Genomic DNA, 1153433 nt, shown 5'->3' on the forward strand with positions numbered 1-1153433 from the left:
GTAGTTCCTTCTCAATGTAACGAATCACTTGCTAACTTAGTGTTAGCAAGTACTATTAATGCCAGCTGGATAACACAACAACTAGCTAGGTAGCTAGCTAGCTAGGCCTAGCTACCACAGATTCCCACGAGGTCTCAGACTCCAGGATGGGAAAGTGCTTACAAGAAAGAAACATATGAACAAAGTCAGAGTTGTCAATTTCCCTTGTTACTTGTATTGTTAAAAGGGGAAGAAATAGACAATCCCATTTTTCTAAATTAGCTATCTAGGCTACTCTTACTATAGGCTACAGATTTGAGTCACCACTAGAATAGTTATTTTTATGTTATTGAGTAGGTCTTGTTAATGTTGCGATAGTTCGTTTCTGGTAACAGAACAAAATAGTCAGCACATAGTAACTTCTGATTTAGCTGTACTTTAATTAATGCAAACACGTGCGTGGTATATGTGTGGTTCGTATATATATTCTATTGCTCTCTCTTTTATACTGAGAGATATTTCCCGCTCAATGCTGGCCTGTCCGAGGGAGGAGGAGCGTGGTTTAAACTTGCTCCTCCTGTCGTCGGAGTGTAGGCTGATCCCAGCGTCGTGACGCACTTCCTGTTGCCGGTTGTAGTTCTTGTCTCCAACAGTTGATTTACTCGTAGTTTATATACTTAATATTGTAGCATAGCTTCCCCGGTATATTATATAAGTTATGCATACAAATAGCCAGTTCAACCCTAACACTCTATATCTTTATTTAATAACATTAATTAATCTTAACAATATAAATCTTTATTATTTTGTAAGAAATGTACTGTATTTTTACATGTTGCATCTTTTGTTTGTAGGTATAATATTTTCACTTGGTAATGAGTGATAAGTAATTATAGAGAAATTGCTCATAGGTAACTATAAAGTTATACACTTCACTTTAAATAGCTAAATCCTGTGTAACAACTTGTGACAACCTTATGCAGATATTACAGATATGTACTCTGGTGTATTAGTCTGTTAATTTTCTCACTTGGATGGCGCTTTCAGAAGCTGACAATATCTCCCACATTCTTCCACAAAGCACAGCTAGCTAGCTAGCTAAGTAAAGTTCATAGTCAACACCAAACTTTGGAAAACTGCCACGCTGCTAATGTATAATACATGCAATGGGCATTGTTTATCTTACATTACTCCATACACTAGTCAACCTGGCTTGCTTAGCAATGTAGCTACCTAACGTTACACCCCATTGATTCCTGTATAATAATAATACATTTCATTTGTCACATTTGCCAAATACAACTGGTGTAGACTTTATTGTGAAATGCTAAAATTGTAACACGAGGAATCAAATGAAATACACAAGAATGGAGCTATATACAGGGAGTACCATTACCAGATCAATGTGCAGAGGTATGAGGTATTTGAGGTAGATATGTACATGAAGACAGAGTAAAGTGCCTAGGCATCAGCATAGATAATAATAACAATAATAATAAGAGTAGCAGCAGCAAATTATGAGTGTGAAAGTGAATGTGGTTATGTGTGTGTGTGTAATGTGTATGTACAGTGTGTGTTTTGTTGATATGCACGTGTGAGTTATGTGTGTGTGTGCGTATGTAGTGTTTGTGTGTGGGTTTTGTGTGGGAGTGTCAATGTAGTGTGTGTGAGTGAGTGTGCATTGGGTCAGTGCAATATTTTTTATGTACATATTCTTATTCATTCCTTTACACTTGTGTGTATAAGGTAGTTGTTGTGAAATTGTTAGGTTAGATTACTTGTTAGATATTACTGCATGGTCGGAACTAGAAGCACAAGCATTTCGCTACACTCGCATTAACATCTGCTAACCATGTGTATGTGACAAATAAAATTTGATTTTGATTTGATTTAGATAGAATAGGTGCAGATAGTTTGGGTACCATTAATTAACTATTTAGCAATTTTATGGCTTGGGGGTATTAGCTGTCTCGGAGCCTGTTGGTCCAAGAGCCTATGCTCCGGTACCATTTGCCAGATGGCAGCAGAGTGAACAATATTTTGGGGCCTTCCTCTGATACCACCTGATATAGAGGTATTGGATGGCAGAGAGCTCAGCCCCGTCCGCACCACCCTCTCTAGCGCCAAGTGGTGATGCAGCCAGTCAAGATGGTCTCGATGGTGCAGTTGTATAACGTTTTGAGGGGCCCATGGCAAATCTTTTCAGCCTCCTGAGAGGGTAGAGGCGCTGCCGTGACCTCTTCACGACTGTGCGGGTGTGTGTGGACCATGCTAAGTCCTTAGTGATGTGGACGTTAAGGAACTTGAAGCTTTCGACCCGCTCCACAACAGCCCTGTTGATGTGGATGGGGACGTGCTCTCCCCTCTTTCTTCTATAGTCCACGATCAGCTCCTTGGTCCTCCCTGTAGGCTGACTCATCGCCGTCGGTGATTAGGCCTACCACCGTCGTGACGTCAACAAACTTGATGATGGTGTTGGAGTTGTGCGTGGCTACCTATCCCACCCGGTGTCCTTCGCTAACGCCTCCAGAACACCTGCCCTCGCTGTAGTTAACAGAACTGTGTGAAAACAGTGCCCGACAGGCGGGAGAGAAGGACACTGTCTACTGTTGTCCTAGCTATCTACCTGTCAGCCCCGCCTCTTCTTCTGTGGGGTTTATCGACCATGTGGCGTACAGCAGGTCAGCCACCAGGGGGAGACTCGTCGGGGCCTGGTGACAGACGGAGTACACATCACGAGGCGATGGCTCCATCTGCTGGACGTGCCAGGTCTTGACGGGCTCTCCAGCCAGGACTAATTGGGGCTGATTGGGAGTTGGTGAGTAATCAAGGGCTGATTGCTCACCGGCTGTGCAAGGCCCATAAAGCTGCGAGAAGGGCAGCACACAAGGGAGAGTGGGGGGGGGGGGAGAGAGAAGAGAAGAGAAGAGAAGAGAAGAGAAGAGAAGAGAAGAGAAGAGAAGAGAGAGAGAGAGACCTATCCTTTTCTATTTATTATTTAAATAAACACCCTTGAAACCTACTCTGTCCATGTCTGATCTGTGTAAACTTCTTGCCCAAACCCCCTGGTCTGCCACAACCATTAGCAACGTCATGGTGCATTACTGCCCCCTACTGTACTGGAGCGCTCCCGCCTGTGTACCAGAATCCTAGATGAAAAAATGTACTAATAGAAGTATAAAGAGGGGTTCCTGCTGATGTTGGGCATGCCCATATGCAGGAACGCCCCGAATTGCGGGCTGCAATTGAACCCTTCTTAGTCTTGCTACTATGGAGGAGAGAACAGTGGAGACTGGAGAGATCAACTCTCAAGGAACGTCATTGCCCTCATCAGTCAGATGCACTCCACCCCTACAGTACATCCCAGGGACACACTGCTTAATGGCAGGGTGGCGGATTGTGTTCCCTAAAATGCATACACCAGGTGATTGACGCAACACCAGGCCCTCTATATGTTATCTTCTGGTACCACTGGAACATCCAGCTTCTCCGCTGCACAATATCAGAGAAGACCACCGTTGTGGATGACCACCTCTAAATCCACACTTGTGCAGCACCAGTGCCATCCCCTTGGTGTATCCTAAGTCGTTTTCACTGAGAAGATGACTAGGATGGCAAGGGGAAAAGTAGCACAGGCCCTCTGTTGTCGCAGAACACAGAGCAGTTTGTGCCACTTCATGCCTTGCTCTCCGAGCCACCTAATTGAACAATCAATAATGTATGTAAATAGTTAATGGGTAGGCTACATGTTGATTATTTGTGTATCTTCCAGGAGCTTGCTCGATTGTCTTGTTAAAAGAGATCAGGGATCCCCCCCCCCCCCAGTTTACTCCATATTGGCTTAAAAGGGTTTCTGGTTTTTCGCTTCTCTCTGGAAAATCAGCTGTTAATATTAAATAAATACTAACTACATTATTTATGTTGCCATTTGTCATTATTGTGTATTTTTACTTTACTTGTATTGCACAGTTATGCTGTATTATGCTGTATAATAATGTTGCATAATCCCCATAATGATGTTTCCATGATATGTTGGCTGATGTGGTACACTATTGTTATGTTACCGTGTTGCTATTGACATGGTGATTTTGCTTCTGTTTGTAAATAACTTTGTAACAACGGGCTGTAAAATCAGAACAAGCTTCACCAAGAACATTTACATGTACCAGAAATTTGACCTGGTGACATGGTGCTGATATACAGTAGATGGGTTATACGAATATTATAATAATATTACAATAATATTACAAGGGCTCATGTATTCAAGTATGTTGTGCTGGAATATGGTGATGTTCAGCTTGTCAGTTGCACCAAAGAGCTAGAGAAGGAGCTTGAGCCAGTACAATGCAGATTGCTATATTTTGCCACCCTGCTCCCCAGCTCTACCCTCACGTTTTTGGCCATGGATGGTGACTTTAACGGAATGTAGATTGGAAGCCATAATTTCACTCCTCAAAGACAGAGATCCATCGCACCCCCTTCACGACCTCCCTCAACTCAGAGAGCACTGACCGTTCACAGCTTCTCAATTCTACATGCTAAGACAAAGACATTCCGACTATTTCCTACATTATGCTATCAGACTCTATACTGTAAAGATACATTTAACGTCTACATAATTCTATGATATATTCAAATCAAATTGTATTGGTTGCATTCACATATTTAGCAGATGTTATTGCAAGTGTAGCGAAACGCTTGTGTTCCTTGCTCCAAACAGTGCAGTAGTATCTAACAATTCCCAACAATACACACAAATCTAAAAGTAAAAGAATGGAATTAAGAAATATATAAATATTAGGATGAGCAATGTCAGAGTGGCATTGACTAGAATACAGTATATGTATATGAAATGAGTAAAACAGTATGTAAACATTATTAAAGTGACTAGTGTTCCATTATGAAAGTGACCAGTGATTCCATGTCTATGTATATAGGGCAGCAGCCTCTAAGGTGCAGGGTTGTGTAACTGGGTGGTAGCTGACTAGTGAAAGTGACTAAGTTCAGGGCAGGGTGCTGGCTAGTGACGGCTATTTAAAAATCTGATGGCCTTGAGATAGAAGCTGTTTTCCAGTCTCTCGGTTCCTGCTTTGATGCACCTGTACTGACCTCGCCTTCTGGATGATAGTGGATGAACAGGCCGTGGCTCGGGTGGTTGATGTCCTTGATGATCTTTTTGGCCTTCCTGTGACTTTGAGTGCTATAGGTGGCCTGGAGGGCAGGCATTGTGCCCCCTGTGATGCATTTGGCAGACCGTACCACCCTCTAGAGAGCCCTGCAGTTGCGGGCGGTGCAGTTGCCGTGCCAGGCGGTGATACAGCCCGACAGGATGCATCTGTAAAAGTTTGTGAGGGTCTTAGGGTCCAAGACAAATTTCTTCAGTCTCCTGAGGTTGAAGAGGAGCTGTTGCGCATCAACACACTGTCTATGAGGGTGGACCATCAGATTGTCAGTGATGTGTATGGCGAGGAACTTGAAGCTTTTCACCTTCTCCACTGCGCTCCCGTCGATGTGGATGAGAGCGTGTTCCCTCTGCTGTCTCCTGATGTCCACGATCAGCTCTTTTGTTTTGTTGACGTTGAGGTTATTTTCCTGGCACTGCTGTATAATGTCTGGGTTTTTTTCATGTATTTTTTGCTGTTTTATATTATTTTGTCTCTTGCCATTTAAGAGTCAATGCAATTCACACTGTGCCTTAAAATGTTCTACTTGTCGACTAATACATTCAAACTAAAACCTTGTGAGAATTTTTGCCTATCATGCTGTACCAAAAGCAATTACCACCAACTCTGATTGTGTGGCAATAAAGAGTTTTGCTGCGACCAGTGTAACAGACCAATCTAATGTCACTACACACAGATGAAATGTGAGACCACGCCCAGTCCGTCACATCATTCCTTTTTATCTTTCCCATGAGCAGTGGCAGTCTTTCTGAATTCATAAAGTAGAATCTGTGTCAGCCATCGGTCACCGACCAATGCGTGAGACTCCTCTCTACACAAAAACAAAACTATAGAAGAGCAAATGAGCCGTCGTGGGGCAGTGTGCCCATAAAAGCCTGGGACTTGATTGGAGGCTGCAGTACAGGGTCGTATTCAATAGGCACCAAACAGAATGAAAATGGACTGAATCTGCCTACCTGAACTTGTCCTATAAGAAACACTTATTTTGTTTTCCATTGAAAAAGGGAATTCTGCTACAGTCCGCACCAATAAACATGACCTAGTACTTACATAGGTTACAACAGATCTACCGAACTCTCTTCCTGGAGATCTACCATCATGTGGGTATTCAGTCCAACCCTAACCTAACATACCTGATTCAGCTAGTTGAGGGTCATGTTCCAGGCCCTGACCAAATTGCAGATAATGCATTGCATCAACCAATAATTAAATAGCACGTAATTTGCATGCCACGTCATCGACTGCGCAGTCGGGCATTAGATTGTTATACCGCTCCGCTATATCATATGGGTGGCCTTCCTGCCTGACTACATTGCAGATGCCTGCCAGATCTCGCAAAGCTTGGAGAGGTGTTTAACATATCAGCTAACTAACATCATATGATATAGGAATGTAATTCACGACACTTGACGATGTGGCGCACAACCATTGGTTTATGCAATGCAACGTCTTCAACATAATCAGGCAGGAACACCAACAGTATGTGGTTAGGTGATATGTTCAACACGAGCCTCGTGTGGCCATCCTTCCAAATCTTGTCTTGGAAGTCTATAGAAATCCAGTAAAGAATTCTGGGTTTGAATGGGAGTGTAGGTTTTTGTTCAGATCCTTATCTAGCGCACCTAACTAACTGGTTGATAAGTTGAATCACGTTAGTTACTGCTGGGTTTGGAGCAAAAACCTACAGGATGGTCACTCTCCAGGAACAGAGTTGGTCATCCCTGCAATAGTGATTTGGGATTTGTAAAAAATAAATAAAAGTAGAGGCCAATAAATCATCAAATAATCTGAACCAATTATGCTAATCTGTTATGTTAAATATCCGTTATAATACACCCAGAAATGTTGAAGCAAAAAGACCACCTGGAACGCACCCATGTAGACCTGCGACGCGGCTGCGGGCTAACAACGTAACCACAGCCTAGCAATGAACGCACCCTTGTCGACCTGCAACCTGGAACGCGCCCGAGGGCTAGCAACGCGACCAAGGGCTAGCAATGTCAGTAAAGCTAGTCAGCTGGGCCACGAGTTGCCGAAGCTCGTTCAGAGTTTCAGAGTTTAAAACTAGGTTTTAAATAATTTAGGAACTGCAAATGCAATGCTCACTTATAATTTAAAAATTACTATTGTGCTTCCTATGGCGGGCAAGGGAGGTCTGGTTGTCGGCCATGCTGGAAATGTGATCTCGCGTTATTGTCATTGTCAATATAGTACATCTACACCACGACATGAAACGTTGATTTGAACCTTCTGACCCACTTGTGAATCAGGCGGGCCCCACTGTCTGATTTAAATCGCATGATTTCTGATGATAGTTGTCGAGTATATCGACTGATTGCACTACCTCATCCCCATACTGTATGTATTTATTTATCTTGCTCCTTTGCACCCTAGTATCTCTACTTGCACATTCATCTTCTGCACATCTACCATTTCAGTGTTTAATTGCTATATTGTAATTACTTCGCCACCATGGCCTATTTATTGCCTTAACTCCTTTATCTTACCTCATTTGCACTCACTGTATGTAGACTTTGTTTTCTTTTTTTCTACTGTATTATTGACTGTATGTTTTGTTTATTCCATGTGTAACTCTGTGTTGTTGTATGTGTCGAACTGCTATGCTTTATCTTGGCCAGGTTGCAGTTGCAAATGAGAACTTGTTCTCAACTAGCCTACCTGGTTAAATAAAGGTGAAATAAAACATTTAAATTGTATCCGGTGCGAACGCAACCCGACGTCTTCATGGGCAGTGGGAGGGAGCAACAGCCTGTGTTTTTATTGGTATTTTGGAATGTCAAGTTGAATCCTGAGCTATGATTGGTTGGCTTGCCGTTTATATAGTAATGGTAGACTTATCCTTCCTTCTTTCTCTCACAACACACAAGGCGAAGAAAGGGAGGCTTCGCCATTGTTCAACTCCGATCAACATCAGCATCACCTTCGGTCAAATAATTAATTCGGTAAGTACAAAATAGTTTAATTTAATAATAATGTAATAATCATTTTTTTTTAGTTCACAGCAGTAATTTATTTTGCTGGCAACAAGCAGATACATTTTATATCCGGAAGACAAGGCTGGCTAACGTAAATTAACCAGTTGGCGTTGTAGCTTTAACAAATATCACATAGTCGACAAATTAAACCTTATAAAACCTACCTAACTGATCAAGCTATAACTGGAATTACAGCAACATATTTACATTATCTGATTTGATATCATTTAACTGTTAACGTTGGGTAACTAGTTAGCTTTTATCTGACCTTTGCTTGCTAACCAGTCGGTCAACCTTTGTAATATCGTGGTTAATGCGTAACGGCTAATAATTAGTTGACTGACATTCGATCGACAGTTTCAAACTGTTTTTGTCACTGCGCTAGATAACTGAAGGTTTGTATGCGGTATACCAGGATATGGCGCGCGACCACCCTCGTGGTCGGCCTAGTTCTAGAACGTTCTAGAAACTCAGCACCTCGCGTGATGTGACGCACATATGGACGTCGATAGTTTTTACTGAAGTGTAATACCGGTACATACCGGTATCTGTTCCTTATCTTGATGTAGACATGAGCACGAGCACTATCTTGAATTTAACAGCTTTATTGGTTAGTCGTTATTTTAGTTTTTGTTTAAACTTATTCTCATAGGCTGTTCGGGGGGCAAATATTTAACTTTGGTTCTTGTTATACTTTATGATCTCTTTATAGCGATCACTATTTTGAGCGTAGGACTTAAAATGGAGGAAGGTCGCTGTGTCTCTAGTCAATGGTATCAAACCACCTGAATGAACTTTTTGGGCGACCTGACCGTAATTCACATGCGAGTTATAGAGCTCTCATTGAAAGTCTTAAGAAGCGGTAGATCTGATCTAGGTGCGCCATTTCTGTGCTTCCGGGTCTGAAATTTCCTTTCTTTTACTTTCTTTTTTGTACACTAACTGATAATATAATATTTCTGGCTTTGGACAAGAATTCAGTGGTTTCGATGGTACGACCATTCTCGCATAAACTGAAGTAAGGCGAACTATTAGTTTTAGCAACCAGGAAATGGCTGCGGATTATGCTTAGTGGCTCTTACCATGTGGTGTCCAATATCTTAAGATGTGGTCATATTGTTAGTTTTTCGAACCACTAATTGACTTGAGTCAGTAATCCCCCCCCTGAGCTCAGTGCACTCATTGCAGCTTATCGAGTTTGATCAGATTCAGCCTGAACTGTGCCATGTAGTAGGTAGTTCGTCATTTCCAACGGGTCAATTTTCTACACTTGAGAGCATTATGTGGTAATTAACTACAGTGACTATAATTGCTCATCTACTTTTATGCCTGCTCCTGAAGAGGCAAACGGTGCTAGGGAGTGCCTGAGGTGGCAAAATATACATTTGGATCTATCCCTGACAACCATGTCAATGTAGCTACAAGGCTCTACTTTGTAAAATAATTTTCTTTCCTGTCTCACACATCAATGACAGAAGTTGGTATGTTTCGCCTTGTACATCAGTCAAGACGTCCAGTGACCATGAAACACAACCAGGACTCAACCATACACTTGACACATCAATCTTACTCTACTTAGAGTAGGTTGAGGAATACCCATTGAAAATATGAACACTAATTTAAGTTTTCAAAGGCCTGTCCCACATTTGAACATTCCTAGGAAAGTACTTGGGGCTCATATTGTGTAAATATCACAATGTACAGTCTGGGGATTCTTAGAGGGGTAACTAATGTTTACAAATGACCGATGTATTTTGATGACCATTGGCTTCTAGTGAACACTGATTTGTTTACTGCGTTTGTTGTATTCTCCCATAGTGTCCATTTGTTACCTAACACCCAGCTGTTCTTCATTGTCTAGGTAACATGTCTAAGGGACCAGCAGTCGGCATCGATCTCGGGACCACCTACTCCTGCGTGGGTGTGTTCCAGCATGGCAAGGTTGAAATCATTGCCAACGACCAGGGCAACAGGACCACTCCAAGCTACGTTGCCTTCACTGACTCTGAGAGGCTCATCGGGGATGCTGCTAAGAATCAGGTTGCCATGAACCCCTGCAACACAGTATTCGGTATGTTTTTACATTCTGGTAATGTCTCCTAAAATTAGTAGATATGAATGGTGAAATTAAATTTTTGGCTTGTTCACTGTGATGAAGTTTATTCCTGCCATTCGTAGTTTCCACCAGAGGTTGAAAGACCAGAGATGGCCCAAAACCTTCCTTGGATGTCTGAGTGACAAGCCATTTAACTCACTTGACTCCATGTTGCCGTAGAAAATGTTAAATCTAACTGGTTGTCTTGTTGCAGATGCTAAGAGACTGATTGGCCGCAGGTTTGATGATGGAGTTGTTCAATCGGACATGAAGCATTGGCCCTTTGAAGTAATCAATGATTCTACTCGGCCTAAGCTCCAAGTTGAATACAAAGGCGAGACTAAGTCATTCTACCCAGAAGAAATTTCATCCATGGTTCTGGTCAAGATGAAGGAGATTGCTGAGGCCTACCTTGGAAAAGTAAGTGTTTAAATTGGACTCAAATTGTGTTGTGTGGCTATTTTGTTCTGTCCAGGAAGGTGATGTTTTAGTTTACCATGAATGGTCTGTTGGATTATTCAAATGCATCATTGACATTCTCTCCCTAGACTGTCAACAATGCTGTTGTTACTGTACCTGCCTACTTCAACGACTCCCAGCGCCAGGCAACCAAAGATGCTGGTACCATCTCGGGGCTGAATGTGCTGCGTATCATCAATGAGCCAACTGCTGCTGCCATTGCCTACGGCTTAGACAAGAAGGTGAACTCCTTTTATGATCGCTTTCTGTTGAAAAGGACTGCAATGCTTATTTGCTGTGATGAAGTTTACTCCTGCCATTCGTAGTTTCCACCAGAGGTTGAAAGACCAAAGATGGCCCAATACCTTCCTTGGATGTCTGAGCGAATATTTAGCCATGTCATAGATCAGGGATGGCTTGTACTCCCTCATTGCAAATACTGAATGTTCTCCTCTGCTTCAGGTCGGTGCTGAAAGGAATGTCCTTATCTTTGATCTGGGTGGTGGCACCTTCGACGTGTCCATCCTGACCATCGAGGATGGCATCTTTGAGGTCAAGTCCACTGCCGGAGACACCCATCTGGGTGGAGAAGACTTTGACAACCGCATGGTCAACCACTTCATCGCCGAGTTCAAGCGCAAGTACAAGAAAGACATCAGCGACAACAAGAGGGCTGTTCGCCGTCTCCGCACCGCATGTGAGAGGGCAAAGCGCACCCTGTCCTCCAGCACCCAGGCCAGCATCGAGATCGACTCTTTGTACGAGGGAATTGACTTCTACACCTCCATCACCAGGGCTCGCTTTGAGGAGCTCAATGCAGACCTTTTCCGTGGCACCCTTGACCCAGTGGAGAAATCCCTCCGCGATGCCAAGATGGACAAAGCCCAGGTGCACGACATCGTCCTGGTCGGAGGCTCCACTCGTATCCCCAAGATCCAGAAACTGCTCCAAGATTTCTTCAACGGCAAAGAGCTCAACAAGAGCATCAACCCCGACGAAGCTGTGGCGTATGGCGCAGGTGGGTCACTGATCATCTTGTGTTCGCTCTGTGGCCAATGGGCTTCTATAATGAGCCTTAACTCAATAGTTTCGCTGTGATGAAGTTTGATCCTGCCATTCGTAGTTTCCACCAGAGGTTGAAAGACCAAAGATGGCCCAATACCTTCCTTGGATGTCTGAGCGACAATGGCACAGTGAGTCTACAGTAATGTTTTTCCATGCGTCTAACCTCCCAGTCTCATTTTCAGCTGTCCAGGCAGCCATACTTTCAGGTGACAAGTCTGAGAATGTCCAGGACCTGCTTTTGCTGGATGTCACACCCCTGTCCCTGGGTATTGAGACCGCTGGAGGTGTCATGACCGTCCTGATCAAACGTAACACCACCATCCCAACCAAGCAGACCCAGACCTTCACCACCTACTCAGACAACCAGCCTGGTGTGCTCATTCAGGTGAGGGGGGGCCTGCATGAAATGTCCATTTCAGGGCAATGATTCCTCATTCCTTTGGCCACAAGATGGCCCAAAACATTCCTTGGATGTCTTGAGTGACTATTTTAGTGAAATGTACTTCTCATTTGAAGACATGCATGTTTTGCTAATATTGACTGTATCCTCCAGGTGTATGAGGGTGAGAGGGCCATGACCAAGGACAACAACCTGTTGGGCAAGTTTGAGCTGACTGGAATCCCCCCTGCACCTCGCGGTGTTCCTCAGATTGAGGTCACATTTGACATCGATGCTAACGGCATCATGAACGTGTCTGCTGCTGACAAGAGCACTGGGAAGGAGAACAAGATCACCATCACCAATGATAAGGGTAATATGTTTTACATTGTAATGTAACACTGGAAAATGGGCTATGGTTACTAGCTCTAACCCCAATAGTTTTGCTGTGATGAAGTTTACTCCTGCCATTCGTAGTTTCCACCAGAGGTTGAAAGACCAAAGATGGCCCAATACCTTCCTTGGATGTCTGAGCGACAAATATAGTGCAGTTGATTGTAGTTTTGGTCAAACATAGGTTGATTTGATTATTTTTCCTTAAGGTCGCCTGAGCAAGGAGGACATTGAGCGTATGGTCCAGGAGGCTGAGAAGTACAAGTGTGAGGATGATGTGCAGCGTGACAAGGTCTCTTCTAAGAACTCACTAGAGTCCTATGCTTTCAACATGAAGTCTACTGTGGAGGATGAGAAACTGCAGGGAAAGATCAGTGATGAGGACAAGACAAAGATTCTGGAGAAGTGCAACGAGGTCATCGGGTGGCTGGACAAGAACCAGGTAAGAATTTATTTAGGGTGACTTGTACTGTCTTGGACCACTTGCTGTGATGAAGTTTACTCCTGCCATTCGTAGTTTCCACCAGAGGTCGAAAGACCAAAGATGGCCCAATACCTTCCTTGGATGTCTGAGCGACTTAAGTGAAATATATTGATCTCTTCAAGTCATGCATGTTTTGCTAATGTTATCTGTTTGCGTTTCTCAGACTGCTGAGAAGGAAGAGTACGAGCACCACCAGAAGGAGCTGGAGAAGGTGTGCAACCCCATCATCACCAAGCTATACCAGGGTGCTGGTGGGATGCCCGGCGGTATGCCTGAGGGCATGGCTGGCGGATTCCCTGGAGCTGGTGGTGCTGCTCCTGGAGGTGGTGGATCATCTGGACCAACCATTGAGGAAGTCGACTAAACATTCCATTGTTTCTGCAACTACCTCCCCCTAACAAGCAAAGTTTGAAATATGTTCTACCCTCTTGTGTCTGAGTCTCTAGTGACTCTTGTCAAGGAGTGAAATTTGAATAAAGGTTGAGGGATCACATATTTTGCAACTTCGTTTGCTACACAACAGAACAGTAATTTTCTGTTTGCACAACTAAGCTGTCAAATGTATTTTCTCAGTTGTCATCTGCCTTTGTCACAATGCCTTTAGGACAAAATAAAATACAGTGACCTTCCACCTTTACTTCTAAATGTTTGAGTGCTTTACACTACTTTGGATAAGGGAAGATGTTAGGAAGGACCATATTTTGGTAGACTTCGTCATGCCAATATTCAATCTCGCTTGTTGATTTCCCCAAACTTCCAGCTGCTAGACCAGTGTAGGAATGGTTGTCTTTAGGTATGAATGGAGGCAGGACCTCAACACAATTTTTCCAAATATCTACCAAAGTAAACAATCTCAGGAATATTACACATCTAAAATGTGATCTTTGGTAAATTATCCTTGTGTGCCTAACAAAAGCCAGAAGGCCCATGGAAATATAAAATTGGTGAGATGAATACAAGGACTGACACGGCATGAGATCAAATTTTAATAAACATGCATTCAAACAATGAACATCACTGCTAATGACAAGCTCCAAGTTGTCTCCTTAGTAAGCAAAATGCAGTTTATGGTGTGGTTGCCAATTATATCTTAAATGTCTCCATTTCTGTGTTTTGACGATTCCCCTGCCGGGTCAGAGGGAGCTCATCATCAGGGTGACAAAGGACAGCCAAGCGCTAGTAAAGAAATATGGGATGGTTAACTACTTTTGCATATTCAGCCTTGTTTCACACTTTCACCATACAATTTTGTAAACATGTTTCATTCACATCTGTAGTGTTGGGGCTCGGCCCCTGATGAATTTTCACGGGCCAACGCTAACTAGCATTAGGGCAACGTTACCAAAAAGCACAATGGCATCTGACTGGGTAAGTAGAACAAGGGTTTAAATGCCAGAATCGGTGTCCCTTTAAGGGTATAGTTCTCAGCATCCCATTCTCTATTAAATATAGAATTTTACAAGGTATCCGAAAAATTGCTTGTTTGAATCCCGGAGCCGACTTGGTAAATCTGTTGTGACCTTGGATAAGGCACTTAGTCAAATACACATGCTCTTATCTAGAGTGAGGGCCATGGCCAATTAGGCCTAAGTACTAACCTGTCTGAGGCTGCCTGTGCCAACGCAGATCTTGCCAATCCCCCACAGTGGCACCAGGAGGATGGAGGAGAGGGCCATGGCCCAGCCCAGTGCATAGGCCCAGTCTGGGTACATGTACCAGCGGTTAAACTTGAGGGGCTTATAGTCCACCATGTGTAAAATGAAGGAACTCTGGGATGATATGGAGGAAAAGCAAAGCACCCAATGAGTAAGACCTAGACTCAAGCCATAGCATGGAAGATCTGCGCGATTTAAATTTAAAGGCAAATGTTCCAGTGTGGGTGGAGGCTGTATACTGTAATGTTGGTTCAATTAGAAATTAACTTTAAATGTCAATCTTCCGCGTTACGGATTGAGTCTAGCCATACCTCTACTTTTATAAGATGTACAGCTTTAAATATTTACCACAAGCACCAATCTAACTCACCAGAGACACAAGTGGGGTGAAGTAACGCCAGCACAGTCTGAAGAGGACACATGGTCTCTGTGCAGTCATGTCCTTAATGGCATCCTCCATGTGATCTGCCCCTGGGGATTTTAAAACCGATTTACTGACAACTCACGCATAGCCACGGGAAGTAGTTTAGGGGTGGGGGTGCTGCAGTCCTTTTTAGTAGCCGCTCGTATCCAGAGCAACTCACAGTAGTGAGTGCATACATTTTCATTCTGGTCCCCTGTGGGAATCGAACACACAACCCTAGCCACATCATATCATCACAAACCACTTGATTTTTCAATGTCCTCAATTGCTGTATTATGGACCATAGTAGATGGACCATCTACTACAGGTACAAACCTGGATGACCAGCCTATGTACAGACATATCGGTCCGCTAATAAAGGCCCAGTGCTAGAGGGACACATTTTTTATTCTGATTTTATTTCCCACGGCTATAAAACGCAAGTCCAGGAGACGAGAGAAAGACAGTTTACAAACCAAATGATTACAAAAACAGAGTGGTTGTGTATAGTATAATGCGGCTTTTTCACCACTACAACTCCAGTGCTTGAGATGAAGGCTAAGACTCATGTTTTTCCACCATCGTGACCGGGGTGAAAAAAAAGTCTGCGGTCACAGTGGATTTACACTTACCAAAGATCCATCCCACTGCCAGTGACTCAAACACAGCCACAAAGAGAACACACGCTCCGCTGCAGCCGTAGTAATCAATGAGCTGGAACACGAAGATCCCACCCTGTAGATTAGAAGAACCAAAACATGTCCTTTAGAACTCAAAACTGGATGGTGTTCAGAGATAGATGGGAAGGGTTGAGGGAAGCTGAAGGATTGGACTAAAAACAAACAAAAGATAACTATTGTAAAAATGTACTGTTTCCATAAAATGTATATATATATGTATAAACTGGAAGTAGACGCCTAACTTAACATGTATGAACATTACAAGATTCAACAACTGAGACATAAACTGAACAAGTTCCACAGACATGTGACAAACAGAAATTGAATAATGTGTCCCTGAACAAAGGGGGGGGGGTTAAAATCAAAAGTAACAGTCAGTATCTGGTGTGGCCACCAGCTGCATTAAGTACTGCAGTGCATCTCCGCCTCATGGACTGCACCAGATTTGCCCGTTTTTGCTGTGAGATGTTACCCCACTCTTTCACCAAGGCACCTGCAAGTTCCCAGACATTTCTGCGGGGAATGGCCCTAGCCCTCACCCTCCGATCCAACAGGTCCCAGACGTGCGCAACGGGATTGAGATCCGGGCTCTTCGCTGGCCATAGAAGAACACTGACATTCCTGTCTTGCAGGAAATCACGCACAGAACGAGCAGTATGGCTGGTGGCATTGTCATGCTGGATGGTCATGTCAGGATGAGCCTGCAGGAAGGGTACCACATGAGGGAGAAGGATATCTTCCCTGTAACGCACAGCATTGAGATTGCCTGCAATGACAACAAGCTCATTCCGGTGATGCTGTGACACACAGCCCCAGACCATGACGGACTCTCCACCTCCAAATCGATCCCGCTCCAGAGTACAGGCCTCGGTGTAACGCTCATTCCTTCGACGATAAACGTGAATCCGACCATCACCCCTGAGAAAAAAACGAGACTCGTCAGTGAAGAGCACTTTTTGCCAGTCCTGTCTGGTCCAGCGACGGTGGGTTTGTGCTCATAGGCGACGTTGTTGCCGGTGATGTCTGGTGAGGACCTGCCTTACAACAGGCCTACAAGCCCTCAGTCCAGCCTCTCTCAGCCTATTGCGGACAGTCTGAGCACTGATGGAGGGATTGTGTGTTCCTGGTGTAACTCAGGCAGTTGTTGTTGCCATCCTGTACCTGTCCCGCAGGTGTGATGTTCGGATGTACCGATCCTGTGCAGGTGTTGTTACACGTGGTCTGCCACTGCGAGGACAATCAGCTGTCTGTCCTGTCTCCCTGTAGTGCTGTCTTAGGAGTCTGACAGTACGGATATTGCAATTTATTTCCCTGGCCACATCTGCAGTCCTCATGCCTACTTGCAGCATGCCTAAGGCATGTTCACGCAAATGAGCAGGGACCCTGGGCATCTTTCTTTTGTTGTTTTTCAGAGTCAGTAGAAAGGCCTCTTTAGTGTCCTAAGTGTCTAGGAAATTTCTCGCATGGAATAGCCTTCGTTTCTCAGAACAAGAATAGACGAGTTTTAATAGAAAGTACTTTGTTTCTGGCCATTTTGAGCCTGTAATCGAACCCACAAATGATAACGCTCCAGATACTCAACTAGTCTAAAGAAGGCCGGTTTTATTGCTTCTTTAATAAGAACAACCGTTTTCAGCTGTGCTAACATAATTCCAAAAGGGTTCTCCAATGATCAATTAGCCTTTTAAAATGATAAACTTGGATTAGCTAACACAACGTGCCATTGGTACACAGGAGTGATGGTTGCTGATAATGGGCCTTTGTACACCTATGTAGATATTCCATACAAAAATCTGCCGTTTCTAGCTACAATAGTCATTTACAACATTAACAATGTCTACACTGTATTTCTGATCAATTTGATGTTATTTTAATTGACAAAAAATGTGCTTTTCTTTCAAAAACAAGGATATTTCTCAGTTACCCCAAAATTTTGAACGGTAGTGTATATATACCCCAAAAATATATGAGCGATTGGAAATGTTGCAGACAATTACATTGATGGAAGCCACAATCTATCTGCAATATTAAAGCTGATCCTATTGATATTCAGATGTGAAGTGTAGAATCAGAGATCGAGCACATGGAAGCAATCATACACAATATCACTGAAGATAGCTAGATTAATGAAGTCAGTAAATCAACACTGTGGTCATTACAAGACTGCCAGATTTTTTTATTTCTTATATAACCTTTATTGAACTAGGCAAGTCAGTTAAGAACAAATTCTTATTTACAATGACGACCTGCTGTTATGGAACATTCTTTACCCTGCAGTCTGGGCCTAGACACGCCAGTGTGCGGAGGGCACGACTTTATTTTACCTCACCTGCACAGAAGTTCTATTTTTTCTTTGACCTTTTCCTTACACTCTATTCTGTACAGTTAAACTAAACTCATTATCATTCTGGGCAGTGTCTAAAACAGTTGATTAGGAGCTAATTCAATGTCTCACCTCTGTGATCAGAGTCAGCTGTATAAGGAAGCAGGAGAGACAGAAGAGGAGCACAAAGCCCTCTCGATATCTCGGCCTTCGCAGTGTAACAGGAAATAAGTCTATGAAAGATGTTATCACTCCCTCCATTATGACAAACTAAAATAGAAAAGGAAGATACAGTACATTGTGGGATCAACACAACCCATTTTTGATTAACTTTTGCATGTAGACCACATCCAGCTAACAAAGTTTGGTTCCCAGGACGTTGTGGGAATGTTATTTGTCAAATAACCAACAGAGAACCTTAAGGGAATGTTACAAGAACATTCTGTGTTAGCTGGGCATGGTCTTTAGGTATGGTAAATAACCTGTGTGTCAATTCCCAGCAGAAGAAGCATGAAGAAGAAGCAGACCGTCCAGAGCTGTGGAAAGGGCATCATGGCTGCTGCCTGGGGGAAGGCGATGAATGCCAAACCAGGACCTAGGAGCAACAGTAAACAAGAATTGGAGGAAAATAACTTAATAACTATGCTCTTAGTATGTGATACAGATGCAGTTTTTTTGTGTGCATGTCATGGCACAGTATGCTACAACATTATGGATCGTTATCAGTGCCAATTCTAAAATGCAATAATGAATTGGAATGTGAAAATTCGAAATGTAAATGTTTTAAATGCTCAATTGGAATGTGAAAAATTAAAATGCATTTATCATTTTCGCATTCATATTGAGCATTTAAGCATTGCATTTAAAACACTAATTATAACCCTAAATAATGCTGTGACATGCTGAAATGACTGCATCCGTAAAACATTTTGACACGTTTTTAACAAGCACAGAGCTGTAACAGAAGGCCACTGTGACGGCCACACCATACCTGACTCTGCCACCATCGCGACAGAAACACCCTGTTTCTGTGCCATGAATCCCAGCACCGAGAAGACTGCAAATCCGGCCACAAAACTGGTACAACCATTCAGCAGACACAGCCAAAAGCTGTCCCTGAATGGACATAAAATATGCTAATTATAACTGCGGTCAAACTAATACAATTGGAATAAGTTGTTCTGTATTAAATTCTACACATCCATTGAAGTATAGATGCTTTAATTAAGAAAAAAAAGTATCCTTTCAAAATGTTGGGGTAACTGAGAAATATACTTGTTTTTGAAAGAAAAGCACATTTTTTGTCCATTAAAATAACATCAAATTGATCAGAAATACAGTCTTACATGTAGCAGTTATTGTTGTATTTGTTGAAGCTTCCCAAAACAGTTTGACTTCCCCGTCCAACACAGTAGGAGAAGAACACCTGAGTTCCTGCTTCCATCCAGACCTGGTTGGTGAGAGATTCATTAGTGCATGTAGAAATTCAACAGCACAAAATTGAGAAGTGGAATGCAAAGACTTGATCATGTTTAGCTTGGAACTTGTTCTTCAATGATGTGCAAATAAAAAGGTGCAAATGTTTACTTGGGGGTCTGCAAGGCGGACTGGGTCTGGATACAGGTAAAACTGAACCCCCTCCCAAGCTCCAGGTAAAGTCAACCCTCTCACCAACAACACCAAGAGCATCAGATAGGGAAATGTGGCAGTGAAATACACCACCTAATGAAATGGGGACAGTGTGGACAAAAACAAAACTTACCACCATAGCACAATTACCACCTGCACCTAAACAATCAGATTTATGGTAGTTCCATGGATGTGTGAAGTAATTTAACATTTACTGGTGTAATCATGTATACATAAACTCTTATACAGACCTTTCCTGAGTACCTGATTCCTTTCCAGATACAGAAGTAGCAGACAGCCCAACAGGCAAGGAGACAGAGCATCAGCTCCCATCTTACGCTGCCCACCTCGTCAATGCCTCCAGAGATAGCCAACACACGACGCCTGGGGGAGGGCAACAGAAGCCCCGTTTATACCTGTCAAGCCCGTGCTCTCACTTTTGTTAGTGTTACATGGAACAATGTTGCAAATGTTTGTTTCCTAGATACTTTTGTGGACACAATCTATCTGCCATTTTGGAAACAGTGAGTAGCCTAGCCACAGTTTATATTTTGAAGCCTTTGCCAGTGACACACAGTTAGGTTGGAGATTCGTAATTGCGTCGAGAGGTCGCCTACACATGATAGTCAGCAATGCAATTCATAGAAGCCATGCAAGTAAGAGATGTTTTCTATTGGGGACTTTATGTTGAGTCAATATGGTAGACTGCTAGCATTGTGATGTCTGGTCTAATGTATGAATGAAGCCAGAGAGTTAATGTTTGTTTGATACAGCTATTCGCACCTGCTTATTTTGTGTTTTTGCATTACTGCAGCATATAAATTGTTATTACTTGTCCGAGTTCTCATATTATAATTTTTTCTTGGGAATTGTGAAATATCGGGATTCTGGTTACCGGCGAACATGCGTCCTTTGCTCTGATCTTATCCACATTCTGATTGTGCCCACATTTTTAGACATGCGTCTACACATGGTATAGTGTGCTGTCCACTGTGTCCAAATTGTGAACAGATTTCCTGGTCCCTCCCTGTATGCAAATTATTTGCCAGGAATTACTTCAAATTGTTTCTTTTATTTTAGGACATAGGTCTATATTGATTCCATAAATGGTGCCACCTGTCAATGATTTTACAGGTCGGGATAATGATGATTTAAACGGTTTCACTGTCCATATCCATCTACACTTGTAAGAAATCCAGAAACAATGCCTGACTACCTCCGGAGGTGGTCAGAAAGATCAATGCGTCTTTTAATCATGTACATCTGTCTAAAAATGTGGGCACAATCAGAATATGGACAAGATGAGGACAAAGGACGCATGTTAGCACCAGGTGTAAACAGGACTAGAGGGAGACTTTCAGTTCAAGCTACATTAAGTTGCATCTGAAATGTTACCCTATTCCCTATATGGTGCAATACATTTGACATGCAGGCACTGGACAAAAGTTGTGCCCAATTTTATATTCTAGGGAATAGGTGCCATTTCAGATACTGCACATCATTTTAGTGTAAGATAATTATTAAAGGGAGGTCTTGCAGAGTTTTCATATACAGTATTATCTTATGCTGCTTTGTGTTGTGTGGGGCAGGCTACTTACTCCCAGAACTCAGTGGCAGCAGAGGTAGTGGTGATTTTGGAGGTCCAGTTGGCAGTATGGTTTAGTGAAGTGAAATCTACACATTGATCTAATAAAAAAGTAATTCAAGTCAAATGGAATTCTCTCCCAAAAACATATATACAGTAACTTTGTGTGTCATTGTTTTCTGGTAAAATGTAACCTATGTTTTACCCCCATGCAGAGAATGTAGGCCTACCTACCTGTGTTCCAGGTGTTGCCACAGCTGGCCCAGGGTAGCTGAGAACTGAAAGAGAACACCAAGTAGAAGAGAGTCCAGGCCAGGATAACGAGGTAAATGATAGAGTCATAGATCAGGATGAGAAGCTCTGCCCTGCCAACACCTGTGGAGAATTAACAGGTAATATGAGGCGGGACATTAAAGGGATAGTTCACTCAAATTACAAAATTAAATATTGTTTCTTTTCTCTGCATAAGTCTTTGGACCAGGAAAAAGTATGGATTGCTTACAGGGTATTGATAACAATGTGTAATTTGGTAATTTGGGTGAATTATCCCTTTAACCTTTTGCCTGTAGTAGAATGAAGGAGTATGGCAACATCTCACCTTCAGCAAGCGGACATAAGCTCCTCCAGCATGTGACAATGCCCTGTTGGGTGTACTGACCGATTGATGTCTCGAGAAGGAACAGAGGAAGACCACATAGCCCAACGTACAGCAGGTAGGGCACAAGGAAGGCACCTAAGAACAGGCATATATATGTATGTATGTTGTGAACTCGCAATATAGGCAGGCTACTAGTGATTTTGTGCCCTAGAGACCCTAACCAAGCTCCCTTTTAACTTATAGTCATACTGGTAACTGGTATCTTCCCTTAACCCACTTTTTAAAGCAATATAGATCTTCATATTTATAAAGGTGCCAATGTGTGATATGGGATAAACATTTCAAAATGGTTTAAATAAAAATAAAAACACTTGTCATGTAGTTTCAAGTGTGTGCTTACAGGAATAAAATGAAAAATATGGCAAATTGGTCAATAACTCCTAACGACATAGGCCTAGGACTCTACAGTGCCTTCAAAAGCTATTCACACCCCTTGACCTTTTCCACATTTTGTTGTGATACAGCCTGAATTAGAAAAGTATTACATTTTGATTTTGTGTCACTGGCCTACACACAATATGTCATAATGTCAAAGTGGAATCATGTTTCTATACATTTTTACAAAGTAATTAAAAAGGAAAAGCTAAAATGTCTTGAGTCAATAAGTATTCAACCTCTTTGTTATGGCAAGCCTACATAAGTTCAGGAGTAGACATTTGCTTAACAAGTCACATAAGTTGCGTGGCCTCTGTGTGCAATAATAGTGTTTAACATGCTTTGTGAATGACTGCCTCATCTCTGTGTGCCACACATACAAATATCTGTCAGGTCCCTTAATCGAGTAGTGAATTTCAAACACAGATTCAACCACAAAGACCAGGGAGGTTTTCTAATGCCTCGCAAAGAAGGGCACCTATTGGTAGTTGGGTAAAACAATTATCTGCGATTTCACCATGAGGCCAATGGTGACTTTAAAACAGTTACAATTTTCAATGGCTGTGACAGAAAACTGAGGATGAATCAACAACATTGTAGTTACTCCACAATACTAACCTAAATGACAGAGTGAAAAGAAGGAAGCCTGTACAGAATAAAAAATATTCCCAAACATGCATCCTGTTTGCAATAAGGCACTAAAGTAAAACTGCAACAACAAAAAATCTTTATGAACTTTATGTCGAGAATACAAAGCCTTATGTTTGGGGCAAATCCAGCACAACACATCACTGAGTACCACTATTCATATTTTCAAGCATGGTGGTGGCTGAATCATGTAATGGGTATGCTTGTGATAAGCAAGGACTAGGGAGTTTTTTTAGGATAAAAAGAAACAGAACTGTGCTAAGTACAGGCAAAGTCCTAGAGGAAAACCTGGTTCAGTCTGCTTTCCAACAGACGCTGGCAGACAAATTCACCTTTCAGCAGGCCAATAAGCTAAAACACTTGGCGAAATATACACTGGAGTTGCTTACCAAGACAACATTGAATGTTCCTGAGTGGCCTAGTTATAGTTTTGACTTAAATCGGCTTGAAAATCTATGGCAAGACTTGAACATGGCTGTCTAGCAATGATCAACAACCAACATGACAGAGCTTGAATAATTCTTTCAAGAATAATGTGCAAAGACTGTACAATCCAGGTGTGCAAAGCTCTTAGACTTACCCAGAAAGACTCACAGCTGTAACTGAGTGTGAATACTATATTTATTTTTCAATTCACTTGCAAAAATGTTGAAAAACATGTTTCCACTTTGTCTATATGGGGTATTATGTGTAGATGGGGGAGAAAAAAAATCTACTGTGACAAAACAAAATGTGGAATAAGTCAAGTTGTATGAATACTTTCTGAAGGCATTGTGTCCTTTAATATTCCAGGTGTAACATGGACACAAATGTATTTGTCCTGTCATTTCATTGCCTGATCACAAGATAATTTTGTGAATAATCACAGGCTACTGTGTCATGGGGTTGTCATTCTAAATATTCTGAATAATGGAAGCAAAAAGCGTTGGGTATGCTGCACACAGGTTAGCGTTTCTCATCATGAATCTTGATCTTGAGGAAGCTTGGTAACTAGCTGCCACAGTCATACAATCTGATTTTAAACCTAACCGTTACCTTAACCTAGGGGCGGAAATCCCGGGGGGGACGGGGGGACACGACCCCCCCCATCCTGGGAAAAATATGATTTGTCCCCCCCAATATATCACTGAAACATAACTATGTAATTTAAATAATATTAATAATATGCAATGAAAGCAATTGTGCTGATTATAGACACTTAATAGCGCGTTTTTAAGTTTCAAAAGATTGCGACCCCCCCACCCTTTGCCTCACAATGGTTTGATCCACTGCCAGTTCCTTAGCTTGCTAGGTAACAGAGAGGTTGTATCTACTGTCTGAAAGGCACTCAATGCACGTAACTGACGTGAGGTTAATCCAGTCAATCGTGCACAAACACTAGCTGAATATGCAGAGCTAGCGCGCAAATATTAACTATTAAGCTAGCTAGTACCTATTCCATTTATGTGGCGTCATATGTTGTGTAAATGGTGAACTCATACACCTGCCAACTCTTGTCATTTTAATCCGTTTCACATTTGCTAGCTACCTTTTAGATCGAAGCCCAAATAGAATGATTGAAGATGATAGAAGCCCATCTCCTACTGTAAATAACCTACACATTGTGTGTGTAGCCAGCCAGCCAGGTAGAAAAATGGCAGAAAAATAAAAGATGGACATCAGAGTATTTTTCAATACACCAAAACGCATAGTAAGAACCCTAGTAGCCTAATATCTCAAAGACTAGTTGATAAAATGTTCATAAGAAAGAAATGAAATTCTAATGGAAATGTTTCACAATGATGTCATTAGGCAGAGCAGGCAACAGATGGCACACAGACAGCAGAGTTGGGGACAGACTGGCAGAGACAGGGAGTGTCAGGTAAGTTTGTTGAGTCTTTGTTTGGCAACATTATGAAAGGTTCTCCATTTTTTTGACTTGTAAAATAGGAACATAATTGGAAAATGCCATGGATACCCCCACTCTCAACTTAAACTGGTGACTGAACTAAGATTTGTTAAAGGCAATGGTATTGCTGTTGTGATTAGTTGTGTAGTTTTGGGTACCGGTAGTTAGGAGTACGGCAAACACCTTATTTCTTTGGTTCCTCAATATACATTTACCATATTACAATGTAGGCTATGTGTTACAGCACTACTTTTGGTGTCCCCCTCAGGAATTGCTCTTGAGAAAATTTCATGTAATTGTCCTCTCCAAAGTTGATATCAGATTTTCGCCCCTGCCTTAACCACACTGCTAACTCCAATGCCTAAACTTAAATTAAGACCAATAAGCTGATTTTGGTTTTCATACATTTTTACGATATAGACAATTTTGACTTTGCAGCTGGCCGCTTAGTTCTGCCTCCAGGACAAGACTCATGACAATAGACGTCAACCTGCGACCTACACAATTGCACACAGCTAGACTCTGTGTCCAAGCCGACTCATAGAAACATGAAAACATTACCTCATTACCTTTATGCTTTCTCTGTAAAAATCTATCTAGACCCTGCTATAAATCAAGCAGACAATAGCAGATGATCAACTTCAATGAACAAAATTACGTTGAAAATACGTATTTTACGGACGTTAAACTCGCGTTCATTTTCGGTTGTAAGTGAAAGTTGAAAAGTACAGTACCAGTCAAAAGTTTGGACACACCTACTCATTCAAGGGTTTTTCTTTATTTTTACTATTTTCTACATTGTAGAATAATAGTGAAGACATCTAAACTATGGACTCATGTAGTAACCCAAAAGTGTTACACAAATCAACAAATATTTGATATTTGAGATTCTTCAAAGTAGCCACCCTTTGCCTTGATGACAGCTTTGCACACTCTTGACATTCTCTCAACCAGCTTCATGAGGTAGTCACCTTGAATGCATTTCAATTAACAGGTGTGCCTTGTTAAAAATTCATTTGTGGATTTTTTCTTCTTCTTAATGCGTTTGAGCCAATCAGTTGTGTTGTGACAAGGTAGGGGTGGTATACAGAAGATAGCCCTATTTGGTAAAATACCAAGTTCATATTATGGCAAGAACAGCTCAAATAAACAAAGAGAAACGGACAGTTCATCATTACTTTAACTCATAAAGGTCAGTCAATCCAGAAAATGTAAAAAACTTTGAAAGTTTCTTCAAGTGCAGTTGCAAAAACCATCAAGCGCTATGATGAAACTGGCTCTCATGAGGACCACAACAGGAAAGGAAGACCCAGAGTTACCTCTGCTGCAGAGGATAAGTTTATTAGAGTTACCAGCCTCAGAAATTGCAGCTCAAATAAATGTTTCACATAGTTCAAGTAACAGACACATCTGAACATCAACTGCATGAATCAGGCTTTCAAGGTCAAATTGCTGCAAAGAAAGCACTACTAAAGGACACCAATAAGAAGAAGAGACTTGCTTGGGCCAAGAAACATGAGCTATGGACATTAGACCAATGTAAATCTGTCCTTTGGTCTGATGAGTCCAAATTTGAGATTTTTGTTTCCAACCACCGTGTCTTTGTGAGACGCAGAGTAGGTGAACAGATGATCCCCACATGTGAGATTCCCACCGTGAAGCATGGAGGAGGAGGTGCGATGGTGTGGGGGTGCTTTGCTGGTGACACAGTCAGTGATTTATTTAGAATTCAAGGCACACTTAACCAGCATGGCTACCACAGCACTCTGCAGTGATACGCCATCCCATCTGGTTTGCTCTTAGTGGGACTATCATTTGTTTTTCAACAGGACAATGACTCAACACACCTCCAGACTGTGTAAGGGCTGTTTGACCAAGAAGGAGAGTGATGGAGTGCTGCATCAGATGACCTGGCCTCCATAATCACCCGACCTCAACCCAACTGAGATGGTTTGGGATGAGTTGGACCGCAGAGTGAAGGAAAAGCAGCCAACAAGTGCTCAGCATATGTGGGAACTCCTTCAAGAGTGTTGGAAAAGCATTCCAGGTGAAGCTGGTTGAGAGAATGCCAAGAGTGTGCAAAGCTGTCATCAAGGCAAAGGGTGGCTACTTTGAAGAATCTAAAATATTAAATATATTTTGATTTGGTTAACACTTTTTTGGTTACTACATGTTTTCTTATGTGTTATTTCATAGTTTTGTTATCTTCACTATTATTTTACAATGTAGAAAATAGTAAAAATAAAGAGGTGTGTCCAAACTTTTGAATGGTACTGTATTTTACGTATATATATATATTTATAAGACGTCTGTTTTTGATCATGGTTTCAATGGCCACATTTCTAACTTTAAATATTTTCAGACCCGTTGACTTTTTCCACATTTTGTTATGTTATAGCCTTATTCTAAAATTGATTAAATAGCCCCCCCCATCAATCTACACACAATACCCCAAATGACAAAGCAAAAACATGTTTTTAGACATTTTTGCAAATCTATAAAAAAACAACAACTGATATATCATATTTACATAAGTATTCAGACCCTTTACTCAGTACTTTGTTGAAGCACCTTTGGCAGCGATTACAGCCTCAAGTCTTTTTGGGTATGACACTAAAGCTTAGCACACCTGTATTTGGGGTTGTTTCTCCCATTCCTCTTTGTAGATCCTCTCAAGCTCTGTCAGGTTGGATGGGGAGCGACACTGCACAGCTATTTTCAGTACTGCAGATATGTTCGATCGGGTTCAAGTCTGGGCTCTGGCTGGTCCACTCAAGGGCATTCAGAGACTTGTCCCGAAGCCACTCTTGTGTTGTCTTGGCTGTGTGCTTAGGGTCATTGTCCTGTTGGAAGGTGAACCTTCACCCAAGTGTGAGGTCCTGAACTCTCTGGAGCAGGTTTTGATCAAGGATATCTTTGTACTTTGCTCCGTTTATCTTTCCCTCAATCCTGACTAGTCACCCAGTCCCTGCCACTGAAAATCATCCCCACAGCATGATGTTGCCACCACCATGCTTCACCGTAGGGGTGGTGCCAGGTTTCTTCCAGACATGATGCTTGGCATTCAGGTCAAAGAGTTCAATCTTGGTTTTATCAGACCAGAGAATATTGTCTCATGGTCTGAGAGTCTTTAGGTGCCGTTTGGCAAATTCCAAGTGGGCTGTCATGTGCCTTTTACTGAGGAGTGGCTTCCGTCTGGCCACTCTACCATAAAGGCCTGATTGGTGGAGTGCTGCAGAGATGGTTGTCCTTCTGGAAGGTCCTCCCATCTCCACAGAGGAACTCTGAAGCTCTGTCAGAGTGACCATCGGGTTCTTGGTCACCTCCATGACCAAGCAAGGCTCTTCTCCCCCGATTGCTCAGTTTTGCTGGGCTGCATGCTCTAGGAAGAGTCTTGGTGGTTCCAAACTTCCTCCATATAAGAATGATGGAGGCCACTGTGTTCTTGGGGACCTTCAATACTGCAGAAATGTTTTGGTGTCCTTTCCCAGATCTGTGTTTCGACACAATCCAGTCTCAGATCTCTATGGACAATTCCTTCAACCTCATGACTTGGTTTTTGCTCTGACATGCACTGTTCACTGTGGGACCTTATATAGACAGGTATGTGTCTTTCCAAATCATGTCCAATCTATTGAATTTACCACAGTTGGACTACCTGTTACCGTTGCCTCATTTTGTATCACATTCCAATGATAAAACTTGTCCCCCCCATCCCCAGTGAAAGTGTGCCTCTGGCCTATGTTATGGAGCATAGCCAGATAACATAGGTCATAGGCCTACAGTAGGCCAACTCATATTCTGTTCTTCTAAAATACATTTTTTTGTCATATCATAATGTTTTTTAGACCTGATTAAAATAATTGATGGATGTATTGTGACGGTGTATATTAAATTGATTTATTAGACTTTTTTAAATGTAGATGTTCCAAAGGTTCGCATCAGCGGCTTGTATGCATTGAGGCCTGGAGATGTTAAACATGTTTATGTTAATTAACTGTCAAATGCCGTGAGACCAGCAGTCTTTTGCATGACAATGACCGGCTGACAAAATGTCCTAGACTGGACCAAATCTGAACCAATGTTTCACAAGTTTGGACAGCACAGTACAGTACAGCACAGTACAGTACATTTGAGTAGAGTACAGTACAGTAAAGTAGAGTACAGTACAGTAGAGTATAGTTCAGTACAGTACAGTACAGCACAGTACATTGTAGACGTCTACGTTTGGGCCAAATCAAGGCCGGACCGGACCAAATCTGAACCAATCATAGAAGTCTATTTTTGGGCCGGACCAGACTTAAAATCAACATATGTGAAAGTTGAAATCAAAAATCCACTTTTGAACGTCCATGGATGTCCTGTGACGGTCGGAGCTTACTGGATTATTTGGATTTGTGTGCCCATGAAAACCGTTTTCACGGTGTAACATAAGGAGACACTAAATGTTAAGTAGTTACAGTGCATTTCTGAGATCTCCATATAATATGCACAACTCTGCCAGGACCTAGGATCAAGGGAGACACTCAAGTTTTTTAGTACTATATCTCTTGACACATTGATGAAAATAATCATGGCCTCTAAACCTTCAAGCTGCATACTGGACCATATTCCAACTAAACTACTGAAAGAGCTGCTTCCTGTGCTTGGCCCTCCTATGATGAACATAATAAACGGCTCTCTATCCACCGGATATGTACCAAACTCACTAAAAGTGGCAGTAATAAAGCCTCTCTTGAAAAAGACAAACCTTGACCCAGAAAATATAAAAAACTATCGGCCTATATCGAATCTCCCATTCCTTTCCAAAATGTTAGAAAAAGCTGTTGCGCAGCAACTCACTGCCTTCCCGAACACAAACAATATATACGAAATGCTTCAGTCTCGTTTTAGACCCCATCATAGCACTGAGACTGCACTTGTGAAGGTGGTAAATTACCTTTTAATGGCGTCAGACCGAGGCTCTGCATCTGTCCTCGTGCTCCTAGACCTTAGTGCTGCTTTTGATACCATCAATCACCACATTCTTTTGGAGAGAAACCCAAATTGGTCTACACGGCCTGGTTTAGATCTTATCTGTCGGAAAGATATCAGTTTCTCTCTGTGGATGGTTTGTCCTCTGACAAATCAACTGTAAATTTCAGTGTTCCTCAAGGTTTCATTTTAGGACCACTATTGTTTTCACTATATATTCTACCTCTTGGTGATGTCATTCGGAAACATAATGTTAACTTTCACTGCTATGCAGATGACACACAGCTGTACATTTCGATGAAACATGGTGAACCCCCAAAATTGCCCTCCCTGGAAGCCTGTGTTTCAGACATAAGGAAGTGGATAGCTGCAAATGTTCTACCTTTAATCTTGGACAAAACAGAGATGCTTGTTCTAGGTCCCAAGAAACAAAGAGATCTTCTGTTGAATCTGACAATTAATCTTGATGGTTGTACAGTCGTCTCAAATAAAACTGTGAAGGACCTCAGCGTTACTCTGGACCCTGATCTCTCTTTTGACGAACATATCAAGACTGTTTCAAGGACAGCTTTTTTCCAACATTGAAAAAAATCAGACATTTTCTGTCCAAAAATGATGCAGAAACATTTATCCATGCTTTTGTCACTTCTAGGTTAGACTACTGCAATGCTCTACTTTCCGGCTACCCGGATAAAGCACTAAATTAACTTCAGTTAGTGTTAAACACGGCTGCTAGAATCTTTTATTTTTATTTATTTCACCTTTATTTAACCAGGTAGGCAAGTTGAGAACAAGTTCTCATTTACAATTGCGACCTGGCCAAGATAAAGCAAAGCAGTTCGACAACATACAACAACACAGAGTTACACATGGAGTAAAACAAATATACAGTCAATAATACAGTAGAAAAAGAAGTCTATGTACGATGTGAGCAAATGAGGTGAGATAAGGGAGGTAAAGGAAATAAATAGGCCATGGTGGTGAAGTAAATACAATATAGCAAGTAAAACACTGGAATGGTAGATTTGTAGTAGAAGAAAGTGCAAAGTAGAAATAGAGATAATGGGGTGCAAAGGAGCAAAATAAAATAAATAAAATAAATAAATACAGTAGGGGAAGAGGTAGTTGTTTGGGCTAAATTATAGATGGGCTATGTACAGGTGCAGTGATCTGTGAGCTGCTCTGACAGCTGGTCCTTAAAGCTAGTGAGGGAGATAAGTGTTTCCAGTTTCAGAGATTTTTGTAGTTCGTTCCAGTCATTGGCAGCAGAGAACTGGAAAGAGAGATGGCCAAACGAGGAATTGGCTTTGGGGGTGACCAGAGAGATATACCTGCTGGAGCGCGTGCTACAGGTGGGTGCTGCTATGGTGACCAGTGAGCGGAGATAAGGGGGGACTTTACCTAGCAGGGTCTTGTAGATGACCTGGAGCCAGTGGGTTTGGCGAAGATTATGAAGTGAAGGCCAGCCAACGAGAGCGTACAGGTCGTAAATGACATCGCTGAAGTCGAGGATCGGTAGGATGGTCAGTTTTACTAGGGTATATTTGGCAGCATGAGTGAAGGATGCTTTGTTGCGAAATAGGATTGGAGATGTTTGATGTGAGTCTGGAAGTAGAGTTTACAGTCTAACCAGACACCTAGGTATTTGTAGTTGTCCACATATTCTAAGTCAGAACCGTCCAGAGTAGTGATGCAGGACAGGCGGGCAAGTGCAGGCAGCGATCGGTTGAAGAGCATGCATTTAGTTTTACTTGTATTTAGGAGCAGTTGGAGGCCACGGAAGGAGAGTTGTATGGCATTGAAGCTCGCCTGGAGGGTTGTTAACACAGTGTCCAAAGAAGGGCCAGAAGTATAGAGAATGGTGTCGTCTGCGTAGAGGTGGATCAGAGACTCACCAGCAGCAAGAGCGACATCATTGATGTATACAGAGAAAAGAGTTGGCCAAAGAATCTTGACTAGAACCCAAAAATGTGATAATATTACTCCAGTGCTAGCCTCTCTACACTGGCTTCCTGTTAAGGCAAGGGCTGATTAAGGTTTTACTGCTAACTTACAAAGCATTACATAGGCTTGCTCCTACCTATCTTCCCGATTTGGTCCTGCCGTACATACCTACACGTACGCTACGGTCACAAGACATAGGCCTCTTTACTGTCCCTAGAATTTCTAAGCAAACAGCTGGAGGCAGGGCTTTCTTCTATAGATCTCCATTTTTATGAAATGGTCTGCCTATCCATGTGAGAGGCGCAAACTCGGTCTCAACCTTTAAGTCTTTATTGAAGACTCATCTCTTCAGTAGGTCCTATGATTGAGTGTAGTCTGGCCCAGGAGTGTGAAGGTGAACGGAAAGGCACTGGAGCAACGAACCGTCTTTGCTGTCTCTGCCTGGCCGGTTCCCCTCTCTCCATTGGGATTCTCTGCCTCTAACCCTATTACAGGGGCTGAGTCACTGGCTTACTGGTGCTCTTCCATGCCGTCCCTAGGAAGGGTGCGTCACTTGAGTGGGTTGAGTCACTGACGTGATCTTCCTGTCCGGGTTGGCGCCCCCCCTTGGGTTGTGCCGTGGCGGAGATCTTTGTGGGCTATACTCGGTCTTGTCTCAGGATGGTAAGTTGGTGGTTGTAGGTATCCCTCTAGTGGTGTGGGGGCTGTGCTTTGGCAAAGTGGGTAGGGTTATATCCTGCCTGTTTGGCCCTGTCCGGGGGTATCGTCGGATGGGGCCAGTGTCTCCCGACCCCTCCTGTCTCAGCCTCCAGTAATTATGCTGCAGTAGTTTATGTGTCAGGGGGCTAGGGTCAGTCTGTTATATCTGGAGTATTTCTCCTGTCTTATCCGGTGTCCTGTGTGAATTTAAGTATGCTCTCTAATTCTCTCTCTCTCTTTCTTTCTCTCTCTCGGAGGACCTGAGCCCTAGGACCATGCTTCAAGACTACCTGTCCTGATGACTCCTTGCTGTTCCCAGTCCACCTGGCTGTGCTGCTGCTCCAGTTTCAAATGTTCTGCCTGCAGCTATGGAGCCCTGACCTGTTCACCGGACGTGCTACCTGTTCCAGACCTACTGTTTTCAACTCTCTAGAGACAGCAGGAGCGGTAGAGACACTCTGAATGATCGGCTATGAAAAGCCAACTGACATTTACTCCTGAAGTGCTGACCTGTTGCACCCTCTACAACTACTGTGATTATTATTATTTGACCCTGCTGGTCATCTATGAACATTTGAACATCTTGGCCATGTTCTGTTATACTCTCCACCCGGCACAGCCAGAAGAGGACTGGCCACCCCTCATAGCCTGGTTCCTCTCTAGGTTTCTTCCTAGGTTCTGGACTTTCTAGGGAGTTTTTCCTAGCCACCGTGCTTCTACACCTGTATTGCTTGCTGTTTGGGGTTTTATGCTGGGTTTCTGTACAGCACTTTTGACATCAGCTGATGTAAGAAGGGCTTTATAAATTTGATTTGAATTTGAATTGAACTAACTGTCAGACAGCAAGGTCCATGATTCATTCAGGGTTGAAGTTAAATGTCTAAGTCAATTGTTAAATGCTCAACATTTCCCTAATATCTGTGCATTAGAGATTTGTCGACGATGAGTGTCTCCTCTCTAACGCCCACAAAGCTCCAATTCAAACTCCCATTAAACAGCTCTGCAAGCGTTATAATGTCAAGATACGTTTGTTACTCACAAAATATTACTGTTACTCATTATCTTCATTTACTCCAGTTATGGCTGGTATGTACCTCCAAAAAAGGTCTTAATAAAAAGCCTGAAAATATTCCTAATTGCTCAGTGAAGCTCCATATTTGGTGAGTAAGGAACGTATTTTGACATTATAACCCTTGCAGAGCTGTCTAATAGGAGTTTGAATCTGAGCTTCCTAGCAATTAGAGGAGACACGCCATAGTCATTGTCGACATCTCTAACACAGATGTTGGGGCAACTTAATGTATAAAAACGACAAATAACACTGTTAAAAATGTAAGGAAAGAAAGGTAGTATTTTATGTCACATGAATTTTGTCAAATCTGTGAAATCTCCAACCTCGAGAAAGGGTCTAAACATAGGTTTTGATTCAACTATGTTCCTTCTTTAAATCTTAATGTTGTAACATTAAACAAGTTAGATTTTTATCAATGAATTTGTAACAGCCCTAAAAATATGTCCACTACAATAAATCCTCATTGCCACCCTAATTTATAGAATGACCCATATGGGGGATTCCCCAAATATAACTCACCTCCACCGTTCTTATAGCAGAGATAGGGGAACCTCCATACATTTCCCAGGCCGACCACATTACCACAAACTGTGAGGAGGAACTCTGTTTTAGAGCTCCACTGTTCCCTCTTCCCTTCTTGAGTCTCCACGTTCATTCTCTTCTTTTGTCCTGTAGTATCCACTGATCTCTAACTTGGTGTTTGCTATTCAGAATATACTGGAACTCGTTGTGTCACCACCCTACCACTGGATCTGTAGTAAGGAGGAGGATATGCTACTCCTGGGTTCTCTTCCAGTGGACTCGGTTCAACATCTCACTATGGGACATACCCTCGTGCAGGTCATTCGCTGAAGCCTTATTCAATCACGCCTAACAGGCCAATTAGGGCTTTGTGAGTGTAAGCCCCACCGGCCTATATAACACCATGCAATGCCCTGGTTCCCCTCATTTTTCGACTCTGTTGAATCTGAGCCTGTTTAAGAGCTTTTTTTAAGAAAACCTAGCACTCAGCTTAACTGTTCCATTTGGTGTGGGTTACCACTTCACCTACACAGAGTGAAGTTACCCAAGGTAGCTTGTTAGCAGTATTGTTTGTTGTCAGCTAGCTACTGTACCTCTGTAGCCTAGCCTTCTAGCAATTATTGCTGTTAGCTTGCTAGCTCCACTGCAAGTATCCTGCTAATAGCAGTTTTCCACTAGTTTTAGCAACTTCTACTAGTGGGCTCTAGCTCTCTGTCAGTTCCCACCTTTCAGGGTTGGCTAGCTGAACTGGCGAGTGTCCTAGTTAGCTGACGTCACCACACATGGTTATAGATAGCAACCTTTGGTCTAACCCCCCCATTCGGTTTGTTTGGCTAACACGAGAGGTGCTGTTTCTTTTACACTAGAAGTGCAGATAGAATATATTAATTTAAAATTGTAATATCTTTGCCATTTTAAGAGCCATGTACCTGACTTTTCTTAAAGTCAATTTAACACACTGATGTTAACATTTTTGTTTGATAAACAGTTTTAGCAGGACATGTCATCCCCCTGTCCATCTGATAATGGCCAATTGAAACTACAATTAACTACACTGAGTGTACAAAACATTAGGAACACCTGCTCTTTCCATGACATAGACTGACCAGGTGAAAGATATGATCCCTTATTGATGTCACCTGTTAAATCCACAACAATCAGTGTAGATGAACGGGAGGAGATGGGTTAAAGAAAGATTGTTAAGCCTTGAGACATGGATTGTGTGCATTCAGAGGGTGAATTGGCAAGAAAAGATTTGAACGGGGTATGGTAGTAGGTACCAGGGGCACCGGTTTGAGTGTGTCAAAAACTGCAACGCTGCTGGGTCTTTCACGCTCAACAGTTTGTGTGTATCAAGAATGGTGCACCACCCAAACTATGTAAAGCATTGGAGTCAACATTGGCCAAGCATCCCCGTGAAACACGGCTTCTGACTAGCGGGCGGCTCTGGCGGCTCCTGACTGGCGGGCGGCTCTGGCGACTCCTGACTGGCGGGCGGCTCTGGCGACTCCTGACTGGCGGGCGGCTCTGGCGACTCCTGACTGGCGGGCGGCTCTGGCGACTCCTGACTGGCGGGCGGCTCTGGCGAGTCCTGACTGGCGGGCGGCTCTGGCGAGTCCTGACTGGCGGGCGGCTTTGGCGAGTCCTGACTGGCGGGCGGCTCTGGTGACTGTTGACTGGCGGGCGGCTCTGGTGACTGACTGGCGGGCGGCTCTGGTGACTGTTGACTGGCGGGCGGCTCTGGTAACTGTTGACAGGCACTCCAGTCTTGCCCCGTCAAACAGCCCTTGTGCCCCCCCCTAAAAAAATCTTGGGGGTGCCTCTCGGTCTCCCTTACCCGTCGTGTTCCCCAGTCCTCGCCAGACTTCTTCCGCTGCTTGGTCCTGTGTTGGTGGGTAATTCTGTAACGGCTGTCTGAGGAAGAAGTGGACCAAAATGCGGCGGAGTTAGGGTTCGTCATATTTAATTCCACGAACACTATGCAATTTACAACAAAACTGACAGCCAACACAGTCCTGTCAGGTGCAACCACAATGACAAGAACAATTACCCACGAAACACAAAGGAAACGTAGGCAACTTATGTGTGACTCCCAATCAACCACAACCCTCTACAGCTGTGCCTGATTGGAAGTCACACGGCCAAAATCAATGAAACAATAAAAAACACACACTCCCTCTGCCACGTCTTGACCCAACTACACCCTCTACTGGTCAGGACGTGACAGAGGGAAAGAAATCAAAGCCTACCATCCCTTCATGGGTCTCCCGGTCGTGGCCGGCACAGGCATTGAACCAGCATCTGTGCACTCAGGTGCTGTACAATGTGAACGGTCGGGAGTAGGCTACAGTACTACAGTCAGAGCAAAATAATCCTAACATTTCCACACCCTAATTGTAGTCTTAGTTTCTCTTAGAATAAAAACCTTAGTGTAACATCAGTTTTAGTAAGTAATACTGACGAGTAGTAACAAAAAATAAGTGTATTTTTAGAGACACAGTAGCGCCTTGAGACCCAAAAGCATAATCAGTGCTCCAACTCCCCCTCCAACTCCCCTCCCCCACTTTTAGTTGAGCAACCACTGTAGGTGTGTGGGATATGGAGCTGCTTCAGATCCTGTAGTGAGGCCTTCCATGTTTCCCATTCTTTCAGATTTTCTTCAGTTCCCGCAGTATGACTCTGTACTGTATGGTTACTGACTGATACTCCAAAGGTGAAGGTGTCTGTTAATATTTCCCAGCATAAACCAAGACTGCGTTGCATGAGTGTGGTTTCTCCCCTAGAGGCCTAAATATTTTATGCCCTTGGTATGGTCTTCTGGGGGAAATGCCTCCATCACAGTCGCAATGTCTGATGCAATCTTGTGCAGTCATAGGTTTGACTCTGCGAGTGATGCTTGTGTTCTTCGTAGCAGGTCGATGGCCTCTGTGTCTGTGGGCAGAGACTTGAGCCCATCATCCACATAGAAATGTCTCTTCATGAACTGTCAAGGGTCTGCTCTGTGGTCTTGCTCACCTTCTTGAGTGGCTCGCCTGAGCCCGTAGACGGCGACGGAAGGAGATGGGCTCTTGCCGAAGACCTTCATCCTAAATTCGATGATGCCTTTTGTGATGTCATTGTCTTTGTACCATAAGAATCTCAGGTAGATTCTGTGATCTCCTCTCACAACTAAACATTTGTTGGATATCTGCCGTTATTGCTACAGGTTCTTTCCTGAAGCAGATGAGAACTCCCAGAAGACTGTTGTTTAGGTCTGGACCTGTGAGCAGCATGTTGTTGAGGGAGAGACCATACTGCTGCGCACTGGAGTCGAAAACCACCCTGAAAACCTCCCGGCTTTTGTGGATGGTAGACCTAGAAGGTCGGTAGGTACCAACACTCTTCCCCGTCCTTCAGTGGGGGTGCTGGCTCTGCATGGTTGTTTACGAATATCTTCTCCATGAAGGTAACAAACTGCTCTTTCATCTCAGGCTTCTTGTCCAGGCCACGGCGTAGAGAGTTGAGATGGGTGGAGCGCCTGCGTGCGGTTGTTCGGGAGAGTTAGCCTGGGTACACTGAAGGAGATAGGAGCTACACAGCTGTTTCTCTTGTCCTGTTGCTCCCCACCGTAGATCACCTTTTCTTTCAGATTAATGTAGTTCTGACACGGAGTGAGGAAGGAGGGCCGTCCGTTCACCAACACATTCGTTTTGAAGCTGTTCACGATTGGCTTGTGTGCGTTTCCCCGGCATACTTTGCCTACTAGGACCCAGCGTAAGTCGAGTCTCTGAGCAAAGGGACATCGTGTGGTTCCTTGGTTTGTTGTCTCACTTTATGCACTCTGACGATGTCTCTCCCAAGCAACAGAAGGATCTGGGCATTTTGACTGAGCTCTGGAATGGGGGTGGCCACAGACTTGAGGTAGGCCTGGTGAAGTGTTACCTCTGGGGTTGGTATTTCTCATTTGTTATTGAGGATCTCATTGCACTCGATGAGGGAAGGAAGGGCTTACCCCTCTATTCACTCCCTCGATCTGGAAGCTGTCCTCATTTCTTCCTGACATTTCCATGACTCCAGCTCAGGTCCTCAGAGAGTAGGGAGATGGGTTGCCTTGAATACTGAACAGATTGAAGAAGTCTGATCTTGCCAATGAGTTGTTGCTATGACGTCTACTATAGCGTACAGCTTGACAGCGCTTTACGGTGCACCTTGGGATATACTCACACTAGGCAAATCTTTGAGCATGAACAGGCTGTAAGACCCTTACCACATACCTTAGTACATTGGGAGCTGATTGTGGGTGGACTAAGAGAGCTTCCTACTGCCTGAGCTATGTTGTTGATGTAAATTGAGAAGAGCGTGGGGCCTAGGATCGAGCCTTGGGATACTCCCTTGGTGACAGGCAGTGGCTGAGCCAACAGATGCTCTGACTTTACACACTGCACTCTTTGAGAAAGGTAGTTATCAAACCTGGCCAAAAAACCCTCAGAGATACAAATACTCCTTAGCTAACTGACAAGAATGGAATGGTCTACTGTATCAAAAGCTTTGACCAAGTCGATAAAATAGCAGCACCACATTGCTTAGAATCAAGGGCAATGGTGACATCATTTAGGATGACAGCCAATCAGCCTGAGTGTTTGTGTGCCAAGCTTTCACCAAATGGTGTTCTTAAGGTGGAATAACTCTGCCAGATCACGATCAAACCAGGGGCTGAACCTGTTTTTAATTATCATTTTCTTTATGGGGCATGCTTGTTAACAATACCACTGAAAAGACAAAAAAAAGAAGATCCAAGCATCTTCGACAGAGGGGATCAAGCTGATTCTATATTAATTTACAGAGGCCATCACGGTTGACAACTCCATTGTGTCCTCCTCCCAGAGTGCTAAGAAACTTGGCGTGACCCTGGACAACACCCTGTCGTTCTCCACTAACATCAAGGCGGTGACCCGATCCTGTAGGTTCATGCTCTACAACATTCGCAGAGTACGACCCTGCCTCACACAGGAAGCGGCGCAGGTCCTAATCCAGGCACTTGTCATCTCCCGTCTGAATTACTGCAACTCGCTGTTGGCTGGGCTCCCTGCCTGTGCCATTAAACCCCTACAACTCATCCAGAACGCCGCAGCCCGTCTGGTGTTCAACCTTCCCAAGTTCTCTCACGTCACCCCGCTCCTCCGCTCTCTCCACTGGCTTCCAGTTGAAGCTCGCAACTGCTACAAGACCATGGTGCTTGCCTACGGAGCTGTGAGGGGAACGGCACCTCCGTACCTTCAGGCTCTGATCAGGCCTACACCCAAACACGGGCACTGCGTTCATCCACCTCTGGCCTGCTCGCCTCCCTACCTCTGAGGAAGCACAGTTCCCGCTCAGCCCAGTCAAAACTGTTCGCTGCTCTGGCACCCCAATGGTGGAACAAGCTCCCTCACGATGCCAGGACAGCGGAGTCAATCACCACCTTCCGGAGACACCTGAAACCCCACCTCTTCAAGGAATACCTAGGATAGCATAAAGTAATCATTCTAACCCCCCCCCCCTTAAAGGATTTAGATGCACTATTGTAAAGTGGTTGTTCCACTGGATATCATAAGGTGAATGTACCAATTTGTAAGTCGCTCTGGATAAGAGCGTCTGCTAAATGACTTAAATGTAAATGTCATGAAGGCTTGCACATTAAAGTTTTTCAGCAAGCGTAGCCTTTTCTGGAGGTTTGGAGTAATATCTTGAGGAATTGGTAATAATCTGAGAGAGATTTAGGGAGTCCCATTGTTTTAAGACTTGGTTAAATGGTTTAAGCATGTCCCAGTTTAGATTACCTAGCAGGACAAATTCAGACTTAGTGTAAGTGGCCAGGAGAGAGCTTAGGGCAAGGACGGTACAGGCCGGTGCTGATGGTAGACGGTAATACCCAGCAACAGTCAACAAAGAGCAACTATCATACAGTAGGAGTTAGCAAGACAGCATAAACAGATTTGGGACCAGGCTAGAGCATTTCTAAGACCTACACCACTAGCTTGGTATGTACAACAGCCACCTCCACCAGCTTCAACCTAGGAGGGTTAGGGGGGAACCAGATCAGCTGCTTCTCTGCCAGTCGATGTTCACCTGTCTGTCCTGTGTGTGTGTGTGTCTCATCCTCATTTTCACCAAAAGCATATTCCTCTAAGAAGTGTATGATCTCATGGCCCTTCTCATCCTGCAGACCTTCCTCAGCGATGACCCTTAAGCACATAATAAAGGGGATCATGAACGGAAAGGAATTATGTAGCTACAAGTTATCAATCTGTTCGCAAAGTTACATTTTATAATCCTATTTTATAATCCTAATCTCTAACATTTGAGAAAGCATGTAACATATATACTTAAATATTATGATAATGATAATGAAAAATAGGTAAAAGTTAAAACATGTATTCATTCATTGCCTGTTGACTGGTTCAACTGCACTAAAAATCACCAGCTAATTACCAGCATGCTAATTTTAGCTAGCACCTCGGTGAACATGCAAACAATGACCTAAAGCGAATTGTGTAATGGTAATCCAATTTCGTTAATAGCCAGTTTGTACCACTGACTCATCATGGGCTTCGATTAACATGTTAACCGATTAGAATTTGAATCACAGTGAATATTTTCGGCAGTGAACATGACAAACTGACAATAATGACAAAGGTGATCATCTTAGCTAGCTAACACATGAGCAATCAACATTAATCCAGTTAGTTAGTACATGGAGCTGCCGGTCAGCTAGTCGTTACCTTCTTGATTGGCCGCCCCCAGGTGGTAAGGGTAGGTAACAACACATCCGCAACGCTGATCCTCAACACAGGGGCCCCTCAGGGGTGCCTTCTCAGTCCCCTCCAGTACTTCCTGTTCATTCATGACTGCACGGCCAGGCACGACTCCAACACCATCATTAAATTTGCCGATGACACAACAGTGGTAGGCCTGATCACCGACAACAACAGTCAGAAACCTGGCCGTGTGGTGCCAGGACAACAATCTCTCCCTCAAAGTGATCAAGACAAAGGAGATGATTGTGGACTACAGGAAAAAGAGGACCGAGCACACCCCCATTCTCATCGACAGGGCTGCAGTGGAGCAGGTTGAGAGCTTCAAGTTCCTTGGTGTCCACATCACCAACAAACTAACATGGTCCAAGCACACCAAGACAGTTGTGAAGAGGGCACGACAAAACCTATTTCCCCTCAGGAGACTGAAAAGATTTGGCATGGGTCCTCAGGTCCTCAAAAGGTTGGGTCCTCAGATCCTCATCGAGAGCATCCTGACTGGTTGCATCACTGCCTGGTATGACAACTGCTCGGCCTCCGACCGCAAGGCACTACAGAGGGTAGTGCGAACGGCCCAGTACATCACTGAGGCCAAGCTTCTTGCCATCCAGGACCTCTATACCAGGCGGTGTCAGAGGAAGGCCCTAAAAATTATCCAAGACTCCAGCGACTCCAGCCACCCTGGTCATATTGTTATTTTACTGCTGTTCTTTAATACTTGTTACTTTTATCTCTTATTCTTATCCATATTGTTTTGAAACGGTATTGTTGGTTAGAGGCTCGTAAGTAAGCGCATAAGTATTCGGCGCATGTGACTAATAAAATGTGATTTGATTTGATTACCTAGCCCTTATTCTTGCCTCCAATTCCATATAAAACACAGGACAATCTGTTTTTTGACTGCACTGCCATTTTAAAATAAATGAAGTGTACCCTTTTTAATGTTAGATTTTGTTTCACGCTGGCACCGTCATATACAAAAAACCTTTAAATATCACTGGCAGAAGGAACACTGCTGGAGTAAAATTCTCACCATATTCTCTATAAATGTGACTTGGTGTGTATTTGACTGGTTACTAACCTGCCTGAGGTGGCCTGTGCCAAAACAGATCTAGCCAATCCGCCACAGTGACACCAGGAGGATCAAATCAAATCTTATTGGTCACATACACATCGTTAGCAGATGTTAATGCAAGTCTAGCGAAATGCTTGTGCTTCTAGTTCCGACTGTGCAGTAATATCTAACAAGTAATCTAACAATTTCACAACAACTACCTTATACACACAAGTGTAAAGGAATGAATAAGAATATGTACATATAAATATATGGATGACCGATGGCCGAATGGCATAGGCAAGATGCAGTAGATGGTAGAGTACAGTATATACATATGAGATGAGTAATGTTGGGTATGTAAACATTATATAAAGTGGCATTGTTTAATGTGACTAGTGATACATTTATTACATCCAATTTGTAATTATTAAAGAGGCTAGAGATTTGAGTCAGTATGTTGGCAGCAGCCACTCAATGGTCTTGAGATAGAAGCTGTTTTTCAGTCTCTCGGTCCCAGCTTTGATGCACCTGTACTGACCTCGCCTTCTGGATGATAGCGGGGTGAACAGGCAGTGGCTCGGGTGGTTGTTGTCCTTGATGATCTTTTTGGCCTTCCTTTGACATCAGGTGGTGTAGGTGTCCTGGAGGGCAGGTAGTTTCCCCCGGTGATGCGTTGTGCAGACCTCACTACCCTCTGGAGAGCCTTACGGTTATGGGCGGAGCAGTTGCCGTACCAAGTGGTGATACAGCCCGATAGGATGCTCTCAATTGTGCTTCTGTAAAAGTTTGTGAGTGTTTTTGGTGACAATCCAAATTTCTTCAGCCTCCTGAGGTTGAAGAAGCGCTGTTGCGCCTTCTTCACCACGCTGTCTGTGTGGGTGGACCATTCCACCTTCTCCACTACTGTCCCGTCAATGTGGATAGGGGGGTGCTCCCTCTGCTGTTTCCTGAAGTCCACGATCATCTCCTTTGTTTTGTTGACGTTGAGTGTGAGGTTATTTTCCTGACACCACACTCCGAGGGCCCTCACCTCCTCCCTGTAGGCCGTCTCGTTGTTGTTGGTAATCAAGCCTACCACTGCAGTGTCGTCTGCAAACTTGATGGTTGAGTTGGAGGCGTGCATGGCCACATAGTCATGGGTGAACAGGGAGTACAGGAGAGGGCTGAGAACGCACCCTTGTGGGGCCCCAGATCCTTGATCCTTGACTAGTCTCTCAAAGCACTCTCAAAGCACTTGATGATGACGGAAGTGAGTGCTACGGGGTGATGGAGGAGAGGGCCATGGCCCAGACCAGTGCAAAGGCCCAGTCTGGCTACACGTACCACAGATTAAACCTGAAGGGCTTGTAGTCCACCAAGTAGAAGATGAAGCAACTCTGGGAAGATATGGAGCAGAAGTAAACAGTATTGATAAAGGGGAAGTTATATATTGTATAGATCAATAAGCTATTAAAACACCTTATTTTTTTAACATATATTATGTGTCCCTAAGTTTTATGAACAACCTGTAAATTTGCACTGTGTTTGTACTGTGGAAGGAACTTTGCCCAATAAGTTAGTGAGTTGCAATTTAAGTTTTAAACCAAAATTTTGAACAGTGACAGTGTTACTAATTTGGCTTGAGACTCGGGGTCGGCATGCCCATTGAAACTGCACATCATGTTCATGATCATGATGTATCATTCGCCTATTCAAGACCAAACAACTAGTGTAGATTTCTCTGATTTACCTTGTCACCCCACTGTCCTGAAGATGACTGAAAGGATTCAACGCTGTTGAAATTGCGTTATAAATTTAATGCATTCATTGAACAAAAAAATAGACTTTTCAGAACCTTTATTATACTGAAGTCCGCTTAAACATTTGCATATTACTCTGTTAGCCTGGTTACTATGCCATTAATGTTTAATCTCGGCTTCCTGGTGTTTGCAGGGTGGAGTTCATCAGGATGACAGAGGATTGCCAAACGCAGGTAAAGTAAAGAAAGTAATCATATTTAGATTGACATGAATCAGACATGAACTAGTTAAAGCCCCCATTAAGTATTTTTAATTACATTTTTAAATCATCACTATATGGCTAATAAATCACTGTGTGTTTATTTCATGAAAATAACTAAAAATATATATTTTTATCATTGATTTCCCTGAGCCTCCTTTTGCCATTGAAATGCCCAGTCTGCCAGTGTTTTTGTGACTGATGGTACTTTTCAAAAATTCAATGGAATTATTTGTGATGACGCAATAATTACATCATTCTGGTGACTCTACAAACTTGTTGGATGCATTTACTGTTTGTTGTGGTTGTGTTTCAGATCATTTTGTGACCAATATAAGTGAATCGTAAATAATGTATAGCGTAATTTTGTAAATAAGAATGGAATATGTTTCTAAAGACTTCAGGGAGACTTTTGCAGTGTTGATTTTTCATGACATTTGACTGTGCATCAGATGCCAAAAACATCATATTGTTCAGCAATTTCATCAGGTAACTGTGAATACACGGAGAGACAGTTTGTATCACTGACTCAACATGGACTTCGATTAGCATGCTAATCGATTAGCATTTGAATCACAGTGAATATTTTCGGCAGCGAACATGACAAACTGACAATAATGACAAAGATGATCATCTTAGGCAGCTAATGCATGAGCAATCAACATTAACCCAGCTAGCTAGTACATGCAGCTAGTTAGTCATTACCTAGCCCTTATTCTTGACTCCAATTCCATTGCATTACATTGGGCCATTGGACATCCCCTTTAGCCTTGTGAGGGAAATGCCCTGAAGCTGCCCAAATGCTCTGTCTAAACACAAATACAAAAGATACACTTACTGTACGCAGTTTAGCAAAGTTGCACCTGGCTGTGTTTTGAGTAACAACTGTTTACGATCGAAAATGTTTACTGGAAAGGTCCAATGGATATGCAAGCGCAAGGTGAGAGGATGTGTCATAATTTGGGAGGAGGCAGTGTTACAGCCAGAAGCAACTTTGCTAAACTACATACAGTACGTGTATCTTTTGGATTTGGAAGATCATTTCGCGCTGATATGAAAGTTAATTTCCAAAGGTTTACAAAATGGTATTCTCAAGCAAGGATTTTCTACACGTTAAAACAGAGCATCGTGATTGTAGTTCACATGGAGCCAGCTGTGGTCCATACCTTCAGTTGAGAACCCAAAAGGGGGGCCGGCTGTAAGCCTCCTTCTCAAGAGCTAGTAGTTACATAGCTAGCTAGCTACCAATATGCAGCTGGCTATCTAGCTAACAATATAGCTAGCAAATCAAACGACTTGATACAGTTGAACTAAAAATGTATGCACACGTAGCTAGCTAGCCAATTTAACTAACAGTCTCTTACCTGTGTATGGATGAATGATTCATGGCAGAAGACTGAAAGTGAAACACATTATTCTCACTTGCATGAACTTGGCATTTTTTCTGACATTCTTGACTGAGTTGCATTGATGGCACTAGCTGAATTCAGGGCAACACATTGTTGAAAACTGTAGCTTTACTTTACATGTTGTCCATGATGAAAAATATGAGTAATCCAAAGATCTGTCATTAATTAAGTATCTATGGTAATGTTAGTAGGCTAGGGCAGGACGTGTACTTTGAGAGGCCTCTATCTTGTTCTAAGAGGATACCTATGCAAATAAAAGATGAACTGTCATTGGTCTATTATAATCAGATTGCGGGTGAAGTTACGTGGCGGGCCAAAACATGACATGCCCAAAACAAGATTAAATTCCAAGCGTTATTAAAACAACATCTCTTACTCTAAAAGGGCATTATCATAATTTTCACAATTTCATAGTATTTCCACTCTATGAGGTTGAAATAGTACTATGTAAAACACAGGAACATCTGTTTTTTGACTGTGCTGCCATTTTAAGATAAATTAAGTGGACCCTTTTTAATGTACAACTTTGTTTCACACTGGCACCATCATTTACAAAAAACCTTTAAATGTCACTGGCAGAAGGAACACTGTTAAGAGTAAAATTCTCACCATTTTCATCTCTATAAATTTGACTTGGTGTGTATTTGACTGGTTACTAACCTGCCTGAGGCGGCCTGTGCCAACCTAGATCCTGCCAATCCATCACAGTGGCACCAGGAGGTTGGAGGAGAGGGCCATGGCCCAGCCCAGTGCAAAGGCCCAGTCTGGCTACACGTACCACCATTTAAACCTGAGGGGCTTGTGGTCCACCAAGTAGAAGATGAAGCAACTCTGGGAACATATGGAGCAGAAGTAAACGGTATTGTTTAAAGGGGAAGTTATATATTGTATAGATTAATAAGCTATTAAAACACCTTTTTTTAGCATATATTATGTGTCCCTAAGTTTTATGAACAACCTGTGAATTTGCACTGTGTTGGTACTGTGGAAGGAACTTTGCCCAATAAGTGAGTGATTTGCAATCCAAGTTTCAAACCAAAATATTGAAGTGTGACAGTGTTACTAATTTGGGTTGACACTCAGGGTCGGCATGCCCATTGAAACTGCACATCAAGACCATGACACTAGTGTAGATTTCTCTGACTTATCTTGTCTCCTCACTGTCCCTAAGATGACTGAAAGGGTTCAACGCTGTTGTAATTCCGCTATAAATTAAATGCATTCATTGAACAAAAAAATTGACTTTTCAGAACCTTTATTATACTGAAGTCCATGTAAGTCCGCTTACAAATGTTCATATTACTCTGTTAGCCTGGTTACTATGTCATGATAGTTTCCATCTCTGCTTTCTGGCCAGTGGGGAGTTTATCATCAGGATGACAGAGGATTGCCAAATGCATGTAAAGTAAAGAAAGTAATCATATTTTGATTGACATGAATCAGACATGAACTAGTTAAAGCCCCCATTCAGTCTTTTTAATAACATTTTTAAAACATCACTATATGGCTAATAAATCACAGTGTGTGTTTATTTCATGAAAATAACTCCAAAATATATATTTTTTATCATTGATTTCCCCAGTGGCGGTTCTAGCTTGTATGCACTCCACATTCTGAAGGACTGAGTTTTGAAATCAGTGGAACTCAATTATGATAGCTAAGGAGATGGAGAAAACACCTGTCTCTTGATTACATCTTCAAACTAAGGGCAACCATGGCATTCGTGACAGGGAGACGCGTCCATCCATGAATGATGTATACAGGTAAGATAGTCTAGTGTTACGTGTATGATCTTATTATTCATATTGCAGAGCCATTTGCATTGCTAGTTATAGCCTAGCTAACATTAAACCTAGTTGGTTAGCTACCTGCAGATTCATGCAGGGTAGTAACATCATGAGTTGGGATTATGGTTAATTGTTTAGCTAGCAAGCTAGCTACATGTCTTAACAAAAGACTCCACTATGCATGTATCCATTTCAATAGAATGTCACTGCAACAACTGTTGATATACATAGCTGGTAAATTCGCTCTGGCTATCCACTCCGATTTCAGACCACTGGTAAGATAGACTAGCTAGCTACATTTTTAGATACATTAACGTTTATAATTTTGACATCAAGTCTTTTCATTTCAAGATAAAGTGTACTGTTAGCTAGCTAATGTTAGCTGGCTCGCTAGCTAACATTACGTGTATGAACTTATTATTTGTATCTCAGAGCCATTTGCTTGGCTAGTTATAGCCTAATTTTAGCTAGCTAACATTGAACCTGGTTGGTTAGCTACTTCAACCAAATTTATTTATAAAGCCCTTCTTACATCAGCTGATGTCACAAAGTGCTGTACAGAAACCCAGCCTAAAACCCCAAACAGCAAGCAATGCAGGTGTAGAAGCACGGTGGCTATGAAAAACTCCCATGAAAGGCCAGAACCTTCCTAGCGAGAAACCTAGAGAGAAACCAGGCTATGAGGGGTGGACAGTCCTCTTCTGGCCGTGCCGAGTGGAGATTATAACAAAACATGGCCAAGATGTTCAAATGTTCATAGATGACCAGAAGGGTCAAATAATAATAATCACAGTGGTTGTCGATGGTGCAACAGGTCAGCACCTCAGGAGTAAATGTCAGTTGGCTTTTCATAGTCGATCATTCAGAGTATCTCTACCGCTCCTGCTGTCTCTAGAGAGTTGAAAACAGCAGGTCTGGGACAGGTAGCACATCTGGTGAACAGGTCAGTGTTCCATAGCCGCAGGCAGAACAGTTGAAACTGGAGCAGCAGCACGGCCAAGTGGACTGGGGACAGCAAGGAGTCATCAGGCCAGGTAGTCCTGAAGCATGGTCGAATCGCATGCAGAGATGCGATTCGCCACCTGGTTATCAGAAGGGGGAAAGGAGCTTAATTGTGTGTCATCTGCGTGGCAATGATAGGAGAGACCATGTGAGGATATGACAGAGCCAAGTGACTTGGTGTATAGCGAGAATAGGAGAGGGCCTAGAACTGAGCCCTGGGGGACACCAGTGGTGAGAGCACGTGGTGCGGAGATGGATTCACACCACGCCACCTGGTAGGAGCGACCTGTCAGGTAGGACGCAATCCAAGAGTGAGCCGCGCCGGAGATACCCAACTCGGAGAGGGTGGAGAGGAGGATCTGATGGTTCACAGTATCAAAGGCAGCAGATAGGTCTAGAAGGATGAGAGCAGAGGAGAGAGAGTTAGCTTTAGCAGTGCGGAGAGCCTCCGTGACACAGAGAAGATAAGTCTCAGTTGAATGACCAGCCTTGAAACCTGACTGATTTGGATCGAGAAGGTCATTCTGAGAGAGATAGCAGGAGATCTGGCCAAGGACGGCACGTTCAAGAGTTTTTGAGAGAAAAGAAAGAAGGGATACTGGTCTGTAGTTGTTGACATCGGAGGGATCGAGTGTAGGTTTTTTGAGAAGGGGTGCAACTCTCGCTCTCTTGAAGACGGAAGGGACGTAGCCAGTGGTCAAGGATGAGTTGATGAGCGAGGTGAGGTTAGGGAGAAGGTCTCCGGAAATGGCCTGGAGAAGAGAGGAGGGGATAGGGTCAAGCGGGCAGGTTGTTGGGCGGCCGGCCGTCACAAGACGCAAGATTTCATCTGGAGAGAGAGGGGAGAAAGAGGTCAAAGCATCGGGTAGGGCAATGTGAGCAGGACCAGCGGTGTCGTTTGACTTAACAAACGAGGATCGGATGTCGTCGACCTTCTTTTCAAAATGGTTGACGAAGTCATCCGCAGAGAGGGAGGAGGGGAGGGAGGGGGAGGAGGATTCAGGAGGGAGGAGAAGGTGGCAAAGAGCTTCCTAGGGTTAGAGGCAGATGCTTGGAAGTTAGAGTGGTAGAAAGTGGCTTTAGCAGCAGAAACAGAGGAGGAAAATGTAGAGAGGAGGGAGTGAAAAGATGCCAGGTCCGCAGGGAAGCTAGTTTTCCTCCATTTCCGCTCGGCTGCCCGGAGCCCTGTTCTGTGAGCTCGCAATGAGTCGTCAAGCCACGGAGCAGGAGGGGAGGACTGAGCCGGTCGGGAGGATAGGGGACATAGAGAGTCAAAGGATGCAGAAAGGGAGGAGAGGAGGGTTGAGGAGGCAGAATCAGGAGATTGGTTGGAGAAGGGTTGAGCAGAGTGAAGAGATGATAGGATGGAAGAGGAGAGAGTAGCAGGAGAGAGAGAGCGAAGGTTGCGACATCGCAATACCATCTGAGTAAGGGCAGAGTGAGTAGTGTTGGAGGAGAGCGAGAGGGAAAAGGATACAAGGTAGTGATCGGAGACTTGGAGGGGAGTTGCAGTGAGATTAGTAGAAGAACAGCATCTAGTGAAGATGAGGTCAAGCGTGTTGCCTGCCTTGTGAGTTGGGGGGGACGGTGAGAGGGTGAGGTCAAAAGAGGAGAGGAGTAGAAAGAAGGAGGCAGAGAGAAATGAGTCAACGGTAGACGTAGGGAGGTTAAAGTCACCCAGAACTGTGAGGGGTGAGCCATCCTCAGGAAAGGAACTTATCAAGGCGTCAAGCTCATTGATGAACTCTCCAAGGGAACCTGGAGGGCGATAAATGGTAAGGATGTTAAGCTTGAATGGGCTAGTGATTGTGACAGCATGGAATTCAAATTAGGAGATGGACAGATGGGTCAGGGGAGAAAGAGATAATGTCCACTTGGGAGAGATGAGGATTCCAGTGCCACCACCCCGCTGACCAGATGCTCTTGGGGTGTGCGAGAACACGTGGTCGGACGAGGAGAGAGCAGTAGGAGTAGCAGTGTTTTCTGTGGTATGAATGTTTGTTCTATGTCAAATCCCATTATTTTTCCAATATTAGATCTTATTTCTCCCCAGTAGGTTTCGATTGCGGGGCAAGTCCAAAAGATATGAGAGTGATCCACACTCGATAGGCCACATTATCTCCAACAAGGATGTAGGGAGCCAGTCTGTTTTGATTTCAGTTTAGGTGTTATGAAGAAATTTACAACATTCTTCCAACATAATTCTCTCCATGACCTTGAGTTGGTGGTGCTTTGTTGAGTCTCTAATATGTTCAACCATGTTTCATCAGTTATTTCAATGTTAAGTTCCTCCTCCCATTTCTTTTTAATATAGTTTGTAAAATGTTTCTTTGAGCTTGGAATTCCCAAGTAGAGATTTGAGATAGTTTTTTTGTTACTCCCCAAGTTGTATGCGTTAGTGAATACTTGGATTAATTTTGGAGGTCTTCGAGGGTCAGTCACTTTTATCTCCCTTAATAAGAAATAGTGTCGAACTTGTAGGTATCTGTAAAAATCTTGTTTATCCAAGCTATGTTTTTTACTTAGGTCCTGGAAGTTATCTAGGTCTCCATTCCTTATAATTGTACTGAATGATGTTATGCCTTTCTGCGTCCATTGTTTAAATCTGCTGTCCTGATTTGCAGGGATGATGCTGGGGTCGTATGCGGGTCAACTCAGCAGTTTGATCTCTCTGTCTAAATTATTTTGTTTAATAACTACCCTAAACCATGTCTTCAGAGAGAAATTAATCCACTGATTTTGTCTACTGTATATTTCTATTACCATGTCCTTATTTCCCAAAACTGACTGTATGTACTCTCAATGCCTTTCCATTTGGATTCGTATTCTGAATTACACACCACAGGTCTCAATTGGGCTGACGCATAATAATCTTTTAGGTTTGGTAAGGTCATACCCCCACAGTTGTTTGGTAATTGTAATGTTGTATATCTAATTGTTGGTCTCTTACTGTTCCAGATAAACCTTGATATCCATTTATCCCATTCTCTAAACTGTTTAGGCGGGATGTTTAAGGGAAGTGAATACCACCTGTCTAGGTGATTATTTATTTTCTTGTTGATGTGATCGTAATTCATGCAATAAAGTTTGGGTGTATCTTTTGGTAGATACACTCCAAGATATTTAATGGATGAAGAAGTCCAGTGGAAGTTATACCTACTCTTCAGCTCTTCCTGTGGGGTATAATTATATACTAGGGCTTGGGTCTTGTGTACGTTAAGCACATACCCTGAATATGTTCCAAATGTTTCTAAAACATCCATCAATCTAGGTACACTTGAGTCTGGGTCTTTAAAGGAATAACAGAACGTCATCAGCATACATGCATATCTTATGTTCACTGACTCTTATTGTTATTCCCTCTAAGGTTGGGTCCAGTCTTATTGTTATTCCCTCTAAGGTTGGGTCCTGTCTTATTGCCTGTGCTAATGGTTCGAGGTACAAGGAGAAGAGCGTGGGTGAAAAATTACAGCCTTGTCTTGCCCCTCGATCTAATTTTATCGTTCGTGACAAATGTCCATTTATCTTTATTCTAGAGGTCGGACACGAATACACGTGTTTTGATGCACTGTATCATTTCTTTGTTGAAACCAAATCTTTCCATAACTTGGAATAGGTAATCCCATCCCACTGAATCAAATGCTTTTTCTGCATCTAGACTGATTAATATTGCACTTGTCTTATTCTGAGTAATGTGGTCCATGACATGTAGTGTTCTCCTTATATTGTCCTGTGTCTGCCTATTTTGTATGAAATCAGTTTGATCTCCATCAATCAATTCTGGGATTATGTTCTCCATTCTTTTGGCTATTATTGATGCATATAGTTTATAATGCGTGTTAAGAATTGCGATAGGTCTATATGAACTGCATTCCTTCTTATCTTTACCCTCTTTTGGGATTACAGATATGATGGCCTCTCTCCATGACGGTGGGAGACCCCCCTCCCGCAGAGTCCAGTTAAAACAGGCCTTAAGTAGAGGTGTTAGTTGTTCTCTGAAGGTCTTGAACCATTCTGAAGGGAAGCCATCAGTGCCTGGAGACTTGTTTACTTTTGGTTGAGATATTGCTTTATTAATTTCTTCAGTGGATATTTCTAAAGTTAGTCTATCATTTTGCTCTGTCCCAATTGAGGGGAGATCAAGTGAGTTTAAAAAATGCTCTATTGTCTGTGCATCTGCCTTCTCTGGTTGCTTGTACAGATTTGTGTAATATGATTCAAATGCATTATGTATTTCATCTAATTTGCATGTGATTTTCTTTGTTTTGGGGTCTTTTATTTTGAAAATGGTATTCTGTGCTTGTTGTTTCCTGAGTCTCCAGGCTAGTAATTTGGTTGCCTTTGAGCCTGCTTCATAATATCGTTGTTTCAGGAACCTGAGCTTTTTCTCTACTTCTCTATACATCTGGTCAATTTCCTGTTTTACCTTTTGAATCTCTCGTAATATAAGAGGATCTTTGTATTGACTATGAGATCGTTCTAAGTTTCTTAGTGTTTCCTGTAATTTCAGCAGTTTCTGTGCTTTAATTTTTCTCTTGAGAGATGATGTGGCTATGATCTTTCCTCTAATAACCGCCTTAGCTGCATCCCACAATGTAGCAGGGGATACTTCCCCGTTATCGTTATTCTCCAGATAGATGTTCAATTCTGTCTTTATTGATTCCTTGAATGCAGGATCATTCAGCATGCTTGTATTAAGTCTCCATAGAGTATTTCTTGGTTTGCTATCAAGGTGTAGATTAAGGTAAACTCCATTATGATCTGATAAGTCACTGCCCGATACTACAATCCTTAAGCCTGTGTCTATCTGCACTGTACATGAAAAAATAATCTAACCTGGAGTATTCAGTGTGGCAGGCTGAGTAAAAAATATATTCCTTATCGGTCTTGTGGGTGTCACGCCATACATCGAGCAGTCCTAGATCCTGCAATATCCTATTGATCTCTTTAGCAACTAGACTCATTTTCCTATTTTGATTTGTGCTGTCCAATTTTGAGTTTAAAATTGTGTTAAAATCCCTTCCACAGATAAGAGTGCCAGAGGATTCTGTGGCAATTAAATCAAACACCATCCCGTAGAAGACCATGTTACTCCCTGGGGGTGCTTATACATTAAATAATGTAACTTCCTTGTTATCCAGTTTACATTTAACAAGTATAAATCTACCCTCCTTGTCTTTTATTTCTGACATAAACTCCAAATTAACTGAATTTGGGATCAAGATTGCAACTCCCGTTCTACCCATTTTGTAAGATGAAAAAAAAGAATTAATATATCCCATTTTCTTGAGTTTCTCGTGTTCAGGTGTGGATAAGTGAGTTTCCTGCCAGAATAGTATGTCAACTCTCTCCCATTTAATCTTTGCTATTACCTTACTTCTCTTGATGGCACTCCCCAGTCCATTTACATTGAGACTTATGACGTTAAGTTCCCGATGATGCATCGATATAAAAAAAAAAACTGTGCGCCATATCTGCCTGCTTATCTTGAGCCTAAAAATTAACAAAAAATCAAGAACGATAAAGTAAACCAAAGTGGGAAAATACTTAGGTATTTGGACTCCCATGTCAGAGGACTGTCTCTTGCCTCTGGGGTTTGATGGGATGAGCCTGTCCGCAGGAGGGGCCCCTCGCTTAGATATGAAAATGCGTGACGTAGTCAAACAAGACCCGTTGGAACCGAAAATAATAAGGGCGCCTATTTCGTCGCTTATACACATCGGTTAATTACAAGTGAAAACTATATCGGTCATGCATGCATATCATGAATCCTCCCCTTGATATGCCCTTCTGTCACCCCGTTGTCAATGTGTCATTAATACTTAGTTAATATATGTTATTAACGTGACGCTACTTAGTGTGTTCATAAAGAACACATACTTTTGGCTACTCACCCTTGTTCAGCATTGGGGGAAAATAGGGGAGATATTTTACCTATTGCAATGTCAACCGTAACAACCCAACGTCTTAACAGCTCGTGGTAACTATTAATTCTGTTAAATCCGATTCAGTGTCTTCCGATTCAGTGTCTTCCATCTTCCCGTTGGAAATGCCTGAGTCTCTCTCGGATGTGAACGTCCTCTCGCCGATGTGGTTTCCCTCTTTCTCCATGGCTCTGCTTGTCGATAACGATCCATGGGAGAGCCTGCTCGAGTATTGCCGCCGGTGATGTCGCCTTTCTCCTGGCGGTATACTCCACTGGGATGCCCTTCGACTTCAGATCCTCAGCCGCCTCGTCTTCATGCTCGTATGTAACCAGGCCATTTTCCAGAAATACCCGCATTTTTGCAGGGAATGGTGTTTGGAAACGTATACCCTTCTCTTTAAGTGCTTTCTTAATGGGGTGTATTCTTTCCTTCTTTTCAGTATCTCTCCCGCGTAGTCATGATTAAAGAACACTCGTTGGCCTTGGAAGCTAACAGGCTTTTTCCAGGTTGCATGTAAGACTTTCTCTTTGACTGAGAATTTTGTGTTTATGTATTTCTGTGTGATTATTTAGTTAGTTAGTAAATAAATTAAGCCAATTTGTGTATCGCTGAATCATCATTTAGAATTGTGCGATGTTCAGAATGAGACTGATATGAGGTAATAATGATTCATGGATGACTGGTATGATAATGGTATATTCTGATATATTCTTGAGTTAATTTGGGAAGGTAACTCATTAAACAAACTTTTTCTAAGTTACTAATGAGTTACTTGTTACATGATTCATTTAATCACATAATAATTAAACATAGTTAATTGATTTGATAAAATAGCCATCATCACAATAATGGTAATCACGTCACGACAGTACTTCAAAAAAATTCTATGGAATTATTTGTGATGACGCAATAATTACATCAATCTTGTGACTCTACAAACTTGTTGGAAGCATTTACTGTTTGTTTTGGTTGTGTTTCAGATTATTTTGTGACCATAATAAATTCATGGTAAATAATGTAGTGTCATTTTGGAGTCACTTTTATTGTAAATAAGAATAGAATATTTTTCTAAAGACTACATTAATGTGGATGCGACCATGATTATGGATTAATTATGAATGAATCGTGAATAATGATGAGTAAGAAAGTTACTAACGCACAAATATCATACCCTCACATCTTGATTTGTGCGTCTGTACAGCAGCCAGCTCCACCAGCATTTACCTTGGAGGATTAGGGGGGAACCAGGTGTCATGACGTGGGCCTGATGTGGGGGGTGAGGTTTATGACCCCCATAAATACCTTTCCCCTTTTTCCTCTCTACTCTATCGATGTGACTATTGAAAATCCCTTTGTTAACATGGAGAGTCTGGTGACATCAAAAGATGGGAAACGGAACCATATTTCGGTAATCCAACCAGTTGAAAATATGCGTTGGTACTAAATGAATATGATGCCAGATCAGTTGGCGTCTAAGACATTATTACTGATGATAGGACAACATAAACTGTATCTTGGAAAGTCTACACATTCTAGTTATCAGATTCACATGGAATTGTTGTGCAATTTAAATGTTTAAATATGAAACTATTTGTGAAAAGATTAAATATAATTTCAGCTTCTAAATGAGAGAATTGGGTTTTCATGAGGGAACTATGCTCAACTCAGTGGCCCTGCCCATGTGAACAGACATTGGTTATAAACTATGAAACACACCCTTCTCTCCCCTCCTATATAAGCCCTTGACGAAAATGTAACTTTCGGTTCCGAGGACATAGGGCGACGGTCCTACGTTAAAAGGGCTCAGATAACCTAACGAAATCAGCATCAAATTTCAACGTGAAGCTGACGGTCAACATGCCGAAAGGATGAATTTCGACTATACCAGTGTCGTGTCTTTGGCATCATTATAACTGAAGACGTATTTATGAAATAACTCTCTGTAATTATTATTATGCGATTAACCTGATTAATCATGTAACTGTAATTAACTAGGAAGTCGGGGCACCAAGGAAAATATTCAGATTACAAAGTTATAATTTTCCTAATATAACTTTCAGATATTATAATATCTGATCAATTAGTCTTCGAATTAATGAATTATTATTTACCTCGCGTTAGTCTCATTCCAAACGTCGTAAATTGGTGGTTATCTGCACGAACCCAGTCTTCACTATGAGTCATCCATACATCAATTGTCTTAAAATCATTTATTTACTAACTAGGTAATTCACAGAAATGCATAACAAACAGTAGATATGTTTACAAGGAAATGATAGAATGTGCCCTAGTGGGCTAAACCGGCATGGCGGCTTGTTAGACAAAAGGGGAGTGTGGGTCAGCTGAGAAGGCACTACAGCGTTGATAATTATAACAATTGAAATGCTAATCCTTTGCACATGAACGCTTACTCATTCGGGAACAATTGCAATTAATCAATATATTTACGCTCAGTGTGTCGTTGGGATCTCTGTTGAAAAGTTTGTTTCTGTTGGAGAGTCTGTCCGCTCTCTCTCTCTCTCTCTCTCTCTCTCTCTCTCTCTCTCGTGGTTAGAATGGATAGTTCAGAGTGACATTCATTCATGTCGTTATAGAATAGCTGTTTTCGGCGGTTGTCGGTCTTCGCGTTCAATGATACCGAATTCCTAGCTGCAGACTAGTAATTCATATCAAAGACTTGTTCTTATTCTGTCGGCATCGATAGTCTAAGAGTTTAACCATGTGGTATGGTTAAAAGTTCAGCAAGAGAAAAGCTTGGGCTCCTCTCAAACCTTGGCCCTCTCGTTATCGAGGTAAGCTGGTCTCCTGACAGAAAACCTAGGTGGGGGTTTTATTCGGAAGAGCAGAAAAGGGCCTGTCCCATGATGCCAGGCCATAACTGTGCTCATGGGCGGTCCTCTGATTTAGTTGAACTCCAAAGGGAATTGGAGTTTCCTTCATTAAACAGTCCAAAATCACATTACACAATTTCACAAACAGTTCCATCCTTACTCATTCATTTTATACAACCATTAGATGTAAGTCTCATACCTGAGACTCTTCTATAAACATGGTTATGGTAATGTGGCGGTATTGTCTCTCATGAGTTTAATAAAATTGTACCAAACGGACCAGTTCGTAGCTGGATTCTTCACCGATCTTTTATACCTTCTCCAGAACATAAATGTCGTTCGGTTCTCCAGGTCTGTGAGGTGGAAGAAATTCCTTTGTCTTCCCTATGAAAACTCACTCTCTCTCTATACTGTGGCCATGAGGAGAGGATCTCCTCATAGGAATTTACGACCTCTTCTGACAGAGTCTGGTGTCAGGAGTATAGAGGTAGGGGGATGGTGCATAGAAAAGGGCTGGTGCAGAGGGAGGGGGAGGTATAGTGCTCGATGTACCCAAAGAGGGCAATGTCATGACACCAGCCAGAATATAGCATGAGCTTAACAGTATGGCAACTTGGTATGAATTTTGAACTCCTATGCACTCCAGAAGTGATACCTCCTAGCCGTTGAGTTAGCAGCAGTCGCTAAACATGGGCTAGGAGAGGACGGACAGAGTATCCATTCTACCATGCTCCAGTTCACCACTAGACGGTCTTCAGAGGACCAGAGATCCATGCTGGACCACCCGGGCTCCCATCTACCGAAGCGCAGCTCAGAGTAAATATTTATTGCATTCTCCTTTTCCAAATGGGCAGTTATTTGGAATGCATAAGATACTGTATTTACGATAGCATAGCTTCTCCCTTTGTTTCTCGGTCTTCCCACTCTTTCACTCAACCCCCCCCCCCATTTTCTTTGTGTAACCAGCCGCTATATCGGCTCCGCTCACCAGGTCCATCAATGTATGATTCATTCTGTGTATATGTAATTCTGTGTGATTAGTTAGGTATTTAGTAACTAAATAATTAAACCAAATGTTGTATTGCTGATTCAACTTGTTAGCCAGGGTTCGTGAAGATACCCAAGAATTTACAACTTAACTTCTATGGGCTACGTGGGACGCTAGCGTCCCACCTGCGGGACACAGCCAGTGAAATATCAGGGCGGCAAATTTAAAAACAACAAAATGTCATAATTCAACATTCTCAAACATACAACTATTTTACACAATTTTAAAGATACACTTCTCCTTGATGTAACCACATTGTCCGATTTCAAAAAGGCTTTAGAGCGAAAGCAAAACATTAGATTATGTTAGGAGAGTACATAGACAAAAATAATCACACAGCCATTTTCCAAGCAAGGACATGTGTCAATAAAACCCAAAACACAGCTAAATGAAGCACTAACCTTTGACGATCTTCATCAGATGACACTCCTAGGACATTACGTTACACAATACATGTATGTTTTGTTCAAAAAAGTTCATATTTATATACAAAAACAACATTTTACATTGACGCGTGATGTTCAGAAAATATATTCCCACCAAAACTTCCGGTGAATGCGCACATCAATTTACAAAAATACTCATCATAAACGTTGACAAAATATATAACAATTATTTAAAGAATTATAGATAGACTACTCCTGGATGCCACCGCTTTGTCAGATTTTAAAATAGCTTTACGGAGAAAGCACATTTTTCAATATTCTGAGTACATAGCTCAGCCATCACAGAGAGCTATACAGACACCCGCCAAGTTCGGGGCAACCTAAACTCAGAATTAGTATTAGAAATATTCTCTTACATTTTTTGATCTTCATCAGAATGAACTCCCAGGACTGCTACTTCCACAAGAAATGTTGTTTTTGTTAGAAATAATCCATATTTATGTACAAATACCTCCGTTTTGTTCGTGCGTACAGATCACTTATCCAAAGGCATAACGCGCGAGCGCGGAACCAGAGACAAAAAGCCAAAATGTTCCATTACCGTACTTAGAAGCATGTCAAACGCTGTTTAAAATCAATCTTTATGGTATTTTTAACGAAAATTGTGATAATATTCCAACCGGACAATAGCATATTCATTCAAGAAGAAAAAGAAGGAACGGCGCGCTCGCGTGACCACGCATATCCAATCCCTTTGTTGCCAGGCAGACCACTCAATAACTGAGCTCCTATTATCTGCCCAGTGACAGGAGAATGCTCAAACCACTTTCTGAAGGCTGTTGACAGCCAATGGAAGCCTTAGGAAGTGCAACGTCACCTCACAGACACTGTAGTTTTGATAGAGAGTCAAAAGAAGAACTACAATTCTCAGATTTTCTCTTCCTGCTTGGATTTTTCTCAGGTTTTTGCCTGCCATATGAGTTCTAGAATATGCATATTCTAGTTTCTGGGCCAGAGTAGTAACCTGTTTAAATTGGGTAAGTTTTTCATCCGGCCGTGAAAATACTGCCCCCTAGCCCAGACAGGTTAAAGATGAGACTAAATAAGATGAGGATTAAATATTGACTGCTACTGACATAAAAGATTACCAGGTCTTTAAGAGTTTATTCCAAAGATAACAGCTCTATAAACATTATTTCGTTGTGCCCCGACTTTCTAGTTAATTATTTACTGGATTAGCTTAATCAGGTAATATTAATTACAGAGAAATTATTTTATAGAATAGCATGTCATATCACTTAGCCAAAGACACGACACAGGTCAGCTGCTTCTCTGCCAGTAAATGTTCACCTGTCAGTCCTGAGTGTGTGTGTGTGTGTGTGTGTGTGTCATCCTCCTTGTTAAAGATTGTCACTCCACCACTTTTGGAAGATCTAATTTTCCCCAAAAAAAGTTATGATCAGATAGAGTGTTCTGAACACTGATGTTAACCTTTCTACGTAATGACCAACACATCTGGATTGGAGCTGTGAACCCAGATTTTCAATTGATACATTTTAGGTAATAAGCTTCTAGTGTTAACGTGCAGAAAACCCAGGCTTTTACGAGAGCAGACATCAGTGAAGCAGATAGAGCACAAGTCAGAATTGGGGCTAGCAACGTTTGATGGGCCAGGGTGTACATGCACATTTCCAGATATCATCAGCAGTAATACAATCAGTGCACGGCAGAGTACAAGGATAGCTCTGAAGTGTTAATTTATGACATTTGAATGTGCATTAGATGGCAACAAGATCATATTGTACAGCAATTTCATCTGGTAACATGACTACAAAGCCGGCGAGAGGTGGTCAGAATAGGATGGGAGGCCAAGAGTCTGTGTAACCAATAGAGTCCCAAGTGTGGGAACAAACATAGTCTGTCCCACTGTTGGGGTAACAAGCAAGTTCATAGTCAACAAAGCACGCAGGAGTCATGAGGCAAATAGCATAAAGCACAAGAAAAATATACAACAACTTAGGGCTAGCCATTGTCAGTTCAGAGTCATTCGCACTTGACAGTGCCTCTGGCAAAAGCTTGGGAGAGAGGGGGGAGTGTAGCAGGGGTACCAGTACCAGACAGGGGGAGACAGGCCAGGGCAGATGGCGAACAGATCACTAGGTGGAATTCAAGCAGCAGTGCAGCAGGCAAAGGGAGTAGGTGTCACACCCACTTGGGAGAAGCTTTTTTTCAGGAGGCAGATTCATTGTGGAAAATCCCAGCTAGCAAGTCTCTGTCCACCGTTTTTTTCCACGTGGTTGTTATCTAGCTATATCTCTTCAGTTTCAGCCAATGGTCCTTTACGACGTCCAAACAAAGTTGTTCTGTGGCTGTTGTATTTTGGAGATTGCGATGAGGATATCTTCTGATGTGATCAAAGCAACAATATTATTTCTTACTGAGGTAATTTACAATTTAAGTGTCCTGGCTGCATATCAGTTCAAAATAGAGATGAATCCAGGGGGTACTGTATTCTAATGACCTCTGCACAGCTGGAGGGGGCTTCAAAGGCCTCTGCTTTGGGTGGGGGAGGCTGTGAAACTCTCCTGCCATTGTTGGGCTCAAGGGTGTTGACACCTCTCACTTCACAACTCAGTGCTTATTGATCTAATCTGTTCTGTCCTAGCAAGCTTGGTAGCCTTAACTTAGCATTCAGTCCTTATAAAGTAAAATATATAATTTGAATGTATTTTTTTCTTGGCTTTAAAAGTAGCTTCAGACTAAACATTACTCACTCAGTTCCAGGTTGGACGATGTTTTCAGGTTTCTTGTACTTATTTTGCTGGTCATTGGTTTTCCACAGCATTTGCTGTATAGACCTTGGAAATTAGTATCTTTGGTAGTAGTAATCCTTCCAGGTAATTTTGTCCAAAATCAGGTTGTAGGTTTGGAGTTTTGATTTGGAGTGAAGGTTATCTTGTGGAGGGTAGAATCCTGTATATATCCTTGCAGAAAAATCCAAGTTCACCACGGTCTGCTGCATTTTACCAGCAGGTCTGCCAATATCTGGTTTGCATTTCTGGCAGACTTCACACTGCTGTACAAACCTCCGGGTATCAACCCACATGCCTGGCCTTTAAACCACCTCTTGTAATCTTCGGTAAGTCTTAACTCAAAGATGGCCACTCTTGGGGTTGGCATGATAAGCTTGGATTATCTGGTCACTCAATGTAGAGGGAATGAAAACACGGTAATGGGTGCTGTTTATGCCATCTCCTCTTGGAGTTTTTCAATACACTTTATCCTGAATTATGCTGAACTTATCATTGAAGCGACTCCTCAAGTCTTCTTCAGACAGAGTCTTGTGGATCGCCATGATGGCAGCATCCTTCTGCTGTGTTCTCCACACACTCATCATCCAGAGGGAAGGAATCATCCAGACACTTAGTGGTAGTGTAAATGTTGCACAAGGGAGGACAAACATTGGCAGTGTCTGTAATCCGAGAAAGGGCATCTGGTACAACGTTCAGTTTTCCTTTGCGATACTCGATGAAGTCAAACTTCTGCAGTCTGATAGACCAGCGAATAAGACAGCTGTTGGTCTTGCCTGATGCCAGAACCCACTGCAGAGCAGCGTGGTCTGTGACAATGGTGAAGACTTTCGCCTCCAAGTAGTAGCTCCATTTCTCCAAAGCCCAGACCACAGCGAGGCACTCCCTTTGTCGTTGAATAATTCCTCTCTGCTGAATTAAGGGTGCGACTTGCATAGGCAAGAACTTCTTCTGTTCCAAGTCCTGTTTGTTGAGCCAAGACTGCTCCAAGTCTTGTTTGACTTGCATCCGTGTACACAATGAAATGAGCATTCAGGTTAGGATGGCCAAGCACTGAAGGAGTAATGAGACTGTTTGAGTGCTTCAAATGCACTTTGGCATGCAGGGTCCATTTGAATTTCACACCCTTCTTCTTAAGGTGGTTGAGGGGTTCGGTGACCTTTGAAAAGTCAGGCACAAACCTGTGGTACCATCCAGCCATACCCAGAAAGTGCTGAACAGCCTTGAGGGATGTGGGAATTGGGAATTCCTGCACGGCTGCAACTTTGGCTGGATCTGCATGGATACCTTCAGCATTAACCACATGACCAAGGAACTTGAGTTCTGGCAAACAGAAATGACACTTCTTCAAGTTCAAGGTCAAACCTGCAGCCTTTAGTCTGTTGAAGACAGACTGTATGTCTTGCAGATGATTCGCAACAGAGGAGGAGTAGATTATGATATCATCAAGATACACAAGACAATTTCTACCCCTCAGATCTCCCAGGACAGTCTCCATCAACCTTTGGAAGGTTGCTGGAGCATTCTTCAAACCAAAAGGCATGACTTTGAAGGAGTACAAACCAGCAGGTGTGACAAAGGCAGTCTTGTCCTGACTGGCGGGATCCATTGCCACCTGCCAATAGCCGCTGTTCAGATCCAGATTACTGAAGATGGATGCTCCTGCCAGAGATTCCAGTATGTCATTTATGTTTGGTAGAGAGTAGGCATCACTTTCTGTTATGGCATTCGGCTTCCTGTAGTCCACACAGAATCCAATATCCACCATCTGTATTTGGAATCAGGACAACTGGAGAAGCCCATCCGGAAAAAGAAGGTTTCACAACTCCATTCTCCAACATGCTTTTGAGCTGTTCATTGAGAATTTCCAGTTTGGCGTAAGACAGCCTGTAGGGACACTGCTTAATGGGGACTTCATGCCGGGTATAGATTTTGTGTTTGAAGACGGTTGTACGGCCGGGTGTAAGAGTACAGACCTCACTGTTCATCTCCAACATCTGGGATAGCTGCCACCTCTCATCATCCGACAGACATGCCAGTTCCAATGCTTGTTTGATGTAGAAATCAGCATAAGGTTTGCTTTTTCTCTTGGATAGAAGGGGGGGGGGGGGGGTACGGCGGTAATCAGGGTGATAGTTGGGTTCTCTGACTTCACTGGTGGAACGTGTTTTTGTCTTTGTCTCTTTGTATTTTCTCTGTCTTTGTCTCCAACTTGACCTAGTCCGGACTCTGTATAAGTAGCTTCCCTGTGGCTCAGTTGGTAGAGCATGATGTTTGCAATGCCAGCATGGTGTGTGCAACGCCAGGGTTGTGGGTTCGATTCCCATGGGGGACCAGTACAAATAAATAAAAAAAATGCATGAAATTAAATGTATGCATTCACTACTGTAAGTTGCTCTGGATAAGAGCTACTGCTAAATGACTAAAATGTATAATGTTGCAGGCTCCAGCCTGAAATCAGTGCATTTCCAGGTTGAAATTGGTGAGGCTCTTAATAGTCAGAGTGCAGCCACTAGGATGGTTCAGACATTGAGATGGTCAGTCCACTGAAGAACAGGAAGCCAAGGACTACAGCAAATGCAAGGCTCAAATCTGCAAGAATAGCCACAGGAAGGTTAATAGTCTCATCATGTAGTTTTATTGTTATACCAATCCAGCCCAGGGGGGTGGTAGGTTCTCCATTGGCCAAGTAATGGTCCCTCCTCCCATGTTCGTAGCTCCTCATGAGGTAATGCCATGTTTCGCCACAGGGCCTCTTGCATCAGGGTGTAAGTTGCTCCTGTGTCGATTATGGCCTTCCCTTTCCAGTTCCTAACAGTCAGAGGAACCAGTAGTTGTAGCGGAATACGAATAAGACCGCTAGTTGTGCTGTCTAAAGGCTTCATGGTGGGCATTAAGGCTGACCCAATTGTATGCAAGCCACCACGCCTGTCTAGACTGTTGGTCTTCTGTCCTTTCTGACCTTTTCCTGACTCCTGACACTGGCCATAGAGGGGGCATGAACCTGGAGGATGTTGGACTTTACACCTCCAGCACATCACTGGACTTTTGTCTTGGATCTTGGGCACAAATAGCTGAGACGGTTTAGCTCCAGGAGAGTTATGGGTATACTGGGATGAGGGAACAGGGTTTTTAGATTGGAGGTGGTGCTTCCAGTCCTTCTCAAACTGAGTCCCCAGACGCACCAAATCATCCACATTCTGCACACGTTCTCGAAGTTGACTAGCAAGGCGGGAACCATGTTCTTAAGAATGAGTTTGACCATCTCTTGCTCAGAAATGTCAGCCTTCCATCTCCTACATAGAACTCGATAGGAGAAGGCAAAGTCCCGTTTTGTGTCTGCTTCACCCTGGACTCTGTTACGAACATGTTCCGCCAGTTCATCCCCATAGTCCTCTGAGAGGAAGCCTGAGAGGACTTGTTTTTGAAACTCCTCCCAGGTTGACACATGTTCATGGGCTATCTCTCACCAGTCTCTTGCTGTACCATGGAGAACACTGCGGAGGGTGGCAAGAACCTCCAAGTCAGTAAGGGGCCGGATAGAAAGAAAATCATTACACTTAGATAAGAAAAACAGTGGATCAACATCATCTTCTGGGCTGCCAAAAGTGGGGAAAAGTAGTTTGATAGGGAGGGAGCGCACTAGAGGAGGCATGACAGTGGCCTTGGGGAAATTGGAGTTCTGTTGTTTAACAGTATCTTCAGAGGGGTTTTTGTAGTGCTACCTGTTCCTATTCCATTAATGGCAGAGTCTGTGGCAGAGGTAAATCCTGAGGGAGGTGCAGAAGATTTGTCCAGAAGGGAAAAGCACTGCATTACCTCCTGGTGCAGCTCCTCCAGTTGAAGGTCTGTGGCCTTCTGTGCTTTTTCCATCTCATTAACGGTGTCCTTTTGAGTCTGTTCAATCAAAAATCATAGTTCCCCTGTGAGAGAGTTCTTCATGTCCTCCATAACTTCTTTCAGATAAGAACACACTCCCTTCACAACAGAGGCTGACTCCTCTGCTCTCTGTTTCGTTCTTCCTCAAGATACATTATGACTTGATGATGATTAGTTTCCATTTGTGTTTTGAACCTGTGCAGTTTTCCTTGAATATCCTGCTTCAGAGAATCTTGTAAATACTTCTGTCTCTGAACAACTTGTTGTTGGTTTTCCTCTATTTGACAGGGAAGGTAAGCCAACCTCCGCTGCACATCTGTCTGATAAGCCTCCACACTTGCACAGGAGTTTGCGAATGGCATTCTCCTGCATTGTCAAACTATGATTGGTGTGTGTCCATTGATGTTCCATTTGTCCAGTGATCACAGAGACACCTCTCCCAGTTTCTCTGGGCAGGGTAACAGGAAGAGGTTGAGGGGAGGGTAAGGGTGGAGATGTTATAGGTGAGCAGGAAGCCTGGGGATTAGGGTTAGTGCTATCCAACTCCATTAGTCCATCGAGTCCTTCCACAATGAAAGAATCCCGAACATGATTACCATTAGGTGTGTCCACATTGACACAGTATAGGGTTCCACCAAAATACATGATTCAACTTTGTGTGGATGGTGTCATGGGTGTTTCTCTTCAAGTCCCTATTCAGGTGCCAATTCTGTAGCGTATTTATTAGAGAGGGAAAAAGATAAAGATTTTGTTTGGGCGCCAGGCAGGTATTAACCATGCCGAAAGGAAAAGAGTAGAATAGAGGGAGTACCACTACCAGACCCACACACATCAGCAGAAGACACTGCTGGAGTGTAGCCTGTTACCAGATAGCCAGTGGAGAGAAAAGAGAATACACACCATATATAACCCACGTCACAGCACTGGGGTAACCCCACCAATAATACCTCATACAACAATAATGGCAGAGCAATTGAACGGCAACTTCATAGAAACAATTTACAAGAAAGAACCCAGTCATCAACAGAGGATTTGCAATAATCTGTATTACCTTCCAGTGGAGGAGTGCAGAGGGTATGAATGTGGGGGGTGTTCATAGACAAAACAAAGGCCTTAAAATGTCCACAATCTTCCCGGCCACACGTCATTAGTACACACCACCTCAATACAGTTCAACTAACAACACACAACTTGCAAGCAACCTCCCTTTTAACTAAAATGTCAACCCAAATAGTTCTGGCAGGGCAATAATAGTCCAGCGCTAATGAACATCAACAGGAAATGCATTTGAAAAATAGAAAGTCTGCTGCAGTGTAAAGCAATGGAACGATAGAGGGAAGAGAGAGAGAGAGAAAGAGATCTTAGCTGTTGACTTCAGGCTTGCACTTGTACTATTTGACTGTCTGATGGTTTGTTGGCTTGTATGTCAAAGCTTCGCAACAATGTTGCTACTAATCCATGCGATCCATATCCGGTGCAGTCCCAAACGATAACAACCACGACCTAGAGCGGTCACACGATGATTGAGTTAAACACTTTATAAACTAAACACGCTGAAAATAAACAAGGACTTCTACAGCATAGCACACACAATCAAACTGTCGCGCCAACCAATAGCTCCTTCCCAGAGAGCTGAAAGAGCTGTCTTTATCTCGTCCTTCCTTACTGCTGATGCGCTCTTAATGTGGCAGCGCATGGTGAAGGCTCCGTACAGGATTTCGCCACAACTGAATTAAATGACTATCGCCCCGTAGCACTCACTTCTGTCATCATGAAGATCTTTGAGAGGCTAGTTATGGATCATATCACCTCTACCTTACCTGACACCCTAAACCCACTTCAATTTGCTTACCGCCTCAATAGATCCAGAGACGATGCAATCGCCATCGCATTGCACACTGCCCTATTCTATCTTGTCAAAAGGAATACCTACGTATGTCACAAAAAATGTCGTACTGGAGGGAAGACCAAGGCGCAGCGGGTATGTGGATACTCATGGTTTTAATTTCAAAAGAGTAAAGTATTCACTGACAAAACAATAAAGATGACAACAGCAACAGTTTTACAGGCTATATAAACGCAGTGCAAAAACAACTACCCACAACCCCAAAGAAAAACACACACCACTATATAGAACTCCCAATCAAAGGCAACTCAACACACCTGCCTTCAATTGGGAGTCTAATCACCAACACAAACCCCTTAACTTGTTGGGGCTAGGGGGCAGTATTTACACGGCCGGATAAAAAACGTACCCGATTTAATCTGGTTACTAATCCTACCCAGTAACGACAATATGCATATACTTATTATATATGGATAGAAAACACCCTAAAGTTTCTAAAACTGTTTGAATGGTGTCTGTGAGTATAACAGAACTCCTATGGCAGGCAAAAACCTGAGAAGGTTTCATGCAGGAAGTACCCTGTCTGACAAGGTGTTGTTGTTCTTGCTTCTGTTTATTGAAGAGTCAGGATCTTAGCTGTAACGTGACAATTCCTACGGCTCCAATAGGCTCTCAGAGCCCGGGAAAAACATGAACGATGACGAGGCAGCCTCAGGCTGAAACACAGAATCCCCTTTTCCAAGTGGCCCATCAGAGGACAATGGAATTAGGCGCGTGCCCGATTCGACCCTGTGCAGAATTTTCCTTCGGCTGTTTAGCTAATTGCAGATTCCCGGTCGGAATATTATCGCTTTTTTACGAGAATAATGGCATAAAAATAGATTTTAAACAGCGGTTGACATGCTTCGAAGTACGGTAATGGAATATTTAGAATTTTTTTGTCACGTTCTGCGCCATGCGCACGACCGTGATTTACCATTCTGATAGTGTCTAGAACGCACAAACAAAACGTCGCTGATGGAACATAACGATGGATTATTTGGGACCAAACCTACATTTGTTATTGAAGTAGAAGTCCTGGGAGTGCATTCTGACGAAGAACAGGAAAGGTAAGACCATTTTTCTTATAGGAAATGTGATTTGGTGAAGGCTAAACTGGGTGGGTGTCTAAATAGCTAGCCCGTGATGGCTGGGCTATGTACTTAGAATATTGCAAAATGTGCTTCATCCGAAAAGCTATTTTAAAATCGGACATATCGAGTGCATAGAGGAGTAATGTATCTATAATTCTTAAAATAATTGTTATGCTTTTTGTGAACGTTTATCGTGAGTAATTTAGTAAATTGTTAGTAAATTCCCGGGAAGTTTGCGGGGGGTATGCTTTTTCTGAACGTCACATGCTCACAACAGCAACAGTTTTACAGGCTATGTAAACGCAGTGCAAAAACAACTACCCACAACCCCAAAGAAAAACACACACCACTATATAGAACTCCCAATCAAAGGCAACTCAACACACCTGCCTTCAATTAGGAGTCTAATCACCAACACAAACCCCTTAACATACAAAAAACCTGCCACATCCTGACCCAAAACTGATACCATACCTCCCTCTGCTGGTCAGGACGTGACAATGTAAGAATGCTGTTCATTGACTTTAGCTCAGCCTTCAACACCATAGTACTCTCCAAGCTCATCATTAAGCTCGGGCCCTGGGTCTGAACCCCGCCCTGTGCAACTGGGTCCTGGACTTCCTGTCGGACTGCCCCCAGGTGGTGAAGGTAGGAAACAACACCTCCACTTCACTGATCCTCAACACAGGTGCCCCACAAGGGTGCATGCTCCGCCCCTTCCTGTACCCGCTGTTCACCCATGACTGCCTCCAACTCAATCATCAAGTTTGCAGACGAAACAACAGTTGTAGGCCTGATTACCAACAATGATGAGACAGCCTACGGGGAAGAGGTGAGGACCCTGGTGGAGTGGTGGCAGGAAAATAACCTCTCCCTCAACGTCAACAAAATAAAGGAGCTGATCGTGGACTTCAGGAAACAGCAGAGAGAGCACGCCCCTATCCACATCGACGGGACCGCAGTGGAAAATGTGAAAAGCTTCAAGTTCCTCGGCGTACACATCACCGATGATCTGAAATGGTCCACACAGACAGTGCGGTGAAGAAGGTGCAACAGTGTCTCTTCAACCTCAGGAGGCTGAAGAAATTCGGCTTGGCCCCTAAGACCTTCACAAACTTTTACAGATGCACAATTGAGAGCATCCTGTCGGCTGTATCACCGCCTAGTACGGCAACTGCACTGCCCGCAACCGCAGAGCTCTCCAGAGGGTGGTGCGGTCTACCCAACGCATCACCAGGGGCACACTGCCTGCCCTCCAGGACACGTACAACATCTGATGTCACCGAGAGCTGGGACCGAGAGACTGAAAAACAGTTTCTATCTCAAGGCCATCAGACTGTTAAATAGCCCTCACTAGCTGGCTTCCACCTAGTTACTCAACCCTGCACCTTAGAGGCTGCTGCCCTATATACATAGACATGGAATCACTGATCACTTTCATAATATTTACATACTGCTTTACTCATTTCATATGCATATACTTCTACTGTATTTAAGTCAATGACACTCCAACATTGCTCATCCTTATATTTATATATTTCTTACTTTAGATTTGTGTGTATTTTGTGAATTGTTAGATATTAATTCACAGTTGGAGCTAGGAACACAAACATTTCGCTACAACCGCAACAACATCTGCTAAATATGTGTATGTGACCAATAACATTTGATTTGATGCATGTAGCCTACATGAAACAGTCAGCATAAATGTGATATTGACACTAGAAGGCTGCTGGTCTCTTATCCCATGTAAGCCTACTATCTCCTGCCGTTGTGCCCTTGATCAAGGCACTTAACCCCCCCACAAAGTAGAATAACTGCATTGTTAGGCTACTGTATAAAACAACCCTCTATCTGGAGAGCTACTGGGTGTGCAGGTTTTTGATCCAGCCCTGAAACACACCCAAGTCTGCATTATCAAGGTCCTGTTGAGTAGCTGATGTTTAGGCTACAATTCTACTGGGCACAGACGTCAGTTTAACTTCTATTCCACGTCTGTTCAACATCATTTCATTGAAATGACGTGGAAACAATGTTAATTCAAGTGTGTGCCAAGTGGGAATGTAGTGTGTTAGAGCAGGGCTCAAATACAAGACTGCACACCCAGTAGCTCTCCAGGAGTATGGTTGGCCACCCTTGATATAAAATATTGCAAAATTACAACCAAATACTTGAATGTCTTTATACAATTATTCCCTCATTCAATGAATCAGGGATACAATAGATAAGGTAGGCTGCTCCAAAGCAAGGTAGCTAAGACATGTTTATCTATAACCTTACAAGGTCAAAATATTCATGTTTCAGTGGAGATCTATGCACGCATGGAAGTTATTCGTCAATGAGGCTATTCAATATTTGTTTACGTTGTCGGAATTACATAGCTAGCCTACTGTTTAATAGAGGGGAATCCCAGCTTTCCAAAAACAGTGTCAGATGTATTTATCAACAGTGCCGGTGCAAAGGTGACAATTACATTAATGCTTGTAACTAAATAGTGAACTAGTGAGATAGCTTGTAGAATGGCTAGTTATGTTTTGAATTGGCAATATAGTCTATCATTATTTTATAGGTTACCTGTTGCTGAAATGTCTCTCTCTTCGGGCAACGGCCTACTCTCGCACTGGCAAAAATGCAGATGATGCACAGAACACAGAGACGCGCTAAAGGTTATAGGCCTAATTCTGATCATTGCAGATATGTTGATTTTTAAAGCGGCAATCAGCAGAAGAAACAATAACAAACCGGCATGGAGCTGGATAAATGTAATCAATCTCAAATTCATAAACAGAGCAATGGATGCATGGATTGACCATCAATGATATCCAAATGATAGATTTAACCATGTTTTGAGGCTATATTGTGTTTGTTTACATTGGAGTAAAACAAGCTTAGCCTTGCAAAAGTAATAATCCCCCTTAGCATTTTTCCTATTTTGTTGCATTACAACCTGTAATGTAATTTGATTTTTATTTGGATTTTATGTAATGGACATACACAAAATAGTAAAAATTGGTGAAGTGAAATGAAAATAATTACTTGTTTAAATTTATTTTATTAAAAATAAAATACTTAAAAGTGGTGCGTGCATATGTATTCACCCCCTGTCACGTCCTGACCAGTATAAGGGTTATTTGTTATTGTAGTTTGGTCAGGACGTGACAGAGGGTATTTGTTTTATGTGGTTCGGGGTGGTGTTTTTGTAGAAGGGTATTTGATTTATGTATTCCGGGGTTTTTGAGCACTGTTCTTTGTTTATGTATTTCTATGTTTAGTCTAGTTGGTTGTATTTCTATGTTTAGGTTAATGGGGGGTTGGACTCTCAATTGGAGGCAGGTGCTTTCTCGTTGCCTCTGATTGAGAGTCCTATATATGGGTATGTGTTTGGTTTAGTGTTTGTGGGAGATTGTTTCTTGTTTTGCTGAGTGTGGCTGACAAGACTGTTTCGTTGTTCGTGAGTTCGTTTTGTTTTGTTGTTTTTTGGTGTTATTGTTATTTAAATAAATATACAAGATGAGCATCCACATTCCGAGTGCGTTTTGGTCCTCCATTCCAGACGACAACCGTGACACCCCCTTTGATTTGAAGCCCCTACATAAAATCTGGTGCAACCAATTACCTTCATAAGTTACATAATTAGTTAAATAAAGTCCATCTGTGTGCAATCTAAATGTCACATGATCTGTCACATGATCTCAGGAAATATACACCTGTTCTGAAAGGCCCCAGAGTCTGTAACACCACTAAGCAAGGGGCACCACCAAGCAAGAGACACCATGAAGACCAAGGAGTTCTCCAAACAGGTCAGGGACAAAGTTGTAGAGAAGTACAGATCAGGGTTGGGTTATAAAAAAATATCCAAAACATTGAACATCCCACGGAGCACCATTAAATCCATTAATAAAAAATGTAAAGAATATGGCACTACAACAAACCTGCCATGAGAGGGCTGCCCACCAAAACTTACGTACCAGGCAAGGAGGGCATTAATCAGAGACGCAACAAAGGGACCAAAGATAACCCTGAAGGAGCTGCAAAGATCCACAACGGAGATTGGAGTATCTGCCCATAGGACCACTTTAAGCCGTACACTCCACAGAGCTGGGCTTTACGGAAGAGTGGCCAGAAAAAAGCCATTGCTTAAAGAAAAAAATAAGCAAACACCAAAAGGATTGTGGGAGACTCCCCAAACATATGAAAGAAGGTACTCTGGTCAGATGAGCCAAAAATTTAGCTTTTTGGCCATCAAGGAAAACGCTATGTCTGGAGCAACCCTAACACCTCCCATCACCCCGTGAACACCATCCCCACAGTGAAGCATGGTGGTGGCAGCATCATGCTGTGGGGATGTTTTTCATCGGCAGGGACTGGGAAACTGGTCAGAATTGAAGGAATGATGGATGTCGCTAAATACAGGGAAACTCTTGACAGAAACCTGTTTTAGCAGGCAGCTGAGGTCATGAGGATTTTAGAAACTGCTGATTGCCCCTTTAAGTGATTGCAAATATATTTAAAAAGGAAAACACAATATAAAAATGTTCTATGATGTTCATGACCATAAGAAACCTCATTTGACAACTTGGAACAGCATCCTGGGCATTCAGTTTGGCGCGTTCTTAATTTGAGCGCTATCAAACTCGAACAGTCTAGCTGGCATGCATAGGCTACACCTGATTCACAGACAAGCAGCAAATAAACTTGAACAAAGCGGAATCAGAATATGAATGCCAAATCTCCATTGCTATTCAATACCGATCCCGTGCAGCCTTCATTCCACTTTGAACATCCTTTTTTTTATCAAACTAATTTTGACGGTGTGTGTGAATCCGAGTCAGTGATAGGTACACATTTCCCAGAACATTTGAGGTGCAGGTTTGGTGCTCCGGACTGCTCCGGCCCAAGTCAAGCACTGTCCAAGACACAAATCTTGTCTTTTCAGTCACATTTCTTGAGGTGGAGGAAAACTGAGGCGAAAGCAGCCAGCAACAGTGCATTTGGAAAGTATTTAGACGCCTTGATTTTTTCCCACATTTTGTTACATTACAGCCTTATTTTAAAATTTATTAAATTGTTTTATATCCCTCATCAATTAAAACACAAAATATTACATCTACATCAGATGCTTTACTTAGCACTTTTTGAAGCACCTTTGGCAGTGATTACAGCTTTGAGTCTTCTTACAGGCACACCTGTATTTGGGGAGTTTCTCCCATTCTTCTCTGCAGATCCTCTCAAGCTCTGTCAGGTTGGATGGGGAGCGTCGCTGCACAGCTATTTTAAGGTCTCTCCAAAGATGTTCTATTCCAGGCTCTGGCTGGGCCACTCAAGAACATTCTGAGACTTGTCCCGAAGCAACTCCTGCATTGACTTGGCTCTGTGCTTAGGGTCATTGTCCTGTTGGAAGGGGAGAGCTCTGGTGCAAGTTTTCATCAATGATCTCTCCTTACTTTGCTCCATTCATCTTTCCTCGATCCTGACTAGTCTCCCAGTCCATGACGCTGAAAAACATCCCCACAGCATGATGCTGCCACCACCATGCTTCACCGTAGGGACGGTGCCAGGTTTGGCATTCAGGCCAAAGAGTTCAATCTTGGTTTCACCAGACCAGAAAATCTGATCTGAGAGTCCTTTAGGTTCCTTGCGTTAAACTCCAAACAGGCTGTCATGTGCCTCTTACTGAGGAGTGGCTTCCGTCTGGCCACTCTACCATGAAGGCCTGATAGGTGGAGTGCTGCAGAGATGGTTGTCCTTCTGGAATGTTCTCCCATCTTCACAGAGGAACTCTGGAGCTCTGTCAGAGTGACCATCGGGTTCTTGGTCACCTTCTCCCCCGATTGCTCAGTTTGGCAAGGGGCAAGCTCTAGGAAGAGTCTTTGTTGTTCCAAACTTCTTCCATTTAAGAATGATGGATGCCACTGTGTTCTTGGGGACCTTCTATGCTGCATCATTTTTTTTGCTACCCTTTCCCAGATATGTGCCTCAACCAATCCTGCCTAGGAGCTCTAAGGATAATTCCTTCGATCTCAGGGCTTGGTTTTTGCTCTGACATGCACTGTCAACTGTGGGGCCTTATACAGACATTTAGTTCTGTTTTTTAAATTTTATCAATTAAAAAACAAATTCTGAACCTGTTTGATGAGGTAGGTAGTTTGTTGAGGGAAAAAATGTATTTCATCAATTTTAGAATAAGGCTGTAACATAGCAAAATGTAGAAAAAGGGAAGGGGTCTGAATACTTTCTGAATGCACTGTAGACCCTCTTTAAGTCTATGCACTGTACTCACTGCAATCTAGCTCTCTGCGTAACATCAGTAAACTAGCCTAAACTAAACAGAACAAAAAAATATATATAGTGGGTAAGATTTGGAATTGGTCCACTCATTTTAATACAAACATAATTTACGCAGCTCAACTAAAAAAAAGACGACCTGGAACGCCCCCGGCCCCAGCATGCCTGATCAGGCCAAGGTTGCCATGTTCACAGTTTTCTAGACAAATTGGACTATGAAAACAATGTCACAGGTGAAAATATATTGGTCGCGGGTAGCAGGTTTTTGGCTGCTTCTAAATTGCAACTTCATGATATTTCTCTTAATTTATTTATTTTTTATATTTCAATGTGACCTGCTGCTAACTATCAGGCAGTGAAGATGCTGTTACTAAGTGAGTGAGTGGGGAGGGCCGGAGGGATGTGTGTGTGTTTGTGTGTTCAGAGCAGTGGTTGAAAGAGCTCTGCAGCAGGCAGCTGAGTCATGGAGACAGAGCAGCACATGTACCCCTTGTGACAACTCTGCTATCGGACCACCATTTTATTCTGTTTGCAATCGCAACAAATAATCTGCTCAGACACCAACAAAGAATTATCAAAAGCTGCGCTATAAATTCTCAGACAACCCAAAGATTCCTAGATGGCCTTCTAGACTCCCTCCACCTATCCAAGGACGCCGGAGTACAAAAATCAGTTAACCAACGAGGATCTAAATGTAACCTTGCATAATACCCTAAATGCAGTTGCACCTCTAAAAACATTTGTCACAAAAAATGTGCTCCCTGTTATACAGTAAATACCCGAGCCTTGAAGCAAGCTTCCAGAAAATTGGAAAGGAAATGGCGCTCCACCAAACTGGAAGTCTTCTGACTAGCTTGGAAAGACAGTATCGTGCAATATCGAAGAGCCTTCACTTCAGCCTACTTTTCCAACTAAATTGAGAAAATAAAAACAATCCTAAATGTATTTTTGATACTGTCCTAAAGCTAACTAAAAAGCAGCATTCCCCAAGAGAGAATGGCTTTCACTTCAGCAGTGATGAATTCATGGACTTCTTCGATGAAAAGATAATGATTATTAGAAGGCAAATTACGGACTACTCTTTAAATCTGCGTATTTCTCCAAAACTCAGTTATCCTGTGTATGCACAGAACTGCCAGGACCTAAGATCAATGGAGACACTCAAAAAATGTAATCCTATATCTCTTAACACATTCATGAAAATAGTCATGGCTACTAATCCTTCCAGTTGCCTACTGGACCCTATTCCAACTAAACTCCTGAAAGAGCTACTTCCTGTGCTTGGCCCTCCTATGTTGAACATAAGAAATGGCTCCCTATCCTCTGGATGTGTACCAAACTCACTAAAAGTGGCAGTAATAAGGCCTCTCCTGATAAAGCCAAAGTTTGACTGGGAAAATTAAAACAAATGATCGGACTATAACGAAGCACCCATTCCTCTCAAAAAATGTTGAAACAGCTGTTGGGAAGCAACTCACTGCCTTCCTGGAGACAAATAATGTATACGAAACACTCCAGTCTGGTTTTAGACCCCATCATAGTACTGAGACAGCACTCGTAAAGGTGGTCAATTACCTTTTAATGAAATCAGAACAAGGCTCTGCATCTGTCCTCGTGCTCCTAGACGCTTTTGACACCATCAATTGCCACATTCTTTTGGAGAGATTGGAAACCCTAATTGGTCTACATGGACAAGTTCCTCCCTGGTTTAAATCTTATATGTCCGAAAGATGTCAGTTTGTCTCTGTGGATGGTTTGTCCTCTGACAAATCAATTGTACGTTTCGGTGTTCCTCAAGGTTCTGTTTTAGAACCACTATTGTTTTCACTATATATTCTACCTCTTGGTGTCATTTGGAAAAACAATGTAAACCTTCACTGCTATGCGGACAACACACAGTTGTACATTTCGATGAAACATGGTAAAGCCCCAAAATTGCCTACCCTGAAAGCCTGTCTTTCAGACATAAGGAAGTGGATGGTGGCAAATGTTTTACTTTTAAACTCGGACAAAACAGATATGCTAGTTTTAGATCCCAAGAAACAAAGAGATCTTCTGTTTGATCTGACAATGAATCTTGTTTTTGTGAGAAATCTTTGAAAAAGAACAGGAATTCCCCATTAATATTAAAAGCATATACTGTAGGGCCAATTAAAATATTAAAATACTACATGTCATGTCTCAAAATCAATATCTATCTTACCTCTATATTGTTTTATATCCTCCGGTTTCCATCAGAAAGATGACGAGTTCAACGGTGAACCTGTCAGTTAGCCTTAATTCTCGCACAGAATCAAGGCTAGTTGACGCAATGCTATTTTCCAGATTTTTGACCACTTTTTTTGATAGAGACATGAGGTTTGGAGCATTGTTTTTTTCTTAGATGAGTATCCACACAATTAAAATATTATTTTACCCACTGGTCAAAAGATGTGTTTTTGATCGGACACCCTACTATGAGTGACTGTTGAGCTTCACAATAAATTGTAGATATTTTTGGATGATTTGGACATGATTCGTGAAAAATGCTAATATTGGTTCCATGACTTGAATGGGATTTGTGCCACAAATCTTAAAACTTTAACATGTGGAAACAGTGCCAGGGAAATTAAACCAAAGCACGTATTGCTGTCATACCTTGTCCATAGATTGCTTACAGGGTAAGGAAACCAATGTGTCATTTTGTAATTTGGGTGAATTTAATCAATTATAGTCCATGAGCTATACCCCCAAATTTGAGTCGTCGGGCTCAGTTGGGGTGATAATGTCTCATAGTGATTTTTTAAAAAAGATTCTAGAGTCCTAGAGATGACCCTAGAGTTACAAAGATTGAAGTAAATACGTTTTTTTGCTTTGTCATTATGGGGTATTGTGTGTAGATTGACGAGGGGAAAAAAAACATTTAATCCATTTTAGAATAAGGCTGTAACGTAACAAAATGTGGAAAAAGTCAAGGGGTCTGAATACCTTCCGAAATGCACTGTTTGCTCTACGAGCATATCAAAGTTCCAGAGTGGAATCTCTGTTTTAAAGTTTTGGCCCATTTTATACAGAGAAATTGTCATAGGGGAGAGTGGGGTAAGTTGAGCCACCCTTATTTTCTGGATACCATACACAAAATGTGTAATTTGACAACATTTTTAGGAAGAGCTCATCATTTCAAAGAGTCTGTGAAGAAGAAACCACATGGAAAAACAGGTAAGCAAGTCAAATTAATGTATAGTGTTAGAGGTTTCATGATGCTTGTATCTAAACCAAAGTAAATACTTTTAAGATTGTTCTATACATCAGTTGGGGTCTCTAAAATCTTCAATATGAGGTGCTAAACCTAGCATGCATCCTTGTAACTATGTGGGCTAATATAGTCAGACTGTTTGCCTTGGGGTAAGTTGAGCCAATGGCCATGTAGTAAGTTGAGCAAATGTAAGTATTTTCTTCCCAGGTGAAATGCAAGGCATTATCGCTGGGATATGAGGTAGCAACAGGGCCTGGACAATGTTAAAACAGTAAAAAGTGTTTGTTAGCTGTAAGCCTGTGCTAAAAGATGCTTAAAATGATTAAAACACAAAAAAGTGATTATGATTGTGTCGAATTGTGTTTGTGAAATAAAGATAGGCCTAGACATGGTTTTAAAAAGGTAGTGGTGATATTTCATTCAGTACAACATTTGTAGGTGGCTTAACTTACCCTGTCTCGTAAGTTGTGCCAGGAGACCACTTTTTTTGGACAAGCTATGTTTTCATAACTGTAATGTTTACATTAATGATTGAATTATTATTATTAATTACATGAATACACAACATCCTGAAATATAGTGTAGATATCTTTGTTAGAAAGAATACTATATTTGCCTTGACGGAGTGATGCTGAATGTAAAAGAATTGCTCAATTTACCCCACTCTCCCCTAGTATGCAATGTAACCAATCACAGCCCTCTTTTTACTTGTATCATTGCCCTTCCTGCAAATCACCAGAAGAGGGCGACCTTTTGAATCCATTTTCACGTTCACTTTGTTGGTTATGCTTACAAATTGGATCATAACTCTAAAAGTAGCAGAGATCCCACTCTATGACTTTGCTATGCCCATAGAGTATATTATGTTCAACAATATATAAAAAAAATTGCCAAATCAAAAAAGTTATATTTTCAAAATTCATGTTTATATTTTTTTATATTCACAAATGAATGTAAAAAATATGTTTTTCAAATCCAAATACTACTCATATTACAGAGGAAGCCGTAAAGCTTCATATGACACCAATGTGCGCTTTGTAGCACCTTAAAGGAGGCCTGGGTAAGGCCAACAATTCATAAATATGCCAACTTTGATCAATTATTTCTCAATTATACTTTTAGATTCAAATGGCAAATATATGTCAACAATCTTTCCTCCAAATGACTTTTCTATGGATTGCATGTCGTGAAAACCTCTAAAATAGGATGAGGAATCACTCTTCTTTCATCCCTCCCTATTATCGTGGTTGGCAAAACTTAAAAAGTTACATGTGCAACAAATTACCTACAGAGTCAGATAGTAGTCCTCTGTTCTTTGCAAGGTTTTAAACAAAGTGCATTGAATTAACATTAGCTGGCAAGCTTATTCTCCACAATTAAAGTTGAAGGCCATGTCAGCTGTTGACAGCTAACATTAGCAGCTAAGCCTAATATTCTATTCTACCCTGAATATGTCATTTCTCTTTTTGATACAGAGGTTTTGCAAGGGGACAAGTAGCCATCAGTTCAGAAAACATCTGTTCACACCTATTGTAATGAAAGCAGCACACTGACAGTGACAGTTCAACTACAACAAAGCTTTCAACTTTGTCCTCAGCACAAAATGGAAGGTAAGAAGAGACCTGAGAATGGAAAGACTTATGTCAGGTTGAAGGATGAACACAGGAAACCCTCCCCAACAAATCCAGATGTTGGTTTAAGCCTGTGGGACTCGACTGAATCAGACACAGAGAGCCTGGTCCAGGAGAGGGCCTACCACCTTGAGCTTCAGAGGCGAATTGGTGGCGAGTCTGGCGACAAAAACATAACACAACCCCAAGAGGAAGACACAGACAGATCATGTCTGAAAGAGGAGGATGAGGAAGAAGAGGAGGAGCAGGATGAGGGGGAACATTCATGTCTATGATAGTGTCGAGGTATCAGCACTCAGGCAGGACAAAAAGAACGCCAGTCCGAGGCCCATTGAAATCCAGCAGCAGAGCAGAAACAAAGAGTTGTCCAGGTAGGCCCTAAAACTTTGCTTTATTAGCACTGCTCTATGGTGATGGTTAGGCTATACCAGGGGTATTCAAATCTTACTCTACAAGGTCTGGAGCACTGCAGGTTTTGTCTCCTTGTCTTATGTGTATGTGACCAATAAAACATTTGATTTGATTACCTGATATTCATTGCCAATTGCCTTGTGTCCCAGGTCTAAATCAGTCCCTGATAAGAGGGGAACAACACTATAATCATAACCTAAAGAAACTGAACAAATTGTGCCCTGTAGTGTTGCATGGAAGCAGGCTTACACAAAGCTTTATCTCTCATGGACAGACTCTTGTAATATAAATGGTATCGCAGTGTCTGTCAACAGACTATGGAATGCGACGACTAAAAAGGACATTTGTTCCGGTGGCTTCATCACTGATCTCTCTCTCTCTCTCTCTCTCTCTCTCTCTCTCTCTCTCTCTCTCAGACCATGTCTCAGGACTACCTGGCCTGATGACTCCTTGCTGTCCCCAGTCGACCTGGTCGTGCTGCTACTCCAGTTTCAACTGTTCTGCCTGCGGCTATGGAACCCTGACCTGTTCACCGGAATTTCTACCTTGTCCCAGACCTGCTGTTTTCAACTCTCTAGGGACAGCAGGAGCAGTAGAGATACTCTGAATGATCGGCTATGAAAAGCCAACTGACATTTACTCCTGAGGTGCTGACCTGTTGCACCCTCTACATCTATGAACATTTGAACATCTTGGCCCATGTTCTGTTATAATCTCCACCCAGCACAGCCAGAAGAGGACTGGCCAACCCTCATAGCCTGGTTCCTCTCTAGGTTTCTTCCTAGGTTCCGGCCTTTCTAGGGAGTTTTTCCTAGCCACCGTGCTTCTACACCTGCATTGCTTGTTGTTTGGGGTTTTAGGCTGGGTTTCTGTACAGCACTTTGTGACAGCTGATGTAAGAAGGGCTTTATAAATACATTTGATTGATTGATTGATAATTTGGAGAAATAACGATTTCTCAGGTGCACACATCTTTCGAATTTCGGAAAGGTTGAGGACATTTGACTCATAGCCTTGTCACAAATTTGCAGAGAGAGGAGGGTGGAGCTCCTGCCCTATACCACTTCTCATTCTAGTAGCTTTTCTAACACATCTCCCTCGAGAACTTAATCGAGCATCACACAATCGCGCAACATTTCTGTTCTGGGTTTCAGAGATTAGTCTACACATAACAACAACCATAGTAGGCCTAGACAATACACATGCAACTACAATGTAATAGCGTTGTCAGGACCAGTTTCATTTTCCATATCAAACATTAGTGTAGAGATCATATCTTGAACCATGTTGTTAAAATTTGCATGACTCTGCCTATACTTAATAACCACATGTGTAAGTGCATGGAAAGTAATGAGGTTTGAGATCCAGAAGGGGGGAAATAATAGATTTCCCTTAGGACATTTTGCTGAATATCAATGTGACTCTTCAACAAATCTGTTTGCCATGGTCTAAAGAGCTACATTCGACTATTAGTCTAATGTTCAAAATGTATTTGCAAAGCAGCACATACACAATTTAATTGTAAAATATTTTATTAGTCTCGTGATGCAGATACAATGAGGCAAAGACCATTCAGAAATGGTCTGACTAAGAGATTTAGTCAATCTGCCAAGTTCATACAAATTCTATGATGTATTCTGACAGATTCTCAGCCACTGGAAATAGGCCAACAGTTAATGTGACCTGTCTAGATGCATGATATCACTGGCATTATGCCTAAACATTGTTATCATATCTTTTCCCAAACTAAACTTCAGGACATATTCAGTTTGGTCAGTAGGTGGCAGTAGTAGATCATGCTAAGTGGCACCTCAAATGTATTTCTTCTTCACTGTGGTTGTGCATCTCAAAGGGTAGTGTAGCCTATAAAATTAGTGTATGAGTGTATCCTTTTGCCTTTTGTAATGTATGAAGAAGCTGATCAGATTTGGGTTTAGCTTAGCTAGATATGCAAAGTATTTATTAACATTTTGCCTGGAACATGTTATGCTGTACACTAAATCAGTGTTTCCCAAACCAGGCCCTTTGTGTCCCCAACAGTTCACATTTTTATTGTAACCCTGGACAACCACACCTGATTCAACTTGTCAACTAATCATCAAGCCCTCAATGAGGTGCGTTTGTCCAGGGCTACAACAAAAATGTGTACTGTAGGGGGTACTCGAAGACCAGGGTTGGGAAACACTGCACTAAATCATAACCAGAAGTGTCCAAAATACAAAAAGACTACAGGGGAAGTACATTACATAATTTATTGATAATTATGTTACAACCAACTGTGATTGTTTTAAAATGAGCCAAGGAATTCCCTTGAATTTAATTTTTTTTTTTTAAAACATTACAACATTTTAATCAGGCCTAATCTGATTATTGCATTGGAAACCGACGTTTTTTCAATTACAGAAATTAATCAAAATTAAGAAGATAATACAGTGCTTATGTAAATTTAGACAAGGAGAACTCCTTTTCCTCACTAACAAGCACAAAAAAACTAATCTGTGTTCATTCTTCACTCAACAATGGTACAAGGCAGGTAATTGAGCCTTATTCACACATTGGAAAATTAATTGTGCTGTCAGCAGACGACTAGGCTAATTTTGGTGCTTTCCGAGTAACTGCCATCGTAAGGCAAATTTAATTTCATTATGTTGGGAGGTTATCACAATAAGCTGTCACTCTCCTGTCCATTAACTGGCTGGCGCTTAATTGTCAACACGATAGAGACCTCCCTGATGTAGGAATCTGAAGAGAGGACCCCCACATCTGTGTTTCACTCTCCCCATCTACTCAAATTGTTTCCTCACTGGCCTCACAATAATAATTTCACCCTAAACAGAGACAGGCTATCTTCTCATTGTTGTTTCGGGGTAGATTGATGCCTGCCAAGTGATTCACTTCACCATGTATGCCCACATTGTTTCAGTGAAAATTACCATGGCAGATCCTCACAAAAGGGTCCATTTCAGATTGTCTGGCCTGAGAATAGTCCCTATTTCCCAGCGTCATAGTCTCATAGCCTCACAATTGACCGGCTCTGTCCTCAAAGCCGGGCTTCCCCTTTCACAACAGTGGGCATTTTACACCCATGTATAGCCTACTTGTCATTCAATCAAAGGCCTCCCCAATGTCCCCATTCAAACACCTCTATTAATTAAGTGCAATATGTTTCTATGTTTACCTTGCAATTTCTTTAGAATTCTGATGAAGAAACACATCATCTCTTTTTACTTCCCACACAGTTCAGTTTTTAGTCTAAACTGTTTCATGAAAGCAACCGAGTACCTATTGTGCATGGTGGTAGTGGTTTTGTGGTTGGTCTGTATCTCGGCTGCCATATAATAGCCAATGGGTGTTGTTTTATGCACGGTAAAGAAGGTGTCGCCCAGCTGTATTGCATCCATAAAACATTCTCCAGCTTGTTGCAGTTGAGTCATTACTGAGCCATCCCTTACCCTTTTGGCCTCATTGAGTGAAGTGCCCTACACCTAGGAAGCCCCACGCAGGGGCATCATGAGATGAGGAGTATGATTCCCCTCATCTGCAAAGCAGCACAACAAAGAGGCACTCTGCTAATTATTTTAATGAGATCTTTTCATCACCGTTAGAAGGGGCACATTAGGTAGCAATTCCAGTCCATTTTATCGGCTGAAAATGTCCATTTGTGAACCATTCGCCAGTAGTAGTCTTCAGACACTCCCTCATTAGTGGATAAGGAGGTGAAAATACGGAGATTAGGTAGACATACAGGCAGATAATGTGCTGATGTCAAATTCAATTTGAAACAGCGGCTTGTCTGTTCAAAGTAGGACTCACTCGCATTGTTTAAGGACACCATCAGTATCATTGCGGTGTACAGTAACACCTCTTGTACTTCTGACCTTTCAAAGCTTGTTGTGTTCTAGTTTTCCCCAAATCTTTATTTCAGGGATGGTGGCCTACTTGGTCCTAATACTTTTGAATTCAATGACAATAATAGGATCTTCCATTTCTATTTTATTTTAACAAAGGCCAGCCTATTGTACCTTTGATGTTTTAATCAGTCACATTGAGCTTTGACATTATAGTGTTCTGATTGAGGTTGGTAACTAAAGAAAATTCAAATTCCACTAGTTACACTATGTATACAAAGTATGTGGACACCGCTTCAAATTAGTGGAATCAGCTATTTCAGCCACACCCATTGCTGACTGGTGTATAAAATTGATTATACAGCCATGCAATCTCCATAGACAAACATTGGCAGTAGAATGGCCTTACTGAAGAGCTCAGTGACTTTCAACATGGCACTGTCACAGGATGCCACCTTTCCAACAAGTCAGTTCATCATATGTCTGCCCTGCTTCCCCAGTCAACTGTAAGTGCTGTTATTGTGAAGTAGAAACGTCTTGGGGCAACAACGGCTCAGCCTCAAAGTGGTAGGCCACACAAGCTCACAGAATGGGACCTGTGGGTGCTGAAGGGCGTAGCACGTAAAAATCCCCTGTCCCTGGTTGCAACTAGGGCTGTGGCAGTCACTCAATTTTGTCAGCCGGTGATTGTCAAGCAAATAACTGTCAGTCTCATGGTAATTGACCGTTAACTAACATAAACACATTTGGCATCTCCTGGTTTCCACACATAGCCTACAAGCTACAATACCTTTGGAACATCTACATTTTAAAAAGTCCAATAAATCTATGTACTATAGCTTACACCTTCACAATAAATCCATTATTTATTTTAGACAGTTCTAAAGAAGCATGATATGAAGAAATTGTAGTCTATTTCAGAAGAAAAGAATAGCATACTCTGAGTTGTTCTTACGTTAGGTCCTGATGTGGCTATGCCAAATGGCTGTGGGCTACACTAGTTCATTTACCAGACAAGATTTGCTTAGAATTCGGTGGCATTATTTTATATTATTTTATAGTATGAAGAATACAATTGAACAAAGCTGAATATAATATAAATATTTTCTCTAAACGATTTGAGGGAGTGCGCACATGTGGCTATTCTGTGTTGAGCAGTTAACAAAGAAATAGCTACTCCTATATGCTTAATTTAGAGATATTAATGTAACTTTAATTGTTCTACAAACGTTGGTCTATATGTTTTGATTTTAAATACATTGTAAGGCTGCATGATGAGACTAGTGATGATTTGAAAAACGTTGCTTGAAGGGCATGAGTCTGCTTTATTTTTTGCGCAGGCTGTACACACTTAAATAGTCTCTCATTCACAATTTCACAGCACTTGATAATGCCTCGAATTTCCCGGTGGCATCCCCTTTCTGGCCGTAATGCAAACTAAAAAAATCCATGTCTTTTGAGGCTCGGAGTGCTGGGTTGTGCCCTTCTCTCTGAGTGCTGCGCAATCCGAAGCGCCTCTCACTCACATGGCCCTCCATCAGGTGACCTGGTCTTTCTACTAGGCTACAAGTGAAGACAGACACATCAGGGACGCAACTGCGCGTGTCCTTATCCAATTCCGAGGTGCATATTGAAGATACTGTACATATTTACTTTTCGTCAGCCAACAAAATGAGTAGGCCTAACGAACAGCAAAAGTACTAGCCTTTATCAATCTACTATCTCCCATAGTACAAAAGTCGACCTATTCTATTCTGTGCAAGAAATAAATATTACAAACACAGTCTGGGACAGTTGTGGTGTGCAATAGATCCCAAATTAATACAAAAAAAATGTTTTATGCAATGTGGCTGACGCAACAGATCAGAACGTTTAGCTTAAAATGTTGATAAACTATTAGGCTATTTCTTCACATTATAAGAGCAGCAATATACACATGGCAGTAGGCTATAAGCGTGAATGTTCCATTAGAGGAAAACACCATAATCGATCACCGCTGCTTATGTATACCAGTTAGGCTCTAAAACCCTTGTAAAGTGGATTAATGTGCTTAAATTTAAGAAGTTATTTGGCCACTTTAGTTGTGATACAAACCTTGTCAAAACATATAAGCCTATGGGCTAGGCTACATGAGGTGTGTGACTATGATTAGAAAAAGTCGCAAAACAAGGCAGTTCCTTATGCTGGGCATCATTCACAAATTATAATATAGAATTCACAAGTGATGGGCTAATATTGTCACCCAACAGACTGTTCTTGATTTAATCTTGTCTTTACATATACTAAATAATATGTGTGAAATTTGTTTTGATTCAGAATGGACCATAATCATGCACCTGTCTCGAAACCTGGGCAGCGGGAAAAAATACATGTCATCTATGCACTTAAATAGCAAATGGAGGATGCTTTTCCTGTGGTTCATTATCATGCCAGCCAGGTAGGCTATACTCCTGTTGTAAAGAGAAGCAATGTGCTTAAATATTAGGAAAGTTGAGAAATAAATCTGATGGGATCCTCCTCTTTTTAGTTGAGGTCATCACTCTGTTTTCTCGCAATTGCATAGCTTATAGAAATGTTGCGCAACATGAGCTCGTGGGCCCTCATGAAGTGTTTGATTAGATTTTCGATTACATTTGCATTGATGTCAGAGTGATTAGAGGGACAATAGAGTGCAGAGTACCAGGCAGTTAGCAAGTTTGGTAGGCTACTAATGACCATGAGCAGCATCAGAGCTTGGAGAAGCCTAATTACCATGACTAAACGGTCACGTGGAATTTGACTGCCTTCATGAAATCAAATCAAATCAAATTTATTTATATAGCCCTTCGTACATCAGCTGATATCTCAAAGTGCTGTACAGAAACCCAGCCTAAAACCCCAAATAGCAAGCAATGCATGTGAAAGAAGCACGGTGGCTAGGAAAAACTCCCTAGGAAAAACTCCCTAGAAAGGCAAAAACCTAGGAAGAAACCTAGAGAGGAACCAGGCTATGAGGGGTGGCCAGTCCTCTTCTGGCTGTGCCGGGTGGATATTATAACAGAACATGGTCAAGATGTTCAAATGTTCATAAATGACCAGCATGGTCAAATAATAATAATCATAGTAGTTGTCGAGGGTGCAACAAGCACGTCCGGTGAACAGGTCAGGGTTCCATAGCCGCAGGCAGAACAGTTGAAACTGGAGCAGCAGCATGGCCAGGTAGACTGGGGACAGCAAGGAGTCATCATGCCAGGTAGTCCTGAGGCATGGTCCTAGGGCTCAGGTCCTCCGAGAGAAAGACAGAAAGAGAGAAAGAGAGAATTAGAGAGCATATTTAAATTCACACAGGACACCGGATAAGACAAGAGAAATACTCCAGATGTAACAGACTGACCCTAGCCCCCCGACACATAAACTACTGCAGCATAAATACTGGAGGCTGAGACAGGAGGGATCAGAAGACACTGTGGCCCCATCCGATGATACCCCCGGACAGGGCCAAACAGGCAGGATATAACCCCACCCACTTTGCCAAAGCACAGCCCCCACAACACTAGAGGGATGTCTACAACCACCAACTTACCGTCCTAAGACAAGGCCGAGTATAGCCCACAAAGATCTCCGCCATGGCACAACCCAAGGGGGGCGCCAACCCAGACAGGAAGACCACGTCAGTGACTCAACCCACTCAAGTGACGCACCCCTCCCATGGACGGCATGGAAGAACACCAGTGTAGCTCTCTTCACGACAACAGACACAGGTTGGTTCCTTGAAACGGGCGTTTATTGCATTGCAGGTCTTTTTCTCCGATGCATCCACGTCACGCCGTGAGAACTATATGTTTGAATGAACACAGTAACGTTGATAAATTATACAGTACTGAAACAAAGAAATACAAATGGCGCTCGGCGCAACAATACAAATGACGCTTGGCGCGACAATACAAATAGAACTTGGCACGACTATAAACAAAGTTCTATAGATTGAACAAAATACCTCGTTGGCTGCTTGTCCTGAAAAGAGGTTCTTGAATCCTTAAAGTCCCTTGAAAGTCCATTTACTGTCTTTCTTAGCCTCTGCCATCAACAATTATGACTCAGACTAAGATCTGCTTAAGTTAGATTGCACACAGTCAATTAACAAATTCCGTAGCAGTAACACAACAGAGAACGTTAGTTCCGGGATGGAACATAAAAACACAGACAATGGCCTAACGTTAATTTACATGTTACATCACATTTAAATTCTTATCTATACATCAATAAATCATTTATTTATTTACTACATCAAATAAACCTTGAATTATGTATTAATCATGCATCGTGAACACAGCATCTATGTAACAACACTTACAACCAGTAAGCCAGTGACTGAGCCTGTGACTCGTGACCTCTGGTGTACCGGTAATACGGTCACCGCAACAGCCCTAGTTGCAACACTCACTAACCTAGTTCCAAACTGCCACTGGACGCAACGTCAGCAGAATAACTGTTCATTGGGAGCTTCATGAAATGGGTTTCCATGGCCCAGCAGCCACACACAAGTCTAAGATCACCATGTGCAATGCCAAGCGTGGACTCTGGGGCAGTGGAAATGCGTTCCTCTGGAGTGATGAATCACGCTTTACCATCTGGCAGTCCAACGGAAGAATCTGGGTTTGGCGGATGCCTGCCCCAATGCATAGTGCCAACTGTAAAGTTTGGTGGAGGAGGAATAAAGGTCTGGGTCTGTTTTTCATGGTTCGGGCTAGGCCCCTTAGTTCCAGTGAAGGGATATCTTAACGCTACAGCATACAATGACATTCTAGATGATTCTGTGCTTCCAACTTTGTGGCAACAGTTTGCAAAAGGCCCTTTCCTGTTTCAGCATGACTATGCCCCCGTGCACAAAGTGAGGTCCATATACAAATGGTTTGTCGAAATCGTTGACATCATTGAATGCAACAGAGTGACACTGGGGATCAACTCAGCCAGAAGGAGGTGAAATCAGATAGCTCAAATCAGTTAGATTTATTTGGTGAGATAAGCTGTGTTTTTTCATTACAAGGTTTATGAATTCGTGGTTTTGTATGCAGTTATTCTAGGTTGAAGAGAAATAAGACCACATGTGGGCTCTCCTGCTGTTCACTCACACCCTTGCAACATTATTTTTGCCTCTCTCTCCTTGAATAGGTTGCAGTTTTAAAATCTGTCACTAGGAGCTGCACAAACATAGTGATAAATTCATGTCCTTTCACCCAATCTCTACTAAACCCACTCACTACCTGATGTGAGTGCAGTGTAAATCAACAGGATGTTTAATGGTTTGTTCTGTACTCCAATTTAAACGAGCTGAGAGGGATTAACCAACAGACATTTACATGTGAAATGTACTTTTTTCCCCCTCAGGAAGGTGTGAAGATATACACACGGCGAATGGAAGGAGAATGTCTCCCATGTCTCTCATTTTACAAGCTTCAAGTTCCTTTAGATGTAGCAGCAGAAAATGGTGTTGTCCTCAAAGGGAGTTTTTGTTTTTGCACAAGACATGATTATATACAAAATAAACACCACTTACACAAGAATAGACAATTATTTAAATTTCTTTAATAAAATGACAGTTTCAATAAGTCACACAATCTCACCGGTATAGTGAAAAACAAGTCATATTCTACTCATAGGCCTACAGAATGAAGACATTTTACTGTTGAAAATGAGAGAGAAATTGTTTGTTATAAAACCCCACTGTTCACTGTAACCTATTACATGCCCTTACGGACTTAGGCTATTGGATAATGATCATTTCAAATGGTTAGGATAGTTCACACTCTCACTGGATTAGTGAAGGCCATGTCCCATACCACTCATACACTAAGGCATTTTTTATTGTGGAAATTAACATTTGGGCTAGTCGTTTTGAAATTCTTGTGGTAAGGTGCTGTGTCTCTGTATAGGGCAATGGCGAAAGTGTGTTGTAGATATTGGGGTGGACAAACAATAGACGTTGAGAAAAATGTGCAGTTTTATAGCTCATCTCGTGCTATTCTTCACATTTTGCTATAAGGATGAAATTAAATGTAGCAGTTTTAAAGCAAATTTCTTGCTACTTCACACATTTTGCCATGAGGCTGAGAGAAAATGTTGCACTTTTAAAATGACATATTCTGTTAACTCATTCCCAAATAATGTTGCTGACTCATCCTATACTCACATTTGTGGCCAAAGCATAAATTGGATAAAAAAACTGTTAAAATACACTGAGGAGAATGAGCTGGCCAAACAGCGGTCTACAAGCATGAATATTTTTAATGACCGGTATACACCCACACCATTCTGTTGTTGGGGTACGCCCATTCCAACATAGGAAGCTGCTTTTTAACATACTTAATTAAAAACTTTTGTAAGGAAAAAATATTTCACTCATATTGTAATATTGTAATAAGTTATATTTAATAGAAATCTGGAAACACTGGACAGTTAGTTTAAAGGTTGACTTTGGGCAAAAATTCAAAAATAACGGCTTTAAACTGTATAACTGATCGATGCACCATAATAGCAGGTCATTTTAATGCTTAGAAACAAAATAAAATATGAATACGATATTTGGGTACACAAGTGCCATTTCTTATCAATCTCTACAGCTTCCTTCCAAAAACAAATCCTGTGAAATTACATATTTGTATTTATTAAGGATCCCCATTAGCTGCTGGCAAGGTAGTTACATCCAATAAAAAATATTACATGACATTACATTTCAGAACACTTTTCACAACACATTAAGTGTGTACCCTCAAGCCACTAATCTACTACCACACTACTCATATTTTTGTATTTATTGTAAAACATTAAAAAAATACTTTTTAGATAAAACTAAACTAAATATAATCACATCACCAAATAACTGATTAAAACACACTGTTTTGCAATGAAGGTCGACAGTAGCCTCAACAGTACTCTGTAGGGTAGCACCATGGTGCAGCCGGAGGACAGCTAGCTTCCATCCTCTGGGTACATTGACTTCAATACAAAACCTAGGAGGCTCATAGTTCTCATCCCTTTCCATAAACCTACACAGTAATTATGACAACTTGACAACTTCCGGAGGACGTCCTCCAGCCTATCAGAGTTCTTGCAGCATGAACTGACATGTTGTCCATCCTATCAAAGGATCAGAGAATTAATCTAGTACTGAAAGCACTAGCGGTTCTGGGGGGGGGGGGGCAGTGCCCATGTGACAACAATTTTGGACCCCCTTGTGGCCCCCCTAAATGTGGAGTATGAAATAATTTTTGCATAACAAATTTTTGCTATCGTTCTTTTTTTACATCCGTTATTAGACAGTGGCAACGCGGAACATGGTCTTTTGCCTGCTAATGCCTGCAATGCAGTGAAGAAAACGATATGACAACAATAACGTCTAATGTAACTGGCCCCTCTAACAGTACAACTGGCCCCAGCTTGGCCCCCCCAGTTGAAATGGTCTAGAACCGCCACTGACTGAAAGCATAAGCAACAGCTAGCTAGCACTGCAGTGCATGACATGTGGTGAGAAGTTGACTCAAAAAGAGAGAAAGACAATAGTTGCACAGTTTTGAACCAATACATTTCTTCCAAAATGAAGGAGAAGCAAGAAAGAAATAGAGAGAGCAAGAGATTGTCATTTTTTTCAGTTTCACTTACTTATCTAGCAAATGCAGTTGGCTAGTTTAGCCTACAGAAACATGCTATGTTAGCTAGGGATGCTATGTTAGCTAGCTGGCTATGACTTTCCAACACAACACAGGAACTCTTCCAAGTCAAGGTAAGCTTCTGGTATTATTAATTATTGCCAGCGGGGCCCGCCGGTGTAACTGCTTACTGACTGTACACTAACGTTACTGCATGATTGTAGCAGATTTACTAATGCGTTAGTTCGATTATCTATGCTGACTACGACGTTTGATGTGTTGTGCATTGAAATCCTGTTATGAGAGTGAACGTGGCTGTTATGAGAGTGAACTCTGTTTACGTGTGATCAGGGGTGTATTCATTCCCGCCGATTCTGTTGAAAAACTTTTCTTAAACGGAAGCAAACAGAACAAAATGGGGATAAACATACCTGCATGTGTACAAATAGCAACTCTTGATTGCAACTGTTGGACTAATGATTACACCCTACATCAGCTAGATGCAGGCAAGAGTGTAGTGTGCAAGGCGGTATTGAATGTCACTGTCTGCCACCTCAAATTTGTTTCTCGACACCTACTTTGTAAACTTTCATTCATAGACTAGGTTGTAGCAACCTCATGATGAGTATTGGGAAAATTTGAGTATTATGTAGTAGCCTAAACCTAGTAGCCTAAATCGCTGTTACATTTGTCGTGTCTTTGGCATCATTAAAACGGAAGACATGTTTATCAAATAACTCTCTGTAATTATTATTACGCGATTAAACTGATTAATTGTGTAACTGTAATTAACTAGAAGGTCGGGGCACCAAGGAAAATATTCAGATTACAAAGTTATAATTTTCCTAATATAACTTTCAGATATTATAATATCTGATCGATTAGTCTCCTTTAATGATGTGTTATTTACCTCACGTCAATCTCATTCCAAACGTCGTAAATTGTTGGTTATCTGCACGAACCCAGTCTTCACTATGAGTCATCCATACATCAATTGTCTTAAACTCATTTATTTGCTAACTAAATAATTCACAGTAATGCACAACAAACAGATATGGTTACAAGGAAATGATAGGAGAATGTGCCCTAGTGGGCTAAACAGGCATGGCGGCTTGTTACACAAAGAAAGGGGGTTGGGCTTGAATGAAAGAGCGGGAAGACTGAGGAACAGAGAAAGCAGCTATGCCATCGTAAATACATTATCGTATGCATTCTAAATTACCGCCCATTTGGAAAAGGAAAATGCAATAAATATTTACTCTGAGCTGCGCTTCGGTAGGTTGGTCGTAGATGCTGGCCGTGTTGGCCAACAGAGATCTTCCTGTCCTCGGAAGAATGTCACTGGTGGTAAAATGGGTACGTTGTAGTATCTTCGTTGTGTGTTAGACTGGATACGTCGTCCGTCCTTTCCTAGCCCACGTCTAGAGCGGCCGCTGCTAACTCAACGGCTAGGAAGTATCACTTCTGTAGCGAATCAGAGTTCAAAGTTCATACCATTCGCATCCAAAGCTCACGCTGAGGTTGGCTTAGTTCTGTACTTGACATGTGTGTCCTTTTAACGCAGAGGCTGCAGACCTCACGTACCCGGAACAGACTGGTTACATTTTGTCACTGACTTATATAGTGGCGAGGGAAGAAGGGTGTGTTTCATCGTTTATAACCCCTGTCTCTTCACAGGGGCGGGCCACTGATTGATTGGTCAGGGCTCTTTCCTTATGAAAACCCAACTCTCTCATTTGGAAGCTAAAATTACATTTAATCTCCTAACAAACAGTTTCAATATCAAACATTTAAATTGCACAACAATTCCATGTGAATCTGATAACTAGAATGTGTAGACTTTCCCAGGTACAGTTTATGTCATCCTGTCATCAGTCATAATGTCTCAGATGACAACCGAACTGACATCCATACGCATTAAGTACCTGGTATATTTCCAACTGGTTCTATTACCAAAATATGGTTCCTTTCCCCCCACTTGTTTGATGTTCCCAGACTCTCTATATTTCACAAAGGCTATTCAAAAGTCCTTCAGTAGCGTCAGAGAGAGAGGGGAAGGGAGAAAGGTATTTATGGGGGGGTCATAAACCTTACTCACAGGCCAACGTCATGACTGGAGGTCGACCGATTATGATTTTTCAACGCGGATACCGGTACCGATTATTGGAGGGCCAAAAAAGGCCGATAACGATTAATCGTCCGATTATTATTATGATTTTTTTTATATGTATACACACACACACACACACACACACACACACACACACACACACACACCGCTCTGAAGTGACAACGATACTGAAGATTCTGCTTAGGAGACAAATACTCTCAACTGTTTGAATAATAAAAATAGAGTTTAAGTTACCTGTGATGAATGCTGAAAACAAAAACTGTAATTTCTATATGCAGGAAATCCTATTTTAATAATGGGCATGGTAAGAATTGACTACCAAAGTGCGAGTCATAATTCCCATGACACCTTCTAGCAAAATCTGAAAAGCGGTTCCTTCATTTATTCCATAGAATATTTTTAGATTAACTTAAAATAAGGTCTGTGTTTGGTTTAGGCTTACACCACCTTGCCAATTTTATAACTGTGTAGATATCCATAGGATATAACTCTGATCAATGTAAGTGAAGATAATTTTTTTGGTAGAGTGGATTTATGAAAATATGTTGACAAACGTTACCTAGTGAGATTTACACGGGTATCAAAACGCCGAGGCGGTTTAAGCACAAAACACAGACCTTATTTGAAGTAAATCAAGACATTCTCTATGGAAGACATGAACGGTAAAATAACGAAGGAACCCCTTTCAAGTTCAGCCGCAAGTTATTACAAGAATTATGACGCGTCGACTATTTCTCTCTAAACCATATATCTTTGACTATTACGAGCCTGCTGCTGCCTACCACCACTCAGTCAGACTGCTCTATCAAATATCAAATCATAGACTTAACTATAATATAATAAACCTTAGGTCATTAATATGGTCAAATCCGGAAACTATCATCTCAAAAACATTATTCTTTCAGTGACATACGGAACCGTTCCGTATTTTATCTAACGGGTAGCATCCATAAGTCTAAATATTCCTGTTACATCGCACAACCTACAATGTTATTTCATAGTTCCGTAAAATTCTGGCAAATTAGTTTGCAACGAGCCAGATTCTGTATACCCTGATTCTGCATGCAACGAACGCAAGAGAACTGACACAATTTCACCTGGTTAATATTGCCTGCTAACCTGGATTTCTTTTAGCTAAATATGCAGGTTTAAAAATATATACTTCTGTGTATTGATTTTAAGAAAGGCATTGATGTTTATGGTTAGGTACAGTCGTGCAACGATTGTGCTTTTTTTCGCAAATGCGCTTTTGTTAAATCATCCCCGTTTGGCGAAGTCTGCTGTCTTTGTTAGGAAGAAATAGTCTTCACAGTTCGCAACAAGCCAGGCGGCCCAAACTGCTGCATATACCCTGACTCTGTTTGCAAGAGAAGTGACACATTTTCCCTAGTTAAAAGAAATTCATGTTAGCAGGCAATATTAACTAAATATGCAGGTTTAAAAATATATACTTGTGTATTGATTTTAAGAAAGACATTGATGTTTATGGTTAGGTACACGTCGGAGCAAAGACAGTCCTTTTTCGCGAATGCGCACCACATCGATTATATGCAAAGCAGGACAGGCTAGATAAACTAGTAATATCATCAACCATGTGTAGTTAACTAGTGTTTATGATTGATTGATATTTTTTTTATAAGATAAGTTTAATGCTAGCTAGCAACTTACCTTGGCAACGTAAAGCAGGTGGTTAGAGCGTTGGGCTAGTTAACGTAAGGTTGCATCCCCAAGCTGACAAGGTAAAAATCTGTCGTTCTGCCCCTGAACAAGGCAGTTAACCCACCGTTCCTAGGCCGTCATTGAAAATAAGAATGTGTTCTTAACTGACTTGCCTTGTTAAATAAAGGTTTAAAAAAAAATAAAAAACATGGCAAATCGGTGGCCAAAAATACCGATTACCGATTGTTATGAAACCTTGAAATCGGCCCTAATTAATTGGCCATTCTGATTAATCGGTCGACCTCTAGTCATGACACATTGAACTGGGTGAATGGAATATGAATGAGAGTCATCCAATATGCTGTAATAGAAACCACTGACCGCCTCTGGTGTACATGTGTGTAGAGTGCATGTGTCATCATGTTTATGTGTATACATGTGTCTGTGCCTGTGTGTGTGTGTCTCTTCACAGTCCCCGCTGTTCAATAAGGTGTATTTTTATCTGTTTTTTTAAATCTGATTCTACTGCTTGCATCAGTTACTTGATGTGGAATAGAGTTCCATGTAGCCATGGCTCTATGTAACACCATGTGCCTCCCTTAGCCTGCTCTGGACTTGGGGACTGTGAAGAGTCCTCTGGTGGCATGTCTTGTGGGGTATGCATGGGTGTCCGAGCTGTGTGCTAGTAGTTTATACAGACAACTCCTTCTTACATAAACAAGTAGTGATGAAGTCACTCTCCTCTATTTTGAACCATGAGAGATTGATATGAATATCATTCAAGTTAGCTCTCCGTGTACATTTAAGGGCCATCCCTGCACATACTGGAGGAGTTACTTGATAGCTACAAGTGGCTATTTTAGCTAACAAACTAGATACAGATGGTCACAACACGCATGACCAGAATGACACATCGATGAAACACCAAAGGCACACCCCATTTCTGTTTGAAAATTGAGAAAGAGAAGGAGTTGGACTGTTTTTCAAACCCAAAGTCAACCGTTAAAGCTAATATCCTGCAATTTTACACATTTTGCCATTGCTTATGACGTGTTCATATGCAATCTGAAGGAAATGGGACCCACAACCCCCCACCCAAATACTGTATATAAAAATTATATTATTTTAAAGAAATTATTGGGAGGACGAATCGACCTGTTCTGAATATTGGGGGGACATGTCCCCCGATACCCTGTGGCAATTTCGCCTATGGTATAGGGGATGGGAGGGGGTTGTCTTGGTCTTGGGTCAATGCCTATTTTATTTACATTTTATTGCACCGTAGTATACTGGTGTTTGATACCTATGATGATACCTGTTATGTGTTTTGTAATTCCATAATACTGACTTTAAATGCTGCCCGGCGTCTCTGGAGAGAAGTAATTTACACGTGCTAGGTCAATATTCAGTCTTGTTAACGTCTGTAAACTTATACTTTGCCGTTTAAAAAAATATAGATATTACGCTGAGTTTGGCATTTATGACGCAGACGGAGGCTTTGCCATTGACCACTGATATTCCATTAGAAGGATTGCAGAGTAGACTGCACCTCACTGAAATATATAATATATGAAATTATTTATTTGTCACTGGTTTTTAATTTCTTATTTGAATAATAGACACTCGTTCAGGCAACAACAACTATTGGCTGTTGAAGATAAAGGGTAAACAGTGTCTTAACATTACATGATCCAACGCCGTAGTACTCACACTCTCCTGATGTGAAGATGGCCAGATTCTTTGGAAATAGCCTTCTCTAAACGTATCCATTGTGTTCCTGAATATTAAACGTTGCCATTATCAATAGTCAGCTTCAAATTTCGGTTATCTTTTGAATCCTCTCAATGGCAAATATGAGCAAAATGATAGACTGCCTTTCCTTAACCATAATATTTGAACACATCTTCCTAGTTTATCCTAATATCTTTTTAAATAAAAGAAAGCACAAAGCAAAAACTTTTATCTAACCAGACTGATGCCCGTCCATTTCTATCATCCAAAACATGAATATGTAATTTTGGCTCACATGGAAACAAGAATATGCAGCAGCGGTCTCTGACCCAGTCTGGAAAATTAATTTGGCAGGAGCAATGCTGTTTTCAATTGCCATCCACTCTGAGAAGGGAAAGGGAGCCATGTCTGGCTATGTAGTGCCTATTATGAGTTGATCTGTACAACAGTAGCTATTAAGAACATCAGAGAAACATGGTTACCAATAGCCTCTTAGATATCCCCCTGCACCTGGCACAGGGGCATAATTGGCTGAGGACGGTAACCTGCTCCCTCTGTGCTGGGGTATATGCTTCTCTGGTAGCTATATCTCCAAACCCTTTTTCCCCATCTACCATCTATCCATCTGAGCCCCTAGGCCTGTCACAATGTCTTGTATCATCCAGATTAGCATAGTCAAGAGCCGTTAGCATTGTACAGCAAAAAGAGCCAGGCCTTCTCCCTCCCCAAAACTGTCTGTTTTTCCAGTCTCCTCTGACTTAGCTTGTTAGTTTCAAATTGCTACTACTGACTACACAACATATTTTACTCAAGGGCTGACATTGTGGATAAAAGTTTTGGTCAACCATTTGCATGTAGTGTAGGCAAAATCCTATTTTAGTGCATTCGCTTGAGAATGAGCCAGCTTGTGGCTGTTACCGCATCCTTGATGAAACCCAGCACCATGAAATGAAGCAGTCCAACATTCTTAGAACATTTGTAGAAGGATTTGTTGTTGTATAACTTGTATAAGGATAGCCATTCAGCGAAGATGGAGTTGCACTCTTCAAACAGCCAAAACAGCAGAACAAACACAAGTCACAATTACCAGGCCTACTCATTCTGTTCTGATATCATTTTAGGTTTGGATACTTCTGCTGCACATTTTGCGCTTCCTTCTCTTTGTCCACAATGTCCTTCAAAAGAAGCCAATTCCCTAGCCAAATCGCATCAGTTTCACCACCATCATTATCCGAGCCCAGCTAAGCATGCTCCTTGGGCTCTTTAAAAGGCCCAATTTGGTATTTGACCGACGAGACCGTTGGAAACCAACTTGCGATAATTAGCAGTGTTATTAAATGTACACAATCTTGTAATGCGCCAACTTTGTAGCCGGCGAGTGGCAGGAGCAACGATGGGCTCCAGCAGTGGCCCCCTTTGATAAAGACAGAAGTAGCAGCAGCAATCTTCAGCTATTGCACTCAGCCCGCCGAGTCCCTCGCCTGTCTCTCAGGCCCTCACTTCAAAGCCATGGGACATAATGTACAATCTCTTAATAGCTTTAGACCAAAGCCTCCCGGGGGCTCTCTGCCACTATATACCCTACCTCAGTGTAAACACCTAATCAAGATTGCCTGGGCCTGGCCACAATAGCAAGCAAATAGCAATCCAAGATCCGCGGCCCTTTGAAGTCTTCATTGCAAAAGCTGATATTTCCTGGGCGGCTCGAGATAAAATGGCATGCCGCGATTGCCTGGACTTTGTTGTGGCCCATCTCGCCGAGAGGAGGACAATTACGACCCCAATTTAGCAGAATAGATATTACACAGCTTACGATGCTCAAAATGCAATTTGGCTTAGATCATTTGGCTCCAATTGATTGGGACTTTTATAATGGGTGACAAAAGGTAGTGGCAGGGGGCACGGGCAGAGGTTGTGACCTGTCTTGCCATAGGAGAGCTGGGGAGAGAGAGGTGGGTGGGTGGGTGGGTGGGTGGGTGGATGGATGGTGTATGTGGTGGAATCATTGACACCTGTTACTGATCTATACACAAAACAGCTGCTGCTCCAACAGTGTCACATCTGGACACTGTTAGGATCACCTTGAGTTTGATGTGCCAAATGACCAACAGCAAACTTTGTTACATAACCAATCTTTAAATATCATCATTTAAAGTGACCTGTTTTTCAAATATTTGCCATTGAAATGGAAATGATACAATATAGGCCTAGTTTTCCCTGGTTTCTCATTGAGAAGTTAGGCTAATACTCATAACATGTATTTCTATGGATTTTTTTGGTCCACCTAGATTATTAGCTGGCAGCCATTTTAGCACCGGTTTCTGTTAGAGGACAGGCCATAACGTCACATGTATCCTGCACTAAATCCCACCATGACAGTAATCCAAAAATGTCCCTCTTCAGACCAAAATAGAATATCCTTCAGTTACTTCTTTCATTTGCTTGTTATTGCAACACTGGCTCTGCTTTTTTCGCCGCTTAGCTATCATCTGTGTGCCTTCTTGCCCAGATATGGAGGACACTGCATCGTGTTATCAGCCCAGCTCCCCGCATACCTGGCCTTTCAGCAGATAGACAGAACAGTTTGACGCCACACTTATTGATGGATATATTACAACTCCATCCACTCACTCTCTCTGACCTTCGCCTATTCACTCTCCCAGAATTAGTGGCATTCAACAAGGAACTCCTCAGTCTGTCAATACCATCGATCCTCTCAGATTGTCCTTCGGATGCCAAGGGAGGCCTCCAAGTTAACTAAATGATTTTCATTACGGCATTAGCGGAAGACATTCTCTCTCAAAAACGGTGCATTATAGGACAACATGAAGGAGAATGGATATAATGTGAGGGTTTGTGGAAGCTTAGGCCGAAACGTGAGGTAATTGATTGTTGTGCAGGTTACTAAATTTTTATATATATATATATATATATATATATATATATATATATATATATATAGGTTAGGCCTATGCTACAGATTTGACCGAGTAGAGTGGGTTTGGTGGCTAGCGAAGCATCAATACAATGTTTTTGCCCAGTATTCTTGTAACACATTTTAAGCATGCAGTTTAGTGCCTCAAAATGCATTCTCTCAAAATAGTATTTTTCTTTTGAGTGTTTTTGTCATTATTTGGGGAAAATAAGGGATATATTGGGCGGTTTTGAGTATTGTGCACCTGACTGGACTGTCATTGATTAACTCGCAGTTTATCGTGCCTTGAAATGTTTACCTCCAATATGCTTTGCTCTTACGCAAACCATGTATTCATACAGTGTTACACAGCACAGACAAAAATGTTCCCATCTAGATACCTGATGTCTTTCAAGCTGTCCCATGAGGGGCTCTTTAATTTTGAATGACACTTTTTGCCCCACTCTCCTTAATCTTTTCTCCATTTCTATCCAAAGATTTCGGATACTACTGAGGAGATTACCATTGGTGGGAGCCAGGAGAAGGAAAGCCAAGAGGACAATTCAGACCCAGAGCTGAGGTGGCTCCAAAAAACCCAGCAACTCAAGGTGGGACCCTCTCCACTCCTTTTCACATTATGATCCCATTGATTTTCTCTCCTGTGTGTGTTTTTGGTGGGGGTTGCTTACGAAAACATCCCCATTGCCTTATAACGCATACATTCCAGCGCGGAGCTTTCTGTTCAAGATGAATATGTCTGCACAGTAGGTGCACTACTGTCACCTGGGATTTTCATTTTACCCCCACGACAGACCCAATCTCCGTCTGATAGAGTTGTCGAGGCACAATAGGGCCTTCGCCTGAAAACACTCCTGAAACGGAGCCTCTACAGGCGGGAAAAAGCGAGGGGGATGGAGAAGCATCATTATTTTGAGCACTTGAGCGGTCACCCTAATGCTGCCTTGGCAGAGGAGAGGAGTGTAAATATTTTCCCATTAGAATGAGGGAAAGCTGGTGTTTGCTAAATCAGAGGCATTAGATGCTGAGGCACACAGCCTCGGAGCCCAACAGAATAATTTGTGAGGGCCATGCTCAGAGGAGCTCCGACATTACATGAAAGGCCCTCTCTGGCCATGGCCACGACAATAGCCACAAAGCATCAGTTACATAAGGAAAGAGGGGTATTTTTCTGCATTTTGGGTGGAATCTTCCATCCATTGTCCCACTGATATATTGAGTTAAGGAACAGATGATACCCCTCTTATGTTGTTCACAAATTGAAAATGTGATGGTTTAAAATAATAATTTTAAGTGTATTTTTGGTTTTTCTCAATCATGGGAAGTACATTTAGAGGTTGTATTTTTCAAAATAATTTAAAGTACTTTTTGGTTTTTCTCCATCACGTGAAGTACATTGAGGTTGCATATCAATTAAAGAAAATGTCCAGTACATTGGCATCCTCCTGGTTATTGAAATATTTGGTTATTATTACCAAATTCTCCTTGGTCAGATAGGGTCCTTCTTAGATGCATTACAGACTGCAAGACTCATCGATCAAGCGTTATTTTAACCAATGCAGGAAGTCCTGATTTTCGCAACTCGTTTGACCTCCATTTCCTACATCATTGATATTGACCTAACCCTGAACTAGTATTTTGTTTTTTCATTATTGTCGTTGTTGAGCTGATTATATCGGTGTTAGCCTATTGGTTACTGTGATGTCATTCCACATGTGTGTTCTGTTTTTTACAACCCCTACTCACAGGTTACTCAGATCTCCAAAGACAATAAAGCTCAGTGGACAGTCAATCCCAAACTCAGGGGGGCAAAGCCAGACAGAGAGACTGCTACCTGAGCCCCCCCCCCCCACTGACATCCCTAGACCCGCAGCCAGGATCCAGGCTCACTCCCACTCCTACTGCCACCCCCACTCTTACCCTCACCACCAACCACAGCATCTACAGATGGATACAGGCCTAATGCTAACGTACCGCTTAAGAACACCATCCGCGTCAAACCTGACTCCCACCCAAGCACTCACTCGTTCCACCAAGACGGTTCGGTACAGCTCGCTTTGGTTCCACAGGCTGCTGTGTCTCTACCAAGCCCAGGTTGGGGCTCTCGCTGCAGGCAGGGCTTCCAAGGGATGCCCCTCTCTCCCAAGGCAGCAGAGAACCACTGCACCTCTGGCACCAGGAGAACGCCCCATGGCACAGTGAAAACCGCATTGTCCTGCAGTATGATGATGAGGATGGTCACACGTCTACTTACACCTCCTAGACACAATACTCCTCCGGCTCCTACACAGTGCTGCCCTCTATAGGTAAAACAATGACGGGAGCTGGGCAGTGACAGAACCACACAGAGATTTACCTCCATGCAGAGATTTACCTCCATGCAGAGAAGCAGCTCTGAGGGCAACCTGGCACAGATGAGGAGAGAGAAACAATTGAAATGAGAGAGTCACTTACAACGTGTGTGTGTGTTAATCTTTAATTGCCACACTAACTAGCCAGGCTATTGTTACATTTCTCAATAAGGTTACTGGACTAATTACAGTACATGCCAGCCATTTGCCTAATCTCAAAGGGCATAATCAGTCACACAAGTCGCACAAACAATGTGCTTTGACAACAGATGATATCCTCACATTCTCCTTTACAAACAGAACAACTAAAGGAGGGGCCCTTTAGTGGCAACGAATGCAAAACAGCAGGTTAATTGTCCAATTCCTGTAAGATGCACTTAAACCTTTTACTGCAGTGGAATAAATCAGGGACACGTAGAGTGTTTCTTGGTAGTCTTAAACAAATCTACTTTGAAACAAAAGTATACACCTCTCACACATGGTTATGGGCTTAAAAAAAGAAGACACCTGTACCATGTCAGATATAGAGTTGAAATGTGTTCAATTTGGAGTTTGCATCCCAATATTACACTTTATATACATCACAGAGAAGACTGAAATATAACAAAACTGTTTGACATAGAAAGACCGGATTTTCTGCTGTAAAAAATAAATAATGTTTATATTAAAATAATGTGCTACTAGCACTGAGATGATAAGGTAAGAAAAACATTTTGAGACGTGTTAGAGCAGGGGTGTCAAACTAATTTTGCCCCGGGGGGCACATTCGGTCGCATTCGGTCTCACACGGGGGTGGGGGGGCACACTGAAAATGAGTTATATTTCTTTGCGTCATAAAGATTGCCACTAGCCTCTCCCCCTGCCCCTTTCCTCTCCATGTATCCCCACTTTGCCATGTTCACCATCATCTGACAAGATTACAGGGTAGATTTGTAAAACACCCCAATGTGGAGGGTATCACAAAAGTGAAAGCGGATGAGGGTGGGGAGGGGGTTGAAAAGAAAGAAAGATAAAAACAAAACAAGAAGCCGTCCCACAGTGTCCATGACCAATGGCTAATTCCAAAGTGGCCTGAGCCCCTAAAAGGAGCCAGTCCGATCTGGAATGATTAGTCCCCTATTGTCTGGGGCAGCTTGTGGATTGCTTCTCGAGTGCACCTCAGACGTACATAGTGGATTAAGGCGCTTACCCTCTCTCTGCCTAGGAGAGAGAGTATCTCTCTGTCAACCTGTCCCTGGGACTCCACTCCCCAGGGTGCAATACACACTCCCTCTTTATACTAAAAGACCCAAACATACAGGCACTTAGGAATGACCAGTGTAAAGGAAATTTTTTATATTTTTGTACTTAGACAGGTATCATTTCCGGAACCAAGTCTAATGTATGTGTGTGTTTCTCATCACCTGCCTGCATAATAACTATTCTCTAGTAATATTTAGCAGTTACCTGTGTGTGTGTGTGTGTGTGTGTGTGTGTGTGTACGTGCGTGCGTGAATGCGTGTGTGTGTGTGTGTACGTGCGTGAGTGCGTGCGTGCGTGCGTGAGTGCGTGCGTGCGCGTGTGCGTGCATGCATGCGTGTGTGTGTGTGTGTGTGTGTACGTGTATTGTCTTAGGCCTCCTCCCTGAAGGACTACAAGCAGCTGTTTCAGGACGTGAATCTTGGATGCCTTGGGCCTGATTACACCACCACAGAAATTACATTGTTCCTCTTCCCACCTTATAACCAGTATCAAATAAAATGTATTTGTCACATACACATGGTTAGCAGGTGTTAATGCAAGTGTAGCGAAATGCTTGTGCTTATAGTTCCGACCATGCAGTAATATCTAACAAGTAATCTAACAATTTCACAACAACTACCTTATACACACAAGTGTAAAGGAATGAATACGAATATGTACATAAAAATATATAAATGAGTGATGGCCGAACGGCATAGGCAAGATGTAATAGATGGTATGGAGTACAGTATATACATATGAGATGAGTATTGTAGGGTATGAAAACATATAAAGCATCATTGTTTAAGGTGGCTAGTGATACATTACATCAGGATGGCAAGATGCAATAGATGGTATAGAGTACAGTATATACATATGAGATGAGTAATGTAGGTTATGAAAACATTATATAAAGTGGCATTGTTTAAAGTGGCTAGTGATACATCTAATTACATCAAGATGGCAAGATGCAGTAGATGGTATGGCGTACAGTATATACATATGAGATGAATAATGTAGGTTATGTAAACATTATCTAATATAAATAATATAAAGTGGCAAGTGATAAATTGATGACATCAATTTTCCCATTATTAAAGTGGCTTGAGTTGAGTCAGTATGTTGGCAGCAGCCACTCAATGTTAGTGATGGCTGTTTAACAGTCTGATGGCCTTGAGATAGAAGCTGTTTTTCAGTCTCTCGGTTCCAGCTTTGATGCACCTGTACTGAACTCGCCTTCTGGATGGTAGCGGGGTGAACAGGCAGTGGCTCGGGTGGTTGCTGTCCTTGATGATCTTTTTGGCCTTCCTGTGACATCGGGTGGTGTAGGTGTCCTGGAGGGCAGGTAGTTTGCCACCGGTGATGCGTTGTGCAGACCGCCCCACCCTCTGGAGAGCCTTCCGGTTATGGGCGGAGCAGCTGCCGTACCAGGCGGTGATACAGCCCGACAGGATGCTTTCGATTGTGCATCTGTAAAAGTTTGTGAGTGTTTTTGGTGACAAGCCGAATTTCTTCAGCCTCCTGAGGTTGAAGAGGCGCTGCTGCGCCTTCTTCACCACGCTGTCTGTGTGGGTGGACCATTTCAGTTTGTCCGTGATGTGTACGCCGAGGAACTTAAAACTCTCCAGCCTCCACTAGCCATACCATCATAATAATATGGTCGTATGGCTTCCAGCAATCCTGTACTCTATGGTTTACTTCATTTAGCAATCTTAAATTGAACATTTGAAGAAATTATTACTTGTAACACGTATAACTTGAAAGACTTATTTAACTTTAACACTTAAAAAATAACTGTTTGTTTTAATAAAACAACAATGAATGTAGTTCTAAAACAGACAACAGCAATGACTTGATGGCCCATAAAACCATTTACCCAGTTCATTTTATTCGGCTGATGATCTTCAATAGTCTCTTTGTGCTTCCATTATCCCCCGCCCCTCTGTCCCTGTTTCTCATTAAAGACTTGCCTCATTCTGAACAGATTAAATTGGATTTACAAAGCAAATGAGAGTAGCCCTGGAAGGTTGAGTGGTATTTGGGGTCTGATGCATCTTTTGTTAATCCCTGAGAGTAAAAAGTGAGCATGTATGGCCAATTTGCACTAGATTGAGGCTGCCTCTGTCTCTAGGGCCGGCCCTATTAGTGAATGATATGTGTAAATGTTGATAGGCCCGCTGAATGGTTTGTTGTATTTGGTTTTGTCAGGCGGTGTGGAGAGGCTCCGCCAAGGTATACACAAAGAGAATAGGGCCTTAAGGGAGAAATGGCTCAGTTAATTAAACCCACTCTTTTGTAATCTCCCCCTCTGCTCTCTCTCTCTGTTCTTTCACAACATGGCCCAGGACAAGAAAATGAGACGACAGAAGCTGTATTCAAATGTGATCCGTGAGCAGAACAAGAAGATAAGTAGGATTACCTTTCTGCCGGACGCCAAGAACCCATTGGGCAGTGACAACAAGGACAACATGGTTCCCAGAAGGGATTCTCTCTCTGATTCTCTCTCTGTCTCTCTCTCTGATTCTGTCTCTCTGTCTCTGTCTCTCTCTGATTCTGTCTGTCTGTCTGTCTGTCTGTCTGTCTGTCTGTCTGTCTGTCTGTCTGTCTGTCTGTCTGTCTGTCTGTCTGTCTGTCTGTCTGTCTGTCTGTCTGTCTGTCTGTCTGTCTGTCCCTCTCTCTCTCTGATTCTCTCTCGGTCTCTCTCTGTTACCTTCCTTCTGGCAGATAGACAGAGACAGAGAGAGAATTAGAGCGACTCAGAGAGAGAGAGAGTGGGGGTGAGAGAGAAAATGACTTAGAGGTGAAGAGACAGAGACAAAAAGAGAGAGAGAGAGAAAGAAAGAAAAAACAAACAGAAAGAGAGAGAGAGTACATTGCTTCATAACAAGTGCATCCATCTCATCCCGGTTTCCTGAGTCAATTTGTCCATCATCGTCATCTGTCAGCTTGAGTGTATTGCAACTCCAGTCCCCACTTTTAGTTATTTACAGGACCAGTCAAAAGTTTGGTTTTTCTTTATTTTTATTATTTTCTACATTATAGAATAATAGTGAAGACATCAAAACTATGAAATAACACATATGGAATCATGTAGTAACCCCCAAAAAATGTACTCTCAATGATCGGCCCCTTTTTTAAAATGTTCACCTAGAATGATATACCCAAATCTAACTGCCTGTAGCTCAGGACCTGAAGCAAGGATATACATATTCTTGATACTATTTGAAAGGAAACACATTGAAGTTTGTGAAATGTGAAATTAATGTAGTAGAATAAAACACATTAGATATCGTAAAAGAGAATACAAACAAAAAAACATGCCTTTTCAACAACAAAAATCATCTTTGAAATGCAAGAGAAAGCCATACATTCAGATAGGATTTTAGGTGTAATTTAGGTGTTGGCCACAAGATGGCAGTGTGTGTGCAAAGTTTCATACAAATCCAGTGAAGAATTACAACGCTACACAACATTTTGTATCAAGTCTGCCAGGAGTTTGCCCAAATGTGCCAAATTGGTGAATTTATACATTTTCAAGTACAACAAAATGTAAACAATGTAACTAGGCATGTCAGTTAAGAACTAATTATTATTTACAATGACGGCCTACCCCGGCCAAACCCTAACCAGGATGATGCTGGGCCAATTGTGTACCGCCCTATGGGACTCCCAATCAGGACTAGTTGTGATACAGCCTGGAATCAAACCAGAGTCTGTAGTGACGCCTCTAGCACTGAGATGCATTACCTTAGACCGCTGTGCCACTTGGGAGCCCAATTATAGAGAACATACAAAAATGCTATGGTAATATAAAATGTACGTTTACACCTCCAGAAATGTCATACATGATGGATCATTAGCTTTCCTACAGAAAAGACAGTAACCTACACACATCTAGATGGCGGGGGCAGGTGGAGCCAGCAGTGGGGTCAAACTGTAGAGCCCAGTTCCAACATTTGAATATAAAAATAGATTTTTTTCAAACAAAACTATGCTACATTTTATCTCAGGGACCTCAGGATGACAAATCAGAGCAAGATTACTGAATGTAAGTACATTATTTACCTTCATAGGTAAATGTAGCAAACAAGTTGCTGTGATAAAAGTGTTTTGTTGTTGTGCACTCAAACAATAGCATGGTATTTTTTGGTTGTAATAGCTATTGTAAATTGGACACTGCAGGTAGATTAACAAGAATTTAAGCATTTATTTTTTATTTTATTAGGCAAGTTAGTTAAGAACAAATTCTTATTTATAATGACAACCTACCCCGGTCAAACCCTAACCCGGACGATGCTGGGCCAATTGTGATTCCAGTTGTGGTACAGCCTGGAATTTAACCAGGGTCTGTAGTGACGCCTCTAGCACTGAGATGCAGTGCCTTAGACCGCTGCGCCCCTCGGGAGATTTCTGCCCATATAAGTTATGTCTATGTCCTGGAATTGGCTGTTGGTTACAATGTCATTCTAGTGACATTATCGCATATTGAGCAACAACCATCCCATATTAGGGACACCGATCCCTTAGAGGTTAAACAAATCAAAATATATTTAATATTTGAGATTCTTCAAAGTAGCCACCCTTTGCCTTGATGAGAGCTTTGCACGCTCTTGGCATTCTCTCAACCAGCTTCATGAGGAATGCTTTTCCAACAGTCTTGAAGGAGTTCCCACATATGCTGAGCACTTGTTAGCTGCTTTTTCCTTCATTCTGCGGTCCAACTCAACCCAAACCATCTCAATTGGGTTGAGGTCGGGTGATTGTGGAGGCCAGGTGATCTGATGCAGCACTTCATCACTCTCCTTGGTCAAATAGCCCTTACACAGCCTGGCGGTGTTTTTGGGTCAGTGTCCTGTTGAAAAACAAAATGTAGTCCCACTAAGCGCAAACCAGATGGGATGGCGTATCGCTGCAGAATGCTGTGGTAGCTATGCTAATTAAGTGTGCCTTGAAATCTAAATAAATCACTGACAGTGTCACCAGCAAAGCACCCCCACATCATAACACCTCCTCCTCCATGCTTCAAGGTGGGAACCACTCATGTGGAGATCATCCATTCACAAATAGTCTCACAAAGACGCAGCGGTTGGAACCAAAAGTCTCAAATTTGGACTCATCAGACCAAGGGATAGATTTCCACCAGTCTAATGCCAATTGTTTGTGTTTCTTGGCCCAAGCAAGTCACTTCTTGGGGCAGCAGGTAGCCTAGTGTTTAGAGTGTTGGGTCAGTAACCAACAGGTTGCTGGATCAAATCCCTGAGATGACAAGGTAAAAGTCTGAACAAGGCAGTTAACCCACTGTTCTCCCGTAGGCTGTCATTGTAAATAAGAATTTGTTTTTAACTGACTTGCCTAGTTAAACCAAAAATATATATTCTTATTGGTCCTTTAGTAGTGATTTCTTTGCAGCAATTCGACCATGAAGGCCTGATTCATTCAGTATCCTCTGAACAGTTGATGTTGTGATGTGTATGTTACTTGAACTCTGTGAAGCATTTATTTGGGCTGCAATCTGAGGTGAAGTTAACTCTAACTGTCACGTCCTGACCAGTAAAGGGGCTGTTTGTTATTGTAGTTTGGTCAGGGCGTGGCAGGGGGTGTTTGTTTAGGGTGTTTCGGGGTTGTTTGGGTTATGTTCTATGTTAGTGTATTTCTATGTTATTTCTAGTTGGTCTATTTCTATGTGGTGTTTATTGGGTTGACCTTCAATTGGAGGCAGCTGCTTCTCGTTGCCTCTGATTGAAGGTCCTATTTATAGGGGTGTTTGTTCTATGAGGTTGTGGGTAGTTATTTCCTGGTTTAGTGTTTGCTGCACCTGACGGGACTGTTTGGAGTCGTTTGTTTTGTATACGTGTTTATTTTGTTTTTCCTTCAAATAAAAAGATGAGTATACATTTTCCCGCTGCGTTTTGGTCCACTCCTTACGACGGCCGTAACACTAACGAACTTATCGTTTGCAGCAGAGGTAACTCTGGGTCTTCCTTTCCTGTGGCAGTCCTCATGAAAGCCAGTTTCATCATAGCGCTTGATGGTTTTTGCGACTGCACTTGAAGAACTTTCAAAGTTCTTGAAATGTAATGATGGACTGTCGTTTCTCTTTGCTTATTTGAAGTGTTCTTGCCATAATATGGACTTAGTATTTTACCAAATAGGGCTATCTTCTGTTTACCATCTGTACCTTGTCACAACACAACTGATTGGCTCAAACGCATTAATTATGAAGGAAATAAATCCCACAAATTAACAAAGCACACCTGTTTATTGGAATGCATTCCAGGGGACTACCACATGAAGCTGGTTGAGAGAATGCCAAGAGTGTGCAAAACTGTCAAGGCAACGGGTGGCTACTTTTTTGAATAATCTCAAATACAAAATATATTTTGATTTGTTTAACATGATTCCATATGTGTTATTTCATAGTTTTGATGTCTTCACTATTATTCTACAATGTAAAAAATTATTACAGATAAACAAACCCTGGAATGAGTAGATGTGTCCAAACTTTTGACTGGTACCTATAACAAATGAATCCCCATGCACTGAGATTGCGAGTCTGAGAACGATTAAGGACACGTCAACATTCTGTCACAAAGTTGAATCGCCAAGTTCACTCAGCTATATGAAAGCCTAGTTGTTTTTCAGCTCTTGCAGGTGTATCTTTCCCTCCCCCTCCATCTCCAAACTATTCTTCTGTAAAACTTTACCTGAAGCCTACAGGTATAATGCTTTATTACATGTTATAAGCATGAGCTTTTATGTCATCTAAAGTCTTTATAGCAAATGTTCAATTGACTCAAGGTGGCTGTTATTTAGTTAAGAGGCATGATATAGGAAATTATAAGAGCATCATACAGTCTTACAAATAATTATAATGGTATTGTACTGCATCGTCATTATACCTATCAGTGATAAATAAAATGTTACCTTTATTTCCATTATGTTTCAGGCCCTGGAGTATGCCAGGTGCATCCTGCGGCCCAAGGAGGCGCCACCGCCTCAGCAGACCAAGACCAGAGAGCCAGAGTGGGCCCACGAGGGCCCAGGGGCCACACTCGCCTCCTGGAGGGCTTCGACATATCCCAGCTGGCCACACTGGAGGCCCTGAGGAAACGGCGAGAGCAGGAGAAACAGACCGTGGCCCACTTCAAGGTGGTGCACACCATCTGACACTACACCGGCCCAGTTACTTTATAATACACAGGAGTCACGCAACAACAGGTTTCCCCTTACAGCTGACACGGCCATTCAACTTTTGGGGAAAGGCAGTATATGGACTATATAGACAATATGGAGGAATAAGCAGGGAAATATTGCAGCAATCGTTCATTCATGCTTGTGTCAACTGCAATTTGGCGTGTTACAGAGTAGCCTTTCTATGTGGTTGTTGACATAAGCATTTACTGTATGAATGCATTTTTACGACTAATGAAGTTGTAGCTTGCGCGTTTGTTCATATGATTTGATGTACCTAAACCATAGGTAAACATGGTACTTATACCATACCGTAATTTATACTATAGGCAAACATGGTACTGTAATCCCAAACCAAGTGCTGTTGTTTTTTGCTCAAAGTTGATAAGGTATTGTTTGAGTAATATGCAAACGTTTGTACACATTTCAGATAAATAATGCTCTGGCTATTGATAATGATTCCACAATTCCTTGAATATCTCTCTGCTAATATTCCTTACAATTGCTCATGAGTCATGACTTGAGTGCACATGACCTGAAAATGTTTAATACAGCTGCTCAAGTCAATTCAGGCATAACACATATGGTTTGTGGTTATACAATATTACACATACAGTGTTAATAGTACAATACTATATACAATCTGAGAGAACATGTACACCTTCTAAAGCTTTGTGTAGGTGGTTTGATGACAAGGAATCGGCAACTGAGTACAAAGACCATGGCTAGACCATTGGTAGAGATCTAATGGTCAACTTGTTGTCATAATGACAAAGGACACTTATGGAAACACTAAAAACAGTGCGCTCCGCCTTTTCTCTTTTTTTAGTTTTGATAGCACTCGACATTGAAACATCCTTTGTAAATTCAACAATACATCATTAAATCGGAAAGCTTTTGGTACTGCGGGCTATATTGTCTCATTTTTGGGGGGTACTAGTCGGTAATTCACACGTTGGCATTTTATCCACATTTCCAATTTGCCCCCTTTTCACCCTCTCACGCACCTGGTTGCTGCTGTTAATCTGAAATAATCTGCTCTTTTTGTTCCGTGCCTGATTATTTTCTCCCTGTATCCCCCCCGTCTCTACTTCCAGATACAAATGAGTCAAACAAAGATGACCCTTTGAAGCCCACCTGATTAGGGCTCCGTAAACTAGTGATAATTTTCCCACCAATAAAACAAATCTCAAGCACCCCCCATTTCTTTAATAGAACCGTCAGATCATTATAAAAGAGCTATTTACTCCTATGTAATATTTTAATTTGATTATAGTCTCTATTTAACCCATCATGGCGTCTTTGATGCACTGTGTTTTTAGTGTTTAAGCCTCAGATGCGTGGGGGTAATAATAAATACCGGACCTTTTGAATTAATGAGAAACACTGCCTATCCAGACCAACTCTCTTTGCATCTTTCCCCCCACCCCTCTTTTGCCATAGAAATCCAGTTAATTGAAGGAGTCTCTCACCACCACACATGAAGGGGGCTAAATTAGCATCCCTTTCTGCCGATTGGAATAGCCGGGGCAGACGCGCACGCTTTGATGTGAGGACAGCGCCTAAGTAGGCGGCAGGCCCCTGAAAATGAGCTGATGGCCCCACTATTAGGCCCAAATGCAGATGCATCCATGTGTTGCAAAACGCTTAATCTTTTAATTGATCACCTTCCGCACAGCCTATTCTCTTCAACGCTTTTTATTTTCTCAGTAAATCTGCATCACGTTTTGAAAACGACATGATTTGCTTTTCAAAGGGCGGGAGAGTGCTACATATCCTGTTTGGATGAGCCTGTTAATGTAAACCTTCTAAATTGATGGGGAGCTGCCTCCTGGTGCACATTTAAATGACTGAATAAATTAAATAATAGCTGGTATTGATGATTTTGGCCTGTGCGCGTGTGCGTACGTGTGTGTGGGTATGGTGTGAATGCATGTGTGTGTGAGTACACATGTGCATGCTTTTAAAGGCTAAGGCCCAGAAGGCTAAGGCCGGCTCTGACTGCAAGTGTGGGTATAGAGGTGGGTACACAGACCCGCTAGACACTGCGGCCCCTCATGATAAGTTCAGATTTTTGTGGCCATCAAAGTTGCCCATGCCTGCTATAGATGATCACAGTTCACTAATTGAGCTATGAACGATGACAATTGAAGTTCCATTACGTTCTGATCAAACCAATGTGTTCCCAGTGGTACCCTGAGCAGTGCTCTGGCCAGGTTCTCCATGGATAAGAGCGTCTGCTAAATGACTTAAATGTAAATGTAAATTAGGTTTTTGGTCTCAGGGATAACCTCTATGGATTGGAATCCACCCACTCACTCTTGTTACACTACTACTTTGGGTGTGCCAGGTCATCTAGAGGTTAGAGAGGCGGTCCAGCAACCGGAGGGTTGCCAGTTCGAATCCCAAGTCTGATAGGAAAATCTTGTGGCAAGTGGCATGGCATCTCCTGCCATTGCACCCTTGAGCAAAGCACTTAACCCATAATCTGCCCCAGGGGCAGACCCTGGCATGCAACTCCTTGGTGTGTGTGTGTAGGTGTTTGTGCTTCTCTGGGGTTTGGTTTAAAAGGCAAATTGTCTGAAAATGAAATGGATAAGAAAGTATGTTTCTACTAGAGATGATACCTAAAGAAAAATGTAGCACTCATTGCCATAGCAGAAGAAATTAGCGTAGTTACTCAAATGGAAATCATAATATTTATATGTTTACTCACCTGTAGGCCTAAAGGGTAGCGTTTGCATGCTACTGGTGAGTGTTATCTAAGGTGAGTATCTTCTAAGAATGTGTACAAACAACAAACCAATTCAATGGGCCAAAGGCCCTACTGATCCTTATCATATTCAGAGAAAATGAAAAATGGGTGTGTTACGAAGGAGTTACTTTCACCAAGACATGGACATTATTTTCAATATTGTGATTTAAACTCCCATCAATTACTCTTGTGATTTGATTAAAACATGCTATGCGTTATTACTGTAACATCTTTGTGTATCATTCATTATACAATGAAGAGCTATCAAATCCCTTAGCCTACTTTGTCCCAATTCTTTTCTGTTAAAGGTCCAATGCAGCCATTTTTATCTCAATATCAAATCCTTTCTGGGCAACAGTTAAGTACTTTACTGCAAAAAAAGGAAGCATGACAGAATATGATGCATTTGAACAACAGCATAAATACAATTAATTCACTTGTGCATGTCAAAAACAGAATGAACCCTGCTGCACATGCTGCCACTGTTTGGAACAGATTGATTATAACATTTAGAATGAGCAGCCAGCTCACAAAGGAAAGAGTGCACCAGGGAGAACGCAACAAGCATGCAGATGCAATAAGTGAAAACACATTATCGTACTGGGGATATGTCGCTAATATAATGTCACAAAGCATGATGTGCTAGCCAGTGAACGTTCATTCTGAAATAGCTTCATCTTTATGAATTAGTCAGATATTAGTTTAGATAGACTTGAAATTGGCATGGGAGCTAACATCAGCTAGTTGTAGCTTTCTAGCTGTTTATCAAAGTTAGATAACTGGTTAATTTGACCCAAAAAATCTACCAAACTATTTCTCAATGTTTCTCAAAATTACTGTAAACTGGCTGATTAATTTGACCGTGCTTTGTGATACACCCTGTTTTATGCTGTTTTAGTCCACACAAAACGTCACTCTGCCACCTACAGTACAATTTAATCTAATGAACACCATGGGAGAAACAATAAAATTGACCAGACACATTCATGCTTTTTTTGTCATACCAGATCCGCGATGAGAAGGTTCTGCTTAGTGTATCCCTCTGTCCTTTGACTCTTGTTGGATGTGGATGAATGTTATGACAGGCTTCAATGACTGTTATAATCGTTTATTTACAAGTTAATTACAACTTGCTTTTTGCTTTAGCGCCAACGGTACCGGATAGAGCAGATCCAGCCTCGCGTGCAGAAAGAAGTAAGCCATCTGGCTCTAGAGACTCATTGGGAGGGAGACTAGAGCAGACCCAAAAGTTATGACTGAGGGACAGTCCATTTACTTTAACTGTTACATTTTATGCTATGAAATCCTGCAAAACAATCCAAGCAATATTCGCACAGCCTATGTGCTCATGGAGCTGCTGTTGCTGGCAGAGTCACTGAGGGGCAGAGTAGTTAGTAACTTAACAGCTTGTTGTGAACAATATATTTTGCAAACAGAAAAATGTACACATTTACTGCACTCTTGAGCATTTAAAACATAAGCCATGAATTATATATAGGAGTTTTAATAATACAAAAATATCAAATCGACCTAATGGGCCACACTAAGATTTCATTAATCAATGCATATTGTTTTCAAGTGTGGCAGTGGTGTGGAAGACCTGACAACATTCCAGGACTGTAGGCTACTGATTTACTTGCTTTTATCCTGAAATATTTCCTTACTTCCAGAAAATAATTATGTTTTACAACATTCCTTAAATGTTCATAAAATTCTCTGAACAAATCAGCTGACTTGGGTGTCAAATGTTGTTTGTTTGGAGCTGGTGGCCTCGATTCATATTCTACCATAGAGAGGCAAAGACCAATGTATGGTTTACTTGTAATTTCACCAACATTGTGCACACATTATTTGAGTTAAATATCTGTCCAAATGTCTCCATTAAACTTAGCATTCCAATTTTCCAAATGTCCCAAATTAGCTTACTTTGAACGCAATGTTGTTGTGCCAAACCCATGTTTTCTTGAGCCGGCTGCTTGAGTCAGTGGGCGGATTCTATTATGCTGAGCCGCTGGGCATCGGTCTATGGCCCTTGACGTGAACGGGCAAAAGCGGTGAGGGAGGAGCACATTTCCCAAATCGAAAAGTAATCTGCACAGCTTGATCATGTTGTCAACAAGGCAGCATTGTGTATCGTCCAGAAACATACATTTCTTTTCCATAAAACGATTGTTTTCCTTTTCTGACTAGTTTTCGTTGGGAAGACAGATAGAGCGTTTTTATCAAAATCAATCACTTTCGCATTGTGAAAACACAGAATCCTACTCATGAATCATTGTGCTTAATTACGTCACTTTTGTTTTGAGCCGATTTCGCCGTGGGCTTTGAAGGGGGCACTTTGTTCACGCCAGAGATGAAGCCCGTTCCGAAACGAAAGCAATCAACTTTCACCCGGTGCAAAACACGCCTACCCGGGAGCCCGGGACAGATTATTCGAATCCCCTCACTGGTGCCCGTGTGCCTCATCAGCCTTTTGTGCGCGTCTTCTCTTACGGCTCCTTTCAAGACATTTGGTGATCCAGTAGGCCTAGCAGTAACCAATAATAGCCTAACTCAAGTTCAATAAAAGTCATGACAATGTTTACGAATAGCTACCGCTCTACGTTACATGCAACAACTATTTGTTATTGTATGATGAAGTATTTCTTTTATTCCACAGCGGGGTCCCAGCTACCAAGGCGTCTACCACAGCATGAGCACATTTAACAGATAGCCTCCGATTAATATCTCCTCCACTGCTAAGTGACTCCTGTAGTAGTGGTTCTGGTCCATGGCCTCGTTTCCCAGAGCCTTCGTAGTGTTAAGATCTTAAGATGTATCTTTAGTAGCCGAGCTGTTTAACATAGCCTTTGTTAGTAACGTGATTCTTAATTAAAAACCTTCACACATCTATGAGTGATCCAGACTATTCGTAGAGCAGCCGAAGTGCCTCGTTAGATGCTGTTTTGCCCTTCTGCATCACTTTATTCACATAAGATCTCCGCTAAACATTGAATCAAGATTCTTAAATCTGTCTGACTGACCGCAATAACCTCAGAACGAAGTTGACTACAATTACAAAGCTCACAAAGTACTTGCAGTTGTTGCAAACAAGTGAAAGATAAAACGATGCTTCAAATAAAAACCGACATGACTTCGTTAAACGACAAATAGGCTACATGTGCCTATTTCAATCATATTGAGTTATATTTTGCCAATAGGCTACTGTCTGTAATTTTAGCTTCAATACGGTTCATGATGTGTGACAAGATATGCCAATCTGTTAGTTAGTGCATTAGTATTGGGTAAGCATGATACGCCGCCTCAATATTTGCAGCAATAGGTGGTAATATTTCTCTAGGAGCTGATCCTTCGTCAGTAATGTGGAATAATTATAATGTTAAGGTAGATTTGAATGGAGAAAGCTGATCTGAGAGCAGCGCTACTTTTCTTTCGATCCTATCAATATCGACACTTGGTCTAATGACGCACTTAGCGAACGGCTTCTCTACGTGCATGTTTGGGAAACAGTAGTTGGCTCGTAAATAACAATGCATTGGGTAGCCAACGATCATCGCAATTCTTAAGTTACATCGCAACTGGGAAACGAGGCCCTGGTTCTTCAAGCAGGTGGGGTTATTTTAGTAAAACGCTATTACAACTGACCTCTCAAGATACGGCCGGGGAATTTTCTGTAAGCCTAAGGTAGGCTATGTGAATGTCGAAAGGCCTATGCAAAATAATAGGCTACTTAAAAATATTATTATAACCATAATTCGTAGCTATTATTAATTAACTATCATTATTCGTAATATTATTAAAGTACAAAGAGGTCGTAGAATTGGACTGCCAGGAAATAATCATTGGCTATAATTGCTTTTCAAAAGTAGGGTTAGGCATACTTCCGAAATATAATTATGAGTTATGAGTAGCTATTCCAAGAAACTATTTCAATTAAATACAAACATATCTATTCAAATAATTAAATCTCTAGTGTCCTATGAAGATTGATTTATTGACTAATAACTAACTAATAAAGTATTAATGCCATTAAATTGAAACATTGGTCAGTTCATCCAAGTTTATAGGAAAATGCAACTGCAATCCCTTAGCCTAATAATAAACCGACAAATGTACATGATAAATGGTACAGGCTAAACAATTAGTTATGTTTATCATGCACGTTTTAATAGTAAAGCAATAACACTTCAAAAGGCATATGCTGCAACATATTTCGATTACCAGAACGAAAGTGCAAAAAGAAAGGGTAAAAAATGTGACATGCTGAAATTAAGAGCTAAGTTGTTTTTGTTTATCAAAGTAGGAACATACAAATGTATTTTCTCACAGATTGTCTCCAAAAAGAATCAACTGGTTCTGCATGGGTCAACGTAAGTCGTCTGCATAACTGGTGGCTTCAAACATTCACCAAAAACTATCTTAAGATAAAAATGACTGTTTTTTGTTTGATTCGAAGATGATGATAATAATAATAATAATAATAATGATAATAATATCCTAATAATGAACATGGCTTCAGATTATATTTTGTAGGCCTATGTACAATTGTTTGACATGATGCATTTTACACAGCCACGGAAAATATAAATATAGACAGCCTAAAGGGAATGTGTAGTGAGTGACATATTAGGCATATACGCTTGAATAAATAATACTTTGCATTATTGTCATTGATTTGTTTAAAAAAAGCAATATATCATTTCATATGTAGCCTAAAATACACGATTCAATATTGACATTTACACTGGGTTATGGCTATTTGTTTTTAAAACAACTTGCCACTTGCACTATAGTGAACGTTCTGGCGAGCAAATATCATCCTCGATATCAACATCGTCCTCATTTTCCTCTAACATGTATGAGTCTGGGTCGATTCCACTGTTAAGATCATCTGTGTTTTTTTCGTTGAGTTCACTCTCACTTGAGTTCTCCATGGATCTATCTAAGTCATTCGGATTTTTCTGGTCGTCTTGTGTTTTCCTCAGTTGCTTTTTATGCTTCATCCTTCTGTTTTGAAACCATGTTTTCACCTGCGTGACAAAGGTGGAATATTTCATAAACTTGCTTTGCAGCACAATGCGACCATCCCGAAAGGTATGATTAGTGTGATGTAGTTTAGGTTTCTTACCTGGGTTTCCGAGAGACTTAACGCTGTTGCCAACTCCACTCGTTCTGGTGTGGATAGGTACCGTTGTATCTCAAATCTCTTTTCCAGACCAGATAGTTGCGAATCCGAGAAGACCGTTCTCGCCTTCCTTCGTCTGCAATGCTTGCCGGGTAACTCCGGATGATGCTGAAATAACCCCGGCATTTGCATCCCTGTGAAATATATAAGGCATTCAGAATTGAAATTTCAACACAACTTTTGCAATTATATTAACAGTTTAATTGTTGTAAGTTAAATTCAATGTACTCCATGCAATTTCTTCACACTGTAGGATATTACTTTAGGCCTCGTTATATTTAGCACACCATTTTATAATGGAGTATGATTTTTTTTCTTCTGATTGAGTTGGATTTATTCGAAAACGTTTTGCACCAACTTTTACGCACGAAAAGGCCAATGTACCTGTTGCAAAACGCCCAAGACCACTCCATCGTTTTGTCAGGCTGTTAGGATTGGTAGACTACTAAAATGGAAATTATACATGCACCAACATTATGAAATAACATCCCTTTGGAATTAAATCATTATAGTCCTAATGAAATGTCGACGTTGTCTTAAACTGTTCTTGCACTCTGTAACTGCCTTCGCTTCACTGAATGCATGAACCAATCCAGTGCCTTCCAACTTACCAGACGTGAAGAAATACTGGTGATGGTCCGGCTTGTGTAGATGATGGTGCGGGTGAGGCGCTAGTATCGGAGTGGGCATCAGTGGGTATCCATATTCTAGGAGAGGCATCCGGGAAGCCAGAGAACTTGAGAACGGCAAGTGGAATACCTCTCTCAGGGGCTTTGGTTTGTGTAATAAAATATCTTCGATGAAGAACGACGTTGACCTCTGGGCTGGCATCTGAGGCACCGGGGACGTGTAGTTCAGATTCATTTTATATCTCTGAAAACACCTTCACAATTGAGTCCGTGTGGTGTTGATTATATGTGCACCCTAACAAACCAGGGAAGGGAAGCACTAAACTTCTTGCCTCCGTCTCCTCAGTCTCAAACGCAAGAATGGTCGTCTGTGTGGCAGCCAGTGAGTGGTGCCAGGTAGATTAGCCTACTATTTATTCAGAGGGAGGTAGATTACTATTTATCCAAGTGGAGCGACTGTGGCAAATTATAAAACTGATATGTAATCAGCCAATAGCACGCCGGTGGGGCGGAGAATGGAATTAGTTGTGTATGGATTAATGACGGTGACGACGGAGAGGGAGGGTCGCTCGCCATGGTGCTGAAACAGCCTTTCCACCGGAGCCCTGCAGTCTTTTCCCTCCTGCGCCTCAGTCAAACTTGCTTTCATTCGTCCCTTTTCCGGTGAATATAAACTATAGACATATGTCCTACTGTTTTAGGCCGTTAGACTATTATTTATATTGTCATATTACCAGTGTGTGTTTTTGATAAACAACATCAACGTTTATAACAAGGCATATGCTACACAATTAGGCAACACTAATGATTAACAACTGGAGGTGATTTGTATCGTGTTTCACTTTCTACATGTAGCATATCTTATCATGTTTAAATGACCTCAATAGGTGGGATTGCAGTTGGCATCCCCAAATATACGACAGAAAACTAACATTTACTGATCTGAATAGCATTTTATTTTTGTGCAACAGTTCCTACCTGTTGTTTCCCTAATACCTGTGTCTGTCTCCTACTATCTTTTCATAGTCATCCCCCGGATCACTGATGCGGGGGATGACAGGTGTATTTGCTAATTCCGCCATAAATTGGCTGTAATTGTTGGTATTAAAATCTGGGAGAGTACAAGTGGTGCTCCTGCGCCATTTAAGCGACGGAAGCCTTAATTTGTTGATATCGTGTTGTCATCACATTTCCAATCACGCTAGCTAATGTGAAAGTGTCTTAATGCAGGCAGTATTCTCGCTGCAATGCTATTAGGCAATTAGGGGAGATGTTAGAGCGGAAGTAGTAATCCTTGGGCGCGAGGACAGGATTTCCATTTGATCAGGTAGGCATAACAAATTAATTACTGAATTCAATTACTCATGAAAGTGCATTACTGCGCCAAATCTAAAACATGTCCTCCATATGCATGAGCTTATATAAGGAAAATGGGTGTAGACCTTGCAATTGACTCAAAATGTCAGTTTAAAGAATATGGAAATGTGGCAGATTTAGACACTGTTTTAGTTTGTTTCTTTCCCCGAGCACAGAGTCCATTCATCATAGAGTACACTTTTATGTCAACCACACAATTAGACAGTTGAATGAGTGAAATGGAAGAGTGAACAGAGAAATTAAGTGATGTAAATATGACTTGAAGGGCTTAGCTCACTTTGGAAATTTCTTGAAGCCTATTTTATTTAATTTTTACATATGGCCTATCTGTAGAAGGCTATTTGTATAAACATTTGTTGAAGATAATTGGCCAACAGGACAAATTATCTGTCTGAAAATAACTTGCAAAGCATATTAGGCCTATTATTTTAAATGTCAAAGTCTTTCCAGATAAATTGTGGACTAATGCGAGAAGGCCTCAGATGCACGTGCATCTCCTCTATCCTTAAAGGAACATCAGAGTAACTAGTTGCTTTTAGATGAAAATTAGAAAGTAATTGAACAAATGGCAATTACATCGTCTTTGCACGGATAGTCAATAGGATCCGTTCCGTTCTTAAGGTGGGGTTAAGCTGCTTTTAACAGCCAACTTCATCAAGTAAAATGTGGTGCCTGGGAGCCATTGCGTCACTCTAAAGTAAGTGGCGTATTATTTTCGTTCGATAAGAGGCTTGCAGCATTGCATTTTGTAATACGTCGGTTAGCTTCAAAGACGACGGGTCATTGTTAGCAGTTACAATATTTATTGATCTGGTAACAAGAGAAATCAAATTCAATCTAGTGGAAATAAGTAGTTTTTGTTGTTGTTGCAATTCATCTTTGTTTCATGTCAAGGTTAACATCACGCACCAGTGGCTCGGCCACATGGATAGGTTCTATTAGATCATTACGTTTCAGTGACTTTTTGGCATCAATAAGATGATTGATTGTGAAACATTATTATGTCATATTAATTTAAATATGTGTAAATTTTTCCAACACCTTTCTCTCAAAACATGGTCCTATAGGCCTAAACCAGCATTTCCCAAACTCGGTCTGGGGACCCCAAAGGGTGCACATCATGCTTTTTTTTTGCCGTAGCACTACACAGCTGATTTAAATATTCAACTCATCCTCAAGCTTGAATATTTGAATACACAGCTGATTTAAATATTCAACTCATCCTTAAGCTTGAATATTTGAATCAGCTGTGTAGTGCTAGGACCAATCGAAGTGACATCTTCACACAAATTCCACACATAATATGACTGTTTACACAGGCAACCCAATTCTGATATTTTGCCTTAATTATTGGCAAAAGAGCTGATCTGGTTGGTCAATAGATCAATTAGTGGAAAAATAATCTGAATTTGTCTGCCTGTGTAAATGCAGCCTACAGTATGTGTTTTGCGAATATGTATACCTGGCACCAGTGCATCATCTTGCATGCAATATATTTGGTTTCCTTGTAAGCCTATATGACATCTGGGTCTTCCACTTAACCAATCCTGTTAGTCTGGACAAAATATAATTCATCATGTTGTACAAGAATGCCTGCCACAAGAACACAACATTGGTGTATGATCCAAACACATACATAGTTTTTTTTTTACATAGTTCAACATAGCAACTTGTTGTGCATCCCCTACATACTATACTAAAATAATCTGAACGATATACACATGAAAAATACTATGTTTTTCTGCTGTAGGCTGGCCCTGGACAGTAATGTTGTATAATTTATTGATGGCTCATTAACTCTGCTAAAGCGCTAACTAGGTTGTTATAGCTATTCCACAATATGGATTGTCATACCTGGAGACAGTGTCAAAAATGTTGTATTTTTTTTAACCAGATCTGGGATAGTTTGTCTGTATATAGCATATCAGACCTGTAAGAGTCAAAATGGGCAATATGTCTGACGTGTAAAAATGGGCCCGTACAAATATAAAAGAACAAGCATTTAATCATTAAAAAGGTGACATGTTTACCCCCAACGTCCTTTATTCATATCATTTCAATTCTATAATCCATGTTCCAAAAGTAAATAGTGGGTTGATCCATCTTGACTCTCAAATTCAGGGAACAGCCATAAGTCAGTGGCTCTCAAAATCATAAGATATTGACGATCATTTCTGAAGTCTTCTAGTGAGAGTTTGAGTTTCTGGGGCATTCGTGCATCCGATAGGCACACATATAGAATATACCTTTATAAAAAAAAGACAAAGACATCATGTTGTACTTTTGCTCACACACACATACATTGAAGGACCTAGACCAAAATGATATAAAACACAATTCAGCTGCCATTAAAGATTCTATATTCCAAAAAAGCAGATAGTCTGTAAGGAGATTAAAGCATGTTGAAGTAAATAGGAGCTGTACATATTGAGTCTGGAATCGATGTAGCACACATTTGTTCTCAATGAATTACCTGTCTGAATAAAGGTTAAATAAATATAACAAAAATATATTGTTCCTTTGTAATACTCTTGGGTCCGTATTCACAAAGCGTCTCAGAGTAGGAATGCTGATTTGGGATCAGCCCCCACTTTTATTCATTATGATTGAAAGGCAAACCTGTTCCTAGATCAGCAGTCATTTGCTCTGAGACACTTTGTGAATACGGGCCCTGGATTGACCATTGACTATAATACATTTTCTTAAATAAAACATTTGTTCACAACTTAATGTTATGTGGGGAGTGTGACCAGTGATGTATTGGTTTTACCTGAAAAGAAGGTTAGCACCACTGACACCCAGCCGATGATGTAGGACCAGGAGAACCTCCAGTTGCCATAGCGTTTACCATAGTAATTAATCGTCACACCAGTGTATACTGCCATTGCTAGCAACACGAAAAAGCCTGGAGAGAAAGAGGAGAGCAAACTACTTAATGTAACATTACATCATTTAATGATGGTATCCACAGGCATCCATGTTTTTGCATTCTTTGATTCTTAAAAGACTTTCATGCATCAGGTTTTAACATGGAAATTATTATGCACAATCATTTAGTGAACAGTTTGCATTGGGGGAGGCCTTGTGTTAAACTCACCTCCCTGTAATTCTCACAGAAACCACTTTATGTCACCTCATAATTCATCATTTTCTGTGATAGATTCTATAAATGTCCACATTTTGGAATCAAAGTTTGTTTGTTCACAACAATATTATTGTAGTCCTCCATGGTTTTGCTTTAATACACATGTATACTTAGCGCTACCATTAGGGGGAGACATTCAAACTGTTAGCTGCAGGCACGCACCTCATATGTTGGAAGAAGAGAAACAGGATGAGAAGCCCAGTGGAAAATGTTTAATTGTCCATGTCTCCTTCATCCTGTTTTCAAGTTTATAACATTTATAGCGATAACATGTTTATTAAAATTGTGATGAGTTTTCTCATCATTTTGATGGAAAATTTAATAAGTGTTTTGACAGTGAAAATGGAGTGAGATTTTCCACTTCATGTGAATGTAGCCAAGTAAGCTAGCTAACTTTGTATGTAAGTCAATGAGACAAGATGACGTCTCGGATTAAATGTGTTTTCGTTAAAACATTTTGGCTCTTAAATGGTTTTATTTTTTGACAAACGATGGCTTGTATTAACTGTATTTACATGAGTACATATGAACCACGCTAATGATATTTATTTAAGAAGGTTACTTTTTATGAAATGTGTATCTAACGGGGGTGCTGTGAGAGTTATTTAAGAAGTAGGATTCTAGAAGTTTTGGAAGATGGGCAGGGACTCAGCTGTCCTGACTTTAAGGGGAAGGTTATTCCATCATTGGGATGCCAGGACACAGAAGAGCTTTGACTGGGCTGAACGGGAGTTGCCCTCCCGTAGTGGTGGGAGCGCAAAGAGACCAGAGGTGACAAAACGCGCTCGGGTTGGGATGTGGGGTTTGAGCATAGCCTTAAGGTAAGGTGGGGCAGTTCCCTTTGCTGCTCCGTAGGCAAGCACCAGGGTCTTGAAGATGATGGAAGCCAGTGGAGGAACAGGTGACATGGGAGAACTTAGGCAGGTTGAACTCCAGGCGGGCTGAGGCATTCTGGATAAGTTGCAGGGGTTTGATGGCACAAGCGCGGAGCTCAGCCAACAGAGAGTTGCAGTAGTATAGATGGGAGATGACAAGTGCCTAGATTAGGACCGGCGCCGCTTCCTGTCTGAGGAAAGGTCGTACTCTATGGATGTTGTAGAGCATGAACCCACAGGAGCGAGACACCGCTTTGATGTTTGCAGAGAATGACAGGGTGTTGTCCAGGGTCACACCAAGGTTCTTTGCACTCTGTGAGGGGGACACCGTGGAGTTGTCAACTGTGATGGAGAGATCTTGGAGCGAGCAAGCCTTCCCCAGGAGGAAGAGCAGCTCCGTTTTGTCGAGGTTGAGCTTAATGTGGTGAGCTGACATCCAAGCTGAGATGTCTACCAGGCACACAGAGATGCGTGTTGCTGTTGTTGTTGTTTTTTTGTCATCGTATTTATTATAAATTGTATGACACTGTCACTTTACCATCCTGTGTCACTTTACTTGGACTAAGAAAATACACTTTATGACACTGTCATGAAGCATTATGACCAGGGTTGGTGAGTAACAGATTACATGTAAACTAACTGTAATCTGTTACTTTACCTGAAAAAATATTGTAATCAGATTAGATACTTTTGAAAAACGAGTTGATTACCTCGAGGATGACTTTTGAATCCCTATAGGATGTTTGCGTAAAAAAATCTTTGACATTTCTCTGTTTTCTCAATGACATTCAAATCAGCATTGAAAAAATTTGCAAGTTTAAATTTGTTCAATGTGAGCGAGTCTGACCATAAGTCAGAGACCACTATGATGACACACCAAATGTGTTTGATGGATCGCGGGAAAAGAGCAGGAATATGCTTTTGTAGGCTACAGTCAAAGCTATGTCTTCCAATGGTGCGACTGCTGTTGGCATCCAAAGATTATCCAACTTAAATAAACTGACAGCTTCATTAAATAGTACCCGCAAAACACCAGTCTCAATGTCAACAGTGAAGAGGCGACTCCGGGATGCTGGCCTTCTAGGCAGAGTTGCAAAGAAAAAGCCAAATCTCAGACTGGCCAATAAAAAGAAAAGATTAAGATGGGCAAAAGAACACAGACACTGGACAGAGGAACTCTGCCTAGAAGGCCAGCATCTGTTTCTCATCTGTTTCTCAAACTAGACACTCTAATGTACTTGTCCTCTTGCTTAGTTGTGCACCGGGGCCTCCCACTCCTCTTTCTATTCTGGTTAGAGACAGTTTGCGCTGTTCTGTGAAAGGAGTAGTACACAGCGTTGTACGAGATCTTCAATTTCTTGGCAATTTCTCGCATTGAATAGCCTTCATTTCTCAAAACAATAGACTTGACGAGTTTCAGAAGAAAGTTCTTTGTTTCTGGTCATTTTGAGCCTGTAATCGAACCCACAAATGCTGATGCTCCAGATATTCAACTAGTCTAAAGAAGGCCGGTTTTATTGCTTCGTTAATTAGCACAACAGTTTTCAGCTGTGCTAACATAATTGCAAAGGGATTTTCTAATGATCAATCCGCCTTTTAAAATGATACATTTGGATTAGCTAACACAACGTGCCATTGGAACACAGGAGTGATGGTTGCTGATAATGGGCCTCTGTACGCCTATGTTGATATTCCATTAAAAAATAATCTGTTTCCAGCGACAATAGTCCTTTACAACATCAACAATGTCTACACTGCATTTCTGATCAATTTGATGTTATTTTAATGGACAAAAAATGTGCTTTTCTTTCAAAAACAAGGACATTTGTACGTGACCCCAAACTTTTGAACGGTAGTGTATATCCATTGATTCTTGAAGAATATAACTTAAAAATGCTTAATGAGCTTAGTTCAACTGTCACATTCCATGAGAACCCAAAATATAAGCTTGTTTTTCTCCAATGTTTGTAAACATTGTAAATGTAAACAAACATTGTATAGTCTCATAACATGGTTAAAACAATAATTTGATGTCATGGAAGGTCTATTAATCTGAACAGAGTCAGGGGCGGCCATTTTGCCGTTGTTTCATCTGTGGATTTACCCTTTAAACAGCTAGCTGCATATTATCAAGATGTCAAAGTGTCACCAACAAAAAGCTAAACAATAGGTCTATAGCAAATGCAGCATATGGCATAAATTTTTCACATGTAAATAGCATGTTTCAGTAGTGCTCAAAGCATGCCATTCCATGAGCGCAGCATTTATTTTCCAACTCCAATCAATGAGCCCAATCAGTCCTCCATGACAACAAAATCATAAACAACAGAGTAGGGCTGGCTAATAAGTCCTCAGTTTTGGGGTTATGCTCAGGCAAAACAATTTGGCTAATCTATACTTCCATATTTCCAAGTCCTATTCTTGAAGATCAAGGGGTCATTTATCAGAATGACTGGAATTCTGATAGACTTTGGTTTTTAATGTAAATATATAATTTCATTATTATATCAAGTAAAAAGAGATGAGTTAGAAGAAGCCTACATAACCAAACCATAAAGTAAAATGTAACATCCATATATGGCCAGCTATGTAAACTTAAACATTGATTTATCCTGCAATAGATGTCGATCAATTGGTAACATACATTTTTGTCTTCTTCTAATGGCTATTTAAGGGAAAGTAATCTGTAACTGAATGTAATCAGATTATGTTACTGAGTTTGGGAAATCCAAAAGTTACATTACTGATTACAATTTTGGACAGGTAACTAGTAACTGTAATGAATTACATTTAGAAAGTAACCTACCCAACCCTGATTATGACCATCTTGTATCACTTTACTTGGACTAAGAAAATACACTTTATGACACTGTCAAGAAGCATTATGACCATCCTGTGTCACTTTACTTGGACTAAGAAAATACATTTTATGACACTGTCAAGAAGCATTATGACCATCATAATCCTATAAGCCAGATAGGTCTATCATGTACATGCCCAGTCACAAAGAGGGTGTCTTTTCCGGCTCCTAAAATCTGCCCCTGCATTCATCCCAGTCATCAGAAACAGAGCATTGGGGTAGGTGCATGTCTGACATCAATGTGTGCGCAATTACAATGCTAATTTAATATGGTACATTTCAGAAAATGTTATATAACAATCATACTGTTTACAAGTAGGCTATGGTGTAATGGAAAGGTTTGCCTTGTGTGGTAGGTTTTGTGGGTTTTGACAGTCTTATGTACAGTGGATATAAAAAGTCTACCCACCCCTGTTAAAATGCCAGGTTTTTGTGATGTAAAAGAATGAGACAAAGATAAATCATGTCAGAACTTTTTCTACTGTTAATGTGACCTATAATGTAAACAATTCAATTGAAAAACAAACTGAAATCTTCGAGGGGGAAAAATGAAAAATAAAAACCTTACAATAACCTGGTTGCATAAGTGTGCACACCCTCTTATAACTGGGGATGTGGCTGTGTTCAGAATTAACCAATCACATTCAAACTCATGTTGAATAGAAGTCATTACACACCTGTCATCATTTAAAGTGACTCTGATTAATCACAAATAAAGTTCAGCTGTTCTAGCAGGATTTTCCTGACATTTTCTTAGTTGCATCTCAGTGCAAAAGCCATGGTCCGCAGAGAGCTTCCAAAGCATCAGAGGGATCTAATTGTTGAAACATATCAGTCAGGAGAAGGGTACAAAAGAATTTCCAAAGCATTACATATACCATGGAACACAGTGAAGACAGTCATCATCAAGTGGAGAAAATATGGCACCACAGAGACATTACCAAGAACTGCATGTCCCTCCAAGATGTATGAAAAGACGAGAAGAAAACTGGTCAGGGAGGCTTCCAAGAGGCCTACAGCAACATTAAAGGAACTGCAGGAATATCTGTCAAGTACTGGCTGTGTGCTACATGTGACAACAATCTCCTGTATTCTTCATATGAATGGGCTATGGGGTAGGGTGGAAGCCTTTTCTTACAATGAAAAACATCTAAGCCCGGCTGAAGTTTGCAAAAACAAACATCAAGTCCCCCAAAAGCACGTGGGAAAATGTGTTATGGTCTGATGAAACCAAGGTTGAACTTTTTGGCCATAATTCCAAAAGGTATGTTTGGCGCAAAAACAACACTGCACATCACCCAAAGAACACCATACCCACAGTGAAGCATGGTGGTGGCAGCATCATGCTTTGGGGCTGTTTTTCTTCAGCTGGAACCGGGGCCTTAGTCAGGGTGGAGGGAATTATGAACAGTTCCAAATACCAGGCAATTTTGGCACAAAACCTTCAGGCGTCCGTTAGAAAGCTGAAGATGAAGAGGAAGTTCACTTTTCAGCACGACAACAACCCAAAGCACACATCCAAATCCACGAAAGCATGGCTTCACCAGAAGAAGATTAACGTTTTGGAATGGCCCAGCCAGAGCCCAGACCTGAATCCAATTGAACATCTCTGGGGTGATCTGAAGAGGGCTGTGCACAGGAGATGTCCTCGCCATCTGATAGATTTGGAGCGCTTTTGCAAAGAAGAGTGGGCAAATATTGCCACATCAAGATGTTCCATGCTAATAGACTCCTACCCAAAAAGACTGAGTGCTGTAATAAAATCAAAAGGTGCTTCAACAAAGTATTAGTTTAAGGGTGTGCACACTTATGCAACCAGGTTATTGTGAGCTTTTTATTTTTTATTTTTCCCCCTCAAAGATTTCAGTTTGTTTTTCAATTGAATTGTTCACGTTAAAGGTCACATTAAAGGTGGAAAAAGTTCTGACATGATTTATCTTTGTCTCATTATTTTACATCACAAAAACCTGGCATTTTAACAGGGGTGTGTAGACTTTTTAACTCCACTGTAGGTGTCATAACCAACCATAAAATAATGCAATATATGTCACAACAGGTCTAAATATATGTGTCATGACAGTGTTATCACAATATTGTGACAGGTTATGTTAAGTTTTGTCAGCTGTTATGGCATATTATGACATGGTTATGACCATGCCATAACGTGTTGTAACGCTAGGAGCGAAATAAAGTGTTACCAAAATCTGCTTAACAAGTCACATAAGTTGCATGGACTCACTGTGTGCAACAATAGTGTTTCACTACCTCATCTCTGTACCCCACACATACAATTATCTGTAAGGTCCCTCAGTCGGGCAGTGAATTTCAAACACAGATTCAACCACAAAGACCAGGGCACCTAAAAAAAAGAAGGACACCTATTGGTAGATGGGTAAAAAAATAAAATAAATGGAATATCCCATTGAGCATGGTTAAGGTATTAATTACACTTTGGATGGTGTATCAACACACCCAGTCACTACAAAGATGCAGGCGTCCTTCTTAACTCAATTGCCGGAGAGGAAGGAAACCGCTCAGGGATTTCACAATAAGGCCAATGGTGACATTAAAACAGTTACAGAGTTTAATGGCTGTGATAGGAGAAAACGGAGGATGGATCTACAACATTGTAGTTACTCCACTGTACTAACCTATTTGACAGAGTGAGAATAAGGAAGCTTGTACAGAATAAAAATATTTCAAAACATGACTCCTGTTTGCAACAAGGCACTAAAGTAATATTGCAAAAAAATGTGGCAAAGCAATTCACTTTTTGTCCCGAATACAAAGTGTTGTGTTTTATTGGATTTTGCCCAAACATATTACGGAGTACCACTCTCCATATTTTCAAACATAGTGGTGACTGCATCATGTTATCAGTATGCTTGTAATCGTTAAGGACTGAGGTGTTTTTCAGGACACAAAAAGATAGAATGGAATGCAGCTAAGCTCAGGCAAAATCCTAGAGGAAAATCTGGTTCAGTCTGCTTTCCACCAGACACTGGGAGATGAACTCACCTTTCAGGACAATAACCTAAAACACAAGGTCAAATCTACACTGGAGTTTCTCACCAAGAAGACAGTGAATGTTCCTGAGTTACATTTTTGACTTAAATCTACTTGAAAATATTGCTAAACCTGAAAATGGTTGTCTATCAATGATCAACAACCAATTTGACAGAGCTTGAAGAATTTTGAAAAGAATAATGGACAAATGTTGCACAATCCAGATGTGGAAAGTGCAACATTGCCAAAGGTGCTTCTACAAAGTATTGGCTCAGGGGTGTGAATACTTACATAAATTAGATGTGTGCATTTCATTTAAAAACCTGTTTTCATTTTGTCATTATGGGGTATTGTGTGTAGATGGGTGATAAATAAAATTAATTGAATCCATTTTTAATTCAGACTGTAACACAATAAAAGTTAAGAGGTTTGAATACTTTCTGAAGGCACTCTGTATGTGTATTAAAGTAGTCAAAAGTTTAGTATTTGGTCCCATATTCGTAATGTGCAATGACTACATCAAACGTGTGACTACAAACTTGCTGGATGCATTTGCAGTTGGTTTTAGTTGTGTTTCAGATGACTTTATGCCCAATAGAAATTAATGGTAAATAATGTATTGTGTCATTTTGGAGTCACTTTTATTGTAAATAACAATATAATATATTTCGGAACACTTCTACATTAATGTGGCTGCTACCATAATTATTAATAATCCTGAATGAATCATGAATAATTATGAGTGACAAAGTTACAGAGGCATAAATATCATACCCCCCCCCAAATTGCTAAGCTCCCCTGTTATTGGTAATGGTGAGAGGTTAGCATGTCTTGGATGCATGTCCCTGCAAATACATCACAATGTAATGGTCTGCTATGATGTCATGGTCAGGTAGTATACTGATTGAAAAAAAGGTTATTTTTACGTATCATTTAGGTGACCATAATAAAAATACAAATAAATTACACAAAATATATGACATTTTGCATAGTGGACAAAAATACCCAGATAACAACCAAAATATTGGCTTTTTATAGTCCTGACATTGCTTCAACCAGAAACATATTTAAACCAAATAACATCATTATGAATTTTGTCTTTTGAGTTTAAGTGGTTCATAAAAACAATTTGATACCATTCCATTGACAAAATCTTTGAAAAGAGAGATAATTTGAACTAAAAGTTGTGTTCATCATCCAACAAAGTACTGCATAGATCATCAAATAAGGACAACAACATTACATCACTTCTCATAAAGTTACAACAGTTGACATGGAAAGAAAATCAAGCAATAAAATCTGTAAAATAAGTGAAAATAAGTAAATTAACCAAACTTACATGAGATGAAGAACAATATGCCTGCAGCAAAGGTTTTGTCAAACCTATCGAAGGACGAGTAGTGGATGAAGGCCATGATGCCGATGATGATGCCCATGAAACACGCCAAGAGGGAGAGGATCATGAGTGCTCGGGTGGCATCCATGTGGGCTGCAGTGGTCAAAGGTTAACAGGGGTCGTCAGGGTACAAGAGTGGCTGACCCTGGCCTGTTCTGACCTGACAAACTACCCATATTGGTAAAACATTTGGATTGTGCTTGGCAAATGATACTCTTATTATGGAAAGCATGCCTTGATGCTTATGCTGTGCCTAGGATAACGACTCTTTTGTGCCAACATCACCAATTCAAATGCAATTGTTCACTGATGGATAAGGCGTAAATGCCGTTTATATACAAAGCGTGATATAAAAATCGTTTTAGTCAATGGAAGTTCAAATCAATCCTTTCTGGGGGTTTTCGGGTCACACTTTGCTTCCTGGACTTTGCCTTTTTATAAACAGATGTGGTGTGATTGACATAGCTTCAATCACAACATATGGTGATTCTTATGTGACAAGCCGTACCAATGACATGGCACAAAAAATTGAAATAACACCTCTCATTTGTTATGGCTTGTTATGAAATGTGTTGGGTGTTATCACAGTGTTATGACATCATTGTGTGCACTGGCTGTAGTCCTCACCAATGCTGTCATTGTGTGTGAAGCATTTCCCCGGCATGCAGTACCGCCACAGGCCCTGATGCATGTAGTTGTTGGAGTGCCGGTACTGAATCCAATAATCGGTTGCCGTGGAAACAATCAGGAGGATGTTCCCCACGCCGGCACAGAACAGCCCTCCGCCCATGAAGCTGTACATCCTGCACCTGCAGACTGGCAGAAACACACACACACACACACACACACACACACACACACACACACACACACACACACACACACACACACACACACTGATGAGAATGAGGTCACTTAGCATACGGGGGTCAGCTGTGGCCCCCTCTCAACATACACACACACTTCAGGGAGAGAGGGCCAAAGTGTCTGTAATTGCATTGTAATGAACACATCATTTCCACTGGATTGAATCGAGGGGTCGCAGGCATGAGTCTACTCTGAGGTCCACTTTGTTCTCTGGGAGATCAGTGGGAAAGGATGGGCCCTCACAGGCACCTTTTATATTATCGAGCTTCACTCAGGGCATCTGCCCAGGATAACTTTGATATTTGATACATGGATTGTCTACTTGTTCCACCTGAAAACAATATTGTCTACCAAACCCTAGTCGTTCTCATTTAAATTTCCCCATTTATTTCAAATTCAATAGATTTACATGGCAGGTTATATCTGGTAAAATAGTTTTTATAAACGTTGCAAATATAGTATATCCACATTTTAATGCAGATTTTTTTGTGGCTCTATGTATTGTTGTTCTAATAGCAGAATTTGGAAAATTCATTAACATTAAATCTGTCATCCCTCTCAAATTCAGCTCCACTTTTCCTCTTACTGTGAGAACAGACACTAATTTGCCACAGATACTCCTATCAATCAGCTATCGGTTTTACACTAGCCAGAAGAGGGCAACCTAGTTGTTTTTGGTGTCACCCATGTGGATTAAATCCATATTACCCTAATATTCCATCCATACCCTATTTACACCAACAAAATGGCTGTTTATGATTTGGTGGGGATTTTACAAAGGTCTATAACTGATTCTACAGGCAAAATATTTGGTAAATATTTCTCACCGTGGTTCAATAACCAGAGTATTCCCAAACGCAAATAATTGTAGTGCTCTTTTTCCAATACAGCAGATAGCATGTGCCGATGTTATCAATGCAAGTTGGTGATATCAACATGTACATCTATATTCTCATGAATTTATGTAGTATAGTCATTCAATTGAATATTTAGAATATAAATCTACATTTATACTGGAAAGAATCAGAGCTTGGCTGTCACACACAAACACACAAAATAATTATTTCCAAGATGTCATTATTGCATAAATTCAACCACACGCTGACGAGCTTACCTTTATTGACCCCTTTTATGAAGACTAAGTGACTCTGTATTGAAGTCGAGTTGCCTGACAAAATACAACAAGGCCCCTATAATGCCAAGACAGGCAGATTTCCAGCAGGCTAATAGCGCTAACGTTTGAGTCGGTGAATAGGGAAACGGCGGATAGAACAAACGGAGAGGTCAGACAAAGGGACCGGCGGAGAGCTAGCCAATCAGCGCGAACTAGATTTGTCGTTTGGGAATCTGCTGAAAAAACAGAAATGTCTAAAGCTGGCAGGTTGAAGTTAATACTGATGACTGGATGGTTTCTATTGAAAGTGGAGGGCTGAAGCAGCTATAGTGAAGAGCAGGCCAGGCGTTAAATCAGAGACTCTGCCTCAACCAGTAGTGCTTATTTTCATTTCCAAAACAAACAAAAGTCACAGAAAATTCTGCAAATATTCTCCCAATTAGTCTTTCCTTGTCCCATTTTTGATTCAAAGGTATTTGTTTATAGATGCAAGCTGTAAGAGGTACTCATATCATTTTGTGAGGCATACTCACAATTTCCAGAGATTCTCTATGAGAGTTTACTATGATGGGTTCTATATACAGTCAGGACCATCATTATTTGCATCCTTGATTAAGATGAGCCAAAAAGACTGTATAAAATAAATAATACAAACAAATACTGAGCAATATTTAATGCAATTTTTTTGGTTTAAATTATATTATTTTATACAAATACAATTGCTTAGAGAAAGAGATTTTGTTTAACAAGTAATACAAACATATTAAAGGGGGGTAAAATGATTGTCATCCCTGTTTTCAATACTCTAGCACCTTTCCCATGCGAGGTAACGACGCTGAACCTTTTTCTAAAATGTTTTACGAGATTGGATAACATACTGGGAGGGATCTTAGACCATTCCTCTATACAGAATCTTTCCAGATCCTTGATATCCTTCGTCTGTGCTTATGGACTGCCCTCTTCAATTCAAACCCATTTTGATTAGTGTTTGGGGTTATTGCCTTGCTGGAAGATCCACTCGTGGCCAAGTGTCAGCCTCCTGGCAGAGGTAACCAGGTTTTTGGCAAAACATTTCCTGGTGCATGGTAAAGTTCATGATGCCATTGACCCTAACAAGGGCCCCAGGTTCAGTGGAAGCAAAATAGCTCCATAACATCAAAGATCCACCACCATATTTTACAGTAGGTATGAGGTACTTTTCTGCATATGCTTTTGTTTTTCAACACCAAACCCACCACTGGTGTGCATGGCCTATGAGCTCTATTTTCATGTCATCTGACCATAGCACCATTTTCAATCCAAGTGCCAATGTCGTTTATAAAACTCGAGGAAGTGCTATGGTCAGATGACATAAAGATAGAACTATTTTATCCTCTCAAGGGGAGGGTGCTAGAGTATTGAAAACATGGGTGCCACTCATGTTGACCACGATCAATTTTTTTAAATATAATAATAGTACATTCTCTGAGCAATTGTATTAGTATAAAATATAAAATAATATAATTTCCCTTTTTTTAGCATACAATATAGCTATTTATAATATAGCCATTCATTGTATATAGTCTTTTTTGCTCATATTTATCAACGGTGCCAATAATAATTAATGTTCGATAAAGTTGCACCACAAATAGGTTTGACAACCAGATATAGCACTAAAATGTCAAGCTATGTTGAACTAAAATGGTGCAGAATATGTCCAAAGTGAACCAATATGTCAGAGAACCATGGTCCCCTAACCCCCTTTTCTGGAAATTCACCAATAATTTGGCACCCAACATCCTTTTATCATCTATAGAGGGCCCTGGGGCACCCTCAACACAAAAGGGTATTTCCTGAAAGAAAGAATGTAACCCATGGCAATAAAAATGTATGTTTTAATTTGCACACTCAAATGTTATGAATATCTGTGGCTGTAATAAAAACAGGATTCAAAACTTTGGTTTGATTTTAATTGGCTTTACTCTGAAGTTGTAATGCAACCTTTTTTTCTCTCAATATCAAATCATTTCTGGGTAACAATGAAGTACCTTACTGTGATTGTTTTCTTAGCAAAGAGCAGTTTCTAAAGCAAGAATCTTGCTAAGACTGTCTGGGAGTGGTCTGCGTGGGGAGGAGAAAACAGATAACTAGCTGTTATTGGCAGAGAGGTTTGGAACTCTTTCTTATTGATCTATTAATTAAGTAATTTAATGCTTGATGATGGCAACATGGAAGGCCAAAACTCCACATCACCAAAACAGGCTGATATTTCAGGCGGTCTTTTCAAGTAGCTCTTACACTAAAAGAGCATGATCATAATTTTCACAATTTCACAGTATTATTCCAACCTCGTATTGTGGAAATATATATCAAACACAGAAAAATCTTATTTTTGACTGCACTGTGCCTTTAATGCACATTTCTTTAAATTGTACTCTTAAAAACAAGAGAAAAAGCATCAGACTGCTATATCGCTCTCCTCAACCACTGAAGCTCTCCCCAAGTGAGAGAATCAATCATTCGGTAACTCTGCATCGAAAAGATACAAACTGCCCCCAGCATCAAAACATTTCCTCTGTATCATTCACCATCATGAGAGATTACAAACAAACACAAACTAGCTAGGCTAGTTGATTGCTCTTTTTAGAATAAGGGTTTGTTTTTCCCTCATATATCCATGCATGTCCGTTACGACTGATCTGCCTCTCCTGTTGGGCCTTCCCTCGCCTCAGCACACACTCACCCTGAAGATGAAAGGAGAAGAGTAGCTCCATTACCTGCATTACAGCAAGTTGCACGGACCAATTGACGACTACAAAATGTCCTGGGAAAAGGATTTCTCCTCCTCATAGATGTGAGTGGCGTACTTACTTCCAACTTCATTTTTATAGACCCCCGCCTATTTTTCTTTCATTTCAACTCAGCAGCCAGGATGGTATTTGATATCATCCTGCACCATCAAAGTGGACAATATGCCTCTGTGCTGGAAGAGAAAATCCATCTTCTTCAAATCCATCTAGCTTTTGACAGATGAATGTTGTTATGGAAAGCACACATTTATGCAAGCTGGGGAATGATCACACAAAATGTTTTAGGAGAGGTTCATAACATTAATGGTTTCATGAGAAATTAGAAATTATAATTTTGGCAAGCTTTGACTGAGAGTTACAGGCATGTGTCCATTACGATGCCATTGGCTTGTATCTCTGCTTGTTGCGTAGTCTTTTGGCTTGCCTCCCTCCGCCTAACATCACCAGCCATATACTTACCTGGTCTGACCAGTCTGTCTGTAAATCACCAGTGGCCATTCTACTGGTACTTGACATAGAGCCTCCTGGCCACTGTGTCCATACAGGACTGGGCCCAGATTCACAAAACACTTTTTAAGAAAAAAAAGGTTAATAAGATAGTTTGTAAGTGCAATTCCTCAACAATAATGTTCATGTTTTTCTTATTAACTTCTCAAATAGCTTCTTACCAATCTTCTTAGATGATTGTCGCTAGGCAACCAATCTAGTTAGCTATCTAGCTAGTAATGGCAATCAAGCTTGCATATATATTACTGAGATTACTGATCTAAAAAATGTTCTTGGGTTTAAAACAACCAGTACTGAAACTTTCAGATTAAGTTTGTTAGTGAATTAAACATGTTCAGTGTATTCCATTGTCTTTCACTGCCCTGAGTTTAAGACCGGCTATCTTTGTCACATCCTGACCAGTAATAGGGGTTATTTGTTATTGTAGTTTGATCAGGACGTGGCAGGGGGTATTTGTTTTATGTGGTTCGGGGTGGTTGTGTGTTTAGTGGGGTGTTTGATTTATTATTCCGGGTTTTGGGCAATGTTCTATCTTTATGTATTTCTATGTTTAGTCTAGTCATTTGTATTTCTATGTTTAGGTAATTGGGGGTTGGACTCTCAATTGGAGGCAGGTGTTTTCTTGTTGCCTCTGATTGAGGGTCCTATAAATAGGTATGTGTTTGTGTTGGTATTTTGTGGGAGATTGTGCTTGGTATAGCTTTGTTGCCTTACCGGCCTGTTATTAGTCGTTGTGTTTTTGTTGTGTACGTGTTTGTTTTGGTTCACCTTCTTGTCCGTTTAAATAAAAAGAAGATGAGTGCACATTTCCCCGCTGCGTCTTGGTCCACTAAACCCTACGACAACCGTGACAATCTTGGAATTACGAACATTTCCAAGAAGAAATCCAAGAACATTATCAATGATCAAATTTCTATGTAACTTTTAAGGAATAGTAATTTTTCGTAAGTCTCTTCTTAAGTATAAACTAAAGGTTTTGTGAATCCGGGCCTAGGGTCAACATCACTCCCATCTTTCGAGCTCCTTTTTTATACCGACAAAACGTTAAGCTGCCCTGACTATCTTTAATAAGTCAATATAGATTTAGTGTAAATTGGGATAATTTAACATTTTAAGTTGACTAAACTGATGCAGCAAAAAACATGAACTAGTAATTTGAGACTACAAATCATTTTGCACAGTGTACTTAGCATATATCAGATTTTCTTGGCCTTTTTTCCCCTTCTCGATCATGACAACTATGGGTAAACATGTTGCAGCCTTTATCACAACAATATTATGCACTGCTTATTGACGAGAAAACGTAGGAAGTGACACACAGGCACTTCCTACGTTCCTACGTGCAGTCAAAAATGTTGATTACAAAATTGGATGATGTTACATTATTGTAAACCGAAAATGTATTCAGTGTAGGCCTATACAATTACCAGGGAATAAAGCCTAATATTCTATTGTTATCAAATAGATTTGAAAGGCTATGATGATATTATATTTAACTTATTATACAGAGCTGGGAATACATATTAAATAATTTGACCTCACTCTATGTTCACTGTCCTCACTTTGCATTGCACAATAACAAACCACCAAACCTCTATGCTAGCCATGACATGTAAAAGTTGTTGAATGCAGCCGGGAAAATGTTTTTGAATCCTTTAAGTTGCCAGCCGTATTCTGCTTAAATGCTTAAATCAACTCTTTCTAATTGGATTTTGAAGCCTTCGGATGGCTAATTTGGATGGCAAGTGCTTTCAGCGTTTTCCTCAGCATTTAAGTGGTGGCTTTAATCAAAAGAGCATGCAGACGATGCTCCCCCCATCCTGCTAGACAGCGCCGTGGATGGGGAGATAAACCCTTCCACTTAACCACTTAAATGAATATATCAAGAAACTAATTTGCCATTTTAATTGCGTGATTTAAGGAGACGCTGCTTCACTCTCCCTCTTCCATTTTGGTTGATTTCCAATGTGAGCGCACATTAGATTAATCTAGGAAAGACTGCAGAAATCACAACACTTAAGTCTTTTCATTTCCCCCCTAATGAAATAATTGAAATTCCTGTCACTGTCTGCACTTTAGCGACACACATACACACATACACACACCGGAGGCAAATGGATCGTGAAAGGTTTTTGTTTTTCCTTTTTTCCCCGTTGCTTGTTTCCTTTTCTTTCCTCTGTCTCTATCTATTTTCACCCTTGCAAGAGCCAAAGATTCATTCCCTCTGTCAAACCCCAAAATAGCTCAGTGCATGTCCATTTTGTCAACATTTGCTGGTCCCATTAAGTGATTGCTTGCAGAAATTACAGGGGACATTTCTCCTGATACGTTCCCTGAAACACCGCTGTGAACATTAAGGAGACATTATTGGGTCCCATTTTCTCCCGACTACAAGGTTATCCATTAGGGTGGCACACAGCCCTACATTTTTCAATTTTCTCTCTCACAAAACTTGACTTCGCACATTATTACTGCCTCAAATTATATCCGAAAAAAGCTATCTCGCTCCATGTTGCTCCTCTTCCTAGGGCTATTTGCCCACAGTGATTCTGGAGTGTCAAAATGGGGACATCATTAGGCCTAATAATGATTGATAGGTGGATGCTTTAAAGGGTAGGAAGCATGCGTTTTTACTCACCAATGTAGCAACACAGTGTGGTCAAACACTTAGTTGTAGTCACAATCTGGTTACCTATACTACAAACATAGTTATGTTTTTGGGTTATTATATATTTATTAACGGATATCTTCTAAACTACCCACAATGCACTATTTCTCAACGTCATATGGAGGATCTACTCTGTACAACCGAGTTTGTATGCTAGCTTGGTAGCTAGCTCAAGCTGGCTAACGTTATCCACTAGCCATGCTAGCATGTAATTACATTCCAGACCAAGCATACTCTTCACATACTTTGTGACTGTGTTATCTAGTGGGAACCTGTTAGCACAACAGGCTCTGGTGACTTCTTCCCTTGGGCTCAAAACAAAAGAGAAAATCCTACCTGCTTGCTCTAAGTTGGTACTATCTCATCTCATCTCGGCTTTGTGCTAGTGCGCTAGCTGATGGACATCTGGACTCTATTTGGGATTTCCCTGACCCTCCATCGGCCGGTGAAGCAACCGCCTCCCCCTGGGTTTGGTAGCTAACTCAGCCTGCATGCTTTTACAAGTTTTAGTTGTGTTGGGTTAGTTATGTTCAAACTGTTCTCCTTTAGTTGAGCACTAGTTTGCTGACCATAACTGTGGTTGTTGGCTAGGCTGGCTAGGCTAATAGCTAGTTGGCTAAATAGCTAACGTTAGATAGCTGGCTAGCTTGCTGGCTAAGATAATTGCATATAGCTAACATTATTTAATAACTGGTTAGATGGCATTATGCATTTCCAAATCTTTGGTTTACTTTAACCCCCTAAGGTCAATGTCCGCACCCCTGTGGAAATCTAATTAGCATTAAAAAAAATCCCCATAAAAATCTGCCAGTTTAAGATAGAGATATCTGTTTTTTTGCATTGGAGGTGTCTCAATCCACCGCATCCGCCTTTCGCACTTCCGTATCTGCAGTGAAAGATGACAGAGCTAGAGCGGTGTTTGTCAGACCATGAGACATCCCGAATATTGGTCTTCTCACAAAATCGTCTGTGGCCTCTGAACGGTTTGTCCTACAAACTATTATGGAATGGCAAGAAATAAATAATTTGGCTGAACTAACCCTTTAATTAAATGTGTGTAAACTTTTGGGCTGTGAATAAGGAACCTTGAATATAGGAGTGAGCAGAGTTCAAGTGATGGCTTGATGGTTTTATTGTAGAATAAAGTAGTTTCCGCTTACCTTATGCTGCTCCCACATGTGATCTTTTCATAAAGCTTTTAGTGAGACAATTTTGACCGACAGTCTGGATTTCTATCTCACTAAAAGCTCTATTTTAAGATCACCTTGTGAGAATGTCAAACAGTAAATGAACATTACTTTATTCTACAGTTCTTTTATGTTCAGCTCCTGTGCTAAGATGGCTGTACGTAAAACACTCTCCTTTCATTTATAGTTTATTACCTATGAGTCGTTTCAAAAACATATTACCATAAGAATGTACTTTGTTTGGTACAAGTGTTTTTGTCGTCTTCATACATCATATGACACCCTTTTTCTTAAATTGTTTTACTCCCTTCTACCTTCTGAATGCATAATGGCCTTCCAACATGCATCTATATGCATACGTGGTACCCTTTTTTACTGCACAATCCCACAGAGTGAGCAAATGGCATACTACAGTAGTAAACATCTTGATACACTGTGGGTGTGTTCCTTGGACAGACTGAATAAAGATAAATAATAAATAGAGATACATTTAAACGGCTTAATCTTGGATTCTGGAACTAAACCAATGAGAATTAAACCAATGAGGAACAAGGTTTATGTTATGTACATATTCTTATAGACCTGGAGTTATTTTTAATAATAATACAAAAATCAATTTTCAAAGACTGGGAATGTGTTCATGCAACCACTTTCAGTAGTTTGGTTTCGATCAGTTTAGGCCAGGAGGCTGTGTAATCTACCTAGAAATTATGTACAATTTGGAAGATCACTTGGTCAGATAAACATTTGAATAATGTATTCTTTTTTTTTTACGATCAGAAAACACATAGTTTCAATATGATGTTCTTATTATAGCAAGCCAAATCAATGATATGCCGAATATTTAACTACATTTGATAAAATACTCTGCACTAATATTTTGTTATTCAAAAGATGACCTTGATGTGCGGGTCACTGGGTAAGCGACCAAATAACCCAAACTGAGAGAAATTGTCAACCCAATACAGCAACTTACGCATTCAAAACAAACAAGTAAACACACAAACAAACAGGCCAAGCCTCGTCAAAGCGCTTTGGGAGAGCGCCATCGTATTGGCGGTGGAGGCAGGCTCAAAGGCCACACACGCCCCCTGTGGCGCTGACATTCTCATCGTGCCTTGCCCATTAATTCTGCCATTGTTGATGCCCCGGTCTCATGGGGTCCTATCAAGGACTCAATAACTACTGCTTATCCAAAGTCCACTGGCAATTCCCCTCTCTCTGTGTGTCTGTCACTGGCTAACCCGGGCCAGCTGACAACACATGGGAGTACATTGCAACTGCCCGGGTTGCAAGCCTTTCACTGGCACTATTCAAAAGGCATTATTACCCTTTAATTGTAAGAGTCAAACTCAATTAAGCAAATCTGTTTTGGGGCAGATGCCACTCTCTGTATTTCCCTGTTGCTCTGCATGACCAAGCTGATCGCCGAGGCCTCCTGAAACAAGCCTCTGCATCGACCCCCGGCCGGGGGGGAGACATGTTGCTAATTGAGTTATCGCTGGTCATTTGCTCCCCTTAAGTGAGCAAGAAGAAAAAGGAGTTCGCTGCCTCCTCTGGGGAAGTGAGGAGTTTCCCAGCCCTGGAAAGGGAGGGAGCGAGCACCACTTAATCCACATGGATGGGACGAAGGAGAGAGGGGTGAGGGGGTTTAGGGCAGCTCACCGGCAGCCCCGTTTCAGCAGGGCGCCAGACAGCCATGGATCACCTTTCTTTCTGCTCACACGACGGGACCCGCCGGCCCACTGCTCCTCAAGCACTCTCTAACTGTGTGAAAAAAAGAGTCAACCGCTCCCATCTACTGTAAATGTATTGTATACGTGAAACAAAAACTCTTGTGGTTTGAGATTATAGTCATGTGATTGTTAATGCTATAACGCACAACTCAATGCCAATGTTCATTAGGCTTGTGTCCAAATTGTATATGGTAGCCTAAGTATTATGATTGCCTTCAATGAAAACAACCACAGAAATCGATGACATACGACTAGCAACACGTATCTTAATCCCTTGTTATATAGCCGTCACTATATCCTTCCCATCACTTTATAATAGTGGCAGGCACACAACTGGCATATTGTCAGTATTCACCCCGGTGGGGATTGAGTGAATGAGAGCACCCACCCAGTTGATTTAAATGTGTGTGATATCATGCTTCTTTCACTCCCACCTTTGTTGCCGTCAGAATGGCGAGGTCGTCACGGGTCAGCAGAGACACATCCATTGACGGGGGCTGTTTTGTGTGCGACTCTGCCCCTACTGAGGGGATGGATGGAGTTTGATCTTCCCCAGAATGTACAATTGTTTAAGCAGCCACGCAAACATGCCCCCCTCCCGACCCCTTCCACATTCACAACCAGAACAACCAGGATGACCAAGACCCAGGGAAGTACAAGGGCTCATGTTGGGAGGATTACCCCTGAATTGGTGAGAGAATCTGGGGGGAAAAGCCTGACTACGCCACTCCTTCCTGCCTCCTGCCAGCACCTTTAGCTTAGCCTAAAGCCCCCTCACTCTATCCAGTCTGGCCGTTAAGCAGATGAGCAAACATGCTAGACAAATGGTGGTGGAGGAGGGGTTAAGTGAAACAAGTGTTTTGTCACCTTCAACATGTGTGCTGAGGCTGCTCCATTTGGGGCCCACCACATGGTACATCTACAGGTAACTTCCAAAATAAAGGAAACCCCAACATAAAGTGTGTTAATAGGGTGTTGGGCCACCACGAGCCAGAACAGTTTCAATGCACCTTGGCATAGATTCGACAAATGTCTGGAACTCAAATCGGAGGGATGCGGCACCATTCTTCCATGAGAAACTATATAATTTGGTGTTTTGTTGATGGTGGTGGAAAGCGCTGTCTCAGGCATCACTCCAGAATCTCCCATAAGTGTTCAATTGGGTTGAGATCTGGCAACTGAGACGGCCAAGGCATATAGTTTACATCGGTTTCATTCTCATCAAACCATTCAGTGACTACGTGTGGATGGGGACATTGTCATCCTATGGGGCATAGCAATGATAGCCAAAATAATGGCCTACCCAGCATTTTTATACATGACTCTAAACAATGGAGATGGGATGTTAATTGTTTAATTACCACACCTGTGTGGAACCACCTGCTTTCAATATAGCCTACTTTGTATCCCTCATTTTCTCAAGTGTTTACATTATTTTAGTAGTTACCTGTGTATTGCCATTGAAATGTTGCATATGGCTTCAGAAAAAAAAAAAACACTTTCAAAATGTGAAAAGTTACCTTTATGTCTGAAAGTATTATGCAAAAATAATTTCAAATAATTACAAATGTAGTGTGATGAAGCAATACTGTAAGTTACCATGTACTAATGTTTAACACTTTCGACATGATTAAAAACATTTCCCAAGAAAGAAAATTGAATTTAACCTTTATTCCGTGCCAAATACATAGCATTTAATTTCAAAACTACTATCAATGCTTTATGAAGCGGTTACAGAAGTAGCTTTTAGAGGCTCACTTTTTGTCAAGAACTGAAATGACGACTAATTCAGAGAGACCTCCATGTTGTTTTCGCAGTCCTCGATATAAGAGGCTTGTTAGTGCCACTGCACTCTGACTTTCCCTTGTAAAACGGCTTAATCATCACCCACATTAATTAACAACTTGTTTTGCGTTAGTAAATGAAACCCACAGTTAGTGCATAATTGAGTGTGCATTTACGTTTTTTTTCTTCCCCAGCCCCCCTCTCCCAGTTCCTCCTCCGTCAATCACGAAATGATGGCGACTAAAGAACAAATGTGCCACTTTAGGGAGAATCGAGGCCAACAGTCAGCAAAGTAATTAACTAGATCATAAGGCAATCTTTTTAATTATCCCCTTCAGTGGCGATGGCAAACTCTGGACTTCCTGATTACATGCCTATTGACTCTGAATCCTATAACGAAATGTTCAGCTCGTCGCTCAACTTCCTAATGGAGTCTAAAAGAGGAGTCATTTACAAATGTTGGGCGGCTATATTAAAGCAGAGTGCCTGCATAGGACCTTTAAAAAGTTACCGCCAATCCAATTTAGCCTGTCAAGTAGGCTTTCATGTACTTAAGCTGGGGTTACCCAAGCATCAATGCAATTAGCGAATCTACATTTTTTGCCCAAGTACAGTTGATGGTTGATTTTAAACATGTCACACACCTGTTCTGCCTACTCCTTTAAATCATTAGGCAATTATTTTTCTGAGGTGGGATTTATGGCTATGAAAGACATGTTATTCAGGCTGGTGTTGTATTGTGGACACTGCATGGGGCTCTTTCTTTGAGTGGTTTTGTTTGCCGTGGACATCATGGCAGGGACATAGGAAGTAGTGTGGCTAGTCTAAAACCCAGATGGTTTAGTTCAGATTGATTGGCAGCCTTCACTAGACAGCATGCCAATGATCATTCCAACTCACCTATTTTGTTTTATAGTGGGGTTTCTCTGTAGCCCAGCCTTCCCAGGTTCACAATGTGTGGCTTGATATGAGCAAAAAGCTCATCGCTTCCTTCATGTGTTGCTTTTCCACATGAAATATGTTTAGCAGTGGAACAAAGGGGAATCAGTTGGCATAATTATAAGCACAGAACCAGGTAGCATTTCTACATTAATTTGGACACCATAGTACAAGTATAGATGTGGTTATTTAAGACAAAATATTGGTTGAATCCACAGCCACAATATCCACATTCTCAGTTTCCCCTCTTACAACATTGCCAAAAATCGCTCAATATTACCACATTAAGTATTGTAATTTATCAGTAATGGGCATATAGTATTCCAATAACTAGTTGTAATACTAGTAAGTATAAGTACATATCCTCCTGTAAATATCAAAAATATCTAAGCAAACTCTAAACACAGAAAGCCATTGAATGAGCTTCCATTGGTTTTTAAACAATAAGTGCCTTCGGGCACAGTAGCAACCTGCATGAACCTCCCCTATCGTCTATTGCACTATCAAAAGCAATTAAAAACAACTTACTAGTCCATTGTGAAGCAGCTAGATGAAATGGTAAATGCAGGCAGGGCTGAAGTTTCTTGAAACCCCATCGAGACACTCAGTGTGACTCTAAATGCAGATAATGAAGAAATGGAAAATTGAGGCCAAATTGACCCTTTCACAGCATGTTAAGTCTGTTTGTATGGGTACCTGTGGAGGCCATCCCCTTTCCCATCAATAAAATAATTTAAGAACACATTATACTTCTTTGAAAGGCCCCATTTGTCTGACCAGGTGACTCCTAAAAGACCTGTTGGATTAGAGACACCCTGCATCAGGTACTTTTAAAATCAACACACAAGCAATGACTTAGCAAACCATTGTGTTCGAGTGAATATTAAAAGAAAAAAAAATAGAATATGCTGGTTGAAATGTTTTTAATTTGGATAAGAACTAGGTCAATGGACGGATAGGGACTTGTTAATGCTGTGTGCAACAAACACTCAGACTAACTGAGTACATGGTCAGGAAACAGATGCCATAATTACAAAAATATAACTTAAGGTTATTAAATGAAGCACAAAAGGCTGATGTGGTTCACACATTTCTTACTGTTACACAGAAGCTAGATCAATTACACCAAATGTTCAAAATAAAGATAGTCAGGTCTAAAATAGACACCCTTGATAAAGATCAGCAAAAATTCCTAAAATAATGTAAATACTGAGCTATGTAGGGGTCAAAATGATTGACATCCGTGTTTACAATACCTCACCCTGTGAGGATAAGGGCACTGAGTCTCTAAAACGTTTGAGTTGGAGAACACATTGGGAGTGATCTTAGACCCTTCCTCCATACGTGGCCAAAGAACTCTACTTTCAATTTATCTTACAAATGTAAACACCTGTAGTTTGTCTAAATGGCATTGGCATCGATGCTTTAATCATATGACATTAAAATAACGCTCTTTGGTCACGCACACTAGTTGTGGTTTTGGAGATGAAATTAGAATGCATAAGCAGATAACCCATACCAAGTGTAAAATATAGTGGTGGATCTTTGATGTTATGGGGGCCTTGTTAAAAAAGTCAGTGTCATGAACTTCACCCATACCAGGACATTTTAGCCAAAAAACCTGGTTGCCTCTGCCAGAAGGCTTAAACTTGGCCACAAGTGGATCTTCTAGGAAGACAACCAAAGTGCACATCAAAATGTTTAATTGGCCACAAAAATTTACATTTTGTAATGGCCATCTCAGTCACCAGACTTGAAGCCCATGGTTTAAATGGAAGAGGGCAGTCCATAAGCGCAGATGAAGGACACATGGATCTGGAAGGATTATGTATGGAAGAATGGTCTAAGATCCCTCCCAATGTGTTCAATTCATAAAACATTTTAGAAAAAGGCTCAGTGCCGTTACCCTCTGAAGGTGAGGCATCTTTCTCTTAGCAAATGTATTAGTGTAAAATAGATTTACATTTTTTTTTGCATACAACATAGCGCAGTATATGAATTATTTAAGAACCCCTGGTTTAGAGAGTCATTTTTGCTCATCTTTATCAAGGATTTCAATCATTTCAGACCCTACTATATAACACAGTACTCAGGTCGGGCTTAATGAATACACAGCAAACTAGCACAGCACACGTGAGGATGACACAAACTACAATACATTTAACACTAAGAAAAGCTACCAATGAATCAGACTGAAGTCAAAAACAAAATGGCAGCCTTGCCCTTTAAAAGGTAAAACTACAATACAAACATTGAAAATAGAATCTTGTTGGGCTCCAAGCTGCAATACCTAGTTACAAACAATACCCTTTACTTCACCAAAATGGTCCAACAACAATTCACTAACGCTCAACCATCATTGGGGCAACTACCTCTCCCTGGTCTGGCTTGCGCCTAGAATACACCATGTGCTCCTCATCTATAGGAAGGGGCACAGGTGTGCTCAATCACCTCTTTACCTGGAAGCAAGCGCACACAAATAATCAATCCCAGACCACATTCAATACAATAGCAACAATGCAAATGATGTAGACGTTCCAAAGTCATATTGTTTGTGCCGAGGCCTATCTATCTATCTATCTATCTGACAAAATGTGCATATTTATTTCTTACCCTGTAAGGACAATTTCAGACAGCTTTGTTTTTGTTTACCTGCCTGCTGCCACCCTTTAAATTACCTACACAAATCATCTTAAAGCAGGGCTGCCCAACCCTCTTCCTGGAGATCTACCGTCCTGTGGGTTTTCAGTCCAACCCTAATTTAACACACCTGATTCTACTAATTAGTTGCTCAACAAGACCTTAACTAGCTGAATCAGATACGCTAAATTAGGGTTGGACTGAAAACCTACAGGATAGTAGATCTCCAGGAAGAGGGTTGGGCAGCCCTGTCTTAAAGTAATCCTTGAGCTAAAGAATACATTTTCCAAAAATGTGGGATATGTGTGCTGCTCAATATGCTTTATGGGGGTTATTGACTTGCCCTTTTTTGTTTCATTTGCAAATTTTGGAGAAGCATAGTATTTTAGGATTGGACGTGTTATTTGCACATATCACAAGTTAGCTCATTTTGGCTATTTCCAAGCAAATACTTATCAACGACATGCGGCATTTGTCATGGCACATCTCCATGTCTCCACCTGTCTGGCGTCAAGTAGAACCCTGTGTTACCTCGCCTGTCTCCCCCAATTGGAGCTCTCCGTGGCCAAACAAAGCAGTGATTTGGCATGTTAGCGTGCGTGTTGAGGCTAATAAGACAGAGGAGCCGCCGTAATGGACAGAATCTGGGCGGAATCACAGCTAGACCTGTCGCAGCAGGGAACCAGTAATACAACTAATTTCTCCTCTGTCTCAGTAACCGCACAGACTGAAACGGGGTCAGCAAAGGTGCAGGCAGCCTCAAATGAACAGCTGTTGCCTTCACGGAGCAGAAGAAGCGACACATACCAAAGCATAGAGACAAGACAATACCCCTCCCTTTCCCTCTCCCCCTTTTTCTATAAATGCAGAAGTTTGTATGTTCAAATTAAGGTCAGGACCTGTGCATATTTCTTTCATACTTCGGTAATCATTTTACAAAGCCTTCCCTATCACCCACACTCTGTTTTTGAAACACTCAATATGGGGATGTGCAATGAAATGTAGGCAGGGGTCATGGTAGATTGCTTGGCCAAGGTTCGGATTGTTTGTTGGGATGTGGAAGCAATTGGTTATTACATAGATGGCTCTCGTAGGGAAATAAGGGACAAGAGTCTACATTGGAAATCCTTAAGGTGGCTACATGGAGCAAAAGCCATGGTGGTAAGAAGCCATACATACACTAATGAAACAATATACAGGTAAATTTGTAGGGTTCTGAGTGAATACAGTGTTCATCTTGCTGTTTGATTGGAATGTATTACACAGAACATGAAGATATGAATTTCAATTTTACATGGTGATTGCTACAGTATATCATTGGAATACTGGCAGCTGTATACTTGAATGTGTTGTATATACAATTGTAGTGCTGTATAACTAGAGCAGGGGTTGCCAAACTTTTTCACTCAGCCCCCCCCCCCCCCCCCCCCTGCACGCACCACATTTATTTATATTGGCACAACCAATGTTCATGACACAGACTGTTCACACCCCTCTTGTGGGTGAAGAGAAGATGTTGCAGGTTTAAAGCTTATTTCCTGCAATTATACACATTTTGTCATGGATGCATACATTTTTTTTCTTCAGTTTTACAGCTAATTTTGTTGCTATTCTATACTTTTCCCGATGTCTGATGTGTATTCATGTGATATTTGAGTGACTCAAGCATTACAACAAAATCTATGGGCTAAAAAAACCCAAGCTAAAAACATGTTATAAATAGCTGTCTAAGGAATGCAATGACTGACATGATAAGAGAAAAACTGGTGATGCACTACCCAATTTCGAAATTGCACCTTGTGCATCGTACCATTACAACTTTCAAGAGTAAGTTTAAAGCCGGACCGCACCCCCACCCCCCTGCCGACCCCACATTTTGGGAACCACCGTACTAGAGTATTTGTGCTTTAAAAACAAATTCAACACTGTAACTAAAGGTATTGATCAGAATCACACTGCCAAGCTTGGTGGTGCGTATCATTCAACACTGGCTACATCATCATACATACAATGCCTTGCAAAAGTATTCATCCCCCTTGGCGTTTGTCCTATTTGTTGCATTACAACCTGTAATTTAAATGGATTTGTATTTGTATTTCATGTAATAGACATACACAAAATAGTCCAAATTGGTGAAGGGAAATGAAAAAAATAACTTATTTAAAAAAAATGAATATTTAAAAGAAACAGAAAAGTGGTGCGTACATATGTATTCACCCCTTTTGCCATGAAGCCCCCAAAGTCAATACTTTGTAGACCCACCTTTGCAGAAATTACAGCTGCAAGTATCTTGGGGTGTGTCTCTATAAGCTTGGCACAACTAGCCACAGGGATTTTTTCCCATGTTGTGTAAATCAAATGATACAAACCCCCCAAAAAGCTATGTTAATTCCAGGTTGTAAGGCAACAAAATAGGAAAAATGCCAAGGTGGGTGAATACTTTCGCAAGCCACTATAAATCCTTATAAATCCTTACAAATTATGGTAACATACCAGCATCATAACAGGACATAATAAATGTTATAAGATGGCATGACATCTTGTGCCTACGTGGGTAAGTGACAAACTGTTATGTCATCATATAATATGTCACCTGTCATATCTGTTTCCGATGCATGCACCATGACATGATCTTGTCACTTCAGACATTCAGTGAAATAAGTTTTCTTGTTCCTTGACATTTGGGGACATTTACAACATTATTTTAACTGACATAAACAAACAAGACATAAACAAAGTGTTACCAAACTATTTATGTCATACATTTCCTGCAGCTTAACAAATGTATCCACTTAGGGCTGGAAACCCATGTGAACATGACAGGAATCAATTAAAGCCTGTTCGTTCAGTCAGGATACAGCACTTAATGCTGATGCAGCGCTCTCATAGCAACCAACCACCAGTTCAGCCCGAGAGCAAGGGGGATGAAGGAGGTAGAGAGGGACTGAAATGCAAATACAATCTACGCTGGTGACGCATTAGGCCCTCCCCGTTAGGAGCTGTAATGGATTAAAGGCCGCAGTCGCTCCACAGTTTGCCAGTCAATGTTCTTTATTTTCTTTATTTTCCGTATCGTCCCCAATCTCATCCCCTTCCCCATTCGTTCGGATGCCGTTGGAAAGAGTCGATTTGCCGTCAATCGCCATCTCGGCCAGCGGCATTAATGCGCGCCCACAAAAGGATGACACGCCGCATTATCACCTCACTTGCTTTCAAATTAGAGGGGCGAGCAGCGCTCCAGCGCAGCTTGTGACTGGTTAACACTATCAGCTATTTGTTGGGGATTGGCCCTAATACAGCACCGTCTAAAGATTTCATCAGGCATTTGATGACGGAAATAAACCACTGCCCAGAGGGAAATTGCTCTGATTAATGGAATTAGGAGTTGGAGGGGAATCAATAAGGACAGGGCCCACTCACATGGGGGACGAGCCTAGCAGCAAATCATGGCAGAGGGAGACGAGTGTGGCTGCTCCAGTCCAAGGAGCTCTGTCCAAGGCCCATGGCAGCACACGGTGGCCCACCGGCACACGGCCCCCTCGGCTCTAATAGGGTCGGGGCACCACCGTGTGCGCCTCGAAAAGCCAGGGATTAGCGCCGGGCCCCGCGCCATGGTGGCCACTAGCAGCCGGTTCCCTTCAAATGGCCGACCATATGGGTCCTTCTAGATGCGGAGCATTTCAATACAATGCAATCCATCTCCCGAGGAAAAAATATACTGTAAAGCTTTTAAAGCAGGAGACAAACAAGCATAAAAAACATGTGCCTATTACCCAGGCATTGTACTCGCGGGGTACCGGGGCCCATCTCCACCCCTCTCTCGTCCCAGCATTCTTAGCCAGTTAAGTGCTCTCATGGTGGAGCCTTCCCCTTAATGCACCTCTGCCCCTCACCCCGACTCCCCACCAACCCCCTCACCCCGACCGGCTTTGTGTCCAATTCCGGTCCTTTGCATGAACTGCTGCTGGCGGGTGACTAGGGGCAGATAGGGGTGGAGGGGGGGTGAGACTCTCTTTCTTCCCTGCCCCCCTGTTTGTCCATGTGATTCTCCCATTACTGAGTGACAATCAGATGAGAGAGTCATCATGCCCATTGAAGGCCATACACTTGTAGCTAGACATTAGAATATTAGAATAGTTTGTGTTATGTCAGTCACAAAGAGGGTTGTTTTTGAAAGTACTACTGCTGCAGTAAATTTACCACCACACCGGTCTTTTGAAAACTGTTCTGGAAATTCACACAGATTGGGTTGATGCATGGGCTGTTCTCAGAAAACCACTGTTCACATACCATAGATTATTCTATAGTTGCTATCTAAATAAATAGTATAGTAAATAGTTGCTATTTAAATAAATAGGCTACATATTCTGTAGTTCAAGTCTGATGAATAACTGAAAAACAAGGGAGTGTTTGCACCCCTAGAAATTAGGAAGATCCTGCGTGTGTGTGCATGTGCGTGTGTGTGTGTGTGTGTGTGTGTGTGTGTGCGATCACGGATCATTGAAATCAGTCAATTGGCTTGCTTCTTTCTCTTTCAAAATGATTCAGAGAGACCTCTTACCGTTCCCACCCCTTACCACTCAAACGCTGAGTTTTTGTTCGAGGTCACTTTCCTATTCCAGGTAGCTAACCATGTTTGACAGGTGTTCTAAGACCTGTGTGAATGTCTGTAGAGATCTTTCACCATAAACTATGCATATTTCCTAAAAAGTTGTAGAAGTAACAAATAACTTTGGATGACTGACATGTTATTCGCTGTCTACTGGGTTCACATAATACTAGTTTGGTTACAAGACTACAAGATTAAAAGACTACAACTACAGACAGCGACTCTCGGCTGTACCTGACTGACACCATGTAAGCTTTCTTGAGAGACTTTTCCACGATAGTGAATGCAGTTATAGCCTTGTCATTGTCTGCCAGGCAATTCCTGCTCTTGTAAACTTACAAAGGCCATTTGAGCCAGTGGTGTATATATATACTTATTGAATGAGGTTTATTGGTGTTAATGATGTTTGATGAACTAATAACTACTGTGACTTTTCTATGTTGGTGAACTGAACACCTCAGTTCAGGAGACCCACAGAGTGTGCAGACCTTTGTTCAATCTCAGTACTTACGCACTAACACAACTGATCAACAAATCACCAAGCCCTTGGTTTGTTAAGTCTGGTGTGTTAGTACCCACAAAGCCTACACTCCATGTCTCTCCAGGCCCAGGTTGAAAAACACTAGTTAAATGGTTTGTTTAATCATTCTCAAATCTGCAGCAGTAGTGACCCCTGCTGTCTACTGTTTGTTTTCACACTGTTTTATCAATGTCTTTTATTACAGTGGCTCAAAAATGTCGACATAGGATTACATACTGTACAACAAGGTATGTAAAATAGAAACAGAATGGACCCCAGAGGTTACAAATCAGCACCCATAGGCCAGGGTATTTGGTAAGAGCATGGGCTGGATCATTTAGAGTCATTCGTGGTTGATGCTGCTGAATGTTGGTGATACAATAACCTAGTGGAATACTGTCAGTACCAAGAACACCCCTCATATACTACAAAACAATTTAGTGGAAAACTTTAGGAAATCTTGATTGATAAAATTAGTATGGTTACAACATACAAATGTCTTTAAAAGAATTGTAGCTAATAGCCTACTTACCTAACTGTACATTATCCAATACAGTAACTAGCCTAATAGATGCAAAACATCTTAGGACCCTAGAGATCTGCAGCTGATCACACTACATGGAAAAAAATGCTTTGCTTATTAAAATGGTTTAACGAACAACCAATTGTAGCAGAAGGATAAGATATATCTATCTCTAAATCCCTTTAGTCAAGGTTACTCCAGAGTGATCTGCTTTGCTGCAGGATCCGGCTGAGCCTGAGGTCCAGCATCTCCTGTTTGCAGTCAACAGGACCTTTCACCCATGTAAACCCCAACTGCCCTGCTCTTTTTCAACAGGGGTGTATTTACTAGGAACCAAACGGAAGCAAATGGGCAGAAACGAGGAGGGACTAACCTGAACTTGGCGTGTACTAATGAATACACCCCAGCATACTGTACCCAAGCTTTCCAGAAGCCTCAGAGAGAAGAGATGGGGCTGAGGGTATCCACCAATGCTTGCTAATCTGGAATTAATGGTGAAAACCTGCAGGGAACAGAGGACTGCATTGTGGGAGTTTCTGGCAGGTGCTTTGAAATGGCTGAAGGGGAAGAAAGGGACTACGAGGTAATCACTGCAGATTTGTTCCTCCTGGTTTCATCCCTCCCTATGAAGATTAGACCCGTACGCTCAAATGAGTCCTACCAGCAACATGACACACAGACATATTGCACATGGACTTGACAAGAAGAATAAAAGAGAGTCTTAGCTTTTGGCCTGTAGTGGTTAAAGTGAGACAATGTGAGAAATAATATCACTAACTGGGATAGCCCCATGGCATTGTGTCTAAGCCCCTCATGGTGTATTCATCAAATGCATTAAAGTAATCCCATTGCCAATAGCGTCTCCACAATGAGCTTACACAGAGGCTCTTTGGAGATTGAAACGAGCAAAACAACACCACAATTTGTCATGCTCAAAAATATAAATGATGTCAAAGAGAAGTAGAAGACCCGGGTTTGATCATGTTTCAACATCAAAGAAAACTAAAGCATGTCACCAACAAAGGACCAAATGAATGCAATCATATGAATACACAAACATCTTGAAACTGTAAATGTAAACTCTTGGACTAACGAATGTTGTTGAATATGATATGTCGACAAACTATCCACTCAATTGCAACAAAAAGAAATCTGACCCGAGAGGATTTTTACTAAGTATAGCTACAGATGTAGAAATAACCGGCCAATATCTCCTGAAATGTAACTGATAGATGAAGGCTCTCTAAGATCTTACTCTCCTGGGAAATTAGTGTCATATCTGAGCATAGCGATAGTCTGCTGTCACAAAAGATCTTTCGCTTTTTGCCTTGAAAAGGCCTTCCCATGACTCCCCTCAGGAACAGAGACGACACCCCGCTGTTTAAGAGAGACGACGCAAGCAGGATATCACACTAACCCACAGAGACCTCCTCAAAAGCACTTGTTTGATTCAATTCTCCCAATTCTCCAAAAATGGCTTGACAGGATTTCTAAATCGCTAACCACTGTTGAGCAGCTTGCGAGTCAACTCCACTTTATTTATCTTCCATAGCTTGTAGTTTAAAGAGGCAATCTGGGATTTGTACATCCATTCATGAAGAATCCTTTAAGGAAGAGGAACAGGCCGAATAAGAGTTGGTGAGGGACATTTTTTTTTAAATTTTTTATTTTTTTACTTCATGTGAAATAATACACTGCCTGCTAATTGAACCTTAGAATTGAGAGGGCCATAAGTTTAAGGCGAGGAATATACAGGGCTGAATCACAATGACGTGCTCTCCAACGGAAGGGGATTTTGTACTAGTGACGTTAACCCAACATCTAGCAATCTGAAGAGGTTTTGGTCATTTGACATAACGGCTAAGTTGGTTGACATTCGCAAGGTCCTGGGTTCAAGCCCCACTTCGGACTACCTCCTGACTTCTCTACAATATTGACAAATACAGTAGGCAATATATAAACTCTATTTCCCATAGGTCATCTCCTTCAGTAAATTCTTATAGCATCCCATTGAAGAACATTGCTGCCACCTACTGTACAAATGTGTAATATTCTCCATGTTCTAAAACACTAAATATTGGTAAATCCAGCACCTGTTTGTATGCTTACCATTCTCCATGTTATGTCAGGGACTCCCTATCTCTTCCAGAAACAACCCCTAGCCTCTTAAACCCTAGCCTATCCACTTGACTAGTAGATCTGAAAGGATTGGATAGGTATGGCCATATGGCTCTAGGTATGGCAAACATTTAAACTGGTTTAGGCCTATCAGAGGAGTAAAATAGAGCTATTACCTATCCAAATCTAATTCTTTCAGATCTGCACAAGGGGCTAGTGTTTGCTTCTGGACATGGTCCTCACGAATAGTCCCTTGATCTTGCATCATACACCACCTTGATTCAAATACAATAACAACTTATCACCAGCAAACAAATGATTGAGAACATTGTGCTTCATGGAATTAGACTATTGAGACACACAAAATAAGTATAGGCTACTCAACAATATATTAAAATACCATATTTTAACCTACTTATGGATAGACATTTTAATGTACTGTATATTCATATCACAGCAGGTTGATGGAACCTTAATTGAGGAGAACGGGCTTGTGGTAATGACTGGAGCGGAATCTTTCCGGCCATTATTATGAGCCATTTTCCCCTAAGCAGCCTCCACTGATTCATCATTTTAAAAATATTAATAATTAAATTATTTGATATAAATAATTGTTTGATATAAAAAAGGAAATATCTATATAAAACATTTTAATGTGTCTATATAAAACGTTTTACAGCTCTTAGAGCAACATATCCATTGTTTTTGTCAAAATTACACAAGCTCAGTAAATTTGGTTGTGAATCATTGATGGACAACAATATTCTATGCTTGTCACTGATTTTCAAGCAGATTTAGCAGACTATGGCAGGTTTTCCTCTAACTTTATACCTCTCCTTTGCTCCTTTAATATTTATTTTGACCGTATTATACTCCCAAGCCCCTGCCGGTAACAAGCATACCCATAACATGGTGCTGCCACCACAATACTCATCTTATTCAAAATTATTCACACCTGTAATGACTGCCAATGGTTCTTCCACCAAGTTCCCCTATTCTATTCACACTGTATACAAACGACTGCGTCTCCAGGTACCCCAACAACTACGTGGTTAAGTTCTTGAACGACACCGCTGTCCTCAGGCTCTTTAACAAGAGCTCTGACACCAATGGCTACAGTGCAGAGATTGAAGGATTTATCAGATGGTGTAATGAACATCACCTATAACTGAATGTGGGAAAGAAACAGAGGTTATGGGGAAAAAAACTGAGGAGATGATCCTTGACCCTAAGTCCATTGGGGACCACAGCCCCATAGTAGTACACGGAGAGAACGTTGAGCAACACCATAGTTCCCTCCAAGCTCATCATCAAGCTGGAGGCCCTGGGTTTCAACTCCTCCCTGTGTAACTGGGTCCTGGACTTTCTGACAGGCCGCCCCAGATGGTGAAGGTAGGAAACAACATCTCCACTTCACTGACCCTCGACACTGGGGCCCCACAAGGGTGTGTGCTCAGCCATCTCCTGTACTCTCTGTTCACCCACGACTACATGGCCATGCACACCTCCAACTCAATCATCGAGTTTGCAGACGACACAACAGTAGTGGGCTTGATCACAGCAATGGAGAAGGTGGAAAGTTTTAAGTTCCTGGGCGTACACATCACAGACAAACAAATGGTCCACCCACACAGACAGTGTGGTGAAGAAGCCGCAACAGCGCCTCTTCAACCTCAGGAGGCTGAAGAAATCTGAAGAAAACCCAAAACTCTGACAAACTTTTACAGATTCACAATCGAGAGCATCCTGTCGGGTTGTATCACATCCTGGTACGGCAACTGCACAGCCCTCAACCGCAAGGCTCTCCAGAGGGTGGTGCAGTATGCACAACGCATCACCGGGGGCAAACTACATGCCCTCCATGACACCTACAGCACCCGATGTCACAGGAAGGCCAAAAAGATCATCAAGGACAACAACCACCCGAGCCACTGCCTGTTCACATCACTATCATCCAGAAGGCAAGGTCAGTACAGGTGCATCAAAGCTGGGACCGAGAGATTGAGAAACAGCTTCTATCTCAAGGCCATCAGACTGCTAAACAGCAATCACTAACTCAGAGAGGCTGCTGCCCACATTGAGACCCAATCACTGGCCACTTTAATAAATGGATCACTAGTCACTTTAAACAATGTCACTTTAAATAATGCCACTTTAGTAATGTTTACATATCTTACATTACTCATATCACATGTATATACTGTATTCTATACCATCTATTGCACCTTGCCTATGCCGCTCAGCCATTGCTCATCCATATACTTATATGCACATATTCTCATTCACCCCTTTAGATTTGTGTGTATTAGTTAGTTGTTGGGAATTGTTAGATTTGTGTGTATTAGGTAGTTGTTTGGAATTGTTCGATTATTTGTTAGATATTATTGCACTGCTGGAACTAGAAGCACAAGCATTTCGACTACACTCACATTAACATCTGCTAACCATGTGTATGTGACCAATAAAATATGATTTGACTTGATTTGATTTGAAGTGAACTCATATAAGTACCTGGGGGTCCACATTGACAGTGGGCTGTGCTGGCACACCCATGTGGAGAGCATGCGCCACAGGAGGTTGGTGGCACCTTAATTGGGCAGAGCGGGCTCGTGGTAATGACTGGAGGGGATTCAGCGGAATGGTATCAAATACATCAAACACATGTTTTCTAGGTGTTTGATACCATTCCATTTACTCCGTTCTGGCCATTATTATGATACATTCTCCCCTCAGCAGCCTCCACTGGCGTGTGCTCATGCATCCAACAGCGCTTGCACTTCTTGCATTGACTCAGGGTCTATGGAGTCAACCAGAAGATCATGCTCCTCTTGTATAGATCCACCATTGAGTCAATCTTACACTACGGCATTGTTACATGGTTTGGTAACCTGACAGTGCAGCTCAAAGCCCAAATCTTGAGACTGACGAAGACATCAGGGAAGATTACAGGCATGACACTTTTCAGACCGGCCAGAAAGGTAATATCGGACCCCACACATGCATTGAACACAGAGTTCCAGCTGATGCCATCGATGAGGCATTACAGGGTGCCTATATGCGGCTGAACAGATATAAACATTAGTTTGCACCACTTTCAATAAAACTGCTAAACAGTAGGGGGATCCTTAATAAAAAATAAATACATACTGTACAGTCACCGGACAGTTTATAAGGTACACGACCCCATTCACGAAAATGTATCGCTATATAAAGCAGGCAGACAGGCATCGAGGCATTCAGTTACTGTTCGATTGAAAGCTAGAATGGATCCAGTATCTCAGAGACGGCAACCCTCCTGGGCTTTTCACGCACGACTGTCTAGGGTTTACCGAGAATGGTGAGACAAACAAAAAACATCCAGTCAGCCGCAGTCCTGTGGGTGAAAAACATATTGTTGATGAGAGCAGTTGAAGGAGAATGTCAAGAATCGTGGAAGCTAACAGGCAAATAATGGCAAAGTTTAACAACATCGCGGAACACATAACTCATCATCAATCCTTGTCACGGATGGGCTTTTGCAGCAGACGACCACACCGGCTCCACTCCTAAAAGTTGAAAACAAGAAGAAGCGGCTCCAGTGGGTATGCGGTCACCAACACTCAACAATTAAGAAATGGAAAAACATCGCCTGGAACATGACAGCGAGTTCAGTTTACTTGAGTGGCCTACGCAGTCCCCAGACCTCAACCCAATAGAGGATCTTTGGGATGAGATGAAACGGGCTGTTCGCAACGTGAATGTAACGCCGTCCAATCTGCAGCAACTGCGTGATGCCATCGCTTTAGCATGGACCAACATCCCTGTGGAACATTTCCGACACCTTGTAGAATGCCACAAATAATTCAGGTTGTTCTGGTGGCAAGACCCAGTACTAGATTGGTGTACTTAATTAATAAACTGGCTGGTTTTTCACCTAGTCGGCTCAGGGATTCAAACCAGCAACCTTTCTGTTACTGGCCCAACGCTCTTTACCTCTAGGCTACCTGCCGACAGACATGTACTTAACCTTTTGTGTGGGGAGGCGGGTGTATGATGGGGTGTTATTCTCAGTTGATTCTATAATTGTATGTATTTATGTGGAAGCAGCAGCACTTTCTATTGTCCAAGCCAAATATCATATTAGCTATGGGGTGAGAAGACAGTACTTAATCAAGACACCTATGTATTTATTTTTTTTATGAATTTTGAAAATGTTTTAGAATTTTTCTTTCACTTTAGAAATTTGCAGTAGGTTGTATACAGCTATATATATTGTTGCGTACAGCAGGTCAGTCACCGGGGGAGACTCATCGAGGCCTGGTGACAGACAGACTATACATCACGAGGCGATGGCTCCATCTGCTGGACATGCCAGGTCTCGATGGGATCTCCGGCCAGGACTAATTGGGGCTGATTGGGGATTGGTGAGTAATCAAGGGCTGATTGCTCACCAGCTGTACAAGTCCCATAAAGCTGCCAGAAGGGCAGCACACTTGGGAGAGACTGGGGGAGGAAAGGACTCCCGTATAGTTGGGGACGGTACCAGATGTAACAGGAGGGAGTTCAGTTTTGATCCCCACAGGATACAGTACGACCCGGAGCCCAGAAGATGGTTTCCCGGAGAGGGTCTCTTGGGGAGACCTATTCTTTTCTTTTGGACTATTATTTTAATAAACACCTTTGAAACTGAGCTAATCCTACTCTGTCCATGTCTGATCTGTGTAAATGTTTTGACCCAACCCCCTGGTCTGCCACTATATATATATATATATATATATATATATATACACAGTTGGAGTCATTAAAACTCGTTTTTCAACCACTCTACAAATTTCTTGTTAACAAATATAGTTTTGGCAAGTTGGTTAGGACATTCACTTTGTGCCTGACACAAGTAATTTTTCCAACAATTGTTTACAGACAGATTATTTCACTTATAATTCACTGTATCACAATTCCAGTGGGTCAGAAGTTTACATACACTAAGTTGATTGTGCTTTCAACAGCTTGGAAAATTCCAGGAAATTATGTCATGGCTTTAGAAGCTTCTGATAGGATAATTGACATAATTTGAGTCAATTGGAAGTGTACCTGTGGATGTATTTCAAGGCCTACCTTCAAACTCAGTGCCTCTTTGCTTGACATCATGGGAAAATCAAAAGATATCAGCCAAGACCTCAGAAAAAAATGTGTAGGCCTCCACAAGTCTGGTTCATCCTTGGGAGCGATTTCGAAACGTCTGAAGGTACCACATTCATCTGTACAAACAATAGTACGCAAGTATAAACACCATGGGACCACGCAGCCGTTATACCGCTCAGGAAGGAGACACGTTCTGTCTCCTAGAGATGAACATACTTTGGTGCGACAAGTGCAAATCAATCCCAGCACAACAGCAAAGGACCTTGTGAAGATGCTGGAGGAAACAGGTACAAAAGTGTCAATATTGTCACGTCCTGACCATAGAAAGCTGTTATTTTCTATGGTACAGTAGGTCAGGGCGTGACAGTTTTTTTTCTAGTTTAGATTTTCTATGTTATGTTCTAGTTTTTGTATTTCTATGTTTGTTTTTTTGGGATGATCTCCAATTAGAGACAGCTGGTCATCGTTGTCTCTAATTGGAGATCATACTTAAGTTGTTGTTTTTCCCATGTGGGTTTGTGGGAGATTGTTTTTGAGTTAGTGTATGTTTCACCTCTTCGTCACGGTTTGTTGTTTTTGTTCATTAGTTTGTGTGTATGTATTGCATAGTTTCACAGTTTAATAAAGAAAATGTGGAAAGATGCACACGCTGCGCTTTGGTCTGCTCCTTCATCATACGACAACCGTGACAGAATCTCCCACGACTAAAGGACAAAGCAGCGTGCCCAGGAGGAGCAGGGATCCTGGGCTCGGTAGAGAAGAGAGTGGAGGACATCCTGGACCTGGGAGGTAGTCCGGCTGATTTGTTGGGGTCCAGATTTTGCAGCTCTTTCAGAACATCAGCTATCTGGATTTGGGTGAAGGAGAAATGGGGGAGGCTTGGGCGAGTTGCTGTGGGGGGTGCAGGGCAGTTGACTGGGGTACGGGTAGCCAGGTGGAAAGCATGGCCAGCCGTAGAAAAATGCTTATTGAAATTCTCAATTATAGTGGATTTTTTAAACGATATCATAACCACCATCGATAAGAGACATTACTGTGCAGCTGTATTCATCGACCTGGCCAAGGCTTTCGACTGTGTCAATCACCACATTCTTATCGGCAGACTCAACAGCCTTGGTTTCTCAAATGACTGCCTCGCCTGGTTCACCAACTACTTCTCTGATAGAGTTCAGTGTGTCAAATCGGAGGGCCTGTTGTCCGGACCTCTGGCAGTCTCTATGGGGGTGCCACAGGATTCAATTCCCGGGCCGACTCTCTTCTCTGTATACATCAATGATGTCGCTCTTGTTGCTGGTGATTCTCTGATCCAGCTCTACGCAGATGACACCATTCTATATACTTCTGGCCCTTCTTTGGACACTGTGTTAACTAACCTCCAGACGAGCTTCAATGCCATACAACTCTCCTTCTGTGGCCTCCAACAGCTCTTAAATGCAAGTAAAACTAAATGCATGCTCTTCAACCGATCGCTGCCCGCACCTGCATGCCCGTCCAGCATCACTACTCTGGACGGTTCTGACTTAGGTATTTGGAGTTGTCCATATATTCTAGGTGTCTGGCTAGACCGTAAACTCTCCTTCCAGACTCACATTAAGCATCTCCAATCCAAGGTTAAATCTGGAATCGGCTTCCCATTTCTCAACAAAGCATCCTTCACTCATGCTGCCAAACATAACCTCGTAAAACTGACCATCCTACTGATCCTCGACTTCGGCGATGTCATTTACAAAATAGCCTCCAACACTCTACTCAACAAATTGGATGTGGTCTATCACAGTGCCATCCGTTTTGTCACCAAAGCCCCATATACTACCCACCATTGCGACCTGTACACTCTCGTTGGCTGGCCCTTGCTTCATACTCGTCGCCAAACCCACTGGCTCCAGGTCATCTACAAGTCTTTGCTAGTTAAAGCCTTGCCTTATCTCAGTTCACTGGTCACCATAGCAGCACACACCAATAGTACACATTCCAGCAGGTATATCTCACTGGTCAGCCCCAAAGCCAATTCCTCCTTTGGCCGCCTTTACTTCCAGTTTTCTGCTGCCAATGACTGGAACGAACTGCAAAAATCACTGAAGCTAGAGACTCATATCTCCCTCACTAGCTTTAAGCTCCAGCTGTCAGAGCAGCTCACAGATCACTGCACCTGTACATAGCCCATCTGTAAATAGCCCATCCAACTACCCATACTGTATTTATTTATTTATCTATCTTGCTCCTTTGCACCCCAGTATCTCTACTTGCACATTCATCTTCTGCACATCTATCACTCCAGTGTTTAATTGGTATATTGTAATTACTTTGCCACCATGCCCTATTTATTGCCTTACCTCCCTTATCTCATTTGCACACACTGTATCTAGACTTTTTCTACTGTATTATTGACTGAATGTTTGTTTATTCCATGTGTAACTCTGTTGTTGTATGTGTCAAACTGCTTTACTTTATCTTGGCCAGGTCGCAGTTGTAAATGAGAACTTGTTCTCAACTAGCCTACCTGGTGAAATAAAAGGTGAAATGAAATAAAATAAAGTATGACGGTACAAGCTTGGCACACCTGTATTTGGGGAGTTTCTCCCATTCTTCTCTGCAGATCCTCTCAAGCTCTGTCAGGTTGAATGGGGAGCGTTGCTGCACAGCTATTTTCAGGTCTCTCCAGAGATGTTCGATTGGGTTCAAGTCCGGGCTCTGGCTGGGCCACTCAAGGACATTCAGAGACTTGTCCCGAAGCCACACCTGCATTGTCTTGGCTGTGTGCTTGGAGTCATTGTCCTGTTGGAAGTTGAACCTTTGCCCCAAGTCTGAGGTCCTGAGCGCTCTGGACCAGGTTTTCATAAAGGATAACTCTGTACTTTGCTCCGTTCATCTTTGCCTTGATCCTGACTAGTCTTCCAGTCCCGGGTGCTGAAAAACATCCCCACAGCATGATGCTGCCACCACCATGCTTCATGGTAGGGATGGTGCCAGCTTTCCTCCAGACGTGACACTTGGCATTCAGGCCAAAGAGTTCAATGTTGGTTTCATCAGACCAGAGAATCTTGTTTCTCATGGTCTGAGAGTCCTTTAGGTACATTTTGGCAAACTCCAAGCGGGCTGTCATGTGCCTTTTACTGAGGAGTGGCTTTAGTCTGGCCACTCTACATAAAGGCCTGATTGGTGGAGTGTTGCAGAGATGGCTGTCCTTCTGGAAGGTTCTCCCATATCCAAAGATATGCAGTTGTTTCAGAGTGACCATTGGATTCTTGGTCACCTCCCTGACTAAGGCCCTTCTCCCCCGATTGCTCAGTTTGGCCGGGCGGCCATCTCTAGGAGGAGTCTTGGTGGTTCCAAACTTCTTCCATTTAAGAATGATGGAGGCCACTGTGTTCTTGGGGACTTTCAATACTGCAGAATTGTTTTTGTACCCTTCCCCAGATCTGTGCCTCAACACAATCCTGTCTCGGAGCTCTACGGACATTTCCTTCGACCTCATGGCTTAGTTTTTGCTCTGACATGCACTGTCATCTGTGGGACCTTATATAGACAGGTGTGTGCCTTTCCAAATTATGTCTAATCAATGGAAACAGGTTGCACCTGAGCTAAATTTCGAGTGTCATAGCAAAGGGTCTGAATACTTATGTAAATAAGGTATTTCTGTTTAAAAAAAATGTATACAATTGCAAAAGTTTCAAATAAATCTTTTTTCGCTTTGTCATTATGGGGTATTGTGTGTAGATTGCTAATTTTTTGTTTGACTCAATCATTTTAAGAATAAGGCTGTAACGTAACAAAATATGGAAAAAGTCAATGGGTCTGAGTTTTTTCCGAAGGCACTGTATATGATCAAATTAGGCCTATTTGTGATTTCAGGTTATATACTGGAAATTGAAATACTGCTACCTGTATCATCCCATTGTCTCTCCAGTAAGACAACAGAAATCAAGCAAAGCAGAACATTTTGAACACACAACATTCTCTGCTCTCATAAGCCCATGCAAAATATTCTGTGATCTATTGGCACATGCAGTCAACGTCCAGCAGAGGGCACCATGCAGCTGCATAAAATAATTTTGTTCAAAGTAGAAGTCTCTTATATTGACCTAAAGTATGACCCTCCATAATGTGACAGAGATGTTGTTGGCAATATATTGTTCATGGATAAGTTCTTAGTTGCTCTGCTTAAATATCTGGTTGATAGGCCTACTGTAGGTCAGTTCAGGGGTGCACAACTCTGGTCCTGTTGTATCACTGCCTTCCTGTTAGATTTCATCCTTGCTTTTTGACTAGACTTCATCCTTGCTTTTTGACTCAATTGATTTCTATTACCCATATTTCCATTTTTATCCCAGTCAGCAAAGGCTATTGTAATGCAGTTCTCATCTTTTGTTTCATGAATGTAGATGAATGTCCTCGCATTAGGATTCAGCAGTACTACTATTATGCACACTGCAATATTCTGTTCCAACCAAAGCCTTTGTCGAGATCTCTATTGAGTAGTACCGTGTTCAACTGGGAGAGGTAAGTTAATTATTGATGAGAACGGAATATGGTATAAGTGGGGCCACAGTTTAATGGTTATATGAATAGTGTAGTGCAACCCACAGATCTGCTATGGCATAGTTATTCCACATCAGTGGAAAAGAGTCACAGTCTTTGTGTGTCTCACTCTTAGCTTGCATGAACCTCCGTCTTAAGCCTTTTTTCTCATATTCTCTCTGTATTTATGTGGTTATTTTCATACTATATGGCGTCTATTAGATTGCCCAAGCTGATTATCATGCCAAAGTCCAAAGAAAATAAATGTCAGAAATGTCAGGCCATTCATCCATCTCTCTGGGACCGAAACGCTGTGTCATTTACCATAAAAATGATTAATTATGACTGGGACCGCCAGAGCGGGGCACCCATCAACAGCCCGAACGGTAGCACACCTCGGCGACGCAATTCAAACTCACTGTGTGATCAGCTTCTCAATTCCTTGTCCAATTCCATAACCCTCTCTTTCCTAGTACAGTAACACATTCCCCGCCCTCTCATCTTCAACTCTCGTCCTAGAGTCACTCCAACACATACAGTACCAGTCAAAAGTTTGGACACACCTACTCATTCAAGTGTTTTTCTTTATTTTTACTATTTTCTACATTGTAGAATAATAGTGAAGACATCAAAACTATGAGAACGTGTGTAACAGTGTAGGTTCCGTCCCTCTCTTCACCCCAACCTGGGCTCGAACCAGGGACCCTTGCACACATCAACAACTGACACCCACGAAGCATCGTTACCCATCGCGCCACAAAAGCCGCGGCCCTTGCAACGCAAGGGGAACAACCACTTCAGGTCTCAGAGCGAGTGACGTCACCGATTGAAACGCTATTAGCGCGCACCACCGCTAACTAACAAGCCATTTCACATCGGTTACACATGGAATCATGTAATAACGAAAAAAGTGTTAAACAAATCAAAATATATTTTATATTTGAGATTCTTCAAAGTAGCCACCCTTTGCCTTGACAACTTTGCACACTCTTGGCACACTCTTCAATGTAGAAAATAGTAAAAATAAAGAAAAACCCTGGATGAGTAGGTGTGTCCAAACTTTTGACTGGTACTGTACATATCTACCTACATTTTCCTCGTACCTGGTAACACCATGTATATAGCCAAGCTATCATTGTGTATTTAGTCCCTGTGTTACATTTTTTTTCCTATTACTATTATTATTTATTTGTAAAATGTGTATTGTATTCTGCATTGTTGCGAAGGGCCAATAAATAAGCATTTCACTGTTAGTCTCCACTTGTTGTTTACAATAAAAGTTTGATTTGATTTAAATATGCCGTTTTTCTCCCCGCAGGTCCCCACAGTGCCGGCCCCTTGCCCAATATATCTGCTTTTTTGAGGGGGATGCCCGCACTCATAACTCAGTAGGGAGAGTGGATGTCTACTTTTCCTTCTTTGCTTCAGCACACAAGATCATTTATCAACAACTGACTGTCTCATTGCAGATGGGGGCAAGATGAGGTATAAAATGCAAACTGGTGGAAGACAACTTGAAATATGCATGAGGGACTGCGTGGTGTAGCCTAGTTGCCTGCCTGCCAAGTTCCTCATATTTCCCTCTTCATAAAGTATATGGGCAAGTGGTGGGGCTCAAACCAGTGAATGCAAAAATTAAATGAAGGGATCACTGAGCCAAGCGGGCGGCTCAGTGATCCCTTCATTTAATCGGTACATGCACATTCATGCTGAGTTGCCATCTTAGAGCAACAGCAACAAGGAAACAGTCGGTTATTGTATTTGATTAACGTTTTATAAAAAAGTATGGATTTCAGCAAACAACGAAAGGCATGCAACAAGAGGACAAACATAGGTACACGGTAAGGGTATAAGTAATTGAAAGGTGTACATTTTGAAGTATCGACTGCACAGCAACCTGAAGGAGTCGGAGGTTCACTCCAAAAACTTTTGTCTGCACTCACCTCCGAGGACGTGGTGTCGTGAAGTTGAAATATACTTGGCTAGCCGCAGCATGATCCCGGCACCATCCTATTTAACCTCCAAATCTATCTCCATCACATTACACCTGTAGTAGTAGAGACTGGAGCCCTATCCTTATCTCCTTTTACTCTGAGTCCTTTCACTATTTCTTTTACATGGCGCAGGGCCTTCTCGGTTCTATCGCGATTGCCATAGACATTCCTGCCTGTTACCAAGCCCATCCGGCTGGCAGAGTATTTGTGTCAACGGATACAATAATAATCCTTATGGCTTGCTTTGACGTGTGGTGCTAAACAGGATTGTCAAATAATACATTTTTTCCGCATGCCTTATTTTCCGCTGCAGCAGCAGCATTCCTATTGGGATGTGACTTCAGATTTCGACAATTGATCTTGTGGACTTCATTGACACTTGGACTTGACTGCAGTTGCATTTTGCTGAACCTGACTGGAGTTGCACTTGCCCGAGCTGGTTAATATTTTTTTTTACATTTGCATTAAAAACATATTTACCCTTACAAAAATGAATTTGTTGCTGCAAAAAGTTCTGCAAGTTCGTGGCAAATTTGCTGCAAACTAAATAGTGTGGCACAAAATGTTGTCAGAAGTTCGCAAATGTTTTCCACTAGTGGTGAATCTGCGGCAAACCTTTGGCAACAATAATATTTATTGCCACTAGTGGCAAACAATTTACCAGAAGTTGTTTCAGGTGAACACATGGGTTACAAAACCAGTAACCATAGATTGCCAATCAACCAGATTATTTCACTTATAATTCACCGTATCACAATTCCAGTGGGTCAGAAGTTTACATACACTAAGTTGACTGTGCCTTTAAACGGCTTGGAAAAATCCAGAAAACGATGTCATGGCTTTAGAAGCTTTTGATAGGCTAATTGACATCATTTGAGTCAATTGGAGGTGTACCAGTGGATGTATTTCAAGGCATACCTTCAAACTCAGTGCCTCTTTGCTTGACATCATGGGAAAATCTAAAGAAATCAGCCAAGACCTCAGGAAAAAGTGTGGTTCATCCTTGGGAGCGATTTCCAAATGCCTGAAGGTACCACGTTCATCTGTACAAACAATGGTACGCAAGTATAAACACCATGGGACCACGCAGCCGCCATACCTCTCAGAAAGGAGACGCGTTCTGTCTCCTAGAGATGAACGTACTTTGGTGCGAAAAGTGCAAATCAATACCAGAACAACAGCAAAGGACCTTGTGAAGATGCTGGAGGAAACAGGTACAAAAGTATCTATATCCACAGTAAAACGAGTCCTATATCGACATAACCTGAAAGGCCGCTCAGCAAGGAAGAAGCCACTGCTCAAAAACCGCCATAAAAAAAGCCAGACTACGGTTATCAACTGCACATGGAGACAAAGATTGTACTTTTTGGAGAAATGTCCTCTGTTCTGATGAAACAAAAATAGAACTGATCTCAAGAGATCAGTCAGGAAGTTAAAGCTTGGTCACAAATGTGTCTTCCAAATGGACAATGACGCCAAGCATACTTCCAAAGTTGTGGCAAAATGTCTTAAGGACAACATAGTCAAGGTATTGGAGTGGCCATCACAAAGCCCTGACCTAAGTCCTATAGAAAATTTGTGGTCAGAAATGAAAAAGCGTGTATGAGCAAGGAGGCCTACAAACCTGACTCAGTTACACCAGCTCTGTCAGGAGGAATGGGCCAAAATTCACCCAACTTATTGTGGGAAGCTTGTGGAAGGCTACCCAAAACGTTTGACCCAAGTTAAACAATTTAAAAGCAATCCTACCAAATATTAATTGAGCATATGTAAACTTCTGACCCACTGGGAATGTGATGAAAGAAACAAAAGCTGAAATAAATCATTCTCTCTACTATTATTCTGACATTTCACATTCTAAAAAATAAAAGTGGTGATCCTAAATGACCTAAGACAAATAATTTTTACTTGGATTAAATTGTGAAAAACTGAGTTTAAATGTAATTGGCTAAGGTGTATGTAAACGTCCGACTTAAACTGTAAGTAAATGCATGTATTATTCTCATAAATGTAGCCCATACATTGATTCTTTGTAACAATTAGATATTTAACCTGTTTTGGAGACTGGTTTTTCTTCGGAATTTCGGATGACTGACGTGCCCAAAGTAAACTGGATAGAAGACACTGAAGTTTTTAAAAAACTGTGAAAATGTCTGTGGCTCAGTTGGTAGAGCATGGTGTTTGCAACGCCAGGGTTGTGGGTTCGATTCCCACGGGGGGCCAGTATAAAAAATACAATTTTATTTATAATATATATATGAAATGTATGCATTCACTACTGTAAGTCGCTCTGGATAAGAGCGTCTGCTAAATGACAAATGTAACAGAATTGATATGGCAGGCGAAAACCTGAGCAAAATCCATCCGGGATTTTTTGTTGTTGAGGTCACAGGCAATTTCAGTGCTAGCCTATGGGAAACACAAATAGATAGGAACTGCAATCTGGGTCCTATGGCTTCCACTAGATGTCAACAGTCTTTAGAAAGGGTTTCAGGCTTGTTTTTTGATAATGAGCAAGTAGTTGGAAAAACAGTCTTGTTGGTGCGTGAATGAGGTGCACGCTCTTCATTATTTAACTTCCCTATTCAACATACTATTCTCCTTCTTAAATATTATTGTTTATTTAGATATTAGAGTACCTGAGGATTAATTAGAAACATCGTTTGACTTGTTTGGACAAATTTACTGGTACATTTTGGATTCGTTTGTATGCATGTTGAACGAGTGGATTACTGAGATCATTGGCGCCAACTAAACTGACCTTTTGGATATCAGGAAGGACTTTATCGAACAAAACAACCATTCATTGTGTAGCTGGGACCCTTGGGATTGCAAACAGAGGAAGATCTTCAAAGGTAAGTGATTTATTTAATCGCCATTTGTGATTTTGTGACGCCTGTGCTGGTTGAAAAAGTATTTTGATTTGCGGCGCTGTCCTTAGATAATCACATGGTATGCTTTCACCGTAAAGCCTTTTTGAAATCTGACAATGAGGTTGGATTAACAAGAAGTTAAGCTTTTAAATGATGTATGACACTTGTATTTTCATGAATGTTTAATATGATGATTTTTTGTATTTTGCATTTCATGCTCTGCAATTTCACCGGATGTTGTCGCAGGTTTTAATTGCTTTAAACTAGTAGATAGCTCATCTTGATCATGTGTTGTTCCTTCTCTCTTTCTAGAAGCAATCAGTTACAAGGCAAACATACAGATTGAGGCCCTCAATCAAACTGAGGACAGAGAAATGTGTGCACCAGACATGTCAAGACTTCTTACATGCATGGCTTTGTGATGTAAGTTATACAAAAATGTGAGTTGTTTGGATGACCCAGTTGCTGGGTTGCAGGCATTGGGTCAATAGTTGGGTTGTTTTCTGTAAATACAGCAAGGTTAGGTTGTTGGTGCTGGGTTAACTTCACTAGGGCAGCATTCGGAATTTTGGATGGAAAGCGTGCCCAAATTAAACTGCCTGCTACTCAGGCCCAGAAGCTAGGATGTGCATATAGATTTGGATAGAAAACACTCTAAAGTTTCCAAAACTGTTAAAATAATGTCTGTGAGTATAACAGAATTGATATGGCAGGCGAAAACCTGAGGAAAATCCATCCAGGAAGTACTATTATTTTGAAAGGCTGTTTTTCCATTGAAAGCCTATCCACCATAAAAAGACTTAGGACCCAGTTCAAGATCTCTCTATGGCTTCTTCCACATGTGGCCAGTCTTTAGGCATTGTTTCAGGCTTTTACTCTGAAAAATGAGGGAGATACAGCACTTTCAATGAGTGGACAGTAGAAATTTCCAGACATGAGTCCAGCATGTGATCGAGAGCGCGCCTTTCTTGTTTCTCCTTTTCAATTAACGAAGTTTTTGTCCGGTTGAAATATTATTTACATTTACATTTAAGTCATTTAGCAGACGCTCTTATCCAGAGCGACTTACAAATTGGTGCATTCACCTTATCCAGTGGAACAACCACTTTACAATAGTGCATCTAAATCTTTTAGGGGGGGGGGATTAGAAGGATTACTTTATCCTATCCTAGGTATTCCTTAAAGAGGTGGGGTTTCAGGTGTCTCCGGAAGGTGGTGATTGACTCGGCTGTCCTGGCGTCGGGAGGGAGCTTGTTCCACCATAGGGGTGCCAGAGCAGCGAACAGCTTTGACTGGGCTGAGCGGGAATTGTGCTTCCTCAGAGGTAGGGGGGCCAGCAGGCCAGCGGTGGATAAGCGCAGTGCCCTCGTTTGGGTGTAGGGACTGATCAGAGCCTGCAGGTACGGAGGTGCCATTCGCCTCACGGCTCCGTAGGCAAGCACCAGGGTCTTGTAGCGGATGCGAGCTTCAACTGGAAGCCAGTGGAGAGAGCGGAGGAGCGGGGTGACGTGAGAGAACTTGGGAAGGTTGAACACCAGACGGGCTGCGGCGTTCTGGATGAGTTGTAGGGGTTTAATGGCACAGGCAGGGAGACCAGCCAACAGCGAGTTGCAGTAATCCAGACGGGAGATGACAAGTGCCTGGATTAGGACCTGCGCCACTTCCTGTGTGAGGTAGGGTCGTACTCTGCGAATGTTGTAGAGCATGAACCTACAGGATCGGGTCACCGCCTTGATGTTAGTGGAGAACGACAGGGTGTTGTCCAGGGTCACGCCAAGGTTCTTGGCACACTGGGAGGAGGACACAATGGTGTTGTCAACTGTGATGGCGAGATCATGGAACGGGCAGTCCTTCCCCGGGAGGAAAAGCAGCTCCGTCTTGCCGAGGTTCAGCTTGAGGTGGTGATCCGTCATCCACACTGATATGTCTGCCAGACATGCAGAGACGCGATTCGCCACCTGGTTATCAGAAGGGGGAAAGGAGAAGATTAATTGTGTGTCGTCTGCATAGCAATGATAGGAGAGACCATGTGAAGATGACAGAGCCAAGTGACTTGGTGTATAGCGAGAATAGGAGAGGGCCTAGAACAGAGTCCTGGGGGACACCAGTGGTGAGAGCACGTGGTGCAGAGACAGATTCTCGCTACGCCACCTGGTAGGAGCGACCTGTCAGGTAGGACGCAATCCAAGCGTGGGCTTCGCCGGAGATGCCCAACTCGGAGAGGGTGGAGAGGAAGATCTGGTGGTTCACAGTATCAAAGGCAGCAGATAGGTCTAGAAGGATGAGAGCAGAGGAGAGAGAGTTAGCTTTAGCAGTGCGGAGAGCCTCCGTGACACAGAGAAGAGCAGTCTCAGTTGAGTGACCAGTCTTGAAACCTGACTGATTTGGATCAAGAAGGTCATTCTGAGAGAGATGGCAAGAGAGCTGGCCAAGGACGGCACGTTCAAGAGTTTGAGAGAAAAGAAAGAAGGGATACTGGTCTGTAGTTGTTGACATCGGAGGGATCGAGGGTAGGTTTTTTCAGAAGGGGTGCAACTCTCGCTCTCTTGAAGACGGAAGGGACGTAGCCAGCGGTCAAGGATGAGTTGATGAGCGAGGTGAGGTAAGGGAGAAGGTCTCCGGAAATGGTCTGGAGAAGAGAGGAGGGGATAGGGTCAAGCGGGCAGGTTGTTGGGCGGCCGGCCGTCACAAGACGCGAGATTTCGTCTGGAGAGAGAGGGGAGAAAGAGGTCAAAGCACAGGGTAGGGCAGTGTGAGCAGGACCAGCGGTGTCGTTTGACTTAACAAACGAGGATCGGATGTCGTCGACCTTCTTTTCAAAATGGTTGACGAAGTCATCCGCAGAGAGGGAGGAGGAGGGGGGGGAGGGGGAGGAGGATTCAGGAGGGAGGAGAAGGTGGCAAAGAGCTTCCTAGGGTTAGAGGCAGATGCTTGGAATTTAGAATGGTAGAAAGTGGCTTTAGCAGCAGAAACAGAAGAGGAAAATGTAGAGAGGAGGGAGTGAAAGGATGCCAGGTCCGCAGGGAGGCGAGTTTTCCTCCATTTCCGCTCGGCTGCCCGGAGCCCTGTTCTGTGAGCTCGCAATGAGTCGTCGAGCCACAGAGCAGGAGGGGAGGCCCGAGCCGGCCTGGAGGATAGGGGACATAGTGTCAAAGGATGCAGAAAGGGAGGAGAGGAGGCAGAATCAGGAGACAGGTTGGAGAAGGTTTGAGCAGAGGGAAGAGATGATAGGATGGAAGAGGAGAGAGTAGCTGGAGAGCGAAGGTTGCGACGGCGCAATACCATCCGAGTAGGGGCAGAGTGAGAAGTGTTGGAGGAGAGCAAGAGGGAAAAGGATACAAGGTAGTGGTCGGAGACTTGGAGGGGAGTTGCAATGAGATTAGTGGAAGAACAGCATCTAGTAAAGATGAGGTCAAGCGTATTGCCTGCCTTGTGAGTAGGGGGGGAAGGTGAGAGGGTGAGGTCAAAAGAGGAGAGGAGTGGAAAGTAGGAGGCAGAGAGGAATGAGTCAAAGGTAGATGTTGGGAGGTTAAAGTCACCCAGAACTGTGAGAGGTGAGCCATCCTCAGGAAAGGAACTTATCAAGGCGTCAAGCTCATTGATGAACTCTCCAAGGGAACCTGGAGGGCGATAAATGATAAGGATGTTAAGCTTGAAAGGGCTGGTAACTGTGACAGCATGGAATTCAAAGGAGGCGGGTCAGGGGAGATGGGTGACAGATGGGTCAGGGGAGAAAGAGAGAAAGTCCACTTGGGAGAGATGAGGATTCCAGTGCCACCACCCCGCTGGCCAGATGCTCTCGGGGTATGCGAGAACACGTGGGCAGACGAGGAAAGAGCAGTAGGAGTAGCAGTGTTATGTGGTAATCCATGTTTCTGTCAGCGCCAAGAAGTCGAGGGACTGGAGGGTAGCATAGGCTGAGATGAACTCTGCCTTGTTGGCCGCAGACTGGCAGTTACAGAGGCTGCCGGAGACCTGGAACTCCACGTGGGTCGTGCGCGCTGGGACCACCAGGTTAGAGTGGCAGCGACCACGTGGTGTGAAGCGTTTGTATGGCCTGTGCAGAGGAGAGAGGACAGGGATAGGCAGACACATAGTTGACAGGCTACAGAAGAGGCTACGCTAATGCAAAGGAGATTGGAATGACAAGTGGACTACACGTCTCGAATGTTCAGAAAGTTAAGCTTACGTTGCAAAAACCTTAGACTAAAATGACTAAAATGATACAGTACTGCTGGCTGGTGAAGTAGGTTAGCTAGCAGTGGCTGCGTTGTTGACTTTGAAAGTGTAGCTGACTAGGTAACCTCGATAATTTCAGTACTATTGGTAATTTGCACAGATTATTTATGACAAAAACAACCTGAGGATTGATTTTAAACATCGTTTGACATGTTTCTACAAACTTTTATTGTACTTTTTTGACTTTTTGTCTGGATGTTGAGAGCGCACTTTGTGCTTTTTGGATTACTGAACTAAACACGCCAACAAAACTGAGGTTTTTGGACATTATCGAACAAAACAAACATTTTATGTGTAACATGGAGTCCTGGGAGTGCCACCAGATGAAGATCATCAAAGGTTAGTGATTAATTTAATTGCTATTTCTGACTTTTGTGAGTCCTCTCCTTGGCTGGAAAATGTCTGTATGGTTTCTTGTGCTTAGGCGCTGTCCTAACATAATCGCATGGTGTGCTTTCGCCGTAAAGCCTTTTTGAAATCTGACACTGTGGTTGGATTAACAAGAAGTGTATCTTTAAAATGTTGTATAATACTTGTATGTTTGAGGAATTTTAATTATGGGATTTCTGTTGTTTGAATTTGGCGCCCTGCAATTTCACTGGCTGTTGTCGAGGTGGGACGCTAGCGTCCCAATGATACCAGAGAGGTTAATAAGGTAGGGCTATGGATATTCTCCTACAACCAGCGTGTGAAGTCCAACAGAATACTTGCAGGTATTGTAGTTCTAGTACGACGAGTGGAAAACAGCTAACGTTATTTTGACAGACTAAGCCTTCATTTCACCATACTTGCTTTATTGGTAATTTTCACAGATATTCTGTCATGGTGACCAACCTGACACACAACACACACACACACACACACACACACATCACAGGCTGGGAGCAGGTCATGGGCACTTTGGGGTAAAGTACCGTGCTCAAGGGTACAACAGAAGTAGGTATTATACCCTTTTATTATACATTTGAGTTCAGCCATAATATTTGTTGTATCTTTTCAGGGGGATGCAATTGAAATTGTAGCCAGTCTGCAATGCTTGTTTGAAAAAGAGGGATACTTTGAAAATGTTAAAAAGGCCATTTTTAAACAATGGATGAGCTTTTCTTAGTAATCTAATTGAGAACCATTTAGGGTTCCAGTAAATCTTTTGAATAAGTTAAGCTTTTAGAGAGCGGTTTAGTGCTTTTATATTTAACAATCTCAACCCCCCCCCCCAATTCATATTATGTAATTATTATATTGAAACTTTATTTAACTAGAAGAACAAATTCGTATTTATAATGACGGCCTACCCCAGCCAAACCCGGACAATGCTGGGCCAATTGTGTGCCGCCCTATGGGACGCCCAATCACAGCCAGATGTGATGTAGCATGGATTTGAACCAGGGACTGCAGTGATACCTCTTGCACTGAGATGCAGTGCCTTAGACCGCTGCACCACTCGGGAGCCCTATCATATAGATAGGCACGCTTTATCTTGTCTGGTTTAGCGTCCTCCCAGGTAAAGCAAAATATTTTTTGCTCGTATGTTTTGAAAAACAAATCATCAGGAGTACAGTAGGCAGCACCATAAGTAAGTGATTAAACTGAGATATGACTAAGAATATAATAATTTTTCCATAAATAGGCAGGTATTTACCTCTCCATGGTTGCAGGATCTTGTCTATTTTCACAAGTTTTCTTTTGAAATTCGTTGTGGAGAGCTCATTTATTTATTCTATGATATGAATACCAAGTATGTCTACTTCACCGTCAACCCATTTTATAGGTATACTGCAGGGTAATGTAAAAGTAGTATTTTTTAAAGATCCAATACTTAATATTGTACACTTATCATAATTAGGTTTTAGTCCAGAGAGTACAGAAAAGTTATCTAGATCTTCTATGAGACATTGCAGGGATCTAGCTTGCGGGCTTAATATAAAACTTGAGTCACCGGCATGCATGGACACATTTTTTTTAAGCCTTTCTAATCCTCTAATGTTATTTGATCTGATTTTATTAGCTAGCATTTCAATCGCCATAACGAATAGATATGCAGACACCCTTGTTTAACTCCTCTTGACAATTCAAAACTCTCTGAGAAGTATCTGCCATTTACTATTTTACACCTGGGGTTGCTATACATTACTTTTATCCATTTTATAAGAGAGTCACCGAAATTGAAAAAATACAGGCATTTCAAAATAAAATCCAGTCTACTTTATCAAAAGTATTTTCAAAGTCTGCTATAAATATCAGGCCTGGTTTCATGATGTTCTATTATTTCTAGTAGTTGTCGTATATTATCTCCAATGTATCATCCATGTAAAAAACCTGGTAAAACCTTTTTCATTCTGAGTGCTATGTATTTCGCTAGTATTTTTGCATCACAACATTGAAGTGTAAGCGGCCTCCAATTTTTAAGATATAAAGATCCAGTCTATTTGCCATCTGGGTCTTGTTTTAATAATAGTGAAATCAGACCTTCCTGCTGAGTACCTGACAGACTACCATTTCTATAGGAATAGTTAAAACACGCTAACAATGGAGCTTTGAGTATATAAGAAAAGGCTTGATATACATCTACTGGTATGCCATCAAGCCCTGTGGTTTTTCCAGACTGAAAGGATTTAATAGCCTCAAAGTTATTTCTGTACATTTCTTAATTAAATTTTTTTTTTATTAGTTGGAAAGAATTCCTTACAGTAATCGTCATTCAGTGGGTGAGGATGAGACGGAAAAGAGAACATCTGCTTAAAATATTTAACTTCCTCTTATAAAAATATCAATTGGATAATCATAGATGTCTCCCTCTTCAGTAACGAGTTTCTGCAAATTATTTTTGTTAGCGTTCCTGTGTTGAAGAATTTGGTTCATTTTGTTTTCATATTCCATCCAGTTTGCTTTATTTTTGTAATAGATTACATTAGATCGTTCTTGAATAAGTACCTCCAACTTATTGTGTCTCTGTAGTATCATTTTTATTGATATCTAACTGTACTATTAGTTCATGTATTTCCCTTGTTAGTCTTGTCTCTTTAGCCAGAAACTGCTTTTTTATTACTGATGAATATTGAATGACCTCTGAAGGTACATTTCAAGATATCCCAAACAATAAGGGGATTTGCTGAACCTATATTGTACTGGAAAAATTCAGTTAAATGATTTTGTCTTAGTTAAAAATAAATTGTCCTCCAGTAAACTTCCAGTATATTTCCAATATCCCTGTCCACGTGGAAATTGTATACCATTTATGTGAAGGCCAATTAGATGCTGATACGGTCGCATTCTGTCTCCTATTAAAACTATTTTTTTTTTAAATAGAAACGTATTTTGACTTGTTTTAACAAAGTTTAGCAGTAGCTTCTTGGATTACTTTCTCTGCATGTTGAACGAGTGGATTACTCAAATCCATGGCGCCAACTAAACTGACTTTTGGGGATATTTTTATTTTACTTTTTTTTTTATTTCACCTTTATTTAACCAGGTAGGCTAGTTGAGAACAAGTTCTCATTTACAATTTCGACCTGGCCAAGATAAAGCAAAGCAGTGGCACACAAACAACAACACAGAGTTGCACATGGAATAAACAAGCGTACAGTCAATAATACAATAGAAAAAGTATATATACACAGTGTGTGCAAATGAGGTCATAGTGGCAAAATAATGACAATATAGCAATTAAACACTGGAGTGAACGATATGCAGAAGATGAATGTGCAAGTAGAGATACTGGGGTGCAAAGGAGCAAAATAATAAAATAAATAACAGTATGGGGATGAGGTAGTTGGATGGGCTATTTACAGATGGGCTAGGTACAGGTGCAGTGATCTCTGAACTGCTCTGACAGCTGGTGCTTAAAGCTAGTGAGGGAGATATGAGTCTCCAGCTTCAGTGATTTTTGCAGTTCGTTCCAGTCATTGGCACCAGAGAACTGGAAGGAAAGGCGGCCAAAGTAGGAATTGGCTTTGGGGGTGACCAGTGATATATATACCTGCTGGAGCGCGTGCTATGGTTGGGTGCTGCTATGGTGACCAGTGAGCTGAGATAAGGCGGGACCAGCCAACGAGAGCATACAGGTCGCAGTTGTGGGTAATATATGGGGCTTTGGTGACAAAACGGATGGCACTGTGATAGACTGCATCCAATTTGCTGAGTAGAGTGTTGGATGCCATTTTGTAAATGACATTGCCAAAGTCAAGGATCGGTAGGATAGTCAGTTTTACGAGGGTATTATTGGCAGCATGACTGAAGGATGCTTTGTTGCGAAATAGGAAGCCCCCATAGAGACTGCCAGAGGTCTGGACAACAGGCCCTCCGATTTGACACACTGAACTCTGTCAGAGAAGTAGTTGGTCAACCAGGCAAGGCAGTCATTTGAGAAACCAAGGCTGTTGAGTATGCTGATAAGAATGTGGTGATTGACAGAGTCAAAAACCTTGGCCAGGTCAATGAATACAGCTGCACAGTATTGTCTCTTATCGATGGTGGTTATGATATTGTTTAGGATCTTGAGCGTGGCTGAGGTGCCCCTATGACCAGCTCAGAAACCAGATTGCATAGCGGGGACGGTACAGTGGGATTTGAAATGGTCGGTAATCTGTTCGTGAACTTGGCTTTCGAAGACCTTAGAAAGGCAGGGTAGGATAGATATAGGTCTATAGCAGTTTGGGTCGAGAGTGTCTCCCCTTTGAAGAGGGGGATGACCGCGGCAGCTTTCCATTCCTTGGGGATCTCAGACGATACGAAAGAGGTTGAACAGGCTAGTAATTGGGGTTGCAACAATTTCAGTGGATAATTTCAGAGAGGGTCCAGATTGTCTAGCCCGGCTGATATGTTGGGGTCCAGATTTTGCAGCTCTTTCAGAACATCAGCTATCTGGATTTGGGTGAAGGAGAAATGGGGAGGCTTGGGCAAGTTGCTGTGGGGGGTGCAGGGCTGTTGACCGGTTGTTGGAGTAGCCAGATGGAAAGCATGGCCAGCCGTAGAAAAATGCTAATTGAAATTCTCAATTATAGTGGATTTATCTATGGTGAGTGTTTCCTAGCCTCAGTGCAGTGGGCAGCTGGGAGGAGGTGCTCTTATTCTCCATGGACTTTACAGTGTCAAAGAACATTTGAGTTTGTGCAACAGGATGCAATTTCTGTTTGAAAAAGCTAGCCTTAGCTTTCCTAACTGCCTGTGTGTATTGGTTCCTAACTTCCATGAAAAGTTGCAAATCGCGGGGGCTATTCGATGCTAATGCAGTATGCCACAGGATGTTTTTGTGCTGGTCAAGGGTAGTCAGGTCTGGAGTGAACCAAGGGCTATATCTGTTCCTGGTTCTACATGTTTTGAATGGGGCATGCTTATTTAAGATGGTGAGGAAAGCACCTGTAAAGAATAACCATGCATCCTCTACTGACGGAATGAGGTCAATATCCTTCCAGGATATCTGAGCCAGGTCGATTAGAAAGTCCTGCTTGCTGAAGTGTTTTAAGGAGTGTTTGATAGTGATGAGTGGTGGTCGTTTGACCGCAGACCCATTACGGACGCAGGCAATGAGGCAGTGATCACTGAGATACTCGTTGAAGACAGCAGGGTGTATTTGGAGGGCAGGTTGGTTAGGATGATATCTATGAGGGTGCCCATGTTTACGGATTTGGGGTTGTACCTGGTAGGTTCATTGATAATTTGTGTGAGATTGAGAGCATCAAGCTTAGATTGTAGGATGGCCAGAGTGTTAAGCATGTCCCAGTTTAGGTCACCTAACAGCACAAGCTCTGAAGATAGATGGGGGGGAAATCAGTTCACATATGGTGTCCAGGGCACAGCTAGGGACAGAAGGTGGCCTATAGCAAGCGGCAACAGTGAGAGACTTGTTTCTGGAAAGGTGGATTTTTAAAAGTAGAAGCTCAAATTGTTTGGGCACAGACCTGGATAGTAAGACAGAACTCTGCAGGCTATCTCTGCAGTAGATTGCAACTCCGCCCCCTTTGGCAGTTCTATCTTGTCGGAAAATGTTATAGTTAGGGATGGACATTTTAAGGGTTTTTGGTGGTCTTCCTAAGCCAGGATTCAGACACGGCTAGGACATCCGGGTTGGCAAAGTGTGCTAAGGCAGTGAGTAAAACAAACTTAAGGAGGAGGCTTCTAATGTTAACATGAATGAAACCAAGGCTTTTACGGTTACAGAAGTCAACAAATGAGAGCAACTGGGGAATGGGAGTGGAGCTAGGCACTGCAGGGCCTGGATTAATCTCTACATCATAAGAGGAACAAAGGAAGAGTAGGATAAGGTTACGGCTAAAGGCTATAAGAACTGGTCGTCTAGTACATTCGGAACTGAGAGAGTAAAAGGAGCAGATTTCTGGGCCTGAAAAAATAGATTCAAGGCATAATGTACTGACAAAGTTATGGTAGGATGTGAATACAGTGGAGGTAACCATATGCACTGAGTGACGATGAGAGAGATATTGTCTCTAGAAACATCATTTAAAACAGGTGAGGTCACTGCATGTGTGGGAGGTGAAACTAAAGGGTTAACTATGGAGTATTGAGCAGGGCTAGAGGCTCTACAGTGAGATAAGGCAATAATCACTAACCAAAACAGCAATGGACAAGGCATATTGACATTAGGGAGAGGCATGCGTAGCCGAGTGATCATAGGGGTCCAGTGAGTGGCTCGGGCCGGAGACACGGCGATTCAGGCAGCTGGCGGGCCGGGGCTAGCAGAATGGCCTTAGAGGGACGTCGTGACGGAAGAAATCTGTTGTAGCCCCCTCATGCTGTTATGTCGGCAGACTAGTCGTCGTGGATCAGCAGGGCTCCGTGTGGTAAAAGTGTCCAGACCAATTGGCAAAATAGGTATAGTGGCCAAAGAATTTGTCCGATGGGCCTCTTAAGCTAACAGTCCAATATGCTCTAGACAACTAGCGGGCCGGCTAGCAGATGGGCATTCAGGGGACATTGCGATGGAGGAGCCAGTTGATAAACCCCCTCGGGCGAATTACGTCAGTAGTCCAGTCGTGATGGGTCGGCAAGGGGGTCCAGGCCAATTGGCAAAATGGGTATTGTAGCCCAAGGAGTGGCTGATGGACCTCTTTGGCTAGCCGGGAGATGGGCCTAGCAAAGGCTAGCTCCAGGCTATTTGGTTCTTGCTTCGGGACAGAGACTTTAGCCAGGAGTGGCCACTCGGATAGCTGCGATGGTCCAGGTGAAAAGGTTCAGAGCTTGCGGTAGGAATCCGGAGATATGGAGAAAAATAAGTCTGATTTGCTCTGGTTTGAGTCGCACTGTGCAGACTGGCTAAAGTTGTCTGGGCTAATGGTAGCTGATGACCGCTAGCTGACTACTTGCTAGTTATCTGGCTAGCTTCTGTTGGGGGTTCTGGTTCAAAAGTAAAGAAAATAGCAGATCCATTCCACATTGGGTGAGGCGGATTGCAGGAGAGTATGTTGAAGTTGAGGTTAAGAATTATTTTTTTTTTTTATTATAAAAAAGAAAATCGCCATCTTGGTTTTGATGGCCATATAAAGAAGGATTTTATCTAACAAAACGACACTGCATGTTGTAGCTGGGACCGTTTGGATTGCAAATCAGAGGAAGATTTTCAAAAAGTGAATATTTAATCGATATTTGTGATTTTATGAAGCCTGTGCCGGTGGAAAAATATGTTGATGTGGGGCGCCGTCCTCAAACAATCGCATGGCATGCTTTCGCTGTAAAGCCTATTGTAAATCGGACAGTGCAGTTAGATTAACTAGAATTTCAGCTTTTAACCGATATAAGACACTTGTATGTACCTAAATGTTTAATATCCATCGTTTTTATGATTATTTATTTGAATTGCGCACCCTCCAATTTCTCCGGAAGTTGTGTCCCGCTGCCTAGCCCTAAGAAGCCTTTGATGCAAGAGAGAAAGAAACGAAAGTAGTCAAGACGACTAGCTTGATTAAGTCTCCTCCATGTATATCGCACTAGGTCGTTTTTTTAAGTCTCAAAATATGCACTATTTCTAATGTTTCCATAATATTTGTGATTTCCTTAAGGGCACGGTAATAGTTTGATTGATGTTCTTTACAGTCCATTGAGGTACTAAACACAGTTATAGTCCCCCACCATAATGATTTGATCATTTTTAGCCTGTAAATTTAATAAATTGGTATAAATATTTTTGAAAAAAGGACTGATCATCCTGATTTGGACCATATAGATTAATGAGCCAAATCTGTTTTTCATCCACTATCATATTCAAAAAGATCCACCTTCCTCGCGAATCAATCCTGACTATTTGCACATTCAGATCAACATTTATGTTAGTTAATGTCATCACACCTTTTCAGTTCCTTTGTCCATGACAGAAAATTATTTTACCACCCAATTTCTTTTTCCACACAACTTCATCTAAGGATGTAGTGAGTTTCCTGTAAACAGTATATGTTCTATTCCTTTTAGCCACGTAAAGTCTGATCTTTTTTATAATCTGCTAAACCATTACAACTAGCTATATTTATTTCACCCCTTACCTAGCAATATTTCTAGCAATATTTGTTTTATTCCCTTGCCTGTTTGCGTTTAAGCCAATGCCATAGATGTTCGAAAATTGAGTCAAGATATTATGTGTGTAGTAAATCTGAGTTGGTTGATCTGTATGATACGCTCACAGGTGTGTATACTCATTAGTGGACCGGCATTGGAGCAAGGTACACTGCTTGGGGCACTGAATGTGTGCTTCACGTCCTATTATGTGTATGATATTAACTTTCCCACTGTGCCCCAGCATGTGAATTCCTACTGACCACAGTGTATCAACTGCTAGAAACAGAATCCCCTGCAGTAATACTGTTGCGAGCATTTTTTCTTCCACTGAACAATAGTGGATAAGTATCTGCTCTTGTATGTAGTTTGAGAAGTGACAGGAGGAAGCACAGCCCTTCGGCAGATGTGTTCCTATGAATTAATAGATCAATGAATGGATGAGCCATGAGTGTCTCATTCCAATGCTAATATTCAATTCCAATGCTGTTAAATGGACATTGTTTTTTTTATGCATTTGTGCCTGCTTTTTGCCTACAGTACAATATGTGGCTTGTTTGCCTTTAGTTCAACTCCTGAAGCACGGTCTGGTATGTTTTCATTCTATAACAACAATTTATTTTAAATACAAATGTTACATTTTGGGGATTGTGAAAAGTGCTTTGAGTGAAATACAGTTATCAAGTAATGACTCATTAGTCCATGTTCTTAGTAGAGTCACCTTGACATATTTTACAGTTGTTCTGTGTAACAATGTTTTAACTAGACCCAAATGTAGACCATTATTATATGGCAAAACAGCATGATGTGTATGTGTGTGTCAGTGGTGGTCGGTGCCGTTTAAGATGAGGGAGGCCGATCAATGTTTATGAGCATGGTATTGCGGATGACAATGTTATGTTTGTGCTTTTCTAATAACCAATTCGACTGGGTTCATGCAAGTGACCAATTGATCGTGCCTGGGAGGAATCCTCACTATCAGTATCTGCAATTTGGCAGTATGCCCAGAAAATTGTTCTGAGAACTGAAAGTGTCCGTTTCAAGATCTCAACTTGGAGAGAAGAGGCCTTGTGAGATATTGGCCATTTGATAAATATTAAAACATTGTATGACTGTCTAAAGGGTCTGGGAAATAGTCTCCGACAAAGATTGGCGCATATACACTTCTGGTAAAAGTACGGGACCTGACTTACCCCTAATCAATAAAACTAAAACGGTTATGGGATTTATTCCACCCTGGTAATACATTAAGAAATAAAACCCATGTCCTGTTAAATAGAATAAGAGCCTTGGGACTGATATTAAATTAGAGGCCGCCATCTGGTGTTTGGGTTAGAGAAAAGCTTCCTGTGGACAAATAGATAAGCCTCCATTAGATCCGAGTGGTACTCACTGAACTTAGGCTGTAAGCAACACGGGGACATTTGGGACAGAGGTATGAATAATTGAATAAGAGACGTTTGACAATTTGGAATTATTATTACTAAATTCTATAGTTCGGGTAACACCAGTGATTAAAGTAAGAAGGTAATGTCATTAAAACATTCTGTTACCATTACGTGGAATGGTGTCCATTTTTATCATCGAATACTGAGCTGATAAGCCAGCACCAACTTTCAGGAACCTAGCAGATTTGTTAAACAACAAGTTTCATATTTTGACTAGTTAATGTCACAAGGACAGTCAGTACAGGACATATGTCAATGCAACAGGTCAAAATGATACAATTATAAGAAAGGGGCTTTGGGAATGTTTACTTTAGAAGGTGCCTATTCAGCTTAACGGGACACTATCATCTGATATATGATTCTGGATAAAGTATGTGAACCCTTTGGAATGATCTGGATTTCTGCATAAATTGGTCATAAATCTAAGTCACAACAACAGACAAGCACAATCTGCTTAAACTAATAACACACATTGTATTTGTCTATATTGAATACATCAGTTAAATATTCACAGTGTAGGTTAGAAAAAGTATGTGAACCACTAGGCTAATGACTTCTCCAAAAGCTAATTCTAGTCAGGAGTGTCAATGATTCTAGGAGTGGTGGTTGGAGTCAGGCGCAGAGAGCAGAGGTAAAGTATATCGTCTTTATTTTCTCCGGCACAAAACGGTCACGCCAAAACAGAAGGGCGCGTAATAATAATGACCAACCCAAAACACAGGGCAAAACGGTCCGGAGAGAGAAATAAGACGTCAGCCAGCACAAAATACAAAAGCATCCAAAATACAACCAGCGAAGTAAATATATTCACACGGCCCACCGTCCTGAGTGGACAATAAACAATCCCGCACAAAATCCCAACTGAAAACACACATTAAATAAGTCCCCACTAATGACATACACAAAACAGGTGCGGAACAGACAGACAAAACTAAACGACACAGAAACAACGATCGGTGGCAGCTAATAGGCCGGCGACGACGACCGCCGAGCGCCGCCCGACCGAGGAGGGGCGCCACTTTCGTTGGATCCTGTGACAAGGAGTCAGCTAATCTGGAGTACAATCATTGAGACAAGATTGGAGATGTTGGTTAAAGCTGCCCTCTAAAAAACCCTCACAAAATGTGAATTTGCTATTCACAAGAAGCATTGCCTGATGTGAACCATGCCTCGAACAAAAGAGATCTCAGAAGACCCAAGATTAAGAATGGTTGACATGCATAAAGCTGAAAAGGGTTACAAAATAATCTCTAAAAGCCTTGATGTTCATCGGTCCACGGGTAAGACAAATTGTCTAAACTCTCCCTAGGAGTGGCTGTCCTGCAAAGATGACTGCAAAAGCAAAGCACAGAATGCTCAATGAGGTTAAGAATCCTAGAGTGTCATCTAAAGACTTACAGAAATTTTACATTTACGTCATTTAGCAGACACTCTTATCCAGAGCGACTTACAAAATCTTTGGAACATGCTAACATCTCTGTTGACGAGTCTACAATGCGTAAAACACTACCGTAATTTCCGGACTATAAGCCGCAACTTTTTTCCCAGGCTTTGAACGTCGAAAACTGAGCACGTCACAGAATGTGTTTTTTTATTTTTTTTTATTTGAAAGCGGGAAAAATCCATATATTAGCCACGTCATTGTTTACAATGACGCGGCTAATATATGGATTTTTCCCGCTTTCAATTGTTTTTCCAAAAAAAAAAAAACACATTCTGTGACGTGCTCAGTTTTTTGGCGGCATGAAGCCTTCATTAGACCAATGAAATTGCCGAACGGGTTAAGGTCAAACAACTTTTTTGTTTACTGTTTAGATTAAATCGAGCGCTCTCTAACTTCCCATCATTCTGATTACGGTAGTCATTTTGTCATCCTGATTCCTGGGGGTACAACAGAGTATTTGCAGCCACTCGACCTCAGTGTAAATCGTGCATTTAAGGTGGCGCTCCGTGTTCAGCGGGAGGCTTGGATGACAAGTGGGGAGAAATCCTTCACTAAAACGGGCCGCATGCGAAGAGCAACTTATGGTCAAGTCTGCCAGTGGGTCCTGACAATGTGGAGCATTGTCAAAAAATCCACTATCATCAACGGGTTTCGACTGCTGCATGTTGTAGAGGGCTCAGCGGGGGATTTGCCTCCGGATGAAAGTGACGAGAGCGACAATGAAAACGATCCAATATCGGATGAAGCAATTCTGAGGCTATTCAACTCCGACACCGAAGGAGAGGACTTCAGTGGTTTCAATGCACAGGAGGAAGATAGTGACCAATGACTTTCTTGGTAGGCTACTGTTTACTGCAAATTTTTTGTTACAAGTCGTGTTTTGTTAAAGCCTGTGTAAAGTTAATTTGTTTCAATGTACCGGTAGGCACCTGCGGCTTATAGACATGTGCAGCTTATGTTCAAAATAATAATTTTTTTAAAATTCAGTGGGTGCGGCTTATATTCAGGTGCGGTTAATAGTCCGGAAATTACGGTAAACAAGAATGGCGTTCATGGGAGGACACCACGGAAGAAGCCACTACTGTCCAAAAAAAACATTGCTGCACGTCTGAAGTTCGCAAAAAAAGCATCTGGATGTTCCACAGTGCTACTGGCAAAATATTCTGTGGACAGATGAAACTAAAGTTGAGTTGTTTGGAAGGAACACACAACACTATGTGTGGAGAAAACAATGGCACAGCAGATCAACATCAAAACCTCATCCCAACTGTAAAGTATGGTGAAGGGAGCATCATGGTTTTGACTTGCTTTGCTGCCTCAGGGCCTGGACAGCTTGCTATTGTCGGCGGAAAAATGAATTCCCAAGATCTTGCAGGAGAATGTAAAGCTATCTGTCCTCCAATTGAAGCTCAGCAGAAGTTGGGTGATGCAACAGGACAACGACCCAAAACACAGAAGTAAATCAACAACAGAATGACTTCAACAGCAGAAAATACACCTTCTGGAGTCCTGACCTCAACCCTATTGAGATGCTGTGGCATGACCGAGTGGTTCACACCAGACATCCCAAGAATATTGCTGAACTGAAACAGTTTTGTAAAGAGGAATGGTCCAAAATTCCTCCTGACCGTTGTGCAGGTCTGATCCGCAACTACAGAACACTTTGGGTTGAGGTTATTGCTGTCAGAGGGTCAACCAGTTATTAAATCCAAGGGTTCATACTTTTCCCATCCTGCACTGTGAATGTTTACACGGTGTGTTCAAAAAAGACATGAAAACTTATAATTGTTTGTGTTATTAGTTTGAGCAGACTGTTTGTCTAATTTTGTGACTTAGATGATCAGATCAAATTTGATGACCAATTTATGCAGAAATCCAGGTAATTCCAAAGGGTTAACATACCTTTTCTTGCCACTGTAGATGCATGGATAATTCGACCGAGAAGTAATGGCAACAATGGCATTCCCTATGGTCCTTCACCACTTCTACCCGGAGACCTGTGTCCGAGCCAGCAACCGGTGCACAGCATCCAGTCCAAGCTGATGTACTGGTAGGAAAATGGACAAGACATAATGGACCGTAAAGTACAGTGGCAGCTCAGGTGAGATATTCGTCTGCTTTGGAAAATCTGATTATTCCCCAGATTGTAACGATCATCTGAAAGGGGACCAAGATGCAGCGTGGTGAGTGTTCATATTGAAGTTTTAATAATACAAAACACTTGAACATAAGAAACAAACGAACGCCAACAGTTCTGTCAGGTGCGAACCACATAACAGAAACAACTACCCACAAAACCCCAAAGGAAAACAGGCTGCCTAAGTATGGCTCCCAATCAGCGACAACGATGTACAGCTGTCCCTGATTGAGAGCCATACCAGGCCAAAACAAAGAAATACAAAAAACATAGAAAAAAGGACATAGAATGCCCACCCAAATCACACCCTGACCAAACCTAAGTAGAGACATAAAGACTCTCAGGTCAGGGCGTGACACAGATATTGAAATTGGGACATTATCAAGGGCCATCGACTTTGAACATGTGCCATTGGAAGGACGAACTGAAACTATCGGAAGAAGAAAATTAAGAAATGCCAGACGAATGAGTGACGGGAGGGAAGGGGGTGGTCAACCGTGCCCGTAATTGATTTAGAATTGTCCAAAATGGTTTATTTGGCATATCAGGTTGATTGTGGAGGTCTGTACATTGAGTAATTTAGAAACAAAATGCATTGACATACCGATCTGCCATTAACATGCCACTCGGGACAAAAGGTTCAGCTAAAATGTCATTGCCAGAATCCATAAACGAAGTTGTGTAATGAAGCATATGTGTAACTGTATGAAGCGAAGTCTTAAGCTAAAACATTCTACTGCAATGGTTTTATAGGTAAGAGCTATGGAAACAATCTGAGTCTACAGATCCTTTGTGTGTATTTTAGATTGTACAACCCAGAGTGAAGGGTTTGAAAGGATGAAGTGTCTGGTTTTATGTGTTGATTTCACTTACTTTAATAAAAGTATAGAACCTCCTTTTGATAGAAGCTGTAATCGAATTCTTACCTTAACATTTAACGATAATTATCACAGCGTGATAAGAGGGAATGTGAAGGAAAATATTTTGAGCTTTGCTAATAACCAATTCAACTGGGTTCATGCAAGTGACTGATTGATGGTGCCTGGGAGGAATCCTCAGTATCTGCAATTTGGCATTATGCCCAGAACATTGTTTTGAGTTTCAAGGTCTCAGCTTGAAGAGAAGAGGCCTCGTGACATATTGGTCGGTTACATGGATGAACCAAATGGTAATGATGAATAATGTAAATCATGCAAATATAACTTGTCTGTGTTGACCACCCCCCTAACGGGACTGCCCTGACGGAGCTCCTGACAGACGTGTACTACTTGGTGCATTAAGCTTGTTGGAACCTCAGCTTGCTGATAATAAATAATTATTCATTTAAGATTGACTTCAGCTGTCCCTGGTGGTAATTTCCACGACAGCCTTATTTCTATTACAACATATTGGATGGCTGTCATTCATATTCCATTCACCCAGCTCAATGTAACATCGATAGGTTTAGGCAACCACATGATACGTTCATTTTCCCTAAACCCATTATGAGGTTGCTACAACCTAGCTATGAATGAAAGTTTACAACATAGGTGGACAGGTCGAAAAAATAAAATTAAAATTAAACTCATGCGCATTCTGACTGCATGACAGCAAACTTGGCTGCCCCCTGCAAGTTGAGGACACACAGACACAGCCACACACACATAGCCAGGTTGCCAGGTCTAGCCCAATGACCTCTGAAAACTTGCCCACAAGGCCTGAAAACTAGCCCAAGAGAGGAGTTGCAACATTTATCCATGAAACCCCTTTTTCATAACGTTATAGAGTGAATAAAGAAGGAATATCAACTGCATTTTTAATGACGAGGCTAAGAAGCAAAATTTGGTTTTCCATCAAAATAATAATTATTGCAAGTTTAAGAATATGTCACAAGGGAAGAGATAAATTGTCCTTATTAAACTCTCCAGATCATATTCCATTAATGGATGTCGATTTAACTTGTTTTGACTGTTATGATTAAACAATAAGGCCAGAGGTGTGGTGTATATGGCCAAAATACCACGGCTAAGGGCTGTTCTTTGGACATAACCCTTAGCCGTGGTATATGGGCCATATACCACAACCCCCTGAGGTGCCTTATTGCTGTTATGAACTGGTTAACAATATAATTAGAATAGTACAAAATATTTTTTTGTCATTCCCATGGTACACCGTCTGAGCCACCACATTTAACCATGGAAACTTGACTGGGAATATGGCCTAATATAGTAGTCATTCCCTCCGCAAGGCAATCAAACAAGCGTAATGTCGGTATAGGGACAAAGTGGAGTCGCAATTCAACGGCTCAGACACGAGACGTACAGTATGTGGCAGGGTCTACAGGCAATTTCGGACTACAAAAAGAAAACCAGCCGCGACGTCTTGCTTCCAGACAAACTCAACACCTTCTTTGCCCGCTTTCAGGATAATACAGTGCCACCGACATGACCCACTACCAAGGACTGCGGGCCCCCCCTCTCCTTATCCATGGCCGACGTGAGTAAAACATTTAAACGTGTTAATTCTTGCAAGGCTGCTGGCCCAGGCGACATCCCTAACCGAGTCCTCAGAGCATGCGCAGACCAGCTTGCTGGTGTGTTTACGGACATATTCCATCGCTCCCCATCCCGGTCTGCTATCCCCACATGCTTCAAGATGGCCACCATTGTTCCTGTACCCAAGAAGGCAAAGATAACTTAACTAAATTACTATCGCTCCGTAGCACTCATTTCTGAAGTGCTTTGAGAGACTAGTCAAGGATCATATCACCTCCACCTTACCTGCCACCCTAGACCCACTTCAGTTTGCATACCGCCCCAACAAGTCCATAGACAACGCCATCACACTGCACACTGCCCTATCCCATCTGGACAAGAGGAATACCTATGTAAGAAGGCTGTTCATTGACTACAGCTCAGCATTTAACACATCATTAAGCTTGAGGCCTTGGGTCTCAACCCTGCCCTGTGCAATTGGGTCCAGGACTTTGACGGGCCGCCCTCAGGTGGTGAAGGTAGGAAACAACATCTCCACTTCACTGATCCTCAACACTGGGGCCCCACAAGGGTGTGTGCTCAGCCCCCTCCTGCACTCCCTGTTCATCCATGACTGTGTGGCCATGCATGCCTCCAACTCAATCATCAAGTTTGCAGATGACAACAGAAGTGGGCTTGATTACCAACAATGACGAGACAGCCTACAGGGAGGAGGTGAGGGCCCTCGGAGTGTGGTGTCAGGAAAACAACCTCTCACTCAACGTCAACAAAACAAAGGAGATGATCGTGGAGTTCAGGAAATAGCAGAGGGAGCACCCCCCCTATCCACATCGACGGGACAGCAGTGGAGAAGGTGGAAAGTTTAAAGTTCCTCGGCGTACACATCAGGGACAAACTGAAATGGTCCACACACACAGACAGTGTGAAGAAGGCTCAACAGCGCCTCTTCAACCTCAGGAGGCTGAAGAAATTTGCCTTGTCACCAAAAACCCTCACAATCTTTTACAGGTGCACAATTGAGAGCATCCTGTCGGGCTGTATCACCACCTGGTACGGCAACTGCACCGCCCTCAACCGCAAAGCTCTCCAGAGGGTGGTCTGCACAACGCATCACCGGGGGCAAAATACCTGCCCTCCAGGACACCTACAGCACCCAATGTCACAGGAAGGCCAAAAAGATCATCAAGAACAACAACCACCTGAGCCACTGCCTGTTCACCCTGCTACCACCCAGAAGGCGAGGTCTGTACAACTGCATCAAAGCTGGCACCGAGAGAATGAAAAACTGCTTCTATCTCAAGGCCATCAGACTGTTAAACAGCCGTCACTGACACAGAGAGGCTGCTGCCTACATACAGACTTGAATCATTGGCCACTTTAGAAATGGATCACTAGTCACTTTAATAATGTTTACATATTACATTACTCATCTCATATGTATATACTGTATTTTATACCATCTATTGCCTATGCCGCTCAGTCATCGCTCATCCATATATTTAGATGTACTTATTCTTATTCCATCCCTTTAGATTTGTGTGTATTAGGTAGTTGTGGAATTGTTAGATATTACTGCACTGTCAGAACTAGAAGCACAAGCATTTCGCTACACTCGCATTAACATCTAACCATGTGCATGTGACCAATAAAATTTGATTGGTTGAAAGCCATGGTATATCAAATCAGCATTCGGGGCTCAAACCACCCAGTTTATAATTGTAAATAAATCCTGTTTGCGCTTGTGCGTAACTATAGATAAATCCGACAGGAGAGTTTGAGTGATAAAAGTTGGTCAGAGGATCTCAATATCTGTGCAAGAAACACTTGGACGAACTTCAAAAAACGAATGTTGGGTTATTTTCTGGCAACTGTGCTGTTATTATGTGCCAGATGTTAAGACTACAAACCCTTGTAAATAGCTTATTTTACAAGATTGACTTGTTATTCAATAGGCATTGGCTACTGATGAAAATCTGGGTTTATAATTGCAATTCAACTTTGCCATGGTTTGCTGAGCTAGATGCAGGTAGCGTATAGCCCATGATAGGGCAGCATCTCATTTAAGGGAAAGGTCTACAATGAAACTGACATTTAAATGTGGAGAGTGATACATTCGCGATAGAGCAGTGACTACGATCACAATTGATACTGTGGCAGACCAGGGGGTTTGGTCAAGACGTGTACCCATATCAGACACGGATTAGCTCAGTTTCAAGGGTGTTTATTTAAATAATAGGTCTCCCCTATGAGACCCTCTCCAGGATGCCATCTTCTGGGTCTGGCTGTATCCCGTCAGGCACAAAACTGAACTTCCTCTTCTTACCTCTGCAACCGTCAACAATACCACGGGAGTCCTTTCTTCACAGGTTCCTCCTGTGTGCTGCCCTTCTGGCAGCTTTATGGGCCTTGCACAGCTGGTGAGCAATCCGCCCTTGATTACTCACCAGCTCTCAATCAGCCCCAATTAGTCCTGGCTGGAGAGCCTGTCGAGACCTGGCACGTCCAGCAGATGGAGCCATCGCCTTGATGTATACTCCATTTGTTACCAGGCCTCAACGAGTCTCCCCCTGGTGGCTGACCTGCTGTACGCCACAATACCTTCCAATCTAATTAACTAAACATGGCCATTAACAATTGCATAATAATATAAGGCTACAACAACAAACTGAAGTTATAGGCTATTTATTAAATCCATTTGCCAGCTCCAGGTAGGGTAGGCTACACAAGTGGACCAAATTGATTTACAATGACTCCAGTGATATCGTAATTTCAACATATTTATTGTACTGTATGAAATGGTAGGCTACAATGTCAGTCGCCTACAATGGCATAGAAATGAATAGCCTACTTGATGGCCAACAAATGCAAATGTAGCCCATCACTCTCCAAAGTTAATGTCATTTTCATTGTGGAAGCATGTGAAGGAGTTCCATAACTTCCATTTCAAATTTCCACTCGCACAGCACTCCAGACCCTAGAACTGAGCATGAGTAAAACCTTTCGCTTGATACAGATATCCATAAGAAAAGTTGACATTAGAATGCAGTTTATTTTACACCACCTCTGAGCAAATGTATCTAAACAGTTCTAGAGCGCCTTAAGTCTTTTTACATTGCTTTGTCACCGTTATTTAATTTCCAATGTGTTAATATGTTTTATGGAAAAGGGGTGTCTCCACAATGACCAATCTAAATAGACTACCTACAACTAGTTAAATGGTGTCACAATGTGTGTGCCTGCTGCTCTGTCTCCATGACTCAGCTGCTTTTTCTGCAGCACTCTCTCAACCAGTGCTCTCAACCCACACATAACCCTCTGTCCCTCCTCACTCACTAGCCCAATTTTCTGGAAAACCGAGAAGATGGCAACCTTGCACATAGCTTACACACCCACCCCTCTACTGCTCCTGCAGCTTTTTTGCTGTGAGAACATGCAGGGAGGTATTTTGCCAACATCTATTTAGGCATATTAAAAGAATTCCGTTTTTTCAGATGACGAGTTGTATCCGATCCAACAATCAACTGTCAGTCATGTGCGGTCTAAATAACTCAACTGGCTAGTTTGCCTGTCTGTAAAGAGAAGGGCGGGCTGTATGTTGATCCTACTGCTCTGATTGGATAGAGTGAAGCTGTATTTCTCGTCCACTAGCTTCAAAATTTCACCCATCACTTTTCAGTTTTCGGTCTGATCATTTACATTGCTGCTGCCTGCTAGTATGATAAATCACATGGTGAGGGCGTTTGCATCAAGCTATCAATGTGCATAATATCTAATAAGTGGGACAAGGGTAGGGAAAAATATGAAACAAACCCAGGTAGCCCAAACATCTGGCCCACATCTGGCCTTATTCCGGCATACCAGATCTAAAACTGCTGGGCCGGGTCTGGCAGCCAGATTAGGACTGAGTCCGAAATGAATGACGGTACAGACTAGGCCCGAGTCATTCAGCCCAGATCTGGCAGCCTGAACTAAGCCAAAACTGCCATTTTAGGGCCAGAATCAGCCCAGCAATGGCCCAAATCCACTCGATTCCCTCCCACCACTCCAAATGTTATATTAAATGTAAGGTAGTAATATTGCAGCTATCAACAGAACTAATGACAACATAAACATAAGTTCTCATTTTAAAACAAAAATATAAACGCAACATGCAACACTTTCATAGATTTTGCTGAGTTACAGTTCATATGAAGAAATCAGTCAAGTGAAATCCATAGATTAGGGCCTAATGAATGTATTTCAAATGACTGGAATACAGATATGCATCTGTTGGTCACAGATACCTTAAAAACATGGGCCTCGCAATGGGCCTCAGGATCTCATCACAGTATTTTTTTGCATTCACATTGCCATCGCTAAAATGCAAATGAGTTCGTTGTCCGTAGCTTATGACTGCCCATACCATAACCCCACCGCCACCATGGGGCACTCTTCACAACATTGCCATCAGCAAACCGCTCGTCCACACAACGCCATACACGTGGTCTGCGGTTGTGAGGCTGGTTGGACATACTGCCAAATTCTCTAGAACTACATTGGAGGGAGCTTATGGTAGCGAAATTAACATTCAATTCTCTGGCAACAGCTCTGGTGGTTATTCCTACAGTCAGCATGCTAACTGCACGCTCCCTCAAAACTTGAGACATCTGTGGCATTATGTTGTATGACAAAACTGCACAATTAAGAGTGGCCTTTTATTGTCCCCAGCACAAGGTGCACCTGTGTAATGTTCATGCTGTTTAATCAGCTTCTTGGTATGCTACACCTGTCAGGTGGATGGATAATCTTGACAAAGGAGAAATGCTCACTAACAGGAATGTAAACAAATTATCTGGAAGTAATAAACTTGGGTAGTACCAAGTCGTCCATAATTTCCAGACAATGTACAAAGCATCAGTGTTTATCCCTTACATGTTGGTATGTATGTAAATGTATCTATGTTTCTCTGGGTCTGTCAGCCCTTTCCTTGCAGTGTTCGGTCCTCTCCTTTCTGCCTCCCTCTCTTTCTGGTGCAAGCTGCAGCCACCGTATGACTAACTTCTCCTTCTCTTCATCTGTAGGCTTAAATGTGAAAGTGTTTCTTTTGACAGCACCTTTTGAGTAACAGAAAAAAAGCAAAAGAAGTACTTACAACAATTAGTCCGATTTTGACACCACACAAAATCCTAGGAATCACAATCCAAACCTCAAATGGGAAGCACATCAACACAATAACTACAGAGGTTTTCAATTTCAACACTGAGTCAAGCAGATCAAGAGATATAAATATGTTATTGTTGTAGCGCCACCGTGTGGTCAATCTAAATATGCTTGCATATGTTGAATCTGGACAGGGTTTGGAACATGTGTACCAAGTTTGGTTACAATACAAATATATGTGTCTGATTTATATGCATTTATGTGCCAGACCACGCCCACATGAATGCTTATTGGTCAGTTGTTTGACATAGTAGTCTGGAAAATATTGTGTTGAAAGACATTGGTCCATAACATATATCAAGTTCTGGAGGAGGTGTCATTTAAATGTTTTTCAAAATCTATGCACAGAATTTCAGGAATTTAGGTCAGGGATGGGCATCTGGCGGCCAGCAGGCCTCAAAGGCCTCGGATCAATTTCCCTCAGAAAATAACTATTTTCTGTGATCTATTGTCAGGCTATGCCATAATAGTATTCTAATTCCTATTTCTATGGTCAGGCCACTGTCTGTCTCTCACACCAGTCTCTCTTATATTGCGTCTCCTGCCCCGCATTCACAGATACAGCTCTCAGATGATAAACATATGGTCCGTGCTATTCAGGAACCTTTGGACGTCCCTACCCAATTGAAGTTTACATTTTAAATGGTAAAAGGTTAAGTAAGGGATTTGGTTATGGTTTAGGGTAGGGATGTCCCAAGGATCCCAGTTAGCACTGACCCAGGGGCGGAAATCCCGGGGGGGACGGGGGGGACACGACCCCCCCCCCCGTCCTGGGAAAAATATGATTTGTCCCCCCCAATATATCACTGAAACATAACTATGTAATTTAAATAATATTAATAATACGCAATGAAAGCAATTGTGCTGATTATAGACACTTAATAGCGCGCTTTTAAGTTTCAAAAGATTGCGACACCCCCACCCTTTGCCTCACAATGGTTTGATCCACTGCCAGTTCCTTAGTTGGCAAGGTAACAGAGGGGTCGTATCTACTGTCTGAAAGGCACTCAATGAATGTAACTGACGTGAGGTTAATCTAGTCAATCGCGCACACACACTAGCTGAATATGCAGAGCTAGCGCGCAAATATTAACTATTAAGCTAGCTAGTACCTATTCCATTTATGTGGCGTCGTCAAAGATGGAATCTCTGCTATCGTCAATTTATTCCAAGATCAGCATGCAGATGATGTAAGTTAGTGCTTCAAAGTCCCTGTGATAAGGTTAGCCTCTTACCTCTAGATGTTCCGCTAGCGGAACACCTGCTCCAATATCCAATGATAGGCGTGGCGTGAAATACAAACTCCTCGAAAATCCGAAAACTTTCATTTTTCAAACATATGACTATTTTACACCATTTTAAAGACAAGACTCTCCTTTATCTAACCACACTGTCCGATTTCAAAAAGGCTTTACAGCGAAAGCAAAACATTAGATTATGTCAGCAGAGTACCCAGCCAGAAATAATCAGACACCCATTTTTCAAGCTAGCATATAATGTCACAAAAAACAAAACCACAGCTAAATGCAGCACTAACCTTTGATCTTCATCAGATGACACTCCTAGGACATTATGTTATACAATACATGCATGCATGTTTTGTTCAATCAAGTTCATATTTATATCAAAAACCAGCTTTTTACATTAGCATGTGACGTTCAGAACTAGCATTCCCACCGAACACTTCCGGTGAATTTACTAAATTACTCACGATAAACGTTCACAAAAAACATAACAATTATTTTAAGAATTATAGATACAAAACTCCTTTATGCAATTCCGGTGTCCGATTTTAAAATAGCTTTTCGGTGAAAGCACATTTTGCAATATTCTGAGTAGATAGCCTGGCCATCATGGCTAGCTATTTTGACACCCACCAAGTTTGGTACTCACCAAACTCAGATTTACTATAAGAAAAATTTGATTACCTTTGCAGTTCTTCGTCAGAATGCACTCCCAGGACTTCTACTTCAATAACAAATGTTGGTTTGGTTCCAAATAATCCATAGTTATATCCAAATAGCGGCGTTTTGTTGTGCGTTCAAGACACTATCCGAAGGGTAAAGAAGGGTGACGCGCCCGGCGTGTTTCGTGACAAAAACTTTCAAAATATTCCATTACCGTACTTCGAAGCATGTCAAACGCTGTTTAAAATCAATTTTTATGCAATTTTTCTCGTAAAAAAGCGATACTATTCCAACCGGGAGTCGTTGTTTTCGTTCAAAGACTGAAAATAAAAACATGGAGTCGTCTCGTGCAAGCGCGCACCAGTCTCATTGTTCTCTGATCGACCACTTACCAAATGCGCTACTGTTTTTGAGCCATGGCCTGCAAAGTCATCATTCAATGTTCTGGCGCCTTCTGAGAGCCTATGGGAGCGTTAGAAAATGTCACGTTACAGCAGAGATCCCCTGTTTTGGATAGAGATGATCAAGAAGGCCAAGAAATGGTCAGAGAGGGCGCTTCCTGTTTGGAATCTTCTCAAGTTTTTGCCTGCCAAATGAGTTCTGCTATACTCACAGACACCATTCAAACAGTTTTAGAAACTTTGGAGTGTTCTCTATCCAAGGCTAATAATTATACGCAGATTCTAGTTTCTGGGCAGGAGTAATAATCAGATTAAATCGGGTACGTTTTTTATCCGGCCGTGAAAATACTGCCCCTATCCATAACAAGTTAGCGATAAACTGAAGTCCAAACTGAACAGAACTACACTCTCTTCTACCATTGTCTTAAATATATTTAATGGTCTCGTTGCAAAAGCTAAATTGTCGCAAGGGAACTTTTATTTATTTATTTTATTTCACCTTTATTTAACCCGGGTAGCAAAGATTATAGCAAACACCACTGAAACTGAATTGGTGCTCGCTAGCTTTGCAAATTCAGCTATTGTTGGAAGCCAGCCAATATGAAACAAACTATTAAAATTACAAAAGGTTGCAGCATATGTTGTGTAAATGGTGAACTCATACAGCTGTCAACTCTTGTCATTTTAATCCGTTTCACATTTGCTAGCTACCTTTTAGATCGAAGCCCAAATAGAATGATTGAAGATGATAGAAGCCCATCTCCTACTGTAAATAACCTACACACTGTGTGTGTAGCCAGCCAGCCAGCCAGCCAGGTAGAAAAATGGCAGAAAAATAAAAGACGGACATCAGAGTATTTTTCAATACACCAAAACGCATAGTAAGAACCCTAGTAGCCTAATATCTCAAAGACTAGTTGATAAAATGCTCATAAGAAAGAAATGAAATTCTAATGGAAATGTTTCACGATGATGTCATTAGGCAGAGCAGGCAACAGATGGCACACAGACAGCAGAGTTGGGGACAGATATGCAGGGACAGACTGGCAGAGACAGGGAGTCTCAGGTAAGTTTGTTGAGTCTTTGTTTGGCAACATTATGAAAGGTTCTCAATTTTTTTGACTTGTAAAATAGGAACATAATTGGAAAATGCCATGGATACCCCCACTCTCAACTTAAACTGGTGACTGAACTAAGATTTTTTAAAGACAATGGTATTACTGTTGTGATTAGTTGTGTAGTTTTGGGTACCGGTAGTTAGGAGTACGGCAAACACCTTATTTCTTTGGTTCCTCAATATACATTTACCATATTACAATGTAGGCTATGTGTTACAGCACTACTTTTGGTGTCCCCCTCAGGAATTGCTCTTGAGAAAATTTCATATAATTGTCCCCTCCAAAGTTGATATCAGATTTTCGCCCCTGCACTGACCATAAACATGTAGGAGCTATGGATGCTAGGACTAGCTATCCATTATATACAAATTATAGTTTTAACCATGCTTCGAGGCGTTTGTTTTCAGTTAAACATGCCTATGTTTGGTTCTGATGGGGAAGAACAGTTAAACTCAGTTCAACAAACATTTCTAACTTATTTTCTTCAAGAATCAATGGGTATACAGTGCCTAGTGAACGTCTACATACCCTTGAACAGTTTTCACATCTGAGATTGACTCCTTTAATTGTCCAGCCACACCATCTCAGGCTCAAGGTGCCAGCCTTCAGATTCACAGTTTGAGTATTTTGAGCACAGTGGTGGAAGGTGGAGACAGTCCATCAGAGAGGCTGAGGGTGGAGAGACAGAGTCTGCTGTTAGGGAGACAAACAAGAAGACATGTATTGTAGAGCACATCACTTTGCATGGGGTTCAAATAAGGAATGGGGTCAGCTGGAAACATTCATCTTTCAACCTATAGAATGTTGTTTTACATTATACTTATAGTTATTATTAGCGGAAAGTTTACATTTACATTTACATTTAAGTCATTTAGCAGACGCTCTTATCCAGAGCGACTTAAAATGTATTGTTAACCAGAATGGATGGACTTTAATTGTTGTTCAACAAACAATACGTTATTATGAGTGATAACTGTTGTGTCACATACGTTTCTGGCTGTAAACTGTCTGAGTATTTGGAGCATGGTGGTCTAAGGTGGAGACAGTTCGTCAGAGAGGCTGAGGGTGGAGAGAGTGTCTGCTGGCAGGAAGACAAACAAGCAGAGGTGTGGACTCGAGTCACATGACTTGGACTCGAGTCAGACTCGAGTCACAAATATGATGACTTGCAACTCGACTTTGACTTTAACACCAATGACTCGTGACTTGACTTGGACTTGAGCCTTATGACTCGACCTGACTTGATACCCTACCCAAGCCCAAATATAAAAAATTATGCTATTAAAAAAAGTGTGCAGCGCATCAACTCTTCATTTAACGGACTAAAGTTTGAATAGGACAGCAGCCAATCAAATTGTACCATCGGAGAAAAAGTTGTGCGTGGCAATGCAGAGGAACGTCGGCGGGTGAATTCAGATTGAGCCATTGGAAAGATGATACCCAAAATGATTTTCAGATATACAGACTGTGCTGTAGTCAACAAAAAACAGATTGCAACTTGCCAAACATGCGGGAAGAAAATTACAGATGGAGGCACAACAACTTCCAACTTTGTTCGACATTTGAAGCTGTGCAAAGAACGGTAAGTCGTGGCTAATATAGCTATATATAACTTTGCTAGTATAGCATGTAGGCTAACATAACGCTATATCAATGAGCCTCCACACAGTCAGTCAGTGCGGGAAAGTGATCATTGCACCCAAGATTGAGACCAGGCAAGATTGTGCTACTGCCCCACAATTTTTTTTTTATATGCTTACAGATTTGAACAATACCAGATGAACCAAAGTCTTACAAGTGAACCACGACAGTCTCCAATCTCGCAGTTCATGGAGACCCGTGTAGGGCAGTACAGCATGAATAATCCACAGCAGAAAGCCATCAACAATGCAATACTGTCCGACCCGGTTATCGATTGCAACTTGCCTCTGTCTATTGTGGAAAACAAGAGTTTTTGTCACTTTCTGTCAGTGGTTGACAGTAAGTACAGCCCAGTGTGTCGTAGAACATTGACATCAAAAGTAGAGAACCTCGCAACAGAGAGACGTTGAAAACTGAAAACTCAGTTGAGCAACACTGACCATGTTTCAGTCACAGTGGACATTTGGTCCGACCGAAAGATGAGGAGGTTCCTTGGTGTCACTGTGCACTGTATGGAGAAAGATGGAGAGAGGATACAGCTCAAGTCCAATTTCTTGGCTTGTGACCGCTTCAAAGGCCAACACACAGCCAAAAGAATATGTGAGCAATTTGAGGCCATATGTGGTGAGTACAGCATTAAAGATAAATTGGACTATATCATTAGTGACAATGCTGCCAACATGAGAAAAGTATTCACGGTGTGCTTCCCCATTGAACAAGAAGAAGTACATGACGAAGATCACCATGATGACCCAGAGCTCTGGAATGACCTAACCCTGGAAGACCAGCAAACAGTGGATGCTGCTATTGCAAAAAAACAGCGCTTGCAATGTTTTGCCCACACTCTCCAGCTGATGGTGGGAGATGGCTTGAAAGAAGCAAAAGTGATGACTCCTTCTCTTTCAAAGTTATCAAAAATCAGCTCACGGCTACATACAAGCACAACATTCAAAGAGGTGTTTGAGGCTGAATTTGGGGAAAGAGGCATCCCTGCTGCTGTCAACACAAGATGGAACTCAACACTGAGACAAGTGAAGGCAATTATCCAATGTGACCATCTAAAGCTCAGTCATGTTCTAGAAAAGGCTGGACACAAGGAGTTGTTGTTCACAGTACGGGAGTGGAATAAGTTGAAGGCGTTGGTGGACATCCTGAAGCCATTTGGAGAAGCAACAGATATGACACAGGGGGAGAAGATAGTCACAATCAGTTCTGTTGTTCCCTCGATTCTTTCCCTGAATCACCACCTGGAGCAGCGGAAGCCTGAGCGGCCGGGTCAGAAGTCTCCAGGCATCCCTGAACAAAAGATTTCTTGGAATCTTCATCAATGTAAAAATGGCCAGGACACAAGATGGAATCACTGCCCCCTTTTCAGATCCAGTCTACCTCAAAGCACCTGCCTTGGATCCGGCTTTTTCTCTGATGTGGGTGAAGCACCATGTGCTGGTCAAGGAGGAGGTGGCACAAAGAGTGAAAGGTAAATATTATTGAGTTTAATGTAACTTTTTCTCATAATTTAATCAAATTGACTGCAACAATAATACTTTTTTAGTTTAACCCACTGCGTCACCAATACTCTTAATACCGGTATTTTTGTTTCTGCTATGCTTTTACATGTTTTGCCAGAACTGATTCTGCAAGATGCTACAGGGACTGAGCAAGCTGTGCCTCTTGTTGATGAGGAAGAGCGAGAGGACCATAGTATTCGACAAGTAGAAGCTCTGTTTGCAGCATACTGTAAGAGGCAGAAGAAAGCTGTTGGGACCACTCCAGCACTACAGCTAAGTCACTACCTTGACATATGCGAAGGACAGAATGCTCTCTTGTTCTGGGCAATGAACAGGAAGGCTCTTCCTTCACTGTCCCGAGTGGCCATCAGGGTCTTGGCAGTGCTTGCCTCCAGTGCTCCGGTGGAGCGTGTCTTCAGCCATGGTGGCATCATACTGCGGCCTCATCGTGCACAACTGACTGACAGACTTTTATTGAACACTAATCATTCAACCTATAGAATGTTGTTTTACATTTTCCTTATAGTTTATTTTCTTTTTGTTTTATATATTTTCTTTTCAATGAAGAAGACAGCAGCTGATTCACCATTGACTGTGTAGGGTCAACCATGAACAGTTTCGCAAAACTATTTATTGTTTTGTGGTCGACCACTAACTATATGCAAATAATTTAGGTAGCTAATGTTACACAGAACCACCAGGACCATAAATATAAAAACATATATATTTTCTGTGTTACTGTAATTTAGCGTTTAGCTTCCATAGAACACATGAAACGAAATAAACCATTGTCATCATTATTGAATCTTGAAGCGCTCTTTGCCATATCAGCTCGTGACCAGTAAGGGTCGCACGATTCCTTTGTGACTCACTGGACATAGCTAGCTAGCATAGCTAACTGTGACTGTTAGCTAGCTAGTTATGTTAACAGGGTGCTTTCTTGCCTAGTCTTAGCTAGACTACCGATGTTTTACAAACTAAAACACAAGCTAGCTAAATTAGCTACCTAATATCACATAGCCTAGACCCTAAACGCCTTGACTTAGCTAGCTACCTTTGCTCTAACAGTTAGCTAAGATAGCTAGCTAACATTAACGTTAGCTGATGTTAATTTAGAAACTTTGACAACAACCATGACCAGTCCCGAAATGAAGCTAGCTACAGTGTCACAAACTAATTAGCAATAATATAATAGTTACAATTACCTATTTTGAACTTTTTGGTATCTTCTAAGGCTGTCCTCGACTGTTAACCAACTGACTGACTCTCACAACGACTATTGGAAAGTCAGGCGCCGAGTTCGTGTGTTTTTGGTTCCTTTAGAGGTAATGTTAGGTACCTATTAAGGATACTTCAGAAAGTATTGATGTTGGCAATTGACGATACATGTATGCTGCTATTTGCTATGTTGAAAATTACAATCACAGATTTGTAAAAGACAAGAAATAGTAGCCTATTTTTGACCTGGTGTCAGATCTCAATCCCAAATTAAACTTCATCTATGTTTAGTTTCAGCAAAAATTTGGCATGCAACCTTGGGTTATGACAAAGAAACACTATAACAAAGTTACACAGTTTGGGATACAATTCCTGACTTATCCGGTTTACATACGTTGTTTTATTTTCTTTAGTCTTCTCAGAATGTGCAGGCAGCCCATAGCTACTGTCAAATGTTCTACGCAGAAAAATTGTCGATGTTTCACAAATATGAGGTGTTCAAAAATAATACATGTGACATTAAGCAGATGCTTTTTTCCAAAGTGACAGTATGCATGCATTATTTTTCCGTTCGTGGCCAAGGGAATTGAACCCACAATCATGACGTTTCGAGCTCCATGATTTTTTTCATTGACTGTCATGGTTGTTATTTATTTAGCTATTATAATAGGCTATAGACTAAATTTGTAACAGTTTAATAGGCTATTGAAATAATTCAACATGCATGGTGTTGCGTCACTCCTTCAGCCTAGGTAGCAGATGATCAAATGGAAGATATAGGCCTATGTGTTCCTCCAGGCTGCGCTCTGCGTTCTCCGGGCACGCTCCACTATTGATATCATTAAGCCTATGTTTTTCGAAAATACAATTATACCACAACTGTCAGGTGGATGAATTACCTTGGCAAAGGAGAAATGCTCACTAACAGGGATGTATACAAATGTGTGTGTAACAGTGTAGGTTCCGTCCCTACACTCACCCCCCTTTTGACCTCCTCCTTTTCCGCAGCAACCAATGATCCGGGTCCCGGCACCAATGTAACAGTGTAGGTTCCGTCCCTCTCTTTGCCCCAACCTGGGCTCGAACCAGGGACCCTTGCACACATCAACAACTGACACCCACGAAGCATCGTTACCCATCGCGCCACAAAAGCTGCGGCCCTTGCAATGCCAGGGGAAACCCTACTTCAAGTTTCAGAGCGAGTGACGTCACTGATTGAAACGCTATTAGCGTGCACCACCGCTAACTAACTAGCCATTTCACATCGGTTACATGTGCACAAAATTAGAGAGAAATAAGCTTGTTGTGCATATGTACAATTTTGGGGATCTTTTATTTCAGCTCATGAAACATGAGACCCAGACTTTACATGTTGTGTTTATATTTTTTTCAGTGTAGATACATTTCAATGTTTTTTAACACACAGTAACCAAAAACCTGATATAATTTGCAAACAAAATGTTCGCCACAAGTTTCCCAGAAATTATTTTTCTCCAGAACTTCACAAGTTGCTGCAAATTAACCGCAACAGTTTGTCACAAAACTCATTAGGCATGTGAAAATATGAGCTTGCTGCAAATTGGCTGAAGGTTTGCCACAACTGTTTGCCAGAAGCCTGTTTTTCCGGTTAGGGTACTTCTGTGGCTCCCCTTTTGTTGAGGCTTACATGCTGACCAAACCGCGCGTGCGACCACGTGCGCTATTGTGTGCAAGTTGATTTTGTTCACCCACACCAGAAGTGATCAGGACATACAGGTTGAAATATAAAAACAACTCTGAACAAATTCTATTAATTTGGAAACATGTCAAAAAGCATTACACATGTATGGCAATTTAGCTAGCTAGCTTGCTGTTGCTAGCAAATTTGTCCTGGTATATAAACATTGGGTTGTTATTTTACCTGAAATGCACAAGGTCCTCTACTCCGACAATTAATCCACAGATAAAACGGTAAACCAATTTTTTTTCTCGTCATCTCTCCTCCTTCCTTCAGACTTCTTTTTCTTCTTTGGACTTCATATGGTAGTTGGCAACCAACTTTACAGCATTACTACAACTGACCGGAGTGTGGACCTAAGTTCATCTTTCAATCACCCACGTGGGTATATGCTCCTAAAAACCAATGAGGAGATGGCATGTGGGTATATACTCCTAAAAACCAATACGGAGATGGGAGAGGTGCTTTGCAGTGCATTGAGCGTCACAAATAGAACCAATTTCTATTTTAGCGCATGGCCACGCAGACAATGATTGAATAACATGTATGTGTACATTTATTTTGCAACGGCGCAGTGTGGTCAGCATGTTAGATGAACAGGCGAGAAAAGAGAATGTATACAAGAAATGTCTGACACACAATTCTGTTTTCTTTGCCAGGCCAAAAAAGGCAAGTTTCCCTTTATGTTCTTTTACCTGTCCCTTCGTCCCTCTTCTGCTTTTTCTATTACCAGAAAACTGCCCTGCAAACGATGGTGAAAGAAATTATAATCAAAGTGAATATTTTGGACAGTAACCATAGTGTAGTGAAATGGCACAGTTTTTCAAAGCAAAAACATATAATTAGAGTGCATTAGCAATGCAGTTGATGGCCTCTCGAGTGAACTGTTTGGTCGTCAAAGTGTTGGACCGGGCAGGTTTGTCAATATGGAATTATTTTAATGGATTTTCACAGGAAAGGGGCTCATTTAGGACAATTGTGTGTTCTGAGTGGGATCTGCTGAGTAGGTGCTGATTTAATGCTTTACGTAATGTTGTGTTATTTTACAGTCTGACACACACAGTCCACCCACAAGGATATTGATGGGATTGCACAACATCTTCATTGGGCACACGTTTAACCCATTGCAAAGGAACTATACTTAAAGTAACTTTTCAGTGAAAATCTACTTTTAAAAGTTAATATTCTGATAATACATACCCAAATAATGTTGCTGGCTCATCCTACAGTGTATACTCGTATTTGTGGCAAAAGCATACATTGGAGAAAAAAACATTTTTAGATCCCCTACTTGTCTCTCAAACAGACCGTTTCAAAAATGCTTGCTATTTCCTTATAGAGGATGAACTGGCCAATCAGCGTTCTACTTACATTCATATTTTTTATGACCGGTATACGCCCACGCCATTCTGTTGTTTGGGTACACCCACACCATTCCAACACAGAAAAGTTGCTTTTCAACATACTTAATTTCCATTTTTGGAAGGAAAACTATTTCACTCATATTCCAATTAATTATAGGTCATATTTCATAGTAATCTAGAAATACTGGACAGTTACTTTAATGCTTTTGTCCCAACACTTGGTGCACAGAAAAGTGTACAGTAAGCATGGATATGTTAACACTATAAGGGTCATTCTTGGGCTTGGATAATATTTCAGTCCCCTGACTTTTTATATTATATTATATACATTGGGTCACCAAAATGAAAATATTTTCTATATAAATTGAAATGTCCTGTATAATGAATTGAAATAAATATAGCATTCATTTAAACTTTATTAAAAAATCTTATTTTTTTTATCTGACACAAAAAATTGTGTCATGTTCCCCAGGCGTTTTACAAAATGTTTACTTGGGAAATTAATATTGAAATTTGAACATAATTAATAACTTTTGCCATTAATGCAAACATATATTTGTGTTCTTTTGTTGAGAAATAATTTTGATCAAATAAATGCATGATTTTTGATTAAAATCACACAATTTAGCTCTGTCGCTCAGTCTACACTCAACCCCGTCACGCCAACCAAACTCTGACAATAAAAATGGTCAGTCCACCCTTATGTGCCATCATTAACAGGAAGTGACATCATTCAACCATTTTCAACTGCATGGTACAGAAACAGGCAAGTAATCACATTCTTTTATATCTGTATTTTGACGTTTTTTACAGTCAGGTGGTGATCGTCGAGCTGACCAACTCAACCCTGTTACATGAAAACATTGTTACTTCAACACAGTCTGCACTTGGGCCTTACCTGAATCATGATAGTACGAACTGGCCATGACTGACCCAGCAGACTTGGACCAGCTCCGCAACGCCATCTCCTCTCATTGGTAGACGTAAGGAGTTGCTTTGTGGTCTGATGGAAGGGTTCCAGGACGTGGCCGAATGTCACAACCTAGCATTGGACGCTTTGTGGGAGCATTTCCGTGGGTTGCCTACTTGGCAGCCTACCACGGCGGTAACCTCCCAGCCCCTCAGTAACCCGGCTGGGCATCCCCATTCAACCCCTCTCGATTCCCATACCACCCCCCATACCACCGCCACCAACCTTCGAGTGTCGGGTAACCACAATGAGACGATCCACTTCCTGCTAATTGAGTCTCTGCAGGTTCCTGTGGTATTGGGATTATCAAATCAAATTCAAATCAAATCAAATGTATTTATAAAGCCCTTCTTACATCAGCTGATATCTCAAAGTGGTGTACAGAAACCCAGCCTAAAACCCCAAATGGCAAGCAATGCAGATATAGAAGCACGGTGGCTAGGAAAAATTCCCTAGAAAGGCCAGAACCTAAGAAGAAATCTAGAGAGGAACCAGGCTATGAGGGGTGGCCAGTCCTCTTCTGGCTGTGCCGGGTGGAGATTATAACAGAACATGGGCCAAGATGTTCAAATGTTCATAGGTGACCAGCAGGGTAAAATAATAATAATCACAGTGGATGTCGAGGGTGCAACAGGTCAGCACCTCAGGAGTAAATTTCAGTTGGTTTTCATAGCCGATCATTCAGAGTATCTCTAACGCTCCTGCTGTCTCTAGAGAGTTGAAAACAGCAGGACTGGGACAGGTAGCACGTCCGGTGAACAGGTCAGGATTCAATAGCCGCAGGCAGAACAGTTGAAACTGGAGCAGCAGCACGGCCAGGTGGACTGGGGACAGCAAGGAGTCATCAAGCCAGGTAGTCCTGAGGCATGGTCTTAGGGCTCAGGTTCTCTGAGAGAGAGAAAGAAAGAGAGAAAGAGAGAGAGAGAGAGTTAGAGAGAGCATACTTAAACTCACACAAGACACTGGATAAGACAAGCGAAATACTTCAGATATAACAGACTGGCCCTAGCCCCCCGACACATAAACTACTGCAGCATAAATACTGGAGGCTGAGACAGGAGTGGTCGGGAGACACTGTGGCCCCATCCGATGATACCCCCGGACAAGGCCGAACAGGCAGGATATAACCCCACCCACTTTGCCAAAGCACAGCCCCCACACCACTAGAGGGATAACTTCAACCACCAACTTACCATCCTGAGACAAGGCCGAGTATAGCCCACAAAGATCTCCGCCACAGCACAACCCAAGGGGGGGCACCAACCCAGACAGGAAGATCACGTCAATGACTCAACCCACTCAAGTGACGCACCCCTCCCAGGGACGGCATGGAAGAGCACCAGTAAGCCAGTGACTCAGCCCCTGTAATAGGGTTAGAGGCAGAGAATCCCAGTGGAGAGAGGGGAACCAGCCAGGCAGAGACAGCAAGGGCGGTTCGTTGCTCCAGTGCCTTTCCGTTCACCTTCACACTCCTGGGCCAGACTACACTCAATCATAGGACCTACTGAAAAGATGAGTCTTCAATAAAGACTTAAAGGTTGAGACCGAGTCTGCGTCTCTCACATGGGTTGGCAGACCATTCCATAAAAATGGAGCTCTATAGGAGAAAGCCCTGCCTCCATTTTGTAGGGACAGTAAGGAGGCCTGCGTCTTGTGACCGTAGCGTACGTGTAGGTATGTACGGCAGGACCAAATCGGAAAGATAGGTAGGAGCAAGCCCACGTAATGCTTTGTAGGTTACCAGTAAAACCTTGAAATCAGTCCTTGCCTTCACAGGCAAGGAAGCCAGTGTAGAGTGGCTAGCACTGGAGTAATATGATCACATTTTTTGGTTCTAGTCAAGATTCTAGCAGCTGTGTTTAGCACTAACTAAAGTGTATTTAGTGCTATATCCGGGTAGCCCGAAAGTAGAGCATTGCAGTAGTCTAACCTAGAAGTGACAAAAGCATGGATACATTTTTCTGCATAATTTTTGGACAGAAAGTTTCTGATTTTTGCAATGTTACATAGATGGAAAAAAGCTGTCCTTGAAACAGTCTTGATATGTTCGTCAAAAGAGAGATCAGGGTCCAGAGTAACGCTGAGGTACTTCACAGTTTTATTTGAGACGACTGTACAACCATCAAGATTAATTGTCAGATTCAACAGAAGATCTCTTTGTTTCTTGGGACCTAGAACAAGCATCTCTTGGCTCCAGCGACACAATCCCTCAATTGACTGGTCTACTGGTGCCATCGTGGGCTGGAGTCCATTCTGCCATGCTCATTGCCTGAAATCAGCTCTGCCTGCCCCTGGACGTCCTCCTGGGGGCTTGGAAATTGCTCCAAACCTCTCCGCCATTCCAGCGTAGTACCAGGACCTCCAGGAGGGGTTCAGTAAGGCCCAGGCCACTTCGCTTCCACAATACCAACCGGTACCCAAGGAGGTTAAGCCGGATGCGCTGGCACACCGCTATAGTCCCGCAGCTACATCCCCGGAACCCAAGACCTTTCCACCCTGCTCCAAAATCAATAGCCCCTCTGCTGTTCATCCTCTGTTGCCCTGTAGCCTCCATATACTTCCTACTTTTCATGTGTCTTGATCTAAACCCATGTCTCACAGCCCTTTGTCTTCTGTCTCCACCCCCCTCCAGGTGACGCCCATCTTCCCCACATATTTATACCTGTGTTTTCTGTCTGTCTGTGCCAGTTTGTCTTGTTTGTTCAAGTCAACCAGCCTTTTTTTTCTCAGCTCCTGCTTTTCTCCAGTCTTTCTTTTTCTCATCATCCTGGTTTTGACCCTTGCCTGTCCTGACTTTGAGCCTGTCTGCCATCCTGTGCCTTTGCCCCTACTCTGGATTACCGACTTCTGCCTGACCTGACCCTGGCCTGCCTGCCTGCCGTCCTGTACCTTGGCCCCACTACTCTGGATTATCAACCCTTGCCTGCCTTGACCTGTCGTTTGCCTGCCCTTGTTGTTGCAATAAGCATTGTTACTTCAACACAGTCTGCACTTGGGTCTTACCTGAAACCTGATGAAGGCAGTGTTGAGCATGTCAAAATACTGACCCAGAAAAAAGGGAACAATACCTTGAGAGAGAGCATTAGAGATGGAAAAGGCAGGGAAAAAGAAAAAGATCAGTGATTTAAGTGAGAGACCAGAGTCAGAAGCGTAAACAGTGGAGTGGAACAGCATACAAAACAAGCAAGGAGAGGAAAGAAGTACTGAGGAACTTGACCACTCCTCCACAAAGTCCAGATCATGTTCCAGAGCAGTCAGGAATGTTGAAGAGTGTGGCGGACAGGTTGGTGGCTAAGGGCCGTGACATCAGTGATGCACAGGAACTTTACAAAGCCCTCAGAGACACGAACACATCAGTGAAGCTGTTCTTTGTGAAGAGTGCCAATGTTGAACGTGTGATGGAGATGATGCCAAGCCCAATAATAGCAGTGCCCTCCAGCATGAGAATACACCAGGTCATCACCCTTGTTCCTGGTGATCTGTTGTCTCGTGATGTCAGCTGCCTTTGTTCAACAAAGAAGGACCTAAACTGTACATGCTTTAAAACACAGCACTTCAGTTTCAGGCAGAAGGTCCTGGCTGCTCCAGAACAGCCAGCCAATGAGGAAAATCAACAACCTAGGGACAAAATCCAGTGGGGAAATCCAGGTCTACTTGGGCAGTGGTGTGTAGTGGAATATGATGATGACCTTTATCTAGGCATTATCCTCAGCACAGATGAAATGAGTCTACAAGTGAAATGTATGCATCGTGTAGGACCAAACCGTCTTGAGACGACATCCACTGGTTTCAGTTTGATGAAGTCCTTGAGATGATTCCACCCCCACAGCGTGTGACATCCCACCACGTAGAGGTTGAGAGAGATGTGTGGGCCAGACTCTCAGGAAGAAAACCATGAATTAATGAATATGGTGCTCCTGAGAAGAAGGATAGCCATGCTGACACTAGTGCTGTAGTTACAGCTGTTCTAGCATTCTAAATGCCCTTGGAAAATTGTCCTACAGTTTGATGACACGTTGAACCTTTCTGAAGTTAATGCCTTGTCATTGCTGAATTGTAATTTAGCTATAAAAATTTGAATTAGGAATTAGAATACTAGAATGGACATTATCCTTCTGATAATGGTCTAAAGGTCAGCCATTTTGGTCAGGGAGTTGGTCAACCATGTGCTATTATAAGATAGTGTAAAATTAGATGGTAACTTTACATGAATTAAAGTTGTGGGGCTTGCTTTAACTCTTTAAAAATATGTTTGTGGTTGTGGAAGAAGTTCAAAAAGTTTTACTTTACTATTTAAAGCAAAGCAGTTACATATAGTCAAAGTTCAATTTAGTAAAATAATTGGTCTGATCACTTCAAGACTACTTTATCAACCTTATTACTTTGGACTGTGGGGCAGCTAAATGACAATGTCTAAACTAATGTCATGACTGTCATGTGAGGATCAAATGGCTCAGATCAGCTTGGCAATGGTTGACATAGACTTTTGCCCGCCCAAAACTCTAACGTCCAAAAAGTTAATACCTGAACAATATTTCTAACATAACCATTTGGGGAATGGTCAGTGGGGAACTATGGAAAACAAATGTAATATTGGTTTTCATTTTGTGCTAAAAAATTTTTTTGATGGACGAAATACTGTAACTTGGAAAGTACATCCCCTTTATCTGTTAAGTTTCCATCCAATACGTTGTGCATATAATATTAACAATTATGAAAGTATTTTTGTTAAGATATTAATCTGATTTTAGGAGGTATGATATAATCTATCTCCTATAAACTGTGCATAAGTAAGTAGCCACATCCCGAGTGAGGTCGGAGAGAGTGTCAGACGGACAGAGCCGTCCCCTTTGGCCAGAGTGTATAAAAAGCCTTGGTAACAAAATTAATGTTAGACCAGAAAAGCGTGGTGTGATCGCTACATGTCTGAAATGGTTGGAACTTTGAACCCCAACACGAGGTGAAGAAAATGAACTCACCTACCAGACCAGGACATCACCAGTCTGCAGCTGTGCGTGTAAAGTGGTTCAAACTCTGGTTATCCACAGGAGGTGGAGAAAGGAGAAAGAAACTGAATGTTATCTAACCTGTTGGGAAAGTGGCCAGAAGTTTGAAAGAAAAGAAAAGCAGAAAGGCATGACATTTTAGCATGAGCCCTGCCCATTCTGGCGATGTTCAGGCCTTACCCTTCCCAGGCCCAATTGCTCAACATGAAATTAGAAATACAGTAACTTCCTCTGTTAGTGTCCATAGCTGATTGTCTCTGTCTGTTCCTCACTCCCTGCGCTGCCCCATACGGTCCTCTGAGTATCCATAGCAATGGCTCCGTTTGGGCTGCTCAATGACGAGACATGATAGCACTGTTAGCTGATGTTAGCTATATACTTTCGTCACTCATCTCCGAAAAACAGATAAAACTTTTGATTGGTATGTGAATTTATGTAAATGTTTATAGTTATATTAGACAAAAGTGTTAAAGAACTTGAAGTTAGGATAGCCTGAACATGTAAAAGTTGGTTTGGTGTATCTAGCTTGAACATTTCAATAGTTACTGTTTTTGAGTTATTTCATACACATTTATGCACATTTATGTAGTTATAGAATATACAATTTTTTTATATTTTCAAGTTAAGATAGCCTGATTGTTTTAAAGTTGGTCTTGTAACTTAATTGTCCGAGGAGCAGGACCATTTTGAATAGCTACCGCTGTATTCCTATGGTTCTCATTCAAACCCATGTTATTTGATGCACATTGGAAATGGTTATAGTTCATAAAATATATATAGTATCAAAAATCTTTTGACAAGCAATCTAAGTAGGGTCAGTCTGAACAGCTCAACATTGGTTTGGAGGGGATAGCTTAAATTGTGAAAGAGGAGATAGGTATAGAAATGTTGATGATTTTAGCATTGTAGTCTATGGCCCTCTTTTGCCATTGAAATGCATTGCTCTCCATATCAACAGCTCTGATTGGGCTGCTCAATGATGAGACACAAGAGAGCTGTTATTTGGCATTAGCTAGCTACTTTTCGTTACTCTAAACTCTGACAAACAGCTGTAACTTTGATTGGTAGAAAACAATTATGTTCTGATTCCAGATTGTAAAAGCAGAGTAGACCAAGATGTCACGCCCTCTTAGTGTTTGTTTAAAGTGAACCTCTCTAGGGTAGGTAAGACGCTATCGTCCCACCCGTGCACACTATTCAACAGCCAGAGTGCCAAATTCAAAACCACAAAATGTCATAATTCAAAGTTCTCAAACATAGGACTATTTTACACCATTTTATAGATACACTTCTCCTGAATCAAACCACGTTGTCCGATTTCAAAAAGACTTGACAGCGAAAGCAAAACATTAGATTATGTTAGGTACATAGACACAAATAACCACACAGTCATTTTCCAAGCAACTAGATGCATCACAAATACCCAAAACACAGCTAAATGACGCACTAACCTTTGACGATCTTCATCAGATAACACTCCTAGGACATCATGTTACACAATACATGCATTTTTTGTTCGATAAAGTTCATATTTATATCCATAAACCCCATTTTACATTGGCGCGTGACGTTCAGAAAATATTTTGCCTCCAATACTGCCGGTGAATCAGCACAACAATTTACAAAAATACTCATCATAAACGTTCATAAAATATTAAACTGTCATTCAAAGAATTATAGATGAACATCTCCTTTATGCTAACGCTGTGACAGATTTTAAAAAAGCTTCAAGAGGAAAGCACACTTTGCAATAATCTGAGTACTGCGCTCAGAAAAATACACTAGGCAATACAGATACCCGCCATTTTGTAGTCATCTAAAATATTAAATAGCATTAGAAATATTCACTTACCTTTGATGATCTTCATCAGAAGGCACTTCCAGGAATCCCAGGTCCACAATAAATGTTGCTTTGTTCGATAAAGTCCATAATTTATGTCCAAATAGCTCCTTGTTGTTAGCGCGTTCAGTTAGCTACTCCAAGTGTAGGAAGCGCGCGGAAAATGTCACGACGAAAAGTAAAAAATAAAATCTATTTACGTTCGTTCAAACATGTCAAACGTTGTAAAGCATCAATCTTTAGGGCCTTTATAACTTGAAACTTCAGTAATATACCAACCGGACGATTCCATTGTCTTGAAAAACGTTTTTGAACACAGCTACGTCCTCACGTGAATGCGCGCCAATGAACTGATGTCCTTCCCTGGGTTACCAACTTCCCCACCTTCTTGTTCGCTCTCTGTTCATCATAGACGCCTCAAACAACATTCTAAAGACTGTTGACATCTAGTGGAAGCCTTAGGAAGTGCAAAATGAACCATCACTCACTGTGTGTTCGATTGGAAATGACTTGAAAGGACTACAAGCACCAGAATTCTCACTTCCTGGTTAGATGTTTCTCAGGTTTTTGCCTGCCATATGAGTTCTGTTATACTCACAGACATCATTCAAACAGTTTTAGAAACTTCGGAGTGTTTTCTATCCAAATATACTAATAATATGCATATTGTAGTTCCTGGGCCCGAGTAGTAGGCCGATTAATTTGAGTATGTTTTTCATCCGGCCGTGAAAATACTGCCCCCTACCCTAGAGAGGTTAAAGTGCTGCAAAAGTTGTAAAAACGTCTGTTGTTTTGGAAAAGTAGAAAAAAACACATGTTAATGTTCTTACTAAACAGCTGTATTGTTAGAATGGTAGCAGATATGTTTGTTCTGATTTGAATAGCAGAGAAGTAGAGGAAGATTTCATACACTTACTTTTTGTCTAACTTTTGGGAAAGTGTTCAACATTTTGTTGAATGCGATTAGTTAAACAGCTGTATCGTTTGATCGGTAGAAAATATTTTTGTTCTGATTTCAGAATTGAATAGCAGAGAAGTAATTTAAATAATTGAGTAAAACACTTTCTGTGATAAAAATAATTGAGTAAAACTTTTTCTAAAAGTCTAAAGTAGTTTCTGCGAGCTGCCATGTTTGTTTTTTCGCATCAGCCAAAGATAAGAGGTGACAAGATGAATTGCGTCTGTTTGCAGTATGTTGAAGGCGTTTGTTGTCTGCCATCATTCACTTCCCATTATTCTCTTCCAAAAGTTTACTCTAAAGATGAGTGAACCATCCCTTTACCTAGATTTGTTATAACATCTTTGGTTTGACAGATGTTTACGTGACACCCAGAATGCATTGTATGATATCAACAAACATGGCTCCACAAATAGTTGGCAGTCAGTACAACCTTCAAAGAATATTTTTTCACACATTATACGTGTCCATTACAATCTATGCAAGAATTGGAATGCATGATTTGTCACCAGTACTTGAAAACGTGAATAAAAGTAAATAAATAATGAATTACTACACAAACCATTTTCTGATAATGATTTATTGATACAAGTGGTGCGTGCCAGCAGTCAATCACGTAACCTCTGACGCTCACTTGGAGCCATTCAGTGTTGTTATTTATTTATGTAGCTAGTGGGCTAAGCTGTAGCGTTCACGTCACAAATGCAGAAATTCTGGAGATTAAAAAAAAATTCTGACAATGAGTCTGAATATGAAAGTGAGGAATTAGATTCTGACAGTGACTGTGAGGAGCTGCCCCCCAACTTTGTGGCCATTGAGAACACTGAATCTGAGGACCCCTTGCACACTGACGAATTCCCAGGTTCCTCGAAAGATGGTGGAGGTGATGGAGGAAGACCAACAGTAGGTGAAGTACGAGAGGTCTGTGGTAGCTTGAAGGCAGCCAGCCATTTTACCCCTCCTGGCCCCGTTGTTGCTTTGAGTCCCAGTCTGGAGTGCAAAGCACCTTGCCATCTCCCTCTGAGGCAGAGTGCTTCAAGCTGTTTCTGACAGAGGAGCTGGTGGGAGACATAGTGGATGAGACCAATCGCTATGACTTGGAGCTACTAGGCTGGCGTTCCGCCAATATATTCCCTCCAAAAGGCACATTTTTGGGGTCAAGTTATTTGTTATGTGTTACTTATTGTCTATTTATTCTTCGTTTTATTAGCTTTCTGTTATTTTTCATTTTTTCTCTCTGCATTGTTGGGAAGGGCCCGTAAGTAAGCATTTCACTTTTAGTCCACACCTGTTGTTTACATTGCATGTGACAAATAACATATGTTTGATTTGTGAAGACAGGATTTGTCCAGGCCATTATAGTCTACAGAGGGTCCACCCCTGACATCCAACATTATGAGGGGCTTGGGGTGTCCAGGTCCATGGTGATGACCATGCTGGCTCCTCATCTCGGGAAGGGCCACACTTTGTATATGGACAATTGGTACTGTAGTCCCAGACTCTTCCAGCATCTGCTCTCCAACAGCACAGGGGCTTGTGGCACAGTCCAGTTGAAAAGGAAGGGGATGTCGGCATTCTGAAGATGCAGACGGGGAGTTAAAGTTCATGGAAAGTGTCATGATAAATGAGATGTCCTTGTCCTCTCCACTGTCCATACAGCAACCTTGTTGGCCACAAAAAAAGTGGGCCACCTGATGGTAGAGAGAAAGATCAAACCAGACTGTGTGCTTGACTATAACCTCAAAATGGGGGCAGTGTCATTTTTCCTACACTTTGAAGGTGGGTGAGATTGTTGGCTTCTACTTGGCAGGTCAGAAGGACATTTTTCCCCTCGAAGGCTTTGACAAGGTTGTACATCTGATGTGCCAAAAGGTCCTTCCCTTGTAGTTTGGAATTCAGTTCATTCATGAGGGCCATGACGTCCATGGTGAAGGCAAAACCAGCCAACCAACCATTCTTTATCTTGCAGTTGAGGGAAATATAGATATTTTCCTTTCATTTGCAAAAACTCAGCCATCTCCTACTTCAGGTACCACACCCTTTTAAGCACCTTCTTCCCCAAATTCAGCCATCTCACGTTTGTGTGGTAGGGGCAATGACGGACTGGCCATCTGGAGCACTGGGAGTTATCCCGGTGGGCCGCTTGACAATTGGGGCCAATGCAATGCAAAATATAAATAACCCCAGCCCCCGCTTAAATAAAAATAACCAAGTGCTGTGTGTCTGACTGGCCCAGGCGAGAGTGCTGCCGGCCCACTGCCACTGCGGTTGGGTATTATATCTGTCAGCCTCTCTCTCCCAGCCAATTACTTTTGGTCCAGTCCATTCTAACTTACCTGGGCCCCACCCCTTTCCCAACTCTCTTAAGTGGTGACATGTGGATAAATAGTGGAGTGGAGCATGATGGACAACAAAAAGAGAAAAAACAAAGGTGGTGCTGAAAAGCAGAGAGAGAAGAGGTTAAAGTCCCTTGAGGCTGATGCAGCCAAATGTTTTATAATAACAAATAATTAATTTGTTGCCGTTACCAGTCAATCATCTCAGCCTAGTGAGCCTGAAGGCACTGGCAACAGAGAGGAGAGAGAGCAGAGAGAACAGCCCATTGAGCTCACCTATACCAGTTCAACTGTTAGTCAAGGTTTTGCAGCTGAAGCGTTAAGACAGAAGACAATAGGGATAAGATAAGCAATGTTTGGGTTTGGCTAGCTGGCTATTTAGCTACAGTATATCAGGTGCCTTTTGTGGAAACAAGTACTCGTCAATGTCACTTTTTGTGAACCAACCAATCACAGCCTGGATGGGGCGGGACATTAAAAAAAGGTTGACATGAACAGCAACCTTTTGAAAAGTTTAACTCATTGTTATGCACGAATGGTTATGATTATTGAAAAGTTAGTACTTAGCATTAACAAATTAGAGACTAACCAGCAATGTAGACCATCTATCTTGGAGGATTTAATGATGGACCAAAATCTGTAAAAATTCTAAATGTTGGTTGTGTATTTCTTAAACTGCTGCATTGTCCAATTGGAATTATTATTATACTAATGGTATATAGTATACTATTATATGAAATGATATGAATATACTAACATTATATCATTAATATCATACTAACATTATACTATTATATTAACATTATACTTTTTATTTAATGTAATACTATTATACTAATATACTCATTTATACTAAATACTCATCCAGGTTGAGGATAGTGCATCTGCAGTGGACAGATGTAGATTGACCCAGAGTCAGGATGCCATTGCCACCCCAATATTTTATTATTTTAAGAGGCCGAAGTCTGGGGACCTAGATATGTTTTTTAATTTCCACCCCCAACAAAAGTGTGAAAGGTCTGTGGTGCAGAAGATGGGACCAACAGGAAGTGGCTGTCATACAGTGAAGAGAACCATGCTTTATTCTGCTTCAATGGCAGACTGGAAGCATATCCATCAGAGAGTGGAAGAGCATGAGAAGAGCATTATGCATAGAGATTATGCTGAGGCCTACTTTCTAAGGTCCTCCAAAAGGTAACATTGAGAGCCTGTTCATCGGCAGTCAGATGTCTGCTCATAGCACTCACTTCTGTCATCATGAAGTGCTTTGAGAGGGTAGTCAAGGATCATATCACCTCCACCTTACCGGCCACCCTAGACCCACTTCAATTTGCATACCGTCTCAACAGATCCACATACGACGCAATCGCCATCACAATGCACACAGCCCTATCCCATTTGGACAAAAAGAATACCTATGTAAGAATGCTGTTCATTGACTACAGCTCAGCATTCAACACCATAGTACCCTCCAAGCTCATCATTAAGCTTGAGGCCATGGGTCTCAACCCCGCCCTGTGCAATTGGGTCCTGGACTTTCTGACGGGCCGCCCCCAGGTGGTGAAGGTAGGAAACAACATCTCCACTTCACTGACCCTCAACACTGGGGCCCCACAAGGGTGTGTGCTCAGCCCTCTGCTGTACTCCCTGTTCACCCAGGACTGCGTGGCCATGCATGCCTCCAACTCATTCATCAAGTTTGCAGCCGACACAACAGTAGTGGGCTTGATTACCAACAACGACGAGAAAGCCTACAGGGAGGAGGTTTGGGCACTCGAAGTGTTGTGTCAGGAAAACAACCTCTTACTCAACATCAACAAAACATGATTGTGGACTTCAGGAAACAGCAGAGAGAGCATCTCCCCATCCACATCGAAGGGACAGCAGTGGAGAAGGTGGAAAGTTTTAATTACCTCGGCGTACACATCACAGACAAACTGAAATGGTCTACCCACACAGACAGTGTGGTGAAGAAGCCGCAACACCGCCTCTTCAACCTCAGGAGGCTGAAGAAATTTGGCTTGTCACCCAAACCCCTGACAAAAGTTTACAGATACACAATTGAGACCATCCTGTTGGGCTGTATTACAGTCTTGCATGGCAACTGCAGCACCCTCAACCGCAAAGCTCTCCAGAGGGTGGTGCGGTCTGCACAACACATCAACGGCGGCAAACTACATGCCCTCCATGACACCTACAGCACCCGATGTCACAGGAAGGCCAAAAAGATCATCAAGGACAACAACCACCCGAGCCACTGCCTGTTCAACCCGCTATCATCCAGAAGGCAAGGTCAGTACAGGTGCATCAAAGCTGGGACTGAGAGATTGAAAAACAGCTTCGATCTCAAGGCCATCAGACTGCTAAACAGCAATCACTAACTCAGAGAGGCTGCTGCCTACATTGTGACCCAATCACTGGTCACTTTAATAAATGGATCACTAGTCACTATAAACAATGCCACTTTAAATAATGCCACTTTAGTAATGTTTACATATCTTACATTACTCATATCACATGTATATACTGTATTTTATACCATCTATTGCACCTTGCCTATGCCGCTCAGCCATTGCTCATCCATATACTTATATGCACATATTCTCATTCACCCCTTTAGATTTGTGTGTATTAGTTAGTTGTTGGGAATTGTTTGATTAGTTGTTAGATAATACTGCACTGTCGGAACTAGAAGCACAAGCATTTCGCTACATTGCATTAACATCTGCTAACCATGGTGACCATGGTGACCTATAAAATTTGATTTGATTTAGAGATCAAGTGTGCAGAAGAAGGCAAGTGCTAGAGTGCATTATAGATGTTGTTAAAGTCATAGGCAAGAGGGGTCTTAACATGACACAAGGCGAGACCCAGATGCAGACACAGGAGGTAGATGGTTTGAGCTCTGGTATTTGTTATAATCCAAGGGATAGACAAAAGGCAGGTCGGGGACAGGCAAGCGTTCATAGCCAGGGCAGAGTCCAAAACGGTACAGGGCGGCAGGCAGGCTCGAGGTCAGGGGCAGGCAGAGTGGTCAGGCAGGCGGGCTCAGTGTCAGGACAGGTAAGGGACAAAACCAAGAGGACCAGAAAAAGAGAGACTGGGAAAAACAGGAGATGAGAGAAAAATGCTGGTTTACTTGGCAAACATGACAAACTGGCACAGACAGACAGACAGACAGACAACTCAGGTATAAAAACCCAGGGTAAGAGTGGGGAAGATGGGCGACACCTGTAGGGAGGTGGAGACATGCACTAGGACAGGTGAAACAGATCAGGGTTTGACAGGTCTGAGCTACAGAGGCATGCTGTCTGAAGCAGTTTATATGCTAGATGACAGCAACATTGACCATGGCAACTTTTTAGAGCTCATTCTGCTGGGAAAGTACGACCTGTGTATGAAAGAGCATCTCATTGCCTGCATTGAGAAAAGCAAAAACCTACATGGGTCTGGGGGGGCAGAGGCTCTTTAATCCCTATTATCAAAGACCACCATCGATAACATCATTACCACCATCCAATACACAATGCAGGCCACCATAGCAAGTGAAATCCAGGAAGCTGGTATGTTTTCAGTCCAGATTGACACTACGCAGGACATTACAACACAAGATCAATGCTCTGTCATAGTCAGATATGTGACAAACGTCATCCATGAGAGGCTTGTGGCTGTGGTGAAATGCGAGGCATCCACTGGACAATACTTTGTCCAGGTACTGAGTGAAGTACTGGAAAACATGGAGGTTGACATCAGCAAGTACATTGGCAATTCCACTGATGGAGCCTCCAGTATGGAAGGCCAGTATAAAGGCTTCTCTGCCCTGCTCTCTGCAAAGTCCACCAATCAAGTGCATGTGTGGTGCTATGCACACATTTTTAACCTTGTTTTGACAGACACAACGGAGAGTGTCTTGACAAGTGGGTCAATTTTTTCTCCCATGAACAACATAGCTGTGTTTTTCTGTGAATCCTACCAGAGGATGAACATTTAGGAGAAGGAGAGCAAGGACCCAAGACACAGACATCTTGCTCCAATTGGAGAGACACGCTAGTGGGCTAAAGACAATGGCTTAAAGAAGGTCTTCGGAGCTTTTGGAAATCCAGATGAGGGTCTGTATGTTGATGTCCTTCTCACGTATCTTTCAACCATATAAGATCAGAAAAACATCAACACTACTGCACGGGTCAAGGCACGAGGATACATTGAGGAGTTGCTGAAGTATGAAACAATACTTACAGCTCAGATATTCCTTACAATCTTTCAGGTCACCTCACCAGTCTCAAATTATCTTCAAACAACTGGAATGGACATTCTGTCTGCACATCGTATGGCTGTGTCTACAGAGGAGCAGCTGGAAGGAATTGCAAGAGATTTTGAAAAAGTCAAGGCAGCTGCAGACACATTTGTTTAGTAGGCCAACTGGAAGTTGCAGCAACGGGATGAGGAAACAGTGCTGGAGTTAGAGACCACTCTGCCAACGAAAAGGGCACGAAAGAAGAAAACCATGCCTGGAGAGATGGCACAAGTTGAGGCTTTTACTGGGGCAGATAATTATGGTGTCCATAATCAAATTCTGGATACAGTTATAGATGGCATCAATCTGCGATATCTGAGTAATGGCACTTTGTATGCCGACATGGCTCTTCTGGACCCTTAAAACTTTAGTCAGCTAACATCCAGTGCCAGTGGCCTTCCACAGACAGCCCTTAAAGAACTAAGCAAATGTTTGATCAAATTTGACAGCAGAGCAATAGTGGCCAATTTATAGAGTGAGCTCATAAGTCTGGCAGAGCAGTGGACTAGGTTAACCTGTTGGGGTGTAGGGAGCAGTATTTTCACGGCCGGATGAAAAAACGTACCCAAATTAAACTGGTTACTACTCTTGCCCGGAAACTAGAATATGCATAATATTAGTAGATTTGGATAGAAAACACTCTGACGTTTCTAAAACTGTTTGAATGGTGTCTGTGAGTATAACAGAACTCATATGGCAGGCAAAAACCTGAGAAAAATCCAACCAGGAAGTGGAAAGTCTGAGAATTGTAGTTCTTCTTTTGATTCTCTATCAAAACTACAGTTTCTGTGGGGTCACGTTGCACTTCCTAAGGCTTCCATTGGCTGTCAACAGCCTTCAGAAAGTGGTTTGAGCATTCTCCTGTCACTGGGCAGAGTATAGGAGCTCAGTTACTGAGTGGACTGCCTGGCAACAAAGGGATTGGATATGCTCGATCCCGCAAGCGTGCCGTTCCTTCTTTTTCTTCTTGAATGAATATGCTATTGTCCGGTTGGAATATTATCGCAATTTTTCGTTAAAAATACCATAAAGATTGATTTTAAACAGCGTTTGACATGCTTCTAAGTACGGTAATGGAACATTTTGACTTTTCGTTTCTGGTTCAGCCCTCGCGCGTTATGCCTTTGGATAAGTGATCTGTACGCACAAACAAAACGGAGGTATTTGGACATAAATATGGATTATTTCGAACAAAAACAACATTTCTTGTGGAAGTAGCAGTCCTGGGAGTGCAATCTGATGAAGATCAGCAAAGGTAAGAGAATATTTCTAATACTAATTCTGAGTTTAGGTTGCCCCGAACTTGGCGGGTGTCTGTATAGCTCGCTGTGATGGCTGAGCTATGTACTCAGAATATTGAAAAATGTGCTTTCTCCGTAAAGCTATTTTAAAATCTGACACAGCGATTGCATCCAGGAGTAGTCTATTGATAATTCTTTAAATAATTGTTATGTATTTTGTCAACATTTATGATGAGTATTTTTGTAAATTGATGTGCACATTCACCGGGAGTTTTGGTGGGAATATATTTTCTGAACATCACGCGCCAATGTAAAATGCTGTTTTTGGATATAAATATGAACTTTATCGAACAAAACATACATGTATTGTGTAACATAATGTCCTAGGAGTGTCATCTGATGAAGATCGTCAAAGGTTAGTGCTTCATTTAGCTGTGTTTGTGTTTTATTGACACATGTCCTTGCTTGGAAAATGGCTGTGTGATTATTTTTGTCTATGTACTCTCCTAACATAATCTAATGTTTTGCTTTCGCTCTAAAGCCTTTTTGAAATCGGACAATGTGGTTACATCAAGGAGAAGTGTATCTTTAAAATGGTGTAAAATAGTTGTATGTTTGAGAAAGTTGAATTATGACATTTTGTTGTTTTGAATTTGCCGCCCTGATATTTCACTGGCTGTGTCCCGCAGGTGGGACGCTAGCGTCCCACGTAGCCGATAGAAGTTAAAACAATCAGGATTTGAAGAATACACAACCAGGACTATGGAGGATCATGGACCTGAAGGAAATGAAGACGAGGTGGAGATGGTGAACAAGAGCTGTTCATCTTGCAAGGACTGTCCAGTTTGTTGCTACTGTATTCTTAGTGTCGTGACGTTGTATTAGTTAATGTGACGACTGTTGCTCATCGAATGATTAACGGTTTATAATTACGTGATTAAATGAATTAAGCAATGAATCAAGCAATTATTAACTCATTAACCTGGGGCACCATGGGAACATTGTTTTGATTGAGTTTCTATTTCCCAAATTAACTCAAAGGATATCAGAATATCGATTACAACAGTCGCTAAATTAATCAATTTCCTCTACAGTCTCATAACCTGAAAGTCGTATAATCCGGGAATCTGCACGGACCCGGGCTTTACCACTGAATTTACCACACCAATCTTAGTTGATTATTTATTTACTAGCAAGCTAAAATGATGATAAAAATGCACATACACAAAACACAGTCTAGCTATTGATTAGGACTTAGTATAACGGGCCAACACACTATGGCGCTTGTTACCCAAAATGGGGATTTTAAAGAGAGAGAAATAAAGGAAGTACACGAGAGAAATATACATTTGGGTTCATTTGTCAGCCATGCTTATTTAAAATTAGCCTTGCCCCGAACTGCCGCTCTTATGGGTCAGAATATAATGGTGTAATTACGTGTTGGAGTTCTCAGGTGGGAAGCTCCGCGTGGGTCGTTTAGGCTTCTAAATGACGCAGTTCTCCGGCGCAACTCTCGGGTTGTCCTCACGATGTCAGTGTCCTTCTTGGCTAAGTGGTCTGATCCTCACCCTTGATCGGAAAGGGGTCTTCTGAGGACAGACAGCTCTGTAGCTCAGAGCTCACAGCTTCGGCTCGAATGGTGTCGATACCACGATTCAATGGAGAGTGGAGGCTGGGTGGTTCGGCTTGAATTCACCCGCTTAGACACAGCTACTCGTCCGTAGCTCGTGTAGAAAAATATTTCTTTGTCTTCAACCTTGTGTTTCGTTTTGGGGTTCGTCGACTTTGTTAGACCTTGGCTGCAGCTTGGGGTCAATAGTCTTCTATGTTAATTCTTCACTCTCCTGTCTTATACCCTCGGGTCAGAAGTGGGTGTAACAGCCTTTAGGGCGATTCTCTGGGCGGACCAAGTAAAGGGGGGCAAGGCTTAGATTTGGCTAAAAATCCGATTTTAGACACTAACTTCACATTTCATCTTTATCAAAACATTCTGTTTGATTTGGATATTTTCCAAACAGCGTACAATGTATAAACATCAGGCATATACTGGGAAAACTCTTAAAGGTACAATGTTTTCATAATAACGTCATCTCTTAACCTTTAAAAACAAATACAAAAGTTACATACATTTTAATATTCCACTTTTTGTCATAACCACCATTGTGGCTGACGGAAACCATTGTTCCAAAGTCCCTTTATTGCATGTTTAAGGTTCTGAGGCCAGTTCTCCATTGTTAGGACAAAGGAATTTCTCTGTATTATGGGCATGAGGTGTCATAAAACCCCCACATCTTCAGACCCCTAGATCTCTCCTCCTCTGTTGGGGGTTTGGGAGATAATCTGTAGGGTGGTGGTCTCCTGTACCCTGACCTGATCAGGACAGTCATCACAGTCCCCCTCTGGTAGGTTCAACTTGGAATGATTCTGCATGTTGCAACCCACCATAAGAATGACCATCGGATGTCCTGGTCTGTGGATCATCAGAGCAGCCCCCCCCCCCTTTAGTGGTTCCCCCTGGTAGGCTTTCCGCAAGCTGTGGATCACCACCAGAATGGATCAAGGAGGTCTGGCAGTGGCTCTGTGTTCCGGCCCGTCGTCCGGTTATCCCGGTTAGTGAACCTAGGCAGTAACTTGGCAGACGTTAATAACGCACAACACTCAGGCAATACATCATTACATTTCCTCCCCAAAGGAGCGGTGTCTTGGCTCTAAGGCTTCCTAAGTGTCAAAGGTAATGAAACGAAAAATTGGAATAAAAACATAAAAGTATACAAAATATGTCTACCACACCTTAATCATCTAATATGGACTATGTTCTATATATGTCCAAGGCCTTGGCTAAATAGCTCTATCATGGCATTGTCTCTAATGTCATGTCTAGGTTGATCCTACTTGCAGGTGGGTAGTTAAGGCACTTGGAAAAACTTGGCTCCTGAAGGCCAAGCTTACATTAGGGACATTACTGGGCTGACCTAGCGAGTTCGGGAGAGGAGGCTGGGACTGGGCCCTGTAAGAGGGTTTCCGGATCCATTGCCACCTTTCCAAAAATCGGGATCGCTTCCGTCCCACGGGTGATCCTAGTATAAGACCTCATTAGGTCTTCCATTGCACGTGTGCGCCTGTGTACGTAGTAGGTGCACACGCCAAGGGAAATGAGACCAAGGATCATGGTAACAGTCAGGATACTGTCCGGCACCGTCCAAGAGCGGGCGACAGACCAATCTTTTGGTCTGTAGTCAGTCGGGTCGACTAACAGTGCCTCATCCAGTACGCTAAGATCGACAGTCACGGGTCCCTCGTACTGGATTTGGTATTGAATGGCTTGTGGTAACTCAAGGGAACGTTTAGCAAAAGCGTCCGGCATTTCAATCTCTGTGTCTATCCGGTCGTCGGGAAGGTGGTATAGAGCGAGGTCGTCTACGTGAATAATCGCCCCCTCTGGTACCGTAACAAAAACAGTCTGGTTGGGGAGGTTTAATTGGGTGATGGAGTCATGGCGTTCGTAAGTCATAGTGGCGGACGCGAACGGTGTGTTGACCAACCATCGGTTCCCTACCACCTCCACTTGTGTGGTGGTGGCCCCATCCCTGGCTGTTAGTTTGGCTCTACAGCGTTCTTCGCTGGTGATAGCTTTAATACCACAAAGACGCTCAGTGTTATCCCTGACAAATGGTTTGCTAGGACAAAGGTAGTGGACATCTTTGGTTAGAGTACACATTAGCAGGTTAGGGGTGAGATAGAAATCTGGGTTGTTTTCCTGGTAAGCTACAACTGGGGGCGTGGCAATCTTTACGTGGGTACTGTCGCGCCAAAATCCTACATTGAGAACCGTTTTCAATCTATAGATATTCTCCAGTTCAACAACCGGCAGCGTCAGTAGAAAACCCACTTCATTACGATCAACATCAACGTGTATTGGGATGGCCGACCCCAGACTATAGGCCAAATGTGATTGTAACGGCCTTAGTGTGGTTGAAGTAGCTGAGGTCAATATGTCGTGCACCATTGAGAGGGGCACTAGATATGAGGGGATTCTATTCATGGCCAAGTGGTCCATAGAAGAGCTAACTTCACGGAGAAAATCCTCCAGTAACAATCGAACCAATTGGACATGGGCATAGTCATGTTTCATGACCTCTGCTAGCTTTCCTACAGACAGGATAGTTTTGTTCAGGAGAGTAGCGTGTGTGTTGACCACCAGAATAGTGTCCTGGAGAGACTTTCCCACATGTTGCAACCTAAGGGCCGGTGCCTTCATCTGCTGCTGGATAAGTGGCATCTCTTCAGTAATCTCCCTAACATTCCTCTTGACTGTGGCTAGACTGACTGCGTTGACGGCAGTGGTACCTAGGGCAAATAGTGACCCTACGGCTGCCCCTATCGATAGTAGCGCCCCAACGAATCGTTTTTCTCGCCTGGGCTCAGCTAGTTCTGACTGGGTTACTGTGAACTTTTGGAGTTGGGCCAACATATGGGCAGTGTCTAGCTGGGCGTGCTTAATTGCCTGGCTGGTCCAGTCAGCCCCGGCCCAACTCAAATGCGCCGCAGGTGGAATGTGTTGGCGGTACACATTCTCTGCATCTAGGCGGACATATACCCTCTGCGTGTGTACTCTGCAGTTAGTTATGAGGAGTCCTGGATCGTCGCGGAGAACGATTCCCGTAGGGGGTTCGTTCGTGATTACGTCTGCTGGGTTGGTTTTGACCAGGGCGCAGAGTGTCAGGATCATCCAAAGGAACTCCATCCTACAGAAACGCATAATCAGAGATTGTTGGATTATTTCAGTTATTTGTATTCGTAAACAAAAATTGTTTTGACAACTATTTTTCTGTTTTTCTTATTTTTAATCAGTACAGCGCAGGACGATATCACTAGTGACAACAGATGTATATCTGGTAGCTGGGAAGAGAATAAAAGATATTAGGTGCAACGTACTGGTATCCTGGAAGGGATCAGCTGAGGGTACTTAAGAATTTTCTTAGTACCTCTGGTTTTTTTCTAGGGTTTTTTATCTATTCGGTGCTGGCTAGCACCCCTTCTATTCCCATGGCTGTAGTGTACAACTTGATTTGGTTCCGGTGGACCCACTTTAATGTGGCGTTTTGTCGACCTTTGCTGATTTTGATCTGGTAAGCTACAGGTGATAGCTTCACCACAATCTCGTGTGGCCCCGTCCAGTGGGGCAGGAACTTTGTTGCGACGCCCGCGGGTTTGGTGTATATGTAGTACCACACCTTATCTCCGACCTCGAACACCTGGTGTGAGGCTTTTTTGTCGTAATAGGTCTTGTCACCTTCTGCACTTCTTTCCAATTGTCCCTGAGCGTACGCAAAGGTAGTCTGGAGATGGTTCCGCAAGTCGGTCACGTATTGATGAGCCGTGTAGGCGGTGGCTGCGGCGACATCTCCCGGTTGGTACAGGAGATGCAGTGGAAGGGTCATTTGCCGGCCCGTCATCATCTCAAAGGGTGTCATTCCCGTAGACCTGTTGCGTGTGGCTCTGATTGCCATCAGTACCAATGGGAGTTTGAGGTCCCAATCTTTGTGGTTGGCTGCCACATATTTCCTCAAGATTCTGACAATTGATTGGTTGCTCCTTTCTACCCCCCCCGAGCTCCTAGGGTGGTACGCGATGTGGAGTTTAGCTTTGACTCCCAGGAGCTTCCACAGTTCGGTCATTACAGCTGCCGAAAAGTGGGTTCCTCTGTCGCTGTCCACGGTTTCTCCTGGCAGGCCGAAACGACTGAAAACGTGGTTTAGCAAAAGAACGGCAGTGGTTTCCGCTGTGTCATTGGTCGCCGGCAGGCACTCCACCCACTTTGTGAATGCGCAAGTCACTGTGAGGAGGTACTTGTTGCCTCTGGCAGACCTGGCAACTGGGCCGACCCAGTCGATCTGGATCGAGCTCCAGGGGTAAGACACACCCTTGCGTTGCAGGGGTGCTCTGTGAAGTGGCTTGGTGGGTTGAAACTGGCAGCAAACTAGACACCCCCTCACGTATCGTGCCACGTCTTGTTCCATGTGAGGCCAGTGGGCCACCTGTCGCAATGTTTCACATGTAGCCTTGACCCCCCTATGGCCTCCACATGGCTCGTCGTGGGCATGAGCTATCATTATCCCCCTCTGTGTTTTAGGAACCACCCACCTTCGAGCGGTGTCGGTTTCTGAAACATACACCAATAGGTCATCTACAAGTGTGAGGTGCTGTTTAGTTGCGTACAGCGAACGCAAGTCGTGTGAACCTGCCAAAGCCAGTTCGGACACTGGGTGTTTGACAGGATCCGACAGGAATGCCATCAAAGTGGCGAGGGACTCATCTTGGTGTTGCATTGCTACCAGGTCGCCATTCATGAATGAATGCGTTAGCAACACATTATGTTTGTGCGACGACGTTTTCCGTGGTGCTACATGGCTACGCGTTACCGCAGACACCATAGCTTCCTCAGTGGGTTTTTCGTCTCGAGCAGCAAACACCCAAGGGGTGCCGTGAATTGCACCAGATTTCGCCATGCTGTCAGCATGGTCGTTGCCAAGTTTGTCACGACCAGGTGATTTGGAGTGTCCCTTGACTTTCTTCCAATACACCTGTATGTCGTGTTTGGTGATGAGATCATCACAAGCTAGAATGAGCTCTTTGTTTTTCACCTCTTTACCACTTGAAGTAGTCATGTGCTTTTGTTTCCAAAACGGCAAGTGGCATAAGAAGGTGAGTCTCGCGTAGTTAGAGTCGGTGCAGATCGCCAGTTCTGCCAATCCGTGTTTCACCGCTGTTTGCAGGGTGATCAGCACGCCAGCCACTTCTGCAAACTGGCTGGTCTTGTTGCCAAGCTGAAATTGAAGTGGTTTGCACGGAATGTCGTTGTGCCATACCAATCCCACCCCAGCTTGCAAGTGGTCTAGATGGCGGTAAGAACAGCCATCTACAAATGCCATCGGCATGTCGAGACACACGTTCTCTTCGAAATAGTGATGGTTCGAAGGCAATGGCGGAGCGATGTCACGCGGGGGTGGTCCGGAGTCGGTTTCATCGTCACCACAGTGTTGACACACCGCCAAAGCACTGCCCAAAGGCAGGTTCTTTGCTTTTGCGTAGTTGATTACTACATCATGGCTCTGCAGCGTCATGAGCCAAGCCGCTATCCTGCTGTTGTGTACAGCACCCTCACGGATTCGTTGGCTTTTCAGAAAAGTCACAGGCTGGTAACATGTTTCTATGATCACCTTTTGTCCGCCGACATAACTGGTGAAGTGTTTGATAGCCCAGACTGTCGACAGCAGCGCTTTTTCGCAGTCTGAGTATTTGTGTTCGGCGGGGTTGAGTGTTTTGCTCGCGTAAGCAACCACACGTTTGTCTTGGTCGTATTTTTGGTACAACCCAGCGCTAAGGCAGTGCTCTGAGAAACCGACTTCCAAAAAGAATGTCTTGTCTTTGTTGGGGTATACCAGGCAGGGTGCCTCGCAAAGCATGTTTTTCAAGGAAGCCACCGCTTCGTTGTGAGTGACATCCCAAACGAATGGGGTGTCTTTCTGAAGAAGGTGAGTCAACGGTTTTGACAAGTCGGCGTAGTTTTCGATGAATTGACGGGAGTAATTACATACTCCCAAGAAGCTGCGCACCTCGTGAAGGTTTGTAGGTGTTTTGATGTTGCGGACTGCTTGGATTCAGTTAGACTGTGGCAGGATGCCCTCGGCACCCACCAGAAGCCCAACGTAGTTTACCTTGGTCCTGCACCATTGTCCTTTCATGATGGCCAACTTAGCCCCTGCAGTCCCGAGTTGGGTGAGAACGTGGTCCATTTCATTGAGGTGATGTGACCAAGTCTCACTTCTCATGAGAACGTCGTCCACGTAAATTATCGTCCCCCTAGAGGCTGCGTCTGGCATCGCCTTGTGCAGGAAGATGTTGAACTCTGAGGGGGAGTTCGCATACCCGAATGGGCAACGATTGAACGTGAAGAGCTTGTTCGAGAAAGAGAAAGCCAACTTGTGTTGGTCACGCGGGTCGACTGTCATGGTCCAGAAACCATTTGCCACGTCGACGGTGGAGAAGTACTTGGCGTTTGCCACCTTTGGCAACTCTTGGTCGAGCTGTGTCATTGGCCAACGAGACAACGGAACCAGTTTGTTGAGTTGTCTATAGTCAATGGTAAGACGCCATTTACCCGTTGGTTTCAGAACGGGCCACACGGGAGCGCTGTACGTACTGTTACATTCCCTGATTATCCGTTTAGCTAATAAGGAATCGATAATCTCTTGTACTGCTGCGTATGCTGCGAGCGGGATTTTGTATTGTCTAACGAACGTAGGAGTTGCTCCGGGTGGCGTAGGAATACGCACCACATGGATACTCGTAACCCCGCAATCCAGCGAGTCTGTCGACCAGATCTCACTGTGTTTGTTAAACAATTCTCTCAACTGATGGCGTTCAGTGTCATTGACAAGAGCATCAGCCTCCGATAGTAGTTGTATTACCTGTGCATGGAAACCAGGATATGGTTCGGCGACATTGTACAGGTCTTCATCGGGTGGTGACGGCATGTCACCTTTGGAAGAGTCATCGGTTGTTTTCTCACAAGAGTGTACTTCGCATGCAGGAGGAGACGCAATATCATCCTCCGTGACGATGGAGTATATTAACAAGTTGCTGTCAGGATCGGCATCCAGCCGGAATGCAATACGGGAGTTAGTGCTATTGCTTTTGACTGACAAGTAAACAGCGTACCTCCCTCGCCATCTAGGTCTAGGGAGGACGGAAGAGGCCCAATCACAGGAACAACTAGTTCAAAATCATGGAAGGCGTAATCGATCAATGTTCCTAGCTGAGTGTGCCGAGGAATGGAAATATCCGCTTGAGTCAGATTTTGTACCAGGAGGTAAGTGGATCTAGCGGTTAGTTCCAACAGTGGGTTGCCATTGATAGTTAGCCCCAAGTCGAATAGTTTTGGAGAGGGTTGGAAGAACGCAGTGGTGCCTTCCATCCGGTATCCGGGCGCCAGGTTCAGTCTTACAGAAACCTCTGTGGTTCTTGCCGGTATCAACATGGCGGACTCAGTTATCGTCTTGCAAGCATCAGGAATAGTCTGCCCGGAAGCCATTCGCACCGGGTCGAAAGACAAGGCATGTTGGTTTGGCTGCGCCAAAGACCAAAGAACTTGGTGTATGGTATCAAGTTTAACACCCAATCTTACCAAAATGTCCGCTCCCACATAGACTGTATGTGGGAGGTCCGCGACAACCAGTAGGTAGTGGGATAATTCCTTGGTTCCAATGCGGATCGATAGCGCACACACCCCTATTGCGGTGAGTGTTGTCTGGGGAGTCGTTCCCAGTGGAAATCTAAACGTTTTCGGCACAAGGGGATGGCAGTTAGCCGTTTTCGAAATTTCGTTGAACATTTCCAAACTGATTGCGGATTTTTCTGACCAGGACGCCAGCCTGGTATCCTCAGCCCTAGTGCCGTTTAGGCACACGCCCCCTATCAGAGGAGGGCGGTAAGTGTCGGCTGGTGAATCACCCAAGCCGCACAAGAAAACCACATGTTCGGTTAAGTTCCGAGTCGAACTCACATTGTCCTTTGCCACAAATGGCGGGCTCATGGCCAAGTTCACAGGGTTTGCGTCAGATGCTGACGTCGGACCCACGTCGTTGCACAATGTATGGCAGGTAGCCTTGGGAGAATGCGGCGAAGTCCACAGAGTTGGCATAGGTATTTGTGACCAGATTTGATTTGTTTTCCAATCCATTAGTGGTACCAAACGGTCAATTAAATCACTCCCAATCAGCATTCGTTCGATTTCGATGCTAGTCACATACACGGGGTGTATCAGTGACACGCTTTCGAAGTTGAGTTTCAGTAGGAGACGTTTGGTTAGGGGCGAGGTAGCTTGAGTGAAACCTCGAAGATTCGTATCGCAATGTTCCGTTTTCAACCAACGTTTTGTTGGGTCCACTGCCCTTTTTAGTTCATCCAGCAAGGTTTCGGATATGAGGGAAATTGTTGAACCCGAATCTATCAGAGCGTGACAGGTCACACAGTCCTCCAGGACTGTTCTAAGGTATGGCCTGTTCGAGTTGGTTTTTCTCGTCATATCCCCAACAAAATGGAGTGGGTTGGGAGAACGGAGCGGTTTGTAATCTGCGTCGATTTCCAAGACAGATAAGTTACCTACGTGACCCAGTGGGTCCTCTATCGGAATGGTAGAGGAATCATCTGTTACAAAGCTGCTTATCTCGTGCATCTCCACCTCCGTGTCCAAGTCTGTAGACAAAACCTGCGGGCTTGTGTCTAGAACGGGCGGTACCTGGACAGGGATTCGAGTGGGGGCGGGGGTAATGGAAATGTTTGCGTCCTCTTGAATTGCATGAATTTCGGCGGACTCGGTTTCCAACGATTTTACGCTTAGTCCTGAGGATTTATCCTTGTCCTCTTTCTCAAATTTCTTACGATGCAGTACATCTTTTATCAGAGCTTCTATATCATTTCGGTTAGCGTTTAAATCATTGTTGAACACTTTGTTGCCCTTGTTACGCTTGTTACCCTTGTGTCCTGACCCTTTGTGAGAGTTAGGCGGAGGGGCATGTCGGCTAGGTTGATCTCTACGGGACCTGTTAGATTGGGGACGTTCATCGTAGCTATTGTTACGGCGGTGGTTGTCGGGGTGGTGGTTACTTGGTAGCCACCCCCTTTGATCGTCCTCTTTTACAGCATATGTCCCTGATGCAGCCCCTTCTAATTCGAGTGATGGTTCCCGCCTAAGCTCGAAAGTCGAGGTGTCCGGGCTCTTAGCCCGGCTTGCTTTTGATGCTTCAAAAGCGGTGCTTGCCAGGTCTCGGAGCGTCGAGATTGGCAACCCGACGTGGGCAGTAGGGCCCAAGTAGTTAATGAAGTTGGGAGACATGTTTGACAGAAAAAGTTGTTTGAACGGTAATAGGTCTTCCATTCCTGTTTCAGTGAGCATGCCAAAGTAAGCTGAACGAAGCCGGTGATAGTAGGCTTGTGGGTGTTCATTTCGAGCTTGTCTGATATTGTTAGCCAACGAACTATCGTGTTTGCGAGTCGCAGAACCACTGAATTCTATTTTCAAAACTGTGGCAAGTTTAGCATAGTCGTTTTGCACGTGTTGCTCTTGTAGACGGATGAACCTCGTCACGTGTCTGTTGGACGTTCGCTTCAAAAGATAGAGCCTGTCTGCATTCGTAGCGTTTGGGTAGCCATCCAAGGCGTCCTCTATGTCTGCTAAGAATGTCTCAGTGTCGTTTGGCTTTCCCGGAACGGGGTCGAAGAGGCGGAAGTTTTTGACGATTTTGTCAAGGCGATCCCCGCCAAGTGCGCGGGGAGCATCTGCACTCTCCCGTGGAGAATTGTCGGCCGAGAGGCCAAGAGGAAAAGTCAAGCTGTGGTTGTGTTGGCGAGGAGGCCCCAATTCACTGTGGGCCGAATGGCCAAGAGAAAGAGGCTGAAATCTCCTGTCATCTACATTCCCTCGTTCTCTTAGCTCCGGATGTGAGCTAGGTTGCTTGGTTTGGTTGTCCCGCGATAGCGCGTGACTGTTCTGGAGTTCCTCCAGATGATACCTAAGGGTGGTGTTATGCTGCATCGCAGAGTCCACCTGGGAGTTGAGGGTGTTTATTTTCGACACGTAGGTGTCGCCCTTGCTTCGCTCGGCCTCATACTTATCTGTCATGGTTTGCAGGGAGAGGTCGCGAGTGTGGAGTGAGAGATCCAGTGATGCGATGTCCTCCTTTTGTTTAGAGGTCACATTTTCCAACTTTCTCACCTGGTCTTTCTCATCCTTCATTAAATCAGCGACTTCAATGAGTTCTGCTGTTTTGTCCTCCAACTTGGTCATTGTGTTCATTAACTGATCGTCTTTGGTCTGCAGCTTTTGGAATAGAGCAATATTGCTTTGAGTGGTTTCATTCACAACCGTTTGTAGGGCATCAATTTGCTCGCCCCGTTTTCTAACTAGCTCTTCCGATTCATCTAGTTTCGCGTGGACTTCATCGTATTTAGTTTTGGCTAAACCGAGTTGTTCTTTTAGAATACGGACTTGGTCAAGAGTTTGTTCACGTTCTTTGTTATAAGTGTTAGACAGATCTTCCAATTTATCGGTTCTCACACACAGTTCCTCAGCTAGCAGTAGCTTATCTTTTTCGGCTTTCGATGCCAGCTCCCTGGTTCTCTCCACCTGTACCTTGAACTCCCCAGCTTCCTGCTCGTGCCTCTGCTGGGCACTGAGGTACTGGTGCACTGTCCATCTCTGCTGGTGGGCATAGTTGAGGGCTAAACTGGAGAGAACCTTCACAAGGCCTCCGCCTGATGGTCTATTTTGAAGAGCGTCTGTCGCAATGTCTGCATTTTTCTCGCTTATGGCATTGAAATCTAACATTTTCAGCCCCTCGGCATAGTTAGGATTTGCATCGTTGCTGAGGTCCGCGATCAATCTTTCCGTGGGTGAAGGTCCACTGATTAGAGGGGAAATGGGTGGAAACCCATCTGATGGATTGCTCATTATTATGATTGTCAGTTATTTCAATTTACGTAATGTTTGGGGTTTTTAGTTGGAGGCTGCAAACACGATTTAACCCAGTTTGTAAACGTCAATGAATCATCAAGACTGGGTCAGTAATGTGAGTTGGTTATTACTGAACTTGCCAAAACAGGTTTAATTGATTAAATCGATTTTAATGATAAATCTAACCTGTATCGGCTATTTGGGAATTTTAATTTTAATTCACCTGAAAGAGTTGCTATCTCTAAGTTAACGTTGAAAAGTTTAACTATGTCTCATTGGTTAGTACACATTAGTTTGCGTATTATTCCAATAACCAACCTGGGCGGTAGTGTAGCAATTTAATGTATATTAAATTGAACGAGACAATGATATCCAATCAGTTGCGACTGGTTAGATATCGTACAGCATAACCTGAATTATTTAAAAAAAATAATTACTGGTGATTCTTCACCACCGGAGGTCACTGTTAACACAAGCTAAAATCGACAGGGTACCAGTGAAAATAGAATTTTACAATACTGTTAAAAAGTCTACCTAAACACCATTAAGCTGGTAAAACAGCTTTAATCTATTAATCAATTTGAATGATTAGTCAACCCCGTATAGGCTAAAGGAATTAGCTTTAATTAACCTGAAGTAATTGCTATATCTAAGTTAACATTGAAAAGTTTAACTATGTCTCATTGGTTAGAACACATTAGTTTGCGTATTATACCAATAACCAACCTGAACGGTAGTGTAGCAATTTAATGTATATTAAATTGAACGAGACAATGATATCCAATCAGTTGAGACTGGTTAGATATCGTACAGCATACCCTGAATTATTTAAAAATAATTACTGGTGATTCTTCACCACCGGAGGTCACTGTTAACACAAGCTAAAATCGACAGGGTACCAGTGAAAATAGAATTTTACAAAACTGTTAAAAAGTCTACCTAAACACCATTAAGCTGGTAAAACAACTTTAATCTATTAATCAATTTGAATGATTAGTCAACCCTGTATAGGCTAAAGGAATTAGCTTTAATTAACCTGAAATAGTTGCTATATCTAAGTTAACGTGGAACAGTTTAACAATGTCTCATTGGTTATGGCACATTCGTGTGTGTATTATTCCCCTAACCAACCTGCACAGGTAGTGTAGCAATTTAATGTATATTAAATTGAATGAGACAGTGATATCCAATCCGTTGAGACTGGTTAGATATCGTACAGCGTAACCTGACTTATTTCACGAAAAATGACTGGCGTTTCTTCGCCAGAGGTTACGGATAGCCCAAGCTGAGGTCACACAGGATTCCCGTCTAACGCGGGAATTCACTATGAACAAAGAGGAAAACAAAAATGGCGGCTCCCCTTTGTTAGCTTAGCATCTGGCGCAAGGCTCAGCTTTCCTTGCGCGGGGTTTCCCCCTCGCCGCACAAGGGATGTTCCCTCCAACAAGGGAACGGGTTTACTTGGTGACGTCTCACGTTCAACCCTTAACCTCTCCCCGTTACCCAACGCGAGAGGTAGAGAGATAATAACTTCGCTTCGGTCAAACGAATATATCTACTCTAATTTCCGTAATGGCTGGCTCATATGTCCTCTGCTCTAGGAATTACTTATGACCGAGTCAGATCACTCCTGAAAGCGATCGACAGAAATAACACTACGTTAGGCCCAACTAGTATTATTTCTCAGAATGCCTGCATCGGCTGGTACATATGCCCTAGCTCGTAGCATTCAGTAGACCCCCTTCACACTGGCTTTGGTCAGATATACAACAGGGGTCGTTCTCTCCCGACCAGTATCTGGGTCAAATGGAACGACACACACACACTTCTCTCCCGCACTAGTCCTGCCTATAGCTATTAATGGAATGTATATATATTGCTACACAATTGATATGGAATAACACAACAGTGCGGCCTAGTCCTATCTTAGATTCCTCACAGGGGGCGCCATATGTCGTGACGTTGTATTAGTTAATGTGACGACTGTTGCTCATCGAATGATTAACGGTTTATAATTACGTGATTAAATGAATTAAGCAATGAATCAAGCAATTATTAACTCATTAACCTGGGGCACCATGGGAACATTGTTTTGATTGAGTTTCTATTTCCCAAATTAACTCAAAGGATATCAGAATATCGATTACAACAGTCGCTAAATTAATCAATTTCCTCTACAGTCTCATAATCTGAAAGTCGTATAATCCGGGAATCTGCACGGACCCGGGCTTTACCACTGAATTTACCACACCAATCTTAGTTGATTATTTATTTACTAGCAAGCTAAAATGATGATAAAAATGCACATACACAAAACACAGTCTAGCTATTGATTAGGACTTAGTATAACGGGCCAACACACTATGGCGCTTGTTACCCAAAATGGGGATTTTAAAGAGAGAGAAATAAAGGAAGTACACGAGAGAAATATACATTTGGGTTCATTTGTCAGCCATGCTTATTTAAAATTAGCCTTGCCCCGAACTGCCGCTCTTATGGGTCAGAATATAATGGTGTAATTACGTGTTGGAGTTCTCAGGTGGGAAGCTCCGCGTGGGTCGTTTAGGCTTCTAAATGACGCAGTTCTCCGGCGCAACTCTCGGGTTGTCCTCACGATGTCAGTGTCCTTCTTGGCTAAGTGGTCTGATCCTCACCCTTGATCGGAAAGGGGTCTTCTGAGGACAGACAGCTCTGTAGCTCAGAGCTCACAGCTTCGGCTCGAATGGTGTCGATACCACGATTCAATGGAGAGTGGAGGCTGGGTGGTTCGGCTTGAATTCACCCGCTTAGACACAGCTACTCGTCCGTAGCTCGTGTAGAAAAATATTTCTTTGTCTTCAACCTTGTGTTTCGTTTTGGGGTTCGTCGACTTTGTTAGACCTTGGCTGCAGCTTGGGGTCAATAGTCTTCTATGTTAATTCTTCACTCTCCTGTCTTATACCCTCGGGTCAGAAGTGGGTGTAACAGCCTTTAGGGCGATTCTCTGGGCGGACCAAGTAAAGGGGGGCAAGGCTTAGATTTGGCTAAAAATCCGATTTTAGACACTAACTTCACATTTCATCTTTATCAAAACATTCTGTTTGATTTGGATATTTTCCAAACAGCGTACAATGTATAAACATCAGGCATATACTGGGAAAACTCTTAAAGGTACAATGTTTTCAAAATAACGTCATCTCTTAACCTTTAAAAACAAATACAAAAGTTACATACATTTTAATATTCCACTTTTCGTCATAACCACCATTGTGGCTGACGGAAACCATTGTTCCAAAGTCCCTTTATTGCATGTTTCAGGTTCTGAGGCCAGTTCTCCATTGTTAGGACAAAGGAATTTCTCTGTATTATGGGCATGAGGTGTCATAAAACCCCCACATCTTCAGACCCCTAGATCTCTCCTCCTCTGTTGGGGGTTTGGGAGATAATCTGTAGGGTGGTGGTCTCCTGTACCCTGACCTGATCAGGACAGTCATGACATTAGTCAGTACAACCTACTGACCGGGCATCCTGGGCCTTGCTTACAAGTTCTTACTTACCCTGTCAGTAACCCAGGTAGCTTGCGAGTAGAGCTTTTCTACTCTGAAGTTCATCAAGAGTAGGCTCAGGAGCATTCTATCTCAACAGCACCTGGAGGCTTTTATGCTCATGGCTACTGAGCGAGATGTTTTAATGGCCCTGGACAGTTACCTGGTTATAGATTGCATTGCGGAGATAATTGAGCTGCTGCAGAAATCACAATTTAAAGATGTAGGAAATATGTTTTATTTTATTCTATGACTTGCCTACTCACCAGTCTTTTCACTACCAAATTTATTCCGGTATTAAACGGTATTAAAAAAGAAACGTCCCTTTTTCAGGGCCCTGTCTTTCAAAGATAATTCATAAAAATCCAAATAGGTTCACAGATCTTCATTGTGAAGGGTTTAAACATTGTTTCCCATGCTTGTTCAATGAACAATAAACAATTAATGAACATGCACCTGTGGAAAGGTCGTTAAGACACTAACAGCTTACAGATGGTAAGCAATTAAGGTGAGAGTTCTGAAAACTTAGGACACCAAAGAGGCCTTTCTACTGACTCTGAAAAACACCAAAAGAAAGATGCCCAAAGTCCCAGCTCATCTGCGTGAACATGCCTTAGGCATGCTGCAAGGATGCATGAGGACTGCAGGTGTGGCCAGGGCAATAAATTGCAATGTCCATACTGTGAGACGCTTAAGACAGCGCTACAGGGAGACAGGACGGACAGCTGATTGTCCTCACAGTGGCAGACCACGTGTAACAACACCTGCACAGGATTGGTACATCCAAACATTACACCTGCAGGACAGGTACAGGATGGCAACAACAACTGCCCGAGTTACACCTGGAACACACAATCCATCCATCAGTGCTCAGACTGTCGGCAATAGGCTGAGAGAGGCTGGATTGAGGGCTTGTAGGTCGGTTGTAAGGCTCTTCACTAATGAGTCGCAGTTTTGTCTCACCAGGGGTGATGGTCGGATTCGCGTTTATTGTCGAAGGAATGAGCGTTACACCAAGGCCTGTACTGTGGAGCAGGATCGATTTCGAGGTGGAGGGTCTATCATGGTCTGGGGCGGTGTGTCACAGCATCATCGGACTGAGCTCTTGTCATTGCAGGCAATCTCAACACTGTGCGTTACAGGGAAGACATCCTCCTCCCTCATGTGGTACCCTTCCTGCAGGTTCATCCTGACATGACCCTCCAGCATGACAATACCACCAGCCATAATGCTCGTTCTGTGCGTGATTTCCTGCAAGACAGGAATGTCAGTGTTCTGCCATGGCCAGCGAAGAGCCCGGATCTGAATCCCATTGAGCACGTCTGGGACCTGTTGGATTGGAGGGTGAGGGCTAGGGCCATTCCCCCCAGAAATGTCTGGGAACTTGCAGGTGCCTTGGTGGAAGAGTGGGTTAACATCTCACAGCAAGAACTGGCAAATCTGGTGCAGTCCATGAAGATACTTAATGCAGCTGGTGGCCACAACAGATACTGACTGTTACTTCTGTTCAGGGACACAATATTCCATTTCGGGTAAATCACATGTCTGTGGAACTTGTTCAGTTTATGTCTCAGTTGTTGAATCTTGTTATGTTCATACAAATATTTACACATGTTAAGTTTGCTGAAAATAAACGCAGTTGACAGTGAGACGACGGTTCTTTTTTTGCTAAGTTTATTTATTTTACTGGTCAAATGGTTCCAGAGATTCTTGCCACCTTGCTGCCAGTGCCATTGTGCCAATATCTGCAGATTCTAGCCAGCCTCATCCTAAGAGCAACACGTTCCCCTTGTTCTATTTTACATCTATTTTACTCAAGTTATTGTTAGAAATATTGGTCAGTAATCTTGTTCACATAAAGTGTGGCGTGGGTTGTGTGGGTGGTGGTGGTGTATCGCTGAGGGGGATTTGGTGGGTCGGTCTGAGTCAAAAAGTCCAGGGCCATTTTTCATTCCCAGTCAGTTCCAGGGTAGGGGAGATCTACATGACCCGACTCTGTCTCTTCCAACAGTGAGACAAACTGCCTGTGATTTAAAGATTTTGCTCTTATGAAGTTAGTGACTGTAGTGACTTTAGTGACATTAGTGACTGTATCCACAACATGACTCATTTTCAGAACACATTTACAGAGCACCTCCTGATGAATAATGCAATGCAGGAAAATAATTTTCTGATCTGTGTTCAGCTCAGCTACTTGATCTTGTATTCCTTTCAAAAGGCCAATGTTTTTTCCTGTCAAGTTTGGGCACCCATCAGTGGTCCCACTGGATAACTTTTCAAAACTCAGTCCCAGCTTTGCCACACACTTATTAACCTCCTCCAATAAATCTTTCCCTGTGGTTGTGCTCTTCATTGACTGCACTGAAGCAAGCTCCTCTGTAATTTCAAAGTCTGGGGTTATGCCTAGTAAGAATATCAACAACTGCGCTGTGCATCACTGCTCTCATCCAGGGCCAAGGAAAAAAAGGTGAAATCCTTTACCTTGTTCATCCAAGTATTCTAGCTACATTTTTAGATATTATAATTTTATAATTTTGTCATAAACTAGTTTTCATTGCAAGTTAAAGCATACTATTAGCTAGCTAGCTGGCTAGTTATGGTTAGCTGGCTGGCTCGCTCGCTCGCTAGCTAACACTAAGTGTATGATCTGTGTATGAGCTCTAGAAAGATGCCAGAGTTTTTTCAGTCTTGAGTTTTAATTTTTTCCAGAGTTCCCAGTTGGTGGTCTAAACAAAAGACTCCACTAAGCAAGTAACCATTTCATTGTACAGTTTACACCTTCTGTATCCTGTACATGAGACAAATAAACTGACATTTTATTTGATATAGTGGGTGTTACCCAGATACATTAATGTGAAGAACAACATGACCTGCACCAAAGTCAGATTAGGATATAAGCCAAGGACCTGATTAAGTTTATTTTTAGTACTACTTTTTGCTACTACTTTCACCACTTTTAGGCTTGAAATCTGTGCTTGTTTACTACACTGTGAATTCTTAAAGAGATGGGTGGGGCTAAGGCTTAAGAGGGTGTGAACGATGCTAAATGTGTGTAGAAAAAGTAATTAATGGACCATTTTCTCAAAAGTGGGGTTACAAGTTTATCAACTTTGAAAGCAGAATTACTTTCTCATTGTTCCTCAACTGCAGTGTATGTTATATTTTATTTTCTAGCTCGGAGTGTCTAGCTTTATCCAATGTAAAAAACACAATTTCAAATTTCGCTACATAGGACCGAATCCAGGTGGTGGTTCACAAATTAATACACAGGCCATGGTCATGATAAGGCCACGGCAGCTTCAAAGGATACAGCACAAGCTAATACTTCTCTGATGCCATTCACATTGTTTTACAGAGCTAATAGAATAATGTAGCTTGCTACATAAGCACAATTGAGTATAACACCATAAAGGTTATGAAATTAGTACCTTTCGTGTCCGCGGTTATAAAGGAAAACACACAGAATACATTATGCTCCATACATAGCTACATACGGTGTGCTACAGTAGAAACGACAACACAATATACAGAAACTATAAGGCATTTACTTTAAGGCATTTACTTTAATAGGAACACACACATGCCCAAAGTAATTATTAAAAAAGAAAACAACAATGAAGGCAATGTGGGTACCAACCGAAAAATGTGCCGTGGGGAAAGATTACAGGCAGGTGGTGTTCTGACTGGAGATTCGCAAATGTCTGAAAACTTGGGCTCTCATCGAAGAGAGAAGTTTGTCTGGCCCATCTAGCTAATTCTCACCTTACATTAGAGTAGCATTCCTTAAGTGTAACTTGTCCGCAACTGTGAAATGGGCTACTTCTATGTGAATTAATAAGGAGGTGGAACAGTTTATTTCAAAATGTTGTTTGAAAATAAAACAGTTTTATGAAAATAATTTGAAATTGACCAGTTGAAACGTAGCCTATAGATAATTAGCATGCCTTGATTTAAGGACAGCGCTATGGAACGCCGTTTGGGTCTTTGCGTGTCAAAAAAGATACACGCCAGATAACACTATTTCAGAAATATGGCACGTCACATAATAATTCATAAATGAATGTTCATCATTTTTTACGTAATTATTACACATTGATTACACTATCACTTGTATTTCATATGTCACAGCGATTCAGCTATAAGTATACTATGAGTAATAGATTTTGTTGTTAACTGTTCTTCTGAGGTAAAAAAAAAAATCTAGCTAGTTAACAATGGCTGCCCAGTTTCTCAAAAAAATTGTATTTACCATCTCTGATTGAACCAGACTGCTGCTCACGGACAGAAGAGAAGGACTTTAACCATCAATAGCCAGGTAACGTTAACTTAATGTGTTGAGTGAGAGTGGTGTAACAGCTGTAAAGAAAGTAGCTAGATAATATAATGTTACCTAGCTACCAACGTTAGCTAGCTAGATCTGCCTGCCTTTGACATTAAACTAGTCGTCTATAAATCGTTAGCCAGCTATTGTAGCTAGCTAGCTATAGTGATGTTTGTATGAAGAATCTTCTGGGTTTTGTTGCTAGTTTGTTACAACTGCATCGCCTGTCAATGGACGATTGTCATCATACAGTAGGGCGGAGGCTCTGAGAGTTGGAACAGATTAAACAATTGAATTATTTAGGGGTTGTTAGCTACATAAAAATAAAATGTCACTGGAACAATCGGATTGGAAGCTATATCTTCAGCGCCACTCTTTCCTACTCTCCAACCTGACTTACTACACCCCTGATACTCCCCTACTGGGACGACGGATTGGACGCTATATCTTCAGCGCCACTCGTTCCTTTGAATCAGTTCATTTTTATAATACTGTTTGAAATGTTGACTCATGTTTTTTCAGTCCTTGAATCAGTTCATTTTTATATCACCAATAATAACACCACCAATTAGGACGCCACCATCAGTGAACTTTTCTTCAACCAGAGCTTTGGAAACCCCCTCCTCCTTGCACAGAAACTGTACCCGAGGTAACACTCCCCCTCTTTCACACACTGTATGATTTGGTCTCTAGAAAGGTACTACAGACATCTTCAATCCTTAAAAAAGAGTCTCAAGGTTTATGGCCCCTCAGTGCGTTCAGAGACATATCTATGTGTTTAGGTACTACTGGAGTTGGCAGTGCGAGGTAACTAGACAAATCGTACTGTAGCTGAACTGGAGCGGACCTTGACCAGAGTTGAAGCGATGAGAGGAGACCTTCCCAAAAGCTAAGTACTTCTCCATTCAACATATACCCCGCCTCTCCATTTACCTTTGCTTTTGAATTACATTATCACGCTTTGTTGATTTCCCTATTGGGTTGTGGATTTATCTACTATTATTCATCATTGTTTTTTGCTTTGCCATTACTGTATTCCCTGCTTTTGGAAACACCTTCCACCCTCCCCCTATACACACTGTATGATTTGGGTGTCTAGAAAGGTACGACAGACATCTTCAACTCTTAACGGACTGGGACCAAAGATTAGAAAGAGATGGCCATAACAAAAGTTAAGTACTTCTCTATTCCATCACGACTTATAAAATAAAATTTGGAGAGAGCCCGGTGCGTTTAAGATATACGACCTTTGGTTAAGGTCTATTGTATTTTGCTCTATGGCACTTTAGCACAACAGTACCATCTGCTAACATAATATTTGTCTTCCACTTAGTACAACACGACCCAGGAGAGGCATACTGCAAACACTGGATTGGAGCCTTCAGAGCGTGCCTGGCGTGGGACGGCAACAGAACATTCTGAATGGAAATGAAAACAGAACCTTACCTTTTGGAATGCCCAATGGGGACTTTTATAAGTTATTAAAATTAATAATTGTGTGGAACACCCTACAGTCCTCATTTAAAAAAAAAAATCTAAATAGGGATTCTAATGGACCGGTGTTTTGGCTCCCGTACAGCAGCCTATTACAGTTACCAACATAACTTGTTGACACATTGTGACAGCTTGAATAATGTGGTTGAAGCTGGACTGGTGCCGAGCTCTCCAACCCTGTTCCTGGAGAGCTACTGTCCTGTAGGTTTTCACTCCAACCCTAATTTAGCGCACCTGATTTTAATAAATACCTGGTTAATAAGTTAATCAGGTTAGTTACAAGTGAGGTTGGATCAAAATCCTACAGGAGGGTAGCTCTCCAGGAACAGGGTTGGAGAGCCATGGACTAGTGGATCTAGTTCTAATATCAATGCATTTGGAATTTGATAAGTCACTACAAAGGTGCAATTCCCAGAAGTGGAGCTGCCACTTAATGCAATGGATGGGAAGCTTTATCATTGCATATTAAACACTGCTCAAAAAAATAAAGGGAACACTTAAACAACACAATGTAACTCCAAGTCAATCACACTTCTGTGAAATCAAAATGTCCACTTAGGAAGCCACACTGATTGACAATAAATGTCACATGCTGTTGTGCAAATGGAATAGACAACAGGTGGAAATTATAGGCAATTAGCAAGACACCCCCAATAAAGGAGTGGTTCTGCAGGTGGTGACCACAGACCACTTCTCAGTTCCTATGCTTCCTGGATGATGTTTTGGTCACTTTTGAATGCTGGCGGTGCTTTCACTCTAGTGGTAGCATGAGACGGAGTCTACAACCCACACAAGTGGCTCGGGTAGTGCAGCTCATCCAGGATGGCACATCAATGCGAGCTGTGGCAAGAAGGTTTGCTGTGTCTGTCAGCGTAGTGTCCAGAGCATGGAAGCGCTACCAGGAGACAGGCCAGTACATCAGGAGACGTGGAGGAGGCCGTAGGAGGGCAACAACCCAGCAGCAGGACCGCTACCTCCGCCTTTGTGCAAGGAGGAGCAGGAGGAGCACTGCCAGAGCCCTGCAAAATGACCTCCAGCAGGCCACAAATGTGCATGTGTCTGCTCAAACGGTCAGAAACAGACTCCATGAGGGTGGTATGAGGGCCCGACGTCCACGGGTGGGGGTTGTTATTTCTATGTGTTGGTTTTCATGTTCGGCCGGGTATGGTTTCCAATCAGAGGCAGGTGTCTTTCGTTGTCTCTGACTGGAAGCCATACTTAGGCAGCCTGTTTTTCCTTTGAGGTTGTGGGTAGTTGTTTTCCGTTTTAGTCTTGTACCTGACGGGACTGTGTTGGTCGTTTTTGTTATTTTGTCAAATGTCATCATTAAAAGTTTGAAAATGAGCACTATCCACGCTGCGTCTTGGTCTCCATTTCACGACCCCTATGACAGAACTACCCACCATAAAAGGACCAAGCAGCGTGAGAGGAGGTACCTGGATTCATGGACGTGGGAGGAGATCCTTGATGGAAAGGGACCATGGAGCCAGGCAGGGGAGTACCAGCGCCCGAAGGAGGAACTGGAAGAAGCTAAGAGGGAACGACGGTATTACGAGGCGTTGTATCCTCCAATTGAGGAGGTGAAGAGGCAGCCCCAAACATTCTTTTGGGGGGGGGGCATAAGGGGAGGTTGGCGAGGTCAGGGGGGAACCCTGACCTAACTTCCCGGGCATTTCGGAGGGAACCATGGAGGAAACCAGAGCCAGTGGGGGAATCAAGAGCGGATTACGATGCTAGATTCCGGAGAGAGGGACTGGCGGAAAGGGCACGACGGAGCAGACGCACAGAGGGAAGATCTTTGCGGTATGGAGTAATGCGCACTAGGTCGCCCATACGTACTCACAGCCCAGTGCGGTCGAATACAGGCTCCTCAACGTAGTCGTGCGACAGTTAGCCGGCAGCCAGGTAAAAGTGCGCCGGCTCAACGTATCTGGCCACCGTCAATGACGGCTCCTGCGCAACACCCAGACCTTCCGCCAATCCTCCAGCTCCGGAGGTGGCTCCGCTCCGGGCGTAGCCCCCGTTCTGCCCGCAGATCCCTCTGCTTCTGGAACCCTGACCTGTGGATCATTACCAGAGGTTCTGCGCTGCCGACCCCCGCTGAAGGCTCTGAGTTGTAGACCACCGCTGCAGGCTCTGGGCTGCAGATCACCGCCGAAGGCTCCGGACTGAGAGGCGTCGCCGGAGGCTCCGGACTGGGAGGCGTCGCCGGAGGCTCCGGACTGGGAGGCGTCGCCGGAGGCTCCGGACTGGGAGGCTTCGCCGGAGGCTCCGGACTGGGAGGCGTCGCCGGAGGCTCCGGACTGGGGGGCGTCGCCGGAGGCTCCGGACTGGGGGGCGTCGCCAAAGGCTCCGGATGTACTGGGCCATGGAGGCTTACTGGATGTCGGTGTTACAGAAGCGGTGGGATCTGCGAGCGGAACGGGGGTTAAGCCCGGAGCCGGAGCCACCTCCGCTGCTGGAGGATCGGAGGGATAGGAGGGTTCTGTGTTGAGCACCAGAGCCGCCATAGACTTTTGTCGCCCTCCCTACCCTCCCCTTGTGCTTTGGATGTTGTGTTGGGTTTTTTGTTTTGTTTTGTGTGCAGTCGGGGTCTGCACCTTTGGGGGGGGGGGTACTGTCACGTCCTGACCAGTGTAAGAGGTCATTTTCTATAGTAGATGGGTCAGGGCATGACAGGGGGGTGTTTGTTTGACAGTCTGTGTTGTTTGACAGTCTATGTTGTGGGTTCTAGGTTTTCTGTTTCTATGTCGGGTGTTGTTTGGGGTTGATCTCCAATTGGAGGCAGCTGTTTCTTGTTGTCTCTGATTGGAGATCGTATTCAGGTAGGGAGTTTTCTTATTGTATGCTGTGGGTTGTTAATTGTGAGTAGTGTGTTTTCCTGCTCTGCGTCACGGCTTTATTGTTTTGTATTTTCAAGTTTATTGTATATGGCATTCGGTTTCACGATTCAATAAAAGATGTGGAACTATGATCACGCTGCGTATTGGTCCGATCCTTCAGAAAGCCCTGACAGGGACTGACCTCGGCGGAAGTTGTGACAACTGGGCTGTAGTCAATGAACAAGATCAGTTTAGTCCTGAACCCTTATGTGAAAAAGTAAGTCCCTGTGATAAACTCTGCAGATTCTATTGACATAAATCTGATTTTGAAGTAAGATATATTTTGACCAAATGTGTCTTTGTGATGGCATGAACTGCTTCATAGTTCCATTCATAAAACTTCTATCAAGTTTATAACTAGTCTGTGTAGAGATATTTCATGCAAGTTAGTAGTGCTAACGTTTTTTTGGTTGTAAGGGTCAGGGTTAGTTGTAATAACTTGCACAGTTGTATGGCATATGTCATGTGACTCTGTACAGATTCTGTAAAGAGAGAAAGAAGCTACTGGAGAAGGGGTCGAGAGAGCTTCCTCGTGTATTATTTATGCCCACTGTGCCCACTGCTCTCCAGCTGCCTCTCAGCCCACCTCTCCAGCTGCCTCCCAGCCCACCTCTCCAGCTGCCTCCCAGCCCACCTCTCCAGCTGCCTCCCAGCCCACCTCTCCAGCTGCCTCCCAGCCCACCTCTCCAGCTGCCTCCCAGCCCACCTCTCCAGCTGCCTTCCAGGTCACCTCTCCAACTGCCTCCCAGCCCATCTCTCCAGCTGCCTTCCAGGTCACCTCTCCAACTGCCTCCCAGCCCACCTCTCCAGCTGCCTCCCAGCCCACCTCTCCAGCTGCCTTCCAGGTGACCTCTCCAGCTGCCTCCCAGCCCACCTCTCCAGCTGCCTTCCAGGTCACCTCTCCAACTGCCTTCCAGGTCACCTCTCCAGCTGCCTCCCAGCCCACCTCTCCAGCTGCCATCCAGCCCACCTCTCCAGCTGCCTTCCAGGTCACCTCTCCAGCTGCCTCCCAGCCCACCTCTCCAGCTGCCTTCCAGGTCACCTCTCCAACTGCCTTCCAGGCCACCTCTCCAGCCACTTCACAGGGCACCTCCCCGAATGTACAGTATCAGGCTGTGGCTGGGAAACACCTGATTACTCTTCTGATTTTAACCCAGTTGATGTACGCCCCTTCCAAAAAGCAGGGCCTTGGAAAATTACAACAAGGGGTAGGAAGAGGAGAACAACTGTGATTTTGGCGGATTAACCTGTCAAGCAGGCATTGGAAGAAGTGCATCAAAAGTTAAGCACTCAACAACAACACAAATTGCCCTGCCTTAAAAAACAGCTGGAAAGAAGCAAGCCAAGACAAACCACACTGAACAACAACAAAAAAACTGTCCTGCTCAAGAAAAAAGCCAAAACAAAGCAGATTGGACCATAAGATTCCGATTCCTCCAACGAGGAAAACTTCTGCATTGTGTGCATGGAGCACTTTAACAATTCCAAGTCCAAGGAAGTCTGGTTGCAGTGCTGGTTGCAGTGCATAATGCATATTATGGGCCCACCAAGCCTGTACCCCAGGACAGCCATACAGTACCAATGTCACAACTGTGGTACTGAATGAAAACATGTCCAACATTCAGTCACACACACAGACACACACGCACACACAGACACACACGGACGCACACACACACACAGACGCACACACACACACACACACACCAGAAACGTCCAGGTGTTTAGTTTAGCCTAGTTGTTGTTTGGTTGAGAAAGACCATTTAGTGGAGGGTAAAAAAATAAACATTTTATTATTTATATATATATATTTTTTTGCCAAACAAAATGTTAAACATGGCAATGTTGCTCTCTTGGTCTCAATAAAGGCTTCTAATAATTTGTTGAATGTCATGATTTATGCACTTTTTCATTATTTTACAATTCACCCCACTGTTACAACTAACCCAGACCATGGGGTAAATTGTAACACTTCACTCCTTGTGTTTAAGACAACACTATGCATTTACAGTTTGATTTACATATATAATAACCACACCAATTTGTAAAGGACATATGTAGATTGTTTGTATAACGTTTTGAATACACTACAATAAATGATCTCTGAGAAACTGACGAAAAGGTGAAAAGTGTTACCATCCCAAGTCTCCACTAGTGGTGCAAGGGTCAGCTGCGCCTGCAATTGCTAATAACCCATCTGCAACCGCCCAAATATATATGATGAAGTGAAAATCTGAGGCCATCACCCGACCCTAACCGACAAATATAGAAAATGCGCTGTACTGTAGGCTACAGTTAGAGACAGCAGAACGTTTTTTTGACAAGGGGTGCAGCATATTCTTTTGCCTAATTTCGATATGTTTCTGTTAATAATTTCAGAAATTTTGGCAGGCTATTTGTTAGTCAACTTGTCTATAATTAAATACATGCAGCTTATTTTCTGTCATATTATATGTTGCCACAGAAGACTAAATAAACATTTGCCCAGCAGAATAATATTATAGAATGAATGCTTCAAATTAGTTGACATCAGTAATGTTTTCGCTGTCATCTCTGTTTATTTCTTAGAGCAAATACGTGACAGTCGAATTTGTATAGCACCTCACAACCATCACACATATAGGCACTGCAATCATCATCCTCTTTTACCACTTCACCAAATCATTCTCAAACATTACTTTTCTGGGCCTCTCTTCTCTTTGTTTTCAGCTCTCCTTATCGCAGCTTTCCTCTTATTAAATGAAACTCCGACATTGTCCTTTTTGCCTCAGTGTAACTACGTTAACTTTTTCTGCCTGTTTCCAAAAGCGTTTGGATTGTAGGCTATTTGGGGCGCGTAAAGTTAGGCCCCAAAGCTTAGGTTTACGCACTAATGCCAGATAGCCTAAAAATAATGAAAGAAAAACCTCAATGTAGCTTATAGATATATAGATTTTTATGTATTGTTTTTTCTTTATTCAACCCCGACGGATATATATTACCGTGGGGAAAGCCAATAGCAAATGTGTGTGGTGTGGGAAGAATGGGGCAGTGACTTTTCCCAACAAATAATGCATGCCGCCTTATTGTGCCAAACACTGGCCGCACATTCTGCTAGATTGATTGTCCTTTAGAACAATAAGTAAACGCTACACTCTACACTTCTAAGCAAAATACGAATTGTTGTTCAATATTTTGTTTATCAATACATGATTGTGTTTCTATCTCCTGCCTTGGTAAGTATACTTTAGGCTCTGAAATGAAATAGGCTAGGCTATGATGTCGCGCTCCTAATATCGCACAGCAATTCTGTAGCCTACCCATATTGTCACATAGGCTACTGTCTAGGCTAACGTTACCCGTCTATTTACTTCAATTCTGTAGCCTACCCATATTGTCATATAGGCTACTGTCTAGGCTAACGTTACCCATCTATTTACTTTAGAGCATGCTTGGGTATTGAATGACCAATTAATCAATTTGTTGTGTATCCGGAATAATTTAAACCAATTTTGTCAGCAAAGGAGAGACATGTCCTGCAATATGTTTAGGATTTAGACATATAGGCTGTAATAAAAGTAAAATAGATATTAGACGACATCCTGCTATGCGATTTACCAATGTCGTCGAATGCATCTGTTTAATCATTACGCCTACGTTTTAATGTTTTTGCCTAAAATTATTATAATTCCCTGTCCATCAAACACCTCTCATTTTCCCCAAACGAACAATAAGCATATTTGCTTGCAATACAGCTGATAACCTTCTAGAAGTTGTGCGCACGAATGGTGTGAGATTGGCGTGGAGATATGCACACTTCCCGTCAAGTTCAAAACTGATAAATACCAACCTTTGCGGGAAAACTGGCGCACACAAGATTTAGAGTATTTTTGTGCGCACGCACCTTTGATAAATGAGGCTCCTGGACAGCAGCGTCTTTGTAAGCCACTGGAAGCCTATCCAAGCAGTCTCTTACAAATCACGACCAATACATTAGTGAAGGAGGGACTTGGTACTGCTTGTGTTGGTGGCTGCTTTACAGTCAGAGGGACCCGGGACTTAGTCTGGTACACTTCACTTTTCCCAGGATTTGCGTTTGTAGTAGCCTATATCTGAGCGACAACACCATCTTCTACTACTACACAGATAAACGACCCGTCAAATCACCATGAAGAATCCAATGTTCTGGGTTTTGCTGACCGGAATGACCATTCTTCTGATTCAACAAGGTAGGCTATTTTAATTTTGCTGGAGAAATGGCAGGTGCCATTAGTTTTATAGCTATTGCATTATCATGTAGCATATATTAGGTGAGCGCGCACCTATTCTAGAGATGCGCGCGCTTTTTATATAGGCTTAATGTAGACCCCTTACATATTCCGTGGATCCGAGATTTGACATCACATGCCAAAAAAAGTGGCAGCGTAGACCAAGCGATTAGTGTGAGACTTGACTGTCATGATGTTGGTGGCCTTAGTTATCAAGGGATTTCGAGGTTTGTCTTACTAGTGTATAGCTCCAAGTGCTTGTAAACCCAATTAAGGCTACATTATGAATACGTCCCCTATCATTGCTTCTCTGATGCAGCAATTCGTCTGTGTCTCTTGATGCACCTTGTGACTCTTCCCGCCGAGCTTATTGACGCATTGTAAATCTCACTCTGACAGGAGGACTTTGCGTGAAGTTGATTAAGTATTAGTGGTTAATCCGCATCAACAACGTGTTCAGGCCATCGAAGTTAAGCCAGCCCCCGTGATTGGAAATGCGACATTTGCTATTGAGGGAGTATCCTAGCCCACTTCAATAGTGACATGTGGCATGTTTCTAATGTTTTCTCTGTAGGCCTAAGTGTTGTGGGCAGCTTCACTGAATGTTTTTCTATTAGCCAACAAGTTGCTTCTTCACATAGTCCATATGTTTTAATAATTTAGTAAATACAGTAGAATCTTTTTACCTGGGGCGGTAGGTAGCCTAGAGAGTGTTTGGCCAGTAACCGAAAGAACGCTGGTTCGAATCCCCGAGCCGACTAGGTGAAAAATCTGTCGATGTTACCGTGACTAAAATGGAAACGTTATAGACTCCATCAATCTAATTTAATCACCTGTCTTCTTATGCGCCATCATGAGAATGCCAAGGCAAGTGAGAATGGGATACATTAGCAATGTAGCCTAGTAGATGAGCAGTTTGGTAATCAGTTTTTTTTGTTGTGTAAGTGACATACGGTATGCCACTTACAAAAAAAAGCAGATTACCAAACTGCTCATCCACTAGCCTACATTGCCTAATGTATCCCATTCTCACTTGCCTTGGCATTCTCATGATGGCACATTAGAGAGCCACAACAATGTGTAGAGGACAGGGATGTCCTTTGTGGAAAACAGCCCTATGACAATTTCCCCCTCCAACCACTCGGCTCTGTGTGTTGAGAATTGAGTGCATTAGATGAGCACAAGTGGCAAGGCTGTGCCTCGTTGTCTAGGAGGCTGAGCAGGCTTGTGTTTTCCTCCCCTCTACCCCCTCCCTCTTCCCCCTCCTCTCCCTTGAGCCTCTCTGTGTGGCTCCGAGGCAGATCTGGCCGAGCGTTGCCAGGATGCAGCACATATTCCTGTGGCGCTCCGGCCAAGATCCTCGCAGGTCCTGTCTATTGTGTCCCCCAGTCCTTCCACCAGCCTGCCTCAGCCAAAGGCGAGAATTATTGGTGGTTAAATCGAAATTTGGAGCAACAGCTGTTGTTCGATTTCCAACCGAGAGTGCGGGGGGTGGGGGGGGTGATAAGCATTGTGAGGGTGTTAAGCTTCCCATGTGAAAAGACATGAAGATCATTGCTGATGAGTAGAGTGTCCTTTTCTTTTAACAAGGCTACTTAATAGAGATACCCTCCCCTGGCAAAATATGCTGTTTTAGTGCGCCCTCCCTGTGGAAAGTTTACATTTGTAAATTTTAGCAGACGCTTTTATCCAGAGCGACTTAGGGTTAAGTGCCTTGCTCAAGGGCACATCTACCAATTTTTCACATAGTTGGCTAAGGGTTTTGAACCAGCGGCCTTTCAGTCACTGTTGCAACGCTCTTTCAGTCACTGTTCCAACACTCTTATCCACTATAGGCTACCTGCCGCCCTGTCAGTCTATGCCCACTGTGCCCATCTCTTTGTACACAATGCACATAATACCTTATAATCAAATCAAATCAAATTTATTTATAGAGCCCTTCGTATATCAGCTGAAATCTCAAAGTGCTGTACAGAAACCCAGCCTAAAACCCCAAACATCAAGCAATGCATGTGAAAGAAGCACGGTGGCTAGGAAAAACTCCCTAGGAAAAACTCCCTAGAAAGGCCAAAAACCTAGGAAGAAACCTAGAGAGGAACCAGGCTATGAGGGGTGGCCAGTCCTCTTCTGGCTGTGCCGGGTCGATATTATAACAGAACCTGGTCAAGATGTTAAAATGTTCATAAATGACCAGCATGGTCAAATAATAATAATCATTGTAGTTGTCGAGAGTGCAACAAGCACGTCCGGTGAACAGGTCAGGGTTCCGTAGCCGCAGGCAGAACAGTTGAAACTGGAGCAGCAGCATGGCCAGGTGGACTGGGGACAGCAAGGAGTCATCATGCCAGGTAGTCCCGAGGCATGGTCCTAGGGCTCAGGTCCTCCGAGAGAAAGAAAGAAAGAGAGAAAGAGAGAATTAGAGAGAGCATATTTAAATTCACACAGGACACCGGATGAGACAAGAGAATACTCCAGATGTAACAGACTGACCCTAGCCCCCCGGCACATAAACTACTGCAGCATAAATACTGGAGGCTGAGACAGGAGGGATCAGAAGACACTGTGGCCCCATCCGATGATACCCCCGGACAGCGCCAAACAGGCAGGATATAGTGCTTATAGTGCTTTTGAAAAATGAATCAATGAGCATAACACACAGATGGAACACTATTACTAGCCAAATCTGACCAATCTGCATAGAAAAGTGATGTTTAAAATTTGACGAGAAAGAGGAACATGACCAATTCACATTGAAAAGTGAGGACATAATACTGTAGAACCCCAGAAATGACCTATTATTTTCCTTTGCTTTAAGTTGTGCAAATTTGTTGCAAGAAAGTGCCATCTTATTGGGTTCGCCCTCATTTTTCCAAAGTGACACTTCCCCTGTGCTTCCCAGCACAATATGTTATTAAGCAAATTAGGTGCATTAGGTGCAGATGAGGATCGTGAATAATTTACACCGGTTACTACCCAGATGTGAAATTGCCACTTTGCCCGTTTCATCAAAATAACAACAGGGCTTGCTCATTTCCTGAAGGCGCAAATTATAAGTGAGAGGTTTTTAGAGGTCATAGTTATATTAGTGGCACATTTGTCACTGTTGTTTGGGACAATTTATTGTCGCAGCATTACAGTATTATAGCACAATATTTCAACACTCATACATGTTTGTAACTTGTTGATGTGCTTGTGCTCTGAAGACACTTCTTTGTCATTTCAATCCAATCATATATAAAACTGTCTATTGAAACACCATCAGGTGTGCATCAGAGGTGGTCTGTAAACCCGATTGCATGATGAGCAACCTTGTCTGAGACCTGACTTGTGTTAGCTCCCCGAGTGAATGTCTAAGCTTTAGCTCAGGGGACTAACACAGTCTTGTGGCACGCAGGAGACAAACCTTGGTTGGTCACATATAGAATCTGATAATTATCAGGAAAAATATTCACAATGCTTAAGCCTACCCTTTGGCATGACATTGACAATGCTATTGACTGCCATAAAAGTATACTCACTATTCAAATGGGATGTCGATATTTTATCAGTAAATAGCTAAGAAATATGATGCGAAAAGATTCCAAAGATTTGCTTCTTGCAGCTTTTCCAAACCAAAGACATTTAATGAATTAACATAAACTCTTCACCTCAAATCCATATTAATTTAACGTGTGCACAAATTGCATTCTAAAGCCATTAAATGTGTCTTCGCGGGAATATCAATGTGCTGAATTAGCCCCGTCCTCGTTGCAATTGGCTCTCTGCTTCCTTGAAAGAAAAAAACGCTGCACTGTCATTATGCCACATTATTATTATTATTATTATTAGTGTTATTGTTATTATTTTTTTGACAATTTGTTTTTTATTGTTTTTCCACAGTGCCCCACAAACAACACAAAACAAAGACAAAACTACCACTGCACAACACATTCCCCAAGGTGATCAACATATGGTTTCCAAATTTTGGGGTTTTTGTTTAACTTTATAATATACACTGAACAGAGACTTAAACGCAACATGTAAAGTGTTGGTCCCATGTTTCATGTGCTGAAATAATAGATCCCAGAAATGTTCCATATGCACAAAAAGCTTATTTCGATCACATTTTGTGCACAAATGTACAGTATATACATCCCTGTTAATGAGCATTTCTCCTTTGCCAAGATTCTCCATCCATTCTATTTATTTATCTAGGCAAGTCAGTTAAGAACAAATTCTTATTTTCAATGACGGCCTAGAAACAGTGGGTTAACTGCCTTATTCAGGGGCAGAACAACAGATATTAGCTTGTCAGCTCGGGGATTTGATTTTGCAACCTTTCGGTTACAAGTCTAATGCTCTAACCACTAGGCTACCTGCTGCCCCATTTGGCAGGTGTGGCATATCAAGAAGCTGATTAAACAGCATGATCATTACACAGGCGCACCTTGTGCTGGCCATGATAAAAGGCCACTCTAAAATGTGCAGTTTTGTCACACAACACAATGCCACAGCTGTCTCAAGTTTTGAGGGTGTGTGCAATTGGCATGCTGACTGCAAGAATGTCTACCAGAGCTATTGCCAGAGAATTTAATGTTCATTTCTCTACAATAAGCCACCTCCAGCGTCATTTTAAAGAATTTGGCAGTACTTCCAACCGGCTTCACAACCGTGCATGGCGTCTGGCGAGTGGTTTGCTGATGTCAACATGCCCCATGATGGCGGTGGGGTTATGGTATGGGCCGCAGCGAAGAAGGTGGAAAGCTCCTCAGCGTACACATCACTGACGGCAAACTGAAAAACAGCTTCTATCTTAAGGCCGTCAGACTGTTAAATAGCCATCACTAGCCGGCTTCCAGCCGATTATGCGATTATGTTAGGACAGCGCCTAGCCACAAGAAACCATACAGACATTTTCCAGCCAAGGAGAGGACTCACAAAAGTCAGAAACAGCGATTAAATGTGGCTCAGTTGGTAGAGCATGGTGTTTGCAATGCCAGGGTTGTGGGTTCGATTCCCACGGGGGACCAGTACGGAGAAAAAATGTAAAAAATGTAATTAATCACTTACCTTTGATGATCTTCGTCTAATGGCACTCCCAGGACTCCATGTTACACAATAAATGTTTGTGTTGTTCGATAATGTCCCTTTTTATGTCCAAAAACCTCCATTTTGTTGGTGCGTTTAGTTCAGTAATCCAAAGGCACAAAGCGCGCTCTCAACATCCAGACGAAAAGTCAAAAAAGTACAATAAAAGTTCGTAGAAAAATGTCAAACGATGTTTAAAATCAAGCCTCAGGTTGTTTTTGTCATAAATAATCAATAATGTTTCAACCGGACAAAAGCTTCATCAATAGAAAAGGAGAAACAAGAAAGGCGCACTCCCGATCACGCGTTGGACTCATGTCTGGAAATTTCCACTGTCGACTCATTGAAAGTGCTGTATCTCCCTCATTTTTCGGAGTAAAAGCCTGAAACAATGCCTAAAGAGTGGCCGCATATAGAAGAAGCCATAGAGATCATGAATTGGGTCCTAAGTCTTTGTATGGTGGATATGCTTTCAATGGAAAAACAGCCTTTCAAAATAATAGTACTTCCTGGATGGATTTTCCTCAGGTTTTCGCCTGTGATATCAGTTCTGTTATACTCACAGACATTATTTCAACAGTTTTGGAAACCTTAGAGTGTTTTCTATCCAAATATACTAATTATTTGCATATCCTAGCTTCTGGGCCTGAGTAGCAGGAAGTTTAATTTGGGCACGCTTTTCATCCAAAATTCCGAATGCTGCCCCCACCCTAGTATTCCACTCCAACATTGCTCAATCTAATATTTATATTTCTTAATTCCATTCTTTAATTTTTAGATTTGTGTGTATTGTTGTGAATCATTTTTATATACTACCCCACTGTTAGATACTACGGCACTTTTGGAGCTAGGAACACAAGCATGTCACTACACCCGCAATAACATCTACTAAATATGTGTATGTGACCAATACAATTTTATTTTATTTTAAGGACTTAAACGTACCTTGGTTAATCCAAATCTTTTTTGTAATTGATTGAATAACAGTAGAGATCCTTCATAGTACACATGTTCAAAATTCATGATGGCACTTTGGAACCAAGACTTAAAGGTGTTGTCAACACTGCTGGTAAGGCAGGGTTATTCCAAATAGGGGTATCTGGCGATATCGATTCTCTCCACCTCATAGATTTATGTAAATTTTCCCAAATACGGATGGAATTGAGAATCATTGGATGGTCTGTTTTTTTCTTCAACACGTTGGACCCAAAGTAGTGAAAATATTTGCGATCATAAGGTAAAACATGTATGGCTTCGATATTCCTCCATGCACAAGGATAGTCTGCTGTCCATTGTTTAAGTGAACGCAGTTGTGCAGCCCAGTAATACATCTTTACATGAGGTAGTTCAAGACTTTCAGCTTTATAGGGTAAGTCTAAAACTGTCCATTTGACTCTTTAGATCTTTCCATTCCAAATAAAGTTGGAGAGCAGGCCGTTTATTTATTCAAACAGTTGGTTGGAATTTAAACAGGCAGGGCCTGGAATAAATACATCAACCTTGGTAGTATATTAATTTTGATTATTTTGACCCTACTTAACATAGAAATAGGAAAAGGTCTCCATCTCTGAACATCAGATGCAATTTGATCTAAAAGGAAAATGATAGATTTTATATGCCTCTTCCAGAATGCATGGTATCAGTGCACCCAGATATTTCACATGTCTTTGTCCATTTCCACTTAATTAAATTGACTTTCTAAACTTGAGAAGTCATAATTAGAAATGGGAATTATTTTAGTTCTCCCAATTCACTTTGAATCCTGATACCGAACCATATTTGTCCAACAGTAGTCAAATAAATGACAGAGAATGTTCTTGTTCAGATAAATAAAGTAAAATGACATCTGCATACAATGATATCACATGTTGATCACCAATCTCTATGCCCCAGATTGAGACATGAGTTATAATGATTGACGCTAGGGATTCTGGCATAGGAAATAAATAACTAGGCATAGAGCATCCCTGTTTTGTCCCTCTTGATAATTTAAATGATTCAGAGATCTGTCCAGTTGTTCGTATAGATGTTTCAGGGATTTATACAATAGCTCAATCCAGGAAAGAAATACAACACCAAAACCAAACTTTTTTTAAGGCAGCCACCAAATATGCCCATTCCACCCTATCAAATGTTTTTTTAGCATCTATTGATACTGCCACTTTTGGAAAGTTTGAGTTCTTAGCATGATGAATTATTTGGAAAAACGGCTGAAGTTGATTGAAGACATCCTCTTCCGTATAAACCCTGTTTGATCTGAGTAAATTTACTTTTGTATTACTGTTTCTATACAAAAAGCCAATACCATAGCAATGAATTTGTAATCCACATTCAAGAGGAATAATGGTTGGAAGGATACTGGTTGGAATGGATCCTTATCTTTCTTTTAAAGTAGGGTGATTGTAGCCAAACATAGTGACTGGGGAAGTACATTTTTCTGTCAAGCTGCTATGAGCATAAGTAATATAGGCTTTAGCAATTTGGGATGAAAGTGTCTATACAATTCCACTGGGAATCCATCAGTACCAGGAGATTTCCCATTTTGTAAATTATTGATGGCCTCCAACAATTCACCTGGGGTTTCTATCAATATACATTTTCTCTTGTTCACTTATTGGTATTATTATTAAGGAAATTGTCTATATCCTCCTTTGAACTTCTGTTTTTTGGATTGATACAGTTTGTGATAAAATGTTTTATTAAAGACTGAGTTGATTTCAGAAGGATCCATTGTTATGCTACCATCTTGGATTTGAATGCTATGGATGGTACGTTCCTCTTCCTCTTTTTTAATTTGCTAATAAATTAAAGGTGAACTTACACCTTGTTAAACGTATTGTTGCTTTGATTCCATGGCAGCAATCTCTGCAGATCAGGTGTTTATTTTGTTATATTCAAGCTTCAAAGTATCAACTGTTGAAGTGTGCTAGCATTTCTATCTAACTGTGTTTTCTTTCTAAGTTGTGAATTTTCTGTTGTAGTATTTTTAATTCGTTATGGGTCTTCTTTTTCTTTTGTGAAGAGCAAGTCATCATACAACCTCTCATATGTGCTTTGAGACCTTCGCAGACAACAGTTGGGCATACTAAATGATCAACATTTATTTCCAAAAGCATCCCGGAGTCGCCTCTAAACTGTTGACATTGGGACTGGTGTTTTGCAGGTACTATTTAATGAAGCTGCCAGTTGAGGACTTGTGAGGCGTCTGTTTCTCAAACTAGACACTCTAATGTACTTGTCCTCTGGCTCAGTTGTGCACCGGGGCCTCCCACTCCTCTTTCTATTCTAGTTAGAGCCAGTTTGCGCTGTTCTGTGAAGGGAGTAGTGCACAGCGTTGTATGAAATCTTCAGTTTCTTGGCAATTTCTTGCATGGAATAGCCTTCATTTCTCAGAACAGGAATAGACTGACGAGTTTCAGAAGAAAGTTATTTTTGAGCCTATAATCGAACCCACAAATGCTGATGCTCCAGATACTCAACCAGTCTAAGAAGATCAGTTTTATTGCTTAGGGAATCATCACAACAGTTTTCAGCTGTGCTAACATATTTGCAAAAGGGTTTTCTAATGATCAATTAGCCTTTTAAAATGATAAACTTGGATTAGCTAGCACAACATGCCATTGGAACACAGGAGTGATGGTTGCTGATAAGGGGCTCTGTACGGCTTTGTAGATATTCCATAAAAAATCTGCCGTTTTCAGCTAGAATAGTTATTTACAACACTAACAATGTCTACACTGTATTTCTAATCAATTTGATGTTATTTTAATGGACAAAAATGTGCTTTGATTTCAAAAACAAGGAAATGTCTAAATGACCCCAAACTTTTGAATGGTAGTGTAAGTATTCAGATCCTTTACTCAGTACTTTGTTGAAGCGCCGATTACAGCCTCGAGTTTTCTTGGGTATGACGCTACAACCTTGGCACACCTGTATTTGGGGAGTTTCTCCCGTTTTTCTCTGCAGATCCTCTCAAGCTCTTTCAGATTGAATGGCGAGAGTCACTGCACAGCTATTTTCAGGTCTCTCCAGGGATGTTCGATCGGGTTCAAGTCCGGGCTCTCGCTGGTTCACTCAAGGACATTCAGAGACTTGTCCTGAAGCCACTCCTGCGTTGTCTTGGCTGTGTGCTTAGGGTTGTTGTCCTGTTGGAAGGTGAACCTTCGCCCCAGTCTGAGGTCCTGAGCACTGGAGCAGGTTTTCATCAAGGAGCACTCTGTACTTTGCTCCGTTCATCTTTACCTCGATCCTGACAGGTCTCCCAGTCCCTGCCGCTGTAAAACATCTCCACACTATGATGAAACTATCATCATGCTTCACGGTAGGGATGGTGCCTGATTTCCTCCAGACGTGACACTTGGCATTCAGGCCAAAGAGTTCAATCTTGGTTTCATCAGATCAGATAATCTTGTTTCTCATGGTCTGAGAGTCCTTTAGGTGCCTTTTGGCAAACTCCAAGCAGGCTGTCATGTGCCTTTTACTGAGGAGTCGCTTCCGTCTGGCCACTCTACCATAAAGGCCTGATTGGTGGAGTGCTACAGAAATGGTTGTCCTTCAATTGTAATTTACCACAGGTGGACTCCGATCAAGTTATAGCTCAGAGTCATATCTCCAAGTTATAGCTCCAATCAAGTTATAGTCTGGCTCAGAGCCTGGGGAACATGAGCCGTGTGTGTGTGTGTGTGTGTGTGTGTGTGTGTGTGTGTGTGCCTGAGTCACCAGCACTCTCTACCCCGTCGACTCCAACACCCTGCAGATTGCTGAGGTGGACAGGGGCAAATACTGGCGCAACCCCTTCAACAGCCTCGTTAGCCCACGGCAACTGGAGGAGTTTATTGTCATGGGTACTGACGTCATCAGGAACCAGAAGCTGGGGGCGGGAGCAGGCATAAGGTCCAGTAAGCACAGCCTGGCTGAGGTGTGAGTGCCGAAGATCTCAGAGATGGACACGGCTCAGCAGTACCACTGTCGCAACCACCTGGGCCACCTGCTCAACATGACTTTTCCAATTCCGATGTTACTGACAAGTTTCTGAAGATATTACTGACGTGGTGCTGATCAAGGAGAGCTACAACTGCAGCAAGAGGGTGAATGGCAACTATATTGTAGTAGCTACTATATTGTAATCACTACATCCTATGGATTTGGATACTGCTTTAAAACCTGTTGGGGCTAGGGGGCAGTATTTGCACGGCCGGATAAAAAACGTACCCGATTTAATCTGGTTACTACTCCGGTCCAGTAACTAAAATATGCATATAATTAGTATATTTGGATAGAAAACACTCTAAAGTTTCTAAAACTGTTTGAATGGTGTCTGTGAGTATAACAGAACTCATATGGCAGGCAAAAACCTGAGAAGATTCCATGCAGGAAGTGGAAATCTGATTTGTGGAATCACCTTCAACAATTTGCCTATGAAACACCCCGTGAGTTAGGATTCATTTAGCACTTCCTAAGGCTTCCACTAGATGTCAACAGTCTTTACAAAGTGGTTTGAGTCTTCTCCGGTAAAAACTGACCGAACGAGAGGCCTGGAAAGTTGTTCATAGGGGGAGGGCCATTACTATTATGACGCGGGCGCCCGTGGGTACCCTTTCATTCCGAAACGTTTAGTAAGACAATGCAATCGTCCGCCTTGAATATTATTGAAGCTCTGATTGAAAAAGGCCCTAAAGATTTATGTTATACAACATTTGACATGTTTGAACGAACGTAAATATATATTTTTTGCACATTCGTGACGACAAGTCCCGCGCGCCTCGTACATTATGAGTAGCCTTCGGAACGCGCTAACAAGAAGGAGCTATTGGGACATAAATTATTAACTTTTTCGAACAAAACTACATTTGTTGTGGACCTGGGATGCCTGGAAGTGCCTTCTGATGAAGATAATCAAAGGTAAGGGAATATTTACAATACTATATTTGATTTTAGATGGTTCCAAGATGGCGCTAACCTGTATCGCCTAGCCTATTTTTCTGAGCATAGCACCTCGTTTATTGCAAAGTGTGATTTCCCAGTAAAGTTATTTTTAAATCTGGCAATGCGGTTGCATTCACGAGATGTTAATCTATAATTCTTTGAATGACAATATTAAATTTTAACAATGTTTTCGAATAGTAATTTTGTAAATTGTAGCGCTGCTTCACCGGAAGCATTTGAGGGACAATATTTTCTGAACGTCACGCGCCGATGTAAAATGCTGTTTATGCTGTTTATATATAAATATGAACTTTATCGAACAAAAAATGCATGTATTGTGTAACATGATGTCCTAGGAGTGTCATCTGATGAAGATTGTCAAAGGTTAGTGCTGCATTTAGCTGTGTTTTGGGTATTTGTGATGCATGCTAGTTGCTTTGAAAATGGCAGTGTGATTATTTTTGGCAGGGTACTCTCCTAACATAATCTAATGTTTTGCTTTTGCTGTAAAGCCTTTTTGAAATCGGACAACATGGTTCAATTCAGGAGAGGTGTATCTATAAAATGGTGTAAAATAGTCATATGTTTGAGAAATTGAAGTTATAGCATTTATGAGGTATTTGTATTTCGCGCGACGCGATTCCACTGGCTGTTGACTAGGCCAGGTTCTCAGACAGGTTAAAGCAACTTTCTGCAGCTTTAGTAAAGATGCGATCAATACATGTTGATGATTTCATTCCTGTGCTGTTTGTAACTAAACCCTAGTACAGTGGCTTGTGAAAGTATTCACCCCCTTGGAATTTTACTATTTTGTTGCCTTACAAACTGGAATTAAAATTCATTTTTGGGGGGTTTGTATCATTTGATTTACACAACATGCCTACCACTTTGAAGATGCAAAATATTTTTTATTGTGAAACAAAGAAGAAATAAGACCAAAAAACTGAAAACTTGAGCGTGCATAACTATTCACCCCCCAAAGTCAATACTTTGTAGAGCCACCTTTTGCAGCAATTACAGCTGAAAGTCTCTCGGGGTTTGTCTCTATAAGCTTGGCACATCTAGCCACTGGAATTTTTGCCCATTCTTCAAAGAAAAACTGATCCAGCTCCTTCAAGTTGGATGGGTTCCGCTGGTATACATCAATCTTTAAGTCATACCACAGATTCTCAATTGGATTGAGGTCTGGGCTTTGATTAGGCCATTCCAAGACATTTCATTGTTTCCCTTTAAACCACTCAAGTGTTGCTTTAGCAGTATGCTTAGGGTCATTGTCTTGCTGGAAGGTGAACCTCTGTCCCAGTCTCAAAGCTCTGGAAGCAAAAATGAAAGTAGAAACCACCAGTGACTCGATCAATAATAAAGTGGTCAGATGAATCAGATGCTAAGCTACAGCACGGTATGACGACCGTGGGGACGCGGTATGACGACCGTGTCTCCAAGCCATAAGACTGCTAAATAAGCCTGCTGAATAACTAATCAAATGGACAGGTACAGTAAGCTACCTGCATTGACCCTTTTTTGCACTAACTCTCTTGCACTGACTCTATGCACACACACTGGACTCTACCCACACATACTTACACTGACACCCCAACACACACACATGAACATGCACACACTACATATGCCCACACACACATAACATGCATACTGTCGACACACACTCACACACATGCTTTCACACTCACCACATACTGTCTCTTATCTATCCTGTTGCCTAGTCACTTTACCGCTACCTATATATACTGTACATACAGTGGTTCTTCTTGTAAAAGTTGCGTCATACTGCAGCAAATGAAAAACGAAACCCTCAGGGTTTCCATTAGGAAAATGTGGTGCTGTACAACCTGACGGTCGGGAGTAGGCTACAGTACTAAGAGCATAACATTTCCACACCCTAATTGTAGTCTAACCAATACCCAAACGGACCTTTATTTAGCAAAGCAAGTCAGTTAAGAACAAATTCTATGTACAATGATGGTCTACACCAGCCAAACCTGGATGACGCTGGGCCAATTGTGCGCTGCCCTAAGGGACTTACAATCACGGCCAACCTAACTAAGGATTACATTTGACAATACAATTCTCCCCCTACCCCCCTTCTCGGAAAGAGTCTATTGTCCTGCTAATATCCTGTAATGGCGCTTGTTCCTCGCCCTCTTCAATTCATCATTCTCCGCCTGACTCTCTGCCAATGACGAGTGACTCTACGCCAATACCGCCTGGCTCTGGACCAATGCATCAGCTGTCGCCCGTATCTCTGCCCACAGATAATGTTTCTCTTTCGGATGTTAAGGGTGGAGTTTGGGGCGGGGTGAGGAGTACTGGAAAAGTGGGACTTTCAGGTTACAATAGGCCATATGTATACAGCAGATCGCCGATTGTCCTCACTTTAATTATGCTGTAACAACATACTATAGCACCATGACCAGGATCCTCATTTCATTTAAGTGAGCAGACTAGGGCTTTCAGGATGAATGGGGAAATCTACTGGAGACATTTCAAAAATACTGGTAGACTTGGGGATTTTGGTCACGGACAGTGCTATTCACAAACACTATCATCAGATGCCTGTGTTACGCCAAACGCAAAAGCCTGGGAAAATGAACAGGTACAGTAAGCTACAATACTGTAAAGTAAGCCTAATAATGCAAAACAATAATGCTTACATAAATCGACTGTTGGTATTTACTGTATGCTGCACATTTTTACGTTGTATTCCATTTCCAGCAAGACTATTCAAGCGATCGACTCACTAATGGATGAAGATGCGCTCTGCGAAGGCCATCAAAATTGCTACAGAAAAAAGGAAGAAGATCAAGCATACTGAGTCCCAAGCATCCCCTCAAACTCCATGTATGGGGGGAACATTTTCGCCAGGGACCAGGCCCATATTTGATTTTTTTATAGTAAGTTTAGCTATTTACAAAGAAAAATGTACATAAAATATTGAAATTTTTTATTTATGTAACTAGGCAAGTCAGTTAACCTGTTATGTTACCAGAAACTAGAATATGCATATAATTATTAGCTTTGGATAGAAAACACTCCAAAGTTTCTAAAACTGTTTGAATGGTGTCTGTGAGTATAACAGAACTCATTTGGCAGGCCAAAACCTGAGAAGATTCTGTACAGGAAGTACCCCGTCTGACCATTTCTTGGCCTTCTTGATCATCTCTATCCAAAACAAGGGATCTCTGCTGTTACGTGACACTTCCTACGGCTCCCATGGGCTCTCAGAAGGCGGCAAATTTTTTACGGTAAATTTTTTGTCACGAAACGCGTCGGGCGCGTAACCCTTCGTCACCCTTGGATAGTGTCTTGAACGCACGAACAAAACGCCGCTATTTGGATATAACTATGGATTATTTTGAACCAAACCAACATTTGTTATTGAAGTAGCAGTCCTGGGAGTGCATTCTGACGAAGAACAGGAAAGGTAATCAAACTTTTCTAATAGTAAATCGGAGTTTGGTGAGGGTCAAACTTGGTGGGTGTCAAAATAGCTAGCCTGTGATGGCGTGCTATCTACTCAGAATATTGCAAAATGTGTTTTCACCGAAAAGCTATTTTAAAATCAGACATAGCGAGTGCATAAAGGAGTTCTGTATCTAGAATTCTTAAAATAATTGTTATGTTTTTTGTGAACGTTTATCGTGAGTAATTTAGTAAATTCACCGGAAGTGTTCGGTGGGAATGCTAGTTCTGAACGTCACATGCTAATGTAAAAAGCTGGTTTTTGATATAAATATGAACTTGATTGAACAAAACATGCATGTATTGTATAACATAATGTCCTAGGCGTGTCATCTGATGAAGATCATCAAAGGTTAGTGCTGCATTTAGCTGTGGTTTTGTTTTTTGTGACATTATATGCTAGCTTGAAAAATGGGTGTCTGATTATTTCTGGCTGGGTACTCTGCTGACATAATCTAATGTTTTGCTTTCGCTGTAAAGCCTTTTTGAAATCGGACAGTGTGGTTAGATAAAGGAGAGTCTTGTCTTTAAAATGGTGTAAAATAGTCATATGTTTGAAAAATGGAAGTTTTTGTATTTTTGAGGAATTTGTAATTCGCGCCAAGCCTATCATTGGATATTGGAGTAGGTGTTCTGCTAGCGGAACGTCTAGATGTAAGAGGTTAAGAACAAATTCTTATTTACAATGCCGGCCTATCCCGGCAAAACCCAGATGACAGTGGGCCAATTGTGTGCCGCCCTATGTATGTGATACAGCCTGGATTCAAACCAGGGACTATAGAGATGCCTCTTGCACTGAGATGCAGTGCCTTAGACCACTGCGCCACTCAGGAGCCATAACCAACATGACCAATATATATATATATTTTTTTTTTCAGGACATTAACCTTGTGTGTTCTCTTGTTTTCTACTGTTCTGTAGTTTCGACCCAATGATTCGTCTGACAAACAAAGACATTTGCGTCCTGCAGGCCCAGGCATGGATCAAAGCTGGCGAGAGTATTTGTTTCATTATTTTATTTAAGAAAGCATAAAGATGTTGATGAAGAAGCCACATTTTCCTTGGGATCCATCCTCGTTGGTATTCTGTAGAACCATGCATTTTTTCAGTGCGGCCCGTTGTCCAGCCCTTTGTCCACTGATGGTTGTCGGCATGGTTGTACGCTCTTCAAAAACGCATTTACGTTTTTAGTACACAATTATCGATTGTGTTACACAGTATGCCTACACATTGATAGGCAATATACATTTTTTTTAAAGAAAATGCACTGAAAACAAAATACCTTTAATTTTGGTGATCCTCTCAGCTTCGGCTCATAATGGGTGGATGGTTGGCTTATTTTGTATTCCAATGTATTGAATGAATGTATTAATTACAGTCATTTATCATTCTCATTCTCGGACTGGAAACGTTGATTGCAGAGTTCACGATCTCATTTTCAAGTCCTTGTTAAAAAATAATGATATTTTTTAGATGATTTTCTTTTCAAATAATCGAAAGTGAGTGATTGTAATCTGAATAAAGGCCTAAATAATATTTATTAAGGCCAAAATATTTATTTCTGTTTCTAGAGGGAGAGAAACTAAAAGCTCACCATGCCTATTTTTTGGACAAGGACTTCCTGGCCGGCCAAACTCTCCCCTAACCCAGATGATGCTGGGACAATTGTGCATCGCCTCATGGGTCTCCCAGTTGCGGCCGGCTCGGGTATCGAACCAGCATCTGAAGCAATGCAGTTTCCACTGTAACGCAGTGTCTTACACCGCTGCGCCACTCGGGAGGTCCCATCCACAAAGTTTTTAATGCTGATCAATTGCCTTGCACAAAGTATCAAAATACAGAGAGGTGTTTGCAAAAGTCTATTGTCCTGCTAATAGCCATAATGTCGCTGTACAACAAGACCGGTCAGGAGTAGGCTACAATACGAGCAAAATAATCCTAACATTTCCACACCCTAATTGTAGTCTTACCAATACACAAATGGAGATTCAGTGAAAATTTTAAAAATCTTGTTGATTTATCAAGACCAGTCCCCTTGTCTCAAAGCACCTCTGTCTTGACCTCTGAATTCTGTCTTTTCCCACTTCCATTAATTTTGAAAGAGTACTTTCCAGTAATCAACAATTTGTTTACCTTCATTAGCCTACTTTGTTCCAATATTTCTGTCATTCAGTGATATTTATTCCCATCGTAATTCGGTATGGATCCATATGTAAAATGAAATGCGCAAGAGATGGTGGTAATATTTTTCCTTTTAGAGACTATAATACATGTTGTCCAGGTCAGGATAACCAAAACATTTCTTTATTAAAGACTATCAGAAAGAATGTTGGTACTTATTTATTTTGATCCAAAGCCATGAATACATGAATTACTCAGCTTTATGTAGGTGCCGAGGCTATATGACTGCGCCATAAACTTGATTATTTAGCAGACATCACTTGCATATATTCAGTCAACACATATTACACTGCCGTTCAAAAGTTTGGGGTCACTTAGAAATGTCCTTGTTTTTTCAAAGAAAAGCACATTCTTTGTCCATTAAAATAACATCAAATTGATCAGAAATACTGTGTAGACATTGTTAATGTTGTAAATGACTATTGTAGCTGGAAACGGATGATTTTTAATGGAGTATCTACACAGGCATACAGAGGCCTGTTATCAGCAACCATCACAGAGAATAGGTCAAAGCAAAATGGTGGATGCCTATATTGAGCAATTGTTATAATCTGTCCAGGTGTTTCAGTATAGATGAAAGGGAGGAGATGAGGGGAGGAAGCCACTTTCGAGATGGCCCCATATGTCTCCTCAGTCCTCATCCACCCTGATAGTTGGGCGTCTTCACTCAATACTTTTCTCTGTCAGCCGAACATCCCAACCAGTGGGAAAAGTGCCTTTTTTGCATTTGGATCTGTCCTAGTGAAGCGGAACTGTAGCGGTGGCCGTTATCGTGGACCAGATGGCAGAGTTAGCCATTTGCTAGCACATGGTCAGTGCAGTTAATCCCTATATGTCTGTGATTGCTGGGAGCCTGCCCGGGGCTGGTCCGTTTGGGTGCAGGGAATGGGATAGGGCCAATATTTCAATTAGTGCTATCACTGATTGTGCTGGAAATCTCTTGGCAAAGGCTTTGGCATTGGCAGTCTGCGAGAGTGTCATTAGGAGGCTTTTGAGTAGTGTTTGGATGTTGTGAGATGATGACACAAACCACGTTTCCATCTAGCCATTTCATGCGGATGAATTATCTGAAGCATGAAAAAAGTCACGACTGGGCTGATGGAAACATGAAATTCCGATACAAGATTATAAAGGCCGACAGACAATTAGTTTGTATGACATGGTGGGACCTTTTTCTGTCGGTAAAATTATTTATGCGAGAAAGGGAAGGTCTTATTCTGGTGACATGATGATTGATGCTTGGAATCGTTTGACAAATACAAATAATATTTCTCTTATCCATAATAATCTCATAATGTAGGTAGCCTACCTGCCTGTATCTACGAACTGTTGGCTAGAGCGCATATGCCCAGACCTGAGTGGGCACATTTGCTTTATAATGCAACAGTTTCTATGACAAAACAATAAATAGAGTTGAAAATGCGATGGAAACCCATTTAATTTAACATTCGGTACAATGTGAATGTAAATACATTTTACGGCAAAGGTAATTTTTTTTGTGCACTACGTCATCACGCACAGCCTTTTATCCGCAAAAATGTATATTGTTTGATGCAGATTTAAAAATATTAGCATTAAACTCTGTTGAAATTTGGATGGAAACCTACAGTTGAAGTTGGAAGTTTACATACACCTTAGCCAAAAACATTTAAACTCAGTTTTTCACAATTTCTGACATTTAATCCTAGTAAAAATTTCGTTTTAGGCCAGTTAGGATCACCAGTTTATTTTAAGAATGTGAAATGTCAGAATAATAGTAGAGAGAATGATTTATTTCAGCTTTTATTTCTTTCATCACATTCCCAGTGGGTCAGAAGTTTACATACACTCAATTAGCATTTGGTAGCATTGCCTTTAAATTGTTTAACTTGGGTCAAATGTTTCGGGAAGCTTCCCACAATAAGTTGGGTGAATTTTGGCCCATTCCTCCTGACAGAGCTGGTGTAACTGAGTCAGGTTTGTAGGCCTCCTTGCTCGCACGCGCTTTTTCAGTTCTGCCCACAAATTTTCTGTAGGATTGAGGTCAGGGCTTTGTGATGGCCACGCCAATACCTTGACTTTGTTGTCCTTAAGCCATTTACCGCAACTTTGGAAGTATGCTTGGGGTCATTGTCCATTTGGAAGACCCATTTGCGACCAAGCTTTAACTTCCTGACTGATGTCTTGAGATGTTGCTTCAATATATGCACATAATTTTCCTGCCTCATGATGCCATCTATTTTGTGAAGTGCACCAGTCCCTCCTGCAGCAAAGCACCCCCACAACATGATGCTGCCACACCTGTGCCTCACGGTTGGGATGGTGTTCTTCCACTTGCAAGCCTCTCCCTTTTTCCTCCAAACATAATGATGGTCATTATGGCCAAACAGTTCTATTTTTGATTCATCAGACCAGAGGACATTTCTCCAAAAAGTATGATTTTTGTCCCCATGTGCAGTTGCAAACCATAGTCTGGCTTTTTTTATGGCGGTTTTGGAGCAGTGGCTTCTTCCTCGCTGAGGGGCCTTTCAGGTAATGTCGATATAGGACTCGTTTTACTGTGGATATAGATACTTTTGTACCTGTTTCCTCCAGCATCTTCACAAGGTCCTTTGCTGTTGTTCTGGGATTGATTTTCACTTTTCGCACCAAAGTACGTTTATCTCTAGGAGACAGACAGCTGCGTGGTCCCATGGTGTTTATACTTGCGTACTATTGTTTGTACAGATGAACATGGTACATTAAGGCGTTTGGAAATTGCACCCAAACATGAACCAGACTTGTGGAGGTCTACATTTGGAGGTCTACAGGTACACCTCCAATTGACTCAAATTATGTCAATTAGCCTGTCAGAAGCTTCTAAAGCCATGACATCATTTTCTGGAATTTTCCAAGCTGTTTAAAGGCACAGTCAACTTAGTGTATGTAAACTTCTGACCCACTGGAACAGTGAATTATAAGTGAAATAATCTGTCTGTAAACAGCTGTTGGAACAATTACTTGTCATGCACAAAGTAGATGTCCTAACCGACTTGCCAAAACTATAATTTGTTAACAATACATTTGTGGAGTGGTTGAAAATCGAGTTTTAATGACTCCAACCTATGTGTATGTAAACTTTTGACTTCAACTGTAGCTACTGTGATGCAAAACTTTGGAGTGTGTCCTTTTTAGAGGATCATCATTGCCCTCTATGGCAGTTTTATTTTCACATTGATAATACAATTAATTTGACATCGTCCAAACACGCCTGAAGCTGACAGAGCAATTTTTGGAAATGTACAGAACCAGTCAAAAGTTCGGACACACCTACTCATTCAAAGGTTTTCTTTATTTTTACTATTTTCTACATTGTAGTATAATAGTTAAGACATAAAACCTATGAAATAACACATGGAATCATGTAGGAACCAAAAAATGCTAAACAAATCAAAATTATTGTTGAGATTCTTCCAAGTACCCACACTTTGCCTTGAAGACAGCTTTGCACACTCTTGGCATTCTCTCAACCAGCTTCATGAGGTAGTCACCTGGAATGCATTTCAATTAACAGGTATGCCTTGTAAAAAGTTAATTTGTGGAATCTATTCCCTTCTTAATGCGTTTGAGCCAATCAGTTGTGTTGTGACATGGTAGAGGTTATATACAGAAGATAGCCCTATTTGGTAAAAGAAGAAGTCCATATTATGGCAAGAACAGCTCAAGTAAGTAAAGAGAAACGAGAGTCCATCATTACATTAAGACATGAAGGTCAGTCAATTTCAAGAACTTTGAAAGTTTCTTCAAGTGCAGTCACAAAAACCATCAGGTGTTATGATGGAACTGGATCTCATGAGGACCGCCACAGGAAAGGAAGACCCAGATTGCATCCCAAATAAATGCTTCACGGAGTTCAAGTAACAGACACATCTCAACAACAACTGTTCAGAGGAGACTACATGAATCAGGCCTTTGTGGTCAAATTACTGCAAAGAAACCACTACTAAAGGAGACAAATAATAAGAAGAGACGTGCTTAAGCCAAGAAACACGAGCAATGGACATTAGACCGGTGGAAATCTGTCCTTTGGTCTGATGAGTCCAAATGTTTGATTTTTGTTTCCAACCACCATGTTTTTGAGAGACGCAGAGTAAGTGAACGGATGATCTCTGCATGTGTGGTTCCCACCGTGAAGCAATGGAGGAGGAGGTGTGATGGTGCTTTGCTGGTGACACTGTCGGTAATTTATTTAGAATTCAAGGCTCACTTAATGAGCATGGCTACCACAGCATTCTGCAGCAATACGCCATCCCATGGCATTAATGGGACTATCATTTGATTTTCAAGAGGACAATGACCCAAAACACACCTCCAGGCTGTGAAGGGCTATTTGACCAAGAAGAGTGATGGAGTGCTGCATCAGATGACCTGGCCTCCACAATCAACCGACCTCAACCCAATTGAGATGGTTCGGGATGAGTCGGACTGCAGAGTGAAGGAAAAGCAGCCAACTAGTGCTCAGTATATGTGGAAACTCCTTCAAGACTGTTGGAAAAGCATTCCAGGTGAAGCTGGTTGAGAGAATGCCAAGAGTGTGCAACGCTGTCATCCAGGTTGGCTACTTTGAATAATTTCAAATCTAAAATATACACTACCGTTCAAAAGTTTGGGGTCACTTAGAAGGGTCCTTGTTTATGAAAGAAACACATTTTTTTGTCTGTTAAAATAACATCAAATTGATCAGAAATACAGTGTAAACATTTGTTAATGTTGTAAATGACTTCTGTAGCTGGAAACGGCTGATTTTTTATGGAATATCTACATAGGCGTACGAGGCCCATTATCAGCAACCATCCCTCCTGTGTTCCAATGGCACTTTGTGTTAACTAATCCAAGTTTATAATTTTAAAAGGCTAATTGATCATTAGAAAACCCTTTTGCAATTATGTTAGCACAGCTGAAAACTGTTGTCCTGATTAAAGAAGCAATAAATTGGCCTTCTTTAGACTAGTTAAGTATCTGGAGCATCAGCATTTGTGGGTTCGATTACAGGCTCAAAATGGCCAGAAACAAAGACCTTTCTTCTGAAACTCTTCAGTCTATTCTTGTTCTGAGAAATTAAGGCTATTCCAAGCGAGAAATTGCCAAGAAACTGAAGCTCTCATACAACGATGTGTACTACTCCCTTCAGAGAACAGCGTAAACTGTCTCTAACCAGAAGAGAAAGAGGAGTGGGAAACCCCGGTGCAAAAAGAAATCGGCCGTTTAATGCTACAATAGTCATCTACAACATTAACAATGTCTACACTGTATTTCTGATCAATTTGATGTTATTTTAATGGACAAAAAATTTGCTTTTCTTTTAAAAACAAGGACATTTCTAAGTGACCCCAACCTTTTGAACGGTAGTGTATTTTAATTTTGGTTACACCATGATTCCATAGGTGTTATTTCATAGTTTTGGTGTCTTCACTTATTCTACAATATAGAAATTAGTAAAAATAAAGATAATTCCTGAAATGAGTAGGTGTGTCCAAACTTTTGACTGGTACTATATGTGTCCAGATTTATATATTTAAAAAAATATATATTTCACCTTTATTTAACCATGTAGGCAAGTTGAGAACAAGTTCTCATTTACAATTGCGACCTGGCCAAGATAAAGCAAAGCAGTTCGACACATACAACAACACAGAAATACACATGGAGTAAAACAAACATACAGTCAATAATACAGTAGAAAAATAAGTCTATATACAATGTGAGCAAATGAGGTGAGATAATGGAGGTAAAGGCAAAAAAGGCCATGGTGGCAAAGTAAATACGATATAGCAAGGAAAACACTGGAATGGTAGATTTGTAGTGGAAGAAAGTGCAAAGTAGAAATAGAAATAATGGGGTGCAAAGGAGCAAAATAAATAAATAAATACAGTAGGGGAAGGGGTAGTTGTTTGGGCTAAATTATAGATGGGCTATGTACAGGTGCAGTGATCTGTGAGCTGCTCTGACAGCTGGTGCTTAAAGCTAGTGAGGGAGATAAGTGTTTCCAGTTTCAGAGATTTTTGTAGTATTTTGGTCTTGGTAATGTATTTCTGACCTGTCAGGAAAATCAACATATTGTTTTGTAACATTGAGACTTAATTTTGTTTATGTGATGTTGACATATATGGATCTTCTGCATAATGCAAAATGTGAGTGTATTGCTGAACAGAAATTAGTTAGGCTCGGAAGTTTACAGATTGTGTGTGTGTGTGTATTCGTATGTAAATTTGTCTCTGTACTCCAGCACTTTGGATTTAAATGACATAAAGACTATGAGGTTAAAGTGCAGACTTTCAACTTTCGGGTGAACCATTTAGAAATTACTGCACTTTTTGTAAATAGTCCTCCCATTTTATTGGGACAAATTCACTTATATGTGTATTAAAGTAGTCAAAAGCTTAGTATTTGGTCCCATATTCCTAGCACGCAATCATTACATCAAGCTTGTGACTCTACAAACTTGTTGGATGCATTTGCTGTTTGTTTTGGTTGTGTTTCAGATTATTTTGTGCCCAATAGAAATGAATGGTAAATAATGTATTGTGTCATTTTGGGGTCACTGTTTTTGTTAATAAGAATAGAATATGTTTCTAAACACTTCTACATTAATGTGGATGCTACTATGATTCCTGATAGTGAATTGTGAATAATGATGAGTGAGAAAGTTACAGATACACTAATATCACACCCCCAAGATATGCTAACCTCTCACCATTACAATAACAGGGGAGGTATGATATTCATCCCTCAGTAACTTTCTCCCTCATTATTGTTTTAACCTCAGTCATTGTATAATTTCAAAGTGCTGGAGTACAGAACCAAAACAACCAAAAATGTGTTACTTTTGGAGCTCACTGTATGTGTGTGTGGTGGAATCATGCAATGCAATGCTAGTGATTTGTGTCACACCCCCAAGAGTGGAGCGCCAGCATTTCTCAGGCAAATCATGTTAATTATATTTTTTATCACTATATCATATCATCATATCAACAGCTGTCATAGATGAGCCCCAATGGCATTTACAAACATAATTAGGCTGTATGTGGGGATGCTTATATGGATGTGCTGTCAATCTGTATTGGTTGCCTCAGCAGGCATCCCTGAGCCCTTAGTGTGTAGGAAGATCTCCTTAAGCTAACACTGTGATATTATGTTGTCAACTGATGGGTTTTACATTCACTGGAAGAGGGACATTGTCCCAATATTGTCCCAATATTGTTATAGCGTGTACTGTGTATGGATGACAGATTTAATGCTGTGGATGCGTGATATCTTGATATGAATAGGCCATTGTCAAAGGTGACCACACATAATAATCAGCTCTAGTTAATGGTGATCCTTCTGTGGTAAAAGGGTCATTGGCGGCATGCTCAATCAATACAGAGATTGGCTCATCGAGTTGTTGTCGAGTTGTCTATGGTTTCACATTAGTGAGATTCAACTAATCTGTATTAATTCCTTGGAAATCTTTTTCAAGCTTCTCTGTCTGTTTTGTTAGTAAAATTGCAATGTCTCTAGACAAATATCAGACCTAATACTGAAAAATATATAATTAGTAGGTGTGTATATTGAAAACACACTAACAATGAAAGTTGAATGTGGATGTTGATTCAGCACCTCATTTGCATCGGAACTTCTCCACAGATCTCTATGCGTGACTTCAGACTGCAATGTCAAGTCAAATCAAATGTTATTGGTCACATGCAGATGTTAATGCAAGTGTAACGAAATGCTTGTGCTTCTAGTTCCAACAATGCAGTAATATCTAACAAGTAATCTAACAAATTCACAACAACTACCTTATACACACAAATGTAAAGGGATGAATAAGAATATGTACATATAAATATATGAATGAGCGATGGCCGTGCGGCATAGGCAAGATGCAGTAGATGGTATAGAATACAGTATATACATATGAGATGAGTAATGTAGGTTATGTAAACATTATTAAAGTGGTGTTATTTAAAGTGACTAGTGATACCTTTATTACGTCCATTTATTAATGTGGCTAGAGATTTGAGTCTGTATGTTGGCAGCAGCCTCTCGATGTTAGTGATGGCTGTTTAACAGTCTGATGGCCTTGAGATAGAAGCTGTTTTTCAGTCTCTCGGTCCCAGCTTTGATGCACCTGTACTGACCTCGCCTTCTGGATGATAGCGGGGTGAACAGGCAGTGGTTATCGTCCTTGATGATCTTTTTGGCCTTCCTGTGACATCGGGTGCTGTAGGTGTCCTGGAGGGCAGGTTGTGTGCCCCCGGGGATGCGTTGTGCAGACCGCACTACCCTCTGGAGAGCCTTGCGGTTGAGGGCGGTGATACAGCCCTACAGGATGCTCTCGATTGTGCATCTGTAAAAGTTTGAGTGTTTTAGGTGGCAAGCCAAATTTCTTTAGCCCCCTGAGGTTGAAGAGGCGCTGTTCCCGAAGTCCATGATCATCTCCTTTGTTTTGTTGACGTTGAGTGAGAGGTAATTTTCCTGACACCACACTCCAAGGGCCCTCACCTCCTCCCTGTAGGCCATCCCGTCGTTGTTGGTAATCAAGCCTACCACTGTAGTGTCGTCTGCAAACTTGATGATTTGAGTTGGAAGCGTGTATGGGCACACAGTCATGGGTGAACAGGGAGTACAGGAGAGGGCTGAGAATGCACCCTTGTGGGGCCCCAGTGTTGAGGATCAGCAGGGTGGAGATGTTGTTTCCTACCTTCACCAGATGGGGGTGGTCCAACAGAAAGTCCAGGACCCAGTTGCACAGGGTGGGGTCGAGACCTAGGGTCTCGAGCTTAATGACGAGTTTGGAGGGTATTATGGTGTTAAATGCTGAGCGGTAGTCAATGAACAGCATTCTTACATAGGTATTCCTCTTGTCCAGATGGGATAGGGCAGTGTGCAGTGTGATGGCGATTGCATCGTCTGTTGACCTATTGGGGCGGTAAGCAAATTGAAGTGGGTCTATGGTGACAGGTAGGGTGGAGGTGATATGATCCTTGACTAGTCTCTCAAAGCACTTAATGATGACAGAAGTGAGTGCAACGGGGCGATAGTCATTTAGTACAGTTACCTTAGCTTTCTTGGGTACAGTAACAATGGTGGCCATCTTGAAGCATGTGGGGACAGCAGACTGGGATAGGGATCAATTGAATATGTCCGTAAACACACCAGCCAGCTGGTCTGCACATGCTCTGAGGACATGGCTAGGGATGCCGTCTGGGCTGGCAGCCTTGCAAGGGTTAACACGTTTGAATGTTTTACTCATGTTGGCCACGGAGAAGGAGAGCCCATAGGCTTTGGTAGCGGGCCATGTCAGTGGCACTGTATTGTCCTCAAAGCGAGAAAATAAGTTGTTTAATTTGTCTGGGAGCAAGACATTGATGTCCGCAACGGGGCTGGTTTTCTTTTTGTAATCCGTGATTGACTGTAGACCCTGCCACATACGTCTCGTTTGAGCCGTTGAATTGCGACTCTACTTTGTCTTTATACGGACGCTTTGCTTGTTTGATTGCCTTGCGGAGGGAATAGCTGCACTGTTTGTATTCGGTCAAGTTTCCAGTCGCCTTGCCATGATTAAAAGCGGTGGTTCGCACTTTCAGTTTTGCTTGAATGCTGCCATCAATCTACGGTTTCTGGTTAGGAAAGGTTTTAATAGTCACAGTGTGTACGACATCTCCGATGCACTTGCTAATAAACTCGCTCACCGAATCAGCGTATACATCAATATTATTGTCTGAGGCTATCCAGAACATATCCCAGTCCACGTGATCGAAGCAATCTTGAAGCGTGGAATCCGATTGGTCAGACCAGCATTGGATAGACCTGAGCACGGCGTTTCCTGTTTTAGTTTCTGTATATAGGCTGGGAGCAACAAAATGGAGTCATGGTCAGATTTGCCAAAGGCAGGGCGGGGGAGGGCTTAATATGCATTGCGGAAGTTAGAGTAGCAATGATCCAGAATCTACCAGTTCGTGTCGCGCATTTGATATGCTGATAGAATTTAGGAAGTCTTGTTCTCAGGTTAGCTTTGTTAAAATCCCCAGCTACAATAAATGAAGCCTCAGGATGTATGGTTTCCAGTTTACATAGAGTCCAGTGAAGTTCTTTCAGGGCTGATGAGGTATCTGCTTGGGGGGGGGGTAAACGGCTGCGACTATAATGAAAGAGAATACTCTTGGAAGATAATACGGTCGGCATTTGATTGTAAGGAATTCTAGGTCAGGTGAACAAAAGGACTTGAGTTCCTGTATGTTGTTGTGATTACACCATGAGTCATTAATTTTAAGGCATTTTAAGGCCCTTCTTCTTACCAGAGAGATGTTTGTTTTTGTCAGCGCGATGCATGAAGAAACCAGGTGGCTGTACTGACTCTGACAACATATCCCGAGTGAGCCATGTTTCTGTGAAACAGAATGTTACAATCTCTGATGTCTCTCTGGAAGGCAACTCGTGCCCTAATTTCGTCCACCTTGTTATCTAGCGATTGGACATTGGCGAGTAATATGCTCAGAAGCGGTGGATGGTGTGCTCGCCTTCTGAGTCTGACCAGTAGGCCGCTCCGTCTGCCTCTCCTGCGGCGACTGCATTGTTTTGGGTCGGCCTCTTGGATAAGATCCCATGTTCAGGATGGAGGTCCGAACAAAGGATCCGCTTTGGGAAAGTCATATTCCTGGTCGTAATGTAGGAAGGTTGACATCGCTTTTATATCCAATAGTTCTCCCTGGCTGTATGTAAAAACACTTGAGATTTTCTGGGCTAACAATGTAACAAATAATACATTAAGGCGAGGCGACTATCTCTGTCGGCGCCATCTTAAACTTTGTTCATTGAGTTTCATGGAAGCTTATGGGGGACCTCGTAATTAATGTTCAACGCTTGAGTGGCAATCTTAATGGTCTTTTGAGGTCAATATAAAAATATATGTTTCTCATTAATCACAATCCCATTGTTGTGGTTTCTCCAAAATCGTTTTCTTATGTAAGTAAAACACATCATTCAATTAGGCCACAAAGAAATTGCTACGCATTGTGCAATCTGAAATGTAGTTTCGTTTTTTTTGAAACAGGTCAAATTTTGTGTTTAGAAAAATCATTGTTTTCATCAAAAGCCTTAGACTGATTTTCATATGCAAATGTGTTTTAATGATCAACACTCACCAAAAGGGCTGGCAGCATGTTCCAGTTTTGCAGACTGAAGCTGCTGGGATGTTAGCCATCCCAAATGAGGGGGCAATTAAAGCCGTTACACATGTGTGGCTCACTGCCATTATAGTGATGGTACTACAGTAGTCCTGACACTAATTCTGAAGATTCTATTAGCAAAATGCTCATTCTTCCACGACAACAGACATGTCTTTGAAAAACATACGTGAATGACAGCCCAAATTGAAGATGAGGGCTGTTTTAAAGTCCCTCTCTGTGGTTTTACTCCTGATTATCCAAGATAATTGGACAAAATTAGCCAGTCAGTCAATCAGTTCACACTACAAAGGTTGGATTTGAATAGACTTGACACCTTTCTCTAGCCATTAAATACAGTCGGTGGTAAGTAGTTATCCATCAAGTGAAGCAATTACACTTGGTCATTCTGTAGGCTACTCATCCACCAAGGTGCTTCCATTTGAGTCAGGAGGCAACATTGAAAGATTCCCATTCTTGATTGACCATTAAACAAATGTAAGCTCATGGTTAAGCACCAAATTGTATTTTTTTTATATAATATATATTTTATTTTTGTGAAAAACCCCCTTAGACTACAGTTATACACAGCTTTATGTAATGAAAACCAAGTGTTGAATGGATGGGGTCTGAGTTGAAAATGGGGGGTGAAAATGCTGAAAATGGTAATGCTTTTAGAGTGTATTGGGAAGTAAGAGCTTAGAGCTTGTTTGGGGAAAAATACATTCATTTCATACCACGGTCAAGTTCCTTTTGTTTGAACAAATAGATTAACTCAGAAAAACCATTGACTTCTCTTCACCGTACTGTTCATTTTTTCTGACTCATTCTTATTAAACCAACACAGATTTGACTCAGGACTTTTGTCGATTGGAAAGAAAAAAATGCAAGTCATCATCAATTTAAAAAAGTGAAATGTACTGCATATCATCACTCCTGAAAGTTGGATTTATATTATAATTTGATGATATCAGTCTACAATTGGGGGCCAGTCTGTAATTCATATGTATAACGTTTCCCTGAGACCCTCGGTATGCTAAATATGTAATATATTCGTCCATTCTTCTTAATCATAGCAGATTGCACTTGGCCTCATACTAACTCATCTCATTAAAAGTTGACACGTAAGTGACAAACGTTTGAAACACACTCATTTTCATGTCCCCAATGGATTTTGCAGTGGTGGTTGAACATTTAATTTGATTGAAAATGTAATGTCAGCTTTTCAGTGTCCAGGAGAGAGGATGGCAATACATTAAACGTTTGTATTTTTTCTTTTCCTCTGAACTGGTGTTGCTATGTTGTTTTTTTTTAATACATGGATGTAAAAATTGTATTTAAAGGTTTGAGACCACTAAGACAGTAAGGGGAAATATGGTCTGTTTTTACCACAATCATCAGAAAATGAATCCTTTTCCATGCAGGTATTTCTAGAAAGGCTAGTTATGTTCTGTGATGGTATCTATTTTTAGTGACCAGGGTATAAGTGAGTTGAATGTCTCTTTCATCCGAGAGACATCAAACATACAGTTTATAGATAAGACTTGAATACAATGATAGCCGTAACAATGTACATTTGTCTTGAGTTGGTTTGTCAGTTTAAACATCAGATTATATTGAACTTCCAACCTCACATATCAGCATCCAACTTCAAAACTTCAAACCTGTCGGCATACATGTTTAGCTTACCCATAAACCATCTTGAGTTCTAGATGACACTTAAGAGTAGTGTTTGTCGCTAGTCTTATCTTTCATCTCAACTGTACTGTAAGTTATGCGCAGAAACGGAATAGTATAAACCTACTTTGGTGTTATGAAGCAAACAGTGGCAATAAGATAATATGACATGGGCACTCTGCTGCCAAACGTGTCAAAGCACTTTTTATTTTAAATCTCACTTCTCATCTACTAGATTTGAATATCTCATTACCGGGGCACAATGAGATTTGTGTAGATCAAGATTAATTGTGATATAATAAAGACTCCAGCATTAGGCTTATTGTACAATTTCAATGAGCTAACGCCACGCTAATGAAAGTGTCATGTGATGAACCTGTGTGCTGAGATTTGCTGGGGTTTTAAAAAGAGCTAGGGTTGGAAACATGAAGCACTGTCAAAACTGACTTTCACACATTGGTGACTGCTGATTGGCTGAATAAACGGGTCGCGAAGTGGTTGGAGTTGTCAATAAAGCAGCATAACAGAAATATGATGCCAACTTTTCTAACTACTGGTAGTTTCTTTGAGAAGATATACAAAGAGATCTGTGTATTTGAACAACAGCATAAATACACCTCTTTCACTTTAGCATGTCAAAAACCGAATGACCACTTCGGCACATGCTGACACCGTTTTGAACAGATTTAATTATACTATTAAGAACGAGCAGCCAGCTCACAAACGAGCGAGTGCACCGGAGAGAACGGTCGTCACTCGTTATAATACATTACCGCCTATTTGTACAATTTATCTTCTTAAAGTTGGATTTAAACCTAACCCTAACCTTAACCACACTGCTTACCTTATGCCTTACCCTAACCTTAAATAAATGTTTGTTTTCATACATTTTTACAATATATCCAATTTTTACTTTGTGGCTGTGGTAACTAATGGAAAGCAAGGAGAACGCAAAAAGCATGCATGCAATAAGTGAAAACACATTATCTAACTGAGGATAGCTATTGTAGCAAACAAAATGTCACAATGATGTGCTAGCCAGGTAACTTTCGTTCTGAAATAACTTCTTATTGCTGAGATTAGAATGACTATAGAGCCAACTAGCAAGCTACCATATATGTGTAGCTCGCTAGCTAGCTGCTTATTTGACAAGCCCTTAACCAACAATGCAGTTCGAGATAGAGTTGAGAAAATATTGACTAAATAAACGAAAGTAAAAAATGTAATAAAAAAAGTAACACAATAAAATAACAATAACGAGGCTATATACAGGGTGTACCGGTACTGAGTCAATGTGCGGGGGTACAGGTTAGTCGAGGTAATTTGTACATGTAGGTAGGGGTAAAGTGACTATGCATCGATGATAAACAGCGAGTAGCAGCAGTATAAAAACATTTGTAAATAGTCCGTCTGGGTGGCCATTTGATGAATTGTTCAGCGGTCTTATGACTTGGGGATAGAAGCTGTAAAGGGGTCATTTGGACCTAGACTTGGCACTCCGGTACCACTTGCCTAGCGGTAGCAAAGAGAACAGTCTATGACTTGGGTGACTGGAGTCTGACAATTTTTGGGGCCTTCCTCTGACACCGCCTAGTATATAGGTCCTGGATGGCAGGAAGCTTGGCCCCAGTGATGTACTGCTCTGTACGCACTGCCCTCTGTAGCGCCTTAAGGTCGGATGCTGAGCAGTTGCCATACCAGGCGGTCAGGATGCTCTCGATGGTGCAGCTGTAGAACTTTGATCTGGCGACCCATGCCAAATCTTTTCAATCTCCTGAGGGGGGAAAAGGCGTTATTGTGCCCTCTTCACGGCTGGTGTGTGTTTGGAACATGATAGTTTGTTGGTGATGTTGACACCAAGGAACTTGAAACTCTCGACCCGCTCCACTACAGCCGTCGATGTGAATGGGGACGTGTTTGGCTCTCCTTTTCCTGTAGTCCACGATCTGCTCCTTTGTCTTGCTCATGTTGAGGGAAAGGTTATTGTCATGGCACCACACTGCCAGGTCTCTGACCTCCCTATAGGCTGTCTCATTGTTGTCGGTGATCAGGCCTACCACTGTTGTGTCGTCAGCAGACTTAATGATGGTGTTGGAGTCATGCTTGGCCACGCAGTCGTGAGTGAACAGGGAGTACAGGAGGGGATTAAGCAGGTCGTCTGCTTGAAACATGTAGGTATTACAGACTCGGTCAGGGAGCGGTTGAAAATGTCAGTGAAGACACTTGCCAGTTGGTCCGAGCATGCTCTGAGTACACGTCCTGGTAATCTCTCTGGCCACGCGGCCTTGTGAATATTGACGTGTTTAAAGGTCTTACTCACATCGGCTATGGAGAGTGTGATCACACAGTCATCCGGAACAGCTGGTGCTCTCGTGCATGCTTCAGCAATTCATTGTACTCATCTGGACTCAATCAACTGCTCTCATTACCTCCCCTATATCTGTCTGTTCCCCAGCTCTGTTCCCCGCTTCAGCATTATTGTCATCATGTCGTTTTGTTCCCCCTGTTCTGATGCTGTTCCTGTCCTGTTCCATGTCCGTTCATTAAATGTTTAACTCCCCGTACCGGCTTCTCATCTCCAGTGTCGGTTCTTACACAAATAGACACACACCACAACCCCTCGTCTTACCTGATGTAGCTATTCTGTCCTGCTGATGCACGGAAAACCCAGCCAACAGTATATTATCCGTGTCGTCGTTCAGCTACAACGCAGTGAAACATAAGCTATTACAGTTTTTAATGTCCCGTTTGTAGGATATTCTCGAGCAGAACTCATCCAGTTTATTCTCCAGTTATTGCACATTGGCCAATAGAACAGATGGTAGAGCCTGGTTACCCACTCACTAACAAATTCTCACAAGGCACCCCGATCTCCTCCCCCTGTACCTCCATCTTCTCTTCAAGCAAATTACAGGGATTTGGGCCTGGTCTCGCAGAAACAGTATATCCTTCGCGTCGTACACATTAAATAAAACATCTTTGTCAAGTTTGAGGTGTGTAATCGCTGTTTTGATATTGTCACGCTGGTATGTACAGTTCAAGTCGGAAGTTTACATACACCTTAATCAAATACATTTAAACTCCCTGTCTTAGGTCAGTTAGGGTCACCACTTTATTTTAAGAATGTGAAATGTCAGAATAATAGTAGAGAAGTCCCTTAGGGCAGCGCACAATTGGCCCAGCGTCATCCAGGTTTGGCTGGTGTAGGCCGTCATTGTACATTGAATTTGTTCTTAACTGACTTGCCTAGTTAAATAAAGGTCAGTTTGGGTATTGGTTAGACTACAATTAGGATGTGGAAATGTTATACTCTTAGTACTGTAGCCTACTCCCGTCCGTCAGGTTGTACAGTGCCACATTTTCCTAACAGAAACCCTGAGGGTTTTGCTGTTTTTTTTTTAATAGAAACACCATAATATTAATCAAATGAATTAAGCTACATTTCTTAAAATCAATCCCATATACTATGTTCTTACAAAAAAGGTTTTAAAATCTCTAGTACAGCCAATATTGGACTATCAAATGCTTCCCAAAGATGCCCTCTGGTAGTCAAACTAGCACTAACTAGCATGGCAACAATGGCAACAATGGCTGACAATTAAATAACATGCCATAGAATTCTGCGGCAGCCTGCAAGGTGTGCTGCAATATGACACAACTTTTACAGGAAGAATCACTGTATGTACAGTTGAAGACAGAAGTTTACATACACCTTAGCCAAATACATTTAAACTCAGTTTTTCACAATTCCTAACATTTAATCCTAGTACAAATTCCCTGTTTTAGGTCAGTTAGGATCACCAGTTTATTTTAAGAATGTGAAATGTCAGAATAATTGTTGAGAGAATGATATATTTCAGCTTGTATTTCTTTCATCACATTCCCAGTGGGTCAGATGTTTACATACACTCAATTAGTATTTGGTAGCATTGCCTTAAAATTGTTTAACTTGGGTCAAACATTTTGTGTAGCCTTCCACAAGCTTCCCACAATAAGTTGGCTGAATTTTGGCCCATTCCTCCTGGCAGAGCTGGTGTAACTGAGTCAGGTTTGTAGGCCTCCTTGCTCGCACGCGCTTTTTCAGTTCTGCCCACATATTTTCTGTAGGCTGGAGGTCAGGGCTTTGTGATGGCCACGCCAATACCTTGACTTTGTTGTCCTTAAGCCATTTTGCCACAATTTTGGAAGTATGCTTGGGGTCATTGTCCATTTGGAAGACCCATTTGGGACCAAGCTTTAACTTCCTGACTGATGTTGCTTCAATATATGCACATCATTTTCCTACCTCATGATGCCATCTATTTTGTGAAGTGCACCAGTCCCTCCTGCAGCAAAGCACCCCCACAACATGATGCTGCCACCCCCGTGCTTCACAGTTGGGATGGTGTTCTTCGGATTGCAAGCCTCCCCCTTTTTCCTCCAAACATAACGATGGTCATTATGGCCAAACAGTTTTATTTATTTCATCAGACCAGAGGACATTTCTCCAAACAGTACGATCTTTGTCCCCATGTGCAGTTGCAAACCATTGTCTGGCTTTTAAATGGCGGTTTTGGAGCAGTGGCTTCTTCCTTGCTGAGCGGCCTTTCAGGTTATGTCGATAAAGGACTCGTTTTACTGTTGATATAGATACTTTTGTACCTGTTTCCTCCAGCATCTTCACAAGGTAATTTGCTTTTGTTCTGGGATTGATTTGCACTTTTCGCACCAAAGTACGTTCATCTCTAGGAGACAGAACGTATCTTCTTCCTGAGCGGTATGATGGCTGCGTGGTCCCATGGTGTTTATACTTGCGTACTATTGTTAGTACAGATGAATGTGGTACCTTCAGGTGTTTGGAAATTGCTCCCAAGGATGAACCAGACTTGTGGAGGTCTACAGTTTTTTTCTGAGGTCTTGGCTAATTTCTATTGATTTTCCCATGATGTCAAGCAAAGAGGCACTGAGTTTGAATGTAGACCTTGAAATACATCCACAGGTACACCTCCAATTGACTCAAATTATATCAATTAGCCTGTCAGAAGCTTCTAAAGCCATGACATCATTTTCGGGAATTTTCCAAGCTGTTTAAAGGCACAGTCAACTTAGTGTATGTAAACTTCTGACCCACTGGAATTGTTATGCAGTGAATTATAAGTGAAATAATCTGCCTGTAAAGAATTGTTGGAAAAATTACTTTTGTCATGCACAAGGTAGATGTCCTAACTGACTTGCCAAAACTATAGTTTGTTAACAAGAAATTTGTGGAGTGGTTGAAAAACGAGTTTTAAGTGTAAGTAAACTTCCGACTTCAACTGTATGATTCGGGAGACAGGCGCAGGAATGCGTAATCGTTTTTTTTATTTATCCCCAAATTATGGTGTGCTGTGTAAAGGCACGGGGACAAAGACCAAACATACACATAACAAAAAGACAGTGTTGAAACCCATACAAAAGAGCGAGGAGTACCTCTAATAAATAACACTAGCGCACAATGATTATCACACGGGACGAGAAACGTAATCATCTGTGCAAACCACAAGGGCACGAAAGCCCAAAACACACAGCACAGGTACTCACACGCTAATCGACAGCCCAATGGAAACCGAAGGGGACACTTATACAAGTACTAATCAGTGGGAATAGGGGCCAGGTGTGCGCAATGAAAGTTCCAGAGGGATCCGTGACCAATATCCAGAAGCTCTTTTCAGTCGTAAGTAGGGCTGTGGCGGTCACAACATTTCATCAGCTGGTAATTGTCAAGCAAATAACTGTTGGTCTCACGGTAATTGACCGTTAATTACCATAAACACATTTGCATCACCTGGCTTCCACACATAGCCTACAAGCCACTGATGCAGACCTTTGGAAAATCTACATTTTAGAAAGTTTAATAAACCCATGTAATTTAGCCTACACCTTCACAATAAATCCATTATTAATTTTAGACTGGTCTAAAAAGCATGATATGAAGAAATTGTAGTCTATTTCAGAAGAAAAGAATAGCATACTCTGAGTTGTCCTGATGTGGCTATGCCAAATGGCTGTGGGCTACACTAGTTCATTTAGCAGACAAGATTTGGCATTATTTTATAGTATGAAGAATACAATTGAACATTGCTGAATGAAATATAAATATTTTCTCCAAATGATTTGAGGGAGTGCGCACTATTCTGTGTTGAGCGGTTAACAAAGAAATAGGTGCTCCTATATGCTTAATTTAGTTGATGTAACTTTAGTTGTTCTACAAACGTTGGCCTATATGTTTTGATTTTTAATACATTGTAAGGCTGGATGATGCGACTCTAATGATGCAAAGTCGCTTGAAAGGCATGAGCTCTGCTTTGTTTTTTTGCGCAGGCTGTACACACTCCAATAGTCTCTCATTCACAATTTGACAAGCACTTGATAATGCATCGAATTTCACGGAGGCAACCCCTTTGTGGCCGTAATGCACCCTAAACAAATCCATGCCTTTGTTATGCCCTTCTCCCTGTGTGCTGCAGAGCGAGATTAACGTGCTTAATTTTAAGAAGTTTTTTAGCCACTTTAGTTGTGTTACCTTATCAAAACATATAGGCTACATGAGGTTTGCGACTATGATTTGAAAAAGTAAACACGCAGAGCATCATTCACAAGCAATAATATATCATTCACAAGTGATAGGCTAATATTTTGACCCATCAGACTATTCTTGATTTAATCTTGTCTTTACATATACTGAACAATATATGTGTGACATTTGTTCTGATTTAGAATGGACCATTATCATGCACCTCTCTCAAAACATGTCGTCTATGCACTTAAATAGTGGATGGAGGATGCTTTTCCCATGATTCATTTTCATGCCTGCCAGGTAGGCTATACTCCTGTTGTAAATATAAGCAATGTGCTTAATATTAGGATAGTTGATAAATAAATACAGTAGGCCTAGCCTATAGATAGCTCATGGGAGCCTCCTCTATTTAGTAGAGGCCATCATTCTGTTTTCTCACGCAATTGCATAGCCTATAGAAATGTTGCACAACATGAGCTCATGGGCTCTTATGAAGTGTTTGATTTGATTTTCGATGACATTTGCATTGATGTCAGAGTGATTAGAGGGACAATAGGGTGCTGAGTACCAGGCAGTTAGCAAGTTTGGTAGGCTACTAATGGCCATGAGCAGCATCAGAGCTTGGAGAAGCCTAATTACCATGACTAAACGGTCACGTGGAATTTGACTGCATTCATGACTTGTGACCGCTGGTGTGGCGGTAATATGCTCACCGCAACAGCCCTGGTCATAAGAGACTGTAGCACTAACATTATGTACAAAATAAGTTACAAACAATGTGAAAAAACGCACAAACTAGCACAGTTTGTTTGGAGCCTGTAAAACGGCAGCCATCCCCTCCGGCGCCATTCTCACCATCCACCATTTTTGTCCTACCAGATCCGCAATAAAATGGTTCTAGCTAGTGTATACCTCTGTCCTTCGACTTTTGTTGGATGTAGTTATGATTATTTGTTTAGAAGTTAATTACAATTAGCTTTTAACTTTAGCTCCATATGTAGCTGATGGAGTAGTTCTAGTCTCACATGCGAAAGTAAGCTGTCTGGCGCGAGAGACTCATTGGGAAGAGACTAGTGCAGACCCAGAAGTTCTGCTATAATTTATACTATGAAATCCTGCGATTACATTGGGGCAGTTCCCTCTCATAGCAAATTACCAGCAAGACATATCCAAGCAATGTTCGCTCGGCCTGTGCGCCCACGGAGGCACAGCTAACGCTGCTGGAAGTCACTGAGGGGCAGAGTACTAACTGACCAGCTTGTTTTGAACAATATATATTTTTTAAACAATTAGATGTGCACATTTACCACGTAAAGGGATAACAGGTGTGGAGATACATACACTTACTAATGATGCTGCTAAGGGGAGTTTATTTAGCTTGATTGGCTTGTAGTGTCTGCCACTTTCCTTCAATAAACTGTCCCATGTCTCCATATCACCACTGTTAGCCGAAACCCCGTTCAGACCAGACACACAGTCTTAATTATGTGAAATGATTTCTCACGACGGTAGGTTTTGTGTATCCACTCCCACGTGGAGCCGATACGCCGGGTACAAGGAACACGCCGTTTCACTAAAAACAAGCCCACACTGGATCATCAATAGTCTGAAACCCTGTTGTGGAGGGGAGGGGGGTTAAAATAATATCTAAATCAGGAAATCCGGGGAGCCAAGACAGAAATGAATCACTCCTGTCTCTTAGCATATTTTCCTGTGCTCTTCTTTGAAAACCCAACACACTGTATCTCTCTCTCCAGATGGAGCGCCTTTTAGAAGTTTTTTGCTTTGCCGCTAGGTACTGTGTGTGAGAATGAAAGAAATAATATGGCTATTAATTTGCAAAAGGGTGGTTAGCCATTCCCCCCCCTATAACTTGGGCCCATTTACTTTGTAACTCACTGTTGGAATTTGCCCGAACAAAATAATTCAAACGAGATCTTTTTATTTCTCCGTGGGCCGCAGGTAGCCTAGTGGTTAGAGCATTGAGCCAGTAATCATAAGGTTGCTGGTTCAAATCCCAGTGCTGACAAATCCCTGAACTACCCACTGTTCCCCCCCGCGTCCCATTCTACACTAACAATTATGAGCCGTTGTGTAAAGCAATTTGTGCAATCACTTTGAGAGGTGCAGCATTTCTTTGCATAAAATCTGATTAGATTTTTACAGTCTGCTCCTGGCACAGGCGTGATTATCACTGAGAGAGGTATTCTCCGTCAATCTCCTAGATTTATTTGCCACTGTGGATGATTCATGGTCTGATAGCCCCGATTTAATTAAGAAATGCATCAGAGTTTCCAGATTTAGGAAGAGCTTAACAGGGGACGGCAGGTAAGGGCACAGCTAGGCCCTCTAGGCTTAACAACAAACAATGTGCTCTAATGTTGCTTATACTCTAGCCTTTTTTCCTTCCTAATCTCTCCGAGCATTCAGCGAGATATCAAAGCAAGACTAATGGGTGCAACGAGAAAAGGAGTCCCCCCTTTCGGGGAACCTAGAATTACACTCATGTTATATACATTGCTTGTGTAGATTGAAAGTAAACATGTTATTTTCCAATCCAGGCTGTATATCTTTCCAGCTTTAGGAATGTAGGCCCATGTGCCACTGTATTTCTTTGTCAATGTTGTATTTAGTTCCCATAATGTTGCTTTCGGTCAAAAACGTAAGTTCCAGTGTGTGAGAACAGTGTAATTGTGTCCCGGCTCTGTCTCAGAAAATAAATGGAAAAACATTAGGGTGAAAGTAGCCATTTCTAGAATAATGGAGGAAGAAATATTTAATGGGAGCTTTAAATGGCTTCCGGTATCCTTGTCACGTTGTGTTTTCTTTGAAACAAAAGTTTTCTTTGTCGTAACTTGTTTTCGTCATAATTGACAGAGATCTGGACTAAACTTACATAACCAGCATTTTTCCTACATCAAATTCAATGGCTTTCAATGAAATGTTTGGGTAATGTTAAAATGTGAAGGTCCTTTGTCACTTAATACAGCCCAGCAGTACTTGGACTGTAATTTAAAAAGAATGATAATGTCCAATAGTTTTCCTTCAAAATTAAATGTAAATGGATCTTCTGTTTTGTGATTTCTTGGCATCCAAGACCGCCATCACCTTTTTCTCCCTCAATTCCTGTAGAATAAATAAGTCAACAAGGCATCAAGGTCAATACATTGAGTTGGGCAACAAACACAATCGCAGAGCAGGATGAGGAATGCGTGTGGAGCAAGCAATGTGCAAATAGAATTGGTTTTACAGACATTCTGGATGTTTGTCAAAAATAGTTTTATTTATTTGAAACGGATTCATGTCCCACTTCCTCCAATTTATCTCATATCCATTTGCAAAACAAATGGGCACAGCCAACCTAATGTATTAATAGTCAAAGGAAGTGCATTGCTATCTGTATTATTTTATTGGCTCATACTGTTCAATGGTATAGGGCAAAAAAACTAAAAGTATTAACCAAGCAATGCCACATACATATAGAATTTTAATATAATGCAGTGGCACATAGAAGAAAACTAGTTTTGACGTTAACTGTAATCAATGATGGCAACGACCTTTCTGTTTGAATTAGTTGTGTCGTCCTCCCACACGTTTCCACTGTGAGTGGTGATGCTCCAACCAACACCAGACAACTCTGAGGGCGAGACACTTTGAGCTGACAGGTAATTTTGTCTTTGTCCACGGGGCTGCAGAGTACCACCTGCTTCCCTGAAACATGGTCTGTTCTCTTGTAATGTAGGGCTTTTGAAACGCAGTGCAATAAGACCTTAGTCTAGGAGGGACAATGAGTCCAGACTGTCACTGAGAAAATGGACTCAACTCCAGAATTCTGTCTTTTCCATCTCCTTATAATGCTGGAGGGTCCTGGAGAACTGCAGTTTGTGCAGCAAAAGCTTAAAGAGTGAATTCTTCCATTAAGTTTTCTCAACACTCCGTCCGACGAGCTGCTGCTAAACATACATAAGGCATGTTATAGGACAAGCCAGGGCCTTCTTGTAGCGAATTTGTAAAGTGATGTCCGGCCTCCACCAAGGGGATAAAACCTGGGACCCTTCCAAGTGCGTTGGCAGTCAGTCTGGCACTTGTTTCTTTCCAGCCAAAGTCACAGGTAGCAGTCAGTTGGGCCGTCGATATTCAATTAGTTTACCCAGGAATTCTTTGCATGGGCGCCCGCGGGGGGTGGGCATTCCTCCTTATACTCCACCACTCTCTTTCTTTCTACACTCGCTTATTTCAGCCTCGGCTGGACGACTGGACTGTCTTTATTGGATAAACATCGGAGGATGAGTGAGTGACAAAGGGCCCTCCTGGATCTTATCTCTGTGGCAGGGGAAGAGTACCCAGTGTGCAAAACCTGGTTGATATGATATCATTACAACCAGTTTACAACCCAAACTGGTTGAGAGAGTGGGGAGGGAGAGTGAGAGAAAGCAAGGTTGTTTTATTTTATAATTACAATCTCATCATCAGATCGACCTGGGTACCCTCAATGTTCTGTTGAAATGGGGTTTGAAATAGCTTTCATACTCCTGCTGCAAAGCTTGTTAGAAGATGCAGGCACTACAGAAAGTTTGTGTTTTGTTATGTGATTTGATTACAGTACTAATTTAGAACATTCACAAGGGGTGTTTCTCAATATGCATTCCAACGTGCTCCAAGCACGCAAATTGGAGCACGGGGAACAGTCAGATTAAATCCAAATCAAAGTATGTGATACGGAGCACAAAGGGCAGTTCTCAGATGCTTACTTCGTTTGTACATATTTCGATTTCCATATACACAAAAATCGTATTTCTCTCAAATTTTGTGAACAAATTTGTTTACAGTACATCCCTCTTTGTGAGAATTTCTCCTTTGCCAATATAATTCATCCACCTAACAGGTGTGGCATATCAAAATATATCAACATTATAATGCCACACTAAAATGTACAGTTATGTCACACAACATAATGCCAAAGATGTATCAAGTTTTGAGGGAGTGTGCAACTGGCATGCTGACTGCAAGAATGTCCACTAAAGCTGTTGCCAGATAATTGAATGTTCATTTCTCTACCATAAGCCACCTCCAATGTAATTTTAGAGAATTTGCCAGTATGTCCAACCGGCCTCACAACCGCAGACCACGTGTAACCACGCCAGCCTAGGACCTCCACATCCGGCTTTTTCACCTGCAGGATTGTCTGAGACCAGCCACCAGGACAGCTGATGAAACTGTGGGTTTGCAGAAATGAATAATTTCTGCACAATCTGTGCAGAAACCGTCTCAGGGAAGCTCATCTGCGTGCTCGTCATACTCACCAGGGTCTTGACCTGACTGCAGTTTGGTGTCATAACCGACTTCAGTGCTCACCTATGATGGCCAATGGCAAGCTGGAGAAGTGTGCTGTTCATGGATTAATCCTGGTTTCAATTGTACCGAGCAGATGGCAGACAGCGTGTATGGCGTTGTGTGGGCGAGCGATTTGCTGATGTCAACGTTGTAAACAGAGTGCTCCATGGTGGCAGTGGGGTTATGGAAGGGCAGGCATAAGCTACGGACAATGAACACAATTCCGTTTTATCGATGGCAATTTGAATGTAAAGAGATACCGTGATGAGATCCTTGGGCCATCACCTCATGTTTCAGCATGATAGCTCCCGAGTGGCGCAGCTTTCTAAGGCACTGTATCTCAGTGATAGAGGTGTCACTACAGACCCTGGTTTTATCCCAGGCTGTATCGCAACGGGATGTGATTGGGAGTCCCATAGGGTGGTGCACAATTGGCCCTGCCTCGTCCAGGTTAGGGGAGGGTTTTGCCAGGGTAGGCTGTCATTGTAAAATAAGAATTTGTTCTTAACTGACTTGCCTTGGTTAAATAAAAAATGATCATGCATGGCCCCATGTCACATATGTCCTGGAAGCTGGAAATGTCCCAGTTCTGCATACTCACCCAGACATGTCACCAATTGAGCACGTTTGGGATGCTCTGGATCTACTTGTATGACAACATGTTCCAGTTCCAGCCAATATCCAGAAACTTCACACAGCCATTGAAGAGGAGTGGTACAACATTCCATAGGCCACAATCAACAGCCTGATCAACTCTATGTGAAGGAGATGTGTCGCAATGCATGGGGCAAATGGTGGTAACCTATTTTTAAAGGTTTTGTGACCAACAGATACATATCTGTATTCTCAGTCATTTGAAATTCATAGATTATGGCCTAATTAATTAATTTAAATTGACTGATTTCCTTATATGAACTGTACTCAGTAAAATCTTAGAAATTGTTGCATGTTGCGTAATTTTTTTTGTTCAGTGTATATATATTTATATAAACATTCAAATACAAAACGTTATGGGAAGCACAAATAAAGCATCACAAATCACCCAGAAAAACAGGTACATTCCTCCACAAGTAAGTCCCCAATCAATACTTTAAATTGTCTGAACGGCACCAGAACATCAAGATTTGTTTTGTTTTGTTCCAGCAATAAGGTGCATTTAAACTAAAAACAGATTTACCAAGCTCTGTGGAAACCCTAGCAACCTCAAGAGGTAACCAATCCTATGAATGGGTTAGTCAACTCAGGTGTCCGTACTTCAACAGCAAAGTTGGATAAGACGTAAGTTTAGGAAGTACGGCCTTGTAAATAAAAAGGAGAAATGTAGAGATCTACGGGCCTTTAGCGAAGTCCAGCCAACCTTTTTGTCACGGGCGTCGTAAGGATTGGACCAAAACGCAGCGGGTAAATTGCTCATCTTCTTTCTTTATCAAAGAAAACACTTAAACTGACAACGAAAACAGTCCAGTAAGGTGCACAGACTATACTGGAAACAACCACCCACAAAACACAAGTGAAAACAAACCCAACTAAATATGGCCTCCAATTAGAGACAACGACAACCAGCTTCCTCTAATTGGAGGTCATTGCCAAAAACCCAACATAGAAATAGAAGACTAGATATACACACAGAAATAGACAATATAGAACATAAACCAAAAAACACAGAAAACAAACACCCCCTGCCACGCCCTGACCAAACTACAATGACAAATAACCCCTTTTACTGGTCAGGACGTGACACTACCCCCCCCCCCCAAAGGCGCAGACCCCGAATGCACCTCAAAAACAAAACCCCCACAAAAACAACCACAAACTTAAAGGGAGGGAAGGGAGGGTGGCCACCGTCAACAACGGTCCCTGTGCTACACCCCCCTTCCCATTCCTCCCACTACAGAGGTGGCTCTGGGCGTAGCTCCCGTTCAGAAGACCCTAGGCTGGGGAGCGTCGCTGGAGACTCCGGGCTGAGGAGCTTCGCTGGAGACTCCGGCCTGAGAAGCTTCGCTGGAGACTCTGGCCTGAGGAGCTTCGCTGGAGACTCCTGCCTGAGGAGCTTCGCTGGAGACTCCGGCCTGAGGAGCTTCGCTGGAGACTCCTGGCTGAGGAGCGTCGCTGGAGGCTCAGGGCTGAGGAGCGTCGCTGGAGGCTCAGGGCTGAGGAGCGTCGCTGGAGGCCGAGTGCTCACAGCAGGCACTGGCTGTACCGGGTTATGGAAGCGCACTGGAGGATGAGTGCGGGGAACAGGAACAGGACGTACTAATGGCAGAGTGCTCACAGCAGGCACTGGCTGTACCGGGTTATGGAGGCGCACTGGAGGGTGAGTGTGCGGAGCAGGAACAGGACGTACTGGACTGGGCAGGCGCACTGGAAGCCTGGTGCGTGGGGCTGGCTTAGGAGGCGCCAGACTAGTAACACGCACCTCAGGGCGAGTGCGGGGAGCAGGAACAGGACATACTGGACTGGACAGGCGCACTAGAGGCCTGATGCGTGGGGCTGGCTTTGGGGCTGCCAGACTAGTGACACACACCTCAGGGCTAGTGCGAGGAGCAGGAACAGGACGTACTGGACTGGGCAGGCGCACTAGAGGCCTGATGCGTGACACTTACTGGTCAGGACGTGACACTTTTGATTCAGGATGCTTAAAACCTGTTAGGGACAGATGTTCCGCTAGCGGAACGCCTCACCAATATCCAATGGTAGAGCATGGCGCGAAATACAAATACCTCAAAAATGCTACAACTTCAATTTCTCAAACATATGACTATTTTTCACCATTTTAAAGACAAGACTCTCCTTAATCTAACCACATTGTCCGATTTCAAAAAGGCTTTACAGCGAAAGCAAAACATTAGATTATGTCAGGAGAGTACCCTGCCAAAAATAATCACACAGCCATTTTCAAAGCAAGCATATATGTCACAAAAACCAAAACCACAGCTAAATGCAGCACTAACCTTTGATGATCTTCATCAGATGACACTCCTAGGACATTATGTTATACAATACATGCATGTTTTGTTCAATCAAGTTCATATTTATATAAAAAAACAGCTTTTTACATTAGCATGTGGTGTTCAGAACTAGCATTCCCACCGCAAACTTCCGGTGAATTTACTAAATTACTCACAATAAACGTTCACAAAAAAACATAACAATTATTTTAAGAATTATAGATACAGAACTCCTTTATGCAATCGCGGTGTCCGATTTTAAAATAGCTTTTCGGTGAAAGCACATTTTGCAATATTCTGAGTACAAAGCCCGGCCATCATGGCTAGCTAATTTGACACCCACCAAGTTTGGCCCTCACCAAACTCAGATTTACTGTAAGAAAAATTGGATTACCTTTGCTGTTCTTCGTCAGAATGCACTCCCAGGACTTCTACTTCAACAACAAATGTTGTTTTGGTTCCAAATAATCCATAGTTATATTCAAATACCTCCGTTTTGTTCGTGCGTTCAAGTCACTATCCGAAAGGTGACGCGCGAGAGCATTTCGTGACAAAAATTTTAAAATATTCCATTACCGTACTGCGAAGCGTGTCAAAAGCTGTTTAAAATCAATTTTTATGCTATTTTTCTCATAAAATAGCGAAAATATTCCAACCGGGCGACGTTGTATTCATTCAAAGACATGGAAAAACATGGAGTCGTCTCGTGGACGCGCATCTCCATTGTCATTGTTCCCTGCCTGACCACTCACAAAAACTCCTGCTGTTTTTCGCCCAGAGACTGCAGAGACGTCATTCCACTTTCTGGCGCCTTCTGAGAGTCAATGGAAGCCTTAGAAAGTGTCACGTTACAGCAGAGATGCTGTATTTTCGATAGAGAGGCCACAGAAGGAAAACAAATTGTCAGACAGGGCACTTCCTGTATGGAATCTTTTCAGGTTTTGGCCTGCCATATGAGTTCTGTTATACTCACAGACACCATTCAAACAGTTTTAGAAACTTTAGAGTGTTTTCTATCCAAATCTACTAATTATATGCATATTCTAGTTTCTGGGCAGGAGTAGTTACCAGATTAAATCGGGTACGTTTTTTATCCGGCCGTGAAAATACTGCCCCTTATCCCAAACAGGTTAACTACCTTAGACCGCAGGCTAACTGACAAAGAATGGGTAGTTAGCTAGCTACCCACAATGGATTTGTAACTAATGTTGCCATCTACCTTTCATAACAACATTAGTTTTAGCTCGTTTTTTACATGTAAAACTAGCTGGCTAGCAAGGTTAATATAATTCATATACAACTGGCTGTTAATTATGAAGTTACAAGCTTGCGTTTGCTTTATGTAGTTATCTTGTTTTGTCTGTATTGGCTAACAGTAATGCAGTAGCACGGTAGTTAGTGCGCAGTGCTTCTCAAATGTACATTTCTATGCATTCTCCACACTCTTGTCCTCACAAGAACGTACTCCAGAGAACGTCCTCGCAGAACGAGCATGAGAGTGTGGAGCACAGTAGCATGCATATTGCGAAACAACCAAGGTCACGTTATAACGTCAAACAGTTAGATCATAAGACAAAAATATACAAAAATGACCGCAAGGCTACCATTTCTTGAGAAAACGAATGCACCTGAATGACATTCTTTTAAACTATAGATAACTCTTCAACCTCTCTCTGTATCTCCCAAAAAAGGAGAGAGAGGTGATAAAATAAGCCACAGAAACAGCATATTCTGTTTGAACCGCTGCAGATAACAGTTCATTGTGGAGAAACAGGGAGATGGGAAAGTGAGAGAAGGCAAAGATGACTCTTAAAGGTAGACTCAGCGAGATGACTTTTCCTGCACAAAGTAAACACAAGAGTGGGTCAATTTTCGCAAACAAATAAGAGCGTTAAAGCGTGAGGCTAAACTTCTCCTCTGTTTTGGTCCCATAGCTACCATGGTAAAGTGCACATGTGCAGATACTCTGTGAGACTGTGTGAGAGCGAAGACTTGCATCCCGCTCATCTCAATATCTGCGTTGCTGCTTGTTGCAATGTCCTCTCGCTGAGTCTACATATCAACATCCACACCATGCCCTTTGATGGAAGAGAGCGATCAGATTCATTTCTCTATGTCCTCCGTAGCATGCATATAGAGCAGCAGCAGGCATTGCCCTCCCTTTTGTTTCTTTGAAGAGCTGGAGTGGCCACTGTAGTGTGTTTGGGGCACCTTTAAAACGCTGAGTGTTAACTTTGCCCCCTCCCCCCACACACACACACCCACCGCCCTTTCCTTGAGGTCAGACGACAGCTTAAGAGCATGTAATACATGGTTAAGTCACTCCCTCTGTGTGTCATGAAGGTTGGCAAATGAGATTGCGGTTGCCATATATAGGCTACCCACAAAGCATATTTTTTTCTAGCCACCCAAACAAACACTTGATTTTTAATATCTCCTATTGGATTTGCGTGACACTGATTCATAAACATAAACACATACTTCAAAGTGAACATACATCTTAGAAGAGCATCTGTCAGTATTAACTTGTGCATGTTGATGCTTTGTCTGGTGCACTCAAACTAGACAGCTTATGTGAAGGTGATCAGGTTTTGGATGTATTATGCAACACGGTGGTTTACTGCCCATTAAAGATACATGAGAGTTTAGCTATGCCCCATCAACTTGTGACCGGTAGAACCATAGCAGAGGCTGGAAGCAATGATTTATTTAATGCTCAGTCCCCGCAATGGACATGTCGAGCCAACACACACGCAGACAGCAAAGAAACAGCCTGACTTCGTTGGGACACATCCCTCACCGCCGACACATTGGAAAAACTGTTGAAACGCCTCCCTCTTCCCCCGTTCTGAAAACAGTGCAAAAACAAATACCCATTCCCTCTCCATTCCCTTGTGTTAGCATTGAAATTAGCTTTGCATACCACTAGAGCGTCTGTCCGTGGCGGGAGGTAGCAGCCTAATCCTATTACAGGACGCATAGATGAGCAGACTTCTGCCTGCACAATTCCAATCTGGCCCAGCTCCCAGCGTAAGCACTTTTTTCCCTGAGCAAACTTTAGCTCAAAGGAGAGTTTAGGTGCTTGTCGACTGCATTTTCTTTCTCTCCTTCGTAGAGAAAGATCATACAAATGAGTTCAATCATTTTTTTACTCTGCTGTTTTTCCTGTGTGCTGGTGGTTTTTTTAAGAGACCCGCCATGCCAAAAGCAGGGCCAGAGGCCCTCCCTGAAAAGCTTTGTCTGCTGTATAAACTCTGTCAACAGCACTTTGACTATCAGATAGCCCCCTGAATTATTTCCTTCAGTAGGAGAGACTGATTAGACTAGGGTGAGATACCTGAAGCCTGATGCATAGTCCCACTGGACACGGAGGATGTCAAATGGATTACACACACATATTTGACTCGTTTCAGGAAACTAGGCAAACTAGGCATATGTCGCACTTCACAGGAGAGGTATTTGAACGTAAACATAATTTTTTTTAATCAAAATGCATTTTTGGGCAGAAATGCTTTATGAAAAATGTGAACTTTCATGTGCCTTAATAACAAACTTGTATTCCATCCGTAAATACAAATAAAATTGTTAAATTATGAAACCTAGTTGGTTTAGCCATGGAAAAAGTTAGGAACCTTCCTGCTAGCCATGATTGGTTGAGATAATGAATGGGCTGGACATGCCTGGAGATGAGTTTAGATTGATCTGCCATATAGCATGATTCTGTTTATAACGTGAGCTGATCAGTATGTGTTGATACTGCTTTCTACCACGCCGTTTTTGAAATATGTAACGTTAGCCATCAAGAACTACAAAAGTTTTGAACTTTTCTCAACAACATTGATGCCTTGTATTTAGCAGTTGATATCGACAGATCAGTTGGAAAAAGTGATTTGCTATTTTCTGCACACGCCACGGTGATCCGGAGTGTGATCCGGAGTGTGATCCGGAGTGTGATCCGGAGTGTGATCCGGAGTGTGATCCGGAGTGTGATCCGGAGTGACTTGACACAACGCTGGCAAAACAAGATGTAGCTACAAACAAAACAGACTTACTGTAAATGGTCCAGTCAGCTGTGAAGCGTTCATCCAAGTATACTGGTAAGAGTCTAGCTACATTTTCAGATATTATACATTTCTAATTTTATCAGAAAGTCATTTTCATTGCAAGTTAAAGTATAACTGTTAGCTAGCTAGTAAACATTAGCTTGCTGGCTCGCTAGCTAACATTACATGTAAGATCTGTGTAGTAATATTATTCTAATCAGAAAGCCATTTTGCATTCTTAGTTATAGCCTAATGTTAGCTAGCTAACATTGAACCTTGTTGGTTAGCTTTAGCTACCTGCAGATTCATACTACAGCTATGACAATGTTTCTACTGGTTGCTAGTAGTATGAGTTGGGATTATGCCGGTTCATTGTTTAGTTAGCTAGCTAGCTACATGTCTAAACAAATGCCAAAAGTCTATATGTCTAAACAAAACACTTTGCCAGATGATTACATGACTCATCAAGTTAGCCAGGTATGTCTGGGGGTGATTACGGCCATCTATTGTATTTACTGAACATGTGTACATGTCTAAACAATTGTGACCCATCCACTTAGCTAGATGTGTCTGGGGGTTGGTTATAGCATTTCCTTCACATGACCCATTAATTTAGACAATTGTGTCAGGTAAGCGTCATCTAATACACTTTCTGTTTTTGATATTGCTACCATGCAAGTAACCATTTTACTGTACTGTTTACACTTTCTGTATCCTGTGCATGTGACAAATTAACTTTTTAGTTTATTTGATATAGTGTGTGTTTACCAGAGACAGTAATGTCAAGAACAACATGACCTGCACCAAAGTCAGATTAGGATATAGGGCAATGACTAGATAAAGTGAACTTCTACCTGGAGTTTTTCATTATTGTAGGCTATCACTTTCACCACTTTCAGTCTTGAAATCTTTGGTTGTTTACTAAACTAATCACTTTGTTTAGCAAATTGCCTCACGTGAATTCTTAAAGAGATGGGTGGGGCTAAGGCTTAAGAGGGTGTGAACAAAGAGTGTGTAGACAAAGAGGAGTGCTCCAGTAGATGTACCAAAATATTTAAGGGACATTTTCTCAAAAGTGAGGTCACAAGATTATCAACTTTCCCATTGTTCTTCAACTGCAGTGTTTGATATACCATTTTCTAGCTTTGAGTCTTTACTTTATCCTATGTAAAAAAAAAACACAATTTCAAATGTTGCTACTGAATCGAGGTGGTCGGTCACAAATTAGCTTTAAAATAAAACATGGTATAAAGTGGTGACCTATGCCTGCGGCTTGCACATTGCTTTGGCAATATTGGGAGCTCAAGGCAGCCAGGTCACCCATGATGCAAGTCAGTATTCGACGTCCATCCATGTCTGATGACGTCAGGAGATGACACGGAAACCGGTGACTAGGGGCAACAGTGAGCTCTGTTAGCTTCAAGTAGGTTTCGGTTTTGCTAGGGAGTTGTGCACGGGGATGGCGGATGCGTTTGTGTCTGATTCCAAAGGTTGCAACTTCGAATCCAGCTATAGACATGTGTTTTTGAGAAATATGTCTTAAGCCTATCCTAAACATTAACCCTTACCTTAACCATTCGGGGTGAATGCCTAATCTTAAGATTTTGGAGTTTATCCCTGAATTTAACCTTCAACACTTCGAAATTTGATGTTTGCAACAACTTCTAAATGTCACGTTTGAGAAACATGGATGAACGTCTAATTCTTATGTGAGAGCTAGTTGCGCCAAGGACTACCAGTGCCCCAGGTCTGGCGACGTGATTTGTGTGCTGCGTATTTTTTTATGCTATTGCAATCCTTCTTCGACTTGGATTTGCACAGTTAAGTGTTGAAAATGTATGCCTGCATCAGTCATCACTGTGTATCTTTCTGTAATAGTCAATGTCTATGTAACAATAAATCTTTCCTGAAAAGAAATCAGTACAGACGTCAAACATAGCACCTGAAATCCCCTTTTATCCAAATGTGGATCTCTTGTCATTATCTGGAAAAATATCTTAATAAATGACATGTCTGCACTCTGACTGTCGGCTCACCAATCGGACAAAAGCATAATTACGGCGGATTAGTTGTACAAATGTAGAGGGGAAGTTTGCTGTCTCCTACCTGCAAGAGAAGGGGAGAGAAAAGGGAGTACAGAAAACGTTACTCATCAAATGGTCACGTTTGACCTTTTGGATGTTGACGTCAGTACGTTTTAGAGAGCATAGAATCCTAATGAATAGAACATGCCATCTCTCTCCTCTTTCTCTTTCCCTCTGATTTGAAGATAATGTGTCACCGGTGTTAGTCTGAGACAACAGATTCCTGCCAAAAGGGCAAACACTTTCGCAGCCTTGCATCGCTATGCAGGGTTTATCAACCTGTTCTTAAACCATCCAACCACCTCCCACCCCTCCTAAATCCACCGGAAGTCACAGTTACAGGAAAACGTGCTCTGAGTGCCTGTCAGCCAATGGAAAATTAAAACCTTTCCGGGGACACTTCGGAGCCGTGATGACTGCATTACGGCGATAACGTGACGCCGGGCTGATGGGTGAGGCAGATTTCCCCACCTCCCAACGTTAACGATATTTTAGGATTGCTTCTGGGGGTGGGGAGATTCTCCCCTCTCTTTCTCTTTCTCTTTCTCTCTCTCTCTTTCTCCCTCCCTCTCTCTCTCTCTCTCTCTCTCAGCAATGACACATTCAAGACACATTTAGAGGGAGTGCAGGGGGGAGGTGGGTGAGAGGGGCAATGGTACATTGTGATTAAGTTGGGTTTTAGGCAAGTGGAAGCTGAATTGTGTGGCCCGTGAAGGGTGGCAGAGCTCAGTGCTTATGACATTTTCTGGGACCTGCGTTCTCCTGGAGAGGCCTGGAAAACATGACCATGGAGCACTCTCTGTGGAATGATAAGTGAAGGGACGGGATTTCGCCGGCATATTCAGTAGCTGTGCTCAACCTTACAGAACGCTCAAGATGGAAGCGGACAACCTAGAACAGACACGGTTCTCTTATCTGGACAAGTAAACCACATTTCCTGCCAAGTTCAGTGGCATTATAGTTTGTTCGTAAAATTTTGTCAACTGTATTTGCCCTCCGGGGGCAGTCCATGTGACCTTGGCTACATTCATTTGAATTAACTTGGTCTTTCATCTGATTCTAATTCACCCGACCTATCTGATTCTCTTAATTCTCAGAAGCATATTCTCACTTCTTTGGACTATTTTGCCTGCACTCTGAAAACAAGACCAAATTAAAACGGAATGGATTAGCCTTAATAAGAACCACAACTCATGCTAAATGAGTCATATCATGATTCAAGTGTATACTCAGAAAGCACCTGGTTGTATTTTTTTATAACTGTGAATATATAACAAAAGGAGATGTCCTCGCTGGAATTGGACCTTCTTTTCTATGATGAATAAACAACAATAACACAATGCTATACATTTGATGAGAGCCCTATTGAATGATAGTTTCTATGATTTCAGGGTAATTGAATGTGGGCTCATGAGCCTTTATGCAAGTCTAAAATAAAATAAATACACTTTATTGTATTGTGCTTATAAATCATATTTCCAAAAATACAACACTGAAGAATCAGAAGGAGGATTTTTGTTCTCATACTAGACCAGTCAATCCAGTTAACATAAAGATTTATCAAATCTTTAGTGCCAAAGTCTCGAATAAGGGGTGCAAATAAAGTGGTGTGTGTGTGTGTGTCTGTCTGTGTGTGTGTGCGCACAGTGCATATGTGTGGGGGAAAATGGCTTCCTGTAGACAGTTTTCCATCTGCGGAGACCTGCACGCACCAAGCTAATTCACTTTGAGTGTGCAGATGGATCGGAGCACCCGCTAAATCCTCAATAGACTGATAAATAGCATTCGCAGTGCTCTTGGCACACTATCATGGCTGCAAGAGCTCTGCCGTGGTCAGAAAGTGGTAGTCTCTGGTTGCCTCTTCTACTGAAGCCTAATGCTTTGCTATATAAGCCCCAAACTAAAGTAATCTCTCTGCTTTGATAGAGATATGACCCCATGAAATAAAGAGTAATGACTAAAAGGTTAAAAGCAATATCCTTTCAGAGCTGCCATTTGTTTCTTAATACCTCTGAAACTCTGAACATTATTGATCTCTTGTGCTGCATGACTTTGCAAAGTAATTACTAGGTTATATGATGGGATTTTGTTCTTCAAAGGATACCTTTATTACTACAATATAACCTTCTCCCCAAAGAAATACATATTGTATTCCATACAGCATGTTATTATTTTTTTTTGCAAGAGAGATTAAGTTAAGAGATTAAGTAATGTCCAATTTATATTTGCAATTTATAATATAGAGGTTTGGAAAATAAAATAATTTCCCCCGTCAAAATCCTTCCTGTAATATTTCTTCACATTAAATTTGGTCCCTCCGTATCTGACGTGCGGCATCTCATACGCAGGAAACAAACCTCTATATACATAAAGATAATAAAGCCTCTTTTTATTTCACTGTTTTTGACTTGAAAGTGAGGGGAGAGAAGGAGAGAGAGGCATATACATGGCTGGTCTTGGGGGGAAGAGAGTGTTCTGATTATTGTGCTCCATGCTGTTGCGCATGGCTCCTCTTCCCAATAGCCCGGAGCGGCCTGCTTCGACTCGGGCTGCCAACCAACCAAAGGTGGAAATCAGTATTCCTCTGAGGCTTTCCCGCCTTTCTTCCCCTCCAACTGTGATGTCGTCCACACAGGAAACTTATTTGGTTATGTGAATTATTTTTCTTCAAGTATAGGAGTAAGATGATGCTCTATCCAATGCTCAAACCAATTGAATCCAAATACATATTCATTATCCTATAGTATCAGTGTTGCAAGTTTATAGTTACCATAGCAACCCCTGTCAAAAAGGGGATGCAGGTGAAATGGGAGCTAAAGAAAATATGGTGTTATAGTGAACTGTTTTGGTCGCACTTGAGCCTAGCTGCTGATAGCGAGATAATATGGGCAGCAAGCTTGACCAGACCCATGCAGATGCCCAAAGCACAGCCACTAATTACTCTACTGCATATTCTCAGGAAACATACATTTTGTATAGGGGAAGGTTCCATTGTTGGGAGGCTTGAACTCACAATTCACAATTATGCATGAGGCTCCCCCGAATAGCATTCAACAGCATGGAGGAGGGTAGGATGGCTGAAAACAGCATAAAACAGTCCTAAAATAACCAGTATCAGGTTGATAATTGTAATAGTTGTTAGCACAAAGACAAAATATATACAGGTCAACATTTCCAGGCCTAATAAACTTCACAGGCCTCCTGATACCTCAGGTATAAGTTCTAGCCCATATTCATCATTCTCTGTACAGGTTACATAAACACCTGTGATATTAAAATCTCTGTTGTATAGCCCAGTCAAGGCACATACAGTCAGGTCCAAAATGATTGGCACCCTTGATAAAGATGAGCAAACAATACTGTATAAAATAAATACAACAAATACTGAGCTATATTGTATGCAAAGAAAAGGGGGAAATTATTTTATGATATACTAATATAATTGCTAAAGAGAAATAGTTCAGTTCAGTTGGTAGAGCATGGTGTTTGCAACGCCAGGGTTGTGGGTTCGATTCCCACGGGGGGCCAGTACGGAGGAAAAAAATGTATGAAATGAAATGTAATGGATGAAATGTATGCATTCACTACTGTAAGTCGCTCTGGATAAGAGTGTCTGCTAAATGAATAAAATGTAAAATGATAGGCAACCATGTTTTTAATACTCTAGCACCCTCCCCTTACGAGGATAATGACACAGCTTTTTTCTAAAATGTTTTATGAGATTGGAGAACACATTGGGAGGGATCTTAGACCATTTTACCATACATAATCTGTCCAGATCCTTGATATCCTTTGTCTGCTCTTATCGACTGCCCTCTTCAAGTCAAACCACAGGTTTTCAATGGGGTCCAAGTCCAGAGACTGACCACTGACCATTGCAAAATGTCTTTGTTGATTTTGATTAGTGCTTGGGGTTATTATCTTGATGGAAGATCCACTTGTGGCCAAGTGTCAGCCTCCTTGCAGAGGCAACCAGGTTTGTGGATAAAATGTCCTGGTACTTGGTAAAGTTCATGATTCCGTTGACCTTAACAAATAATATCAAAAATCAAATCAAATTTATTTGTCACATGCGCCGAATACAACAGTGAAATGCTTACTTACAAGGCCTTAACCAACAATGCAGTTTTAAGAAAAAATAAGTGACAAGAAAGTATTTACTATAAACTATATAAACTGAAGTAAACAATAAAGAAATAAAAATGAAAAAATAAGAAAATAGAAAAATAACAAATAATTACAGAGCAACAACAAAATAACAGTAACAAGGCTATATATAGGGGGCACAGGTTAGTCAAGATAATTGAGGCAAATATGCACATGTAGGTAAAGTGACTATAAACAGAGAGTAGCAGCAGTTTAAAAATAAATGGGGGGGGGGGGGGGGGGGGGTTCAATGCAAATTGTCTGGGTAGCCATTTGGTTAGCTTTTCCGGAGTGTTATGGCTTGGGGGTAAAACAAGGGCCCCAGGACCAGGACCAGTGGAAGAAAAATAGATGCATAACTATCAAACTACAGATGGTGCTATGGTCAGATAGAGCTCTTTGGCCCCACACACTAGTGGTGGGGTTAGCGTTGAAAAACGGAAGCATCTAAAATATGGTGGTGTATATTTGATATAAAATATTTTGGAAAAAGGCTCAGTGTCATTATCCTCACAATGGTAGAGCACTGAAAACAGGGTTTCCAATATATTTTTAAATGTATTACTTGTTAAAGGTCCAATGCAGCCCTTTTTTTTTATCTAAACGTCAAATCATTTCTGGGTAACAATTAAGTACCTTACTGTGATTGTTTTAAATTAAAATGGTCAAAAAGAAACAAAAATAGCTTTTTAGCAAAGGGCAATTGATCTGAGTGGGGGGGGGGACTGAAAATTAGCTGTTATTGACAGAGAGGTTTTGAACTCTTTCTTATTGGTTTATTAACTTTACCGCATGGTGATGTAACCATGGAAAGCCAAAACGCCATCGCATCAAAACAGGCAGAAATTTCAAACTGCTCTTACACTAAAAGGGCCTTATCATAATTTTCCAAATTTCACAGTACTTATTATTACAACCTCATACTGGGAAATATATATATAAAACCTAGAAAAAAAAATCGCATTTTTACTGCCTTTAAAAAAAAATCTGAGCTTGCAATATAGGTCAGTATTTGTATTATTTATTTTATACAGTCGTTTTTGCTCATCTTTATCAAGGGTGCCAATAATTATGGACCTGACAGTATACACTGAGTATACTAAACATTATGAACACCTTCCCGCCGTTTTGCCCTCAGAACAGCCTCAATTCGTCGTGGTATGGACTCTACAAGGTGTAAAAAGCATTTCACATGGATGCTGGCCCATGTTGACTCCATTGCTTCCCACAGTTGTGTCAAGTTGGCTGGATTTCCTTTGGGTGGTGGACCATTCTTGGTACACACAGGAAACTGTTGAGCGTGAAAACCCCAGCAGCGTTGCAGTTCTTGACACAAACCAGTGCACCTGGCACCTACAGTACTATGTCTCAATTGTCTCAAGGCTTAAAAATCTTTCTTTTAGCTGTTTCCTCCCCTTCATCTAAACTGATTGAAGTGGATTTAGCAAGTGACATCAATAAGGGATCACAGCTTTTACCTAGATTTACCTGGTCAGTCTATGTCATGGAAAGAGCAGGTTTTCTTAATGTTTTGTATATCACGCCAACAGTTCACATTCACACTGTAACACACGCCTATGAAGATTAGGCTGCATCTTTTCAGAGGATTCCCATTTTCTGCCTAAAAACTTTGTTCTCTGCTGGCTAATCATCATAGGCCAATGTTTTCTCTCCATATAATTAGAATGGAGAACACAATTATAAATCCTCCAGTCAACATGATTACCTCCTGTCACTCCCGGCACCTCGTTCCCTAATTTAATGTATTGCTCAATGATCACTCCACAGTCATAAAGGCAAGAGGCTCACTGTCCCCACTTGAAGTCCATTTCATAGCCATCAGCCATCGGCTTGTGCTGTGTGATAAATGCCAGCTCTGGGAGGGCACTCTGTGTTTTGAAGCTATTACTTCACCCCCTGACCCACTCTCAGACACTAGTGATTAATGCCCAGGCCATTCCCTCTGGGCACACTGGTAGAATCAATGTTGTTTCCACATTTCATTGAAATTACATTGAACCAATGTGGAATAGATATTGAATTGACGTCGGTGACCAGTGGGTTTGCTGTTCACCCCCATGTAACGTACGATACAGCATTAACAAGCCCCTGTCATCGCCAATGAGAGCAATAAATGGCTGCCTGAACTACAGTTTGGATACTGACGAGTTCTGTATATGCAATATTATGTAAGTACTGGTGTTTAATTACGCTGATGGTTTCTCGCCGTCATGTACTAGCTGATTTGGCTTTCCTCTTAAACCTACACCTGCTCTATTGGATTCTCAGGAGATGAATTTGACATTCAGTTGTAGGTGTTTGTTCACATCCAATATTAATCAAGGTTTGAAGAAAAGTAGGCTACTTTTTTTCAAACGTTAAAGATGGGCTGCTATAAAGTGAATCGATTCTATCAACCGTGTAGCTAAACTAAAATATCCAGATGCTGATGCGAAATGGAATAACAATAATGAAAGATAACAGTTCATAACAAGTGTGAATATCATGATAAAAAATCATGTATTATTTTTAAACCTATACCATACCACCTGCATAATTACCTACACAATTCTACAGATCGCAGTGGCTTGTATAATTGAAAAGGTGTATGAATAATCTCTTGTATTATGTAAATGGAACACCAGGGGAACACCTTGCGGTCAGTTAGACTGTAAAAAGCAGAAGCCAGAGCCTAATGTAATGAAGAGATATAGGCTTGTATGGAATGACTTTCATACAGCAGTGTTCAGAACAAAAGCGACACGCCTCGTCAGCAAGTACAAGGGTTGGTAATATGTGGAGGTTAATTTCATGCGAGGAAAGTGGAGAGGAAATCAAAATTTCATCCACAAATGGACACCCTTTGAAAGACTCCCGGCAGGAACAGTGTTTTTACATGCTGTGACATTTGTGCTGTCTATTCTGATAATTTCTTTGCGGGACTGGCTGCTCATTGTCAGTTCTGTCAGGATATTGGTGACGTGGCAGGTGTTGAATGTCATGTCAGCGAGAAAAGTGGATTATATTTGGTCAACAGAAGTAGGTTAGATATTGGAATGCAGCTGCCCAAGCATAGTCCCCAAAAGATCAACAAACACTATTATTTGTATTTTGCTGCCTTGGTGCATAGCATAGTTCAACTGGTGTTTTGCATCATGACCTTCATGTTGCTTTTTGGGGTTTTAGGCTGGGTTTCTGTACAGCACTTTGAGATATCAGCTGATGTAAGAAGGGCTATATAAATACATTTGATTTGATTTGATGTTCAGTGCATGCAGTTAATGTATTCAGGCTATTGTACAGTGAAAAACAGTCTACAATAATACATTAACTGGTTTTAAAATGGTGCAAGTAACTTGTTATATTTTCCTTTAATGGCCAATCTGCCTTTAGAACATACATTTATGGACTTTTAGATTAATGATATTGATGCTGTAAGAATATAACTTATAAATGCCTCATAAGTTTAGTTCTACTGTCATACCCCATCATAACCCCAAAAATAAGCTTGTTTTAATCCATTGTTTGTAATGGAATTGAATACAAACACTGTATACCCTCAAAACATGGTCAAAACCCTCACTGTCCCTCACTGTCTATGAACTTCAGAGTGGTTACATTTCTCCTTCCCCAAACCTCAGCTGTTTACCAAAACAGTGGTGGGGTAGATATTTTGTTTGAATTGCAGATTGGCCCTTTAAGTGGCCTATGAAAACTAAAAAAGTGTTTTTTCTACTACTACAAGATGCTGCCTGCAGGTTACCCAACTACTCACACAATTCATCAATGCTTACTTTGCTGAATTAGATGAGACATCTGATACATTTGTCTCAGAATATCATCCATCAGTGAACATGCCAACAGTAAAACCCCTATCCTCACCACCTCCACCTATTCTTCATCCCGCTGTCTTTCTCTCTTTAGTAGCACTCTTTGGTCATATCCTTCATGTGTCTGGCAAGGATTACTGGGCTTGCGGGAGATCTTTGGGGAATGGCTAATTTTCTGACTCAAACCTCTCACTAGATAAACGGCTCAAGCTGCTGTACACTGAATCGGAGAGCTTTCCACATTGCACATTCTGAGCCTGCGCTGAAAGCCTGTTATTAATGAAAAGGTCAAAGCAGGTGGGTGGTTTGATAGTGGCGGGCAGATACTGCCAATTCTCTCTCTTTACCGCCACGCTGCAGAGTAAAGTGAGAAACGAAGGACTGAGCTCATGGGGTGGGGGTATTACTTAAGAAGCTCACTTAATTCACAAATGGTTTTCTGTTGCAGCCACCTTCAAATTGTAATTCAAAACATGCCAGCCAGCTTTTGTCCATCTCCTTCTAACTGCAGTCATAACCCATCTTCTTACCTCATCTTTTGTCCTTCTTTGGTGTTTGCAGCTAGATTGAGATATTAACATCCCTCAAATGTCTCAAACTCCCGACGCAGACAAATTCATTCATTTGTGTATTTTAATCTATTATCCATCCGAATTAAGGTCAGTTGTAAGGCTACTAATTGGTTCTTGGATTTGAGTATCAGACTATTCTCTGTGGCACTAATGGAAATGAATGGGCAGATCTCTGGTCTGTCTAATTTGGCAATAGAGGAAAAAGACAAGACAATGATATCTCCAGCCCTTTTATTTGCTCCAATATTTGAACTAGCAATTATACCACAGAAAGATAGGACAAGGACCTCCGCAAGTCATTTTGTTGTAGGGGTTATTATAAGTGGTTCTTTATCTTTTTCAAATTTGTTTCAAATGACTTAGTATCACTACAAGATAAGTGAAGGACATTTGCCTAAGACTTAACCAAGAAATTTGATATTTCTTTTATGACTGTTTGTAACTGCTATATAGACCAAAAGATCCAGTTCTGTTGATGCAATGCTAACACATTGAGTGGTGATTATAGAATTTTGGGTACCGGTTAATTGTCATGCAAATAGCAAGGTTATTGTCATAATTGTCATTTTTGTTGAAAAATGTTTTAAGCTTGTAATGTATCATAATGCATCTTTTAAAATTAGCTTCGACATACCTACTGAATATAACACAGTTTGGTGACATCACAGTCTCAAAAACAAATGGTTTTGACCGCTTTGGACCTTTTATAAATTAAGCTTCACCTCCCGAAGTGTCGTTCTGCTCATAAAATGATTACCAACTTTAACTACTCAATGTAAAAATGTTAAACTGCTTGAGTAAACTGTATCTACTTGAAAATAACGTTGAGACAATTATGCATTAAAGACAATTATGACTGTCCATAATTGTCTGTTACACGATTATACTGTTATTGCGCCAGACCAAACATTGAGGATAAATGAATAAGCAGTTTAGTTACAGGGTTTGGCACAATAATTTAATCAGGACCATGTGTCTTGATAGCAAGCAATACAAACCACTCCAGCCCGGTGCGTTCAATAGCCCGAAAGTTGTGTATAATTGATTACCAAGGGAAAATACTTCAGCTAATGTAAGACACAAGTTTGCAAGCTTTAATGTAGCTGGTTTTGGGCCCTCACTTTCAAACTTTCCAACAATGTTAGAGTCAGAATTACCCAGACAGTGACTGAGTATTGATAAACCTCCACAATGATCATTGTTTTCAGTATCTTCATTTAATGTCACTTGGACTCCCAGTGTTGGGGAAGCTACTCTGAAAACATAGTTTACTAAGCTACCAATTACTTCGCACTGGAAGAAGATAAGCTACACTATAGTTACTCCTAAGCAGCATATACAGTGCCCTTTGTAATTATTGGCACAGTGAAGCATGTGAGAAAGTTACAGATGCACAAATATCATACCCCAACAATATGCTAACCTCCCCTGTTATTGTAATGGTGAGAGGTTAGCATGTCTTGGGGGTATGATATTTGTGCATCTGTAACTTTCTCACTCATCATAATTCACTATTAATTCAGCACTATTCATAATCATGGTAGCATCCACATTAATGTAGAAGTGTTTAGAAAAATATGGTATTCTTATTTACAATAAAAGTCACTCCAAAATGACAGAATATGTTATCTACCAATTCTATTGGGCACAAAATGATCTGAAACACAACTAAAACAAACAGCAAATTCATCCAAAAAGTGTGTAGAGTTACATGCTTGACCTAGTCATTGCACACTAGGAATGCTAAACTTTTGACTACTTTAATACACATACAGCGGTTCTTCCTTTTAAGGTTACGAGCTTATGCCACAACCGTTAGTGGTAGATGGTGGCGTTCTGTCATTGCACCACACTATCACAAGTGGGAGTTACAGTGCCTTGCAAAAGTATTCATCCCCCTTGGCGTGTTTCCTATTTTGTTGCATTACCACCTGTAATTTAAATGGATTTTTATTTGGATTTCATGTAATGGACAAAATAGTCCAAATTGGTGAAGTGAAATAAAAAAACATTCTTGTTTCAAAAAATTCTAAAAAATGAAAAACTGAAAAGTGTTTTGTGCATATGTATTCACTCACTTTGCTATGAAGCCTCTAAAAAAGATCTGGTGCTACCAATTACCTTCAGAAGTCACATAATTAGTTAAATAAAGTCCACCTGTGTGCAATCTAAGTGGCACATGATCTCAGTATATATACACCTGTTCTGAAAGGCCCCAGAGACTGCAACACCACTAAGCAAGGGGCAGCACCAAGTAAGTGGCACCATGAAGACCAAGGAGCTCTCTAAACAGGCCAGGGACAAAGTTGTGGAGAATACAGATCAGGGTTGGGTTATAAAAAAATATCCGAAACTTTGAACATCCATTAAATCCATTATTAAAAAATTGAAAGAATATGGCACCACAACAAACCTGCCAAGAGAGGGCCACCCACCAAAACTCACAGACCAGGCAAGGAGGGCATTAATCAGAGAGGCAACAAAGAGACCAAAGATAACCCTGAAGGAGCTGCAAAGCTCCACAGCGGAGATTGGAGTATCTGTCCATAGGACCACTTTAAGCCGTACACTCCACAGAGCTGGGCTTTATGGAAGAGTGTCCAGAAACAAATCCATTGCTTAAAGAAAAAAATAAGCAAACACATTTTGTGTTCGCCAAAAGGCATGTGAAGGTACTCTGGTCAGATGAGACTAAAATTGAGCTTTTTGGCCATCAAGGAAAAAGCTATGTCTGGCGCAAACCCAACACCTCTCATCACCCCGAGAACACCATCCCCACAGTGAAGCATGGTGGTGGCAGCATCATGCTGTGGGGAAGTTTTTCATCAGCAGGGACTGGGAAGCTGGTCAGAATTGAAGGAATGATGGATGGCACTAAATATAGGGACATTCTTGAGGGAAACCTGTTTCAGTCTTCCAGAGATTTGAGACTGGGACGGAAGTTCACCTTCCAGCAGGACAATGACCCTAAGCATACTGCTAAAGCAACACTCAAGTGGTTTAAGGGGAAACATTTAAATGTCTTGGAATGGCCTAGTCAAAGCCCAGACCTCAATCTATTGAGAATCTGTGGTATGACTTACCCTTTTCACATGTACCAACACACGGGTGTGATCATTCTACAGTGGTCCCTGTATCGTACGATCAAACCGGTGTGATTAGAATGCTTATTTAGAACGTCCAGTTTCGGTATCACGCAACAGTCAGCATTTGAGCTGGCCACACTGTTTTTTCAGAAACTTTTTGCACAAACACAGTGCTTACAAAGTTATGTCCAGAATGTGAGCAGTTTATTTTTGGATGCAATGTTCAGACATTCACAGAAGTAGCCGGCATAACACGATCATCCAAACCGGAAAAATGTAGGCTACATTTGTCCTACAGCTAACTGAGGAAAGATTGACATAACACAAGCTGACAGAAACTACAATATGAATTAGCTAATAGCAATTACTATTTATAATTACTCACATCACAGGTGAGCTCACCATTGATCGAAATAACTGAGTAAAACACTTTCTAGAAAAAGATAATAAGAGGAGACAAGATGAGTTTGGTCTGTTTATAGTATGCATGTTGAAGGGGGTGTGTCGTCTACGATCATCCACTTCCCTTCATTCATTTCCGGAAGTTTACCCGATAGATGAGTGAACCATTCCTTCACCTCATTATAATCTTTGGTCAGACAGATTACGTGACACTCAGAATACATTGTATAATGTCAACAAACATGGCGCCACACATAGCTGGCAAATAGCTTAGCTCATTATAATCAGTACAACCTTCAAAAAAGTATTTTACACACATCATAGGTGTCCATTACAATATATGCAATAATCGGAATGCATTATTTGTCACCAGTAGTTGAAAACATGTGAATTAAACTGTAAATACATTATGCTCCATACGTACATACATATATACTTACATACTGTATGTACCTACATTAGAAACGACAACAAAATATACAGAAAATAAGGAATTTACTTTGATAGGAACGCACACATGTCCAAAGTTATTATTTGCAAGGAAAACAATAAGGAAGGCAAAGCAAGCGCAGCAAGAAAATGTTCCAATGCGGAAATACAGTTGAAGTCGGAAGGTTACATACACCTTAGCCAAATACATTTAAACTCAGTTTTTCACAATTCCTGACATTTAATCCAAGTAAAAATTCCTTGTTTTAGGTCAGTTAGGCTCACCACTTTATTTTAAGAATGTGAAATGTCAGAATAATAGTAGAGTGATTTATTTCAGCTTTTCTTTCTTTCATCACATTCCCAGTGGGAAGTTTACATACACTCAATTAGTATTTGGTAGCATTGCCTTTAAATTGTTTAACTTGAGTCAAACGTTTCGGGTAGCCTTCTACAAGTTTCTCACAATATGTTGGGTGAATTTTGGGCCATTTCTCCTGACAGAGCTGGTGTAACTGAGTCAGGTTTGTAGGCCTCCTTGCTCGCACACGCTTTTTCAGTTCTGTCCACATATTTTCTATAGGATTAAGGTCAGGGCTTTGTAATGGCCACTCCAATACCTTGACTTTGTTGTCCTTAAGCCATTTTGCCACAGCTTTGGAAGTATGCTTGAGGTCATTGTCCATTTGGAAGACCCATTTGCGACCAAGCTTTAACTTCCTGACTGATGTCTTAAGATGTTGCTTCAATATATCCACATAATTTTCCTAACTCATGATGCCATCTATTTTGTGAAGTGCACCAGTCCCTCCTGCAGCAAAGCACCCCCACAACATGATGCTGCCACACCCTTGTGCTTCACGGTTGGGATTGTGTTCTTCAGCTTGCAAGCCTCCCCCTTTCTCCTCCAAACATAACGATGGTCATTATGGCCAAACAGTTCTATTTTTGTTTTCTCAGACCAGAGGACATTTCTCCAAACAGTACGATCTTTGTTCCCATGTGCAGTTTCAAACCGTAGTCTGGCTTTTTTTATGGTGGTTTTGGAGCAGTGGCTTCTTCCTTGCTGAGCGGCCTTTCAGGTAATGTCGATATAGGACTCGTTTTACTGTGGATATAGATACTTTTGTACCTGTTTCCTCCAGCATCTTCACAAGATCCTTTGCTGTTGTTCTGGGATTGATTTGCACTTTTCGCACCAAAGCACGTTCATCTCTAGGCGACAGAACGCGTCTCCTTCCTGAGCGGTATGATGGCTGCATGGTCCCATGGTGTTTAAACTTGTGTACTATTGTTTGTACAGATGAACGTGGTACCTTCAGACCTTCAGGAAATTGCTCCCAAGGATGAACCAGACTTGTGGAGGTCTACAATTATTTTTCTGAGGTCTTGGCTTTTGATTTTCCCATGATGCCAAACAAAGAGGCACTGAGTTTGAAGGTAGGCCTTGAAATACATCTACAGGTACACCTCCAATTGACTCAAATGATGTCAATAAGCCTATCAGAAGCTTCTAAAGCCATGACATAATTTTGTGGAATTTTCCAAGCTGTTTTTGGAACAGTTACTTGTGTCATGCACAAAGTAGATGTCCTAACCGACTTGCCAAAACTATAGTTTGTTAACAAGAAATTTGTGGAGTGGTTGAAAAACGAGTTTTAATAACTCCAACCTAAGTCTATGTAAACTTCCGACTTCAACAGTATATGCATATTTGATCTGTGCAAGCATGAGTGAAGTGCAGTGGGCTCTCCTCAAAGAGAGATGTTTGTACGGCTCAGTAAAGCCTTAAACATAAATTGTCCACAACGCAGAAATGGGCTACTTCTATGTGAATTAATAAGGAGGTGGAACACACATCAATTCAAACTGTTGTTAGAAAATACAAGTTTTTATGAAAATAATTTGAAATTGACAAGTTGAAACATAGCCTATAGATAATTAGCAGGCAGTGCGTGTTAACTGTCTTGTTGCGTAATAATCACATTTTGGAACAGTGAGTGCATTCTGACATCACGTGCATAAAACAACTCACACTGGGGGCGACCGTTAGAGATCTTTGGAACTCAAGTGTGAAAAGGTTAAAGATTGCAGTACGCCAGCGGAACCCATCCAACTTGAAGGAGCTGGAGCAGCCTTGCCTTGAAGAAAGGGCAAAAATCCCAGTGGCTAGATACCCCAAGAGACTTGCAGCTTTAATTGCTGCAAAAGGTGGCTCTACAAAGTATTGACTTGGGGGGGGGGAATAGTTATTCACGCTCAAGTCTTGTCTTATTTCTTGTTTGTTTCACAAGAAAAAATATTTTTTTGCATCTTCAAAGAGGTAGGCATGTTGTGTAAATCAAAGCCATAAAAGTTGGTTGCAATTTCAGTTTAATCCACCAGAAAAGACAGAAGTTAGGAACTTGTCTGTCGGCCCTGCATTAAAGACCAAAATTGGTTAAATAAAATTGTGATAAATAAAAACTATATACCAGTTTCATTTAAGGACCAAAAAATTGACAGCTGTGCCATATAGATTGCAAAATAGTTGGGAAGAGATTTTCGATATACAGATTCCATGGCACATGCTTTAGGAAGCCAAATGCTTCTCAAAAGTGTCCTCTGGTGGCCAAACTAGCTCTAACTAGCATTAATGGCCACAATAACGTTCCATAGAATTCTGCGGCAGCCTGCAAGGTGTGCTGCAGTAAGATGCAACTTTTAAAGGAAGAACCACTGACAGAAAACATTATCTACTATTTCTTTTGTGCACGACATTATCTGAAACACAACTAAAACAAACAGCAAATTCATCCAAAAAGCATGTAGCGTCACATGCTCGATGTAGTCATTGCATGCTAGGAATATGGGACCAAGTGCTAAACTTTTGAATACTTTAATACACAGTGGTTTCGGAAAGTATTCAGACCTGTCACGTCCTGGCCAGTATAAGGGTTAATTGTTATTGTAGTTTGGTCAGGACGTGGCAGAGGGTATTTGTTTTATGTGGTTCAGGGTGGTGTGTTAGTTAGGAGGGCGTTTGATTTATTATTTCCGGGTTTTGAGTTATGGTCTATGTTTATGTATTTCTATGGGTGTTCTAGTGGGTGTGTTTCTATGTTGAGTTAATTGGGGTGGACTTCCAATTGAAGGCAGCTGTTTGGTGTTGCCTATGATTGGAAGTCCTATATTAGTTGGGTGTGTTTGTCTTGTATTTGTGGGAGATTGTTTTTGCATTGCGTGTTGTTGTGAGCCTGCAAAACTGTCATTTGTCGTCGCTATTGTTTTCTTGTTTTTCGTGTTCAACGTTCTTTAATAAATTAAGAAAATGAACGTCAACTCTACTGCGTATTGGTCCACACCATCAGACGACGATTTCGCTATATCATCGGATGATGAAGAAGTTCGTGACAAGACCCCTTGACTTTTTCCACATTTTGTTACGTTACAGCCTATTCTAAAACGGATTACATTTTTTTTCTCCCCTCATCAATCTACACACAATACCCCATAATGACAAAGCAAAACAGGTTGGTAGAAAATGTTGCATTTTTCTTTTACAAATAATTACATTTACATAAGTATTCAGACCCTTTACTCAATACTTTAATGAAGCACCTTTGGCAGCGATTAGAGCCTCAAGTCTTCTTGGGTATGATGCTACAAGCTTGACACACCTGTATTTGGGGAGTTTTTCCCATTCTTCTCTTCAATATCCTCTCAAGCTCTGTCAGGTTGAATGGGGAGCATTGCTGCACAGCTATTTTTAGGTCTCTCCAGAGATTTTCGATCTGGTTCAAGTCTAGACTCTGGTTGGGCCACTCAAGGACATTCAGAGACTTGTCCCGAAGCCACCCTGCATTGTCTTGGCTGTGTGCTTAGGGTTGTTGTCCTGTTGGAAGGTGAACTTTCACCCCAGTCTGAGGTCCTGAGCACTGGAGCAGGTTTTCATCAAGGATCTGTCTGTACTTTGCTCCGTTCATCTTTCCCTCAATCCTGACCAGTCTCCCAGTCCCTGCTGCTGAAAAACATCCCCACAGCATGATGCTGCCACCACCATGCTTCACCGTAGTGATGGTGCCAGGTTTCCTCCAGATGCGACGCTTGGCTTTCAGGCCGAAGAGTTCAATTTTGGTTTCATCATACCAGAGAATCTTGTTTCTTATGGTCTGAGAGTACTTTAGGTGCCTTTTGGCCATCTCCAAGCGGGCTGTCATATGCGTTTTACTGAGGAATGGCTTCCGTCTGGCCACTCTACCATAAAGGCCTTATTGTTGGAGTGCTGTAGAGATGGTTGTCATTCTGAAAGGTTCTCCCATCTCCACAGAGGAACTCTGGAGCTCTGTCAGAGTGACCATCAGGTTCTTGGTCACCTCCCTGATCAAGGCCCTTCTCCCACGATTGCTCGATTCGGCCAGGCAGCCAGCTCTAGGAAGAGTCTTGGTGGTTCCAAACTTCTTCCATTTTAGAGTGATGGGGACCTTCAATGTTGCAGAAATAATTTGGTACCCTTCCCCATATCTGTGCCTCAACACAATCTTGTCTCGGATATCTACTGACAATTCCTTCGACCTCATGGTTTGGTTTTTGTTCTGACATGCACTGTCAACTGTGGGACCTTATATAGACAGGTGTGTGCCTTTCCAAATCACGTCCAATCAATTGAATTTATCACAGGTGGACTCCAATCAAGTTGTAGAAACATCTCAAAGATGATCAATGGAAACAGGATGCACCTGAGCTCAATTTCAAGTCTCATAGCAAAGGGTCTGAATACTTATGTAAATAAGGCATTTCTGTATTTTTTTTGTAATACATTTTTTTTTAAATCTAATAACCTATTTTTGCTTTGTCATTACTGTCTATTGATGAGGGAAATAAATTGTTTAATCAATTTTAGAAAAGGGCAGTAATGTAACAAAATGTGAAAAAAGGGAAGGGGGGCTGAATACTTTCCGAATGCACTTCATAAGTGAATTTGTTCCAATACTTTCGAACCCCTAAAATGGGGGGTTGTGCAAAAAGTCCTGTAATTTCTAAACGGTTCCCCGATATGGATGTAAATACCCTCAAATTAAAGCTGCCAGTCTGCACTTTAACCTCATAGTCAATGTAGCATTTCAAATCTACAGTGCTGTAGTACAGAGCCAAAACAACAAAAAATGTATCACTGTTACAATAATTATGGAGGGCACTGTAGTTTACCTAACAAAGAAAATGTCATAGACTACAAATTGCTTTGGAGTAAAATATTAACAGAATGTGTAATTTTGCCTATTAAACACAAGTGAAAATGTGGCACGTCTGATGCCAAAAAAGAAAAAGATTCTTAACTACTCTTTTCTTTCTGCTAAAAAAGTAGATGTGTAGTTCCAGCAGTTAGTTACACCACTACATGGCAAAAAACATTTTTTTTTACTGAAAACACTACCAAGATTTGAATTTATCACCAAGCCACAGCAAAATATAATTAAATTAGTCATTAAAATACATGTAGTTCACTACTCCCCAACACGTTGGACTCCCTGTATTTATCTATTGGCACAACATCTTCCAACTTCTTGTTTCTTGGGACATTTATCTTCATTTGCGTTTGTCCTCTTTCCTTTCTTCAGTCCTTCCTCCTACATTTCCTGCGTCCTCCTTTTTCACGCCTTGGTTTGTATGTGCAGCACCAGTCAAACGTTTGTACACACCTACTCATTCCAGGGTCTTTCTTTATTTTTACTATTGTCTACATTGTAGAATAATAGTGAACACATGAAATCTATGAAATAACACATTTGTAGTAATGAAAAAAGTGTTAAATAAATCAAAATATATTTTATATTTGAGATTCCTGGAATGCATTTCAATTAACAGGTGTGCCTTGTTAAAAGTTAATTTGTGGAATTTCTTTCCTTCTTATTGCGTTTGAGCCAATCGGTTGTGTTGTGACAAGGTATCGGTGGTATACAGAAGATAGCCCTATTTGGCAAAAGACCAAGTCCATATTATGGCAAGAACAGCTCAAATAATTAAAGAGAAACGACAGTCCATCATTACTATAAGACATGAAGGTCAGTCAATCCGGAAAATATCAAGAACGGACGATCTCCCCATGTGTAGTTCCCACCGTGAAGCATGGAAGAGGAGGTGTGGGGGTGCTTTGCTGGTGAAACTGTCTGGTTTATGTAGAATTCAAGACACACTTAACCAGCATGGCTACCACAGCATTCTGCAGCGATACGCCATCCCATCTGGTTTGCGCTTAGTGGGACTATCATTTGTTTTCAACAGGACAATGACCCAAAACACACCTCCAGGCTGTGTAAGGGCTATTTGACCAAGGAGGGGAGCGATTGAGTGCTGCATCAGATGACCTGGCCTCCACAATCACCCGACTTCAACCAAATTGAGATGGTTCGGGATGAGTTGGACTGTAGAGTGAAGGAAAAGCAGCCAACAAGTGCTCAGCATACTTGGGAACTCCTTCAAGACTAATTGAAAAGCATTCCAGTTGAAGCTGGTTGAGAGAATGCCAAGAGTGTGCAAAGCTGTCATCAAGGCAAAGGGTGGCTACTTTGAATAATCTAAAATCTATTTAGATTTGTTTAACACTTTTTTGTAGAAAATAGTCAAAATAAAGAAAAACCCTTGAATGATTAGGGGTGTCTAAACTTTTGACTGGTACAGTATGCTCCGGGTCAAACCCGTTAATTGGTCTCCAAAATATTTCCATCTGAAAGGTCAAATGGGCAGGATGTCTTTATTTGAAGAGCTTTTTGGTTGTGTTAGGCACTGAGTCATTCTAAGAGGCCCTCTTTGATCTCAAGGGGTTCAGCTAATGGATATTGAAAGCATGACACAGTAGTTGACAGCATGATGCCAGGTTCTTAGTTATTAGTGTCAAGGTTTAGTCACAAGGCACTCAGGAAATACCTGGTTCTCTCAAAAATCGATTTTGAAATATACAAACTAGTGCATTGAAAATATTTTTCATTTCAAGCCATAGGCATATGCTGAAATAAAACAGTCCTAAACATATCTTGTAAAAGCACTGTGTCTTTCTGAAATGATTGGCTAACAGATCTGCTCTCTCTATGCCAGTACATTAGTAATCATATTAGGGATGCAGATTATATCTCGGCATGAATGAATAAAATGTTCATGACATTGTAATCTGTTACACAAACTTTGAAGTAAACGCACCCTCCCCTTCTGCAATTTAAATACTTAAATTATGTAATTGGGTCAAGTTGAAAATAATATGGAATTCTCATTTCACAAAGAACCGCTGAAGCTGAGTTTGTATTCATTTATTTGTGATTACTCCACATTTGCCACATATGTTGCTGCTTCGTGAAGACTATTAGCAACAGCCTGCAGCTCTCAGAACCCCTCAAATCACGTGTTCTAGTTGTGAAGGTGTTCCACTCAGGGAAAGCATTCCACAAAGCTTGTTAGGGGCAGGTAGGCTACTGAGGAACAGATAAGCCTTGTCATTTTGCAGCACAGAACCGCTCTCAGGTATTTTCTGCCACAGACTGGCCAAACTGTAAACAGCACATTTGCGCCTTAAATGTAGTTGTACAGTGCACTTTCCTGGATGACGGCATGAGCACGGGAAATGGCCTCGAGACTACATGTACCCCATGCAACCTCGTAATTGAGACAAAAAGGGAACCAAGTTGAAGGTGCTGGGTTTATTAAATCGTAAATCACGCTTGGACAGTATAGCAATGATGGATGTGTCACACTGGCTGAAAGTCGGGCATGTTGATTTGAGCTACCTTGTGTTGGATACCCTACTGTTTGCATTGCGTTGGCTGTATACGCCCACATCCCTCATTTATCTAATATCCATGTCCCTCTCCAACTCTGGTACTAAGATTGTGCCTGCTAACACATTGGACCCCATCTATGGCCACTGAATCACACTTGAACTGAGTGATATATTGTACCAGAGCCCTTAACGTCCACTGCATGTAATATTCATGTCCTCACATAAGAGACGTTTGGTGGCTCTTTCAAGTTCAGTGAACCAACAGTTTATAATGCACTATGACAAGTTTTACAATGCACTTTACCCTCTCTGTGCAATGTATTATGAATGCATTTATAGATTTAAAGCTTTTATAAAGAAAAACATATGTGCCATGAGCTATAATTAATTGTGTTATACCAAAGTTGTATAGACAGTTTTATAATGCACTAGGCATCATATCTACACTGTTGTTTTCAACAAAGTGCTTCCAGATTATCAGCAGCTCATTTAGTGTAATTCAGTTCCTGCTTAGGGATTGAGGCTATGAGACAAGCATGTTAGAGGAGAGAGAGCTGGACACAACAGCAGTACAGAGAAGGCTGTGCCAAGTACAGCCAGACACACCATTGTAATCAAGATTTACAACCACACGCTCTTGTAAAGAGCGATATGTGGACATTAGAAACATTTATTTTCCATTATCTTTATTTTGAAACAAATACTCCAATACCTTTATGTTGAAGGTTGAGTTTATAGATGACTTCTCTTGGACACTCGTAGGTATAGTTGATTGCAATTGGTTGGAACCGGAGAAAAATGTTTTTTTTTATGACCTGCTTAAGCTTGAGCAGTTCCTAACTATCCATATTCATTTACAATCCTTGAACCCAACTGTATGCATCAAATGTTTGCCGTTATTCAATAGCATTGAACAGCCTAATTGAGCTGTGTTATCTAAATTTGCATCAATAAGGGAGTATCATATATGCACAATACTCATTAATCTTTAACCCCCTTTGGAGGTTTCCACCTACATTTGACTGCAGGCATCAATGAGGGGAATGAACAATTGAAATAGGCTAAGGAAGCTAACCGCCACAGCTGTCAATCTACATTAGCACTTTTCATTTCAACCATATGAATGGTCCTCTGGCAGACAGTTTCACTTTAAGCTGCCAAGTAAACGTGTTAACAAAATAATTCACGGTTAATTGTCATGCAAGGTGCCACTTTGGTGCTGTTGCTAGGAGTGGAGGCAGCTGGAGTTGGAGGATTGCTGGCGCACTCAAGGTGCACTACACACCCCATTGCCTTGGGAGAGTCTGACATTGTGGTGTGAGCCAAGGCACGGATCATAAAAGCTGCCGGGGCAGTGTTTCTTCACCTTAAAGGGATATATCACCCAAATTACAAAATGACACTAGTTTCCTTATCCTGTAAGCAGTCTATGGACAAGGTATGACAACGATCCATGCATCGGTTTAGTTTCCTTGGCACTTTATCCACATACTGACGTTTTAGCATTTGTGGCACAAATGCCATTCAAGTCATAGGCACAATAGTAGCATTTTTTTGCACATCATCATCAATAAGTGACATTGTTGAGCTTCACAATCAATTTCAGGTACTTTGGGATTAATAAATACAAATGCAGTTCTGCACTCTTACATCTGGCTGCCATGTTCATTCATCATACAGAAGCTCAGCTGGTCAGCTTTCTCTATTTTCTTTGCTAAGAAAGTATATTTGAGAGAGGGCCGCAGGGAATCATGGACTGGCCTGGTTTCTGGGTGGAATTTGCTTTTCAGTGCACTGAAGAGCCAAATGACTTGATGGGTGTAATGTTCCACTCACCACTCTAAAGTTATACCAAATGTTATGGGAAGGACCATAAGGGCTCCAAAACATTGGACGACACTGACATGTCTTGATGTTGTGAGCATACTTTACGACTAGCTAGCTGTCGTTGGACTGGCAGCTAAAGGATAAAGATATTTAAACAACACTCCCATTGAGAGTATGTTGACATTTCTCTAATGGCCCACAGCAAGATCAGCACAAAATAAAATGTGCTTCCCTAGCAGTACAGAAAGTCCTAATTCCCCATTTTGTCCCATCTCTAGTAACGTGTTGCTGCTCTGCTGACTTCAATGCAAAGTTTGAAAATAATCCAGTATTTTAAATTGGTCTTTAACCTTTTTCAAATGCTTGGCCCAATCAATTATTAATCAAAGAACTCAAATTGAACAAGCTCATTTCTGCATATGTTAGCGAGGACCCTGTGGAATTGAAAGCGGTAAAAAAAGCACAGGGGCATCTGTGTAATTTTTTAAAAGAGAATGAATGTTGTTACATTTTGAATTAAACATGAAAGGAGCCATGTTGAATTTTCAACCGTCACAGCCCTCTTATAGTTATTCTGTTTATTGTGACAATTGACGGTCGAGTAGCAACACACAGCTCCTCTTATCACTGCTACTCAGGGTCTTTCTCAGCTTAAGGATATGTGTATGTCTCACCGACTGTTGGCAAGTGACAGGACATGGGGAGTGGTTGTTTCCACAAAATTACCATATAAAAGTGTGCCCAAATTGTGTTGAATTGAGCCCTGCCAGTATGATATTAGTATTGTTCTGTAACAACATGGCAGCTGACAATCTAAATGTAAGGACTCGGTCGCTCACAGCACCGACTGTAAAAGTACAACACCCATTGGTTCACAGAGGATGTAATCAAGAATCAGGCGGTGTGAATCAGGGTCAAACTGAAGGGAGGATGTGTCAGGGCTTACCGCTCTCTCTGCATGAAGACAGACAGGCCTGGTATAGATCCTTTTCCATCGGTTTGCAATCGGGCAATCCAATTCACAATGAGATCCCTCCGGACTGAGTCAAAGTCCAAGCAATTGGCCTAGCCGAGCCTGTAATTTATATTTGCCAGAGGAAAGGGTGGATCCATGTCAGCTCAGAGACTGCTCTGGCACATTTCGAATGGCAGTACAACGATAGAAGAAACCTGCAATGGTGGAGGTGTCCATTAGATATGCCATCTGCAGGACTATTACGAAATAGTAGAAAAGTCAGGGCCAAGTCACAAGCAGTGTTCAAACTCAATATGATAGTCTCTTGACTTTGCTTTCACTTATCTATGTCAGAAAATATCATTTTCTTGGTGTTTGTCCTTTTGTTCCAAGCACCAGGCACCCTCTGAAACCTAGACACGCTACAACTGACTCTGAAACCAATGTGGAAAAGCGCTCTGGGAACACGACAGCTAGCTGAGTGTTTGAGAACAGTCATCATGGTTTCCCCACTGTGTTTGAGGCCCTAGTTATTTCCTCAACTGTTGACCTTGTGGAAATTGGTGGTTGGATCCCTCGTGGTTCAGGTCACAGCAGACTGCATCTCATCCTCTAAGCTCGGCTGTGTGAAGTGCCCCTCAGAACTCTAGCTAGTACTCAACAGACTTCTCACTGCTAGGACCCAAGTGATCATTGAGTAACTGTGAGATGCTTCATGGTCCAATCCCTATATTATTAATAAGTAGATATGGCTATTTCTACAACAGAACAGAAGAGAATAAGCACAATAGAGTTTCATGTATTATTAGCAGTTTAGATGCAATGTGTTCTTGACAATATACACTACCATTCAACATTTTGGGGTCACTTAGAAATGTGCTTGTTTTTGTTCATTAAAATAACATCAAATTGATCAGAAATACAGTGTAGACATTGTTAATGTTGTAAATGACTTTTGTAGCTGGAAACGGCTTATTTTTTATGAAATATCTGCATAGGCGTACAGAGGCCATTATCAGCAACCATCACTCCTGTGTTCCAATGGCACGTTGTGTAAGCTAATCCAAGTTTATCATTTTAAAAGGCTAATTGATCATTTGAAAACCCTTTTGCAATTATGTTAGCACAGCTGAAAACTGTTGTCCTGATTAAAGAAGCAATAACACTGGCCTTACTACATCTGTCCTTAGAACATTCTTCCAAAAGTCTTGATGATCATCCAGGTGCTTCCAGGTGCTCTTTGGCAAACTTGAGTCAACTATTTGGATGAGATGGGTCCCATTATGTCTGTTGAAAACCAAACACTGCAAGACTTGAAAATGGCTGTCTAGCAATGATCAACAACCAACTTGACAGAACTTTAAGAATTTTTTAAATAATGATGTGCAAATATTGTACAATCCGGGTGTGCAAAGCTCTTGGAGATTTACCCAGAATGACTCACAGCTGTAATCGCTGCCAAACGTGATTCTAGCATGCGTTGACTTAGCAGGTTGAATACTTACAGTATGTAATCAAGATAATGATTTGTGTAATTTTATTTTTTACAAATGTTACATTTTGTACCACTAGGACATTACAGAGTATTTTGTGTAGATCGTTGACAACAAAATGACAATTAAATCCATTTTAATCCCACCTTATAAAACAACGAAATGTGGAAAATGTTTATGTAATAAAATGATACTTTTTTTGATCAGATTTTTATCAACGACTTATCAACAGCTACAACAAGTTGTCCACCACAGGAAATCCTGACACCCTAATTAATAGAAATGCCCTTTTGTAGCTGCAGCTAAAGCTATGGGATGTGTAACAACTTTTAGGTTTAACAAGCCATCCGTCTTTTACGCTCTTTGAGAATGTAGACTTTACTACTAAGATTAAGTGGGTTATTTCTGAATACAATCTCCTGGTGTCTGACCTGTCTGTGTCCCCACTCTACCCCTGAGGGAGATTGTAGTAGAAGAGACTGAGTCTGGTAAATGATAGAGCTGAGGTAAACTCCAAGATGGTGGAAAGCAACCTTGAGGCACGAGGCACGATAGATATAAATGTTATGACAGTGGCAATCTCCCTCTGGCTTTTCTCCTCCCTTGTCATAATTAGAACAGGATATACCATTAGGGGAGTGTAGAGGAGAGAAGAGGGTGAGGCTCTACAGTGCAGCCCACACACTTTTGTTTTTCTCTTGTAGGCTTTGGGAACTGAGAAGGGCCCCCTTGCATTTATTGCAAGTTGCAATCTGTAGTGTCAGTTTTGGTCAAACATATACATGTTTTTAACCCAGTAGATTGAAGGGGAAGGGTAATTAAGAGAGTACTGTGCACTGATTGGATTAAATACAACTACATGTAGAGTTGTGTGTGCACAAGTGTGCATGCTTGTGTGTGTGTGTTTGAGCATATAGCCACAATGAGAACGATACATGTACACAATTGATCCCTGGGGGACAGTCAACTTCAATTTGCCTTTGGGCCAATGATAAAGCATTTGTGGAGCATCTCAGTAATGCTTGTACGCTACACCTCTTCTCAGAGACCTATAGTATATGAGACTTGAAGAAGAGTGTGTTAAACACAACTTATTGTTCCCAGCCAGGCAGGCACTACATTAATGGTTGCCTAGGGTGGTATTAAAAATGTATCAGTCACCCAGTGATAACAAGCTGCTGCTGTTCATGAGCTTGCTACTACAGCTCTATAAAGGCTTTCCAAAAACAGATGTGTGAGGTGTTTGGCCCTCGAACAAAACACAGGCTTCAAAATGATGACCCTTTGGGAAGAGAGACTCCTAGCTCTCAACCTGTGTCTGTTTCCCACTGATTGTACTGACTAAAATACTGCTTAGTTTACAGTTCAGTATATTAACTCCTAAATGAAATGAAAACAATTCTTTGATGTCATCGTATCACCTCAAAGTAATTGTAAGACCTTATTTCTGCCTGGATACTGGATATCTCACAGCAAGAGGAAGCCAGGGGATAGACATAGCTACTATTACGGCTATAGTGCCAGTGTCGGTTACATTTATCTGTAGAGAAACTCAAATGGCATTCCTCTTAGGCTCTCTCTTTCCAAGTCCTGAAAGTAATTTCATCTTGGCGCTGTTTTTATGTATTGGCGGTGATGGCTACACCCAGAGTCCAATACCGATATTAAATAAAATGCTGACTGCTTCTGCTGTGCATACTAACTGCTTGTGAGAATATGAAAACCAATTCACCAGAGGGAGCCATGTCGGGGCCTTAACAGCCAGTGGGGCTACCAGATGTCCCGTGACACCGATGCTTTAAACAAGACCAATTACCAACATACAGGAATAAGGATTGCAATTTTTTTTTACAAGACTCGGTTCAGGGAGACTGACGTTTATTTCTCACAGTGAACCTTAAAACTTTTCAGGACATTGAGGTTAATAGCGACAAAAATCGTAGAAGCATACTACGTCAAGATAAAATACTAAGAAATGTTCATGTATGTGAATTTGGTTTTACAAGCCATTACATTGTGCAGACTGCAGTTTTTTTATGATATGCATTCATCATGTCCTCTCCATTCCAAGACTAGAAGGCTGTAAGCATTGTGGCATATTACATGCAGTTCTTTGTAATCCCACTTCAGAATTATATTTTGTGCACCATGTGAGGAGCATAAAAAAATAACAATTCTGCTTAATTTAGTGTTCCCCCAGCTTCTGGTGTGGGACTAGAAAAGCATGGTTTGAAAAACAGTTATTGGGTCATAACCCTCTACAAGGGGCACCTGGAGAGGGTTAGGGGGAACTGGAGGCCAGATTCAGGGGACACAGATGGAACTCATGGCCAAATTTCATATCTTTGAATTAATGCTGCATGAAATGGTCTACGACTTGTATTTTGTATCCTAAATATGGATAACAGTTGCTTCAATGGGTATGACACCTTAGACCCTCTCCAATACATCACATTGATTGTCGAGTTTCCTCTTATGACAGACAACACAGTCGTTTCCTTGTCCCATATTTCGAGAGACTGACCTCGTCATACCTGCCAGTGCTGACAAGATAAATTGATACCATGCTGACCTGTGGTTTTGGATTTTCTTCCTTTTCTTGGGGAAAAGTTGCAGTACTTCCTGGTGCAAAAATGATACATCAGTGCCCTAGAAAAACAAGTAATTATATCAGTGGGAGTAGAATCCCAGTGAGAGAAATCTCATCTCGCTAGCATAGCAGCAGGTCCTCAGAATCTGCCTCTCCCTTTCAAAAACCCAGGAAGCAAATTGGGACGGTGACACCGGTGTGCCATATGGGGAGAATATTGTAAACAGACACATTTTTTGAGATTGCAGACTTTAAAGATGGTCTATGTGCATGTTGTTGTTTTGATGGGTGTTTTTCCATCTGAAGTGCTACGCCATTGTATTATCCACTCTGCCTCGAGTGCACAATACACAGAGGCGGCACCGCATTGATGTTGACTGTCATCTATACATACAATGGGGTCTGAAATTATTGACACCTTTGATAAAGATGAGCAATAATGACTGCATAAAAAAATATTCAAAATATTGTATGCTACAAAATTAGACTAATACAATTGCTCAGAGAAGTACATTTTGTTTAACAATTAATACAACAAACTCTAAAGATTCTTATACATAAAGGTGTAACAAGTTTAGTATTTGGTCCCATATTCCTTGCACGCAATGACTACATCAAGCTTGTGACTCTACAAATGTGTTGGATGCATTTGCAGTTTGTTTTGGTTGTGTTTCAGCTTATCTTGTGCCCAATAGAGATGAATAGTAAATAATGTATTGTGTCATTTTGGAGTCACTTTTATTGTAAATGAGAAAATAATGTTTCTAAACACCTCTACATTAATGTGGATGCTACCATGATTACAGATAATCCTGAATGAATCATGGGTGATGATGAGTGAGAAAGTTACAGAGGGTTAAAGATCATACCCCCACTGTTATTGGTTACAGCCTTGCCTTAAGGCTGTTGCAGTGTAGTGGTCACCTATACGGACTTGTAAAAAGGGCCAGTTCTTTTATGTTGCATGACAGCAGATCCCAGCAAAGTCACATTTTTCCCCATGTTCCTTCAAAGTAATGTCTACAAATGAGGAGTCTTTACATGATGAAGCTGGAGAATAGAGATGTAGGGTGCACTGCATTACGCACTAAGATGGAGCCGTGTAATGGCGTTCCTCCATTGGGTTCATAATGGTTTAGTTGTTGAGGTGTAGCTGGCCTTTGTTTGCTTATGGAGTTCTATAGATTGGCCAGAACTACAGTACTTTCATCGATCTACCAATTACAGTACTTTGATCATGTGGATAAAGGCCAACCAGGAACTGGTTGGCATCATGTTTTGTAGCATATAGATCCTCAAAGTATATTATAATTCTGAGCAAGTCAAATAACACTTAGTTTAGGATTACAGAGAACATGCGAGAGGAAAAATAAGAAACGGACTTGACTTTATATACTGCACATATAGGAGCCCCTGTTAGTGGCTGAGCTATGTGGGCTGTAGGCCTATCTTGTTGATATTCCAGGCATGTCCTTGACACCTCCCAGATTTAATTTTATCAGATGCTGGAATTTGAGAACTACCATCTGTGTCCCAATTTACTCAGATGTGGGAGGTGTTCTTTTTTCTGCAGCTGACAAACTACACCTTGAGCTCTGTATTAATATAACTTGTATAACACCTAACCGTATATTTTGTGCACTGTGTTTAGTGGAACCCCAGACAGACTCAGGTGGTAGTGCCGTACTCTGTTGAAGATACTTTTTTGTCAGTAAATGAGGGTCACTTTCCCTTCGTTTTATATCGATATATAGATATATCGGTATCATTTTCCGTGTCGTGGGAAGCAGCTGTGTGTGTATGCGTGTGTGTGTGTATGTAGTGGCTTTGGCCTTCTTCAACAGCCGTTTGTACAATTATGCCTCTGCCTCTTTTCCATTAAGGAGATAATGCCGCCCATAACAGCAACAGACTCTCTTACCACTAATTATTTTGGAGTAGTGATCAAACATTGATGAACAAAACTGTGTTTTGTGTTTTGCAAGGAACAAATGCTAAATAATATTCCTCTTGAGAGTTGTAAAACAAAAAACAAATGTGTGGAGTGCCTAACTTGCATTAATGACACTTGTTCGAACATTGAGATGGCATGTATTCTCAACAAGATGATCATTTTGAGCTAGGTAAACACTATAAATAATGGAATATGATTTGGTACATTAAGTCTCAGTGCATGAATGCGCAGAACTAGGCTATATTCCATATTACTTATTGTATTGTTCTTTGGTGTAATGATGCTTGCTTTAGGGAGATGATACTGAGACTGCTTCTTTTAAGGTTTTAAGTCCTAGGGTTTGTTAGGGGATACATTCATGTATTCCTTTCACCCGCTTTTTTCTTTCATTCGGATGTTATTTACATCGCAAATACGTATGTCAAATTAGAGATCTATTTTTTTAAGAACTTTGTTTTTCAGCTTGGAATAAAATGATCAGCCAAGCGCAAAGGGGAGGAATCATGATTTGCCTCAAAGATATCTGCACAAGGTTTATCTGTTCATGTATATCAAGCTGTGAGCAAGCCTGTACTGAATAAGAAATTATATTCCTGGAATGTGACCATGTTGTTCTCTGGAGGGGTTACGGCTATCAGTGATATGGAAGAGAAAACAATCACAACAGCACTGATGGTTATCGTTGTGATATTACAGAGCTAATGTCCTTTTGACTCTGCGGAAGTTGGTTTGCTACCAGACTTCCTCAGACTAGCATTTCATTGAACAAATACATGTGTCCATATATTCTCTATGCTCCTCTCCTATGGTCTTGGCTAACTTAATTATTTTGGCAAATTAAAATAATTTCTCATATTAAGCTTGAGCGTTCAACACATTATTAAAACTGATTCCAAAGAACTCTATGGATTCTATGAAATTATCATGACTCAGGGTGAGACCGAGATGCAGACACTGGAGGCAGTTTTATTGAGTACACTGGGGCAGGCCAAAGGCAGGTCTAGGACAGGCATGGGTTCATAATCCTGGTAAATAGTTGGCAGACGTAGACGGCAGGCAGGGTCAGGACAGGCAACCGGGGAGACTAGAACAAAAACCAGAAAGAGGAAAAACACGGAGAAAAACGTTGGCAAGAATTGACGGGACAAGATGAACTGGCAACAGACAAACAGAAAAGCAGGTATAAATACACATGGGATAATGGGGAAAATGGGAGACACCTGGTGGGAGGTGGATACCAGCACAAGACAGGTGAAACAGATCAGGTTGTGACAGACCTACTCTCGGCCCAGACGAACATCTGGGTCGAGGAGTATGTTGACCTTTTCCTCTACCAGTGGCTGAGCAGGGAAGGGTGTTCTGGGCATACTTCACCCACACGAGCTGCTGGCTCCAGGTGGTGGGGGTTGGCCGAGACGAGGCACCGAAGAGTCGTCATCAGGTTCTGATTGGCACGCTCTGACTGGCCTTTAGATTGAGGATGAAACAAGGAGGACAGGCTGGCCGACGACCCAATGAGGGTGCACAACACCTTCCAGAATCATGACAAGAACTGAGGACCACGATCGGAGTCTATATCGACTGGAAGTCCATGGATTCGGAAGACGAGTTGGGCTGTCTCCTTGGCTGAGGTTAACGGACGTGGAGAACATGCTCCTGAACCGAACAGGAAAAGACAAAGGAGTTGTCAAGGTTGACAAACATGAACCGGTTCAACATGTCACGGAGTACATCATTGACCAGAGCCTGGAACACTGCGGGAGCGTTGAAACGCTGGCAAGTCTTGACGGGACAAGACGAACTGGCAACAGACAAACATAAAACGCAGGTATAAATACACAGGGGATAATGAGGGAAATGGGAGACACCTGGTGGGGGGTGGAGACAAGCACAAGACAGGTGAAACAGATCAGGGTGTGACAGAACTACTCTCTTTTTATTGTTCTTCATTGTCAATTTCATTTAAAGTAATTCTTGAGAAACTTGTTTGTCGACTTGAGTTGTATAACTGCTATTATGTGTTTCATTAGAATAGCTTTGTATAGCCAATGATATTATGTGTGTTTATAGAAACTGAAATAGATGAACCTAGTGTTGTATAACATCAAGCAATAAAATCAAGTACATCCGCAGAAAGCTCCACTCAACCCTTTGGAATATGTACTTGACTTTTATCAGATAGACACAACATGGAACAAGACATTTTCCCAGAAATGTCGAGAAGTCTATCTGACTGGGTAAGACGTGATATCATTTTAGAATGCATAGCTAGTTTTCTCAATGCTCTCGCACAACACCAATTACAGTTAATTCTCCAGGTCAGTGGGGCTTGTCAAATTTATACAGACTGGACCTGCCTCTCTACTTATGTAGATTTTAAGTTGATTAGCAATCTTTGTGCCTTTCCCTCATTTATTTGCAGACAACGAAGCCAGCTAGGTTCAAGGCACAAATAATAGCCTGAGAAAAAAAGTTATGATGACGCCAGAATAGAAGTCTATTGAAGGAAATAGCACTTTGACCTCAGTACTTCAAACATGATATTGTGTACAATACAGATACAGATTTTCTGTATTATTCTTCTCCCTTTGCCATAGTTTCTATTAATAACAAACTCTCTATAATCTCTGGGGAAATTAAGCTTCTTAAAATACTGATTATTGATCTAGAAACACATAGGAATTAATGAACAAACATATACATTACATGACCAAAGGTATGTGGACACCTGCTTGTCGAACATCTCATTCCAAAATCATGGGCATTAATATGGAGTTGGTCCGATCCTTTTCTGCTGTAACAGCCTCCACTCTTCTGGGAAGGCTTTCCACTAGATGTTGGAACATTGCTGCGGGGACGTGCTTCCAATCAACTACAAGAGCATTAGTGAGGTTGGTCACTGATGTTGGGCGATTAGGCCTGGCTCGCAGTCGGCGTTCCAATTCATCCCAAAGGTGTTTGATGGGGTTGAGGTCAGGGCTCTGTGCAGGCCAGTCACGTTCTTCCACCCCAATCTCAACAAACCACTTCTGTATGGACCTCGTTTTGTGCACAGGAGCATTGTCATGCTGAAACAGGAAAGGGCCTTCACAATGTTGAATGCACAGAATAATCTAGAATGTCATTGTATGCTGTAGAGTTAAGATTTCCAATCATGGGCCTAGACCGAACCACGAAAAACAGCCCCAGACAATTTTTCCTCCTCCACCAAACTTTACAGTTGGCACTATGCATTTTGGCAGGTAGCATTCCCCTGGCATCCGCCAAACCCAGATTTGTCCGTCAGACTGCTAGATGGTGAAGCGCGATTCATCACTCCAGAGAATGTGTTTCCACTGCTCCAGAGTCCATTTGCGGCAAGCTTTACACCACTCCAGCCGACGCTCTGCATTGTGCATTGTGATTTTAGGATTGTGTGCGGCTGCTCAGCCATTGAAACCCATTTTGTGAAGATCCCGACGAACTGCATTTCTCTCTGTTTGAGCCTGGTGTTTGAGTAGGCTAAACTAGCTAGTTGCATTCGCTAGTTAAGTAAGTGAAAGTGAAGAAAATGAAATATAGCTAGCTCTTTCTCTTGCTTCTCCTTCATTTTTGAAGAAATTAATTTGTTAGAAAATGTTTAACTATTGTCTTTCTCTCATTATTATTATTTTTTCTCACATTAAGTAGTTGACTCACCACTGCAGTGCTAGCTAGCTGTAGCTAATGCTTTCAGAACTAGATTCATTCTCTGATCCTTTGATTGGCTTGGTAACATGTCAGTTCATGCTGCAAAAGCTCTGATAGGTTGGAGAATGTCCTCCAGAAGTCGTCATAATTACTGTGTAAGTCTATGGAAGGGGGTGAGTACCATGAGCCTCCTATGTTTTGCATTGAAGTCAATGTTCCCAGAGGAGGATGGAAACTAGCTGTCCTCCGGCTACACCATGGTGCTACCCCAGAGAGTGCTGTTGAGGCTAGTGTAGACCTTCATTGCAAAACAGTGTGTTTTAATAAATTATTTGGTGACGTGAATATACACTGAACAAAAATATAAATGCAACATGCAACAATTTTGGATATGTTACTGAGTTACATTTGATATAAGGAAATCAGTCAATTGAAATGTATTAATTAGGCCCTAATCTATGGATTTCATATGACTGGGAATACAGATATGTATCTGTTGCTCACAGTTAGCTTCAAAAATAGGTTGGAGCATGGATCAGAAAACCAGTCAGTATCTGGTGTGACCACCATTTACCTAACGCAGCGTGTCACATCTACTTTGCATAGAGTTGATCAGGCTGTTGATTGTGGCCTGTGGAATGTTCTCCCACTCCTCTTCAATGGCTGTGCGAAGTTGCTGGATATTGGCGGGACTGAAACATGCTGTTGTACTCGTCGATTCAGAGCCTTCCATACATGTTTAATGGGTGACTTGTCTGGTGAGTATGCAGGCCATGGAAGAAGTGGGACATTTTCAGCTTCCAGGAATTGTGTACAGATCCTTGCCACATGGGGCTGTGCATTATTATGCTGAAAAATGAGGTGATGGAGGTGGATGAATGGCATGACAATGTGCCTCAGGATCTTGTCAGTCTGTGCATTCAAATTGTCATTGATAAAATGCAATTGTGTTCGTTGTCCTTAGCTTATGCCTGCCCATACCATAACCCCACCGCCACCATGGGGAACCATGTTCACAACGGTGACATCAGCAAACCGCTCGCCCACAGGACGCCATACACGCTGTCTACCATCTGCCAGTTACAGCTGAAACCGGGATTCATCCGTGAAGAGCACACTTCTGCATCGTCCTGGTGGCCATCGAAGGTGAGCATTTTCCCAGTGAAATCGGTTACGACGCCGAACTACAGTCAGGTCAATACTCTGGTGAGGACAATGAGCAAACAGATGAGCTTCCCTGTGACGATTTCTGACAGTTTGGGCAGAAATCCTTTGATTGTGCAAACCCAATGTTTCATCATCTTTCCGGGTGGCTGGTCTTAGACGATCCCGCAGGTGAAGAAGCCGGATGTGGAGGTACTGGGCTGGAGTGGTTACACGTGGTCTGTGGTTGTAAGGCCGTATGGACGTACTGCCAAATTCTCTAAAACGACGAGGTGGCTTATAGTAGAGAAATTAACATTCAATTATCTGGCAACACCTCTGGTGGACATTCCTACAGTCATCATGTATTCCTACAGTCATCATGCCAATTGCACGCTCCCTCAAAACTTGAGACATCTGTGGCATTGTGTTGTGTGACAAAACTGCACATTTTAGAGTGGCCTTTTATTGTCCCCAGTACAAGGTTCACCTGTGTAATGATCGTGCTGTTTAATCAGCTTCTTGATATGCCAAACCTGTCAGGTGGATGGATTATCTTGGTAAAGGAAAAATCCTCACTAACAGGGATGTCAACACATTTGTAAATACATTTGAGAAAATGTACTTTTTGTACGTATTGAACATTTCTGGGATCTTCTATTTCAGCTCATGAAACATGGGACCAACACTTTAGAAGTTGCATTTATATTTTTGTTCAAAATATTTAGTATAGTTTAATCTAAAAATGATAACTTTTTTAATGTTTCACTTTTTAAAATAATTCACTGAGGAGGATGGTCCTCCCCTTCCTCCTGAGAGGAGCCTCCCCTGCTGTACATACCATTTTATTTTCCAAATTATATTCTGTCTATACACACCTCGTATTTTTATGGAAGTGTTAGGGCCAAGTGAAGATAAACAATTAATAAATGATGATGAGTGATGGTACTTGGAGTTTTTTTTTGCACAAATAGTACTATAAAAACTCAAAATACTTAGAGAATGAAGTCATTATATGGTTATTATGTGCTAAAAGAACAAGTATGTTCTTGTTTGTATTTGCTGCCAAGGCAGCAGCTACTCTTCATGGGGTCCAGCAAAATTAAGGTAGCTATTCAATTTTAAAAACATTACATTACATTCACAGATTTCACCACACACTGTATGCCCTCAGGCCCCTACTCCACCACTACCACATATCTACAATACAAAATCCATGTGTACATGTGTGTATAGTGCGTATATTTTTGTGTGTTTGTGTATGCATGTGTTTGTGCCTATGTTTGTGTTGCTTCACAGTCATCACTGTTTTTTAAATCAAATTTTACTGCTTAAATCAGTTACTTGATGTGGAATAGAGTTCCATGTAGTCATGGCTCTATGTAGTACTGTGCGACTCCCATAGTCTGTTTTGGACTTGTAGCATGTCTTGTGGGGTATGCATGGGTGTCCGAGCTGTGCACCTGTAGTTCAAACAGACAGCTCAGTGCATTGAACATGTCAATAACTCTTATAAATACAAGTGGGGATGAAGTCAATCTCTCCTTCACTTTGAGCCAGGAGAGATTGACATGCATATTATTAATGTTAGCTTTCTGTGTATATCCAAGGGCCAGCCGTGCTGCCCTGTTCTGAGCCAATTGTAGTTTTCCTAAGACCCTTTTAGTGGCACCTGACCACACGACTGAACAGTAGTCCAGGTGCTACAAAACCTGGGACTGTAGGACCTGCCTTGTTGATAGTGCTGTTAAGAAAGTAGAGTGACACTTTATTATGGACAGACTTCTCCCCATCTTAGCTGTTGTTGTATCAATATGTTTTGACCATGACAGGTTTCAATCCAGGGTTACTCCAAGCAGTTTAAACACCTCAACTTGTTCAATTTCCATATTATTTATTACAAGATTTAGTTGAGGTTTAGGGTTTAGTGAATTGTTTGTCCCAAATACAATGCTTTTAGTTTTAGAAATATTAAGGACTAACTTATTCCTTTCCACTCACTCTGAAATGAACTGCAGCACTTTGTTAAGTATTGCAGTAATTTAATTCGGTGTAGTAGCTGACGTGTACGGTGTTGAGTCATCCGCATACGTAGACACACTGGCTTTACTCAAAGCCTGTGGCATGTCATTAGTAAAGATTGAAAAAAAGTAAGGGGCCTAGACAGCTGCTCTGGGGTATTCCTGATTCTACCTGGATTATGTTGGAGAGGCTTCCATTAAAGAACACCCTCTGTGTTGTTAGACAAGTAACTCTTTAACCACAATATTGCAGGGTGTGTAAAGCCATAACACATACATTTTTCCAGCAGCAGGCTATGATCGATAATGTCAAAAGCCGCACTGAAGTCTAACAAAACAGCCCCCACAATCTTTTTATCATCAATTTCTCTCAGCCAATCTTCAATCATTTGTGTAAGTGCTGTGCTTGTTGAATGTCCTTCCCTATAAGTGTGATACTGACTGTAACTTTTGATTTTGACCCCCCCCCCCTTTGTTCAGGGACACATTATTACATTACATTACTGTTAGTCACATGTGGGCCTTCTACTGCACTGTTGGAGCTAGTAACACAAGCATTCTGTTGCATCTGCCATTACACCAGCAAATCTGTGTAAGTGCCCAATGAACTGATTTGATTTAAGATCTTAGCATACCCACCGACCAAGTAAATAAAAACGCTTAAGCCTAGAGACTTAGCATTGACATTTTAATTCAGATAAACACCTGTCCAAACGCTATGCATGAGCTTATGCATGAGCTTCTCTATCTACAGCAGAGCGTAACCTAATCTACACTATACAGTGCCTTCACAAAGTTGACCTTTTCCACATTTTGGAAAGTTACAGCCTTATTCTAAAATGGATTAAATAAATACAAATCCTCAGAAATCTACACACAATACCCTATGATGACAAACCCTATAATTCCATTGGTCATCCTTGAGATGTTTCAACAACTTGATTGGAGTCCACCTGTGGTAAATTCAATTGATTGGACATGATTTGGAAAGGCACACACCTGTCTATATATTTTCCCACAGTGCATGTCAGAACACAATGGCCTCCATCATTCTTAAACTGAATAAGTTTGGAGCCAGCAAGACTCTTCCTAGAGCTGGCTGCCTTGCCAAACTGAGCAATTGGGGAGACAGGCCTTGGTCAGGGTGGTGACCAAGAACCCGATGATCACACTGTCAGAGCTCCAGAGTTCCTCTGTGGAGATGGGATAACCTCCCGGACGGACAACCATCTCCGCAGCACTCCACCAATCAGGCCCTTATGGTAGAGTGGCCAGACGGAAGCCATTCCTCAGTAAAAGTAAAACGCACATGACAGCCCGCTTGGAGTTTGCCAAAAGACACCTAAAGACTCTCAGACCATGAGAAACAAGATTCTCTGGTATGATAAAACCAAGATTGAACTATTTTGCCTGAAAGCCAAGCGTCACATCTGGAGGAAACCTGGCACCATCCCTACGGTGAAGCATGGTGGTGGCAGCATCCTGCTGGGCGGGATGTTTTTCAGCGGCAGGGACTGGGAGACTAGTCAGGATCAAGGGAAAGATGAACAGTGCAAAGTACAGTGAGATCCTTGAAGAAAACCTGGTCCAGATTACTCAGGACCTCAGACTGGGGAAAAGGTTTACCTTCCAATAGACCAAGACACTAAGCATACAGCCAAGACAACACAGGAGTGGCTTAGGGACAAGTCTCTGAATGTCCTTGAGTGGCCCAGCCAGAGCCCGGACTTCAACCCTGATCGAACATCTCTGAAGAGACCTTAAAATAGCTGTGCAGCGACGCAACCCATACAACCTGACAGAGCTTGAGAGCATCTGCGGAGAAGAATGGGAGAAATTCCCCAAATACAGGTGTGCCAAGCTTGTAGCGTCATACACAAGAAGAATCAAGGCTGTAATCACTGCCAAAGGTGCTTCAACAAAGTACTATTTAAAGGGCCTGAATACTTATGTAAATGTGATATTTCTGTTTTTTTTTCTTTTCTAAGTTAGCAAAAAATTTAAAAAAACTGTTTTTCCTTTTTCATTATGGGGTATCGTGTGTAGATTGATGAGAAAAAAGTGATTTAATCAATTTTAGATAGGGCTGTAACGTAACAAAATGTGGAAAAAGTCAAGAAGTCTGAATACTTTCTGAAGGCACTGTGTATAGAAAAGTATGTGTCCACCCCTTCAAATTCATGGATTAGGCTATTTCACCCTCCACATTGCTGACAGTTGTATAAAATCGAGCACACAGCCATGCAAACTCTATAGACAAACATTGGCAGTAGAATTGTATTTATTTACTTTTTTATTTCACCTTTATTTAACCAGGTAGGCCAGTTGATGACAAGTTCTCATTTACAACTGCGACCTGGCCAATATAAAGCAAAGCAGTGAGACAAAAACAACAACACAGAGTTACACATAAACAAACATACAGTCAATAACACAATAGAAAAGAAAAACTGAAATATCTATGTACAGTGTGTGCAAATGTAGAAGAGTAGGGAGGTAGGCAATAAATAAGCCATAGAGGCAAAATCATTACAATTTAGCATTAATACTGGGGTGATAGATGTGCAAGTAGAGGTACTGGGGAGCAAAAGAGCAAGAGGGTAAGTAATAATATTGGGATGAGGTAGTTATTTACAGATTGGCTGTGTACAGGTACAGTGATCGGTAAGCTGCTTTGACAGCTGATGCTTAAAGTTAGAGAGGGAGATATAAGACTCCAGCTTCAGTGATTTTTGCAATTCGTTCTAGTCATTGGCAGCAGAGAACTGGAAGGAAAAGCGGCCAAAGGGAGTGTTGGCTTTGGGGATGACCAGTGCAATATATGACCTTACTGAAGAGCTTATTGACTTTCAACGTGTCAGTTCGCAAATCTGGGTTTGGCGGATACCTGGAGAATGCTACCTGCCCAAATACATAGTGCCAATTATAACGTTTGGTGGAGGAGGAATAATTGTCTGGGGCTGTTTTTCATGGTTCGGTCTAGGCCTAGGTTCGGTCTATCATTGAAGGGAAATCTTAACGCTACAGCAATGACATTCTAGACTATTCTGTGCTTCCAACTTTGTGGCAACAGTTTGGGGAAGGCCCTTTCATGTTTCAGCATTACAATGCCCCTGTGCACAAAGTGAGGTCCAAACAGAAATGGTTTGTCGAGATCGGTGTGGAAGAGCTTGACTGGCTTGCACTGAGCCCTGACCTCAACCCCATCGAACGCCTTTGGGATGAATTGGAACCCTGACTGCAAGCCAGGCCTAATCGCCAAACATTAGGCCTGACCGACCTCACTAATGCTCTTGTGGTTAAATGGAAGCAAGTCCTCACACTAATGTTCCAACATCTAGTGGAAAGCCTTTTCAGAAGAGTGGAGCCTGTTACATAAGCAAAGGGTCGGACCATCTCCATATTAATGTCCATGATTTTGGAATGAGTTGTATGACGAGCAGGTGTCAGCATCCTTTTGGTCATGTAGTGTACATTGTAAACTTTAATTTGTAGGCTAGGTTGTAGCAACCTCATGTTGGTATAGAGAAAGTATAAGTATCATGTAGTAGCCTAAACATATAAATGTTACATAGCGCTGTGTGAATGGAATATGAGTGACAGTCATCCAATATGCTGTAATAGAAATAAAACCATGCTAATAAAAATAAAATCGTCCTCCCTAATCTTAAATATCACCGTTCGCCACTGATCTACAGTAGTAGGTGTATTAGGATCAGCTATGTCGAGAATACTGTATATTCGTACTCAGGGAGTAAACAACAGCACTTACTCATCCATACTGAGACGGTCCTCACTTCTAATCTTCAAAGATTCTGTGGCACCACTACCTGACTTTCAAACAGCATTAAAATAGATCTCAGCTCAACCATTGGCCGTGGAATGGTAAAGCTCTTATTGGGAGGGGGTTTAGAAAGAGTCAGTCAGTTTCGTTTTCACGACACTTTCTCTCTTTGGTCTTATCCATTAATCTGTCAAAGGAAGAGCATACATATTTCCCAAATAAATTAGGCCCAGTTTTTAGTACCTTAATAATGGACTACCCTGCCTGTACACATCTTTGGTATTCATGATGATACGTTGGATTAAGTCAAGCAGCTGCTTACAAGAACATTGCTTTGTGCTCATTCATTTCTGTCGTGCCTCAATGTCATTTCACTTTGGAAAGATTAAGAATGACATGTCTTCTATATCATGGTCTGCTTATTTCTCTTAAGGAATATCTGATCGAGGCTCTCCTTTGAGTGTCATTTCTTGCTCGTCCTCAATTCATATTGCACCATAGCAACCATTTGAAGGGACATCTGAGAATTCTGTTTTAAAGGAAAAGGTCTAGAGCATAATTAAAGAGCAAGCAGAAAATAAGAAGGCATCTATGATGAGACCGACCTCAATCTTCATGATATAAACATTCACTTTCAGTCTTCATTTGAGGTGTAACTTTTTCAGTACAGCTAAAACTATTCACTGGATCTAAAGGGCTGCCAAGGTGGATATGAAATACATTAGGAGACTGTACAGTTGGTGAGATGAATTGCTGAGAGCTGTACTAAACTTAGGTCTTTGCTTGTGCCAATGATGTGGGGCCGCGCTCATACTGTCTGTGATCAACGAATTCAACGCAACAGAGACATCAATTAGACTCCAGTGACACATGTCTGAATAGGTTTCTCATCCCATTAATGTATCTTCTGACGTAAAATAAGTTACACACATTCACCACAGAAGCCCTTCAGTCTGGGAGAGGCTGTCACCGCCTGACTCTGAGTTATGGCTTAAAGAGTATCATTGAGCAACAGAACAACGTGGCAACAAAGAAAATGGTACAAAGAGAGTTATAGGCAGCTCTGATGTGACTTGAGGCTAATTGGCTTGAACAATGGCAAAAACTTGCCGTACCATAGGATAAAAGCATGTCACTTAACGAGCGATGAGGAGGAATTCATTGTCGAGTTTGTTCCAGGGCGAGTTCGCTGCACTCCCGCTCATGGCCAACAGACGTTTATTTGACCGTCCAGTTCACTCCTCTTTCATGGTATCGCTAATGGATGGAGAAGCGCTGTGTAGCCTGATTACCATTGATTCTTCCAGCGAATTCCCTATTCTCTCACTTTGTTTGCTTTGATAGAGGAAGTGTGTGAAAGAGCCTGAGAAATTGAAGTGGGGCACTGTCTTTCCACTGTTGGGGCCTGTTGTCTGGAAGGGGAACCAGTGAGATGGAAATTGAATGTTCTACTGCTGAGCTTTGCAATACCTGGCTGAGACGGTTTTTGTATGTTTCTTGTTCTTTAACATATACCCCTCAACTGAAATACTAATGTTTAGTGATGTTGTCCATAACACAGGTTAAATATGTATTTGTATTAATCATCATCAATAACTAATTTGGTAGAAATACGTCAATGGAATATTGTAGACTGTAAATCATAGACAGCTCTATGAAATACCCATAATCAAGCCAAGAAACACTTTGAGGTGTCATTTTGTTGTTTTAAATAGATGTTCAGTCAGTCCTAGAAAGAGAATCTCCTCGGATTCCAGTAGAAAGCTACCTACCCAAATTAAGTGCCAACTGTAATGTTTGGTGGAGGAGGCATAATGGTCTAGGGCTGTTTTTCATGGTTTGGCTAAGCCCCTTAGGTCCAGTGAAGGGAAATCTTAACGCTACAACATAAAATGACATTCTAGATGATTCTCTGCTTCCAACTTTGTGGCAACCATTTGGGAAAGGCCCTTTGCTGTGTCAGCATACAATGACCCCATGCACAAAGCGAGGTCCATACATAAATGTTTTTTTTGAGATCGGTGTGGAAGAACTTGACTGGCCTGCACTGAGCCCTGACCTCAACCCCATCGAACACCTTTGGAATGAATTGAAACACCAACTGCAAGCCAGGCCAATGGAATATTGTAGACTGTATATCATAGACGGCTCTATGAAATACCCATAATCAAGCCAAGAAACACTTTGAGGTGTCATTTTGTTGTTTTCAATAGATGTTCAGTCAGTCCTAGATAAACATACGCAATGATAAGGATGTTCTGAAAATATAATATAATCATTGTAGATTGGATTGAAGTTAGACAAAGACGATTACACCGTCAAATTGAATAGCATTACACAGTGTCTTCTTATCAGATACAGTGTGACACATTGTTATCCATGGCTTTGAATTATTGTTAATTAAATGAAATGGATTCCTTGTTCTCCATAGCATGTGTTTGAAAGTAGAGCTGAGGGTTGTCATTTTGACTGGTTACCTCGCCTCAAATTGGTAAAGTACATTTTTATCTTCTCTAGACTTTTTTTAAATTATTGAGTAGATGTCTGTGCCAAAAGACTTCAAAGTGCTATGTTTAGCTTTTTTTTAACTTGAAGTCAATTATACTTTTTTTTAAGTCCCTCAGTCCCTCAGAATTTCTGTGGTAATTCCAAACACGTCAAAAACATTCTCAAAGATAGTTTAATAACTCCAGTAGGTACATCCAGAATTTAATTAGGGCCCAGAACAGACGAAAACAAAAAGGAACACACAAAAATGCAAAATAAATGCAAAGACAGTTCCAATTTTCCTGTCCTCAAGCTTATTTTGAGAGTGGGGTAACTGCAGAGCTAATTTGTAACACCCAAAGGATCCTTCAATGTATTTGCCAAACCTCTGGAGAAGCCAGTTGGCACCAGTAGTGTCTGCTAGGGGTGTCTGTGGGAGGGGGGGGGGGGGGGGTGCAACTGATCACACATCATACAAACTCTGCTTTATTTGGGATTATACTGTCTTGCTCCCTAGAAAATATGACAGATTCATGTTCTGCTATAACAAACGCTGGTACGCAGTTATGTTTGACGTCTAAGTAGAGATTGTGGGCTTGTGGAGCTCATCTTGGAGGGATGTAGAAGTGTGAAGAGTAGGCTATAATTCTCCCAGGTATAGATGCCCACTGATGTGCCCTTCCACTGCCACCACCAGCATCAGTTCTACATAGACTGTCATGGTTGTCTTGTACCCACTTAAGACTAACTAAACGAAACAGAGGCAATAATCAATATTCCCTGTTAATTGCTTTGTTTTTGATGTGTTCATGTTCACTCCATGACTAAAAATAGCCATAAGCCTACATGATGATGTTCTGATAATTTTTTGGAATGAAGGACCTTTGCATAACCCTTGCATACAAACCTGTTATGGACACACATTTTGTTGTCAGCATCTTTGAACAGAAATGGCAGAGAAACAGTTTGTGCTATTACAGTGGGCTGTTGTGTGTTCCCATGCGTTCCCATCCACACACCAGGCCTCCTCCCCTCTCTCCCTCTGTAGTTATTGGAGAGCCCTCTCCAGTTCATCGACTGTGGTGGGGTACACACATCTCACTAGCTCTCTATCACATGATCTGCAGCACACTGATGAGACTTTTGACATGAACCCATAACCTCCCCCTTTCCCCATGAACTCCCCACCCTAAACCCAAGGCCCTGTCTCTATCCCTGTCTGAGAGGGATACAGTACAGAGATCTCTCCTACCAGCCCCACCATACCCCCCTATTTGGAGGAGCAGCGGAGCAATTTCCACCCTCCTGGCAGAACAGCAGGGACCCATGATTGATGTGGCTCTCCAGGAGTCAAGATTTTTTATGAGTTCCAGGAACTTGCGAGAAAAAAATAAAAATAAATAAAAGAGGTAAAAATAACAACAAAAAATGACAAACAAGAGAAGATAAATGAAAACCTTGTGGCAGTGAGCGAGCTTGGCATCCTCTAGGAGGATAAAACTCCATTTTTCTTTACCGTTTGACTGGATAAGGAGAATTAAACAGGGGGCTGAAGGGATTATTTCTTACGGACTGTACTGTAGAGTTACAGTACCTTCAGAAAGTATTCATACCCCTTGAGTTATTACACATTTTGTTGTGTTAGAGCCTGAATTCAAGATGGATTAAAAATATATTTTTAAATATATCACCCATACACACACAATACCCCATAATGACTAAGTGAAAACATGATTACATTTTTTGGGGAAAATGTATTGAAAATGAAATTCAGAAATATCCCATTTACCTGCTGTAAGTATTCACACCCCTGAGTCAATACATGTTAGAATCACCTTTGGCATCGATTACGTCTGTGGGTCTTTCTGGGTAAGTCTGTAATAGCTTTCCACACCTGGATTGTACAATATTTGCCCATTATTATAAAAAAAAATTCTTCAAGCTCTGTCTAATTGGTTGTTGATCATTGCTAGACAACCATTTTCAAGTCTTGCCATAGATTTTCAAGCATATTTTAGTCAAAAATATAACTCAGACACTCAGGAACATTCACTGTCTTGTTGGTAAGCAACTCCAGTGTAGATTTGGCCTTGTGTTTTTGGTTATTGTCCCGCTGAAAGTTGAATTCATCAACCAGTGTCTGGTGGAAAGCAGATTGAACCATTTTTTTGGTATATCTTTTTTAGGGGTAGATCAGCTTTAATATTGCGGATAGATTGTAGCTTCCATCAAATGTAATTGTCTGCATCATTTCCAACCCCCAATATATTTTTGGGGGTAAATATATATATTTATATATATATACATACATATACCCACATATATATAAACATACATACATATACACATACATATACATACATACAGATGCACATATATATATACACACATATATATATATATCTTTAAAAATATATATTTTTCTTGATTATTTCCCGCAAACCCTACCATTCACTGTCTTCTTGGTAAGCAACTCCAGTGTAGATTTGGCCTTGTGTTTTTGGTTAATGTCCTGCTGAAAGGTGAATTCATCAACCAGTGTCTGGTGGAAAGCAGACTGAACCATGTTTTTCTTTAGGATTTTGCATGTGCTTAGCTCCATTCCATTTCTTTTTTATCATGAAAAACTCACCAGTCTATAAAAATGACAAGCATACCCATAACATGATGCACCACTATGCTTTAAAATATGGAGAGTGGTACTCAGTAATGTCTTGTATTGGGTTTTCCCCAAACATAACACTTTGTTTTCGGGACAAAAAGTGAATTGCTTTGCCAAATTTTTTCGCAGTATTACTTTAATACCTTGTTGCAAACAGGATGCATGTTTTGGAATATTTTATTCTGTACAGGCTTTGTTCTTTTTAATTTGCCAATTAGCTTAGTATTGTGGAGTAACTACAATGTTGTTGATCCATCCTCAGTTTTCTCCTATCACTACCATTAAACTCTATAACTGTTTTAAAGTCACCATTGGCCTCATGAGCGGTTTCCTTCCTCTCCGGCAACTGAGTTAGGAAGGACACCTGTATCTTTGTAGTGACTAGGTGTATTGATACACCATCCAAAGTCTAATGAATAACTTCACCATGCTCAAAGTGATACTCAATCTCTGCTTTTATTTTTGGGATGGCGGGTAGCCTACTGGTTAGAGTGTTGGGCCAGTTACTGAAAGGTTGCTGGATCAAATCCCTGAGCTGACAAGATAAAAATATGTTGTTCTGTTCCTGAACAAGGCAGTTAACCCACTGTTCCCTGGTAGGCTGTCATTGTAAATAAGAATTTGTTCATAACTGACTTGCCTAGTTAAATAAATGTTTCATTTAAAACATTTTTTTTTATATATAGTTTCCCTTCTTTGCGGAGCATTGGAAAACCTCCCTGGTCGTTGTGGTTGAATCTGTGTTTGAAATGTCCTGCTCGACTGAGGGACTTTACAGATAATATTATGTGAGGGGTAAAGAGATGAGGTAGTCATTAAAGAATCTTGTTAAACACTATTATTGCCCACATTATTAGTCCATACAACTTATTATGTGATGTGTTAAGCAAAATTTGAATCCTGAAGTTATTTAGTCTTGCAATAACAAGAATAAGCAGACCACCAAAATTAAATAAATATTCAGAGGCTTTGATCTCTTTTGATCCTTTTCTTAGATAATAAATACATGTACAGTATATTGAACACCTATGTAGCTACATTCATAGCCTACCTGATTGTTGTGCGTAAAGGAAGGATCTTGATCAAGAGAAGACAGACTATTTTGTTCCCTTCAGATTCTGCTGTGATTGATGTATGCCGGGTCATGGACAATATCACTGTAGTTACTAGAGGGGGTCTGATGTGTGGTTAGGGGTACTTGTGTGTGTGGTTAGGGGTACTTAAAGTGTAGTTTGTTAACTAACTACACTTTAAGTACCCCTAACCACACGCACGCACACACACACACACACACACACACACACACCCACCAACTCCATACTGTCAGTCTTTTAAGACAAGAAAAGTTTTTATATCAGCTAAGACTTCCCAACAGATTCAATTCATGGTTACTTAAATAAGGAAAGTGCTGTGAGCTGCACCTACAGTATTTAAATATAAAGCTGAGGATGTCAAATGTTATTAGCCTACTAACTGTTCACTTGTAATGGAATGGTATGTGACCGTGGTACATTTTAAAAGCCACAACAGTGGCAATAAAAGGGAAAATACCAAGAAAGGGCATATTCAAATCTAATGTCCTTATCACAACTGCACACAAAGCACGTTTGACTGTGAAATGTCAATGTTTAAGTGATGCACACATAGATAATTCTTTAGTAATACATTTTTTTAATCATTTGATTCATTGAGCAACAGAAATGACGAAAGCAGTCCTTTTATATTAAGGAAAAGAAAGATGACACATTGACAATGACAATTCATTTTGAATAGAGTCCTTGATCCTTCTACTAAATGGCATTTACAACCGACCTATAAATAAATAAATAAAAAGTAACACAATAAAATAACAACAATACCGAGGCTATATACAGGGTGTACCGATACCGAGTCAGTGTGCGGGGGTACAGGTTAGTAGAGGTAATTTGTACATGTAGGTAGGGATGAAGTGACTATGCATAGATAATAAACAGCGAGTATCAGCAGTGTACAAAACAAATTGGGGGGGGTCAATGTAAATAGTCCGGTGTCCTTTTGATTAATTGTTCAGCAGTCTTATGGCTTGGGGGTAGAAGCTGTTAAGGAGCCTTTTGGTCCTAGACTTGGCGCTCCAGTACTGCTTGCCGTGCGGTAGCAAAGAAAACAGTCTATGGCTAGGGTGGCTGGAGTCTCTGACAATTTTATGGGCTTTCCTCTGACACCGCCTATTATATTGGTATTGGATGGCAGGAAGCTTGGCCCCAGTGATGTACTGGAAAAACCACTATTCTCTGTAGCACCTTACTCTCAGATGCCGAGCAGCTGCCATACCAGGCGGTGATGCAACCAGTCAGGATTCTCTTGGTGGTGCAGCTGTAGAACTTTATGAGGTTCTGGGGACCCATGCTAAGTCTTTTCAGTCACCTGAGGGGAAAAATGTTTTGTCATGCCCTCTTCACAACTGTCTTGGTGTGTTTGGACGATGATAGTTTGTTGGTGTGGACACCAAGGAACTTGAAACTCTCGATGTTAATGGGGTCCTGTTCGATCTGCCTTTTCATGTAGTTCACAATCAGCTCATTTGTCTTGCTCACATTGAGGGACAGGTCGTTGTCCTGGCATCACACAGCCAGTTCTCTGACCTCCTCCCTATAGGCTGTCTCATCATTGTCAGTGATCAGGCCTACCACTGTTGTGTCGTCAGCAAACTTAATGATGGTGTTGGAGTCATGTTCGGCCACGCAGTCGTGGGTGAACAGGGAGAACAGGAGGGGACTAAGTACACACCCCTGAGGGACCCCAGTGTTGAGGATCAGCGTGGCAGACGTGTTGTTGCCTACCCTTACCACCTGGGGTGGCCCATCAGGAAGTCCAGGATCCAGTTGCAGAGGGAGGTGTTTAGTCCCAGGGTTGTTAGCTTGGTGATGAACATTGAGGGCACTATGGTGTTGAACGCTGAGCTGTAGTCAATGAATAGCATTCTAACATAGGTGTTCCTTTTGTCCAGGTGGGAAAGGGCAGTGTGGAGTGTGATTGAGATTGCGTTATCTGTGGATCTGTTGAGGCGGTATGCAATTTGGAGTGAGTCTAGGGTATCCGGGAGGATGCTGTTGATGTGAGCCATGACCAGCCTTTCAAAGCTCTTCATGGCTACCAACTTGAGTGCTACGGGGCGGTAATCATTTTGGCAGGTTACCTTTGCTTCCTTGGGCACAGGGACTATGGTGGTAGGTGGACATGGCTCTGGCTTCTTATTCTTCATTTTGCCAAGAAGACAGATTCCACTGGATCTTTGCCACTTAATTCATATCAACTCATTATTTTCAATATGTTGTTCCGGATTTTTACTAAATGGAAATGTTTGTGGTGTAAAAAAAATATGGGTTGTGTGTAGAATGGTAAATAGCTTCTGGAAGTTGCTTGGGTACGGTCTTCAAAGAACTACTAAGCCCCTGACTTTATAGCATATTCATCAAAAGTATTTTTTGGTGACATTTCCTGGACCTGAATAAAGCAGAATCTTAGTTTACCGCCATGTATGCTGGCTCAGTTTGCCTACCTGTATGCTGGCTAATTTTGTTTGCACCGCCTCCTCCAAGACTTTAGTTCCAAAGAAAATGTGTTACATCAAACTGAGTATGGTGGAACACATGGGCACTGTCCCAGTCTGGTGACATCAGCCTTAAATAGACATTTCTTAGTCACAGTCCAGTCTCCGGCACACTCAATATGAGATAGTGGACAACAATGAATGCAAGAAAACGGGGACTTGTAATGTGAATATTGTAATGTGAATTATGAACTGTGTCAAATGCCATCTAATTCAAGGCTTCTTTACTTGATAATATATCTGTCTAGCATAACAAGTCGAAGAGTAGTCCAACAAAAGACATATCTCGATCATAATGACATCATTACTCCTATAATTAATGCTACATTTCACTTGACATGCAATTACTAGGCTCCCATGAAAATCATCGCCATTTCACCAGTAGCTGATAGTTGACATTATTTGTTGTGTACAGACTTTGTGTGTGCCACCATTTTCTGGTTCTCATGAGGGCAGTGCAGGTTACCTTGCCAATCAAAACCCACAGTGCTATGTAGTACCAGTCCAAAGTTTGGAGACACCTACTCATTCAAGGGTTTTTCTTTATATGTAATATTTTCTTTGTGAAGACATCAAAACTATGAAATAACACATATGGAATCATGTAGTAGGCCAAAAAGTTTTAAACAAATTTTATATTTGAGATTCTTCAAAGTAGCCACCCCATGCCTTGATGACAGCTTTGCACACGCTTGGCATTCTGTCAACCAGCTTCAGCTGGAATGCTTTTCCAACAGTCTTGAAGGAATTCCCAAATATGCTGAGCACTTGTTGGATGCTTTTCCTTCACTCTGCGGCCCAACTCATCCCAAACCATCTCAATTGGGTTGAGGTCGGGTGATTGTGGAGGCCAGGTCATCTGATACAGCACTCCATCACTCTCCTCCAAAACAGATGGCGTAACAATGTAGAATGCTGTGGTAGCCACGCTGGTTAAGTGTGCCATGAATTTGAAATAAATCACAGACAGTCACCAGCAAAGCACCCCTCCTCCATGCTTCACGGCGGGAACTATGCATGCGGAGATCATCCGTTCACCTACTCTGCCTCTCACTAAGACACGGCGGTTGGAACCAAAAATCTCAGATTTGGACTCATCAGACCAAAGGACAGATTTCCACCGGTCTAATGTCCATTGCTCATGTTTCTTGGCCCAAGCAAGTCTCTTATTATTATTGTTGTCCTTTAGCAGCGGTTTCTTTGCAGCAATGAGAGCCAGTTTCATCAAAGCGCTTGATGGTTTTTGCAACTGCACTTGAAGAAACTTTCAAAGTTCTTGAAATTTTCTGGATTGACTGTCATTTTGTCATATTCTTCATGTTCAGATGAGGAGTATGAAATATCGGACCAATACGCAGCATGGTAAGTGTCCATACTCATATTTTTATTCAAACGTGAACACTAAACAAAACAAGAAAACAAATGACAGTCCTGTAAGGTACACGACTATACAAAGAAACAACCACCCACAAACACAAGAGAAAATACACCCATATAAATATGGCCTCCAATTAGAAGCAACAACAACCAGCTGCTTCTAATGGGAGGTTGTCCATAAAACTAACATAGAAATAGAGAAACTAGAAAAACCCACATAGATATAGAAAACATAGAACATACACCAAAAACCCCGATAACAGAAAACAAACACACCCCTGCCACGTCCTGACTGAACTACAATAACAAATAACCCCTTTTACTGGTCAGGACGTGACAGTACCCCCCCCCCCAAAGGTGCAGACCCCGGATGCACCTGAAACAATATTTTTTTTACAAAAACAATAACCACAAAATAAGGGAGGGAAGGGAGGGTGGCCACCGTCACCGACGATTCCTGTGCAAACACCCCCCCTTCCCCAATCCTACCCACCTACGGAGGTGGCTCAGGTTCCGGCCCTAGTCCCCAACCTAATCTGTCTACCCCAGCTGAAAGCTCAGGGCTGTAGCGCGTCTCTGGAGACCTCGGGCTGAGGCGCGACTCTGGGAGCTCCGGGCTGGAGTGTGACTCTGGGAGCTCTGGACTGGAGGGCGACTCTGGGAGCTCCGGACTGGAGGGCGACTCTGGCTGCGCCGGTTCCGGACTGTAGGGCGACTCTGGCTGCGTCGGTTCCGGACTGTAGGCCGTCTCTGTCGGTTCCGGACTGTAGGCCGTATCTGTCGGTTCCGGACTGTAGGCCGTCGCCGGAAGCACTGGACGGGGAACTGTCTCCGGAAGCTCTGGACGGGGAACTGTCGCCGGAAGCTCTGGACAGGGAACTGTCGCCGGAAGCTCTGGACTGTACAGGCGCACTACAGGCCTGGTGCGTGGGGCTGGCTTTGGAGGCGCCAGACTGGTAACACGCACCTCAAGTCTAGTGCGAGGAGCAGGAACAGGACGTACTGGACTGGGCAGGCGCACTAAAGGCCTGGTGCGTGGGGCTGGCTTTGGAGGCGCCAGACTAGGGACACGCACCTCAAGGCTAGTGCGAGGAGCAGGAACAGGACATACTGGACTGGGCTGACGCACTGGAGGCCTGGTGCGTGGGACTGGCTTTGAAGGTGCCAGACTAAGGACACGCACCTCAAGGCTAGTGCGAGGAGCAGGAACAGGACGTACTGGACTGGGCAGGAGCACAAAAGGCCTGGTGCGTGGGGCTGGCTTTGGAGGCGCCAGACTAGGGACACGCACCACAGGGCTAGTGCGAGGAGCAGGAACAGGACGAGCTGGACTGGGCTGACGCACTGGAGGCCTGGTGCGTGGGACTGGCTTTGGAGGCACCAGACTAGGGACACGCACCACAGGGCTAGTGCGAGGAGCAGGAACAGGGTAAACTGGACCCTGGAGATGCACTGGAGGTCTGGAGCATATGGCCTGCACAACCCTTCCTGGCTGAGTGCTCACCATAGCTTGGCCATACTGAGGAGCTTTCACCAATTGCACCGGCCTTTGAACGCGTCTGGGCAATACAGTGCGCGTTTCCGCATAGCTCGGTGCTTTCTCGATCTGTCGCTCCCCGTAATAAGCACGAGGAGCTGGCTCAGGCCTATTGCCTGACTTGCTCCAACTCCCCGTGTGCCCCCCCCCCCCTTCCTTGCCAGCTGTGTTCACACGTAACATTCCCGGTTTTCTCCAGCCTTCTTCCATGGTCTCTCTCTAGCCAATATTTCCTCCCATATCCACGACTCTATATAGCTCCTCTGCTGCTCCTTCCTTCGCTGCTTGGTCCTGGTTTGGTGGGTGGTTCTGTCATAAGCTTCGTCTTCAGATGAGGAGTACGAAATATCGGACCAATACGCAGCGTGGTAAGTGTCCATACTTATATTTTTATTCAAACATGAACACTAAACAAAACAAGAAAACGAATGACAGTCCTGTAAGGTTCACGACTATACAAAGAAACAAACACAAGAGAAAATACACCCATATAAATATGGCCTCCAATTAGAAGCAACGGCAACCAGCTCCTTCTAATTGGAAGTCGTCCCAAAACTAACATAGAAATAGAGAAACTAGAAATCCCCACATAGATATAGAAAACATAGAACATACACCAAAAACCCTGAGAACAGAAAACAAACACACCCCTGCCACGTCCTGACCAAACTACAATAACAAATAACCCCTTTTACTGGTCAGGACGTGACACATTTCTCTTTGTTTTATTTGAGTTGTTCTTGCCATAATATGGACTTGGTCTTTTAACAAATAGGGCTATCTTCTGTATACCACCCCTACCTTGTCACAACACAACTGATTGGCTCAAACGCATTAAGAAGGAAAGACATTCCAGAAATTAACTTTTAACAAGGCACACCTGTTAATTGAAATGCATTCCAGGTGACTACCCCGTGAAGCTGGTTGAGAGAATGCCAAGAGCGTGCAAAGCTGTCATCAAGGCAAAGGGTGGCTACTTTGAAGATTCTCTATTTGTTTAACCCTTTTTTGGTTACTACATGATTCCGTATGTGTTATTTCTTAGTTGTGATGTCTTCACTATTCTACAATGTAGAAAATAGTAAAAATAAAGAATAACCGTGGAATGAGTAGGTGGGTCCAAACTTTTGACAGGTACTGTATATATATTTTTTTGTAATCTTTTTTTTTTTGCAACTGTTGGTAGCGTTAGCTAGAGCTAGTCGGCTGTACCTGCCGCAAAACCCCTCTATTTTTTACTCTATAGCTTGTTCTCCATCTTCTTTTTAAATATTGGGCATGTATTTCCCTGGCTGTTCAAAACTAGTTTTCTCATGTTCTCTCTTGTTTCTCAAGCAGACACACTGTATAGTGAGCAATATGTTTGGAACATCAAATAGCAATACTTACAGAATCATGAGTATCACAATACATATCATATCGGCACTAAATATCATGATACTATTGTATCGTGAGGTCCCTGGCAATTCCCAGCCCTAGTGCTATGTCTCTGATGTTACTGGTGGGAGGTTGTTCCGGCTAGCGTAATCTGTGTTACCCTGTTGTTTCCTGAAAGATCTCAGACTGCTCTTCATCTCACTGTCCATTCCTGTGAATGATGGTGCATGAGGAGACACCCCTGGCATTCTGACAGTCATTCCATCTCCAATGTTTCCTCCCTGTCCACAAGTGGAATTGTGTGCTGAAAGCCTCCCCCCAAAAAAGGCACCTTCGTTTTATCTCAGCACCATCAAACTGTGAATCCTTAAGTGCATCTTATAATGGCTCCTCTCACATTCAAGTCAACAGAGCATCCTGACACCTACGATCTGGGGAAATCTAGAGAAAACATGGCTGGTAATGATGAATTTAAATGCAAACGGCAAGTTGACACGGGAAACAAATTACACCCCTCACTTGGCTAAATTGCTCCAAATCGAAGAAGAGTCCTGAAACTTGAGCAAATTGCATCCCTGATTTATGAAAAAATTGAATATGGGAAACAAGGCAATGGCTAATTTCTCCCCCTAGTCCAATTGACTGTGGTGGCGGGAAGATACAGGCATCGATTTGATGGATAATTACAGAATCAATTTAAACGTTTTTTGGGGTTTTGAATACGTGCCATTTTTCTCATTCCCTGATTGACATGTAGGTGTTAGGTTAGCTATTTTACGCCTGATTCATAGATTATGAACCCTTTTATACTCATCCATTATGGCCAACCAGGGTATTTACAGTATTTATTCAGTTTCAGGAAATGTCTCTTTCTGCTCCTATACTAATGCAACTTTGATGATTATTGATGCTCATCAGAAACATGGTAGTCATACATGTAGTAGAAAAATAAAGAGTGAACAAATGTGAAAGATGATGAAGGCCAATGATGAAGATGCGTCTAGCGACTTGCTGGCACCAAGGCCCAACGTGATGACTCAATCACGATTTATGGCATTGTGCTGATTGATGGCTGACCATATGTTGGCTATCACAAGAGTCAAACACATCTTATTCGTGGCTTTCTCCGGGGCTGGATATTCCCACAGAACCCTGGGAGCACGGACACCATTCGAGGTATGAAGACAGATTAAAACTTTAATGGACAAAATTAATGTTACCGTGTGAATTAAATTGTCTTGTTTGGTTTATTTCAAGAGTTTATGAAGAGCTTCACATTTTTATATGTTCTATTGTAATGTACGAGTTATCAATGTCTTTTTACAGAGTTACTTTGTTAATCTCTTCGCCAGACGGCGGTTAGTTCAGATGTGCGCTCCTCTCATTTAGATAAGAGTTGTGATGATTAGATTCCAGAATGCGTGTGATGTTTTTATGCCCTTTGTGTTTTATTTTGGCCAAGCAAAGTGATGGTAAATAAATGATGGGGGTTATTGAGTTCCGCCGTAGTCAGGATAAAAATTGAAGTGATATTTCATTCGGCGCGTCATTGCAAACCAATCTCCTGGTAAAGCCTATGTTACACCACAGTGTGTTTTTATACAAACTATCAAGTATAAAAGTATCTTTTCACATTTGTAGCCTTCTGGTATGTACCATTTAATAATTGTATTCTTATTGCTTAACTGTAATAAATACCTTGGTTTTTGTGGTAAATGTGAATGAAAAAAACTTGTCATACCTTGTCCATAATGTAGAGGCCTATTGGATTTTTATTGAAAAGGTAAATGAGGAGGATGGTACATGTGATCTGCATAACATACCAATACCAATTGGCATACCTTTATAGCATACATATTCTTACCTCATTGTTGATTGATATCCATTGATTTGTGCCCATTTTCTGTTTTAGAAAGATTTGCACGAATATGAAAAGCTAGATGGAATCATCATAAAACAATATACATTTGTCCTTTCAAATTCAAATCCAAATGTTTCAGTTGGGCAGTTAGGTTCCTGCAAGAACCCCCACCAACTAAGGAGGTTTCTTGATGAACCCCACCTCCTATGGAGTTCTTGGAAGAACCTTTTGGGGGCAAATTTCAGTGCCAAGAAAACGAAGGTTCTTTGAAGATCATAGAAGGACCCTTGTTGAACCCCTAATTGTTTGAGTGTATCCCCTTTTCCTTTCCTTTCCCATAGCATATTTGCTTGGCCTCGAACTGTGCAGCTTCGAGCTAAGGTTATCTCAATAATTTAATGCTGGGACATTCATCGCAAGATATTAGCTATTTGTCTCTTAACCTCTTAATAATTGTATAAAGGTAAACCTAGACAGGTGCAAGTTATAGTACTCCATGTGGGGACGATAAGACTCGCTATCTTACTGTCCAATGGACATGTGTATTGGCCTATAGCATTCACATGATAATGAAGTCAGATTGATTATTATATTATGGTCGTATTCATCCTACACAAATTTCTGTCATCCTCAGTCGAAGTGGATTTTCCCTAATCTACATAGTACACGAAACACCTTTTTATGTGTATCACCACACCAAGCAGTTTTCCCACTCTGAACCGGCAGAACAATACAGTCAGCTCTAGCACCTATGGATCTCTGCCGACACTGCTTGCACTCGGTGTAAGACATCCTATTAAAGTGCCTGGACAGAGTAATGGGAAATCATGCTCACTTGTTTATAGCGCTTTCTTTCTTCTGTGGGGCCCGAATAAGAATGTGGCGGGTGTATCAGTGGGATTGAACAAGCACCTCCCGGTTGTCTGATAGATTGATTGCGTGACACAGGGCTGACCTTTATCTTCTCCCATTTGAGCCCTCTTCCATTTCTTTCCCACACCTCCCACTAAAAGTGGCGGTCCATTGAAGAACACTAACATGTAGGAATATTGTCTTACATTTACCCCCATTAAACTGAGGAGGATATAAGAAAAATACAAAAACAACGCTGCCATTACCCCCCTGCTAATATTATCCTCAGAGAGAGACGTGGCTCGGAAATACATAAGGGCAGCCGGGAGTTAACTGGTGCCCAGCCTATTTAGCATACCTAATTGACCTCTAGCTCAACGCCCGTTTCTGTATTCCCCTTTCCTAATATTATTTTCTTACTGCGAGCAGACATTTTTGTGATTCGCAAGCTTAATCATGGTTCAAGTCACCGTTCCTGTTTTGCTAAAGATATTGATGCAACAAATGCGACACTGTGGCCTTCGGTATTGTGTGTTCTTTTCTTCCTCAGACAGTTGTAGTAAACGGGAGCCAAGTTCACTCAGGCTTGAATGGAGGCACTGTAATTTAAAAGGCCTTGCATAGTTCAAGGGTATGATTTGAAAGTGCCAAAGCAGCAATCACTGATTAATAAATTGTAAGTTACAGTATAACTATTGCTGTGTTTGGCCATTATACATAACATTGTGTGCAATGGCACAAATCCAATTCACTTTTCCAGATAAATGTAAAACAAAACAATCACATAGCGTCATTACACCAAATAGGTTTTTTATTTTTATTTCAAAGAATTAGACAAAGTGCTGGACACATTTGCATGATTTAGCAGAATAACAATAGGCTAATTCTATTTATTTCTTGTCTGCTTCTTGGAATCACCCATCAGATATTGGACACTGTCACATTGAACTATTTAGTGCATGAGTAGTGGCCTCAAATAGCCAGTCTATCACAATGGGATATCTCCGGAGAGACTTAGCATACTAAAAATACGCAGTGATTAACTGCTTACATAGTCCTAATGGGGATTATTAACCTGAAAAACAGAGACATCTTATTTTAAGCATGGCGAGGAAAATGACAGGAAAGAGGTTTGGATTTGCCGATAATCATGAATAAAAGTTCCACAGAAATGACAGATTTTCATACTTGTGAGCCCTAGTCAGTTTTATTGACCTTTCCAAACTTTCCATTGAAGTTCACTTTGAAAGGCCATTTTATTTGCTCATGGTGAAATGTCACCAATAATCATGAGAGGTACAGAGATTTTATGCATTAGACAAAGGCTGATCATATATGCACCCTGCGTGCTGATATGTTTAACTGTTAGTCAATGAAAGGCCTGAAGGTCAGCCACCGAGGCTCAGACCATTTGCCTTTAACAAAGGGTACTGTAATGGAGATCTGAGTGGCTCTGAGTCGGCTCCGTTTATCAACCCGGTTGTGGTTTAATTGATTTGGATTGCTGAGTAAGGCCGGCTGACACGGTAGTAAATGCTCGGCCCCACAGTTGTTTGCCGTTCAGCTAAACGTCCCCGCGCCAATGCTGCTTTGCATGGGCAAGACACCACCTCAACAGCTCTGTTTGGGATTCATAGACTGTGGCCACCGCTGGTTCAATATTTAGCAGACTGAGGAACTCATCGAGAAAGGACTCGCTTTTTGGCCCCCGGCCAACATCCTTCCCCCAAGAAGGACTTGAACCTGTGAGGGTATCATGGCAACAAACTGCGGGCGAGATGGACATAGGCTGCTAATGTTGCTCCTGCTGCTTAATGAAACCCAGGTTGTACATTTACCAGGTTTCTCTATCCTTAAGCCATTACACTGCCTCTGTGGTGTCACAGGTAGTAGTAGCTACAGCTCTGAATTGGCTGTCACGGTACCAATTTAGGCTACACACAGCAGAGGTCGAAGATTGGAACAGATGATATGACTCGTGGGTCTGCACTGCGTCGCCAGATGTATTACTCGAGCGGCTCCATAACCGTCCCATTATCCCCTGATTTAAGCTTCTCAGGGCTAATCTGTCATAACAAGCAGACCGGCCCAGCAGCCCCCAGAGATGGGCCTTGTACAGTCCACCCGGGTCCCTTATTCCACTTCCCAACATTCACTAGATGTTTAGTACCCCACACCTACTCCCTCCCCCTCTTACACCCATCATCCCTCAGATAGCAGATCAATCAATCTCTGAAGGCCAGCGGGACCCTGGTTGTTGAGGGGAGGAGTGATACGTTGAAGAGGCACGCGGCCAAATGCATTGTGATTAGCCTAGTATCAGTTAGCGATACACTGTCAACGCGCGATTCCCGTGCCAGGGAGGGCTAGCGTTAGATAAATGAAACAGGCTGGCATAAGGACATGCACATCTGCAGAGGGACTTAACAACAGGCACAGGGCTAGAAGTGGTACCTATCAATCAACGGTGACGCAGGACCGGACAGGCTCACGGTGTCACGTGACACAATATGAAGCAAATGTCCAGTGTGCTTTGTAGAGAGGTGCACCGCGCTGTCACTGCCAAGATGGATGATCATCCTACATCTCTCTGTGCTAGGGGTCTAGTCTGAAAACAACCAACACACAATGATAACAAAAGTATAAACCACAAGCCTCTGTCTGTTGCATACCGTGTCAGTTGCCACAATGCTATTTATTCATGGTATTTTAACACGCTTCCCCCACCCCCGCCGCAGTTCTTAAAAAGAGATAATCAAATTCTAAATGTCCAACAGACAAACCACATTGTGACTTCTACTCCCCCCCCCTCTATTGTAGAGGAATATAATCTCCCGGTTTGATCTTCAAACACATCTGAGCAGTGATCACACTGACACCTCAGTGCCAGCCTGTGTTTTTCGCAACGTGTTGTCTGTGGCATATGAAATGAATGCACAGGGGTGATTTATTGGAGCCGAGGCAAAGACTTGCTGCTGGGCACGTGCGGCGCGCCGGGGTGCAGGTAACCCCTTTTGCACACACTCGCACGTACACACACACATCTCTTTCTCTATTTCTCTCTCATTCTCTCTACCTCCCCCCTGCTTGCTGCTTGTGCCGCATTTCATTTGTCATTGCCTAAGTAATCTGAGGAACGTGCTGAATGCACGGCCGGCCGCCCACTGATAACCCTGCCAAACCTGGAGGACCCCAGCTGGCAGCTCTCAGAGGGACGTTGTTCCCAAGTTAATAGAGACTGACTATAGCTCGGCTTCAAGTGGACCCTAATGTGCATCAGGAACAGAATTCTTGTTTACACTTGAGAGATCTGTGAATATGAGAAGTAATCAGCACCACCAGTAATCGGCAGTACCACAAGTAGTAAACATGTCCTCCTCGACTGCTGGTTCTTTGAATCATGCTGCCATTGATTAAAAGTCTAATCGGGCTATGGAAATCTGTGATAAATATATGGATGTATGTTTTGGTTGGTTGATTGAGATTGAAATAGATAGATTAAGATTGATAAATTGAGAGACAGACAGACAGACAGAGACCGGCTGATAGTTTCCTATCATATAAGGTTAAGGAGTGTGGAATCCTTTTCTAAATCTTGAATCCTTGTTTTCGACTTTGATATCTCCCAGGCTCCTCTGCCCTTTGATTTATAACCCATTCATCTTCCATGAAGCGGGAGGTGGGTTGGACGCACTGCCATCCTCTGTTGATTATTCAGTCATTTACTCATTTAGACACAAAGTCACTATTGGAGAAAGATGTTGGCTAAAGGAATGACTGCATAAATAATCCATTTTATTTTGTTGACATCAGAGAAATCAGATTTTTAACAGGCCCTCCCACCCAAAAACATACAGATTGGGAGATTGTGTGTGTGTGTGTGTGTGTGTGTGTGTGTGTGTGTGTGTGTGTGTGTGTGTGTGTGTGTTGGGGAGGTGGGGGTGAAAAGACATGTCTTTAGATTAGCCGATCATGTGATTAGATGCAGGAATTGAAAAGGCATAGGTTTTACGGCAATGTTGAATGTGTTAATGTGCTAATGTGCTGTTATGGAGAACTATCCTCAAGGTACGTTCATTTAAGGGAGGGGGGAATTCTACCTCAAAGCCCAGGCCATCAGTTTTCTTTAACCAACTATATTTAATAAATTGAACAAGCCATCACGCCTGCTGTTCTCAAAACCAAACTAATTTTTGTTGCATACCAAAACCAAGTTGTTATAACCGCCCCCTTCCCAATATGTGATGTCTCATGTGTACATAGCTACTGTATAGCTATGTTGGGGCTGGCAGAACCAATAGACAGACCAATATTGGATGATGTAGATAGCAATTCTGATAGAAAACCATGGCAATCAGATTGTGTGTAGGCTACTTTTTACCAAGTGCCACATGTCACTTACCTTGTATACCCAGGCTTATGAAAGTGATCGCCAACGTGTTTGTTTGTGCCCTGTGGGAGTTTAGTCTATAAGGGTATTCTTTGCCCCTGGTCCAGGAGGGCAGTGTGTGTGTGTGTCTGTGTGTGGTCAAGTGTCTGTGTTGGTGTGACCGGTGTAGATTGCCTCTGCGTTGTGTTTTGATCGGCTTACATATGAGCATAGGATCAGCGTTGGTGTCTTTTATTCTCTGATAAGGACAGGAAAAACTTACATAAACAAATGCTGTGCTGCCCTTATACACCAACTCCCCTCTCTCACATGGGAATAGTAGACAGGGTGCAATAGAACAATAAACTTGTCTCACATAACAGTACAATATAAGGTAAATGCAATGTACAGCATGACATAGAAGTGTACAGTATAGTCTATGGGCCTAGGCTAACCAACTTTCTCAATGACAGCCAGGTGTTATGTACAGTGACATGATATGCATATGCGAACAGCTGTCAGTGTAAGGGGTGCGTAACTGGTGGCAGGGAAGTCAGACGCAGGAGAGCAGAACTTTGTAATAGCTGGAGCAGTTTAATAGTAAAACCTACGGCATACAAAATACAAAATATGGGCACAATAACCCGACACGCACCAGTCAAACAAATGTGTACAAGCACTTACAAATAAACAATACCACACAAAGACAGGGGGGGAACAGAGGGTTAAATACACAACACATAATGAGGGAAATGAAAACCAGGTGTGTGGGAAAACAAGACAAAACAAATGGAAAAATGACAAATGGGTCGGCGATGTCTAGAAGACCGGCGAAAAACGCCCGAACAAGTAGAGGCATCGACTTCAGTGGAAGTCGTGACAGTACCCCCCCCCCCCCCCCCCCCCCCCCCTTGATGACACCGGCCTCGGGGACGACCCGGAGGGCATGTGTAATGGAAATTATATGATTAAAGGTTTGACAAAATGATTTCACCCTGAAAAGGTATAACCGAGTGATTATAAAATGAATGTACTAATGTGTGTGTGTCGGAAAAGTTGACGCTTAATGATTTAGCAATATAAGCAAGACATTCAAGGGAAAAGGGGAACTGTTACCAGACAGCAGACAACTTGTGACTACGGTGAAACTGATAACTCCTCGAAGTCATCCAACGCCGTATCTCCTTCTCCCCATTCGGCATTAGCCCACTCCAGAGCTCTCCCCGAGAGGCACGAAACGAGGACAGACAACCTCTCCCTTCCCGAGGGAGCCGGGTAAACGGTGCTCAGGTATAAGTCCAGCTGTAACAGGAAATGGATCGGCGATGGCTAGAAGACCGGCGACGTCGACCGCCAAACACCGCCCGAACAAGGAGAGGCATCGACTTTGGAAGAAGTCGTGACAGTCAGTAAGTAAAATATCGTAATAGTATCTTAACAAACAAAAACTCATGACCCACCTGATAATGTCAGGAAAAACTTCCATAAACAAATGCTGTGCTGCCCTTATATGCCAACTTCTCTACAAAGTTCAAATCAACAATGAAAAGGGACAAGAATAACCATGCTAGCTCAATGATGACATCTATAGACAAAAATACAGTAGCTAGCTAGCATGTACTGTACAACATTTACAAATCAGAAATGACTGAAATGCATACATATCACAATATAATTGTGGGATGGCTGACAACGTCACAAAAATGATGCAGGTGCATCGATGTGGTCGGAAGGTGTGGGTTCTTTTAATTATGAATGGTCAGATGGCAGCTTCTTCTCATTGTTGCTAGCTTTGTGGGGAAGCATAGGTGGCTCGTTTCAGCTCGGTGTATCTTCTTATTGATACCATGTCTTGTTTTGAGGTGTTTTGACTGATGTCATGTCTATGTTAATACGGCAAAACTTCGCTAGTTAACTAATCAACAACTGTAACTGTAACGTATTTGAGAGACAACACGTGCAAATGTATTTATATTTTCAATAAACATTTGGAGACTAAATATAGTTTACATTACATTTTACATTTTAGTCATTTAGCAGACGCTCTTATCCAGAGCGACTTACAGTAGTGAATGCATACATTTCATAAATTTTTTCCCCCGTACTGTTGTCAACCCCGTCTGTTTTGCCCCATAGTTGCGTACCCATCTGTTTTGTTGCTAAACAACCAACATGTCGATAGGACTGATTATGATTTTCACATGAGTAACAGTGGAAGAGGTTTATGAGGGGAAATGCAGAAGGAGAAGAAATTGTGCTTCATTAAAAAGTGCACTTACAACAACAAAATTAATTTACACTAATATCAGGCAAGGGAACTATTCAGATTGTGTAATTATATAATTATGTTACATGGCCATTCGTCCCAATTCAGCACTAACACTGAACAGCCTGTAACAGGTCAACAAGGTCTTGATTATTAATTGATTAGGTTGAACTAGGTGTTTAAGTGTGAAACTGAGACATTAGCCCACACACAAACTCCAGATCTAGAACAGGACACCCAGTTTCAGGATAACTTTCCTGTAATGCAGGACATTTAAAACTTGTAGTGCATTTGAGGTTTAAAAAGGCTTCTGAAGATTGTAATTTCCACTTTGAAATTTCAGACTTGATTTTCCCTTATGAGAAATGTATCTACCCCTACAAAATTGTCCATTAATTATAATCCACATAATAATTTACATTTCCTGTTGCTGCAGGAAATTAAAATCCTACATCTGTATAGACCCCTGCCAAGTAAAATAAACATTTATATTTAGTTGGAGAAATTTGCCTTGTGCGTTGTAAATCCATTACCAAAAACCCACATATCTTAAGATATTCAGTAATTTCTCTCCCTCATGAGAAGGGAGGAGAATGAAAGTTCACAGAGGTAACACGTAAAGGTAGACCTACCAATTAGTTATAGGGCTCTATTTTAGGCTGTGATTAAGGCAGCACTAGTCTACAGTCGTGGCCAAAAGTTTTGAGAATGACACAAATATTAATTTCCACAAAGTTTGTTGCTTCAGTGTCTTTAGATATTTTTGTCAGATGTTACTATGGAATACTGAAGTATAATTACAAGCATTTCATAACTGTCAAAGGCTTTTATTGACAATTACACAAAGTTGATGCAAAAAGTCAATATTTGCAGTGTTGACCCTTCTTTTTCAAGACCTCTGCAATCCGCCCTGGCATGCGGTCAATTAAATTCTGGGCCACATTTTACATTTACATTTAAGTCATTTAGCACACGCTCTTATCCAGAGCGACTTACAAATTGGTGCATTCACCTATAAGATCCAGTAGAACAACCACTTTACAATAGTGCATCTAAATCTTTTAAAGGGGGGGGGGGGGGGGGTTAGAAGGATTACTTTATCCTATCCCAGGTATTCCTTAAAGAGGTGGGGTTTCAGGTGTCTCCGGAAGGTGGTGATTGACTCCGCTGTCCTGGCATCGTGAGGGAGATTGTTCCACCATTGGGGTGCCAGAGCGGCGAACAGTTTTGACTGGGCTGAGCGGGAACTGTGCTTCCTCAGAGGTAGGGAGGCGAGCAGGCCAGAGGTGGATGAACGCAGTGCCCTTGTTTGGGTGTAGGGCCTGATCAGAGCCTGAAGGTACGGAGGTGCCGTTCCCCTCACAGCTCCGTAGGCAAGCACCATGGTCTTGTAGCGGATGCGAGCTTCAACTGGAAGCCAGTGGAGAGAGCGGAGGAGCGGGGTGACGTGAGAGAACTTGGGAAGGTTGAACACCAGACGGGCTGCGGCGTTCTGGATGAGTTGTAGGGGTTTGATGGCACAGGCAGGGAGCCCAGCCAACAGCGAGTTGCAGTAATCCAGACGGGAGATGACAAGTGCCTGGATTAGGACCTGCGCCGCTTCCTGTGTGAGGCAGGGTCGTACTCTGCGAATGTTGTAGAGCATGAACCTACAGGATCGGGTCACCGCCTTGATGTTAGTGGAGAACGACAGGGTGTTGTCCAGGATCACGCCAAGGTTCTTAGCACTCTGGGAGGAGGACACAAGGGAGTTGTCAACCGTGATGGCGAGATCATGGAATGGGCAGTCCTTCCCCGGGAGGAAGAGCAGCTCCGTCTTGCCGAGGTTCAGCTTGAGGTGGTGATCCGTCATCCACACTGATATGTCTGCCAGACATGCAGAGATGCGATTCGCCACCTGGTTGTCAGAAGGGGGAAAGGAGAAGATTAATTGTGTGTCGTCTGCATAGCAGTGATAGGAGAGACCGTGTGAGGATATGACAGAGCCAAGTGACTTGGTGTATAGCGAGAATAGGAGAGGGCCTAGAACAGAGCCCTGGGGGACACCAGTGGTGAGAGCACGTGGTGCGGAGACAGATTCTCGCCACGCCACCTGGTAGGAGCGACCTGTCAGGTAGGACGCAATCCAAGCGTGGGCCGCGCCGGAGATGCCCAGCTCGGAGAGGGTGGAGAGGAGGATCTGATGGTTCACAGTATCAAAGGCAGCAGATAGGTCTAGAAGGATGAGAGCAGAGGAGAGAGAGTTAGCTTTAGCAGTGCGGAGAGCCTCCGTGACACAGAGAAGAGCAGTCTCAGTTGAATGCCCAGTCTTGAAACCTGACTGATTAGGATCAAGAAGGTCGTTCTGAGAGAGATAGCAGGAGAGCTGGCCAAGGACGGCACGTTCAAGAGTTTTGGAGAGAAAAGAAAGAAGGGATACTGGTCTGTAGTTGTTGACATCGGAGGGATCGAGTGTAGGTTTTTTCAGAAGGGGTGCAACTCTCGCTCTCTTGAAGACGGAAGGGACGTAGCCAGCGGTCAAGGATGAGTTGATGAGCGAGGTGAGGTAGGGGAGAAGGTCTCCGGAAATGGTCTGGAGAAGAGAGGAGGGGATAGGGTCAAGTGGGCAGGTTGTTGGGCGGCCGGCCGTCACAAGACGCGAGATTTCATCTGGAGAGAGAGGGGAGAAAGAGGTCAAAGCACAGGGTAGGGCAGTGTGAGCAGGACCAGCGGTGTCGCTTGACTTAGCAAACGAGGATCGGATGTCGTCAACCTTCTTTTCAAAATGGTTGACGAAGTCATCCGCAGTGAGGGAGGAGGGGGTGGGAGGGGGAGGAGGATTCAGGAGGGAGGAGAAGGTAGCAAAAAGCTTCCTAGGGTTAGAGGCAGATGCTTGGAATTTAGAGTGGTAGAAAGTGGCTTTAGCAGCAGAGACAGAAGAGGAAAATGTAGAGAGGAGGGAGTGAAAGGATGCGAGGTCCGCAGGGAGGCGAGTTTTCCTCCATTTCCGCTCGGCTGCCCGGAGCCCTGTTCTGTGAGCTCGCAGTGAGTCGTCGAGCCACGGAGCAGGAGGGGAGGACCGAGCCGGCCTGGAGGATAGGGGACAGAGAAAATCAAAGGATGCAGAGAGGGAGGAGAGGAGGGTTGAGGAGGCAAAATCAGGAGATAGGTTGGAGAAGGTTTGAGCAGAGGGAAGAGATGATAGGATGGAAGAGGAGAGAGTAGCAGGAGAGAGAGAGCGAAGGTTGGGACGGCGCAATACCATCCGAGTATGGGCAGAGTGTGAAGTTTTTGATGAGAGCGAGAGGGAAAAGGATACAAGGTAGTGGTCGGAGACTTGGAGAGGAGTTGCAATGAGATTAGTGGAAGAACAGCATCTAGTAAAGATGAGGTCAAGCGTATTGCCTGCCTTGTGAGTAGGGGGGGAAGGTGAGAGGGTGAGGTCAAAAGAGGAGAGGAGTGGAAAGAAGGAGGCAGAGAGGAATGAGTCGAAGGTAGACGTGGGGAGGTTAAAGTCACCCAGAACTGTGAGAGGTGAGCCATCCTCAGGGAAGGAACTTATCAAGGCGTCAAGCTCATTGATGAACTCTCCAAGGGAACCTGGAGGGCGATAAATGATGAGGATGTTAAGCTTGAAAGGGCTGGTAACTGTGACAGCATGGAATTCAAATGAGGAGATAGACAGATGGGTCAGGGGAGAAAGAGAGAATGTCCACTTGGGAGAGATGAGGATTCCAGTGCCACCACCCCGCTGGCTCGATGCTCTAGGGGTATGCGAGAACACGTGGGCAGACGAGGAGAGAGCAGTAGGAGTAGCAGTGTTATCTGTGGTGATTCATGTTTCAGTCAGCGCCAGGAAGTCTAGGGACTGGAGGGTAGCATAGGCTGAGATGAACTCAGCCTTGTTGGCCGCAGACCGGCAGTTCCAGAGGCTGCCGGAGACCTGGAACTCCACGTGGGTCGTGCGCGCTGGGACCACCAGGTTAGAGTGGCAGCGGCCACGCGGTGTGAAGCGTTTGTATGGCCTGTGCAGAGGGGAGAGAACAGGGATAGACAGACACATAGTTGACAAGCTACAGAAGAGGCTACGCTAATGCAAAGGAGATTGGAATGACAAGTGGACTACACGTCTCGAATGTTCAGAAAGTTAAGCTTACGTTGCAAAAAATCTTATTGACTAAAATGACGAAAATGATACAGTACTGCTGGCTGGTGGAGTAGGCTAGCTAGCAGTGGCTGCGTTGTTGACTTTGTTTGACCGTGTAGCTGGCTAGGCGTAGCTGGCTAGGTGACCTCGATAGTTTCAGTACTACACCTTGTCATGATACAAAAGCAACTTTGTAGCTAGCTAACATAACACTAATCAAGACGTTCCTTTGTAATGTATTTAGTTTCTACAGTGTTACTAGTTGGCTGGGTTTGGAAAAATGGCGTCGCGGGGGACGGCAATAGCTGGCTAGCTAACCTCGGTAATTACTAAACTACACAATTATCAAGCTATGACAAAGACAACTATGTAGCTAGCTAGCCAACACTGCACTAGTCAAATCGTTCCGTTGTAAAGCATTGGTATCTACAGCGCTGCTAGTCGGTAACGGTTGGCTAGCTGTTGGCTAGCTAGCTAGCTAGCAGTGGGTTAATGATGACTAGGTGTGTTCACTACGTCTGGCGTCGCGGCTGGCTAGTTACTAATAATTACTCTAAACTACACAATTATCTTAGATGCAAAGACAGCAAAGACAACTATGTAGCTGGCTCACTAACACTACACTAATCAAGTCGTTCCGTTGTAAAGTATTAGTGTCTAGAGCGCTGCTAGTCGGTAACGGTTGGCTAGCTAGCTAGCAGTGGGTTAATGAAGACTAGGTGTGTTGACTAAGTCTGGCGTCGCGGCTGGCTAGTTACTAATAATTACTCTAAACTACACAATTATCTTAGATGCAAAGACAACTATGTAGCTGGCTCACTAACTCTACACTAGTCAAGTCGTTCCGTTGTAATGTAATAGATTCTACAGTGCTGCTAGTCGGTGGAAGTTGGCTGGTTGGCTAGCTAGCAGTGTTGACTAGCTAGCTAGCAGTGATGACTACGTTAGGAGGACGAAGATAGCTAACTTCGATAAGTACTCTAAGCTACACGATTATCTTTGATACAAAGACGGCTATGTAGCTAGCTAAGAAAAGAATTGCTCGGATCAAACAAATCAAACCGTTGTAATGTAGTGAAGTGTAATATTACCTGTGGAGTGAAGCGTAGTGCGACTGCTCGCTCCAAACCGGAAGTTGACTGATGGCAGCCTATTCTTGCATAATCAATGCTTGGAGTTTGTCAGAATGTGTGGGTTTCTGTTTGTCCACCCACCTCTTGAGGATTGACCACAAGGTCTCAATGGGATTAAGGTCTGGGGAGTTTCCCCGAGCCACTTAGTTATCACTTTTGCCTTATGGCAAGGTGCTCCATCATGATGGAAAAGGCATTGTTCGTCTCCAAACTGTTCCTGGATGGTTGGGAGAAGTTGCTCTCGGAGGATGTGTTGATACCATTCTTTACTCATGGCTGTGTTCTTAAGCAAAATTGTGAGTGAGCCCACTCCCTTGGCTGAGAAGCAACCCCATACATGAATGGTCTCAGGATCCTTTACTGTTGGCATGACACAGGACTGATGGTAGCGCTCACCTTATCTTCTCCGGACAAGCTTTTTTCCGGATGCCCCAAACAATTGGAAAGGGGATTCATCAGAGAAAATGACTTTACACCAGTCCTCAGCAGTCCAATCCCTGTACCTTTTGCAGAATATCAGTCTGTCCCTGATGTTTTTCCTGGAGAGAAGTGGCTTCTTTGCTGCCCTTCTTGACACCAAGCCATCCTCCAAAAGTCTTCGCCTCACTGTGCATGTAGATGCACTCACACCTGCCTGCTGCCATTTCTGAGCAAGCTCTGTACTGGTGGTGCCACATTCCAGCAGCTGAATCATCTTTAGGAGACGGTCCTGGCGCTTGCTGGACTTTCTTAGGCGCCCTGAAGCCTTCTTCACAACAATTGAACCGCTCTTCTTGAAGTTCTTGATGATCATATAAAAGGTTGATTTAGGTGCAATCTTACTGGCAGCAATATCCTTGCCTGTGAGGCCCTTTTTGTGCAAAGCAATGATGACGGCACATGTTTCCTTGCAGGTAACCGTGGTTGACAGAGGAAGAACAATGATTCGTAGCACCACCCTCCTTTTGAAGCTTCCAGTCTGTCATTCGAACTCAATCAGCCTTGTCCTCGTCAACACTCACACCTGTGTTAACGAGAGAATCACTGACATGATGTCAGCTGGTCCTTTTGTGGCAGGGCTGAAATGCAGTGGAAATGTTTTTTGGGATTCAGTTTATTTGCATGGCAAAGAGGGACTTAATTGCAATTCATCTGATCACTCTTCATAACATTCTGGAGTATATGCAAATTGCCATCATACAAACTGAGGCAGCAGACTTTGTGAAAATTAATATTTGTGTCATTCTCAAAACTTTTGGCCACGACTTTACAATGCACACATTTTGGCAATTTCGACTTGTAATAGCCAGCACTCTGCTATTTTTTAACCCTGACGCCAGGGTTGGTAATTGACCTGTCTTTTATCAGCTAGCTTGCACTGAGGTGGGAGGAGTGGACATTTCTGAGGTACAGTACCAGTCAAAAGTTTGGACACACCTACCCATTATTGGGTGTTTCTTTATCTTTTACTATTTTCTACATTGTAGAACATAGTAAAAATAAAGAAAACCCCTGGAATGAGTAGGTGTATCCAAACTTTTGACTGGTACTGTATGTCTTTAAAAATATGTGCCAATGTTCCAATTTCAAGAAGCACTACTAGAGATATTTAAGACTCTTAGCAGTAACGCAATTGGTTATGGCATTGATTTTGCCAGTGGAGGTTCACAGTAGCCTATAACTAATGTTTTATGAAAATAACACGAGCAGCAAAAGTCAACATTTCAGTTTTTTCTTTATATTAGACATTATTTTTGTCCATGCAGCTTCTGTAAAAACTTTAGACGTGTTAGGCTTATGAGTGATGCCCATTGGATGAAGTGACTGTAGGAAGTCTGTTTAGGAATATCAAGTTATTACAATATACTGCTTATTGTTATTCCTTTATCATTTAGTAAAAAAAAGGCATCTTCTACTTTCATCTGTTAGACCGTTTAACTATCAAATCGTGGGAATTCTTGGTGCTGATTATGTTCCTGTTTGTTTGTTAACCTTTCACGTGGCAAAGTCACTAACAGGCCATATCAACAGTGATGGTAGGCTAATCTTATTATAAAGTTTGGGCTATGTCCAATTGTCCAAGGCTCACACATGGAGTGTATTGCGAATGCAATGTGTATAGACAAATATTTCCATGTTAAAGCCAAAAAAAAACAACTAGATTGGCAACATGTTTGTTATAACTAGGTCTATTGTAGTGTTACTGTATACTTCAATGGATACGACAAACATCCATGCCACCTGACGAAGAGCCTTTAGGCCTACTGTACGTGTGCACACATTTGCTTATGCTCATGGAATGAAAGATGCGATTTATGATATCATGCTACTAACCCGATCCTTCTTAGAAATATTGTTGTTGTTTAAAAAAAACAGATTGATTGTTTGTTTAATTTGATTAAAAAAACACATTTATTGGAAAGATTCACTGTCCATGGGTTAATGTTATGAATCTACATGGCTCCAATGCAATTTCATCTTCTATTTCTGGAGATGTGCAAATATGATCTGTAAGATGGTTCCATGATATTTATAAAACATTACATTTGGAATCAGTGTAAGGTTGAGTGGACATTCCCATTGGGCACAGATATCAGTTCAACATCTAATTTTGGTTTACAATTGGTTCAATAACGTGAATTCAACGTGAAATCAACCAAATGTCACCTTGTCTTTGGATTTAGGTTAAAAGTTGGGTGAAAAAAAATATGACATTCCCTTAATTACTTTTTCCAATAAGGATTTCAACATCACATTGAATGTTTTGTTTGAAATGATGTATAACCACGGTTGGTTCAACCGATGTGCGTCAAGCCCTTGTATGTACAGTGCATTCGGAAAGTATTCAAACCCCTTCCCTTTTTCCACATTACAGCCTTATTCTAAAATGGATTACATTAAAATCCTCATCAATCTACTCACGATACCCCATAATAACAACGTGAAAACAGGCTTAGACATTTTTGCAAATGTATAAAAAAAATTATAAACAGAAATACCTTATTTACATAAGTATTCAGACCCTTTGCTATGAGACTTGAAATTGAGCTCAGGTGCATCCTGTTTCCATTGATCAACCTTGAGATGTTTCTACAACTTGATTGGAGTCTACCTGTGGTAAATTCAATTGATTGGACATGATTTGGAAAGGCACACACTTCTCTATATAAGGTCCCACAGTTGACAGTGGATGTCAGAACAAAAACCAAGCCATGAGGTCGAAGAAATTGTCCATAGAGCTCCAAAACAGGATTCTGTTGAGGCACAGATCTGGGGAAGGGTACCAAAAGATGTCTGCAGCATTGATGGTCTCCATGAACACAGAGGCCTCCATCAGTCTCAAATGACAGAAGTTTTGAACCACCAAGACTCTTCCCAGACAGAAGCCACTCCTCAGTAAAAGGCACATAAGTTTGGAGTTTGCCAAAAGCCTCCTAAAGGACACTCAGACCATGAGGAACAAGATTCTCTGGTCTGATGAAACCAAGATTAAACCCTTTGACCTGAATGCCAAGCATCACGTCTGTAGGAAATCTGGCACCATACTTATGGTGAAGCATGGTGGTGGCAGCATCATGCTATGGGGATGTTTTTCAGGGACTGGGAGACTAGTCAGGATCGAGGGAAAGATTAACAGAGCAAAGTACAGAGAGATCCTTGATAAAAACCTGCTCGAGAGCACTCAGGACCTCAGACTGGGGCCGAGGTTCACCTTCCAACAGGACGACGACCAGCCAAGCCAGCACATAGCCAAGACAACACAGGAGCGGCATCGGGACAAGTATCCGAATGTCCTTGAATGGCCCAGCCAGAGCCCGGACATGAACCCGATCAAACACCTCTGGAGAGACCTGAAAATAGCTGTGCAGCGATGCTCCCCATCGAACCGGACAGAGCTTGAGAGGATCTGGAGAGAAGAATGGGAGAAACTCCCCAAATACAGCTGTGTCAAGCTTGTAGCGTCATACCCAAGAAGAATTGAGGCTCTAATCACTGCCAAAGGTGTAAAAGATCTGCATACTTATGTAAATTTGATATTTCCATTTAATTTTTTTTAAATGTGCAAAAATGTGTCATTATGGCTATTGTGTGCAGATTGATGAGGACAAAAAAATACAATTTAATCAATTTTAGAATACGGCTGTAACTTAACAAAATGTGGAAAGAGTCAAGGGGTCTGAATACTTTCTGAATGCACTGTATTAAATGCCCACAGGGAGCAATTAGGATGCCTGTAACTGTATTTAGACATAGCCTATTTAAAACAAGTTGTTGTTTAGTTTTATTTGAATTTGATTAGAATCATACACTGTCTTTTTAGGCCTTATCAATAGCCTAGCGAATGTAATCTTGGTTATTGACTACGTTTGGCATGTCTATGTCCAAACTTTAATTTACAGTAGGCCTAGCCCCAATATCAGTGTAAAGCCTATGTTAACAATGTATTTCCATATTGAAGCAATGTAATTAGAAAAATGTGGACTGCAAACATTTAACATATTTAGCAAATTTGGGGCAATCTATTTAACAAACTAGGCTATAACGGATTAACATTTGAATTGGAGTTGATGACAACGCAATCCATAAAATACAGTAAATACACAATTTGAAGCAACCACATATTTAGCCATGTCAAGCATTGACATACCCACAACTTGTTTATTCATCAAAACCCAGCCCTTTCACTCCACCGCCAGCTACTGCACCTAATTTCCAGTTGTGAATATAGCCAGAATATTTCTGACACACCCCCGAACCTATAGCGCTGCTGCTAGAGGTAAGATTAAACATTGCATTGTTAAAATAGACCCCGTATTGTTTTTTACTCATATACATTTTTTATATGAATGATTAGGGATTAAAAATCGGTAACAGAATTACAGAAACATCTGTAATGGAATTACTGCAATTGAATTGGCTAAAATGGGAAATCAAAGTAGGACAGCTAGTTTTCGTCCTCCTCTGGGTACATTGACTTTAATACAAAACCTAGGAGGCTCATGGTTCTGTACTCTGTACTGCATAGATGTAGCGGGTTTACTAATGCATTGGTTATAGTAGCTATGTTGACTATGGCTTGAAAATGATGAAGGCTTTGTGTAGAGGTTAGCGGTCATGGTTTGAAGGTTTGGCTTGGAAAGGTTTTTTCGTCTGGTCACAGACAGCTGATGTGTTGTGCAAGTCCACAAGCGAAAGTTATGTTAGTGATTACAATTTTTGGACAGGTAACAAGTAACTGTAACAGATTACATTTTAAAAGAAACCTACCCAACCCTGCTAAGGATGAACCGACTTCGGACGACCATGGACGTTGAAAAGTAGTTGAAATTTGGTCAGTCCGCCCTGGCCTTGATTTCAATTTCCACAGACGTTGATTTTTGGTCGGGTCCGGACCGGCTTTGATTTGGCCCAAACATAAACATCAGTACTGTAGAGTTCAGTACAGTAGAGCAGAGTACAAGAGTAGAGTACAATACAGTAAAGCAGAGAATAGTAGAGTATAGTTCAGTACAGTATAATATACTGTACTGAACTCCACTGTACTGTGCTGTGTTGTGCTGTACTCTGATGCACTGTACTGTTATGGCCAAACTTGTGAATCATAGACGTCTATGATTGGTTCAGATTTGGTCCGGTCCGAACCAACCAAATGTGTTCTTGTTTGGGGGCTGAGTTCATTAGAATGATAGCCAGTGTGTAGCATAATACCCATCCAGTATATGCAAAGGACGATATTGCATATTTCTACCTTTGTGTACCTATTGAGGATACATCACCATGAAGAGAATGACATTCTAAGCAAAAAATGAATGCAGTAAGCTAAAAAATATCAGCATACTAGGATTATCATGAGAATGCGTAGTTTAACCTCTCTGGGGTATGTGGGACGATTTCGTCCCACCTACGTAACAGCTACTGAAATTCCAGTGGCGCGATTTTTGAATCATTAGAAATACTATTACTTCAATTTCTCAAACATATGACTATTTTACAGCTATTTAAAGACAAGACTCTCCTTTATCTAACCAAACTGTCCGATTTCAAAAAGGCTTTACAGCGAAAGCAAAACATTAGATTATGTCAGCAGAGTACCCAGCCAGAAATAATCACACAGCCATTTTTCAAGCTAGCATATCATGTCACATAAACCCAAACCATAGCTAAATGCAGCACTAACCTTTGATGATCTTCATCAGATGACACACCTAGGACATTGTGTTATACAATACATGCATGTCTGTTCAATCAAGTTCATATTTATATCAAAAACCAGCTTTTTACATTAGCATGTGACGTTCAGAACTAGCATTCCCACCGAACACTTCCGGTGATTTACTAAATTACTCACGATAAACGTTCACAAAAAGCATAACAATTATTTTAAGAATTATAGATACAGAACTCCTCTATGCACTCGATATGTCCGATTTTAAAATAGCTTTTCGGATGAAGCACATTTTGCAATAATCTAAGTACATAGCCCGGCGTTACAGGGCTAGCTATTTAGACACCCTGCAAGTTTAGCCTTCACCAAAATCACATTTCCTATAAGAAAAATGTTCTTACCTTGCTTGTTCTTCATCAGAATACACTGCCAGGACTTCTACTTCAATAACAAATGTTGGTTTGGTCCCAAATAATCCATCGTTATATCCAAACAGCGACGTTTTGTTCGTGAGTTCTAGAATGCTTCTTCACGGTCCTGCGCATGGCGCATTGGCGTGTCAAAAATGTCTAAATATTCCATTACCGTACTTCGAAGCATGTCAACCGCTGTTTAAAACCAATTTTTATGCCATTTATGTCGTAGAGAAGTGATAATATTCCGACCGGGAGTATGCATTGAGCCTAAACAGCCGAATAAAATTTCTCCTCAGAAGCGACTCATGCACGCGCATCATTCAAAGGTCCTCGGAGCAGCCACTTACAAAAGGCGATAATCTGTTTCAACCTGAGGCTCCCTCGTAAACCTTCAGGTTTTTCGCGGGCTCTGAGAGCCTATTGGAGCCCTGGGAATTGTCACGTTACAGCTAAGATCCTTACTTTTCAATAAAAAGATGCAAGACGCACGACTCCTTGTCAGACAGGGTACTTCCTGCTTGAAACCTTGTCAGGTTTTTGCCTGCCATAGGAGTTCTGTTATACTCACAGACACCATTCAAACAGTTTTAGAAAATTCAGAGTGTTTTCTATCCAAACCTGAACAATAATATGCATATTCTAGCTTCTGAGTTGGTGTAGGAGGCAGTTAAAAATGGGAACATATTTTTTCCAAAATTCTCAATACTGCCCCCTAGCCCAGACAGGCTAATGTGCAATTGCGTTGATTCCTGCCATTCGTTCAAATCAAATCAAATGTATTTATATAGCCCTTCGTACATCAGCTGGAATCTCAAAGTGCTGTACAGAAACCCAGCCTAAAACCCCAAACAGCAAGCAATGCATGTGAAAGAAGCACGGTGGCTAGGAAAAACTCCCTAGGAAAAACTCCCTAGAAAGGCCAAAAACCTAGGAAGAAACCTAGAGAGGAACCAGGCTATGAGGGGTGGCCAGTCCTCTTCTGGCTGTGCCGGGTGGATATTATAACAGAACATGGTCAAGATGTACAGCGTGCCCCTCAGCTGATTATCAGCTGTTGACGTACACACCTGGGTCTCCAAAGACAATTCTCCTCCTCGATAGTGTGCAACGAATTCTACTAGATAAGCCAAAATGAGTATGCCTTCCTGGCATTTAACACTAGAACCGCCATAGGCCAACAGCTACTTACATTTGATGTTGTAAATTTAAAATATCACCCCCCCAAAAAGCTTTGTCCTTCTCCTAAATGTTTGTATTTTGCGTTGCTCATTTGTCAAAATGTTGAACTCACAAACAGAAAAGTATTTAAAGCCTTTTTACCGGTTTTTTCACACCTATTCTCAACTTAACCTCTCCTTACTGAATGAATGACAAATGGATCGTAATTGTGCACATTACTTCACGATTTAATTTAAATTATGCCTAACTGAATGATAAGGAGGGTGAAGAGGTTGATTTAATTTACAAAGACAATAGTGTAATGATGAGTTTGTGTTATGCCTATTTATCAGCTTTGGCGCTTATGTTTGTAGGAAATAATTTGACCGTGCACCTTGCGAATTGATATCATTTTCTTCTACGTTTTACGTTGTAAAAAGAAGCTGTTACGGGACTGTTATATTCACTATAACTCTATGACTAATCACATTTATTGTAAGGGAAACTAAAACATGCTACGTGTTGCAATAGGCCTTTAGAATAATGAAAAACATAGCCTTGACTCTATCCGAGTTGATGAGCGAAGAGGAAGCATAAGATGCCAGCCCACTGAATGAATGACAAATAGGCGAATGGGCAATAATTGTGCATGTTACTTCACAATCAAATTTAAATTAGGCCTAACTGAATGATAAGGAGGGTGAAGAGGTTGATTTAATTTTGAAAAACAATAGTGTAATGATGAGTTTGTGTTATGCCTATTTATCGTTATTGGTGCTCATGTTAATAACTTGACCAAGCGCCTTGCAGGTTGATACCATTCTCTTTTACGTTTTACTTTGTAAACAGAAGCTGTTACGGGGATTTTTTATAGCAAAATTAAATTGACAATAGTGAGTGACAGTATTATCAGTTGTAAAATTGTACATGAAGAGAAGGGCGCATCTTATAATTGACAGATGCAGGGAACGGAGCCTTACTTTATCAAATCCTCCTTCAGATTCACATGCAAGTAAAACATTTTGATTTCTATATGGTATCAGAAAGAGTGTATTCTGCATTTTCTATGACACTTACCATTGTCAAAATTCAAGAAGTGCAGCTGGGCTGTGGCGGTCATGACATTTTGTCAGCTGGTGTATGTCAAGCAAATAACTGCCGGTCTCACGGTAATTGACCGTTAATTAACATAAACAAATGTAGCATTTCCTGGCTTCCACACATAGCCTACAAGCCACTGATGCAGATCTTTAAAAAGTATAATAAATCCATGTAATATAGCCTACACCTTCACAATAAATCCATGATTTATTTTAGACAGGTCTAAAGAAGCATGATATGAAGACAATGTAGTCCATTTCAGAACAGAATAGCATACTCAGTTCTCTTTATGTTAGGCCCTGATCTGGCTATGCCACATGGCTGTAGGCTACACTAGTTAGTTTAGCAGACAAGATTTGCTTATAATTCTGTAACATTATTTTATAGCATGAAGAATACAATTGAACACAGCTGAATAAAATAGAAAGGATATGCGCACATGCAGCTATTCTGTGTTGAGAGGTTAACAAAGAAAGAGGAATATGCTTAATTTAGAGTTATTTATGTAACTTCAGTTGTGATACAAATGTCGAGCTATATGTTTAGATTTTTATTACATTCTAAGGCTGCATGATACGACTAATGATGATTTGAAAAACATTGCATGAAAGGCATGAGCCTTGCTTTTTTGTGCAGGCTGTACACACTTCATCAGTCTCTCATTCACAATTTGACAAGCACTTGATAATGCCTCACATTTCCCGACTGCATCTTCTTTGTGCAGCCGTAATGCCCCCTAAACAAATCCATGCCTTTTGCGGCCAAGTGTGTCCTTGGGCTGAACATAGCCTAATTATGTTCAGCCCAAGGAACCATGTGAGTGCCGAAGCACCTCTTGCACTCACATGGTTCTCCGACACATGATCAGGTCTTTCTCACAGGCTACAAGTGAAGACAGACACATCCGGGACGCAACTGCGTGGGTCCTTATTCAATTCCATGGCGCATATTTAAGATATTGGAAGAAATGTCCACATTTACTTTTCGTCTGCCAACAAGATCATTAGGCCTAACGAACAGCAAAAGCACTAGCCTATGTCTTTCTACTATCCCCCACCGTACAAAAGTTGACCTATTCTATTCTGTGGGTGTCACGTTGTATAAGGATCAGAGACAGGTGCAGGAATACAAAATAGGGGGTTTTATTACTCCACCCAAAATACAACATGTCATGAAAAAGGCACAGGGACGAAGGCCAAAACAAATGCGTATATAAAATACATAGGGATGTAACCCAAACAAAAGAGCGAGGTTTAAACCTATAAAGATGCACGGGACAAGACCCATAATAACACTACATGGGACAAGACGCGATAAGATAACAAGTGCACAATACACGTCGCACGAAAGCCGAAACAACAAATCACAGGTACTCACAAGACCAACAGACATGGGAAAAATAACCGACAAGGACAATGGGGAACAGAGGGCACATATATATCATACTAATCAGGGGGAATGCGAACCAGGTGTGCGTAATGAGACGAGAGTCCGGGGTTGGTGGTAATGAAACCAGTTCAGTCATGCCTAGAAAGCCGTAGACGTGAATGAGCAGCAGTACTGGGGGAATCCATGACAGTGCGAGAAATAAATATTCCAAACATATTCTGGGACAGTTGTGGGATGCGATAGATCCCAAATTAATAACACCACTAGCATAAAAAAAAACTGTTTTAAGCAATGAGCCTGGCGCAACAGATCAGAATGTTTAGCTTAAAATGTTGCTAAACTATAAAGCAATTTCTTTCACATTATAAGCGCAGCAATGCGTACACAGCAGTAGACTATAAGCGCAAATGTTCCATTAGTAGGAAAACACCATTCTCAAAAGTGACCGCAAATGCGATTATGCATGTAATGCCTTTATTATAAAGGTACATTTTTATGGTGAAATTATCTTTCCCAAACTTGAAACTCAGTTAGGCTCTACACCCGTTGTAAAGTGGATTAATGCGCTTCATTTTAAGAAGTTATTTGGCCACTTTCGTAGTGATACAAACCTTATCAAAACATATAGGCCTATAGGCTAGGCTACTTGAGATGTGCGACTATGATTTGAAAAAGTCGCAAAAAAAGCATGCACTGTTTCTTGCCTTAAGCTGGGCATCATTCACAAGTTATAGGATAATATTGTCACCCATCACACTATTCTTGATTTAATCTTGTCCTTACATATACTAAATAATATATGTGTGAAATTTGTCTTGATTTAGAATGGACCATTATCATGCACCTGTCTCAAAACAGGGGCAGGGGAAAAAATACCTGTCATCTTGTCAGATGGTGGGTGTAGCTGGTGCATGAAGTCAGGCGAAGGAGAGCAGAATGAGTGAGCAACGTACTTTACTCAAAATAAAGGCACACGGTAACAATACACTTGACCAACAATAAACTGTAATCAGTTTATGCACGGGTGAAAACAGCACCCGTCGAAAACCAGCCATAACTTACCGAATGAACATAGAAGCAATCACGCTCAAAAACGTGGGAAACAGAGGGTTAAATACATGAACATGTAATTGGGGAATGAAACCAGGTGTGTAGAAAACAAAGACAAAACAAATGGAAAATGAAAGGTGGATCGGCGATGGCTAGAAGACCGGTGACGTCGACCGCCGAATGCCGCCCGAACAAGGAGAGGGACCGACTTCGGCGGAAGTCGTGACACATCTATGCACTTCCATACTTAATTGTCATGGCAGCCAGGTAGGCTATACTCCTGTTGTAAAGAGAAGCTTAATATTAGGAAAGGTGAGAAATAAATATAGTAAGCCTAGCCTATAGAAAGATGATGGGAAAACTCTGTTTTCGCATGCAATTGCATAGCCTATATAAATGTTGCACAACTTGAGCTAATGGGCTCTCATTGAGTGTTTGATAAGATTTTCGATCACATTTGCATTGATGTCAGAGTGATTAGAGAGACAATAGAGTGCTGAGTACCAGGCACTTAGCAAATTTGCTAGACTACTAACGACCTTCAGCAGTATCAGAGCTTAGAGAATCCTAATTACCGTGACTAAACGGTCACCTGGAATTTGGTGTGGCGGTAATACGGTCACCGTAACAGCCCTAGGTGCAGCTCTGTTTCCAAATGTCACTTTTTTCAAGAATATATGCGCTGTTCATGCATTCAGCACATGACCAATCACATGGCAGCATTGCTCTGGCTACTAAGCAGACTAGTAACATAATACATGTAAAATTCTCTATTCGGTTTTCTTTTAAATGCATTTTCTTATTTCCACAATATTTCCTTAGACCTGCCAAAATGAAATTATATGGACTTCTTTGTGATGGACTTGAACTCGTGGTTTTTAGTTTTTACTTATAGATTAGGGTAACATAAACTCATGAAAATGCTATTATGTTATTTGAAATAATAGTTTTTAGTTTTCAAATGTTACCTAAGACCTTTATAAACACAACCAAATGATTATTGTTCGAAGTGCTTTGTAAAGTATTCAGATCCCTTGACTTTATCCACATGTTGTTACATTACAGCCTCATTCTAAAATTGATTATATAGTTTTCAGACCCTTTACTCAGTACTTTGTTGAAGCACCCTTGGCAGTGATTAGAGCCTCAAGTGTTCTTGGGTATGACGCTACAAGCGTGGCACAACTGTATTTGGGGAGTTTCTCCCATTCTTCTCTGCAGATCCTCTCAAGCTCTGTCAGGTTGGATGGGGAGCGTCCCTGCACAGCTATTTTCAGGTCTCTCCAGAGATGTTTGATTGGGTTCAAGTCCGGGCTCTGGCTGGGCCACTCAAGGACATTCAGAGACTTGTCCCGAAGCCACTCCTGTGTTCAATCTTGTTTTCATCAGACCTTTGGGTGCCTTTTGGCAAACTCCAAGCAGGCTGTCATGTGCCTTATACTGAGGAGTGGCTTCCTTCTGGCCATTCTACCATAAAGGCCTGATTTGTGTAATGCTGCAGAGATGGTTGTTCTTCTGGAAGGTTCTCTCATCTCCACAGAGGAACTCTTTCTACTATTTAGGACGCAAGTACAGGTATTCGGACATGGCCCTGGTCTGATGTACACTAGGACCTTGTCTAGCCATTGCATTATCAATTATTTCAGCAGTTTTTGAAATGAAGTAGGCAAATATTACTTAAGAGATGGATATCTGGTCAATTTCTACACAGTAAATATTTTACTACCCTCTGGACCCTCAATGTGGTGGGTTTTCACGAAACATGATTGATTGTAATCGCTGATTGACAGGAGAGATCCACAGAGTGATAACGCTGGCACGTGGGACCAAGGACCTGACTTTGACTGGAATACAAATAATACATAAAATATGATAAGGCTGCACTGAGACACAGGGCTGCTGCCTCGGCTCATTCAGTGTGTGTGTGTGTATGGGTGTGTGCATGTGTGTGTGTGCGTGTGTGTGTGTGTGTTCTGGGACACTGATTTGTGTTTTATTATAGCCATGTGTCTTGTGCATGTCACACTGTGATTGAACGAGAGAAACAGATCATGTTCTCCTGGTTCAAATGGAAAAGAGCTCTGACTTCTTGGTTTAAGTCATGCTACAACCGGTCTGTTCAGTAGCCAAATGTTTAATTTATAAGCCACTTTTTTTATAACCAGCAAAGGAAGACTCTGCTCTTGCTTGTCAAGCTATGGCTCTGATTTCACGTACGTTCAAGCCTTTTAAATACCCTTTAGTTTACAACCCATTTCTAGCTCTTTATTGAAGCACAACTTCAAATAGTATTTGAGCTCAGTTTGAAAACCTGATTGATTTGGTCTCTTTTCATCTCCATTGCCTATGGTAAAAAGCAGTCCTTCTACATTTCAAAATGCGTTAATTAGACAAATAAATCACAGGTAGACTGCTGTTCTGTATCTAAGGCCGTCTGCAGATGGGATACGCACATCACTATCTGGAGTTGGTTGGTGCGGTGATTGTCTCACTGAACTGTAGCGAAGCTTTCATCCCGCTGATATTCACAAGCATCACAAGGATTGACTTAAATGGGAAAGAAGGCTGGAGCTTCTCGCACCCTTTGTAAATATGCTCTAAAGTGGCAAGAGCATCAAAGGAACTGTCCAGGACTGTATGGGGAAAATGTAATGCTGGGAGGGAATCGCACACAGAAAGCTATTACAGACTACTCGAGCACTCTACTCTCTTGTTTTTTAATCAGTGTGAATGTTTGGGTGTAGATGTTTTTTGGAGTTTGATATTCGACATTTCGACATTGAAAGGAAAGGAAAATGCAATGAGAAACAATGTCTGAGTGTTCTACATTGAGAGATGTCTCCTTCCTATAAGCCTACATCTGGTCATGGGTTTCTTTGTATCTAGTTCCTCTCTTCTAATCACTGGCTTGGGGGGTGACAGAAGAGACAATGTCACAGCCAGACCCCCGTGGACCCCTGTCACTTGTCATGTGTGAGTGAGCCTCCAGGACACCTTTATTTGCTCCACGAGGTGCCGGTGTGTGTGTGAGATGGTGTATGTGTCTGTGTGCACCAGTGAGCGTGTGCGTGCACGCCAGTTTGTAAGTGCTCGTCGGTGTGTCTATTTGTCCTCTATACCCGCCATGCTCCCAGCGCTACACTAGGGCTACTCTCTGGGGGTCCGGCCAGTGCTTCTGCAATAAGAGCCCTGCTGGGTGGAATAACAGAGGGCCGAGACTGAGAAAGCGAGGGGCTGCAGCAACCACTTTCCCTCTGTCATTTTGGTTTCCGCTATTATTCTATGGACTTTGCTCTCTGAGGGTCACTTAACTAGCAGCCACCCCAACCCTCCAACAACACTGAGTCATCTATGTCATACTGTATGTCCCCTATTGAATCTTCAATCCCCCCACAACCACGCCTCCTTCTTTCTCCTCCGGCATTTTGGAATCCTTATGTACCCAGCCAACAAGACTGATGGTGATCTGCATCGATTTCCTCTCGGCCGGTGAACGACATCATCGGCGGGAAGTTCATCAGAGGCACAGGTCATGGTGACATTAATGAAGATGACAACAATGCGCCGGCTCAAATTGATCCCTCTCACTCTCTACCCTCTCACTCTCTGCTCTCTCATTCTCTCTCTGCTCTCATTCTCTATTTTCTGTCTCTCTCTTTCTCTCTTTACCCTCTCTCTCTCTGTCCTTTCATCGAACGGCGGGATTATCTCTGCACCGGTTTGTGACCGCTGAATATTTTATTATCGTTGGACATTTTTAAAAGTTGGGATGTCTGGTTAACGAGCGTGCTTTAACCCTGCTCCGTTAAGCGAGTCGAGGAGAACATCTCTTGAGATCTGTGCATGCTTTTTGTTTCTCCCTTATCTTCTCTGGATCTGTTAGGCAGATTGTAGGCCAGCATATATTTTTAACTATGGAGTGGCAGACTGTAATTTTTAATGGCATGTTTCACTTCGAGTGCCGGTGGCAAAAGTCTCACTTGTTCTATTAGTAACTGATCTGTGAGGGAGAATTGGTCCCAGTGTGTAAACCTTTCAATTAGTGCGTGCAATCTGGAGCTTTTTGTCGTTAACTGTAGAACCTAATATCTCTTATATTGATCTCATTCATTAACAAATCCTGAAGAAGGTTTAAAGGGTCATTACATTTCAAAATAAAAGTTAGTCAGATATTTTCAGACATCTAAAGTGGTCTTATTTTGAAAGAGTTTGATTTTGTTTGTATTAAGTGAAGACAGCATTCATTTCTCAAATTGGTTGAATCATTTGTTATTCAACTTTGAACAAGGGATTCCCATTGAGGTCAAAATACTTCTTTCACAAGGGAGACCTAGCCAAAAAAGGCAACTAAATAATAAACACACGGATCATTCAACGAATACAGTGCATAATAGGGCTAGGATGATACTCATTAGGATTGTGGCAAGGAAACAAAACACGAAGCGTATTTCACTTAGAAAAACATCCCTAATGTTGGAAACAAACATCATTATGTTGTCAACCAGAGTCACATTTATTTATTTTCCAAGCTATAGCACACAATATTTTATTTACAGCAGGCTTTTAAAGGACCAAAGAATTTGGTCTACTTCATGTTTTCATTTTTTGTACATGAAATATACGTATATTGTTATACTTGTATCGTCACAGCCCTAGTGCATACACAGCAAAAAAATTACATCGATTTCAACAAATACCCACCATCATTGTAAAACATGTAGACATCAATACTTTAAACAGTTGCTCACTTGCTGCAATAAGTCTGTAACTTTAGCGTTGAACTCCTCTAAATACAGTTTATTCGTCATTTTCATAGCAATATTTTCCTACCAATTCAGGAAGTAGAAATATTCAACCTGAATGGAGGCATCAAACTCAAAGTATAATAACCATGCCCTTTGACATTACAAATATGTAATTGTTGCCTTCTCAGAAGTCTTCCTATAGACATTATCGGGGAATTTGCAAGGTCTATTCATTGAGCCTCACTTGTGTTATTGGCCTCAGTGAGAGGAGAGGAAGCTAGTGTTGCATAGTGTTGCATAGAGCCTTATCATTCAATTGTGCCACAGCATAAGTGGTTTGCTGAATAGTCACAAATGCTTTGCCAAGGGCATTCCCAAGGCGACAAGCCAAATCAATGTCAGTGTATTTGCTGAGGGTTCAACAGGCACTAAGGCAGTCATTTAACACAAACTACTTTTACTGACCCAGGTGGAATCTCAAAGGCACACATTCTCCCACTGTTTTCAGTCAATGTTGCCTGTGGAAAATCCAGACATTGACCATTTTGTCGGGTCACACTGCGTGACGATTTTGTCAAAGTGTTGGGATATGAGACATTTCTCAAGAAGCACAGATGAAATTACTGGTGTATTACACTGCACCTACGGCTGACTGCTGGAAAAATACATTTTTCTTTAGCTGCAATATGTCTGGTCAAATGAAGGCTTTACAGTAATGGTTAAACATTGGAAAAACATGCTTTTGTGAAGCATCTGTACTGGATGACAATGGACTGATGTTGGTCTGATGATGGTGCTGCACCTGGAAACTGGGTTTTGATCCTGATTAGTCCTGGACTAAAAAGCACATTTAATGGAGAATTTCAAACCTGAACCTATAGGGGAGGGCATCTATACTTGGCGGCGGCTCTGGTTCGGGGCATAGCCCCCACACCGCCCGCTGATCCCCCTGCTTCTGTGTCGCCGGAGGAACCAGACCGTGGATCAGCGCCGGAGGCTCTGAACTGCCGACCGCCGCTGAAGACTCTGGGCTGCAGGCCGCCACTGAAGACTCGGGGCTGCGGACCGTCGCTGAAGACTCCGGGCTGCGGACCGTCGCTGAAGACTCGGGGCTGGGGAGCATTGCTGGAGGCTCCGGACTGGGGAACGTCGCTGGAGGCTCCGGACTGGGGAGCGTTGCTGGAGGCTCCGGACTGGAGAGCGTCGCTGGATGCTCTGGACTGGAGAGCGTCTCTGTAGGTTCCGGACAGGGGACCGTCGCTGCAGGCTCTGTGCCATGGATCATCACTGGAGGCTTTGTGCCATGGATCATCACTGGAGGCTCCGGGCCATCGATTATCACTGGAGGCTTCATGCCATGGATCATCCCTACAGGCTCTGGGCCATGGATCATCACTGGAGGCTTCGTGCCATGGATCATCCCTACAGGCTCCGGGCCATGGATCATCACTGGAGGCTTCGTGCCATGTATTATCACCGGAGGCTTCGGACCACTGATCATCACTGGAGGCTTCCTACGTGGAGCTGGAACCGGTCTCACTGGACTGGGGAGACACACAGGAGACTGGGTGCACAGAGCAGGCACAGGGCACACTGGGCCGTGGAGGCACACCGGAGGTCTGGAGCTCAGGGCTGGCACAACCCGTCCTGGCTGGATGGTCACTGTAGCCCAGCACGGGCGGGACGCTGGTACAGGACGAACTGTGCTGCACTGGTGAACGGGGGGTACCGTGCGTAGAGCAGGCGCAGGATAACCTGGACCGTAGAGACTCACTAGAGACCAGATACGCTGAGCCAGGGCACATCTTCCTGGCTGACGGCCAACTCTAGTACGGCAACGGTGAGGAGCTTGCACCGAGCGCACCGGGCTGTGAGTGCGCACTGGCGACACAGTGCGCATCACCGCATAACACTGTGCTTGCTCGGTCACTCGCTCCCCACGCTAAGCACGGGGAGTTGGCTCAGGTCTTAAAACCGCCTTAGCCAATCTACCCGTGTGCCCCCCCAAAATGTATTTTGCCGCTGCCTCTCGGCCTCCTGTTGCTTGCCTAGCTGTTCTTCCCAGTATCGCCGTTCTGCCTTCGCTGCCTCTATCTCCTCCGACGGGCGGCGATACTCTCCCAGCCTTGTCCAAGGTCCTGCCCCATCCAGGATCTCCTCCCAGGTCCAGTCATCCTGCCCACGCTGCTTGGTTTTTTTGTGGTGGGATCTTCTGTAACGATCGTAAAGAGGAGTCAACCAAGGTGCAACGTGGAATATGTTCATCTTGTGATTTATTTACTCAGAACACGATAAAAAGTAATGAACAAAGGAAATATGACCGTCACGTTCTGTAGGCACACAAGCAATACAAAAATAAGATCCCACAAACACAGGTGGAAAAAAGGCTGCCTAAGTATGGTTCCTAATCAGAGACAACAATAGACAGCTGCCTCTGGTTAGGAACCATACCATACCATACATAGCCCAACACAAAGAAATACAAAACATAGAATGCCCACCCCACACCCTGACCTAACCACATAGAGAAACAAACCCTCTCTCAGGTCAGGGCGTGACAGAAACAAGGTTTTCATCACTATTGATGTTTATTGCTTTGAACTGAACAAATTGGAAGGACAAATATTACATACTGTACAGTTTTTTTATGGAAATAATAAATGAGCCCCATTGAACACAAATTAAGGCAGGTCTACACACCACACCACAAGTTTTACTGTGTACTGTGTGTGTTGCGAATGTATTTCTTGCACTTGATGCATGTGTACTGTGTCTTCCTGTCCTTCTTGAGTCCACACACCTCACAGCGCTTCTTCTTGTTGCTACCGGCTGCAATCTAGAATGATGAAAACACTTAGTTCAGGAATTTTACTGCCATCTCATTCACTCACTCACATATATAGTTACAGCAGGCCAAGGTAGAAGAGTCAGACACACACACATGCAACAACATCATTCACACTTACTTCTGGTATTGGAGTTGTTGGTTCTGTGGGTCGGGCAGATGGGGCACCAGCATCCTCCTCCTGAACCCTCCTCATGATGGTTGCATATTATTCCTTGGGATATGTTGCCTTCTCTGGATTTGAGGTCTTACCAATGCCTTGCCCAGCTCCTTGAGAAAGAGCCATCTCTTCTGGAGCTTCCCTCTGTTCCAATCTGTGTTCAACGCCATCCAGATGACAAACGCGTTGTGTGCTGAGATGTCCAAGATGTTGAAGAATATCACAAGTGGCCAGCGTAAGGTTCTTCTTTTGCTGCTGTAGCCAGTCACCAGCTTGTCTAAATTGTCCACCCATCCTTTTGTAGCATTGTAATCCATTATGATTTCTGTTTTTTGATGTTCCTGGCCACAGATTCTCCCATCAACATGCAGCGTACGCAAGAGTACCACATTTTTGCCTTTCTTTGACACGTAGGACAATAGGGACGTCTCGGTCGTGAACACAAACTTTGAGGAATGGATAGGCATGTTCCATGTATTCAACAGCTGAGGTGGGAGCTCTGCCTTGTTTTTTCGTATTGTTCCAACTATCATCATCTTCTTCTTGAGGAGCTCCAGTCCCAGCTTGTGCGAAGTAAAAAAGTTATCGCATGTGATGTTGTGGTCACGGAGTCCCTGTGTCACGTCCAGGACAACCCGCATCCCTTGGTTCATCTCAGGGGTTCCTCCATCTGACTTCCCCATATACACTTGCAAGTTCCACGCATATGATGAAGCAGCATCACAGGCAGCCCAGATCTTGATTCCATATTTTGCAGGTTTAGACGGTATTTATTGCCTGAAGGGGCAGCGGCCCCTAAATGCATAAGCTGCTCATCAACAGTAATGTTGGGCCCAGGGTTGTAAAACAGGGGAAGGCGGTCCACCCACTTGTCCAACACTGACCTGATTGCAGCTAGTTTGTCTCTTTGCGAGCTGGTCTGGTGTCTCGGTTATCGAAGCGGATAATCCTGGAAATAATGTGGAAGTTTTCTAGAAACACCAGTTATCTGCCAGTTTCTGAGTTTGGCCCATCTCCTTCCGTCTCTCTCCAAAAACATGCCTTCCCTCCAAATTAGTGCAGTCCAGAATGATTTTCTCAAGGGTGTCTGGGATGAACAGTTCAAAAGAAGACTTTATGTCCTGCACATGAGTAACCACCATCCACGTCGGCCCTGGTTGCATCCTTATCACATTGGCAGCCATGCGTGTGGCTCATACCTTGGGCAAGTAGACCATTCAATTTCAAAATGTTTTGACATCCATATTTCTCCTCCTGCAGGCTGCTGATGAGCTGGTTGCTGACGAGCTGGTCCTGGGGCTGACTGAGGGTCAGTCTCATCCTCTTCTTCCAACTCACTGTCAGACTCCGAATTGACAGAGACATGATCCTCATATTCGGAAAATTCTTCATCTTCCAAAGTGGAAGACACTCCTTCCACACTAGCTTCTCTTCCTGCAAAAATTATTTCTATGGCCCTCCGAGCAGAGATGATTTTTGCCATACTGATTGATTGTGGTAAGGAGCCGGACATGCAAAGCTATTTATTTGTTGTGTCCCTCCCCCAATTTGAACCTGGCTGGGGTAGAGTGTGGAAAAAGACAGAATTTTTCACAATGTATAGAAATCATGTATTGTAATAACATTGTGCAGGTTCCTGCAAGACATTGTGTAGTTTCACACACTACAAAGGGTAAATAGTGTGAGAAAAGCGGGAGACAGGCAGACCGGCAGGGAGACAGACAGGTTCTTCGTGCTATGTTGAAACAGCAGGCCCAGAGAGGAGGAAGACAGAGTGAAGGCACACAGCAAACCTTTATTGTTTCATTTTTACTTGTTTTCATCTACACAGACACTTTTCCACACTTTTTTTTACCCTTGGCTCTAGTGGACCCGAACACCACAAATGTAATATAAATGTGTAGGGGGGTGCACAGTGTGCACTCAATGAAAATGTGTTATTTTACATGTTCTTCACAGAAAATGAGCCAAGGCCAATGAGTCTCAGGTTGAAAAAATGATTCATTGTATTATTTGTCTTTTAGTAAACATTGAAAATGGGTCCCACAGACCCAAACAAGGGTGAAAAATGTGTGCCAGGTCAAGGGAATATACACTGAGAGTACAAAATATTAGGGACAACTTCCTAATATTGAGTTCCACCCCCTTTTGCCCTCAGAACAGCCTTAATGTTGAGGCATGGGTTTTACAAGGTGTAGAAAGCGTTCCACAGGGATGCTGGTCCATGTTGACTCCAATGCTTCCCACAGTTCTGTCAAGTTGGCTGGATGTCCTTTGGGTAGTGGACCATTTTTGATACACACGGGAAACTTTTGAGTGTGGAAAACCCAGCAGCCTTGCAGTTCTTGACACCCTCAAGCCTGGCACCTACTACCATACCCCATTCAAAGGCACTTAAATATTTTGTCTTGCACGTTTCAATGGTACACATACACAATCCATGGCTCAATTGTCTCCTTCAATAAGGGATAGTGACATCAATAAGGGATAATAGCTTTCACTTGGATTCATCTGGTCAGTCCATGTCATGGAAGGAGCAGGTGTTCCTAGTTTTTTGTACAATCAGTGTAAGTTATTCAGCATGGTGATGCATTTTAAAATCACACTGTTATTAAGTACAGACATGGGTTCAAATATAGTAGGCCTATTTGTTTTTTTTCAAATACTTTGAGCATTTGATTGAGCCTGCCTGTAGTGTGAGAAAAGGTGGGGGTCTCAATTTTGGGACTATTCTGTTGCTTCCATTGATTTAACTACAGGTTGAAGTTTACATACACCTTAGCCAATTACATTTAAGCTCAGTTTTTCACAATTCCTGACATTTAATCCTAGTAAAAATCCCTGTCTTAGGTCAGTTAGGATCACCACTTTATTTTAAGAATGTGAAATTTCAGAATAATAGTAGAGAGAATGATTTATTTCAGCTTTTATTTCTTTCATCACATTCTAAGTGGGTCAGAAGTTTACATACACTCACTTTGTATTTGGTAGCATTGCCCTTAAATTGTTTCACTTGGGTCAAACATTTCGGGTAGCCTTCCACAACCTTTTGGCCCATTCCTCCTGACAGCGCTGGTGTATCTGAGTCAGGTTTGTAGCCTCCTTGCTTGCACATGCATTTTCAGTTCTGCCCACAAATTGTCTATAGGATTAAGGTCAGGGCTTTGTGATGGCCACTCCAATACCTTGACTTTATTGTCCTTAAGCCATTTTGCCACAACTTTGGAAGTATGCTTGGGGTCATTGTCCATTTGGAAGACCCATTTGCGACAAAGCTTTAACTTTCTGATTGATGTCTTGAGATGTTGCTTCAATATATCCACATCATTATCCTTACTCATGATGCCATCTATTTTGTGAAGTGCACCAGTCCCTCCTGCAGCAAAGCACCCCCACAACATGATGCTGCCACCCCCGTGCTTCACGGTTGGGATGGTGTTCTTTGGCTTGCAAGCATCCCCCTTTCTCCTCCAAACATAACAATGTTCATTATGGCCAAACAGTTCTATTTTTGTTTCATCAGACCAGAGGACATTTCTCCAAAAAGTACGATCTTTGTCCCCATATGCAGTTGCAAACCGTAGTCTGGCTTTTTATGGCGGATTTGGAGAAGTGGCTTCTTCCTTGCTGAGCGGTCTTTCAGGTTATGTCGATATAGGACTCATTTTACTGTGGATATAGATACTTTTGTACCTGTTTCCTCCAGCATCTTCACAAGGTAATTTGCTTTTGTTCTAGGATTGATTTACTCTTTTCGCACCAAAGTACGTTCATCTCTAGGAGACAGAACCCGTCTCCTTCCTGAGCGGTATGACGGCTGTGTGGTCCTATTGTCACGTCCTGACCAGCAGAGGGCGTAATTGTGTTAGTTTTGGTCAGGATGTGGCAGGGTTTTTGTGTGTGTTAAGTGTTGTGTTGGTGATTGGACTCCCAATTGAAGGCAGGTGTGTTGAGTTGCCTTTGATTGGGAGTCCTATATAGTAGTGTGTTTTTCTTTGGGGTTGTGGGTAGTTGTTCTTGCATTGCGTTTTGTGTGCCTGCAAGACTGTTCCTGTCGTGGTTATTATTGGTTTTCCTGTGGATGCTTTACTCTGATTCATAAAAAATATGAGTATCCACATTCCCGCTGCGCCTTGGTCCATTCTTGAAGACAGCTGTTACAGAACTACCCACCACAAAAGGGCCAAGCAGCGGAAGAGGAAGGAGCATCGGGTGGATGAATGGACATGGGAGGACATCCTGGATGGCAAGGGATCCTACACCTGGGAAGAGATCCTGGCCGGAAGGGATCGCATCCCATGGGAACAGGTGGAGGCACTGAGAAGAGCGGAGGCAGCAGGAAAAGGGAGCGAACGTTATGCTGGAACACGGCTGGCGAGGAAGCCGGAGAGGCACCCCCAATAATTTTTTGGGGGGGGCACACGGGTAGTTTGGCCAGGCCAAGGAAGAGCCGTAAGCCAGCTACCCGTGATTACAGGGAGGTGCGTATGAGGTGGAGGGCGCCATGTTTCGCTGAGGTACGCACCATCTCGTCTATACGTACGCACAGCCCAGTCCGCCCTGTACCAGCGCCCCGCATGTGCCAGGGCGAGGTGAGCATCGAGCCGGAAGGGGTGACGCCAACCCTGCGCTCAAGACCGCCAGTGCGCCTCTACGGTCCGGTGTTTCCCGCTATACGCACTAGCATGGAGGTGCGTGTCTCCAGGCTGGCATGTCCAGTACCAGCCCCATGCATCAGGCGTCTAGTGCGTCAGCCCAGCCTCGCCAGTCAAGAGTCGCCAGAGCTGCCCGCCAGTCAAGAGTCGCCAGAGCTGCCCGCCAGTCAGGAGCTGCCAGAGCCGCCCGCCAGTCAGGAGCTGCCAGAGTCGCCCGCTAGTCAGGAGCTGCCAGAGTCGCCCGCTAGTCAGGAGCTGCCAGAGCCGCCCGCTAGTCAGGAGCTGCCAGAGTGGCCCGACTGCCCGGAGCTGCCAGAGTGGCCCGACTGCCCGGAGCTGCCAGAGTGGCCCGACTGCCCGGAGCTGCCAGAGTGTTCCGACTGCCCGGAGCTGCCAGAGTGGCCCGACTGCCCGGAGCTGCCAGTGTGGCCCGACTGCCCGGAGCTGCCAGAGTGGCCCGACTGCCCGAAGCTGCCAGGGTGCCCCGTCTGTCCTCCGGCCCAGCCCGAGTGGCCCGCCTGTCCTCCGGCCCAGCCCGAGTGGCCCGACTGCCCGGAGCTGCCAGAGTGGCCTGACTGCCCAGAGCTGCCAGAGTGGCCCGACTGCCCGGAGCTGCCATGGTGCCCAGTCTGTCCTCCGGCCCAGCCCGAGTGGCCCGCCTGTCCTCCGGCCCAGCCCGAGTGGCCCGACTGCCCGGAGCTGCCAGAGTGGCCCGACTGCCCAGAGCTGCCAGAGTGGCCCGACTGCCCGGAGCTGCCAGAGTGGCCCAACTGCCCGGATCTGCCAGGGTGGCCCGCCTGCCCTCCGGGTCTGCCAGAGTGGCCCGACTGCCCTGGTCTGCCAGAGTGGCCCGACTGCCCGGTCTACCAGAATGGCCCGACTGCCCGGATCTGCCAGAGTGGCCCGCCTGCCCGGATCTGCCAGGGTGCCCCGTCTGTCCTCCGGCCCAGCCCGAGTGGCCCGCCTGTCCTCCGGCCCAGCCCGAGTGGCCCGCCTGTCCTCCGGCCCAGCCCGAGTGGCCCGCCTGTCCTCCGGCCCAGCCCGAGTGGCCCGACTGCCCGGAGCTGCCAGAGTGGCCCGACTTCCTGGAGCTGCCAGAGTGGCCCGACTGCCCGGAGCTGCCAGAGTGGCCCAACTGCCCGGATCTGCCAGGGTGGCCCGCCTGCCCTCCGGGTCTGCCAGAGTGGCCCGCCTGTCCTCCGGCCCAGCTCGAGTGGCCCGCCTGTCCTCCGGCCCAGCTCGAGTGGCCCGCCTGTCCTCCGGCCCAGCCCGAGTGGCCCGCATGTCCTCCGGCCCAGCCAGAGTGGTCCGTCTGCCAGGGTCAGCCCGAGTGGCCCGTCTGCCCGGCGCAGCTATCGGCGCCACCGAAGTGGGCGACGCCGAGGTCCACGTCCTGCACCTGAGCCACCTCCAGGAGAGGTGGGTTGGGGAGGGAGGGTGTAGCACAGTGGCGTCGTTGACGGCAGCCACCCTCCCTTCCCTCCCTTATTGTTTAGGGGAATATTTTTTGTTGTTTGGGGGTTTGTTTTTTCTTTTAGGTGCATTCCGGGGTCTGCACCTTGAGGGGGGTAATGTCACGTCCTGACCAGCAGAGGGCGTAATTGTGTTAGTTTTGGTCAGGATGTGGCAGGGTTTTTGTGTGTGTTAAGTGTTGTGTTGGTGATTGGACTCCCAATTGAAGGCAGGTGTGTTGAGTTGCCTTTGATTGGGAGTCCTATATAGTAGTGTGTTTTTCTTTGGGGTTGTGGGTAGTTGTTCTTGCATTGCGTTTTGTGTGCCTGCAAGACTGTTCCTGTCGTGGTTATTATTGGTTTTCCTGTGGATGCTTTACTCTGATTCATTAAAAATATGAGTATCCACATTCCCGCTGCGCCTTGGTCCATTCTTGAAGACAGCTGTTACACCTATCGTGTTTATACTTGCTTACTATTGTTTGTACAGATGAACGTGGTATCTTCAGGCATTTGGAAATTGCTCCCAAGGATGAACCAAACTTGTGAAGGTCTATAAATTATTTTTTTAGGTCTTGGCTGATTTATTTTGATATTCCCATGATGTCAAGCAAAGAGGCAGTGAGTTTGAAGGTAGGCCTTGAAATTCATCCACTGGTACACCTCAAATTGACTCAAATTATTTCAATTAGCCTATCAGAAGCTTCTAAAGCCATGACATCTTGTTATGGAATTTTCCAAGCTGTTTAAAGGCACAGTCATATTAGTGTATGGAAACTTCTGACCCACTGGAATTGTGATACAGTGAATCATAAGTGAAATAATCTGTCTGTAAACAATCTGTAAACAAAGTAGATGTCCTAACCGACTTGTCAAAAGTATAGTTTGTTAACAAAAAAAATTGTGGAGTGGTTGAAAAACGAGTTTTAATGGCTCCAACCTAAGTGTATGTAAACTTCCGAATTCAAGTCTAGCTACCCCCACAGGCGAATATTCCGACAACGAAAAACTCCAACATTGTAACCTCATGAATCACAAAATATACCAATGGCCATACTCAGTAAAAAAACGGGGTTTAATAACAAAGCCATATTTCTCTTCTGCAAAATGGTTGAATGGCTACACATTTTGATCCACATAATCAATATGGATCATATCTGATGTCTGAAACTCAAATAAACACCACCACATATTATTGATACCACTAAACTTACTCACTGCACACTGAAAAATGTATTTATTTTGACATAACCTGGCCGGAAACTCTCGATTGCCAGTTTTGATTGAATATTGTCCAAAGTAAAGGGAATAATTTGTTGTCCTCAAAATAACTGCTCTTGGTCATCAGTCGTCAGCTTAGCAGCAACGATTACACAGAGCTTCCCAGAATTACAATGAATAATTTAACAGACAAAAAAAGTGGATTATTAGCTAAGCATTGAATTCTCAACCAACTGTAACTGTGATTCTTAGATCAGTGCCCATTTTCCTGGGTAGGGATTATAGCATAAACTATATCCTAGAAAATGGTTGCTATGCTTGGCAGTAGCCCAGGGGAGCCTTGGCGCACATGTGTATTTGTGTGTCTTTTCTGTGTTTTCTATGTTTGACACATACATGTGTGTATGTTTGTATGTGTAAGGTTCACGTGTGTTTCTGTATTGCTGCCTATATGTTTTTGTATTTGAGTCTTGTGTGCATAGTTTCATGACTCTTTGTGTGTGTGTGTGTGTGTGTGTGTGTGTGTGTGTGTGTCGCTGCCATTTTGCTGGCGCTAAGCAACCCTAACCTTTGTTACGCTATGCCAGATCCTCTGGGAGAGCCTACTCTTTGACACACACTCAGGTAACTAGCTCTCCCCTCAGCTACTGCAGCCTATCCACTTCATGAATGATCTACGGTAGCAACACGGGACACCAGAACACACACTGTAGTCAGCAGGGTGCTTGATATCATGCATTGCTCTAGAGGTTGTGTGTGCTTGTATTTATCCTAAAACTTTTATTTCAATCGCTATTTTTTGTTGGGCTATATTGACTCGCTCAAGTTCAATATCGAGACGGTTTACATTAATGTTTATCTTGTATAAGAGCTTATATATATATTTATCAATACACACTTTGTGGATGTCTTACTTCAGTAAACAGGAAATGATAATGCAGTCTATCCAGTACCCAAAGCCGCTATCGCTCTCCACAGAACAGCAGCGATCTGATAGGGGGACTGTGCTCCAGCCCATGCATGTAGCAGCATAGTCAACATAGTCACGTTATCGCTTTCTCTCTGTTTGGGCTTCTCTAACCTAACGTAGCAGGCATAGAAAGACGCCTGAGCGGATTCCCTCTTCCCACAATGGAAGTTAGGTTGAAAATACCTGCCTCTCTCGACCCGACCATGGCGAAACCTGCGTCTTGCCACAGGACACGTCATAAGACCAGCTCCTTTTTCCCTGTGTCCCATCCGCTTGCGTGAAGCGTGTCGACAGTGTGGGCCTTCATGGCTCCTCAAACCCAAACCTAGGCTCCTACTGGACATCAGTGTCCTCTGAGCCCATGTAGATTCCTACAGATGTCCAGTCATGCACATGCATGCACACACCCGTTTGTTTTACTATCCTTGTGGGGACCAAACGATTGATTCCCATTCAAAATCCTATTTTCCCTAGTCCTAACCCTTAACCTAACCTTAACCCCAAACCCCTAACCGTATCTCCTAAACCTAACCCGTAACCCTAATTCTAACCCTAATCCTAAATATAACCCTAAACCTAAACCTGACCCCTAAACCTAAAATAGCCTTTTTCCTTGTGACATTTTCTTGTTTTACTATCCTTGTGAGGACTTCTGGTCCCCACAAGGATAGTAAAACCAAACACATACACATACCTTCTTCTCTCAGCTTCTCTCTGACTGCTATTTTGGTGCAGTGGCTTCATATCAGAAATAAACCAGGATGATGATGATGGTGGTGTTGGTGGTGGTTTTGGCTGGGCCTTTTCATACTGATTGATGAGAAAGGCAAGCTGTGTTCTGGGCAGGCTGGGGGTCCATCCTCTGGCTGTGTCTGATATACTTATCTGGGTTCAATGGGGAAATAGCATAGTATAGCTGGGGGATTAGCACAGAGAGCATCACACAATCGTGACAGGGGCCCCGAGTGAAACACAATCTGGACAAGGGGGGGAAAAAGCATAGAGGGGGTGGCTCGTGACAGAAAAGCCTCTGGTTTGAGTGGGGGTTGGAGGGAGAGAAGGGGACTGAAAGTCCACATTTTCTGTCTCTCTTGTCAATGGGTTTAAAGAGAATATGGCAATATCAACTGGGTGACAGAGCGGAGAGGGAGAAACGGAATGACAGTGTAACTGGGTTTGGGATTTGCTCGCGATTGATGTGATCCTGTGTGAAATTCTGACTGTAAAGTGTCTGGTCCCTCTGGTAAATTTCATTACCATCTTTGTGTTAGTGACAGTTGTTTTTTCCCCATCATTTTCTAGTCGTGTTTTTCTCAGCAAATTCAGCATTAACATGCCTCCCGGGCTACAAAAGAACAATACAGCTTGTTGCCATGTCACAGAATTACGTTATTTGTCACAGCAACGACTTGCTTAACTACAGGCCTACACGTTATTGCATCAACTTTCATAGCAGAGAGGATTGTAGACAAGTTAAGAAATAAGCTCATCGTATTCCCAGTTTGATATACACGTGTGGTTGGTAATCATGATCAAATGTGGAATTACTTGGGAGTGACATGACCATGCAAATTAAATGATCTGTTACCTTTTTTTGTTTTGTTTTCAGCGATCTATTTATTATTTGGTTCAATGCTATTTCTGTATTCCACATTGACTGCTCTTATAAAAAATGAATGTTTGTCTCACACAGAGAAGCTTTGATATTCTGTCTGTAAACAATGGAGATTTGTAAGTCCTTAGTGCACAGGATCAAAGCAAGAACTGTTTGGTTCAGTGATGTCATCCACGCTTGCATGCTCGCACAAGCACAGATGCAGGCTCGCGCACACATTCTGAAACATGCAGAAACACACACCGACATTCAGAGAAATGCCAACACACACATACACACATGTACACACATTCACACATACACATTATCTGTAAGTGTGAATATTCACAAGTTCATACACTGAGTGTACAAACCTTATGAACACCTGCTCTTTCCATAACAGACTGGCCAGGTGAATCAAGGTGAAAGCTATGATCCCTTATAGATATCAATTGTTAAATTCACTTCAATCAGTGTAGATGAAGGGGAAGAGACAGGTTAAATAATGATTTTTAAATTAAGCCTTGAGACAATTGAGACATGGATTGTGTATGTGTGCCATTCAGAGGGTGAATGTGCAGGACAAAATATTTAAGTGCCTTTGAACGGTAGTAGGTGCCAGGCGAAACGGTCTGCGTCAAGGACTGCAATGTTGCTGAGTTTTTCATGTTCAACAGTTTCCCATGTGTATCAAGAATGGTCCACCACCCAAAGGACATCCAGCCAACTTGATACAACTGTGGGTAGCATTGGAGTCAAAATGGGCCAGCATTTCTGTGGAACGCTTTCGACACCTTGTAGAGTTCATGCCCTGACAAATTGATGCTGTTCTGAGGGCAATATTAGGAAGGTGTCCCTAATGTTTTGTACATTCAGTGTATACTGCAGTACAGAACATACTTTTGTAATATGGCTCGAGGGATGGGAAAATGTTCATTTAAACAAGTCAGAACAAGAGAGATGGAGAGAAAGAAACTCATCCAGGGACATTATCTACAGCAGAATCATACAGGGCAAAAATATCATGAACCCACTGCATCACCCTAGAGACCTAACCACAGAATAAACATTGCTAGATGTCTCTTTCAATACCTACACGGTCATTCATATTTTATACATCCCTCCTTGTCATCCTGGCGTAGGGCTTCCTGGTCATAATATAGGTGTCTTGAGATTGCAAAGTACAGTACCTCTGAGAGATTTGATGTACCAATATCCTACTTTAGACTCTTCCCTGTTTTACACTCAGCCAGGCTAACAATGTCCCAGTGGTCAATGAGGTAGGATTCAACATCTCAAGAATAACAATGCTCCAAACACTTTCACTACATGCTCACTTGAAGCAAAAAAAATGGCCTTTGTAAAGATTTCCAAGCAAACGTGGTTGTCAAGGTGGTGTTCCAACAGACAAGCACCAGTGTTTATAAAGGATTCTAAATCAAAGCAAGATAAATGTTTCATACAAGAATAGTTTAGAATTGATGTTCAAACCTATGCTATAACCTCATGTAGTTTTCCAGATTATAGTTAATTCTGCAATATTTTCAGTAATCATCTTTCGGATGCCTCTAGAATGTCCTTGAAGACGGTAAAGTGTCTCCTACATCCTCAAAACAATCGTGACATTTATGACCTTCAGGAACATGGCAGTGTATCTTGTAGTCTGCAATCATCTTTAGGATGCCTCTAGTGTACAATGGAGAACATTTTGCATATGTTTGGGTATACAATACAAGGGAAAAAATCTAATATTCCAGATTAAGTGATACATTAGAAAGTGAGAATAGAGGTCATACAGAAAATCGGCCTTCTGTAATAATGAGTTGTTAGCCCAATTCCCTCAAAAATGTTAGTTGTCTTCTTTAACAATAATTTCTGTAATGGTGTGCCCCAGGGCTCTATACTTGGTCCCCTCTTATTCACTACTTCTATAAATAATTTAGACAAAAATGTGCAAAATTCGCAACTTCACTTTTATGCTGATGATACTGTTATTTATTGTGCCTCGTCTCTCACAAAAGCTTTCCAGAACTTGCAAACTGCTTTTTATACTGTTCAACATACCTTATATCAATTGAAGCTTATCCTCAATACTGACCAAAACTAAACTAATGGTGTTTTCTAAAGCAGGAAATAGATCTCTGAACCTTTCACCTATTACTACCTGTCAGGGCAATGAGATTGAGACTGTAACCTCATAAATATCTTGGAATTTTAATTGATGACGGCCTTTCTTTTAAATTGCATATTCAACAACTTAAAAAATAATTGAAGCTGAAGTTGGGATTTTATTTTAGGAGTAAGGACTGTTTTTCTTTTGAAGCCAGAAGGAGGTATAGTATCAGTTACATTTATGCCTTTACTAGACTATGGGGATATTTTATATATGAATGCTTCCGCTTAGTGTTTGAGATCAACTGACACCCTTTACCATGGTGTTTTGAGATTTATTTTAAACTGCAAAACCCTTACTCACCACAGCACTTTGTATACCAGGGTTGGCTGGCCTTCTCTAGTCATTCGTAGGCTCAGTCACTGGTATACTTTTATTTACAAAGCCATTTTGGGTTTACTACTATTTTATTTGGGCATTTTTATTGTTCAGAAATGTGGTGGGTACTCTCTTTGTTCGCAGGACTTTATCCTGCTAACTGTTCCAAATGTCCGAACTGAATTTGGTAAAAGGGCTTTTATGTACTCTGCGCCATCGTCTTGGAACGCCTTACAAAATACTTTTAAACTGGAAGAACTTGTCCCGATTGGTGTTTTTAAATCACTGATTAATGATTTTGAGACTGATTCCCTGACCTGTCAGTGTTTTTAATTTGCTGTTTTATGATTTTGTTTTACTCTTGTGAATTCTATGGTTTTTGCTAGATTACTTGTAGTTGTTCATGTTGTCTGTCTGTAATTGTGTAATGACTTGGTGCTGCCTATCTTGGCCAGGACGCTCCTGAGAAAGAGATTTAAAATCTCAATGAGCCCTTCCTGGTTAAATAAAGGTTAAATAAAAATGTAATTACATTTAAGATTGCACTCATTTCTTGTTTCTCTTTATTTTTCTTGGTGCTCTGCCTGGCCTTACTGGACTTCTAAAGGTAAGATATTGTAGCCTTGTATCTCTCTAAAAGGGCTATTCTGGCATGGACATTGTGTACTGTTCCCCTAGCCTCTTGAATTGATCACATGATTTACTTAGAACTGTTGGCGAGATAAGTACATAGGCAGGCAGTGGGCATAAAGGATCTAGCCCAGAAGTCTAGAAATACTGTGATACACAGTTTACTGTTGGTATGATCAGTGGCTCTGCTCATCATCATCACGGTGTTGATCCAGAAACAATCAATCAATATACATTACAGGATGATCTTTGACATCGTGTTATTGTTGACATCATGTTAAACCGATTGGAAATTGTACCCTTCACAGTATCTCCAATCAGATTGTGCTGGTACTTGCACAGACATATTCAAATGATCTAGTTATATTCAGAAATTGGCCTTTGTTCTGAAAACTGTCACTCCAATAAGCCACCCTATACATCACAGATGTCTAATTGTTTTCCACCATTCCACAAATGCCTAATGAATGATCCTCAATAAGAGAGCAGAAGTGAAAGGAAAAAATGAAAGTACATTTTTTGGAGCAGTCGGCTGGGCAGATCTTTAATCCATCGCAATGCAAGGGGCCACTGGCAATCAAATTAACATAATTATTCATTAATATGCAAATAAGCCCAGATGTTCAATGAGCAACAGATGTGCTCTTTATGTTTAACAACAGCACAATATGATGAACTGCCGGGGGAAAGCACTACTGACTGGATAGAAAGCATGGGTAATTTATTACAATGTGTTTTTAACGATCTCAAGTTATTATTATTTCAAAGCAGGCATAACATCAGATGCCCATACAAAATTAAACTTCCCTTTCACCACCACGCCAAAAAAGCTCATTCTAATCTTCTGCCACAACATCCGGGTGATGCAGGCCCAGAAATGTAACGCAAAAGGCTGGAAAACAATTACTTTAAGCAGGACTATCAAATCAGTCTTGACAGAGAACTGCCGGGCCAATACAAAAATGAGAAATAAGCGGGCTTAAATAGAGCCATTTTACTCGCCGATGAAGATGTGTCATTAATGTTTTAGAAAAGAAAATTTCACTTACAATTACAGTACCTTTGCGATATCCAAATGAGAAGGCACTCTTGAAGCCCAGTAAGGCGTGGACACTTTTAAAAGTGATTTAATGAAGTAATAGATTTAGGGTTATTTGGGGTGTTAACATGAGTATCCAGCATGTTCTCTCACCATGTGGCTCTCCCAGAAAGATGGATCGATGACAGCCAGCTAATTATCCAAAATGATCCAAAATTGTTACCACAGCGTTTTCTGAGAAGAATGCAACTCCACAGAAGGTTAGTGCCACTCAGCTGTGCGTCGTGGCAAACACCTTGCGTGTCGTGCATTATTTTCCAGAGAAGGCATAAAATGTACAAGATATAATTGACTCAACAACCAATATACAAATGTAGCATTCTTAATCAACCATAAAATGAAGTCATATGTGGCTGTTTATCAAAGTTAGCTGGCTAACTTAATTATCCTGCTTTCTGGAATAACCTATGTTTTTGCTTTTGGCAAACCTTTCACCTTAAAGTGATAGATCACCCAAATTACAAAATGACACATTGGTTTCCTTACACTGTAATCAGTCTATGGACAATGTATGGCAGTAATCCATGCTTTGGTTTTATTTCCTTGACACTGTTTCCAAATGATAATGTTTTAGCATTTGTGGCACAAATCCCATTCAAGTCATGGTGTCGATATGTCCAAATCATCTAAAAGCAGGACTCTAAATTAAAATGTTGGATTGGTAGCACTGGTGCTCCAAACTTTAAAAAGTTAGGAGCGCAACATAACATTTAGGATCACCAGAAAATATGTTTAAATTGATTGAGATACAGCATATATTGGGCCTATAAGAATTCTAGCTACTTTTTTAATACTTTTCCTTTCTTTCTGTGCCCCTAAATGTTTGGATTTTTATGTATTTATTTAACCTATAACCTCAGGGAGTCATAATGAGATCAAGGTCTCTTTTACAGATCAGCCCTGAATTACATAAATTACAGAAAATACACACCAATATAAATACAAAATGCAAGCAGAAAGAAAAACACAGTCATAAAAAACAAGCACATTCATCAGTAATAAGGTCCTCAATCAGCTTTCTGAATTCCCCTAGGCACCAAAACATTATATGTGAAAACATTTTTAAGATTGTTCCACAAATAAGGTACAAGAATTACCTAACTCAGTAGAGACCAAAATCCTTTCCAGAGCTAACCATCTCTGAGACCGGGTGTGTTAACTCATATGCTTAAAGTTTATTAAAGATGTTAGGTACAGTGAGACGTTTTGTAAAAGGGCTTTATAAATGAAAATATAGCAATGCATGAACATACGTGAAATCAGGCAACCAACTTTCACGTAGAGAATGCAGTGATGAGTACTAAAATTGTTGCCCGTAATGAAGTGTACTGCTCGATTATAAGCTGCATCTAACGGCTTTAATGGAGTGGCAACTGCTTCATGTAGATGATGTAGCCATTGTCTAAAACCGATAGGAACGTCGACTGAATAATCTGCTTTCTATCATGACACATCAGATGCAGACACAGGATGCAGATGGTTGGAATCTTACAATGTTTATTGATCCAAAAAAAAGAGAAGGCAAGAGAATGGTCGTGGACAGGCAAAAGGTCAAAACCAGATCAGAGTCCAGAAGGTACGGAGTGGCAGACAGGCTCGTGGTCAAGGCAGGCAGAATGGTCAGGCAGGCGGGTACAGAGTCCAGAAACAGGCAAGGGTCAAAACCGGGAGGACTAGAAAAAGGAGAATAGCAAAAAGCAGGAGAACGGGAAAAACGCTGGTTGACTTGGAATAACATACAAGACAAACTGGAACAGAGAGACAGGAAACACAGGGATAAATACACTGGGGAAAATCAGCGACACCTGGAGGGGGTGAGACAATCACAAGGACAGGTGAAACAGATCAGGGCGTGAAGGCTTTCTACTATTTAGTGCGAGGCAGCACCTATTTCAGCCAATTTTTAATTCCCAGCTTCTTAACTCACTCATCAATATGCCTTTTAAAAGACATATTTGTATCTATCCAGATGCTCAGATGTTTGTAAGCAGGGATACGATCAATATGGACACCATCCAAAGTACATACTGTATGCTTAACCCTTTGACACGTACCATCACACATGGTGTGATCGTTCTACAGTGGTCCCTGAAGCGTACGATCACACCCCGTGTGATTAGAACACTCATTTAGAACACTCATTTAGAACGGCCAGTTTCGAATGACGCAACAATCAGCATTTGAGCTGGCCACACTTTTTTCCGAAACTATTTACACAAACACAGTCCTTACAAAGTTATGTCCAGAATGTTAGCAGTTTATTTTTGGATGCAATGTTCAGATATTCACAGAAGTGTATATATAGCACAACACGATCATCCTAACCAGGAAAAATGTAGGCTACATTTGTCCTAGCGCTAACTGAGGAAAGATTGACCCAACACAAGCAGTCATATTTTCTAACTCTCGGCTGACATAAACTACAATATGAATTAGCTAATAGCAATTACTATGTATAATTAATCACATCACGGGTGAGCTCACCATTGATCGAAATAATTAGGTAAAACACTTTCTAGAAATTGAAAGCAATCCGTCAATTAGTTTCAGTGCGCAGCCATGCATTTTTTCCTCACAGAAACCGAAAATAATAAGAGAAGACAAGATGAGTTTGCTCTGTTTATAGTATACATGTTGAAGGGGTGTGTCATCTACTGTCGTTCACATCCCACCATTCATTTCCAGAAGTCCTCAAAAAATGAGTGAACTCTTACTCACCTAATTTTGTTATAACATCTTTGGTCAAACAGATGATTACGTGAAACCCAGAATGCATTGTATGTTAACAAACATGGCTCCATACACATAGCTGGAATTAGCTTAGCTCATCATAATCAGTACAACCTTCAAAACATTATTTTACACACATACTATGCCCCCATTACAATTTATGCAAAAATCGGAACGCATGATTTATCACAATTGAAAAACGTGAATAAAATAGTAAATATATCAATAATACCACACAAAACATTTTCTGATAGTGATTTATTGATACAAATGGCATGTGCAGGCAGTCAATCACGGTAACCTCTCACTCCCACTCTGAGCCATTCAGTGTTGTTGTTTATGTAACAATCACATTCTGGAATGGAATGGAGAGAACGTTCGAACATCACGTGCATAAATAAACTCACGCGGGGGCGACCGTTAGAGATATTTGGAACTCAGGGTTAAATCGTCTGAGTTATTTTTGGGCGCGCTAGAGAAAGACATATACTTAGTTTTACCAGCATTCAATACTAATTTCAGGTCAATAAAGTTTTTCTGTAATACAATAAAGGCAGACTGTAGTTCAGATAGAGCCTGGTCAACCGTGGGGGCAATACCATACACAACAGTATCATCGGCATACAATTTTTTTTATAGACAAGTCAATATTGTTAATGTTAACAGATAAAAGTACAGGACCCAGAATTGACCCCTGCGGGACACCTTTTGTAATATCCAGGAAACCTGATTTAACACCATCAGTAGATACACAATACACATTGAGTTATAATTGTCAAGTAATTTTTAAACCAGTTACATGCAGCCTGGTCTAGGCCAATTGAGGAAATCCTCTGAATAGTTTCTATCAAATAAAAAGCCTGCCGAGATAAAATGATGATTAAAAGCAACACTTATCGCATTCTTCTCAGTTATGATGCCAGAATCAGACAGAACTTGCTTAGGCAGGGAAGAAGATAAATTTGTATGATTCAGTGCATTAACTGTTTTCCAAAATATAGAAGGATCACCAGCAGAGTCAAAGATATAGCTTAAAAAGTTGCTTGATTTAGTTTTCTTAAACAAGATACTTCATCTGTTTCAGAATTGTCTGAAAGATTGCCAGTCCACTACAGTCAGTTTTCCTTGTTCAGACCTGCTTTCTCATCTGAATGAGCTCAGATAGCTCTGAAGAAGCCCAAGGGTTAGATCTATCTTTGACTCTGAATTGGTTAAAAGGGGCGTGTTTAACTGCTAGAGGAATACATATGGAGGATAATTTTTCCAGAGCCAACTCAGGGTCATGAATACAGGAGATAGTGGCTAAATCAAAGTAGAAAATGTCATGTAAAAACGCGAGGAGAATTTTTTTTTAAAGTTAGCTTCTTAATTGAATAAGGATTAGTATTTTGCTGTTTCGTATCTCTATGCATACTATGGGACAATGATCACTGAGATCATATGCAAATACTCTACTAGACAAATATTTATAAGGGTTATTATTAACAATTAAATCAATCAATGGTTATACTGGTAAATTACCAGATTGTTAGCTAGCTAGCTAATGAGGTAACATGACTGAAGAAGGTGTTAACAAATGGTTAATGGCCCACGATTAGTTTTAGAAAGCCCCACGACATGGTTTATGAATGTAAAATTTGTCCACCAAAGACAAAAACGTAGTGCTGGTAATATAGGTACAACTGTTTAACAGTTTAGGCTAGAAACAAGCAGTTTTGTCTTTAGTAATGGTGTAACCATGGCAATCATGACATTCACTTTTGTCTCTAAGCCACACGGAAACAGTGGTACAGCGAAGCCTAATCATTACAACAATTATTACATTCCAGCTCTCACAGAAAAATATTTAGGCGCATATGCAACAAAAATGGTAGCAATTTAGAGCCCTGTCCGAGAGTACCTTCTGGTGGCTAATTTCTGCATTACCAAATGAGGAGAGTTACAAACTTCACACACCAATTGACAACTCTAGATACTCCCATCTCAAGTAAACCCCCTCTTGACTCCACTCCTGGACAAGCTCACTGAGGGGAGTGAGCATCTAGGTCATACACTATCCCAAGATAAGTGCAACATCAGAGGGGGACATACAATGGTCCAGACACTGCTATACACCTTCCCCCAATGTCAAAGTAGGGAGTGACTTGCGCACAGACATTGTGGAGACAAGTAATTGGTTCCCCATTAATCACGCCATCCCTTCACATGGTTTAACAGATACATTCACATATGACAAGTATCTCACATAAGCATATTATGCAAATAAAACATCTTAATTATCTATGTTACCCAACTAATTCTGATTCATCCGCCACATTCCCCTCTCAAGGGACTCCGTCCCTTCTAGAGAATCAGAACAGTAACGTTACACCTTACTAACAGTAGTTGTAGATTATATGAATTATTTAAAAAAATAATATATTATCAAATTTAAAAGAAAATAAAGAATCAAATCCCTTCAATTTCGAGTACCTTACCTTCATGTAAGCTTTCTCCCTTCGGAAACTGAGTTTACAACCTTTATTCTACAAGAGAGACTTGCACATGTTTAATCACACAGAATAATACATTGTAGAGGAAAATACAAAAAGAAAACAGAACATAGAAATGCTCCCTACATTACAGGAGAACCAGTGTCTAAACACAGGCTTCATCACAACAGAAAGGACAGTCATCCCTCTGAGTCCCCTCTGAACTTAAAAGAAAATCACAAGATTTAAGAACATTAATTCACATAGAAAATACATATATTCTACATAAACCAAAAATCATCAAACAATAACTCATTGCATGGGGATCCTGCACATGTCCAGCTTCCACAACACTAACTCAGCCTCATTCAAACCCCCAACACATTTTCTAAACACTCTATCAATTAGTCTGGGAAGGTTATGATACACAGTCACCTTCACAAACCCACGAAGAAAAACAAAAAATGCATACAGTTCATGAGATTCAAAGCTATATTATTTAATGCATAATGCAGTGCATGCAACAATGGATTTTAATAAAATAATATTTAGTTATCTATCACACTCCAATGGATCAGCATAGTATGTTGGAAATGACTATTTCCATCCCAGAAACTAAAATTAGCATATCTTGTTGAACAAATCCAGGTAGTGACTCCTAGTTAAAATAAAATGTATCCCCTTGGTGCCTAATGAACATGACCCAAGACAAGCATCATGATTCTCCTATTCATAAGACAATGCCTATAGATCAAATAGATTAGGATCATTTTCACTCTCCAGATCAGAGTTCACCCATGTCATTCACCATGGCATGCTTATAATAGCGTCAACATCTTTAGTTCATAACAACAATCAAAACAATCAATCCCTATCACATTAATTGCTTCACTCATATAGATTTTAACATACTCAACTCAAATCAATCCTTCAGTTTTAAAAATCATTACATTTCCAAATAAAATCATAATTAGAACCCAGTTAATTATCCAACCAAAATTTTAAAATGACATTGCTCAGTGATTCAAATTGGTCCTATCACTCAATTTAACAAACATCAATATTGGCAGAATGTACATTTATATTAACATCCAGTATAATTATCCCATAATTCTACTATTAACTTTTTTATCACGATTATTATACAGATCAGTATCTCAATGCATTCTTAATCTAGATTACAATAATTTTACATGGTGTAGACCTCTACAGTCAACCTGATTCCCCAAAAGTCTAAACAGTTTTGGGCACAGGTGACCAACCCACTCCAGGCACTGATTCTTCTGGCGTCCTTTTCGTTCTTCTTCAGATAGCTTTACAGTTCAAAGTGAATGGCCCATTATAATGGCCCAATTTCAATGTTTCACCTTAGACGCCCATTATGTCTTGTCCATTCGTCAACCAGTATAACAGCAACATAAGAGAAGTTTAGAAGAGCACCTTTCCCCATGCTCACTCCACGTGGACTCCTCTCACACTCCTGAGAGAAACATGAGAGAAAAGCAGTTGATAGCTTAGATCGGATACTGTACACCGGTTGCTGGCTCGGCCATTTCTCTCGGTAGAAATGGTGCGGACAGGGCCATATTCAACGCCTTTGTCAGTCTTCTTCAGCCAGTTAGAGAGGGTTTGAGGTACACACACTGTTCGGTCCAATTATCTCTTCCATGCATTAAGATTCCGTCTGATGTCACTTTTCATGATAACCTCGAAAGAACAGATCAGAACAAAAGTTTAGTTCAGTTCATTAACTACATTATAAATTATTACTTTTACCAATTATTGTTAATACAAATGTCTAAACATATTTCAAAGAGAATAACAACACATTCTATTGAAACTATTCTTTCAAATTGGCTTATACTTCCCATCACAATTTCAACTTCATCACAAAGCCAAAAGATCAGGAAGTTAGATCTATAACCTATCTGGAATAGAACAGAACAAACAACACAACAATACACTCCTTCACATATCCCTCAAGGTGTGTAAACTTCAATCCGAAACCTCAAAGGACTGTATCCTTCCCCATTTTTAACACATAACTCTCCATGAGAGTAATGTATAAAAAAACACTACTACTGGTGAAAAGATAAAACAACATTTAAAATAACATAATCAAATCAAAATCACTACTCTGAAAAACTCCACAAAGAAAAATCATTGTACCCATATGCTCATAGGAAAATAGACTTAAAGCAGCCTACCCTTAGTTAAAGGCAAAGCGCTCTATCACATTGGTCCAAATAACAAATATGTCTAAGAACTATGAACTCCATCATAATTATCAATTTCACGAATTACCTTGAAATCAGTGTAACAAATGACCTAAAATTCTTTATCCAAATGGCTTTTCAATGAGGGTGATCAAGCCACAATGAAAAGTCATGATATGGGTCATAGGTCATACAAACCCTTCAGAAAGTGTTTCTTACTATACTAGACAAATTAAAGAAAAAACGTCAAACATTTTCTACATGTTGTATCCCAGGTCCCCGGAACATTTATTTATCAAAATAATTCACATGTTTAATTAAAACTCAGAAAATAAAAACTTCTAAAAAGTCCATGTGTGTATACCCCTTTAAGATATCTTAGCACTAAGTCAAATGGAAAACTCACTAAAACCAAAGGAAATAGCCCCAGGAAACATTCCAAAGAGAGACAATGAAATCCCCATTTTCCCCAAAGAAAAACACAAAACACTTCGTTAGCATTCATTATACTACACCAATTCAGAAACCCAAAAGGTAACTTCAAACAAAACCTAATAATAATTCCACTGTACTCCCTCAAATCATTAATCATTAGTTTAAATCTACATCAATGTATATGTATGCTTAGTTGAACATGCACTACCCTTAGGAAAAATGTTAAAAAATAAAACCGTTTCAGACCTTAAGGGCAGTGTTATTTCAACTGTTGTACCCAGACGGAGATAATCCAATAAGCATTTATAGTTACATCGTTAGGGTAAGATAATCAAAAGTGGACACACTCCAATCAGTTTCTAGAGCAGAATTTCCTAAACATTGTAGACAGTTTACAAATACTTAAAACCTCATCTTTATCAAATTATCCATTAAAGATACCAACTCAAAACCTACATATGTCTACGAATGGGTGGTTTAAATTGAATCTAACTATATTCTCAGCATTACTTTGTAAAATCTCTAGTAATCGATTATACACACATACAATTTAGCATATTTTTATATATTCACAGAATCCATATAAAACGTTAGCAATTCTTAGGTACTCACACAGAACTTTAAGGATCACCCACACAGGATTGGCCAGATACTCACACAGAACTGGTCAGATGTCCATACAGAATATCAGAACATAATTGAAAGGTTACCCACACAGAGTGAATCTACCCCGCTCACACAGAATGCTCCTACCACGATTACCTAGTGGTAACGTTAACAAAATACTCACACAGAGTAACCCAGGGCATACCTGGCTAGCACATTTCAAATAATTGGAATTCACTACCTCTGAGGGTCACTTAGACAGTCACACAGACATTTTCAGAACGAGGTCCTTATTCCAGTAGGGCTTCACCAAGTACCATGTTTCACACAGAACACACAGTCACCCTGGCCCCTCACCCCCACAGACTGCACCAATCCCCACTGTGATCAATTCAGTGTCAGGACGGCTCTAGGTTGCCCACAACCGACCAGTGGCAGAGTATCTTTGAGTCCGCAAACTCTCAGATTACTCTCCTCTGACTCGGCCCTGTTTACGCCTCCAAGGTGCCCCCCTCACAAAGGAATACACACTCAGAGCTCACGTAACAGAGGCTTTTCTAAAAACTCGACTTCAAGTGTGGTTTGCTCACCTCTTTTAAAAAAAAACTAAGTTCGAGATGTGGTATCCACTCGGCTCGCTACCTCTCAGATCAAAGGTGGGTCCATCTGCTTCGTTCCCGAAGTGTGGTTTCCCTGAGATCCCAAGTTTGAGGGATCCCTCGTGCACGATTTACCTAGGTCGTCAGGAGCGGTCACCAAGTGAAGATTCACATCCCATCCCCGTCGCCAAATGTGGTGGCTAATTTCTGCATTACCAAATGAGGAGAGTTACAAACTTCACACACCAGTCAGAGTTATACTTATAACTACATCTTTAATAATTAAGAGCTTTTTGCAAAAGCACTTTGACTTTCAATGATGCGCTATCTCTAATGAACCATTGAAAAGTGATTACACAAAAGTACAAAGATCTTTTATAGCCAAGATACACCCCTCTCAACGTACATGACGAACCACAGATACATAGAATGGTTCACAAGGTTAAGTTTTGTATGAAAGATATCTATAAAACATAGCAGACAGCAACTGCTGTATCAACAGTGCTCATTGTATAGACCAGTGTCTGGTCCTCCTACTCCAAACTGGAACAGTCTCTCCCTGGTACGGTATAGAACAGAACCATTAGCTCATCCAATGGCATAAATCAATTGACAACTCTAGATACTCCCATCTCAAGTAAACCCCCTCTTGACTTCACTCCTGGACAAGCTCACTGAGGGGAGTGAGCCTCTAGGTCATACACTATCCCAAGATAAGTGCAACATCAGAGGGGGACATACAATGGTCCAGACACTGCTATACACCTTCCCTCAATGCCAAAGGAGGGAGTGACTTGCGCACAGACATTGTGGAGACAAGTAATTGGTTCCCCATTAATCACGCCATCCCTTCACATGGTTTAACAGATACATTCACATATGACAAGTATCTCACATAAGCATATTATGCAAATAAAACATCTTTATTATCTATGTTACCCAACTAATTCTGATTCATCCGCCACAACCTAAAATGTATTGTGAAGCTCAACAAATTCACTTATAGATGATTTTAACATGATGCATGAAAAATTATATCTGTACCATGAATTGAATTGTGCCAAAATGCTAAAATGTTAGCATTTGGAAACAGTGCCAGGGAAACTAAACCAAGGCATGGGTTGCTGTCATACAGGACAAGGAAACATCAAGTTTAAATGTCATAGGACCCGGGCCTATTGTATAATATACAGCCAGACTACCTTTTGTGAACTTTCATCGAGTCCTAACAGATGAAAGACACCTCCACACATTTCCTACTCTGTCATTCCTTTTGAAACTGGCGTTAATATGCATTGTGTGGGGTCTGCTGGGTTACTGTGCAGCATGACAATTGCTGGGACTGTTTCTAATGAATACAGTATGACACCACATGAAATTGAAGTAAGCATTGTAATTCTATGGCTCAAATTATATTCAATTTCTCTCTCTTTTTCTCTCATTTTCTTTTGCTCTTCAATCACCTCTCAATCACCTCACAAGACATTCGCCCGTCAGCGAATGTCTTGTGTCTGTGAACAACATCATTATTCATCATTGGCCCTCTGCGGCTGAAAAGCAGCTCGTTCCTTCAAAAGATTTTGTCAGCTCTCAGTCTCAATCAACGGGCCTTAGTAGTGAGAGGATGCGTCAAGATCACAATATGATACTTGTAATGGCATGCTCCTGGTAAACAAATGAATAAGGCGGTGATGAAAGATCCCCCATGCTGCTTCGAATCATTTACATCTGATAAGAAAATACTGGCTGAGACACCAAAGCAAGCCTTTCAGGCCTGTTGCTCAGAGTCAAACATAGGGTACACAACAGTAACTATAAATCTGTATCTTCCACCACTGGCGGAGAACATGCTCCCTCAGAAAGGATCCTACAGGCAGCAGGCAGACAGTGTTTTTTCTTATGATGGGAAAATAACTAGGTTCAGTGTCATTTGGCGTAACCTCACAGCGCAGTTATATCGGTGTCACTAGGAAGCACCCAGACGTATTTGACAAAGGTTTCTCCTGCAGTGTCGTGAGTTTATAGATGTCAGGTCCAACGATCGTTCCTCTAATGAGATTGTTTCATTGGGTCTTTTAGACAGTCGCCACATGGCATGGAGGTCAATAACAAAGATGAATCTTTTAGTAAGCCTGTTGCTAAGTAACACAGTGGTACAAGGCTACTGGTTTTGGCTCCTATACTGCATGTACCTCAGACAACACTGAAACATCACCTCGCACATGCAGTGGAGCTGAGAACAGAGAATGGGTTTCATCGATCCAATTAATTCTAAATCGACAATACAAGATGGCCGTCACCCTTTTGTGGGGCACTATGTCCATGAAGCCTCTTGAAATGCATGTCTGAAAGCACATGGAACTAGCCTGTGATAATCAATACAACACGCTTAATTTCAATTTAATAAAAACATTTTTTTTGAATATTTAAAACATACAACATACTTGCAGTGAAGCCGCTCAACAACTATATCACATTAGTCAACACCCTGCTCAAGGGCATGTTGACAGATCTCTCACAAGGTCAAAAAATGGGACCCGAACCAGCGATCCATCAGCCACCAGCCCAAGCTCCCAACCGCCATCCTTCCAAGATCCCCCCCACAGTTCTCCAAGACCTGCTCCTCAACCATCCATACTTTTTGTTATATATATTTTTTTACTTTTATCTTTGACCGGCATTCTATCCCCCATCCAGCAACTCCACTCCCACTTGTTTCCAATTTTACATCCCAACACTCAGTTTCCCTCAGCCCATCCCACCTATCTCTGCTGGCCACCCTCTTCAGATTTCTACGCACCACATATCTTTCAAATATGCTGTGATGTTTAACATACAATTTCAATCTATCTAATCGAATAGAATCCACAGATTGTGAGTTGAAAATAAATTAATATATTATTTTCAGCCATTCCTGAAGCTGAGACCAGAACAGACTACCTGAGGGCAATACCAAAATAAATGGTCTATTGATTCTGTATCCTCACAACAAAATCTGCAGAGCTTCGATGATTGTATGCCCCAAATATTCAACATTTTGTTGGTGGCAAGAATTCTATATAATAATTTTAGCTGAAAAACTCGAAGTCTTGAATTTTGCGTCGTTTTATGTATCAACTCATTCACCCTGTACCACGGAATCGGTACATCAAAAATCTCTTCTCAACTATTTTGCAATCTGTATGGCACAGCTGTCATCATCATGGTCCTTTATATTGGGCAGACAGACCAGTTCCCTACCTTCTCCCACTGCCACCTGCCACCTCCATTTTTGGGGTCATATGGTAATCAATTGGTTGTAATCTTGGATTGAGCAGACCTTCCCGTACAATTCTGATAACTCCATGAAATACATATCTCTACCATTCCAAATTACATTATCATTTAAAAACAAAATACCCTTTTCAAACATCTTTCCCATAAATACAGGTCTTTTATTAACTAGCACATTTGAGTTCAGCCATAATATGTGTTGTAATATTTGTTCTATCTTTTCAGCGGGATGAAATACGCTTAATTTACCATTGTCCGTGTGGGGGAATAACACACAAAAGGAATGGCCAGCTTTAAACTCAAAGTACATTGTATGTTGTCTTTAGCATGACCTCTATGGTCTCAACCACAGTGCCCACCCTCACACACACATCTTCCTGACACGCAGCCCATTGTGCAACCATTAGAGAACACACAAGGATAGCCATCTCCATTTGTATTGTGCAGAGAGTTTTTTCTTCCCTTTCTCCATGTTCAACTGAATTCAGGGCCGACCTTGCATCCCTCCTGAACACTTTTCCCTTTGTGCCTTTAATTAAAATCATTCTCAACTGTTGAACGAGACCTCGCTTTAGATGTATCACTGATTCCCTCCTGTTTCATAATTGTCTCTCCTTGAAGTGCAATTTGTGTTCTGAAGCCACACAGGGTGTATTTGTACCTGAAAGTGAACACAGTTTTTTTCTTCACTTTCTTGGTTAACAAAAACATACTGTATATTGAAAAAAAACACCCACAACCACTCACAGATTTTTATGTACAGTATTGAAGTGTATGGCAACACTGTGGTTGAGGGATTATAAACCCTACATGATGCTGCTCTGTCTTGAGGGATCATGGCAATCATATACAACACCATATGAGTTTGTGACTACTCTTCATGGAATTTATCACCAAAAAAAGTTGAAAACATGAGGCTGTGCTCTAGTATGCCTCTGTTTTGGGATTCATTAGTAAATATTTTGGTTTTGACAGTGGAGCCAGGTTGGCTGTGCACTGTCACAGATAATCTGGTTGTTGAAAAAATATGCCATATTCAGCTGTAGTGTTTCAAGTGACAGAAAAAAGTTAGGAAGTGGGTTTTAGTGGCTGTGTACCTCGCAGTTGGGAAATCATATGCTAATATGATAATAGGGAGAAATCCTACAAAACAAACTTCCACAGTACTCCTCAGCGTTTAATGGAATGTACTTGTTAATATCCCAACTTTTTCAATTTTGTGCAGAGTATATTTCCAGTAGCATTTCAGAGTTTAGAGATGGTGAGGAACATATTTTGGTGGGACCACGGCCACCGGAATTGCCTGTTTACCGTTTTAGCGAGGCAATGGTAATTATGGTCATTCAACGGCTGATAGCACAGCGCTCTGCCTCATGTCTTCATCCCTAAGGCAAGCCATGTTATTACATGTCAACCTGAATCAATATCGCTGGACACCTTACATTTTCTATTTGCCGTAGATCAGTGCTCTCCCTCAAGACCCCTTTTCTAAATGAGGTCAACCCCTGGCCCTCACCTGGAAATGTATTAAATTATAGCCATATATTTCAAATGACACTCGGCTGCCGCATTTTAATGAATTACCCAATATGACTGAGCACTGCTCCCTAGACATTTACAATTCTCCTTCTCCTCCCCCTCCTTCACCCTTCAAGAGGTGAGGTCTACTGAGAAATGGGGCCTTTGTTTGTCGATGCTGAGGTATGTTGGTTCTTTAACCTACAGTACTAGGCATAACCTTCTCCTGAGGGTGCCTTGAAGGAGGCAGAATTCTAATAACTATGACCTTGCAGCTACCGCTTCTTGGATTGATGGTGGTCTATGCTTGCTGGGTGATGTAATCCTCAGATTTTTTGTCTGGATATTTGCCAGCAGCATGTTATTAAAACGTTTAATGTATTGGAAAAATCCTTCATCCATTATACATGGAGATTCCAAAACTTAACGTGTGGGTTGGTAGACTCACATTTGGGAAGGATCAAGGGATGGGTTTGGGTGAAATACTTCCAGGAGGGCAAAACAGATCAGAGGGGTTAAGGTTAACCAAGAGGTCTGTCTCCCTTAGAGAGTGCCGATGTTCAATGGTTATTTATGTTTGGGACCTGTGGTAGACACAGGTTTATTGGCAGTTACTAAGTGGGGTATTGAGTGTTTGTTTGCATTGTCTCTGATTGAATAATTGTAATTTTTCTCTGGAGCGACCACAACAAGTAACCGTCTTCTGCATTGCTATTGATTGCTTCTCCTTGACTGTCAATCGATAGCAACTGGTATCTGTGTTCAAGAACAACGAATCACATTATAAATAAGATTAAAACATTCCCTTTGTAAATGAAATGGGTCCTGAAAATAACAGAGCAAAATCTGAAAACTTTTTGGGGAAAATCAAACTTTTAGTTACATGGTAGTGAGTCATTCCACAAGTTCTAGTGCATATTTGGAAAACATTTCAGTAAACTTCAATCATAACATAAGTATGCATTGCATCTGTAAGTAGGCCGTCATTGTAAATAAAAATGTGTTCTTAACTGACTTGCCTAGTTAAATAAAGGTTAAATATATATAGAGATTTTTTAAATCTGTAAAACATGTGTAAAATACACCAGAATAAGAATCCATCTAGTACAATATCTTAGGATAGCTCGTGGTTATTTACCAAAATACCATAATCTTTAAAGTAGCTTCATGATTGATGGTGCATTTCTTTTGGACTGAACATTGCCTTCAGGGACAGATTTCCTTGATTCATGGCAAGGCATTCTTACCAAACATTCTCTGTTTCAATTCTCTGTATCATACCGCGATGCAATATCTTCTGACTGAATGCTTGTAACATCTAAACAGGAATCTAGTTGTTGTTATGAGGTTATGATTCAACGCTACCGATATAGCACGAGACCTCCAACGTTCCCTTCTCAAAGTGAGTCATGGTGTTTTGCCACAGAAATCAAAATTGGACAGAACTTCTGTGACTGGGTCAAGTGAAACGACTATTTAGCCCCAGTGCCGGTTTGGGTTTAGCCCTGGTTTACTGGGCCTGCCAAGAGGTGTCACTGTCAAAATTCTGTCAAAAGAGAGAGAGGGGGGCTTCAAGTGACGAGCCTAAGCAGGAGGCTCTTTCATAGAAAACCTCAGCAAAGCCTGAATTAAAAAGCTCTACAGTGTTCCGGAAATTGATTCCCCCCTCCTACTTTTCTCTCCATCACTCGATACTCACCCGAAAGCTTTTCAGCTGTAGTTTTTTGGCACAGCTTGTGCCCATCACTGATCTCTTAAATACAAAACCCCATGGAAACCCACATTGGTGTCATGTCAGTCCATTGTTGAATCATTCAAAGTGAGAGATTAGAATTGTGAGGAGTCCGTTTTTGTGTTTTAGTGGCTTCGCCTTCCAAAGCTGGCACAAAGCACTGTAGTCACAGCAATTTGGCAAGGGCAAGCATTTAGTGAGCAAAGCCTCCACAAACAGCTGTGATTGTGGCCAATGGCATAGAGTGCATTGTGTTTGGGCTTTGCTCGTATTGCTCGAGTCAATTGTGTAAGCCAGGCTTTAGAAAGAATAAGCAAACTGTACTTATACCACAAAGAATAGGACAATCCAGTGTGAAATTAAAACTTTGAAACAAAAGACGGAAGAGAGAAATTCCAGTGTTCTTCCTTCTTTTCACAATCTTATATTAGAACTCATTTGCTGGGCAATGAGCTAATTAGTTTATGTGTCTGTATAATGCAGTATTGCACATTGAGATGTTCGTAGATAAAAATAACAACATACTGAAGAGCACCATTAAGAAAAAAAACTGTTTTACAGAAACGCAATACAGCACTCAATTAATTTAGTCTCAGTCAAGTGCAATATACTGATAGGCACTCTCTCCCTTTTTGCAGACAATATTTGATGTTTTAGTGAGATGTTGTGGTGATGTTTTGCAAACCCCCGTGGACAGAAGATAAACTCGAGGGTAATGTGCTGGTGCTTATCTTATCTGCCAACTCTACCACACTGCTTACTACAGCTGCGGGCGCTAATACGAATTAACTGTAACACACAACTCCATTCAAACTCATATTATTCTCTCCTCATAACAACAAAGCCATGGAAAATAAGTGTATATGGATTCTCTCTGCACTAGATCTTGATATTGTATCTTTGTCCATGCAATTACCATCCCGCTCAATTGTGCTTAATTCAGTTATCGGCTTGCAGCAGAGTAGCAATAGCATCAGACCTTGGGCCATAATTTGGGCCTTGCACAACTGGATTTGTATTTAGAAAATCAAATAAAAATATTTGGGGGGTATATGCCATTTATGCATTATATTGATTTCTAGTATGCTCAGGCCTAGTATGTTTTTTTTACATATAGAAAGTGTTTCACTACAGCTGCTCATTTTCAATCTGTAGGTGCCCGTTGGGACCATTTAGTAACAGAACATCTGACACTTGTACAAAGAACCCTACCTAACTACCTTATGCAGAGTGAGCACATTTGCCACATCCCAAATGTACAATAAAAAGTCATTGGAACTATGAAATCATGGAACTAAATCATATTATAATCCAGAATCCATAGGAAAGCATTAGGTTAGGTACTCCTTGGAAAAGATCTAGGATTCCTAGTGGCCACATTAGAACCGTGACCTCTGCCAGCCCTGTCTAAACCTTTACAATACATTGGATTTTCTCCATTTGCTATCTCCCTTTGAAGTGTTTTCCATACATTGATTGAATAGGCCCTCAGCTTCCCGATGCTCCTCATCTCTCAGGGCTGCCAACCCTATCCCTCTATCTGACTGGGGCACCTGAATGTGTGCCAACTCAATTGGGTTTCACTATTGCAGTGGGATTTGCCACAGTAAAAGGAACTGTCCCCAAAATGGCAGGCCAGAAGCTTGATTAAGTATCACTGGTGCATTAGTTCAGGCCAGGGCATATTGGATTCACACCTATGGCCAAAGTGAGTATGGCCAAATGGGCCATGCGAGGGAAGGTCTATGCGAGGACAGGTTCGTCTGAGCCTGAGCGCCTCAGTTTCCCCCTTGGCTTAAAGGGAATGATAGCACATTGAGGGCCACAGTCCCTTTTCAGGCAATAACAGCTCTTTAATGGGACCTGCCCATTCAAAGCCATTCAACAGTGCACAAAACGTCCTGCCTTGTCCATTTGCTCTGGGCCTAGGAACTCTCTACTATTTGGCCTCAGAGGTTCTTCAACAGATCACTGTCAAAGGCTCCTCGATGGATAGCTAGATGGCCTCACTTTCAAGCAGAAGCGTCCAAAGCCAAGTCAAATATATATGATGGCATATAAATTGCATGTGAGGAAAAATTCATGGGACACAGAGAGACTGAGAGCTCACGCTGTGATTATTCTTTGGGGACAGTCAGAAAAATAGGTCACAGACAAACGTAAATCGGAGGCTGCTTTTGAAGGAGAGATGATTGCAGTATTGCTGCTCTGTGGCAATTCAAAAGAAAAGAGGATCTTACATTCAGGAAATTGTGAGGAGACACATAGTAAAGTTCAAAAAGGTCTCGGGAAGAGTGAACTCTTTTAAGATTTTACAGTAGCACTTGTTCTTCCTCATAATCAACGTTGTACTGTGTTTGGAATGGAAATTGCCTCTGCCAGGAGGTTGAAAGTTGGACATAAGTGGATCTTCCAGCAAAACAATAACCCCAAGCACTAATCAAAATCCACAAAGAAATGGTTATTTGACCACAAAATCAACATTTTGCAATGGCCATTTCAGTCTTTGGACTTGAAGTGGGCAGTCCATAAGCTCAGACGAATATCAAGGATCTGGAAAGATTCTGTATGTAGGAATGGTCTAAGGAATGGTATTTTTTTTATCAAGGGATACAATAATTTTGGACCCCACCTGTACACACTCACTCACATACTGTACATATTTAAATGTCGGAACAGAGCCAATCTGCACTTCCCTCCACTCAAATGTGCAAAACACTCTTGGGTATCCCCCCTTTCTTCTGTGTTGTTCTTTGCCTTTGTAAACCTTTGCCTTGAAGGCTAGGCCATGCTCCCCTGCGACAGCATGAATAAAAGGAAATCGACGTGTCTGCTACGGTCCGCCTGTGTGTGCGTCCTTCAGGGACATCCAACTCCAAACAGACACTCTAGTCACTGGAGTTCCACACCTGATCAACTTAACTTTTGATTCATAGAATGTTTCTGCTAGGTAAGGAATAATGCAACAGTATACATATTTTATGTTTTACAGAATGCTATCTCTAGAAACATTGCAGGAACAGTCCAGTGGGACTATAGTCACTGCATCAATTGAAGAGAATGTTTTTTGTTCTAATAATGTTTCATTCTATCCACTGTCACCTTGCAAACAAGACACAATTTCCCCCCTGTACATTCCGGGACGGTTTCCTGTTAGCTCTGGATGCTCAATGCACTTCTAGCCCAGCATCCACCACAGCACGGGAGCACACATTGTTCCACCTTTCAATAATGTTGGACTGGAGCTTCCACTCCCGTCCAACATTAGCGATATTAGCTCAGTTGTGACGTCTGTGGCGCAGCATACGCCCTGCCTGTTAATGAAGCCATTTTATCCATGGCGGGTATGGTTATTTCAGAACTCTCTCAGTGATACACTCATTAAAGCCCCAGTGTCTCAGAACAATTGTTTCTTTGCCGAAGTGAGTAAATCTCAGTCTTGAATAGAAGCCAGATCTTTGGAAAACATCTTCATATTAAAGCTACTGCGTGAGTAGGGCGAACCCTGTTTCTGTTAAGATACGGTATGAGAATGATGTGCGCTACGCCAAAACTAGAGTTTGGATAGAATACACCATAATTTCATATAGTCATTTGAAACAACTATGTGGAAATACGCAATGCATTTCTAACTAGGTGAGGCCCATAAATGCATTCATACTCCACCCATCCACTCATTATGGTAATCCAGTAACTCAGTAGCCTTATTTGATCAAAGGAAAAGTAATCAGTGTAACACACACAGACTGACATACACAAACACCGTCATTGTGGCGCACAGACGGCCACACAAAAACACACCTCGAAAACAAACACTCAAGACACAGAAACAAATAAACAAATTACAAAGCCAATTATGGCACGTGGAAGCATTGTAGCAAAGAGAGAGATGGAGCGAGACAGAGACTGTCATTTCTCTTTGCTTATTTGAGCTGTTCTTGCCATAATATGGACTTGGTCTTTTACCAAATAGGGCTATCTTCTGTATACCACCCCTACCTTGTCACAACACAACTGATTGGCTCAAATGCGTTAAGAAGGAAAGAAATTCCACAAATTACCTTTTAACCTCTTACATCTACACGTTCCGCTAGCGGAACGTCTGCTCCAATATCCAATGATGGGCGGGGCGCGAAATTCAAACTCCTCTAAATCCGAAAACTTACACTTTTCAAACATATGACTATGTTACAGCTATTTAAAGACAAGACTCTCCTTTATCTAACCAAACTGTCCGATTTCAAAAAGGCTTTACAGCGAAAGCAAAACATTAGATTATGTCAGCAGAGTACCCAGCCAGGAATAATCACACAGCCATTTTTCAAGCTAGCATATCATGTCACATAAACCCAAACCATATCTAAATGCAGCACTAACCTTTGATGATCTTCATCAGATGACACACCTAGGACATTGTGTTATACAATACATGCATGTCTGTTCAATCAAGTTCATATTTATATCAAAAACCAGCTTTTTACATTAGCATGTGACGTTCAGAACTAGCATTCCCACCGAACACTTCCGGTGATTTTACTAAATTACTCACGATAAACGTTCACAAAAAGCATAACAATTATTTTAAGAATTATAGATACAGAACTCCTCTATGCACTCGATATGTCCGATTTTAAAATAGCTTTTCGGATGAAGCACATTTTGCAATAATGTAAGTACATAGCCCGGCGTTACAGGGCTAGCTATTTAGACACCCACCCAGTGTAGCCTTCACCAAAATCACATTTCCTATAAGAAAAATGTTCTTACCTTGCTTGTTCTTCATCAGAATACACTGCCAGGACTTCTACTTCAATAACAAATGTAGGTTTGGTCCCAAATAATCCATCGTTATATCCAAACAGCGACGTTTTGTTCGTGCGTTCTAGACACTATCCCAACGCTAAATCTCGGCCACGAGCATGACGCAAAATATGACAAAAAATTTCGAAATATTCCATTACCGTACTTCGAAGCATGTCAACCGCTGTTTAAAACCAATATTTATGCAATTTATCTCGTAGAGAAGCGATAATATTCCGACCGGGAATCTGCCTGTCTGTAAACTGAGGAAAAAACCGAAAGCCGGGGGCGGGGCGTGTCACGCGCCTAAGGCTTAGTCCATTGACTGACCACTCAGCTTTTGCTCTCGTGTGCTTCAGCCAGGGCTTTGAATGACATCATTCCTGTTTTTCCCGGGCTGTGAGACTCCATTGTTGACGTGAGAAGTGTCACGTAAGAGCAGAGATCCTTTGTAAACGATAGAGAGAATCAAGAAGGGCAAGAAATGTTCAGACAGGGTACTTCCTGAACAGAAGCATCTCAGGTTTTTGCCTGCCATAGGAGTTCTGTTATACTCACAGACACCATTCAAACAGTTTCAGAAACTTTGGAGTGTTTTCTCTCCAAAGCTAATAATTATATGCATATTCCAGTTTCTGGGCAGGACTAATAATCAGATTAAATCGGGTACGTTTTTTATCCAGCCGTGAAAATACTGCCCCCTAGATGTAACAGGTTAACAAGGAACACCTGTTAATTGAAATGCATTCCAGGGGACTACCTCCTGAAGCTGGTTGAGGGAATGCCAACAGTGTGCAAATCTGTCATCATGGAAAAGGGTGGCTACTTTGAAGAATCTAAAATCTAAAATATGTTTTGATTTGTTTAACACTTTTTTGGTTACTACATGATTCCATATGTGCTATTTCATAGTTTTGATGTCTTCACTACTATTCTACAATGTAGAAAATAGTAAAAATAAAGCCTTGAATGAATAGGTGTCCAAACTTTTGACTGGTACTGCATATATTTATACTCCGGACTCCAACATTGCTCGTCCTAATATTTTTATATTTCTTAATTCCATTATTTTACTTTTAGATGTGCGTGTACTTTTGTGTATTGTTAGATATTACTGCACTGTTGGAGCTAGGAACACATGCATTTTGCTATACCCGCAAACCATTCTGCTAAATATACTAAATATGACCAACACAATTTGATTAGATTTGATTTGAGGGGGAGAGAGGGATTAGTGAACGAGGCCAGATGGCAGAGGGAGGGAGTTCAGATGGCGTCATCTGAAGCCAGGACCCGAGAAGGGCTGAGCAGATTGGAGGATAAGCATATCATAAAACCATATTACTGGTGTTATTATTATTGTAATAATCAGAGTAATGATACACAAGATTAAGCTTATTATGTCAAATGGTGGCAGTCAAGAGACCTGGGCCACTGATGGTGCTCTGCTCAGGGCAGAGATGAGCTCTAATGCCATTTTTCTATTTGATATACTGTGTGTGTGTGTGTGTGTGTGTGTGTGTGTGTGTGTGTGTGTGTGTGTGTGTGTGTGTGTGTGTGTGTGTGTGTGTGTGTGTGTGTGTGTGTGTGTGTGTGTAAATTCAATGGAGGTAGAATTTAGTCGAGTCCATAATGGCTTAAAACTGCATTGCAGGAGAACAATATTTGCTCTGATTCTGAAATATTGTTCATTACATTTACATTTACGTCATTTAGCAGACGCTCTTATCCAGAGCGACTTACAAGTTGGTGCATTCACCTTATGATATCCAGTGGAACAACCACTTTACAATAGTACATCTATATCTTTTTTTTTGGGGGGGGGGTTAGAAAGATTACTTTATCCTATCCCAGGTATTCCTTAAAGAGGTGGGGTTTCAGTTGTCTACGGAAGGTGGTGATTGACTCCGCTGTCCTGGCGTCGTGAGGGAGCTTGTTCCACCATTGGGGTGCCAGAGCAGCGAACAGTTTTGACTGGGCTGAGCGGGAACTGTGCTTCCGCAGAGGTAGGGGGGCCAGCAGGCCAGAGGTGGATGAACGCTCAAATTATTGCTCAGTAGAATGTGTAAATAAAAATAAACCCAGCAACTTTTTACCAAACTTCGCAGACAAAATATTTGACAGGTCTTTGACATATTTCACAGCTTTTTACTGAACTTCACAGCCTTAAATACTTAGATGGCCTAAATATTTTGCAGACCAAAATATTTTGCTGCTGTGAGATCACTCAGAATGTTACCTGAAGTGTTACAGTGCCTTCAGAAGTATTCACACCCCTTGACCTTTTTAAATTTGATTTAAAATTAATTAAATGTAGATTTTTTCACTGATCTACACACAATACCCCATAATATCAAAGTGGAATTATGTTTTTATATATCTTTACAAATTAATAGAAAAATTAAAAGTTGTAATGTCTTGAGTCAGTAAGTATTCAATCCCTTTGTTAGGGCAAGCCTAAATAACTTCAGCAGTAAGAATTTGCTTAATAAATCAGATAATATGTTGGCTGGACTAACTAACTGTGTGCAATAATGGTGTTTAACATGATATTTGAATGACTACCTCATCTCTGTACCCCACACATACAATTATCTGTAAGGTCCTTAGTCGAGCAGGGAATTTCAAACACAGATTCAACCACAAAGACCAGGGAGATTTTCCAATGCCTCTCAAAGAAGGGCACCTATTGGTAGATGGGTAAAAAAATTAAAGCAGACATTGAATATCCCTTTGAGCATGGTGAAGTTGTTAATTACACTTTGGGTGGTGTGTCAATACACCCAGTCACCACAGAGATACAGGCGTCCCTCCTAACTCAGTTGCCGGAGAGGAAGGAAACCGGTCAGGGATTTCACCATGAAGCTAATGGTGATTTTAAACCAGTTCCAGAGTTAAATGGCTATGATAGGAGAAAACTGAGGGTGGATTTCATTGTATTTATTCCACAATACTAACCTAAATGACAGAGTGAAAAGAAGGAATCCTCTACAGAATAAAGCACTAAAGTAAAACTGCAAAAAATGTAGCAATGAAATTAACTTTTTGTCCTGAATACAAAGCATCATGTGAGTACCACTCTTCATATTTTCAACCATGGTGGTGGCTGCATCATGTTATGGGTATGTTTGTCATCGGCAAGGACTAGGGATTGTTTTAGGAAAAAATAAAAGGAACAGAGCTAAGCACAAGCAAAGTCCTAGAGGAAAACCTGGTTCAGTCTGCTTTCCAACAGACACTGGCAGACAAACCCACATGTCAGCTAAAATGCAAGGCCAATTATACACCGGAGTTAATTATCATGACGACGTTGAATGTTCCTTAGTGGCCTACTTACAGTTTTGACTTAAATCGGCTTGAAAATCTATGGCAAGACTGAAAAATGGCTGTCTAGCAAAGATCGACAACCAACTTGACAGAGTTTTTAGAATTTGTAAAATAACAATTGGCAAAAATTGTATAATCTACGTTTACAAAGCTCTTAGAGACTTACCCAGAAAGACTCACAGCTGTAATCGCTGCCAGACCCAGGCCCAAGGTGATTCTAACATATATTGACTCAGGGGGTTGAATACTTATCCATTCAAAATATATTAGTGTTTTATTTTCTATTCATTATTAGTGTTTCTTTGAATTGTTCTTCCACTTTGACATTACAGAGTATTTTGTGTAGATCATTGACAAAAGAAAAATGACAATTAAATACATTTTATCCCAGTTGTAACACAACAACATTTTGAAAAAGTCAAGGGTTGTGAATACTTTCTAAAGGCACTGTAAAACTGTAACACCACACAAGCTGTTCACACCACGCAAGCTTGTGGACATTGTGATTGGATATTGATGCTGTTATGTATGTTATGTAGTAAACGTGCAATCACACCAGTTCTGAGTGAACTCTGTGCGCATTCTGTTACCTGCAATTGATTGAATTGGGGCCCAAGTTCTACAGTAATCATTTACTCATTCATCTCCACCGATTACTAAACATGTTTGGCATTTTTTTATGGAAGTTAGTAGATGGGAAGTTGGTGTCAGTCAATGCATCCTTTATCCAAGTATAATCCTTTTATTGATATGGACCTGTTTGGGCTAAACATACCAGAGAGGAAAAACAAGCTTGCTTGCTCTCAATATGCGCTGATCTGCCCACAAGGTCTGAACAGAAGCATATGCAGAAAAGTAACTAATTCCTATGGTAAAATGTGGTGGTGGATCTTTGATGTTATTGGGCTATTTTGCTTCCACTGCTCCTGGGGCCCTTGTTAAGGTTGACTTTAGCTGTGTGTGTGTGTGTGTGTGTGTGTGTGTGTGTGTGTGTGTGTGTGTGTGTGTGTGTGTGTGTGTGTGTGTGTGTGTGTGTGTGTGTGTGTGTGTCTGTGTGTGTGTCTAGTGAAGATTCAGTGTCTCAGTTCTCATGTAATCTGTCACTGTCTATATGAATGTGTGCATACATGCTTGTGCATGCATGCATATATGTATGTATTTGCGTGCATGCGCGAGCAGTCTCTGTCCTGCCAAGTGCATGTTAAAATATTTGTAATGTAATTACATTCTCCAGGCTGCATTGCTTAGCATTAGAGTGGGCATGGGGACATCCTCCTGCACTGTTGAATAATACAACAAGTTCATAAACCACGTCCCAAGAACATACCTCACGTGAACACAAGGAGAGAAAAAAAAAAAAAATCTGTGATGGAAATGTTGCAGAATAAAGTGTCATGAATAATTGAAGAGGTTTTTGAAAAATGTATAATTACCCCACTAGTTTGAAGGTCACATATGCACTCGAAGGGGAAATTGAGTTAAAACATTCATTTCTTGAAAAAGTGATCGATGACCAAGGGGGAACAATGATTGAGATTTTCGCTAGGTTCCATAGCTGACAAAGGTTGGGGGGAAAAGGATAGTGGATGGTAGTGAATGAGGATGTCATCTATCTGCTGGCTTCTCTTATTAATGACGTGATATATCAGTCATGCACAGCTGGGATGGAGTAAGGCTACCACCGGAGCCCTCGAGACCCAGACCAAGACCCAGACTAGATATTTTGAGAACCAGACCCAAACTCTAAAGACCCAGACCAAGACTGGATCTGTTGAGACACAGACCCAACCTCTGAAGACAAAGACCAGGGCTAAGTGTATCAGGACTGTGACAAGACAGTGACAAAGTGCATAAGGCATCTTTTCCCCAACTGTTAGTCATTGCATGCCCAAATAGCTCTCACATTATACTGACTCTTGTGTTGTGTCATTATTGGGCCAATAATGCTGACACGTGATGCATTGGTACCACATGAGTTGAGAAATGCCTAAGACTGGTATTTTCTGAAACCATTAACCAAGACCAGAACAGCAGGTGCCAAGAACCAGACCTGGGCACTCAGCCAGACCAGGACCACTGTTCTGTATTCTCAGGACCATATGTATCAAGTGTGGGAGTGCTGATTTAGTATCAGTTTTGCCTTTTAGATCACAATTTTTAAGATTACAAGGACAGAGGGGGACCTGATCCTAGTTCAGCATTCCTTCTCTGAGAAGCTTGATACATAGGGGCCCTGGACATCAAGACTTTATCCCTGATGCACGTGTTATATAACAAAAGAAGGCACAGCAGGCATGTGTTAAGATATTTCAAGGCCAGGGTAACTACAGGGCTCCATAAAAAAACAACCTGTGATTTAATGTATTGGAGCATTTAACCCTACTAACTATGATTCTCATTTGGGCTTTGACATAAGCACACATACATGATATGAAGGAAAACACTGCAGACGTCTTCACAGGAAATGATACCCTTAAATTGCTTTCAGCTATTTTGCCACTTATCAGGCAGTTTTAAAAGGTTAATATGCATCAGGAAGATAACTGCTCTGCTAGTGTATCCAACACGACTTGACATGTCTCTGATGATGTAAGGGTGGTAAACATAAGGCTAGTGAGCTTTTACGACAAAACAGTAGACAACATGTATATTTCTGTAAAGTACTGTATCTGTGAATATAGAGCCCTTTAAAAACTCTCTCCGGTTGAAATGTTCCTCTGTGGAAGACAGTCAGAAGTAAGCAAGCTGTATGAAATGTGAAGGTAACATTCCAACAGAGAGAATGCTGTTATTTGGCACCTTATTTCCCATTCCACTTTGTAATGGAATCTAAGGTCTTGTCATATGGAGGGAAAATGCACTATGGTGCTCTATTCCACAACTTGTAGTTTGTCTGGTTGGTGACATGACATCCATATGTTTTGTTGAGGATTTGCTAGCCTGTCAGTTTTCCACCCTTTGATGGGGAACAGTTTTAACCCTCTATCTTCCCTTCTATCCCCTCATTTTAATATGAATCGGCTGTTGTGTCTGGGCAAATATCTTACAAGATAATTAGTCTGCCCAAATATGATCAATAAAAGTAATTAGTATTGGAATTTAGCACTGTTTAATTATGGATCACTCTTCATAAAATGGGATCGGCGCTGCTTATTAAAAATACTTCAGATTGCCATCATCGAGAGTGGAATTCATTTGAATTGGTCAGAGCACCAGCTAATCTCAATGTTTTTTATTAAATTATCAGGATTTGAATTTAGTTCACCTCCAGCGAAGTGAGACAAGAGAAGAATACCAACAAAGAAATGAGAAAAGAGGAGGAGGGCTTTCTTCAAAAGCTAATCTTGACAATAGTGGTTATCATTATGAGCTTTTATGTTCTTGGGATCAATTAGAATTACTGCAGATTTTCGCTTTGCCTCACTTTGTTTAGAAGTTCAAATATGGGGTGTGGAGATACGTAAAGAGAAGGGGAGTGTGACTCTCCTTGTGAGCTGTTGCTCATAATCATTTTTTGTTGTTACCTTTGTGGAAGAGGCCTGAAGAAAATGAAAATAAATAGCAAACAATTTTAAAGTCAAGGCTCCTAGCTTGGAAGCTTCCTCAAATCAAATCAAATCAAATGTTATTGGTCACATACACATAGTTAGCAGATGTTATTGCGAGTGTAGTGAAATGCTTATGCTTCTAGATCCGATAGTGCAGCAGTATCTAACAGGTAATATCTAACATTTCCACAATAAAACCTAATATCTAACAAATTCCACAACAAAACTTAAAACACAATCTAGTAAAGGAATTGGATAAGAATATATAAATATAAAATATATGGATGAGCAGTGACAGAGCGGCTAAGATGCAATAGATAGTATAGAATAGATAGTGTAGTATACAGTATATACATATGAGATAAGTCATGTGAGATATGTAACATTCTTAAAGCGGCATTATTAAAGTGACTAGTGTTCCATTTACTAAAGTGGCCAATGATATCAAGTCTGTAGGTAGGCAGCCGCCTCTCTGTGCTAGGGATGGCTGTTTAACAATCTGATGGCCTTGAGATAGAAGCTGTTTTTCAATCTTTCTGTCCCAGCTTTGATGCCCCTGTACTGACCTCGCCTTCTGGATGGAAGCGGGGTGAACAGGCAGTGGCTCGGGTGGTTATTGTCCTTGATTACCTTTTTTGCCTTCCTGTGACATCGGTTGTGGTAGGTGTCCTGGAGGGCAGGTAGTTTGGCCCCGGTGATGCATTGTGCCACCCCTCTTCACCACCCTCTGGAGAGCCCTGTGGTTGTGGGCAGTGCAGTTGCCATACCAGGCGGTGATACAGCCCGATAGGACGCTCTCGATTGTGCATCTGTAAAAGTGAGGGTTTTCGGTGACAAGCCACATTTTTTCAGCCTCCTGAGGTTGAAGAGTGCAGTCCACGCACACTAGGGGGGTAGGGGGGTGCTCCCTTTGCTGTTTCCTGAAGTTCACGATCATCTCTTTTGTTTTGCTGACATTGAATGAGAGATTATTTTCCTGACACCACACTCCGTGGACCCTCACCTCCTCCCTGTAGGCTGTCTCGTCATTGTTGGTAATCAAGCTTACCACCGTTGTGTCGTCTGCAAACTTGATGATTGAGTTGGAGGCGTGCATGGCCACGTAGTTGTGGGTGAACAGGGAGTACAGGAGGGGGCTGAAAACGCACCCTTGTGGGGCCCCAGTGTTGAGGATCAGTGGAGTAGAAATGTTGCTTCCTATCTTCACCACCTGAGGGTGGCCCGTCAGGAAGTCCAGGACCCAGTTGCACAGGGCAGGGTCAAGACCCAGGGACTCAAGCTTAGTGATGAGTTTGGAGGGTACTATGGTGTTGAATGCTGAGCTGTAGTCAATGAACAGCATTCTTACAATTTTTTTATATATTTTTTATTTATTTCACCTTTATTTAACCAGGTAGGCCAGTTGAGAACTAGTTCGCATTTACAACTGCGACTTGGCCAAGATAAAGCAAAGCAGTGCGACATAAACAACAACACAGAGTTACACATAAACAAACGTACAGTCAATAATACAATAGAAAAAATCTATGTACTGTGTGTGCAAATGTAGAAGAGTAGGGAGTTAAGGCAAAAAAAACGAGGAAGAAAACTATATTTACATGGGACAAGCCGGGACAAGACAAAACACACGTCCGACTGCTACGACATCTTGGATAAGGTATTCCTCTTGTCCAGATGGGATAGGGCAGTGTGCAGTGTGATGGTGATTGCATTGTCTGTTGATCTATTGGGGCGGTAAGCAAATTGAAGTGGGTCTATGGTGACAGGTAGGGTGGAGGTGATATGATCCTTGACTTGTCCCTCAAAGCACTTTATGATGACCGAAGTGCGTGCTACGGGGTGAAAGTAATTTAGTTCAGTTACTTTGGCTTTCTTGGGAGCAGGAACAATGGTGGACATCTTGAAGCATGTGGGGACAGCAGACTGGGATAGAGATTGATTGAATATGTCCGTAAACACACCAGCCAGCTGGTCTGCGCATGCTCTGAGGACGCGGCTAGGAATGCCGTCTGGGCCGGCAGCCTTGCGAGGGTTAACACTAGAGGTCGATCGATTATGATTTTTCAACACCGATATCAATTATTGGAGGACCAAAAGAGCCGATACCGATTAATCGGCCGTTTTTTTATTTACTTATTTGTTATAATGACAATTACAACAATACTCAATGAACAATGAACACTTATTTTAACTTAATATAATACATCAATAAAATCAATTTAGTCTCAAATAAATAATGAAACATGTTCAATTTGGTTTAAATAATGCAAAAACAAAGTGTTGGAGTAGAAAGTAAAAGTGCAATATGTGCCATGTAAAAAAGCTAACGTTTAAGTTCCTTGCTCAGACATGAGAACATATGAAAGCTGGTGGTTCCTTTTAACATGAGTCTTCAATTTTCCCAGGTAAGAAGTTTTAGGTTGTAGTTATTATAGGAATTATAGGACTATTTCTCTCTATACGATTTGTTTTTCATATACCTTTGACTATTGGATGTTCTTATAGGCACTTTAGTATTGCCAGTGTAACAGTATAGCTTCCGTCCCTCTCCTCGCTCCTAACTGGGCTCGAACCAGGAACACATCGACAACAGCCACCCTCGAAGCAGCGTTACCCATGTAGAGGAAGGGAAAAAACTACTCCAAATCTCAGAGCGAGTGACATTTGAAAGGCTATTTGCGCGCACCCGGCTAACTAGCTAGCCATTTCACATGGGTTACACCAGCCTAATCTCAGGAGTAGATAGGCTTGAAGTCATAAACAGCGCAATGCATTGCGAAGGGCTTCTGGCAAAACGCACGAAAGTGCTATTTTGAATGAATGCTTACGAGCCTGCTGCTGCCTACCATCGCTCAGTCAGACTGCTCTATCAAATCATAGACTTAATTATAACATAATAACCCACAGAAACACGAGCCTTAGGTCATTAATATGATCGAATCTGGAAACTATCATCTCGAAAACAAAATGTTATTCCTGTTACATTGCACAACCTTCAGTGTTATGTCATAATTACGTAAAATTCTGACAAATTACCCAGTGTTGCATATACCCTGACTGCGTGCAATGAACGCAAAATGACACAATTTCACCTGGTTAATATTGCCTGCTAACCTGGATTTCATTTAGCTAAATATGCAGGTTTAAAAATATATACTTCTGTGTATTGATTTTAAGAAAGGCATTGCTGTTTATGGTTAGGTACAGTCGTGCAACGATTGTGCTTTTTCGCAAATGCGCTTTTGTTTAGTCATCCCCGTTTGGCGAAGTCGGCTGTCTTTGTTAGGAAGAAATAGTCTTCACAGTTCGCATTGAGCCAGGCGGCCCAAACTGCTGCATATACCCTGACTCTGTTTGCAAGAGAAGTGACACATTTTCCCTAGTTAAAATAAATTAATGTTAGCGGGCAATATTAACTAAATATGCAGGTTTAAAAATATATACTTGTGTATTGATTTTAAGAAAGGCATTGATGTTTATGGTTGGAGCAACGTGTACCTAAGCGATTATATGAAACACAGGACAGGCTAGATAAACTAGTAATATCATCAACCATGTGTAGTTAACTAGTGATTATGATTGATTGATTGTTTTTTATAAGATCAGTTTAATGCTAGCTAGCAACTTACCTTAGCTTCTTACTGCATTCGCGTAACCTCGTGGAGTGCAATGTAAAGCAGGTGGTTAGAGCGTTGGACTAGTTAACCGTAAGGTTGCAAGATTGAATCCCTGAGCTGACAAGGTAAAAATCTGTCTTTCTGCCCCTGAACAAGGCAGTTAACCCACCGTTCCTAGGCCATCATTGAAAATAAGAATATGTTCTTAACTGACTTGCCTAGTTAAATAAAGGTAAAAAAAAAAGTTTTAAAAAAGTAAAAAAAAATCTTTAAATGGCCAAATCGGCGTCCAAAAATACCGATTTCCGATTGTTATGAAAACTTGAAATTGGCCCTAATTAATCAGCCATTCCGATTAATCGGCCGACCTCTAGTTAACACGTTTAAACGTTTTACTCACGTCGGCCATGGAGAAGGAGAGCCCACAGTCTTTGGTAGTGGTTCAAGTTGGTGGCACTGTATTGTCCTCAAAGTATGCAAAGAAGTTGTTAAATTTGTCTGGAAGCAAGACTTCGATGTCTGCGACGGGTCTGGTTTTCTTTTTGTAATCCGTGATTGTCTGTAAACCTTGCCACATACATCTCGTGTTTGAGCCGTTGAATTGCGACTCCACTTTGTCTCTATACTGACACTTTGCTTGTTTGATTGCCATACGGAGGGAATAACTACACTGTTTGTATTCGGCCATATTCTCAGCTGCCTTGTTATGATTAAATGCAGTGGTACGTGCTTTCAGTTTTGTGTGAATGCAGCCATCAATCCACAGTTTCTGGTTAGGGAAGGTTTTAATAGTCACAGAGGGTACAACATCCCCTATACACTTCCTTATAAACTCACTCACCGAGTCAGCGTATACTTTAATGTTGTTATCTGAGGCTACCCTGAACATATCCCAGTCTACGTGATCGAAGCGGTCTTGAAGCGTCGAATCTGATTGGTCAGACCAGCATTGGATAGACCTAAGCACGGGCGATTCCTGTTTTAGTTTCTGCCTATAGGAGGGCAGCAATAAGATGGAGTAATGGTCAGATTCTTTAAAAGGAGGGCCTTATATGCATCGAGGAAGTTAGAGTAGCAATGGTCAAGCGTGTTACTCGCTCGTGTACTGCAATCGATATGCTGATAGAATTTCGGTAGCCTTGTTCTCAAATTAGCTTTGTTATAATCCCAGGCTACAATAAATGCAGTCTCAGGATATATGGTTTCCAATTTGCATAGTCCAGTGAAGTTCCTTGATGGCCATCTTGGTATCCGCTTGCGGGGGGATATACACGGCTGTGACAATAACGGAGGAGAGTTCTCCTGGGAGATAATATGGTCAGCATTTGATTGTGAGGAATTCTAGGTCAGGTGAACAAAAGGACTTGAGCTCCTGTATGTTGTTACAATTACACCATGAGTCGTTAGTCATGAAACATACACCCACACCCTTCTTCTTACCGGAGAGAAGTTTATTCCTGTCGGCGCAATGCACTGAAGATCCTGACAGCATGTCCCCAGCTAGCCATGTTTACGTGAAACAGAGCATGTTACAATCCCGGATATTTCTTTAGAAAGCAACTCTTGCCCTAATTTCGTCAACTTTGTTAACTAGGGACTGGGCATCAGCGAGTGATATACTCTGAAGCGGTGGGTGGTGTGTGCGCATCCGAAGCCTCCCTAGAAGACCGCTCTGGCACCCTCTCCTCTGGTGGCATTGTTTTGGGTTGGCCTGTGGAATCAGTTCGAATGTCCTGTGAGGTGCAGACAAAGGATCTGCTTTGGGAAAGTTGTATTCCTGATCGTTGTGCTGGTTGTGCTGGTAAGTTGCCGTCTCTCTGATATCCAATAGTTCTTCCAGGCTGTATGTAATAACACTTCAGGTTATCTGGGATTACAATGTAAGAAAAAATACATAAAAAAAACAAAATACTGCACAGTTTCGTAAGGACTAGAAGAGAAGCTGTCATCTCTATTGGCACCATCGTATTATATTGCTTTTCAAGAGGGTTTTATTGCACTGTAAACTTAGATTTATTTTCTCTGAGCAGTAGTAACAATGACTTTCTATCAGTTTTAATGACCACAAAACAGTGCACGAATGTCATTGAGCATAACCATGTCAGACTGAGTCTCAGTGGAATTAGAGTTGGGAGGGTTCAGAATCCGTTTAGTCATCACTATGTTTGACATGCTATTCCTTATACTATTCTTCCTACACTGGATCAATTAGACTACACTATTTATGAAGAAAAATGTAAATGTAAGATCTGGGAATCATTATGACCATCATTCATGACTATGATAAGAGACTTCACAATAGTCCAACTGCAATCAAATGTTTTTATGGGCTGCAAGCAACAATGAGAGAGAAATTTAATTGGGCGAGCTGGACATTTTTCAAAACACAGCTAAGTGCACTCCTCTGTATGAAAAAGGAGTACACGTAGCAAGCAGATAATTTGCAGTATGTGTGTTTATTGTACTGGTGTTTGAAGCTGATATTTAAAAAGCAATTTTTGCCTCAATTACATAGTCATGTCTGTTTCAATATGCTGCCTATTATGGTAGGTAGTAAAGTGAACAATGTCATTGACAAAGCAAACTCTTTCAATCCGGGAAATTCCAGGCCCAAATGAGAGGATGTCTAGAACAGAACAAAAGCAAGGGCCAAGGATATTTTTGAAAGTAAAACATTTTCCTCGCTTCATACATTAACGTTGATCAATATTTAATGTGTGGTATAGCAGTGTTGTTTTCTAAATTAATACATCTGAGGTTATTGTGATTATTGTAGCTATGTATGATAATCATGGAAAACGTAGAAATCTTTATCGGAAAACAGTAATTGTCTTGCAAGCAAAATGCAGGTATTTATTGACGTTGTATCGTAACATCTTTCTTACCGTAGTGTATGTATGTACAGTATGGTCATGTTCTTGTTTACAAATAAAATATGTTAGATTGAACACTGTTTATTGAAAGCAAGCCTTCTTTACAGTATGTTCAGAACCCAAATGAATTCCTTCGTTTGTTATGTTCAAACATTTCATTTTGCTAATCTTGTAGCCAGAGTTTATACGTCTCACAACTAACTTTGGACTGAGCTCAAGCCTTCTCCTCATTCTTCTCGCAGTACTTTTGTTTAGATATTCAAACACTTCATTTCTTGTTGTGACAATGGCAAAGTCAGGAATGACGTGAAAATAGAGTTCTTTGGCCACGCACACCAGTGGCGGGTTTGGCGTTGACAAACAGAAGCATATGCAGAAAAGTACCTCATTCCAATGGTAAAATAGGGAGGTGGATCTTTGATGTTATGGGGCTATTTTGCTTCGACTGGTCCTGGGGCCCTTGTCAAGGTCAACAGCATCAGGACTTTACCAAGTACCAGGACATTCTAGCCCAAAACCTTGTTGCCTCAGCCAGAAGACTGCCATTTGGCCGCACGTGGATCTTCCAGCAAGACAATAATCCAAAGCACTAATCAAAATCCACAAAGAAATGGTTAATATACCACAAAATCATAATTTTACAATGTCCAACTCAGTCTTCGGACTTGAACCTCATTGAAAACCTGTGGTTTGAATTGAAGAGTGCAGTCCATAAGAGCATACGAAAAATATCAAGGATCTAGAAATATTCTGTATGGAAGAATGGTCTAAGATCCCACCCAACCAGTGGAGGCTCCTCAGAGGAGGAAGGGGAGGACCACCTTCCTAAGTGAATTTCAGGAAAATAAAATAGTGAAACAATAATACAGTTTACATGATAAGTACATTAGAGTTACCAGCCTCAGAAATTGCAGCCCAATTAAATGCTTCACAGAGTTCAAGTAACAGACACATCTCAACATCAACTGTTCAGAGGAAACTGCATGAATCAGGCCTTCATGGTTGAATTGCTGCAAAGAAACCACTACTAAATGACACCAAAAGAAGAAGAGACTTGCTTGGGCCAAGAAACACGAGCAATGGACATTAGACCGGTGGAAATCTGTCCTTTGGTCTGATCAGTCCAATTTTGAGTTTTTGGTTTCAACCACTGTGTCTTTGTGAGACGCAGAGTAGGTGAACGGATGATCTACGCATGTTTGGTTCCCACCATGAAGCATGGAGGAGGAGGTGTGATGGTGTGGGGGTGCTTTGCTGGTGACACTGTCTGCGATTTATTTTGAATTCAAGGCACACTTAACCAGCATGGCTACCACAGCATTCTGCAGCGATACACCATCCCATCTGGTTTGCGCTTAGTGGGACTATCATTTGTTTTTCAACAGGACAATGACCCAATACACCTCCAGGCTGTGTAAGGGCTATTTGATGAAAAAGGAGAGTGATGGAGTGTTGCATCAGATGACCTGGCCTCCACAATCACCTGACCTCAACTCAATTGAGATGGTTTGGGATGAGTTGGACCGCAGAGGGAAGGAAAAGCAACCAACACGTGCTCAGCATATGTGGAAATCCTTCAAGACTGTTGGAAAATAATTCCAGGTGAAGCTGGTTGAGAGAAAGCCAAGAGTGTGCAAAGTTGTCATCAAGGCAAAGGGTGGCTACTTTGAAGAATCTAAGATAAAATATATTTTGATTTGTTTAACACTTTTTTAGTTACTACAGTACATGATTCCATATGTGTTACTTCATAGTTTTGATGTCTTCACTATTATTCTACAATGTAGAAAATAGTCAAAATAAAGAAAAATATTTGAATGAGTAGGTGTGTCCAAACTTTTCACTGGTACTGTATATAAAAAAAGAAATAACGTCATGCTCATAAAAAAGAAATCTTCCTCCCGTCATCCACTGCTGTCAACATGTTTATCAATCTTATAAAATATTTTTGAAAAAGGCCATTATCCTCACAAGGGGATGGTGCTGGAGTACTGAAAACAGGGGTGCCAATACATTTGACCCATGTCTTTTTTATATTTTATTTTATTACTTGTAAAACAAAATCTCTTTCTCTGAGCTCAGTATTATTATTTTTTTCTTTGTCTTTTTTTGCTCATCTTTATCAAGTGTGCCAGTAATTATGGACCCGACTCTATATCCCAGGACCGAATAACTGGTGCCGTTGTGCAGAAATGTAGGTAGATCATGGAAATTGCTGGATGCAGAAGTTTTCAGTCTATTTTGTAAAAAAATGAAAAATAAAACCACGTGGCTAAGCGGTGTACAATTGACTTTTAATTGCACCACGACAAAGCATAAACGAGACAGAAACATAACAAGACAAGTAGACCACTTATTTTTGGTCTGGCAGATGGGGGGATGCCTGTTCCCAGTGGGCTGTTTAATAACTACATCATTTGGGACCTGCACCTGCCCTCTCCATTCTCCCCGAGGAGACAATATACTGTACTATACTATAAGAGAGCTGGGACATAGTTGCCAGAGGCTATGTCACCTTTCTGCCTTGTTGTCAGTTTGCAGTGGCTAAACAGCCCTGAGCTTATTAAGTGGGTGACAAGGAGGTTAGAGACCCTCGGGATAGTAGGTAAGCTGCTAAAAATGGATTTAGCCACCCAGCAATAGGCAGTGATACTTCTTGCTGATCATTGTGCAATGAGTCTTCGGCTCAGAAGTATCCCTCCCATGGCAGCCTCTATGCTCATGTGGCTTCAGGCATGCACACATGCAGACACAGGCAAGCGTACATGCACAAACACACACACAGACACACACACACACAAACACAGAATATTGTGTCGAAGCTGAAATAACTTTCCCCAAATATCCAGAGAAACTTCAGACGAGGCACCAAATGAAAGCTTAGTGTCGTCTCTGCGACTTGAGAGATGATGGCGCTAATTCCCCATAGATCTCTCTGAGAGTAAGCAAGTCATCATCTGATTGGCTTTAACTATCCTCTCCTCAAAATCCACCTCAACCTGTAGTAGAAACGTCTTCTTGCAGATGGCCACAACGCACAGGTACTGAGGTGCAGTCATGAGGGATCCTTAAATCATATCTCCCCTTCGGCTGTGATGGTAACAGGGTAGCTACCTCTTGCAATTCCTCTTAGTCAATTCATTCAAGTGTGAGCGAAACCTCAAGTAGAGTAATTATTCTTCATTTGTTCTTAACCAGTCCCTATTACAATTTTTACCTGGATGATTTCACCTTGACTTCACCTTGATGGAAGGTTAGGAAGACCAATTGCCTAGAAATTAGAACAGTCCTTAGCAAACCCTCCATCAATAAGATGAACAAAATGCCTATCAAGTGACCTTGCTGATATGGTCATCAAACAGGAAAGGCAAAGACCTTTTCCATGTTCGGACTAACAGTAAATGCTCACGTTTGGCTGATTCTGACAGAAAGTACTGTAAATGAACATTGAAAGCATGCAACATTTTAAAGCACAGATTGTGGGCATGCTGGTTTCCCTTTTGTGAAATTGCCTTTTAATTTCTAATGAGCAATTGCACATTAGAGCATAATAGTCTCTAATTTAAGTAAATTTTGCTCCCTCGAGGGGATTCAAAATCAAGCAGCATCAAACAATATGTGGTAATGGAATTGAAAAAGATTATATGAATTATGATGATATTAATTATTTGTAAAAATATAATTGTGTAATATAATCTTCCACTAGAAAGAGCAGCTAAGTGCACTTTTAACGTTTTGTTATCAGTGATGTTATTTTGTACCACCCACAGTTAACACATTTGAAGATACATCTCTAGGATCCAATAGCCACGTTGGGTCATACTGAACTAGAATGGAGCTAAATGAAAAGACCAGTCTAATGAGGTTAATTGCTATATCAAAGCACAGTTCATTTGATTATCTACATGAATAAACCATGAATTGATCAATAAAAAAGTAAATGCATGTACTGTATACTTGAAATACTGAAAAAAAGGTTCATTATGGAATAAAAGTGTAGATATACATACATCACAAATCAATGTTCACATTTACAAAATTAGTAAACATATAGAATCATATCCCAGAGGTAACATGCATGCACGTATATTGAATGAGTACATTTTGACAGTCAAAATGTTTAAAGGAGTTTCTTCAGTCAAATTTTTCCTCAGAGGGAGCCTGTGGTCCATTAAGTAGACCACATATCTTAAAACTTAATCTCTCCAAATGAATCTTGTATAAGTAGCTAAGTGGAGGTCTGAGGCCTAGGGGGGACCCATTAATGTGAGGCATTGCCTGAATCAAGCCATAATTCTTGCTAAAAGTTTGTCTTATGTGGCTGATACTTTAGCATGACATTTATAAGGCATTTGTCAAAGCAGCATTCCGTAAAAGGCAGACAGATTTTGAAGTTGAAAAGAAAGGAATGCCAGAGCAGTGCTTTGCTCTGTATTTTGATGCACTCAAACGGATAGATTCTCTAGAACGTAATGTGTGGTCGATGAGGCCTACACATACAGTAAATGTCTACTCTGAGTGCAAAAAACATTAGGAACACCTAATCTTTCCATGATGTAGACAGGCCAGGTGAATCCAGGTGAAAGCTATCATCCCTTATTGATGTCACTTGTAAATACACTTCAATCAGTGTAGATGAAGGGGAGGAAACAGGTTAATTAAAGAAGGATTTTTAAGCCTTGAGACAATTGAGACATGGATTCTGTGTGTGCTATTCAGAGGGTGAATCGGCAACACAAAATATTTACCGTAAATTCCGGACTATAAGCCGCAACTTTTTTCCCAGGCTTTGAACCTCGCGGCTTAAACAATGACGCGGCTAATATATGGATTTTTCCCGCTTTCAGTTTTTTTTTCTCCAAAAAAATACATTCTGTGACGTGCTCAGTTTTTTGGCTGCATGAAGCTTTCATTAGACCAATGAAATTGCCGAACGGGTTAAGGTCAAACAACTTTTTTGTTTACTGTTTAGATTAAATCGAGCGCTCTCAAACTTCCCATCATTCTGATTACGGTATTCATTTTGTCACCCTCATCATGGCAAAGACACGGAGAAATGCATATGATGCAGCTTTCAAGTTGAAGGCGATTGATCTGGCTGTTGGAAAAGGAAATAGAGCTGCTGCACGGGAGCTTGGTCTTAATGAGTCGATGATAAGACGTTGGAAACAGCAGCGTGAGGAATTCAATTTGTAAGTCGCTCTGGATAAGAGCGTCTGCTAAATGACTTAAATGTAAATGTAAATGAATTGACTCAGTGCAAAAAGACAACTAAAGCTTACTGCTAATTTTTCATTTTTTGTTACAAGCCGTGTTTCGTTAAAGCCTATTTATTTTTGTTACAAGCCGTGTTTCGTTAAAGCCTATTTATTTTTGTTACAAGCCGTGTTTCGTTAAAGCCTGTGTAAAGTTCATTTGTTTCAATGTACCGGTTAGGCACCTGCGGCTTATAGACATGTGCGGCTTATTTATGTCCAAATATATATTTTTTTTTAATTCAGTGGGTGCAGCTTATATTCAGGTGCGCTTAATAGTCCGGAAATTACGGTAAGTGCTTTTGAACGGGGTATGGTAGCAGGTTTGAGTGTTGAGGCTGTTCTGAGGGGAAAAGGGATGCAACTCAATATTAGGAAGGCAGTGTCCCTAATGTTTTGTACAGCCAGTGTATACTGAAGTTTGGACAAATCAGTGTTACTGGTAACTTGCCTATGGCAAGATGAAATCCAACACACTTTTCATGTGTGCTGGGCTGTAAAAAAACTATGATAAGGTAGAACATGCACACTCAGATACTAAAACAAATGTCATTTGGATCGAAAAATGTCAAATTTAAAGATAAACAAATAACGGTATGGGTTGGAACTTCTGAGTGTGAGGGCCCCACTTTACCAAACCACTACCTTGTCTCCCATATTCCTTTACTTTGCCTTCTATACATACTGTTGACTTAATAGACTCAGAGAAACTATCAATCGCACTCCACACTGCCCTTTCCCACCTGGACAAAAGGAACACCTATATGAGAATGCTGTTCATTGACTACAGCTCAGCATTCAACACCATAGTGCCCACAAAGCTCATCACTAAGCTAAGGACCCTGGGACTAAACACCTCCCTCTGCAACTGGATTCTGGACTTCCTGATTGGCCGCCCCCAGGTGGTAAGGGTAGGTAACAACACATCTGACACACTGATCCTCAACACTGAGGCCCCTCATCAGTGCGTGCTTAGTCCACTCCTGTACTCCCTGTTCACCCATGACTGCATGGCCAAGCATGACACCAACACCATCATTAAGTTTGCTGACGACACAGCAGTGGTAGGCCTGATCACCAACAACATTGAGACAGCCTATAGGGAGGAAGTCAGAGACCTGGCAGTGTGGTGCCAGGACAACAACCTCTCACTCACAGTGAGCAAGACAAAGGAGCTGATCGTGACCTATATGAAAAGGAGGGCAGAACAGGCCCCCATTAACATAGACAGGGCTGAAGTGGAGCGGGTCGAAAGTTTCAAGTTCCTTGGTGTCCACATCACCAACGAACTATCATGGTCCATACACAACAAGACAGTTGTGAAGAGGGCACGACAACACCTTTTCCCCCTAAGGAGACTGAAAAGATTTGGCATGGGTCCCCAGATCCTCAAAAAGTTCTACAGCTGAACCATCGAGAGCATCCTGACCGGTTGCATCACCACCTGGTATGGCAACAAATACCCCAGTCACCCAAGTCATAGACTGTTCTCTCTGCAACCGCACGGCAAACAGTAACGGAGAGCCAAGTATAGGACCAAAAGGCTCCTTAACAGCTTCTACCCCAAGCCATAAAGCTACAGAACAATTAATAAAATGGCCACCCGGACCAGTACCCCCGCACATTGACTCGGTACTGGTACCCCCTTTATATAGCCTCGTTATTGTTATGGAAATATCTTGTGATACTTTTTGATTTGATTTTTTGTACTTACATTTTTTTAGTAAATACTTTCTTAACTCTTTTTAATTTCTTGAACTGCATTGTTGTTTAAGGGCTTGTAAGGAAGCATTATACGGTAAGGTCTAAACACCTGTTGTATTCGGCGCATGTAACAAATAACATTTGATTCGATTTGATAGACCCCAGGGCAACGTATGTAGCCTATCGTTTTGAAAACCCTATTCATCATCAAAGCTCTAAGCAATCTGAAACAATCTGTGCGTGTTTGGCAATTTTATTTGTGATTCCAAAGCCATCAGCAGCCATTTTCACATAAAAACACTGTTTGAAGTGAGATGACAACAAAGTGAATGACATAAAAGGCTAGCACAGCTACATTTAGTGTTCCATCACAAATCTATTGTTGCGAGTGTTCCAACCCACTGGGAACAGTCAATTCAACATTTATTCCACATTAGTTCAACGTAATTTCATAAAAATGACGTGGAAACAATGTTGATTCAACCACTGTGTGCTCAGTGAAGGTTGACTACATTTAAAATACCCAAATGCGGGACAACTGAATGATTTTGCAGGACATTTGCGATACAATGTAACCTATATGCATTTGTTGGGGGGTGGGCAGAAACCGTAATATTCATTTAGATCTTCTTGCAATTGAATTACTGTTTCATGAGCAAATTAGAGCAGATGGTGTTAACAAACTATATAGCTTCCCTGTATTTTGTTTAAATCAAAGCAAAGCAGTATGTGTAGCCCACGTATCTGATGCTGTCTTGACCAAAAGAGAATGACATGTTGCCACATTAGTATTTGTTTGATTGATGCCATCAAGCATTTGGCCTCCCTTAATAAAAAAATGTACAATTATCGTTTTAATACAGCTATTTATTTACTTTTTTAGCTCTTCATCAGAAGCACACTTTTTGTAAGTAGTGAGGCCTAGCTGTCCTCTCATGTTTAGCTGGAATTTAGCCCAAACGACGGGCCTATGACATCGGCCTACGTTCTGTCTTGCGCTGAAAAGAATATAAAATCTCAACAACGATTGGAGAAGTGTTTAACATCACCAGTACCACATCCTTATGATATACTGTATATTTTTTCATAAGCGCAACGTGACTGCAAGAGACAGGCTGGAATGTCTGACTGAAATACGGGACAAATCAATCTTTTTATTTTCTATTGGTGGTGTTTGAATTTGTTGATAAAATTAGAATTTTTGGGGGGTTGCGGATCAAAGGGCCTAAATGTGGGACTGTCCTGTACAATCTAGGACATGTGGTCACCCTAGCCCCGGGGTCGGCAAGCCGCGGCTCTAGAGCCGCATGCGGCTCTTTAGCGCCGCCCTAGTGGCTCCCTGGAGCTTTTTCAAAAATATGAAAATGGAAAAAGATGGTGTGAATATATTTTTTGTTTTAATATAATTTATTATCCAATGCTGTAAAAAATGTGTATAATAAATATTTAATTTCAACATTTCTGTCAACGAAGATTTACGTCATAGCCTGTCTGGCACTCGGCGTAGTGCCAGACAGGTGGCTGTTGTAAACAAACAGGCGGATGTGTCATCGGCCATGGATCCCAAAGGGAAAAAGAGAAAGATAGCTGAGGAGAACAGAGGATTCCACAGTCCTTGGACCGAATCATTTGCTTTCATTGCCAATGCGGAAGGATTGCCTGCATGTTTGCTTTGTAATGAGAAGTTGTCAAATAACAAAAAGAGTAACGTGGAAAGACATTTCCATTCTTCCTGACAGTTATAGGAACATAAAGAAATATGCATTTGGAGTATTATCCATCTTTTGATCAACATACCTGTGCGAGCAGATATTCTCAAACATGAACTACATAAAATCCAAATACCGCACCCGCCTCACAGATGAGAGTTTGCAGTCCTGCGTGAAGATTAAAGTTACATCTTACATGCCCGATGTTGAGAAGCTGTCCAGTGATGTCCGAAAACAGAAGTCACAACGGGTAAGAACACAATCCTGTCATAGGCACATATTTAGTAACAAAGTGGCTGTTTTTATAAAGTGATTTCAGATTTTTGTCAGTATATATTTGGAATGACACATAGGGATATTATTGTGTTTTGTTGCTCAGGTCCGAGGATGGCTGCATTGTATTGTGCGTGTCAAAAGAGTGCTGCTGCATTTTACCCTTGCACATTTGCAGAAAACTAAAGAGAAGAGGATAATGCACAGAAATCGAACTTAAACTGTATTATTGACATTTTATATACTCTACCTTTTCAAAAGGCTGCTGTTTTATTGCACTCTGTCTGTTGCCCAGATAAGGGGGAAAAGAGAAGAGGATTGTATCGTATTATTGAGGATTGAAAAGGACTGCATTTTATTTCCATGGGGAGGTCTGAAATTACAGGAGGCCTATTATGCATGTTGCACATTTTGTTGTTGTTTTTTCGAATCCTAAAATAAAAATGACATCAAAAATCTGATTTCTGTATTGTATTTCTATAATTTCATCAATGCAACGAAACATAATACATTAATATTATAATGGAAGTTAAACTTAAAGCACCATCGTACAGCAGAGTAGTCACGTGGTGCGTCATTCTCTCCAGGATGCGCTGCAGGTAAAATAAACATTTAATCATGAATGCTCATTATGTATTTATAGCCTACTTATCATTTTGATAGTAGGCTAATATAGCTAATATAGACACTTACAGCATGAGTTGCCTTCATTATAAGGCTTATATAAGGCTTTTCATTTTTTGCGGCTCCAGACAGATTTGTTTTTTGTTTTTTTGGTCCAATATGGCTCTTTCAACATTTTGGGTTGCCGACCCCTGGCCTAGCCCAATGGGAAGAAGTATCTTACAAGGTTTTTGGAACAATGAATGCCCATGAATATTGCATTAGCTTTCATACTAAACTAAACTCCTTTTATGTTACTACCTGAAACTAAAAGGTAGCTGTCCTCTTTATGGATTAATAACGCTCAGGACAGATTTGCCATATTTATTAACTCCGATTTAATTGTACTTCCTACTGCTTTCCACAACAGAAGTGAAGTGCAAATGAGCTTGGGAGCGTCAAACAGACGGAATAGCACCGAATTGAAGTTGGTGCCACGAATCAGCGCTGCCAAACTTTGTTGTTTGGCTAGCAGGATGTCTTCGCACACTCGTAATGCTGAGCACCTCCAAAAGTCAATAGCTTCAATGCCTTTCCGGTAACACTTCCTTATGGATCCCCATCTGCCAAGAAAACTGCACAAACGCTTAGCCCGACTCAGTCGGCACATTGAGTAAATAGCGGCTCTGAACCTTAATAAAGGGACGACAAGCATTAAATTCTTCCAGATTTTTTTTAAACATAGGCCATCATCACATTTCTTTCTCTCTGTGGAAAGCAGGACTGTATTGCAGTTGCTTAATATTCTCCCTTAGTGAATATGAAACGGCGGGGCCTGTCTATTTGAAGGTACCATGTAAATGAGGCGGGGGCCAGTCGGGCGCCCATAGCTGTGCCCTGGCATGACAAGTCACTATGGAAAAAAACTCATCATAATAAACCTGCCAGTCATCTTAGCCACCTAACATTATGTTTTATGTCTTAAAAATAGTTATTTCCCCCTCTCTCCTTTGGAACTCGGAAACCGGGGAACGAGATTAAGCGGCGGATGTTTATAATATCAGCCATAGGTGCACTCATGCGCCGGGATGTTTTAAATCAGGCATGAAATTCATTTTCAAACTCCCTTTCAAAGGAGGCCAATGTAATGAGACCAATATACATTGTGTTTTGGATCTGACGGCTGGCAGTCACACTAGTAGTCTTTTACAATCTGCGTGAGTTGTACGTCTCTGTCACAAAGGTCCTCCCTTGTAGCCACCAACTGCTTTTGATCCAGACATCAGAGGCAAAAAGACTGACTTTGCTTGTGTTTATGTGTGTGCAGTCACAGACGGGACAGTTGTGGCAGGACTGTGTTGTGCTGGGGCTTTGTCTTTTGGCACATGTGGGAATGCTAAATTATGGCACTTTGCTGTGATCTGGCACTTAGATTAGGCTTGCTTGGAATTGATCATGTGGCTGTCATGGTGTCTATCGCAAGAGCCTTTAACTAGCTTGTCTGTTTCTTTCAGTCTCGCTCTCTCACGCACACTACAGTATCTCTCTTTCTTTCTTTCTCCCTCTATCTTTGTCCCTCCCTCCTCTCTATCGTTCCTCACTTGTCACAGCTGCTCGGGCAGTAACTTTAGTTCGCTGCACATCATATACTGTATAATCAGCGTCATACTCTCAGGCATGCTACACTTTGGTTCATGCTACACTCAGGCCCAAGTCCATTACAATGGCTTAGATACAGTGCCTTGCAAACGTATTCAGACCTCTTGGATATTTTCACATTTTATTGTATTACAAAGTGGGATTAAAAATAACTTAATTGTAATTTTTTGTCAGCAATCTACACAAAATACAATGTAACGTCAAAGTGGAAGAAATATTCTAATATATTAAAATATTAATATAAATTGATTAACTAAAATATAGTCGCTACATAAGTATTCAGCTCCCTGAGTCAATACATGTTAGGAACACCTTTTGCAGCGATTACAGCTGTGAATCTTTCTGGGTAAGTTTCTAAAATCTTAGTTTGCACACCTGGCTTGTGCAATATTTGCCCATTATTCTTTTCAAAAATCTTCAAACTCCGTCAAGATGTTGGGGATCATGGCTAGACAGCAATTTCCAAGTCTTGCTATAGATTTTAAAGCAGATTTTACAGCAAAAGTCAAAACTGGCCACTCAGGAACATTCACTGTCTTCTTGGTAAGCCACTCCCGTGTATATTTGGCCTTGTGTTGTAGGTTATTGTCCTACTGAAAGGTGAATTCCTCTCCTAATGTCTGGTGTAAAGCAGACTGAAGCAGCTTCTCCTCTAGGATTTATCCTGTGCTTTGCTCCATTACGTTTCTTTTTTTGTCCTGAAAAACTCCCCAGTCCTTAACGATTACAAGCATACCCATACCATGATGCAGCCAAAACCATGTTTGAAAATAAGGAGGCAGTTACTCAGTGATGTGTTGTATTGAATTTGCCCCAAACATGAGGCTTTACATGTAGGCCAAAAACTGTATTCCTTTGCCGTGTTTTTTTACAGTATTACTTTAGTGCATGCACAACATAGAAATGTACTATATGTTTAGGAATATTTTTACTCTGTATATTTGTATTCTTCTTTTCACTCTGTCGTTTAGGTTATTACTGTGGAATCACTACAATGTTGTTTTCTCCCATCACAGCGATTGAACTCTGTAGCTGTTTTAAAATCCCCAATGGTCTCATGATAACATCCCTGAGCAGTTTCCTTCCTGTCCTGCAGCTCAGATCAAAAGGACGACTGTATCTTTGATGTGTCGGGGTGTTTTAATACATAATTCACAGAATAATTATTAACTTGACCATGCTTAAAGAGATATTTAATGTCTGATGTGTTATTGGTACCGATCTACCAATCACTGCCCTTCTTTATGAGGCTTTCGAAAAGCTCCCTGGTCTTTGTAGTTGAATCTGTGCTTGAAATGCAATACTTGACTGAGGGACCTAACATATGTTGTTGTATGGGGGACAGAGGAAGGATTAGTCATAAAACAATCATGGCAACCGCTTTTATTTCACACAGAGTGAGTCCATATTACTTATTATGTGATTTGTTAAGCCACATTTTACTCCTAAAATAATTTAGGCTTGCCTAAACAAAGGGGCTGAATACTTATGCAACAACTATACACTGGGTGGACAAAACATAAGGGACACCTGCTGTTTCCATAACATAGGCTGACCACGTGAATCCAGGTGAAAGCAATGATCCCTTATTGATGTCACTTGTTAAATCCATTTCAATCAGCATAGATAAAGGGGAGGAGACAGGTTAAAGATGGATTTTGAAGCCTTGAGACATGGATTGTGTATGTGTGCCATTTGGAGGGTGAATGGACAAGACAACAGATTTAAGTGCTTTTGAATGGGGTAGGTGCCAGGTGCACTGGTTTATGTCAAGAACTGCAAAGCTGCTGGGTTTTTCTTGCTCAACAGTTTCCCGTGTGTATTAACAATGGTCCACCACCCAAACGGCATCCAGCCGACTTGACACAACTGTGGGAAGCATTGGAGTCGACATGGGCCAGGATCCCTCTGGAATGCTTTAAACACTTTGTAGAGTCCATGCCTCAACGAATTTAGGCTTTTCTGAGAACAAAGGGCATGCAACTCAATATTAGGAAGGTGTGCCTAATGTTTTGTACACTCAGTGTATTTTAGTTAATACATTTGTATTAATCTTTAAAAAAGTTTCTTCCACTTTGACATTACAGAGTATTTTGTGTAGATTGTTGACGAAAAATTACATTTAAATAAATGTTAATCCCACTTAGTAACACAATAAACGTGAAGGGGTCTGATAATATTATCTTGATACTGAGAGAGGGTAATCTTTAATGTTGTTCAATCTTTGAAACATTATTGAATTGGAGCAAACATCCTGTAGGCCTAAACTCTTTTAAGCTCTTTTGTCATGCCAGTATGTAAATCCTGTATGGTAATTACACAATGGTTTGAAAAAAATAACAAATATGTACATTACTCACTTCAGCTATTCAGATTAGTTTCACTTTGACCAGTGGTGGAAAAAGTACCCAATTGTTAAACTTGAGTAAAAGGAAAGATACCCTAATTGAAAATGACTCAAGTAAAAGGGAAAGTCACACAGTAAAATACTAGTTGAGTAAAAGTCTAAAGGAATTTGGTTTTAAATATACATCAGTATGAAAAGTAAATGTAATTGCTAAAATATATGTAAGTATCAAAATTCCTTTTATTAAGCAAACCAGATGGCACTATTTTCTTATTTTTTAAATGTATTTCTACTGATAGCCAGGGGGACACTTCAACACTGACATTATTTACAAACGAAGCATGTGTGTTGAGGCAATAAGGATGACCAAGGATGTTCTCTTGATAAGTATATGAATTGGAACATTTTCCTGTCCTGCTAAGCATTCAAAATGTAACAAGTATTTTTGGGTGTCAGATAAAATGTGTGGAGTAAAAAGTAAAAACATTTCTTTAGGTATGTAGAGAAGTAAAAGTTGTCAAAAATATAAATAGTAAAGTAAAGCACAGATACCCATAAAAACTACTTAAGTAGTACTTTAAAGTATTTTAACTTAAGTACTTTACACCACTGACTTTGACCAAGTCCAGGAGAGAAATCATTTTGTAAAAGCCCCATCAATTCATCTTGCGTAGCCTACTGTAGCATACACCAAGGGGAGTTAAGAGGTTTACCTGATTGGAGATCAGTTAATTTAATGTAAGGTCACATAGTTTCCTTATTATCATCCCACAGGCACAATGATCAAATCCACAATGACATTGCGTCCACACAATGCATCCCATTTCCTGTCCCCATGCTATATTTACGGTATATATGTATATGTTTTGCATAAATATGCTTTTACCTCAAGTTCAACTCATCAGATTCCACTCCCCTGTGACATGTTAGACGAATGCTTGAGAGAGGTTTTCCCTGACGTATTTGACAAAACTGACAAGCGGCGGCTGAGCGCAAGCATAATAATGACAATCTCAGGGGACTTCAACTGACGCTGTATCTGACTGCAAACGTCCATGCAGAGGCTAATACTGAGACTTCCTACCCTTGCCTTTGCCACAGACCTGCTATGCCCCCAGAACTACTGATTTCAATGTCCCAACCTCTGTATTGGAATTATTCTTCATTATCCTGTTGACTGAAGTTGACGCCAATTCAGCACAGTATTTTAGATCATGTTTACGTCACAGCTTTGGTTGAACACAATCACTGTATACAAATCACGAGTACATATTTTTACATTGCTACAGCTTAATGGGAAGGGAAAACATTACAAATGTGATCTATGGTTACTGGCAAGTACAGATTCATGTTTTCTTTTAAATCCACAATTTGGATCCCTCCACAGCCTCATAGAGGATCTAGATCATTGTTCTAAACTCTCTGGAGTACAACTAAATTACCGTAATTTCCAGACTATTAAGCGTACCTGAATATAAGCCGCACCCACTGAATTTGATTATTTTGTTTTTAACATAAATAAGCTGCACATGTCTATAAACCGCAGGTGCCTACCGGTACATTGAAACAAATGAACTTTACACAGGCTTTAACGAAACACGGCTTGTAACAAAAATAAAAGGCTTTAACGAAACACGGCTTGTAACAAAAATAAATAGGCTTTAACGAAACACGGCTTGTAACAAAAAATAAAAAATTAGCAGTAAGCTTTAGTTGTCTTTTTGCACTGAGTCAATTCCTCATGCTGCTGTTTCCAACGTCTTATCATCGACTCATTAAGACCAAGCTCCCGTGCAGCAGCTCTATTTCCTTTTCCAACAGCCAGATCAATCGCCTTCAACTTGAAAGCTGCATCATATGCATTTCTCCGTGTCTTTGCCATGATGAGGGTGACAAAATGAATACCGTAATCAGAATGATGGGAAGTTTGAGAGCGCTCGATTTAACCTAAACAGTAAACAAAAAGTTGTTTGACCTTAACCCGTTCGCCAATTTCATTGGTCTAATGAAAGCTTCATGCCGCCAAAAAACTGAGCACGTCACAGAATGTTTTTTTGGAGAAAAAAAATTGAAAGTGGGAAAAATCCATATATTAGCCGCGTCATTGTTTAAGCCACGAGGTTCAAAGCTTGGGAAAAAAGTTGCGGCTTATAGTCCGGAATTGACGTTATCCTACGTACTGGACCACAAAAGAATAGAACTTAGACAGTACCATGTAGTTCATCGATAAAATGGTCTGAAGGTGAAGTGGACATACTCGGTATTCATATCTCGAAAGAAAGACATTATCTTAGTACAATACATTTTAATAGAAATTTAGAAAAAATAAATAAGATCTTGCTACCGTGGAAAAGAAAATACCTGTTTATTTGTGGAAATATCACCCTGATTAACTCTTTAGTCATATCCTAGTTTACCTATTTGCTTATGGCCTTGCCTTCATCTAGCAAAAAATATCCAATATTATTTAGAACTGCAAGGCAGACAAAATTAAACGGGTCTATTTATAAAATGAATATGCATTCCAAATGTGTTATTTCATAGTTTGATGTATTCACTATTATTGTACAGTGTAGAAAATAGTAAAAATAAAGAAAAACCAATGAATGAGTAGGTGTGTCCAAACTTTTGACTGGTACTGTATATAGTTTATACAGTTGAAGTCGGAAGTTTACATACACCTTAGCCAAATACATTTAAACCCAAGTTTTTCACAATTCCTGACATTTAATCCTAGTAACAATTCCCTGTCTTAGGTCAGTTAGGATCACCATTTTATTTTAAGAATGTGAAATGTTAGAATAATAGTAGAGAGAATGATTTATTTCAGCTTTTATTTCTTTCATCACATTCCCAGTGGGTCAGAAGTTTACATAGATCAATTAGTATTTGGCAGCATTGCCTTTAAATTGTTTAACTTGGGTCAAATGTTTCAGGTAGACTTTGTTGTCCTTAAGCCATTTTGCCACAACTTTGGAAGTATGCTTGGGGTCATTGTCCATTTGGAAGACCCATTTGCGACCAAGCTTTAACTTCCTGACTGATGTCTTGAGATGTTGCTTCAATATATCCACATAATTTGTCTTCCTCATAATGCCATCTATTTTGTGAAATGCACCAGTTCCTCCTGCAGCAAAGCACCCCCACAACATGATGCTGCCACCCCCCGTGCTTCACGGTTGGGACTGTGTTCTTCGGCTTGCAAGCCTCCCCCTTTTTCCTCCAAAAATAACGATTGTCATTATGGCCAAAGAGTTCTATTTTTGTTTCATCAGACCAGAAGACAAAAAGTACGATCTTTGTCCCCATGTGCAGTTGCAAACAGTAGTCTGGCTTTTTTATGGCGGTTTTGGAGCAGTGGCTTCTTCCTTACTGAGCGGCCTTTCAGGTTATGTCGATATAGGACTCGTTTTAATGTGGATATAGATTATTTTGTACCTGTTTCCTCCAGCATCTTCACAAGGTCCTTTGCTGTTATTCTGGGATTGATTTGCACTTTTCACACCAAAGTACATTCATCTCTAGGGGACAGAAAGCGTCTCCTTCCTGAGCGGTATGACGGCTGCTTGGTCCCATGGAGTTTACACTTACGTACTATTGCTTGAACAGATGACCGTGGTACCTTCAGGCGTTTGGAAATTACTCCCAAGGATGAACCAGACTTGTGGAGGTCTACAATATTTTTTCTGAGGTCTTGGCTGATTTCTTTTGATTTTCCCATGATGTCAAGCAAAGAGGTAGTGAGTTTGAAGGTAGGCCTTAATTTCTCAGAACAAGAATAGACTGACGAGTTTCAGAAGAAAGTTCTTTGTTTCTGGCCATTTTGAGTCTGTAATCGAACCCACAAATGCTGACGCTCCAGATACTCAGCTAGTCTAAAGAAGGCCAGTTTTATTGCTTCTTTAATCAGGACACAGTTTTCAGCTGTGCTGACATAACTGCAAAAGGGTTTTCTAATGATTAATTAGCCTTTTCAAATTATAAACTTGGATTAGCTAACACAATGTGCCATTGGAACACAGGAGGGATGGTTGCTGATAATGGACCTCTGTACGCCTATGTAGATATTCCATAAAAAATCTGCCATTTCCAGCTACAATAATTATAATAGTACAATAATTCACTGTATCACAATTCCAGTGGGTCAGAAGTTTACATACACTAAATTGACTGTGCCTTTAAACAGCTCGGAAAATTCCAGAAAATTATGTCATGGCTTTAGAAGCTTCTGATAGACTAATTGACATCATTTGAGTCAATTGGAGATGTGGCTGTGGATGTTGTTCAATGCCTACCTTCAAACTCAGTGCTTCTTTGCTTGACATCATGGGAAAATGAAAAGAAATTAGCCAAAGATCGGGAAGCTTGTGGAAGGCTACCGAAACATTTGACCCAAGTGAAACAATTTAAGGGCAATGCTACCAAATACTAATTGAGTGTATGTAAACTTCTGACCAACTGGGAATGTGATGAAAGAAATAAAAGCTGAAATAAATCATTCTCTCTACTATTATTCTGACATTTCACATTCTTAAAATAAAGTGGTGATCCTAACTGACCTAAGACGGGGACTTTTTACTAGGATTAAATGTCAGGAATTGTGAACAACTGAGTTTAAATGTATTTGGCTAAGGTGTATGTAAACTTCCGACTTCAATTGTATAAACCCCAAAAATATATAGGGGATTGGAAATGATGCATACAATCAAATGGATGGAAGCCACAATCTACCTATCTTCAATTTTAAATCTGATCTACCCCCTAAATTAAAGAAAGTACAGATCACAGTGATAGCGATGGATAATTTAATGAGTGTCTACTGTATAATGTAGATGTTCCTTGTGAAGCTCTAACAATAGCAGCCAATGATAGTTACAACGATTTGAATTTAAATGCAAATAAAATGTATGACTTAGTCACATATACCATTTTCCATATCAGTGTTTTCTTATGCTTTAGAATAATTTGAATGCCTTTTACCATTCCTGTCCATGCGATAAACATGTTTTATTCTTAATGTAATGCATGTGTTTTTATTTTCTTCTCTTTCTTAGGTAAGTAAAACAAATTGTTCCAACTGATTGAAAGCGGACCACCTCAAGCGATCTCATTCAGCTGACCGCGCCGCCGGTAGAGTATTTACGCTTCACTTTGATGAAAGTTGTATTTATTTTAAATTAATGACAAACAAAGTGAAAAATGTTACAAGGGCCAACATCGGGCATTATCAGCCTTCCCTGTAGCTCAGTTGGTACAGCATGGTGTTTGCAACGCCAGGGTTATGGGTTCGATTCCCACGGGGGGCCAGCACAGAAAGAAAATGTATGAAATGTATGCATTAACTACTGTAAGTCGCTCTGGATAAGAGCGTCTGCTAAAATGACTAACGTAAAAAATGTAAATCATTATGCATTTGCACTCGTTTACAACAGGGTGCAAGTGTTGAAAATAGTCCTCTGTAAATGTGAACCTTTCTTAGACTCCGATGCTCTTTCCAACTCATTCTTATTGCCATCTATTACACAAAATGTTTTGTTACAAGCAAAGGAAAGAGTAAGCAAAGATTGTGAATGTTGATGTGGGCTTAGCCTGTCTATTGATTCAGTGCCACACGGCAGTGAAAAACTAAAGGCGTTACACAAACATCTTTCAACTGTATCATTGTCAGTAATTGTAGATGTGGTAGTAAGATGTGGTAGTAAATTACATTTTAGGGAAAGTTAGTGCTTTGCCAGTGTGCTGATGTTCCTCTCACATCTGTGTAATGCAGTGTAATTGAGTGCAAATTGCATATCAGCTCCCCATCAATGCAATTAATGCAGGAGTTGATTTTGTCTCATGGGGCATAGGGTGAACGCATATGCTCTGTGATCAGATGGTATCTTCCACATGGGTCCTGAGACAGTGGCATTACAGACACTCCATTTTGACAACTGAATAGATAATTGGCAGGTTGAATCAAGCGCAGACCCTGTTCGAATACTAAAGCATCCTCCCTTCCTCCCTCCATTCACTGATCGGACTTGACTTGATTAGTGCAAGCAAGCTTTCCTCTGCCAGATGTCATCATGTCAGATCAGTGATTTCCACAAGAAACCTTGAACGAAGGAAGAAAGGAAAGAAGGATTCATGTTAGGAGTATACGAACAGGTCCGCAGTCCACTGGTATAGAGGACTGATAGCATTGGTTTGTTTAGTACTGTAGTTAGAGGTATGGAAATGCATTTCCATGAACAACAGAAACATATGCTGCAATTAATCATGAATTGCATTTCCTGATAAAATTTTACTTTAGTTCATCGGGTCCTTTGATAAATCCCTCCTTTGCCTTATTTAAAAAATATATATATATATTTTTGACCTTGTCACAGGGGTCGATGAATGGAGACCAAGGCGCAGCATGGATAGGGCTCATTCTTAATTCTTTAATGAAAACACTTTGACAGCAAAACAAGAAAATGACCAACAACAGTCCCATCAGGTACTTACGACTAAAACGGAAAACAACTACCCACAAGCCCCAAAGGAAAACAGACTGCCTAAGTATGGCTTCCAATCAGAGACAACGAAAGACACCTGTCTCTGATTGGAAACCATACCCGGCCAAACATGGAAAAACAACACATAGAAATAGAAAACTAGAACACTCCCACATAGAAACAGAAAACCCCAAAACCCACACAAAACAACCCCCTGCCACGCCCTGACCATTTTACTATGGCAAATTACCTCTTTACCTGGTCAGGACGTGACAGACCTTTATTTAACTAGGCAAGCCAGTTAAAAACAAATTCTTATTTACAATGACGGCCTACCCTGGACAAACCCGGACGACGCTGGGCCAGTTGTGCGCCACTCTATGGGACTCCCAATCACGGCCAGATGTGATACAACCTTATCTGTGTCTTGTCTGTTTTGTTTTCGGATGCACAGTCTGGTTATTGATGCACACTGCATATTACAAACAGCACGTGTTCATTCCTGGGCAAGCGCAGTGAGGGCAGCATGATGAAAATGTTTTAATTGTTTGAAAAGATTGTATCAAATAATAACATAACATGGGTGAAAAAGGGAAATTGATTGCCACAGGCTATGTTCAATACGATGCGTATACAGGTCTCTATTAGGTCTCTCTGTATGAAGCTCTTTTGAAATAGGTTTTCAATATCACACTTCCACTCTTTTATAATTTCCCATTGTGCTCTAGCATGTATCGACAGGCTCCAGCCATGTCATTGTGGTGCTAATTTGGTGTTTTCTGATGTTCCATTTTGGTGTTGCCTGAAAACAAATTAGTATGCACCAAGTTGATAAAACACCCATCAGGGGAGGCGAAAGGGGACATTAATTGAGAAATGTAACTTAAATATGCTCAAACCAAACAAATCTACCTCCTTCCAACCCCTGTCTCTACTCTCAAAATCTCTAAAAGTCCAATGCTGTCATTTTTTATCTCAATATTAAATCATTTCTTGGTAACAATTAAGTACTTTACTGTGATTGTTTTAAATTAAAATGGTCAAAAATCTATAAAAATAGCTTCTTAGCAAAGAGAAATTTCTCAAGCATAAATGTTGCTAAGACTGTCTGGGAGTTTGAGTTGGGACAGGAAAACTGAAAAATCTAGTTATTGGCAGAGAGGTTTGGAACTCTCTTTCTTATTGCCCTATTAACTAATTTACTGCATGGTAATGTCACATGGAACGCCAAAACTCAATCAAATCAAACTTTATTTGTCACATGTGCCGAATACAACAAGTGTAGACTTTACCGTGAAATGCTGACTTACAAGCCCTTAACCAACAGTGCAATTCAAGAAGAGTTAAGAAAATATTTAGTAAATAAACTAAAGTAAAAAATTATAAAAAGTAACACAATAAAATAATAATAACGAGGCTATATGCAGGGTGTACCGGTACCGAGTCAATGTGTGGGGGTACAGGTTCGTCGAGGTAACAGAACACCATCAATAGACAAATTGAAAACAGCTCAAGGACAGAACTACATAAAAAAAATTTAAAGGCACACGTAGCCGACATATCAATGCATACACACAAACTACCTAGGTCAAATAGGGGAGAGTCGTTGTGCCGTGAGGTGTTGCTTTATCTGTTTTTTGAAACCAGGTTTGCTGTTATTTGAGTAATATGAGATGGAAGGAAGTTCCATGCAATAAGGGGTCTATATAATACTGTTCGCTTTCTTGAATTTGTTCTGGATTTGGGGACTGTGAAAGGACCCCTGGTGGCTTGTTTGGTGGGGTAAGAGTGTGTGTCAGAGCCGTGTGTAAGTTGACTATGCAAACATTGTGGGATTTCCAACACATGAATGTTTCTTATAAAAAGAAGAAGTGATGCAGTCAATCTCTCCTCAACTCTTATCCAAGAGAGACTGGCATGCATAGTATTTATATCAGGCCTCTGATTACAATGAAGAGCAAAACGTGCCGCTCTGTTCTGGGCCAGCTGCAGCTAACCTAGGTCTTTCCTTGCAGCACTGGACCACACGACTGGACAATAATCAAGATTAGACAAAACTAGAGCCTGCAGAACTTGCTTTTTGGAGTGTGGTGTCAAAAAAACAGAGCATCTCTTTATTACGGACAGACCTCTCCTATCTTTACAACCATTGAATCTATATGTTTTGCCCATGACAGTTTACAATCTAAGGTAACACCAAGTAATTTAGTCTCCTCAACTTGTTCAACAGCCACACCATTCATTACCAGATTCATTACCAGTCTAGAACTTAAGGAATGATTTGTAGGAGACACACACATTGTCATGCTTCTGCCAACAAATCCCCTGATACCAACAGGATCAGACACACACACACACACACACACACACACACACACACACACACACACACACACACACACACACACACACACACACACACACAACACACAGATCACACAGATCACAACTGCTGCTACCAGACTCTTATTCTGATTGCAAAATTCTACACAATTTAAACACTTGTCCCCCAATTTCGCTTCCCCAAAACACGTGTAATTTCTGTACTACAAATTGTGCCTTCCTGTATTTTACTTTACAAAAAAATGTATTCTATTCTACTGAGCCATTTACTTTATGTTCGTATTAATTTGCATTTCATTGGACAGTGTATACCATGTACATATAACTAATACAACTTGAAAGTTATCTGTGAAACAGGTAGGAAATTATGCCTTTCTAAGGCCCTTCTCAGTAGTTGGTATTAATACTTATCTTATGAAGGTGCATAATGGGCTTTACAGACGTGGTTCCTTTGTGCATGTTGAATAAATGTAATACAACCACTGAGAACCCTCCCACTTGCTGGCCAACTCATGGAGTTTTCATTCAATAGGGTTTTCAGCAGTAGCGGTCGGTGCCATTTAAGATGAGGGAGGATGATTTTTTTTCTTATTTCTATTACAGCATTTGGATGACTGTCGTATTCCAGTCACCCAGCTCAATGTAACATAGACAGGTTTAGGCTACTACATGATACTTAAATGTAACTGCATCTAGCTGAACTAGGGTGTAATCATTAGTCATTTGCAAATTAGAGTTTCTATTGGACAAATTCAGGTATGTTCATCCCCGTTTTGTTCCCTTTGTTTCCGTTTAAGACGCGTTTTTCAACAGAATCGGCACAATCTCCTCCTATCACCTTTCCTCTTCTCTTGTGGCAACACATCAGCTGTCTGTGACCAGGTGGAGAAAAAAAAAACATTTCAAGCCAGACCTTCATATCATGACCACTAACCGCTACAAACAGCCTACATTGTTGTCACGTCATAGTCAACATAGCTGCTAGAATGAAAGTGTAAGTAAACCCGCTTTAATCATGCAGTTCAGTGTACAGTCAGAAAGCAGTTTAGCAGTTACACTGGTGGGCCCCGGTGGCAATAAATTAATAAAAACAAAAGATTACCTTGACTTGGAAGAGTTCCAGTGTTGGATAGCCATAGCCAGCTAGCTATCATAGCATCCCTCTCTGTTTGAGCCGGGTGTTTGAGTAGGCTAAACTAGCTAGCTGCATTCACTTGCTATTTAAAATAAAATAAAATACAACCAAATATAGCTAGCTCTTTCTCTCTCTCACTCTTTTGTTTTTCCTTAATTTTGGAAGAAATTAGTTTGTTCAAAACTGTTCAACTATTGTTTTTATCTCTCTTTGAGTCACCTACTCACCACATTTTATGCACTGCAGTGCTAGCTAGCTGTAGCTTATGCGTTCAATACTAGATTCATTCTCTGATCATTTGATTGAGTGGACAACATGTCCGTTCATGCTGCAAGACCTCTGATAGGTTGGAGGACGTCCTCCGGAAGTTGTCATAATTACTGTGTAATTCTATAGAAGGGGGTGAGAACCATGAGCCTCCTGGGTTTGTATTGAAGTCAATGTACCCAGAGGAGGACAGAAGCTATCTGTCCTCCGACTATTGTATTTTACATTTTTATTTAACCTTTATTTAACTAGGCAAGTCAGTTAAGAACAAATTCTTATTTACAATGACAGCATGCCTGCCCCAACCAAACCAGGACGGCGCTGGGCGAGTTATGCGCTGTCCTATGCGACTCCCAATCACAGCCGGATGGGATGCAGCCTGGATTTTAACCAGGGACTGCAGTGACGCCTCTTGCACTGAGATTCAGAGCCTTAGACTGCACCATGGTGCCACCCTATGGAGTGCTGCTGAGGCTACTTTTTATTTTATTTAACCTTTATTTAACTAGGCAAGTTAGTAAGAACAAATTCTTATTTACAATGACGGCCTACCCCGGCAAAACCCTCCCCTAACCCGGACAACGCTGGGCCAATTGTGCACCGCCCCATGGGACACCCGATCACAGACGGTTGTGATACAGCCCGGGATCGAACCCGATGCAGTGCTAGAGGCCTCAGAACGCTGCACCACTTGGCCCCCTACTGTAGACCTTCAAAACAGTGTATTTTTGGTCAGTTATTTGGTGATGTGACTATATTTAGTATAGTTTTATCTAAAAGGGATACCTTTTTTAATGTTTCACTTTTTATTTTTATGTAATCCACTGAGTAGGATGGTCCCCCCTTCCTCCTCTGAGGTGCATCAACTGGTTTTCAGTACATTTATCTTAAGCCATCCTTTTAAATAGAGTAGAATACATAGAGAGAATGGGTTCAGAAAATAGCGATCAATTAAAAATGCCATCTATGCATCTTCGTCTCAATTTCAGCACAAACTCGTAGATTTAAAAATACTCTGATCTTGTAGATTATTTAGGTACATTTTATGGTTAGGAACATATGTATGAATCATTTTTAAAAAAATGTTTGGAGAGCCTTTGCGCACAAAATACATTGATAAATAAAAAATAGTAATTTGATTCATCCTAAAAGTTGTCATATTCATGGTCAATCCATTAAATATTTGAAGATTGAATTCATTTTTAAAATAGGGGTTGAACAATAGTCCTATAAATCTACCCTAATTCTCTTATTAAAATAGGCTACATGTCCCAAATTATTGCACAATGTTAGCCTAATATGATCCACTAATGCTAGCGATATTTAAAACAGAGAAAAGCCCGGGCATAGGCTATAACTAAAACATTCTAAAGCACATACATCAAGCAGTTTCAGTCCTACAGCAGCCTATAGCTTGAGTGTCCAAATTTCATCCGCTTAAATTATGAGGGCATACAATTAAAATTCAGAATAACAGCACAGCTATTTATATCCTATTTTACTGTGGAAAAAGGGCCGTAATACATGCCATGGTGATATGATTTTCAGTTTGCTTACATATGGCTGGTTTCACATTTTCTCCAGGGATCATAAGGAAATATAATCTAAAACAATTACTATGTGTATTTACAATCCCTTTCTCCAAACGGATTATTAATTTACCTAGCTCTTATCAATAGGGCTTATCCATTTATAAGTTACAGTGCATCGGGAATGCTGTTATTTCTATCAGAAAAAAAATTAAGTAGATGCTTTTTCCACTTGGAACCGGCACGTTCGCTCAACCTTATTCATGGTTTCCTCGCGCGTAAAGGTGGTGGAATTGAGGGAATTAAGTAGCAGTAGACACCTCCGCCATGCCATCATTTATTCAATCTCCATCCTTCCTAACAAATAGGATGAATAGCTGGTTATTCTCATGCTTAAGTTCAAGGTCAGGATACGCATAAAGAGAACTAGATAAAAAGGGAATACGGCTCCATTTACACATGCTTAACTTGGGTCGGAATCAGGGCCTTAGTAAATAAATAGCAACCTTTAACAGGCGTATGGACAACGCTGCATTGACAGGAAACAAAATGGCTTTTTTTATATCTCCCTGCTCTGTCTTTATACCTTCTCGCAAAACTTTTGATCAACGTCCCCTTGGGCAAAGGGGGGTTTGAGGTGTTGTCATGCAGCCGGAGTATCAAGTCTCTCCTTGCCCCCACTATTACACAACAGCAACTTTGAAACGAGAGAGAGAGAGAGAGAGAGAGAGAGAGAGAGAGAGAGAGAGAGAGAGAGAGAGAGAGAGAGAGAGAGAGAGAGAGAGAGAGAGAGAGAGAGACCTGTGGCTGACAATAATTGCCTGTCCACAAAGAAGGTCGTTTTCAGACGGGGGGGTGTAAAAAAAGTCATTAGTCCGGGGCCTTCTGTCAGCCCCTATGCTGATCAGTTCTCTTGGATTGAGCCGGCAGAGTAACATACGTCAATCACAGTTACAGCGGTCGGAGTGGATCTCAAAAGAATACCTATTTGAGGCCTTTCAGATTAAAATTTGAGGCCCAGGACAAACTGATACAATGTAAGATTATTATTGGTCGAACGAGGAACCAGGGAGCGAGGTCTCATTTGTAGCGGTGCAGAGAGCGAAGGCATTAGAGTGAAGCGACCAGACAGAATTTAAAACAGAGAACCAGAGAACCAGAATTAGAGAGAATTATCCAGAAAAAGAGAGAAGAAGCCAGCAGACAAGCAATGGTGCTGCTATTAAGACTTCCATCTCTCCACACAATGGAATCTCCACTGCAGTAGAAGTCTCTCTCCTCTCTCCAATTTCAATTCCCATCACTTTTTCGTTATCAGCCGCACCACACAGCTTTGTCCTCTTGGTTGATATTGTCCCTGAAAGGCGTGTGTTGTCTCTTCGTCTAGAGCCTGTTCATTGTTATGATATCAGTTAGGCTGTAAGTAACTCTCCCTATATCATATACTGTAGCTACATGCGCCTTCACAACATTATAGACAAAAAAAACTTGTGTAGTTGATGATATTGTACTCAGCAATTATACCTGGCCTACGTCTGGGTTCTTGCCCAGACTCTGAAATTACACAGGCATGAATAATAGGTACAGCACAGTCCCACTTCAGAAGTGAAATGTCATGCAGGTAGTGTAGTGCCACAGAGACAACCTTTCCATTTTAATACTGTATGCTCCATTGGCGGCTCCATTATGCTAATGTTTAAGGCGATGCTGTTGAAATGATTCGTTAACATAATAGCGGGGAGCTAATTGGGCGAATTCCACGCCAGATTACTGGGAGTGGTAAATCACCTGCCATAACCTCCCAGTCATATGTGGCCACACACACACAAACACACACACACACACACACACACACACACACACACACACACACACACACACACACACACAAACAAACACTTGCACGTACACAAACAAATGCATGCAGGCCCCCCCACACACACTAGCATATGCATGCATGCAAGCACGCATACATACACACAATACAGAGTTTAAATTAGAGTTCTACTTGTGGTTACCCGAATCACTCACTCTGGCTGGGTTGTAGCATAGCGAGGTAGCCTGCTCACAGTACAGAGACAACGTGAGAACAGAAGTGGCTGTGAAGGGAGGAAGTACATCTGAATACTGAGTCAAAGCCTGTTGTGTAGCTCAATCACATGGAAACCTAAGCAAATCTGACCTGACACTTTCAGATAACTTTTTACCTCGTTGACACCGTAATCACAGAACAATCTAACAATCTCAAGGTTTAAAAACAGTTTATCTTCATCAAAGGTGTTAATAATTTTAGACGCCACTGTATGCTAATGTAACATTATCTATTTAACTCACTGTAGTATTTCAACATGAAATCCCATCACAATTATGGAGCTGGAGACTGTTCAAATGACTAATAGGCATCTTTCATCTGAGGCTCTCAAGAGTCAAGGGTGTCAATCATTTCGGAACCGCTGTATATCCTCTCATTGCTGTGCCTTCCATGTTGTGTGGAGACGAGCCCATTGAGTTAACCAACTCCCCCCAGTATGTCTTCCCTGTAATCAGAAGGCAGTCATGTGTTAACCCAGGTCTGATAAACTGTAATGCACAAAGGGACAGGTTGGCCAATATGTTTTTCATATGTGCTACATTTGCAGCTGCGTGTGTGTACAGTAACTGTCTATGAATATATGGGTGTGTATACACGAGTGCGCATTCATGCATGTACGTGTGTGTGTGTTCGTGGGTATGTCTGTGCGTGTGTGTATGGATTAAGAAATGATTAATGCCAGTAGACACTGAATCCTGTAATTGAAAATCCTTGTCGCAAGGTATCCTTTGTTGACTCTGCTGCTCTACTATGTTGATGTACAGTATTGTCTTTGAAGAATCAGAATGCATTCCGCCATAATCAAACAAGAAAACGGTCACCCAGAGGCGACGCTCCTAGTAGCCGGGGACTTTAATGCAAGGAAACTTAAATCAGTTTTACCTAATTTCTATCAACATGTTAAATGTGCAACCAGAGGGAAAAGAACTCTGGACCACCTATACTCCACACACAGAGATGCATTCAAAGCTCTCCTTTGCCCTCCATTTGGCAAATCTGACCATAATTCTATCCTCCTGATTCCTGCTTACAAGCAAAAATTAAAGCAGGAAGCACCAGTGACTAGATCAATAAAAAAGTGGTCAGATGAAGCAGATGCTAAACTACAGAACAGTTTTTCTAGCACAGACTGGAATATGTTCCGGAATTCCTCCAATGGCATTGAGGAGTACACCACATCTGTCATTGGCTTCATCAATAAGTGCATCGATGACGTCGTCCCCACAGTGACCATACATACATACCCCAACCAGAAACCATGGATTACAGGCAGCATTCGCACTGAGCTAAAGGCTAGAGCTACCGCTTTCAAGGAGCTTGAATCTAACCCAGAAGCTTCTAAGAAATCCCGCTATGCCCTACGAAGAACCATCAAACAGGCAAAGCATCAATACAGGACTAAGATCGAGTCGTACTACACCGGCTCTGAAGCTCGTCGGATGTGGCAGGGCCTGCAAACAATTACAGTCTACAAAGGGAAGCACAGCCAAGAGCTGCCCAGTGACATGAGCCTACCGGATGAGCTAAACTACTTCTCTGCTCACTTCGAGGCAAATAGCACTGAAACATGAATGCGAGCACCAGCTGTACAGGAAGACTGTGTGATCACGATCGCCAGAGCCGTTGTGAGTAAGCCCTTTAGACAGGTCAACTTTCACAAGGCCGCAGGGCCAGACTGATAACCAGGACATGTACTGCGAGCATGCTCTTACCAACTAGCAAGTGTCTTCACTGACATTTTCAACCTCTCCCAGTCCGAGTCTGTAATACCAACATGTTAAGCAGACCACCATAGTGCCTGTGCCCAAGAACACTAAGGTAACCTGCCTAAATGACTACCGACCAGTAGCACTCACGGCTGTAGCCATGAAGTGCTTTGAAAGGCTGGTCATGGCTCAGATCAACACCATCATCCCAGAAACCCTAGACCCGCTCCAATTTGCATACCGCCCCAACAGATCCACAGATGATGCAGTCTCTATTGCACTCCACAATGCCCTTTCCCACCTGGACAAAAGGAACACCTATGTCAGAATGCTATTCATAGACTACAGTTCAGTGTTCAACACCATAGTGCCCTCAAAGCTCATCAATAAGCTAAGGACCCTGGGACTAAACACCTCCCTCTGCAACTGGATCCTGGACTTCCTGACTGGCCGCCCCCAGGTGGTAAGGGTAGGTAACAACACATCCGCCAAGCTGATCCACAACACAGGGGCCCCTCAGGGGTGCGTGTTCAGCCCCCTCCTGTACTCCCTGTTCAATCATGACTGCACAGCCAGTTACGACCCCAACACCATCATTAAATTTGCCGATGACACAACAGTTGTAGGCCTGATCACCGACAACAACGAGACAGCCTACAGGGAGGAGGTCAGAGTCCTGGCCGTGTGGTGCCAGGACAACAACCTCTCCCTCAACGTGATCAAGACAAAGGAGATGATTGTGGACTACAGGAAAAAGAGGACCAAGCACGCCCCTATTCTCATTGACGGGGCTGCAGTGGAGCAGGTTGAGAGCTTCAAGTTCCTTGGTGTCTACATCACCAACAAATTAATGTGATCCAAGCACACCATGACAGTCGTGAAGCGGGCACGATAAAACCTATTCCCCCTCAGAAGACTGAAAAAATTTGGCATGGGTCCTCAGATCCTCAAAAAGTTCTACAGCTGCACCATCGAGAGCATCCTGACTGTTTGCATCACTGCCTGGTATGACAACTGCACGTCCTCCGACTGCAAGGTGCTACAGAGGGTAGTGCGTACGGCCCAGTACATCACTGGGGCCAAGCTTCCTGCCATCCAGAACCTCTATACCAGGCGGTGTCAGAGGAAGGCCCTAAAAATTGTCAAAGACACCAGCCACCCTAGTCATAGACTGTTCTCTCTGCTACCCCATGGCAAGCAGTAGCAGGGCACCAAGTCTAGGTCCAAGAGGCTTCTAAATAGCTTCTACCCCCAAGCCATAAGACTCCTGAACATCTAGTCAAATGGCTACCCAGACTATACGCATTGCGTATAGTCTGGGTAGCAAGAAGCTATGCGGGCAAGTAATTGGGAAAATATATTTTGTGTTTGGAATATGTAGACTGGTAATTTGGCAGTAGGACAGGTATTTGGCAGTACTCTGAAATATACTTCATTATTGGACAATCATTTTGATGCTGTCGATCAATTGCATGTCTCTCTGTGGTCAGTCTCTCTGGTCTTTACATCTGTGGTATGCTTTCTGCTTGAGTTAGTGGGAGTAGTCAAATGTCAATCAAAGCCATTTACGCCCATTGGGTTCTGCGAATTATGAGACTCCGTGCCCAAGATGTGGGTGAATCTGTTCCTTGATCGACGGTAAGGGACATGTATGTAATCTATTAATGCGGTACACTGTAGCGTGATACAATTCCAGACAGTGGTCACCTTATGGAATGTCTTGCATGTTAATGTCAAAGCCACCATCTCCACTAACCGCCAAACCCTAAATAGACCCTTTATTGAGCCAAACCCCCATTGATAATCATCAATATGCATATATTCCATTCTATTCACACATCTATGCGGGTACTGTAGATCTAATGCCAGTCAATCCATATACTTTTGGTCTGTCCAGCTTTACCCACCATGTCAAGTCATGAATAGGCCATTGTATTCCGTTTCTGGGGCTACAAAAACACACATCAGACCGTAGGAAGTCCATTTATCGACATAACTCATGTACACAAAAGGAGTCATTCAGTGTTTCCCACATAGTCATCATGTGACATCTGATATTCCAGAGACCACCTAGGTCCCTTATTGAATCGATATTGCCTTGTAATGAACTCTGAAAGATTGAGTGTGGGAAGCCAATTTGCAATGTCAATGCCTACTATAGCTAACACATTCTACTTGTATTATCATCAGTGGTGGCAAAAGTACCAAATTGTCATACTTGAGCGAAAGTAAAAATACCTTAATAGAAAATGACTCAAGTTAAAGTGAATGTCACCCAAAAAATACTACTTGAGTAAAAATCAAAGTATTTGGTTTTAAATATACTTACAGTTGAAGTAGGAAGTTTACATACACTTAGCTTGGAGTCAATAAAACTTGTTTTTACACCACTCCACAAATTTCTTGTTAACAAACTATAGTTTTGGCAGTCGGTTAGGACATCTACTTTGTGCATGACACAAGTCATTTTTCCAACAATTGTTTACAGACAGATTATTTCACTTATAATTCACTGTATCACAATTCCAGTGGGTCAGAAGTTTACATAGAGTAAGTTGACTGTGCCTTTAAACAGCTTGGAAAATACCATCAAATTATGTCATGGCTTTAGAAGCTTCTGATAGGCTAATTTACATCATTTGAATCAGTTGGAGGTGTACCTGTGGATGTATTTTAACCTCTCTGGGCCAGTGGGACGCTTGCGTCCCACCTACTCAACAGCCAGTGTAATCCCGTGGCGTGATATTCAAATACCTTAGAAATGCTATTACTTCAATTTCTCAAACATATTACTATTTTACACCATTTTAAAGACAAGACTCTCGTTAATCTAACCACACTGTCCGATTTGATCCCCTGTTTTGGTTAGAGATGATCAAGAAGGCCAAGAAAAAGTCAGAGAGAGCGCTTCCTGTTTAGAATCTTCTCAGATTTTGGCCTGCCAAATGAGTTCTGTTATACTCACAGACACCATTCAAACAGTTTTAGAAACTTTAGGGTGTTTTCCATCCAAATCAAACAATTATATGCATATTATAGTTACTGGGCAGGAGTAGTAACCAGATTAAATCGGGTACGTTTTTTATCCGGCCGTGCAAATACTGCCCCCTATCCCCAACAGGTTTTAAGGCCTACTTTCAAACTCAGTGCCTCTTTGCTTGACATCATGGGAAAATCAAAAGAAATCAGCCAAGACCTCAGAAAAAAAATTGTAGACCTCCACACGTCTGTTTCATCCTTGGGAGCAATTTCCAAACGCCTGAAGGTACCACGTTCATCTGTACAAACAATAGTATGCAAGTATAAACACCACCCAGCCGTCATACCGCTCAGGAAGGAGAGGGGTTCTGTCTCCTAGAGATGAACGTACTTTGGTGCGAAAAGTGCAAATCAATCCCAGAACAACAGCAAAGGACCTTGTGAAGATGCTGGAGGAAACAGGTACAAAGTATCTATATCCACAGTAAAACAAGTCCTATATCGACATGACCTGAAAGGCCACTCAGCAAGGAAGAAGCCACTGCTCCAAAACCGCCATAAAAAAGCCAGACTATGGTTTGCAACTGTACATGGGGGCAAAGATCATACTTTTGGAGAAATGTCCTCTGGTCTGATGAAACAAAAATATAACTTTTTGGCCATAATGACCATCTTTATGTTTGGAGAAAGGGGGAGGCTTGCAAGCCGAAGAACACCATCCCAACCGTGAAGCATGGGAGTGGCAGCATCATGTTTTGGGGGTGCTTTGCTGCAGGAGGGACTGGTGCACTTCACAAAATAGATGGCATCATGAGGTAGGAAAATGATGTGGATATATTGAAGCAACATATCAAGACATCAGTCAGGAAGTTAAAGCTTGGTCGTAAATGTGTCTTCCAAATGGACAATGACCCCAAGCATACTTCCAAAGTTGTGGCAAAATGTCTTAAGGACAACATAGTCAAGGTATTGGAGTGGCCATCACAAAGCCCTGACCTCAATCCTATAGAAAATGTGTGGGCAGAACTGAAAAAGCGTGTGCTCTGTCAGGAGCACCCCAGCTCTGTCAGGAGGAATGGGCCAAAATTCACCCAGCTTATTGTGGGAAGCTTTTGGAAGGCTACCCGAAATGTTTGACCCAAGTTAAACAATTTAAAGGCAATGCTACCAAATTCTAAGTGGGTGTATGTAAACTTCTGACCCACTGGGAATGTGATGAAAGAAATAAAAGCTGAAATAAATAATTATCTACTATTATTTTGAAATTTCACATTCTTAAAATGAAGAGGTGATCCTAACTGACCTAAAACAGGGATACTGGGATTAAATGTCAGGAATTGTGAAAAACTGAGTTTAAATGTATTTGGCTAAGGTGTATGTAAACTTCCGACTTCAACTGTAAGTATCAAAAGTAAATGTAATTGCTAAAATATACTTAAGTATCAAAATTAAATAATTTCAAAGTCCTTATATTAAGCAAACCAGACGGCACAATGTTAGTGTTTTTTGAAATGTATTTACAGATAGCCAGGTGCACATTACTACACTCAGACATCATTTACAAAAGATGCATTTGTGCTAAGTGATTCCGGTGGATCAGAGGCAGTAGAGATGACCAGGGATGTTCTCTTGATAAGTGTGTGGACCATTTCTGTCCTGCTAAGCATTCAAATGTAACAAGTAATTTTGTGTGTCAGGGGAAATGTATGGAGTAAGAAGTACATTATATTCTTTAGGAATGTAGTGAACTCGTAAAAATATAAATAGTAAAGTAAAGGACAGATACCCCCAAAAACGACTTGTACTTTTTTACGTACCCTTTTCCTGCAGTCAAATGACCTAGTGGCCTCATGGGTGGAATGTTATTCATACAAAATAAACGCTGGTGTTTCTATGTCAAACCGTTTTATTATATTTCAGTCTTCTGTGATGTATATAAAGTGTAATTGTCACGGCTGTTCGAAGGAGCGGACCAAAATGCAGTGTGTTCGTAGTTCCACATATTTATTAAAAGTGAAACTGAATGCAATACACTTAAATACTTGAATATACAAAAACAACAAACCGTTACGCAGAGAGGGAAAACACACTACTCAAAAGATAATAACCCACAAACAAATGAGAAAAACCCCTACTTAAATATGATCTCTAATTAGAGGCAATGAGGATCAGCTGCCTCCAATTAGAGATCAATCCCAACAGAAATAGACAAACTAGAACTTAAACATAGAAATAGAAAACATAGAACAACCCAAAACACCCCCTGTCACGCCCTGCCCTACTCTACTATAGAAAATGACATCTTACTAGGGTCAGGACGTGACAGTAATATTGGGATGCGAACTCGAAATTCAATATATTTCGACTCTACAGTATATCTGACATGGTGCATGTGTTTTCTTTTTTGTAAGCCCATAACCATGTGTGTGAGGTGTATACATTTGACCAAGATCAAGAAACACTCTGTGTGACCCTAATTTAGCCCACTGCAGTATAAGGTTTTAAGTACTTCACCACTGATCATCATCAACAGGTTGCCTGGTTTCATTTTGTCGACTGGTGTCTATGTAATCTTGTCTCATAGCGTGAATGTAAATATGTACTGTATTGCTTTTTCTCAAGCAAGGGTGGCTTACAATTGGCAATTGAAAAGAGGAGTTTTCGACAGATCAAACTTATCAACAGAGATATTCATGAGGTCTCACAGTGATTTTCAGTGCAGTCCTTACTATTCATAATATAATGCTTAATCTTGATACTAGACAAATTGATGGCACATTTATTTATGACTTAGTCAACTCAGTGGGTTGCATTTGAATGTTCCATTGTTCCAGACTTGTAACAGCATATCAAGACATAGCATTTCATTGTAGTCTTCCACAGACTCGTTATGAGGATGTGTGGGCAAATACTGTATTTTGGACTTGTTGGGTTTGGAATATTTAGTCATTTGGCTGTAGGGGGAATTTGGCATGCCTCCAAAGTCACTTTCTTTATTGGACAATAATTTTGATGCCGTCGACCAACCGCATGTGTGTTGTCAGCCCCTCTAGTCTGAAAATGTATGATATGCCTTGTGTCTGAGTTAATGGGAGTTGTCAATCAAACTGTGGCTCAGTTGGTAGAGCATGGTGTTTGCAACGCCAGCATGGTGTGTGCAACGCCAGGGTTGTGGGTTCGCTTCCCACGGGGGGCCAGTATAAAAAGAATGCATGAAATGTATGCATTCACTACTGTAAGTCGCTCTGGATAAGAGCGTCTGCTAAAATGACTAAAATGTAAAAAAAAAAAATCATATTTGTAATCTTTGGTTGGACTGAGACACGAAAGGAAAGTGCCCACACAGCATTGTAAAACAATATTATTCTGATTAGATTACAGGGGAAGGATTATAATGAGTTATTTTGCTGACCTCAAGACCCAGATAGTGACTTTTAACCATTTTAGTTGTATGTCACTAAAGCTGACATTAGTTATATGTCACAAGGATAACAGCAGAAATCTGGTGATAGGGAGGAGGTGGGGATGTATTGGGGGCATTCAACACCGAGTGGAAAACTCACAAAATGTGGTTTCCCACTCGATGTTGCATGCCCCAAATACACCCCCACCTCCTCCCTAGCACCAAATGTGTCCTGTTATTCTTCAAGCCGTAGCAGTGCCATGATCATGTGTGGCTCAGGTGGTAGACCATGGCACTCGCAACATCAGGACTGTGGGTTTGATTTGCGCTGGGGTTTCCCATACAATAAATGTATTCATACATACTCTCACTTTGGATAAAAGTGTCTGCTAAAATGACATGTAATTGAACTACAGGTGAGGTGACGTATAACTACTATGGTTAAATGTCAACATTCTGACATATTTCTAATGATATGTCTGTATTTTAATACTTCTGTTCTGTCTCAGATGACACAGGTGGGTTTGTGTCTGTAATGTGCTTCCGAAGGCTCACAAAAATATATGAACTATGCCTCGTAATTTTGCTTGTGTGGACCTGCTTGTGAGTACATACAGTAGAGCACTCTGCAGCCCTTTCTCCAATGCAATTTGAACTAGTTTAACTCAAGTGTATCTATAATTGGTTCAGTAGCTGATTTTACCATTTTACATGCTGTTTTGCAATTAACTTATTTTTTAAATGTCCCATTGAAAATGCTTTGACAATTTTGGGCCCCTACTCTCCCAAACTGACTATAATTAATTTCCTCTAAACTCAATTTTCATAACTACAATATGCTGGGAAAACCAAATTGCAATGTTGATTTCTAATTTATTTCCCCTCCAAATTGTGTGCAGGGAGACGTTGATGTATTATCAGCAATCCATTAACTAAGTTTCTAATAAGACACCTAATCCAAGGGCATAAGGAGACTTCCGATAATGAAAGTGATTTAATGTCACTGTATAGACCTGTATATATCCCAGACAATGTGTAGAAAACTAAATAAATCATAGGGAATTGCATTATTTTGGATTGAAATGTACTTAAATGCAAAATTAATTTAAATACATGCCTTCTTTGTTTCCAAAACTCTACGGAAACATGTTGGAATTACACGGAGAGAGAACTGCGTCAACACAAATCAATGACAGCTAATTAAATGGTGAGGACAGAGTAAACAATGTATTGGACCACACCTTTAATGGTGACTGGCATATATTCTGCTGTCCAGGCCAATAGTCCCAACAGTGAACAACGGACTCACTATATTCTCTAACTTTTGTTCTATTGGATTGTGGATATGTTCATTTTATTGGTTGCCTTAAAGGGACATTTTTCTAAATCATCTCCTGCACCACCCCAACATCAAGATATGTGAAAATGGCTCTATTTTATGTTTGTAGTAAAAAGATATAGGAAGATAAGTGTTTCCAATTACTTCATCAACCAAATAGTTGACAATTAGTAGGCAATTACCTGCAATTGCCTACTCATAATTGGTTAAAATCACATGATGCACACCGATCATGTAGTTGGAAACACTTATCTTCTGTTATCTTTTTTATTACAAAACATAGAAAAACACGCCATTTTCACATATGTTGATGTTGGGGTGGTGTTGGAGATGAATATTAAGTTGAAACATTTCCCTATCACGGAATACATCAGTACAGTATTCCTTATGGTAGGAAAAAATAAATTAACAACTTAATGAAAGGTGATTGAGAAAGACTTATGTTTAACATCGAAAATTATTGAAATAAATCTTACTTTTCTTGACCAGTTTAGGTGCTTTGCCATCTTGTCCAAGGCACACAACTGCTCTACTTTATAAAACTACATTTGAAGTTGATAGTTTACATTCACTTAGGTTGGAGACATTAAAACTCATTTTTCAACCACTCCACAAATTTCTTGTTAACAAACTATAGTTTTGGCAAGTCGGTAAGGACATCTACTTTGTGCATGACACAAGTCATTTTTCCAACAATTGTTTACAGACAGATTATTTCAATTATAATTCACTGTATCACAATTCCAGTGTGTCAGAAGTTTACATACACTAAGTTGACTGTGCCTTTAAACAGCTTGGAAAAATCCAGAAAACGATGTCATGCCTTTAGAAGCTTTTGATAGGCTTGTTGACATCATTTGAGTCAATTGGTGTACCTGTGGATGTATTTCAAGGTCTAACTTCAAACTCAGTGCCTCTTTGCTTGACATCATGCGAAAATCAAAAGAAATCAGCCAAGACCTCAGAAAAAAGATTGTAGACCTCCACAAGTCTGGTTCATCCTTGGGAGCAATTTCCAAATGCCTGAAGGCACCACGTTCATCTGTACAAACAATAGCACACAAGTATAAACACCATGGGACCACGCAGCCGTCATACTGCTCAGGAAGGAGACGCGTTCTGTCTCCTAGAGATGAACGTACTTTGGTGCGAAAAGTGCAAAGAAATCCCAGAACAACAGCAAAGGACCTTGTGAAGATGCTGGAGGAAACAGTTACAAAAGTATCTATATCCACAGTAAAATGAGTCCTATATCGGCATAACCTGAAAGGCTGCACAGCAAGGAAGAAACCACTGCTCCAAAACCGCCATAAAAAGCCAGACTACTGTTTGCAACTGCACATGGGGACAAAGATTGTACTTTTTGGAGAAATGTCCTCTGGTCTGATGAAACAAAAATATAACTTTTTGGCCATAATGACATTGTGTTTGGAGGAAAAAGGGGGAGGCTTGCAAGCCGAAGACCACCATCCCAACTGTGAAGCACGGGGGTGGCAGCATCATGTTGTGGGGGTGCTTTGCTGCAGGAGGGACTGGTGCACTTGTATGTAAACTTCCGACTTCAACTGTAGATTATTATGCTTCATATTCTTCTTATCCTTCCACTATATTGCTATTCCAGGCCTTCTATCCTGAATGGGCACACCATCAATGATGTGTCTTCTGAAGTGTGGTGAGTAAATGCTAATGGTTCATCGTATGCATAAATAATAGAGCAGTGTGAAAAGGCAAAAAGTATCTAATTAACCTAAAACGTTGAAATTGCCTCTTACTGTCCTACATATCGTTAAGAGCAAATTTGCATATTTTAAATTCAGTTTGGGCGAGTACACTAACTTCACTAACACCTACGGATCTAGCATCAGTCAAGCTATGGGACTTTCATTATTATTATATAGCTCAGTTATTCCTAGAAGGCTGCCTCTGGATAGAGAAGCGTACAGTATCCTGGGAAAGTGCCACTGCATGAGTTGCTGGCCAGGAACTACTGTATCTGGCTACAGGCTGAGGTAGTGTTTTAATTGGTTAACTGCCATGTAGTATGTTTTGCATACGTCAATGCTCTTCCACGTTTACACGGAGGGGAAAACATGTTTTCTATTCCGTTTGCTGTCAGCCAAAACATGTTTCTCCCTCTCTATAGCAGATTATTAACATAAACATGACATACATATGGGTCTTTGAACAAATCACTGCGTCTCTGAACATATTTCCCCTTAGAAATAATGACTACATTTGTTTAATGATTTTACGTGATTGATGACCCTTGGTGTTTCCCAATGCTCTTCGTAGCAGTCAGACCATCGCAAAATGATATTGTATATTACTGTATCTTAGTCTATGGCGCTCTGACATTGCTCGTCCAAATATTTATATATTTTTAATTTCATTCCTTACTTTAGGTGTGTATTGTGTGTATTGTTGTAAAAATGTTAGATATTACTGCACTGTTGTCGCTATAAACACAAGCATTTCACTACACCCACAATAGTATCTGCTAAACACGTACAGATGAAGTCGGAAGTTTACATACACCTTAGCCAAATACATTTAAACTCAGTTTTTCACAATTTCTGACATTTAATCCTAGTAAAAATGCCCTGTCTTAGGTCAGTTAGGATCACCACTTTATTTTAACTATGTGAAATGTCAGAATAATAGTAGAGAGAATGATTTATTTCAGCTTTTATTTCTTTCATCACATTCCCAGTGGGTCCGAAGTTTACATACACTCAATTAGTATTTGGTAGCATTGCCTTTAAATTGTTTAACTTGGGTAAAGCATTTTGGGTAGCCTTCCACAAGCTTCCCACAATAAGTTAGGTGAATTCTGGCCCATTCCTCCTGACAGAGCTGGTGTAGGCCTCAGGTTTGTAGGCCTCCTTGCTTGCACAGACTTTTTCAGTTCTGCCCACAAATTTTCTATCGAATTGAGGTCAGGGCTTTGTGATGGTCACTCCAATACCTTGACTTTGTTGTCCTTAAGCCATTTTGCCACAACTTTGGAAGTATGCTTGAGGTCATTGTCGATTTGGAAGACCCATTTGCGACCAAGCTTTAACTTCCTGACTAATGTCTTGAGATGTTGCTTCAATATATCCACATAATTGACCTTCCTCATGATGCCATCTATTTTGTGAAGTGCACCAGACCCTCCTGCAGCAAAGCACCCCCAAAACATGATGCTGCCACCCTCGTGCTTCATAGTTGGGATGGTGTTCTTCGGCTTGCAAGCCTCCCCCTTTCTCCTCCAAACACAATGTCATTATGGCCAAACAGTTCTATTTTTGTTTCATCAGACCAGAGGACATTTCTGTAAAAAGTATGATCTTTGTCCCCATGTGCAGTTGCAAACCGTAGTCTGGCTTTTTTATTGCAGTTTTGGAGCAGTGGCTTCTTCCTTGCTGAGCGGCCTTTCAGGTTATGTCGATATAGGACTTGTTTTACTGTGGATATAGATACTTTTGTACCTGTTTCCTCCAGCATCTTCACAAGATCCTTTGCTGTTGTTCTGGGATTGATTTTCACTTTTCACACCAAAGTATGTTTATCTCTAGGAGACAGAACGCGTCTCCTTCCTGAGCAGTATGACGACTACGTGGTCCCATGGTGTTTATACTTGCATACTATTGTTTGTACAGATGAACGTGGTACCTTCAGGCATTTGGAAATTGCTCCCAAGGATGAACCAGACTTGTGGAGGTCACCAACTCTTTTTCTGAGGTCTTGGCTGAGTTCTTTTGATTTTCGCATGATGTCAAGCAAAGAGGCACTGAGTTTGAAGGTAGGCCTTGAAATACATCCACAGATGCACCTCCAATTGACTCAAATGATGTCAATTAGACTATCAGAAGCTTCTAAAGCCATGACATCATTTTATGGTATTTTCCAAGCTGTTTAAAGGCACAGTCAACTTAGTGTATGTAAACTTCTGACCCACTGGAATTGTGATACAGTGAAATAATCTGATTGTAAACAATTGTTGGAAAAATTACTTGTTTCATGCACAAAGTAGATTTCCTAACCGACTTCCCAAAACTATAGTTTGTAAACAAGATTTTTGTGGAGTGGTTGAAAAACAAGTTTTAATGACTCCAACCTAAGTGTATGTTAACTTCCGACTTCAACTGTATGTGACCAATAAAGTTTGATTTGATTTGAAAACAAGGATTTAGTATGAGGCTTGCTCTATCTTATTTGACATCGTCCAACTGAATCAACACTGTAGATACAGATGATTCATTCATACCCTTCAAATAGTCCCGTGTCAAACACATGCAAAAGTAGCCTGCACCATTGGTTGTCTGCGTGGTTTACAATGATTCTTTGTGCTTTATGATATGATTATGAAATGGCCCCCAGTCAGGCCCCGCCAACGAATCAGTATACATGTAAATTGCTGATGAGTTTGATTAGAATTATTGTAGCAACGATTATAATGCAATTAGCATAAGCCATTTAATGAGTGGCCACGATATTGCCACATTGTTTTATCAGCTGCGGCTTAACACTAGAACCACAGAGGCAGTCATTTTGACTGCATATTAATTTAAAATGGAAATATCCTTTTTAAAGTCAAGCCCCTCTCCGTCCTTGACTTTACCTAAATAAGTGTATTTAACAGACATATTCTATTTGAATTTTTTATAAAGACGTTTTGATTTCTATATAGTATTAGAAAGAGCAGATTCCACGTTTTCTAAAACAATTACCTTTGTTTTAGAATATCACGTTTTCCAAGACTAACCGCTGTTCCATGTGATCCACAAGTGTGAGCACACAGCAGCAGATAGCCTACAGTAACATAATGTCACGTCCTGACCATAGAAAGCTCTTATTTTCTATGTGAGAGTAGGTCAGGGCGTGACAGTTTTTTTTTCTAGTTATTATTTTCTATGTGGGGTTCTAGTTTAGTTTTTCTATGTTTGGTTGATTTGTATGATTCCCAATTAGAGGCAGCTGATAATCGTTGTCTCTAATTGGGGATCATACTTAAGTAGCTTGTTTTTCACTTGGGGGTTATGGGATATTATTTATGTGTAGTTGCATTGTAGTCACGGTTCGTTTATTCTTTATTTGTTTTGTATTTTTCTAAAGTTTCACTTTCTAATAAATTATGTGGAACGCTACTCACGCTGCACCTTGGTCCGATCATTATTATGATGAACGTGACACATAAGCTAATGAAAATGCTATTGTGTTCTTTGAATATGATTTTTTTTCATATTCTAATATTACCCAATACTTTTTCAAAAACACAATGAAAGGATATTTTTTTCTGATAGCAAATATAAAATGTATTTATTACTGTTAGAATGTTGCTGTCAAAATGGCTGCTCATTGATGTTCTAAGGGGTTAGCGAGGCCCGGCAGTGAAGTGTTTTAGTTAACGTTGCATAATTACGACACTGCATAGCGCCAAGAAAACTCTGGTCAACACTCTGTGGTGCAGCAGGCAAGAATCCTCAAGAAAGTGTGGGCGTTTCAAGGATAAACAAATGTGTAAGAGGATATGAAACAGGAGAATTTGAGTAGAAGACCGTATGTCTGTTTTGGGATATTTGGGCCAGTTTTACCGTAATGCCCGACTGTGGGTCCCAGTCATTGGCTCCTGAAGGATGTCAAGAATCCTAAGTAATAAACAGAGAGCTTAGTGCCACCCCGGCTTAATAAATGTCACTTTTGGAATCTTATTACTCCAAACAGCCCCGAAACGCATGATTAATGACACCCCTCTAATTATAGATGCAGTGTTGGAAGGCGTTTGATGATCTCATCTCCAGGAATATTTATAACATGTTATTGCCAGTAGTGTTCAGATAATTCCTTTACCGACCACCCCTCACCCTCATATATGGACACATACAAAAATGTAAAATGTGTTAATAGAATAAATCGAAAAAGGCAGCAGCATTAACTGGTGGAGATTCCATCATGGTGAGAAGAGACACTAAATATTAGGCGAGAAGGGACGTTAGGAGTTTATAGCCGTCTATGACAAGTCGTTCATCGTCGCCAGTTGGGTGGCTGAAGGGCAGACTCGTAAATGTTCCCAAATATATGTGACAAAAAAAACAGGTCATCCTTGGAGGGCGAGTCGAGCCCTCCAAGGATGAGCCATCACATGTCCTTAGCTAAAGCTCTGTGTTGACATTGCAGATTACCTACAGTATTAGGAGAGGGAGAGGCTATTGCTTGCCAATTGCTGTCACTGATTCTCTTAAATAAAATTACACATGATTGGCTGGACTGAGAAAGTGTTGTTTTAACACTGTATTCTCTTTCTACCCTTTCTCCAAACAGAGATTTGCATTCATGTATTCTTCTAACTATGTTTGATTCTTCAGATCTGCAACCTTAAAATGTTACTTTACTGTTTCTCAGACTTAAATGTGTCTTGAATATTCTGAGTACTTATTATACATTTGAAATCTGCGTAATTGAGATTTAAATGCAAGCTTTCCTCAGAGTTGACTCTAAAACCACACACACTGGATTGTGTGTTTGTGAAGTAATGGAGAGGTGGACTGCTTTGCATCCATCAACGTCAATAGATTCTGTCTCCTCTCTTCCTGTTATCAATCACACGGCTCCAGGAAAAATATTTCCGGCACAGCCAAGGGGGAATGAGTTTGAGAAAGAAATCCATGTAACATTTAAAGGTTGCTGGGCTCATTAATGTATAATGAGGTGTCCTGAATCTTGCTTAGTTGTAGTCCAGTGTTGATTACTGTCCAGGAGTAATGTGGCGCTAAGGGCAAAGTATCTTTGGACTGAGGGGCTCATTTTCTACAAGGAAGATAGTTAGGGGGTATGTTCCAATATTATCTCCTTTCTCCTGGATTGTGCACTCGTTCATTACTTATCACAAATCTAAAATCATTGGATTGGTGTAGGCATGGGTTAGTGGGAGTTTCAATCATATTTTTAAACCTGTAATATCCGTTAAAATCATTGGAGAGAAGTTCACACGGGATTAAAGAGAGATACTTGGGACAAAACCTAGGTCTCTGGACAGGAAAAGATTTGTCTGGCACCATTTGAGGATGCTCATGGGATAGGCCATAAGTGTTTGTCTTCTCAATCCTTTTAGCATATTTATTTTGTCCTAAAACTCCTATTCCCACCTCTACCAATTTAGAATTGCCCTGGAAGACTCCATAAATCTTGCATTTTTGGGCTTTCCATGAAAATGCGTACAGTACTTTAAAAATGGATAACGGTTCCTTGAAATTGAATTGATGCACGTGTATACTGTAAGTTGGTCATATCTCGAGGATGTTTCCATTGGCGTAATATTGTGTTTTTTCAACATACTATATGGACAATTTATTTTCATAATCAACCTTCCTGTGTGCTGTTGATTGCGAATTGAAATGATGTGAAATCTCCTTTAGTACCGGTCTCTTTTAGATGTGGTACTTTAGATGGCCTCCCAGCAACTCTCCATTTAATGCTATCGCCACTTGGTTCATTGACAATATCATTTCCAGTGGTGGTTCCCCTAGAGCAGTGGTTCCCAAACTTTTTATAGTCCCGTCCCCCTTCAAACATTCAACCTCCAGCTGCGTACTAGCACCAGGGTCAAGGCACTCTCAAATGTTGTTTTTTGCCATCCTTGTAAGCTTGCAACACACACACTATACGATACATTTATTAAACATGAGTGCGAGTTTTTGTCACAATCCGGCTTGTGGGAAGTGACAAAGAGCTCTTATAGGACCAGGGCACAAATAATAATATAATAATAATCAATAATTTAGCTCTTTATTTAGCCATATTACATATAAAACCTTATTTGTTCATAAAAAAATTGTGAATAACCCACCACAGGTTAATGAGAAGGGTGTGCTTGAAAGGATGCACATAACTCTGCAATTTTGGGTTGTGCTGGAGAGAGTCTCAGTCTGTTTCCACACACAGTCTGGGCCTGTACTTAGTTTTCATGCTAGTGAGGGCTGAGAATCCACTCTCACATTGGTACGTGATTGCAAAAGGCATCAGTGTCTTAACAGCTCAATTTGCCAAAGTAGGATACTCTGAGCGCTGCCCAATCCAGAAATCTGGCAGTGGAATTTCGATCAGGCTCTCTTGTTCAGATATCGGTAAGTGGACTGGAGGCAGGGCATGAAAGGGATAATGAATCCAGCTGTTTGTGGAAAGTACCTGCGTAATTGCGCACCCAACTCACTCAGGGGCTTCGCTATATCACATTTGACATTGTCCGTAAGCTTGAGTTCATTTGCACATAAAAAATCATACAGTGATGGAAAGACCTGTGTGTTGTCCTCCAACTTCTTCATCTTAGCCTCAATTTTGTACCGCACATTGAATATAGTTACGGAGAGTCACTGTAATCCTAGATTCAGATCATTCAGACGGGAAAAAACTGTGTCCAAAACATCTTTCAAGCTGTCAGGTATTCCCTTGGCAGCAAGAGCCTCTTGGTGGATGCTGCAGTGTACCCAAGTGGCGTCAGGAGCAACTGCTTGCATGCGTGTTACCACTCCACTATGTCTCCCAGTCATGGCTTTTGCGCCATCAGTACAGATACCAACACATCTTGACCACCAAAGTCCATTTGATGTCACAAAGCTGTCCAGCTATTCAAATATCCTCTCATGTTGTCCTGGTTTCCAGTGGTTTGCAGAAGAGAATGTCTTCCTTAATTGAACCCCCATAAACGTTACGGACATATACCAGGAGCTGTGCCAGGCCTGCCATGTCTGTTGACTCATCCAGCTGTAACGCATATAATTCACTAACTTGTATGTGAAGCAGTAATTGTTTCAAAGCATCTTCTGCCATGTCACTCATGCGTCGTGAAACAGTGTTGTTTGATGAAGTCATTGTCTGTAGAGTTTTTTGGGCCTTTTCCCCCAGCATTGTCCCAGCCATATCCGTGGCAGCAGGAATAATTAAGTCCTCCACAATAGTATGGGGCTTGCCTGTCCTAGCCACTCGGTAGCTCACCATATAAGACGCTTCTAGCCCCTTCTTATTAATCGTATCTGTTGCTTTTATACATGTCTTATTACTCGAAAGTCGTCTTTATTCTCGCTCAAAAAACTCCCGTGGTTTATTTTTCAAATTGTCATGTTTCGTTTCTAAATGTCTGGGCAAGAATGAAGGTTTCCCACGAGAGATTAATGGTTAATGTGATTGGATGTTAATTATTTGACTAGGCTACCTGTATTTGACATTGTGTTGTTATTTCACTGAACACTATTTCATTTTGGCAGTGAAACGAGGCTACTCGGGCGAGAAAATACCTCACCCAAATGTATGGCCCCGTTAGAAAATATAAATGTACTGTTTGAAAATGTGAAGAATTTATTTATTTTTGTTTATTTTTTGAAAATGTGAATCACATTTTTATTTAGCTCTGACGGCATTGCGTTCCCCAGTTTGGGAATACCTGCCCTGGAGAATTAGTCAGAATGTTAAAAAGCTTTCAAATGCAGCTATCAGCTGCTGAAACACAGACTGAAGGAAAGAATCCTCTAAGCGTTTCCGGTGTTGATATCGTTTTAATAACGCTTTCAAAGATGATGACAGTTCACACAGGCAATTAGTCTAGTTTTATCACGTTTTCTTTGATATACAACACTCTTAAAGATGGAACGTTGCATTGATAGGACTATTAGGCCTACATAGAACTTTATTTTATGAAAAGTGGTTTCTGTATTTATTGATGTTGTCATCTAGTGTGAGGCATAATGCTCAGAGTTTCCACATTATGCAACCATTTCATAGAGCTGATATTCCTTTACTTTCTCAAAGCTACGGAGTAAAGTGGACCTCTTTACTCTGGGTAGCGCTGTCCCAGATCAAATTGTTGGGATGAGAAGAACTGTGGAGGTAGAAAATTGGGTTTAGTTTTTTGATGTATGTGTAGGCAGATGCTACTGTTCTCAGTCTCAGCTCGTGGGGAAAAATCTGTCTTCAAACCCTGAACTAACCATGCTTTAATGAAGGCACATTAACAGTAGGTTGATGTCGAGGGAATATTGGCAATTGAGAGCATGTTTTACCTGACCTCATTTTATTTTATTTTATTTTACCTTTATTTAACTAGGCATGTCAGTTAAGAACAAATTCTTATTTTCAATGACTGCCTAGGAACAATGACGGCCACATAACAACAAAGTAGTCGATGTGGTGGGAGAACAAGACACACACATTGTGGAAGATGCAGGCATGGGAACAGAGGTGAATGATTTCTTGTTATTGTACAGGCCAATTGTTATTGGGACAGTGAACATAGCAGGGAAGCTACTCCCTATCTAATCCAACTACTGACAGAAGGAGAGATTTCAAATATGGACCGAGGTTAGTCCAGAATGAGCTCCCCTTTTTTGCTTCCCGTCGATGCTGTCAGGACTCCCAGACTCCAGAACCCGTCTGGGAGGGTTTTTAAGATATAACACAAAAAAATCGTGACAGCTATATGTTCCCCTCTTTCTCTTAAAAGTGACTTTAACACAGTTATAACTCATGAAAACTGCGTTTTCCCATTTGATCCATCACCATCTTATGCCCCTAATAGTGACATAGGCTTATCATTAGCTGCCTTATAACAAGTGCTGCATCATTCTTATGACATTGTTATCTATATTAATGGCTCCCTTGCTCTGGTGAAGTGGTAGCGGACATATGTCACTGGTCCTCAAAATGAAATTGGGTTGTCATTAAATCAAATTATTTATTTGTCACATGCTCCGTAAACAACAGGTGTAGACTATCATTGAAATGCTTACTTACGGGTCCTTCCCAACAATGCAGATAATGCATTAGCTGCCACGATGCCTTATAACAAGTGTCGCATCATTATTATGAAAGTGTTAGCTGGCTAGCTTCATGGCAGCCAAGTTGAGGTGAAGTGTTAGCTACTAGCTGAGTACAAAGCTAATGAAATGCACAGCATGGAGCCAGACTGTTCAGCTCTGGGCCTCATCGACAGGGAGAAGGAAGGAGAGTCTGGTCCCTGACACAATAACTCAGCGCCGTTTACCATCCGCCTCCGAATGAGGAGTAGAGGCAATAGGGGAGGCATAAATCTTGGCTGATATCTCCTAGATTGCATCCGAATGTCCCTTTAAACAACCGCCGTGGCTGCCACTGCGACACCATCAGAACGATCCATCGCCTTTGGCCTTGTACAATGAGTCTCTCCACTCCAATCACAGATAACAACAAAAACAAGGTGCCCCTGTGCAGAAAATGGGTATTGGCACTTTTCTTCTGTACTCGGAATAGCACGTCCTTTAGTGCACAAGGGAAAAAAGAGTACTTACACATTCGAGTGGGGTTTAGCTTGCGTTTGAATGTAATATCTATAAATGCAGAGAGCTATGTCGGAAGTGAGGTTTTTCAAGGTCAAGGAGAAAAGTGGAGCCACTTCAATCATGACTAGGCCTGTTGAAATGAACAAAGGGAAAAAGTATCGCGCACAATCTGTCAATTTATGAGCAGCCATGCCTTTGGACATCAAACAATAGAAGCAGTAAAGTAGGGATTATGTTACTCAAGGTGTTCGGTGAAACTGAGTAAATCATTTCTGTTCTTTTACTCCCCTTTTTTAAATTGATTGGTTGCGGACCATCCTTATTTTTTCTACTGTCCTGAAAGGTATATTACCAAAAACCGTCAAGTCAACTTAGCAAAGTCATCATTTGGATTTTCCTTTTTTGCTGAAATGGATAATACCACAACAAAGTATTATTATTTATTCATAAGCAGTTGTTGGCTGAGTTAACACTAAGAATGGGAAATTACTGTGCTGTTAAAAAATAAACTGTGTTGCAATTTAAGGAACACTAATTACAATTTTGGGAGTGGTTTGATCGTTAGCGCCGGCGAGGCGGCAATAAGACAAAGTTTTATTTCTTTCCTTATTCATGGCTGTTGGGAATGAAAGGGAAACCTATTAAAGCGGGTAAAATGCACACCGTCCGATCCTGGGGAAACTGACGAAGGCATGACCTTTCAATTCGGCAATAAAATCGGAATGTATTGCTGTGCAATGAGGAAATGTTTTTAATCATAACAAAGTTGCTGGGTTGAAAGTCAGTCCCAATGAGGTCGTTTGTGATTTATTATTTATGATGTAAACAATTATGTCCTCGCCATATGGTGTGGCATCTGCGAGGAATATGATATGGCGGCTAAAGTTATTGGATTGCACGACCTGTCACTGACTAATGCAATGTGAAATGTCATGTGACAGTGTTGAGTGGGCAATCAGTGTTAAATATAGGTTTGACATATAGTACATTATATAATAACATTAACCATTTAATGCCTAATAAGATTTTTTTCCCACTACACAGTTCCACAAACTGCATTGGACTGCGTTGTCTAAGTGTTGGGCAGCCTATGGACCTTTCAATTGATTGTTAGTTTCAAGGCCATGATCATAGTTTGGAATGTGAATGGAATAATAGCTAGATAGTTAGACAGGCGGACAGAAAGACAGGAAGGCAGGGAAGTGCACAGGCAGGCATTGGGACAGACAGGCATTTATTTATTTTTTATTAGAATCCCATTAGCCGACGCCAAAGGTCGACAGCTAGTTTCACTGGGGTCCGACACATAACGAAAAATAAATTAGACAAAATACTTTACAAGTTACATACATTTTAAAACATTAACATGTTGTGTGTGTGGGTGTGCATCTATCAGTTACACATACTTGTAAGTACGTATACAGTGCATTCGGAAATTATTGAGACCCCTTGACTTTTTCCACATTTTGTTACGTTAAAGCCTTATTATAAAATGTATTACATTGTTTTTTCATTCATCAATCTACACACAATACCCTATAATGACGAAGGAAAACAGGTTTCCAGAAAATTTTGCAAATGTATAACAATTTTAAACTCAAATATTACATTTACATAAGTATTCCTTTACTCAGTACTTTGTTGAAGCACTTCTTGGGAATGACACTACAAGCTTAGCACACCTTTATTTGGGGAGTTTCTCCCATTCTTCTCTGCAGATCCTCTCAAGCTCTGTCAGGTTGGATGGGGAGTGTCGCTGCACAGCTATTTTAAGGTCTCTCCAGAGATGTTCGATAGGGTTCAAGTCCGGTCTCTGGCTCAAGGATATTCAGAGAATTGTCCGGAAGCCACTCCTGCATTGTCTTGGCTGTGTGCTTAGGGTAGTTGTCCTGTCGGAAGGCGAACCTTCGCCCCAGTCTGAGGTCCAGAGTGCTCTGGAGCAGGTTTTCATCAAGGATCTCTCTGTACTTTGCTTCGTTCATCTTTCCCTCAATCCTGACTATTCTCCCAGTCCCTGCCTCTGAAAAACATCCCCACAGCATGATGCTGCCACCACCGTGCTTCACCGTAGGTATGGTGCCATTTTTCCTCCAGACGTGATGCTTGGTATTCAGGCCAAAGAGTTCAATCTTGATTTCCCCAGACCAGAGAATCTTGTTTTCATGGTCTGAGAGTCGTTTAGGTGCCTATTAGCAAACTCCAAGCGGGTTGTCATGCGCCTTTTACTGAGGAGTGGCTTCCGTCTGGCCACTCTACCATAAAGACCTGATTGTTGGAGTGCTACAGAGATAGTCTCCCATCTCCACAGAGGAACTCTGGAGCTCCGTCAGAGTGACCATCGGGTTCTTGGTCACCTCCCTGACCAATGCCCTTCTCCCCCGATTGCTCAGTTGTAGGAAGCTGTAGGAAGAGTCTTGGTGGGTCCACATTTTTTCCATTTAAGAATGATGGAGACCACTGTGTTCTTGGGGACCTTCAATGTTGCAGAAATGTTTTGGCACCCTTCCCCAGATCTCTGCCTCAACACGATCTTGTCTCTGAGCTCTATGGACAATTCCTTCAACCTCATGGTTTGGTTTTTGTTCTGACATGCACTGTCAACTGCAGGACCGTATATAGACAGGTGTGTGCCTTTCCAAATCATGTCCAATCAATTGCATTTACCACAGGTGGAAACCAATCAAGTCAAAAAACATCTCAAAGTTGATTAATGGAAACAGGATGCACCTGAGCTCAATTTCGAGTTTCATAGCAAATGGTGTGAATAATTATGTAAATATTTTTATTTTTAATACATTTGCAAACATTTCTAAAAACCTGTTTTTGCTTCATTATTCTGGAGTGTTGTGTGTAGATTGATGAGGGGGGAAAAAGTATTTTATCCATTTCAGAATAAGGCTGTAACGTAACAAAATGTGGAAAAAGTCAGGGAGTCTGAATACTTTCCGAATGCACTGTTCACAAACTAGCGCTACAGGAGATGGAAGTTCCATGCAGTTCCATGGAGTTCCTATCAATCATGGCTCTGTATAACACTGTACGTTTCCTTTATTTGACAGGCAGACATACAGGTATGTGGACAGACACGTAGGCATGCAGACAGGCTGGCATGCAGACAGACAGACAGACAGACAGACAGACAGACAGACAGACAGACAGACAGACAGACAGACAGACAGACAGACAGACAGACAGACAGACAGACAGACAGACAGACAGACAGACAGACAGACAGAGACACACAGACAGACAAACATGGGGACAGACAGAACAAACACAACAGCACAAACAAAAGAAAAATAACAGATGGAAAATAAGACGGAAAATAACAAACAGAAGATAACCTGTGCAAAACAGTTGTTGACTGATGATGATCCTTGATACAATCATTGAAAATGTCTTTGAGTGAGTTCAAAATAACCATTTCCCCACACATCTTGGGCCTTTACACCATGAACATGAGGTGAGTAGCAGACTTCTACAAGCCTTTGTATACCATTTCAAACCCTTCAGACTGGATGAGGAATCTTAGAATTTTGGAATGCTCAACACAGATCACATAATCAGAAATATGCCATGTGTACGCACATACTAATGTGTTTGTAAGTGGAGTGTCCCCATGTAGTTCGGCACAGCTGCAGAATAGCGGAATCCCACGTGGGATGCATGTACGTCTGTCCCCCCACCTCACATAGACAGCTGTGTGCCTACCGATGCCATGCCGCAGACCGTGTCAAACGCTCCCACAGCGCCATATGGCACAGGCTCCACCCTCTATATAGTCCTTCTAATTTGTATGAATCAAACTCATTTGACTCCCCATTTTGTCTCCAGACGAAATTGAGTATTCATAATTGTTTGTTAGAAATTAATTAGAGGCAAATTAAGGGCTAATTTTTCACATTCAGCAAATAATCTGGAACTGATATGGCTACAACTGATGGACTATAGTATAATTACAATTAGAATTTTGTGGGGAGATTAACCTTTGTGGGGAGATATCACCATTGTGGGGTTTAAATAGTATTTGTTAGCCGCGCTTGATTGAACTTGGCTGGTGCAATGGAGCCAATAGAATAGTCCCAAAAGTGCGAACCTTGCCATCTGGCCGGACAGGTTTTCAAATACTATGAAATAACGATTATTGACAGTGAAGGGTTCAGCCTAGAACATGAGGGAGGGGTGAACCTAAGTTAAGAAAAAGGAAGTTCAATCAGAGACATGAGGGGAGACTGCTGGGCGGGGACCAACCAGGGTTGAGAAAATGAACGTTTAAGGAAAGGGAAGCTCAATCAAAGATATGTCATGTTGAAGTGGTTTTTAAAAAACCATCTGTAAAAATATATATAAAAGAAAGAATATATCTTGATTACATAAGTATTCAACCCCCTGAGTCAAATCATGTTAGAATCACCTTTGGCAGCAATTACAGCTGTGAGTGAGGCTTTCTGCGTAAGAGCTTTCCACAGCTGGATTGAGCAACATTTGCCCATTATACTTTTCAAAATTCTTCAAGCACTGTCAAATTGGTTGTTGATCATTGCTAGACAACAATTTTCAGGTCTTGCCATAGATTTTAAAGCAGATTTAAGTCAAAACTGTAACTCCGCCACTCAGGAACATATACTGTCTTCTTGGTAAGCAACTCCAGTGTAGATTTGGCCTGTGTTTTAGGTTATTGTCCTGCTGAAAGATTAATTAATCTTCCAGTGTCTGGTGGAAAGCAGACTGAACCAGGTTTTCCTCTAGGATTTTGCCTGTGCTTAGCTCCATTCAGTTTCTTATTTATCCTGAAAAACTCCCCAGTCCTTAACGATTACAAACATACCCATAACATGATGCAGCCACCACTGCTTGAAAATATAGAGTGGTACTCAGTAATGTGTTGTATTGTATTTTCCCCAAACAGAGCACTTTGTATTCAGAACAAAAAGTTAATTGATTTGCCACATTTTTTGCAGTATTACTTTATTGCCTTGTTGCAAACAGTGTGGCGAAATCCTGAACGGAGCCTTCACAGTGCGCTGCCACTTTAAGAGCGCGTCAGCAGTCAGGAAAGAGAAGATGAAGATAGCTCTTCTAGATCTGGGTTGATGCTCTTGGTTGGCGTAGCAGTTTGACAGTGTGTGCAACTCTTTGCAGAATTGTTGTTCATTTTCAGCGTCCTTAGTTTGTAAAGTGTTTATGTCGATCAATGGTGTTACCGCTCTAGGTCGTGTTTGGAATCTTTTGTGACCTCTCCTGTCATTAATCACATGTATTAGTAACAACATTGTTGCAAATCTTTGACAAACAAACCAACAAACCATCAGGTGTATCAGACGGACAGACAGTGCAACTGCAAGTCTGAAGTCAACAGCTAAGATCTCCCCCACTCTCACTCTCTCACTCTCATTTTCCCTTTATCGCTCCAGTGCTTTACACTCCCTTTGATGTTCAGTGTCTCTGGACTATTATTGCCCTGCCGGACGTATATTTGATTTGACATTTTGTGTTCAAAGGAGTGCATTGGAGTTTGTTTGTTTATTATTTGGGATTATTGATTATACGGGATTGTTTTTTGTGTCGGACTATTGTGATTTGGCCGAGGAGACTAGGGACGTTTTAAGGCTTTCTATGTTTTGTCTATGAACACACAGCCACACATATTCATACACCCCTCACTCCTCCACTGGGAGTTAATACAGAATATTGAAAATTCTATAAGGTTTATGAATGGGTTCTTTCTTGTCAATTGTTCCTATGAAGTTGCCTTTGAATTGTTCTGCCATTATTCTTGTATGAGGTATTATTGGTTGGGTTACCCCTGTGCTGTGACGTGTGTTTTATATGGTGTTTTGTCTTATCCTTTTTGTCTTATCCTTTTTGTCTTATCCTTTATCCTTTTTCTCCACTGGCTATCTGGCTAACAAGCTACACTTCAGGTGGTCTCTTCTGCTGACGTGTGTGCGTCTGGTAGCGGGTCTCTATCTGTCCTACTCTTTTCCTTTCGGCAGGGATAATACCTGCCTGGCGCCCAAACAAAAATCTTTATCTTTACCTCTAACAATACCACTACAACAGGATGCATGTTTTGGAATATTTTTATTCTGCACTGGCTTCCTTCTTTTCACTTTGTCAATAAGGTTAGTATTGTGGAGTAACTGCAATATTCTTTATTTATCTTGGTTTCTCCTACCACTCCTATTAAACTCTGTTTTAAAGTCACCATTGGCCTCATTGTGAAATCCCTGAGTGGTTTCCTTCGTCTCTGGCAACTGAGTTAGGAAGGACACCTGTATCTTTGTAGTGACTGGGTATATTGATACACCATCCAAAATATAATTAATAAATTCACCATGCTTAAAAGGAATATTGAATGTCTTATTTTTATTTTTTATCCATCTACCAATAGGTGCCCTTCTTTGTGAGGCATTGGGACTTCCCTGGTCTTCGTGTGATTGAAATTCACTGCTCGGCTGAGGGACCTTACAGATAATTATGACTTGTTTCAAGAAACTAGGCGTATGCCGCACGTTACTACTTCACAGGAGTGGCATTTGAACGTGAACATGAGCAGAAATGCCTTCCGGAATGTGCCTTAATAACAAACTTGTATTCCACCCACAATTGTATGTGTGGGATACAAAGATGAGTTAGTAATTAAAAAATCAGAGTTCATGCAACTTATTATGTGACTTGTTAAGCAAATCTTTACTCCTGAACTTATTTAGGCTTGCCATTACAAAGGGGTTAAATACTTATTGACTCAAGTCATTTAAGCTTTTCATTTTTTATTAATTTGTAAACATTTCAAAAAACAATAATTCCACTTTCACATTATGGGGTACTAGGTGTAGGCCATTGACCCAAAAAATCTGCATTTAATACATTTTAAATTCAGACTGTAACACAACAAAATATGGGAAAAAATATACGGCGGTGAATACTTTCTGAATGCACTGTTGTTTAAGAAACTGATGACTGTCAATTGTCAAAACTGTCGAGACAGCCAAACTGAAGGGTGGGGAAAGGGTGTTGAGACTAATGTGATGTTCAAAACAACTAGGACCTCGGAAATCTCGGACATACAACTTCAGTGCATTCAAGACCTTGGAACTTGGAAAAAAAACGAGATGGAGTTGCACACACTGTCAAACTGCCACGCCAACCAAGAGCATCAACCCAGATCCAAAAGAGCTATCTTTATTTTCTCCTTCCTGACTGCTGATGCGCTCTTAAAGTGGCAGCGCACTGTGAAGGCTCCGTCTAGGATTTCGCCACAATGTTTGCAACAAGGCAGTAACGTAATACTGCAAAAAATGTGGCAAATCAATTAACTTTTTGTTCTGAATACAAAGTACTATGTTTGGGGCAAATCCAATACAACACATTACTGAGTACCACTCTATATTTTCAAGCAGTGGTGGCTGCATCATGTTATGGGTATGTTTGTAATCATTAAGGACTGGGGAGTTTTTCAGGATAAATAAGAAACTGAATGGAGCTAAGCACAGGCAAAATCCTAGAGGAAAACCTGGTTCAGTCTGCTTTCCACCATACACTGGAAGATTAGTTAATCTTTCAGCAGGACAATAACCTAAAACACAGGCCAAATCTACACTGGAGTTGCTTACCAAGAAGACATTATATGTTCCTGAGTGGCGGAGTTACAGTTTTGACTTAAATCTGCTTTAAATCTATGGCAAGACCTGAAAATTGTTGTCTAGCAATGATCAACAACCAATTTGACAGTGCTTGAAGAATTTTGAAAGTATAATGGGCAAATGTTGCACAATCCATCTGTGGAAAGCTCTTACCCAGAAAGCCTCACTCACAGCTGTAATCGCTGCCAAAGGTGATTCTAACATGATTTGACTCAGGGGGTTGAATACTTATGTAATCAAGATATATTCTTTCTTTTATATATTTTTTTTAGAAATGTTTTTTTTTAAACCACTTTAACATTACAGATCTTTGATTGAGCTTCCCTTTCCCTAAACATCCCTTTTCTCAACCCTGGTTGGTCCCCGCCCAGCAGTCTCCCCTCATGTCTCTGGTTGAACTTCCTTTTTCTTAACTTAGGTTCACCCCTCCCTCATGTTCTAGGCTGAACCCTTCACTGTCAATAATCGTTATGTCATAGTATTTGAAAACCTGTCCGGCCAGATGGCAAGGTTTACACTTTTGGGACTATTCTATTGACTCCATTGCACCAGCCAAGTTCAATCAAGCGCGGTTAACAAATACTATTCAAACCCCACAATGGTGATATCTCCCCACAAAATTATAATTGTAATTATACTATAGCATCATCCATCAGTTGTAGCCATATCAGTTCCAGATAATTTGCTAAATGTGAAAAATGAGCCCTTAATTTGCCTCTAATTAATTTCTAACAAAAAATTATGAATACTCAATTTCGTCTGGAGCCAAAATGGGGAGTCAAATGAGTCTGATTCATACAAATTAGCAGGACTATATAGAGGGTGGAGCCTGTGCCATATGGCGCTGTGGGAGCATTTGACACGGTCCGCGGCATGGCATCGGTAGGCACACAGCTGTCTAGGTGAGGTGGGGGGGCAGACGTACATGCATCCCCACGTGGGATTCTGCTATTCTGCAGCTGTACCGAACTACATGGGGACACTCCACTTACAAACACATTAGTATGTACGTACACATGGCATATTTCTGATTATGTGATCTGTGTTGAGCATTTCAAAATTCTGTGATTCCTCATCCACTCTGAAGGGTTTGAAATGATATACAAAGGCTTGTAGTAGTCTGCTACTCACCTCATGTTCATGGTGTAAAGGCCCAAGATGTGTGGGGAAATGGTTATTTTGAACTCACTCAAAGACATTTTCAATGATTGTATCAAGGATCATCATCAGTCAACAACTGTTTTGCACAAGTTATCTTCTGTTTGTTATTTTCCGTCTTATTTTCCGTCTGTTATTTTTATTTTGTTTGTGCTGTTGTGTTTGTTCTGTCTGTCTGTCCCCATGTTTGTCTGTCTGTCTGTTTCTGTCTGTCTGTCTCTGTCTGTCTGTCCCCATGTCTGTCTGTCTGTCTGTCTGTCTGTCTGTCTGTCTGTCTGTCTGTCTGTCTGTCTGTCTGTCTGTCTGTCTGTCTGTCTGTCTGTCTGTCTGTCTGTCTGTGTCTGTTTCTGTCTGTTTCTGTCTGTCTGTCTGCATGTCAGCCTTTCAGCATGCCTTCCTGTCTGTCCACATACTTGTCTGTCTGTCTGTCTGTCTGTCTGTCTGTCTGTCTGTCTGTCTGTCTGTCTGTCTGTCTGTCTGCATGTCAGCCTTTCAGCATGCCTTCCTGTCTGTCCACATACTTGTCTGTCTGTCTGTCTGGCTGTCTGCATGTCAGCCTTTCAGCATGCCTTCCTGTCTGTCCACATACTTGTCTGTCTGTCTGTCTGTCTGTCTGTCTGTCTGTCTGTCTGTCTGTCTGTCTGTCTGTCTGTCTGTCTGTCTGTCAGTCAAATTAAAGGAAACGTACAATATTATACAGAGCCGTGATTGCATGGAACTTCCTTCCATCTCATCTAGCGCAAGTGAACAGCAAACCTGGTTTCAAAAAAAGAATAAAGCAACACCTCATGGCACCACACCTCTCCCCATGTGACCTACTTTTTGTGTACAGCGTATTTGGAAATGATTCAGACCCCTTGACTTCTTCCAAATGTTGTTACGTTACAGCCTTATTCTGAAATGGTTAAAATACAGCGAAAACAGTTTTTTTTATACATTTTTGCAAATTGATAAAAAATAGAAAGTATTTACATAAGTATTCAGACCATTTGCTATGAATCTCAAAGTTGAGCTTAGGTGCATCCTGTTTCCATTGATCAACATTGAGATGTTTCTACAACATGATTGGAGTCCACCTGTGTTAAATGCAATTGATTGGACATGATTTGGTAAGGCACACACCTGTCTATATAAGGTCCTGCAGTTGACAGAGCAGAGAGACGAGTCAGGATTGAGGGAAAGATGAACCGAGCAAAGTACAGAGGTCCTTGATGAAAACCTGCTCAGGACCTCAGACTGGGGGGAAGGTTCACCTTCCAACAGGACAACTGGCCAGGTCGCAGTTGACAACTGTGTGCAGAGAGATCCTTGATGAAAACCTGCTCAGGACCTCAGACTGGGGGGAAGGTTCACCTTCCAACAGGACAACTGGCCAGGTCGCAGTTTACAACTGGCCAGGTCACAGTTGTAAATGAGAACTTGTTCTCAACTAGCCTACCTGGTTAAATGAAGGTGAAATAAATAAATAAAAACAACGACTCTAAGCACACATCCAAAACAACGCAGGAGTGGCTTCCGGACAAGTCTCTGAATGTCATTGATTGGCCCAGCCAGAGCCCGGACTTGAACCCGATAAAACATCTCTGGAGAGACCTGAAAATAGCTGTGCAGCAACGCTCCCCATCCAACCTGACAGAGCTTGAGAGGATCTGCAGAGAAGATTGGGAGAAACTCCCCAAATACAGATGTTCCAAGATTGTAGCGTCATACCCAAGAAGACTCAAGGCTGTAATCGCTGCCAAAGGTGCTTCAACAAAGTACTGAGTAAAGGGTCTGAATACTTATTTAAATGTGATCAGTTTTTATTTTTTATATTTTAGCAAACATTTCTATAAACCTCCTTTGCTTTGTCATTATGGGGTATTGTGTATAGATTGATAGAATGATGAGGGTAAAACAATGATTTCAGAATAAGAATGTAACCTAACAAAATGTGGAAAAAGTCAAGGGGTCTGAATACTTCTGAAGGCATTGTAATATGGTCTGAGAAGAACAATAATGTCAGGCCAGGCATGTTGCCAATATGCTAGTATAGTGTATTAGGCCTACTGCCCAAACCACATTCCTACAGATATTTTTTTATTACGCTGATGATACATTTTTCATGCAATGTTTTAAAAAGATTCAGAGCGGTAGATCTTGGCTTGCTTTTTGACTGCTAAAGTGATATTGACTCAGAAAAGGTTGGTGAACACTGCTGTACACACTCCAGGCCTTGATTAAAAGGATGATCAGGCGATGGTGTATGTTTCATGATTAACTACTCATGGTGTGATTGTGAAAACGTACAGGAACTCAAGTCCTTTTGTTCACCCAACCTAGAATACCTCACAATCAAATGCCGATTTTCGGTTATAGTCACAGCCGTGTACATTCCCCCTCAAGCCGATACCACAACGACCCTCAAAGAGCTACACTGGACTTTGTGCAAACTGGAAAGAACATATCCTGAGGCCACATTTATTGTAGCTGGGAACTTTAATAAAGTAAATCTGAGGAAACCGCTTCCGAGGTTATATTAACACATTGCCTGTAATACTCACGCATCCAAAACTCTCTACCATTGTTACTCCTCCTTCCAGGATGGCTACAAGGCCCTCTCCCGCCCTCCCTTTGGCAAATCAGATCAAGACTCCATCCTGCTCCTCCCTTCGTATCAGCAGAAACTCAAACAGGAAGTACCCGTGCTAAGGTCTAGTCAACACTGGTCTGACCAATCGGAATCCATGCTTCAAGATTGTTTTGATCACGCGGACTGGGATATGTTCTGGGTTGCCTCTGAGAATAACATTGACGTACAGTATACACGGACACAGTGACTGAGTTCATCAGGAAGTGTATAGGGGATGTTGTTCTCACTGTGACTATTAAAACCTACCCAATCAAAAAATTGTGGATAGATGGCAGCATTCGTGAAAAACTGAAAGAGTGAACCACCACATTTAACCATGGCAAGGTGACTGGGAATATGGTTGAATACAAACAGTGTAGTTCTTCCCTCCGTCAGTCATTCAAACAGGACAAATGTCAGTAAGGAGACAATGTGGAGTCGCAATTTCACGGCTCAGACACGAAATGTATGTGGCAGGGTCTACAGACTATCACGGATTACAAAGGGAATCTGATGTCTTGCTCCCAGACAAGCTAAACACCTTCGCCCGCTTTGAGAATAACATAGTGCCACCGACGCAGCCCACTCCCAAGGACTGTGGGCTCTCGTTCTCCGTGGGCAAAGTGAGTAAGACATTTAAGAGTGTTAACCCTCGCAAGGCTGCTGGCCCAGACGGCATCCCTAGCGACGTCCTCAAAGCATGCGCAGACCAGCTACCTGGACTGTTTACAGGACATATTCAATCTCTCCCTATCTCAGTCTGCTGTCCCCACTTGCTTCAAGATGTCCACCATTGTTCCTGCACCCAAGAAAGCAAAGGTAACTGAAGGCAACGGTAACTGAATACCGCCCCAATAGACCCACAGATGATGCAATAGCCATCGCACTGCACACTGCCCTAATCCAATCTGGACAAAAGGAATACCTATGTAAGAATTCTGTTAATTGACTATAGCTCAGTCTTCAACACCATAGTAACCTCCAAGCTCATCATTAAGCTTGGGGCACTGGGTCTGAACCCTGCCCTGTGCAACTGGGTCCTGGACTTCCTGACGGGCCACCCCAGGTGGTGAAGGTAGGAAACAACACCTCTACTACGCTGATCCTCAACACAGGTGCCCCACAAGGGTGAGTGCTCAGCCCCCTCCTGTACTCCCTGTTCACCCATGACTGTGTGGCCACGCACACCTCCAACTCAATCATCAAGTTTGCAGAAAACACAACAGTAGTAGGCCTGATTACCAAACATTACGAGACAGCGTACAGGGAGGAGGTGAGTGCCCTGTCGGAGTAGTACCAGGAAAATAACCTCTCCCTCAACATCAACAAAACAAAGTAGACTGTGGACTTCAGAGGGAACACGCCCCTATCCACATCAACGGGACCGCAGTGGAGAAGTTCAAGTTCCTGGAAAAGCTTCAAGTTCCTCGGCGTACACATCACTGACAGTGTGGTGAAGAAGGTGCAACAGCGCCTCTTCAACCTCAGGAGACTGAAGAAATTTGTCTTGGCCCTTAAGACCCTCACAAACTTTTACAAATGCACAATTGAAAGCATCCCTTCAGGCTGTATCAATGCCTGGTACAGCAACTGCACCGCCCACAACCACAGGGCTCTCCAGAGGGTGGTGAGGTCTGCCCAAGGCATCACTGGGGGCACATTGCCTGCCCTCCAGGACACCTACAGCACCCGATGTTACAGGAAGGCCAAAAAGATAATCAAGGTCAACAACCACCTGAGCCAAGGCCTGTTCATCCGCTATCATCTAGAAGATGAGGTCAGTACAGGTGCATCAAAGCTGGGACCGAGAGACTGAAAAACAGCTTTTATCTCAAGACCATTAGTCTGTTAAATAGCCATCACTAGCCGCCTCAACCCTGCACCTTAGAGGCTGCTGCCCTATGTACATAGACATGGAATCACTGGTCACTGTAATAATGTTGACATATTGCTTTACTCATTTCATATGTATATACTGTATTCTACTGTATTTTAGTCAACGCCACTTCAACATTGCTCGTCCTAATATTTATATATTTCTTAATTCCATTATTTTACTTTTAGATGTGTGTGTATTATTAGATACTATTGCACTGTTGGAGCTAGGAACACAAGCATTTCGCTACACCCGCAATAACATCTGCTAAATATGTATGTGATCAATACATTTTTATTTGATTTGAATCCCTATATGAACACTGTCACACACAGGAATCGTCGTATTCTTGCTAATGCTCCAGACTCATGTCATGGTCCGTTATGTGGCAATTGCTTTCTTCTAATGGTAGAAACAGAATCAGGGTTTTCACTTGGAGATTATACTGCATTTGGTCCTCTGTTTGATCTAGAATGTGGGTTCACGCTTGAAAGAATTTTAATTCCAATGTTATACGTCTTTAACATGAATAAACCATGAGGGGCCAAGCTGGTTGAAGTCTTATCCAGTCATTTACAGTTATGGGCTTTTGTTAAAAAATTAAGTCAAAGTCATCTCACGGGGCCCTGTGGATGTGTTTTATGTATCTGTTCATCAATGGTGGTGCTAAATGGATTTTGCAGTTATGTATCCTATTCTGTTTTGTCATAGACTGAGTTTGTATAGCTGGAAGACTGGTACAATGTTGCAAATGAGGGGAGGCTAATTAGTGCTTGACAGCAGCACATGCCACATTAAAGGTCCTGCAAAGTTATCCTATGTCCCAAGTAAAAATAGCCTTTGAATGACCAAAACATCACCCATAACATTTGTACACTATTAAAATACTATTGTACCAATGGGCCACATATAATTCCGAGCCTAAATGCTATACCTCACCCCATTTTCTCTGCAAAATGCCCTCATGGTCAACTGATAAAGGACTGATAAGAGCTGATAATGGACTGTTGGATGTCAGACAAACAGCAGTAATACACAATTTCATTTCTATTGTTTTGTAACGAATTACAAAATACAGTTAGTTCACTGATACAATTCTTCATCTTCAGAAGAATTAGTAAAGCTTGAGTCATCTTAGAACAGGGTTTCCCAAACTCCGTCCTCAGGACCCCAAGGGGTGCACTACACAGCTGATTCTAATAATCAACTAATCATCAAGCTTTGATAATTTGAATCAGCTGTGTGGTGTTATGGCAAAAACCAAACCGTGCATCCCTTTTGGTCCTGAGGACCAAGTTTTGGAAATGCTGCCTTAGAAGCTGAGACATAAGGGAATGTATACTAAACAAAAATATAAACACAACACACAACAATTTAAAAGATTTGACTGAGTTACATATGAGGAAATCAATCAATTGAAATAAATTAATTAGGCCCTAATCTATGGACTTCATGTGACTGGTCACAGAAACTTAAAAAAAAAAAATGGGCCACACGATGTGCCTCAGGATCTCGTCACAGTATGTCTGTGCATTCAAATTGCCATTAATAAAATGCAGTTGTGTTCGTTGTCCATAGCTTATGCCTGCCCATACCATAACCCCACCGTCGGGCACTCTGATCACAATGTTGACATCAGCAAACCGCTCGCCCATACACGTCGTCTGCGGCTGTGAGGACGGTTGCACGTACTGCCAAATTCTCGAAAACGATTTTGGAGGCAGCTTATGGCAGAGAAATGAATGTTAAATTCTCTGGCAACAGCTCTGGTGGACATTCCTGCAGTCAGCATTCCAATTGCACACTCCTTTAAAACTTGAGACATTTGTGGCATTGTGTTGTCTGGCAAAACTGCACAGTTTAGTATCTTTATATTGTTCCCAGCACAAGGTGCACCTAGGGCTGGGAACAAAATTTCGTCAGCCAGTGATTGTCAAGCAAATAACTGTCGGTCTCACGGTAATTGACCGTTAATTAACATAAACACATTTAGCGTCGCCTGGTGTAAGGGGTGCGTACTGGCGGCAGAGAATTTAGACGCAGGAGAGCAAAAACTGTGTTTCCAACGGCGCAGTTTAATAATAAAAAACCCACCGGAAAACAGAACAATCAATAAATGGGTACAAAACCCAACGCACACCAGACATAATGTGCACAAGCACTTACAATACCGGATAAGGACATGGGGGGGAACAGAGGGTTAAATACACAACATGTAATTGATGGAATTGAAACCAGGTGTGTGGGAAGACAAGACAAAACAAATGGAAAATTAAAGGTGGATCGGCGATGGCTAGAAGACCGGTGACGTTGACCGCCGAATGTCGCCCGAACAAGGAGAGGGACCGACTTCGGAGGAAGTCGTGACACCTGGCTTTCACACATAGACTTTTTAAAAATGTCTAGTAGGCTAATAAATCCACGTAATATAGTCTACACCTTCACAATAAATCCATTCTTTATTTTAGACAGGTCTAAAGAAGCATAAAATGAAGAAAATGTAGTCTATTTCAGAAGAAAAGAATAGCATACTCGGAGTTGTCCTGATGTGGCTATGCCAAATGGTTGTGGGCTACATTAGTTCATTTAGCAGACAAGATTTGTTTATAATTCCATGGCATTATTTCATATTATTTTATAGTATGAAGAATACAATTGAACAAAGATGAATAAAATATAAATATTTTCTCCAAATTATTTGAAGGGGTGCGCACATGCGGCTATTCTGTGTTGAGCAGTTAACAAAGAAATAGGTACTCCTATATGCTTAATTTAGAGTTATTAATGGAACTTTAGTTGTTCTACAAACGTTGAGCTATATATTTAGATTTTTAACCTCTATGGGATCAGTGTCCCTATACCGGGACCGTTGTTGCTAACGTGCGCTAAGGTGACTAGAATGACATTGTAAGTAACATCCAACTTTCCAGGACATAGACATGTCTTATATGTGCAGAAAGCTTACATTCTTGTTAATCCAACTGCACGTTCCAATTTACAGTAGCTACCATATTACAATGAAAAAATACAATGCTATTGTTTGAGGAGAGTGCACAACAACAAAACTTTTATCACAGCACTTGGTTGTATACATTCACTTCTGAAGGTACAGTTGAAGTCGGAGGTTTACATACAGTACACTTAGGTTGGAGTCATTAAATGTTGTTTTTCAACCACTCCACACATTTCTTGTTAACAAACTATAGTTTTGGCAAGTTGGTTAGGACATCTACTCTGTGCATGACACAAGTAATTTTCCCAACAATTGTTTACAGACAGATTATTTCACTTATAATTCACTGTATCACAATTCCAGTGGGTCAGAAGTTTACATACGCTAAGTTGACTGTGCCTTTAAACAGCTTGGAAAATTCCTGAAAATTATGTCATAGCTTTAGAAGCTTATGATAGGCTAATTGACATCATTTGAGTCAATTGGAGGTGTACCCCGTGGATGTATCTCAAGGCCTACCTTCAAACTCAGTGCCTCTTTGCTTGACATCATGGGAAAAATCAAAAGAAATCAGCCAAGACCTCGGGGGAAAAAAATGTAGACCTCCACAAGTCTGGTTCATCTTTGGGAGCAATTTCCAAACGCCTGAAGGTACCACATTCATCTGTACAAACAATAGTACGCAAGTATAAACACCATGGGACCACGCAGCCGTCATACCGCTCAGGAAGGAGACGCATTCTGTCTCTTAGAGATGAATGTACTATGGTGCGAAAAGTACAGGCGTACTAAGATCGTACTTTTTCGAGAAATCTCTTCTGGTCTGATGAAACAAAAATATAACTGTTTGGCTATAACGACCATTGTTATCTTTGGAGGAAAAAGGGAGAGGCTTGCAAGCCGAAGAACACCATCCCAATTGTGAAGCACGAGGGTGGCAGTATCATGTTGTGGGGATGCTTTGCTGCAGGAGGGACTGGTGCACTTCACAAAATAGATGGCATCATGAGGTAGGAAAATTATGTGGATATATTGAAGCAACATCTCAAGACATTAGTCAGGAACTTAAAGCTTTGGTCGCAAATGGGTCTTCCAAATGGACAATGACCCCTAACATAGTTCCAAAGTTGTGGCAAAATAGCTTAAGGACATCAAAGTCAAGGTATTGAAGTGGCCATCACAAAGCCCTGACCTCAATCCTATAGAATATGTGTGGGCAGAACTGAAAAAGAATGTGCGAGTAAGGAGGCCTACAATCCTGACTCAGTTACCCCAGCTCTGTCAGGAGGAATGGGCCAGAATTCACCCAACTTATTGTGGGAAGCTTGTGGAAGGCTACCTAAAATGTTTGACCAAAGTTAAGCAATTTAAAGGCAATGCTACCAAATACTAATTGAGTGTATGTAAACTTCTGACCCACTGGGAATGTGATGAAAGAAATAAAAGCTGAAATAAATCATTTTCTCTACTATAATTCTGACATTTCACATAGTTAAAATAAAGTGGTGATCCTAACTGACCTAAGACAGGGAATTCTTACTAGGATTACATGTCAGGAATTGTGAAAAACTGAGTTTAAATGTATTTGGCTAAGGTGTATGTCAACTTCCGACTTCAACTGTGAATAATGTACTTACATTCAGTAATCTTGCTCTGATTTGTCATAATGAGGGTCCCAGAGATAAAATGTAGCATAGTTTTGTTTGATAAAATACATTTTTATATTCAAATTTAGGAACTGGGTTCTAAAGTTTGAACCCCTGCTGTTTCTGTAGGCTGTGTGTAGTGGTTAGCGGTCAATGGTAATGATATGAAGGTTTGGCTTGGAAAGGTTTTTTCGGATGGCCGGGGAAAGTAGGGAAAAGGTGAGAGGAGGAAAGTGCGTAGATATTGTAGTTGCGAGAAGGAATTATATTTACAACGAGCAATGTGATCATGCTGTTATGTGGCTGCTATGAAAGTTAACTGTGTTTACGTGTGATCAGGGTTGTGTTCACTCCACCGATTCTGTTGAAAAATCTTTCTTAATACATTGTAAGGCTGCATGATGAGACTCTAATGATGATTTTAAAAAAGTTGCTTGAAAGGCATTTGCCCTGCTTAGTTTTTTTTTGCGCATGCTGTACACACTCCAATAGTCACTCATTCACAATTTTACAAGCACCTGATAATGCCTCGAATTTCACGGCGGCATCCACTTTGTGGCTGTAAGGCCCCTTAAAAGAATCCATGCCTTTTGCGGCCTGGAGTGCCGCTTTGTGCCCTTCTCCTTGGGTGTGCTGCGCAATCCAAAGCTTTCTCACTCACATGGCTCTCTGTCACTTGATCAGGTCTTTCTCACAGGCTACATACAAGTGAAGACAGACACATCAGGGACTCAACTGTACGCGTCCTTATCCAATTCCAAGGTGCATATTGAAGATATTGGAAGAACGTTCCACATTTACTTTTCGTCAGCCGACAAGATGAGTAGGCCTAACGAACAGCAAAAGCACTAGCCTATGTCAATCTACTATCCCCCATAGTACAAAGTCGAACTATTCTATTCTGTGCAAGAAATAAATATTCCAAACATAGTCTGGGACAGTTGTGGGATGCATCAAAAAAATATTGTTTATGCAATATCGCTGACGCAACAGATCAGACCATTTAGCTTAAAATGTTGATAAACTATTAGGCTATTTCTTCACAGTATAAGCGCAGCAATGCGCACATGGTAGTAGGCTATAAGTGCCAATGTTCCATTAGCTGAAAACACCATTATCAAATGTGACCGCAAATGCTATTATGAATGTAATGCTTTTATTATAAAGGTGCATTTTTATGGTGAAAATTATCTTCCCTAAACTTGAAACCCACCCACTGCTTATTTTTATTTAACCCTTATTTTACCAGGTAAGTTGACTGAGAACACATTCTCATATACATCAACAACCTGGGGAACAGTTACATTGGAGAGGAATGAGCCAATTGTCAACTTGGGATGATTAGGTGGCCATGATGGTATGAAGGCCAAATTGGGAATTTAGCCAGGACATCAGGGTTAACACCCCTACCCTTACAATAAGTGCCATGGGATTTTTAGTGACCACAGAGAGTCAGGACACCAGTTTAACACCCCACCCTACACAGGGCAAAGTCCCCAGTCACTACCCTGGGGCATTTTTTAGACCAGAGGAAAGGGTGCCTCCTACTAGCCTTCCAACACCACTTCCAGGAGCATCTGGTCTCCCATCCAGGGACCGACCAGGACCAAACCAGCTTAGCTTCAGAAGCAAGCCAGCAGGGGGATGCAGGGTGGTAGGCCAGTTAACCTCGATACCCCTTGTAAAGCGGATTCTTGTGCTTCATTTTAAGAAGTTATTTGGCCACTTTAGTTGTGATGCAAACCTTATTAAAACATATAGGCCTAGGGGCTAGGCAACATGAGGTGTCAAATCAAATCAAATCAAATTGTATTAGTCACATGCGCCGAATACAACAGGTGTAGACCTTACAGTGAAATGCTTACTTAGGAGCCCCTAACCGACAGTGCAGTTAAAAAAATGGATAAGAATAAGAGATAAAAGTAACAAGTAATTAAAGAGCAGTAAAAAAGAACAATATATACAGGGGGGTGCCGGTACAGAGTCAATGTGCGGGGGCACCGGTTAGTTGAGGTAGTATGTACATGTAGGTAGAGTTAATTAATGTGACTAGGTGTGCGACTATGCTTAGAAAATGTCGCAAAAAAAAGCTTTGTTTCTTATGCTGGGCGTCATTCACAAGTGATAATATATAATTCACAAGTGATAGGCTAATATTGTCACCCATCAGACTATTCTTGAAAGAATACATGTCATCTATGCACTTAAATAGCGAATGGAGGAGGCTTTTCCACGTGGTTTATTTTAATGCCAGCCAGGTAGGCTATACTCCTGTTGTAAATATAAGCAATGTGCTTAATAATAGGAAAGTTGATATATAAATATAGTAGGCCTAGCCTATAGAAAGCTGATGAGACCCTCGTCTTTTTATTAGTGGCCATCATTCTGTTTTCTCCCGCAATTGCATAGCCTATAGAAATGTTGCACAACATGAGCTCATGGGCTCTCATGAAGTGTTTGATTCGATTTCCGGTTACATTTGCATTGATGTCAGATTGATTAGAGGTACAATAGAGTGCTGAGTACCAGGTAGTTAGCAGGTTTGGTAGGCTACTAATGACCATCAGCAGCATCAGAGCTTGGAGAAGCCTAATTACCGTCATGTGGAATTTGACTGCCTTCATGACTTGTGACCACCGGTGTGGCAGTAATGCAATAGCCCTAGGTGCACCTGTTTAATGATCATGCTGTTTAATCAGCTTCTTGATATGCTACACCTGTCAGGTAGATCGGTTGTCTTGGCAAGTGAGAAATGCTCACCAATAGGTATGTAAACAAAGTTGTACACAACATTTGAGAGAAATACGCTTTTTGTGTGTATGGAATAATTTCTGGGAACTTTTTTATTTCAGCTCATGAAACATGGGACCAACACTTTACATGTTACTATAATTGTACTGGACAATTGTTTTAAGCCTGCCTTTGCATTATAAACGACAATATGTTCCGAATTGTACAGTATATATTGATCAGGCATTTATTTGATCATTTACAATAGGCCATCATAGACAGAATATTGATCAACATGAACACTCTTGAGAAATAAAGGTGAGAAATAATGGTGAACTGTCTTCTGACAGAAAAATAAATATTAGAACAATAAGACAAATATATTGTAGGCACTCCATTTGATTCGTACAATTTGTAACCCTCATCTCCCATCCGAATGCTTAAAAACAAAACAAAAAAAACAACGTGATAACATATAATGTAAAAGTGAATTACTTATGCTTCAGGAAATGCAACCAACTACAGAGATTGATTGGAAGGGAGCCGGGAGAGGAGAGAGACCCATGTACCCCACTTCAATCAAGCAGGCTTCAGTCACACACTTGGCTTCAGTCACCCCCAAGATTTAAGAGGGAGACAAATCTGGCATTGGCCTCCTGCTTGTCAGGCCTCTCACACTGGGCAGACGGGTCCTGGGATGGACAGCTTGCACAGCTTCTCCACATATGACGATGGATCAAGGGTGACCTCATTGAAGAGGAGATCCAGGAGCCTGTCTTAGTAGCCAGTAATGTTTTTGAAAGGGCAAATGTTTGTTAAATGGGTAGTGAATTGAATTTCCTTTTATCTACTGTTCTGTGTTATGATGCTATCAATTTGTTGATGTAGTGATCTACTCATTCTACAATGTGTTTTCTGGTGTTTTTGAAGTACTCAATGTGCAATATTTGGTTGTGCACGTTTTGGTGAAACTTTTCAATCTTTGTATTTGGAATGTGTGTACCAGAAATTATCAATTGATTTGAAATGAATAACTATGACTTACAGTATGTTGGGTCTGTCTTCACAGGCTTCACAGCATATCCCCCTTATTTGGTCTGTTTTCACAGCATATCCCCTTCCTTTGGGAAAGCTGATTTTTGTATCACAGCATTTCTGCTGTGGTGGTGGCCTGGGAAGCTGTGCAGACAGTAGATGTAGAAATTTTTTAAATGTCTATCATTACAGCTTGATGATAGTGGAAAGATAAAAGATGGAAAGTGAAACAATAATAACCCCCACCCCATCATCATGATTAGCCCCAATGACACAACCTACATCAACTGTAAGACAACAACCCACACAATGGAATGGCAAAATATGATTTTCAGGGGTATATTACAAAGAGTATACACACCGCAACTTCTTTTGTGGACAACATTCGTTAGTGTCAGCTGTGTGCTGGCAGTTCTCAGACTCAATGTACAGGGCTTAGGGATGGAAGAACAAAAACCATATAGTGACTATCAAGTGTGCTACAGAAAATATCCCATTCACAAGTCAAAGCAGCCACAGTTACAGCCACCGTGTCAGACTCAACAAACTCTGATACTTACGTTATGATCAGTGCTTGCAAGATTCACTGATAAAGATGGTACAGCATCTGTCTTCAGGATTAGCTTCCGGGCAAGACCCATCGAATGTTCTACCCAATTGATAAAGCAACTTCGCTCGATATGTGCACTGCACACACGTGTGACATGATCGTAATTTCCGGTGCGGCCTGTCCACCCGAAATGAAAAGCAGCCACTGTTGTTGGATGTCTTCATTCTTTGTAAAATAGTGTAATGTTGAATGAACACTATGGAATCCAGTCACAACTCAGTGTGCTTTTTCCGGGTTAGTTACCAGTATTGTTCTGCCATGTTCTGCTTGAGCTATCTTACGGTTTGTAAACAAAGCTGTATGATGCGCATATGTGATGACGGTTTTAAGGCGTTACATATTTAAATTAGTTAAGATTATAAGACGCTACCATAGGTGTATAAAATGTATGGCATTGCATGACGTTGCATAATACCTGAAGTAATGCCTGCCTCCTGAATCCAAGCGTTTGACATGGGGGAAGGGGACCAGTAACTTTATGATCAACTTTGTCAACGTACCAGCTAAAGTAATTTTTCATACTTGGGTCAATCCAATTTGATGAAAAACATGATTTTTATCACTTTAAACAAAAAAATAAAGGTAAAAAAAGGCATGTCAATATTTATGCAATGTCTTATCGACAACATCCCCAAGTACAAGTGCAACCAAGTTTGTTGTCACAAAATATAATCAGAAATACATAAATACTGCATGTATTGTTCAGCCTCCCCACTACTCTATGATGTTGAATCGCCCCACTCACAGGGTAGCTAGATAGTAGTTAGAGACCAGTTCATGACAGCCAGGCTGCTGCTGTATAAAGGGCCTGTGTATCTTTATTGCATCTCCCAGTTGGTTCTGTGTTGTTATCCATCTGCGGGCCTCGACTTAGCCTGCGTCCCAAATGGCACCCTATTCCCTATTGTGAGCTAGTAGTGGACCAAATAAGGAATAGAGTGCCATTTGTGACGTATTCTGAAGCCTTCTCCCTGTGCTCCTTCTGTACGCCTCAATAGAGTCATCAAATCTGGAGCTTTGGTAGGCCATAGACTGACTTATGTGCATATGTATGTGGGTGGATATGTGAGTGTGTTTGTACAGTGTGTATGAATACATACTGTGTGTGTGTGCGTGCGTGCATGTGCATTGAGTCTCCGTCCCTCTGATATTCACCAAACATGAATAAATGCCATTAACTATGTTTCTTTTAAATGCACAATTTCTCTTTTATGTCAGCTGGAGAAAAATGGAACACCTCTATGGGGATGCCTCATTTCCAACCAAATTTGATTTGGAGCAAATTAGGATTCATGAGGAGTGATGAGTAAATACCTGTTGATATTTATCACAACCAGGAAATAACAATAAAAGATGGCATCTGGGAGCATCTGATTTTGCTGATTCTGTACTGGGAGGGAAAAGTTGGTAATTGGAAGAAAGTGAAATACACTATATTTATACTCAATTAATTCCCATGATGTCTCCTAGCAACACATTGATGTTGAATAGTCTTTTAAATTAGTTAAAATAAATTCTAAATACAGAGGAGTCCAAGAAGTAGCAGTGTAAGGAGAATGGTTTTGAGACAGATTGATTAAAGCAGGGGTGTAAAACTTCAATTAAATGCAGTCTCTAATAGCAGCCTTTCCCTTTTAGACACATTTCAAATAAAAACCAGGTCTAAATTAAGTGTTTATGACTGAACTTCAGTAGGTACCATGAAGATTGTGCAAAAAAATTAGAAAAGAGAGCAACATTATTGCCATGGATGAGACAGCAGTGTGGTTTGACATGGTCGGTTCAACTACTCTATGGGGGATACGGAACAAGATCTCACTTCAGTATTCAACATTTGTCCAGAGAAGGGGGTTTAGGTTGTTAAACGAGAAAAAAACATGATAGTTCATTTTAGGCATTAATTCCGACTGAGGGACCAGGACAATCATCAAATACTGAAGTGAGACTGAGATGTTGTTGCAACTATGGGGGATACAAGGCACACCAAGGCATATCGAGTGAGAGAATGGTGCTTACGTGTGAAATCGGGGTGTATGATAGTCAGTCTAGTTTTTACAAGTCTGAGCTGCGATGGATTTGCTGCCGTAATAGTCATACTTGTCATAAACTGTGTGGTAGTCTTTTCTACATTTTATTGAGCAAAAGCTGTGTGCGTTAAGGAAATAGACGCCTGGCTGAAATAGAAGAGTCTCTAAAAAGCAACGTTGTGTTCAGTGATTGAAGCAAATAAACGCCTGGGCTATTAATTCAAGTTTTACCGTACTCTCTCTCTCTTTTTCTGGTTGTCTGTCTTGCCTCTGTCATCCAATATGCTCACAGGCCCAACCTAAGCAATTAAAGACAAAATATACCAATACCAACACCAATACTCTCCCTCTCTCTCTCTCTCTGACCCACAGGTCGTTAGATCAATCTAATTTCAACATAATCAGCACTATGTATACATTAATTCAGTGTTGATAGTAAAATGGTATGTTTCAATCATCGTAATTGTCATGCCATCAACCTAAATAAAGAGGTAAATTGAAATAAACTGTGAAGCCAGAGTGCAATGATTCATGCCTGAACATTGACTCCTACAGGTATATGAGCGGTAATGCACTTCAGTGAGAAAACAAGTCGACCATCCAGATCAAAACTATGTTCGATTCAGCTAAACTATCAGCAGCTTCCATACTTATTTGCGTAGACTACCTAAATAACATTGAATAGAAAGTAACTCCAAAGGACACCATGATTTCAATGTGAAGGTATAATATCATTCATCCATCCATGATTGATTGGGTTTTTTGAACTTTAGAAGTAGGTACGCACAATTCCTTCGACCTCATGGCTTGGTTTCTGCTCTGACATGCACTGTCAACTGTGGGACCTTATATAGACAGGTGTGCCTTTCCAAATCATGTCCAATCAATTGAATTTACCACAGGTGGACTCTAATCAAGTCGTAGAAACATCTCAAGGATGATCAATGGAAACAGGATGCACCTGAGCTCAATTTTGAGACTCATAGCTAAGTGTCTGAATGTAAATAAGCTATTTGTTTTTATTTTTAATACATTAGCAAAACTTTCTAAAAACCTGTTTTTGCTTTGTCATTATGGGCTATTGTGTGTAGATTCATGAGGATTTATTTTTCATTTAATACATTTTAGAATAAGGCTGTAACGTAACAAAATGTGGAAAAGGTCAAGGGTTCTGAATACTTTCCGAAAGCACTGTACTATCCAAGCAGAAGATGCATCCTTCAAATGTTGATGTTTGTTTGCGTTTACAATTCAATATCCAGTTTGTCTACAATTGTAGTGATTGATATGTTGGATTCACGTCTCCAACTTAACCAAAAATCTAAGTAAAAAAATTGCACTCAATCAAATCAAACTAAATGCACTTCAAATAAAGTTTGATTTGATTTTGTCCTATTAACTAACTTAGATTTTAAATTGAGATGGAGAGGAGAATCCAGCACATTAATTCCTTGTAGATTAAATTTGAAATCGACCAATATACAAGACAATATCTAAAGGTAAAAGTGTATTATTAATATCATGAATTTGGCATTCTATTTGTAGGGCTAATGTTAACTACTTCTAATCTTCCAAAGATCCAATCAACCATGGATGAATCATAGTATACCTAGCTACACGTTGAAATGATGGTGTCCTTTGTTGGGCAAATCAGATGTCAATCACAGAAGGTTGGTGGGACCTTAATTGGGAGGGAAGGACAGGCTCGTGGTAATGGCTGTAGCAGAATGACTGGAATGGTATGAAATACATCAAACACATGGTTTGATGCCATTCCATTTACTCCATTCCAGCCATTCTTATGAGCTGTCCTCCCCTCAGCAGCCTCCACTGATGTCAATGTATAAACCCAACCTCAATCCAAATGTACTTTCACATACAGCTTGTATAAGAAAAGTTTGAGGAGTTACTTTCAACTATACAATGTTATTTATGGAGTCTACGCAAATGAGTATGGAAGCTGATCACTGTCTAAATGTGTTGACACGATAGCTCAGCCAAAATCAACACAGCTTGTTTCCAAAACTAAGCAGGGTACATACAGTTAGGCATCTGGATGATAGACTTGTTCTTGTTGAAGTGCATTTGCTTTCATATTTTTATTTTATCTTTATTTAACTAGCCAAGTCAGTTAAGAACAAATTCTTATTTTCAATGACAGCCTAGGAACTGCCTTGTTCAGGGGCAGAATGACAGATTTTTACCTTGTCAGCTCGGGGATTCAATCTTTCAACCTTTCGGTTACTAGTCCAACGCTCTAACCACTAGGCTACCTGCCGCCCCATATACCAGTAGGAGTCACTGTTCAGGCAGAAATCGTTGAACTGTAGCTGCACATTTTATTTCAATATACCTCTTTATTTAGGTTGATAACATGATGTTGAAACAATGACATTGATTCAAACATGCCATTTTGCTATCAACATTGAAACCCCATACTATTTTACTATCAACATTGAAACAACGTCAAATAAAATATGTCTAATCAAATCTAAAGTTTCAACCACCTAATCAATATATTGAATATAGGATCAAAACGATTGAATGTATACAGAGTTCTGATTTTGAAATTAGAATTATGTAACTACCTGTTAGTCTGGTTTTAGTCAATGTATTTTTTTTATTATTGTTTATCGAGATTTTGTTCATTTGAGGGACCTAGGAAATTGTGTTGTTTTGAAGCTCATTTCATGCATTTCTACATGATTTAATAGACTCATAACATATTTTAGGTAGGCTAATTAATAATAATAATGAATAAGGAAACTAAAGTCCAGACCTGATTTTCCAAAATTATATTCCGCTACCCAATATGTTTTATTATGATCATTTATATGAATTTATTTATACGTATTTTATTTTACAAAAAGTGATTAGATCAATTGATAGCGACAGAGTTATACATTGTATAATATTATTTCCCATGTGCATCAGAGTCACATCTTCATCTGGCATTTTACCACTTGTTTCTAGCCTAAAGCATCATGGATTTATAAAAAAAAAACATTATTATTCTGAATATTTTCTGTTTACTCCTCAATCAAGAAAGAGCAGCAACCCCCACAAAATGTTGGCGCCCTCTAGCTCTTGAACCTATCACGTTTCAGGGAAGACCCAGATGCAGACAATGTCGAAGTAACAAAAGTTTATTACTAGTCCAAAAGGTACAGAACGGCAGGCAGTCTCGGGATCAGGGCAGGCAGAGGTCAATAATCCAGGGTGGTGTGACAAGGTACAGAAACGGCAGGCAGGCTCAGGGTCAGAGCAGGCAGAATGGTGAAAACCGGGAAAACTAGAAAACAGGAACTAGAAACAGACAGGAGCATGGGGAAAACCACTGGTAGGCTTGTTGGACAAAAGTAACTCGCAACAGACACTGGGGATAATGGGGAAGATGGGCAACACCTGGAGGGTGCACAACACCTGTAGGGTGCACAACACCTAGAGAGTGCACAACACCTAGAGAGTGCACAACACCTGGAGGGTGCACAACACCTGGAGGGTGCACAACACCTGGAGGGTGCACAAAGACATGTGAAACAGATCAGGGTGTGACAGAACTCCTGGTCTAGATTGAACCTGATTGTCTCGCTCCTGGCAGGGCTGGGGGAAGAGGAGTGCTAACTCGAAGCGCCCTTGCCTTGCTCCCGTTCCCCATGCATTAGCTCCGTGCATGGTGGAAGGTGACTGGGGGCTAATAAATAGATTTTTCATTCCTCTCCTGTGGAGATCCCGTAGCACGCTGGGCCCGGGCTGAGGTGGTGGTGGAGTAGCGGCCCACTCCACTGGCTGTCTGATTCCTTCCCCAATGCCTCGGCCCCCTTTTCCCTTTTTCCACTGGGTTTTAGTGTGGATTGATAAAGGCCTCTATGTTGTTTTGTTCCCAACTATTTGTTAAGATGGGATATTATAACCCTGTGCCATGTCCTGTTATTTAGAAGGGTTGATATATGTTCATATTCTTTGTCAAAATTCTAGATCTATATTGTCGATATTCCTTGAATTGATGCAGATTCTCAATGTTCCTTGAATTGATACAGATTCTCCATGTTCCTTAAATTGCTATGGCCCTATTCCTTGTTGTACTTTTTTATATTTATTTTTTATTTATTTAGCCTTTATTTAACTAGGCAAGTTTTGTGACTCCCTTACCTGACTCTCCATGGTCAGTGGATTGATACTTACCTGTGTGCCACGTTACTTGTCGAGGGGTTAATACAGCTGTGTCATATCATATCATGTGTTCTATTTTATTCTGTCATGTTGCCCTATTTCTTGCCTGTCAGCCTCTTTCGATCTAGACTCTCAATGATTGATGCAGGTGTGTGCTGTGTCACATATTTTGAGGCGTTATTATAGCCTTATCCCACATCTTCTCTATTTAGCCTTAATATGGATTAAGAAAGTAGTCCCCTTCACTTATTTAGAGGTATATGCAGTCCTATGGCTTCCCATCTCCTATTTTCAGACTTACTATGGCTTAAACTAGTATCCTTCACTTCTTTAGAGAGGTATATGCAGTCCTATGGCTTCCCATCTCCTCTTTTCAGACGTACTATGGCTTAAACTAGTCCCCTTCACTTCTTTAGAGAGATTAGTAAAGCCATATGGCTCGATCCCTGTTATGTGAAGTGCCAAACATCACCCCTCCCAGGCCTATGCTATATTAATAGTCATTTTCTCTAAGAGATCCATTAGGATTGTTTGTGTACAACTGATTTCCAATAGAAATGCAAGTTATAGATCTGTCATTCTCATTGAAAGCATGTTTGATAAGCGGTAGATCTGTTCTATGTGCACTGTGCAGTATTTCTATGCTTCCCCTCTACAAGTTTAGTTTTTGCTTCTTTTTACTTTTGGTAAATCAGCTTCAAACAGCAATTTTGCAACAGAAACATATATTTTTGGTTATTTAAAATATATTTCAGTGCGGTTTCGATGGTACAATGATTCTCTACACTTGCTTGTTGTGTCACAAACATACATTTTGAATTTTGGAAACAGGAAATGGCTGAGATATTTCTATATATGGCAGCTTTAAGTTATTCTACACTGTATGTACGTCACGCACTGTAGGCCTTTCTATAGATATACCTAAATAGTTCTAGCTGCAATTGCAGCCCAGTCCTCTTTTTATTAGAGGGGTACATATGGTACTATACTGTACCCGTATTCTCTTTACAGATCTTCACTTAGCTAAGACAGCCTTGCGTTACTGTCACGTCCTTCTACGAACATCCATTGAATAATTGCAGCCCAGTAGCATGTACAACTCTAGTGACAGGCTTTCAGTGGTCAGATACAAACACAGATTCAGTCCACACCTCCCTTCTCTCTGGAGATATTTATGGTTAATGGCAGCTTCACAATATGCCCACGTTTACTCCCCTGCCTTTAGAAGGATGAATTCTGTGTCATGGCACTTGCAACGCCAGTATTGTGGTTTCGATTCCCGGGGCCAACCCTACGTAAAATGCATGCACAAATGACTGTAAGTTGCTTTGGATACAAGCGTCTACTATATAGCATATATTATTATATTATACTTATGCCACTCTTATGGGCCCTGGTCAAAAGTAGTGCACTACATAGGGAATAGGGCGCCATTTGGGATGCATTGTCTGTGGGTGAAACGTTCATATGCCCCTATCTGTTGCCTGTAGATCAGGTTTGGGCAATCATACAGTATCCTGTGAGGGCTGGTGAGGTGCAGGCTTTTGTGCCAGGCAAGCAGTGACACACCTGACTCTCCTAATCAAAGTCCTGATTGAGGATGGGCAATCTTACCCTGCGAGGGTCAATGTGGTTGCGGGCTTTTGTTCAGGCTTTTGTTCAATCAATGGCTTGATTGAAGACTATGACCAGTTGATGAGTAGAATCAGATGTGCTATCGCTTGGCTGGAACAAAAACTAACTTCGCCACACAAACTTGTCTACAGTGGGATAGATTCTGACTCCTGCCTTATGCTTCATTCCACTCTCTGCCTTCCAGCTCTAAACTGCCCATGTACCCTTCTTTCTACCGCATTTAGAGGGTAAAATACAGCCTTTTACCCAAAGCCTGCCTAACTATCCACTTCCTAAACAACTGTTGTAGACTAACAGTGAAATGCTTACTTATACCTCCTTTTCCAATAATGCAGAGTTAAGATAAAAATGTTTTTAAATGATTTAGTGACATGAGGAATAAATACACAGTTGAATAACAGAACAACAATAATGAGTAAAAATAACATGGTACCAGTACTGAGTCAATGTGTAGTGGTACGAGGTAATTGAGGTAGCTACTGTATGTACGTAGGGGTAAAGTGACTAAACAGCAGCATAGATAATAGTAGCAGCAGTGTATATGATGTGTGGCGTCAGTAGCAGTGGAGGCTGGTGACTTTAATATTTTAGGAGGATGGGAGACCCACGGTATAGGCGCGGAATGCACGGAGACAACAAAGTGTGTTTAAAAAATTGTCATAGACAAATTTAATAAAGACATAGTACAATATTATGTGGAATGGGAATCAGAGGGCTACTTACAGTGTTGGAAAGGGATCACAGTGTAACGATCGTCGTAGAGAGGTAACCAAGATGCAGAGCGGTACGTGTTCATGATTATTTATTTAAATCAAACAAACACTCGAACAAAAATAACAAAGGGACACGAAAGCGCACAGTTCTGTCAGGTACAGAAACACAAAACAGAAAACAACTACCCACAAACACAGCTGGGAAAATGCTGCCTAAGTATGATTCCTAATCAGAGACAACGATAGACAGCTGCCTCTGACTAGGAACCATACCCCCATCTCACCCCTCTTTTACACCACTGCTACTCTCTGTTGTTATCATCTATGCATAGTCACTTTAACAACTCTACCTTCATGTACATATTACCTCAACTAACCGGTGCCCCCACACATTGACTCTGTACCGGTACCCCCTGTATATAACAGTAACTAAGATGGGGAGAAGTATGTCCATAATAAAGCACTGCTATGCCTTCTTAGCAACACTATCAACAAGGCAGGTCCTACAGGCTCTGGTTTTGTCGCACCTAGACTACTTTTCAGTTGTGTGGTCAGGTGCCACAAAGAGGGACTTGGGAAAATTGCAGTTGGCTCAGAACAGGGCAGCACGTCTGGCCCTTAAAAGTACACGGAGAGCTAACATTAATGACATGCATGTCCATCTCTCCATGGCTCAAAGTGGAAGAGAGATTGACATCATCATTACTTGTTTTTGTCAGAGGTGTTGACAAGCTGAATGTACTGAGCTGTCTGTTTAAAATGCTAGCACACAGCTCGGACACCCATGCCCCACAAGACATGCCACCAGAGGTCTCTTCACAGTCCCCAAGTCCAGAACAGACTATGGGAGGCACAGAGTACTACATAGAGCTATGACTACATGGAACTCTATTCCACATCAGGTAACTGATACAGGCAGTAGAAACAGATTTAAAAAGCAGGCAAAAATACACCTTATGGAACAGCGGGGACTGTGAAGCAACACAAACACAGGCACAGACACATGCATACGCACACATGATAACATACACACTATTCACACACGTACACATGGATTTTACGTTGTAGATATGTGGTAGTGGAGTATGGGTCCGAGGGCACACACTTAGTGTGTTGTGAATTCTGTAATGAATGTTTTGTAATGATGTTAAAATTGCAGAACTGCCTTAATTTTGACGGACCCTAGGAAGAGTATCTGCTGCCTTGCCTGAAGTTTTTCCTTATATGTTAACCTATCTAGGAAAACTCTGGATCCTATAAGGCATGACAGTGATTCATCAGTTGTAAAAAGGTTTTATATGGGCTATCATGGGACCAGTTTTTCCTAATCAGGTCACATGGTTTTAAAAAACTCCTGAAAAAAACTCCTGGCCCTGGCGGGGATGAAAACCCTGCCAAACTGCAGCTACCTTATATTTGTTCATATAAATATATTTAGACTAGATTAGGTGGGTGATTTCCTCTACCCAGACACATAGACAACGACTGATAGACAACAGAACTCACAGGGCTGAGCTTGTTTTATGGATGTTTGCATCCATATGCAACTGTACAGTAGGCCTTATAAAACATGTACTCACATCTGTCATCACTATAATGTTGATTGAATAATTCCAGTTAATAATTTAAAATGTATAGGCAGCCCAATTTTGAATATTAACCAAATTTGATCACATTCACATTTTCTCCTAACACACAAACGGACAATAAATACATAACGTCACCAATTAGTTTACCCTGACCAGATGGACAGGGTGCATAGGCTGTATGCAGCTGCTCTTACTAGTAGCCTACAGTTGATCAGACTGAAACATTGTCTCGTTTTCATCCCATACAGCATGTCAGATTTCCAATGTTTAGGTGTAGCCTGGGCTGCTGTTACATTTATGTCATGAGTTTTTGCTTGTGTCTATCCGGAGTGATTATGTGTTATCATTTTTGATAAATAAATACCAGAGGAAAGTGGAAAGCCTACTTGAGCGCAGGTGAAAAAATGTGCTGCGTCAACCTCTCTCTTTAATCTAACTTTTAATGGATGATGCGATGGAAGCGATCAAATCATTTGGAATTGTTTTTGACATCCCAAAAAAGACAGTCGAATGTTCGATATGTTCAGCAAGTAAAGCAAATGTAACGTGAAATTACTTCTGCAAGCTCCTTGAGGTTGCCCTTGTTGGCTTTCCCTCTCGCCGTGTCCCCTAGTGTAAAACCAAATTATTGCATCCCCAAAAAGGCAGTGGTGTTGATAAGCCACTTTGAATACACAGACCTTCGTCATAATCGGTGCAGCTTTATCCCAAAAACTTGAATCTGATGTGGGCATTTATATTCTCCCTGCTTTTGTTTTGTCGTTTAGCTGAATGATCAATGTTCTTCAGGCCACTGTACCCACCTTTCGACCAAGACTTAGACTTTCCAAAAAGCAAGCAAGGCCAGCAATACAGGCAGCTTGATGAAAGGCTCCCTGTTAACCAGCTATACTTTTGATACCAGTTTGTATTGAACACCCTCACCTTTTCATCAAGAAACTGATCTCAGGCAAAGGTTGACCCTTGCTTTTAATTCGCACCTTTTTCGTGTATCCCAGGGAATGAAAGGAGTTCTCAAACAAAAAGTCCACAACATTTTTGGCAGCATTGACCATTCTGGTGGAGAAACCTGCACACTCGCATTGGTAGAACATTTAAATAAATTGCTCTAACTGGACACAAAAATAAAGATAAAACCAAGAAAACTATTTATAATATACCTCCTCCATCTCCTGTAATTTGAAAAAAACTCATTTGAATTGAATATTATCCCAAAAATGCTCAACTATCACTCTTCACCTCTATCCAACAATGTCACCAAGCTGCACAACACATAGAACCCCCATAATGCCCCGTGGCACATTTCCAATACAACTAACTAGGTTTATTCTCTGATCCTAATTCTATGATTGGATGGACAACATGTCAGTTCATACTGCAAAAGCTTTGATTGGTTGGAGGACGTCCTCCGGAAGTGGTCATAATTACCATGTATGTCTATGGAAGGGGGTGAGGCCTCTTAGGTTTTGTATTGAAGTCAATGTAGCCAGAGGAGGACGGAAGCTAGCTGTCCTCAGGCTACAACATGGTGCTATCCCAGAGCAATGTTGAAGTTACTGTAGACCTTAATTACAAAACAGTTTATTTTAATAAATTATTTGGTGACATGAATATATTTAGTATAGTTTTATCTAAAAAGCATAACTTTTTTAATGTTTCACTATTTGTATTTGTATAAAATTTCACTGAGGAGGATGGTCCTCCCCTTCCTCCTTTGAGGAGCCTCCACTGGTCAGTAGACATGTTTGAGTGCTGTGTGTGTGTGTGTGTGTGTGTGTGTGTGTGTGTGTGTGTGTGTGTGTGTGTGTGTGTGTGTGTGTGTGTGTGTGTGTGTGTGTGTGTGTGTGTGTGTGTGTGTGTGTTGGATGTCAGTGTAAGTACTGTATGTATGAGTGTCTGGGTAGAGTCCAGTGTGTGCATAGAGTCAGTGCAAGAGAGTTAGTGCAAAAAAGGGTCAATGGACATAGTCCGGCTAGCCATCTGATTAGCTATTAAGCAGTCTTGTTTAGAAGTTGTATGGCTTGGGGGTAGAAGCTGTTCATGGTACTGTTTGTTCCAGACTTGGTGCACTGGTACCGATTGCCATGCGGTAGCCATGTCTTTGACAATTTTTTTGAGGTCCTGGATGGCAGTGAGCTCGGCCTCAGTGATTTACTGAGGGATAGCAAGCAGGCATTCCGAGAAGAAAATGTATTCCACAGGTCATGTCTCATCTTCTTTCCTTGACTGCATCCCAAATGGCACCTTATTCCTAATATAGTGCACAACTTTTGACCAGAGCCCTATGGGCCCCAGTCAAAGGTAGTGCACTATAGGGTATAGGGTGCCATTTGAGACGGAGAACTTCTCTCTCCAGGCTGTCAATGGGTACATGCCCATTTGGGTGACTTTGGAGGGGTAACATTAAGCCCTTACTCTGTGTCCTCTCCAGTTTCCACACCTCCCTGCTTGCTTTCTGAGGGGGTAAATCCAAGACCTGTGCCTGGTCTTCACTGCTGCTTCTTCCTAAAGCTGGGTTAATGCCTAATACCAGGGCTTTTAATCCTCTTGGGTTGTGCTGTAGGTTGTGAAGTAGAGATCTGGCTGAGTGATACACCAAACGAAAGGGAGAGGGTTATCCCTGTGTCTTCTTCTCTTATTATGTTATGGATGAATGAATATGAGTAGCGGAGCATTAGTGCACACTATTACAGCGAGCTTCTACGTGAACTAGAAATGACTTGACATTCGCCACCCTTTAAATAGTGGTTGGGATGACGCATTTCTTCCCAGTTCATACAATGCTTTGTTCCGCAACTACATTCAGTCAGTGTGTCATTAGTTGTTTTTTAAGAATGAGCTGTGTTGGTGGCCATGGTCTTATACAGCAATACAAAGGGGACAATCTACATTTTGAAATATCAAGAAATATGTGGGCCTACTTGGCAAATAGACATTTTAACAGACTATAATCTTAGTTTTCAGGGAACAATATAGCCTACAATGCAATTTGAAATGACAGCTACAACACAGAATAGTACATGGAGCTTCTGAATATTACAATAATTAATGCATATGGTGGGTTGGCACATCTACAATAGTCTCAACAGTGGTTCAGCTGGAAAATGTGGTTATATCGCCACCTGCAGGCAGACCCAGGGTGGTGCTGTTGGCTCTCACTGACTTTCCTGGCAGGGGAAAACATTTAAATGTTATATTATATTGACTGTTTATTTTTATTTGTTCATGCAAGCTCTGTACTTTGGTAAATTATTTCATTCATTCCTTTCATTGCTGTAAAACCTTTGTACTACTAACAAGGCCAAGTACATTACAGGGTCTGTCATTGAATTTCATGTCACTCATGTTGTGGAGTGCCTCTGTCCCCGACCATTTTCTTTTCAAACTAAGAGGGGACGGGATGTGAGTATAACATAACATCAAACCTGGGTATAGTACTTGAGAAAAAAAAATTAGCTGCGCTTGACTGACTTGCTTGTCTGTCACAATGGAACTAACGCAATAGTCCCCTCACCCATCTGGCACTCCAGGCAAGCTCAACCAAATGTTCAAAACATCTGAAAGATTTCCAATACCACTTGAAACAGGGTTTGCATAAGATAACTCAACACAACACAATCACTTTTTAATCTGAATTGAATGTGAAGAAAATCTGTCCCTAAAAATGCACAGGTAAGGCCCAGTATACGGCCTAGAATGTGGATGAGAAATGAGCTGTGTTAGCCCCATCATCTAAATGTTAATAGCTTTACTACTGGAAAATACTATTGACCTCCCATGGGGAAAGTAGTTAGAACCTGGAAAATACATTCCACCTCTGCTATACTATGGACTATTATGTTGAGCATATTGATAATTCCATTAACATTTCCATGTGTTGACCTGTCCTTTCCACATCACTGTTTGTTGCAGAATAGTTTGTACTCAGTAATGTGTTAAATGTTTTGATCTTTGTGGGTTGGAAAAGGACTTCACATCAATTTTGGGTCAACAACATGTGGACTGCTGTAATGCAGTGAGATACGGCTTGAATGGAAATTGAACTTAAGCCTGAATAATTAACCTACTTCAGCGATTAGTTATTTTGTCCGGATGTGTGACTACCATAGCTCATGTGGTTTTAGAATGGCAGAGGAAATTATTGTAGAATGGCAGAGGAAATTATTTAAGCTTAATTGGTTTAGCATTATTATACAAAAAAACGACTACTTCTACGAGGCTGCAGCTACTAATACTAAAAATCGCTACCACTTGGCTGCTACTATTTCTAATACTTGGCTGCTTCTCCTTTACCCACTACTACTACTACTACTATTTACTACTTTATGCATTTTAAGGCCATTCCCACAGAGACAAGTGAATAATTGTTCAGCACAAATCCTACTAAAGTCATAAAATCCACACTGCCTCTGTAACCCTTTCCCCTGCTGCCGTCCACAACTCACAAGCTGAGGCATTTTATTCTCTATATGCTACTTCATTGTCAAGAACGGAGAGTACTGTGCAGGAATTAAAATAGAACAAGGTCTTCAACCCATTTGCACAGCTGAGAATCTATCCTACCTTTGGTAGCTTAGCAACCGGCATTGGTATGCGGTATAGAGAGTTTAAGGTTGAGCGGAGGGTTAATGGAACGTATAGAGACTCGTCCCCACATGTTTGCCATTATCATCCCTGATCACTATAAGCCTTGTGGAATCACTCTGTTTAATGGGGGATATCTGCCTGTCTCCCTGTGTCCTAATGACACATGCATCATCCTGTCACTCAGCAGATGTAAATATGGACATGGCCTTTGGCGGTGCGGTGGCAGCGTGCTTATAGGATAAACTTAAAGCAGCTACTGTGGAATCATTTGGAAATGCTTCCTTCCTTCTTGAGATCAGTGATCGGATATGTTGGATAGGTTATGTTGGATAGATTACAGGAGATCAGTGATCGGATATGTTGGATAGGTTATGTTGGATAGATTACAGGAGATCAGTGATCGGATATGTTGGATAGGTTATGTTGGATAGATTACAGGAGATCAGTGATCGAATATGTTGGATATTTTTAAGTGAGGTTTTACAATGTGTTGCTTTCACTAGGCCTAGTTGTTTCAAATCAGGGATCTCTTCAGTTTGGGAAGGAAAGAAGGGGGCCATTTGAGGGGACTTGAGAAATATGAATGGGTCCTGTACGGTAACTTCAACACGTTCTCAATTGTTTGTTTTTGGTGCATAGAAATAAATAAATAAGGAGATGACGCAAACCGCATTTCTTGAGAACGGAGGCAGATGGGTCATTGTCTGCCTTGAACTATCTGAATCAATGACTCGTGAACTGAGTACACAAAAACTATTCCATGTACTGTATTGTTTGTGTACATTTCACTCTCGCAAAACATATTTCGCTGGACTTGTATAAGCAATCTGTCGTGTCAAGTCGAAGCAACATTCAGGTGTTCGCACCACAACACACACACACCCCATCCCGCATGTTTTCAATCATTGCGAGAGAGCGCATCGGAAGGCCTCACATACAGTGTCCCCTTATTCCCCTATTGTTAAGAGCCCCCCCCACTCCTGTCCATCTGATGTGGGAAAAAGCAATTTCCCATTCAAATACAGTATGCTCGAAATTGCCATTAACTCCCACCACTGCAGCAATCCAAGTTCGCTGAAGCTTGCAAGGCTGCGGCGGCTGCAGTACCCTTTCATGTGGTTCAATTCTGAGAAGGGAAAGGCAACACTGAACACTGAGTGCAATCCCGTAGATGGCCTGTTTCAGGTGTTCACTGTAAATTCCAATCGATTGATGCTATCGAGCGCTGTGCTGCCTGAATCCAACTTGACGGATCCCGCAGAGGCCAAGGCGTCCAAATGGCCCGGTGAATAAGGTTGTTTTGACAGATCCGTTGTGGTTAAAAGGCCCTGTATTGAGCACAGGGAGTGACTGGAGCGCAGGAGCTGCGAGACGAGAGCATTTTAAAGGCACTGCCATCAGGCCGTCAACGCCATTCACTCGGTTCAATGGCATGGTAAACCCATTTAGACCATTTGAAAAGTCACAAACACTCTGGGAAAGACTAGTTCTCCAGCCAAACCTAGTGGGACTACAGATATTGGAGTTTGGCTTTGGCTTTTCAGTAGATTTGGCTTCTCCAAGGTATTCAGAAAGTGGCATACAGAAAAGATGGATAACTTGCTGTGCGCACCTTTTCTTATGGCTCATCAGCTTCATCTTCAGACTATGTTAGGAAAAGACAATAGTCATTATCATGAGAACAGTCAGTTCTCTCTCAGTTGTATGAAGAAACCATATTCTCTTTCACTTGAAATATGCAAGGATTCAGTTCAGTATTCATGTATTCAGCCATTAAGATGTCTGCATGTGTTCACTGCAATTTGCATATTCAGTAGTGGACTCATCGTCATTGCATGTTCCGAATTATAACCACTGTATTGGTTACATGTTAAAAAAATAGCCATTGTGAATAACATCAGTGGTGTATGTGGATCACACAGTGAGCTCCAAAAGTATTGGGACAAGTGGCACCGTTTTTGTTGTTTTAGCTCTGTACTCCAGCACTTCGTATATGAAATTGTACAATGACTATGAGGTTAAAGTGCAGACTGTCAACTTTAATTTGAGGGTATTTTCATATCGGGTGAACCGTTTAGAAATTACATCACTTTTTGTACATCGTCCCCCCATTTTAGGGGATCAAAAGTATTGGGACAAATTCACTTATAGGTGTATTAAAGTAGTCAAAAGTTGAGTATTTGGTCCCATATTCCTAGCATGCAATGATTACATCAAGCTTGTGACTACAAACTTGTTGGATGCATTTGCTGTTTGTTTTGGTTGTGTTTCAGATTATTTTGTGCCCAATAGAAATTAATAGTAAATAATGCATTGTCATTTTGGAGTCACTTTTATTGTAAATAAGAACATAATATGTTTATAAACACTTGTACGTTAATGTACTGTGTTTACGGATAGTGTTTACGGATACATACTGTGTTTACGGATAGTGTTTACGGATACATACTGTGTTTACGGATAGAATGAATCGTGATAAAGAGTAATAAAGTTACAGACGCACAAATATCATACCCCCCAAGACATGCTAACCTCTCACCATTACAGTAACAGGGGAGGTTAGTATTTTGGGGGGGTATGATATTTGTGCATCTGTAACTTTATTACTCTTTATCACGATTCATTCCGGACTATCCGTAAACACAGTAGCATCTACATTAACGTACAAGTGTTTAGAAACATTTGAAACAGTTGTTTGTGCTGGGCTATAACAAAAGCATGCCCACCCAGTGGCTCTTCAGGACCGGTGTTGGAGACAGCATGCTGAAGCTGGATTACTATAACATACGAAAGACATTGATTCTAAAAAAGGAGCACTGTGCACAGGCAACACTGCATATGTACAGTATGGGATTATTTGTGGTTCTATTTGTGGCAACAGTGTGAGAAGCTGATAAAGTGGTAGATGTGGAAGTATTGGTAATGCCACAGCAACTGTAGCAGCGGTAGCAGCAGCAACTGAATATATTGAGATTAACTGAATTAAGCTTGCTCCAGCATTCCCATGTCACGAATATCCGACTGGTTATCTTAGACAAACTTCTGGTTCACTAGGGTCAGCGTGAGCAAGACTCTACACATACTTATTATCTGGTTTATAAATCACCTCAACTACCAAACCACTGGGCATAATCACATCCAAATGATGGTTAGCATCATGAAACGTGTCATGAAACATTAAGATGGCGCTGCAGTGGATTGAAGCCGTTTCTGCTATTTTGTGTATTTGTTACGCTGATCTTAACTTTTTATGTACCTAATGTCTCCACCATCATTTCCTATGACCAAAACCAGCTTCTGGAGATCATAACGGCGATCTCTAACCTTGATTTGGATTACAATTTCTAATTCAACAAGTCGGCAGCTCTGGACATTCAGCTTTCTCTGGACCAGGCCCTAATCCTCGGGACTCGAAAAAAGTTTTGTTGAGTCTGTCATGGTCAAGCTCAATCAGGGCAATTTAGTATTGAATGGGGAAGAATCTAGTTTTTTTTTAGTTTTTTTTACCTCAGACGTTTTTGTGATCTCGTTATTTTTCATCACACATGTTCGATCTGATTGAGGAACAGTATGTTTTTTGGGATAGATGTCCATGTCATTGCAAAATAGATCACACTTATTTTCTCTCTCTGCCAAACCATGACTTTGAAACCATTTCAGAGATTGTGTCTGTTCGGTCAGGGTTGTGGATTAATTCTTATGTCTTAATATTCCATTTTGATGCTACAGTAAAAAAGGCAGCACTTTATTTGGGATACAAGTCCTACACATACAGTTAGTTATTCAAAGTATAATCTACCTTTAGATTACCTTCTCTGACCCAAAATACATTTATTTGATTATTTTTCAATTTCCACCTTTAATTACATGAGATCATCATTCCACAGGAGTGAGTCTGATGAGCTGAGGGATTGATACAGAGCAAGAAAGCCTTTATACTTTTTACTTTATCAAACTACATTTTTTTCTCTCTTTTTTTATTGTGACTATCTCGGCACAGTTTTTTAACCTGAGTAAAATGTAAAATAATGGGCGGGAAGGAGCTTGAGTTCACCGGAGCGTAAGGGAATAGGAATTAGCCGAGGTTGGTTCTAATCAGCCCGTGCCATAGGTGGCTGGGAGACTATCAGCCCGGAGAGAAACTGCTTAATAACAGCTCATTAAGAGAATAGTCCATCACTGATAAGGGGGCCCATGGGACGTGCTAATTAAAAAGAAGGGCTGTCAGGGGCTGAATTGTACCTCGGCAGTACCAGATGAACATGGAAGTTTAAGTGCGAGACAAAAGGTGCTATATGCTCTCAGTTTTCCATTGTTCTACCCACCGTGAAGCGGGGTGACCCCAGATACACTGTGCCAGGTTCCTTTAGCTGTTGTTTAACACTGGTTGTATTAAAAGTTGAAAAGGTTAAATTTGTACAATGATTCCACAAAATACGTTGTTTTTTTTTTGTCCGTTTACTGTAATGTCATTGTGTGCAGGTCTGCATAGTGTGTGACCGTGTGAGCATGTGTGTATGTGTGCGTGTGTGTGTGTGCAGTGTGTGTGTGTTGCGTTCTTGTCTGTCGGTGTGTGTGTGTCTGTGTGTGTGTGTGTGTGTCATCCCCCACTTGGTGGCAGAAGAGTTCTACAGAATGAACCTGGTTCTTCCTCGATCACCACCACATTGTTAAATGCACTGCTCCAAAAACACCATATGAGATGATTCAAGAGCACACACTTCAGTCGCCAGAGATCAAAATGTGATCATTGCAGGAGTGATGAAGTTCACCTGAGTTTCATGTTCAATTTGAATATGTCCAATGTGTGCTGAGCTCAATATATTTGTTTTTATTTGGTGGTACTTTAATGGAGGTGGTGGACTTCATCGTTATGGCCTCATGTTAGATAACACTTCATTTGACGCTTCCCCATGACATGAACATGACTGTTTCACTTTGAAATGTAGTCTACCATGCTATACTACAGGAAGGTTGTTATGCAGCTGTGCAATATCAGTACAGTCATAATGCAAACTGATACCTCTGTCATGACAAAGGTCATCTGACTTGCGTGGTCATGAATGGACATGACACCCATAGAAATAGAAGCACTAAGTCACACCAACACATTTCTTAACACACTAAGATATTTCCATATTTTCAGTTTGAATATTAGTATTCACTCACAAAGGCCATCCAAAGTGGAGGAGAAAATTCTTATTCCCCTTTTTATGTGCAGGCAAATGATTAACAGATGACAGAAGAGAGACTTAGAGCTCGATAGAGGTAGAGAGACATTGATCAGGGTTAAATGTATCTCTCTTATCTCTACATTGCCAGAAGCCATGAATTTTATTCCATGTCTGTTAAAAGCATCTGATCACTGGGTGGCACCCACTCTAGGCCACCGCAAATAGATAGGTTGAGAGGCTTGGCAACACTGTCACCGGCACCCAGACGCTTCATCTCCAGTGACCATATAAAAGGAAATAAAATAAAGGTGCTCGGGATTAAGATTCTGTTAGAGACCCACCATTTTCCACACGGAGTTCAGAGTTGGAATATCAGTCTTCTTGATATTCTCTCCTTCAGTGACAAATAGCTGATTTTGCCCAGACAGGACTTAGTTAAATATGATTAGAATGCGTTTACATCTTGGTTGTTTCCCCCTTATTCATTTCATTGGTGCTGCTGCCATTGATAGTAGGGGCAAGGAGCGTTCATACACAAACCATTTCTTTTCTGGGAAGAATTGACTTAATGACAACCTCCTTTGGCCGCAATCGATGGGGAAGAAGGCGGAGGTGCATTATGAAGAAAAGAAGACACATAGTATCACATCACATAGTCATCTCCATCACTCTAAACTAGCGTCCTTAAAATGTAATCTCCAGAAAAGTACCCAGCACATTCCTATAATGCATTGTAGATGCCACTACAATATATTTTTGAATGTGCTTCATTATTTAAAAGCAGTAGGTTTACGGAGTTCAAATTCTTCTTGTACTGTCAGAAGATCACTTTTGGATTCATGCACTGAACAAAATCATATTTTTCTAATAAAATGAAATGACTAAATAGTGATTCAAACATGCTTTTCTACTTTGCGGGAAAAGGTTTTTAACTTACTGTATCTTAGAAAATATGTACGCTGCTTTACTTTGAATAGGTCTGAAATAGCACTGTTACCTTGAAATGTCACAGGGTTTTATAAACCATTAATTCAACACAAGTTCTTTCCTCACCACTAAGGTCACTTAATCATATAACCATCAGCAGCTAACCTTTGTGTATTTACAGCAGTTGTTTTTCATTGTTTAGTTCAGACTGTCCGTCACATATTACCTTGACATTTCCTGCCATTTTCAGAGTTCAACAAAAGCCAACCATTACCACAACACTATAACGGTGAGTGGGCATTCCCGCTTTATCTTTATATTGTATCTTTATCCAGCTCCTGTATAAAGTCTAAGTCGCCTTGTATGTATTATACGCCCACGGGGAGCAATTATGGTATCTGTAACTGTATTTAGACAGCCTATTTAAAACAAGTCGTTGTTTAGTTTTTATTAACATTTGATTAGAATTAGGCTATACACTGTCTTGTTAGGCCTTAGCTATACACTGTCTTGTTAGGCCTTAGCTATACACTGTCTTGTTAGGCCTTAGCTATACACTGTCTTGTTGGGCCTTAGCTATACACTGTCTTGTTGGGCCTTAGCTATACACTGTCTTGTTAGGCCTTAGCTATACGCTGTCTTGTTAGGCCTTAGCTATACGCTGTCTTGTTAGGCCTTAGCTATACGCTGTCTTGTTAGGCCTTAGCTATACGCTGTCTTGTTAGGCCTTAGCTATACACTGTCTTGTTAGGCCTTAGCTATACACTGTCTTGTTAGGCCTTAGCTATACACTGTCTTGTTAGGCCTTAGCTATACACTGTCTTGTTAGGCCTTAGCTATACACTGTCTTGTTAGGCCTTAGCTATACACTGTCTTGTTAGGCCTTAGCTATACACTGTCTTGTTAGGCCTTAGCTATACACTGTCTTGTTAGGCCTTAGCTATACACGGTCTTGTTAGAGCCTAGTGAATTTAATCTTGCTTATTGACTATGATGCCCATGTCCAGATGGCAATTTACAGTATGCCTATGTTTAACAATGTGTTTCTATGTTGAAGAAACGCAATTAAAACAATGTGGACTGCAATTTTGCATTTCGATTCATCTTTAAAAAGTGTTGGAATGTTTATTTTAATATCTTATGTTGTTCTTGTCTATAACTGTTCTGTACTTTATCATGTATTTGTACATTGTATGTGGACCCCAGGAAGAATAGCTGCTGCATGTGCAGTAGCTAATGGGAATCCTAATAAACTAAACTAAACCTCATTGTTAAGCTAGCTAACTTTACCATTATATCCAAACATTTAGGGGCACAGAAAGAAAGGAAAAGGGATAGCTTCTTCAGGAAATCAATGATCATAGCAAGGAATGAATGACAGACCTCTTGCATGTGGTCATCACAAACCATAACAAGAGACAATGTACAATTTCCAATTGAATGTACCTCATTAGGAAACTTGTGCTTTTACACAGATAACTTTGTAATTTCAATGACAGGTATTCGTATCAACAATTTAGCTTTTATAATAAGCAGATGTCTTTACAGTGTTACCTATTAGTTTCTAGGGTAGAACATGTACTTCAAAAGTAGCTAGAATTTATAAAGGCCCAATAAATGCTGTATCTCAATTTAAAAAAGTATTTTCTGGTGCTTCTACATTTCATGTGGTGCACCAGGGCTACCAATTTTTTTATTTTATTTAGAGCCTTGGATGGCACTATTATTTAATGTTAAACATTTGAGGCAAGACCAGCCGTGTTGGTATGTTTGGCTTAAACGTGTATACAAAATTTAGCAATATCAAAATCTGTGTTTTGCTACTGTATGTTGCCAGTGTAGCACATGGGGATGTGTGAAACTTACTCCACAACCTGAAGTGTCCACACTTGTACCAGTGAATTGCTAGCTTTTATGTGTGGCGCCGACTTGTAAGACGCTTCAGGAGGGTGGTCACGTGTGCTAGCAAGGCAGAGTTCCTGGGTTCGAGCCTCGGTGTGAACTGAATCAGGAGGAAGCGGTATTCACTAAGCAAGCAGCATGACGTCCTTTACACCGGTGCCGTGACCCGGATCTACAGTTGCGATGTTGAGTAAGTTTGAGGGGTGAATGTATCACATGGGGATGTGTGAAACTTCATCTTCAACCTGAAATTTCCCCACTAACTGGTAAGACACTTCAGGAGGGTGGTCACGTGCTAGCAAGGCAGAGGTCCTGGGGCCTCATTTATCAATATTGCGTAGAAACTATTCTAAAATACTACTTATGAACGAAATTTGGAATGTTCGTACACGTATAGATAAAGTGTGATTTATCAAACCATCCTACCAGCGTCATACACACATCTAGAAGATAACCATAAATAAATACTAATTGTTCACAGCCTCTAGATGAATTTTGAAATGCACATCATTATTCATATGGTCAAAATCATCCCTTTAAAGCCTGTGGGGAATATACAACGCCGAACCATGAAATACAATGTCGCAACCAAAAAAGCTAAGAAAAAAAGACATTTCAGAGTCTGAAATACAGGTGCTAGTGTCAGAGATTGAGTACAACCAAAAAAATTTATTAAGCTCAGTCAGTTGTGACTTGACCAGTAAAAATAAAAACGTAGCTACAAAGAGAGGACCGTTAAGAAAATGAGTTGCTTTAGCTTCAAATATACTTTTAAAAGAGTAGTGAAAGACAGCGACCCGGCTCTATGTGTTTAACTGGTTTGTGACTCACTGACACCACCCCCGGTATTAACAAGGGAAAGACTGTATGAAGATGTATATGCTACCAGCGTGTATTACAATACAGCTATACACAAAGGCAGCATACAACAATTGTAACTAACTATTAAGATCAATATTCAAATGTCACACAACTCACTTTGTGCACGCACACCATCCCACAAGTCCAGAAAGATGTTATTGAGTCCAGTTGTTGATGGGCAGAGATAGAGATGTTGCTCTCTGTCACTGCTTGTATTGTGTGACCTGTATAGACAAGAGGATGGGCAGATGTCCATTCTCTTAGTAACATTAGGGTTGTGAGGTACTGATAACAGTCACCGGCAGGGAATTCGTAACAAGTAGGCAACACTCACCAATAAGCCATTAATTCTCAGCATTCTCAGCAGCTCAGTCCTATAGGCGTATAGCCATGAACAGCATCTTTTAAGCATCACCTGCACATTAAGAGTGGAAGCATTTTCTGTTCACAGAGTTGAACTCATTTTGGGATTGTGCTTTTATGGTGATGTGGGTTGCCTTCTATTATTCCGTTTGTATTTGGGAACACATTGTTGGCAAAGAAACCCCTCTTGACTTCAACCTGTAGTGCGATAGTGTATGGCAATTGTATGTTACAGTTTGTTTTGCTGATTGCATCCAAACATTGGCTCATCGCGGTCTGTGAGATGCCGATCGGCAATCTCTCGCTGAAAAGTGTCCGTTGCCAAAAACCTGAGGGTAGATGGCACTTGGAATGGCATGTGTTTGTCTTTCTAAAGTAGGTCTTAAATCCTCACAAATCCACTTAAATCCTATAAGATTGGTTTTGGGAAACAATATCTGATGAGCCAATCTGTACTTCTGCAAAAAGTCTCTAAAAACGCGCTCTCTTTGGCATGTGCCAAATCTTCCAACAGAGGAAGATCAGCCTCTCTGTCACGCCTGCTCCCGCTCTTCCCCCCTGGCGCTCGAGGGTGCCAGGCTGCCCTGCATTATGCACTCCTGCCACCATCATTTAAGCACACCTGCCTTCCCTTGTCACGCGCTTCAGCGATATTGGACTCACCTGGACTCACTCAATCACCTGTTTATTACTCCCCGTACCTGCTTCTATTCTACAGCGTCATTCCTTACAGAATGCAGCAGCCATCGCACGAAGCATCGGGGAGTACTGGCGTTCTGGTTGGTGGTGACATCGGTCCTGGGTCGCCGCCGATGGAACCGGGGTTGCCTAAGCCAGCGCGTCGGTCGTCCACATCCAAGCTGGCTCGAGATGTTTCCTTTCCTCGGTTGGCTCGGCAGGTTCCCATCCCACGTCATGATCCGCCGGATCATCGGGCTTCCACGCCGCAGCGGGATCGGCAGGCGTTCATGCCTCAGCCAGATCGTCAGGCTCCTATGCCTCAGCCGGCTCGCCAGGCTCCCACGCCCCTGCCGGTTAGAGGGGAGGTTACCCCCAGCCGGCTTGCCCAGCGCCCATGTCTCGGCCGGCTCGCCCAGGTGGGATGCCAGGTGGCGTCCCTAGAGGGGGGGGTACTGTCACGCCTGCTCCTGCTCTTCCCCCCTGGCACTCGAGGGCGCCAGGCTGCCCTGCATTACACACTCCTGCCACCATCATTTACGCACACCTGCCTTCCCTTGTCACGCGCTTCAGCGATATTGGACTCACCTGGACTCACTCAACCACCTGTTTATTACTCCCCGTACCTGCTTCTATTCTACAGCGTCATTCCTTACAGAATGCAGCAGCCATCGCACGAAGCATCGGGGAGTACTGGCGTTCTGGTTGGTGGTGACATCGGTCCTGGGTCGCCGCCGATGGAACCGGGGTTGCCTAAGCCAGCGCGTCGGGCGTCCACATCCAAGCTGGCTCGAGGTGTTTCCTTTCCTCGGTTGGCTCGGCAGGTTCCCATCCCACGTCATGCTCCGCCGGATCATCGGGCTTCCACGCCGCAGCGGGATCGACAGGCGTTCATGCCTCAGCCAGATCGTCAGGCTCCTATGCCTCAGCCGGCTCGCCAGGCTCCCACGCCCCTGCCGGTTAGAGGGGAGGTTACCCCCAGCCGGCTTGCCCAGCGCCCATGTCTCGGCCGGCTCGCCCAGGTGGGATGCCAGGTGGCGTCCCTAGAGGGGGGGTACTGTCACGCCTGCTCCTGCTCTTCCCCCCTGGCACTCGAGGGCGCCAGGCTGCCCTGCATTACACACTCCTGCCACCATCATTTACGCACACCTGCCTTCCCTTGTCACGCGCTTCAGCGATATTGGACTCACCTGGACTCACTCAACCACCTGTTTATTACCTCCACTATATTTGTCAGTTCCCCAGCTCTGTTTCCCGCTGCTGCATTGTTTGTCAACTGTCTTTGTGTTTCCCAGTTCTGACGCTGTTCCTGTCCTGTCCTGTTGCATGTCCGTTCCTAATTAAATGTCAACTCCCCATACCTGCTTCTATTCTCCAGTGTCATTCCTTACACTCTAATTCGATTTCCCATTATCTCAGTCTTTTATAGTATTTCATAAATGGTTTCACTTTTACACGTGCCTCTAATTTAACAAATGACTGTACTTTATATGGATTATTATCATAACAAATGCACTGATGTAGTCAAATTATATGATATCGCCTGTCAAGATACAGTTGCATGAATTCACAATGGAAATACAAATAAATAATTTCACACATTTTCAACATATACACTGAACAAAAATATTAACGTAACATGTAAAGTGTTGGTCCCATGTTTCATGAGCTGAAATAAAAGATCCCAGAAATGTTTCATACGCACAAAAATCTTATTTCTCTCTTGTGCACAAAGTAGTTTACATCCCTGTTAGTGAGCATTTCTCCTTTGCCAAAATAATCCATCCATCTGACAGTTGTGGTATATCAAGAAGCTGATTACATATTATTATTATAATTTTTTTTTGTAATTTAGCAGATGCTCTTATCCAGAGTGACTTACAGTAGTGAATGCATACATTTCATTTCATGCATTTTTTTTTTTGTACTGATTAAACAGCATGATCATTACACAGGTGCACATTGTGCTGAGAACAATAAAAGGTCACTCTAAAATGTGAAGTTTTGTTACACCAGAGCTGTTGCCAGATAATTGAATGTTAATTTCTCTACCATAAGCCACCTTCAATGTTGTTTTAGAGAATTTGTCAGGACGTCCAACCGGACTCACAACCGCAGACCACGTGTATGAAGTTGTGTGGGCGAGCGGTTTGCTGATATCAACGTTGTGAACAAAGTGCCCCATAGTATGGGCAGGCATAAGCTACGGACAATGAACACAAATGCATTTTATCTATGTCCAATATCCAGCAACTTCACGCAGCCATTGAAGAGGAGTGGGACAACATTCCACAGGCCACAATCAACAGCCTGATCAACTCTATTCGAAGGAGATGTGTCTTGCTGCATGAGGAAAATGGTGGTCACACCAGATACGGACTGGTTTTCTGATCCTCTCCCATACCTTTTTCTAGAGGTATCTGTAACCAACAGATGCATATCTGTATTCCCAGTCATGTGAAATCTATAGATTAGGGCCTAATGAATTTATTTCAATTGACTAATTTCCTTATATGAACTGTAACTCAGTAAAATGGTTGAAATTGTTGCATGTTGCGTTTATATTGTTGTTCAGAATATTTTTGTTCAGTATTTTTCCCCCGTCCACTAGGCTAAGCTTCACAAGCAGTTCCCTTATTCCACAACTTGTCACTGTCCTTACGCATGGTCATGGCTGTGCGTGAATTTACGCACACTCTCAAGCATCATAATGATAAATCTCACACTTTGCGTGGAAGTGATCCTGTGCATGGTTTACGCACATATTTGTGCCTACGCATGATTGATAAATGAGGCCCCTGGTTCTCACACCTCTAATCACCCTTTGCTGACACCATAACGGCTACTTCTGTGTCAAAACAATGTGTGAGCTCAGTGACCCGAGTGAGTCCTCATTCCTCTAGCTTCGTTGGGGGAAAAAGGAGCCTTCAGACTTTCAGAATCATCTTGAGCACTCCCAATATTGCACGGCAATGATTCTGCCCATCGCTGTCCCCCTGCACTGGGAGAGCACAGGTGTTGGCCAGGAACAGCTTGTGTGTTGGGCCCGTGAAATTGTGATGAAGTGACAGTTAGTAGCCTCTTTGGAATTCCACCGCCTCCATGTGGTGGTGGTGGCGTTCTGGGGTGACATGGCAGATCTTCGGTTCACACAGCTGGCCGTGGCGAGTGCCAACTGTGCCCGCCGACCGCTCCCTCCCACAGATGTCAGTGCCGGGACCCGTGACCGTATGTCTTGACCTTGTTCTCTCGCCTTAATGTCGCTGAATAGGAAGTGAAATGTGGATACTGGCAGGTGTCCCTTGAAAAAGAGATATTTGAATCTCAATGGGACAACCTGGTAGAATAAAATGATCCAAATATGAATGATTTGAGATGCACCAGGCTGCTTCACGACACACGGCAAAGCTGTGGAGAAAAGGAACATATTGCTTTCTCTCTGTACACCGTCGATAAGAATAAGATTATCGACGAAGTAACATGTTTGCAATAGAATGGTTTTAAAGGCTTGAGAGAGACTGCTGAAATGCAGCTCTCTATATATCCCAATCGTGGTTGCGGTTCCTTTTCTATTTTCCTTTTTGGACAATGGCATTTCATTTGTCTTCAGTAGACTCTTTATGAAATGTGTGAAAGCTTGCTCAGTTTTGAGGAATGTGTGTGTGATAGGTTATTTCAGCGTGTGGCTTCGGTCATTCAAGATGTCTACAGTATTTCACTCCCTGCTGTTTTTATAGCTGTACACTGTTTTAAAATGGGTCACCTTCATGACAGTCAAATATCTCCATAGTATGAGATAGCATATTCATTCCAACAGCAGAGGGCCCTATTATTTATTGGTTCCAATTCATATTGCCCTTCACATGCTGCTATAGCCTACATAACCAAGCTACAGCATCCCTTCATCATTGTAGACACAAGCTCATATCCACACCATCCACCCCTCAAACTGGTACCACCACAATCACTGCTCTTTATCAGTTAGCACACTTCAGAGTCGACTGAATTAGACTGAGAATCCCCATGGAATCACTGATTGGGAGCAGGTGTTGTAGTGCAGGGTTTCTCAAACTCGGTCCTGGGGCCCCCCCTGGGTGCATATTTTGGTTTTTACCCTAGCAATACAAAGCTGCACTACACAGCCAAGGTGATAATGGCCAAGTCATTTTTTGCTTGTTTTTGCTGTTCTCCTAATAGGATTTTAGAGCTTTTTAATTGTATACAAGTGCATTAGGCCTAAATCAGCTTTCAAAAAATGTATTGGACGGGGAAAGAAATTAATTATCACTGAACATGATGCATCTGACTTGAATATTTTCCTTATGTTCATTTTCAAATGGATTTATTAGATTAAATTAGGGCAGATACCAATTAACAGTTGAAACAGTTATTCAATACAATGGATCGTAGTTGAGGCAAATTTTCAACATGGTTTGTGATACAATTTGCTGATTTCCCATGGCCACCCATGAATGGTTTTTGGTCCCCCCTTTGCCACCCCACTAAATAAATCCTAGAATCGCCCCTGACAATAGTTTGTTGCAATACTGTATCTTGTATGGCATAAGTATGGCATAAGTTTTTTCTGACAACTGACAATTTCCTAATATGGATGCTGTAACATTGGACTTAGAAGACTTTGACTTGAGCTTGCAAACTATCTCAAAGTCTTTGCCCGCTGTCATTAAATAGTCATAATGCCACATTCTTAAAGTGGCATTACACCATTTAAAAATAATCTAAAATGCATAACCTTTTGGCTTTATAGGTGCTTGTGAGCAACCCCATAAGCATTTTATGCCATTTTTTTGAAAGGTTTGGTATCCTAAAACAAAGGATATTGTGGTTTAATGAGGTAAGTAATGTATACATATTGTACCTCAACCATACAGAAATGTATACATATTGTACACAAACCATACCGAAATGTATACATATTATACACAAACCATACAGCCTAAATGTAAGGTAAACAATTATCAACTAACCTCCGTCTGTATTGTACCTTTAAGACCCCTGATACAACAAATGCAGTAGCTCATAGAGTTGGTGCTCATTCCTGAATCAATGGCTCTCAAAGACAAACCAGGAGCTTGAAACCATCCGTTGATTCACAGTACAAACAATAAGCAGTTTGGTGGGGTCATTTGTCAAGGTAAACTAATTGGTGGTAAATATACATAATATATTAGAAATGCGTCATGGCAAAACATCAACCAACTCTGCCTTTGGAAAACGATCTAAGTCTAAAGTCTTCCTCGTTTCCTCATGTCATCCACATCTGTCTGGCTGTACAAACAACCCAAGGCTGCCAATATGCAAATCCAATGGTCCGTTTTGGAGGAAAGTGTCGACTGGTGTTTATATCAGTCAGAGTACTGTTTGTTTGTTCTCCCCTGCTTAACATTCTGCTAAGGTGCCATTTTCTCGGGGTCTCTCTTTTGAAAGAGGGAGCGACAGCAAACTTTTTAAATCTCTCTCCCTTTTCTCTTCATGAATATCCAGATTTGTTTTCTCCTTTTGCTCTGACAGATTATGCATCATGGTTTTTAATTGATCCCTCTGGGGTGGGATTTTCAATGTTTGTGGGATTTAGCATTGCTGCGGTTTGAACTCCACGCTGTGATTACCACAGAAAACACAAACCCTTGAATACCTGACTGACTGGGGATGCATCTAATTGTCTATAGGATGATGTATACATCGCTTAAGCATGTTCTCTTTTGTACAATGTTGTTTTTAGGGCTTTTTAAAGGGGAATATGAATTTGTGGTGAATATGTAAAGAAGGTGTCGGGTTACGGAGAGAAGGAGGGAGAAGGAAAGCGTTTTAAATATTAAATATTAGGTAGGAACTAGACAGCCTCCTCTTAATTTTATCCTCCAATTTTTTATCTAGCGAGAATGAGCTTTATGGAGTGGTACTGGACTTTAATCAGTTTCCTGATGCCAAGCAGCCTGGTGCCCTATTCAATGCCGATGGCAAAGTTGCCTCAAAACAAAGTGACATATGTTAAGCACGTGGAGTAATGACTCAGGATTCAGATGCGAAAGTGTATGCTCTCGTGACAAAAACTCATACAGTGCATTTAGAAAATATTCAGACCCTTTGACTTTTTCCACATTTTGTTACCTTACAGCCTTATTCAAAAATTGATTAAATAAGATTTTATTCTCAATAATCTAAACACACTAACCCATAATGACAAAGTGAACAGGTTTTTCTAAATTTTAGCAAATTCATGAAATATAAAAAACAGAAATACCTTAATTAGATTAGTATTCAGACCCTTTGCTATGAAACACAAATTGAGCTCAGATGCATCCTGTTAACCTTTATCATCCTTGAAATGGTTGTTTAACTTGATTGGAGTCCACCTGTAGTAAATTCAATTGATTGGACATGATTTGGAAAGGCACCCACCAGTCTATATAAGGTCCCACAGTTGACAGTGTATGTCAGAGAAAAACCCAAGGCATGAGGTTGAAGGAATTGTCCGTACAGCTCCGAGACAGGATTGTGTTGAGGCACAGATCTGAGGAAGGGTACCAAAAGATTTTTGCAGGATTGAAGGTCCACAAGAACACAGTGGCCTCCATCATTCTTAAAAGTTTGGAACCACCAAGACTCTTCCTAGAGCTGTCTGCCTGACCAAACTGAGCAATTGGGGGAGAAGGGCCTTGGTCAGGGAGGTGACCAAGAACCCAATGGTCACTCTGAAAGACCTCCAGAGTTCCTCTGTGGAGATGGGAGAACCTTCCAGAAGGACAAACATCTGCAGCACTCCAACAATCAGACCTATCTGGTAGAGTTGCCAGACGGAAGCCACTTCTCAGTAAAAGGCACATGACAGCCCGCTTGGAGTTTGCCAAAAGGCACCTAAAGACTCTCAGACCATGAGAAACAAGATTCTCTGGTCTAATGAAACCAAGATTGAACTCTTTGGCCTGAATGCCAAGCGTCACATCTGGAGGAAACCTGGCACCATCCCTACGGTGAAGCATGGTGGTGGCAACATCATGCTGTGGGGATGTTTTTCAGTGGCAGGGACTGGGTGACTAGTCAGGCTGGAGGGAAAGATAAACGGAGCAATGTACAGAGAGATCCTTGGTGAAAACCTGCTCCAGAGCGCTCAGGATCTCAGACTGGGGTGAAGGTTCACCTTGTAACAGGACAACAACCGCAAGCACACAGCCAAGACAATGCAGGAGTTGCTTAGGGACAAGTCTCTTCAGGTTCTTGAGTGGCCCAGCCAGAGCCCGGACTTGAACTCAATCGAACATCTCTGGAGAGACCTGAAAATAGCTGTGCAGCAACGCTCCCCATCCAACCTGACAGAGCTTGAGAGGATCTGCAGAGAAGAATGGGAGAAACTCCCCAAAATACAGGTGTGCCAAGCTTGTAGTGTCATACCCAAGAAGACTCGAGGTTGTAATCGCTGCCAAAGGTGCTTCAACAAAGTACTGAGTAAAGGGTTGAATACTTATTTAAATGTGAGATTTCCTTTTTTTTATAAATGTAAAAACTTCTAAAAATCAGTTTTTGCTTTGTCATTATGGGGTATTGTGTGTAGCTTGATGAGGAAAAAACATGATTTAATACATTTTAGAATAAGGCTGTAACGTAACAAAATGTGGAAAAAGTCAAGGAGTCTGAATACTTTCAGAATGCACTGTATGTACTAATCTGTCTTCCCAATAAAAACTGGTTCGCAAATTCTAACATATAATTTATGGGGATAACATGTTATGTGTTTATGAAAGATGCATCATGCTGCCTTGTTGACAATATGACCAGGTGGCGCAGATTACTGTTCAATTTTCGAAGAGCGCTCCCCCCTCACCGCTTTTGCCCCCTCACGGCTTTTTTCACATCATGGGTCACAGCCCGGTGCACCCCGTTATATCTTAATAAACTCCCTCATTGACTGTATCCATCTTAAGATAGCCAACATCCAACCTACATCCCACCCAATGACTCATCAGATCTTCCAGTGCTCTCTCCCGTGCCCTTTGGTATTAATGTCTTCATCCCTGCCCTCTGGGTTTTTGAGGCTTAGAGGCCAGATGATCCATGCTCATTAATGTCATACGGTCCGAGGTCATGTGTCATTGCGGTATTCCCTCGTCATTACCACTCGTGAGTAACCCAATCTAACAAATCCTCTTATGAAGATATCATTCTCATATCATCCTATCAGTCTGTCCGTTAGCCCTCCCCACCATCCCCACGACCGATGTGGTTCTCTCTCTCTCGACATCGATCAGATGGCATAGTGATGTATTAGGATGACAGGCCATATGGATGACTTGTAATACATTATGAATGTATTTCCCTAAAGCGTTTTAGCCCGGGGCTTGATGTCTGATGCATGGCGATCTGAGTTAATTTCGTCTCGTTGGCATGCAGATGAAGAGTTGGGCCTCCAAACCATCAACCACAATAATTGAACTGTCGTCCAAAAAGCTGAATTCCCTATTCATAAAATTTGCATTAGCCCCATATCGGGCGAGTTTTCTCTCCTCGACCGCTCTTACTCAAGTAAGTTGAGTGCATTTTTAAGATATACAGTAACTGACAGAAGACAAGATTCAGAGCCTCAATATTTCAGATAGAGGTGAACAATTTAAGAGAGAGGAAACAAAGTTTTATAATGATGACCCCAAATTTGTAAAAAAAACAACAGCAACAATCGCTTCCTGCCTCTTCTAATCTGATCCAGCCGCTGAGTGACTGATGCTGACTGCAGGTCGGTGTGATACTTTGTGGGCACGGGGAAGGCTACAGAATTGGACTACCAGGAGGTGTGAGGTACAGTACATTCAGCGAGAACATAACGTTAGGAGGAAGAAACAGCTCAATCCCTAAAGGAAATGTTATGAAATGTGACCTGTACGTTATCCACAGGACAGTGGTGGGATATTTTGGGCGACATGTCAGTTGGAAGACTCTATGCGCTAATGGCACAGACAATGCCTGCATTATCAATGACATAACATCAGCATGACCATTCATTTCTACAGTGCATTCAGAAAGTATTCATACCCCTTGACTTATTCCACATTTTGTTGTGTTACCGCCTGAATTCAAAATGGATCAAATAAAATACAAATCTCACCTATCTAAACATAATACCCCATAATTACAAAGTGAAAACATGTTTTTAGAAATGTTTGCAAATTTATTGAAAATTAAATATATTAATATCTTATTTACATAAGTATTCACACCCCTGAGTCAATATATGTTAGAATCACCTTTGGCAGCATTTACAGCTGTGAGTCTTTCTGGGTAAGTCTCTAAGAGCTTTGCATACCTGGATTGTACAATATTTGCACATTTTTATTTTTTCAAGTCTTGCTATAGATTTTCAAGCCGATTTAAATCAAAACTATAACTAGGCCATTGAACCGTCAATGTTGTCTTGGTAAGTAACTCCAGTGAATATTTGGCCTTGTGTTTTAGGTTATTGTCCTGCTGAAAGATGAATTTGTCTACCAGTGTCTGTTAGAAATCTGACTGAATCAGGTTTTCCACTCTGATTTTGCCTGTGCTTAGCTCTATTCCGTTTTATTTTTATCCTAAAAGAATCCCTAGTCCTTGCCGATGACAAGCATACCCATAACATGATGCCACCACCACCATGCTTGATAATATGAAGAGTGGTACTCAATGATATGTTGTGTTGGATTTGCCCCAAACATAACTCTTTGTATTCAGGACATAAAGTTAATTTCTTTGCCACATTTTTAACAGTTTTACTTCAGTGACTTATTGCAAACAGCATGTTTTGAAATATTTGTTTTCAAAACAGGCTTCCTTCTTTTCACTCTGTTGTTTAGGTTAGTATTGTGGAGTAACTACAATGTTGTTGATCCATCCTTAGTTTTTTCCTATCACAGCCATCAAACTGTAACTGTTTTCAAGTCACCATTGGCCTCATGGTGAAATCCCTGAGCGGTTTCCTTCCTTTCCGGCAACTGAGTTAGAAAGGACGCATGTATCGTCGTAGTAAATGGGTGTATTGAAACACCATCCGAAGTGTAATTAATAACTTCACCATGCACAAAGGGATATTTAATTCATATTCAATTCATTTTACCCATCTACCAGGTGTCCTTCTTTGTGAGGCATTGAAAAACCTCGCTGGTCTTTGTGGTTGAATCTGTGTTTGAAATTCATTGCTCGACTGAGGGACTACAGATAATTGCATGTGTGGGGTACAGAGAAAAGGTAGTAATTCAAAAATATAGTTAAACTCTATTATTGCACTCAGAGTGAGTCCATATAACTTATTATGTGACTTGTTAAGAACATTATTACTCCTGAACTTATTTAGGCCTGCCATAACAAAGCGGTTGAATACTTATTGACTCAAGACATTTCAGCTTTTCATTTGTAATTGATTTGTAAAAATGTCTAAAAACATAATTCCACTTTGACATTATGGGGTACTGTGTGTAAACCTCAATTTTATCCATTTTAAAATGCAGGCTGTAACATAACAAAATGTGGAAAAAGTCAAGGGATGTGAATACTTTCTGAAGACACTGTATATGAACTGAGTACATTCTGATGTGTCACAGTTTATTCCATCATATTTATTTTGTTGATGTTATAGCTTTGATTAGTGATTACCTATTTCCACTTTTCATAATTTCCTTCCAGGTTTAGAGCAGTTAATCAGGTTTTATGATGGAAAATATCAATGACATTGCCAGACCCAAAATAGAGCCCGATTCCCACTAAGTGTCTGATGTCGGTCCATGTCTTTTGGACGTCTTTTTTTGGTCCTCTGTCTTTTTTCACGTCTTTTTTAGGTGGTCCTGACCCGCCTTGAAATCCTAACCAATGATAGACATCCACAGACATTCGGACGGCCTATATTTGGCCCAAACATAGACGCTCAGATTTGATCCGGTCCGGACTGTCCTTGATTTAGCCCAAGCATAGACATCTATAATTGGTTTAGATTTAGTCCTTTCCGGACCGGAACAAATCTGAACCAATCGTCAACATCTATGTTTCACAAGTTTGGACAGTACAGTACAGTACAGTGGAGCACAGCAGAGTACAGTACATTAGAGTATACAGTAACATACAATGTAGAGTACAGAACATTACAGTACAATACAGTAGAGCACACTAGAATACAGTAAAGAAAAATAAAGTAGTGTACTGTATTGTACCCTACTTTACTCTAATGTACTCTACTGAATTAAACTACTGTATTGCACAGTACTGTACTCTACTGAATTCAACTATACTGTACTATAGCATGCTTTACTGTACTGTACTATAGCATACTTTACTGTACTTTACTGTTCTTCACTTATCTACTCTACTAAATTAAACTGTACTGTACCGTACTGTAGTCTACTGAATTAAGATAACTCAAGCAGCCTTATTTACAAGTTCGAACACTGGAATGTAAGATGTAATCTACACCTCGATTAAGCAGTTAGAAATCCTCAGTATTTAATTTAATGATTTTCTATTTGAGTGCAATAATTTATTTTTAGCCTACACTTTCTCATTTTGGAGTTCTAATGCAAGTGGGATAGGTGTGGCTTCGTGACAATGATCAAGGGCAGCTGCTAACCGACTTGACAGCTCCAACACAGATACACCTCAAACATCAGCAAAATGTCAGGGGCGTATTCATTACGCCGATTCTATTGCAAAACGTTTCTTACGTGGAAGCAAACGGAACGAAACGGGGAGGGATATACCTGAATTTGTCAAATAGAAGCTCTTGTTTTTCTCTGTTTGCCTCGGTTTGGTTCTTAAAAGGTAAATGGTTTCTGTAATGCTTAAGCCCCTGCTATGAGGGTGTCGGCAATTGCCGGTTAACGCTTGATCTGATTGAATCTAGGCCTTAAACAGCTGCAAATGATCAAGATATCAAAGTGTCACCAACAAAAACGTAACCAATAGGCCTGTGACATTCATTTTTAACTTGCAATTAGCACTTTTTGGTAGTGCACAATGCATGCCATTCCATTAGAGCATCATTTATTTTTAACTCATAGCAATGATTCCAAGTCCTATTGTTGAAGATTAAGGGGTACTAAAATAATTGTAATGACTGGAAATCTATATCTTTAATGTAAAGATATATCCTAATCATATTATTATCTGTACTGAAGTAGAAAGCAATGGGGTTAGAAGAAGCTTACATAAGCCATAAAGTAAAATACAACATCCATTTATGGCCAGCTATGTAAACTCTAACGTTGATTTATCCTGCAACAGATGTCATTCAATTGATAATATTCATTTTTGTCTGCTTCTAATGCCTCTTAAGGGGAAAGTAATCTAAAAGTAACTGAAGTAATCAGATTATGTTACTGTGTTTCATTAATCCAAAAGTTATGTTACTGTTTACAATTTTGGACAGGTAACTAATAGCTAATGGATTACATTTAGAAAGTAGCCAACACCATCACTGTGCACGTTCGAGTTCAAGAGCATCTGTTTATTAATGTTCAAACTTTAAAGTAATAGGACGGAAGCAGTCAATACTGTTTTCTGGAAAATCAAGGCAACTGTCCAAATCTTGAGGTGGTTGATTTAAACCTCATGTCAGAAGAGATAGAGGCTGATTTTACTCATAAATTCCGATAAATCCATTACAAATCCATTATATATCAAGGTTAAAAATAAGGGCTGTCAAGGTTAATCAATTAACTTCAGTTAACTTTTTGTAATTTTAGTGCACACATTGTTTTAAATTGCGATCAATAACATTGTCTGAAAGCGTTGAAAATACACTGAAAACATCCAAAATACGAAATCTATATAGCTAAAATCTACAATGCCATGTAAAAACAAGTTGCCATTGAGGTTAAAGAAAGTCTGCTTTCTAAATGTACCTAATTTTGCTAATCATTATTTAGACAAAATCAAGACATCAATATTCTTGTAATGTTTTTGTATGAACATTTTTTTAATACTGCTCACTTTGAGCAAATTCTGAATTTGCGATTAATCACCGCAAATCCTGCGATTAACTCGATTCATTGTTTTTAACGTTTGACAGCCCTAGTTATAATCCAATACCTTGTAATTATTATAGTGGAAGTTTTAATGGATTCTACTGCATAACCCTCTACTCCTCCATATGTCCCATTTAGTGCAAGAATAAACATGATGTTTCTTTTGGTGAAATCATGTTAATATTGAGTATATTAAAAGTGTTTTCATCAAACAAAGCCTTGTGATTTTCATGACAAGCAAAATGGGCTCCAAGTAGCTTGACTGTCATCAATGTATTGACTTGTTCCAAGTTTTAATTCAAAAATATTTATTCATATGTTTGTGCATTTGATGTAGGCCTACTGTGGCATCAACACCTCTAGAGGCGAATGGAATTCTTCATGATCACATTGTTGCATTGATATAACTGAGGCAATAGTGTTTGATACAAAACAAACAAACATGAATACAAACATGAATAAAGGCATGAATAATTGATTCATAAATTAGGGATAGAATGAAAGATGGAATTAAAATGTTCATGAGGTGGGAATTGAATGTGCTTGTGAACAGCTGCAGAAGAGAGAAGAGTTCCAAATGCTAGGTAAACGACACACGAACATATTCTCAATGGATCCTGGCCTCATTTCCCAGAGCCTTCATAGCATTAAGATCATCGTTATAACAGTCTTATGATGTATCTTTAGCCCAGAGTCTTAGTTAGTAACACGGCTCATATAAACCTTGGACATGTACGAGTGATCCAGACCAAAGTGTATCGTCAGACGTCTAATGTAATATTACAAATACAGTACCAGTCAAAGGTTTGGACACACCTTCTCATTCAATGGTTTCTTTATTTGTAGTATTTTCTCCATTGTGGAATAATAGTGAAGACATCAAACTATGAAATTACACATATGAAATAATGTAGTAACCAAAAAGTGTTAAACAAATCAAAATATATTTTAAATTTGAGATTCTTCAAAGTAGCCATCTTTTTCCTTGATGACAGGTTTGCACACTCTTGGCGTTCTCTCAACCAGCTTCACCTGGAATGCATTTCCAACAGTATTCAATGAGTTCCCACGTATGCTGAGCACTTGTTGGCTGCTTTTCCTTCACTCTGCGGTCCAACTCATCCCAAACCATCTAAATAGGATTGAGGTCGGGTGATGGTGCAGGCTAGGTCATCTGATGCAGCACTCCAACACTCTCCTACATGATTCCATATGTGTTATTTCATAGTTTTGATGTCTTCTCTATTATTCTACAATGTATAAAATAGTAAAAATAAAGAAAAACCCTTGAATGAGTCCAAACTTTTGACTGGTACTGTATGTACAGTGGGGGGAAAAAGTATTTGATCCCCTGCTGATTTTGTACGTTTGCCCACTGACAAAGAAAGGATCAGTCTATAATTTTAATGGTAGGTTTATTTGAACAGTGAGAGACAGAATAACAACAGAAATATCCAGAAAAACGCATGTCAGAAATGTTATAAATTGATTTGCATTTTAATGAGGGAAATAAGTGTTTGACCCCCTCTCAATCAGAAAGATTTCTGTCTCCCAGGTGTCTTTTATACAGGTAACGAGCTGAGATTAGGAGCACACTCTTAAAGGGAGTGCTCCTAACCGCAGCTTGTTACCTGTAAAAAAGACACCTGTCCACAGAAGCAATCAATCAATCGATTCCAAACTCTCCACCATGGCCAAGACCAAAGAGCTCTCCAAGGATGTCAGGGACAAGATTGTAGACCTACATAAGGCTGGAATGGGCTACAAGACCATTGCCAAGCAGCTTGGTGAGAAGGTGACAACAGTTGGTGCGATTATTCGCAAATGGAAGAAACACAAAAGAAAAGTCAATATCCTTCGGCCTGGGGCTCCATGCAAGATCTCACCTCGTGGAGTTGCAATGATCATGAGAACGGTGAGGAATCAGCCCAGAACTACACGGGAGGATATTGTCAATGATCTCAAGGCAGCTGGGACCATAGTCACCAGGAAAACAATTGGTAACACACTACGCCGTGAAGGACTGAAATCCTGCAGCGCCCGCAAGGTCCCCCTGCTCAAGAATAGAATACATATACATGCCCGTCGGAAGTTTGCCAATGAACATCTGAATGACTCAGAGGACAACTGGTGAAAGTGTTGTGGTCAGATGAGACCAAAATGGAGCTATTTGACATCAACTCAACTCGCCGTGTTTGGAGGAGGAGGAATGCTGCCTATGACCCCAAGAACACCATCTCCGCCGGCAAGCATGGAGGTGGAAACATTATGCTTTGGGGGTGTTTTTCTGCTAAGGGGACAGGACAACTTCACCGCATAAAAGGACGGGGCCATGTACCGTCATATCTTGGGTGAGAACCTCCTTCCCTCAGCAGGGCATTGAAAATGGGTCGTGGATGGGTATTCCAGCATGACAATGACCCAAAACACACGGCCAAGGCAACAAAGGAGTGGCTCAAGAAGAAGCACATTAAGGTCCTGGAGTGGCCTAGCCAGTCTCCAGACCTTAATCCCATAGAAAATCTGTGGAGGGAGCTGAAGGTTTGAGTTGCCAAACGTCAGCCTCGAAACCTTAATGACTTGGAGAAGATCTGCAAAGAGGAGTGGGACAAAATCCCTCCTGAGATGTGTGCAAACCTGGTGACCTACAAGAAACGTCTGACCTCTGTGATTGCCAACAAGGGTTTTGCCACTAAGTACTAAGTCATGTTTTGCAGAGGGGTCAAATACTTATTTCTCTCATTAAAATGCAAATCAATTTATAACATTTTTGACATGCGTTTTTCTGGATTTTTTTGTTGTTATTCTGTCTCTCACTGTTCAAATAAACCTACTATTAAAATTATAGACTGATCATTTCTTTGTAAGTGGGCAAATGTACAAAATCAGCAGGGCATCAAATACTTTTTTCCCCCACTGTATTTGTAACATTTTGTCAAGCTTAGTTTTATCCAAAGCTGAATCCTATCCGGTACAAATTGGAAACACCTGGAACACTATAAACGCCAAGCTATTGTCAGAGGTCAGGGGAACAACAATAATACAGCATGCTCTCCAATATAACCGGCGGTACAGTCGGTTGCTGTATATAAATGTGCATATTTGCTACAACCTGAGCCCATTGCAAACTCACAATGATGGAGCTATCCTTAAAAAATACAGGCTCCCACGAGAGGAGATACTCAGACTGCTCGACCTGCGCTGACATTCACAGGCAATGTGTACAGGGACATTCTATGGGCGAAAAAAACCTATTCGAGCAGTTAGGATCATACCCTCTGATAGTGAGGACAGTGAGCTTAAGGGCAGTGATAGTGAGGAAGAATGGATCAATGTAATCGCTGCCAAAGGTGCTCCAACAAAGTAGTGCTTAAAGGATCTGAATACTTATGTAAATGTGATATCTGTTTGTTTTTTTAATACATTTGCAAGAATTTCTAAAAACTTGTTTTTGCTTTGTCATTATGGAGTATTGTGTGTAGATTGATGAGGAAAAAAGCTGTAACGTAATTTTTTTTTGGGGGGGGGAAGTCAAGGGGGTCTGAATACTTTCGGAATGCACCGTATGCTAAAATGTAAATTCTATTCTCCTGACATTTACTTTATCTTCATATTCTTATCTTGTATAATTTCTTATTGATGTTGCATTGTTGAGAAGGAACCTGCAAGTAAGCATTTCGTTGGGTAATGTATACCATGCTTATCCCATACATATAGCTAATGAAACTTCAAACCTGAAATGTGAATAACCGAACACGGCCCTTAGCTCTTAGCTGTCACACTTACAGGTTCACTCTGTGCTTGTTTTGGAAACACTCTTAACGTTTTAATCTCTGTCGCCCTCTGGTGGCATTTTCTGAGCTACACATAAATTGTAAACTACCTACATTAGATACACTTCAATTTCAAAACTAGTCCTACAAACATGTTTAGTACTGTTAGAATGGTAGGAACAGTGGGGTTCTGATTCAGTTCTACATCAACAACGCGACTACAGAGCCAGAGCAACAGCAGGCAAAGAAAAGCAAAATAGAAATATTTAAGATATAAAATTGTGGGGTTTTGGTTCCCAAATTGTCCCCTTGTTGGGGAATAAGAGTTTTGATTGTCTCGATTTGAAATAAAATATGTTACCAATTACCATTCCAAAAGGATACAAAAAGGACAAAAAAATTATCTCTTACCTGGCGGTGGTGCTCTAAACAGGCACAAATTCTCATAGGAACACAGCCATTTTAAAAGTGCTTTTGCAATGTGCCATGCCTTCATTGTTCGTCTTACAGGAATGATATACATATGAGGAGAAAGCTGAAGTCGTAACCTTTTCCCTGGTGTAATCAGATCTCCTGTCTGATTTCCAGTTCGTCCATTAGAAAATCACATGACGTGACATGGCCACTGGAAACCAGATGTGTCTGGTGTGATCTGGTTTGGGTAGTACCTCACTGTGCGAAAATGGCTGAACGTATTTTCAAGCCTAAAAATGGCCCTAGCGATCTGGACTTTTGAGTTATCAAGCAGCTGGGAAACGAGGCCCAGAAATGGATCAGTGCTACCGAAAGCCAGCCAAAAGCCCCCCGTGTGCTCCTTTTGGGCTGAATCTAGGACCCAATTACAGGTCACACAATCACCCGGAGGTGTCCTGTGCACAAATATAGAGATGTATGAGGGAAAGAATATGCCTTATTAATCCTTCATTATGAGATCCACATGAGATCCATTATGAGATCCGCTCTCTACTTATTTCTATTAATCCTCTTTCCTCCTTCTGACTGAAAACTGTCTTGGCACGGTGAGGATGAAACGCGGCCCGCCGCCATCTGCTCAGAACAGCTAATAAAAGCAACCCAGTCAGACTGTTAAATTATGCCTTTTTATGATCATGATGTCTGATGGGAATGTTTGGCTACTATTGACGGCCGAGGCATTCTCTGGTGGCCCACTGTCCGTTGACTCCACCCACCTATTCCCTTTTAGATCATTCTCAGATGAGACATGGTTGACTGAAATACTTTTTTAGGTCAGGGACTCTGATCCTATCAATTTGACTGGGCCGCCTGTTCTCCAGTCACTCCTCGACCCCCCAACTGCCAATTTAAAACCGGTTAATATGCAGCTTATTGTCTGATGTCCCTCGTCTGTAGCACTCAAACATTACCGTGGCAACAAGTCAGGGGAAGATGGATGAGAAAAGGGGGGTGGGGGGTCAGTTCATCGCTTGCTGTTGTACAGAAACACACCGGTCGACTGATGGTGGCCCGTCTGGTCCGAGGCTGCCCGCAGCTTTCTGTGTGTCTGTCTCATTTCACAATTCATCAAGCAAGCACAACTGTCTTCAGCCCCGGCCATCCATCATGGCCTGTCAGCCAGCCATCAAAACCTGAGAGATGAGGCCCTGGTGTTGGAATTCCATTAGTCCCAGTAGCTAGCCATCCCACCTTGTTTTGCCCTCAATGAGATAATAAAACCATCAGCAAATCAGGAGATCTCCCGCCTTGGGATGTGATGCAGTATTAAAGCCGTATTGACTTACATTCTTTTTATTTTTCTATCCTTTTGGGTGTTTGCTCATAAATGAAATATTTTAGCTTTTTCCCCCCTCCATTTGTTTTCTTCACATCATCTTTCTGCCTTCTATTCTTTGCATATAGAAGGGTTATTCCCCCCCCCCCACAAAATGCAGGAATAGTTTGGCTTAGTGATTCTATGGCAGCTCAGACTCCATTACGTGGCTGCTGGGCGTATGTAGAACAGATGACTTAGGCTCATAAACAGATTTTGTTTCTAAATATAACTTTGCGTGTCTGTCAAATGGCAATTTGTCTCATAATGGGGGATGGTGAACAAATATTACAACAGGTGTTTCGAGACGGAAGATGGCACAATGACAGTGTTTAGGGGAGACCGGGTTTGGTTGTCACAGTACGTATTACTCAAAATCCAGGGGGGCTGTCTAATAATTTCAAGATAAAAATGTGTGTCCTCTATGGGAGAGGTCATCCATGTGGTCAATTCAGGTCAGGATCACAAAACATTTAGGTGAGAAGAATATTTGTATTTGTCATGGTTGAATGTAAATACTCATATGCTTGTTATTTCTTTATTATAATCCATAAACAATGACTTTTATTTAAAAGAGCTTAATTTCAAGCCTATTGTCAAGTTCCTAGGTCAAGCCATGTGATAACTAGCATCTTAATTAGCGGGGGGGGGGTGTCACAATGGGCGGATTCGATTATACTGAGCCGCAGGGCACCGGTCTATAATCTACCCGGTGAGGTAGGAGCGCCCTTCTCAAATTGATCAGTAATATGCACTGCTCGGTCATGTTGTCAACAAGGCAGCATGGTGCATCATCCAGAAACATACATCTATTTTCCATTAAACATGTTTTGAAGGCAGATAAACTGTTTTTATCAAAACCAATCACTTTTGCATCTGAAAACACAGAATGTCCAGGCCAGATTGTCACAATCTGACAACCATCCCCATTGTAACAATCTACCCAGTAAGCTAAATGGTGTTGAAAAGACGCCTACAGTAGAAGGCTTCTTTTCCAGTTGTTGAAAAGATGTCTTTGTTTCACAAGTTGGACAGCATAGTACAGATCAGCAGAGCACAGTACAGTGCAGTTCAGAACAGTGCCGTGCAGTACAGTACAGTTCAATTCAGTGTAGCAAAGCACAGTACAGTTGTCACGTGTGCTCCCTCTCCGGCCTCTAGGTCACCAGGCTGCTCGTTATGGCGCACACCTGTCACCATCGTTATAGAATGACGCCTCACCAAAGGGAAGCATCAGGGGGTGTTTATTTTTTTGTTTTTGGTTGGAGGTGATGTCGGGTCTGGGTGTCCAAACCGGAGCTACCTGGGAGGCCTCAGCCGGTTTATTGGAATCCCATGCCTCGGCGGATTCGACGGGTTCCCCTGCCTCAGCTGGCTCGATAGGGTCCCCTGCCTCAGCTGGCTCGATAGGGTCCCATGCCTCAGCTGGCTCGATAGGCTGCCATGCCTCAGCTGGCTCGATAGGCTGCCATGCCTCAGCTGGCTCGATAGGCTGCCATGCCTCAGCTGGCTCGATAGGCTGCCATGCCTCAGCTGGCTCGATAGGCTGCCATGCCTCAGCTGGCTCGATAGGCTGCCATGCCTCAGCTGGCTCGATAGGGTCCCATGCCTCAGCTGGCTCGATAGGGTCCCATGCCTCAGCTGGCTCGATAGGGTCCCATGCCTCAGCTGGCTCGATAGGCTCCCATGCCTCAGCTGGCTCGATAGGGTCCCATGCCTCAGCTGGCTCGATAGGGTCCCATGCCTCAGCTGGCTCGATAGGCTCCCATGCCTCAGCTGGCTCGATAGGCTCCCATGCCTCAGCTGGCTCGATAGGCTACCATGCCTCAGCTGGGTGAACAGGTTCCCGTGCCTCGATGAGGCAACCGGGAAGGCCTCAGCCGGCACATCAGGCTGTCACGCCTCAGCCGGTTCGCCAGGTTTCTGTGCCTCAGCGGAGGCGACCGGTCCGCTCCTGATCCCCGGGATCGTCCCTGTAGTTGAAGTCCTGCGGCCGGAGCCGCGCGCCGGAGTGGGGGTACTGTTACGTATACTCTCTCTCCGGCCTCTAGGTCACCAGGCTGCTCGTTATGGCACACACCTGTCACCATTGTTACACGCATCAGCACATAATGACACTCACCTGGACTCCATCACCTCCTTGATTACCTGCCCTATATATATGTCACTCCCTTTGGTTCCTTCCCCAGGCGTCATTGCTTCTGTTTCTGTTTCATGTCAGTGCGTTGTTCATATTTCTTGTTTATTTATTAAATTATTCACTCCCTGAACTTGCTTCCCTACTCCCAGCGCACACGTTAAAACAGTAAAGCAAAGTAGAGTACAGTTGAGTTTAATTCAGACATTTCTAAGTGACCTCAAACTTTTGAACGGTAGTGTCTGTTGAATTCAAAAGGTACTCGCACTCAAAACCATGGAAATTGATAACCCAAGGAGGTCGAGACGCAAAAGAATACCAAAAGTGTCATGCCCTGATCTTTTTCACCTGTCCTTGTGCTTGTCTCCACCCCCCTCCAGGTGTCGCCCATCTTCCCCACTTAACCACTGGGTATTTATGCCTGTGTTTTCTGTCTGTCTGTGCCAGTTGGTCTTGTTTGTTCAAGTCTACCAGCATTTTAACTCAGCATAAGCCTTTCCCCAGTCTCTCTTTTTCTCATCATCCTGGTTTTGATCCTGTCCTGACTCTGAGCCTGCCTGCCATCCTGTGTCTTTGCCCCTACTCTGGATTACCGACCTCTGCCTGACCTGACCCTGGGCCTTCCTGCCGTTCTGTACCTTGGCCCCACTACCCTGGATTATCGACCCCTGCCTACCTTGACCTGTCGTTTGCCTCCCCATGTTGTTGCAATAAACATTGTTACTTAAACACAGTCTGCACTTGGGTCTTACCTGAAACCTGTTAAAGTGAAAGTGCAATGTGCTATAAAACAAAAACGGCGCATACGTTTCTGCTTATGCCTTCATCAGTGCTGTTCAAACAAATTAGGAAGAAACATACTTAAGGAGACACACCTGCTGTGCATAACAGGCGCAACAGGTGCAAGCAGATAGTTGATTAGATACTAGCGAATAGGGAGTCAATGCATATTAACAAGGAATATGTAGAAGACTATAAAAAAATTGACAATTCAAATGTCACATATAATTTAAAAAAAATATCAGAAGGTAATCAACTATCTGCTTGCACCTGTTGTGCCTGTTACGCACAGCAGGTGTGTCTCCTTAAGTACGTCTCTTCCTAATTTGTTTGTACAGCACTGATGAAGGCATAAGACAAAACTTATGCACTGTTTTTATTTTTGTTTAATAGCACATTGCACTTTCACTTTTAGTATTCTTTTGAGCATGGATTAAATTATGTACATCAAATCAAAGTTTATTTGTCACGTGCGCCAAATACAACAGGTGTACACCTTACAGTGAAATGCTTACAACAGGCTCTAACCAATAGCGCAAAAAAGGTATTAGGTGAACAATAAGTAAAGAACTAAAAACAACAGTAAAAAGACAGGCTATATACAGTAGCAAGGTTATAAAAGTAGCGAGGCTACATACAGACACCGGTTAGTCAGGCTGATTGAGGTAGTATGTACATGTAGATATGGTTAAAGTGACTATGCATATATGATGAACAGAGAGTAGCAGCAGTGTAAAAAGAGGGGTTGCGGGGGGGGCTCACAATGCAAATAGTCCGGGTAGCCATTTGATTACCTGTTCAGGAGTCTTATGGCTTGGGGGTAAAAACTGTTGAGAAGCCTTTTTGTCCTAGACAAAAAGGCACTCCGGTACCGCTTGCCATTCGGTAGTAGAGAGAACAGTCTTTGACTGGGGTGGCTGGGGTCTTTGACAATTTTTAGGGCCTTCCTCTTTAGGGCCTGGTGTAGAGGTCCTGGATGGCAGGCAGCTTAGACCCAGTGATGTACTGGGCCGTACACACTACCCTTTGTAGTGCCTTGCGGTCAGAGGCCGAGCAATTGCCGTACCAGGCAGTGATGCAACCAGTCAGGATGCTCTCGATGTTGCAGCTGTAGAACCTTTTGAGGATCTCAGGACCCATGCCAAGTCTTTTTAGTTTCCTGAGGGAGAATAGGCTTTGTCATGCCCTCTTCACGACTGTCTTAGTGTGTTTGGACCATTCTAGTTTGTTGTTGATGTGGACACCAAGGAACTTGAAGCTCTCAACCTGCTCCACTACAGAATGAGAATGGGGGCGTGCTCGGTCCTCCTTTTCCTGTAGTACACAATCATTTCCTTAGTCTTGGTTACGTTGAGGGAGAGGTTGTTATTCTGGCACCACCCAGCCAGGTCTCTGACCTCCTCCCTATAGGCTGTCTCGTCGTTGTCGGTGATCAGGTCTACCACTGTTGTGTCGTCTGCAAACTTAATGATGGTGTTGGAGTCGTGCCTGGCCATGCAGTCGTGGGTGAACAGGGAGTACAGAAGGGGACTGAGCACGCACCCCTGGGGAGCTCCAGTGTTGAGGATCAGCATGGCAAATGTGTTGCTACCTACCCTTACCACCTGGGGGCGGCTCGTCAGGAAGTCCACAATCCAGTTGCAGAGGGAGGTGTTTAGTCCCAGGATCCTTAGCTTAGTGATGAGCTTTGAGGGTGCTATGGTGTTGAACGTTGAGCTGTAGTCAATGAATAGCATTCTCACATAAGTGTTCCTTTTGTCCAGGTGGGAAATGGCAGTGTGGAGTGCAATAGAGATTGCATCATCTGTGGATCTGTTTGGGCGGTATGGAAATTGGAGTGGGTCTAGGGTTTCTGGGATAATGGTGTTGATGTGAGCCATTACCAACTTTTCATAGCACTTCATGGCTACGGACGTGAGTGCTACAGGTCTGTAGTCATTTTGGCAGGTTGCCTTTGTGTTCTTGGGCACAGGGACTATGGTGGTCTGCTTGAAACATGTTGGTATTACAGACTCAATCAGGGACATGTTGAAAATGTCAGTGAAGACACCTGCCAGTTGGTCAGCACATGCCCGGAGCACACGTCCTGGTAATCCGTCTGGCCCCGCAGCCTTGTGTATATTGACCTGTTTAAAGATCTTACTCACGTCGGCTACGGAGAGCGTGATCACACAGTCGTCCCTAACAGCTGATGCTCTCATGCATGCCTCAGTGTTGCTTGCCTCGAAGCGAGCACAGAAGTGATTTAGCTCGTCTGGTAGGCTCGTGTCACTGGGCAGCTTGCGGCTGTGCTTCCCTTTGTAGTCTGTAATAGTTTGCAAGCCCTGCCACATAAGACAAGCATCGGAGCCGGTGTAGTATGATTCAATCTTAGCCCTGTATTGATGCTTTGCCTGGTTGATGGTTTGTCGCAGGGCATAGCAGGATTTCTTGTAAGCTTCCGGGTTAGAGTCCCGCACCTTGAAAGCGGCAGCTCCACCCTTTAGCTCAGTGCGAATGTTGCCTGTAATCCATGGCTTCTGGTTGGGGTATGTACCTCATTTGTACCTAATTTCTTACCTCATTTGCACTCACTGTATATAGACTTTTTTGTTTTCTTTATTTCTACTGTATTATTGACTGTATGTTTTGTTTATTCCATGTGTAACTCTGTGTTGTTGTATGTGTCGAATTTCTATGCTTTATCTTGGCCAGGTCGCAGTTGCAAATGAGAACTTGTTCTCAACTAGTCTACCTGGTTAAATAAATACAAAAAAAACATAGTCACTGTGGGGACGACGTCCTCGATGCACTTATTGATAAAGCCAGTGACTGTTGTGGTGTACTCCTCAATGCCATCGGAAGATTCGCGGAACATGTTCCAGTCTGTGATAGCAAAACAGTCCTGTAGTTTAGCATCTGCTTCATCTGACCACTTTTTTAAAGACGGAGTCACTGGTGCTTCCTGCTTTAATTTTTGCTTGTAAGCAGGAATCAGGAGGATAGAGTTGTGGTCGGATTTACCAAATGGAGGGCGAGGGAGAGCTTCGTACGCGTCTCTGTGTGTGGAGTACAGGTGATCTAGAATTTTTTTCCCTCTGCTTGCACATTTAACATGTTGATGGAAATTTGGTAGAACTGATTTAAGTTTCCTTGCATTAAAGTCTCCGGGAACTAGGAGCGACGATTCTGGGTGAGTGGTTTCCTGTTTGCTTATTTCCTTATACAGCTGTCTGAGTGTGGTCTTAGTGCCAGCATCTGTCTGTGGTGGTAAATAAACAGGCACGAAAAGTATAGCTGAAAACTCTCTAGGCAAGTAGTGTGGCCTGCAATTTATCACAATATACTCTACTTCAGGCGAGCAAAATCTAGAGACTTCCTTAGATTTCGTGCACCAGCTTATAAATATGCACAGCCCCCCCCCCCCCACCCTCGTCTTATCGGAGTGTGCTGTTCTGTCTTGCCGGTGCAGCGTATATCCTGCTAGCTGAATATCCATGTCGTCATTCAGCCATGATTCCGTGAAACATAGGATATTACAGTTTTTTATGTCCCATTGGTAGGATATTCGTGATCGTACCTCGTCTAATTTATTGTCCAATGATTGCACATTGGCGAGTAGTATTGACGGTAATGGCAGCTTTCCCACTCGCCTTTTCTGGGTCCCGACCAGGCATCCGGCTCTTTGTCCTCTGTACCTCCTCTTGCAAATAACGGGGATGATGGCCCTGTCTGGTGTTTGGAGAATGTCTTGTGCTTCTTGCTTGTTGAAGAAAAAATCTTAGTCTAATCCGAGGTGAGTGATTGCTGTCCTGATATCCAGAAGCTCTTTTTCGCTGTAAGATACGGTTGCAGAAACATTATGTACAAAATAAGTAACAAATAACGCGAAAAAAACACATAATAGCACAATTGGGTGGGCGCCCGTAAAACTGCTGCCATTTCTTCTGGCTCCATTTTCTCGGCCTCCTTGGGTTATCCCTTTTCATGGTTTTAAGTGTGAGTACTTATTATGTAAAAAATACTGTTCTTTAAATAAAGGCTTAACTTTTTTATATATATAAAGCCTTTACTTTTTCAATTGTTGCTGAAAAAAAAGTGGCAAACACTGTGACAATCAAATCTAATTTGATTTGTCACATGTTTTGTAAACAACAGGCGTAGACTGACAGTGAAATGCTTACTTACGGGCCGGTACCAATAATGCAGAGAGAACAATTGAAAAAATTATAGAAAGATAACATGAGGAATAAATACACAACGAGTAATGATTATTTGGCTATATACACAATCCCATATGTGACAACCAACCCTGGGATGGTGCTGGTTGTCACAAGTGGACAGAGTGTGTTTAATGGCTTATCACTCCAATGTTGGAAAAGACATGAGGATAAAAATGATCCCCATTTCAACCCAAAACCTTAGTCTTGTAAGATATACTGGTGCTGAGAAATACACAAATTTGTAAAAAGTGTGAAAACCAACCCCGTTCTCCCCTACCTGAAAACAGAGTTGTGCATTGATTCAATGTTTAATTGTGCAGGATAAGCCTGTTGTTTTTCAGTGTGCTTTTGCAGTGTAAATAGGATGTCAGTCCCTCCATTTATGGCCCACTGTGAGCAGTATTATGTCCCTCTGTTATAGCAAATGTAATGTCTATCTACATTCTTGTAGCAAATGAGATGCACTGCACTGGTGTCCTAGTTCCACATTTTTGGGGGGCCAATCCCTGCTTTAGAGGCTGAGTAGACTCGTTTTCTATCCACAACAAGAATGATTTTGTATTATTTCTGGCCCTTTTCAAAGAATAGAATAGATCTCGTGTGATATAATGATGTTTTAGGATAGCTCTAGGTGTAATTCTTATGGACATATTTATTCACAGATATTTAGTAAAATATTTCCTTTTCACTACAAGAGGGCAAGAGGGCAGAATTTTCAACTCAAGAACATTCCCACTAATAACTTAAGGGACAGATTAAGGCTCACATTTCCAAAGGAGACTTTGGGGAATATTTGACTTAGCGAGGTGAATTTCTGCGCTCTACAGTCTTATATTATACTTGGGGGTTCCTCTTTGCTGCTCACTGGAGAGAAAGTCTTTCTATGGACGTTGTTCCAAGCAAATGTATGCCCTGCCGTCTTTCCCCTCGTCATCCCCGGTGACAGGATTATGTCCTGTCACTGTGCCTCTCTTTGGCCGAACGGAACGAGCCCCCAATTCTGAAATCACCCACTCTGTGGTGTTTTAGTAGGTAGAGAAGATGAGCAATGTTGTCTCATCTCCCAGCAATGGCATTACTCCTTTTCCTTAATCCCTCAAATGGACCTTCAGGCAGTCAATTTGCAGCCAGCCGAGTGTGAAGCTCATCTAATGATGGGTTATTGACCTGTTTCCTGTTTTGGGCGACGAGAGTAGAGGCAAACTGAAAGAGTTCCTGTTTTCACACATCAGGCTTGTAACGTCAGCCTCCCCTCTTTCCAGTCAAACACGTACATTTCAATAAGGAAGGTTTTTTTTTCGGGACACATTTCTCCCGAGCGGTCATCTTCATGTCACAACGGGCATGTCATGTAATCCTCCTGCTGTTTTAGTTTTTTTTGTCAGCCGTCACCAGCTAGCCCTGGGTCTGTAATTAAATGCCAAGCAGATGGAATCATCCTTCATAGTTATTTACATTAATTCATGCAGGGTGTAATTGAATCGGGAGGGCAGGGCTTGGATGGAGGACAGGTCTCAAGGAACTCAAGGAAAAACACATGATATCATAGCGGGATTTTTTCCCATCTTCTACATAAATCGTCAGATAAAGATAGACAACCCATCATGGCTCTGTGCTAGTCAATGTTAGTCAACAGATTTAGGTGATTGAGGAATAACACTTAACTCTGGCAGAGTGCCAAAATGCCACTGGCCATTGCACTTTGCTTTCATTTTTTGATCTGTTGCCAGCAGGTTTACTCACTCACAGAGCACTGATTCAATTAAAATATATTAAGCTATTAGTTATATGCCGCATATATTACTTAAATGCCCAGTGCAGTCAACATTATGTTTTACCTATGTTTTATGTCATATTGTACAACAGCCGATGAAAGTAAGTGTGACTTTTTTTATCAGTGTTATTTCCTGATAGTTGCTGGTTGAAAATATAAACTACACAGGACCTTCTAATAAGCAGGTTTGAAATAAATTGGTTAATAGACGATATCAAAGAGAGTTCCAAACCTCTCTGCCAATAACAGCTAGTTTTTAGTTTTCCCCTGCCCATTTTAATGGAAATCTATTACAGTAAGGTACTTAATTGTTACCCGGAAACGATTTGATATTGATATAAAAACAGCTGCATTGGAACTTTAAATCTCACAGTAAAAAATATATTAGAGGAATTTGGATCCCTTTACCATTCAATATATTACTGGCATGATGTTGCATTCGAAGATGCAAGTAAAGGAGAATAAAGTAAGTTTGTGATTAAATCGCATTCCCAAAGAGGCTTGGGGACATCCTCTGGTGGTAGGCCGATCTCCCTCCCTCTCTCTCTCTCTGTCTCCCCAATCTCCCTTTAGCTGTGTTTAAATACTCATACTAACATACTGTATACTACATACTTAATGAGTATATACTACATACTATTAGTTCATTTTAGTATATTGTAAACAAACGGTATCCTTTCAGTTGAGCGTACAAGCGCTTCGCCTGTCTAACGGAAGTTGATGCTGTTGCTATGCAACTTCTTGCTAGCTTGTTAGCATAACAAATTACTAGCTAGACATCGTACGACTTAATTAACAATCTCCATTAAGAACGTACAACAACTATACCACTTGGATAAGCTAAGAATGACGTGAATAATCAAGTCAACTGGTTGCGTTCGTAAATTCACTCTGGCTATCTACTCCAATTTCAGAGCACTCTTGTCTGAGTGTGCAAGAGCGCAGAATAACTGACGAATTTACGAACACTCAACACCATTGAATATGGTGGGTGTCAGTAAACATCGGCAAAAAAGCTGAATTAAATTGTTGCCAGGAGCACAGTTAGTCACCAACGCTCTGGATAACATGAAAAAAGCTTAAACAGCTCAGCTAGGGTGAGTAAAATGGTCAGAGTGAGGTGTTCACTAATGTGTGTCTGGAAGTAGCTAGCAAGCTAGCCAACGTTAGAACAATTAGCTTGAGGGCTTGACTGCCGTTCTGAGGTCAGAATGCTCGCTCAGATCAACCCTACACCTCGGCCAGAGTGTCCAGTGTACGTTCTGAATGCTCCGCGATCAAAACGCAATTTACAAACACAGTTGGGTAGTTGGTTAGATAGCAAAAAATTCAACGTCCCTTTTTCAGGACCCTGTCATTCAAAGATAATTTGTAAAAATCCAAATAACTTTACAGACCTTCATTGTAAAGGGTTTAAACACTGTTTCCCATGCTTGTTCAATTAACCATAAACAATTAATGAACATGCACCTGTGGAACGGTCCTTAAGACACTAACAGCTTACAGATGGTAGGCAATTAAGGTCACAGTTATGAAAACTTAGGACACTAAAGAGGCCTTTATACTGACTCTGAAAAACACCAAAAGAAAGATGACCAGGGTCCCTGCTCATCTGTGTGAACGTGCCTCAGGCATGCTGCAAGGAGGCATGAGGACTGCATATGTGGACAGGGCAATAAATTGCACTGTCCGTACTGTGAGACGCCTAAGACAGTGCTACAGGGAGACAGGACGGACAGCTGATCATCCTCACAGTGGCAGACCACGTGTAACAACACCTGCACAGGATCGGTACATCCGAACATCACACCTGCGGGACAGGTACAGGATGGCAACAACAACTGCCCGAGTTACACCAGGAATGCACAATCCCTCCATCAGTGCTCAGACTGTCCGCAATAGGCTGAAAGAGGCTGGACTGAGGGCTTGTAGGCCTGTTGTAAGGCAGGTCCTCACCAGACATCACCGGCAACAACGTCGCCTATCGGCACAAACCCACCGTTGCTGGACCAGACAGGACTTCGCAAAAAGTGCTCTTCACTGACGAGTCGCGGTTTTGTCTCACCAGGGGTCATGGTCAGAATCGTGTTTATCGTCGAAGGAATGAGCGTTACACCGAGGCCTGTACTCTGGAGCAGGATCAATTTGGAGGTGGAGGGACCGTCATGTGCTGAGGCGGTGTGTCACAGCATCATCGGACTGAGCTTGTTGACATCCTCTTCCCTCATGTGGTACTCTTCCTGCAGGCTCATCCTGACATGACCCTCCAGCATGACAATGCCACCTGCCATACTGCTCGTTCTGTGCGTGATTTCCTGAAAGACAGGAATGTCAGTGTTCTGCCATGGCCAGCGAAGAGCCTGGATCTCAATCCCATTGAGCACGTCTGGGACCTGTTGGATCTGAGGGTGAGGGCTAGGGCCGTTCCCCCCCAGAAATGTCTGGGAACTTGCAGGTGCCTTGGTGGAAGAGTGGGTTAACATCTCACAGCAAGAACTGGCAAATCTGGTGCAGTCCATGAGGAGGAGATGCACTGCAGCTCCTACTGCAGCTGGTGGCCACAACAGATACTGACTGTTACTTACCCCCTTCTGTTCAGGGACACATTACTTTGACTTTGACCCCCCCCCCCCCCCTTTGTTCAGGGACACATTATTCCATTTCTGTTAGTCACATGTCTGTGGAACTTGTTCAGTTTATGTCTCAGTTGTTGAATCTTGTTATGTTCATACAAATATTTACACTTGTTAAGTTTGCTGAAAAGAAACGCAGTTTACAGTGAGAGGATGTTTCTTTTTTTGCTGTATTTAGTTAATATACTGGCAAGTTCGATGTATTAGTAGCCAACTAACATTAGGTAGCTAGCTAACATACCGGTACATACTTCTGTAATGATTTGCTATGATGTTCGTGAGGATAGAGTAGCTAACAAGTTTTCAGCCAACATAACGTGTAAAGTAACTTCTTTGAAAAGTCATTACTTTTTTAGATTGCTTAACATTTTCTTAACATTTGTCATAATTAGTTAAAGAAATTCATTTGTATCTGCTCTCGTCAAACGTCGGCTGCATATTTTCCACCATTTTCTTCAAATCTAGAAATGTTTTATGAAGCCACGCCCATTTTCGGAAGAATTGCATTATGGGCCCTAAAAGCACGGAAATCGTGTCCACTGCTTGTATACTTCGTATTTTGGCAAATGTAGTATGACATCCGGGAACTTTTATCATTCTACCTATATCCATACTATGACCAATAAGCATAATTCATACTCAATTTACTTCACAAATAGTATGGTTAGGGCGGTTAGTATGAGTATTCTAACACAGCTTTTCTCTCTCTCTGTCTTATGCTCTCTCACCCTCTCTCTGTCCTGGGTCATTCCATTTCAGCAAGCCATGACACCCACCTTCTCAGATTGTTCTGAAATTGTTTCTGTAGTTAGAAACAGATAAGTATTCCTGCAACATTATTTTATTGAAAGACAATTTGAACTCTAAGAAATTAAGCTAATTGATTGCACCCAAATTGGCCATTTCAATTTATTGGATTCATACTGTATAATCTTCAATAAATATAGTATCCAAAGTCCGATTTGGACCAAAACTGATTAAGGCGTGAGGAATCCAAATAAATGGTCAAAAGCTACCCACGGACCCCCCAGACCCAACACCAAATCCACCCCAGTGGCCAGTATACAGTATCAGTTCCTGTAAGTTGTCTAGGTGTAGCAGGTAAGGCGGGGTCAGGCGCAGGACACAGAAATGAGTAATTCACATAACTTTACTCAAAACAACAAATATTCCAAGAAGGAAAATAATCAAGCTCACAAATACAGACCAACTTACAACGAATAAACACGCACAAAACCATGGGGGAAACAGAGGGTTAAATAAGGAACATATAATTATGGGAATGGAAACCAGGTGTGTACAATGAAGACAAAACAAATGGAAAATGAAAAGTGGATCGGTGGCGGCTAGAAAACCGGTGACGTCGACCGCCGAACGAACAAGGAGAGAGACCAACTTCGGCGGAAGTCGTGACAGTTCCCTATGTTTGACAAGTAGTATGAAGCTGCTGTTTGGATAATTATTTTTTCAACCTATGTAATGTATTCTCAGTGAATTTGGTGATGTTTTCCTTTCCCTGTTCAGAGAAATTAGTCATTGAAGTTGTTAGGTTTACAATGCATTTGGAAAATATTCAGACCCTTTGACTTTTTTCACATTTTGTTACGTTACAGCCTTATTCTAAAACTGATGATTTTTATCAATCTACACACAATACCCCATAATGACAAAGCAAAAACTGTTTTTAAGAATTATTTTAGCAAACAAATTAAAAATGAAATATCACATTTACATAAGTATTCAGACTCTTTACTCAGTACTTTGTTGAAACACCTTTGGCAGCAATTACAGCCTCGAGTCTTCTTGGTTATGACGCTAAAAGCTTGGCACACCTGTATTCATCTCTGCAGATCCTCTCAAGCTCTGTCAGGTTGGGTGGGGAGCGTCGCTGCACAGCTATTTCCAGGTCTCTCCAGAGATGTTCCATCGGGTTCAAGTCCGGGCTCTGGCTGGGCCACTCAAGGACATTCAGAGACTTGTCCCAAAGCCACTCCTGCATTGTTTTGGCTGTGTGCTTAGGGTTGTGTTCCTGTTGGAAGGCGAACCTTCGCCCTAGTCAGAGGTCCCGAGCTCTGGAGCAGATTTTCATCTGTAACGGAATTTACGAACACGCAGTTGGATAGTTGGTTAGATAGCATATAGTTAATATACAGGCAAATTCGATGTATTAGTAGCCAACTAACGTTAGGTAGCTAGCTAACATACTGGTACATACTGCTGTAATGATTTGTTATGAGGTTCGTAAGGATAGCGTAGCTAACAAATTGTCAGCCAACGTAACATGAAAAGTAAATTATTTAATAGTCAATACTTTATTATATTGCTAAACATTTTCTTAACATTTGTCATAATTAGTTAAAGCAATGAATTTGTATCTGCTCTCGTTGATGTCTGCTGCATTTATTCCCCCATTTTCAAAAAAAAATCTTAAAACCTGTTTTTGCTTTGTCATTATGGGGTATTGTGTGTAGATTGATGATGGGGGGAAAAAATCATCAATTTTAGAATAAAGCTGTAACGTAACAAAACTTTGAAAATGTCAAAGGCTCTGAATAGTTTCCAAATGCACTGTAAACCTAACAACTTCAATGACACATTTTCTGAACAGGGAACGGAAAACATCACCAAATTCACTGAGAATACATTACATAGGTTAAATAAACAATTCTCCAAACCACAGCTTTATTTTACATACTTTTCAAACATAGAGAACTGATACTATATACTGGTCATTTTGTGGGGTTTTGGGGGTCCGTGGGTGGCTTTTGCCCATTTATTTCGATTCCTCACATCTTTGGTCCGAATCAGACATTGTGTACTATAGTTACTGAATATTATATGAATCCTATCAACTGAAATGGCCAATTTGGGTGCATTCAATTAGCTTAATTTCGCAAAGTTCAATTTCTTTTAACAAAATAATATTTCAGGAATGCTAATATTATCTGTTTCTAACTACAGACACGATTTTAGAACAATCTGAGATGGTGGGTGTCAATCCTCTTTTCTCTCTCTCTTTCTTTAATGCTGGTTCTTTATCTTGGCGGACCCTACCGATGTGGGAGGAGAGGTCTCAGTGGAGGGCTAGACAGGGATCCCGACTCCATGAGTCCTGGCAGTTCTCTATATCCCCCTGCTGTCACCCTGTGGATGTATACCCGCAGCTAGGACGAAATGCTGTCATGTCACTGTCAGAAACGGTATGAAGAGAAAACCACCACCCATGCAATCCAAGGAGTGTGTGTGTGTGTGTGTGTGTGTCCCATTTTAGCTGATGTTCAAGTGTATAAAGCCCCTGCTCATCAAGTTCCTTGCCTGAGCAGTTGAAACCAGGATGTTTCAGTCAGAACACTTCTCCTAAAAGGTCAACTCCTGCACAGTTTCCGAAGAACCCTGACACACCCTGACCCTGAGTTATGGGAGAAGAAAATACGCCCCATTGATGGTATTTCTCTCTTCACCTTTGATTCAAGATGGCCAACAGATAGTAAAATCTACCCGCCAGAATGGACAATGGGTTTCTTCTTTGTTTATGGTTATGAGAGGTTAAATGGAAATCAACCTACAGATGAACATTGGCAAACGAATAGGCCAGTGATGAGTCACGAATCCCAAGGCCAAAATTAATAAAACAATGAGCGAGCGGGCTGTAATCATGGGCCACACTGACACATAGGACCATCCAGTCCAGGGCCTGATTATTTATCTGTAGTGTATATGACACTAACGCTTAGATAAAGAGCATATGCATAACAAGCCTGAGGGTATTAAGATGAATGTGATAACTGTTACAGATGCTAGTCTTGTATCAGGAGGATAGTTTACTCTCGTGCCAGGTCTATAAAATGTCAGTGTATCTGAAAGATGTCAGAATGGGGCTCCAGTTGAATGAATGTAGATTTCCGCCTAAATAGACATACCCAAACATGATTATTTTTCATAAAAAAGAACTGGTATTGTTGCATAGTTTTACAAAAATCTGAAACTCACCTTTCTGGTGAAAATAGTTATACATTGCTGAGGTGTACTCACGTTTGAGGACACAAGCTCAAGTACATAGTAGAAAATTATGAAAATATGAACAATTATATACTTTTTTTCTATTCAACAAAAGTGGGCTTGAAATGACTGAAATGCTTTCTAAATATAGTAACAATCAAATTATAAATGACTTACTATAAGATTTAAAATGTTTTATAACTATAAAATAAATATGATCATACTTTAGTGACAGTCATATAACTGTCAACAGAGAATTTTCTCCTAAATATCCACCGGGCGGCAAAGAGACATTTTTCAAATGTGTGCAGACTCGTTACAACTTCAGCTTTAAGCACAAAGTGATTTAGAGAAAAGTGGCCAAGAAAAAGTGATCTTAGTTCAATTCTATGAAATCATGTAGTATTTCTTCATGTTGAGAGTTTTAAATCTGGCTGAAAATATAACAGCGATGAGATTCACACACACAGGAAATAGTTCCTTAGTCTGGATAGGCCAGAGAATGTGACACGTCACTCCCTATGCAAATGTGGGGTTTGAAACCTGACACTTCAAGTCAGCTCCCCTGGGAGAGTGGAAGCTGAGAGGAGAGAGACAGGGCTCTCTGACATTATAAGACATGGGACTTATAGGAACGGTTGCAACTCTTATTAACACTTGGCAACTCTTAGAACTGTTTTCAAATGTATCATATCAAAATGCAACTGATATTGATACCGACGTTCTGTGTTGGTGCCCACCACTTCTGTTTACAGTACCTTATTCAAGACCATGGATTTACCATCTTTAAATTGCATATGGAAAATAAAGAATTAGTTCAAGCGAGAATTGTTCATCTTCTATATCCCCTCAAGCTTCCTGTCTGCAATCAACATTGTGCAATGATATACCAAGAAACCAGTACCTTTGGTCCCTCTGTCTCTGCTTAAAGGCAGTTAGCTCTGCAGACCTTCAGTTCCTTTAAGTCTTTGTCTTGTGCAGGTGAGTGATCCCTGGAAAGGTTTTGGTCCCATTGCAGTGATGAACTAGTTAGATACCTCACAGCTACACCCTGTGTTTTCGACTGGCGTGTTGTGTATATAGGATGACAGTGGCCACCTCTCTGCTTCTAGGCTTTCAAATGTAGAATTGGGGCTCCTGTGCCTGAACTGAGACAATGACTGTACTTCTGACTATTAGAGTGACAGGAGCGATATCCAATTCAATTACTTTGGGAGACACTGGGTATGGCTGAGATGTGTCTAGAGGCTAACCCCTATAAAAGATCAGCTTTCCCTTGCCCAGCTGTGTCCTCACTCCGCCACTGGTACCTGCTACTACTAACCTACCTCGCTCATAAATGCAGATGGCAATTTCCTATTTGATCTTTTCAAAGTGTTCCTTATGCACAAAATCAAATGGATTCCGGTAGTGTGAACAATATGGAAGAAAAGATAAGTAACGTCTCTTAGTGTCGTGGAATATATCACAAACGAAAGTGGAGCGAGGGTCAGAGATTGAAGAGTAAGGGGTAACTGAAAAGTCTTGGAAGCAGATCGATCAGGTCCGATGGAATATGTCTTGGGTTATTCAGGTGGTTTCACTATGTCATTAAGACAGTGTTTACTGACAGCGTTGTTAGGGATCAGGTTGGCGAAGGTGTTTGGATTGGACAGGATTGTGGCCTGATCAGAACAGCATAGCCTGTAACTGTGATATATGAGTTTGCTGTGCTGGACTCTCACCTTGGGCTGACTTTGTTACCATATTTATTGCGCCGGGATTGCTGACGACTGCCTTTTTTTTCTTCTAATTGAACATCATCCGACCTAATTCACCTCATTCTCGTGAAAGAACCAGCCAAGAAGTTAAAAAAAAAACAGGTCAAGGTTGTGGGAAGTGGTGCGCATTTAGCATATTGAGAGAGTGGAGGAAATAGTGCATCTTCTTCCTTCAAGTTATTGCGAGTAATAAAAGTTTGATTTAAAAAAAAAAGATGCTGTGGCGCATCTGCAGTTAGTGCTGCTCCCTTGTCAGACAAGAATTGCAGTGTTTTTCTTCGCCCCTGAAGCCTGACATTAAAGGCTCATGTCTGGTATCAGTAGCAGCACCCCAGTGGTAGACCTGCTGAGATTTATGCATTATTAGTTGGTGGGTGGGGGGGGGGGGGGGGGGGGGCAGTGAGCAGAGCTTGTTATCTTTGCTACATGTGTGACCTCCCCCAGGAAACTCCTGTAATAACTGCTCAGTGTGTGTGCTGTTTTTGAAACATATCCGTGGTGCGCCACATCAAAACGTCTGTACTAATACTTTTACCCCACATTTAATGTTTGATGGGAAGATCTCATGAATTTCCACTCCTTATGTAATTGAAGGGGAGCGAGGGACGGGTTATAATTCACCAGATAACATGAACACATTAGTATTTTTGTTGATGAGAGGGGCAGTATTTTATCCCTAATCAAAGAAAACATATAGGATTTAGTAGACAAAAATAGGAAAAAAAACAAATAGGAAAAATTATTGGTCTTATTTGTCCTGTACAATGTTCTCATACTTTGTCATATTTCGATCAGTCAAGCAGACACTCTACGGTAGACCCATATCGTTACACTGATATGCTTATGGCTGTAGCAATTATTGCACATATGACTTCAACAATTGGTGTACCCTTCATAATGTTGTTTATATTTGTCCTTAAGAATAATGATGTGGGGTAGAATATTCAATTCAACATTTATCTAATGTAATCATTTCAGTAGCTTATCGTAAAGTCATTCCAAGGTTTTAACTGTTTGTATACTGAATGTACCTGGCTGTGAAAAGGGGTCAGAATAAGAGTTGCATTTGAATCCTGAAGCAGCATACGACTCTCGTGTTTCTGCATCCTGATTGGTTCAGTGTTATACTGTTGGTGTTATCAGTTTACACAATATTCATTGTGAGATGAACGCAAGAGCACTGCTGATCACTGGGCCTCGTAGACAATACGAGATAGTGATGACCATGAAGAGAGAATTAATAAACACTCCATTTTCTTGTTGTTGGACCTCTCCCCAGCAACAACCATATTTGTGGCCACTTCTTATTTGATCTTCATGTAAACATCTTCCAATGTTCACATCCTCCATCTAGTCCAATCTGTACCCAAACCCATGGCTATGTGGCCCGTGCTTTAGCAAAATGATGGTTTAAGATGGGTTCAAATGGCTTAAAGTGCAGATTGGCCACACCACACAAAATGTCCTGTGAAGCAAAGGCCCTGTTCTCGGTCCGGTCTGTATCAGTTGTCGGCAGCTTGTGCTCTATGCAATATGGATTTGAACCATCTGCCGAGGGTTTGAGCTGCTCCTCCCCTGTCTTCCTCTTGGGCTGACATCAGAGGATAGGACACTGGAATGAGCAGGCTATGTAGGCCACTCTGAGCATTCCATCTGAGTATCCAAGGTTGCGAGTACATTATGGAGGCTTTGCATTTCTGGCTGTCTGTTTGTTGGCATATTATGAAGAGCCACAGCCATGCAGTGGGAGATATAAAACAGGGATCAATATGTTTATGATAAAAGTTTGTGCAATACACCAAGACAATTAATTTGGTCAGGATGCTAGCAGGCTAATTTGTTCACACAGTCCTTAGCTACGTTCATTAACTTGTCCAAGGATTTGTTGTTGACATTTAGAAAGTTTGCATAGAAAATAGATGTGAAACTTGCCTGCTACGGTGTGTTTTCATTGGTCTGTCTTATGTCAATAAAAACAACTGGAAATAATGACGTCACAAAAAAAGTGTTTGAAGTATTTCTATTATCAATTTAGGCAAATTGCACTTTAATAAATTGCCGACAGCCTGTATGCCCTCCCACCTATCTGTTTCATGTCTCAAGTGGCCCGCAAAAGCCAGCACGAATAGAATGTTATTCTAATAATTCTCATGTGCCAAAGTATCCTCATGGTCCATGCCATTGGGAAACTTGCTCTCCTGTAGATCTGAAATAATTGGATGGTAAAACTTGCATCCAGCCAACCAGAAATGCAACGTGAAGCAATTCAAGCATTCTTGAAAGTCAAGACCATCCTTGTCCTGCAAACAAACATTATTTTTATAGTTGAACATTTTATTTAGCAAGCAGTAGGCATTTAGAATTAAACGTGGAGTGGAGCTTTATAGTTACGTGATGACATCACGTGCCCCACGGATCTTATTATTTGGCATTCATCATTTATTCGAAAAACACAGTTTTCAACATAATTTGATGCAATAAAGAAAGTTAGACCAAATAAAAATCTATCCGTGTCGAACGGATACAAATGTTATCGCTCTTTAGAACATTTCTCTTAAAGCTGCCATTTCCATTACACATGTTGCAAGAATCTTTGGTGTTGCAACATTGCTTTTGTCGAATAAACCTGGGTCAATGGAAACCTGCCTACTGAGTGAACAATATTTTGGAGCCATTATGACATTCAGGCTTTTGAGCAGTAAAAGAAGCAGGACCAGAAACTATTTTATCAGTCTGTTTTCCATCGAGTGCTGGGTTGATTGTAGGTGGCCATTTAGTCAATTTGTGTGTCTATATATTTTCCAGTTATTTTTCATGTCCTCTTGGTTTATTTGTGACAGGAAAAGAGACAGGACCAGTTTTGAGAGTATGGATGATGATTTATGTCAATAGATTTTATGTCTGCTTCTTCTAAAGTCTCCCAAAGGTTGCGCCAAAGAGCATATAAAGCATAAGTGTCTTCAGTTTTGAACTTTTTGAAATGTAGTGTTATTTTTTTATTAGCTACAGATAAGACTTCAAAGGAAATGTTTACTACTGAAGGCGTGCATTAGTGGTGAGTAGTAGTATTAGTAGTAGTAGAGGTAGCAATGAGTTAGGGTTATATAAATATGCATTTCTTTAGGATACATTAAAAGAAGCACCACTTTGTACCATTTACTACTATAGTTGGCAGTTAACCAAGTAGCCCAAGTACAGGCTGAGGGCACACAATACCGCTATTCTGCAGTCCTGTTTCCGACTGGTGTTATTTACTGAGAAACAGTGAGGTAATAACAGTGTTCAGATTTAATGGAAGATGTTTAGTTGTGTGGGACTTATTCCAGTAGGCTTTCGCCTCCAGATGGGGGTTAGCTAACCTTGGTTAGGTAGCCTCCATATAATCTGCACTGTGAACTGGCATTAATTTTGCAGTAGGTATAGGTATGAAATCGACTCGAGAGTCTGGGCCCACTTGTCCCCTATAATCTTTTTCACAGTGGTGAAATGGAACAGGATAAGAATAAAGTGTTTTCCCTCCAAGGCTTGTCAAAAAGCTCTCTGACGCACAGAAACTTATCAGAGGAGTTTACCACCATGTTTTGTTTTTTACGTGAGAGGGCAAATAAAGGATGCTATCATATGAGGTGAAAGAAAAATTTGTTGATGTGGTATAGACTTAACTAGCCACACACCCACGAGTGCACACACACACACACACACACGCGCAGACATCCATGCACACAAACACATACCCAGCCCAGCTGTGCATCTTCCCGCTGGTTCGTCCCCTCCAGAGAACCCAGGTGACACACCGGGAAGCCACGACAACAACCCTCAGGGTAGACATCGCTGTTTCATGTCTGCCACACTTGCACCTAATTCCTCCAGCGCGTAATGAGCCACTTGATCATCATGCCACCTTTGGCTGGTTCAATGCAGAGAGAGAGAGCAGGGAATGGGGTGTATATTTCCCCTGCTGAGGACTCCTTCTTATCAACAAAGCATAGAGTTGCACAATGGGCCAGGCTGACCCCAATGGCTTCATGTACCGTTGTGGATCAGTATGAGAGGAGACGGCGAGCAAAGCCAGTGGAAGGTGTTAAGTGGTGGAATGCAGGGAGAGGTTATCTCTGAGTGTGGGGATTTGAACTTTCGAACACATTTCTGGTTTAAAACATCCTTCATGGTTCAAATGAGGTTTGTGAATACTCTCAATCACTCTAGCCAGCATCACTGTATTGCGCATACATTTGCTGTAAGTTGACATTTGGTTACAGCAACTAAGACCAATAAATATAGTTTTATGACTTTGTGGAACAAATTGTGAATACATAATGGCATTGAGTGTCAACGAAAAAAATACATCGTTATGACTCATACTCTTTGTGTTTTGCATATGTTGTCCGTCAGATAACAATGAATCAATGACAGTATGACACCATACTGTCTGCTGTCCACTCTCTTTAAATGCTCCCTAACAGCTATTCAAATTTTCCAGCTGTTTCTATGTCAGACAGAGGGGTCCTTTGTGCTCGACTCATAAGTAAAACATTTCCTTTCAAAAGGGAAAGGTTAACTTTTGATGTCCCTGTATGTAGTTTATTGAAATGGCATGCCAAGACCGCACAATGACAGGTGTAATAAAGGAAAATTAATAGCTGCTGAATATCATAAATAATTGGATTCCTAACAGGTGCTATGACATTTGTTCACTTTTGATTGCCATACAATGGCATTCGTTTCGTAATTGCTGTGCTCACGAGTGAACTCGTCATCTAAACAGACTTGCTTGCCAATACTACCTATAGCTCACGGTAAACAACTATCTTACACAGTACACAACTATCTTGATGTGACAACAGTGAACTCTTATTGAATGGAATTCGGAGGAGAATATACAGTTGAAGTCGGAAGTTTACATACACCTTAGCAAAATACATTTAAACGCAGTTTTTCACAATCCCTGACATTCAATTCTAGTAAAAATTCCCTGTCTTAGGTAAGTTTGGATCACCATTTTATTTTAAGAATCTGAAATGTCAGAATAATGGTAGAGAGAATGATTTATATCAGCTTTTATTTTTCTTTCATCATATTCCCAGTGGGTCAGAATTTTCCATACACTCAATTAGTATTTGGTAGCATTGCCTTTAAATTGTTTAACTTGGGTCAAACGTTTCGGGTAGCCTTCCACAAGCTTCCCACGATAAGTTGGGTGAATTTTGGCCCATTCCTCCTGACAGAACTGAGTCAGGTTTGTAGGCCTCCTTGCTTGCACACGCTTTTTCAGTTCTGCCCACGCATTTTGTATAGGATTGAGGTCAGGTCTTTGTGATGGCCACTCCAATACCTTGACTTTGTTGTCCTTAAGCCATTTTGCCACAACTTTGGAAGTATGCTTGGGGTCATTTTCCATTTGAAAGGCCCATTTGCGACCAAGCTTTAACTTCCTGACTGATGTCTTGAGATGTTGCTTCAATATATACACATAATTTTCCTGCCTCATGATGCCATCTATTTTGTGAAGTACACCAGTCTCTCCTGCAGCAAAGCACCCCCACAACATGATGCTGCCACCCTGTCCTTCACGGTTGGGATGGTATTCTTCGGCTTGCAAGCCTCCCTCTTTTTCCTCCAAACATAACAAGGGTCATTATGGCCAAACAGTTCTATTTTTGTTTCATCAGACCAGAGGACATTTCTCCAAAAAGTACAATCTTTGTCCCCATGCGCAGTTGCAAACCCTAGTCTGGCTTTTTAATGGCGGTTTTGGAGCAGTGGCTTCTTCCTTGCCGAGTGGCCTTTCAGGTTATGTCGATATAGGACTCGTTTTACTGTGTATATAGATACTTTTGTACCTGTTTCCTCCAGCATCTTCACAAGGTCCTTTGCTGTTGTTCTGGGATTGATTTGCACTTTTCACACCAACGTATGTTTATCTCTAGGAGACAGAACGCATCTCCTTCCTGAGTGGTATGACGGCTGCGTGCTCCTATGGTGTTTATACTTGCGTACTATTGTTTGTACAGATGAACGTGGTACCTTCAGGCATTTGGAAATTGCTCCCAAGGATGAACCAGACTTGTGGAGGGCTACAACTTTTTTCTGAGGTCTTGGCTGATTTATTTTGATTTTCCCATGATGTCAAGCAAAGAGGCACTGGGTTTGAAGGTAGGCCTTGAAATCCATCCACAGGTACACCTCCAATTGACTCAAATTATGTCAATTAGCCTATCAGAAGCTTCTAAAGCCATGACATCATTTTATGGAATTTCCGAGCTGTTTAAAGGTACAGTCAACTTAGTGTATGTAAACTTCTGACCCACTGGAATTGTGATACAGTGAAATAATATGTATGTAAACAATTGTTGGAAAAATGACTTGTGTCATGCACAAAGTAGATGTTCTAACCGACTTGTCAAAACTGTAGTTTGTTAACAAGAAATTTGTGGAGTGGTTTTAAAAACTTTTTTAATGACTCCAACCTAAGTGTATGTAAACTTCCGACTTCAACTGTAGATGATTCTCAGTGTTTCCTGTTCAGAAAATGGCCATGGCCATGTAAATACCGTATTTGGGTAATATTGCAGACTAAAAAGCTATACATTCAAGGCGGTTACATATGTATTTCTGTGAGACCTTGTTGTCTTGTCCCGATTCCATCTTGTAGACACTTTAGTCATTACCATTCTCTTTGTACTGGGTGCTGAATCTGACACATGCACAAGGTTAACCACAGTAAATGCATAGCCTTGACCCTGGGCTCGTAATAAGTATGCCCAACATACCTCTGCACACTCACCGGCATCCTGCCTCCACTGCGAATAACCAAGGTTACTGTGTAATAGCTACTACAGTCTGTGTATTACTAGAATTGTATGCATGTAGCGCGAACAGTGCAAGCATCACAAAAATGCCTTTGAACATAGAATAAATATTTTTTTTTTAAAAACTCATATCTATTCCATTGTATATTCAAAAGGCATGCCAGATGCGTTTTTTTATGATAGCACTTCAGCAATCATGTTATGTCACATTCCACGAGTTATTTGTCACCATGATTTTTTAAATTTGATTTGCGTCCACACCCACCATTCTGTACTATTTAGCCAAGCCTATTTACATGTATACCATTCCAAGGCCTTAAACATACTCTTGACACTTCAGTCTTTTCAGTTTTTATTAAACCCTTGCGCTTCTCAATTAAATCAGTCAGTTAAAGGAGGTAGATACAAAGGAGAACCATCTAACTAGTGTTCCGTTAAATGCTTGTTTTAGATGTGAAGAGTCCATTCAGATAAGCGGAGTGATTTCAGCCCACATGCGCACAGAAATCGTAGTGAAAATTTAGTCTGCACTTGTTTTTAATGACCAGCAGCTATATAGTTTTTTTTTTTACCTGTTCCTAGTGCTGAAGAGACAAACAACTTGAACATTCATGACATTGGCTAAGTTCAGAGAGTAGGGTATTCAATTGCATATTTTGAGTCGGAAAGATAGCAGGCTGAACCTGATAAGCCCAGTGCCCTTGGAGTGTTAAACGATTAGGTGATCAATAAAATACCTTATATTTGAAAGAACTAATCCCAACATTTTAGCAAAAGTTTCTCCCAGGGAAGCAAACATATCACTAATCAATCTATCGCTCAATATTTTCCGCTGCTCGACAAAGGGGCGCCGTGACATTAACATAATCTTAGATGGTAATAAGTACAAGGCATTTCCTTAATTCCAGCAAGATTCAATTTGTCCACATTTAATTTGTTTTAAATTGGTAAAAAGCATGTTGGAAATCGAATCTCCATACCAAGTAATTGCTGCCGAAACTCTCTCTGTGTGTGCTTGTGCATGTGCGCACGTGTGCTGGTTTCACCACATAGAGTAGAAAGACCTACTAGGGAAAACGTAATCTGGCAATTTCATACCTGGAATTTTAAGTAAAACTACTACGTAGAGATGTAGGATCTTAATTTCACCTATATTGTAACAGCAAAATAATTCTGAAGCAACAGGATTTGAACGTTTCAGCTCTTTGCTTTCTCTGTCTGAGAAAGGTCCACTTTCTTTGGGAGAGATGACAAATGGAACTTAATAACGGGATATATGGATGGTGACAAAATAAGTAACTTTTTTTGTACTCACACTACTGTAGGAGTTGAATGAGTCTGTTCACCCTGGTGGGTGAGGCTGTAGAAAATGGCAAAATGGCAGTAACTAAAATGGACAGAGGCTAAGAAGGGATGAATGAGAGTGGGGTTTAAATGCACCTTGTGAGAGACAAATGTATATCCAAGAGGTAGATGGGATGCTTTGAACAACGTAAGCACAGTTTTTGAAAGAAGTGCTCCAAGATACAGTACGTTATTTCCCTGCCGCACTGAAAAACAACCTTTTCACTTGTTTTTGAATTGGCCTGTTAATGAACTGGATTGCTTTCTTATGGTTTCACAATCCATTTGAAGCAATTTGTTTTAATATAAAGTCCTTGATGAAGTGGGAAAAACTGAATTTCAATCAACTGAATGTATTTTAGTACAGTCATAATGAAATAACTTAGAATAATCTGTTACACATCCGACTGTAGCTGAGGCGCAGGAGATGACGAGCAATACTGTAATGTAATGAAGTGTCCACGCACTCAGGATCACGGCACACATTTCATTTTATTAGGCTAAGCTTTCGGTCGCAAGACCTTCATCAGAGCATGCTTAGCCTAATTATACGACAGTGTGCATTGCGCCTGCGTGTGTGTGGAGACTTCATTCCATTACAGTATAGTCATAATGAACCACGTAATCAGCTATGATTTTGATCATTATATCACTACCATTGTTTCGTTGATTAGCTAGACCACCCAATTTGGCATTTTACATCTTTGAGTGGCTATGTTTGATATTTAAGCTACCAATGCTAAATATCAGGGCAAAATACATAAAAATGCACCAAATTAAAACTTTTCAATTTAGTTGAACAGGAGTTATAGGTAAAACTATGTTTTCTTAGACTGAATGGATTATTCCTCATTAAAACCATGAATAATGAACGGGTAGCAGCTCATGAAGTTGTCTTGCTGCTATTCTGACATGCAATATTACGAATAATAGATAAAATCATAAGATTAAGGCCATAAACATACAGTAGCTCTCATTGTACAGTAAATATTGTATGATACAGTAGACAAGGTAAACATGAAATCTAAGGCACTAAGTCATATTTCCATTATATTCCTTAAATAAATCACTGCAATTAAAAACAAATAAAATAATAATAATAATAATCTTTATCGGGATGGTAAAAATGTTTCAGTGTAAACTTAAATGACTAAAACCAGATATAAAATATGTAGAACAGATAATGGAGCAATATACAGTTGAAGTGGGAAGTTTAAATACACTTAGGTTGGAGTCATTAAAATTCGTTTTTCAACCACTCCACAAAATTCTTGCTAACAAACTATAGTTTTGGCAAGTCGGTTAGGACATCTACTTTGTGCATGACACAAGTCATTTTTCCAACAATTGTTTACAGACAGATTATTTAATTTATAATTCACTGTATCACAATTCCAGTGGGTCAGATGTTTACATACACTAAAGTTGACTGTGCCTTGAAACAGCTCGGAAAATTCCATAAAATGATGTCATGGCTTTAAAAGCTTCTGATAGGCTAATTGACATAATTTGAGTCATTTGGAGGTGTACCTGTGGATGGATTTCAAGGCCTACCTTCAAACTCAGTGCCTCTTTGCTTGACATCATGAGAAATCAAAAGATATCAGCCAAGACCTCAGAAAAAAAGTTGTAGACCTCCACAAGTCAGGTTTATCCTTGGGAGCAATTTCCAAATGCCTGAAGGTACCACGTTCATATGTACAAACAATGGTATGCAAGTATATACACCATGGGACCACGCAGCCGTCATACCGCTCAGGAAGGAGACGCGTTCTGTCTCCTAGAGATGAATGTACTTTGGTGTGAAAAGTGCAAATCAATCCCAGAACAACAGCAAAGGATCTTGTGAAGATGCTGGATGAAACAGGTACAAAAGTATCTATATCCACAGTAAAACGAGTTCTATATCGACATAACCTGAAAAGCCGCTCAGCAAAGAAGAAGCCACTGCTCCAAAACCGCCATTAAAAAGCCAGACTACGGTTTGCAACTGCACATGGGGACAAGGGTGGCAGCATCATGTTGTGGGGGTGCTTTGCTGCAGGAGGGACTGGTGTACTTCACAAAATAGATTGCATCATGAGGAAGAAGAATTATGTGGATATATTGAAGCAACATCTCAAGACATCAGTCAGGAAGTTAAAGCTTGGTTGCAAATGAGTCTTCCAAATAGACAATGACCGCAAGCATACTTCCAAAGTTGTGGCAAAATGGCTTAAGGACAACAAATTCAAAGTATTGGAGTGATCATCACAAAGCCCTGACCTCAATCCTATAGAACATTTGTGGGCAGACCTGACAAAGTGTGTGCGAGCAAGGAGGACTACAAACCTGACTCAGTTACACCAGCTCTGTCAGGAGGAATGGGCCAAAATTCACCCAACTTATTGTGGGAAGCTTGTGGAAGGCTACCTGAAACGTTTGACACAAGTTAAACAATTTAAAGGCAATGCTACCAAATACTAATTGAGTGTATGTAAACTTCTGACCCACTGGGAATGTGATGAAAGAAATAAAAGATTAAATAAATCATTCTCTCTACTATTATTTTGACATTTCACATTCTTAAAATAAAGTGGTGATCCTAACTGACCTAAGACAGGGAATCTTTACTAGGATTAAATGTCAGGAATTGTGAAAAACTGAGTTGAAATGTATTTGGCTAAGGTGTATGTAAACTTCCGACTTCAACTGTATTTTTTGAAGAACAATCACCAAAATAAAAAATAAACAGTCAGGGAGAATCAAGAATTCCCAAAATATCATGCCATTTTGTTGGCATTGATTTTGTTATAATGTCTGCGTCACTCAGATTGCATAAGCATGGCAGAATGTGTAGAATTGCAGGAAATTCACTTTAAAACTGCACATGATCTCTCAGCCCCATGGCAATATCTGTTGAATTGCAGGAAATGTGGTTTAATACAGAAAAATCTTCTATCTGCGGCCAAGAGGACGCTCTTTAAAACCACACCATTGGCCACTCCCACTACCCCAGACAGATGGAAAGATCAACGGAAGTGGGGAAAAATGTGATTTTAATCATTTTCAAATGGATGGCCCGCTGACATTACATTTAGTGTTATTATTGGTTGTCTCAGATTTCCCTAGGTGAAATAAATAGTTCTGACAGCTTTACTGCTGCATAGGCAGGGCAGTTATGTGTGACCTCTCCGTGTTATTGCTAAGGGAGTATAGGACGACCAGTGGTCTAAGACGGTGATATCAATCCAGTCATATTCAGATTTCCCTATTTCACCCGATCGAGAAACATACTGTGCAGCAGTCAAAACATAGGCCTGGCATAGACATGATCCTATTGTGGCCACAGAGAAGATCAAAGGTTGCAGATGATGGTAACGATCATGGATTAACCAACAGATGAAAGACTACTAGAGCCTTGAGTCAAGGCAGTGACAAATACCACCATCCTTTCTGTTCACCCTTGGAAAGAGAGAGAAAAAGAGAGCAAGAAAGAGCAAGCGAGTAAGAGAGAAAAAGAGAAAAAGTGAAGGCAAGCCAGTGAGAAAATTGAAGAGGGATGTGGGAAGCAGGTAAATCAAAGGGGGTTGTGTGGATTTCCTAAACCAAACAAGTTGTTCCAAGCGGTGTGTAATTCACTCCATAGATGATGGGTTTTACAGCCCTTTTGCCTGTATTCTATGCAGCGGTTATCTGTAAATCTGTCAGCGAAATAATAAATTCCATTCCCCCTCTCCATAATCTAATTTGCCTTTGGTGCCAACGGTGCATCAAATGCCTCTGACTTCTTCTCCGGTGGCGGAATCCTGCACTAGTTGCCTTGGCGCTGGCTGCTGTCGCCGCGCCGACGGAGCCCGGGAGTAAATCCCACCTGTCCCACATGAGCCGCTCCGTCAACTGCCCAAAAAATCCATTATCTCGGAATGTTTTATGGGCTTAATGGAGTCCTTATCTTTATTTTGCACTGGGAAAAATATTAATTACACAGCGTAAAAGTTCCTTGGTTATCATCACCCCCCCCCCACACACACATGTACTGTATCTATCTATGCTTTTCAGTGCTGAATGCAAATGTTTTGTTAAGGCAGGTGTCGACTCGAGCCGATGTGTGTGTTTTCACAGTACTGGTGGCTGCCAATCATTGTGTCTGTTCTTGCACATCGCAACCAACCTCTGAACACAGGAGTTACTATCAACGAGATAAGGGAAAATAATAAGCATGTGAATGTCGCTTCTGTCTGGCAGGGTAGTTAAGAAACCAAGGTGAGGTTTTTTTGTTGTTGTGTGTTTTCCCCTTCACACAGCGTGGTGTGACATTTCTCGACAAACCTTTGGAGTGTTGTAAAGGATAAAAAAAACATAATTGGTACTGTATGCTAAGATATCTACGGTGATGTATACATAGGAGATTCAGAGATCAAGCAGTATACACTTTCCCATTGTGTTCCTCTCCATAACAAGCCCTTTCATACAATCCCTTGGTCTTAATGACTTTGTACTTCCTTTCGCATTTCACTGAAGCACTAACAGGCTGGAGCAGGGAGGCAGGCAGCATCCCTTCAGTAAGGCGAGTGCAAATGAAATCCCATAATTACTAGTCACATTGAGAGAGAGAAAGGACACAAAAACAGCAATGTTTTAGTTTTTTTATTTGTACTGGAAGCATAGCTAACACGTCTGTGGATGCTGTGAATTCAATAGGAGCAGGCTCATTACAGCACAACACTTGCATCCTCTACGTTGGCGGGGTCTCCATGGTGATTAAGGTCTCACAACCTGGTCTCAGAACATTTTGTATTATTCTGTACGTAAATCCAAGACACTCCATTTAGTATGATATGTTATGTTTCGTATGGCATATATTCATTTGTGGATGTCCATCACCCATTTTGTATGATATGTTATGAATTACAATTTGTATTACATGTTACAAATTTGCAAAACTTACAATATGCTACAAATTTGCTAAATGTATGATACTTACAAATTCTAGGTAGGTGACTAGGTGGCTAACGTTAGCTAGCTTGCTAATGTTAGCTAGGCTAGGAGTTAGGGTTAGAGGTTAGGGTTAAGTTAAGGGTAAGGTTAGGGGAAGGGTTAGCTAACATGCTAAGTAGTTGCAAAGTAGCAAAAAATGTGTAAGTAGTTGAAAAGTTGCTAGTTAGCTAAAATCCTAAAGTTGTCTGTGAAGAGATTCATCAAACTCGCAGCCTTTGGGTTGCTAGACATTCACATTATACGCCCACCCATCAACCTCAACCAACCACCCTCCTAAGTAACCATCTGTCTTATGTAACCATATCAAACCTAAGATATCATACTGAATGAATCTACTTGCACATCATCATCTGCTCATTTATTACTCCAGTGTTAATCTGCTAAATTGTAATTACTTCGCTACTATGGCCTAATTATTGCCTACCTCCTCACGCCATTTGCACACACTGTATATGGACTTTCTTTTTTCTATTGTGTTATTGACTGTATGCTTGTTTATTCCATGTGTAATTCTGTGTTGTTTGTGTCGCACTGCTTTGCTTTATCTTGGCCAGGTCACAGTTGTAAATGAGAACTTGTTCTCAACTAGCTTATCTGGTTAAATAAAGGTGAAATAAAAAAATATATAAAAAAATGGAGTGTCTCGGATGTATGAACAGAATAATACAAAATGCTTTGAGACCAGGTTGGGTCTCATCACATTGAGGTTAAAAAAGGATAAATATGACACGTGGGTAATTATAGGTAATATTGCAGAAGAGGTGAGATAAAGAAGAGGAAAATGTCGACACACATTGGTTTAGAGCTTAATGAAGGCTTATGGTTTTCTTAGCAAGAAGGTAGAAAAATAACTCTGGGGGTGGGCTTAAGCAACTGCCACCTCATCTTCGATGTTGAGTTCTTATCAACTGACCAGTAAAGCGGTCCATACTTACGCCTCTGTCTTTCAGAAAAGGTGTACTCAGCTGTTTTACTTCAGATCAGTTCAGATGAAATCAGCTGTGTTTTCTGTGAAAGGCGTATGGTTGGTTCTGTGAAAGGGTCAAGGTTGGTTCTGGGTTAACTTCTGGACTGACTTATGTTTTCTTTTTTCCTTCTGACTTCTCAGACTACCGAGTGAGCTCATTTAGAATACTTTCATAAACCCACTGTGTTATTATTACAGATAAAGAATGAAACAGCAAGGGAGCTATGTAACAGCATTCAATCAAAAGCACTTTAAAGATGATTGACTAATCAAAGTCGGGGAATTGAATAGGGAAACACAGTGAACCAGATGGCCCTGCGCTGCACATACACTTTTCTACTTTATAAACTGTGAAAGAGATGTCAGATATATTTTTTTAGATGCCTTATGACTGTGCTCCATATTCATTGGAGACGTCTATGTAAGGCCTACTACACATGTTACGAGTTAGCTGACCATGACTCCATCTGCATGAACAAGAATGATGACAAACAGTGCACTACTGTTGGAAAATGTATTTTAACTCACAAAATTAAGTTCTAACAAAACCTTACCAAACTGTGTGTTTGTGTGTCTTTGATAGTCAGAGTGAAATGAACTAGGCGTGAAAGCAGCTAAAGTTTATATATCATTATGGGTTCATGATGGTACATTATTAGTGACAGAGAGCAGCTTTCTCCCTCCAGAGGGAAATCTTGTCCAAGAAGATGGTATTATGTCCATGAGAATAGAACCCTATAACGAATAGCCATGTGCACAGTCCCGTCTCAAGCGGACACTTTTACAATGATCTACTGCAAAAGCCCTTAGAACAGCAAAACGTGTTTATTAAAGTGCAATCGTCGAGGGAAACAAACCTTCGAAGTGGAGCAGCTGTTGTGTCGCTGGATGTCGCTCACCCTCGAAATTGCTGAGGTAAAATAATCACACAACACCACACACACACACACACACACACACACACACACACACACACACACATCCTCACAACTCACTCACAATTCTCATTAATCTGTTCCTCCCCTAATAGCCCCAGTATAAATATCCTATTGCCTCTAAGGCTGCGTTTACACAGGCAGCCCAATTCTGATCTTTTTCTTCTAATTTGTCTTTTGGCCAACCAGATCAGCTCTGAAAAAGAGCTGATCTAAAAAGGATCTGATGTGATTACTCAAAATACCAATAAGAGAATATCAGAATTGGGCTGCCTGTGTAAATGCAGCCTTAGACTCAATTAAAGATACAACAATAAAGTCAATTTTCTTATCAGCGCGTTGGCAACTGCATGTGAATAGATTCAAAACAGTACCAGACTACATATTTCTTTTTTCCTCTTTTTTTTGTGGTGATGATGCTTGCTTGACTGCCCATGCTGGAGACATACAGCACTGCAGTATTGAGTGTTTCAAGAGATATGTTCCCTATAGAATGATATACTGTACAGGGTGCAGTTATTCTCTCTTCCCACACAACTCTCTCGCAGAGACAGATTCAAACGAAGACACTTTAGAAAATACATGTAACTCCCGCCTAACCTGTGGTCAGGTAGAATGCATGTTCATCTCTCAAAACGAGTTGGTGCTCATACTGCCCAATACCTTTACTGCCCCCATACTGTGATGGCTGAATATAGTGTCACTGCAAAGTGCACTTAATCTGCCTTCCGTAATCTGCCTTGCCTTCCAGTCAGGGAGACATTACCAAGGGGTGATAAAGAGGGGTCCATCGGCATCAATCTTTTTATTAGAAACTAATGGTCTTCCACTTCCAAGATGTCCACCGGCCACCTTCAGCTATAGGGCCTTCTCTCTTGTCGATTGCTTGAGCCCCTCCTATGATTGAGATCTGGGAGATGACTCATCCCTGTGGGGCGGGGGTACACCATCACATTCCGAATCCCGAGCCACTTGGAGTCCCTCTCCAAAGCCATAACCACCGTCTTCTTCAACAGACTCCTTTTGGTGACTGACGCCTCTCTGGCCGTTTTTCACGTCTTGTTTGCTTACTCCTAATCATAGTTTTTTTCCTGGAACTCAGAACTCTAGAGGAGCATATTGCGGTCGTGCACCTTCCTGGACGCGCCAAAAGCAATTCCAGTTACTCCACACTATGGGAAAACTCAGTAAAACATTCAAATTTATTGTATTGGATTTTCACAAAGTTCTGATGGGATGCAATTACACTGAACAAAAATAAGCATCATCAGCCGGGCTAATGACCATGGAGGACCTTCCCCTTTTGTGACTGGTCCAGACAGAAGTACAGACTGACATACACTAAGCTGCCACATAAATTACTTGACATGAACTGTGACAGACTGTGCATATGCGTGCCTTTTGTTGAGGACCTAAATTAGGCTAGATTAAGCAAATTGCAATCTATTGTTCACTGAGTTTCAATGGCTCCGATGACATATACTGTATGTGGCAAATATGTGTGCGTGTATCACAAAGGATCATTTCTACTTCAGGGAACATTTTGGGTTATAAACATAATCAAGCACACCCAGCTTTTATAAAATGGCTGAAAATAAATATTTTGACTGACTCATAGGACTGATATCAGCAATAAATACAGTAAGAAAGTTGCAATTGTGTATGCCTTTACTTTAGGTGCTAAAACTATATGAAGCCTGTTTTTTTGTTTGTTTAATTAATGCATAAAGAAAGACATTGAGCAAGTGGTTAGTTGTTGAATGGTATTGATAATGTACAAAAGCAAACTATCCACCCAGAGGTAATTACTCATTGCAAACCTGCTACAGTAATTGTTCAACTATGTGCATGTGTTTTTCTTTCCTGATTGGTGGTTGTGTCCATATAAATAGAATCTCATTCTGTGATTGCGTCATTGTGATTGACAGACACAGGGTCATGTTCAGTAGTCACAAAATGGAGGTTGTACCTGCATTTCTACTATAAAAACACTCGTTTGTGGTTTCAAAGTGTTTCCTGTTCCATACTTTTAATAATGACTGCCTATAATTTCATTTGGCCCTACTGAAAAGATGGGCTTAAAGTGTATAGGAGAGTCTTCCACTAAATAGCTGCCGTTGAACTGCCAATTTTTAAGGACCTACCCTTCACACTCATTTAAACTTTGGCTGCACAAATGATTTTTAGGAATCAATAATGGAACTCCTGGAATGATGGCTCGCTTAGGCTATATAAATGCACTGCAATTAGGCCTCCCGAGTGGTGCAGCGGTCTAAGGCACTGCAGTGCTTGAGGCATCACTACCGATCCGGGGTCGATCCCGGGCTATGTCGCAGCTGGGCGCGACTGAGAGACCCATGAGGCGATGCACAATTGGCCCCAGCGTCGTCCGGGTTAGGGGAGGATTTGGCCGGCCGGGATGTCCTTATCCCATCACGCACTAATGACTTCTGTGGCGGGCCGGGCGCATGCATGCTGACACGGTTGCCAGTTATACAGTGTTTCCTCCGACACATTGGTGCGGCTGGCTTCAAGGATAAGTGAGCAGTGTGTCAAGAATCAGTGTGGCTTGGCAGGGTCGTGTTTCTGAGAATGCATGGATCTCGACTTTCACCTCTCCCGAGTCCGTATGGGAGTTTCAGCGATGGGACAAGACTGTAACTACCAATTGGGGAGAAAAAGGGGTAAAAATTAAATAAATGCACTGCTATTAGATGATTGACACAAATGTAATAGCCAGGGGTGTGAAAATGCATGCTATGAGTCATGGGCAGTATATTTAGTCCGCATGCCTTTATCCACACCACCGAAACAGTTGAGTCATACCCAGCAATTTCACTTCAATTTCCCTGGTTCAAGATTTGAACAATATAGTCTATCTGTAGGTCTATTCTATAGCATCTGCATCAAAACACACACAGTTTATCCATGTTTACAATTGCATCCTTGATTAACAGTAATGTCCACACACCTGTACAGAGCTATTCACCAAGGTCCCTGCTACCATGACAACCCCACCCCCCTCCCCCTTTCCCCCATTCTCCCTCCTCTTGGCAGAGCTCTTACTGTGAGGGGGTTTAGCAACAAACTCAAATTGGTGGCGCATACTTGTAAAGATTGGGGAAAATAATGGATTCAATGAACCTGATACTCGTTTTTGGTTTTGAGTGAAAATAGAAAGGACATTAGTGCTGCTATCCCTGCCTATTTGAAATATGCAACAAACCCCAAGTACTGAAGGGATGTTGGAGATCACTAAAACTATATTGTATAGAGTCAATCACAAGAGATAATCACGCATGTGTGTTGTTGTTTGTGCTCTCTTCTTCGGATTTGGCATCAGTGGTTTAAGTTTTATCACGTCATCTCAACCGAAATACCTATTTTAGGTTTGCTCTGCGTGCTGTCCACGACTGCAACCGTTAATTTTCCATGAACGTGAAATTGCGCACTGTCATCATCAATACAAGCATTTGGACCATTCGGAAAGGAAAAGTAAACATTTCCATGCAAGCTGCGGAACAGAATGGAACAGGCTGCCAATATATTTTGGAGTGCGCAGTAAGGCTAGCTACCCTCTTGCATAGACTATGCTGTACCTGGAAAACATATTTGGATTAACAGATGAACAGTAGGCTATTAACTAACCCGCGCTCGCTCCACAGGACCGCTATACGCATTTGCCTTTTAAAACAACGGAAGCATTGTCTCGACAAGCAGTGGGATTTATAAACCGAAGATGGGTATTTGTGGATACTTTACCGTGTCTTGGAAGTGCCTGGTGGTTCTGTCTTTCAGACTGCTGTTTCTTGTTCCCGCAGGTTTGCCTGTCCACAGTCAAGGGGAATCCCAAACCGATAGTAAAGTGATGGACAATATTACCGTCAGGCAAGGCGAAAACGTCTTTCTCAGGTAAAACACTTTCTCATTATTCTTACACTCACTATAAAAAGTTGTATTAACTATGAGTCCAACGTTGCTTTGCCAATTTAAAGTAAAATAAGAGTGGTTTATGTCTGGTTAAATGATACGATTCTAAATGTTGGCTGTGCTTATGATGGAACTAAGGTGCTTATGATGGAAGAAGCCCCTATACAGGCATGTGCACAGATAGGACTTTACCTTTGCAGAGCACATGCTCCTTTGCACTTCCAGTCTCCAAAGTGCTGTTTTGGCTGGTGGTATAATTTCCCCCAAAATATTATTTAAAATTTTTATTTTGTCATTGTTTTTCAGAACCCACTGCCCTCAAGTCCTCTTGACATGGTCAAATTCGCCCCCCACCCAGTCCATTTGTTACACCTGTTGATTACGCAGGGCCAGCTCTAGCCTTTTGGGGGCCCTAAGTGAGATTTAGTTGGGGGTGCCACCGACTATTGGAAATGTTCCAGTATCTATACTGTTTTCTTAGTAGTAACCAGAATCAATATAGGGTTAACTATTAGACATATGTAAGCAGAATGTAAGCAGAATCCATGTGATTGTGCAAAACTGGATCAACACAGGCCTGGTCATTCTGGGTCTTGTGAAGGCCTTTGGATCGTCTACCTCACAGCAAATCATTTTATTGGCCCCCCTCTTGATGGCAGAGATAATTTTTTTGTTTTGAAGTTAATTTCCTGCAATTTTACAGAGAGGTGGCTCCACAGGTTCAAAAGATGTGTGGAAAAATGCCTATTGTGTCTTTTCTGGGGCTTGGAGTTTTTCCTGATCTCATGACCTGGTCAGGTAAAACTCTGGGTTCTATTCATAGGCTATGACAAAATATTATTATTATTATTAGAGATAGCTTCCCTTTTCATCTGTGCTATGACTATAGGTCTGGGGGTTTTCTTGTCGGGTCATGTGAATTCTAAACTCTCCTGACCTGAGGCGGAAAAAAACTTTCAAACTACCACATACCGTGTTGTGATTCATTATGAATCTGATATCAAAAGAGCCAGAGAACAACTTCAATGGACAACAGACTCTGTAGTTTAGTGAACTCCTATGGCAGGGCTGAGCGTTATGCAAAGTATGGTTACAGTGTATTTCTAAATATTAATTTCACTCTTTACACACACACACTGTTAAGCAGTTGACTTTGAAAAATAAAAAAGACAGACAGGTTTCAGTGTAGAAAAGTATTTACATTTTATGTCATGAAAACTATTAGTTCATCTCATTACAGTGCTCTTCTGCAATTATTAATTCTGAAAGCTTTATGTAATGCAGGGTTACATTTAACACTATACACAGTAGACTTTGTAGCGAAGTATTGTTTTTATGTGTAAGTAATAATACCACTAACCTTGTGTTGTCCTGATTGGTTCCCTGGCGCTCACTGTAGGAACTGATTGCTTGTTAAATCTATATATTCAATCATTAAATCAACATTTTTCAACATTTTAATTAAAAATAATATCCCCGTTTTAATGAATTACATTTTATTGAATGTCACTCATTCTATTGCACTCTATTCTAACCTAACCTGCTAGTCGAAAAAGACTGACGCCATGGCTGTGTAAGGGCTTTGGTAGTCGCGTTGCAGGAATGAGGCGCAGGAAGCAACGAACACAGGGAGTGGTGTTTTTAATAACACTGAAGCAAAAACAAAGTTCCCAAGCACAGGGGAATAAACACAATGAGCGACAATGCAAAGCCGACACGAACAAGAAGTCGACATACAGTAATCAATCCCGCACAACAAGGAGCGGGCCAGCTAAACTAAATAGCCCCTCTAATGGCTAATTGACCACAGGTGTCCAAAACCAAAAAAAGCGAAAAGCAAAAGGGAATCGGTGGCAGCTAATAGGCCGGTGACGACGACCGCCGAGCGCCACCCGAGCAGGAGGGGGCGCCACCGTCGGTGGGCATCGTGACAGGCTGCCTATCGTATTTGTGAAAGTTATGGTGATGCCAGAATCTACCAATTCTCTCTTTCTGCATTAGCCATCCATTTTGTTATGGTTGGACAAATGTTTTCAATTGATCTGTGCCGACTGCTCTGTGGCGGATTTGGTGATTTTTTTTAAACATTTAAGACAGTGAAATTTATGCCACAAATGTGAATAATCACCAGCAGTGGAAATAAAATAATATGCCAACAAACATTAATGGACTAACAAACTGGCTGACTAACCCTTTCAGGCACTTCAGTATCCATTGGCCTTGGATAGCAGCAGCAGATAATTTCATCTTTATCCTGTGCCAAACACATTTATTCAGTGAGTCTAAATTATTAATATTAGCTGCTGGCTGCATGATTGCATCAACCTAGTTAGCTGAAGTTAGCTAGCTATCTAGCTAGGCTACTCTAAAGCTAACGTTAGTAGTTTTGTGACCTAGCTATAGATTGGATAATTCTAGATAGTTTTAGAGGATGACTAAACTGCTTTTATTAACACATATAGTACCTTGTTTGTCATGAACATTTCTGTTCACTCTTTCATGAGGCAGGCAGGAGAGAAGGGTTTCCACTAAATAACACAGCCACAAAGTCAGATTCCGGCAGGATTCCACTTGGTTTCCACTAGCTTCTACAGTGAGGGGAAAAAAGTATTTGATCCCCTGCTGATTTTGTACGTTTGCCCACTGACAAAGAAATGATCAGTCTATAATTTTAATGGTAGGTTTATTTGAACAGTGAGAGACAGAATAACAAAAAATTCCAGAAAAACGCATGTCAAAAATGTTATAAAATGATTTGCATTTTAATGAGGGAAATAAGTATTTGACCCCCTCTCGATCAGAAGGATTTCTGGCTCCCAGGTGTCTTTTGTACAGGTAACGAGCTGAGATTAGGAGCACACTCTTAAAGGGAGTGCTCCTAATCTCAGTTTGTTACCTGTATAAAAGACACCTGTCCACAGGTCTTTTCAAACATATTACTATTTTACAGCATTTTAAAGACAAGACTCTCGTTAATCTAACCACACTGTCCGATTTCAAAAAGGCTTTACAACGAAAGCAAAACATTAGATTATGTCAGCAGAGTACCCAGCCAGAAATAATCAGACACCCATTTTTCAAGCTAGCATATAATGTCACATAAACCCAAACCACAGCAAAATGCAGCACTAACCTTTGATGATCTTCATCAGATGACAACCCTAGGACATTATGTTATACAATACATGCATGTTTTGGTCAATCAAGTTCATATTTATATCAAAAAACAGATTTTTACATTAGCATGTGACTAGCATGTGACTAGCATTCCCACCGAACACTTCCGGTGAATTTACTAAATTACTCACGATAAACGTTCACAAAAAACATAACAATTATTTTGAGAATTATAGATACAGAACTCCTTTGTGCACTCGCTATGTCCGATTTTAAAATAGCTTTTCGGTGAAAGCACATTTTGCAATATTCTGAGTAGATAGCCCAGCCATCACAGGCTAGCTATTTAGACACCCACAAAGTGTGGTACTCACCAAACTCCGATTTACTATAAGAAAAGTTTGATTACCTTTGGTGTTCTTCGTCAGAATGCACTCCCAGGACTTCTACTTCAATAACAAATGTTGGTTTGGTCCCAAATATTCCATAGTTATATCCAAATAGCGGCGTTTTGTTAGTGCGTTCAAGACACTATCCGAAGTGTAAATAAGGGTGACGCGCCCGACGCGTTTCGTGACAAAAAAATTCTAAATATTCCATTACCATACTTCGAAAAATGTCAACCGCTGTTTAAAATCAATTTTAATGCCATTTTTCTCGTAAAAAGCGATAATATTCCGACCGGGAGTGCTTGTTTTTGTTCAAAGAGAGAGAAAGTAAACATGGTGTCAGCTCGGGCACGCGCCTCCAGTCTCATTGTCCTCAGATCGACCACTTACAAAATGCGCTAATGTTTTTCAGCCAGGGCCTGCAAAGCCACCATTCATCTTTCTGGCGCCTTCTGAGAGCCTATGGGAGCGTTAGAAAATGTCACGTCATGCCAGAGATCCCCTGTTTTGGTTAGAGATGATCAAGAAGGCCATGAAATGGTCAGAGAGAGCGCTTCCTGTTTGGAATCTTCTCAGGTTTTGGCCTGCCAAATGAGTTCTGTTATACTCACAGACACCATTCAAACAGTTTTAGAAACTTTAGGGTGTTTTCTATCCAAATCAAACAATTAGATGCATATTCTAGTTACTGGGCAGGAGTAGTAACCAGATTAAATCGGTACGTTTTTTATCCGGCCGTGCAAATACTGCCCCCCTATCCCGAACAGGTTAAGTACCAACGCATATTCTCAACTGGTTGGATTACCGAAATATGGTTCCTTTCCCCCACCTTTTGATATCCCCAGACTCTATATGTTTAACAAAGGCTTTTCAAGAGTCCTTCTGTAGTCAAGAGAGAGAGGGAAGGGAGAAAGGTATTTATGGGGGGTCATAAACCTACCCACAGTCCAACTTCATGACAAAGTGCTGCTAAAGATTTTCAAGTAGATTTAACTGGGCCACTCACAAACATTCAATGTCGTCTTGGTAAGCAACAGTGTATATTTGGCCTTGAGTTTTAGGTTATTGTCCTGCTGAAAGGTGAATTTGTCTCCCAGTGTCTGCTGATTCCTTGCCGATGACAAGCATACCCATAACACGGTAGAGGCTGTTGACTTGAAAAATTGAGGGGGATGGGAGACCACCGGTATAGGCGCAGACCGCACGGAGATGACAAAGCGTGTTTCAAAAATCACCAAAGAAATGATTTTAACCTAAAGCATTTAATAAAGACATTTATTGTATAATATTATGGGGAATGGGAATGAGAGGGCTACTTGCAGTGTTGGGAAGGGATCACAGCAGTGATTGAATGAGGGTATGATACATGAATTGAGGTGTTCAGAGGCTTGACTTCAGTGCAGGACAGGGGTTGAGGTGTTCATAGGCTTCAGTGCAGGACAGGCTCATCATGGATGGATGGTGTTGGAGAGTTATTTCAAGTAAGGACTAAGAATGAGTTAGTCCAAGCAAGGACTAAAATCATTGATGCATGTTCATCCCATACAGCATGTCAGATCTCTAATGTTTAGGTATAGCCTGGGCTGCTGCAACATTTATGTAATGAGTTTTTACTTGTCTGTCCGGAGTGATTGTTATCACCTTTGCTAAATAAATACTGGAAGAAAGTGGAAAGAAAGCCTACTTGAGCGCATGCAAAAACATGCCCTGCGTCAAACTCTTTTTAATCTCACTTGTAATAGATCATTCTGAATTGATTTCTATATCCCAGAGAAGACAGTAGAAACTTCCATATGCTCAGCAAGTAAAGCATCGTAACGTGCAATTACCTCTGAAAGCTTGTAGTTGCCCTTGTCAGCTGAACTTTCCCTTTTGTTAGCAGTTGATGTTATTCTTCAATAACACAGACCCCAAAGCAAATCAGGGGGAGAAACATATATTTATTCAAAGAGAACAAATCATAGTTGTTATGCTGGAAAGTAGATGGTAGATGGTCATTCTTCCCTGTTCTAAATATCTTCTCATCTGAACAAAGAGACAGGATGTAGTTTATAACCCAACCCAACCCTACCCTGTAGTTGACCAATTTGAATTCCTTGCAGTAAAATTGGGCCAATGGCCAAATAACAAGTATCCCATTTCAAGCTCAATGTATAGACAATTTGGACCAATGAGAACTTACCACATGTTGCTATGAGTCCTGGACTGAAATTCCTCCTGTGTTCCTGACCCATTAATCTTCAGTTCCCCATTACAGAAAAAAAATTTTCTTCCCATTTGATTATTAATTCCCTCTTGACCTTAAGTCCTCTACGTTGTGTATTTATTTTTGAATATTCTTACACTTTCTTTGTGCCTCTAAGTAAAAGCCAACTCTTGCCTATAAGCTGCTTGTGACCCTGCAAGTCCCTGCAGCAATGTTCCAACATCTAATCGAAAGCCTTCCCAGAAGGGTGGAGGCTGTTATAGTAGCAAGGGGGAACCAACTCCATATTAATGCCCATGATTTTGGAATGAGATATTCGACAAGCAGGTGTCCACATGCTTTTGGTCATGTAGTGTATTAAGAGTGGTACTCAGTGCATTAGCGGTTCTGGGGGGGGGGGGCTGTGACAACAATTTTGGACCCCCCTGTGGCCCCCCTAAATGTGGATTATGAAATAATTTTTACACAACTATCGTTGCTATCGTTCTTTTTTTACATCCATTATTAGACAGTGGCAACGCGGAACACTAATTTAACCCACACATTTTCTAGAGGGAGGGCTTTAGGCGGAACACAACAGTATCGTACCACATGTATCTGCATTATGAACATGGTCTTTTGCCTGCTAATGCCTGCACTGCAGTGAAGAAAACGATATGACAACAATAACGTCTAATGTAACTGGCCCCTCTAACAGTACAACTGGCCCCAGCTTGCCCGCCCCAGTTGAAATGGTCTAGAACCGCCACTGACTCAGTGGTGTGTTGTATTTGCCACAAACATAATGCTTTGTATTCAGGACATAGTTAATTTCTTTGCCATATTTTTTTCAGTTTTACTTTAGTGCCTTATTGCAAACAGGATGCATGTTTTAGAATATTTTTATTCTGTACAGGCTTCCTTCTTTTCCCTCTGTCATTTAGGTTAGTATTGTGGAGAATGTAATTGATCCATCGTCAGTGTTTTCTCCTATTACGGTCATTAAACTCTGTAACTGTTTTAAAATCACCATTGGCCTCATGAAATCCATGAGTGGTTTCCTTCCTCTCCGGAATTGAGTTAGGAAGGATGCCTGTATCTTTGTAGTGACTGTGGGTGTATTGATACGCCATCCAAAGTTGAATTAATAATAACTTCTCCATGCTCAAAGGGTTATTCAATGTCTGTTTTTTTTACCCATCTACCAATAGCTGCCCTTTCTTTGCAAGGCATTCGAAAACCTCCCTGGTCTTTGTGGTTGAATCTGTGTTTGAAATTCACTGCTCGACTGAAGAATCTTAGAGATAATTGTATATATGGGGTACAGAGATGAGGTAGTCATCCAAAAATCATGTTAAGCACTAGTATTTGGCATAAACATAATTCCACTTTGACATTATGGGGTATTGTGTGTAGGCCAGTGACACACAATCTCAATTTAATACATTTTAAATTCAGGCTATAACACAACAATACTCTCTTGCTGTGAGGTGTTAGCCATACAGTGCATTCGGAAAGTATTCAGACCCCTTGACTTTTTCCACATTTGTTACGTTACAACCTTGTTCTAAAATGTATTAAATTAAAATGTTCCCTCATCAATCTACAGACAATACCCCATGATGAAAAAGGAAAAACATGTTTTTAGAAATTTTTGCAAATGTATTAAAAATAAAAAACAGAAATACCTTATTTACATAAGTATTCAGACCCTTTGCTATGAGACTCAAAATTGAGCTCATGTGCACCTGTGGTAAATTCAATTGATTGGACATGATTTGGAAAGGCACACACCTGTCTTTATAAGGTCCCACACTTGACAGTGCATGTCAGAGCAAAAACCAAGCCATGAGGTTGAAGGAATTGTCCGTAGAGCTCTGAGACAGGATTGTGTCGAGGCACAGATCTAGGAAAGGGTACCACAAAATGTCGGCAGCATTGCAGGTCCCCAAGAGCACAGTGGCCTCCATCATTCTTAAATGGAAGATGTTTGGAACCACCAAGACTCTTCCTAGAGTTGTTGGCCCGGCTAAACTGAGCAATTGGGGGAGAGGGGCCTTGTACAGGGAGGTGACCAAGAACCAGATGGTCACTCTGACAGAGCTCCAGAGTTCCTCTATGGAGATGGGAGAACCTTCCATAACGACAACCATCTCTGCAGCACTCCACCAATCAAGCCTTTTATGGTAGTGGCCAGACGGAAGCCACTCCTCAGTAAAAAGCACATGACAGCCCACTTGAAGTTTACCAAAAGGCACTTAGATACTTTCAGACCATGAGAAACAAGAGCTCAAGGGTCTGAATACTTAAGTAAATTATATTTCAATTTTTTATTTTTAATATCATATGCAAAATTTAAAACATAAACCGTTTTTGTTTGGTCATTATGAGGTATTGTTTGTAGATTGATGAGGGCAAAAAAACAATTTAATACATTTTAGAATAAGCCTGTAACGTAAGAAAATTTGGAAAAAGTTTAAGTGTCGGAATACTTTCCGAATGCACTGTAACTACACATACTGAGGGCAGGCTGCATTCAAAATCTGTTATCCTGGTGTTTCCGGGTTAAAGGGGCAGTGCAGTTCACTTGATTTCCCTCTTTTTTTAATGATATTTCAATTCTGGAATTTCAGCATGTTCAGGTGGGATGGAGTTTTTGGCCCAGATCATGACATCACAATCTGATCGGATTATTTTGACCAATGACCTTTTATTTGCATAATGTATGCTCCATACAATTAGGAATTAGAATAGTAATTTAATAGATTATCAATAAAACATCACAACAAGGTGCAGAGTGTTCAATTTGCCTGCTAGTGGGAAAGGTGACCCCATCTCCGCTAAAACCATTGAAAACTGTGTGCCGTTTTCAATGGATTGTTAAATAACCATTATCTATTTGGTTGTAATACTGTATCATCACCTCTTGAAGAGCATAGTCAGAACTACACATTTTGGATTATTCCATGCAAAACAATTGCACACATTTAGCTCTATCATCAGAGTTATACAGCAAGTAACTACATGCTTTTCATGATCAGTAAACAATTGATCATGTAATTTCAGAAACGTGAGAGTAGCCTCACGATATCTCTCAATATTGGCCACCATTAACAGTGGTGAAAAAGTACTCAATTGTCATACTTGATTAAAAGTAAAGATACCTTTATAGAAAATAACTCAAGTGAAAATGAAAGTCACCCAGTAAATACTACCTGAGTAAAAGTCTAAAAGTATTTGGTTTAAAAAAAACGTATGTATCAAAAGTAAATGTATTTAATAAAATATACTTAAGTATCAAAAGTGAAAGTATAAATCATTTCTTATTCCTTATATTAAGCAAACCAGACTGCACAATTGTCTTGTTTTTTATATTTATGGATAGCCAGGGGGCACACTCCAACACTTACACATCATTTACAAATAAAGCATTTGTGTTTAGTGAGTCCGCCAGATCAGAGGCAGTAGGGATGACCAGGGATGTTCTCTTGATGTGTGTGAATTGGACCATTTTTCTGTGCTGCTAAGCATTCAAAATGTAAAGAGTATTTTTGGGTGTCAGGAAAAATGTATGGAGTAAAAAGTACATTATTTTCTTTAGGAATGTGGTGATGTAAAAGTTGTCAAATACATATAGTAAAGTACAGATACAAAAAAATAAACTTAAGTAGTACTTTAACCTCTCTGGGCCAGTGGGACGCTTGCGTCCCACCTACTCAACAGCCAGTGTAATCCCGTGGCGCGATATTCAAATACCTTAGAAATGCTATTACTTCAATTTCTCAAACATATGACTATTTAACACCATTTTAAAGACAAGACTCTCGTTAATCTAACCACACTGTCGGATTTCAAAAAGGCTTTACAACGAAAGCAAAACATTAGATTATGTCAGCAGAGTACCCAGCCAGAAATAATCAGACACCCATTTTTCAAGCTAGCATATAATGTCACATAAACCCAAACCACAGCTAAATGCAGCACTAACCTTTGATGATCTTCATCAGATGACAATCCTAGGACATTATGTTATACAATACATGCATGTTTTGTTCAATCAAGTTCATATTTATATCAAAAAACAGCTTTTTACATTAGCATGTGACTAGCATTCCCACCGAACACTTCCGGTGAATTTACTAAATTACTCACGATAAACGTTCACAAAAAACATAACAATTATTTTAAGAATTATAGATACAGAACTCCTTTATGCACTCGCTATGTCCGATTTTAAAATAGCTTTTTGGTGAAAGCACATTTTGCAATATTCTGAGTAGATAGCCCGGCCATCACAGGCTATCTATTTTGACACCCACCAAGTGTGGTACTCACCAAACTCCGATTTACTATTAGAAAAGTTTGATTACGTTTGCTGTTCTTCGTCAGAATGCACTCCCAGGACTTCTACTTCAATAACAAATGTTGGTTTGGTTCCAAATAATCCATAGTTATATCCAAATAGCGGCGTTTTGTTCGTGCGTTCAAGACACTATCCGAAGGGTAAAGAAGGGTGACGCGCCCGACGCGTTTCGTGACAAAAAATGTCAAAATATTCCATTACCGTACTTCGAAGCATGTCAAACGCTGTTTAAAATCAATTTTTATGCCATTTTCTCGTAAAAAAGCGATAATATTCCGACCGGGAGTCGTTGTTTTTGTTCAAAGAGAGAGAAAGTAAACATGGTGTCGGCTCGTGCATGCGCCTCCAGTCTCATTGTCCTCAGATCAACCACTTACCAAATGCGCTAATGTTTTTCAGCCATGGCCTGCAAAGCCACCATTCATCGTTCTGGTGCCTTCTGATAGCCTATGGGAGCGTTAGAAAATGTCACGTTATGCCAGAGATCCCATGTTTTGGTTAGAGATGATCAAGAAGGCCAAGAAATAGTCAGAGAGAGCGCTTCCTGTTTGGAATCTCCTCAGGTTTTGGCCTGCCAAATGAGTTCTGTTATACTCACAGACACCATTCAAACAGTTTTAGAAACTTTAGGGTGTTTTCTATCCAAACAATTATATGCATATTCTAGTTACTGGGCAGGAGTAGTAACCAGATTAAATCGGGTACGTTTTTTATCCGGCCGTGCAAATACTGCCCCCTATCCCCAACAGGTTAAAGTACTTTACACCACTAACCATGAATGTGATATGAGTGATATAAAATAAAAGTGAACTATACAAGTATGAGTGGTTTAGGTTAATTTCCCATTCTTTGTGGGCTCTGCCTGTCAAGCAGCATTAGGGCTGTTTCTTCAACCAATGTAGGCCTACCTAGCAAAGTTAGCTAACATCCCCTTTTCAACATTGTTTTTAATAGTGTTTAATCACAATTGCTGCTGACAAACATGATAGGTTACATAGCTAGTTAGCGAACAACAGATCACGTCAATATGGCTAGTTAACAAGCTAACTTTCAGTGGATAAACTAGATGGTTATTCAAATATTGTTTGATATGCTTACCATCTCTAGTGGTCCGACTGACAACTTTACCAGGATGAGGACTTGCTGATGTCAAGGTCTTTCCAAAAGCCTATTCTCTAATTAAGCAAACCAAAGGACATGTTGTTTGTTTACCTTGCTAGCTACATGCCAAATGAAGTCTACCATCACGCATCTGAAATGACTGATCATGAAAAGCATGCAGCTACTTGCTTTATAACTCTGATGACATCTAAATGTGGAATAATTGGAATTGTGTAGTTCTGACTATGCTCTTCAAGAGGTGATGATATTAAAACCAAATAGTTATAATATTTATTTTAAAATCCCTTGAAAACGGCACATAGTTGTCAATGGTTTAGCAGAGCTGGCAGTCTCCTTTAGTCTTGCTAACACCAGCCTCTCTACGTCCTTGACTTGAGTCACAGCTCAAGGGTTTCTTTCGTAGAGGGTGGTGCCTTTTATTTTGCACACCCTGCACTCTGTTCTTGTGATTTTTTTCCGGGAATAAACTTTAATAAATATTTGCACGGGAAAAAATCACAAGAACGGAGTGCTGGGTGTGCAAAATAAAAGGCACCACCCTCTACGAAAGAAACCCAGGGACGCAGCCCAAATATAATTCCTCGTAACCCCAAGAAGGAAAAACACAAACCCCCATCAGCAACATGAACCCTGACAACAAACAATCCCGCACAACCCACAAACCTAACTAGCTAGCCTAAATACCCCTCCCCACTAACAACTAATACAAAACAGGTGCGTAACTAACCTAGACCTAACTAACAGAACGTGAAACATAGATCAGTGGCAGCTAGTAGGCCGGTGACGACGACCGCCGAGCGCCGCCCGGGCGAGGAGGGGCGCCACCTTCCGTAGGTGTCGTGATATATATATATATATATTTATGACTAGGTCTTAGGAGTATATACTTATACTTTTAAGTGATAATATTGCCATGGGCGTTGTTAGGCCCGAGACACCGGGTTCAGGGCATTCTCACTTTTATGCAACAGGGTACCAATATATTTAAATAATGATTGATATATTTTCATTAAAAGTGTTATTTTGATGAATTTATTCATACTATTTCATCCTTTCAAAAGATATATCCCCGACACAAATCTAGGGTTGCTACTCAACCCGGTTGGTCGATTGAACTATCGGTTCGGTTGCCAGAGACACGACCTAGTCATTCGTTCTAAATGTTCCATTGCTATACTGGCTGGCAACGTTCTTATCCCTTGCTTGTTAGCTAGTCAATTACGGCTGCCTTATAGTCACTTCAAAAAGAATACCAGCAACGTAGTTTCATTTGCGTTTGATTAAGCTGTTATCTAGGGACATTTATTTGGATACATCCATAACAATGAGCTAATGAGGTGCAATTTTGCCTGTTGTGAAAAATGTGCTCACTTGTCAGGACACTGTTATTCAGAGGAGCTAGCCAACAACACAATCACTTCAAACTGAAGCTTTTTTCAATTTAAATTTCTTTGTATATAGCCATAAAAATTATGCCAGCTGATTCATGATTTCAACTGGCTGAGAAACACTGCCTGCCTGTCTGTCTCTTCCCGACTTGTTCATTACTATGGGACAGCTGGAGAAAACAATGTTGCAAATGTAGGAGGGACAGACAGTGAGCTTTAGACAAATCTCTGCTGTTGAAAACTAAATGTTACTCTTAAAGAAATGTGAGATAATGTCTAGATGATTTTTATAGTGGAGATCAAGTTTATAAATTGCTTGGCTGGGCTGATGAGACAGTGGATTCTGGGGTCAGATGGAACAGAGTAAATAGGCATTTTAACGTCATAGATTTAGCCGGTTGTAACTTGTGGAATAGACACCAGCTGGAATGTGGTTTTAACCAATCAGCATCCAGGATTAGACCCACCCTTTGTATAAATCAGCAAGAGTGTAAATAATCACATACTTATTGCAGAAAACCTTTCTCTCATTTGGTGGAGGGGAAATCTACCCAGTACTTTGCCTCAAACTCTCTGATACAATCTTTGATACAATTTTTACTCAGCCATGGTGCTTGTCCCTTCCATGTTGTCAGCTAATTTAGCTGCTCTCCTTATCACTGTTTATAGCCTTGTTATTGTTATGTTATTGTGTTACTTTTTATAATTTTAAGGGCTTGTAAGTAAGCATTTCATGGTAAGGTCTACACCTGTTGTATTCGATGCATGTGACAAATAAAGTTTGATTTCATTTGAAATCCAAAGTTACTGGGCTGTATCAAATCCGCACAAATTTCCAGAGCAGAGGTGCACTGCTCACTTAACTTAAGCTGGGGGTTTTCTCCCTCGTCCTCATTTCAAATATAGCACTAAATACGTTTTTGAATGACTCTTGGGAGATGTAGATGTACAGAAATGACCAGTGTGGCTGCCTGATGTTTGCACATTTGCAAAACTAAGTGAATGACTAGACATTTTGTGTTCCATCCCCACCTACCTGTAATCTGAAAATACTGAGGTTAGCAATTAGCACCCAGCGGTGAATGTCACTATGGCGACCGTGTATTGAGTGTCTTCTGAGCTGCTTATCTTCCTGGAGAGATGAGTATAGTCCCACAGCCATGTGACCTCTCTCTGTGGTGGTATAACCATCCTCAATTTGCTGAACAGCAATCGTTAGCCACATTTTTTAGGTTGCGTTAAGCACATACGTAAGTCTTCATATGCTAACTAGCCAAGATATTTGTGTCTACTACATAATATAGTGCAGTTTCTGCATTGTGCTATGTCTTAAAATTTACATTTTCAGCTTTATTGGCTAGATTGATATTCAATTTAAGGCTTGGCACACAATCATTTTGGTAATCTTTTTCTTGTACAACAGCCTCTGTCAACCAGTGACATCATTATTGCAATGTAAACCTTGAATATTGTGGTAGTTTAGCAAGGACTCTGGCAATGCCCCACAAGTCGAGAATGATTGTTGGCAACAAGAAATCTCACAGGAAACAATTTATCTTTCTCCTGATTATTGTGTTATTTATTTTCATTCATGCACATTTCCATTTAAAATACTAGATGTAACAACCGTTTTCTTTACAGACAAGCCATCAAATCTGTTAGTGCAGAATAATTACTTGGTGCATATAACTCCTTGCTGTTCAACCATTTCAAAATGGAGATGTATTTTGCCAGTTCATGTTTCTGTCAGAGTTGTTCGAGCCCTCTTCAAAGAAATATTCAATTTCTCCCCAAAGTTACCCTAGACCAAGGTGATAATTTGATTTCACAGAGGGATGTTAGGGATTCTCTTTGTAATCCCATTTCCCCCACACCTTGCCTCATCTAGTCTTGCATCTATCATCTCCACGATTTCATGCATTGTCCTCAATTTGCAATTAACCTGATGCTGTCATCTGGAGACCAAGTCAGGTTTGGAGATGTCGTCAGAGAACACTCAGGGGAGACAAGGAAAATAGTAGCAGAGTGCATGTGGAAGGAAATGGATACTCAAGACAAACTATAACAAGGTTTTGAGAAGCCATTATGCAAATGAATGGGGCAGTATCGCTGTACATGCACATCCCTCACGTCTCTTGTCTGGCTTACCGTTGATAAGGTACTGTAAACCTGTTATTTTTTACTTTGGCCTTATCAAAGACGAAGCGAGGAGAGGGAGTGCTGTCCGGCTGCCATGGGGTATGTCTTTGAGACAGCTGTTCGTCAGCTATTTCTATCCACAATGTCAGGGGGCTAATGGCATTGTGTTGCCATTCGCCTGGTCTGGCTTGGAACCAAAAAGCTCAATATCAAACCCAGGGCTGTGAATTCGCCACAGCTCCTTAGCTAAGGGGCCCTGGCATGCAGTAAGCTCTGGCATTAACCCACTGCAGCCAACAAACACTGGCAGCTTCTCGTTATCCCAGCAGTGATAGCAATAATCACAAAAAAACGCAATCATAGACTTCCACAAAGGCTCCCCCCAGGGTATGGAATTTGCGGTCAAACATGATTTTGTTTGTGTCATTTCCACGTCTGTGGACAGAATATGATCACTGTCAGAATTGGCTATCTACCTCACTACACCTTTCCACAAGACTTAGGCCTATTCCATTCTGACAGCCACAGGACCCATTTGGCCCGGGCCCTAATGACACAGGACAGTTTTGCTGACTGCAGTTTTGTCGGTCGTAATAAATTGCATGTTTTTTCCTGACTTGTGTCTTTCCTTCCCTTTAAAAGCTCGGGGAAGGCTGACTTGTATTATCAAAACAAATGGGTGAACTTGCCAAATCATATCAACCCACAAAATTGCCAATCTTCAACAGAGAAAGAGGAAGACACAGTTCGCTGGCATTGGATTTGATTGTATTGTCTCCGGCATATGCAGTGGAACCAGCTTGGCCTACATTCACCAGCTATTTTTTTTATGGAAATAATCTTGTATTTCCTGTGGATTACAGGAGTGGGGATTCACTAAACTGAGGAACAGGGGCGGTTCACAGTATGATTTCAGTTTTTTTCTCTTTCTTTCTCACTCCCCCGCTTTAAAGACATTTTAAGGCCTCTGGTAAACTATTCAAGAAATTACCAAGACACTAATGTGGTGTGGGAAATTGAAATTGACAGATTCATGTTTAGCTACCCAGGAAATGTTATAGGATTATTTAGGTTGATACTGTGAGAACAGAACTACTAAGCAAACCCTGAAGCACATGAAGACAGACTCTTCTACTGTAATTTGTTAGCCATTTGTTACCAGTTCCACATAGCTGATAACCCCAGATAAATCTGTCATTAGAATGGCCAAGCTTGCTCTTATTTGTTGGGTGTTATGGGCAAAAAGTAATATCATGATAAATTGACTCATTTTGCTCGATAACAATAATACAATTAAATAAAATATAGTTATTTTCCATTAGCGGCAGAGCTGTATGATTCAAGAAATACATTAGCTATTTCATCTAACATTTTCAGGGAATGCATAATTGAAATTGATGTGCTACCTGTCAAAATAGGATCAAGAATGATTAGATTTATTTTTGTCTCTTTAGAAATTAATTTGTCTGAATCTTTTTAGTGCATATTGGCCTAGGCCTCAGCAATATAATTCACCACCTGAGATACAGTGGTGTAAAGTACTTAAATTAAAATCTTTAAAGTACTACCTAAGTATTTTTTGGGGGTAGCTGTACTTTACTTTATTATTTATATTTTTGCTTACTTTACCTTTTACTTCACTACATTCCTAAAGAAAATAAGGTACTTTTTACTCCATACATTTTCCCTGACACCCAAAAGAACTCGTTACATTTTGAATGCTTAGCAGGACAGGAAAATGTTCCATTCACACACATCAAGAGAACATCCATGGTCACCCCTACTGCCTCTGATCTGGCGGACTCACTAAACACACATGCTTCGTTTGTAAATGATGTCTGAATGTTGGAGTGTGCCCCTGGCTATCCGTTAAAAAAAATTAAACAAGAAAATGGTGCCATCTGGTTGCCTAATATAAGGAATTTGAAATGATTTATACTTTTACTTTTGATACTTAAGTGTATATATAAAACCAAATACTTTTACTTGAGTAGTATTTTACTGTGACTTTTTCCACCATTGCTGAGATAGTGAGAATTCAAAACACATAACCTAGATTGCTAACTCAAAATATTAGTGAGAATTCAAAACACATAACCTAGATTGCTAACTCAAAATATTAGTGCTGAGCGATTATTGCTTTTTGAGGTTGATTTGGTTTAGGTTCGTCCTTTGAAAAATAATCACGGTTTTCAATTTCGGTTTAGATTATTTATTTATTTTATAAATGCATTGTGGGTTGAATGCTGTGACAACAAAGAATAAAACAAATTATGGTAGTGACTGCCCATTTTGTTTACTTATTAAAACCTCTTAAAGGATCCTCCCCTTTTTTTCAATTTTCGCCTAAAATGAGATACCCAAATCTAACTGCCTGTAGCTCAGGCCCTGAAGCAAGGATATGCATATTCTTGGTACCATTTGAAAGTAACCACTTTGAAATTTGTGGAAATGTGAAAGGAATGTAGGAGAATATAACACAATAGATCTGGTAAAAGATAATACAACGTATCTAAACAACTGTTGTTTTGAATTTTTTTTAGTACTATCCTCTTTGAAATGCAAGAGAAAGGCCATAATGTATTATTCCAGCCCAGGTGCAATTTAGATTTTGGCCACTAGATGGCAGCAGTGTATGTGTAACGTTTTAGACTGATCCAATGAACCATTGTATTTCTGTTAATTTGTTTTAATCAAGACTGCCCAAATGTGCCTAATTTGTTTATTAACCTGTTATGGATAGGGGGCAGTATTTTCACGGCTGGATAAAAAACGTACCCGATTTAATCTGATTATTACCCCTGCCCAGAAACTAGAATATGCATATAATTATTAGCTTTGGATAGAAAACACTCCAAAGTTTCTAAAACTGTTTGAATGGTGTCTCTGAGTATAACAGAACTCATTTGGCAGGCCAAAACATGAGAAGATTCTGTTCAGGAAGTACCCTGTCTGACCATTTCTTCCCCTTGTTGATTCTCTCTATCCATTACAAAGGATCTCTGCTGTTACGTGACACTTCCTACGGCTTCCATGGGCCCTCAGAGCCCGGGAAAAAGCTGAATGACGTAATTCAAAGCCCTGGCTGAAACACACGAGCGCTTTTGCTAAGTGGTCTATCAGCAGACAAAAGGCTTAGGCGCGTGCCCGAGTCGACCCCGTGATGTATTTTCTTTCGGCTGTTTACCTAATTGCAGATTCCCGGTCGGAATATTATCGCTTTTTTACGAGAAAAATGGCAGAAAAATTTATTTTAAACAGCGGTTGACATGCTTCGAAGTACGGTAATGAAATATTTAGAAATCTTTTGTCACGAAATGCGCCATGCGCACGACCCTTATTTACCATTGGGATAGTGTCTAGAACGAACGAACAAAACATCGCTGATGGAACATAACTATGGATTATTTTGGACCAAACCTACATTTGTTATTGAAGTAGAAGTCCTGGGAGTGCATTCTGACGAAGAACAGGAAAGGTAATCAAACTTTTCTAATAGTAAATCTGATTTTGGTGAAGGCTAAACTTGGTAGGTGTCTAAATAGCTAGCCCTGTGATGCCGGGCTATCTACTGAGAATATTGTAAAATGTGCTTTCACCGAAAAGCTATTTTAAAATCGGACATATCGAGTGCATAGAGGAGTTCTGTATCTATAATTCTTAAAATAATTGTTATGTTTTTTGTGAACGTTTATCGTGAGTAATTTTGTGTTGGCATCAAAATGTGGGGTGTGAACTACATTTCTATTCAAGTGTTGATTGACATGGTAATAGACCAATAGAAATGATCAATGTTAGAGTGTAATGGTGATTGTAAAGTTAATTACTTGTCAGTTCATCAATAGTTAATTCAACAATTGTGCGAGCCATCATGACTCAAAAACCATGACAGCCGCAATTTCATTGTGAAGATACATTTAGCGTTGCCCTAAAAACCCTATTCAAATTTGACACAAACCTTCAAATAGGTATAAGGACACAATGCGAGACCCAGATGCAGACACGGGAGGCAGATGGTTTGAGTCTTGATATTTATTAAACAATCCAAAAGGGGTAGTAAGAGAATTGTCGTGGACAGGCAAAAGGTCAAAACCAGTTCATAGTCCAGGAGGTACAAAGTGGCAGGCAGGCTCGAGGTCAGGGGAGGCAGAATGGTCAGGCAGGCGGGTACAGAGTCCAGAAAACAGGCAAGGGACAAAAACCGGGAGGACTAGCAAAAGAGAATAGAAGCAGGAGGACTGGAAAACCACTGGTTGACTTGAAAAACATACAAGATGAACTGAGACAGGAAACACAGGGATATATAAACCAGGGATAATAAGCAACACCTGGAGGGGGTGGAGACATCACAAGACAGGTGAAACAGATCAAGGTGTGACAAATAGGTACGTAATGAGACATTATATAAACTCTTTATAGTGTTTCATTGACATTTTAGAGGTGATAAGTTGGACAAATCGGGTGAAAACAGTCATTTCCTCACACGTTTCCACACCTCCCTTTCACTATCACGCAGTAGCTTTCGCTTCCCCAACTGCCATTTTTAATAATACTTGGTGGAGCGACATTGCCTTCTTGGTTAGAACATTGGCCGCAGATAGCCTAGTGGTTAGTGTTGGGCCAGTAACTGAAAGGTTGCTGGACCAAATCCCTGAGCTGACAAGGTCAAAATCTGTCATTCTGTCCCTGAGCAAGGCAGTTAACCCACTGTTCCCCGGGCACTGAAGATGTGGATATTGATAATGGCAGCCCCCACATCTCTCTGATTCAGAGGGGTTGGGTTAAATGCGGAAGACACATTTCAGTTGAATGCATTCAGTTGTACAACTTCAAACATGAAGAGCTGGGCAGCATGAAGGTCTTGTCATTGATTTTGCTGGAAACGGTTGAAATTGTGCTTTACAATGGTATTCATATAACAGTTGACCTGGAAGTATTATGTTTTTGGGGCGCTAAAGTAAGGTAAAATGTACGGAACAGTGCGATGTACAAAAGTGTGTTAGTTATCGTCAGCTGCCTGCTGTCTGACAAAATCACTATTTCAGTAGTTTTTCAAAGTAGATAAGTCATACTTTTAAGACTGCTGAATAACAACTATTAATCAATTAGATGTATTGTCGGGTAGAGATACCTAAGTAACTGTTCTCTATCCCTCTTGTTTGCAACACATTCTGTTTCTGTTCCTCCCTCTTCATGTCTGTCTGCCGGCCCCACCGGCTTTCCCGACCAAGAACCAATTAGAACAGGCAGCTGTAGGTGCAATGGATTCTAGTCAAGTAGTTAATTACCACATTTTCTGCACTTAACTATGATGCATATTGTAGCCTGTTGAAAAAAATAATCTTCCTACAACATCCCACAGTTCATGCTTGATTAGATTTCTGTCTAGAGAAAAGGCATGTAGAGCTCAAACACACCAAAAAATTGTTATTTAACCTCTCTGGTATCATTGGGACGCTAGCGTCCCACCTCGACAACAGCCAGTGAAGGGCGCCAAATTCAAACAACAGAAATCCCATAATTAAAATTCCTCAAACATACAAGTATTATACACCATTTTAAAGATAAACTTCTTGTTAATCCAACCACAGTGTCGCAAGTTCAAAAAGGCCCTACGGCAAAAGCACACCATGCGATTATGTTAGGATAGCGCCTAGCCACAAGAAACCATACAGACATTTTCCAGCCAAGGAGAGGACTCATAAAAGTCAGAAATAGCGATTAAATGAATCACTAACCTTTGATGATCTTCATCTGGTGGCACTCCCAGGACTCTATGTTACACAATAAATGTTCGTTTTGTTCGATAATGTCCCTCTTTATGTCCAAAAACCTCAGTTTTTGTTGGTGCGTTTAGTTAAGTAATCCAAAGGCACAAAGTGCGCTCTCAACATCCAGACGAAGAGTCAAAAAAGTACAATAAAAGTTTGTAGAACCATGTCAAACGATGTTTAAAATCAATCCTCAGGTTGTTTTTGTAATAAATAATATTTCAACCGGACAAAAGCTTCGTCAATAGAAAAGGAGAAACACTTTCTACTGTCCACTCATTGAAAGTGCTGTATCTCCCTCATTTTTCAGAGTAAAAGCCTGAAACAATGCCTAAAGACTGGCCACATGTAGAAGAAGCCATAGAGATTGTGAACTGGGTCCTAAGTCTTTGTATGGTGGATAGGCTTTCAATGGAAAAACAGCCTTTCAAAATAATAGTACTTCCTGGATGGATTTTCCTCAGGTTTTCACCTGCCATATCTGTTCTGTTATACTCACAGACATTATTGTAACAGTTTTGGAAACAGAGTGTTTTCTATCCAAATCTACCAATTATATGCACATCCTAGCTTCTGGGCCTGAGTAGCAGGCAGTTTAATTTGGGCATGCTTTTCATCCAAAATTCCGAATGCTGCCCCCTACCCTAGTGAAGTTAAAAACTGTAAATAATCTGACATTTCAGCTAATTGCTCAGAACTACTATGATTTTGTTGCTAGATTGCCATGTAATTTATTAATTTAACAGTAAATGTAATGTCCTACAAAAACGTTCCATTGGTAGTAGGGATATAACGATTCGCCAATATGTATCAGTCTCTGATTCAAATTTTTAAGAGATGAGTGCATTGGTCCACAGGAACCCAAATTGATCCAAATGTAGCATGTACTGTAATCTGAAAATTGATTCCAACTTTACATCTCACCGGTTCACTAACTTTCAAATTACATTTTCTACCTTCCGAAAAAATAACTAATCTTTTGTGACAAATGACACGACCTCTTCTTCAATGTAGAACTAAGCATCAAGCATGTAAGTGCTTTATAGTAATTGATCTAGAAGTCATTTTGTATGCCGAACTACCCCAGGCAATAACAATAGCCTAGTCGAGCTGCGCACTGTGTGTAGCATCACGCGCTGACTAATGAGAGGTTGGCATATTCCTGATCTTGCACATCTGCGTGGCACCTTCCGCTGTAACGCTTTTGGTTTGGAGACGTAGCGGAGTCAGGCACAGGACACATGTTTGAGTACAAACAGTCATGTTTACTCAAAAAACACAATCAAAATCTCCAACAGCAAAACAACAGGGTGAGGAGAAACACCTCCTACAACCACTGACAACAAACAATCACGGACAAAACAGAAAGGTAAGCCAAAAGAATAAATAAGGAACATAATAAGGGAATTGAAACCAGGTGTGTATAAGGTGTATAACCAGGTGTATAAACAAAACAAAACGAAAAGGGAAACATGGATTGGTGGTGACTAGAAAACCGGTGACGTTGACCGCTGAACGTGTGACATCCGCATTTAAATGCTTGTAAAATGGTTTGTGCAATATTAGGCTTTATTAGTTGAGTGACAACCAATGTAATTTGCTAGGTTATTGTTATCAAATGCAATGCATCAAAATAATTTGACCTAAATAAAAGTAAGCTCCCGGAGACGCAACTCTCATCTGGCTATACCTGCTGGTCTGAGCTTACATTAAAATTTACCTTCACCAATAGTTTGGTTACTTTGCTTTAAACAATCAATGTATATGGTTATTTCTTAGATATAGTGGTTACTGTGATCATATAATAACGAGGACAGCAATAACTTTTGCGAGCCCCACTACATAGTCGAAGGAGGAGAAGAGAAGCTCACTCCCTAAAAACTTCCAAACGGTCAAAACCATTCGAATGGGTGGTAGATGCCCATTCTACCTTATATGGCTCAGCTCAGGTGCCTACATACAACTTAGATATATTTACACGCACGCACGCACACGCACGCACACACACACACACACACACACACACACACACACACAGAAAAAGGGAAGTCAGCTCAGAGAGGCCCAGCACATGCGTTCCATCAGCAGCAGATTTGAATTTAAAATAAATACGTTTATGCAAAACAAATGTGTGAATCAAATCGCATCGAACCAAATCGCATTGATTTAAGGAGCGTTGTATAGCCTAATCACTGAAAATTACCCTTGAAGCAAAATTCCTTCAAAAAGAGGAAGGCAATGATGGTGACGGTAATTTTCGGTTTATCGTCCCAACTTTACTGTTTCAAGTAGCATTAGCTTTTTTGGCTAATGGCTACATCTCCTTTTTATATGGTCTTCGGTCATTTGCGCTCTGACAGTCATGTCTTTCAGGCTAAGTCAGTGGAGAACTAACCATGAACCTGCTACAGCACAATACAGTCAGCATTTCCTCAAGCAGGGCTTCAGCTTTGCTGCATTATTGTGGTAAACTGCAGTAGATTTGTCTGGCCCAGGTGCAGAGTTCAGAGAGCATTTGCAGTGCTGTAATGTTAGCGTAGCCTACTTATCGAAGACTGTAACCTTGCCCAGGTATTAACTAGCAAGTGTGGAGAGGGAAAGGAAGAGGGTGCCCTGGATAATGTGCTTATGGGACATGCGGTTCCACCTCCCCTTCAGCCCGAATATATTCGGTGTCAATACTGAAAGAAATACAGAGCATGCTGCATACCCGCACACACACTCACTGTAAGCTACTGGTATTCAGAATGACAGACAGAGACTAACAGATGGATGCATTCTGACTAACACAGACACAGTCAAGACACGCGCACATGCACACGCACACCCACACACACACACAATCAACTGCAAACAAACATACCCAAAGTGCACTGCAGTTTGTAGCCGTGGTTGGAAATTGTTTCTTCATACATAATTAAGTGGCTTTATGGATTGAAGTTCTCACACTTCATTCATACTGATGTTCACATTTATAGTACATGCCAGTCACCACACACACACACATCCATAACTTCAGCTAAATGGCTGTCGGATGTCGTGGCAAAGATGTAGCTCATTACAATTTGTCTTCCTTGACGTTCACTTGAGTTCGAAGACTCAAGGGTTTGTTTTATATTTAGTGCAAAGGTCCGCATCATAATAGTTTCCTAATGCGACACAATTTGAGAAAGAAATACCAGTGCCTCCCTACTTATTGCTCTGGGGAGGCTCCCCTACCATTAACAGAACAGAAGAGGGATGTTAGAGATCCGTCTCTGGGATAAGAGAAAATCAGATGGTATTTAAGACATATTATAAACTGGGTGGTTCGTGCCCTGAATGCTGATTGGATGACAACCGTAGTATATCAGACCGTATACCATGGGTATGACAAAACATGTGTTTTTACTGCTCTAATTATGTTGGTAACCAGTTTATAATAGCAATAAGGCACCTCGGGGGTTTATGGTATATGGCCAATGTATCACGGCTAAGGGCTGTGTCCAGGCACTCCACGATGCATTGTGCATAAGAACAGCCCTTAGCCGTGGTATATTAGCCATATACCTCTGCCCCTCGTGGCTTATTGCTTAATTGTATCTTCCCAAATGGCAGTCAGCTTGCTATGCCAACACAACCAAAGTGATACACTCCTCTCCCCCTCCCTCATAGTGGGAACAGAGGGATGAGACTATTGTAAAGCACTGCTGGGTTTAAGGCATCTGGTAAGACTGGAATTTCTTATAGTTCGATATCACCTAATGTTCAAAGGCCAGTCGCTCAGTAGCAAGCGGTTCAATAGAAACTCATTTACGATTCTGTTTCTTCCCTATACCATGAATAATAACAGTACATCATATCATAAATACTGCCTTTCTACTGATTTTAGGATTGAAAATACAATATTTGCAACATACAGTATCTGCCGGTTAAAGACGACTTACTACAAAATATTTAGATTTGCATGATCATATTTTTACCAATCATTCATGTTCATAAGCAAATTTAGTTTTTTGTTGGTTTTTTTCACCGATAGTGTGTGCTTTGAGGTCCCTAACTAGTATGCCTGGTGATGTAACATATTGTATTTATGCCCAAGTGTACTGAACCCAATTTTGGACCAAATAAAGTGGCTTGCGAAAGTTTTCACCCCCTCATGGAATTTTTCCTATTTTGTTGCCTTACAACCTGGAATTAAAATTGATTTTTTGGGGAGTTTGTATCATTTGATTTACACAACATGCCTACTACTTTTAAAAAGCAAAATATTTTTTATTTTGAAACAAACAAGAAAAAAGACATAACTATTCACACTCCAAAGTCAATACTTTGTAGAGACACCGATTACAGGAAATACAGCTGCAAGACTCTTGGGGTATGTCTCTATAAGCTTGGCACATCTAGCCACTGGGATTTTTGCCCATTCTTCAAGTCAAAACTGCTCCAGCTCCTTCAAATTGAATGGGTTCCGCTGGTGTACAGCAATCTTTAAGTCATACCACAGCTTCTCAATTGGATTGAGGTCTGGGCTTTGACTAGGCCATTCCAAGACATTTAAATGTTTCCCTTAAACCACTTGAGTGTTGCTTTAGCAGTATGCTTAGGGTCATTGTCCTGCTGGAAGGTGAACCTCCGTCCCAGTCTCAAATCTCTGGAAGACTGAAACAGGTTTCCCCTCAATCATTTCCCTGTATTTAGCGTCATCCATCATTCCATCAATTCTGACCAGTTTCCCAGTCCCTGCTGATGAAAAACGTCTTCATCTTTGGTCTCTTTGTTGCCTCTCTGATTAATGCCCTCCTTGCCTGGTCCGTGAGTTTTGGTGGGTGGCCCTCTCTTGGCAGGTTTGTTGTGGTGCAATTTTCTTTCATTTTTTTAAATAATGGATTTAATGGTGCTCCATGGGATGTTCAAAGTTTCAGATATTTTTTTATAACAACTTATTTTTTTCATTTCACTTCACCAATTTGGACTATTTTGTGTATTACATGTAATCCAAATAAAATTCCATTTAAATTACAGGTTGTAATGCAACAAAATTGGAAAAATGCCAAGGGGGATGAATACTTTTGCAAGGCACTGTATTTGGCTAGAATGTGTTAAAGGGAAATTAAGTCTGGATTTCAATATATTGTCACTGCAATTCCCCATTTTGCAAATATACTGCAATAGTCTATCACTAATTATAAAGTATATTTTGATGAAATGTTTGTTTGTCAATGGAAGTGACAATGGTGCCATTAACAATACAGATATTTACATTTATGTTGATGGATAGATTGAAAGAAAGAAATCTAAGGCCATCGATTGATTACACAAACAGCTATTCTACTTTATACTCTTTATTGCCATCGCATGAAGAGCTATAGTCAAGAAGGAGCATCGCAAACTACATGCATAACTTCATGACTAATTCCAGGCAGTGTGCTCTCTTCAATGTTAATCATATAGCAGAAAACCCATCACAAACATTTTGAAAGAAGTACTGAAATATAGGATGCATAACAGCATAATGTACATCTAAAATAGACTTCTATGTGCCTCAGTGTCGGTCTATGACACAGAGGATGTCAGCAGTGTTTTCCACTAGCGGTTAAACAGCCAATTAAACAGTCTAATTTTCAGGCAACTACCTTTTCCACTTAAATTAACTAGGCAATTTTTGGAAATCAAAAGGAGGGGGTCTACGGAGATAGGTGGGATGGGCTGAGAGTATCAGAGGGCTGGGTTTAAAAAGCTCATGATCGGTAATGGTTATTACTGAAAACTCTATATTGATGTCCGAGTACGAACTATCCCAAATGTTATGTGTATATCAAAAAATCAAAATAAATGTCTTTGTTTTGTAACAGTGTAAAAAAAAGTACCATGCTGGTAAAATGTATGTAAAGTGTGTGTAAAATGTATATGTTACATATATGTAACGAGTGGCGCAGCGGTCTAAGGCACTGCATCGCTGTGCTAGAGGCGGCACTACAGACCCTGGTTCGAATCCAGGCTGTATCACAACCGGCTGTGATTGGGAGACCCATAGGGGGCGCACAATTGTCCCAGCGTCGTCCGGGTTAGGGTTTGGCCGGGGTAGGCCGTCGTTGTAAATAAGAATTTGTCCTTAACTGACTTGCCTAGTTAAATAAAAATAAACTAAAAGCTGCAAAAACATTTTTAAAACAATATCACTTTTGTCCTCCAAAGAGGGGTGGTGGTGGATGGGCTAATAAAAAATACAAAAATTAAATTGGGTAATCAGAAAAAAAAGTTAGCCAAGCCCTCTCCCGCTAGAATGAACAATCTATTGATAGGACAGGCGCCTCTCCGTCACAAAGCGAGTTATGACATGGTCTATGTGAGTGAATTTGCACTTCCCATACATTGTGGTAACAATGAGTCGAATTGCCTATTGTTTTCTGGCACATTCTTTTATTTTCTATCATGTGTTTCATAAGCATCCATGTGGTGGTGCACAGGCTATTTACTGTGCTTTGATTGATGAACAGCAAGCTTGACTTGCTTACAAAATGGGTCTAATTTACTGAATAAAGTCGATCTCATATATCCTTGCCATTCATAAATCATACAACTTAATTATATGTCCATGGTATAGCATTGGGACAACCCTAAGCTAAAGATCACGTTTGTATTTTTGATATGAAGTCCATTGCCAGACAGTGACTTTAAAGTGATTGTCGCACCAGTAGCATACCGAATCGCATCGGTAATGCTCCGTATACATTGGCACGCGGTGCCGTGCGGTGAATCACCGCTACCCATTAATTTTCAATGGAAGGAAAGTGGTGAGAAGCGGAGAGGGCGGGGGACCGTTGGGCGGGCCGAACGTGGCGTGGGAGGCGGTGGAAAAAGTTCAACGTTTCCCAACTTTATGCAAATCACCAGAGGCGACCGCTGGGCAATGACCAATCATATCGCGTGGTTCCCATGACAAATTTGACGCTATGCGACCCAAGGCTGGAGACAATCTTCGGCAAAGATGGCTGACAAAAATACGAGGATGGAAGCAAATGTAAGTAATTATAACGTCATAACGAATCATGCAAAAAAATTACAGTTGAGAGAAATATTTTAGGTAACGCAGAGAAAAACGATTATGCATGTTTTTTCGTCATAAAGTTAATTTACAAAAATCGCTATTTAGCAAGCTAGCTGACTAGCTAACAGTAGCCAGATAGCTGACTAGCTAACATTAGCCAGCTAGCTGGCTAACTTTATGGGTGTTGTGACATGAGTATGAAATTGTAATTCTGGGTGTCTAATGTTTTAGGGACTCTTGAAACAACCAGCAAACCAGGCTGTCATCTTGTGAAACAGTGGATGTAAAGAATCTGGCTAGCATTTACTGTACATTGAATGTACAATTTTGTAAGCTTGCCTTGCTGATATTTGCCATGCAATGCAGCTGAAGCAATGTAGCTAGCTAACTATTTTCTTGCTTTTTGTGCAGTGGAGGATAAAAATACATGTATCAGCAATCATAGCCAGTTGTTTCAACTTCAAAACAGTCTGAATGGCATTATTGATTGAAGCATATGGATTGAGTAGAATATAATATAACTTTGTACTAAGGATGCAAGTCGTATATACATGTAGTTATTACCATGCATGAGAGTCCAACATTGTAGCATGTACATTTAATATATTCACTGATCATGTACTCTGCCTTGTCAAATAAAGGTGTAATTCAGGTATGAATGTCTGCGAGATTCTTTTTCAGTCATATCTAATTCCAGCAGTATCAAATTCCAGTCTTTGAATGATGTTGTGTCTACATGTATGTATTACAATTATACACTTCAACATTGTTTACCAATCCTGGTCCTGGGACATTGTAACTATGCAATAGACTAGACACATTATTTAACTAGTTAAAGGCTGATTTGTAATTCGTATATACATAAAGTTGATAAAAAAACAGTACACTACACTTCCTATGCGCCATGTAAATACTCTAAAACCGGTTCATCTCAATATCTAATTTCCTTCATCTGCATTGATCTGATAAACACAGGATAGGTGTAGTATTTCATCAAATGAGAGACTTAATTTCAACCAGTAGAGAATCTAAAATGCTTTATTGAAAGAAGATCATTATCCAAGGGTTATAAATACATAATACATGCATTATAAATTATATAATTGTAATATTATATTATAAATACAAGTTCAATCTCTATTTCAATGCACATATGGTGTGCATTATAAAAACAAAGGAAGAAAGAGGAGGTGGCAATAGTGGTGTAAAAGACAGAAAGGGAAAGAGGTGAGAACAGAGGAGCAGGGAAGGCAGCATATGATTAATGAATCACAAGGCTCCCCTAATATTCTCTCAGTTCATCACAATTACATAATAGCGTCTCTAGTGGTGTCTGCTAACCAGCCTTGGGCTCCCAGTCGGCCGAAGGTTATCTTAAGTGCGGGTGAGGTGGCGATGACGGGACTGGGGGTTGGCATCCTCTCTCACATCAAAACATACCTGCAGACGAGAGACAGATTGAGAGAGAGAGAGCATGTTTAAGCCTTGTGTTTTTTTGTCATCATAATCATCAGGAAAACTGACCTTGGATCCTTACCTCTGGGACTACCACATCTATATATGTATTTCAATGTAAAGCATCTATTTAATAATACTTCCTGTTGAGCCAACCAAGTTACCTCTCTCACCTCTAATCATGCTGTGCCCTCTATGTAGCCAGTTCAGATGCGGGAGGGGTTCAGCTGATATAACCTAGAGGATTTAGGGAGAAAGACTTATTGAGAAAAATTAGGTAGTTAAAGAGACAGTGTTCAACAGGAATCTGTGTGTGTGACCTCACTTGGTAGCCACACTAAGTGGCTGGAGAGTACTTTATGCTGAAAAACATGCACAGACTGTCACGTCCTGACCATAAGATGTTATTTTCTATGGTAGAGTAGGTCAGGGCGTGACAGGGGGTGTTTTGTGTTTTTCTATGTTTTCTATATCTATGTTTAGTTCTAGTTTTCTATTTCTATGTTGTTTTTTGGGGGGATGATCTCCAATTAGAGGCAGCTGGTCCTCGTTGTCTCTAATTGGAGATCATACTTAAGTCGGGTTTGTTCCACCTGTGTTTGTGGGTAGTTATTTTCTGTTTAGTTAGCCTGTGTACCTGACAGAACTGTGCGCTTTGGTTTTCTGGTTGTTAGTTTGTCTTTAGTATTCTGAGTTTAATAAATATTCATGATTAATCAACACGCTGCACTTTGGTCCCCTCTCTACGACAGCCATTACACAGACACATGAGGACAAATAACATAACGTAGTTATAGAAATAATGAAATGTCTTACTATTCTCCATGGTTGGCCTTCTTGCCTATTCTTTGAAGGTGGAAGGAGCCACAGTTATACACCTGAGCCTGCTTACTGCACAACACAGTCCATCAATCAGATTGATACATGTAGGTGTGGTTATAGGGTGTTTAATTGTTAAATTTTTTTTCAATATGGTTGACTTCAAATAGTCTGTTTTTGTACAGACATCACACATTAACCTAAACAGCACCCTCACCTGAGAAATATAAACTTTTAATTGAATAACTGCAGTTGACATAGCTAAGTAAATGAAATAATACTCTTATTGCAATGTGGATGGCTCTTAAAAGAGGATTTGGTTGTTCATAGTGTAGTCTATGGTGTTGACAGTGAACACCACCCTCTTCGAAGAAGTGGGAGGTGAAGATCTCCTGCACACGGATTTCCTCTCTTGCTGTATTGTTGGATCCCATCCTTGCAACATCCAGCAGAGCAGCAGACTCCTCCTCTGGCACATGGCGGCGAGCTGCAGATCCTCTCCTGGTTCTTGTGTCCATCCTCATGAAGTTCTGCAGGACACAGTTAGCCTTCACACATCTGAATTCCCCCAGGATGCAGTCCCAGATGGCCCTGGTCACCCAACCTTGCAGTGCCCTACACAGTAACTGTAGGCAATTGTTTTGAAGGAATCTCCAGTTACAAAGTATATGTAGGAATATGGAAGATAATGTCATTATTATACTTTTACATCAGCAGGTCATTGTCGATTACTACAGTATAATATCACGTATAACAAATCAAGGATAGATAGATAGATAGATAGATAGATAGATAGATGCATGTGCACACACATGTGCATGTGTAATCAAATCAAATTGAATTGGTCACATACACATGGTTAGCAGATGTTATTGCGAATGTAGCGAAATGCTTGTGCTTCTAGTGCCGACAGTGCAGCAATATCTAACAAGTAATATTTAACAATTCCACAACAGAAACCTAATAAACACACATCTAAGTAAAGGAATGGAATAAGAATGTATAAATATATGGATGAGCAATGTCAGAGCGGCATTGGCTAAGATGCAATAGATAGTATAGAATACAGTATATACATATGAGATGAGTAATGCAAGATATGTAAACATTGTTAAAGTGACATTATTAAGGTGACTAGTGTTCCATTTATTAAAGTGGCCAGTGATTTCAAGTCTGTATATAGGCAGCAGCCTATTTGTGCTAGTGATAGCTGTTTAACAGTCTGATGGCCTTGAGATAGAAGCTGTTTTTCAGTCTCTCGGTCCCAGCTTTGATGCACCTGTACTGACCTCGCCTTCTGGATGACAGTGGGGTGAACAGGCAGTGGCTCGGGTGGTTGTTGTCCTTGATGATCTTTTTGGTCTTCCTGTGACATCAGGTGCTGTGGGTGTCCTGGAGGGCAGGTAGTTTGCCCCCAGGAGAGCATTGTGGTTGTGCAGTTGCCATACCAGGTGGTGATACAGCCCAACAGGATGCTCTCAATTGTGCATCTGTAAAAGTTTATGAAGGTTTTAGGTGACAAGCCAAATTTCTTCAGCCTCCTGTGACGTCGGGTGCTGTGGGTGTCCTGTTGCGCCTTCTTCACCACACTGTCTGTGTGGGTGGACCATTTCAGTTTGTCAGTGATATGTACGCAGAGGAACTTAAAACTTTCCACCTTCTCCACTGCTCTCCTGTCGATGTGGATAGGGGGGTGCTCCCTCTGCTGTTTCCTGAAGTCGACGATCATCTCCTTTGTTTTGTTGACGTTGAGTGAGAGGTTATTTTCCTGACACCACACTCCAAGAGCCCTCACCTCCTCCCTGTATGCTGTCTTGTCGTTGTTGTTATCAAGCCTACTACTGTTGTGTCGTCTGAAAACTTGATGATTGAGTTGGAGGCATGCATGGCCATGCAGTCATTGTCACAACGTCCACAGGTGGCGCCTCTCCCCGTTCGGGCGGCGCTCGGCGGTCGTCGTCGCCGGCCTACTTGCTGCCACCGATTTCCTTTTCTGTTTTCGTTTGGTAATGTCTGGTTAGGGTAGCACCTGTTTTGTGTTTAGTAATTAGTGGGGTATTTAGTCTGTCTGTTTTGTGTTTGGGGTTGTGCGGGATTGTTTCGTGTCTGTTATTGTAGGTTGGGGGATTTTCTGTTCTGGTCCATTATTATTTTAGCGTTTTGGCGTTAGGGTTGCTGGGCTGCGTCCCGATATATTCAGAAGACTGTGTTAGTCTTCCTCTGTTTGAATATTTTTTCCCTGGCCTTTTCGGCTGGATATTTTGGACTGGTTTATCCTTCATTAAAGTAACTATGTGTTTCACGTACCTGAGTCTCCTGCGCCTGACTTCACCCCTCCTACAGAACTATTATCTGACAGTCATGGGTGAACAGGGAGTACAGGAGGGGGCTGAGCACGCAGCCTCGTGGGGCCCTTGTGTGGAAGATCAGTGAAGGGGAGATGTTGTTTCCTACCTTCGCCACCTGGGGGGTGGCCCGTCAGGAAGTCCAGTATCCAATTGCGCAGAGCGGGGTTGACACCCAGGGCCTGAAGCTTAATGATGAGCTTGGAGGGTACTATGGTGTTGAATGCTGAGCTACAGTGGTTGCTCAACTAACATTTTTGCGATTATGCTGTGGTTTAGTACAGTACCCTGCATCACTTACTTCATAGCTCCAGACCAGCGCAAGGGGGAGTTAGAGCACTGATTATGCTTTTGGGTCCCAAGGCGCTACTGTGCCTCTTAACCCCTGACATCCAGCGAAAGATCATATCGCTATTAGCATAACAAAATTTTATAATTTTTATTTTTCCATTTTTTTTTTAATTATATCGTTTTATAGATACACCTCTCCTGAATCGAACCACATCCGATGAAACAGCGCTACAATTTACTAAATTACTATTCGAAAACATTTTTAAAATGTAATATTGTCATTCTAAGATTTATAGATGAATATCTCTTGAAAGCACCTGTAATGCCAGATTTAAAAATAACTTTACTGGGTAATCACACTTTGCGATAAAAGGGGATGCGATACTCAGAACAATAGGCTAGTAATAGCAATAGGCTAGCCATCTTGGAACAATCGCATATCAAATCTAGTCTTGTATACTATTGTCAATAATCCCTTACCTTTGATTATCATCATCCTTAGGCACTTCCAGGAATCCCAGGTCCACAACAAATGTATTTTCGTTCGAAAAAGTTCATCCTTTATGTTCCATTAGCTTGTTGTTGTTAGTGCGTTCTGAAGGCTGAACCAAAAGTTCCGACGTGCGCGGGGCTACTCTTTCAACAAAATGCATTTTTTTCTTATTTAGGTTCGTTCAAACATGTCAAACGTTGTATAACATAAATCTGTAGGGCCTTTTTCAACGAGAGCTCCAATAAGATTCGAGGGGGACGATTGCATTGTGTTTCAAAACGTTTCGAAAGGTAACCAGGGGCGCCGGCGTCATAATGGTGATGGGCCTCTCCGTGTGACCACGTTCCACAGCGTGTCATTCTGTCAGTATTCACAGTAGGAGACTCAAATCACTTTGTAAAGACTGGGGACATCTAGTGGAAGCAATAGGAAGTGCTCAATGAACCATAGCTCACGGTGTGAATAATAGGCAACGTGATGAAGTTGAGTTCGCAATTCAGAATTCCACTTCCTGTTTCGATCTGTCTCGGGGTTTTGACTGCCATATGAGTTCTGGCTTTACAAAAGGCTTTACAGCGAAAGCAAAACATTAGATTATGTTAGGAGAGTACATAGACACAAATAATCACACAGCCATTTTCTAAGCAAGCATATATGTCACATAAACCAAAACCACAGCTAAATGCAGCACTCACCTTTGATGATCTTCATCAGATGACACTCCTAGGACATTATGTAATACAATACATGCATGTTTTGTTCAATCAAGTTCATATTTATATCAAAAACCAGCTATTTACATTAGCATGTGATGTTCAGAACTAGCATACCCACTGAAAACTTCCGGTGAATTTACTAAATTACTCATGATAAACGTTGACAAAATACATAACAATTATTTTAAGAATTATAGATACAGAACTCCTTTATGCAATCGCTATGTCCGATTTTAAAATAGCTTTTCGGCGAAAGCACATTTTGCAATATTCTGAGTACATAGCTCGGCCATCACGGCTAGCTATTTTGACATCCGCCAACGTTGGGGTCACCTAAACTCAGAATTACTATTAGAAAAATTGGATTACCTTTGCTGTTCTTCGTCAGAATGCACTCCCAGGACTTCTACTTCAACAACAAATGTTGTTTTGGTTCCAAATAATCCACAGTTATATCCAAATACCTCCGTTTTGTTCGTGCATTCAGGTCACTATCCAAAGGGTAATGCGCGAGCGCATTTCGTGACAAAAAAATTCAAAATATTCCATTACCGTACTTATAAGCATGTCAAACACTGTTTTAAAATCAATTTTTATGCTATTTTTCTCGTAAAATAGCGATAATATTCCAACCGGGCGACGTTGTATTCATTCAAAGACTGAAAGAAAAACATGGCGAGTTCTCGTGACTGCGCATCTCCAGTCTCACTGTCCCCAGGCTGACCACTTACAAACTCTGCTGCTGTACTTTGCCCAGAGACAGCAGACACCCTATTACACTTTCTGGCGGCTTTAGAGAGCCAATGGAAGCCTTAGAAAGTGTCACGTTACAGCACAGATGCTGTAATGTCGATAGAGATGCAACAGAAGGACAACAAATTGTCAGACAGGGCACTTCCTGTATGGAATCTTCTCAGGTTTTGGCCTGCCATATGAGTTCTGTTATACTCACAGACACCATTCAAACAGTTTTAGAAACGTCAGAGTGTTTTCTATCCAAATATACTAATTACATGCATATTCTAGTTTCTGGGCAGGAGTAGTAACCAGATTAAATCGGGTACGTTTTTTATCCGGACGTGAAAATACTGCCCCCCTATCCCAAAGAAGTTAACAGCCTAATAGAAGTAGCATTTTGTTTTATTAGGCCTACTTACAATTGCATCTGGTCAAAAATGTAGCATCCTATATAAAACAATTATTTAAAGAAAGAAATGCTGTCTGTGTCGGGGTAGTCTGCTCTTGTAACGACAGAACAAAGAGAACATACTGTAAGCTTGAGATGTAAATATCCCTGGATAACCTCTCACAATAATATTAGAATTTACTAAATACAGTCATATAGGCCACTAAGTTACTTATTCAATGAGAAAAGTTGAATTTCCCCTCAGACACAATCTTGTGAATGTCGGGTTTGATGGATGGATGTGATTTTGATGTGCAGGCAGTCCTTGATTGACTTATGTGAAAGCCAGTTCCTGTCGTGAGTCTATATTGCATTCATAGAGGAAAATGAGGTCTCGCAGGTGTATGTCGATCCAAACATTGTTAGCACATAAAATGCAAGTTTCTTTATTGTGCTGTATTCCTCTGAGTATGCCACCTGCAACACACACAGGGACTCGGCACTCCTGAGCTCATCTCTGATTTGGCTCGATGTCTGGAATTCAATCAGCTCAGTTTGAATTGCGGCTTCATCCAGCGAGGGTATAGTTTTCTTAGCAAGGGAGGAGTATTCGCCACCTGAGTGGACTGTGAGAGGATCACGTACAAATGCAATGATATCCTTGGGCATGCTGTAGTCTTCAAATCTGGTGGATAAGTTGTCCCTCAGCTGCTTGATAAAATCTTACATTACCTCTGTGACAATGCTGCGGCCTGGTCCAAATCCAACAACTCAAGCTTCCTAGTAAAGGCCTCAAATTACTCCACCATGTCCACAACTGTTTCCTTCTTCCTTGTAACTGCATATTTAACCCGTTTAAATTACAGAATATGTCCGCAAAGAAATCTGTGTGCATCTTGCAGTTAACGATTCAATGTTTCTACGTCGTGCTTCTATATGGGGCGGGAGTACCACTGAAAGTTCTATGCTTAGATTCACAATTACGTCTGAGATTGAATTATTTGCAAATGGCGATATTTTCATTACAAATAAGACACACAGGCTTGGCATTGGGAAAAGATGGAGGGCTGAACGCATATCTCGCTGTACATTCTTCTCTGAAACTTCGATTTTCATTATCCACATTTCTTGATACTTTTTGAGAGCGCCATTTTATCTTGCTATCAAGCAAATTATTCTGAACAAATGTTTACTTTAAAAAAAGTTGTGTAGCCTACAGTAGGCTACATACTGTAGACCTGTTTTTCCCCACCAATCAACACACAGAGAAATTGACAAATATGCCGTCTGGGCCGGCAGCCTTGCGAGGTTAACGTGTTTAAATGTCTTACTCACGTTGGCCACGGAGAAGGAGAGCCCACAGTCCTTGGTAGCTGGCCTTGTCGGTGGCAATATGTTATCCTCAAAGCGGGCAAAGAAGGTGTTTGTCTGGAAGCAAGACTTCGGTGTCCGCAACATGGCTAGTTTTCCTTTTGTAACTCGGGATTGTCTGTAAACCCTGCCACATACGTCTCGTGTCTGAGCCCTTTGAATTGCGACTCCACTTTGTCTCGATATTGTCGTTTTGCCAGTTTGATTGCCTTGTGGAGGGAATGACTACTCTTGTTTGTATTCTGCCATATTCCCTGTCACCTTGCCATGGTGAAATTCGCTCGTTCGTGCTTTCAGTTTTGCGCGAATGCTGCCATCTATGCACGGTTTCTGGTTAGGGTAGGTTTTAATAGTAACAGTGGGAACAACATCTCCTATACACTTCTTGATAAACTCAGTGACCGTTTCGGTGTACACGTCCATATTATTTTCAAATGCACTTGGAGTTTGTTTTTTACAGTGACAAATACATCAAGATAGCTAGCTAATATGAATTTATGTAGCTGGTGATATTGAATTCACTTAGCTAGCTATCTATATAGTATGTAAAGTTGGGTAGATAGCTAGCTAGCTACGTTAGCAGCTCATTTGAGTTAGCCTGCACTGTAGCTAACGTAAACTCACCCCATTCCGTACAAATGTGCGTAACCGCGACATTCAAACGAGGCTGCAATGAAAACGAATGGGACTGTGTTGGCATCAAAATCCGGGGTGTGAACTACGTTTCGATTCAGCATTGATTGACATGGTAATGGATTAACAGTATTGGAGAAAAGATGAAAAAAACGGACCCCTCTGACGCTATACGTCACATCGTGACGTGTCACATCGTGTCACATCGTGACGTGTCACATCGTGACGTACAGCGTACATTTGCAACTCATTTTGTGCCGTACAGCCTCTTTTCACCCTTCTCTCTCAGATTAAAATCATGCTTAACCATATACAGTTGAAAGAAAACTTCATTATTCATGATTTTTGTCAAAATTAATATAATTATTGCTAATATTAAACTAACATTTCATGACTAGGGTGCCAATTGTCATTACTGCAAGCCATCATGACACTCAAAAGCCAGTTCACTTGTGAGGCTAACGTTAGCGCAGCCCTAAACCCCTCTTCAAATTCGACACAAACCTTCAAACAGGTATGTGATGAGACATTACATAAACTCTTTATGTTTTATTTACATTTTAAAGTTGATTAGATGGACAAATTGGGTGAAAAAACCTGTTTCCTCACGCAACATATTTCCCCCTTTCACAATCACTTCGTAGCCTTCGCTCCCCACCCGCCGTTTTTAAAAAGACCCGACGGAGCTCATTGCCTTCTTGAATTATGCAGAGATGGGCATCATGAAGGTCTCATCATTGATTTTGCTGGAAAGGGGAGAAATTGTGCTTTACAATGGTATTGACATTACAGTTGATCTAGAAGTATTAGGTTTTTTGGGCGCAATAATAAGGTCAATTGTACGGACCAAGGCGATGTACAAAAGTGAGTGAGTTTACGTTAGTTAGCTAATAATACATTGTTTTTTAACATTTTAGAAATGTATTGACTTACTTGAATAGATTTTCCCAGCCATGTGGACGATTGGAAACAGGGCAGCAAAGTTTGTTTGTCAGCAGAGCGTTTTAGAGCATATTACTATTTGCCTCTGAATAAATTCATGAAATGGAGAATGTATTAATCTATTTACCCATTTAATAACCAGACCTTCATACAAACTTGCTATGCTGATTCCTTGACGCACAATCGAACGTGCTGCCATATGCTGCCAGCACGCCCACAAGCGAGCCACTCTGGGTGGCCTCAGCGGCACGCAGCAATTTACCGCATGCTAGCGTACACGAGCCGTAAGAGAGACATTCATTTAGCTCCCTAATTTGCATACTGGTTGGCTTTTTGGTGAATATCTACAGATAAACTATGAAAACATTCAATGAAGATGGTGAATCCTCCTCACTGTAGGAACAATAGGTAGGCTAGTGGAGAGAGAGCCTAACTCTGGTCCAAAATATTATAAAAGAAAACAGATTGAATTGTTTTAAAAGCTAATGCTATATGGTATTTTCAAAATAATGATATAGGACTACTGATTTACTCAAGGTGTTGACCTCACTGTCAAGGTGTGTGTGTGTGTGTGTGTGTGTGTGTGTGTGTGTGTGTGTGTGTGTGTGTATTGTTCACTTATGCCATAAACAGACATGTCATAATAGAAACCACCTTTCCTGCCTCTCTTTTTCACCCAGTGTACTTTTTATTAAATATGAAATCTCTAAAATTTTGTTTTTAAATAACTTGAAGCTATGAAATGTAATTTTAATGTGGAACTGACAGCGATTTAACCACTTTGCAAATATGAAACAAACAGACAATCTTAATATCAGAAAAAAATGTCAAATTCCCAGTTTATGCTTCAAAACCATAGGTTCTATTCGACTCAAAATTCCATGACGTACAGTAAGGAATTGTTGGCAGAATAGATGGATGCAGTTCAATGCATGATTGCTTTAGTTCACTAATACGTGTCTTGGTAATCCCCAAAATATTGCTATCAGGTTGTAAATCACAGCTGGATGGGTACATTGTTTGCTGCTTCCACCCATTCGGGATGCACTGTTTCAGTTTTAATGACTCAATATTTTGAACAAAAACAGATGACTGTAACTAAGGCTGGGAATGTCAATACAATCAAACTAGCAAGTGCAATGATCACAAGTCAGTTATAACGTGGCTAATAGGCTAGCACACATGTCAAACACAAGCAGTATAAATTATTCAAAAGTTGAGTCATCTACTTTATGAAATTACAGCCTGAGGCGCTCACATTGGTGAATTCAACTTCAACTGCACCTCCCGTTTGCAGCTATGCAGAGGAGAGAAAGTGTACAGATACATGCCACAGTCCTAGCTAGGCTAATAAAGTGTTGCAATCTGGCTTCGGTTTTTAAAGCTTGACAATGAATAACTCAAAAACTATATCTGCAACAAAACACCATGCAAAGGAGAAATATAGGCCTATTACAGCAATATTTGAGCAGTAGTTTAGGCTGGCTACTCAACTACAATACATTTTGAGTGCACCATACATCAATGCTGCATTTAACTGCACCGGTGATCCATGCAGTGCAACAAAACAGTTAAACATGTTTTAAGTTTAAATGTTACAACCAGCCTATAGTTCAGTTTTTGTTATTTGGAGTTATTAAGTAATGTCATTGGAGGAATGGGTGAGTGACCAACTTTTTCCCCTCATATCGTTTTTTGGTGGCTACAGCTAGAGATGCAGGTGTAATTTGGTTTGCTAGCAAGACATGTTATTACAGTTAGCATATAGCATTAGTTGTTGATCTTGTTGTTGTAGATGTGCATAGGCAAATGAGGACTCTGGGTCCTGGACAATTATTATTATTATTATTTACTGCAGTATCTATTAATTGTCCAAACGCACGGCCGCTTTCCCGCTCTGTATTGCTATATAATTTTAACAAATGCTTTAGTATACATCATTCACAAACATTCTATGAATTCATGAAAATGTGAAAATGACCATATCTAAGTGCTTGCTTGTCAAAAAAAGTGTCATTCTTCCTGGTGGTGTATTTTAATACGATTTCATGTTACTAATACGCTGTCAGTTCCACTTTAACTTTCATTGTCGTGAAACACTTTTAATATAAACAAGAAGTCTATTTTAGAGATACCATCATCTACTCCTCAAACTCCAGTGTTTGTACAAAAGCTGGATTTCACATTGCTGATATGTTAAACCAGTTGTACTCTTCAAAAACCAAACAGTAAATCTCAGAAGCTAAGATTATATGCATGTATGGAGTATGTGGCTCCTTCACAGAGAACTGTGACTACCACTCCACGCGATGGGTTCAAAGGACCCATATTGACTCCCCTGAGCAAATTGGCCCCTCAAATCTGAGTGCTGTTGTCTTTTTGTAGAGTCAAGTGTCTTTTAAGTCCCTGGGAAGCGAGGGCAAATGGGGGGAATTGACAAGCAGACGAATCAATCTGAAGAAATTTCCACATCACAGAGGCTCTCAAGGCTCGCACGGAGAACAGGAGCATGTGAAGAAGATGAAGGTGCTCCAGCCGGGGTCTTCTAATCAGCCAGGGCTCCAAGAGTGACGCCATCCTTGCTCTCCCATGTTCGGCTCTGATAAAAGCATCCTTTCTTCCCTAATCAATGAAGAGGGAGAGGGCGAGAGGGAGCTAAGCTGGGGAGCTAGATCTGCAAGCTCTGCATGGTTTGAGGTTTCTAACTTTTCTCTGTAATCATCTCCTGTTTGCGTTGATGGCAGGATGACATCCAGCTGAACGTAAAACCTTGGAATAGCATTGATATGGTGTAGTGCAGGAATTGTGTTCCAGCGTAACACTTAAAAAACAATAACAATGCTCTCTTATCTGCTGACATATTTTCTGATGAATTCGAGCACAGCTGATGTTGTAGACTTTCCTCCCCTTCAAAGGGGAATGTTTTAGTCAAATTTAAAAATGGGTTCATTTAGGTCTCTCATGCTGAGAAGGAAGTATCTCTACTTTGAAGTTGGCCGTTTTAATATATATTTACTTTTTGCCTCTCTGGAAAGTCAAAAACGCTAAGCCACTTAGATAACTATTTTCGTATTTGGAAAATGTATAACCTTCTATAGGGTGTTCTTTATAGCAAGTTTTGACAAGCGCACAAAAGGTTTAAACTTTGAAGAGCTCTTTCAAAGATCTTGTTTCAGGTCAGAGGGAAAATAAGCTTACTGTTAATTAAACTAGTTTATCTTCTCCTGTAACCTTGTTCACTCCCATAATGATGCCGGGAGAACAACTTCCACCAAGAGTTTTATTAATGCATTTAATATGATGCCTTGGTAACTGCTGCACACTATTGTAGTTATTGCTTTTATTTTTGTCCTGTAATATATCTCAATGATACGTTGTGCACCTCCATCAAAGCAACATAAATCTGCCATTTGAACATGCATTAAGATGAACTGCCAAACCCATTAAAACAATTACAAGCAACCCAGTCAGAGACATCAACTTGGCTTAGCACTATTACGGCAACTAACAACTCAACTCCTTAATTGAACCTTTCAACCGAAGAACCATATACAGTAGCTCCTTTTTGGAAAATATTGGTGATATGGTATATTTCCAGTTGTATAGTCAATATAAATCATCCAGAGTTTTGATATTGCATACAGACTATGAATAGACAACATGTACAATACATTTCCATGTCAGTTGAGAACTCTGGACATTATTGTAAACTTATAATAAGATACAAAATCAGTAATCATCTGAAAATGAAAAATGCACATATATGGTTCTTCGGTTGAGGGGTTACATTTGAGGTGTAATCAGTTTTGAGCAGTCGTTTTTCAACAAAAGCCTGAGTGTTATGGCCAGGTCGGCCAACAAAAAAAACCTTGCGGTTCAGCCAGCTCTCCGCTGCACCTGGGGAGCCTCCTGGAGAATGATTGTGTATTCTGCTGAGGTAAGCCAGGAGTTGCGCTCTCTCCCTCTGTTCTCTAACTACTCTTGAGCCAGATGCCCCCCTACATGTTTCATGATCTAAATGTTGGCTGAGCAGCAGCGAATGTTACTTGGTATAATTTGGGATCCGCCAGAGGATTGGCTCTCGCCTCTTTTCCGCCTCTTTACCGCCTTGGCCGCATCTCAATATTTTTGAGGCAGTATCTGCTTGCCTTTGTAGGGACTTTTAAAAAATATTTATTTTTACATATACAGCAGGACAGGGTCTGCTTGTGTATCGGTCTATTCATCAATTGGAAAGTGTTATTCCAGCCGGCGACTCCTGGCTGCATGCAAATGCAATGGCGGCGGTGGGAAATTAATTATCACAGATAGGAAGCATCCGATGCGCAGGCTGACTGGCGTGAACACGGCATCCCCATGTGGGCCTTGCCTTGTCTTATCTCGAAGGTTAAGTGTAGCTTCACACCAACTGTCTGGTCGACTGTTGCACATGGCTAGCTCCATCATTACGGCCCTGTGCACTCTTGACATTTCCATTATTTCTTATCGTGTAACAGGGCCTTTCTCCATAGAGAGCCGCGGATAAGTGTGTCTCTCGGAACGTTGGCAGTGGTTACAAATACAAACAAGCACAATATGAATCATGTACAGTGCATACAGCATTCTTCTAAAATTTATTAAATTACTTTTTTATCTCATCAATCTCCACACAATAACACATACTGATAAAGTGCAAACAGGTTTTTAGATTATTCTTTAAAAAAAATTAACATTTATTTATTTATTTACATAATTATTCAGACCCTTTGCTATGAGACTCAACATTGAACTCAGGTGCATCCTGTTTCCATTGATCACCCTTGAGATGTTTCTACAACTTGATTGGAATCCACCTGTAGTAAATACAATTAATTGGACATTTGGAAATGCACACACCTGTCTCTGTAAGGTCCCACAATTGACAGTGCATGTCAGAGCAAAAACCAATCCAAAAAACAATCCTGTGCCTCAACACAGGATTGTGTCGAGGCACAGATCTGGGGAAGGGTACCAAAAAATATCTGCAGCATTGAAGGTCTCCAAGAACTCAGTGGCCTCCATCATTCTTAAATGGAAGAAGTTTGGAACCACCAAGACTCTTCCTAGAGCTGGCCACACAGCCAAACTGAGCAATCAGGGTGAAAAGGTGTATTGGTCAGGGAGGTGACAAAGAACTCGATGGTCACTCTGACAGAGCTCCAAAGTTACTCTTTGGCGATGGGAGAACCTTCCAGAAGGACAACCATCTCTGCAGCACTCCACCAATCAGGTTTTTATGGTAAAGTGGCCAGAGAGAAGCCACTCTTCAGTAAAAGGCACATGACAGCTCGCTTGCAGTTTGCCAAAAGGCACCTAAAGGACTCTAGGACCATGAGAAACAAGATTCTTTGGTCTGATGAAACCAACATTGAACTATTTGGCCGGAATGCCAAGCGTCACATCTGGAGGAAGCCTGGTACCATCCCTACGGTAAAGCATGGTGTTGGCAGCATCATGCTGTGGGGATGTTTTTCAGTGGCAGGGACTGGGAAGACTAGTCAGGATCGATGGAAAGATGAACGGAGCAAAGTACAGAGAGATCCTTGATGAAAACCTGCTCCAGAGCGCTCAGGAAATCAGACTGGGGTGAAGGTTCACATTCCAACAGTACACTGAACTTGCCTGTATATTAACTATGCTATCTAACCAACTATCCAACTGTGTATTCGTAAATTCCGTTACAGAGAGATCCTTAATGAAAACCTGCTCCAGAGCTCGGGACCTTGGACTGGGGCGAAGGTTCACCTTCCAACAGGACAACGACCCTAAGCACACAGCCAAGACAATGCAGGAGTCACGTCCTGACCATAGAAATATGTTATTTTCTATGGTAGAGTAGGTCAGGGCGTGACAGGTTTTTTTTCTACGTTTTCTATTTCTATGTTGTCAGGGTCTAGTTTTGTATTTCTATGTTGGGGTTTTGTTTGGGATGATCTCCGATTAGAGGCAGCTGGTCCTTGTTGTCTCTAATTGGAGATCATACTTAAGTAGGGTTTTTTACCACCTGGGTTTGTGGGAGATTATCTTTGAGTCAGTGTATGTTTCACCTCTGCGTCACAGTTTGTTGTTTTTTGTTATTCAAGTTTATATATATGTATTGCGTAGTTTCACCGTGTAAATAAAATGTGGAACGACACACACGTTGCACTTTGGTCCGCTCCTCCTTACGACAACCGTGACAGCAGGAGTGACTTCGGGACAAGTCTCTGGATGTCCTTGAGTAGCCCAGCCAGAGCCCGGACTTGAACCTGATTTAACATCTCTGGAGAGAACTAAAAATAGCTGTGCAGCAACACTCCCCACCCAACCTGAAAGACCTTGAGAGAATCTGTAGAGAAGAATGGGACAAACTCCCCAAATACAGGTGTGACAAGCATGTAGCTTCATACCCAAGAAGACTCGAGGCTGTAATCGCTGCCAAAGGTGCTTCAACAAAGTACTTAGTAAAGGCTCTGAATACTTATGTAAATGTGATATTTCAGTAATTGTTTTATAAATGTGCAAAAATGTCTAAAAAACCTGCTTTTGCATTGTCATTATGGGGTTTTGTGTGTGTAGATTGATAATTCATTTTAGAATAAGGCTGTAACGTAACAAAATGTGGAGAAAGTCAAGGGTTCTGAATACTTTCCGAATGCACTTTTAAGGGGCAGGTATAGCAGTTACAGCCGACCATGTAGTTGTTGCTTTTTTCTATGAAAAATCCTGCAGTAGGTTGATAGATGAGAGGGCTCAATGATTACACAGAATCACAGCACAAAGCATATTACAGAAGAACATCCTCAAAAGCCCAAATGTTAACTGCATGTGCCATGTGTCCACTGGCAAAACTTAAATAAACACCCACTCCTTATTGTACAGGCTAACTTGTCCTTGAGCTCATATTCAATCATTCAGTGTTTTCAATAGCTAATTGCAACACTGGGATTATTGTTTGACATTGTATGACCTCCATAATGTAATGGTTTGCATTTGTAATAAAAACCTGGCCTCAAGGGGCTTAAAATGCTCCATGTTGGATAACTGCAAACATTTAGGGGTTGGGCAACTAGTCAAGTGAACTCTTAAAATAATGTATCTTTTTTGTTAATTTTTACTTTTCCTCACGTTCATGGAGCTCAACTAGAGACACAAAATGTGGGTGACACCCAAACAGAAACAGCAGGTGTCTGAGTGGTGTTCAGTGTCACCACCTATTGTATGCAGTAATCATGCATCTATGAGCTATACTGTTAGCACTGAGGTGGTTTACCATAGTAGGAAGTCCACTGTGTGCAGCTCACCCTGCGCTATCAGCTCAAACATAAATGTCACTGTCATGTCTACCTCTGATATGCCTCCCAGAAAAGCAATAAAATAAATGAAGAATCCCAGAAAAGTGCTAAAAATAGCCTAAATTAACATATGTGACTCGTTTCAGGAAACTAGGCATATGTTGTGCGTCACTACTTCACAGGAGAGGCATTTAAACTTTTTTTTTATCAAAATGCGTTTTGGGGCAGAAATGCCTTCTGGAACATTTGCGTTTTGGGGCAGAAATGCCTTCTGGAACATTTGACCTTTCATGTGCCTTAAAAACAAACTTGTATGGCATCTGTAAAAACGAATACAATTGTTAAATAACGAGCCTAGTTGGTTTAAGGCTCTCCACTTTCTGGAGGACCGAGTTTTGAAATCAGCGGTATGCCCGGTGGATGCAGAGTATCATAGCTAAAGAGATTGAGAAAATTCAGGCGTTTGATTGCAAATGCGGAGGGAATCGAACACAGAAGGCTGTTGTATAAAACACCTGTCTGGATTACATCTTTAAACTAAGGGCAACCATGGCAAGCATTCATCCATGTATACGGGTAAGAGAGTCTAGTTGGCTGCATTTTCAGATATTACACATTTCTAATTTTGTCAGAAAGTCATTTTCATTGCAAGTTAAAGCATACTGTTAGCTAGCTAGCTAACGTTAGCTGGCTGGCTGGCTTGCTAGCTTACGTTACGTGCATGATCTGTGAAGTAATGTTATTTGTATCTCAGAGCCATTTGCATTGCTATTTATAGCCTAATGTTAGCTAGCTATCTAACTTTAAAAATAACAAAATTATTTAACCTTTATTTATTGAACCTAGCTAGTTGGTTCGCTTTAGCTACATGTAGATTAATATAGGGTAGTAATGTCATGAGTTGGGATTATGGTTCATTGTTTAGCTAGCTACATAACTCTGAAGTAAACATTGTAGCCAACAAACATTGGATTTGTATGATAACTACATTTAGTTTAGTTATTGTTGGCTTTCGTGATAGAAATTAATCTAACTGGCTAATGACACAGCTCTGATTGGCTGCACCGAGCACTAACACGTAGCACTGCGTAGCAAGGAACAGCCGGCGACCTGACACTAATAACCGACCCTGACATTACCCTCCCACCTGCGCTTCTCTCTCGCTCTTCACATTCAACGAGAGACAGACAACAACACAGTTGTGCAGGGGGCTGGTGGAGGGAGCATCTTAGTCCCGGTGGAGCCTGGAAATGTTTGGTCCCTTGTACTGCGTGTAGCAGTGAAAACTCATTTGAATCTGCTGGGTACTCGCATGCTATTAAATGTATAATCTGTGACATGTTCGTTGTTGTCACGGGGAAGGGTCTGATGGATACCTTCATTTGTGAAAAATGTATTGAACTTGATGCAGCTAAAGAAAGGATTGTTACTCTTCGTGAATAAATAAATAATTTGACCAAGCACTTTGAATTGAATAAGGATTCTATGAGACTATCTGCATCTTTAAATGCTTCTTATCAAAACATCCAAGAGGATCATAAAGGGACCTTCCTGGACAATAATCAATTTCTGCCACTGCACCCCTCTACTCGCTTGAACCAGAAAATGGCTTCTCATTGTTCGACTCCAGGTGAGCGTAAATGGATGTGTGTCGGAACCAGAAAGAAGGAGAAGAATCGTTCTCGGTGCTCCTGCCTTCTTCCCCTGCGTCCGGACTTAAGACTTTCAAATTGCTTTGAGCCCTTGTACCAGCTGTCTTCTCCTGGGGGCTTGGGTGTTCCCTCCATTGTTGTGGATGCCCCTCCAGCTACCTCTTCCTGTCAAGGTCAATCAACTGCCTGGGCACAGCCTGGATCACCGCGGCCCCCCTCCGCTTTTCCATGCTCTCTGGATCAGAGCTATGTCCCTTTGGCTGTTAAGGCCTGCATGCAGTCGGTGTCTCAGCAGCCCTCTTCGCAGGTGAGTACTGTGGCTCTGGCCTCGCAATTTGCTTAGAGACGTGGCAGAGGCCGGATCATTCTGGCAATTGTGATGGGGAGTTCGATGGTGAAAGATATATCTGTACCTGGGGCAAATACTTTGTGTTTTCCTGGGGCAAAAGTTCAGGATATCACCAAGTTGCTTCCCGAGGCTGTGAGTCAGTCACCGGGGGCTGATACTGTCGTTCTTCATGTGGGGTCAAATGACATTATGAAGGGCAGTTCAGAACAGCTGAAGATGGATTTTAAAGAATTGATTGGGTCTCTACTTGACACCAACAAACCCCCCATAATATTTGGCCCTCAGCCCTCCCTAAATCGTCGCTTTGAATGGTTCAGCAGACTTTTAGCCCTCCATAACTGGCTACGAGACTATTGCAGCTCTGTGAATGTAACATTTATTGACAATTTGGATACCTTCTGGAAACAAAGCTCCTATTATAAGGAGGATGGGATCCACCCAAATCATTTCACAGCATTATAAGGTACCGTTTAGACAATGACTTATCAATGACCCAAGCCCAGCTCAGTTCATCCCTACCATTGTTTCGCTGAGTTGTCATAATGCTTCAGCGAATGTACATTACCCTAAGGGTGTTGGAAGACAATGTAAATAACTTAATTTATGTCCCTCTTACTGCCTGGAATGCCTCTGCTGATCCTACAGCTTTTGTTTGAAATAGTCTTATGCCTCTGAACCAGAGTAATACAGTTGGCACTTAGGTGGTGTGCCCTAGTAGGAAGTCCACGGTGTGCAGCTCACCCTGCCCTAATAAAAATAACCAGAGTTTGTCTATCTCTGCTAAGCTTTCCAGTGAAGCAAGAAAAATAATCAAGCATCCCAGAAAAGTCTTACAAATATCCCACGTTAACATATGTAGCTTAAGAAACAAGGTTAATCAAATCAATAATTTGCTAGTAACAGATGACATTCATATTCTGACAATCTCTGAAACTCACTTAGATAATACCTTTGATGATACAGTGTAGTAATACATGGTTATAAGATCTACAGAAAAGACAGAAATGCAAAAGGTGGAGGTGTAGCTGTTTATATTCAGAACCACATTCCTGTAAAGCTTAGAGAGGATCTCATGTTAAATACTCTTGAAGTAATATGGCTACAGGTTCATTTAAGCTGGTATAGACCACCAAGTGAGTATCTGTCAGTATCTGGATAACATGTGTAAATGCTGGATAATGTATGTGATATCAGTAGAGAGGTATACTTTCTGGGTGATTTAAATCTTGACTGGCTTTCATCAGGCTGCTCACTCAAGATAAAGCTTCAAACTGTAACTAGAGCCTGCAACCTGGTTCAGGTTATCAATCAACCTACCAGGGTAGTTACAAACAGTGCTGGAATGAAACCATCAACATGTATTGATCATATCTTTACTAATGTTGCAGAAATTACTTTGAAATCAGTATCCAAATCCATTGGATGTATTGATCACAATATAATAGCCATATCTAGGAAAACCAAAGTTCCAAGGGCTTAATATTGTGTATAAGAGGTCATACAATTTTGTAGTGATTCCTATGTTGTTGATGTGAAAAATATTTGTTGGGCCATGGTGTGTAATGACGAGCAACCAGACACTGCACTTGACACATTTATGAAATTGCTTATCGGAGTTACTAATAAGCATGCCCCCATTAAGAAAATGACTGTTAAATCCCTGTAGTTTGATGAGGAATTAAAAAATGGTATGGTTGAGAGGGATGAGGCAAAACGATGGCAAATAGGTATGGCTGTACAACCGATTGGCAAACGTACTGCAAATTGTGAAATCATGTTACTAAACTGAATAAAGAGAAGAAGAAACTACACTATAAAACAATGATAAATTACATAAAGAATGATAGTAAAAAGCTTTGTAGCATCTTAAAGGAAATATGGGAAAAAAGGCAAACTCCGCTCCATCATTCATTGAATCAGATGGCTCATTCATCACAAAACCCACTGATATTTTCAACTACTTTAATTCATTTTTAATTGGCAAGATTAGCAAACTTAGGCATGGCATGCCAGCAACAAACGCTGACTCTACACAGCCAAGTATATCTCATTAAATTATGATAGACAAGCATTGTAATTTTGAATTCCATAAAGTGAATGTGTAAGAGGTGAAAACATTATTGTTGTCTATCAACAAGTACAGGCCACCTGGGTCTGACATCTTGGATGAAGAATTACTGAGGATGACAGTGGACGATATTTCCATTGCTATTTTCCATCTCTTCAATCTAAGCCTACAGGAAAGTGTGTGCGCTCAGGCCTGGAGGGAAGTGAAAGTCATTCCACTTCCCTAGAATAGCAAAGCACCCTTTACTTTACTGGTTACCAACTCTTAGTAAACTTTTGGAAAAAAATGTGTTTGACCAGATACAATGCTATTTTCCAGTAAACAAATGAACAACAGATTTTCAGCACACTTATAGTGAAGGGCATTCACCATGTATGGCACTTACACAAATGACTGGTGATTGGCTGAGAGAAATTGATAATAAAAAGATTGTGGGAGCTGTTTTGTTAGACTTCAGTGCAGTTTTTGATATTATCAATCATAATCTGCTGCTGGAAAAACATGTGTTATGGCTTTACATCCCCTGCTATTTCTATATTTTTCGTAGCTGTTAGGTTCTGAACAAACAGAGTAAAAATTCAAATGGACGGCTAGGAAAAGCTCAAATTAAATTTTATTCAACCCACTAGGTGCTTCAGCTGCAAGCATAACATACAATCACCTCCTTGCATGTCTAAGATAAACTATCCGTCTCTGATGCTAGGCAGGAACCCAGTCTGTTCCTCTTAATGGTATTGTCATGGCCCTGCCTAAGTCTAGAATCTTCATGTGTGGAAATGTGTGTGTGCAAGATAGGACTGTAGTTGGAGAGTCGTCCCCCCTCCCAGAGGTTTCTTCGCTCTTCGACTGTTGATCTTATCTCAAGTTGAGTTCCACATCCCTCCTAGTTTCACCGACCTTGGGCTGCCTTATCAGAAACTGAGACTAGACTGTTGCTCTTTACCTCCTTTCTTAGGAATTTAATATTCAGCAATAACATGTTTGAACAAACAGAAACATCTGTACTTCCTCTTGTCTTGCTCAGTAACTTTTCATACACAAAGCTAGTTAGAACCAAACAGTCCCCCTTTACTGTTCAACATTACATAAGCTTTGAAATTACTTATAAATTAGACACCTTCGAGACTTAGGGCCTCTGTCTGTATAATCTTCACCCACGGCTTAAGGCCCTGGTCTCAACATTATAATCACACCAACCACACTCTTACTTCCCCCTTTCTGTCATTACACCTCCCATTGTACAACTGATAATGCCATTTCAGCTGGAGCTTTTGACTTTCACTTCCTCCTTCGGGTTCCTAAGAGAGTGATAGCAAAAGGCTTGGAAAAAAGAGAGAGAACACAAAGTATTGCAATTGTTATTAATGTCTTAAGCTTAATAAAATTGGCAAAAATCTAAGTTTGACAACGTGACGATTCCCACTCTCCCTTATCCTGACTCTATACCTTCGGGATAATTTCTGCTGGGGTCCACAAAAATAAAGGCTTTATTCACCTCCTCATGCTTGTACCCAGACCACAGTCCCCCTTAGGCTGCAGGTTTACTGGAGGTGTTCCCAGGCCATGTCATCCTCACTTCGCCCTTTATCTCCCTCCATGGCCACACGATACACACGTGCTGTGGCCTTAATCAGCTGTATCTCTTCTTGAGGCAAGTCTGCACATTTCAGCATTAACGCTTTCAGAAGATGATATCCCAGCAATACCAACAATGTCACTCCTGCTACAACTAACACTTCCCATGCTGCATACTTCAAGATACTCCTCACTTGTTCAGTGGTCCAATTCCAAGCTGTTACTATAGCATTCTTCACCACCCCTACTGAGTGTGATGAAATAGAACTATGGACGTATTCGAATAGACCCAGTTAATTTAGCTGTCACTGCCACACAGCCGAAATAGATTGCCACTGGGACAGTGACGCGTGCATTTGATGACACTCCCGGAACCCCATGAAAGGGTGCTTCACGTTGAGTCTATCACTCAAATTTAAGACCCTTAACTTAGCACAAACAGACACTGGCAGAATGTACATTTACAGGCAGGGAGTAATACTAACGTTAACATAAACTATATTCATCTTGTGTTTCTAGCATTAACTTTTCTCAGTACGGTCCCGTGTGTCCTTGTCTTATACTGTCACGAGTGGCATGTTAATGACAGATCGGTATGAATGTATTTTTAGTCAAAATTACTATACATTTCCCCAGTGTGCAGACCTCCACAATCAACCCAATACCCCAAATAAAACAATTTTGAGCAATCGTAAATCAATTACAGCCAATGATGACCCTCCCCCTCCCGGCACTCATTCTTCTGGCATCTCTTCATTTTCTTCTTCAGATACACTACATTACCAAAAGTATGTGGATGCCTGCTCGTCGAACATCTCATTCCAAAATCATGGACATTAATATGGAGTTGGTCCCCCCCTTTGCTGCTATAACAGCCTCCACTCTTCTGGGAAAGCTTTCCACTAGATGTTGGAACATTGCTCCTAGGATTTGCTTCCATTCAGCCACAAGAGCATTATAGAGGTTGGGCACTGATGTTGGGTGATTAGGCCTGGCTCTCAGTCTGCGTTCCAATTCATCCCAAAGGTGTTTGATGGGGTTGAGGTCAGGGCTCTGTGCAGGCCAGTCATGTTCTTTCACACTGATCTCGACAAACCATTTCTGTATGGACCCCTTCCCCAAACTCTTGGCACAAAGTTGAAAGCACAGAATTGTCTATACTGAACAAAAATATAAACGCAACATGTGAAGTGTTGGTCCCATATTTCATGAGCTGAAATAAAAGATCCCATAAATGTTCCATATGCACAAAAAGCTTATTTCTCTCAAATCCATCCACCTGGTGTGGCATATCAAGAAGCTGATTAAATGGCATGATCATTGCACAGGTGCACCTTATGCTGGGGATGATAAAAGTCCACTCTAAAATGTGCAGTTCTGCCACAGATGTGTTTGCAATTGGCATGCTGACTGCAGGAATGTCCACCAGAGCTGTTGCCAGATAATTGAATGTTAATTTCTCTACCATAAGCCACCTCCATCATTGTTTTAGAGAATTTGGCAGTACATCCAACCGGCCTCACTACCGCAGACCATGTGTAACCACGCCAACCCAGGACCTCCACATCCATCTTTTTCACCTGCAATTCCATGCCCATGATTTTGGAATGAGATGTTTGATGAGCAGGTGTCCACATACCTTTGGTCATATAGTGTATCACCAATAATAAAGTGTTATAATGCCAGGCTTCGCCATCAGCTGTGTCCCTGGTGACATCTGTCTTCATCAATTGCACAGTGATTAATGCTAGCAGCTAGCGCCAGTCGTTGCTACAAAATAATCTCGACCCCATACTGTCGCATCCCATTTCATTTGCCTTGTTCATTAGAGGCGCAAAAAGATGACACAACACTCGATGACCGGCAGTGGCTGACTATTACAGTCATTTACTCTATGAGAAACAAATGGTTGTCTATTTTGGCATGTCGTCAGGCATGTTCCAGCATGCCACTTCTCTGCTCACAGCAGTGGCAATCAGTGGCGTGTGGCAGGCTGGCGCTGCCTTTTGTCCTCCACAGGAAACTCAAAGTGCCAATTCACCCAGGGCGTGTGTGTGGCGAGCGTGGGCACCAGATCAAACCCCCTCCACGGGCACGTGTACCATACCAAACCCAATGCACATCAAAGGCTGGAATGACATGAAACATTTAATACATACCACTACATCATATAGATGTAGTATTTATCTGTGGGGTATAAATACAGTGTGACAGAGGTATGGTTGCACATCTTGGGGAATATTCAGAGGTGGAAACTTTCCGTGGGAATTAACGGGAATATATGGGAATTAATGAAAATATATGCAAATTAATATTAATACCATTTAAATGTAAATGTTTTTTGCATTGGATATATTTACCATATCATATGGAGAAAGAAACATAAACATTTTACCTTATCATAAGTAGACATAATTGCAAATTATTAAATCCTTCCAATAAAAATAAAATAAAATAAATGTAGTTATGAATTGAACTTTAATTAAATGAGTTGACTCTTCACATGGGATGATTTCACTGAACAACAAAAGAAAGAGAATATTGAATGATCCCCAATGATCTCCCAAAAATTGGGTAAAATGTATCAAATGTATTTCAGCTTTTATTTCTTTCATCACATTCCCATTGGGTGAAAAGTTTACATACACTCAATTAGTATTTTGTAGCATTGCCTTTAAATTGTTTAACTTGGGTAAAATGTTTCGGATAGCCTTCCACAAGCTTCCCACAATAAGTTGGCCAAACAGTTCTATTTTTGTTTCATCAGACCAGAGGACATTTTTTATGGTGGTTTTGGAGCAGTGGCTTCTTCCTTGCTGAGCAGCCTTTCCAGTTATGTTATAGGAATAGTTTTTACTGTGGAAATAGATACTTTTGTACCTGTTTCCTCCAGCATCTTCACAAGGTCATTTGCTGTTGTTCTGGGATTGATTTGCACTTTTCTCTAGGAAACCGTACACGTCTCCTTCCTGAGCGGTATGACAGCTGCGTAGTCCCATGGTGTTTATACTTGTGTACTATTGTTTGTACAGATGAACGTGGTAACTTCAGGTGTTTGTAAATTGCTCCCAAGGATGAACCAGACTTGTGGAGGTCTATTATTTTTTTTCTGAAGTCTTGACTGATTTCTTTTGATTTTCCCATGATGTCAAGCGAAGAGGCACTGAGTTTGAAGGTAGGCCTTGCAATACATCCATAGGTACACACCTCCAATTGACTCAAATGTCAATTAGCCTCTCCGAAGCTTATAAAGCCATGACATACTTTTCTGGAATTTTCCAAGCTGAAAAACAAGTTTTGATGACTCCAACCTAAATGTATGTAAACTTCTGACTCCAACTGTACATATTACGATATTTTTATTTGAAATATTTTGGGCAACAGAGCAATCTTGAGGGAATCTTATTTGAATCAGAAAAGGATGTTCATATGATAGGTAAGATAATATCTTTCAAAGAGATTATCCAACTACAATCTCTTCGAAAAAAAATATAAACTATTGGAACGAAGATTTAAAAAGAACCGATGTTGGCATGAGATGAAGGGAAAGTTGGGACATAATTAACGAAATTACAGTTCATGAAAATGTAGGTTTAATCCAGTATAAACAAATTTATAAAACAAGACACAATTCACAAATTCTACAACACAACGGCAGAGTCATGTCTTAAGTGTAAAACTAACAATGACTCAATAATCCATGCTTTCTAGGAATGCAATATGTATTATTGAAATAGCATGGGCGACCGAGAAAAACAAATTGGTACAATTTAAGGACATATGGTAAACAATAATGCAGGCACTAGGGATGGGGGTGTGAGCAGGCGGGTCTAGGCAGATGAGATGTACAGTGCCTTGCAAAAGTATTAATCCCCCTTGGAGTTTTTCTTATTTTGTTGAATTACAACCTGTAATGTAAATTTATTTTTATTTGGATTTTATGTAATGGACATACACAAAATAGTCCAAATAGGTGAAGTGAAAATTCTAAACGGAAAAGTGGTGCGTGCATATCTATTCATCCCCTTTGCTTTGAAGCCCCTAAATGGGATCTGGTGCAACCAATTGCCTTCAGAAGTCACATAATTAGTTAAATAAAGTTCACCTGTGTGCAATATAAGTGTCACATGATCTGTCACATGATCTCAGTATATATACACCTGTTCTGAAACTGTACATCTGTAAAATGATAGTCTAGAAACGAAAGCTTTGGTTGTCTTCCTCTCAGGCTTCCATGTCTTCTCTCTGGACCTCCTCAATGAACGTCAGACACTGAGGCCTCATCTTGAACGTCAGACACTGTCTTCACTGTCACTTTCCAAAGTTGTTGAGGATGGCTCGTTGTCATGCTCAAAAAGCCTCAAATTTGCCCGGGTGGCCACCAATTTTTCAACCCTTGTATTGGTAAGCCTGTTGCGTGCTTTGGTGTGTGTGTTCCCAAACAAGGACCAGTTGCGCTCTGAGCTGGCTGATATTGGTGGGATTTGGAGGATGATGGAGGCAACAGGGGAAAGAGCCTCAGATCCACAAAGTCCCATCCACCAGGTGGCTGATGAGATATGTTGGCACAACTGCCATATTGCATCTCCATCCCAAAGCCCTTGCTAAGAAGTATACTTCTCCAGACTGCCAAGAACCTTGCCCTCATCCGCCAAGGTGGTGAGACATGGTAGTGATGACACCATAGGCCTTGTTGATCTCTGCACCAGACAGGATGCTCTTGCCAGCATATTTCGGGTCCAACATGTACGCTTCGGCATGTATGGGCTTCAGGCAGAAGTCTTCACGTGTTTTGATGTATTTCAGAACTGCAGTTTCCTCTGCTTGGAGCAACAGTGAAGTGGGCAGGGCAGTACGGATTTCTTTTCTTACATCTGCAAGCAGAGTCTGAACATCAGACAGGATGGCATTGTCTCCCTCAATCTGTGCAATGGCAACTACTATAGGTTTCAGGAGTTTCAGGCTGCTTTCCACTCTCTCCCAAAATACATCATCCAGGAGGATCCTCTTAATGGGGCTGTCCATATTGGCAGACTGTGATATAGCCATTTCTTTGAGAGACTCCTTCCCCTCCAGGAGACTGTAAAACATGATGACAACACCACCCCACCAGGTGTTGCTGGGCAGCTTCAATGAGGTGTTCTTATTATTCTCACTTTGCTTGGTGAGGTAGATTGCTGCTATAACTTGATGACCCTTCACATACCAAACCATTTCCTTGGCTCTCTTGTTGAGTGTATCCATTGTTTTCAGTGCCATGATGTCCTTGAGGAGCAGATTCAATGCATGAGCAGCACAGCCAATGGGTGTGATGTGAGGGTAGGACTCCTCCACTTTAGACCAAGCAGCCTTCATGTTCGCAGCATTGTCTGTCACCAGTGCAAATACCTTCTGTGGTCCAAGGTCATTGATGAATGCCTTCAGCTCATCTGCAATGTAGAGACCAGTGTGTCTGTTGTCCCTTGTGTGTGTGCTCTTGTGGAATACTGATTGAGGGGTGGAAATTATGTAGTTAATTATTACTTGCACACGAACATTTGACCACCCATCAGAGATGATTGCAATACAGTCTGCTTTCTCTATAATTTGCTTGACCTTCACTTGAACTCTGTTGTACTCTTCATCCAGCAAATGAGTAGATAAAGCATGTCTGGTTGGAGGGGTGTATGCTGGGCAAAGAACATTCAGAAATCTCTTCCAATACACATTGCCTGTGAGCATCAGAGGTGAACCAGTTGCATACACAGCTCGAGCAAGACATTCATCAGCATTTCTCTGACTACGTTTCTCCATTGAGTCAAAAAACCTTCTGATTACAGGAGGACCATGAGCTGTTGCTATCGATAAGGTGTCTGATTCATCATTTTCACTTCAAATAGAAGTAGAGGGACTTTTGTCAGAGGTTGCTTGTTGTGAGCGCTGAGGGAAATTTATGCATTTGGCCAGATGATTCTGCATCTTTGTTTTTTTCTTCACATATGATTTGGCACAGTATTTGCAAATGTACTCAGCTTTTCCTTCTACATTGGCTGCAGTGAAATGTCTCCACACATCAGATAGTGCCCGTGGCATTTCCTGTAAAGATTAGAAGAAAAAAATGTTTAAAAACCCAAATACAATTCCATGTACAGTTAAATAGTTAAGCAGTTAGATTAAACAACTCCTTTGTAAGATACATGTTTTAAAATGAAACATGTATTGAAACAGGTGAATTAACATTCCTCAGTTAGCAGTCTCAAGCAAACTTAAACCCACATAGTAGCAAAAACTAAATAGCAGAAATTGTTCACAAGTTAGAAATGATTTAAACACACTTTGCTGTAGGCTACTATTTACTAGTTAACAAAAAATCATGTATGTTATATCAAATATATTCACCCAACCCAGTATTGTAATCAAAACTTACCAGAAAGCATGTAGTCCTTGGCTCAGACAGTGTAGTAGTGTGGGCTCAATAGCATCTCATTCTGTGTGCAAGATATTGAGAATCTGCTGTACATGTGATGGAAGAGTGCACTGCACATGTGATGGAAGAATGTACTGTGCATGCAGAGGGTTGCAATTCCATTGAATTGGGGATAGTTTAACCAAAATATGCCACAAGACCTAGAATTGTCTTATATCCCACAAAAAAGGTTCACTGTTATAAGCTAAATTTTTTGATGAATTTAAGCTATATTCCTAAAATTCCAGGGCTTAACTTCCCAAGATAATTTCTGGAAATTTCCCGGAAAGTTTCCAACCATATGCAACCCTGAACAGAGGCCCCTTTCACAACACCACAACCAAGTATTAGAGATAAACCCCAAAAAATAGTGTTAAAGGGACAATCTGCAGTAGCTGCAAATATTTTTAGACATATAAATTAATTATATGTACCCATTGATTCTTGAAGAATATAACTTATAAATGCCTCATGATCAAAGTTCAACTGTTGTACCCCATCAGAACTCAAAATATAAGCATGTTTTACTCCCAATGTTTGCAAACAAAGTAAATGTAAAAAAAAAAAACTATATAGCCTCAAAACATGGTTAAAACTATCATTTTGATATCATGGATGGTCAATCCTTGCATCCATAGGTCTGTCTATGAATTTGAAAGGGGTTACATTCTTCCAGCCCCGTCCTTCAGCTTTTTACTGAAACAGAGGCGGGGAGGGTACTTTGTTATTGTTTCAACTTATGTTTGCAGCTTTAAAGGAAAAAAGACCCCCGCGGACACGTGTACAGTACCAAACACAATGCTCATCAAAAGCTGAAACGACATGAAACGTAGTATACATCTCACTACCACATAAAAAGTAAGTACGTCTTGCACTAGCCTTGGCTTGTGCAAGCTTTAACGGCTCATTGGAGCAAGAGCCTATCTCCTGTTTCTGTAGTGTGAGGTATCCACAAGTACACCCCCTGGAGAGAACGCTAGTCTATTGCAGGGCCTTACCTCCAATCTATCATCTCAAGCAGAGACAAATCGGGTCCCATTTTTACTAGGGTATGACTCGGCTGGGAATCAAACTCCCAACTTTCCAATCTCAGGGTGTACACTCTACCTACGAAGCCACTGAGTGTGGCATTACCACGTACTATTTATTTGTGGGGTATAAGTACAGTAACAGAGGCCCCTTTTACGACATCAGAACATAGTATTTCTCAAATCGATAACATCTGGTAAATGAGAAGTAATGAAATTATCCATCTTTCTCAAATTCACGTGACACTGGTTAACATGAGGCATAGCGAAGAATAGCAATAAGGTGCTTTCACTGGTCTGAAACTGGTCTGTCAGCATGTTGGGTTCAGATCTCAGGGAAGGTGATGTCACCAATGTACTCCAGCCAATAAACTGAGGGCGAGTTTCACATCTAATATACAGTTGAAGTGGGAAGTTTACATACACCTTAGCCAATTACATTTAAACTCAGTTTTTCACAATTCCTGACATTTAATTCTAGTAAAAATTCCCTGTCTTAGGTCAGTTAGGATCACCACTTTATTTTAAGAATGTGAAATGTCCGAATAATTTTAGAGAGAACGATTTATTTCCGGTTTTATTTCTTTCATCACATTCCCAGGGGGTCAGAAGTTTACATACACTCAATTAGTATTTGGTAGCATTGCCTTTAAATTGTTTAACTTGGGTCAAACATTTTGGATAGCCTTCCACAAGCTTCCTAGAATAAGTTGGGTGAATTTTGGCCCATTCCTCCTGACAGAGCTGGTGTAACTAAGTCAGGTTTGTAGGCCTCCTTGCTCGCACATGCTTTTTCAGTTCTGCCCACAAATTTTCCATAGGATTGAGGTCAGGGCTTTGTGATGTCTACTCCAATACCTTGACTTTGTTGTCCTTAAGCCATTTTGCCACAACTTTGGAAGTATGCTTGGGGTCATTGTCCATTTGCGACCAAGCTTTAACTTCCTGACTGATGTCTTGAGATGTTGCTTCAATATAACCACACAATTTTCCGACCTCATGATGCCATCTATTTTGTGACGTGCACCAGTCCCTCCTGCAGCAAAGCACCCCCACAACATGATGCTGCCACCCCCATGCTTCACGGTTGGAATGGTGTTCTTTGGCTTGCAAGCCTCCCCCTTTTTCCTCCAAACATAACAATGGTCATTATGGCCAAACAGTTCTATTTTTGTTTCATCAGACCAGAGGACATTTCTCAAAAAAGTACGATCTTTGTCCCCATGTGCAGTTGCAAACCGTAGTCTGACTTTTTTATGGTGGTTTTGGAGCAGTGGCTTCTTCCTTGCTGAGCGACCTTTCCAGTTATGTCGATATAGGACTCGTTTTTACTGTGGAAATAGATACTTTTGTACCTGTTTCCTCCAGCATCTTCACAAGGTCCTTTGATGTTGTTCTGGGATTGATTTGCACTTTTCTCTAGGAGACAGAACGCGTCTCCTTCCTGAGCGGTATGACAGCTGCATAGTCCCATGGTGTTTATACTTGTGTACTATTGTTTGTACAGATGAACGTGGTACCTTCAGGCGTTTGGAAATTGTTCCCAAGGATGAACCAGACTTGTGGAGGTCTACAATCTTTTTTCTGATGTCTTGGCTGATTTATTTTTTTCCCCATGATGTTAAGCAAAGAGGCACTGAATTTGAAGGTAGGCCTTTAAATACATCCACAGGTACACCTCCAATTGACTCAAATGATGTCAATTAGCCTATCAGAAGCTTCTAAAGCCATGACATCATTTTCTGGAATTTTCCAAGCTGTTTAAAGGCACAGTCAACTTAGTGTATGTGAAGTTCTGACCCACTCAAATTGTGATACAGGGAATTATATGTGAAATAATCTGTATACAATTGTTGGAAAAATGACTTGTGTCATGCACAAAGTAGATGCCCAAACTATAGTTTGTTGACAAGAAATTTGTGGAGTGGTTGAAAAACTAGTTTAATGACTCCAACCTAAGTGTATGTAAACTTCCGACTTCAACTCTATATGCAAAATAGCATTCTAAAACTTGCGTTAGGCATTCGTTTCAGCTCATGGTTTCTTACAACAATGTACAGTACACAAGCATTACATTCATAAAACATTTCACATACACAACATGACCAAAAATATGTGGACACCTGCTCGTCAATCATCTCATTCCAAAACCATGGAAATTAATATCGAGTTGGTCCCCTTTTTGCTGCTATAACAGCCTCTGCTCTTCTGGGAAGGCTTTCCACTAGATGTTGGAACATTGCTGCTGGGACATGCTTCCATTCAGCTACAAGAGAATTAATGAGGTCGGGCACTGATGTTGGGCGATAAGGCCTGGCTCACAGTCGGCATTCCACGGGGGTATTGTCATGCTAAAACAAGACCAGGCCTTCCCCAAACTGGTGCCACAAAGTTGGAATGTCGTTGTATGCTGTAGCATAAAGATTTCCCTTCACTGGAACTAAGAGGACACAACAATGAAAAACAGCCACAGACCATTATTCCTCCTCCATCAAACATTACAGTTGACACTATGCATTTAGGGAAGGTAGCGTTCTCCTGGCATCCGCCAAACCCAGATTCATCCATCGTACTGCCAGAGAGTGAAGCTTGATTCATGTCCAGAGAACGCGTTTCCACTGCTGCAGAGTTCAATGGCGGCGAACTTTACACCACTCTTAGGCTTATGTGCAGCTGCTCGGCCATGGAAACCCATTTCATGCAGCTCTCGACGAACAGTTATTGTGCTTAAGTTGCTTCCAGAGGCAGTTTGGAACTCAGTAGTGAGTATTGAAACCGAGGGCAGATGATTTTTACGAGCTTCAGCACTCGGCAATCCCGTGCTGTGAGCGTGTGAGGCTTACCACTTCATAGCTGAGCTGTTGTTGCTCCTAGACGTTTCCACTTCACAATAACAGCACTTACAGTTGACCGGGGCAGCTCTAACAGGGCAGAAATTTGACGAACTGACTTGTTGGAAAGGTGGCATCCTATGACTGTGCCACGTCGAAAGTCACTGAGCTCTTCAGTAAGGCCATTCTACTGCCAATGTTTGTCTATGGAGATTGCATGGCTGTGTGCGCGATTTTATACACCTGTTAGTAATGGATAAGGCTGAAATAGCTGAATCCAGTAATGTGAAGATGTGTCCACATACTTTGTATATATCATGTAGGTTGTTCATAGAATGTGAAGAAAAAAACAATAGCAGACTAACCAACCAGGCTATTATTCTGGATTTAAAGTCAATTGTCCTGGCTTGAATGCCAAACATATCCAGGGTTTTCAGAAAATGTTATTGCATTATTGCAACGCTTCTGTGTTTTTAATAATGCTCAACAGTTTCTCGTGTGTATCAAGAATGGTCCACCACCCAAGGAGATCCAGCCAACTTGACACAAATGTGGTAAGCATTGCAGTCAATATGGGCCAGCATCCCTGTGGAAATGTTTCCACACCTTGTAGAGTCCATGCCTCAACACATTGAGGGGGGATGTAACCCAAAAGTAGGAAGGTGTTCCTAAAAAGGAGACAAGTCATACATACACTCTGCCCTCTCTCAACTTCTCTTTGACTACATGATAGGCACTCAAGTGTATAGCAGGGAAATTTCATCACTTGACTGCCAACGAGTGCAGTGCTGAAAGAAACCACCATGTATCCAGTCAATTTAGCCTGAGCGTCTTGTAGGGGGCGCCAAATGAATTTCCCTCTGCATTGACCTCTACACTCAAATGTTTCATGCTAATATTCATTTCATGTAACCCCCTGCAATTCTTGACCAAACCTATTGAACAAACTCCACTTGTCTGCTTGACCCATTGTCACGTCCTGACCATAGTAAGATGTTATTTTCTATAGTAGAGTAGGTCAGGGCGTGACAGGGGGTGTTTTGTGTTTTTCTATGTTTTCTATATCTATGTTTAGTTCTAGTTTTCTATTTCTATGTTTTTTTGGGGGGGATGATCTCCAATTAGAGGTAGCTTGTCCTCGTTGTCTCTAATTGGAGATCATACTTAAGTAGGTTTTTTTCCACCTGTGTTTGTGGGTAGTTATTTTCTGTTTAGTTATCTGTTACCTGACAGAACTGCTGGCTGGCTGGCTGGCTGGCTGGCTGGCTGGCTGGCTGGCTGGCTGGCTGGCTGGCTGTTTGTTTGTTTTGTCTTTAGTATTCTGAGTTGAAATAAATATTCACTATGAGCACTCAACACGTTGTGCCTTGGTCCCATCTACGACAGCCGTTACACCCATAATATAATTGGATGGATAATATACTTTTTCTAGCAAAGTTTCCTTTGTCACAACAACAGAGCCAATAATATTCCAGCACAGATTTTTAAGTAAGGATTCAACCCATATTAGATTGCAAAAGAGCCAGTTGGAGACCTGAGTTGGACATTAGAGTAGCTATAGCTTATTTCCTCGAGGTGTGGAATGCCTGTCGCTTGCTGTTATTTCCCTCCTTTTTTATGTGTATTACAGGGTCTTATCACTCCCTACATAACAAGGCCTATATGTTCTGTCTTTTTTTTAAATTTCAAGCTTATTAACAGGGGATGAAACTAACGCGGGGGGGGTATTAATGTGTAGAATTAACATTTGTAGACATGATCCTCTATGAAATTTCAGTCGAGCGGGAGCCCCAACTGCTTCCAACTCTCCCTCGCTCTCTGTCCCTCTCTTGCATGCAAATATATAGATTGGTTTACTTGTTGGCTGCTGTCAAGGGATCAACTTGCAAGTGAACTTGTAGATCTGCTACAATAATCTCAGACCAAATCATAGGAAAACCATATTCCTCTGGAAATGTTTGTGTACTGTCAGGTTGTTTACTTATAAGGTTTATGCACTTTCACAGCTACCCCGTGGACGCCTTTCCACTCTGAGTTTTTTCAGTGGAATTGAGAGGATTTGAAGTGCCGCCAGTTTACATGCAAACACATTGAGAGCTGCCTTTGTAGGAGTGAAGGACAAATCAACCATCTATTCAGGCTCGTTGATGACGCATCAGGGACAATTCAGCAAACAGCTTGATTTCCTGATTGCAGCCTTTGATTCGTCTGCCGAAGGTATTTTACCCAATTGTTTTGTTCCCTTTGGACTTGGCTGGATCGAGTGTTCTTGGTTCCCTGATCGAAGTACCCCATATAGCCCCACGGCAAATTTATGATTTGATTAAAAGCTGCTGCCTTTTACGGAGGAAAATTGTTAGAAAACTGTTCAAGGAACCAAAAATGGCATACTTGTATAAATGGTAGGAAGCAAAACAGTACAATAGATTACATCAAGGAGACATGGAAATTTCGGCAAAATATAAATAAAATAATCCATTCTAATGCCCACAATGGTTATTCACAAAAGAGTGAATCCTCACCAATCGAGGACAAAAAAATACCATGATTTTCACAAGATTTAATCCATAGAATGGTTTTTTGGAGAAAGGTTTGTTGACATATATTTGACATTTGTAATTAAAGCATAATTGAGAACATTTACATTTTAGTCATTTAGCAGATGCTCTTATCCAGAGCGACTTACAGTAGTGAATGCATACATTTCACAAGTTGTTTTTTTTGTACTGGCCCCCCGTGGGAATCAAACCCACAACCCTGGCGTTGCACACACCATGCTCTACCAACTGAGCCACAGGGAGACCGAGAAAGCATAATTGAGAAATAATTTATCAAAGTTGGTATATTTATGACATTGTGGCCTTACCCAGGCCTCCTTTAAGACTACATAATGTTTAATCTGTAGGTGCTATAGATTTGTAATATGAGTAGTATTTTAATTTCAATAACAATTTAAAAAATATATATTATGAATAAATAAAACAAAAAATACCAATCACAGCCCTGCTTTTATTGTATCATTGCACATCCTGCAAATTACCAGCAAAGGGGACATTTGCTATCAATTTTCACATTCACTATGTTGGCTTACAAATTGGACTAAAAGTAGCACTCTGGAACTTTGATATGCATATAGAGTATTATGTTCAACAATATATTGACACATTTGCTGACCCAACATTTTTATGTTTTTATGTTCATGTTGATATTTTTCCATTTTCATAGAAAATTGTGATTGATATCAAAATACTACTCATATTACAAAGAAAGAGGTAATGTTTTATATGACACTAAGTTTACATTCTCACACCTTTATTAGGAGAGGAAGTACAAAATGAACAGTGGTGGAAAAAGTACCCAATTGTCATACTTGAGTAAAAGTAAAGATACCTTAAAACCTGTTAGGGCTAGGGGGCAGTATTGACACGGCCGGATAAAAAAACGTACCCAATTTAATCTGGTTACTACTCCTGCCCAGTAACTAGAATATGCATATAATTATTGGCTTTGGATAGAAAACACCCCAAAGTTTCTAAAACTGTTTGAATGGTGTCTGTGAGTATAACAGAACTCATATGGCAGGCAAAACCCTGAGACAAATCCTGACAGGAAACTGAAATCTGATTTGTGGATATCACTTCAAACATTTGCCATTGAAACACACAGGGGCTTGTGGATCATTTAGCACTTCCTATGGCTTCCACTAGATGTCCCCAGTCTTCACAAAGTGGTTTGAGTCTCCTACTATCAAAATTGACTGAAAGAGAGCCTGTTTATCTTGGTCACAGGGGATGGGCCATTACCATTGTGACGTCGGCGCCCATGGGTACTCTCCCTTTTCGAAACGTTTTGAAAGACAATGCAACCGTCCCAATGGAATATTATTGAAGCCCTGGTTGAAAAAGCCCCTAAAGATTTATGTTATACAACGTTTGACATGTTTGAACGAACTTAAATATATATTTTTTGCTCATTCCTGACGACAAGTCAGACGCACACGGTACATTTTCACTAGCCTTCGGGGCGCGCTAACACTATTGGGACATAAATTATTAACTTTTTTGAACAAAACTACATTTGTTATGGACCTGGGATACCTAGAAGTGCCTTCTGATAAAGATAATCAAAGGTAAGGGATTATTTACAATAGTATTTTTGATGGTTGATCGTTCCAAGATGGCTCCAACATTTATAGCCTAGACTTTTTTTCTGGGCATACCACGTCGTTTATTGCAAAATGTGATTTCCCAGTAAAGTTATTTTTAAATCTGGCAAAGAGATGGCATTCAAGACATGTTAATCTATAAGTCTTTGAATGACAATATTACATTTTAACAATGTTTTCGAATAGTAATTTTGTAAATTGTAGCGCTGATCCATCGGAAGCATTTGAGGGAAAAGATTTTCTGAACGTCATGCGCCGATGTAAAATGCTGTTTTTATTTATAAATATGAACTTTATCGAACAAAAAATGCATGTGTTGTGTAACATGATGTCCTAGGAGTGTCATCTGATGAAGGTTGTCAAAGGTTAGTGCTGCATTTAGCTGTGTTTTGGGTATTTGTGATGCATGCTAGTTGCTTTGAAAATGGCTGTGTGATTATTTCTGTCTGGGTACTCTGCTGACATAATCTAACGTTTTGCTTTTGCTGTAAAGCCTTTTTGAAATCGGACAACGTGGTTCGATTCAGGAGAGGTGTATCTATAAAACGGTGTAAAATAGTCATATGTTTGAGAAATTGAAGTTATAGCATTTATGAGGTTTTGCATTTAGCGCGACGCGATTCCACTGGCTGTTGATTAGGGTGGGACGCAAGCGTCCCACTGGCCCAGAGAGGCTAACAGAAAATTACTGAAGTAAAAGTGAGTCACCCACTAAAATACTCCTTGAGTAAAAGTCTAAAAGTATTTGATTTTAAATATACTTAAGTATCAAAAGTAAAAGTATAAATCATTTAAAATGTATTATATATGACAAACCAGACGGCACAATTTTCTTGTTTTTTTAATTTACGGATAGTCAGGGGCACACTCCAACACTCAGACATAATTTACAAATAAAGCATTTGTGTTTAGTGAGCCTGCCAAATCAGAGGCAGTAGGGATGAGCAGGGATGTTCTCTTGATAAGTGCATGAATTGGACCATTTTCCTGCCATGTTAAGCATTGAAATTGTAACGAGTACTTTTGGTTGTCAGGGAAAATGTACGGAGTAAAAAGTACATTATTTTCTTTAGGAATGTATGTGTGTAAATGTGAAAGTGGTCAAAAATATGAATAGTTAAGTAAAATACTGATACTCCCAAAACGAGTTATGTAGTACTTTAAAGTTATTTGATTAACCTGTTGGGGATAGGGGGCAGTATTTGCACGGCCGGATAAAAAACGTACCCGATCTGGTTACTACTCCTGCCCAGTAACTAGAATATGCATATAACACCAAAGCCAATTATATGCATATTCTAGTTACTGGGCAAGAGTAGTAACCAGATTAAATCGGGTACGTTTTTTATCCGGCCGTGTAAATACTGCCCCCTACCCCCAACAGGTTAACGAGAGTCTTGTATTTAAAATGGTGTAAAATAGTCATATGTTTGAGAAATTGAAGTAATAGCATTTCTAAGGTATTTGAATATCGCGCCATGGGATTACACTGGCTGTTGAGTAGGTGGGACGCAAGCGTCCCACTGGCCCAGAGGATAAAGTAATTTACACCACTTGAAAAGGAAGGATAAAGGCTTAGAGACTGTGAACTTAGTTTGTTTCAAGGACCTGACATTTGAAGTGTTTTGTATTATTAAAGTAATTTCTGCACTACTGGTTCCCTGAATGGCTTTGGTTGATTTGATCGGTGTTTTCCCCGAGGAACTCTACAGGTATTTGAATAGAAGAATGATCATGTTCACCATGGTAATAATCATACCTAAAGATTCTCCCTGATGTGGAATGAATGCTAAACATTTTTAGTCCTTCTGTAATAGGCTTTCATTGATGGGAACATTTCAAAGCCAAATGAATGGACAATCAGGAGGTCCAAGTTGAAACATGTCCTACTGTGCCCGTGTAACCGATGTGAAATGGCTAGTTAGTTAGCGGTGGTGCGCGCTAATAGCATTTCAATCAGTGACGTCACTCGCTCTGAGACTTGAAGTAGGGTTTCCCCTTGCGTGGCAAGGGCCGCAGCTTTTGTGACGCGATGGGTAACGATTCTTCGTGGGTGTCAGTTGTTGATGTGTGCAAGGGTCCCTGGTTCGAGCCCAGGTTGGGGCGAAGAGAGGGACGGAACCTACACTGTTACACCCGATAACAATAAATATGATTTCACAGAAATAAATTATATTGCAACTAATGAACACAAATCAAAGGTAATGCAAGTTTATGACCCTGATTAGGCCAAGGTATGAGGCACATTTCAATGATATATACAGTACCAGTCAAAAGTTTGGACACACCTACTCATTCAAGGGTTTTTCTTTATTTTTACTATTTTCTACATTGTAGAATAATAGTGAATACATCAACACTATGAAATAACACATATGGAATCATGTTGTAACAAAAAAGTGTTAAACCAACACTTTTTTGGTTACTATATGATTCCATATTTGACTGACTGCCTTGATTTCAGTCTTATGTAGCAACATTTGAAATTGTGTTTTTTTAATGTTGGATAAAAGCAGAGACACAGAACTACAAAATGGTACATCATACACTGCATTTGAGGAACAATGGGAAAGTAATTCTGCTTTGAACGTTTAAATGTCCTTTGAATGTTTTGGTACTAACTGGAGAGCTCTTCTTTGTCTACACCCATTCAGCATCATTCACACCCTCTTAAGCATTAGCCTGGCCCCGTCTCTTTAAGGGTTGATCTGAGCGTTCTGTACTAACAACAGCAGCCAAGCACCCAAGCTAACTGGCTAACTTGCTAGCTACTTCCAGACACAAATGAGAGAACAGCTCACTGAACATTACTCGCCCTAGCACAGCTGGTTAGGCTGTTTTAATGTTTTCGAGAGCATTTGTGACTTTAACTGTGCTGCTGGCAACATTTTAATAACACTTTTTTTGCCAACGTTTACTTACACCGGCCATATTCAATGGGTGTTGAGCGTTCGTAAATTCATAATTTACTCTGCGCATCAGGCACACAGTCGAGAGTGCTCTGAAATCGGAGTAGATGGTCAGGCTTAATTTATGATCACACCCAAAATGGTTACTTGCATAGTGGAGTCTTTTGTTGCAGATAGATAGCTAGGTAAACAATGAACCATAATCCCAACTCATGTCGTTACTTCCCTGCATGAGCTATCTAACATTAGGCAAAACTAGCCAAGCAAATGGATCTGACATACGAATAAGATCATACACATAATGTTAGCTAGCGAGGCAGCCAGCTAATGTTAGCTAGCTAGCTAACAGTAGACTTTGACTTGAAATGAAAACAACATTAGAAATGCGTAATATTTGAAAATGTAGCTAGATTATTTTACCCGTACTTATCATGGTTGGACGCATCTCCCTGTCACGGATGCCATGGTTGCCCTTAATCCAGAGACAGGTGTTTTCTACATCTCCTTAGCTATCATACTCTAATTCCACTGATTTCAAAACTTGGTCCTCGAGGAAGTGGAGAGAAACACTTATGAAGTTCTACTAAGCAATATACAGTTGAAGTTGGAAGTTTACTTACACCTAAGCCAAATACATCTAAACGCAGTTTTTCACAATTCCTGACATTTAATCCTAGTAAAAATTCCCTGTTTTAGGTCAGTTAGGATCACCACTTTATTTTAAGAATGTGAAATGTCAGAATAATAGTAGAGATAATGATTTATTTCAGATTTTATTTCTTTCATCACATTCCCAGTGGGTCAGAAGTTTACATACACTCAATTAGTATTTGGTAGCATTGCCTTTAAATTGCTTAACTTGGATCAAACGTTTCGGGTAGCCTTCCACAAGCTTCCCACAATAAGATGAGCGAATTCTGGCCCATTCCTCCTGACAGAGCTGGTGTAACTGAGTCAGGTTTGTAGACTACGCACACGCTTTTTCAGTTCTGCCCATACATTTTCTATAGGATTGAGGTCAGGGCTTTGTGATGGCCACTCCAATACCTTGACTTTGTTGTCCTTAAGCCATTTTGCCACAACTTTGGAAGTATGCTTGGGGTCATTGTCCATTTGGAAGACGCATTTGCGATCAATCTTTAACTTCCTGACTGATGTCTTGAGATGTTGCTTCAATATATCCACATAATTTTCCTTCCTTGTGATGCCATCTATTTTGTGACGTGCACCAGTCCCTCCTGCAGCAAAGCACCCTCACAACATGATGCTGCCACCCCCGTGCTTCACGGCTGGGATGGTGTTCTTCGGCTTGCAAGCCTCCCCCTTTTTCCTCCAAACATAACGAAGATCGTTATGGCCAAACAGTTCTATTTATGTTTCATCAGAGCAGAGGACATTTCTCAAAAAAGTACAATCTTTGTCCCCATGTGCAGTTGCAAACCGTAGTATGACTTTTTTATGGTGGTTTTGGAGCAGTGGCTTCTTCCTTGCTGAGCGGCCTTTCAGGTTATGTCGATATAGGACTCGTTTTACTGTGAATATAGGTACTTTTGTACCTGTTTCCTCCAGCATCTTCACAAGGTCCTTTGCTGTTGTTCTGGGATTGATTTGCACTTTTCGCACCAAAGTACGTTCATCTTGTCACAGTCTTTGTCGCCTGACGAGGAATCATCGGACCAAAACGCAGCGTGGTAAGTGTTCATGTTTATTAAAATGACTGAACACTAAAACAAAAATAACGAAGAGAATACTGACAACAGTTCCGTCAGGTGCAAAACACTACACAGAAATAAACTACCCACAAAAACCTTGTGGGAAAAGGCTACCTAAGTTTGACTCTGGCAGCTCCGGACTGGAGGGCGACTCTGGCAGCTCTGGACTGGAGGGCGACTCTGGCAGTTCCGGACAGGCGGGCGACTCTGGCAGCTCCGGACAGGCGGGCGACTCTGGCAGCTCCGGACAGGCGGGCGACTCTGGCAGCTCCGGACAGGCGGGCGACTCTGGCAGCTCCGGACAGGCGGGCGACTCTGCCAGCTCCGGACAGGCGGGCGACTCTGGCAGCTCCGGACAGGCGGGCGACTCTGGCAGCTCCGGACAGGCGGGCGACTCTGGCAGCTCCGGACTGGCGGGCGACTCTGGCAGCTCCGGACTGGCGGGCGACTCTTGCAGCTCCGGACTGGCGGGCGACTCTGGCAGCTCCGGACTGGCGGGCGACTCTGGCAGCTCCGGACTGGCGGGCGACTCTGGCAGCTCCGGACAGGCGGGCGACTCTGGCAGCTCCGGACTGGCGGGCGGCTCTGGCAGCTCCGGACGGGCGGGCGGCTCTGGCAGCTCCGGACTGGCGGGCGGCTCTGGCAGCTCCGGACTGGCGGGCGACTCTGGCAGCTCCGGACTGGCGGGCGACTCTGGCAGCTCCGGACTGGCGGGCGACTCTGGCAGCTCCGGACTGGCGGGCGACTCTTGCAGCTCCGGACAGGCGGGCGACTCTTGCAGCTCCGGACAGGCGGGTGACTCAGGCACAGGACTCACCAGGCTGGGGAGACATGCAGGTGGCCTGGCTCTGGGAGTAGGCACAGGATTCACCAAGCTGGAGAGACATGCAGGAGGCCTGGCTCTGGGAGCAGGCACAGGATTCACCAGGCTGAGGAGACGCACTGGAGGTCTGGAGCACACGGCCTGCACAACCTGTCCTGGCTGAATTGTCACTGTAGCCCGGCACGGGCAGAGCGCAGGCACAGGACAAACTGAGCAGTGCTGGAGATTGAGGGCTGCCGTGCGTAGAGCAGGTGCAGGGTAGGCTGGACCTAGGAGATGCACTGGTGGCCAGATGTGCTGCGCTGGCGCACTTCTACCTGGCTGGATGCCCACTCTAGCACGGCACTTGCGGGGGGCTGGTATCGACCGCACCGGACTGTGCGTGCAGATGGGCGAGACCGTGCGCACTTCCGCATAGCACGGTGCTCTCCATGTCAACCGCTCCCCACGGTAAAACATATTTTGGGGCTGCCTCTGGTGCCTGCTGCGCTGCCTTGCCTTATTTCGCCGCCTCTCCGCTTTCGCTGTCTCTAGTTCCTCCCTCGGGCGGCGATATTCCCCAGCCTGTCACAGGGTCCCTTTCCATCCAGTATCTCTTCCCAAGTCCAGGAGTCCTGAACCCTCTGCTCCTCCATACCACGCTGCTTGGTCCGTTGGTGGTGGGTAGTTCTGTCACAGTCTTCGTCGTCTGACGAGGAGGAATTATCGGACAAAAACGTAGCGTGGTAAGTGTTCATGTTTATTGAAATGACTGAACACTAAAACAAAATAACGAAGAGAATACTGACAACAGTTCCGTCAGGTGCAAAACACTAAACAGAAATAAACTACCCACAAAACACTGTGGGAAAAGGCTACCTAAGTATGGCTCCCAATCAGAGACAACGATAGACAGCTGTCCCTGATTTGAGATCCATACCCAGCCAAAACAAAGAAATACACAAAACAAAGAAAACGGAACATAGAATGCCCACCCTAGTCACACCCTGGCCTAACCAAAATAGAGAACAAAAACCTCTCTATGGCCAGGGCGATGACACATCTCTAGGAGACAGAACACGTCTCCTTCCTGATCGGTTTGAAGGCTGCGTTGTCCCATGGTGTTTATACTTGCGTACTATTGTTTGTACAGATGAACGTGGAACCTTCAAGCATTTGTAAATTGCTCCCAAGGATGAACCAGACTTGTGGAGGTCTACAATATTTGTTCTGAGGTCTTGACTGATTTCTTTTGATTTTCCCATGATGTCAAGCGAAGAGGCACTGCGCTTGAAGGTAGGCCTTGCAATACATCCACAGGTAGACCCCTCCAATTGACTCAAATTATTTCAATTAGCCTCTCCGAAGCTTCTAAAGCCATGACATCATTTTCTGTAATTTTCCAAGCTGTTTAAAGGCATAGTCAACTTAGTGTGTGTAAACTTCTGACCCAGTGGAATTGTGATACAGTGAATTATAAGTGAAAGAATCTGTCTGTAAACAATTGTGGGAAAAATTACTTGTGTCATGCACAAAGTTTGTTAACAAGAAATTGGTGGAGTGGTTGAATAACGGGTTTTAATGACTCCAACCTAAGTGTATGTAAACTTCCGACTTCTACGGTATATATATATATATATATATACAAAACATTTTTACAAATGCCATATATCTCAAAGGTCTTTCACTAGCAAAAAATTCCCTCAGGGAGGGTAACAGAGACACATAGGACGTTTTTAAATGGAGGCTATTTGTTTTAAAGGGTTCCAAGTCCTCAAATGGGTGCAAGTTATTAAGAACTTGTTAGCAGTAAATATTCAATTGCTTTGTTTTCATCACTCTGTCATTATTGTAGCGCAGAGAAATGCCACGCTACTCACCATTGTTTTCAACCTACAGCTACAATAGACTAGCCTTGTGATTACCAAACTGATTACAGCAGCGCTATCATTCGGTGGTAGCGAACATTCATGTCATCTCGCAAGATCAGGTGGCTTGCGAGGCTAACAATAGACATGCTGAAGTCAGTTTGTGTTGCATGTTGAATGAGCACAGCATCTCCTCCATATGGCTAATTGAAAACATGTAACAGAAGCCATTATTTGAAATTGTGCGATACCTGGAAACAATGTCTCAATTGCAGAAAAGTGAATCCACTCAAGAGCTTCACTTGCAAATGTGTTTGTTTCATGGCAAGTGACTTGAGCACAGCAATCACAACACCATTGTGTCTTAATTAAGTTTTCATAAACATGGGAAAGGCAAGTGGGGGGTGATGAAAAAATACAAACCAGCTCTCTCTGTGAAAGGTAGATGGGATCCAAAAGAAACAAAACCCACGTAACAACAATGTTAGAAATCCCAATTTACTGTACATAAGGTCCTATTTTAAAATATAAGATGGCGTTCTGTCAGTGCCTCTGACAAAGCCCACCAACAGAGGGCGACACCAACACTACATAGAACAAAGGGCAATTCAGCTTTCTGTGTTGATGTATCTCACAACCATGACCCTTTTGACTGCAATTATTTTAGGGAATTGGCTGCAGTGGTGTCTTAGTTTTGATCCTCTACACATTTGTGAAATAGTTAGAAAGGACTGGGTGAAAGTGACCTGGCTGTATAGATATGACCATTACCTCAGAGATGTACTGTAGGTCTAGTAGAACTAGCACCAGGAACCAGGAAACAAACACTGTGTCACTTGATATAGGACTGTAAAAGTTATTGCATGTCAATAAGTGCATCTGTAATGCTATCTATAAAATGCAGACTGTGAATAAATCTCTCGCTCTCTATCCCCCTCCTCATTTTCTGTATCTGTCTCTCTATCCCCCTCTCTCTTCTTCCCTTACTTCCTCCTTTCTTCTCTCCCTCCTTTACTGTCTTCTCTCTCTTTCTCTCATCTCTCGATCTCTCTCTCAGATGCTTAAAACACTTGTCATGTGTAGTGAATAATGCATGCTAGCATGCGCCTGCAAACACACATATCCTGTAGTGAGACCACAGCAGTTGCGCCAAACAGGCTACCCCTCAGTCATCTTTTATCAAGTGAGTATTGTAATCATCACATATATTCCACTCAAGAATACACATTGAACTGATAAACACAGGGCTCCATTCACCCGAGTTCTAGAATGTGCGCTGTAGTCCTACTATTATCTTTGGGGTTCTTGTGAAAAAAGCAACAATGTGCAGTTGGAGAAAGTCACATTACGGTGATGACTGTTATTCAACGTTGAAAATCCACCCCTAGCATTTGAGGAGCAGATTGTTGTCAGCGGGACTGGCTGGTGGAGCATGTGTATGTGAGATAACCTGGATGTTGCTGTGGCAGATTGGAGCGTTAGGGGACCTTAGACTATCTTGCGAGGACATTGACTCTGTTGCCACTTGGGGCGCAGAGCTTGATCCGTGATGAGTATGATGGCAGACACATAGTTATAGCCTAAGATCAGACGATGCTGTTTGATCCTCAAGGGGGAGACATGGGCCCCCACCCCCCAAAAACCCTAGCCCCTATATCCCCTAGGCACGTCATAGCTAGATCCAAAATAATTGGATATGTATAAGCAATATAGTAGCGGGTCCGCCTTACCCTCTGATAGGCTTGTTGGAATTTTTGCCATATTGCTTAAACCAATTCAATCTTTTCAGATTTACAAGTGTATACAGGTTTTTGGAGCTAAAGTGTTGTCAGAAAGTATTCACACACTGACTTTTTCCACATTTTGTTGGGTTACAGCCTGAATTTAAATTGGATAATATGTAGATTTTTCTCACTGCCCTACACACCATAACCCATAATGTCAAAGTGGAATTATGTATTTCACATTTTTTACAAATCAATTAAAAATGAAAAGCTGAAATGTCTTGCGTCAATAAGTATTCAACCCTTTTGTTATGGCAAGCCTAAATACATCCAGTAGTAAAAATGGACTTAAGTCACATAATAACTTGCACGGTCTAATAAGTGATTAACATGATTTTTGAATGACTACCTCATTTCTCTACCACACACATACCATTGTCTGTAAGGTCCGTCAGTCGAGCAGTGAATTTCAAACACAGATTCAACTACAAAGACCAGGGAGGTTTTCCAATGACTCGCAAAGAAGGGCACCTATTGCTTGATGGGGTAAAAAAAATAAAAAAGCAGACATTGAATGTCCCTTAGAGCATGGTGAAGTTATTAATTATACTTTGGATGGTGTATCAATACACACAGTCACTACAAAGATACAGGCATCCTTCCTAACCCAGTTGATGGTAATGAAGGCAAATGTTGACATTAAAATAGTTACAGAGTTTAATAGGAGTGATAAGAGAAACCAGGATAGATCAACAACATTGTAGTTACTCCACAATACTAACATAAATTACAGAGTGAAAAGAAGCAAACCTGTACAGAATAAAATATTCCAAAACATACATCCTGTTTGCAATAAGGCACGAAAGTAAAACTTTTTAACCTGATGTTTGGGGCAAATCCAAACAACATATCAAGCATGGTGGTGGCTGCATCATGCTATAGGTATACTTGTCATTGGCAAGGACTAGGGAGGTTTTTAAATACAAATAAATGGAATAGAGCTAAACACAGGCAAAATCCTAAAAGAAAACCTGCTTCAGTCTGCTTTCCAACAGACACTGGGGAACAAATTCACTTAAAACACAAGGCCAAGTATACATTACACTGGACTTGCTTAACAAGACGACATTTAATGTTATTGAGTTGCCTCGTTACAGTTTTGACTTACATTGGCTTGAGAATCTATGGCAATATGTGAAAATGGCTGTCTAGCAATGATCAGCAAACAATTTCACAGAGCGAAGAATTATTTAAATAATAATGTGCAAATATTGTACAATCCAGGTGTGCAAAGCTCTTAGAGACTTACCCAGAATGACCCACAGCTGTAATCACTGCCAAAGGTGATTTTAACATGTATTTCCTCAGGGGAGTGAATACTTAAACTACAGTTCAAAAGTTTGGGGAGACATAGAAATGTCCTTGTTTTTGAAAGGAAAGCAAATTTTTTGTCCATTAAAATAACATAAAATTCATCAGAAATACAGTGTACACATTGTAAATGAGCATTGTAGCTGGAAACGGCAGATTTTTTATGGAATATCTACATAGGCGTACAGACAGCTGAAAACTGTTGTTCTGATGCAAGAAGCAATAAAACTGTCCTTCTTTAGGACTAGTTGAGTATCTGGAGCATCAGCATTTGTGGGTTCGATTACAGGCTCAAAATGGCCAGAAACAATGAACTTTCTTCTGAAACTCATCAGTCTATTCTTGTTCTGAGAAATTAAGGCTATTTCATGCTTGAAATGGCCAAGAAACTGAAGGTCTCGTACAACGCTGTGTACTACTCCCTTCACAAAACAGTACAAACTGGCTCTAACTAGAATAGAAAGAGGAGTGGGAGGCCCCGGTGCACAATTGAGCAAAAGGACAAGTACATTAGAGTTCTAGTTTGAGAAACAGACGCCTCACAAGTCCTCAACTGGCAGCTTCATTAAATAGTACCAGCAAAACACCAGTCTCAACGTCAACAGTGAAGAGGCGACTCCGGGATGCTGGCCTTCTAGACAGAGTTGCAAAGTAAAAGCCATATCTCAGACTGGCCAATGAAAATATAATATTAAGATGGGCAAAAGAACACAGACAGTGGACAGAGGAACCTCTTCACTGTTGATGTTGAGACTGATGTTTTGCTGGTACTATTTAATGAAGCTGCCATTTAAGGACTTGTGAGGCGTCTGTTTCTCAAACTAGAACTCTAATGAGCCCAGGAGGCTGGCCGTTTCTGAGATACTGTAACTGGCACGCCTGGCACCGACGATCATACCATGCTTAAAGTCACTTAGGTCACTCGTTTTGCCCATTGTAACGTTGAATCGAACAGTAACTAAATGCCTCGATGCCTGTCTGGCTGCTTTCTATAGCAAGCCACGGCCACATGACTCACTGTCTGTAGGACCGAACAATGTTCCTGAACAGGGTGGTGTACTGAATAAACTGGCCACTGAGTGTACTTCGCCATGCTGTATGAAGCAATGCAGTGATATATACAGTACCAGTCAAAAGTTTGGACACACCTACTCATTTAAGGGTTTTTCTTTATTTTTACTATTTCCTACATTGTAGAATAATAGTGAAGACATCAAAACTATGAAATAACACATATTGAATCATGTAGTAACCGAAAAAGTAACCAACACATATTTTATATTTGAGATTCTTCAAAGTAGCCACCCTTTGCCTTGATGACAGCTTTGCACACTCTTGGCATTCTCTCAACCAGCTTCACCTGGAATGCTTTTCCAACAGTTTGAAGGAGTTCCCACATATGCTGAGCACTTGTTGGCTGCTTTTCCTTCACTCTGCGGTCCAACTCATCCCAAACCATCTCAATTGGTTTGAGGTTGGGTGATTGTGGAGGCCAGATCGTCTGATGCAGCACTCCATCACTTTCCGTCTTGGTCAAATAGCCCTTACACAGCCTGAAGGTGTGTTGGGTCATTGTCCTGTTGAAAAACAAATGATAGTCCTACTAAACGCAAACCAGATGGGATGGCGTATCGCTGTAGAATGCTGTGGTAGCCATGCTGATTAAGTGTGCCTTGAATTCTAAAATAAATCACAGACAGTGTCACCAGTAAAGTACCATCACACCTCCTCCTCCATGCTTCACGGTGGGAACTACACATGCAGAGGTCATCCGTTCACCTACTCTGTGTCTCACAAAGACACAGCGGTTGGAACCAAAAATCTCCAATTTGGACTCATCAGACCAAAGGACAGATTTCCACCAGTCTAATGTCCATTGCTCGTGTTTCTTGGCCAAAGCAAGTCTCTTCTTTTTATTTGTGTCCTTTAGTAGTGATTTCTTTGCAGCAATTCGACAATGAAGGCATGATTCACATGGTCTCCTCTGAACAGTTGATGTTGAGATGTGTCTGTTACTTGAACTCTGAAGTATTTTGCAATCTGAGACTGGTAACTCTAATGAACTTATCCTCTGCAACAGAGGTAACTCTGGGTCTTCCTTTCCTGTTGCGGTCCTTGTGAGAGCCAGTTTCATCATAGCGCTTGATGGTTTTTGCGACTGCACTTGAAGAAACTTTAAAAGTTATTGACATTTTCCGCATTGACTGACTTTCATGTCTTAAGTAATGATGGACTGTCGTTTCTCTTTGCTTATTTGAGATGTTTTTGCCATAATATGGACTTGGTCTTTTAAATAGGGCTATCTTCTGTATACCACCCATACCTTGTCACAACACAACTGACTGGCTCAAACACATTAAGAAGGAAAGAAATTCCACAAATGAACTTTTAAAGAATCTGACCCTTTTTTTCAGTTTTCGCCTCAAATGACATACCCAAATCTAACTGCCTGTTGCTGGGGACCTGAAGCAAGTATATGCATATGCTTGATACCATTTCAAAGGAAACACTTTCAAGTTTGTGGAAATGTGATATTAATGTAGGAAAATATAACACATTAGATCTGGTGAAAGTTAATACTAACAAAAAAACATGCATTTTGAATTTTTTGTTTTGTTCCATTATCTTTGAAATGCAAGAGAAAGGCCATAATATAAAATTGCATGTTAGGCGCAATTTAGATTTTGGCCACTATATGGCAGCAGTGTGGGTGCAAAGTTTCAGATTGATCCAGTGAAGCATTGCAATACTGGACAATATTTTGCATGTAGTCTGCCCAAATGTGCCAAATTGGTCAATTGATACATTTTCAAGTAAATAACTATAGAGAACATATAACAATTATATGGTAATACAATTAGGTGTCCCTATACCAGGACGGTTGAGCTAACGTGCTCTCATGTGATTAGTATGACGTTGTAAGTAACAGCAAACTTTCCAGGACATAGACATGTCTTATATGGGCAGAAAGCTTAAATTATTGTTAATCTAACTGCACTGTCCAATTTACAGTAGCTCTTACAGTGACAAAAATGCCATGCTATTGTTTGAGGAGAGTGAACAACAACAAAAAACTTTTATCAAGGACCTTGGTTTGATACATTCACCTCTGAAGGTAAATAATGTACTAACATTCAGTAATCTTGCTCTGATTTGTCATCCTGAGGGTCCCAGAAATAATATTTCATAGTTTTGATGTCTTCACTATTATTCTACAATGTAGAAAATAGTAAAAAATAAAGAAAAACCCTGGAATGAGTAGGTGTGTCCAAACCTTTGACTGGTACTGATGATATATATATATATATAGAAAAGGAGGGTGTGATTGGGGTAGGTGGGGATGGGGTTTGGAGCTGTTCTTTGTAAAATATAAATATGAAAAAACTGCTGCAAAAGTTTAAAATCTGTAATAAAATTATATTGAAAGAAAGTATAAATGCTATTTCATAAACCTTTATAAGACATACGTACCAGTAAAGTTTATTTTATATTGTGTGGGAAATTACAAAATTACATATTGGTTTGCACAAAAAATGCTATTATAGATACAGTACCCTGACTTGTATAGGATTTGTACCACAAATGCCAAAATGTTAGCATTTTTAAACAGTATCAGGGAAACTTAAAGTATGGATTGCTGTCACAACATGCACATAGACTGCTTACAGGGTAAGGAAACCAATAATTGAGTAAACCACTACTTTAAGCAATAAGGCAGGCACAACAGGCAAACTAGAAAAAAAGTTTGTTTTTTAAAAATGTATATTTAGTTGGATATATCCATAACAATGATGCTCATGCGTGATTTTGCTTGGCTCAGAAAAAGTTGATGTCTCGTCTGGATTCCGTTTACTCTCTATTGCACAGGGGGACTGCATTTCAAAATTGAAACACTGTTTCTGAGGTCGGACAGGCAGACAGCAAGGTTTACTCAAACCCCCGCTGTTACAAACCAAATGCTAGGCTAGAAAAAGGGGGAAATAATGTGCAAGTTGAGATATATTCAGACAGTCACTTGAACATAATTATATTCTTATGGAGGCGCAGTGATAATTCCGATTGAACTGTTAGCAGGAACAGATATGCCAATATCGGTGAATACAGCACGGCTTGGAACGCTGCTCATCCAATCAGCATCTAGGATCCAAACAACCCGTTTTATAATTTATTTTACTGACATGTATAATCTATCAAATGCATGATACCTATTATTACTGTTGTTCATCTTTCAATAGGTTAGTATTGTCAATACAATGTTTCCCAGGGCATTCATACAGTAGCCTATCCATCTCAGCTGTCAAAGTGGAGTAAAGAAAACAACAAGGCCCAACCCAATGGCAAAAAAAGTCCATCCATTTCTATTGCACGCACAGACTCGGCCTGGATGCTTTGCGTGTTGTCTCCTTTACCCTCTAATAATATTACATACATGTCAGTGAATGGCAGATAAACAAGCAGCCTTTTACTGTTCCACTTGTATGCATATTCTCCAGTGTGTGTCCGTGTGTGTGTGTTGTTTACCTGCACCAGGGGCCACTGTTCTTCCTTGCTTCTCTGCCCGAGTCCAGATTGATGTGCATCAGCAGAGGCCAGGCATCACTGTAAAGGCCTGACAATTGTACAGTATTGATTAGGCCCCCAGACTAATTTAAACCGCATATGGTATTATCAATATCAGGTTTCTGCCACGGTTCCGGTAGGCTAGCACATTCAATCACCTGGGTTAAGAGTTGGGGGCGGATTGGAGGATTGGATGGATGAGTGGAGCTCTGGAGCTCTGCAGCTTGAATATGGGATAATTAAACTGGAGGGAATATCCCAGACACACAGACCTTTATATTTTTAAATTCTTTGAACTTGTTTTGAGGTTGTTTTGAGATTATGGGACTGTTTGGTTCAATGATAGGAATATGGTTAATTGATGTATGTCAAATGTGAAGGGCTAATCAGTGTCTTGACCAAGTTTAATGGTAAATGTGTATCTGCATTTAAGAGTTGTTGTTAATCGAATTTGCTGGGTGTTTTGATAATGGTCATTAATTTGGCTGTGTGTTCTTTCTGCTGAAAGGTCATGCAAAGTTAAACACTAAACAATATGTAAGCTAGTTATACTGTACACAGTATGTTCAGATTCATATGCGTTCCAAAATGTAATACTATTATTATCCAAGCTGTTAATTAGCCAAACTTAAGTTCTCAATTTTGGGGTCCCATTATCTACTGTAACTGTTAAAACATTGTCTGTGGTTACATTGTCCACAGTGGGCTTGAAAGTTTGAGCATCAAACTGTGGCTCCAAAACGTAAAGGGGCAAATCCGAGGGTCAGGGCTCACATATTAACGAGGATAGCAATTATCCGAGTGAATGAGGCTGCGATTTCATATCCATCAAGTCTACAAAACTCTCCACTGGTAATCCTTCTTAAACTTTTCACCAGCAATTATGTCGTCGCCCGACACATTCTCCTTTAATGCCTCTTTCATCTTTCTTGGCCAACTTTTCCATAATCTTTGGCTGATTAAAAGATGGAAGGGTGAAACTAATTAAAGATAGGTTGATGACAATGGAGTCACTGTTAAAAAAGAACTATACTGAACAAAAATATATAAACGCAACATGCAACAATTTCAATGATTTTACTGAGTTACAGATCATGTAAGGAAATCAGTCAATTTAAACAAATTAATTAGCCCCTAATCTATGGATTTCACATGACTGGGCAGGAGTATAGCCATGGGTGGCCCTGGAAGAGCATAGGCCCACCCACTTGGAAGCCAGGCCTAGCCAATCAGAATTAGATATTTCTCACAAAAGGGATTTATTACAGAGAGAAATACTCCTAAGTTTCATCAGCTGCCCAGGTGGCAAGCCAGGTGAAGAAGCCGTATGTGGAGGTCCCAGGCTGGCATGGTTACACGTGGTCTGCGGTTGTGAGGCAGGTTGAACGTACTGCCAAATTCTCTAAAACGACGTTGGAGGCGGCTTATGGTAGAGAAATGTATATGAAATGATCTGGCAACAGCTCTGGTGGACATTTCTGCAGTCAGCATGACAATTGCATGCTCCCTCAACTTGAGACATCTTTGGCATTGTGTTGTATGACAAAACTGCACATTTCAGAGTGGCCTTTTACTGTCCCCAGCTCAAGGTGCACCTGTGTAATGATAATGCTGTTAAATCAGCTTCTTGATATTATCACGTATACTCCCTCTCCGGCCTCTAGGTCATCAGGCTGCTGATTATCCCGCACACCTGTTACCATCGTCAAGCGTACCAGTGCCTCATGACACTCACCTGGACTCCATCACCTCCTTGATTATCTTACTTATATCTGTCACTCCCCTTGGTTCCTTCCTCAGGTGTTATTGACTCTGTTTCATGTCGTTTCGTGTTTATTGTTTTGTTTATTTATTAAAACACTCACTCCCTGTACTTGCTTCCCGACTCTCAGCGCACTCGTTACAGATATGCCACCCCTGTCAAGTGGATGGTTTATCTTGGCTAAAGATAAATGCTCACTAATAGGGATGTAAATAAATTTGTGCACCAAAATTGAGAGAAATAAGCTTGTTGTGCGTATGGAAAATTCTGGTGATGAGTGCGACACAAAGGATATACTGCTTTCCCGAGACCAGGCCCAAATCCCCGTCATTTGCATGAAGGAAAGACGGAGATACCGGGGGAGGAAGTCGGGGTGCCTTGTGAGAATTCGTTGGCGAGTGGGTAAACCGCCACTACCCTCCGTCCAACGTGCAATCCCTGGAAAATTAACTGGATGATCTACGATCAAGACTATCCTACCAAAGGGACATTAAAAACTGTAATATCTTATGTTTCACCTTGTCATGGCTGAATGACAACAGACGATATAGAGTTGGCTGGGTTTTCTGTATATCGGCAGGAAAGAGCAGCTACGTCTGGTAAGATGAGGGGCAGGGGTGTGTGTCTATTTGTCAATAACAGCTGGCGCACGACGTCTAATTTTAAAGAAGTCTTGAGGTATTGCTCCCCTGAGGTAGAGTACCTCATGATAAACTGTAGACCACACTATCTACAGAGAGAGTTCTCATCTATATTATTCATATCTGTCTATTTACCACCACAAATCGATGCTGGCACTAGGACCGCACTCATCGAGCTGCATAATACCATAAGCAAACAAGAAAATGCTCATCCAGAAGTGGCGCTCCTAGTGGCCGGGGACTTTAATGCAGGCAAACTTAAATTAGTTTTACCTCATTTCTACCAGCATGTCACATGTGCAACCAGAGGAAAAAAACTATAGACCACCTTTACTCCACACACAGAGACGCATATAAAGCTCTCCCTCGCCCTTCATTTGGCAAATCTTACCATAATTCTATCCTCCTGATTCCCGCTTACAAGCAAAACCTAAAGCAGGAAGTACCAGTGTCTCGCTCAATATGGAAGTGGTCAGATGACGCGGATGCTACGCTACAGGAATGTTTTGCTAGCATAGACTGGAATATGTTCAGGGATTCATCCAATGGCATTGAGGAGTATACTACCTCAGTAACCGGCTTCATCAATAAGTGAATCGATGACATCGTTCTCACAGTGACCGTACGTAAATATCCCAATCAGAAGATATGGATTACAGGCAACATCCGCACCGAGCTAAAGGCTAGAGCTGCCGCTTTCAAGGAGTGGGACACTAATCCGGACACTTATAAGAAATACCGCTCTGCCCTCCGGCGAACCATCAAACAGGCAAAGCGTCAATACAGTACTAAGATTGAATCCAACTACACTGTCTCTTACGCTCGTCGGATGAGGCAGGGCTGGCAAACAATTACGGACTAGAAAGGAAAACCCAGCCGCGAGATGCCCAGTGACGTGATCCTACCAGACGAGATAAATGCTTGTTATGCTCGCTTCAAGGCAAGCAACAATGAAGCATATATGTGAGCACCAGCTGTTACGGACGACTGTGTGATCACGCTCTTCGTAGCCGATGTGAGCAAAACCTTTAAACAGGTCAACATTCACAAGGCCGTGGAGCCAGATGGATTACCAGGACGTGTACTCAGAGCATGCGCGGACCAACTGGCAAGTGTCTTCACTGACATTTTCAACCTCTCCCTGACCGAGTCTGTAATACCTACATGTTTCAAGCAGACCACCATAGTCCCTGTGCCCAAGAAAACAAAGGTAACCTGCATAAATGACTACCACCCTGTAGCACTCACGTCAGCCAGGAAGTGGCTTTGAAAGGCTGGTTATGGCTCACATCAACACCATCATCCCGGAAACCCTAGACCCACTCCAATTCACATACCGCCCCAACAGATCCACAGATTATGCAATCACAATCACACTCTACACTGCCCTTTCCCACCTGGACAAAAGGAACACCTCTCTGAGAATGCTGTTCAATGACTACAGCTCAGCGTTCAACACCATAGTGCCCACAAAGCTAATCACTAAGTTAAGGACCCTGGGTCTAAACATCTCCCTCTGCAATTGGATCCTGGATTTCCTGACGGGCCACCCCCAGCTGGCAAGGGTAGGCAACAACACATCTGCCACGCTGATTGTCAAGACTGGGGCCCCTCAGGTTTGCGTGCTTAGTTCTCTCCTGTACTCCCTGTTCACCCTCGACTGCGTGGCCAAGCACGACTCCAAACGATGAAACAGGACAACAACCTTTCCCTCAATGTGAGCAAGACAAAGGAGCTGATCGTGGACTACAGGAAAAGGAGGGCCAAACAGGCCTCAATTAACATAAGCGGGTCGATAGTTTCAAGTTCCTTGTTGTCCACATCACCAACAAACTATCATGGTCCAAACACACCAAAAGAGTCATGAAGAGGGCACAAAAATAAATTTTCCCCCTCAGGAGACTGAAAATATTTGGCATGGTTCCTCAGATCCTCAAAAGGTTCTACAGCTGCACCATCGAGAGCATCCTGACCGGTTGCATCACCGACTGGTATGGCAACTGCTCGGCATTCCGACCGTAGGGTGCTATAGAGAGTAGTGCGTATGGCCCAGTACATCACTGGGGCCAAGCTTCCCGCCACCCAGGACCTATATACTAGGCGATGTCAGAGGAAGACCCCAAAAATTGTCAAAGAATCCAATCACCCAAGTCATAGACTGTTCTCTCTGTTCCCGCACGGCAAGCGGTACCAGAGTGCCAAGTCTAGGTCCAAAAGGCGCCTTAACAGCTTCTACCCCAAGCCATAAGACTGCTGAAAAATTAATCAAATGGCCACCCGGACTATTTACATTGACCCCTCCCCCTTTGTTTTTACACTGCTGCTACTCATTGTTTATTATCAATGCATAGTCACTTTACCCCTACCTACATGTACAAATTACCTTGACTAACCTGTACCCCTGCACATTGACTCGGTACCGGTCCCCCGTGTATATAGCCTTGTTATTGTTATTTTATTGTGTTACTTTTTAATGCATTTTTACTTTACATATTACGTTTATACACAGGTGCTTCTTATTTACCCATCATTATGTCCAGTGTATTACATCCCTTTTGACTTGATGTTGTTTTTATTGACCGCTAAACTGTTTTAACTGCACATAGCATACACTGGGTCAAGTTGTATGTAAAATACCACCTCTTACAAACTCCTGATTTAGAGTTGATATAAGCCAACAATGTAGACAATAGAAACCAGAAGATTAAGCCACAGTCCGAATACTAAAATAGTGATAAAGCACTGAGTTCTTTCTCATTCTAAACCTACGGTACGAAAGCTTTTGTGTTAAATTATCCTTATTCTCATTCCGAACTCACTCAAGGTTTTTGAATTTGCATTCAGGAGAGACGGTCCTCTGGATAATTCTTCTTCCATTTAACCATCTGGTGAAGCCCTCTCAACTTTTTCCCGCCCATCTGTTGAGCCGAGCAAGCACCGCCAAGACGCTTTGGACTGTCAGTTTCCTTGTCGCACAGACATGAAAAAAGTCTCTGTGACTGTGGCAACGTCCGTTGTTGTAGTTACCGGACTGCCACAGCAACCTGACCAAATCCTCCTGTGACAAGACGATACAGGAATTGTAAAATTATTAGATAGAATGACCTACTTTTATTTTGTCACACTGTGGCAGTAAGCTGCTTTCTGTACGCTCATCATTACCTTGCAAATAATTATGTTGTTGTGGGTTTATTTTCCTGTAATAATTCATAAAACATAGCTGAAGTTAAGACATCAGCTATCGTCTGGTCATTATTTGATTAGCTAACTAGCTAGCAACGAACCTAAACATTGATTAGAAAATTGCTTTTAATTGCCTGGCTTGTTACATTGGCATTTAGTGAAATTGTTTTTGATTATTGTTGTTAAAATAGAGAAAGTATGCTATTTGGAGCACTGGGTTGCTGATGTCATGCAGAGGCTGTTGTTTTGCGCTTGTACTTTGTCATAACAACAAGTTTGATGTTGGACGACAATAGAATGTCCATGATGTCGCTACGACAATCGTCTACAGACATGTCGATAGACGAACTGTAAACCACCATAAGACATATTTTTCAAGACAATATCCGATAGAAGGGGGAAAGGTGACGAGGGCCAGGCCAACGTTATTGCACACTGCAGAACCACATTTGAATAATGTGTTACTATTTTATAGACTATTGATAAGCCCACAGGGTTTCCTTCCTCCCACATTTGACCCAGAAAGACCATAGAGCATGAGCTTTGCAGAGAGAGGCCTATATCATTCCAGGGTTGTTAAAATAGATAGGAAATACACAGATATTAACTCCACTAACTTTTCTTGAAGTTTCACTTTCTTCAGTCATCAAGTTTCTACTTATTTTTCGCAAGACATTTAAACAAGATGACCCAGTGTATTTGGGTCTTTCTATAAATAATGGGCCAATGTGTGACATTAGGATAAACATTTCAAAATTGTTTGAAACTAAAATAAAAATGATTTTTATGCAGTTCCACATGTGTACTTAGTGGAATATATGCAAATTGGCCCATAACTCCATTCAAACAACATAGGCCTAGGAGGACTAAAAATCCTTTAAGCAGGGTTCATACAGACATTGGCAAGTCACATTCAAGGACTTTCAGGGACTTTTTCAAGCACTTAATTGTAATTTTCAAGGACCTCAATGTTATACAATTGTGTACATATAGGGCCTAATATAGACACCCCCAAACAAAAACAAAAAAGGATGCAAAACATAGGCCAATGCTTTACTTTAAGAATAATGCAATTCTTAGGCCTTGCCAATGCGTTGATATTAAAATTAAAATGTGAGAATAATGTTGACTTTCTGACTAGATAAATTGGATGCATTAATAGCGATTGTTCTGTAGCCTATGAAGCTGATGCTGGCACACGTAATAAAGCCATGAATAGTGGTAGCATTAATCTCACCATTTGAATGTCACCATCGCTGTTTTTATAATGAGAACACGACCAAAAATCAGGTTCCTTTTGTATTGGAAGGATTTATATGGAAAGCCAAATTGAAGCCAGCATTACACCATACCCAAACCGGCCGTGCGCCATTGTGCATGAATAGATTTTGTCTCCCCACACCAAACACGATCACGACACGCAGGGTGAAATATCTAAACAAACCCTGGACCTATTATATTAATTTGGGGACAGGTCGAAAAGCATTAAACATTTATGGCAATTTAGATAGCTAGCTTGCAGTTGCTGCTAATTTGTCCTTTTTAGCTAGCTTGCTGTTGCTAGCCAATTTGTCCTGTGAAATAAATGTTGAGTTGTTATTTTACCTGAAATGCACAAGGTCCTCTACTCCGACAATTAATCCACACATAAAACGGTCAACCGAATCGTTTCTAGTCATCTCTCCTCCTTCCAGGCTTTTTCTTCTTTGGACTTTATATAGTGATTGGCATCTAACTTTCATAGTTACCATGATGACCAACCGAACTCACTTCATCTTTGAATCACCCACGTGGGTATAACCAATGAGGAGATGGCACGTGTCTACTTCTATAAACCAATGAGAAGATGGGAGAGGCAGGACTTGCACCGTGTTCAGCGTCACAAATAGAACTGACTTCTATTTTAGCGCTTGGCAATGCAGACGCTCATTGGTGCGCGCGAGCACTGTGGTTGCAATATTTGAATAACATATGTTTAAGTGTATTTTTCAAAGCTCACGCACGCGACGGGAACGGTGTGGTCAGCATGTTAGATATTGTCCTCATAATAACCACACATGGTTTTACCGCGCAACACCTTTCAATGGAAACGGCGGACAACAAACAAAAGTGTCCACATCTCTCACAAAAATGGATACAAAATGCAATCATGGATAATTATAAGGCAGCAGGATAATTTATAAATTGGCTACAATAATTACAAGGACTTTTCAAGCACCAAATTCAGAAAAATTCTGATTTTCAAGGTAGGCCTATTACTGTACTTGAATTTCTGAGCTCCAAATTCAAATTCAAGTAAACTACTTCAAGCCCCTTGCATTGTTTAAATTGCAGGTGTAACATGGAAACCAAAATGTATTTGTCATGTTATTTCATTATCAGATTATATTGTGAAGAAGGCCACTAGGCTATGTAATTTGTTGTCATTATATCAAGGATAATTAATAAGAATATGATTGGGTGTTGCACAATAGTCTATCCTTCACAATTACTCACAGTTGATTCAGTGTCCAATCCTAGGCACAAAAACATATGAAAACATTTACATTTACATTCAAGTCATTTAGCAGACGCTCTTATCCAGAGCGACTTACAAATTGGTGCATTCACCTTATGATATCCAGTGGAACAACCACTTTACAATAGTGCATCTAAATCTTTTAGGGAGGGGGGGAGGGGGGGGGTTAGAAGGATTACTTTATCCTATCCTAGGTATTCCTTAAAGAGGTGGGGTTTCAGGTGTCTCCGGAAGGTGGTGATTGACTCCGCTGTCCTGGCGTCGTGAGGGAGCTTGTTCCCTCTCTGTTAAATCTAACGAGACCCTGCTGTAAATCAAGCCGACCACAACAGATGATCAGCATCAATTCACTAGGGATATTTCTAGGCCGTCATTGTAAATAAGAATTTGTTTTTAACTGACTTGCCTAGTTAAATAAAGGTTTAATAAAAATAAAATAATATTTTATATACACATACACACTACCGGTCCAAAGTTTTAGAACACCTACTCATTCAGGGGTTTTTCTTTATTTTTACTATTTTCAGATGATGATGTGTGAAAATATCACTCCATAATTACAGCTTGACACCAAATGTGCATCCAACAAGTATTATGCATAATTATTGAAGAACCACATTAACCCTCCTGCCGTGTTCCGGTTGAATTGGACTGATTTACAAGTTCTCTCTCTGAAAAATGTAGTTCATTTAATCTGATTGTCATAAGGTTCCGTGACTTTGTCCACACAGGGCATCTGAACATACAAAATACATTTTGATGATTTTCATTTGATTTTGAGTGTTTTATTTAACTTTTTTACACCTGTGGTGTTCCGGGTCTTGAGTTTAGGCACATGCCCATTCATCTCACTCCCCTTCTTGGCTTCCATGGCAAGCCCCACGGGAACCTTTCCCCAATAGAATCTTTCCCCCACAAGAACCACACCTGGTGGCATTCTCGCAAACAATCGCAACATTATTTCAATAATATATAGAACTTTTCTGGAAGCTCTTGTATATAAAGGTTTTTTGAGGCCTTGTTCACAATTAATTCTGTAGCTGCACAATGTCCAAATGAGAAACTGTATGTGAGGCTCTTGATCATATCTTTGATCATGACACTGGTGAGGAGGAGAGAATCGTTGTTAAACTTTGACACAAAGTAGTCTGTGATAAATAGTACAATATGTTTCATCTGAGTATTTGTTATAGTCAAAATAATCCATACATTATGCTTTTTTTTTACTCAAAAACGAGTTGTGTGAGCTCTGGTCAATGAGGCCTACAGGCCATAAATAGCAAATATAAGTTCAAAACTTGTAATGTTCACAAGAACTTAAGTTTCTAAAAAGATCTAACACAACATTAGATGATAATATATGTATTATTATGGATTTATAATCAGCTATAATGGGGCGGTCATTTTGGACCGGGAACACAGAATGAATTAACATGAAACGAACACAACAGGTGGGTTAATGACAGTATAATTTTAGGTTTTAAGTATCAAGGTAAGGTGACTTTTGGTTAGAAGCATTGGATTTTGCAATCACATACTTTTTGGGGGATTTGTGTGTCCATGAAAACTGTTTTCACCCCATAGCATAAGGAGACACAAAATTGTACATAGTTACATTGCATTTCTGAGATCTAGGATCAAGGATTCTTACAGGGTTCAAGTTCAATGTCTAATTTAACTGATTAATGCCTAATATATGATATAACAACAATTTACACAGCCATTAATGCAACGACAGAAAAGAGAAAGGGTCAAACAACGCGTCAATTTGATTGAATATGTTCCCCCTTAATGTTATGACATGAAAAAAAAATGGCTGATTATTATCAAGGACTTATCAACAACTGTAACAAGTTGTAGGAAATACTCACTGGTACCCTAGTTTATAGAAAGACTAATTTACTGTAATGGAATTTTATTTGCCTGCTCGGTAACCAGGAAACCATTACAATTTCCAGCTGATTACACTTAAGGCCATATGACACTGCTTCATTAGGGATGAACAGGGGTGCAGATTGTGTATATTTGCTTTTTTGTATGTATATCTGGATATTGTTTCTGATTGACTGTATGACACAAGGTGCTCAAATTACTTGTTTTTGCACTGCAGCCCTTGCCTACCAATAGAGGACCAGAAGTCTTTAGACTTTGTGTGTGTATAATCCTCTGCAATTTTGGTATATGTATTTGATGCCTAGTGTAACAATTGTGTGTATTTTAAATTGTCAAATAAAATACATTAAAAACCAAAAACTTTTTGGCCGACTTTATGTCTTAATAAGGCTCCATTTTAACAATGCAATGGTAATCTAAGTGCTGTAGGTAGCGCTAAAGGTTCGGTGTTTTGTCAGAAATATGTTTACTATTTTTACAACCAGAATTATGGGTGCAGTAGCTGGCGCTGGAGCGAAAGGGCTGGGTTTTGATTAAGAAACAAGTTGAAGGTGTGTGGGCTTGACCCCTCACTGACCTATTAGAACATGCTCCGTGGCTAAATATGTGGTTGCTTCAAGTTGTGTGTTTACTGTCTTTTGAGTATTGCATTTTCATCATCTCCAATTCGAATGTTAGTCCATTATAGCCTAGTTTGTTAAATACCCTACAAAAACAAAATATGGGGACCACCGCCCTTCCGAAAATACATTTATATTGTGTTTTAATGCAATTTTTTTCCCACCCTGCCCCCATGTATTCAATGTATTCTATTTCATATTTGGCTCCCAGTGCGGCTCTACTTCTTGGCTATAATGACGCATCTGGCAGTTCCTTCGCTATGTATTCCTAGAACTAGGGCTGTGGCGGTCATGACATTTTGTAAGCCGATTATTATCATGCAAAATACTATTCTCAATTTAATCTTGTCTTTACTAGTATGTAAAATTGGTTTTGATTTAGAATGGCCCATTATCAAATGGGCAGGAACAGGGGCAGGGGAAAAAGACATGTCATCAGTACTCGAATAGCAAGTTTTGTTCTATCTGCTTAATATGAGCAGCTGAGAAATAAATATTGTAGTAGCTGGAATCTAATTATTTTTAGTGGCAACCATCAAAACTCTGCTTCCACACGGGGTTGCATATAGAAATGTCTGGGTTTAGTGACTGTACATTATTTGTAATGAGTTCATACCTGGAAATGAAACTGGATGGCCCTCACTTCAGTAAAATATATATTTTACCTGACCTTTCTTGAACGCTTGAAAAAATAAAAAAGTGACCCTCCCATCTACCCCCAAAAATAACTAAAACATAAAGTGGATAGTAGAGAACATGCCTACTGTTTACCCTCACGCCTAGGACCAAACAGATCCTTTAGATATGCAGTTTTATAAACTGTTCTTCGTGTTGTAAGTATTAGCCTACATGGCAAAGTAGCCAGAAGGTTGTGGATTCACATTCCACCCCGGACAAGGGTAGGGGTGAAAAGATCCTCATTATAATAAAAGCACTGCATGAATCTATAATTTTATTTGCTGTCCGATTTAAAAAATTGCCTTTTACATTTTATTTCATGCAATTCAACATCATTTTACATGACTGGAGACAAGCAGAATCTTTTAATACCACAACAGAGCATGACAACGAAAGGGTGCATGTAGCTCTTTCCAGTAACCACGAGCGCAAATGTTCCTTGATTTTAACTGCCGTTTTTATTCTGTAGTTTTAGTCAGAATTATCACCTTCCGTGAGATCTATAAAATAAATCAAAATACAGTTAAGCACACTCTTAGAACTTTCTTGTCTTATGAGCGACTTATTAGCTTGATATAACTCTGAAGTGCTTACACACATAAAACAGTTTAGCTGGAGATAACAGTATCAGATTAAACACATGAATAAAGGAAAAATACCTAATTGGCTGCTTATTACAGAAGGGAGGAAATCAAAAACTTCACACTTCTTATTCCTGCCATGAATTCACGCTTCATCCTTAATTATTATAACGTTACCATCCGAACATACACACTTCAACCTTTACAACCTACACCCGACGACATGAAAAACCTAGCTAACACAGAGTGGGATTGCCTTCACTCAACAAGTGTGTTGCTACGATAATTATCCCCGTTACAACAGTTCTTAGCCACGTGGTTCCGCTTGTCTTACCATTTCCCCCGCATAGCGAACACGAAAACAATTCAAACAAAAAACAACAACATAGACTGACAGGTTAATTGTCAGTTACACTCCCAGCAATCACCTGTGATTTCTGTGAAGGGGTTCTGCAGTTCTGCGTCATTGCCTGGGATCTCTCCCACATTGACTTGTCCTTTGGGAAGTTCCTCCTGCCAAAGAAAGTCTGGACCTGTGAACAAGTTGGAAGCCATGAGCTGTTCTGATGTCAGACCTATGGAAGCATGATCTGCAGGATTCTCTTCAGAGGTCACATATCTCCGTTGTTCAGGACCTGTGCTTTGATTAATGCGTTGAATACGGTTAGCCACAAAGATGTGGAATCTTCTGGCTTCATTGTTGATGTAGCCAAGAACTACCTTCGAGTCTGTCCAGAAGTATTCCTGTAGACCTTGTATCTCTAGCTCCTTTTTGAGCATGTCACTTGTTTGAACAGCTACCACCGCTGCTGAAAGTTCAAGTCGTGGTACGGTCGTAACCTTGGAAGGGACGACTCTCGACTTCCCCATAACTAGGGAGCAATGAACTTCTCCTGCTGTGCTGATTGTTCTGAGGTATGAGCACTCTCCATAGCCTGAGGTACTAGCGTCAGAGAAGTGATGGAGCTCATAACTCTGAACTTCCTTGAAACTTGATGACAAGTAGCCTCGTTGGATCCTTACTTCAGACAAGTTTTGTAGACCTTGGAGCCAGAATTCCCACTGGGAACGTAGGTCATCTGTAAGGGGTCATCCCTGTCAATCTTGTCACAACACATCTGCTGCAAGATCTGCTTCCCTGCTAGGACAAAGGGTGCCACAAACCCAAGTGGATCTTGTTCTGAGGCTACTGTGGACAACACTCCTCTTCTTGTGAGTGGGGGCCCCTTGACAACTACTCTGAACTGGAACTCGTCTGATGCGACACAGCACAGTACACCGAGGACTCTCTCCATGTGTGGTTCACCCAGAGCCATATCCAGGTCTTTGGTACCCTTGGCACGTTCTTCCTTGGGAATTGTGGCTATAACTTCCTTGCTGTTGGAGATAAACTTGTGCAACCGAAGTTTGCCGATGCTGCAAAGTCCCTTGCTTCTTTCACCAGCTGAGCCGCTTCAGCTTCAGATGATACGCTGGTCAACCCATCATCAACATAAAAGTTTCTTTCTATGAACTGGATAGACTCCTCGCTGAGCGGCATCTCGTAATGTCCATCGTCCTTGCGTCTGATGCCCGCTTTAATTTTTGTCAGGAACTAGATATCCTCTTGAGATTTGAGGTCCTCTTCTGCGGCTCTCTCGCTGAAGTCGGATTCAAGCGTCTTGATAATGTCCAGTGCTGTGATTACCTCTCTTACGTGTGTTCTACAAACATAGTGTACTTGATTTGTGAGGTTGTAAGAGGATTGAAGACTTGGCATCACCTGTCTAACGATAACCCGATGACTCACTCCAATAGCGTCGCCATAGTCGATACATGGGTTTCCACAGCTGACTATGCTCCAGCCAAGGTCTGTTCTCTGAGCAAAATAATGATTTCCCTTACCAGACACAATTTCTCTTGGAAGGAGTTGTAGCCAAATAAGAGCCCGACATCACAGCTCTGTTGAGAAGCAATCTCCTCTGCAATGTGTTCAAGATGAGAGCATGCTCTTGCAGTCTCTGGAGTGGGAATATGATCACTGCTTGCGGGAATAAACTCTCTCTCATTGGCAGAGGTATTTTCTTCTCCAAGTAAAACCCTCTAACCTGCAAACCAGACAGCTCTGGCAGGGCACTATGGTATTCCTTGAAGCCATTGTAGAGAGTTTCAGTTGTACTGGCTCCTTCCTTGTATTGAGAGCTTTTGTTGTCTCTTCATTGATAATAGTGGTGTCGCTCTGGGTGTCAGGAAGTGCATACATGAGAACTTCACGATCTGGCTCGCTTGTGGTTGACACCCATACTGGAATGATTGTGGAGGTGTGAGTGTTGTTAATGTCACTTACGATATTTACATTTACGTCATTTAGCAGACGCTCTTATCCAGAGCGACTTACAAATTGGTGCATTCACCTTATGATATCCAGTGGAACAACCACTTTAGACTATATATTTTTTGGGGGAGAGGGTTGTTAATGTCCCTTACGATATGGCCTCACTTGATGCCCTTGTTTCCAACTGGCAGCTTCATTAAATAGTACCCACAAAACATCAGTCTCAACGTCAACTGTGAAGAGGTGACTCCGGGATGCTGGCCTTCTTTAATCAACAGTTTTCAGCTGTCCTAACATAATTGCAAAATGGTTTTCTAATGATGAATTAGCATTTTAAAATGATAAACTTGGATTAGCTAACACAACGTGCCATTAGAATACAGGACTGATGCTTGCTGTTAATTGGCCTCTGTGCACCTATGTAGATATTCCATAAAAAATCGGCAATTTCCAGCTACAAAAGTAATTTACAACGTCTACATTGTATTTCTGATTAATTTGATGTTATTTTAATGGACAACAAATGTGTTTTTCTTTAAAAAACAAGGACATTTCTAAGTGACCCCAAACTTTTGAACAGTTCTGCCCACAAATGTTCTATAGGATTGAGGTCAGGGCTTTGTGATGGCCACTCCAATACCTTGACTTTGTTGTCTTTAAGCCATTTTGCCACAACTTTGGAAGTATGCTTGGGGTCATTGTCCATTTGGAAGACCCATTGGCGACCAAGCTTTAACTTCCTGACTAGCTTAACTGGCGCTTCCAGAGATGCAGCCTCTCTCATCGTCACCCAATGCCTAGGTTTACCTCCACTGTACTCGCACCCTACCATTCCCCTGTCAGTGCATTATGCTCTGAATCTATCCTACCACGCCCAGAAGTCTGCTCCTTTTACTCTCTGTCCCGAACGCACTAGACGACCAGTTCTTATAGCCTTTAGCCGTACCCTTATCCTACTCCTCCTCTGTTCCTCTGGTGATGTAGAGGTTAACCCAGGGCCTATGTGTCCCCAAGCGCTCTCATTTGTTGACTGCTGTATCCGGAAAAGCCTTTTGTTCATGCATGTTAACATCAAACTCCCTAAGTTTGCTTTATTCACTGCTTTAGCACACTCCGCCAACCCGGATGTTCGAGCTACTACTTTAAAAATCCATCTCTCCAGAAATAAGTCTCTCACTGTTACCGCTTGTTATAGACCCTCCTCAGCTCCCAGCTGTGCCCTGGACACCATATGTGAATTGATTGCCCCCCATCTATCATCAGAGTTCGTACTGTTAGGTGACCTAAACTGGGATATGCTTAACACCCCGGCCGTCCTACAATCTAAGCTAGATGCCCTCAATCTCACACAAATTATCAAAGAACTTACCAGGTACAACCCCAAATCCGTAAATATGGGCATCCTCATAGATATCATCCTGACCAACTTGCCCTCTAAATACACCTCTGCTGTTTACAACCAGGATCTCAGCAATCACTGCCTCATTGCCTGCATCCGTAATGGGTTCACGGTCAAACGACCACCCATCATCACTGTCAAACGCTCCCTAAAACACTTCTGCAAGCAGGCCTTTCTAATCAACCTGACCCGGGTATCCTGGAAGGATATTGACCTCATCCCTTCAGTAGAGAATGCCTGGATGTTCTTCTAAAGTGACTTCCTCACCATCTTAAATAAGCACACCCCTTTCAAAAAATTCAGAACTAAGAACAGATATAGCCCTTGTTTCACTCCAGACCTGACTGCCCTTGACAAGCACAAAAACATCCTGTGGCGCACTGCACTAGCTCGAAATAGTCCCCACGATATGCAACTTTTCAGGGAAGTCAGGAACCAATATACACAGTCAGTTAGGAAAGCAAAGGCTAGGTTGTTCAAACTGAAATTTGCATCCCACAGCACTAATTCCAAAAAGTTTTGGGGCACTTTAAAGTCCATGGAGAATAAGCACCTCCTCTCAGCTTCCCACTGCACTGAGGCTAGGAAACACTGTCACCACCGATATATCCATGATAATCGAGAATTTCAATAAGCATTTCTCTACGGCTGGCCACGCTTTCCACCTGGCTACCCCAACCCCGGCCAACAGCTCTGCACCCCCGCAGCAACTGCCCCAAGTCCCCCCCCCCCCCCCCCGCTTCTCCTTCACCCAAATCCGGACAGCTGAAGTCCTGAAAGAGCTGCAGAATCTGGATCCTCACAAATCAGCTGGGCTTGACAATCTGGACCCTCTCTTCCTAAAATGATCCGCCGCCGTTGTCGCAACCCCTATTACTAGTCTGTTCAACCTCTCTTTCATATCGTCTGAGATTTCTAAAGATTGGAAAGCTGCCACGGTCATCCCCCTCTTCAAAGGGGGAGACCCTCTAGACCCAAACTGTTACAGACCTATATCCATCCTGCCCTGCCTTTCTAAAGTCTTCGAAAGCCAAGTGAATAAACACATCACCGACCATCTCGAATCCCACCGTACCTTCTCCACTATGCAATCCGGTTTCCGAGCTATTCAGGGGTGTACCTCAGCCACGCTCAAGGTCCTAAACGATATCATAACCACCATCGATAAAAAACAGTACTGTGCAGCCGTCTTCATCGACCTGGCCAAGGCTTTCGACTCTGTCAATCACCGCATTCTTATCAGCAGACTCAACAGCCTTGGTTTCTCTAATGACTGCCTCGCCTGGTTCACTAACTACTTCTCAGATAGAGTTCAGTGTGTCAAATCGGAGGGCCTGTTGTCCAGACATCTGGCAGTATCTATGGGGGTGACACAGGGTTAAATTCTCGGGCCGACTCTTTTCTCTGTAGTTATCAATGATGTTGCTCTTGCTGCGGGTGATTCTTTGATCCACCTCTACGCAGACGACACCATTCTGTATACATCTGGCCCTTTGGACACTGTGTTAACAAACCTCCAAACGAGCTCCAAACGAGTATGATACCATACAACACTCCTTCTGTGGCCTCCAACTGCTCTTAAACGGCAGTAAAACTAAATTCATACTCTTCAACCGATCGCTACCCACCCGCCCGCCTAGCATCACTAGTCTGGACGGTTCTGACTTGTGTGGACAACTATAAATACCTAAGTGTCTGGCTAGACTGTAAACTCTCCTTCCAGACTCATATTAAGCATCTCCAATCCAAAATTAAATCTAGAATCGGCTTCCTATTTCGCAACAAAGCCTCCTTCACTCATGTCGCTAAACATACCCTCGTAAAACTGATTATCCTGCCGATCCTTGACTTCAGCGCTGTCATTTACAAAATAGCCTCCAACACTCTACTCAGCAAATTGGATGCAGTCTATTACAGTGCCATCCGTTTTGTCACCAAAGCCCCATATACTACCCACCATTGCGACCTGTATGCTCTCATTGGCTGGTCCTCGCTACGTATTCGCCACCAAACCCACTGGCTCCAGGTCATCTGTAAGTCTTTGCTAGGTAAAGCTCCACCTTAGCTCAGCTCACTGGTCACCATAGCAACACCCACCCGTAGCACGCGCTCCAGTGGGTATATTTCACTGGTCACCCCCAAAGCCAACACCTCATTTGGCTGCCTTTCCTTCCAGTTCTCTGCTGCCAATGACTGGAACAAATTGCAAAAATCACTAAAGCTGGAGACTGATATCTCCCTCACTAACTTCAAGCATCGGCTGTCAGAGCAGCTTACTGATCGCTACACCTGTACATAGCCCATCTGTAAATAGCCCATCCAACCTACTACCTACCTCATCCCTATAATTGTTTTTTGTTTTTTCTGCTCTTTTGCACATTAGTATTTCTACTTGCACATTGATCACTCCAGTGTAAATTGCTACATTGTAATTACTTTGCCACTATGGCCTATTTATTGCCTTACCTCCTTACTTAATTTGCACACACTGTATACAGATTTTCTATTGTGTTATTGACTGTACGTTTGTTTATCCCATGTGTAACTCTGTGTTGTTGTCTTTGTCCCACTGCTTTGCTTTACCATGGCCAGAACTTGTTCTCAACTGGCCTACCTGGTTAAATAAAGGTGAAAAAAAATTGAAAAAAATAAGAAATCATCCTCTGAGCATCATCTGACCACCCCATCTCTTGGACTACACCATGTGCTACATTCTCCCCATCTATGGCTCCTTCCCCCTGGCCACACCAAGTGTCTGTGTCAGGTGCACGATTGGCATGTGGAATGTAAACAAGGCTAGTGTAGTCTGTGTCTGCAGTAACTAAGGGTTCTTTGTTTCTGTTACTACAGGTTCACTGTTGGGTGACTGGACTGTGCAGTGTCCTGGCCTTATGAGCACCGCTCTCCCTTGTCTTCTTGCCCTAACATAGCCTTTGCACTGCTTCACCCAGCTCTTGACATCCTTACTCATTGTGGGCCAGTAATAGCTCTGTCTTTTCATTTTAAGGGTGCTTCCCTCACTATAATGCCTTCTGTGGTCAGGTTGTGTCCCATACACTTGGAGACGCAGTGGCTCAGGCACAACTAGCTGCCACACTCTCTCGCTGTCCCTAGGGTTCTTGATGCGTCAGAATAGCACTCTTCAGATGTTTCCACTGATAAGTTAACTTATTCAGGTTCGGCCCCACACCACGCAGCTGATCTCATCCTGGTTAGGTATTTGTCTTCATAGCAGTGAGGACAGGACCAATGGAGTCTTTGGATATCTTTCCAACTGTATCCATGGATTTCCCCTACCACATCAACTTCTTTCATTGTGGCCCCAGGTATGCACGTACCTCTCCTGTCATCGCCACCCATTTAGGCTCTCCCTGAGGAAGGATCCATGACAGGACTTTCTTTGGCTTTAGCATTTTGCTTCCTGGTGGCGGTTACCTTCAACACAACCAGTATTTCCACAGTCCTCTGTGTATGCTACCACGTGTTTCAGGCTGGCTTCCTCTGAACACTGAGTGTGGTTATCCATCTTCTTCGCACCCTTTGCCTTGATGACGAGATCTTGCAGTTCACTAATCACATTCATCCCTATGTCTGTAAGTACGAACACATAGTTTCCATGGAGTTTTCTCTCCATATATTCATTGTCTGCATCTAAACACCCAACAATGGGGATGTGTAGTCCAATTGCAGCTTTGAGTCTGACCTATTTAGCAGACCCTCTGCCTTTGAAATGCTTCCTGAAGTATGATTATTTGATGGTGGTTACCTCTGATCCAATATCCAATAGAAAGTTTGTCTTTATTCCATCGATCACTTCAACAGTCAGGCAAGCCCCAAATGCTTTACTTTGGTGAGACTGTGTCACCCCACCTTCTGCCCATTCTGCTTTTCTGCTTCTTATCATGAATGAGCCCTGGGTACTTCTGTACATCACATGCAAAATCTTCTGTAACATCAACTTAATCTGTGACAGGCTTGGATTTGCGCTCTGCACCTTTGTCTTGCTGGCACAGCTTACTATTATGTCCTGGCTATCTACAAGTGTAACCGATGAACCTCAAGTCATTGTCTTTTGGAGGGGGCTTTTTACATTTACCTTCTGGGTTATGTACAACCTTGATAAGCCCTTCTTGATGAGCAGTCAGCTTCTGTATTGCCTCATGTAGCACTTCCAAGGTTAGGGGAGAAGTGACATCTCCAGCAGCTACAGCTTTCATGGCGGATCCAGCACGCCCACTATTCCTGGATGAAACAGTCGTGTACTCCTCTTCTTTCTCAGACCAGGTGATTGCGGCCTCCATGAGCTCAATGAAACTCAGTTTTGTGTCCTCCTTTTGTTTTCCGTTTAATTTCCCTCCTCAGGAAATTGTCCCTGAATCCCAGTACAAGCTGCTCCTTCAGAGCTGTGTCAGTGTCAACACTGTTGAGTTAATCCTGCAGGTTGCTGGCATACATGCGTATAGTCTCGCCAGACATCTGCCTCCTGTTATATTAGTCTTATACCAATAGGGACATTATCACCGTATGTTTCTTCCAGAATACGGAATATTTATTCTATGTCAGCCTCTCCTGCACTGAGCATAGACTTCATGGTTAGCTTGGCTTCACCCTTTAGATGCTTTTTGACTAGCTCTATTGGGTCCTGGCACTCTTGATACTTTGAATGCAGAAAGCATGGAGGCTATCCACTCTTCGACACATAACTCACCAGTCTGGGTTGGGTAACCGCTACAGTCTGGGAATTTTCCGTTTTTTGGGATCTACAGTAGATCGTAGCTGGTGCCTGGTGAGCTGAGGCCTGCTTGTCAATGACAGTTTTCGCCAGTGAGAGAACTTATTTTTTCTCTTCTCTTGCCTGCAGCAAGGCACTAGATTGTTCTAACAGCCTAACCTGTAGCCTTTCAAACTATTTCTTTAAATCTTCTAGTACAGCATTTAGGGGGCTATATTTAAGGATTATTTATATTTTTGTGACGACAGATTTGACGACGGGTAGACTAGTGCTCCTACTCGATACTCTATTGCTATGAAGTCCATTTTGTTTCTCTCACCATTACATATGATAGCCTATTAGTTAGTTCACATAAATATGAATGTATTTATTTGGACATTGAAGCTAAAACGTTTAATTTGGCTCTACTCCAGCAAATGTTTTATATAAGGTGACAGTACTGAATGTCACTTTTTATTTTATGGTATTTTCTTAGAAATGTCATTGTTTTTGAAAGAAAAGCAATGTCCATTAAAATAATATCAAATTGATCAGAAATACAGTGTAGACATTGTTAATGTTGTAAATGACTATTGTTGCTGGAAACGGCAGATTTTTTATGGAATATCTACATAGGTGTACAGAGGCCCATTATCAGCAACCATCACTCCTGTGTTCCAATGGCACGTTGTGTTAGCTAATCCAAGTTTATCATTTTAAAAGGCTAATTGATCAGAAAACCCTTTTGCAATTATGTTAGAACAGCTGGAAACTGTTTGTGCTGATAAAAGAAGCAATAAAACTGGCCTTCTTTAGACTGGTTGAGTATCTAGAGCATCAGCATTTGTGGGTTCGATTTTCTGGTTTCAAAATGGCCAAAAACAAATAACTTTCTTCTGAAACTCGTCAGTCTATTCTTGTTCTGAGAAATTAAGGCTATTCCATGTGCGAAATTGCCAAGAATCTGAAGATCTTGTACAACGCTGTGTACTACAGTATTCGCAGAACAGCGCAAACTGGCACTAACCAGAATAGAAAGAGGAGTGGGAGGGCCCGGTGCACAACTGAGCAAGAGGACAAGTACATTAACAATGTCTACACTGTATTTCGGAACAGTTTGATGTTATTTTAATGGACAACAAAGTAGCTTTTCTTTCAAAAACAAGGACATTTCTAAGTGACCCCAAACTTTTGAGTGGTAGTGTATGTTTAACCTTTTAGAAATGAATGCACTTTAGATATCTAGTCCCCCCATTTGAAGGTGTCATAAGTATTTGGACAAATTCACTTCTAGTGTATTACATTTTGTCAAAAGTTTAGTATTTGGTCCCATATTCCTAGCACGCAATGACTACATCAACCTTGTGATGCAAACTTGTTGGACGTATTTGTAGTTTGTTTTGCTTATGTTTCAGATTATGTTGTGCCCAATAAAAATATATGGTAAATAATAAATTGTCATTTTGGAGTCACTTTTATTGTAAATATAAATATAATATATGTTTCTGAACACTTCTACATTAATGTGGATGCAACCATGATAATTCTGAATGAATCATTTATAATAATGAGTGAGAAAGTTACAGATGCATAAAGATCATGCCCACAAAATATGATCATTTTTGGGAGGTATGATGTTTATGCTTGTAACTTTCTCATTACTCACAATTCATTCATTCATGATTATCATGGTGGCATCCACATAGATTTAAAAAAAAATGTATTCAGTGCTGGTCTTCTGCTTTAATTGATCATGCATAGTGCAAGGAAGAGGAGAAAGCCAGCCAGGCAGTGTTGTAGTACAGGTCTAGGTCTCGAGTCCGGTCTCGATCACATATTGAGTTTCTCGGTCTTGTCTCTGTGTCAGATACTTTTTTGTCTCGGACAATGAGGACTCATAATTTCTTCCCGAGACCAGCCGAGACTAGCAGACCAGCGGAGTAAAAAACTCAGTTTCCATTCAGTCAGTGGGTAAAACCGCTAAGCCAGGCCAAATATATACACCACAGGAGGTTGGTTGTACCTTAATTGGGGAAAACGGGCTCCGCTCCGGATATTATTATGAGCCGTTCTACCCTCAGCAGCCTCCACTGATATACACTCCTTTCAGACGGCCTCTTAACAGATGGCCAACTAGCTGAAAAAGTTTGAGGGTTTATCTAATGTTCCTTTGTTAGATTTTAGCTCATCTTGCTCTGACTAGCATTAGTTGTTGATCTTGTGGTTGATGTGTATAACTGTGTGGGAGACAGAGCCTACCTTTTCATGGTTGTTTGATCAATAGGACTGTAAAGTTCCCAAATGTAAGAGGACTCCCGTGGTGTTTACATATTTGCAGGAATCTGTTCAGGTGTATTTTGTGATCTAAAGTTGCGCTGTTGCAACTGCCTGTAAATGCAGAGTAAGTTTCAAAGTGAATGCTGGCAGGCCTGTGTGGCAAATGGCTTGTTTGTATAAAGGCCTACTGTAGCTCTGATTGGCTATAGCGTACCAGTCTGTGTAGACTCCGGTCCTGGACAAGACAGATGTTTTTATTCGGTTTATTTACTGCAATGTCTAGTAATTGTCTGGATAAATGGATGCATTTCCACTCTATATTGCTATATAATTTTCACAAATGCCTTAGTATACATCATTCCAAACATTCTAAGAATTTATGAAAATGTGAAAATGACCATATCTAAATGGTTGCGTGACAGAAAATGTTTAAGAAAGTGTCATTCTTCCTGGGGGTGTATATGAACAGCTTTTAATAAGATTTCATGTTGCTAAAATGCTGTCAGTTCCACATTAAATGCAACAATGTTTCACACACACAAGTTATTTTTTAAAGAGATTGCTAACAACAGCAAGCATGCTGCAATAAAAACACAGTTCCACTCACCAGATGATGATCATTTGAAACTTAACTTCAAAGCTGACAAAGTAGCAACAACATCCTCTTTGAGAACACCTGCTGCAGCCACTGCAAACTAGCCAACAAGCTAGCTAGCTAGACCATGGGAAAACTACTGCTCGCTATTGCGTAGTGACCAGTTGGCCTTCAAGAAGGCAGTCGTTTCCATAAGATTTTATAAAAATGGTCCCATCCCTTAAGTCAAAATGTGATGCCAAAATGTTGCCCTAATAAAGTTGAATGGCAGATGCCTTTATCTTGCTTCTGATGACCTTAACTAGCTAGATTTATTATCCCAGAGAACAGCAAAAGAAAATTCCTGATAGGATATTCTTTTGTCTTCAGTGTTAACCCTTTCCTTTCCAACAAAACCTGAACAGATTAAATCAGAACATCATTGAAAATAATTATATCATTATTTTATAGATTACTATGAAGGTGTAGAAGGCCCGTTGTTCCCCACTGTTTGGGTTTGTAATAATTTGTAGAGTGGCTCTATTTTCCCTTAGCATGCATTTTTTCACTTCTGAATGTCTAAATATTCCATACCTTGTTCTGAAAGATGGACACAGAAATACTGGACATTTTGAACTCTTATGGTGGTGATGATTTTACAAAATTAAAATCATGGTCTTGAATTGGACTCTGGTCTCTGTCATGACTCGATCTCAAACACCTTGTGTGTCCCCCCCACGGTCTTGACTCAGACTCAACTTGCTCCGGTCATGGTCTTGAATTGGTCTCGCTTTAGGTGGTCTCGATCACAGTTTTAGTAGTTCTTTAAAGTAAATAATGCATACTTTTATGAATGCTGAATACCACCAAATAATCACTTTGATCATGTATTTTTTGGTAGAGATACATTGCAAAGAAACTGCTCTCCCTCTTGATCGCAAATTATTTAACCTCTTCTCTCCATGTCTGCCCACACTAACCTAACCTAGCAGACAGAAAAGAAACACACAGACCGGACAAGTAGGCGCACAATGGATTACGGTCATTGTAATTAATTAATAAATGATCTGTGCTTGTTACGCGAAGTGGAACAGGGGAACCCAAGAGCAGACTCAGACGACGAGATTGGGATGAAGTAACCAAGTGTAACGGCTGTCGGGAGAGAGAGTAGACCAAGGCGCAGCGGAGTTAGTGTTCATCATGATTTTAATGGACAAAAGAACACTATACACAAAAACGAGAAAACTGACAGCCAAACAGTACTGTCAGGTGCAATACGTAACAGAAACAATTACCCATAAAACCCAACGGAAAAACAGGCACTTATGTGTGACTCCCAATCAGCAACAACCAACAACAGCTGTGCCTGATTGGAAGCCACACGGCCAAAATCAATGAAACAGTCAACATAGAAAATGAACATAGAACGCCCACCCAATGTAACACCCTGGCCTACCCAAAATAAAGAACAAAAAACCCCTCTATGGCCAGGGCGTTACACCAAGGTATTTATTGAAACACATGGGGAAGATGGAGTGCAGGCCAGGGGAAGCTCGGGTGGGTTGCAGGAAACCAGGTGCAGAGGCTGAGGCTGGAGCGAGAGTGGTTGGGACAGGGTAAGCAGGTCCGGAGTGGAATCCAAGGGAGCAGTAGACTGGGGATTCCAGGACAGAGTAGCAGGATGACGAGACATGGTACTGGAGACAGGGACCAGAGTCAGAGCGGGCAGAATGAGCAGAGATTACGATCTGGCAGCAAGGATGTGGCAGGGCTGAGTATTTGTAGAGGTCTTGATTATGGAACAGGTTGCAGCTGGTGGGAATCTGCTCTGACTCCAGGCCACCTGTCTCCACCCACACAATCACACACACGGAGAGAGAGAGAGAGAGAGAGAGAGAGAGGGAGAGGGAGAGGGAGAGGGAGAGAGTACTGGGGGAGTGGTGGCAGATCAAGGAGACACAGGATGAGCAATAGAGGGCATTGCAGGAGCAGATGTGACAGTGCTAAACTATGTAGAATATTGGCCTTTTGGAAACTACAACTCCCTACTACTTCGCACAGTTCGGGCTTGATCTGATTTGTCTAGAAAAACTGTTCAATGTGTGCATTGAGCTCAGAGAAAAATAAAACAAAATGGAATTCAAATCCTTGAACCCACATTGGTCAATAAGTTGTTCAAAAAATGAAAATTGCTAAGCGCTTATAGCTAACCTGCCTTTGTAGGAAGTTGTCCCGTTCATTTATCATGCTGCGTATCATCAAAGCTAAGAAATTGTATTAGTTTTTATTGAGACAATTGATGCCTTTCAGCACATTGTTGCTTATGGTTATTATGAATCATAATTGGCTGTTGTCCCTGATGGGTGACCTGGATCACTGGAGCATTTTGTGGTGCTTTTTTAAAGGTGAGCTGCTGCAAAGCACCAAGCCAGCCACCAAGCATCACGTGCCGCTGCGCCACCCCGGGCGCTGTTACTTTAGAGAAGCCTAATTGGTATTTTTTGCAAAGTGCACCTTCATTTGTGTGTGTCTGTTCCTCGAGAAGACAAGGTGATTTTCAACTGGGAGCTAATCCGACTGCAGCACGCTACGAGCAGTTGGTCTGTCACACTTCATTTTTAGGCCCTGGCAAATCCAACCGAGTACTTTAATTGTCCATTAATTGTGCAATAATTATTCCCTCCCTCTCCGATTATTTGTACCCTCCCCTTGGTTAGGTGGAAATAAGGGGACTTTCATGCTTCCCGTGGATGTAATTATAACACAATTACTAGTTTGGTCCAGTATAAACAGATGTACTGACATGTTATGCTGCTAAAGAGAAAATGGAGGCGATGTAAGCGTGGACGATAGGGCTATGTATGAACTTAATTGTATTCGTCTCATTTGGTTCCTAGAATTAAATGAATGAGGCAGCCGTGTCTACAGTATGTATTTCCCTATTCACTGTTGGAGCACTCAGTATGTCTACTGTATCTTCATGAAAACATGTATCTGACAAAAACATATTTTGGGGGGATATTCAAAGTCCCTGAGAAACCATTTAATGAAAATTATGAATACCATTATGTCACTGCCTCTACATGTGAACTATTGGCATTCCTTTTTAGATTCATACAACTACACATATCTCACATCTCAGTACATTCTAACGTTTTTGTTGTTGAAAATTGTCTGCTTTTAGCCATCAAAGCGAGTTGCTAGTTCAAGGTAACGTGTGTCTGTATTGCTCCTTCATGTCCTCTTCCTTACTAACTTAAGTGCTGGGAGTATATTCAGACATATAAATGGCTTTGAAAGTCTAGAACAAAACGACACAACTTTTGCCCAGGTGACTTTTACGCACCTTTGTTGCACTACTACTGTACATTGGATTAGTTATTGTTATTCGCTGGGAAAAGGGAAACAAGGGCTTCCGTTGTCTCTGATGCCTTGATTTATTGTATTTACCCTGGTCTTGTGTAAAACATTTGTACAGGCGTACAGAAGCTAGCGCCCCAGTGGTCTGGCCTCTGTGTGTGGGGAGCTGTGAGAGAGTTAATATGATTCATGTGGGTGCTGGATCCTTGGCTGGGTTTTGTGTCCAGCTCAATTAACCGAAGGTTCATACACCCCCCCACACGCCGGGAGACCGGAGCCCACCAGCCCATCAGCCCATCCCAATAGTTTACTGTGTGTGTGTGTGCGTGTGTGTGTGTGTGTGTGTGTGTGTGTGTGTGTGTGTGTGTGTGTGTGTGTGTGTGTGTGTGTGTGTGTACGTGGTTGGTTGGATGGTGTGTGTGTGTGTGTGTGTACAAGCTAACTGTTTTGATGTGTTAATTTGGGACATGAAAACATGTGGGTGGATGTTTTCTTTCCTTTCTTTCCTGTTTTCTTTTCCACGGTGTCAATTGCTTTCACCCAGTGAAGCCAGCTCCAGACAAATCTCCTATTCTCCAAACAAGTGTACCGTCATCTCATTTAAGTGCCCCCGCGAGGCCCAAAGCAAGTAAGTCAACCCAGCCTGTATGACCCGCCAGTGACCCCAGCTAGGAGCGGATATAAAACCAGAGATGCAGTAAAGTGCATTCATCTCGGAACACATGGGAAATCCCAGTGTTATTACACAGTAGCATTACAGCTTTAGCAGTGGTTGCTAATTGCAGCTTGTGGTTCTATGTAAGAATTGAACCAATGAACAAATCAGTTTTTACACTCATGCTGTCTTCATTCCTTTTAGGATAGTAATTTGCACTGGCAATGGCAAGGCTGTTTCAAATATGGCCTGAAAACATTACTCATACATTACTCGTACATTGTTTTCAACTGTCATGTCACAATGGATCTCACTGAATTGTAAGCTACAGACAAATGTTACCGCTTGCTTTTTTGATTTGTGTTCTAATGAAAGGCTTTGGCCATGATAGTACTGGTCTATGAGATCACTAGTGAATCGTACTGCATGCGGACATGAGATGTCCCCCAATGTTTTAAATGAGGGCCGGACCCACTCTATTGTGTGTGTGTGTGTGTGTTTGTGTGTGTGTGTGTGTGTGTGTGTGTGTGTGTGTGTGTACGGGTGTGTGTGTGCGGGTGTGTAGTGTGTGCATGTGGAGTGTGTCACAGGTAATTCGTGTCTATTTCACGATCCTTTGTGATAGCGAGTTAGTGCGTCTCTGTGTGTTTGGGGTTGGAGGCTCAGGGCTATGGATCCAGCCGGCACATCAGCTCATTCAAATCGCCAGGCATCCAGAGAAACGAAGCGATCACCATAGTAACTATGGAGGCAGAAGCTGTGTGGGGTTGGTTCACCAGTGTGGTCAAAGGGAATAGAATCAATGAACTCTGACTGACTGAACAGATCTGGGCTGGTGTGCCTCGGTGGAAAGTCTCTCTCTCTCTCTCTCTCTCTCTCGTTCACTCCTCCTCTGCCTTTCTCTCTCCCTCCCTCTCTGCCTTTCTCTCTCGCTCCCACTCTCTCTGCCTTTCTCTCTCGCTTGCCTTTCTCTCTCGCTCCCACTCTCTCTATCTCTCTCATCTTAACTGAGCCCACTATGTAATCAGATCATAGTTGTTTATATCTGTTTTATAATTAGAATGATAAAGAAAAACGAATTCTAGTGGTAGGATGTTATTGTATTTGTTGTCTAAAAACACATTTCTGAACTGTAGTGTTTGTTTCTAGAGTTCACAGTTAAAGCATTCAGTTATGTAAAAAAAACTCTAAGAACAATTGAATATTGCCTGATAATGGCCACCTGCCTGATAATTGCAGAACCATTATAGAGAACTGTATTCTCAATCGAATGTGTGCGTTGCCCCCCATGAAATGGTTCATGGCCACATCTCACCTTGTTATTACCAAATCCCCCATATACTCAGCAATCATTCAGTCACCATGTTTCGCAGAGTCAACTGTTTGCTTAGGGCAGATTTACAGTGCACAGACACACACATGAACATTGTGTGTGAGAGAGCACTTTTCTGCCCTCACTAAATAATCAAAACAACAATGGGTCCAACTTGTTTTCATGAAACAAAAGTCTCTATTTGACATTCTGTACTATGCTATCCTAAATGCTACGCTATGCTAAATCATTTTGTGTAATTGACCCGACTGAACAGATACCGATTCATGATCAATGGTGAAACAGTAGACGATAGCAGACATACATATGGCCTAGCAGTTGCGGGGACGACTATTCCAAAGACTAATGTCGCCTGGAAGTTAGGGCTGGGCGTTATGGCCTAAAAATCATTAAACTTATGGGCGATTCACAATATCTTGTTTAAAAAAAAAAATCTCCAAATAAGTGTTGTAGTACAATTAAAGGTCAAATACAGTGCATTTCAAACAGACAGCAAAAATCTAATGAATGCAGGGCTTATGAAGTTATACCTAGTCTAAATATAAGCCTTCCACAACCATAAGACCCACTAATAATGTAATGTTATTTTATCAAATAGTTTAATTAGCCCTTTTTTTTTAAATAGTCGCTTTTCTGGCTTTCAAGTCTGTCTATGAAAATGCCTTTTTTTTGTTACAAATTTAACTAGAACCGGACTAGACAGATAGTATAACAGCTTTTGAAAAAAAATGCTGCTAATGGTATGTGGTACAAATGCTGTTTGCGACAAACTGAGCATTCATTTTCCAGAATCAATGTTCATTGATACTAGAGATATAAAAAGGGTATCGTTTGAAAATGTAACTTCTCTGTTACAGTAAATTAATGTCTTAATGTGTTTTATTGTCAATATTACGGATTATTTTGGACCAAACCTCAAATGAAAATAGCGAGTTGAAACCGTTGGCATAGAGGCAGGGGGAGAAGCTTGGTGTGTGTGTAAATCATTGAGGAAGAGGCGAAGCGCTAAAATCTGTCCAAAATAAGGACAATTTGTTTCTATGGGCTTATTTTGGACCTAAACTTGTCACCTGCCTTCCCGCCTTTGGGACAACAACTCCCATTGTTAGGGCAGAGAGACGTAAAGCTCATCATTATATACAGATCTCTGGTGTAAATTGGGAATGTGCACATAGCCCAGAGGAACGAAGGAGAGGAGACCAAAAATGCAACATGAGAACAAGCGGACATAAACGCTCAGAAAAACGAAAAATAACAAAACCTTGATTCTTGCGATACAGGCATTTGGAATATCGCACAAAAACATACATTCAAATGAATTTGATCTATCGCCCAGCCCTACTGGAAGTTATCCAGGAGTTATACATTACAGCTGTTTATTTCTCCTGGGTACGTGGAATCTTAATCAATCTAAGCCAAGCAAAAATAAATATATAACTTTGTCGCAAAACAATCAAGGCTGTTTGTTGTAAAACATATTTTCCAAATAAGCTTACTGTAGCCTCTGATGCTGATTCTAAAGTCATTTCCCAGGAAATGCCATTTTACCCCACATGCCATGTAATTGATTTATATGTTCAATCTCAGGTATTTCCACACAAAACAGAATAAATAGTGAGGCTCTCATTATATAGTGAATCTCTTATTATGTTTTAAATGACCTCAACTATTCAGCACTATGGACTTCTTTCTGTTCATTGGCAAATGTATTGAATGTCATACAGGTATAGCTTGTGCTGTGTATGAGAGACACCTGTATAAGTGTCACTAAACTAGTAGTTTGTTGTACACACAAGTATCCTGCAGAAGGTAACTGTAAGACAAGAAAACACACTGCACATATAGGCACTTGCTCTAAGGCTAATGGATTGACATGCACTTTGGTAAAAACATTCTTTTCTCCCTTTCAGGGTTAGTTTAGATCACCGAAAGCATGATGTGTGTTTGTTTGTTTGAGGTACAGTATGTTGTTGTTCCTCTTAGCTGTTACCTTGGAGCGCTAACGCTGACAGATACCCATTTGTGTTGGTACACCAAAATAATCCTGTAATAATAATACAGGATTGACCATGACGATCCTGTCATTCCTTTAAAGTGCATTTAAATTACATTAGCGACCTTTTCTACTTGAGAACTAAAGTTCTGCCTCTACATAAACACTGCCAACAAAATCTATTTCAAGGTGCATCATTTCAAGGTTGAATAAACAATCTTTTTTACTTTACTTGCAACAGAGACTCTTAAAATGCACTTTTTTTCATACAACAAAAACATATCTATGATGTTGAATTTACATAGTGCTGGGGGCATGTTCAGCAGGGCACAACGTTGTGGACCCTTCTGTTAGAAATATGTTATGTAGAACAAATCTGATATTTTTTCCACTAATTGGGTCTTTTGACCAATCACATCAGATATTTTTCAGAGCTGATCTGATTGGTCAAAAGATGAATTAGTGGAAAAAATATCAGAATTGGGCGGCTTGTCTAAACGCAGCCTCTGGCATGTAGACAAAGCAATCATATCAGTTCTATTTATGACATTTCTATCAGCAACATTCCTCAATGTTTGCCAACTGACACAACTGATGTGAAATAACACAGGGCATCCTTTGCCTTTATATGCAATGCTTTTACGTGCAGATGGACTAAACAAGTAAGAACAGGTTGTGTCAAAGCTTATTATGCAACTTCATTTAATTAATACAGACCCCTCAAATGATCATGACCTCACATTTGTCATGCAGGGAAGTTCATATGACAAGCGATAGTGTGAAATTTAAGTGACAGCTACTGATTCAAATATAATGGGGTTAGGAAAGGGGGTACCATTCTTATTCAGAGATGGTACCTGAGTTAATGGACTGTTGATATCGTCTCATTTAGCTTCACTTCACCTTGTTATGGTGCTCTCGAATAAGGAAGCAAGCACGTGTGTTTGTGCCTCTCTTCTTTCGTCATGGGAGGATACTATTTATAGGGATATCATTGATGGGAGACATTTGTGTTTGTTGTTGATTATTGTTTCTTTTTGTTTATTCCCTCCAAGATTGAGTGACCGATGAAAGCTCTCCCTTCCTCTGAATGCTTTCACATATCTTTTTTACATGTTTGAATCATGTTTTTTTGCTTACGACTCTATTTTTCTTTACAATTTTTGTTGTTGTTGTTGATCTAAAAAGGCACGTTTATTTCCTTTTGCTTTCAGTTTGTATTTGTTTGGTTACAGATATTAATAATTTCAACTCAATACTATTGGCATCAAGTTGTCTTCAAAGAAGATGACCTCTAACTGACATTGGTTGATCAAAGACGTAAATCGGTGAATTAAAATAGCTTAATAGAATACGCTGGTCAAATCAATGCCTCTCCCCTGATCTGCAATAACCCACAAGCTGTGCGTCTCTGCAATGTCTGATGTTTACAGGCAATGGCAATACATCCCCAGACAGTCTCCTCCTTCAAATTCATGAGAAACCCTCTGACTAATAAGCTTAGTTTAGCACCACATTTTGTTTGATATTCTCCCGTACATAGCCCGTCCATTAACTGCCTGTGGATATTCCAAAATGTGTAAAAAAAAAAGCAAGACCAGCCAACACCCAAATATAAAATATGTATGTCACAGGAAACCAATATTTACCTTCCTAGTTTTTGTATTTGAACAGTATTAGTTTTACAATTGCATGCAGACTCTTTGCAGAGCCGTCCATATTGTTTAATAAATTTCAACCATACAAAATGAATCTTTTGTAGTACTTAAAACATAAATTGTTGTATTCCCTATGAACTAGCCAATGATGACACTGCATTAAACATTAACCAACTCCATTGAAGCTCGCACTGAACAAAGTACACTACAAACCTCTAATTGTGGGGAAGAGAAATGGCATGCATTTTTTATTATATGCACAGTGCACCAAGGAAAAGGCAAAAGTTGTTTATTTCACTGCTTCATTTTCACTTCCTCCTATGCTGTAGTTGGATCCCTTTCATAGCGCTGAAAGGGTCAACACTTTTTCAGGATTAAATTGGTTTGCAGTCTGTGCAACGGTGTTGAGGGAATAATGCAGGATAAAATATTTATTTTTCTTTATTTATTTGTAGGCATTATGGGGATTTGGTGTGGAGGTTGAACACACTGTACTGTATGATGACCTTGCATAGCACATGGTTTGAAAAGCAGGGCTCTTGCTTAACAGCACCCCATAGCAGACGAGGGCTTTTTGCAAGTCGAGAATAATTTTACCATATAATCAATAACGTGCAACATGAGAGCGATATTGTTTTTTCTCAACAGGCTTTGCAATCTCAAGAGACCCAAGTAAGTGCTACAACATAAGGGGACATCTTCCTTATGTTATGTCTATTTTATCATCCTCATATCACCTTGTCAATTACAAATTCTTAACCAATATCTCTGACTTTCCTATTACTTCTCCCCCAGTGTCTCTCAACGTGCTGTTGAGGTATCTTTACATTTATAAGTACCCAGTAAGGTTCTCCAATCTCCTGCTGTGCTCTCCTCGGTTTTATCTTCTGTAAGGTTTCTGGAATCATAAATAAAATCCTAACTATGGCACTTTGAGCATTTGCAATTCTGAAAAACTGAGACAGAAGGGGCTGAATATTAAGTAAATAGTTGACTCTGGTGACATCATTTCTATTTTGAGTCAAACCAGAAGGTCCTGGGAGAGTTGCTAATGCACCATGTGTCTCTCTCGACAACCTTGTACTTTTTGCACCTCGCAATGCATCTCCTTTAGGTATTACTGGTAACAAATCCTTGTAGAGGCTTTGTGGTTACGTTCACCATGGGACACATTTGTCACAGTAGCCAGGTCCCAGGATTAATTCTTGATTCACTGTGGTGCACTTCAGAGCAAGAAGACAAAAATAGTGTCATACTTGGAGAACATAAAAAAAAATATTTTAATGTTTCCATGTAAGGATAGCCCACAGTATATCATAAAAGAACATCCCCCGGGGAAACAAATGATCTTCACACTTTTAACACTCGCCCATTACAATGCATGACCGGCGCTCTACCCAGTTCCTGTGCCCTTGACTGGCAGTCCAAAAAAGGCAAAATCAGCTACACCTCAGCCAGCTCCCAGGTGATTTTGGAGGTTACCCTTTGTGAAAGAAAGTAGTCCAACAGGGTAAATAAGGCAGGAGACACCATTATGCCATCAACTGGCAACTGGGTCAGGGATTCATCAAGATCATTTATATTTCATAATGAAGAATAAGGAGATGTTTTATAGAATGTGTTGTTGTCAATGGCTCTCTACCTTGAAGTATCGTTTGATGAATTATTACACTTCCTGTCAAAGAGGTGGTAGTCTGTGGATTATGTTAAAGGACCCCTCCAGAGGAAGTTGCCGTCACTATTTCTTCTTAATTCCTGTCCTAGTGTGGTTTAGTTCAACCCTCCGAACACTGAGTTATGGCTCCTTATAAATATTGATTAATCAGGCATGCACATCTCCACCTTCCGTGTGCATGGCCCATATGTTCTCTGGCACAGCCCACACTCCGCAAATTGTAAACAGAGCAAAAAGCCACGGCCAGGGTTGCTTTGCTAATGCTACGGAGCATTACGGTTTTACCGGCGAAGCTAGAGGCTAGCTAACCTACTCCCTGGACCAATAAAGCTATCTAGTTACTAATACAATAGCCCAACTTCTTGCACATTGTTTTGATGAGTTGGTTAAAATAAGGCTGTCACTTAGTCGATTCATAAATCATGCCTATCAATAACCATCTGACAATGTATACATCATGTAATTCTACTGTATGTGCCTTATTAGCACTCAGGACTCGAACCACCCGGTATATTATATAGGTTATAGCCAGTGTTGTAGTACTCCAGACCGGTCTCACATATTGAGTGTCTCGGTCTTGTCTCTGTGTTGGATACCTTTGTACTCGGTCTTGACTCAGTCTCAGACAGCAATTTCTTCCCGAGACCAGCGGAGTAAAAAACTCATAATAATCAGCTTCCATTCAGTCAGCGCATAAAACCGCTTTGCCAGGCTAAATTTATACACTCCTTTCTTGAAACATTATTATCTTAACAAGCTTTATATCTATCATAGACATGTTTGTGCAGTGAATAACTGATAAGCCTTCAGTGTGTGACAGGTTTGTGATTCTGAAAGGACAGCAACTGTAATACCGGCGCACTCATGTAGGAGAGTGCACTTTTTGTCAAACACAAAGGGCCTGTGATGTAGTGGAGGGTATACTTTTTTTTCAGTGAATATTACGTATACTCACTTCTTAATACCTACTGATGCGTATCAAAGTGGTGTAGTGGAGGAATACGACTTATACAATCGCAAAGCATGTGAAATAGCCTAGTTTCACCGGAATATCATCTGCAGGCAGCAAGAGTGTGTAGCTCTCAAGTGGTTTTGGCATGGAGCATCTCACAGAAGAATGACATTGGTACCCGGTAGGGTAGGAAAGACGTTTCAACTTATGATATCAACAATGGGTATGCAAACCAGGTATTGAAAAAGTTTAGTCGGAAGTGTTGGTTAGTAAAAGGGGGTACATAGTCAGTTGTACAACTGAATGCATTCAACTGAAATGTGTCTTCCGCAGTTAACCCAACCCCTCTGAATCAGAGAGGTGTGGGGGGCTGCCATAATCGACAACCACGTCTTCGGTGCCCGGGGAACAGTGGGTTAACTGCCTTGCTCTGGGGGAGAATGAAAGATTTTTACCTTGTCAGGTCAGGGATTCAATCCAGCAACCTTTCAGTTACTGGTCCAACGCGCTAACCACTAGACTACCTGCTGGTATTTATGATGAGCAATTGTCATCATAACCTGCTTGCTGTAGAGGCGTAGTCATGGATGGGCCTGGGTGGACACAGGTCCACCCACTGGGCAGCCAGGCCCTAACAGGCCCACCCAATCAGATTGATGTGGTTTAAGCATTGTTGTGGACTTAAAACATCACATTTTTGTCCTTTTCTATGAAAAAATGTATGTGATTTTGAGAGTGTAAATCGGAAAAATCTATAGGAAAACAGGATTTTTCACACAGGGTGCCTTTCCTTCGCTGGGCAGTCCGTTTGGGAACTTTTTGGAAAAATTAGAGTATACCCACTTCTCCAGGCACCACTGCATAGGGCCGATGGAAAGACAGCAGTCACACACAGCATAATGTTAAAGGATAAACAGTCCATAAACTCGGACGTAATAAGCCAGTTGGTCGTAATCATAAGAATACAAAAAGACAACCATCAAGCATTTCCCAATTGAAATGTACAACTATTAATTCCCATTGCAAAAAACATTTCACGTTTAGCACACAACGTAAATGATGACCTAAAGTTTAAAGTGGAACTGACAGCATTTTAACTACTTTGCAGATATGACACAAACAGACAATCATAATATCAGTCAAACATATCAAATTCCCAATTTATGCTACGAAACCAACTCTAAGAGGTTTTAAAAATAGGTTATATTTGACTCAATGTTCCATGACGTACACTAAAGCATTGTTGGCACAATAGATGGATGCAGTTCAATGCATTACTAATGTAATTCACCAATACATTTCTTGGTAGTCCCCAAAATATTGCTATCAGGTTGTAAATCACAGCTGGCCTGGTATGTTGTTTGCTGCCTCCATTCGGGATGCATTGTTTCAGTCTCAATGACTCAATATTCTGGAAAAAAACTGATGAATGTAAGTAAGGCAGGGAAGGTCAATACAATCAAACTAGCAAGGATAATGATTACAAGTCAGTCATAACGTGGCTAATAGGCTAGCGTATATATTTATGTAGCAAGCTAAAAACACAGAGCCTAATGTTAGCTAGGGTGAGTGACTGACTTTTTCCTCTCATAACGTTTTTTGGTGGCTATACACAGCTAGGGATAAAGTTGTTATTTGGTTAGCTTGAATGAACTTGAACGACTGTTATCCAGTTAGCAAATCTCTTGCATTCGCAAATTCACTCTGGTTATCTACTCCGATTTCAGAGCACTTTCGTCTGAGTGTGCCAGAACGCAGAACAACTGATGAATTTACGAATGCAACACCTGCTGAATATGACCGGTGTCAGTAAAAGTAGGCAAAAAAAAGTAAGTTAGTCAAGAACACTCTAGATAACATGTAAACAGCCTAACCAGCTCTGCTATGGCGAGTAAAATGGTCAGAGTGACCAAGCTCATCTTGCTCTGCCTAGCATTAGTTGTTGATCTTGTTGTTGTAGCTGTGCATAACTGAGGGAGAGCGAGACTACCTTTTCATGGTTGTTTGATCAATATCACTGTAAAGTTCCCAAATGTAAGAGGACACCCGTGGTGTTTACATATTTGCAGGAATCCATTCAGGTGTATTTTGTGGATTTTGGTGAATGCGTTCTAATGATCTAAAGTCACGCTGTTGCAACTGCCTGTAAACAAACATTCCAGTTCAAAGTGAATGATGGCATGCCTGTGTGGCAAATGGCTTGTTTGTATAAAGGCCTACTGTAGCTCTGATTGGCAATATTTGGTTTAATTTACTGCACGGCCGCTTTCCCACTCTATATTCTATAGAATTTTCACAAATGCTTAAGTATTCATAATTCCCAAACACTCTAAGAATTTATGAAAACATGAAAATGACCATATCCAAGTGGTTGCCTGTCTGAAAATGTTTAAAACATGTCATATCCTTCCTGGGGGTGTATATGAACAGATTTCATGTTGCTAAAACGCTTTCAGTTCCACTTTAAATGCAGCAATGTTTCACACACATACGTTATTTTCAAAGAGATGGCTAACAGCTGCACCATCGAGTGCATCTTGACCGGTTGTATCACCGCCTGGTATTGCAACTGCTTGGCATCCGACTGTAAGGCGCTACAGAGGATGGTGCGTACGGCCCAGTACATCACTGGGGCCAAGCCATCCAGGACCTATATACTAGGCGTTGTCAGAGGAAGGCCCAAAAAATTGTCAAATACTCCAGTCACCCAAGTCATAGACTGTTCTCTCTGCTACCGCACGGCAAGCGGTTCCAGGGATGCCAAGTCTAGGTCCAAACGGCTCCTTAACGCATTAACAGCTGCTATCCCCATGCCATAATACTGCTGAACAATTAATCAATTGGCCACCTGGACTATTTACAATGACTCGCTGTTTATTATCTATACATAGTCACTTTATCCCTACCTACATATACAAATTACCTCGACTAACCTGTACCCCCGCACATTGACTTGGTACCGGTAACCCCTGTAAATAGCCTTGTTATTGTTATTTTATTGTGATACTTTTTAGTACATTTTTAAAATTTAGTAAATATTTTCTTAACTCTATTTCTTGAACTGCATTGTTGGTCAAGGGCTTGTAATTAAGCATTTCACGGTAAGGTCTACCTACACCTGTTGTATTCGGCGCATGTGACAAATAACATTTGATTTGATTTTAACAACAGCACGTGTGCTGCAATTAAAAACACAGTTCCACTCAGCAGATGATAATAATTTGAAACTTAACTTCTTGTTGAAAGTTATTCTTGAAAAGGGAGAAGCTAACAAATTAGCAACAACATCTGCTTTGATAAGACCTGCTGCAGCCGCTGCAAACTAGTCGACAACAAAAGCTAGCTAGCTAGACCGTGGGAAAACTACTGTTCGCTATTGCGTTGTGACCTGTTGGCATTCAAGAAGGCAGATGTTTCCATACATTTTTGTAAAAACGGTTCCACCCATCAAGCCAAAAGGTGATTGGTTGATTCCACTGTCACTCCAAAATGTTGCCCTAATAGAGTTGAATGGCAGATGCCTTTATCTAGCTTCTGATGGCCTAGACAATGGCTGACTTAGCTAACTAGATGTATCCCCCCAGAGACCAGCAAAGAAAAATCCTGATTGGATATTTATTTAGCTTCAGTGTTAACCCTTTCCAACAAACACTAAAGAGGTTAAATCAGATTATTGAAAATATAATTATAATATTATAATAATAATTTGATCAATCCTTAGCCCTTCTCTGAAGGCGTAGAAGACCCATTGTTCCCCACTGTGTTTGAGTTATTAATAATTTGTAGAGTGGCTCTATTTTCCCTCAGCAGCATTTTTACACTTCTGAATGTCTAAAGAATCCATATCTTGTTCTGAAAGATGGACACAGAAATACTGGACATTTTGAACTCTTATGATGGTGATGATTTTACAAAATTACAATCATGGTCTTGAATTGGACTGGCATTTTTCTGGTCTCAGTCTTGACTAGGTCTCGTACCGCTTGTCCCCCCTCCGGTCTTGGTCTTGACTCGGTCTCGCTTTAGTTGGTCTCAAACACAACACTGGTTATAGTCAAGAGAGGAGGAAGTGGTGGCTTGTTAGAGCACAGACATGGTTCTAATTTCAGTGGTGCTCATGAGGACCCCAATAGCAATTAAAATGTCTATGTGGCCCCCCTCAAACATATTGTAATATTTGGAACCTTCAGTAGTCAATGTGTGATTGGTCCTGAGTGCAGGAGTAGACTATAATGAACATGTGGGCTTTCTGTACATTGTAATGATTTATTTTCCTTTGTTTGCTCAGCTTGTAACTGTAGTTGGTTATGTTAACATTATCAGAACAGGTATTGAATGATAAACAGAACAAAACATGGACCCATTCTGTGATTTATATTTTTTAATGATCCATTTAATCCACATCCTCACTTTATGTCAATATTACAACATTGCTGCTTGCTCAGCCTCTGCCCTTGGTCTGCATCCCATAGCCCGGGAGTCCTCAGTCCTGTATGACACATGAAACAGATAGGTAGGTTATTGAACTGCCATTATGTCTGTCATAGATCCAGCCCTACATTACCATTTCACTGTTTTTAGTTTAGCCCAGAGAACTGAGAATCAGGCAGCTATTCTCTCTGTCTGTATACAGTCAAGACAGTGCTGTCAGGTTTCTACCCGCTGTGTACATCAACACCTGGGTCATGCCACCCATGATTGTCCAGCCTTGTTGTAGTCCTGACTCTACTCTACTTCACCTAGGTGGCGTAGGGATTTTAGCAGTGTTGGACAATCATAGACAGTGACCTGACTTGCATTTTTGGGGAGATAATCCTCTGTCAGTTTTCTGGGCATGTGTGAGTTGGGATGTTTTTACAGTGACATAGGCCTACCTTCACAATAAGCTACTCAAATGATTGTAGACACTGCATTCTTCTGGAATAACTTCAGTGAGGATTAAATATTGTGTTCTTTTGACTCTATAAAATAACACAAAGGTGGAGTTAGTGAATAGTCACATTGTCTCTGTCTTGGATCAATGTATAGCCTAAATTCTATGAATTTGACAATGACATATTCAAGCGTTCTCCACTTGAATCTGTCATGGTTTCACTTTAGTGTCTAAGAGAAAATAGCATGTAGGCAACTACAATATTAGTTCTCACATTTGGAGCCAGTTGAATAGGACAGAATGTTACTCTGCTATACACAAATGTGCAAAATTGGGGGATGAACTAATTTCACTAGCCATATATACCTAATCTCTTTTTTTAAAGTAAGCTAGCTAGCTAATTAAAGATGCTCTATGCAGAAATCACTCCTCCATTTCCTGGTTGCTAAAGTTCTAATGGTTAGCCTAATTTCAGTTTGTGACAAACAAGCAAGTGTTGTGTAGAGCATCATTGTACCATCTAAACCGCTGTGAAATAGATTTCCATAACCAAAAATATTGTATTTTCAGCTGTTTAAAGGTGGCGTACAAAATAAAGCATAGAAATAGCGCACATAGAACAGATCTACAGATATATCACATTTCTATGTGAATTTGGTCGTGTCGCCCAAAAAATTACATATTGCAGCTTTAAAACGTAGTTATGTTTTGTCCTTACAACCTTACCTGAACTGTAGTTTGCACGTTTTGATATTACTTTGGAACATTTTGTATCACATTGGCCAGCAAGCACACATTCGCTTTGACAGCTTGGTTTACTGTAGAGACACCTTGCAGATTTGGAGTCAGCTTCGTGTTTGGTAACATAAAAGGGAAAGGGGATACCAAGTCAGTTGGACAACTAAATGCATTCAACCAAATAGTGTCTTCCGCATTTAACCCAACCCCTCAGAGAGGTGCGGGAGCTGCCTTAATCGACGTCCACGTCATCAGCAGTGGTGCAGTAGCATTAGTTAGTACTGGTAAAACTGTGATTTACTCACTGAGCTATATACACTGCTTAAAAAAATAAAGGGAACACTAAAATAACACATCCTAGATCTGAATGAATGAAATAATCTTATTAAATACTTTTTTCTTTACATAGTTGAATGTGCTGACAACAAAATCACACAAAAATAATCAATGGAAATCCAATTTATCAACCCATGGAGGTCTGGATTTGGAGTCACACTCAAAATTAAAGTGGAAAACCACACTACAGGCTGATCCAACTTTGATGTAATGTCCTTAACCTCTCTAGTACATGTGGGACGAACTCGTCCCACCTACGTAACAGCCACTGAAATCCAGTGGCGCGATTTTTGAATCGTTAGAAATGCTATAACTTCAATTTCTCAAACATATGACTATTTCACAGCTATTTAAAGACAAGAATCTCGTTAATCTAACCCCACTGTCCGATTTCAAAAAGGCTTTACAACAAAAGCAAAACATTAGATTATGTTAGCAGAGTACCCAGCCAGAAATAATCACACAGCCATTTTTCAAGCTAGCATATCATGTCACATAAACCCAAACCACAGCTAAATGCAGCACTAACCTTTTATAATCTTCATCAGATGACACACCTAGGACATTGTGTTATACAATACATGCATGTCTGTTCAATCAAGTTCATATTTATATCAAAAACCAGCTTTTTACATTAGCATGTGACGTTCAGAAAAAGCATAACCACCGCAAACTTCCGGTGAATTTACTAACAGTTTGCTAAATTACTCACGATAAACGTTCACAAAAAGCATAACAATTATTTTAAGAATTATAGATACATTACCCCTCTATGCACTCGATATGTCCGATTTTAAAATAGCTTTTCGGATGAAGCACATTTTGCAATAATCTAAGTACATAGCCCGGCATTACAGGGCTAGCTATTTAGATACCCACCCAGGTCAGCATCCACCAAAATCACATTTCCTATAAGAAAGATGTTCTTACCTTGCTTGTTCTTCATCAGAATACACTGCCAGGACTTCTACTTCAATAACAAATGTTGGTTTGGTCCCAAATAATCCATCGTTATATCCAAACAGCGACGTTTTGTTCGTGAGTTCTAGAATGCCTTTTCGCGGTGTCGCGCATGGCGCATTGGCGTGTCAAAAATGTCTAAATATTCCATTACCGTACTTCGAAGCATGTCAACCGCTGTTTAAAACCAATTTTTATGCCATTTATGTCATAGAGAAGTGTTAATATTCCGACCGGGAGTATGCATTGAGCCTAAACAGCCGAATAAAATTTCTCCTCAGAAGCGACTCATGCACGCGCATCATTGAAAGGTCCTCCGAGCATCCACTTACAAAAGGCGATAATATATTTCAACCTGAGGTTCCCTCGTAAACCTTCAGTTATTTCGCGGGCTCTGAGAGCCTATTGGAGCCCTGGGAATTGTCACGTTACAGCTAAGATCCTTACTTTTCAATAAAAAGAGGTAAGACGCACGACTCCTTGTCAGACAGGGTACTTCCTGCTTGAAGCCTTGTCAGGTTTTTGCCTGCCATAGGAGTTCTGTTATACTCACAGACACCATTCAAACAGTTTTAGAAAATTCAGAGTGTTTTCTATCCAAACCTGAACAATAATATGCATATTCTAGCTTCTGAGTTGGTGTAGGAGGCCGTTAAAAATGGGAACATATTTTTTCCAAAATTCTCAATACTGCCCCCTATACCAAACAGGTTAAAACAAGTAAAAATGAGGCTCAGTAGTGTGTGTGGCCTCCACGTGCCTGTATGACCTCCCTACAATGCCTGGGCATGCTCCTGATGAGGTGGTGATCTCCTGATGATCTCCTCCCAGACCTGGACTAAAGCATCCGCCAACTCCTGGACAGTGTGGTGCAACGTGGCGTTGGTGGATGGAGCGAGACATGATGTCCCAGATGTGCTCAATTGGATTCAGGTCTGGGGAACGGGCGAGCCAGTCCATAGCATCAATGCCTTCCTCTTGCAGGAACTGCTGACACACTCCAGCCACATGAGGTCTAGCATTGTCTTGCATTAGGAGGAACCCAGGGCCAACCGCACCAGCATATGGTCTCACAAGGTGTCTGAGGATCTCATCTCGGTACCTAATGGCAGTCAGGCTACCTCTGGCGAACACATGGAGGGCTGTGCGGCCCCCCAAAGAAATGCCACCCCACACCATGACTGACCCACCGCCAAACCGGTCATGCTGGAGGATGTTGCAGGCAGCAGAACGTTCTCCACGGCGTCTCCAGACTCTGTCACGTCTGTCACATGTGCTCAGTGTGAACCTGCTTTCATCTGTGAAGAGCACAGGGCGCCAGTGGCGAATTTGCCAATCTTGGTGTTCTCTGGCAAATGCCAAACATCCTGCACGGTGTTGGGCTGTAAGCACAACCCCCACCTGTGGACGTCGGGCCCTCATACCACCCTCATGGAGTCTGTTTCTGACCGTTTGAGCAGACACATGCACATTTGTGGCCTGCTGGAGGTCATTTTGCAGGGCTCTGGCAGTGCTCCTCCTGCTCCTCCTTGAACAAAGGCGGAGGTAGCGGTCCTGCTGCTGGGTTGTTGCCCTCCTACAGCCTGCTCCACGTCTCATGATGTACTGGCCTGTCTCCTGGTAGCACCTCCATGCTCTGGACACTACGCTGACAGACACAGCAAACCTTCTAGCCACAGCTCGCATTGATGTGCCATCCTGGATGAGCTGCACTACCTGAGCCACTTGTGTGGGTTGTAGACTCCGTCTCATGCTACCACTAGAGTGAAAGCACCGCCAGCATTCAAAAGTGACCAAAACATCAGCCAGGAAGCATAGGAACTGAGAAGTGGTCTGTGGTCACCACCTGCAGAACCACTCCTTTATTGGGGGTGTCTTGCTAATTGCCTATAATTTCCACCTGTTGTCTATTCCATTTGCACAACAGCATGTGAAATTTATTGTCAATCAGTGTTGCTTCCTAAGTGGACAGTTTGATTTCACAGAAGTGTGATTGACTTGGAGTTACATTGTGTTGTTTAAGTGTTGTTTAGCTACTTCATATGGATTTACTTCACTGCACTGTTACCTACAGCACATTCGGAAAGTATTCAGACCCAATTACTTTTTCCACATTTTGTTACGTTACAGCCTTATTATAAAATGTATTAAATAAAAAAAAATCATATTTAATCTACACACAATAACCCATAATAACAACGTGAAAGCAGGTTTTTAGATTGTTTAGCAAATGTATAAAAAACAAAAAACAGATACCTTATTTACATAAGTATTCAGACCCTTTGCTATGAAACTCAAAATTGAGCTCAGGTCCATCCTGCTTCCACTGATCACCCTTAAAATGTTTTTACAGCTTCATTGGAGTTCACCTGTGGTAAATTCAATGGATTGGACATGATTTTAAAAAGGCACACTCCTGTCAGTATAATGTCCCACAGTTGACAGTGCATGTCAGAGGTCGAACCAATTGTCTGTAGAGCTCGGAGACAGGATTGTGTTGAGGTACAAATCTGGGGAAGGGTACCAAAAATGTCTGCAGCATTGAAGGTCCCCAAGAACAGTGGCCTCCATCATTCTTAAGTGTAAGAAGTTTGGAACCACCACTAAGACTCTTCCTAGAGCTGGCCGCTTGGCCAAACTGAGCAATCGAGGGAGAGGGGCCTAGGTCAAGAAGGTGACCAAGAAGTAGCTCTGTGGAGATGGGAGATGGGGGAACCATCCAGAAGGACAACCATCTCTGCAGCACTCCACTAATCAGGCCTTTATGGTTGAGTGGCCAGACAGAAGCAACTCCTCAGTAAAAAGGAACGTGACAGCCCGCTTGAAATCTGTGAAAATACACCTAAAGGACTCTCAGACCATGAGAAACAAGATTATCTGGTCTGATGAAACCAAGATTGAACTCTTTTCCCTGAATGCCAATCATCACATCTAGAGGAAACCTGGCACCATCCCTACGGTGAAACGTGGTGGTGGCAGCGCCAGGGACTGGGAGACTAGTCAGGATTGAGGGAAGATGAATGGAGCAAAGTACAGAAAGATCCTTGATGAAAACCAGAGTGCTCAGGACCTCAGACTGTGGTGAAGGTTCACCTTCCAACAGGACAATGACACTAAGCACACAGCCAAGACAGAAGGAAATAAACAATTTAGTCAATTTTAGAATAAGGCTGAAACATAACAAAATGTGGAAAAAGTCAAGGGGTCTGAATACTTTCCTAATTATATATTTTTATTTTTTATTTAACTAGGCAATTCAGTTAAGAACATATTCTTATTTACAATGACGGCCTACCCCGGCCAAACCCTAACGACACTGGGCCACATGTGCGCCGCCCTATAGGACTACCAATCATGGCCGGTGGTGATACAGCCTGGAATCAAACCAGGGTGACACCTCTAGTGCTGAGATGCAGTGCCTTAGACTGCTGCGCCACTTGGGAGCCAACAGTATTCTAATTGACTGTATACTATAGTTAGCTAGCTAGCCAGCGAAATGTTTATATAGTTAGTGACCCATGGGCCTACTCTTGATGCTGTAGTGCTGATGTGCATAACATGTCTCCAGAAACGATGATGTATCCCAGCTGTGTTGACATTTCACCTGTCCACATCTTCATCCACTTTTGATGTCACTAGCTAGCTATCCAGCTAATGTTAGCTAGGTGACGTTAGCCATGAGGCTAGCCACTGATAATTCGTTCACCTAATGTGTGCCTAGCCAGGCTCCTTACTCTAATGTTTGCTTTTTTTTTACTCACCGTTTCACATTCAGCCCATTCATCAGCTCCAGATCGAACTAAGTGCATTACAGACAGCAGTAAGCTGTAGTATGAGGTTGTAAAAAGGGGTACAGGTTTTGTAGGAGGTTCCAAAGGAACTAAAGCCATCCCTCACAAGACACGTAAAGTCAGATATAAATTTACATAATTTGTCATGAAACACGTGAAAAGAATATGAAGTTTAACTTCAGATTTCCCTGTATGTCATACTCTGACTAAAACAATGACTTAAATTGTTGTGCAACATCACAGGTATGCACTGGGCATCATCTGTCAGCTGAAAAAAGTGGATTTTTGCTGGTGTGGGCGTTTAAAAACATGATCCAGTACTTTGTCGACTAGGAAGTATTTTATGAACTTCTGTTTTGGGCTGGATATGTCAATGTGTAGTTCATACATCCATAGTCTATGAGCAGAATTACTTACTTCCTCAATTAGCCATGGAATCCATAGTTTGAAAGCCAGTTTTCTGGAAGCTGTGCAGCGCACATTTTCCTTACATTTACTCCCACGAGGGCTAGCCCCCTAGCAATTAGAGTTTCAGCCACTCGCCATTTGAGTGATAGTTAGCCAGACACATGCACAGTAGATTGAGCAATGCACATTTGTGATGTTGTACACAATTTTCGGGGACCAGTTTTGGCTCGTGGGTGCTACTTTCAGAACTACTGGCTAAAAAGTATACAAAAGGTACCAGAGAATATCTTTAACTTGGCAAACATCGGTATTGTGCAAGTTTTTCAGGAGTTGCTCTTAAAATTGCATTTGCTGCCTTATCTTTCAAAAAAATATATAATTGCCAGGGGTTAAAACAGCAGTTTCTTTGCACTTATACATATATATGACGTTAGCCATGACGTAATATATGTACAGCAGCAAGAAAATGAATGTGATCCCTTTGGAATTAGCTGGATTTCTGCATAAATTGGTCATAAAATTTGATCTGATCGTCATCTAAGTTACAACAATAGACAGACTTATACTAATAACACCCAAATTATTGTATTTTTCTTGTCTATATTGAATACATAATTTAAACATTCACAGTGTAGGTTGGAAAAAGTATGTGAACCCTTAGGCTAATGACATCTCCAAAAGCTAATTGGAGTCAGGAGTCAGCTAACCTGGAGTCCAATCAATGAGACGAGATTGGAAATGTTGGTTAGAGCTGCCCTGCCCTATAAAAAACCCTCACAAAATTTGAGTTTGCTAGTCTCAAGAAGCATTGGATGATGTGAACCATGCCTCGAACAAAAGAGATCTCAGAAGACCTAAGAGTTGTTGACTTGCATCAAGCTGGAATGGGCTACAAAAGTATCTCTAAAACCCTTGATGTTCATCAGTCCACGGTAAAACAAATTGTCTATAAATGGAGAAAGTTCAGCACTGTTGCAACTCTCCCTAGGAGTGGCCGTCCTGCAAAGATGACTGCAAGAGTACAGCGTAGAATGCTCAATGAGGTTAAGAAGAATCCTAGAGTGTCAGCTAAAGACTTACAGAAATCTCTGGAACATGCTAACATCTTTGTTGACGAGTCTCCGATATGTAAAATACTAAACAAGAATGGTGTTCATGAGGGGACACCATGGAAGAAGCCACTGCTGACCAACAAAAAAAAACATCGCTACACGTCTGAAGTTCGCAAAATAACTCCTGGATGTTCCACAGTGCAGCTGGCAAAATATTCTGTGGACAGATTAAACTAAAGTTGAGTTGTTTGGGAGGAACACACAACACTATGTGTGGAGAAAAAAAAGGCACAGCACACCAACATCAACCTCATCCCAACTGTAAAGTAAGGTGGAGGGAGCATCATGGGTTGGGTCTGCTTTGCTGCCTCAGGGCCTGGACAGCTTGCTATCATCAACGGAAAAATTACTTCCCAAGTTTATCAGAATGTAAGGCTATCTGTCTGCCAATTGAAGCTCAACAGAAGATGGGTGATGCAACAGGACAACGACCCAAAACACAGAAGTAAATCAACAACAGAATGGCTTCAAGAGAAGAAAATACACCTTCTGGAGTGGCCCAGTCAGAGTCCTGACCTCATCCTGATTTGAGATGCTATGGCATGACCTCAAGAGAGCAGTTCACACCAGACATCCCAAGAATATTGCTGAACTGAAACAGTTTTGTAAAGAGGATGGTCCAAAATGTATACTGACCATTATACAGGTCTGATCCACAACTACAGAAAACGTTTGGTTGAGGTTATTGCTGCCAAAGGTCAACCAGTTATTAAATCCAAGGGTTCATACTTTTCCGACCCTGCAGTGTGAATGTTTACACAGTGTTCAATAAAGACATAAACATGTATAATTGTTTGTGTGTTATTAGTTTAAGCAGACTGTGTGTGTCTGTTGTTGTGACTTAGATGAAGATCAGATCAAATGTTATGACCAATTTATGCAGAAATCCAGGTAATTCCAAAGGGGTCACATACTGTTTCTTGCCACTGCGTGTATATACCTATCAGTGGAGGCCGCTCAGAGGAGGAAGGGGAGGACCATCTTCCTCAGTGAATATTTAAATAGTTGTCCTTTTTAGTTAAAACTATACTAAATATATTCACGTGACCAAATAATTCATTTAAACACACACTGTTTTGCATTGAAGGTCTACAGTAGCCTCAACAGCACCCTGTAGGGTAGCACCATTGTGTAGCTGGAGGACAGCAAGCTTCCGTCCTCCTCTTGGTACATTGACTTCAATACAAAACCTAGGAGGCTCTTGGTTCTTACCGCCTTCCATAGACTTACACAGTAGTTATGAAAGGTTGGAGGATGTCCTCCATAAGTTATCAGAGCTCTTGCAGCATGAACTGACATGTTGTCCAAAAAACCAAAGGATCAGAGAATCTAGTACTGAAAGCATAAGCTACAGATAGCTAGCACTGCATTACATAAATTGTGGTAAGTAGTTGACTCAAAGAGAGAGAAGGACAATAGTTGAACAGTTTTCAACAAAGTAATTTCTTCAGAAATGAAGGAGAAGCAAGAGTGAGAGTGATTGACATTTTTGTAATTTGTTTTCCACTTTCAGTTTCATTTAGCTAGCAAATGTAGATGGCTAGTTTAGCCTACTCAACCACCCGGCTCAAACAGAGGGATGTCATGTTAGCTAGCTGGCTATGACTATCCAACACAACACTGGAACTCTCAGTCAATGTAAGCTTTTGGTTTTATTCATTTATTGCCACCGGGGCCCAACGGTGTAAATGCTAAACTGCTTACTGACTATACACTGTAACGTTACTGCATGATTGTAGCGGGTGTACTAACACATTAGTTATATTAGCTATGTTGACAAGGACGTTACTTTAGCTAATATGGGAACAACGATGTAGGTTGTGTGTAGCAGTTATGACATGGTTTGGCTTGGAAAGCTTTTTTTGCTTGGTCAGATACAGCTGATGTGTTGTGCATTGAAGTCCACAAATTAAGTGAAAAGGTGAAAGAAGGAATACAACGTGGCTGCTATGAAAGTGAACTGTGTTTACGCATGATCAGGGCTGTATTCATTCCGCCGATTCTGTTGAAAATCGTTTCTTAAAAACTGTTGGACTAATGATTACACCCTAGATCAGCTAGATGCAGGCAAGACTGTGCAAGGCGGTATTTAATGTGCCACTGTCTGTCACCTCAACATTTTATCTCGACCTGTGTGCACCTATGTTGTAAACTTTCATCATAGGCTAGGTTGTAGCAATCTCACGATGGGTATAGGGAAGATTTGAATATCATGTAGTAGCCTAAACCTATCAATGTTACAATGAACTGGGTGAATGGAATATGAATGACACTCATCCAATATGCTGCAATAGAAATAAGGCGAAGCTCGTGATAAAATGTTTTGTCCTCCCTCATCATAAACGGCACTGACCGCCACTGATGCCTATGCTTTTCCCATTTCGAAGGAATGGCGTGAATGAAGGACAAGGAAGGTGACCGACCAGATATGCCAATCAGCCAAAGAAGTTACAGTGTGTTTTGTTGGATCTCTTCCAGCAAAGTGCCTAAGGAAGTTCTCAGCTTTCCATTAATTGGAGTTGCATGGGCAGAGATGCACACACACGTCACATGCACACACACACACACACACACACACACACACACACACACACACACACACACACACACACACACACACACACACACGTGCACTACCCACGTTGTAAGTCTTCTCGTGTGACCTTCAAGTCATCATATAACAGTAAACCTAAGGTTATCCAGGCGTTCCACAAATAGAGTATTATGAAAATTCCATTAGCTCCTACTGTAATTGCATATGATTTAGCATAGTTAACATAATCAATATAGTCATCTATTGATAGATATTAGTAATTTGTCAAACACTTGACATGGATAACCCTGGACCAACACCTCCAAAAAGTTAGCTGAACATGGGTTAAGGTTCATTTGACTTTGATGAAAAGGATATTGACATTTACTGTATCTCACAGAAGATGTTTGAATGCACCACATGCAGTACATATTTCTAAAGCAACAAAGGTCGGGTTCTCTTAGATATCCTAGAGAAATCCGTCCACAGAGGCATCACAAGCACTGTGGTCATTTGCTATGACCGCCATCGACATTCGATATCGAGCCTACACAAGCATGTAACTTCTGACTTATTTTTCCTTCATGACACGACAGCCCCCCTTGACACTGTCCTACCACCCTCACTCTCATCACTGGAACAAAAGTGACGAATGCCATAGAGGGAAAGCTGTGACATCGCAAATGGGGCCTGCTGTGGTCTCTCACCTGCTGCAAAGCAAATGGTTACTTTTCCATTTGTATTTCACCTTGTGTTTGATTTGGCAATGTGCTTTCTTTCTCGTCCTACAGGTGCGCACAGGGGGACATCGTCACACACACGGCCTGGCTCAACCGGTCGAGTATACTGTACGCCGGCGAGGATAAGTGGTCTGTGGATCCCAGGGTGAGCCTGGTCACACTCAATCAGGAGGAGTTCACCATCAAGATTGAGGACGTGGACATGACAGATGAAGGCCCATACATCTGCGCGGTGCAGACGAGCAGCAGACCGAGGACGACGTCAGTGCACATCCTCGTCCAAGGTAAGCCAAAGCCTTAGAATCTAGATACAGTCTGGGCGGATGATGGAAAAAAACATATTTTGTCTGATGTACAGTATGTGTGTGTGTGTCTCTCTTCTATCTCTCTCCCGCGTTCTGTGTGTGTGTCTTTGTGCTTGTGCCTGTGTCGCTCTCCCTCTCGCTCTTTCACTGTATATGTGTGCATGTGCATCTCCCTCTCTAGTGTATTTGTTGGCCTTCATACCCCTCAGTGAATGAGAACCTCTTATTACCCCATAGAAAAACAAATTGGTATACTTTCTCTTTCACTGTGGAAGGGATGTAAAAATGAATAAATATAAATAAAGGGAGAAGCACATGTAGAACAACACCAGTCTGGGAATGCACTTCACTAAGTCATCCATTATTATCTGTGCAGTTGGTAGTGTACTTGTTTTATTAGCTTTTATAATCTCCCAGTAGATTCCACCTAACTTGTAAAAACATACAGTATGGAAAGCATCCATCGTGTGGTGCTCGTTCACAGTCTAATCAATTATATACAGCACCAGTCAAAAGTTTGGACACAGGGTTTTTCTTTATTTTTACTATTTTCTACATTGTAGAATAATAGTGACGACATCAAAACTATGAAATAACACATAAGGAATCATGTAGTAACCAAAAGAGTGTTTAACAAATCCAAATAGATTTTATATTTTAGATTCTTCAAAGTAGCTACCCTTTGCCTTCATGACAACTCTTTGTCACGCCTGCTCCCTCTCTCCCTCTCGCTCGAGGGCACCAGGCTCCCCTTCATTACGCACACCTGTCACCATCATTATGCGCATCAGCGCTCATTGGACTCACCGAGACTCCTTTACTTTGTTGATGGACCCATCTACTGTATATCTGTTTGTTCCTCTGTTGGTTCCCCGTGTCAGTATTATTGTCGTTTACGTTTCCCCAGTCCAGACGCTGTCCGTGTTCTGTTTCATGTCCGTGTTTCATTAAATGTTCACTCCCTGTACTTGCTTCTCGTCTCCAGCATCTGTCCTTACAGAATGCTGACACCAATATGTGAAGCATCAGGGAATTATTATAATTTTTGTTGTTGTTGGTGACGGGTCCGGGTGCCGTCGCCGATGGAACTGGGGGTGCCTCAGCTGGCTCAAGAGGGTTTCTTGCCTCGGTTGGCTCGGCAGGGGCCCATCCCACGTCATGCCTCAGCGGGATCGTCAGGCTCCCGCGCCTCAGCCGACTCCCACGCCTCAGCCGGCTTGTCCAGCGCCTGTTTCATGTCCGTGTTTCATTAAATGTTCACTCCCTGGACTTGCTTCTCGTCTCCAGCATCTGTCCTTACACTCTTGTCATTCTCTCAACTAACTAGTCTTGAAGGAGTTCCCACATATGTTGAGCACTTTTTGGCTGCTTTTCCTTCACTATGCGGTCCAACTCATCCAAAACCATCTCAATTGGGTTGAGGTCAGGTGTATTGTGGAGGTCAGGCCATCTGATGCATCACTCCATCACTCTCCTTCTTGGTCAAATAGACCTTACACAGCCTGGAGGTGTGTTGGGTCATTGTCCTGTTGAAAAACAAATGATAGTCCCACTAAGCACCAACCAGATGGGATGGCGTATCGTTACAGAATGCTGTGGTAGCCATGCTGCTTAAGTGTGCCTTGAATTCTAAATAAATCACTGACAGTGACACCAGCAAAGCACCCCCACACCATCATACCTCCTCCTCCATGCTTCACGGTGAGAACCACATAATCGGAGATCATCCGTTCACCTACTCTGTGTCTCACAAAGACACGGCGGTTGGAATCAAAAATCTAAAATTTGGACTCATCAGACGAAAGCATAGATTTCCACCTGTCTAATGTCCATAGCTCGTGTTTCATAGCCTAAGCAAGTCTCTTCTTCTTATTGGTGTCCTTTAGTAGTGGTTTCCTTGCACCAATTCGACCATTAAGATCTGATTCACACGGTCTCCTCTGAACCGTTGATATTGAGATGTGTCTGTTATTTAAGCTCTGTGAAGCATTTATTTAACTATAATGAACGTATCCTCTGCAGCAGGGGTAACTCTGGGTCTTCCTTTCCTTTGGCAGTCCACATGTACTTGAAGAAACTTTCCAAAGGTTTTGAAATTTACCTGATTGACAGACCTTCATGTCTTAAAGTAATGATGGACTGTCCTTTCTCTTTGCTTATTGAGCTTTCCTTGCCATAATATGGACTTGGTCTTTTACCAAATAGGGCTATCTTCTGTATACCACCCCTACCATCGAGGCAAAGGGTGGCTTCTTTGAAGAAATATAGTTAACACTTGTTAACACTTTTGGTTAACACTTTTTTGCTTACTACATGATTCCATGTGTTATTTCATAGTTTAGATATCTTTACTATTATTTTACAATGTAGAAAATTATAAAAATAAAAAGTATGTGTGTCCAAACTTTTGACTGGTAATACGGATGCGTGTATTGTTATGTATTACTGCACTGTTGGAGCTAGCATTTCACTGTACCTGCAATAACATCTGCAAAATATGTGTATGCGACCGATAAATTGTGATTTGTTTTCATAATGGAGCAGTGGCTAACATCTGTTTTGAGGTAGGCTAGCTATAATATCCTATAGGCTACATGTCTTATCGTTGATGTTTGATGGCAGACTGTAATACTCATGGAACCACATGTAGAAGAAAGGTTAGTTATAAATATATGTAATGGAACTGGAATTGTGCAATAGATGAAGCATATTGTTAACCGGGCCCCTTTGTAACAGGCAGCCAGACAAACGCTGTGTCACAATATTGCAGACCGATTATTAGCTAGTTTACTCTATAAAAGTATCCTCGACTACCGTGGTCTTCCATGCAATAAGAGCTAAAGATATGGAAAGTAGCTATAAACTGATCATAACCCTAATGTTATAACGTTTATGTGTGTGGCTCAAAACTCATTTCTGGGATTGGTTATTAGTGCATTCAATGTGTAGCCAGTGTAGTGTACTGGCTTCAATGCATATAAGCTTTGTTGATGGAGTTTGCCCCAGCAATATTTTAATGTTAAAACCGACAGTGTTCAAGCCATATGTTCTAATGAAGTGGATAATGGTCTGATTTGAGCCCCATTAACGGCATTGCACTCCTGAGATAGTATATTTTTCCTAATCAGCGGATCCTGAGGCAATTTGATTGATGGCGGTGTCATTGCTGAGCACCAGAGCATTAGGGCGGAACAGAAGAGAACTGAGCAGGCTGAGATGCAAGGCTAGCCTGTACAGTGGGGTCCGGAATGCCTTCTTAAAGATGAGCAAGAAAGACTGTATAAAATAAGTAATGCAAATACTAAGTTATATTGTATGCTTATTTTTTAATTATTATATTAATACAATTGCTCAAGGAAATTGATTTTGTTGAACAAGTAATAATAATAATAAAGATAGGGGTCAAAATGATTGACATCCCTGTTTTCAATACTCTAGCACCTTTCCCTTGTGAGGATAATGACGCTGAACCTTTTTCTGAAACGTTTTATGAGATTGGATAAAACATTGGGAGGGATCTTAGACCATTCCTCCAAACAGAATCTTTCCAGATCCTTCATATCCCTCGTCTGCGCTTGTGGACTGCCCTCTTCAATTCAAACCACAGGTTTTCAATGGGATTCAGGTAATTTTGTGGTCATTTAAACATTTCTTTCTGGATTTTGATGTGTGTCTGGGGTTATTGTCTTGCTGGAAGACTCACTTGCGGCCAAGTTTGAGCTTCCTGGCAGAGGCAACCATGTTTTTGACTAAAATGCCCAGGTACTTGGTAAAGTTCATGATGCCGTTGTCCTTAACAAGGGCCCCAGGATCAGTGGGAGCAAAATATCCCCATAACATCAGAGGACCATAACCATATTTTACAGTAGGAATTAGGTATTTTCTGCATGTGCATTGTTCTTTCGAAGGCCAAACCCAAATCTGGTGTGCGTGGCCAAAGAGATCTATTTTCATGTCATATGACCATGTGACTCAGTATTTTATACAGTCTTTCTTGCTCACCTTTATCAAGGGATCCAATAATTCTAGAACCCACACTCTATGTTCTCTAATAGCTTGAAACTTCCTTTTCTCCCAGCTTTGATGGAAATTAGATTTAAAAACCGCTGTGAGCCTTAAAGGGGGGCAAAAAATGGTATGATGCAGAATACCGGTATAGGTGCAAATTAAGGCTTTTCTGAGGCTTGGTTTATGATGATGTTATGGGGAGTTTTAGGACAGTGATCTTGGATGTTCTTTGGTGCAATATTGCTTACACCTACAGTATTTAGTCTTCTCAGATCTACACAGGTGCATAGGGGCTATAGGGGCTAGGTGTTCTCTGGGGCTAGGGTTTTTCAAGAGATTGAATCATGAACTCTAGAAAGCTCCTGTGGTGTCTGTTTCCAGTTCCACAATATTACCTGCATGTATCAAGGCACAAGGCGAGACCCAAATGCAGACACAGGAGGCAGATGGTTGGAGTCTTACAATGTGTATTAATCCAAAGGGGTAAGCAAGAGAATGGTCTTGGACAGGCAAAAAGGTCAAAACCAGATCAGAGTCCAGGAGGTACAGAGTGGCAGACAGGCTTGTGGTCAAGGCACAGAGAGACAGGAAACACAGGGATAAATACACTGGGGAAAATCAGCGACACTGGAGGGGTGGAGACAATCACAAGGACAGGTGAAACAGATCAGGCGGTGACAGAAAGGGTATTGCATATGTGACAAACCGGCTCGATTCAGTCTTATGTAGCAAAATTTGAAATTGTGTTTTTAACATTGGATAAAAGTAGAGACACAGAGCTATACACTATAGTTGAGGAACAAAGGGAAAGTAATTCTGCTTTGAAAGCTGATAAACTTGAAATCTCACTTTTGAGGAAATGACCTTGAAATGTTTTGGACCTACTGGAGAGCTCTTCTTTGTCTACTACACCCATTGAGTATCATTCACACCCTCTAAAGCTTTAGCCCCACCCATCTCTTTAAGGGTTGATCTGAGAGTTCTGTCCTAACAACATCAGTCAAGCACCCAAGATAACTGGATGTGTCATGAATCCCGCTTCCTGAATCTGTTTTCTGCCTGAGCTGACTGTTTTCTCTTTTGGAGTCTGTTTCCTGAGGTTCCTGAACGCACCCTGTCTGGTTGCCAGGCGACGGAGCTAGGCGGGAGATCTCTCGATTACCCACACCTGCATCTCATCAGCGATCTGCACACCTGGTCCTGATCATCACCTCTTCACTTTATAAGCTCTGACCTGACATCCATTCCCTGCCGGATCGTTAGCAATGAACAGTATGTTTTGTCAGCGTATCAGCCTCAAGTCACTAGAGTTAGTTTTGTTGTTCTGTACTTTTTACCGGTTACTCACCTCCGTTTACTCTGTCTACAGTCATTCTCCTTGACTCTGTAAATAAATACTCAACTTCATTTTACTCACCTTGTCCTGGTCGGCTTCTGGGTTCAGCTTTAGAGAATCGTGACAGGATGACCTTTGGCTAGCTACTTCCAAACACAAATGAGAGAACAGCTCACTCTGACCATTTTACTCGCCCTAGCAGAGCTGGTTTGGCTGTTTTTATTTTTATCCAGAGCGTTTGTGACTGCAACTCTGCTGCTGGCAACAATTTACGTTTTTTTTCCAACGTTTACTGACACCGGCCATATTCACGGGTGTTAAGCGTTCGTAAATTCGTCAGTTATTCTGCGCTCTAGCACACTCAGACGAGAGTGCTACCACAACAGATCCACAGACGATGCAATCGCCATCGCACTACACACTGCCCTATCACATGTGGACAAGAGGAATACCTATGTAAGAATACTGTTCATCACCCACAAGGATGCGGGCTCAGCCCCCTCCTGTACTCCATGTTCCCCCATGACTGTGTGGCCATGCACACCTCCAACTCAATCATCAAGTTCGCAAACGACACAGGCTGAAAAAAAATCAGCTTGGCACCTAAAACTCACACACTTTTTCAGATGCACAATTGAGAGCATCCTGTCGGGCTGTATCACCACCTGGTATGGCAACTGTACCGCCCGCAACCGCAGGGCTCTCCAGAGGGTGCTGTGGTCTGCCCAACGCATCACTGGGGTCAAACTACCTGACCTCCAGGACACCTCCAGCACCCGATGTCACAGGAAGGCAAAAAATATCATCAAGCACAACAACCACCCGAGCCACTGCCTGTTCACCCCTCTATCATCCAGAAGGCAAGGTCAGTACAGGTGCATCAAAGCTGGGACCGAGAGACTGAAAAACAGCTTCTATCTCAAGGCCATCAGACTGTTAAATAGCCATCACTAGCACATAAGAGGCTGCTGCCCTATATACATAGACTTGAAATCCCTGGCCACTTTAATAATGGAACACTAGTCACTTTAATAATGTTAACATATTTTGCATTACTCATCTCATATGTATATACTGTATTTTATCCTACTGTATCATAGTCTATGCCGCTCTGACATTGCTCACCCAAATATTTATATATTCTTAATTCCATTGACTTTAGATTTGTGTGTATTGTTGTGAAATTGTTACATATTACTTGTCAGATATTACTGAACCATAATCCCAACTCATTACTACCCCGCATGAATCTGCAGGAAGCTAACCAACCAGGTTCAATGTTAGCTAGCTAACATTAGACTATAACTAGCAAAGCAAATGGCTCTGAGAAAATAATAATATGACTACAGAGATCATACACGTGACATTAGCTAGCGAGCCAGCTAACATTAGCTAGCTAGCTAACAGTACACTTTCACTTGAAATGAAAATTACTTTCTGCAAATATTGTAAACGTGTAATATGTGAAAATGTAGCTAGCTAGTCTATCTTACCCGTATACATGGCTGGACACTTCTCCCTCTCTGTCACGGTTGACATGGTTGCCCTTAGTTTGAAGATGTAACCCGGAGACAGGTGTTTTCTCCATCTCCTTAGCCATCATGCTCTAATTCCACTGATTTCAAAACTCGGTCATCCAGAAAGTGGAGAGCAACACTTATGCAGTTCTACAATGCAACATTTTTTTTTTAACCGCGTTAGACAGGATTACCTACACATACTGACCAGCTCAAATAGACAGAAGTGTGGCAGACCAATCCGAACTCATCTCTCGGCATGTCCAGCCAACTCATCTCAGCCAATCATGGCTAGCTGGAAGGTTGCTGCCTTTTTCTCTGGCTAAACCAACTAGGCTTGTGTATTAACAGATGGCATACAAGTTTGTTATTAAGGCACATGAAAGTTCACATGTTCCAGAAGGCATTTCTGCCAAAAAACGCAGTTTGTTAAAAAAAAGAGTATGTTCAAATGTCTTTGCTGCACAGGTACAGCACTAGATTACACTTGGAACCTTTCATTTTGACAAAATGCACCATGAAAAATAGTTGTTTTACTTTAGTGCTTGGTGATAACTGCCAAAAGAATGAAACTGCCAGCCCATGACTCAGACAGTAGGAGTAGTTGGCTATTGGCTAACCCTCTGGGTTTCTAGATATTAAAAAAAAAAATGAAGTTGTGTGGTGAAACATATCCTCATAAGTGGAGAGAGCTGTTAGATTTCTACTTCAGAGAGGGATGCTTGCTACTGTGTTGGGAGTAGGATGTGCTCGTTAGAACAGACTTTTTGGAATAATTTATCAGAGAGAGTTATTGTCGTCATGCTTCATTCCAAATGGCACCCTATTCCCTATTAGTGCACTACTTTTGACCAAGGTCCAGGTTAAAATAGGGCACTACATGGGGAATAGGGCGTAATTTGTTTCACAGCATAGTCATCGCAGTCAGTCTTCTTATGTGGGTTTTCAACATGAATAGTCGATGTCTTCTCAAACCTCGCTGATCATAATCTGACATTGTAGTTTTCAGATCTCTGTGTGCTTTAATTGAGTGTGCTCCTATCAGGCGACTGTGCATGTGTATTTACATTTGTAAATGTGTAAACTCTAATAAAAGGCAAAGAGGAACGGAGGGAAAAAGTCACATGTGGGAGGGAAGCAATGGGGAGGTGTCAGCGAGGGGGAGCAACATGTCCTTGTTTTTGAAAGAAAATCAATTTTTTTTTGTCCATTAAAATAACATCAAATTGATCAGAAATGCAGTGTAGACATTGTTCATGTTGTAAATGACTATTGTAGCTGGAAACGGCAGATTTTTTTATGGAATATCTACATAGGCGTAGAGGCCCATTATCAGCACCATCACTCCTGTGTTCCAATGGCACATTGTGTTAGCTAATCCAAGTTGATAATTAAAAAAAAGCTAATTGATCATTATGTTAGCAGAGCTGAAAACTGTTGTGCAGATTAAAGAAAGCAATAAAACCGGCCTTCTTTAGACTAGTTGAGTATCTGGAGCATCAGCATTTATGGGTTCGATTATAGGCTCAAAATGGCCAGAAACAAAGAACTTTCTTCTAAAACGCATCAGTCTATTCTTGTTCTGAGAAATGAAGGCTATTCCATGCGAGAAATTGCCAAGAAACTGAACATCTCGTACAACGTGGTGTACTACTCCCTTCACAGAACAGCACAAACTGGCTCTAAGCAGAATAGAAAGGAGTGTAGAATAGAACAGATGCCTCACAAGTCCTCAACTGGCAGCTTCATTAAATAGTACCCGCAGAGCACCAGTCTCAACGTCAACAGTGAAGAGGCGACTCCGGAATGCTGGCCTTCTAGGCAGGACAAAAAAATGTGTTTTTCTTTCAAAAACAAGGACATTTTCAAGTGATCCCAAACTTTTGAACGGTAGTGTATATTAAGCTACTTTCCATGATGTGGACACATGTGTTACTACAATACACAAGCTGACCAGTATGAAAAAAAGTTTGAAAATGTATGCACTCTGGATAAGAGCAACTGCGAAATGACTAAAATGTTAAATGTAAATGTATTTGACCACATAGAATTAGGGGGAATTACACATCCTATAGTTAACACGATGATACAAGATCAGTTGCTTAAAACAGATGAACATCTTTGGTTTTGTACAGTTAATTTTGTAATACGTGTTGGGGGGGGGGGGGGTCATAGGACTTAGAACACAGCTATCATTTTCTTTCTCAAATCGAACAGATATTTCGGGTTGGGCTCTCTATACAAGTAGCTGGCCACACACCAATACACTGATTTGAAAGTCAAACTATTACTTATGTAATACCCTTGTTTGAACCAGGTATTGAGTTTATTTGTTATAATTAATTGGTTATATATTTAAAAGATAATTGAATTGCTCCTAACCTGTAATGTTGTTAAAACCTGTTGAGGCCAGGGGGCAGGATCTAATCCCGGTATTGGGATTCATTGTCATGTGACCATGGCGGGGAATTCAAAACTGCAAGAGTAATCATTTCAAATAATCAAATAATCAACTATTTTCCTCCATTTGAAAGATATATCTCCTAAATCTAACCACGCTGTCCGATTTTCAGAGGCATTACGGAGAATGCATAAAGTTAGGTTATGTGAGGAGAGTACATTGACAATAGCTGCGTGTAATGTTTAGCCAATTCAAAGAAGGGCATCAACAGACAGAAAACTAGCTAGAATTATGCACTTACCTTTGACAATCTGCATCAGATGACACTCATAGGACATTATGTTATACAATACATGCATTTTTAGTTCCATCAAGTTCATATTTATATCCAAAAACAGCATTTACAGTCGCGGTGAAATTCAGAATTTTTTTCGGCTCGAATGCTCCCAGTGAATCCAGCATTACAAATCACGGAATTACTATTCGAAAACATTGGTAAATTATAATATTGTCATTCAAAGAATAATATATTATCATCTCGTAATTGCTACCGAATGGCCAGATCTCAAAATAACTTTACTGGGAAATCACATTTTGCATAAACTGGGTACTATGCTAACAACAATAAGCTATATGCTAAGCTAAGCTATACCGTTAGCATTAGCATCATCTAATATCGATAATAACATTCTAAATATCCCCTTACCTTTGATTATCTCCATCAGAAGGCGCTGCTTATTGGAGATGTCCTTCTCACCTAACATCCCATGCTGCTGAGATACTCTGCATAAGTTAATATTGTGAGAGTCATATTCGAGCCTGGTGAGAGGGTTACACTTAAATGGCAGACAACCGTTTTCACTGTTCCTATGGCGGGTTGTGATTCGTTGAAGTTAACAGAAAAAGTTGTTTGTTCCCTTTTCCATGATGGCAGCCTCCCGATATCAACATCCACCATTCCAAAATATAGATGAAGCCTTGTACAAATGTTCATCTAACCAACCATGTATAGGTTATTCCAAACATCAGTGAGGCCTTTGAATAGTGTTTGTTTAAACATCTCTACACCCCAAATGTTTGCTCCCTGTTCTATTGATTTCAGCGTGATATCAATGGAAGTGATTAACAAAAAAAGTGTTGCTTTACACTTACCGTGTTGGCAACCCACTTGAATCAAAATGCAACACTTCAAAATGTAGGTAGCTGTCTTCTACAAATTGCCCTCTAACCAGTGATGTACACATTATTCCCAGATTCTGTGTGGTTTTTGAGCTGTGGTCATTTTAACAGGACGTGCAATTTAATCTCCCCCCTATATCCAGTTACCATGTGTTTTTTGAGTGGTGGTAGTTTCAACAGCGCATCCCCCCCTCCCCCAATCGATGAGTGATTGTCACTTAACAACACTACAGGGTTTTTGGTGCATGTGCAGTTTATAAGATGCTTGTTTTAAAAAATTCAAGTGAAATGAGTTACTATTGTTGCACATGTATGTGTAGACAGTACATTTTATGTTTATGTTTTCAATATATCACAAACTGTTTCTGCATATTGGTTATTGATTTGGACACTTTAAAACTGTTTTGACATTCGGCTATTTATCAATATGTCTTGTCAACATGAAGCAGCGACATCATTTTCCACTAAAGTTTTAGTAAAATAAATGTATATATGCGTGTGCGCTTTGAAGCCCACAACAGAATGTTTACTGTATTGTGTACACAAAAGGTACGCTTTCTAGTACTCCTTTCTGCCACCTCTGGTCTCTTGCTCCTCCCACCCCTACGGGAGGGAAGCTCCTGCTCAGCCCAGTCAAAATTGGTGGAATGGTGGAACCAGATTCCCCCTGAAGCTAGGACAGCAGAGTCCTGCCCCATCTTCCCGAAAACATCTGAAAACCTACCTCTTCAAAGAGTATCTTAGATAATCCCACAGCACCCCCGCACCCACACATTTGTTTTGCCTTTCGTGAACTAACACTAGCACTTCACTCCCCCACCCCCCCCCCCCCATACTAGTACTGACTTTGCTAATATCTACTTTATTGAGGAAAAAATTACTTATGAGTGAGATATGTAGTTGTCCCACCTAACTATCTTAAAATGATTGCACTACTGTACCTGTCGCTCTGGATAAGAGTGTCTGCTAAATTAATAAAATGTATTGAAAATGCATTTGGAAATGTATTCAACTTTATCATCTGCCAAAACAAGCCGCTGCTATTTTATAATAACCATGTCTTAGTTGTTAATGAGAATGATTGAATATGTATAAGAGCTGTGTTTAGCGATCCTCAACTGACTGACTGACATCCAATGGCTTGACCCGTAGATACAGGTGTGATCAGATAACGATGAGATCATTACCATTTTAGAGCGATGCAACGCTGGCGGTCCTAATCAAAGACTCCCCAGACCATCAACGTTGCCAAGTGCTAATTTTGCTGCCTCTAGCGCTATATACCTTCCAGAGCTAATATACTGTAGCTGTTGACATATTCACAATCCTCTCTCCTAGTCTTGTTTTGCCTCCGGGCTACTAGACACAATGCCAATATCCATAAAATAAAGCGTGGACTATAGATGTGTCTTTACTATACATGCATTCCTTGTCATATTATGGCACAAGAGGCCAAAAATATATATATATAACTCTGCATTGAAACTGTTCTAGATGGCAGAATCTTTGTACAAAATTGTGTGTTGTGTAACAGGCACATCAGCAGAATAACCCTTTCTTTGCAGGGCCTCTAGTTGATGCCAACAAGTCTATTTGTGGAAAAATTACCCTGATTAACTCTTTAGTCATATCCCAGTTTACGTATTTACTTATGGCCCTACCTCTGCCTAACGACTTGTTTTTTTAATTATGAGCAAAAAAATATTACATTTTATTTGGAACAGCAAGACAGGCCTATTTATATAATGAATTCTGAGGGCAGAAATTACTAAATATTAATGCATTGGACCTCTTACTAAAGGCTTTAGTCATACTAAAACTATACTTAAATCCGAACTGGTTCTCTGGCAGATTACAACATCTCCAAAATATCTCTATTTCTAAAATAAGCCATAGAAAGCTGGTTGCAATTTCAGTGTAAAAGACCAGAAAAGACAGAACAAATAACACAATAAATATTATGGTTAAACTTAAATATTAGTAATTGATAAAAACAAACATTATAAAAAATGTTATATATGTATATATACACACACACACACACACACACACACACACACACACACACAGTATAATCTTTGTAAATGACATCATAAATAGGACTGGTGGAGTTATGTGACACTCCATTACAAATCAAATTTCATTGGTCACATACACATATTTAGCAGATGTTTTTGCAGGTGTAGCGAAATGCTTGTGTTCCTAGCTCTAACGGTGCAGTAGTATCTAAAAATGATTCACAGCAATACACACAATCTAACAGTAAAAGAATGGAATTAAGAAATATATAAATATTAGATTGAGCAATTGTAACGGTCGTCGTAAGGAGTGGACCAAAATGCAGAGAGTATATGTATCATCTTCTTTATTTTATAAAGAAAAAACACTTAAACAAAACAAACGACGAAAACAGTCCAATAAGGTGCACAGACTATACTGGAAACAACCACCCACAAACACAAGTGAAAACAGACACAACTAAATATGACCTCCAATCAGAGATAACAACAACCAGCTGCCTCTAATTGGAGGTCATTGACAAAACTAACATAGAAATAGACAAGCTAGATAACACATAGAAATAGATAATCTAGAACATAAACCAAAAACCCCGAAACACACAAACCAAAGACCCCCAGCCACGCCCTGACCAAAACTACAATAACAAATAACCCCTTTTACTGGTCAGGAGGTGACAGCAATGTCAGAGTGGCATTGATTAAAATACAGTAGAATAGAATAGAACACAGTATATACACAAATGATATGAGTAAAGCAGTATGTAAACATTATTTTAACATTATTAAAGTGACTAGTGTTCCATTATTAAAGTGGCCAGTGATTCCAAGTCTATGTATATAGGGCAGCTGCCTCAAAGATGCAATGTTGTGTAACCGGGTGGAAGCCAGCTAGTGATGGCTATTTAACCTCTATGGGCCACGGGGGCAGTATTGAGAATTTTGAAAAAAATATGTGGCAATTTTTAACTGCCTCCTACACCAACTCAGAAGCTAGGATATGCATATTATTAACACATTCGGATAGAAAACACTCTGAATTTTCTAAAACAGTTTGAATGGTGTCTGTAAGTATAACAAAACTCATATTGCAGGCAAAAACCTGTGAAAAATAGATTTAAAAAAAAGAGAATTTTGTGACTGTACTATTTAGTGTCATTGTTTTAAAGATACCACAGTGAGAAAGGATTCAGTTCGCAACTCCTACTGCTTCCACTAGATGTCAACGATCTTTAGAAAGTTGTTGGAAGCATCTGTGATGAATACAGACCGAATAAGAAAGCTTACAAGTTGACACGTCATCACTTCATTTTTTGCGCCTGCGCATGAATCTGAGAAGAGTGCCTTTGTCATTATCGTTTATTCTAGACACTTGATAGGTTGTGTGAAAATATTACTGATGTTTACTGATGTTTCACGTTAAAAATGGACCAAAAGATTAATGATGAACAACGTTTGACATGTTTAAACAAACGTAAATAGATTATTTACTAGGTTTTCTTTAGCTTTTCGACGTGACTTTACACTGCCCACCTCATTTTGTGGGAGCCTACTGAACGCTAACTATTTGGACATAAATTATGAACTTTGTCAAAAGAAACCACATTTGTTCTGGACCTGGGATCTCTGGCAGCGCCTTCTGATGGAGATAATCAAAGGTAAGGGGATATTTAGAATGTTATTATCGATATTAGATGATGCTAATGCTAACGGTATAGCTTAGCTTAGCTTAGCATATAGCTTATTGTTGTTAGCATAGTACCCAGTTTATGCAAAATGTGATTTCCCAGTAAAGTTATTTTGAGATCTGGCCATTCGGTAGCAATTACGAGATGATAATATATTATTCTTTGAATGACAATATTATAATTTACCAATGTTTTCGAATAGTAATTCCGTGATTTGCAATGCTGGATTCACTGGGTGCATTCGAGCCGAAAAAAATTCTGAATTTCACCGCGACTGTAAATGCTGTTTTTGGATATAAATATGAACTTGATGGAACTAAAAATGCATGTATTGTATAACATAATGTCCTATGAGTGTCATCTGATGCAGATTGTCAAAGGTAAGTGCATAATTCTAGTTAGTTTTCTGTCTGTTGATGCCCTTCTTTGAATTGGCTAAACATTACACGCAGCTATTGTCAATGTACTCTCCTCACATAACCTAACTTTATGCATTCTCCGTAATGCCTCTGAAAATCGGACAGCGTGGTTAGATTTAGGAGATATATCTTTCAAATGGAGGAAAATAGTTGATTATTTGATTTTTTGAAATGATTACTCTTGCAGTTTTGAATTCCCCGCCATGGTCACATGACAATGAATCCCAATACCGGGATAAGATCGGGATAAGATCCTCAACAGGTTCTAAAGATAGAATCTTTTTTTCACTCTCTCAGTCCCAGATTTGATCATTAAATCAAATCAAATGTATTTATATTGCCCTTCTTACATCAGCTGATATCTCAAAGTGCTGTATAGAAACCCAGCCTAAAACCCCAAACAGCAAGCAATGCAGGTGTAGAAGCATGGTGGCTAGGAAAAACTCCCATGAAAGGCCAAAACCTAGGAAGAAACCTAGAGAGGCACCAGGCTATGATGCACCTGTACTGATCTCGCCTTCTGGATGATAGAGGTGTGAACAGTCAGTGGCTTGGGTGGTTGTTGTCCTTGGTGATCTTTTTGGCCTTCCTGTGACATCGAGTGCTGTAGGTGTCCTGTAGGGCAGGTAGTTTGCCCCCGGTCATGCATTGGGCAGACCGCACCACCCTCTGGGGAGCCCTGAGGGTGGTGCCGTACCAGGCGGTGATCCAGCCCAACAGGATGCTCTCAATTGTGCATCTGTAAATGTTTGAGGGTTTTAGGGGCCAAGCCAAATTTCTTCAGAAGAGGCGTGGTTGAACCTTCTTCACAACTCTGTCTGTGTGGGTGGACCATTTCAGATCGTCAGTGATGTGTACGCCGAGGAACTTGAAGTTTTCCACATTCTCCACTGCGGTCCAGTCGATGTGGATATGGGCGTGCTCACACTACTGTTTCCTGGAGTCCATGATCAGCTCCTTTGTTTTGTTGATGTTGAGCGAGAGGTTATTTTCCTGGCACCACTCTACCAGGGCCTCACCTCCTCCCTGTAGGCTGCCTCATCATTGTTGTTAAATCAGGCCTACTACTGTTGTGGAATCTGAAAATGTGATGATTGAGTTGGAGGCATGCGTGGCAACGCAGTCATTGGTGAACAGGGAGTACAGTAGGGGGCTGAGCACGCACCCTTGTGGGGCCCCTGTGTTGAGGATCAGAGAAGTGGAGGTGTTGTTTCCTACCTTCACAACCTGTGGGCAGTGAAGTCCAGGACCCAGTTGCACAGACCCAGGGCCCTGAGCTTAATGATGAACTTGGATGGTACTATGGTGTTGAGTGCTGAGCTGTAGTCAATGAACAGCATTCTTACATGGGTATTCCTCGTCCAGATGGGATAGGGAGGTGTGCAGTGTGCAGTGCGATGGCGATTGCACTGTCTGTGGATCTATTAGGGCGGTAAGCAAATTGAAGTGGGTCTAGGGTGTCAGGTAAGGTAGAGGTCAACTGATCCTTAATTAGCCTCTCAAAGCACTTCATGATGACAGAAATGAGTGCTACAGTGCGATAGACATTTAGTTCAGTTACCTTTCTTTTCTTGGGTACAGGAACAATGGTGGCCATCTTGAAGCATGTGGGGACCGCAGACTGGGATAGGGAGAGATTAAATATGTCCGTGAACACTCCAGCCCGCTGGTCTGCGCATGCTTTGAGGACGCGGCTAGGAATGCCGTCTGGGACGCCAGCCTTGCGAGTGTTAACACGCTTAAATGTCTTACTCAAATCAAATCAAAGTTTATTTGTCACGTGCGCCAAATACAACAGGTGTAGTAGACCTTACAGTGAAATGCTTACTTACAGGCTCTAACCAATAGTGCGAAAAAAATGTGTGTGTGTGTGTGTGTGTGTGTGTGTGTGTGTGTGTGTGTGTGTGTGTGTGTGTGTGTGTGTGTGTGTGTGTGTGTGTGTGTGTGTGTGTGTGTGTGTGTAGGTAAGTAAAGAAATAAAACAACAGTAAAAAGACATTTGAAAATAACAGTAGCAATGCTATATACAGACACCGGTTAGTCAGGCTTATTGAGGTAGTATGTACATGTAGGTATGGTTAAAGTGACTATGCGTATAAGATTAACAGAGAGTAGCACACAATGCAAATAGTCCGGGTAACCATTTGGTTACCTGTTCAGGAGTCTTATGGCTTGGGGGTAAAAACTGTTGAGAAGCCTTTTTGTCTTAGACTTGGCACTCCGGTACCGCTTGCCATGCGGGAGTAGAGAGAACAGGCTACGGAGAAGGAGAGCCCACAGTCCTTGGTAGCAGGCCGCGTCGGTGGCACTGCGTTATCCTCAAAGCGGGCGAAGAAGGTGTTTAGCTTGTCCGGAAGCAAGATGTGGCTGGTTTCTCTTCGTAGTCCGTGATTGTCTGTAGACACTGCCACATACGTCTCGTGTCTGAGCAGTTGAATTGCGACTCCACTTTGTCTCTGTACTGACATTTATCCTGTTTGATTGCCTTACGGAGGGAATAACTACACTGTTTGTATTCAGCCATATTCACAGTCACCTTGCCATGGTTAAATGCGATGGTTCGCTCTTTCAGTTTTGTGTGACTCGTTTTTGGTCGCAGGTTCAGGAATGGCTGAAGAACTGCAACATTTACCTGAAGCTAACTCTTCGAATAGCACTTCTGGGTGATTTGAAAAGTCATAACCAATCGATCAAAATTACTCTTAGCACAAATGTTTATCGTTAATTTATAATCTGTAGAAACTATGAGAATAGAAAGGTTCAGAACATTTGTGAAATATCACAGCAAAATATATGGCAATTAGGAATAAAAACGGGATGGTTTTCAGAGGTAGATGGGAGGGGATGAGGGTAGCTGAAGGGTGAGACTAAAATATACTGTGTCCGTACAGTGTATATAGTACAGTACCAGTCAAAAGTTTGGACACACCTACTCATTCCAGGGTATTTCTTTATTTTTACTATTTCCTACATTGTAGAATAATAGTGAAGACATCACAACTATGAAATAGCACATATGGAATAATGTAGTAAAAGTGTTAAAAATATCAAAATATATTTTAGATTTTAGATTCTTCAAAGTAGCCACCCTTTGCCTTGATGACAGCTTTGCACACTCTTGACATTCTCTCAACCAGCTTCATGAGGTAGTCACCAGGAATGCATTTCAATTAACAGGTGTGCCTTGTTAAAAGTTAATTTATTTTGCCGACGACACAACAGTGGTAGGCCTGATCACCGACAACGATGAGACAGCCTATAGGGATGAGGTCAGAGACCTGGCAGGGTGGTGCCAGGATAACAACCTCTCCTTCAATGTGATCAAGACAAAGGAGTTGATTGTGGACTACAGAAAAAGGAGGACCGAGCAGGTTGAGAGCTTCAAGTTCCTTGGTGTCAACATCACCAACAGCTGCACCATCGAGAGCATCCTGACTGTTTGCATTACCGCCTGGTGTGGCAACTGCTCGGCCTCCGATCGCAAGGCACTACAGAGGGTAGTGCGTATGGCCCAGTACATCACTGGGGTCAAGCTTCCTGCCATCCAGGACCACTATGCCAGGCGGTGTCGGAGGAAGGCCCAACAAATTGCCAAAGATTCCAGCCACCCTAGTCACAGACTGTTCGCTCTGCTACCCCACGGCAAGCTGTACCAGAGAGCTTGCCGTCTAGGTCAAAAAGGCTTCTTAACAGCTTCTACCTCCAAGCCATAAGACTCTTGAACAGTTAATCAAATGGCTACTCTGACTATTTGCATTGTCCCCACCACACCCCCCATATTTACGCTGCTGCTACTCTGTTTATTATCCATGCATAGTCACTTTACCTCTACCTACAGATAACATTTAAATTTTTGTCATTTAGCAGACGCGACTTACAGTAGTGGATGCATACATATCATTTCATGCATTTTTTATTTTTATTTACAAAAAAAAAAATCCCTGTGGGAATTGAACCCACAACCATGGCATTGCACACACCATGCTGGCATTGCAAACACCATGCTCTACCAACTGAGCCACATTGACTCTGTACCGGAACCCCCTGTATATAGCCTCCCTACTGTTATTTTATTGTTGCTCCTTAATTGTTAAAACTGCATTGTTGGTTAAGGGCTTGTAAGTAAGCATTTCACTTTAAGGTCTACACCTGTTATATTCGGCACATGTGACAAAGAAAATTTGATTTGATTTTGAATGAGTAGGTGTGTCCAGACTGGTACTGTATGTTTTAGCTAGAAGTAGAAGCCTAAGTATTGTTGTCCATTAATTTACTCCAATTAGGGAAAAGGGGTAGGGTTAGGGGAAAATAAAGGGGAAAAAGTATAATAATAATAATTTCAGTCTGGCCAGTTAAAAAAGTCAAACGGCATTATTATTATATTAAAACAACATTTGATAGGTATGGCGATTATCTAATAGCCGAAAAGAAAGGTTAATAACAATCTTTATGTATTTTGTGGTTCAAGATCATTTGTATTTTATCATTGTTTTGAGAGAGATAGAGAGGGGTTAGAAGCTGGAATGAGCTCCCTTGCTCAGAGGTAGTTTAACACAGCTGTTTTTACAAAACAAATTCAATTAATTGCAGATAAAGGCATACTCTGGGTCCTGTCAGAATGTTTACACTGTATCTGAGGTGTTAACCATGTTAGGAGAAGACCCAGATGCAGACGGTGTCGAAGTAACATAAGTTTATTACTAGAACAGGGGGCAGGCAAAACGACAGGTCAAGGGCAGGCAGAGGTCAGTAATCCAGATCAGAGTCCATAAGGTACAGAACGGCTGTCAAGGCTCACTAGAGTGATGGGGGTGAAGTCAGGCGCAGGAGACCAAAGATGCGTTGTAGGGTGTTTTATTCCTATGTCCAACAAATCCAAACAGGCTATGAACAAAAAACAATGTCCACCTCAACAGGGTCGGAACACAGTCCAGAAACAAAATAGAAACAAGACTAAACACCCCACTAATTACCTAACTCAAAACAGGTGTAACACAAAACCAGACAAAACCAAACAAAAAGGGGATCGGTAGACTTCGTGACAACGGCAGGCAGTCTTGGGGTCAGGCAGAATGGTCAAAACCGGGAAAACTAGAAAACAGGAACTAGAAAAAGACAGGAGCAAGGGGGAAAACACTGGTAGGCTTGATGGATAAAACGAACTGGCAACAGACAAACAGAGAACACAGGTATAAATACACTGGGGATAATGGGGAAGATGGGCGACACCTGTACGGGGTGGAGACAAGCACAAAGACAGGTGAAACAGATCAGGGTGTGACATGTTAGAACTGACACAAGCTGTTCTTCCAATGTGTTCACATGAAATTGCATCTGTCCTTTCAATAGAACATAAACATTCCTGTTGAACCCACAGTAAGGCATTCTTTAATCTGCAACTGATTGTTTTAAGGCCATAGCCAGACATTCTGAAATGGAAAATGGCTTATGCCTTATCTCCAATTCAGTGTGTTCTGTCTTGGTGGTTCAGTGTCATAGTCCCTCATGACTGTATATGGCACAATGTAGATTTTTTGTTGAAGGGAGATTGCATCACATCATGAAATAGTCTCCTCGCTTCACCACTTCAAAAGAGTAGTCCGCATCACCTGAGCAATGGAATCAGACGTAGACATGAAGGATTTGTTTAGTTGTGTTTTTTTGGGGGCCGTTTTGAAGAACTGACATTCTGGGGGATTGGATTCTCAACCTGCCTTGGTGCTTTCAATGCCTACAAACTGTTAGGGTTGCTGGGATCAGGAGATTGTTGATGGGAAGCAATTACACAAATTTACACTTCGCAAGCTTTTGAGTGCTTGCTTTGCCGATTTTAAATCAAGAGCCCGTTAAGTACATCAATGTCTTTCCTATTCATGTGCTAATTCATTCTCTCAAGCCGGTTTTGCTGATGTGGGAGGAAAACATCTCCACGATGGTGTTTACAGAGGGGGCAGGGAAATGTAGCCGTGAGTTTATGCCAAGATGCTAGACGCGCTGATTGAAAGGCCCAAGCTCAAAGTGGTTTGGAAAGGCAAGAGTTACTGGTGGATATTTAACGTATATATCTATATATATATTCTTTAAGTAGTTCCTTGTTGTGTGTGATAAGGAGAGGAGGTCATGGAAAAACAAAGCCAGTTTGTCATAATCCCCACACACAGCTCTTCCGAGCTCTCACCACTGTCACCGCATTTACGAGGGAATATGAGAATGTTGAGGCTACGGGACTGCACGGCATGTTGTTTGGTCTCTTTTCCCATAGTTGTTGTTTTTCCCTCCAATTCTCTCAGTGCTTGCAGTTCGAACTTGGTCTAATTCCTCCGCACGCTTTCTTTTCTCATCCATATATTATGGTGGAAACTCATTAAATTGAGATTAAGAGCATGAATTAGTCTGAGCTGAATAAGGATAGGATTTGCCTGAGATAATCCCTTTAAACTGTGCTTTGGCTTGAGTTAACATTCTAATGTATTGTCTAACGGTAAAGGGATCATTGACTGTATTTCATGTGATGTGGCCAACCTGCCGACAAAATTATTTAAGGTGTTTGATTGAATGACTTCAGATATGACCTCATTTGAAATACAGTGCCACACCAGTAGATCACTGCTTTATGATGAATAAGATAGAGTGTAAGCCATAACACCTCAAGTATCTACCCAGATGAACCGTTCAAATTAATTTAAAGTAGCCCAAGTAACTGCCACAGTGTTTTGGTTGTTGTCTGCAAGTCTAGTTGATGTACACGCTTAGGAAAAAATAGGCGCTATCTAGAACCTAAAGGGGTTATTTGGCTGCCCCCATTGGAGAACGCTTTGAAGAACCCTTTTGAGTTCCAGGTAGAACCGTTTTGGGTTCAATGTAGAACCCGTTCCACCCTTTTGGGTTCTACCTGGAACCCAAAAGGGTTCCCCTATGGGGACAGTCGAATAACCCTTTTTTCTAGGAGTGTATAGTGGTTAGAGCATTGGGCCAGTAGCCGAAGGTTACTAGATCGAATCCCCGAGCTAACAAGGTAAAAATCTGTCATTCTGCCCCTGAACAAGGCAGTTAACCCACTGTTCCAAGGCCGTCATTTTAAATAAGAATTTGTTCTTAACTGACTTGCCTAGTTAAATAAAGAATAAATTAAAAAAATTAAGTCCATGAAAATACACCCCTGAAAAAACCCTGACAATTCCTATAAATCCAAATCAATAATGAAATATTGATCTTTTGCTCTAGAAGCTGCGAGTTTTTTGGATACGCCTTAAGCAGATAACATTTTAAGATCATCAGTACTTATTTAATGTCTGAGAAATGAAAAGGGAATTCTCTGCAAAGTAGCAATCTCGCTCAAAGGAATGACGCAGGCCTGTTTACGATAGAAGGCAAAGTGCATCAGTGGAAATGCAGATGCCGCAAATATGCCGTGCTTGATTACCGAATTTACATGTTAATCAATGCCTGGAAGAGGTCATCATTTGCATGTCAAAACATCTGACATTTCCACAAGATGCAAACAATGTTGCCACAGCTGTGGAGCCAACATTTGAGAAGATTAATTCACTCTAAGGGTGTATATTTTTTCACTGAGGAGCAAGAACATCTTGTCTTGTCACATTGGACAAAATAAAGTGGATTGCTGACGACTTAAGTGGCTGTATATGAGATGTTACAGCGTTGGAATGATTGGTTTCACCTGGATGTGCAATGAAACAATATTTTTGTTGGCAATCACAGTCAAGATGACTGTAGTTGTTATTCTGGTGGATATCCTAGTTTGCTAATTGAGATGTCCTGGTTTTAGTAATCTCTACGGGCCTGAGCTTGGAAATAATTGGGTTCAGTGTCTCATAAGGTCTTGTTCAGGTAGGCTTCATTTCATAACAGATCAAAATCTCGAAGACCATACCACCAATACGCAGGGGGTAATCTCCATTTTCTGTAATAATATTTTATTTTCCCCTGGCTTCCAATGGTGAAGCAGCTGGGATTCTAGGTTAAGAATATAGGGCTAATACAGCCAGCAAGACACAAGCTAATTATTTTCATTCAGCATAGCAGCCTGCTGACTTAAGAATCCTTTGAAGCTCTGAAATCCTCCATCAAAAGTGAAGGGAAGGGACAGCTCTATTATAAATAAATGTAACATACTTTACCTCATATAAAAGATTGGAGAATTCCAATCTGGTGGCAACACATACACAGAGGCTGCATCCCAATTCACACCCTATTCCCTACATAGTGCACTACTATTGACCAGGGCCCAAAGATTGCCATTTGGGACACATTCACACAGGCCGATCTCTTTATTGGCCGTGTGACAGACTGTGCAATATAAAAGGAAAGACCCTCACAGGAAGCACTTTATTGGCTTTGAAAGTGCTTTTTGTGCACTCGGCTGGTTATTCGCATTTGTAAAAATATGGTTGGTAAATAGGCCTATATGACTACCAGTAAATATGCGTATATTTTGAATGATCCGTCACACTCGTGCAGCTTTCTTTAATTGAGGATGTTTTGATAAATAAAAAAAGGGTCCTTTATTTCAGACAGTCTTTTATTTTTAACTGTTGAATTAATTTTAGAAGCACCGTTGATGAACGTTTTTATCGAAATCTGTATGTAAGACCTCCAAAGATAAGAAAATTGAATACAGTCGATCCATCAAAATAAAGATATGATTGTCATGAATATTGATGCTCACTTACTATTCAAAGTAAAACATTGATAGAACGATATGTTTTACCAATTACTTGAAACACGTCATCTACTATAAATGGCTGCCGCTGGTAAAACCCCTCAGGTCATTATAACTAACACACAGAGGGGTAGATAATCACACAATGGAGGGGGTACAGTGAATACAAATATGAGATACATATTTTACATATAGTCAGATTTGGGTTGCACAGTTGGAGAGGGCAAGAGAGTGGGCTGTCTTTGAGCCTCCAGTTGTGTTGGTGTGTTCTTTTCTGTCAGTAGACTGGATAACTCAAATGTTTTTAGATGATGTGCTATTTCCTGCCGGGACAACACCCAAATATATATTTTTTAATACCTGACTGACAGGCAATATCTGGAAAATACAGGCATTAGTACACCAATTTGACAGTATCAAGTGGGTTTAAAATGTGTCACTGGCAGAGGATATGTCACATCCATGTAGACTACAGTCTGTTCGATAGGAGGATTTCAATTGAATATCAGTTTCTATTCAATTTTGACCCATGCACTGACTAGAATCTAGGAATAGAAATTGAACGGAGCTGTGCCATGGTAAATGATAAGAGCAGTCAGATGAAGTTCTGCAGTGACATGACAGCTCAAATTTAGTTCCTAAACTGAAGGTATTTTTTTAGCTCCAGAAATATTGGAAGATTCACCCCTAACTCGAAGAACAACTACAGGCCGGGAGAACCAAGACAAACAAAGTGTAGCTGACACACTTTCTGGGCACTTGTCATTCATACGGGAGGGAACTAAGGATTAACTTGACATGTGATACATTATTCATGGCAAATGTCTAGCAAAACAAGCCCAATGTGACAAAACAAGATAAAATAGTGGTGTTGCAGTTTTGATATTTATTCAGTTAGTGATCGTCAAACTTTGTATGATGGGACGCATTACTTTAAATTGTAAATACCAAATCTAGGAAACAGACACTGAAACAGATGCATACAGTCCCAGTCAAAAGTTTTGACACACCCACTCATTCCAGGGTTTTTCTTTATTTTTACTATTTTCTACATTGTAGACGTCAAAACTATGAAATAATGAATATGGAATCATGTAATAACCAAAAAGGTGTTGAACAAATCAAAATATATTTTATATTTGAGATTCTTAAAAGTAGCCACCCTTTGCCTTGATGACAGTTTTGCACACTTGGCATTCACTGAACCAGCTTCATGAGCTAGTCACCTGGAATGCATTTCAATTAACAGGTGTGCCTTGTTAAAAGTTAGTTTGTGGAATTTCTTTCCTTAATGCATTTGAGCCAATCAGTTGTGTTGTGACAAGGTAGGGGTGGTATACAGAAGATAGCCCTATTTGGAGAACAGCTGAAATAAGCAAAGAGAAAGGACAGTCCATCATTACTTTAAAACATGAATGTCAGTCAATACCGTAAATTTCAAGAACTTTGAACGTTTCAAGTGCAGTCGCAAAAACCATTAAGCGCAATGACTCGCTCTCATGAGGACCGCCACAGGAAAGGAAGACACAGAGTTACCTCTGCTGCAGAGGATAAGTTCATTAGAGTTACCAGACTCAGATTGCATCCCAAATAAATGCTTCAAAGAGTTCAAGTAACAGACACATCTCAACATCAACTGTTCAGAGGAGACTGTGTGAATCAGGCCTTCATGGTCGAATTGCTGGAAAGAAACCACTACTAAAGGACAACAATAAGAAGAAGAGACTTGCTTGGACCAAGAAACATGTACAATGGACATTAGACCGGTGGAAATCTGTCCTTTGGTCTGATAAGTCCAAATTGGATTTTTGGTTCCAACTGCCGTGTCTTTGTGAGACACAGAGTAGGTGAACGGATGATCTCCGTATGTGTGGTTCACGCCATGAAGCATGGAGGAGGAGGTGTAATGGTGTAGGTGCTTTGTTGGTGACACCATCTGTGATTTATTTTATATTCAATGCACTCTTAACCAGCATGGCTACCACAGCATTCTGCATCGATATGCCATCCCATCTGGTTTGCGCACAGTGGGACTAGCATTTGTTTTTGAACAGGACAATGACCCAACACACCCCCAGGCTGTGTAAGGCCTATTTGACCAAGAAGGAGAGTGATGGAGTGCTGCATCAGATAACCTGGACTCCACAATCACCCGACCTCAACGCAGTTGAGATGGTTTGGGATGAGTTGGACCGCAGAGTGAAGGAAAAGCAGCCAATAAGTGCTCAGCATATGTGGGAACTCCTTCAAGACTTTTGGAAAAGCATTCCAGGTGAAGCTGGTTGAGAGAATGCAAAGTGTGCAAAGCTGTCATCAAGGCAATATATTTTGATTTGTTTAATTCTTTTTTGGTTACTACATGATTCCATTTGTGTTATTTCATAGTTTTGATGTCTTCAATAATATTATATTATTCTAAAATGTAAATACTTGAATGAGTAGGCTTGGCCAAGCTTTTTGCTGGTACTATACTGTGATGGTTTTGACTTGAAGTTATTGTTTGTAGGGGTGCCAGGTAGGTTGTGCCTACCAGAGAAAATATTGATTTCTCCTTTTTGTTTGGGAGGGAATGAGTCCCATCTGGTCTGTCAAGTCTACACCAATACAAAGGACTCATGTAAAAGTCAGTATGGAAATACACTTTTCATAAAGCCTTAAAACATTGGAAATAACTTCAAAACAACTGTTCTTTTGCATTAGTTGTATTACCCAAAATAAATGATCACACACATAATGTAAACAAACAATGAGCTCTGGTTCCTCAAGAAAAGCCCCGTACCTCGGGCCCAAAAGAGTCCAGCCCGGTAAGGAGTACAGTGAACCCAAGTGACCTTGTCCTTTCATAAAGTTATGCGTAATTACAGTCTCATTAATACAATCAGATTGCAATAAACTCTTTTACCACACAATTATAAAGTGTCACATCTCTGTAGTCTTCACTACAACTGAACACATAAATCATCACGGTATAAATCACACCAAAACAAATGGAAATACCATATGCAAAAAGTTGTAGTCAGTCAGACAATCCAATCTGCCAACAGATCTCCAGCGGGGAAAGGCCATGAAGAAACAGCAGAGACCAACATAAATCAGTAGTCCAACAATAGACATAGATAGATCCAATAGTGGTTGATCCTGCGTCACGTTTATAATACACACTTTTTACTACAAACAAAACAAACTGGGTCTCAACGAGCTTCCAAGCTGAGGGTAGAACACTTCCCCTCTCGGGCCAATATCACAATCCCACTTTTGTGCAGCTGATGCTGGCTATTTAATAGGGAATTAAAGGGGAAGCGCCCTATTGGAAGGAGAAGTACTGAGACGGTTCAGACAAATTCAGGGCCGTCACACACCCCCTCCCCTGGAAAACGCCGACCATTGCCTTGGAAGGGACATCTTGGTCTGGGAAACCGAGAAAAGTCTCCTCATCAATTTCCTCTTCAAAGATATCCAGGACCTTACGGTGCTCAATCTCCTCCAATTCCTCAGCCGAGGGGTAACAGGCCTTAAGGCGTGAGACATGGACAACACGCATATCTTCACCTGTGTCCTCAGTCATCACTAGGTAGTTCAGAGGGCCCATAAGCTCCACAAGCCTACAGTGGTTGCTCAACTAAAAGTTTTGAGATTATGATGCGGGATGTAGGAGGTAATTTGTGGTTTAGTACGGTACCTTGCGTCACTGCTTCATTGCCCCAGACCAGCGCAAGGGGGAGTTAGAGCACTGATTATGCTTTTCGGTCCTAAGGCGCTAATGTGCCTCTAACTGACAATGAATGGGCGACATAAACCAAATAGAAACTGATAATTGTGCACGATTTCAAAATTGTATTTTAAATATCTGAATGATGAGGACGAAGAAGGTGATTGAACTTAGAACAATAGTGTAAGAATTGCTTTTCCACACCGTGAAAAATACACTTGTTTTTTTGTTTTTACTCATCAGTATTACTTACCAAACCTGTTGTTACACTAAGGTTTTTATTCTAAGAGAAATTATATTCTATGATAATCTTAAAATATATGTGTTGACTGAATATAATCAAATAAAATTGTATTAGTCACATGCACCGAATACAACATGTGTTGACCTTACAGTGAAATGCTTACTTACGAGACCCTAATCAACAATACAGTTTTAAAAAATACGGAGAAGAATAAGAAGTAAAAGTAACAAGTAATTAAAGAGCAGCAGTAAAATAAGAAGAGCAAGACTATATACAGGGGGTACCGGTACAGAGTCAATGTGCGGGGGCACCGGTTAGTTGAGGTAGTATGTACATACATGTAGATTTATTAAAGTGACTATGCATAGATGATAACAGAGAGTAGCAGCAGTGTAAAAGAGAGGGGGGGGGCAAAGCAAAGTCTATGACTAGGGTGGCTGGAGTCTTTGACAATTTTTATGGCCTTCCTCTGTCACCGCCTGGTATAGAGGTCCTGGATGGCAGGAAGCTTGGCCCTGGTGATGTACTGAGCCGTACGCACTACCCTCTGTAGTGCCTTGCGGTCAGAGGCTGAGCAGTTGCCATACCAGGCAGTGATGCAACCAATCAGAATGCTCTCAAAGGTGCAACTGTAGAACCTGTTGAGGATCTGAGGACCCATGCCAAATCTTTTTAGTCTCCTGGGAATAGGTTTTGTTGTGCCCTCTTTACGACTGTCTTGGTGTGCTTGGACCATGTTAGTTTGTTGGTGATGTGGACACCAAGGAACTTGAATTTCTCAACCTGCTCCACTGCAGCCCCGTCGACGAGAATGGGGGCGTGCTCAGTCCTCTTTTTCCTGTAGTCCACAATCATCTCCTTTGTTTTGATCACGTTGAGGGAGAGGTTGTTGTCCTGGCACCACACGGCCAGGTCTCTGACCTCCTCCCTATAGGCTGTCTCGTCGTTGTCAGTGATCAGGCCTACCACTGTTGTGTCATCGGCAAACTTAATGATGGTGTTGGAGTCGTGCCTGGCCGTGCAGTCATGAGTGAGCAGGGAGTACAAAAGGGGACTGACCCCTGAGGGGCTCCCGTCTTGAGGGTCAGTGTGGTGGATGTGTTGTTACCTACCCTTACCACCTGGGGGTGGCCCGTCAGGAAGTCCAGGATCCAGTTGCAGAGGGAGGTGTTTAGTCCCAGGGTCCTTAGCTTATTGATGAGCTTTGAGGGGACTATGGTGTTGAACCTTCAGCTGTTGTAGGTGTTCCTTTTGTACAGGTGGGAAAGGGCAGTGTGGAGTGCAATAGAGATTGCATCATCTGTGGATCTGTTAGGGTGGTATGCAAATTGGAGTGGGTCTAGGTGTTTCTGGGATAAGGGAGTTTATGTGAGCCATGGCCAGTCTTTCGAAGCACTTCATGGCTACAGACGTGAATGCTATGGGTCGGTAGTCATTCAGGCAGGTTACCTTAGTGTTCATGGGCAAAGGCACTATGGTTGTCTGCTTAAAACATGTTGGTATTACAGGCTTGGACAGGAAGAGGTTGAAAATGTTAGTGACGACACTTGCCAGTTGGTCAGCGCATGCTCGAAGTACACATCCTGGTAATCTATCTGGCCCTGCGGCCTTGTCAATGTTGACCTGTTTTAAGGTCTTACTCACATCGGCTGCGGAGAGCGATCACACAGTCTTCCATAACAGCTGGTGCTCTCATGCATGTTTCAGTGTTATTTGCCTCGAAGCGAGCATAGAAGTAGTTTAGCTCATCTAGTAGGCTCGTGTCACTGGGCAGCACTTGGCTGTGCTTCCCTTTGTAATCTGTAATCTGTTTGCAAGCCCTGCCACATTCGACGAGAGTCAGAGCCGGTGCAGTACGATTCGATCTTAGTCCTGTAGACGCTTTGCATATTTGAGGGTTCGTCAGAGGGCATAGCGGGATTTCTTCTAAGCTTCCGGGTTAGAGTCCTGCTCCTTGAAACTGCCAGCTCTAGCCTTTAGCTCAGTGCGGATATTGCCTGTATTCCATGGTTTCTGTTTGGGGTATGTACGTACGGTCACTTTAGGGGCGACGTCATCGATGCACTTATTGATGAAGCCAATGATTGATGTGGTGTACTCCTCAATCCCATCGGAGGAATCCAGGAACATATTTCAGTCTGTGCTAGCAAAACAGTCCTGTAGCTTAGCATCTGCTTCATCTGACCACTTTTTTATTGATCTAGTCACTGGTGCTCTGGGTGAGCGTTTTCATGTTTGCTTATGGCGGAATACAGCTCATTCAACAAAATCTGACTGTGGTGGTATGTAAACAGCTTCAAAGAATACAAATGAAAACTCTAGGTAAATAGTGTGGTCTACAGCTTATCATGAAATACTCTACCTCAGTCGAGCAATAGCTCGAGACTTCCTTAGATGTCGTGCACCAGCTGTTATTTTCAAAAATACATAGTCTGCCGCCCCTTGTCTTACCATACAACGCTGTTCTATCCTGCCGGTACAGCGTAAAGCCAGCTGAATGGTGATAGTGTCGTCGTTCAGCCACAACTCAGTGAAGCATAAGATATTACACTTTTGAATGTCCCGTTGGTAGTTTAATCTCCCACTTAGGTCATTAATTTTATTCTCCAAAGATTGCACGTTTGCTAGCAGAATGGAAGGAAGTGGGGGTTTATTCAATCGCCTATGAGTTCTCAGTAGGCAGCCCGCCCTCTGGTCCCTTTTTCTCCCCCCAAGAGTGTGTGCTCAGCCCTCTCCTGTACTCCCTTTTCATCCACCATTGCGTGGCCATGTACGCCTCCAACTCGATCATCAAGTTTGCAGATGACACAACAGTAGTGGGCCTGATCACAACAACGACGAGATGGCCTACATACAGGGAGTCGGTGAGGGCACTCGGAGTGTGGTGTCAGGAAAACAACCTCTCAATCAACGTCAACAAAACAAAGGAGATGATCGTGGACTTCAGGAAACAGCAGAGGGAGCACCCCCTTATCCACATGGAAGGGACAGCAGTGGAGTACACATCACAGACAAACTGAAAGGGTCCACCCACAGACAGTGTGGTGAAGAACCTCAGGATGCTGAAGAATTTTGGTTTGTCACCCAAAACCCTCACAAACTTTTACACATGCACAATCGAGAGCATCCTGTCGGGCTGTATCACAGCCTTGTATGGCAACTGCACTGCCCTCAACTGCGAAGCTCTCCAGAGGGTGGTGCGGTCTGTACAACGCATCACCAGGGGCAAACTACCTGCCCTGCATGACACCTACAGCACTCGATGTCACAGGAAGACCAAAAAGATCATCAAGGACAATAACCACACGAGCCACTGCCTGTTCACACCACTATCATCCAGAAGGCGAGATCAGTAAAGGTGCATCAAAGCTGGGACAGAGAGATTGAAAAACAGCTTCTATCTGAAGGCCATCAGACTGCTAAACCACAATAACTAACTCAGAGAGGCTGCTGCCTACATTGAGACCCAATCACTGGCCACTTTAATAAATGGATCACTAGTCACTTTAAACAATGCCACTTTAAATAATGCCATTTTAATAATGTTTACATATCTTACATTACTCATATCACATGTATTACTGTATTTTATGTGTTATTGACTGTACGTTTGTTTATCTCATGTGTAACTCTGTGTTGTTGTTTTTGTCGCACTGCCTGGCTTTATCTTGGACAGGTCGCAGTTGTAAATGAGAACTTGTTCTCAACTGGCCTACCTGGTTTAATAAAGGTGAAATGTGTGTATATATATATATATATATATATATATATATATATACTGCTCAAAAAAATAAAGGGAACACTTAAACAACACAATGTAACTCCAAGTCAATCACACTTCTGTGAAATCAAACTGTCCACTTAGGAAGCAACACTGATTGACAATAAATTTCACATGCTGTTGTGCAAATGGAATAGACAACAGGTGGAAATTATAGGCAATAAGCAAGACACCCCCAATAAAGGAGTGGTTCTGCAGGTTGTAACCACAGACCACTTCTCAGTTCCTATGCTTCCTGGTTGATGTTTTGGTCACTTTTGAATGCTGGTGGTGCTTTCAGTCTAGTGGTAGCATGAGACGGCGTCTACAACCCACACAAGTGGCTCAGGTAGTGCAGCTCATCCAGGATGGCACATCAATGCGAGCTGTGGCAAGAAGGTTTGCTGTGTCTGTCAGCGTAGTGTCCAGAGCATGGAGGCGCTACCAGGAGACAGGCCAGTACATCAGGAGACGTGGAGGAGGCCGTAGGAGGGCAACAACCCAGCAGCAGGACCTCTGCCTCTGTGCAAGGAGGAGCAGGAGAAGCACTGCCAGAGCCCTGCAAAATGACCTCCAGCAGGCCACAAATTTGCATGTGTCTGCTCAAAAGGTCAGAAACAGACTCCATGAGGGTGGTATGAGGGCCCGACGTCCATAGGTGGGGGTTGTGCTTACAGCCCAACACCGTGCAGGACGTTTGGCATTTGCCAGAGAACACCAAGATTGGCAAATTTGCCACTGGCGCCCTGTGCTCTTCACAGATGAAAGCAGGTTCACACTGAGCACGTGACTGACGTGACAGAGTCTGGAGACGCCGTGGAGAACGTTCTGCTGCCTGCAACATCATCCAGCATGACCGGTTTGGCGGTGGGTCAGTCATGGTGTGGGGTGGCATTTCTTTGGGGGGCCACACAGCCCTCCATGTGCTCGCCAGAGGTAGCCTGACTGCCATTAGGTACCGAGATGAGATCCTCAGACCCCTTGTGAGACCATATGCTGGTGCGGTTGGCCCTGGGTTCCTCCTAATGCAAGACAATGCTAGACCTCATGTGGCTGGAGTGTGTCAGCAGTTCCTGCAAGAGGAAGGCATTGACGCTATGGACAGGCCCGCCCGTTCCCCAGACCTGAATCCAATTGAGCACATCTGGGACATCATGTCTCGCTCCATCCACCAACGTCACGTTGCACCACAGACTGTCCAGGAGTTGGCGGATGCTTTAGTCCAGGTCTGGGAGGAGATCCCTCAGGAGACCATCCGCCACCTCATCAGGAGCATGCCCAGGCGTTGTAGGGAGGTCATACAGGCACGTGAAGGCCACACACACTACTGAACCTCATTTTGACTTGTTTTAAGGACATTACATCAAAGTTGGATCAGCCTGTAGTGTGGTTTTCCACTTTAATTTTGAGTGTGACTCCAAATCCAGAGCTCCATGGGTTGATAAATTGGATTTCCATTGATTATTTTTGTGTGATTTTGTTGTCAGCACATTCAACTATGTAAAGAAAAAAGTATTTAATAAGATTATTTCTTTCATTCAGATCTAGGATGTGTTGTTTAAGTGTTCCCTTTATTTTTTTGAGCAGTATATATGTAAGCAAGGGATGTCTGCAAAATTATCAAGTTCATGGTGCAGTCATATAGCCTCGGCACCCACATGACGCTGAGTGACTCATTCATTCATAACTTTGGATCAAAATAAATAAGTACCAACATTCTTTCTGATAGTCTTTAATAAAGAAATGTTTTGGTTATCCTGACCTGGACACCATGTATTATAATAGGCCATTATGGGCTATTCGCAGGACAATAGACTCTTGCCAACACCTCTCTGTATTTTGATACTTTGTGCAAGGCAATTGATCAGCATTAAACACTTTGTGTATGGGGCCTCTCGAGTGGCGCTGTGGTCTAAGACACTGAATCTCAGTGCAAACTGTGTTGCTACAGATGCTGGTTCGATACCCGTGCCGGCTGTGTCCGGGAGACCCATGAGGCGAAGGTGGGCTTTTGGTTTCTCTTCCTTTAAAAACAGAAATAAATATTTCTAAATAACAAACTGCCTTTATTTACAAATTAATAAGAATGTTTCACCCCATGTCCAAGATTGGCCTTTTTCCTCACTCACTTTAGGTTATTTGAAAACGGAATCCTCTCCAAAATACCGTTATTTTTTAAACAAACCATAGAAGGTTGGTTGCAATTTCAGTTTAATCAGAAAAGACAGAACAAATAATACAACAAATATTGTGGTTAAACTCAAATATACTAATTGATAAAAAAAAACTTTATTGGCTGTACTACATTTTCCATTCCTCCTGAAAGCCCTAATCTGCTCACTTAAATGAATAGAGATACTGGTCATGGTGCTACAGTATGTTGTTACAGCATAATCAAAGTGAGGACAACCGGCGATCTGCTGTATACTTATGGCCAATTCTAAACTGAAAGTCACACCTTTCCAGTACTCCTCTCCCCGCCACAAACTCCACCGGAAAAAACGCATGGTTGCCAAGAAAGCAGTTAGTTTTGCTAGATTGTGTGCTGAAGTCACTTTTATTTCTTAATTGATCTACCATTTCTATCATGGGCCACTGTAATCGATGGGGGCTTAGGGTGGTACCATTCTGCTCATCTGAGGAAGGTGCACATGGATCAGATTCAGCCTTTGAAGACCGAGATCGAGTCATTGAAGGAAGAACAGCAGAAAGAGAAACATTATATGAGGGCAGAGACACGGGCAACAGCTGATGCATTGGTCCAGAGCCAGGCGGCATTGGCGGAGAGCCAGGCGGCATTGGCGGAGAGTCAGGCGGAGAATGACGCGTTAAAGAGAGCGAGGAACGAGATGGAGTCACAATCCATGCCAGACACAGCTGTGAGCTCTGGAACTCCACCACCGACAGGCAGAGTCAACATACGTTGCGGGTTTGTCAGGTTGTCGGTTCAGCCTGACATTTTCATTCCTCTTCTGACAACAGAACTTGACCAACAGCTCACCAGGCACAGCAAGGGCCATCCGGACCGTTAGGCTGTTTTGCCATTCCAAGGATGTGCAACCGAAGAGAGATGCCACGAGTGGACACAGAATACCAACTCGGATGGATCCCGAGGCAAATGTGGCTTATCAGTGAACCTCTCTATATCAAGGCACAAGGCGAGACCCAGATGCAGACACAGGAGGCAGATGGTTGGAGTCTTACAATGTTTAATAATCCAAAGGGGTAGGCAAGAGATTGGTCGAGGACAGGCAAAACGGTCAAAACCAGATCAGAGTCCAGGAGGTACAGAGTGGCAGACAGGCTCGTGGTCAAGGCAGGCAGAATGGTCAGGCAGGCGGGTACAGAGTCCAGAAACATGTAAGGGTCAAATCCGGGAGGACTAGAAAAAGGAGAATAGCAAAAGGAGTACGGGAAAAACACGCTGGTTGACTTGACTAAACATACAAGACGAACTGGCACAGAGAGACAGGAAACACAGGGATAAATGCACTGGGGAAAATAAGCGACACCTGGAGGGGGTGGAGACAATCACAGGAACAGGTGAAACAGATCAGGGCGTGACACCCTAGTGTTCATCATTAATACTGTGTCTCAGAAGTTTCTGTCCATGACTGATGCAACCCGAAAAAGCATTAAAGACAGAGTTAACCTCCCTGGGCAAGGTGGGACGTTTGCGTCCCACCTAGTCAACAGCCAGTGGAATCGCGTGGCGCGAAATACAAATACCTCAAAAATGCTATAACTTCAATTTCTCGAACATATGACTATTTTACACCATTTTAAAGACAAGACTCTCGTTAATCTAACCACTGTCCGATTTCAAAAAGGCTTTACAGCGAAAGCAAAACATTAGATTATGTCAGAGTACCCTGCCAAAAATAATCACACAGCCATTTTCAAAGCAAGCATATATGTCACAAAAACCAAAACCACAGCTAAATGCAGCACTAACCTTTCATGATCTTCATCAGATGACACTCCTAGGACATTATGTTATACAATACATGCATGTTTTGTTCAATCAAGTTCATATTTATATAAAAAAACTGCTTTTTACATTAGCATGTGATGTTCAGAACTAGCATACCCACCTCAAACTTCCGGTGAATTTACTAAATTACTCACGATTAACGTTCACAAAATACATAACAATTATTTTAAGAATTATAGATACAGAACTCCTTTATGCAATCGCGGTGTCAGATTTGAAAATAGTGCCCTGTCTGACAATAGAACAAATTGTCAGACAGGGCACTTCCTTTATGGAATCTTCTCAGGTTTTGGCCTGCCATATGAGTTCTGTTATACTCACAGACACCATTCAAACAGTTTTAGAAACTTCAGAGTGTGTTCTATCCAAATCTACTAATTATATGCATATTCCCGTTTCTGGGCAAGAGTAGTAACCAGTTTAAATCGGGTACGTTTTTTATCCGGCCGTGCAAATACTGCCCCCTAGCCCCAACAGGTTAAGGAGTACTTGTGGTCACCGAGAAAGTCTGGACATGACCCATTCTCCCCTATGTAAGGAATTAGGCACTTTACCATGTTTACTACAGTATGTACTGTAGGCTATGTTTACTTATCAGACTGCACAGTGGCTTAATAAACAAATGCAGGTGTATTTCTGCATCAGCATCTTCATGCTTTCGTTAATAAAATAATGATACAAATACTCTTTCAAAATGCAGATGTTTATTTTGTTATGGATCCATGACGATTTACTATGGGAATAAATATCACTGAATAACAGAGATATTGGAACAAAGTAGGCTAATGAAGGTAAACAAATTGTTGGTTACTGGAGAGACAGCATTCAGAGGTCAAGACTGCGCTACTCTGAGATGAGCATGGGGACTGGTCTTGATAAATCAACAAGATTTTTATTTTTCACTGAATCTCCGTTTGGGTATTGGTTAGACCACAATTAGGGTGTGGAAATGTTATGCGCTTAGTACTGTAGCCTACTCCCGACCGTCATGTTGTACAGCACCATATTTTCCTAACGGAAACCCTGAGGGTTTCATTTTTCTTGGAATAGAAACAGTATAATATTAATCAAATGAATTAAGCTACACTTCTTAAAATCAATCCAATATACTATGTTCTTACAAAAAAAGTTTAAATTCTCTAGTCCCCTCTGGTGGTCAAGAGGAGGAAGAGCAGCTCCGTCTTGCCGAGGTTCAGCTTGAGGTGGTGATCCGTCATCCACACTGATATGTCTGCCAGACATGCAGAGATGCGATTCACCACCTGGTTATCAGAAGGGGGAAAGGAGAAGATTAATTGTGTCTCATCTGCGTAGCAATGATAGGAGAAACCATGTGAGGATATGACAGAGCCAAGTGACTTGGTGTATAGCGAGAATAGGAAGAGGGCCTAGATCTGAGGCCTGGGGGACACCAGGTGTGAGAGCACGTGGTGCGGAGATGGATTCTCGCCATGCCACCTGGTAGGAGCGACCTGTCAGGTAGGACGCATGCCAAGAGTGAGCCGCGCCGGAGATGCCCAACTCGGAGAGGGTGGAGAGGAGGATCTGAGGGTTCACAGTATCAAAGACAGCAGATAGGTCTAGAAGGATGAGAGCAGAGGAGAGAGAGTTAGCTTTAGCAATGCGGAGAGCCTCCGTGACACAGAGAAGTGCAGTCTCAGTTGAATGACCAGTCTTGAAACCTGACTGATTTGGATCAAGAAGGTCATTCTGAGAGAGATAGCAAGAGAGCTGGCCAAGGACAACACGCTCAAGAGTTTTGGAGAGGAAAGAAAGAAGGGATACTGGTCTGTAGTTGTTGACATCGGAGGGATCGAGTGTAGGTTTTTTGAGAAGGGGTGCAACTCTCGCTCTCTTGAAGACGGAAGGGACGTAGCCAGTGGTCAAGGATGAGTTGATGAGTGAGGTGAGGTTAGGGAGAAGGTCTCCGGAAATGGTCTGGAGAAGAGAGGAGGGGATAGGGTCAAGCGGGCAGGTTGTTGGGCGGCCGGCCATCACAAGTCGCAAGATTTCATCTGGAGAGAGAGGGGAGAAAGAGGTCAAAGCATAGGGTAGGGCAATGTGAGCAGGACCAGCGGTGTCGTTTGACTTAACAAACGAGGATCGGATGTCGTCAACCTTCTTTTCAAAATGGTTGACAAAGTCGTCCGCAGAGAGGGAGGAAGGGGGGAGGCGGAGGCGGAGGAGCATTCAGGAGGGAGGAGAAAGTGGCAAAGAGCTTCCTAGGGTTAGAGGCAGATGCTTGGAATTTATAGTGGTAGAAAGTGGCTTTAGCAGCAGAAACAGAGGAAGAACATGTGGAGAGGAGGGAGTGAAAAGATGCCAGGTCCGCAGGGAGGCAGGTTTTCCTCCATTTCCGCTCGGCTGCCCGGAGCCCTGTTCTGTGAGCTCGCAATGAGTCGTCAAGCCACGGAGCAGCAGGGGAGGACCGAGCCGGCCGGGAGGATAGGGGACATAGAGAGTCAAAGGATGCAGAAAGGGAGGAGAGGAGGGTTGAGGAGGCAGAATCAGGAGATTGGTTGGAGAAGGATTGAGCAGAGGGAAGAGATGATAGGATGGAAGAGGAGAGAGTAGCAGGAGAGGGAGAGCGAAGGTTGCGACGACGCAATACCATCTGAGTAGGGGCAGAGTGAGTAGTGTTGGAGGAGAGCGAGAGGGAAAAGGATACAAGGTAGTGGTCGGAGACTTGGAGGGGAGTTGCAGTGAGATTGGTAGAAGAACAGCATCTAGTAAAGATGAGGTCAAGCGTATTGCCTGCCTTGTGAGTAGGGGGGACGGTGAGAGGGTGAGGCCAAAAGAGGAGAGGAGTGGAAATAAGGAGGCAGAGAGAAATGAGTCAAAGGTAGATGTAGGGAGGTTAACCTCTTACATCTAGATGTTCCGCTAGCGGAACACCTGCTCCAATATCCAATGATAGGCGTGGCGCGAATTACAAATTCCTCAAAAATACAAAAACTTCCATTTTTCAAACATATGAATATTTTACAGCATTTTAAAGACAAGACTCTCCTTTATCTAACCACACTGTCCGATTTCAAAAAGGCTTTACAGCGAAAGCAAAACATTAGATTATGTCAGCAGAGTACCCAGCCAGAAATAATCAGACACCCATTTTTCAAGCTAGCATATAATGTCAAAAAAAAACACAGCTAAATGCAGCACTAACCTTTGATGATCTTCATCAGATGACACACCTAGGACATTATGTTATACAATACATGCATGTTTTGTTCAATCCAGTTCATATTTATATCAAAAAACAGCTTTTTACATTAGCATGTGACGTTCAGAACTAGCATACCCCCCGCAAACCTCCGGTGAATTTACTAAATTACTCACGATAAACGTTCACAAAAAACATAACAATTATTTTAAGAATTATAGATACAGAACTCCTTTGTGCAATCGAGGTGTCCGATTTTAAAATAGCTTTTCGGTGAAAGCACATTTTGCAATATTCTGAGTAGATAACCCAGCCATCACGGCTAGCTATTTAGACACCCACCAAGTTTAGCCCTGACCAAACTCCGATTTACTATTAGAAAAGTTTGATTACCTTTGGTGTTCTTCGTCAGAATGCACTCCCAGGACTGCTACTTCAATAACAAATGTTGGTTTGGTTCAAAATAATCCATTGTTATATCCAAATAGCGGCGTTTTGTTCGTGCATTCAAGACACTATCCGAAGTGTAAATAAGGGTCACGAGCATGGCGCATTTCGTGACAAAAGATTTCTAAATATTCCATTACCGTACTTCGAAGCATGTCAACCGCTGTTTAAAATAAATTTTTATGCCATTTTTCTCGTAAAAAAGCGATAATATTCCGACCGGGAATCTGCGTTTAGGTAAAAAGACGAAAGAAAATAAAGCATGGGGTTGACTCGGGCACGAGCCTGAGTCTCACAGTACTGTGACCAGCCACTATCCAAACGCGCTACTTTTTTTCAGCCAGAGCCTGCAAAGCCACGATTCAGTTTTTTGCCGCCTTCTGAGAGCCCATGGGAGCCGTAGGAAGTGTCACGTAACAGCAGAGATCCCCTGTATTGGATAGAGATAATCAAGAAGGGCAAAAAATTGTCAGACAGGGCACTTCCTGCATGGAATCTTCTCAGGTTTTGGCCTGCCAAATGAGTTCTGTTATACTCACAGACACCATTCAAACAGTTTTAGAAACTTTGGGGTGTTTTCTATCCAAAGCTAATAATTATATGCATATTCTGGGCAGGAGTAATAATCAGATTAAATCGGGTACATTTTTTATCCGGCCGTGAAAATACTGCCCTCTAGCCATAACAGTTTAAAGTCACCCAGAATTGTGAGGGGTGAGCCATCCTCAGGAAAAGAACTTATCAAGGTGTCAAGCTCATTGATGAACTCTCCAAGGGAACCTGGAGGGCGATAAATGATAAGAATGTCAAGCTTGAATGGGCTAGTGATTGTGACAGCATGGAATTCAAAGGAGGAGATAGACAGATGGGTCAGGGGAGAAAGAGAGAATGTCCACTTGGGAGAGATGAGGATTCCAGTCCCGCCACCCCGCTGACCAGATGCTCTCGGGGTATGTGAGAACACGTGGTCAGACGAGGAGAGAGCAGTGGGAGTAGCAGTGTTTTCTGTGGTAATCCATGTTTCCGTCAGCGCCAAGAAGTCGAGGGACTGGAGGGTAGCATAGGCATATACAGGAAGAACCACTGTATATGGTCCTTGCAATTTAGGAGTGAGCTTGGCTGAGAAGAATTGTTCAGCTTTTGAGTATGGATGAGAGCGAAGCCACACCCGATCACTAACCTGGAACGGCATGTCTTTTCTCTTCTTATCATAATTTCTCTTCTGCTTGAGATGTGCCTTGATCATGTTCTTTGAGTCAAGAGCTCTCAAGTCGTGAAGATGGCCTACCTAGTCATAGTATGCAGAGTCTGGAGTAACCTGCTGGGGCTGTAGCACCATATCCAAGGGTTCTCAGAGGCGACGACTCAGGTTCAGCTATGCATGGGTGACTCCAGTGGACTCTTGCAAAGCAGAATTCAGGGCAAATCGAAACCCGTGAAGGTGCTTGTCCCAGTGTTTGTGCTGGGTACCAACATAGGAAGCAACCATTGTCTTCAAAGTTCGATTAACCCTGTGGGTGATAGGCTGTGGTCAACATCTGTCTCAGGTTCCATCTTTGGCAGGTCTCAAAGAGATCAGAGACAAATTGGGAACCTCCGTCCAGCGAGTCAGGATCTCTTTCGGGAGGATGTTAGAGACGGTCCTCGCTGTAGCCTGATGAAGGGCAAAGAGCTCCACCCACTTGGAATATTAATCAACAAAAACAAGCATGTACACATTCTGATTGGAGCTTCTAGGAAATGGACCCATCAAATCCACACCCAACATTTCCCAAGGTCGGGTAACCACTGTTTGCTGCAACTTGCCAGCAGTATTTTTTCCTTCTTGTTTGAACATTTGACAAACCTGACATTTTCACGTGTGACTTCACATCCATGCTCAGATGTGGCCAATATAGTAATGCTTGCAACCGCTTGTAGGTTTGGAACCTGCCCAAATGACTAGCTAACGGGTCTTCATGGAAATGTTGCAGCAGTGGAAGGCGTAGAGGTTCAGGTATGTACATTTGGTAGAGTGTTCTGTGAGGTTGCTGTACAACTCGGTAGACTTTGTCTTCAATGATGGTCAGCTTTGTGGTAGGATTGACCATCTTTTCTCCATCTTCCAGGATAGTCTGGTACAAAGCCTGTACTTCTGGATCATCCTGTTGGGCCTTCCATATGGCCTCATGAGAAATGGGAAAGTCAGTTTTTGGTGAGTCTTGACTGCTAGACAGGACAGTAGCACATTCACAGTGGTTCGTCCTTAAAAAGTTGAAGTGTACTGCGGTGCAGCTTGCATGGTGCTGCAGAGTTTTATGGCATGTTATTTAAGTGTGAACCACTGGTACCATTAATGCTAGTTAGTGCTAGTTTGACCACCAGAGGGCATCTTTGAGAAGCATTTGATAGCCTTCAATAGTGGCTGTACTAGAGGATTAAAAATAATAATTGTAAGAACACATGCTCTCAATACTCCTCAAGGAAATGTTGGAGGACATTTATTTGAGTGGGAATGTACTAATCTTTGAAGTTGATTGCTTGTTGAACTATACAGCAGTTGGTGGCAGGTAGAGAGACCAGCCAGCAACGGGAGAGTTGTTGGTTCGAATCCCAGGTTGTTGACAGGAAAAATCTGGTGGGAGTGGGTGGAAAATCAGATGATTGCTGGTATTAGTGTCCTGACCTAGTCACCATCTCCTGCCGTTGTGCCTTTGAGCAAGGCACTTAATACCTAAACTGTGGTTAATCCTGTTCTCTAACTTCTCCGTGGATATGTGTGTAGGTGTGCATCTCGGGGGGAGGGGGGACTCAGTGAAGAGTCACCAAATCATTAGACATTCCTCTGGCTTGTTGACTAAAGTGATGGTGTGACATTTGACACGCATTTAGTTCACAAATTTCCCAAAAATTCTAAACGGTGCTTCAGCATTTTAGGGAGTGGCACGGGCTTACGCATCGCATGCCATTCTGTTCCCAGTGACTGGCTAAATAATATGATTATTTGTATATTTGTACTGACTGTTTATTTATATTTGCGCTGACTGTTTCCTTTTTGTTCTCTGCAAGGGTTCCACAAAGACAAGGATTAGGCCTTGCACTGCACTCTTCTCAAATATTGTTCCAAGTACAAAGGCAATCAATACATCAGCCATGAGGTGAATTGGGTCTTGTTTGTGTTTTTCTGGTACTGAACCCAAATTTTTTTTGGGCTCCTCTCAAAAAAAACATACATCTCACTGTCTTCTTGGAAATAGAAATCCTTGATAGTTGAAAAAGAATAAAGACAGAGAAAACAAAACGTGTCCGTTGACAGGACATATTGGAGATGTCGAAACACAAGGACACCTCTCTTTAGTTTGGCAGATACCTTGCCTATCACTTGCTGGTGGGATGAAAAGCGTCACAGGTGGGGCACATTGTTCTTGGTAAATAGCTTGTCAGTCTGCCATTACACTTCCTCAAAAAAAATGTGGAACGGGGATTGGCAACTCCAGTCCTCAGGCGCCTGATTTGTGGTGTCACACTTTTGCCCCAGCTAACACACCTCCAACTAATCAACTAATTTTCATTTGAGAATGCAATTAGTTTAATCAGCTGAGTTTGCTAGAAATGGGCAAAAAGTGTGACACCACTCCAGTCCCTGATGTGGAACATACAGCGCCTCATTTAAATGTAGCCTACAATATCACTATATTTCCATGTCTCATTCAAAGGAAGTTGTAGGAAATGGATGACATTTTCACTACCTGAAGTGCCTTGGGAGGAATTATACATATTGTTAGTGGAAAAGCACCCAATTGAACAATGTTTATTGCTACCTCACTCTGGTGCCAGGTCCAGAGTGACATTGAGGAGGGACATAGAAAGGGCTATTGTCACAGCTTTTGTCAAAATTGAGTTTTCGTAGCAGGTTAAGGCGAACTTATACAGCAAGTTAGGATAATTAATGTAGCAGGTTAGGATAATTAGGTGAAGGTTAGGAAAAGGGTTAGGGTTAGTTAAAATGTAAAAGAAAAAATCCACTTTGGACATCAATTTCACAAAAGCTGTATCCCATCTACACATGACCATAGAAAGGGGAGACATTTTAAGGCTTGCTTGCAGAAGTCCTTTCTTGTATAGTAAGTAGCTCACTGCTCAACTCGCTCCCCTTCACACTTTGACTGTTTTTAGGTCAAGGTGCTATTCCTGGTGCTTCTGCTTTTTGAAGAATAAAAAATATTTCAAAGACTAGTTTCCGGATCTTTGCAGAATTTCAGTGCTTTGCACTGTCAGGAGAGAGCTTTTGAGTGAAGAGCAGGTGTAAAGTAAAAGCTGAAATGTGTGTTCTGGTAAGAGACTCCTGAAAGTGGCTGGCTGTTTCTCTTTGGATCTGCACTAGCAACGCTCAAGGTCATAGCTTTCAGATCACATCCGTGGTTTGCAACCATGTTTTGCTCTCTCTGTACCACCTTCTAAAACCCCATGTTTATGATTTGTAGAAATGGTTTCATCTGAATGTACTCTAACCAACCATAGTAATGTTTCGTGTACTTTCTTCTTTGTTCTTACTTTACGTTCACCCCCAACTTGAGTAGGCCTAGTTCTAGCTGAACTTATCCGAGTGTTTTGATGGTGAGCAGGCTACGGTGGCCCTTAGGTGCACCCATGGCCCAAACAACAAACTAAGGCCTATTTAATACACTATCTTCCTTTGAGGTGGAATAACTCCTGTGACACGGTCACATTTTGATTGAGGTTATGGTTGAATAGCTCTGGCTCTTTGTTCAGTCCACTGTACCAGCAATGAACGCTTTTAAGGGTAAACTGTAATGTTAGGAAAGGCTATCTTTTTCTGAGTGCTCCTCCACTTTTCGGTTATAAGAGACACTGATGTAGCTGTCACAACGCCAACTTGATATCAAGATTCAGAGAACTCCGTTGCTCGCACCTGTCATATTTACAGTATTTTATATTTCAATATTTTGTATTTTATCTTTTATCCAAATTCTTGGTAACAAAGTTACAATAATAATGTTCTATTAAAATGGTCAAATAATGTTTGTTTTTGTTAATTGTCCAAAAAAGTCAAATAAAATATTACAAAAATAAAATGGTCAAACAAAGCAAATAGCAAACAAGTGTCATTTTCTGTGTTTTGCAGTGCCCCCCACAATCATCAACTTGTCGAAGGACATCGTGGTCAACGAAGGCTCCAACGTCACCCTGATGTGCCAAGCCAGTGGCAAACCAGAACCCTCGCTCACCTGGAAACTCCTCTCTCCGTCAGGCAAGACAAAACCTACAAACCTCTCACCTCAATTACTTGTTTATTTACATTCCCGGTCTTTCTCTCTTGCTCTTTCTTTCTCACACTCTCTCGCTCATTCCCCAGCCCCCTCGCCCCTCTCGCACTCACTCACTCTCTCACACACACACATGCACACTCCCCCTCTCTCTCAACTATCTCCAGTCTGTCACCTTGACATTAGGTAACCCCAATGACACTTGGTGAACTGCATCCTTTTCCTTTATGAGTATCTCATTATCTGTCTACTACCTGTTCCCTAATCACCATTACCCACTAATCATATGTATAGAAATACATTGCAGTCAATTCATTTGGGATAATTAATTGGAGAAATGTAATATTTTGGAGGCAAGTGAGTGAATGATGGAATACATTTTAGAATAATTTGCATATTGTGAGCGTTGTTGCAAAGAGAAACATGTCACGGTTGACATCGAGTAGATTTAAAGCACTGTGCTCAAACATACCGCTATCTTGTCAAGAGGACCGAAAACCACAAAATAGTCTGCCTATCTAAGAGTCTATGCTTCACTTAATCAGGCGAGAGGAAGCTTGCATTTGTAATGAGCTACATTTCACGTAGATATTATTGTGCAACGGTTTCCTCCCCTCTCTCTCTCTCTCTCTCTCTCAATCTCTCCTTTTTTTGTCGCTACAAGGATCGCAGAATTTAAATGTTAATACGACAAGGATGGGACTGGCCCCGTCTTTTAGGAGATAAGTGGCGAGTTGCTTTGATAGGGCTCCATTTCCACGCACTCCAGGATTATTCTTGACTGGGGGGAGCCATAATTGGGCCCAGTGACTGAAAAAGAGAAACTGTCACTTGTTGTGCCCCCTGAAAACATTGAAGACTTATGCACATTTACGCAATTATCGCCTCCTTCGGTGTCTATACTTTATAGAATGGCTAAAGTGCACAAACAAGCAGTTAGTCTTTGAGCTATATCACTTGGCATCAAAAAGGTTGATGTGCATGCAGTCAGCTGGAGGGACAGGTGGGGATGTACATACAGTGCCTTCATCCAAAGTGTATTTAATAACTTCACCATGCTCAAAGGGATATTCAATGTCTGCTTTTTTATTTATACCCATCTACCAATAGGTGCCCTTCTTTGCGAGGCATTAGAAAACCTCCCTGATCTTTATAGTTGAATCTGTGTCTGAAATTAACTGCTAAACTGAGGGACCTTACAGCTAATTGTATGTGTGGGGTACAAAGATGAGGTACTCATATAAAAAAAGAATGTTAAACACTATTATTGCACACAGAGTGAATTCATGCAAGTTATTATGTTCCTTGTTAAGCAAATGTTTACTCCTGAACTTGTTTAGTCTTGCCATAACAAAGGGATTGAATACGTATTGACCCCAGACATTTCAGCTTTTCATTTTTTATTAATTTGTAAAAATATCTAAAAACATAATTATGGGGTGTTATGTGTAGGACAGTGACACAAAATCTAAATTTTATCCATTTTAAATGCAGGCTGTAACATAACAAAATGTGGAAAAAGTCAAGGGGTGTGAATACTTTCTGAAGGCACTGTATATGAACTGAGTACATTCTGATGTGTCACAGTATATGCCATCATTGTAACGTCTGCTTCCAACTCACACTCTCAAACACGTAGATCCCTGAACGCAGCTCACTCTCCAGATTCCAATCACCTGAATTCTGATCACCTGTTCACACACCTGTATGTCATTATCACACACTATTTAGTTCAGTTCTTTGCACCCCATCATTGTGAGGTATTGTTTGTTTTGTGACACCCTTCTATTTGGAGCTCTGGTTTTCCCCTGTAATTTAATCCGCCCGTCTATGATAGTTTTTGTCTGCCTCACTAATGACGCCTTTTGCCTATTCCCTGCCTGTACTTTAGCCTATCGGATTTCCTGTTATCAACCTATTTCCTGATCTCCTGGATGACGTTACTAGCCTTTTCCCTGCCTGTACTGTTGCCTTTTTGGACCCCCTGTGTATGACCTCTGCCTGCCCCTGGACTCAGCTACCTGCCTCCTCCTGTGGTCCTTTACAATAAACCTGCTGCACCCTGTGCTTGAAACCAGTTCTCTGTCTCCCTTCGTGTTCATTATAATCATATTTATTTTGTTGATGTTAATGCTTTGGTTAGCGATTACCTGTTTCCACTTTTCATAATTTCCTTCCAGGTTTGGAGCAGTTAATCAGGTTTTATGATGGAAAATAACAATGACATTGACAGATCCAAAATAGATTCCCACTAAGTATTTGATGTCAGACGACGTCTTTTGGACATCTTTTTTTTCTGTCTTTTTTTGTGTGGTCCTGACCCGCCTTGATATCCTAACCAATCATAGACATCCGCAGACATCCGGACGGCCTATATTTGGCCCAAACATAGACGTTCAGGTTTGGTCCGGTCAAGACTGGCCTTGATTTAGCTCAAGCATAGACGTCTATAATTGGTGTAGATTTAGTCCCTTCCGGACCGGACCAAATCTGAACCAATCGTCGACATCTATGTTTCACAAGTTTGGACACCATGGTACAGTGCAGTGGAGCACAGCAGAGTACAGTACATTACAGTACACAGTAAAGTAAAATGAAGAGTTCAGCACATTACATTATTATGAGGTGATTCTAATGCTTGTGAACCATACTGTAACTGCACTAGATTGTTACTGCATTATATCCGCGTTTGGCATGCACTGATGGGAGACATTATGTTCATGCCACACATTATAATCATCATTATTCAAAAACTGTCTCAATCAACATTACGGCGTTCAACTTGTAGAATTGACTATCTAGCTATACATGTAGTCTGTTGCCTGGGTAACAGCACGAGGACACTCTTAGGTATTCTTTTAGAATCAGAACCATAGCATTTTAAAGTACCTTCCGATGTTTTACCCTTTAATAGCAAGTATTACTTCCATATTTCCCAGTGTCTAGTGATTACTAGTCCTCACAAGCCCTATTTGTGTGTAAGTGGTCCTGTGTGGTCCCATGTGGTTCAGTTGGTAGATAATGGCGCTTGCAATGCCAGGGTTGTGGGTTTGATTCTCACCAGTACAAAAAATGACAAATGTATGCCCCCACTACTGTAAGTCGCCCTGCTGAAATGTAAAAGTGCACATATCCCAATACAGAATCCTTTGGAAATAATGACAGCTGTTGTGTTTCTCTCCCACATGTCTACATTTCATACCTGACATTGTGTGCTCTTAAGATACAGGATACTGAACGTTATGAGTGTTACACCTTAAACAAAATCTGAATCTAAAATTAATATAAAAGAGGGCACGGACTTGTTCCTGAGTGCACGAGTTAGTGACTGCATTGTCTTTTTATTTAAACTTTACACCAATATCCGTCAAAGACAAACAGTTAGTGTTAACTAGTGACACTGATGATGAACACAAGAGAATGATGGTAAATTAAAGTGCAGTTGAGAAAGCTTTGGGCGTCTCAGCATTTTTTACCTTGGCCAAGAGCAATCAGAGACTTTATTATACAGTATACCTTTATAATTTCATAGGGTGCAACTATTACTGCCTTTGCCAACTTCTCATACTAAATGTCATGGGTCATGGCCCAATGTTTTTTGTTTTTTTTAACAAATAAGCATAGATTACTTGCACTGTCTGTCATGGTTCCACCTGTCACCAGAGGACGGCAGAGACCGTCCTAGAGACATTAATGACACTCAGGTGTGTCCTATTTACTCATGATTTCCCTGTTAAAAGAGGTGTGTTTTCTGTTGTCCTTTGCAGAAGCTTGAATTGTTTACCGCGTGCGTGAGTTTTCGAGACTCAGTGTTTGTTGTTTTTCAAGTGTACTGTGGTCCTGCGGCTACCATTTCTCAGTAAAGTATTATACACTGCTCAAAAAAATAAAGCGAACACTTAAACAACACAATGTAACTCCAAGTCAATCACACTTCTGTGAAATCAAACTGTCCACTTAGGAAGCAACACTGATTGACAATAAATGTCACATGCTGTTGTGCAAATGGAATAGACAACAGGTGGAAATTATAGGCAATTAGCAAGACACCCCCAATAAAGGAGTGGTTCTGCAGGTGGTGACCACAGACCACTTCTCAGTTCCTATGCTTCCTGGCTGATGTTTTGGTCACTTTTGAATGCTGGTGGTGCTTTCACTCTAGTGGTAGCATGAGACGGAGTCTACAACCCACACAAGTGGCTCAGGTAGTGCAGCTCATCCAGGATGGCACATCAATGCGAGCTGTGGCAAGAAGGTTTGCTGTGTCTGTCAGCGTAGTGTCCAGAGCATGGAGGCGCTACCAGGAGACAGGCCAGTACATCAGGAGACGTGGAGGAGGCCGTAGGAGAGAAACAACCCAGCAGCAGGACCACTACCTCCGCCTTTGTGCAAGGAGGAGCAGGAGGAGCACTGCCAGAGCCCTGCAAAATGACCTCCAGCAGGCCACAAATGTGCATGTGTCTGCTCAAACGGTCAGAAACAGACTCCATGAGGGTGGTATGAGGGCCCGACGTCCACAGGTGGGGGTTGTGCTTACAGCCCAACACCGTGCAGGACGTTTGGCATTTGCCAGAGAACACCAAGATTGGCAAATTCGCCACTGGCGCCCTGTGCTCTTCACAGATGAAAGCAGGTTCACACTGAGCACATGTAACAGACGTGACAGAGTCTGGAGACGCCGTGGAGAACGTTCTGCTGCCTGCAACATCCTCCAGCATAACCGGTTTGGCAGTGGGTCAGTCATGGTGTGGGGTGGCATTTCTTTGGGGGGCCGCACAGCCCTCCATGTGCTCATCAGAGGTAGCCTGACTGCCATTAGGTACCGAGATGAGATCCTCAGACCCCTTGTGAGACCATATGCTGGTGCGGTTGGGTTCCTCCTAATGCAAGACAATGCTAGACCTCATGTGGCTGGAGTGTGTCAGCAGTTTCTGCAAGAGGAAGGCATTGATGCTATGGACTGGCCCGCCCGTTCCCCAGACCTGAATCCAATTGAGCACATCTGGGACATCATGTTTCGCTCCATCCACCAACGCCACGTTGCACCACAGACTGTCCAGGAGTTGGCGGATGCTTTAGTCCAGGTGTGGGAGGAGATCCCTCAGGAGACCATCCGCCACCTCATCAGAAGCATGCCCAGGCGTTGTTGGGAGGTCATACAGGCACGTGGAGGCCACACACACTACTGAGCCTCATTTTGACTTGTTTTAAGGACATTACATCAAAGTTGGATCAGCCTGTAGTGTGGTTTTCCACTTCAATTTTGAGTGTGACTCCAAATCCAGACCTCCGTGGGTTGATAAATTGGATTTCCATTGATTGTTTTTGTGTGATTTTGTTGTCAGCACATTCAACTATGTAAAGAAAAAAGTATTTAATACGATTATTTCATTCATTCAGATCTAGGAAATGACAAATCTCCTGCATGAAATGTCCCATCCCTCTACAGATTCAAGCCCTTGATGGACGCCCCATCGACTCCGGCCAGGTGGAATATCAGTCCAAGCCCATTCTACTGCAGGTTGGGGTGAACCACTCAGAGACTCTTAGTTTTATTTTGATCACTGCTCCCGAGAACCCCCTTATCCTAGGGTACCCCTGGCTAGTGCTACATAACCCACTATTCTCCCGGTTCGCAGAACACCTACTAGATTGGGGTAAGAACTGCCAGTCTAAATGCCTAAGACCCCCACCAAGAGCCTCGTCCTGTTGCCTGTCATGCATTGAAAACCAAGACTTTTCCGCCCTCCCTCCTGAGTACTTTGACCTCTGGGGAGGTCTTCAGTAAGAGGCAATCCACCACCCTCCCTCCTCATCGTCCATACGACTGCGCCATAGAACTTCTACCCAGCTCCACCCCTCCCCGGGGCCGTCTGTACTCCCTCTCAACCCCTGAAGCAGCAGTCATGGACAATTACATCCGGGCATCGCTGGAGGCAGGTTTCATTCGCTCCTCCACATCCCTAGCTGGGCAGGCTTCTTCTTCATGGGAAAGAAGGATGGAGGTCTGCGTCCCTGCATCAATTAGAGGGCTGAACAGGATTATGATTAAGAATTGTTACCCCCTACCCCTGATGTCCGCCACCTTGGAGTTGGCCCATGGGGCCCAATTCTTCCCCAAACTGGACCACCGCAACGCTTACAATCTGGTGAGAATCAGGGAGGGAAATGAATGGAAGACTGCCTTTAACACCCCAAGTGGCCACTATGAATATTTATTCATGCCCTTCGGATTATCAAACTCACCGGCAGTCTTCCGAGCATTGGACAATGACACGCTTTGGAATATGTTGAATTGGTTCATCTTTGTTTACCTCAACAACATCCTGATCTTCTCCAAGACCCATTCGGAACACATCATGCACGTCTGCCAAGTCCCGAGACTCTTCCTGCAGAGTCAACTATACATCAAGATAGAGAAGTGTGAGTTCCATGTATTCCAAGTTTTTTTCCTGGGCTACATTATCTCTACCGCCGGCATCCAAATTGACCCTGTAAAGGTGAGGGAGGTCACCGACTGGCCGCATCCCGCCTCACTCAAACAAGTCCAGCGGTTCCTCGGGTTTGCACATTTTTACAGACGTTTTATACACAACTTTGGTGCAGCGCCTCTCACGCACCTAACCCGCAAGTCCCAGAATCGTTTTTCCTGGACCCCCGAGGCTGACAGGGCATTCGGGAAGCTCAAGGGACGTTTCACCTCTGAACCCATCCTCGTCCATCCTGATCCTAACCGTCCCTTCGTGGTAGAGGTCGACACCTCGGACACCGGAGCAGGGGCGGTCCTTTCACAGCAGAACGAGGGGAACAAAAAACTGGGTGCCTTTCTCTCCAAGAGGTTATCGCCAGCCGAACGCAATAACGATGTAGACAACCAGGAGCTCTTGGCAGTTAAGTGGGCCCTTAAGGGGTGGAGACACTGGTTGGAGGGGGCACCTCGTCCTGTCGTGATCTGGACGGACCCTAAGAACTTGGTTTCCATTCAAGAAGCCAAGAGGTTAAACACTCGCCAGGCTAGGTGGGCTCTGTTCTTTAATAGGTTCAACTTCACACTAGCCTATCGCCTGGGATCCAAGAATCAGAAAGCAGACGCTCTGTCCCGCCAACACAAAGCCTCTAAGGAGGAGATTGACTCTGAGCCCATCATCCCCAGGTCCCGCATTGTGGCCCCCATGATATGGAGTTTTGAGACCACGGTCTGACAAGCCCAGACCCGAGAACCTGACCCTGGTGGGGATCCCACTAACAGACTTTATGTTCCGTGATCAGCTCGTTCCCGAGTACTACAATGGGGACACGCATCCAGGGGTTAATCGGACACTGGAGTTCCTGAGGTGGAAATTCTGGTGGCCCAACATGATTGAGGATGTGAGATCCTTCATTACGGCCTGCTCCACCTGTGCCTAAAGCAAGTCCTCACAACAGCGACCGGCTGGGTAGCTCCAACCTCTGCCCATCCCCAGCCGCCTTGGTCCCACATGTCCATAGACTTTATCACAGGGTTCCCCCATCCCAAGGGCTTACCACTATCCTAGTGGTCGTCGATCGGTTTTCCAAGGCAGCCCATTCATCGCCTTACCCAGGTTGCCCTCAACGAAGGAGACCGCTGATCTCATGATTACCCATGTCTTTCGAATACACAGACTGACAGGAAACTCTGTCACCACAGATAAATCTACTATAATTGAGAATTTCAATAAGCATTTTTCTGCGGCTGGCCATGCTTTCCACCTGGCTACCCCTACCTCGGTCAACAGCACTGCACCCCCCACAGCAACTCGCCCAAGCCCCCACCATTTCTCCTTCTCCCAAATCCAGTCAGCTGATGTTCTGAAAGAGCTGCAAAATCTGGACCCCTACAAATCAGCCGGGCTAGACAATCTAGACTCTTTCTTTCTAAAATGATCTGCCGAAATTGTTGCAACCCCTATTACTAGCCTGTTCAACCTCTCTTTCGTGTTGTCTAAGATTCCCAAAGATTGGACAGCAGCTGCGGTCATCCCCCTCTTCAAAGGGGGGGACACTCTTGACCCAAGCAGCTACAGACCTATATCTATCCTACCCTGCCTCTCTAAAGTCTTCGAAAGCCAAGTCAACAAACAGATTACCGACCATTTCGAATCCCACCGCACCTTCTCCGCTATGCAATCTGGTTTCAGAGCTCGTCATGGGTGCACCTCAGCCAGGCTCAAGGTCCTAAACGATATCTTAACCGCCATCGATAAGAAACAATACTGTGCTGCCGTATTCATTGACCTGGCCAAGGCTTTCGACTCTATCAATCACCACATCCTCATCGGCAGACTCAACAGCCTTGGTTTCTCAAATGATTGCCTCGCCTGGTTCACCAACTACTTCTCTGATAGAGTTCAGTGTGTCAAATCGGAGGGCCTGTTGTCTGGGCTTCTGGCAGCCTCTATGGGGGTGCCACAGGGTTCAATTCTTGGGCCGACTCTTTTCTCTGTATACATCAATGATGTCGCTCTTTCTGCTGGTGAGTCTCTGATCCACCTCTACGCAGACGACACCATTCTGTATACTTCTGGCCCTTCTTTGGACATTGTTAACTACCCTCCAGACGAGCTTCAATGCCATACAACTCTCCTTCCGTGGCCTCCAACTGCTCTTAAATACATGTAAAACTAGATGCATGCTCTTCAACCGATCGCTGCCTGCACCTGCCTGCCCGTCCAGCATCACTACTCTGGACGGTTCTGACTTAGAATGGACAGCTACAATACCTAGGTGTCTGGTTAGACTGTAAACTCTCCTTCCAGACTCACATCAAACATCTCCAATCCAAAGTTAAATCTAGAATTGGCTTCCTTTTTCGCAACAAAGCATCTTTCACTCATGCTGCCAAACATACCCTCGTAAAACTGACCATCCTACCGATCCACAACTTCGGCGATGTCATTTACAAAATAGCCTGCAATACCCTACTCAATAAATTGGATGCAGTCTATCACAGTGCCATCCGTTTTTGTCACCAATGCCCCATATACTACCTACCACTGCGCCCTGTACGCTCTCGTTGGCTGGCCCTCGCTTCATACTCGTCGCCAAACCCACAGGCTCCAAGTCATCTACAAGACCCTACTAGGTAAAGTTCCCCCTTATCTCAGCTCGCTGGTCACCATAGCAGCACCCACCTGTAGCACGCACTCCAGCAGGTATAGCTCTCTGGTCACCCCCAAAGCCAATTCCTCCTTCGGCCGCCTCTCCTTCCAGTTCTCTGCTGCCAATGACTGGAACAAACTACAAAAATCTCTGAAACTGGAAACACTTATCTCCCTCACTAGCTTTAAGCACCAGCTGTCAGAGCAGCTCACAGATCACTGCACCTGTACATAGCCCATCTATAATTTAGCCCAAACAACTACCTCTTCCCCTACTGTATTTATTTATTTATTTTGCTCCTTTGCACCCCATTATTTCTATTTCTACTTTGCACTTTCTTCCAATGCAAATCTACCATTCCAGTGTTTTACTTGCTGTATTGTATTTACCTCGACACCATGGCCTTTTTTGCCTTTACATCCCTTATCTCACCTTAATTGCTCACTTTGTATATCGACTTATTTTTCTACTATATTATTGACTGCATGTTTGTTTTACTCCATGTGTAACTCTGTGTTGTTGTATGTGTCAAACTGCTTGCTTTATCTTGGCCAGGTTGCAATTGTAAATGAGAACTTGTTCTCAACTTGCCTACCTGGTAAATAAAGGTGAAATAAAATAAATAAAAATAAATGTCAAAATGAGCTGTCAAATGCACAATTTATGTTAGGCCTAAAACTAACACTGAAGTGGAACTGACAGCATTTTAACAACTTTGCGATATGAAATATATTAGTCAAAAATATCAAATTCTCAGTTTATGCTTCAAAACCAACATTAAAAGAGGTTTTAAAAATAAGTTATAATTGACTCAAACTTCCATGACGTACAGTAAGGCATTGTTAGCAGAATAGATGGATACAGTTCAATGCATGATTATTATAATACACTGAACAAAAAAGTATACGCAAGATGCAACAATTTTTAGGAATTTGCTGAGTTACAGTTCATATAAGGAAATCAGTCAATTGAAATAAATTCATTAGGCCCTAATCTATGGATTTCACATGACTGGGAATACAGATATGCATCTAGTGGTCATGGATACCTTGAAAAAAGGTATGGACGTGGCTCAGAAATCCAATCAGTATCTGGTGTGACCACCATTTGCCTCATGCAGCGTGAAACATCTTCTTGAAGAGTTGATCAGACTGTTGATTGTGGCCTGTGGAATGTGGCCTTTTCAATGACGAGCTAAACTAGACGAGCTAAACTGCTTCTATGCTCGCTTCGAGGCAAATAGCACTGAAACATGCATGAGAGCACCAGCTGTTCTGGAAGACTGTATGATCATGCTTGCGTCCCACCTACTCAACAGCCAATGTAATGCCGTGGCGCGATATTCAAATACCTTAGAAATGCTAGTACTTCAATTTCTCAAACATATGACTATTTTACACCATTTTAAAGACAAGACTCTCGTTAATCTAACCACACTGTCCGATTTCAAAAAGGCTTTACAACGAAAGCAAAACATTAGATTATGTCAGCAGAGTACCCAGCCAGAAATAATCAGACACCCATTTTTCAAGCTAGCATATAATGTCACATAAACCCAAACCACAGCTAAATGAAGCACTAACCTTTGATGATCTTCATCAGATGACAATCCTAGAACATTATGTTATACAATACATGCATGTTTTGTTCAATCAAGTTCATATTTGTATCAAAAACCAGCTTTTTACATTAGCATGTCACTAGCATGTGACTAGCATTCCCACCGAACACTTCCGGTGAATTTACTAAATTACTCACGATAAACGTTCACAAAAAACACAACAATTATTTTAAGAATTATAGATACAGAACTCCTTTATGCACTCGCTATGTCCGATTTTAAAATAGCTTTTCGGTGAAAGCACATTTTGCAATATTTTGAGTAGATAGCCCGGCCATCACAGGCTAGCTATTTTGACACCCACCAAGTGTGTCACTCACCAAACTAAGATTTACTATTAGAAAAGTTTCATTACCTTTGCTGTTCTTCGTCAGAATGCACTCCCAGGACTTCTACTTCAATAACAAATGTTGGTTTGGTTCAAAATAATCCATAGTTATATCCAAATAGCGGCGTTTTGTTCGTGCGTTCAAGACACTATCCGAAGGGTAAAGAAGGGTGACGCGCCCGACACGTTTCGTGACAAAAAAATTCAAAATATTCCATTACCGTACTTCGAAGCATGTCAAACGCTGTTTAAAATCAATTTTTATGTCATTTTTCTTGTAAAAAAGCGATAATATTCCAACCGGGAGTCGTTGTTTTCGTTCAAAGAGAGAGAAAGTAAACATGGTGTCGGCTCGTGCACGTGCCTCCAGTCTCATTGTCCTCAGATCGACCACTATCCAAATGCGCTAATGTTTTTCAGCCATGGCCTGCAAAGCCACCATTCATCGTTCTGGCGCCTTCTGAGAGCGTTAGAAAATGTCACGTTATGCCAGAGATCCCCTGTTTTGGTTAGAGATGATCAAGAAGGCCATGAAATGGTCAGAGAGAGCGCTTCCTGTTTGGAATCTTCTCAGGTTTTGGCCTGCCAAATGAGTTCTGTTATACTCACAGACACTATTCAAACAGTTTTAGAAACTTTAGGGTGTTTTCCATCCAAATCAAACAATTATATGCATATTCTAGTTACTGGGCAGGAGTAGTAACCAGATTAAATCGGGTACGTTTTTTATCTGGCCGTGCAAATACTGCCCCCTATCCCCAACAGGTTAAACAGGTCAACATTCACAAGGCCATAGGGCCAGATGGATTACCAGGACGTGTACTGTGAGCATGCGCTGACCAATTGGCAAGTGTCTTCACTGACATTTTCAACCTCTCCCTGTCCGAGTCTGTAATACCAACATGTTTTAAGCAGACCACTATAGTGCCTGTTCCCAAGAACACTAAGGTAACCTGCCTAAATGACTACTGACCTGTAGCACTCACGTCTGTAGCCATGAAGTGCTTTGAAAGGCTGGTCATGGCTCACATAAAATCCATTATCCCAGAAACTCTAGACCCAGTCCAATTTGCATACTGCCCCAACAGATCCACAGGTAATGCAATCTCTATTGCACTCCACACTGCCCTTTCCCACCTGTACAAAAGGAACACCTATGTGAGAATGCTATTCATTGACTACAGCTTAGCGTTCAACACGATAGTGCCCTCAAAGCTCATCAATAAGCTTAGGACCCTGGGACTAAACACCTCCCTCTGCAACTGGATCCTGGACTTCCTGACGGGTTGACCCCAGGTGGTAAGGGTAGGTAACAACACATCCACAATGCTGATCCTCAACACAGGGGCCCCTCGGGGGTGCGTGCTCAGTCCTCCTTCTTTACTCCCTGCTCACTCATGACTGCACGGCAAGGCACAACTCCAGCACCATCATTAAGTTTGCCCGATGACACAACAGTGGTAGGCCTGATCACCGACAACGACGAGACAGACTATAGGGAGGAGGTCAGAGACCTGGCCATGTGGTGCCAGGACAACAACCTCTCCCTCAACGTGATCAAGACAAAGGAGATGATTGTGGACTACAGGAAAAAGAGGACCGAGCATGCCCCCATTCTCATTGACGGGGCTGCAGTGGAGCAGGTTGAGAGCTTCAAGTTCCTTGGTGGCCACATCACCAACAAACTAACATGGTCCAAGCACACCAAGACAGTCATGAAGAGGGCACGACAAAACCTATTCCCCGTCAGGAGACTGAAAAGATTTGGTATGGGTCCTCAGATCCTCAAAAGGTTCTGCAGCTACACCATCGAGAGCATCCTGACTGATTGCATCACTGGCTGGTATGGCAACTGCTCGGCCTCCGACCGCAATGCACTACAGAGGGTAGTGCGAACGGCCCAGTACATCACTGGGGCCAAGCTTCCTGCCATCCAGGACCTCTATACCAGGTGGTGTCAGAGAAAGGCCCTAAAAATTGTCAAAGACTCCAGCCACCCTAGTCATAGACTGTTCTCTCTGCTACCGCATGGCAAGCGGTACTGGAGCGCCAAGTCTAGGTCTAAGAGGCTTCTAAACAGCTTCTACCCCCAAGCCATAAGACTCCTGAACAACATAATCAAATGGCTACCCAGGCTATTTGCACCCCCCCCCCTTTACGTCGCTGCTACTCTCTGTTGTTACCATCGATGCATAGTCACTTTAATAACTCTACCTACATGTACATATTACATCAACTAACCGGTGCCCCCTCACAATGACTCTGTACCAGTACCCCCCTGTATATAGTCTCGCTATTTGTATTTTACTGCTGCTCTTTAATTACTTGTTACTTTTATTTCTTATTCTTGCCCGAATTATTTTTAAAACTACATTGTTGGTTAGGGGCTCGTAAGTAAGCATTTCTCTGTAAGGTCTACACCTGTTGTATTCAGCGCATGTGACAAATAACATTTGATTTGATATTTTTGGATATTGGCGGGAACTGGAAAAACCATAGTACACGTCAATCCAGAGCATCCCAAACGTGCTTAATGGGTGACATGTCTGGTGAATATGCAGGCCATGGAAGAATTGGGACATTTTCAGCTTCCAGGAATTGTGTACAGATCCTTACAACATTTAGCTGTGCATTATGTTGAAACATGAGGTGATGGCGGTGGATCTCATCATGGTATCTCAGAGCATTTAAAAAGTTAACTTATATAACCCAAGGCAGTGTATGTATGTACATGCTTTTGTAGCCTAGTCCCATACTGTATGTACTGTAGTCAACTCTTCCATTGTTGTCAAGCCTTATGTATGACGTATGTTAAAGATATAAGAGATGGCAACAGCACACACGGGACTGAGTTCATTATTAAGCACTTATGAACCTGCCTTTTCATTTGAAGATATATTATTTGAATTATATACAAGATACTGCCATTGGGATCCAATGAAAAGTAAGAGTGTGCAGAGGCTCATTGTCAAACGACCAAACAGACGGAGCAATCCAGTCATCTTGAATGTGAAGTTACTGCTGATTTGTTAAGTAGGTTAACGAAGTACAGAAATACCCACCCGCACAAAACATTACCAGACAAAAACAGGTTGCACTTACTACAAGATAATTAAACCAAATCACATGACGCCAATTTACGGTAATCAATTTCCATTCCAAATGGATACTTGCCGTATTAAAAGTTTACGGGGGGTGATCATGACGTGTATTTATTTTTCAATTGGTGAAATAAGTAAGCCGATTTGAATAGGTCCACAGCTGGATGTTAAAAACTGTCTTATATTTCCATGTGGGTAGTTTGGCGTTCCAGCTGGGAAGTTAAGAAGATAACATTCTCCCTAATTAGGAAAAGCCGCTTATTCTGTTATTCCCTTGAACAGACCCATCACTAGCCTATAAAACCAACAGAGGGAATATTATGTTTATAACAAGAACATATTCCACATTAAAATCCTATTTCAATTTGAGCTGGAGCATCAAGTGCATCCATTGCTTTAGAATACCATTAACAGAGTGTGCCGCCAGTTGGACTCCTCAGCAGAGCTAACTTTGGAGTCTGATAGATTACACCCGATTTGGCCAAACTCAGGACTTTTAGAGATTCAATTCGTCATAATTGCCTATAAGAGGGGAAGCAGTTTTAAATGTGTGTTGTGGGTTTATGTGTGTACTGTGTATGCTGAATCATGGAGAACATTTTAAAGTGATTGCATAATGGAGATAATAACCATGCAGATTGTATTTACCACAGAAAGGGGAAATTTACAGTACGACAGTGCTGCAGTGGACACTGTACTTGTTCTGCTCTTCTTACTTCAAGGTCCTCTGTTTGATAGTGCTATATTTGTTTATGACTGTCAACTGTTTTTTTTGTTCATAGTGTAGCTGACATAACATGATGTTTACTATTGTGTAAAGCAAAGGTGTAGTCTTTTGTAAAACTAGCTGAAGCATGTGGTAACACCTCTGACACAAACCATACAGTATATTACAGAGCATACAGTATATTACTTTGGCTTCCCCTGCTCTTTATTCCCTGCTATTTCTGTACTGTCTAAATAATAATACAAATACTGAAGGTGTATGGAAGGTTACTGGAATTGTGCAACACTAATTAGTGGACCCATAATTGCACCCTACTACTACATATACAGTATTACGCTTTAGTTGGAATGTGTTGGCTTGCTAAATGAAACCGACTGTAAAATAATCAGTTATGACACAGATAATGAAAACTATTAGACCCACATTTGTGACCTACCGTAGTGTTTTTACATTGGATAAAATTAGAGACTCAGAGCTAGAAAATGGTATATCATACACTACAGTTCAGGAACAATGGGAAAGTAATTCTGCTTTGAAAGTTGATAAACTTGTAACCTCACTTTTGAGAAAATGGCCTTTAAATATTTTGGTACCTACTGGAGAGCTCTTTTTTGTCTACACCCACTCAACATCGTTCACACCTGTTTAAGCTTTAGCCCCAACCATCTCTTTAAGGATTCACATGTGAGGCTTTGTACTAAACAACCAAAGATTTCAAGACTAAAGGCGGGCTTATACTACGGGTGTGTTTGTAAATTTAATCTGGAGTGCCAGAGTGTGCTCTGGGCGTTCGTAAACTCAGATAGTTTGGCTCTCGGAAAGTTCAGAGCACACACTGGACGCTCTGGCTGAAAAGTAGGGTTGATCCGAGCGTTCTGCCCTAACAACAGGATTCAAGCACCCAAGCTAAGAGGCTAACGTTGGCTAGGTTGCTAGCTACTTCCAGACACAAATGAGAGAAGAGCTCAATCTGACCATTTTACTCGCCCTAGCAGAGCTTTAGTAAGCTATTTTTATGTTATCCAGAGCATTGGTGACTGCAACTGTGCTGCTGGCAACAATTTAATTACACTTTTTTTGCCAACGTTTACCAACACTGGCCATATTCAACAGGTGTTGAGCATTCGTAAATATGTCAGTTATTCTGCGCTCTGGCACACTCAGACGAGAGTGCTCTGAAATCAGAGTAGATAGCCAGAGAGAATTTACTAACTTCGTCTATCGACAGTTGTCGCGGTGACATCATTAACATTCTATTGAAATAGTTACTTGCATAATGGAGTCTTTTGTTTAGATATGTAGCTAGCTAGCTAAAAAATGAACCATAATCACAACTTATAATGTTACTACCCTGCATGAATCTGCAGGTAATGAACCAACCAGGTTCAGTGTTAGCTAGCTAACAGTAGGCTATAACTAACAATGCAAATGGCTCAGATATGATTAATATTACTACACAGATCATACATGTAATGTTAGCAAGCTAGCCAGCCCGCTAACGTTAGCTAGCTAGCTAACAGTTTCACTTTAACTTGAAATGAAAATGAATTTCTGACTAAATTCCAAACGTGTAATACCCATATACATGGATGGACACTTCTCTCTCTCTCTCTCTGTCACGAATGCCATGGTTGCCCTTAGTTTGAAGATGTAATCAGGAGACAGTTGTTTTATACAACAGCCTTCTGTGTGTTCTCTTTTCGACTCCGTCTGCATATTTGCTATCAAACATCAGAATTTTCACCATCTCCTTAGCTATCATACTCCAATTCCACTGATTTCAAAACTCAGTCCTCCAGAAAGTGGAGAGCTACCTTGTGCAGTTCTACTACGTGATATATTTTTTTTAAAAGCTGCATAATAAAGGATTACTTACACATACTGACCAGCTCATATTATAGACAGAACTGTGCTACATGGCAGACCAATCCGAACTCATCTCTCGGCATATCCAGCCCATTCATTATCTCAGCCAATCATGGCTAGCGGGAAGGTTGCTGACTTTTTCTGTGGCCAAAGCAACTAGGCTTGTAATTTAACAATTTTGTTCTTATTTACAGATGGCATGCAAGTTTGTTATTAAGGCACATGAAAGTTCACATGTTCCAGAAGGCATTTCTGCCAAAAATAGCATTTTGATTCAAAAAAAGTTTAAGTTCAAATGGCTCTCCTGTGAAGTAGTGACACGCAACATACAACTAGTTTCCTGGAACGTGTCACATTTTTCTTTAGTATGATAGGTAGTTTGACCCAATATTGGATTCAGGATACTATCCAACTGCAAAACGTACAGAATCTCCATCTAAACCTGTTTGATTGAAAGTGCAATTAGCTTGGAAATACAATTAATTAAATTGTTTGTTTTTGTTTTCATTCAACTGAAATCAATGAGCATTATTCTAGATTTCATATTCCCAGAAGGTTGGCATGGAAAGTTAAAGCATTGTTGTTATTAGCAATTTGTGTATCCATCAATACTTAGCTACTTTTAATTCCTCAGAAATGCGAGAACAAGTGATAGTGCAATACAAACATCCTAATAGAGACACATTTCCATATGAAACAAACCAAATAGAGGTTTTATCTTTGCCCCCCCAAATAAATTCTCCCAGATGCTCTCCTGTGATCAAAACAGGCGCCCTGACAGCTTACTTATTTTGTATTAATCTCTTAACCATCCCCAACTGGGAGCCGCCACTGAAATTAATGGAAGGGATTTGTTATATTCCTTGCACTAATCAAAACCAACAAACTGAGAGATGTAGAGGTCGAAGTCAAGGGCAAGGGGCATTTAGTGGAACAGGGGAAGGGAAGTGTAGATAACCAGCAGTCTGTTGTATCGACTTGAAGTTAAAGTATGCTGTTGTCAATGCTTTGTGTCCCTTAGACAGCACAAGGACGCCAGTGATTCTGACTGTATGCAATTGTTTTTTGTTTCCAACTACGTACTATATGGCCCTATTTAAGTTGTTTATGGTGTTGCATTGTCATGGTGTTCAGCCTAAATTGGTGTTATCCAAAGTATTTTGCTATCCAGGTTGGCGTGTTTACTGTAAGGTTGGCGTGTTTACTGTAGTTCCATGGCAACTCAAAAATGTGTGTGATTGATAAAGACGATTCCAATACTCTGGCAATTTAACTGCTCACTGTTCTGTTTCCCTAAGATACAGGCAGTATACACAACCGGATTCAGTTGAATACAGCCAAACCCAATGCCTATTTTCATTGCAGTAGCAGTGCAACCTTCAATCTCTCAGTCTCACCACCACCATCACAAACAGTTCCAGTGCACTATCCTCTTGCCTCGAGGCCATTCAGTGTGGGCCCAGTTATCACAAGGCTTTTCCAGAGTGACAAATAAAGAATAAAATACGTATCCATCCCAAGAGGGAGAGGAGGGAGGGAGGACAGAGGAGGAGAGGAAGGAGGGGAGGGGGGATTGGTGATATTTCCGGCCCTGTATGGAGCTCTCGATGTAGTCATGACCTAGCTCAGCAGCCGCCCTGCCGCCTCACCGCTTCTCCCCGCTTCATGATAGATAGATGGCTTAGAGGCTTCTGCCAGATCAGAAGGGATCCCTGGTATCTCACACCACCACAGTACTTGACTGGCAATGTTTGTCCGCTAGACCAGGGTTGCGTCCCAAATGGCACCATATTCCCTATTTACTGCACTACTTGGACCAGGGCCCATGGGACTCTGGTCAGAAAAAGTACACTTCATAGGGAAGGGTTCCATTTGGGACGCTGACCTGAAACCATTGGTAGTGGCCTCGGATGAATTAATATAGCCTCTCCTAAAAATGAATATATATATGATGGAAATCGGGAATGAAAGCAGTAATAAAAAGCCAGTGGAATTGACTTGGCGTCCATGTTTTTTTTGGGGGGGAGGGGGGTGTATTGGCATGTCTTGGTACTAAGACTTTGCCAGCTATTACAGACTACAAAGGGAAGCACAGCCGAGAGCTGCCCAGTGACACGAGCCTTCCAGACAAGCTAAATTACTTCTATGCTCGCTTTGAGGCAAGTAACACTGAAGCATACATGAGCATCAGCTGTTCTGGACGACTGTGTGATCACGCTCTCTGTAGCCAATGTGAGTACGACCTTTAAACAGGTCAACATTCACATTCACAATTCCACTACAGAGGGCAGTGTGTATGGCCCCGTACATCACCGGGGCCAAGCTTCCTGCCATCCAGGGACTCTATACCAGGCGGTGTTAGACGAGGGCCCTAAAAATTGTCAAAGACTCCAGCCACCCTAGTCATAGACTGTTCTCTCTGCTACCGCACGGCAAGCGGTACCGGAGCGCCAAGTCTAGGTCCAAGAGACTCTTAAACACCTTCTACCCCAAGCCATAAGACTCCTGAACATCTAATCAAATGGCTACCCAGAATAGTTGCATTGCCGCCCCCCTTCTATGCTGCTGTTACTCTCTGTTATTATCTATGCATAGTCACTTTAATACGTCTACCTACATGTACATATTACCTCAATTACCTCGACACAGGTGCCCTCCTGAAATGGACTCTGTACCGGTACCCGTCTATATAGCCCCGCTATAGTTATTTACTGCTGCTCTTTAGTTATTTGTTATTCTTTTTTAGGTATTTTCTTAAAACTGCACTGTTGGTTAAGGGCTTGGTTAAGGGCTCTACACCTGTTGTATTCGGTGTATGTGACAAATAAAATTTGATTTGATTTGAAAGGCCTGATTGGTGGAGTGCTGCAGAGATGCTTGCCCTTCTGGAAGATTCTCCCATCTCCACAGAGGAACTCTGGAGCTCTGTCAGAGTGACCATTGGGTTCTTGGTCACCTCCCTGACCAAGGCCCTTCTATCCCAATTGCTCAGTTTGGCCAGGCGGCCAGCTCTAGGAAGTGTCTTGGTGGTTCCAAACTTTTTCCATTTAAGAATGATGGAGGCCACTGTGTTCTTGGGGACCTTCAATGCTGCACAATTTTTTTCGACCCTTCCCCAAATCTGTGCCTCGACACAATCCTGTCTTTGAGATCTACGGACAATTCCTTCGACCTCATGGCTTGTTGTTCTGACATGAACTGTCAACAGTGGGACCTTGTATAGACAGGGGTGTTTCTTTCCAAATTATATCCAATCAATTTAATTTACTGCAGGTGGACTCCAATCAAGTTGTAGAAACAGGAGGCACCTGAGCTCAATTTCGAATACTTATGTAAATAAGGTATTTCAGATTTTTTTTTATACATCTGTCTATCTATCTATCTATCTATCTACAACCAGAATCTCCCTGCGGGACAAGTGTGGTCCTTCCTTAGTTTTCAAAGACACAGCGAATGCAAGGGAGCCTCGGCAACAGGGAGCCTATCCCAGCCCCTCAATGCTCTGTGTGGTCTGGTCTCCTGAGTGTACACTTTTTCTCAGTCTGCGAGAAATAAATGGCCACTGGAGATACAGCGTGCAGAAAGCTGTGTTATTTTTGTGGCATCTCGTCTCTCACTGACAGCTTGTCCTCCTGTACCCTTTCAGTATCATGTACTACTTGAATACTTCAGTATTGAGCATTCAGGACTTTCAAGTAGTGTATTGCATTTTAACACAGTGTTTTATTTGTTAGATTTTTTCCAAAGTGTAGTCTGTTATATTTGAGAGTCCATTTCAGTATTTCTCACACAAGCTTTTTGTGTTCATAGTTGCACAGTAACGCCTGCAGTTGATAGGCAACTCTGCCTCAGCTGAGCTAACATGGCCCCCATGGCCTTCCTCTCTTCTTACTCCACACAGGAAGCGGAAGTCCTGCGGGTGCCCACCAGCGTACGCTGCTGCGTTTTCTCTGTTTTTTGTGGGATTTGTCTCCTCTGTGACTGCAAATATCATCTAGCTACTTTCCCCCAACGGCACACATATTTTACGGCAGCCATAAAATGGTCCAGGAAACATTGATATCATATGAACACCTCCAGCTTGGCAATCACGGCCCCTTCAAACTGTCTGTGTTGTACCGTAAAAAAACATGCTTAACCCAGACACTTTAAAGTGCGTTAGATATACTCTTGCTTGTCTTTTCTCTTCAAATCACCATGTTGGTAATGTCTGAAGAAAATGTCCAGTCTGTACGCGTGAAGTTGTGAAGTATATGTTATGGCAGTTTGTCTACTGTTGTCTACACAGTATGTACAGTAGTTGAGCACAAGGTTGGTCTGTCAATTTCTGTCCTCTGATGATCCCTCAGTTAACGGTCAGCCAGGGGCACTGTCTTGAGAATCTGCCATAAGTCTGTCGATAGATACCCAGCCTGCTATAAGGCATACTGTTAGTGTTCATAGGGTGTATAGTATGGATTCAGCTTGTTCTTTGGACAGTGTGGTACACATATACATGTAAGTTAGTTTGTAATTTCTGAGTTTCTGAACAGAACGATGAAGGGGAAAGCCACAGTCTAGACAAAAAACGCTATTTGCAAAGTAGGCTACATAACATTCCTTAGAACATTTGTTTTATTGACGCTTGTCACACAACTGCATGGATTACATGCATGGATTTGAAGATCTAGTGCTCCAAATATGTTTTTTTATGAAGCAGATACTTAGCTTCCTGATGCAGTCTGAATTTGATTTTGCAGTAGTGAAAAAAGTAGTAAGTTAATAGAGTGAGAGGCTAATGAGAATGATGAAAGACAAAGAGAGGGAAATGGAAACGAGGGAGAGGGACACAGGAGAGAGACACTTGACAGCGATAGAGAATCAGGGACACGAGCGAACCTGTGCATTCCGAGGGTTCTCCTGACCCTTGTCAGGTTATTCGAGCTGTGAGCAGAGCTGTGATGGTTAAAGCGCAATACTACAAAGGCTAGTGAATCAGCTAGTCATGTTTTCCATAGGAATGTGTCAGTATGTGGAATGGTGACGGGCGTGAAGGCTGTTTTTAGTTTTGGGTCGACATGTTTAAGGAAAGGTGTCACATCCTGACCATAGAAAGCTGTTATTTTCTATGGTAGAGTAGGTCAGGGCGTGACAGTGGGGATTTTCTAGTTCAGTTGTGCTATGTTGTGATGTTTTTGTATTTCTATGTTGGGCTTTGTATGGGATGATCTCCAATTAGAGGCAGCTGGTCATCGTTGTCTCTAATTGGAGATCATACTTAAGTAGGTGTTTTCCCCACCTGGGTTTGTGGGAGATTGACTTGGAGTACGTGTATGTTAACTCTTTGTCACGGTTTGTTGTTTTTGTTCAGTCAGTTTATTTTGTATGTATTGCATAGTTTCACAGTGAAAATAAAATGTGGAACGACACACACGCTGCACTTTGGTCCGCTCCTTCCTACGACAACCGTGACAAAAGGATAGAGTGAAGAATACAACATAAATGGGCTGCTCCAAAAGCCTCTGTTGATGTAGTCTTTTCAAAATAGTGTATTTTCATTAAAAACTTTTACAACTTTTTTTTTTACATTTTCAGTTTTCCAAAGACATACAATAACAGTTGAATAAGGACATTTAATATACAAGACATGAAAGGTTTTGTCGTGCCCTCTTCATGACTGTCTTAGTGTGTTTGGACCATGATAGTTTGTTGGCGATGTGGACACCAAGGAACTTAAAGCTCTCAACCTGCTCCACTGCAGCCCCGTCGATAAGAATGGTGGTGTGCTCGGTCCTCCTTTTCCTGTAGTCCACAATCATCTCCTTTGTCTTGATCACGTAGAGGGAGAGGTTGTTGTCCTGGCACCACACGGTCAGGTCTCTGACCTCCCTTCTATAGGCTGTCTCATCGTTGTTTGTGATAAGGCCTACCACTGTTGTGTAATCGGCAAACTTGATGATGATGTTGGAGTCGTGCCTGGCCATGCAGTCATGAGTGAACAGGGAGTACAGGAGGGGACTGAGCACGCACCCCTAACCTCTCTGGCGCATGTGGGACGAACTCGTCCCACCTACGTAACAGCCACTGAAATCCAGTGGCGCAATTTTTGAATCGTTAGAAATACTATTACTTCAATTTCTCAAACATATGACTATTTTACAGCTATTTAAAGACAAGAATCTCGTTAATCTAACCCCACTGTCCGATTTCAAAAAGGCTTTACAACGAAAGCAAAACATTAGATTATGTCAGCAGAGTGCCCAGCCAGAAATAATCAGACACCCATTTTTCAAGCTAGCATATCATGTCACATAAACCCAAACCACAGCTAAATGCAGCACTAACCTTTTATGATCTTCATCAGATGACACACCTAGGACATTGTGTTATACAATACATGCATGTCTGTTCAATCAAGTTCATATTTATATCAAAAAACAGCTTTTTACATTAGCATGTGACGTTCAGAAAAAGCATAACCCCCGCAAACTTCCGGGGAATTTACTAACAGTTTGCTAAATTACTCACGATAAACGTTCACAAAAAGCATTACTCCTCTATGCACTCGATATGTCCGATTTTAAAATAGCTTTTCGGATGAAGCACATTTTGCAATAATCTAAGTACATAGCCCGGCATCACAGGGCTAGCTATTTAGACACCCACCCAGGTCAGCCTCCACCAAAATCACATTTCCTATAAGAAAAATGTTCTCACCTTGCTTGTTCTTCGTCAGAATACACTGCCAGGACTTCTACTTCAATAACAAATGTTGGTTTGGTCCCAAATAATCCATCGTTATATCCAAACAGCGACGTTTTGTTCGTGAGTTCTAGACACTATCAGAATGCTACATCACGGTCTCGCGCATGGCGCATTGGCGTGACAAAAATATTCTAAATATTCCATTACCGTACTTCGAAGCATGTCAACCGCTGTTTAAAACCAATTTTTATGCCATTTATCTCGTAGAAAAGCGATAATATTCCGACCGGGAATATGCATTGAGCCTAAACAGCCGAATTAAATTTCTCCTCAGGAGCGAATCGTGCACGCGCCTCATTCAAAGGTCCTCTGATCCGCCACTTACCAAAGGCGATAATGTGTTTCAGCCTGAGGCTGCCTCGTCAACCTTCAGGTATTTCCCGGGTTCTGAGAGCCTATCGGAGCCCTGGGAATTGTCACGTTACAGCTAAGATCCTTACTTTTCAATAAACAGATGCAAGACGCACGACTCCTTGTCAGACAGGGTACTTCCTGCATGAAACCTTGTCAGGCTTTTGCCTGCCATAGGAGTTCTGTTATACTCACAGACACCATTCAAACAGTTTTAGAAAATTCAGAGTGTTTTCTATCCAAACCTGAACAATAATATGCATATTCTAGCTTCTGAGTTGGTGTAGGAGGCAGTTAAAAATGGGCACATATTTTTTCCAAAATTCTCAATACTGCCCCCTATCCCAAACAGGCTAAGGACCCCCATGTTGAGGATCAGCGTGGCAGATGTGTTGTTACCTAACCTTACTACCTGGGGGCGGCCCGTCAGGAAGTCCATGATCAAGTTGCAGAGGGAGGTGTTTAGTCCCAGGGTCCTTAGCTTAGTGATGAGTTTTAAGGGCACTATGGTGTTGAACGCTGAGCTTTAGTTAATGAATTGCATTCTCACATAGGTGTTCCTTTTGTCCAGGTAGGAAAGGGCAGTGTTGAGTGCAATAGAGATTGCATCATCTGTGGATCTGTTGGGGCGGTATGCAAATTGGAGTGGGTCTAGAGTTTCTGGGATAATGGTGTTGATGTGAGCCATGACCAGCCTTTCAAAGCACTTCTTGGCTACAGACGTGAGTGCTACGGGTTGGTAGTCATTTAGGCAGGTTAATTTAGTGTTCTTGGGCATAGGGACTATGGTGGTCTGCTTGAAAAATGTTGGTATTACAGACTCAGTCAGGGACAGGTTGAAAATGTCAGTGAAGACACTTGCCAGTTGGTCAGTGCATGCTTGGAGTACACATCTTGGTAATCCGTCTGGCCCTGCGGCCCTGTGAATGTTGACCTGTTTTAAGGTCTTACTCACATTGGCTGCGGAGAGCGTGATCACACAGTTGTCCGGAACAGCTGATGCTCTCATGCATGCTTCAGTGTTACTTGCCTCGAAGCCAGCATTGAAGTAATTTAGCTTGTCTGGTAGGTTAGTGTCACTAGGCAGCTCTCGTCTGTGCTTCCCTTTGTAGTCTGTAATAGTTTGCAAGCCCTGCCACAACCCAATGAGCGTCGGAGCCAGTGTAGTGCGATTCAATCTTTATCCTGTATTGAGGCTTTGACTGTTTTATGGTTCGTCGGAGGGCATATTGGGATTCTTAGAAGCTTCCAGGTTAGAGTACCACTCCATGAAAGCAGCAGCTCTACTCTTTAGCTCAGTGCGGATGTTTTTCTGTAATACATGGCTTCTGGTTGGGGTATGTACGTACGGTCACTGTTGGAATGACGTCATTGATGCACATTTTGATGAAGCCAGTTACTGATGTGGTGTACTCCTCAATGCCATTGGATGAATCCCAGATTATATTCCAGTCTGTGCTAGCAAAACAGTCCTGTAGCTTAGCATCTGCTTCATCTGACCACTTTCTTATTGACCGAGTCACTGGTGCTCCCTGCTTTAGTTTTTGCTGGTAAGCAGGAATCAGGAGGATAGAATTATGGTCAGATTTGCCAAATGGAGGGTGAGGGAGAGCTTAGTAAGCGTCTCTATGTGTGGCGTAAATGTGGTCTAGGGTTGTTCCCCTCTGGTTGCACATTTAACATGCTGGAAGAAATGAGGTAAAACGGATTTGAGTTTCCCTGCATTAAAGTCCCCGGCCACTAGAATTGCCGTCTCTGGATGAGCGTTTTATTGTTTGCTCATGGCCATATACAGCTCATTGAGTGCTTTCTTAGTGCCAGCATCGGTTTGTGGTGGTATATAGACAGCTACGAAAAATACAGGTGAAAACTCTCTTGGTAAATAGTATGGTCTACAGCTTATCATAAGATACTCTACCTCAGGCGAGCAAAACTTTGCGACTTCCTTAGATTTCGTGCATCAGCTGTGGTTTACAAATATACATAGACCGCTACCCCTAGTCTTACCAGAGGCCACTGTTCTATCCTGTCGAAAAAGCTTAAAACCTACTAGCTGTATGTTATTCATGTCGTCGTTCTCGGTGAAACATAAAGTATTACAGTTTTAATGTCCTGTTGGTAGGATATACGTGATCGTAGTTTGTCTATTTCATTATCAATTGATTGTACGTTGGCTAATGGGATCGATGGTAAAGGTAGATTACCCTGTCGGCGTGTGATCCTTACAAGGCACCCGACCTTCGTCCCCGATACCTCTGTCTCTTTCTCCTCCAAATGATGGGGATGAGGGCCTTGTCGTGTGGCTTAAGTAAATCCTTCCCGTCCGACTCGTTGAAGAAAAAATATTCCTCCAGTACGGGGTGAGTAATCGCTCCTCCTGATATCTAGAAGCTCTTTTCGGTCATAAGACACGGTGCCAGAAACATGATGTACAAAATAAGTTACAAATAACACGAAAAAACATACAAAATAGCACAATTGGTTACAGGATCGTAAAACGGCAGCCATCTCCTTCAGCGCCGGTCTTCATACAACCTGAGTTATTTCATTCCTGCTTTACGTGAGGATGAGGCTTTTATCAGTTCAAACACACTGCCTTTTAATAAGTTGGTCGATAAGGTCGGTCTAGAAAATGATGGCTGACCCTTTTCTCCAATGGGAAAACATGTACGATAGGTATTTTAGAGAACAGTGGGGTGAATAATTGGGCCATTGATTTGATATAGGAGGCCGTAAACTTCACCTCACCTCGTTGTTGTTGTTTACCTCACGTTGGGGTTGTTGTTGTTGCTTCTTACTTCACCTATTGTTTACCTCACCTCTTGTTGTTGTTTACCTCCACAGTTGACTTGGTATCGGAGGACGAGTACCTGGACATCCCCAGTATCTCCAGACAGAGAGCGGGGACGTACGAATGCACCGCCATCAACGACATCGCCACAGATGTCCAGACCGTTGAGATCACAGTCAACTGTGAGTTCAATGTCAGCCCAGTCCTGGCGTGTATTTCCTAGGAACCAAACAGAAGCAAACAGGCCAAAACAGGGAGGGGCTAACCTGAACAGTAAGAGAGACTTGTTGCAAAAAGGTTTGCTACGATGTGCAGTAAGCATTCTATTCTCTCGCAGACAGTTTCACTGGGTCAATGGTTTCATGAGCAGGGATTTAATATAGACACATGGATGACGCACGTGGCGGCTGCTGATTGGCTGAAAGTTCGGGGTGGTTGGAGTTTTTGAACTACCGGTAGTTTCTTTAAGAAGATATATAAAAAGATCTGTGAATTTGAACAACAGCATAAATAAACCTATTTCACTTTTACATGTAAAAAACCGAATGACCACTGCTACACATGCTGCCACTGTTTTGAACAGATTAGATTATACTATATAAAAATAGCAGCCAGCTCAAGAATGAACTAGTGCACCAGGGAGAGCGCAACAACATGCAGATGTAAGTGAAAAGAAATGATCTAACTGGGGATATGTAGCTAATATAATGTCACAAAGCATGATGCACTAGCCATCCTGAAATAATTGAAATATTTCCGAGTTAGTCAGATATTAGTTTAGAAAGACTTGAAATTGGCATGGAAGGTTACTATAGCTATGGCTGATGAACAATACAATTGGCCAGCCACAGTAATGCTTTTTTGTCCTACCAGATCCGCAATGAGAAGGTTCTGGCTAGTGTATCCCTCTGTCCTTTGACTCCTGTCGAATGTAGATGTCCGGTTTATCAGGTCCCAGGCTTCCATGACTGTTATGATTATTTATTTACAAGTTAATTACAATTAGCTGTTTGCTTTAGCAGCATCTGTACCTTCTAGTCTCTAGTGCGGAAGTAAGCTGTCTGGCGCGAGAGACTCATTGGGAAGGATACTAGATCAGACCCATAATTTCTGACTGAGCGCACTTTTGAGGTCCCTAGGATCATCCATTTCCTTTGTGCTGTTATAATTTATGCTATGAAATCCTGCAATTTCATTGGGGTGGTTCCCCCTGATAGCAAATAGCTGACAAAACAATCCAAGCAATGTTCGCATGGCCTATGTGCCCGCGGATCTGCTGGCAGTCACTGGAAGGAGTGTAGTAAGTAAAAACTTGTTTTGAACAGTGTATTTTTTTTACAGGAAAATGGACACATTTACCACACTTTTATGAGCATTTCAAACATAATCTATGAATTATAGTATATATATATATATATATATATATATATATATATAGATATATATATATATATATATATAGATATATATATAGATATATATATATATATACATTTTTTATTTTTTATTGACTAATAACAATTGGGCCGCCGCCCCTAACGCACATGTGGGTGGACTGCTTCTGGATGAAGCTCAGTTTGTGTTTAGCTTTATTTTGTTGCAGTTCATCAGAAAAAGTTGCAAAGAGGTTGTGCATGCTATTGATTACGGTATTTGATGCACTTTGGAAATTATTCTACCCTACATGAAATATGTAGTGTGACTCAGTAACCTAATAAAGTCAAATAAGAGCATTGCAAAGTATGCACACTACAGATAATTCAAATGATAGCAGAAATAGATGGGGTACAACAGGGATGTGATGTGGTTTCAGGTCATTTGGTTTGATTCTAATCATTATAACATTAACTGTGCTATACTTGGAATGCAGCCCACATGCTCTGAAGTACCAGCTCAATTAAACGCCACTGCATTTACAAATTTGTTCTCCAAAGAATCACAATTCAACTTGATTAGAATTGTTCAACTGTATTTACACATGACCCCCATGTGATACCTTGACTAGGGCTGTTGCGGTGACCGTATTACCGCCACCTCGGCGGTCAAGAGTCATGACGGCAGTCAAAATTCAAGTGACCGTTTAGTCATGGTAATTAGGCTTCTCCAAGCTCTGATGCTGCTGATGGTCATTAGTAGCCTACCAAACTTGCTAACTGCCTGGTACTCAGCACTGTATTGTCCCTCTAATCACTCTGCCATCAATGCAAATGTAAACTGACTATATTTATTTCTCAACTTTCCTAATATTAAGCACATTGCTTATCTTTACAACAGGAGTATAGCCTACTTGGCTGGCATGAAAATAAATCATGGCAAAAGCGTCCTCCACCCGCTATTTAAGTGCATATAAGAAATGTTTTCCACTGCCCCTGTTTCGAGACAGTTGCATGACAATGGTCCATTCTAAATTAATACAAATTCACACATTATTTAGTATATGTAAAGATGAGATTAAATTAAGAATAGTCTGATGGGTGACAATAATATCACTTGTGAATTACAGTTGAAGTCAGAGGTTTATATCCACCTTAGCTAAATACATTTAAACTCAGTTTTTCACAATTCCTGACATTTAATCCTAGTAAAAATGACCTGTCTTAGGTCAGTTAGGATCATAACTTTATTTTAACTATGTGAAATGTCAGAATAGTAGTAGAGATAATTATTTATTTCAGCTTTTATTTATTTCATCACATTCCCAGTTGGTCAGAAGTAAACATACACTAAATTAGTATTTGGTAGTATTGCCTTCAAATTGTTTAACTTGAGTCAAATGTTTTGGGTAGCCTTCCACAAGGTTCCCACAATAAGTTGTGTGAATTTTAGCCCATTCCTCCTGACAGAGCTGGTGTAACAGAGTCAGGTTTATAGGCCTCCTTGCTCGCACACACTTTTTCAGTTCTGCCCAAAAAATCTCTATGGGATTGAGGTCAGGGCTTTGTGATGGCCACTCCAATACCTTGACTTTGTTGTCCTTAAGCCATTTTGCTACAACTTTGGAAGTTTTCTTGGGGTAATTGTCCATTTGCGACCAAGCTTTAACTTCCTGACTGATGTCTTGAGATGTTGCTTCAATATAACCACATAATTTTCCTACCTCATGATGCCATCTATTTTGTGAAGTGCACAATTCCCTCCTGCAGCAAAGCACCCCCACAACATGATGCTGCCACCCCCATGCTTCACAGTTGGGATGGTGTTCTTCGGCTTGCAAGCGCCCCCCTTTTTCCTCCAAACATAACGATGGTCATTATGGCCAAACAGTTCTATTTTTGTTTCATCAGACCAGAGGACATTTCTTCAAAAAGTACAATCTTTGTCCCCATGTGCAGTTGCAAACCGTAGTCTGGCTTTTTCATGGCGGTTTTGGAGCAGTGGCTTCTTCCTTGCTGAGCGGCATTTCAGGTTATGCCGATATAGGACTCGTTTTACTGTGGATATAGATACTTTTGTACCTGTTTCCTCCAGCATCTTTACAAGGTCATTTGCTGTTGTTCTGGGATTGATTTGCACTTTTTGCACCAAAGTACATTCATCTCTAGGAGACAGAACGCGTCTCCTTCCTGAGCGGTATGATGGCTGCGTGGTCCCATGGTATTTATACTTGTGTACTATTGTTTGTACAGATGAACGTGGTACCTTCAGGCATTTGGAAATTGCTCCCAAGGATGAACCAGACTTGTGGAGGTCTACAATTATTTTGCTGAGGTCTTGGCTGATTTTTTTGTTTTTCCCATGATGTCACTCAAAGCGGGACTAAGTTTGAAGCTAGGCCTTGAAATACATCCACAGGTACACCTCCAATTGACTCAAGCTGTTTAAAGGCACAGTCAACTTAGTGTATGTAAACTTCTGACCCACTGGAATTGTGATACAGTGAATTATAAGTGAAATAATCTGTCTGTAAACAATTGTTGGAAAAATTGCTTATGTCATGCACAAAGTAGATGTCCTAACCGACTTGCGAAAACTGTAGTTTGTTAAGAAGAAATTTGTGGAGTGGTTGAAAAACTAGTTTTAATGACTCCAATCTAAGTGAACGTAAACTTCCGACTTCAACTGTATATATTATCACTTACGAATGATGCCCAGCATAAGAAACAGCCTTCGAATCATAGTCCCACACCTCATGTAGCCTAGCCCATAGGCTTATATGTTTTGATAAGGTTTGTATCACAACTAAAGTGGCCAAATAAGGACATTAATCCGCTTTACAAGGGGTTTAGAGTCTAACTGGCATACATAAGCAGCGCATGAGTTTCAAGTTTCGGGACAATAATTTTCTCCATAACAATTCACATTTATAATAAAAGCATTACATGCATTATCACATTTACAGTCACTTTCGATAATGGTGTTTTCCGCAAATAAAACATTCCCTCTTATAGCCAACTGCCATGTGCGCATTGCTGCACTTATAATGTGAAGAAATAGCCTAATAGATTATAAACATTTTAAGCTAAATGTACTGATCTGTTGTGTCAGCCACATTCCGTACATTTTTTGGGGGGATGCTAGTGGTTATATTAATTTGGGATCTATTGCATTACACAACTGTCCCAGACTATGTTTGGAATATTTATTTCTCGCACAGAATAGAATAGGTCAACTTTTGTACAATGGGGGATAGTAGAGTGACATAGGCTAGTGCTTTTGCTGTTCGTTAGGCCTACTCATCTTGTTGGCTGACGGAAAGTACATTTGCACCTCGGAATTGAATGAGGATGTGCACAGTTGCGTTCCCGATGTGTCTGTCTTCAATTGTAGCCTGTGGGAAAGACCCAATCATGTGATGGAGAGCCATGTGATTGAGAGGCGCAGCACGCTTAGGTAGAAGGGTACAACACAGCATTCCGGGCTGCAAAAGGCATGGATTTTTTTAGGGTGCATTAGTATATGACGTTAGTATATGACATTTTCAAAGGGGATGACGCCGTGAAATTCGAGGCATTATCAAGTGCTTGTCATATTGTGAATGAGAGACAATTGGAGTTTGTACAGCCTGCGCAAAAAAACAAAGCAGAGCTCATGCCTTTCATGCGACTTTTTTCAAATCATCATTCAAGTCTCATCATGCAGCCTTACAATGTATTAAAATTCAAAACATGTAAACCAAACCAACTTGTCGTGACGTGACTATCATTAATGTGTTGACTGTTATTTATTGAATAATTAACTACTATGTGTAACGCCCTGGCCATAGAGAGGGGTTTTTGTTCTTTATTTTGGTTAGGCCAGGGTGTTACATTGGGTGGGCGTTCTATGTTCCTTTTTCTATGTTTTTGTATTTCTTTGTTTTGGGCCGTGAGTGTGGCTCCCAATCAGGCACAGCTGAAGCTCGTTGCTGCTGATTGGGAGTCACACATAAGGAGCATGTTTTTTCCTTTGGGTTTTGTGGGTAATTGTTTCTGTCAGTATTTTGTTCCAGACAGGACTGTTTGCTGTCGGTTTAATCTTTTCTTGTTTTGTATAGTGTTCATGTTGTTGATATTAAATTCGAATAATGAACACTAACTCCGCTGCACCTTGGTCCACTTTTTCAGACGACAGCCGTTACAGAATTACCCACCACCAAAGGACCAAGCAGCAGGAGAACAGCATGGATGGATGGACGTGGGCGGATTTAAGGATGTTCGTGTCCAGGGCTATGGAAGAGTTAAGGGAACCCGAGAGGCAGCCCCAATAAATTTTTGGGGGGGGGCACAAGGGCTGTGAAGAGGGGCAAGGATGGAGCCCCAGGCCAGCTCCCCGCACTAGCCCTGAGGTACATGTCTCCAATCTGGTACGCCCAGTACCAGCACCCCGCACCAAGCCCAAGGTGCGTGTCCCCAGCCCCGCCAGTCAACAGTCGTCGGAGCTGCCCGCCAGTCAACAGTCGTCGGAGCTGCCCGCCAGTCAACAGTCGTCAGAGCTGCCCGCCAGTCAACAGTCGTCAGAGCTGCCCGCCAGTCAACAGTCGTCAGAGCTGCCCGCCAGTCAACAGTCGTCAGAGCTGCCCGCCAGTCAACAGTCATCAGAGCTGCCCGCCAGTCAACAGTCGTCAGAGCTGCCCGCCAGTCAACAGTCGTCAGAGCTGCCCGCCAGTCAACAGTCGCCAGAGAGGTCAGACTGCGCTGAACTGCCGGAGTGGCCAGACTGCGCTGAACTGCCGGAGTGGCCAGACTGCGCTGAACTGCCGGAGTGGCCAGACTGCGCTGAACTGCCGGAGTGGCCAGACTGCGCTGAACTGCCGGAGTGGCCAGACTGCGCTGAACTGCCGGAGTGGCCAGACTGCGCTGAACTGCCGGAGTGGCCAGACTGCGCTGAACTGCCGGAGTGGCCAGACTGCGCTGAACTGCCGGAGTGGCCAGACTGCGCTGAACTGCCGGAGTGGCCAGACTGCGCGGAACTGCCGGAGTGGCCAGACTGCGCGGAACTGCCGGAGTGGCCAGACTGCCCTGACCTGCCCGAGTGGCCAGACTGCCCTGACCTGCCAGACTGCCCTGACCTGCCCGAGTGGCCAGACTGCCCTGAACTGCCGGAGTGGCCAGGGACGCCCGCCAGCCCGGTGAGTCCGGTGCCTACGCCTAGGGACAGGCCTCTGTCATGTTTCCCCAGCCTGGTGAATCCTGGGTCAGTGCCGTCAGAGCAGCCAGGGTCGCCCGCCAGCCAGGCGCAACCATCGCCGCCCGCCAGCCGGGCGCAACCATCGCCGCCCGCCAGCCGGGCGCAACCATCGCCGCCCGCCAGCCGGGCGCAACCATCGCCGGCCGCCAGCCGGGCGCAGTCAGTGTCGCCCACCAGACCTTCGGCGCGGCCAGGTGCGCCACCGAAGAGGGCGACGTCAAGGGTGGAGCAGAGGCCACGTCCCGCACCTGAGCCGCCGCCGTAAGAGGGCCCACCCGGACCCTCCCCTTCAGAGTCAGGTTTTGCGGCCGGAGTCCGCACCTTTGGGGGGGGGTACTGTAACGCCCTGGCCATAGAGAGGGGTTTTTGTTCTTTATTTTGGTTAGGCCAGGGTGTTACATTGGGTGGGCGTTCTATGTTCCTTTTTCTATGTTTTTGTATTTCTTTGTTTTGGGCCGTGAGTGTGGCTCCCAATCAGGCACAGCTGAAGCTCGTTGCTGCTGATTGGGAGTCACACATAAGGAGCATGTTTTTTCCTTTGGGTTTTGTGGGTAATTGTTTCTGTCAGTATTTTGTTCCAGACAGGACTGTTTGCTGTCGGTTTAATCTTTTCTTGTTTTGTATAGTGTTCATGTTGTTGATATTAAATTCGAATAATGAACACTAACTCCGCTGCACCTTGGTCCACTTTTTCAGACGACAGCCGTTACACTATGTATAATTGTTACTCAATTAAATGAATCATGTAACAATTAACTCATTATGAATTTAGGGCACTACTGGAAAAGTTGTTTTCCAAGTTACTATCTCCCAACTTAAACTCTAAACTTTAAAGATATATATATATATATATATATATATATATATATATATATATGACATCAATAACAGTAAAATCGCGCCGGAGCAGAAGGCAGACGTTTACCCCAACCGATTGTGTTTTTTTGTTCGTTTATCTGCATTGTTTGTAACTTATTTTTTACTATTTTGTACATAATGTTGCTGCTACCGTCTCTTTTGCCCGAAAATAACTTATAGACATCAGGACTGCGATTACTCACCATGGACTAGCAGAATAGTTTTTCTTTTTTCACGACTCTGACGAGCCCGAGGCGGAGGATATACGGCTCCCTCGGGAACAGGCCCGACCCCAGTGATCTGCGTGAATGGGCAGAGAAAGAGAGGCCGGAGGGCGGGCTGCCTTCTGAGGAGTAGGAGGCAATCAAATAAACCCCCACTCCCCTCAATTCTGCTCGCAAACATGTAATCTTTGGACAATGAAATGGACAAGTTATTGGAAGGATTAAACTACCAACGGACATTAAAAACTGAAACATCTTATTCTTCACGGAGTCGTGCCTGAACGACGACAATATCAACATACAGCTGGCTGGTTATACGATATACCGGCAGGATAGAACATCGGCATCTGGTAAGACAAGGGGCGGTAGTCTATGTCTGTTTGTAAACAACAGCTGGTGCACGATATCTAAGGAAGTCTCGAGTCATTGCTCGCCTGAGGTAGAGTAACTCATGCTAAGCTGCAGACCACGTTACCTACCAAGAGAGTTTTTCTCTATATTCTTTGTAGCGGTTTACATACCACCACAGTCAGAGGCTAGCACCAAGATATTATTGAATGAGCTGTATTCTGCCATAAGCAAACAAGAAAACTCTCACCCAGAGGCGGCAATCCTAGTAGCCGGGGACTTTAATGCAAGGAAACTTAAATTTATTTGACCTAATTTCTATCAACATGTTAAATGTGACCCCAGAGGGAAAAGAACTCTGGACAAACTATACTCCACACACAGAGATGCATACAAAGCTCTCCCTCGCTCTCCATTTGGCAAATCTGACCATAATTCTATCCTCCTGATTCCTGCTTACAAGCAAAAATTAAAACAGGAAGCGCCAGTGACTAGATCAATAAAAACGTGGTCAGATGAAGCAGATGCTAAGCTACAGGACTGTTTTGCAAGCACAGACTGGAATATGTTCTGGGATTCCTCCAATGGCATTGAGCAGCACACCACATTTGTCATTGGCTTCATCAATAAGTGCATCAATGACGTAGTCCCCACAGTGACTGTACATACAGTACATACCCTAACCAGAAACCATGGATTGCAGGCAGCATCTGCACTGAGCTAAAGGCTAGAGCTGCCGCTTTCAAGGAGCTTGACTCTAACCCGGAAGCTTATATGCCCTCCGACGTACCATCAAAAAGGCAAAGCATCAATACAGGACAAAGATTGAATTGCACTACACCAGCTCTGACGCTCGTTGGATGTGGCAGGGCCTGCAAACCATTACAGACTACCAAGGGAAGCACAGCCAAGAGCTGCCCAGTGACACGAGCCTACCGGACGAGCTAAACTACTTCTATGCTCGCTTCGAGGCAAATAACACTGAAACATGCATGAGAGCACCAGCTGTACCTGAAGACTGTGTGATCACGCTCTCCGCAGCCGATGTGAGTAAGACCTTTAGACAGGTCAACATTCACAAGGCCGCAGGGCCAGACAGATTACCAGGACGTGTACTGCGAGCATGCGCTGACCAACTGGCAAGTGTTTTCACTGACATTTTCAACCTCTCCCAGTCCGAGTCTGTAATACCAACATGTTTTAAGCAGACAATCATAGTGCCTGTGAAGAACACTAAGAAGAAGACCACTAAGGTAACCTGCCCTAAATGACTACCGATCCGTAGCACTCATGTCTGTAGCCATGAAGTGCTTTGAAAGGCTGGTCATGGCTCACATCAGCACCATCATCCCAGAAATCCTAGACCCACTCCAATTTGCATACCACCCCAACAGATCCACAGATGATGCAGTCTCTATTGCACTCCACAATGCCCTTTCCCACCTGGACAGATGAACACCTATGTGAGAATGCTATTCATTAACTAAAGCTCAGCATTCAATGTTTTGTTTTTTAAAATTTTATTTTACCATTATTTAACTAGGCAAGTCATTTAAGAATAAATTCTTATTTTCAATGACGGCCTAGGAACAGTAACTTGTTCAGGGGCAGAACGACAGATTTTACCTTGTCAGCTCGGGGATTCAATCTTGCAACCGTCCAGTTACTAGTCCAGCGCTCTAACCACTAAGTTACCTGCCGCCCCAATCAATAAGCTAAGGACCCTGGGACTAAACACCTCCCTCTGCAACTGGATCCTGGACTTCCTGACGGGCCGCCCCCAGGTGGTAAGGGTAGGTAACAACACCTCCGCCACGCTGATCCTCAACACAGGGGCCCCTCATGGGTGCGTGCTCAGCACCCTCCTGTACACCCTGTTCACTCATAACTGCACGGCCAGGCTCGACTCCAACACCATCATTAAATTTGCCGATGACACAACAGTGTTGTTGTTAGCCTGATCACTGACAACAATGAGACAGCCTATAGGGAGGAGGTCAGAGATGTGGTGCCAGGACAACAGCCTCTCCCTCAACGTGATCAAGACAAAAGAGATGATTGTGAACTACAGGAAAAAGAGGACCAAGCATGCTCCCATTCTCATCGACGGGGCTGCAGTGGAGCAGGTTGAGAGCTTCAAGTTCCTTGGAGTCCACATCACTAACTAAGTAACATGGTCCAAGTACACCATGATAGTCAAGAATGTAAATTTTGTTAGCGAGCCCTTTTAAACACTGTGGCCAAAAGGGGCGTTCTGGGCACAAGTTTATATAAAAAGCCATTATCTCAGTTAGAAGGCTAAAATCACATTGCTATCTTCACAAAAGTATTGTCATACTTAATCATATATTTTATACAACATTTAGATACAAATCTGACAACTAGAATGTGTACACCCTCAGAGATACAGTTATTTAGTTGTACCATCCTTAATGACATCACAAAATAATAAATAATAAACACTTTGACAGGATTGTTCTTTAACCATTTCCCACATTCTTTATGTTAGAAATATTGTTTCAATGTCCAATCATTTGACGTTCGAGTTTTTAGGCGGACCACACTCTCTCTAGACAAAGCATTCCTTTGGTGGATACTGAAAGGCAGAGATGGAAAGTTCCCTCCTGCTTACGATCCAGTGTTAAGGTGTAAAGATCGGCACAGTCCCCCCTTTTCTGTGGGAGAGAGGGGTCTGGCTATCTTCAAACATGTGCCAAGCTGATCTGGCACCTTTGATCCTCACCAAGGAGAGAGAGTCAGGACAAACTAAAGTTACATAAATAACTCTAAATTAAGCATATAGGAGTACCAATTTTTTGTTAACTGCTCAACTCAGCTTTGTTCAATTGTATTCTTCATACTATAATATAATATAAAATCATGACACAGAATTTTAAGCTAGTCTTCTCTGCTAAATGAACTAGTGTAGCACATCAGGACCTAACATAAGGACAACTCAGAGTATGCTATTCTGTTCTTCTGAATTAGACAACATTTTCTTCATATCATGCTTCTTTAGATCTGTCTAAAATAAATAATGGATTTATTGTGAAGGAGTAGGCTATATTACATGGATTCATTCAACTTTTTAAAATGTAGATGTTCAAAATGTCTGCATCAGTGGCTTGCAGTGGAAGCCAGGATATGCTAAATGTGTTTATGTTAATTAATGGTCAATTACAGTGAGCCCGACTCTTATTTGCTTGACAATCACCGGCTGACAACATTTTGTGACCGCCACAGCCCTAACCTTGACTCCCTCTCTGGCATGCTGATCCCATGGGTGCCCTCTTGTGTGCCCGTAGATGCCCCCAGTGTGTCAGAGGGCAGAGACGTTGGCGTGACCCTTGGCCAGAGAGGGGTGCTGGAGTGCGAAGTGGATGCGGTGCCTAAGCCGGACTTTGAGTGGTATCGAGACGAAAGAAGGTAAATTGTTGTGCATGTTTGCAAACATGTTGAATCTATGCTTTATCCAAGGTTTTAGATTTTCCTGGAAGTTGATATTCAAGGAAGGTCATTGGGTCATCAGCATATAATATATATACACTGCTCAAAAAAATAAAGGGAACACTTAAACAACACAATGTAACTCCAAGTCAATCACACTTCTGTGAAATCAAACTGTCCACTTAGGAAGCAACACTGATTGACAATAAATTTCACATGCTGTTGTGCAAATGGAACAGACAACAGGTGGAAATTATAGGCAATTAGCAAGACACCCCCAATAAAGGAGTGGTTCTGCAGGTGGTGACCACGGACCACTTCTCAGTTCCTATGCTTCCTGGCTGATGTTTTGGTCACATCAATGCGAGCTGTGGCAAGAAGGTTTGCTGTGTCTGTCAGCGTAGTGTCCAGAGCATGGAGGCGCTACCAGGAGACAGGCCAGTACATCAGGAGACGTGGAGGAGGCTGTAGGAGGGCAACAACCCAGCAGCCGGACCGCTACCTCCGCCTTTGTGCAAGGAGGAGCAGGAGGAGCACTGCCAGAGCCCTGCAAAATGACCTCCAGCAGGCCACAAATGTGCATGTGTCTGCTCAAACGGTCAGAAACAGACTCCATGAGGGTGGTATGAGGGCCCGACGTCCACAGGTGGGGGTTGTGCTTACAGCCCAACACCGTGCAGGACGTTTGGCATTTGCCAGAGAACACCAAGATTGGCAAATTCGCCACTGGCGCCCTGTGCTCTTCACAGATGAAAGCAGGTTCACACTGAGCACATGTGACAGACGTGACAGAGTCTGGAGACGCCGTGGAGAATGTTCTGCTGCCTGCAACATCCTCCAGCATGACCGGTTTGGTGGTGGGCCAGTCATGGTGTGGGGTGGCATTTCTTTGGGGGCCGAACAGCCCTCCATGTGCTCGCCAGAGGTAGCCTGACTGCCATTAGGTACCGAGATGAGATCTCAGACCCCTTGTGAGACCGTATGCTGGTGCGGTTGGCCCTGGGTTCCTTCTAATGCAAGACAATGCTAGACCTCATGTGGCTGGAGTGTGTCAACAGTTCCTGCAAGAGGAAGGCATTGATGCTATGGACTGGCCCGCCCGTTCCCCAGACCTGAATCCAATTGAGCACTTCTGGGACATCATGTCTCGCTCCATCCACCAACGCCACGTTGCACCACAGACTGTCCAGGAGTTGGCAGATGCTTTAGTCCAGGTCTGGGAGGAGATCCCTCAGGAGACAATCCACCACCTCATCCGGAGCATGCCCAGGCATTGTAGGGAGGTCATACAGGCACGTGGAGGCCACACACACTACTGAGCCTCATTTTGACTTGTTTTAAGGACATTACATCAAAGTTGGATCAGCCTGTAGTGTGGTTTTCCACTTTAATTTTGAGTGTGACTCCAAATCCAGTCCTCCATGGGTTGATAAATTGGATTTCCATTGATTATTTTTGTGTGATTTTGTTGTCAGCACATTCAACTATGTAAAGAAAAAAGTATTTAATAGGATTATTTCATTCATTCAGATCTAGGATTTATTATTTTAGTGTTCCCTTTATTTTTTTGAGCAGTGTATGTATATATATATAGACAGAGAGCGAGTGAGAGAGCGAGCGAGAGAGAGTCTTCCCTAGAAGGACGTTTTGTGTATTGTTTTACTCACATGGCTGAGGCATCTCTATATGCATTTTAAATATGTCAAATAAATTCATAAATGTATTCACTGACTACAGAGCTGTTTTCTTCTCTCTCAAGGATCTTCAACGGTTTAGACGGCATGGAGATCGAGGACGCTGGGCAGCTCTCCAAGCTGACCTTCTTAAACATCTCAGAGGCAGACTACGGCAACTACACGTGCATCGCCATCAACAAACTCGGCAGCTCCAACGCAAGCTTTGTCCTGTATGGTGAGTACATTATACCATTCAAGGTGCAAAAAAATGAAAACGTTTTGTTGGTAACACTTTATAATAACTTTCATGAATAAGCTATTATACATGTTTCTAAATGCTTCGTAAATTATTAAACATGTTATAAATGTTTATTATGAATGTTTACAAATAATGAAATGTTTATTTATTATTAGTTTAGAAATAATTTATGAATGCCTATTCATGAAAGTTATGATAAAGTGTACTGAATATTGTCTTACTTGTGTTATTTCTACACAGTGCATGACTAACACAGAACCCAAACTGGCTGCGCGCGTGCTCCATCGTGCGTCATCGTGCATAAATGTATTTTGTCCCCCAACACCAAATGCGGTCACGACACGCAGGTTAAAATATCAAAACAAACTCTGAACCAATTATATTAATTTGGGGACAGGTTGAAAAGCAATAAACATTTATGGCAATTTAGCTAGCTAGCTTGCACTTGCTAACTAATTTGTCCTATTTAGCTATCTTGTTGTTGCTAGCTAATTTGTCCTGGGATATAAACATTGAGTTGTTATTTTACCTGAAATGCACAAGGTCCTCTACTATGACAATTAATCCACACATAAAACGGTCAACCGATTCGTTTCTAGTCATCTCTCCTCCTTCCAGGCTTTTTCTTCTCTGGACTTTATATTGCGATTGGCAACTTTCATAAATTAGGTGCATTACCGCCACCGACCTTGTTCGTCTTTCAGTCACCCATGTGGGTATAACCAATGAGGAGAAGGCACGTGGATACCTGCTTCTATAAACCAATGAGGAGATGGGAGAGGCAGGACTTGCTACGCGATCTGCGTCACAAATAAAACTAACTTCTATTTTAGTCCTTGGCAATGCAGACGCTCGTTGGCGCAGGCAAGCAGTGTGGGTGCAATAATTGAATAATATATATTTCTAAATTCATTTTACGCGCGAGTGGTGTAGTCAGGGTATTAGTATATGCAGTTCTTCTTACACAAAATCAGTTTGAGGCTTTGATGTTAAGCATGGAAATTGCCTCAGTTATTTATATCAAACAAATTAAATAAAGAAATATCATAGTCCATTCAAAGTGAACTGTGACAGGCTGACTACACCGCTCGCGTTGCATGTGCGAGCATTGCAAAATAAAATTCGAAATCTATATTATTCAATTATTGCACCCTTACTGCTCGCATGCGTCAGTAAGCGTCTGCGTTGCCAAGGGCTAAAATAGAAGTCAGTTCTATTTGTAACACAGATCGCGGTGGAAGTCCTGCCTCTCCCATCTCCTCATTGGTTATACCCACATGGGTGACTGAAAGACGAACAAGGTCGGTGGCGGTAATGCACCTAATTTATGAAAGTTGCCAATCGCAATATAAAGTCCAGAGAAGAAAAAGCCTGGAAGGAGGAGAGATGACTAGAAACGAATCGGTTGACCGTTTTATGTGTGGATTAATTGTCATAGTAGAGGACCTTGTGCATTTCAGGTAAAATAACAACTCAATGTTTATGTCCCAAGACAAATTAGCTAGCAACAGCAAGCTAGCTAAATATTACAAATTAGCTAGTAAGTGCAAGCTAGCTAGCTAAATTGCCATAAATGTTTAATGCTTTTCGACCTGTCCCCAAATTAATGTAATTGGTTCAGAGTTTGCTTTGATATTTTAACCTGCATGTCGTGATCGCGTTTGGTTGGGGGAACAAAATAAATGTATGCACGTTGGCGCACGATGGTGCACATGCGCAGCCGGTTTTGGTTCTGTGTAAGTCTGGGAATCTGTGCCTTAATCTAACGCAACATCATCATAATGATTTAGGTTAACAGCAACACCTTTCACATCACTGTGTGCCTTTAATACTGCACCCACAAAGCTAAAAACATATTCACCAGCTTGACTTTCACATTGTTCACATTAAGGTAACATTGTCAATGATTGTTTGCTTTTTGTTTGTTTTATATATTTTGCTGTGTTCTGTTCTTCTGGTGTAGAGGTTATTGAGCCTACTAGCTCAACACTAGTGCAAGGTTAGTACCGTTATTCAGCATGAGCATGCGTTTTGACTCACTCTCACCTCTCTGATGCGCTAACCGAATTCTAACAATGCATCTTAAACATTGCCATTTTCACATTGACAACAAACTGATTAGATGCCAATATCACTGGAGTGGCACTCAGTGCTAATACTGAGGTGACAGGAGGAATATGTTTCTGCCACTGGAAGGGGCCAGATAATGTTTGAGCAGTGCCTGCCAAAAATGAGATTGTCAGAAGTTTACTGGGCTGCTCCTGAAAACTTTATTAGCTTCTAATTCCATTTATTAATATTGATAACAAGTTAAAAATGTATGTCTGACAAGTGACATTTCCTGGAAGAAGGCCGGATGAGGAGAAATTAAGTCAGTAAAATCACTGTGGAAATGGTAAATGAAGAACTCTGTACCTTTTTTAAATGTTTTGCTAACTCTGTTTTGTTTTTCTTATTTCAACCACCTATCCGCCTCGCTATGTGGCATGGCTTCATTTTTATTTTGCATGTGCTTCATCTGCTGTGTAAGTATCTATCTGTCCTAAAACTATAATTTGTGTTGTATGTGTTAAAGCTGTTGTGACAATTTGTTAAATAATTTGTCTGTCTGGTTGTGGAATGGTGTCTTTATAGGAATCACAGAGACACATTCCTAATTCCCGTTTTTTAATCAATGCCATGTATTCTTTTCCAATCCGAACTTCCCTCTAGTTAGCTATAACTAATACTTGTAATGAACGTTACTACTATAGCATAGCCCTACAACTGACCTCTTAGCAATGTGTTAGCAATGCAAATTTTAATGATTGATTTGATGTGTGCTCAACGTCATTGTATTAATTAGACAGATGTTTGGAATTTAAGTGAAACTGGATCATTAACTGTGGGGCCCCTCTTCAGAGATGTATTACTTGCTTTGATTTGGATTGTGGGGGAAAGGGCACTATTATTGTAATTATCCACATGCAGGTTTAGGAATAATCTACTGTGGCAGCATAATTGGATAGATGTCCCAATAGAATAGCTGGTGAACTCCAAGAAAATCCAAAGGAAATTAGAAATCATTGTATTACTCGGCTTCAAAGTAAAAAACTGCAATAATTTCGTCCCTCTCTCTCTCTCAATAATGCCCCATGTGGTCCAATATTTATTTATATGGGATTTCGAAAGCCCTTCTGAACCATACGACCCTGCAAGACCAAAGAATGGAAGTATGTTTAACTCATATAAGCCTTATTATAGAGATAATCTCGTCAGCCTCCGAAATACAGTATAAATTCACATTCAATATGAGCTTCGCACAAAGGTCATTACTGAGATTAAAAATGTCATCTTGAAAGGTGACATAACACAATAGCTGTGACAATTGTCTCTAGAATTGCACCTCTCTCGCCTTCAAGAAAACTTGTCCCAAATCATATACAATACAAGTGTTCCTTGTCAAGGGCATTAGTTTATGGAGTTCGAGGACTACTCTAATTTGGCCTGGATTGTTGTTGTCTGGCCTGGATTCAATTCTTAATGTTAAGAGCAAATCAATAATACTACATTTTATCTCTAAATGAACAAATATTGTACCCTCTCCAGGTGAATAAAATCCCAGACCTTATGGCACCATATTTTTTATGCAGTACATGATGAATACAACATGACATACTGGTGACAAAACAGTCCTATACATTATTGTTATTAAATACTGATGACAAAACAGTTCTATACACAGTTTATTAGGTACACCCATCTAGTACCGGGTCAGACCACCATTTGCCTCTAGAACAGCCTGAATTATTCGGGCCATGGATACAAGTCGGAAACGCTCCACAGGGATGTTGGTCCAATAGGACCTGAAGGCATCACACAGTTGCTGCAGATTGGGTAACAATAATACACCACTGCCACCATCCTAGTTCCGTTGACACCCGGCAGTATGAGTCCAGGATCTTATGCTGCTCATGCCCAATCTTCGCCAAATCTCTGCCATCAGCATGACGCAACAGGAACCGGGATTTGACGAACCAGGCAATTTTTTCCACTCAATTGTCCAGTGTTGGGGATCGCGTGCCCAATCGAGCCATTTCTTCTTGTTTTTAGATGATAGGAGTGGAACCCAGTGTGGTCGTGTGCTGCAATATCCCTTCTGTAACAAGGATCAACAAGTTGTGCGCCCCGAGATGCCGTTCTGCACACCACTGTTGTACTGTGTCGTTATTTTTCTGTTTGCGGCCCTCCTGTTAGATTGCACAGTTCTTGCCATTCTCCTTCGACCTCACTCATCAATGAGTTGTTTTTCGCCAAAAGGACTGCCGCTGACTGGATGTTTTTTGGTTGCTGCACCATTCTTAGGAAACTCTAGACACTGTCGTGGGTAAATAGCCCGGTAGGGCATCCGTTTCTGAAATACTGGATCCAGTGTGACTGGAACCAATCATACCATGCTCAAAGTCGTTTAGGTCACTCGTTTTGCTTATTCTAATGTTCAATCGAGCAGTAACTGAATACCTCGATGCCTGTCTGCCTGCTTTATATAGCAAGTCACAGCCACATGACTCACTGTCTGTAGGAGCAATACATTTTCATAATGGGGTGGTGTACCTAATAAACTGGTGAGTGTACTTTACTGTTATTATATACTGGTGACAAAACAGTACTAAACATTATTTTACTATATACTGGTGACGAGGGTGTTATGGGTGGGCCTTAGGAGCCCTGGCCCACCCTACCATACCTCCTTGCCAATCCAAATAAAATATTGAAATATTGATCATATATTTGAACAAGACGCGAGCGGCAGAAAGACTCATTAATTTCAGTTAAAGCATCCGAGCGAGAGAAACAGCACCCCTCTGTCTCAGTATGTTTACAAAAAAAATAAAATGTAACCTTTATTTAACCAGGAAGGGCTCATTGAGATTTGAAATCTATTTTTCAAGAGCATCCTGGCCAAGAAAGGTAGCACCAAGTCATTACACAATTACAGACAGACAACATGAAAAACTACAGGTAATCTAATAAAAACCACAGAATTCACAAGAGTATAACAAAATCATAAAACAGCAAATTAAAAACATTGACAGGTCAGGGAATCAACCTCAAAATCCTTCATCAATGATTTAGAAACACCAATCGGGACAAGTTCTTCCAGTTTAAAAGTATTTTGTGAGGCATCCAAACCGATGGCGCAGAGTACAAGCCCTTTTACCAAATTCAGTTCGAACATTTGGAACAGTTAGCAGGATAAAGTCCTGCGAACGAAGAGAGTACCCACCACATTTCTGAACAATAAAAATGCCCAAATAAAATGGTAGTAAAACTAAAATGGCTTTGTAAATAGAAGTATACCAGTGACTGAGCCTACGATTGACAAGAGAAGGCCAGCCAACCCTTGTATATAAAGTGCAGTGGTGCGTAAGGATTTTGCAGTTTAAAATAAATCGCAATGTTCCATGGTAAAGGGTGTCAATTGATCTCAAACACTGAGCGGAAGCATTCATATATACAATATGGTTTAAACCATGTATCTGATGCTGTCTGGACTAAAATAGTGTGGCATGTCATACAGCATCAGATACAGTCATGGCCAAAAGTTTTGAGAATGACACAAATATTAATTTTCACAAAGTTTGCTGCTTCAGTGTCTTTAGATATTTTTGTCAGATGTTACTATGGAATACGGAAGTATACTTACAAGCATTTCATTAGTGTCGAAGGCTTTTATTGACAATTACATGAAGTTGACGCAAAGAGTCAATATTTGCAGTGTTGACCCTTTTTTTTCAAGACCTCTGCAATTCGCCCTGGCATGCTGTCAATTAACTTCTGGGCCACATCCTGACTGTTGGCAGCCCATTCTTGCATAATCAATGCTTGTAGTTTGTCAGAATTTGTGGGTTTTTGTTTGTCCACCCGCCTCTTAAGGATTGACCACAAGTTCTCAATGGGATTAAGGTCTGTGGAGTTTCCTGGCCATGGACCCAAAATATCAATGTTTTGTTCCCCAAGCCACTTAGTTATCACTTTTGCCTTATGGCAAGGTGCTCCATCATGATGGAAAAGGCATTGTTCGTCACCAAACTGTTCCTGGATGGTTGGGAGAAGTTGCTCTCGGAGGATGTGTTGGTACCATTCTTTATTCATGGCTGTGTTCTTAGGCAAAATTGTGACTGAGCCCACTCCCTTGGCTGAGAAGCAACTCCACACATGAATGGTCTCAGGATGCTTAACTGTTGGCATGACACAGGACTGATGGTAGCGCTCACCTTGTCTTCTCCGGACAAGCTTTTTTCCGGATGCCCCAAACAATCGGAAAGGGGATTCATCAGAGAAAATGACTTTACCCCAGTCCTCAGCAGTCCAATCCCTGTACCTTTTGCAGAATATCAGTCTGTCCCTGATGTTTTTCCTGGAGAGAAGTGGCATCTTTGCTGCCCTTCTTGACACCAGGCCATCCTCCAAAAGTCTTCGCCTCACTGTGCGTGCAGATGCACTCACACCTGCCTGCTGCCATTTCTGAGCAAGCTCTGTACTGGTGGTGCCTCGATCCCGCAGCTGAATCAACTTTAGGAGATGGTCTTGGCGCTTGCTGGACTTTCTTGGGCGCCCTGAAGCCTTCTTCACAACAATTGAACCGCTCGCCTTGAAGTTCTTGATGATCCGATAAATGGTTGATTTAGGTGCAATCTTACTGGCAGCAATATCCTTGCCTGTGAACCCCTTTTTGTGCAAAGCGATGATGACGGCACGTGTTTCCTTGCAGGTAGCCAAGGCTGACAGAGCAAGAACAATGATTTCAAGCACCACCCTCCTTTTGAAGCTTCCAGTCTGTTATTCGAACTCAATCAGCATGAAATAGTGATCTCCAGCATTGTCCTTGTCAACACTCACACCTGTGTTAACGAGAGAATCACTAAGCTAGTCCTTTTGTGGCAGGGCTGAAATACAGTGGAAATGTTTTTTGGGGATTCAGTTCATTTGCATGGCAAAGAGGGACTTTGCAATTAATTGCAATTCATCTAATCACTCTTCATAACATTCTGGAGTATATGCAAATTGCCATCATACAAACTGAGGCAGCAGACTTTGTGAAAATGTATATTTGTGTCATTCTCTAAACTTTTGGCCACGACTGTACATGGGCTACATATAAAGGAGCACTGTTTCGCTCGCTCGAATGCTTTCTCCGTTGATATAGCTTCAGCAGAAAGGAATAGGCGACGCGAGAGGGCTCACTCTCTTCCCAATGCGTTTACATGGGAATAATATGCAGACCTAAGCTTGTCACCTGCCTTCCCACCTTTGGGACAAAGACTCACATTGTTAAGGCGGAGACATGAGCATCTCGTCATTACATAGGCTACAGATCTCTTGAAAATTGGAAAGTAAAGTTGGTGGGTGCACTGTTAGGATGGTGGATTGTCCTAAAGTAAAATGTTTCACCAAAATTACTCCTGTCTAAATAAAATCTGTCAAAATACTTCACCAGGGAGCATGACTTAGCCACAGAGGATCATTCACTTATTTAAAAAGAAATTGCTGTGTATTGTTTCAAATCAGAAGTGTCTAGGCCTATGCCTATTTGGGAAGCCCGCAATTTTAGTAGTGCGTGTGGCAATAGGTCTAGCTGATTGAGTTGCGACTGTCAGTGAAAAGAGTCTTAAATATGTATGAAGATAATGTGTCTTGAGTATAATTTCAAATGTTGCCTCAAGAAGAAGGGGGGGGGGGTGTGGCGAAGATATGGTGCATCTTTTTCCAGAATGAATGCATATTTATGAAAGTGCCCATTTGGCAATGTCTGATTTCTGATTGTCTTAACTCACCACGTACACCCCTAATAAGCTGAGCTTTAAGTCATTTTTTATTCGCTTCACACAAGTCAATGAAGTCTGTATTTTGTATTTGAAAAATCTTTCCAACACTCCCGGCCTCCACATGGGCGAGGATATTGGAAATTTTATCAAAGCCTATTGGATGATAACTTGTTTTTAACTAGGACAGAATCATTTATGACTGACTTTTTCCAACATAATATAGATACAGCTGATCCCCTTATTGTATGGGACACTTTTAAATGTGCCTTTAGAGGCCATGCAATTCAGTACTCATCTCTAAAACAAAAGCAATTTACGTCAAAATTGTCCAAATTAACAAATTAAATGGAAGGACTATCAGTAGAGATAGATGGCAATAAAAACTGTACCATAGAGGCACAGAATAAGTTAGAGAAAAAACAAAAATAAATGTAGGAACTTATTCAAGAACGATTAAGTGTAATATATTATACAAATAAAGTGAACTGGATGAATTCTTTTTTAGTCTTCAACATAGAAATGCTATCAAAAATAATTTACTGAAACTTGTTAAAAATGTCAGAAGTCACCCATGATTCACCAAACAACATTTTGAAAGAGGAAGCAACATACTTTAAGCATATGTTTTTGTTTCAGTCTCCTCCATCTCTACTAACCAAAGTTAATTGTATGGATTTTTTTCTATTAATTAATGTAGAATGAACAGCTGTACAGAAAGACTCATGTGAAGGCCAAATTACACAGGAGGAACTTCTTGATGCAATTAAAGCCTTTAAGTCTGGGAAAATTCCAGGGCTGGATGGCATACCAGTGGAGGTATACCAAAACTTTTTTGATGTACTCAGAGGACCGTTATTAGCATGTTTTTACCACTCCCTTTAAACATTTTAGATTATCAGATTTCTCAACAAGAAGGTCTGATTTCATTAATACTGAAACAGGATCCAAGGTGTAAATATAAAGGTCCAGTCCATAAAAAAAATTGGAGGCACCTTACACTTCAGTGTTGTGATGCAAAGTTTCTCGCAAAATGCATAGCGCATAGAATTAAAAAAGGTATTGTTGAAATGTTAGCTATTAAAATCAGATCCAACAATAATATCGAGTGGTTAGAAATACATAGGTTCTAGATACTTTTTCTAACCTCTCTGGATTACAACCAAATTATGTGTACTATATTACGTATTGGATCACAAAAATATAAATATATTATTGTGTATTTTACCAATAAAATGGTCTGACGGTGATGTGAACATACTCTGTATACATATCCAGAAAGAAAGAAATGATCTCACTACAATACATTTTAATAGAAAGTTAACAAAAATAGATAGCAAGATTCTATCATGGAAAGGAAAATACCTGTCTATTTGTGAAAAAATCACCCTGATTAACTCATATCCAAGCGACCTTTTTTTAATTATATGCAAAAGATATTCAATTTTATTTAGAATGGCAAGACAGACAAAATTAAACGGGCCTATTTATATAATGAATATGAGTTTGGAGTGCAGAAATGATTAAATATTAAAGTGTTAGACCTCTCACTAAAGGTGTTAGTCATACAAAAATTGTACGTAAATCCGAACTGGTTCTCTAGCAGATTAGTAAGAATGTCCCAGCCCATGTTCAAAATTGCCTTTTTCCCTTTATTCAGATTACAACCTCTCACTTTTGGTTATTTGAAAATGAAATAATCTCCAAAATATCGTTATTTTTTTTTAAAAAGTCATAGAAAGTTGGTTGCAATTTTTGTTTAATCAGAAAAGACAGAACAAATAATACGACAAATATTGTGATTAAACTCAAATATACTAATTGATAAAAAGAAAATGTTTTGTTTTAATAATATATATTTTTAAATCATCGTTGTAAATGTATCATAAATAGTCGCGGTGGAGTTATGCCACACATGCAGCTAACAAAAATATATGGAAATATCTGCTCTACCCAAAACTACAACCACCTAATTGCAGCATTACCGCAAAAATGGAAGAGAAATGTAAGGAACTTGTCTGTTGGCCCAATTGGTTAAAGAACATTGTGATAAATAAAAAAGTATACCAGTGTAATTTAAGGACCCCCCCCAAAAAATACAGCTGTCCATATAGATTGCTAAATAGTTGGGAAGAGATTTTCAATGTATGGATTCCATAGCACATGGTTTATGAACTGATACGCAAAACGACGCCGGATTGAAAACGTCAAATTGTTCTATGTAAATTATTATACATAATTCTTGCAACAAATAGAATGTTATATATATGGGGGATACAACCATCTCAGCTCTGCAGATTTTGCTGTGAAGAGACAGACTCATTAGATCACTGTGCATATGTAGCTTGTTTTTGGTCACAGGTCCAGGAATGGCTGAAGAATTGCAACATTTACCTGGAGCAAACTCTGCAGATAGCAATACTGGGTGATTTGAAAAGTCATAGTCAATCAATAAATAATATAATAATACTTTTAGCAATAATGTTTATATTTTATTTACAATCTGTAGAAACTATGAGAATAGAAAGGTTCAGAACATTTGTGAAACATCACAGCACTGTTGAAAGATATATGGCAAATAGAAAACCAAAATGAATGGTGTTAAGAGATAGATGGGAGGGGTTGAGTGGAGCTGAAGGGTAGGACTAATAGTAACAAGATAACTAATGTAAATATACTGTTTCCGTAAAAGCGATATAGGTTCAGAACTTTGGTGAAACAGCACAGTTAAAAATATATGAAAAATAGAACTGGATGGTCCTCAGAATTAGATGGGATGGGTTGAGGGTAGCGGAAGGATAGAAGTAAAAACAAACAACATTTTACTATTGTAAAATAGATTGTGTCCATACAATGTATGTATTATGTACAGTAGAAGCCTAAGTGTTGTTGTTCATTCTTTTACTCCAATTAGTGGAGGGGTGGTAGGGTTAGTGGAAAATAATATGGGAAAATATTATTTGAAAATATGTGTATTTGTGTAGAGTGGAACATCCGGAACATCCGTCCCAGTCTCAAATCTCTGGAAGACTGAAACAAGTTTCCCTCAAGAATTTCCTTGTATTTAGCGCCATACATCATTCCTTCAATTCTGACCAGTTTCCCAGTCCCTGCCGACGAAAAACATCCCCACAGCATGATGCTGCCACCACCATGCTTCACTGTGGGGATGGTGTTCTCAAGGTGTTGAGAGGTGTTGGGTTTGCTCCAGCGTTTTCCTTGATGGCCAAAAAGCTCCATTTTAGTCTCATCTGACCAGAGTACCTTCTTCCATATTTTTGGGGAGTCTCCCACATTCCTTTTGGCGAACACCAAACGTGTTTGCTTATTTTTTTCTTTAAGCAATGGCTTTATTTCTGGCCACTCTCCCATAAAGCCCAGCTCTGTGGAGTGTACGGCTTAAAGTGGTCCTATGGACAAATACTCCAATCTCCGCTGTGGAGCTTTGCAGCTCCTTCAGGGTTATCTTTGATCTCTTTATTGCCTCTCTGATTAATGCCCTCTTTGCCTGGTCCGTAGGTTTGGTGGGCGGCCCTCTCATGGCAGGTTTGTTGTGGTGCCATATTCTTTCCAATTTTTAATAATGGATTTAATGGTGCTCCATGGGATGTTCAAAGTTTCGGATATGTTTTATAACCCAACCCTGATCTGTACTTCTCCACAACTTTGTCCCTGACCTGTTTGGAGAGCTCCTTGGTCTTCATGTTGCCACTTGCTTGGTGGTGTCTCTTGCTTAGTGGTGTTGCAGACTCTGGGGCATTTCAGAACACATATACTGGGTCCACCCACTTAAACATTCCATCAGCAGGAATTGGGATTGGAATATATATATACTGCTCAAAAAAATAAAGGGAACACTAAAATAACACATCCTAGATCTGAATGAATGAAATAATCTTATTAAATACATTTTTCTTTACATAGTTGAATGTGCTGACAACAAAATCACACAAAAATAATCAATGGAAATCCAATTTATCAACCCATGGAGGTCTGGATTTGGAGTCACACTCAAAATTAAAGTGGAAAACCACACTACAGGCTGATCCAACTTTGATGTAATGTCCTTAAAACAAGTCAAAATGAGGCTCAGTAGTGTGTGTGGCCTCCACGTGCCTGTATGACCTCCCTACAACGCCTGGGCATGCTCCTGATGAGGTGGCGGATGGTCTCCTGAGGGATCTCCTCCCAGACCTGGACTAAAGCATCCGCCAACTCCTGGACAGTCTGTGGTGCAGTGTGGCGTTGGTGGATGGAGCGAGACATGATGTCCCAGATATGCTCAATCGGATTCAGGTCTGGGGAACGGGCGGGCCAGTCCATAGCATCAATGCCTTCCTCTTGCAGGAAATGCTGACACACTCCAGCCACATGAGGTCTAGCATTGTCTTGCATTAGGAGGAACCCAGGGCCAACCGCACCAGCATATGGTCTCACAAGGGGTCTGAGGATCTCATCTCGGTACCTAATGGCAGTCAGGCTATCTCTGGCGAGCACATGGAGGGCTGTGCGGCCCCCCAAAGAAATGCCACCCCACACCATGACTGACCCACCGCCAAACCGGTCATGCTGGAGGATGTTGCAGGCAGCAGAACGTTCTCCACGGCGTCTCCAGACTCTGTCACGTCTGTCACGTGCTCAGTGTGAACCTGCTTTCATCTGTGAAGAGCACAGGGCACCAGTGGCGAATTTGCCAATCTTGGTGTTCTCTGGCAAATGCCAAACGTCCTGCACGGTGTTGGGCTGTAAGCACAACCCCCACCTGTGGACGTCGGGCCCTCATACCAGCCTCATGGAGTCTGTTTCTGACCGTTTGAGCAGACACATTCACATTTGTGGCCTGCTGGAGGTCATTTTGCAGGGCTCTGGCAGTGCTCCTCCTTGCACAAAGGCAGAGGTAGCGGTCCTGCTGCTGGGTTGTTGCCCTCCTACGGCCTCCTCCACGTCTCCTGATGTACTGGCCTGTCTCCTGGTAGCGCCTCCATGCTCTGGACACTATGCTGACAGACACAGCAAACCTTCTTGCCACAGCTCGCATTGATGTGCCATCCTGGATAAGCTGCACTACCTGAGCCACTTGTGTGGGTTGTAGACTCCGTCTCATGCTACCACTGGAGTGAAAGCACCGCCAGCATTCAAAAGTGACCAAAACATCAGCCAGGAAGCATAGGAACTGAGAAGTGGCCTGTGGTCACCACCTGCAGAACCACTCCTTTATTGGGGGTCTTGCTAATTGCCTATAATTTCCACCTGTTGTCTATTCCATTTGCACAACAGCATGTGAAATTTATTGTCAATCAGTGTTGCTTCCTAAGTGGACAGTTTGATTTCACAGAAGTGTGATTGACTTGGAGTTACATTGTGTTGTTTAAGTGTTCCCTTTATTTTTTTGAGCAGTGTATATTCACTCTTTTACAATTGTTCTTCCCTTTTAATATTACAGAGTATTTTGTGTAGATAGTTGACAAAAAAATTACAATTAAATCCACATTAATCCCACTTTGTAACACAAGAAAATTTGGAAAAAGTCAAAGCGTGTGAATACTTTCTGAAGGCATTGTATCTATACCGGGTAATAAGAAACCAGAACTAAAAATAACAGTAATGTCCTCTTTTGAATTGGGTACCTAATAGATCTGGGTGAAAATACATTTGTGTTTGTTATTTAAATAATTTGGCCCAAATCAACTACTTCTAATTGAAGTATTTGAAACTTTTTTCAAATAATTTCCTATACATATCCTACTCTTTCAATGTATTTTCAAATACTTATTTCAAATACTATTTCCAAATACCTGGTTTAAATACATGGGAGTTTATTTGCGTCAATGTATTTGAGTATTTTCAAATACTTTCCAAGTGTATCTCCAAATACATTCCTATATTCAACTACTTGTCTTTTCAAATAAAAAACATATAAATAATTACTTCCAAACGTCTTTAAAAGTAATAGAAATACCCTTAATAGTATTTGAACCCAGGTCTGGTACCTAATGACAATAGCATCCGTTTGGCCCAGGGGGTAGTTTATATTGTGCTGAGTGTCAATTACTCAGATCATTTTGCATGTGAGCAGCATTTGCTTGTGAGCTGCTCTGTTGCCATTTTTTTGAGTGCCTTCTTTCATATAATCTCTCTTTTTAGAGGGGTCAACCAATGTGTTATTGTTGACTTCATCTGTGTTAGAAAAGACAACCTCTGAAACCTTTGCATTACCGGCAGGTTTGTAATGAATCCACTTTAAAACCTAACACCCACAAAACTAATTATTTAAAAAAAATGTGATCAACACATGATAAAATACTAACCCGTAGATTAACAGTACTGATACCTGTAGGTGATTTTAGGGGAAAGGGGGATGTAGTTGTATATTGTTGTACTACCACACAAATTTGCGAGTATCGGTGAGACACACCTCTCCTTGAGCAGACAGTGAGTTAAGAGTGCTGGTGAGAAGGTATTAGAGCAGTGAATCACTTGTTTAGGCAAGAGAAAGTGCAAAACCAATCTTGAATGCCTCAAACTCATCCAAATGTTTTGTTCCCTCTCCTCCGCCCTCCACCTTCGCCATGACAGGACCCGGAGCAGTGCAGGATGGGAACAGCGGCTCGATGGGGACACACGTACACACCTACACCTGTCTACTTCTGGTCACCCTCCTTCCGTTTCTGCTCAAGTTTTGATGCAGTGGGCTTTCTGGAATCCGAGGGCAAGGTTGCATGTTTTGTGTGTTTTCTCTCACCTGGAACCACAAACGTGATGCACAGAGTGCTTGGGCTACCCTACTACATCATGTCGAACCGCTAAAAAGTATTATGTAACATATGCTTTTTTAAATTCATTTTAGTTGAGTTTTAAGGACATAACAAATAGCTTTTTTTTTTTGATTTGTTTAGTTTTGTCTCCCATTATGATATGATTCTTAAATGTTTATTCATGTGGGTCTCAAAAATAGACCTGTCCGATGTGGTTTGTCTGTTATTTACATTTAATTTATCTCAATTTCCCCCGACTGACAGTCATCTTAGCCCCAAGAGTCTTAGCGCCAAGAGTTAAGTGTATGAGGTGAACGTAACACCTCAAACACAGGCAAGGACCAGAAGGACTGAAATCCCTCTAAGGTCTAAAAGCCTGTAATCATGTTTGTTTTTGCTGTAATTATTTCGAATTCTGATACATTGACAAACCACAACGGTTAAGAAGAAATGGAATTTCGACAAATGTTCTTCTTCCTCTCGTCATTGTAAATTGTGATCTTTTCAGTTGTTTGTGCTATGCTATTTTTTTGTTTTTAACACATATATTGAAAGGGGTAAATAAAATCTAAAAGTTGTATTTATTTGTGCAAAGACCATGTTTATCTTCCCTTTTAACTGGCACAAGTCTATACAAGGTGGTTTGAAGAATAATTACTTAACTAGTTATGAATGGAAAGGGAGTTTATTTCCATTTTTGTAGACATATAACTTCAACTAATGTAATCACTTGCAAACGTTTATTAATGTCTCTACAGCTGGTGTTACCTTAAGGTACTTTGTAAGTTATACTGTATTTACAATGGTCACTTGCACACTTTGGGGTCAATTCTGAAGTGTTCCCATCTAAACTAACCAGTGCTGGTAGCTAAGGAGTAAGATCGTGTCCAATAGCAACTCTATGGATCCCTCTAAGTGCAAATCCTAACTTCCACTTCAGTCACTTAGTGATGCATTGATGTCAGTGGGAGACTAAGTGAAAATTGGACTGAAGTGGAAGTTAGGATCCACCTCTGAAGGTTCTCAGCTGTTAATATCAGTATTTTTGTATGGTCATTGTTTTGAGTTTGTTCCAAAATACTCTCTCATAACCAATAACTATTAACTGTTTGGTTGTGTTGAACCGGTACGTTTTGATTGGAAATTCAAATAGATTGCTTATATTGTCTCCCAATAGAGTGCAGATACATTAAAATATTATCATACAGAGTTAAATAATCAGGGTTGAGTTTGGATTGATTTGAAATCGGGTATATCTTCTAGTCGACGTCTCTGTGACACTCAGGAGCTACAATAAAACGTTCTATAACCATCCACTTTATTTTACGCAATTAGATTTTTGTTTAACATTCAAGCACAAACCATGCTTTATGAAATCACTGAACAAAAATATCAACGCAACATGTAAAGTGTTGGTTCCATGTTTCATGAGCTGAAATACAAGATCCCGGAAAGGTTCCATACGCACAAAAAGCTTATTTCTCTCAAATTTGGTGCACAAATTTGTTTATATCGCTGTTAGTGAGCATTTCTCATTTTCCAAGATAATCCATCCACCTGACAGGTTTGGCATATCAAGAAGCTATTTAAATAGCATGATCATTACACAGGTGCTCCTTGTGCTGTGGACAATTAAAGGCCACTCTAAAATGTGCAGTTTTGTCACACAACACAATGCCACAGATGTCTCAAGTTTTGAGGGAGTGTGCAATTGGCACGCTAACTGCAGGAATGTCCACCAGAGCTGTTGCCAGATAATTTGTTAATTTCTCTACCATAAGCTGCCTCCAACATTGTTTTAGAGAATTTGGCAGTATGTCCAACCAGCCTCACAACCGCAGACCACGTGTATGGCATTGTGTGGGTGAGCAGTTTCCTAATGTCAAAATTGTGAACAGAGTGCCCCATGGTGGCGGTGGGGTTATGGTATGGGTAGGCATAAGCTACGGACAAAATTGCATTTTATCTACGGCAATTTGAATGCATAGAGATACCACGACGAGATCCTGAGGCCCATTGTCGTGCCATGCACAGCCCTATGTCACAAGGATCTGTGCACAATTCATGGATGCTGGAAATGTCCCAGTTCTTCCATGGCCTGCATATTCACCAGACATGTCACCCACTGAGCATATTTGGGATGCTCTGGATTGACGTGTACGACAGTGTGTTCCAGTTCCTGCTAATATCCAGAAACTTTGCACAGCCATTGAAGAGGAGTGGGACAACATTTCACAGGTCACAGTCAACAGCCTGATCAACTCTGTGCGAAGGAGATGTGTTGTGCTGCATGAGACAAATGGTGGTCACACCAGATACTAACTGGTTTTCTGATCCACACCCCTACCTTTTTTAAGATATCTGTGACAAAAAGTTGCATATCTGTATTCCCAGTCATGTGAAATCCATAGATTAGGGCTCTATACATTTATTTCAATTGACTGATTTCCTTATATGAACTGTAGCTCAGTACAATCTTTGAAATTGTTTCATGTTGCATTTATATTTTTGTTCAGTATACAATGATTTTGCAGTTTTCTGTGCAGTGCATCAACTCTTTTCCCCAGTTTATAAACTACATAGCAGTTTCTTCTCTCCATGATAATTTTTTAAACTTTATTAAAATAACTGTGCCCATATTCACAAAGTGTCTCAGAGAAGGAGTGCTAATCTGGGGTCAGTTTTGCCTTCAAAATGAATGTGTTGACATGTACAGGGGGGAATTAATCCTAGATCAGCACTCATACTCTGAGACTCTTTATGATTGCTGACCATGGCCTTGATTTATTTCAGTCTGTCCTCTAAACACCATGTTTTTCAATAGATACATGTGCTGTAATGTAAATGTAAGCAAGACCAATGTTCAGAGTAGCGTTGACAGATGTAATAAGGGGTGGATTACACGCAATGAAAAGGGATATATTTGCTGTGGTATTGCTATTCCACAGTTCTCTGACAGGACATTGCAGAAACATCTGAATGTTCATCTCTCATCGCTGCCTCCTAATTCCTGTGTTGGTTTTAACGTTGCCTATATCAGACAAAGCACTTGTGGAGCTCATGACAAACAAATCCTAATTCAGAGGTCTTAAAGGTAGACTCAACATTATGACATCATCATGAACAGCGGGGAAACTTCCTGCTTTCTCCCAGAAATCAACAACAACAAAATCTAATCTGCAAGGACTGCCGGTATTGGCTCTTCCTTAAGTGGGAATGCCTCAAGGAAGGGCACAAATTAGGAGTCTGTTTTGTCAGTCTTCTGTTGTTGATGTCAGCACGCGTGTACGATGAAGTCTGACTTTAATATTGTATTCACAAATGTGGAGAAAGGGACACATTTTGATGTTACAAAAATATTTTACTTTTTAATGTTTCAAACCTGTGGTGCTGCCATCAAAATAGGCCATATTACAGCAGATATATGGGTGCATTTATCACACATTTCAAATGGGCTATGTCTGTGTGAGGGTTGCATTGATTTGATAATGATTAGAAATATACATCACTGTAATTTATGATTCACAAGGCATCGGCATTATTGTAAATTATTCTTGAACTTGGATTTCATTTGAATACATTGTTTCATATGGCAGAACACTTAGCTAATAAAGTGAGATAGCGCACCTATTATCCACTCCACACTGGCATAATTGTTTGAACCCCAAATCCATTTAGAAATAAATACCACATGAGTATTACCCTAGTAAAATAGGTATTCAGACCTCAATGGGATAAATAAAGGTTAAATAAGTACCACACAATTAGTCAAGTGTTCTACTGTGGTAAATGTACTGATAAAACAGATCCCAATGTCTGTTGAAAGATAAGCTCATTCTAGTGACTGAAACTATATATGGGCTCAATGAAGGCCATGCTAAGGGTAGATTCAATAAAAGTTGTATTACTTTTTTGTAGTTGTTTTAAAACATATGTACAGAAAGCAACATCTGGGGCTTCTGAGAAGTCCACGGTATAACCATTGCAGAAACTTATTTCCAATTATTATTTTTGACTGAGCTTATATTGGACCTACCCTATAGTATAGTGTTGTTTGTGATGTGACATTTAAGTATGCATTGGAGTTTGGTATAATTTATTTTTTAATAGGGACTTTAGAAATAGCAGTGAATTGAAACAAAATTGTAGACATTTGCAGCATACGGATGCACTTTCATCTCAGTTATCAAGAGAAATGTCTTTGTTGGTGCCTGACCAAATCTCATGATCAACATAATGTGTATCTCTGGTGACTGGCACACACACATTCCCTCTACCCCAATACAAGACAGTCAAGTCATTCACCCGACAAAAGTCAGTCAATGTCGTCCCTTTATTCTGGTTGATTCCACAGTGAATGGAAAATTACATTCTATTTGACTCCCTGTAATGTAAAAGATTGTTGGTTCATATGTATTTTCTTGTTGAAGATTGTGTGTTCATATTTCAAACTGACAATAATAATAAAAAAGGATCTTAAATGCCCCATGCTTTTGACCATCTTTGTTTGATTGCGCACATTGCTATGCTTTGGAATTGCAAGTCAATCATTCATGTGTGTTTCCTTCATTGGGTAATTGAACTAACCTGGTGTCTCCAGTTACTGTGTTGCTCCATATTGTCAGCCATACAGTACCTGTCTAGGACCCACATGACAGACCTGCATATTGTGTATTTTTCTGTTTGGGAGCCATCTCCAATCTGCTAACCTGCGTTAGGTAAATCAATCCCCTTTCACGCCAGGTGTCTGCCAGAAGGTGGAGAGAGTAGGCAGGGCAAATCCGTTTTTGTGATTTCTGGTATATCATCAAAATAAATAAATCACAGCATGTTTTTGGACTCATTCAGCAGTTTTTACCAGATTAAGTACAATACCATTGGAAATAATGTTGAAAGTTAAAATGATGTTCCTAAATAGCCCAATGTAAAAACACAGTTTTAATGTGTCCAAATCAATAACTAATATGCAGAAACAGTTCATGCTATATTGAAAACCTAAACATAAAATGTACTATCTACACATACTGTACATGTGCAACAACAGTAATCATATTACTTGTATCATTTTTATAATGAGCACCCTATAAACTGCACACGTACCAAAAACCCTATTGTTTTGACAAATGGCAATAAATCACTCATATTGATTAGGGAGGAAATCAGGGTTGTATACGCTGTTGAAACTACCGCAACTCAAAAAACACTTGGAAACTGGAGATATTTTGACATTATTGGTTAGAGGAAAACCTGCATTAGACTGTCAGCTACATTTTATCATGTTGCATTTTGATCTGGGGATCACCAACAAAGAGAAATGTAACACTGACTTGTCAATCACTCAAATATCGATTATCAGGTTGAAATCAATAGCGCAAGCGGGGGAAATTAGGTTACAGGTCCTGTTAAAACTAACACAGCTCAAAAAACACATGGAATCTGGGAATAATGTGTACATCACTGGTTAGAGGACAACTTGCAGAAGACACCTAGCTCAATTTGTGTTGCATTTCGATTCAAGTGGGTCGCCAAAAATATTTTTTTATATATCCTGAAAACTTGATTGCTGACATGCAAGACATTTTGGGACTAAATCAACAAGGGACTAATGAAACTAATTTTCATTTAAGTGATAGTTTGACTATCAAATCATTGTATTGGTGTGCGACCATCGACATTTATACAGAGTGGCCCGGATTTTCTGTGCCAGTTGACCTTAAAAATAATTGCGTTGTAAGTCCTACAACACACAGGCGCGTATAAAAAAAATCTACGGTAACAAACCAAATATATTAATATGTTTAAAGCGATCAAAAGAATGTATATGGGATGACTGTTAACTTTTATTTAAAAAAAAACACCAATCTGAAAGAAAAAGTCATTCCACTAAATGTTGTGCTTTTATGAAAATGGGAGATTGTGTAATGTAATAACAAAACCTGTCGACATTGGGGAAATTTGGGACAAACTCTAGTTTTTGTTCACAAATATTTTTCATAATATTTCCAACATTTGAAGTAAATATTTTGATAGATCAAAGTATCAGCTATCACAAAATGTATGCAACTAACTGGATTTATCCTCTACGGCATCGGTGTCCCTATACCGGGGTGGTTGAGCTAACATGCACTAATGTGATTAGCATGACGTTGTAAATAACAGCAAGCTTTCCAGGACATAGACATGTCTTATATGGGCAGAAAGCTTAAAGTCTTGTTAATCCAACTGCACTTTCCAATTTACAGTAGCAGTGGAAAAAATATCATGCTATTGTTTGAGGAGAGTGCACAACAACCAAAAACTTTTATCGCGGCAACTGGTTTGATACATTCACCTCTGAAGGTAAATAATATACTTACATTCAGAAATTTTGCTCCGATTTGTCATCCTGTGGGTACCAGAGATAAAATGTAGCATAGTTTTGTTTGATAAAATACATTTTTATATTCAAATGTAGGAACTGGGTTCTACAGTTTGAACCCCTGCTGTCTCTGGCCCCATACCCAACCTGCCCGGCCATCTAGATGTGTGAAAGGTAGTGTATAAGCTAATGATCCATCATGTATGACATTCCTGGGAGTTGGGTTGAGGTCGGGTGATTGCGGAGGCCAGGTGATCTGATACATCACTTGAATTCTAAATAAATCACAGACAGTGTCACCAACAAAGCACCCCCACACCATCACACCTCCTCCTCCATGGGAACCACACATGCGGAGAGGCTGGTAACTCTTATTAATAAACTTATGCTCTGCAGCAGAGGTAACTCTGAGGCTTCCTTTCCTGTGGCGGTCCTCATGAGAGCCAGTTTCGTCATAGCGCTTGATAGTTTTTGTGACTGCACTTGAAGAAACTTTGAAAGTTCTTGAAAGTTTTCAGATTGACTGACCTTCATGTTTTAAAGTAATGATGGACTCTCGTTTGTCTTTGCTTTTTTGAGCTGTTCTTGCCATAATATGGACTTGGTCTTTTATCAAATAGGGCTATCTTCTCTATACCACCCTACCTTGTCACAACAGAACTGATTAGCTCAAACACATTAAGAAGGAAAGAAATTCCACAAATTAACTTTAACAAGGCACACCTGTTATTAATTGAAATGTATTCCATGTGACTACCTTATGAAGCTGGTTGAGAGAATGCCAAGAGTGTGCAAAGCTGTCATCAAGGCAAAGGTTGGCTATTTTGAAGAATCTCAAATATAAAATATATTTTGATTTGTTTAACACTTTTTTGGTCACTACATGATTCCATATGTGTTATTTCATAGTTGTGATGTCTTCACTATTATTCTGCAATGTAGAAAATTGTAAAAATAAAGATAAGCTGTCACGGCTGTCTGAAGGATCGGACCAAAATGCAGCGTGTTCATAGTTCCACATATTTATTTATTCCGTGAAACTAAATGCAATACATAAATACTTGAAATTCAAAAAACAACAAACCGTGACACAGAGCAGGCAAACACTACTCAAAAATGAATCACCCACAAATACAGGTGGGACAATCATCTACATAAATATGACCTCCAATTAGAGGTAACGAGGATCAGCTGCCTCCAATTGGAGATCAACCCAAACAACCTCAACATAGAAATACAAAACTAGAAACTAAACATAGAAATACAAAAACAGACAAACACCCCCTGTCACGCCCTGACCTACTCTACCATATAAAATAACAACTTACTATGGTCAGGACGTGACAGCACCCCCCCCCCCCCCAAAGGTGCGGACTCCGACTACACCTCCGGGCTGAGGCTGAGGCTCCAGGCTGAGGAGCGTCGCTGGAGGCTCCGGACTAGTGATGCGCACTGAAGGACTGGCATAGGTGGCGCCAGACTGGTAACATGCACCTCAGGTCGAGTGCGGGGAGCAGGAACAGGACACCCCGGACTGGGCAGGCGCACTGGAGGCCTGATGCGTGGAGCTGGCATAGGAGGTGCCAGACTATTAACACGCACCTCAGGGCGAGTGCGAGGAGGAGGCACAGGACATACTGGGCTCCGGAGGCGCACCGGAGGTCTGGAGCTTAGGGTTGGCACACCCCATCCTGGCTGGATGGTTATTTGAGCCCAGCAAGGGCGGAGCGCTGGCACAGGACGAACTGGGCTGTGCTGGTGAACGGGGGGTACCGTGCGTAGAGCAGGCGCAGGATAACCTGAACCGAAGAGACGCACTGGAGACCAGATACGCTGAGCCGACGCACTTCTTCCTGGCTGACGGCCAACTCTAGCACGGCAACGGTGAGGAGCTTGCACCGAGCACACCTGGCTGTGAGTGCGCACTGGCGTCACCGCATAACACGGTGCTTGCTCGGTCACTCGCTCCCCACTGTAAGCACGGGGAGTTGGCTCAGGTCTTAAAACCGCCTTAGCCAATCTGCCCATGTGCCCCCCCAAAACATTTTTTTTTGGTGCTGCCTCTCGTCCTTGCCTCTTGGTGGATATAGAGCCTCGTAGTATCGCTGCTCCTCTGTTGCTGCCTCGACCTCCTCCTTCGGACGTCAATAGTCCACAGCCTGCCTCCAGGGTCCTTTCCCGTCCAATATCTCCTCCCAAGTCCATTTGTCCTGCTGCTCCATTCCACGCTGCTTGGTCCTTTGGTGGTGGGTTATTCTGTCGCGGCTGTCTGAAGGATCGGACCAAAATGCAGCGTGTTCATAGTTCCACATATTTATTTATTCCGTGAAACTAAATGCAATACATAAATACTTGAAATACAAAAAACAACAAACCGTGATGCAGGCAAACACTACTCAAAAATGAATCACCCACAAACACAGGTGGGACAAACATCAACATAAATATGACCTCCAATTAGAGGTAACGAGGATCAGCTGCCTCCAATTGGAGATCAACCCAAACAACACCAACATAGAAATACAAAACTAGAAACTGAACATAGAAATACAAAAACAGACAAAGACCCCCTGTCACGCCCTGACCTACTCTACCATAGAAAATAACAACTTACTATGGTCAGGATGTGACAAAAACCCGGCAAAGAATAGGTGTGTCAAAACTTTTGAATGGTACTGTATATATATTTTTTCCAAACCAGATACAAACATACACATACAAACATCAATTTACAGGTGGACACAAACAACGACTGCAGTGGCTTGCGAAAGTATTTACCCCCTTGGAATTTTTCCTATTTTGCTGCCTTACAACCTGGAATTAAAATAGATTTTTTGGAGGTTTGTATCATTTGATTTACACAACATGCCTACCACTTTGAAGATGCTAAATATTCTTTATTGTGAAACAAACAAGAAATAAGACAAAAATATAGAAAACTTGAGCATGCATAACTATTCACCCCCCCCCCCTTTGCAGGAATTACAGCTGTAAGTCTCTTGGGGTATGTCTCTATAAGCTTGTCACATCTAGCCACTGCTCCAGCTCCTTCAAGTTGGATGGGTTCACCTGGTGTAGAGCAATCTTTAAGTCATACCATTCTCAATTGGATTGAAGTCTGGGCTTTGACTAGGTCATTACCAAGACATTTAAATGTTTCCCTTAAACCACACGAGTGTTGCTTTAGTAGTATGCTTAGGGTCATTGTCCTGCTGGAAGGTGAACATCCGTCCCAGTCTCAAATTTCTGGAAGACTGAAACAAGTTTCCCTCAAGAATTTCCCTATATTTAGCGCCATCCATCATTCCTTCAATTCTGACCAGTTTCCCAGTCCCTGCCGATGAAAAACATCCCCACAGCATGATGCTGCCACCACCATGCTTCACTGCGGGGATTGCTTAACGTGTTTGCTTATTTTTTTCTTTAAGCAATGGCTTTTTTCTGACCACTCTCCCGTAAAGCCCAACTCTGTGGAGTGTACAGCTTAAAGTGATCCTATGGACAGATACTCCAATCTTCGCTGTAGAGCTTTGCAGCTCCTTCAGTGGTCTCTTTGTTGCCTCTCTGATTAATACCCTCGCCTGCTCCGTAAATGTTGGTGGGCAGCCCTCTCATGGCAGGTTTGTTGTGGTGCCATATTATTTCAATTTTTTAATAATGAATTTAATGGTGCTCTGTGGGATGTTCAAAGTTTCGGATATTTTTTTATAACCCAACCCTGATCTGTACTTCTCCACATCTTTGTCCCTGACCTGTTTGGAGAGCTCCTTGGTCTTCATGGTGCCACTTGTTTGGTCGTGCCCCTTGCTTAGTGGTGTTGCAGAATCTGGGGCCTTTCAGAACAGGTGTATATATACTGAGATCATGTGACAGATCATGTGACACTTAGATTACACACAGGTGGACTTCATTTAACTAATTATGTGACTTCTGAAGGTAATTGGTTGCACCAGATATTATTTAGGGGATTCAAAGCAAAGGGGATGAAAACATATGTATGCACCACTTTTCCGTTTTTAATTCTTTTTAGCTTTTTTAAACAAGTCATTTTGTTCATTTCACTTCACCAATTTGGACTATTTTGTGTATGTCCATTACATGAAATCCAAATAAAAATCCATTTACATTACAGGTTGTAATGCAACAAAATAGGAAAAACGCCAAGGGGATGAATACTTTTGCAAGGCACTGTACATCTCATCTGCCTAGACCCACCTGCTCACACCCCCATCCCTAGTGCCTGCATTATTGTTTACCATTATGTCTTTGTACCAATTTGCTTTTCTCGGTTGCCTATGCTATTTCAATATTTAAATAATAAATGTAGCATTCCCAGAAAGCATGGATTATTGAGTCATTGTTAGTTTTACACTTAAGACATGACTCTGCCGTTGTGTTGTAGAATTTGTGAATTGTGTCTATTGTATAATAAATTCGAAACATTTGTTTATACTGGATTAAGCCTACTTTTTCATGAACTGTAATTTTGTTAGTTAAGCCCCAACTTTCCCTTCATCTTATGCCAACATCAATTCTTTTAAAATTTTCGTTCCAATAGTTTCTATTTTTTTCTAAGAGATTGTCAGTTGGATATGCTCTTTGCACGATATTATCTTACCTATCATATGAACATTCTTTTCTGATTCAAATAAGATTCCCTCAAGATTGCTCTGATTCCCAAAAGATTTCAAATAAAAATGTTGTAATATGTACTGTAACTTTTAAGTTGCATGTATTTGAAAAAAATCTACATTGATCAGTCCAAAATTGCTTTTTAATTATGTAATGGAAATACATTTATTTCCTGTTAGCAACTACTTTACGGTTTCAATGCCTTTAATTTTCCTTTTGGACCAATTTATCGGTGAATTCTGAAAAGCTATCCAAGGATTGTTCCATAAGGTTGTGTTTTTTTGGGATTGATATTGGTTCTTGTAGAATACGTTTAATTTTCTTCTATATTGTTATAGTGTTCTTAACTAGAAAGTTGTTAATGTTCTTAGCTTTGTCCTTTGAAAATATTCTGGGGATGAGCATGCGCGTCTTCAATATGTACCCATTGTTTCTCTTTAGTGCATTTAACTATGCAGTGCATTTTGTTACATTACAGCCTTATTTTAGAATGGATGAAATGTTTTTTCCCCATCATCAATCTACACACAATGCCACATAATGAAAAAGCAAAAACAGGTTTTAGAAATGTTTGTAGATTTCTTACAAATAAAAACTGATATTACATTTACATAACTATTCAGTCCCTTTACTCAGTACTTCATTGAAGCACCTTTGGCAGCGATTACACCCTCAAGTTTTCTTGGGTGTGATGCTACAAGCTTGGCACACCTGTATTTGGGGAGTTTGTCACATTCTTCTCTGCAGATCCTCTCAAGCTCTGTCAGGTTGAATGGGGAGCATTGCTGCACATCTATTTTCAGGTCTCTCCAGAGATGGTTGATCGGGTTCAAGGACATTCAGAGACTTGTCCCGAAGCCACTCCTGCGCTGTCTTGGCTGTGTGCTTTGGGTTGTTGTCTTGTTGGAAGGTGAACCTTTGCCCCAGTCTGAGGTCCTGAGCACTCTGGAGCAGGTTTTCATCAAGGATCTCTCTGTACTTTGCTCCCTTCATCTTTCCCTCGATCCTGACTAGTCTTCCAGTCCCTGCCGCTGAAAAACATTCCCCAGCATGATACTGCCACCACCACTCTTCACTGTTGGTAATCAGGCCAAAGAGTTCAATCTTGGTTTCATCAGACCCGAGAATCTTGCTTCTCATGGTCTGGGAGTCCTTTAGGTCCATTTTGGCAAACTCCAAGCAGGCTGTCAAGTGTCTTTTACTGAGGAGAGGACTCGGTTTGGCCACTCTACCATAAAGGTTTGGTGAAGAGCAGGAGTGCAGCAGAGATGTTTGTTCTTCTGGAAGGTTCTTCCATCTCTACAGAGAAACTTTGGAGCTATGTCAGAGTGACCATAGGCCCTTCTTCACCTATTGCTCAGTTTAGAAGAGTCTTAGTGATTTCAAACTTCTTGGGGACCTTCAATGCTGCAGACATTTTTTGGTACCCTTCCCCAGATCTGTGCCTCGACACAATCCTGTCACAATTCTTTCGACCTAATAGCTTGGTTTTTGCTCTGACATGCACTGTCAACTGTGGGACATTATATACACTGGTGTGTGCCTTTCCAAATCATGTCCAATCAATTGAATTTACCACAGGTGTTCTCCAGTCAAGTTGTAGAAACATCTCAAGGATGATCAATGGAAACAGGATGCACCTGAGTTCAATTTTGAGTCTCATAGCAAAGGGTCTGAATAGTTATGTAAATAAGGTATTTCTGTTTAAAAACCTGTTTTCACTTTGTCATTATGGAGTATTGTGTGTAGATTGATGAAGAACATTTTTATTTAAAACATTTTAGAATAAGGCTGTAACGTACCAAAATGTGGAAAAAGTCAAGGGGTCTGAATACTTTCCGAATGGACTATACATTGGAGAAAGACTGCCATTTAAGTACTGTGGTCAGTTTGTGTTAACTTATAAACTAAATTAAAGTCTAGTGGCTGGTGGGGGTCTGCTTCGGGAGAGTGGAGGCCCCACTCTCACCTCAGAGAAGTGTCTGATGCCCTCCCAGTCACCCCATCCCAATCCCCCGGATAAAGCCCCTCGCCATTCTCCCCAATAACCATCATTGAATCTTAGTTATAATGACAAACAAGGAATAATAATAATTCGACATCCTTTCCTAATCTCTCCAGAACTCTTATTTATTTTTCAGCGGGTTTGCAAGTCACAAATAAATAAATACAATTACACTGTAATATAATTAAGTCCTTCTCTCTCTCTCTCCCAAACCAAATCCATCCCTCTCCACCACACTCTCACAGTTCCCACCCCTTTACCCCACCCAAGTCAAGCTTATCACCAACTCCCATCCTTGCCCTCTCTTACCCACCCTTGACAAGTGTTTCCCAACCTCCCATCTTTTCCCCCTCCCTTCTTCTCAGTCACATTTACACCCTTCTATACATCTACTAACTCATCTATTCTTATTCATTCATTCATACACAACATATACCTATGCCCCTGCACACCCATTCTCTCCTGCCTTCCTACACATATTCATATTCACCCTCCTTTACTCTCTCATTCATATGCACAGACTCATACACAAACATACACCCACTCACAACCTCTCGCCCACACACACACACATCCATAGAACAATTATTGACAATTATTGACATACATGCTATATTTCTCCTTTTATATTGTATTTTTACTGTCCGTGTATCTCATTGCAATAGACTAATTGCATCATTACTTCCTAGAGGAGAACAGTTACTTGGGGACAATAAAGTCTAGATTGTATTGTTGAGAGGGGAAAAGAATATTGTCTCAACTTACGATAAACTGGTCTTGGGCATCACTGTATGTAGCCAAGTGTGCTTATCACTTTTTTCTGCTTCTTCCTCTCCTCAGGTCATTGGGCTCTTTTTCAACTGGAAAGGTTTCCTGCAGCCTGTTTAGGGCTACATCGGCGCTTGTGAACTCCATCCTCTGTGTTCCCTTCCATACTGTAACGGTTGTTGCAAGGAGACGACCAAGGTACAGCGTGGTACGTGTTCATGATGGTATTCATTAAAACTGAACACTGAATCAAAAACAAAGAGGAACAAAACGCAACAGCTCTGTCAGGCGAAAAACACAAGACAGAAAATACTACCAACAAAAACCCTGTGGGAAAAAGGCTACCTAAGTATGGCTCCCAATCAGAGACAATTGAGAGCCATACCCGGCCAAAAAAAAACCTAATTGAGAGCCATACCCGGCCAAAACAAAGAAATACACAAAACATAGAAAACGGAACATAGAATGCCCACCCTAGTCACACCCTGGCCTAACCAAAATAGAGAACAAAACCCTCTCTATGGCCAGGGCGTGACAGTACCCCCCCCCCCCAAAGGTGCGTACTCCGGCCGCAAAACCTGACTCTAAAGGGGAGGGTCTGGGTGGGCCTTCCTTACGGCGGCGGCTCTGGTGCGGGACGTGGACCCCGCTCCACCTTCGGCTTGGCCCACTTAGGTGGCGCCTCTGGAGTGGGGACCCTCGCCGCCGACCCCGGACTGGGGACACTCGCAGCGGGCCCCGGACAGGCGGGTGACTCGGGCAGCTCCGGACTGGTGGGCGACTCTGGCAGCTCCGGACTGGAGGGCGACTCTGGCAGCTCCGGACTGGAGGGCGACTCTGGCAGCTCCGGACTGGAGGGCGACTCTGGCAGCTCCGGACTGGCGCGCGACTCTGGCAGCTCCGGACAGGCGGGCGACTCTGGCAGCTTCGGACAGGCGGGCGACTCTGGCAGCTCCGGACAGGCGGGCGACTCTGGCAGCTCCGGACAGGCGGGCGACTCTGGCAGCTCCGGACAGGAGTCAGGCACAGGACTCACCAGGCTGGGGAGACATGCAGGAGGCCTGGCTCTGGGAGCAGGCACAGGATTCACCAGGCTGGGGAGACTTGCAGGAGGCCTGGCTCTGGGAGCAGGCACAGGATAGACCGGGTCCTGGAGATGCACTGGAGGTCTGGAGCGCACGGCCTGCACAACCCGTCCTGGCTGAGTTGTCACTGTAGCCCAGCACGGGCGGAGCGCAGGCACAGGACGAACTGAGCCCTCCCAGCGCCCCGCAGACACAGTATGCAGAGCCGGCGCAGGATACCCTGGGCCGAAACGACGCACTGGACACCAGACGCGCTGAGCTTGCACAATCCTCCCTGGTTGGATGCCCACTCTCCCATGGCACTTGCGGGGGGCTGGCCTATAGCACACCGGGCTATGAGCGTGTACTGGAGACACCGTGCGCTTCACCGCATAACACGGTGCCTGACCAGTACCACGCTGCCTCCGGTAGTCTATTGTGCCCAAATCTGACACAATAGACTCTACTTTCCTTTCAAGAAAATCTACTTTTTAACAACATATTGTAACAGTTTGTTTGTTTTGGTGAGCATTGAGAGCCTTTTAGCTATGTTTTCCTGGATATTTTTTAGTTGGTCATTGCTCTCATTTGCATCTCCAATTGTTCTTTGTCTTTTACTCTAAGGGAAGCCATGACTTACCCACAGATTGGTTCAGTGTTGTATATAACTGACCATTTACTCTCTCCCAGTTGCTTTTGAATATATTGAGCTACAGATTATAGAGGCTTAATTTAAACTATGTTGTAAATATAATCACAGTTTTGACAAAACAAAACAGGAGTTACTCACTCCCTGTCACGTTCCTCGTCTTCTGACGATATCGCAAAATCACTGTCGGAGAACGTGGACCAATACGCAGCAGGTTGTGTGCTCAACATCATATTTATTAAACACGTTGATCACGGAAAAACAACAAATGCAGACAACACGACAGGAGACAGTTTCGCAGGCTATACCTAGAAGTGCAAAAAACAACTACCCACGAAACACAAAGACAAACACACCCTACTATATAGAACTCCCAATCAAAGGCAACTCAACACACCTGCCTTCAATTGAGAGTCCAACCCCAAATAACTAGATATAGAAACACAGACATAGACCAGTGACAAACCCCATAAACATACATCAACTCCCCTCTGCCACGTCCTGACCAAACTACAATAACCAAATATACTCTATACTGGTCAGGACGTGACAGTACCCCCCCTCAATGGTGCAGACCCCGGAATGCACCTACACAAAACACAGAAAAAAAAACAAAACAACAACAACAAAAATCCCCTAAACAAAAAGGGAGGGAAGGGAGGGTGGCTGCCGTCAACGACGGCACAGTGCTACACCCCCCCTCCCCAACCCACCTATATGGGAGGCGGCTCAGGTGCGGGACGTGGACTCCGCTCCCTCCCTGACACAGTCCACTGACCTCGCCCGACTGGCGGGCGACCCTTGCTGCGCCCGGCTGGCGGGCGACCCTTGCTGCGCCCGGCTGGCGGGCGACCCTTGCTGCGCCCGGCTGGCTGACGACCCTTGCTGCTCCCGGCTGGCGGGCAGCGATGGCTGTGCCCAGCTGGCGGGCGGCGATGGCTGCGCGGCGGGCCCCTCTGGCAGATCCGGTGCGGCGGGCCCCTCTGGCAGATCCGGCGCGGCGGGCCACTCTGGCAGATCCGGCGCGGCGGGCCACTCTGGCAGATCCGGCGCGGCTGGCCACTCTGGCAGATCCGGCGCGGCGGGCCACTCTGGCAGATCCGGGCAGACGGGCCACTCTGGCAGCTCCGGGCGGACGGGCCGCTCTGGCAGCTCCGGGCGGACAGGCCGCTCTTGCAGCTCCGGGCAGACGGGCGGCTCTGGCGGCTCCTGACTGGCGGGCGGATCTGGTGACTCCTGACTGGCGGGCGGCTCTGGCGACTCCTGACTGGCGGGCGGCTCTGGCGACTCCTGACTGGCGGGCGGCTCTGGCGACTCCTGACTGGCGGGCGGCTCTGGCGACTCCTGACTGGCGGGCGGCTCTGGCGACTCCTGACTGGCGGGCGGCTCTGGCGTCTCCTGACTGGCGAGCGGCTCTGGCAGCTCCTGACTGGCGGGCGGGCGGCTCTGGCGGCACCAGACTGGCGAGGCTGGCCTGACGCACTAGATGCCTGATGCGTGGGGCTGGTACAGGATGTGCCAGTCTGGGCACACGCACCTTAAGGCTAGTGCGGGGAGCAGGAACAGGCTGAACAGGACTAGGCTGACTATTGGGAAGCTTGGTCCGGGTTGCTGGTACTGGTCGTGCTAGACTGGGAGTACTCACTTCCGGGATATTCCGAGAGGCAGGAACCGGAAAGACTGGGCCATGGAGGCGCACAGGTGGCCGTGATCGCACCGCCTGCACAACCCGTCCTGGCTGGATGGAACTAGTAGCCCTGCACAAGCAGGGTGCTGGTACAGGGCGGACTGGGCTGTGCGTGCGTATGGGCGAGATAGTGCGCACCTCGGCGAAACATGGCGCTCTCCACCTTCTTCGCTCCTTCCTGCACTCACAGGTAGCTGGCTTATGGCTCTTCCTATGCCCCGCCAAACTACCCGTGTGCCCCCCCCAAAAAAATTATTGGGTGTGCCTCTCCGGCTTCCTAGCCAGACGTGTCCCCCGGTAGCATTCCTGTTCCACCCCAGCCTTCTTTCACGGGCCCTCTCTGGCCAGTATCTCTTCCCAAGTCCACTTCTCCCAATAATCCATATATTCGGCGTCCCGCTCCCTTCTCCTCTGCTTGGTCCTGTTTTGGTGGGTAGTTCTGTCACGATCCTCGTCTTCTGACGATATCGCGAAATCACTGTCGGAGAACGTGGACCAATACGCAGCAGGTTGTGTGCTCAACATCATATTTATTAAACACGTTGATCACGGAAAAACAACAATTGCAGACAACACGACAGGAGACAGTTTCGCAGGCTATACCTAGCAGTGCAAAAAACAACTACCCACGAAACACAAAGACAAACACACCCTACTATATAGGACTCCCAATCAAAGTCAACTCAACACACCTGCCTTCAATTGAGAGTCCAACCCCAATTAACTAGACATAGAAGCACAGACATAGACCAGTGACAAACCCCATAAACATACATCAACTCCCCTTTGCCACGTCCTGACGAAACTACAATAACCAAATATACTCTATACTGGTCAGGACGTGACACTCCCCATCGGTACGTGCATGCGCCTCTCTTGATTGTTTATTTCTAATATTAGGTTATTCAAATACTGTATGTAATACAAATCTCCAAACTTCTTTAATTTTTGTATTTTATAGCGCTATATAATGCTCCAGGGCTAATTTAGTTAGCATTTTGACATGTTTTTTTTGTTGTTCTAAAGCAAACATTATCCCTTAGATCTAACATAGCAAATATGTCAATACTTTAAGCATATGTTGCCGAACAGTGATTAAAATACACTGCTCAAAAAAATAAAGGGAACACTAAAATAACACATCCTAGATCTGAATGAATGAAATAATCTTATTAAATACTTTTTTCTTTACATAGTTGAATGTGCTGACAACAAAATCACACAAAAATAATCAATGGAAATCCAATTTATCAACCCATGGAGGTCTGGATTTGGAGTCACACTCAAAATTAGAGTGGAAAACCACACTACAGGCTGATCCAACTTTGATGTAATGTCCTTAAAACAAGTCAAAATGAGGCTCAGTAGTGTGTGTGGCCTCCACGTGCCTGTATGACCTCCCTACAACGCCTGGGCATGCTCCTGATGAGGTGGTGGATGGTCTCCTGAGGGATCTCCTCCCAGACCTGGACTAAAGAATCCGCCAACTCCTGGACAGTCTGTGGTGCAACGTGGCGTTGGTGGATGGAGCGAGACATGATGTCCCAGATGTGCTCAATTGGATTCAGGTCTGGGGAACGGGCGGGCCAGTCCATAGCATCAATGCCTTCCTCTTACAGGAACTGCTGACACACTCCAGCCACATGAGGTCTAGCATTGTCTTGCATTAGGAGGAACCCAGGGCCAACCGCACCAGCATATGGTCTCACAAGGGGTCTGAGGATCTCATCTCGGTACCTAATGGCAGTCAGGCTACCTCTGGCGAGCACATGGAGGGCTGTGCGGACCCCCAAAGAAATGCCACCCCACACCATGACTGACCCACCGCCAAACCGGTCATGCTGGAGGATGTTGCAGGCAGCAGAACGTTCTTCACGGCGTCTCCAGACTCTGTCATGTCTGTCACATGTGCTCAGTGTGAACCTGCTTTCATCTGGGAAGAGCAAAGGGCGCCAGTGGCGAATTTGCCAATCTTGGTGTTCTCTAGCAAATGCCAAACGTCCTGCACAGTGTTGGGCTGTAAGCACAACCCCCACCTGTGGACGTCGGGCCCTCATACCACCCTCATGGAGTTTGTTTCTGACCGTTTGAGCAGACACATGCACATTTGTGGCCTGCTGGAGGTCATTTTGCAGGGCTCTGGCAGTGCTCCTCCTACTCCTCCTTGCACAAAGGCGGTGGTAGCAGTCCTGCTGCTGGGTTGTTGCCCTCCTACGGCCTCCTCCACGTCTCCTGATGTACTGGCCTGTCTCCTGGTAGCACCTCCATACTCTGGACACTACGCTGACAAACACAGCAAACCTTCTTGCCACAGCTCGCATTGATGTGCCATCCTGGATGAGCTGCACTACCTGAGCCACTTGTGTGGGTTGTAGACTCCGTCTCATGCTACCACTAGAGTGAAAGCACCGCCAGCATTCAAAAGTGACCAAAACATCAGCCAGGAAGCATAGGAACTGAGAAGTGGTCTGTGGTTACCACCTGCAGAACCACTCCTTTATTGGGGGTGTCTAGCTAATTGCCTATAATTTCCACCTGTTGTCTATTCCATTTGCACAACAGCATGTGAAATTTATTGTCAATCAGTGTTGCTTCCTAAGTGGACAGTTTGATTTCACAGAAGTGTGATTGACTTGGAGTTACATTGTGTTGTTTAAGTGTTCCCTTTATTTTTTTGAGCAGTATATTATTTCATAATATTGACCCCAAAAAATTATCATAAGGGATGGAGTGACAAGCCACTGACGGAGTTGACAGAAAAAACTCAAAACAGACATATTTTTTACTCTAAAAATACAAATATTGAAAAATATAGAAAATTATTCATTTGAAAATCCCCAATAAAAACAACCATTCTATCAGATCTTTCAGCAATCTGACAGAATTTCTGTTTTACAGTGTTGACAAGAATTACATTCTTCTCTTTCTTCATTTATGTGGTATACAACATAGCAATGTTCTTTTTCCTCAGTTGCGTCATGATTCTATAACCTAATTAAAATAAACATATTTTAACCAGAATTCATATCCTATCTTAATCTATCAGGGAGATGAAGTTGACAGTTTACGGTTGTGACCATGGTGATTTCAATATTGTTTGTTTAAATATATAAAAAGTAGAGAACATTTACTACATGTAATGAGAACATGAAATAGGGGTGCTTACGGTGTAGTTGACCCTGCTCATTTCTGATTAATTTTAGACAAATCTGACGGAGTTCACCAAATCTCCAGACACATATTTTAGGAATCACAGATTTGAGAGAAACATTCTTTAAAGTCAGAGACGGCTATTGTAAGAAACTACATAAGATCATTTTTCAGTTAATATTCATTATTGCCAGCTAAATTTACTTTAAAAAAATGGGCTTAAAAATGGGATCATTTACTCCGGATAAGGGCCTTCCATGCATAGGGCTGACATAGAAATGAATAATATTGAAAATATTTTGACAATTCCAAAACAAATCATTTCCCTCATAAAATACCCCTAAACATATTTTTTTTGCTCAAATAATGCAACACATTTTTTTTTATTTTTAATTCAATGTTTTAATTAGGATGATACTAAATAAAGCACAGTCACAGTCTTTTACAACTATGACATCTATTTCTTACTGCTTTAGCCATGGAGAGAATTGAAAAATACTGTGTGCTCTAGACTAGAGCTTCCTTAGTGCATTAGCCTGAACATTTGTCGTCCCTAGAGAGGGTGTGTGGTGACTGTCACAATAACCGGAGAGCCCCATTGATTTCTCACTGACCCTGGCCACGACTGACTGTGGCCCGATCCAAATAACAGTGCCAACTCCAGCTAATGGCAATGCCCCAATGACTGGCCTCTTGATTCTGAGTACAAACTGTAGTGGTCTGTTTCAAGTGCTCTCCTCTCACCTATCAATTATGTACCATTACAGCATGGGGACTTCCTTAATAGGTTGAATATTGTTTCTCTACCCTGCCATACCACCACGACACCGGTTGTTAATTGCACAGAGTACAGAGCGACATTTTCACATTCTCATTCATTTCCCCATAGATTATACATGTGAAAAGAGGCGCAGAGTGCCTAGTGTTCTCCTCCAAGACATCACTTAGAGAATAGGTCATTACCAGGAGGAATGCTATGCAGACAGATTATTATTTAAAGCCAGATTTTTCCATTGGGTGTACGGTTAAGTGTGTAGCACATATTTAGGTTTGTGTTGTTTATTGGTGTCTTTTCCCCCCAAAATGCTTCCAAATTGGGCTCCTCTGCTGCTCTGCACTTGCTACCCTGCTGTTCTACTTCATCCTCAACCGATATTTAATTCATGCAAGCATCTGTTAGCTGCAATTCTGAGAAAGTACAGAACGGCACTGTTAAAAAGAAAACGGACCCATCGATAAGATTACATATTTAACTGTACGGTACTTTCTTTATTTTGCAAAGGGGATTACATTTCTTTAACAGGCAATTTTCCAGTTAAAGTACATAATCAATTAGGGAGAAGTTGAGTAAATACAATGGAAGTCAATGCATGTCTGTCTGGAGTCATGTTGGCTGATAATGAAAGGAGACTCCACGCTGTAACTTACTTCATGATCGATGCAAACAGTCTATCCTCAGTTGACAGTCAGCACAGCTGGTTGCCATCAATAGCAGATAGCTAGGCAGCCACTTCCCTGCTTTTATAGGCATTGAAGCACTTGTTGGTTCAAAATTTAAGAAGTACATGAATAAGGCAGACAAAAAGAAAACGACAATGTTACACTTCTGAAACCATAATGACTGAATGTTTGTCAGTAATTTGACCAGTTTTTGAAAGTTAAATGTACAACATGTTGAATGTGAAACTTAACATACCTAACTCCAAAAGGGATCCACTGAATTCTGTATATTCTTCCTTATCCCTATAAGTAGATGTACTCACATACTGCATACTGGCAAGCTGAACTCAAGTTGTGTCATATTCAGAATAACATGTTTGATGTGTATTGGGTCTTGTAAATAAAAACACACGTATATTCAAGTGTTTACCACTTTATATTTAGCTGGAAATGGCTTTCCCACAGCTTACATTAGTAGTTGGCTCTTCAGAAGCCGAATATAAATGTTAATGTTAAGAGAGTGGACAGGTGGATTGGTTATGCACCCAAACCCATGATAGACATTTAAACACGGGAGAAAAGTCATAGCTGTTTGCTTCCTGGCTCCCCACAGAAACCATATCTCCCAGTGTTATTTCCCCTCCTAATTAGTGTCAAAATGGAGTCACAAAGTTAGAAATCCTTCCTTACCAATTGTTTATTTCTTTCACCACCTTCCCCCCCAATTGTATCACTCTTCAAGGCAGCCGATTATCTTAATGACAGGTAAATATCTTTGATTGGCCCGAAAAATATTGCCTCACAGGTCCATGCAGTGCCGACTGAGGAACAGAGGTTCACAGTCTGGGTATTTGGTGCTTATCAGAACCAAAGTGAATACCATCTGTGCTGAAAGGTACCGGGGTGCAGCTCCTTCCACGTGGGATCTCACTCAGATGGAACAGGATTTTTTATACTTGCACTTTCATGTTTTTTTTGTGTGTGTCTGCTAGATTGATTGTGGAGCGCTAATGATGATTGGGAAACTGTGTTTCACACTAGCAGCCTTTTGCTCCCCAAAACAGCACGGAAAAAACTGTTTTAAAGACAAGGTGGGGTGGTATAGAGAAGATAGCCCTATTTGGTAAAATACCAAGTCCATATTATGGCAAGAACAGCTGTAACGGCTGTCTTCAGAAATGGACCAAAATGCGGCAGAGTTAGTGTTCAACATAATTTAATTCAACGGAACACTATGCAATTTACAAAACAAGAAAACTGACAGCCAACACAGTCCTGTCAGGTGCAACCACTGTGACAAGAACAATTACCCATGAAACACAAAGGAAACGTAGGCAACTTATGTGTGACTCCCAATCAACCACAACCCTCTACAGCTGTGCCTGATTGGAAGTCACACGGCCAAAATCAATGAAACAATAAAAAAGACACACTCCCTTCTGCCATGTCCTGACCCAACTACACCCTCTGATCAGGACGTGACAGTACCCCCCCCTCAAAGGTGCATACCCCGAAATGCACCTACACAAAACACAGAAACCCCCCCCCCCAAAACGACAAAAAATCCCCTAAACAAAAAGGGAGGAAAGGGAGGGTGGCTGCCGTCAACGACGGCACAGTGCTACACCCTCCCTCCCCCAACCCACCTATCCTGGAGGTGGCTCAGGTGCGGGACGTAAACCTTGCTCCACCTTCGGCGTTGTCCACTTTGGTGGCGCCAATAGCTGCGCCGGGCAGACGGGCCACTCGAGCTGACCCTGGCAGACGGGCCACTCGGGCTGGGCCGGAGGACAGGTGGGCCACTCGGGCTGGGCCGGAGGACAGGCGGGCCACTCGGGCTGGGCCGGAGGACAGGCGGGCCACTCTGGCAGATCCGGCACGACGGGCTAATCTGGCAGATCCGGCACGACGGGCCACTCTGGCAGATCCGGCACGACGGGCCACTCTGGCAGATCCGGCTCAGGATTCACCAGGCTGGGGAGACATGAAGGAGGCCTGGCTCTGGGCGCAGGCCCTGGACTCACCAGTCTGGGAAGACCCGCTGGAGGCCTGGTTTGAGGAGGTGGCACAGGAGAGACCAGGGTGGAGAGACCCACTGGAGGACTGGTCCGTGGAGGAGGCACGGGTTTGACCAGGATGGGGAGACACACTGGAGGACTGGTCTGTGGAGGAGGCACGGGCTTGACCAGGATGGGAAGACATGCAGGAGTCCTAGTTCTGGGCGTAGGCACAGGACGTGCAGGGCTGGGAAGACATGCAGGAGGCCTGTTTCTGGGCGCAGGCACAGTCTTTACCAGACAACCAGCATGCACCTCAGGACGAGTATGGAGAGCTGCCTCAGGTGACATCATTCCCACGCCACGCTCATTAGGGCGAATGCCGTACTTTATGCACCACACTAGCAGTTCTCTCATCTCTCTCTCTCTTAATTTCCCCATTAACCCCGTCACAGTCTCTGCCTTGTACCCCTCGCTCACCTCCAATGTCATCCCGACTGGCTCTGGTTCCGACCTTGACTCCACCGACTGTCCCGTGTGCCCCCCCCAAAAAAATTATTGGGGCTGCCTCTCGCGCTCGTTGCGCTCTCTCTCCTCGTAATAGCGCCTCTCCGCTCTCGCCGCTTCAATCTCCCACTGCGGGAGGCGATAATCCCCAGCCTGAGTCCATGGTCCCTCTCCGTCCAGGATTTGTTCCCAAGTCCATTGGTCCATCACGCTGTACTCCTGCTGCTCCTTCCTCCTCCACCTCTTGGTCCTGGTTTGGTGGGTAATTCTGTAATGGCTGTCTTCAGAAATGGACCAAAATGCGGCGGAGTTAGTGTTCAACATAATTTAATTCAACGGAACACTATGCAATTTACAAAACAAGAAAACTGACAGTCAACACAGTCCTGTCAGGTGCAACCACTGTGACAAGAACAATTACCCACGAAACACAAAGGAAACGTAGGCAACTTATGTGTGACTCCCAATCAACCACAACCCTCTACAGCTGTGCCTGATTGGAAGTCACACGGCCAAAATCAATGAAACAATAAAAAAGACACACTCCCTTCTGCCACGTCCTGACCCAACTACACCCTCTACTGGTCAGGACGTGACAACAGCTCAAATAAGCAAAGAGAAATGACAGTCCATCATTACTTTAAGACATGAAGGTCAGTCAATGCGGAAAATGTCAAGAATTTTGAAAGTTTCTTCAAGTTCAGTCACAAAAACCATCAAGCGCTATGATGAAGCTGGCTCTCATGAGGACTGCCACAGGAAAGGAAGACCAAGAGTTACCTCTGCTGCAGAGGATAAGTTCATTAGAGTTACCAGCCTCAGAAATTGCAGCCCAAATATATGCTTTACAGAGTTCAAGTAACAGACACATCTCAACACCAACTGTTCAGAGACTGCGAGAATCAGGCCTTCGTGGTCGAATTGCTGCAAAGAAACCACTACTAAAGGACACCAATAAGAAGAACAGACTTGCTAGGGCCAAGAAACACGAGCAATGGACATTAAACTGGTGGAAATCTGTCCTTTGGTCTGATGAGTCTTTGTGAGACGCCGAGTAGGTGAACGGATGATCTCCGCATGTGTGATTCCCACCTTGAAGTATGGAGGTAGAGGTGTGATGGTGCTTAGCTGGTGACCCTGCCGGTAATTTATTTAGAATTCAAGGCACATTTAACCAGCATGGCTACCACAGCATTCTACAGCGATACGCCATCCCATCTTAGTTGGACTATCATTTGTTTTTCAACAGAACAATGACCCAACACACCTCCAGGCTATATAAGGGCTACTTGACCAAGAAGGAGAGTGATGTAGTTGGTTTGAGATGAGTTGGACCGCAGAGTGAAGGAAAAGCGGCCAACAAGTGCTCAGCATATGTGGGAACTCCTTCAAGACTGTTGGAAAAGCATTCCAGGTGATGCTGGTTGAGAAAATGCCAAGAGTGTGCAAAGCTGTCATCAAGGCAAAGGGTGGCTACTTTGAAGAATCTAAAATCTAAAATATATGATTCCATATGTGTTATTTCATAGTTTTTATGTCTTCACTGTTATTCTACTATGTAGAAGATAGTACAAATAAAGAAAAACCATTGAATGAGTAGGTGTGTCCAAACTTTGGACTGGTACTGTATATAATTTAGATATTTCTGTATTTCATTTTCAATACATTTGCAAACATTTCTAAAAACATGTTTTTTTTCACTGTCATTGTAAATTGTAAATTCAGGCTGTAACACAACAAAATGTGCAATAAGTCAAGGGGTATGAATAATTTCCGAAGGTACTGTAGGTACAATATTCAGCCCTGCCATTTGCATGTTCAACCCGACCTTTCACGTCAAATATTTATGTTCAATAGACCTGGATCTAAAACCAACTGTGGTGGATTCCCTGACCTCACCTGTCAATGCTACAGCCATTTGTTTTTTCAAATGTTTCACTTGTTTGATTGTCTACTAATATTCATTTTCAATTTTAAATATAGCTATCTGGATTAGGAATAGTGTTCAATAGCTCATAGACCAAATGTTCTAAAGCTTCCTATCTGCATGGGGTGCAGATCTAAAAACCAACTGCAGCAAGTTCCCTGATCACTATTGTCCATGCTACAGCAATTCATTTCTTAAATGTCCAATTGTTTGATTGTCTACATAAACAATGTGTACATACCAAAGGAATAACTACACAAAAATCAGAATCATGTCTACAATTCCCTAGCCATGATTTGTCCCTTTATTACTGCCTTAGGCCTACTCACACCCCATCACAGTAGGTGAGGCCCTTGAGTATATCAATTTACACATTTGATCTATTTCCTGGAGTAAAAAAAGGCAGACTTGGTATATTGAACGTGAGGTCCTCTTGATATTTTGTGTGACTATCCCATGCCTTAATAACATCTATACGCGTGAAGGTCAGAGCACTGACAATTTTCCTGTGAAATCAGGAGTGGAGTGTTAAACGGTAACATAATTAGAGGCATGGATAGGCATAATTAACTAGCACAGATCACATGAAAACTCATAAAGACAAGAAAATTAATTTTGTAGAGGTGAGTTCATTAACTCTTTCAAACAAGACAATACGTTGTACAATTTAAGATTTACTGTACGGACTAGATTGTAAGAAAATCCCTTTAGTCTTCATTCCTTCATACAAATTACATTAAATAAAATGTATATGTTAAAGTAGTTATATTCATATATTCATTATATTAAAGTTTGTGATATCACATCAACAAAAGGATGGTGCTGAACATACTGATACTAAATCAACATACGAAAGTTAATTCAATGATCAAGCTACCTAAACGGTTATGAGGACACATTTATTAAAGACGAATCTTCGTACGGTACCACCAAGTCATGGTAATCGAGTATCAATACAATTGAGATGGATTTCAAGGTGATTTGTAGTAAGGATGTTTGGTGGTTGAAGTAGCAGGAATGGCTAATGTACTTTGATGTTCATCCTTGAAATATGGCACATCTTCTGTGTTGCAAAGTCAAGGAGCAAAACAATTACAATGAAGTCTGGGCTTAATTTGGTTTTGCACGATTCATTGGCTACATAGGCCAACACTGCCTCAAAACAAAAGGCGATATGAGCAAAGAAATACACCAGTGCCGAGGCATCCGGAAAATAGTCCCTCTTTGTGGAGGAAACCAAAACATGATTAATGAGGTGACAGTCATCTATCTACCTTCTCATCCCTTTTGTCAAGGGCCAATGAATGTGTTGTCTGAGCACAAAAGACAGAATCCAGGGAATGATCACCCTATGTGCTCCCTATGTATTCCAAATCCCAACCAAACAACTGTGTGTTTAACTATGCTTGCTGGATGATATTCCATATGGAGTTCTTTATCTAATGCCACAGGAGTGACCTATTGGGCCAACTAATGCCTGGTGGTGAGACTGACGAAGCTAAATGCATGCAGAAAGCCAGATAAACAAACAAACAAGCATTTCATTATCTGTTTAGTACATGACATTTATTTGTTTGGCAGGGGCAGTCATGAGTCATGGCCACAGTAAAATTCCATGTAATCTCCTTTTATACACGCTGGACATGAGTTGGTAGTACCCAACTTGCTAACGATCATCAGGTCACTAATGGCCTGGTACTCAGGGCTCTATTGTCCCTCTAACCACTCTGATATCAATGCAAATGTAATCGAAATCACATTCAACACTTATCATGAAAACAGTATGTCCTTTTAAAACTTACGTCACTGTGATTAATCAATTTGAAGATAGAAGTTCAACAATAGGTTGAGCGGAAAACATGACCATTGTGGATGTTGTTTCAAAGCCTAATGCAACAAAATGGACAGCGCTTTCTAAGGTGATGATTGATTCAAAACACACATATGCATATTAGAGCTTATGCATATGCATAGGCCTATATAGTGTATGAGCCTAAGCCTGAAAAAAATTACTGAATTAAAAATAATAATTGTGCCATTATACAATACGTAGACTACCTAATATAATGCATGGAAGAAAAACATAAACAACTGATTTATGATGTCTTTGGTACATAATTGGTCTAGCCTATACTCCAAAATTAAACTAATTCAGAGTTAGCCTACAATTATAGTGAATTTGTATTTGATTTTGAATAGCCTAATAATTTTCATAATTAATAATGAATAAATGTACATTTTCATAATTAATACGCTGAAATAACTTTTAGCAGAATATCTCACCTCCGTGCGTTTCCTTCTCCTCCCCTCTCTCCTTCACACCTTTCTCAAGCGCGCAGAGAGAGGGGCTGTCAACAGTTTAATTAAATATTTTTTGTTGTGAAAACAATCTTCCTGAACAGATTTGACTTGATTTCCCAAATTAAGCACTGGGTAGATGGAGGAACAGGGTTGGAGAGCCCATGGCATACAGAGTTTGGGCGTAATGTCACCTGTCAGGCAGCTGGAGGCTGCATGCTCATGAAACAGTGGTTGATGTGTGGAGTGAAATTACCGGAGTAGCCTTCCCAGCATGAGTGAAAAACGAACCAGTGGAAAAGTGGCCTCCATTCGCTATTCGGGTGCATATGTATGATATGTCTTTTTCCCCCTGTTTCTACCCATTTGATCATGGACCATTCTAAATCGAAACTCATTTTACATATTAGTAAAGATAAGATTAAATTGAGAATAGACTAATGGGTGAAAATATGATCACTTGATGAGAGGACAACATCAATAGCCTACAGTCACATCATGCAGTCCGTATATCTTTTGATTTCTAAGAGATTCTAATGTTTGTGTCATTCACAACTAAAGTTGCCAAATAACTCTTAATCTAGCATATAGGACCTATTTCAAATGATCACTTTTACACTGAACATAGCCACTTCATATGCGCGCTCGCATCAGAATGGGAAAAATATCCTTTCTATTTTATTCACCTAAGTTCATTCATATTCTTCTTACTATAAAATCATATAATATAAAATAATGACTTATAAGCATATCTTTTCTGCTAAGCCAGCTAAAATACAATAGGCCAACTTGTATTCTGTTCTGAAATACGTTTTCTTCATATCATAACGTTTCTTTAGACATGCCTAAAATAAATAATGTATTTATTGTGATGGTGTATATTCAATTGATTTATTATACTTTTTTAAATGTAGATGTTCCAGAGGCATGCATCAGTGGCTTGTATGCTGCTTGAATGCATGGAGGCATGGAGATGCTAAACGTGTTTATGTTAATTAACAGTCATTTACTGTGAGACTGGCAGGCTTTTGCATGACAATAACCAGCTGACAACATTTCATGACCACCGCAGTCCTAATTCTGAATACCGGTTTACTTGCTTGCTGATTATTGGCATTGGTTGTAAGTGGCCTGTAAAGTCATAAATACAGTGTACAATACAAAACATTGTTTCTGAGCATTTAAAAACCCACTAAAGCTGTTTTTTTTTTTACTTTTCCAGTTGAAAAAGGATATTCAAAGTATAAATACAGTAGTAAAGCAAACACTTAATTGGGTGATCTGCAATTGCTACATCCATTTTTGGACATTTAAATTCATGACATATACCTATTGATTCTTTAAGAATATAACAATTTTCTTACCCCATCAGGACCCAAAATGTAAGCTTGTTTTACTCCTTTGTTTGTAAACAAAGTAAGTCTAAATAAACACTGTATAGCCTCACAACATGGTTAAAACTGTCATTGTTATCTCATGGATGGTCTGTCCTTGCTTACATTGTTCTGTCTAGGAATTTGAGAGTGGTTACATTTCTCCAGCCCCATCTCTCAGCAATTTACCAAATCATTGATGGGGTGCCACTTTGTTATTGTTCAAGAAGTTGGCAATTCAAGGAGTTGGTCTGAAGTAGTGCACTCTGATATCATCGGCCTCCCCCTTGTGGGAACAATCGAGGACAAAATAGTAAATGTCCAAGAAATGCCTTCTTGAACATGTTTAATTGAATATGCCTTAATTACAAACTTGTATGGGATCTGTAACTATGAATAAACATTTTAAATTATGAGCCTAGTTTAGCCAAGGAGAAGCACTGAGCTATATAAGGAGAAAGACAGGATGAAATATTTGAGGGGTTGACAATGCTGACGGTTGGCCATGCGTTTACATGTAAATTCTTAAAGAGATGGGTTGTGAACGACGCTGAATGGGTGTAAACAAAGAGCTCTCTAGCATATTTCTATGCTGCAATATTTCAACAACTGAAAAATAGCTTTAAACATTACACATTAAGATAGAGCAAAAGGCCCACAACAGCTCATTAATTTATTATTTCAACACAGCCATTGCTTTTTGTTAGTTGTGTAAGGTGCAAGGCACATTCTGTTATCATTTAACAGATTCCCATCAAATGTGTACACATTCTTTCTTGTCTAAGGAATTGGATGTAAAACATTTTGACATCTGTAAATTTAATTAGGCGTCTGCTTGTTGCTGTAAATACACAATGGGTCTGTCTTTGATGACATTGTCGTTTTGTGATATGTTCTACCTTGTGACAGCTGTCATCAGGCCTGTGCTGTGAAACCATTGTCTTCAAAATTTTGATTTTTTTTTACTCTAGAGTCATTTAAGTGTTTACAAAGGAAGCACACCGAGAATGACAAATACAAGACAGCGATGCTTGAGTTATTGGTCAGATTGTGAGTAAGGACACTTCCCCTAGCTTCTGTACTGTAGATAAGAGGGGTTTCAGTTTCAATTAACATGTTTATATAACATTTTATATATACTATTTCAGTTTTCACTTCATTTATTATTTCTTTTTTTTAAAAATATAAATGTTATGGTGAAGGCAGTTCTCTAACTTGGAAGCCAATTTCTATTTGAAGAATGCAATGGACTCATTACATTTACAAAATTGTTCTTCGGCTTTAACAATAGAACCATTTTTGGTTCCAACTGCCAGGTTGTAAATGAGAATTTGTTCTCAACTGACCTACCTGATTAAATAAAGGTAAAATAAAATAAAATACATTTAAAAAGGGTTCTTCAAAGGGGTTGAAGAACCCTTTTAGGTTCTAGGTCGCACCTTTTTTTCTAAGAGTGTAGATGGAAACCTAATAGACGGACGCAACAGATGGTTTATGTTGACAGGCATCTTGCAACAGACTACATGATGTACATTGTAGGACACCCTCATCACAAAACTAGCTATCAGCCAGCACTGAAGATTAGTGGTGAAGGATAGCATCTGTTCATTCTCAATTTCTTAGTAAAAGCCCAAAGCAAGTTCCTATGAGAGTGCACATTGCTATATATATATCATTATGAGTTAAAAACAAGGGATAAAACACTTATTTAGAGGAAAATATCATTAAGCTTTATTACACTGAACAGATACAACCATCTCTTACTCATTCTCAAATAGAAAAGATACAACTACGCCTTAACATGCACAAATAGTTCAATACTATTACGTTCATTTTGTTTCTTACCAAAAGTCATTGACATACAGTTTTTGTTAATACTTTTGACAGAACAGAAGGGAAAAATAGAAAAAGGAAATGTACAATACCATTTCATTTACAGATAGCGAATAACCTGACAAGTTACGCTGAAAAACAAATGTGCAGCATATTATCTCCTGTAGTCAATAAACGAGGCAAAAGTATTTGAACATTTGAATGTTAATAAAGTTGATCGCTTACAAATTCCTGTTCCCAGTTTGAATGAATGGGATGAAGATCATAATTTAGGGTAGAACACTATTTTGAGATTAGTGCTCATACCTCACACTTTGGTGCAAATCTTTCATTGACATCATAGCATGGTTTACGCAAACGTTTGATTAATGTGCATATCTCGAATTATGATTTGTCCTATGTGCAACTGCCAAATTGTTATTTGAATTCTGCAGTAATTGCCCCCCCCCCCCCCCCACACTCTCACTGGTTTTGGGGTAGTTACAATATAATTCAAATAACTACATGGCGGTTAAATTTTCCAAGACCCACAAATGTTTACAAACATACGTGTTAGGGGCTCACTGTGGGTGGAAACTGAGATTGAGTAGTGTTCCTTTAAAGTGCAAATACTTATGTGTGAGATGTTTTATTATTCTAGCATGACATTTGCACATGTGGTTGATTTATTGTATGTTTTTATTCAGATGTGTAATAATCATAGCAGAATGGTTAATGTTGCATTTATTTAATCTGAGAATGCAAGTTGCAGTGATGATGTCAAGGGTATCATGTGGAGACTGATAGTGTCTTGCTCTTCTTTACAGTTTGATACATTAATGTACTTTATATGTTGTGAGGCTACAAGAGTAGGAACCCCCTTGGTTTGAATAAACATCACTGGCGTAGCACACACCACACAGCCTCCACAAGGCGGGAGGGCCCACAAGCTTTGGGCGGGGTCCCCCGGAGGTCGGGCCCCTCAAATAGTATATGAAAGCGTCCTAAGCCATGAAAGAAAAGTTTAGAATTACAGGAAATTATCTTTAAAACTGCAACATTTTCTTTCAACTTCATGGAAAAATGTGTAGAATAGTAGAAAATTAGCTTAGAGAAAGTTAGGACAATCCTTTTCCGGCAGGGATAAAAAAAAAAATGACAGTAGATTTTTGGGGGGAATTTTGTTGCATTATTTCGGCTTAACATGTCTATTTAGGGCAATTTTATAAGGGAAAAGATCGGACCTTGCGGGGGCCCTGTGAAACTGTGCTACGCCACTAATCAACACGATCCCGATAAGTGCAATTGACATCCGTTGTTTTCTACTGTATGAATTATAAAATAATTGTTAAAAGTTGCCACGTTTATCGTAAGGATATTGTAACCTGAAATTAAAAAAGAGACATCAAGAGTCAGCAAACTCCAAAACAATTGATATTGGAAATTGAAACATTCACAATATGCATTTCTGATGAAATTGCACCCACTGTTTCCAGATAATACCATTGTTGTTGAGTGTGGTATACTTAACCTGTGGACTGTGGTCCAACTACATTAACAATTTCAACAACAAAAAAGCAAACAAGGCACACTGCTAGCGTGATATAGATCAGGGATGGACAACTTTGATGGGGATAGGGGCCACAAGAAAATGGAACCCATCATGAGGGGCCGCAGTAGCCCCCCCCCCCCCACCTTGCGAGCAAAACATTTTAGTGGCCCCCCTCATGACAGCAAAGAGAAACAATTTGCTGACTTGCCCGTAATTGGGTGACTGCTGATGCGCAACCACATTTTTTAATTGCAAATTAAGTTGAGACCCCGACTGAGTAAAAAATAAAATAATAATAATATGTATTATTATTTATTTTAGGGGGTGAAATTGGTCCATAGACCTACAAAAGGGGGGTTGCCAGTTGCCCATCCCTGATATAGATAATTGTACCCTCTCTTTCAGTTATACTACATACCTTTCATGTTTCATGATAAACATACTTCCATGTTGTATGACACTGCAATCCATTATTTTGAACTTAATTTAGCCAGAGAACATATTACTTTAGTTAGGAAGTATAGCATTTTCCAGTTGCATGAAGCCAAATGTGTGTTAATTGTTTCCAATTTAACAAGTTATACTTGAAAGTGGATACCCATGGTAACTCTGACCCTCATTTTGCTTTTGGTTTATTTACAAACCCAAATCATGGATTGCTATCTGTGAAACTCTACTGGGGGCCACAAGAAAATGGAACCCATTAGTTATTTTTAGAAAATGAAACCTTTCATTAGGTATGGAATTTTGGTGAACTATCCCTTTAAAATAATGGCGCAGGAAAAACGGAGAACTGTTTCTGATTGCGTATTAGTTGTGTTGTATTATGTTGGTTCTGAGGGGTATTACGTTCATACCGTTAGCTGGACATAATGGTTTTTCGCACACAGACATACTACTTGGTGACACTTCCTATCTGTGTGCCATTTGCTAAAGGAATCATTAACAAACATGAATGGAGTCATGTAAAACAATGAGAAAACGTGTATAGATACTTATTACTTGCCAAACGCTGAGCCTTGTTACAAAAGGCTTATCATTCGACAATTAATAAAAGGTTTCCTATGCAAATTCTGTTTGTTGTTTATAGTTTTTTACATAATTAATTAATGCATATGGGTTCATTAACTATTAATAGACCATTAATAAAGCTTTAATTGACAGCATATGTACAGTTTTGCCGAGTACCCAGTATGGTTAAAGATTTGACACTTTTGTACAGTAAACTGGATGAGATTTGATCAAAAAGAAAAAACAACAACAGCTCCCTAGCTAGCCAGTCATTTGCATATGTGCTGCTTAGTTTAGTTTAGTAATGTACGTTGACTCCAGGCATGGAACAGTTTAACTAGATATGATATCGCTATTGTTACTTTTGTTACTTTTGTTTCTTAGGGGGCTCGTAAGTAAGCATTTCACTGTAAGGTCTACACTTGTTGATATTCTGCGCATGTGACTAATAAAATAGGATTTGATTTGTTTCCCAGGGATCTAAATCTATCTTTCAACCCTCTCTTTGTCATAACTGCAAGATTACAGTTTTGACTAAAACACCTTTCATGATCATTTATACACAGATTCGCATTGAACTTTAGGTTTATGACAGTGTGACTGCACTTGTGTTGGCTAAAAAAGCTTTCCTTTGAGTTTTCCTCAATTGACAGAGACATTTATTTTGTGGATAAGTTACGACACTCTACAGTTCTTCATAAATAAAAGTGCAGAAATTTGAGAACTTTGAAGAAATACTCATCAAAGGGCCACTGTACATGTGTGGCAAGAAAAACAAAACAGTTTATCCTTCTGACGTCGGAGACACCAGTCTTGATAATACTCATGTTTTACATATAAACATCAAGTTCAAAACCTTGTGTATTGACAACATTTCATTTGATCCGTATTCATCCAGTAATAGTAAATCATTGAATGTTCTCTTTTATAAAACACAATGCACTACATAACCTTAGTTTGTTTTCTTACTTTGCATGGTTAGGGCTCTATTCAATCAGATCCGCTTTAGCCGACATCCACATAGCAGTTGTTTTGGTGGCGTCGGAGGTGGAACTGTGCTAAAGCTGTCAAATCCACAACCGGCTCCTGGCATACCTAAAGTGGACATTGCCATTGGCTGCACGGAGTCACATTAACAGAAATTCCATGCAGCCTTGTTTACAAGGTCTAACGCCGGGATGTGAGATGTAATCTACACCTCAATAAGGATGATAGAAATACTCATTATTTCAGTTAATGATTTTTCAGTTTGAGCATTATTATTTCGATATATCCTACACTTTCTCATACACTACAGTGAGTACTGTAGTATTTACAGTTAACTAGAGTATAAATACTGTGGAAATGAATTCCCAAGACAGGAGGCCCAACTTTAACCCATTATAGTCTTCAAAATGACATTGTCTGAAGGGTGTCTGTGTGTGTGTTTACGTATATGCATGCACATGTGTCTGCCTGTGTGTGTGCGTGTGTGTGTATACACACTCTTCTCTGCTGCTTCCTGATAACCAGGCAGTTTTGGGACAAGACCAACATGCAACAAACCAGGTGGTGATTGCATTGTGGGGTGGCTGTGCGAAGGCTGATCAGAAGTGACAGCTGTGACATTGAATGGTTCTTATTCATTTGAAAGAAAAGGAGTAGATATAACAGCTTGAGCCCCCCCAAATAGATAGAGATACAGGGGACATACCTATCCTCACCCTTTATTATTCAACCCTCTGATTGATAGAACACTGGGGTCAGGGCAAAAAATGTAGAGATCAAATGGCAAGCTACATTTGTTATGGCAAATGAACTGTTTTTCACTGGACATTTTAGAATGAAAGAACTTTAGAGCCTGCATTTGATACGCATGTGATCTTAATTGGATTCATAGCCTCCTCCTACACTTGTATGTTATTGTTTCATTTTGCATGGGCTATCATGGGAAGTAATGTGTCACACAGTCAAAAGGACTAAGGACTTTGTTTTTACAGTTCATAATTTATGGACAATGTAAAACTTTATCTTCAGCTGACATGTTGATTACTCACCATAACGGTTACATCATTGCGATTCATGGACTCACATGTACGTATGTTTTAAAGTACATTTCCTGCAATTCCACACATTTTGCCATGGGGCAGGGAGAAAAAAATGGCAGTTTTACAGCTAATGGGGTGGAGATACTTTTTTTCAGTTTTAAAGCTAATTTCCTGCAGGTCTCCACAATTTGCCATAACTTATGCCATGTTAATGATATGTTAATGATATCTGAGTGAGAGTGTCTAATCAAATTAATGGGGGCTCCCTTGAGGTCAAGGTCAGGGCCCCTGGGCATGTGCCCTGCGTGCCTGGTCGGTGATTGGCCATGATTACTACAAGTGTAGATAGCTGGCTAGACTAACTTACCAATCTAACATTTTTTTTAGCTGACATGGCTAATTGAGATAAAAATTGCTGATGCACAACCAAATTTCATACTTGCACCTTGTGTATTCTACTATTTTAACTCTCAACAGTAAGTTGAGATCCCCGAGTTCCTTAAAGAAAAAGTGTTTTGTTGTTGCTGTTCTGGGGCACCCTAGCAGCCTGAGGCCGTAAGCGACCGCTTATGCCTGGAGCCGGCCCTGGCTATATCAAACAGTTAACCATGCAGGTAAAGTACATGAGAAACATTCTAAACTAGAGGAAATAAATAACGTGGTTCAGTGAATTTCTGCTAGGCTCTTTGCAGAATTTTTTGAATTGATTGTGACATTAATTTAGGTAATCAGGCAACGTCATTTGGAAACTGTTCCTAAATCAGAAACCTTTGTGTCTGTTCAATAGATATGCAGATATACACATCCAATATGCACACCAGTTTCAATGTTTATTTGAATAGGGCCTGAAACAGTGGAAGGACACAAACCGACTGACATTCACAATGTTTCAATCTCTGGTCAATGCAGAGGGCTAGAATGACTTCTGGGTTTATACTCTCTTGTTTTCTGCAAGGTTTTACCATTTAAAGAGAGATCAGAACATTTGATCAATGACTCTCAATGACTCATTTCTCTTCACTTCTTGTAATGGGGAGCGCAGTACGCATTTCTACATGTATCCTGTTGGAATCATGTTGTTTTTACTTTACCATTTGCGGTTTGTTCGTAGACACCCACATTAGCTAAATGGAATTGTGGGATGTCACTGTAGTCAGTGAGAGAACAAATCACTTAAACTGTTTTCATTGTACATTTCTGCCTGTGTATATCAGTCTTGTCTGTCTCAAAACTTCCTTTCAAAAAGGCGTTAGCCAATTTCAGACAACTTAAAAAGCACTGTCATCATTTGTCTTTGACTATGAAGTTCTTCTCAGTGACAACCCCAAAAACTGTGCCAGTGCTGTTTAGGTTTCAACAGTGCTTTTTTGCTGTGTATGGACTTCATTTTCACAAATAATCCTTAAATATTTGATATTGTATTGTTCTGCCACTGAAGTTGACATTGTTTATATTGAATGGTCTGTTTTTGTTATTATTCTGTTGCATACAACTGTAAAAATACAGTAAAATGAACAATCACATTGCATGTTTTATTTTTTTGTAATTTACTTTAAAAAAGCTTATGTTATTGTACAGAGAACAAACAGGACAGGACACACCAGTAATCTGAATGTACACCTCAATATTTGGGCAAAACCAGTCAACTATCAACACTTACATTAACTTTTTGTTTCCCCTTTTTTACATACAAAAGCTTGGAGTGACACAAACTTGGTAGTACTACCATCACCTCAGATCAGCTTCCAGGTCGACCCTCTCCCTCCCCACCCTCCTAGATATGTCCCGTCTTCTGGTTTTTGTCCAAAAGAAAACATACCGCCAATGCAAACCCCCCAAAAAAGAAGAGCAAACCAACGATGTTATTGGTGGTTCCTTTTGTTCCATTTCTTCTTCTGGGACCAAGAGTCTTGTTGTTTTTCAGTGCTGATAGAAGCTGAGGATGGCCTGTGTTGCATCAAAACTTGAGTAGGAACAAAAAGAAAACAGTCAGCAGTAGGCAGAACGAGCAGTGGGGCGACAGGGCTGCCCTGTTCACATCGTGCATCATGGTCCCGGGGCCTGTTGGGAAAAATATTTAGATATTAACTTCACAGTAAGGCATCTAAAGAGGCAGTGCTTCCCCCACTTAGCTCTCTTACTGCGTCCATCCCCCCCCCCACAGCTAAAAAAGTGTGGGATCTATTGGCTTTAACTGACAACAAAACTGGATGTTGGCTTTAGGGCCTTTTCCTGGAAAGTAATCTAGGGGAAGGAGGACTGCAGAGAGGTCATCATCAGCAGTAACGTTAGGTAAAGAACCGACAAGCTGCATTCCTCCTGCACATTGAATAGGACAGGTTGCTTTGAAAACTGAGCATAAGCTCCATTAGACACTGACCATCGTAACAAAGCATAGCCAGGATCTCAAATAGCTTTTTAAACACAAATCCATCATTCATATCAGAGATGACAGGGTATTCTATACCCCTTGATGATCAAAAAGAAACATGCAGTACAAAACAAACAACATTCCCCAAATACCTTGGCATGTGAAGTGAGGAGCACGACTGAGGCTAGAGGAGATATTCATGATTATAACGTTGAGAATAGAATAGTGTAGAATGGCTAAAATTGCTTCTTAATATGTGTTTTTGTTGAAGTTTGTTACTCTCTGTAAACTGCTGGAACTGCATTCAAAGGAAAAGTTGACAATACACTGTGGATTAACTGTAATGCTATCCTAAGAGTTTTAGAAGTTTTCTATGACTCAACAAATTTGTATACTGAGCTATTGTATTCGCTCAATAGCTATTGTATCCAAAGAGGCTCAGCTCATTCACATGATATGCCTCTAGAGATAATCAAGAAGTTGGTGCTTTTTGTCCTATTCATGGCAACAATGTTGCAATTAATTAATTCATGGCTTTATTCTACATTACAAAACTGCAAGTTTGGTTCACTGTGGTTTATTCCCCCACAACTATGAATAAGACCAGTGACAAACAAAATGTACAGTATATGCCTGCTTTATACCCCACCATACAGACACATCTACATTTAGGCCAGGATTCAATCAGATCAGCGTTAACCCCCAGTTACCAGCAACTGCATAGAATATAATTACTTTTGCTTAGGCAATGTCGGAGGTGTAACTGCATTCTGTAGCTAATCTGTAACCATGAAGTGCTTCAAAAGGCTGGTCATGGCTCACATCAACACCATTATCCCAGAAACCCTAGACTCACTCCAATTTGCATACCGCCCTAACAGATCCACAGATGATGCAATCTCTATTGCACTCAACACTGCCCTTTCCCATCTGGACAAAAGGAACACCTATGTGAGAATGCTATTCATTGACTACAGCTCAGCGTTCAACACCATAGTGCCCTCATCTCATCAATAAGCTGAGGACCCTGGGATTAAACACCTCCCTCTGCAACTGGATCCTGGACTTCCTGACGGACTGCCCCCAGGTGGTAAGGGTAGGTAACAACACATCCGCCACGCTGATCCTCAACACAGAGGCCACTCAGGGGTGTGTGTTCAGTCCCCTCCTGTACTCCCTGTTCACTCATGACTGCACGGCCAGGCACGACTCCAACACCATCATTAAGTTTGTCGATGACACAACAGTGGTAGGCCTGATCACCGACAACGATGAGACAGCCTATAGGGAGGAGGTCAGAGTCCTGGCCGTGTGGTGCCAGGACAACAACTTCTCCCTCAGTGTGATCAAGACAAATGAGATGATTGTGGAGTACAGTAAAAAGAGGACCGAGCACGCCCCCATTCCCATCAATGGGGCTGTAGTGGAGCAGGTTGAGAGCTTCAAGTTCCTTTGTGTCCACATCACCAACAAATGAACGTGGTCCAAGCACACCAAGATAGTCATGAAAAGGGCACGACAAAACCTATTCCTCCTCAGGAGACTGAAAAGATTTGGCATGAGTCCTCAGATTCTCAAAAGGTTCTACAGCTGCACCATCGAGAGCATCCTGACTGGTTGAATCACTGCCCGGTATGGCAACTGCTCGGCCTCCGACAGCAAGGCGCTACAGAGGGTAGTGCGTACTGCCCAGTACATCACCGGGACCAAGGTTCCTGCCATCCAGGACCTCTATACCAGGCGCTGTCAGAGGAAGGCCATAAAAATGTTCAAAGACTCCAGCCACCCTAGTCATAGACTGTTCTCTCTCCTACCGCACGGCAAGCGGTACCGGAGCTCCAAGTCTAGGTCCAAGAGGCTTCTAAGCAGCTTCTACCCCCAAGCCATAAGACTCCTGAACATCTAATCAAATGACCACCCAGACTATTTGCATTGCCCCTCCCTTCCCCTTCTTTTACACCGCTGGTACTCTCTTGTCATCTATGCATAGTCACTTTAATAACTCTACCTACATGTACATACTATGTACATACACATTGACTCTGTACCAGTATCCCCCTGTATATAGTCTCGCTATTGTTATTTTACTGCTGCTCTTTAATTACTTGTTACTTTTATTTCTTATTCTTATTCACATTTTTGTTAAACTGCATTGTTGTTTAGGGTCTCGAAAGTAAGCATTTCACTGTAAGGTCTACACCTGTTGTATTCGGCGCATGTGACTAATACAATTTGATTTGATTTGATTCAATCAGATCCAAGTTAACCTGCGGTAACCGACAACTGCATAGCATATCAGTGCTTTGTTTAGGTAATGTCGGAAGTGTAAATGCATTGTAATTGTCAAATCCAAAAGTGGCTCCAGGCGTTATACCTATCGCAGACATTGCCATTGGATACATTAATAGAAATCCCATGCAGCTGTATTAGAAGATCAAACACCGGAATATGTGATGTAATCTAAACCTTGATTAGGCTGATATACATCCTTATTGTTATGTTTAATGATTTTAAATTTGAGTGACATTATTTCTATATAGCCTACAAAAGCCACATTCGTTGCTGACAGGTGTATAAAATTGAGCACCCAGCGATGCAATCTCCATAGTCAAACATTGGCAGTAGAATGGCCCGAACTGAAGAGCTCAGTAACTTTCAAACTGGCACCGTCATAGGATGACACCTTTCCAAAAAGTCAGTTCATCAAATTTCTGCCCTGATGGAGCTGTCCAGGCCAACTGTAAGTGCTGTTATTGTGAAGTAGAAACTTCTAGGAGCAACAATGTCTCAGCCGCGAAGTGGTAGGCTACACAAGCTCACAGAACGGAAGTGCTAAGTGCTGAAGCTCGTAGCGCGTAAAAATCTTCTGTCCTCAGTTGCAACACTCAATACTGAGTTCTAAACTATTTTTCATGGTTCGGGCTTGGCCCCTTAGTTCCAGTGAAGGGAAATCTTAACTCTACAGCATACAAGACGATTCTGTGTTTCGAACTTTGTGGCAACAGTTTGGGTAAGGCCCGTTCCTGTTTCAGCATGACATTGCCCCTGTGCACAAAGAGAGGTCCATACAGAAATGATTTGTCGAGACCAGTGTGAAATAACTTGATCGGCCTGCACAAAGCCCTGAACCTCAACCCCATTGAATACCTTTGGGATGAATTGGAATGCCGACTGTGAGCCAGGCCTAATCGCCCAACATCAGTGCCCGACCTCACTAATGCTCTTGTGGCTGAATGGAAGCAAGTCCCCACAGCAAGGTTCCAACATCTAGTGGAAAGCCTTCCCAGAAGAGTGGAGGCTGTTATAGCAGCAAAGGCGGGACCAAATGCATATTAATGCCCATGATTTTGAGCATATGTCCACATACTGTTGTGTTTAAACTATAGCATCTTCAATTGCTATAATTGCATCCCCAGTGCACACAATAACATGTACAGTATTAAACCGATATTGTACTTTAACAGTAACAGTAAGGCAGTCTTACCATAGAGGATTATACTTGCATTGGTGATCCCCATGGTGTTCAGTGCAACACACGTGTAGTTTCCGTAGTCCTCTTCAGAGACATTCAGAAACATAAGCATGGATTGTTTACCTTGGTTCTCTATCTTAACCCCATTCAGTCCATTGAAGAGTCTGTAAAGAAGAAAATACATTCTTAAAATATTGGTACTGGAATCCCATATCTACTGTATATGTTTATCCATAACAAATCCCTATATCCGTGAAGTTAAAAGCTACATCTTATCTCTTATCTCAAATTTGGCCCATTGGGGGATATGGTTTGAAGGTGTAGTCCAGGGGTGTCAAATACATTTTGCCCGGGGGCCGCATTTCCATGCCAACAAAATTAGCAAAAAATAGCTCTCTATCCATTGTTTTGGTAATTTTCTATGCTCCCCTGACTGTCTAGCTATTATTAGCAAGCTGGACAGTCAAGAAACTGTATAAATATAAGTCCATTATCATTTCTACACAGTTTCGATTTGGTTTTAGTCATAAAGAAAATATTGAGTTTATCCCCCAGATTGGACGCCCGTATGTTTAAAACCCTTGGTGTAGTCTGTAAAGAATATCAGTATAATCCAGTCCAGTTTGATTGAACAAGGCCCATTGAGGGCATTGCTGTGTAGGTATTTGTGTATGTCACAGGAGGTTTGTGGCAACTTAATTGGGGAGGATGGGCTTGTGGTAATGGCTGGAGCGTAATAGATGGAATTGTATCAAATACTTCAAACACATGTTTTCCGTGGGTTTAATGCCATTCCATTTGTGCCGTTCCAGCCATTATTATGAGCCATCCTCCCCTCAGCAGCCTCCACTGGTGTATATGTCTGTCCTTGAGAAGGGTTTAGCATGAGCATGGCTGCTAGGTAAAGACTATTAGTCTCGGGAACTTACATCGACAGAAATACTTCTGAAATAAGTCTCTAGAGCCCTAATACTGAACACAGCTCATTGGGTCATGCTGAGATGACAGCTCTGGATCGCTGTACAACAATCTGCATTGTGTAAAAAATATATTTGTCTGCACCACTAATATTCCCCACACTTCACTGTGCCGGTTCTTTTCGAAACAAGATAGTGTAGTGATTTATTATTAAAAAAACTATACTTTCTCAGAGGTTGTCCAAGCAAAGCAGCCCATTGACAGAAACAAATTATGCAAAAACAAACACAACTCGACATTGGTGGCCATGATGGTTCTTGTCCAAAGAAAGTAAAGTAATTTGAATAGTAAATTATAATTATACAAAATTAAATCTTGCCTGTGAAAAATAAAAACAACTGGGGGATATAAATCTCCTAACAACCAACAAAGGCTAAGACCCTTAAAGGCCCAGTGCAGTCAAAAACATGAATTCCTCTGTTATATGCATTTCCAGACTATGTTGGAATAATACTGTGAAAATGTGAAAAGGATGACAATGCCCTTTTAGTGTAAGAGCTGTTTGAAAATACCTCCTGAAATTTCAGCCTGTTAATGGGTGTACATGGGGTGTGCTATATGGCCTATATACAATGGTGGAAAAAGTACCCGGCTGACCTGCTTGAGTAAAATAAAGATACCTTAATAAAAAATGACTCAAGTAAAAGGGATAGTCACCCAGTAAAATACTATTTGAGTAAAAGTTTAAAAGTATTTGGTTTTAAATATACTTAAGTATAAAAGTAAATGTAATTGCAAAATATACTGAATTATCAAAAGTAAAATGTAAAAGTATAAATAATTTCAAATTGCCTATATTAAGCAAACCAGACGGCACAATTTAATTTCTATTTATGGATTGCCAGGGAAACTTTCCAACACAGACATTTACAAACAAAGCTTTTGTGTTTTTGTGTTTAGTGAGTCCACCAGATCAGAGGCAGTAGGGATGACCAGGGATGTTCTCTTGATAAGTGCGTAAATTTGTCCTGCTAAGCATTCAAAATGTAACGAGTACTTTTGGGTGTCAGGGAAAATGTATGGAGTAAAAAGTAAATTATTTTCTTTTGGAATGTAGTGCAGTAAAAGTTGTCAAAAATATAAATATTAAAGTAAAGTACAGATACCCCCTCAAAAATATTTAAGTAGTATTTTAAAGTATTTTTACTTAAGTACATTACACCGCTGCCTATACAGTGAGGGAAAAAAGTATTTGATCCCCTGCTGATTTTGTACGTTTGCCCACTGACAAAGAAATGATCAGTCTATAATTTTAATAGTAGGTAAAAAGTATTTGATCCCCTGCTGATTTTGTATGTTTGCCCACTTACAAAGAAATGATCAGTCTATAATTTTAATAGTAGGTTTATTTGAACAGTGAGAGACAGAATAACAACAACAAAATCCAGAAAAACGCATGTCAAAAATGTTATAAAATGATTTGCATTTTAATGAGGGAAAAAAGTATTTGACCCCTCTGCAAAACATGTCTTAGTACTTGGTGGCAAAACCCTTGTTGGCAATCACAGAGGTCAGACGTTTCTTGTAGTTGGCCACCAGGTTTGCACACATCTCAGGAGGGATTTTGTCCCACTTCTCTTTGCAGATCTTCTCCAAGTCATTAAGGTTTCGAGGCTGACGTTTGGCAACTCGAACCTTCAGCTCCCTCCACAGATTTTCTATGGGATTAAGGTCTGGAGACTGGGTAGGCCACTCCAGGACCTTAATGTGCTTCTTCTTGAGCCACTCCTTTGTTGCCTTGGCTGTGTGTTTTGGGTCATTGTCATGTTGGAATACACATTTTCAATGCCCTTGCTGAGGGAAGGAGGTTCTCACCCAAGATTTGACGGTACATGGCCCATGTCCATCGTCCCTTTGATGCGGTGAAGTTGTCCTGTCCCCTTAGCAGAAAAACACCCCCAAAGCATAATGTTTCCACCTCCATGTTTGACGGTGGGGATGGTGTCCTTGGGGTCATAGGCAGCATTCCTCTCCTCCAAACACGGCGAGTTGAGTTGATGCCAAAGAGCTCCATTTTGGTCTCATCTGACCACAACACTTTCACCCAGTTGTCCTCTGAATCATTCAGATGTTCATTGGCAAACTTCAGAAGGGCATGTATATGTGCGTTCTTGAGAAGGGAGACCTTGCGGGCACTGCAGGATTTCAGTCCTTCACGGCGTAGTGTGTTACCAATTGTTTTCTTGGTGACTATGGTCCCAGCTGCCTTGAGATCATTGACAAGATCCTCCCGTGTAGGTCTGGGCTGATTCCTCACCGTTCTCATGATCATTGCAACTCCACAAAGTGAGATCTTGCATGGAGCCCCAGGCCGAGGGAGATTGACAGTTCTTTTGTGTTTCTTCCATTTGCGAATAATCACACCAACTGTTGTCACCTTCTCAACAAGCTGCTTGGCGATGGTCTTGTAGCACATTCCAACCTTGTGTAGGTCTACAATCTTGTCCCTTACATCCTTGGAGAGCTCTTTGGTCTTTACCATGGTGGAGAGTTTGGAATCTGATTGATTGATTGCTTCTGTGGACAGGTGTCTTTTATACAGGTAACAAGCTGAGATTAGGAGCACTCCCTTTAAGAGTGTGCTCCTAATCTCAGCTCGTTACCTGTATAAAAGACACCTGGGAGACAGAAATCTTTCTGATTGAGAGGGTGTCAAATACTTATTTCTCTCATTAAAATGCAAATCAATTTATCACTTTTTTGACATGCGTTTTTCAGGATTTTTTTGTTGTTATTCTGTCTCTCACTGTTCAAATAAACCTACCATTAACATTATAGACTGATCATTTCTTTGTCATTGGGCAAACGTACAAAATCAGCAGGAGATCAAATACTTTTTTCCCTCACTGTATACCACGACTAAGGGATTGTCTTTATGCACAACGCAATGCGGTGTGCCTGGATACAGCCCTTAGCTGTGGTGTATAGGCCATATACCACTAACCCCCGAGGTGCCTTTTTGCTTTTAGAAACCATTTGCCAACACAGTAAGGCAAAGAACGACACATCTATATTGAAAATGTTGTTTTAATAAATACATTCCGCCAGAAAAAAGTAGTCTCGTTGCTAGACTGGTTGCTATGCAACATAACCGCAGGCTAGCTAGCAAGCTTTCATTAAACGTATGCAAAAACAGAGCATTAGCGCCACTTCTCGAGTGACTAACACAGAGCAATTATTTATTAATGTTGATCTGAATGATGCCTTTTATTGTGCACGAATGAAAAAATTGCCACATGTTATTGTTTGTTGTTGGCTTGCCCATGTTGTTGTTTGTTAGATCCATGCTGCTGGAAATGGATGACATTCTTCTAGTTGGGGAAGTTGCTGCTTTGTTGTCAGAGAGAATAGTGCTCCACCGCTTCGTCGCTTCCAGATTTGGCATCCAGTAACTTTAAAGATAGGTTTCAGATCTGTGTCCACTGACAGACATTATTTATCGTGCCTCTAGTCCGACATCCGACAGTTTCTGGATCATGGTGGTTCGGAGGCAGTGGTTTGTGTAAATCTGAGACTCCCATCGGCTTTTTGATGTACCTGAAACATATAAAAGACAATAATGTTAGCTAATAGGTAAGCCTACATAGCTACCAGTTATATTGTCAGGGTAAATTTGATTTAGAAGGCTAGCTAACAGTTACATACCATATGTATCCATTCACTGCTTTCCGTTTCGGGAGGAGGTATAACGCCGGGGCGATGGAGGGAAGGAGGGACAGATGCTACTTAAGCGTAGCTATCGGGCAGAGGGGATCACCCGGCAGTTCAAACATGTATCCCCGCCCACTCTCCCTGTTCTTCTCCTGCGGGCTCTTGTGTTTTTTTGTGGGTTTGTTGAACGAGAGTCGCATACTGTAAGCCGTTCTCGTCTGTACATATATTAAATGAGTCAGGTTTCAACAGACGGTTTCTCTCCTTCCCCTTTCACTCAAAATGAAGTTGAACATCAAACCATACTTTGTTCACCAAACCATCAGGTGTTTCAGTGTCCAGAACCTTGGATTGATTGATGAGCTGCATGTCGTTTTCAGTTATGGCTGAGTAGTGGGCAGCTTTGCCTCTTTCCTCACGTTTTTAATTACGCCGACAAACACATTGTTGCTCGTTGTGAATTCGGTGTCTTTCTGTATATTCCATGCCAAACTGATAGGGGGGTCTTTGATATGTTGGTTCAAACCAGCTCTGAGTCCAGCGTAGCTGCTAATCTCATATTCTTCGCCATTCATGTTCCTGACTGAACCATAAACGTCTTGTAAGATGTCGTTCAGCTCCGTTTTTTGTTGTATTCCCAAACTCACAATGTATCCCTTTTTCCACACACCAGTCAGTGAAGCAGGTAAGAGCCCATTTTGTTTGTTTCACATTGTTCTTGTTTCTCTCAAGTTCATCTAAACTCTTATTTTCTACATGGGCATGTCAAACTATTGTTGATGTAGCCAATTTATCAAGGTGAAAAGGCACAATGATATCAAGATGAAAAGGCTAAACGTGGTATACAAGCTCGCATACACACATAGGCAGCCTATCACGACGGTAATAAGCATCCAGTATCTAAACTACCCGGTTTATAATAGTTACTAGACGAATAAGAAATACACTTCCAAACCTCTCTGCCAATAACAACTCGTTTTCAGTTTTCTCCTCTCCACTCAGACTACGCCCAGACAGTCCTATCAAAATTATTGCTTGAGAAATTGCTCTTTGCTAATAAGCTATTTTTGTTTCTTTTAGACCATTTTAATAAAAAACAATCACAGTAAGGTACATAACCTTTTCACACGTACCAACAAACGAGTGTGATCATCTACAGTGGTCCCTGCAACGTACGCTCAAACCGGTGTGATTACAACACTTATTTAGAATGACAAGTTTTGATTGACGCAACAGTCAGCATTTGAGCTAGCCGCACTGTTTTTTCACAGAAACATTTTGCACAAACACAGTCCTTACAAAGTTATGTCTTGAATGTCACCAGTTTATTTTGGGTTGCAATGTTCAGACTTTCACAGAAGTAGAGACAGCATACACAATGCTCAAAACCGGAAAATGTAGGCTACATTAGACCTTGTGCTAAGTGAGGAAAGATTGATCTAACACAAGCCGTCATATTTAGATAATTCTCATCTGACAGAAACCACAATATGAATTAGCTAATAGCAATTACAATTTATAATTCATCACATCACGGGTAAGCTCACCATTGATTGAAATAATTGAGTAAAACACTTTCAGAAAAACTAAAGTAAACCGATGATGGCTAGTTTGTGCCTGCCACCATGTTTGTTTTTTCGCGTTAACCAAAAATAATAAGATGAGTTTGGTTTGTTTGTAGTGTGCATGTTGAAGGGGGTGTGTAGTCTACGATCATTCATGTCCCTTCATTCACTTCCGGAAGTTTACTTGAAAGATAATTGAACCATTCCTTCACCTCATTATAACATCTTTGGTCAGACAGACGTTTACGTGACACGCAAACTGCATTGTATAATGTCAACAAACATGGCGCCACACAGAGCTGGCAAATAGCTTAGCATTAGGTCATTATAATCAGTACAAAAAAAAGTATTTTACACACATCATAGGTGTCCATTACAATCTATGCAATCATCTGAATGCATTATTTTCACCAGAACTTGAAAACATTTGAATAAAACTGGACACACCTACTCATTCAAGGGTTTTTCTTTTACATTGTAGAATAATAGTGAAGACATGAAAACTATGAAATAACACATTTGGAATCATGTAGAACCAAAAAAGTGTTAAACAAATCAAAATATATTTTAGATTCTTCAGAGAAGTCACCCTTTGCCTTGATGACAGATTTGCACACGCTTGGCATTCTCTCAACCAGCTTCATGTGGAATGCTTTTCCAACAGTCTTGAAGGAGTTCCCACATATGCGGAGCACTTGTTGGCTGCTTTTCCTTCACTCTGTGGTCCATCTCATCCCAAACCATCTCAATTGGGTTGAAGTTGGGTGATTGTGGAAGCCAGGTCATCTGTTGCAGCACCTCATCACTCTCCTTCTTGGTCAAATAGCCCTTACACAGCCTGGAGATGAGTTGGGTCATTGGCCTGTTAAAAGACAAATGATAGTCCCACTGAGCGCAAACCTGATGGGAAGGGCATATCGCTGCAGGAAGTGTCCATTGAATTCTAAATAAATCACTGACACTGTCACCAGCAAAGCACCCCCACACCTCCTCCTCCATGCTTCAGGGTGGGAACTACACATGCGGAGATCATCCGTTCACCTACGAATACACGGCTGTTAGCACTTAAAATCTGAAATTTGGACTCATCAGACCAAAAGACAAATTTCCACCCGTCTAATTGATCGTGTTTCTTGGCCCAAGCAAGTCACTTCTTCTTATTGGTGTCCTTTAGTAGTGGTTTCTTTGCGTTGGGGCTAGGGGGCAGTATTGAGAATTTTGAAAAAAATATGTGCCCATTTTTAACTGCCTCCTACACCAACTCAGAAGCTAGGATATGCATATTATTACCAGATTTGGATAGAAAACACTCTGAATTTTCTAAAACTGTTTGAATGGTGTCTGTAAGTATAACAAAACTCATATGGCAGGCAAAAACCTGAGAAAAAAAAAGAATTTTGTGGCTGTACTATTTTTTTGAGTCATTGTTAATAGATAACACAGTGAGAAAGGATTCATTTCGCACCTCCTACGGCTTCCACTAGATGTCAACGATCTTTATAAAGTTGTTTGAAGCGTCTATGATGAACAGAGACCGGATGACAAGGAAGAGAAGTTGACCTCCCTGGGATGTCGTCACTTCATTATTGCCCGCACCTGCGCAATCATTTGAGTTCGTGTCAGGCGAGACATTTTTCAAAAACGTTTTTCAAGACACAGGAGAGGTCGGGTTGAAACATTACTGATGTTTCACGTTAAAAATGGCTCTAAAGATTGATGCTAAACAACGTTTGACATGTTTGAACGAACGTAAATAGATTATTTGTTTTGCTTTACGTCGTGACTTCCCACCGCCCCGCCCTACTTTTTAGTAGCCTACCGAAGCGCTAACAACTTGGAGTTATTTGGACATCAATTATGAACTTTGTCGAAAGAAACCACATTTGTTGTGGACCTGGGAATTCTGGAAGTGCCTTCTGATGGAGATAATCAAAGGTAAGGGGATATTAACAATTTCATTATCGATATTAGATGATGCTAACTGTATAGCCTAGCCTATTGTTCTTAGCATTGTACCCCGTTTATTGCAAAATGTGATTTCCCAGTAAAGTTATTTTGAGATCTGGCAATGCGGTAGCATTTACGAGATTATAATATATTATTCTTTGAATGACAATATTATAATTTACCAATGTTTTCGAATAGTAATTTTGTAAATTGTAACGCTGAATTCAAGGAAGCATTTGAGGCAAAAAAAAATCAGAATTTCACCGCGACTGTAAATGCTGTTTTTGGATATAAATATGAACTTGATGGAACAAAAAATGCATGTATTGTATAACATAATGTCCTAGGAGTGTCATCTGATGGAGATTGTCAAAGGTTAGTGCATAATTTTAGCTGGTTTCTGCTTTTGGTGACGCCTGACCTTGAATTGAAAATGGATGTTTGTACTTTTTTGGCTATGTACTGTCCTAACATAATCTAACTTTATGCTTTTGCCGTAAAGCCTCTTTGAAAATCGAACAATGTGGTTAGATTAAGGAGATGTTTATCTTTTAAATGGTGTAAAATAGTTGATTGTTTGAGAAATTGAAATTATTAGATTTTTGATGTTTTGAATTTCCAGCCTTGCTAGCAATCCCAACTGGGGGTTTAATGCTACCCCCTAGCCCCAACAGGTTTTAAATTCGACCATGAAGGCTTGATTCACACAGTCTCCTCTAAACAGTTGATGTTGTAATATGTCTGTTACTTGAACTCTGTGAAGCATTTATTTGGACTGCAATTTCTGAGGTTGGTAACTCAAATGAACTCTGGGAGTTCCTTTCCTGTGGCAGTCCTCATGACAGGCAGTTTCATCATAGCGCTTTATGGTTTTTGCGACCGCACTTGAAGAAACTTTCAAAGTTCTTGACATTTTCCGCATTGACAGACCTTCATGTCACACCATGATCTGTTCCACCTGTCTTTGTCCTTGTCTCCACCACCCTCCAGGTGTTGCCCATCTTCCCTATTATCCCCTGTGCATTTATACCTGTGTTTTTTGGTTGTCTGTGGCCAGCTAGTCTTGTCTCGTCAAGCGTACCAGCGTGTTTTTCGTACTCCTGTTTTCTTGAGCCCCTGTTTTTCTAGTTATCCTGGTTTTGATCATTCTGCCTGCCCTGATCCTGAACCTTCCTACCATTCTGTACCTTTTGACACTGCCCTGGATTACTGACCTCTGCCTGCCCTGACCCTGAGCCTGCCTGCCACTCTATACATTACAGACTCTGCCGAGGACTACCAACCTCTGCCTGCCTGTCGTTTGCCTGCCCCCTCTTTTACAATAAACGTCTGTTATTGTAACTGTCTGCAGCTGGATCTTATCCTGAGTCGTGATAGTACGAACTGGCCATGACGGACCCAGCAGACTCGGACCAGCTCCGCAATGCCGTCTCCTCCCAAGGAGTCACTATTGGGAGGCACGAGGAGTTGCTTCATGGTCTTATGGAAGGTTTCCAGACCTTTGCAGAACGCCATGACCGTGTGTTTATTACATTGATGGAGCAATTCCGCAGGTTGTCTGTTAGGCAGCCTATCACGACGGTAACCTTCCAGCCCCTCAGTAACCCGGCTGTCAGCAGTGCGTCTTTCCCGGCCACCCTGGCTTCCCAAGAACCCCGCTTACCTCCCCCGGAACACTTCGCTTGAGAATTTGGAACCTGTTGGGGGTTTCTCTCTGTGTTCACTCATCTTCGAGCTGCAGCCCTCCTCCTTCCGCTGGAAGATAGCATACCTCATCACGCTGATGTCCGGGAGGGCTCTTGCCTGGGCTACAGCAGTGTGGGAACAACAGTCTGCCGTGTGCTTCAGTCTGGAGGAGTTCGTGGCTGAGGTGAAGAATGTTTTTGATTCTCCGTTGTCCGGGAGAGAGGCTGCCCGGTAGTTACTCGAGCTTCAGCAAGACTCCTGCAGTGTGGCAGACTATGTGGTGGATTTCTGTACGTTAGTTGCCGAGAATGCCTACAACCCGGAATCCCTGTACGACACGTTCTTACACGGATTATCGGCGGAAGTTAAGGACCAGTTCGCAGCCCGGGAACTGCCGAAGATGTCGAAACGCTCATCACCTTGACTATCTGGATCAATGGGCGGCTATGGGAACGTAGGAAGGAGAGGAGGTCCAATTCCGGTCCCCCTCGCACACCCAAGGATTCCACCTTGTCTCCGAAGCATCCTGGAAGTCCCCAACGTCTACGTTTCTGAGACAATCCAAGGCTACCTGAGTTCTCCTGAGAGTCTCTGAAATCTGCCAATTCTCCTCTTCCCGAGCCGATGCAACTAGGCAGAGCTAGGTTGTCTCCAGCCGAATGTTTATGCAGACTTAACACGAAGAGTCGTCTGTATTCCGGGACTAATGGTCATTTCGTGTCTACCTGTCCACTAAAAGATCAGGCTCACCGGTAGGTGTGAGTACTCTGGTGGGCCATACGGATAACTTTTTTTCTCCCCTTACTAGCACCCCTCTCCATGCCATCCTGCTTTGGGGGAACCAGTCAAAATCTCTCCCGGTACTCATCGACTCTGCGGCCCACAATACCACTCCCATCAACCTGCATCAGGGAACCACAGGGAGGCAATACACAACCACAGCTGTGTCAGGGAACCACAGAGAGGCTTTAGAGTTCATGATTATTAAGTCTTCCCAAGTTCCCGTGGTATTGGGATTCTCTTGGCTCCAGTGACACAATCCCCTCATCGACTGGACTGGAGGTGCTATCATGGCCTAGAGCCCATTCTGCCACGCCAATTGCCTGAAGTTGGCGCAGCCTGCCCCGGAACATCTTCCTGTTGGCTCAAAAGTAGCCTCAGATCTCTCCTCCATTCCCGCAGAATACCAGGACCTCCGGGGGGTGTTCAGTAAGGCCCGGGCCACTTCGTTTCATCCACATTTTCTCCAGGGCACCACACCACCCCGGGGACGACTGTGTTCACTGTCAGGTCTGGAGACCAAGGCTATGGAGACCTACATCAAGGACTCCCTGGCCCTGGACTACCGACCTTTGCCTGCCTTTGACCTGTCATTTGCTTGCCCCCTGCTTTATAATAAACATCTGTTATTCAAACTGTCTGCATCTGGGTCTTATCCTGAGTCGTCATACTTAATGTGTTAAAGTATTGATGGACTCTCGTTTCTCTTTGCTCATTTGAGCTGTTCTTGCCATAATATGGACTTGGTATTTTACTTCATAGGGCTATCTTCTGTATACCACTCCTACCTTGTAACAACACAACTGATTGGCTCAAACACAACTTTTAACAAGGCCCACCGGTTAATTGAAATGTATTCCAGGTGACTACCTCATGAAGCTGGTTGAAAGAATGCCAAGTGTGTTCAAAGCTTGCATCAAGGCGAAGGGTGGCTATTTTGAAGAATATCAAATATAAAATATATTTAGATTTTTAAACACTTTTTTGGTTACTACATGATTTCACATGTGTTATTTCATAGTTTGGATGCCCTTACTATTATTGGGCTCCCGAGTGGCGCTGTGGTCTAAGGCACTGCATCTCAGTGCTAGAGGCGTCACTACAGACACCCTGGTTTGAATCCAGGCTGTATCACAACCGGCTGTCATTGGGAGTCCCGTAGGGGACAATTGGCCCGGGTTTGGCTGGTGTAGGCTGTCATTGTGAATGAGAATTTGTTCTTAACTGACTTGCCTAGTTACATTTTTCATTTTTTTATTCTACAATATAGAAAATAGTAAAACTAAAGAAAAACCCTTGAATGAGTAGGTGTGTCCAAACTTTTGACTGGTACTGTACACATATACATACATACTGTATGCTACAGTATGCTACACGATATACAGAAAATAAGGCACTTACTTTGATAGGAATGCACACATGTCCAAAATGATTCATTGTAAGGAAGACAACAACGAAGGCAATGCGAGCGCCAGTCAGAAAATGTTCCAGTTCGTGCAAGACTGCGCAAATATCTGCATACTTGATGTGCGGAAACACTGTGGAAGTGCTTGGGCTTTCGAAGAGAGAAGTTTGTCCGGCTAAGTAAAGGTTCAAACATAAATTCCTTAAAATGGGCTACTTTAATGTAAATTAACGAGGAGGCGGAACACACCTCAATAAAATTGTATTACATTTTTTTTGTTAGAAATAATTAAAAATTCACAAGTTGAAACATAGCCTATAGATAATTAGCAGGCAGCACGTGTTAATAATCCTGAAATCATGTGTATAAAACAACTCACGCTGGGGCGACCGTTAGAGATATTTGGAACTCACATGTGAAAAGGTTAATAGTTTCCCAGAAATTATTTGATATTGAGATTAAAATGGCTGCATTGGACATTTATAACAGACTATTTAAAAAATACATTTTAAGGACTTACCTGCGGTCCTCTTTGTACCACTCAAAATCTGCCCCAGGAACAGCAGAGGCCTCACATTGGAGCACCCCTTTTTGGCCCACTGGGGTACCTGTACTCCTGGCATTCGAAATGAAGGGAGCGTCTGTAGGATGCATGACATGAAATTAGTTTTATAGCGGTACATATCCATTTTTATCATTAAAGGTAAACTCAGCAATATGACATCATCACACACAGCTGGGCAACTTTCTGCTTACAGAAATCAACACCAACATTCTGATCTGCCAAGACTGACACTATTGGGTCTTCCTAATGTGGGTATGCCTCACGGGATGGTGCACATTGGAAACAGCATGTTTTTGCAGTCTTGAAAGATTGAAATTATGCTTTTATGAATTATGTCATATTGCTATGTCTACCTACCTGATAACCATTAATTTGCTGTCCTTTAAACTGAACTGTTTCAAACAGATGAAGTATCTGTTATCCTGAATATTCTGTGAAGTCCTTCAATATGTTTTCTGTTGATACCAATGTACACGCTAGCTAGCATGTTAAACTAACAAAAGGCTTCTTAAATTAATTAATTTACCCCAGTAAGCTCTTAAAACAAGCTAGGATCAACAACAGCCTTGAAAAACCATGTAGCTGATAAAAGAGCCATATTAGCTGACTATTTAGCTTTGTTTGAGTGTTGAGCTGTTTGCCGTCATTGTTTGTTTTTATGCTTACAATTGACTGTGACTTTCACCGTCCTCACATCTGGGGCTGAGATGTCATTGGAGGAGATGCATTCATACGATCCCGACTGTTCTTTAGTGATCACTGTCATATCAACGTATTCCCCTTCAGTGACAAAATTGTGGCCTAAAAAAGAACACAAAAGCATCAGTGTTAAATGTAGAAAGCATACAGAGGTGCACAAGGTATTACCAAAAATAATAATTGACCTAAAATGGCTCCCCAAAAGCCACATGACTCAAACCTTGATAATTACATAAAAATACATAAAACCATAACAAATTCCTAGCAGCAGCTGTTGAATTTGACATACACATATGCATGTACACATACTTCAGTTTTCTAACCTTCTACTGATTATGAAACAGTACTTGCAACCAGGTTAAATCAACCTTTCAAGCTGTCTGCCACATTGACAAAGGTAGCATGTAGGCTATACAACCTTATGATGTATTATTGCAAGAGAGTACGGACCGTACCTTTTCTCTATACATCAGACACTACAACATAACATTTCTTCACCTGTTCGTTAAATATTTGAAAGCAGGAGCCACTCAAGGGGGAAATTCTCAAGAGATACAGTAGCAGGGTCTTGTACACAACAGCAGCAGGTACCACATTACAGAAACACTGACACTCAAAATGTTATCGAATGTCAACACACATAGCATTAAATATAATTTCCCCAGACATCAGCAGTCTTGTAGGATAATCACTGCTCTCGCAACGGACATCATAAAGTCTCTAAAGTCTTGCTATTCAAAGAAACGTGCCAGTATCAGTTATTTATCCTCTGTGTGTGTGGATGACTGTGTGTGTGTGTGTGCGTGTGTGTGTGTTTCTTTCTGTGTGTGAGGAGGGGGAAATGGGGCTGAGACTAAAATGAAGAGGCACCTTTACTTGGAGATAACCCCTTCCCAATCAGCTGAAATGTCACATACAACATTAGCATGATCTCATTACTTTCCAAAAGCCCTGGTCCCACCAGCAGCTGCTACTGCAACTTACAGGGGACTGACTGGAAAGGTTGTGCTGGGCTGGGTTGTTACTTTTAACTTTAATGGGAAACGGAAGCACAGGTAATTGAACATTTGTATTTTGTGTTTCTATCAACATGGCAACATTAGATTGAGGCGAAGAAGTGGAAATTGAGTTATTGACCATTACTGTGTTATTTTATGGTTGCAGGGTGAGTGATGGCAAGGTTAACCTAAGATAATTTGGGCTTTAGCGTGACAACAATTCCTTGTCCAAAAGATGGGCGGAAATGGTTAGGCCTGTATTTTCAGTCCAATCGATGAAATAATGATGTTAGGTTGTTAATGAAAGGGATAAAGTTTGTGTACTTTCTTAAGATTTGTGATAGAGTTACTCTGCTTTTGTATCTCAGCAGCATATTCTACTTTAAGATTGAACAGATGGTAAAGGCATATGTCACAGCAATTCATTTGGAACAGGAGGTCACCAAGGGTAGGAAACTTCAGCCTTAGAGAGAAAAAGCGTGTGCAGGCACTCTTGATTGTTGTGATTTTGCTAATTGGCCCAATGAAGACCATGATGAGTTGAACCAGGTGACAAAACAACTAGACCTTCTGACATTCTATGTTAACCTACCCTGACTCCTGTTGGGGTTTCATTTATACATTCATATCAGTAGTGGTATGTAAGCTACACTAACCAGAGTAAGCAAAGAAATATCCAGGACTTGAGTAGGAGAAAGTTTGAAAGTAACGTCATGTCTCTCATGGTTGATCTTAAAATGAACCTTGTGTCAAAGCAAAAAACATGTCTTCTGTTCTAATATTCATGCCAGTTTTGGGGGGGTCTGGAGAGATTTGAGAAACACATCAAACTTGACTACATATTCCCAAAATATTATGCCACTAACTTGCTGCACAGATGAGCCATATCCTCCAAACACTGTTTCCTTCTCTTTTGCAACTTTTGGAAGAGTTGGAAATTTGCTGCGCACATAGGCTCTGCCTGACTCAACCCTATTCATATTTTATTATTTTCCTTATCATTGAACGTTTTCATATTATTTCCACAACACTGCAGAAAAACAGCACCGCTGGTGCACAATTGACAATAATTAATGTTTGCAGAGCGGTTTCTGCTTCAGCATAAGTTGTCTTAGCAACCAAGGCTCTTTCACCTTTTGCTGCTAAACCAGTTAACAATTCTAGAGAGAAAGAATGTTTTTGTAATGCTACCTGTAATGGTCCCCAGATGTTTGTGTCCTGTTTTCCGTTAGTAAGGGAGCATTCTATGTACAGTATGTGGGCAAAAACCTAATGTGAACCTATTTTGCATGTTTTAGAGTTAGAGTTAGGAGAACATTCCCTAAATGTCAAACAGAACTTACCCAGAACCCAGTTGCAATGTTCACTTAAGTGAAAATAGTTTAAAAGTACTACTTCAGTAGTTTTTGGAGGTATCTGTACTTTGCTTCACTATTTAGATTTTTGAGAACTTTTACTTTTACTTCACTATATTCCTAAAGACAATAATGTACTTTTTACTCCATACATTTTCCCTGACAGCCAAAAGTACTCATTACATTTTGAATGCTTAGCAGGACAGGAAGGTAGTCCAATTCACGCACTTATCATGAGAACATCCCCAGTCATCACACTACTGCTTCTGATTGAGTGGACTCACTAAACACACATGCTTTGTTTGTAAATTATGTGTGAGTGTTGGAGTCTGTCCCTGGCTATCCGTAATTAAAAAATAAAACTGTGGTTTCTGGTTTGCTTAAAATAAGGAATTTTAAATTATTGATATTTTTCCTGTTCCTTTTGATATGTAAGTATATTTTAACAATTACATTGACTTTTGATACTTAAGTATATTTAAAACCAAATCATTTTAGACTTTTACTCAAGTAATATTTTATTGGGTGACTTTCACTTTTACTTGAATCATTTTCTACTAAGGTATCTTGACTTTGACTAAAGTATGACAATGAGGTACTTTTTCCACCGCTGCCATGTTCTCAGAATATCTATTATTAATGTTCTCGACACGTTTCACTGGAACGCTGCAAGAACATTCCTGTGTCCGGGTTTCTTAGGGTTAGGGCAATATACCATCAACATCCCACCAAACATATACAGAACATGATTGGTCTAATGTTGGTGGGACATTTTACACTGTTTATTTTATATACACTACCGGTCAAAGGTTTTAGAACACCTACTCATTCAAAGGTTTTTCTGTATTCTTACTATTTTCTACATTGTAGAATAATAGTGAAGACATCAAAACTATGAAATAACACATATGGAATCATGTAGTAACCAAAAACGTGTTAAACAAATCAAAATCTATTTTATATTTGAGATTCTTCAAAGTAGCCACCCTTTGCCTTGATGACAGCTTTGCACACTCTTGGCATTCTCTCAACCAGCTTCATGAGGTAGTCACCTGGAATGCATTTCAATTAATAGATGTGCCTGTTAAAACTTCTTAGGGCTAGGGGGCAGTATTGAGAATTTTGAAAAAAATATGTGCCCATTTTTAACTGCCTCCTACACCAACTCAGAAGCTAGAATATGCATATGATTGTTCAGGTTTGGATAGAAAACACTCTGAATTTTCTAAAACTGTTTGAATGGTGTCTGTAAGTATAACAGAACTCATATGGCAGTCAAAACCCTGAGACAAATTCTGACAGGAAGTAGATACCTGATGTGTTGAATTACCTTTAAGCCTATGCCATTGAAACACACAGGGGCTTATTAATCGTTGAGCACTTCCTATGGCTTCCACTAGATGTCACCAGTCTTTACAAAGTGTTTTGAGTCTTATACTGTGAGATCTGACCGAACAAGAGCCTTGGAACGGTGGTGGCCGATTAGACTCTGGCGCGCGAGTTCATGTTGGGTACTCTCGTTCCAATACGTTTTAAAAGAGAATGCAATCGTCCGCCTTGAATATTATTCATGTTCTGGTTAAAAAAGGCACTAATGATTTATGCTATACAACGTTTGACATGTTTGAACGAACGTAAATATTTTTTCCCCCTCGTTCATGAAGAGAAGTCCGGCGGGCATAGATCATGTGCTAACAACACGGAGCTTTTTGGACATAAATTATGAGCTTTTTCGAACAAAACTACATTTGTTATGGAACTGGGATTCCTGGAAGTGACATCTGATGAAGAGAATCAAAGGTAATGGATTATTTACATAGTATTTTCGATTTTAGATCTCTCCAACATGGCGGTTAGTCTGTATCGCAAAGCGTATTTTTCTGGGCGCAGTGCTCAGATTATTGCAAAGTGTGATTTCCCAGTAAGGTTATTTTTAAATCTGGCAATCCGGTTGCGTTCAAGAGATGTAAATCTATAATTCTTTGAATGACAATATAATATTTTACCAATGTTTTCGAATAGTAATTATTTAATTTGTTGTGCTGATTGACTGGCGGTTATTGGAGGGAAACGATTTCCTCAAAATCAACGCCATAGTAAAACGCTGTTTTTGGATATAAATATGAACTTGATAGAACTAAAAATGCATGTATTGTCTAACATAATGTCCTAGGAGTGTCATCTGATGGAGATTGTCAAAGGTTAGTGCATAATTTTAGCTGGTTTTCTGCTTTTGGTGACGCCCGTCTTTGAATTGACAAACCATTACACACAGCTATTGTCAATGTACTCTCCTAACATAATCTAACTTTATGCTTTTGCCGTAAAGCCTTTTTGAAATCGGACAACGTGGTTAGATTAAGGAGATGTTTATCTTTCAAAGGGTGTAAGATAGTTGTATGTTTGAGAAATTTGAATTATGACATTTAATTGTTTTCAAATTTGGCGCCCTTGATATTTCACCTGTTGTTGATAGGGTGTACCAGGGGTGGAACGCTTGCGTCCCACATAGCCCCTAGAGGTTAAAGTTCATTTCTCTGAATTTCTTTCCTAATGCGTTTGGGCCAATCAGTTGTGTTGTTACAAAGTAGGGGTGGTATACAGAAGATATCCTTATTTGGTAAAAGACCAAGTCCATATTATGGACAAGAATAGCTCAAGTAAGCAACAAGAAATGACAGGCCCTCATTACTTTAAGATATGGTCAGTCAATCTGGAAAATGTCAAGATCTTTGAAAGTGCAGTCGCATAAACCATCAAGTGCTATGATGAAACTGACTTTCATAAGGACCGCCACAGGAAAGGAAGACCCAGTAACAGACACATCTTAACATCAACTGTTCAGAGGAGACAGCATGAATCAGGCCTTCATGATCGAATTGCTGAAAAGAAACCACTACTAAAGGATCCCAATAAGAAGAAGAGAATTGCTTGGGCAAAGAAACACGAGCAATGGACATTAGACCGGTGGAAATCTTTGTGTCTTTATGAGATGCAGAGTATGTGAACGGATGATCTCCGTATGTGTGGTTCCCACCGTGAAGCATGGAGGTGGTGTGATGGTATGGGGGTGCTTTGCTGGTGACACTGTCAGTGATTTATTTAGAATTCAAGGCACACTTAACCAGCATGTTTACCACAGCATTCTGCAGTGATACGCTTTCCCATCGGGTTTGCGCTTTGTGGGACTATCATTTATTTTTCAACAGGACAATGATCAAACACACCTCCAGGCTGTGTAATGGCTTTTTGACCAATAAGGAGAGTGATAGAGTGCTGCATCAGATGACCTGGCCTCCACAATCAACCGACCTCAACCCAATTGAGATGGTTTTTGGATGAGTTGGACTGCAGAGTGAAAAGCCAACAAGTGCTCAGCATATGTGAGAACTCCTTCAAGGCTATTGGAAAAGCATTCCAGGTGAAGCTGGTTGAGAGAATGCTAAGAGTGTGCAAAGCTGTCAAGGAAAAGGGTGGCTACTTTGAAGAATCTAAAATTTAAAATATACTTTGATTTGTTGACCACTTTTTCGGTTACCCAATGTGTTACTATAGTGCATGTGTTATTTCATAGTTTTGATTTCTTCACTATTATTCTACAATGTAGAAAATAGTAAAAAATAAATTATAAACAATTAATCAGTAGGTGTGCCCAAACTTTTGGCTGGTTCTGTATTTACAGTGCATCCGGAAAGTATTCAGGCCTCTTAACTTTTTACATAACATTTGTTATGTTACAGCCATATTCTAAAATTGATTCAATAGTTTTTTTCCCTCATCAATTTACACACAATACCCCAAAATGACAAAGCAAAAACTGATTTTTAGAAATGTTTGTGAATTTAGACATTGAAATATCACATTTACATAAGTATTCAGACCATTTATTCAGTACTTCGTTGAAGCACCATTGGCAGCGATTACAACCTCAAATCATCTTGGGTATGACGCTACAAATTTGGCACACCTGTATTTGGGGAGTTTTTCCCATTCCTCTCTGCAGATCCTCTCAAGTTCTGTCAGGTTGGACGGGGAGCATTGCTGCACAGCTATTTTCAGGTCTCTCCAGGGATGTGTTTTGGTACGCTTTACCAGATCTGTGTATACAATCCTGTCTCGAAGCTCTACGGACAACTCCGTCATCCTCATGGCTTGGTTTTTGCTCTTACATCCACTGTCATCTGTGGGACTTTATATAGACAAGTGTGTGCCTTTCCAAATCATGTCCAATCAATTGAATTTACCACAGGTGGACTCCAATCAAATTGTAGAAACATCTCAAGGGTGATCAATGGAAACAGGATGCACCTGAGCTCAATTTTGAGTCTCATAGCAAAGGCTCTGAATACTTATGTAAATAAGGTATTTCTGTTTTTTAAGTTGAATACATTTGCTAAAATTTCTAAAAACTTGTTTTCACTTTGTCATTATGGGGTATTGTGTGTAGATTGCTGAGGAACATTTTTTATTTAATCCATTTTAGAATAAGGCTGTAACGCAACAAAATATGGATAAAGTCAAGGGGTCTGAATAATTTCCGAACGCACTGTATATACAGTACAGTATATACATGTATATATATTTTGTAACTTTTTACCCCTTTTTCTAACCAATTTCGTGATATCTAATTGGTAGTTACAGTCTTTTCCCATCACTGCAACTCCCGTACGGACCTGGGAGAGGCACTCTTTCTTGGGTGTACTTTTAACAGAGCTGAGAAAGTTCTTAGTTCTCAACTTCCATACTGTCATTATCACAATCTGACTTAAGTGTGAGAACCACTCACCCAGCTGCTGTTTGGACGATAAGTCTTGCAAGATAGCCTAAGCCTAGATACCCTGTGGTTAGCGTTGAAGAGAATTAGGTTCAGTATCTTAAGCAATGACACTGGTAGTTCATTCAGAAGATTAGGCACAGCCCCTGTAGCACAGCTACTCAAATCAAGCAGTTAGCTACTACTGCATGGCCTGTATGCCCAAATTCTATTATTGGAAAGTCTGGAGGGACCCCTTGCCCCCCTTAAGTCTACATTTAGGATCACTAGAAAGCTTTGTTAGTGCTTTACAACACTGACCTTAAGGTCTGCAAACCAAAGCAAACATGACACCATTTCCATGTTATTTAACCCAAATATTGTACGTTAAGTCGCTAGCCGTTAGCAATGTACTGTAGCTGCTAGCTGCACAACTGTTGCTTGCAACCATTGCAACATATTAACTGTTATATTTTTGTAACAAATTAATACCTGCACAACTTCACTTTATTTGTGACATTGTAAAATAGTGTTGTTTTTCTTAATACAAATCAGTATTTTCCAAGTTTAGAGCAGTTTGTTTAGGTTTGGATCGACTGCTTGTGAAGCTTCACAAACTCTTTCAAGAGAAAGCTTTATGTGAAATATTATCACATTTCACATGGCTTTGTGTAGTGGCTCAAATCACCTTAGAGCATTGAATTAAAAAAAATAAGAATCTGCCAGCAGTCTTGAAAAAGGTGAGAGATTTGTTATCTAATGTTTATCTAAGAAGTTGTTCTATTGCCTGATTCGAAACAAACGATAGAGCACAATCAGACAGGAAAGGGCAAGATTCTCCAAAGGCAATTCGGGCTGATGGTTCTGAGTTTTTCATCTCAGAGCCTTTTACCTGGGAACATATTCAAAGAACAAGTTCTTAAGAGAATGGATATACAGTAGGCTTATGTGATCAGTGCCTTGGGTGACCGTTACTCCACATAGCTTGTATGTTAGTTATTAAACATAACATTCAAAAGCTCAAGTGCACTTAGTCCATAGGTATATTAGGAAATGCACAGACAGAACTACTGGACTGTTGCACTTTGCATCACTACTCATTCCTGAAACAGGGCCAGATAGGGTCAGCCAGTGGCTACATCTGCCATGTGGGTTGTTCAGCTCTTCACGTTAATCCTAAAAAAGAATGGTATGATGGAATAGAAATCCTAGCCAATATTAGAAAAATATCTTAAACATCTACAAACATTTTAAACCAAAGATGTATCAGTGAACCATGTATCAGTTTGAATCATATTGATATTAACACATACCAATATTCAACTAGAATGTAACATTTCTAAGTTAATCACACAAACAAAAGAATCCCACAGGAGTTGATAAACATACATCATCATATTTAATCCAATTTCACTTCCCCACTTCTTTTCTTTCAGTAACACATTCTTGATTTGCTTCAGAAGACAGGACATTGTGCCTCAAAAAGTGCCTCAACTTTTCTAAACTGAATGACAGATTTGCCTTGAATACTCTGACACAGACAACAAAGGAACTGGAAATGACTGGAAATTGTCAACAGCAGAGCGATTTCTCCAAAGTCCCTGCTAAATTCAAGACAAGAACACAAAACCACAATCTTTACAGATCAAAGCAACTATTTTCAACCTACAATACTCACTTCCCTTCATCTTCTATTGTGTGTGGTTCTACAACAAAGTGATTGCATTGACAACGGAGACAGATCATCTGTGCATTAGAAAAGTAAATGAGAAACATATAAATAAACACCCAATGGTAGAATGCAGCTTTTGATTGACTCCGATGCCGACCGATCGCTGATTTGAGTTAGGCGTAAACAAAGCCAGAGGCCCATTGCAATTACAGCCAACAGCCTCCCTAAGAATCCTGCGGCCATTATGGAATTGTCTGTCCACAGTGAGAGAAGGCTTATTAGATTGTTAAAGGGCGAGAGTGACTGGGACATTATGAGGAGAAATGAATAATAGAGCCATCCCATCTCCTCCACCTCTGGTTTAAAGCCCCAGTGATAAGTTAGGTCCCGGCAACATTATTGAGATTAGCATCGAAAACAACAGGCTCTCCACGTTACACTTCATGTGGACTTGTTTGCATCAATCACCGAGTTCTCCGAGGAGGATGGAGTAGCTTGATGAGAGTGGAGAGTGAGTGCACGTTTGCCATAGACAAGTCTCTTGGTTGTAACAACCACATCTTTGGGGTTTGGCACACTTTTATGAGGGAAAACAACACGCACACATGCACACACACACAGTATCAACATAGACAGACACTGACCTGTGGTAATTTACCCCTTCAACTAAAGAACCATATACACTGTCCTTTGGGTGGTGGAATATTATTGATACACATGGAAACTGCTGGGCGTGAAAAACAGTTCTTGACACACTCAAACCAGTGCGCCTGGAACCTACTACCATATCCTGTTCAAAGGCACTTAAATATTTTATCTTGCCCATTCACCCTCTGAATGGCACAAATACACAATCCATGTCTCAATTGTCTCAAGGCTTAAAAATTCTTATTTAACCTATATCCTCCCCTTCATCTACACTGATTGAAATGGATTTAGCAAGTGACAACAATAAGGGATCATAGCTTTCACCTGGATTCACCTAGTCAGTCTGTCATAGAAAGAGTCGGTGTTCTTAATGATTTGTACACTCAGTGTATATTGGTGTTTCCTTTATTTTGGCAGTTATCTGTATATCTTATTCAGTCAGCTAAAATGGGCCGTTGGATACTGTTATACTAATCTGATATGAAGTCTGTCCTATAATTGAAGCCCATGGTCTGTCTTGTTGTATTCTCCGTATTTCCCCAGTCCATTCAGCTTGAGCTGGCTAAGGGGAGCAAGGTTGTCTGTCGCTTTAGCTCCTACCTTTCTGGTTTGCAGTAAATTAATATAAACGCATTATGAGATGACGTTCTACTTATAATGAGATTTTAGAGTGCTAATGATTTTATAATAAACCATTGACCATTATTAATGTTTGTCAACAAATCAAATTGCAATATACGCAATCATCGCTGGATGGAATGGCCCCTAATAGGTCTTCAAAGCGTTGATCATGACTTTTGTCTGCGTAAACCAATTAGGAGACTGCTGAGAAACTTGATAAGGGGTGGTTAAATTGAAAATAATGGGAGTGCACCGGGGACTTAGCTACTACTGTATAGCAGAAAGAAGAGGACAAAGCATCATCTTAGCAGGACAGAGGCACATTCACACACAGGCACACAATAGGCTCACTTCAAGTGATTTACACCCTGGTTCATTCATTACCTTGCTATTTAGATCTTTAGTCTTTTTGCAGGGCAGATTAGGACACTTCAGAATTTGTGCAGTTAACAGGTGTGTAAGTGTAGTGCTGTAATGCATATAAACACTTAGGTACTTTACCTGGAAATTAAACTGGTAACTCTGAATGCACTTTGAATCCACATTGTAACACTATTACATCACAAGTTGCTGTTTCGCATAACCTCCGATGAGCAAAGTCAAAGATGTTAGCCAAACAGTATAGTGGTGTGTTTCTCAAAAGATTCCAAGTGTTTCTCAAAAGATTCCTCTCATTGAGCACTCTGACCTCTCCTCAATGCTCTGGGCATCAATCCAACACACTAAAAATAATAGCACATGGAAGTGAATAGGAAATTTGATTCTAAGACATTACAATGTTAATTGGAAACGGACTGTATACATGTATAGCTGTATTCTGTCAAAGCCTGTCAAAGGAGTTATTCATATTTGTTGGTTTAATATTGGCTAATATAAGGCTTAATGATGTAAGTAAGTACTACGTACAGTATAGATGGAAGATAATCATGGACCGTGAATCAATTATGTTCATCACAGCTTTTCATCAAGAGTTGTGTATGGATCTCTGTTGTCATTCGTGGAAGCCTTCCCAATATGTATACCTCAACACTTACTGTTATGTCAATCCGAGTCTCATCCATGTAAAATCTTGGATCTGCTGTCAAAATAGAAATAATAAAAAATAAAAAATATGACAGAAAAAAAGTGTCCATATTTAGAATACCTACAAGCTATTCAATTATTTGTCAGCTCTTGTTAAATCATTTTACTAGTCTCATCCTAATGCATTATGATAGGCGTGTAATTCCCCCTCCTGTCCAATTTGTGGGATTTTTTTTTAAAAGCCTTTTGAAATGAAACTGCTCTCTCAATTATCCTCCTTATTTCATTAATACTAGCCCTACATTGTGAGAACTGCTCACCAGTTCAGTTAATTTTATTATATCTTAATCGGCAAACCTTTTGCATAGACGTCAGAGGCACATATTGTGAGGGAAATCCTATTGTTACAGCCAGTGGACAATTGGAGACCTGAGTTGTATTCAGTAGGCACTAGAAGGGAGAATAAGTTTTGATACGAGGAGTGAAATGGGGATTTAAAACTTGACCTTGTCCAGTAACAAAAAGCAGCTGTTGGATAGGGCACATAAACGGTGTGCCCTACTGAACACCATCTGGTTACTGAATTGGTTTATCTATACACTTTAGCCTACTTCTTCACTGTAGCTGTGTAAAGCTGTGCCAGTTGATAACAAAACCATCTAAAACAAACTTGGATCAGAATCTGTCTGTACCACATCATACAATAAGACCGCAGTAAAAACTGCACATGGTCAATGATTTCAGGGGTCATATGGTTGGGTAACCACTTACTAATTGAGCTTCCCTTTTACATATTATATTGAATTATAAATGAGACAAAAAAGTTTAATACTATTTCTTGAACTACCAATGCATTAAGTGGTGAATTCCGACCCAAGTTAAGTGCGCGTAAATGAAATGTATTTCCTTTTTATGCACTTTTTCTCTACACGTATTCTTTTCTATTACATTTTTTTGACCAACTTTTTATTTGGGGGAGGGAGGGTTAAAGGTACATTCATGTCAATTTACACAGTTTATACCACATGTAGGCTGCAACATACAGACAAATTATCATATTGATCAACAGGATTTTGTAATAATAAAATAGGTACAGAAATAAAAGAGAAACAAAAATTGGTAGGCCCACCCCAACTCCCCATCCTAACATGTCTCCTTCCAAACCCCCTCGCATTCATTTGAGGGTATTTTCATCCATATTGGGTGAACCGTTTAGAAATTACTTTTAGGGGACCAAAAGTATTGGGACAAATTCACTTAGATGTGTATTAAAGTAGTCAAAAGTTTAGTGCTTGGACCCATATTCCTAGCATACAATGATTACATCAAGCTTGTGACTCTACAAACTTGTTGGATGCATTTGCTGTTTGTTTTGGTTGTGTTTCAGATTATTTTGTGCCCAATAGAAATTAATATTAAATCATGTATTGTGTCATTTTGGAGTCACTTTTATTGTAAATAAGAATAGAATATGTTTCTAAACACTTCTAAATGAATGTGGATGCTACCATGATTACGGATAGGCCTGAATGAATCGTGAATCATAATGGGTGAGAAAGTTACAGATGCACAAATATCATACCCCAAGTAATGCTAACCCCTTAGTATTACAATAACAGGGGAGGTTAGCATTTGGGGGGGGGGGGGTATGGTATTTATGCCTCTGTAACTTTCTCACTCATCATTATTCACGATACATTCAGGATTATCAATTTCTTGGAGCATTGTTATATCAATATGGTTTCTTGCTAGAATATCAAGACAGCTGGAATGCATGATAGGAATATTAAGGCCTTTGCAATTCCATGAGAGGAGTGAAATGGGGATTTAAAACTTGATCTTGTCCAGTAACAAAAAACAGCTGTTGGATAGGGCACATAAACGGTGTGCCCTACTGAACACCATCTGGTTACTGAATTGGTTTATCTATACACTTTAGCCTACTTCTTCACTGTAGCTGTGTAAAGCTGTGCCAGTTGATAACAAAACCATTTAAAACAAACTTGGATCAGAATCTGTCTGTACCACATCATACAATAAGACCGCAGTAAAAACTACACATGGTCAATGATTTCAGGGGTCATATGGTTGGGTAACCACTTACTAATTTAGCTTCCCTCTTACATATTACATTGAATTATAAATGAGACAATAATGCTTAATACTATTTCTTGAACTACCAATGCATTAAGGGGTGAATTCTGACCCAAGTTAAGTGCGCGTAAATGAAACGAATTTCCCTTTTTATGCACTTTTTTTCCTGCACATTCTTTTCTATTACATTTTTTTGACCAACTTTTTATTTGGGATAGGGAGGGTTACAGATATATTCATGTCAATTTACACAGTTTATACCACATGTACCCGTAGGCTGCAACATACAGAGAAATTATCATATTGATCAACAGGATTTTGTAAAAATAAAATTGGTACGGAAATAAAAGAGAAACAAAAAGAGGTAGGCCCACCCAAACTCCCCATCCTAACATGTCTCCTTCCAAACCCCCTCGCATTCATTTGAGGGTATTTTCATCCATATTGGGTGAACTGTTTAGAAATTACTTTTAGGGGACCAAAAGTATTGGGACAAATTCACTTATATGTGTATTAAAGTAGTCAAAAGTGTAGTATTTGGTCCCATATTCCTAGTACGCAATCATTACATCAAGCTTGTGACTCTACAAACTTGTTGGATGCATTTGCTGTTTGTATTGGTTGTGTTTCAGATTATTTTGTGCCCAATAGAAATTCATGTTAAATAATGTATTGTGTCATTTTGGAGTCACTTTTATTGTAAATAAGAATAGAATATGTTTCTAAACACTTCTAAATGAATGTGGATGCTACCATGATTACAGATAGTCCTGAATGAATCGTGAATAATAATGAGTGAGAAAGTTACAGATGCACAAATATCATACCCCAAGATATGCTAACCTCTTAGTATTACAATAACAGGGGAGGTTAGCATTTTTTTGGGGGGGGGTATGGTATTTATGCCTCTGTAACTTTCTCACTCATCATTATTCACGATACATTCAGGATTATCCATTTCTTGGAGCATTGTTATATCAATATGGTTTCTGTCACGTCCTGACCAGCAGAGGGCGTAATTGTGTTTTTCTTGGTCAGGATGTGGCAGGGGTTTGTGTTTGTTAAATGTTGTGTTGGTGATTAGGACTCCCAATTGAAGGCAGGTGTGTTGAGTTGCCTTTGATTGGGAGTCCTATATAGGAGTGTGTGTTTTTCTTTGGGGTTGTGGGTAGTTGTTTTTGCACTGCGTTTGTATAGCCTGTAAAACTGTTGCTGTCTTGCTTATTGTTTTTCCGGTGGATGCTTTACTCTTTTTTTAAATTAAAGTATGAATATCCACATTCCCACTGTGCCTTGGTCCATTCCTGAAGGCAGTCGTTACAGTTTCTTGCTGGAATATCAAGACAGCTGGAACGCATGATAGGAATATTAAGGCCTTTGCAATTCCATGAAAGAATATAGTGTTGCCAATATTTTTCTAAAATGTAATTGTTATCTTTAGTGTTGATAAGCCCATGTGAGTAAAATAAAAAGCAGGACACACAGGGAAACCCACCAATTTGTCCCTCTCCACCCAGAAGACCCTCGCTATAAACTGTTCTTTGCCCCCCCCTCCTCCCTAGGCCCCCGCCTTTCCTCCCCGGTTCCCCCTGCCCTGCACTATAATTACAGGGTTGAAGCTCAATGGCGAGTGGCAGCCTTACATATGAAATCTCTTAAGCAGTATATTTTTGGTCTTAAGGTATTAAAACAATTAAAATAATAATTAAAATACTAATAATAAAATAAAACTAAATAAGTAACCAATTCAGACCTTTACAATTAAGTTAGCAGACTTAACGAGTAGGGGTGTGTAACGAAGAAAAAAATACGAAACTTAAGACAAAAATCAGATATGACAGATATGCAAGCCTAATGCCTAAACAGTCAAAAATAGGATAGATGTAGGATCCATATATTGTCCATTGTTCATCATTGTGTAAATGACCTGGACCATAGGCAATATAATTATAACAAGTTCAATGCTCAGAAATAATAGTAATTTTCTTCCTTGTATCCACACATGAGAGGTGTCTTCATAATCTTCTTATGCTGAGGACAGCATCATAGCCATAGGCTAGGCTGCATGATTCTGCATGGATAGCATACCTGAATAATGAGCCAGTCATGGGGCTCCATCTGTTGGCTTGTCCCCTTGTGTGTTGGGTTTGATGTGCTTCTTGAACAAGTCTTGAGTTGGGACCCAGCTTCTCCTGCCCGAACAGTTCATAAAAAAAGATTGCTTTTGAAGGAAGTTGGGTTGCTCGCTTCCAAACCAGTTTCAAGCCCTGTGACCCACACACTGAATTTACGGGAATTATTTTCAAGTGATTCCGTTTTCTCTTTAATGAGTTTGATTATCCCTTCCAACTTAGCTTGCGCTGTTTCCAGGTCATGGAGTCGCACCTCTGTCACATTGGCTGTCTTCTCCAGACTTTCCAATTTGGTTGAATAGGTATCCACTTTAGCAGGTATCCACTTTGTAAGTTGAGGGGCAGAGGTAATCTCCTCACGAACAATCTCTCGTATAGTGGTGGCCATCTCTTTCTGTTGGCTGGTGTTGTGAGCCACCATGTTCCCACAGTTGAATTGTGGACAGACAAATTCTAGATGCTGGATTGTAATAGACCTGCTAGTTATTTCTTGTCAAACAATGAATGTCCCACACCTTAATAAAATGTTTAGGATTGACAAGTTTTGGGAAATACAGTAAGTCAGTTAATTCATAGTAATTTGCAAAAGAAAGCATTCGGAGCCACCGGAACTGGAAACCATCTGAACAAGTAAAGTCAGGATTTCTGTCACTCTCTACACGTATTCTGATCTTGAACTTAAGCATGAGAATAGCATGCTATTCACCCGCTATACTTTTGGGGTGGAGCTCACAGAAATGAAGGTGTGGCGGAGGTGTGTCTACCTATATACCACATTCTGACCTGGACTTACTTCCCTCATAATTCAAACACCTTTAAGTGCGGTCAAATGATGAATAAGCTCGAGCAAAATGTCGATTCCAAGTGGAACAACATCTACTTACTTTTTTGTCGATAAAAATAACACTATTCTCCATGCACTGTAATTTACAAATTTTTAAGAGCTATTGATAAGAGCGAGGTAAATGAGTAAGCCGTTTGGACAAGGGGATTGTAAATCTAAATTACAATTGTTTTATATATGTTTTACCTTACGATCGCTGGAGACAAATGTCCTTAATGATTACAAGCATACACATAACATGATACAGCCACCACTATGCTTGAAAATAGGAAGAGTGGTACTCAGTTTTGTTGTATTATATTTTCCCCAAACATAACACTTTCTAAAATGTAATTCATTTGCTACATTTTTAGCAGAATTACTTTAGTGACCTGTTGCAAACAGGATGCACATTTTGGAATATTTGTATTCTATACAGGCTTCCTTCTTTTCACTCTGTCAATTAGGTTGGTATTGTGGAGTAACTACAATGGTGTTAATCCATCCTCAGTTTTCTCCTATCACAGCCATTAAACTCTATAACTGTTTTAAAGTCACCATTGCCCTCATGGTGAAATCCCTGAGCGTTTTCCTTCCTCTCCGGCAACTGAGTTAGGAAGGGTGCCTGTATCTTTGTAGTGACTGGGTGTATTGATACGCCATCCAAAGTGTAATTAATAACTTCATCAAAGGGATATTCAATGTCTTCTTTTTTCCCATCTACCAATAGGTGCCCTTCTTTGTGAGCATTGGACAAGCTACCTGGTCTTTGTGGTTGAATCTGTGTTTGAAATTCACTGCTCGACTGAGGGACCTTACAGATAATTGTATGTGTGGGGTACAGAGACGAGGCAGTCAATAAAAATCATGTTAAACAGTATTATTGCACAAAGAATGAGTCCATGCAACTTATTATGTGACTTGTTAAGCACATTTTTACTCCTCAACTTATTTAGGCTTGCCATAACAAAGGGGTTGAATACTTAATTTGTAAACATTTCTAAAAACATAATTCCACTTTGACATTATGGGGTATTGTATGTAGGCCAATGAATCAATTTTAAATTCAGGCTGTAACATAACAAAATGTGGAAAAAGTCAAGGGGTGTGAATACTTTCTGAAGGCACTGTATGTACATACAGTATGGGTAGGGGTAAAGTGACTAGGCAACAGGATAGATAATAAACAGTAGCAGCAGCATATGTGATGAGTCAAAAGAGTTAGTGCAAATGGGGGTCAATGCAGATAGTTCAGGTAGCTATTTGGTTAACTATTTAGCAGTCTTATGGTTTGGGGATAGAAGCTGTTCAGGGTCCTGTTGTTCCAGACTTGGTACATCGGTACCGCTTGTCATGCGGTAGCAGAGAGAACAGTCTATGACTTAGGTGGCTGGAGTCTTTGACACATTTTTTTCAAACCCTATTGTACACTTTTCTCACCTTCCAATATTTCATGGATTGATCAATTAAATCTGGCAACTTTCAGGGTGAATCTGTATTTTTGATTCACCAATAAAAAATGTGTGTAAAAGCTCTCCAAAACAGTTTTTTTGTTGTTATTCATAAATAACCCTAAATAATATATATATATCAGAATATTTTAAAATCTACCAATTGGGGCTGAAAATGAATATGCGTGTATTTACATGGCTTTCATTCATTGGTGCCTAATATTCTGAACCGTTTTCTCCATATATTCTAGTGAGTCTGTCAAGAAAATGTTAATTAAAGGTACACCAAATTTAAAGGAATGGCTTTAGATAAATGTACTGAAAACCCTATTGAATGAAAACTCCACGAGAAAATCTGTTGGCCAGCAAGTGGGAGGGTTTTCCGCAATTTAATTAAATGTATTCAGCGCACGCAAAGGAACCAAGCCTGTTAAGCCCGTTACACACCTGCATAAGGTACTGTAAATCTGAATACCAACTTCTTAGAAGTGCGTAGGAAAGGCATACATTTCCTGTCTGAATCGGGTCATTACTCGTCAACAGGATTTCTTCCTTGTAGATTCAGAGCGTATTCTGATATTTCTTTGAATGGTGATATAACAGAGAAATTCACAGAATTCTTTTTAAAGTACTCGTATTTTTCAACTGTGTTTTTGCCTTTCAAAATAAGGAAATTACTTATCAAGAGCCAATTTAGGGAATGACATCCGGATATCAAGGACATTACTGCACATAGAGAGAGAACTGAATCATTTTGATAGCGTATAGAGCAACCGTTGAAAATACTAATTTAAAGCGGCTAAATTCTACACTCTTAGAAAAAAAGGTTCCAAAAGGGTTCTTTGCTGGGGGATAGGGTTCTACCACTTGGCTGTCTATTGTATCCCCCTGTCACAGGCCCTCCTAGTCAACCCCACCTCATAAGATGAGGAAGTACATTGTTTATGAGGATTGCCTGCTGCAGTTGTTCAAGAGATGTCTAGTTGGCAGTCGAATATGTAACATAGAGAAGACCAGCAAGGGGACCCTGAGAATCACGCAGAGATGCCCACGCTTTGAGCATTCCTATAAATGGAACAGGCAGGACACTTGAATCTGGTTGGTGACATTTGACCTGGTCAATGGTCAAAACAGTTTAGAGTTGTGTCCCAATTCACCTCCATAACCTTGCCTGGTGGACCCAGCCTGATTGCTGCGTTTACCATTCTATTTCACTTCACATATCATGATATCTGAAGTGAAATCGAAAGGTGAATGCTGCGATCAGGTTGGTTCTACCATGCTTATCATAACCACCATTGATAATGTAATCAGTGCTGTGTGTGTTTATATGTGAATGACGAGTATCATTGATGAGGGGCCAGGAGCGGATCTACGTTGCCATGCCCATCAATGGGGTGCTGGCAAATACCTTACCTCCAGCCTCACCTTTTGCCTGCTCACCAACGGTCATCGATGGTGAGACCAGAATTAGGTAGGTTTAGTCTGACTGACCAGTTCAAACTTCAACATGTATAATAACGTGAGTATATTCTTGTATGTCAGATATCAGCTATTCTAACTGTCATTGGTAATAGTTGTGGCTGTTTCGAGTGATGTATTGTTGTCTCTACCTTCTTGCCCTTTCTGCTGTTGTCTGTGCTCAATAATGTTTGTACAGTACCATGTTTTGTGCTGCTACGATGTTGTGCTGCTGCCGTGTTGTTTTGCTACCATGTTGTTGTCACGTTGTGTTGCTATCATGCTGTGTTTTCATGTGGTGCTGCCATGCTATGTTGTTGTCTTAGGTCTCTCTTTATGTAGTGTTATGGTGTCTCTCGTCGTGATGTGTGTTTTGTCTATATTTATTTATTACATTTGTTTTAAATCCCAGCCCCCGTCCCCGCAGGCCTTTTGCCTTCTGGTAGGCCGTCATTGTAAATAAGAATTTGTTCTTAACTGACTTGCCTAGTCAGATAAAATAAAAAATAGAACAGTGACTGTGTATGTGTTCACAGATGCATCTATGGAGCCAGCACTTGGAGACTTGCAAGATGATGTGATGATGTCCAAACTGACAGACGGGCTTGACACTGATGTCTCTAAATGGAGAGGGACCTGGCACTTGGCATACCTTTTTTACCAGACACAACTTGTACTTGTATTGTCTTTTTTTAATTATTGAATTGAATGGTATCAGTCAATATGGGGAGGGAGAAACCTTGGGCACCAGGATCAGGGACACCACCCTGACATGTTTGCCAAGGTAGCCCCATTACCACCAGACAAAATGTCAATAGGCACAGTATCTGTATCGGCTGGGAATGACAATGAAAGGTGAAAGGTCCACATTGTTATATTAGCAGAACACTGCTTCTGTGGTATTATGTAAATCGTTGTGTACATGGACCTGTTACTACATTTGAAAGTTGTCAAAACACTTAGTTTAGAATATCTACATAAATTAGGAATTGCATTATTCTCAAATAACTGTAGGCTACTGACCTATTCAAAGCTTCCTCCGGCATTTCACCATACCTGCAGGACATTTATTTATTGTGATTGAGTGGGGGGAAACAACTGCGGGAAAGGTTCTGACAGATGGGTGTGTCTTGGTGGTGGCAAGGACACACACAAGAAACACCCACATCAAACCACAGACCCAAGCCAATTCACGTTTGGCTCCCGTCAAGCCAAGGCAAAAAACTAACCCTTTAATAACCAGAGTTGAGGATGATTGCATAAAATACTCAAAACCTCACCTATCATTATCATATTTCCCAGCATGCTCTATTGCAGGTTCATTTTTCAGATTTATTTTTGTTTCAATGCCTGTATTTTTGCATATACATTGATTGGTTGATTAATCTTATGCTACACAAAGATGAATATATTTTTTCTAAACTAATCGAATCCGTTACTAAGATGGTTGTCCTAGTTTAGATAATTTAGGTAGTCCCATTAATCAATCCTCCTTATCCTGGCAGCCATTCTGAATGCAGTTTGTGGGTGATTAAAAGTTCCAATTGTTGGATATCCTCAATCTAGCAATAGGAATTTCCCATCACTTTGCAAGCCAGCATAAGGTGAACTGCAGGCTTGATGTGGCCTGTAAACTAGGAGTTTCCTAACACCACTGTGTTAGGGTATAACTAGTCCCTCAAAGAAAGGCCTTCTGATGTACACTACCGTTCAAAAGTTTGGGGTCACTTAGAAACGTCTCACAAGTCCTCAACTGGCAGCTTCATTAAATAGTACCCGCAAAACACCAGTCTCAACGTCGACAGTGAAGAGGCGACTCTGGGATGCTGGCCTTCTAAAACGTAGTGTATGTCATGTCTTTTCATAAAGTGTTTAATTTTAAAGGGTAATAAGGCTGGTGGAACCGTTCATGGAGGGTTCTATGAAGAACCCTTCAAAAATAAAAGGGTTATCTTTCAAACCCTTCATAGAGGGTTCTAAAAAGAACATTTAGAGGATAAAGGGGTTGTTAGGAGAACCCTTCATTGAGAGTTCTAGGCAGAACCCTTCATAGACAGTTCTAGGTAGAACCATTTACAGGGGATTATATGAAGAACCCTACATAGAGGGTTCTAAGTAGAACACTGCAAATTGTTCTACCTATACCAAAAAGGGATCCCGTATGGGAACAAACTGAAGAACCCTACACGGTTCTACTTAGCACTTTTTTTCTAACAGTGTAGTGTTTTGCTTGCTCGCTGTCACCTCTCACTGGAATGGGGCGGAATCCCCCCCAGTCAGCTTGCGGATAACTAATGGGTCACCATGGTTATGCGGTTCAGCCTGACCAATCCTCAAATGCCTCCCTGAACCCCCTTGATTCTGCATTCTGATCTTTAACAAGGCACTGGGAGATCGCCTCAGCTCTTTACAGTACAAATATATCTTCATTAGGACAGTCATCGCCAAGACAGGGTATAATTACTGAGAGGTTTTGATTACTGACTGCCAATCAATTACTCTGATGTAATTCCTCACCCCTGAGATGGGCTGGAGTGATTACCGCTTCATTGAGTCTCTGTCTTTCTGTCTGTCTGGAGTTGTTGTCTGGGGGTTTTGTCTTGAAGGCATAAATAGCGAAGAGGTCGGAGGCACGGAGAGACAAAGAGACCTGTCAGAGCTAAAGATTAGTGCCAGAGCCGATCCATTCCCTGGCTGGCTTTTCTTTCTCTTCCATGTCTGGTCAGAGCGTTTGAAATCATTCTTTGTACCAGAACTAAAAAATGTCGATAAGATTTACACACATTTGTAGCCAGACTGGCTGGCTGGCCCTTGAGAATTGTGGGAAGTTAGTTAAGAATAGAGTGTCAGCACTGAGGAAGAATGCCTCAGGTACATTGCTTTACCTGGCATAAGCTATAGCTACAGATGTTATCCAAGATATATTAGGGAATATTACTTGAACAGCTTGATCAATTTACAAGCTGTTGATTATAATCAATAGGTTGTCCAGCAATGTTTTGTCATGTGCATTATCAAATCACATAACTACCTAACCTTTTGAATAATCAAATAATCAAGCCATTGCCTCTATAAAAAAACGTAGAACTATTTTGCATATCAAGACGTATTGTTTAACTACAGTCTAACTTTTCAGACATCAAGGTGGAAAACAATTGACACAACTTTGGCACTGCTGTCATGCCTGCCACGTAACAAGGAACATTCGATGGCATCACTTGTGGCAATAGCATTTTCTTCTTGTAAAAAACATGCCCACCAATCAGCTACAGATTTGAGCAAGACACATCACAGCCGAGAGATACACGACAGCATGTGAAATTCCTGGGCTGGTGTTATCATCAGCCCATGAATTGTACCTGATGATAATTAGTAATGATCCTACCAGTGAGGCGTTCATGCGGTCCCTTTAGACAGGAACCGTGACAATGCTCCGTGCGGGGATGGGAAGGCACACATCAGAGTTTGGAAAGGAGAAGATAAGGGGGAACAGGGAATCAATACGAACAGGCTTCATCAGGTATGCGACTGGTTTAATAACGTGAGAATAGAGTGATTGTGCATGAAACACAGTGTAGCATGGCTAGTGTAGCATGGCTCGCTAATGATGTGGGAGGCTGATGTAGGATAGGAGAGTTAGGTTATGTCGGAGAAGTTAGGCAGATATAGTACTCTGGAGAGACAACAAGCCATTAGCCATTGCATTGGGGACCAAAGAGAGACAGTGTATTGAACTGGTCATTATTGTTTTTTCTCAGGAACCATACATACGGGAAGAGTAGCTTCCAATGAGGGATTTCTGTGAGGGTGGTCATTAGGAAAGAAACACAGGACACTGTTATTGAACTACAGGCCGGAAAGTCAGGTTGATGGTAAAACCCAGGCACAAGTATTTAGGCCTACTCTTTTCCAATGGTGATGATCTAATTATACTGAACAAAAATGCAACATGCAACAATTTCAACAATTTTACTGAGTTACAGTTCATATAAGGAAATCAGTCAATTGAAATAAATTCATTTGACCCTAATCTATGGATTTCAAAAGACTGGGTAGGGGCACAGCCATGGGTGGATCTGGGAGGGCATAGGCCCACCCACGTGGGAGCAAGGCCCAGCCAATCAGTATTAGTTTTTCCCCACAAAAGGGCTATATTAGAGACAGAAATACTCCTCAGCACCCCAACCTGCCCCACCTTCAGATGATCCCACAAGTGAAGAAGCCAGATGTGGAGGTCCTGGGCTGGCATGGTTACACATGGTATGCGGTTGTGAGGCCGGTTGGACATTCTCCTAAATTCTCTAAAACGACATTGGATAGAGAAATTGTCACGCCCTGACCTTAGAGACGTTTTATTTCCTCTAGTGATGATCTATGGCCCGGAGCCTGTAGTGATGATCCATGGCACGAAGCCTTCAGTGATAATCCATGGCAAGAAGCCTGTAGGGATGATTCATGGCCCGGAGCCTGTAGGGATGATCCATGGCACGAAGCCTCCAGTGATAATCCATGGCCCGGAGCCTCCAGTGATGATCCATGGCACAAAGCCTACAGTGATGATCCATGGTGCGAAGCCTGCAGGGATGATCCATGGCACGGAGCCTGCAGCCGGTCCCCAGTCCGGAACCTCCTGAGACGGCCTACAGTCCGGAACCTCCTGAGACTGTCCACAGTCCGGAACCTCCTGAGACGACCCACAGACCGGAACCTCCTGAGATGGCCCATAGTCCGGAGTCTCCAGCAACGTCCCACAGTCCGGAGTCTCCAGCGACGTCCCCCAGTCCGGAGTCTACAGCAACGGTCTGCAGTCCAGAGTCTACAGCGACGGAATGCAGTCCAGAGTCTACAGCGGCGGTCTGCAGTCCAGAGTCTCCAGCGGCGGTCTGCAGTCCAGAGTCTCCAGCAGCGGTCTGCAGTCCAGAGTCTCCAGCGGCGGTCTGCAGTCCAGAGTCTCCAGCGGCGGTCTGCAGTCCAGAACCTCCAGCGGGGGTTTCCAGTTCAGAGCCTCCGGTGATGATTCACGGTCCGGTTCCTCCGGCGACAATTCACGGTCCGGTTCCTCCGGCGACGATCCATGGTCCGGTTAAACAAAAGTGGAGGGATCAGCGGGCGGAGCGGGGGCTACGCCCTGAACCGGAGCCGCCACCAAGGATAGATGCCCACCTGGACCCTCCCCTATAGGTTTAGGTTTGCGGCCGGGAGTCCGCACCTTTGGGTGGGGTACTGTCACGCCCTGACCTTAGAGACGTTTTATTTCCTCTAGTTTGGTTAGGTCAGGGTGTGATGTAGGGTGAGCAATCTAGTTTTTGTATTTCTTTGTTTTGGCCGAGTATGGTTTCCAATCAGAGGCAGCTGTCTATCGTTGTCTCTGATTGGGAATCATAATTAGGCAGCCCTTTTTTTCTCCTTCAGTTGTGGGATCTTGTTTTTGTACAGCTCAGTGAAAGCCTGCAGAACGTGATGTTCGTTTTCCTTTGTTTGTTATTTTTGTTTAGTGTTCTGAGTATAAATAAAATGTAATCATGAGCACTTACCACGCTGCACCTTGGTCTCCTCTCTATGACTCTAACGCCGTCACAGAAATATAGTAGAAAAATTAACATTGAATTATCTGGAAACAGCTCTGGTGGACATTCTTGCTGTCAGCATACCAATTACACGCTCCCTCAAAACTTGAGACATCTGTGTCATTGTGTTGTGTGACAACGGCACATTTTAGTGGCCTTTTATTGTTCCCAGCACAAGATTTATAATGATATATAATGATCATGCTGTTTAATGAGCTTCTTGATATGCCACACCTGTGTGGATGGATTATCTTGGCAAAGGAAAAATGCTCACTAACAGCGATATAAACAAATTTGTGCACCAAATTTGAGAGAAATAAGCTTTTTTGTGCGTATGGAACATTTCTGGGATATTTTATTTCAGCTCATGAAACATGGGACCAACACTTTACATGTTGCGTTTATATTTTTGTTCTGTAAATAATGACAGATTCACACAATAGGGCTGACCTGAACCTCTATGCTGGCACATATCATTTTCTTTTCACATTGCTTTTCATTGGCCAAAGAATGAATCAGGCATAATAGTCATGTTCTCAAAACATGTCAGTAGAATGTTTACTCTCAGTGAGAGATTAAGCGAACAGATGATAAAAGTAGAGGGCTGTTCCCGCGGGATACCCGAGGGCCCTGACAGAGATCATTGAGGTGTGGTCTGCATTTTTCATGCTGATGGCGGGAGCAGGCCGTCAGACAGACAACTTTGGGATGAAAATATGTTTTAGTCCCGCACATTAGGCTACTTGGAAACTGACAACTTTCTGTTTTGTAGGTTATGATTTAGTCAATCTATTGTATTAAAACTCCTCTTTGTCGCACTATTCACACACTCTCATAATTCACTGCTTCAAGTTCAGCAGCACCTCTCCTCTCCTAGTTGGGCGTGCAAGATCAAGTGCGCCTATAGGCTATGTGTGTGGTTTCAATTAAATACATAGGCAGAGAAGCACAGCACAGTTGTCATTCCAAAGGAGAAAAAAAATATATGATTAAGCTATAGATTAAGCCTACTACATTGTCTGGAAATAAATACTCTCTCTGCCTGCAAATCGTTCCGCTCCTAAAACGTAGTTCAAGAGAAAAGAGAAAGTGCAAGTGTTTGTTCTCGCACCAACTTTGGCTCTCTTTCAAACTATGTCTAGCCTATTGGCAAATATAGCCCAGTAATACCTATAGTGGTGCTGAGTGATTAACCAATTTTTTGTAATTTTGTTAAGTAGCTCTCATGCTAGGAAAGTTTGGAGACCTTTGATCTAAGTGATTGATTGCCTCAGTGGCAACTCATCATTCAGGGCAGGTGGGGCATATCACATATCAGTTTGCAAACAATGTAAAAATATATATATATAATTGAGTTAATAAAGCTGCATACAAACATGCTCTCTTTTTTGTATTCTTGAATAAGGCAGCTCCAAAATGCAGTTGTTTCAGCCTTGCCAATCACGTTGCACCATGATTGGCTCATTGTTGTGTCACTCATGGGAACACTACGTCACCGCCTCATGGTGACACACTACGTCACCGCCAAATCTAAGGGTGGAGCTCAAAACATCCAAGAAGGTTTAAAGTCATTGGCCACAGATAAAATTACATCAAATCATGTTATATCTAGAGTAGCTTTGATTGGACTGATCATGTCAACATCATACTTTCAAAATCTTAGCTAGCAGTTATCATCATGAAGTCGACAGTCTACTGGCAAATCCTTTTTAATCCTTGTCATATGAAGAGAAATAATGAAGAGAAATTATAGATACAACTTATCAGTGCTCATCGGCCATTTGACATAAACATTACACAAGTTGGAAATCGCAAATTCAACAATGAGTGGTTTGGAAGGAATCAGTGGCTAACTGCAAGCATCGCAAAGCAATCATTAGCCTGCTATTCAGTGGAGTGGTTGTGTGGTCCGAAGTCTAAGATTAAGGGTCTCTTTTCCTAGTTTAAAATGAAAAAACATTCAACATTGGCCATGCTGTCAATGAAGCATGATTTGTGCCGCGCTCAAAACAACTGTTAACTCGGAACTCTGGAAAGCCACTGTTCACTCGGGACTCTGGAAAAATGAGCTACGACTTTCATTCAACTCTGAATTGTAAATTGGGAACTTGGGCCTCTTTCTAGAGCTACGACCTGGAGATCACTGACATCATCCTGATTCAACTTTTTTCCCCTAGTCTTGAAAGCACCATAAATCCAAAGAATGTTAGACTTTGATGACAAAGCTTGATGACAAAACTTTCCCACGAAGGACAGCCGCGCCACCTTCCTGTTCAAGTGAGCACAGCACAACAAGGTGAGTCCAAAAATGTATTGTATGGTGCTGTATAAATGATGTATTATGCCAGGGAGATATGTATACTGTAGCTAAGAAACACTTAGTAATACTATGTTGTGTAGTAAGCTGTTAGTAGCCCATGTGCCTCACCCTAATAATTTGGTCTATTATCACTTCTTAATTTCGCCTACTGTTCTGACTTGGTGGTGCATATGTAACCTATAACCTGTTTTTGAGAAATGTAATCATCAAATATTGTAAGAGCTTTCATTGTCTGCTTATATGCCCCCTTTATTTATCCTCTGTTTCTGACTTGGTGTACAGGGAGCACACTTTGAGAATGGCCCATGTTCTGAATTCTGTCGCTGTACATTTCAAAAGTGTTGAACAAATAGTTATATTGACTACGTCCGTCCTAGCTCGCTCATTAATGTCTTAATCAAAATTACGGATTGCCTCTTATCCGCTTGTCGTCCCCTTATGTCATAGTTTGCACATGAGGCTGAATTAACTGTTTCGCTGCCAGACAAGGCTCCGCTGATAGCAGTGGTAAGGTAGCAGTGGTAAGGTGTTGGGATTGCTGTTGGGACTCTGCTGTTGGGACAGCTTTTTGTAGGCCCCAACAGTTTTGTGGGCACCATTTGTCACCGTTATAGTGCAATTCGTTTTTTACCCCACCAAGATTTACATGGTAAAATCGCCACTTGATTGCCTTATTCACTTTGAAGAACTACTAAAATTGTGATTTTGTCAGACGGCATTGGCAGCAGCTCTATAGAGGTGAGATAATGACTTGTAATTAAATAATACAGTTATCAAATACAAATAATAAAGTAAGTAGTGTGAATAAATTATGGTTAATAAGTGATCAGCAGTAATGGCAGTCACTACCTGTCACGACTTCCGCCGAAGTCGGCTCCTCTCCTTGTTCGGGCGGCGTTCGGCGGTTGACGTCACCGGCTTTCTAGCCATCGCCGCTCCATTTTTCATTTATCCATTTGTTTTGTCTTGTTCCCTGCACACCTGGTTTTCATTCCCCAATCACACTACATGTATTTATTCCTCTGTTCCCCCTCATGTCTTTGTGTGAGATTGTTTCGTGTTACGTGTCTATTTTGTTTGTTTGCGCATTTTGCACTTTTGCCAATTGGCTGGAGGTTTCGACGCAGTGGCGTCCGTTTGTTGGTTTCTCCTGCCTAAATAAAGTGTGTGCCTGTTTACAACTCTCTGCTCTCTTGCACCTGACTCCGTTCCCAGTACGCACACCTTTGACACTACCATCATGGGACTTTTTAATAATTGTTTTATTCTGTTTTGTAACAGCATTCAACCCACATAATGCAGAGTGCATTCAATGTCCAAAAAATGTGCGAATTTGAAATCCGCAAAACATTTTTTTTCAATTCAACCGAAACCAAACCGCCCTCAAAAAACACGAATCGCTCAGCACTAAATGATAGTCTAATAATGGGCCATGTGATAATCTCTGTTAATTTAACCTGTTTCATGGGTTATTTTTACGCATTTTGATATTGCATTTTATATATGTGCATTTTACCAGTATGCATATGGTCTCGTGAGTCTTCTCAAGTACTCCCTGTGGATAGACCAAGCACCCCCGGTTGGGAACCACTAGCCTATAGGGTGCAGAATTGCTTGGACCATGGCTGCCAAGCAAGCTGTGTCACATACGCGGGACTGCGGTCAGTTTTAGGACTTCTTGCGTGAGCGGGTAGAAGTCAGAAAAAAAGCCAGAGGGTGTGGTATAAAAAGCCGCAGGATGAAAAAATCAGTCCCATGAAGACCTCTAGATCAAAGCATCATTGCTGTCACAATCCATAACTGATGATAGTTGACTAGGGGCTCTATTCAATCTGTATCGCGGAAGTTCAGCGTTACAGCGTGATTGAAATTTAAAGGCAATGTTTCTGCGGCGTTAGCTGAGATTGCATTCAAGGTAAAGGCTGCATATGTCAGCTCAATCGGAAATTACCTTCAAATTTATTTAGAGCAATCTGTAACACTTCAGCAATACTGATTCAATAGAGCACGAAATCCTTTTAAAGCGAATATCTCAATGATACATTTATTCAGACTGGGGTTATTTTATTTGCCTGGTACATAAATGCACTGATGCAATCAAATAACTGATTGAAGTGGTTATCCCTTAAAAAAAGTAATAGGCCTAAAAAAAGAGACATACTTCTGAAGTCAGCTGACAGACTAAATTGCTCTCGAAGCGCCAGACGTTCTGATTCGCCGCTTTAATCACAATTTCCCTGTTTAGTGCCAGCCTTGACATGGGAAAGAAACATTCAAACATTCCACTGGCAGCAATTCCCCCAGCGTAGAAGACCACGTGTCCCCCCTAAGTGACTGTATCCTGGGCTTTTTACAAAAGTATGACAGCCACTCAGCGTGTTCCCTTTTCACCTGTCTCTCCGGCGGCCCTGTCATCCATGAAGGGGGATGAGGACACCTGTCAGAGGGGCCAAAGCCATAAAGAAAGCCTTCACTTAGCGGGAACACTGCAAAATGAAAATGACACTGCTACTGACGAACACCGCCACCCAACGCAGCGCACCACACCACAACCATCCTACACTCTTAAAATAAAGGTGCAAGTTGGAACCAAATAAGGTTCTTGAGAGCAATGCCATATGTGAACCATTTTAGGTTCTCTGAAGAATCATAAATGGGATGGTTCTTTGAAGAACCATACAAAAATCCAAAACCAGATTTGGCCCTCCAGGACTGGAATTGAATAACCCTGCTGTAGCGTTTTAAGCCTTATTTGCATATTTCCCAGGGTGCCTTTCGAGTGAATTTTAGAGTTACAAGTACCACCCATGACTATGTTTGCTAGTGACCGGCTCGTTCGGCTCAGCTCACCAAAAAGAGCTGGCTCTTTTGGCTCCCAAACCGGTCTTTAAAAAATGTGTTTTGTATTTTTTCAAGACAAACAGTTTGCGTTAGTTTGACTATGATTGGTGTTAAAACAATTATTATTAAATGAAATCATACTCTACCTGAACCACAATGTATTTAAAAATGCATTGGTTTGTTATGAAAAAGAATGCTATTAAACATTTGCATTTAAAGTATAACTTTTTAATGTATATAAACAAAGTGCATATAAATCTAACCATTCAAAACTAATACAATCTGAACAGCATAATATAATATTGCACCATATCAAAGAAAAATAAATAACAATTTGCAAAACTGCAGCATCCCACTTAAAACATTAAACTGGTCCCTCTTTTCTCTCTCTTCTTTATTGCCATGTTATAACCAGCAGCACACAGCAATGCTGACCATATTTTGCTTTTATGAGAGATTTGCATTCAGAAATGCAAGCCGACTCACTTTCGAGGGGCTGATGCGGTTTCTTCTCTCAGTAATTATTTGTCCCGTTTTCGAGAAGACCCTCTCAGAGGGAACGGATGTGGCCACTATGCAGAGTCTCCCTGTCATGACTTTAGTAAACCGTGGGTAGACAGAGGCCTTGTTCTTCCACCAGGAGGGGCTCCTCCAAATCGGATCGGACCTCCATTATGGCATCAGCTGAGGGATTCCTTCGTGCTGCATCCCCAGTTGCTCTCTCGTCAAACAGCATCCAAACAGCAGACGTTTGTGGCACTACTGCTGGTGCTTCTCTCCATCTGATCCCTCTTCTTCCTGTTGCCCAGGTACCTGAGCCAGCTGACTGCTGGGGCGGTCCCACCCTGCTGCTGAGGTTATTCTTTGAAGTGCCTCATCAATCGCTCTGGCATCACTGAAGGCTAACTTCTTAAACCCAGGGTCAAGTGCAGTGGTTTCTGATAGCACGTTTTTATATTCCATTCTGTGGAACTTTCTGTCCATTGATGAACATAGGGTTCATCAACTTTGTCACATGTCCTGTGGTTACATTTGCTTCTCTCTGGCGGATGGCTGTGATTCGCTGCAGACCCTTACACAGGAGTATCATTTTTGAGGCTGTCACATAACTGAAAAGAGAGAACAGTAACTTATTAGTTCAGGTTCATGTTTTGTCTACTGATACTACATTCTCATCTACTGCTCATATACATATATAATACTGGATTAAATAATGATGTAGTAATAACTGCTTACTGTCCCTCTCCACTGATCTCCACAGTGACCTGCTCAAAGGGTTCCAGGACTCTGCACACCTCCTCCACCACCTCCCATTCCTCTTGGGTCATAGCATCAACAGGTGCATTGACAATGGCCAGTGTAGAGATGATGGCATCCTTTGACTCAAGAAACCACTTCAACATATAAAATGTTGAATTCCGCCTTGGAGTGCAGTCTTGTTTAGGCCTCAGCTCAGGCATCCTTATCTGGCATTGTGTAGACTTTAGTTTTTCCACACCTACTGTGCTCCTGTGGAAGTATTCCACAGTGAGCTTCATCACCTTCAGAGCATCTCTTACAATCAGGTTGATTGTGTGGGCAAGACATGTATGATGGGTCCATTTAAAAATGATCATGGCTTTGGTTATAATAGCTGCATTGTCGCTAACACAACAAATCACTTTTCCATCTACTTGCCATTCTCTGGCCACTTTCAAGAGTTCCTCTGCCAAGTTCTCTGAGATGTGTCTGTCGCTGAACTCAAAGCAGTCCAGAAGACAGCTAGACATTGAAAAATCTTCAATGAAGTGACATGTAACCGACATGTAAGAAGTGGTTACCCTTGATGTCCAGCAGTCAGTGGTAAGGCAAACTGCAGTAGCTTTTTGGACTCTTTCCTGCACTGAAGCCTGTGTGATCTCGTACAGTTATGGAATAAGTGATTTTTAAAGGATTTTCCTGCTTGGAATTGTGTACATTGGATTTAGACTATTGCTATAATTTCTAGAACTTCTGTCCTCCACGATCGAAAATGGCTGGAAATCGGTGGCAATCATTTTAGCCAATGCAATATCAATTTGGCCTTGTTTTGCTACAGACATAGACTTTGGTATAAACTGGTCCATAGAAGACTGTGGGTCGCAGAGTAGGCCTTCTTGACTGAGTGGATACATCTCCACGTGTGGTGTGCTGGCTCCACCACTATCACTAGCAGGCCCGCTAGTCTCTCAAAGCTCCGCTACAGCTAGCTTCACAGTTGGGTGCACAGTTCGCATATGCCGGTGTAGGTTATGCATAGAACTGGCTTTATATGAGATTTTGTTTTGGCAAATTCTACACTGTGCTCTAACATTGTCTACATTATTAAAATGCATCCAAATGCTACTGTGCTTCCGACTCATTTTCCAGCTGTTGTTTTCACAGCTGTCCTTCCTCTCTCTCCTCGGCTGCTAGGTGTGTGACTGTGAGTGAGTTGGCTCGGCCCTCCCTCACGCGTCTTTGGTTCATTGGTTTGCATCTTTGGTTCTCTTAGAGCCGACTCGTTCAAGAACGACTCATCACTATTTCATGCGGCCTTCTTTTGAGGGCCTAGTTTTACCCTAATCGCCCTGATCTGTTTCACCTGTCCGTGTGATTGTCTCCACCCCCTCCAGGTGTTGCTTATTTTCCCCAGTGTATTTATCCCTGTGTTTCCTGTCTCTCTGTGCCAGTTCGTCTTGTCTGTTTCAAGTCAACCAGCGTGTTTTTCCCGTGCTTTTGCTATTCTCTCTTTCCTCACGGTTTTGACCCCTACCTGCTTTTTGGACTCTGTGCCCGGCTGCCTGACCAGTCTGCCTGCCCTGACCTCGAGCCTGCCTGCCACTCCATACCTCCTGGACTTTGATCTGGTTTTGACCTTTTGCCTGTCCACGATTATTCTCTTGCCTACCTCGTTTGGAACTAATAAATATCAAACACTCAAACCATCTGCCTCCCGTGTCTGCATCTGGGTGTGGTCCTGAGCCTTTATAAATACAGTGGCCTGAAACTCAGGATACAGGCCACATCAGGCCTGCACGTCACATTATGTTGGCTTGTAAAGTGATTTCTATTAGAATCCATTTATTTATTATTTATGAATTTCTATTAGAATCCATTTATTCAAAATGACTGTTTGGGAAGACTAAGACAGAAGACTAAGACAGAAGACCCTCGCAAGGCTGCAGGCCCAGACGGCATCCCCGGCCGCGTCCTCAGAGCATGCGCAGACCAGCTGGCTGGTGTGTTTACAGACATATTCTATCAATCCTTATCCCAGCCTGCTGTCCCCACATGCTTCAAGAGGGCCACCATTGTTCCTGTTTACAAGAAAGCTAAGGTAACTGAGCTAAATGACTACTGCCCTGTAGCACTCACTTCCATCATCATGAAGTGCTTTGAGAGACTAGTCAAGGACCATATCACCTCCACCCTACCTGACACCCTAGACCCACTCCAATTTGCTTACCGCCACAATAGGTCCACAGACGACGCAATCGCCATCACACTGCACACTGCCCTAACCCATCTGGACAAGAGGAATACCTATGTAAGAATGCTGTTCATCGATTACAGCTCAGCATTTAACACCATAGTACCCTCCAAACTCGTCATTAAGCTCGAGACCCTGGGTCTCGACCCCGCCCTGTGCAACTGGGTCCTGGACTTCCTGACGGGCCGCCCCCAGGTGGTGAGGGTAGGTAACAACATCTCCACCCCGCTGGGTCCCCACAAGGGTGCGTTCTCAGCCCTCTACTGTACTCCCTGTTCACCCATGACTGCGTGGCCTTGCATGTCTCCAACTCAATCATCAAGTTTGCAGACGACACTACAGTGGTAAGCTTGATTACCAACAACGACGAGGGAGGAGGTGAGGGCCCTCGGAGTGTGGTGTCAGGAAAATAACCTCACACTCAATGTCAACAAAACAAAGGAGATGATCGTGGACTTCAGGAAACAGCAGAGGGAGCAGCCCCCTATCTACATTGACGGGACAGTAGTGGAGAGGGTGGAGAGTTTTAAGTTCCTCTGCGTACACATCACGGACAAACTGAAATGGTCCACCCACACAGACAGCGTGGTGAAGAAGGCGCAACAGCATACCCTACATTGCTCATCTCATATGTATATACTGTACGCAATACCCTCTACTGCATCTTGCCATCTTGATGTAATGTATCACTAGCCACTTTAAACAATGTCACTTCATATAAGGGTTTCATACCCTGCATTGCTCATCTCATATGTATATACTGTACTCTATACCATCTACTGCATCTTGCCTATGCCGTTCGGCCATCACTCATTTTATATATTTTTATGTACATATTCGTATTCATTCCTTTACACTTGTGTGTATAAGGTAGTTGTTGTGAAATTGTTAGGTTATATTACTTGTTAGATATTACTGCATGGTCAGAACTAGAAGCACAAGCATTTCGCTACACTTGCATTAACACCTGCTAACCATGTGTATGTGACAAATACATTTGACTTGATTTGAAGACTACCGTAAACATATAAACTGGAACAACCATTTCAGTAAAAGGTGCAATATGTCCAAGTAACAGATTGGAATATTTTAGAAAAATTTATGTTATTTATGTTTCAGTAGTATAAGATGAATTAATCAATCAATTTACATGCAAAAACATAGATATTGGGGGAAAAAAATACTCTAAAAATCAACCAGCAGTAGAGCATGCTGGGAAATATGATAATGACAGGCGGGGTTTTGGTTCAACTCTGGTTATTAACATCAGCACTGGGGTTATTTTACACCACTAAGTGCTAATTTAACTCTTTACAGTATTAATGAAACTTTTGAATCAATAGTAGAAATGTTACACTGAGAAATCAACACTAGTTAACACTGGCCAATTTGCTGTGTGCTATGAAAGGGACACATCTGCAGGCTTCCATACATTTCAAGTACCTTTTAGAATTCTGAAAAATCGTACATGCCACAACAAGAACCCAACTCTTAACTCAAAGGTTCTTTCTTGGGAAAGAGTTCTCCAAGGAACCTTAATAGCTGAAGAAGAACAATTTAAGAACCTATACTTTTTCAGTGTATCTAGAAACACAGCACATTGTCGCCACTGAAATACTGAAATTCCCAGGCATATCAAGGGTGTAAATCAACACAGCACGTTGTCGCCACTGAAATTCCCAGGCCTATTCTATCAAGGGTGTAAATCAACATCGACAGGAATATGTGTCCTTTTCATCACTTGACGAGGTTGGATAAAGTTTGAAACCGGCAAACCTAAGAGGACGTGACACGTGTTCAAACCTATATTTTATATTTCATCTTATTCCTCAAAAACAGAACCGTTTTAATAAAAGGGTTGTTTTGAATTGAATCCAATACAAAAAAATGTTTATCCCTCCTCCATTTCTTGAGGTAATTACTAATCTGTATGTCAGTAGATAAGTGAAGACAATGCTTCCATCCTATTACTTTCACCAATCAAACCTTGGCAGATCCGTAATTACTTCAAGGAGGTGAGGACTCCTTCATACTGAGCCCCACATCTTCAACTGCCGTGCTTCAAATGTTCCTCTATCCTATGTATTTTTGTTCTGGTATGATATAGGCCTAACTATTGCTGCTAATCACATTCTGAGCAGGAAAGTGTAGCGGACGGTCAGACGCTTCACATTTCACAGTGGCAGTGCTCTTAGTCATGTCCTGGAGGATTAATCGTTGTCTGTTGACAGCCCAGCATTGATCTCTACAACCCATATGACACAGTCCTGACACACAGACTTCCCTTGACTCTCTAGGTCACTCTGCTACAAAGACCCACACACATGTAAGCAGGGACATACACAAGCAATCACACATACACAAGTAAGTACACATGCATGCGCACACACACACTCAACAGCCCCACACCCCTAAAGACGTAGGCAGTGTTCACTGTAGATAACACAGACAATAATGTTGAAGAGCATATATTTTTAACATAGTATGTGCCTAATGTGTGTGTGGGGGGGGGGAGTATTGGATAGGAACAACTTGACAAATCTACATTTGAAACTTAATTTTACAAGAAAGGAATTTATTTGTGAATATTTGCTATTATACATATTAAGACTTTATCATTAGGCAATATTCCATTTCATGTTATGGTTAGTATAAATACTAGAGCAAGACAGCGTATTACTTATGGTTCAATGTTTTGAAAAAATTGAACTGGGTGAATATTCCGATGTTCACAGACTAAACCCAGAACCAATGCTAATATGGATTTCCATAACAAACATACTTGCCAGAGGCAAGTATAAGAATCCAGGCATTGAGGCACAACAAAGGAACTGCCTCAGTACTCTTATGCAAAACATCTACACTGAAAAAAAACAAAAATAATGCAATTGCTTTTTATGGCTGGTCTCCTTAAGCCAATATTTAACAGAATGTCTCCTGAAGGGGAGAAATTTAGAAGCATAAAGAGCTTAGAGTAAGCCATTGATTCAGTGAAATCTAACCCCAAGGTGATATATTTGTTAATTAGACAATAAGAACAATAAAGACAGAAAAAGCTGTCCTACTTAATATGAATTAAACCTTCTCTGAAGAAAAGTATTTCCCTAAAGTTTCCATCTCCCGATATACACATACAAACCTCAAAAAACAACCTCCTCGCAGGCATAGGGAGGAGAACGAGAGATAAACAAATATTGTCTGTTCAATTGGATGCATCTAGTTTAAAGAATACATCTGCTTGGTCTCACACTTGCTTCTGACCCACATCCTCCCTGAGCAAAAAAAAAAAGAAAGAAAAATCCATTTGCAGCCAAGAAAGTACTTCCACTTTCTTGGCTTTGAAGACATTGACAGAATGGAGACAGTTTCAATTTGATTTAATACAAATATTGCTCTCTCAGCAGAGCACAAAAATAAACTATTGAAAAATATTCACACTTTTATTTCCACAATGCCCAAATTACGGGGAGATAGCAGCATAGTCATGTGAAAAACATTTGTCACTTTGCAGCTAAGTAGGTTGTTTTATGGTTTGATAAATAACCCAAGGAGAAAGAAAAGCAGTCAGAATGTGACAAGTCCTGGAATAGCCCAGAAAACATTACGACACTGTCTTGCAACTTTGCAGAGCAGGAGAAAAAGAAGAGAGCTTTTACTTTCCTTTTTGCTTTCTGAGAGAACTGATTACACTATAATCATCACATTGTAGAACAGAAGGACAGAAAAAAGATATTTTCACACCTGACTCTGCAGGTTCAGCGGGCTTTTTATGACTAAAATACACATACAGGTCGAAGAGATGATCAATCGAGTTACCTCAGCCCTGTACACATTGTAAAAGCAATATCATCATCGTATTCCTGATTGCTCCTGCTATGTACAAAGAATAAAAAGCCCCTTCATGAAGACATGAGTTAGAGAGCAGATTTAAGTTCACAAACATCATCACTGTACCATTTTAATTATCAACTGTACCTGAGAATCAATATCGGCCTGGCATGATGCAACTTAATGACCAATGAGATTACCATATTCATAAGTGACCACAGAGGACTTCTAATATAACAGTAAATGTCAAATTTCAATAAACATCCGTCTGGCAGTAAGAACCACCGGTGAACAAACTCAGTTGAATTAAAGCTGGGACCGGGAGACTCAAAAACAGCTTCTATCTAAAGGTCATCAGACTGTTAAATAGCAATCTCTAGCCATCTTCCACCCAGTACCTTACCCTGAACTTAGTCACTGTCACTAGCTGACTACCGCCCGGTTACTCTACCATTAAAAGGCTGCTTCCCTATGTACATAGTTATGGAACACTGGTCACTTTAATAATATTTGCATACTGTTTTACTCATGTCATATGTATATACTGTATTCTAGTCAATTCCATCCTATTCAACTATTGCTATATATAGTATATATACAGTTGAAGTCAGAAGTTTACATACACTTAGGCTGGAGTCATTAAAACTCGTTTTTCAACCACTCCACAAGTTTCTTGTTAACAAACTATAGTTTTGGCAAAATGGCTAGAAACAAAGAATTTTCTTCTGAAACTATCAGTCTGTTCTTGTTCTGAGAAATGAAGGCTATTCTATGCGAGAAATTGCCAAGAAACTGAAGATCTCGTACAACGCTGTACAATCGAAACAACAAATGCTGATGCTCCAGATACTCAACTAGTCTAAAGAAGGCCAGTTTTATTGCTTCTTTAATAAGCACAACAGTTTTCAGCTGTGCTAACATAATTGTAAAAGGGTTTTCTAATGGTCAATTAGCCTTTTAAAATGATAAACTTGCATTAGCTAACACAACATGCCATTGGAACAGAGGAGTGATGGTTGCTGATAATGGGCCTCTGTACGCCTTTGTAGATATTCCATAAAAAATCTGCCGTTTCCAGCTACAATAGTCATTTACAACATTAACAATGTCTACACTGTATTTCTGATCAATTTGATGTTATTTTAATGGACAAAACATGTGCTTTTCTTTCAAAAACAAGGACATTTCTATGTGACCCCAAACTTTTGAACGGTAGTGTATATATACGGCGAGTATGAAGCGAGGGCCAGCGAACGAGAGCGTACAGGTCGCAGTGGTGGGTAGTATATGGGGCATTGGTGACAAAATGGATGGCACTGTGATAGACTGCATCCAATTTGTTGAGTAAAGTGTTGGAGGCTATTTTGTAAATGACATCTCCGAAGTCGAGGATCGGTAGGATGGTCAGTTTTACAAGGGTATGTTTGGCAGCATTAGTGAAGGATGCTTTGTTGCGAAATAGGAAGCCGATTCTAGATTTAATTTTGGATTGGAGATGCTTAATGTGAGTCAGGAAGGAAAGTTTACAGTCTAACCAGACACCTAGGTATTTGTAGTTGTCCACATATTCTAAGTCAGAACCGTCCAGAGTAGTGATGCTGGACGGGCGGGCAGGTGCGGGCAGCGATTGGTTGAATAGCATACATTTAGTTTTACTTGCATTTAAGAGCAGTTGGAGGCCACGGAAGGAGAGCTGTATGGCATTGAAGCTCACCTGGAGGTTAGTTAACACAGTGTCCAAAGAAGGGCCAGAGGTATACAGAATGGTGTCGTCTGCGTAGAGGTGGATCAGAGAATCACCAGCAGCAAGTGCGACATCATTGATGTATACAGAGAAGAGATTTGGCCCGAGAACTGAACCTTGTGGCACCCCCATAGAGACTGCCAGACGATACGAAAGAGAGGTTGAACAAGCTAGTAATAGGGGTTGCAACAATTTCAGCAGATCATTTTTTGGGGAATCATATGGAATCATGTAGTAACCAAAAAAGTGTTAAACAAATCAAAATATATTTTATATTTGAGATTCTTCAAAGTAGCCAGCGTTTGCCTTTCTGACAGCTTTGCACAATCTTGGCATTCTCTCAACCAGCTTCACCTGGAATGCTTTTGCAACAGTCTTGAAGGAGTTCCCACATATGCTGAGCACTTGTTGGCTGCATTTTCCTTCACTCTGTGGTCCAACTCATCCAAAACCATCTCAATTGAGGTCAGGTGATGGTGGAGGTCAGGTTATTTGATTGCAATACTCCATCATTATCCTCCTTGTTCAAATAGCCCTTACACAGCCTGGAGGTGTGCTGGGTCATTGTCCTGTTGAAAAACAAATGATAGTCCCACTAAGCGCAAACCAGATGGGATGGCGCATCACTGCAAAATCTGTGGCAGCCATGCTGGTAAAGTGTGCCTTGAATTCTAAATAAATCACAGTCAGTGTCAAAAGACAAAAGCACCCACACACCATCACACCTCCTCCTCCATGCTTCACAATGGGGACCACACATGCGGAGATAATCTGTTCACCTACGCTGCGTCTCACAAAGACACGGCAGTTGGAACCAAAAATCTCAAATTTGGACTGATCAGACCAAAGGACAGATTTCCACCGGTCTAATGTCCATTGCACATGTTTCTTGGCCCAAGCAAGTCTCTTATTATTATTGGTGTCCTTTAGTAGTATTGGTTTCTTTGCAGCAATTTGACATGGAAGGCCTGATTCACACAGTCTGTAAATCCACATCCCGTCCCATCCAAAAAAGAAGAAACAATAATAACTTTAACACTTAAAAACACTTTATCACTTAAACATTTAAATCATATGAATATTGCCTTACCAGTATGCTGGCTGAAACAGTCAACTATGCCTGTATTGTAAGTGAGTGAGAGCAGTGTGATTAGCAGTGAACCACAGCAGCGGAAGCTCTGGGTCATAATGACTACAGGCCCCAGATTGTCCACACCCCTTCCCTTGCAGCCTCAGATGGCCAGAGTAATTTCTCCTCGGCTCCTCAGACCTCTGATGATTGGGTTCAATCTGGCCCACATTGATCACACTGTTTGTTCCACTTGAGGCCCACATGAGTAACCCCCTGCCTGAACGTCATAATTTCATCGGAGACTTGCCGATGACTGTCCCTGCCTCATTCATTTGAAATGCATGACCTCTGTGGAAAACAATGACCAATCAATATGTGCTTTTCCTCATCTTACTACCGCAGATGCAGGAGTAGGTGAAAATATGAGTAAAAATGGGGGGGAATTGGAATTGTTTATGAACATGATTTCATAAATGAGGACTGGGAAGTTTGATCATGGGCAAACTATCACAGAAGTCAGTAAGTTATGTACGAAACGACTATAACAGTGGTTCAATAAAGTTATTTTGATAATAGTCTTGGTATTGTTAGTCATGTTGGCTTTATGGACTACTAGCATGTAAAAACATTTATGGCAGTTCAAAGGAGCTGTTGTATGAATGCCTACAATACCTACCATGCAATAACCCACTATGTAATATACCGCCTGGGTACAATGCATTCGAAATACACAGGCATTTTATATATTAATACAGGTTATACCACAGCATTATCGAACACTCATTTCTGATTGGCTAGAAGGGCATTCTAGAAAAGACATTAAAACCAGATAATGGGACAGTTGGAAAAGATATTGGGACACCATGCAATCATGACTCAATAAGCGCCTACACATGCAGACCGTATTTGCTACAAAGTTACAGAAAGCTAAACCAACAACCACACAACCCGAAATTGGATACATTGTAAACGCAGGTCAAACTAGGACTAAACTTAGCTAGCTAACTAACTAGTATTGATTTGTTTTTGCAGATAAATGTTTTTTGGAGCATCTGATGACCTAACGTGGTGAGTGATGAACATTAATTTATCTGGTCCCTACTGTTGCAGTCATGACGCAAGTGGCGCTATGCTGTCAAATCATCCCATGTTTCTATTTTGACCAGCTGTTTTCAGTAACTGATATTTTTCAATTTGGTTGTCATATTAGCAACAAACTATTTAGCTAGCTTCTAGCCTAGTGTTTGATATGCAATGAGATACCCTCGCAATGAACAGTGTTGAGTGTCCTGACGAAAAGGCAAACTTTCCTAGCTATGCCAGGCAAAATCAGGCATTCATTTTTTATTTAACCAGGCAAGTCAGTTAAGAACAAATTCTTATTTACAATGATGGCCTAGGAACAGTGGGTTAACTGCCTTGTTCAGGGGCAAAATTACAGATTTTTACCTTGGGGGTTCGATCTAGCAACCTTTCGGTTACTGGCCCAACGCTCTAACCACTAGGCTCCCTGCCAGCCTGATTATCAGCTCATTGTTATGGATGTATCCAAATGAATGTCAATAGAAAACAGCTACTTTGCTGTTATTCTGGCTGCAGAGGTCGTGACTGTGTAGCCGTAGCTAGGAATAAGAACGTTGCCATGGAACATAAGAAAGGATCGCTCCATAAATATCTAACTAATTGAATGAATGACTGGGTCATGTCTCTAGAACCCAAAAGTATGAATTTGCTTATAAAAATGAAAATGTCAACGAAAAAAAAGTATTTGTACCAGTAAATGTGTGTTTCATATTGTTTTCTTATCGACAACTGTAGTATAAGCGGGATAAACGCCTCCATTCTGTACATTACATGGGAAAAATGAACCCCGCAAAGGGACTCCCGCTGGGTTGTCCATTATTTCCAAGGTAAAGTACAGAACATTGGCATGTATCCACTACTTATATTATTGAGCCATGATGCATTATGAATGGTTATGTGGTTCATAACACTACCAATAGTATTAGTTTAATAAATTATTTTAACAGAGTGGGTGTTAAAATTGTGGTGAAAATATGTTGTTCAGTAAAGTGTCACCATCACTGCACATACTCTCTCAACAAAACAAGCCCTACTAGCTGTATCTGAACGGAGATGGAGACAGAGAGCCTTTGTATCAACAGACAGACAGACCGACAGAGAAGACATCTTGTAGGAGGCCTGGAGATCCTCCAAGGAGTGATGCATTATTAATCACTGCCGTTAAAAACACAGATGTGTCTGCATCTGGGCCCAGTTGAGAAGTTTCCTAGAGGTCTGTTGATTATGCCACCTTGCCTTCTGTGTTTTAGGAAGAGGCATCTGCAAGCTTTATCACTGCAGTGCAATCTGGGAGATTCATGAAGGAGAAAGTTTATTTTCTTCTCCAAATATTCAGTTTCCAAACTTCATGTCTCCACATTTTACTTCATTGTTGTCAATCTTTCATCAGTAACATTCAAGTTCGTATGGAGATCTTTTGTATTCATTAGCAAAACATGTATTGGTAGTGGGTGAGGGTGACTACTCTTATTGCACCATGTAGTACTGTATCTTCGCCCTAACAAAGTTAACCACTCACCTGGTACAGTACTTTTGCCAACACAAGCTGTTATTGTGCAATGATTCACTTCTTAATCCAGAAAAAGCAATTGCTATAACCAAATTAAAGAAATGAAATAATAAATACATTACCGTAATTTTACCGCAGTGGGCTAAATCAGGGTCACACATAGTCATTCTTGGTAGTCTTAAACAAATCTACTTTGAAACAAAAGTATACACCTCTCACACATGGTTGTGGCCATAAAAAAAATAACACACCTGTGCCATGTCAGATATAGAGCTGAAATGTATTCAATTTGGCGTTTGCTTCCCAATATTACACTTTATATACATCACAGAAGACTGAACTATAACAAAACTGACATAGAAACACTGGGTTTGTCAGTTTAAAAAAAAAAATCATAATTAATTATGAAATTAAGAAAAATATTAACAACATTCCACCCATGAGGCCAAAGAGGGCACTTTTGGTCATTGACTGCAGGAAAGGGCTACAGTGTTTACTTACTGCTCGAGGTTAAACATTGAACATAAAATTAATAGTTTTGACAATACATTTGTTTCCCAGAAATGTTTCCATGTTTTCTTTACTGGTTCTGCTCCCATAAAAATGAAGCTGTGTAGTGTTTAGGACTGATGTGATATTGCCAGAACAACGCTCAGGAGCCTCATAGGATAAGAATCTCCAAACAACAAACCAACACAAATTACAACAAACATGACTAAGCCAAACAATGTAGACATAATATGCCATGAGAGGTAAATCAATCTTGATTTGTTTACACTTTTCTTTAAGGAGATAAAGCCTTCACACACAAAAAAAATGCTTTAGGAGAACCGATGGCAGAGGAGAAATACAAGGCTACCCGTTGAGTCCTAAGCAGAACTCTGTGTATGCCGAGTAACAAGCTTTTATAATACAACACACCCTGGGCAATATTGTATCAGATTTAGGTTTCATCTTAAATGTCATGTCCTTTCTCGCCTAAGTCACTTCTAATCTTTCTCAGCAAGTGCCTTCTGAAAGACACCCACAACCCAACCAGTTGTTCGAACCTTCAGTTTTTCTTAGTGCTGGGAAGATGGCCAGTGGTGGATTAAAATATTGACATGTAACTAGATAAAGGGAAGCCTTAATGGATTTACACCCCACATTATTGCACAGGCCATGTTACTCAGCTCACTCCGGGGACCATCCGTGATGTAGGGATGGATTTCAGCCTTCCGTAGGCCCTACCTCAAAACAATCTCTGCTGGTTTACCTACAGGAGCCACATGTACTGTAGTTTTGTCTGTATAGTTCACTTCCCTTACAAGTATCACATCCATCATGGACCATTTGATAGAACTACATTGTTAGTATTGTTTGACCACTATGAGAGGATGGTGTTCATATCCGTGATTTGTACAAGTGGAGTGCACTGAACTGAAGGGTGTTTAAGACAAAGGACTGTACTTTACCCCAATTTTTTTAATCATTCACCACATATCCAACAGCAGAGTGAAGTAATTCCATTGATTCAATAGTAATTCAGAATGTGCTTTTGTTTTTTTACCAAACATCAACTTTTCTAATCTAAGACACATTACAAAGAACAGTTCTTCAGTTCTTGTGCCACCGCCACATGGAAACCCCCAGTAAGATAATCAAGTCAAGAAATTAAATTATGAACTCCCATCACCTCATCCCCCTTTCCCTTAATCCCTCCACCCTGGCTTTGGGGAATCCCATCCTGCTGACCAACTGTTTCTCCCACCTGCTTCGAGATTCCTGCTCCTGCTCCTTCACCCTCTACCCCATCACCTGAGGGTCCAGCTCATGGGGTTTCTACCACAGGCCAGTACCCCTCGGGCTCCCTCTCACATCAAGCCTTGAGGGTGTCTGAAGCTCTCCAGCCCCCCTGTTCGGATGTGGGTGGTCGGTCCTCAAGGAGGCTCAGAAAAGGCCGGACGTCCACGGCCATTCACCTTCTTCCAGCCATCATCATTGGTAGCTCCATGGTGAGGCACATCTCAATTCCTGGAGTAAAAACCCTGTGCTACCCGGGGGCTACAGTTTAGAATATCACAGGATTTCCTCCATACATCCTACATAAGCAGCCAAGGGCTGCTGCTGTCGTAGTGCATGTGGGATCAAATGATATCAAAAAGGGTAAATCAAAGCTAATAAAACAGGATTTTATTGGGCTGACCAACACCCTGAAAGGCTCTCAAAAGCAGCCGATTATCTCTGGTCCCGTGCCGTCGCTGGGTCGCGGCTGCAAAAAGTTCAGCATGCTCTTAGAACTTCATATCTGGCTTAAAGACTACTACCACTCTGTTGGCATAAATTGTATTGACCATTTCAAAACTTTTTGGAAACAAAAGATGCTCTACAGAGATGATGGACTCCACCCAAACCATCTAGGAGCCTGGAACCGCTCATCACATTTCAAGATATTGACTCAGTGGCAGACCAACCCCTGCTTAGGTAATACCTCCCATCCTTTCTAAGTGTTATCAGCGTACTGTTGTCTATACGGCCAAGAGTGTTGTCAGTTGTAATCTTGTACCCATTCGTTTGAACTCCACTCTTAGATCTGCTATTGTTAGCTAAAAAGAGAAGCCCACTGTGGTCTGCTCAGCCAGTGTTTTTAGTTCAAATGTGAATTCCATAAACTTGAATACCCCTTGGTTTTCAAATCAAGTATAGGGCTTCGGCTGCTGCATGATAGCAACCAAAGCCCATGTAATTCAGTTTATAAGATTTCATCATTGGTTACTCTGATATTTCCCCATATTGCCATCGCCTACGGCCTCAGGCCCTATGGTGCTAACCTTGGAAAAGTAATTTCTACTCCATCCTCTATTACTAATAAGGATAGACAAAATGGTGCAGTTCTATGCAATCTTATAGCCATACCGACTATATCAGTATCAACCATCAGACAGGGCCTGCAACCGCCTATTGAACGTAGCTTGTTTGAGTTGGAGATTCCATGTGACTTAAAAAATTGTAAAGGACTTGGGTTGATGCATCTGAACATTAGGAGCTTACTTACTTAGAGGTGGTGGAGTGGCCATTCTTATAAAAAATAATTTCTCAGTCTCCTTACTGAAATCCATTTCCCTTGCCAAAAAATTGGAGCTACTATCTTTAAGCCTTTGTCTTGATTTTTTTTAATCCATAACTGTTATAGTGGTCTACCGTCCTCTCTCGTCTAAACGTTGTGCATTCGAGGAGTTAACTAGTTTGTTGTCTTCTTTTATTAAATCAAACGTTATTATTCTGGGTGATCTAAATTATGATTGGGAAATGCATGCTTCAGACAATCTAACGGCTTTAGTGACCATTGCCCAGTTGTTTGTGTGAGAGATTTGAGAATAAAAGAAATCTAAGCCTTGTATCACTTTAAAAACTTCAGTGAACAGGCTTTTTTACATTATTGTTATTTTGGTGACCTTGCTTGTATTTCAGCTATCCCTGAACCTGAGTTAGCTTTAAGCCTTTTTGCCTATGTTTTCAATACTATTGTGGATAATCATGCTCCCTTCAAAAAATTAAGGGTTAAAGGTTACTCCGGAATTATCAGATGTTTTTAAGAAAATAGATGATGCTTGGGTCAAGGCCAGAAACACAGGCTTCGGCCCGGACTGGCACATTTTTAAGCAACTGGGGAATCATTGTGTAAGACTAATCAGAAAGACTAAATCTGATTATTATGTATCCGCTCTTTCGGATTGTAGTGGGAACCAGGCCAAATTCTGTACTTCCTCCTCTCTGTCACAACAAATTACTTCAAACACTGGACTCATTACGAAAAAAAATGCTATCACTGATGCATTTAATCACAATTTCATCTCTTTGAAATAATTTCCAAGCCTATTCACAATGATATTGGGCTGGATGCTGATAGGGGAAACTTGCTGAATGATTAGAGAAATGATAGTCAAAGCTTTTCTTTTCGGCTATTTACAGAAAAAGTCCTGGATGCTTTGCTAGCAATAGACAACAAGAAATCCACAGGGGCCGACCAATTGGACCCTGGTCTGCTTAAGTGTGCAGCGCCCATCATTGTTGGTTCAATAAGCCACATTTTTTATTTAACATTGTTATCAGCAAATATTCCAAATGTATGGAAATCAGTTATTGTGCTCATAAGGGCGGGGATAGTAGTAATGTTAATAATTGTCACCCCATTTCAAGGCTTCCTTGCCTAGCTAAGATTCTTGAATCCTTGGTAAATGTACAATGTTGCTCTTTTTTATCTGAGAAATGTATTTTGAATGTAAACCATTCAGGATTTAGGTCTGGGCAAAGCACAATTACAGCAACCACTTTAGTTGTTAAGGATCTTATCAATGCTTAGACCCTAAAATTAAATGGGCTGCTTTGTTGTGGACCTGTCAAAAGCTTTTCATACTGTCATGCTATTTTATTGAATAAGTTGTCCTCGATAGGCCTGAGCTCTGACGCCTGTTCATTGTTCATCGTACAAACCGGTGCGCCTGGCACCTACTACCAAATCCTGTTCAAAGGCACTTAAATATTTTGTCTTGTCCATTCACCCTCTGAATGGCACACATACTGTACACAATCAATGTCTCAATTGTCTCGTGGCTTAAAAATTATTCTTTAACCCGTCTCCTCCCCTTCATCTACACTGATTGAAGTGGATACAACAATTGACATCAATAAGGGATCATAGCTTTCACCTGGATTAACCTGGTCAGTCTATGTCATGGAAAGAGCAGGTGTTCCTAATGTTTTATATACCCAGCGTAGATGAGATGGTTAAGAAGCTAAGATTAAAAGTTGTTTTTTTCTACAGAAACAGATTGTGCCTTTCTCTAAGCAGTAGGAAGCAGATTATTCAGTCAACCTTTTTATCTGTTCTTGATTATGGTGATATTATTTATCAAAGTGCAGCTGGTACTGCACTTAAACCATTGGATGCCATCTCCCATACCAACTGTTGGATATCCTAACCTTGGGCTGGAGTCCAATAGGAATTTCACATCACTTTGCAAGCCAACATATAGTGACGAGCAGGTAGGGTTGCAAAATTCGGGTACATTTCCCAGGTTTTACAGAAATCCCAGTTGGAAGATTCCTGGAAATCCTTCAACCAGGATTTATTTCTCAAATCTGTGAATTTTGGAAAAGTTAGCATAATTTAGCTAGGCCTCAAAATAAGGCCTTATGAGATATGCAATATATTGTCATAAAGAGTTTAATAAATGTATAACATTTGCCTAGGAACTCACTTGGTGAAGGCCACAGGACTTCACCAACGGGACATTAAAAACTGTAATATCTTATGCTTCACCGAGTCGTGGCTGAACGACGACATGAAGAACATACAGCTGGTGGGTTTTAAAATGTATCGGCAGGATAGAACAGCAGCCTCTGGTAAGACTAGGGGTAGCGGTCTATGTATGTTGGGAAACAACAGCTGGTGCACAATATCTAAGGAAGTCTCTAGGTTTTGCTCGTCTGGAATATGTTTCGGGATTCATCCGATGCATTGAGGAGAACACCACATCAGTCACTGGCTTCATCAATAAGTGCATTGATGACGTCATCCACACAGTGACCGTACGTACATACCCCAAACAGAAGCCATGGATTACAGGCAACATCCGCACTGAGCTAAAGGGTAGAGCTGCCACTTTCAAGGGGCAGGACTCTAACCCGGAAGCTTATAAGAAATCCTGCTATGCCCTCTGACGAACCATCAAAGAGGCAAAGCTTCAATACAGGACTAAAATCAAATCGTACTACACCAGCTGCGATGCCCGTCGGGTTGTGGCAGGGCTTGCAAACTATTACAGACTACAAAGGGAAGCACAGCCGAGAACTGCCCAGTGACACAAGCCTACCAGACCAGCTAAATTACTTCAATGCTCGCTTCAAGGCCACTAACACCGAAACATGCATGAGTGCATCAGCTGTTCCGAATGACTGTGTGATCACACTCTCCGCAGCCGATGTGAGTAAGCCCTTTAAACAGGTCAACATTCACAAAGCCACAGGGCTAGATGGATTACCAGGACGTGTACTCCAAGCATGCGCTGACCAACTGGCAAGTGACTTAACTGACATTTTCAACCTCTCCCTGTCTGAGTCTGTAATACCAACACGTTTCAAGCAGACCACTATAGTCCCTGTGCCCAAGAACACGAAGGTAACCTGCCTAAATGACTACCGACCCATAGCACTTACGTCTGTAGCCATGAAGTGCTTTGAAAGACTGGTCATGGCTCACATCAACACCATTATCCCAGAAACCCACTCCAATTTGCATACCGCCCTAACAGAGCCACAGATGATGCAATCCCTATTGCACTACACACTGCCCTTTCACACCTGGACATAAGGAACACCTATGTGAGAATGCTATTCATTGACTACAGCTCAGCGTTCAACACCATAGTGCACTAAAAGCTCATCAATAAACTAAGGACCCTGAGAATAAACACCTCCCTCTGCAACTGGATCCTGGACTTCCTGACGGGCCGCCCCCAGGTGGTAAGGGTAGGTAACAACACATCTGCCATGCTGATCCTCAACACGGGGGCCCCTCAGGGGTGCGTGCTCAGTCCCCTCCTGTACTCCCTGTTTCCTCATGACTGCACATCCAGGCACAACTCCAACACCATCATTAAGTTTGTCGATGACACAACAGTGGTAGGCCTGATCACCGACAACGACGAGACAGCCTATAGGGAGGGGGTCAGAGACCTGGCCGTGTGGTGCCAGGACAACAACTTCTCCCTCAACGTGATCAAGACAAAGGAGATGATTGTGGACCACAGGAAAAGGAGGACCGAGCATGCCCCCCATTCTCATCGGCAGGGCTGTAGTGGAGCAGATTGAGAGCTTCAAGTTCCTTGGTGTCTACATCACCAACAAACTAACATGGTCCAAGCACACCAAGACAGTCGTGAGTAAGGCACAACAAAACCTATTCCCCTTCAGGAGACTGAAAAGATTTGGCATGGGTCCTCATATCCTCAAAAGGTTATACAGCTGCACCATCGAGAGCATCCTGACTGATTGCGTCACTGCCTGGTACGGCAACTGCTCGGCCTCCGACCGCAAGGCACTACAGAGGGCTGTCCGTTCGGCCCAGTACATCACTGGGGCCAAGCTTCCTGCCATCCAGGACCTCTATACCATGCGGTGTCAGAGGAATGCCCGAAAAATTGTCAAAGACTCCAGCCACCCTAGTTATAGACTGTTCTCTCTGCTACTGCACGGACAGCAGTACCGGAGCACCAAGTGACAGATTTGATTTGACTGAAAATCTAAGAATTTAATAATCATGTCTCTGTCACTTACCAATACAGTCATGGGTGGTAACTCTATAATTCACTCGAAAAGGCAAGACACACTGGGACATTTTATTGTAGGTGTGGCTTAGTTGTGGTGTTACACAAAATGTTCATGCTGATACAACTCAAATCTGGACCTCCACAGTGACTCTATTGGTTTGAGTAATGACTACAAAATCACTTGTGAGTGTACACTCAGATATATTAAGTGCAGCAGGTTTCCCCAAAGGTTTTAGTAATGACAGCACATTGGGGTTTACAGTGTTGCCTCATTCTACTATAGTGATCAGCTACCACTAAATGGCAGTCATTAGGCTTTATAGGCAATTGAGTTATCTGGTTTCTTCAAGATAAAATCACTACGTTTTAGAGGCATTGCCAAGCAGATGCTTTGGATATTGAGTGCGGAATGTCTTTTCCAATCCCCTTGGCCTTTTTTGAGGCACAGCCAAGCAGATATAAATGTGTGGGATATAGTCTGCCACAAAGCCACTGTTTTCTACCATCATTGAAAAAAGCTCTGTCTAAGGCAGCTTTCACTGGCCCGTCCCATAGGGCGGCGCACAATTGGCCCAGCGTCGTCCGTGTTAGGGGAGGGTTTTGCCGGGGTAGGCCGTTATTGTGAATAAGAATTTGTTCTTAACTGACTTGCCTAGTTAAATAAAGGTTAATAAAATAAAACATTCCAATAGCAAGCTAATGGTGCTGAGGGAGTGGAACACATATTCTGATTCCATTGGAGAAGTAAATAGGTATTAGGTTAGGTAAAAGGTATTAGGTGTTTGGTATTAGGACATACATCAATGAAAGTTGTGTTAGAGTCACTTGGAATTGGTGTCAGAGACACTTGGAGTTGGATGTGTGACTGTCCTAATATGGACACTATATACATTGATTATTGACGTCAAACCCGTCCTGATGTCAGCCTCTGACAAAAACCATGAACAAGTTTACTTGAAGAAATAAACAGAAGGTGTCACAACTGGGTGAGGTTGTCACCAGCTGTAATAATTGCATAAAATGTCTGTGACAGTATGCAATCATAATAACAGCTTGGATCATATGGTGGATGTGTCACATAAAGTGATACTGATTCCAGATAAGCTTGGTAGATCAGACACACACCCACTCCAAACTATCAACAAGTCATGGGAGCATTTAAAACCTTCTATTACAGACATTGAAAATAGTTTTAGACAATGGTTATGACTGTACTTCACACTGACTTTTATTGTGTCCTGTTTTTCACTGCAGGTGATAACTGTAAAAACAGATAATATTATGCGACAGATGCACACAGAGGAAGTGGAGCACCAGGCATTTGGTTTCAAAGGCATCCAATTTTACACACGGGATAATGGCATAGAAGTTACTTCAAGTAATATGTGAATCTCATTTTGAGAATGAATGGGGCATTCTTATATCTCCCAGCATAGTTCAAAATCATTAGAGGGACTTTTTAAACTGGGGCAGGATTCTCAGTATTTACCACAGTATAATTGTTACATGGTAATCCTATTAAATGCCCAGCACAGTCAAAAATTTGATTTTCCTGTGTTTTATATATAAATTATTCATAAAATACAAGGTTGGACTAATATTGTGAAATTGTGAAAATGATGATAATGCCCTTTTAGTGTAAGAGCTGTTTGAAAAGACCGCCTGAAATTTCAGCATATTTTGGTGGGATGGCGTTACGGCCTGCTTGGTGACATCACCAGGCGGTAAATTAGTTAATAGACCAATAAGAAAGAAAGATCCAAATCACTCAGCCAATAACATCTAGTTTTCAGTTTCCCCCTCCCCACTCAGACCTCTCCCAGATAGTCCTAGCTAAATTCTTGCTTGAGAAATTGCTCTTTGCTAAGAAGCTATTTTTGTTTCGTTTTGACAATTTTGATTGAAAACAGTTACAGTAAGGTACTTAATTGTTACCCTGAAATTATATGAAATTGAGATAAAAACGGCTGTATTGGACCTTTAAGACTTCCTGACTACAACACCAACACCATTAGAAAGCCAAACACTCATTGGAGACACTAATGTGTAAGATGTGGTTTTCCAGATATCCTGGTTGTGGATTACGGATTTCTTGCTTATTCCCTCCTGATTCCGAGAATCCTTTAACAGGGATTTCGGGAAAACCTGGGAATTTATTGAAAGTTCACAGAATTTTGCAACCCTACTAATTATCTTATTATGTTTTAAACCTAATGACAAGACGGTAATGTTGATGTCAGTGTATTAGATTTTTCCCCCCTTCTCAGAGTGTTGCCAGTATTCATCGTTCTCTGTCCAATGGATAATCCCACATGATCAAATACTACAGTTTAATATAGAATACTACAGTACTTACTATATAATTCTATAGTAAACTGTAATATACAGTAGAATACTATAGTAAATACTACAATATTATCCCCCCCCAAAAAACACTGTAGTAAATACTACAGTAATGTCCTCAAAACCACTACAGTCCACAAAAACACTACAGTTTTTGAACTATAGTAACGCTGCAGTATCAATTTGCATATACCCTTCCCATTCCCCTACCCAATATCTCAATTTGTGCCACCCATAAGTGAGAAACCTACATGCCAAGTATAGACCATATATTGTGTTCTCTACTGATTATAGAAAAGAGCAGAAGTGTTGAACCTATCCATTCAGACCCCAGTCCTACCTACAGTACCTATCCTGAGCAAGGCAGTTAACCCACTGTTCCCCGGGCTCCGATGACGTAGATTCAGAGGGGTTGGGTTAAATGTGGAAGACAAATTTCAGTTGAATGCATTCAACTGACTAGGTATCCCCCTTTCCCTTACAGGTTATGAAAAATTTGCTCTTTTAGTGTTTCCTCAAGGAGAAAGCCCCCACTTCTATGTCAAAGATAATAAAACAAAACACTATAGTAAATACTACAGTATACTAAAGTCAGCAAAAACAGTACATTATATATATATATTTTTTTTACTAGAGTATTTATAGTATAGCAAGTCCGCAAAAACACTACAGTGAATTGGAGCTCTGTTACCCGACCTGAGCCCGATGGGCCCTGACATTATACATTGGGTTAGGGCCGAATAGGGCCTGTTTTTTTCATCAATAATTAGAGTACGGTTAGGGCTCGGCATCACTAAATATTGATAATTAACATTTTGAAGCTGAGCCATTTGCTCGTGCTCTGCTACGCAGCACATATCATGGTGTCAGAAGTGCTTCAACCTCAACATTGTCAGAATCCACAGGAGAGATAATTTGACCAAAAATAATAATGTTCCTTGAGTTTTGGCGGAGTTTAGAAAGACAAAAAGTAGCTTGTTTACCGCGAACTGCTCTCTGTCTTGTCATTGAGCAGAACAGCAATCAGAAGCGTTGCTATGGATACTCACACAAGCAGAGCCATGTACAGAGCACATGCAGCGCAGGGAGCGAGGGAGGTTAGAGCCTGAACCTAGGGATTAAAATTCATACTGTAGTAGCTATATCATATTATAAACTTGGTGGTTCGAGCACTGAATGCTGATTGGCTGACAGCCGTGGTATACCACAGGTATGACAAAACATTGATTTTTACTGCTTTAATTACATTGGTAACCAGTTTATAATAGCAATAAGGTACCTCTGAAGTTTGTGGTATTATATGGCCAATATACCACAGCTAAAGGCTGTATCCAGGCACTCCGCGTTGCGCGTAAGAACAGCCGTTAGCCGTGGTATATTGGCCATATACCACACCTCCTCATGCCTTATTGCTGAAGTATACTATAGTATTGTTTCGTGAAGGATACTACAGAGAAAGCCAGCAGAGAGGACCCAGTGTATTACATCCTACAACAGCATGATTTTCAGAATATAATTGTATGCAGCACTGCAACTTCAATTCATCAGAAATTAACATGTCTCTCTGCTTATGTATCCTGTGCGCACTCACAAATTGCACATGAATTGTCGAGTGCCATTTTGTAAAGTGTCAAATGCTTCAATGTCAAAGGAAAAGGGACGAATCAAATTCTCTGCCATATGTGGCGAATGAGGAGGTCTGCAAACAAATTACAACAGCTGGCTTCTTGAAAAATAGTGTTTTCACTGAGGCTTTGGATAACTTTGGCTCTGCCTAATTCAATGGTCATTAAGGACAATGAGCTTACAGTAATGCCTATGAACAAATACACGCGTACATAGATGCAGGCACACAAACATGCACACACATACAGTGTTAGTAATTACCAATCATGTCTAAGTGTTTGACAAATGTGCAAAAGCCTTTGCAACATGATTGCAGACAGTTTTCTATGATTCTTGCAAGCAACTGTATCAACATGGACAATATTGCGTTTCAAATATTGTTCGCAGAGGAGAACAAGGCAATATGAAACATTTGTGTCATCTCTGACTACATTACCTTTAGCAAAGAGTATTGATATTTATTCACAATAAATGGAGATACAGGAAAGTTATAATGAATAAAGCAACCAAGGGGGACTACATGGAAGCAAAGGCACCTTGCTTGTCAACCTCATTTGTCTTTTCCATCCATAAGTTTCCAGTACAGAGAGATCAGAGTCGATGCTCTTGAACATACCCCCAGATTCATTGCCTAGAGACCACATGCCCTGTTTCTAATGCTGGTTTGTCATTGGCTAATGGTTATTGGTTGATTTGCAATGAGGAGAAAATGGAAATGTGTGAAAAGGTTTGTTTTCTTGACTTTTTAACCTTACACATACCTTTCATCAAACCAATTTAAGTATTGATCAAAAGGCCTAAAACTGACGTATATGTTTTGCACTTCAACTGTTTTGCAGCATTTCCTTTCATGATTGACCTTCTTTCATGGACTCCTGACATCAATCTTGTCCAGAAGTGGATCCCCTCTTAGACTATGAGGATCTTCGATAGTAAATGAAAGGCAGCATAGAGGGGAGAAAGTTTGTGTTTTGCGAGTCAGTAATACAGTCTTGTTACTAAACCAGTGTCCACCAGTGATCAGAGTGATGAGCTAGTTTCCCCAAGTGATCAGGTGGATCAGGGGACGGAGTCTCTCAAGAAGAGTTTTGAGGTATCCCTTGTTTGTGAAGTTTCTCATGTTCAGAGGAGTGTTGATGGCAAACCAGATAGGGAGGATGATTTTTGTGGGGACTTGGAGGAAACATTTTTTGCCTAGACAGTGGTTCCCAGAAAATAGTTCTCCCCAGTCAGGACGGTGAGTCTTGTTGTCTCTAACTGAGACCTTCTGTGCAGAGAAATGTGATGTAGTGTGGCCTCGGCAGGTTGAGGATGAGGCTGATTCAGGTGTCACTGAGCAACTTGGTGGTCTTAGTGGTATAATCATGGATTTGATTCCCCCAAGTGATCTGTTAGACTCAGACACTGTCAGTGATTCTTTGGTTCCTTTAGCTGACACGTTCTTAGCCTAAGTAGAGGAGGTTGTGGTCAGCAGGCTGACCATGAGGTTGTTTGGGTGTCAGGTGTTGATTTGGCTGACACACTTCTCACTGAGCTATGGGAGGGAGGAGATTCTTCACAGTCGTGTTGTGAGGTTAGTGAGGATCCGTTGGAAGATCCGGTCTGGGTTTTGCAGGGTGACATGGCTGTGTCTTGTGATGAGAATCAGGAGCTTGAAGAAGTAAGGTTGGTAGAGAAGCCAGATCCTCCGGTGTTGTCACTTCCTGTCATTGAGGAGCAGTTGACAGTTCCTGCAGCATGTAGACCTAGTGTGTTTAGTGTTAAGGTGGAGGAAAGTGAGGAGGATATGGCTAGAGAGGTTCCCCTCCAGTGAGTGTGCAGGGCTAGAGCAAAGAGGCATTGGCCAACATGGATGGTGTTCCTAGTGAATGTTGTGGTCGATGTTCGAGTGACCCTGCTGATGGTTGCTTCAAGTCTCTCATTGTTGCCTACATATCAGATGGAGCTTGGCGCTTGTGACCATAGGCCGAGTGAATGGAGTTGGTCACTCAGTTCAGAACCAGAGGGATTACAGGTTGTCCTATGGTTTGTTCAAGTCAGATACCTTTGTCAGGAAGAAATTACCTGAATGCAGAGCAGTGCATTTGATGGTTTTTGTTTTGACTGGCTTCTTGTTTTGAGAATGGCTTTATCTCAGAGTTGAGTGTTTCTGTAGTCAGGTTGTGTAACTGCAGCTCTAGTGTTTAAAGTGTACATATTGTGTCTTGGCAGTTAAATACGTTTAATAGAAAATAAATAGGAGGGGGAAAAGTATACAAGTTTTGAAAATTCAGGAAAATAGAAATGGGTGACACTAGCTAGGTTTAGAAATGGGTGACAGTAGCAAGGTTTCAATCCAATAGGCAACAGATTTTCATGAAGATATTCTAAACTCCACATAAAAACAATATGTACATTTTTTCACCATGTGTTACCATCAAATTGACTTGTTACAGATAAAAGGCTGTGTGATGATGTAGTGCACATAAAAATGTATTTTGCTTCCCAGAGTTGAAGTGTGAGAACCACACAACACATCATCGCGTGACTCCAAATTTACTTTGATACGATGGTTATTATATCAATATTTGGCATAAAGGTGTTCCCACCACGATTTCTCGCATAATTCATTTTAGTTTATAGTTTTGTCGACATTTGGAATGTTTCCAGACATATTTGGGCCTGGTTTATGTGACTTTTTACATTTTGGGATGTGTTGGGGAATAGGTTAGGTAGTTTAGACAGCACACTACTATTATCTTTTTTCACCATCTGAACAAATGTGACTCGTTTCAGGAAACTATGTTGCGCGTCACTACTTCACAGGAGCGCCATTTGAACGTAAACCTTTTTTTAATCAAAATGCATTTTTTGGCAGAAATGCCTTCTGGAACATGTGAACTTTTATGTGCCTTAATAACAAACTTGTATGCCATCTGTAAATAGGAATACAATTAGTAAATTACGTGCCTAGTTGGTTTAGCCATGGAAAAAGAGTCAACCTTCCCGCTAGTCATGATTGGCTGAGATAATGAGTGGGCTGGACATGCCGAGAAATGAGTTCGGATTGGTCTGCCATGTAGCTCGCTTCTGTCTATAATATGAGCAGGTCAGTATGTGTAGGTAATTCTTTCTAACGCTGCTTTTTTGAAAGAAATCATATAGTAGAACTGCATAAGTGTTGCTCTCCACTTTCTGGACGACAGAGTTTTGAAATCAGTGGAATTAGAGTATGATAGCTAAGGAGATGGAGAAAATTCTGCTGTTTGATTGCAAATATGCAGACGGAGTCGTAAAGAGAACACACAAAAGGTTACGGATTACATCTTCTAACTAAGGGCAACCATGGCATCCATGACAGAGCGGGAGAAGCGTCCATCCATGTATACGGTTAAGATAGTCTAGCTAGCTACATTTTCCGATATTACATGTTTCTAATTTTGTCAGAAAGTCATTTTCATTTCAAGTTAAAGTGTACTGTTAGCTAGCTAGCTAACGTTACCTTTATGATCTGTGCAGTAATATTATTCGTATCTCAGAATATTTGCATTGCTAGTTATAGCCTAATGTTAGCTAGCTAACATTGAACCTGGTTGGTTAGCTACCTGCAGATTCATGCAGGGTAGTAACGTTATGAGTTGGGATTATGGGTCATTGTTTAGTTAGTAACATGTCAAAACAAAAGACTCCACTATGCAAGTAACTATTTCAATATAATGTTTATTATGTCACTGCGACAACTGTCGATAGACATAGCTGGTAAATCTACTCTGATTTCAGAGCATTCTCGTCTGAGTGTGCCAGAGTGCAGAATAACTGACGAATTTAAGAACGGTCAACACCTGTTGAATATTGCCGGTGTCAGTAAACGTTGGCAAGAAAAGCATAATTAAATTGTTGCCAGCAGAGTTGCAGTCACCAACGCTCTTGATAACATAAAAAAAGCCTAACCAGCTCTGCTAGGGTGAGTAAAGTGGTTAGTGAGCTGTTCTCTCATTTGTGTCTGGAAGTAGCTGTCACGTCCTGGCCAGTATAAGGTTAATTGTTTTGTAGTTTGGTCAGGATGTGGCAGAGGGTATTTGTTTTATGTGGTTCAGGGTGGTGTGTTTTGTTAAAAGGGTGTTTGATTTAGTAATTCCGGGTTTTGGTTTATGTTTAGGTATTTCTATGTGGAGTCTAGTGAGTGTATGTCTATGTTTGGTTAATTGGGGTTGGGACTCTCAGTTGAAGGCAGGTGTTGTCTATCTGCCTTTGATTGAGAGTCCCATATAGTAGGGTGTGTTTGTGTTTGGTATTTGTGGGTGATTGTTCTGTGTAAGCCTTGTGCCTTACCAGACTGTTTTTGTCGTAGTTCATTCTTTGTTATTTTTGTACGTTCATTTTGGAAAGTTAAATAAACATCAAGATGAGCCTGCACATACCTGCTGCGTTTTGGTCCTCCTTAACCGACGACAACCGTGACAGTAGCTAGCAAGCTTGCCAAAGTTAGCCAGTTAGCTTAGGTGCTTGACTGCTGTTGTTAGGTCATAACGCTCGGATCAACCCTAATTTTCGTCAAGAGCATCCAGTGTGTGCTCCGCGAGCGAAACGCTCTGAATTTACGAACGGCCAATCTGACAACGCTTTGAGTTTACAAACGCCCAGAGCACACGCTGGTACTCCAGATTAAATTGACGAACACACCCATAGTATAAACCAGCCTTTAGTCTTGAAATCTTTGGTTGTTTAGTACATAACCTCACATGTGAATCCTTAAAGAGATGGGTGGGGCTAAAGCTAAAAAGGGTATGAACGATGTGGAATGGGTGTAGAAAAAGAAGAGCTCTCCAGTAGGTACCATAAATATTCAAGGGCCGTTTTCTCAAAAGTGAGGTTACAAGTTTATCAACTTTCAAAACAGAATGACTTTCCCATTGTTCCTCAACTGTAGTGTATGATATACCATACATATACAGTACATTCAACACCTAGGTGCTTACATTGATTTCTCACATAGATGCATATCTTAAATCAGGTTACAGACCAGTTAAGTAGGCATAAGACCCAAAGACATAACGAGTACAGCACAATCAGTAGGCTAGTTATCGGTTTCATAACATAGGCTAGGGCTGGACTGAACCTACAGGACAGTAGATCTCCAGGAAAAGGTTTGGGCAGCCCTTCTTTATGCCCTTAAAAAAACAGATCTTCTGTAAAAGCATGAAGCAAATTGGGCCATGCTCATCCAAGACAGTACCAATAACTACATCAGGTCAAAGCCTTTTGCCAGTGGTAGACAGGACATTGGCCAATGTCTTAACCCAAACCTTACAAGAAAACCTATGCTCATCCCTGCATGTTCAATTTGCATAGTATACAGTCCATTGCTGTTTGTAGAATATTCCCATCCCACTGGGTAAGCAAACCTTTAGCATTCTGACTTTTCTCCCCACTGATTACGTGATCACTCCACTGACAGACAGCAATCAGTAATAATGCAAGATTGTTCCCATTGAAAGACGTATCACAGCAAATGGAATGCCATACGTTTTCCCCTGTATAATATAATAGTCTGATTGCCACTCATCACGAGAGCTGCCAAGAGCCAACAACGTCAGTCCACAATGCCATAGAGCTGTCAATCATCCACTGACACTGCCAAATTAGAGGGCACAGACCTTCAAGCCTCCAAAAGGAACTTTCCTAACTGGCAATTTTGTCTCCCCCAAGAAACAAATTAGAACACAATTTGGAAATAAAAGTGGATCGTTGAAGGAAAGTAGACAACTTGATTGACGGCCGCTGTCACTTCTGTGTTGTCTGTGCTGTGTCGTGTAAAAGTTTCAATCTTACAACAACATTGAATGGGAGAGTGGATAAGGCAGCAAAACGAATATCAAGCTGTTGATCAGATTGTGACAGTGCAGCAGGCACGGTGTAGGCCGCACAATGCAGCACTCATTTGCAAACTGCAAAGTCTTTAGTATTTACCATCGTTTTAAATTAGGAATGTCCAATATGAAGTTTATGACAGTTGGACGAATGGACACTCGTAACCTCCTCCATATAACATGTGCCCCCTTTAATGGCCCACATTGATCCATTTGGCCCGGCAGTGCATTGTCCTCTACATGCACTGTTTTCCTCATGCATACATCTTCTAATCCTTTTAGAGAGGCTGGCAGCCAAAGATGAAGGGGCAGCGTTGAATAATTCACGGTTGTCCCCGATGAAAAAGAAGTGGAGACACAGGCTTGTAGTGCACTGAATCAATATTAAACTTGAATTGATCACATGCAAATAAGGGAATGACTGAGGGCAACTACATATACAGTATTAAGGGAATGACTGAGCCCCCCCCCCCCACTGGGATGTGGACTGTAAAATGTCAACAGCAGTATTGAAAATATAATTTAGCTAATATTGTTCTCAGTGACGGCTGCTCTCCTGTCCTGTCACTTGTCATCCTCCACACTGTGAGGTGAGGTGTCTTTCTGCTTCAGTAGCTGCTTCAGTTACATTTCCTCATGTTCTTTGCTGACACCACTGAATGTGATACTCAATATTCACACCAGATAGAATAATCCCCATTCGATGCCTTGGCGGTTCTCTCATTGATTGTTTGATATTTAGTCATGCTTGTTTAGCTCAGTTATGTATAATTTGGTTTATTGGACGTATTTTCAAATGTGTCGTCAAAATATAGCCCAGTCACTTAGCAGTCACTTTACTGCAATTCTTACAGACATAAATTCTTTTTTGGGAGTGGTCCATAATCAGAAGCGACAGAGATGGAGGCAAACTGGGAAAAGAGTGGAGAAATATCACTCTAGAACGCATTTAAGTTCCTACACACGTCTGAGAATTTCTTTCCGAGGCAGCCAAACATTCCTCATCTTCTTCCTTTCTTTCTTTCATTACAGCTCGCACATAAATGCCAAGTAAGATAACCCGCCATATCTCTGCATTTCCCTGACATTAACAGACAGACTCAGCTAAAGACATTGCTTATTGGTTTTCACAGAAGTGATTTGTGATGCTTTTGTTGGTGCTACGTCTATGGCTCCTGTAATGACAACTAAATTAATTTTGGTTTCCTTTCTCTGTTATTGCCCAACTCAATAGAGTAGAGTTGGTAGATCAACATTGCCACCATAATGTATGCATTGCATTGAAATGGAGTATGGTTTTAATTACACTCAATTCCAATCACGGAGAATGACACCATCTGGTTTGTTGGTGCTGGTTTATTCATACAGGGCTTTCATTAAACAGTTACCCTTTGGTTGTAATGAGACAGAAGTTAGCAGGAAAATTATGATATTCAAGTTAAATATTGGAAAATCTGGACATTTGTTTTAGGTTGGTTGTTTAATAAGGATTGGCCCCTTTTTTTCCCAATTTTCACCTAAAATGACATATACAAATCTAACTGCCTGTAGCTCAGGCCCTGAAGCAAGGATATGCATATTCTTGATACCATTTGAAAGGAAACACTTTTAAGTTTATGGAAATATAGAGAATATAACACATTAGATATGGTAATAGACAACAGTTTTTTTCTTTGTACCATCATCTTTGAAATGCAAGAGAAAGGCCATAATGTATTATTCCAGCCCTGGTGAAATTTAGATTTTGGCCACTAGATGGCAGCAGTGTATGTGCAAAGTGTCAGACTGATCCAATGAACCATGACATTTCTGTTCAAAACGTTGTATCAGGACTGCCCAAATGTGCCTAATTTGTTTATTAATAACTTTTCATGTTCAAAACTGTGCACTCTCCTCAAACAATAGCATGGTATTATTTCACTGTAATAGCTACTGAAAATTGGACAGTGCAGTTAGATTAAAATTAGTTAAAACTTCTTCAGGATCGGTGGGTCCCCTGCGGGACGGTTGAGCTAACGTAGGCTAATGAGATTAGCATGGGGTTGTAAGTAACAAGAACATTTTCCAGGACATAGACATATCTGATATTGGCAGAAAGCTTACATTCTTGTTAATCTAACTGCACTGTCCAATTTACAGTAGCTATTACATAATCCAAGTCCTTTATACTGCAGCATTATATGTTTATGCATTGTTTAAAGGAATTAGGGCAAGCAAATTGGCTTGTCCCAGTAGTGATGAGTACATGGCAGATTGGCCAGTGTTACCTAGTGTTGATTTTTCAGTGTAACATTTTTAGTGTTGATTCTTGCGGTAAATTAACTCTGTAAATGTTGGTGTAAAATAACCCCAGTGTTGGTATTACGTTGAGTGTGAGTGTGATTGTGTCAGTCTTACTCTGTGGAGAGTAAAACATATCCATCAAAACCCTTTTCCAGTAGATTGCTAGGTAGGTCGTCATTGGAAATTAGAATTTGTTCTTAACTGACTTGCCTAGTTATATAAAGGTTAAATAAAATAGGTAGTCTAATGAATATTGCTATCAGGCAGTAAATCACAGTTAGTACATCATTTGGCAAGTGACTTAGCTAACATTTTCAACCTCTCCCTGTCTGAGTCTATAATACCAACATGTTTCAAGCAGACCACCATAGTCCCTGTGCCCAAGAACACTAAGGTAACCTGCCTAAACGACTACCGACCCGTAGCACTCACGTCTGTAGCCATGAAATGCTTTGAAAGGCTGGTCATGGCTCACATCAACACCATTATCCCAGAAACCCTAGACCCACACCAATTTGCATACCGCACCAACAGATCCACAGATGATACAAACTCTATTGCACTCCACACTGCCCTTTCACACCTGGACAAAAGGAACACTGATGTGAGAATGCTATTCATTGACTACAGCTCAGCATTCAACACCATAGTGCCCTCAAAGCACATCACTATACTAAGGACCCTGGGACTAAACACCTCCCTCTGCATCTGGATCCTGGACTTCCTGATGGGCCGCCCCCAGCTGGTAAGGGTAGGTAACAACATATCTGCCACGCTGATCCTCAACATCGGGGCCCCTCCAGGGTGTGTGCTCAGTCCCCTCCTGTACTCCCTGTTCACTCATGACTGCACGGCCAGGCACAACTCCAACACCATCATTAAGTTTGATGATGACACAACAGTGGAAGGCCTGATCACCGACAACGATGAGACACCTGACCGTGTGGTGCAAGGACAACAACCTCCCCCTCAAGGTGATTAAGACAAAGGAGATGATTGTGGACACAGGAAAAGGAGGACCGAGCACGCCCCCCATTCTCATAGACGGGGCTGTAGTGGAGCAGATTGAGAGCTTCAACTTCCTTGGCGTCAACATCACCAACAAACTAACATGGTCCAAGCACACCAAGACAGTTGTGAAGAGGGCACAATAAAAACCTATTCCCCTCAGGAGACTGATAAGATTTGGCATGGGTCCTCAGATCCTCAAAAGGTTTTACAGCTGCACCATCGAGAACATCCTGACGGGTTGCATCGCTGCCTGGTATGGCAACTGCTCTGCCTTCGACCGCAAGGCACTAATGAGGGTAGTGCGTACGGCCCAGTACATCACCGGGACCAAGCTTCCTGCGATCCAGGACCTCTACAGTGAGGGAAAAAAGTATTTGATCCCCTGCTGATTTTGTACGTTTGCCCACTGACAAAGAAATGATCAGTCTATAATTTTAATGATAGGTTTATTTGAACAGTGAGAGACAGAATAACAACAAAAAATCCTGAAAACGCATGTCAAAAATGTTATAAATTGATTTGCATTTTAATGAGGGAAATTTAGTATTTGACCCCTCTCCAAAACATGACTTAGTTCTTGGTGGCAAAACCCTTGTTGGCAATCACAGAGGTCAGACGTTTCTTGTAGTTGGCCACCAGGTTTGCACACATCTTTGGAGGGATTTTGTCCCACTCCTCTTTGCAGATCTTATCCAAGTCATTAAGGTTTCGAGGCTGACGTTTGGCAACTCGAACCTTCAGCTCCCTCCACAGATTTTCTATGGGATTATGGTCTGGAGACTGACTAGGCCACTCCAGGACCTTAATGTGCTTCTTCTTGAGCAACTCCTTTGTTGCCTTGGCCGTGTGTTTTGGGTCATTGTCATGTTGGAATACCCATCCACGACCCATTTTCAATGCCCTGGCTGAGGGAAGGAGGTTCTCACCCAAGATTTGATGGTACATGGCCCCGTCCATCGTCCCTTTGATGCGGTGAAGTTGTCCTGTCCCCTTAGCAGAAAAACACCCCCAAAGCATTATGTTTCCACCTCCATGTTTGACGGTGGGGATGGTGTGCTTGGGGTCATAGGCAGCATTCCTCCACCTCCAAACACGGCGGGTTGAGTTGATGCCAAAGAGCTCCATTTTGGTCTCATCTGACCACAACACTTTCATCCAGTTGTCCTCTGAATCATTCAGATGTTCATTGGCAAACTTCAGATGGGCATGTATATGTGCTTTCTTGAGCATGGGGTGCTTTCTTGAGCATGGGGATCTTGCGGGCGCTGCAGGATTTCAGTCCTTCACGGCGTAGTGTGTTACCAATTGTTTTATTGGTGACGATGGTCCTAGCTGCCTTGAGATAATTTATAAGTTCCTCCCGTGTAGTTCTGGGCTGATTCCTCACCGTTCTCATGATCATTGCAACTCCACGAGGTGAGATCTTGCATGGAGCCCAGGCCGAGGGAGATAGACAGTTATTTTGTGTTTCTTCCATTTGCGAATAATCGCACCAACTGTTGTCACTTTCTCACCAAGCTGCTTGGCGATGGTCTTGTAGCCCATTCCAGCCTTGTGTAGGTCTACAATCTTGTCCCTGACATCCTTGGAGAACTCTTTGGTCTTGGCCATGATGGAGAGTTTGTAATCTGATTGATTGATTGCTTCTGTGGACAGGTGTCTTTTATACAGGTAACAAACTGAGATTAGGAGCACTCCCTTTAAGAGTGTGCTCCTAATCTCAGCTCATTACCTGTATAAAAGACACCTGGGAGCCAGAAATCTTTCTAATTGAGAGGGGGTCAAATACTTATTTCCCTCATTAAAATGCAAATCAATTTATAACATTTTTGACATGCTTTTTTCTGGATTTTTTGTTGTTGTTATTCTGTCTCTCACTGTTCAAATAAACCTACCATTAAAATTATAGACTGATAATTTCTTTGTCAGTGGGCAAACGTACAAAATCAGCAGGGGATCAAATACTTTTTTCCCTTACTGTATAACAGGCGGTGTCAGAGGAATGCCCGAAAAATTGTCAAAGACTCCAGCCACCCTAGTCATAGACTGTTCTCTGCTACCGCACGGCAAGCGGTACCAGAGCGCTAAGTCTAGGTCCAAGAGACTTCTAAACAACTTCTACTCCCAAGCATAAGACTCCTAAACAGCTAATCAAATGGCTATCCAGACTATTTGCATTGCCCCCCCCGACCCTCTTCTACACTGCTGCTACTCTCTGTTATTATCTATGCATAGTCACTTTAATAACTCTACTCACATGTACATATTACATCAATTACCTCGAACCGATGCCCCCGCATATTGACTCTGTAACGGTAACCCCTGTATATAGCCCCGCTATTGTTATTTATTGCTGCTCTTTAATTATTTGTTATTTATATTATTTAATGTTGTTGTTGGTATTTCTTAAAACTGCATTGTTGGTTAAGGGCTTGTAAGTAAGCATTTCACTGTAAGGTCTCCACCTGTTGTATTGTGACAAATAAAATTTGATTCGATTTGTTGCCTCCAGTCATCCTGGTGACGAACTGTTTCAGTTTCACTCACCCAATATGTTGGACAAAAACAGATGAAAAGGGCAGTTATTGGAAATCTCAACACAATCCATCCAACTATGTAGTATGTGGCTAAGGCTATTACACATATCTATTTACTCTTTATGCAGGTCTGCTTATTATTAAGCAACCTAGCTACAGTGTATGATTTGATAGCTCAATCGTTAAGCTAGCTGGAACCTAAAATGACACAGAGCCTTGTACTGTAGCTAGCTAGCTGCTGGAAGGATGTCATGTCCATCGTCTGGAAGTGGGTGAGTGTCAGACTTCTTCTGCAAAACTTTTTCCAGCTTCGGTGGCTACAGCTACTGGGATTGCAGTCATTTGGTTAGCTACCAAGAAATGTGACTCATTCACTAATAAAATAGCTACTCATCTACTCAAACTTGAACGACTGTTAGCATATCTCATAGTTGTCCAAATGTGTTTGGCATCGATCAAATGAGCAGGCAGGTCAGCTATAAATCACATCACTTGTTAAAACGTTGGTTATTATGGGATTGGGGCAGGCTGCTGCAGGCCGAGCAGGGAACTATTCGTCATTGTATTCATAGTGCAATTTAGACTGGCAACTGCACGCTGAAAAATTTGAGGGTTTAGCTACCGTCCCCTTTGCTAGATTTGAGCTAATCTGGCTCAGGCTAATGTTGTTGTTGTTGTTGTTGTGCATAGACAACTGATGGATAAATAGCCTACTTCTTGGTTGTTGGATTCAATTTAAAGTTCCCAAAAGTAAGACGTGGTATTTATATATTTGCAGAAAACCATTCAGGTTTCTTTTGTGACTTTGGCTAGTGCTTTCTAAATAATTATCTAAACCAAGTTGCGTTGTTCTGCTGCCTGTGAGCACAGTCCAGTAGTGCAACATCAATGTGAATGGCATAGGCTATATGGCATGGTCTTTTTGCATAACAGGTCTACTCTAGTTGTGATTGGTAATGGAGCACCGGGTCTGTGTAGAGTCCGACCTGGACAAGACGGACACGTTTTATTTGTTTTTATTTACTGCAGTGTCTATTAATTGCCCAAATGCATGGCCACTTGCTCATTCATTACTATAGAATTTTCACAAACACCGACTACTTAATTTCCAAACATTCTATGAATAATGAAAACATGAACATGTGCATATGACCTCGTCACAAAATGTCATTACATTTGATGGTGCTAAATCTGTGTCAATTCCTCTTTAACACGAAAAAGTGTGGAACCATATACACACTGGCCCAGGGTTAATTTATAAAATTTCAATTAGCTTAGATTTGAGCATCTGTGGCCTCCATATAAGAACATCCTCAATTACTTAAAATGCATCATTGGTGTAACCATCATTGATGTTACTACTCCTAGCCTACTGCTTAAAAATTATTGAAAGTCATTAAGCTGCCATATCAGTTGATTTAGAATAGAAACATTCTGTTAATTTGATAAAAAATGACATGCCCAAATGCCACTGCAATTCAAGAACGACCCACCTCAAAGGTTTGCAGAGTTAGTATTGGTTGAGGCCCTGTCTTACCTTTTGCCGAGCGATGCTTCCATATGATGTTGGGTTCTGGCCGTCCAATGGCAAGACACATTAGAGTAATGTTACTGCCCTCGTTCACTGTGATGTCCGTCGATATGTTTGTGATCTTTGCAGGTACTAAGGAAAGTGGAGAAAAAAGTACTTTCAATTATAATTGAATTCAATCATTCAATTATACATTTAGTAAGAATATAGGTACAGTACTTTTGTTAGAAAAATGTTGACCTCATCTCAACCATCACAATTCAAACCATCAAAACCATGTGGTAAGCTTACAACTAATTTATGGTCATTACCATGTAGAACATTACACATTCTCATGAGACACTGTATCATATATAAATGTATAAATATATACTTTAGATAGGCATATGCCATTTGAATGTTGGATTTCAGTTTGCATTGACTGCTATGTGGGTGTAATAAAACTCAAACTTGAACCTGGACTTACATGTTGCAATTGTCACATCCAATGTAGCTAATAATGGTTATTATAGTGGATAGGAAAGGCAGATAGGTAGGTAACCAGTGACTGGGGACCATGGGGTGAGTGGTTTGCTCTCCTACATCTCATTGACCTTTGGATCTAATGCTCTAATTATTATGCGTTTCTAATGTTCATTTCTGGCTCATTTAGGGGACAGTTCCTAACCTACTTTTAAATGCCACAGAATAGCTTTCTCCAATCCTTACAGATTTGGCTTGTCACCTAAAACCCTCACAAACTTTTACAGATGCACAATTGAGAGCATCCTATCGGGCTGTATCACCGCCAGGTATGGCAACTGCACTGCCCACAACTGCAGGGCTCTCCAGACACATCTCCGGGGGCAAACTACCTGCCCTACACCACCCGGAGTCACAGGAAGGCCAAAAAGATAATCAAGGACAACAACCACCCAAACCACTGCCTGTTCACCCCACTACCATCCAGAAGGCGAGGTCAGTACAGGTGCAAGCTAGGACCGAGAGACTGAAAAACAGTTTCTAGCTCAAGGCCATCAGACTGTTAAACAGCCATCACTAGCACAGAGAGGCTGTTGCCTACATACAGACTTGAAATCATTGGCCACTTTAATGAATGGAACACTAGTCACTTTAATAATGCAACTTTAATAATGTTTACATATCCTGCATTACTCATCTCATATGTATATACTGTATTCTATACTATGTATTGCATCTTCGCCTATGCCGCTCTGCCATTGTTCATTCATATATTTATATATTCTTATTCCATTCCTTTACTTAGATTTGTGTGTATTAGGTATTTATTAAGGAATTGTTAGATATTACTTGTTAGATATTGCTGCACTGTCGGAACTAGAAGTACAAGCATTTCGCTACACTTGCAATAACATCTGCTGTGTGTATGTGACCAATACAATTTTATTTTATTTGATTTTGATGAGACGTTCCATTACAAATCAACGAAGAAAATAAAAGTAAATTACTGAAAGTATACTGAGCAAAAATATAAATGCAACATGTAAGTGTTGGTCCCATGTTTCATGAGTTGAAATAAAAGATAAACAAAAAGCTTATTTCTCAAAACATTTGTGCACAAATCATATCTGTTAGTGAGAATTTCTCCTTTGCCAATATAATCCATCCACCTGACAGGTGTGTTATATCAAGAAGCTGATTAAACAAAATGATCACTAAACAGGTGCACCTTGTGCTAGGAACAAAAAAAGGTCACTCCATGCCAGCCCAGGACCTCCTCATCTGGCTTCTTTATCTGCGGGATTGTCCAAGACCAGCCACCAGACAGCTAATGAAACTGTGGGTTGCATAACTGAAGAATTTCTGAACAAACTGTCAGAAACCGTATCAGGGAAGCTCATCTGCGTGCTTGTCGTTCTCACCAGTGTCTTGCCCTGACTGCAGTTCGGCATCGTAACCATCTTCAGTGGGTAAATGCTCACCTTCGATGGCTACTGGCACGCTGGACAAGTGTGCTCTTCACGGATGAATCCTGATTTCAACTGTACCGCAGATGGCAGACAGCATGTATGTCGTCGTGTCGGTGAGTTGATCTCTGATGTCCTTATTGTGAACAGAGTGCCCCATGGTGGCGGTGGGATTATGGTATGGGCAGGCATAAACTACAGACAACTATCACAGTTGCATTTTCTCGATGGCAATTTGAATGACATGACGAGATCCTGAGACCCATTGTCTTGCCATTCACCCACCGCCATCACCTGATGTTTGATCATGATAATGCACGGTCCCATGTCACAAGGATCTGTACACAATTCCTGGAAGCTGAAAATGTCCCAGTTCTTCCATGGCCGGTATACTGACCAGACATGTCACCCATTGAGCATGTCTGTGATGCTCTGGATCGACGTGTACAACAGCATTTTCCAGTTCCCGCCAATATCCAGCAACTTCACACAGCCATTGAAGAGGAGTAGGACAACATTCCATAGGCAACAATCAACAGTCTGATCAACTCTATGCAAAGGAGATGTGTCGCGCTGCATGAGGCAAGATACTGACTGATTTTCTGATCCATGCCCCTACCTTTTGTTAAGGTATCTGTGACAAACAGATGTATATCTGTATTCCCAGTCATGTCAAATCCATAGATTAATGCCTAATGAATGTATTTAAATTGACTGATTTCCTTACATGAACTGTAACTCAGTAAAGTATTTGAAATTGTTGCATGTTGCGTTTATATTTTAGTTCAGGGTAGTTCGTCTTTATGTAAGGTCAATTTCAGTTAAGAATTTGGTGCCCTATGAAATATACTTTTGATTTCACTAGCTGGAAATATCCGTTTTGTTGAACTCAGCCGTTTGCAAAGTAAGCATCTGAAGGTGGTCAACACAACATGTACATATCAGAGCCTGATTTTAGTTACAGATACCTTAATCAGCCATCACTGGTTCTTATCACATCAATAATGCCATAAGTACATTATAAACCATCTCCAACCCTCTATCAACCTTAGCCGGTCAACAGTCGCAACAGCAGTCCAGTGCTTTCAAAACAGGTATAACTCCTCAACCAAGGAATCTGACATTTTGTTGTAAAGCGAAGGGACACGCTAAACTGCACTGCAACTCCCTCAGCGGGTCTTAACCTTTGGCAGTCTAGTTTCCCTCAGTGTGACATCAGAGCGAGGAGACCTGACCAGACTAACTGGCTGATGAAAAGCAGGGAGCAGAGTCTACCCATCTCGGCCCTCCAAATCTCCTGTTGAGATGAATGGGCTGGAGAGTCTGTGAAGGAACAGTTGACCGTAGTCTAGAGGGTTGAGATCATTGTGTCAGTATTTTTCATGCTGCGGTTGGGAGCGGGTAGTAAGACAGACAACATTGGGCTGAAAATATATTTTGTCGTCCCGCAGATTATTTGGAAACGGTCGTCTTTCTGCTTTGTGTGAGTTAGCCTTGGCCTACCTTTTGTATTAAAAGCACAACTTTGTCTCATTATTTACACACTCTCAAGATTCGCTGCTTCAAGTTAGGTAGCCTACCTCTCCTCTCCTAGTTGGTCGTGAGAGATCAAGTGCGCCTAATATACTGTATGTGTGGCCTCAATTAAATAGTGTAGGATGCCTATGCATGGGCGGAGAAACACGTAGCATTTATCTTTCCAATTCAATTAAATATGACAATGAATATCCCATTGAGCATGGTGAAGTTATTAATTACACTTGGATGGTGTAATAATACACCCAGTCACTACAAAGATACTCCGTTTTCGGAGAGGAAGGAAACCCCTCAGGGATTTTACCATGAGGCCATTGGTGACTTTAAAACAGTTAATAGCTGTGATAGGAAAAAAAACGAGGATGCATCATCAATATGGTAGTTACTCCACAATACTAACCTAATTGACAGATGAAAAGAAGGAAGCCTGTACAGAATAAAAATATTCCAAAACAAGGCACTAAAGTAATACTGCAAAGAATGTGGCAAATCAATTCACTTTTTGTCCTGAATACAAAGTGTTATGTTTGGGGAAACTCCAATACAACACATTACTGAGTACCGCTGTCCATATTTCCAAGTATAGTGGTGACTGCATCATGTTATGTGTATCCCTCTAATCGTTAAGGACTGGGGAGTTTTTCAGGATAAAAAAATAAATGGAATGGATCTAAGCACAGGCAAAATCTTAGAGAAAAAACCTGGTTCAGTGTGCTTTCCACCAGACACTGGGAGATGAATTCACCTTTCAGCAGGCAATAACCTAAATCACAAGGCCAAATCTACACTAGAGTTGCTAACCAAGAGGCAGTGAATGTTCCCGAGTGGCCGAGTTACACTTTTGACATAAATCTGCTTGAAAATCTATGACAAGATTCAAGTCTTGATTGTCTAGCAATGATCAAAACCAATTTAACAGAGCTTGAAGTCTTTGGAAAATATTGTGCAATCCAGGTGTGCAAAGCTTTTAAAGACTTACCCAAAGGTGATTCTAATGTGTATTGGCTCTAGGGTGTGAATAGTTATGTAAATGAGATTTCAGTATTTCAATTTCAATACATTTGAAAAAAATCTACAAATACGTTTTCACTTTGGCATTATTGGGTATTGTGTGTAGATGGGAGAGACAAAAATCAAATGAATCCATTTTGAATGTAGGCTGTAACAACAAAATGTGAATTAAGTCAAGGGGTATGAAACCCTTCTGAAGGCACTGTATTTGTCTCTGCCTGCAAATAATCCTCATAAAAGATAGGCTATATCCTATTTACAAAACGTAGCTCAAGAGAAAGTGCAAGTGACCGCTTTCATCATTGTTGCTGCTTCAAGTTTAGTAGCCATACGTGCGGGATCAGGTGTGCGTTTGGTCTCAATTAAATAGAGTAGGCTTACTTGTCCCAAAATTGCTGGGACAAGTGAGCTGAGTCACATACGCATAAAATAACATTACGGGACTGCGGTTGGGTTTGGGACCAGTTCTTTCAGTAGCGCCCAGCGGGTGTGGGCAGGTGCGATATGAAAACCTGCAGGTGCGGGCGGGAGCCAATGACTAAATAAGTCCTGCTCAAACCTCTACCAAAGTCATCTAGTTTGATAATGGCGGTTGCCAGAGATTAAAACATGCTCAGTTGCAGTGCCCTGATGGTAGTCAGAAATCAAGACCCCAGGAAATGCGTCACTCTGTTCATGTCAGCACAGCGAGGGAGGGAGCTGATAATCAAGGTCTGTGGATGTTGGAAGATCTCTTTAGGGTGTTTATTTCACGATGGAGCTTTTCAATTTTCTGTTCTTATATGAATGGCTCCAAATGGAAAAAGTTACATACAGTTGAAGTGGGAAGTTTACATGCACTTAGGTTGGAGTCATCAAAACTCGTTTTTTAACCACTCCACAAATTTCTTGTTAAACAAAATATAGTTTTGGCAAGTCGGTTAGGACATCTACTTTGTGCATGACACAAGTAATTTTTCCAACAATTGTTTACAGACAGATTAATTCACTTCTAGTTCACTGTATCACAATTCCAGTGGGTCAGAAGTTTACATATACTAAGTTGACTGTGCCTTTAAACAGCTTGGAAAATTCCAGAAAATGATGTCATGGCTTTAGAAGCTTCTGTTAGGCTACTTGACATAATTTGAGTCAATTGGAGGTGTACCTGTGGATGTATTTCAAGGCCTACCTTCAAACTCTGTGCCTCTTTGCTTGACATCATGGGAAAATCTAAAGAAATCAGCCAAGACCTCAGAAAGAAAATGTAGACCTCCACAAGTCTGGTTCATCCTTGGGAGCAATTTCCAAACGCCTGCAGGTACCACGTTCCTCTGTACAAACAATAGTACGCAAGTATAAACACCATGGGACCATGCAACCGTCATACCGCTCAGGAAGGAGATGCGTTCTGTTTCCTAGAGATGAGCATACTTTGGTGCGAAAAGTGCAAATCAATCCCAGAACAACGGCAAAGGACCTTGTGAAGATAATGGAGGAAACAGGTACAAAAGTATCTATATCCACAGTAAAACGAGTCCTATGTCGACATAACCTGAAAGGCAGCTCAGCAAGGAAGAAGCCACTGCTCCAAAACCGCCATAAAAAAGCAAGACTACGGTTTGCAACTGCTCATGGGGACAAAGATCGTACTTTTTGGAGAAATGTTCTCTGGTCTGATGAACAAAAATAGAACTGTTTAGCCATAATAACCATTGTTATGTTTGAAGGAAAAAGGGGGAGGCTTGCAAGCCGAAGAAGACCATCCCAAACGTGAAGCACGGGGGTGGCAGCATCATGTTTGTGGGGGTGCTTTGCTGCAGGAGGGACTGGTGCACTTCACAAAATAGATGGCATCATGAGGTAGGAAAATGATGTGGTATATTGAAGCAACATCTCAAGACATCAGTCAGGAAGTTAAAGCTTGGTCGCAAATGGGTCTTCCAAATGGACAATGACCCCAAGCATACTTCCAAAGTTGTGACAAAAGGACAACAAAGTCAAGGTATTGGAGTGGCCATCACAAAGCCCTGACCTCAATCCCATTGAAAATGTGTGGGCAGAACTGAAAAAGTGTGTTTGAGCAAGGCCTACAAACCTGACTCAGTTACACCAGCTCTGTCAGGAGGAATGGGCCTAAATTCACCCAACTTATTGTGGGAAGCTTGTGGACGGCTTCCTGAAACGTTTGATCCAAGTTAAACAATTTAAAGGCAATGCTACCAAATACTAATTGAGTGTATGTTTACTTCTGACCCACAGGGAATGTGATGAATGAAATAAAAGCTGAAATAAATAATTCTCTCTACTATTGTTGTGACATTTCACATAGTTAAAATAAAGTGGTGATCCTAACTGACCTAAGACAGGGAATTTTTACTCGGATTAAATGTCAGGAATTGTGAGTTTAAATGTATTTGGCTAAGGTGTATGTAAACTTCCGACTTCAACTGTAATGTATCATTAGCTAGAAATTGTCGAAGACTTTTGCCACCCAATTCATATACTGTTCTCTCTGCTACCGCACGGCAAGCGCCAAATCTGTGACCAAAAGGCACCTGAACAGCTTCTACGACAAAGCCATAAGACTGCTGAACATTTTATCAAATTGCTATCCGGAAAATTTACATTGACCCCCTTTATTATTTATTTATTTATCTTAACTGACTCTCCCACACAAACACACACACAAACCCACATGCATGCATATTGATGCCACACACACACTTACACATAGACACACTTTCACACTTCACATACGCTGCTGCTACTCTGTTTATTATACAAGTATATCCTGATTGTACATACTGTATTACTTCAATTACCTCAACTACCTTGTACCCCTGCACATTGACTCAGTACTGGTTCTCCTTGTATATAGTGTCATTATTGTTTTTCTATTAGCAAATATTTGTCTCACTTTTTAACTCTGCACTGTTGGGAATGGGCTCGTAAGTAGGACAAAACTATAGGTAGAAACTGTTGTGTAAAATATTTTTGGAAGCAAAACGTAGCTGGATTCTCAAGTTTGGCAGCGACGATTCAGAAATCTCAGGTTTTATAGCAGGATGCTCTAAAGAGCCCAACAGCAGAGGAAATTCTGAAGAGGTCAAATACGTTACACTAAGGAATAGAGGAGTATGAAATACATGGCCACATTGTTTCCTCAGAAAACCCAGCAGAGCAAAACGTGTGTGTATGTTTTTTTATGTGCGTGCATGCGTGTGTTTGTATGTCTCTGCAAACTTTGACTACTTTTTACAGCGGATGTGCAACCTATAATAGACTCAAAATCCACATATTTGTTTTAATTACTATATAATTTGTATCTGACATTAATGTAATCTTTTACCTTAGAAATCATGACAATGTACTTTTGGAAATTCTCATCCATTGACATCTGCCCACACATCAAAGGCATTGTTAAAGCTATGTTCTCCAAATCTATAGTTGATGTTCATTTATAACCAATCCAAAATGCAGCAAAAATGTCAAACTGATTACTAAAGATTTTCCAACCTTACTACCTGTACACCTAGTCCCCAAAAACATCAGAGACAACTTCTAGGGTCTCACCAACATATAAGTATGTACTCATATGTACTCATAAACTAAGTATGTACTCATTTTCAATTCAGGGAAGCACCCAGAGTCATAGAGCAGTATCATCTCCAAATATTTGAGTCTGGGAAGCATCATAAAACACTTGGGCTTGGGGCTGCTTGAGCATTGACGGGAGGAAAAAGTAGGCCGATATCCTGCTGGTTGGTGGGAGGGAAAAGGGTGACACCTGCCTTTAAACTTCCAAGCTCTTCAATTCAAAGGCAGCTCTGCTCCAGGGACTGGAACTCATACAGTAGCATGCCTGTGTTCTAGGCTCCAGTCCAAATAATGATGTTGCATGAAAGTCAAATGGAATTATTATTATTTGACCCTGCTGGTCATCCATGAACTTTTGAACATCGTGGCCATGTACTGTTATAATCTCAACCTGGCACAACCAGAAGAGGACTGGCCACCACTCAGAGCCTGGTTCCTCTCTAGGTTTCTTCCTAGATCCCTGCCTTTTTAGGGAGATTTTCCTAGCCACCATGCTTCCACATCTGCATTGCTTGCTGTTTGGGGTTTTAGGCTGGGTTTCTGTATGGCACTTTGTGACATCGGCTGATGTAAAAGGGGCTTTATAAATACATTTTATTGATTGATTTGATTGAATCACAAAGGTATGGCTTACGCTTATAGCTGTATTCCGTTTATTTTTATCCCCCCAAAAAACTAATATCACAACCATTATACTCTGTAATTGTTTTCAAATCACCATTGGCCTCACGCTGAAATCCCTGAGCAGTTTCCTTCCTCTCCAGCAACTGAGTTAGGAAGGACACCTCTATCTTTGTAGCGACTGGGTGTATTTATACACAATCCAAAGTAATAGTAGTTAATAACTTCACCATGCCCGAAGGGATATTCAGCATTTGCTTTTTTTATTTTTACACATCTACTGTACCAATCGGTGCCCTTCTTTGCGAGGCATTGAAAAACCTCCCTGGTCTTTGTGGTTGAATCTGTGCTTGAAATTCACTTCTCGATTGATTACAGGTATGGTCTGGGGTACAGAGATCGGTTAGTCATTCAAAAAGCATGTTAACCACTATAATTTAACACAGAATGAGTCCATGCAACTTATTATGAGATTTGTTAAGCACATTTTTACTCCTGAACTTACTTAGGCTTGCCATAACAATGGGGTTGAATAGTTATTGATTCAAGACCTTTCAGCTTTGAATTTTTTATTAATTTAAAAAACAAATCTACAAACAAAGTTCCACTGAAATTATGGGGTATTGTGTGTAGATCAGTGACACAAAATCTCAATTTAATTAATGTTCAATTCAGGCTGTAACACAACAAAATGTGGAAAACGTCAAGGGGTTTGAATACTTTCTGAAGGCACTGTATATGCAGACACGTGCACAGATAGGGGTCTACATGTGCCCTCCCACCTGCCCCTTTGCCCTCCCACTCCCCATGCGCCCTTCTGGGAGGTGGTATATATTATGGCAATAATTGCGGTAACGGAATTTCATCATGGGTCCCTGATATGTAATACACAGAAATGTATAATTATGGATATCAATGTCATTCTCTTCATGGTGATGTATTATAAATAGGTACACAAATGTAGGAACATGTAATATCCTCCTTTGCATGTTTGGGTATTATTCTACAAATTATTCTACATTATTTTAATGAGCTCCGCCACAAACAAGACCAAATTTAATTGGTATGGACCGGACCAAATCTAAACCAATAATAGACAAGTTTGGACATCAAAGTACCTAGTTTAACATCTGCTTCCAACTCACACCCTCGAACACGTAGATCCCCTGAACGCAGCTCACTCTCCAGATCCCAATCACCTGAACTCTAATCACCTGTCCACACACTTGTATGGCATTATCACACACTATTTAGTTCAGTTCTTTGCACCCCGTCACTGTGAGGTATTGTTTGTTTTGTGACACATGTCTTTCAGAGCTCTGTTTTTCCCCTGATTTACTCCTCCCGTGTATGATAGTTTTTGCCTTCCTCACTAATGACGCCTTTTGCCTATTCCCTGCCTGTACTTTAGCCTATCGGATTTTCTATTATCTACCCATTGCCTGATCTCCCGGACTACGTTTGCTAGCCTTTTCCCTCACTGTACTGGTGCCCTTTTGAACCCCCTGTATATGACTTTCTGCCTGCCCCTGGAACCAGCTACCTGCCTCCTCCTGTGGTCCTTTGCAATAAACACCTGCTGCGCCCTGCGCTTGAAACCAGCTCTCTGTCTCCCCTCGTGTTCCTTATACCTAACGCTTGGTGGTAAATCATATTTGACTATATACCAGTATTGATACACGGACCGGTTTAGATTTTTATTTTACCTTACATAATGGTATTTCAATGTTTGGTTTGTTAAGTGTTCCAAATATACCAAGGCACGTTGCCTGTTAATTATCTTTAAGCTATGTTTTAATTTGTCAATTTCAAATTATTTTTCATCACAGTGTTATTTTCAAACAATAGTTTTAAATGAGGTGTGTTCTGCCTCCTCATTAATTCACATAGAAGTAGCCCATTTCACTGTGGCAAACAATTTACATTTGAATGCATGCTATGCTAATGTGAGGCAAGGACTAGCTAGATTAGCCGGATAAACTTCTCTCTTCGATGAGAGCCCAAGCACTCCACCTTTGATTTCCCAGGTCAAGTTTGCAGACATTTGCACATCTCCAGTCAGAACAGAAAAATGCACAAACTTTTCCCCGTCGCATTTTCTGTCTGGTGCCTGCATTGCCTTCATTGTTGTTTTCCTTACTAATGATACTTTGATAGGAACGCACACATGTCCAGAGTTAAGTGCCTTATTGCGTTATCATAATAGTTTCTGCATATTGTGTTATGTCGTTTCTACTGTAGTACACATTATGTACAGTGCATTCGGAAATATTCAGACCCCTTGACTTTTTCCACATTTTCTTATTGTACAGAATTATTCTAATATAGATTTTCTTTTAATTCCTCATCAATCTACACACAATACCCCCTAATGACAAAGCAAAAACATGTTTTAAATTTTTTTTTAGCAAACGTATAAAGGCCTGATTGGTGGAGTGCTGCAGAGATGGTTGTCCTTCTGGGAGGTTCTCTCATCTCCACAGAGGAACTCTGGAGCTCTGTCAGTGACCATCACGTTCTTGGTCACCTCCATGACCAAGGCCCTTCTCCACCGATTGCTCAGTTTGGCTGGTCAGACAGCTCTAGGAAAAGTCTTGGTGGTTCTTGTCACGTCGGACTTGGACTGGCTGATAGGTGGAATCAAGTGCAGGAGACAGAGGTGCTGGAGGTGAGTGTCTTTTAATAATCCTACTCACACACACGCCGAAAAGCACAGGGCGCTATACAAAATTCCAGTAATAGTTAACTGCGCCCGTACAACACAAAAATTATAATTCCTAAGGCAAGGAGCGTAGCCCGGTAAATCTTTATACAAAACAAAAACTGTCGATCACACAACGTGGACAATAAACAATCCCGCACAAAATCCCAACTGAAAACACACCTTAAATAAGTCCCCACTAATGACATACACAAAACAGGTGCGGAACAGACAGACAAAACTAAACGACAGAAACAACGATCGGTGGCAGCTAATAGGCCGGCGACGACGACCGCTGAGCGCCGCCCGACCGAGGAGGGACGGCACTTTCGTTGGATCCTGTGACAGTTCCAAACTCCTTCCATGTAAGAATGATGAAGGCCACTGTGTTCTTGGGGACTTTCAATGCTGCATACATTTTTTGGTACCTTTCCCCAGATCTGTGCCTCGACAAAATCCTGTCTCTGAGCTTTACGGGCAATTCCTTCGACCTCATGGCTTGGTTTTTGCTCTGACATGGACTGTCAACTGTGGGACCTTATATAGGCAGGTGTGTGCCTTTCCAAATTACGTCCAATCAATTGAATTTACCACAGGTGGACTCCAATCAATTTGTAGAAACATCTCAAGGATGATCAATGGAAACAGCATGCACCTGAGCTCAATTTCGAGTCTCATAGCAAAGGGTCTGAATACTTATAGAAAGAAGGTATTTCTGTTTTTGTTTTTTTATAAATGTGCAAACATTTCTAAAAATCTGATTTCACTTTGTCATTATGGGGTATTGTGTGTAGATCGATGAAAAATAAATATTTAATCAATATTAGAATAAGGTTGTAACGTAACAAAATAGAAAGGGGAAGGGGTCTGAATACTTTTCGAATGCACTGTATGTATGGAGCATAATGTATTCTGTTTGTATCCCTTTATAGCCGCAGACATGCAAGGTACGAATTTCATTACCTTCATGGTGTTATACTCAATTGTGCTTATGTAGCTAACTACATTTGTCTATTAATTCTGTAAAACAATGCTAATGGCCTCAGAGAAATATTAGCTTGTGTTGTATCCTTTGAAGCTGCCCTGGCATTATCATGACCATGGCCTGTGTATTCATTTGGCCTGTCTAGCATAGCTCTGCTCTGCCCTGCCCCCTTGTGAAGCCTTTGTGGAGCTCTTCAGTTACTGTTTCTTATATCATTCATAATTGTGATTTCATCAATGCAACTTATTATTTTTATAGCAGTGTTATTATGTTACTTCATTGTAATATTGTTTTCTTGCTATATCCTGATATTTTATTCTAATTACTAATAATCCCTCTGTATTCTGTACTTTCAGAAATCACACACACAAAAAGTATTGAACATTTTTTGCCAGCATCATAACTGGAACTGAACATCTTTCATTGCCAGCTTTTGTATGCTAGCAACAACCTGTTTGAACACACACAAAACAGCAAGAAAAGACATAGGCCTATATGTAATGGTTGTCTATTTTATTGAAGTATTGGTAGTGGTTAAACAGCAGAAGAAAAAAACAAAACACTGCAATAAAACACTAACCACCTATTAATATGCATAACCCATATTTCAATATTCATGTAATGATTGAACAACACCTGCATTCCCAGCCCCCACCCCTAAAGGCAAAGTATCATGGCAGGTCACCTGTCAAGTCAGTCGGTCAGTAATTTCTGCAGATCTGCTCAATAGTGCTTGAGAGTATGGTACTCCCCAAAGCATTGCGCAACGCACAGGAGGTTGTCACAAGCTAAACACATGTACTTTGTCAGTCTTCTCTGCTTCCTTCTCCTGGTAGCGGACATGCAGACTTTTCAGTGCCTCCTTGTGCGACTGCCTTGAGCAGCAGTTTGAGGGACTTCGGAGGGTATTGTTTGCAGCAGGACGGCCCCCAGCGGATGGATGCCGAGTGGTGTGGTGCTCCTCCAGTAGCTCTCTCATGATGTTCTCTCTGTACTTTTGGTATTTAATCACCTGGGAGAAAGGGGGAGGGAGTGGGGATGATGAGGGAGTGGAGATGATGATGAGTGAGTGGGTAGGTGGGTGAGATATTGTCAATATAATTACATAATGGAACTGTATGTGACTTGTACAGAATGTGAACTGTATATCCATTTACAAACAAAACGTATTCAGTAATCATCTCACCTGTTAGCTGGCAATGAACCATGTGGCCATTGAGGACAGCAGTGTCAATCAGATGGAAAAATATCTTATGCCATTCCACAAATCTGTTTATCATGTCCGCCTTACCCACTGCCACCATTTTGAGGTTATAATCAAGTGCAAAGTCTGGTTTGGTCTTTCTCTCTCCCGTCAGGTGGTCCACCTTCCCTGTGGTCGACATATTTGCTGTATGGACAGTGGAGTGTACATGGACTTCTGTTGGGCAAGTAACCGAAAGGTTGCTGGATCGAATCCCAGAGCTGACAATGTAGAAATCTGTCGTTCTGCCCCTGAACAAGGCAGTTAACCCACTGTACCCCGGGCGCCGAAGATGTGGATGTCGATTAAGGCAGCCCACCTCACCTCTTTGATTCAGAGGTGTTGGGTTAAACGTGGAAGACACATTTCAGTTGAAGGCATTCCCTTTCTCGATTGTCATGCCACTTTACTGCCAGCTGTTGATTGTTCTCCTTGAACTCCACCTCCCCCCTCTGCATCTTACTGCTTCCGAATGCCAGCATCCCCTTCCTGTTCAACCGAACTGTGCTACAGGACCCTATGCTGTTGGAGAGCAGATGCTGGAAGAGTGTGGGATCTCTGTACCAATTGTCCACATACAAGCGTGGCCCTTCCCAAGATGAAGAGCCAGCATGGTCATCACCACAGACCTGGACAACCCAAGCCCCTCATAATGTTGATGTTAGTGGTGGACCTTGTGTAGACTATAATGTCCTAGACTAATCCTGTCTTCATGTCGCACATGACAAAGAACTTGACCCCAAACATGTGTTTTTTTGGAGGGAATATATTGACGGAACGCCAGCCTACCCTTCCATAAAATCAGTGACTCATCAAAGCATAGGTCCTTGTATAGCAAAAATGTACAACAAAATGGCGATGTCAGGCTTGTAAGAACATTTCTTATTTTGTGTAACGGGTCATTTAGGTTGGCAGTAGCATTGTTGACGAAATGTAGGCATCGCAACAGAACTAGGAAGCAGTCTTGGGAAAAGAGAGTAGGAAATAAGGGAGTTGCAAACATAGGATCCGTGCTCCATTATTCCCTTAGACAGTTCATCTTCACTATTCCCATGAGAAGGACTGTCACCAGGAAGGTTTACATTTCACTAATTGTGGTTGTCATCCATTTAGTGAGCTTCCCCCTCACTCCTGGCTCTCTCTTCTCCTGTAGCTCCAAGGCATAGCGATTGGTCTCCTCCACTGTCTCCCACCAGCTCCTCTATCAGAAACAACTTGAAGCACTCTGCCTCAGAGGGAGATGGCAAGGGGCTTTGCCCTCCAGACTGGGACTCAAAGCCAACAGCAGGACCAGGAGGGGTGAAATGGCTGACGGACTTCCAGCTACCGCAGACCTGTACTTCACCCAGTGTTGGTCGGCCGTCATCAACACCAGCATCTTCAGAGGGCCCTGGGACTCAGATTCTTGGCGGGCAAGGGGTCCTCAGATTCTTGGCCACAAGGATGGGGCAGCACCTAACTGTCACTGTCAGAATCTGATTCCTCACTGTCATACTCAGACTCATTGTTAGAATTTACAAAAATCTCCAAAATGTCCACATTTGTGAGTTGTCTCCTTTTGAAAGACATTGCTAATGCTACAGCTTAGCCCACTAGCTACATACAGTACACACACAACAACACTGAATGTGAGTTCCAGAGGTTAAGTGAGTGACTGCCAGCACTCGCCATTTGTATCAATAAATCATTATCAGAAAATTGTTTGTGCAGTAATAATTTATTTATTTACGGTTTTATTCACATTTTCAAGTGCTGGTGACAAATCATGGATTCTGATTCTCGCATAGATTGTAATGGACACATATGATGTGTGTAAAATCATTTTGTGAAGGTTGTACTGATTATGATGAGCTAATGCTAAGCTAATTGCCAGCTGTGGGTGGAGCCATTTTGTTGACATTAAACAAAGCATTCTGGGTGTCGCTTAAACATCTGACAGACCAAACAAGTTATAACAAAATGAGGTGAAGGGATGGTTCGTTCACTTGTCTTTCGAGTAAACTTCCAGAAGTGAATGATGGGAAGTGAATTATGGTAGATGACACACCCCCTTCAACATGCATATTGCAAACAGACCCAACTCATCTTGTCACCTCTTTTTATCTTTGGTTGACGTGGAAAAACAAACATGGCGCCGTGCACTAACTCTACCAACCGTCGGATTACTTTCAACTTTTAGTAGGTGTTTTACTCAATTATTTTGAACACTGGTGAGCCCGTGATGTGAATTGTAAATAATAATTGCTATTAGCTAATTCATATTATGGTTTCTGTCAGCCGAGAGTTAGCTAAATATGTCCGCTTATGTTAGCTCACCGTTTCTCAGTCCGCGATAGGACTAATGTAGCCTGCATTTTCCGATTTGGCTGAGAATTGTTATACTGTTGCTACTTCTTTGAAAGTCTGAACATTGCATCCAAAAATAAACTGCTCACATTGAGGACATAAAGACTGTGTTTCTGCAAAATGTTTCTGTTAAAAAAACTGTATGGCCATTTAAAACCCTAACTGTTGCATCAATCCTAACTAGCCGTTCTATGAAGTGTTCTAATCATACCAGTTTGAGTGTTCGCTGCAGGGACCACTGTAAATTGATCACGCCTGTGTGCTCATACACATCATAGGGGTAAATGTAATATCAAAATTATGTCAATCGTTCGTTCTTACCAGCAGTAATAGACTGCGAACAGTTAAAATGCTAATTTGCTAGCAAGAGCTTTGGGTGAACCTTGCCTGCGAGGCATTACTGATGCCTAAAGCACCCTAGAAATGGGCACAATAAGAACTGCCATTGAATCCATTTAAAATACATGGTCATAAAGGAGAGTAATTATTCTGATAACTGAAAAGTGACTTTTTCACAAAATAGAGGGATACAAAGACAACAAATGTGGTGCAGTGCAGAAATTATATAAAATGAGTGAATGAAATGCAGAAATGTATGGAAATGCAGAAATAGAAATTGAAAATGCAGAAAATTATTTTTGTTTGATGTTTGAACAGTTTATTGGTCGCATACACCGTTTGGCAGATGTTATAGTGGGTGCAGCAAAATGCTTATGTTACTAGCTCCTAACGATGCAGTAAAATCTCAATCAAGTACACAAATAATAATAATTCTTTCAAAAATATAAAGAAATCAAGACACTTCAGAATGAATTAAATTAACAACCCAAATAGCACTGTAATAGTAATCCAAATGCAATCTATGCATTCAGATACCAGATTGAACTCTTTGGCCTGAAAGCCAACCGTCATGTCTGGAGGAAACCTGGCACCATCTCTATGGTGAAGCATGGTGGTGGAAGTATCATGCTGTGGGGATGTTTTTCAGCGGCAGGGACTGGGAGAGTTGTCAGGATCAAGGGAAAGAAAAGCAAAGTACAGAGAGATTCTTGATGAGAACCTGCTCCAGAGCACTCAGGACCTCAGACTGGGGCGACGGTTCACTTTCCAACAGGACAACGACCCTAAGCACACAGCCAAGACAACACTGGAGTGGCTTCGTGACAAGTTTCTGAATGTCCTTGAGCGGCCCAGCCAGTGTCCGGACTTGAACCCGATCGAGCATCATCTTTTTTTTGCTTAGTCATTATGTGGTATTGTGTGTAGATGATGAGGGGAAAAGAATGATGTAATACATTTTAGAATAAGGCTGTAACGTAACAAAATGTGGAAAAAGTGAAGGGGTCTGATTACTTTCCGAATGCACTGTATGTTCACCAGATGAATTTACACAAGATATACTAAGAATGTTATGTACAGTAGTAGATATATTAGAGTGAGCTATGTCAAGAATCCAGTATATAAATAAATATGTGGTGTGTATAAAACGTGTAACTAAAATGCAGTGTACAGTAGTAGAAGTATTACAATCAACTATGGCGAGAATACAGAATTTAAATACACAGTGTGAAATAGGAAGTGTCCAGTGGTTTAATGTCTTTATAACATGGGACAGTAGCGTTGGCTGTGCGTGCGTGTGAGTGTGTATGTGCGTGTGTTTGTGAGTATGAGTTGTGTGTGTGATAGCCTGTGTGTGCGTTTTATGTGAGTGAGTGTGCTTCAACTGGTAGACGGTTAGTCTCTCGGTCTTGGCTCTGATGCACCTGTACTGTCCCCGTGTGTCGGACAGTAGTCAAGTGATCAGTCTGTGGCTCGGTGACTGAGGTCCTTAATGATCTTCTTGGCCTTAATTTGACACCGAATGCTGTAAATGTCCAGGGCTCGGTTTCCCAATAGCGATGGAACTTAGGCTCACGAGTGCTTTAATGATCTTTCCTACTATAGCCGAAGATATAATGTGTGTTTCCAAATACACCATGCAGAGAGAACTGTCGCTAAGTGCGTTGTTGGAGCATGTGTCAATACTGACAGGATCAAAGGAAAGGAAGCAATGCTGTCGGATCAGCTTTCTCCATTCAAATCTTACCTTTGCATTCAAATGATTTCACAATACTGATGACGGATCAGATCCTAGAGAGATATTACCACCTATGGCTGGAAATATTGAGGCGTCTTATTCTAATGCTTACCCAATAAAAATTAACAAAATCTCAGATTTGGCACATCATTGCGCACATGTTAGTGTCCACATCATGAAAATATATTGAGACAAATTACAGACAGTAATCTACAGGTAGCAAAATAGAACTGAATTGATTGAAAATGAAATGTATTTCAATATGATTGAAATAGGTGTCACACCAGCCTTCGCTTTGATTCCCCCTCCTGTCCAGTTCGGCGTCGCTGGCCTTCTAGCTGCTGCCGAACCTGCTGCTTGCAAACGCCCTTCACTCATCAACCCTGGACTTGTCTCGTCATCATTACACACACCTGGTTCCAATCCTCACTCTATCACTGTATATATACTTCCTCTATCATTGGGAGGAGATGCACTGCAGTACTTAATGCAGCTGGTGGCCACACCAGATACTGACTGTTACTTTTGATTTTGACCCCCCCTTTGTTCAGGGACACATTATTCAATTTCTGTTAGTCACATGTCTGTGGAACTTGTTCAGTTTATGTCTCAGTTGTTGAATCTTGTTATTTTCATACAAATATTTACACATGTTAAGTTTGCTGAAAATAAACGCAGTTGACAGTTAGAGGACGTTTCTTTTCTTGCTGAGTTTATATAGTGCTTTAATACATTCAGTAGTTCTAAACCTCCTGCCTACTCCTCTCTACACTTGTAATAGAATGACCAACCCAAGAGAACAGGAAGCAGCTGGACATCCCGACCCCTCCTCTATAGGAGCAAAGCTCCTACACCACGACTCGTGTCTGGAACACCTCGGGACTGCCATGGACCAGGTGCTCCAGACCGTACGCCAGCCGCAGGCTACACCACCACCTTCCCAGCTCCCAGCGGTCGTTCCAGCCACCCAACCACTATCTACATCACCCGGTCTGATCAGCAACGTCCACTTGTCCCTCCCGGAGCGGTTTGACGGCACCCCAGCTCACTGTAGGGGGTTTCTCCTGCAGTGTGACCTCCACCTTGCCCGTCATGCTGGGACGGCCTCCAAGAGGGACAAGGTGGCCTTGGTGATCTCGATGCTGACAGGCCGAGCTCTGGAGTGGGAGCACGCCGTCTGGGAGAGGGACGGTCCAGAAGTGCAGTTCTATGAGTGCTTCACCCAACTGTTCCGTGCCGTTTTCAACCACCCTTCAGAGGGCCGAGAGGGAGGTGAGCATCTCCTCCGCCTACACCAGGGGTTCAGGACAGCGTCTGAGTACACTCTGGATTTCTGGACGGTGGCTGCATCCACTGGCTGGAATGACCAGGCCCTGTTGCCGGTTTTCCGCAGCGGGCTACAGGCGGACGTCTAGACTGAGCTGGCCTGTCGCGATGAGGACCTCACGCTGGACCAGCTCATCGCCATGGCCATGTGCCTGGATAATCTCCTGTGTGCCCGTCGAAAGACTTGTGCCACGTGCCTGCCCCCTCATCTCCCATGGGACTGCACTATCGACCTACTGTCTGGTTCTACCCTCCCGCGGGTGCACATCTACCCACTCTCGCATGCAGAGACCGAAGCCACGGAGGTCTATGTCCAGGAGGCGCTGGCCCAAGGATTCCTCCGTCTGTCCACCTCTCTGGCCTCCTCCAGCTTCTTTTTCATGAAGAAGAAGGACGGAGGTCTCCGCCCCTGTATCAATTACCGGACACTGAATAAGGCAACTGTTAAATCTAGTTATCCCCTGCTTCTCATACCCACTGTGATCAAACAGATGCACGGTGCTCAGTACTTTACCAAATTGGATTTCCGCAGTGCCTACAACCTGGTGCACATCAGAGGGGGATGAATGGAAACCGCCTTCAGCACCAGCACTGGGTACTAAGAATACAGGGTGATGCCCTACGGCCTGACAAATGCACCCTCGTTGTTTCAGTCATTAATGAGGTGTTTAGAGACATGTTGGGTCGCTGTGTAGTGGTGTACATAGACGACATCTTGGTGTACTTAACTACACACAAACAATATGTCTCTCATGTCAGGTCCATTTTGGAGAGGCTGATAGGGCATCACCTGTACGCCAAAGCGGAGAAGTGCCTTTTCTTCCAGCAGGCGGTCTCCTTCCTGGGCTATCGAATATCCACCGCGGGAATGGAGATGGAAGAGCAGAGGGTCAGTTCAGTACGGTTGTGGCCTGTTCCCGCCAACATAAAGGCAGTGCAGCGCTTCCTAGGTTTTGACTACTATTTCAGGTGCTTCATTAGGGTTTTCAGCACAGTGGTGGCCCCTCTCTGAAGGGAGGTCCTAGACAGCTGTGCTGGACTGAGGAGGCCATTGAAGCATTCCGTGCCCTCAAGGAATGTTTTACGAATGCACCTATTCTGTCTCATCCTGACCCGTCTCTGCCCTTCATCGTGTAGGTGGATGCCTTCGAGGTTGGAGTAGGGGCTGTTCTCTCCCAACACACTGGATTGCCGCCTAAACTCCATCCATGCACCTTCTACTCACGGAAGATGTCTCCCGTGGAGCGCAATTACGACTTGGGGAATCGTGAGTTGCTGGCCGTCAAGGAGGCGCTGAAAACATGGCGGCACTGGCTGGAGGTTGCTCAACACCCATTCCTTGTTTGGATGGACCACTAGAACCTAGAGTATATTCGAGCAGCGAAGAGGCTGAACCCGCGTCAGGCCAGGTGGGCCCTATTCTTCGCCAGGTTTGACTTTACCCTCTCCTACCGGCCGGAATCTATAACGTCAAGGCGCACCTACGTGCCCTCCAATGTGCGGGACTGTCTCCTCGCCTGGGCAAACACAGCACTTGTGTCAGGGCATCCGGGTATAGCCTGCACTATCGACTGTCTCTCCGCCAAGTACTGATGGCCCAGGACGTCCGATTTTACATCTCTCTCCTGCTCCACCTGCGCACAGAGCAAGACCCCGAGACACCTCCCCTATGGCAAACTCGACCCGCTGCCGGTCACACAACGATGCCGAGGTGGTATGGAACACAGCACACAGCCATCTCCAGCACCTCGTCCTCCAGCAGAAGACGCAGGCCGATCGTCACCGCAGTGTGGACCCGGTCTCTCACCCCGGTGACAGGATCTGGCTTTCTATGAAGGACCTGCCCCTCTGCCTGCCCTGCTGGAAGCTGAGCCCGCAGTTTGTGAGGGCGTTCAAAGTCCTGAGGAGAGTTAATAAGGTGACATACAGAATACAGACTACAGTCAATTACCGTATCGCACCCTCATTTCATGTATCTCTCCTCAGGCCGGTGGCAGCTGGTCCCTTGGCTAGTGCTGGATCCCACGACGCACCTCACCCTCCCTTGGACGTCGAGGAGTCCACGGTGTACTCTGTACGCATCCTGTTTGATGTTATGGGGGGTCTCTCCAGTACCTTTTTGACTGGGAGGTGGTACGGTCCCGAAGAGTGGTGCTGGGTTGCCGCGTGGGACGTCCTGGACCGTTCTCTCATTCGCTACTTCCACAGGTGTCGTCCCGACCGACCTGCACCGCGTCTCTGGGATCGTCCCCAAGGTCGGCGGCGTCCCGCTGCTGGATCAGCGCCTCAGGGGGGGTACTGTCACATAAGCCTTTGCTTTGGCTCCCCTCCTGTCCGGCCTTCTAGCTGCTACCGAAACTGCTGCTGGCAAACGCCCTTCACTCATCAACCCCGGACTTGTCTTGTCATCATTACATACACCTGGTTCAAATCCCCACTCTATCACTGTATATATACTCCCTCTGTCATTGGTCTTTATCGGTCATTGTAAATGTTGCTTGATTTCCTGAGAGGAATCTCTCCTACTATTTCCTGAGTACTTCATTATTTTGCACTTTGGGTTTCGTCCCGCTTATATATATATATAGTGCTTTAATACATTTCGTAGTTCTAAACCTGCGACTGCCTCCTGCCTACTTCTCTATACACTTGTGACAATATGCCTATAGCCTACTGCTTATTTCAATGCAGTCATCTCGGTTTTCATTTTAAGCATTTTTTGTATGCGTCACTTGATTGTATCAATTGCAAAGACAGTGGACACTTTGTATTTGTAGTCAACTTCGTTCTGAAATGATCGGCATCGGCGTTCACAGAGACGGATAAACCATGCGATTCTATGTTTAGCAGAGATCTTCTGTGTATAAAGTGACATGGGAAAGCAAAAAAGCATCTAACAAGGCACTTAGCTGTTCTATGAGTAGTTTGAGGCAGGCGTTAGATTACGATTTTTTTCAAGTGCAACATTAATAACGATGGTTTTGGGAAACAGCTCAGAGATTTAACGATGCTCCTACAAAGGTTCTAACGATGAACTTAGCCTTAAGATGCTTTTGGGGAAGCGCATCCTGGAGGGCAGGCAGCGTGCCTCTGGTGATGTGTTGGGCTGACCACACCATCCTCTGGAGAGCCCTGCGGTTGAGGGCGGTGCAGTTGCCGTATGCAGCTTGACAGGATGATCTCAGTTGTGCATCCTGTAAAAGTTTGAGAGTCTTAGGGGCCAAGTCAAATTTCTTGAGCCTCATGAGGTTGAAGAGGAGCTGTTGCGCCTTCTTCACCACACTGTCTGTGTGGGTGGACCATTTCAGATTGTCAGTGATGTGTATAACAAGGAACTTGAAGCTTTCCATCTTCTCCACTGCGTGTCTTATCGATGTGGATAGGGCCGTGCTCCCTCTGCTGTTTCATGAAGTCCACGATCAGCTCCTTAGTTTTGTTGAGGGAGAGGTTATTTTCCTGGTACCACTCCGCCAGGGCCCTCACTTCCTCCCTGTAGGCTGTCTCGTCATTGTTGGTAATCAGGCCTACTACTGTTGTGTCATCTGCAAACTTGATGATTGAGTTGGAGGCGTGAGTGGTCACGCAGTCATGGGTGAACAGGGAGTACAGGAGGGGGCTGAGCATACACCCTTGTGGGGCCCATGTGTTGAGGATCAGCGAAGTGGAGGTGTTGTTTCCTACCTTCACCAACTGGGGGCATCCCGTCAGGAAGTCCAGGACTCAGTTGCACAGGGCGGGATTCAGACCCAGGGACCCGAGCTTAATGATGAGCTTGGAGGGTACTATGGTGTTGAAGGCTGAGCTATAGTCAATGAACAGCATTCTTACATAGGTATTGCTCTTGTCCAGATGGGATAGGGCAGTGTGCACTGCGATGGCGATTGCATCGTCTGTGGATCTATTGGGGCGGTAAGCAAATGGAAGTGGGTCTAGGGTGTCAGGTAAGGCAGAGGTGATATGATCCTTAACCAGCCTATCAAAGCACTTCATGACGACAGAAGTGAGTGCTACGGGGCGTGTCATCAGTCTTGTGTGTTTTCATGTTCATCACTCACTCACTGTCAAAGTCCCGACATCAGCGCATAGCTACTCTGCTACAGGTTTTTTTTTATGTGAAAATGCAAGCGCATCACTCAAACGTCACATTGTAAACAAAATAATTACTCTATACCCTTTCATTCTCATAACACACATCGCTAACTGAGTTCTACATTTACGTAAAGATTTTTTTTTAAATGGGTAAAATCATTTAATTGGGATTATATTTTGATATATCAACTTGCTATGGAAACATGAAAAATCAGGGAACCGGTGAAGTAGTGATCAACAGCATCACCTTGAAAGGCAAACATTTCTCAGAGACGCAAGCTTGTGAATGTCACTCCAATCCCTGTTTGCCCCTTAGAGATGCCACCAGAAACCCCAAGGGTGAAAACTAACTAGTACCCTCAACATTGATGCGATGTTAAATCCTTACATGGGCGATATATTTATTTCTGGCCTTTATTATAATTGCTTGCCTGTTACTACCTCTGGGGGATCATGGAAGCTAAGCTGTTTGTGCAGAACATGCTGAGTGAACGTAACAGTGGGTTTGTGTAGCAATTGCCACATCCCTTCCACTCTAATAATGTTATTAATGGGCCTGTGTTTATGGCAGTGGAATGGGCCACTGCTTCATCACCCCTGTTAAAGTGGATCCTTTGGGCTGCTCTCACGTTATTAGAGGTTAGGTAAAATGCACTAGGTAATTACATTTGCTGTCTTTGCTGTCAAAAACAGCAGTCTGTTGTAGATGTGCAGGTATTTGTCTATGAGAAAAAAGCTGACGTTTGTTTACACAAATGTTTTGGTTTATGATATTGAGAGCTTGGGGTACTATAAGTCTCTATCTGCATTTTTGTCACCTACTGAGTTATTGACTTAGCCTTGTTCTGTTCAATGTTCTCTACATACTGTATATAGTACTCTATACCCCAATTCATGTTAAATTCAATAGATTACAAGATAGAAATTGCTGACACCATTCAAACCAATGAGAGTTCGAAACTTTGCAGCCAGTTATCTCAGAATTATATTTTTGCAGATAGAACATCATAGTCCCAAGCTCACACACAAAAAAAATGTTTTAAACCGCAATGGACTTCTTTGAGATCATTTTGATTGGGGGAAATCTTTGGCATTGTGACATGGAAATGGATGGAAAATATGTAAATAGTTGGTTTCATGGCCGGTTTCAGGCATAAGCGACATAAGAGACCACTTAGGCTCCTGCAGACGCAAAGCCCCCTCCCCCAGAAAATAAATAAGTATATATATATATATATATATATATATATATATATATATATATATATATATATACATATATACACTGCTCAAAAAAATAAAGGGAACACTTAAACAACACAATGTAACTCCAAGTCAATCACACTTCTGTGAAATCAAACTGTCCACATAGGAAGCAACACTGATTGACAATAAAATTCACATGCTGTTGTGCAAATGGAATAGACAACAGGTGGAAATTATAGGCAATTAGCAAGACACCCCCAATAAAGGAGTGGTTCGGCAGGTGGTGACCACAGACCACTTCTCAGTTCTTATGCTTCCTGGCTGATGTTTTGGTCACTTTTGAATGCTGGTGGTGCTTTCACTCTAGTGGTAGCATGAGACGGAGTCTACAACCCACACAAGTGGCTCAGGTAGTGTAGCTCATCCAGGATGGTACATCAATGCGAGCTGTGGCAAGAAGGTTTGCTGTGTCTGTCAGCGTAGTGTCCAGAGCATGGAGGCGCTACCAGGAGACAGGCTAGTACATCAAGAGATGTGGAGGAGGTCGTAGGAGGGCAACAACCCAGCAGCAGGACCGCTACCTCAGCCTTTGTGCAAGGAGGAGCAGGAGGAGCACTGCCAGAGCCCTGCAAAATGATCTCCAGCAGGACACAAATGTGCATGTGTCTGCTCAAACAGTCAGAAACAGACTCCATGAGGGTGGTATGAGGGCCCAACGTCCACAGGTGGGGGTTGTGCTTACAGCCCAACACCGTGCAGGACATTTGGCATTTGCCAGAGAACACCAAGATTGGCAAATTCGCCACTGGCGCCCTGTGCTCTTCACAGATGAAGCAGGTTCACACTGAGCACATGTGACAGCCGTGACAGAGTCTGGAGACGCCGTGGAGAACGTTCTGCTGCCTGCAACATCCTCCAGCATGACCGGTTTGGCAGTGGGTCAGTCATGGTGTGGGGTGGCATTTCTTTGGGGGGCCGCACAGCCCTCCATGTGGCCTGACTGCCATTAGGTACCGAGATGAGATCCTCAGACCCCTTGTGAGACCATATGCTGGTGCGGTTGGCCCTGGGTTCCTCCTAATGCAAACAATGCTAGACCTCATGTGGCTGGAGTGTGTCAGCAGTTCCTGCAAGAGGAAGGCATTGATGCTATGGACTGGCCTGCCCGTTCCCCAGACCTGAATCCAATTGCGCACATCTGGGACATCATGTCTCGCTCCATCCACCAACGCCACGTTGCACCACAGACTGTCCAGGAGTTGGCGGATGCTTTAGTCCAGGTCTGGGAGGAGATCCCTCAGGAGACCATCCGCCACCTCATCAGGAGCATGCCCAGGCGTTGTAAGGAGGTCATACAGGCACGTGGAGGCCACACACACTACTGAGCCTCATTTTGACTTGTTTTAAGGACATTACATCAAAGTTGGATCAGCCTGTAGTGTGGTTTTCCACTTTCATTTTGAGTGTGACTCCAAATCCAGACCTCCATGGGTTGATAAATTGGATTTCCATTGATTATTTTTGTGTGATTTTGTTGTCAGCACATTCAACTATGTAAAGAAAAAAGTATTTAATAAGATTATTTCATTCATTATTTTAGTGTTCCCTTTATTTTTTTGAGCAGTATATATATATATATATATATATATATATATATATATATATATATATATATACACAGTGCATTCGGAAAGTATTCAAACCCTTTGACTTTTTCCACATTTTGTTACGTTACAGCCTTATTCTAAAATTGAATAAATGTTTTTTTTCTCATGAATCTACACACAATACCCCATAATAACTAAGCAAAAACACCTTTTTAGACATTTTTGCAAATGTATAAAGATCACATTTACATAAGTATTCAGACCCTTTACTCAGTACTTTGTTGAAGCACCTTTGACAGCGATTACAGCCTCGAGTCTTCTTGGGTATGACGCTACAAGCTTGGCACACCTGTATTTGGGAGTTTCTCCCATTCTTCTCTGCAGATCCTCTCAAGCTCTGTCAGGTCGGATGAGGAGCGTCGCTGCACAGCTATTTTCAGGTCTCTCCAGAGATGTTCGATCGGGTTCAAGTCCAGGCTCTGGATGGGCCACTCAAGGACATTCAGAGACGTGTCCCGAAACAACTCCTGCGTTGACTTAGCTGTGTGCTTAGGGTCGTTATCCTGTTGGAAGGTGAATCTTTACCCCAGTCTGAAGTCCTGAGTGCTCTGGAGCAGGTTTTTATGAAGCATCTCTCTGTACTTTGCTCCATTCATCTGTCCCTCTACCTGGACTAGTCTCCCGGTCTCTGCCGCTGAAAAACATCCTCACAGCATGATGCTGCCACCACCATGCTTCCCCGTAGGGATGGTGCCAGGTTTCCTCCAGACGTGACACTTGGCATTCAGGCTAGAGTTCAATCTTGGTTTCATCAGACCAGAGAATCTTGTTTCTCATGGTCTGAGAGTCCTTTAGTGGCCTTTTGGCAAACTCCAAGCAGGCTGTCCTGCACCTTTTACTGAGGAGTGGTTTCTGTCTGGTCACTCTACCATAAAGGCCTTATTGGTGGAGTGCTGCAGAGATGGTTGTCCTTCTGGAAGGTTCTCCCATCTTCACAGAGGAAATCTAGAGCTCTGTCAGAGTGGCCATCGGGTTCTTGGTCACCTCCCTGACCAATGCCCTTCTCCCCCGATTGCTCAGTTTGGCCGGGCGGCCAGCTCTAGAAAGAGTCTTGGTGGTTCCAAACTCCTTCCATTTAAGAATGATGGAAGCCACTGTGTTCTTGGGGACCTTCAATTCAGCAGAAATGTTTTGGTACCCTTCCCAGGTCTGTGCCTGGACACAATCCTGTCTCGGAGCTCTAAGGACAATTCCTTTGACCTCATGGCTTGGTTTTTGCTCTAACATGCACTGTCAACTTATGTAAACAGGTGTGTGCCTTTCCAAATCATGTCCAATCAATTTAATTTACCACAGGTAGACTCCAATCAAGTTGTAGAAACATTTTAAGGATGATAAATGGAAACAGGATGCTACTCAGCTCAATTTCAAGTCTCATAGCAAAGGGTCTGAATACTTACTGTATGTAAATAAGGTATTTCAGTTTTTTATTTTTAATACATTTAATATATTTAAATATATATATATATTTTTTTTCATTATGGGGTATTGTGTGTAAATTGATGAGGAAAATGTTTAATTTAATTCATTTTAGAATAAGGCTGTAAGGTAACAAAATATGGAAAAAGTCAATCGGTCTGAATACTTTCTGAATGTATATATACAAACATTTTCTGCAGCACTAGCCAATGTCAGCAAAACATTTTTTTGCCAGCTGTCTAAACTTAGTTATCATGGTCAAATTACTGACGCAGGGCATGTGCCCAGTGTCCCTGACCTCCACGGGCCCCACTTGAGTTTGTTAGTCACTCTCACTCAAATGCCATATTAAGATAGCATAAATCATGGCAAAATGTGTAGAATTGCAGTTAATTTGTTTCAAAACTGCAAAGTTTCTCTCAACCCCATGGCAAAAGGTGTAGAATTGCAGGAAATTAACTCGAAAACATTTTCGCTCTGCCATCATGAAGGGGCCACTAAAATGTTTGGCTTAGGGCCTCCAAAAAGCTAGAACCGGCCATGGTTGGTTTAGTAAAGTCCCAGTCACTACTGTAACATGTTAAGGAAAAATCTTAGAGCAGCTGATACTTATTAAGCATCAGACATTATGTACATGCATAATTTGCATCTCTGCCTTTGGATAAAAGCCCAAAATAAAGCTTGGCAAAATAGCCTTGCATGTGCTCCTGGTTCACACCCGCGCTAATATCATTATGTAAATGAGTATGGGAAGGCAGCGCAAAGCAGGCCAAATAGCCGTAGAACTCAATAGGTGAGAAATTGACTCTCCACTCCCTGTGGTAGGAAAAAAAATGAAGAGAGCACTTCTTAATGTGTTACAAAGAAAAAAGCTTAGGAGCTGACTCTCCAATTTCTATTCTCCTAATGTCGCCAGAATATTTCAAATGCCTCATTACTTGCGTTTGAGGGACTAGATTAGAGGCTCTTCTCCATCCAATAATGAGTCCTAACACTTATTACGCCAATGTGCATTAAATTGAGAGGCCAATCCTTCCTCTTTTAGACTCCCCTTATGCTAGAGAGTGCTAGGGCCTAATCTAAAAACAGAGAGTCACATCATTACACTTGAGGAAACCATAGAGGATAATCCAGTAGTCTGTTTAGAGGGCTTTATAATTGAATTGAATTATGCTTGCCCTCTGACACACCACATTGTGAGTGACATTTTGCTCAGGAGATGGCATACGTTTCGAGGCCAGCCTGGAAAGACTGCCAGAATCCACCACTGTTAGGAAGGCTAAAAGGATTAGCGTTGTCTGAAATAACTCATCAAATCAGGTTTACAGGCAATGGAAGCCAATGTAATTTTGGTCAGATATGAACATCTTTATGCTATATACTCTTATCTACAGTTGAAGTCGGAAGTTTACATACACTTAGGTTGGAGTCATCAAAACTCGTTTTTCAACCACTCCACAAATTTCTTGTTAACAAACTGGAGTTTTGGCCAGTCGGTTAGGACATCTACTTTGTGCATGACACAAGTAATCTTTCCAACAATTGTTTACAGACAGATTATTTCACTTATAATTCACTGTATCATAATTCCAGTGAGTCAGAAGTTTACATACACTAAATTGACAGTGTCTATAAACACCTTGGAAAATTCCAGAAAATTATGTCATGGCTTTAGCAGCTTATGATAGGCTAATTGATGTCATTTGAGTCAATTGGAGGTGTACCTGTGGATGTATTTCAAGGCCTACCTTCAAACTCAGTGTCTCTTTGCTTGACATCATGGGAAAATCTAAAGAAATCAGCCAAGACCTCAGAAAAAAAATTGTAGACCTCCAGAAGTCTGGTTCATCCTTGGGAGCAATTTCCAAACGCCTGAAGGTACCACGTTCATCTGCACAAACAATAGTATGCAAGTATGAACACCATGGGACCACACAGCTGTCATATCACTCAAGAAGGAGACGCATTCTGTCTCCTAGAGATGAATGTACTTTGGTGTGAAAAGTGCAAATCAATCCCAGAACAACAGCAAAGGACCTTGTGAAGATGCTGGAGGAAACAGGTACAAAAGTATCTATATCCATAGTAAAACGAGTCCTATAGTGACATAACCTGAAAGGCCGCTCAGCATGGAAGAAGCCACTGCTCCAAAATCGCTATAAAAAAGCCAGACTACGGTTTGCAACTGCACATGAGGACAAAGATCATACTTTTTGGAGAAATGTCCTCTGGTCTGATGAAACAAAAATAGAACTGTTTGGCCATAATGACCATCATTATGTTTGGAGGAGAAAGGGGAGGCTTGCAAGCTGAAGAACACCATCCCAACCGTGAAGCACCGGGGTGGCAGCATCATGTTTTGGGGTTGCTTTGCTGCAGGAGGGACTGGTGCACTTCACAAAATAGATGGTATCACGAGGGAGGAATATTATGTGGATATATTGAAGCAACATCTCAAGACATCAGGTAGGAAGTTAAAGCTTGGTTGCAAATGGGTCTTTCAAATGAACAATGACCCCAAGCATACTTTCAAAGTTGTGGCAAAAGGACAATAAAGTCAAGGTATTGGAGTGGCCATCACAAAGCCCTGACCTCAATCCTATAGAAAATGTGTGGGCAGAACTGAAAAGCATGTGCAAGCAAGGAGGCCTACAAACCTGACTCAGTTACACCAGCTCTGTCGGGAAGAATTGTAAATGAGAACTTGTTCTCAACTTGCCTACCTGGTTAATTAAATAAAATAAATAAATAAAGGTGAAAAAAGAATGGGCCAAAATTCACCCAACTTATTGTGGGAAGCATGTGGAAGGCTACCTGAAACGTTTGACCCAAGTTAAACAATTTAAAGGCAATGCTACCAAATACTAATTGAATGTATGTAAACTTCTGACCAACTGGGAATGTGATGAAAGAAATAAAAGCTGAAATAAATCATTCTCTCTACTATTATTCTGACATTTCACATTCTTAGCATTTCAAAAAAAGTGGTAAGCCTAACTGACTTAAATTTTTAAGGGAATTTTTACCGGGATTAAATGTCAGGAATTGTGAAAAAGTGAGTTTAAATGTATTTGGCTAAGGTGTATGTAAACTTCCGACTTTAACTGTAAGTAAAAAAATCCACTAAAATGTTAAGTTAGAGAACAAACAGCAAGAAGGTGCCAGTAAGATATTCTCTTCATAAACTTTAGTGAAAATAAATGTATGCTATGGGCTTAATCAGGTCTAACCTGTGTTACAGTATTGTCAAATAAAATGGAAGAATAATGTAGTGTACTATAAGACTCTCCTTACAGGTAAATGCTTTCAGTTTTCAGAAAATCATGCGTTTGTGTGGAAAGGAGCTGGGAATACAAAGATGGAAACAACGCCTGACAAAGCTAATTAGTACTCTATGTTGCCCAAGGCCAGTATTTAATCAAACCTGCCACAGAAATACTGTACATTGCGGTATCTTTATTTTACACTACTATTACTACTTCCTGTGAAAACTGAAGTGTCCTTAGAATTTTCACTGTACCCAGAACCATTCCGCCATTTCATTTCCTGATGGAAGGAATGGAAAAGTACAATGACTCAATCATTCATGTATCCCGCGAGTGATATACAGTCCAAAAGTTATGGGCAGAGTTAGAAAGCTGGCTCTCAAAAGTTTTACGATGTAAGTTTACTTTTAATCCGTATATCTGCCTATTTCAAGACATGGCATATGGGGGTGCGGTAAGATACCCAATGGGTTGGATAATACTCTTTCCGTCACTTATATTGAAGAAGCTATTACTTAAATACTGGAAGTAAAATGATACTCCAACGTTAAGAGAATGGAAGAATCAAATACTTTATTATTTAAATATTGAAAAAAAATCTGGCCACAGACAGAAACAACATAAGACAATTTGAAGTCATATGGGGTAGAATCTTACAAGTATTAGAAACAACATTGGGTGTGGATACAGTGTGAACATGTGGGTCTGAGCAAGTGTGATGTCATTCATGTTTGTGGAAATGTATGTACACTTTAAGTTGTTTGTTGTTTTTGTCCATGTATGTTTTTTAATTGTTTAAAACAAAAGTTAAATAAAATATTACAAAAAAAGGAATGGAAAAGTACATTTGCACGCTACTGGGTAAATATGCCAATGTGGATTTGATTGAATTTAGCCCTTAGTACCTATTGATGTCTACTGCTCACAAATTGCATTTGTTGCTACTGAGCTAATGATCCAACTCCTAACGACTACCCCATGTTATTAAGAAGGCAGAGATTTGATTGCTTGGTTGTGTCTCTTAGAACACAGTTAGAAAGTCTGCTCAGAGGATAATGACTTTGTTTTCTCTCTGTTAGCCAAGTTGATATTAAATGCATCTCTTGTTTCATGTCTTCAAAGAGTTCCACACTTTGTTACTAAGCATGATAAAAAGCACACAAAAAGAATTCACACGATCAATTGTTTCAATTCTTCAGAACCTGCTTCTATTGATATCCTTCATGCAGTATTCAAGAGTTATGAATTAAAAGGAAAGCTTATGTTCTCTGGTGTTTGAAGTCTAACCTACACTTCAAAAACAATCCATAAACTGGGATATTCAAATCAATTGACTGAAATACATGCTTCTGAGTACTCTCTCAAGTTTTAACTAGGCAGCACATGTTAATACCTATGAAAACATGATTTGAGATTAAACAAATTTGAGCTCAAACAACCTCATAGCTAAAACTTCAATATAAAACAAATGTATTCCCAAAATGCACTGTATCACTTATTCGTCACTATTAAAACAAACAGCAGACTAATACCACGCATACTAAATAAGACAGCAGATGTACATTGCACAACTTCATAGACACATTTCAATAAAAATTCCCAAAATGCACTAGCTCTGTATCGCTTATTCATCACTTAACAAAACATGAGAAATCACTCATATTAAACAAAATATACTTAAATGGCAGTCCTATTTTATTAGTATGGATTGTGATGTCAACTACCTTTTAGGTGTGGCGTAAATCTGCCTTTCTATCGTAGCACAGACGCTTGAAAAAATACCAATGTCAGTTATCCCAGTGTGTTAGAGGGAGATTAGATCTGTGAAGTGTTCTAAATTATTCACATGGCATCCTATTAGGCATATGGCCAGCCAACCTTATTACCTCTAGCACCTGTCCTGAACCCTGTCCCCTGCACTCTTTCCTCTTACGTCCGACTCACTGTCTGCACTGGTGTGACGGCAGTACATCCCATGGTACCAAGCAGGGTTATTTATAGCCAAACAAACCTGGCCTGTCTCTGCGTGGGATCACACCACAACTCAGTCAAATTTTCGAGCTGCTATTACCATGAGTTTAGGGTCGGCAGTCATTAGTGAAATAGGCCTGTAGCGTGCGCATGTTTTATAAACCATAGAACCTGGGAAAAATTCCAGTTGTGTACACAGTGTTTATGAAATCAAACAACCATTGATAATCATTTTCAGATGATTGCATTTCATTTTAATAATCCCCTTAATAAATATCTTAATTCCCACTAGAAATCAATAAATATCTTAAGGGACCACAATCAAAAGGAGACTCTTAACTAATTTACATTTTGCACATTATTTGGTTCTATCACTTGTGATTTGCCTTAGCTAGGATTGATTGTTCTATTGAATCTCAAACTAACTGGGACAGAGAGTAAAAAGGCAGTCGGACATGTGGCCACGCACATTTCCAACTCAATCAACAACACGTAGGGTCTCAGAGTGATGCTTTTTCTCCAAAAACTTTTCAAATATTATGTTTTCATCCCCCTACCCAACTACAGGGTGCTAAAATGTCAGTTTTTACAATCCATCATGAGTTGAATTAGTAATAGAAGTAGTTTTTAGTGTTGCTAATTTTTCTATTGCAAGCAAATAAATACATTTTCCAATTGAATGTCAATGAGTAGAACAAAATGGCTGTACTTGTTTTCCCATCCCATAGCTGATAGTAGCATAGGAATGTACTAGTTTCGGCAGTATTCCATTCGGATTTTGTGAATTCCCTATTTTGAGAATTGGAATGCACTCAAATTTATAGCAGTAGTGGTTGACTGCCACTTCACATATTTTCCACTTACTTCAACTCTAGTACTGGAAGTAGACTGAATAAGATATGCAGCAACGAGCTTCAGATAACATATTCCTTTTGGTAGTGTTCAACACCATAGTACCCTCCAAGCTCATCATTAAGCTCGGGGCACTGGGTCTGAATCCTATCCTGGATTCAGACCACGTCAGGAAGTCCTGGACTGCCTGACGGGCAACAACACCTCCACTATGCCGATCCTCAACACAGGGGCCCCACAAGAGTGTGTGCTCAGCCCCCTTCTGTACTCCCTGTTCACCCAGGAAGGCCAAGATGATCATCAAGGACCTCAGCCACCCAAGCTACGGCCTGTTCACCCTGCTACCATTGAGAAGGCGAGGTCAGTACACGTGAATAAAAGCTGGGACTGAGAGACTGAAAAACAGCTTCTATCTCAAGGCCATCAGACTGTTAAATAGTGACCACTAAAACTTGATTGGAGTCCACCTGTGGTAAATTCAATTGATTGGACATGATTTGGAAAGGCACACACCTGTCTATATAAGGTCCCAAAGTTGACAGTGCATGTCAAAGCAAAAACCAAGCCCTGAGGTCGAGGGAATTGTCCGTAGAGCTCCGAGACAGGATTGTTTCGAGGCACAGATTTGGGGAAGGGTACCAAAACATTTCTGCAGCATTGAAGGTCCCCAAGAATACAGTAGCTTCTATCATTGTTAAAAGGAAGAAGTTTAGAAACTCCAAGACTCTTTCCAGAGCTGGCCACACGGCCAAACTGAGGAATTGGGGGAAAAGGTTCTTGGTCAGGGAGGTGACCAAGAACCCGATGGTCACTCTGACAGAGCTCTAGAGTTCCTCTGTAAAGATGGGAGAACCTTCCAGAAGGACAACCATCTCTGCAGCACTCCATCAATCAGGCCTTTATGGTAGAGTGACCAGACGGAAGCCACTCCTCAGTAAAAGACACATCCCAGGCTGCTTGGAGCTTGCAAAGTGGCACCTAAAGACTCTCAGACCATGAGAAACAAGATTCTCTGGTCTGATGGAACCAAGATTGAACTATTTGGCCTGGTTATGCTTTATGTACTGTATTCTAGTCAATGCCTATTCTATTTAATTGTTGCTGTATATATACTATTCTTCAGATATACTACATATTCTATCCATGTACTGTCCATATTGTCTATATATCCCTTCACACACACACACACACACACACACACACACACACACATATATATATATATATATATATATATATATATATACACACACTGCTCAAAAAAATAAAGGGAACACTTAAACAACACAATGTAACTCCAAGTCAATCACACTTCTGTGAAATCAAACTGTCCACTTAGGAAGCAACACTGATTGACAATACATTTCACATGCTGTTGTGCAAATGGAATAGACAACAGGTGGAAATTATAGGCAATTAGCAAGACACCCCCAATAAAGGAGTGGTTCTGCAGGTGGGGACCACAGACCACTTCTCAGTTCCTATGCTTCCTGGCTGATGTTTTGGTCACTTTTGAATGCTGGCGGGGCTTTCACTCTAGTAGTAGCATGAGACGGAGTCTACAACCCACACAAGTGGCTCAGGTAGTGCAGCTCATCCAGGATGGCACATCAATGCGAGCTGTGGCAAGAAAGTTTGCTGTGTCTGTCAGCGTAGTGTCCAGAGCATGGATGCGCTACCAGGAGACAGGCCAGTACATCAGGAGACGTGGAGGAGGCCGTAGGAGGGCAACAACCCAGCAGCAGGACCGCTACCTCCACCTTTGTGCAAGGAGGAGCAGGAGGAGCACTGCCAGAGCTCTGCAAAATGACCTCCAGCAGGCCACAAATGTGCATGTGTCTGCTCAAACCGTCAGAAACAGACTCCATGAGGGTGGTATGAGGGCCCGACGTCCACAGGTGGGGGTTGTGCTTACAGCCCAACACCGTGCAGGACGTTTGGCATTTGCCAGAGAACACCAAGATTGGCAAATTCGCCACTGGCGCCCTGTGCTCTTCACAGATGAAAGCAGGTTCACACTGAGCACATGTGACAGACGTGACAGAGTCTGGAGACGCCGTGGAGAACGTTCTGCTACCTGCTGCCTGCAACATCCTCCAGCATGACCGGTTTGGCGGTGGGTCAGTCATGGTGTGGGGTGTCATTTCTTTGGGGGGCCGCACAGCCCTCCATGTGCTCGCCAGAGGTAGCCTGACTGCCATTAGGTACCGAGATGAGATCCTCAGACCCCTTGTGAGACCATATGCTGGTGCGGTTGGCCCTGGGTTCCTCCTAATGCAAGACAATGCTAGACCTCATGTGGCTGGAGTGTGTCAGCAGTTCCTGCAAGAGGAAGGCATTGATGCTATGGACTGGCCCGCCCGTTCCCCAGACCTGAATCCAATTGAGCACATCTGGGACATCATGTCTCGCTCCATCCACCAACGCCACGTTGCACCACAGACTGTCCAGGAGTTGGCGGATGCTTTAGTCCAGGTCTGGGAGGAGATCCCTCAGGAGACCATCCGCCACCTCATCAGGAGCATGCCCAGGCGTTGTAGGGAGGTCATACAGGCATGTGGAGGCCACACACACTACTGAGCCTCATTTTGACTTGTTTTAAGGACATTACATCAAAGTTGGATCAGCATGTAGTGTGGTTTTCCACTTTAATTTTGAGTGTGACTCCAAATCCAGACCTCCATGGGTTGATAAATTGGATTTCCATTGATTATTTTTGTGTGATTTTGTTGTCAGCACATTCAACTATGTAAAGAAAAAAGTATTTAATAAGATTATTTCATTCATTCAGATCTAGGATGTGTTATTTTAGTGTTCCCTTTATTTTTTTGAGCAGTGTATATATATATACATACTGTTGAAGTCGGAAGTTTACATACACCTTAGCCAAATACATTTAAACTCAGTTTTTCACAATTCCTGACATTTAATCCGAGTAAACAAATCCCTGTCTTAGGTCAGTTAGGATCACCACTTTATTTTAAGAATGTGAAATTTCAGAATAATAGTAGAGAGAATGATTTATTTCAGCTTTTACTTCTTTCATCACATTCCCAGCGGGTCAGAAGTGTACATACACTCAAATAGTATTTGGTAGCATTGCCTTCAAATTGTTTAACTTGGGTCAAACGTTTCAGGTAGCCTTCCACCAGCATCCCACAATAAGTTGGGTGAATTTTGGCCCATTCCTCCTGACAGAGCTGGTGTAACTGCGTAGGTTTGTATAGGCCTCCTTGCTCGCACACACTTTTTCAGTTCTGCCCACACATTTTTTATAGGATTGAGGTCAGGGCTTGTGATGGCCACTCCAATACCTTGAATTTGTTGTCCTTATGCCATTTTGCCACAACTTTGGAAGTATGCTTGGGGTCATTGTCCATTTGGAAGACCCATTTGAGACCAAGCTTTAACTTCCTTACTGATGTCTTGAGATTTTGCTTCAATGTATCCACATAATTTTCCTTCCTCACGATGCCATCTATTTTGTGAAGTGCACAATTCCCTCCTGCAGCAAAGCACCCCCAAAACATGATGCTGCCATACCCGTGCTTCACGGTTGGGATGGTGTTCTTCGGCTTGCAAGCCTCCCCCTTTTTCCTCCAAACATAACGATGGTCAGCATGGCCAAACAGTTCTATTTTTGTTTCATCAGACCAGAGGACATTTCTCCAAAAAGTACGATCTTTGTCCACATGTGCAGTTGCAAACCGTAGTCTGGCTTTTTAATGGCGGTTTTGGGGCAGTGGCTTCTTCCTTGCTGAGCGGCCTTTCAGGTTATGTCAATATAGGACTCGTTTTACTGTGGATATAGATACTTTTGTACCTGTTTCCTCCAGCATCTTCAGAAGGTCCTTTGTTGTTGTTCTGGGATTGATTTGCACTTTTCACACCAAAGTACGTTCAATCTCTAGGAAACAGAACACGTCTCCTTCCTGAGCGGTATGACGGCTGTGTGTTCCCATGGTGTTTATACTTGCGTACTATTGTTTGTACAGATGAACGTGGTACCTTCAGGCATTTGGAAATTGCTCCCAAGGATGAACCAGACTTCTGAAGGTCTACAATTTTTTTCTGAGGTGTTGGCTGATTTTTTTTTTTTCCCATGATGTCAAGCGACAAGGCACTGAGTTTGAAGGTAGGCCTTGAAATACATCCACAGGTATACCTCCAATTGACTCAAATGATGTCAATTAGCCTATCAGAAGCTTATAAAACCATGGCATAATTTTCTGGAATTTTCCAAGCTGTTTAAAGGCACCGTCAACTTAGTGTATATAAACTTCTGACCCACTGGAATTGTGATACAGTGATACAATTATAAGTGAAATAATCTGTCCGTAAACAATTGTTGGAAAAATTACTTGTGTCATGCACAAAGTGGATGTCCTAACCGACTTGCCAAAATTATAGTTTGTTAACAATACATTTGTGGAGTGGTTAAAAAAACAAGTTTTAATGACTCCAACTTAAATGTATGTAAACTTCCGACTTCAACTGTATACACTACCATTCAAAAGTTTGGGGTCACTTAGAAATGTCCTTGTTTTTGAAAGAAAAGCATTTTTTTTTGTCCATTTAAAATAACATCTAATTGATCAGAAATGCAGTGTAGACATTGTTAATGTTGTAAATGACTATTATAGCTGTTAACGGCTGATTTTTTATGGAATATCTACATAGGCGTACAGAAGCCCATTATCAGCAACCATCACTCCTGTGTTCCAATGGCACGTTGTGTTAGCTAATCCAAGTTTATCATTTTAAAAAGCTAATTGACCATTAGAAAACCCTTTTGCAATTGTTAGCACAGCTGAAAACTTTTGTTCTGATTAAAGAAGCAATAAAACTGGAATAAAACTACATTAGAGTGTCTACTTTAAGAAACAGATGCCTCACAAGTCCTCAACTGGCAGCTTCATTAAATAGTACCCGCAAAACACCAGTCTCAACGTCAACAGTGAAGCGGCGACTCCGGGATGCTGGCCTTCTAGGCAGAGTTTCTCTGTCCAGTGTCTGTGTTCTTTTGCCCATATTAATCTTTTCTTTTTATTGACCAGTCTGAAATATGGCTTTTTCTTTGCAACTCTGCCTAGAAGGCCAGCATCCCGGAGTCGCCTCTTCACTGTTGACGTTGAGACTGGTGTTTTGCGGGTACTATTTAATAAAGCTGCCAGTTGAGGACTTGTGAGGAGTCTGTTTCTCAAACTAGACACTCTAATGTACTTGTCCTCTTGCTCAGTTTCCTCTTTCTATTCTGGTTAGAGCCTTTGCGCTGCTCTGTGAAGGGAGTAGTACACAGCGTTGTACGAGATCTTCAGTTTCTTGGCAATTTCTCGCCTTCATTTCTCAGAACAAGAATAGACAAGTTTCAGAAGAAAGTCCTTTGTTTCTGGTCATTTTGAGCATGTAATAGAACCCACAAATGCTGATGCTCCAGATACTCAACTAGTCTAAAGAAGGCCAGTTTTACTGTTCTTTAATTAGAACAACAGTTTTCAGCTGTGCTAACATAATTGCAAAAGGGTTTTCTAATGATAAATTTGCCTTTTAAAATGATAAACTTGGATTAGCTAACACAATGTGCAATTGGAACACAGGAGTGATGGTTGCTGATAATGACACTCTGTACGCCTATGTAGATATTCCATTAAAAATCAGCATTTTCCAGCTACAATAGTAATTTACAACATTAACAATGTCTAACCTGTATTTCTGATCAATTTGATGTTATTTTAATGGACAAAAATGTGCTTTTCTTTCAAAAACAAAGACATTTCTAAGTAACCCCAAACTTTTGAATGGTAGTGTACATATTTATTTATACTCAGGATTCTGACATTGCTTGTCCGCATATTTCTATATTTCTTAATTACATTCTTTTACTTTTTAGATGTGTGTGTATTGTTAGATATTACTGCACTGTTGGAGCTAGGAATACAAGCATTTCACTACACCCACAATAACATCGGCTAAATATGTGTATGTGACCAATAAAATGAAATGTGATTTGTGTCATGAATGTGGTTGGCTCATCTTTAGCTTTACAGGTGCCTTATTGCTGGGGTTATCAGTGGACAAGGTCACTTGGCTGATTGATGTTTACCTCTGGAGGCCTTCCCTCTGTGCAGGTCAACATGACTCTCCATTTCATTGTAGGTGGTAGAGGGGAGGGCCTGCAGGGGCCAGAAGGACAACTAGAGCAGTACTGTCCCCATAGACTTTCTGATGTTTTGCTCTCCTGCCATAAAGGTAGCTTCCTGGTGCCAGTTCTGAGGAACTCCAATGTATCCCTCTCCCAACCCAAACTGCAGTGAGTGCACTAAGGCTGAAATGTTCCATTAGCTAAGTGAGCTAAAGCCTTGGGGAGATCATGGACTTCTGGCTATTGAGTTGCATCGACCATGTTGATGTATATCATGTTGATGTTTGGCCCTCCACGATGTGTAGAAGTTTGTCTTAAAGTAATAAATTAAACAACATTTGCTCATGCATTTTCGCATTTCTGAAACATCTACAAGCACATGAAGTGTTCTTCTTTCATACTGGTTTGCAGCACTGCAAGTCTGAGTCTGGCGTAGGAGGTTGCTAGTGGGAGTTCATTGGGTTTCCTTTGAAAGAGGCTATCAGACAACTGGATCAGGTATGGAGAGTGTCTCAGTATGAAATATGCATGGTTCAGCATCTTTCAATGTAAGGGTAGCATGAAATACCTTGTAATGTGCAATACTTGTAGTATTGTAGTAGGCATACATGCCTTGGTAAAATTGCTTTTTGTTGATGAAATTCCTGAGGTGTTTCCTTTAATAATCTTGCACTATTCTGCCATCTGTGGTTTTATGTAATCCATTTTATGGCTTTATAAAATACACTTCATAATAACTATGGTTACATTCACACAATAAAATTACTATTGTGAGTAGTCATATTAATATAAACTTTGATTAAACGTTTACATGTTTTGCAAGAAGAATGATTTCACTAATAATCCTGTTTTCATGAACACAACTGAAATCAGGCTTCCTGATGGGACTTTAATAAATGCAGAAAATCTCCAATCAAAATAAACATTCTACCCTCTCCGGACATACCCGAGGACAACTAGACCCGTTCCCGAATTGACCCAGTAGGATCCAGACCCGGTACAATCCAAGTGAGGGAAGCAGCAGAAAAGTAATGTTTTAAGAAAATGTATTAACCAGAGTTGATAAAGCGTGAGAGAAGGGAGAGGTGCCACTCTGGCAGGCAGGGGATGGACAGTAACCAACCAAGCCGACTCGCGCTGTAGTAGAGTAATAGCTGCTATAGCTAGATTATTTATCATCAAATATGATTACGTAGTACCTGTCCTGGATGGCATCAAACCGGGAGAAGTTAGATAAGATAGCTAATTTCTTTCTCTCTCTCGCTGCTGCAGTCACGTTCGGATCTGTATGGGCCTGCCAGACAAATCAGTTATAATTACACATACCCGAGACCTGTGACAATCATATCAGATCCGACCCAGACCCGAGACATTATTTAGAATTCTGGATCCGCTCTGGTCCCAGATCGGGTTTTGAGTATTCGGGTACAGGTGGATTCGTGAAGACCTCTAACGCAGAGTAAGGTGTTTACATGACTAATGCCATACTAGTCCTACTGCCATATGTCTACCTGTACCATGAATACTACTGATGTTTAATATCTAATTATTAGTGTGCATGTAAACATACTCAATGATAAAAAGCTACAGAGAAGTTACACCTCGCAATGTGAGATCAGGGCTGAGAAACAAGTTACACTGAACAAAAATATAAACGCAACATGCAACAACTTCAAAGATTTTACTGAGTTATACAGTTCATATAAGGAAAACAGTCAATTGAAATGAATTCATTATGCCCTAATCTATGGATTTCACATGACTGCGAATACCGATATGCATCTGTTGGTCACAGATACCTTAAACAAAAAGTATGCGTGTAGATCAGAAAACCAATGTCACGCCCTGATCTGTTTCACCTGTCCTTGTGCTTGTCTCCACCCTCCTCTAGGTGTCGCCCATCTTCCCCATTATCCCATGGGTACTGTATTGCGGTACTGCCAGTCATTATGTGTCTACCTGTCCCTTCAAGAGACCTAGCTCATTGATAGGAATGAGTACTCTGGTGGGTCTTAAGGATAATTTTGCTTCTCCCCCTACTCGCCCCCCTCTCCATGCCACCCTGCGGTGGGGCGACCAGTCCAAGTCTCTCCAGATACTCATCGATTCGGAGGCCGATTATGAGTCTTATGGACGTTACTCTGGCGTCCGAGCTGGGCATCCCTACACAACACTTCTCCATTCCCATGAATGTTAGAGCGCTGGACAGGCGCTCTACAGGCCGGGTCACCTACCATACCACCCCCATCAACCTACGTGTGTCGGGGAACCACAGCGAGACGCTCCAATTCCTGCTAATTGAGTCTCCACAGGTATCTGTGGCAATGGGATTCTCTTGGCTGCAGCAACACAATCCCTCGATTGACTGGTCTACTGGTGCCATCGTGGGCTGGAGCCCGTTCTGCCATGCTCATTGCCTGAAATCAGCTCTGCCTGCCCCGGGAGGTCTTCCTGGGGGCTTGGAAATTGCCCCGAACCTCTCTGCCATTCCCGTGGAGTACTAGGACCTCCGGGAGAAGTTCAGTAAGGCCCAGGCCACTTCGCTTCCGCAAAACTGACCGGTACCCAAGGATGTTAAGCCGGGTGCGCTGGCACGCCGCTATAGCCCTGCGGCTACACCCCCAAAAGCCGAGACCTTTTCCCCATGCTCCAGAGTCATTAGCCCCTCTGCTGTTCGTCCTCTGTTGCCCCGTATCCTCTGTATACTTCCTACTTGTCATGTGTCTAGATGTAAACCCATGTCTCACAGCCCTTTGTCTCCTGTTGCCTGCCGTCCTGTGCCTTTGCCCCTGCTCTGGATTACTACCCTCTGCCTGACCTGACCCTGGGCCTGGCCGCCGTCCTGTGCCTTTGCCACTACTCTGAATTATCGACCCCTGCCTGCCTTGACCTGTTGTTTGCCTGCCCCTGTTGCTGTAATGAACATTGTTACTTCAACACAGTCTGTATTTGGGTCTTACCTGAAACGTGATAACCAATCAGTATCTAGTGTGACTACCATTAGCCTCATGCAGCGTGACATATCTCCTTCACATAGAGTTGATCAGGCTGTTGATTGTAGCCTGTAAAATGTTGTCCCACTCCTCTTCAAAAGCTGTGTGAAGTTGCTGGATATTTGCGGGAACTGGAACATGCTGTCTTACACATCGATCCAGAGCATCCCAAACATTCTCAATGGGTGACATGTCTGGTGAGTATGCAGACCATGGAAAAACTGGGACATTTTCAGCTTTCAGGAATTGTGTACAGATCCTTGCAACATGGGGCCGTGCATTATCATGCTCAAACATGAGGTGATGGTGGCGGGTGAATGGCACAACAATGAGCCTCAGGATCTCGTCATGGTACAGTGTCTCTGTGCATTCAAATTGCCATCGATAAAATGCAATTGTGTTCGTTGTCCTTAGCTTATGCCTGCCCATACCATAACCCCACCACCACCATGTGGCACTCTGTTCACAACGTTGACATCAGCAAACGCACACCCACACAATGCCATACACGCTGTCTGCCATCTGCCCGGTACAGTTAAAATCGGGATTCATGCATGAAGAGCACACTTCTCCAGTGTGCCAGTGGCCATCGAAGGTGAGCATTTGCCCACTGAATTCAGTTATGACGCCGAACTGCAATCAGGTCAAGACACTGGTGAGGAAGTCTCTAGATTTTGCTCGCCTGAAGTAGAGTATATTGTGATAAATTGCAGGCCACATTACTTGCCTAGAGAGTTTTCAGCTATACTTTTCGTGGCTGTTTATTTATCACCACAGACAGATGCTGGCACTAAGACCGCACTCAGTCAGCTGTATAAGGAAATAAGCAAACAGGAAACCACTCACCCAGAGGCGGCGCTCCTAGGGGCCGGAGACTTTAATGCAGGGAAATTTAAATCAGTTCTACCAAATTTCCATCAACATGTTAAATGTGCAACCAGAGGGAAACAAATTCTAGATCACCTGTACTCTACACACAGAGATGTGTGCAAAGCTCTCCCTTGCCCTCCATTTGGTAAATCTGACCACAACTCTATCCTCCTGATTCCTGCTTACAAGCAAAAATTAAAGCAGGAAGCACCAGTGACTCGGTCTATAAAAAAAGTGGTCAGATGAAGCAGATGCTAAACTACAGGACTGTTTTGCTATCACAGACTGGAATATGTTCCGGGATTCTTCCGATGGCATTGAGGAGATCACCACATCAGTCACTGGATTTATCAATAAGTGCATCGAGGACGTCGTACCCACAGTGACTGTACGTACATACCCCAACCAGAAGCCATGGATTACAGGCAACATTCGCACTGAGCTAAAGGGTAGAGCTGCCGCTTTCAAGGTGTGGGACTCTAACCCGGAAGCTTACAAGAAATCCTGCTATGCCCTGCGATGAACCATCAAACAGGCAAGGCGTCAATACAGGGCTAAGATTGAATCATAATACACCGGCTTCGACGCTCGTCTTATGTGGCAGGGCTTGCAAACCATTACAGACTACAAAGGGAAGCACAGCCGCGAGCTGCCCAGTGACACGAGCCTACCAGGCGAGTTAAATCACTTCTATGCTCGCTTCGAGGCAAGCAACACTGAGGCATGCATGAGAGCATCAGCTGTTCCGGACGACTGTGTGATCAGGATCTCCATAGCCGACGTGAGTAAGACCTTTAAACAGGTCAACATACACAAGGCTACGGGGCCAGATGGATTACCAGGACGTGTGCTCCGTGCATGTGCTGACCAACTGGCAGATGTTTTCACTGACATTTTCAACATGTCCCTGATTGAGTCTGTAATACCAACATGTTTTAAGCAGACCACCATAGTCCCTGTGCCCAAGAACACAAAGGCAACCTGCCTAAATGACTACAGACCCGTAGCACTCACGTCCATAGCCTGAAGTGCTTTGAAAGGTTGGTAATGGCTCACATCAACACCATTATCCCAGAAACCCTAGACCCACTCAATTTGCATACCGCCCAAACAGATCCACAGATGATGCAGTCTCTATTGCACTCCACACTGCCCTTTCCCACCTGGACAAAAGGAACACATGTGAGAATGCTATTCATTGACTTCAGCTCAGCGACGAGACAGCCTATAGGGAGGAGATCAGAGACCTGGCCAGGTGGTGCCAGAATAACAACCTATCCCTCAAGATAACCAAGACTAAGGAGATTATTGTGGACTACAGGAAAAGGAGGACTGAGCATGCCCCCATTCTCATCGACGGGGCTGTAGTGGAGCAGGTTGAGAGCTTCAAGTTCCTTGGTGTCCACATCAACAACAAACTAGAATGGTCCAAACACACCAAGACAGTCGTGAAGAGAGCCTATTCGTCGTGAAGAAAGCCTATTCCCCCTCAGGAAACTAAAAAGATTTGGCATGGGTCCTGAAATCCTCAAAAGGTTCTACAACTGCAACATCAAGAGCATCCTGACTGGTTGCATCACTGCCTGGTACGGCAATTGCTCGGCCTCTGACCGCAAGGCACTACAGAGGGTAGTGCGTTCAGCCCAGTACATCACTGGGGCTAAGCTGCCTGCCATCCAGGACCTCTACACCAGGCGGTCAGAGGAAGGCCCTAAAAATTTTCAAAGACCCCATCCACCCCAGTCATAGACTGTTCTCTCTACTACCGCATTACAAGCGGTACCGGAGTGCCAAGTCTAGAACAAAAAGGCTTCAGTTTTTACCCCCAAGCCATAAGACTCCTGAACAGGTAATCAAATGGCTACCCGGACTATTTGCATTGTGTCCCCCCCCCAACCCCTCTTTTTACGCTGCTGCTACTCTCTGTTTATCATATATGCATAGTCACCTTATCTATACATTATGTACATACTACCTCAATTAGGCCGACCAACCAGTGCTCCCGCACATTGGCTAACCGAGCTATCTGCATTGTGTCCCACCCACCAACCCCTCTTTTACGCTACTGCTACTCTCTGTTCATCATATATGCATAGTCACTTTAACCATATCTACATGTAAATACTACCTCAATCAGCCTGACTAACCAGTGTCTGTATGTAGCCTCACTACTTCTACAGCCTCGTTACTGTATATAGCCTGTCTTTTTACTGTTGTTGTATTTCTTTACCTACCTATTGTTCACCTAATACTTTTTTGCACTATTGGTTAGAGCCTGTAAGTAAGCGTTTCACTGTAAGGTCTACACCTGTTGTATTCAGCGCACGTGACAAATAAACTTTGATTTGATTTGAGCACGCAGATGAGCTTCCCTGAGATGGTTTCTGACAGTTTATGCAGAAATTCTTCAGTTGTGCAAAGCCACAGTTTCATCAGCTGTCCGGATGACTGGTTTCAGATGATCCCGCAGGTGAAGAAGCAGGATGTGGATGTCCTGTGCTTACACATGGTCTGCAGTTGTACTGCCACATGTCTAAAACAACGTTGGAGGTGACTTATGGTAGAGAACATTCAATTATCTGGCTACAGCTCTGGTGGATGTTTCTGCAGTCAGCCTGCCAATTGCACACTCCCTCAAAACATTTTAGAGTGGCCTTTTATTGTCCCCAGCGCAAGGTGCATCTGTGTGATGATCATGCTGTTTAATCAGCTTCTTGATATGCCACACCTGTCAGGTGGATGAATTATCTTGGCAAAGGAGAAATGCTCACTAACAGGGATGTAAACACATTTGTGAACAAAATCTGAGAGAAATAAGCTTTTTGTGTGTATGGAACATTCCTGGGATCTTTTGTTTCAGCTCATGAAACATGGGACCAACACTTTATACATTACGTTTATATTTTTATTCAGTGTAGAATGACTAAGAATTCCTCAAGAGATAATAACTTGCATATCAGAGGTTCCAGGTTGAGAAGCATGGGTGAAGATTACAGCTATGAAATCTTACTAAGAAACACAAGTGAATGTTAGGATTTGCCAGGGCTTCCTATAAAGTCTGTCTTTTCTGTGAAAGTGGCATTGTTATCTTGTGAATACAAACTGTGATTCTCTCACTTCTCTCAGGTTTAAATGGTTGAGAGATAATTGTAGTCAAATGCCGCCTCTGCAATAATAACAACCTTGGTCCCCTTTGTAAGTATAAAGCCTTGTTACAATACTTCTTTGTGTTTTCTACAAAATTAAAAGTTTGAGGTTAAATCCAAGTTTCAGGTTTCTGTCTGGGGCTCCTGTACATTCTCCTTTGTTACTTATACCCTATTGAATTACTTCTGATCGATATCATAGATGGATGTTTCTGGAAGTGCATGCAGGTTTTCGCAAAGATATGGTTTTCCAGTTGGCGTCATTCTCAACCAAAATAGATGTAGCACTGACATTACAGCAATATCCAAGCAGATCATAATGCAAAATAGTCTTTACCAAAAGTGGTTTAAAAGTTGGTTAAAACACCCATTTGCAGAAAAACATGTTTTAAATTAACTCAGCATAAGATCTATATATACAGTAATTATGAGAGACAAGAACAATCCTACTCTTACCTCTTCCCTGTGGTGTATAAATAGGCAGGATGTCAGAGAAGGTGGTGCGGAGAGAAATGTGATAAAAAACCCATCTGTGAAGCATTTCATGGCTAAACACAAACCCTAAAATGTCCTGGCACCCATGAGTCACCTTTGCTCTCACATAGCGTTCCTCAGAGCACTGCTCTCCATTGAAGTCTCTTTGGTTCATACAATAAGAGCCCCCCGACAAGATCAGCCATGTTGTACCCACCAACTTAAGAGTTGTGCAGTATCTGAGAGGGTCACATTTAGGACACATATAAAGTATAGGCGAAAGTCTGCCATCAGAAAACACAGCAGTTGGGAAAGCTGATTCCTTGTGTGAGAGTTATTTTTCTTTAGGCAGTGGCTGCGGAACCAACCTTTCAGGACCTTTCTTCCTGGTCAAACATCCATGCAGCCTTCCAACCATTTGTTCTCAATCAGTTTCATGGGGATATGCATTTAGATCGTCTTGAGTTATACAGTGTTGATTCAAAATAACCTAAAGTGTTGTTTTGAATGATGTACAGTGAGTGAATTTTAGAGCAGATTCGGTTCAACTGTAACATAGCCGACCTGTGTATTTTGCCCAGCAGTGTGCGCTGTTGAATTTTGGCCACATGAGAGAAAAATGTGGTGGTGTTTTTGTCTTAGAGTAACGTTATACTATGCTATGATATTCAGTTCTGTTAGTGCCTTCAGAAAGTATTCAACCCCTTGACTTATTCCATATTTTGTTTTGTTAAAGCTTGAATTCAAAATGGATTAACATTAGAACCGCCTGGTCTTTCAGCCTATAAGTACCCGCTAGAGAACGTTGAGAACGTTGCCGGGCGTTCCCTTTAGCATCAGATGCATATCAACCCGCAAGGTGCCCAAACATAAGCACCAACGCTTGATAAATAGTGCATCAACAATTGTAAAGCATGAATTGCCTGAATAAATATTTGTAGAAATATATCCATGTAAAAATATAACAACAACAGTTATTTGTTTAGATAGAATCAATTATATGTTTTGTATAGTTCTACAAGTCCTAGTGAAAAACGTAGGCCTAAAGCTGAATTTTCGACACTTCAAGCCAATGACACAAACATTCTAAAGGTCTAATAAATACATTTAATATATGCTATTAGAATAATAATAATGTGGCTGTGTTTATAAAAAGCTTAGGGAACATTAGAATACTAAATAACTATTATTTCAAAGAACATTACAGCATTTTCTTTAGTTTATGTTAAGCTAGGCTATAAGTAAAAATTAAAGTTGAAAGTTGAAGTTGAAGTCCATCACAAAGAGCTCTATTATAATTTCATTTTTGGCAGGTCTAAAGAAACATTGTGGAAATAATAAAATGTTTTTAAAAGAAAACAGAATAGCATACTTATGTTTATTATGTTACTAGTATTTGCTTAGTACCCAGAGCAATGCCGCCGGGTGAGTGGTCATGTGCTGAACACATGGACAGCACAGATATTCTTGGAAAAGTGACATTTGGAAATAAAGTGCCACCTCTTGAATGTTGAGTTATTAGACAAAGGTAAGTGCCATAAAAGCTGCAGAATATGTTGCTTCTGATACTATATAGAAACATTTTACCTCCATGTGACTCTGAAGGAGGATTTGATAAAGTGATGCTCCTTTCCCTGCATCTGTCAATTACAACTTTGGTATAGTTTATGTGTTGTTTCGATGTGCAAGCGGACTGAAATAGTTTATTTCCCGCTCGTCAACTTGGATAGAATATGATTAGTAAAAGAGTTAGTAAATAAAACAGTCCCGTAACAGATTATTTTTACAAAGTAAAACGTAAAAGAGAATGGTATCAACCCACAAGGCGCTCAGTGAAATTATTAACACGAGCGCCAACACTGATAAATAGGCATAACACAAACTCATCATTACACTATTGTTGTAAATGAAATCAACCTCTTCATCATTCAGTTAGGCCTAATTTAAATTGTAAGTAACGTGCACAATTATCACACATTCATCCATTTGTCATTCATTCAGTGGGCTGGCATCGTTTGCTTCCCTTCCCTCATCAACTCGGATAGAGTCAAGGATATGTTTTGCATTATTCTAAAGGCGTACTGTAACATGTAAGCATGTTTTAGTTTCCCTTACAATACATTCAACTAGTAATAGAGTTATAGTAATTAAAACGGTCCCATAACAGCTTCTTTTTACAAAGTAAAACTTAAAAGAGAATGATATCAACGCACATGGAGCACGGTCAAATTATTTGCTATAAACATGAGTGTCAACACTGATATATAGGCATAACACAAACTCATCAATATTGTCTTCCTAAATTAAATCAACCTCTTCACCCTCCTTAACATTCAGTTAGGCCTAATTTAAATTAAATTGTGAAGTAAAGTGCACGATTATCACCCATTCATCCATTTGTCATTCATTCAGTGAGGAGAGAGACGCAGTAGCACCAGGCTAGGTACCAATGTCCCATATCGCATCATTTTGGCGGGTTAAGTTGGGAATAGGTATGGGAAAAAAGAGGAAAAAGGCTCTAAATACTTTTCTGATTGTGATTTCAAAAATCGGACAAATGAGCAATGTAAAATACAAACATTTAGGAAAAGTCCGGAAAGGAGTAGGACGTAGCTTTTGGCCTATTTTTTTAATTTACAAAATCAAACATCAGTGGCCGTTTTCTCACCCATCTATAGACAATACCCCATAATGACAAAGTGAAAACATGTTTTTAGACATTTTTGCAAATGTATTGAAAATGAAATACAGAAATGTCTCATTTACATAAGTATTCACACATCTGAGTCAATACTTTGTAGAAGCACCTTTGGCAGTGTCTTTCTGGGTAAGTCTGGGTAAGAGATTGCTTTCCACACCTGGATTGTGCAACATTTGCCCATTATTATTTTCAAAATTCTTCAAGCTCTGTTAAATTTGTTGTTGATCATTGCTAGATAACAATTTTCAGGTATTGTCATAGATTTTCAAGTATATTTAAGTCAAACTCGGCCACTCAGGAACATTCCCTGTATTCTTGGTAAGCAACTCCAGTGTGTATTTGGCCTTGTGTTTTTGGTTATTATCCTGCTGAAATGTGAATTAATCTCCCAGTGTCTGGTGGAAAGCAGAGTGAACCAGGTTTCCCTCTAAGATTGCCTGTGCTTAGCTCCATTCTGTTTATTTTTTTATACTGAAAAACGGTTACAAGCATACCCATAACATGATGCAGCCACCACCATACTTGAAACTATGGAGAGGGGTACTCAGTAATGTATTGTATTTGATTTTCCACAAACATAACATTTTGTATTCAGGACAAACAGTTAATTGATTTTGTCAAATCTTTTGCAGTATTACCTTGTTGCAAACAAGATGCATGTTTTGGAATATGTTTTATTCTGTATAGGCTTCCTTCTGTTCACTCTGTCATTTAGGTTAGTATTGTGGAGTAACTCAATCCTCTGTTTTCACACATCACAGTCATTAAACTCTGTAACTGTTTTAAAGTCACCATTGACCTCATGGTGAAATCCCTGAGCGGTTTCCTTCCTCTCCGGCAACTGAGTTAGGAAGGACACTATGGTGTTATTTGCATATTGCATCCTGATTGGCCATATGCTAATGAGGGCCTGTGGGAATGTAGGGGTTTATGAGGATCCCTCTCTCTCTCTCTCTCTCATGTGGCTTGTAATGTGATGTAATGTAATCCCTCTCTCCCTCTCTCTCATGTGGCTTGTAACGTGAAGCAACGTCAAGTTAGCAATACATTTGCCTTCATAAAGATACATCGTTGGTAGTTATTTTACTCACGTATAGACATGTCTGATTACACGACAAACACCTGTATCTTTGTATTGATACACCATCCAAAGTGTAATTAATAAATTCACCATGCTCAAAGGGATATTCAACGCCTGTGTTTTATTTTACCCATCTACCAATAGGTGTCCTGCTTTGCGAGGCATTGGAAATTCTCCCTGGTCTGTGTGGTTAAATCTTGTGTTTGAAATTCACTGCTCGACTGAGGGACCTTACAGACAATTGTAAGTGTGTGGTACAGAGATGAGGTAGTCATTTAAACATGATGTTAAACACTATTATTGAACACAGAGTGAGTCCATGCAACTTATTATGTGACTTCTTAATCACATTTCTACTCCTGAACTGATTTAGGCTTGCCATAACAAAGGGGTTGAATACTTATTGACTTAAGACATCTCAGATAACTTTAAAAAATGTATTCGTAAACATCTTGAAAATGTCAAGGGGTGTGAATACTTTCTGAAGGCACTGTAAGTAGAACAGGCTACTATCATGATGATCTTGCAGATTCAGCATTGATCTAACTTTATTAAACAAGCACCATTCGCCAGAATAGCATATTCTCTACAAGTAAAACAGAGACTCTGCGCAAAGTAGATAATAAAGACATGCGCAGTAAGTGATCCGGACATGTGCAGAAAGTTTGGGACCTTTAGCACCCAGAGAAAAAGGTCAGAGAAAATGTCGGATCCGCAGCCACTCCGTTTTCTTTATCTTAAAACAAGCACCTTTACAATCTGATAGTGAAGTGTGAAAATATAATAAGGTAGCATTTAAATCAATCTGTAAATCAAGCTCCAATAATAAACAACAATAATATATTAATGATACATTATGAAGAGTAATCATACAGTGTAGCTGACATTCTCCTCAATGATCTGTTAATTACAGTTCGAAAACACAATTTAAGTACACTAATTTGTTCTGGGTTTACAGATTGAACAATTGTTTTAATCTGCACGCCACTGCTAATTAGGGAACATCTAATATTTTCAAAAAAAATGCACTGGCTATTATTTTAGAAATGTTTCCTGTAATTAGTGTCAGGGCTAAATTCAAAAGTTTAATGAATAACAGATAGTACATTGTTTTCTTAGCAAAATGTTGCATTTCCAAACAGGACAATAAACAATCCTTGATGACTCTTGAACAAGAAATAGCTATTGCCAAATTATGTCTAGTCCAGCAGTTATCAGTTGTTTTATGATTGCATACTATTGTCTGTTGTAGCGTTGGTCCCTTTGTAAATGCAAGATCCTCTCATTGTTAGTTCATCTTGTTCAATTTTAATTCAATGTTAAATGAGTGTCTACATGATCTGTACCTCAAAATCCGACAAAGGGCAGTGGTGCTAATTGTTTTTGGAATCTGAGCGTGAGGGAAATTGATTTCACTGTAAATGATAACAAAAGTCCAGGTATCGACAGCTGATTTAGCAAGCCCTTGCTCTGAAACTGGGCCACGGTTATCCAACTTGCTGTGCCCCCAAATCAATATCTATCAACGATCTGAAATTAAACCTAGATTAAATCCCAATTAATCTAAGGGAGTCACGTTTGGCGAGTTCCAGTTAATTACATCATCCTGGCAAAGGTTTTTCTTCTCTTTATCTATCATACCTCCCCACCGGTTAAGTCAAAACGATCACAGCCACGAGTTTGAAATATTGCATCTGTAAATTCAACACTAAAGTCAGACTACCATGCAAAGACAGTGATATCAATCAGCCCTGTATGTCTAGATGACAATTTGACTAAACTCTAATCGCAAACCCCAAGAGAACTATCGAAAAAGGGCTAAATCTGACTGAAGAAAAAGTGCAGTACCTTGAACAATGAGATGCACTTTGGACGATTTGGGTTTATTGCTCATGAGGATGGAGCACACGTAGGGCCCCTCATCGTGTACATTCACATTCTGGATCTTTATGCTGTACTCTGTCACGGGTGTGTTGTCCATTCGGACAACGCGAGGGTCCAGAGACCACTTGTCAGTGCCCGCATAAAGAATGGTGGTGCGATTGAGCCAAGCCACTCGCGATACCTTGCTGTCCACAGTACATCTGTGAGACAAAGAGAGAAAACAGAGAGAGAGAGAAGAGGATGAGTGTTAAGCATTCCAGCATATTTTTACTGTGTTCTATGGTGTCCATTCTATTGTAAAGCACAATCGAGTGATATTCATTGACTGATATGTCTGACTGATAATATTGTGTGAGGATGTGGCTTTTGTATGACGTTTTTGATAAAGTAAGACCTTGGGCTCTCTTATACAATATAATGTTCTTCAACACTGTTGCTGGGGACCCACATGATGCGCATGCTTTTGTTTCAGACCAATGGCATGCCCTTGAGTATTTGAATCAAGTCACCAGGACCTTGATAAAAGAACTGACTTCATAGAGAGAATAGCTCTCAGCGATGCTATACATCCACAATATACTTTTATCTCTGGAGGGTGGCACACCAATACAAGTACTGTACACGGTCGAAGATTGTTCCTCTGTTAATCTGGGCTGGAATACTCATTGACAGTAGATGCATGTTGCATGATAACATATTCCTTGAGGTTTTGCATTGAAGGGGGATTGCAGAAGTGTGTTCAAAAAGTTTCCTTTAATATAGCTTCTCATAACCTCTAATTGTGGCAGAGGTAAGTGTGTAAGAGTGTTGAATTGAGAAGTTCAAAACCCACTTACAGGCCTCCCACAAAGTTCCACTCCAGAACCTATTCACCGCTATTTCATAGGAGTCTGGGGGGTAACACTTTACATTAAGTTGCCCCTATTACTATGCAACTATCTTAGTAATAACTGTGTTAATAATTTAGTAGTTACATAATAGGGTTGATGTGGAATCATTTTTACTATTATCTATATTGTAGAATAATAGTGAAGACATCAAACAATGAAATAACACATATGGAATCATGTAGTAAGGAAAAAAGTGTGAAACAAATCAAAATATATTTTATATTTGAGATTCTTCAAAGTAGCCACCTTTTGCCATGATGACAGCTTTTCACACTCTTGGCATTCTCTTAACCAGCTTCACCTGGAATGCTTTTCCAACAGTCTTGAAGGAGTTCACACAAATGCTGAGCACTTGTTGGCTGCTTTTCCTTCACTCTGTGGTCCAACTCATCCCAAACCATCTCAATTGGGTTGAGTTCAGGTGATTGTGGAGGTAATCTGATTGTGGAGGTCATCTGATGCAGCACTCCACTGTTAGTCCAGACAAGCCCTGGACTAACAATTGAGTAAAACAAGATTATGTTTTGGGATCTGATGGGGTACAACAGTTGAACTAAGCTCATGAGGTATTTATTAGTAACATTCTTCAAGAATCAATGAGTTAGAAATGGATATACCAGTCGCAGATTGTCCTTTTCAGTGAGTTTATACCCTATATTTTAACTATACTTGCACATGTGTCCATTGATTGGTGGTAAATGTTTGCTCATAAATTAATTTTATTCACACTTAACACCAAATTACATACATGAGGCTTAATTAGAAGTGATTCATGCATTCTATGGAAACAAAACATATGCTTAGCATTTTACAAACGAATTCTGTCACAATTACCATGGTACATTGCTTTAAATGTCAGCACCTGTGCAAAATTCCCATTTATACTGGGAACCTACGCCAAGTCCGATTTGTATATCCTTAGTATTCTCCGGTTGCCAGGCCCTGTGGAAAATTCCAGTCGAACCATGTATTTGAAAAAGAGAGAAGCCTAACAAACAAACAACGTGATTTAAATTCAGGACAGATTATTGGATCATAACCTCCATGCCTAACCTTCAATGAACTTCAGTGGAGGAATATCATAATACTCATAATACCATTTCCACTTCCACTGCATTGTCACGCCCTGACCATAGAGAGCCTTTAATTCTCTATGTTGGTTAGGTCGGGGTGTGACTAGGGTGGGTAATCTCGGTTGTTCTAGTTCTATGTTAGCCTGGTATGGTTCCCAATCAGAGGCAGCTGTTTATCGTTGTCTCTGATTGGGGATCATATTTAGGCAGCCATTTCCCCACTGTGTTTTGTGGGATCTTGTTTTTGTGTAGTTGCCTGTGAGCGCTTCACGTTTCATTCATTCGTTTATTGTTTTGTATTTGCTGAAGTTTCACTTTATAATAAAGATGTGGAACGCTACGTACGCTGCGCCTTGGTCCAGTTCTTACGACGATCGTGACATGCATACTAAACAGGGACAGAGGAGAGCAAGAAAAGGAAGGATGGGAATACAGCTACAGTGGTGTATCTAACAGTATTTGCAGACAGATATCAAAAATATTGGGCAACTGTACTTCTGTACAAACTTGCAATGCAAATCTAAGGCTAAAGGTTAATGTGTGTGATTGAAGTATTACCTAAGGAAAAGCAAAATAACAATATTCAGCAGTATAACAAAAGTTATACAGTATCTACTGACAAAAGGCCAACAACCTTTGCTCTGTCCAGAAATACAGCCTTATCGGATTGTTTTAATGCAGTGACTCTTCGTTCACTTTGCAATCTCTCATCATATCATATTTGTTCTGAAAAATTGGTTATGCATTTATTTATCTGACAGGATAAATAACTGACTATGGATTCCCATTATGATCTGTAGATTGTAGACCATCAGCAATTCCCACTAGATTCATTAGTCAACTGCCACTCTGTTGGCATGCAGTTACTAAGTCATCTTTGTTGTAATCAATGTTCAAGTTTATTTCATGAAGTTAAAGAAGTCCGAGTAGACGGGCAGAGACAACAGTACCATCCTCCCGTTTCTCTTAAACTAGTTACTACTACCCTTGCTGTAAAAGTTTGTTCCATGTTGCAGTGAATGAAACTGTCAGTAAGTGTTTATTAAGTTGAATATGTACAGAGCAGAGATCTCCAACGCTGGTCCTGGTGAGCTACTGAGTATACAGGCCTTCAGTCAGAACCACGATTAGTTTCATCAGAATACAACATTTCCTCTTCTTGTAATTGAAATACTAATGTATAGCCACTCAAGTCATTCAATTTTTTGACTGAGAGACTTCACGTTTATTGTTAATCTAAATAACGTCACAATTAATTTTCAAATCAGCTACATCACTACATGAACACTTTAAACATGAAATGAAATGTTGAGTTTGCGCATACCCAAAACAATCAGCTATACTGTAGATCTGAGACAACAACAAAAAAATTGCTTTGACTCTTGGAATAATATCTCGTCCGAACGACTTAGTCGTTTGAACAACTTCATTGATTGTTTTGTCTAATTAGGCCTAATTTGTTATGCAGCAACAGTGACTGTTGCTGCAGCCATTAATTCAATGATTATATCCATTGATATGATTATTCATTAAAAGCTATTTGATAGGTCTGCTTTTGAATGCATGTAAGTGGGCTAAGATCTCAGAGTTTTACCAATTTCACTTCAGATTCTGTTGTTTATCCACATTTCTCCAAATGGACAATTTTCAAGTTGATCCGAAAGTCACATTCCGAAGTGTTTTTGACACCCTGGGTTGCCTCCTGCTCAGCATCGTCCTTCCGAGGGTCGTGGGGTTACTCTTCCTGCTCAGCATAGTCCTACCGAGGGTCGCGTGTTCAATCCCAGTGGTAGTGATACCCTATCCCAAACCTTAACTCTTAACTAAGGCATTCAGAATTATTAAAGGATGACGCTGAGCAGGGGGGAGAAGTAACCCAGGGTGTCAAAAACACTTTCACATTTTACGTTTGGAGCAACTTCAAAATTTGACGTTTGAATGGCACACAAACAATCCATGTCTCAAGGCTTAAAAATATCCTCTTCATCTACAATGATTGAAGTGGATTTAACAAGTGACATCAATAAGGGATCATAGATGGATTCACCTAGATTCACCTGGAAAGACCAGGTATTCTTAATATTTTGTATACTCAGTGCAAATTGCTCTTCCTTCAAAAATCAAGGCATGAAATTATGATAAATTATTTATTGGGTATTCATTTATTCAAGAGCAAGTTCAGCAGTGTTGGATGTGTACACATTCTCACGGCATCTTACTGTAATATCACAATTAAATAATAGGGAATAGATGATAGCTGTCAGAGCCGCTTGTAACCCTGTGTCAAGGTTTTTGCTTCGCAGTACAATGGTGGGTGTCAACGTGAACCGCTTACAGCAAAAACTGTCAGTTTCACTGTGTTCTCTGTGTTCACCCCATTCAATCAACATTCCAAGAGAGGATTAAATGGGTGTTAATGTCACGTCCTGATCAGTAAAGGGGTCATTTGTCATTGTAGTATGGTCAGTGCGTGGCAGGGGGTGTTGTTTTTTTGTGTTTTGGGGTTGGTTTATTTAGAGGGGATTTGTTCTAGTTTTCATTTTCTATGTTCGTTTTCTATGTGTGGCCGAGTATGGTTTCCAATCAGAGGCAGGTGTCTTTCGTTGTCTCTGATTGGAAGCCATACTTAGGCAGCCCTTTTTTCCTTTGGGTTTGTGGGTGGTTGTTTTCTGAATAGCCGGTATGCCTTACGGAACTGTTTTGTCATTCGTTTATTTTGTTTGAGTGTTCTCTCTTAATAAAAAGAAGGAAGATGAGCACTTTACCCGCTGTGCCTTGGTCTGTCCCTTACGACGCCTATGACAGTTAACCTCACTTGGGGGTGTGGGACGCTACAGAAATACTCATTATAAAAATTCATGAAACATACAAGTGTTATACATGGTTTAAAGATAAACTTCTTGTTAATCCAATCACGGTGTCAGATTTCAAAAAGGCTTTACGGTGAAAGCAAACCATGCGGTTATCTGAGAACAGCGCCCAGCAGACAAATCATTACAAACAGTAACAAGCCAAGTAGAGGAGTTACACAAGTCATAAATAGTGATACAATTAATCACTTACTTTTGATGATCTTCATATGTATGCACTCACAAGACTCTCATTTACTCAATAAATGTTCTTTTTGTTCAATAAAGTCCATGTTTATATCCAAAAACCTCCGTTTTGTTGGTGCATTATGTTCAGCAATCCATTGGAACAAAGCGCGGTCACAACAGACAGACGAAAAATTGAAAAAGTACAATAAAAGTTCGTAGAAACATGTCAAACGATGTTTAAAATCAATCCTCAGGTTGTTTTTGTCATAAATAATCAACAATATTTCATCCGGACAAAAGCTTCGTCAATAGAAAAGGAGAAACAAGAAAGGCGCGCTCCCGATTGTGCGCGGGTCTCATGTTTGGAAATTTCCACTGTCCACTCATTGAAAGTGCTGTATCTCCCTCATTTTTCAGAGTAAAAGCCTGAAACAATGCCTAAAGACTGGCCACATGTAGAAGAAGCCATAGAGATCGTGAACTGGGTCCTAAGTCTTTGTATGGTGGATAGGCTTTCAATGGAAAAACAGCCTTTCAAAATAATAGTACTTCCTGGATGGATTTTCCTCAGGTTTTCGCCTGCCATAACAGTTCTGTTATACTCACAGACATTATTTTAACAGTTTTGGAAACTTTTGAGTGTTTTCTATCCAAATCTTCTACCAATTATATGCATATCCTAGCTTCTGGGCCTGAGTAGCAGGCAGTTTACTTTGGGCACGCTTTTCATCCAAAATTCCGAATGCTGCCCCCTACCCTAGTGAAGTTAACAGAGTAAAACATGGAGATGTGAAGAGTGTACAGAATGTTTGAAACGCAACAAATGACCCAAGGTTGGAAGTATTATATGGGCATTTAACATTGAAAAAAAATTACAAATCAGACCTTGTGACTCCAGTATAGTTCAAATAGTACAATGCCTACACAAATTGTGTTTCTGATAAACTACAGTAAGAAGGCAAAATAAGGATTCTGCAGCAATACAGACAAAAGCCCTCTTTAAAAATTAGAAATAGTTTGACAACAACACAGCAAGTGAGTACATTTTTTTCACAGGACATTCTCTAAAGAAACATCTAATTAACCATGAGTGCTAATGTGCAGCAGAAGTGTAGGCAAGGTGATTGGAACCAAGGACAACCACAAGATTAAACCGCTCTCAATGATCTCAGACACACTGACGTTGCTTGGCAATGACTGCATTCACAATCAAAAGGGTCATTCCATTTGATTTCAATCACTTTTTGACCGCAGCCATTTTGATTTGAAAAAAACTTTCCATACATATTTCCCAACGGTAGAAGTGGTCAGAAAGGGACTTTTTTTTACCCAATTTCCCAAACATTGCGGAGATAGAGGTGCTCAAAGTTCACCCATTTTGCATACCCCATGATACCATGAGACATCCATGCCTTCATCACCCGCAAATATTAACGTTTGAGTTTGATATAATTTAAAATGGGGCAACCATGGGTGAGCCTGGGAGGGCACAGGGCACCCACTTGGGAGGAAGGCCCACCCACTGGGGAGTCAGGCCCAGCCAATCAGAATGAGTTTTTCCCCAGAAAAGAGCTTTATTATTATTATTACTTCATTTATAAATTCTCTGGCAACAGCTCTGGTGGACATTCCTGCAGTCAGTATGCCAATTGCATGCTCCCTTAAAACTTGAAACATCTGTGTCATTGTGTTGTGTGGCAAAAATGCACATTTTAGAGTGGCCTTTTATTGTCCCCAGCACAAGATACACCTGTGTAATGATCATGCTGTTTAATCAGCTTCTTGATATGCCACACGTGTCAGGTGGATGGATTATCTTGGTAATGGAGAAATCCTTCTTAACAGGAAAATAAAAAAAATTCTTCACAACATTTGAGAGAAATAAGCTTTTTGTGCATATGGAAAATCTCTGGGCTCTTTAATTTCAGCTCATGAAACCAACACTTTGTGTAAACTCTGATTTATTTTTCATTTTCACATAATGTTGTAGCTCAGACCCTAATTTACATGATCTGGGGTGTTTGTGTAGTGCCCGCTATCGTTTGAGACACAGCATGGTCTTGAATACAGGGTGGTTGTCATTTCAATCATTGAGATTCATAGAATGGACCTATCCCTTCAGATCTCTGCAATTTAGCTGGTACACCATTTACATTTTAAATGAATTGAAATTGTAACTTCCAATTAAGATGGCCACCGGTCCACCCACGTTGAATGTCAACTTAAATGGGAATGTCTATTCTATTATCTATATTTACTATATGATTGCAACAGGTTTCATTTACATTACATTTACATTTACATATATTACATAGGTTTCCTATGGAAGGCTGACATAATAAAAAATATTCACATTCAAGTCAAAATTCTCCGATGTGTGGACCTCCAACCATCTTTGTGGTACCATTTAAAAGTTGAAATGTCAATTTTATTCCCATTTTAGTACATTTATCAGCTCCAAAATGACACCAACCCTGTATTCCAATTCATGTTGTGTCTCAACCGATGGCGGGCACAACATAAAATATCAGTTTACGCGTTTTAGATAATTGACGTTAAACAGCTATATAACACATTATAACATTTGTCATAAGCCGTCATAAGTAGGTTTCAATAGTTATCAGTTACGTCATAACATGTTATAAAACCAGTTATAATGACTATTAAAAATGACTGTTCATCCTGTTGTCATATGCTCCAATGTCAACTGTTAATAACAACTGCTATCATATAGCCTGCATGACAACTTATGTCATATGTTAGTACATACAGTCTACATACAGTCTACATACAGATGTTATAACAGGGTGTTATGTAATTTACTAACCTCTGTGTCACATTAACACATTGAATGAAATGATGGGTGTCATAACCATGTCATATGCCCTCATAGAGTGTGTATTGACACCTTAAGTAAAGTTACATTAATTAATGTGTTTATACCACAGGATGAGTTGTGAATATCACATAACTTTACCATTCATATTATGTCATTTTTTTAAGGACACATTATAATACCAGCAACTTGACAACACAACACAGTAACACTATTTTAACGTACACATATTAGCCACTACTTAGTAGTGTGTATATAAGTAGCTAATAAGGTATTTATTCTATGTTATTAGTCATGTATTAGGCCTTAATTAAGTATTTTCATATAAAAACATTATACTGTAAGTCATATTACTGGTCAATCATTAATAACTTCATTGTTAGCCATATAAAATACGTATTAATTGTTAATTCATTCAAGTTACACAAGAAACAGACTCTTAATAAGCTGTCTCAATATGGGACTAATAAGGACATAGTACCTTAAAATGTGTTCCTTATTCTGAAGTGTGACCAAAATTTTGACTTGCATAAACATATCCAGCAATGATGTCATTGGACAGAAAGGGGCACACCTTCCCACATATTTGTCATACAGCCAACATTCAAGTCAAAGTTTGATGTAAACATGACTAAACTTCCTTAAACTTCCATATACTGTATATGAATGCTGGCTGTATGGCGTATATTATGTAACATGAAACGTAAAGGGGCACACCTCCCCACACTCAGGAGCAAAAGCATACAATGCTTGCATGAAACTGAAAATGTTTGTCGTTTTATGAAATAAGAAATGTATTCATATATATGCCATATAGCCAACAATCAAGTACACATTTGACATGAACAATTAGCATCTAAACTTCCGTAGTGTGTCTTTAAATCAGAATGACCATAATATTATTAATTAATCGAGGCAAATATATCTATGGACGTTTCGTGGCTAATTGTTGATGCCAAATTTTGATTTGTGCTGGGATTCAATATGATTGCGCATTGCAGCATGATAGACTTTTACAGGTTATTTATTGCTAGCTGTTCTGGCTTCCTGAGTGGCGCAGCGATCTAAGGCACTGCATTGCAGTGCGGAAGTGTCACTACAGCATCGGGTTCGATGCCAGGCTGTGTCACAGCCATCCGTGACTGGGAGGCACATGAGGCGACGCACAATTGGCTCAGCATCGTTAGGGGAGTGTTTGGCCGGCTGGGATTTCCTTGTCTCATTGTGGTCTAGCGACTCCTTGTGGTGGGCTGGGTGCCTACAAGCTGACTTCGGTCGTCAGTTAGACAGTGTTTCCTCCGACACATTTGTTGAGGCTGGCTTCCGGGTTAAGTGAGCAGTGTGTCAAGAAGCCGTGCAGCTTGGCAGGGTCGTGTTTCGGAGGACGCATGGCTCTCAACCTTATCTTCTCCCGAGTCTGTAAGGGAGTTGCAGCGATGAGACAAGACTGTAACTGTAACTACTAATAACAATAATAATAATAATGCTAGCTGTTTCTGTAGACTTCCAGTCATTGCTCTAATGCTAGTTATTAATATTAGACACTAGGGGTTGGAAGCGGTTCAGGGAACAGAACCAAAAACTGAACACGAAACCTGAAACGAAAGTGATCCATACTGATCCGGAAAACAGAACCATTATTTTAAAAGCATGGGAACCGGTTAATAACGTTATTTTACATTCCAGGCAAAAAAATGCAACAAAGCACTCATGTAAAGCCCTCACTCTGTCACTCAGAAACGTATTCCAGTGTCTGCCTGCAAGCTGAAAATCTTTGCCAGTGTGTGTGCGTGTTTAGGCTACCTGCCACTCCCCCCTCTGAAGCATACTGTAGGTTACTGTACTGACATTACAACTCTGATTCAGAAGATCAAGAGAGAGATTTTTAATTAGCTAAAGAAGTATGGATAATATTTTCCAATGTCAGTTAGGGATACTATAGGCCTAGTTATCAGGTTTCTCTAGCTCAAAGGACATTCAAAGTTCGTCCATAGAACCTGCTCCTCCTAGGTATAATTCTGTGGCGCTAATTTAGATAATGCACGTCATAACAAGATGCCCAGCGCTTCAAGCATTCTCCTAAACTCTCTCTTGCTCTCTCCCCAACCGCATTTTGCGCCTTTGGTTACACTTGTCTTTCTATCACGCATGTAAACAACTAGCTTGCCTACTCTATCGTAATTTAATGAGCTTAATGTAAAAAAACAGGTTAAAAGGAACAACATAAACCTTTTCTGGTTCTGGTTACTTTTTCTGGTTGGAAAAGGTTCAGGACTTTATTTTGCTGGTCAGAACAGTGGAATGGAACCAAAAAAATGTGTGGTTGTGCTCAGAATGAAACGATTGGGAAATAATTTCACTTTCCAACCTCTGCTGGACACAGAGACATACAAATGGTATCATCTGACTCTGGGGAAGTAAATAAAGGGCTTCATTGCCAAAATCTCCAACTACCCCTTTAAAAAGTGCATTGTCAACATTGTGCGATCAGATTGAATCCCAACCTTGAATGTGTTGGCTATGTGACATGTAAATTAATACATTTCTTATCAAATGCAACTACACAAATCCTCAGTTCCAGGCAAACAATATATACTGTTGCTCACACCAATCTCGACAAACCATTTATGTATGAACCTCGCTTTGTGCATGAGGGTTCTATCATGCTGAAAGAGGAAAGCGCAGAAACAGAAAAGTTGGAAGCACTGAATCGTCTAGAATGTCATTGTATGCTGTAGCGTCAAGAATTCCCTTCACTGGAACTAAGGACCATTATTCCTCTTCCACCAGACTTTACAGTTGGCACTATGGTAGCAATCTCCTGCAATCCGCCAATCCTAGATTTGAACGTATGACTGCCAGATGGTGAAAGGTGATTCATCACACCAGAGAACGCATTTCCACTGCTCCAGAGTTCAATGGCGGCGAGCTTTACACCTCTCCAGCTTGGCCATGGAAACCCATTTCATGAAGCTACCGACGAACAGTTCTTGTGCTGATGTTGCTTCAAGAGGTAGTTTTGAACTCGGTAGTGAGTGTTGTAACTGAGGACAATTTTTACGCACGACCTGCTTCAGCACTCGGCAGTCCCGTTCTGTCAGCTTGTGTGGCCTACCACTTCATGGCTGTGCCGTTTTTGCTCCTAGATGTTTCCACTTCGCAATGAAAGCACTTACAGTTGACCGGAACAGCTCTAGCAGGGCAGACATTTCACAAACTGACTTGTTGGAAAGGTGGCATTGTATTACGGTGCCACGTTGAAAGTCAATGAGCTCTACAGTAAAGGCATTCTAGTGCCAATGTTTGTCTATGGAGATTGCATGGCTGTGTGCTCGATTTCATACACCTGTCAGCAATGGGTGTGGCTGAAATAGCCGAATCCAGTCATTTGAAGGGGTGTCCTCATATTTTGTATATAGAGTCGTGGCACAAATAAAACAGAAATATTAATTTCCAAAAAGTTTGCTGCTTCAGTGTCTAGAAATTCTTGTCAGATGTTACTATGGAATACTGAAGTATAATTACAAGCATTTCATAAGTGTCAAAGGCTTTTATTGACAATTACATGAAGTTGATGCAAAGAGTCAATATTTGCAGTGTTGACCATTCTTTTTCAAGACCTCTGCAATCCGCCCTGGCATGCTATCAATTAACTTCTGGGCCACATCCTGACTGATGGCAGCCCATTCTTGCATAAGCAATGCTTGGAGTTTGTCACGATTTGTGGGTTTTTGTTTGTCCACCCGCCTTTTGAGGATTGACCCCATTTCTCAATGGGATTAAGGTCTGGGGAGTTTCCTTGCCATGGACTCAAAATATCGATGTTTTGTTCTCCGAGTCACTTAGTTATCACTTTTGCCTTATGGCAAGGTGCTCCATCATGCTGGAAAATGCATTCTTCGTCACCAAACTGTTCCTGGATGGTTGGGAGAAGTTGCTCTCGGAGGATGTGTTGGTACCATTCTTTATTCATGGCTGTGTTCTTAGGCAAAATTGTGAGTGAGCCCACTCCTTTGGCTGAGAAGCAACCCCACACATGAATGGTCTCAGGATGCTTTACTGTCGGCATGACACAAGACTGATAGTAAGCGCTCACCTTGTCTTCTCCGGACAAGATTTTTTCCAGATGCCCCAAACAACCGGAAAGGGGATTCATCAGAGAAAATGACTTTACCCCAGTCCTCAGCAGTCCAATCCCTGTACCCTTTGCAGAATATCAGTCTGTCTCTGAAGTTTTTCCTGGAGAGAAGTGGCTTCCTTGCTGCCCTTCTTGACACCAGACCATCCTCCAAAATGTCTTCGCCTCACTGTGCGTGCAGATGCACTCACACCTGCCTGCTGCCATTCCTGAGCAAGCTCTGTACTGGTGGTTCCCTGATCCCGCAACTGAATGAACTTTAGGAGACGTCCTGGCACTTGCTGGACCTTCTTGGGCTCCCTGAAGTCTTCTTCACAACAATTGAACCGCTCTCCTTGAAGTTCTTGATGATCCGATAAATGGTTGATTTAGGTGCAATCTTGTCCTTGCCTGTGAAGCCCTTTTGTTCAATGCAATGATGACGGCATGTGTTTCCTTGCAGGTAACCATGGTTAACAGAGGAAGAACAATGATTCCAAGCGCGACCCTCCTTTTGAAGCTTCCAGTCTGTTATTCGAACTCAATCAGCATGACAGAGTGAACTCCAGCCTTGTCCTCGTCAACACTCACACCTGTGTTAACGAGAGAATCACTGATATGATGTCAGCTGGTCCTTTTGTGGCAGGGCTGAAATGCAGTGGAAATGTTTTCTGGGGATTCAGTTCGTTTGCATGACAAAGAGGGACTTTGCAATGAATTGCAATTCCTCTGATCACTCTTCATAACATTCTGGAGTATATGCAAATTGCCATCATACAAACTGAGGCAGCAGACTTTGTAAAAATTTATATTTGTGTCATTCTCAAAACTTTTGTCCATGACTGTACAGTTGAAGTCGTAAGTTTACATACATGTTAGCCAAATACATTTAATCTCAGTTTTTCACAATTCTTGACATTTAATGCGAGTAAAAATTCCCTGTTTTAGGTCAGTTAGGATAACCACTTTATTTTAAGAATGTGAAATGTCAGAATAATATTAGAGAGAATGATTTATTTCTGCTTTTATTTCTTTCATCACATTCCCAGTGGGTCAGAAGTTTACATACACTCAATTAGTATTTGGTAGCATTGCCTTTAAATTGTTTAACTTGGGTCAAACATTTCGGTTAGCCTTCCACAAGCTTCCCACAATAAGTTTGGTGAATTTTGGCCCATTCCTCCTGACAGAGCAGGTGTAACTGAGTCAGGTTTGTAGGCCTCCTTGCTCGCACACACTTTTTCAGTTTTGCCCACATATTTTCTATAGGATTGAGGCCAGCGCTTTGTGATGGCAACTCCAATACCTTGACTTTGCTGTCATTAAGCCATTTTGCCACAGCTTTGGAAGTATGCTTGGGGTCATTGTCCATTTGGAAGACCCATTTCCGACCAAGCTTTAACTTCCTGACTGATGTCTTGAGATGTTTCTTTAATATATCCACATAATTTTCCTTCCTCATGTTATCATGTATTTTGTGAAGTGCACTTGTCCAATCATCAGAAGCTTCTAAAGCCATGACATCATTTTCTGGAATTTTCTAAGCTGTTTAAAGGCACAGTCAACTCAGTGTATGTAAACTTCTAACCCACTGGAATTGTGATACAGTGAATTATAAGTGAAATAATCTGTCTGTAACAATTGTTGGAAAAATTACTTGTGTCATGCACAAAGTAGATGTCCTAACCGACTTGCCAAAACTATAGTTTGTTAACAAGAAATTTGTGGTGGTTGAAAAATGAGTTTTAATGACTCCAACCTAACTGTATGTAAACTTCCGACTTCAACTGTATAATGTAACTAGCGCTAGCACACTGCTAGCTAGGTAGCTAGCACTAGCAGTTGCCAGCTAGATAGCTAGCTAGCCATCAGTGGGCCAACAAAATGTTGCATTTACAACATCAACTACCTCATTTTATCTACCTCATTTTATCACAATTTATAATATAGCTGTCATTGTTACTGTAGCCTGCACATCTTTTTCACAGCTGTCACAAATCCTGTTGTGCCCCAGCAACGTTGATTTTGTTGTCCATTTTGTTTCAAAATTTGCCCATGTTTCTTGGAGATCATTTGAATAGTAAAGTTTTGTGATACTCTCAACGCATTCTCGTGTCGTATAAGCACATTCATAACTGCTTTATAACACCTCAAATTATTGTCACTTTACTTAAGGTGGCTGTGCACACTATATTAGGGCATATGACATGGTTATGACGCCCATCATTCCATTCAATGTAATAGTGTGACATAAAGGTTGGTAAATTACAAAACACCATGTTATAACATCTAGTATGTAGACTCCTATGCAGCATGTAATAACATATGACATAAAAAAATATGACATAAAAATATGACATGTAGACTGTGTGATAGTAGTTGTTATTAACAGTTTACAGAGCATATGACAACAGGATGAACAGTCATTTTTAACACCCATTATAACCGGTTTTATAACATCTCATGCCGTGACTCATAATTATTTTAATATACTTACAATATATCATGACAAATGTTATGTGTTATATAGGTGTTATAAAGGCTTTATGAATGCATGCATAAGGACAACTACATTAAAGTGTAAATAGTTCATAAAATAGTTTGACAACCCTGTTTGTAAGCTTTTAAATGGCATCATACTCAACTGTTAAGCTTTTCCAATGATGAACACTTGGATGTCTCATGGTGTGGTTGGTTATGCAAAATGGGTCAACTTTGAGCACCTCTATCTTCTGAATGTTGTTGCATTCAGGTCATTTTCTGACCACTTCTACCATGGTCAAATATGTGTAGAAAGTTTTGTTCAAATCAAAAGGGGTGCGGTCAAAAAAGTGATTGAATTCAAATGGAATGACACAAAAATATGTTTCCTCCTTTTTTCCCTCCACTTCCTTCAGCTCACACCCCCTCGTTTCCAAAATAACTATGTCATTTTGGGATTGTGTTTCGACTGCTGCAGTGAAGACAGTCTTGTCTGTAAGCCATCCAGTGTTGCTGCCTCTCCATCCTTCCCTAATGATTATAGTATGAGCTCTTACACCATAAATCCATTTAACTGGAGCGGACATCCAGCAGGTTTTTTCTGGGCCTATCAATTCTGGCCGCCATCAAAAATATGGTGGTGCACTCGAGCATACCTTCATGTGTGCCTCGATGATAAGTGTTACTTATGATGTGTCCTCAATTCTTCATTTAGGAATCTGGGCTGAGAGATATACAGAGTTTCACCCACCGCCATAGAAGCCCAACCGGACAAACACTGTTGATTAAGCGGCCCACAAAATCATTCGTTCTGGAAGGTCATTGAAAGGCGATAAATACCAGGGAATAACGAGTTGATAAAATGTTGGGGAGTGATGTCTGTGCTTCAAGGGTGTTTGCAGAGACCAGACGGCCCGTTTTCCGCAACGAGCAACATTCTCATTATTGACTGTTACTGTGTGGACTGGGCTTTTGCCTTGGCCTCTAATGGTGAGGCCACATTGACATCATACACCCTGAGCTAACGAAGTGTCAGACACTCGAGTGGAGAGACATTCAATAGAAGAATTACTAGAATTCCACTCAAGATTTCTTATTACCATTCAACAGACAGATGCCTTATTTACAGTATATAAAAATCATCCTTAATTCTTCCCTTCATCTAATAATCATATAGGTTATATTAGACACCATACAGTATTTAGCTTGATTAATAGGTTATGCATTAAACAGCAAAACCCAGTAAGTTATGCAGGAGAGAACATTTCACTTCAACTGAGCAATGCACCATGGGATTCCCATCATGGTTTAGTGCGTTGAATGAAATATAATAACATATTCATGTACTTTGTTCCTCCTTGGGAGAACTGCACGGAGAGAAATATTTAGAAATATTGAGAATTAACAATCTATGAACCAGGATATTTAAATGTACAGTTTTTTGGCATGCCAACTCATTGATTCAACATAATTAAATTGCCTAAATTGCCACCCTTAAGCATTAGCCAGTTCAGTATGTGGTCTTGAGTTGCCAGCTACAATAGTAGAAGCAATTGTTAAAAAAAGTATATCATACTTTGCATTTACAAGCAAATACTATTCAAATTGGTTGTGTGCAATCACCTAAATCTTTAGATGACCTAAATAGAACCCCAATGGCAATAGAACTCTAATGGTAAAACAACGCTGTAGTGTAAATAGACCTGTCAAACTGGCTATTTACATTTCATTATGTTACATGGTTTTAGTATCTGATGAAGTCATATTACTCTTCAATGTAGTTTACTCTGGAATTGCAAGCTGTAATTCTATTCGACTCTCACTCCAACAATATCATTCTATCCGGATTGAAACGCAGACTAGTAGTGACAGCGGCATCAATTTGTGTTCATTTGCTTTCTAATAGACAGTATAAACCTATTTTCGCGAAATGTTCAGACTGATTTCTATGTCCTCACATTTTCATTTCCCTTGTGTCACTTTTTTATCAGGTTGCGGAGTGCCTTGCAGTTTAAACTTTCCAAACTGATTGACTCCAGCATGCTTCAGTGGGTTAATAGCACTACTGGGAAATCTAAATTGTTGAACATTATTAATGGCCAAATGCAGATCCAATTTGGAGACATCTTGAATAGATAGAACATAAAATACAGAATCAACCTGGCACAGCAGCAGCATAACATGTAAGGGTGCAAGCAAACATATTTGGTTGATAAAAACGGAAAATGCCTTGTACTGTACATGGTGTTAGTAGTATAAATATTTTTTTATGGAATATTGATTCATAGCAACAACATATGTGAAACCCAATGTAAAACATAACACCAGTATCATCCTAATGATATGTATCTGAAGGACATTGATACTGACAGCTGGAAATATGATAACATTAGGAACAGGATGCATTAGAAAGATCTCCATTGAAAAAAAGACACAGTCAGACAAAAAACATCTTCCAGAGCCTCAGATCCTCTTTCACTATATAGCCTTGTACAGCTATTGTTTTCACTCCAGTACAATGACTGTCCCTTAAATTATTAATCATGTCATAACCAGAACACGACTTTGGAGAAAGCTTTAAGCATAAAATGTTGTATACTAGTAGCTAGCTTATTATTTATCTGTGGACTACAGCTCTAAGATATGGATAGGTCACCAAATCGCAGCAGAGGACATTTAGTGATTGCAGATCATTGTCAGTAGCCCGGGCTGCTCCCAGGGCCCCAGCCAAGAGATAAATGATAGCCCGGCTCTAGTTGCTAGGTGGATTGATGACCATCATTACATTGGCTACAATGTACGGTAGCAACTTTGTTGGGCGCCCTCAGATAGGAGATACATATAAATGATCTCACCACTACCTGTTACTAGCTGTCAAATCCTTGCTTCCTCCATTCTTGTTACCTCGTCTCCTCTCAAAAAGGCATTGGAGGAAAGGATCCAAGGTCACTCCCTGGGACCTCCTCTTGCAATAAGCTTTGCGAGGAATAGAGGAAACAAGGACAGAAGAAAGATTTCACGGCTACATGAGGGAAAGCTTCTGAGCCCCAAAGGATCATGGGACGGGATGACAATCTGATAACATAGTTACAAAAAGTAATGACAAAGCACAATCAGGTTAAATTAAAGAGGAGTTTGCTAATGAGAGCCTTCAATTCTGTTGTAAATTAAAAATGTAAATTAAGGATCTAATGTCCGAGCTACTAATTAGCAGCCCTGTCATTGTGAGCTTGATTTGGGCATTAGTTTGAACTGTAATTATAGAACGTACCTGTGATTCTCTCTGAACTCCCTGTGTTCGGCTTGTCTGAATTGTCGATTTTAGTGGTCAAGTGAATATGTTGTGTCATTGTCAACACAATGTGCATTATTAGACTAACAAGAGTGGGATACTATGTTTAGGCACAGTGCCATAAGCTAAATGAAAGTATTCCAGCTAAGCATTCAGAGTGCTTGACACATGCACACATCCACATTACACACATGCACACACACACACAAATGAACACATGCACACACACACACACAAATGAACACATGGACTCATAGGGGCGGCAGGTAGCCTAGCAGTTAGAGTGTTGGGCCAGTAATCAAATGGTCGCTAGTCGAATCCGTGAGGTGACAAATCTGTTGATGCACCCTTGAGCAAGACACTTAACACTAATTTCTCCAGGGTTACTGTTGATATTGGCAGACTCTGACTGTCAGCCCACTCTCTGAGCGTGACTCTAGGGGAGTTGTGACATGCAACAAACAAAAAATCCAAAATTTGACCAATATAAGCATCCACCTTATTATATCACACACTCACATAATAAAGCAAAAGGTGTATGTTGTTGTACCAGAGGGCCTATCTTGTCATAACACTGCTGCACCGAGTACGTCTCTTGTGGGTCAGCAATGAAAGATCTTCTGCCAGGTCTCACCTCACTTCTGCCATTCATTTCAACACACACACCTTGTCCCTATCTGGCTTTTCATAGTGTTTTGCCACCTGTGAAGTTAGTAATCAACTGCACACAACAATCTGCATTTGTTATTTAGAGAACAATCACTTTGTTTGTTGAATTGATTAATCTGCGTTCATCTGAGTTTAACGTGAGTGGTATTTCACTCAAATCTATTCTGTATTGTGGGGACTATCGCAACAAAAATATAGTTTTGTGATTCAGAGGGTCACTGAGATTGCAGTATGATATTGAAAGCTGATCAATTATTTATTCACTATAACTATAATAAGAGCCTTTCAAGAAAAACTCAAATTTCAAGAAAACTCAAAACCTGGAATTAATGCACATTAATTCAGCAAAGCAAAGCTGTTTTTCAAAATGTTCAACCATCTCAGGTCTCAGAGTCAATGTTTCTGTTGCTTTACCTACCACTAAGAAATCAGAGCTTTGTTCTTGCCAAATAAAAACTAAAATAGTTTCTGGTTAATCCTTATGTCCATTGTAACATACTATCTTAGTGGTTAACAATGTATACTATATATACAAAAGTATGTGGACACCCTTTAAAATTAGTGGATTCGGCGATATCAACCACACCCGTTGCTGACAGGTGTATAAAATCAAGCACACATGCATGCAATCTCCATAGACAAACATTGGCAGTAGAATGGCCTTACTGAAGAGCTCAGTGACTTTCCACGTGGCACCTTCATAGGATGCCATCTTTCCAACAAGTCAGTTTGTCTGATGTAACAGATGAGAACGTTTAGCTTAAAATGTTGATAAATTACGTGGCTATTTCTTCACATTATAAGCACAGCAATGCACACTCGGCAGTAGGCTATAAGCACAAATGTTCCATTAGCAGGAAAACACCATTCTCAAAAGTGTCCACAAATGTGATTATGCATGTAATGCTTTTATTATAAAGGTGTATTTTTATGGTGAAAATGATCTTCCCCAAAAATGAAACTCATGCGCTGCATATGTATGCCGGTTAGGCTCTTAATTCCAGTGAAGGGAAACCTTAACGCTACAGCATACAATGACATTATAGACGACTCTGTGCTTCCAACTTTGTGGCAACAGTTTGGGGAAGGCCCTTTCCTGTTTCAGCATGATGATACCCCTGTGCACAAAGCGAGGTCCATGCAGAAATGGTTTGTTGAGATTGGTGTGGAAGAACTTGACTGGTCTGCACAGAGCCCTGACCTCAACCCCATCGAACACCTTTGGGATGAATTGGAACACTGACTGCGAGCCAGACCTAATCGCCCAATGATAATGCCCGACCTCACTAATGCTCTTGTGGTTGAATGGAAGCAAGTCCATGCAGCGGAAAGCCTTAGAAGATTGGAGGCTGTTAAAGCAGCAAAGGGGGACCACCTCCCATGAGTTTGGAATGAGATGTTCGACGAGCTGGTGTACACACACTTTTGGTCATGTAGTGTAAAAGACAGATTATTGTCACATCAGTTCTGATTCCCAGTTCGGTTGTGCCTTGTGAGTACCTGCTCTATTAGGACAGTGAATTTGCACATGAAAAGAAAAAACATGTTAAAAATCGAGAAATAGTAACAGGCATTTATTCCAGGGCTTGATAATAGTATTTTAAAGCTGAAGATGCCTGTCTAAAAGCTGTTTGCACAAGGCCTAATTGGTATGTGTCAGGTGAAATTCATTCTCTCTTCAGACCTTTTAAATATTATCAAAGTATAACATTTTATAGCGTTACGCCATAGTTTAGGGAATAGAGATCAGCTCTGTTTTCCATTACCAAACACAAGACAACGCTAGACAATGGTGCACTGTTGCAATATTAAACATCCATTTTAGTTTAAGGGTGCTCAAACCATGCATTACTATTTACGGGAAAATGCTTTCACTGGCTTGTGGACTCTGAAAACAGAGTAGCAAAACAATTATTTCATTTTTTTTACACTTTGTTTTAAAGGTATACCTTCCTTTATGTCATATGACAGAACTAGGATTATTATATCCACTATACTGTATTTTCTTTAATAATAAAATATAAAGTTGAAATTAAACAGAATGTTGTGATTTTATTACAGATCCCTCTTTCTCAAGGATGAATGATGGAGTGCCCTTTATTTGGAGAGTGAACACATGACACTGAGGATAATGACAGTGCCATTTGTCAAGTCCCGACCAAGACTAGACCAACAGAAAATATTAGATATGTGCTCCACTGGTGGGCTGTCTGTAGGGAATACAGTTGATTGAGGAAATTGAGAAGTGAAGAAAGAAAACCATCAAAACTTCAATACCCTCTTTTCACAGAATTATTGGCTTTTCTTGAAATGTGAAAATGGCACTCTAATCCTAGTTCCCTCTAGAGCTGTCAACAACAGAAAAGGGTTGGCATTATCTTGTAAATCTAGGCTAGCTATGAAGCTTTGTGAGGCTTTGTGTCTATTGTATCACGTTGGCTCACTATTACCTGTTTATGTTAAAGTGCTGGTCAAAGAAGTAAAAAAAATGTTTATATATGTTATAATGTTTATATACAATACCAGTCAACAGTTTGGACACACCTACTCATTCGAGGGGTTTTCTTTATTTGTACTATTTTCTACATTGTAGAATAATACTGAATACATCAAAACTATGAAATAACACATATGAAATCATATAGTAACCAAAAAAGTGTTAAACACATCAAAATATATTTTATATTTGAGATTCTTCGAAGTAGCCACCCTTTCACTTGATGAAACTTTGCACACTCTAGGCATTCTCTCAACCAGCTTCATGAGGGAGTCACCTGGAGTCACCTGGAATGCATTTCAGGTGTGCCTTGTTAAAAGTTCATTTCTTAATGCGGTTGAGCCAATCAGTTGTGTTGTGACAAGGTAGGGGTGGTACAACAGACCAAGTCCATATTACGGCAAGAACAGCTCAAATAACCAAAGAGAAACAACAGTCCGTTATTACTTTAAGACAGTCTATACGAAAAATGTCAAGAACTTTTAAAGTTTCTTCAAGTGCAGTCGCAAAAACCATCAAGCGCTATGATGAAACTGGCTCTTGTCATGGATCCCTCTGGAACTTTCATTGCGCACACCTGGCCCCTATTCCCACTGATTGTATTTGTATATATGTTCCCTTTGTTCACCATGGGGCTGTCCATTATGTTTAAAATGTCTGTTGGTGCATGTGAGTACCTGTGCTGTGTGTTTTGGCTTTCATGCCCTTGTGGAGTGCGCAGATGATTACGGGTCTCGTCCCGTGTGTTAATCATCGTGCGCGTGTGTTATTTATTCGAGGTACTCCTCGCTCTTTTGTTTGGGTTTCAACCTTGTGTTTTTGTTACGTGTTTGTTTGGTCTTCGTCCCCGTGACTTTACATGGCACGCTGTAATTTGGGCTGAATAAAGAACCCTATTACGCATTCCTGCGCCTGTCTTCCAAATCTCTTCATACCAGCGTGACAGCTCTCATGAAGACCGCCACAGGAAAGACCCAGAGTTACCTCTGCTGCAGAGGACAAGTTCATTAGAGTTACCAGCCTCAGAAATTGCAGCCCAAATAAATGCTTCACAGGGTTCAAGTAACAGACACACTCAACATCAACTGTTCAGAGGAGACTGCGTGAATCAGGCTGTCACGGATTCCCCCTGTACTACTGCTCATTCTGTGCACCAGCTTTCGGATGTCTATGTCACCGGCCTCTAGGCGTCACTGAACTGTTTCATTACGAACACCTGGGTCCCATTCCCCCTGATTAGTAATTGTATATATGTGCCCTCTGTTCACCATTGTTTTGTTGGTTATTGTTCCCATGTTCGTTGGTCTTGTGAATACCTGTGCTTTGTTGTTTCAGCTTTCGTGCTGCGTGTATTGTGTACTCATTATTACGGGTCTCATCCCGTGTATTGTTGTGCATTTGTTATTATGGGTCTCGTCCCATGTATTTATTAGAGAATTAACCTCACTCTTTTGTTTGGGTTACATCCCTGTGTTTTTGTATACGTGTTTGTTTTGGGCTTTGTCCCTGTGCCTTTTCATGGCATGTTGTATTTTTGGGTGGAGTATTAAAACCCATTATTATGTATTCCTCTGCCTGCCTCTGATCATTTATACAACGTGACACAGGCTTTCATGATCGGACTGCTGCAAAGAAACCAATACCAAAGGACACCAATAAGAAGAAGAGACTTGCTTCGGCCAAGATACATTAGCAATAGACATTAGACTGCTGGAAAACTGTCCTTTCGTTTGAGTCTAAATTTGAGATTTTTGGTTCCAACCGCTGTGTTTTTGTGAGACGCAGAGTAGTTGAATGGATGATCTCCGCATGTGTGGTTCCCACCGTGAAGCATGGAGAAGGAGGTGTGGGGGTGCTTTGCTGGTGAAACTTTTAGTGATTTATTTACAATTAAAGGTACACTTAATCACATGGCTACCACAGCATTCTGCTGTGATAAGCCATCCCATCTGTTTTGCGCTTAGTGGGACAATAATTTGTTTTTCACAGGACAATGACTGAAAACACCCATCCAGGCTGTGTACGGGCTATTTGACCAAGAAGGAGAGTGATGGAATGCTGCAACAGATGACCTGGCCTCCAAAATCACACCACCTCAACACAATTGAGAGGGTTTGGGATGAGTTGTACTGCAGAGTGAAGGAAAAGCAGCCAACAAGTGCTCAGCATATGTGGGAACTTCTTCAAGACCGTTGGAAAAGCATTCCTCATGAAGCTGGTTGAGAGAATGCCAAGAGTGTGCAAAGCTGTCATCAAGGCAAAGGCTGGCTACTTTGAAGAATCTAAAATATACACTGCTCAAAAAAATAAACGGAACACTTAAACAACACAATGTAACTCCAAGTCAATAACACTTCTGTGAAATCAAACTGTCCACTTAGGAAGCAACACTGATTGACAATAAATGTCACATGCTGTTGTGCAAATGGAATAGACAACAGGTGGAAATTATAGGCAATTAGCAAGACACCCCCAATAAAGGAGTGGTTCTGCAGGTGGGGACCACAGACCACTTCTCAGTTCCTATGCTTCCTGGCTGATGTTTTGGTCACTTTTGAATGCTGGCGGGGCTTTCACTCTAGTGGTAGCATGAGACGGAGTCTACAACCCACACAAGTGGCTCAGGTAGTGCAGCTCATCCAGGATGGCACATCAATGCGAGCTGTGGCAAGAAGGTTTGCTGTCTGTCAGCGTAGTGTCCAGAGCATGGAGGCGCTACCAGGAGACAGGCCAGTACATCAGGAGATGTGGAGGAGGCCGTAGGAGGGCAACAACCCAGCAGCAGGACCGCTACCTCCACCTTTGTGCAAGGAGGAGCAGGAGAAGCACTGCCAGAGCCCTGCAAAATGACCTCCAGCAGGCCACAAATGTGCATGTGTCTGCTCAAACCGTCAGAAACTCCATGAGGGTGGTATGAGGGCCCGACATCCACAGGTGGGGGTTGTGCTTACAGCTTGGCAAATTCGCCACTGGCGCCCTGTGCTCTTCACAGATGAAAGCAGGTTCACACTGAGCACGTGACAGACGTGACAGAGTCTGGAGATGCCGTGGAGAACGTTCTGCTGCCTGCAACATCCTCCAGCATGACCGGTTTGGCGGTGGGTCAGTCATGGTGTGGGGTGGCATTTCTTTGGGGGGCCGCACAGCCCTCCATGTGCTCGCCAGAGCTAGCCTGACTGCCATTAGGTACCGAGATGAGATCCTCAGACCCCTTGTGAGACCATATGCTGGTGCGGTTGGCCCTGGGTTCCTCCTAATGCAAGACAATGCTAGACCTCATGTGGCTGGAGTGTGTCAGCAGTTCCTGCAAGAGGAAGGCATTGATGCTATGGACTGGCCCGCCCGTTCCCCAGACCTGAATCCAATTGAGCACATCTGGGACATCATGTCTCGCTCCATCCACCAATGCCACGTTGCACCACAGACTGTCCAGGAGTTGGCGGACGCTTTAGTCCAGGTCTGGGTGGAGATCCCTCAGGAGACCATCCGCCACCTCATCAGGAGCATGCCCAGGTGTTGTAGGGAGGTCATACAGGCACGTGGAGGCCACACACACTACTGAGCCTCATTTTGACTTGTTTTAAGGACATTAGTATCTGTAATGTTTTTACAATATTTTTGCTGGTAACGTAACGGATTACAGTTACCGTTTTTGTAATCCCTTAATTTCTGTGCAATTTCCGGCGTGGGTTTATTGTGAACACTGAGGCTGTACCCACTTTAATTTACTCTTTTAACAGTGGCCAATCAGGCTACAGTGGCTATTTCATCAGAATGTAGGCCTACAGTACCAAAGTGGCCTACCATCAAAAACAATGGAGAAAATGCATCCCATAACATTTTAACATGGAAATAGCTGTTCTATCATTCAGCCTACAGTAGCAGCCAATGTGTGGTGTCCAATGTAGGCTGACATTCCATGAGACTTTTGAAAGAAACATGCAGGGCTTGACATTAACCTGTTTATCCACTTGTCCTTCAGACTAAGAGGTGACTGAACATTTTGTTTTGTTTGATGCAAGAAACCACTTCTCAAAATAAAAGTCATTATTATTCCCATAGCCTTATTATAGAGAATCAGACAAATTATGCTACCCTCTGCCTATTGGCTACTTAGCTTATTCAAGAATGTCTCAAAATACAACATAAAAAAAGCTCTTTACCTGACTCTCTTTTCAAAGATTGCTAGAAATGTACATGTTTTGTAGGAAGCAATCACTCCCACATTGCTGACTACAAATTAGCTATATTTGGACTAATACCTCAATAACTAGCAAAGAATATGAACAAATATGCACACGTAGCTACAAGCAGCTCTCGCTTTGATCTCAAAACAAGCGCATAATAATCGTGACTACTCATGCTGTAAAACAGTCCAGTTCAAAGTGAAAGGCACAAATCCATATATGGCAATGGTCTATTTGCATATAGACCTACTGCAGCTCTGATTGGTTATGGCACACCGGTCTGTGTAGAATATGGGCCTGAGTTGTGCCTGTCAATGTAATAGAATCCTACTCTGATGCGCTCTGCCTACAACAAAATCTCTTGCGTAGTTAGTTTTGCATACTAAGTCTTGCATAGTTCATTTTGTTTTGGTATGTTGAATTGAAAGAGGCTAATATTGCGTTGATTCGATCACAATTCCCACAGTAAAGGGAAATGTTGATAGTGTTAACTAATGGGGAAAACTAGAAAGTTGAGTGAATTTCAATCTTGTGCTTCTCTGGGTGGGCTGATTTTTCTTCTGGGCAGCAGTCCCTGGGGAGCTGCACGCCTGCACACACACACAGCTTAGAGGGAACATTGGATACAGCTTTTGTCAAAATGTACTTTTCATAACAGGTTTAGGAGATCTTACACAGCAAGTTAGGATAATTAACATATCAGGTTAGGAGAATTAGGTTAAGGTTAGGAAGAGTAAAAAATAAATAAACAACTTTTGACGTCAATTTGACAAAAGCTGTATGCCATCTAGACAAACCCCACATACCAGCTATCACATTGTAGAGGTGAAGATTGACTTTAGAAATCAGTATGGAATTGCGAAACAGTATGATAACTGCTACTGCTGAAATTAGATACTTAATTGGTGACCACAATGGCATAACAGTTCACAAACCAAAGATGTGGCATTGCTGTCAAAATAGCTGCGACGGTAGACATTATCGAGCTGTACTGTATGCCTTTCCACTGAGTGAATAGCTTGCTGGCGGGCCACCGCTGCTGCATGTAGCCTTTTGTGTTTGTTATTGCTTCGGGGTCTTGTCTGTGCTTCATTCAGATTGGTGTCGTGCAGCTGCCTGTCCACACCAATATAGACATACTGTATGCAGTATCTAATCCTGACTTTGTAATGCTTTTCATCAATAACAGCCTTGTACATTGTAATACATGGCTGGCATTCCACAAAGAGTTCTATTGGCATTTATTAGCTATTAATTTCTCCTAAAAATTGGTTTAGAACCATTGTTTCGTATGATTCATGATTGTGTGTAATACATCATAATCCGGGTGTAGGGTGACTAGATGTTCCCTCACATACTGTATCTGTACATTAAATAAGGTAAAGAGGATTTCACGATGGTTTGAGCATGGTTTATAGTTATACCGATAAGCTAACAGTTGGGGAGACACATTTAATCTGGAGCATATTAGTGTAATTACCGATAAAATGTTGCCACTTTACGATAAATGTCTCTAAAACCTAAAATATGTTGTATTAAAACTGGTTATATCTCGGCATCTTCATATACCGGAATGTACTACAGCGTTATCTACTATAATACAAATTCCACACAAAAAAAGATTACAAATGTTGCTTATTGTCAATTCATTGAACTGCAATGCTAAAAGAAATCTGACAACTGTCTGTGTGCAGCATCATTTGGTGGCTTTGAACTAATTAGACAAATAATTAACAAAATATCTGTAATATGCCTTAATGAAAGAATGATAAGGTCAAAACACTATTCAAAAAAATTCCTTTACACTTATTTGCAATTTGCTCTAACCACACAGCTTTCACTGCTGGAATGAATTCCAGCTGAAGTTAATAATGATATTTTTCTCAGACAGGTGATAGAAGCCAGATGGCTTGCTTTGGTGCTAATGCATATTTATTCAGTTGCATCTTACCTGAATTTCTTCATAGCTCTATTGTATTCTCTGGGACCTATTTCCCCACCTAATGAGAATCTTTAAAGAACTAAATATTTAACACAAAATTCCAAAATATATTGAGAAATCGAATGGAAACAAAAACATTAATAATGAATGCCTTCGAAGTGGTTTAAACTGCAAATATGTGCACAGATGGACCAGAAGGCCTATTTTGCAAACAAATTAGAGTTACAGTAAAGGGAAAAAAGTATTTGATCCCCTGCTGATTTTGTACGTTTGCCCACTGACAAAGAAATGATCAGTCTATAATTTTAATGTTAGGTTTATTTGAACAGTGAGAGACAGAATAAAAACAAAAAAGATTTCTGGCTCCCAGGTGTCTTTTATACAGGTAACGAGCTGAGATTAGGAGCACACTCTTAAAGGGAGTGCTCCTAATCTCAGTTTGTTACCTGTATAAAAGACACCTATCCACAGAAGCAATCAATCAATCAGATTCCAAACTTTCCACCATGGCCAAGACCAAAGAGCTCTCCAAGGACAAGATTGTAGACCTACACAAGGCTGGAATGGGCTACAAGACCATCGCCAAGCAGCTTGGTGAGAAGGTGACAACAGTTGGTGCGATTATTCGCAAATGGAAGAAACACAAAATAACTGTCAATCTCCCTCAGCCTGGGGCTCCAAGATCTCCAAGATGCAAGATCTCACCTCATGGAGTTGCAATGATCATGAGAACGGTGAGGAATCAGCCCAGAACTACACGGGAGGATCTTGTCAATGATCTCAAGGCTGCTGGGACCATAGTCACCAAGAAAACAATTGGTAACACACTACGCCGTGAAGGACTGAAATCCTGCAGCACCCGCAAGGTCCCCCTGCTCAAGAAAGCACATATACATGCCCGTCTGAAGTTTGCCAATGAACATCTGAATGATTCAGAGGACAACTGGGTGAAGGTGTTGTGGTCAGATGAGACCAAAATGGAGCTCTTTGGCATCAACTCAACTCGCCGTGTTTGGAGGAGGAGGAATGCTGCCTATGACCACAAGAACACCAGCCCCACCGTCAAACATGGAGGTGGAAACATTATGCTTTGGGGGTGTTTTTCTGCTAAGGGGACAGGACAACTTCACCGCATCAAAGGGACGATGGACGGGGCCATGTACCATCAAATCTTGGGTGAGAACCTCCTTCCCTCAGCCAGGGCATTGAAAATGGGTCGTGGATGGGTATTCCAGCATGACAATGACCCAAAACACACGGCCAAGGCAACAAAGGAGTGGCTCAATAAGAAGCACATTAAGGTCCTGGAGTGGCCTAGCCAGTCTCCAGACTTTAATCCCATAGAAAATCTGTGGAGGGAGCTGAAGATTCGAGTTGCCAAACGTCAGCCTTGAAACCTTAATGACTTGGAGAAGATCTGCAAAGAGGAGTGGGACAAAATCCCTCCTGAGATGTGTGCAAACCTGGTAGCCAACTACAAGAAACATCTGACCTCTGTGATTGCCAACAAGGGTTTTGCCACCAAGTACTAAGTCATGTTTTGCAGAGGGGTCAAATACTTATTTCCCTCATTAAAATGCAAATCATTTTATAGCATTTTTGGCATGCGTTTTTCTGGATTTTTTTGTTGTTATTCTGTCTCTCACTGTTCAAATAAACCTCACATTAAAATGATAGACTGATCATTTCTTTGTCAGTGGGCAAACGTACAAAATCAGCAGGGGATCAAATACTTTTTTCCCTCACTGTATACAGTATCTTGGACTATGGGTTTTACAGTTCTTGGATTCCTTTTGTATCTACCTAGTCAATAATTATTGGCATTATTATAACATGGACAGAAAAGCTTACATGTCAAATAATATATTTACAGTAGCCTATATGTACAACAAGATATAACAATATTATACCCATTGGTAATTATTTCAATGTTTGTTTTGCATACACATATCAAACAAAGGTCATTTGTTTTTCCGAACATAGCCAAAAACTACAATGAACAGACCAATAACAGGCCACAATGGTGTAGTTTGTCCTTGGAAGTCTGATTGGTGTAAATTTGCATAGGAAAATGACCTAAAACGTGTTTAGCAGACCAAATGGTAACGGTCTTAGATTACAAATAGAGGAATAACAACCACAGCAAATGGACATGATTATAAATAGCCAAACAATATTTTGCAAAGTTCAATATCAACTGTAACTGCCAAAAGTGACATTTAAAAAGATTGTCAGTCAGTGCTTTCATATCATTGTTAAGCTCTTTGTACAAATTGTAACCATTCAATTATCCAATCGTCCAAATATCATCACATAAGGAACAAATAATGCTGACAGATGAGTGATATCTTATACGGTTTGTCTGTTTGTAAATATGCATCAAAGATGTATAATTTACCATTAATCAGTCCATTGCCATAGCAAATCAATCAGCCGGGAGAAGAAGGCCTTCACCTCAAAAATACATTTACACAATTGGAATGGTAAAGCACTCAGAGGCAACGCCACGGCAGGGACAGGCTGGGCAGAGGCCCTAACAGATTGAACATTGGGGCCAGTGTAAAAAATTATACATTAATTTGATTTGTTGTTTGTATTGTGTCCTGACTACTCAGAAATGTTGAGAAATGCAGTAGGATGTTCGTGGGATCTAATTGGTTATATCACAATCATATGGTATCCCTACATTACCCTTCCTATGACTTCATGTAGTGTGAGGAAAACTCTTCTCCACTACAGACCATATCAAAACATCAATCAGTCTTGCATGCTTACTGTACATCTCAACAATCTAGCCCTGTTGTCCATTGAAAGGGAACGCAGTGACTCTTTGGACGACATTTGGCAAATTAACAAACTATGTCAGTGTCTGTAACGGTAGCTAGCTAAAGTTAGCTAGCAAGCTAAGTCTGACACCTTTTCTGGACTGTTTCGGACACTGTTTCACTCATTAGCTGAATAACTTTTTGAGCGTGAGGGGACAGAGTTTTGGGGGGGGGGAACACAGATTTTGATTGACCCTGTGTAAAACCATCAATAACCAATATTACAACCTTAATGGAAACTTGAAATACTTAACTTCACCAGACCCTCTTAGAACCATTCAGCCACTTTGGGACTAGATACATTACATGGACAGCTACCATAGATATTCTGGCCTTCATTTTATCATACTTGCTTTATTGGTAATTTGCATAGATATTCTGTCACAGTGACCAACCTGACACACAACACACACATCACAGGCTGGGAGCAGCTCATGGGCACTTATAAGTAAAGTGCCTTGCTCAAGGGCACAACAGCAGTAGGTAGTATACAGAGATATTTTAGCTGGTAACCCTCTGGCTGCCGGTTATCATCCTGCCTTTCTAACCTCGAAGCTACTGCCACCCCTTAATTTTGCTTTACTTACTCCCTTGCCTTTGTTCAACCTTTTCACCTGGCTTATCAACCCGTCCCTCCTCAAAGTATGTAATTTAAAAACGTGGGTGAAACTATCCATTTAAATCTCCCCCCTAGTGGTTAAGCCTAGTGTTTAAGTGCTTTGGGCCAGTAACAAAAAGGTTGCTGGTTCAATTCCCGGAGCCAGCAAGGTGGAAAAATCTGCCTTTCTGCCCTTGAACAAGGCGGTTAACCCCCAACAACTGCTCCCCCAGCACCGACGATGTCGATTAAGGCCGCCCCACACACCTCTCTGATTCAGATGGGTTGGGATAAATGCGGAAGAGACATCTCGGTTGAATACATTCAGTTGTGCAATTGACTAGGTAGCCCTTTTCTCTTTTGCAGCAGAGGAGACAGACCAGGAAACACTCTTGCTTTTGGACGACTCGACTATAGCCGAAAGTTAAAGAAAATATGATGAAAAAAAACCTGACTGTAAGGAATTCATACGAACAACAAAGGATTTAAGAAACAAACTTTCAAACGAAAGGAAACTTCTTCTCAGGGATTTAAAAAAATAAATAAATGTGGGGTTTGACACTCTTATGTAGGTGTCATAACCAGACATAAAATAACATAATATACGCTACATGACCAAAAGTATGTGGACACCTGCTTGTTGAACATCTCATTCTAAAATCATGGGCATTAATATGGATTTGGTCGGGCACTGATGTTGAGCGATTAGTCCTGGCTCGCAGTCGGCGTTCCAATTAATCTCAAAGGTGTTCGATGGGGTTGAGGTCAGGGCTCTCTGCAGGCCAGTTAAGTTCCTCCATACCGATCTCGACAAACTATTTCTGTATGGATCTCGCTTTGTGCACGGGGGCATTGTCATGCTGAAACGGGAAAGGGCCTTCCCCAAACTGTTGCCACAAAGTTGGAAGCACAGAATTCTCTAGAACCTCACTGTATGCTGTAGAGTTAAGATTTCCCTTCACTGGAACTAAGGGGCCTAGCTCAAACCATACAAAACAGCCTCAGACCATTATTGAAACTTTACAGGGACAGGTACCGTTTCCACTGCTCCAGATTCCAATTGCAATGAGCTTTACACCACCCAGCCAACGCTTGGCAGTGCACATGGAGATCTTTGGCTTGTGTGCAGCTGCTCGGCCATGGAAACCCATTTCATGAAGCTCCCGACGAACAATTCTTGTGCTGACTTTGCTTCCAGGGGCAGTTTGGAACTCGGTGTTGAGTGTTGCAACCGACAACAGACAACGTTCTATCAGCTTGTGTGGTTTACCACTTCACAGCTGCGCCATTGTTGCTCCTAGACGTTTCCACTTCACAATAACAGCCGGGGCAGGTCTAGAAGGGCAGAAATTTGACAAACTGGCATGTTGGAAAGGTGACATCCTATGTCGTTGCCACGTTGAAAGTCACTGAGCTCTTCATTAAGGACATTCTAGTGCCAATGTTTGTCTACGGAGATTGTGTGGCTGTGTGCCCGAAATGGGTGTGGCTGAAATAGCCGAATCCACTAATTTGAAGGTGTGTCCACACACTTTTGTATATATAGTGTATGTCACAACATGTATAACTATATGAGTCATGACAGGTTATTACAAATTATGTCAGCTGTTATGACATATGACATGATTATGATCGTGTGATAACATGTTATGACACTGGGTGTCAAGTAAAGTGTTACCAAAAAAACGTCATGATTTTTATCTAACAAGTTGGGACCAACATGGTTGAGTATCTGCTACAGGCAGAGGTGACCAGACCCTACCCATTTGGGTTGGCTCTTGGAGATTGCTCACAGGTGTTTACAGTCATTAGTGGACAGGCATTGGAGCAAGGTACATTGTTTGAGCCACTCAATGTGTGCTTGAAGTCCTGTTATATGTTTGATGTCAACTCTCCCAGACTATGTGCTCCAGCATGGTAATTCCTACAGACTACAGTGTATCAGCTGCCTGGAACAGAATCTTCTGCAGTAAGACTGTTACGAGCATATCTTTTTTCCACTGAACAATAGTGGATAAGTATATCTACTCTTCTACGTAGTGTGAGAAGTGACTGGAGGAAGCACAGCCTTTCCGGCTGATGTGTTTGTGTTTCTGTGAATTAATAAATCAGTGGATGGATGAGCCATGAGTGTCTCTCCGATTCAGATGGGCTGGGTTAAATGCAGAAGACACATTTCGGTTGAATCAAATCCCATTGTATTGGTCACATACACATATTTAGCAGATGTTATTGCGGGTGTAGCGAAATGCTTTTATTCATAGCTCCAACAGTGCAGCAGTATCTAACAATTCACAACAATAGACACAAATCTAGAAGTAAAAGAACGGAATTAAGAAATATATAAATATTAGGACGAGTAATGTCGGAGTGGTATTGACTAAAATACAGTAGAATAGAATACAGTATATACATATGAGATGAGTAAAGCAGTATGTAAACATTATTAAAGTGACTAGTGTTCCATTATTAAAGGGACCAGTGATTCCATGTCTATTTATTTAGGGCAGCAGCCTCTAAGGTGCAGGGTTTAGTAACCGGGTGGTAGCCAGCTAGTGATGGCTAATTAACAGTCTGATGGCCTTGAGATAGAAGCTGTTTTTCCATCTCTCGGTCCCAGCTTTGATGCACCTGTACTGACATTGCCTTCTGGATGATAGCGGGGTGAACAGGCCGTGGCTCGGGTGCTTGTTGTCCTTGATGTTCTTTTTGGCCTTCCTGTGACATCAGGTGCTGTAGGTGTCCTGGAGGGCAGGTAGTTTGCCCCCGGTGATGAGTTGGGCAGACCTCACAACCCTCTGGAGAGCCCTGCGGTTGCGGGCGGTGCAGTTGCCGTACCAGGCGGTGATACAGCCCGACAGAATGCTCTCATTTGTGCATCTGTAAAAGTTAGTGAGGGTCTTAGGGGCCAAGCCAAATTTTATCAGCCTCGTGAAAAATTCAATTGTGCAACTGACTAGGTATCCCTTTTCCCCTTTATATTCTAATGCTAATATGATATTAAGGCACTATTTATAGCTCTGTTAAATTTACTTTTAGTTTGTTTCAATGCATTTTTGCCTACTGTACAGTATGTACTTGTTTGTCTCTAGTTCAACTTCTGTTGCACATAAATCTTTATATTTGTATGATAATATATAATGGTAATTCTTGTTCAAGCTGGCTAAAGTGCGTTCTGGTACGCTTTCATTCTATCACAATTTATTTTCAATAAACGTAATGAACGTCATTAGTCGATGTCCTTAGTAGAGTGACTTAAACATAATCTTTTACACTGTTCTGACTCAACCCAAATGTAGACCATTATTGTATGGGAAAACAGCATGAGGTGTGTGTGTTGTCACCTAAAATAGCTGAACTGTGTCAGTGAATGTGAATACATGTATCTATTGATTAGATCTGGCACTATCTGTGTTAATAACACTTAAAACAGACGGTGTCAAGCCCAGATCAACAGAAAAGCCTTTTTACGCGCGTGAACGAGTGTGTACACGCTGGAATTAGAATGCATGGTAGTGAATGGATGAAATCAGGTGGGCCGCGAGCATCAACGGCGTTATAGCGTATACAATTAGAAGTCTAATTTTCTCACGTCAACGCTAAGAAATGCAGGTAGAATGAACGGATACATTTCCTGAAAATACACTCTTTGTGCATTGTTACGTCTGGAATTGTGACATGTATAGTTTGTGTTGATAATAACAATACTGTCAGTGTCAATAATACATATTTGAAAACAATAATGTTATGCCTACCTGTGTTGATTTCGATCACAGTCATATAGCCTTGGCAGGCTACGGCTGGGAAACTCAAGGAACTCAAAAGACAGATTTCAAGAGAAAATACTGTTAGTAGAAAGAACGAGACTAGCTACATTCTTTATAAACTGCTTGGGTGTATTAGCTGCAACTATCCTCACGTTCGTAAACTAACACAACAACTGTTTAGCGCATGAAGGTACGTAGGAAGGACCTATAAATTGAGTCAAAAGGAAAGGAACACAGAAGAATAATTCGGGGCTACATAGTGAACATAACAAATAAAGCTGTTTATTATGGCATATGCTATGCAGTGTACTGTATGTGAATTGACACTCTAATCTCGCGTGCAAATTTTGACGCAGTTGACATCGTCTACATGTGATTTGGCCTTTACACGCACGCATGCTTTGTTTTTCTCAGATTGCAATCTGAGTGTGAACATCAAGTTCAACTGAGGCTTTAATCTGATGTTTGTACTGTTTGTTTCATGAAATCATATAAATAAATTGTAATAATCAATCTTATCTCATGAAATCTTATCTTATGAAATAGCACATACTTACACAATAGGGCTTTGTTTCAATTTGCTATTTACATGTTTTACATATTGTACACTGTGTACAATTCTCTGACATTCTGTGATGTATGTTCTGAAATGCAGGCAATACAAATGTATGATTTGACATTCAACATTGTATCTTGACTGTGGAAAAGGGAGGGGGTGGGATGGTAGAGAAGGTAAAAATATATAAGCAACATTTTAATCAGCATTACACTGACAATAACCCAAGGATTAAATAAAAAATGACCCAGCTGCTGGGTTAAATCCCCCAACCCCATGTGATGGGTTTTGTCACAACCCAACACACTGGGTTGTTTTAACCCAGAAATATAATCCAATTTTCCCAGCAGCTGTGTCAAGCACTCAACGCCAGGCACTGGGTTACAAGCACAACCCCGCTGGGTTGAATTTAACCCAATGCTGTGTTTTTCCAATATTGACACAGAGTTGGGTTATTGAAATGACCCGTATTGGGATATTTGTTACCCACAATAGTTCATTTTTAAAAATAATATGAATTGTCATATTAGGCATAACTCAATTTCTACCTTTTTTACGATGGCAAAATAAATAATGTCAGTATTATAATTTTGCTTCTTTGCGTTTTCTGATTGAACGCATGCCCTGAAACCACATGCTTTTGCCGAAGGACTTCCAAAGGGCCGCCATCTCCAAAGTTCACAAATAAAGGCAATAGTTCTGAACTGGGATTGATTTAGTTTAGTTTTAATTATTTCAATTTTGTTAATTATCTTTTAAACTTCCATTGGTTGAAATCTATTGCTCAGCTCAAAGAGGCACTGAGTTTGAAGGTAGGCCTTGAAATAAATCCACAGGTACACCTCCAATTGACTCAAATGATGTCAATTAGCCTATCAGAAGCTCCTAAAGGCATGGAATTTTCCAAGCTGTTTAAAGGTATGTAAACTTCTTAGTGTATGTAAACTTCTGACCCACCGGAATTGTGACACAGTGAATTATAAGTGAAATAATCTGTCTGTAAACAATTGTTGGAAAAATTACAGTATTTATGTCATTCACAAAGTAGATGTCCTAACCGACTTGCCAAAACTATAGTTTGTTAACAAGAAATTTGTGGAGTGGTTGAAAAACTAGTTTCAATGACTCCAACCTAAGTGTATGTAAACTTTCGACTTCAACTGTATATATAAAAATATATACACACACACACTACCGGTCAAATATACAATACCGGTTAAAAGTTTCAGAACACCTACTCATTCAAGGGTTTTTCTTTATATTTACTATTTTCAACATTGTAGAATAATTATGAAGATGTCAAAACTATGAAATAACACATATGGAATCATGTAGTAACCAAAAAAGTGTTTAACAAATCAAAATAGATTTTATATTTGAGATTCTTCAAATAGCCACCCTTGGCCTTGATGACAGCTTTGTACACGCTTGGCATTCTCTCAACCAGCTTTACCTGGAATGATTTTCCTTCTAAATCTAAATTTGGTTGAGGTCGGGGGATTGTGGAGGCCAGTTCATCTGATGCAGCACTCCATCACTCTCCTTCTTGGTAAAATAGCCCTTACACACCCTTGAGGTGTGTTGGGTCATTGTCCTGTTGAAACACAAATGATAGTCCCACTAAGCCCAAACCAGATGGGACGACGTATTGCTGCAGAATGCTGTGGTAGCCATGCTGGTTAAGTGTGCCTTGAATTCTAAATAAATCACAGACAGTGTCACCAGCAAAGCACCCCCACACCATAACACCTCCTCCTCCATGCTTTACAGTGGGAAATACAGATGTGGAGATCATCCGTTCACCCACACCGCGTCTCACAAAGACACGGCTGTTGGAACCAAAAATCTCAAATTTGGACTCCAGACCAAAGGACACATTTCCACCGGTCTAATGTCCATTGCTTGTGTTTCTTGGCCCAAGCAAGTCTCTTCTTATTATTGGGGTCCTTTAGTAGTGGTTTCTTTGCAGCAACTCGACCATGAAGGCCTGATTCACACAGTCTCCTCTGAACAGTTGATGTTGAGATATGTCTGTTACTTGAACTCTGAAGCATTTATTTGGGCTACAATTTCTGAGGCTGGTAACTCTAATGAACTTATCCTCTGCAGCAGAGGTAAATCTGAGTCTTCCATTCCTGTGGCGGTCCTCATGAGAGCCAGTTTCATCATAGCGCTTGATGGTTTTTGCGACTGCACTTAAAGAAACTCCGTATTAACTGACCTTCATGTCTTCAAGTAATGATGGACTGTCGTTTCTCTTTGCTTATTTGAGCTGTTCTTGCCATAATATGGACTTGGTCTTTTACTAAATCGGGCTATCTTCTGTATACCCCACCTACCTTGTCACAACGGAACTGATTGGCTCAAACACATTAAGAAGGAAAAAAATTCCACAAATTAACTTTTAACAAGGCACATCTGTTAATTGAAATGCATTCCAGATGACTCATGATTGTAGTCACCTGTCTTCACTATTATTCTACAATGTAGAAAATAGTAAAAATAAAGAAAAACCCTTGAATGAGTAGGTGTTCTAAAACTTTTGACCGGTAGTGTATATATATATTTTTTTAAATGCATACAAAGATAAAGAACAATAAAAAATAATTTTGTATGCAAGGAAAATAAACCAAAAAGTATCCCCCACCCCAACCCTCTGTTCTAACTTCTAATACTAACTGTCTGCACAGGTAAAATGGGAGAGAGTGAGTTGGTTGCCAACATTATTTTTGCAGTAATCTTCCCTGATTGATTGAGGGATTCAAGGAGCCATCATCATTAAGTAGCATAATGGTTGGGGAGCATTTAATATTTAAATTCATGCTCTTTGAAATGAATTTTCGAACTTCGTCCCAAAAGCATTTAACTGCAGGGCACGCCCACGTCATATGAATGAATGTGCAAACTTGAAATTAATAAATTGATGGTTTGGATTACGGGATGCCAAAGTCATATTTTTCCATATTCCTTGTCCAGTTAAAGGATGATTCCGTTACATTTAGATCTGTGGCCCATACTTTTTTAATGAAAAGCTCAGAGTATGATCTTTCCTATTGTTTTATATATTACAGAGATTAGTCCTTTCGGGAGATCAGATAATCTTTTTACAAATTCCATCATTGGATAGTTCGACAGCTGGGTATCCCATGGAACTTCATATGCCAGCATAGCTAACCTAAATTGGAGATTAAGAAAAAAAAGAGTTACCTGGTAATATAAATGCTTCTTTCAGATCTTGGAATGTCCTCAAACCATTATTATCCATGATATCGTCAAGGGTACAGATATGGCATTTAGACCATTCGGGTGATGTGCAAGGCATTATTGTTAAATATTGGAGTCTGGGCATGCAGTTGCATAGTTTTTACATTTTGTGCCAAAAATAAATTGTTTGAGCAATTATAGAACCAAAGCGTAGTTTACATTTTTAAGAGATCAATTAACACCACTTTTTCCAGGGCAATGGGAGCCATCATAATTCTCTGCCTTCTCAGCCAGGGAGCGGAAGAGTCATGCCTAAACCAATTTAAAATTGGGCAAAATGCTTGTGCCCTAGAAATACAATTTGAAGTTTGGAATGGATAGTCCTCCAGCGTCTTTCCCTCTCTTTAAATTTGTTCATTTAATCCAAGATCTCTTACCTTTCCATATACATTTTTATAATGCAGTGTGGATTTTATCCAAATAGCTGGAAATGGGAGACATAGGAAGCATTGAGCTCACGAAATTCAACCGCGGCAATATATTTATTTTCACAATAGTAATTCTGCCGGTTACAGCGACTAGGATGTTAGTCTATCTACGAGGTCTGATTGAATTGATTTGAGTGTTCTGTTTAAGTTTTTGGCAATGGTTTTATCTAAATAAATAAATATATCTATTCCAAAGTATTTCAAATGAGAAAAAAATTGGGATTCAGTAAGTAGAGATGGGGTCCTCTGTTAGGTTCTTGAGGGAGAGTAGGGCAGATTTGGTTAGATGTATTTTAGAACTTGAGATGGAGCTGAATTTGTCTATGACGTTCAAAACGTTTGGGAGAGTTGATATATATAATGTAGATAAAGTAAGATATAGTCAACGTATAATGAGATGACGTGATCTGTAGAATTGAGAGATATTGGTGTAATTTCTTTCGATTTTCGAATTGCCTGGGCCAGAGGCTCCATAAACAAAAATAGCAGAGGTGAGATGGGGTCAACTTGCCTCCTACATCTACATATTCTGAGCGCAGCAGAGCAGATATTGCCTCTTATTACTATGACTGAGGGATTGCCATATAGTATTTGAATCATATTAATGAAATTGGAGCCAAGTCCCATATGTTCCAAAACCGACCAAAGACATGACCATTCTAGTCTATCAAAAGCTTTTTCTGCGTCAAGAGATTGAACTGCCTTAAGAGCTTTGGTTTCTGATGAAGCATGTAAGATATGTAATAGACAACAAAGGTTATCTGAGGATAATCATTTTTTAACAAACCTGCTTTGGTCTGGATGTACCAATTTGGGTATGTTTTGAGACGGGACAAAATAATTGTTGAAAATAGTTTTAAATCTGTGTTTATCAAAGATAGGGAGCAATAGTGAGATCACTGGGTGGCATCCTTACTTTTTGTTTTATAAAAAAGTGAAATTAGCTCTGTATTTACATCCTTACCAAATGAACCTTAGTAAATGGTTGTTAACCGTTGATAAATAGTTAACCTAATTGGTTCAACAATTTTAAATAGACCAATGGAGGAATACTGTCCAACCAGGTGATTTGCCTTTATTCATGTTAGCCAATGCCCTTTTGAGTTCATGGAGAGAGATTTGGGCTCCCAGCAAGCCGGCTTCCTCAGTTGAGTTCTTATATCTTTTAATTGGGACTGAATCTGGCTTGGTGTTGATTTACAATCAGAGGTGTACAATTCTTTATAGAAATGGGATAATTAATTTGGGTTCTGACTGTAATTCACCTGATTCAGATTCAATGGTTGCAATATCCGCTAATTGCTCATTACTGCGAAGCTTGTTGGCCAGCCAGTAAATGACTGGGACAAATACCATGGAAATAATGGTTGAGTCTAACTCGATGGATGGCAAATTCTGCACTCCGTCTTATCAATAGATTTACTTGACTTTGGAGATTGTAGTCGCTACCTGGTCTGAAAAGGGTATTTGTTGAGAACGCTCTGTCAGTAACAACTTTTCCAATTCTGATATCTTCTTTAATAATTGTGATTTAATCAGCCCAGATGCAAATGCAGTTGCAATGTTTTGAATAAAACCTTTGATGGCGTCCCATAAAATATGAGGATCATCAACTTAACTTTTTCTAATCAGTATGAATTCATTCAATTCAGTTTAAAATTGGAAACATTAATAAGGAAACATTAAAGCGCCATCTTGTGGCTACTTTAGGAAATGCTGACATTGTTAGCTGGCAGTAGTAAGAACGATGATCAGATAGGCTCATATGCTGAATTTCTGTTTTCTTGATCAAAGAAAATAGAGTAGATAATAGTACAACATCGATTCTGAGAATGTTTTTTGCCTGTTTGAATAGAAAGTGTACTCGGTTGCATTTGGATTATGTGCTCGCCAGGCATCAATGAGGTTGTAATCAGAGAGTATATGTTGGAGAGCCTTGGTTGCGTATGAATTGTAGTTGGTCTTTTTAGATGTCCAAAATGGCATTCACGTCTGTCCCAATAACCAGTTGGAATTCAGTTACTTCTAACAATATTCTGTTCAGAGAATCAAAAAACATAGGATCATAATAATTTGGAGCATACACATTAATAATAGCAATTTTCTTTCCATGTGGATACATTTAAGGAAAGTGATTCTGCCTTCTTGGTCTTCACCTTTACCAAGGCTGGAGATTGTGTATCATTATGATTACACCCTTATTTTGTTTGGGGCTGATGAAAAAGCAGTCCGTTTGTATAAATGGTTCTCTATTCTAGGTGCTTGGAGCAGGTGTGTTTTTGGAGCATTGCTATATCATTATGGTTTCTTCTAGAATATCAAGACATCTGGAACATTTGATATGACTGTTAAATGTCCCAGCAAATTCCACAAGAGAATAGCCAGTGTTGCCATTGTTGTTCTAAAATGTAATTGTTATCTTCAGTGTTGATAAACCCATGGATAGGAACTAAAAAGCAGGACTCACAGGGAAACCCACCCATTGGTTGCTCCCCACCCAGAAGACCCTATCTATAAACTATTCCCCTTAGTATAATGCCTAAACAGTCAAAAAGATAAGATCGCTGTAGGAGCAATAGCACTTAAACTTCATCTATTATTAGCAACATGCTTTGATATGCAAAATATATATTTTTAAACTCAAGGTGTCATGTCATAGACTACACTCCATTATTTTTGCAGACACCTTTGAATCTTAATTCGGAGCAGATATTTAGCAGTTTTTGGAAAACGTGGTCGCATAAAAAACTGTGGGATATTTTACAGTAATTCTGTTACCAAACATTGCATCTGCACAGTTCTTCCAGTAAATGTGTTTTTGTGATGTTTTTGTGTAAATTTTTCAAAGTAGTCCTTGTGCGTAGAGTTGTATGGTTTGTTCAAATCTGTAATCAATGTTTTTTTGTTGGACAAAGTGTAATTCCGTTACCTTGGAATTGCCCATATTGAAAGCAGGTGCTTCCTCAGAGGTGTGGTGATGTAATTAACATCCCATCATATGTAGGGTCATGTAAAAAATGCTGGGAAGGACATTATTTTCGACTGTTTTTCCAAGTAGCTTATCTTAAGATGTGCTACAGGCGCATCAGCCATCGCCGGTGAGTAGCTTAGGCTTCATCTTCATAATTTAGTGGTGATGCAGTGCCACTGGAAAGTTAATTTAGTAGCTTACGATATACACAGGAAAAAAAATATCAACTCAACATGTAAAGTGTTGGTCCCATTTTTCATGAGCTGAAATAAAGTACTTTCCATATGCACAAAAAGCTTATTTCTCTCAAATCTTTACATCCCTGTTAGTGAACATTTCTCCTTTGTCAAGATAATCTATCTACCTTACAGGTGTAGCATATCAAGAAGCTGATTAAACAGCATGATCAGTACATCTTGTGCCGGGGACAATAAAAGGCCACTCTAATGTGCTGTTTGTGTTTGTCACACAACACAATGCCATATATCAAATCAAATCAGATGTTATTTGTCACATGCGCCAAATACAACAGGTGTAGACCTTAGAGTGAAATGCTTACAGATCCTGAGGCCCATTGTCATGCCATTCATCCGCCGCCATCACCTCATGTTTCAGCATGATAATGCACGGCCGCATGTTGCAAAGATCTGTACACAATTCCTAGAAGCTGAAAATGTCCCAGTTCTTCCATCGCCTGCATACTCACCACAAAAGTCACCCATTGAGCACGTTTGGGATGCTCTGGATTTACGTGCACGACAGCATGTTCCAGTTCCCGCAAATATTCATCAACTTCGCACAGCCATTGAAGAGGAGAGGGACAACATTCCACAGGCCACAATCAACAGCCTGATCAACAGCCTGATCAACTCTATGCGAAGGAGATGTGTCGCACTGCATGAGACAAATGGTGGTCACACCAGATACTGACTGGTTTTCTGATTCACCCCTCTACTTTTTTTAAAGGTATCTGTGACCAACAGATTCATATCCATATTCCCAGTCATGTGAAATCCATAGATCAGGGCCTAATGAATTCATTTCAATTGACTGATTTCCATATATACGATTCCAGCACTAATAATTTTCTCTTCAGCACAGTATCATGGGATATCATTTTCAGAGTTTGCCACTGATGAGCCCTAACCCTACATATTGTAGCACGTACACTACTTTCAGCAGTGAAAAAGGGTCCATAAGAAGAGGGGGAAAAAAACATGCATAGCCCCACACAATCAGTATGAATCATCAGAGCTTTTTCACATCAGTTTTATGTTGAACAGTTCATTTAGTTTGCATCACATTAGCCATTCTAAACTTTTTTCACCACAAATGTTTCCTACCACGGTCTCGCAGTTTCTCGCCTCTCAAAGGAGCAATAGTAATTTGAGAGTAACAAGCTCCACACTGTACACATCAGGACAAAAATTGCAACATGAAATTCTGATTCTGAGCTAATATTCGGTCAGAACTAACCGCACAGCACACATTGGTGTAGCTGAACATTTCTTTGGTGCATTTTTTTGTGTCAAAACTGTCAGGCTGAGTTCAATAGCATTCTTTTTGTGTCAGCCTACAAAAGATTCCCTTGAAGGTTCCTGCCCACCATGATGGCTAACTAGTCGAGTGGATGATTGATCCGCTGCAGTACGTGACGATACAGTCTGTCAATAATAAAAAGGAATGGGAAACGACCTGCCAATAAACGGGTATGTGTCCACAAACTCTAATTACCACTCTGCTCACCAAATGGGGATGTTTCATCACACCATAGACCAACAAAGAATTCTTGACAATATAGCTTGTTGATGTATAGCTAGCACTACACAAAATGGATTGATGACATGCCCTTAGAATAACCTAATAATAAAAACCTAACAACATCTCCAATGTTAGCACAGATTGGAAATAACCCTCAATAACCCTGTTGCTGATTGGGAATAACCCTAAAATAGCTTCTGTCTGATTCCATTCTACAAAGGTATACATGAGTACAGAGGTACTGTAACGACGGGAACATTGCCTCCATTTCATTACCTAAAAATAGCAGCTTGATATGTTTGACAGTGGCACAGATTCCTACACACTTTGGGGATTGTGTTGCATTAGAGAAACTCACACTCCAACACTCCAGAAACCGACTGAAGTTTTGCCAAAACGTGTTTTACAGTTCAATGCACACTGTAGTATATTGTGTGCCAAATTTGAATTGAATATCAATGCCATACACATGCACTGTTCTTTCTAAATCACAATTAGTAAGTGGATGTTGACAGCATTTGCTCTGTTGCTTCAGACAGCATGTATGCAAATACATTTAAGTCTTGTTTTGTACTTTGTTGAAAATAATAACCCAAACTTACTACCATAAATTCTCCCTCAAATTCCCCCCTCTCTGTACAACATGTGTTTATGTAGAATCTTAACATTAAACTACAAGAGGTGGTTTAATCAACAGAGTACTCTAACACAAAGGGTTGCCAATTTAAGATCTGACGGTATCGATATAAAAGCAATCCATAAATTCTAAGCACTCATGGAGATGCTGTTAGTAATCCAGTGGTATCCATAATCATGCACTGAGCAAGTATCACTCGATAAATTCCCTGTCATTAGAATTGAACTACTATCAGTCCATTCAGACACGGGGGCATTGAAGTGGGAAACAGCATTCCTTGCCCTGGCTGAGGTAAAATGTATGTTTGGGGATTTCCAATGCAGATTAAAGAGGATGACGTGTCTCCTGGATATATGGTGCAGTGAAATAGGTATATTCTTAATGTTCCCCCCATGCAATGACACAATCAGCCACTCAGCCAGAGTTCTTCAATTCATTTTTTTCGTTATTTTCTCAGTTGGTAGTGGGGCCTGTCAATGCAATGCAGCAATGCTGCTCTTGTATTCTCTATGCTACATATACTGGATGACATCACGTGGCAGATAGTTACTGTATGATATAAAGTGGACCGCTGTTTGTGGTCAAATTTTCTCCCGTTACAAGTCTCTGCGTAATTTGCATTCACGTTCCAGATGAATTGTGTTCCATTAATACACGCTAACATTACAAATGACACAATGTCCAACAGCCACAGCACCATAACCAATCACATGCAGATTCATTTGTCGATAACAGCATCTCCGATTCTGTGTATGGATACCATATCAGAATTCTTAATAATGGCTGTTTATTGCAGCAGTATAAATCACAGGGAATTGATATCAACTCTGTACATAGATTGACATACTGTGTACCGTCACACCCAAATACAAATCCATGTCTAAAGTTTGATCAAACACACAAATAGATACAGAATTGAAAGACTAAAATAGTGTAAATACCAGAAAAAAAACGGAATGACTCCAGTGATTTCAAATTAAAGATCAAGAATACAAACGATATTACATCACAGCACACTTTCACATACAGAACAGTGCATTGACCCTGTATAAACAAATGTGGTGACCTGTATTCCCTTCACAAGTTATTATTTTCCATAAGCCAGGGCCATCCCCCATGTTGTTCAGCCTTGACACCACTGTTGTTATCAGTTTCGACAATTTACATTATTTTACACGCATTCCACCGGAGCGCAGGGACTTTGCTGCTTTCAATCGAGTGCAGAAAACATTTCGCTAAAACCCGTAACGGAGGCAGTATTACTTGCAGCATCTGCCATGAATATAAAAGAATAGAAGCAAGATGATGTCCCTGTGGTGAATGTGTGGCCCACTGGAGATAACCTGATCAACTTCTGATACGTAGCTGTCCATCATCCAGACGATACCATTGCCTTTTCTTTATCTTTCATCAATCTGAATTAATACAGATGGAGTGAAGGTCTGATACTAGAAGCCAAGCCTAGCCACAGGACATGGAAGTTAAGGCCTCTCATTCCATGAGGTGTCTCATTTCCCCAATGGGTGTAGCTAAAACTGATTTCTAGTCTGATAAGTGTCAAAAGGGGAGATTTATTAACTGGACCACCTATCATTCATGATGTGATTCTAAATGACTTATGGAATCTAAATATATAATGTATTGTTAAATCTAAATGTATAATCTACACTTGCCAAGATATTGTATCTATGGATCATCTTCATATCATGGGTCACCATGCAACTACACCGAAAGTGTTGGTCCCATATTTCATGAGCTGAAATAAAAGATCCCAGAAATGTTCCATATGCACAAAAACCTTCTTTCTCTCAAATGTGCACAAATGTGTTTACATCGCTGTTAGTGAGCCTTTCTCCTTTGCCAAGATAATCCATCCAACTGACAGGTGTGGCATATCAAGAAGCTGATTAAACAGCGCGATCATTACACAGGTGCACCTTGTGCTGGGGACAATAAAAGGCCCCTCTAAAATGTTCACACAACACAATGCCACAGATGTATCCAGTTTTGAGGGATAGTGCAATTGGCATGCTGATTGCAGGAATGCCCACCAGAGCTGTTGCTAGATAATTGAATGTTAATTCCAACCGGCCTCACAACCACAGACCACGTGAATGGCATCGTGTGGGCAAGCGGTTTGCTGATGTCAACGTTGTGAACAGAGTGCCCCAAGGTGGCGGTGGGGTTATGGTATGGGCAGGCATAAGCTACGGACAATGAATACATTTGCATTTTATCGATGGCAATTTGAATGTACAAACATACCATGATGAGATCCTGAGGCCCATTGTGAGGCCCATTTTTTTAAGGTATCTGTTACCAACATATGCATATCCGAATTCCCAGTCATGTGAAATTCATAGATTAGGACCTATTACATTTATTTAAATTGACTGATTTCCTCATATAAACTGTAACTCAGTAAAATCAATGAAATTGTTGCATGTTACATTTATATTTTTGCTCAGTATAATACATTCCATGACTGGACAGTCCTAAACTGAAGATGTATCCTTTGAGATTATATCTAAAGAGGGCAAGCAAATCCAAAATGTGTGTACAGTACGTTGATTCATCATCATCATATTTAACTTTTTGGTTGAAATGACGTGGAAACAACCTTTAAACCAGTTTTTGCCCAGTGGGCTGTGACGAAGACTTAGAATAATGAAGTATAATTGTAGTGCTTTATGCAAAGAACCATGATCCAGACAATTAGCTCTAGATGAGACTTGTCAGTATCGCTGAATAATCTTAATTCTTTCCCCATGTCATCTCCCACTTTCATCTGAAGCCGGTTTCTCTAACAAACACGGGCTGTGCTGACAAATGCCATCTAAGCTCAGATAAGTTTACCACATTCCCACTGGGCACACACTGGTTGAATGAACGTTGTTTCCATGTCATTGCAATGGAATTACATTGAATTACATGGAAAATGCCCAATGGGTTGTTTCCTGCATGGGGACCATTCCCAAAGTGAAGCAATATTTAATTATGCTCAGCATTAACTAACACTTAGCCCAATGATGGCATTGCTTTCCTCATTTGTGGGTTTGAAGCAGCCTTCCAGCGCAATAACAGGGAGCACATGACTTTCACAGCTTGTACTCGGTTCATAACACACACCATGATTATCTTTGTGGTATAAGTGAGATAACAAAGGTGATATGCCATCTGCTTTCCAGCAACAACAAAAAAATTTAACGTGTACCCATTGTGGTGAGGGATCACGGTAGGCTATTAGATGTGAAATGGAGAGTGACAGGAAATATGTAAAATGCCCAGCCCACACACCGCACCAGGGGGATGTGTGAAGCAAATAATGGACAAAGCAGCAGCGCAATAACCACATTCTAACCCTTTGAGCACAAGTTGGAGCTGAGGAGACACATAAAATTGATTATATGGAGCAGGGTGGAAATAAGAGCATTAAAACACCCTTTAAATGTAAAAGGCTGTGGTCACCATTCATGCAATACAGCGGTCGCCAACCGATCGATTGCGATCTGGTCGATCTTCAAGGCATTCCTAGTCAATCACCAAACATTTATATAGAAAAGCTATCGATAAAGACTTGCGCTCCTTTTTTAAAATTTGTGTTGAGCTATTGGCCGCAAGTGCACTTGATTCAGAAGCCCTGCTCACCGGGTAAGCAAAGTGTTCCCATTTTGAACCATTTAATTTGTCTGAAAACGGCGGACCGGGAGATCTGTGACTAAATCGAGTTGGGCTACTGCACTGGCAGATCGGATAGCTCAAATCACAGTGCCTACAGAGCTTCTGCGACCCCGGCCACAGCAAATCTTGATACTAGCCTATGTAAGATTTAATAACTTTTAAACATGACCACAGAGAGACTGTCAACGAATACAGCAAAGAGCTACTGGTTTTATGAATGAGTTCATGTTTAAGTTTTTATTATTTAGCACTGTTAACCCTTTTTATTCAACACTTACACAACATAAAAAATGCTTATCCGTTATTCAACTCGCGCTGAAGCTCCAATGAATGAGTCTCCAAGTGTATCGATAGCCCTGCGTTTTTATTATTATTAGCAGATCGACGTGTCTATTTTAATATCAAGGACTATTTAACTTTCTCTGGTCATAGGAACAACATTAATTTGTGCATGAGGCAAATGCGGTGCACGAAGCAAATGCGGTCCGACTCGAGTTACGCCATAAAGTGGAAGACGGTGTCCCCTCTCTCTGGTCAGAATTCCAATAGGGCATTTTCTAGAGCTCTGAGTTTCCGACCTGAGGATCACTGACATCATCATTTGACCTCATTTTTTCCGACTTCTTAGTTATCTTGAAGGCACCATGATCATCAAATGTAGGTGTCATACCATCTGGCAGGCCAGGGATATAGCCAATATTCTGTGATAATGTACTATTAGGCCTACTGCCCAAACCTCATTTGTACAGAACTGTTTTATTAGGTTAATGTTACATTTTTAAGTCATGTTTAAAAAAACATCGGAGCAGTAGATCTCAGCTTGCTTTTTGACTGCAAAATAAATCTTGATTCAGAAAAGGTTGGTGGCCACCGATGTAATACATTTAAATACTGTACATCAGACAGTATTGGGGAGCTATTTCATAGTTTTTCACAGGTATATTATATTCCCATTTCAATCTTATAGCAACCCTATACTTTTTGGCGTGACTGTTATGGGAAGAGCAGACCATCCGATATGCCCTTAAATATTTTGATATGCATCCTGGAATTAACATTTAAGAGAACCATTGCTTCTATAGTGAAACAAATCTCACATATGGGCAGTTTGCAAGCGATGTTGTTAGGCTACATTGTATTGTTGTTTCTTCTTCAGAGTGCACTGGCGAGCAACAACCTAATTTCACTTCAAGGATTTCAAGTTTAGCACTGTATCCACACATGTCTGAATTATCTAAATGATGATGATGGTGAAAGGGGTGATTGAATTTACAATATACAATGGGGGTTTGTAACTAGGTTTTGTCACACACTGATCTGTTTCACCTGTCTTTGTGATTGTCTCCACCCCCTCCAGGTGTCGCCCACCTTCCCATTATCCCCTGTGTATTTATACCTGTGTTCTCTGTTTGTCTGTTGCCAGTTCGTTTAACAGCGTTTTTCCCTCTGCTCCTGTCTCTCGATTATTCCTGTTTCCTGGGTTTTTTACCAGCGTTTTTCCCTCTGCACCTGTCTCTCGATTGTTCCTGTTTCCTAGTTTTCCCGGTGTTGACCATTCTGCCTGCTCTGAGCCTGCCTGCCTGTCTTCCTGTACCTTTGCCCCACCTTTCTGGATTACTGACCTTTGCCTGCCCTGACCCTGTGCCTGCCTGCCATCCTGCACCTTTGCCCCACCTATCCGGATTACTAACCTCTGCCTGCCCTTGACCTGCCTTTTGCCTGACCCTGTTCGATTAATAAACTGTTGTTACTTCGATGGGCCAGAACATAATTAGCTATTTGCAAATAGCTTATATACTAGGTGCCCAATTCATAGCCATTCACATTTAACACGTGGTTAGTGGGCTAATCAATTCAATTACATAATTTTGATCTGAATACAGCGGTACAATCACCAATGTCTCTATTAATAGGCCTACCTACCATAAAAGATATTCAACTTACCGTATTTCTCCAATGCCAAACCAGTGTCTCTTGTTTACAACGAAACTGTTGTTGTTTGCAAATAATTCAATCTGATATGTCATTATAAATCCAAGTATGGTACGTTCAGAAGTTGATTTCTCACCCCAGACATGAGGCCTGAGTCCAACGCAGAAAGAAGGTATAGACCTATTTAAGGAGTGCATGGCAACAGCATTGGAGGAAATCGCTATACCAACAAATATATGGATAACATAATTGTGTCTGTCAAACAGGCAAGCCTACATCTTATTTCTTAGTGCTCCAACAAAGCCCACTTGTTAGTAAATTTGTCTACTCAACTTTCAGCACCGGACGCTGTCAATATTGATTTTAGAAATAGTGATCCACACGCGAGTGCTGGCTGTATCTCAACTAATCTTTTTAATGTATTTATCCAATTTTATTCCATTCTCTTGTTTTTATTACATAAATATCCCCACTAATATTGTAATTACGTTTTTAAAATTGTATTAAGCTGTTGGTGCTTGCTTCTAGGTTGAGATTCTTGTTTCCTAATATTATTCCTTTACAATTTTCTGTAGCGAATAGAGCAGACCATATATCCATCACATCCTACATTATGTTAATGAAGTCCCCGTGTGTGTGTGTGTAAGTCAAATGTGTGTTTGAATTGCGAAGGTGTGAAACGTATCAACGAGAGAAAGAAGCCAATCAATCATATAACTTCCCTTCAGTTTAAGAGCCATCACTCCTCATGCAATGAAGGAGAACATAACACCAGCATTAAACTTTGATTCATTTACTGAATGAAGCTATATCAATGCATTTGAATTATGATGATCACCTTTGTCCTACAGAAGGACATCTTAGCACTACTCACACATCACATAGGCCCAAACAAAACATATAGAAAACACAGCAGGAAACAAACAATAGGAACAGTCAGACAAATACCTTTCCTACCCTACCATCCCACCCCACGCCTGCCCATTTGGGGAGTTGTTCATAATAGTGATAGCCCCTGGCATGACACTCCTCCTGAAGCGCGCAGTGAGCACCATTTAATTGTCTGATTTCTCCGACCTAATTGGAGATCAAAGCAGTGGTGGAGTGGGTGGTCTGGAGCTCATGTGGTGGGCTTTGCACTAGTTTAGCATTCTTTCAGTAGGTGAGGGGGATCCAATCAGTTTAGATGCTGTGAAAAAATGAAATAGTAGGCCTATAGGCTACTCCAGTGGCATGTTATAGCCTATACATTTTTTGTTATACAAACCTTCAGAACATACAGTGCGAAACTTGAAAGAACTTGTGGTTCTCATGGTCAAGTGAAATGATCAAATGTATCACTTGTGCACTAGTGCGCTCTGAAGAGGAAACAACGATATGTAGTCTAACAACATCGCTCTCAAGTGGCACAAATATGAGATTATGTTTTGCTATAGAAGCACTGGTCCTCTTAAATTGTAATTCCAAGTTGCACATCAAAATATTTAGGGTCATATGATGGTCTGCTCTGCCATTCCTCCCCTTCACACCAGTGCTGCCTAGAATATATGGTTGATATAAGACGTAAATGAGAAAATAATGGACATGTGAAAAACTCTAAAATAGCTCCTCACTACCATGAGAAGTTTATATTTAATGTATTCATTGAATGGTGATCACAGCCCTTCCGGAAATACATTTAAATAGTGTTTTAATGCGATTTTTTCCGACCTGCTCAATGTATTCAATGTACTCCATTTCAAATTTAGCTCCCAATGCGGCTTTACTTCCGGGCTATTATGACGCATCTGGCAGTTCCTTCTCTGTATATTCCTAGATCAGAGAAACTGGACAGCCTCCATCCTGATGAGAGAACACCAAATGGCCTCTCTTTAAAATAAAATAAAATAGTTGCACAATTCAAAAGCCAGTAGAAGCGCACAGCATGAGCCATTATCTTCACCATTCATCCCAATACAGATAGATGAGTGGCGCAGCGGTCTAAGGCATTGCATTGCAGTGCTAGAGTCGTCACTACGACCCTGGCTCGAACCCGGGCTGTATGAATTAGGCCTGGCTCGAAGTCTGCGTTCCAATTCATCCCAAAGGTGTTCAATGGGGTTGAAGTCAGGCTCTGTGCAGGCCAGTCAAGTTCTTCCACACCGATCTCAACAAACCATTTATGTATGGACCTTGCTTTATGCACAGGGGCATTGTCACGCTGAAACAGGAAAGGGCCTTCCCCAAACATAAAGTTGGAAGTACAGAATCATCTAGAATGTCATTGTATGCTGTAGCAATCAGATTTCCCTTCACTGGAACTAAGGGGCCTAGTCCAAACCATGAAAAACAGCCCCAGATGATTATTCCTCCATCAAACTTTACAGTTGGCACTATGCATTCAGGGAAGGTAGCATTCTCCTGGCATCCGCCAAACCCAGATTCCTCCGTTAGACTGCCAGATGGTGAAGTGTGATTCATCACTCCAGAGAACACGTTTCCACTGCTCCAATGACGGTGAGCTTTACACCCCTCCAGCCGACGCTAGCCATTGCACATGGTAATCTGGCTTGTGTGCGGCCATGGAAACCCATTTCACAAAGCTCCCGACTAACAGCTCTTGTGCTGACATTGCTTCCAGAGGCAGTTTGGATATCGGTAGATGGAATTTACACGCTACGCACTTCATTACTCGGCTGTCCCGTTCTGTGAGCTTGTGTGGCCTGAGCCGTTGTTGCTCCTAGATGTTTCCACTTCACAATAACAGCACTTACAATTGACCGGGGCAGCTCTGGCAGGGAAGAAATTTGACAAACTGACTTGTTGGAAATGTGGCATCCTATGATGGTGCCACATTGAAAGTCATTGAGCTCTTCAGTAAGGCCATTCTACTGCCAATGTTTGTCTATGGCAATTGCATGGCTGTGTGCTCGATTTTATAAACCTGTCAGCAACGCGTGTGGCTCAAATAGCCTAATGCACTAATTTGAAGGGGTGTCCATATACTTTTGTATATACAGTATAGTGTACCTGAACACGAAAAGCTTTAATTTTGACCATAATTAGGCTGTGAATCATGCCACATAGAAAACCTTGTCAAAAGTATTCCTTGGTTACAAAAATATTTCATTTATATTTCCTCCTAAATAATGTAAGAGAATATCCTAGCACTGCTTTTGCTGTGGGATCTGATTCATGGGAAGACACTGTCGCACTTTCTTATGTTGACTACAGTGGCTTGCGAAAGTATTCACCCCCTTGGCATTTTTTTGTATTTTGTTGCCTTACAACCAGGAATTAAAATAGGTTTTGGGGGGGTTTGTATCATTTGATTTACACAACATACCTACCACTTTGAAGATACAAAATATGTTTTATTGTGAAACAAACAAGAAGTAAGACAAAAAACTGCAAACTTGAGCGTGCATAACTATTCACCCCCCCAAAGTCAACACTTTATAGAGCCACCTTTTGCAGCAATTACAGCTGCATGTCTCTTGGAGTATGTCTCTATAACCTTGACAAATCTAGCCACTGGGATTTTTGCATATTCTTCAAGGCAAAACTGCTCCAGCTCCTTCAAGTTGGATAGGTTCCGCTGGTGTACCGCAATCTTTAAGTCATACCACAGATTCTCAATTGGATTGAGGTCTGGGCTTTGACTAGGCCATTCCAAGACATTTAAATGTTTCCCCTTAAACCACTCGAGTGTTGCTTTAGCAGTATGCTTAGGGTCATTGTCCTGCTGGAAGGTGAACCTCTGTCCCAGTCACAAATCTCTGGAAGACTGAAATAGGTTTCCCTCAAGAAAGAATTTGCTTGTATTTAGTGCCATCCATCATTTTTTCAATTCTGACCAGTTTCCCAGTCCCTGCCAATGAAAAACATCCCCACAACATGATGCTGCCACCACCATGCTTCACTGTGGGGATGGCGTTATCAGGGTGATGAGAGGTGTTGGGTTTGTGCCAGTCATAGCGTTTTCCTTGATGGCCAAAAAGCTACATTTTAGTATCATCTGACCAGAGTACCTTCTTACATATGTTTGGGTATTCTCCCACATGCCTTTTGGAGAACACCAAACGTGTTTGCTTATTCTTTCTTTAAGCAGTGGTTTAGTTCTGTCCATTCTTCCGTAAAGCCCAGCTCTGTGGAGTGTACGGCTTAAAGTGCCTATGGACAGATACTCCAATCTCTGCTGTGGAGCTTTGCAGCTCCTTCAGGGTTATCTTTGGTCTCTTTGTTGCCTCCCTGATTAATGCCCTCCTTGCCTGGTCCGTGAGTTTTGGTGGGACGCCCTCTCTTGGCAGGTTTGTTGTGGTGCCATATTCTTTCCATGTTTTAATAATGAATTTAATGGTGCTCCGTGGGATATTCAAAGTTTCAGATATTGTTTTATAATCCAACCCTGATCTGTACTTCTCCACAACTTTGTCCCTGACCTGTTTGGAGAGCTCCTTGGTCTTCATGGTGCCACTTACTTGGTGGTGCCCCTTGCTTAGTGGTGTTGCAGACTCTGGGGCCTTTCAGAACAGGAGTATATATACTAATATCATGTGACAGATCATGTGACACTTAGATTGCAAACAGGTGGACTTTATTTAACTAATTATGTGACTTCTGAAGGTAATTGGTTGCACCAGATCTTATTTAGGGGCTTCATAGCAAAGGGGGTGAATACATATGCACAAACCACTTTTCTGTTTTTAATTTTTTGAAACAAGTAATGTTTTTGATTTTCACTTCACTATTTGTGTATGTCCATTACATGAAATCCAAATAAAAATAAATTTAAATTACAGGTTGTAATGCAACAAAATAGGAAAAATGCTAAGGGAAATGAATAGTTTTGCAAGGCACTGTATTTATCACCAGTAAAGAAAATGGGAAAACAGCTAGCAACTTCTGAAAGGGACAGTGAACCTCAGACTTTTCAATTCCATTAACCCACAAGTGACTAATGACCTCAGGCATGTTGTATGTTGTTACTTCCTAAAAGGTGGTTTCTTCAACCCATACACATCTCTCTGGTTTTTGCATTAATGTGGAATTCTGGTTAATACTTGGTCTTGGTTGTTTCAATTAAGAAAAATATTCTGTTGATGATTTTAATGAGATAAAACTTTAGATTTTATAGGTGGTTACTTGACGGTTGAACCCTATTCAATCAAACCAGGAAACCGGGATACGTACAAAATGTAAATGTTCTGGTATGAAACAAACTCAACTGTTTGTTCATTGAAAGAATGTTCTCTCTTTGGGCTGGAGCAACAATGTACATTTTTACTCATATCCCGGAAAACCCATGGACTCAATTACATTCCAAAATACTGTATATTAAATCTCTCTCAATCTCTCCCCCTAACATGCATAGACACATGTACGCACACACACAAACACACACACACGTATACAACTGCAAGTCACCGCAAGTCTGTTTTTAAACGCCTGTGGACTTGCTGTCAGTAAAACCAATCCTTAATTGGGGACAATGGTGTGCCAACAAGGCCCTTACAGGCAGTGAAACAGCAATCGAGACCAGACTTCTTGAAAAACAAGCCCACACTAATAGGAATCAACAATGCCTTGCTTTCTCTCCCTACACCTGGACTGCTTTGCATGTTCATGTGTGGAGTCTGTCTTGTGTAGACAAGAAAGCCTCCCCGGCTCAGTGACCATCCTCCCAAACTGATTGTAAATGGGCCTTGTTTTTTTCCTCAAAGCCACATCCTGCTAGGAGATGGGGAGGGGAGGCAGAGATACTTTAATTCAAGCTTAATCAATGCAGTATTATATGCAGCCCTTCTAACACACGTGTAAGAGGATCTCTGGCGCCCTGCTGTGCTGCGAATCAGATTTCAATGATATGCTTCTTTTCCCAGGGACCCCCTGGCTTCACAAGTCGGCCATGTTTTCTGAGATGTTTCACGTGAAATCAGCAGGTAAATCTCTTGTAAGTTATTGTAAGGAAAGGGAATTTGTAACAGTCTTCCCTGCCCACTTAACCGCCAAAACCAAGAATGTTGAACACGGAGTGAAATCCTTTCTAGTGCATTGTAGCGACATGATGAAATTTAAAGGGATTACTTGTGATTATGGTGTCCGAATATTATGACATCCTCGGCGCCACAAGGAGTTGGTCCGAGTATGAACAATGTAAAAATAAATACAAGTAAAGTGCAGTGCCAAACTGATGTACAGTTTCCATTCAAATGGGATGTCTTAAACTACAACAGTGTGAAGAGTGACAGAGAGGAGCTATCACTGTAATTATTTTATTTAATCAATCAATCAAAGGTATTTCATGAAGCCCTTTCTACAACAGCAGTTGAAACAAAGTGATTTACAGATACCCAGCCTAAAACCCTAAAGAACAAGCAATGCAGAGGCAGAATTACAGTGGCTAGGAAAAACGAAGAAACCTAAGAAGAAACCCAGAGCGGAACCAGACTCCGATGGGTGGCCAGTCCACTTCTGGCTGTACCGGGTAGAGATGTAAAAGTGCTCTTACATCATCACAGACTGACATTGTCGCAGACTAAGAGCATCTGTTGTTAAAGCAAAGGGTTCAATTCAAGTCAATCCAACTTTATAATTAAGAAGGCGCTGCCAGATCTCAAATAATTACAGGTTATAGCTAGCTAGTTCTCCAATTCATTTTGATGTTATGACCCCATAATAATATTGTAATATTGTAAATTCTGCCCCAAAACATTGATTTCTATTCAATGCTTTCGTTCAACAGTTTTCTGTTCAACACTTCATACCAAGGAAAACATTTCCAATATGTCCAGGAAAACATTGTGCGAAATGGTGTGTATGTTCTTTTATTGCTTTTTGTCTGCTTGTGATGCTTTCTGACACCAAAAAAGGTCTCTCTCCCAGAAGTCTGTAATAATAAAACTGGCTACTTCTGTGCTCTGTCAAAAATGAATGCATTGGCTTTCTACTAGAATTCTTTGCAAAGCATAATGAGTTTGTGATTGTCATCCGTACAGAGAACCCAAAACATAATCAACTTTTGAACACACTTTCTCCCCATCACTCTCTTTCTCTCAGTCACACACACACACACACACACACACACACACACACACACACACACACACACACACACACACACACACACACACACACACACACACACACACACACACACACACACACACACACACACACACACACACACACACACACACACACACACACACACACACACACACACACACACACTCTCTCTCTCTCTCTCTCTCTCTCTCTCTCTCTGACTGCTACCTGCAGTGCAGCTGGCCGAAATTGAGGCGGTCTGAATCAAAAAGCGGAACTCATTTTCCTTTAATTACAGGCCATGCCATTCTCGGGGACAGAACAACAGCTATTCCTTATGACCTGTGGGCAACCTGGGAGGCTCAAACTGAAGATGATTTTACACTCTGAGCCAGGATTCCTTCTGCAGTCAAATGGCTGGTGCCCCAGTAATAGCTTATCATTGTGCAATAATAATGTCAGAGAAAATAGAGCAGCTGAAGCCTTTAGTGCGCCCATCTTATAGAGACTTATTGTTTTTCATTGTGTTGACCTCTGTCGTGGTAAACACAGGCAATTGGATATGAATCTGCTCACCTCAGATTACAAAGTTTATTGCGTTTACAGAGACGGTGCAATTTGGTGTCTAGCTGCCAGCTCTGTGAACTATTGAGCTGTATCAGTACAACACATTTACAGGCCTGGAAAGCCAGCCTTGATCACTCTCATACTGTCAGCAACTTACGAGTTTTAACGGCTTATCAGCAGTGCCTAAGGCAGGGTCTACAATTCCGGTTCTGGAGAGCTATTGGTTATACAGACTTTTGGTCCATCCCAGTACTAATACACTTGACTCACATAACCAGATTCCAGACTGAATCGCTTGAACCAGTGTTGGAGACACATAGGGTCAGTTGCAAACAAAACACAGAACTTAACGTGCAGCTGCTGGTAAGCACTGCGTGTTAAAATAAACTTGCTTGCAACCAAAAACCCACAAGAATAAACCAGCAGATCAGTTAATCTCCTGTTGTTACTGTCAAACAAGTTAGTTAACTTAAACGCAACAGTCTGGTATCTACTCTCTGCCTCAATGAAATATCGATCTATAAGGAAAATAGCAAGGCTGGTAATTAATCAAAAATATTTATTGTAAGAATATAGAACCAATGAATTGTAAGAAAGATACTCACATTAGAGTACAGTACAGTATAGTTCAGTACAGTAGAGTACAGTACAATACAGTAAATTATAGACATCTATTTTTGGGTCACATTACAATATTATTTGTCATTTGACATACATTGATGAGACTAATTTAATGAAAACACATTATATTGACTCAATCAGGATTGGCTTGATTTAGTAACCAATTTTAGATGTGAACAGTTCAGGGATACAAAGTATACCAACCCAAGCTTTACATTCTTAAAATGTGTAAAATATACTTTATTTCAATTGTGCGGAATGATTGTCAAATAGCTAAATCACACTTAGCTCATATAGTAGGACTACATTTTCCAGATGATAATATCAACCAGGGGGGTTAGCTGCAATCAAGACCAAAACATAACCTTGACATCCTCCTTAGCGTTGTCCAATGTTGGTTGCAATTGAGATCAGCTGTGAGGGTGATTTAGTGCGTATTGATGGTTTAACGAGAAATCAGTTGGCCATGATCTGGTGGATTTCGATGGTTTTAATTGGCCCATAGTCGAAAGATTGTGGGTTTTGGTAATATTTGGAGGAGACATTGATCAATCAGATTTCAACCATTATTCATCCACTCAAAAAGACACCCAGATGTTTGTTGAAATCCCAAAGTGTTATCACTATGCTTTCAACCATCTACAGTGGCGTGCGAAAGTATTCACCCCCCTTGGCATTTTTCCTATTTTGTTGCCCTACAACCTGGATTTAAAATAGATTTTTTGGGGGGTTTGTATCATTTGATTTACACAACATGCTTACCACTTTGAAGATGCAACATATTTTTTATTGTGAAACAAACAAGAAATAAGACAAAAAACTGAAAACTTGAGCATGCATAAATATTCACCCCCCTAAAGTCAATACTTTGTAGAGACACCTTTTGCAGCAATTACAGCTGCAAGTCTCTTGGGGTATGTCTCTATAAGCTTGACATATCTAGCCACTGGGATTTTTCCTCATTCTTCAAGGCAAAACTGCTCCAGCTCCTTCAAGTTGGATGGGTTCCACTGATGTACCGCAATCTTTGTCATACCACAGATTGTCAATTGGATTGAGGTCTGGGCTTTGACTAGGCCATTCCAAGACATTTAAATGTTTCCCCTTAAACCACTCAAGTGTTGCTTTAGCAGTATGCTTTGGGTCATTGTCCTGCTGGAAGGTGAACCTCCATCCCAGTCTCAAATCTCTGGAAGACAAACAGGTTTCCCTCAAGAATTTCCTTGTATTTAGTGCCATCCATCATTCCTCAATTCTGACCGGTTTCCCAGTCCCTGCCGATGAAAAACATCCCCACAGCATGATGCTGTCCCCACCATGCTTCACTGTGGGGATAGTGATTCTCGGGGTGATGAGAGGTGTTGGGTTTGCGCCTGACATAGCGTTTTCCTTGATGGGCAAAAAGCTTAACTTGTTGTCTCATCTGACCAGAGTACCTTCTTACATATGTTTGGGGAGTCTCCCACATGCCTTTTGGCGAACACCAAACGTGTTTGCTTATTTTTTTCTTTAAGCAATGGCTTTTTTCTGGCCATTCTTCCGTAAAGCCCAGCTCTGTAGAGTGTACGGCTTAAAGTTGTCCTATGGACAGATACGGCAATCTCTGCTGTGGAGCTTTGCAGCTCCTTCAGGGTTATCTTTGGTCTCTTTGTTGCCTCTCTGATTAATGCCCTCCTTGCCTGGTCTGTGAGTTTTGGTGGGTGGCCTTCTCTTGGCAGGTTTGTTGTGGTGCCATATTCTTTCCATGTTTTAATAATGGATTTAATGGTGCTCCATGGGATGTTCAAAGTGCAAATGCAACAAAATAGGAGAAATGCTAAGGGGAATGAATACTTTGCAAGGCACTGTAAAAGCACAACCTAATTCCAATGGAAAAACGATGTTAGATGTTTGGTTGTCGTGTCATCTAAATGTGTTATCACTGCGCTTTCAACCATTTAAATGTTCAAAGTTCAAATGGGAATACAATGTCAGATATTTTGTTTTTATACAACTTCAAGTGTTATCACTGTGCTTCATCTAATAGCACAGCCAAATGATTGTAGTTTAGATTACATTAAAAGTACATAGTGCAAGTGACCAATGGTGTTCAAGATTCAGAACAGATTATTAGAGCAATTGTGAAAATAGCCACAGACCTGGACCTTTGCATGCCATCTTGAACATGCATGCTTTCTATGATTACATAAGAAAACATGTATAGTTACAGTAGCCTAACAATGTGGCCATGGGTGTGTTACTCATTTTCTGGTTGAATAAATACTGTTACATTAGTTTGTAAGATAGCCTTAACTGTAGGTTATTTACGGTATTACAAAAATATTATTGAACTGTGTTTGGTTGGCAACACAACCAAATATCAACATTTAAAAGATATATAATGCTTGGATAGTTTCATCTGAGCCACTGGCTTAATCCTATTCTGGAACTTTTTGGGTTTAGATGGCGAAGTGAATCCAACATATTATTTCTTAACTTGTCAACAAGATAATAGGCTATTTACTGTATTGTATAAGTGATGTTGAATTGTTTTTCGTTGTCAACAAATTCCAGATTGTCTACAAATTAATCATTTATATGTTGAATTCATGTCTCCATCTCAACAAAGAATCAAGGTTACAGAACAGGACTAAATCAAATCCAACTTTATTTAAAGTGCATTAAAGAACAGTAAGTTGAGACCCCGACTGTGTTCCCCCCCCCCAAAAAAAGCATATACAGTGCCTACAGAAAGTATTCACACCCCGTGTTACAGCCTGAATTTGAAATTGATAACATTTCTATTTTTTTGTCACTGGCCTACACACAATACCCCATAATGCCAAAGTGGAATTATATTTTTAAATTTTTTTTTACAAATTAATAAAAAATAAAAAAGTAAAATATCTTGAGTCAATAAGTATTCAAGCCTTTTGTTATGGCAATCAGATTGTTCACAGATCGTAGCACACAGTTGAAGTCGGAAGTTTACATACATCTTAGCCAAATACATTTAAACAAAGTTTTTCACAATTACTGACATTTAATCCCTGTTTTAGGCCAGTTAGGATCACCACTTTATTTTAAGAATGTGAAATGTCAGAATAATAGTAGAGAGAATGATTTATTTCAGCTTTTATTTCTTTCATCACATTCCTAGTGGGTCAGAAGTTTACATACACTCAATTAGTATTTGGTAGCATTGCCTTCAAATTGTTTAACTTGGGTCAAACGTTTCGGGTAGCCTTTCACAAGCTTCGCACAATAAGTTGGGTGAATTTTGGCACATTCCTCCTGACAGAGCTGGTGTAACTGAGTCAGGTTTGTAGGCCTCCTTGCTCATACACACTTTTTCAGGTCTGCACACAAATGTTCTATAGGATTGAGGTCAGGGCTTTGTGATGGCCACCCCAATACCTTGACTTTGTTGTCCTTAAGCCATTTTGCCACAACTTTGGAAGTATGCTTGGGGTCATTGTCCATTTGGAAGACCCATTTGTGACCAAGCTTTAACTTCCTGACTGATGTCTTGAGATGTTGCTTCAATATATCCACATCATTTTCCTACCTCATGATGCCATCTATTTTGTGAAGTGCACCAGTCACTCCTGCAGCAAAGCACCCCCACAACATGATGCTGCCACCGCCGTGCTTCACGGTTGGGATGGTGTTCTTCGGCTTGCAAGCCTCCCCCTTTTTCCTCCAAACATAACGATAGTCATTATGGCCAAACAGTTCTATTTTTGTTTCATCAGACCAGAGGACATTTCTCCAAAAAGTACAATCTTTGTTCCCATGTGCAGTTGCAAACCGTAGTCTGGCTTTTTTATGGCGGTTTTGGAGCAGTGGCTTCTTCCTTGCTGAGCGGCCTTTCAGGTTATGTCAATATAGTTTTACTGTGGATATAGATACGTTTGTACCTGTTTCCTCCAGCATCTTCACAAGGTCCTTTGCTTTTGCTCTGGGATTTATTTGCACTTTTTGCACCAAAGTATGTTCATCTCTAGGAGACAGAATGCATCTCCTTCCTGAGCGGTATGATGGCTGCGTGGTTCCGTGGTGTTTATACTTGCGTACTATTGTTTGTACAGATGAACGTGGTACCTTCAGGCATTTGGAAATTGCTCCCAAGGACTAACCAGTCTTGTCGAGGTTGACACATTTTTTTCTAAGGTCTTGGCTGATTTCTTTTGATTTTCCCATGATGTCAAGCAAAGAGGCACTGAGTTTGAAGGTAGGCCTTGAAATACATCCACAGGTACACCTCCAATTGACTCAAATTATGTCAAGTAGCCTATCAGAAGCTTCTAAAGCCATGACATAAATTTCTTGAAGCTGTTTCTTCCAAGCTGTTTAAAAGGCACAGTCAACATAGTGAATGTAATTATAAGTGAAATAATCTGTCTGTAAACAATTGTTGGAAAGATTACTTGTGTCATGCACAAAGTAGATGTCCTAACCGACTTGCCAAAACTATAGTTTGTTAACAAGGAATTTGTGGAGTGGATGAAAATAAAATTTGAATGACTCCAACCTAAGAGTATGTAAACTTCCGACTTCAACTGTATATGTTATGACCGACACTGGAGATGAGAAGCAGGTACGGGGAGTTGACATTTAATACGGAACAGACAGGCAATAAAACAGGAACAGTGTCAGCACATGGGTAAAAAATGACATATGACAATTAATGCTGCAGCAGGGAATAGAGCGGGGAACCATATAGATATAGGGGAGATAATGACAGAGGTGATTGAGTCCAGGTGAGTCCAATAATCGCTGATGCTCATGACGGGGAAAGGCAGGTGTGCATACTGATGGTGGTAGTAGTGCATAATGCTGGGGAGCCTGACGCCTTCATGCGCCAGGGAGGGAGAGCGGGGGCAGGTGTGACAGTACCCCCCCCCCCCTCTAGGGGCGCCACCCGACATTCCCACCTGGGCGAGCCTGACGGGCCGGCCGAAGCATGGCCGCTGGGCAAGCTGGCAGGGCGTAAACTCCCGACGAACCGGCAGAGGCATGGGAGCATGGCGAGCCGTCTGAGGGCATAGGAGCTTGTCGATCCCGTTGTGGCATGGGAGCCCAATGATCCGGCTGAGGCGTAGCAGCCTGACGAGCCGTCTGGGCATAAAAACCTGACGATTCGGCTGAGGCCCGACGTGGGCTGGGCGCCTTCTGAGCCAACCGGGGTTAGAACCTCTCGAGCCAGATAGGATGTGACAGCCCGACGAGCTGGCATAGGCACCCCCGGTTCCATCGGTGAAAGCCACCAGACCCGAAGTCACCACTAACCTGAACGCCAGCACTCCCCGATGCTTCGATAGATGCTGGAGATGAGAAGTCACTGTATCCAAGTATTCGTCAATGTTATTCTCAGAGGTTACCCGGAACATATCCCAGTCCGCGTGATCAAAACAATCTTGAAGCATAGATTCCAATTGGTCAGACCAGCGTTGAATAGACCTTAACACGGGTACTTCCTGTTTGAGTGTTTTTCTATAGGAAGGGTGGAGCAAAAGGAGTCATGATCAGATTTGAAGGGAGGGCGGGGGAGGGCCTTGTAGGCATTTCGTGAAGTTGAGTAGCAGTCGTCCAATGTTTTACCAGCGCGAGTACTACAGTCAATGTGTTGGTAGAACTTCGGAAGCGTTTTCTTCTTTGTTAAAATCACCAGCTACAATAAATGTGGCTTAAGAATATGTGGTTTCCAGTTTGCATAAAGTCCAGTGCAGTTCTTTGAGGGCCGTCATGGTATCGGCATGAGGGGGAATATACACAGCTGTTACTATAACCAAAGAGAATTCTCTTGGGAGGTAATACAGTCGGCATTTCATTGTGGGGTATTCTAGGTTGGGTGAACAAATGGACTTGAGTTTCTGTATGTTATCGCAATCACACCATGAGTGGTTGATCATGAAACATACACCCCCGCGTTTCTTCTTCCCATTCTTTATCTCTGTCTGCGTGATGTACTGAGAACTCAGATTTCTGAATGGACGGGGACAGTATATCCCGAGAGAGCTATGTTTCCGTGAAACAGAGTATGTTACCATCCCTGATGTCTCTCTGGAAGGAGATCCTCGCCCTGAGCTCATCTACTTTATTACCCAGAGACTGAACATTAGCGAGTAATATACTCGGAAGCAGTGGATGGTGTGCACGCCTCCTGAGTCGGACTAGAAGTCCACTCCGAATACCTCTTCTCTGCCGGATGTGTTTTGGAGCAGGCTCTGGAATAAGTTAAATTGCCCTGTGGAGTACGAATAAAGGATCCAATTCGGGAAAGTCGTATTCCTGGTCATAATGCTGGTGAGTTCTCGCCACTCTGATATCCAACAGTTATTTCAGGCTGTATGTAATAACACACAAAACAAATTGTGGGCTAATAATGTGAGAAATAACACACAAAAAAAACTAAATACTGCGAAGTTGCTGAGGAACTAGAAGCAGAGCTGCCATATCCGTCGGCGCCATCTTACATATCCTCAAATGTGCTTTTGTTATCATGCTGAAATATGAGGTGATGCCAGAAGATGAATGGCACGACAATTGCCGTCAGGATCTCGTCACGGTGTCTCTGTGTATTCAAATTGCCATCGATAAAATGCAATTGTGTTCGTTGTCAGTAGCTTATGCCTATCCATACCATAACCCTAACGCCACCATGGGGCACTCTGTTCACAATGCTGATATCAGCAAACCGCTTGCCAACACGATGCCATACCCAGTACTGCCCGGTACAGTTGAAACCGGGATTCATCTGTGAAGAGCACACTTCTCCAGCGTGCCAGTGGCCATCGAAGGTGAGCATTTAACCCCTGAAGTCGGTCATGACGCCGAACTGCAATCAGGTCAAGACCCTGTTGAGGACAACGAGCACGCACATGAGCTTCCCTGAGATGGTTTCTGACAGTTTGTGCAGAAATTCTTCGGATGTGCAAACGCACAGTTTCATCAGATGTCCGAGTGGCTGGTCTCAGATGATCCCGCAGGTGAAGAAGTCAGATGTGGAGGTCCTAGTCTGGCATGGTTACATGTGGTCTGCAGTTGTGAGGCCGGTTGGACGTACTGCCAAATTCTCTAAAACAACATTGGAGGCAACTTATGGTAGAGAAATTAACATTAAATTCTCTGCCAACTGCTCTGTTGGACATTCCTGCAGTCAGCATACCAATTGCACTCACCCTCAAAACTTGAGACATCTGTGGCATTGTGTTGTGTGACAAAACTGCACATTTTAGTGTCCTTTTATTTTCCCCAGCACAAGGTGCAACTGTGTAATGATCATGCTGTTTAATCAGCTTCTTGATATGCCACACCTGCCAGGTAGATACATTATCTTGGCATTATGGGGTATTGTGTATAGGTGGGTGATAATTGTTTTAATAAATTTTGAAGTCAGGCTTTAACACAACAAAATGTGGAGTATGAATACTTTCTGAAGGCACTGTATATTTTTTTTAAAGAAGAAAACGTTACAGAGGTACGGACCTTGGTGTCTTCATATGTAGCTATGGCCCTGTATGTAGCCAATTTAATGAGTTTGGTTATGCGGATATTCCTTGAACACAACCTTCTACTTATCATTGGCCCAGGCAGATGGCTCAACTGGCTGGTGAAGGGGCCCCAGCTGCACCCAATAGACAAATCAAGGCTGTGGTTGGCCACTGAATTAGCCACTACATTTTGACATAAAAGGTGATCCTTCTAGTCACTACGTACGATACATAAGGTATCTGGTTGTCTGTTGTTTCATTGTTGGCTGAAACCATTAGTTTGTTTCCTGAAAACCATCACTACTCCACACCTTCAGGCTCAGATTAGAGTACCCTTCGTCTAGGACTTCACACTTTGCCTACTGAGGCTCCATACCTCAAGACCCTGCGTAGCTATGGTTTGTGTCAATGGCACTCACAAGATGCCCCAGGGGCATCCAAGCAGGGCCAAATGTGATAGATTTGAGAACTATCAACAAAACCCCACAAAAGGACTCTTTCTTTTTCTCTGAAAAGGACCTGAAAAAATCCAACCAGCAACCCAGTGAGGCTGAGGTAAAAGGCCATCGTTCCCCTCGCTGCGTAGCCTTATTCCAAGGCTGCCACTCAACCGGCTGCCTCCCCGAGAACTTATTCTGTGGTCAATCAGAGATCCGCTCAACCTTGGAATATAAGTTAATACCAGGCCCCCCGCTTCTGTTGTGGGGCTTCAGGTAAGACTGACAGGGTTTGGCGTATCCCACCCCCCCCATCCCAAACATTCTCGTACTGAGTCACCATCATACTCTCTGCCTCTATTTAAGCTGTCAGCATCGTCAGTACAAAACAGCCCAGATGGATTCGCACAACATTTGCATACTAAGATTGATGACAGCGAGTGTGGCCAGTGGAGTGAAAATTACTTTTTTAAATCACACTTGTGTCGATAAATTCGTGCTTCACAGTGTGGTAATCTTTACAGTGGGCCTTTGTGTATGTCTGTCTGTGTACACATAATATTCTCTAATTCCACTGGAGGCTTTACAACGGCAGATTAAATGACATAATTCATTTGCCGTCAACCCCGGTGGTGGGTACAAGTTAAAATTGAATATGTTCATGTGTATTTCTCAAAGTATTCAATATTTCCTAGTACTAATCGTGCACGAGTTGTAGTACTAATCAATACTGTATAATAATATCACCATGAGAAACAACAGGTAGACACCTACTTTTTCGAACAAAAATGTAGTGGTGGATGGTATCATGATCCATCAAGCTCTGGTAGCTGCTTAGTGACTTCTTCTATGCTGTTTTGACATTTAAGATATGCCATAACCCCAAAGAAGATGCAGAGGTATTGTCAGGGGTGGAATTAGTGGCTAACTAGGAGGATATTTTTACAGCCTCACTCAGTGTTACTCCCTCCCTGTTCCGTGACCAGAGGGGTTGCATTGAGAGTTAGACTACATTAGTTTCATATATTATTCTATCAATTAAACTTTCCAGTTTCCATCACTACCAATCTGATGTCATGAAGACAGGAGGTTAGCATTAGTAACAGGAATCTTTTCTCACTCACCTAGTCTACGTTCATCTTAAACATACTTTTCTGATGTTTCAGTTTAGAGTACAAATGCAATACAATGCTGGTAAAATGCCTATTGACGCTATCAAACAAAACAACTCCTTAGCAATCCCTTTTCAATCCCTTTTCACTCAAAGAAAGAGAGGCGCAGTGGCCATATTAATCATTGTCATTGCACTTTAGAATAGAGTGGAGAGCTAAGTATAAAATAAATAATTGCCTTCCACTGTAATTCTAGACAGGACACACTGTGAAAAGTGATCTTACTTGTATGAGTGGGCCGGTGAATAGACCTTACAGCCGTCATAGTCTCATTGAGATTTTTTCCCCTTGCTCCGAGACGACGATGAACCGATTAAGGACAAGAAAACCCCTTGGCAATGGGAATGCAGTTAAATCTCTCTCTGCTTTGAACTTTTCCCATCATGCTTAGTTATCCGGCTTCCTAATGTTTGCAGTCCATTAGACCAGCACCCAGTTTACGAAGGGAATGCCAGGGAAATATTAATAGATAAACTGATAGTCTGAATGGAGTCCCACATGCGCATGCAAAAGCAAAGCACTCATACAGCATGCAGAACATCCAGGAAAACAGGCTTAGTATAGGCTGGGGAGGGGGAAAGTTGCACAGAGAATGGACTGCGTGGAGGACATTAGCATAACATTATTTCAATGTAATTGATTTAACCCTGAGATTTGTTGAATGTGTTGGTTGGTAACACTTTGTAATTACTCTCTTATCCTTATACATATTTAAATAGTATATCTACACTACTTATAAATATACTGAACAAAAATATGAACGCAACATGTAAAGTGTTGGTTCCATGTTTCATGGGCTGAAATAAAAGACACCAGAAATTTTCCATACAAACAAAAAGCTTATTTTTCTAAAATATTGTGCACAAATTTGTTTTCATCGCTGTTAGTGAGCATTTCTTCTTTGCCAAGATAATCCATCCACCTGACAGGTGTGGCATATCAAGAAGCTGATTAAATACTGTATGTATTTCATTACACAGGTGCACCTTATGCTGGGGACAAACAAAGGCCAATCTAAAATGTGCAGTTTTGTCAAACAACACAATGCCACAGTCTCAAGTTTTGAGGGAGCGTGCAATTGGCATGCTGACTGCAGGAATGTCCCCCAGAGATGTAGCCAGAAAACCACATGTTAATTTCTATATCATTAGCTGCCTACAATGTTGTTTTAGAGAACTTGGCAGTAAGTCCAACCTAACTCACAACCGCAGACCACGTGTAACCACTCCAGCCCAGGACCTCCACATCCGGCTTCTTCACCTGCGGAATTGTCTTAGAACAGTCACCCGGACAGCTGTTCAAACTGAGAAGTATTTCTGTCCGTAATAAAGCCCTTTTGTGGGGATTTTCTGTGGTTGTTGATTGGCTGGGCCTGGCTCACCAGTGGGTGGGCCAATGCCCTCCCCGGCCTACCCATGGCTGCGCCCCTGCCCAGTCATGTGAAATCCATAGATTAGGGCCTAATGAATTAATTTCAATTGACTGATTTCCTTATATGATCTGTAACTTAGTAAAATCAATGAAATGATTGTATGTTGCCTTTATATTTTTGTTCAGTATAGTTGTAATACTTATTCACAAACATTATTATTCAATTTAACCATTTATTTCTATCCCTAAAAGATTAAAAACTGCCTCTGGAAGCAACATCAGCACAAGAACTGTGCATCGGGAGCTTCATGAAATGGGTTTCCATGGCCAAGCAGCTGCTCACAAGCCTAAGATCACTATGTACAACGCCAAGCATTGGCTGGAGTGGTGTAACGCGTTCTCTGGAGTGATGAATCATGCTTCACATCTGGCAGTCCGACGGGACGAATATGGGTTTGGCAGATGCTAGGAGAACGCTACCTGCCTGAATGCATAGTGCCAACTGTAAAGTTGGTCCATACAAAGCGAGGTCCATACAGAAATGGTTTGTCGAGATTGGTGTGGAAGAACTTGACAGGCCTGCACAGAGCCCTGAGCTCAACCCCATCTAAGACCTTTGGGATGTATTAGAACGTCGACTGCAAGCCAGGCCTAATCGCCCAACATCAGTGCCCGACCTCACTAATGCTCTTGTTTCTGAATGGAAGCAATTCCCCACAGCAATGTTCCAATATCTAGTGGAAAGCCTTCCCAGAAGATTGAAGGCTGTTATAGCAGCAAAGTGGGGACCAACTCCATATTAATGCCCATGATTTTGTAATGAGATGTTCGATGAGCAGTTATTGCTAGTTAGACCAGAGAGGGCATCTTTGAGAAGCATTTCACAGTCTTCCGTATTGGCATTACCAGAGAAACCTTTTTTGTAATAACATAGTATATGGGATTGATTTGAAGAAATTTGGCTTAATTAATTTGATTCATATTATGGTGTTTCTATTCAGAGAAAAACGAAAAACGAAACCCTCAGGGTTTCCGTTAGGATGGGATGGAAAATATGGCGCTGTACAATGTGACGGACGGCAGAAGGCTACAGCATGAGGATTGGAGGATTCTAAATCGTTTGCCTTCCTTAGACAACTTTGTTCCAATATTTCTGTAAATCAGGCATATTTACAACGTGACGGTTGGCAGTACAGTACTGGGCTATTTAGCTAAAGAATCCCCACAGGGAACACGGGAGACCGGGGTTCAATTCCCTGACAGGGCGGAAGGAGTTGACTGCCCTTGTAAATAATAATTTGTTCTTAACTGACTTGCCTAGTCAATAAAGGTTACACTAAGAGCATAACATTTCTGCACCCTAATTTTCTAATTCTTGTCTAACTAAAACCCAAATGGAAATGCATTAAGTGAAAATAAAAAATCATTGATTTATCAAGACCAGTCCCCATGCTTGCCTCAGAGCAGCACAAAACGGTGCTAAAATAGTTGTAGGCTTTTTCTTCTAACTTCAATATGCTCTTTAAATAAATAAGACCTACAGCACTTTTAACAGCACATTACTCAACACTAGTGAGACTCATTTCGCCTATGGTAGGTCTACATTATATAAAAAAATATTTTCTTCAATGACGTGACTCTCCTCCAATAATTACATTTAGAGGATTGGAGGACTCTAAATGAATATCTAAGGGGCATTTTCTGTTAGGATCTGTGAGAATGTGTAAGGGGCTTTTATATAATTCTAAATGAATTAATAATAATAATAATAGCTTTGTTTAAAAAGTAACGATATTTTGGAGATTTCGTATTCATTTAACCTAGATTGAGTGAGAAAAAGGCAATTCTTGAACATGGGGTGAGACATTCTCACTAATTTGTAAATAAAGCGTTTTGTTATTTCAAATTTTTTATTTCTAGAGAAACCTAACATGATTATTTAGCAAACATCACTTGCTTATATTCCGTCAACACATATCTTAAGAATATCATGGAATATTTGAACAAGTAATTCATTAATTCACATTTGAACAAGTAATTCATCCACTGGGATTCTCTGCCTCTAACCCTATTACAGGGGCTGAGTCACTGGCTTACTGGTGTTCTTCCATGCCATCCCTGGGAGGGGTGCATCACTTGAGTGGGTTGAGTCACTGACGTGGTCTTCCTGTCTGGGTTGGCGCCCCCCCTTGGGTTGTGCCGTGGCGGAGATCTTTGTGGGCTGTACTCGGCCTTGTCTCAAGATGGTAGGTTGGTGGTTGGAGATATCCCTCCAGTGCTGTGGGGGTTGTGCTTTGGCAAAGTGGGTGGGGTTATATCCTGCCTGTTTGGCCCTGTCCGGGGGTTTCATCGGATGGGGCCACAGTGTCTCCTGACCCCTCCTGTCTCAGCCTCCAGTATTTATGCTGCAGTAGTTTATGTGTCGGGCGGCTAGGGTCAGTCTGTTACATCTGGAGTATTCTCTTGTCCGGAGTATTCTCCCACCGGGGTCAGAGGGATATCCGGTCACAACTTGCAGACTTGTTTACGCTGCTGTGCGTTTTTGTTGCCGTTTTTACTTTGCTACCTGACGGTTTTTACTTTTTCATTACCGTCCCCGGAGGTTTTATCTGGACATGGTTCGTCAGGACTTCAAACAGCCGAAGCTAAGTAACATTAACATGATGCCTTCTAATTGCAGTCGTTGTACTCATAATATACAGGAGAACGATCGCCTTACGGCAAGGATAGCTGTGCTGCAAGCCCAGCTTCAGACGCAATCGTTAGGCAAGGGTCATTTCAGTGTAGGAAAGGATGAAACAGCGTCTGTGCCACCAGCAAGTACAGATAGTAACGTTAGTATAAATCCCCTCGCACAGTCCCCGCAGCCGGACATCTTTCTCATGGCTTCTGGAGGGAAACGCTGTAGGAATGCTCAACCGGTGTCGCTTATTCAGCCGACAGAAACTTTCAACCGGTTCTCCCCATTAAGCGAGTCGGAGTCGGAGGCCGAGACTTCTCTGGTCTCTGCTCCTCCCGTTGTGGGGTCTGAGACGCCGACGGCTCCCACCATTAGCTCTGACAAATTGAAAACCCTAGTCATTGGCGACTCCATTACCCGCAGTATTAGACTTAAAACTAATCATCCAGCGATCATACACTGTTTACCAGGGGGCAGGGCTACCGACGTTAAGGCTAATCTAAAGACGGTGCTGGCTAAAGCTAAAACTGGCGAGTGTAGAGAGTATAGAGATATTGTTATCCACGTCGGCACCAACGATGTTAGGATGAAACAGTCAGAGGTCACCAAGCGCAACATAGCTTCAGCATGTAAATCAGCTAGAAAGATGTGTCGGCATCGATTAATTGTCTCTGGCCCCCTCCCAGTTAGGGGGAGTGATGAGCTCTACAGCAGAGTCTCACAACTCAATCGCTGGATGAAAACTGTTTTCTGCCCCTCCCAAAAGATAGAATTTGTAGATAACTGGCCCTCTTTCTGGGATTCACCCACAAACAGGACCAAGCCTGGCCTGCTGAGGAGTGACGGACTCCATCCTAGCTGGAGGGGTGCTCTCATCTTATCTACGAACATAGACAGGGCTCTAACTCCTCTAGCTCCACAATGAAATAGGGTGCAGGCCAGGCAACAGGCTGTTAGCCAGCCTGCCAGCTTAGTGGAGTCTGCCACTAGCACAGTTAGCGTAGTCAGCTCAGCTTTCCCCATTGAGACCGTGTCTGTGCCTCGATCTAGGTTGGGCAAAATTAAAAATGGCGGTGTTCGCTTCAGTAATCTTACTAGTATAAAGACCTCCTCCATTCCTGCCATTATTGAAAGAGATTGTGATACTTCACATCTCAAAATTGGGTTACTTAATGTTAGATCCCTCACTTCCAAGGCAGTTATAGTCAATGAACTAATCACTGATCATAATCTTGATGTGATTGGCCTGACTGAAACATGGCTTAAGCCTGATGAATTTACTGTGTTAAATGAGGCCTCACCCCCTGGTTACACTAGTGACCATACCCCCCGTGCATCCGGCAAAGGCGGAGGTGTTGCTAACATTTACGATAGCAAATTTCAATTTACAAAAAAAAAAACAATGACGTTTTCGTCTTTTGAGCTTCTAGTCATGAAATCTATGCAGCCTACTCAATCACTTTTTATAGCTACTGTTTACAGGCCTCCTGGGCCATATGCAGTGTTCCTTACTGAGTTCCCTGAATTCCTATCGGATCTTGTAGTCATAGCAGATAATATTCTAATTTTTGGTGACTTTAACATTCACATGGAAAAGTCCACAGACCCACTCCAAAAGGCTTTCGGAGCCATCATCGACTCAGTGGGTTTTGTCCAACATGTCTCTGGACCTACTCACTGCCACAGTCATACTCTGGACCTAGTTTTGTCCCATGGAATAAATGTTGTGGATCTTAATGTTTTTCCTCATAATCCTGGATTATCGGACCACCATTTTATTGCGTTTACAATTGCAACAAATAATCTGCTCAGACCCCAACCAAGGAAGATTAAAAGTCGTGCTATAAATTCTCAGACAACCCAAAGATTCCTTGATGCCCTTCCAGACTCCCTCTGCCTACCCAAGGACGTCAGAGGACAAGAATCAGTTAACCACCTAACCGAGGAACTGAATTCAACCTTGCTCAATACCCTAGATGCAGTTGCACCCCTAAAAATTAAAAACATCTGTCATAAGAAACTAGCTCCCTGGTATACAGAAAATACACGAGCTCTGAAGCAAGCTTCCAGAAAATTGGAACGGAAATGGCGGCACACTAAACTGGAAGTCTTCCGACTAGCTTGGAAAGACAGTACCGCGCAGTATCGAAGAGCCCTCACTGCTGCACGATCATCCTATTTTTCCAACTTAATTGAGGAAAATAAGAACAATCCGAAATTTCTTTTTGACACTGTCGCAAAGCTAACTAAAAAGCAGCATTCGCAAATGGAGGATGGCTTTCACTTCAGCAGTAATAAATTTATGAACTTCTTTGAGGAAAAGATCATGATCATTAGAAAGCAAATTACGGACTCCTCTTTAAATCTGGGTATTCCTCCAGGGCTCCATTGTCCAGAGTCTGCACAACTCTGCCAGGACCTAGGATCAAGGGAGATACTAAAGTGTTTTAGTACTATATCTCTAGACATAATGATGAAAATAATCATGGCCTCCAAACCCTCAAGCTGCATACTGGACCCTATTCCAACTAAACTACTGAAAGAGCTGCTTCCTGTGCTTGGCCCTCCTATGTTGAACATAATAAACGGCTCTCTATCCACCGGATGTGTACCAAGCTCACTAAAAGTGGCAGTAATAAAGCCTCTCTTGAAAAAGCCGAATCTTGACCCAGAAATTATAAAAAACTATCGGCCTATATCGAATCTTCCATTCCTCTCAAAAATTTTAGAAAAAGTTGTTGCGCAGCAACTCACTGCCTTCCTGAAGACAAACAATGTATACGAAACGCTTCAGTCTGGTTTTAGACCCCATCATAGCACTGAGACTGCACTTGTGAAGGTGGTAAATGACCTTTTAATGACGTCAGACCGAGGCTCTGCATCTGTCCTCATGCTCCTAGATCTTAGTGCCGCTTTTGATACCATCGATCACCACATTCTTTTGGAGAGATTGGAAACCCAAATTGGTCTACATGGACAAGTTCTGGCCTGGTTTAGATCTTATCTGTCGGAAAGATATCAGTTTGTCTCTGTGAATGGTTCGTCCTCTGACAAATCAATTGTAAATTTCAGTGTTCCTCAAGGTTCCGTTCTAGGACCACTATTGTTTTCACTATATATTTTACCTCTTGGGGATGTCATTCGAAAACATAATGTTAAATTTCACTGCTATGCGGACGACACACAGCTGTACATTTCAATGAAACATGGTGAAGCCCCAAAATTGCCCTCGCTAGAAGCCTGTGTTTCAGACATAAGGAAGTGGATGGCTGCAAATTTTCTACTTTTAAACTCGGACAAAACAGAGATGCTTGTCCTAGGTCCCAAGAAACAAAGAGATCTTCTGTTGAATCTGACAATTAATCTGGATGGTTGTACAGTCGTCTCAAATAAAACTGTGAAGGACCTCGGCGTTACTCTGGACCCTGATCTCTCTTTTGAAGAACATATCAAGACTGCTTCAAGGACAGCTTTTTTCCATTTACGTAACATTGCAAAAATCCGAAACTTTCTGTCCAAAAATGACGCAGAAAAATTAATCCATGCTTTTGTTACTTCTAGGCTCGACTACTGCAATGCTCTACTTTCCGGCTACCCGGATAAAGCACTAAACAAACTTCAGTTAGTGCTAAATACGGCTGCTAGAATCCTGACTAGAACCAAAAAATTTGATCATATTACTCCAGTGCTAGCCTCCCTACACTGGCTTCCTGTTAAGGCAAGGGCTGATTTCAAGGTTTTACTGCTAACCTACAAAGCATTACATGGGCTTGCTCCTACCTATCTTTCTGATTTGGTCCTGCCGTACATACCTACACGTACGCTACGGTCACAAGACGCAGGCCTCCTAATTGTCCCTAGAATTTCTAAGCAAACGGCTGGAGGTAGGGCTTTCTCCTATAGAGCTCCATTTTTATGGAATGGTCTGCCTACCCATGTGAGAGACGCAGACTCAGTCTCAACCTTTAAGTTTTTACTGAAGACTTATCTCTTCAGTAGGTCCTATGATTAAGTATAGTCTGGCCCAGGAGTGTGAAGGTGAACGGAAAGGCTGGAGCAACGAACCGCCCTTGCTGTCTCTGCCTTGTCGGTTCCCCTCTTCCCACTGGGATTCTCTGCCTCTAACCCTTTTACAGGGGCTGAGTCACTGACTTACTGGTGTTCTTCCATGCCGTCCATGGGAGGGGTGCGTCACTTGAGTAGGTTGAGCCACTGACGTGGTCTTCCTGTCTGGGTTGGCGCCCCCCCCTTGGGTTGTGCCGTGGCGGACATCTTTGTGGGCTATACTCTGCCTTGTCTTCGGACGGTAAGTTGGTGGTTGTAGATATCCCTCTAGTGGTGTGGGGGCTGTGCTTTGGCAAAGTGGGTGGGGTTATATCCTGCCTGTTTGGCCCTGTCCGGGGGTATCATCGGATGGGGCCACAGTGTCTTCTGATCCCTCCTGTCTCAGCCTCCAGTATTTATGCTGCAGTAGTTTATGTGTCGGGGGGCTAGGGTCAGTCTGTTACATCTGGAGTATTCTCTTGTCTTATCCGGTGTCCTGTGTGAATGTAAATATGCTCTCTCTAATTCTCTCTTTCTCTCTTTCTCTCGGAGGACCTGAGCCCTAGGACCATGCCTCAGGACTACCTGGCATGATGACTCCTTGCTGTCCCCAGTCCACCTGGCCATGCTGCTGCTCCAGTTTCAACTGTTCTGCCTGCGGCTACGGAACCCTGACCTGTTCACCGGACGTGCTTGTTGCACCCTCGACAATTACTATGATTATTATTATTTGACCATGCTGGTCATTTACGAACATTTTAACATCTTGACCATGTTCTGTTATAATATCCACCCGGCACAGCCAGAAGAGGACTGGCCACCCCTCATAGCCTGGTTCCTCTCTAGGTTTCTTCCTAGGTTTTTGGCCTTTCTCAGGAGTTTTTCCTAGGGAGTTTTCCCCAGCCACCGTGCTTCTTTCACATGCATTGCTTGCTGTTTGGGGTTTTAGGCTGGGTTTCTGTACAGCACTTTGAGATTTCAGCTGATGTACGAAGGGCTATATAAATAAATTTGATTTGATTTGATTTTGATTTGTCTTATCCGGTGTCCTGTGTGAATTTAAATATGCTCTCTCTAATTCTCTCTTTCTTTCTCTCTCTCGGAGGACCTGAGCCCTAGGACCATGCCTCAGGACTACCTGGCATGATGACTCCTTTGCTGTCCCCAGTCCACCTGGCCGTGCTGCTGCTCCAGGTTCAACTGTTCTGCCTGCGGCTATGGAACCCTGACCTGTTCACCGGACGTGCTACCTGTCCCAGACCTGCTGTCCGAGACCTGCTGGAACCCTGACCTGTTCACCGGACGTGCTACCTGTCCCAGACCTGCTGTTTTCAACTCTCTAGAGACAGCAGGAGCGGTAGAGATACTCTCAAAGATCGGCTATGAAAAAGCCAACTGACACTTACTCTTGAGTTGCTGACTTGTTGCACCCTCAACAACTACTATGATTATTATTATTTGACCATGCTGGTCATTTATGAACATTTGAACATCTTGGCCATGCGCTGTTATAATCTCCACCCGGCACAGCCAGAAGAGTACTGGCCACCCCTCATAGCCTGGTTCCTCTCTAGGTTTCTTCCTAGGTTTTGGCCTTTCTAGGGAGTTTTTCCAAGCCACCGTGCTTCTACACCTGCATTGCTTGCTGTTTGGGGTTTTAGGCTGGGTTTCTGTACAGCACTTTGAGATATTAGCTGATGTAAGAAGGGCTATATAAATACATTTGATTTGATTTGATTATGGATTCATAACGAAATAAACATCAGCATTTTGAAAGAGTATTTTTATCATTATTTTATTAATGAAAACATAAAGATGCTGATGAAGAAATAGGGTACTGTACAGTATATGCTTTTACATTTGGATAATAAAGCATTTTGAAGATATAAGCCACCTGTGTTTGTTTTTTAGGCTACTGTGCAGTCTGACAAGTAAACATAGCATACAGTACCTACTGTAGTAGACATTGGAAAGTTCCTAATTCCTTACATAAGGGAGAGCAGGCCATGTCCAGACATTCTCGGTGACCACAAGTACTCATTAACTCTGTCTTTAATGCTTTTTCGGGTTGCATCAGTCATGAACAGAAACTTCTGAGACACAGTATTAATGTAGAACACCTGGAGGTTCACTGGTAAGCCACATTTGCTTCGGGATCCATCCCAGTTTGTATTCTGTGCCCACTCGTGGTATCTCTCTTCGGTTACACATCTTTGGAATAGCAGAACAGCATAACGGTCCGGGCAGCCCTTGCTGTGCCTGGTGAGCAGTTGGTCAAGTTCTGTTGTCAGAAGAGGAATGGAAATGTCAGTGTGAACCGATGAAAAAGTGACTTCAACACACAATTGCTGTGTACACATTTTAAGAATCTAGCTTAACTAACCACCTTCTTGGCAACCAAGCATTTTTTGGGTGTGGCCCGTTGTCCAGCCCTTTGTCCACTGATCTCCACAGATGGTTGTCGGCATGGTTGTAAGCTCTGCAAAAACACATGAATGTTTTTAGTACACAATTGTCGATTTTATTACACAGTATGCCTACACATTGATAGGCTATATACCTTTTTTATTTTAATTATAAAATGCTCTGAAACCAAAATACCTTTAGTATTGGTGATCCTCTCAGCTCTGTTTCATCACTCGAATTACAGTCAGAAGACTGTTGAAGAACCTTGCGTGGACTTATGGAAAGGCTCAGTAAGAAATGTTTTCTATATATATGTATGTATGTATATGTATATATATGTATATGTATATATATAAATACATTTTTTATTATCAGAACATTAACCATGTGTGTTCGCTTGTTTTTTACTGTTCTGTAGTTTCGACCCAATGATTCGTCTGACAAACAAAAAACTTTGCGTCCTGCAGGCCCAGGCATGGATCAAAGCTGGCGAGACAGTTCAATAATGTCATCTTAACAGATGAATCAACCGTGGCCCTTGAGCAATTTGCTCAAAATTACTACAGAAAAAAAGGATGAATTTCAAGCAAGCCGAGTCCTAAGCATCCACTCAAACTCCATGTGTGGGGGGCAATTTCTCGGCAGGGACCAGGCCCATATTTGATTTTTGATGGTAAGTTTGGCTATTTACAGAGCAAAAGGTACATAAAATAGTGTAGCCTACACCTCACGGACTGTTATGTGTTCCACAATAATTCACCCTTAACTCCTTTTTCAGGTATCATGGCTCGAGATTTCTTTGAGGAAGAAATCATCAAGCGATATGCTGGACCCTATGTCAGAGAGGTGTTTCTGGGTACACATCATTTCTTTCAAGGTAGGATTATAGCAATATTTTGCTATGTTTAGGCCTATTTATATGTATATTTCTATAATTGTACCTAATTTTGGCTGTTAGGCTAAATGTCTTTTTTGTGGAATTGCAGTAAATTAGCTTTAAAACAGCTACATTTTGTCACTGCAGCCAACAGGAGGGCCTCTAAAATTTTCAGTCGGCGACCACACCATTGGCCATGCCCATGGCCATGCCATGACCACCACCTAAGCCCCATTTTGATCCTGAAAAAACCCTGGATAGACACACCAGGCTCTAAAGTGAGGGTGAATTACATTTGTTATTGTAGACTGACTGGAAGTCCTAACGTTTCCTTATCCATGTTTCATGATACTGCTTTGGAGGACATTGAATCCTTTGTTGGGACTTCTGAAATAAGTATGGACACTAAATTATGTTTTCTGAACCTCTGAATAAGGTATAATAGCTTGGGGTAAAACACGTTCCCTTTTGCAGAAGGGGTATTTGTTTCGTCTAGACCAACACTATTCTGAGACAAACTCATTGCACCTGGCTGCACTTACTGTAGTGTCAAATGATAACCCTCACAGTTTTAGGTACAAAAACAAAAATCCATTAACTACTTAAGCGTAAAAGTATATGCATATCAAGGGAGTGAGTGGGTGTGTTTGAAGCGCTGTTTAAAGTCTCTGGGGTCAGAATGAGCAGATGGGCCCCTTTTTGTGAATAACTGATGATAAAGGAGGCTGATATTTGGCCAGACCCATCCAGCCGAATGGAGAGTGATGGTGGTTTGCGATGTGGGGAGGTGTTGAGGATAGATTAGAGAGCCCTCTCTCCGTAAAGCAGGCCTTGTCAATCGATAAGACAAACTTTAACCAAACATATATTTTACTTACAAAGTAAGAGCTCCTTTTTTCAAGCTGAAGGAAGAACTTTCTAGACTTAACCGCGTGAGGTGCCAAGCAATGAGAACTTGGGCCAATACCATCTCTTATGTCCTCCTTCATCTGTTCACGTTGAAGTTCCAGAGGCTAAGCAAAGTACATCTGTATTTTTATGTTACCCTCTTGCCAAAACTTTGTAGCCAATTTGACTAACCACTCAAGAGCACATATAATGAATCTGACCTTTGTAAGCGCTATTCTTTACTTTGTAAAGCGTTAATAATCCAGTTAATAATAGGGTGGATAACGCTTCCATTATTTATTTAATCCGTTTTCTCAAGTTGTAATGTAAAGTAAGAAACTAAAGTAAGCATTTTTCTCTCTAAAAAAGTATTGTTTTTGTGTGTGTGTTACTGCAAATGTTGTGTGTGTGGGAAAGCAAATGTTGATATTCGATATCAACTGAGATACCAAATGAAATAACTTCTAAATATCCTCAAAATGTAGCTAATTAACTGACCATAACTTTGCTGCTTTTAGCTAACCACTGAGAATTGTTCTTAGAAACACTGCATTTTGACGTTGACATCCTTGATAATATCAAGTTGATACATGAGAGCCAGACTTCTTTTGTCTGCTTTGTTTTACTCTCAGTGTGGGTCAAGTGGACTAAATGGAGCTCCACAACAGCAATACAATCAGGGTCCATTTCATTCCGAGCCTTGTATGAACAAGTAAGTCACTCGCTATATAATTGCATTAGCAGAACAAATTCAACCAGTTTCGAGATTAAAAAAAGTAAATATCCCATGAAGCCTTAATTGTATATTTTAACAAATTTTGTCAAATTTTATCCCAATGCTGACACCAATTGGCTGCTAAAAGATGTGACTAGGGAATAAACCATGCCCTTCTACCCAAGACAATGTCCTTATGACCCACTTATGCATTTAAGTTTTACATTTCCAAACGGTTCCTAGAGGCTTAACCCTTGAGGCATTTTAATAAATTAGTGACACTGAGTGATGATAACGTAGCTTGAACAGCTTTGTTAAGTGTGCTCATAAACGGAAACTTAAAATAAAAGTGTCAGGATCTAACATTGCGCATCGGTCACCGCTGCACCAAATTAATAACTGGGTAGTTCATATTTCAAATGGTGGCACAAAATGTTTATACTGAATTTTAGGGCAGGTTGAAGTAGTATAATTTGAGATTTTTTTTTTTTTACAAGCTTGAAGTATAACTCGAGATTTACACTGGCTATAAACAAAAGCTAAGCAGTGTAGGACCTGATTGGTACTTGGACGGGAGATCACCCTCATTCTTCCCTGTACTTGAAGGAGATCCAAATACCCTCAGGCCAAGACGGGGACACAACTTTGTAATTCTGTAGTGGTGCTCGAGATCATCTATTTTTCAGTTGTGCTGCAAATCTCAGAAGATGTCCATAAAAGGTTAATGTGTTTAATAAGACTTTCAACACTGTTAATCTGAGCAAAATGACTTCCAAAAAGACAACCTGGAACACCATCAAATCAAATGAAATTGTATTTGTCACATACACATGGTTAGCAGATGTTAATGCGAGTGTAGTGAAATGCTTGTGCTTCTAGTTCCAACAGTGCAGTAATATCTAGCAAGTAATCTAACAATTCCCCAACAACTACCTAATACACACAAATCTAAAGAGGTGAATGAGAATATGTACATGTAAATATATGGATGAGCAATGACCGAGCGGCATTGCCAAGATGCAATAGATGGTATAAAATACAGTATATACATGTGATATGAGTAATGTAAGATATGTAAACATTATTAAAGTGGCATTCTTTAAAGTGGCATTGTTTAAAGTGACGAGTGATCTGTTTATTAAAATGACCAGTGATTTGGTCTCAATGTAAGCAGAGTTAGTGATTTCTGTTTAGCAGTCTGATGGCCTTGAGATAGAAGTATTTCAGTCTATCGGTCCCAGCTTTGATGCACCTGTACTGACCTCGCCTTCTGGATGGTAGCGGAGTGAACAGGCAGTGGCTCGGGTGGTTGATGTCCTTGATGATCTTTTTGGCCTTCCTGCAACATCGGGTGCTGTTGGTGTCATATAGGGCAGGTAGTTTGCTCCCGGTGATGCGTTGTGCAGACCGCACCACCCTCTGGAGAGCCTTGCGGTTGAGGGCGGTGCAGTTGCTGTACCAGGCTATGATACAGCCAGACAGAATGCTCTCGATTGTGCATTTGTAAAAGTTTGTCAGGGTTTTGGGTTACAAGACACATTTCTTCAGCCTCCCGAGGTTCTTCACAACACTGTCTGTGTGGGAGGACCAGTTTGTCTGTGATGTGTACGCCGAGGATCTTAAAACTTTCCCCCTTCTCCACTGCTGTCCCGTCGATGTGGATAGGTGGGTGCTCCCTCTTCTGTTTCCTGAAGTCCACGATCATGTGCTTTGTTTTGTTGACGTTGAGTGAGAGGTTGTTTTCCTGACACCACACTCCGAGTGCCCTCACCTCCTCCTTGTAGGCTGACTCGTCATTGTTGGTAATCAAGCCCATTACTGTTGTGTCGTCTACAAACGTGATGATTGAGTTGGAGGCGTGCATGGCCACACAGTCGTGGGTGAGCAGGGAGTACAGGAGGGGGCTGAGCATGCACCCTTGTGGGACCCCAGTGTTGAGGGTCAGCGAAGTGGAGGTATTGTTTCCTACCTTCACCACCTGGGGGCGGCCCGTCAGAAAGTCCAGGACCCAATTGCACATGGCGGGGTTGAGACCCAGGGCCTCCAGCTTGATGATGAGCTTGGAGGGTATCATGGTGTTGAATGCTGAGCTGTAGTCAATGAACAACATTCTTACATAGGTATTCCTTCTGTCCAGACGGGATAGGGCAGTGTGCAGTGGGATGGCGATTGCGTCGTCTGTGGACCTGTTGGGGTAGTATGCAAACTGAACTGGGTCTAGCGTGGCCGGTAAGGTGGAGGTGATATGATCCTTGACTGGTCTCTCAAAGCACTTCATGATGACAGAAGTGAGTGCTAGGGGGCAATAGTCATTTAGTTCAGTTATCTTTGCCTTCTTGGGTACAGCAACAATGGTAGCCATCTTGAAGCATGTGGGGACAACAGACTGGGATAGGGAGTAATTGAATATGTCCGTAAACACACCAGCCAGCTGGTCTGAGCATGCTCTGAGGACACGGCTAGTGATGCCGTCTGGGCCAGCAGCCTTACAAGGGTTAACACGTTTAAATGTTTTACTCACGTCAGCCACGGAGAAGGAGACGTGGGGGCGCAGTCCTTGTTAGCGGGCCGCGATGGTGGCACTGTATTATCCTCAAAGTGGGCAAAGAAGGTGCTTAGTTTGTCTGGAAGCGTGATGTCGGTGTCCGTGACGAGGCTGGTTTTCTTTTTGTAGTCCATGATTTCCTGTAGACCCTGCCACATACGTCTCGTTTATGAGCTGTTGAAGTACGACTCCACCTTGTCCCTATACTGGCATTTCACATTTCACTTGTTTGATTGCCTTGCGGAGGGCATAACTACACTATTTATATTCAGTCTTATTCCCAGACCTCTTTCCATGGTTAAATGCGATGGATCACGCTTTCAGTTTCGTGTGAATGCCACCATCCATCCACGGTTTCTGGTTAGGGTAGGTTTTAATAGTCACAGTGGGCACAACATCTCCAATGCACTTCTTTATAAACACACTAACTGAGTCAGCGTATAGGTCGATGTTGTTTTCTGAGGCTGACCGGAACATAATCCAGTCCGCATTATCAAAACAATCTTGAAGCGTGGCATCCGATTGGTCGGACCAGTGTTGAATGCCTATAAGACGATAGGAGCAAGATGGCGTCATGGTCAGATTTGCCAAAAGGAAGGGCGGGGGAGGGTTTTGTATGCAACGCGGAAGTTAGAGTAGCATTGGTCGAGGGTATTGCCCATGTGCGTAGTGCAATCAATGTGTTTGTAGAATTTAGGTAGCCTTGTTCTCATATTTGCTTTGTTAAAACTCCCAGGTACAATAAATGCAGCCTCAGGATAAATGGTTTCCAGTTTGCATGTAGTCCAGTGAAGTTCCTTGATGGCCATCTTGGTGTCTGCTTGAGGGGGAATGTACACAGCTGTGACTATAACTGATGAGAATTCTCTTGATAGGTAAAATGGCCGGCATTTGATTGTAAGGAATTCTAGGTCAAGTGAGCAGAAGGACTTGCAATCCTGTATGTTGTTATGATTACACCATGAGTCGTTAATCATGAAGCATACAACTCCACCCTTCCTCTTCCCAGAGAGATGTTTATCTCTGTCGGCGCAATGCATGGAGAAGCCCGATGGCTAAACCAATTCCGACAACATATCACGAGAGAGCCATGTAGTTTCCCAATCCATTTCTAGGGGACCACCTGGTGTGCACTTTTTTTGTTCTAGCCCAGTTTCAACTACTCAACTAACTACCACACCCAATATTTGTTTTAATTAGGCCTATTAATGACTCACCGAAAGTGACATCCTTTGAATAATTGGTGCTAACTAGCTAGAGATTCCACAGCAGCTACACACATCCTGTGGGTCCCCCCAGAACTTGCTTCCCAACTCAGCGTACATCATTACATAATGACGACTCAACAAAGGGAAGCATCAGGGGAGTGTTTTTTGTTTGTTTTTGTGTTGGGGGTGATGTTGGGTCCGGGTGTTGGAGCCAGAGCTACCTGGGAGGCCTCAGCCGGTACAGTGCCTTGCGAAAGTATTCGGCCCCCTTGAACTTTGATCTTTTGCCACATTTCAGGCTTCAAACATAAAGATATAAAACTGTAATTTTTTGTGAAGAATCAACAACAAGTGGCACACAATTATGAAGTGGAATGAAATGTATTGGATATTTCAAACTTTTTTAACAAATAAAAAACTGAAAAATTGGCCGTGCAAAATGATTCAGCCCCTTTACTTTCAGTGCAGCAAACTCTCTCCAGAAGTTCAGTGAGGATCTCTGAATGTTCCAATGTTGACCTAAATGACTAATGATGATAAATAGAATCCACCTGTGTGTAATCAAGTCTCTGTATAAATGCACCTGCTCTGTGATAGTCTCAGAGGTCCGTTTAAAGCGCAGAGAGCATCATGAAGAACAAGGAACACACCAGGCAGGTCCGAGATACTGTTGTGGAGAAGTTTAAAGCCGGATTTGGATACAAAAAGATTTCCCAAGCTTTAAACATCCCAAGGAGCACTGTGCAAGCGATAATATTGAAATGGAAGGAGAATCAGACCACTGCAAATCTATGAAGACCCGGCCGTCCCTCTAAACTTTCAGCTCATACAAGGAGAACTGATCAGAGATGCAGCCAAGAGGCCCATGATCACTCTGGATGAACTGCAGAGATCTACAGCTGAGGTGGGAGACTCTGTCCATAGGACAACAATCAGTCGTATACTGCACAAATCTGGCCTTTATTGAAGAGTGGCAAGAAGAAAGCCATTTCTTAAAGATATCCATAAAAAGTGTCGTTTAAAGTTTGCCACTAGCTACCTGGGAGACACACCAAACATGTGGAAGAAGGTGCTCTGGTCAGATGAAACCAAAATCGAACTTTTTGGCAACAATGCAAAACGTTATGTTTGGCGTAAAAGCAACACAGCTCATCACCCTGAACCTACCATCCCCACTGTCAAACATGGTGGTGGCAGCATCATGGTTTGGGCCTGCTTTTCTTCAGCAGGGGCAGGGAAGATGTTTAAAATTGATGGGAAGATGGATGGAGCCAAATACAGGACCATTCTGGAAGAAAACCTGATGGAGTCTGCAAAAGACCTGAGACTGGGACGGAGATTTGTCTTCCAACAAGACAATGATCCAAAACATAAAGCAAAATCTACAATGGAATGGTTCACAAATAAACATATCCAGGTGTTAGAATGGCCAAGTCTAAGTCCAGACCTGAATCCAATTGAGAATCTGTGGAAAGAACTGAAAACTGCTGTTCACAAACGCTCTCCATCCAACCTCACTGAGCTCGAGCTGTTTTGCAAGGAGGAATGGGCAAAAATTTCAGTCTCTCGATGTGCAAAACTGATAGAGACATACCCCAAGCAACTTACAGCTGTAATCGCAGCAAAAGGTGGCGCTACAAAGTATTAACTTAAGGGGGCTGAATAATTTTGCACGCCCAATTTTTCAGTTTTTTATTTGTTAAAAAAGTTTGAAATATCCAATAAATTTCGTTCCACTTCATGATTGTGTCCCACTTGTTGTTGATTCTTCACAAAAAAGTACAGTTTTATATCTTTATGTTTGAAGCCTGAAATGTGGCAAAAGGTTGAAAAGTTCAAGGGGGCCGAATACTTTCGCAAGGCACTGTATGTAGGCTCCCATGCCTCAGCGGGTTCGATAGGCTCCCATGCTGAAGCTGGGTGAACAGGTTCCGTGCCCCATCCGAGGCAACCGGGGAGGTCTCAGTCGGCTCATCAGGCTCACTCCTCAGACGGTTAGTCAAGTTTCTGGCGACCGGTCCGCTCCGGTTCCCCGGGATCGTCCCTGTGGTTGGCATCCTGCGGCTGGAACCAAACGCAACGGGAAGGGGGTACTATCACGTATGCTCTCTCTCCGGCCTCTAGGTCACCAGGCTGCTCTTTAGGGCGCACACCTGTCACCCGTGTTATGCGCATAATGACACTCACCTGGACTCCATCACCTCCTTGATTACCTGCCCTATATATATATATATATATATATCACTCCTTTTGGTTTATTCCCCAGTCGTCATTGTTCCTGTTTCATGTCGGTGCGCTGTTTGTGTTACGTGTTTGTTTAATTTATTTATTAAATGTATTCACTCCCTGAACTTGCTTCCAGACTCTCAGCGTACATCGTTACAGTATGGAAAATTAATTCAAAGCTTGCAAAAGTAATGGAATGAAAAATACTGATCTGGTTCCCCTTCTCTCACAGATGAGATTTAAATGTTCAGTATGACTTATTAACAACTTGTTATGGATATGCAAATCATTTTGCTTAAACTACCAACAGGGTGGGAAATTAACGTTTTGGTCCATCAGCCACTGTGGCAGGAAGATAAAAACAAACAGCCACTCTGTTAAAAAAAACTATCAAAATATTTTGTGACATTTTTTTTAAACATTTATAAATAAAAGATGAGCATGCTTTGTTTTTTAAAAACAACAAATGTATTACTAGTAAGACATAATGGGGTATTATTGCTTAATTTCATTTCATATTTGTGTCCTGCGTCTTTTTAACCAATGTTCAATCAAGCAAAATCATTAGGCGAGACAAAAATGTTCAGCTGCCTTTTTAAGGGACAGGCCATTATCGTGGTAACTTGGGCACTCAGCTGTCTGTGATGAAAAAAATCTCAGACTGCGATGTCTTCCTAGCAGCAGACAGTTGCAGCAAACTCAAACTAACATTATAAAACAACCTAGCATGTGAACAAAACGATGGCCAAGAAACACGAGGACAAAGTCACACTTTATTAGCCTTTGTTAATTACATGGGTTTTTTTTTGTTAATTCGACCAAACTTCTACATACTGTATGGCCTTTGAAAAAAATAAAAAATAAAAATATCCCCAAATTCTGTGTGTGACCCTCCACCAACGTGGCTGGTGAAATAGACATTCCTACCGGCCAATGACAAAATCTACCCACACCTGTTTTGTAATGCAAGAGAAAACCCATCTCACCAATAGACTTCAACTGGTCCAGAACTCTGCTGCCAGAATCCTCAACCGCACAAGACCAACCCACCACATCACACCAATCCTCATCAATCTACACTGGGAGCCAGTGCAATCCCGTATTAACTTTAAGACACTCCTCCTTACCTACCAAGCCCAGCCACAATTTGGCACCCACCTACCTCTTTTACCTTCTCCCAGTCAATGCCCTTCCCACTCCCGCCGCTCCTCCTCTGCTGGTCTCCTTGTCTCCCCCCATTCCGCCTCTCCACTAGCTGCTTCAGCTGCTCTGCACCAAGGCTTTGGAATGCACTCACCCCACACATACAACATGCAGACACCGTCATCTCATTGAAAAACCTCCTAAAAACACACCTCTTCAAGGCTGCATATAACAATAACCTATGTTCTATGATCAACTCTGCCCCCCCCCCTTCAGTGCATATTTATATGTCCCCCAACCTACACCCTTACCCTAAACCAAGTCCGTATCCTATTCCTAACCTTATCCTAAACTGGGTTTGTATCCTCTACCCAACCCCTCCATACACGTTGTATTTCAGCCATCAAATCAAAATTGATTAAAAGGTAGGGAACATCTGCCACCTTTGGAAGGCTGTAAAAAGAGATTGATGATGTTTATAATATTTCTATAAAGCTCCAGAAGTGCCTTCACAGCCTATTCATACCGGCCCTCTAAATCAATAGCTGTAAAACAGACAAGTGAAAGCTGATGGAGGCATGATTTGAGTCAAATGTGCTTGCTTTTTATATGTCGGGAATTGAAGCATCTGGTATGCCCTCTACATCTATCCTGTGTAGAAATGAGTTTGAAACTGTTAGGTAAATAACTCACGAACACTAGAGAAGCTTTAACCAAGTTTAATCTTTCCCAAAGGTTCTGTACAGCTGAAATCAGACAGCAAAATATTTCAGACATCACAGTTTATATGCATCCTACTTAAGACACTCCTCCTCCTTACAGTTTATGGCTCCACAGGAAAGAAGATAACCAGATACCAACCCTGATTACTCCCTTAAGGGGAACTGACCTCACCCCTCACCTCCTAATCCACAGATATCCCATCTGTCTTCACTATATCAACACATTGCTCTCCTCTCCTCCATCAAACACATTCCAAAGCCTTCTGGCTTTTTACAAACTCTTTCTTGTCAAGACTTTGTATCCATTATTTATTTAATATCTCAATGTTCAAAGTTTAGACGATTCCAACAAAACAAACCAATAAGCTGGCTGGAAATGGACTAGCCAAACTGTAGCTGGATGCATTCGTACGATTAACTCCATCATAGCTGGGAGAAAAAAAGGGATGTGAAATCAACTTGTGGACTTCAACCCGGTACATAGGGCCCAATCTGGACCTGTGTTTCCCATCTCCAAATTAAAATGGGAGAGAAAAAATACACAACAAGGAAATACAGAATATACCACACCAGGAGTGTAACCTATATTCTAATAATAAGGTCCTATCCAAGAATAACACGTTTCATAATAGAGTGAAAGTATACCTGAAAGCTGCGAACGCCTTCAATTGATATGACCTGCTCACATATCCCATTTCCTCCTGGAGAATGTTGGGACCATGACCATGACCATGACTCCGGTTTGGAGCGAGCAGTCGCACTAGCTTCACTCCACAGGTAATATTACACTTCACTACATTACAACGGTTTGATTTGTTTGATTCAAGCAATTCTTTTCTTTTCTTAGCTAGCTACATAGCCGTCTTTGTATCTAAGATAATCGTGTAGCTTAGAGTAATTATCGAAGTTAGCTATCTTCGTCCTCCTAACGTAGTCATCACTGCTAGCTAGCTAGTCAACACTGCTAGCTAGCCAACCAGCCAACTTCCACCGACTAGCTGCACTATCTATTACATTACAACGGAACGACTTGACTAGTGTAGTGTTAGTGAGCCAGCTACTTAGTTGTCTTTGCATCTAAGATAATTGTGTAGTTTAGAGTAATTATTAGTAAGTAGCCAGCCGCGACGCCAGACGTAGTCAACACACCTAGTCATCACCAGACGTAGTCAACACACCTAGTCATCATTAATCCACTGCTAGCTAGCTAGCCAACAGCTAGCCAACCGTTACCGACTAGCAGCGCTGTAGATACCAATACTTTACAACGGAACGATTTGACTAGTGCAGTGTTGGCTAGCTAGCTACATAGTTGTCTCTGTCATAGCTTGATAATTGTGTAGTTTAGTAATTACCGAGGTTAGCTAGCCAGCTATTGCCGTCCCCCGCGACGCCATTTTTCCTAACCCAGCCAACTAGTAACACTGTAGAAACTAAAATACATTACAAAGGAACGTCTTGATTAGTGTTATGCTAGCTAGCCACAAAGTTGCTTTTGTATCATGACAAGGTGTAGTACTGAAACTATCGAGGTCACCTAGCCAGCTACACCTAGCCAGCTACACGGTCAAACAAAGTCAACAACGCAGCCACTGCTAGCTAGCCTACTCCACCAGCCAGCAGTACTGTATCATTTTCGTCATTTTAGTCAATAGATTTTCTGCAACGTAAGCTTAACTTTCTGAACATTCGAGACGTGTAGTCCACTTGTCATTCCAATCTCCTTTGCATTAGCGTAGCCTCTTCTGTAGCTTGTCAACTATGTGTCTGTCGATCCCGGTTCTCTCCACTCTGCACAGGCCATACAAACGCTTCACACCGCGTGGCCGCTGCCACTCTAACCTGGTGGTCCCAGCGCGCACGACCCACGTGGAGTTCCAGGTCTCCGGCAGCCTCTGGAACTGCCGGTCTGCGGCCAACAAGGCTGAGTTCATCTCAGCCTATGCTACCCTCCAGTCCCTAGACTTCCTGGCGCTGACGGAAACATGGATCACCACAGATAACACTGCTACTCCTACTGCTCTCTCCTCGTCTGGCCACGTGTTCTCGCATACCCCTAGAGCATCGAGCCAGCGGGGTGGTGGCACTGGAATCCTCATCTCTCCCAAGTGGACATTCTCTCTTTCTCCCCTGACCCATCTGTCTATCTCCTCATTTGAAATCCATGCTGTCACAGTTACCAGCCCTTTCAAGCTTAACATCCTCATCATTTATCGCCCTCCAGGTTCCCTTGGAGAGTTCATCAATGAGCTTGACGCCTTGATAAGTTCCTTCCCTGAGGATGGCTCACCTCTCACAGTTCTGGGTGACTTTAACCTCCCCACGTCTACCTTCGACTCATTCCTCTCTGCCTCCTTCTTTCCACTCCTCTCCTCTTTTGACCTCACCCTCTCACCTTCCCCCCCTACTCACAAGGCAGGCAATACGCTTGACCTCATCTTTACTAGATGCTGTTCTTCCACTAATCTCATTGCAACTCCTCTCCAAGTCTCCGACCACTACCTTGTATCCTTTTCCCTCTCGCTCTCATCAAAAACTTCTCACTCTGCCCCTACTCGGATGGTATTGCGCCGTCCCAACCTTCGCTCTCTCTCTCCTGCTACTCTCTCCTCTTCCATCCTATCATCTCTTCCCTCTGCTCAAACCTTCTCCAACCTATCTCCTGATTTTGCCTCCTCAACCCTCCTCTCCTCCCTCTCTGCATCCTTTGATTTTCTCTGTCCCCTATGCTCCAGGCCGGCTCGGTCCTCCCCTCCTGCTCCGTGGCTCGACGACTCACTGCGAGCTCACAGAACAGGGCTCCGGGCAGCCGAGCGGAAATGGAGGAAAACTCGCCTCCCTGCGGACCTCGCATCCTTTCACTCCCTCCTCTCTACATTTTCCTCTTCTGTCTCTGCTGCTAAAGCCACTTTCTACCACTCTAAATTCCAAGCATCTGCCTCTAACCCTAGGAAGCTTTTTGCTACCTTCTCCTCCCTCCTGAATCCTCCTCCCCCTCCCCCCCCTCCTCCCTCACTGCGGATGACTTCGTCAACCATTTTGAAAAGAAGGTTGACGACATCCGATCCTCGTTTGCTAAGTCAAGCGACACCGCTGGTCCTGCTCACACTGCCCTACCCTGTGCTTTGACCTCTTTCTCCCCTCTCTCTCCAGATGAAATCTCGCGTCTTGTGACGGCCGGCCGCCCAACAACCTGCCCACTTGACCCTATCCCCTCCTCTCTTCTCCAGACCATTTCCGGAGACCTTCTCCCCTACCTCACCTCGCTCATCAACTCATCCTTGACCGCTGGCTACGTCCCTTCCGTCTTCAAGAGAGCGAGAGTTGCACCCCTTCTGAAAAAACCTACACTCGATCCCTCCGATGTCAACAACTACAGACCAGTATCCCTTCTTTCTTTTCTCTCCAAAACTCTTGAACGTGCCGTCCTTGGCCAGCTCTCCTGCTATCTCTCTCAGAACAACCTTCTTGATCCTAATCAGTCAGGTTTCAAGACTGGGCATTCAACTGAGACTGCTCTTCTCTGTGTCACGGAGGCTCTCCGCACTGCTAAAGCTAACTCTCTCTCCTCTGCTCTCATCCTTCTAGACCTATCTGCTGCCTTTGATACTGTGAACCATCAGATCCTCCTCTCCACCCTCTCCGAGCTGGGCATCTCCGGCGCGGCCCACGCTTGGATTGCGTCCTACCTGACAGGTCGCTCCTACCAGGTGGCGTGGCGAGAAGCTGTCTCCGCACCACGTGCTCTCACCACTGGTGTCCCCCAGGGCTCTGTTCTAGGCCCTCTCCTATTCTCGCTATACACCAAGTCACTTGGCTCTGTCATATCCTCACACGGTCTCTCCTATCATTGCTATGCAGATGACACACAATTAATCTTCTCCTTTCCCCCTTCTGACAACCAGGTGGCGAATCGCATCTCTGCATGTCTGGCAGACATATCAGTGTGGATGACGGATCACCACCTCAAGCTGAACCTCGGCAAGACGGAGCTGCTCTTCCTCCCGGGGAAGGACTGCCCGTTCCATGATCTCGCCATCACGGTTGACAACTCCCTTGTGTCCTCCTCCCAGAGTGCTAAGAACCTTGGCGTGATCCTGGACAACACCCTGTCGTTCTCCACTAACATCAAGGCGGTGACCCGATCCTGTAGGTTCATGCTCTACAACATTCGCAGAGTATGACCCTGCCTCACACAGGAAGCGGCGCAGGTCCTAATCCAGGCACTTGTCATCTCCCGTCTGGATTACTGCAACTCGCTGTTGGCTGGGCTCCCTGCCTGTGCCATCAAACCCCTACAACTCATCCAGAACGCCGCAGCCCGTCTGGTGTTCAACCTTCTCTCACGTCACCCCGCTCCTCCGCTCTCTCCACTGGCTTCCAGTTGAAGCTCGCATCCGCTACAAGACCATGGTGCTTGCCTACGGAGCTGTGAGGGGAACGGCACCTCCGTACCTTCAGGCTCTGATCAGGCCCTACACCCAAACAAGGGCACTGCGTTCATCCACCTCTGGCCTGCTCGCCTCCCTACCTCTGAGGAAGCACAGTTCCCGCTCAGCCCAGTCAAAACTGTTTGCCGCTCTGGCACCCCAATGGTGGAACAATCTCCCTCACGATGCCAGGACAGCGGAGTCAATCACCACCTTCCGGAGACACCTGAAACCCCACCTCTTTAAGGAATACCTGGGATAGGATAAAGTAATCCTTCTAACCCCCCCCCCCTTTAAAGGATTTAGATGCACTATTGTAAAGTGTTTGTTCTACTGGATATCATAGGTGAATGCACCAATTTGTAAGTCGCTCTGGATAAGAGCGTCTGCTAAATGACTTAAATGTAAATGTAAATGTAATGACTCGTCAGGTAAACGTTGCCTGAGTGTTTAGATGCTTTTGATGTTAACCCTTTCCTCCCACTTAGAACATACCGCAATCATAGTTATGTCAAATCTTTAACGCTACCAGAATATTATTGTCACGTGTGCTCCCTCTCCGGCCTCTAGGTAACCAGGCTGCTCATTATGGCACACACCTGTCACCATCGTTACGCGCACCTGCGCGTCATCAGACTCACCTGGACTCCATCACCTCCCTGATTACCTTCCCTATATATGTCACTCCCTTTGGTTCCTTCCCCAGGCGTTATTGTTTCTGTTTCAGTTTCATGTCTGTGCGTTGTTCGTGTGTTCTTGTTATGTATTATGTTATGTTTATTTATTAAAACACTCATTCCCTGAACTTGCTTCCCAAATCTCAGCGCACTTGTTACAATTATCTTATACTGTAGGTAATTTGTTATCAAATATTTCTATGCAGGGTGGGATAGTTAACTTGAGCAGGATGAGACAATATTCACATAAGTAGTGTCCAACTGATGAGAAAAGGAGATACATGTATTGATACAAATGTCAATCTGCACAGGTTTGTGCTGAATTAATATTCACTTAAACTACTTAGCATGGGGAACAACATTAAAACAAAACATCTCACATTGTAAAAAGTCATCCTGGTGACTTAATACAAAATGTAACCACATCAGAATGGGTGAGGCGCCCAACTGTACTTGCTGACCCTTTTTTTATTGAATGTTTAAAACATACAATATACTTGCAGAGAAACCGCTCAACAACTACATCATACTAGTCATCTAACAGACTGCCATTCAGAGCGACACACAGAAGCAACCAGGATCAATGCCCTGCTCAAGGGCATGTCGATAGATCTCTCACAAGGTCAAAAAACGGGGACCCGAACCAGCGATCCATCAGCCACCAGCCCAAGCTCCCAACCGCCATCCTTCCAAGATCCCCCCCACAGTTCCCCAAGAGCTGCCCCTCAACCATCCGAGACCCCCTCCGATAAAAATTTAATAAAAAATAATAATAAAAAATGTATAAAATACATTCTCCCCAAGACCCCTCCCCCCCAGCACACCAACAAACCAACAGAATGAACATAAAAGAAAACAGAGAAAGACAAAGGAAAACATAAAACAACAATGCAAAAAACAAAGACATCAAGGACAACAAAAATCATAACAGCAAGGCCAACCGAATATGTTTGAGTGCATGTACGGCACTATTTACATGTGTGTGTGTGTCCGTGTATGTGCACGTGTGCATTTGAATGAGAGTGTGTGTATATGCATGTGTACAAACACCTGCACGGCATCAGCCTCAGGCAAACCGGCCTTAGCAGTAAAAACACTGCCCCTCAGTGTCATTCAAACTTACTTTTTGTTATGTTTTATTTAGAGTTTATTTTTTTAATACTTTTGTCTTTGACCTTCATTCTATCCCCCACCCAGCAACTCCACTCCCACTTGTCTCCAATTCCACATCCCAACCCTCAGCTTCTCTCAGCCCCTCCCACTTATCTCTGCTGGCCACCCTCTTCGGATTTCTACGCACCATATATCTTTCAACTATGCTGGAATGTTTAACATACAATTTCAATCTATCTAATCAAATTGAATCCACAGATTGCAAGTTGAAGATAAATATTTTTACTAAGAGTATTAGTATATTATTAATTGAACCGGTCTCTAGAGATCTCCCAAAAGTACAATTTCCAGGGTAAATTTTAAATCAATGTTCTGCATTTTGAGCCATTCCTGAACCTGAGACCAGAAATAGGCTACCTGAGGGCAATACCAAAATAAATGGTCTATTGATTAAGTATACTCACAACAAAATCTGCAGAGCTTCGATGATTGAATGCCCCGAATATTCAACATTTGTTGGTGGCAAGAATTCTATACAATCATTTTAGCTGAAAAGCACGAAGAAGTCTTGAATCTTGCGTCATTTTATATATCAACTTATACACCCTGTACCATTGAATCAGTACATCAAAAATCTCTTCAAAATGATTTAGCAATCTGTATGGCACAGTTGTCAACATCCTTGTCCTCAAATTGAACTGGTATATTTTCCTATTTGTGCTATTTTTATTCCTCTGGAAGTTTTGATCCTTTATATTGGGCAGACAGACCAGTTCCCTACCTCCTCCCGCTGCCACCTGCCTCCTCCATTTTTGGGGTGATGCTGTAATCAATTGGTTGTAGTCTTGGATTGAGCAGACCTTCCCATACAATTCTGATAACTCCATGAGACTTCTACCATTCTAATTTACAATATCTCTATGGATTGGATTATAGTTCATTTAGCTATCTAGCTAACGTTAACATGACATGTCTAAACAAAAGATCCGAAGTTAAAGCTTGCTGTTAGCTAGCTAACGTTAGCTGAGGTTAGGTGGCTGGCTTGCTAACATTAACTTATGTGTATGAAGTGCGTGTAACGTTAGTGATGTTTTCTCAGAATTCCATTTCACATTGCTAGTTATAGCCTAATGTTAGCTAGCTAACATTGAACTTATTGGTTAACTTTAGCTAGCTATGACAAATCGGTTTGTATTGCTAGTTAAAGCTTGCTGTTAGCTAGCCAGCTGACATTAGATGACATTACCTGTATGAACTGTGTGTAGTGATATCTCAGAATTCCATTTCACATATATTGTATAATAATGCTAAAATATTTGATAGCAAACTAAAGTTGTTAGTTAGCAAGCCAGCCATCAAACTCCAGCTGGCTAGCTAACAGGAAGCTTTAACTTGCAATGAAAACAACTTTCTGACAAAATTAAAAACGTATAATATCTGAATCTGTAGCTAGATTCTTACCTGTATACATGGATGAAAGCGTTACGTTAGGTTCATTGTTAGTTAGTTCATTGTTAGTTAGCCAGCCAGCCATCAAACTCCAGCTGGCTAGCTAACAGCAAGTTTTAGCTTGCAATGAAAACAACCTTCGGACAAAATTAGAAACATATAATATCTGAATCTGTAGCTAGATTCTTACCTGTATACATGGATGAAAGCTTCACGGCAGACTGCAACCCCTTTTATAAAAGACATCCTGTGTTGTTTCCGTTTAGTTTGCACAGCTTATTTGGCCCGCTGTGTTCCACTGATTTCAAAACGTGTTATGAAATGAGAGAGCCAGCATTGCATGGCATGATCGTCGTCCAGAAAGTAGTCCATCACAACTTTTTCCCACTGACCTTTGTCGATAACACCTGACAAATTCAGAGCAGCAATGCTACTGAGAGCAGTAGCAACATATTTGCAGTTCTCCATGGCATCCCCTTATATTAAAAGGATCACATACTCATACATTTCATACACGTTTAAACCAGTCAATCCATCATATTGCATACACTAAAAAGGACATTGATACATTCACTCACAACTGACCGCTGTCCCAAATGCACTGGATAGATAAGTACATATACCAATACAATTTACATTGCATTTAGTAGTCCAACAGCACAAGGAACGAATGAAAAAACTGCAGTACGAGCAGCTCATTTTATAGACACAAGATGCAACACCGACCAATCCAAACTCATCTCTCGGCATGTCCAGCTCACTCATTATCTCAGCCAATCATGGCTAGTGGTAAGGTTGCTGTCTTTTTCTGTGGCTAAACCAACTAGGCTTGTAATTTCACAATTTTATTCGTTTTTACAGATGACATAAGTTAGATATTAAGGCACATGAAAGTTCACATGTTCGAGAAGTAATTTTTGCCAAAAAACACATTTTGATGAAAAATATATTTTATGTTCAAAAGGTTCTCCTGTGAAGTTGTGACTTGCGACATATGCCTAGTTTCCTGAATCAGGTCACATTATATAAGAGAATCACCGAAATTTAAAAAATACAGGCATTTATGAATAAAATCCAGTCTTACTTTATCAAAGGCCTTTTCAAAATCTGCTATAAATACCAGACCTGGCTTCTTAGATGTTTCATGATGTTCTATTATTTCTAGTAGTTATTTCTAGTATTATTTCCAATGTATCGTCCATGTAAAAAACCTGTCTGATCAGGATGAACAATACCTGGTAAAACCTTTTTAATTCTGAGTGCTATACATTTTGCAAGTATTTTTGCATTACAACATTGAAGTGTAAAAGGCCTGCAGGTTTTTAGATAGATTGGATCTTTATATTTGCCATCTGGGTCTTGTTTTAATAATAGTGAAATCTGACCTTCCTGCTGAGTACTTGACAGACAACCATTTCTATAGGAGTAGTTCAAACAAGCTAGCAATGGAGCTTTGAGTATATCAAAAAAGGTTTGATATACCTCTACCAGTATGCCATCAAGCCTTGGGGTTTTTCCAGACCGAAAGGATTTAATAGCCTCAAAAAGTTATTCCTCTGTAATTTGGCCATCGCACTGATCTTTCAATACATTTGTTAATTAAAAAAAAATATATTATTTGGAAAGAATTCCTTACAATAATCGTCATTCAGTGGGTGAGGATGAGAAGGAAAAGAGAACATCTGCTTGAAATATGTATCTTCCTCTTTTAAAATATAATTCGGAGAATCATAGATGGCTCCATCTTCAGTAACGAGATTCTGCAGATTATTTTTGTTAGTGTCCCTGTGTTGGAGATTCAGGAAGAATTTGGTGCATTTTTCTCCATATTCCATCCAGTTTGCTTTATTTTTGTAATAGATTACATTATGTTCTTGAATAAGTTCCTCCAGTTCTTTTTCTTCTAACTTATTTTGTATCTCTGTAGTATCATTTTTATTGCTATCTATCTGTACTATTAGTCAATGTATTTCCCTTCTTAGTCTTGTCTCTTTAGCCAGAAACAGTTTTTTTAGTATTGTTGAATATTGAATTGAATGACCTCTGAAGAACCTATATTAAACTGGAAAAATCTAATCAAAAATTATTTTGTCTTAGTTAAAAAATAAATTGTCCTCCAGTAAACTTTGATTACATTTCCAATATCCCCGTACACGTGTAAATTCTATAAGAGTTATGTGAAAACCAATTAGATGATGATCCGATCGCATTCTGTCTCCTATTAAAACTTTTTAACCTTTGATGCAAGAGAGAAAGAGACAAGAAAGTAGTCAATACGACTAGCTTTTTTAAGTCTCCTCCATGTATATCTCACTAGGTCTGGGTTTTTTAGTCTCCAAATATCCACTATTTCTAACGTGTCAATAATATTTGTGATTTCCTTAATGGCACGGTGATGATAGTTTGTAGAGTGATTTCTATTATGGTCCATTGAGGTACTTAACACTGTGTTATAATCTTCCACCATAATGATTTGATAATTTGTTGCCTGTAAGTTCAATAAATTGGCCTGATTTGGACCATATAGATTAATGAGCCAAATCTCTTTTTCATCCACTTTCATATTCAAAAAGATCCACCTTCCTTGCGAATCATTCTAGACTATTTGCAGATTCAGATTAAAATTTTTGTTAATTAATATCATCACACCTTTTGAGTTCCTTTGTCCATGACAGAAAATAATTTCACCACCCCATTCCTTTTCCCACACAACTTCATCTAAGGATGTAGAGTGAGTTTCCTGTAAACAGTATATAGTGGCAAGAAAAAGTATGTGAACCCTTTTGAATTATCTGGATTTTTGCATAAATTGGTCATAAAATTAGATCTAATCTTCATCTAAGTCACAACAACAGACAAACACAGTCTTCTTGAACTAATAACACACAAATTGTATTTTTCTTGTCTATATTGAATACATAATTTAAACATGTAGGTTGGAAAAAGTATGTGAACCCCTAGGCTAATGACTTCTCCAAAAGCTAATTGGAGTCAGGTAACCTGGAGTACAATCATTGAGACAAAATTGTAGATGTTGGTTAGAGCTGCCCTGCCCTATAAAAAACACTGACAAAATTTGAGTTTGCTATTCACAAGAAGCATTGCCTGATGTGAACCATGCCTCGAACAAAAGAGATCTCAGAAGACCCAAGATTAAGAATTGTTGAAAGGGTTACAAAAGTATCTCTAAAATCCTTGATGTTCATCAGTCCATGGTAAGACAAATTGTCTATAAATGGAGAAAGTTCAGCACTACTCTCCCTTGGAGTGGCCGTCCTGCAAAGATGACCACAAGAGCACAGCGCAGAATGCTCAATGAGATTAAGGAGAATCCAAGAGTGTCAGCTAAAGACTTACAGAAATCTCTGGAACATGCTAACATCTCTGTTGACGAGTCTACGATACATAAAACACTAAACAAGAATGGTGTTCATGGGAGGACACCACGGAAGAAGCCACTGCTGTCCAAAAAAAAACATTGCTGGATGTCTGAAGTTCGCAAAAGAGCATCTGGATGTTCCACAGCGCTACTGGCAAAATATTCTGTGGAGAGATTAAACTAAAGTTAAGTTGTTTGGAAGGAACACAAAACACTATGTGTGGAGAAAAAAAGGAACAGCACACCAACCTCAAAACCTCATCCCAAATGTAAAGTATGGTGAAGGGAGCATCATGGTTTGGAGCTGCTTTGTTGCCTCAGGGCCTGGACAGCTTGCCATCATCAACGGAAAAATGAATTCCCAAGTTTATTAAGACATTTTGCAGGAGAATGTAAGGCTATCTTTCCGCCAATTGAAGCTCAACAGAAGTTGGGTGATGCAACAGGACAACGACCCAAAACACAGAAGTAAATCAACAACAGAATGGCTTCAACAGAAGAAAATACACCTTCTGGAGTGGCCCCAGTCAGTCCTGACCTCAACCCGATTGAGATCCTGTGGCATGACCTCAAGAGAGTGGTTCACACCAGACATCCCAAGAATATTGCTGAACTGAAACAGTTTTGTAAAGAGGAATGGTCCAAAATTCCTCCTGACTGTTGTGCAGGTCTGATCTGTAACTACAGAAAACGTTTGGTTGAGGTTACTGCTGCCAAAGTAGGGTCAACCAGTTATTAAAACCAAGGGTTCACATACTTTTCCCACCCTGCACTGTGAATGTTTACACGGTGTGTCCAATAAAGACATGAAAACGTTTAATTGTTTGTGTGTTATTAGTTTAAGCAGACTGTGTTTGTCTATTGTTGTGACTTAGATGACGATCAGATCAAATTTTATGACCAATTTATGCAGAAGTCCAGGTTATTCCAAAGGGTTCACAAACCTTTTCTTGCCACTGTATGTTATATTCCTTTTCCTTTTAGCCACGGAAAGACTGTTCATCTTTTTTTTTAGAATCTGCTAAACCATTACAATTATAACTGGCTATACTTATTTCACCACTAGATACTATTCTCAGTCTAAATTGACCATTATTAGTTTTTGTAACTTTACTGCCATAAGCGGTTTTATGATGGTCAAAATTAGAGATTTCAAAATGTCTGATATTTAGAATTCAAGAAACAGGTTCTAGCAATATTTTTTATATTCCCTTGCCTGTTTGCCTGTGAGCCAATGCCACAGATGTTAGAAAATTGGGTCAAGATATTATGTGTGTAGTAAATCTGAGTAGGTTGATGTGTATGATATTGGATGTGAGTTAGTGAGAGTGTGTATGATGTCTGGATTAGAGTACAACTATAATGTGTGATGTCCAAATAAATAATAACGCAGCCAATTTGCATGGTTGAGTGTTTGTAACATGAAGTGAATATAGCTTTTATATTCAGGATGACAATTGTAATCCATATCGTATCACCATCATAGTTGCATCATAATTACCTTTAACATCATTTTCATAGAAAAACACATCCCAGCATTTTCATAGCAATTGACGTTTCACATGACCATGAAAGAGACCTTCCATTACTATAGACTATGACTACAGTACAAATGTATCCCATACAATATGGTATTATTCCACAATGTCCCTGTTCTGATATCTTCCCCTTGTTTGTTGTAAACATAGATAAACATGTAGATAAAGACATACGGTAAAAATAGACAAACAAAAAACATATTAAATTATAGAACATTTAGAGAGAGGGAGAGAAGAGGAGAGAAAGAGAGTGAGAGAGAGATCAAGTGTGTATGTGTATGTATAAGTCCGTATGTGTAAATAGCATGTAGAGTGTGTGTGTGTTCATATCAACTTCATAGTGTTCACATATTTTTACAGTTCTCATACTTTTTTTTCGTAACCTGACGTCACCATAGAATTTAGTACAGCCACGGTGTTATGGAGCTATCTCGGAAGAGCTGTCCGTCTATAAAGAGTTTGTCCACAATGAGAAAAGCACGATTATCCCTCTCCCTTTGTTGCCTCTGTACAGGATACAGCCTCTTGCGGCATTTGTTTATCTCCTGTGGAAATAGGTCATTGAGACCGAATTTGGTCACTTTTAGCTCCCTTCCTCTGCTTTTGATCAGCTCCTTTTGTTGGTAATGTTAAAATATTGCGATGATAGGTCAGGGACCCTTGGTCTTGTCGCTCCGATCTCCAAGTCTGTGTAGTTGGTGGAAAGTCACCTTGTTTACGGTCATCTAGAGGAAGTTTCAAGGCGGATTGTATGAACTGTCTGATCTGGATTATTATAGGCGTACTCTTTATATTTACTGAGTATGAGTCTGTGACAACCGCCCAGAAAAGCATGGTGCCGCTATAATATGCATCAGGTCATGCAGATAAAGATAAGGTTGAATCATTCCTTAGATTTCATATTCGCTGCACATCACACTCTTTTACTGTAAATCCTGCCAAGTTCAGATAAGAAGTGCTGTACTTATTGTTGTGGAATCTAAGTAGATCTGATCCTTATCATGGCTTCATGTAACTGTTTTGCATTAATATAAAACATTTTGTGTTGCTTTAAAGCAGAGAGAAAAAAATCTAAGCCTGGCGAGACGGACTACTCACGTGAGCGAAACCGAGAGGACTATTGACTGCAGGGTTATCTTCACCCCATCACCCATGTTATCCTCAAGGATGGCGATATGCATCACTCTCCAAGAAACCTTGGAGGACTCCCTGCTTTGATAAAGAGTGACCTTTTCAACTTCAAATGAGTACAGGTTTAAGTCAATTGCATGGGATAGTACATGTAATTTTGCACTTCTCCTTACCCCCTGTATCCCTGTCTGTCACATAGAACATGGGAAGTAAGATAAGGTCCCTTCAGTGATGACTCCAAATGAACACTCATTCGCACATTCAATTCCCAAGGGAGCTGGTAAAGTTAAAAGTGCATCAGTAAGACAGTATGCTACTGAGGTTTATGAAGGTGGAATTGCTCGTCCTTGTTCTGGAGCTAATTTTATCAGATGTACCGACATGGTCTGGAAACATTCTATTATTTGCAGGACAAATGTGCTACCCCTTAGGCAGACAAATGTGCGCAATGCACTCTACTGAGAACACCGTTGGTCCCTGCACCTTCACAGCTATAGATCCTCCTCCAATGCGAGCTCTTATATCCAACACTCCATAAATACCAACACATCCAAATTATTAATTCAACTACTATCAGTGCCTATTCAGATATTCATCTATAGGAGGGCACCTTCCCAAAGCATTTCACATGTCAGCAAATGACCATGTTATTTAATGCGGTACCCTCTTAAAACGATATGTTTATCTTTTATTCATAGCTTCCCTGTGCCGTGGTCTGACTAGGTGTACTAAAGGTAAGAAATATTTCAGACGAGCACCATATTTCAGACAAAACATTTTCCCTCTTGATGTTCTTTCTTCTTGAACATTACTGGGCTGGATTTTCTGTAAGATAGGAACATCATCAAGGGGTGAAATAAAAGCTTTGTTATACGGCTGTTGATGTAGAGAGATCACACTTGTGGGGAGGCTCTGGCAATCCTTCACACTGACACACAGGGCAGGGGGTGGGCACTTAAAAGTACATCATCCTGGCTGGCTGCTGGAAAAAGAACCTTGAGTCATTCCGATAAGAAGTTTCTCTTCCTTGTTCTTTTTCCATTTTCACAAAACTGTGTCTGAAATGGACACCATAGGCTACAGTACGCGTGTGAATTGTAAGTATCCATGTAAGGTAAAAACATTGAAATAAAATAGTACATAAAGAATGACTTCTCCAAGCTGGAATCAATATGGAATTGTTTTGAAAAACTCTGCTTAGAGTGTACAGTACAGTATCACATAGGCAAAAAAAGTATTAACATAAACACTATAAATAATGTTCTGACTTTGTAAATGAAGAATCTGCTCACAGAAAGCACAAATATTATACAGAAGTGTGTGATAGAACAGCACATACTTGTTGGCAGTCCATTGCATAGCCTGCCCTGTATACAGACAATGTAATTTACATCCAGGCAAATCCATCCACACCTGTGTATAACATCCCTACAAGAGAGAGAATATGTTGAGGATGCCATGATTTATTAACTTTGCTTCTTCTTCTGGGTAGCAACTCACTTAACTACATTGCCCTTGTCCATACAACACTCGCTTTCCCTTGCAAGTATTCCCCATTCATGGTTATTTGAAAAAAATGTTTTTTTAAGAACCAGATGGGCTCGACTGTAGATTTCATCTGATCATCTTGGTGGGTTGTCGTTATCGCGGACTAAAAAGACACCTCCGGGCAAATTAAACAGTGATGGACACAGTACCTTTGACCTCAGAGAAAGGTCACGTCTTGCCTCCATGTGAGCACTGTACATTTAATATGGGAGTCGGAGGGGTCGCTGTAAACAACCTGCCTTTTATTGCTATCATTTCTAATGCCAAGTGAGGGACATTGGATTCTACAGACAATGAGATAGACTAGGAGAGAGCAAAACCATTAAGTGAATAGGCAATATTCTTACATTATGCTACAGTGGTTCTTACTTTAAAATTTACTTCGTACTGCAGCACACCTTGCGGGCTGCCGCAGAATTATATGGCATATGTGCATATTATTATTGCCAAATAACTTCCCTATGGGATGTGTTGCTGTAAGGTTGTCACAGTCTCTGCAATTTAGTGAGAACAGTATGCATGTATAAGTGCAGTTTAACACTAGAACTGCTAAAGCAGTCATTTGGACTGCTCATGAATAAAAATTTAAAAAAGTAAATTACTCTGCCATTTTTAAATAGTCCTTACCTTTTCCTACATAAGTCTATATAATACTCTGTTGTTGTTAGAATCTTAATATCACAGACAGAATTGGAGTTCTAACCAGTTTTAGGAGGGCACGTCAGTTGATAATCACCTAGATTATTGCTTCGAAACTGAACCGAAACTAATTTCACACATATAACTACAGATTAAATAAATTAAGTAAATAAAGTATGATGGGGAGAGAGGGAAAATGGTTGAGTTGATGAGCGAGGGGAAGCGAACGATAATTATCATTTAAGCGCAAAAAACAAAACAAATGTTGAGCACAGAACAGGTGCTTGTATCACTACCAAATGAAAAGGTGAGAGAGAGAAGAGAGGAAGGGACTGCACCGTTCGGATAGATAGAACAAGCCGGTGACAATGCTACGGGCCTATTATCAGCACAAAATGTCATCACTGAGAGAACAAAAAATAACATCAGAAACACACTTACCAGCTTAGGTGACATGTACATACTCCAACTGATGGCATTACGTGAAGATGCACATGTAAGCACGAGCTGACAATAATTGACTATTTTTGACTGCTGTCATATCGAAACATATTTATTATAATGCCATTATTGCATTTGTGCTGATTTTCACTATTTATAAATCACATGTGGCACTTATAAATATGTATAGGCTACTGATGTTTTCATCATTTGCATATATGAAATGTATTAAATACAATGTTAGAATGTTGCAGGCAGAATGACTGATCATTAGCTAGAGGTCACTAGAGTTCTTCATGGATTCACCTGTACCCGAATCTGATATGTTTGGCATGGGTCTCGGATATGTGTCATTTTAATTGACTTGTCTGAAAGGGCCTGTACAAATTCTGAATGAGGCTATTGCAAAAAGAAAGAAAGAAAGAAAGAAAGAAAGAGAAAAGGAAGAAAAGAAAAGAAAGAAAGAGAAAATAAAGAAAATAAAGAAAGAAAGAGAGACAGAGAGAGGCGTAGAGTGTGTAGCTTGTTGTTCTTGGCCAATCATAAGTCATCAAAGCGGCAATAGGTTACAGTCATAGAGCCTCCGTGTGGGGTAAAAGTTAGGAGATATCTAATCAATGGAAGATGGAATTAAAATTATGGAATTAAAAGTTGAAGGATAGGCTACATCGACCAAGACTCAACAGGTAAGCTGCTACTTAATATTCTGAATGGAGTGCTGTTATTTGTAACTGTAGGATGAGAAAGTGCATGCACCGCAGCATCAATTAGCCTAACTAGCTAGCCAACATTAGCTAGGTTAACTAGCTTCTCCTGGTTTGACAGGTACTATGTAATCATATTTCATGATAAACAACTTAGCTATGGCAGCTATTAGTTCACTATAGCGTGAGTCAGCTTGGTTGGTTGCTGTCTCATCTCTGCCCCCATCCTCCCCGTATCACTCGCTCACAGTACGGCCCCTCCGCCGCCTGCTAGAGCAGCACCTCTCTCTCCCTCCTTTCTGCTGCTTCCCTAACTCAGATTTGACCGGGTCTGGATCCAACCAGGACTATACGGAAAGGTTCTAGTTGTCCTCGGGTCCTTTCGGAATGGGTCTATATATTTTAAAAATATATTTATGCATATCAGGTCCGGATGGGAAAGCCCCAGGTCCAATTTGGAATGGGTCAAACTTTTTGGACCCCTGAAGACCTCTACCCAGCAGTTCTAGTGTTAAAGAGTGTACAATGCTGTCTCGGATAAGAGTCACAGTGTGTTGTAATTCTTTACTACTTCCAGTCAATATGCTGTTGCAAAGGCATATTTGCTCTTTTTCATCCTCCCAAGAATGAAGTGAAGACAAATGTATAATAATGATACTGAAGTTCAATGGCTTAATTTCCTCTGCATTTCAAAAACCTTTTAAAACTGAACACACACACACACACAAACAAACACACACACTTAATCTCTCTATACACACGAAAAGAAAAGCCTAGATAAATGTTACATATGCTCTCGATGCTCCTGAAATTACAATCTAGGCACAAACATCAATAAGAGATGTCCAACAAACAAAGTATCCAGCAATTCATCACACTCCCACAAAGACTCCTCATCGACTCCCCATGCTCCAGCACTCTCACAATGACACTGTGAGAGCTCCTTCGTTTTGTCAAGGCTCTGTAAATGCAGCCAGCTCTGTTGTGTTGTGATGAAGGCCCACGAGGGGGCAACACGGGGTGATTTACAATTACACCTTAATCCAGGAACCAGGTTCACCCTTCTTGTCTTTGAGGAGTTTACCAGAGCTGGAATGCCGGTTCCATGATATGGTGGGGCCATGAAGTCCACTAGGGACAATAGCTCATCTGTCACCCCCCCCCCTTCCACCCTGATGAGATCGGGAGATAGGAGACAGAAGCCTTGTTATCAGATACTTTAGTGCCAAAGCGGTGTTCCAAGAAACAAAGAAGAGTCAGGGACTTTTACTTCACTGGGGCATTGTCATGCTGAAACAGGAAAGGGTCTTTCCCAAACTGTTGGAAGCACAGAATGTAGAATGTCATTGTATGCTGTAGCGTTCAGATTTCCCTTCACTGGAACTAAGGGGCCTAGCCCAAACCATGAAAAAGAGCCCTAGACCATTATTCCTCGTTCATCATACTTTACAGTTGGCACTATGTATTTGGGCAGGTAAAGTTCACCTGGCATCCGCCAAAACCAGACTCGTCAGTCAAACTGCCAGATGGTGAAGCATGATTCATCACTCCAGAGAATGCCTTTCCACTGCTCCAGAGTCCAATAGCTCGAGTTTTACGCCCCTCCAGCTGACACTTGGCATTGCGCATGGTGATCTTAGGCTTGTGTGCAGCTGATCAGCCATGGAATCTAATTTCATGAAGCTCCCAACGAACAGCTATTGTGCTGACATTGCTTCCAGAGGCAGTTTGGAACTCGGTAGTGAGTGTTGCCACCGGGGACAGACGATTTTTACGCGCTACAGCACTCGCCAGTTCCATTCCGTGAGCTTGTGTGGCCTACCACTTCGCGGCTGAGCCATTGTTTCCATTTCACAATAACAGCACTTACAGTTGACCGGGTCAGCTCTAGCAGGGCAGAAAATAATTAGGGAGGAGTGAGGAATTTGGGCCGAAGTCAGGTCAGAAGAGGTGACAAGGAACAGTCACCACTTAAGTTCCTGCCTAGCAAAAGAGTATGTATTGGCTGTCTAGAAGTGCAAGGAGGGGACTCCACCTAGAAGAAGGGTATAAATATATGTGCTTGTGTAAACATGTCTTTGTGTTCTACAGCTGTTTGACCCAGTGGGTGAATAAACTTGGTTTGAGCTTTGACTACACTGCGTGCACAATTGTTAGGCAAATTGAACCTCAAACCTGAATGTTTAACAAAGGAAAAGTGAGTTTTGTCTTTCTCAGGGAAATATATAAGTGTGCACAATTATTAGACAACTATTAGTGTGCAGAATTATTAGGCAACTAAATTACAAAAATTATTTCTCTCAACTCACTTGTTGATTCTCAATTTTTAGAGTAAGTGTAACAGATAAGTAACACAAAATGACAATTATATAACATTTTTGGCCTTTCAAAAATATTCAGTGACCAATATAGCCACCCTTATTTTCAAGAACTGCCATGAGCCTTCCATCCATGGAGTCTGTCAGTTTCTTGATCTGTTCACGATCAATTTTCGCTGAAGCAGCAACCACAGCCTCCCAAATGCTGTTCAAAGAAGTGTATTGTGTCTTCCCTCACTGTAAATCTCACATTTGAGAAGGGCCCACAAGTTCTCAATAGGATTTAAGTCAGGTGAGGAAGGGGGCCGGGTCGTTATTCAGGCATCTTTGAGGCCCTTGCTGGCTGGCCAAGCAGTGGAGTACTTGGATGCATGTAATGGAGCATTGTCCTGCATAAAGATCATGGCCTTCTAGAATGCTGAGGACTTCTTCCTGTACCACTGTTTGACAAAAGAATCTTCCAGAAACTGGCAGTAGGTTTGGGAGTTGAGTTTCAGTCCATCTTCAACCCGAAAAGGTCCAACTACCTCATCCTCAATGATAGCAGCCCATACCAGTACCCCTCCTTCACCTTGCTGGCACCTGACTCAAAGTGGTGCCCTGTGTCCATTACTGATCCAGCCATGGGCCCATCCATTTGGTCCATCAAGAGTCACTTTCATTTCATCTGTCCATAAAACCTTTGAAAAATCTGACTTCAGGTATTTCTATGCCCAATCTTGACGCTTCAACTTGTGAATCTTATTCAGTGGTGGTCTTGTTTCAGTCTTCTTGACCTTGGCCATGTCTCTGAGCACTTAACACCTTGTACTTTTGAACACTCCAGGTAGGTTGCAGTTCTGGAATACGGTGGCACTGGAGGATAATGGGTTCCTGGTAGTTTGACGTTTAAGTCTTTTGCAGTTAATTTGCGCCTTTTCTTCCCCATGCGTTTTTTGCGCCCCAGTTGACTATTTGCAACAAAACGTTTGATTGTCCAGTGGTCACGCCTCAATAGTTTAGCTATTTAAAGAGTGTCGCATCCGTCTGAAAGGCATTTTACATTTTTGGCTTTTCAGTGTCAGTTAAATCTCTTTTTTGGCCCATTTTACCTGAGGTAATGAGGCTGCCTAATAATTATGCACACCTTGATATAAGGTGTTATTCACTTTCGCCACACCCTCCCTCATTACGAAATTAAGGTTGGGTTTGGATTACATGCCCCCTTTTGCCAAGCTCCACATGCAAATTGCCCCTCCGCCCACTTAGCTTCCCTTCATTGAAAGAGTTATATTATGCTGGCCCGGGTTGAACCGTGCAATGGCTCGTCACGTCATCGGGGAAAAGCGGGGAGGGAGGAGAGAATCCTTCTCAAATCAAACAGTAATGTTGTCACCAGAGGCAGCCTGGTGCATCGTCCAGAAACATACATCTCTTTTCCATAAAATAAATGCTTGAATTTTCATTGTAAAGGCAGATAAAACAATCACTTTGAATGTGAAAACAGAGAATCCTACTCATCACTCCACATCCTTGATTACGTCACTTTTGTTTTGAGCTGACTTCACAACTGTCTCACGGCCGGCAGGCAGCCTGGTACCAAAACAAATGTAATCACTTTTCACCCGATTGAAACTCCTCCCCCTGTTGTAACCAGGGCCAGATTCACTAACCCCCTCATTGCCCCCAACGCGTTCAAAGAATCGCGGACGTTTGAGACTGAAAAGCCCTTTATTAATTGACCAACTATGGTTTGCATGCCCTGCTGAAGGACCTTATTATGCCGAATAGGGTCTTTCGTTGGTCCACAGTGCTGGTGAGTATACCAGTTGCTAGACCATAGACTGTTGGTTATGTAACATTATCATCGCTAGCATAGCTGATGTTAGAAATAATTTGTAAGAAAACCTTTTGTCATGATTATGATGTTGCCAGATTAACTTTAGATTCGGTATAACTTTAGCCAGCTAACTAAGATTGAGGGGACCACCGTATTTAAACTAGCTAACATTAGCATTGCCCTCTATTTTTGACAAACTTTGCTAGCTAGTAACAGTAATGGCAACATTGCCATATCTATGAAATAAATTTGACAACGTCAAAGTTGTTTCCTAGTAATTATTTGCCTACTATTAGCAAAGTCATCAGATTTCCATGTTACTCTAAGTTAGTGTAATTTAGATGAAACAGTCACATTAGCCTCCGAGGTGCAACCCATGTCTAGGGCACATATAAATATTGGATGCAGCTATGGTGGTACTCACGTCTGGCAACAACAGCGTACTAACTAGCAGCAACAAACGCAAACCAACCCAGGGCCATAGTAAAACATGTCACAGTTGGTTGCATAGTGTAACGGCGTCACCGGCCTGAACTAAATCCAATCTGGAGCCAGTCAGTCTACATCTGTAAAGCATAGAATTAGCTTCCAAACAAGAAAACATTATTTCTCAAGCTATGTTTATCATTGAGGGATGATGACAATCGTCTACCCTGTTTTTCTGTTAGACAAGGTGCACAGTTGGGTGCCAGACTGATCCTTTGGTCATGAACAGATGCTGGGACCTACCAGAAGGAGAAAAGTTAAGTATCATAACATGTCCAGCACCGTGATTGCAATGGTTTAGCGACCTATCCAATTGGTAGTTACAGTCTTGTCCCATCGCTACAACTCCCATACGGAGAGGCGAAGGTCGACAGCCATGTGTCCCCCGAAACGCAACCCTGCCAAGCCACATTGCTTCTTGACAAACTGCTCGCTTAACCTGGAAGCCAGTCGCACTAAAGTGTCAGAGAAAACACCGTACAACTGGCGACCGTGTCAGCATGCATGTGCCCGGCCCGCCATAGGAGTTGCTAGAGCGCGATTGGACAAGGACATCCCGGCCGGCCAAACCCTCCCCTAACTCGGACGATGCTAGGCCAATTGTACGCCACCTCATGGGTCTCCCAGTCGCGGCAGGGATCGAACCTGGGTCTGTAGTGACGCCTCAAGCACTGCGATGCAGTGCCTTAGACCACTGTGCCACTCGGGAGGCCCTTCAAACATAATTTCATTCATTGTTCACTTGTTATTTTTGAATCAAATCAAATTTTATTTATCACATACACGTGTTTAGCAGATGTTATTGCGGGCGTAGCAAAATGCTTGTGTTTCTAGCTCCAACAGTGATTGTTCACAGCTTGCTAGGCAAGACCTCTGAATAAAAGTGTGTCATAAGTACCCTTGTTACACCTCCTCCACTGTTGCCAGTCTCCCTTGACTCCTATGAAAACTCCATCATGAGGCCTCTGACAGTGGCCGGAGTTACTGCCCTGATAACACAGACGGCTTCCTCAACAACGACAGGTAATGTGTGTTATATGAAAAGTTGTATTCAGAAATACCCGGCTTGATAAACTAGTAAGCAGATACAACTAGTTGAGTCATATTGTTTGTGAAGTGCATTAGCAAAAAACGTTGTCCTTTCTTTAGAGCAAAATGCAATTTACCAATTGGCTGTCTATTATATCACTCTGTCACAGGCCCTCCCAGTCAACACCATTTCACAAGATTGCCTGCTGCAGTTGTTCGAGAGATGTCCAGTTTGCAGCAGAACATACAGCATAAACAAAACCAGCAAGGGGGCCCTCATCAACATCATGCAGACAAGCCCTCGCTGTGAGCATTCCTATGAATGAAACAGTCAATCACATGTTGGCAAGTATCCGGCGAGCAAACTTCACCTGTCAGCGGAAACAGCTTTCACAGGCTAATTATTTGTACAAATGCAGAAAGTACTTTGATACATTTGGGAAGCCAATTGTGAAACATAATTTACAGTGCATTCGGAAAGTATTCAGACCCCTTGAGTTTTTACACATTTTGTTACGTTACAGCCTTATTTTAAATTTGATTAAATTATATTTTTTTCCTCATCAATCTGCACACAATACCCCATAATGACAGATTTTTGTAACTTTTTGAAAATGTATAAAAAATTGAAATACCTTATTTACATAAGTATTCAGACTCTTTGCTATGAGACTCGAAATTGACCTCAGGTGCATCCTGTTTCCATTAATCCTTCTTGAGATGTTTCTACAACTTGATTGGAATCCACCTGTGGTAAATTCAATTGATTGGACATGATTTGGAAAGGTACACAACTGTCTATATAAGGTCCCACAGTTGACAGTGCATGTCAGAGCGAAAACCAAACCATGAGGTCGAAGGAATTGTTCGTACACGTCCAAGACAGGATTGTGTTGAGGCACATATTTACAAAGGATATGAAATACAGACAATATCTAACTACTTTGGAATTATACACCTCAACATTTTTAAGCATGGCACGAACAGGACAGTTACCTAGGCATATACTGTATACATACTGTAAATTCAAAACACAAAGAAGCAGAGCACAACTGAATACATGTTTTGTTACAGATCTTAAACGGGATCCAATCCTTCTAGAAAACAGTCTTCCTCGACCGAGTCAAAGTCCTTCTCGTCCAAGTTGCTCCCATCATCTGAGTCTGACTTATTATATTCAGTGTCACTATGTCTGTAAATATCCTCCAACGCCTCTTTATCGGCATACCTAACTTTTGGAAAGAAATCCTCCCTGCACAATATTCTTAGTTTTTGCTTTCTTTTTGCTTCCCTAGGAAGCTATTTTTATGCCAAAGCTATGAAAAGAATCCGTTCAAAATAGCAGGAATGAACCATTGAGCTGCGCACTCAGAGCGCTCTGGATGCCCATAGTTCGTAGGATAACAACAACAACAAAATGTGTGTGCAAAGATTTAGTCAGTGGGTGGACAATCGATATTCTAATTCTGTCATACATTGACAATCGGTTACTTTTGTTCATAACAACCAAACGATTCCTTTGAAACCATGTAGCTCTATCTCAAACACAGACCAAATCGAAGCTGACCTGAGCTTACCTAAGATGTTTATTGTTTGGTCAAAACAAAGTATAAAATAAACGTCTTGACTCTTTGGGCTGTTGATAATGCTATTTCACAGGCCGACAACTAAGATATCCTTATGATCTGTGGAGTCTCAGCTTTCAGCTCATATCAACATTCTTTATGACTTACAGTACCAGTCAAAAGTTTGGACACTTTTCTTTATTTTTAGTATTTTCTACATTGTAGAATAATAGTGAAGATATCAAAGCTATGAAATAACACATATGGAACGATAACCAAAAAAGTGTTAAACAAATCAAGAAATATTTAATATTTCAGATTCTTCAAAGTAGCCTTCACTATTTTGCCTTGATGACAGCTTTGCACACTCTTGGCCTTATCTCAACCAGCTCCACCTGGAATGCTTTTCCAACATTCTTGAAGGAGTTCCCACATACGCTGAGCATTTGTTGGCTGCTTTTCCTTCACTTTGTGGTCCAACTCACCCCAAACCATCTCAATTGGTTTGAGGTTGGGTGATTGGGGAGACCAGGTCATCTGATGCAGTGCTCCATCACTCTCCTTGTTGGTCAAATATCCCTTACACAGCCTGGAGGTGTGTTAGGTCATTGTCCTGTTGAAAAACAAATTATTTTCCCACTAAGCGCAAACCAGATGGGATGGCGTATTGCTGCAGAATGCTGTGGTAGCCATGCTGGTTAAGTGTTCCTTGAATTTTAAATCAATCATGACAGTGTCACCTGCAAAGCACCCCCACACCACCTCCTCCATGCTTCACGGTGGGAACCACACATGCGGAGATCATCCATTCACATACTCTGCATCTCACAAAAACTTCTACCGGTCTAATGGCCATTGCTTGAGTTTCTTGGCCCAAGCTAGTCGCTTCTTCTTATTGGGTCCTTTAATAGTGGTTTCATTTCAGCAATGAAGGCCTGATTCATGCTGTCTCCTCTGAACAGTTGATATTGAGATGTGTCTGTTACTGGAACTCTGTGAAGCATTTATTTGGGTGCAATTTCTGAGGCTGGTAACTCTAATGAACTTATCCTCTGCAGCAGAGGTAACTCTGGGACTTCCTTTCCTGTGGCAGTCCTCATGAATGCCAGTTTCATCATACAGTGAAGGAAAAAAGCATTTGATCCCCTGCTGATTCTGTACGTTTGCCCACTGACAAAGAAATGATCAGTCTATAATTTTAATGGTAGGTTTATTTGAACAGTGAGAGACAGAATAACAACAAAAAAAATCCAGAAAAACGCATGTAAAAAATTTTATTCATTGATTTGCATTTTAATGAGGGAAATAAGTATTTGACCCCCTCTCAATCAGAAAGATTTCTGGCTCCGAGGTGTCTTTTATACAGGTAACGAGCTGAGATTAGGAGCACACACTTAAAGGGAGTGCTCCTAATCTCAGTTTGTTACCTGTATAAAAGACACCTGTCCACAGAAGCAATCAATCAGATTCCAAATTCTTCACCATGGCCAAGACCAAAGAGCTCTCCAAGGATGTCAGGGACAAGATTGTAGACCTAGACAAGGCTGGAATGGGCTACAAGACCATTGCCAAACAGCTTGGTGAGAAGGTAACAACAGTTGGTGTGATTATTCGCAAATGGAAGAAACACAAAATAACTGTCAATCTCCCTCGGCCTGGGGCTCCATGCAAGATCTCACCTCGTGGAGTTGCAATGATCATGAGAACGGTGAGGAATCAGCCCAGAACTACACAGGAGGATCTTGTCAATGATCTCAAGGCTCCTGGGACCATAGTCACCAAGAAAACGATTGGTAACACACTACGCCGTGAAGGACTGAAATCCTGCAGCGCCCGCAAGGTCCCACTGCTCAAGAAAGCACATATACATGCCCGTCTGAAGTTTGCCAATGAACATCTGAAAGATTCAGATGACAACTGGGTGAAAGTGTTGTGGTCAGATGAGACCAAAATGGAGCTCTTTGGCATCAACTCAACTCGCCGTGTTTGGAGGAGGAGGAATGCTGCCTATAACCCCAAGAACACCATCCCCACCGTCAAACATGGAGGTGGGAACATTATGCTTTGGGGGTGTTTTTCTGCTAAGGGGACAGGACAACTTCACCGCATCAAAGGAACGATGGACGGGGCCAGGTACCGTCACAACTTGGGTGAGAACCTCCTTCCCTCAGCCAGGGCATTGAAAATAGGTCGTGGATGGGTATTCCAGCATGACAAAGACCCAAAACACACGATCAAGGCAACAAAGGAGTGGCTCAAGAAGAAGCACATTAAGGTCCTAGAGTGGCCTAGCCAGTCTCCAGACCTTAATCCCATAGAAAATCTGTGGAAGGAGCTGAAGGTTCGAGATGCCAAACGTCAGCCTCGAAACCTTAATGACTTAGAGAAGATCTGCAAAGAGGAGTGGGACAAAATCCCTCCTGAGATGTGTGCAAACCTGGTGGCCAACTACAAGAAACGTCTGACCTCTGTGATTGCCAACAAGGGTTTTGCCACCAAGTACTAAGTCATGTTTTGCAGAGGGGTCAAATACTTATTTCCCTCATTAAAATGCAAATCATTTTAGAACATTTTTGACATGCGTTTTTCTGGATTTTTTTTGTTGTTATTCTGTCTCTCACTGTTCAAATAAACCTACCATTAAAATTATAGACTGATAATTTCTTTGTCAGTGGGTACGTACAAAATCAGCAGGGGATCAAATACTTTTTTCCCTCACTGTAGCACTTGATGGTTTTTGCGACAGCACTTGAAGAAACTTTCAAAGTTTTTGACATTTTTCAGATTGACTGACCTTCATGTCTTAAAGTAATGATGGACTGTCATTTCTCTTTGCTTATTTGAGTTGTTCTTGCCATAATATGGACTTTTACCAAATAGGGCTATTTTCTGTATACCGCGCCTACCTTGTCACACAACACAACTGATTGGCGCATTAAGAAGGAAAGAAATTACACAAATTAACCTTTAAGAAGGCACACCTGTTAATTGAAATGCCTTCCAGGTGACTAACTCATGAAGCTGGCTGAGAGAATGCAAAGAGTGTGGAAAGCTGTCATCAAGGCAAAGGGTGGCTACTTTGAAGAATAAAATATATATTGATTTGTTTAACACTTTTTTGGTTCCACATGTGTTATTTCGTAGTTTCGATGTCTTCACTATTATTCTACAATGTAGAAAATAGTAAAATGAAGAAAAACCCTTGAATGAGCAGGTGTGTCCCAACTTTGACTGGTACTGTATATATATACTGCTCAAAAAAATAAAGGGAACACTTAAACAACACATCCTAGATCTGAATGAAAGAAATAATCTTATTAACTACTTTTTTCTTGACATAGTTGAATGTGCTGACAACAAAATCACACAAAAATAATCAATGGAAATCCAATTTATCAACCCATTGAGGTCTGGATTTGGAGTCACACTCAAAATTAAAGTGGAAAACCACACTACAGGCTGATCCAACTTTGATGTAATGTCCTTAAAACAAGTCAAAATGAGGCTCAGTAGTGTGTGTGGCCTCCACGTGCCTGTATGACCTCCCTACAACGCCTGGGCATGCTCCTGATGAGGTGGCGGATGGTCTCCTGAGGGATCTCCTCCCAGACCTGGACTAAAGCATCCGCCAACTCCTGGACAGTCTGTGGTGCAACGTGGCGTTGGTGGATGGAGCGAGACATGATGTCCCAGATGTGCTCAATTGGATTCAGGTCTGGGGAACGGGCGGGCCAGTCTATAGCATCAATGCCTTCCTCTTGCAGGAACTGCTGACACACTCCAGCCACATGAGGTCTAGCATTGTCTTGCATTAGGAGGAACCCAGGGACAACCGCACCAGCATATGGTCTCACAAGGGGTCTGAGGATCTCATCTCGGTACGTAATGGCAGTTAGGCTACCTCTGGCGAGCACATGGAGGGCTGTGCGGCCCCCCAAAGAAATGCCACCCCACACCATGACTGACCCACCGCCAAACCGGTCATGCTGGAGGATGTTGCAGGCAGCAGAACATTCTCCACGGCGTCTCCAGACTCTGTCACGTCTGTCACGTGCTCAGTGTTAACCTGCTTTCATCTGTGAAGAGCACAGGGCGCCAGTGGTGAATTTGCCAATCTTGGTGTTCTCTGGCAAATGCCAAACGTCCTGCACGGTGTTGGGCTGTAAGCACAACCCCCACCTGTGGACGTCGGGCCCTCATACCACCCTCATGGAGTCTGTTTCTGACTGTTTGAGCAGACACATGCACATTTGTGGCCTGCTGGAGGTCATTTTGCAGGGCTCTGGCAGTGCTCCTCCTGCTCCTCCTTGCACAAAGGCGGAGGTAGCGGTTCTGCTGCTGGGTTGTTGCCCTCCTACGGCCTCCTCCACGTCTCCTGATGTACTGGCCTGTCTCCTGGTAGCGCCTCCATGCTCTGGACACTACGCTGACAGACACAGCAAACCTTCTTGCCACAGCTCGCATTGATGTGCCATCCTGGATGAGCTGCACTACCTGAGCCACTTGTGTGGGTTGTAGACTCCGTCTCATGCTACCACTAGAGTGAAAGCACCGCCAGCATTCAAAAGTGACCAAAACATCAGCCAGAAAGCATAGGAACTGAGAAATGGTCTGTGGTCACCACCTGCAGAACCACTCCTTTATTGGGGGTGTCTTGCTAATTCCCTGTAATTTCCACCTGTTGTCTATTCCATTTGCACAACAGCATGTGAAATGTATTGTCAATCAGTGTTGCTCCCTAAGTGGACAGATGGATTTCACAGAAGTGTGATTGACTTGGAGTTACATTGTGTTGTTTAAGTGTTCCCTTTATTTTTTTGAGCAGTGTGTATGTATATATATATATATATATATATATATATATATATATATATATATATATATATATATATATATATGTATATATATATATATATATATGTATATATATATATATATGTATATATATATATATATGTATATATGTATATATATATATATATATATATATATATATATATATATATATATATATATATATATATATATAATTAACAAACATATAAATCCAACATGCAACAATTTCAAAGATTTTACTAAGTTTTAGTTCATGTGTGACCCGTTTCAGGAAGCTAGGCGTATGTCGCACATCGCTACTTTATAGGAGGGGCCATGTATCATGCTTCTGTCGATAACGTGAGCTGCTCAGTATGTGTTGATAGTCAATTCTACCGCAGTTTTCTTGAAAGATATAACGTTAGCCATCGAGAACTACAAAAGTTTTGCTACTTTTCTGAACAACATTGATGCCCTGAATTTAGCAGGCGCTATCGACAGATCAGTTGGAAAAAGTGATGGGCTCCTTTCTGCAAACGCCAGGGTCAGTGTGAACCAGAGTGACTTGACACAACGCTGGCAAACAAGATGTAGCTACAAACAAAACTGAGTTAAATGGTTCAAGTCTGCCGTGGAGCGTTCATACATGTATACGGGTAAGAGTCTAGCTACATTTTCAAATTCTATAAGTTTCTGATTTTGTCAGAAAGCCCTTTTCATTGCAAGGTAAAGAGACCAGTTAGCTAGCGAACGTTAGCTTGTTGGCTCACTAGCTAACATTACGTGTATGATCTTTGTAGTAATATTATTCAAATCAGAAATCCATTTGCATTGCTAGTTATAGCCTAATGTTAGCTAGCTAACATTGAACCTAGTTGGTTATTTTTAGCTACCTGCAGATTCATACTACAGTTATGACAATGTTTGTATTGGTATGACTTGATATTATACCGGTTAATTGTTTAGCCAGCTAGCAACATGTCTAAACTGAAGACTCAACTTTGCCAGATGATTACATGACTCATCAAGTTAGCCAGGTGTGCCTGGGGGGGGGGGTGGATTACGGACATCTATTGTATTTCATGAACATGTGTACATGTCTAGACAATAGTGACCCATCCACTTAGCTAGATATGGCTGGAGAATGGTTATAGCATTTCTTTCACATGACCCATTAATTTAGACAAGTGTGTCGGGTCAGCGTCATCTAAAAATTATGTCATATTTATGACAGATTTTGATCTGGACACTTTCTGTTTTTGATATTGCTACTATGCAAGTAACCATTTCACTGTTCAGTTTACACCTTCTGTATCCTGTGCATGTGACAAATACATTTTGATTTGATATAGTGTGTGTTTACCAGAGACGGTGATGTTTTTTCACATTACCATCTCTGGTAAACACACGCACCTGCACCAAAGTCAGATTAGGATATAGGCCAAGGACTAGATAAAGTGTATTTTACCTGGAGTTTTTCCTTACTGTAGGCTACTACTTTTACCACTTTTAGTCTTGAAATCTTTGGTTGTTTACTACACTATTCACTCTGTTTAGCACATGACCTCCCATGTGAAACCTAAAAGAGACGGGTGGGGGTAAGGCTTAAGAGGGTGTACACGAAGAGCCCTCTAGTAGGTGTACCAAAACATTCAAGGGCCATTTTCTCAAAACGGAGGTTTTGAAAAGTAGAATTACTTTCCCATTGTTCCTTAACTGTAGTGTATGATATACAATTTTCTAGCTCTGTCTCTACTTTTATCCAATGCAAAACACACAATTTCAAATGTTGCTACATAAGACCGAATCGAGCCCGTCGGTCACAAATGAGGACACTCCAATAATGATGGGAGAACCAGATACTGTAACATATCTAGCATACAAAGTCCTCCTGTATGTCCCATTTTGCATAAGTGATGGGTAAGATGGGTAATTCACATTTCACACAGGGGAATACTTGTCAGTTCTCTTATGTTTGATAGAGTATTTATTTCATCCAGTATCAATATGATTGCGTTCCTTGTTGTATCATATCACAATTACTCTTTGCTAATAAAGCAGAGGTTCTCCGTGGATGACATGACAAATTTAATTGAAGAATGTGTATGTGTTGAACAACAAATGTGTCAACCTCATACTTTGCTACAAAAATCAATAGAGGAATATACGTTTGCGGTCATTTGCTTCACATATGAAACATTATCATAACATCTGGATTTGATTAAATACTTGCTGTTGATGCATGTGACAGCAAAGAGTAAATGAGGATGTGTGAGATACAGTGTGCATCCAGATTCTGATCAGCACACCTTGCTATTGAAAGAAAAAATCTGTCTGCTTTCTCACAGATAGCCAAATATATATAATGCTACATTTACTTGCTGGTTAGTAAAATGCACAGAATATAATCGAAAACAGAACTGGTAATTAGCAACAGAAATATAATATGTACTTTTTCCCTCACCAAACACATACAATTACAACAATAATGCACAGAAACGGCTTGGAATATCAATAGATTGATTACTGCGGAGGGAGCTAATTGCAATCATAAATAATGATCCCATTGTCTTGACTGTCTGATTGTAATTACATCTAATTACATGTACTAATTGTTATCATTACACGGCATGATGGGGGACTGGATGAAATGTGCTTGTAATAATTTCTCTAAGTCAACACCCTCCCTTTCTGTCTGTGAGTAAACATAAGACCTAACTGTATAATGTAAAAAAATAAATAAAAAAAAGACCTTCTAATATTGTTTTTCGTCCCTTTGGTCAATATGTTTAATTTCCAGGGGATAGGTGTCAATGTCATATCACAATATTGCAGTTTGGGCCTTTGGTCAATATGTTTGCTGTGGATGTGTCAATGTCATGTGCAGGGTTTTGGAGTGTATTTTGATTGTTTCAGGAGAATTCATTCATGTAATGAAAAACAATTAAAGCGTTGTTTCAATGAGGTTATGGTAATTTCATGTATATGGTGTAGAAATATTTAAAGATATTCAGGACTCATAGCTAAGTATGGCAAGATCTGATTGGTCCAAACTATCAATACATTGAAGCCTGAAACGAGATACTTTGTATTTGGCCATTGGTCAATTTTACTGCAATGAATTCTATTTGGTCAACCACAGGCTAGGCTTTGGTATAAACTAAATCCTTTCTCTTTGTTCTGAGGAAAAACAACGAGAACAGGAAAGAACGAACGTTGAAGATCCACTTTCAAGCATAACAACTAAGATTTGTTCTCTTTGAATAAATATATTTTTATTTTTCTCAGCTCTAGTCACTACTGATGAGAATTGTTGGCCGTACTGGTCACACTGTCATCTTCTGTATTTCTACCTGCCATTTGAGAGTAGCAGTGCATGCATTCCCACACACATGTTAAATCGCCTTCATTTATTTACTCAATGTCAACTGTAACAAGGGAGTGTCTGAATATCAATGTCTGAATATCAAAAGTTTGTAGGTATTTTCTAACATGGCAGACAAAGAGTGATCATGCGATAGCTTACAATTTCATTCTAAGAATAATGGACATCTCTCATCAGACGTCAATGTCAAATTATGATTCACTATGTCATCAAGAACAATGAGATCAACAGCACTAATGGAATGAATCGGTAAGGTATTATGTTTTGTGACAGAATGCGAAGTGTAGAGAATCTCACGACTGCAACAAGTTGAAAGACAAGATAACGATTCTGCCAAAGTATGTATGGTGAGGTATCTGCGATACTTACAAATATTGTTACAGGTCTCCCGAGTGGCACAGCAGTCTAAGGCACTGCATCTCTAAGGCACAGACCCGGGTTCGATCCCAGGCTGTGTCACAGCCGGTCATGACCAGGAGACCCATGAGGCGCCGCACAATTGGCCCAGCGTTGTCCGGGTTAGGCCGGCTGGGATTTCCTTGTCTCATCACGCTCTAACAACTCCTTGTGGCGGGCCAAGCGCCTGCAAGCTGACCTTGGTTGCTAACTGGACGGTGTTTCCTCCGACACATTGGTGCAGGTGGCTTCCGGGTTAAGTGAGCAGTGCGGCTTAGCAGTTTTGGAGGACACATGGCTCTCGACCTTCGTCTCTCCTGAATCCGTAGGGCAGTTGCAGCGATGGGACAAGACTGTAACTACCAAATGGATATCATGAAAAAGGGGTAACGTAAAAAATATATATATTTTACAAAACAATTGTGCAGTTGACAATATTGGTCAAATATACAGTGAGGGAAAAAAGTATTTGATCCCCTGCTGATTTTGTACGTTTGCCCACTGACAAAGAAATGATCAGCCTATAATTTTAATGGTAGGTTTATTTGAACAGTGAGAGGCAGAAAAACAACAAAAAAATCCAGAAAAACGCATGTCAAAAATTGTATAACTTGATTTGCATTTTAATGAGGGAAATAAGTATTTGACCCCTCTGCAAAACATGACTTAGTACTTGGTGGCAAAACCCTTGTTGGCAATCACAGAGGTCAGACGTTTCTTGGAGTTGGCCACCAGGTTTGCACACATCTCAGGATGGATTTTGTCCCACTCCTCTTTGCAGATCTTCTCCAAGTCATTAAGATTTCGAGGCTGACGTTTGGCAACTCGAACCTTCAGCTCCCTCCACAGATTTTCTATAGGATTAAGGTCTGGAGACTGGCTAGGCCACTCTAGGACCTTAATGTGCTTCTTCTTGAGCCACTCCTTTGTTGCCTTGGCCGTGTGTTTGGGTCATTGTCATGCTGGAATACCCATCCACGACCCATTTTCAATGCCCTGGCTGAGGGAAGGAGGTTCTCACCCAAGATTTGACGGTACATAGCCCCGTCCATCGTCCCTTTGATGCAGTGAAGTTGTCCTGTCCCCTTAGCAGAAAAACACCCCCAGAGCATAATGTTCCCACCTCCATGTTTGACAGTGGGGATGGTGTTCTTGGGGTCATAGGCAGCATTCCTCCTCCTCCAAACACGGCGAGTTGAGTTGATGCCAAAGAGCTCCATTTTGGTCTCATCTGACCACAACAGGTTCACCCAGTTGTCCTCTGAATCATTAAGATGTTCATTGGCATGTATATGTGCTTTCTTGAGCAGGGGGACCTTGCGGGCGCTGCAGGATTTCAGTCCTTCACGGCGTAGTGTGTTACCAATTGTTTTCTTGGTGACTATGGTCCCAGCTGCCTTGAGATCATTGACAAGATCCTCCCGTGTAGTTCTGGGCTGATTCCTCACTGTTCTCATGATCATTGCAACTCCACGAGGTGAGATCTTGCATGGAGCCCCAGGCCGAGGGAGATTGACAGTTATTTTGTGTTTCTTCCATTTGCGAATAATCACACCAACTGTTTTTACCTTCTCACCAAGCTGCTTGGCAATGGTCTTGTAGCCCATTCCAGCCTTTTGTAGGTCTACAATCTTGTCCCTGACATCCTTGGAGAGCTCTTTGGTCTTGGCCATGGTGGAGAGTTTGGAATCTGATTGATTGATTGCTTCTGTGGACAGGTGTCTTTTATACAGGTAACAAACTGAGATTAGGAGCACTCCCGTTAAGAGTGTGCTCCTAATCTCAGCTCGTTACCTGTATAAAAGACACCTGGGAGCCAGAAATCTGTCTGATTGAGAGGGGGTCAAATACTTATTTCCCTCATTAAAATGAAAATCAATTTATAACATTTTTGACATGCGTTTTTCTGGATTTTTTTGTTGTTATTCTGTCTCTCACTGTTCAAATAAACCTACCATTAAAATTATAGGCTGATAATTTCATTGTCAGTAGGCAAACGTACAAAATCAGCAGTGGATCAAATACTTTTTTCCCTCACTGTATTATTGTAATTTATTCAACCCTATGTTGACACTAACTGCAAATAAAAACGTCAATATAGCTCAAAATTAGTGTTGCTATTCAATCAAAATCTGTATTTAGATTTCCATGATATTACAAATAATCATACACAGTGAGAATATATCAGTTGAAGGCAGATTTCTTTTACTTATCCCAAAAATCAACATACTGTTCTGATTAAATCAAATTTGTCTTTGTGTTATGTGTGTGTTGATCAATACAGGTAGTCCTGTTAGCCATTTTATAGCTATTTAGCAGGGTTGGCGGTAGAAGCTGTTTAGGGTCCTGATTGTTCCGGACTTCGTGCACTGATACTGCTTGCTGTGCGGTAGCAGAGAGAACAGTCTATGGCTTGAGTGGCTGGAGGCTGTAGCGCCTTGCAGTCGGGTGCATTGCAGTTGCAGTACCAAGCGATGATGAAGCCACCCAGTCACGATGCTCTCAATGGTGCCCCTGTATAACTTTTTGAGGATCTGAGGGCCCATGACAAATCTTTTCAGCCTCATCAGGGTGAAGGGGCGATGTCGTGCCCTCTTCACAACTGTGTGGGTGTGTGTGGAACATGTTAATTCCTTAGCGATGTGGACACCGAGGAACTTGAAGCATCGATGGGGGTGTGCTCACCCCTCCGTTTGCTGTAGTTCACGATCAGCTCCCTTGTCTTGCTGACGTTGAGGGAGAGGTTGTTGTACTGGCAGTCTCTGACCTCCTCCCTATAGGCTGCCTCATTGTCATCGGTGATCAGTCCTACCATTGTTGTGTCGTCAGCACACTTGATGATGATGTTGGAGTCAAGATCGGCCACGTAGTCGTGGGTGAACAGGGTGTACAGGAGGGGACTATCCACACACCACTGAGAGACCCCCGTGTTGATGGTAAGAGTGACAGATGTGTTGTCGCCAACGATCACGACCTGGGGGCATTCCGTCAGGAAGTCCAGGATCCAGAAGCAGATGGAGGTGTTCAGTCCCAGGGTCCTGAGCTTGTTGATGTGCTTGGAGGTGACTATGGATTTGAATGCTGAGTTGTAGTCAATGATCAGCATTCTTACATACAGTTGAAGTCGGAAGTTTACATACACTTAGGTTGGAGTCATTAAAATTCGTTTTTTCAACCACTCCACAAATTTCTTGTTAACAAACTATAGTTGAGGCAAGTAGGTTTGGACATCTACTTTGTGCATGACACAAGTAATTTTCCCAACAATTGTTTACAGACAGATTATTTCACTTATAATTAACTGTATCACAATTCCAGTGGGTCAGAAGTTAACATACACTAAGTTGACTGTGCCTTTAAACAGCTTGGAAAATTCCAGAAAATTATGTCATGGCTTTAGAAGCTTCTGATAGGCTAATTGACATCATTTGAGTCAATTGGAGGTGTACCTGTGGATGTATTTCAAGGCCTACCATCAAACTCTATGACTCTTTGCCTGACATCATGGGAAAAGCAAAAGAAATCAGCCAAGGCTTCAGAAAAAACATTGTAGACCTCCACAAGTCTGGTTCATCCTTGGGAGCAATTTCCAAATGCCTGAAGGTACCACGTTCATCTGTACAAACAATAGTACACAAGTATAAACACCATGAGACCACACAGCCGTCTTACTGCTCAGGAAGGAGACGCATTCTGTCTCCTAGAGTTGAACGTACTTTGGTGCGAAAAGTGCAAATCAATCCCAAAACAACAGCAAAGGACCTTGTGAAGATGCTGGAGGAAACAGGTACAAAAGTATCTATATCCACAGTAAAAATGAGTCCTATATCAACATAACCTGAAAGGCCGCTCAGAAAGGAAGAAACCACTGCTCCAAAACCGCCATAAAAAAGCAGGACTATGGTTTGCAACTGCACATGGGGAGAAAGATTGTACTTTTTGGAGAAATGTCCTCTGGTCTGATGAAACAAAAATAGAACTGTTTGGCCATAATGACCATCGTTATGTTTGGAGGAAAAAGGGGGAGGCTTGCAAGCAGAAGAACACCATCCCAACCGTGAAACACGGGGGTGGCAGCATCATGTTGTGGAGGTGCTTTGCTGCAGGAAGGACTGGTGCACTTCACAAAATAGATGGCATCATGAGGTGGGAAAATGATGTGGATATATTGAAGCAACATCTCAAGACATCAGTCAGGAAGTTAAAGCTTGGTCGCAAATGGGTCTTCCAAATGGACAATGACCCCAAGCATACTTCCAAAGCTGTGGCAAAATGGATTAAGGACAACAAAGTCAAGGTATTGGCGTGGCCATGACAAAGCCTTGACCTCAATCCTATAGAAAATTTGTGGGTAGAACTGAAAAAGCGTGTGCGAGCAAGGAGGCCTATAAACATGAATCAGTTACACCAGCTCTGTCAGGAGGAATGGGCCAACATTCACCCAACTTATTGTGGGAAGGTTGTGGAAGGCTACTTGAAACATTTGACCCAAGCTAAACAATTTAAAGGTAATGCTACCGAATACTAATTGAGTGTATGTAAACTTCTGACCCACTGGGAATGTGATGAAAGAAATAAAATATGAAATAAATCATTCTCCCTACTATTATTCTGACATTTCACATTCTTAAAATAAAGTGGTGATCCTAATTGACCTAAGACAGGGAATTTTTACTAGGATGTCAGGAATTGTGAAAAACTGAGTTTAAATGTATTTGGCTAAGGTGTATGTAAACTTCCGACTTCAACTGTATGAACTCCTTTTGTCCAGTTGAGTGAGGGCAGTTTGGAGTGCAATTGAGAGCGAGATCACACTTTGTTCCGTGAACAGCTGGTACTCTCAGTGTTGTTTGCCTCGAAGCAAGCATAGAAAGCATTTAGCTCATCTGGTAGGCTCAATTTATTTTACTGTTATTTAACTAGGCAAGTCAGTAAAGAACAAATTCTTATTTTCAATGACAGACTAGGAACAGTGGGTTAACTGCCATGTTCAGGGGCAGAACAACAGATTTTTACCTTGTCAGCTCAGGGATTCAATCTTGCAACCTTTCGGTTACTAGTCCAACGCTCTAACCACTAGGCTACCTGCCACCTCATGTCGCTGAGCAGCTCGCGGCTGTATTTCCTTTTATAATCCGTGATAGTTTGCAAGCCCTGCCACATCCATCAAGCGCCAGAGCAAATACATACGGTCATTATGGGGATGATGTTGTCGTTGCACTTATTAATGAAGCCGGTGACTGATGTGGTAAAGTCAATGTTATTGGATGAATCCCGGAACATTTTCCAGTCTGTGCAAGCGAAACAGTCCTGTAGCTTAGCATCCGCGCCATCAGACCAGTTCCATATTGAGCGTGTCACTTCCTTTTTGAGTTTTTGCCTGTAAGCACGACACAGAAGGATAGAATTATGGTCTGATTTGCCAAAGGGAGGGTGAGGGATGGCCTTGTGTATGTTTCTGTGTGTGGAGTAGAGATGTTTTAGAGCAGGGTTCGCCAACTTGTGGCCCGTGGGTGGTATTTAGCCTGCAGGTGTTTTTATATGGTCCCCCAGGTTCTGAGCAATACAGTAAAATGTAATTTTTTAAATGATTTATAACTTTCATTGTTGTACATAAAATACTGTAAAAACACCAGGAAATTAGCTCCAAGTAATTTTAATTTTGGAAATCTGTTCCCAAGTATTCCCACGTATATTAGAGAGACACATGACCATATGCAAATATAAGCAAGGTTTGAAATTATGTTTTAGTCAAATATTACAGTGCATTCAGAAAGTATTCAGACCCCTTCCCTTTTTCCACATTGTTACATTACAGCCTTATTCTAAAATATATATATATATTTTTAATCCTCATCAATCTACACAGAATACTCCATAATGACAAAGCAAAAACAGGATTTTATACATTTTTGCTACGGTTTTAAAAAGAAAAAACAGATACATAAGTATTCAGACCCTTTACTTTGAGACTTGAAACTGAGCATAGGTGCATCCTGTTTCCATTTATCGTCCATGAGATGTTTCTATAACTTGATTGGAGTCCACCTGTGGTAAATTAAATTGATCGGACATGATTTGGAAAGGCACACACCTGTCTATATAAGGTCCCACAGTTGCCATGAGGTCGAAGGAATTGTCTGTAGAGCTCTGAGACAGGATTGTGTCCAGGCACAGATCTGGGGAAGGGTACCAAAACATTTCTGCATCATTGGAGGTCCTCAAGAACACAGTGGCCTCCATCATTCTTAAATGGAAGAAGTTTCGAACCACCAAGACTCGTCCGAGAGCTGGCTGCACAACCAAACTGAGCAATCGGGGAGAAGGGCCTTGGTCAGGGAGGTGACCAAGAACCTGATGGTCAATCTGACAGAGCTCCAGAGTTCCTCTGTGGAGATGGGAGAACCTTCCAGAAGGACAACCATCTTTGCAGCACTCCACCAATCAGGCCTTTATGGTAGAGTGGCCAGACGGAAGCCACTCCTCAGTAAAATAAACAAGATTCTCTGGTCTGATGAAACTAAGACTGAACTATTTGGCCTGAATGCCAAGCATCACATTTGGAGGAAACCTGGCGCCATCCCTACGGTGAAGCACGGTGGTGGCAGCATCATGCTGTGGGGATGTTTTTCAGCAGCAGGGACTGGGAGACTAGTCAGGATAGAGGGAAAGATGAATGGAGCAAAGTACAGGGAGATCCTTGATGAAAACTTGCTCCAGAGCGCTCAGGATCTCAGACTGGGGTGAAGGTTCACCTTCTAACAGGACAACAACCGCAAGCACACAGCCAAGACAATGCAGGAGTTCCTTAGGGAGAAGTCTCTGAATGTCCTTGAGTGGCCCAGCCAGAGCCCGGACCTGAACCCAATCGAACATCTCTGGAAAGACCTGAAAATAGCTGTGCAGTGACACTGCCCATCCAACCTGACAGAGCTTGAGAGGATCTGCAGAAAATAATGGGAGTATCTGCCAAAATACAGGAGTGTCATACCCAAGAATACTTATGTAAATGTGATAGTTTTTTTTTTATTATACATTTGTCAAAAAACAAATCTACCTATTTTTACTTCGTCATTATGGGGTATTGTGTGTAGATTGAAGAGCAAAAAAAACAACAATTTAATCCAGTTTAGAATAAGGCTGTAACGTAACTATGTGAAAAAAGGGTCTGAATGCTTTCCGAATGCACAGTATATATTTGTTCGGGCTTCTTGCGGTCAATTTGCAGTCTACTAATTTTTTGTAATTATGTTCCGGCCTCCCGACCCTCCGCTCAAGAAAAAAATTGGCCTGCGGCTAAATCTAGTTCCTGGCTGAATCTAGTTCCTGGCTAAATCTAGTTCCTGGTAAAAATGAGGTAAAATGGATTTCAGTTTCCCTGCATTAAAATTACCTGCCGCGATAAATGTGACCTCTAAATGTGCATTTTCTTGTTAGCTTATGGCCATATAGAGCTCATTGAGTGCTGTGTTAGTGCCAGTGCAGCCTTAGTTTGTAGTGGTAAATAGACAGCTACCAAAAATATAAATGAAAACTCTCCTGGTAAATGGTATGGTCTGCAGCTTATCATGAGGTACTCTAACTCAGGAGAGCAAAAACTAGAGACTTCCTTAACATTAGATATCGCACACTAGCTGTTGTTAACAAAGAGACACATCCCTCCTTCCTTCATCTTACCCAAGTCTGCCGTCCGGTCTCAACAATACATAGAAAAACCAGTGAGATGTATATTATCCATGTCCTCGTTCAGCCAAGACTCTGAAAAACATAGGATATTAGGTTTTTTCAGGTCCCGTTGATAGGAGTCTTGAACTGAGCTCATCCAGTTTGTTCTCCAGTGACTGCACGTTCGCGAATAGAATAGAATGCAATGGTGGTCTATTTACTTGCCAACGTAGTCTCGTCAAAATGCCTCCTCGCCTGCCACTCTTTCGCCGCCGCTTCTTCTTTCGAGTCCCGGTAATTAGGGCCTGGTCCGGAATAAGCAGAATGTCCAGAGCTGCTGACTGGTTGAAGAAAGTTTCATCCAAATTGAGGTTAGTGATCGCTGTACTTATGTCCAGAAGCTGTTTTCGGCCATAGGAAATAAAGGCATTATGTACCAAAACAATTCCGCATAAATAAACACACAAAATAGCTGAATTGTTAAGGAGCCCGTAAGATAGACGCTATCCACTGCAGCGCCATCTTGTATCTTGATTGATTAAGTCCCAATACCGCTTTAGTTTAGTTGCCTTTGGATTGCAATGTTTTATTCAAGCAGCTCAACATAGAGATAGTCTAGCACCTGTAGATCACAGCAAAGAAGGGAATTATACAGCACTAAGGTGCACAGTGTTACATTGTATTCTTACCGACACCCTCTCAACTCTACGCGCCCAGGGCCACATCTCAATCGAACTCATCTTGAAATGCTTTTAAAGGGAGCTGGTGGAGGGATGTGGTAAAAATGGTACTGTACCTATTGTAATTAGCCTATATCACTATAAAAAAAAAAATCAGGCAATAGCCAGTATTGTGCACAAAATTGGGTTTTTGTAACACTGTCGCTGCACATATAACAACCTGTATACAATTTGCAGACATTCTTGTTTAACCACAATAGGCCTTTGTTCGACCATTAACATTTGTCTTGGTGGGAACAAAAGGTCAATAAAAGTCAGACAAAGAAAAGTTGGTCAGAAAATACCTAAAACAGTGCACTGAGGGAACTAGGAGGAGAGTTCAGGTGGTGGAGAGAGAGAACATTTGCCAGGGAAGAGTGACACGAAGGAGGTTTTGCCACTGATGAGAATGAATTAACGATGTTGAAAAGGTGCAACTAAACATGCAGTAGGAAGGGGGGGCAGCACAGGACATAATACATTTAGATGCAGGCTGGCATCAGAAGAGGAGGAGCGGCTAGGATTACACTGCAGTGCCAAGGTGGCCGGATATAAAACATTTATGACAATCAATCTCTGTGATTTACGACAACACAGAAAAGATGAAACCTAACTTGTGTAAGATGGATGTCACAGTCGGTGCGAACAGGAGACTGATGTGTGCTCAGATGACTTTCAGAGACAAAAAACACAAAGGCACTCATGGATAATATCTAATAACTGCAGGTACAGTATCTCCCTGTAAAATGTATTTACCTTCCTTTGAACAAAAAATGTTGAAGGTTGGTTGTTTCATTGATGCAAAACCACTCAAAAATGCAATGAATGACGAAGATAAGATGCCACCATTTCTATGAACTTGGGTGATGCTGAGGCACCAGTAGTGCACCACCAGTTCTGCATACACCCTTAGAAAAAACTGGTGCTATCCAGAACCTAAAAGGGATTTTCGGCTGTCCCCATAGGATAACCCTTTGAAGAACCCTTTTTGGTTCCAGGTAGAACCCTTTTGAGTTCCATGTAAAACCCTTTCCAGAGAAGGTTCTACATGGAACCCAAAAGGGTTCTACCTAGATCTGAAAAGGGTTGTACCTGGAACCAAAAAGGGCTCTCCTGTGGGGACAGCAGACGAACCCGTTTGGAACTCTTTTCTAAGAGTGTACCTTACAAACTGCTGCGTACCACTGTCTCCAACATATTTAAATGGGATGCAACTTTGGGTCTTACTGTTTCACTATAATTTCGATATTTTGGTCCAGATAATGTCAAATAGAAGAATAAGAGCCAAATATAGTTATATTGTCAATCATCTTCAATGTAGAACTTACCATGACTATTGTGACGTAATTTTGCCAAACAACAGTTATGGGTGAGATCAAAAATGTTGACTAAAGCTCTGTATCATATCCTTCAATGTATCTCCATCCAATGTTCCTACCATATTTTCCCCTTTTTGTTTATTATGGTGCAAATGTTATCTTTTCAAACACGTTTTGATTGCTGATTTCTTGGCAACCAATATTAAAATCAAGCCCCTAGAGCCCAGCAGCTCAAGCTAATGATACCCTCATTTAAGCACCAGGGGGTATGTGGGCCCTCTGCATGTTCAACACTTCATTTATGTTATTACTCTGAGTAATTTGGCTTCATAAAAATTATAACTCATATCCAGCCAAGCTAATAATGGAAACCAGAGCCCAAGGACCATCTGCTTGCTCCTTGGATCCAGCTGTCAATTCTCATTGATAGATTATTTTCAAAATATAAATTTTCTATTTTGTGCTCGGACATCCACAACACACAAACAGAGTTTGAGGGAATGAGGGAATTCAGTGAGACGTGTTATTGCACGAATAGAGTGCCATTTGAGTAGTGTTATTGGCACTCTAGTGTAATTTGGTTCAAAATAACTATTTATTTCACCTAATGAGCACATGTTGAACTTCATAATAAACATGTTTTCCCACATAAAGAGGTTAAATCAAGATAAATTACTATAAAAGTGACGATTAAAGTGACAGGGTTGACCATAACAGTGTTTAAGACTTCAAATCAGCCATAATTCCCCTTGTGACAGGAAGAATGGAAGCTTGTTGTGTGCATTAGGGAGGGGCAATTGAATGAAAGCTTAACACAAAATGCAAACGTGTTATGTTCGACGCGCTCAGCTTTCCACCACAAATCACCAGAAAATGGCCAAAAAGAGTAGAAGCAGCTCAACTGCTTTTACATTATGATTTGACTATTAGATGTTGAAGGTTTAAAATGTGTACATTACTAATGTATTTGGCTAAGGTGTATGTAAACTTCCGACTTCAACTGTAAGTACAAATCTTGTGAAATTACTTTCCCAAAGCAAAAAAACTAAAAAAAAATAGGGCTTTACAATGACGGTGAAAACTTTGGACAATCTTGGTGGTAAGTGTGTTCAAATCTTCCTAGAAATTGGACAAACATAATCTGCTACATGTCAAAAGGGGATTTTCTGATGAAACAAATAACTTAGTAAAATGCCAATAGGAGTGTGTTTTTATTAAAATATGGTTTAGTTAAGTTAGAGCATAGATGTATGTGATCCAACTGTAAACTGTTTTATACAAATGTACACCAGTTGAGGCTACTCAGAGGAGGACTATCCTAATTTCAAAAATATAGAAATAGTGAAACAATAAAAAGTTTAAATTTTTAGATAAAACTATACAAAATATATTCACGTCACCAAATAATTGAATAAAACACACTGTTTTGCAATGAAGGTCTACACTAGCCTCAACAGCACTCTCTGGGGTAGCACCATGGTGTAGCCGGAGGACAGCTAGTTTCCATCCTCCTCTGGGTACATTGACTTCAATACAAACCGAGGAGGCTAATAGTTCTCACCCCCTTCCATAGACTTACACAGTAATTATGACAACTTCCAACCATTCAGAGCTCTTGCAGTATGAACTAACATGTTGTCGACCCAATCAAAGGATCAGAAAATTAATCTAGTACTGAAAGCATAAGCTACATCTAGCTGGTTTGCAGTGCATAACATTTTGTGAGTAGTTGACTCAAAGAGAGAGAACGATAATAGTTTAACAGTTTTGAACAAATATACATTTCTTCATTGTATTTTTTTCCACTTTCACTTTCCTAGCTAGTGAATGCAGCTTGCTAGTTTAGCCTTCTCAAACACCTGGCTCAAACAGAGAGGGATGCTATGTTAGCTAGCTGGCTATGGCTATCCAACACTGGTTTTATTCATTTATTGCCACCGGGGCCTGCCGGTGTAACTGCTAAACTGCTTGCTGTACACTGCTTGCTGTACACTGTCTAAGGATCATAAAAGGCACTCTATTCATGGAACGACCTATCTAAAATGTGCCATTACAAAAATACTGAAAGAAAGTGTATGTTCATCAGTATGTTTCTCATTTGAGTAGTTAACTTCTTTCTAAACCAGTAATCTATGTTAGTCTGAATTACATATTCAACAACAAAAACCACAAACAAATTGTTATGATTGAAGTCACAACAACTGCTCCCCGGGAACCTAGTGTGGCAGCCCCCTGCTCCAACCTCTCCAACTCAGTGTTGCCAACAATTTTTCAGTGACAATCGCTATTGGCTCCTTGATTTGTCGTTAGAAATCGCTAGATGATGTTTGCCGTTGCCGCGATGACATCACAGCAGCAATTTGCCTTGCTGCGGCACAGCTGTTGTCCCTGACAAAGCGTTTCAGCTCCCTCTCCCGCTGCACACCCCCTCACCTTGTGCCTCTCTGTGTGCCATTAATGTGACTTCTGTCGCGCAGACAGCTTCTCCCATTCTCTTTTGCGGCAGAATTTTGTGGGAAAAGTCTCTAAATGCTTTCAAAACCAAAGAAGCCCTCTGTGTCAAAACTCCCCAAAGGCAGCCTGAAAAGTATCTGAATTTGGCGCTAGACTCTATAACCATTAAAAGTTGCAAGAGGTCTGAAAATGTGCTAAATATAGCAACAAGTCTCTAAATTGGCAACATGGAGGGGTTGGTATGAAGCAGAAGTTAAATTTCAGTTGGACCTTTTCTCCAATTGACAAATAAAGTTATCATCGTAATCTGAATTTTTATTGTGATTACCCCATGTGGAATACCCCTCCTCTTGGTAATTCCCTTTTATTTCTTCCATAGGTCTAATATATTTTCTTTATATCATAAATATGTAGTCATAATGTTGGATTCTGCCATGGGTTTTAAACCTCTGCATAAATTGGGACATGGATTTTATTTAATTTTTTACTTAACTAGGCAAGACAATTAAGAACAAATTCTTATTTACAATGACGGCCTAGGAACTGTGTTAACTGCCTTGCTCAGGGGCAGAACGACAGATTTTTCACTTGTCAGCTCTGGGATTCGATCTAGCAACATTTCAGTTGTTACTGGCCCAACACTCTAAACACTAGGCTACCTACTCCCCCCCCCCAATCTGGATGTTCCAGATGCATATTTGTGTGGGGCTGTACTTGTCGCGAGAATGTTCTTCAATGTGTGTCTGATATGATTATCTGTACCAATTGTTTTAACATGACTTTAATGCTGATTAACTTTTCTGATGGTTTCAGGTCAATTTTGGGCCAAAGTGAGGCCTGTGAATTGATTCTCACTCTTGACCTTGACCAATTCTTTACTGTACAAGGGGTGTGCTGCAGACCACCCCTATTGCAATGTTGAGGTTAAAAAAGGTTTCATTCATGGAATGGTTGTTAATTTGGGTGAATTGATCAGATTATACTGATTTGTGTTCAACTATCTATTATGTGTTCTCAACAGCAAGCATAACACACTTCCCCTCCATGTTTTGTCAGGATCAATGCATGCAGCAATATGAGTAGAGGATAATATGGTTATTGTTCCATGCCATGTTAACATCCATCTTTAAGGGTTTTCTCATCCATTGGACTTGCTATGCATTTGGTTCATAATCTATTTTATGCCGTGTTTCCAGTTGTCTTATTGAATGGCCCTTTCCCATTTCCAATTTCTTGTTGAATAATTGATGAAACAAAGCATTGATTCTCTGGTCGTCTTTTTGTAATTTGAGGAATGGTTGGATGAATGGTCTTTTGTTTCTAAACCACTCCGAGATCATCCATGTCACGTGGAGTATTTTTCCCCGATGTGATTGAAATGGGTGACCTTGTAATTTCTGTGTTGTGCAAGATGAATGCTACTGACCATTTGATTAAATTTTAGTACAGTAGTATTTTAATAATCTGAGATTTCAACTACTGCTATGTGTTATTGGCGCAGATTGGAAAGTGGCTCCAATTACCAGCAGCAGTTGGTTACTTTTGCTTTATGCTGCTGCAATGCTTTATTCTAGAATATAAACCGAGAATAAAGCATAAGGCTGAACCTGTGACTGTAATCGGTAGACATTTCTTACTAATTTGGCATCCTTTAGAACACCAAGCAGTGCACAATAAATTACTAAATCCAGTTGTTATATACTAGCCCCCTCCCCAGAAAAAAAATCGGACATGGATTTAGGGCTGTCCCTGACAAAAAACTATTTTGGTCGACCGAGGGTGGTCTGTTCTTTTGACCAATCGATTGGTTGATTTTTTTTTTAAACTTGTTTTTTTTCTATATAGAGTGCATTTGGAAAGTATTCATACCCCTCGACTTTTTCCACATTTTGTTACATTACAGCCTTATTCTAAAATGTATTAAATATTGGTTTTCCTTCATCAATCTACACACAGTACCCCATAACAAAGCAAAAACAGTTTTTTAGAAATGTTAGAAAATTTATTAAAAAGGAAAAACAGAAATACCTTATTTACATAAGAATTCAGACCCTTTGCTATGAGACTCAATATTGAGCTCAGGTGCATCCTGTTTCCATTGATCATCCTTGAGATGTTTCTACAACTTTATTGGAAATCCACCTTTAGTAAATTCAATTGATTGGACATGATTTGGAAAGGCACACACCTGTCTATATAAGGTCCCACAATTGACAGTGCATGTCAGAGCAAAAATCAAGCCATGAGGTCAAAGGAATTGTCCGTAGAGCTCAGAGACAGGATTATGTAGAGGCACAGACCTGGGAAAGGGTACCAAACAATGTCTCCGGCATTGAAGGTCCCTAAAAACACAGTGGCCTCCATCATTCTTAAATGGAAGAAGTTTGGAACTACCAAGACTCTCCCTAGAGCTGGCTGCCCGGCCAAACTGAGCAAATGGGTGAGAAGGGCCTTGGTCAGGGAGGTGACCAAGAACCCGATGGTCACTCTGACAGAGCTCCAGAATTTCTCTGTGGAGGTGGGAGAACATTCCATAAGGACAACCATCTCTGCAGCACTCCACCAATCAGGCCTTTATGGTAGAGTGGCTAGACGGAAGCCACTCCTCAGTAAAAGGCACGACAGCCCGCTTGGAGTTTGCCAAAAGGCACCTAAAGGACTCCCAGACCATGAGAAACAAGAGTATCTGGTCTGATGAAACCAAAATTGAACCCTTTGACCTGGATGTCAAGCGTCACATCTGGAGGAAACCTGGCACCAACTCTACGATGAAGCATGGTGGTGGCAGCATCATGCAGTCGGGATGTTTTTCAGTGGCAGGGACTGGGAGAGTAGTCAGGATCGAGGGAAAGATGAACGGAGCAAAGTACAGAGAGAAATATGACAAATCTGCTCCTGAGCGCTCAGGACCTCAGACTGGGGGCGAAGATTTACCTTCCAATAGGACAACAACCCTAAGCACACAGCCAACACAACGCAGGAGTGGCATCGGGACAAGTCTCTGAATGTCCGTGTGTGGCCCAGCCAGATTCCGGACTTGAACCCGATCGAACATCTCTGGAAAGACCTGAAAATAGCTGTGCAGCGACAATCCCCATCCAACCTGACAGAGCTTGAGAGGATCTGCAGAGAAGAATGGGAGAATCTCCCTAAATACAGGCGTGTCATACCCAAGAATACTTACGCAAATGTGATATTTCAGTTTACATCAGGGGAAAAAAATGTAACCTAATTTTGCTTTGTCATTATGGGGTATTGGGTGTAGATTGATGAGCAGAAGAAGAAAAAAATCCCCAAATACAGGTGTGCCAAGCTTGTAGTGTCATACCTAACAAAATAATCGAGGCTGTATTCTCTGCCAAAGGTGCTTCAACAAAGTACTGAGTAATGGGTCTGAATAGAATGTACATTTTATAAATAATAAACCTGTTTTTGCTTTGGCATTATGGGGTATTGTCTGTAGATTGATGAGGGGGAAAAAAGTATTTCATAAATTTTAGAATAGGTAACAAAATGTGGAAAAAGTCCAGGAGTCTGAATACTTTCCAATCGCACTGTATAGACACGTGTTTTAATAAAATCAACTACATGCACTGAGCTTGTCTTGATGCTTTAAGCACACTGTGTGATTAAATAATTAAGACAGACAAATGACTAGCGGGAGCGCGACCACAATTGATTTGATTGGGCCGGGCTGGGCACAGACTTGCTGCGCTGGGTTTAAAAAAAGAAGACAGCCTGTGTGTACCCATTGTCTACCAACTCTATGAGGCCATAAGCAAAGAAGAAAATGTTCTCCCAGAAGCAGCGCTCCTATTGGCCAGGGACTTTAATGCAGGCAAACTTAAATCAATTTGACCAAAATTTTATCAGCATGTCACATGTGCAACCTGGGGGGAAAAACCCTAGACCACCTTTACGCCACACACAGAGACACAGACTCCCCAGCCCTCCATTTGGCAAATCTGAACATAATTCTATCCACCCTAGTCCTGCTTACAAGCAAAAACTAAAGCAGGAAGAACTCGCTCAATACGGAAGTGGTCAGATGACACGGATGCTACTCTACAGGACTGTTTTGCTAGAACACACTGGAATATGTTCTGGGATTCATCCAATGGCATTGAGGAATACACCACCTCAGTCATCGGCTTCATCAATAAGTGCATCGATGACGTCGTCCCCACAGTGACTGTACGTACATATCCCAACCAGAAGCCATAGATTACAGGCAACATCCGCATCGAGCTAAAGGCTAGAGCTGCCACTTTCAAGGAGCGGGAGACTAATCCGGAAGCTTATAAGAAGTCCCACTATGTCCTCAGATGAACCATCAAACAAGCAAAGCGTCAAGATTGAATCTTCCTACACTGGCTCTGACGCTTGTAGGATGTGGCAGGGCTTGAAAACTATTATGGACTACAAAGGGAAACTCAGATGTGAGCTGCCCAGTGACACGAGCCTACCAGACGAGCTAAATGCCTTTCATGCTCACTTCGAGGCAAGCAACACTGAAGCATGCATGAGAGCACCAGCTTTTCTGGATGACTGTGTGATAAAGCTCTCGGTAGCCGATGTGAACAAAACCTTTAAACAGGTGTCGTGTCTTTGGCTATGCCGGATTAAGTGATATGACATGCTAACCTATACAATTCTTTCTCTGTAATTAATATTACCTGATTAAGCTAATCATGTAAATGTAATTAACTAGAAAGTCGGGGCACCACGGAAGAACGTTTATAGAGCCGTTATCTTCCGAATAAACTCTTAAAATACTTAGTAATATTTTACATCGATAGCAGTCAATATTAACCCTTATCTTATTTTCAGTCTCATAATGAAAGTTGTAAATTCTTGGCTATCTTCACGAACCCTGGCTAACAAGTTGAATCAGCAATACAAAATTGGGTTTAATTATTTATTTACTAAATACCTAAACTTATCACACAGAATTACAAATACACCGAATACATATGATGTCATACAGAAAACGTCCTGGTGGACAGAACCTGTATCATGGCTGGTTACACAAAGGAAAGGGGGTTGGGCTTGAATGAAAGAGCGGGAAGACTTAGGAACGAAGAAACAGCAGCTATGGTATCGTAAATACATTATCTTATGCATTCTAAATTACCGCCCATTTGGAAAAGGAAAATGCAATAAATATTTACTCTGAGCTGCGCTTCGGTAGATTGGTCGTAGATGCTGGCCGGGTTGGCCAACAGATCTTCCTGTCCTCGGAAGAATGTCAATGGTGGTAAATTGGATACGTGGTGGTATCTTCGTCTGTTCGTTGTTAGACTGGATCCGTCGTCCGTCCTTTCCTAGCCCACGTCTACAGCGGCTGCTGCTAAATCAACGGCTAGGAAGTATCACTTCTGTAGTGAATAAGCTCAAAGTTCATACCATTCGCCACCAAAGCTCACGCCGAGGTTGGCTTAGTTCTGTACTTGACATGTGTGTCCTTCTAACGTAGAGGCTGCAGACCTCACGTACTGGAACAACGTGGTTATCTTTTCGTCAAAGGCTTATATAGTGGAGAGCGGGGAAGGATGTGTTTCATCGTTTATAACCCCTCCTCTTCACAGGGGTGGGCCACTGATCAAGCAGGGCACTTTCCTTATGAAAACCCAAATCTCTCATTTGGAAGCTAAAATTACATTTAATCTCCTAACAAACAATTTCAATATCAAACATTTCAATTGCATAACAATTCCATGTGACTCTGATAACTAGAGGGTGGATACTTTCCCAGGTACAGTTTATGTCGTCCTGTCATCAGTCATAATGTCTCAGATGACAACTGAACTGACATCCATACTCATTACGTTCCAAAGCATATTTCCAACTGGTTTTATTACCAAAATATGGTTCCTTTCCCCATTTGTTTGATGTTCCCAGACTCTCTATATTTAACAGGACAGCAGTCCTTCAGTAGGGTCAGTAAGAGAGGGGAAGGGAGAAAGGTATTTATGGGGGGGGGGTCATAAACCTTACCCACAGGCCAACGTCATGACACAGGTCAACATTCACAAAGCCGCTGGGCCAGACGGATTACCAGGACATGAACTCAAAGCATGCGCGGACCAACTGACAAGTGTCTTCACTGACATTTTCAACCTCTCCCTGACCGAGTCTGTAATACCTACATGTTTCAAGTAGACCACCATAGTCCCTGTGCCCAAGGAAGCGAAGGTAACCTGCCTAAATGATTACCGCCCCGTGGCACTCACTTCGGTAGCCATGAGGTGCTTTGAAAGGCTGGTCATGGCTCACATCAACAGCATCCTCCCGGACACCCTAGACCCACTCCAATTCACATACCGCCCCAACAGATCCACAGATGACACATTCACAATCACACTCCCCTTTCTCACCTGGACAAAGGAACACCTATGTGAGAATGCTGTTCATTGACTACAGCTCAGCGTTCAACACCACAGTGCCCATGAAACTCATTACCAAGCTAAGGACTCTGGGACTAACCACCTCCCTCTGCAACTGGATCCTGGACTTACTGATAGCTGCCCCCAGGTGGTAAGAGTAGGCAACAACATGTCTGCCACACTGATTCTTAACACTGGGGCTCCTCGGGGGTGTGTACTTAGTCCCCTCCTGTATTCCCTGTTCACCCATGACTGTGTGGCCAAACACGACTCCAACACCATCATTAAGTTTGCTGATAACACGACAGCCTGATCACCGACAACAATGAGACAGCCTATAGGGAGGAGGTCAGAGAACTGGCAATGTGGTGCCAGGACAACAACCTCTCCCTCAATGTGAGCAAGACAGAGGAGCTGATCATGGACTACAGGAAAAGGCGGGCTGAACAGGCCCCCATTAACATTGACGGGGCTGTAGTGGAGCTGGTCAAGAGTTTAAAAGTTCCTTGGTGTCCATATCACCAACAAACTATCATGGTTCAAACAAACAAAGACAGTCGTGAAGAGGGCACAACAAAACCTTTTCCCCTTCAGGAGACTGAAAAGATTTGGCATGGGTCCCCAGATCCTCAAAAGGTTCTACAGCTGCACCATCGAGAACATCCTGACTGGTTGCATCACTGCCTGGTATGGCAACTGCTCGGCCTCCGACTGCACGGCGCTACAGAGGGTAGTGCGGACAGCCCAGTACATCAGCTTCCTGCCATCCAGGACCTCTATACCAGGCGGTGTCAGAGGAAGGCCCTAAAAAGACTCCAGCCACCCTAGTCATAGACTGTTCTCTCTGGTACCGCACGGCAAGCGCTACTGGAGCGCCAAGTCTAGGACCAAGAGGCTTATAAACAGCTTCTACCCCCAAGCCATAAGACTCCTGAACAGCTAATCAAATGGCTACCCAGACTATTTGCATTGCCCTCCCCCCTCCCCACTACTGGCACTCTCTGTTGTCATCTATGCATAGTCACTTAAATAACTCACCGGTGCCCCCGCACATTGAATCTGTTACCGGCACCCCCCTGTATATATTGTTATTTTTTTACTGTTTCTCTTTAATTACTTGTTCCTTTTAACTCTTATTCTTGTTTTTTTTAACTTTCTGTTAGATAGGGGCTCGTAAGTAAGCATTTCACCTGTTATATTCGGCACGTGTCTAACACAATTTGCTTTGATTTAATTGTGCCTTGGCAGCAGCTAATGAGGATCCCTTATAAATAGAAATACAAATCCACATTGATTGAAGTGGATTTAACAAGTGACATCAATAAGGGATCATAGCTATCACCTGGATACACCTGGTCAGTCTATGTCATGGAAAGAGCAGATCTTCATCATTTTTTGTACAGTCGGTGTATTGCTAGTATTACTTTGACATTTCGCTAGGCAGACACATTTTACTTCAATTTGTTATTTCCTCAGCCTGATCAAATGGCTATTGTATCATGTTTTATATCTTCAAGTAATGGCAATCTGAGTGGGACTCAATACAAGGTAAAACATGCGTTATAGTTACTTACGGCCCAGATATACCAAAAGATACAGTATAATAAGAAAATGCTAAACTCCCCCCTATGAAATTGACTGTATTCACTGTTCTACACAATCTACAACATTCAGGAACGGCATTAAACACTTGAATATTGGCACTAGACTGGATTTTATGCAATAGTTCTGAATTTTGAGGCTCCAAGGTAAGATTCAGATGTCTAGCATTCTAATTCCACCTTTTTATTTTTCCACGTTTAGTAAAACTCCCTTTGTTCATCACAGTAACCCACACTTTCATATGAGTGGGTGCTGAGAACTTCCATGCAACAACAATCATTTGGCAAGCAGTTCTCTGCCAGAACATGAAGCCCTGGGGGCTCAACACAGATGTCCAAGTATGTTATGTGCATGAAATGGCAACATCTCCATTAATTTAAAGTAAGGCAATTTGCTCAAAACCATTAATATATGCCATTTAGCAGACACTTCTATCAAAAAGCAACTTACAGTCATGCATGCATATGTTATGCAACAGGTGGTACCAGGAATCAAACCCACTATCCTGGTGTTGCAAGGACCATGCTTTACCAACTGAGCTAGAGAGGATCATTCTCTGTGTGTGTTGATCGACAGATCCAAGACTGGTTCACCATGCAATACCATTGGTACATCCCATTGTATGTAACCACTGTCCCAAAGGTTCCTAGTATGTTCCCATCACAGTTGCCATGTACAAAATGATCCGACAGTGGGTTGATCTATTAAGAAATATTATGCTGATTTGTTTGAATTTTGCTTGTTGGAGCCTGCTGTACAGTTATTGTTGTATTTCAGCAAGATATCTTAGGATGCAGTGCTCAGAGAAGCTCATCATGCAAGGCCACTATCAAATGATTGCCGCCATTATTACATCATGTATACAACATTCACACGCTTGAAAGAGGTGGATAGATAAATGCTAATTTGCTGATGTACATCATTAGGTTGTTGCCTGTTCGAGTCACTGTTATGTTTTACTTCACCATGGCCCCAGGAAGAACTGCTCATACAGACTGACTGTGCAAGATCAATTGGAGAATTTCATGTATAGATGTATCAACTGTGGATTTCCAGTGCCTTGGACCTCTGTTGGTTTGGAAATTATCAGGTTTCAGGTAAGACCCAAGTGCAGACTGTGTTGAAGTAACAATGTTTATTGAAACAACAGGGGCAGGCAAACGACAGGTCAAGGCAGGCAAGGGTCGATAATCCAGAGTAGCGGCAAAGGTACCGGGCGGCAGACAGGCTCAGGCAGAGTGGTCAGGCAGGCGGGCTCGGACTCAGGACAGGCAAGGGTCAAAAACCAGGAGGGCGAAAAAAGAGAGACTGGAAAAAGCAGGAGCTGAGCCACAAAACGCTGGTTGACTTGAACAAACAAGACGGACTGGCACAGACAGAAAACACAGGTATAAATACCCAGGGGATAAGTTGGGAGGGGGTGGAGACAAGCACAAGGACAGGTGAAACAGATCAGGGCGTGACAGTGTCATGACGTTGCCCTATTGGGTGAGGTTTATGACCCCCCCATAAATACCTTTCTCCCTTTCCACTCCACTCAACAGAATTGACTCTTGGAAAGTCCTTTGTTAATAAATATGCCAATTATATGCGTGTCTATTCCAATGTTGATTGTTTGGGTATTTTGATACATTTTTAATATACACTACCATTCAAAAGTTTGTGGTCACTAAGAAATGTCCTTATTTTTTAAGAAAAGCACAAACTAGACACTAATGTACTTTCCCTCTTGCTCAGTTGTGCACCGGGGCCTCCCACTCCTCTTTCTGTTCCGGTTAGAGCCAATTTGTGCTGTTTTGTGAAGGGAGTAGTACACAAAGTACACAACGTCGTAGAAGATCTTCAGTTTCTTGGCAATTTCTCGCATGGAATAGCCTTCATTTCTCAGAACAAAAATAGACTGACGAGTTTCAGAAGAAAGTTCTTTGTTTCTGGCCATTTTGAGCCTGTAATCTAACCCACAATTGCTGATGCTCCAGATACTCAACTAGTCTAAAGGCCAGTTTAATTGCTTCTTTAAATCAGGACAACAGTCTTCAGCTGTGCTAACATAATTTCAAAAGGGTTTTCTAATGATCAATTAGCCTTTTAAAATGATAAACTTGGATTAGCTAACACAACGTGCTATTGGAACACAGGAGTGATGGTTGCTGATAATGGGCCTCTGTATGCCTATATTCCATTAAAAATCTGCCATTTCCAGCTATTTATTATTTTACCTTTATTTAACTAGGCAAGTCAGTTAAGAAAAAAATATTATTTTCAATGATGGCCTAGGAACAGTGGGTTAAACTGCCTTGTTCAGGGGCAGAATGACAGATTTCACCTTGTCAGGTCAGGGATTTGATCTTGCAACCTTTCGGTTACTAGTTCAATGCTCTAACCACTAGGTTACCTGCCGCCCCAGCTACAATAGTCATTTACAACATTAACGTCTACACTGTATTTCTGATCAATTTGATGTTATTTTAATGGACAAAAAAAATAGAATTTCTTTCAAAAACAAGGACATTTCTAAGTGACCCCAAACTTTTGAACGGTAGTGTATATTTTTTCTGTATTTGGTTACTGTACAAGGTGTGCACTTTATTGTTCTGAATTCCTGTTGAATTTATGTTCAACTTATGGGGTCTGTGTGATATGAAGTGTTTCCTACTAAACTCAGCAAAAAAAGAAACATCCCTTTTCAGGACCCTGTCTTTCAAAGATAATTCGTAAAAATCTAAATAACTTCACAGATCTTCCTCGTAAAGTGTTTAAACACTGTTTTCCATACTTGTTCAATGAACCATAAAACAATAAATGAACATGCACCTGTGGAATGGTCGTTAAGACACTAACAGCTTATAGATGGTAGGCAATTAAGGTCACAACTATGAAAACCTAGGACACTAAAGAGGCCTTTCTATTGACTCTGAAAAACACCAAAAGAAAGATGCCCCTGCTCATCTGCGTGAACATGCCTTGGGCATGCTGCAAGGAGGTATGAGGATTGCAGATGTGGCCAGGGCAATAAATTGCAATGTCCATACTGTGAGACGCTTAAGACAGTGCTACAGGGAGACAGGACGGACAGCTGATCGTCCTCGCAGTGGCAGACCACGTGTAACAACACCTGCACAGGATCAGTACATCCGAACATCACACCTGCGGGACAGGTACAGGATGGCAACAAAACTGCCCGAGTTACACCAAGAACGCACAATCCCTCCATCAGTGCTCAGACGGTCCGCAATAGGCTGAGAGAGGCTGGACTGAGGGCTTGTAGGCCTGTTGTAAGGCAGGTCCTCACCAGTTTGTTGTCATTGCAGGCAATCTCAACGCTGTGCGTTACAGGGAAGACATCCTCCTACCTCATGTGGTACCCTTCCTGCAGGCTCATCCTGACATTACCCTCCAGCATGACAATGCCACCAGCCATACTGCTCATTCTGTGCATGATTTCCTGCAAGACAGGAATGTCAGTGTTCTGCCATGGCCAGCGAAGAGCCCGGATCTCAATCCCATTGAGCACGTCTGGGACCTGTTGGATCGGAGGGTGAGGGCTAGGGCCATTCCCCCCAGAAATGTCTGGGAACTGGCAAATCTGGTGCAGTCCATGAAGAGGAGATGCACTGCAGTACTTAATGCAACTGGTGGCCACACCAGATACTGACTGTTACTTTTGATTTTGACCCCCCCCCCCCCCCTCTCCTTTATTCAGGGACACATTACTCCATTTCTGTTAGTCACATATCTGTGGAACTTGTTCATTTTATGGCTCAGTTGTTGAATCTTGTTATGTTCATACATATATTTACACATGTTTAGTTTGCTGAAAATAAACGCAGTTGACAATGCGAGGACGTTTCTTTTCTTGCTGAGTTTATGTAATAAGCTGAACTGTTAAACCTTGTCTTTAATCGAGCCAGGTACCTGTTTCAGAGAGGGATGGCAAACCTGAAATTGGATGCAAAGGCATTGGTGACCCTTTTATCTTTGATTAAACTTGGGTGGTAATACTTCAGAGATTTTAACTTTCAAACTAAAATTGCTCAGTTAATTTTACACATCATAATTTTTTATCACGTGAAAAATCAGGCTAGGTATGCACTGGTCTATGAGTACCATTAATATTGCATTTGAATTTGTATGCAGATATGTGGTTTGTAAAATGGTTACATGGCAATTATGTGTGGGAGGGTAAAGTCACCACAACTACTGATGGCAACTACTCCAACCCAGGCTGTTACCCCATTGTCTAGCACCCACCTAGGTATGACACAGCAAAACATTTACACCATGTTCATCACTGGCTATGACAATGGAGAGGTGAAGAGTGAATGGTGCTAATCAGCAGACCAGAGATGATTAGCTGGCCAGTGGTATTAGGGCCAGGTTGGGAACTGTGGTTAACACGTGTACTCTTTAGAAGTGTCATAAGATATCTAGTAACCCCAGATGTAGGACTTCTGTTAACATCAAGATTTCACCCTTGCAGCACTAAGTCCCTGTTGCTGCCCTTTGGGCAAGAGTGCCCCTTATTGGTCCTCCAACACCACTTCAAGCAACAACTGGTGCCATATGTATCAAGTGTCTCAGAGAAGGAGTGATGATTTAGGATAATTTTTGCCTTTTAGATCACAATGAATAAGATTTCATGGACAGAGGGGACCTGATCCTAGATCAGCACTACTATTCTGAGACTCTTGATACATACAGCCCCTGGTCTCCCATCCACAGATTGACCAGGCCCAACACTAGATAGCTTCAGTCGAAATGTGCAGCATATTCAAGGTGAGCAGAAATACTGTTATCATCATCTCCATACTTTGGAGAAATTAGGTTCAGTGACATTCACTTTTGTTTTTAGCCATAGCTTATAAAATATGAGGGTTACTGATGCAGTCTAGTTAACTATGACGTCTCGAAGCACTGCTTATTCTGCAACTGCTTGCCCCCACCAGCTTCCTAATGATATTTTCAGACTGATCACTAGAAATAGATGGGTGATTTGGGACGTTTGAAAAGGTCCCCAGAACGTCGATATATGCCTCATGTTGGTTATTTTATAGTACCACAATAATGTGCTTGTCAACAGCCCAATAGTACAGCAGAAGCAAACTGAAAACGGTTTGAAATGTTTTGATGCAAAAATGGAAGACAACCTAATGCTTTTATTTTTTACCCCTTTGTATCCTCAATTTGGTGATATCCAATTGGGTAACTACCCAATTCTTGTCCCATCGCTGCAACTCCCGTACGGACTCGGGTGAGGTACGGTCGACAGCCATGCATTCTCAGAAATACAACCCTGCCAAGCCACGCTGCTTCTTGACACCCTGCTCGCTTAACCCGGAAGCCATCCGTACCAATGTGTCGGAGGAAACACTGTACAACTGGTGACCGTGCCAGTGTGCATGCGCCCGGCCCGCCACAGGAGTCGCTAGAGCACGATGGGACAAGGACATCCTGGCTGGCAAAACCTTCCCCTAATCCAGAAAATGCTAGGCCAATTGTCCGTCGCCTTATGGGTCTTCCGGGCGCAACCGGCTGCGACACAGCCCGGGATCTGTAGTGATGCCTGGATCTGGATCTGTAGTGACGCCTCAAGCACTGCAGTGCCTTAGACCGCTGCGCCACTCAGGAGGCCCAACCTAATGTTGTTTGGCAGCAACATGGGATTCATTCTTAGCATTTTGACAGGTTACGCACCCTAATTGCATATTCTTGAGAGAAACACATTCTAGCCACAGTCCAAATGTAAATACTGTAGATTCAGATTAAATGTGATGGCTTGTATGTCATTACTCCAAATAGCAGACACCAAGGGCACAGCCTCTGTAAATGTAAATCTCTCTAAATGTTTATGATTTCAATCAAATCAAATTTGATTCGTCACATGCGCCGAATACAACAGGCTTTACCGTGACATCCTTACTTACAAGCCCTTAACCAACAATGCAGTTCAAGAAATAGTAAATACAAATCTTGTCAATCAAAAAGTAGTACAATAAATGTACATAATAATGAGGCTATATACATTTACATTTACATTTAAGTCATTTAGCAGACGCTCTTATCCAGAGCGACTTACAAATTACAGGGGGTACCGGTACCAAGACAATGTGCTTGGGTACAGGTTAGTTGAGGTAATTTGTAAAGAGACTATGCATAGATAATAAACAGCGAGTAGCAGCAGTGTAAAAACAAAGGGGGGGGGGGGGGGGGCACGCACAACCCTCTGTAGTGCCTTACGGTCAGATGCCGAGCAGTTGCCATACCAGGCAGTGATGCAACCGGTCAGGAAGCTCTCGATGGTGCAGCTGTATGACTTTTTGAGGATCTGGGGACCCATGCCAAATCTTTTCAGTCTCCAAAGGGGGAGAAGGTGTTGTCGTGCCCTCTTCACAACTGTCTTGGTGTGTTTGGACCATGATAGTTTGTTGGTGATGTGGACACCAAGGAACTTGAAACTCTCGACCCCTCCACTTCAGTCCCGTCAATGTTAATGGGAGCCTGTTCGGCCCTCCTTTTAATGACTATTATTCCAGCATCCATAATAAGATGTAAAAAATCCATTATGCCTTTAACAGCAGACTACATACATACAGCTTTGTTTAATGATCAAAATGAAATTCTCTCAAGGATGGCTCTCCAAGACTCCATTATGTATCAGGAGAAGCCACCCCACGCAACTTTCTCTTTCCAGAATGGCTCTTACTTTGCATGGTGCCAGGCTCTTGGCAAACCCAGCTGGGATGTGACATAAGATCCACTTTTCCTTCAGTCACCCCAGGAATGAATACACAGTTTGATAGCTCTGCTCCTCTCAATTAAGTCTTACATGACTTGGGAGATTCAGATAGAATTTGATCACATTGTTTTCCCTCTCCAATTTTAGTGATTTAGCAGACACTCTTAGCCAGAGTGACTTACTGTAGTGAGTGTATACATTCTCATACTGGTCCCCCATGGGAGTTGAACTCACTATGCTGGTGTTGCAAGCATCTCTCTCTCTCTCTCTCTCTCTCTCTCTCCCTCTCTGTCTCTCTCCCTCTCCCTCTCTGTCTCTCTCCCTCTCTCTCTCTCTCCCTCTCTGTCTCTCTCCCTCTCCCTCTCTCCCTCTCTCCCTCTCTGTCCCTCTCCCTCTCTCCCTCTCTCCCCCTCTCCCTCTCTCCCTCTCTCCCTCTCTGTCTCTCTGTCTCTCTCCCTCTCTCTCCATCTCTCTCCCTCTCCATCTCTCTCCCTCTCCATCTCTCTCCCTCTGTCTCTCTCCCTCTCTCCGACCCCATCCCACCCCTACACAGATAAGAGTATCCCAGCAGCCCACAGCATCCTTAAAAATACATTAACTGAATCAATAACATGGGAGGAGAATCAATAACATGGAAGGACAATTAAACATTAAGCGGGTCTGCGTTTAGCATGCTATAGTTATTGCTTGAGATGAACATATGAGGTAGTTATTTTTACTAATATGGCACGATTCAACAAACCAATAAGGTAAAAATTAAATGACTTACTTTAAGACGGCGCTGTCCCCTTGTCTGACAGTGATGTTGTCCTTTGAAAAAGAATCCCCGCTCCTCGCTGGCACTCCTGCAGGTACAAGGAATAGCAGTCTTAGACCGATGACAACAAGGCATTTCCAAGGCGCCACAAAATAACCATAAATGCCCATTTTCCGTCACTGCTCAACTTGCACGGAAACTTGAATGTCAAATATTCCTTGCTCGGTGCAAAGTAGGTATGGCCACAGCAATTCGACTCCACTCAAGATGCTGTTGTGGTGGTCGACCTCTATTTCTTTGCCTCAAATAGAAGGTGAGAATGTGGCGTGTTATCGTTCAATATAATAAAGTAGGCAATATCTGCGGCTCCAGTACTCTTGGATATCTCCAAGAAATGTCCAACAGCTACAACAGGCGATGTGTTTTTTCGGGAAAGCTGATGTAGGCTAGACTGTCTCCCCTGCTCTGTGTATGTTATTTGTACTCGCCAAGAGATGGACGATCGCGCAAAGATGCATCAGCAAAGTCTCCACTTGGGTAGTTCTCCCGATAGCCTACAGCACAACACTGCAGTGACTCCTGAAACAAGTATGCTCTGAAATCAGTTGTGTATTCCTATTTGTCAAGTAGACTACATAAACTAAATCCACCAGACAGCCAGCTCCGCGGAATCAAGTGAAATCACTCCTTCATAATGAGTGTGCCTTGCGCAGGCTAGTCAGTGCTCTCTGGCGCGCAGGTTACACAACTGTGTGCCATCTGCGCAGCATCCCTACTCCCGCTATTTTTACTACCCCAGTGGATGATCAAGAAAGTGATTTGTATTAATAAATCTATATAAATCTGTGTATATACTTCTATATATCCAAGTCTGCGTTATAATGGCAAAAACCACCACAATGAATAGGCCAATTGGGTTGCCTAAATCATTAACATAATGCAGCCAATTATTTGAATACTGTATTGGGAACGCTTAGCTAATCAACTGACATGTACTCACTTTAACATATCAATGATGATCTATGCTCTGCTGAATAGTATAAGTGGAAGGCTATACTATTGTATCTGTGTGTGTGTGTTGGTGTGACTGTCTGCACATGCGTGTGTGAGAGATGGGGGGGCATGTATTTGGAGATATATTTCATAATTTATTTTCAAATACTTATGAAACGAACATAATTGTGTACATTTAATGCTTAAATAGTATCGGAAATAGATTTTGTTTTGTCTGTGCAGCTCATTGCCGAAATGTATATGTGTAGCCCTAAGAGATACTGTCAATGTTGAAATTACACAATATTTGGTCCCAGTGAAGTTCGTGTGTAAATACATTTTACCTGTAGGTACCATACATAGGTTTTTGCAATGTATGGCATGAGTTGGTTGTTGAATAGCTCTGCCCAAACATCGTTCCATAGCATTACCATAAGCACTTATGTGTCCTCGGGGTCTTGGCTGCAAGTAACCCTGTTCCTGGAGAGCTACTGACCTGTACGTTTTCCCTCCAACCCTAATCTAGCGCACCTGATTCTAATGATTAGCTGGTTAGTTACAACTGAGGTTAGAGCGAAAACCTACAGGGGGGTAGCTCTCCAGGAACATGATTGGAGAGCCCTGAACTAGGGTATGCAGTGCACATCACTGTGCTAGGAGAAGTTTGCATTGTTATTGTAAGCATGTTATTCCATTCTGTTATTCCATCCCAGATCACATATTAACACACCCAAAGCATTGCCCTTCTAATTTCATCCACGGAAATATGCATATTTGTATGCATGAGGGTTGATTTGGCAGACGGAGCCAGGGATATAGGGGTCACTGTTTGTTTTGACATGCACACAGTCCCTTGGATTTACTGAGGCGGTGTTCAATTTATTATAAGGTTGTTAGTGGGGGAATTATGATGATGATCCGATCCGAAAAAATTGGGCTAAGATAAGAGTTAATTAAAACTCTATCTAGCCTGCGATGCAACCTGAGCATGGTATGCTTGCACGACGTCCACATCGAACTCAATGGATTTTTAATTAAAACCCCTCATGCTGACCTCAGCAAATCTAAGATATGTGTTCTTAATTAACGTGGGTTGCTAGGTAGGGAGGAACGTCTCGGTGAAACACTTGTTTCCGAAACACCCCCAGCTGATTAGGGTGACAACATTTTGTGTATGATAGACTTACTATAACATCAGAGCTGTTTATCAGCTTGAACAACCTCATCTTAATTAAAAGGCCTACTCTGTGATATTTACAGACATTCTGGATAATGTAAATTAATTATACGGTATATAAAAATATAACTTATAAATACCCCATGCCGTGAGCTTTGAGCAACTGTCTAACCCCACCATAACCCAAAATATAAGGACGTTCTACATCCCTCAACTTTATAGCAAACCAAGTGGCAGGGTTGTGGTTTTACTGTTTTTCGAATTGCGTAGTGGGCCTTTAAGCTACAATATATAGGGAGATGGAACGTTACTTTTTTAACTATATGGCTGAGTCTAAAATTTCAATTACCTGGGGGTTAGGAGTAAATTCACAGGTATATTTAGGAAACTTACAGTACTTTTAAAGAGTCTTTAGTCACAGTAAGACTGTGTAATCCAGAGGAAATGATTTAAGCATCTGGTGCCCTTCAATTAATTGAATGTGCAGTCATCTTCTTTCTGAATTATCAATAGCTCTATTCACTCAGTTCCCTGGAGAGATATTCAACATATACATATACAGATATGCTGATTCCTTGTATTAGGTAGGCATGGCTCATCTGACCTTTATATGACTTCCCTAGGAGGACATGACATGCATGCTAACTAGAGTATCATTGATACTGAGCCCAGTCAATGAAGGTCTTGACCTTGAGCTCATCTCTGAATATGGCATCAATTAAGAATTTGCTCTAATTTAGACTAAACATGCAAGAAACATGGTTTTTGGCAACTTGTTAATTTTCAAAATGACTGAAAATAAACATTTGTCTGCATATGTAACTTTTGAAGGCTAAGTAATAAAACGGTACTTTTTGAAGGCTCTAGCGATTTTTCTAAGCTATGCAGTCTACATTTATTTTGACAGTAGGCAAAGCATGAAAGATATCAGCAAGCACATTGGTGGGTACACGGCCTGGTGAGCACTATAGCAAATGAAAGTACTTATTTATTCCTAAGAAGTCCAGGGACAGAGAGAATGGTGGTGTTCTCTCACCCTGAAAGGGCCAGCACACAGTACTTCTTGTGCAACAGTAAATGTTGTTTTTCCTCATCTGTGGTTATACTTAGTTGGGTGGAAACTCAACTGTCATCCTAGGATGGATAACACTCCCTTCAAGGTGAATGCATTTTAGATGTAATTTCCATCAAAATGTTACTCAAATGAAACTATAATCTGGGGATGGATGGAATCAACCACTCTGATTCAAATTTGGAATGGCAAAGTAGGCAAAAATATGCTTAAATTGTCAAATATTTCAAAAGAGATTAAGAATAATTTCGTATGGATAATTGTCCAAATTCAAGAGAGGACACCATTGCAGTTTTGGGCAGCTCAGGCAATCGGCAGAGACTATTAATAATGAATGACCATTCTAGGCCAATATAATGGCCCTATATCGGACCACACTGACAAGCAGAGCAAACACTCATGATAAAAGCCTTGACCCTCAACTTTTTCTTTTGCTGGTTTTGGGGCATCTTCTGCCTTAAGTTGCTTAGAGGTTCATATTGTTTCTCATAATCAGCAGAAACATACTCCCATGGTAACCGCATGTAGCACGCCATGCTAGGCCTGAGGGCACTGTAGAAATGTTGATGATGAACGAGTAAGACTACACAATGTTATTTACCGTACACTTGCTGTGGCCATACTAAGCTTGCAGATGAACATCAGAATTAGTATAAAGGGACCTTTGCATACCTGGTCTATGTGTTAAGGTAATGTATTTGTTGAGAAGGGATTTCTTATTATGACATTGTTAGAAATATGACCCCCCCAAAAAATTATGAAAGTGAAAGTTTGTGTGAGATGAGAAAATTGGCAGGTTATCCTCCAAGGCTTCCCGTAGGAGACGTTTCTGTTTGAAAATTTTTTTCTACTTCTAGCATGTTAGAACAAGTTTGAAAAGACTCTTTGCAGAAAAAAAGATGGAAAAATGACTGTCTTGACAGAACTGGCCAACATGAATTGCTCTTCTCTGCAGTTGGAGACAAACTTTGTCCAGACCATTTTAAAATACAGTACATACAGTAGTAGGATTATTTTGCCTGAGTATTTCTAAGTGCCCTCAATGGAACACTGTACTAACTCTGTGTGATGCTAACACACTTCACACACTTTTTGCGGTATCAAAGCTGCCATGCCCCATAATTATAGAGCCCCACAATGGACTCGTCATAATACCAATAAAACCGGTCAAACACGGAAATGGTTCCAATCGTTTTTTCATCATTCATTTTTCCCATAGGGGATTTTAGAACCACTTCAAACAAGGTCTGTGTTTCATGTAGGATTTCCCTGATGTGACGTTTTGATAACCGTGTAAATCTCTCTCACACAAGGTGACTTTTGTCAATATATTTGTCTCTATTTACTCTCAGATTTGAAAATGTTATTAAATAGCATCAAAGTAGACATCATGCAAGACTACAAATCCCTGCAAGCTCCTGCTCTTTATCTCTAGCTGACACCTTTGCTGTCAGCTAGCAAGCTAGCTACCTTGACCCAAAACAAAAGATATGTTGAACAATTTCATTTACTGTTCCATAATTTATTTAAATAATTGTTGTTGGCTTATTTATGCACTCAATTCAGTCAAATATTATGCAGTCAAATATTTTCAATGTTCCATGAATACTAAGCAAATTGTTTGTAAAGAACCAAGTTACCTAGCTACCTACCTAGACAATATTGGGACACACCCTTTCACGCCATTTCGCCCAGTGGGCGGTGCTATACATCACGGTGGGCATAGATTTCAGAGCGTATATGGACGCACACAGGGACGCACTCTTTTAAGTCTGAATTGTGGAATCTATTCAACACAACGTTCTAGGTTGGCTAATGTCGGTTGGACACTACACAATTTTCAAAATTCTAACATTGCTGAGCCTCTCAAATTAAATAACCGTCTTTCCTGTAGTTTTCTGTCTTGTAATGGATGCTACTGTTTCATCAGGGAGCCACAAAGATTAAGTAAACAAATGGCATTGCTGAATTCACATTGTTTGATATTTCATGCAGCCACAGAATAGAAAAAAGATAAACAATGATTTTGTTTTCAAATTGTTTAAAGTTGAAAGATATCACTCAAGCAAAAAAAAGAGCCTGTACAATGAGTCTGAGTTCTGTAAGTATGCCTCCGGGATAATATGGTACATTTGGCCTAATGTATAGGACCTCAAACAAATATATAAGACCAAAGACAAGGTTTTAATGAAGCCAGCAACGCTGATACCACATTATTTTTCTAGAAGAAACATTGGGAATTTGGGAGAGAGAGAGAGAGAGAGTACTTCATCAACTTTTAGATTGCTTAAAACACCAGTAAAATTATGCTAACTGAAACCTTTACAATATAATCAGCAGTTCAAAAGGTATAATCAGTTAATCTTATTTTGTTAAATCTAATCTCAAAGAATTCATTTTAGTGATTGATAGTATACAGGTATTATTGCATGTTGACTAACCAAATGCAGTGAAATTAGTTTAAATCTAGTCATGATCAGTTTTATATATGTCTTTCAGTAGTCTAAATTTAGTAGATTGGCTTGAAAGCAGCATTCATTGATGTTGTTGCAAAACTTGATGTTACACTTCGTTCACTTTTGGGAAAACTGGTCCATTCACTTGGTAGCTAGCTATCATTAGTTCAAATAAAGCAAAATGATGTACTAAAATGAAAGTATAAACCCACTATAGTGATGTCGGTTAGAAGTTATGAATGAGGTCCCAGGCGAAGGGTTCTCTGTTGAATGTGGACACGCATTGGATAGTCCTTGCACTTTGAAACCCACGCCCACTGTGGCCTATAACACCGCCCACAAGCAAAATCCTCTTATTTGACCAGATCCCCTTCTTCAGCCAGCGGAGGTCTATATTTAATCCTTTATAAAGTCTGACAAAAATATAGGAACAAGGTGAAATCTATTTCAATTAATGGTGTCAGAATGCACTGCTGTATTAAAGCAAACCTGTTGACATGTTCTTTTGCAGATTTAAAGCCAGATTAACACATTGCAGAATGTATCCATAATCATGAATGAATAAGCATATTTATTTGACAAGGATGAAAAACCTGAACTCGAACAATTACACTGTTGAAATTCAAACTAAATAGTAAACAATGCATACATATGCATTTCATACATAACATATAAATATCTGACTTGAAGTAAACATTTAAATGATTCATTCATCAATGCCACAAACCTGGGACATGGAAGAGCACCATATGAACTATTATTACTATCCGAGGGTGCACAGATTCTTCTGTTTTTCTATTACAGGAATTAGACCAACACAAATAACACAAAATCAGCATATTGTGATTTTTGGTGGGCGAGTTACAAATGGAGAAGCAACTGGATGCATACGGTAGGTTTAATATAAAATACTTGGTCAACTCCAGCAGAATGAGAAACACACTTAACAGACTCAAAACAAGGAAGCCATGTCTAAACACAGCTATATCAACACACTTGAACTCTGCTGTCAATTGTGAGCAGTGCATTTACCACGGCATTCACTCAGAATAAGCAGGACAGCATTACACAGGTAAAGAAAAGCTAACAAAAACAGTCCACAACAACACTTTTAAACGTGTTACTGAGTCTAAACGCTATTAAATCAGGGGAAGTGAAGGAAGCAGCATTGGGAAAATAGGTGAAAGTAGGGTGGGTTTATAGATATAAGATGGAGTGTTCCAAAGTGATGGAAGTTGCCTTTATTGTCATGGGACAATAAAGGCACAGTGTGGAATAAGGGGTAGCTAGAGAGATGGTTGGCCATAGAATAAACATAAAATGGGGTGCTGATGTGCTTTTGCACCCCTTTTAGGTCGATGTCACAAATATCCAGTTCATGTCCAGCAATACTCTTGAGTCTCAGTTTGTGTCCCTCGACGTCATTCCGTCTCAGTTGTAGCGTTCAAATCGTGGTCATCGTGTGCCTGTGACTCACAACATTAAAGATGATAAGTGATCACAGAATTTCAACAAATTGAGCCATACATAATACAACTTAAGCATTAAGGACAGTATTTTGTTGACAACATGGTCGTTTACACTATGTCTACTGTGTGTGAATGATGGAATAATCTTACCCCGGCTGTAGGTCCATTTGAGAGTGTGTGGTCAATAAGGCCTGCACATCAACCAGTACTGGACCGTTGAAGACTTGGGATGCCTGCTCTCTCTCTCAAAGTGCTGCTTGAATGTCTTTGGATCTGTGTCTATAAAGGTCAAGTACAAAATGGAGGAAGTAAAAAATCTGTGGCTTAGATGCATTCTATTGCTTTGAATTCCAACAAACTACTACACATATGAAAGACTGTAACACACAGGCCTGTACAATAGCCTACACATGGAGAGGAACCCAAAGGCACATAGAGTACCAACCAATAATACTCACCCGACAGACAGGGCAGGTGTGGACAAAATGTTGCCTTGGAAGCAGTCTTCTGGTCTGCAGCTGCTCCCTTCTTCTTAAATCAAATCAAATCATATTTTATTGGCCACATACACATATTTAGCAGATTTTATTGCGGGTGTAGCGAAATGCTTGTGTTCCTAGCCCCAACAGTGCAGCAGTATCTAACAGTTCACAACAATAGACACAAATTTAAAATTAAAGGAACGGAATTAAGAAATATATCAATATTAGGACGAGTAATGTCGTTCGTCTTTTCAGATCGCTGCAGCTGGCGACTGGAACGAGCTGCAACAAACACTCAAACTGGACAGTTTTATCTCAATCTCTTCATACAAAGACTCAATCATGGGCACTCTTACTAACAGCTATGGCTGCTTTGCGTGATGTATTGTTGTCTCTACCTTCTTGCCCTTTGTGCTGTTGTCTGTGCCCAACAATGTTTGTACCCTGTTTTGTGCTGCTACCATGTTGTGCTGCTGCCATGTTGTGTTGCCACCATGTTGTTGTCATGTTGTGTTGCTATTATGATGTGTTGTCATGAGTTTCTGCCATGCTATGTTGTCGTCTTCGGTCTCTCTTTATGTAGTGTTGTGTTGTCTCTCTTGTTGTGATTTGTGTTTGGTCCTATATTTTTATTTAATTTATTTATATTTTTAATCCCAGCCCCCATCCCCGCAGTAGGCATTTTGCCTTTTGGTAGGCCGTCATTGTAAATAAGAATTTGTTCTTAACTGACTTGCCTAGTTAAATAAAGGTAAAAAAAATGGCGGAGTGGCATTGACTAAAATACAGTAGAATGGAACACAGTATATACATATGAGATGAGTAAAGCAGTGTGTAAACTTTATTCAAGTGACTAGTGTTCCATTATTAAAGTGATTCCATGTCTATGTATACAGGGCAGCAGCCTCTAAGGTGCAGGGTTGAGTAACCGGGTGGTAGCCGGCTAGTGATGGCTATTTAACAGTCTGATGGCCTTAAGATAGAAACTGTTTTCAGTCTCTCGGTCCCAGCTTTGATGCACCTGTACTGACCTCACCTTCTAAATGATTACGGGGTGAAAAGGTCGTGGCTTGGGTAGTTGATGTCCTTGATGATCTTTTTGGCCTTCCTGTGACATTGGGTGCTGTAGGTGTCCTGGAGGGCAGAGATTGTGCCCCCGGTGATGTATTGGGCGGACCGCACCACCCTCTGGAGAGCCCTGCGATTGCGGGTGGTGCAGTTGCCGTACCAGGTGGTGATACAGCCTGACAGGATACTCTCAATTGTGCATCTGTAAAAGTTTGTAAGGGTCTTAAGGATGAAGCCGAATTTCTTCAGCCTCTTTTCTTCAGGTTATTAATCAACCTACCAGGGTGTTTACAAACACTACAGGAACAAGATCATCCACATGTATAGATCACATTTTTACTAATGCTGTAGAACTTTGTTCTAAAGCTGTATCCATACCCATTGGATGCAGTGATCACAATATAGTGGCTATATCCAGGAAAGCCAAAGTTCCAATAGCTGGGCCTAAAATAGTGTATAAGATTTCGCTCTTATGTGGATGATGTTAAAAATATTTGTTGGTCTGATGTGATTAATGAGGAGCATCCAGACGCTGCACTTGATGAATTTATGAAATTGCTTCTTCCAATTATTGATAAACATACACCTGTTAAGAAACTGACTGTTAAGGCTCCATGGATTGAAAAACTGTATGGTTGAAAGAGATGGGGCAAAAGGAGTGGCTAATAAGTCTGGGTGCACATCTGACTGGCTTACTTACTGCAAATTGAGAAATTATGTGACTAAACACAACAAAAAGAAGAATAAACTTAAATATGAACCCAAGATCAATGATATAAAGAATAATGGGAAAAACACTTGAGTACTTTAAATGAAATTATGGGCAGAAAGACAAATTCAACTCCATCTTTCATCGAGTCAGATGGCTTATTCATCACAAAACCATTTGATGTTGCCAATTATTTTAATGATTGTTTCATTTGCAAAGTGGGCAAACTTAGGCAGGAAATGCCAACCACGAACAGTGAGTAATTGTATTCATGCAAACAAATAATGAAAGAAAAGCAGTGCAAGTTTGAATTTTGTATAGTTATTGTGGGAGAGGTGGAAAAATTATTGTTATCGATCAATAATTACAAATCTCCTGGCATTGACAACTAGATGGAAAACTACTGAGGATGGTAGCTGACTCTATAGCCACTACTATCTACCATATTTTGAATCTGAGCCTAGAGGAAAGTCTTTGTCCTCAGGTCTGGAGGGAAGCCAAAGTAATTCCGCTACCCAAGAGTGGTAAAGCGGCCTTTACTGGATCTAACAGCCAACTCTTAGCAAACTGTTAGAAAAATTGTGTTTGACCAAATACAATGCTATTTCTCTGTAAACAAATTAACAACATATATTCAGCTGCTTATAGAGAATGGCACTCAACATGTCCTGCACTGACACAAATGACTGATGATGGTTGAAATAAACTGATAATAAGAAGATTGTGGGAGCTGCACTGTTAGATTTCAGTGCAGCCTTTGAAATTATTGACCATAACCTGTTGTTGAAAAATGGCATATTGTGGATTCAGAGCTATCTATCTAATAGAACTGAGAGGGTTTTCTTTAATGGAAGCTTCTCTAATGTCAAACATGTAAAGTGTGGTGTACCGCAAGGCAGCTCTCTAGGCCCTCTCTACTCTTTTCAATTTTTACCAATGACCTGCACAGGCATTAAACAAAGCATGTGTGTCTATGTATGCTGACAATTCAACTATATACGCATCATCAACCACAGCTAATGAAGTCACTGAAACCCTTAACAAAGAGTTGCAGTCTGTTTTGGAATGGGTGGCCAGTAATAAACTGGTCCTGAACATCTCTAAAACTAAGAGCATTGTATTTGGTACAAATCATTCCTTAACTTCTATACCTCAGCTAAATCTGGTAATGAATGGTGTGGCTGTTGAACAAGTTGATGAGACTAAATTACTTGGCATTACCTTAGATTGTAAACTGTCATGGTCAAAACATATACAGTTGAAGTCGGAAGTTTACATACACCTTAGCCAAATACATTTAAACTCAGTTTTTCACAATTCCTGACATTTAATCTTGTAAATATTCCCTGTCTGAGGTCAGTTAGGATCACCCTTTTATTTTAAGAATGTGAAATGTCAGAATAATAGTAGAGAGAATGATTTATTTCAGCTTTTATTTCTTTCATCACATTCCCAGTGGGTCAGAAGTTTACATTCCCTCAATTAGTATTAGGTAGTATTGCCTTTAAATTGTTTAACTTGGGTCAAAAGTTTTGGGTAGCCTTCCACAAGCTTCCCACAATAAGTTGGGTGAATTTTGGCCCATTCCTCCTGACAGAACTGGTGTAACTGAGTCAGGTTTGTAGGCACCCCCACAACATTATCAGTGAAATAATCTGTCTGTAAACAATTGTTGGAAAAATTACTTGTGTCATGCACAAAGTAGATGTCCTAACCAACTTGTCAAAACTATAGTTTGTAAACAAGAAATTTGTGGAGTGGTGGAAAATTGAGTTTCAATGACTCCAACCTAAGTGTATGTAAACTTCCGGCTTCAACTGTAGATTCAATGGTTGTAAAGATGGGTAGAGGTCTATCCGTAATAAAGATATTTTTTACACCACACTCCAAAAAGCAAGTTCTGCAGGCCCTAGTTTTGGCTAATCTTGATTATTGTCCAGTCGTGTGGTCCAGTGCTGCAAGGAAAGACCTAGTTAAGCTGCAGCAGGCCCAGAACAGAGCGGCACGTTTTGCACTTAATTGTAATCAGGGGGCTGATATCAATACTATGCATGCCAGTCTCTCTTGGCTAAGAGCTGAGATGAGACTGACTGCATCACTTCTTTTTAAAAGAAACATGAATGCGTTGAAAATCCCAAATTGTTTGCATAGTCAACTTACACACAGCTCTGACACACACATTTCTCCCACCAGACATGCCACCAGGGGTCTTTTCACAGTCCCCAAATCGAGAACAAAATCAAGAAAGCGTACAGTAATATATAGAGCCCTTATTGCATCTCATATTGCGCAAATAAACAGCAAACCTGGTTTCAAAAAACAGATAAAGCAACACATCGAGGCACAACGCCTCTCCCCTATTTGACCTAGATAGTTTGTGTGTATGCATTGATATGTAGGATACGTGTACCTTTAACCCCTGTGCAGCCTCGGATGGACATCCTGCGAAAAATCCTATCGTCATTAGCATAACAAAATGTAATCATTTTTTTTCATTTTTTTTTTTCAAATTATATCGTTTTATAGATACACCTCTCCTGAATCGAACCACGTTGTCCGATTTCAAAAAGGCTTTACAGCAAAAGCAAAACATTAGATTATGTTAGAGGAGTATATCGGAAAAGTAGCCACATAGCCATTTTCCGACCAACCACATGCATCACAAATAACCAAAAAACAGCTAAATGCAGCACTAACCTTTTACAAACTTCATCAGATGACACACCTAGGACATCATGTTACACAATGCATGCATTCTTTTGTTCGATAAAGTTCATATTTATATACTGCTCAAAAAAATAAAGGGAACACTTAAACAACACAATGTAACTCCAAATCAATCACACTTCTGTGAAATCAAACTGTCCACTTAGGAAGCAACACTGATTGACAATACATTTCACATGCTGTTGTGCAAATGGAATAGACAACAGGTGGAAATTATAGGCAATTAGCAAGACACCCCCAATAAAGGAGTGGTTCTGCAGGTGGTAACCACAGACCACTTCTCAGTTCCTATGCTTCCTGGCTGATGTTTTGGTCACTTTTGAATGCTGGCGGTGCTTTCACTCTAGTGGTAGCATGAGACGGAGTCTACAACCCACACAAGTGGCTCAGGTAGTGCAGCTCATCCAGGATGGCACATCAATGCGAGCTGTGGCAAGAAGATTTGCTGTGTCTGTCAGCGTAGTGTCCAGAGCATGGAGGCTCTACCAGGAGACAGGCCAGTACATCAGGAGACGTGGAGGAGGCCGTAGGAGGGCAACAACCCAGCAGCAGGACCGCTACCTCCGCATTTGTGCAAGGAGGAGCAGGAGGAGCACTGCCAGAGCCCTGCAAAATGACCTCCGGCAGGCCACAAATGTGCATGTGTCTGCTCAAACGGACAGAAACAGACTCCATGAGGGTGGTATGAGGGCCCGACGTCCACAGGTGGGGGTTGTGCTTACATCCCAACACCGTGCAGGACGTTTGGCATTTGCCAGAGAACACCAAGATTGGCAAATTCGCCACTGGGGCCCTGTGCTCTTCACAGATGAAAGCAGGTTCACACTGAGCACATGTGACAGACGTGATAGTCTGGAGACGCCGTGGAGAACGTTCTGCTGCCTGCAACATCCTCCAGCATGACCGGTTTGGCGGTGGGTCAGTCATGGTGTGGGGTGGCATTTCTTTGGGGGGCCGCACAGCCCTCCATGTGCTCGCCAGAGGTAGCCTGACTGCCATTAGGTACCGAGATGAGAATCTCAGACCCCTTGTGAGAGCATATGCTGGTGCGGTTGGCCCTGGGTTCCTCCTAATGCAAGACAATGCTAGACCTCATGTGGCTGGAGTGTGTCAGCAGTTCCTGCAAGAGGAAGGCATTGATGCTATGGACTGGCCCGCCCGTTCCCCAGACCTGAATCCAATTGAGCACATCTGGGACATCATGTCTCGCTCCATCCACCAACGCCACATTGCACCATAGACTGTCTAGGAGTTGGCGGATGCTTTAGTCCAGGTCTGGGAGGAGATCCATCAGGAGACCATCTGCCACCTCATCAGGAGCATGCCCAGGCGTTGTAGGGAGGTCATACAGGCACGTGGAGGCCACACACACTACTGAGCCTCATTTTGACTTGTTTTAAGGATATTACATCAAAGTTGGATCAGGCTGTAGTGTGGTTTTCTACTTTAATTTTGAGTGTGACTCCAAATCCAGACCTCCATGAGTTGATAAATTGGATTTCTATTGATTATTTTTGTGTGATTTTGTTGTCAGCACATTCAACTATGTAAAGAAAAAAGTATTTAATAAGATTATTTCTTTCATTCAGATCTAGGATGTGTTATTTTAGTGTTCCCTTTATTTTTTTGAGCAGTTTATATAAAAACAGCATTTTACATCGGCACGTAACGTTGACTAACTATTTTCCCTCAAATGCATCTGGTGAAACAGTGCTACAATTTACTAAATTACTATTCGAAAACATTTTTAAAATGTAATATTGTCATTCTAAGATTTATAGATGAATATCTCTTGAAAGCACCTGTAATGCCAGATTTAAAAATAACTTTACTGGGTAATCACACTTTGCGATAAAAGGGGATGCGATACTCAGAACAATAGGCTAGCAATAGCAATAGGCTAGCCATCTTGGAACAATCGCATATCAAATCTAGTCTTGTATACTATTGTCAATAATCCCTTACCTTTGATTATCTTCATCCTTAGGCACTTCCAGGAATCCCAGGTCCACAACAAATGTATTTTCGTTCGAAAAAGTTAATCCTTTATGTTCCATTAGCTTGTTGTTGTTAGCGCGTTCTGAAGGCTGAACCAAAAGTTCCGACGTGCGCGGGGCTACTCTTTCAACAAAATGCTTTTTTTTCTTATTTAGGTTCGTTCAAACATGTCAAACGTTGTATAACATAAATCTGTAGGGTCTTTTTCAACGAGAGCTCCAATAAGATTCGAGGGGGACGATTGCATTGCGTTTCAAAACGCTTCGAAAGGGGAGGGTAACCAGGGGCGCCGGCGTCATAATGGTGATGGCCCTCTCCGTGTGACCACGTTCCACAGCGTGTCATTGTGTCAGTTTTCACAGTAG

The 1153433-nt window shown here is 41.6% G+C and overlaps 5 protein-coding genes, 2 long non-coding RNA genes, 4 other non-coding genes and 1 pseudogene across 17 annotated transcripts; 6 read left to right on the forward strand and 6 right to left on the reverse strand.

Moving 5' to 3' along the window:
* Positions 1–8007: 8007 nt before the first annotated feature.
* Positions 8008–13670, forward strand: LOC115148668 (heat shock cognate 70 kDa protein-like; annotated as a pseudogene).
* Positions 10303–10396, forward strand: LOC115149716 (small nucleolar RNA SNORD14). Its single transcript, XR_003866967.1, has one exon. It is a non-coding gene; the product is annotated as a small nucleolar RNA SNORD14 (small nucleolar RNA).
* On the forward strand, positions 11005–11098 carry LOC115149718 (small nucleolar RNA SNORD14). Its single transcript, XR_003866969.1, has one exon. It is a non-coding gene; the product is annotated as a small nucleolar RNA SNORD14 (small nucleolar RNA).
* LOC115149717 (small nucleolar RNA SNORD14) lies at positions 11802–11895 on the forward strand. Its single transcript, XR_003866968.1, has one exon. It is a non-coding gene; the product is annotated as a small nucleolar RNA SNORD14 (small nucleolar RNA).
* On the forward strand, positions 12600–12693 carry LOC115149700 (small nucleolar RNA SNORD14). Its single transcript, XR_003866953.1, has one exon. It is a non-coding gene; the product is annotated as a small nucleolar RNA SNORD14 (small nucleolar RNA).
* A 333-nt stretch (positions 13671–14003) lies between the features above and the next one.
* On the reverse strand, positions 14004–34863 carry LOC115148669 (sodium- and chloride-dependent GABA transporter 2). Its single transcript, XM_029690763.1, has 14 exons — positions 34086–34863; positions 21907–22041; positions 21543–21683; positions 21322–21409; positions 19975–20107; positions 19682–19816; positions 19441–19544; positions 19086–19210; positions 18577–18689; positions 18227–18364; positions 15724–15826; positions 15059–15159; positions 14632–14802; positions 14004–14209 (listed from the first exon to the last, which is right to left on the reverse strand). Exons 1-14 carry the CDS (start codon positions 34219–34221, stop codon positions 14117–14119), a joined length of 1716 nt encoding a protein of 571 aa, XP_029546623.1. The 5' UTR covers positions 34222–34863; the 3' UTR covers positions 14004–14116.
* A 52266-nt stretch (positions 34864–87129) lies between these two features.
* LOC115148229 (uncharacterized) lies at positions 87130–87441 on the reverse strand. Its single transcript, XR_003866605.1, has 2 exons — positions 87361–87441; positions 87130–87198 (listed from the first exon to the last, which is right to left on the reverse strand). It is a non-coding gene; the product is annotated as an uncharacterized LOC115148229 (long non-coding RNA).
* Positions 87442–117566: 30125 nt separating this feature from the next.
* On the reverse strand, positions 117567–119043 carry bsx (brain-specific homeobox). The gene is made up of 3 exons (XM_029690764.1): positions 118777–119043; positions 118109–118299; positions 117567–118010 (listed from the first exon to the last, which is right to left on the reverse strand). The coding sequence occupies exons 1-3, from the start codon at positions 119027–119029 to the stop codon at positions 117768–117770; spliced, it is 687 nt and encodes a 228-aa protein (XP_029546624.1). The 5' UTR covers positions 119030–119043; the 3' UTR covers positions 117567–117767.
* Positions 119044–122172: 3129 nt separating this feature from the next.
* On the reverse strand, positions 122173–133773 carry lim2.1 (lens intrinsic membrane protein 2.1). 3 transcript variants are annotated; one of them, XM_029690767.1, is made up of 5 exons: positions 133435–133773; positions 132081–132262; positions 131397–131546; positions 122942–123076; positions 122173–122417 (listed from the first exon to the last, which is right to left on the reverse strand). In XM_029690767.1, exons 2-5 carry the CDS (start codon positions 132253–132255, stop codon positions 122356–122358), a joined length of 522 nt encoding a protein of 173 aa, XP_029546627.1. In that variant the 5' UTR covers positions 132256–132262; positions 133435–133773; the 3' UTR covers positions 122173–122355. The 3 variants fall into 3 exon arrangements, with proteins under 3 accessions (XP_029546627.1, XP_029546626.1, XP_029546625.1); XM_029690766.1 differs by having other exon boundaries at positions 132081–132269; positions 133435–133772; XM_029690765.1 differs by lacking the exon at positions 133435–133773 and adding an exon at positions 133148–133411 and having other exon boundaries at positions 132081–132269.
* A 117920-nt stretch (positions 133774–251693) lies between these two features.
* On the forward strand, positions 251694–816702 carry LOC115148673 (opioid-binding protein/cell adhesion molecule). 5 transcript variants are annotated; one of them, XM_029690769.1, is made up of 11 exons: positions 251694–251863; positions 586199–586289; positions 716673–716905; positions 760618–760743; positions 787462–787590; positions 798750–798870; positions 800651–800802; positions 802790–802825; positions 812151–812177; positions 814776–814853; positions 815208–816702. In XM_029690769.1, exons 1-11 carry the CDS (start codon positions 251803–251805, stop codon positions 815312–815314), a joined length of 1161 nt encoding a protein of 386 aa, XP_029546629.1. In that variant the 5' UTR covers positions 251694–251802; the 3' UTR covers positions 815315–816702. The 5 variants fall into 5 exon arrangements, with proteins under 5 accessions (XP_029546629.1, XP_029546628.1, XP_029546630.1 ...); XM_029690768.1 differs by lacking the exon at positions 251694–251863 and having other exon boundaries at positions 585995–586289; XM_029690770.1 differs by lacking the exons at positions 251694–251863; positions 812151–812177 and having other exon boundaries at positions 585995–586289.
* Positions 816703–853073: 36371 nt separating this feature from the next.
* LOC115148674 (opioid-binding protein/cell adhesion molecule-like) lies at positions 853074–1139626 on the reverse strand. Its single transcript, XM_029690773.1, has 7 exons — positions 1138930–1139626; positions 990817–991052; positions 937745–937870; positions 870730–870864; positions 870019–870139; positions 857499–857650; positions 853074–853704 (listed from the first exon to the last, which is right to left on the reverse strand). The coding sequence occupies exons 1-7, from the start codon at positions 1139085–1139087 to the stop codon at positions 853601–853603; spliced, it is 1032 nt and encodes a 343-aa protein (XP_029546633.1). The 5' UTR covers positions 1139088–1139626; the 3' UTR covers positions 853074–853600.
* A 6258-nt stretch (positions 1139627–1145884) lies between these two features.
* LOC115148675 (uncharacterized) lies at positions 1145885–1146614 on the reverse strand. The gene is made up of 3 exons (XR_003866715.1): positions 1146543–1146614; positions 1146235–1146363; positions 1145885–1146081 (listed from the first exon to the last, which is right to left on the reverse strand). It is a non-coding gene; the product is annotated as an uncharacterized LOC115148675 (long non-coding RNA).
* Between the last annotated feature and the right edge of the window lie 6819 nt (positions 1146615–1153433).

The sequence above is a fragment of the Salmo trutta genome, chromosome 15, assembly GCF_901001165.1.
Source record: "Salmo trutta chromosome 15, fSalTru1.1, whole genome shotgun sequence".
Classification (NCBI taxonomy): Eukaryota; Metazoa; Chordata; class Actinopteri; order Salmoniformes; family Salmonidae; genus Salmo; species Salmo trutta.

Bases quoted from the DNA above. Each gene is read 5' to 3' on its own strand.
- LOC115148669 (XM_029690763.1), bottom strand. From the start codon at position 34,221: ATGAACGTGGAGACTCAAGAAGGGAAGAGGGAACAGTGGAGCTCTAAA. The intron at 20,108-21,321 runs GTAAGTAGCCTG...GCCCTCCCCCAG, and splicing joins GCTGCCACTGAGTTCTGGGA to GCGTCGTGTGTTGGCTATCT. The intron at 18,365-18,576 runs GTTATTTACCAT...TTTCTATTTTAG, and splicing joins TGCTGGGAATTGACACACAG to TTTGTCATAATGGAGGGAGT.
- bsx (XM_029690764.1), bottom strand. From the start codon at position 119,029: ATGAATCTGAACTACACGTCCCCGGTGCCTCAGATGCCAGCCCAGAGG. The intron at 118,300-118,776 runs GTAAGTTGGAAG...TATATTTCACAG, and splicing joins CCAGTATTTCTTCACGTCTG to GGATGCAAATGCCGGGGTTA. The intron at 118,011-118,108 runs GTAAGAAACCTA...TTTGTCACGCAG, and splicing joins TAAGTCTCTCGGAAACCCAG to GTGAAAACATGGTTTCAAAA.
- lim2.1 (XM_029690765.1), bottom strand. From the start codon at position 133,220: ATGCTATCTGCTGTATTGGAAAAAGAGCACTACAATTATTTGCGTTTG. The intron at 123,077-131,396 runs GTAAGTTTGGTT...CTTTCTCTCCAG, and splicing joins CATATTGTTCTTCATCTCAT to GCTTTTTCGTGTTGCTAGCA. The intron at 122,418-122,941 runs GTAAAACCAATA...TTTTTTATAAAG, and splicing joins GGTGCTAACCTTCTTTTCAG to GTATATTCTATATGTGTGCC.
- LOC115148673 (XM_029690768.1), top strand. From the start codon at position 586,117: ATGGGTATTTGTGGATACTTTACCGTGTCTTGGAAGTGCCTGGTGGTT. The intron at 798,871-800,650 runs GTAAATTGTTGT...TTCTCTCTCAAG, and splicing joins TGGTATCGAGACGAAAGAAG to GATCTTCAACGGTTTAGACG. The intron at 814,854-815,207 runs GTTTGTAATGAA...TCGCCATGACAG, and splicing joins AACCTTTGCATTACCGGCAG to GACCCGGAGCAGTGCAGGAT.
- LOC115148674 (XM_029690773.1), bottom strand. From the start codon at position 1,139,087: ATGGGCATTTATGGTTATTTTGTGGCGCCTTGGAAATGCCTTGTTGTC. The intron at 991,053-1,138,929 runs GTAAGTCATTTA...TTTGTCTCACAG, and splicing joins GGGGACAGCGCCGTCTTAAA to ATGTACTGTGGACAGCAAGG. The intron at 857,651-870,018 runs GTAAGTCCTTAA...TCTTCTTTACAG, and splicing joins TGGTACAAAGAGGACCGCAG to ACTCTTCAATGGACTGAATG.